General features: G+C 38.0%; 4 protein-coding genes, 1 long non-coding RNA gene, 1 other non-coding gene and 2 pseudogenes across 34 annotated transcripts; 4 read left to right on the top strand and 4 right to left on the bottom strand.

Annotated features, from left to right (window-relative positions):
- The first annotated feature begins 939 nt into the window (after positions 1-939).
- LOC105478002 (uncharacterized) lies at positions 940-108307 on the top strand. Of its 3 annotated transcripts, XR_011625936.1 has the most exons (7): positions 940-1269; positions 4371-4486; positions 7830-7910; positions 88212-88287; positions 99412-99496; positions 104513-104585; positions 106474-108307. It is a non-coding gene; the product is annotated as an uncharacterized lncRNA (long non-coding RNA). The 3 variants fall into 3 exon arrangements; XR_011625937.1 differs by lacking the exon at positions 99412-99496 and having other exon boundaries at positions 106474-108306; XR_011625935.1 differs by lacking the exon at positions 99412-99496 and having other exon boundaries at positions 104510-104585; positions 106474-108306.
- On the bottom strand, positions 52776-54950 carry LOC105478040 (uncharacterized; annotated as a pseudogene).
- On the bottom strand, positions 55829-58776 carry LOC105478003 (NK2 homeobox 8). Its single transcript, XM_011734949.3, has 2 exons — positions 58396-58776; positions 55829-57631 (listed from the first exon to the last, which is right to left on the bottom strand). The coding sequence occupies exons 1-2, from the start codon at positions 58550-58552 to the stop codon at positions 57075-57077; spliced, it is 714 nt and encodes a 237-aa protein (XP_011733251.1). The 5' UTR covers positions 58553-58776; the 3' UTR covers positions 55829-57074.
- A 21193-nt stretch (positions 108308-129500) lies between the features above and the next one.
- On the top strand, positions 129501-148542 carry LOC105478000 (paired box 9). 3 transcript variants are annotated; one of them, XM_071100294.1, is made up of 6 exons: positions 129501-129704; positions 131131-131527; positions 132327-132953; positions 135908-136050; positions 145663-145885; positions 146681-148542. In XM_071100294.1, exons 2-6 carry the CDS (start codon positions 131524-131526, stop codon positions 146833-146835), a joined length of 1152 nt encoding a protein of 383 aa, XP_070956395.1. In that variant the 5' UTR covers positions 129501-129704; positions 131131-131523; the 3' UTR covers positions 146836-148542. The 3 variants fall into 3 exon arrangements, with proteins under 3 accessions (XP_070956395.1, XP_011733244.1, XP_070956396.1); XM_011734942.3 differs by having other exon boundaries at positions 145663-146804; XM_071100295.1 differs by lacking the exon at positions 129501-129704 and having other exon boundaries at positions 130637-131527.
- Positions 148543-149318: 776 nt separating this feature from the next.
- Positions 149319-667534, bottom strand: LOC105477999 (solute carrier family 25 member 21). Of its 2 annotated transcripts, none has more exons than XM_011734941.3 (10): positions 666946-667534; positions 366370-366418; positions 303478-303561; positions 210789-210855; positions 206046-206105; positions 202042-202149; positions 187116-187280; positions 154188-154369; positions 153266-153318; positions 149319-150162 (listed from the first exon to the last, which is right to left on the bottom strand). In XM_011734941.3, exons 1-10 carry the CDS (start codon positions 667013-667015, stop codon positions 150101-150103), a joined length of 900 nt encoding a protein of 299 aa, XP_011733243.1. In that variant the 5' UTR covers positions 667016-667534; the 3' UTR covers positions 149319-150100. The 2 variants fall into 2 exon arrangements, with proteins under 2 accessions (XP_011733243.1, XP_070956397.1); XM_071100296.1 differs by lacking the exon at positions 666946-667534 and adding an exon at positions 504106-504304.
- Positions 667535-681932: 14398 nt separating this feature from the next.
- LOC112425976 (U6 spliceosomal RNA) lies at positions 681933-682033 on the top strand (annotated as a pseudogene).
- A 10676-nt stretch (positions 682034-692709) lies between these two features.
- On the top strand, positions 692710-1095389 carry LOC105478006 (mirror-image polydactyly 1). 24 transcript variants are annotated; one of them, XM_071100283.1, is made up of 14 exons: positions 692714-692900; positions 702901-702963; positions 743948-744085; positions 744675-744753; positions 765633-765864; positions 767386-767521; positions 769159-769264; positions 784748-784877; positions 800565-800598; positions 800858-801028; positions 863551-863658; positions 930882-930976; positions 1007810-1008040; positions 1095160-1095389. In XM_071100283.1, the coding sequence occupies exons 4-14, from the start codon at positions 744735-744737 to the stop codon at positions 1095251-1095253; spliced, it is 1356 nt and encodes a 451-aa protein (XP_070956384.1). In that variant the 5' UTR covers positions 692714-692900; positions 702901-702963; positions 743948-744085; positions 744675-744734; the 3' UTR covers positions 1095254-1095389. The 24 variants fall into 24 exon arrangements, 22 of the variants coding, with proteins under 22 accessions (XP_011733258.2, XP_011733263.2, XP_070956390.1 ...); XR_011625930.1 differs by lacking the exons at positions 702901-702963; positions 1095160-1095389 and adding exons at positions 1025678-1033332; positions 1033444-1034724 and having other exon boundaries at positions 692717-692900; XR_011625931.1 differs by lacking the exon at positions 702901-702963 and adding an exon at positions 1079651-1079764 and having other exon boundaries at positions 692718-692900; positions 1095160-1095212.
- Positions 942434-942538, bottom strand: LOC112425969 (U6 spliceosomal RNA). The gene has a single exon (XR_003017202.1). It is a non-coding gene; the product is annotated as a U6 spliceosomal RNA (small nuclear RNA).
- Positions 1095390-1096320: the final 931 nt, after the last annotated feature.

Genomic DNA, 1096320 nt, shown 5'->3' with positions numbered 1-1096320 from the left:
TCACAACCTGCCCTGTGTACTGGCCTGGTTTGTGCTAGGGATCCAAACAATTCAGGATAAGATCATGTGCCTGAGTTTGTAGATCACAAAAGTCGCTAACAGAAGGAGTTACTCCTTCTGATTCTGTATTTTGGATTTATAGAAACTGAATCTAGGCCTCCCACCTTCGACAAGAAGCACTTGGGCCCCTCAGTTGCTACCACGGGTCTCCCATAGCTAGGCACAGGCTTCTAGGCCGGGCTGAGCTGGGCTCGCGAGTGCCATCGAGGCAACCAGGCGCAGGGAGCGGAAGGCAGGAGTGCAAATGGGCGCTGGGAGTCGCTGCTCCGCAACCCCAAAATCTGAGGAATGCCTCCGGGGGATGATTTCTCTCTGGAGGGGTCTCGCAGGGCCCCCTCTGCGCTGCTTTCTCAGGCACCAGAACCGAAAGCCTCGGGAGGGACCGCTGGAGCCCGGGGCGTGCAGACAGTCGGCTTTCACAGACGCAGTGGAAGGAATGATCCCTCTACTGCTCCCTCTCCCGACTTGACTGTCTAGAGTCTTTGAGGGGACTTTCCTTTTGGGAACGCTTTTCTCAAGTCGTGGCCTGTGGGCAGGCTGGGAGCGGGGCGCCGAGACATCCGAGCGCGGCTTCTGCTTTTCAGTTTCCCTCACAGGCGTGCCCTGCGGAGGGAATGCGAGGCTAGGGCGCGTCTATGCGGGCCAGAGTCAGCTGAAGAGAGTCCGGCCCTTAGGCCTTTGGTGTTGAAGAATCTGCTCCTCTGTCGGGTCAAGCCCCACTAGAAGTTAACACCTGTGGTCTCCAAACTTGCCTATTTTCCTGTCACGTAGTTCAAGCCAAGATTCAACTCGTCTTGAATTTTTGTATTTAGAGCCCCTACCTCCTCCACCGACTCCAGGGGCGCCCTCTGGCGGGAAGAGGCCTGGGGTAGGAGGGAATCTGGGGAGCGGGTTACAAAGCAGAGAGCAGCGGGAGCTCAGCAGCCCCCTTTGAACTGCAATTAAACCAAGACGGAGACGGGAGGTGGGAGCACGGGCCTGAAACGGTCAGGCGACCCTGCGAGGCCCGAGCTGCAGCCCTCCGCGGCAAATCCGCCAGACGCCCCCGTCGGAAGGGGCGGGGACACCTCCGGGGCGCTCTAGGGCTCGTGAGGCTCTAAGGTAAGTTTCGCAGCTGCTCCAGATAATTAAAGGACAGATTCCGGAAGTATCCTGGTGGCGGCGCGGCTGTTTTCGCCCCAGGACCTGTGCAGCCTCATTCAGCTTCAGGTAGTCGAAACCTATAGCTCTTTCTGCCCCCCATTCCCCAACAGATCTCAGTCCCAACAGTGTGAGCCCCTGGGCCTTGGGTGTTCGCGTTTCCCGCGGGCTTGCCAGCAGCGCTGGGGTTCCCTCCTCCGCTCCTTTCCTCCTCTCCAACCTCACACCCCAGCCCGTCTCCCCGACACCCCCAACACTTGTCCCAGACAGTTTCTGGTGGCCGCAGTACCGATCCCAGGCCAGTGGGATGGGGGTGGGGAAAGGGTGGAGGGGGAATCTCCGACGCCCAAGGTTTTCTGGGACTCGACAGAGGCTGGATTCCCCCTCGCTGCCTAGGACTTGTGGGCTGAAGGTTGCAGACCGAGGCGAGCCGCAGCGCCCTCTTCCGGCCGCCGTCTGGAGAACTGCAGCCTTAGAGCGGTCTCAGGGAAGCTTTGCTACTAGGTCCCGGGAAAACTGGTAGTGGTCAGAGACTGGTAGTACATCCTCCACGCATTCGCTCATTCTAACTATCCACCCGACCATATGTCAGGCAGTCTCTTGGTCCACCCAAAGCCAATATAAGTTATGACTGACTCTTTGGATCATCCAGTCTCCTTGCACCTGCTATTTGAAAGGGCCCAGGTGTAGATCAGGGCTTGGAAGCTGCTCTTATGCCTAAAGTCCTCTTTTAATTATGCTTTGCCTTGGAATCTCATTATGAGAATGTCCTATCCATGTCGGAGGGCACTTGGAGGCATATTTGGTGACCAATGGAGTAGCTTGTACTTGCTGCATGTCCTTTCTGGAGGAGCAGTGGCCCTATTAGCTTGACAGCCTGACACAAGGAGTTTCTGCCTTGTGTTGGAGCAGTAGGAGCATAACCCCTAGAAAATATTGGAGTAAGAAAACTTCTGGGACTAGCTACACTCGGTGGGTGCCTTCCAGCTCTCCATTCTATGGCACCAATTGACTCAGGCAGGCTTTCCCCCAAATTATTCCCCCTTCTTTGGACTCTGGTCAAAACCAGATCCTCTCCACCCTCCCAAACCCATCCCAGCCAATATGCTCATGTTACTTTGCTTTTGTTCTTTTACACTTAGCCAGGAAATCATTCTTTCCAGCCCCACAACTAAGTCATACCCTTCTCTTAAAAAACCCAATTGCCTCTTCCGACAACTAAATGTCTGACACATAGTGGGAGCTCAATATATGTGTGCAGAATAAATGGATGAATCTCTATTACAATTTTCTGTTACATTAGTAAGCAATTCATCCCAATTGAATGATTTCCTAATTGCCATGTGTTTGTGTTCTTTTTAGGTAGACCGTAAGCTCCTTATTTTCTGTTTTTTTGTTGTTTTGTTTTTTCCCCCCAAGACAGGGTCTCTCTCTGTTGCCCAGGCCAGAGTATAGTGGTGTAATCATAGCTCACTGCCACCTCAAACTCCTAGGCTCAAGCAATTCTCCCTGCTCGGTCTCCCAAAGTGCTGGGATTACAGGCATGAACCATCGTGCCCGGCCAGCTCCTTGATTTTAAGGGCCATTTCAAAATACTTAGACATGTTCCTAGAAATGTGCCCAGTGCTTTGAGGCGTTTGACAATGTTAATCACCCCTTTCTGAAATTCTCTCATTGGCTGCAGACTCACCGCTCTATCATGGTTCTCTTCCTCCATCTCTGGACATTTCTTCTCAGAGACCAGGGTTGAACTCCCATCCTGCACTGTATACCCATCCCCGTGGCTTCAGCTGCCACCTGTTTTTGATGGCTCCTAAATCCATACCTCTAGCCAACCTCTGTTGCAGAGCTTCCAATCTGTACTTTCAGTTGTTTACCTCCTTATGTGAATTTCTGCCACACTTAACATATCCAAATCTGAACTTACACTGTCCCGATTTGCTTCTTGTCCTATGTTCTTGATCTAGATGAATGGCATGAACATCTCCCAATTCCTGCCACCCCACTCCTTCAGCAAGCTCCTGTGCTAGTCAGTTCTGTCTGCCATAACAAAATACTACAGACTAGGTGGCTTACACAATGAAAACTGGTTTTCTTACAGTTTTGGAGGCTGCAACGTCCAATATCGAAGCCTCGCAGGATTTATTTGCTGGTGAAGGCGCTCTTACTGGCTTGCAGAGACGCCTTCTTGATATGTCTTCGCATAGCAAAGAGAGAGAGATCTTTTTCTATATAAGCCACAGTCCTAACAGATTAGAGCCCCACCCTTATGACTTCTTTTAACCTTAATAACCTTCTGCTAGGGTTTGCATATGTGCCATCCAAAATTCCGGTGTTGCCAATGTGGTAGTATTAAGAGGTGCAGCCTTTAAGATGTGATTAGGTCATAAGGGATCCTCCTTCCTTAATGAGATTAAGGATCTTATAAAAGAGGCTTCATGAAATATTTGGCTAGCTTGCAGTCTTGCTCTTCTCACATGTGAGGACACAGTGTTCCTCCCCACAAGTCCCTCACCAGGTACCAGTGTCTCAACCATGGACTTCCAAGCCTCCGGAACTGTGAGAAATAATTCTGTTGTTTTTAAATTACCCAGTCTCAGGTATTCCATTATATCAGCATAAATGGATTAAGATACCTTCTAAAGATCCTATCCCCAGAGAGAGTAACATTGTGGGAGCTAGGGCTTCAACATCTGAATTTTAAGGGAACACAATTCAATACCTGCTCTGAAGCCAAATACCTCGATATCCTTTTCCTTTCCCTCATCCAACTGGTCATAAAGTCATTTCCATTCCACATCTTAGAAGTTTCCCAAATCCAGCCCCACTTCTTCCTCACCAGTTCTTCTCTCTGTTCGCTGCCTCAACCGAGGCCATCCATCATCTACTACCTAATCGTCTAGCTCTTATTCCTACCCTAGGCTCTCCCAGTCTAGTCCACAATCCTGTCCACAGGACAGAGTCCAACCTATCTCTCCAAACTAATTTCTTCCTGCCTCCCGCCTATCCCCTCACAACCTACTTTTTAACTACTCTAAACTTCTTTTTTTTTTTATTTTGTACAACTTCATTAACATATAACTGAGAGAGAGAGGGGGAGTTGTTGTTTGTTGTTGTTGTTGTTTTGTTTTGTTTTGTTTTTTGAGACACAGTCTTGCTTTGTCACCCAGACTGGAGTACAGTGGCCAGATCATAACTCACTGCAGCCTTGAACTACTGGGCTCCAGAGATCCTCTTTCCCCAGCCTCCTGAATGGCGGAACTACAGGTGCACCCCACCATGCACAGTTAAGTTTAAAATTTTTTTTTTTTTTTTGTAGAGACAGTGTCTCACTTTGTTGTTCAGGCTGGTCTTAAACTTCTAGCCTCAAGCAATCCTCCCACCTCAGCCTCCTAAAGCACTGGGATTACAGGTGTGAATTACTGTGCCCAGCTTGATTTTCTCTATTGTTTTTCTGTTTTTTATTTCAGTGATTTCTGGTCTCATTTCTATTTCTTTTATTCTGCTAACATTGTGTTTAATTAGCTCTTCTTTTTCTAGTTTCTTAACGTATAAGCTGAGGTCACTGATTTGAGGCTACACTAGCTTCTTGTGGCTGTTGTAACACATTACCACAAACTCAGAGGCTTAAAAGATCAGAAATGTATTATCTCACAGTTATGGGAGCTAGAAGTCTGAAATCAAGGTGTCTGCAGGTTGTACTCTCTCCAGAGGCTCTGGGGAGATTCTGTTCCTTGCTTCTTCTAGCTTCTGGAGGCTTTTGGCATTCATTGGCTTGTGACACATTACTCCAATCTGTCTCCATTTCCACATGGCCTTCTTCTTTGTATGTGTTTCTCTTTGTCTGTCTCTTATGAAGATGCTTGTGATGACGTTGAAGGTCCACTCAGATAATCCAGGGTGATCTTATCTCAAGATTTTTAATTATATCTGCAAAGACTCTTTTTCCAAATAAGGTAATATTCAAAGGTTCTAGTGATTAGGATGTGGACTTATCTTTCTGGAAGCCACAAGTCAGTCCACACAGAGACCTTTCTTCTTTTCCAAACAGGCATTTAGTACTCAGAATTTCCCTCCAAGCACTACTTTGGCTGCATCCCATACATTTTTATAGGTTATGTTTTCATTTTCATTTTCAAATCAGTGAAAACATGTTCATATTTCCCTTTAAATGTCTTCTTTGACTCTTGAGTTATAGAGACTTATGTTCTTTAATTTTTAAATGGCAGTTTTCTAGAAATCTTGCTGCTATTGGTTACTAATTTAATTCTGTTATGATCAAGGTACTTGGTATGACAGGAATCCTTTAAAATTTATTGAGGCTTGTTTGATGGCCCAGAAAATGATCTGTCTTGGTGGATGTATATGCACCTTTGAGAAAAATGCTTGCTCTGCTGTTGTTGAGTAGAGTGTGTATAAATGTCAGTTCGGTCAACTTGTTCCATAGTGTTACTCAAGGCTTCCATGCCCTGATTGTTATTTTGTCTACTTATTGAGAGAGATGTGTTGAAATCTTCAACTATAATTGTGGGTTTCACTATTCTCCTTATAGTTCTATCAGCTTTTGCTTCATGTATTTTGAAGCTCTGTTACTAGGTTTATAAACATTTAGGATTGTTATGTCCTCTTGAATTCAATATTTTATCATTATGAAATGATCTTTTTTTAATCTCTGCTAATATTCCATGTTCTGAAGTCTTTTTCTGATTATTTAGACCAGTTTCATTTAATATGGTTATTGATACTGTTGAGTTTAAATATACTATCTTGTTGTTTGTGTTCTATATGAGACTTCAACTATGTATTCCTTTTCCTCTTTTTATGCCTTTTTGGGGGATTGAGCATTTTCTACAATTTCATTAAATCTCCTTTTTGCATATTAACAAAACATTTTCATGTGTTATTTTAGTGGTTGCTTTGAGATTTAATTTAACATCACAGTCTACTTTCAAATTATACTATACCACCTCATGTATAATAGAAGACCCTTACAACTGCACACTTCTATTTTTTTCTCTTCTGGTTTTTGTGCTATTGTCTTATATTTTACTTCTAAATATATGCACAATAAATGTTTATTATTTTTGTTTTACACAGTCAGTAGTCTTTTAAAGAGATGTAAATACTAAAAAAAATTCTTTTATATTTCACATACAGTTACTATTTCTGGTGCTCTTCACTCCTTTGTGTAGGTCCACATTTCCATCTAGTATTGTTTTCTTACAAAGAATTTCTTTTGAACATTTCTTATAGTACCGGTCTGATGGTGATTAATTCTTTCAGCTTTGCGTGTCTTTATTTCATCCTCATTTTCCAAAGATATTTTCATTAGGTATAGAATTATAGGTTCACAATGTTTTTGGGGTTTTTTTCCCCCCAGCACTTTGAAGATGTTGTCCCACTATTTTCTGGCTTACATTGTTTCCAGGGACAGCACAAAAGTGTGGAGCATTGGGAGGGCTTTACCTCTACCTCAACAGTCTTCGCAAACTCCCTCTAGTCTCTGATATGGAAAGTTAATTTGTAGTAGGTTGTATAAGTGAAGTTTTATAGCCCTGCTTCCCTTCCACCCAAATGGCACACAAGATTGTTTTCCATCATTGTATCCTCACTGTATTTGGAAATTGTGGAACTTCCACCAATTGCTTCCAGAGCAGTGGCACATATCAGAGTTAGATATACTATAATCCCAATTTTGAGCCCCTTCGAGGATATAACTGCCATTATTAAATAGTTATTTTTTATTACCTAAGACTTATAAATTATCCATGAAGATGCACTCTTTTAAGGATGTAAGGAGAGAATTACAGCATATGTTTTTAAGAGGTTACCTTGTGCTTAATTAAAGTTATTCATTAAAATCTTACAAACTATATCTTAGGAGAACATAGAATTCCAGACCAATAGTAAGAAATGCATTAGCCTGGGCCTTTTGAGACCAAAGCTTGGGGAACACTCTTAGATAAAGGAATAGTCTCAGCTGGACCCTTCCTTCTGGCAAGATACATTCCAGGCATTTTGGCATTCATATCACAAGAGAGAGGTAATATATTCCCTATTTTTATAGATGAGGAAACCAAAGCCCAGAAAGGTTAGGTAAATTGCTGAAGATTACATGACTAGTAAGTAGTAGAACTAAGTTTTGATTGTCAGCATGTCATATTCCAAACCACAACAGGAGACACTGCCTAAATAATCAGACCTTTAAAGAATTCTCTACCTATCCCCCAATTAACATCTTAGAATTTTATAGTTATTTTGACAGCAAGATAGTTCAATGCCTACTCATCTGCTTGGGGAGTTTCTTTTTATTACTCCCTTGTCTAGCTCCACAGATGTCAAACTTTAATGTGCACAAAAATTACTCTATCAAAGTATAAACTCCATTTTTGTTACCATTTTATGAGTTTTCTAGGGTACTTTTGGTATGATTACATTTTTACCTTAAGAAGTGTCATATTTTAAACCTAACAACTAATTGTTTTAGGACCACACTGTATTTTTCCACTATATTCAATGTTTCTCTAATTTTCAACACATAGTTTCCAGTCCTTTTGGGAAAATGTAGTAATAAGGAAAACACTGTGGGAAAGAGTATATTTACCAAGTTTATATGACTTTACTTTTAGATTTAAGGGAGTGTGATTAATGTACCTGAAGAGTTTAAGTTCTTCTTTGTGGTGAGGAAGATGACTTCTCGAAAGACAAAGGTAAGCATGGAAGTTTAATCTAAGACAGCAGCTCTCAAACTTTGGAGTGCATAAGAATAACCCAAAAAGCTTGTTTTAAGTGTATATTCTTGGACGGGAGTTCTGAGTCCAGTAATAAAAAGTACCTTATCTGACTATGCCTTTTTCAGATAACAATTATAAACTCTGGACAACACACACACACACATCACACACACACACATAAACAAACAATTATTTGAAGGCAGCAGACAGTGGTCAAAAGCAGAAAGAAACTGAAGAAGTTTCTAATCATTAATGTAACTACTCACTGGGTAAAAATTAAGCTTACAAGGATATTCCACTGAGGATAATACTCATACCACACAGCACAGGGCAAATGGAAGGTAAGCAAAAAGGTCTAGTGTTTTTTATTTGAAGTGTCAGAGGATGGAGTTAGGGGCTGAAAGAATATCTGAGAGATTAAGGTAGGGAAATCCTAGAATAGAGGAATCTAGAGACTCTAAAATGTATTATTCACAATGGCAGATTAAAATAAAAAATTACTAGGCATGTGAAGACATAGAAGGTAATTTCCAAAATCTGAAGAGAATGCAATCAATAGAAACAAATCTCTAGGTTTGGAATTAGCAGAAAAGTACATTTAAATAGATGTGTATATATATATTCAAAGACAAATTAAAATATTATGTCAATAACTGAACACATTGGGGAAGTCTATCAGAGAAATGGAAGCTATTTTAAGAATGAATTCCATCCTGGCTAACACGGTGAAACCCCGTCTTTAATAAAAGTACAAAAAATTAGCCAGGCCTGGTGGCGGGCGCCTGTAGTCCCAGCTACACGGGACGCTGAGGCAGGAGAATGGCGTGAACCCGGGAGGCGGAGCTTGCAGTGAGTGGAGATCGCGCCACTGCACTCCAGCCTGGGCGACAGAGCGAGACTCCGTCTCAAAAAAAAAAAAAAAAAAAAAAAGAATTGAAAATTCTCTAACTAAAGAGCTATAACATCTGAAATGGAAAAGAAAAATCTCTGGGATGAGCTGAAAGAAGACTGGCAACAGCAGAAGAAAGAGCCAACTTGAATATAGAATTTATCCAGTCTGAGAAGCAGAAGGAATAAAGAATCAAAAGAAAAACAGCCCCAGTGATCTGAGGGACAATATCAAATGAGTGCAAACATAAAGCAAAGATTTATTTTATGCCCTATTAGATCATTAAACATGCAGATATCGGTCAGGCGCGGTGGTTCACTCCTGTAATCCCAACACTCTGGGAGGCTGAGGCAGGCGGATCACCTGAGGTCAGGCATTCCAGACCAGCCTGGCCAGAAACCCCGGCTACACTAAAAATACAAAAATTAGCCAGGCATGGTGGCACATGCCTGTAATCCCAGCTACTCAGGAGGCTGAGGCAGGAGAATCACTTGAGCCCAGGAGGCAGAGGTGGCAGTGAGCAGACATCATGCCATTGCACTCTAGCCTGAGCAATAAAAGTGAAACTCTGTCTTAAAAAAAGAAAAAAAAATGCAGAGATGAATTTTACATTAATAAATTGTTTGTATCTTTCAGTGAATATTATTATTGTTGTTTGCATGGCCATCAAAATTTTTACCTTTGAATAAAGGTATTTCTTAACACTGGATTGGTTATAGCATGGAAGAGATTCAATCACTCCACCAATGTGGCAAATACCTCACCAGCAAGATCAGTCCTTTCATGTATGGCTGCCTTGATTAAGCTTCAAGAATAAAATTTAACACACTTCTAGACAATATACCTCAAAAGAGATTCTTCTACTTGCTTCACTAGCTAACTAAACAGAAATCATTATTGCTTGGCTTGGCTTGGCTTCTCCTTCCAGCAGAAAATTAACACCTTTGTTAAATAGGCTGTATAGATTTCTCTTTTTTCTGGGGGAGTGGGGAAACTTGTTAAAGTAAGTCATCTCACCTCGTTTTTCGACTTCTTTTAGTTGAATCTCATATTTTTGAAATTCATGAAATGCTTCTTTCATCAGTTGTCTAGATCTACTTTTTGCCTTGAAAGTCTACCTAGGAATTTTGTTTTCAGTATAATGGATATAACCATTAGTAACGCCACAGTGATCTGTCTGTAGCTATATATTAATAGCTAGTTAATATTTCCCAACATATCTTCAACAAGAAAAAAGAAATTTTTAGAGACAGACACTCCTCCAATTATATTCTCTTCATATATGATTGTATCTCACAGGTTGATTGCTATGGTATTTGATTCCTAGTTACCATGATACCATTAAGTGTTTGCTGCAGAAGCTGCCATGCATGGTCACAGAACTCAGTGGAAGTTCTATTAAAAGACTTACCAGTTTGATGCCTGTTCAGTCAATGTCTTCCATTCTGTTGAGGTTGGAGAACTTCCAACAGAAGTTAAGCAAAGTTCAGTAGGTATTGAGCTGGTTCTTGCTTAAACTGGTGGACTTTATCAACCTGATGCATGCAACAGAAAAGAATAACTCTCATACATTTTAAAGCTGAGCTAATGGGTCTTTCCTCATCATCATTAATGTGCCTTTATGTGAAAATTAAAGCCCAAGCGCTGGAAGCACAGTATAGGTTGTACTTTATCTTGATATTTTGGTCAGCATCACATGATTTAATGGGAAAAAGACCTGTGGTTGGACTTTGAAACAGCAGCAATGTTGAGTTGACAGTTATTTCAAAATGATCCAGTTTATTCCACACAATGTTTAATTATCAGATCTTGGAAGATTAATGATTTTAAGAGAGTCATAAGCTAAGATAGACCTTAAGAAATTAGATAAAGAGGATATAACTCCATCAAGTGAGCTGGCAATGCCAAATTAGTGAATCTAATCATAAGCATCACAAGCTAAACTTAATGGTTGGCGTGGACAGTCTCTGTTCCAGAAACCTCCAAGGTCACTTTGGATGTGAATACCACACTCCTACCATTGTACTCAGGTTACTGCTTTGACATTTGATTCTTATTTAAATTTTTCTTTTTTTTTTTTTTAATAGATGGAATCTCACCATGTTGCCCAGGCTGGTCTTGAACTCCTCTTGTTTTTCAACTTCCTTTAGTTGAATCTCATATTTTTGAAATTCATGAAATGAATTTCATGAATTCATTTTTTAATTCATTTCATTCAAGTGATCCTCCTTTCTCAGCTTCCTGAGTAACTGAGACTACAGGCATGTGTCACCATTCCAGGCCACTTGGTTCCTTTTATAGTTTCTATTTCTTCATTTATTACAAGCATATTTTCCTTTATGTCCTTTGAGCATAGTTATAACAGCAGCTTTAAAATTCTTGTCTGCTAAATTTAACATCTGGATCATCTTGGGGTTGGTATTGATTGTGTATGGGTCTCATTTTCCTTTTTCTTCATATTTCTAGTAACATTGGATTGCATCTGGTCCTTGTGAATGATTCATTGTGGAGGCTCTGTGAGTTTGCTACTGTGTGGAATCTCTTCAAGAAAAAGCCATAAAAGAGAGACACTTCTCCAATTCCATTCTCTTTATCTAACCGTTGACTCTCTTATGCTTTTTGTCTGCTTTTAGTTATTCTCTGGGACTTTTAGGTAGTCTTTTTATATTTTGTCTGGAATTTATAGTTATCTGAAAAAGATTTGGTTAAATAGAAGCTACTTTGCCATTATGAGAAACATTTTTTTTTTTTTTTTACTTTTCATCTTTGTTGTTGTTTTAGATGTGATGTCTCACTATGTTGAGCAGGCTGGAATGCAGTGGCTACTCATAGGCATGATCAAAGAGCACTGCAGCCTCCAACTCCTGGCCTCAAGTGATCCTTCTGCCTCAGTTTCCTGAGTAGCTGGGACTACAGGCATGTGCCACTGTGCCTAGCTTTTTTTTTTTTTTTTTTTTTTTTTGAGACAGTTTTGCTCATTGCCCAGCTGGAGTGCAGTGGTGCAATCTTGGCTCACTGCAAGCTCTGCCTCCCAGGTTCAAGCAATTCTCCTGCCTCAGCCTCCCAAGTAGCTGGGATTACAGGCTCCCACCACCACGCTCGGCTAATTTTTTGTATTTTTAGTAGGGACAGGGTTTTGCCATGTTGGGCAGGTTGATCTCGAACTCCTGACCTCAGGTGATCCACCTGCCTCAGCCTCCCAAAGTGCTGGGATTACAGGTGTGAGCCGCCATGCCCAGCTCTGTGCCTAGCTTTACTTTTGATCTATCTGTGTCTTTATTTTTTTCTTGTAGATACTTGAGTCTTGCTTTTTTATCCAGGCTGATAATTCATGCCTTTTAACTGGGGTATTTAGACCACATATAAAGTAGTTTTTAGTACAGTAGTTTTAATTCTGTCATACTTCCATTTGTCTAATATTTGTTCTCTCTGTTGTTTGTTCTTTTTACCCCTTTTTTTCAGCCATCTTTTGTAGTTCAGTATTTCTTTAGTATTCAGTTTTATCTTTGTCATTGGTTAATTGCTCTAACTTTTTAAAAATGATTTCTCTACAGTTTACAATCTACATCTTTAACTTATAGTTTACTTTCAAATAATATTATTGCACTTCACATATCATGTAAACACCTTATAACAGTATAATTCAATATTTCTATTGTCATACATTTTACTTCTATATACATAATAAACAGTCTATTATTTTTAAATAATAAATTTTAAAACCAGGGAAACTATCTTTTATTCCTATTCATATATTTGCCATTTCTAGCACTCTTTATTCGTTTGTGTGGCTTTTATTTTCTCTCAATATGAAGAACTTCCTTTAACATTTTTGTAGTTCAAGTCTGCTGACAACCAAGTTTTTGTTGGTCAAACAATGTTTTCTCCTGCGTTCCATTTTGAAGAATATTTTTGTTTAATATAGAATTCTAGGTTGAAAATTTCTTTTATTTCTGAAACTTAAAGATGTTGTTCTATTTTCTTCTGCCTTTATTATTTTTGATGAGAATTCACCTGTATTCTTTTTGTGAAACAGGGTCTTGCTATGTTTACCAGGCTGGAGTTCATTGGCTATTCACAGGTGCAATCATAGTATACTATAACTTCTAACTCCATTGTTCAAGTGATCCTCTTGCCTCAGCCTTCCAAGTAGTTGGGACTACAAGCATATGCCCCCAGACCTGGCATCTGTCATCCTTATCTTTCGTTTTCTGACTGTTTTTAAATTTTTCTTGTTTTTATTTTCAGCAGTTGCATATTATGTGCCTTCATGGTTCTTTGTGATTATCATGCTTGAACTTTGTTGAATATATTGGATATGTGGGCTTATAGTTTTCAACAAATTTGAAATGTTTTTGGCCATTATTTATTTAAATATTTTTTCTGTCCCTTCTCTTTGTGGGCTTCAATTATAAGGATACTAGACTGCTTGAAATTTTCTTACAGTTCATCAAATATTTGTTCTTTTTTTTCTTCTTTGTGCTTTCGTTTGAATAGTATCGCCATGCATTCAAGTTTATTGATTTTTCCCCCTAATCCGTCTAATCTTGTTTTAAGCTTCCAGTAAATTTGTAATTTCAGATATTTTGTTTTGCCTGTCTGGAAGTTCTATTTGTTGGTTTTCATGTCTTCTATTTCTTCACTCATTATGTTTATGTTTTTCTTTAAATCTTTGAACACTTATGTAATATCTGTTGTGTGTGTGTGTTTTTTGGTTTGATTGTTTTTTGTTTTTGAGATGGAGTCTTACTCTGTTGCCCAGGCTGGAGTGCAGTGGCCCAATCTTGGCTCACCGCAACCTCTGCCTCCCAGGTTCAAGTGATTCTCATACCTCAGTCTCCTGAGTAGCTGGGATTACAGGTGCCTGCCACCATGCCCAGCTAATTTTTGTATTTTTAGTAAAGACAGTGTTTTGCCATGTTGGCCATGGTGGTTTCAAAATCCTGACCTCAGGTGATCTGCCCACCTTGGCCTCCCAAAGTGCCAGGATTATAGGCATGAGCCACTGCACTTGGCCCTGTTTATTTGTTTCTTGAGACAGTCTCAGTGTATCACCTAGGCTGGAGTGCAGTGGTGCAATCACAGCTCACTGTAACCTCAAACTCCTGGGCTTAAGTGGTCCTCTTGCCTCAGTCTCCTGAGTAGCTGGTACTATAGGCATGTGCCACTATGTCCAGCTAATTTTTTGATTTCACTATGTTGCCCAGGCTGGTCTTGAACTCCTGTCCTCAAGCGATTCCTCCACCTTGGCCTCCCAAAGTGCTGAGATTATAGTTGTGAGCCACAGCACCAGGCCCTATAATAGCTATTTTAAAGTCCTATCTACTGATCCTATCATCTCCATTATTTCTGGGTTTCTCTCTATTGTCCAATTTTTTCTTTTGGGTAACATTTTCCTGCTTCTTTACATGCTGTCATTTTAAAATTGGGCTTTAAATATTGTGAATATTACATCATTGAGTGTTAAGATTTTGTTACTTTCCTCAATGAGTGTTGGATTTTGTTTGATCAGACAGACAACTTTCTTGCTGATCAGCTTGGTCATTTGAGGACTTACTTTTAAGCTTTTAGAACAAAGCTAGACTAGCCTTACCCTATATGATTAGCTCAACTCTACTACTAAAGTGTGACATTTCTAGGATCTCTACTGAATGACCAGTGCAAACAAGAGCTCTTCACTCTGTCTTATTAGAACCCAAACACTTCCCAGCCCAGTGTAAGCTATGGGAAATTTTTAATTTACAGTTTCATTCATTGCCTAGCCTTCTGGAATCTCATCCTATTTATGTGCTACTTATATTCAAAGACTCAAGAGGACACTGTGAATATTTCTGGAGCTCTTTTGTTGGCATAGCTCTCTTCTAGTGCTCTGTCTCACACATTCCACCCACCTCACCCTCCTCAAACTCTGATCCCTGTCTTCTCAACTTAGCAAGACTGCCATATACTCTTGGGATTCCTTTCCTGTGTCATTGTCCAGGTTCTTCTTGCAGACAGAAAGCTTGGGTGATTGTAAGGCTCTCGTCATCTGTTTCTCTTTTCTCAGGGACCATAGTCCTGAACTATTTGTGACCTAATGTCTGAAAAGTTGTTTTATATTTTTTATCTAGTTTTCTGCTTGCCTACAGTGGTTGGAGATGTTTGTCACTAGTTAGTCATAGCTGGAAGTGGCACCAGTGACCTAATTATTTTTACCTCCAGCAATTTTCTTCAAACCAAGAGCTAGAGTTAATGGAGTCACATTTGTATGAGCATAGAACAGACAAAATTGGACTTGGGTTGACAATCTTTTTTTCCTAGGAGGCAGCTGGAGAAAATGGTTACATAAGCCCCAGCACCTAAATCTTTTATGGAATGATTGTTATTTCTAATTTACTAAGCAAAGATAATAACATGTGCCAGAAAAGTAAATAAATTTCTGCTAAATAAAGTATATATTCAGTAAGACTGAAAAAAGTCATTGAATGTTGAAGCAAAAGCCCCTTCTGAGAAACAACAAAATTACCAGAGAATTAAATCAAAGAGACTTTGAGAGAAACTAACCAATATTCTCAAACTTTGCAATGAAGTAACAGGAAGCAAAGTGGGTCATGGATCAGATGAGAAGCTTTTTTAGTCAAGATTCAATTAGAGAAGCAGGACTACTAGAAAATATAGATAGAGAGAGATGACTGATTGATTGGTATAAATATAGATAATATTGAGACATATATCCCAGATACATATTTAACACACATACATACATGCACACACACAGAACTTTGTTACAGGGATTTGATCTCAATTGTGAAAACCGGTCAAGAAGTCTTTGTAAAGTGATATTAGAGCTTGAAGTTTCTCAGGACAGGCAGTTAGGAAGGGATGTAAAGTGCAAGAGAGAAAGGACAAGCCAGAACCAACAGGCACATCCTGAAACCTGAAAGGATAAGTTAAAATTTGTGTTAGTTCTTACTGACGCTGATCTTGATGGCATGGATACCCTACAAAAGAAATTGGTGCCTTTAGTCATGGAGCTGAAGACACACCTAGCCTAGGAACTAGAGAAGCTGAAGAATTCATGGGAAGGTGGAGCTTTTACAGACTAATAGGTGAGCCAGAAGTTAAGTGACAATGTGTATGTCACTTTAAAAATTGGCTTTTGCTTCATTTTTGTCCTTTAAATCTCACACAAACATATATCTTGTGAGTTGGGCATGATGGCACATGCCTGTAGTTCCAGCTACTTGGGAGGCTGAGACAGGAGAATCCTTTGAGGCCAGGAGTTAGAGCCTGTAGGGTGTTATGATCATACCTATGAATAGCCACTGCATTTCAGCCTAGGCATTATAATGGGACAAAAGTCTCATCCACTAAGCCAGAGGAAACTGAGCTGCAGGGATGATAATGGTCTTCAGAGATAGAAAGCATGATCACTTAGCAGTGGCAAGGAGTTCAGTCAAGGCCAATGAGAGACTCTAGGTTTGCTATTAGTCCATTCAGCACTAGAAACAAGTCTATGAGTCAATCATCTATGCTCAAGTAAACTGGAATCCTATTAAGAATAGAGGTGACCAAGTTCACTCTTATCTGATTACTCAATCCCTAGGAGCCCCAGTTTCCTTGTGTGTAAAATAATAATATCTTGGTTTGAAAAGCTGTTGAGGTCAGGCACAGAGGCTTACACCTGAAAATGCAGCACTTTGGAAGGCTAAGGCAGGATCTTGACCCCAGGAGTTTGAGACCAGCCTGGGCAACACAGGAGTTTCTATACAATATTTTTTAATTAGCTGGGCATGGTAGTGAGGGCCTGTGGTCCCAGCTGCTCTAGAGGCTGAGATAGAAGGATTGCTTGAGCCCAGAAGGTCAAGGCTGGAGTAAGTAATGATCATGCCACTGCACTCCAGCCTGGGCAACAGAGCAAGTCCCTATTAAAAAAAAAAAAAAAAAAAGCTGTTATGGGGATAAAATGAGATAATATAAATAGAACTTTGTATCCTCTGCTCCTTCTAACACCGTAGGAGGAATTCAGTAAAATGTCAGTTTTCCGTTTCTTCTTTTCCCAGAGGAAAAACTCTGATGCTGTACTAACTAGAGGCCACTGTCTGCAGGAACATAAGAGATCCTTAATAGGAAGGAGACACCCCTGAAATCCAATTCGTGCAGGCACTCAAACCCATTAAAATTGTTATTTTTTAAGGGTCATCCTTGTAGGAACCATGACTCAACAAAATTTCCCCAACCTGTTTGTTGGTGCCTGACATAACTTTAATAAAAGATACTTCCATTTTATGAATAGCAGCAGTAAAGGTAGAGAGATAAAAAGCAATAAATACTCTATACTGGAAACAGTGCCATCCTACTCTAATGGACTTAGGCAAATCACTTAATCTTCTCTTTTTACAGACAGTAAAGTACAGTCTTCATGGTGCACAGTTCTGTTCTGACAAGACATAATCATAAAATCACCACCAGAAACAAGATATGGTACAATTTTGTCATCTCAAAAATTTCTTTGTTCTATCCTTTTGCAGCCAACCTTAGCCTCTGGGAACCATAGATCTGCTTTCTAACACTATAATTTTGCCTTTTCCAAAATGTCATATAAATGGAATCATATAGTACATAGCCTTTTGAGGATGGTTTCATTTACTTGGCATAATGTTTGAGATTCATTAACGTTGTTGCATATTTTAGTAGTTCTTTTTTTATTATTATTATTGAGGGGTATTCCATTGTATGGAGGTACCATACTTTGTTTATTCATTCACCAGTTGAAAAACATTTAGGTTGTTTCCAGTTTTCTTGTGATTAAGATCAAAGTTACTAGAAACATGCTACATATTTTGTGCGAACATGAGTGTTCATTTCTCTTAGGTGAATCTGTAGGCATGGGATTGCATGCTGGGTCATATGATAAGTTCATGTTTAACTGGATAAGAAATTGCCAAGTTGTTTTCCAAAGCAGCTGTACCATCTTGCATTCCCTAGCAGTGTGTGAGTTTCATTTGCTCTGCAGTCTCTCCGGCAACCTTTTCAAGGCTAAATTTTCTGACTCTGCAATGGGAAGAATAAATCAAATAATTCAGTGACAATAAAATTGAAGAGTAGCTGTAAAATGCTTAGAAAACTATAGAGGTACTATACAATGTATATAGATATGCAGTGATATTTTTAAGGTAAACAAAACAGATTTAGGAAACACTTGAATTCAAAGAAAGAATAATTGGGCAAAAAAGTCCTATAATTCAGAGGGGTTTGGTTTCCTGTAATCACAACTGTACATTGATGAATCAACTCCTACATAATTAATTTTTTCTTATTTAAAAAATTACAATTAAAAAAAGTCAAAAGGTGTCAACAGAAGACAAAAATCATCTGTGATATTACCACTCAAATTCAGTTATTGATGGCATTTGGGAATAATTTCTTTTAGTCTTTTATTCTTTCTTTTTTTTTTTTTTGAGACGGAGTCTCGCTCTGTCGCCCAGGCTGGAGTGCGGTGGCACAATCTCGGCTCACTGCAAGCTCCGCCTCCCGGGTTCACGCCATTCTCCTGCCTCAGCCTCCCAAGTAGCTGGGACTACAGGCGCCCGCCACCTCGCCCGGCTAGTTTTTTGTATTTTTTGGTAGAGACGGGGTTTCACCATGTTAGCCAGGATGGTCTCGATCTCCTGACCTCGTGATCCGCCCGTCTCGGCCTCCCAAAGTGCTGGGATTACAGGCTTGAGCCACTGCGCCCGGCCACATGTATTTTTACCTGATAGTAATTATTATTTATATAAAGTTTTATATCTTTATTTTTAAATTTTATATTAAATTCTAAGTATTTCACAATGTTATACCATGATCTTAAAAACAACAATTATATAATATTTTATAAAGTAGATGAACATGCTTATTTAATTGATCCTTTCTGATAGTATTTTACCATTGCCCTCAATTTTACTATTATAAATAATACTGCAATAGACATGTCCATGCATATAGATTTTTTGTTTTATTTTTTGTTTTTATAATTATTTCCTTAGGATAGATTCTTAGAAGTAGGATTACAGTATTTAAAAGATTGGAATATTTTTATGGATCTTAATGTGTATAGATTGCTTTCCAAAACACCATATCAATTTATATTTGCTGTTAACAAAGCATGTTTCATAATACTTTGGCAATTCCTGGACATTATTATTTCCAAAGTCTTTTAATACAAACAATTTAAATGGTACTTTGTTATCTTGTGTTTCTTTGACTGTTAGTGACCCTGAATATTGTGGTAAGAAGCCTGGAAGATGGCCTCTCTGATCCTACTTTCTGAGATTCATTTCCTTGTGCAGTCCCTCCTGAGTGTGGGCTGGACTTACTGTCTTGCCTCTAACAGAGAATATGGCAGATATAATATAATAGATATCAATCTTTAGAAAAGACTCCTTTCATTTTGGGAAAATAAGAATCAGTCCTTTACTTAAAAAAAGTACAAAGTAAGTATCACCAATTTTTCTTAGGTAAAACTGAATTTTTTAAAAGTCTGATTGCAGAAGCTGCTTACCTTTTGTGAATTGTTTCCATGAGAAGTTGGAGCATTATATTTGCTTGTTTTCTAAAAACAACTTAGGAATGGACTGGAATACCCATAATTCAGATTTTGGGAGCCTGGCTTCAGGCACGGAAGCCATGGAAGCCATGGAAGTCTGCATTCAGCAGACCACAAAGTTTGTTTCAGGTTCACAGATGGGCGAGAACAATAACTTAGACTTGGTTCAAGGTTGATTTTACTTTGATTTACTCCTAAAGCAGCCAATAAGCAGGGCAAAGTATATAGACATGATAAAGATGTAGGTAGACAAATATGACTTTCCTTTGCCTCTCTCACATGGCAGGGGGCACACTAGAAATTTAGCCCCTCTTGTTAGCCTGCCCAGAGCAAGATGTTGCACCCAGCTGGAAAAGTGAAGATCTTTACACCCGCAACCACACCAGCACACACTACACTCCTCCACATAGAGTAATAATTCTGCTACATCATTCATGCATAATGTCCGGGTTTTGGAATGTGAAGTTCTTTCAATGACAACACTTAGAAAAATCCCCTTATCAATCCCTCTCCTATTTTCCAAGTCCATTGGGCAAGTCTGGCCCTAGGCTGCCCCATTCATCCTGTCCCACCCAGTCACACTTCCCCAACTGACAGCCAGCATCTTAAGGTGACTAAAATCAAATGTCTTTTTCTGGACTCTCTAGGGACACCTATACCTATGTAATGTATATAAGAGTGCTTTTGAGCTGAAAAATATGTTAAAAACCTGCTAAAACATGCTTTAGTAAGCATGAAGTAGTGGTGCTATACATAGTTATTTTGATTTATCCAGGTTCTGATGCTGATTTGGATAATTCTCTTCTTTGTATCATAGCTTCTTCTGAAGGACTAAGAAAAATTATACTGGATTTTAATAAATATTACATATAATTCTTAAGGGACCTTAAATTATTTTGGAAAATACATTAAAACCAGACTATCAACATTACTTATTTTGAAATGAAAGTTTTGAGTTTCTCATACATGAGGGTTCACTGAGGTTATTTCCTGTATAATACAATCCAATGGCACAAATTCTTTTTTTTTTTTTGAGACAGAGTCTCACTCTGTTGCCCAGACTGGAGTGCAGTGGCAGGATCTTGGCTCACTGCAACCTCTGCCTCCTGGGTTCAAGCAATTCTCCTGCCACAGCCTCTCAAGTAGCTGGGATTACAGGCATGCACCACCATGCCCGGCTATTTTTTTGTGTTTTTAGTAGAGACAGGATTTCAACATGTTGGCCCGGATGATCTTGATCTCCTGACCTCGTGATCTGCCCGCCTCAGCCTCCCAAAGTGCTTAGGTTACAAGTGTGAGCCACCGCACCCGGCCCAATGGCACAGATTCTAATGGCCTCATCACATCCTAGATTCAGCAGAATTGTTACTGGGTTTATTTTTGCAGCCACAAACCCTGCTAGTTCGAGTGAATGACAATCTTTCTTCAAATCATACCCCTAAGTTCAGAAACTCATTTCATTCACTGATCTTCTTGTTTTTTGTAAGAGCATTTAAATTTAACAAATTGCTGCATGTGATTTATTTTGAATTTAATTACAGTGCCAAAATGCCACATATAATTATGGATGTAAGTAAGCATCAATTCTTTGCCCTGATGGCTTGAGAAAGGCTGTAAAGTGTAGCCTAGCCTTTCTACATAATCTCCTGTGAGCCTTTTCTGCCCGCTATTGAATCAGTGCTGACAAATAAAGTATCAGAATAGCAACTAATACGAGGTCACGCCTTTGTGCCAAACCCACTCCTCGCTCCTCATTCATGTTGATGCTAATGTGATGCCATCTAACACAGTTCAGGAAAATTCATAAAATCAGCCTGCTTGGGAAGAACTTTAATCAAAGATGGACAAATCACAACACTCCAGGGGTTGGTTTAAAATAAGTAGTAATATGACATATTTCCCTTTGTTATGAGTTAAAGCTCATTTTTATACTCTGGGAGAAGCAATTCAGCTCTCTAGAACAGCATAAGCAAATATATATATGTAAAAACAACTAGCCCATCCATGATACCACCAGCCTTAGTTCTATAACATTAAAATAGTGGGTTTCAAAATGGAACTTCAGTTCTTACACATTCGCTGGGATTTAGACCACACAGGTAATTTTCTGGGGTTCTTTACTGAATGAGAGGTCTTATATCTTCTTAACATTATATATATCACTATATATATAATTTCTGGGGTTCTTTACTGAATGAGAGGTCTTATATCTTCTTAACATTATATATATCACTATATATATAATATATCACTATATATATCACTATATATTATAAATAGTGATATATATAATAATGTTATATATTATATATAATATATAATGATATATATATCACTATATATATAATGTTACATGACATTAAATAAATATATTTCTTCTTATAACAGTACATAGGGATTATTTTACTAGCTATGAGGCCTCAGGCAGGTTATGTAACTTCTTTGACCCTCAGTTTCTTCATCTGTATTTTAGAGATACAAATACCCCGTATGATTGTTGTGTGGATTACTAGAATGTGTGTATAGCACTTAATACAGTGCCTAGTGCATAGTAATGGCCAATAATAGCACTTGATATTAGTAATTTCTATTTAGCTTTCCCCACTTGCTTTTTCTCATTTCAGTTCCTGCAGCCAAGTAATACATGTTTAGGAACTGCATATGTATTCAAAGGTTTGTTGTTGGCAGCTCCTTCTCCCAGTGGCTGTGAGCACTGGGGAACTCTGGCTCTGCTGGCCTTACAAGCCCTATTTTGGGCCAGCTCCCTTCTCTACTTCTTCCTGGATGTTTTTCCTAAAACAAATGTACTTTAATAAGGGCTTAAGTAAATCTTTCATACATATAGACATATTTAAAGTTTATTAGGCAAGCTTGCCAATGTAAAGGAACTAAGGAAGAGTTCATAAAACAAATCCTAACTTTATACTTTAGTAATTGTTCCCTACTTTCTTAACTTTATATTTTTCTATGTATTCAATACATTTTTAAAAGAAAATTTGGGATGTTCTTGGTTATAGAATGGCCAGATGAGTTCTAGAATGCTACTGTAGGAGGAGTAAAAGTAGACACTGACCAAAAGAAAAAGGAGAGGTGAAGAAGAGGGGGAACTAGATTTAGATATATATGTCCAACAAAAGCTAATGTCCAGTGATTTTATTTTTTAAACCACTTTATTAAGATATAATTTACACACCATAACATTTTCCCACTGTAAATGTGTAATTCCATGGCCCTAGTACATTTAAAGAGTTGGGTAGCCATCACAGCAATCCAATATTAGAACATTTCCCTCCATTCAAAAGGGAGCCTCTTGGACATTAGGAGTCACTCCCCATTTCCCACTCCCTGCCTTAATCAATCATTAATCTACTTTTTGTCTGTATACACTGGCCTATTCTAGACATTTCATATACATGGACTCATAAATAAGTGGTCTTTTGTGTCTGGCTTCTTTCACTTGGCATAATGTCTTTGAAGTTTATCCACATTGGATCATGTGTCAGTTCTTCTTTCCACTGATTTTTTTAAAGAAAATTGTAAAATTTTGTTTTACTTTTCAACTGAAGATGTTCAATATTGTCTCTGCTGAGAAATGTAAGATATGTGATACAGTAATTTGTAAAAGAGTAACAAAATCTACATACACCAGTGCATTTCAGTCAAGTCCTAATGACTTGAATAAAAAGAGGAAATAGTTTCAAACAGATTGTAGGATTAACCACTAAAGGGTAAAAAGGGTTGCCTGATACTGATACTAATCTTCTCAACTAATAGTAGTTGAGAAGAATACCTAGGTAGAGGAATTAATTAGAAAAGGTAGAGGAAAGAGAATCTTTCTATGGGCAATTTGAACAGAGCTTAGGGTGCTAGATTGTGAAATCCAGTTCTGAAAGTTTCCATGGACTCTTGGGAAAGAAACATGATGAATCAATAACTGATATAAGATGTAGTTGCAATGTACCAAAGGAAGAATAATGGGCAAAGTTTGCTGGGGGATGACCCCATCTCCCATTTTTTTTCTTTCTGCACTCTTGTTCTCTGACCTTCTTAATTTGCTCTTCATAGGTCATTTTTGTCCTTTCCTGGGGGAAATAGACCTGACTGGCCAACCACCAGTAAGATATTAATGAATGAGTATTTTTTTTTTTTACTCCACTCACAGATATTTATATTTTTAGCACCTGGGAAAGACTACGTTTAATTCTAAGAAGTAATTGTTAATTTGGGGGTATTAGGCACCATAAAGAACAGTTAAGGGAGATCTTGGATGCAGGAGAGGGTTTCTTTTTCATTCCTTTTATTTGCACATTACTTTTTTTGATACAACTTCAAAATATTTTATTTTAAAACATAAACAGAACCCAGCTGCTAACTTAATTAGTTCCCAAAGCAACCCATGTATTTCTGGGACAAGCTTTGGACTTAATCAGATATTTTAAATGATAAACTATTTAGATAATTGTATATAACATCACTGTTTCACAACTGTAAACTAGAAAGAGAAATAGAAAAATAGCCATTTTTAAAACATGAATGAACTAACCACTCATTTTGACAGAAGTTGCCCGTGCATCCTCAGTGCTCAATCCTGGAATAGTGGCAGTTTACAGGAGGAAAACTCCTTTATGTACGGGGAAGCACAAATTTTATTTTATAGGTACAAAGCCAGAGGAGGTGGCAGTGGTCACCTGTAAAAGAGCCCTGAATGGGTAAGCCAGAGTCCATGGCCTAGCTGAAGTTACACCTGCTACCCTAATTTGAGTGACCAGGTCACCTCAGCTGAAGTTGTATGTCCACACAAGTGTCCTTTGGGGATAAGCAGAGTCACATCTGCCAAATCCGAAGGGTTGGTGATCGATGCTCTCAAACACACTCTATTGCTAAGTCAAGTATCACAAGGGTTTATCACATGGAATCAATCCGTTCATTAGTACAGGAAAAATATATTCAGAAGTTTAGCAAAATATACATGGTAAGTGCCGGTAGTCTATGACAAGTACAATTTGCTTCATTTGCTGACTCATTTGTAGTAGCATTTGCTGCAGCAGCTTCATAAAAATAATTGAGGACCCGGGCATTTCTGAATAAAAACAACCTTGAAGCCAGTGAGTTGGCTTGTACCTTTATGTGTCCTGAAGACAAACTGCAGCTAAAATCCTCAGCTATTCCAGGATTGGTCTGCTGTATTGTAAATCCACTTCCTGTTGAACTTTAATCATTTTTAAAGCCATGTATGAATTGTCCTTGCTCTTAAAAGAGCAAGTAGCAAACAGCAGGGTCAAAGACCAGGCTAAAAACACTTAGAAGTACCTTCCTCTCTCAAGCTGGTGAATAGGATGCAAAGCTGACATATGGAGCAGATTTTGAACCAAGTCACCAAGGTAGGCTTCAAGGGCTTGCCACCAGTGCAGTCCTAAAGGCCGTGGCTCCAAAGGGCCCCGTGCTAGGGATTTCATATTCTGTCTTCATCTTGAAATTCTTAACAATTTTGTTTTTAATTTGTGTTATTTAAGTGAGTTTTGATGGGACAATGGAGCATGCCCCAGAGGCTTGGGACCTCTGCTCACTTGTGATCTCACCTCTCTTCACCTCCCCACCTCCCCCAGGGGTTCTGTGACCTGGCCACATCAGTGTGGTATAGCAGGGAAGGGGGGAATTTTGTCATTACCCGTTGCAGGGAAGGTTGGGGTTGGGCGCTTGCCTCTTGGTGTCTCAGGTGGGGAATGTCAGCAGCTGTCTGCTGGGGCTGGCAACTCTATGACTCGTTCACTGGGTGACTCAGTGAGGTGAGCCTCTCATCCGTGCCCCCTTCAGGTACCCAGTGTGTCCTCAGCATGAAAGCTGCAATCTTTCAGGGATCATCCATTCACCTGGTTTGGGGCTGGGAGCCCATGGGAAGGGGAGATTGGCTTTCCTGCACCCACTCAGAGACCAGCACAGCTGGTAGATGGTCCGCTAATGCTGAGTCGTGGGGTGCCCCTCACCCCAACTCCACATCTGTGGGGATCTGCACTTGCCCGGTGAGTACCCTAAGGCCTAAGGGAGGACATTAAATATCTAATATTTATATCTAATTATCTATATTAGAGTATATCTAATTAATATCTAATTAGCATCTAATTAACATCTATATCTAATTAATATCAAATATCTAATAAAACATCATGAAAAGAGAGACTGAGGAAGAAAGAAAAATATTTTATATTTCAGTAGATTTAATGTCACCTTTTCCCTGCTTTTTGAACAAAATGTCTGGCTTATTTTTGTTTATTTATATATTTTTTGCACTTGGTGGGCTCTGACAAGGGCCCCTTTAAGGGAAGAAGGATCCGGTTGCTAGCAGCCACGACTGGCCTGAGAGAGAACAAAATAACCAGATGAGGGCCAGCTTGATGGTCATGGGTCCCACAAGTGATGGCGTGAAAGGCAGAACTTATGGGAGATAGGCTGATTTGTGGACACCCGCATGGGAAAGTGTGCATACTGCCGGAAAACCCAGCATCTCATGGGTGAGGGGTCCTTTACTTTGAGGGTAAATTTTTTTTTTTTTTTACTTTTTGCAAATGAAAGATAAGGAAAAAAATTTATCAAAGGCCTTTGAAATGTTTTGCAAGAAGTCCAGAATGTGTACATATTCTGCTAACACCACTGACATCTGTCCTACATATATTTGTTCTTTTATTCAGCCAACATCAAGGAATAACAACAGCACAGGAAGCAGACTCTTAACATTATTATTTGGTGATAAAAGCAGCTTACTTTCTTTGTGGTTCAATTAGTAGAATCAAATTGTAAATGTAAGTTTGAAGGATCCTTAATTTAGTACACAAACAACTACAAAAGTGGGAAGTGCTCATATAAGATATAATATGTATTAGGTAATATTTGATAGTTAATGTATTTATTTTCAAAGACACATTAATTCAGAATAAAGCCTTAAAAATTTATCCGAAGTCCAACTTGTTATATTCCAATGTTGAGATTTAGTATTCCCAGGTGCTAGCAAAATTATTTCGCTTTCCCTCCATGGTAGCATACTGTCAAAATTCCAGTTTATCTCAGTAACTTAAGGATGTAGTTCTCCACCTTGAACTCTACATTTTCTTAAGTTTAAGGTGCCTCTCAATGTATTCTTTCCCTGATACAGAGGGATTTATACTTATAACTCTTAGAACATTGTGATGAAAATATCCCTCATTTTGTTGGTCATGAAGAGATCATCCTTTAGTTTGTTCTAAGCATTTGTGTTCCAGTTTTCGTTTTAGTTACCATGGCATAAATAACATGGAAAAAGCCATGTTAGAAAGTGCATTATTTCCTCTCCATTACTGCCACCTTTTTTATTTGTCAGTTAAAATGTGATAAATATATTTATTTAAGGTTACTAAACTTTGGAGAGAGTTAAAAATCTACAGATATCTTGCCACATTTTGATATTTCTAAATATCTAAGATTGTATTGGACCTAAAAGAGAACAATACCCTGCCACTATGATTTTCAACTCCTCCCTGCTCTCTTAGTTTAATAACCTTGGTTAGTGATCTTTACTCCCTTTGAGGTCCAAGTGGCCAACCAACGGGTGTTTAAGTGAGTGATGGGAAACTGGCCCACAGGCCAACCTCTGTTTCTGTAAATAAACTTTTGTTAGGACACAGTTACACCCACTCATCTGTTTGTTGTCCATGTTTGCTGTTGTTATAATAGCAGAGTTGAATAGTAGAGACAGCAACTGTATGTCTTGCAAAATCAAAAATATTTACTATCTGGACCTTTACAGAAAAAATTGTCAACCACTGCTTTGTTGATAATCTACTGCATGCTCTGTCTTACTTATTCCTGTTTAAAAAGAGAGGCAAGATAGTCCAGTTTCAGAAGAAAAATAATGTGAAGTAAGCACCATATGACAGTTTTGTCCATTTACTGTTGACATTCATCCACTAAAATGTGTGTAATCTTCTCATCCTTCCATTCCCAGGCAAGAGGAAAGAATAAAACATTGACGTGATTGTTCAGCTTAATACCATTTTTTAAGCTGAAAGGTCCTCTCCTGGTATAAAGTCATTTTTTACTTTAAACTGTCAAGGCAAATCAGAAAGAAAAATCCTTGTTGTCAATCAGCATTTTCTTAATATTTCTTTAAAATTGTAAACCAAGCGTTTGGGACTTAAAACTTCAGTGTACTCCAAGGAATAATGTCTTGAGTTTCAAAATAATCCCTTGAAGTACACACAGGGATAAATATTTCCATTTTATAGATGAGGAAACTGAAAATAAGAGTTGTTGTGTTTATGGTTTGTTGTTGTTGTTTTTGAGACAGAGTTTTGTTCTTGTCACCCAGGCTGGAGTGCAATGGCATGATCTTGGTTCACTGCAACCTCTGCCTCCTGGGTTCAAGCAATTCTCCCGCCTCAGCCTCCTGAGTAACTGGGATTACAGGCACCCGACACCACGCCCCGCTAATTTTTTTTGGTATTTTTAGTAGAGGCAGCATTTTACCATGTTGGCCAGGCTGGTCTCGTACTGCTGACCTCAGGTGATCCACCTGCCTCGGCCTCCCAAAGTGCTGGGATTATAGGCGTGAGCCACCACGCCTGGCCGTGTATATGTTTTAAGGTTAAGGTTAGTAAGTAATAAGTTTGGTTCTAATCCAAATATTGGTGCCTGATTCAGTGTTATTTCTAACTGCCTTGTAACATCATCCATTTTGTTTTACTGTTAATCATGGCATGTACCATGATTAGTTCCTGAGACTCTCCGAACTGCCTGGTGGCTTATGTGCTGTCTTATGTGATTCTCATATAGTTCTTTGAGGTGACTGCTATTATATACATTTTATAAAGGAAGAGACCACAGTCAGAAAGGCTGAGTAACTTGCCCAAGATCACACAACCAGTAAATCTGGCTGTGACACAGGGTCTCGCTCTGTGGCCCAGGCTGGATTACAGTAGTGTGGTTACTCCTCACAGCAGCCTCAACCTCCTGGGTTTGAGGGATCCTCCCACCTCAGCCTCCTAAGTAGCTGGGGACTACAGGTGTGCACCACTATATCCAACTAATTTTTTTTAAAAAAAGTTTTGTAGAGACAATATCTTACTATGTTGCCCAGGCCGGTCTCAAACTCCTGGCTTCAAGCAATCCTCCCATCTTGGCCGCCCAAAGTGCTGGGATTTATAGGCAAGAGCCACCGTGCCTGGCTGATTACTATATTTTCTTTAAAATTTTATATCTAGCTACTTTTCCAATTTAAGTTATTAATTCCAATCATATTTAACAGAGTCTCACTGATTTTCTAAATGTGTAGTCAAACCATCCACGGGTATTTAGGAAGACATTTGGATCCCTTTAAGGTAGGGGGGAACTTACATAAGCCAGAAATTCAAAAGCCATAAATGATGAACTTGGCTGCATATTTCTAATTCTCATGAATAATAACCAGCATATATTGAGCATTATTTTAAGTAGTTTACATTTAGAAAATGTCTAGAAAATGCTAGCTAAAAAAAATTAGTTCTATTACTTTTGACAATTATTAAAGCCAGCTAGCAATCTCTGTCTTAGGCACTTTTGTAGCTTTCAGTCATGGAAGCAGGACTGAGGCCAAGCAAAGATAAATATGAGAAGAAGTAAGAATTACCAGAGAGGGAAAAAGGAGCCCTCGAATTTCCTGGAGAGTATAACAAGTGATGTGGAAAATAGCAGGATCAGAAAGGAACCCAATACATCGGTGAACTCCATTCTACGGAGAGCTATTTAAGAGGGGTAAAAAGGCCCCAAATCTCTGTTTTTAACCTACCTTAAAAGCAACAGGCTACCTTAGCTTTATGGAGGCAACCGTGTGTGGTTGTGTGTCGGCAAGGAGGTGGAAACAGCACTGGCATTTGTTTTCTAGCAACATGCTCAAACAGCCATTGTCTTGAATTTAGTGCAGACTTCCGCCAAGCTATATCACCTCTTAAATGATACAGCTTGAGACCATCTCCCATCACAAAGAATGCTTCTAGATCTGCCTGGGGACCTGAGACCTTCCGTTTCTTATGCCATAGAACCACAATACAAGTATCCTTCTAGTTAAACTATCCTTCTAGGGTCCTGTTAATAAGCCTAGTAACAGAAACTTGGTATCACCACAGCAAATATTAATCAATATAATAGTTAGTCTCTGCATTCTTTGTGATTCCATCCCTTACTACCTAGAGAATTTGCATGTTACATTAAACAGTGGTGTTGGTATTAAAATATGTGACCAATCCTGAAATTAAAAAAAAAAAAGTTGTGCTCAGCATCTTGCAGGTAACAGTCCCCTCCACCAGAGGTCTCTAGCTCACTGACATTATCTGAATTTATAATAGCTCTTCCACTAGGATATGCTGAATCTGTGCGGTCCAATAGAATAGCCACCAGCCCCATGCATCTATCTAAATGTAAATTAGCTAAGATTAAATAAAATTAAAAATTTAGTTCTTTGGCTGCCCTAGCCACATTTTAAATGCTCAATAGCCACATGTGGCTAGTGGCTCCAGTTTTGGCTAATATGGATATCTAACATTTCTACCACTGCAAACAGTTCAAGTGGATATGTTATACTAAATTCTGTTAACTCACAAATGTAGAAATAGCAGTTCGGGGTCACAGTATGAAAAGGACAAAGAGGCAGTATCTCTCCTGTACTGTAACTGAATCCTCCCTTTATCCAGGTGGCATCCTGGGTGGACGATGACAGTGTTCTTTGTGATTATACTCAGCTTATTCTCCCCCTCACAACCAGCAAGTTGTGTCATTATATTTTAATAATTCATAGATATAATTTCAATTCTTCTCTTATTGAGAAAATCAGGGCTGGCAAATTTTAAGAAAGAGATACGGTTTAAAAAAAAAGCAGAAGGCCTTAATGCCATCCTCAACTCTACGCCTAACAAACTGAGAGCTCTAGAGAATGTTGTTGGACTTCTCTGGGCCTGCATTTGCTCCTGAATATAATGAGTGGGCAATTAGATGTTCTCTAAGACCTCAAACACTTGAACCCATACCCACAGTGCAGCAGGACTGTTGTGGGTACTCCTGGCAAGTAAAACTAATCTCTGACCCATCCAAGAGGTTCCAATATGCTAGACCATGCGGGAGGCTTCTGCCTCATGTCAAGCTGTGCTCTAAAGTCACAGAATTGTGTTGCTTCAAAATGGCAGTGGTCAACAAAATTGGCTGGTGGTTTAGACCATATTAGAAGATAATTGCTATTTTTAGTATAAATATTATTTTCCTTTTTATTTGAGATTTTCATCTTAAGAGATAGTACCAATTCCATTCTTTATTGCTAATAAGTTACCAGTAGTATATCACTGCAGTGAGAATGTTTCAAAATAACACTGTAGCTTTATTCCAAAGACCTCAGTTATGGACTTACTCTAATTTTGTGGTCACTTCAAAAACAAAAACAAAAGCCTCCCTAGGCAGATCCCTCAATTATTCCTCTCTGTAAGACATCATTCCTTGAAATGGACATCATTCTTTTCATAAAAACATGACATGGACTGTATTCTATATTCTATACACTCTCATAGAACAAGTAGGATTTTTAATTATTTTAAAGAAAAAGATGAGCTTATTTTCAGTTTTCAGATTCCAGCTTTTCTCAACCTCTGGATGAAAATATTTTTATACCTGGAGTTTCTCTTGCAGTTAGCACTCATCCTTCTGTAAGTGGGCTAAATCCTTGTTCACCTGCATGTAGTCCATGGCTTAACATGTCTATAATTCACAGAGGGGTGAATATGGGGAAAGTAAATAAAGCTGAGCTTAAGGAGAGAAACACTGTGGGAGGGAGGAAGCGGATGATTAAAATGGAAATGGTGGTCAGGAGCTTGTTATTCTCCCAGGTGCTTTGTTGGCAGAAATAAAAAAAACTTTTCTACCAAACCCCACCTGAATTCTTTCAACTACAATGATGCAAAGAAAATACACGCTAATTATGAGCAGGAACATTATCTATTAATATGTTAATGAAGCAGGTTTGCTAATGGTGAAAGACCTGAATTTTAATAAAATTTTAAGAGCTTCTTGATTACGTGTTTGTTAGTCGATATCATCATTTAAAATTATCTCTAGGTGGCTTTACATGGAATAAAACCTACATTAGAACTGTATTCTAAACAGGCCTTAATGAAGCAGGTGAGGATACCATCTGTGACATGAACACTGTCAGCCAGAAATTCACTTCAAAAGAAATGTAAACTAGTTAGCAGGAAACATGTTATCATATCTGCCAGTATCAGCTTTCAATGGAGGTAATTTATTTATGCATTTACTTGCTAATTTTTTCAAACATATTTGCTTATGAAATAATGTTCGATTGAATTAATGGATACTGCCTTTCAATATTGGAAGTGTTATTTTTCATTAAAACAAAAACAACTCTAGTGTCCTGTTTTGACAACATCCCATACATAGATGAAAACTGTCTTATCCACCCAAACCCCATATTTTTTGAGAAAAAGTCACCAGAAATCCAAAAATCAAACCAGAATGAGTATAGAAACCTCACTGGTGTGTCTCTGTGAATAGTAGAAATTGTGTTATCTTTTCTCCAAGATGACTGTGGCATCAGAGTGAGTGGTAATCCCTATCTGCCTCTCTAGAACTTGGGTGAAGGCAGCTGGCATCCTCTTTCATTTTGCATAGTAGAACCACAAGGCTCTGATTAGCAGCTGGGCCTGGATTGCAACTCAGAGCTCCTGAAGACAGAAAAACACTGAGGAGGCGGCATGAAGACTCGGGTGTAAAACATCAGTGCTATGTGCCCAAAAAGCTTGAGAGATGCTGGGCTGGAGAACCTGTGAAGCATGTGTGCAGTGGGCCTCATCATATCATTGGGAGGATTTGGGGTCTGGATGTGGGTGAGGCCTGTGTTTTCTCCATTATGTATGAGTCAGTGATGAAGGTGTTAGTGAGGGAAAGTGAAAGTTCATTCTAGAAACAAAAGAACATTGGGTAAGAGCCCAGGCTCAAAAGTGCCTTAAGCGCCCTTAACCTAACGGGCCAGGGCCAGGGCCAGGAATGACGGGAAGTGAAGGAGGCAGGTGGGTGGGATGAGGAAGAGCAAGGACCTCTAGCTCTCACCTTGTCACTCTGAGCTCTGAGGAGAGTCGGAAGAGGAGAGGTTATGGCAGGAAATCACTTTCGAAGGAGCAGCTTCATCTGAGAAAACAGCAGGGGCTTCCTCCTGAGTAGAGGTTCTTCCACAAAGGTGACCTCTGGTCACCAGGTTTCTTAATTTCCTGGGCACTTTATTTATTTGATGGTCTCGATAAAACATGCTTCTGAGGGAGTCATTAGAAAGTGCAGGTAACACTCCCTTAAATTCTGGATAGTGTGCCTAATGAGTTTCAAGAGTTATTTTTAAGGTCCATGAGAAATAATTCAATTGAAGGTAATTGGCCATTTAGATGGATTCTAATTGGGCCCTGGGTGAATTTCTTTGAGGGCATGCTGCCCTCTAGGGGTGGAGGCACAGTGCATGGAGGGAATGAAGTGTTTAAAATGGTTCAGTCTTTTGATATAAAGTATCACTATTCTAAAGGCCTTAAAGCAATATCAGATCAATATATTCTTTTTCCCTTTATTTCTTTTGCTTTTCTCTGTTTTAAAGAATTGCTATATGTCATGAAGTGGGGTCAGAATGGAGAGAAAATGTGCAGGCATGTTAAAAACTCTAATCGCCCATTTTCTGATTATTCAGTGCAAGTCTCTTAACCCTTATTGGGTGGCTACTTTGTGTAGGCCCTCCCACATGCATGCCTTTTCAGAGTAAGGCACTTAATTTTTGCCTCAATTTTTACTGAGGCATGTTATAGATCACGAAGCCAGGCAACTGCAGAACCTCTGTTTGAACCCATGTTTTCTTATTCCAGAATCAGTGCACCTTCCATTTTGCCACCAGCAAAACGCAACTGGCTTTCCCTTAGCTTTTCAAACAACTGGTTATTTGACTGTTTTATGCTTCCAGCTTTCTACAATAATCACGAATTGAACTTTTTAATAAAGGAAAGGACTTATAGATAAATATTTGACCACCATACATTTTATCATTTGGCAACACTTTCATTCAAACTTCAATTTTGCTAACACACGTAGAGGGAAAAACAAATGTGAAAATTCATATCGTAGTACAGGCCAAGAGCCAGAGAGAAATGTAAGTTCTAGAGATTCAGGGAGTAGGCAGAAAAACTTATAATACGAACTAAAACTGGAGATACAGGGTAGGCTGCAAGAAAACCAGCATCAAATAGTTAAACAGTAAAATTCTGATCTCCGCGGAATTAATGTGCTTAATACACCGTAGGAGGACAGATCAGAGAATCTTAGACCTTTCCAGGTAGGACCTGTGTTCCATGCCCGGAGGGTGCTCCCAGCTAGAACACTTCTCCTTTCCCCTCCGCCCCACTCCCAGCCCATACTAAACAGCATCAGCAACAAAAATGTCAGGGCAGGCTATAAAACCCTCAACCCTCCTTGCAGCTACAGATGCTGTGTTAGTGGAGAGTTTGTGGTGTGGAAAGCCACAGCACAGAGAAGAGAAGCCATTTTCAGAGTAATAAACAGCTGCAGCTGGCACTTTCCTCACACTGTACCCTGTAAACACACACACACACACACACACAGAGTAATAAATAATAGCGTCACAGCATCTTAGATTTGAAAAGGACTTTACCAACTGGTTTTCTCATCCAACTATCTAAAATGCACAAATCCTTGCCTGACCTTCCCTAGTAACCCTCTAATTTAGCAGCCACCAACCTTTTTGGCACCAGGGACTAGTTTCATGGAAGATAATATTTCCATGGACTTGGGTGGGGGAGGGTAAGTAGTAGTGGTGGTTTCACTATGATTCAAGCACATTACATTTATTGTGCACTTTATTTCTATTATTATTACATTGTAGTATATAATGAAATAATTATACAACTCACCATAATGTAGAACCAGTGGGAGCCCTGAGATTGTTTTCTGCAGCTAGATGATCCCATCTGGGGGTGATGGGAGACAGTGACTGACAGATCATCAGACATTCTATTCTCATAAGGAGCACACAACCTATATCCCTCACATGCACAGTTCACAGTAGGATTCATGCTCCTGTGAGAATCAAATTGCTGCTGCTTATCTGACAGGAGGTGGAGCTCAGGCGGTAATGCCAGTCATGGGGAGCAGCTGTAAATACCAATGAAGCTTCACTTACTCACCTTCCCGCTGCTCACCTCCTGCTGTGCAGCCTGCTTCCTAACAGACCATGGACTGGTTCTGGTCTGGGGTCTGGGGGTTGGGGACCCCTGCCCTAACTTTCAGCAAGTGCTTGCCTAAACTACAGTCACTTAAATCTGCCTTTATCTTGACATCTATTAGTCCTGTCTCTGGCTGGTGCTGGCAGATTTGATATCAAGAATTTATAGTCAAATATATTTCCCAAATTCTGGTTAGTAACACATAATAACAAGGAAGAGGCCTGCCATTCCCAGAGACCACCCCCATACACCACCCAGAGTGCATGCATACCAGCTTGATTGCTTTTTGCTTTTCTGATGAGAGAGCTGATGTTATCAGCGGTGTTCACAATTTCTGAAAACATTTTCTTGAAATGGGCAAGGCAATGCTGACAAGGTTCCAAACAAGGGAAATCTAAAAGTGTAGAGTCCCCTCCTTTTACAAAAGGAACTACTAGAGGAAGAAAAGCACCTGTTACTTGATGTTTAAAGTTGCCTTGGAAATAGTAGCCTGGATATACCCCTGTCTTTTAAACAAACTCAGTATACAACAATCTGCTAATGTGTGTGAAGGGTGTGTGTGTGAGAGTGTGTGTGTGTTTGTGAGAGAGAGAGACAGAGAGCGAGAGAGAGAGTTGGATCTCTTGATCTCTTCCTCTGCTGTCTAACCTAATATGTTCTACTGTAATTTTAGGCTAGTTTCTCTAGTCTAGACCTCCATCAAAATGTACTAAAGCTATTCAGCACCTCCACAGCTTCTTTCCCATCTCTTGTTCCTTTGTAGATGTGTGAGTAACTTCCTTTCCTATATAGAGGTTTCTTTAGCATTTGGAGATTTCTTTCTCAAATATTTTTAAAATTTCATTCTTTCTTTGGAAAAGATGGCTTAAGCTATAGGTTCAGAAAAATGGACATGTAATATTTATCACCTCTGTTCAATGCTGAAATTGAAAATAAATATCACAAAGTTTATAAAGTGTTATTGCACTTTTTTTTTCTTTTCTTTTTGAGATGGAGTCTCGCTCTGTCACCAGGTTGGAGTGCGGTGGCACTATCTCGAGTCACTGCAACATCCGACTCCCTGGTTCAAGAGATTCTCCTGTCTCAGCCTCCTGAGTAGCTGGGATTACAGGCATGTGCCACTACGTCCAGCTAATTTTTGTATTTTTTAGTAGAGATGGGGTTTCACCATGTTGGCCAGGATGGTCTCAATCTCCCGACCTCATGATCTGCCCACCTCAGCCTCCCAAAAGTTCTGGGATTACAGGTATGAGCCACCACACCTGGCCTATTTTTTCTTCATAACATTGCATTTCTTATGACTCATCTTCTTTTGTTATACATAGTCATCCCTGCCCTAATTTTAAACAAATTTAAGATCAGAGCACTCACTGTTACTGATGGGTGTATTAACTTCTTTGGGCATAAAGAACTAAATGACCCAGAGTGAACTTACTGAGGACAAATTTCCCAACAAAATGCTATATCTCCTCTTCTCTCTTCCCTGGAGACTAGTTTAGTTCTAATTCAGTGTCAGTAATGGTTTATGACCTCCCCAACCTAGCCCCAACCGCAGTTATCCCAGCAGAAAGAATTAGAAGCCTGACACACTTCTCAGATCAATGACAACTCAGGCCCCTTCTGGGAACACCTAAATCTCACCCAGGCCTAGTCCTATAGCATTGCTACTTCATTCATTTACATGCATTTTAGATATGTTTCCTGAAAGACTGCCATTGGCCATGCACCGTACTAGGTGCTGCAAATACAGAGGTGAACACAACTTATATGGGCGCTGTCGTCATGGCAAGTGACAGAAGTAAATAGGCAATTATGGAAGTGTGGTTAGAGCCATGATTGGGAAGCAGAGTGCTGTGTGAAGATTGAGTGGGTCCCCTGAGCAAGCCTGGATTGGAGGACAGTCAAGAGAAACCTCTCTGAGGAGGATATGCTTGAGTCAATTTCTGAAGGATTATTCAAAGTTAGAACAAAAGGGGAAAAGTGTGAAGAAAGAAAAAGGAGACTGATGTTTTTAAAGAACTGGGGGAAATTCAGTATAGCTGCTTACATTGTGTGTTTGGTGGGGGACAGGATTTGGTGCATGTAGGGCATGGCGGGGGTGACTTATGGCAAGAAATGAGACTAAGTATTAGCTGAATCCCATGTTAGGAAGTTTCAGCTTGATTCTGTGAATAATGGGGAGCCACTGCAGAGTGTAAGCGGATGAGCAACATGATGAGACATGCATCATAAACATTACCATGACTACACTGTGAAGAGGAAAAGTAAAACCAGCAGCAAGAAGACTATAGAGACCCAGCTGTGAGAAGACAGTGACCCATTCACTACAGCAGCTCTGGGTCCTGGTCTCTGGACTCATGACTGGACCAAGCCCTCCAGGTATCATTTTGTCTCCCATCTCTCATTCCCTGATGAAGACAAGTCTCTGTGAGGTTGGTCAGTTTGTTATAGTTGTGTATTAGTCATGGTTTTTTTTTCCTGCATTTTATGATGCTTTGACAACTTGGGACCTGCCCCTCCCAGGGTTAATTAATTTCTGAGATAGCAAACAACTTGCCTGTGAGCATGCCTTTCGTATGCAAACTCACCAGTCCAGAACTCTTACTTCAAACCATCTCTAGCTGGTTTTTACACTTCAGAAGGCAATATTCCTCTGCTCTAATCACTCCAGGGCCATGCAGTGGACAACTGAGGACCACCCCAATAACCCAGAGCCCATAGAAATTATTCAAACCATCCAATCCTACCCCTGCTTGACTCCTTCCCCTTTCTCTCCCGTCCTTTCCCATGACAACAACAATCAAAGCTTCTACCTGTGCTTTCCCTTTTCTCTTTCCGCCTCCAATCTGATCCACATTTCGAAATCTATGTGTCCCTGTGTGGTACTGCAAGCCTCCTCCTCCTGAGAACTGTGAGAAACAAACTACCTTTTCAGTGGCAACTGTCTCCTCATGTGTTGGCCTCACCATACCTGAATAAAAACAATATTCCAGGCGCATTTCCAAACAAATGCATTTCACCTAGGTTAAGCCCCACACTGTCTATGAAACTTTTAAGAATTCATGACTAATTTTATTTAAAGTGCTAAGCAGTACTCAACGGTCTTGAGGTGTCCAAAATAAAAAATAAAACAAAATAAAAATAAAGTGCGAAATAGGTTTACTCAGTGCTCTTACACGTCATTCTACTTCTGCCATCTGTAGTAGTTTTATGAGTTCTGAAGGAGAGTTAACTGTCTTTTGTGAATCTTAAATACAGGTAATATTAGATTTAGCAATCTGGAGATCATTGTTGGCCTTCATGAAAGAGTTTCAGCAGAATGGTGGGGCAAAATCTAACCGAGGGACTTCTCCTTTGACCAAGGAGAATTAGCAGTAGTAAGAATTGCTCTTCAATTATAAATAACCCTAAAGCTTGATAAAAATAGATAAAATAATGGTTTTCAGACATTGGACAATAGGCAGCATAGAACTGATCACTGAGAGAAGGAAAACAAATGAGATGCACTTTAGGATGTCCTAGCTTACTACTGAGAGCCAGTGTTCAGCTGCAGTGCAGGGAGGGGAACATAAAGAACCTGACATGCCTGCTGAGCTAAAGAGATCAAGATCAGGTCTGAGGATACCAAAATGGCTAGAATTTAGAAGGCAGAGTACCAAAAAAGAGTGTTGCACACAGAAAAAGCTCTGAAGATCTGAAGAGGAGTCCCTTTGGGACTTTGAGTATTAATCTGAACATACATAACAGAAAACACCCCCAGGCTGGGACAAGACTTTCCAGAACAATTCTGAAGAACACACAGAATCAGAAGGCATTCATGTTCCCACTAACCAAAATAAAGAGACTCCATACATTAGTTAGCATCCCTGGAAGGCTCATGCCTAATGATGGAACTCAATTAGTCCCAAAATAAAGGTTTCTCTGGATGCACTCTAAAAGAAAAAAAAAAAAAAAAGCTTAAAATCCAGCCTTAAATGATACCTAAGTACCTTAACTGGATTCCAGGAAAAACAAAAAACAAACAAACAAAACTCTACAATCTTTAAAGGAATACAATAAAGCCAGCAGCAAACAAAGCAAAATTCACAATTCTGTATCCAATTAAAAATTACCAGGCCTTTAAAGATGCAGAAAACTATTACCTATAACCAGAATAAAAAGCAATTAACAGAAACGACCCAGAAAAGACATACATCATGGAATTCATAGACAAGAACCTTAAAACGAGTACCACAAATCTTATAAATATGGTCAATATGTAAAGGGAAACATAAACTTGATGAGGAGAAAACTGGAAAATTTAAAAAGAGCCAAATAAAACTTCTAGAGGTAAAAAATGCCATACCAGGAAAGACAACTGAACTTGAAGACAACGCAATAGAAACTAACCAACATGAAATGCAAAGAGAAAATGATACTGAAAAAAATGGCACAAAATCTCAGTGAGTTGTGGGACTAAACAAAGTGTCTAACATTCATTTAACTGGAGTCCTAGAAGGAGAGAAGACTTGAGGAAGAGAAGTGGACATAAAATGTAATTGAAGAAATAATGGCCTCCCAAATCCAAATTTGTTGAAATTTTAAAAACATATAGATCCAAAAACCCCAAGCGGAATAAATATAAATTAAACCTCTTTAGGTACATCATAATCAAATTGTTGAAATCCATTAATAATGAGAAAACATTTTTAAAGCAGTCAGGGGAAAGAGATACACTACATAAAGAGAAACAAAGATAAAAAATGACAGCTGACTTACCGGAAACCACACAGGTCAGAAGACAACAGAACATCTTTAAAGTGCTGACGGAAAAATAAAAAAAAATAAGCTGTTGGCCCAGAATACTACACCCATGAAAATATCTTTCAAAAATCAAGGTGAAAGAAAACCATTTTAAGACCAACAAGAGGGGAGGAGTTGCTATTCGACAATTATAAAATTTCAGTTCTGTAAGATGATTAAGTTCTATAAATCTATTGTCCAATCTATAGTTAATGACACTGTATCGTACACTTAAAAGTTTGTTAAGAGGGTAGATCTTATGTTAAGTGCTCTTACCACAATTTTTTTAAAAAGAAGAACAATGATAACAAAAGCTTAGAAAGTTCATTGCTAGTAGCCCTGTACGACAAGAAATAAAGGATTCCTGGATCTACACAAAGAAATAAGTGCCAGAAATGGTAAACATGTGAATATATAGAAAAGTTTTTTTCTTATTTAGAAAATTTCTTTAAAAGGTAATTGACTGGCCGGGCGCGGTGGCTCAAGCCTGTAGTCCCAGCACTTTGGGAGGCCGAGACGGGCGGATCACGAGGTCAGGAGATCGAGACTATCCTGGCTAACACGGTGAAACCCCGTCTCTACTAAAAAAATACAAAAAAAAAACTAGCCGGGCGCGGTGGCAGGCGCCTGTAGTCCCAACTGCTCGGGAGGCTGAGGCAGGAGAATGGCGTAAACCCGGGAGGCGGAGCTTGCAGTGAGCTGAGATCCGGCCACTGCACTCCAGCCTGGGCGGTAGAGCGAGACTCCGTCTCAAAAAAAAAAAAAAAAAAAGGTAATTGACTATAAGCAAAACTAACAACTCTGTATTATAAGGTTTACAGCATACATAGAAGCAAAATATCTGAGAACAATAGAACAAAGGAATGAGGGGGAATTTGGAAGGATGCCTTTGTAAGGTTCTTAAACTATACATGAAACGGTATAATATTTTTTGAAAGTAGACTGTGATAAGTTAAAGATGTATACTGTAAACCCTAGAACAGCTATTAATTTTTTGAAAAATAAAACAAGTATAGCTAGTAAACCAAAAGTGCAGATAAAATCATTAGGGAAATGCAAAACAAAATCACAATAAGGGACTAAGCATAGTGGCTCATGCCTATAATCCCAGCACTGTGGGAAGCCAAGGCAGGGGGAATCACCTGAGGCCAGCCAGGAGTTTGAAACTAGCCTGGGTGACACAGTGCCTCGTCTCTACAAAAGATTTTAAAATTAGCCAGGTATTGTGGCATGTACCTGTATTTTAGCTACTCAGGAGACTGAGGTGGGAGGATCACTTGAGCCCAGGAATTTAAGGCTGCATTGAGCTATGATTATGCCACTGCACTCCAGCCTAGATGGCACAGCAAGTCTCTATCTTAAAAAAAATCACATGAGATATTACCTCACACCTGGTAGGATAGCTGTATCAAAAAGATGAAAAATAACAAGAGAAAAAGAGACAAGGCAAAAATTATGAATGTGAGGAATAAAAAGGGGGGGTTCACATGGATCCTAAGATATTTTAAGGATAATAAGGGAATGTTATGAAAAAATGTATGCCAATATAGTCATAACTTAGTTTTAATGAAAAAATTGCTTTAAACACACAAACTACCAGTCTTACTCAAGCAGATATGCATAACCTGAATAGTTCTATATCTATTAAAGAGGTTGAATTCATAGTTTAACACCTTCCCACAAAGAAAATACTGGTCAACAGAACTAAACAGAGAAGAAATGGTACCAACTCTACTAAAACTTTTTGAGAAAGTAGAAGAGGAAGGAAGAATTTCCAAGTCATTTTATGAGGCAAGCATTAATCCCAGTACCAAAACCAGATAAAGATATTTTATTCTATTTTATTTAGTTATTTTTTGAGACATCGTCTCATTCTGTTGCCCAGGCTGGAATACAACAGCGCAATCTCAGCTCACTGCAATTTCTGCCTCCCAGGTTCAAGCGCTTCTCATGTCTCAGCCTCCCCAGCAGCTGGGATTACAGGTGCGCGCCAGCATGCTAAGCTAATTTTTGTATTTTCAGTAGAAACAGGGTTTTTCTCTGTTGCCAGGCTGGTCTCAAACTCCTGGCCACAAGTGATTCGCCTGCCTTGGCCTCCCAAAGTGCTGGAATTACAGGCGTGAGCCACAATGCCTGGCAAAAACCAGATAAAGATATTTAAAAAAATTAAAACGAAAACCCTGCAGACCAGTATCCCTCATGAATATATGCAAAACTCCTTTATAAACCTTTGAGAAAATTGAATCCAGCAACATATATTTTTTTTAAAAAATCACAGTAAAGTTAGGATTTATACCAGGAATGTGAAGTTGGTTTAACATTCAAAAATCAGAAAAAATTTTAAGTTCTTATACCACAATATTTTTATAAAAACAGAAAAAGTCAATGTAATCCATCACGTTAATAGACTAAAATAAGAATTGTATCAGTAGATGCAGAAAAATCATAGAAGAAAACACAACATTTTTTCACAGCAATCTGGGAATACAGGAGAACTTTCTCAACTTTATAAAGGGCATAAAAAAAATCTTGGCCAGGCATGATGGCTCATGCCTGTAATCCCAGCACTTTGGGAGGCCAAGGTGGGAAGATTGTTTGGGTCCAGGAGTTTAAGACCAGCCTGGGCAACATAGTGAGACTCCATCTCTACAAAAAATAAAAATATTAGCCAGGCATGGTGGCATGTGCCTGTGATCCCAGCTACTTGGGAGGCTGAGGTGGGAGGATCACTTGAGCCCAGGAAGTTGAGGCTGCACTCCGCAGTGATTACGCCACTGCACTCCACTTTGAGTGACACAGCAAGACCCTGTCTCAAAAAAATTTAAAAAAATAAATCTTACAGGTAACATCATATTTATTGATGAAAGACTCACTGCATTCCCCCTAAAATCAGAAACAAGGCAAGGATTCCATTTCAGTCCTTTTGCTTAACATTGCAGTAGAGGTTGTAGGCAATGCAATAATGCATAAATAAAAATAAAAGGCATGCAGAAGAAAAGAAGTAAAACTGCCATTATTTGCAGACAACAGAATATCCTAAGGTATGTATATAAAATTAAGAGAAATAATAAGTAAATTCAGCAAGATTGCAATATGCAAAATCAATATACAACACCTAATTGTATTTTATATACCAGTAATGAAAATTAGAAATTAAATTTTTTAACACCATTATAAAAATGCCAAAAACACAAAGTGATGGCCAGGCGCAGTGGCTCACGCCTGTAATCCCAGCACCTTGGGAGGCAAAGGTGGGCGGATCACAAGGTCAAGAGATTGAGACCATCCTGGCCAACATGGTGAAATCTCATCTCTACTAAAAATACCAAAAAAAAAAAAAAAAAAAAGAAAAATTAGCTGGGCATGGTGGCATGCACCTGTAGTCCCAGCTACTCGGGAGGCTGAGGCAGGAGAATCACTCCCGGGAGGCGGAGGTTGTAGTGAGCCAAGATCAAGCCACTGCACTCCAGTCTGGCAACACAGCAAGACTCCGTCAAAAAAAAACAGAGAGAGAGAGAGAGAGAAGATAAAACCATAAAGTGGTGAGGGATACATTTAACAAAGTATGTGCAATACTTGTACAATGAAAACTATAAACATTATTGAGAAAAATACTTAAATAAATGGAAAGGTATATTATATTGATGGATTGGAATACTCAGTGTTATTGAGATCCCAATTCTTCCTAAATTGGTCTATACATTCAAAGTAATCCTAATTAAAATCCTCACCAGCTTGAAAAAAATACAAATTGACAAGCTTATTCTTAAATGTATTTGAAAATGCAAATTACTATTCACAATAGCAAAGACTTGGAACCAACCCAAATATCCATCAATGATAGACTGGATTTAAAAAATGCAGCACAAATACACTATGGAATACTATGCAGCCATAAAAAAGGATGAGTTCATGTCCTTTGTAGGGACATGGATGAAACTGGAAACTATCATTCTGAGCAAACTATCGCAAGGACAGAAAACCAAACACTGCATGTTCTCACTCATAGGTGGGAATTGAACAATGAGAACACTTGGACACAGGGTGGGGAACATCACACACTGGGGCCTGCCATGGGGTGGCAGGAAGGGGAGGGATAGCATTAGGAGATATACCTAATGTAAATGACGAGTTAATGGGTGCAGCACACCAACATGGCACATGTATACATATGTAACAAAGCTACATGTTGTGCACCAGTACCCTAGAACTTAAAGTATAATTAAAAATAGAAAAAAAAATTAAAAAAAGAAAATGCAAATTATTTAGAATAGTCAAAACAATTTTGAGAAAAAAAACACAATGTTTCAGGGTTCACATTACCTGATTGCATGACATACTGTAAAACTACAGTAATCGAAAGAGTGTGGTATTGGTGCAAGTATAGAAATATACATCAATGGAAGAGAATAGAGGGTCCAGTAATAGACCTACCTATATAATCAGCTGATGTTTAACAAAGGTACTGAGATAATTCAAAAGGAAAGGATAATCTTTAATAATGGACTGGGATCGTTCATCTATGGTAACAGTTGGAAATGCAAAATATGAGGAAATTCTTATACTGGTAAGGCAACTAGATATCTAGATTAAAAAAATGAATCCTTATCTCCCAACAAGGTTTAACTTTAAATGGATCATAGACTTAAACATAAGAAGTAAAAGTATAAAGCTTCTAGAAAAAAAATCTTCATGATCTTAGGTTCATAAAGATTTCTCAGAGCATAATAAACTTGAATCAAGAAGAGAAATAATAAATTGAATTTCATCAACATTTTAAAATGCAAGTCACTGACTGAGATAAAAATACTTGCAAAACTCACATCTGATAGAATAGAGAATTTCTATCCAGAATACATAAAGTACTCATAACTCAATAACACAAACAACCTGTTTGTTTTTTTTTAAATGGGCAAAGGATTTGAAGAGGCATTTCACCAAATAACATATATGATGGCAAATAAGCACATGAAAAGATACTTGACATTATTAGTCATTAGATTAATGCAAATTAAAAGCATCATAAGATACTTCTACAACTAACACCACTAAAACTTTAACAGACTGATAATTCCAGTGTTGTTGAAGACATGGAATAACTAGAGCTCTCTAGTTGTAATTGAAATTGCAGAATGAAACAAACAATTTGAAATACAGTTTGGGGGTTTCTTTTACAGTTAAACATATACTTTATTATATGACCTGGCAATTGCATTTGTTAAGTATTTACCTAAGGGAAATGAAGACATATGTACACACAAAGATTTGCTTATGAATGTTCATAGCAGCTTTATTCATGAGAGCCCAAAACTGGTAACAACTCAGATGCTCATCAACTGGTGAATTAATAAACAAATCATGGTACTGGCAATATAGTAAAATGATATTCAGCAATTACAAGGAATAAAGAACCACAAGAATGAATCACAAAGTATTATGCTAAGTGAAAGAAGTCTGACAAAAAGGCTACATACTTTATGATTCCATTTTTATAAAACTATAGAAAGGGCAAAACTATAGTTATGGAAAGTAGATCAGTGGTCATTAGAGCCTGGGGGCTTGGGGAGAAAACTGACTACAAATGGCATGTGGGAAGTTTCCAGGGGTGATGTCAGTGTTTCTATCTTAATTGTTGTGGTTGTTACGTGACTGTTTACATTTGCAAAATGCATCAAACCAGTGAATTTTATTATGTGCAAGCTCTACCTCAATGATGACTATATTTTAAAAATGGAAGGGAGAAATTGAAGACTGAGTATAGACAAAATAATTTAAAGAGTTTTGCTAAGGGGATGATAGTTGGCAGAGGAAGGAGGGTCAAGAGAAAATAGTTTTATTTTTAAGATGGGGGAATGGCAGCATGTTTGTATGCTCATAGGAATGAGGCAGTAGAGGAAAAATGATAATAAAGAAGCAAGAGAGCACCATTGCTAGAGTGATATCCTTGGAGTAGCCAGGAGCAGGGACCACTCATCTATGGTAACAGCTGGGAAGACAGAGTGTAATGGAACACTTGCCATGAAAACAGTAATGTGGTGGGAGAAGCCTTGAGCGTTCTCTCTTCTGGTTGCCTCAGTTTTCACAGTGAGGTAGAAACCTGAATGCAAAGATGGGAGAGGAGGCAGTTGAGAAAAATAAAATCATGTGAAATAGTCAAGAATAATAGTGGGAGAATGAGTGGTCTCAAAACAACTAGCATGATGACCTGCCAACATTAAGGACTCATTTGAAGTTGGTGTTCATAACTTTAACATGAGACCAGTCAATATGGTCATGCGTTTTTCTCCAGCTGCCTGGCTGCAGGTGCAATATGGTACAGCCAATTTGAAAAATAGTTGGGAAGTTTCTTTTACAGCTAGATGTTTACTTATTATACATTTCATTCTGGGACCGAAAGAGAAGGAACAATTCCCCATATAGGACATTTCCGTCTTGTGGCAGAGAGGAAAGAGATCGTGGCAGAACCACAAGATGGCTGTTAAAGCTTCTGAATGCAAAGGGTGTCTCACTTCTCACATTTCATTGGCTAAAGCAAAGCCACATGATCAAGCTTAATAGACATGTTGGAGAGGGACATTGGAGAGTAGCTGAGTGCAGGTACAGAGTAGATGAGAGTTAGATTTAACAAGAGTTAAATTTTGTCACAAGTATAATAAAATGAGGGGGGTTGGGGGTTGAAGGTATGTGCAAGGGAGTAATAATGATTTGTTGTGAAACTTAACTTGGGTAAGGTGGGAAGTGACAGCATCAGAGGATTGGGAGATAGTGAAAGATGGAAGGACCAATGGTTTGGAATCAAAAGCCCTAAAGATATATACACCACTTCAGCCAACAATCCACATTTAGAAATTTATCCTTAAGACATATTGATACAGATGTTCAACACCTATAAGAATGTTCATTTCAGTGTTTTATATAACAATAAAAATTATATAAAATACAATTATATAAATATTCATCAATTGACAATTGGTTAAAAAATAATTGTGGGCCTAAGACTGGACACAGTGCCTTATGCTTGTAATCCCAGCACTTTGAGAGGGCAAGGCGGGCAAATCACGCGGTCAGGAGTTTGAGACCAGCCTGGTCAATATAGTGAAACACTGTCTCTACTAAAAATACAAAAATTAGCTGGGTATGGTGGCATACGCCTGTAGTCTCAGTTACTCGGAAGGCTGGGGCAGGAGAATCGCTTGAACCCGGGAGGCAGAGGTTGTAGTGAACCAAGATGGCGCCACTGCACTCCAGCCTGGGCAGTAGAGTGAGACTCCATCTCAAAAAAAAAAAAAAAAAAAAAAATGTGGGCCTAAATTAAAAACAAGTTTTGTGTGGTTGTGTGTTCATCTCTGTCAGGTAATATACCAGGCTATGCTGTGGATTTATCTGGAAGCTAGACTGACAAATTTATCTGCTGTTATTTTGAATTACTGTTGTTTGTCCTTGCATTGTTCTGATACCCATATCATAAGTCCACTGCCTAGAATGATTAAGTAATAAAATAAATGCGAATGCAATTGTATCCTTGCAGTGGTTTTTATCATCCTACATATGAGTCATGATAGAATAATCTCCACAGGAACAGCCCTCAAATTAAGCAGATAAACACAGTGCCTTTCCTCATTCCTAATGACTGTGTTCTGGAGCCATTCGACCTGCCTGTAAAATTGAGTGATGAACACTCTCCCAAATGTCACCAAGAGCCTGTGGCGTAGGCGTTGCTCAAAGTAGTGGGAAAAGACATAGTTCCTGAATTCTTCTGGAGTCTATAGTGTAAAGTATATCGTGCATATAGTTTATGCTTTATAGTGTGAAATATCACATTGCCATAGTTGTTCTTCTGGAAGTTTAGAAGATAATTAACATTGCAAGCATGCATAATATTTGGTTATAAATTATATATTTAAGAAATATACAAATGTCATACAGTGTATTATTTTCCAAAATCTTATCTGTAATGCCCTTTCCTGTCATGTTAATCTCAAGTTTGATCATGTGGCTTTGCTTTAGCCAATGAAATGTGAGAAGTGATACATGCCCTTTTCAATCAAAAGCTTTAACAGCCATCTCGTGGTTCTGCCATGTTCTCTTTCCTTTCTGCCATAAGACTGAAATGTCCTATATAAATAATTGCTCTTTCTGTTCAGTTCCTAGAATAAAAACGAAATGGAGCAAGGCTGCAGGGACGTGTAACATAAATAAGAAACAAACCTTTGTAGTTAAACCACTGTTGTATTAGGGTTGTATGTTTCTGCTAAACCTAGTCCAGGCTGACTCTGTAATCAAGTAAACAAATTGAATATTATATTGGATATATGTAAAAGACACACATTCTATAGAATGGAATAGGGACTACATTTATTCAGTGTCAAGTATCAGATACTACACATGCATTTAATATGAGTATTAACCATATGTGGTAGATGACATTATCTCTAGATGAAGGTCGAAGACACTGAGACTAAAAGTAATTGCACACAATCAGTGTGACAGCCAACATTAAATTTTTTATTTCAGAATCAAGGCTTCATTAATACCCAAGTCCATGCTCTATCCACTCTATCACACTGCCTTTGGAGTGAAAGAGTTTTGAATTTGGTGCAGCTTTAGACTGGATAGACCTAAAAGAATTCTTTACTTCTCTTTCAATTCGTTAGGGAAAGCTTTATAGACAAAGTAGAAGTTCTGAAATTGAAGCCACTTGAAGAAAAGAGTCTGGTGACTTATAGAGGTGAACATTTTCTAGCAAAATGTATAGTCTAAAAAAAGTTCCAGGGCAAATGTGTGATGACTGGATGATGAAAGCACAGTAGACTTCCCTGAGATGACCTGAAGGTTCCAAAATCATCAGCGTGTAATGAAACGTGGGAATCGAGGAGGTCTTGGTGAGGACCTCCTGGAAACAGGATGAAGGAAAGTCTTAAACAAGAGCCATGAGGTTATGAGAAAGTATGAGCTAGACAGAGCAGCCATAAATAGCTATGTTCATAAGGTTAAGGGTCAGCAGAATGATTAAGAGAGTTCATTTGAATTTTTTTGGTAGACATTTTGGCTTTCTTTTTAATATGAAATGATGAGCTACTTTCTTTCATTTAATTGACAAATATAGATTGTATATATCCAAGGTGTACAATGTGAAGATTTGATATGGGTACACTGTATACAGATTAACACAGTCAAATTAATTTACATACCCATCACCACCCATGCTGTATCTTAGAACTTGTTTATCTTGTAACTGAAAGTTTGTGGCCTTTTACCAACATTTCTCCATAGTCCCCATCTTTGCCCTTCTACTCTGTTTCTATGAGTTTGAGATGCTTTTAGATTCCACATATAAGTGAGGTCATACAGTATTTGTCTTTCTCTGCCTGGAATATTTTACTTAGCATAATGTTATTCAGTTTCATCCATGTTGTCCCACATGGCAGAATTTCCTTCTTTTGTGGTGAAATAATATTCCATTAAAAATATTACATTTCCTTCATCCATTCATAGGTTGTTTTTGCTGCCTCTTAGCTATTATGAATAATGATGCAATGAACATGAAGGTACAGATGTCTTTTCAAGATACTGATTTCATTTCCTTTGGATGTATACCCAGTAATGTGATTGCTGATCATATAGTAGTTCTATTTTTAATTTTTGAGACACCTTCATACTGTTCTTAATGGCCACAGCAATTCACATTCTCACCAAGAGTGCACTAGGATTCCCTTTTCTTTCCATCCTAGCCTACACTTATTGCTTGACTTTTTGCTAACAGCCATCCTAATAGGCATGAGGTGATATCTCATTGTGGTTTTTGTTTGAATTTCTCTGACAATCATTGATATTGAGCACCTTTCCATATATCTTTTGGCCATCTGTATGTCCTTTTTTTGAGAAATATCTATTCAGGTTTTTTGCCCATTTTTAATTTTTTTTAAGCTATTGAGATGTGTAAATTATTTATATATTTGGGATATTAATCCCATATCACATACAGAGTGTGCAAATATTTTCTCCCATCCTGTAGGTTGCCTTGCACTTTGTTGTTTCCTTCCTTTGCTTTGCAAACAATGAGCTATGATCCCATCTTCACAGAAATTGCTTGCTTGCCGTCTATCAAGTCTGAGTAAGTAAGATCAGAAAATTTACTCATCTGCCTGTGGCTTCACAGCATCATTAATTGCTAAGAAGTTAGAGTTATAGGTCCTCCTTTGTAGCTGCAGATCAGTTGACTGAGATATCATATGGTGACAATGGTTGGAGAAAGTTAATACTACACAAACTGCAATGGTGCCTTTTCAGAAGGATTGAAGGCAACTAAACATTCTGAAATCAGTTTAGAATGAATCATTCACATATGTTCTAAGGCTTAATTGGCACAAGCTTTAGGTAGTGGTGCTTTCAGAAGTTCATGATTTACCAGAGTTGGTGAGGTAGAGCTTCCCTGGAAACCTTATAGCCCTGCCCAAACTCACACGTCCTGCCAAGAGAGAAACAAGTAGCCAGTTCCTTCTGTCTATATCCTTATGACCTTCTCCATAGTCTAGCTTTAACCTTGTCAATGGCAGAAATGGTTGTGGTTTCCAGTGCATGATTCTTGGTAGAGGGGAACAATCAGAGGCTGCAGAGACAAGGAAGCAAGAATAAAGGGAGAATTGTTCTTTCCACCAAGTCAATATGGTTTCAGTAATTTGTCTTTGGGGTTATAGTTTACAGTGAGACAAATGAGATTTCCTCTCTTACGTTTTAATAGTTTACCTGGGTCTCCTATTCATTACACTACTATTCTACTAATGAGAGAGTGAATGTCATTATGAAAACAGATAGATTTAAGAGCACAGCTTATTTACACATTTCTGTGCTTTCCATATTATCTTACAAAGAAAATATTCATCCTATATGGGTTTGGTAAGTGGGATTATAAATCAGAGTTTTTCTTTCTTATTAAAAGAACCCAACATTTCCAAAATCTGTTTCATACCAACTTATATGTGTGGTATATTCATGCATAGTATATTTATATAATTAAAAAGCAATTGTGGAATTAGGTCCTCCAGTTGCTGCGCATATCTGTGCTATTTGAGAATATATTCATTTTTCTCTTAATCAGCGACAAGCTCAGTGAGGAGAGGGAGGATTCTTGTAGTGTCTCCTGAACATCAAAATTCTGGGAGATCTATTTTATTTTGTTAGTTCTCTCTGCTCCCATGCAGCACAAACTGGTAAATTGACAGGCCTTATTTAAGATAATTCTCCATCCACAAATGAGAAATAAGAAAATCCTCCCCTTTCCCGACATTTTAACTTGAGTTAAATATGAAACATTCTCTCAGTGAATCAGGAGCACAATTGAACACTTGGTCAGACAGATGACTAAATCTACCAGTGTGATGAGGCAGTAAAAACAGTGCCCCAGAAAAGCAGTTCTTTCTTTACTCACCATACCAGGTTTCTTTGTCTTTTCCTGATGATTTGGGTTTCTTACTCTGCATTTCAATTTTGTTGTAAAAATGCATTCTTGCCATTGTACTGATGCTTATCTGATTGCCACTGACCCTGACATGTTATGATGAATTGGGGTTGGCTCTAGTTGAGAATTTACCTACAAAGGGATCATTTAAACCAAAGCTGATAACTTCTTTAGGGTTGCAGGAATAGCTACTTAATACACAATCCTTTAGCAAAGCCAGAGGAGTAAGATATAACAGGAGGAAGATACCTCAGGTGAGAGATTCAAGAACTCTTTTCATGAATTTTTTTCTGGACACTTTTGTCTCTAATTTGCAAACAGACTCCATTCCCTTCCTAGTGAATTCTGCCAAATAGCCTTTCCAGTCCCTAGGAAAAAAGAGAGAGAGAGAATGCAGTTGATATTGGGAGTAGAGAAAAGGACAGTTCAATTCAGAGCTTTTAGCTAGGGTAAAGCATTTGAAAACCTGTTGACTCATAAAGGACCACCCAGTCGGAATACAGGAGGAAATAAAGCATGACCAAAATCCCCTCAGAGATTTCTTCCATAACACCCTACTCATAGAAACTCTGTGAAACTATTGCAGCTTTTGAAATTACATGACCTCAGTAAAGACCTAGAAATTTTTTATTAGTCCATAGGGCAGGCTATTGAACAGAAATGATGTCTACCTCTAATATGTGATAATGTTACTTTCCTAGATAAATAATAAAACTCTCCATTGGATGTGGTTGGAAAAAATGAGAATCTCTGTGCTTGAGAATTTGAGGGAGATAAGGAAAAAACCTGGGGTTGAAGCAGAACTCAACTGTTTCATAGCCTAAGCAATTCTTCCTGGTTTTTCTCTAAAGTTAAGTCACCACTCTATGGCTCAGCATCAAAGGAATACTGTTCAATTCTTTGTTGAACTTATAGACTGAGTAACATGAGTAGTGGGTAAAAAGAAGAAAGGAAAATACCGTACACCTTTAGTTATGGGGGAAAGGGAGGCGGAGGGAAATAAACAGGTACAGAATTGGAATTCTGAAAGTAATTAAGATGCTATTTAGTAAACCCTCTCCCACAGCATGGCTTGGAAAAATGATGAGTCATGGCTTGGAAAAATGATGAGTGACCCGAAGGGATACAATTTCTCATGCAGATTTTGAATCACAGTCACAGAAATCACCTTGCCCTGGGGTAGGGACAGTACTTTCTCGGCATTCAGAAAACCCTCCTGACTATTGTTCATGTTTACAGATAACCTGCTTAGGCTGGTTAACTGATAACACCCAGCACAGATAAACGTGTTTAACAAAATATTCAGCCATGCTAAGCCCACAACTATTCTGCCTGGGCATTTTATTCATGAGTCAAAAATGTTTTAAAGGTAGTGAAGAGAGAGAGAGAGAGAGAAATTAATGGTGTCAACAAGGCAAGAGAATAATAAACGTCTAAATACCATTGTTAGAAGGGAAAGTATAGGTTAACCTGGGCCCAAATAACTTCCTTCTAACCCATCAGGAGCACATTATTTAAGATACTAAAGTGCTAAATTGGTCAGATAAGAGATGTGCTGAGATGTAAGATCCATTGAACAATGAGGAAAGAAAATTGAAGTGAAAATTGCAATCTCCGCCTGCAAGAAACTTAAGTGAGATGAAGTGAAAATGTTTACAATGGAAGAAGAGAGAGAAAATGTGAAGAGGATGATGTTTAATAATAAAGATAAAACTGGAGACCTGGGGAGGAAAAAGATGACTGGGAAGTGGGTGAGAAAAGCCAAAGCCATCAAGCTCCACAGGGACCTGGGCCTGGGATTGGGGAAGACCTTAGGAGAGCATATCAGAGTCAGCAGCGACTCTACCGAACACTGAATGGACAACTGGTGTCAAGGCAGCAGCAGCAGGTGTTTTTCTGGAAGAAGAATGGTGGAATGATAGTTAAGGAGAATATTGTGAGCTGCAGACAAGAGCTGTGTTTCACTGACAGCTGGACAAGAACGCTCACAAAGACTTAGCAGAACCACAGAAGCTGTGTCCAAAAACTGGAGGTCTGGTAGATAGGGGGAGAGAGAAAGACAGAGAGACATAGAGATGCTAAAGAACATGTCTTTAGAGATGCATCTGTGAGGAAGGTAACCAGAACTGTCAGCTGGGAGAAATAAAACAAAGAAGGGGAAATAATTCCCACCATGTGGCCAAAGGTGTAAGATCTGGAACTAGACTGCTTGGGTTCAGATCCTCTATGTCACTTACCAGCCGTATGACCTTGGACAAGTTTCTTCTAACCTTTTTGGTCTTCAATTTTCCCACTTGTATAGTGGTAGTAGTAGTATCTGGTGGAGTTGTGGAAACTGAATGAGTTAATATGAGGTAAAGGTCTTAGAATATTGCCTGATACACAGAGAACATCAGTACATACTAGCAACTACTGTGATATGTGGCCAGCCTCTGTGAGTGGTCCTGAGCTGTGCAGAGTACTAGTACTTTTAGTACTTTTAAGTGTGTTTTCTCATCCTTTCAGACTATCCATAAGAGAGCTTATAAGGGTTGTGAGAGAGAGAGATATATATGTATGTGTGTGTGTGTGTGTCTCTGTGTGTGTGTGTATGTGTGTGTGTGATTATATATATTATATACATATAATCATTACCTCCAGATTACAGTTGTTCTCAAGGGCAGCTTGTAGGGTGACTAAATATGGGTTAAGCTGAGGACAACGGTAACATTCCTTGAGGTTTATAACTGCTTTGGGCAAGCCACTTAGCTCCACCCATTGAGCCTCATTTTCTTTCTTTCTTTCCTTCTTTTTTTTCCTGCCTCAGTTTTATTTGTACAAATAGCACAGGAGGACCCCAGCCCCATGCAGACGGCAGCCCGGGAGGAGGGGTGTGTCACACCAGTCCTTCTGTCCTCACGTTGGCAGACAGAGATATCTAAAGCCTTTGTAGGGGCCTGGGCACCTTTGGGAGCCTGAGCTGGAACTGAAGCAGGAGCTGCAGCCTGGACCTTGGTTTGATCCTTTGCCTTGGCCTTTGGCTGGCACAGCTTGAGTACCTTGGCAATGCGAGCACGGGCATGCTTCCCAAGCTTGGGGTGGGCAATGTAGGCAAGTCATTCAAGCTTGCGGATGACACCCTTTGGGATCTTGGGGTTAACCTCCTTGGGCTCTATGAGGGCCTTGATAGCCTCGGCACATACACTCACAGCCGTGGCATTGTTGGCCTGCATCTTCTTTAGGCCGTTCTTGTTGCGCTTCTTGGCAAAGCGCATGTTCCTCAGGAACTTAGGGTCCATCCCCTTAAGAGATTTGTATCTTTGTGATCGGAGTTTCTTGATACCATTTCTGTGCCATTTTCAGGACTGGTTGTGTGTGGTGTGGTTCTGGACTTGGCCATGTCTGCACCTTAAGCCGCAGCTCCCCAAGCTGCAGTTTCTTATCTATAAAATGGGGGTATTATGTATACAGTGTAAGGTTTCTGTGAGATCAGCTGTGAAAGTACCTTAAAAAATACCTGCAACACAGCAAGTTTCAATAAAGGTTTGCTGAGTGTGAATCTGCCTTGTGATGTTGGTGGTGGGTGACAGGTTGAAGTACTTTCATCCAGATGGGAGATCATAACTGTTCTCACAGTGGCTGGTAGAGAGGCCTTGGGTTCAGCTTTTGTCAGAAATTGTAAGGATTGATCTTTAGACCACAAAGTGGATTGACATTTATCTTTTCCAGCTTATCTCCTGAACAGAAAAAAAAAAAAAAATCCCCCAAAAATCTGACAGCCTAGGTCTCTGAAATGGATTGCTGGTGATCAGAGTGCTATTTAAACTTTCCCCTAAGGTTTTTTCCTCTTCAAAGGAAGGACCTTATCAGCCTAAAGGAAAAGGAGAGAAAGGAAATGGGCCACAGTTTATACCTTATGGCTGCCAGTGCTTCTGTCACAGGAAACTGCTGTCCTCCTCTTGCCCAGCACGCAAGCTGGCTCCTGGGTGGGCATCTTGCTGGGGCTCTGACCACCCCACTGGCAAGCAGCTGAATGTGGCTTCTTGGTTAGACCTCTGCTGACCATTTAGGACCAGGATGAATTTGACTAAAGCTGTGCTCTCCCAAAGAGCCTCCTGGAAAGAGGCCTTCTCTACAGTCTAAATCCCTTTGTCCTGCGGGCCTCCTATGTAATAGGCCTTCTCTACTGCACACTCCAAGACCTACTTTCTCTGGAACTCTAGGAAAAGTCAAGGAATTGGACAGGTAGTGATTTTTCAGTTTCTCCCTAAGAATATTCTGGTGGTCTTTGTCACCACCAATAGTAGAAAACAAGCTACCAATGTTTACCCCACTTCTTGGAGAAAATAACACTATGCAGGAAGAGCATGGAAGATCCCAGCACCTAGCCAGCTGACCAGAGGCCAGTCCCAACACCAGCCTTCTTCAGAAATCATTACCTCCTTTTCTTTCACATCTGCTGTGCTGGAACTAACTGGGAAGCCCCCTGGCAGGTCCCAATATCTGTCTTACAATGTTCAGGCTCCCTCCCCAACAATCATTTATTAGAAAGGGGTTTTATGATACAAATTTGATAATCTCCCATGCACACTGGCACTGTTCTAATTGAAGTTGTAAGCCCATAAAATTCAAGCCCTTTGTCTTCCTGAAGGCCACAAGGTTTAAAAAGATACTATTGTCCTGGCTAACACCCACTACATTGTCACCAGGGACTGATTAAACAGAGTCCTGAATCCAAACAGTGCGGATTTTGTCTAGGTCCTTTTCAGGCCTGACAATGCCCTTTTCAGTTCCCAAGACAAAAAGAGGTTTAAGGATCGAGATTCTTCTAAGATAACCGCATCCATATGGAAGGCAAGGTGGCCGGCAGCTGAGACCCAAACACCCCACTCCCTTCCCCCTCTCTCCTCCTCTCTTTCTCCACCCCCCAAAATCCCAGGTGATAACACTGCCTCAGCCACCCTTCATCCTCCCCTTCTTCTTCCTTGGACAAGAAAGCTAGAGCCCCTAACAGGCCCATGCCTCCTCCTTACAGACTTCATAAGGGCCCTTGGCTCCCTTCCCCGCACTTGATGCCCCAACTGCTCTCCTCTGGCGCATCTCCCAGCAGTGAGTGCCTGGGAGCGAGGTCGTCGCTTCCGTGAGAAAGTGACTGCTTGCACAGGAGGCCCTAGGGGGGCAGTTACAAACCCACGGGGTGCTAGTGTGCACTGGCGGGGGTAAAGGGGGGTGAAGTGAAGCCGACCAGCGGATCCTGGTCTGCGCCATGAGGAGACAGGAAATCACAGCTACATTAGGCACTTGCAGGCTTAACTAGGGGTTACAAGTTCCCCGGTGCTCTTCAGGTCCCCAGGCACTTTTCAAAGGGTCCTGGAGCACTTGGCCCCTGCACTCTGGAAACAGCTTGCGGCCAGGCCTGGGCTGTTCCGGTGCAGCGCGCCCGGCATCTGGCCTAGCCGGTTCATCTCTGGAGAAACTCCTTTTGCCCTGTCGTGGTCCGCAGGGTTGACTTTTCGGTATTTGAAACACCAGCAGCTCTGGGAGCCCAGCGGAGCCTCGGAGTCACTCTGGGGCCAGAGCCGCCAGAGACGCCTCCCGCTGACAAGAATCCCAAAGTTGCCTCAGCTTCCTCCTCTCCTTTTTCTTCCCGCGCCCAACCCTGACACCACCACCCCTCCATCCCCCAAGTATCTTCCTTAAAGCCGTGTGGGGACTGCAATCCGCGCTTCGATCCAACTGGAGCTGGGCCCCACTTAGCCAGTCAAGGGGCGAGCGAGCGATGCGAACAATGGTCTGGAGGGCACGGCTCCTGCCTACGTTCCCGGCAGGCGCGCAGGGGACCCAACCCTACGCATTTTATTCTCGAACTACGAGGAAAAATACTCTATTTTTTAAAAAATAACTTGCTTCCCATACAAATCGCTATTTAAAATATACAAATAAGGCCCAAGCATAAAATCTAACTCTGGGGCTGGCGGTGGAGGGAAGGTGAGGGAGGGGGCTCTGGCACACGTCCCCCGTGTGTGCTTGCGCGATGGCTGGTGAGGGCGCGCCAGGGGACCCTGGCGCCCAAGGAGATGGGGCTGCCGAGAGGCGGCCGGAGAGAGTTCCAGGTGTTCGGCTCTGGCCCTGCTCCAACCGCAGAGCGCGCTCCAAAGTCCAGGGTAGCCCCAGGTGCCCCCCAGCGGCCTCACCAGTTCCAGGAGACCAGGGCGGGAGGCGCTAAGTGCTGGTAGGCTGGAAAGAGGCCAAGCGCCGAACCGGGACCGAAGGCAGGGTAGCCCGCCAGAGGGCAGGCGGCGGCTGGAGGGGCGCCGCACTTGTCCTGGGCCGCGGCGGTGCCAGCCTCGCCGCCGCCGCCGCACGGCTGCCCGTCGCGAACAAGCACCGGCACCACCACGCGACGCAGCAGGCCTGGCGCAGTGTGCAGCTCGGCGGATGCTGCCAGGTCGGGCGACTCCGCGGCCCCCGGCGCGCGCGCGCGCTTCAGCTTGTAGCGATGGTTCTGGAACCAGATCTTGACCTGCGTGGGCGTGAGGCGCAGCACACTAGCCAGCTGCTCGCGCTCGGGCGCAGACAGGTACCGCTGCTGCCGGAAGCGCCGCTCCAACTCCAGCGTCTGCGTCTTGGAGAATAGCACCCGCCGCTTCTTTCTTTTCTCGGCGTCCGAGCCCGGAGACGCGGGCATAACGGACGGCCGCTGCGACGAGTCTGGCGGGCTGGTCTCCAGGCTGCTCTCGTCCGAGGCTAGGGACGGCAAAGGAGACACAGGTGGGTGAGATGCCGGACCCTCCGAGGGCCTGCTGCCCTTCTGGCGAGAGCGTGGAGGCACCGGCCGGAGGGCACGCCCACTAGCACGAGACTTTCGGGATGAGGCAGTTTCCTGAGTCCACAGCTGGACATCCACCTCTCCGAATGCGGTGACCTCATTCATACCACAGCAGTCATCAGCGGGCCTGAGATCGTGCCCCGAAGAAACCCACCCCGGGGCCCTCTTAACACGTCCGCACCGGTAGTTGCGCTGGCCGACCTGTTTATCACAAGCTGGGTCACCAGCGCGGGCCTCCTCCAGGTCGACTGCACTGCAGTGTGCAGAGGTTTGCGGAGCCCTGAGTGGGAAGGGGGTGGGGGTAAACTCGCCAACACTGGCAATCCCAGACGGAGGCCTGGAGATCGTGGCCGTGTTTTCAGGCATGGGAGCGGGGGCGGGGCGGGGGGCGGCAGGGGGCGGCGTGTTTTAAATATTCAATTATTCCGACCCCTAGAAATCGCCAGACACAGAAACCCCAAGTCTCGGGGCACTAGTGCCAGGCAGGGATCTGCTCTTAGGATGTGCTGACTGGGACGAATGCGTTAGGGGTTCGAGGATAGGGCTTCCGTTTCCAAGTCTGAGGAAATTCAAACCCTGGGCTGGGATTTCGGCTTTCTGGCCCCGCGTGGGCCGGGCCCTTGATTCTGCTGCCCCACGCCTCCTACCTCCCACCCCGCACCGCCGTCCACCACGCACTCACAGGGGTAGTGACCGCGCTCCGAATCCAACCAGGCCGCGCAGGGGTCGGGCTGCGGGGCGCGTGGTTCTGGCTCCCGCCTCGGCAGGTGTTGCGCGTCCTGCTCGGGTAAATCTAGAAGGCTGCGCACGGTGAAGCTCAGGCGTCCAGAGGTGGCCATGGCCGAGGAGGGGAAGGAGGCGGGGGCAGGGCAGGCTGGGAACGGAGGGGCGGCAGGGACGCCGCTCCTACGGATGGGCGTGGGAAGCGCTCGCCATGCGCTGGCAGCGGAATATTAGCGCATTTACAGCGGAATCTCTGTTTATATAAACAGCTCTTCCCACGCGGGCCGCTTTGAAAGCCGAGGTCCGGGTCTCCAGGGTGTTAAGTACCTGAATGAGCACTGGACCAGAGCCGGGGCGAGCCCGGAAGGTGCCACCTCCGCCCCCGTCCCACCCCGCACCCCGCCCCTCGGCGCCCAGTTACCTCCCAGAGGCTGCAGGAAGCAGCCTTCGGCATTAGCGATTCTGTCTGATTAGCCCAAAATGGGAACAGATAATGGGGATTGTTACCAGTGAATAACATCTTGGGTGGCGAGCGGTGGCCACCACCCACCTGACCCAGCCCCGGCTTCCTCCTCCTCCTCCTGGGCTGACTTGAGGCCAGGCCCCGCGGGAGTGCCGGGAAGGGTGGAGGCGACAGGGGTGGGTTTATGAGCACCCAGGAATTTATTCCCTGTTTGCTTTATTCTTTGAGCTTGTTTGCTGGAGTGGTAGTTTCCCGCAATTATCCAGAAAGTGATTTACAAAGCGGCGTTAAACTCTGGCGCGCTGCCTTTCTCTTTTTGGTTGGGCCCCTCTAAGATTCAGGATGACAAGATTCAGGAGGGCGCAGAGATTAGCCTGGTTGGCCCAGGGGTTTTTACGGCCGCTGGGAGCCTCCTATCACCCCATGCATCCCCCCAACAGCCTCAGAGGTGCTGGGGAAGGGCTGGGATAACATTCGGAGCCCCAGCTCCACGTCTCCACAGGCCGGCAAAACAGAGGAGGCATGCAGCCAAGCTACTTAGGTCTACGGTGCCGGTTTCTTTGGCCCAGCTTCGCCCGGCCGCTGCCGATCGCGGAGCTCGGAGGCCGAGCTCCACAAATTTGGGTCCAGGCCCGGTCTAGAGCCCCCGGGCGGGGGTGCTTCTCAGGTCGTCCTATGAGGGCTTTGAGGCCTGCTTGGAGTCGCCAGATGATCTGGCGCCGCCGGTGTGCCTTGGCCCCATAGCCTCAACGTCAGTCTTAGTGCCTGGGTTTTGGGCTTTGGGCTTTGGGCTTTGCCCAGGAGCCTGCCCATGGCCTGCGCTCCGCGCTTGCAGCGTGGCAGACCCTGACGAGACTGCCCGCCCTTGTCCGGGAATGGACCAATAGGGAGAATTAGGACAGGGCCTACCCGTCAGAAAATACCACCGGCCATGGGTTTCTCTGGGATCTTCTAGTTTCCACAGCTCCACCCTAGAAAATGATCAATGTAGGAGGCGCAGGGAACCGGCCAGCGTGGATACATTTTGTTGGCCCATGGCCTATCTCTGACTGCGCTTCAGTCTACAGCTCAGGAACGCCCTCTCAGAGGCCTCCCCTACTGAAGTTAATAGTTTGGATATTTAATTGCTAAATTGTAGCAAGGGCTCTGTACTTGGGTGGCTGCACCAGAAGTCCTGGCTCCTCCCGGGCTGAACTCGAACCTGGCTTGGATACGGCGGCCGCGGCCCTGCCAAGCCCCGCGCACCCTCCCCAGCAGCCTCCCTATCAAGCGTGCCGGAGGTGCCCGGAGCTGCACCGCGCGCTGGGTGGTCGGGCGGAGGCAACCCCAATACAGGCCAACTGCTAGGCCGCAGACAAAGGGGAAATGGAGCTCGACGCCCCAGACCTGTTGGAAGCATTTGTTCCAGTCAAGATTTTGCATTTGTTCAGTCCGGAATAATACGTGATTGACGTCTGCTCACAATACGCTTTAGCGCGCCGGGATAAATCGGAGCTTGTCCGGTGTTGTCATGGTTTTCAATGGGGTTCAATGGGATTGGGAGCACGATCGACTCTGCTGGCCGTCTTTCCGCGGCCCTGGCAATATATTTATTAGTTATATCTTTTTAAATAAGATTAAACTGAAATGACTTGGCTGTCCTCTCTGCAGACGGGGCTGGGGCGGGAGCCTGGAGTGGGCAGGGGGCAGTGTAGTCCGGAAACCCGCTGCGCACCGCTCATCAGCTTCTGAGCCCTCGGCGTCTAGAGAGTGGGCAGGTCGCAGACTGGCTCCAGGCCTCGCGGACTTATCTCTGGCCAGGGCCCGAGGCCTGGCAATCTCTGCCAGCCCACCCCTCTAGTGAGACGCTGAGGCACTGACAAAGACAGTCCTGGGGAAGCAAGCGTTATGACTGATTCCCAAATTCGGTGTTGAACTATGATACTGTGTAAAGTAGAAGGAGCTCTGGCCTGGAAATCGGTTTGCATCCTTGCTCTGCCCCTACCTATCTCTAACCACCTCATTTCTCTAAGCTTCCTTCCTTCCTTTTTTTTTTTTTTTTTTTTTTTAATTCATCTGATGCAGAAGAGAATAGGAGAATATATTTGGTAATTTCTAAGGACCCTACTAGTTTTATGATTCCGTATCTCAGGAATTTTTCTATACATATCTTCATTGTAGCATTTACCAGCCGGACATTTAGACTCCCTCCTCCCTGAGGTTCTTGAATTCTTAGCCCCAGGACTGACTCCTTCTCCAGGATGTTCTAGGAGAGGAGGTGTCATCTTTCCAGTTTCCCAAGGATCCTCCACAGGAGTAGGGTGGGGTAGATAACAATTTAGGGAAAAGGACCAAGTCAGGAGAAGCAAAAGAAGAGTCTTTCCTTGAATGACTGACCTCTCTTAGCCTTTTAATCTATTTAACATCCTAAGCCCACACTGACGTGTAGAAATAAGTAAATGGCTCTCTTCAGCTCTTAAGAGCTCTTCAGCATCAAATATTTGCTTTTACTCTTAGTGTTTGGCTCCCAAAGCAGAGATACATCCCCCTATCTAGCGCTTGTGCTCTGGGGAGGACTTTGCTCTGGGATTCGCTCCAAATGTTACTTCTAGCTTCATGTTCACTGTCTTGGGAAACAGTGTTCCGGGGCCTTGGTCTGCATTTTAGATGTCCCAGGGAAACCCTGTAGCTCCTGGTTCTAGAAAGGGCTGCAGCTTACCTGTTTCATCTTGGATTCCCTCCTCTGCCCTAAGTGCCTCTGCCATAGGCCAACCTTCCTCTCAACTCTGCTCCGCGGATTTAGCCGAATTATCTCTGAGAGCTAGAACCGGGGGAGTCCAAGAAATTGTTCCATATAAACTGTGCCTTCTGAAGAAATGCAGGAAAGCCAGAATTAGAGAAAGGTACTTTCTATATTGCCTTTTCACATCAGATAAATTCACAGACATGGGAGGGGAAAATTACTTCGATACTGGGCCAATAGGAAAAGACAGTCAAGCTAATCTTAAGTTTTTTACACATTGGAGATATATACGAATTGCCTCCAATTCCCAAGAGATTCTTAGAATCACAAGTAAGCATTTAACTGGACATTATTTCCAGATTTTCATATATTTTTGGTATTCTGGACACTTGAACTTAATTGCAACTTAACATAGCATGTGAATATTATTATTTAATTAGATAAGTATTTGTTTTCTTGTAATTGGATATAATATATCTCAATTCCAGTAAGAGTTTTTAATCTTTAGGCAGCTGTAACATATGAGTATATTTAAGCAGTCCACAATTATCATCCTTTCAGAAGTATTGTCCAGAGATGATTATCACTACTGCATGCTTAAGATTTTAAGACTAGAAAATTCTGAAATAAAACTAAAGCATCTTGATTTTGAAAAAATGATTGTGTCTATATCTTGCATTCCGTTTTTAAATCCTTCCATTTTGGTTAAGTGTTTCACAAAATCCTGCAAATCTATACAGTATTGAAGAGAGGCAACACTGCAAATTCCCCTTGATAGATGGAGGGCCCTCAACTGCCAGGACATTTTTCTTTGCCTCATAGCAACTGCTCTCCCCTCTTTATCACTATTCTGGTTAAGATAGCAAAAGGAGAATAAAAATGGGGTTCTGACACTTCCAAGAAGTGGATGATCTTGATTGGTCATAGGATGTAAGGAAAAGGCATCATTTAAAATCAGGTCTCTTTGCCTTTCTTTCTGAAAACTAGTTGCCATGAGCATGTAAACATTCCCTTCTAATGGCTAATAATCAATTGCTTGACAGCAGTCCAGTGTTCAGGCTGGGAATTTAGTCCATTTTTGAAATGGCCTTAGATTTTATTGTTTAATGCCAAATGACAAGATTTGAATGATCCTACCTTCAGTCTCTTAAAATAATGACTTTACATTGACTTTGTTATTGTTCTTGATCTCTAGAGGGAAAGTTTATCTTTCCTAATATGTTTATCTAGTTGTTTAACTATGTACATGAAAAAATATATAGAGGGTAAAATGGTTCAATTAATTGAAAAATAAACTTATTTTATTAAATATCCATACTTTCCATTCACTAAAAAGCCAGCAAATAACTTTTTAATTTTTAGTTTATTAAATACTCTGGTCTTCTTTATGGTTTACAATGGTATAATAAGGATAGCTGTGTTGGCATGATATAGCAGAATAAAAATAGCAACACACCTTGGAGGAGGGGTGTCAGATCTTATTTGTCCGGAGCTGAACCTCTTATTTTTGCCTAAGCTTTTTTTTTTTTAAAGGTACCGTGTTATACTCCTTTGCTCAACTGATATAGATGTTGTTTCTATAACACAGAATTCTTATTGATGTTTATATAATAATAATAATAAAGTTCCAGGCCCTAAGTCACATTTAATGCTACATGCAGACGTTGACAGGGTAGATTGACCCCAGGAACATATTCAGTGATCTCAGTCCCAGTATCTCACATAGGCCTACCCATAGTGTGTGCTTATAACCAACCACCAACACTTCAGTTCAAACCAGTTATTATTTTTTAAATTGCCCAAGCATTATAATGGGGTCTTTAAAAATATACCTTTACTTTGTTGTTAGATCATCTCTGGAATTCTAAAAGGATCCCATTATTAAAGTGAGGTATTATTTCTGCCTTACTTGACAGACATTTAAACAAAACACTAAACCAATCATTCTGGAGAAGTATTTGTTAATATTCCGTGAAGACAGGGATTCCAGTTTTTCAAAGGGCCAAAGCATCAGATGTTCAGTTCTCTTATTGATGTTGAAGATAGTAGTAATAAAAATATCACTTCATATTTACACATTTGAGAATGTTTACAATGTATACTCACACTTACCTCACTCTCAGTCACAAGAGATTATCTGGAAGATGGAAAACTTAAAGAGAGACTTGAAGGCAAGACAGACTGAGATATCCCTAGAATTGAAGAAATCAGTGGGGAGGATGAAGAGGACTAAAGAAGAGCTAGAGAGTCCATTGTAATAGAAGGTATTAGAAAAGAATGATTTAAAAGTGAAAGAGAAAGACAGCATGTGCTAGCTTAGAAGCTACAGGTTCAATTTGATCTCATCAACTCAAAGAGGATAAAGCATGGATGGAAAAGTTCCAGTTGATAGTGGCTTTTACATTCTTTCCCAAAGTCTTTATAGTTCTAAAAATTATGACAGTAGATAGGCATTAGTTTTTAAAAACACTTCAAATTTTTCTAGATCCTATTTAGTTTAGTCTTACATTTTCCTTTGGAAAAATCTTTTCCCCTCTTCCAAGACGTGGCACAAATGCACAACAGGAGCAAGAAATGACTACTTGCAGGAATTTCCCCACAAAAAAGTAAAAGAACTATATATGTTTACTGAAGCCTCTGGAAATCCCTTAACCAGCAAAGGTGGCTGTCTTTGTATTCTTGATTAAATGGGTATTTGCACTGAAGTCACATACCACACAAAGGAAACAAAACAAAATAAAAATGTCCTCCGTGTTCTGTTTTTCAATCATTTGTGTGAAGGAGGTTCCTGGCCTTTATCACTGTCAGTGAAAAGTTCTTCATTGGCAGGAGACATTCCACTCACCCTGCTTCTTGTGCACAGGGAGCTTACCATGGAAACTACTTCTGGAGCCATCAGACAAATATATAAATGACAAAGCTCCACGCTGGGCATTCTAGGTTTAGCGACAGGGTACGAAGAAGGGCGTTTAGAATTTCTTGAGAAATTTACTGTTCTATTTGTCTTAGTCTGAATCTTAAAACCCATAAATTGAACTTGTTTAAGTTAGGAAACAACTAAGAAATGACTTTATCTAAGGAAATTATCTCTGACACAAAAATATATATGCCATGTTTAACACAGCTTTAGTAAAACTATACTTTAGGTAGATTTTTTTAAATGATAGCTTCAGTATCCCCAAGATAAGAAATTCATCCTTAATATATGTTTGTATTTTTTAATCGGGTATGGCCTTTAATTGAGACAAAAAAAAAAGAAAGCCCCATAATTTTTTCTTTGCTGACCACATTTCTTTTGTCAACAAGCTCCATCCTAGAGCTTCCTTGGATTATTCTTAAAATGTAACATTTTGCTTTGTAACACAAACCTGAGGAAACAAGAGAGCACTTCAGAAAACTTACATTGTATTTTTTGGATTCCATGTTTTGTCAAGCTCTCATTTAATTTATAACCAACCCCAGGTTACTGCCCCATGGTTTCCAGCTAGTCTGTTTCCAGCTTTCCTCTGTCCATGGTTCACATGAACTCACCGTGAAGACCATCTGTGCTTGACACATCCACCCATGAGCAGCGTGTTTCCAGTGCTCATTTTCATTAGCAGCTCCTCACGTCAAGTCAGTTTACATAAACTCGACTGATATATTCCTGGATGGCTATGCCATCAGGATGTGCACATTTTTATACATAATGAAAACTGAGGTTTTTTTTTTCTTGGGCACTGGAAGTATGGATATGTTCCATTAGTTTGTAGTATGAGAAAGAAATAGATGGTCACAGATTCTATTGTAGTTGCTTCTTTGGGTTTGGCTACTTTAAAACCAAAACAAAGCCTTCCTTTTTAAAATTTTTCTTACACAAAATGACTGGGCTATAAGGCAAATTTAGTAGGGGAAAATCCAAGGTATAAATATGTACCTAAAGTTAGACATCCTATTTCTTATGTATTGTTAAAATGATTTTATAATGATGAATTTTGTGAAAGCTCAGACGCCAGGATGCAGGGGTTATCCAAGATTATTAGCAGGTCATCCCTGGTGAATTTAGCCTTCCGGTTTTTTTCTGTAATAAAAATAAAATAAAAACTACTCAAGTTCCATGGATTGTTTTAGTCATCTCTTTTATAGGACCATTAGAAAAAGTACATGAATATCTCTTTATATGAATTACAGTGTTTTTCTGTTATTGAAATTTTCTATTATTCAAATCCTAAGGAAGTCAGGGTGAGATCCTGATTCTCCCAGCAGCTGATTGATCACAACAGCATCCCTAGCATGGGGGTGGGGATGAGGGGAGAAACCTGCAAGGGTCTCTAACTGAATCGAGGTAGTTTGCACTGAAAGGAGGTGGGTGGGACTGGGTGAAGGGAAGGAGGAAGGGAGGAGAAAGCGAGAGAGTGAGTGCTTGTCTCAGCTTAGGGATCCCCCATCTCCAGCCAGCCAGGACTTTTACCAGCTTGAGGATGGTAAAGGGAAGGCAAGTGGCAGGGAGTCCGTTTTATCACCTCTGGAGTACCACACCACCCAGTGTAGAGGAGAAAGGGCTTGGTGGTTTGTTCAGATGTCAATTAAGGGACCTGACGGCCTGTACATTTTAAAAGTCCATGTAGGGAACAAAGTCTGATATGTAGGGATCCTGTTGTGATTTGTTTTTTTGTTTGTTTTGTTTTTTGTTTTTCAGCATCTCAGTGACTAGCAGTGTGGCTTCTTCTGGTTTAAGTTGTATTTGTTTCCAAACAGCTTAGTCTGTTACAATGCAAATTGGGCAGCACAGAAACCCTTTGCAAATCGAAGTTTTTTAAAAGTTAACTTACCCCAGCAATGAACACAGATTGAAAATCAGTTAAAAGCCAGTGAGAACAAATGTGTCTTAAATCGAGGATGGAACAAAGGGAAGGTGGGGGCACATCCCTTAATGTCAATAGGCAGAAAGCTGCACGTGCACAATGGGCATGGGAGCGACCACCCAAGGTGATTCTTGTCAGTTCTGGAGACCGACAGAGACCTGGAGCCTGGGGGCCAGGCCAGCCACCCAGAGTTCTGCTCAGAAGACAGCCGAGGTGGTGGGGAATGGTCATATTCTTGTTCCAAGCTATGCTGTATCCACAGTCAATTTTCTTCTTCCAAGTATGACCAAAATGTCAGGAGGTCTGCACTCTGGCCGCTGTGGCCAGCGATCACACTCTTGGTGGATCTGGAAGGCTGTTCATGGGAGTGACTAATCACTAACTAGAGTCATGGAATTACGCAAAATGTACAACCCCCTCCACCCCCCACACAAGACTGCCCACACACCTCGCTTTATTGTCAGTAGCATGCAGGTCTCTCACGGGGCAGAATTTTGAGAAAATTATAACCCACAAATATATGGTAAGTGACTCATGAGCACCAGGCACTAAGCTAGTACTGAGGCTGATCTAGTCAAGTATAGTTCATAGTCCATAACAAGCAACCTGATTTTTCTTTCCAATAAGCACCAGATTTGGGGATCAAATAGACAGAACCAGACCTGGGTTTGTCGTCTGGCTCTCCCAGTAGTACCTAAATGACCTTGATCAAGTTTTGTAATTTCTTCAAACCACAGTTTCCACATGTCTAAATGGAAATAAAAATTCATACAGGGATTGTGAGGATTAATGAGATATTTGTTTTGGGAGCTTGGGATGCTTGCCCACAGTTAGTAGGTACTCATATGTGGCAATTGTTGTAGTAATAATGTGTCTTGGGAGAAGTGAGATGCTTATGGAGCAGCTGAGTTTTACCCCATATAACCAACTTGGAGCTGACCTATAATAACTTTAGGATTATCAGTGACAGAGCTGTAGAGAACTTTATCTGGTTCAACCCCTTCCTTTCACAGAAGAAATGGAGCCACAGAGGGAGGTTGGGTGACTTGCCCAGAATCTCACAGAGCCTGACTTGGAGCCCAGATTTTCCTAATCTAGGGTTCTTTTTGCTTCAGCATACCCTGCACCATGAGTCCCCGAATAACCTTTCTTCTCCTAACAGAGTAAGGGGAAAGGTGCCTATAGAAAAGATGTCTTTAAACTCGGCAGCATTACTCAGACACTCCAGTTTCGGATTTTGGCCTCAGGCCTACTTTGCTCTCCTGGCTCTCAAATCTCTGCTGGCAATGCAAAGGCTCTCATCTCACTTTAATGGAAGAATAGAGGCTCCCAAGCCCTAATGTTTTCATTTCTGGGTGGCTCTGTTGCTGCTTCAGGTTTTTTTCCCCTGGAGTCTCTGTGCTTCAGGATTCATTCTTTCTAACATGTGAGTTCCTGAAGTAGCATTTGAATCCTCTCAATTCAGCCAGAGCATCTTGGAGTAAAAGTTCTCTCTCTTTAGCACATGTGAAACACCACATAAGAACAGAATCAGACGAATTGGAAACAAATGCACTTGCCTGGAAAGGACCAGAAACAGGCAAATGTTGACTGCTTAGAAAAGCAAAGGAAAATGCGTTGAGTTTTTGTTTGTTTGTTTGTTTGTTTGTTTGTTTTAAGGTACAATTCTTCACCTACTGAGGAAAATAGAGAAAAGGGAAAAGAGAATGGCAAGTTAAAGGAAAGCTGTGTCACCTCAGGGCCCTGGATTTACCTGGAAGACGATATGAATGTGGTGGGTGGGGGACAGGCTCCTGCATCCCTCATCTGTGCCAGCCCTACAGTGGCTGGAGAGTCCCCATTCTGCAGGGAGAAGCCAGCTGGCTCCCAGTCTAACCTCAAAATCAAGGTCATATTATTTTGTTTTCCAAGTTCCTTTAGCTCTTATAGTCAAAATCATCTGATTTTCCTCTTAATTGCCTTCTGAGCATTTTGAATGTGTTAATTCCATCTTCCTAATTAGACTGTAAGCCTCTCCAGGATAGGCACTGTGTGCTCTGTATTTCTTCTGTATTCTCGAAAGAAAAACTTGATTTTTGGGGGGTTAGCACAGAATACATTGCAAAATATGTGACAAATGGGCTTTTTGAGTGTAAAAATGCCTCCTTAGAAGGGACATGTTTCTTCTTTGCCGTATTGCAGCTAATCACATAAAGATATGGACCAGGATTAACTTCCCACCCAAGTGGAGTGGTATTAAAGCATTTCCTGCCAGAGGTATTGTGGAGTGCCGTGGGCAAGGGGTGTGTTGAAAGAGTTCACCCTTTATTTGAAAGAAATGGTAGTCCTTCTGGTCTCAGAGCAAGTTAAAAGGGATTTTGCTGTTTATTCTCCAAATTTCTTTTCCCTTGGTCTGTATAAGACACAATAGATGATAACAGCTGATTGAGAATAGTTAGTCTAGTGTATAAATATGTAAACATGGGTAAATATGTATTTAGACAATTTAAAAGTGTGTCTCATTTACCCAATTATAAACAGCTGTCTGAGAGCAATTACGATTTATCATGTAAATGCTTATTTGCATAATTCAAAATATGAATATTATTTGCTTGATAAAGACTGTAAATAAAAGGCAACCCGAACTTTCTCATGCTTAGAGTTTTATGCTAAGTTTTTGCCATACAGAGAAAAAGAGCATTTTGTTGAAAACAGAATTTAATTTTGATAATTCTAGCAGGTCCCAATAATCACTAATTTAATAAGAAAAGGGCAAAACTTTTAAAGGTGGTTGACTGAGAAATAATAAAAGAGGTGATACTACTCTGCTGCTTTTACTCCTGAAAATTTTCTGTGTAAAGCAATTCTGCTGATGAATTGTTTTACAACTGTTTTCACTGAATGCGAGTGTTTAATGAGGAATTCTTTTGCATATTCTATATACTACCATTTGATATACACATAATTCTTCAATAATATATCATTATTTTTTAATTGTATAATTACCAAATGAGTATGCTTCCAAGTGTACTAAGGAACAACTCTCCTTAATATATAGCTATTCTACATTTATGAAAGCAAGTTATAAAATGTGGACATCAAAACTTCCATTCAGGTATTACCTGATATATTAATTTTCCAAGGGCTGTCATAACCAATTACCACAAACTTAGTGACTTAAAGCAACAAAAATGTATTCCCTCACAATTCTGGAGGCTAAAAGTCTGAAATCAAGATGTTGGCAGGGCCCTGTACCCTCCAAGGGCTCTAGAGAAGAATCTTGTCTTGCTGCTTTGTAGTTTCTAGTGGTTGCTGGCAATCCTTGGTATTCTTAGCACGAAGCTGCCTTATTCCAATCTCTGCCTCCATGGTCACATGGCCTTCCTCTGTGTGTGTTCGTGTCTCTCCTTGGATTTAGGGCCCACCCTAATCCAGTATGACATCATCCAAACTAATTACATCTTAAAAGATCCTATTTTCAAATAAGGTCAACATTCACAGGTACTGGAGGTTAGTACTTGAGAGCTTGTTTGGAGGTTCTAGCAGGGGAGTGAAGCTAGTCATATACCCTTGACCGAAGACTGGTCCTCCTCTATTGGGTATTGTCCTCCTCTTCCACCCAGCACACAGCTTCGGGAGGGACACACATGGAGCAGTGAGGGAGGAAAGGGACACCTGCCTAGCCAGCCGGATCAGCCGAATCCACCCTGGCGATCCATGGGGTGACAGATGTCACAACCAGATTGCCTTCACATCCGGTTAGTACTTGAATATATATTTTGGGGGGGACACAGTTCATCCCACTACACCCAGTGAAGACTAATATGCAAAGTACGGTTCCTAACTACTAAAGGATTCTGAAATATTATCTGAATTGCCCTTCCCCCAAAAGTAATATATACCTTTGTAATAAAGGTATATATAATATTATTGTATGGTATATTCAAGAAATATTTACTCAATTTCCATGGTAGGAAAACAATGTGAAGAGGACTCTCTCTTAACCAGACTACCCATTTAACCAGAGAATCTGATTCTTCCATTATTTTTGACAACCAAAATTCATGATCTTTCCTTGATATTAGTGATTTTCTTCAAGGATCTGTTGCTATTTTTGGTATACTAATTGTGGACAAGTCTTCCCAAGTGGATTCAGTCTCTCTCTGCAGCTCTTCCTTGAGGTTAGGGGTCAATTGCTGACTCCTTTATACAATTTTTTTCATGTTTTCAGAAAAGAAACTACTGTATGTTAAAATGGTAAACATTTTATAAAAGGTAGCTCATTCAGACCTCATAACATTGGGAGTTATGTTTTATGATAGTCCCATTTTATGGGTGAAAATACTGATACTCGGAAAGGGTCCAAAATCAGACAGCCATTAAGTGGTAGACACAGGATGTGAATCCACATATGCCTGTTGCTAAAGCCCCTCTCTTTGGAAGAAAGCACAGTGTACCTGGCTGCCTGCTGTTACTTCCTGGGCTCTCATACTCCCCGACCTGTCCAGGAATGTTTTCTGTGCCACTTCAGCTCTGCTGATTTTGCCATGTTTCTACACCTCTACTGAGTGACTTCTGGTTCCCAGGAAGCATTGCCCACATGACTGGGTTAAGGACTTGGAAACTTGCATTGATCAGGAAACAGCAGAATGGATCATCTCTTAAAAGACCCTTATCAATGGGTTCCTTGTGAAAATCAAAGCAGGGTACCACCGTAGTTCAGATGTGAAAAAACAAGCCCTAGAGTCTGAGCACAGGCATAGGAGTTGGTTTTAGAGTTTGGTGAGCAAGATCAGAAATCTGAGTGAGTTAATCAGGATTAAGATGCAGTGGCAGTTTAAGGGCCTATCCCACACCAGGAGGTGCCTGATGATACTGATTAAGCAGGAAAGAAGTACTGAAAATCTCATGCCTAAATTTGCAGCTGTCATTGCCCAAAAGTATTGCATCCTCTCTCTGCTTATTTGGGTAAGGTTTTGCTTCTCTGCCTTTATCATGTGACTTCTCTGCTTCTCACTAGTTTTCTGAAAGCAGTTGAATGGCTGTCTTATGTATGTGTCCTGTCAGCCCAACTAGACACCAAGCTCATTGAGGAGGGTCTTTCTCTTACTATATTTTGTGTTACCAAAGGTGCTCGTGGAGCTCTTCATTCAATCCCTGGTCTTTGACACTCAGGGAGGGCTACATCTGATGAACACAAATGAATGGGAAATTTGTAATTGACAAGCTGGGTGAGTAATTTTTTTCCAAGTTAAAAATTTTGCTTTGCTGTGAAAAGACATGCTTTGTTCACACCCAACATCTTGTTGCTCAATAAAAGATCTCACGGACTTTATAATTTATGTGAGGCTCAAATGCCAGATGACTGGCGCATGGCCAATTCCATCGTTAGGAGATATACGCAAAATTGGTATTTAGTGCTGTTTAGTTGAGATTCCTGCTTCTTTGTCAGGATCTTTTTTTCTTTCTTTTCTCTTTTTTTAGTTCTAGCTATTGACAGTCAAATCTGATGTGGAACTCAGACTTCTGTGACTCCAAAATCCTATATTCTAAAACCCAGGCTGAAAACTTAAACGCACTTCAATGCTTTATTTTCTAAGTGTCCTTTCCTTTTCCAGTCAGAAAAAAAGATGAATTAGCATTTTATGGTGTCTGTTAGTGGGGGACCACTCAGGTCATAAAAGTGCACCAGGCAGAGGAATTTCCACACTGGTATAACAATGAACTTCCTCTGGGTCCTAAACTGTCCCAAGTGAAACGAGAATCAAGAAACCCCCGCTTGAATCACCATCCTGGCTCAACTGTGTCTAAAGGTTATGCCCTTTACCAGAAAACCAGGTAGAGCAGGTCCTGCCCCTCTCTTGTCACCTGTCGATTCTGGGGTTACAGAAAGGGCTAGCTTATAGGGACCTATCTCCTCATGTTACATTTAGCTGAGCTTCAGCTGCATGTACCACTTTCCCTAATGTTTTTCAATTATTTATTTCCTTTCTAGTTCTCATAGCAAGCCTATGGGAGAGGTTTATTTTGCTAGCTCATTTTTAGATAAGTCAAAGCTTTGGTTGCTAAATATGGCATTCCAATTTAAGGAGAATCAGTCATTTACCCACTGAGGGCTGCTAATTTATTATTACTGGCTTATTCACCTATTTGTTGAATCAGCAAGCATTTATGGCATGCTTGCTATGTGACAGTAGCTGTGTTATGAAAAATGACATTTGCTTAATGTTTTGCAGTTTCTAGAACATAAAATACACTATTGTCTTTGTTTCGTTTGCAGTTGTATAAGGTAAGTATGATTATCTCTATTTTACAGATGTAAACACTGAGGTTCAGATCTCAGAGACTTGATGCAGGTAGGATCGTCACTAAAGATCAAGCTAGGATGAGTGCAGCAGATTATCAGACACCTTCTGTTGGCACTGTTCTCAAGACTCAATAATGAAAAATGACCCAGCCCTGGATTTATGGGGCTAAATGTTTAATATGCATGTAATCATAGGGTTTGCCTGTAACTAGTATCCAAACAGGACCCTTTTTGTTGTTGTTGTTGAGACAGAGTCTTGCTCTGTCACCCAGGCTGGAGTGCAATGGTGAGATCTTGGCTCAGTGCAACTTCCACCTCCTAGATTCAAGTGATTCTCCTGTCTTAGCCTCCTGAGTAGCTGTGATGACAGGTGTGCATTACTATGCCTAGCTAATTTTTGTACTTTTTTTTTTTTTTTTTTAGTAGAGACGGAGTTTTGCCATGTTGGCCTGGCTGGTCTCGAACTCCTCGATCCGCCAACCTCAGCCTCCCAGAGTGCTGGGATTACAGGCATGAGTCACTGCGCCCGGCCAGGACACTTTTAAGAAGGAAAGGAAGTGCTATAATTATAACAGGACAACTGGTGCCATCTGGGATGGATGGTTATTCTACTCCCTGCCACTTTCCCTTATCTCTCACCCTGTTTGCTCAGGGAGACAACAATGAATCTTTGGAGACATTTGCCTTTACAAAACTGGGCAGGACCAACTAGTGTGAAGGTGGGGGCACAGACACATTGAGGCAGAGGGGCAGGAATGAGGAAGCATGGAGTAGTATCTGGGCTGACTTATGTACTAACCAGGTTGCCAGAGATGACCCAAATGGAGGGATGGGGGCTGCTATGGAGGTGGGCAGCTGGGCTGTGGCTGTCTCCCTGTTGCTTAGTTGAAGCTGCAAGAGGAAAGAGGGAAAATAAGCAGACTGTCTCTCCTCCGGACAAAATCAGCCCATCTGGTTTCACATTCGCTTCCAGTGAAACCTACCCTGCAGTGCGTGAACATTCCCAAGATATTTTTCAGTTTTTTTTTTTTTTTTTTTTTTTTTTTTGGTGGGGGGACTGGGTTTCTTTTTAATACACTCCCCACCCCCAACCAGGAATTTATTCTCTAGTGAAATAGTTTAATATTATTAAAAGAATGATTCCCATGAGGTGAGTGTAAACCATTAAAAATTCCAGAGGGCAGGGAAGATATCTGTCTTTGGTTACTGACCCAAGGCTGAATGGAAGCAGTTGTGTTATGTAAGACTGTGTGTCAAAGATTGAGACTGAGTTTGTTTGCTGTCAAGTGGGAATTGTGTCTCAGAGCTGGAAGGAATTTGAGGAGATTATTAGTTCAGCCTCCTGCCTCTAGACAGTTAACTCCAAAACTCAAAACATACTTCTAAGGGACTTACAGGTGTGAGGGTAAAGTACATCCTTCTCAGAATGTTGCAGAAAGTCTTCATGAGCTCACCCTGTCTCCCGCCAATCACACATCTCCCATCACTTCATTACTTGAACTCGGTGCTTCAGCTATAATGATGATAATGATGGTATCTAACATCTTTGGAGCTCATAGGATGTACCCCACACTTTTCTAACATTTTACCTGTGTTATCTCAGTTATTCTTTGCAGTCCTATGAAGTAATTCCTGTTAGTAGTATTTTTATGGATGAGGAATCTGAGGTAACAAAGAGGTTAAGTAGCTTTTCTAAAGTCAAATGTCTCCAAGGCTACCCAGGAGAGTATGCAGTTCACTCCAGGATGTTTCCTCTGTGTAGACCATCATCACCTGAGGTCTTCTGTCTGGTGTACTCATCACCTTGGAAGCCAGAGTTTGCGTACTGTGCCTCCTGAAAAGCCGACAGTGCCTCCAGAGACTGAGTCTCATGTGCCCAGTTTGGGTGTTCACAGCGCCCTATGCATCCAGTCAAGGGGGGCATGAGCCACTGTGGTTTTCCTGGCTACCTTGCCCTCTATGCTGAGAACAACTTGAGGCTACAAACTATTTTTTACCTCTTGTTTCTAGCGCATGGCCCACTTAGTAGGACTTCAAAACATTTAACCCAAAAAAGTGTGTGCAGTCAGAAAGCAAATCAATAAAAGCTGCTGACCTACCTTTTCAGTGCTGTGTGTGGGACATGTCTCACCCATAGGGCACACCAGCAAACTAAAGAAATGCAAGACAAAGGGGGCTGTGGGTCTGGTTTGCAATTTTAATTTATAACTGGTGTTTAGCAACAACTATTTTAGACAATAGGTCATTCAAGACTGAATTGATTATAGAAATGAGATACTAGTTGTGGGAAAATACCCTAAAAAGTACTATGACGCTTGCTGATTCGTGTGTCTGTTGACATCAACTTCCAGAAAAACAATTGGCCAAAATGTATCAAGGGCCTTAACAATGTAAATAGCTTTTGACTCTTTTGCTTTTAGGCTTTTTTCCCAAGAGGAAATCAGAAATGTATAGAAATATGTATGCATATGGCCGGGCGCAGTGGCTCAAGCCTGTAATCCCAGCACTTTGGGAGGCCGAGATGGGTGGATCACGAGGTCAGGAGATCGAGACCATCCTGGCTAACACAATGAAACCCCGTCTCCACTAAAAATACAAAAAAATTAGCCGGGCGTGGTGGCGGCGCCTGTAGTCCCAGCTACTCGGGAGGCTGAGGCAGGAGAATGGCGTGAACCCGGGAGGCGGAGCTTGCAGTGAGCCGAGATCGCGCCACTGCACTCCAGCCTGGGCGACAGAGCGAGACTCCGCCTCAAAAAAAAAAAAAAAAAAAAAAAAGAAATATGTATGCATAAATATTGCAGCAGTACTTAAAAGAATGGAAAGTTTGAAGCAATCTAAACACCAGGCTTAGGGTATAGTTAAGATAATTGTGTCATCATGAAATGAGGAACTCTATGTAGCTATTTGCATTATGTGTGTACAAAGCATTTGTAATGACACAATAAAGGCTTCAGATATGGTAAACAAACAAAACCCTAGAATATAAAATTCTATCAACAGCATACTAGGAGGAAAGGCCAAGTGCAATGGCTAATGCCTGCGGCGTGGTGGCTCACACCTGTAATCCCAGCACTTTGAGGCTGAGGTGGGCAGATCACTTGAGCTCAGAGTTGAAGACCAGCCTGAGCAACATGGCAAAACCTTGTCTCTACAAAAAATACAAAAATGAGCTGGGCATGGTGGCACACACCTGTAGTCCCATCTACTCGGGACACTGAGGTGGAAGGATTGCTTGAGCCTGGGAGGTTGAGGCTGTGGCAAGTTGAGATCATATCTCTGCCCTCTAGCTTGGGTGACAGAGCAAGACTCTTTCTTAAAAAAGAAGAAGAAAACTAGGAGGAAATGTACTAAAATGTTAATAGTGATTATCTCTGGTGAAATCAAGTATTTTTTTTTTCTGTACAGGTTCCTTTACTTTCCAGATATGACACATTGAGTGCATATTATTTAAGTACTTGGGAAACAAATTTAGGTTTTTAAAATACTGTATGAGATATAAGATAAGTGAACAAAGCTGAAATATAATGTGTAATTTCTTAATTAAACAAAAATACCATTATCTAAAATTTAAAAATTAATGGAATTAGATGAATATAAAAATAGTTAGAATAAGTAGAAGCTGGATGGTTTCATGGGGAGAAAAGTGCATATTAGACGTCAGAAGATTTAGTTAATAATAGTTATGTTAGTAATTGTATAACCCAGGAGAGTCATGTAACCTCTCTTTGTCTATGTTTCTTCATTTGTAAAAACAAATTGGTTGAATCAGGTGATTCCCAAGTTTCCTCCTGACTCTAAAAAGTCAGGAGGACTTTATCCATTGATGTATCCATTATTTATCTCAGATGCATAAAACCCTAGTTTGTAGATAATCTGGCAGCACTGCACGAGGTGCTGAGTGCGAATTCATGGAAACCGCCACATCAACATCAGCAGAAAGTTAGTGACTAATTCTTGAGCTTAGATTTAGTGCAATTGGGAGTAGAAAGAAGAAATTTTAATAGAGAAAGAATGGTGGGAAAGGCATGGAGGTGCTGGGAGAGGCCATGGGCTGGGGAGGAAGACCCTTGTTTAGACAGAAATCAGCTCTGGCCGCAGGATAGGCAGTCAGGGTCGGAGGTTGATTGATCAGTGGTTGAGAGGCTGCCTGACAACTCACCAAAGGAAGAGCAGAGGCTAGAGGGGGTCTGACCTTTCACCCTCAGGCTCCCAGCACAGACTCCCTGGAGACTCAGTGTCTTATCACCCTGTGGAGTTAGAAGTGAATGACTAAAAACAAAGTTCCACCCAGGACATAGGCAAAGGGTAGGTTTTTGACTTGTGCTTAAAAACAAGTGAAAGAAATGTTTTTAACTAGAAAGCAAGCAAGCAAGCAAGCTTTGGGCCCAGAATATAAAAGGGGCAAAGAGAAAAGAGGAGCACTGTGAAATTCAGGAAGCGCTGTGTCCTAATCCTGGCTTTGCTGTGGTCTTGCTGGGTGGCCAGCAAGCCATTCACCCTTTTGAGCCTCATTTTCCTCTCAGTAAAATGGAGATAGCAATGCCTGTTCCCCACATCGTGGAGGGTGTTAGGAGAACCACAAATGCTGTGAGTGAGTGTACTGTATAAATCCAGTGTCTAAAGGTGTATTCATCTTCCTCCTTGAGCCAGGTGGAACTGGTGGGGGTGCAGTGAAGGGAAAGAGAGATACAGAGACAAAGAAGCAGAGAGAGATCAGTGTCCTCTCTGCTGAGGTACCTGTTCCTCTCATCACACTCCTAGATACAGCAGATGTTATACAACATAAATCCTACAGTCTAAATCGAACTGCAAATTCTCTAAATACTTCTGAGTCAAAGAGCATTGAAATTCTAGGAGGAACATTGGATACTTGGAATATTCACATCCTTTTCTCATGTGACAAATAGGAACGCTATTCATTTCATTCTCAATGTCATTTTAATTTGCAGCTAGCTTTAGTCACCATAGCACTTTATTTTGCCTGTAAAGGCTTCTAGTTTAGTGCTAGAAATGTTTTTGTAGTGCAGTGATGTTTGATTAAAATGTCATCAAGAGCATCTTTGGCTACATCTTTGGCTCACCTTGTATTTTTAAAGGGACAAAACGGAAATTCAAGTTTATGTTTCACTTAAAGCTCAGCTCATGCCCTCCTGTAACAATTATTCTCAGAATTTGCATTTGGCTGTGTCCCTTCAGATGCAGCAGGCCTGTTTGTAAACTCCAGCGTGACACAGGAACATGCTGGGTGGAGGTAGTGGTGTATCCTTTTAGGGACAATAATGGCAGCTCATTTCTATTTATGGATTTAATTGATTCTAATCCAGAAGGTTCTGAAATCATGATTCTGTGCCAAATACCTCCCATGAAGGAGGATGGTGTGAAGACCCCTGTCAATCACCCAGCAGAGGCGATGAGCGCCAGAGTATTTCTGATTTTAAGGAGCCCCTTTAATCCAATCAATTGCAGAGATTCTTACTTCCCCTGAGCCATGCATGCATTAATTCTATAAGAACACCTTTTCCATTAAAGAAACTGATTGCAAACTTCCCTTCTAATTGTGAAAATGCTCACCTGCTCAAAGTAAACAGTTCAGGAAAGATACCTTCATTTTGCTTCAGTTATTTAAGTGAGGAGAGTGGAGTTTCAGCAGAAGTTTAAGAAGTTAAAATTCAGCACCCATTCACAGTCATAAATACAGCAATTCATGCCTGAAGGGAGCATAGAAACTACAAAATAATCTTGTCCCCATCAGCCACTTTTCAGGGACCTCAGTTTTTTTGGTTGGTTACAATTCCTAAGTAAGGGAGTAGTGGGAAGATGAGTGTAAGGAGACATTGAGCTCATTATTAAAAAGGAATGATTATCAAAAACTGGAGACACAATTTGGGAGGCCAAGGCAGGCGGATTGCTTGAGCCCAGGAGTTCAAGAAACATGGCAAAACCACCACTCTATTAAAAAAATACAAAAATTAGCCAGGTGTGGTGGGGCGTGCCTATGGTCCCAGCTACTTGGGAGGCTAAGGTGGGAGGATCACCTGAGCCCAGGGAGATTGAGGCTGCAGTGAGCTGTGATTGCACCACTGCATTCTAACCTGGGTGATAAAGTGAGACCCTGTCTCGAGAAAAAAAAAAAAAAAAAAATTGGAGACAATCGAAAAATGCAGGAGTTGGATAATTAATTAATTAATTATTGATTTTAGTATAATTATATGCTGGAATACTATGTAATCATTAAAAACCATGTTTTACGAAGAACGTATAATGAGTTGGGAAAATGTTCGTGACACAGTATGAAATGAAAAAAGTAGTATGCGAAATTGTGTGTATAATTTTTTAACAATTGGTAGGCCTAGAGAAAAGACTGCTCTGCAGCAGTTCAAAAGAATGAAGTAAATTTAGCTACTCATACGGGCAGATCCCTAAAACCTGACGTTACATCATGAAATCATGTTTCAAAATAATGTACAGCACAATCCTATTTGGGGGGCATGTTGGATGGGGAAGGTTGAAAGGGGCTATAATGTCCTCTATATAATTTGAATATCTGTAATAAGAATATATTTGTATATTATGAAATTTAAGATCACATTTTTAAAATCTGGAGTGGGGGAAGGAAGGGAGAAAAAATACTGGAAATGACTACAGTATTCACATCCCTTCCATTCCATATTGCCTTTCTAGTCACCTGTCCCATGGTGCTATGGGGTCAGTGTACTGCGAGGGAAAAAGGAGGGGAGAGCAGGGGCTGGGAGATGGGGTGGTTGTCTTTATTAAGAAACAGTAAGGCTCCAAGTTCTGCAATGGAAATCAGGCACCAGGCCAGCAAATCAGGTGGTGAGGGAGACAGCACCATCAACTGATCTTAAAAGGTCTGCAGCTTCTTTGCAGCTGTGGTTCATAACACAGTCTATTTAGGAACTAAACGGATGGATTCCAAGGCCTAGCCCCAGAGACTGGGACCTAGGACATCTGGAGTGTGCCCACAAATTCTGCATTTTTACAAGAAAATGTCCCATGTCATTCTTAGACCACTTCTTGAAGCACCTTGCTCTAGAGATGTTATGGAGCCAGAAATCAAAGCGTGAAGTGCCACCCTCTCCCTTTCCAATTTGCCAGACCACCCTCTAAATCCTTTTTTTCTTTCAGAGTTGTTCATTATGCTCATTTAAAGCCAGTTCCACTAGATTAATATGTTTGGTGGGGGTTGGAGGCAGGTAAGGTCATGCAGCGTGACTGGGCTGGGGAGAGTAGAGGAGAGGCAGAGGTGGCCCAGTGAAAAGGAGGGGCAGCCGCCGCAAGAATGTTGTGAAGTTTAAAAATCAATAAAAATGCTCTTCTCTCCACATATGACCCTGCCAAACATATGACATAACTGGAAGACCTGTTAAGTAACAGTCATTGTCACAGGATTATAGTGAAAATAATTATAGCATCTGAGAGTGAGCACCCAGGCCCTGATCATTAGCTTAGCTAAGAGAAAATGCTGTCAGTCGGCCTTGGGTCAAGAAGAACTGCAATAATCAGGTTTCTTCTTGAAGGGTTTTGTCCAGTTTCCCTAGAAAGCAAAACGAAGGTCCTATGTCGCCACCTAGAGTCCAAAGCGTGGAAGTACTGGCTAAGGAAATTCAAATAGATCCGGCTCTTTGGAGAAATGTCTCTGTCCAAGTTTAATGACCGCACCGGCTTCAGGCTTACCAATCCAGTCAGTCGTTTTTCACAGGACAAGAATATGAGTCTGAACTCAAGTCTCCATTATGACCAGATTGTTTTAGGATGAAAAAAACATGAGCATTCTTAAACCTTCACTAAATGGGTAAGAGTTCAAGTGTGTGGGGGATGGGTCGGGGAAGTAGGGTTGGTCTTAACTGCTACTCTAAGTGGATGATCTTAGGAAAATCTTACTTAACCCCTTAGAGACACTTTCTCTGTTATAAAATGAGAGGACTGAACTAACTTGTCAACACTATAAGTCTTCTAAGACCTCAAATGTTGTGATTCTATAGTAAACTAGAGTCTATTTAAACCGAGCCATTAGTCAAAAAAAAAAAAAAAAAAAAAAAAGGCACAGTATGCAAAAACTATTGGTACCCTGCACTTGTGAATGTGACTTTCTCCATCAAGGAACCTATGTCTTTTCTGCCCTCTAGAGCTCTGCCTGAAAACTGCATGGATTTTATATAAAAATCCCCCAAATGAGAGGCTTCCTTGCTTAAGAGTTGGAGGCTGGCAACTCCCTGAAGTCCAAGGCACACTTTTTTTTTCTGCAGCATATTATTCACTCCTTCTATTCTTGCTTCATACACATATTCTGATCCAATTCCGTTCAATTCAACCATTTATTCCAGAGTTCTCTCCCAGCTCTCCCTGTTTATGGCTTTCAGCTGTTTGAAGTAAAATCCACACCATTTATTTGGACAAAGGGGCCAATTCTTCTAAAGGATCTTCTGCTCCATAAATGTTTTTCCTCTGATTAAGTTGTACAGTGGCACTAAGGAGGATTATCTGTTCTAATTTCTGGAGCCAATGCTTACAAAAAGTAATCCCAGCTTCTTTTCTTGTGTCACTTCCAAGAAATGTGTGCACGAAAACCCCTGTTGTATGACAGTATAAGAACTCTGCTACCAGACTGCCAAAGAAACACAGGACTGCTAAGTGTGAGTTCAACAGCCTAGTGAGCAGAGGAGCCACATTGTCAGTCTTTCTTCTGGAGTTAGGTTTTAGTTCTGAATTACCGCAGAACCATAGCCAAGCTGTGATCCATCTGATCTGCTAGTTGGTGGGTTGTACCTAAAGCAAAGTTTGGAGAAAAGTGGCAACAGTGCCTTTTGCCAGTTGCATCTTTCTTAACTCTAGCGAAATCTCCATTTTAGGCAAGAACAGTACTGTTCAGTTAGGGTTTTCCCTGAGTGGGACTCCTGCTGTTGATAAAACAACAGTGTAAAACAGCAGTGATCTGTTTCAAAATTTATACCAGAAATAAAAGTGTGATAGTGACCTATTATAAAGGCAAATACTGAATGAGATCAGTTTGAAGATGCCTAGAATTTACGCAAAGGCCCTTTCAGGATTACTGCTGAAGAGGAGGTCCGAGACTCCTTACCTAATCTATAGCCTCATTCAAAGTCTGATCTGCGTCTGGGCCAGACCCCTGCAGGGTGTGAAGCCAGGCACAGTGGAGACCACACAAAGTTTTTTAGGCACCAGTGCATCAAGGAATGAAGGAAGCATCAGAGAAAATATTTTCAGAGCTGTAAATGTTCTTTACTGTTTCTAGTCCTTAAATGACCTTACCATGGTTAATCTTAAGAGATTATTGGTATTTATTGTAACTGTAAAAGGACTGCCCTTAAATTTGGCTTTTATTACTTACCCAGTAATGCAGCTACTGGATCAGCCTAATCATAGTAGTTTCCATTTTTCAGCCAAGGCGTATTTTTAAATCCTCAGAGAACAGAAACTATCAAGTAACCTCACCTGTTTGCAAGAACCTGCTCTCTGTTGCTGGCCATGTGTTCTGCTTTTATGCCCCAGTCCCACCCCTAATCCCACCAGAGTCCTGACCCATTTTCCCTGGCATGGTCTAGGGGAACATCCTTCATTCTACTCAGCTAGACCATGCTGACTTCAGGAGGACAGACTGGAGGAGCAAGCCATGGACGCAATCTGTCCGTGCAGAAAAGAGTGGAATTAGCACCCTCTGTTGACTGCATCTTTGCATTGGACATTACCTAAAACCTTGTTCCAAGCATCAAGAAATGTAGGTTTGTAGCAGACTTGAAAAAAGAGGCAGAGATAGAGATACCTTATGGCAGACACTACTGCTCCTTGTGATTTTTCCAGGTCTTCTCTTCTTCCAAATGCTTATGACAATTGCTCCTCCTCATTCCCGCCAAGTCAAGTGACCATGTGACTTGCTTTGGCCAATGAAATGTGAGAGGACATGAAGACTATCTCTTCAGTGTGGAAGCATTCATGAGTTGTGTAACATTTTCAGTGCTCTTCATCCCCTGCGTGGGAGATCATGTCAATGCAGCAAGGCTGCAAGATCAAAGTAACCTGGAATATTGAGCCACCATGCAAAGGACAGCTTACTAGAGCATTGATGGGACCCATAAAGGACTTCACATTAGTGAGAAGCAAACCCTTGTTGTTTAAGCCACTGATGTTCTGGCACTGTTTGTTACTGCAGCGTACCTAGGCTCTCTTGATTGGTACATGCCTTCATGCTCCTGTAAAATGAAACTCTTCAGTGTGAACATCATTCTCCTTGACAAGGGAGACAGAAACAATCAGAAGTTCATATTTCTCTCTGATCTTGAGAAACATGACAACAGCCCAACTATTGGGCTTACCCATATCTTGCTCCAAAAATTATGTCCTAGCTCTAAAAATTAAATTCCCTTTTAGCGATCTTCTGTACATTTTTCTACACTTCCCTCACTGGGGATATCAGCTTTTCCAACCCTGTCATTACATGTCCGTGCCACCCTCTTAAGTTTGTACTTAATATTATGTCTCCCCTTGCCGCTACTTTCCATGATTTGTACATGTTTTCAAGTCTAGGCTCACCAGGGTTTCTTTGTGAACTCCTCTTTATTCTGTGTCAGGGTCTGAACAACTGCATTTTTTAGAGTTCTCGACATTCTTAAGAAGCCTTCCTTTTTAGAGATTCATGTGATAGAACAATGCCTTTTTTGCCCTTTTATGCATTAAAATCAGTTTTCCTTAAGAATAGGACATGTTCTTGCTGAGATGCCCTGGACACTACAGCAAAGTCTGGAGAAAAACACAAGGATACCAACATCTATCAGATATGTTAAGAACTACTGGCTCAAGATGGTTTACAATTTCAGCATTAGATCACATTCTATTCCTTTTGTTGGCATCGTATCTTTGGTTGGGTTTTCAGTGATTGCTGTCGTAAAAAGCAAGTGTCATTGAAAATCAATGTAGAGCAGGAAATGAGCATGGTAGTGTCCTATATGAGTCCAGAGTTTGAGAAGTTGTACAGTGCCAAACATGTATACTTAGTAATTGTGGGTTATTTAAAAATGAAATAAGTACATTTTCTTTCAATTAATGTGTAACATTTTTTCCAAAAATGACTAAGTTGTTAGAGCATAAATACTTCTTATGTTGTTTGACCCTAAATATTTATAATACAGGAAACTGAAAAAAAAATCATTGAGACATTGAGGGCATTATGAACTAAGAAAATGCGGTAACCTCTGGTCTAGGGACACATCAAACCATACTCAATCTTGTCCTGTTATGTCCTCAAAAACACACGTTCAGTCGTTTCCAAAATCAGTGCTGGGAGAACTAGATAGCCACATGCAAAATAACAGTGTTGGACCTTTACCCACATGTAGAAATTAACTCAAAGTGGATCAAAGACCCAAATAAAGAGCTAAAACTAGAAAACCCTTAGAAGAAAATAGAAGTAAATCTTCATGACCTTAGATATAAAAATAGTGTATTAGATATGGCACCAGAAGCACAAACAAAGACACATTGCATTTTGTCAAAATTTTGTGCATCAAAGGACACTATCAAGAGAATGAAAAGGCTATTCACAGAATGGAAGAAAATATTTGCAAATCATATTTAGTCATATATCTAATAAGGGTCTAGTATCCAGAATATATAAACATTTCCTACAATTCAACAAAAAGATAAACAACCCAATTTGAAAATGGGCAGAGGACTTTAGATATTTCACCAAAGACATAAAAAAAGCCAACAAGCATATGAAAAGATGCTCAATATGTTAGTCATCAATCAAAACCCAATGTGACACCACCTCATGTCCACAAGTTTGGCTAACACGGTGAAACCCCATCTCTACTAAAAATACAAAAACAAAATTAGCCACGTGTGGTAGAGGGTGCCTCTAGTCCCAGCTACTTGGGAGGCTGCAATGAGAGAATGGCATGAACCTGGGAGGCAGAGCTTGCAGTGAGCCGAAATCGTGCCAGCCTGGGCAACAGAGTGAGACTCCATCTAAAAAAATAAAAAAATTAAAAATAAGAAGTGTTAATTGCTACAAAGAGCATAAAAACACCTAAGAATATAGCTAACAAGGAAAGTGAAGGACCTCTTCAAGGAGAACTAGAAGCCACTGCTCAAGGAAATAAGAGAGAACACAAACAAGTGGAAAAACATTCCATGCTCATGGCTAAGAAGAATTAATATTATGAAAATGGCCATACTGCTCAAAGTAATTTATAATTTCAATGCTATTCCCTTAAAACTACCATTGACATTCTTCACAGAATTAGAAAAAAACTACTTTAAAATTCATACGGAACCAAAAAAGAGCCTATACTATACTACAAGGAGGCATCATGCTACCCGACTTCAAACTATGCTACACGGCTACAGTAACCAAAACAGCATGGTACTGGTACAAAAACAGACACATAGACCAATGGAACAGAATAGAGATTTCAGAAATAAGACCACACACCTACAACCATCTGATCTTTGACAAACCTGACATAAACAAGCAATGGAGAAAGGATTTTCTATTTAATAAACAGTGCTGGGAAAACTAGCTAGCCATATGCAGAAAATTGAAACTCGACCCCTTCCTTACACGTCATACAAAAATTAACTCAAGATGGATTAAAGACTTAAATGTAAAACCCAAAACTATAAAAACCGTAGAAAAAAATCTAGGCAATACCATTCAGGACATAGGCATGGGCAAAGATTTCATGACAAAAACATCAAAAGCAATTGCAACAAAAGGAAAAATTGACAAATGGGCTATAATTAAACTAAAGAGCTTCTGTACAGCAAAAGAAACTATCATCAGAGTGAACAGACAACCTACAGGATGGAGAAAATTTGTGCAATCTATCCATCTGACAAAAGTCCAATATCTAGAACCTACAAGGAACTTAAACAAATTTACAAGAAAAAACCAACCCCATTAAAAAGTGAGCAAAGGACATCAACAGACACTTTTCAAAAGAAGACTTTTATGTGACCAATAAACATGAAAAAAGCTCAACATCACTGATCATTAGAGAAATGCAAATCAAAACTACAATGAGATACCATCTCATGCCAGTCAGAATGGCGATTATTAAAACGTCAAGAAACAACAGATGCTGGTGAGGCTGTGGAGAAATGAAAACACTTTTACACTGTTGGTGGGAATGTAAATTAGTTCAACCATTGTGGAAGACAGTGTGGCAATCCTCAAAGACCTAGACCCAGAAATACCCTTTGACCCAGCAATCCCATTACTGAACATATACTCAAAGGACTGTAAATCATTCTGTTGTAAAGATACATGCACATGTGTGTTCACTGCAGCACTATTCACAATAGCAAAGACATGGAATCAACCCACATGCCCATCCATGATAGACTGGATAAAGAAAATGTGGTGCATATACACCATGGAATACTATGCAGCCATGAAAAGGAATGAGATCGTGTTTTTTGCAGGACCTGGATGGAGCTCGAAGCCATTATCCTCAGCAAACTAACACAGGGACAGAAAACCAAACACTGCATGTTCTCACTTAAAAGTGGGAGCTGAACAATGAGAATACGTGGACACAGGGAGGGAAACAATACACACTGGGGTCTGTCATGGGGGCAGGGGAAGAGAGAGCATCAGGATAATTAGCTAATGCATGAGGAGCTTAATACCTAGGTGATGGGTTGATAGGCACAGCAAACCACCATGGCACACGTTTACCTATGTAACAAACCTGTGCATCCTGCACATGTATCCCAGAACTTTAAAATAAAATTAAATTAAAATGACAAGTGTTGATAAGGATGTGGAGAAATTAGAACCTTTGTTCATTGCTGGTAGGAACGTAAAATGGTGCAGTTGATGTGGAACACAATGTGGTAGTTCCTCAAAAGGCTAAACATGGAATTACCAAATAACTCTGCAATTCCACTTCTCTCTATGTACCCAAAATATCTGAAAACAAGTATTCAAGCAAATATTTGTACAAAATGTTCATAGCAGTACTATTCACAATAACTAAAAGGTGGGAACAACCCAAGTGTTCATCAGCTAATGAATGGATAAACAAAATGTGGTATATCTGTATAATGGAATATTACTCAGCCATAAAAAGGAATGAAGTGCTGATACATGATACAACATGGATAATCTTCGAAAGCATTATAGTAACTGAAAGAAGCCGGATAAAAAGGTTACATATTGTTTAATTCCCTTTATATAAAATATTCAGGACAGGCCTCTGTTCTGAATATTTTATATTCTGTCTCCATGGAGAAAGAAAGCAGATTAATCGTTACTAGGGGCAGGGAAAGAGGGAATAAGTGACTGCCTAACGAACACAGGATTTTCTTTTCTGATGATGAAAATTTCTTAGAACTAGATAGAAGTTGTCTTAGTCTGTTTTGTGTTGCTATAACAGAATACCTGAGACTGGATAATTTATAAAGAAAAGAGGTTAATTTAGCTCAAGGACCTGCAGGCTTGGAAGTTCAAGGATATGGCCCTGGCCTCCCGTAAGTGCTTTTGTCCTGCATTATAGCATGGCAGAGAAGGTCAAAAGGAAAGCAGACACATGCCAAGAGGGACTAGACGAGGAAAATCTTGCTTTTTAACAATTCTTTCTTGAAGGAACTCATCCATTCCTAGAGAATTAATCTAGTCTCATGAGAGCAAGAACTCATTACTGCAAGAAGGATACCAAGCAATTTGTGAAGGATTCACCCCCATGATCCAAACACCTCCCACTAGGCCCCACCTCCCCAAACCACCACACCGGGGATCAAATTTCAAATTTGGTGGGGACAAATACACTATATCCAAAACATACCAGAAGTGATGGTTGCACATTATGAATGTGCTAAATGCCACTGAATTGTACACTTTAAAATGGTTTATGGTTAATTTCATGTTATATAAATTTAACCTCAATTAAATGTACACACACACACACACACACACACAGAGAGAGAGAGAGAGACAGAGGGGCGGGGGAGCATGGTCATCCTCAAGGTTTCTGTAACTTCTACTCTGCCAGTAATTTCCCACTTGCTGGTAGAATTAAAGGTCCATCATATCAGGGACATTAGTTATTTTCCTACCCTGTAAGACAGGGGCTCTTAACCTTTAAGTTCACCTTCAAGGGGTCAAAAGACCCCTTGAAGTTATACGTAAAAATTTAAGTCTATGGGCATTTTTCTGGGATGAGAGACCACACAGTGTTAAAAATGGAAGTTTCAACACCATGACACAGACAACATCTTCCAAAGTAAGGAAGAAGTCTCCCAAAGGAGATGCCCAAAAACTGGTTAAACAACTCTAAATCCTTCAGGCACATACAGAAGGTTGGAGGGTGATGGGTAAGAAAGGTGATTTTTAAGAAAGAATATTTGGAGATGCCTATTTGTGTGCTTTGAGGCACTGTTCCACAAGCAGGAATGGAAATTGCTTCGTCTTTCATTTCAGATTGAGAGGGACTCCTTAAAAGAACACTCACAGAGCTGAACTCCCCAGTCTGAATCCTACCTGTAAGATCTACAAGGTAAGATATGGCCTGGGTACCCTCTTGGGTGACAGCATAAAGGAGAAGGGCCTGGTTTGAATCCCAACACTGCCTGAGTTTGTTAAGAGTAAACTTGTCTGAGTGTTTCCTGTGGCCAGCTGTGGGCCATGCACAGGAGAGACAGCTGGGGCTCAGTCTGGAGAACTTGCTGGAGAATTGTTCAAACTCATCTAGAAGCTCCTGGTATCCTAAAAACCCAGTGCTGAGGAAGGGGTGTTACCAGCCAGTGAAGAAGCACATGCCCTCACCAAGGGAATCCCAGGGAAGAGGTCCCTAACAATTGGGAGGAACCCCCCAAAACCTGCAAAAATACAAGAGGAACCAGGTTTCTCACTGTTGGAGTGGGAGGTTACAGAGAAGCAAGGGGACGAGTCTAGACTGATTTGTGTGGTTATGGGTTAGAGTAGGAAACACTATAAACTATGTTTGGCTAAATACAGATGGTTACTGCTATCATTTGGTTGGTTTGACCCCTCCAAATCTCATGTTGAACATTGGGGCCTGATGGCAGGTGTTTGGGTTATGGGGGCAGGTCCCTTATTAATGGCTTGGTGCTGCCCTGGAAGTAATGAGTGATTTCTCACTCTATTAGCTCCTGTAAGAGCTGGTTGTTAAAAAGAATCTAGCACCTCCTGTCTCCCTCCTTTGCTTCCTCTCTTGCCATGTGATCTCTGCACATGCCAGCTCCCGTTTCCCCTTCCACCATGAGGGGAAGCAGCCTGAGGTCTCACCAAAAGCAAACGCTGGTGCCATGTTTCTTGCATAGCCTGCAGAACTGTGAACCAAATAAACCTCCTTTCTTTATAAATTCCCTGACCTTAGGTATTCTTCTATAGCAAAACAAAAGACTAAGACAGTTACATATAGAATTATTTATAGATATGTATATAAATATGGGTTAGGGAACTAGGTTTGGGATATATGGGAACTCTACTATCTTTGACGTTTCTCATATATGTAAAACTATTCTAAATGAAAAGTTTATTAAAAATCAATTGTAGGACTGGGCATGGTGGCACATGTCTGTGATATCAGCACTTTGGGAGACTGACAGAGGAGAACTGCTTAAGGCCAAGAGTTTCAGACCAGCCTAGAAAACATAGTGAGACCCTATCTCTACAAAAATAAATTAATTGGGCATGGTGCTGCATTCCTGTAGTCCTAGCTACTTGGGAGGCTGAGATGGGATGAGCACTTGAACCCAGGAGTTTGAGGCTACAGTGAGCTATGATTGCACCACTGCACTCCAGCCTGGGTGACAGAGCAAGATGCTGTCTCTGGAAAAAGAAAAAAAAAAAGAAAAGAAAAGCCAGGTGCAGTGGCTCACGCCTGTAATCCCAGCACTTTGGGAGGCTGAGGTGGGTGGATCACAAGGCCAGGAGTTTGAGACCAGCCTGGCAAACATAGTGAAACCCTGTCTCTACTAAAAATACAAAAAGTAGCTGGGTGTGGTGGCGGGCACCTGTAATCCCAGCTACTTGGGAGGGTGAGGCAGGAGAATCATTTGAACCTGGGAGGCAGAGGTTGCAGTGAGCTGAGATCATGCCATTGCATTCCAGCATGGGTGACAAGAGTGAAATTCCATCTCAAAAAAACAAAAACAAAAACAAAAACAAACCAAAGCAATTGTATGGCTTAATATCCAAAATACACAAACAACTTTTACAACTCAATAGCAAAACAAGAACAACAACAATGAATAATCCAATCTTGAATAGACATTTCTCAAAAAGACATACAGATAGCCAACAAGTATATGAAAATATGCTCAACATCACTCATCATCAGGGTAATTCACATCAAAACCATAATGAGATATTGCCTCACACCTGTTATGATGAATATTACCAAAAAAAAAAAACCCCACAAATAACAAATATTGGCAAGAATGTGGAAAAATTGGAACCCTTGTACACTTCGGGTGGGGATATAAAATGGTGCAGCTGCTATGGAAAACAGTATATTTTTTTGAGGTTCCTCAAAAAAATAAAAATCGAACTACATATGATCCAGCAATCCCACTTCTGTGGTATCCAAAATAATTGAAGTTAGGATCTTGCAGAGATATTTGCACTCCCATGTTTACTGTAGAATTATTCACTATAGCCAAGAGGTGAAAACAAAATAAATGTCCTTTGATGGATGAATGGATACAGAAAATCTCACCATTATATACATACAGTGGAATATTGTTCAGCCATAAAAAGATGAAAATCCTGTCATATGCTAGCACGTGTCTGAAACTTGAGTACATTATACTATTTGGTTGGTGCAAAAGTAATTTTTGCTGTCACTTTTGTACCAGCCAAATAAGGGAAATGCACCAGTCACAGAAGAAATAGTGCATGGTTCCATTTACATGAGTTATCTAAAGTAGTCAAACTCATAGAAGCACAGAGCAGAGTGGTGATTATCAGGGGCAGGAAGGAGAAGAAACTGAGGAGTTGCTGCTAATGGGCATACAGTTTCAGTTATGCCAGAAAGAAAATTCTAGAGATCTGCTGTACAACATTTTGTTTATTGTTAATACTGTACTGTTCACTTAAAAAGTTAAGAGGTTAGAACTTATTTTAAGTGTTTTTTACAATTTTTTTTAAAGTTCTTTAAAAAGAGTCTTGCTCTGTTGGCCAGGCTGGAGTGCAGTGGCACAATCTTGGCTTAATGCAACCTCCGTCTTCCGGGTTCAAGCGATTCTCCTGCCTCAGCCTCTTGAGTAGCTGGGACTACAGGCATGTGCCACCATGCCAGGCTAATTTTTGTATTTTTAGTAGAGACAAGGTTTCACCATTTTGGCCAGGTTGGTCTCAAACTCCTGACCTCAAGTGATCCTCCCGCCTTGGCTTCCCAAAGTGCTGGGATTACAGGCTTGAGCCACTGTGCCCAGTCAGGAGATGAAGATTTTAGTTACTGAATTGAGATGGTGCTTTGTGCTTAAACTTATGCCTAGTGGTTCATTATTGGAACGTTAAGCATGTGGGAGTTATTTATATCCTACCACTCAAGGTCATCACTGAGGTCTGATTGCAAAAATTCAAAAAATTGCAACCCCAGGCATAAATGGCTTAAAGTGACTGCATGGCCAGAAAAATCACAAGACCTGCCTGAATTTTCATCTCAGGGCAATGGAAGAAATAGCCTCAGAAGGTGGGCATAAAGGAAGGGAGGGAATACAAAGAAAGTCGCGCTCTGATTACATCCTGTAAGCCATGTTGCTGCATGTATTTTCCTCTGATTCTCTGACTTAAGCAAGGGTTATATACTGCTGCTTCAAGAAATGAAATTGTCATGAGGAAGTCAAAAATATTTTCAGGACCAAAAGACGCTTGGAGCAGATGTCCCTAAAATTAAAACAAAAACAAAAAAACACCCACCACTCATCAGCACTGCTATGCATGCCTCTTGGCCAGTTTTCAGATCTGTGTCAGAAGTACTTCATTTCTTCCCCTGTTTCAAGGACCTGAAGGATTCTCAATATCACAAAGGCTCCTCTCTCCTTCACCCTCACCCCAATGCCTCTGGTGTGTCCCGCTAGCTCATTGAATGCGTTGGACGAGATAGGGTGTAATTGGAAAGCAACTCTTTTTTGCACCCTTGCCTTCTACATAGTGACCTCCTACATAGGCCCACTTCTCTCTGCTCCTGGTTGAAATTCTGAGTAGTTCAATAGTTTTTGCAATCACTTTTAACTATTATAAAGTCTGACTCAATAATCACATAACAACAAAAACTCATCTAATTAAAGTGCCTCTCTTCACCCAACTCAGGACTATCTCAGCCTTGACAGCCTGCAGTGGGGAAGAAAATTATGGTTGATTCTTCATGTCTTCTCATTCTACCTCCTCCTCCACTCAGCAGCCACTGTTTGTTCATGGCTCCACCTGGGCTAGAGCAGAGGGAAAGGAGGGGAGGCAGGGGTCAAGAAAAGTCTTTCTTGCCTGGTGTTGTAGATCCTTGGGAAACAGACTGAGGTTTTGGCACAGTGGAGTTTTGTGAGGCGTGTTCTCAGGAACACACCATAAGGGAGGGAGAGAAGCAGGTCTGGGCAGTAGGAGGTGGTGAACTGTAGTGCAGTTGCCACAGAGGTCGCAGCCACTCCCAGGGGAGCTCTGAAGCTGGAATGGCCTTTCGAGTATGCCGTGGGGACCAGACACTGCTTATAAAGGCAGTTGGGTTCAAGCGGCCTCCAAGGAGAGGACATCACTGTCTGCCAAGAGCAATTCCTGGGGAAGGGCTCAACTGTGAGCTGGCGAATGAGTGCCTTCAGAGAGTCTAGGCAGGGCACAACAGCATTCACTACAACTGGTATAGTTACAATAGGACATCGGTACCCTCTGAGTGTGATAGATTCCAAATGCCAATTCCTTATCTTGCATGGGGTTTATTGATTTTTTAGAGACTTGGGTGATGTCTCCTCTAGTTAAAGCTGTCTGACAGCTTTCCTTTCCAATTCTGCTTCTCTGTTGGGGTCTCCTCACCCCTCCAGGTAGCCCTGTTGGGCTGAGCCTTTCTCAATATGACTGAGTACAGCTCCTTCCAGAGATTTTTCTGGCATTACTAAAGTGGCCTCAACAAAAAAAAAAATTGACCCTGCTATTTAAATGTTGCCAGAAGGAAAGATCAACTACTCTAACCCAAATTCATCATCCTTGGCAGATGTGCTCCGTGTTTCATGTGGCTGATATCCAACAATTCCCTGCCACTGGTCAAATCATTTCACTATCTGAGAATACGATTTGAAACTAATTCATCTGGAAGTGTCTGACCAGAATCTACACTGCTTAAAATTAGAAATGCTATGTGTATTTTATTGAGTTATTTTTTTCAGTGCCTATGGTGGGTGATTGCTAACATCTGCACTGAAAATTTTCCAGGCTAAAATCATGATGGTCTCATGCGATGGCTTAGAACTTTGGTTCTCAATGACGTGTTCCTCAGTGTGTCAGAGGCCCCAGGACTGTTTCTTATCTCTTTCAATCCCACCTATAGTTTGTCCCTCATCCACCTCCCTGCAGCGGCAGAGTTTGCTTAGACTCCTTAACTTTCAGATCTTAAATCTACTCTTAGTCCAGTGATTCTCTCCCCTTAATTACTAATTAAAAATATTCACTGCTCAGATGCTTGCCAGAAATTACCATTTTCAACTTTCTGTTCTTCAGTGCTTATCAAAAGCCAGTTTCAAGACATATTTATAGAGGCTGACTTCAAAGAACAGGCAGATATTCCTTTAGATATTTTTAAATTTTACCTTAGGATTATACCAGATCACATGAGTCTCCAATATTTTGTAGAAGTGTAGATCCGTGCTTTGGCTGACATTGAAGGATTTTATGAGAGACTCGTTGTTGAATTTATGAGGGCTGTGGTTGAGAAACCATCCACTTCTTGACTGTGCTTCCTCTGCATGAGGTCTCTTGGGTGTAGGAAAAGAAGTGCTTCTCCTCATGACCCAATTTGTGGTTGTAGCTAGTGGGGAGTGGGAATCTTGAAGCTCAGTGTAGATTTCTCTTTACTTTGAATTATCAAAAAAAATTTAAAGAAAAATTTGTGACTCACCCCTAGCAACTACCAATATCTTTGGATATGCATTTCTTGTTATGAATTCATTTCTTCCATTTTCTACCCATTTTCTTCTCAAAAGCTCCTTCTATTTATTTTTACCCTTTAATTTGTACATATTTTTGTTAGTTGCTTTAAATCCGTCATAGAACAAGGCTTGGTTATAAATAAAATGAAATAACAATCTCAACTCCAATTTCACCTCTTTCTTGCCTAACCACACATTTCATTTGACTTTTTAGGACATTGTTTATCAAGGCCGATTAAATATTAATAATGATGATGATGATAACGACTATTGGTTGAGGGATTCTATGTGCCATATTATTGATATATATTATCTCATTTAATCTTTACAGCCACCCATCAAGGAAGATACTATTTCCCTATTTTACAGAAAAGGAAACCAATGCTCAGGACCAGAACACTCCAAAACCCTTACTGGTTTCTCTGTGCCCAGCTGCTGATTCTGTGGGGTGGTGCTCTTTTACCCTTCCTCAGAGTCACTGACTTGCGAGTTTGAGCTGATATGACATGTACCCATAAGAATTCAGTGGTTCATTTCTCCAATAGATATAAAGACTTGGAGATGAGTGGGATCCGTTAGCCATTTAGCAGATTATTGTCAGTCTTGCTAAATAAGTGAGCATAGCTCCACCATTATTTGCCTCTCCCTTTTGGAGGTGGGAGGTAGAGCTTAGACAAGAGGTAGAGATGAGGAAGTATGCATCTTCTCTACACACAGCACTTCAGGCCCCTATTCTAGCTGATTCATTTCTTGTTCCCAAGAAGAGGCCACCTTGTTCTTAAAGATCTGGTTGGGGTAGCATAGCTGTATTCATCAAAATTCTTTCAGGAAACAGATGACACACTCAAATTAGGATACTCTGAGGAGAGTTTAGTAGATGCAAGCAGGGTATGTGGATACCATGCAAGGGCTAGTACTAGTGGGGTTTCATTATTGCCCCAAGCCTGAAGGGAAAAAAAGGAGTACATGGCTTATAGAACCTATACGGAGCAATCTATATACAGAGGGTCTCTGTGTATATATTTATTCCCTGGCTCCCATACCACGGAGATCCCACGGTATGGGAGCCAGGGAATAAATACACCTCCCTCTTCTATCTCCTACTGGTGTACCACACTGGCCTAACCCAAAGGGAAATCAGAGGACCATGGAGCCAGTTGATGTGGTCCACATAGGGAGCCCCCTAAGGCCCAGAGCAGGGTGGATGAGAGTGGGAGTGGATCTAGAGGACAAATAAAGGAAGACATCTAGTGAGTAGCCATGAACCTCAGGGCCTTTTCCACACCTCCAGGCCCTCTTCACAAGGACAAATGCATCTCTCCATGCCTATCTTGGCATCTGTTTTCTGGGAGGAAAAGCTCTGAAGTTCTCACCCTCTCTGGAGTGGAGGCAAGGAGCCAATCACTGGGATCTGGCTCTGTCACAGCAGCTGGGCCTCCAGGCGGAGCAGACCAGAAAGAGCTAGAAGCCATGCTCTTTCCCCAAAAGGGAAAAAAAAAACCCAGGTCAATGGAAAAGGCCAGTTGGCAGTGAGCAAAGTTCAACCCTGCTCATTTCTGTCAACATCCTCTGGTAGCCAGGGGCACTGAAAGTAGGCAGGAGTCAGGAAAATTCCAAGAAGCTTTTACTAAAAATAAAGCAAATAGCCATTTCTTACAAGATGGCCAGCCACTAATTAGCTGCAGTACTTTTGTATAAAGAGAGGCTCTTTAGCTACAGAATATGAATTTAAAAGCTAAGCTCCATCCAAAGTGGCAATTAAGGGCTTTGCCCAATCATAATAAACCTTGGTCTTCCTTTCCTAAGCCAGCTCCGCATCTTGTTGCCAGAGCAAACCCATCAGCTCATTCCCAGTTTCCTTCTCCAAACAGAGCAGAGCCCTGACACTCCGCAGAGCAAATGCTGTCTGCACTCTCCAGACTCCCTGGGTCTCCAGAGCGGGGATGTGATGGGTGAGAGAAGCAGCATAGAGTTGGGGCCCGTTATGTAAAAGAAGGGGAAGCGCTGAACTAAGCTCAGTGTGGCCAGTTGTTGCCAGGCAAGGATGTAGGCCCCATGTGGTCAGATCTAACCGGCTTTCAACTCAAGCCCCCAAACTGGTAGTCTATACAAAATTTCTTGATGATCGTGGAAATCAAAGAAAACAATCCACAGGCCGGTTGTGGCCCATGCCTGCCGGTATGTGACTTCTGGGCAAGAGGGTATACATTGGAAGAGGACCCGGAAAAACAGGGAGGGGGCAGAGGGATAAGGAGCTACGTTTAAAAGAACTCCAAACTGGGAGGGAATTAGGAGCAGCGGCCAGTAGTAAAGAGGATTTTGAGAGTGGCTGAAATTGGGAGAGGTTTTTAAGATGTTTTGCAATACATTGAGAATGAATTCTGCATTTGGATATTACCTTGAGAAACTGAATAAAGATTTATATTCTCTCAGTTATTCTTTGGTTGGCAGACTCTGATGCTTGGAGTTGAGCCGGTGTCATACAGAGCCATGTGGCTGCCAGGCCTCTCTGTGGATGCTCACATTCGCAGGATTATGGTCTGTGTCCTCCCATCATACGTGAGGGCAGGGTGAGGGCATGCTTTGCTTCTCACTAGTTGTTGAATGAATGTCTCTGCCTTAGTCCTGCTTCCTTTTTCAAGAGACACAAATTTAGTTTAACTCACTTTCATTTTCCCCTGGGCCAATCGGCATAATTCATCACAATGTAATAGGCAGAGTGAAAGCAAGCTGAGAAACCCAACAATTAGCAAAGATAGGACGGACTTCTCTTGAGGCTTCAACCCGAGCTTGCTCCAGCAATGCTGATATTCTAGTGACAGGAAACAGCCAGAAAACACTTACCCCACTTCTTAAACCAGGGTTCTCAGTCAGCTATCCTAGTGGTTCCTCCTAGAGGGTAGCAGTATCTCTTGTCTTCACACTACAGAAGTGGATTAGTTATCTATGCTATGTAAAATACTACCCTGAATCTTAGTGGTTTCAAAAAAAAAGTTACTATCCTAGGTTTCTGATTATCAGGAGTCCTAGCACAGCTTAACTGGATGCCCCACTTAAGATCTCTCACAAGGCTGCAGTCATCTCAATGCTCAACCTGGGGAAGATCCACTTCCAAACTGGCTTTCCTGTCTGTTGTCAGGCCTCACATCCTCCCTGGCTGTTGACTGGAGACATTGCTTCTTGCCACATGGACCTCTCCAAAGGGCAGCTCACAATATGCGGCTGCCTTCCTTCGGAACAAAGCCATGAGAAAGCGTGTCTTTTTGTAACCCAATCTCTGTAGTGACATCTCACTGATTTTGCCCTATTATATTAATTAGAAGCAAGTCCCTTTGTCCATCCCACATTCAATGGGAAGGGATGCTACAAAGCTTGAATGCCAGGAGGTGAGGACCATTGGCAGTTTTAATCCAGCCTTGCTATTCAGTGCCGACAAGGGGCACAAGCAGCAATGAAATGGTCATCTCACTCTGAACATAACTCTGGCTCATCTCTTTGAAGAAGCTGGGAGTACACATAATTGTCTGATAGCTACCATCTTCCTCCAAAAGTTAAATCCTGATGTACTTGCACACATGTACCATGGACATACACCTTATATACAAATCCTGGGGAAAGTTGAGTCCCATTGTAGCTTATTGAGAAGAGTGAGCCTAGAACACAAACCCAGAATATTTTCTCCATATTGTCCTGGTACCTGTGGGTTTCAATTTTGGTTCTGCCTTTTCCTAGCTATGGGACTTTGGGCAAGAAACTTCCCTAAGTCTCCATTGTCTCATCTGTAAATGAGGGGTAATAATAGAATTCATATCACTGGGTTTGTGGTGGGATTAAATAACAGTGATTACATATACAAAGGCCTAGCAGAGTGCCTGGCACATTCTAGGCACTAAAGAAATCTTGGTGCCTATCATTATCATTATTATTCATTGCTACTCTTTAATCTAATGTATTGCCCTTCAAAACTTCTGCACTTAAAACTTGGTTTGCTTCCTTTTAGGATTGCTAAGAGCTGGTCAATGCTAAAAACTTATGGACAGTTTTTGATGGCACCAATGTATGTAAATTATAATTAGTCTTTGGAGGCCTAATGCTGGTAATTGGCTTCCATCAAAATAAGGCTTCTCAAAATCATTAATAGAACAGGTTATTGAGAAAGTTTGCATGGAACAAAACATTACAGATTGGGAGATGCAAAGTTGATCTTTCACATTTCATTGCTTTAATCATTACACACATTTTGAAGGGATATTCTGTGAATGTGAATAACCAAGGGTTACTTGGGCATATGTAGCAAGTTTGAGGGAATCTGCACAGAGAAGGGGAATATGGTCTCAGATTTTCTTACTGGGGTTGGAGGGTCCAAGTGTTTTAGAGGAAAGATAGCCCACAGACACGTTGCTCCCCAATGTTGTATTGTGGAGTTAAACAGAGTTGAGTGTCTCTTACTACTTGCCTGAGGCAATGTTAGTTGCATTCCAAAAGTTTTGAAATACATGGGCAGATATATGATCTATGGAATAATTGTTGACTTTCCATGTGCTTTGAAAAAGGGCTTAGGAGGGCAAAGCCACTTCTTTTGCTCTCTCCCAACTTTTTTTCCCCTGGGAAGCAACAGGATTTTGACCCACTTCACATCCGCCTCCTGCCTCTGGTTTTGAAATCTGCAGCCTGATGGCTTGTTTGCTTGTTAGCATGAAAGGCCTGCCCTGGGTCTGTGCTTGCTTGTTAGTAAAGAACCAACAAGCATTGCAGTCCAAAGGTAATCACAGAATGAAATCACTTCCAGATGCTAAACCCCACTCCTGATGGTGAAAGCAGACTTTACAACTGCAGTGGACCAGGTATTCAATGGCTCTCACCCAATCCTATTAGGGTTTTGAACATGCACATGTGTTCTCCTCCTCCTTTTTTTCTCTCTCCCTCTTCTTTTTTCTTCCCTCTATTACTCCTTGCTTTCCTCAGCTTGGATCAATTTCAGCTTGAAGGGCAAAATCAAAGCTGGATATAACCCAGGCTCGATTCTCCCATAAGTATCTGAGCTCCTGTTATCTTGGGATCTATTATATGATAGCTCCCTGTTAGAGCTCCAGCCACCAAAGACAGGAGTAACTCTTTCTTCCAGCTCCATCCTCACGGCCTCTCAGAAACCCTTTCCCAGGCCACGTGCAAACATGAAGAGTATTGTTCCTTGGACAGCAGATAAAGTGGCCAGAGGGATCATTCTGCCTGAACTGCTGCAGAGCTGAAAAGGGATCACTGTCCATACTCAAATCAGAATTATCACAGAAATGAGACTAGCTGAACAGAGCTGGAATCCACAGTGGTAGAGTATGTGGGCTCAGCAGTGACATGGGAGACAGTGTTCTCATCCTCCACATGCTGAGCTGTGTCAGAGCTTCTCACAGAGAGTTCAAGAAAAGAAGGAAGGAAAGAAGATAGAAAGGGGGAGAGGGAGAAAGTAAGGCTAAAAGAAGAAAATAAATCAGTACTAAAAGAATATTATTATTGAATCATAGCACTAAAGTCTGAGAAAGAATAGAATCAAGAAGACTTTCAAAAGAGGAATTCATCATAGACATATTGATTTTCTCCTCTCCTAAAGTGAGTACCATGAAATCCAATTTCATGTCCTATCTCAGCCTTACCTGTGAAATAAATTAAGTGGCAGAATCTTTTCCTTCATTCACCAATTAGTCTCCTTCACCAAGCCTCCAATGGTAGATGTGACAATTTGTGAAGACAAGAATCTGTATGACTTGATCGTATGCATGTAGATAAAACACATATAAAACATTTGAATACAGCTAGTAGAAGAGCTTTTTAAAAAATCTCTTTTATTTGGCTTATTGGTAGTTAGTATACTTATTAAATTATTACTTCCCTTGTGGATAATTCACTACATTTTAAATGCTGCACAAATGTATTTCTTCCCTGGCAGAATAGCATGTAGCTTTGCTCACATTCAACCATTTATTCCCAGATGTTTATATCCACAGGGTCCAAGAACTCCATAAAACCCAGGATAATAGCACATTGAAAATATCTGGCCACAACCCATAAAAGCGCGTGCATAATAAAACTGTTCCCACCCGCCAATCCTCCCTTCAGTGCAAGCCTTCCAAATGTTTTAAAGTAATTTTCCAAAGGTGCAATGGGGGTGCATGCCCCAAACCCTATATTCTCACATCACTGAGACCTGAGTTCAAGATCAAATTGAGGAAGTACATATATTCAACCCCTTTAAAAATAATCTTTTAAAACAAATCAAGAAAAAATGTAAGTTTTAAATAGCTAGTGAACAGCTAGTGTTTTCTCCACAAGGAAAAACAGAAGGTCTGTGTGTGTGTGTGTGTGTGTGTGTGTGTGTGTAAATATATGCCCAGAGTGATGAATGTCTTCTCCAAATGGCCAGATTCTCGTCATCCTGTTTACATTTAGGCAATGGCTCCTTCTCCAATCATTCGCTAATGCTGTTTTTTTAATTTAACTTTAGAAATAGAAATTATTTAATGTCTAACTTTCAAACAGCTATTCACTTTTGAAGTATGATAATTTATGCCTGACAAATAGCAAAACTCCCTAGTTCATTCATTTGTAGATTTCTATTAGAAGCAAAGGACATCCAAAATGCTGACCATTTAAATGCCCAGTGAGTCAACAACATCTGCTGGGCCTTGTCTACTTAAGAGGTTAGAATTAGGCATACGAAGGAGAAAACTCTGCTTCTGCCTCAAGGTGGGTAGTGGGCAATGATAGGAAACTGGTTGATGTGATGTAAATGGGAGGAAGATGTAATATATGAACACACCAACACCCACCATGGCTACCCAGAGAGAGATGAATATACTTGGGGAGGTGGGAAAAAGAAAGGACTTGAGCCTGTACAGTGGAATAAGGCAGGGGACAGACAAGGCAGCAGTATAATCAGTTGTATAGTAGAAACCAAACTACATTTGAAGTCAGAAAATCTGGGGTCAACCAGCCATCCCATTACTGGGTATATAGCCAAAGGATTATAAATCATGCTGCTATAAAGACACATGCACACGTATGTTTATTACGGCACTATTCACAATAGCAAAGACTTGGAACCAATCCAAATGCGCATCCATGATAGACTGGATTAAGAAAATGTGGTACATATACACCATGGAATACTATGCAGCCGTAAAAAAGGATGAGTTCATGTCCTTTGTAGGGACATGGATGAAGCTGGAAACCATCATTCTCAGCAAACTATTGCAAGAACAGAAAACCAAACACCGCATGTTCTCACTCATAAGTGGGAATTGAACAATGAGAACACTTGGACACAGGAAGGGGAATATCACACATCGGGGCCTGTTGGGGGGTGGGGGGAGGGGGGAGGAATAGCATTAGGAGATATACCTTATGTAAAGACAAGTTAATGGGTGCAGCACACCAACATGGCACATGTACACATATGTAACAAACATGCACTTTGTGCACATGTGCCCTAGAACTTAAAGTACAATAATAATGAAAAGAGAAAATCTGGGGTCAAGTATAGGCTTTTCATCTTAGTCATTTGACTCAGACTTAGTTTCCTCATCTTCAAAGTTGAGACAGTCACTCCTACCTTGAATGGTTGCTGAAGAGACCAAATGAGCTAAGAGGCTTTCCAAGTTGTGAAGTAACATGCATGTCTGCCTTATCAGAGTAGGTGAAGTTGTGTAGAGAGTTAGACATAGATGGAGCTGGAGGCCATTATCCTTAGCAAACTAACACAGGAACAGAACACCAAATACTGCATGTTCTCACTTATAAGTGGGAGGTAAATGAGGAGAACACATGGACACATGTGGAGGGGAATAACACACACTGGGGTCTTTCAGAGGGTGGAGGGTGGGAGGAGGGAGAGGATCAGGAAAAATAACTAATGGGTACTCAGCTTAATACCTGGATAATGAAATAATCTGTACAACAAACCCCCATGACACAAGTGTACCTATGTAACAAACTGCACTTGTACCCCTGAACTTAAAAAAAAAAAAAAAGTTTTAAAAAAGACAGTTGATGAGATTAAAACATCCTGGAAACTAGACTCACTTTTATCCATGCCTAACACATAACTAAGTAATGATTTTCACCTTGTTTTCTTGTCTGTTAAATGGGAATTACAGTATTTGTCTTATGTGGTTGTTGTATGATCAAGTAAAAGACTATACACAAGAGATCGTAAAGAGTGAGGAGCTCTTCAAACTTAAGGTGTGGTCACACTTTGGTGCAACACAACATGCACTCATTCATTTGTCATTTATTCAATAAACATTTGAGCATTAAGCTATGCCAGACCCTGTGAAGGCCTAGGAATATTATGGTGAATAAGACAGACTTGGCCTTGTCTTCATGGAACTTAGAGTCAAGTCTGTTAACAAAGTATTTACAAAGTGAAATGGGCAAGCCCACTTTTTGAAACCATATATAAGTACAACATTCTACCATACTTACCCTTAACACAAAAAGCAAGAGTCAGGAAAGTTTAAAAATAACGAGATAAACACACTGGGCACAGTAGCTGACACCTGTAATCCCAGCACTTTGGGAGGCCGAGGCAAGTGGATCACTTGGGGTCATGAGTTTGAGACAAGCCTGGTCAACATAGTGAAAACCCATCTCTACTGAAAATACAAAAATTAACCAGGCATGGTGGTGCGCACCTGTGGTCCCAGCTACTCAGGAGGCTGAGGTGGAAGGATCACTTGAGCCCGGGAGGCGGTGGTTGCAGTGAGCCAGATGCAAGACCCGGTCTCAAAGAAAACAAAAACAAAAATAACTAGATAAACAGAGAAGAAGATTCTGTTTCAGAATCTGGGCATGGTGGCATGTGCCTGTAATCCCAGCTACTCGGGAGGCTGAGGCAGGAGAATTGCTAGAACCAGGAGGCGGAGGTTGCAGTTAGCTGAGATTGCACCATTGCACTCCAGCCTGAGTGACAAGAGCTAAACTTCACCTGAAAAAAAAAAAAAAAAAAAAAGATATGTGGGGAGGTGCCCCTATTCTACATCTGGCTGATTAAAAACTACTGCAAGAGGGATTAGTGGATAATTGATCTGATTTTTTTCGACAAGTCAATGGCATAAAGAAGAAAGGGACAGAAAGAAAGAGTATTAGCAGATACTTAAGAGATAAAACCACCAAATAACATTATAACAACCACTTGTAACATATATTTTTAAGATAATCATGGAAATTTAAATATTTTCAGTGTTTTGGATGACACCAAGGAAATACTGATAATTTTGTTTGGTGTTATAACAATATACATTTATATAAAATGTCTTTTTTTTTTTTTTTTTTTTTTTTTTTTTTTTAGCACTTGTAGAATGAAATGACTTAATGTGGCCGGGCAGGTGGCTCACACCTGTAATCCCAGCACTTTGGGAGACCAAGGCAGGTGGATCGCTTGAGCTCAGGAGTTCAAGACCAGTCTGTCAAACATGCTGAAACCCCATCTCTACCGAAAATACAAAAATTAGCTGGGCGTGGTGGCACATGTCTGTGGTCCCAGCTATTTGGGAGGCTGAGGCAGGAGAATCGCTTGAATCCAGGAGGCAGAAGTTGCAGTGAGCTGAGATTGCAGCATTGCATTCCAGCCTTGGTGACAGAGTGAGACTCAAAGAAGGAAGGAAGGAAGGAAGGAAGGAGGGAGGGAGGGAGGGAGGGAGGGAGGGAAGGAAGGAAGGAAGGAAGGAAAGAAGGAAGGGACTTAATATCTGAGATTGCTATAAAATAAAATACTAAATAAAAACGAATAAATTATATATAAAAGGAAAAAATTTGAAGTCAACAAAAGTGTGCACATACAGACATATTTTACAACCATATCTTAAAGCCAGCATTACTCATTTTTTCTCCTTTCCTCTGGTACACAAAATCGATTACATAACTCTTTGAAGGTGAAACATTTCTTGTAATTAAGTTCATTTTGGGGTGAGGAAAGAAAACTGTAAACATAGAACATAGGGAAGGAAGCGTCCACACTTATTTCTCTGTAATAAGATTTCATTAAATTCATAGGTGCTAGCCTTGAACTGAGTGATTGAGGAAGGTTGGGTGCTTCTGGCACTGCATCTGGCTTTTGTATGGTTGCAAGGTTGTGGTGGGGCAAAGGATAAGTGGGTGGAAAGGGGTAAAGGAAGTTAAACTGCTTCACAAATGATTTGATGCCTTCAGACTTTGCAGATCTAAATCAGTACTGAAGGGATGGCCTTCACTGCAGCAAACCAGGTTATCAGATTTCATTTATTCTGCTAAACTCCATTGTGATATTCTTTGTGTAGTGACATTTATTAAATTAGCCACATAGCTACCAGCTCTCTACTCCACTTAAGGCTGCTTGAAGGACTTCTCCAGTCTGTTTCTCTGTATTTTAAAATAGATGAAGCATAACATAAGTAGACTTAATGACAAGAGTTCAAAATTAATGACAACAATGCAAACCTGATCACTTGTGTTATAGGAAAAAGCAAAACCCCTCTTAAAATACCTCAAGTCTTTTGTTTGCTGTGGTCCTGGAAATCTGGAGGTTTGAATGGTGAGTATAATAGGAACATCCCAGGCGCCATAACAGCCCCATAAATATCTCCTCAGCAGAGCCGCGTGTCTCCCCCTGGACTTGAGGAGCTTTCTTTGAAGTCACAGGGCAGAAACTGTGCACGTGGAAGAGGTATGCAACTTATTGTTATCATTATTTACCATTGCTTTAGAAGCTTTTAAGTAATACTAGATTTATCACATTTTTCTTAGCAGCAAATTTTAGTTTCATCCAGTGTTTCTTCTGAAGCCTGAACCAATAAACTGGCTTGTCTTTGTAGTTGATCTGCTACAGTAGTTCCCATATTTTTCTGCCAAGAAGGCCTTTTAGAATCTGATTAAACGGGTAACATGACATTTATAGTTTCAAAGATTAGAACACCTGGAAGGAGGCCCAGAACTTACCCAGTCTCCTGGGAACCTTCTAGTACAAAGCAGACTGGACCTTGTTGGATGGATCTAACTCAGAGCCAGCCTTTTGCTTCCATCTCCTCCTGAGGTCCACCCCCATCTACGGCAGCCCCCTTACGTTGCATTGCCTAGCACTGCACATAGTGAGTGCTCAGTAAAGGTTTCATATTCTTGATTTAATTTGCTGAGGAGCCTAAAGTTAGTGTGCTTTGCATGTGATATAAATGATTTGTACTGGATTGCATGACATAACCATTGCATGGTAAGGGAGGCAGACAGTTACAGAACCAGATGAAAAACTTCCATTCCTGTTTAGGTTTACACCCTTGCTTTCTATCTTCACACAATAAAGTCCATCATTTATTTCTTTAAAACACACACCCACACCTTGTTGTTTTTTATAATTACAAAAGTAAAACATGCACATAGTCAAAAAAATTAGTAAACATAAGTAAGCCTGTGATCATTGGTATTAAGTTTAGCTGCACTATCATCCTATTATTTCTGTATGTGTGTGTCTATCCATACTATCTTGTACTGTTCTGTTAAAAATGTGTCTTGCATATCTGCACACATATGCCCACTGTCTCTAAGGCTCCTTTGAAATGATTTTTAAAAGATTCATTTTTAAATTCAAACCACTATGGCAGTGAAAAATGGGACTGAGAGTGATCAATGAATCAGGAAATTTGAAGGATTATCATCCAAAGAAAAGAAAAGGCATCTGGTAAGTGGAGAAGTTGTGGCAGAAGTGACAGAAGCCCAAACTCTAGAGATAAAGGCTGACCTTTGCAAGCCCCACCCCCGCCGCCCCCAAAACAATCCTAGTTCAGAAATTACAAATTAGCCTGAAATGTTAAAGAACTGTATTTGGGATATATGGGATGGGTGGAGTCTGTCTCTCAATAGATAGAATAACTACTGAGGCAGCTCTTGCCCTCCAAAGGATGTAGGAAATATGTCTAGGAGGGCCACTGATGAGGGAGTTGTGGGTCAAAAAAGGGACTCAAGTTTGAGATAATCTGGACCCCCATAACAACGCAGGAAAAAAGGCAGAGCCACCTAGCATTGATGACCTTCACCCCAGAGATAAGTCTTCCTGACTCTGGCAAATTTTGAGGAACCTCAGCCTGATTACACACTCACCTCAGCATCGTAGAGCTCCAGTAGGCAACAGAGCAGTGTACCCAAAGTTCTGAGGGAAAGCAATTTTGAACTTAGTTTTCTACATTCAGCCAAATTTCAATGAAGTGTGAGGGTAAAAGACAGCACTTGTAGACACATAAGAATTCAGTAAGTTCAGTAACTATACACTCAATAAGAACAAATTACTTGTGAAGTAACACAGCACAATCAAAAAATAAGCCAAGAAAGCAGAAAAAGATGAGATACAAGAAGCTTCAGTTACATAAAATGACCCAGAAAGATTTACAGAGGTAAAAAAGAAATTTACAGGTCATCCCTTAGAGAGGGATACACGTATTATTCTTCTTTGAGTGACAAAATGTTTTAAATTAAGGATTATATTTTCTTCTCTATAGGTTCAATCATATTTATTTCTAGAGAGATTATATTAAGGTAATACTTATTTTAATTCTTTTTTGAGACAGAGTCTCACCTGTCATCCAGGATGGAGTGCAGTGGCATGGTCATGACTCACTGCAGCCTCGACCTTCCAGGCTCAAGTGATCCTCCCACCTCAGCTTCCCGAGTAGCTGGGACTACAGGCACATGCCATCATGCCTGGCTAATGGTAATAATTTTTATAAATGTTTCACGTAGGTTTTTTATTATTATACTCAACCTATAGACAAAGAACAGAATACTAAATTATGATTTTAAAAGCTTGTAATGACTATAAATGCTGATACAATAAAAAGTAGGAGTTCAACAGAAGGAAAGACAAAAAGCCACTTAAGTTCTAAATTCCTCACATTTTGTACCTAGAGACCAAAGGATAATGCCTGAATTTGATAAAAACAAGAAATAGAAGCATAATTATTTTTGAAAATTACAATTAAAACTGTTAGAATCAGACGCAGAAATCATTAGCAGCATAGAGAGGGGGCAGTGGAGATTAGGGAAAGGGAAAACTTAGTTTTCATTTCACATATCCCTCTACAGTGTGATTGTTTTAATCATGTGTAGCATTACCTTCATAGTTACATATCTTGAACCTATTTCCAGGTGTAACCCAAATGTTACCAGCTTGTGGACATAACTGAAGTCACATTTATATTTATGCCCAAATTGTAATGGTGCTAAGTCTTCATTTGCTCATGCAGGAACTTAGCTCCCAGTTAGTGCTTCCCAGTTATTTCTTGGGGCCCCTAAAATAATCACTCTCATATAGGCATATCAATATCTTTCAGCTCCAGCCATTATGGTCCCTTTTGCTATGTTCTTTCTCCTCTGCTTCTTTGCACTTGATGTATTCTTGCACATCATTTTTAATGACAGTCATCATTTCTTATCTTTAAAAGATCTTCAAGTACTTCTTGTCTCCCACTCCAGACTTTCTTTTTTTTTTCCCACTCCACACTTTCAAATTAAAAGTCAAACTTCTAATGTAGAAAATGCATAGGAGGTACAGGAAGAGGCTAAACAATACAATGAGGAAACAACCAAGCACATCCAGAAGGTGTGACAGGCTGCAGGACAACTGGTTTCATCTTTTCAATTAGTCTATGTTGTAGTTGGTGCTAGGTTCAAATTAAGACTTAAGGGAAACAACAAGATGCCACAGGGTTCTGCATTAGATCCTGTAAAGGACATTTTGGGGTCACTGGGAAATTTGATTTTGATCTAGTTGTTGTATGGGATAAAAACTGAAAATATCCCAATGGAAAGGTGGAGATTATTGACTGATACAGTTTGGCTGCGTCCCCACCCAAATCTCATCTTGAATTGTAGCTCCCACAATCCCCACATGTCGTGGGAGGGACTCAGTAGGAGGTAATTGAATCATGAGGGTGGGTTTTTCCCATGCTGTTCTCATTACAGTAAATATGTGTCACAAGATCTGATGGTTTTTAAAGGGCAGTTCCCCTGCACAAGCTCTCTTGCCTGCCACCATATAAGACGCGCCTTTGCCCCTCCTCTGCCTTCTGCCATGATTGTGAGGCCTCCCCAGCCATGTGTAACTGTGAGTCCATTACACCTCTTTTTCTTTATAAATTACCCAGTCTTAGGTATTTCTTCATAGCAGTATGAAAATGGACTAATACAATGACTAAAAAATGCAAGTATAGTGTGAACTCATTTAGCAAACACACACACAGAGGGAAAGATGTGGAATAATATACACTAAAAATTAATGGTAATGGCTCTTGTTGCTTAGAAATATGATATTTTAATTATTAAAATGTTTGTCTTTATTTTCTAATTTGCTACCATATGTACTGCTTTTGTAATAATAAAAGAACTATAAAATTCCCCTGTGAATTTACTTTGTGAACTCTTATCTCTATTGTCTTTGCCTTGATCTTGGATTCCTTCCTCCTCTATCAACATTTAATCCATGAGGAACAGAATGGGTCCTCCCATCAGGCTTCCTTTCTCTCCATCAGTATTTTGTTCTCAGAAATACAGAGGCTGTACAGATAAGTGAGCTGGTTGACTAAAGCCAGTGAGTCACACAGCTGGGAGTCTTCCCAAATTCACCCTGTTTTAGATAGACTCCTACACCACACGCACGTGCACACCTTGTGTTTTTAATTTCTCACATCACCATGGGAGATACATGACTATCTGAGGGTCAAGACATAGCACAGTCATTTTTCAGGCCATAACAATGCACCCAAGTTAAGATGGATATTAACATCTCCTGTGCTCTTGCTGACAAATAGCTGATCAAAACCTTAAGGCTTCCTCTGTCACAAAAAATAACACGAGTTCTGACCGGCATGTGAGACTTAGCAAGAGGCCCCTCTCACCTCACAATGTGAGCTGCACATGTGCACCCACACTTGAGTCTGACCCCTAAGCATTTCCAACACCAGGGATGTTAAAGGTAAGCTTTTTTGAAACAGCTCTTTCCTTTGTGTCTTTGGCTCTTTACTCACAAAAGACACAAAGAACAAGTGTATTTATAACTCTTTGCAACCAATGAGAATTCCACATAGGGCGGGGGAAGATGGGAAAAAGTGATCTGTAACATTTCATGATATCCATGCAAATGTTTGCCCCTCTGGGAATTTGTGTAAGCGAAGTCATGTCAGTGGAAGCAGCAACACATAATGATCCCTGGACCATGTATGTTGGATGGCTGGGAGACCAGAAAGGATAGAGAGGGTAAGAATGAACAAAAAATTTTAAGAAATTTAAGTCCAAGTGAAAATAGGCATTTCAGATGAGAAAGAGTAATAGTAAAAGACAGGTTTTCCAAATCCTCATGTTTACAGAAACTCTTGTACACCATAGCCCTTGTCTGCAATTGTAACATACAGTTCCAAAGAATTAAGAGTTAGGCAAAATAAAGTTAATTTGGATTCTTTTACAGCTTCACCAGTTGTGCCATGATTCAGGTGCATCGTGAGCCAGTCTATTGCAACTAGATCCAGGAAAGTCTTGGTAGAACAGTTCATCCACACAGATTACCACAGATAGCAATCTGATCTCCAGCTCCTCCATCTTTACCTCCATTCTCAACATGAGTAATCAAGTCTAAGGGCTTTACAAAATAAAAATGTCTCTTAGAGAAAAGCTTCATTTTCCCTCATCTTTCTCCCCAAATAATCTCAGGACATAAGAGCTTGAAGGGTCCTTATGAATCATTTGTTATAAGCTTCAAGTCTTACAGATGATCCAGAGAGGGAAAATGGCCTCCCAAAGTAACTAGTGACAAAATCTAGACCTAAATTCAGCTTTCCTAAATCCTAAGTCCAGAATACTTACAATGAGCCGCACACACTAATACTCGCTTATAGATGAAATATCTTACATTGTGCTTAATTTAGCCCTCTTCTGAGTAAAGCAAAGCAAAACAAAACAAAAATGAACAAAATCCCAAGAACATGCACCTTCCACCCCACCTTCATACACAAACCAACCAACCTTTCCCTTAAGGACAACCATAAGGCTCTGCCACAATAATCTGTACCAATAAAACTTAAACATACAAACATCCTTAGAATAAAGTATAGAGGTTTTTGATTTTAGCCTGACAGAATTAATGATATCTTCCTATATTCTCTCACATAAGCACTTAGCATATTAATAGTTTGTATCTTTAATATAATAATTTCATTCTTTATCATCCTAAAGTTTTGCATTCCTCATTGCATTATATGTAATTAGTTTTTGCATGGCTATTCCTTCCCATGTGTTGTAAGCCCTTGGATATTAAATTTATCTCTTTTCCCTTTTACCCCCTCCACAGAAGAGAAAGAACATATGACTTTAGATCAATGAGTAAATTGGCACAGTCACATTTTTTGAATGGCTCTTTCTTCCCTTTCAAGAAGATAATCTATCATGTTCACCAAGGAATAATGTTACTCAGAACTCCAGATTAGAACCTTTCATTTTGCCATGAAATATTCCTAAAATGAATAAGATCTAGCAGATATGTTGCAATTCCTGGCCTAGAACTGCAGTCAGAAGTACCTGGCATAAGGCAAGCACTATATAATTGCTAGCTATTCTTATTATTAACTAGATGTAGGTACTATTTTTAGGATTTGGAAGATAAACTGGAAAGCAGTCTTGTTGTCTTACAGCCTTCCTAACTCTATAATAATGACACAGACAGAATCAGATACAAAATGTGATTAACCTGGATATTATTTGATCATGTTCAATACTTTCTGGACTAAGTATTACAGAATGTTGTTTCTCAAAGCAGCTGGATCACCAAGAAATCTAAGTAATTGAAACCAATTGAAGTAAAAGATGAACTCTCCTAGGCAAAAATACCTTTTCACAATAAATTCTTAAATAAAAGTAGTGCTGGATAAAAAATAAGTTGCACTCCTTTGGTTTCCATCCCTCCATGATGGATCAGATAAGAGAAATAAATCATGTAACTCTACCTGGCTATGAAGATGCTCTGGATTATGAGTCCACCACACAACACTTACGTAACTTCAAGCAAGTTAGTTAACATTCCTACATCAGAGTTTATTCATCAATATAATAAGGATCATAATAGCCTCTTATAGATTATTGTGAAGATGAAATAAGGTAAGAGATGTTCTTAGCACAATGCCTTGCACAGAGGATAGAATAATAATTATTATTACTTATATGCCTTCTCATTGAGATATTTATGTGCAACATTTAAGCAATTGTTCAGATAACTAATTCTATGCATGGAGAGGTATGGAAGGAGAGGACAATAACTTATTTCCTCCTCAGCAAAGTAGCACTAATGATGCCTTTCCTTTCTCTTCCTTGAGTCTGATGTTAATCCACAAGTATTTTGAGATGTTCAGTAAAAAGAGAATGCTATTGCTATAGGCAACAGGCAATGAGGAGACTGATGTGTGGCTTCTTGATTATGGAAAAATTAAGTATTCTAAAGGCCAGAGTTTGGCATCCTTTGGCACCTGAGTGACACTCCTCATCACCTCTCATTTGTCTTCATGAGCTCTAAGAACTAGCAAGCCTCCAATATCTGCTGATCAACATATATAATTTAAGGAAGATGCTACTTGCTAAAACTCTGGATACAGATCAGTAGACAAAAAACAGCAAAGTATAATTGATGACTAAAAACAATTAGGAGTTTGGGGTCTGATAAGAGCTGGAAGTCACTCCACATAAGCTTAATTTTGTACTGCAGTTTGGTCAGGGCATATGGCCATCACATCTGGGGTAAAACAGGCCAGCGCTTCAGGGACTGAGCCCTTCAGAACCCTAGGGCTACTCAGAGGTTCCACGGTTCCACAACTAGGGTTCATTGCTATCTTCTTTATAGAACATGCAGATGGTCCCTTTGAAAAAGTTCAAAACCCACTGAACTAGCAAAGAGCATAGCCAAACCCCAACAACATTTTCCCTAAATGACCTAGGTACTCCGGGGACCACAACTTACCAGATCTAAATTGCAGTTATGATTAAATAAGATCTGATCTAGCCCCTCCTTATGTTCCTCCCATGTTTAAGAACCTATGTATGGTGTGTCCTACAGTTCTCATGGAACTGAAATGCCACACAAGGGCCGTTAAAGCCCATGTACCTCTTTAGTTAGCATCCTTTCTGGAAGAAAAAGTTTAAGGGTAATAAAAGCTTCTTGCTGAACAGGTGAGCAAAGGTTGAAATTAAACATCTAAACAATGTATCATTACTTACACCAATGATCCTAACTAATAGCCAAATTAGTTGGGTTCATTTGTCATCCAACAAATGAACTTTTGCCCTTGAGTCTCAGTTCTCTCCTTTGGAACCACATGGAATAATTTATTGATTCATTCCTACATTAAAATTTCATTGACTTCCACCAGGTGCAGTGGCTCACACCTGTAATCTCAGCGCTCTGGGAGGCTGAGTTGGGCAGATCACCTGAGGTCAGGAGTTTGAAACCAGCCTGGCCAACATGGTGAAACCCTGTCTCTACTAAAAATACTAAAATCAGCCAGGTGTAGTGGCATGCACCTATAATCCCAGCTACTCTGGAGGCTGAGGCAGGAGAATCCCTTGAACCCAGGAGGCGGAGGTTGCAGTGAGCCGAGATCGTGCCACTACACTCCAGCCTGGGTGTCAGAGCGAGACTCTGTCTCAAGAAAAAACAAAAAACAATTCATTGACTTTCATCTGGTACAGTGGCTCATACCTGTAATCCCAGCACTTTGGATGGCTGAGGTAGGAGGATTACTTGAGGCCAAGAGTTTAAGACCAGCCTGGCCAACATGGTGAAACCCCGTCTCTATTAAAAATACAAAAACTAGCTGGGTATGGTGGTGCACACCTGTAATCCCAGCTATTCAGTTGACTGAGGCACGAGAATTGCTTGAACCTGGGAAGCGGAGGTTGCAGTGAGCCGAGATCGTGCCACTATTCTCCAGCCTGGGCAACAGAACTCTGTCTCAAAAAAAAAGAAAAAAAAAAGAAAGAAATTAACTTCTATGTGCAAGACACAGAAGTTTCAAAGTGAATCAGATCTATTGGTCCCTGCATTCATAGAGCTTAGAATCCAGCAGGAAAGGAGGACAGTCAAGCTCATAGAGGATGACTTTGCTCCATCAGGCTCTGTATTATAAACCGAGAAAAGCTTTGCTGAGCTCCTCTGACAGAATAAGTTCAACATATTTTCTACATGATAGCCCTTCAAATATCTGAGGACAGCTATGCCATACTTTGTAAGCCTTCCAGTCTCTGTCAACAATTCTAGTTCCATAAGCCATATAGTATGACTTAGGTTAGAATCCTTTACCATGTGCTGGCTTCCCTTTGCACATACATACCATCAACCATCAATGTTTGGGGAGACCAGAAACAAGCCACGTTCCCACCCTGGTAAAGAAAATAACCTTTATGCTGAATACTCCACTTCTATTTGCACAAACTAAGAACATTAATATTCTAGGCTCATGGTGAGTTTACAATCAACTGTAGGCCCTGAAATTACCTAAACTGCCATCCCTGACAGTATCCTCATACACTGGTTCAATTATTTTGTATCTGAGTGTAGAATTCTACATTTACTCATATATTGATTAGTGTTATTTATAGTCTTTTTTTTTTTTTTTTTTTTTTGAGACAGGGTCTTACTCTTTTGCCCAGGCTGGAGTGCACTGGCACCATCATGACTCACCACAGCCTCGACCTCCTGGGCTCAATCCTCCTACCTCAGCCTTCCAAGTAGCTGGGACCACAAGCACGTACCACCATGCCTGGCTAATTTAAAAAAAAAAATCTGTAGAGAAAGTCTCTCTGCGTTGGCCAGGCTGGTCTCAAACTCCTGGGCTCAAGTGATCCTCCCGCCTTGGCCTCCCCAAGTTCTGAGATTACAGGTGTGAGCCACCATACCCAGCTTTCACATTTCTTAACCTTTCTAATGTCATGTTTTCTACATATGAGAGCATTCCAACAAGCTCTCATCAGCCTAAGACCACTCTTTGGTGCTCTCTTGTATTCCATAGCATTTTGAATCTAATTCCATTACATTATTGCCTTACTGTAATTATATTTTTACATGTCTCTTCTCTCACTTATCTGTGAGCTCATTAAGCACAATAGCTTATCTTTGTATCTCCACTATTAAGCTCAGTTCCTGACACATAGGCTATGCTTAAAAGAAAAGCTGTTTATTTCAAAGAATGAATGAATGAGCCACTCAACCATGATATCATCCAGGCCACATTGGTCCCAAGGTTACCATAAAATACTTTGTCAAATGCCGTATTGAAATACAAGTCTGAAGCTCTCCCAACTCTGCTAACTTCCACTTTAGATAAAAGTCACTTGGCCGGGCGCGGTGGCTCAAGCCTGTAATCCCAGCACTTTGGGAGGCCGAGACGGGCGGATCACGAGTTCAGGAGATCGAGACCATCCTGGCTAACACGGTGAAACCCCGTCTCTACTAAAATACAAAAAAAAAAAAAATTAGCCGGGCGAGGTGGCGGGCGCCTGTACTCCCAGCTACTCGGGAGGCTGAGGCAGGAGAATGGCGTGAACCCGGGAGGCGGGGCTTGCAGTGAGCTGAGATCCGGCCATTGCACTCCAGCCTGGGCAACAGAGCTAGACTCCGTCTCAAAAAAAAAAAAAAAAAAAAGTCACTTTATGTCTCTGTGTCTCCAATTCCACATATGCAGACAGTGAAAGTTTTTCAAGATTAATAAATGAAATAATATATGTAAGCATGCTTTACAAAACTGCAACGTGTGCAAAAGTAAGATATAAGCATCCCCTCATTCTGGCAGCCTTATCAAAAAAGGAAATTATGTTTATTGGCCTTGCAAGAACCGTGGTTTGTGGCTTTCATTTAAGGGCAGGAAGCGAGGCCTCTGAAAAGAGTGACAGGGAAAGGTTAAAGGGATAAAGCCTGGAGCCAAATCCACCACAACCCCCTCCCCAGGCTCTGCCGCACTTCCCACTCCTCTCCTCCAGCCTTCCTCCCCATATGAAAGTTGATGCCTGTTATCCAGGACCTTTCCTTTTGGCTGGCCTTTGGGGTTTTCCAAATTCCGTGTTGAAGGGTCCAGACATGGTCTCCTGCCCATCTTTGTTTGAGTGGGCCTGTTGAACATCTTCAGTAGGACATCAAAGGGTACACAGTGTGAATGGGGAATTGTCTTTAGGAAAGAAGGAAGCAGAGAGATGAACAGACAAGTGGCCCTGCCCTACTGACTGGGTACCAGCACTTGCAGGGTTTGCTGTGTTACAACAGGGTATCATTGTGAAGCACCAGCTGCCTGCCACTATTTATGGACATCTCTTTTTCTGGCTGGGTATTTTTGCCTTTTGATGATATTATTGTCCTCCTGAAGCTATAAGGAAGGAAGGAAGGAAGCTACAGGAAGCAAGGAAGACCATACCACATCAGGTAAATCATCCAAACAAGAGATCGGTCCTCAGCCACCTGGGTTCAGGAATGTGGAAGCTAAGTTTCAGCTTGGCTGGAAAATCCACTTCCCTTGTGGCCTCCTTCTCCTTAACTTCTAAAGAGGATTTGTATTTCAGTGTCCTTAAGCATGGAAAAGAAAATCTGCCTTTGCCAGCAAGCAACAGCCAGCCCTACAGAGAACCTGAGCTAAGAGGAGTATCCTGTCAGCCAGATGTTTCATCTTGTCTGTGAGGCCACGTCTTTCTCTTTTGTCATTGTACCCCAGCACCTCACACAGTGCCTGACACATACCAGGTTCTCAATAAATATGTGTTAAACATATAAGCGTGCTATTCTAGAGTAAGGAAAATCAGTACTTATGGCTCCTTGGGCAAAGTTTTAAAAGGGCCGCTATGCCTCCTCAGGTCAGCATTAAAATGGCTGCATAATTACAGCAAGAACAAACCCAGAGTTGTTCTGCAGAGATAACTGGACAGAAGGATCCATCTCTTGAGTTCCACACTGAGATTCTCCCTTCACAGCCTTAGCTGATCTTAATAAGATGCGCTTACAGCAGCTTACAGCAGTGCAGAGGCGGAAATTACCTAGCACTCTGCTATTTTTCTATTCAGGTGAACAGTGCTCACTGACAGAGAAGCCCAAGTTCTCAAACTGAGTCAAAGATGAAGCCATGGAAAAGAACTCCTGAATGAGGTTCGCAACAGTCTTGATTGTAATTAGCATCAGAAACCTAACTCAGAAAACTGTTCTTTCTATATTTCTGAGAACTTTTGTTCCCTCTGATCTAATTTCTTTTTTAAATGTTACTCTGGGGGGGGAAAAAAAAAAAAAGTCTAACCTCCTTGGCATATACAAGAGGAAAGGGTCTCTCCTTTCCAGTGGTGGTGTAGAGAGCGGCTGGGTTCGTCCCTGAGGCCGGAGTGGAGATGACCACAGCCAGGCAGGCCCTGCTCAGGTTGGGTCAGCAGAGCAAGGTCCCTTCCAGAGGGTTTTCCCCCGGGACAACCTGGAGCCTGCTTTGGGGGAGCCACACACGTCCTCTCCCGCTTCTTGCTGGAGACTTGGGGACGTGAAGTGGGGGGTCTGTGATCCCGGAAAAAAAGTAACTTCCCTTGGTAGGTGATACGAGGCAGTGGCGTCCCGGGGAGTTTCCGCATTTCTGCGCTTCCCCTGGCGGGGGCACAGGGGCCAGGATGCGTGTGTGGGTACGTAGCTCATCCCTGGGAGCTGAGATCCTCTTTCAGCACTTGGGGAAGACTAACGCCGACCACTGGCTCAGTCACTATACTACAGGCATTTCTGGAAGCATTTCGCGGCGTTATTACGGGAAGTCGCGCGGACGGGGGCCTTCGCGCTACAGCCAAGGAGTCTCAGCGCTGGCCAAGCTGGAGCCGCACTTCCGGCGAGGTGTCCTCGGGAGGTGGCGCCACAGCCCATCTCAGTGCCGGCCGCCCGCCTTATCCAGCCCGACTTCAGCCCCGCCAACACCGTCGGGAGCGAGTGGGCCCCGCCCGGCCGCGTCCTGGACCTGGCAGCCGGGCTCCGCGGGCGCTCTGAGCCGTGGCCCGTGGCGCGGGGTGATCCATGTGCCTGGCGCCGACCTCAGAACCCCATTTAAGGCTCTCGGCGCATGCGGAGGGTGCTGGGGACCCCGACACCTGCGCGTCCTCGTCTGGGGCTGGCTCCAGCAGTGAGAACCCAGGCCCTTCCCTGGGCCGTGGCTGCTCTTGGTGCCTCATGGGAGCGCCCGGGGTAGGGACTCGGCTAGTGACCTGTAGAACATGTGGGGCGAGCTGGGAGCCGATTCGTCCACGGCGTCTCCTCCGCCATGGGGATCCCCCTATTCCGCTCCGGGGTGGCGGCCACGCACCATAAGAGGGCCGTCAGGTCTGAACTCTTTAGGGGTGGGAGTAGGCAGTTCGTGAATCCAGGAAGACCTGCGGAGTGTGGACCTATCGCGGGGCCGGCCCGGGCTGGCGAGGACAGGCGGGGACCCGCGGGGATGAGCCGGCTCTCGCGTAGCCTAGTGAGGAACGACGCTTGTGGTCGCGCGCTCTCCGCAGCCAAGTTGCAGGGTCCAGCAGCGGCTCAGGTCCTGTTCCCTCCGCAGATCCCGGGCTCAGTGGTCTCGGCCATAGGGAAGGTGACGCGCAGTGGGCGCAGACGCAGAGTGCTGGGCGCCAAACGTGGGAAGGAGCGGGTTCAGCGCGCTGGTGAGAGTTTCAGGAAATCCGGGAGAGGGCGGTATTTACCAGTCCCTTCCCCGAGAGCAACCAGGCAAATCAGGGAAGGTTAGAGGTGGGGGACCTGCCGGAGCTGGGACCTTCTCACCCTGGAGACCTGCCCGACTCCGGGGCAGGCTCTTGCACTCAAGTCCCGAGATGGGACGGTTTGCCAACTTTCGTCCTGCCTCTCCTTCCGCTCCCGCCGCTCTGCTAGCACTCCTGCATTCTCTCAGGCTCACAGCCCTCGCCTGCGGAATACCTGTCTGAAGGGCGCGTCAGTAGAAGCTTCGTTTCATACAATCTTTCTTACTGTTCTCTTCGTCTAAATTGCAGGACATTATTCTCGGCTTCATTTCCACATAGCATTCGGCAGAGGACAAGGAAGAGCTGTTGTAGGCGGACCCGAACCTGAACCTGACAGCTGATGCCATGAATTGGACGCTTGCAGTTCTTGGTTTGGCTTTAGGGAGCGTTTAGGGAATGTATTAGGCGGCAATCGGGCAAGCAAGAGCTGTAGCCCAACCCTTCCTTCCGTGGGAAAATTCAGGTTAGGACGCAATGCGAGGCCTCTTAAATCGTTAAGATCCTCCGGTCAGTCAGCTCGAAGAGTCTTTAGCAATTCGTTGTTTTGTCTTGAGACCATTATCGGTCCTTAAGCACCTAATTATTTAATGGCAGCCCTCTGGGTATATCGGTTAGACTGATAGGCCTTATCTAGCTTTCAAACACGTGTTTCTGGAGGAAACTCTCATCTCACTTCCCTCTCCCAATGTCATTTATTTTATTAAATGGAATCCATTTAAATCCAAATTAAATTATTTTATTAAAAAGCAATCTTATTACATATTCTTGAAGATTTGGTTGTGTACAGTTATTTAATGATGTAGTTTAATTTCTGTGTCTTTCCCACATTGGCAACCTGATGGAGGAGAGCAGACCCGGGGACTTTTCAACCTCCAATAAAAAAGAAGAGGACTTTATGGCTGGGGTGAAAAAGGGCTGGTGAGCTAAGCCAATGGGGCAGCATAGCTTTACTATGTGCAAAAGCATTCAGACACATGGCGACCCTTTTGCAATAAAACTTTATTGATGATCGTTTGAAAGTTATGGCAACTCCAAGGTTATAAAACTTGTCATAAAATACCAAGCAGTCATTAGTTTACCTGACCTCATTTCAATATAAACTTCCACAAAACATTTTATTTTGTTCCTTCTTATAAGTGGAGAAAAGAAGTTGAGGAGGTTAAACACAGCGGCCCATTTTTGAGAATCTGAAATCTGCAATTTGACACTCTGACCTTCATCCCTGCAAATAAAGCAGTAAAATTTACATTTTATTCTTTAATGCTCCGTTATTGCAGAAAAGATAATAGTGTGTAAGTGTTATTGTAGAAAAGATAATGACAGCTATGTTTTAGTTCCAACTGTCCATTTTTAGCACATAACCTAGGTTTAAATTTGGATGGAGACTTTTTCCTCTTTGGAAGATTTGTAAGATATATTTAACAATTATTAAAGAGTATTTGCTCCCCGAGCTATGCATTAGAAATCTAAGAAGCAAATGGCCACATGTTGTCATGTGACCTGAAGAGTGAGTTGTTCAAAATATTCAATTGGTATTTACAGCTATTAAGAGGTTAGATGACTAATCAATACCTTTCGCCACCCTCAGTCATGAGCTTAAAGAAAGGCAGCTGCCCTGAGATTGGCACGTACAACTATACTATAGAAAATAACCCAAACTGATGTTCCAAGAAAGCTCCAGGAGATAAACTGGAGTTTGTCAAAATCATCATGTCTGGTCCAACTGTATGAATGGACTTAAACCATGGATCAAAGAACAGCCACAGAACTCTGATAACTTTGAGTGGCTTCTTATCGCCCCAAACTCCACTTTGGATTGGTGGAAGCTCGTGTTTCCTTAATGCGGTGTAGCTAAGGTCAGTCTACCTGCTTTTGGGGATTTGTGAGCAAATACAGATGGCAAAGGTTGACTTTGTGTTAGCTGCATGCTAATTTCTCCAAAACATGTAAAAGTCTGGATGTACTTTTTCACGGATTGTTTAAAATATAAGCTCCAAGATAGATCCAGGCATATACGCATTTATGATGGCTTTAGGAATCTGGATGAAGAAAGCTAACTGCTTTATAACCTTGCTGGAACTCTTCTTGGTAATGTTATGCTTAGTTTTCTGGTGTGCCTTCAAATATTTCTTGGAATTTTAACTAGAAAAGAACATTTTCTAAAAACCAAAATCTTATGTAAAATGCTGCTTTCTTCTAGGGAGTTATGGGTGCAGAATGTGTAGAGGAGTGTGAGAGAGAGAAAGAAAAGAAAGAAAGAAAGAAAGAAGAAAGAAAGAAAGAGAAAGAAAGAAAGAAAAAGAGAGAAAGAAAGAATCTCAGAGAAAGGAGTAGGGATGCAGTTAAGGCAAGAGAAAAGTGTAGGATAAAGTACTATAAAAAGCAAACTCTCCTAGTGTCTGTAACTTTCCCTAGTTGGCTGGTACAGGTTGCAGTAATTTTCATTACCATTTCTTAATGCCAGGTTCTTAGACAGAAGTGATAACATGCATCAAAATAAAGATTTTGTGTTTCCGCAAGTCAGTACTGACTTCCAGGAAGGACAGGGAAGAAAAGGCCTATGGACCTACAATGCAGCCCATAGGCTGAACACGTATCTTTAGCAGACTTAAGAAGGAAATAAGGGGTCTAAATTCAGTCCTTTGAACTTGACATGTTTCTGAAAATCTCATACTGTGGGTTATCTTCAGAGATAAGTTGACAAATTGTTCTTATAAATGAGTTGATTAAATGTATTGTGACACACACATATACGCAAACTTGTTGGCACTATTTGTTGTAGCAAAAATAGCAGTGAATTTAATTTACAATGTTTATATCCCTCTGCTATTAATCCCAGCATTCATTTGGGTTTCCCTAGATGCCTGGAGTGGTGGGAGTGGATTAGGGTAAGGGAGAAAAAATGTCTTTTCTTTAATCTATGACAAAAACAATTCCCTCTTCCCTTTTCATCCTCCTTCCTAAAACACTGTTCTTCACCCAAGAACCAGCTTTTCAGACTATCTTGATTTTCACTATTGTCACATTAATATATAATGATCCCCATTCTGCTCTACCTAAGTATTATATTTACCAGAAAGGTGTGGTTATCAAAGAAGCATTCATTTGGATTCACTTTTCTGAACTACTCCTCTTATACTATATTCTGAGGAAGGCATGGAAATGACCTGAGTTGATTTCTAAAGTGTTTTTCATGTCAAAAAATTGTAAGGTACAGCACAACATGCACACACTTCCTTTTCTTATATTCCGTTTCGTTCAAAGACATTAGAAAATGTTCAGGAGACACCATGTCCTCCTTCAAATACTTTCCTGAGTTATCTGGTTAATTGAGGCTTAGCTGTATAATGAGAAGCATGTCTTCAGGAGGGCTTAAAAATATATGTTTGAGATTCTTTTTTTTGGACAGCTGGGTCATAGAGTTGTGAAATCCCAAATGATTCCTTGAGTTCTGGTGACACGTCCAGGCTGCCTAGCTTTGCCTTCATCATTTTTATTGACACAAAAAAAATGTTCCTGTAGAGGAAAAAAGTGCAGCTTTTATGCAGTGATGTCCAAGTGTATGTTATTCATTCCTTTTACAGAACTCAATGTATATTTTACCCTAAGGGTATATATTTCTCCATGAGACTAATTGCTCTAATAGAAATAATGATGTCTCCTATGTGCCTAATACCTTTATCCCCCAAAACCCTCATGTGCCTTAGCAGTTCCATGATGAAACACACAGATCATGTGCATGTTGTGGCCAGAAGCCATGGCTCAACTTACACACAACTCTACCAGGTTAACCCTCTGTTTTCTGCATATATATATGTGTGTGAGAGAGTGTGTGTGTGTGTGTGTGTGTGTATCCCCTCTGATGTAAGAGAAACAGAAAGTCAAATAATTTTGTTTCACAGCTAAAATATTATAGATAAGTCTGTTTCTAAAAGAAAACTCATACTTTTAGCTACTTTAAAATTGAAATAAGAGGTAGGGGAGATGTTTTCTGGAAGTTATAATCCATAAATGAGCTATGTCTGAATTTTCAAAACAGAATTTAAATAACACATCTTTCTACTGACTGTATTTTTTCCTCTTGGGAAAACTGGATGGACGTTTAATTCTAAAATAAAAATTAGGGAAGTGTTGAAGAAAATATACCTATTTGCATCAATTACCATTGAAGAACTTCATTTTCTGTCAGAGTTGGAGAAATGTGTAGCACTGTTCCAGAATGATACAGCTGGATTTAGAGAGTTTTAAGTACCTGGAAAATCTTCGAGGTATGTAAAACATTTGCAGAATGTCTGTTTCTTGTTTTGAATTGCTTTTGGTTACCTATAAGTTAATTTGCTTTATTTAAGTTTTAAATCCATTTGCCAATGCATGCGGTATAGTACTTTAGCAAGAAAGTGCTGAAATCTACTGGCATGAAACATTCAAACTGCAAATGGAAAATCTGCCCAGTCAAGTGGTGCTCCAGTGTTTCCCCTTTAAACACAGCAGCAGCAGTGCCTGGTTGCTGGAATGGCCTTGCTGGGGAGGCTTGTAAATGTACCATGCATTATATAGCCCAGGAAGCAGGGTGATTTGAACAGACTAAAAGAATTTTGACTTTTCTATTTTCTGACTTTCAGGGATTTCATTTTTAGCCTTAAGCTGGCATTATGAAGGTTTTTTACATGGAGTAATGGGATCATTATTTCTTTCCCTAGTGAAAGGCGTGTCTCCAAGAATGGAACCATGTGGTGGGGCAGAACTCAATCCCAAAGGAATTGAATATGAATCACCCAGGCAATAAAAACTGCTGAGGGAATCTGTGTTGTCAGCTCACCAGAACATCAGATTCACACCTCTGGTCCTGCAGGAAGGTGTTATGGGGTTTTTTAAAGGTCCCCTGTGGCCATGACCTTGGCTTTCTATCCTTCTAAGAAGTGGCTCACCGGTCAGCCAATGTATTGGGCTGGCATTTTGATCCTGCAGGAAATAGAACTAGCCTTCTTCTGCAGTCCTCTATATCCACCCTAGAAGTCTGACAAGAATGGTAGCCTCAGTGGTATGGCTGCATCATGCATAGGACGCTGGTCCAGCATTTCTGATGCTAATCTCTGGTTTTCGCAATCCTTCCTCTCACCCTGCAGCCATTAAATTTACAGTCTGAATATCGCATAGAAACAGAACCCAAACTGTAGCACTTTAATGCATAAGAACTACAGTAAACAGAACTGTAGGAATTGAAATAAAACATGAAGGATTAGTATTGTCTAAACACTCTTCTTTATTTTTCTAAATTTTCTACTTAAGAGATTTCTTTGTCCTTTGTGTCTACTATGCCCTTCCTTGCAAAGTAGTCTGATTTTTATTAAATGTCCTGCCAAGAATATGATTTTTAATAAACATACTACCAAAATGGATTATGTGATGACATTATGAACTTAAACATCTTTAAGATTTAAAAATGTGTAGGTAGCTTCACTGCATAAACAACATTTTACAAATTATTTCTTACCTCTGTGCAAAAGACAATGCATCTATTGAATAAAATCAGCAACACTTGCTTGATTCCCCCCACCCCACTAAAAAAAATTGGGCTAATTCATATTACTTTTAAAACATTTTATTGATGAAAAATATGAATCATATGCAAGCAGCATTTTTCCCCCTCTCTCGTTAGAAAAAAACACAACAGTTTGTACCTGCTGGCAAAATTGGTTTACTCTGCAAGGATGGTACTGTGTTTTACCCCTCTTGGCTTATTAAAGAGTTAAACACTTTTGCAATTATATTTATTTCATTTTTACATTTCTCTCCCTTAGCCTCTGTGTGTCCATTGAAAACATTTTTGGGTCCTTTCACAATTTTCCCAGAACTGCCTTCCAATCGTGCCCATGGAGAGGTGGTTATACTCTGTTCTCCCACTGGCTCAGACACGCAGCTTGTCTAGAAAGCCACAGCCGCTGTGGAGGAGGTGCGAGGTCAGCTCTTTTGTTGGTCCTGGTGAGGGCAGAATTTTTACTTAGGCAGGAGGTGCACTGACTGGCAAAGGGAAGAGGAAAGGGTTCGCCCTGGACCCCGCAAATCCGCCTCTTGGAGCGAACAGCCGGCAGGTAGAGGGGCCTATTAGAGACTGCCCAAATCCCGGGAAGGCCAACCCCAGCCAGGAAGAAGACCTGAGGCGTAGGACCCCTGCGCAGGAGGTTGCAGGAATGCCCCGCCCTAGCCCCAAAGTTCCTCCTGGCCCGTAGAGCTTTCATGATCTCCGCCAAAATGCGAACGGTGAGGTCCTGGTATGGATCCAGTTTTTTGTCCGAAACCTGAAAACACTAGCTTGAGATTTCGCAGTTCTGGCCCTCGGGCTCGACTCGGAGGCGCATCCCCAATCCCCACGGAACGAATTCCGCATAGGCCGCAGCTGAAATGCATTTTCCCAAGGCAGTAAAAGTGACCCCTGCCCCTAACAACCTTCCGGGCTTTCTCTTCTGGCTACCACCTCTCCCAGGGTGCGCTGAAATCTCTTTATCATGATCGTTTTTTATAAATGAAATGATTTATTTTTTCGCTCTTTGCAGGGAATGAAAGGAGTTGATCCTGACTCCAAGATGCATTCCAAAGAAAGAAAACGCAACTGTAGCCCGGACTCCGCGGAGGAAGGCCAACTGACTCCACCACGTGCACTTCCGAGCCACTTGGGCCCAGCTCGCTGTGTTAATTATTGGTTCTAATTTTATTGCAACTCGGCACCTCCTGGTTTGTTCCCACTATAGTGGTCTTAAAAAGAAACACACACAGGCATACCCCAGAAAGAATCCCCGAGAAGGCAAAGGTGGATTTTTTCGGTGCTTGAGTTGATGCTCTGAGTGCGCACTGAGAGTTACGGGCATGTCCTGGCCCTCGGGAAACAAATTACAGTCAAGAGCAGGGTATTTCCCGGTACTCTCCATGCACCTCTGTGCGCCGCTCCGCCACGGGGCTCCTGGAACATGTTGTGCACCGCCCCAGTGGCTGCGGACCTCACCTTGACGCCCTGGATGGCCGGGGCCAGGAGGAGACGTGCAGGCAGTCTCCCGCCCTCACCCAGTCATCTGCGACCTCCTCGGCGTGGATTCTTGGCCCGTAGTGAGGAGGACAAGGTTGCAGATCCTCTTTGCTACAGGTTCTGGGTCCGGCCTTGGGCGGCATTCTGTCTTCTAAAGTGTGGAGGTGGGTAGAAGAGTGTCCACTTTCAATGTAGACACCTGCGGTATGGGGGCTTCTTTGGGGGCTCCAGCGTGAGATGCTCCTGCAGATTAGGGGAATGGAGAGAACAACAATGGGGACATGGTGGAATTCAGATTTCCCCCTGTTAATTAACAATATGATTTCGTTTAATCCAAGTGTCTTGTGTGCTCTTATTTAATGTCTTATAAAACGGGAACTAGAATAATACCTCCTTGGTACGGTTGTTGTGTTAGACGTGAGCCCTCAGCAAATTGTAGGATGAACTGGAGAAGAATGGGTCCATCACTCCCCACACCTTTCCCTGCAGAGTTTCTTTGCTGCCCCCAGCTTTCCCGCCCTGGCGCAAGGACAGCTCACTACCAGTGTCCTTGAGTAGCCCCTGGGGGCCGCAAGAGAATCCAGCCCGGTAGGGCATGGAAGGTGGGTTTTCGGTGAATCGTGAAAAGACATGATCGGGTTTCCCTTGGAGCATGGTGGAGAATGGTGGGGAGCTTTGGAGTCAATGGAGAGTTGAGGGTGCAGAGGGATCTGAAAGGGGGTACCAAAAATGTCGGGCTTTGAAGTTCTGTGGATTTCCAAAGGCGGTTCCCAACCTTGTCAAAAACTGCAGTGGGAGCGCGATCTAATCTGGTTCCTATAGGTGGCGCTGTGACAAGATGCGGTGGCCGGGAGAGGCGGCTGGGGTACTAGAAGACTGCGGGAAATTTTCTGTGACTCCGACGCTAACCCTCTGCTCCCAGCCTCCGCTTCCTGTTTTCGAGGGATTAGCTAGGACTATGCAACACCAGTCTCCGCTTTCGGAGTCGGCACGGGGCTGGTGGGTGGCGGGGTGAACTCGGGGAAGGCGACAGGCTGGAAACACAGCGCCTAGACTTTGCAGCGCACCAACCCCCTATCGCCCGGTACGCTGCTCAGGTGCGAAGACTCGCCAGACTGCACAGGACTGGGGGCGACTCGCAAGGGCGTCATGCCACTTAGAGGAAACGCGCAGTGAGTGAGCCCTGGGTCACTGAAAATGGGAGAACTCTCGTGTCCGTCAAGATGACTCCGGCCTGAGGGTTGATTCAGACTCCTCGGAAGCCAGAAGTTAGAGTGGGTTGGTCCCTCCATCAGCAGTTCGGGCCCAGCCGAAGCTTGGGGCCTAGAGGGCAGAGGCCCGGCTCTGATCAGAGAACAGCGGGCTGGGCCTCACAGCCTGCAGGCAACCTGGACCTTGCAATAAAGCTGCATTCAACATAACTCAGACCACAGTGGGAGCCCCTGAAGGGTTTCATGTGAGTCCTGAAACCAGGGTTTAGAGGCTTGGCCTGGTTCTCGTTTATCTTTTCCAGACAGCATTTAGGCCAATAGGGTCTTTGGAAGGAGGCAGCCCCAAAGCCCTCACGCCTGAGGGCAGGGTCTCAAACCAGCAATCTTGCTTTTCCCACACGCAGCTGCACCTCTCCTGAGCGCTGCAGCTCACGGCTGTATAGTGACCATGTACTGCGTCCTCCTCACCAAGCTGCGCAACTTCTGCTAATGCTGCCACCCTGGCAAGACGAAATCCCCCTCCCTCTGGCTAGATCAGCTCAGCCTCCCCTCAGGGACCCTCCCTGCCCCTAGGCCGCTCCCCCCTTCCTCTGTTGGGATCCGATCCTTGTTCGCTCTTGCAATCCCGCAGCCCAGAGTTTTGCCCCCTGCATAAAAATATGTTCTCTTTCATTTGCGGATTTAATAAACAAACGTAATCATATCACATGGAGCTCCACACTGTCCTTCTGAAAGCAATTCCACTGTTGAAAACTGAAAAATGGGTGTAATTTGCGTTCAGAAAGTAATGTTAGGGTCACGGCAATTTCCCGGGCCGTTATTTATTTTTACTTTAAAGTCTTTAGGAAAGATTTGCTTATATGCTCGGAAAACTTCCAAATGCGAGAATACCAGCAATCCCGCTCGCCTTCAACGCGTGGGGTAAGGGGGGTGGGGAACAATTACTGAGTGACGCTAATATGGGGAAACTGAAAAGAAATGTCGATTGTTTTTATTGTAATAGAAGGAGTGAGCAAACAGAAAAACCAACCCCGGGTGATCGGAAACAGGCAGGCGGAGAATTAAAAGCGGATTTCAGACAGCAACAGGCCCCTCCCCTGCCCTCGCAAGGAGAAAGCGGGCGACGAGCTCTCTCAGCCGGTGGGGGCCGATCCCACCGCCCGCAGGGCTCAGGTCCCGTAGCTGTCGGACCCTCAGAACGCCGGGACGCATTTCCGAGCTCGGGCCCGACCCAACCCGCTGCTATTCTAGCTACCTCGTGGAGTCACGGAGAGACTCTTGAACCGTAAGGCTCCTTGATGAGACGGTGGAGAGACCGCGGGGCTATTCTCCAAGCATCTTCCGGTCGCGCTCTGCTCCTCTCGGTGCGCTTGCGGCTTCTCCTTGGGCTGGCGCGTCCACAGTCCCTCCAAGTCCAGGCCGCAGGTCAGTGTGTGGGCGCCTCCTGTCCTCCTCTCCCACTCCGGATCTGCCTGGGGCAGAGGACCCCTGAAGGCTGTCTCCCTCCCCAATCCCCGAGACTGCTCCTTTTAGCGGCCGCCCCCTCCCGCAGCGAAGATCCTGCAGGGCCAGCGGTCCTGGGAGGACCCTCCCTCTCCCCGGGCGCGGGGCGAGCTTCTGGCTGTCACTTGCCGCTGCAGTTTCTGGGAAACTCAGTTGGCCCCTTACCCTGCAAGACGGGGACATAGCAGCGGGCCAGAGTTCTGGAGAAGCTGGGCCTGTTTTTCTCTCTGCACCGCGCGCAATACCCCAAATCATCCTGAAAGGTCTTGCCTTTACTGCGTTTTCTCCCAGACGGCTAGAAGTCAATGCACTGTGAAAATCCCAGTCCCGGACCTCGGACTCTGTCTTGCAATCCCTGAAACTCCTCCGAGTGGACAAGAGGAGGGCACCATCGCCTGGACCTCCCTTGGGGGATCGTGTCCCCAGCAGGGGGCAAGTTGCAGGAATCAGCTCCTTAATATTTTCTGCTAGCTCTGCCTGTCATAACTGCAACTCGGAATAGAACAACCTCTCTCCCGCGCATACGCACCCCCTACTCTCGCCCTGTCCTCCCATCCGCAGTCATCACTGACCTGTAGACCCGCAGGAGCAGGCTTCCTGGAGTCGGTCCAGGTTGGGGATACAGGGAGGAGTCCCCGCGTTCCGCACAACCTGCAGTGCTTGGGTCTGGGTACAGTCTGCCCGGCTAGATTCCTGTTGCTTCTCCGCGTCTCTCTGCCGGCCGCTCTAGTGCCGGGAAGGGGGCGCCGCAGGTGACTGCCCGCGGCACTGGGACGGCTGACAGATTTATGGAGACTTCACAGCATCTGACTGGGGTCCGCGAGGGCAGGGCGGAGTCCGGTCGATCCGGTGGTGCTGGGGTCTAAAGCTTCCCCAGCCACACGCCTGGGCCAAGCTGCACCCAGAGTCCCCGGCCCATGCTCCCCTCGGGCGGGTGTACACTAGGATCCGGCCAGCGCCGAGTGTACTGGTTCCTCCCACCCGGTGCAGCCCCCCTTCTTCACACTCTCGGGCCCGGCTGGCTTCCAGTCTCCCACTGAATAAATATTTACCCAGAGAGCGGGTCGCCCCTCGGAGGAGGCCTCGACGCGACTAGGAAAAGGCTTTTTGGCTTCTCCGCGGCCTGAGCCAGCTGCAGGCCTTACTGGTTGTGTTTTGGTTTTGGTCTTAAATTTCTCCTTTTAGTCGAAATTTTTCCCATCTCTTTGTGATCTTCTGGGTCCAGAGTGAGCAGTAACCAAGGGGCACTGACTCCAGCTGACCCTTGTTCTTTCTCTAAGTCCTGCATCCTTACGTTCATCGGGACTGACCAGACCTTAGAGTTCTCTCTCTTCCTTCTCCCATCCCTCTTTCTCTCCCTCAGATCCGTCGTCTCTGGGTCGGTCTCAGCGGGTCGCTGACTACCTCGCCCCAGCACTCGGCCCGCGCCCCGGGAAGGCTTCAGCCTCACCCTCTTCTGCTGGGATCCCGCTGACACTGTCTGCAGCTTCGGCTTCTTTTGGTCCCAGATAGGGGGCTTCGGCTTGCCGCGGATACTTAGTGGCCCAAAGCACCTAAAATTGACTCTTCCTGCGCTCTTGAGAATGCCAAGACCACCCAGTACCTGCAACCGCCGGCATGAGTGGGGCCTTAGGGGAGCCGCCGGCGCCACGGACAGGCCCTCTGCCCAGTGAGTTGCTACCCCTGGCGCGCCCAGAGGATCCGCAGCAGCTAAGGCCACATGGTCACAGCCAAGTCCAGCAGGTGGAAAGGGAGAGATGGCATTGAACCTCTGTGAGAACTGGGGAGATGTGTGACAGCTGAAGGAGTTGGTAGGAACAAGAGGGAGCTGTATGTTACCTCCATATAACCAGAGCTCTAAACCATGTCAGTTTCTGAACCAGTCTAGGCTGGTGCTGTAGAACTGCTAAAGCTCTCGCAAAGTCTCCAGAACCCCGCGGGACATCAGGTCTTGCCTGTTGGCATGCGAACATCCTTGTACCAGCCTAGCAGCCCTGCAGACTGCAAATTCTCCCTGGGTGCACGGAAGTAGAGCAGATTCCGCGCAGAGGTCGAAACTCACTGCGTGTCTGAGGTGGGAGGAGGATTCCCGCTTGATCAAGTTGCCGGGCAAGTTCAGTCCCTCCCGCAAGCCTAAGGCAAAGTCGTAAGCTCCCCTCCGATGCGGCAAAGTCTCAACTAATTTATCTACCAGCCTTAAGAAGGAGCTGCTGCTTCTAAAATCTTTAGATTTCCGAAGGCTTTCCTTGTGTAAAAATGCCAGGCGGTGCCACATGGTGTCATCCAACAGGTATTGGGGGTCAGACCAGGGTGAAATTGCTATCAAGTCAAACTTCAAGATTTTAAACATTTGAAACCAACCAACAAAAAGGGACAAGTTCAACTATGTCTAGTTGTGGGATTTTTCCCAAGATTCCGATTCTAACGAATGGTGTTTTAGTTCATCTTTATCTTTCACATCCTCCGTTCTGTTAGGTAACTTTGAATTTACAGTGCATCCTAACCATAGAAGTGAGAATCTGGAGATCTGTTCCTTTGCAGAAGCATAGCTGATCATAGTTTTTTCCCGGGTTCTTGTAACTTACTGGCCTGAGATCTGGGACCAGTCAGCTTCCCTGGGTGTAGACCGGAGCCACACACATCCCTAGGGACTGCTGGGGAAGCAGCCTGAATCCTGTGTGCACAAGGAGCCTTCTGGATTGTCAAGTAGCAGTAGCAGAGTTCACGACCCCAAGAAGTACAAACTTCCAAATTCAGGAAAATATTTCTCTTCTTGTTTATTATTTTGATTCACATTCTCCACAACCCTAAATGCAAATATTAATAACTTTGGCTGCAAAAAGGCATACGGTACACTTTAGGTTAGACTTAGAGTGAACAAAAGTGAAAATTCAGAAGTAGGCAGAACTGCAGGGCCTCTGGGAGCTTGACGGAAGACGAGGGAATTACATCCATGTGCAGCGTCGGTGTCCACTGTCTTGGGACTAAGTCTCTTTTACATTTAAACAAAACTCTTTAGAGGGGGCTCACTGGTTTGGAGAACCCACGCAAACGCTGGCACCGAGAGCCAGGGGCCCAGGACAGTGGCTGAATGTGGAGGAGCCTTGGGCTCCATAGTGAGTGCCCCACGCACTGGCAATCGGTCGACTTGGGGCGGTGCGTTCGCGTTAGCCGCCTGTGGTTCAGTTCCCTGCACACGGCGTGGCCCCTGCCTCGAGCCTGTGTGGCTAGTGGTTAGCCGGTCCACCTGTACTGGGGGGCCACCGCAGGAAGTTGGCGGTAGGAGGAACCTCCCTGACCTTAACAGTGGCCCCCACCTGTTGCTTGGGCTCCCCGCAACGTCCTGGTTTCTCTGGCCGGCCTACCTTCTCACACCTGCACTCTCGCCACCTGGCATGGACTGAAGTGAGGTAGAATCGGCAGGTGACACAGATCATCTCCTGACAGTCCCCAGAGGCCCGCATGACAGATTTTGCTAAGACAACTCCCTCACCCCTGTGCACGGTGGCGCCGCCTCCCACCTATAGTCTTAACTTCAATTCTGAGACGTCCATCGTTCCCTAGAGGAGGTCTCCTAGGGCCCCTTCTCCCTTCGAGTCATTCATATTCAGAACAAACGCTTTCATTTGTTTATTCAGCATTTTACCAGCCTGATTTTGCTGTCTTTTTGTGCCTCTTCTGGGAAGATGTCAAACACCCATTTTCATTGTATTTAGTCACCCAGGTGGGGAGCCAGCCTGAAAGAGACAGCGGAAGGAGTTTCCTGGACTGCGCTGTAGCTCACCGACCCGCACCAATCACCACGCAGCTTGCCTTCGGACCCGCCCCTTTTAGGGCGTGTCCCCAGTGAGTGATAGACTGAGCCGCCCGGCCCCGCTCAGCCCAGCCCACGTTGCTGCTTAGATTGAAATGCAGAACTCAAGTCTCTTTCATCGGGGCACAGACTTCCTTTTACTTCTTCCTTTTGCACTCTCGCCTCCTCCTCCTGGGAAGAATCGGAGGCGCCGGCGGTCCGCCCGGGTAGCAACAGGCCGGGCCACTGAGGCGGTGCGGAAAGTTTCTGTCTGGGAGTGCGGAACTGGGGCCGGGTTGGTGTACTGCTCGGAGCAATGGGTGAGTGGCGGCGGGGGACTCTGTCAGAGCCGGGAAGGGAGGGAGGGAGCGAGCGGGCGAGGGAGGGAGGGAGGGAGGGAGTGCGAGGGCGCGCGCCACTAGGCGCTCACATTCTCTATTGACTTTGCTCGTGTTCCTACAAGTTGTAGGAACACGCTAAGGGTCAGCGGCGCACAGCAGTTCAACGTGAACGCTGGCTACTGGGTGGCTGTTGATGCCATTTTCTGATTTTAAGAGAAGGGAGCTGTGGCATCAGCGCCCCGCAGCCCCAGTAGCAAACCAAGTTTTGTTTCACACGCGCGCACACACGCAAACAAAACAGGAAAACAAAACAAAACAAAACAAACAACAACAACAACACACCCTCTAGCTTCCCCTAGACTTTGTTTAACTGCCCGGGTCTCCAGAAGGAAAGCTGGGGATGGGATGGGTGGAGAGAGGGAGCGGCTCAAGGACTTTAGTAAGGAGCAGGCGAGAAGGAGCGCGTTCAGGCGTCAAGACCGATTTCCCCTCCTGCTTCGGGAGACTTTGAACGCTCGGAGAGGCCCTGCGTCTCACCACTTTACTTGATTGTAGGGGCCTCCGGCACGGCAGGAATGAGAGAGGGGGTCCGATTGGACCGTGACCTTTTCGGGCCGTTCGGCTATGTTCCGGGACCGTATGATTTGGGGACAGTCCCAGTCGTTAGTACGGGACGGGCGCGTTCGCCCAGTCCCCGGACGCGCAGGGAGGCCCAGTGGCAGGCGGCTGTCCCAAGCAGCGGGTGCGCGCCCCTGCGCGCTGTGTGTTCGTTTTGCAGAGCCAGCCTTCGGGGAGGTGAACCAGCTGGGAGGAGTGTTCGTGAACGGGAGGCCGCTGCCCAACGCCATCCGGCTTCGCATCGTGGAACTGGCCCAACTGGGCATCCGACCGTGTGACATCAGCCGGCAGCTACGGGTCTCGCACGGCTGTGTCAGCAAGATCCTGGCGCGATACAACGAGACGGGCTCGATCTTGCCTGGAGCCATCGGGGGCAGCAAGCCCCGGGTCACTACCCCCACCGTGGTGAAACACATCCGGACCTACAAGCAGAGGGACCCCGGCATCTTCGCCTGGGAGATCCGGGACCGCCTGCTGGCGGACGGCGTGTGCGACAAGTACAACGTGCCCTCCGTGAGCTCCATCAGCCGTATTCTGCGCAACAAGATCGGCAACTTGGCCCAGCAGGGTCATTACGACTCATACAAGCAGCACCAGCCGACGCCGCAGCCAGCGCTGCCCTACAACCACATCTACTCGTACCCCAGCCCTATCACGGCGGCGGCCGCCAAGGTGCCCACGCCACCCGGGGTGCCTGCCATCCCCGGTTCGGTGGCCATGCCGCGCACCTGGCCCTCCTCGCACTCCGTCACAGACATCCTGGGCATCCGCTCCATCACCGACCAAGGTAGGGGCTCAGAGGCTGGTCATGTGAATGTGCAGCGTCTGCTTCCGCACTCCAGCGGAGGTACCAGTTTCTGCGGCCTCCGGGACCCTGTCTTTCCCACCACCTAAAGCTTTTTCCTTTGGAAAAGTAAGGAGTCTTCCTAGGGGGTGTCCTGATCTCATTAACTTGAAACTCATGCCCCTGGTTTCCTTGCCACACACAGTCTCCTGCCTCAACTCAAACTATCAGACCCATAACATCCCCCCATCCCCAACACATGGTTCGCATTTTCCACCCTCCCCCGCCTCTCGCGCCGAGGCAGCCTCAGCCCGGCTTGCTCACTTGGAGAGCACGGCTGGGGCTGGACTTGGGGCGCAGCCCGGGAGGCCCGAGCCTGCTTGGGGCTGCCGGCTGCAGACGCCGCTGCGGGCAGAGCAGCTTGCTTGGGGATCACTACGGCCGGGAGCAGTCCAGCACGCGGTGGAAATTGAAGTATTCTTCTCCGATTCTGGATTGTGGTAATCAGGCCAAATTTGCTCAGGCAGGAAGTTCAAATGTCACCTAATTGGTTTCGTTCTTATGCTTCACTTCATTTTCCTCGGAAATAGAGGTCCCGAAGTTACTACTAGTAACTTGCATGTAACTCATTCCCAGATGAAGTCATATTCACATTCTCTCTCTCTCTCTCTCTCTCTCTCTCTCTCTCTCTCTCTCTCTCATATCATTCACTTTCTAACTTAACAGACTTCACTGTATATATCTTAGGAAGGGAAGTGGCCTCAGCAACTGCAGTGATGGAGATAAAATGCAGGCAATTCCATGCTGTCCTTTTACGGTTCTTTTCAGTTTTCCCTGAGCCTGCCACTTTCCTTTGGGGTCCCCGGGTCCCCGAGAATGCAAGTGGATATCTATCTAGTTCCTGCATGCTTTCAGCAGTGCCACCCCACTGTTCCTTTCCTTTCTCACCCCTGACCTTGCCTAGTCCTAAGCGTCCTTTCTGCGTTGTCAGAAGGATTCCCCGAGCCCTCCTGCCCAGTCCGGCTTCCGCAGGAGACCTGAGTTTGTTTTCTTTTACTGAGTTTTTTTTTTTTTTTTTTTTAAGGCGTTAACTTTTTTCTTGGTAGGGAGAAAAGAAAGTCTAAATGACCTAGATGCAGAATTTAAATAATGCGTAGATAGTCCACTTTCTTAATTTCTCAGCCTGAAGTTTTAAAAGTGTGGAGGAAAAATTAAATAGGAAAGGGGGAAATAGTTTCTTTAATTACTTCCTGCCTTTCTTGGTTGCCACCACATTGGCACAATTATCTTTTTAAGTAACTAAAGCAGGGCTCTGATTTCTCATCTTCTTGTTTTCTGACTGCAAGTTTACAAGACCCCAGTTTTGTCTTATTTGGAGCTACTTGGAGCCGTAGTTGGAGAGAGTTTGCCCTTGATTTATAGGATAAACTGACCTCACTGACATTTAAAGGAAGCCCCTGTTCATGGGAAAGTGTGAGATCAGCAGAAATGGGGGCTCACAGGGGGATCTCAATTTCTTAAGATAACTTCAGGCTTGTGCCCACCGACTGCCTTTTGTCTGTGAAGGCAAAGACAGACAGGCAGTTCTGGACCAAAACACAGTTTCCTGGTGCAAATGGGACTCAATCTAATTCTTGGGGGTGGTAGAGGAGGAAACATAGTGGAAAAAAAAAAAAAGACTGACAGAGTTGAAAATAAAACTTTTCTTGCCTAGGGATATTACCATCAGAGCAAACGTCAGTTGGGAAAGCATTGGACAATGGAAAGGAGCAACTTTTCCTTTTAGATATTGTTGTGATTTTGGATGCCAGCTTTAAACAACCCAGCTTGTGACAAATTTGTGATTATAAAAATGATCATTTCTGCAAAAATGATCACTCTCTTAAGCACTGTGTTAGATGGACGTGTTTAAAATCAAGTTACAATGGCTTTGCCAAACTTTGCTCCTCCATCCATAGGACCCAAAGACAAACATACATTGTTTGTAGCCTTCACATATCTCTTTGAAACTACACCTGGACACCGAAAAATGCCAATAATTCAATATGCACAACCCTAGGTATTATAGTAATTACTTTACACCATACAATTTTCTTTGCATCTCCACCAAGAACAGAAAGAATAACAGAAAGAAAAAAATAACTTAATTTTACTTTCATTTTCTTAACCTATTTCATTTTCTCTTTCTTGTATATACATATTTGAAACTTTTTTCAGGAAAACCCTGCCACTAACACCCATGGCATGTATAGTGGCAATTGCAAGATTTATTTTTTAAGTCATATGCACATATCACATGTGTAATGTGTAGAGGTAGAGTATCAAGGGGAGCCCTATGCACGCACAAAGCAGAAATCTGTGCACGTATATTTTGCACCGTATCGTGGGAATAATTTAGTTATTTGTTTGCAAAGGACTTTGCAGGTCTTTTTGTTCTCTATTGACATAAGTACCAGATCCCCACAGCGCAGTGAGCACCAGTGCAGGCACCCTTAGGTCAGACGCCCCTCTCTTTCTTTTCAGCCAGCCCCACTCCCAAATCGTTGTCAACCCCCAGTCGGCCTTGGGTTAAGAATGAGGAGGTGGAAAACGGCGCGTGCAGCCTTAAGGGTTCCTTCCCCTATTTAGATTTCTTCCACTCCTTTGCCCTGGGAGAGCGGAGGGGCGGAGGGAAATAAAATACTGGTTGAAAAAGAAAAAAATATTTTCCCTCAGGCGTGGGTCAGATAATTTGGAAAGGCCTACTCTCAGGCAAGTAAAACTTCACCAGGCCTGGGTTGGAAGCACAGGAGGTCGCGGCTGGGCCTAGCGCCCTCGGGAGGCCAAGGGCAGGGGGCCGACCCAAGGTCTTAGCCCTCCAGCTCTCCGTCGCGGGTTTGGGTCCCATCTCAAGAGTGGGGCGCGCGGGCTGGGCCTCCGGCCTGAGCCTCCGGCCTGACACCTTCTCTCCTCTTCAGCAGTGAGCGACAGCTCCCCCTACCACAGCCCCAAGGTGGAGGAGTGGAGCAGCCTGGGCCGCAACAACTTCCCCGCCACCGCCCCGCACGCGGTGAACGGGTTGGAAAAGGGAGTCCTGGAGCAGGAAGCCAAGTACGGTCAGGTGAGGAGGCGAGGGTCAGGTCAGGTGGGTCGCTTGGCGGCAGGGATTTAGGCGATGGAGACTCGGGTTCCTTTCTGAGCTTCCCGCGAGAGAAGCCCAGGCTGGCGCCCCTTTGCTGCTACCAGCCAGATCCTTCGTGGACTGGGTCTAAGCAGAGGCCCGAGCCTTGGAAGGCGGAGCTGGGGCCTCGACCCCTGCCAGGGGTCGGGAGAGCTCGCCAGGGCGCGGGGGGTCTGGGGCGGTGGCTCCCCGGGGCGCGGCTCTGGGAAGCGCCTCCAGGCCTCTCGGCCTCTGGGGGCTTGGAGAGGCGGCTCCCGAAGCCCTTTCAGCGGCTCTCATTGAGGGTAGAGTTAACCAAAGAAGGCGCTTCCGAAGGGCCAGGCGGAGCAGCCCTGGGGCCTCAGACCCGCACCTTCACGCCCGCGAAACGCGCGCACCGGGTCTCGGCCTCGCGGTGCAGCAGCGGCTGCGGGGTCCTCAGGCTGGGACTTTCCCTCCCGTGGCTCTCGGACAAATCCGCTTGGCCAGTCCTGTGAAGAGGGGCACTCAGATAAACGTAACAGAGCTACCATTTTCTCGACTAAAGGTCACATTGTAATCTCCCAAGGAAGTTAGTGAGAAAACCTCAAATTATACGGACTGGCTGCGGACCGTTTAATTTTTCTTTCCCTCTGTCCCTCCCTCATGTCTCCAAAGGAAAATTTAAAACACTCGTGTTTTTTCCCCCCGAGAAAAGCTAAGCAACCACCACAACAAAAGCCCCAGATTTAAGTCTAAATTCATCACCGTCCTGGAGTCAAGAGTTCAAAACTCTCAAAAACCGAACCTTAAGGCAATGTAAGGTTTCCCCAGCAGACCTCAGTAGGTTTGCAAATTTCTTAATCCCAAACTCAATTCCAAAGCCTCAAGCTATTCAGTTTTCGTTTTATTATTTTGAAGACTTAAAATTTTTAATGTTTTCTTATCTGTCAAAATCAGCTTTTAACATTAAGTGGAACTTGTTCCTCTCATTCACTTGGAAAAAAATCCTGGTCATTATTTTCTGTAACAAATCCCATTTCCACTTCCTCTTTCCTCTCTTATTTTGTTGAAATAGAATCAGAATACACATTGGTGGCTCTCCAATAACAAATAACACAGAAAATAGCAGCAAGGAAAGAGAGCCCTTTTCCTTAGTCTGTTTCTACTGTAAAGAATGTCAATGAGAAATGATAAGGAAGTTTGTCATTTTCTTTTGCTAAAGCACCCACCCTTAATTCGTAATTTGCAAAGAAAAGGCAGAATAGTACAATGGTTAGGAGCTCCAATCTCTGGCTGTACGACTCCTTCGGAAAATATTTAATTTTTTAGAGTCTCTATTTCTTCATCTTTAAAACAGGGAAATCATACTCCCAACCCAGAGGTGTTATGAGTATTCAATGAGATAATGCAACCATATGGCACATAGTAAGCATTTATTAAGTATTACCTGTGGTTCTAAGTGGCAGTTAAAGAGAGACGTGTAAAAGCAAGTAATATTTATCAGAGTATACTTTGTTCTGAGAGACCATAGTCAAAACTTCAAGGGATTTTGTTACAAACATAGAAAGAGTGTATACAAGGCACCTACCAGAGAAGCAAGCATTTAATAGGCGCTTAGTGCTTTTTATTAGGTCATCATTTATTGGACTAACGTTGTGAAGTATAGAGTTGAAAAAGTTTCTAATTCCCACATGTCATTGATGAACCCAGTTTATATATCAAGCAGTCATAATCCAAAAAACCTTTATAGTTATTATTTATTTATTTATTTTGAGACGGAGTCTAGCTCTGTCCCCAGGCTGGAGTGCAGTGGCACGATCTCAGTTCACTGCAACCTCTGCCTCCCGGGTTCAAGCGATTCTCCTGCCTCAGCCTCCGGAGTAGGTGGGATTACAGACACGCGCTGCCACACCCACCTAATTTTTGTATTTTTAGTAGAGATGGGGTTTCACCATGTTGGCCTGGCTGGTCTTGATCTCCTGACCTTGTGATCCACCCACTTCGGCCTCCCAAAGTGCTGGGATTATAGGCCTGAGCCACTGCACCGGCCAGTTATTTTTATTTTCACTTCCTTGAATTATAGATCTAGCATTGAAAGTTGTTTAGAAATGCTTAATTTATAATACACTTCAAAACTAAACTGACAAATTATTTAAAATAAAAAATTTGAAGTTTCAAGTAATTGATATTCTGATTAGTAAAAATAGATTATCTTTTATATACTAAATTTTAAACCACTAAATTATCACATTTATAAAATAATATAATTTAAAGAAATAAGTAGCCAAATAAATATTGCTCTAAATACTTAATAAACTATTTTTTCCGGAATAAAAAATATCAAACTTACTTTTGCAAAGTTCTCAATTGCAATATGCTAATCTTCTGCATTGCAATGTATTTAATAGTTAGATAATTCAAATGATGTAAAATTTCAAAACCTGAAAAGTTTTTAAGAATAATATAAATCAGTGGCTACTCTATGATAATTATCAAAATAGTGCTTAATGCTGAAGATGTGCTAAGTAGGCACATAAACTTCAGCCGTCATTTTTTTGAGCAGTTTTGAACTTTAGACATTGATTTCGTGTAAAGTTAAATTACACAGTAATACTTGTTTATAAACATACAAAGGTAAAGTGTTGCCCATATATGTGCATTTCTCTTACCAATGTTCGAAGGGCAGATTTATTTTTAAAAGTTATTTTTCAAAATGGAATCAGCATATTTCAACCAAAATGTAAACTCAGGTAACACATATTTTTCCCTCTGTTTATATTATGGACAAAAACTTGAATGTCTTTGGCCAAAAAAAAATCTTTAAAAATTTTCCAACTTTCAGAGCATTTGTGATTGTTATTAAATAGCGCAATATTATGTGATACTAGTTTAATTTTATTATATAAAGAAGGAAATTGAGAATTCAGAATCATAGTGCTTAAAGCATATTTTTCCTGAGGACACCTGTAGAATTACCAAGGGGCTAAACTACACAACTGAGTATAGATACTATTGATTACCATAACCTAGAGTTTCTATTTTCAGCTTAAACTGTAGAGACAGATGCCCTGATTCCTACTAATTAAAACTGTATGCACACTTCAGCTATGCATATAGATATCTTTTGTCTTTGAAAATTCAGTTTAGAATATTCCAACTGGTCTTACATATTAATATTACATTGTAATTAATATTTTGCAGTGTCATTCAGAAGTCCTTATTGTCTCTGAGGATAGAATATTTATTTTGGCTTTTTTAAACCCACAGTTAGTATGGGGGCTAGAAGTACTTAATCCCATTTGCTTCTGAATGGCAACAATGTTCTCTGGTTCCTTATGGCTGGTTCTTTTCTGTTGAAAGCATAAAACTCCAATAGAATACAATTGGAATGGTCAAAAAACCTCATATAGAGAATCACAGGGGCTGGAATACATTTGTCCTTTTAGGAAGTCTTTAGTGAATTAATGCTTCAATTTTATTCAAGCTATATATAAATAATTGTATAGTTCTTGAAAATTTTTCTACAAATGGGCATACTTGCTCAGGAAAAATACATTGAATATCTGATACTCTTAAGTAATTGGAGACACAGATTTATAAGCTTTGGGTATCTTCATTTTGGGGTTGCAGATGTTAACTTGGTAAGTTTAATATAACACTAGCTACAAACTGGGATGTCAGAAATAGAGAATAGTCTATAAATAATTGAACTTTTTAAAAGTTCAGAATTAAGTTGTGAAAATAGTTGAATTTACAGATATAATCTGAAATTCTTACGAAGCATTTACTTGTACATGCATCTGAAATGAAGATAGTCTTCTAGAATCCTAAATGTGATTTTCTAGTGTATTATTTTAAAAACTGGCTGTTCTAGCGGATGTACTGTTCTCAGAAAGATATAAATGATATTGCACTAAATTTTTCTTCATATTAAAGTTAATTTTTATAAACAATTTATAATTTATAAACAATGAAATCTTAGGCAAATGCCAGCAGAATGTCTTTGAAATTCATAATGTTATCTGTTATGAAAAACATTATTTGACCTGGTTATATTTTAACCAGTAGTATTTCAAAATAAAATTAATGATTATATATCAGTAAAATGTGTTGTATAAAATAGCAGGGAAAGGTAACTGAAAATTGTTCAAGGCTATGTCAATTTTAATAATATTTTGGAAAATTATAAAATTTAGAAAAGCTTTTAAATAGCAGCTTTCCATTTCTTAAAAACATTTAGATCTACAATATGATAAGTAAGCGTAATTAAGATCTTGTTGGATGAATGTTGAAACCATATTTATAACCATCATTTCATTTTGTCAGGTATGTTTTACTAGGTCATTGCATAATGAATTAAAAAGGGAATAATGACAGTCAGAAAAATGAGTTCACCAAAAAAGAGAAAATCTTGTTTATTTTCAGATCCAAAACTTTTTCTTGCTTATGATATTGAGGTTGAAATTCTAGGTGAAGCATATCTCTATTTGTGGCTAACTCTACTTTATTATAAAGCCAAGGTAAATTCATTTTATCATAAGAGGAGGACCGGGTTGAACTGATAAGTGAAAGCAGATTATGGGTAGAGGACCTGGCACTGTTATTTGCATTTATCTTCACGATAAAAAATGTTGAATAGACAATTCCCAGAATTTGAATAATGGTCTATAACCTCTAATTGCCAGACATTTGCCATAGCAGTTTTATGGTGGTCACAAGTGTTTTGATACTAATGTATTTTCATTTTCTTGGAGGAGGGAGGGTAAATGGAATAACCATAAATCAAATAATAATGGCTAGGTTAGAACTTCTGTTTACTTTTTTAAACAGCTTCATTCATTTTGCTTGCTTAAAGTGTAATGCTTGTCCTGTGATAAACGGTGCCTACCTTTTTGCTTTGTTTTTTAAGCAAGACTGTCACATCTTTTGCTTTCCACAAACCTATACTAACTTAAGTGTACATATGGTTGTGGAATGCTTATGATGTATACTACTTTGTGGGGATACAAGATGATTAAGGCAAGTCCCTGTCCTCAAACAGTTTACAATCTAGCCCTCTGTCAATACAGTTCTTCGACATATTCACTAAAGTTTCTTTTAAAAAACTGGTAAATCTGTATTTTGAACATTCAGAACAAATGAAATTAAAACATGTACTTTCATTCTTCTTGTAATAACCTTAACTAGAACTACATTGCATCTTATATATTTTTTTCTAGACTCTTTCCTTTAATGTCAGTGTGATGAAGGTCTTTTCCTAAAAGTATTAAAACAAAGCAAGTAACTTACTTTTTCTAGGGTATGCAATTTAGTCTATTTTGCTTTGTATTAGTAAATCTCCTTCTCAAATTTAGGTAGAAGATAGTTTGCTATAGAGAGCACCCTTGCACAGTTCTTTCAGGGGAAAGAATTCTCATGCCTTTCATGGAAGATCCACATGAGAAAGGAGTTGATGGATTGAAGTCTTATTTATGGAATCTTTAGGTAAAGTCATTTTCAAAAATGAGATTTCCATTACATGCCCATTGCTGGGGTTTCATTTGGAAAATTTGTTTACTCTTCCCTGGGGATTCCATATGTTGGTTGATTTATAAATCATATTTACAATCCAATTAAATAGAGTAATTTAGCATGTTTGCTCCCACTATATTTATAGTGTACATTTGGTAGTCTCTACTCGGCCTAACTAGCTTTTCAGATTAATTACATGCCCTTCACTGAAAACATTAAACAGATTTGGGACGTTTAAGTCATGTACTCTTTTACTGGAAAGAATAAACAAACATCAATGCTACCTGTAGTTGTTTTCCTTTGTGGTGGAAAATTTTACTCTTTCAGTGATTGCTTCATAAATAACAATTACTTGACCCAGTAGAGATTTATATCTTTTACTAATTTTATGTGTCAAAATTAATAGTGAGAAAATTGATGTGTTTATTGAGTCACTAAAATGAATAAATAATGAAGGTGGCAGGAGGCAGATAAAATTTAAAGCACATTTACTTGCTCTTTTTTTTTTTTCTAAATTTACAAATCTGAACTTCGAAAGTAAAAAGTAAAATTAAGACAAAAGTCTCCAGACCCCCAAGCTAGGTCATAATTTAACCTGAGGGAAAACTAAGGGCTATTTTTATACTGTTTAAGTTTAAAGATTTCTATTTTTTTTTAAAGCAAACACTTTAGCCTCTCCTTGCCTTTTTTTTTTTAATTTTTTATTTATTTTTATTCTTTTGGAGATGAAGTCTTGCTCTTTTTGCCCAGGCTGGAGTGCAATGACGCGATCTCGTCTCACTGCAACTTCCGACTCCCAGGTTCAAGCGATTCTCCTGCCTCAGATTCCCAAGTTGCTGGGATTACAGGCACCTGCCACCATGCCCGGCTAATTTTTGTGTTTTTAGTAAAGACGGGGTTTCACTATGTTGGCCAGGCTGGTCTTGAACTCCTGACCTCAGGCAATCCACCCGCCTCAGCCTCCAAAAGTGCTGGGATTACAGGCGTGAGCCACCGTACTGGGCCACCTTTTCCTATGAGATGAAATCAACCCTCTCCGAGCTTCTCTTCCTACCTTGTCTTTCTGCAGTACAAAGGGGATTGCATTACTAAAATGATACTAAATAAATATTGTGGATTTAAGAGAACTTTGAAATATTTAATAATAAGAATAATGACATAAAGCAAGTTTGTGAATTAAGTATGAGAAATTGGACAAATATGGAAAAATTTGCTCATTTTTTAACACTTGATAAATGAATGTAATCATGGAATAAATAAGGCACTAAAAGGTAACACAGGCCTAAATCCAATGTCCTGCCTCCCCCTAAATTCCAGGAGCATTATCTAAGATAAAAGTTCAATGCAGCATGTCTCTGAGGGCCACCTTTCAGGGGGAACATCTCTGGGCAAAAAGAAGTGGGTCCATGTAAGGGAACCACAGACATTGCAACAAAACAACTCAAGAGTCCAAGTAAATGGGGCACGTCAATGAGCAATAATTCCAAGAACAAAGGTGTAAGAAAATGGAAGATGACTAAGCAAGGATCTCAGAGAGAACTGTAATTTTGAATGACAGATAAAATACAAAGAAAAAAGAATAGGTAGGAAAAATTTAGCTGTGATGAAAAATAGAACTCACCAACAGTTATGTTCTGCTAACTAGAGCATTGTTTCTGTCATGTATAATATTAAATTGTTTAACCTTATGTCCCTGTATGATGTTGGCCAAAGATTTTTATTATTTTAGAATTAATTTTTAATGTTAGCATTCTTTTTTCATTATTCTTAGTTCACACTGGCATCAGTAGTATAAAATATTAGTTAATGCTGGAAATGAAAATATTAGTTAACACCACATACAGATGTGAACACCTTTCCATAACTGAATTGGATTTATTTCTTTCCAAACTCATTTATCATAGATTATTGGGACAATTCTAAATAAAAATGATAAAAACTATAATCTCTATGCAAAACTAAATTTTTTTCCCCTGTAATTTGATAGTTCTCTATCTTGATACCCATCTCACAAGAGCCTTAAAGTGTGTCTCCTTTGAGATATAATCAGCAATTCTCAAAAAGTGGAAGAAACTATTTTTTTTTTTTTAGAAGCTAAGAAAGAGGTGAGGAGCTAACAATGAGAATCATGTTCTAGGAGAGAAAAGAATTTGTTACCAGATGTTATCTCAAAAGATGCTCTAGTTTTAAATTAAAGTGCATCTATCTTTTAAGTGTCCAGGAAAAACAGTATGATATGCTACAGAAGACCCTGCATTGGACAGGGGTGATAAATTCTTTTAACACATGGTCACTGACTTGCCAATTGGTTGAGGGTACATGGCTAAACCTCTTAATCTATATCCTTGTATAAAAAGAGGATGATTTCATTTGTATTCAACAGTTATGTGCAGTAGTTTCTTGATTTAAAAAATGCAGCATCATCATTCTCTGGGACGCTTCAAATACACTTTAATTTCAGTTGAACATTGTCTTGTGTTTGTGACATGCTATCTTGTAATTATGATAAACTCAATCATTTGTAATGAACTATATAATTCATTAATCCTCATTATTCAGTAAAATATGTTGGATATTTCTTGGTGCCTGCGACATAGGACAAACTTAAGAAACTTTAGCTTCCTTTCTCATTCCCTATTTTCAAAGAACCAACATCGAAAAACACAACCTGAGGTGTTTGTTCTTACAGAACATAGACACAAGGCTAACCCCTCTAATATTTTTCTTATTTTGTCAGAAATGCATGAGTAATGTTAAGTCATACCCATGTATATATTCTATTCCATGTACATATTCATCTACTCTGCACTGAGAAAACAGTTTCTGAGACCCCACCACTGCATTCTCATAGATGTAGAAGTGAAAACAATAGCCCAAATAAATTAAATTAGAAAGTAATTCATATGTTGCAATTGAACGAGAAGACGTATTTAGCTAACATACACCTGATTAATTTAATTTAAAGGATTAAATCAATTTTCCTAATAAAATTATAGTATTTACATTATATTTTCACTAGGAAATATGTTGAAATGGTAATTCATTCATGTCACTATCAGAACACAGGATCTACTCTTTATTTCTAAATAGTATAAAAATTGAGGGGAAAAAATTAGACTACTTGAAGAAGGATGCCCAGTGTTCATGCCAGAATCAGGATTAAAAATCAGGGTGTTTTTAGTGTTGTTAATAGTAACGATACCAACAATAATTCATTGGCTGCCAAGAGAGCACTGGTTTCCAGGCAGGCTCGCCTGCCAGGAGTGCTGCATTGTGTTTGCAAACAAAGATTTTAACTTCTAAATTCACTTCAAGAGATTTATCCACGCGGCTTTTAAAAACTCACATCACAGGGCCCAAAAACTTTGCAAGCAAAATTTCCAATTTCAAAACCAGGTATATGCAGTTCTTTTATATGAGGAAAGACAGTTTCCTTTCTGATAAAACAGTCCTGGAAAAGGTACCTGCAATATTCATTTAAAATCCTTACAAGACAAAGTGCCTGATTTTTGTATGTCCTTTGTCCAACGGGAATTTTCAATATGATCTCTTAAAATATGGTATATATTTTCTTTAACGAAGGTCGTGTTTGTTGTGAGTTTCTAACATGACGGCCTGCAGTCTGTGCCCTTCTTTACTGAAAATAAAAGCTATACCAACCAGGCCTGTCACAAGTGCCTCAACAAAAGAGCCAAACAAAACCCAAGTCCCAGGAAGGTTGACAAAGGCAATGAGGACAGCCGAACAGATTCTAAGAGTATTTAATCGCCATTGATTCTTTCTTCACCCTGCACCTCCTTCCTCTACTTCCAAATAGCACAAGCAAATACTATGAATTTTCTGGTTGCAGCTTTCTCTAAATGTTTGTGGAAAGAATAATATCTTGCCATTATGTTTGTTTAAGTGGCAAGACTGTGAATGTCTTTAGAATATAATAAAGCTCAATTTTTTTTTTAAACAGTCGGAGAGTGGAGTTAGAGCATTGTTGGCTTACTCAGACTTAAATTCTGCTTCTAAGAACCTGTGAAACGTTCACTCCTATAATGTGATTATTTTTCACTTCTTTTCTACTCTTCTCAGGCACCAAATGGTCTCCCAGCTGTGGGCAGTTTTGTGTCAGCATCCAGCATGGCTCCTTACCCTACCCCGGCCCAAGTGTCGCCTTACATGACCTACAGCGCTGCTCCTTCTGGTTATGTTGCTGGACATGGGTGGCAACATGCTGGCAGCACCCCATTGTCACCCCACAACTGTGACATTCCCGCATCGCTGGCGTTCAAGGGAATGCAGGCAGCCAGAGAAGGTAGTCATTCTGTCACGGCTTCCGCACTCTGATGGGAAATTCCGTCTCCAGCAGCTTCACCCGGGTCTCCCCGTATCAGCACCTCCTCCCCCAATTCGCAGGTCTCACATTCCACCCCTCCTGCCCTCCAACTCTCCTGCCTTGAAAGCTGGCTGTACGGACTCACATCCTTTGTGCTGATGATACTTACATATTTCTTGCCATAACTTTTCTCTTGCAGAAAAACTGACATGACTTTAGGATTTAAAAACAAGAGCAACAATAAGCATTGAATGAGACATTGTGTTGCCCACATACTGTCTTAATATAGCAAAGAAACCTACACCCCTCAAAGGGTTTAAGGAACTTTACAAACTAGTCTTTGGTAAAACCACGTGTGTATATTTATTCTAAATCAACCTAAACTTTTGAAATGTGCAATTGTTGAGATTTTGCAAAATCAATAAAGGAAAGTACTTATAGAAAAAAAATTATGCTACACCCTCTAATCAAATATGGTAACCAAGTAAGCTTTAATTCATCATTAGGAAACAAATCAATAATTGACTTGAGTGATCCTTTGTTTATCTTTAAGACATGACCTATTTTGTTGAAAAATATATGTAGAACCCAAGCAATATCTGAATCTAGCTCTCCCTGGTGTTTTGACTTGGTTCCAAATACAATAATGTTTATATTTTCTATTAGTTTGTAAATATGGACTCTGGATGGTGCATTTGTGTCTTCATTCCATAAGATATTCCCCTCCCCCCAGCCCCACCCCCTTCTCTATTTTTTTCTTTCTTTTTTGCAAAGGTGACTTTCTGGCAACGTCTTTGTCTCTGTTTGGTGGTGGGCTGCTCGGGCTCCTGGACCTGGACTTGCCCCCAGATTTTGTGTATGCAGTGAAGGCTTCAACATCTCATGAAGGACACTTTCTTTCTACAGCAGAGGACACGAAAAACAAATAAACAAGCCAGTCTCTCATTTTGTACCTAATCAAACAACACACACACCAAGCATATAAAGACAAGAGGGTGGAAGATATCTGAACAAGAAGGCTCTAAAGGAAGTCACTTAGAAACTTAAGTTTAATGTGAAATGTTTTGCAAAGATGCTTAAAATGAACTTTGTGTTAAGAAAACCACTGTGAAACTAAATTGTACTGTTATTGTTGGCTTACCTGTGTGTTCAGCAATCTCAGCCCAAAATTATGTTGTAATTTAAAGAAAATGGAAAATTCTGCTCTAATGAATGTAACAATGGCTTGCTGTGAAGTTTACATTGTTGTACAGAAGCATGTATCACATGTAGGTAAACTGGTGGTGGTACTAGAAATACAATGTTATTTAATTTTAACAAATTCCCTTTATTCATTTCTGAAATTACAGAACACAGTTTAACTCATAAACCTTTCTAGACCAATTTATTTTTCACTTTAATGTTAATAACAGCTGTGGAGTATATGTGTGTGTGAGCATGTGAGTAGTATGTGTTGTATTTTAAAACGATTGATTTTCTGGGGCAAAATTCTACAGTTTGTAATCCCTTCTGTTTAGGAAGTTCTTCCTGGTTGGCAAAATAGGCTTAAAAATATGTTTTTAGGACATTGGTACAATTCAACTGTTGGAAAATTAATATATTGAGGGTTTTTTGGTACTAATTCTGTGCAATAACTAAAAGAGCACCTCACTGGATATGGATGTTGAAGATGGATTCCCTAGGTGATTTTAGTTTCTTCCCATCTGTGCTGTGCAGTCTACATGGCAATGCAGTTCCACCACATCAGTTTCATGGCTTCATTTAAAACTCAGATGGCTAGATTAGTTAGGTTTTCAAATCACTAGGATGTAAACAGTAAGCAGATTAACATAACAAGTTATGTTAGAGTGACTGCTTTTTTCAAACAGCAGATATCTTATAGAGAGCTTTGAACTGCATTTATTTCTAAAGCAACCGAAATTCAGTGCTACAAATAGAGGATTATAACTTCAGGAGAAGAAAAAGCAGGAGCAGATGAACTCTCAGGGCCATAGTCTTCCTTTGATCTTGTAAAACTCCCATTGACATCTGGAGTTCCCAGTCTGGTGAGAAAATAGACTATAAACTGAATGGAACAAAGATCCAATCCAATAATTTGGTGGAGACTTTAAAACCATACCATGCAGGGACTTTCCTGTCATCTGAAAAACTGATGTAAGGTACAGAGCTATTCTTTATCAAACGTTTTTAGGTGGCTGTTAGGGGGCTTTAAAAATTATTAATTGCTTGTGTGGAAATGCAAATAATGTTATTTTCTTTATCTAAATTAAGAAATATCTTGTTATTGTGCTATTTATAATTTTTTTCTTGTTCTTGTATTTTAAAAAATCTAATATTAATGGTATCGAAGTTTCCTTTTCTCCCTCTAGGTCTTAACAGTGAATTCACATGGAGTAATTTTTAAAAGACAACAGATACAATTTGCTATTCAAAGAAAATTATGATTTAAAGCCACTTTTTAAAATACAAGAAGAAAAATAGAATGGATTAAAGGGTTAACTTTTAAAGATTATTATTATTGGTTAATGTTGACATATTTCCTCTATCTCATAGATGATAAAAGTGTTGCTTTTAAACTGGCAAATGCACTCTTCAGAAATCCTTTTCTATCTCATCCACATGGAGAGGTTAAAGGTTCAATTTCATGGCCTCTATGCAGGCAGTGCTCTCATAGAATGCAAGAATATTACCTGCAAGGATAGAATGCAGTTGTGCAACAGAGACACACTCTTATTTCTCTTTAACAATTTTGTTTTGTTTTTAATGACCCTTTTATTGACTATTGGACTGAAATATAAATTTTAAAAAACACGTTGGAAAGGATGTACAACAGAAGGCTATGTATGTATATACAGTATGTCAAAAGCCTTTTATTTTTATACTTCAAATGCTCTAAATTAATAAAAAGTAATAATTACCATGTTATCTTTTACTTTTTATTTTCAAAATGCTTTAGTAGTAGAAATAGCCCACGGTAGTAACTTAAGACAGGTGTCATGTGGACTTTCAGGTATTCTTGTTGACTTTACTGAATCAGCATCATTTCTGGATGCAGATATAAAATCAAGTTTGGTTACATCAAGACCAAGAAGATATTTTTGGTGGTACACATTAGTATAGTAATCCTTAGAAATGCTAAGTGTATTTCTCTTCTGGAACATTTCTCCTTCATCATACATATTTTAATACTGCAGACAGCCGACTTCCCATCTGAAGTTGTCGTTTAAAACTAATAACCTGAAAATGCAGTTCTGTTCTATACATTCTTCCTAAAAATGGCGCAGGTAGGCATGTTGAACAAAGGTATTTGGATGTAAATACTGATGGCTGACAAATGGGTCCAAAGGTGCTTCCAATTTGTGATTTAACGTGAAAATATCTCATCAACAAAACTTGTCTTCAAAGAGAACTATGAGAAGCAAAGTAAATTTTATTGCATGTTTCCTACTTGTTAGAAGAGATTTGGGATATCATGATTTAAAAATACATGCTTAAACAACAGTGTTTTAACATTCTGTTCTAAACAATGTTTTAAAATACCTGTTTATTATCTTACAGCAATGTGAGATATAAAGTAGATGTAGGAAAATAGAGCTGATATGTGCATAGATACTACAGAAAACCAACAGATTTACATTTTAACATAGTATTCATAAAATTAAACATTCTAAAAAGGTCATTTTAGTGCACTTTAAAGCATTTTTCTTGTGCTCTTTAAATATTATTTATGGAATAATTTAATTCATTATAAAAACTGTTTAAATTTTGGCTTAACTTTTTTTAACCCAGTCTTTGAATGATTTGAGTTATTTTCAATAGTTTAAGCATTTCTAGACCTCTTAGAAAAAAATACTGATCAATACAATGAATTTTCATTGTGAAGCAGTGAAGAGGAACGTAGGAGACAAAGTTTATATTTCCTTTACAAAATATATGATTTCTATGCTATTTTCCTATATTCACTTTAAATACCTCATTGTTCCATATTATTTTTTCTTCTCACAGTTTTATTTATACAGCCAAAGTATCATCTCAAGTTGTCTATAGATATTTTTAAAGTATTAAAATAGATTTTGTTCTTGAACAGTTTTCTCTTTCATAATTATACACCTGGCTGGTCGATAGTCTCTCTTCTTCATGGTGCTGCATAGCAAATATCCATTATCTCAAGGGGGAAAAACACTTCCTAGGCAATCACCAGTTCTCCTGAAGCCATGAATAGGTGTATTCATAAACCAGCAGCATCACTGCACCACCTAGAAAAGAAAAGAGCTGTTTTTTATTGCAAATCCTCTGGAATAGCACTGGCTTTCCCACTGGGTTTCTGAATCCATGATGTCTCACACAGCCTGTCGGGCAGAGGCTGTTCAGAATCAGCAGTTCTGGAGCTTCAATACAAAGATACAAACTACTGTGGAAAATTCTCAGGATAAAATCAATACCATCTTGAGTCTCCAAATACATTTTTCCCCCATGAGTTTTTGCAACTTTCATCATTTCTCATCAGATTCTTTTTCAGGCACTTTTAATTTTTAAAAGTAAATAAATATAGACATATTTAGTCATGTAAGGGCATGTGGCTTTCCTGCAAACAGAAACCTTCAGATTCTTCATGTGTAGGCTAAGGATTTATCTTTTCCAGTCCATAATTAGCAGTCTTAATTGCATTCAAGAAGGAAATCTCTAAGATGGTGCTTGATGGATGAGTCTAGTTTTCTGTCATAGCTTTCAAACTGCATTGCAATGTGGAAATTAGATTCTGAATATTTAAAAAATCTGTATTGCAAAACCTAACAAAAGCAGGTTGAAAGCTAACCTTCATTCCTTTTATCTGCTTCGGGTGTATATGGATTTGAACTTGAAAATTTGGTAGTAGGGGTTGGATGGCATGAGACCACCATTTGTCTTGGAAGAAAACAGCTACATAACTAGTTGTGAAGAGACATGCTCTGTAGTATGTCAACAGGAATATGATACAGAAAAGCAGTCACTAAGGCTGCTGGATACCTAGCCACTGGGAGAAGAATTCGTACGTGGATCATTTTATGTTCTATTTGATGCAGTAAATAGCATGTGTCCTGTGCCCTTCAGGATAATCTCTTCTTATCCTTTTATGTCTAACTGTGTGAAAAACATTACAAAATCAAAATTTGGACAAATATCATGAACACAACTTACAGAAGACTTGGCTGCATGAATAGAAGATTGACTTCTGATGGAAAGAAATAGAACTTGATTTGGGTCTTAGTTATTTTGAACATACTGCCATACATTTTTTTTTGTTTTTTTAAATCTACAGGCTGCACATGTTTGTGTAACTATATACCAAAGATAATTATCTGCCTGTAATTTTCATTTTTAACCCATGAAGATACTCTATTAGTCCTCTCTCAGCTGCTCTAGACCTCTTGGAACTCTGACAAACAAAAAGAGCTGCGCTACAGAGGGTTATTAATATGTAAGTAATTGCTGCATTTATTCTTATTAACCATTAAGACAAGAATATGCAGAGTTGGGTTAGTTTTTGGCCTAGTAATAGCTGAAGTTTAAATCACAGACTTCAAGATTCTTTCATGGAAGGTATCTGATTGTTAGCCACGCTGAGCTGCTAAGGCTATTAGAAAAATGCTGGATGTTTCTCCAGAACAAACAACAAAAATTCCAGGCTCACATTTCTTTTTCTTTTTTGTTTTCTTTTATTTTTATTATTATTTTTTTATGTCTCTCTCTCATTCTTTAAGAAAAAATTCACCCTTCATTCAAAAGTCTTAATCTTAACTCAGTGGTACCTTTCTTTCTAGGTTTCTTTGGTTTGAAGTCGCTGTGATGCACACATTTGGAATGAAGTGGAGGGCAGGTCTGTGAGTGGTTTCCAGATATTCACAGTTTGGCTTAGCCTGGACAGTCAGTTCAAGAACGCTTTTCTTTGGGTATAACACCACAGCAACTCAGGACCCCTCATGTGAAACATTTAAAAAGCCAACCAAACATTTGCAATCCTGTAACAAAACTTGGGGTCAGATTATTTAAGAGTTTTGGATGAAGGTTCCAGTCAATTACAATTTTAGCTAACCTCTCCCTTGTCACCACCCTTTTTAGGCCCATTCCTTTCTGAGAAAGTTGGTTTAGGGCTGGTGCTGTGATTTCCTCTCATATTAGGTCTACCAGCAGGTTTTTACTCTGTGGTGAAGGAAAAACACCACATACTGGCAGAGATGCACAAAATTCCCCACATTCTATTACTGGGTTAGCTTTTACACACGGGCCAATGACTAACGGAAGGTAGATCTGAATCCCAAATATGAAGCAAAATCCATGTGTAAAGGCCTATAAAGATTGGGATAGATGGGTTGGGAATTGTGGAAGTGTTTCCTAAATATATGAAAGTGTGAGCTGTTCACCGTCTTCAATTTACAGACTGTTGTTCTCTATCTTAGATTAATAGAAATGTTGGTTCATTGGGCTGAGATCTAAAGGTGAATGTGGATGTGTGTTTGTGTAGTAGGGTAGGAGGACAGTAGTATTAAAAGGGAGGAACTGCAAAGGGGAGAGCGGAGGAGTAGGAGAAGGTTCTAGGAAATATTACCAGTATGTATAAATAGGTGAGTATAACCTGATAAAAAAATATGTGTGGTCTAGAGTATACTTTTGTACTTATTCGCAAGGTTGCTTATAATCCAATACTATCTGCCCTGGCAGTTGAGTCTGCAGCAGTTATTTTCTTATCTATGTGCACAGAGGCAGCCGATTCTCCCTGTGGGAATGGCAGCCGGTTTTTTTGTGGGTTGGCGTTCTGAAGTGAGGCCCTGAGCCAGAAGCCTCCAGCGTCATGCTGACAAAGGCCAGCAGAGGTAAGCGGCTAGTTACGGTGTCACCACTCCCCAGAGGTGACTGTGAAGATGAGTGGCTTTTGCTGTTCATGGAGGCAAGCTGTCCTCCTTTTCTCTTTTTGAAATGAAGTTGAGGCAGGAGCAAGAATGAATTAGGAGCACGAGGAAACGTTTAATTGGGCTGGTCCCTCACTCAGTGAAAAGCCTCCCCTTTAGCCAGAAGCCACTGCATACACCTCGGCTCTTACTCAAACTCCTACTGCCTGTGGCTTCTTCCTATTGACTTAAGCTGGGTTTTGGCTTCTGTCAGCCTCCAGCAAGGTCATAAATAGTACTTAATAAACAAAGGTAGAACATTTCTAATGGATGTCTTCGGTATCTCAAACACTCATAGACAACTTTATATTCCAAGGTTTTTGTCTTTTACAAAGTGGTAAACCTTTATTTTGTTGCTGATGGACACAAATAACAAAAAAGGAGACAACAGAACAAGAAAGAAGGAAGGATTAAATAATCAAAATATCATTACCTGGTCCAAGTCTCATAATCTTGGGAAGCAGGCCTTTGTACAAAGCTAAAATCCTGTAATAGGAAGGGAAAGAGAAACATTCTTATTCTGAAAATAAATGGAGTTGTACCTTAGCTTTATTGAGATGGGGGCCCAGCATTTAAAAAAATAAATTATTTGGAATTATATACATCTCAAAGCAGACAGCATCTTAGTATTCTCTGCAGCAAACTGGATGTGGGGAAAGAGTTAATCAATTCTTTATTACCCAACTCTGCTGGTCCTGCCCAATCAGAAACATGACTTTCATCAGCGAGATGCTTTTGCTTTCAAGACAGGTCTTACTTTCAAGACAGCTGTGTATATGGACAGAATGACTTTTGTAATTGAATTTAAAAGACCACAAACTCAGTCTTTACATTAGGAAATATGATGCAGTTTATATCAAAATAATAAAATATTACTTGTTTACTTGAGGAAAAGAGCGGCGACGAAACAGAAAGTAAGATTTTAAAAAATCAGAAAAATGCACATACTTTAAATTTTTAAAATTATCTTGACAGAACTCTATAATTCTCCCAGGAGAATATAATTAGGTGGCATTTTGATGGGATTTAGAGTCAGAAGACAATTATTCTCCTGCGTTTATATTAATAGGACATATAACATACAATACTATATTATGCAAACTGTCAAGTAAAAAGTTCATCTTGGCATTCTATGGCAAACACGCAGCATATTGTCACTTGATGGTGTAAGCACATGTTTACAACATCTTATTATTTTATTGTCTTGGAAAGCTTGTCATACATATTTGCAGAGTTTCTTAGACACAAGCTCCACTTAGGAGGGCTTACTGGTTCTCATCTAAATGGAAGGACAATTCAGTTTTAACAATACGTGAGCCTTATACATTTATTAAAATAAGAATGTGTTATGTTACCCTTCTTCCTGATAGACTGTTGCCATTGTTTTAAAACAGGTTCTGTACTTGATCTCTCCAGGAACTGGTTGAGGCCCTTGAATCCTACTTTTGGCAACATCAAAAGGGATGTTAATGACTGAGGCTATTGTCCCCGAGAGAAGACCAATCCCAAATTTTCTCAAAAACTCCAAGGTTGGATCCTAAAAGAAAAGAAGAATAATATAACAGAAAGGGGAGCGGAAGCCCCTAAGTCGGTTAAACACTATAAAGCAATATGTATTTAAGCAGAGCATTGCACTCCCGGCACCCTCCTGTTATTCCAGCGGAACACATTAGGATTTCCTAGGCTGGAACTTGTTTTCTTGACAATCCCATTGGCTATGTTTTTACACATGGTCTAAATTGCTGAAGTACACATTTCCTCACACAGGATTTATAAACACAGTTCATAAAGAAAGACTGGTATGGCATATGGGGATGATTTGTATAATTGGGCTTCACAATGTACTTAGTATTACTGTATCAAAACAGGAGAAATCCAAGCACACTATTAGCTAATTGGCCAGAATATTTTACAAATGACAGCAACTTCCACCATGAAGCCTACTAAAATGCTCATTTGTGTGTGGACCCCCAAATGTTAAATTAAATCAAGGCTACTCTCGGTCTGCTGCTATTCCCTGCCAGGTTTTTTGCATTTATTTTCACGTGTGGCTGATCCACTGTACTGAGAAGTGCTAGCTTCCTGTTATTAACAAACCAACTTGGGGCAGCTGCAAAACAGCCTGTGATATTCTGTGCATTATAAACAGTAGTAAGTCACTGGACTAATTGACTGAAGAATTTACAATCCATTGTTTCGGAATCTTGTTCTTCCTCACGGCAAAGGAAGAAACTGAGAAAGAGAGAGCAAGAGTGAGTAAAAGAGAAATATTTCTTCTTTCTGTTAGAATTTAGGCCCTTCACGTCAGTCTGATTTGATTTTCCACCCCCGCCCCCCGCACTGCTTTCTGACATCAAAGTACTTAATTAGGTCTTATGTGGGAGTCACTTTCCTTTGGCCTATTTTTGTGCCCTCTGAGCTCACATTATGATTTGCTATAATGAATTTGCTGGGAAGTTCTCATTATGTTGCCAACCTCAGTTCTATGTTTTCAGTCCTCTGTTCTCTGAAGAGAGGTCATATCACATACTATAAGCTGCTGACTCTGACCCCCCACCCTATCTTTTCCCTGCCCTCTTTTTTTGATTGATATTTTAGAGGGATCATCACAGAGGAATAATATAGTGCTGTGCCACAACACTATTTTATCCAGAGGGGAAGCATACCATGCTTAAGTTAAACAAGAAAATTCAGGTCTGAGCATTACATGCTTCCAGCCTCTATGAAAGAAGAAAACTTCTGAGGGCTCTGAAATTTTCAGCTGAACCAAGAGCCAGTTACCATCACAGAAACTCCTATGTGGCTAAATATAAAAAGCAAGGGTTTGGTAATAATTCCTGGATCTGGGCCATACAGGTGCCGGGGAGGTTTAAAGGGATTTGAAAACCAACAGGGTGTTTCAACAGGAAAAACAATGCAGTGATTGCAGTATGAGTGAGGTGTGTTTAAATAATTCCCTCTCCCCCCATTTTTTCTCTTTTACAAGGAGAGAAAAATGCCTTTATGTTACTCCTCTCCATTATGGCACAGAAGCAGAACTGGAGCTCAGGAGGACAGTGAATTCTAGACCAGCTCTGGTTGTCTGACCTCGGATGAGTCACTGAATCACCTAGAGCCCAGTGTATACAAGGGAAGTTTTTAACCCCTACCTTACCTCTAAATTGTATCATTTTTCTGATAAATAAAAACAATAATATAAGTAAAAATGTTATAAGTGTTGCACAAACCTGGCAGAAAATGAATAGTATTTTTATGTAGCCTGTTTTCTAAAGATGCAAAACATTCTGTGAAAAGATGCTTTCTTGAAATCCCCGTGACATTGCAAAGCTCTCTTTCTTTTTCAATTAAGGACAAGAATGGAAACGATGATTTGTATACACATTGTCCTTCTGGGAAGTTTGGGAGACTGGCTGATGTGTTTGCTGAGGACCAAAGTTGGGGATGGAAGGTGAACAGAGAGACTCAGTGATGGTCATTGTGCTTGAGAGATGGCATTGGAAACCAAAAGCTTAGGTCTCCAGGTCATCATATCATAGTGTTCACTAGCAGGAGTAAGTGTCCACCTTTGTATTTATTTATTTATTTAAGATGGAGTCTCACTCTGTTGCCCAGACTGGAGTGCAGTGGCAGGATCTTGGCTCACAGCAACCTCCACCTCCTGGGTTCAGGTGATTTTCCTGCCTCAGCCTCCTGAGTAGCTGGGATTCCAGGTAGGTGCCATCATGCCCAACTAATTTTTTGTATTTTCAGTAGAGATGGGGTTTCACCATGTTGGCCAGGCTGGTCTCGAACTCCTGACCTCAGGTGATCTGCCTGCCTTGGCCTCCCAAAGTGTTGGGATTACAGGTGTGAGCCACCATGTCCGGCCCACCTTTGTTTTTTATACATTTCCCAGTACAACAGTAAGATCCCACAGTGGTTCCCCAATCCAGCTGTGCTTCAGAATCATCTGGCAATTTTACAAAATACAGATGCCTGGGTCCCGCTGCAGACCCATCTCGGGGGTCCCAGATCAGAACCTCATAGGAAGGTGCCTACAAATTGTTTAAAAAGCTCTCCAGGGCTCCTAAGGCTGCCAGATAAGGACCTGAGTCTAAGAATCAGTGATTTTGATGTTCCACACTGGCAAAGCAGATGGTCAGTTGCTACCCCTGTGGGCATTCTAGGGAGGAAAAGAATTTGCTTGGGATGGCCATGAGGCTATCCCTGACCACTGGCTTCTGGGCCCGTAGTCAGTCTCTTCCTTGACCCTGCTTGAATCCAGCATCCCCAGCTGGGCCTGCGTGTGCAAGGACAACCCTCTCAGCTCACCTCTGCTTTCTTTGCCACGTACCACCAGCCATCCTCGAATGAATGCAGCATCTCAGACGCCTCTCCGGTTCATCCTCTCCTGGCCGCTGCCACCTCTCTGGCTTTAGATCAAGTTCCCATTACCTTTACCAAGTCTTGCTTCCTTCCTGCCTTCTAGGATCTATTCTTCACAGTGATATCGGGGTTCTCTTTTTAGAAAAACAGATCTGCTTCTGGTATCTTCCTACTCAAAGACCCTCAATACTTCCTGGATGCGCAGAGAATAAAGACAAACTGGCTCACTTGGCCATTGATTTCTTTCCCCTACCCTCAATATGCTTCCAACTTATGTTTCCAGCTTCCACTTCTACACCCTACCCTGAATCCATACTATGGTCACACTGGTTAATTCATAATTACTCAAACATACCAAGTACTTTCCCAACTCCACGCTTTTCTTCAAATGATTCCTGCAGCCTAGAATGTCTTTCTCCATCATATTCACCTATAGCAATCTCACTGCCCTTTAAGGTCCTGCTTAAATCCCATTCACCCAAGGAAGTTTTACAGATCCCCTGTCAAAATTGATTTATCTTCTCCCCTACTCCCAAGATACTGTCTGAACAACAGTCCTCACCTTTGCTATGGCCCACTTAGTGTTAGGTATATTTTTGCATGTATCTCTCTTCCCTGCAGGGCTGTGAATCTGCATAGCATAGGAGCATGTGTTACTCCTCTTTGTGTCATCTGTTTTGCAGAGTACACAGTAGGTACTAAATAAATGTTTGCTGACTGGTCTATCAATGTTTATACTTATTTATTTTTTGTAGAAACTATGAGAATCAGGCTTAATCCTTAATCATTTTTTTTTCTCAAGACTTAATGTCTTCCAGGCTGGAAGTGAATCCTTATGACAACATTGTATTTCTGTCTTTCTCTCAGAAGGTATTAACATGGGGGCATGACAAGGTATCGGGCATTTGGAAAGTGGAGTATTTCAGAGTGGATAAATTGAGACTTTCAGGTCACAGAGACAGAGCTAACCTGGGGTTGCCCAGTTCTATTGCTCAGCGACTCTCACAGAACAACATGATATGGCAGGCTATGGCCAGATTTTAGGAATACAAACAAACAAACAAAAGCAATTGACAATTGACATAGTACTCTCTGGGCTCTTTGGTCTTAGATTTCCTGACCTTTTCCCTAGTAGAAAGAGGCATCCACTTGCCTCAAAAAGAATGAGGATTCTTGTAGCAGGACCACAAAGAGAGAGAAAAAGGTAATGGTTTAGTGTTTTTACTTTCAAATTAGAATCTTGATCATAAAAATGGAAGCCCTGGAGAAGAGGCATAGTCTTGAAAAAGATTGGGAGCAGGGGACAAAGTATGTGGAGTCCACATGTAGAGAAGGCACCAGGATCCCTACTAGTGGCTGTGGCCAGAGAGCCATCATGCAGGAGCCATCCAACACACTGGACCCTTCCTTGGCATTCTGGTCCGGTGTGGCCAGGGAAAAGCACCTCCCTTGGAAGCTGCCCTCACGGCACCTGGAGGAGAGGGTCTTCATAGCTGCTGCCAAATCAGGTTCAGGAATAATGCAGAGCACTCCCTAGTGCTAATGCTGCTGAGCTCATCCAAACTGCTCTGGTGGACAACCTCCTTGTCAGCAACACAGGGCCCTAATAAGCCTGGGGACAGGACGACGGTGTGGAGGAGAAAGTTCCAACCCTAGTCCTTGGGTGGGGCTGGGTCATTATTTGGTACTTATTTAGAAACTTTCCTTTGAAGCTATCTAAGACATAGACATCTCTGTGAGTTGGTCAATGATTTCACTGTCATTGTGATGGTTAAAACCCCTAGGCAAATTGAATTTGCATAGCATTTTGGAGTTACCTAGCAGGCAAGTTGCGTCATCAGGGAGAAAAACCCTCAGACAATGATTCTTTACTGATTAACCATGAAATAAGGGGTCCTCAACTTGGAACCTGAGTCAGAGGAGAAAACAAGCAATACAGGAACCCATTTCATTGAACATAGTGAGCTTTTGTGGGGAGTAGTGGGATGGGGGAAGTGGAGAGGACGGGTGGCCATGCTGAAACCAAGATGCTCGGAGCTGAAGAAAGCAAGTTGAGTGTGGCTGTCGCCTCTATCCAGACCCCTGTTACCCCTGGGGATGCCTCTGCAACCCCCTGGGTGGTACCCAGGCAGCATCCAGGACAGCTGCCTGCTGCCTTCCGTCCTACCGCCCCACCTCCAGCAGCCCAGGACCCTACATTTCCAGCCTTTCTCTTGGCCTCCTCTCTTCCCACAAGCAACTCACTCCAGGTTAAAACATGTCTTCCCCAGCTCACAGAAGAGGTAACAATTTTAATAAAAATAAACATTGACTGAAGTACATATTTTGTGCCAGATACTGCTAAGTGCAAATGTCTAAGCATTACATCTGTTAATCTTCACAACCTTTGAGTTACGAACTATTATTATTATTCCTATTTTACAAATGAGTTAACTGAAAGGTTAAGTATAAGAAGGGATTTGTTACATCCAAGTGAACCCAAGACTTTGCCTCCAGGCATAGTTTTTCTTCTTATACTCTTAAGAGTTAGTGGGTGGGTTGGTGGGGGAGGAGTCTAAGAACCAAGCAATGCTTCTGTATTAGTCCGTTTTCACGCTCCTGATAAAGACATACCCCAGATTGGGCAATTTACAAAAGAAAGAGGTTTAACTGGACTTACAGTTCCACATGGCTGGGGAGGCCTCACAATCATGGTGGAAGGCAAGGAAGAGCAAGTCACATCTTACGTGGATGGCAGCAAGCAAAAAAAAGAGCTTGTGCAGGGAAACTCCTGTTTTTAAAACCATCAGCCTTCATGAAACCCATTCACTATCATGAGAACAGCATGGGAAAACCCGCCCCCATGATTCAATCATCTCCCACTAGGTCCCTCCCACAACATGTGGGAATTATGGGAACTATAAGATGAGATTTGGGTGGGGACACAAGGCCAAATCATATCAGCTTCTGTGTCTCTGTAGACGAGCTTTTCTGGGGAGTGTGTCTGTTGATTTATTAGGCTTGTAAAAGCTTGAAAACAACTTCATGAGACCATTTTCCCTACCAATATGTTTATGAAGTAAGGAAAGGGCAGTGCAGGGTTGAAAACAAAGAGGCTAAAAACAGGAAGCCCTAATTTTCACAGGGGTTCTCAGGCAATTCACCTAAATAAAATGATTTCCACACACAATCCTGCTCTGGAGTCTAGTTACTCACACCTCAACCATATCCATGAACTCTGTGATTCTCAAAGTGTGTTCCCCACACCACCACCATCAGCACCATGTGGGAACTCATTAGAAATCAAAATTGAGGTTCCACCCCAGACCAGTGAATCTGGAAATGGAACCCAGCTACAGCAATGTATTTGAACAAGTCCTCCAAGTTATTCTGATGGATGGTAAAGTCTGAAAACTTCTGCTTAATTAAGTTGATCATTCACCCTCTTTGGATCCTTGGGCTGGATAACTGATGCTCTAAGATTCATCTTAATCACTGACCCTAAGGGGCTCTGGATGTGTTGGGAAGCATTTTGAAGCTTTCCTTGGTGGAAGCAGGGGTTGTTTCTTCAAGGCTGCACAACTGAAGGCAATGATGTTAAATCTGTTCAACCTCTCCTATCCTTAGCTCAGTCCAAAGCCAGAATGGCTATCAGTGGGGTTGCCTGATCTAAGTGATACCTATCTCATAGTTTGAATGGGTCATTTTGTACTGGCTAGCAGTGAGTACAGCATTTCTTCTGATAACCATAAAAATAAATAACAAGGAAATTAATAGCAAAAGTAAATAGCAACAAAAAATGCTATACATGGTATAATATTTGTATTTTTTCATACTATTATGAGTAATAATGCTATTATTAATAATATTTATTGCCAGGCACAATGTCATATGTGAAAAAGTATATAAAAAATGTATATATGATATAACAAACCCTATGAGTTAGGCATATAACACCATTTTACAGGTAAGGACATGAGACATAAAAAGTTAAGTCAGTTGTCCAAGATCACACTGCCTGTAAAAGGTGGAGCCTGGATTTGAGCCCAGCTCCTTCCGACTCCCAAGTCTATGTTTCTTAACCATTATGTCATATTGCTTCTTGTGACTGATTCATTCATTGTGAATCCAGCCAACAAAGATTTATTGGGTGTCTGTATATGTCCAGTCTTACACTGGGTGCTAGAGTTGGGTATGAAGGTAAATGGTCCAGAGAGGGGACTGGAAGTGGGTGTCTAAGCAACTATCCCAGTTCAGTGTGATTAGTACTGAAGGGGGAATGTGAAAAAAATGGAGGGCAAACATACAGTATGGAGAGGAAATTCCTCCTGGGATTTCACTCTCTGAGTCCTGTAAGATGGTATCTAGCTTCTGCCTCTTAAAGCTTGGCCGGTTGTTGGCTGTTAAGGAAGTCAACAGAAGACATATTATTATGGTGAGTCACCATATTAGCTGTATGGCTAGCTCTCTGAATTGAGAATCACATGACCTGGAGTATCATTTTGCCTTTTTCCATTAATTTATTTTAAAAATTGGAGGAAGAAGATGAGAATAAGACACTCACTATGAGTCAGGTACTGGGTTAAGCCCTTTGTATATTTAAGCCCCACAGAACCCCCGAGCAGATGAGGTACCTGAGCCATACAGAGATTTGCTACCTTACAAAGGGATAGAATCTTGAATTAGTCAAAAGAGAGCTAAAGTCCTATTATTTAGAAGTGAAGAAGCCAAAGTATTGGGGACTCTGAGATTGCCACATGTCAATCAGTTTTAGAGACATGTACACTTGCCTCTCAGGGCTGCACCCTAATTCAACATGCAAGGAGATCACCTCTTAGGCCAAGAGAAGACTTAAGTGACAGAAAATAAAAATCCCAGAATCACAAGACTAGGAGTGAATTCAGAATGCCACCTAGCCTAAGTCAAGTATTTTGAATGGATCACACATAAATTATGTAAATGAATATTAATATTACAAATATATTATGTTATTTAAAATGTCCAACTTAATTCCATAATTAGCTCCAACTGTCACCAATTAGGGAACATTTCTTGTACTTAATTGATGTTCCTCACCAATAAGCCTAAACCATTTTACTCCAACACTTTGCTCAATTGCAAGGGCAAGCAACTGTTAACTACTCTTGATGTAATTCACTGGAATTTAAAAACTGTTATTAACTTTGGGAGGCCAAGGTGGGAGGATAGCTTGAGGCCAGGAGTTTGAGACCAGCCTTGGCAATATAGTGAGACTGTCTTTAGAAAAATTAAAATTAAAAATAAAATCTCTCTGTTACTGCAATAGCATTTTATTTCCAGTACACTTTAAAAAAAATTCCTTTTGAATATTTATTTATAAGTAGTATGTATTATTTCCTCATCTATGGATCTTTTCCTCTAAATATTTTCTGATTTTTCTTATAAATCATGTGATATAACTAAACTGGAGCTGAGTAGTCTGAAATATTAATGAATATTGCATGCATTGACCTTATTCTGTGATAATAATATGGAAAACAATACTTGCAGGTTTTAAAAATGGTTTACTTCCCTTGCAAACATTTTAAGGCTGAAATTAACATTTCCAGTCACAAATTAGAAAACTGAGACAGAGAGAAGGTATAAGTTTGCCAAAGACACATGGCTAACTAGTAAATACCAGAATTGAGAATTGACACCAGGTTTTCTTGCTAGAATTCTCTGGCTATTTCCATTATACTGTGTGATCTTTCTGTGCGTGCACAGCTGACGAGATGTGTTTACCAGCCCCTCTTCAGGGAGATCAATGAGTTTCTCTGACAGAACATATTATTTATAGACTCTTTGTGACTTAACAAGAGACATTAAGAAGTGATCCCAAAACGCTGGCGGCTGTGATGTCCCACAACCTCTAAAAATTCAACATCAGAAACGTGATCATATGACTCAAAACAGTTAACACCCTACATATTTGTAGCTAATTTAACCATATAGTTCAAACTATGCAGCCAAGACCTAAAGACAGCATAAGTAATTTAAGGCAACGGCACTTGAGGGGATAAAATATGTCCACTGAAAGAGGCATATGCCTCCTCTTTTACCTTTCCCGGCATGGGCTCTGACACCTGGCTTCGTTGGCTGGCCAGCTGGCTGCTAGCTTGATAAACAGAAACATCGCCCATCTCAGAGGTCTTTGTGATTAGGGTCTGGGGTCGTTAAGAAGGCGTTTCACCCAGGGATGTGCCAGAAGAAGGAGATTAAGATGAGAAAGCAGGATTTGTCAGCCAGTGAGGAGTGGGGGTGATGAGGGACACAGGGCAGGAAGCCTGCTTCTCTGCAAAAGGCAAGAGTGAGCAGAGGACGGCAATGGGGCTTTTCTTTTAAGGAAACTCAGCATTAAAATGTAATCTTAGAATCTTCCCACCTCATGTCAGCCCAAATTACATTTCCTTTCATCTCTGCAATTAAGTCACCCTTTAATTCCTCCTGGTACTTCACCAAATAGGGTGGTCCCCCGAGGAGTTACATGATTTTGGGGGTATCACTAAAGTATTTCTTTACAGAACTCAATTCTGTGACTCATTCCCATGCCCTCTGTAGCACATCACTATCACAATAGGTGAAGTGGAGGCTGCCACACAGTCCTTCATTTCCTTAAGGTTGCAAGCCAGAGGCGGTACCAACAAGAAGCTTATGATGGATCCCTGCATGAAGGAACTGCAGAAGATTTACTGTAGCAATACATTTTTTAAAAAAATTATACTTCAAGTTCTAGGGTACATGTGCACAACCTACAAGTTTGTTACATATGTATACATGTGCCAAGTTGTATGTGCTGCGTCCATTAACTCGTCATTTACATTAGGTATATCTCCTAATGCTATCCCTCCCTGCTCCCTGCTCCCCACAATAGGCCCCAGTGTGTGATGTTCCCCTTCCTGTGTCCAAGTGATCTCATTGTTCAATTCCCACCTATGAGTGAGAACATGCAGTGTTTGGTTTTCTGTTCTTGTGATACTTTGCTGAGAATGATGGTTTCCAGCTGCATCCATGTCCCTACAAAGGACATGAACTCATCCTTTTTTATGGCTGCATAGTATTCCATGGTGTATATGTGCCACATTTTCTTAATCCAGTCTGTCACTGATGGACATTTGGGTTGATTCCAAGTTTTTGCTATTGTGAATAGTGCTGCAATAAACATACGTGTGCATGTGTCTTTATAGCAGCATGATTTATAATCCTTTGGGTATATACCCAGTAATGGGATGGCTGGGTCAAATGGTATTTCTAGTTCTAGATCGTTGAGGAATCGCCACACTGCTTTCCACAATGGTTGAACTAGTTTACAGTCCCACCAACAGTGTAAAAGTGTTCCTATTTCTCCACATCCTCTCCAGCACCTGTCATTTCCTGACTTTTTAATGATTGCCATTGTACCTGGTGTGAGATGGTATCTCATTGTGGTTTTGATTTGCATTTCTCTGATGGCCAGTGATGATGAGCATTTTTTCATGTATCTGTTGGCTGTATAAATGTCTTCTTTTGAGAAATGTCTGTTCATATCCTTTGCCCACTTTTTGATGGGGTTGTTTGTTTTTTTCTTGTAAATTTGTTTGAGTTCTTTGTAGGTTCTGGAAATTAGCCCTTTGTCAGATGAGTAGATTGCAAAAATTTTCTCCCATTCTGTAGGTTGCCTGTTCACTCTGATGGTAGTTTCTTTTGCTGTGCAGAAGCTCTTTACTTTAATTAGATCCCATTTGTCAATTTTGGCTTTTGTTGCCATTGCTTTTGGTGTTTTAGACATGAAGTCCTTGCCCATGCCTATGTCCTGAATGGTATTACCTAGGTTTTCTTCTAGGGTTTTTATGTTTTAGGTCTAACATTTAAGTCTCTAATCCATCTTGAATTAATTTTCATATAAGGAGTAAGGAAGGGATCGAGTTTCAGCTTTCTACTTATGGCTAGCCAATTTTCCCAGCACCATTTGTTAAATAGGGAATCCTTTCCCCATTTCTTGTTTTTCTCAGGTTTGTCAAAGATCAGATGGCTGTAGATGGGTGGTGTTATTTTTGAGGCCTCTGCTCTGTTCCATTGGTCTATATGTCTGTTTTGGTACCAGTACCAGGCTGTTTTGGTTACTGTAGCCTTGTAGTATAGTTTGAAGTCAGGTAGCATGATGCCTCCGGCTTTGTTCTTTTTGCTTAGGATTGTCTTGGCAATGCGGGTCTTTTTTGGTTACAAATGAACTTTAAAGTAGTTTTTTCCAATTCTGTGAAGAAAGTCATTGGTGGCTTAATGGGGATGGCATTGAATCCGTAAATTACTTTGGGCAGTATGGCCATTTTCACGACATTGATTCTTCCTATCCATGAGCATGGAATATTCTTCCATTTGTTTGTGTCCTCTTTTATTTCGTTGAGCAGTGGTTTGTAGTTCTCCTTGAAGAGGTCCTTCACATCCCTTGCAAGTTGGATTCCTAGGTATTTTATTCTCTTTGCAGCTATTGTGAATGGGAGTTCATTCATGATTTGGCTCTCTGTTTGTCTGTTAATGGTGTATAAGAATGCTTGTGATTTTTGCACATTGATTTTGTATCCTGACACTTTGCTGAAGTTGCTTATCAGCTTAAGGAGATTTTGGGCTGAGACAATGGGGTTTTCTAAATATACAATCATGTCATCTGCAAACAGGGACAATTTGACTTCTTCTTTTCCTAACTGAATACCCTTTGTTTCCTTCTCTTGCCTGATTACCCTAGCCAGAACTTCCCACACTATGTTGAATAGGAGTGGTGAGAGAGGGCATCCCTGTCTTGTGCCAGTTTTCAAAGGGAATGCTTCCAGTTTTTGCCCATTCAGTATGATACTGGCTATGGGTTTATCATAAATAGCTCTTATTATGTTGAGATATGTTCCATCAATACCGAATTTATTGAGAGTTTTTAACATGAAGGGCTGTTGAATTTTGTCAAAGCCCTTTTCTGCATCTATTGAGATAATCATGTGGTTTTTGTCTTTGGTTCTGTTTATATGCTGGATTATGTTTATTGATTTGCATATGTTGAAGCAGCCTTGCATCCCAGGGATGAAGTCCACTTGATCATGGTGGATAAGCTTTTTGATGTGCTGCTGGATTCAGTTTGCCAGTATTTTATTGAGTATTTTTGCATCGATGTTCAACAGGGATATTGGTCTAAAATTATCTTTTTTTGTTATGTCTCCACCAGGCTTTGGTATCAGGATGATGTTGGCCTCCTAAAATGAGTTAGGGAGGATTCCCTCTTTTTCTATTGATTGGAATAGTTTCAGAAGGAATGGTACCAGCTCTTCCTTGTACCTCTGATAGAATTTGGCTGTGAATCCATCTGGTCCTGGACTTTTTTTGGTGGTAGGCTATTAATTATTGCCTCAATTTCAGAACCTGCTATTGGTCTATTCGGGGATTCCGCTTCTTCCTGGTTTAGTCTTGGGAGAGTGTAGTGTCCAGGATTTTACCTGTTTCTTCTACGTTTTCTAGTTTATCTGCATAGAGGTGTTTATAGTATTCTCTGATGGTGGTTTGTATTTCTGTGGGGTTGGTGGTGATATCCCCTTTATCATTTTTTATTGCATCTATTTGATTCTTATCTCTTTTCTTCTTTATTAATCTTGCTAACAGTCTATCAATTTTGTTGATCTTTTCAAAAAACCAGCTCCTGGATTCATTGATTTTTTTGAGGGTTTTTTGTATCTCTATCCCCTTCAGTTCTGCTCTGATCTTAGTTATTTCTTGCCTTCTGCTAGCTTCTGAATGTGTTTGCTCTTGCTTCTCTAGTTCTTTTAATTGTGATGTTAGGGTGTCAATTTCAGATCTTTCCTGCTTTCTCTTGTGGGCATTTCATGCTATAAATTTCCCTCTACACACTGCTTTAAATATGTCCCAGAGATTCTGGTATGTTGTGTCTTTGTTCCCATTGGTTTCAAAGAACATCTTTATTTCTGCCTTCATTTCGTTATGTACTCAGTAGTCATTCAGGAGCAGGTTGTTCAGTTTCCATGTAGTTGAGCGGTTTTGATTGAGTTTCTTAGTCCTGACTTCTAGTTTGATTGCACTGTGGTCTGAGAGACAGTTTGTTATAATTTCTGTTCTTTTACATTTGCTGAGCAGTGCTTTACTTCCAACAATGTGGTCAGTTTTGGAATAAGTGTGATGTGGTGCTGAGAAGAATGTATATTCTGTTGCTTTGGGGTGGAGAGTTCTGTAGATGTTATTAGGTCCGCTTGGTGCAGAGTTGAGTTCAATTCCTGGATATCCTTGTTAACTTTCTGTCTCATTGATCTGTCTAATGTTGACAGTGGGGTGTTATAGTCTCCCATTATTATTGTATGAGAGTCTAAGTCTCTTTGTAACTCTCTAAAGACTTGCTTTATGAGTCTGGGTGCTCCTGTATTGGGTACATATATATTTAGGATAGTTAGCTCTTCCTGATGAATTGATCCCTTTACCATTATATAATGGCCTTCTTTGTCTCTTTTGATCTTTCATGGTTTAAAGTCTGTTTAATCAGAGACTAGGATTACAAACCCTGCTCTTTTTTTGCTTTCCATTTGCTTGGTAGATCTTCCTCCATCCCTTTATTTTGAGTCTATGTGCGTCTTTGTATGTGAGATGGGTCTCCTGAATACAGCACACTGGTGGGTCTTGACTCTATCCAATTTGCCAGTCTGTATCTTTTAATTGGACCATTTAGTCCATTTACATTTAAGGTTAATATTGTTATGTGTGAACTTGATCCTGTCATTATGATATTAGCTGGTTATTGTGCTCGTTAGTTGATACAGTTTCTTCCTAGCATCGATGGTCTTTACATTTTGGCATGTTTTTGCAGTGGCTGGTACCAGTTGTCCCTTTCCATGTTTAGTGCTTCCTTCAGGAGCTCTTGTAGGGCAGGCCTGGTAGTGACAAAATCTCTAAGCATTTGCTTATCTGTAAAGGATTTTATTTCTCCTTCACTTATGAAACTTAGTTTGGCTGGATATGAAATTCTAGGTTGAAAATTCTTTTCTTTAAGAAGTTGAATTTTGGCCCCCAATCTCTTCTGGTTTGTAGAGTTTCTGTCGAGAGCTCTGCTGTTAGTCTGATGGGCTTCCCTTTGTAGGTAACCCGACCTTTCTCTCTGGCTGCCCTTAATATTTTTTCCTTCATTTCAACTTTGGTGAATCTGGTGATTATGTGTCTTGGAGTTGCTCTTCTCGAGGAGTATCTTTGTGGTGTTCTCTGTATTACCTGAATTTGAATGTTGGCCTGCCTTACTAGGTTGGGGAAGTTCTCCTGGATGATATCCTGCAGAGTGTTTTCCTACTTGGTTCTATTTTCCCCATCACTTTCAGGCACACCAATCAGATGCAGATTTGGTCTTTTCACATAATCCCATATTTCTTGGAAGCTTTGTTCATTTCTTTTTACTTTGTTTTCTCTACACTTCTCTTCTCCCTTCATTTCATTCATTTGATCTTCAATCACTGATACTCTTTCTTTCAGTTGATCGAGTTGGTTACTGAAGCTTGTGCATTTGTCACGTAGTTTTTGTGTCATAGTTTACATCTCTATCAGTTCGTTTATGGTCTTCTCTGCATTGATTATTCTAGTTATCCATTCTTCCATTATTTTTTCAAGGTTTTTAGTTTCTTTGCACTGGGTACATAGTTCCTCCTTTAGCTCTGAGAAATTTGATCGACTGAAGCCTTCTCTAAACTTGTCAAAGTAATTCTCCGTCCAGCTTTGTTCCATTGCTGGCGATGAGCTACGTTCCTCAGTTTTTTGCACACCTGAATTTTAGAAAATCACTTAAAAATTTTCCCATTTTATCCTGTGGAACAAGGCACTGAATGGAGGGTGGATGAGATCGTGGTTAGAGGGATTCTCCTCTGGCTAAACAGAATGACTCTGCTGCGAAAGATTTGACCATATGGCAGCCAGAAGAAGGGCTGGATGAACATGGCAGAAAATGCGGAAGACTTGCTCATTGGATGTGCTGATGACATAGGCTGGGAGGGGAAGCTAGGATGACAGATGAGAGACTCAACATTAAAAATTATCATCATGGGCTTTAGCACTAGACTGAACCTATAAGATTAAATTTAAGCATAGTGAATGTAAAATTTTGAATTTAGGCAACTATACAAGTTTAAGATGAGAGAGATGACTTGACTATAGTTCATGTAATCTAGGGATTTTAATTGACCATAAAGATTTATACATATCACATATCTAGTTTTTAATTTTATTTTCATTTATTTTATTTTATTTTATTTTAAGACCGTCTCTTGTTTTGTCGCCCAGCCTGGAGTGTAATGGTGCAATCTTAGCACATTGTAACCACAACCTCCTGGGTTCAAGCGATCCTCCCACTTCAGCTTCCCGAGTAGCTGGACTACAGATGTGAGCCAGCATGTCTGACTAATTTTTTAATTAAAAAAAAAACGTTTTGGAGAGACAGAGTCTCACTATGTTGCCTAGGCTGGTCTTTAAAGAAATAAAAAAACCCCATCAGCCCCACAAAAGTTCCACCAAAGAATTTTTAAATTATTATTATACTTTAAGTTCTAGGGTACACGTGCACAATGTGCAGATTTGATAATAGGTACATATGTGCCATGTTGGTTTGCTGAACACATCAACTCATCATTTACATTAGGCATTTCTCCTAATGCTATCCCTCCCCCAGCCCCCAACTCCCTGACAGGCCTCTGTGTGTGATGTTCCCTGCCCTGTGTCCAAGTGATCTCATTGTTCAATTCTCACCTATGAGTGAGAACATGAGGTGTTTGGTTTTCTGTCTTTGTGATAGTTTGCTGAGAATGATGGTTTCCAGCTTCAGCCATGTCCCTGCAAAGGACATGAACTCATCCATTTTTATGGCTGCATAGTATTCCATGGTGTATATGTGCCATATTTTCTTAATCCAGTCTATCATTGATGGACATTTGGGTTGGTTCCAAGTCCTTGCTATTGTGAATAGTGCTGCAATAAACATACGTGTGCATGTATCTTTAGAGTACCATGATTTATAATCCTTTGGGTATATACCCAGTAATAGGATTGCTGAGTCAAATGGTAATTCTAGTTCTAGATCCTTGAGGAATCGCCACTGTCTTCCACAATCGTTGAACTAATTTACACTCCCATTGACAGTGTAAAAGTGTTCCTGTTTCTCCACATCCTCTCCAGTCTCTGTTGTTTCCTGAATCTTTAATGATTGCCATTCTAACTGGTGTGAGATGGTATCTCATTGTGGTTTTGATTTGCATTTCTCTGATGATCAGTGATGATGAGCATTTTTTCCTGTATCTGTTGGCTGCATAGATGTCTTCTTCTGAGAAGTGTCTGTTCATATCCTTTGCCCACTTTTTGATGGGGATTTTTCTTATAAATTTGTTTGAGTTCTTTGTAGATTCTGGATATTAGCCCTTTGTCAGATGGGTAGATAGCAAAAATTTTCTCCCATTCTGTAGATTGCTTGTTCACTCTGATGGTAGTTTCTTTTGCTGTGCAGAAGCTCTTTACTTTAATTAGATCCCATTTGTCAATTTTGGCTTTTGTTGCCATTGCTTTTGGTGTTTCAGTCATGAAGTCCTTGCCCATGCCTATGTCCTGAATGATATCACCTAGGTTTTCTTCTAGGGTTTTTATGTTTTTAGGTCTAACAGTTAAGTCTTTAATTAATCTTGAATTAATTTTTGTATAAGGTATAAGGAAGGGATCCAGTTTCAGCTTTCTACTTATGGCTAACCAGTTTTCCCAGCACCATTTGTTAAATAGGGAATCCTTTCCCCATTTCTTGTTTTTCTCAGGTTTGTCAAAGATCAGATGGCTGTAGATGGGTGGTGTTATTTTTGAGGCCTCTGCTCTGTTCCATTGGTCTATATGTCTGTTTTGGTACCAGTACCAGGCTGTTTTGGTTACTGTAGCCTTGTAGTATAGTTTGAAGTCAGGTAGCATGATGCCTCCGGCTTTGTTCTTTTTGCTTAGGATTGTCTTGGCAATGCGGGTCTTTTTTGGTTACAAATGAACTTTAAAGTAGTTTTTTCCAATTCTGTGAAGAAAGTCATTGGTGGCTTAATGGGGATGGCATTGAATCCGTAAATTACTTTGGGCAGTATGGCCATTTTCACGACATTGATTCTTCCTATCCATGAGCATGGAATATTCTTCCATTTGTTTGTGTCCTCTTTTATTTCGTTGAGCAGTGGTTTGTAGTTCTCCTTGAAGAGGTCCTTCACATCCCTTGCAAGTTGGATTCCTAGGTATTTTATTCTCTTTGCAGCTATTGTGAATGGGAGTTCATTCATGATTTGGCTCTCTGTTTGTCTGTTAATGGTGTATAAGAATGCTTGTGATTTTTGCACATTGATTTTGTATCCTGACACTTTGCTGAAGTTGCTTATCAGCTTAAGGAGATTTTGGGCTGAGACGATGGGGTTTTCTACATATACAATCATGTCATCTACAAACAGTGACAATTTGACTTCCTTATTCTCTAATCGAATACCCTTTATTTCTTCCTCTTGCCTGATTGCTCCGGCCAGAACTTCCAACACTATGTTAAACAGGAGTGGTGAGAGAGGGCATCCTTGTCTTGTGCCGGTTTCCAAAGGGAATGCTTCCAGTTTTTGCCCAGTCAGTATGATATTGGCTGTGCATTTGTCATCAATAGCTCTTGTTATTTTGAGATACGTTCCATCAATACCTAGTTTATTGAGAGTGTTTATCATGAAGGGCTGCTGAATTTTGTCAAAGGCCTTTTCTGCATCTATTGAGATAATCATGTGGTTTTTGTCATTTGTTCTGTTTGTGTGATGGATTATATTTACAGATGTGCATATGTTGAACAAGGCTTGCATCCCAGGGATGAAGCCAACTTGATCCTGATGGATAAGCTTTTTGATGTGCTGCTGTATTTGGTTTTTCAGTATTTTACTGAGGATTTTTGCATTGATGTTCAACAGGGATATTGGTCTAAAATTCTCTTTTTTTGTGTGTGTGTCTCTGTCAGGCTTTGGTATCAGGATGATGCTGGCCTCATAAAATGAGTGAGAGAGGATTCCCTCTTTTTCTATTGATTGGAATAGTTTCAGAAGGAATGGTACCAGCTCCTCTTTGTACCTCTGGTAGAATTCGTCTGTGAATCTGTCCGGTCCTGGACTTTTTTTTGGTTAGCAGCCTATTAATTATTGCATCAATATCAGAGTCTGTTATTGGTCTATTCAGAGATTCAAATTCTTCCTGGTTTAGTCTCAGGAGGGTGTATGTGTCCAGGAATTTATCCATTTTTTCTATATTTTCTAGATTATTTGCGTAGAGGTGTTTATAGTATTCTCTGATTGCAGTTTGTATTTCTATGGGATCGGTGGCGATATCTCCTTTATCATTTTTTATTGTGTCTATTTGATTCTTCTCTCTTTTCTTCTTTATTAGTCTTGCTAGCGGTCCATCTATTTTGTTGATCTTTTCAAAAAACCAGCTCCTGGATTCATTGGTTTTTCTGAAGGTTTTTTTTTGTGTCTCTATCTCCTTCAGTTCTGTTCCCATCTTAGTTATTTCTTGCCTTTTGCCAGGTTTTGAATGCCATTGCTCTTGATTCTCTAGTTCTTTTCATTGTGATGTTAGGGTGTCGATTTTACATCTTTCCTGCTTTCTCTTGTGGGCATTTCGTGCTATAAATTTCTCTGTACTCACTGCTTTAAATGTGTCCTAGAGATTCTCATATGTTGTGTCTTTGTTATCATTGGTTTCAAAGAACATCTTTATTTCTGCCTTCATTTCATTATTTACCCAGTAGTCATTCAGGAGCAAGTTGTTCAATTTCCATGTAGTTGAGCGGTTTTGAGTGAGTTTCTTAATCCTGAGTTCTAATTTGATTGCACTGTGGTATGAGAGACAGTTTGTTGTGATTTTTGTTCCTTTACATTTGCTGAGGAGTGCTTTACTTCCAATTATGTGGTCAATTTTAGAATAAGTGTGATGTGGTGCTGAGAAGAATGTATATTCTGTTGATTTGGGAAGGAGAGTTCTGTTGATGTCTATTAGGTCTGCTTGTTGCAGAGCTGAGTTCAGGTCCTGCATATACTTGTTAACCTTCTGCCTCATTGATCTGTCTAATATTGACAGTGGAGTTTTAAAGTCTCCTATTATTATTTTGTGGGAGTCTAAGTCTCTTTGTAGGTCTCTAAGAACTTGCTTTATGAATCTGGGTGCTCCTGTATTGGGTGCATATATTTAGGATAAACAGCTCTTCTCATTGAATTGATCCCTTTACCATTATGTAATGGCCTTCTTTGTCTCTTCTCATCTTTGTTGGTTCAAAGTCTATTTTATCAGTCAATAGGATGGCAACCCCTGTTCTTTTTTTGCTTTCCATTTGCTTGGTAGATTTTCCTCCATCCCTTTATTTTGAGTCTATGTGTGTCTTTGCATGTGAGATGGGTCTCCTGAATACAGCACACTGATGGGTCTTGACTCTTTATCCAATTTGCCAGTCTGTGTCTTTTAATTAGGGCATTTAGCCCATTTACATTTACAGTTAATATAGTTATTTATGAATTTGATTCTATCATTATGATGTTAGCTGGCTATTTTGCCCATGAATTGATGTGGTTTCTTCCTAGTATCTATGGTCTTTACAATTTGGCATGTTTTTGCAGTGGCCGGTACCAGTTGTTTCTTTATATGTTTAGTGTTTCCTTCAGGAGCTGTTGTAAAGCAGGCCCGGTGGTGACAAAATCTCTTGGCATTTGCTTGTCTGTAAAGGATTTTATTTCTCCTTCACTTATGAAGCTTAGTTTGGCTGGGTATGAAATTCTGGGTTGAAAATCCTTTTAAGAATGTTGAATATTGGCTCCCACTCTCTTCTGTCTTGTAGGATTTCTGCCAAGAAACATGCTGTTAGTCTGATGAGCTTCCCTTTGTGGGTAACCTGACCTTTCTCTCTGGCTGCCCTTAACACCTTTTTCTTCATTTCAACCTTGGTGAATCTGAGAATTATGTGTCTTGGGGTTGGTCTTCTTGAGGAGTGTCTTTGTGACGTTCTCTGTATTTCGTTAATTTGAATATTGGCCTGCCTTGCTAGGTTGGGGAAGTTCTCCTGGATAATATCCTGAACAGTGTTTTCCAACTTGGTTCCATTCTTCCCATCACTATCAGGTACACTAATCAAATGTAAATTTGGTCTTTTCACATAGTCCCATATTTCTTGGAGGCTTTGCTCATTTCTTTTTACTCTTTTTTCTCTAACCTTGTCTTCTCACTTTATTTCATTAATTTGATCTTCAGTCACTGATACCCTTTCTTCCACATGATTGAATTGTCTATTGAAGCTTGTGCATATGTCATGAAGTTCTCGTGCCATGGTTTTCAGCTTCATCAGGTCATTTAAGGTCTTCTCTACACTGTCTATTGTAGTTAGCCATTTGTTTAATCTTTTTTCAAGGTTTTTAGCTTCTTTGCAATGGGTTCGAACATCCTCCTTTAGCTTGGAGAAGTTTGTTATTACTGACCTTCTGAAGCCTACTTCTCTTCTGTCAACTTGTCCAACTCATTCTCCGTCCAGCTTTGTTCTGTTGCTGGAGAGGAGCTGCAATCCTTAGGAGGAGAAGAGGTACTCTGATTTTTAGAATTTTCAGCTTTCCTGATCTGGTTTCTCCCCATCTTTGTGGTTTTATCCACCTTTGGTCTTTGATGTTGGTGACCTACAGATGGGGTTTTGGTGTAGATGACCTTTTTTTGATTTTGATGCTATTCCTTTCTGTTTGTTAGTTTTCCTTCTAACAGTCAGGTCCCTCAGCTTCAGGTCTATTGGAGTTTTCTGGAGTTCTACTCCAGACCCTGTTTGCCTGGGTATCACCAGCGGACGTTGCAGAACAGCAAATATTGCTGCCTGATCCTTCCTCTGGAAACTTCGTCCTAGAGGGGCAACCACCTAAATGAGGTGTCTGTGTGTCCCTACTGGGAGGTGTCTCCCAGTCAGGCTACACAGAGGTCAGGGACCCACTTGAGGAGGCAGTCTGTCCATTCTCAGAACTCAAATGCCATGCTGGGAGAACCACTGCTCTCTTCAGAGCTGTCAGACAGGGATGTTTAAGTCTGCAGAAGTTGTCTGCTGCATTTTATTCAGGTACATCTTGCCCACAGAGGTGGAGTCTAGAGGCAGTAGGCCTTGTTGAGCTGCAGTAGGCTCTGCCCAGTTTGAGCTTCCTGGCCGCCTTGTTTACCTACTCAAGCCTTAGTGATGGTGGATGCCCATACCCCAACCAGGCTGCCACCTTGCAGATCCATCTCAGAGTGCTGTGCTAGCAGTGAGCAAGGCTCCATGGGTGTGGGACCCACCAAGCCAGGGATGGGGGAGAATCACCTTGTCTGAAGGTTGCTAAGACCTTGGGAAAAGTGCAGTATTTGGGCAGGAGTGCCCCCATTTTTCCAGATAGTTTCTCATGGCTTTCCTTGCCTAGAAAAGGGAAATCCCCCAACCCCTTGTGTTTCCCGGGTGAGGCGATGCCCCGCCCTTCTTTGGCTTGCCCTCTGTGGGCTGCACCCCTTGTCCAACCAGTCCTAATGAGATGAACCAGGCACCTCAGTTGGAAATGCAGAAATCAGCTGTCTTCTGCGTCAATCACGCTGGGAGCTGCAGACCAGAGCTGTTCCTATTCAGCCATCTTGGAATGTCCTCCCCAGGTTCCACCAAAACTTAATACAATACCACCTCAAGCGATCCTCCTGCCATGGCCTCCCAAAGCGCTAGGATTACAGGCATGAGTCACTGTGCCCAGCTCATGCCAACATCTTGATGTAAAAATAAAACACATTTTTCCTCTCTTCCTTTCCATCCCATTCTTCCAACAAATCCCCCACAATCTATTTGTGCACAGTCTTTGGCTGCATTTAAGAAAGGTGTGTGTTCATGTCACAGGAATGGTTGATCCTACTGTACTCTGCATTTGATCAACAAAAAACTGCAATATTCTGTTTAGCTCTGACATTGACATGGACAAATCTGATGCACTATAATAGGAGAGATAGGCTACTCAGAGGACTGGAAGCCATGTCACCAGAAGAGTGAATGGGGAGCTGTGGGTATACTCTGAAGAAAGAAAGACCCATGTGTCCACACATTTGAAGAAGTATGTAGAGTACAATGATTAAGAACATGGGCTCTAGGTTCAGATTGCCTAGGGTCAGGCCTTTGAAAGGAGTTAGTGGAGACAGGCACCAGGCTCTGACATTCTTTGTGAAGACTTGTTCAAAATCTCTAAAGAAAAGGGCTATGCCATGTCACCCTCCTCTTGTGTATTTACCAAGCCTGACACATCATAGATATGTAATAAATGCCTTAGCTTCCTTTATAAAAACATAATAAACAAAGAACCAAGGTTTCAGAAGCAAATTACAAAGGAGGCAGATACACACACTGGTTAAGCACCTGGTAGCAACCGCAAGGCAAATAATAGCAGCTTATCATTGTCTTGCCCACAGCTGGGTATGGTGGTCATGAAAATGATGTGGTGCATTGGAATCATAGTTGCCTCCTGGTAACTGAACAAGGAGGCAGCTTAAGTGAGAATGAACTGCCTTTTTTTTTTTTTTTTTTTTAAGAGGAAATTTGCATGTTAGGTATTGTTAGTTCTAATGGATCCAAGTCAGCTTAGAGTCAGCTCTCACTATACACCTTTCATTCTTTATAATCTTGGCTCTCTTTTGTTGTTTTGTTCATAAACTTTGACAAAAACATTTTCCTCCCGATGTCATGGTATCATGCTTTTTTGTTCCCAGTGAAAATATCTGCTATTGAAGCTTAATTTAAAAATACAGTTGTTTTTACTTAACTGCTATCAGAAGAATCTATTACAGTGTTTGTTTTCTCTTCATGTGAGATAATTTAGGGAAATGCTAGCTCTCCACTCCTCAGAAGGTCACTAACTAAAATGAGATGGTTCAATTGATAAGCATTCTTTAAGGAATGTGGAGTATTCCCAAGATCCTATCCTTGCAGGGCTCTAGGCTTTGGAATGAAGTAAAAGTCTTGTTAAAACCTCTGCATCTAAATGTAGCCATTCAGAAAATAGCCATGAAAATTCCTTTTTTCCCTCTAAGTTGTCTGTTCTTTAAAGTATTGAAAAATGTAGAACAATTTTGAAGGTTTTACCCACTTAGATCAAATTATTTTATGTGTGTATATATATATAAAATGTCAAAATGGATTACGGTTTAAGCATAATACTTATCACTTGATTATATCATCTTTTGTATATATTTCACAGATATAATATGTATTGTATATACCTATATACACACGTGGTTAGACAATACCACCTAGGAATTAATTATGTGTTGAGTATTATACAGAATACAGGAAAGTATTTATATATTTCCTTGGGAACCCAGTAGGATATTTCTGTTTTAGTGTGTTCTTTCTGTTTGACTCTCTCTCCTTGACTCAATAAAGGCACTGACCCCAAGGAAAACTAACAAGCCAGGTTCCCAAAACAAAATTCTAGAGATTGAGAAACTGGAGGGAGGGCACACTGAGATGCTTCAACATGGAGGTAGGGAGATAATCAAGAAGTCTTTGAACCAAGCTAGTTCAATGAGATTATACCTCTGAACTTCCATACATGAAACCCTCTCATGCCCCTTTAGTTCCACTTATGTAATATGTCTGTTCCATATACCCGCCGTTTAAGGGGAGTAAGTTGCCTTTATATTATGTGCCAAAAACATTCTGGTCAAGCTAACCTCTGCAGCCTCCATTTCTCCTTCTCTACTGGTTCTCCATGCACCAGCAACACTCATTCTTAATCTTCTCTGGGGTCCCTGAGTTTCTTTCTGCTTCAGGATAGTCACATTCCTGTTCTTTCTGCCTGGTTCAACCTCTTCAGATTGGCGTGGTTTGTCCTCATTCTTCAGCCCAAGCCTAAACATTGTTTCCAAAAAAGACCTTTCTAGCCAGGCTCGGTGGCTCACCCCTATAATCCCAGCACTTTGGTAGGCTGAGGCAGGAGGATCACCTGAGCCCAGGAGTTGGAGATCAGTCTGTGCAACGCAGGGAAATTCTGTCTCTACAAAAAAAAAAAAAAAAAAAAAAAGAAAGAAAGAAAGAAAAAAAAGAAAATGGACTTCCCTACACCATCTCCCTGCCCCATCATGGGTCTAGATTAGAATCCTTGTTTATAAATTCTCACAGCTTGATAGTTATCTTGCATGGCACTTAACACAATTGGAATGATTCAGTTCCTTGTGCAATGATTTGTTTATTGTCTGTCTCCTCTATTTGACTGTAAATGTTATTAAGGGAGGAGCAGTGCTGATGCTTCCTAAGAGGGTGCCCAACACACAGTAGGTGCACTGTGAATACTTTTGGAATGAATGAATAGAATAGACCCACTGAGAACCTAAAGCTATTTGCACCTCATTTCCATCCACTTGGGGAGTGTCTGACTGGCCTGAAATTTATTTAAGGAAGTATTTGAACCCCTGGCCCTCTGCTCTCTGCCCTCTCCCATACCCCCTCCCCTATACATACCCCCACTAGGGAGTCTGTGCAAACTGCCAATGAAAGATACCCCTTTTTACCACAGAATACTGTCACATATCCTGGAATTTTATAGATAATAGGTACTTGTAGTTTTCCCCCAGTGGTTTCTAGAAAGGAGAGTTGTTCTTAATGAAACTTTAATGTTCCTGCCCTTCCCATTACCGGATGATTGGTAAGACTAATGATGGAGTAAGAGAGAATCAGAAAATTAAATGCTCATAAATTAAATTGTACCATGCTCTAATTCTATTGAGATTCTTCTTTTCAAAATATAAACAGCTCTGTCTAAGTTCTCCCCTTGAACCCAAAGGTGCATTTTTCATTCAGCTCAGTGCACACCTTAGGGAAGGATGTAGCTCTCAATCATGAAACTAACACATTTCCACATTTCTTCTGGTAAACTGAAGTGGGTCTGGCACCACCCTCAGACGTTCTACAGAATTTACCTTGGAAGAAAATAAATATGTTTGACTTAATGCTGTCTGTAGTGAATGACCACAGGGACAGGTCTAAATGGTTTATTAAATAAGAAAGATTGAACATTTGAAAAACTGTTCTCTCTTAAAATATTTCTAACCCACACATGTAATTTATATCATGGCAAAATTCAACACAAAAGGTCTATTGTTTTTGGCAAAATAACTGCAAACATCCTTAATTAGGATGCAAACTGAAAGCACCATTTAATACTGTTGACAGCCATTAGCTTTAGACAGCTGTTTCCACTACTATTTTATTTATGGAAACATATGAAAAGAAGTAAATATGGAACTAGAAGACAAAATTATTCACGACATGCAATATTTAAATCTTATGATTTTTATTTGCATGTCAACATCACAAATAATATGCTCTGAACATCCCCAACTTGGAATGGTAATGAAAAAAACTGTTTTTGCAATGAGAGCTTATTCCCACAGATATTCGAAAAAGATGTCAGCATTTCAGTTAATCAGTATCTGTTTCTAGTGGGCTTTACTTTGAGAAGTGATGGCCTCTTTCTGGGGAGAAAGGGTAATTCTTTATCCTGACACCCCATTCCATTTACTACAAGATGTAAATGAATGCCTCCATTAAGTGAATTCCATGGTCAGTCAATATCCAAAGCAGTCTTTCCTCTATTGTAGTCACTTATTCACCATTCAATAGGAACAGCTAGCTCCTAAAAACAAATCTGAAAGGACATAACATAGGGCATCATTTTCAAACTGGTAATGCACCATTCTTCCAGGGCCGTATCTCATAATTCGGTGTTTCTACGGATTACGGACTGAGGATACGAAAGGGAGGACCAGGTTATGGGTCTGAACATGGCAGAAAGAGAATCCGGTTACATTATCTGGACATTTCAGACACTTCATTTATTTAAATTTTAGTAACCACTTTTAAAGAGATAATTTATGTGTGACAAAATACAAGGTAAGACTGGGCACGGTGGCTAATGCCTGTAATCCCAGCATTTTGGTAGGGTGAGGCAGGCAGGATCACGAGGTCAGGAGCTCGAGACCAGCCTGACCAACACGGTGAAACCCTGTCTCTACTGAAAATACAAAAATTAGCCACGCATGGTGGTGCATGCCTGTAATCCCAGCTACTCAGGAGGCTGAGGCAGGAGAATCACTTGGACCCGGGAGGCAGAGGTTGCAGTGAGCCAAGATAGTGCCACTGCACTCCAGCCTGGGTGACAGAGCAAGACTCCATCTCAAAAAACAAAACAAAACAAAACAAAACAAAACAAAAAACCAAGGTAAAATGTAGAGTGAAAACATTACATGATACGGTCGAAAGAGCTCTGGTCTTTCGTTCTTTCCCCACCCCTGCCATATGGCTTCAGGTGAATTACTTCAGTAACTCATCTCTGGGCCTTGACTTCCTCTTAGGTTTCCTTATCTGAAAATGACAATTATTGTGACAAGGATCAGGCAAAATTATGGAGTCTATAAAAATGATTTTAATAGCATAAAGTGGCACAGAAAGTTGAGATATTTTTCTGTGATAACTTAAAAAATGTATGTACCATAGATCACTAATCTGAAGAGTTAAAAAGTCAAGAACTTCAAGGATGGTAACTGACCTGAGTTACCTGGGCTTACTGTTTTAAGTTCCTATTTTATCTCTGCAAACATAGCCTTAGAATTAAGTAAAATGTGAATATGTAAACTGGGTGATCTATTTTATGAGGTTCTGCTACATTTTTCAGTGATTTACTTCCTATTATAAAGTTAATGCATATAAAATGTAAAAGCTCTCAACAGCTTAGAATGGTATTAATATAAAGAATAAGTACTTCCCTCCACCACTGCTCACTTTCTCCCACTCAATCTCTCTCTGTCTCTGCCTCTGTCTCTGTCTCTCTCTCTCACACACACAATTCCCCATTTCCACTCCCCAGAGAAAAACATTATGAACAGTTTCTTGTAAAACCAAGTACTTTGAAGATGAAAAACACTGTAAGACATTTATAGATTTTTTTTTAAATTAAAGAAAAATCTAGAATTATCCCATGCCAGTCAGAGTTCGTGAAATCTCAGATTTCCTTGGAACAACAGAATGACCAATTGCTGGGTAAGGGAATTGAAACAATAACCCTGTAAACAAACTGTCCAAAGTGAATGGCCAGAGACAGCCTACAGCAAAGATGGAATAAAGTCTTCAAGAAACACCACCTCCTCATCATGGTTTATAACAACTTGATGACGTTCTTCAACATGTTTTAATGATTATCATACCTTCCCCTTCACAAAGGATTGATTTATTATGGTTTAAATTTAAAGAATACTGGTTTCCCAGTTTTGAATCAGGCTTAGATTACAGAACACATAAAATCAATGACTTTGTTCTAGGCCAGGAGAAAAAAAAAAAAGAAACACCAACCAGCGTTCATTTAAGTACACAAGGAATAGTTTGGGGAAAAAATTCCTCCTGTAATTCTGCATACTAACGAGCTCCACTACTCCTTCCCTCACACGTCACTGGGACCATCTCACTTCACTTTTGTGCCACCTTAACATTCACAAATTACTTCACATATTATTTGTTTTAATCTTCAAAACAATCTTGTCAGATAGAAAAACACTGTTTTTCAATTTACAGATTCAAAAAACTGAAGCTCAGAGCAGTGAAGTGATAGACTCAAGGTCATTCCACCAGTAAGGGACAAGACTTCACTTCTCATTGAGGTAGACCGATGACTTCTAAACATCTATCTCCAGCTCAGTTTTTTTCTCACAAGCCACAGGACCCATATCCAACCAATGAACTTAACATCAGCACTTTGCAGTCCCAAATGCAGTTAGACTCAGAGTTTCCAGGCAGAGCCCATCATATTCCTCCATAAGCCCATTCCTCTTTCAGCGGTTTTCTTTCCCAGTGAATGGTGCCACAATTGTTTCAGTTGCTCAAGCCAAAAACCTAGGCATCCTTCTGAACCCCCTACTTTTTCTCAACATGCACTTATGGTCCATCACCACATCCTGCAGATTCTGCCTTCGGAATACTTCTCAAATAGGCCCACTTCTCCGTGTCTCCCCCATAGATGCTATAGTCCAAGACTCCACCACCTTGTATTGCAATCATTTCCATGTATACATTCTGCCTTTTCCCTCCCAACCCCACCCCACTCCTTCTCCACACTGTAGCCAGAGTCATTAGGCTGTTCCTCTGCTTAAAATCATTTGTTGGCTTCCAAATGATGAAGATCTTAGATGAAGATAAGAATCCTTAGTGTGGCCTACAACGGCCAGTATGATCTGATCCCCTTGTGTCTCTATAGCCACGTTCTTGCCTTCACCTTTTTGCTTTCATTGCTTGGGCTATTTTTTCATTTTATCCAAGGTACCCAGCTCTCTCCCTCCTAGAGCCTTTGTGCTGGATGTTCCATGTGTCTGGAATGCTTTTGCCCATTTGCTGTCCCTTGCTAATTTCTAACTCATTCTTCAGCTCACATATCACTTCCTCAGGGAAGCCTTCCCTGACCATCAGGTTTATACTGGGGGAATTGCTCCTTTATTGCTCCTAAATGTGAGCTTGTTTGTTTACTTGTTGTTGTCTGTTACATCCATTGCCTTGTAAGCGCTGGGACAGCTTCTCATTATTGCATCTCCTGGTGGTTGGCACAGGGCTTGGCACATGTTAGATGCTCAATAAATACGGGTTCAATGATGACTGAAAGCCAGGAGTCACACTCAGACCTGCTGACCCCACATTTTACGCACAACATTCCTCTCAGCCCCCAAACTAGCGGGCCCCAGTGCCTAGATCATTAAATCAGAGTACTGATTAATAAATGAATCACTTATTTACTAGTACTATCTAGTATATATTTACTAGTATAATCTGGGGATGGGAAGTGATATCTAATAGAGAATTCATTTGCCAAAGGAATCAGTGCTTTTAACTTGGAAGCTAAAGCTTGGAAATGAAATTCTGATCCACATGGCACATTTTAGCACTGTCAAAGGAAGTTTGTGATTTAAAATTGTTAACAGTCAAATATATAGAAAGCAATGCATTAGCATTCTTCACTGGTGCAACACTACTGTTCAAAGAAGATTACAGTAGAATTTATTCAACTTTCACTTTTTAAAATAATGAAAGCCAGGCATAGTTGGTGATGCCCATAATCCCAGCATTTTGAAAGGCTGAGGTGGGAGGATCACTGAAGCGCAGAAGTTCAAGACTAGCCTGGGCAACAAAGGGAGATCCCAATTTCTACAGAAAAATAAAAAAATTAGCTGAGTGTGGTGGCACATATCTGTAGTCCCAGCTACTCAGGAGGCTAAGGTGGGAGGATCATTTGAGCCCAGGAGGTGGAGGCTGCCCAGAAACACTGTTTCAAAAAACAAACAAACAAACAAACAAACAAAAAAAACTAACTAAATAAATGAAAACAAAATAAATAAAATAATGACAAATCATATCTCAGTAAACTCCCTATTGTAGGATACTCTGGATGGGAGTGAGGAAATGAGGCATTCCAGTTACAGGTTCTCAGCTTGGTAAAACTTATAAAAACATAAAAAATTAATTATAAACCTATGATGAACAAAATGTATCTTTTATTTAAATATTTAGAAGATAGTTTTCAGGGTCCTGATTAATAAATGAATCACTTAAGTGCTATCTAATAGATAATTCATTTGGAAAAGTGCTGGTTGACATTTCACTGAATATCATTAGAAAAAATTGGGTAGACACAGGCTAACATTTTTTTTTTTTTTTTAATAAGATCTTGCCCTGTCACCCAGGCTGGAGTGAAGTGCCATGGTCATGGTTCACTGCAGTCTGGTCCTTCCACGCTCAAGCAATCTTTCCACCTCAGTCTTGCAGGCAGCTGGGACGACAGGCACTTACCACAGCACCTGGCTAATTTTTAAAATTTTGTAGACACAGCTTCTCACTATGTTGCTCAGGCTGGTTTTTTTTTTTTTTTTTTTTTTTTTTGAGACGGAGTCTCGCTCTGTCGCCCAGGCTGGAGTGCAGTGGCGCGATCTCGGCTCACTGCAAGCTCCACCTCCCAGGTTCACGCCATTCTCCTGCCTCAGCCTCCCGAGTAGCTGGGACTACAGGCGCCCACAACCGCGCCCGGCTAATTTTTTTTGTATTTTTTTTAGTAGAGACGGGGTTTCACCGTGGTCTCGATCTCCTGACCTTGTGATCCGCCCGCCTCGGCCTCCCAAAGTGCTGGGATTACAGGCGTGAGCCACCGCGCCCGGCCACTCAGGCTGGTTTTGAACTCTTAGCCTCAAGCAATCCTCTTGTCTCAGTCTGCAGAGTAGTTGGGACTACAGATGTGTGCAATCACACCTGGCTAATGTTTTTTATTTTTTATTTTTTATTTTTTTTTGTAGAGATGATGTCTCACTATGTTCCCTGGGCCTGTCTCAACTCTTGGCCTCAAGCAATCCTCCTGACACAGCCTCCCAAAGTGCTGGGATTACAGGCTTCAGCCACTGTGCCAGTTTAGGTTTTTTTTGTTTTGTTTTGTTTTTTTAACAATTCAGAACATTTAATAACTTAAGTGTATTGATTAATTGTAGAATAAAGTTTGTACTTGTGGATTTTCTTTTTTAGCATATGACCAAACATACATCTGATTAATCTTTTTTTTTTTTAGATGGAGCCTCACTCTGTTGCCCAGAGTGGAGTGCAATGGCACCATCTCAGCTCACTGCAACCTCCACCTCCCAAATTCAAGAAATTATCCTGCCTCAGCCTCCCAAGTAGCTGGGATTACAGGCATGTGCCACGATGCCTGGCTAATTTTTGTAGTTTTGTAGAGTGGTTGTCTTACAGTCTGAAAAATAGAGTTGGTTTCATGGGTGTGTGACTAGTGCTGTCGTGTGGGGCCTGCATTTAGAAGAGATGAGCCCCATGATTGGTATAATGCTCTACTGTCACTGTTTTGAAATTCTTAATAAGTTCTGAACAAAGGGCTCTGCATTTTCATTCTGCTCTGGGCCTTACAAATTATTTAGCAGGTTCCTGCTAAAAAAAATCTCAGTGTTTTGAGAGCTTCTTTGTGTCATCCAGAAACAAAGTGTTTATTGCACTCATATTCTACACCTTGACAAGAGGAGAACTCTGAGGGTCCCTGGAATCAGAATTGTCAGTCACTAGGGGGGGGTCTATATACACTGGCCAATCAGGGATTTCAGACCAAAAAAACATAAGCTTCTACTCAATAAATGAGATTTCCAAATACAGTGAAACCTGGTTAACAACTTTGGTTAGTGAAGTGAAGCAATGCCAACAGACGGTTAATGTGGAACACATGGTGTAGATTCAGCTGTTATTTGAGAAAAGTCCTGGCCTTTACTAGAATACGGGGGATAGCTGGGCAAAGATAGGTACAACTAACTTTACTGAACAGTCTGGTCAGCCATACTAGAAATAGTTTTATGATTTTAAAAAAAGTCCTTCAATACTTTTCTACTAAGAAAAATGAAGAACTGGACCCCTAAGGGAAACTGCCTGCTTGTGAAAAATGTTACTCCAACTGGTGCATCCAGGATTGCAATTTTAATTGCAAGCAAGCAATTTGATGGTAGGGAAAAATTCTGTGATACTATGGCTTAAAAGCACATCCTGTGCTACTTTTATAGTGCAGAATTTGAAAAAGGCTGTTCGTATCTGTAAGTTACCATTTAAAAAGTTATTATTATGATTATTATTATTTAGAAATAGGGTCTTACTTGGCCGGGCGCGGTGGCTCACGCCTGTAATCCTGGCACTTTGGGAGGCCGAGGTGGGTGGGTCGCCTGAGGTCAGGAGTTTGAGACCAGCCTGGGCAACAAGGTGAAACCCCAGCCATACTAAAAATGCAAAAAAAACTAGCTGGGTGTGGTGGCAGGCACCTGTAATCTCAGCTACTCGGGAGGCTGAGGCAGGAGAATCTCTTGAACCCCAGAAGCAGAGGTTGCAGTGAACTGAGATTGCGCCATTGCACTCCAGCCTGGGTGACAAGAGTGAAACTTTGTCTCCAAGAGAAAAATAAAAAAAAGAAAGGAAAAGAAAAAGAAAGAAAGAAATAGGGTCTTACTCTGTCACCAGGCTGGAGTGCAGTGGCGCAACCATAGCTCACTGCAGCCTTGAACTCCTGGGCTCAAGCGCTCCTTCCACCGCAGCCTCCCAAGTAGCTTGACTATAAGTGGACACCACCATGTCTGGTTAATTTTTAAATTTTTTGTAGAGAGGTCCCATTGTGTTGCCCAGGCTGGTTTCAAAACTCCTGGTGTCAAGCAATCCTCCTGCCTTTGCCTCCCAAAGTGCTAGGATTACAGGCATGAACCACTGCACCCAGCCTATAAACTATCATTTCAAAATAATAATATTGAAGATGATAATAATTATCATCATTGTTATTTTGCATCAAAAGCAAATGATTCTAGAAGAATCGATTGATTACCTACCCTAATTAACCTAGATTAAAAATTAATACCCAGGTGAAATTTAAATTTTAGGCCGACAATTTTTCCTTGTGAGTTCAAAACTTATTTAAAATATAAAACTTTCAACTTTCTTGAGAAAGTTATACTCCTGAGACAAAAAGTAAGTAATAATACAGTTTCTAGAAATTCCTATTAGTAATAAAGGGAAAGCACTCAGTTGTAACAATAGCTTCTTCAAGAAGATAAATTTTGGTGTCAGACTTGGGTTCAGTCCTCAACTTTACTGTTTACTATGTGAGCCTGGGCAATTTCCTTGATCTTTCTAAGCCTCCGCTTCTGGATTTGAAATAGGGATAACAGCACTCAATGCAGATGTAAGGATCGAATTAGATAATAGATGTAGGTGTCCAGCACAGTGACCGGGACAGGATAAACATTCTACAAATGGAGCTATCTCACTGATAGGATTTTTCCTCCAGGATTTTAATTTATTAAATAGTTACCTTATTGACAGGAATCATGTTTTTGACATTGTAGTAGAAGCCAAAATAAACCATGTTGAAAACTCCATGTCGTCCCAAAGTTGCAGTTAATCCTTTGTTGAGGCCCTGGAGTCCCCAGCCTTCCTTCTTAATGATTTGTCTTGCATAACCCATAGTGGATGGTTGCTGCAGAAGAGAGAAGCAAAGCCAGAAAGATCATTTTTGGGACTGTGGAATACAGTAAATTACCATATTAACTTCCCTTCAAGCCAGAATTATTAGGGACTTTTTCCCCCCAGCTATGAATAATCATGCCTAGATCTGTGTCTTTTAAAATCAGCAAACCCAAGAAGCAAACAAAATTGCATGCATAAAAACAGGCTTTAAAGAAAAGATTGTTGGCAAAGAACAAACCATTCTGATAGAATTAGTGAAACTGATGTTATAACTATCATCACTTTCAACATGTAAGTAATTATATCCAATTCTGAATTATTCACACTAATGAAGGAGATTAACCATATAGATAATTTGGTAATCCATAACTGCACATTATCCAAAAGGAATTTGTATTTGGCTCCTGAATCCAGTGTATTTACCTTTCTAATTATGTTTTTCTAAAGCTAATGTTACAGTCTTGATTCTATTGCCTCAAAGGTTGAAGCTGGCACTATGTTATAAATTGGCCATAGATAAATAGCTGTTGATTGTACACATCCTCAAGCAGATATGCAATCAGTGTGTGTATCACTGCTGTGATAAATTATACATAAATGGTGTTGAGAGTACTCGGTTACCACCTTGAAATTACTCCTTTCCAGTCCCCTGATTGATTATCCAAGGCTGAAATGTCCTGACTGCTAGAATCCAGTCTGGCTGAAGAGCTCACCGCCGATTACCCTGAGATTTACAATTTGTTACAATACAATTACAATTCACATGGGTTTTAAAAAAATGTATGAGTGATTGTTTCTTTTTTTGAAGGTACTGTACAAAAGATATCTCTCTCATATTTTCATTGAATAATAGGGGAAACTGTTTTTTTTTTCCACCTATGAGGCACACACTGACATGACATTTGTTTGATATTTCACTGAAGCAGGTTGTTAGAGTGGTCGTGGCAGTCTGGCATACTTTCAGACTAAAAGTATTTTCTTATCATGTGCAATTAAGGCTACATCAGCAGAAGAGAATAGAACAAATCCCATCAAGGCTTTTCTTCCAGTCTGCATTTATAATAGCTATGTAATTAATGTGAAACATTTAAATGAGCTTGTTTAGATAGTAAATCCTATAGTTTTGGCTGATAAATGGTTTGAAGACTCTAGCTACACTCAACTTCATCTATTAATTTAAGGGAGCTAATTACAATCAATTACAATAAGCTTAAGAAAACTCTTCTTTGTAATATGAAAAAACCATGTGAGAATACATCTTAAAACAATAAGACATATCATACAGGAAAACCAAAAAATTTTCTGAAGGTTAAAGTTTACTTTCTGTTTGACAACATGAGATTGTTTTGTGTTTCAGCACATTGACTTTCATCCCCAAATCATTATTTTTGGGTTTTCAAAAGAGATAGGACAAGTTGAGCAGAAACTCGTTTTTGTTGTAAAGACCCTGGAAGTGCTGAGTAAACTGCCCAAGTACCGCTGTCTTGCTTCAAGAAAGGCAGTCTAGGGGTGGGGGAAGGAGAGGACAGCTTTCCTGGGGCTGGGAGGAACAGGACAGAGGTGAGGCTGCCTGACCAACACAGGTTCTCCCTGCACCCAGCCTAAACCTTTTCTCCATCCTCACTCCTCTGAGGTCCTGAGGGCATGAGGGAGGAGGAGCTCCGAGGCCATCTAAGTTTTAGAGCAACAGAGAAACCAATGGCGCTAAAATAAAGTGCAAATAACAATGGCTTTCCCTAAAAAAATGGGTGTAAAGATGTTTCTATTGTTTAAAAGTGTTAGTATGCTAAGTCATTAGAATTAGGATGACTAAACTAATTATTAATTTGGATAGCATCTTTCTCATCATCTTGAGAAGATTTCTCCTAGATCTTGGTGAGAGTTGACAAATATTCAAATGGCATTTGCTAATTGTCCATTTCCTGATTTTCACTGACTTGGGTGCTGTGTGTGTTTAAGCAAACATAATGCATGGATTTTTTTTTTTTCTTCTGAGACGGAGTCTCACTCAGTCGCCCAGGCTGGAGTGCAGTGGCGCGATCTCGGCTCACTGCAAGCTCCGTCTCCGGGGTTCACGCCATTCTCCTGCCTCAGCCTCCCAAGTAGCTGGGACTACCGGCGCCCGCCGCCACGCCCGGCTAATTTTTTTGCATTTTTAGTAGAGACGGGGTTTCACCGTGTTAGCCAGGATGGTCTCGATTTCCTGACCTCGTGATCTGCCCGCCTCGGCTTCCCAAAGTGTTGGGATTACAGGCGGGAGCCACGGTGCCCGGCCATAATGCATGGATTTTAAACTCAAGTGCTTTGTTGAGTTTGAACTCTAGTTGTCAGTAATTAATTGAAGAGTAGCATAGTAATTGGAAATAGGAGCTCAGAGCTAGACAGTTCCAAGTTTGAGTCTCAGCAATACCACTTGTACTTTGGCAAGTATTTTATTCTCTCCGATTAATTCTCACTTTATTAATTTGTAAATAAGGATAATGATAGAATCTTCCTGAGGCTGGTGGCTTCTGCAGTGGCTCAAACCTGTAATCTCAGCATTTTGGGAGGCTGAGGCAGGAGGAGTGCTTGAGCCCATGAGTTCAAGACCAGCCTGAGCAACATAGTAAGACCCCAGTCACTACAAAAAATTAAAAAATTAGCCAGGCGCTATGGCAAGCCTGTGATCCCAGTTACTCAGGAGGCTGACTCAGGAGGCTGATGCGGGAGGATCACTTGAGGTCTGGAAGGTGAGGCCGCAGTGAACTGTTTATCCTGTCATTGCATGGTGACAGTCTCCAGCCTGGATGACAGAGTGAAAGTGAGACCCTATCTCAAAAAACAAACAACAACAACAACAAAAAAACTTCCTCACAGGATTTTTGAGATTGTTGAAAGAAGTCAATGAACTTAGTCCATTGTAAGCAACTTAGTCCATTCTAAGCATTCACTATACACTTAGCTGTTAACAATAATGGCAGTTACGCTGACAATCATAAAAATAGTTATAACAATAAAATGACAGGTAATTTCTTTGTTAGTTGAAGGCAGTGGCAACCAAAAGGTGGAGTCTGATTTGAGAGAGAGAAAGCTTCTTTATTTCTTCATTCCTTCTGGCTGTCCTTTCCTTTTCCAAGAGTCCCAGACCTTTGTGATAAAGTCCACCAGAAATGCATGCAGCATGCAAGACAACAGGTCTGCTTCCTCCGAGACTCAACCAAATTCAATGCTTGGGGTAGAGATCTTGTTCCAGGTATAGTGCCTCACCCAGGAGCTTTCCTCTCTGGAGCAGTAGATCCTATAAATTGGCCTCTTCCTTATCCCTCAAAGTGAGTACCCTGGCTAGGATCTCTGCATATGGGAGGAAAGGCTGGCAATGGAAAAGCACATGAATTGGGCTTCCCCCTCTACATGGCTTTCCAGCCTACAGAGCACATTCATATATGTGATCAGGTAGCTGGAACACAGGAAGTGCTCAACACCTTTAGCCATTATCATACATGCTCAGTACTTTATGGTGTCATTTAATCCTCTCAATAAGTGTGTGAGATATGTCTTAGCATGACCCCTATTTGGAAGATAAGGAAATTAAGACTTAGAAGTTAAGTTACTCGCCCAAGATTACAGAGTAAATGGTAACAACAGGTCTCCAACTGAGGTTCCTTGAACTCCAAATCTGTACTTTTACACTCTTGGTGGTTCTGCCATCCTAACATACCTGATTGCTTCTCTCAGCAACCTTGTAAGGTAGGCAGCTGGTATATCTCATTTTTCAGGTGAGGAAATCAAGGATTGTTAAGCAACATGCCTAAGATAAAATGCTGCTGATAAATGGCTTAAGCAGAACTCTGCATCTAATCCAATGTTGTTCTTTACACACTCATTCTTATTATACATAGGTAATAAGAGTTTCAGAGTTTGACAATCCAACTGATCTAAGTAACGATGAATAATAGTACAAATATATTTTTCTGGCAAATGGAGGCTTTGGGATAAATAAAACCAGAACTCAATTGCCTATAAAAATAAGAAGTAATAGTATGATAGTGTGTTTTCTTTCTTCATTCAGGGACATTGTTTCACACACGTAAGCAAATATTTAATTAGAAAGGCAAAACACGACTTCCACTAGGATGCTTAAATAGGAAAATACAGAATAATTTTGACTAGATCTCTGTAAACACATGGAATTTTACTAAACTTATTTGATTATGGGGTTTCCATTTAAAAACAAAATGGTAACTAATTAGCAGCATCAGCCAAATGATTCCAATACTATCTAACCCAGCAGATCACCCACTAGCTCAGTTTCCTTCTAATATTTAGATTCACTCCAACTTTCATATTTAGTTACCAATTGTGGGCCAAATTGCACTCTAACTTTCCTCGTTGTACTTTCATTGACTGCACCCAATCTGAAAAGCATGGAAGAATAAGTGGATTGGGATGAGACTTAAATATTTTTGCTTTAATTTTTACATGAAGAGATAGCCTGATGATTTTTATATTTACCTATGAGAGTATTCTATAATGGTTATGGGAAATGGAATCAAATTTCTGTTTAAAAAGTTGTTAAAAGGTTTAATTAAAAAAGCAGATCCTTGGCTGGGCACAGTGGCTCATGCCTGTAATCCCAGCACTTTGGGAGGCCAAGGAGGGTGGATCACGAGGTCAGAAGTTCAAGACCAGCTGGCTAATATGGTGAAACCCTGTCTCTACTAATAATACAAAAATTAGCCAGTCATGGTGATGCAGGCCTGTAGTCCCAGCTACTTGGGAGGCTGAGGTAGAAGAATCCCTTGAACCCGGGAGGTGGAGGTTGCAGTGAGCAGAGATGGTGCCACTACACTCCAGTCTGGGCGACAGAGCGAGACTCCATCTCAAAAATAACAAATAGATAATTAAATAAATAAGGAGATCCTAAGTGAAATAAGCCAAATACAGAAAGAAAAATATCATATGATCACTTATATATAAAATCCAAAACAAAATAGGTCAAATATGCATGTAGATAGAATAAAACAGTGGTTACCAGGGGTGATGCGAGGAGCAGGGAGAGATGAGGAGATGCAGGTCGAAGTGTGCAAAGCGTCAGCAGGATGAACAAGCCTAGAGATCTAATGTCCAACATGAGGACTAGAGTTAATAAAATCGTATTGTACTGTTTTAGGGAGTTTTGTTAAATAAGCAAATTTTAGCTGCTCTTGCCACACACAAAAATAGTCACTATGTGAGATGATAGATATGTTAATCTGCTTCTCTGTAGTCACCATTTTATTATCTATTTGTATCCCATAACATCATGTTGCCAACATCAAATATATCTAATAAAATATATTTTAAAATACAAAAAAATGTTAAAAAGAGAGAGAGAAGATCCTTGGTATAAATGAAGCTTCCAGGCACCACTCTGGGGCACTGAATCCTTACTCTCTGAGAGCCCAGTACTACCAACAAATCACTGAGATGACCTGTGACAGCCCAAGTTATTTTTTCTGGAGTTCTTCCAACTGACTACTGACCATACCTGGCTCTGATTAGCTCATGAGATCACAGGCAGGATTTTAGGCAGCAGGCATTGTTCCCTGGGTAAATACCACTAGGAGTACGGCCAGTGGGTACAGGCTTGGGTGTGTCAGTGGATTTCCTCCATCTCTAAGGCCAAAGAAGAGTTCTAGGCACAGCATGTCAAAGGAAAGCACGCTCCACATGCATTCCTATGGAAAGGTGAACGGGTTGCATTTGAAAGCCAATGGAATATGGGTGTTGCACCGGATTTCATCACATGGCTGGAAAGCAAACCGGATGAGACTGCACAATGGAGTGAGTGTCCATATCTGGGCCTTCAGAAAAACACTGCTTTGTTTAAAAAAAGGGGACCCAGTTGCTCCACTAAGGTAGGAAAATATACTTGTTCTTCAGGAAATGAAGATCATCCATACTTTTCATTACTCAAATGAGGTCTTGAAGCATTTTCATACATTTGAAAAATTTAAAAATCAGAGAAAAACCTTCCTTTTATTTGAGAACAAAATGTAAGTGAAAGGAGAAGAATCAAGCTGAAGAAGTCCACATTTATAGTTCTCTTAGCTTAGATATTTCACAAATTCATCATTACAGTTTGTTTTAAAAGGGCATGATTATGAACAAAAAAGATACCCAGATATAATTAGAGTCTATCCAGAGTGTATGTTGGATGAACAGGTCTATTTGCAAACAACCGGTGAGTGGAGAAGAATTTGCCATCAACAACCCCTCCCAGACACCGAACCACAAAGCTATGTCAATATCAAATTGCTATTCAATAGCTAGCCCTGGAGGAGCACGGCGCCCTGCAGGTGATGAAACGCTGACGCTGTGCCTTGCCCCTGCACTGATGGCAGAGCTGGGAAGAAAGAAGGTGACAGTGCTGTGGCCACACGGGTTACGACTCAGGAAAGACTGGCAACAAAGAGGAGGCTTTGCTTCTTCATGGTCTCATAAACACTTTTCTTTTGCTTTTCCCTTGAGCTTCTTAATTATCCAGATTTCTTTATCCCAATGAAAACAGTATGGTTGACTAGAAAGAGACATCTACGTTAATGTTCAGTTTCTTAGAGCTAACTTTTTTGGGCTTTATTTTCTCTACCCTATAAAACGTGGATAAAGCCACCAACCTTATAAAGAGAGATTTGAAATATCAACTGAGTGTGAGCATCAGAAAAAATTGAAGGGTTCACAGTGGCGACAACTGGGATAGGGTTAGAGGGAGATGTTGGCAAAAATAAACTAATTTTTCTTTATATAGCTCTGTCTTACTTGATTTGTTAAAAAAGTATTATGTTAATAATTCACAAAATTATATAAATATTTAAAAAAATCAAATAAAAGGAAAAAGTCACATAAGGCAAATTGCAGAGTGTCTGATATATAGTAGATATTCTGTAAATGGTAGCTATTATCATTACTTCAAAGTCTTGATTCTGAAAACAAAAATCTAGGGTTCCTGGCACAGTTGAATGGAAGACACATCTATTTTCTATAAATGATAATAGAGAGACAACTTGGCTGCTGCTTTAGATATTATTGAAAGATAACTATAGGAACGGATTCATATGCATAATTTTCTTTTCTGCCCACAGGAATCATAGACTGGAAAGAAATAATTTCTGTGCTGAATTATTGCCAGGCAGTGTTTTACACAGTAATGCAGGAAAAATTTGAACTTAACCCAATACATCATCATGAATGTTGACATGCCCTTGAAGCTGGCTTCTCCCAATATCTGTAAACAGAGCCACACGCTCACTCTCTGTATAACTCAACTTCTCTCTCTCTCAAAAGAGATGATCACAAAACAAAGCCCTTCAATTTACTTTATCAACATAAAGTTGACTGTATGTAATATAATAAGTTTAAACATTTATTGATTTTCCATGGAGAACATACTTGCTAAACTTTGTTATATCATACATGATCTAATTGGTCGCTATCAGATTATTCAGTTCCCAGGATAAAGTGTGAAGAACTATATTTATTGGTGTTATCCCAAACCAGAACCAAACCCTGAGCTAATTTTTAAAAAAATTCCTGTCTTTAAAGATTTTACCATCAGTTACACATTTGTTATCTGTTCGTTGATCCTTAAAATTATAATCAGAGCAAGACAGAACACTAAGTATTTCTTTCTTGGGCTGAACATCTTTGAAGACTAAATGGAGGTGAAACAGGCTTTTGCAATTTCCTATAGGTTTAGTTTCATATTTGGGGTGAGAATGATTATGTTCATATGTAACACAGATAAAAAATGACAGACTAGAAGGAAAACCTGTGCCCCAGCCACACATCAGAGGCAAATCCTATAGACCTCAAGGGAAGGAAAACATAACCCTTTAGCCAAATAATAACTTTGAAGTAGATTTCAAAGTGGAGAGGAAAACTGGGAAACAATTCACACAAGATTTTGCTTCTGGGGAGAAATTAACATTTTTCCAGGCTAGCAGAGAGCATGCCAGCCAAACACCACTTGGCTTAGCACAACTAATAGGGGACTTCTAGATCTTATAAATATACAGATAAAAACCAATGCAGCCAGTTTGGGGAGGTCCTGTAAGGACAGCAAGCTACAAAGTCACATTGGCAAGACTGGGTGTGCAAACCATCTCCAATAGGGAAATCCTTGGGCAAGCTTAGTCCCAAGCCAAAGAGACAACAGATCAGAACAACTCATTGCCTGGGTTTAGTTTGAAGGATGGGGGGAAATTTGGGTCTATCCCAATTTTATCCACACACGTTTTTACACCCAGTGAACCAAACCAGAGCATGACAAAGCTATGATTACTTTACTCCCCACAGAAGGTCAAGCATATTTAAATTACAGACTGGTTTTCTTTATTCACTGTGAAGTTTAAGCTACTGGCCAAGACTCTGGTATTAGAATTGGAGGAAGTGTGGCAGGGATTATAGTCTTTGACTAATACGGTGGTAATTTAAGAAGTGTAGGCAAGATAAGCACACCTATTAAAATAGTTATACATAAGCTGGAAGTATATGAGGGCAGTATCAGGAACTAAATTCACCACATTTTAAATTCACATTATTTATTTATTTAATTAATTTTTATTTATTTATTTTTTATTATACTTTAAGTTCTAGGGTACATGTGCACAACGTGCAGGTTTGTTACATATGTATACATGTGCCATGTTGGTGTGCTGCACCCATTAATTCATTGTTTACATTAGGTATATCTCCTAATACTATCCCTCCCCCCTCCCCTCACCCCACAACAGGTCCCGGTGTGTGATGTTCCCCTTCCTGTGCCCAAGTGTTCTCATTGCTCAATTCCCACCTATAAGTGAGGACATGCAGTGTTTGTTTTTTTTGTCCTTGCGATAGTTTGATGAGAATGATGGTTTCCAGCTTCATCCATGTCCGTACAAAGGACATGAACTCATCCTTTTTTATGGCTGCATAGTATTCCATGGTGTGTATGTGCCACATTTTCTTAATCCAGTCTATCATTGATGGGCATTTGGGTTGGTTCCAAGTCTTTGCTATTGTAAATTCACATTTTTAAAAAACAGTTTATGGTTAAACTAGGTGAGAGGCATATTTTGTGGGTAACATACTTCTGACTGGGTAGAGGATCAGAAGGGAGAGCCCAGGGCAGCTGGAGCAGGCACAGTACCTGTCGTTCTTGATGGGAACTCCACTTGCAGCTCCAGGACTCCAGTTCCTATCATTTGGCTGCCATGAACCTAACAGAAGGAACTTTTGCTCTATGCCAGTGCTGCACTTGGATCCTGGCTACAGGGCACCATTCTTGCCTTCTGCCAGCCAGGCCAATCCCACATGGCAAAGGGACATCCACCTACAGCCCACACCTTCTTCTAGACCATGCTCTCTGCACCTGGAACTGTAGCAGTTCCTTTGTTCCATCTCTATCTCTCCCCTTACACAGAAGACTTTCAGTATTATATTAAGTATCATATTGGCTGCTGTTGTCCTTGGCTGTCCTCTGCTGTCCTCTGCTGCAGTGCCCCTCTCAGCTGCAGCAACTTCTTGCTAAAAGTTGTTTGGAAATTTCATGTTTAAAAGATCCCACTGACTCACCACCTTAGGCTGTAGAAATAGGAAAATCCAAAATACATTGTGTAGGACACCAGGGTGGTTTATGTCCAAGACATTAGGGCAGACAGGCTGAACAGTAGACACGCTTCCTGAGAAATTCTCCCAATTGGCAGGGCAAGAGCTACCTATCTGCAAAATAAGCATCTGCAGGGTACCTGCTTTGCTTTCCTTAAAGGTGTTGTCAAGCCAGTTGGCCATTCTGCGTGTAGCCCATCCATTTGGTGTTCCACCGCAACTAGTAACTGACTGAAAAGGCTGAAAATGAGCTAAGTTCATAACCTTCCATGTGAAGTGATTAAGAAGGCTTAATTGAGAATTCATGTTAACTTTACACAGCTATTCCAGAGGAAGAAATCTCTTGATTGTGGTAGAATTCTTCCCAAAGTGGCCTCAAATGTTTTTAGTTTCATCTCTAACTTCTGCTGCTAAGTGCTAGTTATTTACAGTAAACAGATATCCAGCTACTGCTATTCATGATAATGGGCTCTTATCTGAGTTTAAAGACCTTATCAACAGGTATTGTAAGCAGGCTGCCAGTCCATATGCCTTCATAAGGAATTCAGGCTGAATGGATGGCCCTGGCATCTGATAATGACCTAAGGCACACTGAGGGAGAAGACCGTTGCTCAGTGAGCTCTGTTGGTGCCCCAAACAGGAGTCAGCTGTGACTGCTCAATATTAATTGGGGCAATAGCTCAAAATAAATCTGTCTCTACTTCAACTTATGGATTTGTAAGATCATCTTGCATCTAACAATAGTTATCATTGGTTGAATGCCTACCATTTTCCAGGCTCTGTGTTAAGGCCTTTGTGTATATTAACACATTAAAATTATCATAACAATCATGTAGTAATAATAATGACTAACATTTACTGAACCATCACTGCATGCCAGGCCATACTGACAGATTTATGTAGTCTCATCTATTTGACTGTTTGACATGGCTATTACTATTATTTTTTTCCTAACAAATGAGGAAACTGGGCTAGGGTCAGGGTAGGAAACGTGAGGCTGTCACATAGTCAATAACTGAGATCTCCCTCCAGGTCTTGTGCTTCCAACCACTACACAAATGGCTTGCTGTAAGGAGGTGGACTGATCACTACCATTTTACCAATGAGGGAACTGCATGTACGCTGTTCAAGGCCACACTATGGGATAATGGTAAAAAGTGTAATGAGAACTTTGTTGTGTCTCTCCCCACAAGATTGTTCTTCCTGTTCTACACAGCTCTGATTGTATATGCTCTTCAGTAATTGGCAAACAAAGTTTAAACTCTGTTAGAAATTACAGAGTAGGAAAAAATATGGGTTCTGCTCCTATAAATGAAATCATGGCACCTGAATTACGCAAGGTTGAGCTCCAAGATAGGCCAGCAAGTCATTCCCACCTGATTAGCTGAGAAGGTCTTCCCTGAAGGCAGGGCTTGATCTTGGCAGAGCCATTAGAAGCATTTCCTTTGGATAACATACTTTTCTTTAAACTGTTCTAAATTTTCTAAATTTTCTACGAAGAGCATGCATATAAATGTTCACAGACAAAACATGAATGCATTCTCATGTTAAAACATTCAACATCACAAAGCCCTTCTCTTAAACTCTCACCTTCTCCTCCTCTATTCCAATCTCCTCTCCAGAGGTATGAATTTTAGTATGAGTTCCTATAGACCTGAACTACTCTATACGAAAGTTACTACCCACAGGTTGGAAGTTACTACCCACATGTGGCCATTGAGCACCTGAAATGTCCTAGTTGAGATGTGCTGTTAGCATAAAATATACACCAGATTTTTAAATTTAGTATAAAGGAAGAATGTAAATATCTCATATAATTTTTATATCAATTACACATTGAAATGAGAAATTATAGACAGTAAAAAGATCAGTGGTTGCCAGGGATTAAGTGGGGTGGGGAGGGATGAATAGGCAGAACACAGGATTTTCAGGGCGGTGAAATTACTCTGTATGATACTATAATGATGAATATATGTCATTACACATTTGTTCAAACTCATAGAGGTACAGCACCAAGAGTGAGCCATAATGTAAACTATGGACTTGGGTGAGAATGACATGTTAATGTAGGTTCATCAATTAAAACAAATGGACTGCTCTGGTGAGAGATGTTGATCATGGGGAAGATGATGCAGGTGTGGGGGCATGGGGTTCATAGGAAGTTTCTACCTCTTGCTCAATTTTGCTGTGCACCTAAAATTGCTCTAAAAATAGTCTTAAGAAAAATGAATATACTGGGTTAAATAAAATACATTATTAAATTAATTTCACCTGTTTCTTTTCATTTTTTAAATGTAGCTGCTAAAAATGTGGCTCACATATTTCTATTAGATAGCACTGCTCTAGAGTCTAGATCATTTTTGGTGTACTTATACATGCATATTTAAGAAACATATATATTTTGGTGCTTTGTAACATAAATATGCATTACTTTTAGGCTTGTATTAATTTTTTTAAGTCAAATTTTTAAAGGCAGTGGACATTACATTAATTCTTTTCTTCTTCATTTCTCTTCCTCCTCTTCTTCCTCTTCCTCCACATCTCCCTTTTATACTTAACAACCCACAAAGCCTTAGAGTGAAGAAAGCAAGAATTATTCCTGGTCATACACATGCCGAGGTGAGCATACCTAATATTTGAGTTAAATCAACACAGGCACAGGTTAACTAAAGGGTATCTATTTCCTTGTTGGATGAAAGAAGGAGCTAGTCAATGAAGAAGGCTTCGGCATTATTGAGTCCTAGCCAAAAGACCTATAAGATACTAGTAAAAATGACTAGCAATTATTTTCTAAATAACTAGATCCAAATGTTCTATTCTTATCATATCATCTCTTTTTCTCAGACATTTTCTACAATAGGCACAATCCCATTACTGTCTATTGAGGAAAAGCACCTATTGCTTCAGTTCGATGAACATTGCCCATAATGTGCCGCATCAGAACACCTTCTCATTTCAGCTACTGAATTCTGCTAGCTGCTGTAAATAAATGCTGATGCATGTTACCTACATAATTACTACTTTGCTAAATTCTAACTAAAGTCACTTTTAAAATATTTTATAATGCATCTAATTGATTTTATTCTAAGTAAATACCCGATAATGTCCAGTTCAGTGGATAATGCAAAAGAAATGACCCCAAACAAGCTCCTGCTATCCCCTGCCCCCTGCTTTAAAAAATGGCTAAACATACGTAATTTACACTGACTGCATTTGTGTAAGTGATGAACTGGTGGCATGTACACATGCAGCACATTCTTTTGTTGGGCAGGAAGGGTGTTTATTGTGTTCTAGCAAGTCATTAGCACATGCAAAACATTAGCAGCTCTTACTTGGCCTCAGTGCAGAGCCTCCTTGAGGGCAATGGAGAGAAAAAGAACATTAGCATGAGTCAAGGTGCCCTGATAACTCATAATTTTCATTCCTGTGAGTGCCCCTTGATGTTCTGTCCCATTTGAGTCCTTTTGGTTACATGCTGCCTAGATAGAGAACTGCAACTCAAATCCTGTTTATTCCTTTGCCTACTCATTGCTGCTTCAAGACAAGATTCCCAAGGGGTAAGATGGAATACCGGACAGGGATCTCTGCAATATTCTTCTAGCTGGTAATTCTCCCAGTCCAACAAACCAAGTTTTCCTTAAGCAGATTCCATGGGAACTGTTTTAAATGCTCCATATAATAAGACATTTAAAAAATGTTTCTTTTCCCCTCCCCCATTCCTTACCATCTTTTTCTTTTATTCAAGAAAGAATAAAGAGAAACAAAAACTAGAATACAGAGATTTTCAACTTTTTATAAGGTGCTGTATATCACTGTATTTAAGACAATCTTTTGAAATGTAAAAAAAATTCCCCCTGAATTAGGATTGACCTCATCTGAGTAGATACCATCTGCTGTAACAGCCCAACCCTGTCCCCTCAGGTCTTGGCAGCTAAAGGTGAGTAGGGCCCCCCTCCTTTCCCATACCCCTGCCTGAGAAACTGCCAGGAAGCTCTCAGGCAGCATCAGCAGCAGGCAGGAAGTGGGGTGGGAGTGAAGGGTCTCCACCCATTAGCAGCTGCTTACGCAGTAGGCAGGGGAACTTTCCTACAGAAAGATCCAGGTCAGCAGATACTCCAAACCAATTTCTACCACATGCTACCCAGTTGTGGAATTAAATTAAAATGTTAAGAAGAAACCTCGGATGCCAATCCCCTTGTTTTCCTCCTACCTTGTGCCTGGCACCCAAAAGAATAAAACAAGAACAGTTGGATTTGGCAGTTGAAAGGGAATTCTTAGGTAACTGGAAGGAAGTGAAGGCAGCACACACCAAGGAACGCTGTCTGCACGAAACGTCATGTACCAATGATGAAAGGTCAAGACCCATCATTGTCCAAGCGCTCATTCAGATTCAACCAAAGGACAAGTTTGACAGATTATCCGAATCTTTCAGGGCGGGTGGTGGGTGTAGTGGGGAAAGGATTGAGGTCATTTTTATAAAAAGACTCGGTTTTTTTTTTTAAAAAAGCAAAATAATGTTATCACCTCAGTGGTTTAGCTATAGTCCATTCTAGAGCAATTGAAAAGAAGTTTTGCCAGCAGCTGGGAGAATATTTCCGAATAAGTCATTTCAGATTACATTAGAGCTCTAAAATAAAAATGAATAAACAAGTGTTTGTCCATTAGATCTCAGTGCATTTTTGTTAACACTTTACTTGCAGGAGATATTTGATGTTTTCTTATGCTATTTCCTTAACAGTGATTTACTATGGCTTTAATAAGTGGATAAAAGTTGGGTCCATTGTTTCACATGCATACTTAAAAATAAGTTTTTATGGCCAGGCGTGGTGGCTCATGCCTATAATCCCAGCACTTTGGAAGGCCAAGGCAGGTGGATCACCTGAAGTCAGGAGTTCAAGACCAGCCTGACCAACATGGAGAAACCCTGTCTCTACAAAAAATATACAAAATTAGCTGGGCATGGTGATGCATGCCTGTAATCCCAGCTACTTGGGAGGCTGAGGCAGGAGAATAGCTTGAACCCTGGAGGTGGAGGTTGCGGTGAGCCGAGATCGTACCATTGCACTCCAGTCTGGGCAACAAGAGCAAAACTCTATCTCAAAATACATAAATAAGTAAATAAGTTTTTACATGCCTTCAACAATAGAAAAACATTAAATGGTTACCTCTGCAAATGTGTTCCGATTTGCTTGCAAGCCAACTTTTACTACCTCAAAAGGGTTAACTACAACGGCTTCTGTTAGTCCAGATCCCAATCCAGCAATGGCGAATGTCTAGAAAAAGTAAATCAATCAATACTTTAAAACAAGTTATCATGTGTATGGGGTTAAACATCCTATTCATTACGCTATGCAGCTGAACATTATAAAGAGAATGGAGAAACCTACATAAATGCACCATATTCCATTACTAAACAGCTTTAGTTCTTGATTAGATGCTGACAATTCATGAAGAAGAAATTACAGAAGCCACAAACCACATCCTAACAATTTCAAAATAAAATGTCAAAGCCCCATCAACAACGACTTTTTCCTTCAACAAAAAGCAAGGTTGCTTTACTGATTTAAAGGTGGATACTAAAACATCTGCACATATAACAATTAAGAAAATTTGAATTGTAAAAGGAGAGCTTCATTTTTAAACATCTACTTAAATTCCTTTATTGGGCATATAAGAAATTCAAGGAGCAGAACCACAAATAAACTGTTTCTAAAAAGCTAAATTTCAGGTAACAACATAGCTGGAAACATTTAACCCTATGTTCATATTTTTAGAGTCACTATTCTGGACTATTAACAAACAAACATTATTTTTTATTCATCTTTTCCCTATTTTAAAAAACACTGGCAATTAACGCAGTCTTCTAAACCTAAAAGCTGAGATCAGAAATGGCTAGATGTGCACCCACAGTCCCAGCTGCTTGGGAGCTGAAGTGGGAGGATCACTTGAGCCTAAGAGTTCAAGGCTGCAGTGAGCTATGATTGAACAACTGTACTCCAACCTGAACGACAGGGTGAGATCCTGTCTCAAAAAAAAAAAAAAAAAAAAGAGAAGAAGAAGAAGAAGAAGAGGAAGAAGAAGAAAAGAAAAGAAAAGAAGGACAAAGACAAAGAAATGACTAGATTATTCTGAAGGGCTCAAATAAAATCTAGAAAACTTATCAAAAGGTGACTGTATGTCAAGTTCTTGTTCGGTATCTGTTAAGAATTTCTGCAATAGGAAAGAACAATTTCCTAGAATTTACCTCTAGGTAGAATACTTATGTGTTTTCCAGAAAATCTGTACCAAAAATAAACACAACAATTAAAACATACACACACAAGACAGAACAAAATGAAACAAAGCCCCAATCTCCAAAACAGATGCTTGAAAAAAAGTAATTATTTAGTGCTGAACCTCCAATTCCAGGACAAGAGGCAGTACTGTAGACAACAAAGAGAAGAATAAAACCATTGAAGAGTAAATAACAGATAACTCTTGGCAATGGGCTCTAATATCTTCTAAAAAGGAGAGGAAGGAGGGAGAAAGGAATATTTTCTAAAAGAGAGGAAGGAGGGAGAAAGGAATGTTGTGTAACCTTAGAAAGGGAGGCACAAAGGCAGGATCCAGAGGCAGGAGGTCTGGGTTTAGGTCCAATTCTAGCACTTATTGGCTGTGTGACTAGAGCTGTAACACACAGTAGCTTGTGCAGAGACAAAGGTGCCCAACCAAGGATGCTTGGAGGCCAGAATCCAGCTTGCCCCTCACTTGCTAAGAGAAGCCCTGGAGAGGCATCCGTTGGGAGAAGGGGCACCTTTTCATTATTCACACAAAGGTGCCATGGGTGCTAGTTGTGGCTCTATTGTATACATCGCTGAATCTCTGATGAGCTACAGTTTTCTCATCTGTAAAATGGAGATAATAATAACTAATTTCCCTGCTTATAAAGTTATTTTAAGGCTCAAAATAATGTGTGAAACCATTTCATAGAGTGTAATGCAAACACCATTGGTCTTGTTGCACATAAAAAAGGAAGAACGGGCTGGGGCAATGGCTCACGCCTGTAATCCCAGCACTTTGGGAGGCCAAGTTGGGTGGATCACCTGAGGTCAGAAGTTCAAGACCAGCCTGGCCAACACAGTGAAACCCCATCTCTACTAAAAATACAAAAATTAACTGGGCTTGGTGGTGTATATCTGTAATCCTAGCTACTAGGGAGGCTGAAGCAGGAGAATCACTGGAACCTGGCAGGCAGAGGTTGCAGTGAGCTATCATGACACTGCACTCTAGCCTGAGTGACAGATTGAGACTCCGTAAAAAAAAAAAAGAAAGAGAGAAAGAAAGAAAGAAGAAAGAAAAAAAGAAAGAAAGAAAGAAAGAAAGAAAGGGAAAGAAAGAAAGAAATCGCATACAGATTCTAGGAGAGAGAGAGACTCATTGATGATGTTTCCATTTTATCTCCCTTCATTACAGTTTTAAGCATATGTGTATAGGGTAACTGATCAAATATTTTATTTATTTATCTCAGACTTCCATCATGGAAGCCAGAAGTGGAAAAAAAATACTAGTCCCAAACTCTTTTGACTGGGAAAGCTAAAATCCAGATGTCCAGGTTTTTATTACTTACTATATGCGATCTTCCAAGTAATTCACTTTTTTGTTCTTCTATAAAATTCAGCTACGTTTGCTGTCAGAACTAGTGTTCAGCAGTCCCTTGTCAAAATAATTGATCAGATATCAGCAGATCATGTTACATAGGTTGTTCCAGAAACCTACATTTACTGTTGGGTTTCCAGCCTCCTAGGCTTTTCATGTGAGAGCACCAGGGGACACTTAACAGCTGTTTAAATGTCTAGCCATATCAAAAAAAATAACTGAAATAAATGAGCTCAAGAAAAGAGAAGAACTGTACACAGTTGGCATGCATTTGTTTATAGTAGCTGCAGTGACCAAACGCTTTTCTGTTTCAATTCTCAAGAGTCCAAAGACCTACAGTCTCTCACATGGTACCAATGTTTGACACAAGAACAGCCAGCTGGCCCTCTGGAGACCATCTTTTATTGTTTCTCACTAGGAAATTTTTAATTCTCTTTTTGCCAAGCTGTTTCCAAATTTAAGAATGATATTAAGAGAAGATGCCAAAGAATTAAAAGGAAAAAATCCTAGCTAGTTTCAAGATTCATGGTATCACTGCTCCCTCCTCTCTAGGAGGCCATGTCTCCCAGCCACCTTGTATAGGCAAGGACTGTACAAGACATTGCTTTGTCATAACAAAAAGTGATGCTATTAGGTTTCCTAACAGGATCTTTCCCAGAAAAGGGGCATGTATGATTTTTTAAAAATAACAGATACTTCTTCTTGGACAGTCTATTTGAGAATTTGAGAATACAAATTCTCAAATATTGTCCATTTTAGTGGGCAAATGAGGGCATTTTCCTAGAGACTGGAGTACACTGCCAATTGGAGGGCCAATGCAGATTTTGTTTTGCTTTTCTTTGTGGACTTGGAAGGAGAAGTTAATGCATTTACTCTCTTGGGGGCTCTTGTTGCACACACATTTGTAGAACCCATTAGGTCAATACAATTAACTCCTGTGAAAAGCAGGAAAGTCACCAAGAAGGAGGGGAATGGCATAGGGAAGTGTTCAAATCACCAAGTGAATTTTGTGTGATACATGAGATATGTCGTTGTACTATCACATTTCTCCTTAGTTGAGTTGTTTACAGTCATTCCTATAAAAGTCCCTTCAGTCTGCATCTGACCACAGAATGATTTCATCCCAAGGGATCTGAAGTCTTACATTTACTACAGCTGGTGCAAAAGCTGGAAAAGTGACCTGGCACTTGGCATGTTGACTTTTGCATAGATATATGCAGTATGTATGTAAACATATGCATGTCTTGGTTTAAAAAGAGTCTTTGATAAATGTACTCTTTATTTCATGTTCTTGACCATATCTCATATGGGGCCTTTCCAGACATATCATTATTATCATAAATTCATCACTGGGAGCTATAAAATAGCCAAATTGTGAGTTATTAGGAAGATGGCTTTCAACAAGTAGCTGAACATTGAATAACTTGAATTCATATTTTAGTAGCTGGGCTTGGGAATCAAAAGAGTTTTTGTTTCTAGATTTTGCTTTATGAAATAACACATACATTTAAGTATAATAAATACTCTCACTTACCAATGCTGGTGACAGTGACACATATCCCAGCAATTTCTTGTACTGCTCAAAGGTGAAAAACTGTGAAACAAAACCAAACTCACAGATTTATAACAATTTTCCTGCAACAAACTCTTTAATTGACTCAAATTTCTTTAGTAAATCATTATGTTAACCAGCATTTCAAAAAATGATAAACTATCTAATACAGTTTTTAATCCTGTCTCGGGTAGTTGCTATTGGAACTTTCTTTAACATTCACAGTTTCAAATGCAGTTATAATAACCTACAGAAGAGCTGATGAAATCCTTTAGAGCAGTAAATGAACCATACAACTTCCATTTACCATGACCATTTTCAGTTTCCCCAGACATCAATAGACTTCTCTCTTATGGCAGTGATTCAACATTATAGGCCTAGAGACCTGACATCTTTGGTCTCCTATGTTTTCTCTATGAACTGCTTTCCCAGTGAAAGCCCAATTTTCTAACACACTTGTAAAAGACATCCACTTTTCAGTGTTAACTTGCATTTCTATTTTGGTATCTCCCCCACTGCTCCATGGAATTGAAAACACTAAATAATTATGAAGATGCCACGATAAACTAGGGAAGAACCCAATGAGGTTATCTAGTCCATCCCCTGCCATAAAGCAAGACTGTCCTCAACCTGAACGAAGAAAGCAAGCTGCTAATTCCTTCCTTCAAAACTGATGGTGATGATGATGGTGAAGGTATTTTTGGTTTCTTCAGTAGATAATGTTTAGTATAATTTTCTCTGCAAACAAATTTCAGTGGAGGCGAATCTAATCAATTGCTTCATATAATACATTTCCCCCCTTTTTTCTTCCTGTATTCTACTTTTTGAGCAACAACTCTGCTTGAACATGTTTTGCTCCTGGGTAGCACGTTCAGGTAGCTGTCAACACCACTGATAAGGCACGTTTTTAGGTCCTGCTCGAGTCTGATTCTCAAGACCCCAAAAATGGTATGGGTATTATATGGTCCCCAATATTTTCTACTCCATTACTTTATAGCCCAGTAAAATGGGGCTAGAAAGCAAAACCAGATTTCAGAGCCAAAAATACTCTGTTGTTAGGAAGAAGTAGCTCCTTATAGATGGCTTCAATGAGTGTTTGGGCAGCCCAAGAATCATTTTACTACCTGATAAATTTTGATTCTTTTCAACACTCAGGAACTACTTTTGTACCATGGTCTTTTAAATGCACTATGAATATAGCGTTTTCTAGAACAGGGATTCATTCATTCACTCATTTAATAATGTTATTAGAGACCTCCTATTCTAGGTACCGGGGATGCAATGGTAAACAAAGAGAAACCTCTGCCTACTTGAGCTAACATTCTAGTGGCTAGTGAAAGCCCTGAAACTACCCTGGTGTTAAAATAGTACTCAACAGTGACCACCTGGGACCACCGCATTTTTGATGAAACCATTAACCACTAGAAACCATTAACCATGGAAGGAAAAGTGTTATAATCTTAGGTTTTAAAAATAATTTATTTTTCTTCATTTTTATGATCATCATCATCATCACTTTGAGAATCACGTTGCTGGCATTTTGAAGTCAGCAGTCCTAGAGCTGAATCCGAGTTATGCTGTTTAGCTGTGAAAGCACAGGAAAGCTGCTTAACCTTTCTAACTCTCAAGACCTCAAAACTTACCTTTTAGATTATCATTAAATAAGATAATTTAAGTAAGATTCCCTGACAGGACTGGTACAAGTGAGACTTTTGAAAAATCTTAGTTTTTATTCCCTGTAACTTTGGTAACCTAGGTTACCAAAGGAATCATAGAGGCCTTAAGTATATGAGCACTCCTCTCAATGCCCTGGGGCTGCTGAAGCTTTCCGGTCTGGCTGGTGGGAGCAGGCACTATTCCCAGCTGCATGTGACTGCTAAGCACTGTTCCCTCGAAGCCTTTTGGGTGATTCCTTCCCAGGCATTGGTAGTTTCCTCCCAGGCATGCACTGGTCAATACTCCGCTGAAAACTTGGAGAGGTCCTTCTACAGATCTCAGTTCTATCTCTGTGCAGCCTGCTCTTCCCTGGTACTCTGTCCTGTGGCCTTTGGTTGCCCTGCTCTCCCCTGGCTTTCAGCTCCTACCCAACCCAGGGAGTCCCCTGGGCTCTGCCTCAGTTTCCCCTCCCTGTCCCAGGGCCTGAAAGTATCCCAAGGCAGTAAGCTGTGGCATCACAGGGCTCACTTCATTTGTTTTCCATTTCTCATGTATTTCGAGCCTTCATCATCTGATGTCCAGTGTCTTGAAAACTGTTATTTCATACTGGTCCCTGTTACTCTGTCTCCACCAGGAGTGGAAGTCTTGGCCCTCCAGATACTCTGAATAGTAGATGTGGGAATTTTCTCTCTATGTATATTTCTTTGTTTCTTTCTTTAAGTTTTCTTTGTTTCTTTTTATACATGTTTCCTTTATTCATCTAATATCAACTGAACATCTACTATGTGTAGATACTGTGATTGGGATAGGTATACCGTAGTGAACAAATTAGCCTTCATAGTTTATAATCCCTTGTGAATTTAGTTAGCATAAGGAAGTCCTTGAGAAAACTGCACATGGGAAAAGTGGTATTTCTGCATGTGTGAAGCTCAAGACTGGACCCTGAAGCCTGAACCACGGTGCCACCCATCTCTGAGGGATCAGCTGGTCTCTCTGAAGTCTTCATTTCCTTTTGCTAACTACAATACTAACTCTGTCTAATTTGTGAAAGGAGAAGTTACACTTATTTAGCATCAGTAAGTCTTATTATTTTAATGATAAAGCTCATTTCAAAGAATAAAGTACATAAAACTTAAGATTGTCTGTTTCTGATTATCGTAATGATTTTAACTAAAGTGTCAGTACCAAAGAACACACACACACACACACACACACACACACACACATACACCCCACAGTCTCTGAATATTTTTTTTCTGAAGTAAACTTTGATGACATACAACGAAGCAGTTTATGATGTATGAAATCGTTACAATCAGGTGATTGCTTTCCTCACAAATCCTATGATAAATATCTATAAAATGAATGTTTTCATAAATTGTGTTGAAAAACTAGTGCTATCCATCTGGCAAAGATACACTTAACTCCAAGTTATACTTAAAAAGCCAACATACTTACCATATGTCTCAATAATTTTAAGGTAAAATCTACTTGAAACAAGATGTCTGGGACACATACACCATATTCATTTGCCCAAAAGTTCATCTGTTAACCATTGTTCTGGCACAGAGCATTGCTTTTGTAAAATAGAAACTAACTCTGTTTTATAAAGCTCAACTTTTTTTTCTGTAAAAGATTGCTCAATGGTGATAAGTCTTAATCTCCTTAAAGTTTAAATTGTCTCCAACACATAATATTACGAAAAAATATTCCAGGAAAAACTCTAATTGTAGTTTACTTTGTTTATACATGTAAATCACTGAACAGATGAATATATTATTCCATGCAGACAAAGCGACTTTCCTTTTGAACAGGAACTCTGCTCTATTTGTTTACTTGGACAATCTTTTATCAAGTAAAGTCATTTCATAATCCAATTCAGCTCTTTTGTGTACTTTGGTGAACTTATTCCAGATTCTCTACTGTGATCCAGATCCTTATAACAAAATTTGTATTGCTATAAGATCACTATAAAATCACAAAACCAATACCAACAAAGAGGGTGAATTTATAGAGAAGGTATGTTCTAAAGCTTTGTTTTCCAAATTCTAGATTTGAATTCAATCCTATTGCCATTTTGACATAATATAAAGGTTAGATGTTCATGTATATATGTGGGTAATTTTATCATAATTTTTAACCCAGTCACCCTCTTGAACTTACTGAGTAAAAGTATATGAACTGTTCCTTCTTGCCTTTCAGGAGTACTGAGAATACAAATCGAGTAATGTATGTGAAAAAAAAAAGCCTTATATTGCTTGGAAAGTCAGTCTTTAAGTTTAGGTTATCATTATTATGGAAGGACAAAGCCTTATTTGGTGATATCAATGGTGCAGGGTGGGGGGTGGGGGGGCGCAATGCCTGCCAGAGTCACTATGATCAAGACTTTTGTCTGAGAGAAGACAGTAGTCAGATTGAGTTCTTTTGCCCCTGGATGTTCTGCCATATCTTCCTGCTCCTCTTCAGATACTGAACTAGCAAGTAGTACATAAATCTCTACAGTTATGTGGTTAAGTAAATGGAAATCAGGGTAGTGGAAGTAATAATTTTTGTAAGAACCAGAATAGCGAATTTTAAAAGAGGAGACTAAGGGGGAAAATGAAGTTGGCATGCAAAATAAATACGTTATATGAGAATCATATATAAAGAAATATGGTATATTTGTTTACTCTGTTCATGAAATGGGAATGATTCAGGGAGAAAGGCTTTTCCTCCTCTCCTCTTTCCTCTTCCCTCTGTCTCTCTTTCTTTAATAATTATTTCTCCAAAGGAAAATTTCTGAGTTGCTTTGAAGAAAGGTCCAAGCTATTTTGTGGTTTGATTACTAGAATTTCATTCACCATGTTGTTTTTTAGAATGGAATGCTTTTACCTGATTAAAAAAATCTACAAATTGATCTACATATTTGAGAGACTGGCCAAGTCTAATTATAATAAAAATTATGCTATAATTTCTGCATTAAAATTTTTAATGCTTTATATATAATTCATTTTAATGTCTTAGGGTTTGTTGTGCTGAAGCTGTTACTGCACCCTACTTTTTCTTGGTGCAAATGCATGCAATGCTTACCTTCACTGCTCTTTTTGGGGTTTCAGCTAAGATAGGTGGCAGAATTCCCTTGTAAAAACCAAACAACCTGTTTGAGAAATAAAAGATTTCCTATGAGTAAAGAAATTAAGAAACCCGTATTTCTGTCTTTGTTTAGATAAAGCAACTAATCCTAAAGTATTCCGGATCATTCAACATATCACACCAATCATGAAGTCTTCCTTTCATTCTAAATAAAGAAATAAATTCTATGTCTCTTAGCATTATGATATTCAGAAGGTGAATACATGATACTGAGATGGGAATCCCTTAGATAAGTTGCTAAGCATGACCATTAGTTGTACCTTAACGATGAAGCTGACTTCCTTACTCTAAGGGCTCTTGAGTTTACTTCTCAGTTGTGTGGCAGGTAGCTTCAAGCTATCTACAGTCCTGCATTTCCTCCCTTGTGGTAACCAAACGAGGTTAGGATTATTCCTGAACCCATTAGACTGTACATTTCTGAGGCTAAGGAGGTGATAAAATTTTCAATTTTAGCTTTACTCATACAAGGGAACTAACAAGCTCTGTGGGTATGGTACTATGACTTCCAGCCCCGTCCTGAATTAGTCATAATTTTTAAGCTTCCTTAATGGAGGTAGAAGAAGGTCACAGAGGGCCGGCTATAGGACTATGTATTGCCAACAGATGAATTGTCAGACTCCCTTGCTGATATGCAAAATCACAGGGCATGAGCCAGTTTTCTTTGCCAATGTTGATGGGCAACATAGTCAGATATTTTTAGAAAAAAAGCAAGAATGAGTGACATATGATTAGATGTACAAGTCACCATTTATTTCTTATTATAGTTTTAGAATTCAAAATTTTAAATTCCTTTGTCTTGGAATCTTCATATATATGCCATATCTTACTTCAAATCTTAAAATATATAAATAGAAGAGAATATTATGCATTATTCTCTGAGTAATCACTTTTCCTGATTAGTCCATAAGTGACTACAGAGAAGGGCAGAGCTCAACATGTCCCTAATTTAGGATATCCAGCTAACAAGGGGCTGCAGCCTCTCTGATTGACCCCCTCAAGCTTCACTCTAACTCCCTTAAACTAGGTCCACTTCTAGCTGTGCTTCTGGGAACAAGAAGTTGAGAATTTATTCAGGTGACCCCATTGTGCCACCCAAACCAACATGGCGAACTCTTGTTCTCCCTCAATTCACTGGCTTATACAGTACCTTTTGGTGAGGGGACTAAAGCACTTGCCTGCTTTACTCAATTCATGGGCTTACACAGAAACTTGAGGGCTGTGCACCTTTGGGGTTCTTATCACAAAACCCCTTTTTTTTTTTTTTTTTGAGACGGAGTCTTGCTCTGTCGCCCAGGCTGGAGTGCAGTGGCTGGATCTCAGCTCACTGCAAGCTCTGCTTCCCGGGTTTTAGGCCATTCTCCTGCCTCAGCCTCCCGAGTAGCCCGCCACCTCGCCCGGCTAGTCTTTTGTATTTTTTAGTGGAAACGGGGTTTCACCATGTTAGCCAGGATGGTCTCGATCTCCTGACCTCGTGATCCGCCCCTCTCGGCCTCCCAAAGTGCTGGGATTACAGGCTTGAGCCACTGCGCCCGGCCACAAAACCCTTTTTTTAATGTAACCAGGACACAAACATTTGTTAAGCTTATGGATGTCATAAAGAGGAATAAAGGGGTCAAATGATTCCCTGATATGGGCTTACTCTGTCCACGATTTTTGACTTAATGGATAGTGCTAGCATTAGGAATAGGAAGTAAATCAGATATGTGATTTGGAGAGCTATGGCAATTCATGAGTTGTCCCCACCCCTTTTCCATTCCAATTTGAACTACTGATGCCTGAAATTCTCACATCAACACAAATTTCTTCTAGCAACTAATAACATTTAAATACTTTTCTCATTTAAATTTCATTATAATCACTATGTAATTTTTGGCATAAAGAGTGACTAAGCATAGGTTGGTTTTCCCAAAACATAAACGTGATTTTCCTGAACAGAAGTTCTATATATATAATGAAAACTGTTATTATTTCTGTTCTTTTTGTTTGATCTTTCCCCATCTGGAAGACTATGCCTGATTATTGTAGGAAAAAAAAAAAAGAGAAACACTCACATAAGTAAAGCTTTTAAAACAGAGTGTCCAGATCAACAGAGGAACTTGAAATCCCACACTACAGAGAACAGTTATAGGAAGAACAGTTGCTTCAACTGGAGAAGAATGATCTTAGGGAGAAATCTGGTGAATGTGATGGATCTTTTGAAAGGTGTGTGTGAAGGAAAGATATTACACTTTTCTCTTTGTTTCCAGGTGGTAGAACTTCCAACAGGTGGAAGCAACAAGAAAAGACACATATTTGGCCCAGGTGGAGCTTAACACAATGAAGTACTTCTAATAGTCAGAACTGTCTAAACATAGAATGGGCTCTCCTGAAAAGTGGTGAGTTCCCCTTTGGTATGTGATCAAGCAGTCTGGATGGCCACTTGTCATGAATACCAGTGACTGGGAGGTACACGGAAAATCCATGCATTTGATGACCCTCAAGTCTGGTCTGTTTCAATCCTCAGATTCTGTTATTCTGAGAAAAAGTACAAGAAGACATGGGCAAGCACTTCTCTGAAGAGAGAGAATCTGCCAAACTTTAGACTTTTGCATCAAATCTTACATGGCTTCTCTGGAAGAGGACTAAAGTCTTATAAGTACACAGAAGGTCCTCATTTTAAAAGTGATGGGGGAAAATATTAAAAAGAGGTGTGATGCAGGAGAGAAGAGGCAGCTGGGAGAAGCATAAGGATTTAATATGAAAAGAGCTGGGAGGTCCAGAGCCCTCTGCTTTGTATTGATGATGCTTCATTGATGTGCCCTCCTTCCCTTCTCTCTGCTCAGCTACTTTCATGTGTGATCGTTCCCCTCCTCCCATACCACCATCCTGAGCTTCCAAACTGAGAATGAGCAATTTTAACAAGAAGTTCTCAAAGACAATAGGCAGCCTTTGTTGGTAAATGGAAGCTAGGACTACCTACCTCCTTGCATTGCTTTTACCTTATATCCATGCAACACAGGACATCTATGGAACAGTCAGGTCAGCACTGCTTCTGCTTAGGACAGCCCCATCAAGTTGTTTTAATCACGTTAGTACAATATGATACTACTTATAGGCAGGGGTTGACTGAGCGCCTCACCCAGATGGGTTCAAATGGCATTCTACTTCTTTGCCTGAGTTAATTTGATCCAAGCTAGACCTAGCCTAGGATTTTGGAAATGGAACAGGATCAGTCTTGCTCTGTTTGGTGAAAACTGTAACATAGAAATCTAGGATTTCAATGGCAGTCATGCTTTCAGTCATTTGGAGAAAGTCAATCTACAGTGATAAAAAAGAAAGAAGCCACCGTTTAGGGAGGCACAGAAGCAAGAAGGAGAAGCTCTGGTTCTGTGAGTGTGGCCCTGCTTCCAGAATTCTTTAAGCCTAATTACATCTTGGCCTTTCTTGAATATTGGTATTTACCTCTGCCTTTGATTCTATGAGATGCTCAGTAACATTTCCAGTAAATTCTTTTTTACCTAAATAAGTTTGAGTTGCATTCATTATTTATAACCCAGAGCCCTTGATCCAGAACGTAAGCATCATAGCCCCTCTAGCCAAAGTGGCTGCTGTAGAACCTCCACGCCGTGTCCAATCATAGGAAGAGCTTCACTCTCAGTTAAAATTGGCCCTTGAGCCGACCAGAAGAGTCATATATAAAATGCGGGTAAGAGCATGTAGCTAAGGGCTCAAGCTGATAGCTATTCTTGACTAGATAATTATTGAAAGTTTTCCCAATGCAAAATATTATATGACATTTCTAAAAACCAAAAAGGAGTTGTGATGTTTTATGAAGCAGATACTTTTTTTTTTCCTGCAAAATAACTGATGTTTATATTCACATGCACTGTCCATTCTGCCTTCATGTGGTTTTGGCTTGCTGTGCAGAGCCTACAACTTACCAGGACCATAATCCAGGAAGTTAAGAGATTGGTGACACCCATTGTTAACATGTGTCATCCCGCTTACGTCACAAGCAGCCAAGAGCTGCTTTCAGTCTACTTGCTGGATGAATGGATTGTGGGATTCTAAACGTTTATGTAGCAGCAAAGGCAGTTCTCTCTGACATGACAACAAAGGCACCACTCTACTCTAAAGTTTTGACTCACATGGAGCCGTTGATACTTCTAAAAGGTGCGAGTTTGATTTTAACTAGCCTATGTAAAAAAGTATTATCTTGTATGTTTATGGATTTTTGTAAATATTATTGTAAGTAAAAATAGACAAATCTGTTGAAAGTTTAGTATGTAATAGCCTTTGTGTTAAGAATAAAAACATGTAGGTATATGTACATATAGTAATCTCAATCAACTTTCACAACAATTCTTTAAAATATTTATAATTATTTTTCTCATTTTGCTGGTGAGGACTACTGTCACGTCAATGCCAAATAAGATACAGCAACATAAATCAAGTTCTTTTATGTCCTTGACCACTAGGCTATACAGTATAGCTTTTTTTTAAAAAAAAAAAAGAAAAAAACAACTATTTTAATAAAAGCTTTTGAAAAATTATTTATGTTGCAACAATACCTTGTCATTTCTTATTTTAGAAGGAAGCAGAAAACGCCATGAAAAACAGGTCTCTGTTCCAATTTCTATTCAATTCTATTTTAAAGTAATATGAAATACTATATAACTGATAGAACTGGTTTAAGATGAATAAGATCATTTTTGTGAAAATTGTTGGTTGTTTTAGGATGAGAAAAAAATGAACCATAGGATAAACTTTTTCCTCCTCAAGCCAGACTTTTGCCCTTAAGAGGCACACCAGGAGGCTGGGCTCAGTAGCTCACATCTGTAATCCCAGCAGCTCAGGAAGCCGAGGTGGGTGGATCACTTGAGGTCAGGAGTTCGAGACCAGCCTGACTAACATGGTGAAACCCCTTCTCTACTAAAAATACAAAAATTAACCAGGTGTGGTAGTGCATGCATATAGTCCCAGCTACTCGGGAGGCTGAGGCAGGAGAATCACTTGAACCCGGGAGGTGGAGGTTACAGTAAGCTGAGATCGTGCCACTGTGCTCCAGCCTGACAACAGAGCAAGACTCTGTCTAAAAAAAAAAAAAGGAGGCACACCAGGATAATTTTGTCAATGTGGGAGAATGTTGGTTACTGACCCAACAGATATATGCCCCTCACTTGCTCCTCAGAGTATAAGTGATCCCCATACTCCATGCTTAAGGAGGAGAGTCCTACTCCAGCCAAGGGGATAAAGCAGAATTGTTCAAGCCCATCATGGTGGGCTCATTCCTTTGCTAGTGAGAGGGTCAGGCATGGGCATATGACTGAAGCCTAGCCCAAGAGACAAGAGGGAATAGTGTGCTGGCAGGCTTGGATTTCCAGTCTAAGGCAAAGAAGCCCATAGGAAGAAAAGTCCTGTCTTCTTTGCTAGGTGTTTCCTAACTGTGTGAGATGCCTGTGGACTGCCGCCGAGTGAGACATCATTGCTCCCAAGCTAAGGTTGGCCAAGGATAAAGATGCAAGGGACCTGGACCTCGATGACATTGTTGGGCTTCTTAAGTAACCATTGCTGGCATTCTACCTCCAGATTTCTGATGATGTAAAATTAAGAATAAACCTTTACTATTTGAGCTGCTTTTAATGATGTCTTCTGTTAACCTGCTGCTAAAAATATGCTGACACAAATTACCTTTAGCACATCCCTTTCTGAACAAAAAGGCTTAAATTGAAATTCTTAAAATCATAACTATATTAAAGATAATTGTTAAATCTTAAGCAATGTGTTTTTAAGGAAGATGTGAGAACTATTCTTAAGAAATGGTTTCAACAAACCCACAGTCAATATCATACTGAATGGGCAAAAACTGGAAACATTCCCTTTGAAAACTGGCACAAGATAGGGATGCCCTCTCTTACCACTCCTATTCAACATAGTGTTGGAAGTTCTGGCTAGGGTAATCAGGCAAGGGAAAGAAACAAAGGGTATTCAGATAGGAAAAGAAGAAGTCAAATTGTCCCTGTTTGCAGATGACATGATTGTATATTTAGAAAACCCCATTGTCTCAGCCCAAAATCTCCTTAAGCTGATAAGCAACTTCAGCAAAGTCTCAGGATACAAAATTAATGTGCAAAAATCACAAGCATTCTTATACGCCAGTAACAGACAAACAGAGAGCCAAATCATGAATGAACTTCCATTCACAATTGCTTCAAAGAGAATGAAATACCTAGGAATCCAACTTACTAGGGATGTAAAGGACCTCTTCAAGGAGAACTACAAACCACTGCTCAGTGAAATAAAAGAGGACACAAACAAATGGAAGAACATAGCATGCTCATGGATAGGAAGAATCAATATCGTGAAAATGGCCATACTGCCCAAGGTAATTTATAGATTCAATGCCATCCCCATCAAGCTACCAATGAGTTTCTTCACAGAATTGGAAAAAACTACTTTAAAGTTCATATGGCACCAAAAAAGAGCCTGCATTGCCAAGACAATCCTAAGTCAAAAGAACAAAGCTGGAGGCATCACGCTATCTGACTTCAAACTATACTACAAGGCTACAGTAACCAAAACAGCATGGTACTGGTACCAAAACAGAGATATAGACCAATGGAACAGAACAGAGGCCTCAGAAATAATACCACACATCTACAGCCATCTGATCTTTGACAAACCTGAGAGAAACAAGAAATGGGGAAAGGATTCCCTATTTAATAAATGGTGCTGGGAAAATTGGCTAGCCATAAGTAGAAAGCTGAAATTGGATCCTTTCCTTACTCCTTATACGAAAATTAATTCAAGATGGATTAGAGACTTAAATGTTAGACCTAATACCATAAAAACCCTAGAAGAAAACCTAGGTAATACCATTCAGGACATAGGCATGGGCAAGGACTTCATATCTAAAACACCAAAAGCAACGGCAACAAAAGCCAAAATTGACAAATGGGATCTAATTAAAGAGCTTCTGCAGAGCAAAAGAAACTACCATCAGAGTGAACAGGCAACCTACAGAATGGGAGAAAATTTTTGCAATCTACTCATCTGACAAAGGGCTAATATCCAGAACCTACAAAGAACTCAATCAAATTTACAAGAAAAAAACAAACAACCCCATCAAAAAGTGGGCAAAGGATATGAACAGACACTTCTCAAAAGAAGACATTCATACAGCCAACAGACACATGAAAAAATGCTCATCATCACTGGCCATCAGAGAAATGCAAATCAAAACCACAATGAGATACCATCTCATACCAGTTAGAAAGGCAATCATTAAAAAGTCAGGAAACAACAGGTGCTGGAGAGGATGTGGAGAAATAGGAACACTTTTACACTGTTGGTGGGATTGTAAACTAGTTCAACCATTGTGGAAAGCAGTGTGGCGATTCCTCAAGGATCTAGAACTAGAAGTACCATATGACCCAGCCATCCCATTACTGGGTATATACCCAAAGGATTATAAATCATGCTGCTATAAAGACACATGCACATGTATGTTTATTGCGGCACTATTCACAATAGCAAAGACTTGGAATCAACCCAAAACAAAACAAAACCCATCAGTGACAGACTGGATTAAGAAAATGTGGCACATATACACCATGGAATACTATGCAGCCATAAAAAAGGATGAGTTTGTGTCCTTTGTAAGGACATGAATGCAGTTGGAAACCATCATTCTCAGCAAACTATCACAAGAACAGAAAACCAAACACCGCGTGTTCTCGCTCATAGGTGGGAACTGAACAATGAGATAACTTGGACTCGGGAAGGGGAACATCACACACCGGAGCCTATCACAGGGAGGGGGGAGGGGGGAGGGATTGCATTGGGAGTTATACCTGATGTAAATGACGAGTTGATAGGTGCTGATGAGTTGATGGGTGCAGCACGCCAACATGGCACAGGTATACATATGTAACAAACCTGCACGTTATCCACATGTACCCTAGAACTTAAAGTATAATAATTAAAAAAAAAAGGAATGGTTTCAGATTGCTTATGTTGGGGAGCCCATCACACATAAAACCCATCCCATTAGTATGATTGTCTGTGAAAGAACGAAATAACCCCTTACCACAGATGGAATACGGAGAAGCTAGCAGACCAAAGTCACACAGCAAATACGAGGAGGGGGTACCAGGATCCAATGCCACTAGATTGTGATGGTTTATAGACTAATGAGAGGTATTGTTCACAAACCTAAGTAGATACACAGTGCTATAATATTGGATCACGTTTGTTTTTAATTGTATTACTTATGTACATCTGTAAAATGAAGATCAAAAACTATATCACACGTGTTCTTCTCAAAGACAGCTTACACATAGCTTATTTGGAATACAGATTTGTGACAAACCCTACAAAATAATTTTATCCCTCATTCAACCCCCCCACATACCCATCTTAAAAGTGTGAAGCTATCTAACATATGGGTGGCTACAAGGTCACAGAGCAACCAATAAAAAGACGCTGATTGTATGGAAGCAAGGAAATGTGAAATTTCCTGTGAGTTCCAGCTTGTGTCCAGTCTCTGTGGTTCATGTGGAGCAAGTCAAACACTCAAAGATGCCTTCTTATTGTCTCTCATTAGTCTCTCATTAAGCCCAGTTTTAGGTTACCTTGTTTTCAAGTCTAAATTTTAGACACCTATAGAGACCAGTCAGTCAGAGCCTTAATTAAACATCATGTACCTCACATCTTTAGTCCGTCTGAATGACTAAAAAAAGTTCCTTGCTTTAAGTTAGCTATGGAAATCTGAAGACTTCGTGGTAAATAGTGGGTAGACGGGGAGGGCTTAACATTCTCAAAATCTGACTCAGGTAAAGAAATTAAAAAGAAGTGGAAAAATCACATGTCTTGTCTGCCCCTCCTTTTTCCCCTCTGAGTCACCCCCATTGTTGCTTTTGCTGGTATTTTTCTAATTTAGTATCTAGAAAATGTTTGTTTGGGAATCATTTGGACCATAGAGTTGAACTGCTCTTTCAAGCCGGCTGGGAAATTTCTTAAGTTACTAGGCTATTAGGTTTTTGGTGTTAGGAGCAACAACATGGAATATTTTCTTCTTTGTAGCTCCCAATGAGAAATAAAAACAGTGTAGCTGCTTCACAACTGACTTTTAGAAAGAGTCAACCCTGTTGTCTATCAGAAAGGTTACCATAAAACTAAACTGATCCATTAAAGAGAAAATGCATATAAAGAAAACTGAGAACAAGACATTTTTCCTTCTAAGGGAAGAAAAGATCAATGTGTAAATCTGCTGCTCATGGAAGCTGGGGCTTTCCCTGGTTGTCAGGGATGAAGTGTTTTGGGATCCAAACTGCTGATATTCATAACCAAAGTCCAGCAAACATCACACTGGGAAAGCCAGGATAGAGATGCACGTTATCTGAGCCTGAAAATGTCAATTACAGAAATGATTTCCAAGTTGAAAAGCCATTTTCCAAGCCACCTGCAACACACACACAGCATGAGAAGGATGCTTTCACCTGGATCCCACTTCTTTGCCAAAAACCTGGCATTCAGTAAGCACCCAGAGTAGCAATAATACTCACCGGTGAAGCATGAAATAGGAGCGACAGGGAAAGTGACACCAGATCCCCAGTTGGGGAAATTGGAAAGCATTAACACGTCTGTATACCTAACAGAGTACAATTACTACATTTTATTTTGTTTCAACAGTCAGAACCCAAATGAACATCACCATTCAGCTCTGTTCTGGGCAATGATCCAAGCTCATCTTTGGTACAGTTGATTTTCAAGCCTTACAGTCAATCATATCTTTACAATTTGTTCTTCTTTTAGGCTTCAGGCATCCTCCTGATTTCCATTTATTGTATGGAAGCCTTGAGTCATCTGTTCTGGCAACATGACCAACCCAAATCAGTCATTTTCTCCAAATTATATTGAAATACAGATCTTGCTAGTTAGTTGTTTTCTTCCTCTTTCTTTCTTTCACATAATTTTTCCTTTAAGGATCTCCTAATACAAAGTTGATTGAAGGCATACAATATCCTCTTTCTTCTTCTGCTGTCAAATCCAAGTTTCTTACCCACATGCTGTGGCTCTGTAATTAAAACAATGAGGTCCACGCTCAACCCTGGGTTATGAGTGCACAGCTTCCATTGCTTGATGGATCGTGTATCCCAGAGCAGAATTCTGGTCCTGACACTACACCTTTAGGGCATTATTCTGACATCGTTTGCACTCCACAAGTGTCAGCAGTTCACAGAATCCAAATGAAAGAGTGGGGGTTTCATGGCTCTGTGATTTGAATTATGTAAAATCTATAATCGCGAGTTCACAAAATTATATGCATCTTGGGGCCATTTTCATTGAAGCAAAAGATGGGGGAAAACCACATATCTTTTAGAAGAGAGGAAAAGCAGTTCAAAAGAGTGAGTGACACAGATTCTTCTTTAAAAAGCAGCAAATAAAGTTCAAGGAAGTGCACATAAGCTTTAGCTAACATTCTAACATAAAACTAACAAAAGTTTTGCTAAACTCATATCAGGTCTTCAGGTACAGGCAATATAGTTTTCATTATTCATTACTGAGAATTAATTCAATTAAGTTTCTGCATATGGTCTTTGGATTGATTTGTTACCCCAAACCATACACTTTCATTATACACCGTATGGAGGAATTATTTCAAGTTTTCCTGAACAAACTTTTCAAATTGAATGTTTAGTATGATTTTACCACAACAATGAAATTTTTTTGGGTGCAACTGAAATAAATGACAACTTTGATTTTCTAACGTACAAAAATTTATTGTAGCTGTCAGTATCATTTAGGAGGTAAGTCCATGGCTCCATTCCCTGGAAAGTTGGCAGGGTGCTCAATGCACTAAACATGTTGCTCATTTCAGCCCAAGAAAGGCATTAGCATGATATGAGAACCAGAACCCTGATGAAAAACACTAAGGAAAGAAAAAGTGAAAAAGATATTTGAGAAGCAACCAAAGAGGTGAATAGTATTGGTAAAATGTGGGTGTTCATTGCCCCATTAACCTATAAGTGAAGAAACTTATTTATAACTGACTATATGGTAAGTGTATTAATTTTCAGTGACAGCAGATCACTTTACTTATAAGGATGAACACATTTCCACTAGGAAATAATAATCAATGAAGGGTGGTTTTTCACTTAGGTGGATGGCTCTTATGAGGAAAAGGACTCCAAGAAAAAAAACAACAAACTATTTCTTGAACTTGGACTGAAAACCAGGAAAGACAACCCAGTTATGGAGTAAAAAAAGTCCTTCACTAGAACATACCTCAAAATAATAAAAGCCATCCATATATGACATGACCACAGCCAAAAGCATACTGGATGGGGAAAAGCTGAAAGCATTTCCCCTAAGAACAAGACAAGGAACAAGACAAAGATGGAACAAGACAAGGATGCCCACTTTCACCAATTGTATTCAACGTAGTACTGGAAGTCCTAGCTAGAGCAATCAGGCAAGAGAAAGAAATAAAAGGGATCAAAATTGGAAAAGGAAGTCAAATCTCTTCCTGATAAGGTGATTTTTATACCTAGAAACCACAAAAGACTTGTAGATTTGATAAATGATTTCAGGAATCAAAATCAACATACCAAAATCAGTAGCATTTCTATATACCAATAATAATCAAGCTGATAACCAAATCAAAACTGAATCTCATTTAAAATAGCTACATAAAATACCTAGGAATATATTTAACCAAGCAGGTGAAAAGTTCTACAAGGAGAATTTGCACTTCAATAAGGAGAATTGTAAAAGATTGAGAAAAGAATCATAGATGACACAAACAAGTGGGAAAAAATCCTATGCTCATCTACTGAAAGAATCAATATTGTTAAAACGACTACACTGCTGAAAGTAATCTACAGATTCAATGCAATTTCTATCAAATTACCAATATCATTCTTCACATAATTAGAAAAACAATCTCCAAATTCATTTGGAACCAAAAAAGAACCTACATAGCCAAAGCAATCCTAAGCAAAAAGAATAAAGCTGGAGGTATCACATCATCTGACTTCAGATTACTAGAAGGCTATAATAACCAAAACAGCATGGCATTAGCACAAAAGCAGACACATAGATCAATGGAACAGAATAGAGAACCTAGAAATAAAGCCACATACCTACAACCAACTGATCTTTGACAAAGTTGACAAATATATATATTGGGGAAAGGTTACTCTATTCAATAAACAGTGCTGGGAAAATTGGAGAGCCATTTGCAGAAGAATGAAACTGGATCCCTATCTCTCACCATATACAAAACTCAACTCAAAACGGATTACAGACTTAAATATAAGACCTGAAACTATAAAAATACTAGAAAAATAAACATAGAAGAAATTCTTCTGAACATTGGCTGAGGCAAAAATTTATGACTAAGTCTTCAAAAGGAAATGCAACAAAACCAAAAATAGACAAAGGGGACTTAATTAAACTAAAACTCTTTTGCACAGCTAAAGAAATAATCACCCAAGTAAACAGACAATCTACAGAATGAGGGAAAATATTTGCAAACAATGCATATGGCAAAGCACTAATATTCAGAATCTATGAGGAGCTCAACAAGAAAAAAACACATAACCTCATTAAAAAGTGGGCAAAATTCATAAACAGGCATTTTTCTTTTTTTATTATACTTTAAGTTCTAGGGTACATGTGCACAATGTGCAGGTTTATTACATAGGTATACATGTGCCATGTTGGTTTGCTGTACCCATCAACTCGTCATTTACATTAGGTATTTCTCCTAACGCTATCCCTCCCCCAGCCCCCCATTCTCCAACAGGCCCCAGTGTATGATGTTCCCCTCCCTGTGCCCATGTGTTCTCATTGTTCAACTACCACTTATGGGCGAGAACATGCGGTGCCTGGTTTTCTGTCCTTGCAATATTTTGCCGAGAATGATAGTTTCCAGCTTCACCCATGTCCCTGCAAAGGACATCAACTCATCCTTTTTTATGGCTGCATAGTATTCCATGGTGTATATGTGCCACATTTTCTTTCTTTTTTTTTTTTTAAATTTATTTATTATTATTATACTTTAAGTTGTAGGGTACATGTGCATAACGTGCAGGTTTGTTACATATGTATACTTGTGCCATGTTGGTGTGCTGCACCCATCAACTCGTCATTTACATCAGGTATAACTCCCAATGCAATCCCTCCCCCCTCCCCCCTCCCCATGATAGGCCCCGGTGTGTGATGTTCCCCTTCCTGAGTCCAAGTGATCTCATTGTTCAGTTCCCACCTATGAGTGAGAACATGCAGTGTTTGGTTTTCTGTTCTTGTGATACTTTGCTGAGAATGATGGTTTCCAGCTGCATCCATGTCCCTACAAAGGACACAAACTCATCCTTTTTAATGGCTGCATAGTATTCCATGGTGTATATGTGCCATATTTTCTTAATCCAGTCTGTCGCTGATGGACATTTGGGTTGATTCCAAGTCTTTGCTATTGTGAATAGTGCTGCAATAAACATACGTGTGCATGTGTCTTTATAGCAGCATAATTTATAATCCTTTGGGTATATACCCAGTAATGGGATGGCTGGGTCATATGGTACATCTAGTTCTAGATCCTTGAGGAATCGCCATACTGTTTTCCATAATGGTTGAACTAGTTTACAATCCCACCAACAGTGTAAAAGCGTTCCTATTTCTCCACATCCTCTCCAGCACCTGTTGTTTCCTGACTTTTTAATGATCGCCATTCTAACTGGTGTGAGATGGTATCTCATTGTGGTTTTGATTTGCATTTCTCTGATGGCCAGTGATGATGAGCATTTTTTCATGTGTCTGTTGGCTGTATGAATGTCTTCTTTTGAGAAATGTCTGTTCATATCCTTTGCCCACTTTTTGATGGGGTTGTTTTTTTCTTGTAAATTTGTTTGAGTTCTTTGTAGGTTCTGGATATTAGCCCTTTGTCAGATGTGTAGATTGCAAAAATTTTCTCCCATTCTGTAGGTTGCCTGTTCACTCTGATGGTAGTTTCTTTTGCTGTGCAGAAGCTCTTTAGTTTAATTAGATCCCATTTGTCAATTTTGGCTTTTGCTGCCGTTGCTTTTGGTGTTTTAGACATGAAGTCTTTGCCCATGCCTATGTCCTGAATGGTACTACCTAGGTTTTCCTCTAGGATTTTTATGGTATTAGGTCTAACATTTAAGTCTCTAATCCATCTTGAATTAATTTTCGTATAAGGAGTAAGGAAAGGATCCAGTTTCAGCTTTCTACTTATGGCTAGCCAATTTTCCCAGCACCATTTATTAAATAGGGAATCCTTTCCCCATTTCTTGTTTCTCTCAGGTTTGTCAAAGATCAGATGGCTGTAGATGTGTGGTATTATTTCTGAGGCCTCTGTTCTGTTCCATTGGTCTATATCTCTGTTTTGGTACCAGTACCATGCTGTTTTGGTTACTGTAGCCTTGTAGTATAGTTTGAAGTCAGGTAGCGTGATGCCTCCAGCTTTGTTCTTTTGACTTAGGATTGTCTTGGAGATGCGGGCTCTTTTTTGGTTCCATATGAACTTTAAAGCAGTTTTTTCCAATTCTGTGAAGAAACTCATTGGTAGCTTGATGGGGATGGCATTGAATCTATAAATTACCTTGGGCAGTATGGCCATTTTCACGATATTGATTCTTCCTATCCATGAGCATGCTATGTTCTTCCATTTGTTTGTGTCCTCTTTTATTTCACTGAGCAGTGGTTTGTAGTTCTCCTTGAAGAGGTCCTTTACATCCCTAGTAAGTTGGATTCCTAGGTATTTCATTCTCTTTGAAGCAATTGTGAATGGAAGTTCATTCATGATTTGGCTCTCTGTTTGTCTGTTACTGGCGTATAAGAATGCTTGTGATTTTTGCACATTAATTTTGTATCCTGAGACTTTGCTGAAGTTGCTTATCAGCTTAAGGAGATTTTGGGCTGAGACAATGGGGTTCTCTAAATATACAATCATGTCATCTGCAAACAGGGACAATTTGACTTCTTCTTTTCCTAACTGAATACCCTTGATTTCTTTCTCTTGCCTCATTGCCCTAGCCAGAACTTCCAACACTATGTTGAATAGGAGTGGTGAGAGAGGGCATCCCTGTCTTGTGCCAGTTTTCAAAGGGAATTTTTCCAGTTTTTGCCCATTCAGTATGATATTGGCTGTGGGTTTGTCATAAATAGCTCTTATTATTTTGAGGTACGTTCCATCAATACCGAATTTATTGAGCGTTTTTAGCATGAAGGGCTGTTGAATTTTGTCAAAAGCCTTTTCTGCATCTATTGAGATAATCATGTGGTTCTTGTCTTTGGTTCTGTTTATATGCTGGATTATGTTTATTGATTTGCGAATGTTGAACCAGCCTTGCATCCCAGGGATGAAGCCCACTTGATCATGGTGGATAAGCTTTTTGATGTGTTGCTGAATCCGGTTTGCCAGTATTTTATTGAGGATTTTTGCATCGATGTTCATCAGGGATATTGGTCTAAAATTCTCTTTTTTTGTTGTGTCTCTGCCAGGCTTTGGTATCAGGATGATGTTGGCCTCATAAAATGAGTTAGGGAGGATTCCCTCTTTTTCTATTGATTGGAATAGTTTCAGAAGGAATGGTACCAACTCCTCCTTGTACCTCTGGTAGAATTCAGCTGTGAATCCATCTGGTCCTGGACTTTTTTTGGTTGGTAGGCTATTAATTATTGCCTCAATTTCAGAGCCTGCTATTGGTCTATTCAGGGATTCAACTTCTTCCTGGTTTAGTCTTGGAAGAGTGTAAGTGTCCAGGAAATTATCCATTTCTTCTAGATTTTCCAGTTTATTTGCGTAGAGGTGTTTATAGTATTCTCTGATGGTAGTTTGTATTTCTGTGGGGTCGGTGGTGATATCCCCTTTATCATTTTTAATTGCGTCGATTTGATTCTTCTCTCTTTTCTTCTTTATTAGTCTTGCTAGTGGTCTGTCAATTTTGTTGATTTTTTCAAAAAACCAACTCCTGGATTCATTGATTTTTTTGGAGGGTTTTTTGTGTCTCTATCTCCTTCAGTTCTGCTCTGATCTTGGTTATTTCTTGCCTTCTGCTAGCTTTTGAATGTGTTTGCTCTTGCTTCTCTAGTTCTTTTAATTGCGATGTTAGAGTGTCAATTTTAGATCTTTCCTGCTTTCTCTTGTGGGCGTTTAGTGCTATAAATTTCCCTCTACACACTGCTTTAAATGTGTCCCAGAGATTCTGGTATGTTGTATCTTTGTTCTCATTGGTTTCAAAGAACATCTTTATTTCTGCCTTCATTTCGTTATGTACCCAGTAGTCATTCAGGAGCAGGTTGTTCAGTTTCCATGTAGTTGAGCGGTTTTGATTGAGTTTCTTAGTCCTGAGTTCTAGTTTGATTGCACTGTGGTCTGAGAGACAGTTTGTTATAATTTCTGTTCTTGTACATTTGCTGAGGATTGCTTTACTTCCAATTACGTGGTCAATTTTGGAGTAAGTACGTTGTGGTGCTGAGAAGAATGTATATTCTGTTGATTTGGGGTGGAGAGTTCTATAGATTCTATTAGGTCTGCTTGCTGCAGAGATGAGTTCAATTCCTGGATATCCTTGTTAACTTTCTGTCTCGTTGATCTGTCTAATGTTGACAGTGGAGTGCTGAAGTCTCCCATTATTATTGTATGGGAGTCTAAGTCTCTTTGTAAGTCTCTAAGGACTTGCTTGATGAATCTGGGTGCTCCTGTATTGGGTGCATATATATTTAGGATAGTTAGCTCTTCCTGTTGAATTGATCCCTTTACCATTATGTAATGGCCTTCTTTGTCTCTTTTGATCTTTGATGGTTTAAAGTCTGTTTTATCAGAGACTAGTATTGCAACCCCCGCTTTTTTTTGTTCTCCATTTGCTTGGTAAATCTTCCTCCATCCCTTTATTTTGAGCCTATGTATGTCTCTGCGTGTGAGATGGGTCTCCTGAATACAGCAGACTGATGGGTCTTGACTCTTTATCCAGTTTGCCAGTCTGTGTCTTTTAATTGGAGCATTTAGTCCATTTACATTTAACGTTAAGATTGTTATGTGTGAACTTGATCCTGCCATTATATTAACTGGTTATTTTGCTCGTTAGTTGATGCAGTTTCTTCCTAGCCTCGATGGTCTTTACATTTTGGCATGTTTTTGCAATGGCTGGTACCAGTTGTTCCTTTCCATGTTTAGTGCTTCCTTCAGGGTCTCTTGTAAGGCAGGCCTAGTGGTGACAAAATCTCTTAGCATTTGCTTATCTGTAAAGGATTGTATTTCTCCTTCACTTATGAAACTTAGTTTGGCTGGATATGAAATTCTGGGTTTAAAATTCTTTTCTTTAAGAATGTTGAATATTGGCCCCCACTCTCTTCTGGCTTGTAGAGTTTCTGCCGAGAGATCTGCTGTTAGTCTGATGGGCTTCCCTTTGTGGGTAACCCGACCTTTCTCTCTGGCTGCCCTTAAGATTTTTTCCTTCATTTCAACTTTGGTGAATCTGGCAATTATGTGTCTTGGAGTTGCTCTTCTCGAGGAGTATCTTTGTGGCGTTCTCTGTATTTCCTGGATTTGAATGTTGGCCTGCCCTACTAGGTTGGGGAAGTTCTCCTGGATGATATCCTGAAGAGTGTTTTCCAACTTGGTTCCATTTTCCCCCTCACTTTCAGGCACCCCAATCAGACGTAGATTTGGTCTTTTTACATAATCCCATACTTCTTGCAGGCTTTGTTCATTTCTTTTTCTTCTTTTTTCTTTTGGTTTCTCTTCTCGCTTCATTTCATTCATTTGATCCTCAATCGCTGATACTCTTTCTTCCAGTTGATTGAGTCAGTTACTGAAGCTTGTGCATTTGTCACGTATTTCTCGTGTCATGGTTTTCATCTCTTTCATTTCGTTTATGACCTTCTCTGCATTAATTACTCTAGCCATCAATTCTTCCACTTTTTTTTCAAGATTTTTAGTTTCTTTACGCTGGGTACGTAATTCCTCCTTTAGCTCTGAGAAATTTGATGGACTGAAGCCTTCTTCTCTCATCTCGTCAAAGTCATTCTCCGTCCAGCTTTGATCCGTTGCTGGCGATGAGCTGCGCTCCTTTGCCGGGGGAGATGCACTCTTATTTTTTGAATTTCCAGCTTTTCTGCCCTGCTTTTTCCCCATCTTTGTGGTTTTATCTGCCTCTGGTCTTTGATGATGGTGATGTACTGATGGGGTTTTGGTATAGGTGTCCTTCCTGTTTGATAGTTTTCCTTCTAACAGTCAGGACCCTCAGCTGTAGGTCTGCTGGAGATTGCTTGAGGTCCACTCCAGACCCTGTTTGCCTGGGTATCAGCAGCAGAGGCTGCAGAAGATAGAATATTTCTGAACAGCGAGTGTACCTGTCTGATTCTTGCTTTGGAAGCTTCCTCTCAGGGGTGTACTCCACCCTGTGAGGTGTGGGGTGTCAGACTGCCCCTAGTGGGGGATGTCTCCCAGTTAGGCTACTCAGGGGTCAGGGACCCACTTGAGCAGGGAGTCTGTCCCTTCTCAGATCTCAACCTCCGTGTTGGGAGATCCACTGCTCTCTTCAAAGCTGTCAGACAGAGTCGTTTGCGTCTGCAGAGGCTTCTGCTGTGTTTGTTATTGTTTACTGTGCCCTGTCCCCAGAGGTGGAGTCTACAGAGACAGGCAGGTTTCCTTGAGCTGCTGTGAGCTCCACCCAGTTGGAGCTTCCCAGCGGCTTTGTTTACCTACTTAAGCCTCAGCAATGGCGGGCGCCCCTCCCCCAGCCTCGCTGCTGCCTTGCGGGTAGATCACAGACTGCTGTGCTAGCAATGAGGGAGGCTCCGTGGGCGTGGGACCCTCCCAGCCAGGTGTGGGATATGATCTCCTGGTGTGCCTGTTTGCTTAAAGCGCTGTATTGGGGTGGGAGTTACCCGCTTTTCCAGGTGTTGTGTGTCTCAGTTCCCCTGGCTAGGAAAAGGGATTCCCTTCCCCCTTGCGCTTCCCAGGTGAGGCGATGCCTCGCCCTGCTTCAGCTTTCGCTGGTCGGGCTGCAGCAGCTGACCAGCACCGATCATCCGGCACTCCCCAGTGAGATGAACCCAGTACCTCAGTTGAAAATGCAGAAATCACCGGTCTTCTGTGTGGCTCGCGCTGGGAGTTGGAGACTGGAGCTGTTCCTATTCGGCCATCTTGCTCCGCCCCACATTTTCTTTATCCAGTCTATTACTGATGGACATTTGGGTTGGTTCCAAGTCTTTGCTATTGTGAATAGTGCCACAATAAACAAACCTCTGCATGTGTCTTTATAGCAGCATGATTTAAAATCCTTTGGGTATATACCCAGTAATGGGATGGCTGGACCAAATGGTATTTCTGGTTCTAGATCCTTGAGGAATGGCCACACTGTCTTCCACAATGGTTGAACTAATTTACAATCCCACCAACAGTGTAAAAGTGTTCCTATTTCTCCACATTTTCTCCAGCATCTGTTGTTTCCTGACTTTTTAATGATCACCATTCTAACTGGCATGAGATGGTATCTCATTGTGGTTTTGATTTGCATTTCTCTGATGTCCAGTGATGATGAGCATTTTTTCATATGTCTGTTGGCTGCATAAATGTCTTCTTTTGAGAAGTGTCTGTTCATATCCTTTGCCTACTCTTTGATTTTTTTTTTTCTTGTAAATTTGTTTGAGTTCTTTGTAGATTCTGGATATTAGCCCTTTGTCAGATGGATAGATTGCAAAATTTTTCTCCCATTCTGTAGGCTACATGAATAGGCATTTTTCAAAAAAAGACATACACATGGCCATCAAACATATGAAAACACGCTCAACATCACTAATCATCAGAAAAATGCAAATTAAAACCATGATGAGATATCATCACCTTACACTAGTCAGAATGGCTATTAAAAGTCAAAAAGCAACAGAGGTTGATGGAGATGCAGAAAAAAGAGAATGCTTTTACACTGCTGGTGGAAATGTAAAATATTACAACCTCTATGAAAAACAGGATGGAGATTTCACAGAACTAAAAATAGAACTATCATTCAATCCTTCAATCCTACTACTGGGTATCTACCCAAAGGAAAAGAAAGCATCATATCAAAAGCATACCTGCACTCATTTGTTTATTGCAACACTATTCCCAATAGCAAAGTCATGGAATCAATCTAAGTGTCCATCAACAGATGACTGGATAAAATAATGTGGTATGTCATGGAATATTACTCAGCTATAACAAAGAATGAAATAATGTCTTTAAAACAACATGGATGGAACTGGATGCCACTATCCTAAGTGGGATTACTCAGAAACAGAAAGTCAAAAACCTTCATGTTCTCCGTTATAAGTGGAAGCTAAACAATGGGTACACATGGACATACAGAGTAGAGTAACAGACTTTGGAGACTCCAAAACTGGGAAGATGGGACAGGGGTGAGGGAAAAAATACCACGTACTGGGTATAATGTACATTTATTTGGGTGATGGGTACTAAAAGCATGGACTTTACCAGTATGCAATATATCCATGTAACCCAGCTGTGCTAGTACCCCTAAATCTATTTTTTATAAAGTCCTTCACCAGACAGCTCATTGATAAATAAGTCCCGCTGAGGAAATTCCTTGCTCCGTTCTGATCACTCTCATCTTCTCACCAGCTCCCCTTTTCTTATCTCCTCTGTTTCTAGTTTCTGTCCCTCCCATTCATAAAGTAACTATCATTCACATTTTAACTCACTCTTTCATTAATATACTTTGTGCCAAGTATTAGGATAAACACCTTTTTCTAGGATCCTATTGTCTAAAATCAACTAAGACCTTAATTTTCTCCAAGGACCTTTCTCTGACATGGTAGACAAAATGTTGATATTGTACCTGCCTGCATTATTTGACCAAGATGTTGCCTTCATATTACCTTATAGGTCTGACACATAGCAACACCCAGATAACATTATATTAAATGCATATATGCACACACACACTCTTACACATATACATCTATATATATGCATCAACATATATATATATAAATTCATATACCCAGACATGACTCAGTATCCATATTAACAGTCTGAATGACTTGTATACTTTTCACTGAATTGAATATGTATTAGTCACACGATTACCATATTTAATCCAGGTTATAAACTGCTTAACGGCCATTCCTGTTTTTAATCACCACTCTCCGGCAGTTAGCATTAATTTGATGTTACTTGTCAGTAAAGGCAATATGAGTGTGGGCTCTGGAGTCACACTCTTTGGCCTTAAATTTTGGCTCAACCACATGTTAGCTGTTTACCCAGCATGGAAAACTCTTGTACAAAAAGTGAGCAAATTAATTCCACTGCGTTACTGGTGGAATAAAGATGGAGTCTATGCCAGTTCTCTGTACTAGTGTTTATGGAAATGAATTAGTGCATTGTTGTAAGTTGCCTGATTTAACAGCTTGACCTAGCTACAAGGCTATACATGATGGCAGCTGGGGCAGAAAGCCTCAGAATTCAGAGATGTCCTCCACAAATGGAACCTTAACTAAGTGTGTGACCCAGTGCCTCAGGAATTCACACCCTGTTGTAGAATTCTGCTGCAACCAATTCATACATGTTTGAAGCCAAAGATGCCGTGCACTCAGTGCACCAAGCAGACTGTTCCCCAAGTATAAGTCACATTTGGAAGTGCATTAACTATGGCCATTGGTTATTACAGTACATTCCAAAATTAATTCCCAGAGGTGCCCCCTGGTGGTATTAGAGTTAAAAACAGCTCATCAATTGTCCCAACCCTGCCAAATATCCAAGCTTTGGGCCCCGGGCATTTTGTAGGTTACAGTTTACAGTCTGATTTAGTGGACTTTCAATTCACTAAGTTAGTCTCCAAAGGAAAAGTGTGGTGACCGTTTGGATTTCTACAGGAATTGAGACTATTGAGGGAGGGATATGTCAGAAACAAAAATAGCAATTGTGCACAATGCTTTACAATTATCCCATTCAATTTTTTACATGACATAGATACTATTCTCTCAGCGAAGTTAGGCAACTTTCCTAGTAGTGAAACAGCTAGTAAGTGATGGAGTTAGGATAAGAACAAAGGTCTATTTGACTCCAAAACCTCAGCTCTTGAACACCGTATGACTTTCACATTCTCAAGGAGTCACAATCAAGTCCACTGGGAAATTTCATTCTACTTCCTGGTTCTAACGCTTCTTCCCTGACTATGCCTCTAATGTTGGTTGAAGGGGCCTCCACCTCGGGCTCTGTTTGGTTTCTGGATGGAGCTAAAACGCTGGCTTTCGAGGAACAGCTGAGCCAAGGTTTGTCGTCTCTTTTGTCATTCAGTCCTCTGCATCAGTTTTTTAAAAAAGTGCCCGAATCCTTATTTAACTAAAACACAAGTTAAATGAACAGAGACTGAGCTTTCTGGATTTATTGAATCAACATCTACATGTACTCTATAGACTTCTGCATATGCACAGTCTTCCACATCATTTTGAAAAATTATTTCCTTCATACCATATTATTATCAATGAATAAATAGGGTTAGCTATTTCCCTACCTAACTCCTTCAGTCAATACCCTATGAGTTGGATAAACTAAGTGGGATTTAAAACACTTGAAAAACAATGCAGAAGCCAACCTTAGGGCTTAGTTTGTGGACCTTGTCTGTTTCCCTGGTGATTTCATTGGGTCCTATGACTTTAGTTATCCACCGTATGCTGATAACTGTCATACATCTCCAGTTCCTCCAGTCACCTACTAACGATCTCCACGTGGAAGTCTAACAGACATCTTGCAATTAGCATGTTCAAAACGAACTTCAGATTCTCCCTCCACAGACTTGCTCCACCCACAATATTCTGCAGATCGGTGTTAAATCAAGTTTAGCCTAAGGCTGCCTTTTTACATATTTAAAGTTTAGCTTAAGGTTTCTCTGTCCATCATGAACTATTACCTAAAGGGAAGTATAAACAGACTGCAGCCTACTCTTGTGCCAATCACCGAATTTTGGCCAATCCAATGTGGCCAATTGTTCAAACTGTGATCAAATAAGGCAAATGCCAAACTATAACCAATCTGGCTGTTTTCTGTACCTCTCTTAGGTTTTCTGTATGTTGCTTTCCTTTTTCTTTCCATAAATCTTCTACTATGTGGCTGCGTTGGAGTCTCTGAGCCTACTCTGGCTCAGGAGGCTGCCTGATTCGCGAATGGTTCTTTGCTCAATTAAGTTCTTCTAAATTTAATTTGGCTAAAGTTTTTTTTTTTTTTTTTTTAATCATCAGTGAATAGCAACTCCATCTTTCCAGTTATTCAGGCCAGAATCTTTGAAATCGTGCTGAGTTCTTTCTCTACTTCATGTCTGTTATCCTGGTGCAAGCCCTGATCATATCTTACTCTAAACATTGCAATAGTCTCCCAACTGGTTTGCCTACAGTCTCTTCTCCAAGCAGTGCCAGAATGGTCCTATTAAAATAAAAAATGGATCGTGTCACTCCTCTGTGCCTAATTTCTCAATGCCTTCCTATCTCCCTCAGAGCAAAACCAAACTCTCCTCAAAGAGCCCAGGCACACTGTTCCCCTCCTACTGCATTTACCTTCCCACTCATCACCTCCTGCTCTGGCCTGGGATCCCTCTCCAACCCCACTGGCCTTCTTCCTGTTCCCTGGCCCAGGCACACCATCACTCCAGCGCCTTTACACATGCTGCACCTTGCCTGGGATCCTCACTCCACAAAGCCCCAGGGCTTACGTTCACTTCCTTCATATCTTTGCATAAATATTAACTTCTCATTACCTCCCCTTTATTCTATTTAATGTTGCAGCACTGCCATCTGAGTCCTAACTATTCCTTCTGCCTGCTTTATTTTTCTTCATAGAATGGATCCCTTGGAACGTGCTTTATCATTTACTTTCTTATTTTATTTTATTTACTCTCTGTTGTTCCCACTAAGATGTCAGCTCCATGAGGGTATGGCAGGGATTTCTGTCTGTTTTATTTACTGATGTCTCCCCAGGACGAAATACAGAACCTGACACATAAGAGGCACTCAGTAAATATTTGTTGACTGGAAGGATAAATGAGTTATATTCCCACTGATGCAGAATGTTGTTGTTGTGAACAGAAAATTGTATCTGGCATTTTGAACTATTCTAAGATCAGTCTCTTTCACATTCCTATCAAATGTCCATTTTTTTTTTCTAGTTTCTTACCAAAATGGCTAATAATGGGCAAAGTTTTGGGCATTTGATCTAGTGAACAAATGTAGACTTCAATAAATGACCACTGAGGAAGCTAAGACTTCATAGGAGTTCTTATCCCTCATCAACTACCAAGCTACGGTAATGAAGGCATTTTTACTCACCCAATCCACGTCATCCCTTCTCTATGCAGGCAGAACCTAATCCTAGTGTTCACACCTTTGAGGCCATGTGCTCAGGAAATCACCAGGCCTGGTATGACTGGTTTAGTCACCTGGTCTTATTCTCCTGGTGGTAATTGTATGAGACATGAGCAGATGACTTAATTTTAGTCTAAGTTGATGGGGCTTTTGAGATGTTTATTTCCCTCCTGAAAACATGAATTCTTGGGCCTTATCTCCAGAGACTCTGATTTGGTAGGTCTGAGGGGAAGTTTGAAAATTTGTATTTTTAACACCACCCCTAACTTCACATTGAAAAATTAAAAATATTTTAAAAAACCCCAAAACTACCTAGATAACTATCTGTTAGGAAGCAGACCAAAGGACTTAGTACCTTTGCCAGGCAGTTCCCCAGGAATTTCATGAGATCATCCCTCACTTTCTAACTGAGGGTCCTCACTGTTTTTGAGCCAAAGACTGCTGACTGTGGAAGTGCTTCATGCCTCTGCTCTGGCCATCTCTGGCCTCTGAGACCAGGGAGCTACAAATATTCCCACTGGCCATCAGCACTGACTACTAGTTCACACCCCCAAAGATGGGCTGGCTAGAGGGGCTTTGTTCCTCTGAGGGCTGTGTCTTGGTTTCCTCTACTGTTTATTTAGGAACGACACTAAGATATGCCAAAACCAGATTATTGTCTTGCCTACATCTTCTCAAAAGGGATTAATATTTCATTCCACCTCTGTCTATCAAGACTAGTAGAAATCTGGGTTGGCATAAAGCATGTTTTCACTGTTTAAACATAGAACAACATTTAAATGAGGATACTTCTCTCTCACTCTGCTAACAGTCATGCACTTTGCAGAACAGGTACAACAGGAAGTAGCCCCTGCTGTAAAGCAAGCAGGACCACACCTACGGCTGTTTGAGCTGAAGAATGTAGGAAAATGCTTTCCTTATGCTTTATGCAATGAACCAACAAAGAAGTCAGGCTTCTCTGTTGTTCTGCAGGTGACTGATTTTTAGAGAAGCAACACTGCGTGGGGAGTCTGGCTCCAGATTTAGCTTCCAAATTGATTACTAACTTGAAGAAATAGGACCTGAGAATTACGTATTGATCTTGGTGTTTACACTTCCCACCAAAGCCACTAACCGTCTGGGGCTCTTTTTCCCCAAGCACTTCCACAACCCTCAGATATAATCTATACTTTTCATTACTGTTTTCAGGACCATTCACTTATTTATCAGCAAGTATTTCATGAGCCTGGTAGTAATTATCAATCGTACTTCTAATTTCGTCATTGAAATAGCAAACATACTTCAATTTTGTCAATTATCAAGTCCAGAAGGTAGTGAGATCCAGCCACAATATTTTATCGATGTGGATAGTTTGTCCATGAGGCAGTAGCATATTTTCCTCTCATTTTTCAAGCAACACTGATTGATGGAAAGGTGATCTTTACTTACTGCCTCAGGCAAATAATTGAGCACCTAAAGATTCTGAGTCTATATTTGGAATGTGAATTTTTCTCTCCAGTAAATTCATTCATGAATTCATCTAACAAATAATTCAGTATCTGATATGTGCCAGGTATGCATCTCTGGGCTAAGGATACAGCAGTGAACAAGTCGGACACACTTCTCATGCCCACAGAGTGTACATCCTGCTGGGGACCAGGTGAAGAACAGGCAGCAAATGCATGAATAAAATAATGCCAGGTCAACATTGCTCATCATGAGGGAAATGCAAGTCAAAACCAAAATGAGATACCATTTGACTACTATTAGGACAGTTATTACAAAACAAAAATAAAGAAATCCTAGACAATAACAAGTGTTGGAAAAGATGTGAAGAAATTGGAACCCTTATGCATTGCTGTTGGGAATGTAAAGTGGTGCAGCCACCATGGAAAACATCTTCAAGAAATTAAACATAGATTTACCATATGATCCAGCAATTCTGCTTCTGGGTATATACCCACAAGAAGTGAAAGCAGAGACTTGAACAAATATTTGTATGCCCATGCTCATAACAGCATTATTCACAAAAGCCAAAAGGTGAAAACAACCCAAATATCCATTGATGTCTGAGTAAAGAAAATGTGGCGTATATATACAATGGGATATTATACAGCCTTAAAAAGAGGTTCTGACACATGGTACGACACGAGGACATTATGCTACATGGAATAAGCCAGACACAAAAAGACAAGTAGTGCATTGACATGGTTTGGCTGTGTCCCCACGCAAATCTCATCTTGAATTGTAGTTCCCATAATCCCCACATGTTGTGGGAGGGACCTGGTGGAAGGTAATTGAATCATGGGAGCAGTTACCCTCATGCTGTTCTTGTGATAGTGAGTTCTCACAAATTCTGATGGTTTTATAAGGGGCTTTCCCTGCCTTTGCTTGCACTTCTTCCTGCCACCATGTGAAGAAGGACGTGTTTGCTTCCCTTTCTACCACGATTGTAAGTTTCCTGAGGCCTCCCCAGACATACTGAACTGTGAGTCAATATATTATCCAGTCTCGGGTATGTCTTTAGCAGTGTGAGAACGAACTAATAAATGTACCATCCCATTTCTATGAAGTACCTAGAATAGTCAAACTCATTGAGACAGAAAGTAGAATGGCGGTTGCCAATGGCCAGAGGAGAGAGGTTTAATGGGTTCAGAGTTTCAGTTTGGGAAAATGAAAAGGTTCTAGAGGTGAATGATGGTGATGGTTGCACAACAGTGTGAATTATTGAATGCCATTGAAGTGCACACTTAAAATATCTAAAATGGCAAATTTTATGTTACGTATATTATAATAAAAAATACCAGAAAGTGAAAAGATAGAAGAAAAATACAACAGGAAGGTAACTGGTTGCTCTCGGAATGGAAGGAAGCTACTAATTCCAATTAGGTTTCCAGGAAAGGACCCACTGAGAAGATACCGGCTGAACTAGGAAGGCTTGTGTTTACAAGAGGTACAATCTATCAAAAGGAGAGAGAAAATTTAAAAAATGGAGAGTTTGGGGAACACATCACTACATCTTAAGAATCCCAGCCACCAGTTTATAAACTTTAGCTTTCCTTTTCATGTAAAGGGCATAGAGAAACCACGATTTAAAAGGCAGTTTCTTGGGATGTTCTAAAAGTTAATTGAAAAAATATTTCATGTTCTCTAGATTCATTCCTCTCCCTAAAGGGAACTTAGTGCATAATAGTTGCATACTGTAAAGACATTGATGATTTAAAACTAAAGCATTTGATAAAATCCACCAGAAGCAAAGCTAATATTAAAATATAGAATTTCAGAACCATAACATTTCTGGACTAGAAAGGCCCCTTCACAGCTCTTTAGTCCTCTCCTCTGAAGCTTGATTTCTCTCTACAATGTATCCACCAAGTTGTTACCTGGCTTCTGATGAGGCACCTCTGGACGGCAGGATCTCAAAACATTCAGGGTTTCTATGCAATCTTGAGATGGCTCTCTCACTGGGGAGGGTAGGGAGGGTGGGGAGGGGGAGAGAAAGAGAGAGAAAGAGAAAGAGGGGGAGAGAGAGAGAAAGAGAGAGAAAAAGAGAGCACAGGCTTTGATCCCAGATCCATTTTTTGGAAACTTTTACCTAATTATATTCACCAGGCTAATTTTATGTATCAACTTGACTAGGCTACAGGGTGCCCAGATATTTGGTCAAATGTTATTCTAAGTGTTTCTGTGAGGATGTTTTTGGGTGAGAGTAACAGTTAAGTCAGGAGATGGAGTAAAGCAGATAGCCCTTCATAATGTGGGTGGGCTTCATCCAATCAGTTGAAGGCCTGAGTAGAACAAAGGGCTGACCATTCCTGGAGAAAGAGAAAATTCTCCAGCCTGAGCTCAGCCTTTAAATTGGGATATCAGCTCTTCCAGTTCTATAGCAGCTTCTAGCCTTCATACTGCAAGCCTACCACTCTTCTACTTCTGTAAGGCTATGTATGATAGAAAAAATAAGGTGAGTGGGTGAGGATAAATATCTTCCAAGTACATTAAAGGGGAAAAGGGAAGAGAAATAAGATTCAATGAGAGTTGCTTAACATACATAATTTGATTTCATCTTTATTTACAGATGTAGAAACAAAGATCCTTGGAACCTAAGTAGCTTATCTATATAGTTAAGAAGTAATTGATATGGGATGGAAGCCCAGACCTCTCTGATCCTGAAGCCTGTGGTCTGTCCCTTGTGCCACATCACACGGCATACACACTGTGGGTTCTTGAAAGAATTTCCAGAATGATATAAGCTGATGGCATGAACATACAAAAGACAGTGCCCAAAAGAGAAAAACAAGAGATAAAGTACAATACAAGGAAAAGTTAAATTTAACAGGAAAGATGTTATTAATTTATCTGCTTGTACTTTGTCTTCCTACAGAATTCAGTAATTTTCATAGTAATGCATTTTTACTGCCAGTAGCAAAATGGGTGGCAAAGGAGGAATAATTACATTATTTTCAGGAGAGCTAAGGGATGAGAAAAATTGAATTTAAAAAACTCAATACACAGTTAATAATCATCTTTAAAGTTCAAATTATGATGAAAACTGTAAATGCTCAGAAAATAGTAGAGGAAAATAAAAATTTAAAATTAAAATCACATAAACCATCTACAATTCTAAAATAAAGAGGAAAAGAAAATGAAACAAAGAATTCCATTTAGTTTGGACCCTTGAAAAACCATGGTCCAAAACCACACCCCCATTTATATTAAATAATAATGAACAAGAACAAATCTGCTATCCAGCAACACTTTAGAAAAGTCTGACTCCAGTTTTTATCCAGCTATAGGGATGAAGGTTCCCTATTCGGTGAAGAAGCAATAGTGTGATATCAGGGAAGAATTCAGTTATCATTCACCATGTAAAACCAACACTGTATTCAGAAAGTGGGCATTTTGCACATATAACATTTTCATGAACCATACATGTATGTACACAAGCACTCGTGTGTGCACACACATATACACACTCACATGCAAGGTGATTTTTTTTTCTTCATCCCTGTCAGTGCCCTGTGGTGGTGGTCATTGATCTCTATGTGACCCAAACTCCCATGGGGCATGGCAATGCATCTGTGCTATGGGACCACCAGCTCCACAGCATGTTCCTGGTGAAGGCCTCAGAGCCCCACCTCTCCCTCTGGAGGCCAACTGGAGTCCATGTAACTGTCCTGGCATCTGTACCAGGATGGCAAATGAGAGGCTGGGACTCAGCACATAAAGTGGATTTTCTGCAAGGCTGAGCCAAGTGCTTCCAACTGTCTAGCCACATGTTTCTCTAAATGGTCCTGGCAGCTATGGCTTAGGATGGAGCCAGAATTTGGCTTGATTTCTACACTGAAAAGCTTGATAGAATGCTGGGGTGGTGCCATCCCATAATAAAAGAGGTGGTGCCTCAGATTGGCATACCATTTTCATTTGCCTTGGGAGTCCCTCCAAAGGGAAAGGGGGCTTGAGTAAAAGTGGATGTGTCCATGTGATCTATGCCAGGGCCTGGGTGGAGAAGGGAAGGGGGTGCGGCTGAGGGAAGGTGGATGAAGAAGAAAAGTTCTGAGTGATTGGAAGCTGGTGCCAGTTGGAGCTGGAAGACGATGTTCGACCGCCTCCTCTGCACATGTGTGGCCACCAGGGGATCGCTTGGCTATGTACGCAGCTTCACATCTGCCAGCTAAATCAAAGATGCATAATTGAAGATGCAAAGCGAGAAGCATGACGTGGTTCACAAGGCTCCCCAGAGGTTTTGGATCTGTAATTCAGTGAAGAGATTTTAGTGAGATTTGAGCCAAGTGTTCTCATCTGTGGGAGAGGGTCTCACTCCAGCTGTGCTCAAGGATATGGAAAACGCTTTTTTGAAATATTCGGGCAGTCTTTCTTGATTGGTCACTGCCTACCCATTTCCCTTGGCACCCTTTGGACTTCCTCCCAAAGAAATGCTTCTTTTTGAAGTTTGGGCAATTTCTGAGCATGAGGAAGGCTCAAGAGATGCTATGATTGAGGTGTTAGGACAAATAAGTCAAATAAAATCATTAACCTGGTACAGTTCCTTAGAACCAAATTTAAACACTTCCAAATGTTTAATCATAAAAACAATACATATTCAAGGTAAATATTCAAACAATACATAAGGATGGAAAGTGAGAAATAAAAGCGTAAATGGGACTTTTTGCTCACATTCTGAGAACACTACTTCCCAGATATTCTCTGCTGTAGAAATAATATTTTCTTGATTCCAATCCTCATAGACCAATACTTTTGTAAAATACATTAAAATTAATTACTGAGTTGAGCATGGTGGCTCATCCCTGTAATCCTGGCACTTTGGGAAGCTGAGGTGGGCAGATCACTTGAGCCCAAGGGTTCGAGACCAGCCTGGGCAATATGGCAAAACCCCGTCTCTACAAAAAAAAAAAAAAAAAAAATTACCCAGGTGTGGTGGCATGTGCCTGTAGTCCCAGTTACTACAGAGGTTGAGGTGGGAGAATTGTTTGAACCTGGGAGGCAGAGATTGCAGTGAGCCAATATTGCACCACTGCTCTCCAGCCTGGGTGACAGAGTGAGATCCTGTCTCAAAAAATATTGATAATAATAATTACTGAAATAATTACAAAAAAGTACCCAAATACATATAAAGTACAAATTCATTAGAAACAATACAAAGTTCAACAGCTCACACATTTGGATGCTATGGTCATGTCAAATTACTTTAACATTTCTAAACACTCAATGTCTGTGCTTATTGTGAACCACACTTTGACCACTCATTTTCTTCTGGAAATTAAAAAAAAAAGTCTCTATATGTCAAATATATGAACACATAGTTTTTGTAAACATAAGAGGAATCATACTAAACAGATTAGTCCATTACTTGCCTTTTGTACTTAATTGGTATCTTTCTTATTGGTCCTTAAAGATCTCATTCCTTTTCATAGTTGTCTTGTATTTCATTGTATGAAGTTACTACAATTTTTTAAAACTAGTCTCAATATTTATGGACATGCAGGTGGTTTCTAGATTTTACTTATATTGAAAATGTAATGGCACAACCTCCAGAAATGGACTGGTGTTCATTCTATTTACCTTTTGATGCCAAAGTCACCACTAGCACTTGCTAGAATTTCTTCCTTGTGAACAAAAGCAAAATGTTTTGTAGCCCAAAGTTTCCTTTCCTTCAAACCAGCTTATTGAGCACTCTGAGTCACACCAGTGCTAAAATGACCAGAACAAACATTTGTCACCATGGATAGCATAAGGCACACCCTCCTCCAGAGGTGAGGGCTGGGTGCCTATGGCAAGAGGATGGAGATTAATTCTTCAAGGGGAGCCTTTGCGTTTTCCTTTAAGTAGCAGAAAAGTGAATATGCAGCAATGAATGCAGACTGGCTCAGGGGCCCCAGAGAGCTGAAAGCACACCGCAGCCACTCAGTCAACGGTGAACTCTTACCCTGGTGGCTCAGACCTCACCAACAGAGCCTGCATGAAGGGAGGTCAGCCTTGGTGACTAACCTCAGCTTAGTGCCCAATTCTTTTTTTCAGTGTTTTCTAGAAGAAGTGAACTGGGGCTCTACATGATCCCCTGCATGAGTTCGTGTTACTGCTAGGGCTTCAAGTGGCTGATTATGGGAGCAGTTAGCTTTGCGTGTGTGAACCACTTCCAGGCAGGCAGGTCTAGTCAAGATGAACCTGAGTGTTTGGCCACAGAAGACTCCCTCTGGGCCCAGGGCATGACCCAGGAGAGGGGCGTAGTGTTTCTTATGTTTATAATTCAGATGTCTCCAACAACGCAGCCAATTAGTCAGGTCTCCAGGCATGTTTGGAGGTATTGGAAAGGATTCTGTGTTGAAGGCAAAACTGCTCAAACAGAAAGATGAGCTTTCTTTTCTATATTGGGTCAGCCAGGTCACGAAAATGAAAACAAAAAACAAAACAAAACAAAAACAAAAAAGAGGAGGTTTTCGGTGTATACCATGAAATTCATCAACTTGGTTTTGGTTAGCCCCGATGAGAGGAAACAGCAATAATTCCCCTTTGCATTTTCAGTTGAGACGAGAAATGATCTTAGATACCCTAAAGGTTGATAAAGACCTGAAAACTCTTGTGTGGGAAATAGATGCATCCTGAGGGAACCAAATTCTTTGGTTCTGCTAAAACTTCAAGCAGAAACTCCTGAAGAGAGCAGCCCAGAGCAGAGGCGACCAGAACAATCAACTGTGAGTTACATCGAGAAAGGATGCATTTCAGCAAGGGATGATTTAGCTTTGCTTCTGGAACGTGCATTATCCATGTCAAAGGAGGCTCCAGAGGGGTTTGAGCAACAACCCAGAGACACGTGAGCATATTCGTTATTTCAGCTCATGTTCATTCTGGGCTCTGAGATGAAACCCTGAGTCCCAGGTATTGCCTACACTGGGAGAGAACTCAGGCTCGGCATTTCATCAGTGACCTGCCAGCCCCTAATGCACAACTCTTGTAGGATTTTTTTTTTTTAAACCTTGCAAAGAGCCCTTTGAGTGCAAACCTGCCCCAGCAGGCCTGCCTTACACATCTCCTTCAGAAATGTTTTCTTTTCCTTCTGAATATGCTCATTTGAGTGGGCACCCTTTCTGCTCTCAGTGTCTTTTGTGTGAAAGTAAGGTTACCATCTAAATCTAGGAAAAACCATCTTGAAATGTGTACCTAGTTTCCTTCTGAAAAAACCAGGAGACCTTTTTTCTATCAATGTCATCTCCATTTTGTAGTTCTTATGAGGGACATTTTGTTGTGCTGATATAGAAATGCTTATTCTTGTCTTCAAATTCCTGATTTTACAAACTATCCACTAGAGAAGCTCTAAATGTTTTGTGTTGTTGAGACAACCCTTGGTTACAAGTGAGCTCTCCTTGGCCGAGATGATCTCATTTACGTCTTACAAAGGAGAAAACCAAGCCCCCAAAAGGGAAAGGCCAGGATCACAGAATAATTGAGTTAATACTGGTAGAAAAAGATCACCTGTTTCCTTCTCACATAGTAAAGCTCTCATCTCCAGTGGATAGTGACTCAAGCAGTTATAGCTCATGCCTGTAATCCCAGCACTTTGGGAGGTCAGGTCAGGAGATCGAGACCATCCTGGCCAACACGGTGAAACCCCATCTCTACTAAAAATACAAAAATTAGCTGGGTGTGGTGGCACGTGCCTGTAATCCCGGCAACTCAGGAGGCTGAGGCAGAAGAATCACTTGAACTTGGGAGGCGAAGATTGCAGTGAGCTGAGATCGTGTCACTGCACTTCAGCCTGGTGACAGAGCAAGACTCCATCGAAAAAAAAAAAAAAAAAAAAAAAGGAAGAAAGAAAGAAAGGGAAAGAAAGAAGTTGCTAAGTCCATCCCTAGGCATATTTTTTCTTATGTCATTTTCATAAATGAATCAGTGTACATCTTTCCCATGCATGCTTTCTCTTAGGTTAAGTGAGGGAAGAATCTGGCTGTTCACTGGCAGTCGCTGAGGACTTCACTCCTGGGATGTGCCGAGACATATGGGACACTACAGTTTCAGAGGCAGCAGGAACTGCCTCCCTTGTGATACAGCCTTCAAGATGCTACTTTGTTCTGCATCATCACAGACCATGGCAAGGCCAACCCAAATTGCATTTCACAAGGTACAACTAAGTAATAACCTGTGACATTATTGCCATGTTGATTTAGGCAGCTAGGCAGAAGGAAGGAAGGAAGGAAGGAAGGAAGGAAGGAAGGAAGGAAGGAAGGAAGGAAGGAAGGAAGGAAGGAAGGAAGGAAGGAAGGAAGGAGGGAGGGAGGGAAGGAAGGAAGGAAGGCAGGAAGGAAGGAAGGCAGGCCTCATGATGAAAATCTCTGGAGAAGAGAGATGGTAAATTTTTATTGCATTGTCTTAGGTAGGCAAGGAGAAGCTTGGTCCCTACCGACCAAGGCCTCTCAAATTGAATGGGAGAGAAAAATTAAACACCAGACTTAGTGCCATTCCCTGCCTGTCATGGGGAAGGTCCTGCCAGCTCCATACTGGCACTCCCTGAGTTTGTCTACACACACAAGATTTTTCTGTTCCGCAGCAAATGGCTTAGTCAGAGATATAGGAGAGCAAAGTGCTCCTGCACACATATTGCAACTTTTGAACATTTTTTTACCTCCTGTCTAACTCCCTCACTCATGTCTGTATTTACTGATGATATGGAATGCCAGCATGCGTGTTTAAGGGGAACGCCCCAGGAGAGGGCTTTAGCTCCCTCCCAAATAACACATCAAGTGTGGAGGGGAAAAGGGAAGGAAAGAGGTAGGGAGAAAAGGTGATTGCAAGGAAAGAGAAAGGGGAAAAAAAGGAGAGAGGAAGAAAGGAAAAAAAAGTGTAAAGTGGTTTTTCCCTCATTATTAATTTTCATTCTTGCCAAAGTTGCTTGGCAGATTCTTAGAGGCTGCAGAGCATTTTCCTTGAAAACCAACTGGATGTCACGACCAGGCTTAAGAGCATCTCTTTAATTACAGCCACAGAGATGTTGCTCTTCCCTTTCATCTTAGGCCTCTAAGGAGCTCAGCTCCTGCCCATTCTCTCATGAAAGGTTATCCATGCCACACCACCATTCAGTCTGTGCATCCAAACAGAAGCTTTGGAGCATTTTCTCCTGGCTTCTGTTGGCACGGCCGGCCTGTGGGGTGTGATTCTACTACTCTCCCTGTCCGCCTTTTGTTCTCCTCTTGAGCACTTATCAGATTAGTGGCCTGCTCTGTGCCAGATGTGTCCTTCATGAGAGCATTCACTTCAGGCCACTTCCTCCAAGGGGCTGCGACTGTGCTCCTCTCTCTCTAAAGATGCGAAACAGGAAAATATTTGCTCCTCTCTCTATATAGAGTTGGCTTATTTTAAAGTTGACTCGATTGAGTTGCAGAGACTGATATAGAGCATTTAAAAATGATTTGCAACAATGACTGAAAGTCAGTTAATCTGCACACATTTCCACAGAGGATTGTAAACTGCATTTTGTTGATTAAGTAACAAGCCAATAATCTTAACTGGAGCCAGCTTAAGAGCTCAGTTTGTGAATTATTACACTGGTCTCCTGACCTTAGGATATATTTGCATATAAGTAATTTAAGAATTAACATGGGATAGATCTGTAATGATACAGAATGATATATAAATAGATGGACTAGTACAGTATTTAGAAAAGTTTAATCAAATTATCAAATCAACTATAAAGATGTGCATATTGATTCACAATAGATTGGCTAACTTTGAGGACCTACTTACCTCTGGATACTAGGACCTAATTATTCATCTTGTATAGATAATATCTGGGTTTAATTTTAGTTTTTATTCCTTTTTCCTTCCTGCTGCCAGATTTCTGCTTATATTATTGCTGAAAAATGGGGATTATACAAAAGAGAAGAAAATGTATAGCTCAAATCTATTCACTTTTTTCTTGTCAAAATCTTTCAAAATGAAGGTAGCCACAAGGGATTATAGGTAGATTTCAATCATATGAGTTATATTTGCACACGTGAGCAGGTACCGTGCAGGGATAAACATAGCGAAGGTAACACCACCGATGCTAGTCAGACCTCTTACAGAAATGAGGTGCTAATATAGAATATATCTGGTATGTATTCAGAAAATCGTATCTCAACAGTAATAATGATGATACCACTAACAATTCATATTGGGTGCTTATTATCAGTCACTGGGTTAGTTGTTTCATATATATTATCTCATTGAATTCTCATGACCACCCCGAGGAAGAGTTTCCTGATTCTATTTTATCGCATGAGGAGACTGGGCTCAGGAACAGTGCCCGGCAGAGGGGAGAGGCAGCTCCAGGTCACAGTGCTGCCTTCCACTGAGATTCCTTTCCTGGCTCAGCCCCCTACAGAAACTGGTTCTGGGAAAGGCAGACATGAGATCTGCCCCAAGTCACACGGAGAGCAAGAATTTGAAACTAAGTGTGTGACAGCACGATCGTGGGGTATTTAAAAGGCTCATACTTCCCTGAATATCACAAATTAATCTGAGTTTGAAAATATAAACTATCATCAATTCTAATATAATGTGGCTATCAAGCATTTAAATCTGGAACTGAATCCTAGTTCAATCCTTAGTTCTGCTACTTAGTAGCTGAGTCACCTTGGGGACATGAATCTCTCTAAGTTTAGCGTCTTTGTCTGTAAAATGGGATGGTATGTTATGCCCATCTCCTTGAGTTGGTATAGGGATTCACCGAGGGAATGTTTGTAAAGAGCTCACACCTGTGCGTGGTGCCAAGCAAGCCCTCAGTAAATGTTAGTATTAGTCTAATGCAAAGCAGAGTTTAAGAAAGCATCATTATCTTGAATTAATCCAACATACTTATTCAGACAATTTAGCAAAAATAAACCTATTACCTAAATTATATAGACCCTGGTAGTTATGTGGATACACCAGCTTTCAACTACTATAAGAAGGTGAACATCATGTCATAATTATCTTCCTCTAGTTTAAAACGCCTGCCTTAAACCACGAAAAGCAAAGAGATTAGGTCTTGGAATTTCAAAAAGTAAGAGTTGTTTTATAAAACAAGCAAAACATGCTAACTAAATTATATTCAATGTAGACTCCCAAACACAAATGAAAAATGAAAACACCGATTCTGAGATAGTATTTAATTATTATCACAGAGGCCCAGATCTGAGTTTTTCTCTGGAAGGACTTAGGACTGTAAGAACATTCATTTGTCTATTTGCTCACTCATTAAATCATTCTCTTTTATTTGTGTAACGAATACTTCCTGAGTGCTGCTAAGTTGGGCTCAGTTAGTGCTGGAGATATCGGGGTGAATCACATAAACTTTTCCCCTGTCCTTGTGGGGTTTCCAGTCCACTGGGAGGGAGAGGATATTACACTATTATAAAGGGGATGATTGCTTTTAAAGAGAACTCTGTGCCTCTTAATCACTCTGCCACTGGTGGGAAGGGAAACAGGAAGAACTTTGAACTGTTTGTGCTGGATAAGAAATGCTTACTGGACCACCTCAGGTATTTGGGTGGTGGTGGTAGGGGGTCTGGAAATAGCTTTTTACTGTTGTAGAGGGGTCCCTGCTGGACTTGATGTAGGTGCTCATGTAGTAATCAGACACGGTGGAGCACACCGGGAAGACTAGAAAAGGCAGCCCATCAAGTCCATTGTTAGAAACGGTTTTGCTTCCCAGGCCAGATGAGGTGGCTCATGCCCGTAATCCCAGCACTTTAGGAGGCCAAAGCAGGTGGATCACGAGGTCAGGAATTCGAGACCAGCTAGGCCAAGATGGTGAAACCCCATCTCTACTAAAAATACAAAAATTAGCCAGGCGCGATGGTGGGTGCCTGTAATCCCAGTTACTTGGGAGGCTGAGGCAGGATAATTGCTTGAACCCGGGAGGCAGAGGTTGCAGTGAGCTGAAATCATGCCACTGCACTCTAGCCTGGGCAACAGAGCAAGACTCTGTCTCTCAAAAACAAACAAACAAACAAAACAAAGAAAAAAACCAAACTGTTTAGTTTCCCAGGACAAAACTCATCTCAAGGGAGGAGCCAGCTAGGAACACTCACTTGGTCCAATAACAACGCCACCTCTCTGAGTCACAGTCTTGCCTTTCATTGAGATGGCTCCCTTGACCCAGTCCCCAATAGAAACTCTCTCCTGGTGAAGGCAGCCATAAATTACAAACAGAAACCATGAAGAGAAAAGCCAGTCCAAGGAGACTAGTTTTCATATATTGGCTCCATGAGACACTGAAGCACAAGCTGCCATGCGTGGAGAACAAGGTAGTAGTAACAGAAGGAATTCCAGATTTATGCATACACACACACACACTCCAAAATAAATCCACGCGTGCACACACACATGCACACACACATACTCCCCCCCCCAAAAAAAACCACGCATGCCTACACACACACACACCCCTTCTCTGGCTCAGGACCCAGCATGCTTTGAAGGGTTTGGAGCTCCAGCAGTTCAGCCAGTGGCCCAATGCCAAGTACTCCATCAGCAGGGGAGGCAGCAACTGAAGCTTTCTTAGTAATGGGAGGCGGTGCCCCTAAACTGTTGTTCTGATGGCAGGTCCCCAGCAGGGTCTGTGAAGAGACACCTCACATGGCTACATGTATTGCAGGAACCCTTCTGCACAGTGGACCTGAACTGGGAGGAAGAACATGGTGGGCCACAAGATTATGGGCCATCTTGCTCTTAAGAACAGATAAGCATTTTGAGCAGACTTCCAAAACTAGTTGAGAGGCCAGGAGGGCCTATGTCTTTAAATCTGGGAGGGCTCTGTGATTTCCTTAACCAATAGAATATGGAAGAAGTGATGCTGGGCCAATTACTTGGCCCAGGCTTTATGCAACTAGAAGCTTCCGGCTCTATATTTTGAAATGCTTGGTCTTAGTGTCCTGAATTGCGAAGAAGCCTGACTAATCTGAGGCTGCCATGCTCTAAGAAGCCCAGGCTGCATGAAGAGGCCCTGGAGGATGAGACTTCGCGTGGAGAGAATGAAATGCCAAGGAGCACTGCAGGACCAGAAATGCAAGTAAAGAGACCGCATTGGAAGTGATCGTCCAGCTCCAGCTGCCTCAGCTGACTCCATGGAGCAGAGGGGAAGCACCCAGCCAAGCCCTTCCCAAATTCCTAACCCTCAAAAGGGTAAAGAAAATAACATGGTTGTTTTAAGCCCCAGTGTTTTGGGGTAGTTTGCCACACAGCAGAGGATGACTGGAAACAGAGGTCGGAAGGAAAAGTGCAAGAACCAATGATTTAGAAGATAGGTGACGGAGAGAGAAGTCAGCGTTGTATATCATGGCTTACTGTTGTACTTCCAGTCTGCTGTGGCCTGGGAAAACTCAGATTATACTAGAAAGGATAAATAGTTAAAAACAGGAAGAAGGTTCCACACTGTACCATTTTGGGTTCCTCTGCCTGTCCTTTTCCTCTGCTACCCTCAACCTGTATATTTCAAAGGATCTTGAAACATCTTGAAACAAAGGATCAAAGCCCTTAGACTTTCCCTTCTCTCACTTGGATATTATTTACTCTGTTCACCTTCTCGCCCCTCCATAGAGATGGCAATACATGCAGGTCTAAGCCTCTAGTTTCAAAGTATATCCTGAGTACAGGTTCCTACCTATCTGGACTGCCCACTGATAACCTCTTGGAACCTGAAACTCAAAGACTCTTCCCACACAGAGCTAATTTTCCCACCCACCTTTCCAACTTCTAGGAATGGTCATCAGCCTTGGAGTCTTTTGAGTTGCCAAGTCATTCCCTTCGGAAATATCTTTTTTTTTTTTTTTTTTTTGAGACGGAGTCTCGCTCTGTCGCCCAGGCTGGAGAGCAGTGGCGCGATCTCGGCTCACTGCAAGCTCCGCCTCCCGGGTTTACTCCATTCTCCTGCCTCAGCCTTCGGAGCAACTGGGACTACAGGCGCCCACCACCTCACCCAGCTAGTTTTTTTGTATTTCTTAGTAGAGACGGGGTTTCACCGTGTTAGCCAGGATGGTCTCGATGTCCCGACCTCGTGATCCTCCCGTCTCGGCCTCCCAAAGTGCTGGGATTACAGGCTTGAGCCACCACGCCTGGCCGGAAATATCATTTTTACACATCCCTCCCATTTCTCTAGTTCTTGCCTAGACTCCTGCCATAGCCTATAGTTGATTTCCCCATCTTGTTCTCTTTCTCCCAACTATGAGCTACACCAGAGTTTTTCTAATTGTGGTTGCAACACATCAGTGGGTTATGAAAGTCAGCTAAAAAATGAAACAAATGCAATAGAATAAAAAAGAATAGAAAGTGTTCACATTTTACATCCAGGGAAGGTATTACTTTATACAATGTCATTTCAATTAAAAATATATTTTTAAATATATTTGTACTAGGTTGCAATGACAAATGTATTTCTTACTGTGGCCTGTGATCACAGAAAGGTGGAAAAACACTAATTGGAAGTGCACATCCCCGTCAGACTGAGGTTCCGACAGTATAATCCTGCTCGGATTTCTCTCCTGCTCAAATGCCTTTGATGGCTGCCCACTGCCAACCAAAGGAAGTGGCCACTCTCATGCTGGGTCCCACAACCTTACTGACTTGATCCTAATCCTTTTTTTCCAATTTATCTCCTTTTCTTCACAAGCTGCAACCCAGAGTGGACTGTTGGCTGTTCTTTGAACATGCCCCATGCTTTCTGGCCTCTGGGTCTTTGTTTAAGCTGTTCCCTTTGCTCCGGTTTCTCCATATATCCACTCCCATTTCAGCACCCAAGAGGCAATGTGGCATGGTGGAAAGGGTTAGGCCTTAGAGTCACTCCAACAGGAAACTGACTCCAGGGTCTGTCACTTACTTTCTGAACAAGTTATATAATCTAAAGCTGAATTTTCTTGTTTCTAAGAGGGGGACGTTAGGATTGGCATGAAGATTACATGAGGTAATGCACATAATGTATTCAGCACAATATGTGGCAGACAGTAGTATCTTATTCAGCCTCTACTGTGGTTAGTGTCTCCAACATGCCTAATATCGTGTGATATAATAACATCTATTTTCGTGGCCATATAGCACCATTATATTGCTATAAGTACAAACAATTATGAAATAATATCAGGCTTGTGGAAAACACTAAAATGTTCTTTTGTGTCTTACTACAAGCTTTCTAATTTTATTCTATTTTATATTCAGTGATTCTTGTGGTTGTTAATCTACTAGCAGACTTAAAACTCCTAGATCAGTGAAATTTTTGAAGCTATCTGGTATCTCTCACAGTACTTAGTAAACTGGTTTTCATATAGGAAGTGCTCAAAAAATTAAATGGAATTGAAAGCAGAAATGCTACCACACTGTATCCTAGCCAGGGAAAACAGTTCTACATCTGTGAGTCCTATATACATCTACGAAAGTGAATCTCGACTCTTTATTCTGATTTTGTTTTGAACTCACAGGATGGCTGCATGTGCACCACGTAAGGTCTCTGCATCCATGAGTATCTCCTCTTAGAGTGGAAAATAAACTCTGGCACTACTATTTGCCTTAGAGAGAAGCTAGGAAGATCAAGTCTATAAATTCAGTGTGGTACTTCGGGAAAGTCAGTGTAAAAGTAGAAAGCAAGAATCTGAAACTAGTTATTTTAGGGAGAAGGGAACCATCAAATCTTGAAAAGTTGGAGTGAGTCAAATACACCAAAGATCAAATGTGTAAATCCCAGGCCTGCACTTACTCACTTCTTGTAGTGAATGCTCTTTTCCTCCCAATCCATTATGCTAATACATATGCCACATTTTATGAGGCCAAGGTGAAAATGAATCAGGCTCTATTGTAACTAAGCCTGTTTAGCTGACACATGACACCCAAATGGATTTCTAGCCCAGCAATTCAGGCCCGCTGGTATCTGCTGGGAGGTGATGAATAATGAGGTAATCACAAAGGATTGTCTCACCAGTGAGGAGGTGGCAAAACAGGCTTTGGATCTGAAGTTTTAACCCTTTTTGACTGGACATCTGGCCCTGCAAATATTGCTGTGATTAGGCTGTTGTAATCCTGGCCCACATCTGGGCCAACTCCCGTGGCACTGTTTCATTGAATTTTGCAGTGTGGAAAAACATGTTGCTGCCTGCAGCTCTGTACTCTAAAAATCTTCAGCATTCCAATTGGCTCTTCACATTTCTGTGGCCCTGGAATCACCCACTGGCAATAGCTTTTGCTTACTGGCTTCAGTACACTTGGGCTTTATATTGTAAATAGCAGAGGAGAGGCCCAGGCAGAAGCCTAACTTGTTGACCAAGAGAGGGTGGAAGAAGGGAGCCAGGTGCAGTTTGAGAACGAGCAAGCTAGAGATACACTTAATATCAGTTTCAGTGTCAAAACGAACAAAGTGAGAAGCAATTAAGCCACTTTCTATTAGCTTTAAAACAATAAAGAGAAAACCAGAATTAGAAAGCTGACAATGACTTCAGTTTGATTACAAATTTTTTTAATTATTAAAATTTTTATTAAAAGAATTTCAATGAAACTTTTTAATAGCACTGCATTTCTCTGTCATTCTCACCCCACCTTCGCCTCTTCTGACATACACAGACTTTCTAATTGTGGCTGCAGCATCCCTACTATGTATGTAATCCCTCAGGCTGGGGCAATAAGCCACAAATTACTTTCAGCTGACTGAAAGTTGCTTTCAGACAGACCTGGATCCAAATCTCTTCAGGTTCTGTGACATTAGGCAGGTTACTTAACTGCACTAAATCTTAGCTTCCATGTCTGCAAAGTAATATGGCAATAGAAGTCATATTATAGGGTTGTTTAGAAGAGAAAATGAGTTAATGCATGGACAAAGCTAGCACAAGACCTGGTTAAGTACCTGATAAAGGATAGCTACTGGCTGGGTGCCATGGCTCAAGCCTGTAATTTCAGCACGTTGGAAAGCTGAGGCAGAAGGATCGCTTGAGGCCAGGAGTTCGAGATCAGCTTGGGCAACAAAGTGAAACCTCAGTCTCTACCAAAAAAAAAAGTATAGCTACTGCAACAATCACTTCAAGGTAATTAAAAACTCATGTGCTAGACTGTCTTTATACTGCCTTCACAAAGCAATGTGACATTTCCCGATGCAATGCCACCTGGTATTGCTGCAGCTGTGGATAAGAGGGACATAGGTGATGTGGCATTACTGAAGTGTCGTTATTTGGCAGTGTGATTGGGGGGCTCCTCTTCAGATAATGCAATTCAAGTTTATTTGTCTTAGTTTTCTATCTTGGTGCTTTTGAACATTTCTATCCTATTTCCAACAATGACAATTTTTTTTTTCTCTCTCTGGGAATTGTCAGGGCAGGCATGTTCTTCCTCTCCCTTCAATCTTCTCACGAATGGAAGAACTTGTTCTTGAAAGAGTTATCAATAGCTCTTCAAGTATTGCTGTTTTAAAAACTCTCAATTTTGAAGGTTGTTCAGAATTTAGAAAATTTTTATGTATCACCATTGGAAAAGGATTTAAATTAAAAATACTAGTGATTACAAAACAAAGCTAAATTCCGAAAAATCCCTAAAAATCCCAAGGAGAATCTACTCTCTACATAGTTTTTTCCATATTCTACAAATGCTTAACAAGGATGGCAATTTATCTTTGCATGGTCTATGTTTACATTTTTCTTCTCCCAAGGGTGTATTAGGATTTTTAACTTTCCTTTTTTGCTTAAAATTCTTTTTAAAATATGTAGACTTATATTTTTCCTACAAAAATAGAATTCATGACAAGAAAACTGAAGATAGCTCTCAGAATATGAAACCTCAAATGTCACTGAAATACTTAAATTGTAATATCATTTCTATGTTTACATTTCTTTAATTAAGATTTCTTACTCTTACACCTCTTTGGGAACTGCCATTATTTTATACCATATTTAGTGTTGCATCCTCACAGGGCCTATCATGGATCCTTGTGTGAAGAAGGCACAATCCACATATCCCATCAAGTTCAGAGACTTTGGTGTCTTTGAAAGCAGAACCACGTATCTTTAGTGAGCCACCTAGAACCCATTCTTCCCTAATCAATGGGCTCTACTCTAGACCAAGCTTGGAACATAAAGAATAGCCCTGCTTGCACTATTCACAATAGGAAAGACGTGGAATCAACCTAAGTGTCCATCAATGGTGGACTGGATAAAGAAAATGTGGTACATATACACCATGGAATACTACACAGCCACAAAAAGAACAAAATCATGTCATTTGCAGCAACACGGATGCAGCTGGAGGTCATCATCCTAAGCAAATTAACACAGGAACAGAAAACCAAATACCACATGTTCTTACTTATAAGTGGGAGCTAAACATTTAGTACTCATGGTCATAAAGATGGCAACAATAGACACTGGGGACTTCTAGAGGTGTGAGGGATGGAGGGAGGCAAAGGCTGAAAAACTGTTGGGTACTATGCTCACTATCTGGGTGACAGGATCATTTGTATCCCAAACCTCAGTATCATGCAATATACACATGTAACAAGCCTGTACATGTACCTCCTGAATCTAAAATAATAAAAGTTGAAATTATAAAAGAAAAAAAAGAATAGTCCTGCTTGGTTTATATCTATTTCAGAAAGCATTACACTATATATACACAGCATTTATTGTTGATTATTTGTGACTTCTGCTGATTTCTATAAAATGTTAGACATCAGGCTCTTGGTGAGGCATATAATCCCCTATTATAACTGTTTCTATGAGGAAATCAGACTTGACTTATGTCTTTCTTACTTAGGTTACCTTTACCGGGAATGTAGGAAGATTTGGAGACTGCCTGGATTTCATTTTGCCATATATAATTATGTTATGTGTATAATCAGTCTTAAAAACTTGTTGGCCATATTCTATTACTCTTGTAGCCTTCTTGACTTTCTGCATATCTGTTTCATTTAGACGTTGTTTAACTTACACTCTGATGTCCACCTTATGCCTCCATGTAATGCTAGTGCACCTCTCCTCCTTATTAAGAAGTGTAAATACAAAGGCCCTTCTTGGGATCAGATCTAAGATGCTGCATTTTGACTCCACAGTACAGTAACTGATATGTCAACCTTCCACTGTGATAAACAAGAGGTGAAGATGTAGGTTTTCAAGAATAATCTCTTGTTAGATCAACTTTTGTTATCTGACAGCCCAACTTTGTTATCTGACAGGTCTTTGGCCTGGCTGAAATATTTAAATCTTTAATATACTTTTAAAGAATTATTGCCTAATATTTCCTTTAATTTGTAAACCTCAGCATTCTTCAAGTACTGCAGGAGTCTTACAAAAATAGAAACACTACAACTGAAAAAAGAGATATAAAATAAATCACTGATTTAATCTTATTTTTGTAATTGTCAGTTTTGGATGAAAGGCAAGAATAGATTTTTTTTTTTGGTGGCACTTGTGAATGCAAAGTACAACTCCTTCCATTGTTATCAGAACAAAGATCACTTACTTTGAATGGCTCAAGATATGTAAACACAGCTGGTTCAATAGCTTGAGTGGCAATGAAATACAGTGCCACAGAAGAGATGGGTGCATGGGTGACGCAAGGACTCAGACGCTCTTTTGCAGAAAGCTCAGAGGCCACAGTTTGTCTACTCCTGACTGTGAGGACAAACTTGAACTCTCCAGAGAAGAGTTTCTCCCTTGCTAAACTATATAGTCTTAGAACTATATATAGTTTATTAGCTTTCCCAGACACGCAAAATTTCAAAACATTTTGAGGACTTGTATAAAGTTGCCAACTTTTAATCTTGCCAAGCAAGAAACATAAAAAAACAAAACTATTACCTCCATCATTTTATTAAAAGGGCATTTTAACACAAAAATATTAATAAGGAATAGGCCTTTAAATTGAATACATCTGAGCTTTACAAAAAAAAAAAAAAAACCCTCCATCTTCTCATTTTGCCCTATACCAAAGAACATTTTGCTACACAGACTCTGGTGTCTGGGCTCATGGGCCTTGTCTGTGTCTGATAAGTGCTAATGACCAACGAGCAGAGGTCTGAGCTCGTGAGCAGCATAAGGTGGGGCACACCATTTTCCTTGGGGCCAAAAAACAGGAAAGTTTGACAAACCCTAAGATTTCACATTCCTAGATTGTGCCACTTCACGGCCACAGCTGGGCCACAGAGCACTGCTTACAGGCCATATGGACTCCGTCAGGAGTCTTGCCCCAAGAGCTTACATAGGAAGTGAAAAGGGAGAGCTCTTATAGTCTGGCACTCAGCAGCCATATTTCAAGTGTAGCAGAAGCAAAACAACGGAAAATTTTAAATTTAAAATATCATTCAGACCTTCCAAAGTACATGTTTGTAAATCCTTGATATTTGCAAGGGCTAAATCCTGAGACATAAAAAGAAAATCTCCAAATCCATGAATATGGAGATATTTGCACAGGCTTCTGGCTTTTTCCAAGAATGATTTCTTTCGAAACATATGCATTTCCAAAGTCTCTCTCTTCCCACACCAAGCCAATGTTTTTGAAAGATTTATTCATGTTTTATCTTTCATAGGATGATTACTTTTCTTTTTCTTAGAAATCAAGTTTTTAATCACCCTAAGAGTTAGTGCTTATGTGAGGAGTAGAGAACAAAAAAAATCTGACTGGAGAGGGATGCTGGGTGGCTGACTAGGCTAACACACTAGCTTCTCAATCACTCCCTAACACTAGCTTCAAAGTACATATGATTCGAATTTGAACCTCAGCAAAACTGCCAATTAACACATCACAAACCTTCATGGTCGATTGCAAATATTCAAAACCTAGAGTGTTAAATCTGTGAATACCAAGGGTCTCCTGCATAGTTCTCTGGCAGTTCAGTGTTACATAATTTGGGGTGAGAAACCCAGGTTGCTGTTGGGAATGGTAACAATCAATAACTACATCTTCCTTTGTTGCAATTCTAAGCACAGTAAAATAAAAGCATGATATATTTTTTAAAATGAACACACCAATTGCCTATACATATTGCCTCATTTTCACTATGAACTGGCATGGTGATAAATGGATATTATGAATTAAGAGATTGGGAGATTGCTGAACACCCTTCAGAAGAAAAAGATGATTAAAGTTCTCTTTTTTGCTGCAGTACTATGCTAAAGAAAAAATATCTCACATTTACCAGCATTCTTGAGGATTTCATGTTCTTTCAAAATAAACTTAAAATACTTCGCTTGGTTGCATGCACGATGACAGATTTTGAGAAGGAAAAAAAATCAGCTACCAGCCACTGGGTGGCTAAACAACAATGTGGAATGTTGTGTCTTCTCAGCTGTCAGTGATGAGTCAGTCCTGTCAGACACTGCTGTGATATGGGCCTGCCATCTAAGGCACCTCACATTACCAAAGCCATATCAATTAACATTCATCTGGGAGGACCCCTAAAGGCATATAATTGATAAGCCACAAATAGAATACGTGATGGAGAAAGACTCTGTGCTTGTCTCATTCTCAGATTTCTTTGGTCTCAGAGAGAATATGTTCAAAAGTTTAAAAAGCTAAAACAACATGTATCTATTAAGTATTAATTTGGAATATAGAACTGTGTTTTGAATAAGTTATAAAAGAAGAAAAAGATCCTTGTCTTAAAAGAGCTAAAAAACTTGTTGTGTTGACAAAAAGCAGTACACTAACAGCAAATATAATAGTAACACTTTCTGAGTTACTATTTACTAACTCACCAGAGATCCACCACGGCAGTTTTGCTTAATCATCATGATAACCCTATGTGGAAAGTTATCATGTTGTCAACAAGATAGAGATGAGAAGACAGAGGCTTAGAGAAGTTTAATAACTTACCCATCCAGGTCTCTATGACTCCAAAGCACATGCTCTTGCCCATTACATCATCCATTATAGATATAGATATCCATTCATAACAGTGGGGAAAATAGAATTGCAACAAGGTGATGGTTCAAAGGTATTCACTGATGCTTTTTGTAATGAATACACATGAGTTATGTTATATGTCCATCTGATGGACATTTGTAGATGTTTTGAGTTAATATGTCTACTTCTGCTGAGCAGATGAGAGGAATTCCCAGATACCAGCTCCAATGCCACACTCCTTCCTCTATGGAGGGAACTTCTAGGAGTGCTTACTTTGTATTCCCCCAATAGCACATTCCCTTTTGCCATTTACCAGCGATTTATGTAGTTGTTATCTTCTCTATTAGACTGCAAGCTCTTGTACAAAAAGGATTTGGTTGCTTTCTTAATATTTAGCAAGCGCTTTATATATAATAGAAACTCGACGTTTGTAAATGCTAGTGGTCTAATCAATTACTCAGCAGGTATGGGGAGTAGTCACCTAACATGTGCTCTTGATTTCTTTGAATATATTGTAAGTTTCTGCAAATTGCTTCAGCTTATGTGTTAGCAGATATACCATGTGACATTGCAGAAACTATTCAAAAAGTTTATTTCTCAGTACTTTTCCTGAGATTACTTCTGGGAAAGCCAGTATGAGGAAAAGAACTGATAGATTGTTAGTTAGATTTTGATAATATATTCTGTACTCTAAATTCTGAGATGAACAGAAGGCTTTATATACATCTTATTAACATCTTATTAACACAGGTTGAGTTTATTTTAGATACTTTTTTTTTGAGACAGGGTCTCATTCTGTTGCCCAGGCTGGAGTGCAGTGGCATGATCAAGGTTCACTGCAGCCTTTACCTGCTGCGCTCAAGGATCCTCCCCCTCAGCCTCCTGAGTAGCTGGGACCACAGGCTTGTGCCACCAGACCCAGCTAATTTGTTATTTTTTGTAGAGAATGAGGTCTTGCTATGTTGCCCAGGCTGTAGAGACTCTTTTTAAATGAAAAACAAAGAGGTAAAATAAGGACTTGGATTTCTTAACTTAGTAATATATATTGTGTTGTGTCAACTCTCTTGTCATTTTATTTACACAAACTGATACGAATTAAAGCAAAAAGCTAATGTTTCTATTTTAGAAATAACGATAATTTAAAATATTTTAATAAAAGTCTAACAACTTTTGAATTAATTCCAATGGTACTTAAGTACAATATAATTTTAATCACTTTTATAGCATAATAAAATTAATAAGTATAACAATAGTAATTACACACTCATTCTTATCATTCATGAGATGGTATTCCCTTCACTCAATAGTTGCACATGGAGAATTCTGTAATTGCTTATTTCCAAAATACTGTTTGAATAGAACTTAGTCCCATAGGACTTATAAAAAGAAGTATGTTTGCTTTACTGAAATGGCGAGTGCTTGCCACTCAGGAAATCAACACAGAAAAGGGAAAGAATAGAAACTCAGTCCTGTGTTTAAGCTTGGGTCCCAGAATATTTAGATAGATTTACTCCTATGAGCTACACATAATAAGAACCATCTAAAGTAACTGGGGAAGTGAATTTGTACAGCCCTCCCAAAAAATCTTTTCCCAGCTAATTTATATAATATTATAAATTGACAAATAGTTATGGGCTTCCCAAATAAAACACAGTCAACTGTGGTTATGGAAAAAAACAAAACAAAACAAAAAAACACTGATTTGAGCATTGGACTGCCTGGAGGAGGGGATCTGCTGAGCATGGGGTCTTTCACTGCTAAAGTCCCTGGCATAGACATCAAGAGCAAGGCTTGGAATAATGTGTGGGTATAAAATCCAATCTCCCATTGAAAGGATAAGAACCTTTTATAGTTCATAACCAAGCAACCAACAAATAACTATACTTGCCTGTCCCCAAATAGAGGGGCACTCACTCTACTTTCTCCTGTTGTTAAAGGCTGTGAGTGACCTTTGTGCCAGTTGCCTACATTTAATGAGGATTTAAGTTCTTCCACTTTGCACCCATCAATGCTAGCCATCCTATATAACAGGTGCACTACCCCCACCCAAATACCCTAGCCTAATACTTTCTTGACCTCTTAATTTCAAAATTCTTTACCACCACCTCATTTTTGCAACCTATTCCCAAGGCCTGGACATTGGATCACCTGGAATTGAGATACCTGGAGACATTAAGGGTCACCACCTCATTTTTCTATCCTTGCCCTACCACTTTCACTGCTTTGGTTCAATAACACCTGCTTTTCAACCTCATTCACACTTTCTCATTTAATCTCTCCCACTAATTCCAGTCTATTGGAACTTCTCTTGGAAGAGGGGAATTCCTCTTTTTGTACTCTTGGTACATTCTGTTTTTTTTCACAACCACACTCAATCCATCAGTTCTTGAAACTTCCCACCAACTGCTTTCTTTGTTCCTATAATCACTGGAGAATATCACATGACCTGAAGATTGGTGCCTCCCCAACTGTAGGGTGCCCTTGTCATCTAGAAACATAGTTACTCTTGACAATCCTGCTATGACTTCCTGGTTCTGTCTCTTCCATTCTTCTAGGTGCTATTTGCAACCTTCATGCCACTTTTCTTAAGTTCTCTCTTTACTCTCAGCAGATAATATTGCCTTCTATTTCTCAGAGTAAATAGTGATTATCTGAAGGATGTCTGTCAACATGCAGCTCCCCACCTTCAAATCTATTTACCTTTACACATCCTGTCTCAGAGAATTAGAGATACCTCCCCTGCTAGAATGTCTTTCTCTACTGACCTTGTTGGCTCATGTTTCCTGAGAGGTCTTGATCTGTCAATTATCCCCTTTCTCACATAAAACCTAGCTTAAGGCTGGGCGCGGTGGCTCACGCCTGTAATCCCAGCACTTTGGGAGGCTAAGGCGGGTGATCATGAGATCAAGACCATCGTGGCCAACATGGTGAAACCCCATCTCTACTAAATATACAAAAATTAGCTGCCGGTGATGGTGCATGCCTGTAGTCCCAGCTGCTCGGGAGGCTGAGGCAGGAGAATTGCTTGAACTTGAGAGGTGGAGGTTGCAATGAGCTGAGATCATGCCAGTGCACTCCAGCCTGGGCAACAGGGTGAGACTCTGTCTCAAAAAACAAAAACAAAAACAAAAAACAAAACAAAACAAACCTAGCTTAAGTCCATCACATCTTACACAAACAAACAAAAACGACAACAAAATGACCTCTGTAATGAGTTGGATAGTGGCCCTAAAAACATACGTCCCAGTCCTAACTCCTGGTATCTGTGAATGTGAGCTTATTTGGAAACAGGGTTTTTGCAGATGTAATTATGTTAAGAATCTCAAAATGAGATCATCCTGGATTAAACTGGGCCCTAAATTTGATGCTGGGTATTCTTATAGAAGACAGAAAATGAGAAGATACTCAAAGAAACACAGAGAAGGCCATGTGAAGATGTAGGCAGAGCTGGAATTATGATGTCATTAGCTAAAGAGTGCCAAGGATTGCCAGAAGTCACCTGAAGCAGGAGGGGGATGGGATGGTTTCTCTTTCAAAAAGTCCAGAAGGAACCAACCCTGAAGACATTTTAGTTTTGGACTCTGGTTCCCGGAACTGTGAAAGAATGAACTTCAGTTGTTTTAAGCCATGTGATTTGTGGTAACCTGTTATAACAGTCCTAGGAAATGAGTACATCCCCCATTCCATAAGCCTCTTTACTTATTAATGATTTTTTTTTCTGTTTAATTCCCTTCCATGAGAAGAATCTATACTCAGTATACTGTCTCCCGTCCTGACTGTAACACTGAAGGTGCCCCTCAAAGTTATTATCTTTCAACTGCCATGTCTAATGAGAACTCCCATTCCTTACTTCCCTGAGCTCTCTGCTGTGTTCCACACTGCTAACTCCTCACAGCTGTCTTCTCCTTTGGTTTCCAGGATATTCCCTCCCCTGGGCTAACACCTACCTCTTTGGTTACTCCTTCAAGATCCTTCAGTGGACTCCCTTCCTTCTTGTCTTAATTGCAGCATACCCAGACTTCTTCCTTGACCCTCTTCTCCAAGGCATTTTGACTTCATCTCCTAAATATATCTCACATCAAATCTTTCCTCCCCACCACTGCAATCATGCAGTCAGAAGGGGATGGTGTGTAGAAAGGCAAATACTTACAAATCTCTCTGAGCTTCAGCTTCCTACTCTATGCTATTAATATAACAAGACCAACAACCTATAGAGTTGCACCAAGAAATGAATGAACTATCACATGAGAAATATGTAGTACAGCAACTACTTAGTGGGTACTCAACATGTATTAGTTCTTCCCACTTTCATCTCCTTAGTTCAAGGGTTCACTCATTCATTCACTCTTCAAATATTGAGCACTACCATGAACAAGCCTGTTCTAGTTACACTAGCACACGGGTAGTTTACATTCCAGGAAGGAAAAAGAAAATAAACACATGAATACTGAAGAACATATCAGGCAGTGATGATTTCTATAAAGGAAACAAAATAGCCTAGTGTATTAGAAAATGATCAGGAAGGATGTGTACCCTAAGGTGACCAGGGAATCTCTTTCTAAAAGGTGACAATCAAGCTGAAAATTGAATGATAAGATGGCAGCCCTGCAGAGAGTTTGGAGAAAGAATGTTCTAGACAGAGGGAACTGCAAGTGCAAAGGAATGAGGTAGAAGTGAGTTTTGTTGAGAACAGAAAGGAGACCAGCACATCTGGACTATAGCAAGCAGGGAAAGGCTGAAATATTTCATGTAGATGCTTGTATTGCTTCTGAAAGGAGCTGCCCTTGCAGGTCTCTTTTCACTTCAAATCCTTACTATTGTTGCCAGAGTGATCACATTGAAAGAATAAGGATAGAAGGCATTTATGGAGCATATAAAATGTACCAGACACCAAGTACCTTGCACATATCAACCAATTTGATCATATCACAGCAAACCCCTGAGGTAGATATTTTTAATCCATTATCTTCATTTAACAGATGAGAAAATGAGACCCAAAGAGATTAAGTAACCTTCATGGGTCCTAAAGACAGTAAGTAATGGAGCTGGGATTTGAACCTAAGAAGCAGGGTTTGAATATAAATCTGAAATGTGTCACTCTCCTGCCTTAAATGCTTAATGGCTCCCCAGGACTTCTGAGATTACAGTGTGAGCTACTTCATCATCTGCTCCTGTCTCCCTTTCTACTCCTGCCCCCCACCCCTGCCATATACCACATCCTCTGAACACATCAGATCACTTGCTGTCCGAGAACATGCCATGTTCTCTCATAAACAATGGCTTTGTGTATGTTGTTCCCACTGCCCAGAACACACTCTTACTCCTCTTCTTGCCTGGCTACTTACATTATTTAGTCAAGCCTCAGCTCCGGTGTCACCTCCTTCTTAACATTTCACCCACCTTTACACCCTGTGGACACATCTATCATAGCACTCATCATCAATTCATCTATCTTCCCCCTGACTGGACTGGGAATGGCTTAAAGGTGAACATTGTTAGATTTACATTTTTATCTGCAATGGATTGAATGTTTGTGTCCCCCTAGAATTCATATGTTGAAATCCTCACCCCCCCGGTAACCGTAGGAGACGGTGGGGCCTTTGGGAGGTAAATAGGTCATGAGAGTGGAACCCTTATGAATGGGATTAGTGCTCCTTTAAAAGGGACCCCAGAGAGCTCCCTTGATTATTCTGTCATATGAAGACACAGCCAGATATTGACAGTTGCAGCCTGGAACCCTTATGAATGGGATTAGTGCTCTTTTAAAAGGGACCCCAGAGAGCTCCTTTCATTCTTCTGTCATATGAAGACACAGCCAGATATTGATAGTTGCAGCCTGGAAGGGGGCCCTCAACAGAACCGGACCAGGCTGGCATCCTGATCTCAAACTTCAGCCTCCAGAACTGTTAGAAAATACATTTCTGTTGCTTAAGCCACCCAGTATGGGGTATTTTGTCATGGCATCTTGAGTAAACTAATGTACATGCACTGTCAATTTGATATTCACACTCATCTGATAAAATAGGTATTCCCATTTTCAGAGGGAGAAATAGAAGCTTAGAGAGAACAATGTGCCTTTTGGTCCTATGCAATAAATAGTATAGCCATGATTTAAACCTGGATTATCTTAACCCATTACCCAGAAACAAGAAAAGTGGAAGTGTCTATCTTCTAAGACCTTAAAAGACTAGTTTTAGGGTAAAGACTAAATCTCCGAAACAAGACTGCATGGTCTATGTCTAAGTCCTTCACTTAACTTCCAGTTCTGTGCTTCTGATGACCTAAGGACCATGTTCACCTTGATTTCCACTTTCCTCCAACTCAATCCAACATCCCCTCTCTTCCAGAAGCTTTCTTCGCTCTCAGAAGCTACCATCTCTTTCTTCATCACCCTGGTATAAGCCTGTGGCACCACATAGCTGATTCATTTGTATCTTCTATCACTTTATCCCTCCTTCCCTGTTACCCCTATCCCTCCCCAATTAGGTCCTTTAATTTCTCCCTTCATGATAGTTCTTCATCAGGCCCCTCATCTATATTCCCCAAGCACCTGCACCCAGCGCAGCCCACATGCCTCACCCTTGGGTTTCTATGAAAGTCTCTAAACCTGTAGCTCTGCATTTAGCTCCATCTAGTCAAGCACTTAATCAAAACTCTGTTCCATTGAGAACAACTCCATTGTCCTACGTGGGGTTAAGTTTAGTTCTCATTAAGACTCCAATAGCACTGAGGGCAAGGACTGTGCCCTAACATTCCTTTCATAACTTCGGACAATGATTCTAACCCTTTCTCCCTCATGCCAAGAACTCTTTTGAGAATCTAATGAAGACTACGGACCCTTCCCAGAAAAACACGTGTACACACAAAAATTGGCTGATAGCTTCCTATCCCCTAGAGGGTCTATGAACTCTAAGTTAAGATCTCTGCTCTCTGAGCACTGATCTGAGGCTGGACTTTCAGTGTATGTGCACCCTACTCCCTACTCTCCAGCCCTAGTGATTGTAACTGAAAAGCTCCTCGGTTTATCAGGGAAAAGAAGGAAAGAAATCACCTGGCAAGATTCAATTAACTTGATCTTGACTTTAAAGAATGGGTAAGATTGCATAGGTAGAGGAGAAATAAGGATTTTAAAGGCAGGAGGAAAAGCGTAAATAAAGGCTCGGTGGTAGAGATGTGGAGGACATCAAGGTGACTCACTTGAGGAGATGTAAGAGCACACTTGAGGGGAGTGAAAAGGACGTAGAAAGGTAGTATCAAGTCTGACTTGGTGCGGAGGACAATGAAGAGCCTGTTCATGTTTCTGAGCAGAGGAAAGACATGATGAAAGTGATATCAGAGAATGGACACAGAACAGAGAAGAAAGAGAGAAACAGAGAAGAAAGAGAGAAACAGAGCAGAAAGGCTGACTCAAGGGCCACCAAGCAGCAGTCAGAATGGAGAGGCAGTGAAGGAACATTTTTTAAAAAGACCAAAATTTTGTGATGGATGAATTAAAGGATCTAAGGTGGAAAAGAGCCTGCAAGATGTGAGGACCAGTGAAGCAGGGGGAAAAACCACTGGTGATATCCTGCTCACCAGGACGGTGTGCTGTGCACCAGTCTAAAACCAAGCACAGTCATCCCTTTTACCTACTTACAGTCTAAACCAGACACCAATGTATATATCCAACATGCTTCCCAGAGAACTTCCAGATCATTTTACCAAATTCTATTAAGTGAAATAAATGCATGAGTAATGTCTCCAGAATGTACATCAAAATGCCCACATTGAAAACATCTCAGAAAATCATCTCAGTTAGCATATGGTGCTCAGTACAGAATCTGTTCTTAATGCAACAGCATCTAATCATTAGTCATGTTTTCATCGTGCTTCCTAAAGCATTTTCATTAATAGCAGCATTAATAATGCCCACCAGCATTTCTATTGGCTTCACATAGCTACATCTCATTTTCTAATGAAGTGCTCAGAGTTTCTGATCTTGGCACCAGTGAAAGGTACACACTTGCATTTAAGGATGCTCTCACAGAAGACAGTCAGGCATCACAAACCTTTGAGTAGGCACAAAAGTATGGTTAAGCAACAGCAGCAGCAGCACTGCCCACCCATGTTCCCCATACACATGAAAAGTGCACTCCAGGGCCATTCTGTGTGCCTCCTAATAGTTGTCACAATAAAATGACTAGGTAACTTTCTTGACTCTGGGATGATGTAAACTATTGCAGTGTCGGAAACATTTCCCATTGTGCTCAATCGTTTTAAGTTAAATGGGGCATAAACTTAAATTCAGGGTAGGGTGGGAGAGGAGATCAACTCACCATCACTTTCTTAGTTAAAATTATCAGTTCTAATTGTTCAGAGGAAAACCAGATTCAATAAAGATACATTCAAACCACAGTGTGGGGGTGAGGAGATGGCCTTATCATTACTCCCAATTTGTTGATTAGAATGGAAGCCCAAGAACACGCAGAACTAGCCCTAGGCTGAAGGAGTCAGTTTAAATTTTTCCCCAGCTTTACTGAAGTATGATTGACAAATAAAAATTGTTCATATTTAAGGTGTACAGTGTGATTATTTGATACAGGTACATATCGTGAAATGATTACCAAAATCAAGTTAATTAACATATTCTTCACCTCACATAGTTACTTTTTGTTGTTATTGTAGTGAGAACACTTAAGATCTAATCTCTTAGCAAATTTCAAGTATGCCATACATTATTTTTTTTTTTTTTTTTTTTTTTGGAGAAAAGAAAACACTTTATTTCTTTTTTTTTTTTTTTAAGGCAATATTTACCAATGTGTGACTTTATTTTTTTATTTTTTTTTTTAATTTTTATTTTTATTTATTTTTATTATTTTTTTTAAATTTATTTATTATTATTATACTTTAAGTTGTAGGATACATGTGCATAACGTGCAGGTTTGTTACATATGTATACTTGTGCCATGTTGGTGTGCTGCACCCATCAACTCATCATTTACATCAGGTATAACTGCCATACATTATTAACTATAGTTTCCATGCTGTACATTAGATCTCCAGAATGTATTCACCTTATAACTGAAAGTTTGTATGCTTTGACCAACATTTATCCTCCCCCAACACTAATCTCTGCTAGTCACTATTCTACTCTGTTTTTATGAATTCAACTTTTTAAGATTCCACATATAAGTGAGATTATGCAGTATTTGTCTTTCTGTGCCTGGCTTATCTCACTTAGCCAAATGTCCTCTAGGTTCATCTATGTTGTTGCAAATGGTAGAATTTCCTTCTTTTCTTTTTTAAAAGGATGGATAATATTCTTTATATATAATATATATAATATTATATATAACATATTCTTATATATAAGATATAGATAATATAATATATAAGAATTCTTGTATATTCTTATATATCATATTATTACATATTACATATTCTTATATATAAAGATTATCCAGCCTTTTTTAAAAAGAAGGAATTGTGTACATATATATATACACACGCACACATATATGTAAGAATAAATATATTCTTATATATATAAAAATATTATCCAGGCTTTAAAAAAAGAAGGAATTACATATATACACACATATATAAGAATAAACATATTCTTATATATATAAAGAATATTATCCAGGCTTTTAAAAGAAAAAAGATATCTGTGTGTATATATATAACATATATATATATACACACACATATATACACACAAACACACAGACATACAAACACACACACATACCACATTTTTTATATCCATTCATCCATCAACAGGCACTTAGGTTGTTATCTTCACTATTGTGAATAATGCTGCAACGAACACGGAAGTACAGATACCTCTTTGAGATACTGAGTTCCTTTCTTTTGATATATACCCAGAAGTGAGATTGCTGGATACTATGGTAGTTCTATTTTGAATATTTTGGGAACATCTATACTATTTTCAGTGATGGTTGTACCAATTTATATTCTACCAACAGTAGCTTTGTTGTGAGTAGTGCTGGCCTTGTAAAATGAGTTTGAAGTTATTTTCTCCTCTTTAATTCAGACTGTTATACTCATTCAATTTCCTTAATTTGATCGTACTTCTTATTGATCTGTTCAGATTTTGTATTTCTTCATATTGCAGTCTTAGTAGACTGAAAATTTTTAGGAATTTATCCAATTTTTCTAGTTTATCAATTTGTTGGCATATAATTGTTTATAGTAGTCTCTTATGATTCTTTGCATCTCTGTGATATCAGTTGTAAAGTCTTCTCTTCAATTTTTGATTTTGAGTCATCTCTTATTTTTCTTAGTCTAACTAATGGCTTCTCAATTTTGTTTATCTTTTCAGAAAACAAACTTTTAGCTTCATTGATCTTTTCTATTGTTTTTCTCATCTCTTGTTCATTTATTTCTGCTTTGATCATTGTTATTTCATAGCTCCTACTACTTTTGCCCTTAGTTTGCTTTTCTTTTTCTAGTTCCATGAGACATGAAGTTAATTTGTTTAATTGAGATACTTCTTTTTTCTTAATTAGGCATTTATTGCTATAAAATTCCCTCTTAGAACTGCTTTTGCTGCATTCCATAAGTTTTGGTGTGATGTGTTTTTATTCTTGTCTCAAGATATTTTTTGATTTCCCTTTTTGATTTATTTCTTGACTCATTGGTTGTTCAGCAGTGTGTTAATTCCCACATTATTTGTGAATTTTCTGGTTTTCCTCCTGTTAATGACATGAAGTTTCATACTGTTGTGGTTGGAAAAGATATGTGGCATGATTTCAATTTCCTTAAATTTGTTAAGACTTGTTTTGTGGCATAATATATAATCTATCTGGAGAATGTTTTGTGTGTGCTTGAGAAGAGTGTGTATTTTGCTGCTGTTGGATATAATGTTCTGTATTTGCCTGTTAGGTCTAATTGGTCTAAAGTATAGCTCAAGTCCAATGTTTCCTTGTTGATTCTTTTTCTGGATGATCTATCCATTGTTGAAAGTGGAGTACTGCCGGGCATGGTGGCTCACGCCTGTAATCCCAGCACTTTGGGAGGCTGAGGCAGGCAGATCACGAGGTCAGAAGACTGAGACCATCCTGGCTAACATGGTGAAACCCCGTCTCTACTAAAAAAAAAAAAATACAAAAAGAATTAGCCAGGCATGGCAGTGGGTGCCTGTAGTCTCAGCTACTCGGGAGGCTGAGGCAGGAGAATGGCATGAACCCAGGAGATGGAGCTTGCAGTGAGCCGAGATTGCACCACTGCACTCCAGCCTGGGCGAAAGAGCAAGACTCCATCGCAAAAAAAAAAAAAAAAAAAAAAAAAAAAAAAAGGAAAAGAAAATGGAGTACTGAAGTCCCCTATGATTATTGTATTGTTGTCTATCTCTGCTTTCATATCTGTCAATATTTACTTTATGTATTTAGGCGCTCTAATGTTGGCTGAGTATATATTTCAAATGTTATAGTCTTTTGAGGAATTGACTTCTTTATTATTATATATAATGACCTTTGTCTCTTGTTATAGATTTTGGCTAACAGTTTATTTTGCCTGTATAAAGGTAGCCACCCCTATTGTGTTTTGGTTTCCATTTGCATGATATAACTTTTCCATCCCTTTACTTTCAGCTTATTGTGTCCTTAAAACTAAAGTGAATTTCTTGTAGGCAGCACATGGTTGGGTCTTGTTTTATAATTTTTTAAATCCATTCAATCACTTTACATTCCTTTATTGGAAAATTTAACCCATTTACATTTAAAGTAATTATTGATAGGAAGAACTTACTGCTATTTTGTTCATTGTTTTCTGATTATACTTCCTTTGTTCCTTTTTATATCTTGTGCTGTCTTCCTTTGTGATTTGATTATTTTCTAGAGTGGTATATGCTGATTCCTTTATCTTTCTCTTTTGTTCTTCTACTGTAGGTTTTTGCTTTGTGGTTACCATTGGGCTTATACAAAAAATCTTATAACTATAACCAGATTAGTCATTTTAAGTTGATAGCAACTTCTATCACATACAAAAACTACACTTTAACTTCTCTACACACACAATTTAAGTTTTTAATATCATAATTTTTTATTGTATATCCATTAACAAATACTTGTAGTTATAGTTACTTTTATCACTTTCATCTTTTAACCATTATACTAGAGTTAAAAGTAAGTTATGCATCACCATTACAGTATTGGAGTATTCTGAATTCGACAATATATTTACCTTTACAAGTGAGTCTTATACTTTCATATGTTTTCATGTTACTAATTAACATCCTTTTATTGAATCTTGAAGAACTCCTTTTAGTTTTTCTAGTAAGACAGATTGGGTGGTGATGAAATCCTTTGGCTTTTGCCTGGGAAAGTATTTCTCCTTCATTTCTAAAGAATAGCTTTGTCAGGTAAGAGTCTTGGTTGGCAGCTTTTTCTTTCAGTATTTTGACTACATCATCCCACTCTCCCCTGACCTGCAAGGTTTCTGTTGAGAAATCTGCTAAAAGTCTAATGAGGGTTCCCTTGTATTTGACAAATCTCTTTACTTTTGTAGTATTCAAAATCCTCTGCTTTTGATTTTTAATAATTTGATTCTAACACGTGCTGGTAAAGTCCTCTTTGGGTTGAAGCTATTTTGGAATTTTTGGGCCTCCTATACCTGGATATCCACATCTCACCCAATATTTGGGAAGTTATTTGTCATTATTTCTTTAAATAAACTTCTACTCCTTTCTCTTTCTCCTCCCCTTTTGAGGCTCTTATCATCTGCATATTATTTCTCTTGATGGTGTCCCATAAATCCTGTAAACTTTCTTTTCTTATTTTCTTTTTTTTGGAGACAGGTCTCACTAGGCTGCCCATGCTGGTCAAACTTCTGGGCTCAAGAGATACTCCTGCCTCAGACTCCCGAAGTGCTGGGATTATAGGCATGAGCCACCATGCCAAGCTAAATCCTGTAAACTTTCTTCAATCCATTTCATTCCTTTTTCTTTCTTCTCCTCCAACTAGATAATTTCAAATGGTCAGTCTTTGAGTTCACAGACTTTTTCTTTTGCTTGATTAAGTCTGCTGTTGAAGATCTCTATTATATTTTTCATTTCATTCAATGTATTCTTCAGCTCCAGAATTTCTGGTCTTTTAAATTTCTCTTTATTGAAATGTTGCTCATGTAATTTTCCTAATTCTGTTGCATTTTATTTTTATTTTGTTTTATAGAGACAGGGTCTCACTCTGTTGCCTAGGCTGGAGTGCAATGACATGATCCTGGTTCATTGCAGTCTCAAACTCCTGGGCTCAAGTACTCCTCTCACCTCAGTCTTCTGAGTAGCTAGTACTACAGGTGTGTACCACCATGTCCAGCTAATTAAAAAAAATTGTTTTTATAGAGACAGGTCTTGCTATGTTGCCAGGCTGGTCTCAAACTCTTGGCATTGCATTGTTTATTTATATTCTCTCATAGCTTGTTTAGCTTCCCTTAAAACAATTACTTTTTAATTCTTTGCCAGGCAATTTGTAAATCTCCATTTCTTTGGGGCCAGTGACTGGAAAATTATTGTGTTCTCTTGGTAGTGTCATATTTCCTTGGATTGTTATGTTTCTTGAAGCCTGGTGTTGCTGTCTTTGCATTTGAAGATGCAGTCACCTCCTCAAGTCTTTAATAACTGAATTTAGGAAAGAGACACCCTCACCAGTCAGCCCAACTAGGGATTCTAAGGCTTTCTCAGACCTTCTCTATGGATGTACCTGTTCCATCTCTCTTGTTACTTCTTGTTAGGGGGAGTTATTAAGATTGCATGCCTTCCCTTGATCCTGCAAAGCTGTGTCAGGTGCTGAGAGTCTTTAATATTTTTTCTCTAGGGTGGCGCCCTGATATGGTCAAGACAATGTGCCTTCTTTCAATCCTGCAGAGTTGAACAAGATGATTGTGTGTGCTTGCAAGTCATCTGCAAATGCTCTTACTACCTTGGGGTGGCGTGGGGTGGGGGGGTGTGGAGGAGGAATTTGTGGGGAGCCAACTACAGGGTTGATGTGGGGAGTGAGGCATGTAGAGCATTAGGGGCACCAGTGGGCCAGTTGTGTGTGGTCCACAGGTGAGGTGTACCAAGTGACTCATCATCAAGCCCCCGATAGAGTCCATGAAGCAGTTAGTAGCATGCATGGACCTTTGTTGAGTTTTGAGCCCTGACTACTGTGAGTTCCCACCTCTCTTACCTGGTCTCAGCCTCTCCCAGACACTCAGTGATGCTGATATCACCTCAGTATTCTGGTGGGGGCAAGAAAGAGATTGGCCTCCTGGGCAGCATCCCACACAGCTAGGAGAGTCAGGCACTCACTCAGTATGCTCTCACTTTCCTCTATGGGAGGATTCATAGACCAACAGGGTCTCTTTTGGCACTGAGTTGTGCCACTTGGGGTAGGGCGACATGGGTGACATGAAACTATTTTTCTTATCCCTCTTCAATGTGTCTATTCTCTAGATAGATTTTTTGCTTTAACAGTGTGCTGAAGCTTCTCTACTGAGAAGACAAGGTATACTTGTCTGTAAGTGGTGTTCAAAATCAGTGCACTATGGGGAGATATGGTAGAAAATTCCTGTCCTGCCATCTTGCTGATGTCAGTCACCTGGAGTCGCTGTGAATTAATGCAAATCAGGAACTACATTCTGTGTTCTGTACCCCACTTCCCACCCCAAGAGCCTTTAGTCAATGAGGCACACTGTCCAAACTTGTATTGCATTTCTGAGATGAATAATTTTTTCAACTAATTAAAATATGACAGAAAGTGTAAGGGCTTGGACATTCTTTTCACATTTTGTGTCAAAAGTCTCTGTACCAACAAAATTATTACCCAATTTGTCAGGTATTTTACTGATGAAAGTTATTAGTTCTAAGCAAAGGAGCACAGGCATCATAGATGACTTCTTAATGGCAGATTTGAGGAATGTTTTGATCAAGCTGTGGCTTGAGGCATTTTCCAGCACATAATTCAATTGACACATTTGATCTCCATTGACTATTAGCACAAGAAATAGTGTTTTAAATCAGGCTTGCTATGCAAGAAGTTCAATAGTTCCTGATAAAAACTTACATATTCATGCAGTCTGGATGATCCATATGCTACCAGAACATTGGCTGTTTTTTTTCTTTATTCTCTAGCTGGAGGTATTTGAGAGTTAGCTCTTCTGTAGCACTGATTCAATTTGGTAGTGGCCTGAGACCTCTTCTAAGCAGCACACAGTCTTTTCTAGAGCTGAACTCACCCGCCCCAGTGAGATTTAAGGCTAACCGTAATTTCTCTCAGGGTTTGAGAGAGCTGGGCTATAAATGATCTCAGTTAAGGGCAGTAACCTTAGGTGTCCCTAGATTAGAGCACATCTCTTCCTTTTAGAAAGAGAGCTCTATGCTAAGACCAACCAGATAACTTCTAGGAGACAAGAGTGGGAGTAGCTTAAGTAAAAGGCCAAACTGGAGTGGTTAGACTTTGTATCTCTCTTCCCTCCACCAAAGAGAAGGAAAGGTAGGAATGGAAACACTGTGTGAGTCTTACCATGTGTCAGACACTTGCTATCTTACTCCATGAGTCAGTTACCAGGATTCCCATTTTACAAATAAGGAGACCACAGGATTGTGTACACTTACCATACTATATATTTGGCAGTTTGTTTTTAAAAATATTTAATGTAGGGAGCAAAGAATTGCAACACTAGAACTGATATCTAGAATAAATTTTTAGATATTCTGTGAATGTCATCTATCCTTATTGTCCTTGATTCCCATATGTAAGGATAGATTAATCAGTTGTTCTACCAGAGGGGTGGTAGCCACGGGAAGAGGGTCCAACATCACGTCATAATGTGTTTCTGTACTCTCATAGTGGACAAAATTGGCTGAAATACAGTCAGTCTTCCTACTGGAGTGGGTCAGGGAAATCCATGTGAGGCCTGACTGTTTCTCTCTGGCATACAGGTGGATGCTTGTGAATGAGGTAAAGTGAACCACATGCTCTTCAACTACTTCATATTTTCCCATAGAATTCTGATTCTATTTGGATCTTGGGTTTGACAACAAAACCACACTAAACCAAACCAACTAGCAAACAAACAAACAGCATGTTTGATGAATTCATTGCCATGCATTTAATAGTCTAACGCATCCCTCTGCCACTCACCATGGGAGTAACCTCACTGTACCTGACTTTCTGCATGTGAATAGTAGAGATGTATATACTTTCTCTCATCTACCCTGGAGGGATGGAGAGAGGATTACTGAGACAATAGCCATAAAGCTATTTGAGCTTCTTACCAGAAGGTGCTACTGAAATACAAATTATTATTAGCATGACCATTGTTATGTGGTTTAAAACTACAATATGAAAAGCAGGTTATATAGATCAGTGTGTCAGCATCCTGCATAACGTAAGTTCAATTTCAGTTGGTTGTCTTTGCATGCTTAGGCACTATATTAAAGCATTCTTTTGATGAAAGCACATTCAGGGGGCCAGATGTAGTCACCTTGCAAGAAGAATAATGACGGTGCAAGAACAGACAGGCACAGGTAACACCTGTGAAAAATTGATGTTTGAGCTCTCATTTCTGTAATGTGTGTTTATATTACTAAGTCCCACTATGGTTAAGTTGGGGGACTCTTACAAGCCAAGTGCTTAATGTACAGATCATGTGACCTGAGACCAGCTGGAAATAGATACTGAAATCTTGCTTTGATAAGTCAAGCACTTTGATAGAAACAAAAAAATATGGTATCACTGAACATTATTTCTTGGGGACAAATGTGATATTCCTAGTCAGACCCTGCCCATGGGTTTGATCCTTGGGAAGCACCCTAGTGTATAAGCAAGAGCATGGGCTCTGGAATCAGAGACGCCTGGATTTATTTATTAGCTGTGGGACCTCGGGCACCTTGGTTTCCACCTATAAAATGGGGACAATAAAACCTACCTCAAAGGTTGTTGCGAAGATCACATAATATAATGTGTGTGAGGGACCCAGCACCAGAGTAGGCACTCGTTAAAGGTTATTCCTGTTCCCTGCTGTTTGGCATGTTTCAAGCCTCTATACTGTTCTTCAAATATAATTGATATGCTGGCATTTTCAAAAACATTTGAATATTTGAATCTAAATGCTGAGCAACTCAGAGGTGACTGTCTATAGAGAGCTTACTAAAAATATATTCTGCAGTATTTCTGCAATTAGGACAGGCCCACTTAGAACAGGCCAATTAGAACAGCTCCATTTGACAACTTGTCAGGACATTTGCTGCTAAATGAATTCCAGAATATTCCTAATTTGTGTCTAAATTCCCAGTGACATGATTTTGTAGGCAGAGCTTAAATTCATAGAGTTTAATCCTCCAAACTCTTTGTAAGGCTCTTCCTTTGAGCCTTGAAATCACTCTATTTTTTTTTTCTCTTGAAGTAAAGAGGTCCTGTGCAATTAACTATTGCCTTTATTTGATTAAACGTCCCTGCATTGTAAAATGTCTTTTAAGGAACATCTAAGAAAGAAGACCAAAAAATATGGCCTGAAAATGGGGGTGGGGTGGGGAAAATCTAAAAGAGTTTGGCGTATGGCACTGCACCCCAGGCCCCAGCCTCTGTAGAGGAAATGTTCCCGGCCCAGCCTTGGGAGAGGCCACAGGCTTTCACAGCAATTGGAGCTGATGGAGGTGAGGCCCCTCACCTCTCTGGCAATTATGAGCCTGTGGTAATAAAATAAACACACACAGCCACTGTCCTCCATATGATTTTTCTTGCTTAAGGGCTGCAGAAGCAACACTGAGGGCCTTGATAATAAAAGTCACAGTGTCAGGCAGGGACGGGGGTGGTGTTCTTTAACATTTTTGCAGTGGCCCTGGGTGAGCTGGATTCACACATAATGCCAGGCACCTGCTCTCAGGTGCTTGAAAGAGTTTTGCATTAGTTGGCAAGAGTAGCGGAGAGGAGGAAAAGAGGGAAGAGGCCATTGAGACAGAGTAGGTAAAATGGCTCTTGAAATATACTCTACTCAGAATATCTTGGGAAGCCATGAAAACTAAGGTGAAGTGGGGAAGCAGGAATTTATACCAAACCAGGCTGTGGGTCCTCATTTATTATATTACCTCAGAACTGTCATCTTTAATTTTCCTTTTCTTTGCCAAAGGGCCAATGTCATTTTTGAAAAGAATTACAAAAGTAACAGAATGAAATGCCAATGGTTTTAAAGCATACTTAGCGTGCTAGCTCTAGAATTTAATTTCTGGGAACTTTTAAAAAGGATAGCCTTGCTTAAAGACTTTCAAAATTAATGTTGAAATTAACATTAATTTAGAAAAGGTGAAAAGAGTGAATATATACAGCCCATTTTATATTAAATACAATTCATTTTATTCCAAAAAACTGTATAAATGTTAATAAAATGGTACAAATGTTGTGTACAAAATAATACTGAGTAAATATTGCTTTCTAGAAAGTTTCTTACTGAAATACAATAAGAAGTCTTTAAAAATTATTACTTCTTCCTGTGATACAGAAACATGTCCAGCCAATATAAATAACTAAGATGGAGAAGTGCTTTGGTCTCATGCTATTTTTAACACCTAAATTCCCCGTTTGGGTTTTTTTTAATGCAAGTACAAATAGTTTCTGTGACTAGTTCTTTGCAAGCATGCTTGTGTTAATCAGAATGCTTGTGCAAAGTACAAACTTAGTTGTATCAAACCAAGGCGAAATACAGTATAGACACTCTGAGAGTAATTTGTTTGATGTGGACGCTAAGCAACTATAACACTAACATAAAGCACATTGCTCTCCGTACTTTTCAAGGAAAAGGCTAGCACTTCAGGAGTACTCTGTTTATTTCTCAAGAAATGGAAGGAATAAAACGGCCACTTTTGTAAGTCTGGACATATTTACAGCATTGCTTTATTTTCTTAAACCATAACAGCATCCATTCATCACTGGAGAGTAACAAAGCAGTAACCTGATAGATGACAAATACTATGAGCTCAATGGCTGATGTCCATTACGGATGGGTCTTGCTCACTCTTTGGAGGAGATTGGCACTGAAGGATTACTGAGCAAACAGAGCACCTGAAAAAACTTGCACTCCACAGTCTGTCATCAGGGCTCTGATCGAAGGCATTACCTGAGAACGGCGGCTCTTATCTGAAGCTGCAAACCGCTGCCACTGCCAACAATTCTCAACAAAGAGTGGCGGTCATGAAAGGCTGAGCCACCGAGGCAGGCGGCTGGGTACGCCATTTCTCCACAGCCCACCCCCTTTTCGGATCACCTGCGCCCAAGCACCACGCCACCCTTTAATTGCGGAAAACCACAGCAACTGAGGACAGGCATCCCCTATCTGCGTATTGAAAACCAAAAAAGCTCCAAATATTATTCTCTTGTTTAGCACTTAAACCGCATCTTTGATTTCACAACCAGCTAAGGCATGTGTCTGTACACATGTTTACAGTTCTGGTGGAAACCTTTGGATTCTGACGATATTGAAAGTCTGTGCTTTGCTGTCATCTATCTGTCTTCTCCTTCCTAAGAGGACCTCATCTTCCAGGGAACTAAACTCGTCTTACTGGTTTGGCCCTCATGAAAAGTAAGTCACCGCTTTCTCTCTAGTTATTTCACTCACCTAGAAAAGATCAGTTTTCCAACCATCAGGGTTTATGGCTTACTGGACTTGTCAAATTTACAAATTCCTGGTGAAAACAGGATTTTTGTAGATTTGGTTTTATTTATTTTTACTGTGTCTGCAACCAAATAAAATATCTGCAGATTTCCCAGAAAAAAACATATTTACTAATGTCTCCTTGTTGTTTTTGTATTTTATTTCAATTATGCATTAACATTTGACTATAACATTGCCCACTTAATTTCATTTATAAGCTGATGGTAAAATACATACAAATATTAACTTGACAACAGAAATAAATAACTTTTTAGGGAGTTGAATTATTTGGAGTTAATACTGACATTGCATTACTATTATAATTTCTCGTAAATAAGTGCAGTGAAATGAACAGGAGGAGTCATTTGACGTTTGAAGTTCTGCTATGGAGGCTCTGGTTTTCCCTAAAATACTTCATAGATTTTTGCGGAGGAGAAAAAAAAAAACCTGGTATCTTCAGGGAAAAAAAGGAAAATGATTAGAATGAAGAAAGAGCATGCCATTTCTTTCTAAGAAAACCATCAGTAGTTTGATATACATATATATTTCAAGTGGTGATTATGCTTTCATTTTGCTATCACCTTTCTCTCCTGAAAATTCAATTCTGTCAATCTTCCTCAAAGAAAACAGGCAGCATTCACTACATCCTATGCCTGTCTTTTAGCACGAACATGTTTGTAGGCAAAGTAGGATAAAAATAAAATGTTTAAGAAAAATATAAAAATCTAAAACATAAGGAGGGAAAAAGCTTTTCATTCTGCCTATATAAAAACTCATCTTCTTACTGTAGTTACATATATATATATAGATATAGATATATTTTCTAGTGTAGAAGAGCACTCCAGCTAAATAGTTGATAAAAAGAGAAAGGTATGCATAAAGTACTGGTTATGAGCTTTCAACTTGAGGTTTTTAGGCTTCATGGGGTAGCATACGATTTCTGTTTACTCCAGCATCTACAAGTGTTCTTGTTAAGGTTAAGTGTCCTTTCTGAAGTGCCGTGGCATCTTAGGATATAAGTATATTTACAGTGATAATTCAAAGGTAATAAGCAGAATAATAATGATTAGCTCAAAGGAAATATCCAAACCAAAATAAATCATCATCAAAGCTTCAGACCTGTGCAAAAATTTCAATTAATTCTAATTCTAATTTTTGAGAGTTGGTACATTATCCCATTTAAATCCATACGTCATCCTTATCTCTCATTCTGCCTTTGAAGTTCTGCCACATCTGCTCTTGCCAGGTAAAATGCTGAATAATGAGGTACTCTGCTTTAGCTCACAGGAAAAATATATGGATTCAGCATTCTGAATTCAAAAAATTATTTTGCACATGAACCTGTATTGGATAAACACTCAAAATGTTCTCTGTTCTCCTCATACTATTTAAACAGTTCTCCCAGTTCATTCAACGATGGATTATTGAGAATTTTTGTTTTCCCCAAAGCCTGCAACACTTTTGAGGACATAAAAATAAGTCCTCTTTTAGGAAAGCCATAAAACAATGAGATTTCGGAAATTCTGCTTAAGATGAAAGGTTAGCTGGCACACACAATTGCACAGTGATGATTGCTCTATGTTTTGAAAAATAAACTATTCAAAGCAGGAATTTGGGAAGGTTGGACTGTTTTAAAACCACATATATCACAGCACTGCTGTACTGGAAACAAGGGGAGTGTGCAGTCAAAATCTCTATTACGTTTTCCAAAGCATTTCAGTAATAAAAGGAACGTGGCATATATCAATTTTAATTTAATAATAGAGTCCAAATTAAATTCAGCACAATATCTTTCTTTTTTATTGTTTCAAAATAAATAGCAAGAAATTTGTGAACATAAGCAATAGCTACAGGCTTTCAAAACTGTTGTTTATACCTATATTAGAAACGGTAATCCAATTGCACTGTGATATATTTCTAGAAGGATCCTTTCAGGATTATTTAAACCTAAAATATTTCAGAGAGAAAATTATGCTGTAAGTTGCTAATTAACTAATACATAAACATCTTTTCAAACCAACATATTCCCACTAGGCAACACATTATAAATGCATATATTACTTTAACTTAAAACCACACCACTAAATCACCTTTCGCAGGAAGCATTCTGCACTTTACAGTAATATTCTTATTCATTACTTATTTATTTCCTCTACCTAAACAAAAATACCCTACCTGCTTTTTAAAGTAAAGAAATTTCTTTTGCAAACCTCAGTGAAAACTTCTAGGTTTTAGTCACTAATGTCCATGCAGAGAAACCTGGCTTAATTATACTTCTTAGCCCCACCAGCAGCCATTTTAAATAGAAAGCTGGTTTAGTTGTGTTGACAATCACATTTTAAACTGATTCTTTCCAGATGAAAAGATACTTTTTCAAACAATGTAATAAAAATGTAAACTCAGCTGTTTCACAGACATAAAAGTGATTTATATCACGTGTACTGTGCTCATGGAGTTTTTCTCCTTATACAATGAAAGTTTTATTTTAAGGAAAAGTTAATAATTAACAGCTAGGAAAATTCCACAATGCAAAGAAGCCAGCTATAGGGGATTAACCACCCCCCTTTGCTCTCCTACAAAAATCAGCCAATAAACCTGGTGAGAAAATGATGTGATATTTGAAAATTTAAGAGTCAACTTTGGGATGATCCTTACCTTTGGTGGGAGTGGGGCACAACAGATTGGAAGGAGGCACCGGAGGCTTCTGAGAGCTGAAAATATTCTATTTCTTGGTCTGAGTGCTGGATACATGGGTTTCTTTTTTTTTTCTAACTTAGGAAAATTCACTGTATACGTATGTATACTTTCCTGTGTTATACTACACTTCAGTAAAGAGTTCTAAAAAGAAATTACAAATTGTCTTTGATAATAGCATGAAAACTTTTTTTTTAGTGTAACTAGATAAATGCTCTCTTTTTTATAAATACTCTGAGGGATAGTTAGACCATCAACTATTTCCCCACAGAACTGTATGATTAGAGGACTTAAAATTATGCCAGTGGCTCATGATGTGTCCCACGCTAGTCCTAAAGAAGGAGAGAATAGGGCAATATTTTACATTTAGGAGACAGAGAGAGAAAAAAAGTGTATCTGAGGTCTGATATCTGAAATCTTTACAAAAACATGATCCTTTTGAAGGGACTTTAACAGAGGCCTGTAAAATTCATGTTTCTAGCAGCATTCTTCAATGGCTGCGAATCTGTATTCTACACATCCAGTTCCCAATTATTCCTGTTAATGGGAGGCAGACCACAGGGGTAATTGAAAACCCACAGTCAAGAGCTGTAACATACCCCTCCCCCATGAAAATGTTGGACCAAGTATTAAATAAATAGAAAAATTGGTTTGTGATAGAGTTGCTAATAAACTGTGAAATGTCCAAAGTGCAGGCAACTTCAGGGCATGCAAAGGACACCATCTAGCTAATGACCCCCTGGAAAATCTCAAACTGCACACACAAAGTGGATACCTTTATGTGACAAGAGCTTAATTTGTACATTTACTGCATGAATTTTGGTATTTAAAACTCTAACATTTAATCCATCAGCTTAAAAACCTTTATTACTTCCATTTCTTCAATATGATATTTCCTCTCTCATTAAAAAAGTTAAGCAATTTATAGAACTAATTTTGGGTATCATGCATTCTGAGAGAGCATTCAGGTGCCCAATGCCACCAAGAGTTCCATCAAGAAAAAATCATTTTACAATGATCACAGATCCTAACACATGTTATACCCCACATCTTAAAAGCAGTCCTTGCCACATATCTCTTCCTCAAACACCCATCTCTGGTTCTTATTTGCTAACCTTTGTCTTCCTCTACTGCCCTTACCCTCTGAAATGGTGTCTTATACTGGCATTACTTTTTTATTATTTTTCCTAATCTGAGTATGACAAAAATATCATCTTTAAGCACATACATATGTACACGTTTAGCACAAACAAAACTAAAAGCTCTGACTACAAACAGGCAAAAACATGGGAAAATATATTATGATCTGATCATCTCTGTATGCCATGTGGGGACTGCAACAAGAAAATTTTCTCATAATCTGAAATCTCCCAATCAGCTATTTATTGAGAGAAAACAGAAATGGCATGTTGGGGGAATGAAGAAATAGATAAACAAATTGTTTTTGTCCATGGAAAATATGGAAACATGAATAATGCAAAAATATGAATTAACGGAATAAATGAAAGAAGCTCCAGTTCATGCCTCTAAGCACTGAGGAAATGTGGGGAGGAAGCTAACATGCTATTCTGTACCTTGCAGTCATATGTAAGTAGAATAAGCCTCTCCCATGAGCCTTCTCCCCTCTGCTCCTCCCAGAAAATACAACCAAAAAAAAAAAAAAAACCAACAACCCAGCCTGAATATCATGATGGTCTCATACATGTCATGTTATTTGCAGTTAGGAGTTAAGGAGGACAAGCATATGATGAACCCAAAGTTAATGAATCAAATGTTTTCAAAGTTGATTGTGTACATCCCCAGGATCAAATTCAGTCCTCAGAAATCCACGTGCAGTTTCCATAGAAATAACTATAAACACCAAGCAGAAGAAAATAGCTGTAGTCAGTCTTTTTCTCTGTATTGACATATGGCCTTTATTCTCCTCTGGCATTTTCTTTTGGATGGCAAGTTTTGGCTTGGTTCTTTTTATACAATGAAACTTTGTCAACTCACACACACCTTCAAGAAACCTAGAGTGAAATGCTCATTTTGCAGATCAGAAAAAAAAAAAAAAAAAAAAAACTTGGCAAGAAGAAGCAAATCAAAGAAGTTCATGAAACATTTATTGGGCTATGAAAAGAAAACAGACTTGGAAAGTGAATATGAAAATATTCATAGGAAAATTCAATGGAAAATATATAGTTAATGGAGATGAAGTTGTCAATCAGCAAGCAATAAGGCACATGCATAAATAAAAGTCTGTGGGCCGGGCGCGGTGGCTCAAGCCTGTAATCCTAGCACTTTGGGAGGCCGAGGCGGGTGGATCACGAAGTCAGGAGATCGAGACCATCCTGGCTAACATGGTGAAACCCCGTCTCTACTAAAAATACAAAAAAAACTAGCCGGGCGTGGTGGCGGGCGCCTGTAGTCCCAGCTACTCGGAGGCTGAGGCGGGAGAATGGCGTGAACCCGGGAGGTAGAGCTTGCAGTGAGCCGAGATCGCGCCACTGCACTCCAGCCTGGGCGACTGAGCGAGACTCCGTCTCAAAAAAAAAAAAAAAAAAAAAAAAAAAAAAAGTCTGTGGCCCAGGCTAGTGTAGGTAAAGTACCATGCAGGCAATGAACACATATGATCAGAGGCAGATGTACAGAGTGCCAACAAGGGAACAGAAATGAGTAAGAAGCTTTCCTAGTTAGTGATGTTCACTTTTTCACTTCTCTCCAGGAGTGTTTTTATTGTCTCAAAAGAAGGGGAAAAATTAACTCTCACTTCCAATAAAGTTTTAATAACATGAATTGCAATGAGTCTTTTAATAGACACACCACCAATATGTAAATGCTGTTTCAGACTGAAACAGGATTAGAAAATATGACTATGTAATGAGTCAAACATTTCATTGTATAGTTGCTTATTGATTATATATATATATATAAAAACATCCCAGGCTGGGAGTGGTGGCTCACGCCTATAAGCCCAGCACGTTGGGAGGCCAAGGTGAGTGGATCACCTGAGGTCAGGAGTTTAAGACCAGCCTGACCAACATGGTCAAACCCTGTCTCTACCGAAAACATGAAAATTAGCCAGGTGTGGGTGGCGCACGCCTGTAGTACCACCTTCTTGGGAGACTGAGGCAAGAGAATCGCTTGAATTCGGGAGGCAGAGGTTGCAGTGAGCTAAGATCACACCACTATACCCCATCCTGGGGGAGAGAGCAAGACACCATCTCAAAGAAAAAAAAAAAAATTCCTAGTAAGAAAGACTCTTCTCCAAGGAATAAAAATTAAAAGGTTGTTTAAATGGCTCAGGGCATATATGAAATTGACTAGTAAGTAAAAATACTAAAATCTCGTAAATTTCAAATAATTCAAATTTTATTTACAAGATTAATTTATGGATTTTACTACATGGATTTTTATCATTTGCTATGCTTTTACAACTTGGGGGCCACTAGACCATGCTAGTAAAAACTTTATTTATTATGACTTTGTCAATTAAGGGGAAATGAGGGAATTCCCAGACCACCCTAATAAGACTATAGACCTCATAATAACCTTAAATATACCACTAAAAAAAGTCCATATAAATTGCTCTTTTTGTTATGGAGGCTTTAGAGAACATTTCTCTTTAAAAATCAAAATTAGAATATGATTTTAAAATGCTACTGAATAGTATACAGCATTAAAAATGATTTTAACTTTGTTATTAAGGTCTTAAGGATCATAAGTAAAGTAGCTCCTTTGGTCAATTTCAAGTTACAAGTAAACCAGTCCATTACGATCATCATGTTGCTCAGGGCAGAGGTTTGTTGTATCACATGATTCTTTAGGCTGACTTCTGAAGTCCAGCTTGTTTGAGATGAGAATATAGCATACCTAGCAGTACCATTCTTCTTGCCTAACAGACACCAACAAAGGTCCATACAGCTTGCAGAAACTGTAAAATAAAATGTTAATCACTTAGACATGTGTTGCTTGACATTTTTGTGTTTAGTTTTAAAGAAAGGATGGATTTATAAGAGGTTGCTCATAACTTCTAGATTTTTAGTCACAGAAGCCCAAGGCTGAGAAATGGCTTATTTCCAATACTGGGGCCACTGTGGATCCATGATGGACAGTGTGGATCTGAGAAGCATCTGTGCAGTATTATTCACATACCTTAAATAAGTCATCCCTCCTTACAATGACAGGTGGGAGCTGACTATTTGTCAGGTTGAGACTCCTGTCACAACCCCTACAAGGAAGCAGGAACCAAACTCATAGTATGAATCGGAGAACCATATCAGTACTCTAAGCTGTGCCTGAAAAGTAATAGGCAGTTCATGCAGACTAGCTTGTGCAGGAGACAAGAGGATTGCAGGTAGAGGAAGTTTAGAGTTCAGATGCAACACAGCATATATGTAACCACCTCAGAACAAGAATAATCTAAATGCCAAGGAGTTGTTTCAGCTCATCAAAGTCATGGGAAATGTGATAAAGGACAACCATGGTGTCTGAGAGATGAGATGTCTTACTTCATTTATTAAGAAAATGAAATGTTGCACAGTGGAAATCAGAAAAAGGGCCCACAAGTCTCTAAGAAGAGCTAACAGGTTGATGTTCTAGGAATAGAATGAAAATGCCATAGATACCATAATTGCCAATTTACTGGCAATCTCTGCATGTCAAAGCATTATAGTGCCTTACAATGCAGGCAATCATCACCACCATGAACACGATGCAGAAAGGAATTAAGAATAAGTTAAATATATTGAGGAATAGATCACATTTTCCACTTCAGTAAATAAAAAAGACAGTATGGTAATCTTTTCTTTCTTTCAAAAGGACCAAATCTATCTTTAAAAAGAATCGAACATTTTAATATAGTTTAGTTCAACAAACATTTGTGGAATTCCATCTAGGACTCAGGCGCTCCATCAGGTCCCAGGGTCACCAAGATGTGTACAATAGGATCCTGACCTTGGAGAACTCACTACTTGCCTTCCAGTAAAGTGTGAATTTTGCACACCTGGTAGAAAATTTCTTGCTAAGACAATCTCTCAGTGGCGGCAAAATTCTGACATTTCCAGACCCTGTTTGGTCTATTCACATGTATGGCACGCAGCACACTGTCACAAAAACCTGCCAAGATCCATGTGGACACTTAGTTCCAGTGATGAAATTGAAAACTGAGCTATTCAAATGTTCACACATCAGCTTTGTCAGAAGATAAACAGACTTTTCAAAGGGAAAGAGCCAATGCACTTTACTTAACTGCCTCAGGGCGCTGGACTCAGCAAGTAAGCCTGGTTTCCATTTCTAGCTCTGCAACCACTCCTTAGTGGCCTCTAACAAGTTGCTTAATTTTTTCCTCCCATCTATTTTACTCAGTGGACATAGGATCAGGAGATGGGTTAAGGTGGAGGAGTATGGGAAAGCGAGAAGTAGCAATAGCTGATCTGAACCTTGCTAAGATGTGTTAGATGAGTATAAAATTCTTCATTCATTGGAGGAAAGATGTTAGGAAAAGAAATATTAGTGGTAATTATAACTAACATCAAATTTCAAAATATTAAAGTCAAGAATTGTTAATCTAACAATAGTCTGATTAGTTATTTTTAATCTCATAGTTGGATTAACTCTTCAAAGAAGTAATTCTCCATTCGTAGAAAGATCAGATTTTTTAAGACCTTTCAAATGTGACATTCAAAATAAAGACATCAATCTAATGCTGCTGATATGTGGCTGAAGGCAAAAGAGAGGAAAAAAGGCTCCTTAAGACTCCTTAAAACCAGTTTCAGAAGAGTTTAAAATAAGTTCTGCTTCTCATCTCTAATAATGAATTTTTAAAAAAGCAACAAAACAAACAAACAAAATTTCAAGGGCTCTTCTTATATGTAAGCTATATGAAACAGCAGAAAAAGACAGTTTATATTATAAACAGTATGGTTTAGATTTTGCTTTGCTGTCATCTAGAAAGTTCATATGGCCCATGTAAATTCTATAGCAATGAATCTCTGAACAGTAGCATCTTCCTTTTCAAGGTTTTACTTACTTTAAAACCCTTGTTGTAAAACCTAATTTGGGGTAGCAGAGTGGAAGGGAGTGAGTAGTGGGACAAATTAAGGGAAGAGCATTAAAGAAATCAACACAAAAAGTTTTTATGTAGTTGATCCCAAACCTTATTTGAAAAGCCTGAATAGGATGAAAAGGTTTTCTCTATTCAGTAGTTTCACTTAATCCTCAGTCCAAACATTTGCCCCAATAAACATTAGATTATTTTTATGTTAGCTATAAAGCTGTCAGTCCTCAATAAACAGATATACTCCTGGTGGTTTTACCTTTGCTGTCAAAGAATTGTCAATATGTATACTGGCTCTTAAATTAAAACAAACACACAGAAAAAGAAATGTAAAATAGAATCACACAGCCGAGTTTAACTGGAGGCTGTTGAAATCCTAAATAAATGATGGTACATATAGTCAATGGTGATTAGAAGTTCAATACAACATGATAGAAAGTAGTCAGTGCGTTGTTAGCACCTTGGCGTCCTCTTAATGGAATGCTGTAACCTCTCCTATTCAGGTAAGCCAGACCCTTACTTTAGTGTCTCTGTTAAATTTTATGTCTGATGTATCCATTTGTCCTAGGAAGAAAAACAAGTTCAATGAAAGGGACACTTTGAAGATTTTATTTCCTATGGGGACAGTTAACTTCTGTCTGGAAAGTCCCTTCATAGTTTTGGTGGGTTTTTTTCCTGTAATTGAGAATGGTTATACAAGAAGTGTGAAGAAACCTGTAGGTATTGAAAATGCAAACGTATTTTCCAACTGGTCAAATGTCTAACATTTTTGCAGTTGCTTTCAGAAGGATTTTTCCACAAAGGCTAATAGAATCATGTGACTGAAACATTCGTTTTTGCTCATACAGTCATTTTATTGCAGAATTAACTGTTTAGAAGGCCAGAGCTGGGTCTTTTTTTATGTACCCAGTATGCTGCCTAACAGAGGACTGTGTACACATGGGCAGTCAGTAAATACCATTTGCTTGCTGGGTCATACGTTTTCTTATAAGGCTGGTAAAGAAAATGACATCAATACAGAAAAGATGCAGATATCTTTTTTTTTTTTTAGCTGCATTAATGTTGTTTGTCTTTCATCTCCTTCTATATCAAAATACTTTGTATACTTCAGGGAACTATGTCTCACACCAGAGAGATTAAGAAATATTTAATAATGAGATTGTCCAGCATTATAAAAGGAGCTGTTCATTTTAATCTTCTGTCTGAAATGAGCAGCTCTTTTTCTTCTAATAGGGAGAGAGAGACAGAGAGAGAAAGAAAAATCGATTAAACAAATGAGATCAAAATAGGATATGAGGGACTTAGAAATGTAACCTGGGTGAATAAAGAGTTTGAGGACAAGAGAGCTAAAGGCAAATGTATTGGGAATCTTCAGGTCTGAATGAATACTCCCTTTGTTCTATACAATAAATGTATGATCTTCCCTGCCAAGGCTGAAAGAAGATGGATTTCCCCAGGAATGCCCCATCACTGGAGAAGAGATGTGCCATCAAAAGCCATCATGCTCTGAGGAGGTGTAGCAAAAAGATCAAACGTTTAAGACAGATGATGGGGTAGAGGAAGGAGTGAAGACAAGAATGTAGAAAGGTAAAGTGCCAGCATTCTGAGAATGAGATCCACAAACATGAAAGAAGGAAATTGAGGGTGTCAAACTTAAACCCATGGTTTGTATCTTGTGGCCCTGAGCAATTTGGAGTTTAAGGAGAAAGTTGGAACATTCTATTCACCATGGTGGTGTTTCTCATATGTCAAACATGCATAACAGAGCCCATGCCAAAATATATCAAGTAGTGCCCTGGCATCCTGAAGAAACATTTGAAAAAAATGTAAAGGTCATATTATAAGAAGAGTTTAGCGCCTTAACTGATGTCACCAACCAATTTGGTTTCTCAGTTTTCCATTTATTTTCTAAAGCTATAAAGTAGCCACTTAGTGAAAAAAGAATAATTTATGTTTTTTTAAGTTTATCTTTTAAAATAGAGGTTAAGATCTGGACCCAGGTTACCTGGGTTAAAATTCCTACAACCTACGGGAAACTGGACAAGTGACACAAACATTTTGACCCTGGCTGACTCATCAATAAAACAGGAAGAATTGTAGTTCTTCCCCTATAGGATTGTTGCGAGGACTAAATGAGTTAGAGCACTTAGCAAAGCACTCAGCACCTGGTAAGTTATTGTTTTAGTTGCTTAAAATAAAATTTTAAAAATGTTATTTCTCTAACCAAAAATACATGTATTATTATTATTCCTCAAATAACTTGATCAACTAAGTACAATATTGAGTACCTACCAGCAAATACTAGAAGGATAAAACATTAAAAGTCTTACTTTTAGTGGCAAAAACTGCTATTACTTTTGCATCAATCTGACATTTTCAGGATTTACATTTGAATTCTTTTTTTTAAAAAAGTTTGTTTTTGCAGATCTCAAGTCTCTGGTGAAATTTTCCATCTTCTACTTTCTTGAGCATAATTCTTATAGCTTTTTAAAAAAGTCATTCTCCATTAAACATAGAATTATCATGTGCTCCAGCAATCTCACTTCTGGGTATATACACCAAAGAACTGAAAGCAGAGACTCCAACAGATATTTGTACACCAGTGTTCATAGCAGCATTACTCCCAATAGCCAAAAGGTGGAGGCAGCCCAAGGGTCCACTGACACCTGGATATGAATGGATAAACAAAATGTGTTGCATACGTACAATGGGATATTATTCAGCCTTAAAAAGGAAGGAAATGATGATGCATGCTATAATACAGATGAACCTTGAAGGCACATTATGTTAAGGGACATAAGCCAGTCAGTCACAAAAGAACAAATATTGTATGATTCCATTTATATGAGATACCTAGAGTAGTCAAACTCGTGGAGACTGAACATAGAATGGAGGTTATCAGGGGCTGTGGAGAGGGAGAAATGGGGAATTATTGTTTAAGGGTATAGATTTTCTGTTTGAGAAGATGAAAAGTTCTGAAGATGCATAGTGTTGATGGTTGCATGACATTGACTTCACTTAGGGCCACTGAACTGTATGCTAAAAAAAATGCTTAAAAAGGTAATTTTATGTTATGTATATTTTACCTAAGTAAAAATAAAAAAAATTTAACGTCTCAGTCTGATAATTCCAAAATTTGAATGACTTATTGTCTCTGCTTCTCTTGGTGTTTAGTTAGTTGGTCTTTTTTATTCGAAGACCCTCTAATTTTTTATTGAGTAGAGGACGTTGTGCATAAACATTGAAAAGCCCCTGGATGATGGTACTTTCCTCCAAAGATGGAATCATTTTTTTCTCAGCAAGCAGACAGATTACAGAAAACCACCTTCATTTTGCTGAGGGTGGGTTTTAGGCTTTGTTAGCGACAACGTATTTATGCTTTGTCCCTATTCCTAAGGCAGAGCTCTTACTCTTGGGAGTGGACATTCTGGGCCTCAACTGAACACCTGGGGTGCTTACAGAGCCCTTCCACCTGGCTGGACTTGAACTCCAACCCTTGCCTCCTCAGCATCAAGGGGCTGTTGAAGTCTCTGCTCATCTCTATAGCTTTCCAACTGCTGGAGTGTTTCCCCCTGGGTTTCTTGGAGTTTCCTCCTGCTCATATGTGGCTCAAGAGATGGCAAATGCCTCAAGGGGAAATTGCATATAGATCTTTGGGCTCTTGTCTTAGCAGTTTCCCTCTTCACCAGGATCTTTACTTCTCAGGTCTCAGACATTTGGCATCCCTGAACACCAACCTACAACCCCCTCCTCAGTCCAGAGGTGGTTTTGACTCCTTCCCCCAACACTTCCCACAAGACTTAGCAAAGCCTTTAGGTAAAAAGCCTGGGTGAAAGTAGAACTTACTTCTCTAGGCTTCCTTCACTCAGGTCTTGTAGCCTCCCATCAGTTCTGCATGCTTCGGTAGCTCTCCAATGCCTTCAAAAGTAGTTTTGTGTATTTTGTCTATTGCTTACTGTTATTTTCAGCAGGAGGGTTCTTCTGATGCAAGCCACTCTGTGCTGTCTGAAACCAAGAGTCTCTATAATATTATCTTTCAAAATCCTAACTCAACCTGCCTCTTATTTCACTTCAAATGTTCTTTTGCTTTTACTTACTTCATTTTTTAATCTACTTGAGTATTTGAGTTTTATGTATACAGTTTTTGTCCCTCTGCTTATTCAACTCTAGACAGGAAGTGCTTTAAGGAGAACAGTAGTGAAGACAGAACACGTTCAAAGAAATGGAAGCAGACAGTTTGCATTTCACTTTGGTCTTCCTCAGCCTTCACAGTTTCCCTAATTAGACTACTCCCAGTGCCGGTCAGCATCATTTGCCAGCGGTGAAGTGCCCAAATCTAAAAACTACATGCCAAAATCTAATGCCTCACCTTCACACACCTGCATGGCCATGAAAATCATTCTACTGTTTTCCTGAGATTGTTATAAAGATGTTACTCTTCTGGGGTTATAGACAAATTATCATGTTTAGAATTTTGGTCTTAATGATACCATGGGTGTCATAAATTTTCTTGCTCTTTGTTTTGATTTGATTATACATTTTTTAATATTAATATGTCCAGAATAGCTAAGCATATGAAACTAGTAATTATTTAATTAAATTCAACAAACACAAATTGGGTGATGATTATATATGATTATATATAAAGAACTATGTGATACACTATAAGAGCCCCAAATATTATTTCATCAGAGTTCTACATATTTACATAACAATGAATAGTTACAAGTAATTGGCTACAATATAAGGTACTAAAAATAAAACTAGCTAACAATCATTATGTGTATATTTATATGCCATATATTAATACTGAGTGCTAGCAACGCAATAAAGTAAGTATGGTTATTGTCTCCATATTACAAATGAAAAAAACTGAAGTACAACGAGGTTAAGTAATTTGTCCAAGGTCCCAAAACTTCTAAGTGGAATTCTAATCCAGGTCTCTTTGATCCCCAAGATAAGTGTTGTTATAGAGGAACAAAGTGCTACAAGAGAACAGAAGGAGGAAATTATTTCCCTTTTGGATGATGAGAGACATCAAAGAGAAAACAGCACATGAGCTGGACGTCTTTGGATGACTGGAATTTCCACAGGTGGAAAGAAGGGAAAGGACATTCTTGGCTAATGAATATGCATGAGAAATATGCATAGAAAAATTGTTTCAGGAGTTATAATTGTTCCAGAAGGGCTGGAACATAAGAGGTATCTAATGATATTGGGTAAAATAAAGCCTGAAAGATTCAAACCAGACGGTAAAATTTTTTCCAACACTTAGTGGTAAAATCTTATCATCATATAATATCTATGGATCAGGAACTTGGGCATTGTTTAGCTAGGTGCCTCTGGAACGCCAAACACTAGAAAGTCATTGAAATTTCTTCTTACTCATCACCCACATCCATTGTCAAATCATTGTAAAGAGTTTAATTATCGGCATTTTTCTCTCTAATGAAATAATATCTTATACTTGTCAGTATCTCAGATTCCGTGGAAAAAGACAGAAGGTCTGTGGTAGGCTCTGGGAGAACAGTATGAACACAAGGTTGTAGACAGAGACAGTTCATGGGGTTAAGGAGTGAACAGGTAGTTAAGAAACATTTTTGAAATGTAACACATATTTTATTTTACACATGAAGCCAGGTCTTTAGTTATCAATATGTCTTATTGCTTAATGAGTTATATCGCAACATTCTTTCAATTTTCGTTCCTTTACAAATAGTGTCAATCTCTGGAAATTTTATTATTTGAATTTCAAAATGTATGTTGACCCGTTCACTGAAAATGTATAATATACGAAATGGTAATTCTCCTTTTGGTTCTTGATTCTTCTAATATAGGAGAGGTTTTATGTAAAAAAATTTAAAAAACTAATTCATCTAACAATAAACTCACAACCTCTCTTTAAGAGTTTCCAAAATGTATCTAACACTTTATCTCATTTTCTGTCATCACTGAGACTGTGACTATGTTAGATTTTTTGGTATCTTGTTTTCCTCTGAGTTCTCTGTGGCCACACAAAGAGAGTGACAAACACTATTTATCAGCAGGACAACCAAGCCATTGTATAACGCTGGCATTTTCTCTAGGATTTGGTGACTATATATTTCAACATATATTGTAATCATGTGATGATTCTTCACTCCCATCTGACAATTCATCTAAGGAACTTTGGTTAAATGCCTTACTTCAATTTTCATGAAGTTTTCCTGGTTATTACCCAATTCATCTTGAGATAGGCCAAGACACCCGCAGGTGAAATAACCGAGTTAAGTTCACTCAGTGAGTCTTAACCTCACACTGTGTCTGGTAACTACCCTTTGGAGATGGTTCTGTCCTAAGGACCACAGGTCCAAACCTCGGTCTCAGAATGATGGTGCCACATGTCAAAAGACATGTGTAATCTAATTCCATTTGCCTAAGACTTTTTTTTAAAAAACAAAACAAAACAAACTAAACCTCTGCATTCTTTGAGTGTTGATATCACGATCAATTTTTCTGGGAATCCCACTAAACCCCTTTCTGCTGAAGTTTTCTTGTACATAGACCAGAAACATTGTCAGCAGTCATACCATCCCTAGATGAAATTCAGCCAACTGAGATGAGATACGTGACAAGGCTTTGAACTCAAAGAAGGAATGGTGTAAACGTGAGGTGCTACTTCTGTGATTGCTAGTACCACTCTTTTGTTATTGACAAAATAGGCAGCATGATAGAGGATGAGGAAGACACTGGATGAATCCCAGCCCCAACAAATACAGCTGTGGAATGCTGGGCAAGTCCCTTAACAACTCTTATTTGTTTCTTGACCAGAAAACTAGAACTGTACTCCTCATCCTCCTGCCTGCTAGGGCTCTTATGAGGACCAAGGAGGTCATATACATGGACACTTCACAAACAATAAAGGACCAAAATGGTAACAGTGGTTTTGAATCTAATGACTATTAAACAATACTATCAGAATCTCCTCCCTTCCTCCAATTCCAAACCACCTGGAAGACTTGCAGGAAAGGCAAAGCTAAAATCATGAAACCAGTCAAAAATGCATTAAGTCATTGACGAAAATAAACTATGAACTCCTTTAACCTTGTCTATGTCAAATCATGCCTAAGTTATTTTCTACAATAAGATAATCAGGCACAGGTAGAAAAGTGCTTTTAGGAAGTTCTCTTTTTCCATCTCATTTGAAAATGTTCGGTTTTAACCACCACTAGAAAAAGGATTTTGGTTTTGGTAAAGCCATACTTTCCCAATAACGTGACTGTACTTCCAGCCCATTAGAAAGCCAGAATAAATTTAAAGTAAGGCCTAAAAATATTTCCAATGGGAAATACCCCATTGGCTATGGAATCCCACCTTTCCCCTCCAGTTTGATTAACACTCCACAAACATGCGGAATGGGAGCTCAGGCTCTGAACTGAAGACACCAACCTTCCTAGAAGAAAACTATTTCCACACAAACAACTGGTCCTCCTTGCCTTCTTGTCAGCACCACACGCTGAGGGAGGCTGTGTTTGGTCTCTTAATCAGGCCTTGCTGACGGGCTGACATCACTGCAAACGTTTTCACTTACTCTTTGGCAACAGTTAAATCCTTGCCAAAGGCCAGTCAGTAAGTCGGAAAGCATTGTGAGAGAGGGGCTGGGGGAGTCGGAGTGTGAGTGTCAGCTAGCAGTCTGTGGTGATGACAGCAGGGAAATCTAGGAGCTGAAACCATTTTAAAGGTCACTCTGTGGCAGAACAAAAGACCTCTGATTTAGAAAAGGAAACAGAACTCTGGGCCATCGAAGCCCTGGGATGCCGCCCTCTGAGCACTCTGCAGATTCATCATTTGCTCCCTGATTGTGAAGACTGGGGAGTAACTGTTACTTTACAACCCAATACAGCTTCCGCCAGCAACTGTGTGGCTTAGCAGTAGTACGGAATAATCTGATAAGATAGAAAAGCCAAATAATGTATCCATGGTCCAACTGCCTGTTGTTTTCAAAAATATTGAAATAAGTCACTGCCTTTTCTTCTTTGGTATTCTTTCTCCTGACCCTTCATCCTTTAATTTTCAACCTTGAATTGCTAAATAATCTCAATGTAAAGTTCTTAGCTACATAACATAACCTTTCTGTAAAAAGATATTACATATACTTGATGACTAAAAATTTATGAATATTCATATGTGGAAGATAGAAAAGTTGATCTCATAGAAGCTGACAGTAGAATAATGGTTACTAGAGACTGGGAAAGGTAGTGAGAAGGGGAGAACAGTTAGAGGTGGGTTAAAGGGCTGCGTGTGGTAGCACACGCCTGTAATCCCAGCACTTTAGGAGGCCAAGGCAGATGGATCATTTGAGGTCAGGAGTTTGAGACCAGCATGGCCAACATAGTGAAATCCTGTCTCTACAAAAGATATAAAAAATTAGCCAGGTGTGGTGGCAGGCACCTGTAGTGCCAGTTACTCAGAAGGCTGAGGCAGGAGTATTGCTTGAAACGGGGTGGGGGTGGGGGCAGAGGTTGCAGTGAGGTGAGATTATGCCACTGCACTCCAGCCTGGGTGACAGAGCTTTTTAAATTTATTTTTATTTTTATTTTATTTCATTTTTTAATAAAGAGGTGGGTTAATGGGCACAAAATTACAGCTAAGTGGGATGAAAAATTCTAGTGTTCCACAGCACTGTAGGATGACTATAGCTAACAATAATATATTACATACTTTCAGATAGCTAGGAGAGATTTTTAATGTTTCTAATACAAGAAATGATAAATGTTTGAAGTGATAGATCTGTTAATTACTTTGATTTCATCACTATACATTGCATGTACTGAAATGTCACTCTATACCCCTTAAATCTGTACAATTATATCAATTTAAAAAATCAATTAAAATGTATGAGTATGATATACCAAAGTTAACAAACCATTTTAAAAGAAACACAGATTATTTAAGAATAATAGTAGTACATCCATGCCTGAATTAAGATAATCTCTTCTCATATTTTCTTTCCGAATCAGGAGAAGACTTGGAAGAAGAAAATGTCTTCAGCCTATGGAAGCCATATTCTAGACCTAGGTCCATCGCTTTTAAGACATGCCAGATAAATTTGCTATAGTTTATTCTCCAAATTCTAACATATTCTATTATTTTTTTCTTGTCCCCCAACCCCCAACCCCTTTTTTTCTAACTAAAGAGGAAATTTGCTGTAGCATCATTTAAAAGCCCAGGCAGGCCATGGCTGAACTCTGGCAGTGTGGGAGCAAGAGCAGCTGGGACTCTCTGCTTTCCTTGTCATCACCACATAAAAACAAGGGAGCACTCGAGGGAGGTCCAATGGGTACCAGGAAGGGCCTCTTTGCTAAAACAAAAAGAAGGGGAGTGAAGGCAGTCAAGGCACCACTCACGGAACTCATCACAGAAGTCACAGTGCACATTTGGTGCCTACCATAAAAGGAACTCACTTGGGCAAACCAGGCTTACAAACTCAATCAACACCCAATAATCGACACAAAATGAATCCGTATGGCAGATTATCTGCTCAGGGGTCTGAGATGTAGACCTCATCTGAGTGAAGACTCAGCCAGCTGTGAACTCCACTGGATCTATAGTCTGATAAAAGCAACCAGTCCCAGGATCAGGAAATAGTGATGCCAGAATCATCCACTGCATTCCAGCTTGGCAATGCTGGGTGGATGAGTTGGTCTCTGTTAGATGGTGCAGGAGAGTTGAGAGGGGAGAGAAAAAGCAGCAGCAACTACTGGACTTCATGAAGTTGGAATTTTGTAAGTTGAAAGTTTAGGAGGAGAATGCTGATTGGTCAAGTAATTAGATTCCCGGCTGTGGGCAGCGTCAGCTCTTCCGTTGCTTTTTCAAACCAATACCCCCGCACCCACACTTCCACATGAGGGTGAGGGACGGTTTCCAGAGACTACTTTACTCAGGGGGGTTTTCTACAGGGACAGGTCTTTCTATTTTCAGACAGCCTATTTTCATGGCTTCAAAACCACCCAGTCATATTAGTTTAGGTAAACCACTTTTTAAAAAGTAGACCTACTAAGACATTGAATTGAGCCAAACACTTTGGAGTGAGTCCACTGATAAAAAGAAAATGTCCAAATCTTACTAAGTTGTAGAGCTGTGGGCATCCCACTTCCTTTGTCTGTGTCACAAGCCACTCATTCCCCTTCTTAATGAAAACAAGAGGGAGTGATTATACCTCCTGGGGCTGTGCCATTTGTGCCGTCTGAAAGGCACTTAAATGAGTGGCACATTATCTCACACATCTGGAGTTTACCAAATTAGCCAATTATGCTTGAGCTCATAAAACGAGGCCTTAAATGTCATTTAACTAGAAAATATTATAATCACCAAGTGGTCTGATTGTAAGATGATACTTGGGGCAGCATCAGTGGTTACAGAAAACAAATCGTGAAACAAAACACAGTTCAAATGCCCCCCAAATGCAACCACATATTTTCTACAGCAATTCTTTCTGAAGAATACCATATTTCTGAAGGCACCAGCAATCAACATGTTTCTCATTTGAAGCTAAGCTTAATCTGACCTAGTTGTTTCCTAGTTATTTGCCTTGAGCAAACCAATGCCCAAGAATTTTTCACATAAGAGAGCTAAGAAACAAACAGGATGAAAATTGACTGACTGAAAACCATGAACTTATCAGAAATACAGAGCTAATTACAAAGGATGGGGCAATGATTAGATTGAGTCTTGAGTTGCCAGAGCTTTGTAGTGCTGCCTCAGAATCATCAAGATTTGCTTGACTTAACATATACTGGTCTCAGAGCTTTCGTACATTACTTAAAGAAGACATAAAGCTGCTTTAAGTCGCTGTGTGATTTGAGGCTAGGAATATCAAAGACTTCAGAATAGCCATTTAAAGATTAGCCATTTACAGCCATTATTTCCATATTGTCTTCTTTCCAGCCAATAAATAACAAAATTTGATTATTTTGAAAGATCAAATACAGTCTAACGGAAAAACCACGGTTATACCTGCGTGGCTTTGGGTAAGTTATTTAACTTCAGTTACCTTATACAAAACATGGGCATGAGGATTCTATGTTGTGTTAATAGTGCTGTGTTGATAAAAATGTATGAAAAAAAAATCCTAGCATAGTTCATGGTACACTGAAGAAAATAAATATTAGTTTTAAGTCTTTCTCTACCTACATTACCAGAGTATCTTGAGTTCTGTTTAACTCCTATTTTTGCCTTATTTCAGGAAGAACAACCATTGAGCACTTTCAGAGGAGGCAGAGTGGGAGTAGAGATGGGAAGACTGTCCTGGGTTTACACTGACATAATGTATAGTCCCCTCACCCACCTGTGAACATTTCAATCACTCTTTTTAAAGGAATGACAAGTACAAAAGAGATAGGCCAACTTTCATAAGATGCTCTGAGGTAAAGGGAAGTGAGGCATGATGCATGGACACATGGCAAATACCATGATACCAGCCACTGTTTGCCAGGTGAGTTTACAAAACCAACCCTATTGGTTTTAAAGGCAGCTAATTAACTAGGCTGTATCTTTATGTCTTCTGGGCTCACTCTACTACAGTAGATGGACCTATTAGTTTATTTCTGTCAAACCAGAGACAGATGAAAAGTTGTGGTGATGATGAAGGTACTCGCAACAGTGATATTTCTTCACTGCCTTCATTTTCTATGAGTTCTCTCTTCTATGTTATAGAAAACAGCCTCTTTTGTGAAAATTAGCTAAGTGTGAGGATTCCCTATAATAGAAATCCTTACCTGGAATTTGGAATGCCTCTCTTTTTAAGCTTTAACCTCACTTCTGTAAAGCTGTGTTAAAAAACCATGTCTTTCATAAGACATGGTTTTTATTAAAAAGTACAATGTATCTATGCTTTTTAAGAAGAAAAAGAATGTTAGAAACAGTAACGGGATTTGGACTCATGTCTGTTGAAAGCAAGTGAATTCTGAGCAGAGAGGTGAGGAATTGCATCTCTAAGAATGGTGGAGAGAACTGTTTCATTTTCTTAACGGGGAAATGGGAGATTTGTGAAGATTTTAAGTGTATTAACAGACTTTAATTAATTAATTAATTTTGAGACGGAGTCTCGCTTTGTTGCCCAGGCTGGAATGCAGTGGTGCGATCTCGGCTCACTGCAAGCTCCACCTCCTGGGTTCACGCCATTCTCCTGCCTCAGCCTCCCCAGTAGCTGGGACTACAGGCGCCCACCACCATGCCCGGCTAATTTTTTTGTATTTTTTTAGGCCGGGCACGGTGCTTACGCCTGTAATCCCAGCATTTTGGGAGGCCGAGGTGGGTGGATCACGAGGTCAGGAGATTGAGACCATCCTGGCTAACACAATGAAACCCCGTCTCCACTAAAAATACAGACTTTAATTTTAAATAAAAGAAAAGGATGAGCTCTCAAAACCTTTAACTTGGAGGAGATAGGAAAAACCAGGAGAGGTGAATTCTCCTAATTATGTCAACAGTCAAAATTGACTAGTGCTATCTTCCCTGCAGGCCACAGGCCAAACTGGCCTCTATGCACCTGAGTAGGAATGACAACATCTTTGAAAACGGAGTAGCTCTCAAAGAAAGTCAAAAGGAACTTCTTTGACTAGGGAAAAAAATTAACACAGTATGTGTTAAAAGGCTTTTGTCTTCTTTTCTTCTCTTTCGTTTCTTTTTTGTTTTGCTTTTTTCTTTCGTTTAACCCAAGGCTATGAAATGCTCTTGCTCTGTGTAAAAATTAACAGGGAGCTTTTTATTTTGTGTTTTTACAATATTTCCATCTCTAAGACTAGAGCTCTCTGGCTTTTGGCTAACAGCATGTCCAGATTTAAAGGCATCACAGGAAGAATGTCAATTTGCTCTAGAAGCAATTATACATACAGGATAGAAAAAGCCCAATTCCACTATGTAAGGACCACACATACTGTATGTTTGTTATATTATTTGATATCAAAGCAGAAGCAGAATCATCAAATTCTTCCCAAAACACACATGAATTGAAGATCTTGGCTAAGGAACTGCCACATCCAATTCAGGAATATCTGTTACAGCTCACAGATCTCAGTAATGCTGACATTACTGTTTTGCAGGAAAGGGATACTTTCATTGGCTACATAATGCACTATGATTTTCTTAACTCTCTTGTCATAATATAAAGGTTTATATTATCAACATAGGGCATTTAGATACCACATCACTAGAGTAATAGCTAGAAGAACTTGTTGACTTTTGTCACTAGGTGACCTCAAAATATTTAATCAAACATCAAGATGATTATCATAACTTCAGAGAGGTTAGTCTATCTTCTATAGACTAAGATAACTCTTCAGTTATCATCTCTGTTTCATTTCGCATCATTATGATGTTGGTGTGACGACTTCCATTCATTTTTAGCATACTTACTGAGTGTCTCTACTCAGTGCCAAACACAAGTGTAAGGAATACAGAGCTAATCGGGACATGACCCTTAGGAAATATATTCTTGGGGTGGGAAAAGGGAGATAGAAAATGAGCTTCATAAACCAGGATGGTGTATGCGATATTTTATATAGCATATGTAAAGAAAAGAGTGGGGAAATAATTCAGCATATGATAGAGAAAAGAGGGTCAGGGAAGGTGAAATGTGAAGTCACTTTTAAATGGAAAGGGATAGTTTCTAGGGGAGGTTTGGGGATTGGGTCCTTCAGGAATAGGGAAGAGCATGGAAAAACCCTGAGAATATGAGAGACCAGAGTGCTGCAAACTGTCTGCTATTCCTAGAGCAGATCTGAGTATGAAGAAGGACCATGCCACGAAAGCTCTGCATACTATGACAAGAAGTTTGAACTTCATACCATGAGGTATATTTTTATATATTTCCCAAATACTCTGAAGATAAAATAATTAAAACAGTATGATGCTGATATAGCTATAGATAGATGAATGAATGAAACAGAATAGGAAATGGAGAATCAAAATGGAAAATTAGAGGGTATATGTGTAGAAGTTTAATATGTGAAAAAGGCAGCATTGGCTGGGTGTGGTGGTTTACACCTGTAATCCTAGCACTTTGGGAGGCCGAGACAGGTGGATCACTTGAAGTCAGGAGTTTGAGATCAGCCTGGCCAACATGGTGAGGCCCTGTCTCTACTAAAAATACAATAATTAGCTGGGCGTGGTGGCGGGCACCTGTAATCCCAGCTACTTGGGAGGCTAACGCAGGAGAATTACTTGAACCCAGGAGGCGGAGGTTGCAGTGAGCCGAGATTGTGTCACTGCGCTGCAGCCTGTGCAATAGAGTGAGAGTTCATCTCAAAAAAAAAAAGAAAAAAAACACCCCAAAAACAAAATAAAACAAAACAAGGCAGCATTTCCAATTAGTGAGTAAAGGATAGATTTTTTTCAGCAGGTGGTGTTTGGACAATTGACTGACCATTTCAAAATGAAATTTAATTTCTGTATACCACACTGCACATTAAAAATTATCAGCTGGATTAAAAATTGTAATGTAAAAAACTACCAGAAGAAAATATTTATAATCTTGGGGCTAGAGAATTTTTTTTAATGCGACATTATTAGACATCAGGATGGAAAAGATAGATAATATAAAATTACAATCTTTAAAAATCACAAACTTCTGAAAGGTATAAGACACTATAGGTAAGACAAATGACAAGTTGGAAAAATTGTTTACAGTCTACATAATAGTCAAATGATTAGTATCTATAATACATAATAAGCACCTACAAATCAATTTTTTTAAAAATCTAATCTAAGAGAAATGGATAAAGGACACAAAATAGGCAATTCGCAAAAGAAATGATGCCTAATGATATGAAAGTATGCTCAATCCCTACAACATTCAAAGGAATGCACTTAGGACAGTTCTATTTTTCATTGGTCAGATGGTAAACGGGAGATACATATCAGTGACAGATATACCAAATAATGATTTATAATGTGTTTGAGAGTGTGTGAAGAAATAAGAAGTTTCAAATCTTAAGGGTATAAAATCAGTACATACTTTTTGGAAGGTAATTTGTCAACATCTCTCATATAAAACATGCATATCATTTGATCCTGCAAGTCCACAGCTAACAATGTACTTTATTGTACTAATATATTAAAACTATAAAAATATGTAAAAGTTATATAAATATATATGTCAATATACCAAAATATACTATATATTAAAATATATAAATAGATACAAATGCACAAAGATAGTATGAAAATATTTATTGCACTATTGTTTATAATAGCAAGAATTTGGAAGAAACCTAAAGGTCTACCATAGAGATTAATAAATTGCAACATATAGATAAAATAAATTACTATGTTGTTAAAGAGAATATACTGGCATGGAAAGATATCCATAATACAAGTTTAACTGAAATAAATGATTAGCAGAATAGTATTTATAGTGTAACCTGGCAAGACAAGTAGTGATCTACAGCAGTTAAGAGCATGGGTTTTAGGGTCAAGCAGACCTAGATTTGATTCCCAGCTCCACTACTCACCAGAAATGTGAAACTTACTAACTTCTCTGAGTCTTCTTTATCTGTCCAGTTGGAATGGAACCCAACAGAACCTACATAATACAGTTGTAAGAAGAATCCCTACTACATAATGAAGCTAAATATATACTAGTTATTATTATTCCTGTTACATATTTGAAAGATTATTTTTTCAGCAATTTTCTTATAAAAACAACTTCCAAAAGCAAATACAATATTCTTTGAAAAATTATACTGGATAGTTTAAAAAATTTTTTTTTATTATACTTCAAATTCTAGCATACATGTGAGGAACGTGCAGGTTTGTAACATAGGTAGACACATGCCATGGTGGTTTACTGCACCCACCAACCAGTCATCTACATTAGGTATTTCTCCTAATGCTATCCCTCCCCTAGTCCCTCACTTCCAATAGACATGTGCACACATATGTTTATTGGATACAGTTTTTAACTGAATCTAACACACTGAAGATAATTTTAGCCTATATAAACAAATATTCTATTTATTTGATCATTTAATAGATCAGATAATTAATTGGATGCATCGATTTTTTTTTTTTTAAGACAGTCTTGCTGTCGCCCAGGCTATAGTGCAGTGGCGCAATCCTAACTCACTGCAACCTGCACCTCTCGGGCTCAAGCAATCCTCCCACCTAAGCCTCCCAAGTAGCTGGAACTACAGGTGTGAGCCACTGCTTCCAGCCTTGATGCATCAATTTTTGATACAGATCTGTTTTATTTGCATATTCATAAACTAGAGTGTGAATGCGGAATGAATTCGGACATTATATTACAGTACCAAAATAAAGAACTATTGAGTTTAGAGAGCCCCAGTTATAGAAACTTTAAACAACCCTAGTGGCATAAATTAAAAATTGTCCTCTAGTCATTAAACTACTTATTAATATCTTTTTGTGGTAGTTTCCATTATATAAACATTCAGTTTTCAATCACGTTATCAGGAAAAACATAACAAAGTAGAAAGTTACCCTTTTAAGTATTTTGCCCCTAGTAAGACTAGGAAAATAAACCATTCAAAATGAGAAAACATGTTAAGTAAAAACATATTAAAATGGCTATATGAAGAATATACATACCCTTCCATTTGGAAAATCATTTGAAAGCTGTCTACCAAGCTTTTGTAACTGTTTGGATCAGTTGCACATCTCTGAATCTGAAACCTAGAAGGAAAATCAAACCAAAAACTCTAAGTTAAAGATTTTGCCAAATGGCTTTTCTCATTTTTTAAAGTCTTAGAAACAGCTTTTCAGATTAATCTAGAACATTCTGCTTTGGTATGGATTTTATTCATTTATTAGCATTACATAATCTTCACCTTATTTTCATAGCCTTTAAAATTACATTTCTCTGTAATTTAATGAAATCTACAGAAAAAATGTATTTTTTTAATTTTTTTTTATTATTATACTTTAAGTTCTAGGGTACATGTGCATAACGTGCAGGTTTGTTACATATATATACTTGTGCCATGTTGGTGTGCTGCATCCATCAACTCGTCAGCACCCATCAACTCATCATTTACATCAGGTATAACTCCCAGTGCAATCCCTCCCCCACCCTCCCAATAATAGGCCCTGGTGTGTGATGTTCCCCCTCCCGAGTCCAAGTGATCACATTGTTCAGTTCCCACCTATGAGTGAGAACATGCAGTGTTTGGTTTTCTGTTCTTGCGATAGTTTGCTGAGAATGATGGTTTCCAGCTGCATCCAATGTCCCTACAAAGGACACAAACTCATCCTTTTTTATGGCTGCATAGTATTCCATGGTGTATATGTGCCACATTTTCTTAATCCAGTCTGTCACTGATGGACATTTGGGTTGATTCCAAGTCTTTGCTATTGTGAATAGTGCCACAATAAACATACGTGTGCATGTGTCTTTATAGCAGCATGATTTATAATCCCTTGGGTATATACCCAGTAATGGGATGGCTGGGTCATATGGTACTTCTAGTTCTAGATCCTTGAGGAATCGCCACACTGCTTTCCACAATGGTTGAACTAGTTTACAGTCCCACCAACAGTGTAAAAGTGTTCCTATTTCTCCACATCCTCTCCAGCACCTGTTGTTTCCTGACTTTTTAATGATTGCCATTCTAACTGGTGTGACATGGTATCTCATTGTGGTTTTGATTTGCATTTCTCTGATGGCCAGTGATGACGAGCATTTTTTCATGTGTCTGTTGGCTGTGTGCATGTCTTCTTTTGAGAAATGTCTGTTCATATCCTTTGCCCACTTTTTGATGGGGTTGTTTGTTTTTTTCTTGTAAATTTGTTTGAGTTCTTTGTAGGTTCTGGATATTAGCCCTTTGTCAGATGAGTAGATTGCAAAAATTTTCTCCCATTCTGTAGGTTGCCTGTTCACTCTGATGGTAGTTTCTTTTGCTGTGCAGAAGCTCTTTGCTTTAATTAGATCCCATTTGTCAATTTTGGCTTTTGTTGCCATTGCTTTTGGTGTTTTAGACATGAAGTCCTTGCCCATGCCTATGTCCTGAATGGTATTACCTAGGTTTTCTTCTAGGGTTTTTATGGTATTAGGTCTAACATTTAAGTCTCTAATCCATCTTGAATTAATTTTCATATAAGGAGTAAGGAAAGGATCCAGTTTCAGCTTTCTACTTATGGCTAGCCAATTTTCCCAGCACCATTTATTAAATAGGGAATCCTTTCCCCATTTCTTGTTTTTCTCAGGTTTGTCAAAGATCAGATGGCTGTAGATGTGTGGCATTATTTCTGAGGACTCTGTTCCATTGGTCTATATCTCTGTTTTGGTACCAGTACTATGCTGTTTTGGTTACTGTAGCCTTGTAGTATAGTTTGAAGTCAGGTAGCGTGATGCCTCCAGCTTTGTTCTTTTGACTTAGGATTGTCTTGGCAATGCAGGGTCTTTTTTGGTTCCATATGAACTTTAAAGCAGTTTTTTCCAATTCTGTGAAGAAAGTCATTGGTAGCTTGATGGGGATGGCATTGAATCTATAAATTACCTTGGGCAGTATGGCCATTTTCAGGATATTGATTCTTCCTATCCATGAGCATGGTATGTTCTTCCATTTGTTTGTGTCCTCTTTTATTTCACTGAGCAGTGGTTTGTAGTTCTCCTTGAAGAGCATTCTTATACACCAGTAACAGACAGAGAGCCAAATCATGAATGAACTTCCATTCACAATTGCTTCAAAGACAATAAAATACCTAGGAATCCAACTTACAAGGGATGTAAAGGAAAAAATGTATTTACATCTATTTGTTAGCCAGGCAGATTTGCCCTGAGGCATTTAAGCCTTTTCCTTTTGTGAAAAGCATACACAAATATTATAGATGTTTTAATGTAGAATTCAGAATTCTGAGTATACATATGAAACAATAGTGCTATTTCCTATCTTAATAAGTGTTCCTTGATGGCAATTTAGCACAAAGGTTAAAAATACAGAGTAGCCTGTCTAATATTCAGAATCTACAAGGAACTAAAACAAATTTACAAGAAAATACCAAACAACCCCATCAAAAAGTAGGCAAAGGATATGAACAGATACTTCTCAAAAGAAGACACTTATGCGGCCAACAAACATATGAAAAAATGCTCATCATCACTAGGCAATAGAGAAATGCAAATCAAAATCACAATGAGATACCATTTCACGCTAGTTAGAATGGCAACTATTAAAAAGTCAGGAAACAACAGATGCTGGTGAGGATGTGGAGAAACAGGAACACTTTTACACTGTTGTGGGAGTGTAAATTAGTTCAACCATTGTGGAGGACAGTGTGGCAATTCCTCAAGGATCTAGAACTAGAAATACCATTTGACCCAGCAATCCCATTACCTGGTATATACCCAAATGATTAAAAATCCTTCTACTATAAAGACACATGCACATGTATGTTTATTGCAGCACTATTTACAATAGCAAAGACTTGGAACCAACCCAAATACCCATCAATGATAGACTGGATAAAGAAAATGTGGCACATATACACCATGGACTACTATGCAGCAACAAAAAAGAGTAAGTTCATGTCCTTTGCAAGGACATGGATGAAGCTGGAAACCATCATTCTCAGCAAACTAACACAGGAACAGAAAACCAAATACAGCATGTTCTCACTCATAAGTGGGAGTTGAACATTGAGAACACATGGACACAGGGAGGAAAACATCACACACTGGGGCCTGTCGGGGGCCGTGGGGCAAGAGGAGGGAGAGCATTAGGACAATACCTAATGAATGTGGGGCTTAAAACCTGTAAGACGGGTTGATAGGTGCGGCAAACCACCATGGTGCACGTATACCTATGCAACAAATCTGCACATTCTGCACAGGTATCCCAGAACTTAATATTAAAAAAAAAAAAATTACAGAGTAGCTAATAGGGCCTAACTTTGATCCTGATTGTAAATTTGGAATTCATTCTGGCAGGCAGGAGTCTGCATTTGAAGCAAGAGTTGGGGTTGTATATTGGGATTGTATTACTCTACAGTTTACTATCACTACTCCATGATGGAACAAGATTGATCATTCTGGGTAGTTCAGGCTACCTGGATCTTCAGAGAAGCATAGTGCCCTGCATATAATTAGAGCTCAATAAACATGTGCCCCATTTTTGAAAGTTAAATTCTTTTTTCTTCTTTTTGCATATGATCATGCATCTCTGAACTCTTAGCCCTCCAAATGTGGAAGTTTCCAGTACAAGGGTTTTATCTTTTTGTTTTGTATTTGCTCTGGAGTTTGTTTCTTAAGAGGTTTATAACAAGTACTCTCATTTCTCCCATACCTGAGTTCTCTATACTTTGGGTTCTTTAGCCTGCCTATTCCTTGTGCTTTACTTTATTGTTCCTGTTGTAAGTTAGGGCTCTTGTTCCTTCTGTGGGAGGGAATTCCCTCCACAATTTTACCTGCTTTTGAAAAAGAACTTTTCAAAAATACTTCTGATGTTATTTAGTTCAAAATGCTTTTCTTAGATTGTTGGCTTGATGATATGAACGCAACGTCTACTTCTAGGAATAATATATTTTATAGTTCTAGGCCTCACAGAATTATGCTGCAAACTGACACATATCAGACAGAAGAATGAATGTACTGCTTTGACTGAAGTAGTTGGGCATATGGCCAGAGTGAGTGTGGTATAATACTGAAAAGCAAAGCAAGGCTGGAATTACATTTGGTTTTGTAAAGTGAAAAGTTGCTACATGTGTTTGTGAAGAAGTACTGAAGAGTACTGTGAAGAAGTTTGTGAACAGTACTGTTCAGAGATGTGGGAGTTCAGTCTTCCAGCAGAATTCTTTGCAATACAAATCTCTAAATGAGTACCTATTGACCAATTGGATGGATTAGAATGGGAGTATGGCAGAGAGAACAATCAGGAAGGAGATACGATAGTCTGGGTGAGAAATAATGGTGCTAGAATAGAAATAAAGGCAACAGGAATATAATGAAAGGGGCAAGCTTGTAGGGTAGCCCTTTTTCTCCATAATTTTTTAAAATGACACATTTAACATATTCTCCTCTTTTTTCTTTTTTTGACAGGGTCTTGCTCTGTACCCAGGGTGGAGTGCAGTGGTGCGATCACAGCTCATTGCATCTTCGAACTCCTAAGCTCAAGCCTAAGGGATCTTCCCACTTCAGCCTCCTGAGCTGGGACTACAGGCATGCACCATCATGACTAGCTAATTTAAAAAAATTTTTTTGTAGAGGTGGCGTCTTCCCTTCTTGCCCAAGCTGGTATGGAACTTCTGGGCTCAAGCAATCCTCCCACCTCGGTCTCCCAAAGTGCTGGGATTGCACGCATGAGCCACTACCCCTAGACAACAAATTACTTTGAAACATACAGAGCAATTTCCAAAGTATGACTTTTGTTCAGTTCAAATAAGAATCTTCATTTCTGTATTTGCATATTTGTAACCTATATTCATTGTTGAGTATAAAATCCTTTCTTACATCTAGTGGGAAAAACCAAGACTCTAACTGTTTTTTTAAAAAATTATTCAAAATAGTTTTATATATTATGAAAGTATTAGATAAGCATAGATGCTTTTCATAATATCTGTAATAAGCTTTAATTAAGTTCATTTATCTCAGTAAATTCCTTTCTAGATGTATTTTCCCAAATTACGAATTATTTTCTTAATGTGTGCCATATGATTTAAGATGCTACAGGTTTTAAAAAACCCAGGGTATTACCTTCAACCTCAAGACGCACAAGAAAGAAATATGAAGAAAAAAGATAACGATATAAGAGGAAATATGCAAAACGTGAAGTAGCATCGGCACCGGGTTGTCCAGGTGTTCACAAGGGGAGCAATTACCGCTCTCTGCAGAGGGTCAGCAAGGGTTTCAGGAAAGAGAAGGATTTGAGCTGACTCCTCATGGGAGTCAGAGAGTAAATCAGGAGGAAGCATTCCAGGTGGGGAGATGACAGGAACAATAGCCAGTAAGGGAAAGCTGTCCTTTCTAACGGGGAAGCGAACACCACAGCCACCAACCCCGCGTTTCCTTCGGGAAAATGTCACAGTACTCTGCTTGCTGCATGCACTTGTTTGCTCAGGGTGCATGGAGACCTGAAGTGGTTTGGTAGAAGGTATATAGGAGCTAAAGTCAAAGCCCAGTATAAAGCACTTGACCTTTTCTGCTGCTCAGGTCAGCACTTCAGCTACCTCAGGATGGCCATTGCACAATTGCACGGCCCTGGTTCCAGATGGGTCTGTGAACAAGTCAGCAGATGGGCCAGGCAAGCATGTCCTATGTCTAGACATTCAACCTTAGCCTTTCCTTCCCTTCTGTGGTTAGAGATCTCAGCTTTGCCTATGATATCTGCATGCCCAGGTAATTCCCAGGTGGGTTTTCTGACAGCTTGTGCAAACGTGAATACAGAGTATGATGATTTCACAAGTCTAGGCACTTCACTCACTAGTTGCAATTTCTTTTTCTCTTTGCAGAACCAAATAGATCATATTTCCTATCTATCATTCATTCAGTTAATAAGAGTTCTTGAACACACTCTTCTATTTGGGGGCTTATAAAGAAATAAGACAAAGCCTGCCTTGTAGAAGCTTTCAGTAAGGTGAAGGAGATGTGCAAACAGATGATCACCATAAACAAAACCTATTGTTTAGAAACAGCGTTTCAGAGTATCAGATGTTTAGAAATAGTGTTTCAGAGCATCAGATGCTAGCACCACTCTTATTGGGGATGATCGGCTATTTATGGGTGGGAAATAGTACTTAGCAGAGACAATGGAAGGGAAAGGGAGAGGGGAAATAAAGAAAGACTACCTTTGGGCTACATATCTGCAATTAAACTTTACCCACAGATTTTTGAACAGGCAACAAGAAAGGGCAGTCCATGAAATCCTTGAGGAGTGCTTCATTTAGGAGCTGACTGTCTGATGAGTGACGCTGAGTTAATTACAACCAGGAGCGGCAACATCAAAATAACATTACAGGAGCACAGTCCATAAACCGTGCTGCATGAGCAATGCAAAAGGATGGGCAGGCATGGTAACTACTAATGCCCCAGTAAAGCCTCCCTTCCATTCTTAGCTATGCTAAAGCAGCGAGAGGCCCCATTACACAGGCTAAGGTAAGAACAGTTGTCTCTTCTACTGTACCTCTCACATACATCATATCTACGCTTTGCAGAGAAAGCACTTGCAGTATTTGGTTGCAGTATTTTGTTCCATTACACATGACTTATTCTGATCACAGAGTTATCAACTCTTCTCAGGAATCTGTTTCAAGTTGATATAATTACAGTGCATTTTGGTCAATCATGTAAAACAGCAATTTCCTTCTTCCTCTGCTCTACATTTCAGCAACTTAAAAGGTTTCTCTCTTGGATTGAAGCTTTACATCAGCATGTTCCAAGCTGCATTTTCTGCTAACAAATTCTCTCTATACTCAGGGAGACAATTTTCCAGTTACGTAATACAAACCCTTGTAAAATTACAAAGGCAAAGCCACACCACTCTTGATTGCATTTAGAAGAAAGGGTTGGACTTCTCCATTGTCCTAATAAAAGCAGCTTAAATACATATGGAATATACATCTGAGTAACTTCTTTTATTAGAATGGAAACTTGCTGCCACACTGACAGAGTGGACAATGATGTAACACTTGGGACATATTTGGTGCCTAACATCCGATCAGAATCACACACAAGAGACAGGAGTGTGGCTCAAACCCTAGGCTACATTGCAAAGGAGCCAGATACCTATCTGTGGCTGTTCTCATAGCCAAAGGACTGCACACACTTAACCAATGGGAGGAAACAGGCCCTGTCATTTACCAGCCACAATACTGAGTGAGTTACTGTGGTAACCACCAGGGTAAGGAAGGGCTTCTCAATGTTCCCAAACAAATGTACGAGCATATTTTTTAAAGACAAAAAATGTTTGCACTAATTGAAGCACTTTTTTCTAAATTAGCTGAGAATCATGACTGCAGCATTTTGCACTGTCTTCATTGTGTGCTCAGTGATATTCTATTTTAAACTAGTCTGTGACTCAGTCTCAGCATAGATATACCACTTCCGCTTGTTTGAGTACTTCTGAAGATATGGCCAAAAGAAAGATATGTTTGTAAGAAATAAAATGGCTTGGCTGCCTTAAAAGTCTCACGCCTGTAATCCCAGCACTCTGGGAGGCTGAGGTGGGCAGGTCATGAGGTCAGGAGATCGAGACTATCCTGGCTAACATGGTGAAACCTTATCTCTACTAAAAAATACAAAAAAAAAAAAAAAAATTAGCTGGGCGTGATGGCGGGTGCCTGTAGTCCCAGCTACATGGGAGGCTGAGGCAGAAGAATGATGTGAAGCCAGGAGGCGGAGCTTGCAGTGAGCCAAGTTCACACCACTGCACTCCAGCCTGGGGGACAGAGCGAGACTCTGACTCAAAAAATAAAAATAAAAATAAATTAAAATAAAATAAAATGGCTTTGCTGCCTTAAAAGTCTCAAGATAAGGTGTTTGAAAATTCTAAAATCTCAAATTTATGCAGTGCCTTTATTTCCAAAGTAATTTTATATCTATCATCTTCTTAATGAATACTGAACGTTCTGGTGAGTGGAGGCTTTAGAAATATATTTGTACACTATACATTATATATGCATATATATGTACATATACTATATATGCATATATACTGTATATATCCATATATAACTTATATATTATACATTTGGTGCAAAAGTCATCGTGGTTTTGGCCATTACTTTCAATGGTGCCTAACACTCAATCTTTTACGGCCAAAACCGCAATGACTTTTGCACCAACCTAATATAACTTATATAGTCCTATCTTTATATGAATATGCAGTAATTGAATTGCAAAGGGTTGGACTGGGGTAGATGATAGGATTTGTCCTGAGGCTACATTTGCATAGCACACACTCTGCTGCTTTTTAGTTAGATCATATGATTATTTCGGGTGCTTTGGGAGAGGGAACTGATGGAGACTGGCAGTGGGAAGCCATTCCAAGCCACCCCTTTGGCACTGCCACCAATCCCTAAGCAAATCAGTGAGATAGGTAAAGAGCATTTCTGGTGTCACCCCTGGATCACTTCTTAGTTCAGTAGCATTCCTGTGCTCTCTTCTGCCTTCTCCCATTCAGCTCTGCTTTTGGAAACACATTCACATCCATCATTCATCCTTATTGTGACTTCTACTTTAATGTGCCATCCGTCAAAATGTGTCCTCTCTTATAGGGATTTCAGCAATCAAAAAGGAGATCAGAAGGTTTGTTTTTGTTTAGGATGAAAATGCAGCGGATCCTTACCACCAAAGCCAGCCTTAAGTGCCACTTTTCCCCCTTCACTGGCAATTTATGCCACAATACACTAGGCTACATAAAAATTCCACTTTTGTGTCAAAGGAGGTGAAGCACTTTGAGGAACCGAGACACAGACTGGGAGCCACTGGTTGCAATTCCAGTGCTGCCACTGACTCACAGTGTAAACTGGTGAGACTTGTAATTTAATCCCTCTGCCTTTTTCCTCAGCAATAAAATGGGACAATTTGATTTGAGGGAGAGCAGCACACAAAATAAAAATAATAAAAATTAATATTTGAGTTTGTTAGCCATAAGGGAGAACAGACCTTGCCTTTTGTATTCTAAAGGCCCCAAATTCCATCCTTTCTAGAGGTGGGAGACTGCTAGGAAAAGTTGTATACTGATGATAAGTGGTGATGAGCCTAATGAAACTCCCTGCAGAGATTTCTGTGAATGTGCCATGAACAAAGATTACTAGTAATTACCTGAATATTACACGTGTTCCTCAATAAACACTTAAGAAGCCCACTAATGAATCAGAGATTAACAGACTAAAGGTTTGCAATTACAGAACACATTAAAAGGATAACTGTAGGAAGATTAAATAAAGATTTTAATTCACTGTAATTAGCCTTTCTTACTGAAATTAGATGTTGCGCCTACAGAGTATGTTTGCTTTCTTATGAGTTGGTTGAGCATAGCCAAAGTCAGACCAAACATGCAAAGACATGTCTGAGGTTTTGAAATTTACGTGTACACACCAACCTCACCAACTCTGGGCAAAGACCCGAGAAAGCACATCTTCAGAAGAATTCCCACCATGTATGTTTGTTTTCCATTTTCTGAAAAATCACCATCCAAGAGGAGAAATAGCATCTTTCCACAGGAGATAAGCACTGGGGCCTGTGCCTTTCTCATCCCTCCAGAAAGAGCACATCAGATGGTGGAAAGATGACACTGCTGGTTTTGAAGATAGTTTTTTTTTTTTTTTTTTTTTTTTTTTTTTTTTTTTTAGCAAGTACTGGGCAGGGATGGGTGGGGGATGGTTTCCTTCTAATATTTCTCTATGTCCATAGCTTTACTCTTCCAAGTTGAAGTATCTTGTAATGTGAATGGTAGTTTTTAAAAAAATTTAGCTGCGGCGATTTTGTTTTCACTTCAGATTAAATATAACAATAATCCACACTGGCTGGGTGTGGTGGCTTGCGCCTGTAATCCCAGCACTTTGGGAGGCCGAGACAGGTGGATTACTTAAAGTCAGGGGTTTGAGACTAGCCTGGCCAACATGGGGAAACTCTCTCTCTACTAAAAATACAAAAATCAGCTGGGCATGGTGGCAGACACCTGTAATTCCAGCTACTCAAGAAGCTGAGGTAGGAGAATCATTTGAACTCAAGACGTGGAGGTTGCAGTGAGCAGAGATCATGCCACTGCACTCCAGCCTGGACAACAGAGCGAGATTCTGTCTCAAAAACAAAACAAAACAAAACACCAAACCAAACCAAAACAAAAATAATAATAATAACTACATAACATTGCCTTAGCACTGACTGAGATCAACAGGGCCTCTAATCATGTTCGAAGGTGTGGTTTATAGTTCCAGACATGAATTTTTGTCTCAGTATTTACTGAGCTCCCCATCTGTACAAGGAACAAGGTTAAGGGTTTGGAGGCCCCAAAGATGAATAACACCCAGGTCCTGCCCTCTAGAATAGAACAAACCAAGGTGGAGGACAGGAGATGTTAGTAATTAACTACACAACAAGGTAGAATATGCATGTTAAATAGAGATTCTAGGAACTTGGTTCACCTGCAATTTAAGCATTGCCTTTGCTTGTTGCTTTCACATTCTAGGCCTGGCATCAATTAACACTCCAGAATAAAGCTAACAGGTCCACCGAGGTCATGGAGTTTGGCTCTATCCAAGTAGTGATCACTGACTGAAGTTCAAAAGCAGTACTCAGACATATTTGGCTGCTTATCAAATTATTCTAAAAATCTAGGGAAAGATAGATACTTTTCCTGATTGTTGCTTAGTCATTTCCGCAAGACACAGAAACCTATACCCGGTTAAAATTAAGATGTTCTTTGCCTGTTTAGAATCTGTATGTCTTTATTAGGTGTAGGTGGGCAGGGGTATGCATTGGCTTAACATTTATATACTGTAAAGGAGACCAATAAATGTCTCTATGTTATTATAAAACAGTTTATAATTTGAAAAAATATGTATCCTGGAGTGCTCAGTCAGCCTAGATAATTACTACAGATAAAGTAACAACATCTTGGCAAGGCCACAAAGGCATAGAAAATCCTCTGTGCTATGTAATTTTGAACATGTTTTTTAACAGAGCCTCAAAAATACTATCTCTCTGAAATATCAGATCAACCCTGATAGCCTGAACATACTTTAAGTAATTTCCTGTGATCCTAGACACATCTAATTGCAGTTCCTTTCACAAGCCAAGGAGATTTAAAGACTGATATTTTGTGACTGTACACTTTACAATTCACAGTCTTACAGTACACTTAAATATCCTATAAATAGTTTGTCATTTTGTCAACCACAGATTTCATTACAATAAACATTTACTTACACATCCTTCATGAGTATGGTGAAATAGATCTAGTTTTGTACATCTTTCACAATTACAAGACATACGGTATTTCTAGTATTTAGAATCTATGAAAATTTGAGATTGCAAAATGAATTGTGATAAGAGAGTTTATTCCACCATCTGGCACAAGTTCTTCTACTTGTTTATATTACTTATGGGATAATAACTAACACACTGACAATATAATTCTAAAATTTATCTTAATGACAATATGCTAGTTAACAAGTCAGAGGCAAATGATCATTAGAGATTACAACCTAAATCTAATAATGTTAAACCACAAGTAATAAAATAGGCTAATTAACATAGCTGTATAATTAAAATGCTCCAAGCATAAACTGGTCTCCATTAAACAAAAGCTTGACTAGCATAACTTTCAATTATTTTGCTTTGTAAAATACATGTCACATCATAAAACTATGCTTAATATCAGATTATCGTGTGACCACTCTTTGAACATACATATGTATGTATGTATACACATATTTAAACTTCATATTTAATGCCAACAAATGACTTCAAATCCACATGCTCTTACTACATTGTCCCACCTGCACTGACCTAGGCTGGCCATTACAGTGGTTAATTACCATGAATCCAACTCATATTTGGGAAATCGGGGAAGGATGAATCAGACTGGAAATAGAACCCATTATCAAGGTAATGAGAACAGAGAGGATCACACCAATCTCAGCAATCAACTATTAAAATTACTATAGTCAAGACAAGTATAGTTTTCCTGCATTTTCCAAGTAATTACAGTTTTAAAAATTTGACCCCCCCAACACAAAAAAGTTACCTGTGCATCTTCTCTCTCCGATCCTCCCAAGCAACCCCCTTGAGTCCACAAGTTTTTCCTGTATTCACCAATAGCATCTACAGCCTAGTGAATAAGCAGCACAAAACACCATCCTTACCTGTTGAACCTTAGCTCATTGTTCAGAATGAGACTGAAGTTCTTGGTTTCTAGCTTCCATAACAGATTTCCAGAACAGGGAATTTGAATGTAGTTAAAATTGCCAGAACCTTCTCACTGGCCCTGGGAACTGAGCCACTCTACAGAAACTATGCACTAGAGAACAGGAGCCAGGGGCCCAGTGAGGGAGTCTGTTGGAGAATATGGAGTCTCTGGAGACTTAATATACTATTCTATTTTATTTTAAGTGATCAAGTGTACCTACTGTATAGTTTATTTAGCACTGATAAGGATGCTTTTCAATAATATCAAAGAAAGAAAGACGAAAAGAATGTGGGTTGCTTGATATTCATAAGCATAATTGCTCATACTAGGAAAAAATTGGGGGAATGGAGATAATAAGCTTGGCTAATAAGGAAGAAAATATGCTTATTCTTATCATAGTGGAGGAAAATTTCAAGGGAGGTTTTTATTTTTACATCAAGATTGATCTCACATGTTACCAAGATTTGGATTGGTTGTTACTAGTTTTCAAATGAGGACACAATTTTCAAAAGCATTTCATGGATGGATTGAACCCCAAACTGACAAACAAATGGTAGTCATACTGCTTACTTTTATATCATTTTCAACGTTGAGAGCATTCTTACATATATAATCTATCCCAGTGTGTCCTCTAGCTTCACAGTTTCCTTATGTTTGTAGGATTAAGATCACTTAGAAAAGAAAAATGCCAGTTTGGAGCTAAAAGGGCACTGGGCTAGAGTAAGCAGTTGTCTGCTTCCAGTGGTACTGTACTAAAAATTTCATCTCTAGTTCAGTGAGTGACCAGTAAAAGTGCTTCTCTGAAGTCAAGCTTTTTCATTAGTAAAAAGAGAATCACTTAAATATCATCCAGCTGACAATGAAGTTTATCTCTGGAATCCAAAAAAAAGCAGCCCTCAATGAACTGTGCCGGGGAGAGCGAGCCAGGCTTCCAAGAAGCTGTGTCCATTTAATTTGATTCCTCACTGCCAGGGGTATAGACTGTGAATGGAGAGAGATCTCCCCTTCGGGGAGAAGAGATGGACATCTTTGTAGGAGGTTTTAGATGCAGGTCTGTTTGGAGAGCAAAAGACATCATGTGATCTCATGTGATCTCTTTTAGCCTTCTCCGCATAACTAACTGCATTGATACATTCTGGACAACAACAACAACAATAAAAGATCTGTCTATATTCATCTATTCCATGGGGCTTGCTTGTTTCCAAGTGTTTAAGTGCATACTGAATGTCTGAGGAATATCATCAAGGCCAGTATAAACTAATAAGCTCTGTAGCTCTCTTTCTCTCTCTTTCATGATCTCTTCCTCTTTCTCTTAACTAAAAGCCTTTAATAATAAACATTCCATTATGTCATGAACTCACACTCAAAAGAGACCCAGTGGAGGAGTGTGGTTTCATCATTATCATCAAATTACATGTTAAAAACAGTCAAAAATCACTTAAAATACTGGCAACAGAAGAGATGCATGAATTAATCCGACCTAGTACCAGGCCCAACTTGTCCACAGAACTTGAACAAGAAAACTATGCTTCACTAATTAACAAATGTTTAATAAAAGACAACTAATATGTTTGGCAGTATTATAGGCAGGTGCTTTGCTGGGTTGCAACAACACTACAAGACAGTCCAAGTCATTTAATTTTGTAAAATGCTGACTTTAGCTAGCAGCTTTTACGCAAATATAACTTTGCATTTTAAAACATAATTACCTTTGGAAAGTAACTCTCTGTTCTACAAATTGAGATCTAGATAATTGGGTGTCATGGGAAACCTAGGTTTACTAAAATATTAAAAATTAAACATAATGTATGCTTTTAAAATGGGACCCAAGTTAGAAATCTACATGAATATCTAAAAATTAAATCTCCTTCTTTAAATTTCTGCTGGGGTGAATTGTCATATCTAATGAAACTCCCCTCGCTCTCATTCAACGAATCCTCCTGAAATTTAAGTGGGCAGATTCAAGTTAAACATTTGGAATTTCAGTCACTCCCAAGTAACACATTATTATTGAGTATAAAAGAGCAAAAAGTGTTCTCAAATAGTGGAATTTACAGATAATTCAAGCCAACAAACATTCATTGAGTGCCTACTCTGTACTGGGCACCTAAGTGTTAAACTCTGCTTTACTAAGACACTAAGTGTTAAACTCTGCTTTACCTACTCTGTACTGGGCACCTAAGTGTTAAACTCTGCTTTACTAAACTTCTCACAGAAGTTTGTATTACAATAAGACAAACACGTAGCATTCAAACATTAATAACAGGCAAGTCTTCCCAGGTTTGTCTTATTCTTGCTTGCCTCCTTGAATAGTATATAAGGAGCCCAATGTAGCATTTTCGGGGTCAGTGGGGACCTCTTGAATGGGAATTACCCTCCTGTTCTGTTATGCAGTGTTTTCCTCTAGCTTGGCAAGGCTTGGGCAGGCGAGTCCCTATGCTAATTGCGTCACATTGCTTTTCTGGTGGTTTTCCCTGTATAGTTTTGTGCTGTTTTCTCTCTTTTTGCTAGGCAGTGAGGTCTCATTTCTTGCACATCAGTGTGTTGGCCTCTAAGCCACTCTCCCTGCTCCAGGCGCCTCCTCCCACTCTTTCTCAGCCACATTCCTCCTATGTGCTTTAATTCACCACTCAAAATCAGCAGTGGACTAAGGACCAGAGAACCCAGCTTGATTATGGCTCTTGGTGAGGGCCTGAGGGGCCACACCATGAGTGAAGTCCAGGAACATTAGTGTCTGGCCTTTGCAACATCAGTGTGGGCTATTCACAGATCTTTTTCTCATGTGTTCTGTTTCTCATTTCCACGTCAGAGAGTTGAGGTTCAAAGATAAGTGGCCTCTGGCTAAGTTTGAACATTCCCTGAGAATAGGCTGTCCTGGGGGGAGGAGGAGTCATACGGCCTCCATTTTCCTGTAGTGTTCTCTCCCATAGGCCCAGGTGGTCACTCTCAGGTACAGCCCCTCTTGCACCATCAATGGCCTGTGGCTATGTGGGCCTGTCCCTTCCGGATCCCTCTGCTCTAAGGGCTTAAGAGTGTCCCGTGGCTCCTGGAAGCCAAACAAGATCTAATCACAACTTTGGATGAGGATGGGGATGAGGACGAGGACGACGACACAAAGCACAGCTGACGCCAGCCTGAATGATTCCCTCTTCCTTTTGTTCCCCTGTTTGTTTTGTGGATTGTGTTTCTGTTTGCTTCTTCAAGTAAAATGCCCTTCTGTGCTTTTTATGTTTGTTTCTCACTTCTGCATTATGGACTATGTGGTATGTGTCTGTTATTTAGATTTTCATAGATGTATGTTTAGTTTGACAATTTGACAAAAGTATGAAAATGTCTGTTGAAAAACCTTTATATTTTCAGAATTCAGCCCGAATCACTGTGGTTTTTCTGCTGGCTGTGGTGGTGCTGCACTGTCCCTTTCGGTGGAAGAAAAGAGAAAGAAAGAAAAAACCACCACAAGTGTTCTGCTCCCTAGTACAAATGCTTTTGGGCCTCCTAAGCCCACTCTTACTCATGTGCATTAGGTCAAATTCTGGCTGAAATCATGGGACAGCTGCAACTTCATGCTTTGAAATCACAAAAAAATCTTGATATACTCTCTAGGGTAGTTGGCAGATCTTTCCTTTTTTGTGTTTTAATTTTCCTTAATATAGACAAATTTTGAAATAAGGCAAGGGAAGAAATGAGTACCTTCAGTGGCGAAATCAGTATATTCCCAACTTTAAATATGTAATGCCAACATAACTTTCTACAATGAAGATTGGTTCAAATAAATATTTGTCAGTGGTATTACTTGTGTCAGGTTAGGTTTCAGTTAACTATTAACAGAGTTAAAAGGCTATGAAAATAACATGGTGTATATAATTTTTGTTAAATTGATAATAAATGTAAAAAAAGCTATGCGGTTTCTGAAGATGTTTTTAAAATTTACCACAGATAAGCAAGTATACAGTTGAAGATACCACACTTTTACACTCTAGTGCAATACAGACAAAACAATTTCGAATCCCAAGTTTAAACTTTCTGGAAAGTTGAAGGCACAAGATGACTTTTTTGTTACATTGTTACATGTAATAGTTACATGACTATTTTGTTACCTCATCCTAAGTGAGTGTGGCTTCATGCCTTCGTCAAGAGATTTGGTGGCTAGGACTGATATGTCTCAAGGTGACTCACATAAAGCGGGAGGTGGTTTATGCCAGAGACCATGTGTGGCAATGTGAGGTCTTCTTCTGGAACTGGGACTGAGGTATGGAAATCCATGAGGAATTATGCAGATGGGATCAACTGTCCACTAAAACCTCCTGCTCCCTTTTTTGTCATATAAAGTTGATTCTAGAAGACATGTACCCAGCTAGATATATCCAGGGATACTCCCAGCTCCCTGTACATCCATGGATAGCTCATGTGACTACCTCCTATCAGTGAAATATAAGCAGAAGTGACATGTACCACTTCCAGACTGAGGCTTTTAAGAAGTGACACTTCTTCATTTTCTTTTTTGTTTCACCTGCACGATACACCTTATGAGACACATGTCACATCAAGACTGTATCACTCACAAGTTGGAAGCAGAGGGTTCCAAAGCACTAGTGGGTACAGAGCCACAGATAGGAAGAGCCTGGATCCCTAAATCACACACTGAGGAAAACCAGCTACCATCCAGGAAAGCCTGTTTTGTACTATTGAAGTGGCTCCACTTCTACGGGTCAAATTGCTGAAACGGGTCAAATTGCTGAAACTTAGGGATTTTTTGTTACTGCACTGGGTGTGCCTTAACTGTTACAAGAATTGGAATTGTACTGTGACTCTGTCTCTCTATGAGTCCTCTTTAAAGATAGTTCCTCCTGGTCCTCATGCTTCCTGCTCCCTCATCACACTGACTTTGATAGACCAGTGCCAAGTCTTGGTGTACTATGATGCAAACCTAGTGCCCACCACCTACTCCCTTCTGTACCACGTGTGCCAAATATCTTTCATCAGCTCTTCCAGATCCACTCTCTACCCCTTTCTTTGTTTTGTTTGTTTGTTTTGTTTTGTTTGTCACTCTGTCCCCCAGGTTGGAATGGGGTAGTGAGATCTCACCTTACTGCAACCTCCACCTCATGGGTTCAAACGATTCTCATGCTTCATCTGCCTGAGTAGCTGGGACTACAGGCGTCCAGCACACCCGGCTAGTTTCTTTAGTTTAGTAGAGATGGGGTTTCACCACGCTGGCCAGGCTGGTCTTGAACTCCTGAGCTCAAGTGATCCACTCACCTCTCCCTCCCAAGGTGCTGGGATTACAGGTGTGAGCCACCACACCTGGTCACTCTCTAACCCTTTCTACTCTGTTCCTTCCCCTGAGAGGTGATTTGAATTGATTGCCTCAAAAGAGTCCTGTGTTATCCTACTTCCAGCTGAATTTGGTTAATGAAGAACCCTGGCAGGTGACAGGAGGCAGGAGAATGGGTTTGGGATATTTATTCATCTGGTTCCTTCCCACAAGGCTTCCTCAGACTTGCTGGCTCTGTCAACAGGAGTTCACTGTTCCTATCAAGGAGACTTCTCAAAGATAAAACGTTTTCATCTTTGAAGTTTTTCATCTTCTCCTTCACACATGCCTTGGAGTGACAGCTCTACCTCCTGGTGCTGGTAGCCCCAGGATCCTGAGTTATTCCTTGTGGTTTTCTTTCACCCTGACCAAACCTTTGCATTTAACTCATGTATAAACCGTCTTCAATTTATCCTACTTTTGGAGTGCCATCTGTTTCTCTCACTGCAAAACCATATCACAGTTACAATTCTCTAGAAGGTTATCCTTGGGTCAGCTGTCTAATGCTGGTCCTTTAACCATGTCCAGGAGATAGAGACATCATGCAAACATGCTACCAAGCCCAACCCCTTTAGCAGAGGCTGAGTGGTGGCGGCTTGCCAAGGAGGGCATTTGCAGACACTTCAAAACAAGTGGTGTACAAATAGTACACCTTCATATTTTCTGGTAAAACTTTCTCTCTTTTCACTCCTCCTCAGCTATATGACTGATGTTGTCTGCTGTTGCATTTTTTTTTTTTTCTGGTGGATTGCTTCACCACTGAGAGAGCTGACGCTTGCTTTCTACACGACTGTGTATTGTGACCAGTGCATATTTCTAGTACAATACCATGCAGAATCCAAGTTATTACATTGAAAAATGAAAATGTTCATAAAAACGGTAAGAGAGAAACCATAGAAATAACCACAGAATCCGATTTTCACCATATTACTTCTTAGGCAGAAAAAAATTCTTTGTACCAAACTAATTCATTAGCTATGCCATAGAGTATTGCATCCAAAGAACTAATCACAATTTTCTCTTTCACATTTTTTGAAGATCGTTCACATTTGTTTTATTGGCATTAGTTCACAGCAAAAGAAGCTACCTAAGCAACCATCTGGATGAGAAATTATTACTCCACACATCCCATCACTGTTATTCAATGTGAAAAGTGCCTCATACACGGAAGTGGGGAGGATTCAGTAAATTGTCTAACCTTAGGTGTAACAAAGATTGTGTGAATATCCAGGGACACAATCCAAACATTTCATTTTAAGGGCTTTTTTTCCTCTAATTATTGTTTCCTACTACACTACTAAGCCTTTGGTGATAACATATGTATCCTTTTCTCTTTTTTCAGGGAAAGGGGTACTAGAAAGCAATCATATTCCTCTGTCTGGAAAAAGACAAAGTGGGAGAAAAGATCTATTTTCACTCTACTTAGTATTAAGTTTAAGTTGCATATTTTATGTAAACTGTCATTAAGTTTGAGTAACAAGGTATTTATTTTTCAATTAATATATTCCTAAAGCCTACTACTGCTGCCCTTCACCACACATAGAAACCAACATCATCCCCTCCTCAATATCCCATATTATCAATTTCATGGCTTGGGATAGAGAAAAGCTTAGATTTACTAGGACTTCATCACGGGATTGAAAGTGGCAGAGGGTTATGTTTTTAAAAGTCACAGGTTGATCAAATGGTTCCAGTTTCCCCTCTCTCTCAGCTCCCCGCCAAACCCAGCATACACACACTTGCATAGCTAAAATCAGGGAAATAAGTGTGCTTAGAAATCAGGCTAAAGCCTGATTTTATTTACCCAGATTTCTAGCAGATCTGTAGACAGCAATTTATATTTGTTTCGTCATGTTTTTCCTAAACAATGACTACATACAAAATATCATTAAAATAGCACTAGAGCTTTGAGTAAAATTCATAAAGATTTAAGACTGCACTGTCCAATATGACAGTCACTAGCCACATGTGGCTATCAAGCAGTTATGTGGCAAGAGCAGCTGAGGAAATGGATTTATTTCATTTTATTTTAAATAATTTATATTTAAATTTAAGAACTAAAGAAGGATAAAGTATTTTTCCACTAAACATAACTTCATTGTTTTGCTAGGACTACATTTTACTTAATCATTGCATCCTGTAAGACATTGTATTGTAGGAAGCAGTACTTTGTGCTTTTAAAAACATGGCTATTAGCAAATGTAAAACTATATGTATGATTCACATTACATTTCTACTGAAAAGCTCTGGTTGAAAAGCTATTTAAGGCTAAAATGCTAGTATTTCTGTATATAGCTGTATCCAGATATACGTAGCATTATCAGGGTATATGGGGAGACTATTCTAGTACTTAGAGTAGGTATAAGAATTAGGGAAGAATCCTGAATTTCCAAATTCAGTTCTCCTCATATAAACTTGGTGACTGACTGTACAGTCCCTCATTACTTCAGTTATTAATATAAGTTTAAAATAAAAAAGGCTCCACAGCAAGATAATTTTATTATGCCAGCTTGGAACTGAAAAGATCAAAATGCTTCCTTTGCTGTTTCTTCAAACATTCTTTTGTAAGATGCATCAAACCTTAGAATGAAGATGTCATGCCTACAAATCTAGCAAACTGTTCTAAGAAATCGAAAAATTGAGTCTACTGAATTAAATTTCAAACCAAATTAGGAACATGGAAAAGACTCTTAAATATACAACATTCTTTTCCTTCAAGCTATTTTAGTCACAGCTGAAAAGATCAGTGTAGTCTGTTCCAAGTATAAAATTTTAGAAAGATCAATACATAGATATGCTCAAGTCATTTCCATGCATGTGTCTTTGTTAGTTTGATAAAAGTGAAATAGAATCTTCCAAACATAAGGGACTGTCAGTATAGTCTTAAAGAAAACCAAATCTTTCAGTGGAAAACAGAAATGGCCGGTTTCTCAGGACAGTACCAGAGAGAAGCTGGAGCTGTTTATGGAAAGAGAGTGACTTGAAAATCACCACCAGAGTATAGTGAAATCAAAAGGTATGGTTTTTTAAATTCCAAATCAACCTAATGATTCTATAAAATAGTATACATATCTTCATTATAATGAGTTATGATTTATAACAATGATATGAGATCTTCCCATATAAATTGTGTGCCTCTTTGTTTTTCCCTAGACAGGACAAGAGACAGAAACTGGAAAGTTTGGGTCATATGGATCATGGCAGCACTGCTATGTCTGGAATTTTCTTATAAATATCCTATTGCTTTGAGGCTCAGGGCATGACTAAAACAGCAGGGACAATCTCATTTGCACTTTTATAGTTGTAGAGGGATTTTCAAGAGTTAAAACAATTTTCCATAATATTCCATATTAACTTAATGAATCTGAAGTGTGGTTATTACACCTTTTCATGCTTTTCTGCAGGCTGATAATTGGGAAGTAACTAGAAAAACAAACAAGATTATAAACAAATGCCAACAGGAAGACATTCTTGGGTACTCAAAAGAATCTACTTTGCAACAAAATTTTATTGCCTGTTTGCAGCTTTATGCCTTTTTAAGATTATTTTTTAAACACTATAAATGACTGTTTCTACCCTTGTGAAAATTATCACTTCAAAGGGACATCTTTTAGCACTCTCTGTAATGACCCAAACAAATCTCAGAAAACAAAGTGGATTCCACCCTTTCTCGTGATTAAGCAATAAAGAATATTGTATCAGAATCTATTTGCACTTCATTAAAATAAATTCTCATTGTTTATCAGCATTTAAATAATTTCATTTTGCTTGAAATTGGAAAAAAAAACCCTGGATTTCATTAAGAGGTAAAACTTCCACAGAAGTTCATTATGGTTAAATTTTCACTCTATCCATAAAGTACATAGCAAGCTATATCAGGCATTAAGGATACCAAAAAGAGGATACACAAGGAAGTTTAAAAATCAGAGGTAATGAGAAGGGAATTCAAAGCAAATACACAGCACTATTAAAATAAATTCTATATATACATACACACAGAGAGAAAATAAATAAACACTTAGAGGACATAGGATATACCAACTGAGTTGACAGACGATAGAATAGATGGGGCTAAATGGAGAAAACTAATCTGAAGCAGTTCCCTTGTGATGCCAGGAAGGGCAGCTTCTGGGGCAGTGAGCAAGGTGCTCCCTGGGTGGAGGGAGAGTTCAACCAGCACAGGAAAGGGCCTTGTTAGAGAGCTTTAAAAGGAGAGATGTGTACCTCAGTCAGGGCTGATAACCTTTTTCTAAGAACTAAACTTGGGATCTTTAAATGCTTAGAAATAATGTTCTAGAAGTTTAGAAAAAATGTACCTGTAGATTCAAACAGAAGTAAGTACCTAAATAACAGGCCAAAATAAGAGTAAATTATCAAATAGTTGACATGTATCTACTTAGGAAAGGGCACTGGCTTCTACTGAACTTGGCTCTGTGAGGAGAAAATTGTGCCAGACCAATTTAATTTCCTCTCCCAGTAGAGGGACAGGTTATGTCAACCAACAGGAAACAATAGTAAAAAAGAATGTTACAATAGGTCAGCCATGAGAAAACCAAAATCTGGAATGCAAATTTGATAAGGGATTTGACAAGGTAAGGATATATGCAGGTACAGCCGTGCTTCTTCTAAAAGTCCAACTTCCCCTATGAAAAATTACTTAAACTTGGGTCAGGTAGATAGCAAAGCAGTAGGCAGACATCTAAGAAATGTGTATGTGCTGGATTAAAATAGAAAATCAGATATATTGCCTAAATTCAGGAGACTCTTGATTTCTTTGAAATATCTAGAAATAAAGAATTCTGTAAATTCTAGTGTACACCTATCCCCTACCTTTGGACCTTTTGGTCATTTGTCTCACAACCATCTTTTAAAACACTATAAGTGAAGGCATGGATTAATTTTGTAATAGTGCAGCAAAGGGAAATAATAGCAACCTAAGAATATAGTAAAAATAAGTCATCATGATGCACTAAATAAAGCACGATTAGCAAGAAGATCACTAATATTCCAAACTGCAACTAGGTAAACTGCAAAGACCTCTTGTATATTGGGGGGAAAAATGACTTTCCATCAGGCAAGGTTTTATTGCTTTTTCACATCTTTTTACCTTTTCTTAGGATTAAGTTCTGGAATATGGTAGAAATAAAAAGGCTTTGGAGTCAGACAGACCTGGGTTCAAATCCTGGCTATGCCACCTACCTACTGCATGAACTTGGGCAGGAAATTTAAGCCTTTCTGTTTCTTTATCTGAAAAAATGATACCTACTTTGCCATTTGCAATGAGGATTAAAAGAGACAATGTGTATAAAATACTTGGTACGTTGATTTCTCAGTAAATACTGGCTCCCTTCCATACCTTTCTCAATCCTGACCTCTCTCCCCTCTTCTCCCTCCCAACTGCCCTTACACTTTGGAAAGAAAGATACAAGAAAAGGCTAAGAATAAAGCTCTGTCTTGTGAAACAGGAAAAGGGACACAGCCTCACTTCCTTTTACTCCTGTTAAAGGTTTTCTGACTCTACAAGGAGCCATTCACACTGGTTTGACATTCTCATTGTGCTTCCCAGTTTTCCATGTCAAATGTCAATGAGATCAACGAAAGGGCCTTTTTGTCAAGTGACATTAAAAAAAAAAAAATCTTTTCCTAGACACATTAGGTAAAGAATAGCACAAACACAAGTATGATCACCAACAAATGGTAACTCTATTAATGCGTAAAAAACAGTCATCCTACCATGTCAGGTTTACAACTGCAAACGTGAACTGGGAAATCAGACTTTCTGTTCTTATAGATTTGTCCAGTTTTCTAAAGTAAACAGAAATCAATTTCCTAGCATGGTCTATAACATCTCGATAACAATTTAGCACCCATGCATAAAGAAAGAGTCAGGGATTATAAAATCACTTAGAATGTATTATTTCTAGACTGAGCAGACATAAGTCTTTGAGGATTAATTTCATGCTGAGGGTTAAATTTCACTTTCACGATAGGCTAACCATTGCCTGAGGCTGCACAGATAATGAACCTGCCAAGGGATTAGCAAGGAAACACTTGTGTTATTATAAAGTGGGTGCACTTCCCTTTCTAACCAAGTTCATCCTACGTGACATTAACAAATTACTCCCTCTCATTGCCCACATTTCAATATAATGTGAGCCAGCAAGTGACCCCAACCAATAGGACATGAGATAAGATCTTCTCAGTGCATGAATGGCTATTAAACTTGTCTGAGAGAGCTGGACCTCCTGCAGGGAAACACAAGGCATTTTATCTCCATAGGGCCCCTGCCTGGGCTGCAGAAACCTTTCATTGGTCATAAAGCCTCTAAATGGCCACAAAGCCAAGAGGTAAGGAAGTCTTAACAGAAACATTTAGCCCACAGAAGAGGCACTCTCCTGAAAACACAAAGGATACAATTCATTTTTTACAAACACACAAGGACCCTAATATCTTCTAAATAAGAACTTAATGACTTAGCATTTGTGAAAATATAACATGTTCAGAGAGATTTCTGATATTTCAGATAAATATATCCTGTCCTCAACAGATTTTTCCGAAAATAATAGGTATGTTCAAGGATGGCAAATCTGCTGGCTTTTTTCCATCTTCCTTCTCAGAGGGCCAGCTTCTCCTACATGACCAAAAGTAGATCCTTTCCTGTGGGGTGGACCCTCTCTCCTGAGTGGCACTCACTATTGTCTGCCTTCAAATATGGCACTTGTCTTATTTTCATTCTTCTTACCTTTGGCTCCCCTCCAGAGTTGGACCAAATATCTTTCACCAGGTGAACAGCCAGCTACTATTGTCAAAATTGAATCTATCTTGGTCTTTCCATTTGGCCATCTCCCTCCTGATTCCACCATACAATGTGTGGGGCAAAGATAATCTAACAGGTATGAAGAATATGTGGCCTGGTTATCTAGGAAGTTATAATTCAGAAGTGTTAAGTATAAATTGGGAGTGCTGTTGAGAAGCTGTCCTGCTATTGAGTGGCCGAACTGCTGCCCAAGTGAGAACAGCTACTTCTGTTGCTTGCTAATAAGCAACAGGTGGAGAAAATGTAGAACAGTCAGGAAATCATTGGCATTTGCTACAACCCAACTTGGTTCAAACCACGAATCTTATAGGAAAGCACAATATAGTTTTCTTATGATATATTAGTGCACTTCTGTTCAAAATACTGTCTTGTGATGAGTAAATAATGCTTTTATAAATTCAAGTTTTTACTTGTCAGCTTGAAGCCTTTAGAATTGAGCCCATGATGTCATTACATTTCAGGTATATTATCAGACTAATAAAGTCTATTGCTCTCTACACAGACGTGTTGATAGCTAACATGGAAGCATTATGTAATGAAGGTGGAGGGATGCGAGTGTTGATCTCTGGGCTCTGCGACCTGGAGGCACTCCATGAGCCCACGGTTGAGAAGGCAGCTTCAGTAGAATGGTGGAGGTGGGCATCAGGGTACCTAGGTGAGAAAATGAGCAGGTGGCAGAGAAAATGGATGTAGGCAGTAAATGCAGCATTCTTCATCAAAAAGTTTGTAGTTAAGAAAAGGGAAGATAGACAACAACAAGATAACAAGGGGGAATTAACAGAAAGTTTTTTCTTTTTGTTTTTGTTCTAAGAGATGCAGGAGATGAACATATTTGTAGTTAGAGGAGAAAATTAGATCAGAGGAAAAACTGAAGGGGAAGAAGAGATAAAGTAAATTATAGAGGAGTAGGATCAGGAGGGACTCATCTTAGAAAAGAGACCAGATACGCCCTCTTTAAAGGCAAGACTAAAGAAAAACAAGAGAAGGAACACAGATTGTAAGCCAGAGTAGAAGAATTTTAGGAAAATAGTGTCATATGTCCCCAGTTTCCTTAGTAGACAAGAAGGCATGCCACCTGCAGAGTGATGGGAAGGTGTGTGGCTGGAGGCTGTGGTGGGAAGGAAACCTAGGGAAGCCACGGTGGGGAGTGTGGTGGGGACTCACCAAGAAATTAATGACAGGTTTCGTCAAGTTGCAAGGAGACTGGAGAACACTGAGCTGGGGCTAAAAGTGGGTGTTCAGACAGAGACCCAAGTGCAGTGAGAAGGGAGTGGAGCACTAGGAGAGGGAGGAGGTGAAGGGCAAGCCTGCTGAGCTGTGCAGAGGAAGTGCGGCACGCACACGAGAGGGGAGCAAGGCAAGACCAAGCAGAGGGGATTCCGAGAAGGGGCTGCATTTAGGGTCGCTTTGCCAGTGCAAAGCACAGAGAGGAAGGCCAGGGGAGGAGCAACGACTGTGAAGACAAAAGGTTAGGTGATGGGTGACACTGGTGATGCTGCCAGGGAACAGGCCCTGGAGTCCTCGAGGGCTGTGGGGCCATGTCCAGTCAGTGATGCAGGCTTAGTGAGCAATGGCTACAGCTGGAGTAAGCAGGGCTGACCTAGCCTTGGATCAGAGAGCTCAAGGCAGCAATGACACCTTGGCTTTGCAGTTCCTTGACTCTCTCAACACCATACTACACCCCTACAACTCACTTGTATAGCTAAAGCTCAGACTACTCACACTGGAAGACTTTCTACTCCCATGATCTCAAACTTTGCCTTGTTGCTGTCTTGCCCCTCTACTTTTACTGGTGAATGCACTCTTCAGTCCTGTGACCCAATGTCCATTACTGTCTCTGCCTCCCAGTCCCGGGGCAGCAGGGCCTGCAGATGGGCTCCACGCTTACATCTGCACCAGGAACCAAGTCATCACCGCAGAGCCCGTGGAAGTGATTACAGCTATAGGTTTGCTGCACCAACCCTGTGGAAGACTGATGTGGGCAAGTGCTTTCATGGTCATTGTCCTTGAATCTTGTACCAGAAACACCCAGGTCAATCATGAAGAGAACTGAATCAGAGTCAGGAGGTGAAACGTAAGGAAATGGGGCTGGCCAGAGGCAGGCATAGTGCACACAGCTGCCAGGGCCTCACTCAGCATTCTCCTTGGTATGAGGATATGGGCTTGCTGATATGGAGCTCAACTAGAGAACAGAGGGGTCACATGTCTGTACAGATTTTCTGCCTTCTTCTGGAGGAGTGAAATAAGTACCCTTTATAAAAGACCTGTAGCAGAGCACGACACCTTCTCAAACACTGGTGCTGGCAGCTGCCTAGTCCTATTGGGGTCTTTGTGAAGCACACTGGGACACACTGCACCTGCTTTTCCTGTGTGTGACCACCTAGCTTCTACTAAGATTGTGTGTTTTTTGCTAAATAAACTGGGACTGCAATATGGACTTACAGAATGTGACTTCATGGTCTGTTCCTGCCAAGCCATAGCCTACTTGAGCTAACATGCCTGGGGTATGCAGAACAGGATGCCAGAAAGATGGCCTGGGCTACAGAAAATCAATGTTAGAGACAGGAAAAAGTGAATTTCGTGGAGACAGGCAGTGGGGGAAATTTTGATTGTTACATTGCTGTGCCTGAAGTCTAGGCTACAGTATCACAGAGCTATTACTTGGTACATTCTCCAATATTTCTGTCCATGGTAATATGAAATGATGCTTCCCTTTACAGTTATTGAGTGGAAAGTCTTAATTATTTCTTAGTAGTCACCAGTAGAAACACACCTTTCTCCCTTACTAAGAATTTTAGTTGGTTAAGTACATGATGCCAGTACATCTACCAGCCTCTTAATGGAAATTTCAAGTTGTTACAAGGTTAGTGTCATTATCTTGTTCAACACCCCACTTAATGTGGAGTGTACATTCCACAACCTGCCAAAAAGCATTTAGCTGAATGAAGTTCTTTAATCTACATAATTACTATCTACTACATTTACTCTATTTTTATTTGATGTTTCTTTTAAAGGAGTCACTGGAAGTTTATCCAAGATCACTTACTTACAATTATTTACCATTTTCCATATGAAGGTTATTAAACTGTAATTAAAGTGCATTTACAGTCAATTATGACAGACTCTCATTCAAGTAATACTGACAAATTATATTAGAAATCCTCATAGGATTAACATACTTAACTCATCTCTGAAACCAAATTTCAGAAGCAAGTAACATTTGTGTTTGTATATTCTAGGGGGGCAATTAAGAAACATTCATTCAATATCTCCTACAAAGTGGGTATTGTTTCTAGTGAACACAGAACTGAGAACATACCAGTTTCATTTAAGTAATGGACTTTATTTTGACTGTTAAATCATCTCAGTAACTGAAATATTGGGCAAAAGGGACTAAACTTTCCGATAGTTCAATTTAGTAAAACGCCACACTATAACATTAATTGACACTCTTTTGCTCTAAAAAATTATTTTGACATATCTGAAACTACTTTCTCAATCTGGCTTTGAATCCAGTCAAATGGAGACAAATACAATTTAGAGAAAAGGTTCCAACACAAAAGGAGATGTGTATCCTGGAGATCAAGGCATATCTGCAGTCGTGTTACTTAATGATGGGGACATGTTCTGAGAAATGCATCAACAGGCAATTTCTTCATTGCACACACATTTTAGAATGTAATTACAAAAACCATGATGGCAGAGCCTACTGCATGTGTACGCTATAGGGAATAGCCTATGGCTCCTAGGCTACAAACCTATTCAGCATGTTACTCTGCTGGATATTGTAGGCAATTGTAACACAATGGTAAGTATTTGTGTATCTAAATATATAAACATGGAAAGAAACAGTAAAAATATAGTATTATAATCTCATGGGACCACCTTTGTATAAGTGGTTGATCTTTGACCAAAACATTGCATGACTGTAGCTCACTTCCGGGAGGTGGTCAAATGTTGGTGAGAAATGGATATAGCAGCTTGAGGGGAAAGAGATGACTCAAGCCCTACATTCTCCCACAGCAGCAGCACACAGGTGGCCTTCCACAGGGAAACCGGGGCTACAGAACTAACTCCCTGAGAACATTCTTTGATAGGCTTCATTATCACATCTCAGAGTAAAACCGAACTATGGTTAAGAATAAAAGCAAGTTTTTTTTTTTTTGAAACAGTATTATTTTTATCAAATAATTATCAAAGGTGTCACTGGGAAAAACCCACATGAGTCAAGCCTTCAGTGTGAGTAGGGGGAAGGGACTTTTCCAGTGGGAAACCAAAAGAAGAGTTTATTTCAACCACAAATACATTTGTCCTTATCTTTTGGAATGAATTGTTTCTGCAGCAAAATAACTGTTACGTTATTCTTAGTCAGAATTATCGTTTATCTACCAAAGGTTTCAGTGTTCTCAACATCACTAAAACAAAAACAAAAACGTTTCCCCAAATGGGTAACCCGAGCAAATTCCTTACTAGTCTCACTAATGAGAGCAGAAGAATCAGTTTGTTTTGGACAGACTTCACTCATATAAACTTTCTTAAAACGCATCATCCTTCAAATGGCTTGATAACATCGATTTCCTTAGACTAGGCTTTGAACAACCAAATGTTGCTATCTAAAAGTTTTCCCGTTTAATATTATAAAATGGAATCATGTAACACACAAGCTTCTTAGTCTTTCTAAATTTCAGTAAGTTGTGACTTCCAAAATTTGTAGATGAATAACTTTTCAATAGCTCTGATATCCAATGAGTCAGAAGGAAGGGAGAAAGAACTAAGAATGCATGGGATATCACGGAAAAGAGTGGCAGCTGTTATATTTGTTTTTCAGTGTTTGAATGCTGGTTCCACCACTTAGCTCTGTAGCCAAGAACAGTGCTTACCCACTCTGAGTCTAAACTGAAGGACAGAATAAAAATATGTAGAACAATATGTTTGTCATAAATCAGGCACTAAATAAATGTTAATTATTTTCCTTTTTGAAATTTTGAGTAAATGAAATTTCCTTTTCTCCTTTTATGACAAATCAACCCAGATAGCCTTGAGTTTCTTGGAGTATAACTGAAGTATCAACATGCCCTTAGTTTGTCGATTAAATGTAGTGTGTAAGGATTTCAAAAACATCAGGTGTCTGTCTCATTAAGACATTATCCTCTTTTTAAAAAAAATCTGAGTATGTTCCACTTGAAAAATACACAGAGCTAAACACAAAAGCATATAATTCAGGTCTCGACACAGTAGAAATAAATCTGGAGCTTCCAATTCTACAAGAATTGCTTACTACTTTTATTATATGTATCTCTTCTATCCGTTCTTTAGAGTTCTTCCTCAAATGTACACAGTCCTCCAGAATTCACAACTCTCACCTTGTGGCCAAGGCTCCACTTACTCTGCCAGGCTAGAAACCTCAGAATCCTCCTATATTTTTCACCCCTTTCTTTTCATTGCTCGGTTATCACCCATTGATCTTCCTTTCAAACATCTTTCATATTTGACATTTCCTCTCCATTTTCACTGATTTTCTAAAACAGGATCTGCATTAATTCACAGCTGTGCTCATTGGTTGACTCCAGCCTCTTGACTTACTCCTGTGTGCTATCAATAGTCTTCCTGGTGTGCCACTTCGGCCTATGCATACTTTGCCCAAGAACATACAGTGGTTCCCTATTGCCTAGTCCATCAAGGCCAAACGTGTGTCGTGGGCTCAATAACCTCCAAAATCTATCCCCATTGCAACTATCATGTTAGCTTTCCTCCAAACCATACTCCCTGGGCAGGCAAGTGAGGCCAAGGCACACACCCACAGACTACCCTACTCATTTCTTCCTCTGTGCTTTATTTGTGCTGTTTCTGCCTCTTGGAAAATTCTTTTTACCAAAACTAAATCTAAATCTTATGCAAATCCAGAAAGCTTACCTGAAGATTTTGGTCCCCTTGCTTCTCTAAGTTCCATCTACATTAGTGCTAAACTCTCTTCCCATCTTTCCACGTGGTTTGCCTCCTTAAATTAACGTAAGCTCGCAGTGGATGAGGCAGTGTGGGAGACGTGTCCTCTTTGTTTATGCATTCCCCCAGTCCAGCATCTGTACGCAATAAACATCTGATTTAATGATAATCTAACAGATGCTAGCATACAGATTCTTAGTTGCTTTCCAATTTTCTTTCTCCTCTTCTGCCTAACCAATTCCCTGATTTTACCTAGGGCAATGATATGCCCCAGGGAAAAATGCCACATTTCTCAACCTTCTTTGTAACTTCTTGAGGTCCTGGCAGAAATAATTAGGTGAGGCTTCCAAGAGATGACTTTAGAGGGGCTGATTCAGCAGAGAGACATGTTCTTTTTGCCCTGCCTGCCTTCCTTGTACTTCCTGCCTGGAAGCTGAATGTGTAGGTGGAGTTCTGGGAGCTGTTTTGCACCATGAAGTGACTTTGCAAAAGAATGGAAGTCACAAAAGCTAGAGAAGCCGTAAGACAGAAGGAGCTTGGGTCTCAGATGATACTATAGAACTAAACTCCTGGTTTATTTGTGAAGGAGGTGAGTTTCCTACTACTTGCAGTTAAACAACAATTTCTAACTTAAAGAAGGAGATTTAAGTGTAAGGTGCCACAAAGAGAGGAGAAAATCACCATCTTTGATATAGGTAGGAAAAAGAGAGAGTAGGGAAAGTATGAAAACTGGGTAGAAAGACATGGTATTTCAAGGGGAACACCCACATGGCGCTCTCATCCTGGTGCCACAGAAGTGGAAACTCAGACTGGGGAGGCAGGAGGATGTGCCTAGGACAGCGGTCCCAAAACTTTTTGGCACCAGAGACTGGTTTCGTGGAAGACAATTTTTCACATGGATGGGGTGGAGGGTGGGAAGGGGCAGGAGGGTTTCAGGATAAAACTGTTCCATCTAAGATCATCAGGCATTAGTTAGATTCTCATAAGGAGCATGCAACCTAGATCCCTCACAAGCACAGTTCACAATAGGGTTCATGCTCTATGAGAATATAATGCCACTGCTGATCTGACAGGAGACAGCTCAGGTGGTAATGCTCATTCACGTGCTGCTTACCTCCTGCTGTACAGCCCAGTTCCTAACAGGCCACAGACCAGTACTGCTCCCTGGCCTGGGGTTTGGGGACCCCTGAGCAAGAGGACAGATGCATGAGAGTCAGTCTTCTCCATCTTGCCAGAGAGGGAAGAAACTGCATTGCCAGAAGATATATTTGGCAATGGGTTGGAGCCTGGCTAATATAATACAGAAATCCTTGGTTAAAAAAGTCCATTGTCAAGCAAGGACATGCATGAGAGCTGACAATTCAAGGGGAGGATCCTAATCAGGTAGGTAGCTAGTCAGTGTATTCACTTCACCTACCTTATTTCTTTGTTGTTATTAAAACAGTCCTACAAGGTAAATATTATAAATCTCATTTATAAAACTCATCTAGAGTCATCAATTTTTAACATTTACCACGCATTTTTTCTCTTCCTCTTTCTCACTCTGTATATGTACCAATACATACAGATATATAACATGAGAATATTTTGCTGAATCAGTTGATACTAAGTTGAAGACATCATGACACCTCATCCTAAATACTTCACCATATATCTCCTAAGAGTAAAGACATTCCCCAACATAAGCAAATGTTGTCATTTCATTCGCGAAATTGATGAAACGCTATCAATTCATTCACGAAATTAGCATTGGTACACAGTAATTTACCTAATATTAAGTACACATCCAAATTTCCCCAATTGTCCCAATAAATGTGCTTTGTAGTTTGTTTTTTGCATCCAGTGCAACATGTTGCATTAAACTGTCATATCTCTCTAGTATCTCTTCCTCTTAGAGAGATCCCCAATCTGTTATCTTTCAAGACATTGACCTGTTTGAAGAATACAGATCAGTTATGTATAAAATCTCCCACATTTGAATTTGACCCCCTAAAATGCTTCCTTACCATTTTGTGTGTTTAAAGATAAAAAATTTTCATAGGTGATGTGTGCACTTTTCAGTGTGTCGCATTAGGAGGCACGAAGCCAGCCTGTCTCAGTTTAGGTGGGCATATATGCAGACTTTAATGCAGACTAAAGTCAGCTGTTTCAAAGGCATCTAATTTATGAGCATGCTAATCCAGCATTAATCAGGTTAGTAACAATTTACTCAGCATTCATTTTCTTGTCACACTGTAAGAACACATCCTACCTAATTTACAGCTCCCCTTCAATTAGAGAAATAAGAGTGAAATTGTCTGACAATTTGCTCCCACTTCTGGTAACATGCTGGCACAGACTCACTGCTGTTCCCTTCCCCTGCCCTTGCTAGAAGCTGGGCACAAGTGAGTACCAGCAATGCTAGCAGCACACGAGGGGAGAACCCAGCAAAAGAGGTCACATAAAACTGGATTACCCAGAGAAGGTGAGGTATGAGGAAAGAAAAAAAGACAAATCTGAAACATGATTCCCTGGGCACTCAATCATTTCCATTTTATTTTACCTAATGAGGCAGGAGTTAAAATGTTGACCTGATCAGACTCAGATGGAAGCCTTAGAGGAGTGGGACCCCCCACTGCCCTCCTGTCCCAACACCCTTTGTTACCTCCAAGTGAGCTGAGACCAGGCTGTGAACCATGTAAATAGAAGGCTTCCAGGTTAATGAAAAGCTTCAGCACCATTCAAAAATCTGGACAGAGGGTCACGCCGGATCCTAATCCAAAGAAACTTCATGCAGCTCAGTAATAAAGTTTAATGAACGCTGGTCATTTTGAATCAGGAGCCTGAGAGACTGGCCAAGGGCTAATAGTTTCCTTACAGAATCTCTCCTTTAGCTGGGACACAGCAAGAACTCTCAAGCTGCATGGGAAGCCAGAGGCGTACATGAAATGTAATATTCCATATGCCAAAATCCAAGGGGAAGTTTTTGAAAAGGGCAGTAAACATTTCTTGCAAACTGATGTTTTTATTAGGTGATGGCATGCTTTGTGCGCATTTCATTAATTATCTGCAAAAGGAACTTTCTTTCAACGCCATGTCAGAGTTGACCTACTACAATCATGTAACATGGTATAAAGCCAGGCTGCAAAGTAGCTTCTCCATTCTTCTGGGGGCATATACATGTAAGGAAGGCTAACAATTTAACTAAAACTCACCCTGGAAAAATTCACCTTTCCTGAAGAATTAAACATGGATTTTTAAACATTAATTTAAAAATATGACTCTTCTAATTGCATAGAATAACAATATAGAAATTGATGGATTTCTGACAAAAAAGTATTTTCAGAGCACGTGAAAAAACTGGATTGAAAGATACAAAGATCAAATGCTATTTACATGCACAATGCACCTTATATCCTTGAGATTCATTGTAAAGTACAGTAGAAGTGATATTCCAGTAACCTCATACACAGACTTAGATGCCATAAGTCAAGTCATACTCTAAAAAGTTCTTACACACAGCAGATGTGTAAAACGTGCCAAGTACTGCATGAGGCACTGGGATTTTCAGGAATGCAAAGAACATTTCCACATTTAAAAAAGTCTTAATTTGAACTGTTTCAAATACCACTTCTGTAGATGAATATGATCCGATCGATGGACAAACTATCATTTTTGTCTCAAATTCTTCTTTCAACAAATAGGACTTGCTATCAGCTTCCATCTATTCTTTTAAAACAATTAGCTGGGATTTTAGACATCCTCTTGACAGGCAAGTCTGGGAATTCAGTGTAAATATGGATTTGAAGATTTATGGGGCGGGATCTTGTGATCACACACCGGCGCTTCTCCAGTTTTCCAGAGATCATAATTCCTGCCTCTGTTTATTATTCAGTTTATGGTTGGAGTGTAACAGATGATTCATTTTTAATGCGATAAATGTTTGGGGGTTTGTTTGAGGGAAATAAAAGTTTATAGTTCAGCACTGGACATGGATAGTAAACCAGAGTGTAAGGCAATATATTTCTAAAACATGGTGATTAGGATATTTATTTGCTCCTTTATACCCAGGGCTCCAGTGAAGAGTGACTGATAGTGTTTACATTTAAATCCCCAAACTACATTACTTCGCCTTGCAACTTAGTGAACTTTCTAGAAGGAAAATTAATTTTCTCAAAAAATTAAAACTGCTACTTTTTAGTTGAGAAAGAATGTTTAATTCCTTATATGAGACAGCCCTTACTAACTCTATACAAAGCATAAGAGAATGAGATATGACCAGAACAACGTATTAATATCCCTGATCCATAAATATCTACAGTCTATGAAAAAAATAAATGCTTAGAAACCCATCATCATCTCCATTATTCAGATTACTTCTATAGCAAACCAGACTTTTTTTTTCAGTTTCATTCTTGTAGCCCAGGCTAGAGTGCAATATCGTGATCTCGGCTCACTGCAACCACTGACTCCCGTGTTTAAGTTATTCTCCTGCCTCAGCCTCCCAAGTAGATGGGATTACAGGTGCCTACCACCAGACCCAGCTAATTTTTGGATTTTTAGTAGAGACAGGGTTTCACTATGTTGGCCAGGCTGGTCTCGAACTCCCGACCTCAGGTGATCCACCTGCCTCAGCCTCCCAAAGTGCTGGAATTACAGGCGTGAGCTACTGTGCCCTGCCACAGCAAACCAGACTTTTAATTTACATATCTGTCCATCCATCCATTCAACAAAAATGTGTTGAATATATAGCAAATGTCAGACACAGGTCTGGTCCTGGTGACACAGGAGCGAACAAGACAGTCTGTGGCCCACTCAGTTTGCATTCCATGGAAGGATATGAACAACAAACCAGCAGGGAAATAATGTACACAGGTCTTAATCTCTTTCCACAATTCCCAAATCCAAACACTCAAAAAACTTCCAAAACTACGATTTTCTCCTAAGTTTGTGGCAGACTCATTTGGTGGCAAAAGCTTACCTGAAAAGAAGCGTGGCCTATTTATAGTCTTTATTCTACTCAATGTGAATGTTTCTACGTCCAGCTGCAGAATTACTGATTATGGGATGCTGCCCCAGATGCTGTTGGGGTCTTTTGTAATATACATGATGAGTGCACCGTATTACTTTTTTAAAATACAAAAGTTCTGAATTCTGAAACATATCTGTCCCCAAGAGTTTTGGTTAAGAAATTTAGGTCTATATACCATAACATCAGGCAGTGAATGAATGCATGGTTGAATGGGTGAGTAAATAGATGTTTAGAATTATCTTTTTTCAGGTGAATCAGATAATTCCATTAAAATATTCAGCCATCTGAGATGTACACATTTTTCAATGTCTACAGCCTAAAACTAGGCTATTTGGTAGTTACTGGCCCTAACAGTCATTGGTTCATTTTTTAGATGCAACTGTCTACTGAGGAGGCTGAAATGAATATGTCATAGTTTCTGCCTTTGCAAGCTACAGTCTAGTAGGGGAAATAGACATGAAAACAGAAGAATGTCACACACTGTGATAATTGCCACAATCACCTCATTCTGCCTGGGAGAGCCGGGCATAGGAGGTGATACCTGAGGAGCGCTGAAAGATGAGGAGGTGTTTGCCAGGCAGAGAAGGTGAGAGAGGACCCTCCGGGAGGTGGATTTCTATGTTCAAAGGCTCCTAGAATTTGAGAAGGGTGTGCCATGTTTGGGGAAAAGGTGAGAAGGTCACCGTGGCCGCAGCAGAGGGTGCATGGGGGTAAACAGCTATGAGGTGGGAAAGACTGGAGTTGTAAGAAGGGCTGCCTGCAGCCTTGCAAAGGAAGTTGGACGTTTGTACAGGATGTTTCTAGGCATGGGAGTAACTGAACACTCAGCCTTTTATTTGTTTCATTGATAATTTCAGGAAAGTAACTCTGGAAGTGGTATGAAGGCTGGGATTGAATATAGACCAACAGCGGAAGGGGGACCCTAAGGAAGAGGTGATACACATTGAACAGAGGCAAGGGCAGTGGGGATGAGAAGGCAGATTTGGGAAAGCCTTAATGGCATGGTGACCAACAGATGTGTGCAGTGAGTGGGAGGGAAGAGTCAGGGTGGAGAGAGCCATGTGGAGAAAAACACCACAAATTGGGATGATCATTAAGCTGCTGCTAAATATTACCCATCAGCCTCTAGATGTTCTCTTTTTAGGTTATCACCCTAACTCAAAAGTCAATGACATTCTGTTTTACACAACTGTGGAACCTATTCATAAGGCACAACAAGATTTTTTTTGAATTTGTACTTAGGAACTTTCAAATGGGACAAGCAAAAGAATTATATGTTATATATATTCTCCATACTGTCAAGGCTCAGATTTGTTTCCAGTGTCATAAATCATCATAATTAACAACCTTTCAACCAAATGGATCCCAAAGCACTTTCCAAATTATGCAGCTTTGGAGGTGAATTGCCTCAGCTGTCCAACAGCTGTCAGCAGCACTCTGCAACAGGGACCGAGCAAGAGGGAGGATGCAGATTCTCCATGGAACTCTTCGCAGCATTTAGGTTTGTGGAATGCAATTCCCCAAAATGGAGTTTGGCCCAGAACAGGGTCTCATCTACTCTCGGTAGAAATGCAGTAAAGCCATTCTTCTCCCTAAATGATCAGCAGATTTCTCTGCCTTATAAAATATATCCACGAACGGAAATTAATACTAGTCTCGTGCCTAGAAAAATCCATTACTTATTTCAAATTACATTTCTTTGGCAATGACTTATTTAATAATTGATAAGGGGATGGTGGTTTCAAGCAGAACCTCATTTCTTGTTCACATATTAAGAGATTAATAAACTGGAATTAAGGCTGTCTGGAATCTCATGCACTAAAATCCACTCTGTTTTGGTCTAAGTTCAGGTTTTTTGAGGAGTTGTTTTTGCAACCTGATAAAATTCTGACTTTCCACCGCTCACCCTATTAGTGCAGGCCCAGATGATTCATGGTAAACTTTCCAGGATATTCTCTTAATTCTGTGTTGTCCAACTAAGGAGTACAGGGGATCTGCGAAGTTGTAAAATCAAGGTGGTAAAGATTCTTGGAGCTTCTAATATATTCAAAAGTTTGAGATAAGTACAAAAATTGATATCTTATGGAGTGTCATTTAACATTAAAACACACTTTAAAAATAAAATGTGGGAGTTTGAGTTTGCTGTGGGCTGCTCGGGGTACATCTCTAGATAGCTCTCCTCTGATTTCTTTCTGCTCCATCTGCCCATCTGTATTTGTTCCTCTTTCGTTTGATATGAAGAGGACTTTGGGGAATGATTTTATGAAACACTTTCATATTGAGTACTTTTATTTCTAAAGCATAGCTTTTTTGGACAGCAGAGAAATTAATTATACATTTGTGAAGTGACACCCTGATTCAACAAATCTGATGTTAAGGAAATAATCGTGATGAAAAGGGCTTATATATTTACGTTTCATAATGAACAAAAACTATCAGTACTAGTCTGAGAAAAATTTGAAACAATCTAACTCCAGTTGACATAAATTATTTTACTGAAACCATCCTTAAGGAAAAGAAAGAATTTAGTTCCTTTCATAGTTCGATTCAATGAAATACAAATTTCTGAATTGCCTATCATACCCAAAACACTCAGGTAATAACTCTTTACCAATACAAGGTGAAATTAGATAAGGAATGCCATTTCTGAAACTTGAAGCTGTGCCAGTATTTGAGATAGTCTATCTAGATCTCTGGTGGCCCTTGAGAATCAGTTACCCAGAGCTCATTTCCTGCTAAAACTCATGCTAGAACTGTAATGAATTCATTAGGATCTCTCATCTTGCTCACTTAAGTTTTCAGAATCTAGAACTTAGACTTTTAAAAATGAATTTCTTACTTACTTAACAGTGAGTTACTTAACATTAACTCACTGTTAATTAATTAATTAATATGCCCATTCAAATCTTTATTGTTCTCCAGCTATGTGTCTTCCTTGGGGATCAAGCGAAGGAGGTACAGCTCCGTCAGTCACAGACTGCCTTGTCATGTGGATACCGGTAAGTGAACAGGTAATTGGCAATACTTTGTGTGTGAAGTGCTGTGATAAGAGAAAATTTAGGGATGGGGGAGCATATAGTAGCATCCCTTCCAGAGGAAGAGATGTACAAAGGGAGACCTGAAGGATGAAGAGTTGGCCATGGGAAGCGGAAAGGAGTGAGGTGGAGCAAACAAGCTTTTCATACATGCTTCCAATCATATCAGTTCATATTTGCAAAGAAGTAATAATTGCAACCAGTAATTGACTCTTTGCCAGAAGTTGCAGGGCACTTTACATATATAATAGTATGTAATAAAACTATTCCATGAGGTAGATATGACTTCCATTTTACAGGTTAGAAAACTGGAGATCAGTCAAGTCACACTGAGTCAGGATTCAAACCCAGGCTCGTTTTGCCCCAAAGCTAAATTTTTTTCATACATTAGCTTGCCAGCTGTAGAAAGCAGGGCAAAAAGGTAAAAGAAAGGTCCCATCCATGGTCTCTTAAGAAAAAGGCTTATGATCCCAGAAAGCTACTTAATCAGACCTCAGATTTGACTGTTTTCTTTCAATCTTTCAAAAATGATGTTCACCAGCATACCTTGTAACCATCCTATAAAAGTGGTTGATAATCCATTACATGTTATAACATATTATTTTCTCCGTATTACATACTCTACCAGCATCTAAGATCTACAGATCTCTTAATCTGTAGCACAGGGCATGAAAGCCTGACTAAAGTCTCCGAATGGATTTTAACACTATCTAGCCAAGAAGAGCAGGGATTCAGCATCTATTTAGGAAGCAATATTTTGGTCTTGATTATGCTCCATCCAACTCCTTCATTCACTACTAGAAATTCAGACTTAATGCATAATACAGGGAGTGCACACAGGGACCACGGCTGGCGACAGAGAGTCCTTTCTTCTACCTATCCTTTTCCTCCACTGCAAATGTTAGTCCTGGAAATGGTCACAAAAGATTATGACATCCTATAGTCCTCTCTAAACAAGAGATACAATTCAAGATTTTAAAGTACACTGTATGCTCCGTGCAGGGAATTGCTTGGTATCTCTATTTAAAGGAAAATATTCTTACTATGAATAGGCTTCAGATGCTGGCATCACTAATAGTTTACTAAACTTGGTATTTTTTATGCCCAAAATAAAGTATGTAAGATAACCTGGGAGCCATATGTGTCACATGATTTGTTAGGGCCCAATCACACCTAATTTCAGTGACTGAAGAAAAAGAGGCAAGCAATTAAGGGAGAGTTTGGTGAGCTCCTGTTCAACCGAAGACGGAAACCTGCACAGCTGGAGACAATTCTGAGAAAATTGATCAGAATTCCTTTACCGTTAAAGAGCCTGGCTAACAAGTTGATACACATGAGTTTCTATAATCAGGCAGCAAGAATTTAAGAACCCAGAAACACAAATCACCTTGGAATATTCAATAGCGCTAACCCTTGTCATTTTAAGGAGCAGGGACACCTGTTAGCTTGGGATAAGGCAGACTATTTTTATGAATAACATAATATGCTTGGAAACAAAATGTTATATCCAGGTGTTGGGAGGATTAATCAATTGAATGTAGCTGCTTATAAAATAAATTGACAATAAGCTACACAAAAAATGGGGATTAGAAAAACTGCAAACTATTATTCTCAATGGCATGTCTGGGTATTCAAAATGTTGGGTCTCCTGGTTTGTTTGTTTGTTTTTTAAAGACTTAGATTTTAATAAGTGTTCTCCAAATAAGTAGTTAAGCATTTTCTGTGAATTCTAATCCCCAGAACCCTATGAAGGGTTGCTTGATACACACTGATGTTTGCTTGCTTGCTCGCTTGACAGTATGATGAACACATTCAACAAAGTCTTTTGCTGGGACAGATCAGCTATTTTAAGGAGGTTTTTCTAATTTCTAAACAATGAACGTGGGACTCTGGAAGGATATCAATAATATTAAACATCTGGAAGAGTTAATGAAAACACCATTACATTATTTTTTAAATAATATAGTTGATCTACATACCTCCATCCCCAACCTTACGATTATTTTTGCAGTTGCAGTCTTTAACTTCAAATCCAAAAAGTACTGGGAACATACTCTTTCTGACTCAAATGAGCATTCTTTGTATCCTTTTCTTTATTGCATGGAGCAGGAAAGACCTAACAAGAAAAAGCATAGCCAAAATGCAAAACCACCTACCTACACAGAGAACAGCAACATAGTCCAATCTGTTTCCACCAGCCAGCAAAAGTGAACCTGGTAAGTTTGCTTTAGCCTCTAAACCTGCTTCCTGGATTCTACATCTTTTCTTAACTACACCATTGCTATTTGCTGGGTGAGGGGGAACAGAACAATTAGACACACCTGGTTAAAGTGTCCTGCGCCCTGTTCACACTTCATGTTGTATCTTAAAGTGACAGCATATTAAAATGTCAATAGAATTCCTGGGCATTGTGTGGCTATCACAGCTGAAAGTATTAATTATAGTTCTTAGCATTATGGAACTGGATTCCACTCATTTCAAGGACCAAAAAATAATAGTGTGAAATATGTAATTTTCACAAAATTATAAAAGGTTAGAAAACTGAAGTGTACCTTCACGTAAACAAGAATTCTTATTGGGGGTGTGTGTGTGTGTGTGTGTGCGTGTGTGTGTGTGTGTTTAGAGCATGGTCATGGTATTCTTTGGAGTCTACCATCACATGTTAGGCACAATACTTAAAATTTTGGTCAAGAAAATTGTTACTCCAATATTTCCAAGACAAACACACAGCTGACCATATTTAGGTTTAAATATATATATTTAAAAGCCATACAGGAAATGCTACTAAAATTTTACACAGAAACTTAATATACTGAATTTGAATATAATAAATATCATAAACATGAAATGGAATCAAATTGCTTCCATGCACCGAAATAGGAACATTTAAAATCTGCCAGAACTTATGTCCCTGGTAATAAGTTGTGACATTCTTATTGTGAAAACCAGGAGTGCTTGCAAAACACTTGTACTATAAGCTTGTCTCAGTAGCCAAAATAAAACAGAATATTACTAAGGATTTTGGCACTAAGACCAAAACAACAATTGTTTAAGGGGGAAATGGGATAATTAAGTTGTTCATGTGAAGACTGTAATGATAAGATATGAATCACATATCCTAGATAAGTGTTTTGGCAGGGTCATGCTTCCATTAACATCTCCCAAGGACAATCCTAAAGTTGCAAAATCAGAGGAGCTGCCACAGTGAACGCTGTACTTAAGTAAAGCATTTTACAGCAGATTGTCTGAACACTTCTCATCATAACACTACACTACTCTAATTTATCAACCTCTTATAAACAAACGCTTAGTCCTCTCTCACGTAGGAGTATGGATGCTAAGACACACTCTGCTTTTTTAATCTGAGCATTTGTTTCTAACTTCTAGAAATCATTTCCTAAGCTGTTAGGCAGACCCAGAACCAGCTTGATTCCCTCACCTCCCAGGATTCCTGCTACCAGCCCAGGTATCAGTTCCCGGTTCCTGTGAGTGGCCTGGCTGCTCTCTCACACCCAAGAGGCCCTCTCCTCAGCCCATTCGAACACGCAAACATGCGCTTACTTTACTAAATAGTTGGTTATACAGAAAAACATGTTTTGACGGCTGCAACTGCTCCAACTTGGCTAGTCTTGGTTCTGCTGGACCAGCGACAAATGCCACAGCTTTTTAATGGTCTGACCCCTGGGACTTTCATCAGCCAACACCCTATTTATTTAGAGGCCTTTGTCCTCTGAGACCCTCCAACAAACACTGCTGCATTATGCATCCAGTGCTTTTGTTCCACTTGGATTGGAGAGCACAGTCCATCTAGTCTCTTATTTTTCCCCCTTTTATACAAAAGTAGGTAGGGTGAAATCTTTTAAACTATAGAAACCAGAAGTATATGTTTAAGTGTTAATTTCAGTTCAGGTTTGACAACTAGTAGATCAATGTGACCTGTGTACATTTAAAGCGATATTTAAAGTTGGGATAGATCATTCCTTCACTCCCTCCCTCACTTATTCATTCAGTTAGCACCTACAGAACATCTATTTGATACCAGGCACAGTGCCAGATACTGGGAGTGCAAATATAAATGCGACATGATCTCACATTTTAACAGAGGGAACCATAAAAACCTAACATTAAAATGTAAAACATGCATATGATATATGAATACATTATAGACACATACACACAGAGTTTTAAACAATGTCAGAGAAAGGAATGGTTGATTCACTCTGAAGATATAGAAGAGGATTCACAGGAATAGTAAGAGTCGAGTTGGGCCTTGAAGGATGAGAGACTTTTCCCCAGACAGGGCTAGGTGAGAGTAATTGTAGCAAACGTAAGTAGTGTAATCAATGTGAACTGCTTGTATTTGAATTCCGGCTCTCTCCTTTCTCATTTCTTGAACTCTTTGAATTTCAGTTTCCTCATCTGTTCAATGGAGATAATACTAGTACTTCCTTCATTGGCTTGTTAGAAAGATTAAAGCAGACAACATGGTAAAGAACAATGCATACACACAGCAAATGCTCGAGAAGGTAGTTGCTAATGATTTTTATTACCATTATCACTATGATGTGTATTTATAAGTTGTGTTTGGGAAATAATAAATGGTAGTCTGGTGTAGATAGAATGAAAGTGCGTTAGACTTAGCAGATATTGTGGATTCTGGAAAAGACTGATTGGGATCATATATGAAAGGTCTTGTATGTCATTCTAAAAAGTCTGGACTTGATATCATCAACAAAAGGAAACCAGGGATGGTCATACAGTTCAGATGACACCCGCTAAGAGACCGACAGTGTACAGAAACCTGCAGTGTAGGAGGGTAATTGGTGTCTTTTGTTCTTTTCTGGGGCATGAGGTTGTGGGGAAGCATTTTGCCATCCTTGGAACTGGAGTGGTGGCAGCAGTTTGCCCAAGGTGGAGGCAGTAAGGGGCTGTTGTAAAAATTTTTTTTAAAATAATAAGCATTGGTTTGCATTATATTATCACCACAATCTGATAATTCTGAACAATGTCAGTAAAATAATGTGCTCTTCCCTGTTGGACAAGCCACCCCTTGGCATGCCATGGCTTGGTAGTTTGCTTTGAGAACTCCAAGGAGGATTAACAAGCACCCAGAAGCTGAGTACCCTGTAAAGACTTCCTGATGCTTAGGCATGGGTTAATTCAGAACTAGGAAATGGGCCTGAGGAGCAAACAGCCAAATATAAAGTTTGAGAGGGACCGAGTAGTGGGAAAATTTAGGGTCCCTCCCAAGGAGGAAAAAATCAAAGTGGGAGGCAGCCTCAGGAGTATCCTGAGAAGAAGAGGCAATGACACTGGATATTGGGTAGTGAATAGGATAAGCACAGATGCAGAAAATTAAGGAGGGGCGGGAAAAGGCTTACAACAATACACCTTCCTCATCTGTGGCTACCTCACCATTGGTGGGGCAAGTACCAATCCAGATAGTTCCAGTCCAGTGGTTTTCAGTACCTCCAGCATCAGCATCATCATATCCCAAATGCAAATCATTGGTCTCCACCCCGGACTGAGCGTATGAGCAACTGTGGGGTGGAGCTCAGCAATCTGGGTTTTAACTAGCTCTCCTCGTTATTCTGATACACGCTAAAGTGATGGGGAGACCTGTGATTCTCAAACTTTAGCGTGTATCAGAATAACCAGGAGGGCTAGTTAAAACCCAGATTGCTGAGCCCATATGACATTGGTCACATATCAATATGTATGCCTCGAATAGTTCCTTCCCTTAACCCAATGGTTCTCAACAGGGGTGAAGGGTAGTTTTGTTTCCCAGGCGGGTATTTGGCAACGTCTGGAGGCATTTTCAGTTGTCACACTGAAAGGAAGGTATTATTGGCATCTAATGAGTAGAGGCCTGAGATCCTGCTAAAACATTCTACAATGCTCCAGACGGGCCCTTGCAACAAAGAATTATCTGGGCCAAAGTGTCAATAGAGTCGAGGCTGAGAAACCCTGGTTAACCTTACCAAGAAAGAGGTCTTGTTTAGGAGGATCTCCATTACACTGGGGGAAGGGAAAAGCAGGGTGGGGAAGTCGGCATCCAATCTGGTGTCTTTGAACACAAATTCTCGCTCCTCAGGCGAGGAATGTTTACTGATTGGTGACTGACTCTGTTTATTGTTGGTCCGTAAAGGAAGTAGGCGCTTTATGACCCCAACCAGGAACTGCCGGCTTTGTTTGCTCTCCCTCTCTTGAGCTTGTCTTTCTGTATATTGTTTCTATCTTGACCTCATTGTTTGATTCCAAAGCGGTCAGGCCAGTCCTGATCTGGATCTCGAGCGTTAAGTCCTGGTAGCTCAGACATGGCTTGTAAGGGAGGAGGAGTAATGGTGATTCTGGAGACTGCTCACTCTGGGAGTGGGGACTGGGGAGGACAACCCTACTTGGGGTTGGCCAAAGCCAAGATCCCAGAGAGTGCTTGATGATCTCCCACTGACTGCTTTCTCCTTAGACAGAGAGAAGCCAGTGGAAAGGGGGCCACTGCCATCACCCTGGAGAGGAGCTAGTTAGGTCTGTGCCAGACACATGTGTGAGTGATGAGTGGAAGTCCCGGGACCCCCACACCCTGGCACGTTGCTGGTACAGCAGAGGCTGGCACATAAGGGCTAGCCATTGAGCAATTCTGCTAGAATCTGAATGAGGCAGGAACTGGGCTTGATTGTGGGGTGGAGGGGCATGAAGGAGACAGATCTATGGAGCCTGGAATCACATCCCACATAGAAAATGTGCAGTCAGACAGAAAGAACGAATGAGAGCTGACAAGAATATCTGGCTTGCTTTCTTTTCATGTAATTTGGGAACACTGTCTGCTGTGTCATCCAAGGAAGCTCACTGATGGTGCAAAAGGACATTTAATTCCTGCAAACAATGCTTGGCATCTTTTACTGCAAAGATTTTTGCAGCCCTCATATTTCCACGGGCCTTTTCACATTTACCACTGTTTGACTCTAGAATACACTCTAGTAGCCAAATGGAATAAAGTCCAGTTTTTATTTTAAAGGAAATTTGTTGTATTTAAAGCCTAAGACATGCTTTATCTTAAACCTGGGGTCTAGTCTGCCTGGGTTTGGGTCTCAAGCGTTTCTTAGCCTCAGCTGCAGTGGAGCTCTGCAATGGGAAGACCCCTCTGGAGGGCAGGCCCGACACTGGAAGCTCACTTCCTAAACACCAAGGGAGCCGGCGAGCAACCCTCCGATGGAAACACCTTTCAGGCAGCACTGCGGGAGTCTCTATTTAAACAGGTGACCTTGCAGAGAGAGGCTCCAGATCCCATTACTGACTGCCCGGCTGAGAGGCAGATTTGTTTTTATGAGCTCTCAAGACACACATTGGGGGCCAGGCATAAATATGGAGAAAACTTGCGGAGACCTTGCCCCCTTTCCACAAAACATAAAGAAAAGAAAATCATGCGGAGGCTTTTGAGAATCATTACCTATCACTAAATGACCAGTGAGCAAAGTGGTCATCATTTCATTCAAGTTTTAAATTTACTTTATCGCTAGTGATGAAAAGGAGTATCAGATATTTCAGCCCTCCTGCGTCCTTCAGGGAATGGTGGAAAGAGGAAAACAGCTGCTTGTATGAAGCAGTTTAAGGGTCAAATATTACTCTGCCCAGAGGTGCTGACATCACTTAACTCTCCCCAGGAGAGGGGCATTGGCGTCATTTGCTGGGCTGAGGCCGCAGGCCTGAAGATGGGCGGGCCGCAGCCCCCATCTTGTTTCTCCTCGAGCACCTATAGGGTCAACAATTGTAAGTGAACATTGCAATTAAGACTCTAAAACTTTGTTTTTATTGGCTTTGAGGGGGAATTTTTTTTTCACGATTAATGAAAACACAATACAGACAGTAAGTTAAAATGTGAATGTGAGTTTCAAACATTGCATAGTCATTAGGCTAATCATTAGTCATTAGTCATTTGTGGTTGACAAGAAGGGTTATAATTTGACACCTGGCAAAAATCAAGTCGATTTCAGAGAACTCAGAGTTGGGAAATGAGATGGAAAAAACACCCTCTTTCCCTAGGAGGTCCCATGAAGTAACGTTTGCAAAACCTCTTTTCTCTCCCCAGAAGTGAATGAACCATGATTCAGGGCTGTGGTGTCTCCATCTCTGCCTGCTGGACCACCCCTACCCCCACCCTCCAGAGCCTTGTAAGCACTGGCCAAACAATTGCCTCAGAAGGTTCTCAGAAGTGAACCTCTGGGAGTTGAGAGAAAGAGATAAATAACTTCTCAACCTGATGTTTAAGCAACAAGAAACCACCAGAAAGTGTCGGCCTCAATTCTGAAAATATTGTTTGAAACATCATAGAGTCATGGGAGAATGACAGAATGACATTAGAATGACACGATTCTTAGTTCCTAACTTTTCTATAAAATTCCAGATTTTCTTCTGTCTACCGTCTATGACCCATTTTCTTTTGTGTGATGAGAGCAAAATATTGAACCCTGAGTTTGTATTTTCTGACCCCTGACCTCTCCCAGGTGTTCTGGCTCATTTCCTGAGAGTTATGTTTGATTTGGGAACGCCTCCCTCTTTTCTCCCATTCCCCTGTTACCGTTTGAAACCTGGAACACCCGCATACAAGACCCTGACTATCTCCCTGTGCTACCCAAAAACACTCTTAAGTGTTCTCTCAGAACTTGGCAAGCATCTATACAGGGACAGTTTTCTCACACTCTGGGAAATCAAAATATAAAACAATAGCTCTTTTCCAATTCTTCAACCTGAAGATAAATTTTAGGGTCATTTCTTTTTCCTTTCTATTTAACATGAGTTTTAGTACTAAGAGGAAATCAAATAAATAATCGACTTCAGTTTTCAATGTAACAAGGAAATAGAAACTCTAATTTGATCCAAAAGTTATTCCAAATTATCTCTTCAGAAGTTGTGGTTAACATTTTCTTAAAAAAAAATCTCCCTTTCCTTTTCTTTTTCAGATTTCAGAAGAAAAGGCTGGAAAATATAACTTTTGAAGTTATGCATTATTTTTGTTTTAAAGTGAAGCTGGAACCCTGCTTGACAACACTACTCTGCTAATCCTGATTGTCTTTTAAAAAGAAAATGCTTAAGATAACTAAAATTCTTGATAAAAAGATTTCTACATCTTTTAATTCAATGAGAGGCCAATCTACTAAGCTAACAAAAAGAACTACATTCAGGAATGCAACAGACTCTGCCTACTCCATTTGGCATGATTCCTTAAAAATAAATAACTACTTCATGAGTTCTGCAAGTAAAAATAAGATATTGTGTGCACTAAAAACATTTCCTCAAGGGGCATCCAGGCTGGGCTCATGAAGCCCACTTGTCACCAGTATCAAGCCACCCATCCAAGCACCGTCCAGGAGGGCGAGTCTTCTCTTCCTAGTCTAGGGTAGGGGGTCATTCATGCACTAGACTGGAGTTAAGAGGCTTGAACCTTAGCTGACAATGAACAGGACTGGGAGAGGCTCAACTATCCTGGGTCCAGATGACAGTTTGTAGGTATCAGAATAAGTACAGGGGCAGCTGGTGCACAGATCCTGGAAAATTCACTGACACACAGTGAATATATAAATATCATGTCTCATTCTCTGTGGTGTAAAACCACACAAATGCAACTTAGGCTTTATAAAATGCCCAGATTACTAAGTAGCCAAATAAATAGAAAAAAAAAAAAAATCTGTGAATTGATCCTGTGTGAAACCTGGCTCATGATAGTAAAAACAGGCTTAGTACGTTTGTGTTTTATTTTTCCAAATACATAATTTGAAAATACACATGCTTTGCCCATTTTAAATGACATTTATTCAATCATTCATTCACCAAGTGTTTATTGAGCACCTACTTTGTGCTCAACACTCTTGTAGACACTGCATATACATATATATATATGAACAAAAGAAAGAAGGCCCCTTGCCTTTAGGAAGCCTACACTCCAATGGAAGTGGGCAAAACAGTTAACGTGTACACAAATAAATAACTTTGATGAGATCAGAAGATTAAAACAAAGCCAAATAAGGTAATGAAAAAAATGAGAGACACACAGGAGGCCACTGGAGATGGAGCAGCCAGAGAAGTTTCTCTGAGGAGATGACAGCTGAGCTGAGGTATGAAGGTCGAGAAGAAGCCAGTCACTCCAGGAAGAAGGGATTCCAAGAACACAGGTCCTGAGACAGGAGAGAGCTCGGGGCATTAAAGGAGAAGAGACACCCCACTGCCAGATACGTACTTGCAATCACTTTATTTTTAAACAATGAAAACACTGCCTTGGAAACAGAATATCAGATTAGAAGAAGCCTCCAAGTCCATGTAGGGAAATGCCCTCAGTTTCCAGGTTGGGGAGTGAAGTCCCAGAGCAGCTCCACTGACTCGCATGGTGGGGCCAACAGCGCTGAACTAGAACGCTGGTCTCCAGTCTTCAGTGCATGTGTCTTCCCACATGATCCATCGCCTTAGAGGATCTGTGTTAATTACACTCCCCCTGGACACTGACAGCCTGTTCTCAAAGGAATCATGTCTGCTTGCCTGACCTTTCTAAATGAAACTGGGTCAGAATTCTAACCAGTTCTCACTTTAGGAGAGCATCTTAGGAAAAAGTCAAACTTTTTTCTAATGTGTACTGTTTACTTTTCAAAATTTAAAAGAACACAAATACAGAGATAAGAAATTCTAAAGTGTATATTTTTCTGAGAGTATTTGGAAGTACTGAGTTGGATCATATAGTGAGAAGTTAATCACAATGTTGTATTATTTCATAAAAAACAGAAATGCATATCCCAGATAGATTTTGATTACCAAAAATGGATGATATCCACAATAATTTTGTGTGGTTTTTGCTATAATAGAGAAGTATGTAACCTATGAAGCTCTCACAAAAGTTTCACTGAAGAAAATATTATTCAATAACCTCCAAATGGGAAAAATTTATCCTGTAAGAACTTGGCCCAGAGTATGCAGACTTGCATCCAGCTCTATTTATCATCTTGCAAACTTCTTCATTATGTCAAAACTAAATCTCAGCTGTGCCCTGACTGCAAGGCAAAAGCATAAGGCTATTTTAGTCACCTCAACAAGAATATTCTGAGAACTAATCGATTTTCCAAGAATGCTAAGCACTTTTTATCAATTTTTGGTCAAGGTTCACAGTTATGATATTACATTATCAGCCTCAAATGTGTTTGTCTAAAGAAACTTATGATTTTACTCTTGATTCACAGAAAGGAAAAACAACCTTCTAGAATATTCATGATAGCCATAGCCTTCTGCTGTGCTAGAATCTCAACAATTTAGATTTCATTCAGCTTGATTCCCATATGCTCAAATCAAAAGCAGCTTTCCCATGGGCCTGGCCTGAGGTTCTAAGGTTCAGCTCACAGTTAGAGTTTTCCCCTCTCCAGCAGCCTCTTTCTCAACACTTTCAGGTCTTCTCACGCTGCAGGGAGAGCCCAAGTAAGAATCCTAAAGTGCACATGGCACATGACTTTTCAGGACTATTTCGGCCCTTTTGAGACAGGTACCTGCGCTTTATGGAGGCAGCTAAGGAGCAAACACGCTGGATAAAGATAATTTTACTTTCACTGATGGCAGATTTCTTAGAGCTTAACTAGAAAATGTTTTTAAAACTGTTACAATAGCAAAATAAACAACAAACATTTTGAACTTTTGCTTTACTTCTTGAATTTTGAGCTAGAGCTAATCTCAGGTAGACCTTGAATAAGCATTGAAAATAGGCATGGTATTAGTTCCAAATTCTCCCTCCAAAAATGTGTCCTTAAAACAGGAGATTATCCATCTGAACAAGGGCTAACACATAGAATCTATGAGGAACTTAAACAAGAAAACAAACAACCCCATCAAAAAGTGTGTGAAGGATATGAACAGAGAGTTCTCAAAAGAAGACATTTATGTGGCCATGAAAAAAAGCTCATCACCACTGGTCATTAGAGAAATGCAAATCAAAACCACAATGAGATACCATCTCACACCAGTTAGAATGGTGATCATTAAAAATTCAGGAAACAACAGATGCCGGAGAGGATGTGGAGAAATAGGAACACTTTTACATTGTTGGTGGGTACAGCTGGTTGACTGTAAACTAGTTCAGCCATTGTGGAAGACGGTGTGGCAACTCCTCAAGGATCTAGAACCAGAAATACCATTTGACCCAGCCATCCCATTACTGGGTATATACCCAAAGGATTAGAAATCATTCTACTACAAAGACACATGTACACATGTGTTTATTGCAGCACTGTTCACAATAGCAAAGACTTGGAACCAACCCAAATGCCCATCAGTGACAGACTGGACTAAGAAAATGTTGCACCTATACATCATGGAATACTATGCAGCCATAAAAAAATAATGAGTTCATGTGCTTTGCAGGGACATGGATGAAGCTGGAAACCATCCTTCTCAGCAAACTAACACAGGAACAGAAAACCAAACACTGCATGTTCTCACTCATATGTGGCAGTTGAATAATGAGAACACATGGACACGGGGAGGGGAACATCACACACTGGGGCCTGTTGGGAGCTGTGGAGCTAGGGGAGGAATAGCATTAGGAGAAATACCTAATGTAGATGATGGGTCGATGGGTGCAGCAAACCACCATGGCATGTGTATACCTATGTAACAAACCTGCACGTTCTGCACTTGTATTCCAGAACTTAAAGTATAATTTTTTAAAAAAGGAGATTATCTGAGAAAAGTTTATGATGGCATAACAAACACTGAAAAATATCCCATTTGTTTTTAATTCAAAATAATCCCATATCAATTTATTTTATTTGCATATTATATAGTCATATTAAATTATAGTAACCCCAAATTGGAATCTAAGCTATAGCTTATGCAAACTATCTCATAGGGAAACTTGTGATAGGCATTGGCTAAATAAGTAGATTAATGAAATTGCTGGAAATTTAAAAGCAGTTGAGGTAAAACCCTGAACGGGGACTGGGGGGACGAACGAAGGAAATAGTCATCATGCTGATGCTCATTTTAGAAATAATTCAGTTTCCCATGACAAAGATAAGAAGGCCATTTAAGAATTATTTACATCTCAGCTTAAAAAAGAGAAAAAAAGATGTCTGGAGAACCCCACTGACAGGCATGAAGAATGCACTGTTGCTCTTCCTTCTCATCCTCAGGCTTTGCAGTTAAGCAGGGAAAAGAAGCAAGAAGTATCCAAACAGAACACACCTTTCCGTATTAGCTAAGGGAGAATCCTCTAAGACCATTTAATTAGTTGAGGAATAATAGCTACTGTACTCTATACAAACACTAAATCTTTATTTTTAAAATTTAGACAAAACACAAATTAAAGAGAGATTACACACTTTACAAAGGTTCTGCAATGTGAGTCATAAAAATAGCTTGTTCCTCTAGGGAGTGATTTTAAAAAGAATTCCATTTACAAAAAAATAAATAAATAAATTTAGAAACAGCCTTTCCAGATTATAAAGTGAGTTACAGTTGATTTAACATAATAGAATTTTGTTATTTTATGTGGGGAGAACTGACTTGATTTTTTTAAAAGAGGATTTTCTCCTTATTAATAAGATTAAAAAATAATTTCAGTCTATGGCAGCAAGATTCTTCTGCACATAATCTTTGGGACCAATTGTTTTCCCCAATGCCTCAGGCAATGAATCCTTCAGCTCCTCCTTTTTACTGGGTCGCTGTAGCAGCAGAAGTGGGCATGCGTGGAGCACTCCCTATGGATAAGGCGGTTATTGCAGCCAACCCGGCCTAGGGCCTGGGTCTGTGTTCAGTGGGAGGACCTCCAACATGTGAGAAAGATGCAGGGGCAAGACTTTCTACTGTGGACTCTTCTGAGCTTTCCACAGTTTGGCTACAACCCTTGCTATTCCAAAGAGAGGCGGAACATTATCAAAGTAAAAATCTCAGAAGTAATATCAATGAAATCTCTTCACAGGGCCATGGTCTATCATTCCCAAACCCTCTGCCTTTCTCCAGAGGGTCCCATACATCTAGAGTGTAGACATGCAGCTTTCTGTAATAGTGCAAAAAATAAGATTATTTTCTCTTCGTTTTAGGGTCATTCCTAGGTTATATTAGTCATTATACAAATGTGAGACCTTTCAAAGTTTGCTATGAACTCATAGGCAATGATGAATTTAATTTGTATTAAAGTACTTAGGTTGGAGCAAGTGGCATTTTAAAGCACATATTAATTCATTTAAAACCACATAATTCACTGCAGCTCTACAATGTGCCAAGCAGAGCCTGGCCAACTGGCACCTCTATTCCTTCCAAATATGTTACCCATCTTGTGCCCTGTTTTTATTTGATTATGTTATTAAACAAAATCTTTACTAATGACTTCAAGGAAAAGAATGACTTAATCAATACAGTGTTGTGGTCCACCCACTATGCAGTACTTTCTTGCTTGGGCTCAGAAATTACAAAAAGACATTTCAGTTAAGTAAAACAAATCCCAGAGAAACCCTATTATGGTCATGCAACTTCAAAAGCAAAGTTGAAGTTGCACTCACAACGTATTTGGGGATCCTGTAACCATTCCACACCATTATATGTTGCCATGGATTGATTTAGCTACATGACAAAATCCCAATAAAAATATAGTTTATAAAACTGTGGTTCTACTCCGTGTTTGTTTCACTTCAGACACATTCTATCCATGGTTAGAAACAAGCCATGACAGTGGTCTAGCCCTGAATTTCTATCCATGGTGAGAAATCAGGCATAACCATGTTCTAACCCTGAATGAGATCTTAATGTTTTATACCACGGGCAAATCATTAACATATGGAAATAACCTTCCCAGCTGCTCTGTTATTTATTTATTTTTGAATCCTATAGGTTCTACTGCCTCTTGTCTATACCCCATCCTAACTTTTCCTTGTATTCTCTCCCCATTTTAAAAAGATTCCTTTCTTTTCCTTCCTTCTTTCTTTCTTTCCCTTCCCCCCTCCTCTCTCTCTCGGATCTATTGGGGAAAAGAGACTTCATTCCGTGTTTCCACCCACTGTTCTGATGGCCCAGCGTCCCCTCTCCAACCTCTAAATTAAGCATTCACTTTAAAGCTCATGACTGTTTCCCCTCCTCCCTGCTAGAGGAGGTAGTGGATGCTTCCCAGACCCTGGCTTCACACTCTCTGCTGGGCTCCCCACAAAGCAGCCTCTCACCATACCCCATCCTCAGGTTTCTCTTTTTAATAAAGTTTGTGGTGGGCTTATGCCTCTAAATCATTTTCACCCATCAGAGCCATTTACCTTCCCTCTGTAACAACCAATATACTCGCTCCTCTCCCATCTCCTGGTGATGATTTCTGCCCCAGTACCCCACTCAGTAGGACAGAATGTGTTGTTTCTGGCTGTGGATAATATATTTCCATATTGCTCTCAAAAACCACGGAACAAGTTCTGCAATGCAACCGTTTTGTCCTTCCACTTCTACTCACGGCGAACAAAGCAGCAGTTTACATAAATAAAACCAATGAGAATCATAGGTTAAGGAACGGTTCAACACTTAAGAAAAAAAAAGGAATTCTTTATGTGACTTTTTGTGAAACTGCCTACAGGGTATTCAGCAGTGGTTCCCAAAGGCTGACCCAGTGACCAGTCTGGGTACGCTGCATAAGAACCACCCAGGAGGTTGTTAAACATAAATATTGGTAGGACCCACCCCTAGAGTTTCTGATTCAGAAGTCTGGGGTTTGGGAGCCACCAATAGAGAATGTAAATCAATCTCCACAGATGGAGTAAAAGCCCCATAAGTGCATATATAACAACACGTGGATGCCAAATTTTCAACCCATGTGAGTCTTCGGACTTCACCTAGTGATTAATATGTTTTGAGAGAAGTATGAAAATATTTCTTAGTGTAAGTTAAGTCCTGATGGGGGGTGAGAAGGATGACAGCCAAAGTATGCACTGGCCTGTCCACTCACCACTAGTCTTTAACTGTATGTCTATAAGCAGATGTGAAAATGCCCCCCCACTCCTCTTTCTCCCATTCCCCAGCACCACCAGAAAACATGTTCTCCAGTTCTTTGAGGTATTTGACGGGGTGCTTTAAAAATGTTTCTTTTCATTTTTAGAGATAGGGTGTTGCGATGTTGCCCTCGGTTGCTCTAGAACTCCTGGCCTCAAGCAATCCTGCCTCAGCCCTCTGACAAGCTGGAACTACAGGCCCACTGCTGTGCCTTTGGGGCACTTTTAAAAAGATCAGTCCTTGTAGGGTTGACAGTTTATGTAGTATGCACCTGATTTATGCTCTGTTCAAAGCTGAAAACAAAAATGATTAAAAAATGATTCAGGGTAAAACAGAAGAAACACCTCAGTAATTCTTTCTTCCTGAAGCACAATGGGCCATTTCCTTTCCTGGGATTAAAAATATGAAAGGGATATAAGCTACAACTCTCTCAGATTGTGACTTCCATAAATCCTTGGGGCTTTCGAATGCTACTTTCTCCACACAGGTACAAACCTTGAAATGCCATGTAGCAAAATTACCCCCACCTAGGACCTTGCTTATTTGCAACTATCAACTCATTCCAAGCAAGAGTATTCTTAGGAAAGAACCACTGGACTCTGTCCTTCTCTGTAAAGACCTTCCTTTTCACATTGCATTCTAGGCTTGTGCTGTCTAACCCAGGGATCTCTAGCCCCATGTGGCTATGGAGCATTTGAAATGTGGCTTATTAGTCAATATTGAGATGTGCTCTACGTGTAAAATAGGCACCAGATTTCAAAGACTTTGTATGAAAAACAAAAGAATGGAAAATATTCATAGTTTTTATGTTGATTAACATGTTGCTATGGTAATATTTTGAATCTATGAGGTTAAATTGGATTTATTATTAGAATTAATTTTACCTATTTCATTTTTACTTCCTTAAATGTGGTCCTTAGAAACCTTAAGATTACATGTGTGTGGTGCATTTTGTTTCAATTAGCCAGCGCTGTTCTAGACAGAGTCTGGGCTTTCACTTCCCATCTCAAAGCTTGTTCCACACGCTCCCTCAGCACCCTCGACCCCTCTCCCCACTTAGTCCACCCACCTCTGCTGCAGGCACAGCTAATGGGAAACTTCTTACATTACCTAGTTATTTCCCAATCCAGTCCTTGAAACTCCACCATAGGCTTGTAATCTTTTGCGCACCATCCTGTCAAGTAATATCTCCCTTTTTATCTTAACAGATTCTAAATTCCACTTTTTCATGAAATCTTCCCTTTTTCAATGAAGATGACACAATGAAGACTACCTATTATGCACTTTATAGACATTTCAGTTTGGCTATAGAACTATTGAGGTTATTATTTTGATTATTACCAAATACTCATTTCTTCAACAGCATTCACTGGGCACCTCCGGAAGGCAAGGCACGGTGCTAGCTCTATAGGATACTGAATAATGTCAGCACACAGCCCCAACATGATGTGTGGCATGAGGCCAGCAGGAACACAGACACTAAACCAAGGCTCTTCTGCCCAGAAGGATGCTCTACTTGCAAACACCTTGCTGAGGAAGGATTTGAATGTAGTGCTTACATAACACAGTCTTGTGGCTTAGAAACTTGAAACTGCTTGACTGCATAGTAAAACACTTCCTCCTCCCACACTTGTATCCTCTCTCAGGTTTCTTCATTACCCTGTAGACTCCATTTGTCTTTGTATTCCCCCCATTTTTGCTAACCCAGGATTAAACATCATGCTTTCGTGTGTGTGTGTGTGTATGCTCATTTGTTTTTCATAATAATGTGGATACCATTATTGTTCCTATTTAAATATGAGGAAACTAAGGCACAGAGGAGTTATGTAACTTGGTCACATAGGTAATGTGGTCACATAGGTAATGAGTGGAGGAGACAGGATTTGAACCTAGGCAGCCTAACTCTAGCGCCAAAACTATTAACCACACACACACAAACCCCAAGGACCATGCAAGCTTGAAGCTGCCAAGGCTATCTAGTGCCAAATGAGAGAAGCTACCCCAAAATGAAGCCTATATAAGAAAAGGATAGCTGGAGAAAAGGAGGGAGAGAGGGAGAAAGAGAGTATATCAGAGAAGTATAATTAAAGATTATTTTATTTGAACCACTAGAAAGTATGAAGCCAGAAACTACCCTTTGGCCTTCCTAGCTATACAAGTGAATGGGGTCTTTTGTCATTTGTAGCCATAGATTCTTAATGAGGGGTCCACTCACAATTGTACACACAGCTCTGTTTGTGTATAAACAGAACTATAAAACAATATATATATATATACATGTCTCTGGGGAGGTTCTCAAAGGAGACCTTGATTCTACATAACTGCCATATGTACAGCTTCTTAGTCAAATATCCTCTGCTAAAATGAGCTGGGGACCCTTAGAACACATCACTTGTCATGCGGCTGGCCTCTGCTAACAGTAGGTCTATCCCTGGTGCCATATTTGCATGGAGCAGAATAAACTTTTTTCCTATATTAAGTGCCACAGTGCCTGGAATCTTGCCATAAAATATGTATCCATGATAATTTCTAACCACCTTTTAAAATACAAAGTGTGTTTGAAGAAAGACTCTTGGCAATTCAATATGCTGAACTGAAAATGCATGTTTCTCTTAGTGCTTTCTCCAAACTCTTCAAAAACAACAGTATGTCAGTCCCCATTCTGCTTATCTTCAAATCAGTTTCTCACTCCTGCCTTGTCCTGCTCTGCTCTGTAAAGTGAAGGGGCTGACCTCTGCAAGGCTGGTTTCCCAGACTTCCCTGGGTTCAGCAAATAGGAGCACTGGTGAGTGGGATTCTGAAGGTAGGGAGAGAAGGGAGAAAGCAGAGGACTTCTCCCATCCCTCTCTACCTCAGGCAGGCAGTGGCTGCGTCCTGAGGCTCCATCTTCCACTAGACAGACCTACCATGATTCTAGCTTCCAGCAGTGTTGCCAGGTCCTGGGCTCTGACAACACCACCTCCTCCTTTGGTCCCTTCAGCCTGGGGTGGTGGTGCTATTGCTAATCTCTAGGTTGCCTCACAGTCCTTTGCTGGCTACTTAGCATTTCTACAATCTGGACAGAATTGGGGCAGGGACACCATTCAACTCAATACAAAGCAGTATAAGTATAATATTTAGAAATATCAAAGTGAATTACACAGAATCAGCTAAAAGTCAAAGGCCTTTACCTCTGGAATTCCTTGCATTGACTTTGCATAGTTTCAAATACTCAGAGTGGGTGTATTCTCCTGGTTGGGCCATGACTAACACAGGCAACAAAATAATAATAATTATAAATAAGTATAAACCCACAGGGACAAAGAGGATGGAGCAGGAAGTAACAGTGAATATGCAATGTCAACTCATTTTTGCAAGATGGAAATGGATGGAGGAACAGTCACTGCCTTAGCAGGGCAGAGAAGGCTGCACCCTACGTACCTAAAGAAGGGATTGCCAGGAAAGACCCTGGGATATCCCTGGAATGCCTCAGGCCTCAGAGGTACCAGATAACTTGAAAAGTGGGCATATGTGACCAGAAGCAAGAGCACTGCTTGAAAGTCCATGTATGCTTTCTCTCCCACCTCATCCTAAAGACTTGAGGCTTACTCTTTGGAGACTGTATAAGAGCAGCTTCAGACTGGAGGGCAGTGGAGGGCAGGAAAGCGACCCCATACCAGAAACAAGAGGATGACAAGAATATTTTCGTCCTTAACAGTGGGACCCTCAAACACACACAATCTTGATTGAAAGATTCTTCATTGGAGAAACAGTATCCCCAGAAAAGACATTTAAATCTTGATATTGGAAGAGAGATGAGAGAGGACCTAACAAAAAAGCCAAGTAATTGCCAAAACCCCACCTTCAACAAGCCCCACTACATTATCTGCTAAGAGTTTGACAATGTGGAAATAGTAGGGAAAAGGAACCTGAAGAAACATTTAGGAAGACATTGCAATTAACAATAGCCTTATAGAGAACTAAATAATGAAAATATGAGGCAATAATTAATTCCAGAAAAATAAATCCTTGAGCACGACTTGGTTCAGCAGTGAAGTAAAAATAATGCAAACAATTGATTATGGATCAATAATGGGACAGATGTAAGAAGGGGAAATGGGGATAGCGTGTAATTCTAGATGTCATATGAAATAACATTTAAAGCTGACAAATTAAGAAAGAGTGGTGTATTAGTTTCCTAGGGCTGCATCACAAATTACCCCAAACCCTGTGGCTTAAAACAACAAAAAATTATTCTTTCACAGTTCATTAGTCCAGAAGTCCAAAATCAAGGTGTCATCAGTGTTGGCTTCTCTTAAAAGCTCTGAAGGAGAATCTGGTCCATACCTCTCTCTCTGAGCTTCTGGGGATTGTGAGCAGTCTTTGGTATTCACAGTCTTGTAGCTGCAGAATTCTAATCTCTGCTATCGAAGAAGATGGCATTTGGCCATCATTACAGCATGTCTTTTTCTGTGAGTCTCTTTCCTTGTTCTTAGAATACCAGTCATAGTGGACTTAGGGCACACTCTATTCCATATGACCACCTCTTAAGTTGAATAATTACATCTGCAAAGACCCTGTTTCCAAATAAAGTCACCTTCTGAGGTTCTGGGAAGCATGCGAATTGGGGCAGGGACACTGTTCAACTTAATACAACCAGTATAAGTATAATATTTAGAAATGTTGAAGTGAATTACAATGGAATCAGCTAAAAGTCAAAGGTCCTTACCTCTGGAATGGGAACTGGTGGGTGGAGAGGGCATAGTAGGGGAACGATGTTCATGCTTACAAGGCTTGGAAAAGACATGCCTATGGCACACTGACACCATGTCCTTTCCTTCAGGCCAGTAGGAGTATCATATTTCTTCTCCTTCTGGTTAAGTGTGGTCAAGTGGCTAGTTCCTAATGATAGGTTGGGTGAAAACGACACATGTGGTCAGAGTTCTAACCACCAGGGTGAAACCGTTCAACTGTATTCTTCCTCCCACAGGGATGGGGAGAGCACGTGTTCAAACAGAGCTTCTTTCAGTCTGAGCAGAGTGTCCCCTGGCTATGGTCTGAATGTTTGTGCCCCCCCCCGCCCCCGCCACAAATCCATATGGTGAAATCCAACCCCCCAAGGTGATGGCATCAGGAGTGGGACCTTTAGGAGGTCATGAGGGTATAGCCCTCAGGAACGGGATTAGTGTCCTTATAAGAGAGACCCTAGAGTGATGCCTTGCTCTTTCACCATGTGAGGACACAGCAAGAAGGCACCCTTTATGAACCAGGAAACAGGCCCTTAACAGACATCAAACCTGCCAGCACCTTGAGCTTAGACGTCTCAGCCTCCAGTACAGTGAGAAATAAATTTCTGTTGTCTATAAGTTACCCAGTTTATGATATTTTGTTAATGCAGCCTGGACAGATGAAGATACCCAGTTGTATCAGACACAAAATCTTTGTTTTTGTAATCTACTGAGATTTAAAGTTTGTTGTTGATATTACAGCCACGTAACCTAGCCTGTCTTAATTGACACAAGGCTTGGAGTATTATTTGAATTTGATACAACATACATGTACTATTTTGATAAATATTAAAATAAATAACATAAATGATAAACTGTAAGAGATAATACATGAAACCACTTAGCATTGGTGATTTTAGCAGATCACTTTTTAAATGACACAGTATTCCGAGAGTACTGTATTCTAAGTTGTGGCAGGCATTGTCAAAGTGGGGCATGGGATACATGAAGCCAAACCTTATGTCACAGTTTTTTTTACTGGATTTTATTAATTAAGGAGAAGTATACTGAATTAATCCAAATATGGAAATGGCTCATTTTCCACAATATCTCACGTGCTGGAGTATGGCAAAATAAATGTATCTACTTCTTGGAGTCAAGGCTTATTTTGGGGTTCTATTTGTACCTAATCTTTTTCTTGCTGAATGAATAACAACAGGTTCTAAAAATTTACTTCCAAACTCCTCTTTCAAGTGGATTTTTTAAACTCTGTAAACGATCAACACTCTTACCTGGGTATGAATTTACTTCTATTTAGAAACACAGTCATCTCCTGTGTAATGTGATGGTGAAGAGGTTCCCACATGTGGTCTGCTTCTGCCCACTTGATGTCACCTCTCTGTTAGTGCCTGGGTGATAAATCCTTCCAATCTTGCATATTCTACTTCTGTTGCAATGTCAGTTGCCCATATTTGTGCCTTTCAGTTTACTCTATGATTGTGAGTCTTTATTCAACATACTTTTCATTATGCAGGTCAAATACCACCCTGTATCCAATTCCCCTCTCCTTCAGAGCACCTGGAAGGACTGTATCTTCCTCCCTGCTGAAGTTAGGCAAAGTCATGTGACTAACTCTAATGAATGAATGCCATTTTAATGAAAATATTTATGTAGCAAAGAAGACATAAAGCCCCAGTAACTTGTTATATCCACTTCAAGAAATTTTCAGTTCAATTCCAGTACAACAAAATGATACAGCTTTTGAAGTTCATTGGGATGAGATCTCAATTAGCTAATCAGACTGTGAGCTCTCTGAGGGCAGAGCTGTCCTGAAACCCACACACACTAGATGCTCAATACACATCTGTTGAGTGGATGAATGAAGCATTGAGTGAATCAGTGACCATATTCTAATATTGTGTCTGGATTAAATCACTCTTATTTCTCCTCTATGTTCATTGGAACAGTTTACTAATTTAGGAAATTACCCTTAAATGAAAAAGATTATTTTCTCAGTGAGATTAGCAACAATAATCTGGCTTCTCAAAGAAGGTTAATACAGAATCTAAGAGGGAAATCCCAGGGAGTTCTGCTTTCTGTTTTGGAATCTTGTAATAAAGATGGCCCAGGGGTGCACATATCTTGCATTTGAATATAATTTGTGGTTTTCTTTTTTTTTTGAGACGGAGTCTTGCTCTGTCACCCAAGATGAAGTGCAGTGGAGCAATCTCGGCTCACTGCAACCTCCACCTCCTGAGTTCAAGTGATTCCTCTGCCTCAGCCTCCCGAGTAGCTGGGATTACAGGGGTGTGCCACCATGCCCGGCTAATTTTTGTATTTTTAGTAGAGACAGGGTTTCACCATGTTGGCCACGCTGGTCTCGAACTCCTGACCTCAGATGATCCACGTGCCTCAGCCTCCCGAAGTGCTGGGATTACAGGCATGAGCCACCATGCAGGGCCCCTTGTTTTCTTCTTTCTCTTTGAGTTTAGTGATTTGAGGCTGTTACAAACTGAATGCTTGTGTCCTTCCAAAATGTGTACATGGAAGCCCTAACCCACAATGCGATGGTATTTGGGGGTGAGGTCTTTGGGGGGTGATTAGGTTTAAATGAGGTCATGAGGATCTTGCCCCCATGATGGGATTAATGGCTTTATAAGAAGAGGAAGTGACACCGGAACTTTCTCTCTCTGCCATGTAAGGATACAGCAAGAAGGAGGCCCTCTACAGTTAGGAAGAGGGCCCTCACCAAGAACTGAATCAACCAAGACCTTAATCTTGGAATTCCTATCCGCCAAAACTGTAAATATGAACGTCTGTTGTTTAAGTCACTCAGTCTATAATATTTTGTTACAGCAGCTCCAGCTAAGACAGAAGCCAAATTCCCATCTTCTCTACCTCTATTAGAATAGTAATACTATTTTTGCATGCCACAGTCACCTTCTCTTGCTTTCAGCAACCAGCCTAAGATTCCACTGCATCTTTAGGTAGAGTAAGTAACATGTCCATCCAGTGACCAGCCTGAATTATCAAATATTTCCTAATTGAGGCAGTAATCGTTTATTTAACCACCATTATTGTATAGCATTGTTGGCTGTTAGGCCCCAACCTAAGCATGGTGCTCTTGGGTTTCATATAGTGCAAATAAATGGAAATTTTCACTAGACTCCAAGAGCTTCCAATTTGAAAAAACAGAAAGTTCAGTAATTCAGTCACAGGTTTAACTTTTTAAAAATGCTCTAGATCATATTATCCCCACAAAGTTTTGTTATTTTTCTTTTTTTCCTTCTTGGTAAATAGATTTAATACATTGCCCTGGCTTGCATTGACCATATTATGCCCTTGCAGTTTCCTGAAAATATGGCATTTTGCATTGGCAAACAGCAATAGGAATAAATTATTTAAGCACTATGTAAAAAACTTACTTGAAATTTTGAAGTCTCATACCAAAATACTGACTATTAAATAGAGATTTGTTATGCAATGCCAAACGAAAATGCGCTGTCATAATCCACTGGATAAAGTTTAGTTTTTACATCATTTTGATAAATTTACCTCAATTACCAGTATAGCTACAAATCATGCCTTACGGTTGTCATGTAAAGGCAGTAAAATATTACATACTTCAGATGACCTTTATCCAGAAATGCTTTTCACTGTTCACATTTTATCTGTCAAATAGTACTTTCTTTAGAAGCAAATATAACTGCCATTATAGAGAGAAGCTACCGACCTGGGACAAGTCCTAGCATTTAGTGCTCTGACAGATCTTAATTTGGATATTAGCCAAAGTCAATAAAACTTGTTCATGCAGAACCTTACCTGGTTTTCACCACATCTAGGGGGTGCATCAGGCAAATTTCTACAAGACCTGAAAGATGATAAAGAAAAGTCCAATAAACACTTATGTAAACGCTGGTTCTTATTTCCTTGATCCGGTCGATTTCTCGAGTATGCGGGTTCAGATAAAGAACTTGGGACTTCGAATATGACAGCTAATAGTAATAGGCTAGTGGCAAAAGACAGAAGCATAATATGATTTTATTTCAGTGGGAATAAGATATGTGAGTGAGTACTTTCTTACAAGTGCTCTGGCAGGGAGGTAGGGCTGGAGGGGAAAGAACATTTAAAAAACAATCAGACGTGCTAATTGCAATCAACTGGGTGGGAGTTATGGCTTCCCATTCCAGCCCAATAATAAGGATATACGGAAGGAAGGGAGGAAAGAAAAGGAGGAAGGAAGAGCAGGGGGCTCTTTGAATCTCTCCCAGCTTTGGTATGTTAGTAAACATAGCAAATCAGAAACCTCAGTTTCAGCATCCATGAAACAAAGATAATGATGCTTCTTCTCTCCCAAGGTAGTTATGAAAATACAACACATACCAATATATTAATAGCTTAACAGAGAGTATTTCTTGCGAGATCATTGTGTGCTAGGCATTGTTCTAAACAGTACTTAGATTACCTCATTTAATCTTCACAACAACTTTATGTGATAGAATGTATTATCCCCATTTTACAAATGAGATCATTGAAGCATACAAGTTAAATAACTTGTCTAAGATGTTACATCTAGGAAGTAGCTTTAATTCCCACAAAGCCCTGATCTTAACCATTGCACAGTGAAAGAACTATAGCTTCTGGCGAATAAATTGTAAAACTCTCTCTCTCCTATTGTCTAACTGAGCAGACTACTCAATTATAATACAAACTACTGGCATGTAACAATAGGAGTAATACAGTAGTGTTAGGTACTAGTAGTTATAAAAATAATTACAGTAGTCATTCTTATGGTATTACAGAGGTAATAACAGTAATAGTTATCTACATATGGATGATCATTTAACATACATGGTCCTGATAGGCACAACGAGTGGACAGGTAAGTATCATTATTATCTTCCTTTTAAGATAAGAAAACTGAGGTTGATAATGTTCAACTGTTTGCCCAAAGGCCACACAACAGTATTTGTGAGTAGTTTCTTATAGGCAGAGCATTTACCTCCATTTATAAACTAACTCAGCTTGAATTTAGCTATGATGTAGTTTATCTTCCCCATCCCATAATTATCCACACAAATGTCTTTTCCTCCCCATACTGACCAGGTCCAGAAAGCTCAAAGGGCCTGAACCTACCTGAAGGCCCCCTTTGCTTCTACAGAAGCTTTAGGAAGTTTTCCCTGCAGATGCGTGCTCTAGGTTGCAAAGTCCTATGTATTGACCAAAACTGTCTTACTTTGGCTACAACTAATAAGATCCAACATGGATGTTTGTGCCAAAGGCTTCCCAAGTCAAGGACCCAATTGGAGTCTCATTGCCTAGAGACAGGAAGAGACAGGCTCAGGTGAGCAGAGGCCACAGGATTGCTGGACACAACAGCAAAGCCTCTAGGTACCGTTTTAGCTTTATTTTTAAGCCCTGTTTCTCAAGGTAGCATGAGTAGAAATCTTCCTTGCCAACTGTAAAGTCTCCACATACTTCTCCTTGCTTGAGAATTCACATTTACCCCCAAAGTAAGAATCAGGTGACCAGAATTTTTGTCCTGGTACCTTCAGGGAATCATCATTTACCCATGATGACATCAGTTCCTTATCTGTAAAGCAAAAGATTAAATGGCCTAGAATAACTTTGAGGTCTAATATTCTATGTTTGTTGCTGTTTTTGAATCTGACTCACATATATCCATATATATATATATATATATATATATATATATATATATATATATGAAATGAGGTCATGAGGGTCTTGCCCCCATGATGGGATTATATATATATACACAAACATAAACATACATATACATATATTATTTATAATTCTAATTTAAGCTTTATTATATTAGTTATGAGATAAAACCCTAATCCTATTTAAAAAGTTTACTCTGGGAACTCAGACTTTAAAAATAGCATCCTTACCACACACTGTAGCAGAAATCCATTAAGTACACTTCTGTGCACCTCATGCACATAAGGAAATAAGATACTCAGAATCAGTTTACCAAAACAAGTATACAAAACTCCTCTCACTGACTTGACATTAGAGTAGAAGCAAAAAACACATACCATATAGCACTAGTTGGTACATTTCTCAAAAAGTTTACCAAAAGAACCCACAATAGCAACAACTTATTAAAGCTTACAGCAAGACTTGGAGAATCAGACCACATTATGTAAATTTATAATATAAATTTATAACATAATTTATATTATATTATAATTATAATATATATAATATATAATATAGTATATATTATAATTACAATTATATAATTATATTATAAATTTATAATATAATATAATTTATAATATAAATTTATTATACAAATCTGTTTATTTGCAAAATTGTTTCAGTTTTCTATGTGCTAATGCACATTTCTGGTAGTAAACAGATAATCGATAAGATGATTATACTTTTGTGATTATTTAAAATTATTTTCAATCCCCTAGTATGCACCAAGACACTCATTTATTCACTTGACGAACTTGCACTGGTTACCCTCTATGTGGCTGGTATTGAGGATACAGTCTAGTGAGGGGAACAAACAGACACATAAGAACAAATAGTAATGCATGGAAGGAGGTGCAATGCTCAGAGTTTATGGAAGCACATCAGAGAGAGGCCCCTGACCTAGCATGGGATGAGGTGAGGGGTGGGAAAGGGATTCAAGGCAAAGAGAGGACAGCATGAGCATGAGGCATAGAGGAAAGATATTGCACACAACAAAGAAGAAAAGAGGCAAGAAGCACTTGAACATTACAGCAGCCTAGGGTTGAAGGCAGGGTATGGCAAGAGATGAGGCTGCAAGTGTGCAGGTGAGGCTCAAGTTCACATTTAGGCACTTCGGCTTTATCCCATACACCACGAGGAGCCCTTGAAGGATTTTCTGTTTTTAATAGCTCTTGGTTGTTTTTTCTTATTACCAGTGTACTCCATGTTTACTGAAGACATTTCGAGGCGTTGTAAGCAGAGGAGTGTTATTGACCTCTGCTAATGTGCTCTCCCAATGATCTACCCATCCCCTCCCTTTAATCCCCTCAGTCCTCCCAATCACAGTATTCACATGCAAGCACAACAGCACTGATGTCCCAGCCCTCTCTCCATTGGTAAACAGTTTACCAGTAAAAGCACTGTCTCTCATCATAGCATAGATGTCTTGGTGTCCCACGTACCTCTAAATCTGAGAGTCAATGGCCATCTACGAAACTACCTGCAAAACTGTGAACTGACCAAAAGGAAAATGGGACCTAAATGGTCAAATATAACATATTTGGTCCAGGATCTCTGTGTGATTATTTATTCACTGTTGTTTTTAATCAAAACAACTAATTTGTAGAATTTAAGTTAGTGATAAAATGCATTACAGGCAGAGAGAACACAAATGTTGGAAATTATATGGAAGTTTTGACTTTCATCAGAGTTCAGAGTTAAATCTGGATTCACTCAGAGTGGGAACGGATGCTTGCTGTCCTCCAAAGACAGCTAAAGACTGTGAGACCCTGATTATTATTTATGAAGATAACCATATAAATAGAATCAGATTAATCATGTTACATAGGCCTAGAAGTGACCTCAAAAAACCGAATGGTACCATGTGTCTATTGACAATTCTATGACCTAGTATGAAGGCACGAACTAAATAATGAGCTAGTGAGCACAAATTTTAATACTTTCTCTATTCTCATAAAATTAAAGTCTAACATAGAAAAGAAGATGACTCTGACATATCAGCTTCCATTTAATAATCCATCCTAATTGCGATTTTAAGACACACTGATCTCAAGACAAATACAACCTAGAAGTGTTGCTTTTACCAACCTGGCATTTATTAAACTCACCAGCCACAGTGGAATTAAATGGTTCAATCTCCCCTACTCATGCATGATATAAAAATTGTATTGCCAACCACCAACCATAGAAATACTTTCTCTGGGGAAAAAAGTTATAACTTCATAGTATTTGAGAAGGAATATGAAAAAAAATACATAAGATCCTAAATATAAATTTAGATCAGTGCTTTTCTTAGACTCTCTAGCTGATTTTAGATTTAAATTTGGTGTTTGATCTTAAAACCAGAAAAAAGTCATTTTAGAGATAAAATGTCTTCAAGTCATGCTTAACTTTAAATGAGCTGGACTATTTGTAACTTCCATTCATTTTGAGAATAAAAAGCAGAATCAAAATGTAACCAAATGACAGTATGAAAATAATTAGAAAAGCATAAAAACGTATATTCTCTCAAATAACACACTACATTTCAGAAAGTTAAAAATGTTCCATATGTTACTTTTATTTCAGGCAACTGCTGATTTATCACAATAACAAGTAAATAAGAATTACTATTAGATTTGTTTAAGCTAGACCAAATACTGATTTTATAAGGCTGAACATTATAAAAATTAGAAAAGTCCCAAAGCAGACTGATACTGTAAATTTAATATATTGTAAATGATTTCATTGTTTCTGCAGATTCATGTCATATTAGTGAGCATGACTATATCTCTAAGATTTGAATGAAACTGGTAATTTGACCCTACCACAGGCACAAAAATCCATGGGTTATCCCCTGAACTTTACCTTGGGATAGCCCCTGAATGCTCTGGCCTTTGAGCTGCCTCAAGTACATGCCTGAGCCTGAGCCAAAATTGAGAAAAGATTAACACCACCCTGTCATAAACCCTTCTCCCAGACTTCATCTTTTCTGAGAAGATCTCCTGCCTGTTCAACTACAAAACTTCACTGATCATTAACACTACCCCCACCTTCCTCTGAAATAACCTGCACTGCACTGTTTTCCAAAAAAAAAGAAAAAGTGCAAACATTGTCACACAATGATTAATCATGATTGGTGAGAGAACAGTTTCTTCTCAGTGTTCAATTCCTAGAACTTTCTCTTTCCTCAGGAATGTTTTTCTTCTATAAGGACACATGTACATATACTTCTGAGAATCCTACTAACCCTCAGATCTCAATTTAAGCAACCATTTTCCCAGAAATCCTGGGGCAAAGATGGTTAATTGTCCTCTTGGTAGGCATCCCCTCTTCTTCCTGGCCACCCAGAATAAATATTGCATTTTCCAGTTTCTTTTGCTGCTCAGCATCACCATGCGACTAAGTTCTGGCCAAAGGGATGTAAGGGAAAGTGGTTTGAGCAACATCTGGGAAGTTTTTTAAAGAGCAGGAGACTGCTCTTCTCTTTCTCCCTTCTTACTGGTGGAATATGGACACAGGCTGCCATGTTAGACAACAAGGTAACTTTGGGCATAGAGGCCACACACAGCACAGCGACAACATAGACATAATGGAGTTCTGGGTTATCTACCTCCAGACACTCATGTTGGAGAAAAATTTCTATTTTCCTTACACTACTGTGATTTGGGTTTTCTACCACATATGCTAATCTAATTCTGATACAGGAGCTCCCTGAACTTGTATCATTGTGTGACACTACCACTGTTTCTTTTCTTATCTAGAAGCTCCATGAAGACAGAAACTCCATCTGCCCTCTCCATGTTTGTATCCCCACCACTTTGCACAATGGCTGGTACTCAGTATGCTCAATAAGCATTTGATGAATAAATAAATTAATGCTGATTAGGGTTTCTGCCGATGCCATTATGTCAGCTAATTCTCAAGACAAATTGAACTGGCAGCTATTTATTCTGGATTTAATTCATTAGTTTGAACCTTATATAAATAAGCAGATAAGGACAGAGAAACATTCATAAAATGACAATAAAGCACAGTAAGTACCTGAATAGAGAAGTATGATATTGTTAATCATATATCCTGCTATGTAAATGTTAGAAAACAACTAATCAATCGGCACCTAATAGATTGACAGATGATTGTTTTGAGAACTGTGTGCATGCAGAGTGACGTGCTAGGTGCTGGAGAACACAGCCTGATGCTGCAACAAGGATGCTGGAAAGGCTGAAGGATTTCAAAGCTCAGCACAGAAGGGACACATTGAGAAAGGCCTCACATGTAAAGGGAAGACATTGAGCAGAAAATAGCAATATGCATAAAAATATGGTTCAGGCCTAGTAATTTAGTGTTGCTGTTGACAGTGTGAAATGTTACTTATGTTCTGCATCAATTCTAGTCTTACATAACTGCTTACCTGTATCCCAAATTGTCTACCTTCTTTGAGGAACTATGTTATAATTCTGATTAAAAACTAATGACAGAAAACACAGACAATCATTTAAAATTTTAAAATTAAAATGTTATATCATCTGTGGCCTACATATTCTTTATATTTGAGATGACTTGCCCTAAGTCACAAGGCTGATTTCTGGCAAGTAAAGACCATTTAAAATGTAAATATGTGTGTGTGTGTGTGTGTATGTGTGTGTGTGTGTACACATGAGGAAGTAGTTCTTAAAATTGTCACCAACTTTGCCTATGACCACTGATAGATATCTCATAACTCAACAATATCCTTTTTCCTATGAGCTAGGAGTAGAAAAACCACATCAAAAGTATAACTTCCCAGAAAACATGAGGTTGTTCTTTTTCATTTCAGAGATTTAAAATGCTTACAACGTAAAGCAGAAGATCTCCACCCCGCCCCTTTTTTCTACCCATTACTTTACAACCTAGGTCACAGAAAAGAGACAATAGTGAGTGTGTAACTACATACATGGACTGATTGACCGTGGAACATACCTCATCCCTGCCAACTCCTAATGGAACCCATAGGTACAGAAATGTAGAATGCTGATGTCATTCCTGTGCTTTCCTTCCCACTCTACCTCAGCCTTTACCCAGGAACAGTGTTGCAATGGGCTTTAGTAACCTTTTCAGCAATAGGAAGAAGGGATGTAGAAGACAAGCTGGGTGACCCAAATTAGTAGCCATAAACAAGGATCAATGTTGAATGATCCTTTAGCACGGTTTATTTTACTATATACAATGTTATTATACACTGTTCTGTTCTGATACATTATTTGAGAACAGAGTATTCTAAATTTACTCTGCTTTATTATTACTAAGTCAATTCACTGCTCCTTTCTCTATAGTTCCATTGCATGCACTAATCGTTTTACAATGTATCACATATATCAAGAATAGCATTTATCTGGCTGGGCATGGTGGCTCACACCTGTAATCCCAGCACTTTGGGAGGCCAAGGTGGGTGGAGCACTTGAGACCAGGACTTTCAGACCAGTTTGGCCAACACGGTGAAACCTCATCTCTACAAAAAATACAAAAATTAGTCAGGTGTGGTGATGTGCATCTGTAGTCCCAGCTACTTGGGAGGTTAAGGTAGGAGAATCACTTGAACCTGGGAGGCAGAGGTTGCAGTTAGTTGAGATCATGTCACTGCACTCTAGCCTGGGTGACAGAGTGAGATCCTATCTCAAAAAAAAAAAAAAAAAAAAAAAAAAAGGAATAACATTTATCATACGATACTCTGTCTCTCCACACTGCTCCCCAATTCCCCAGCCATTGCAGTATTCAACACCAGACACTGTAGTCTATGTGAATGGTATCTCTAGGTTGTGAAAAACCTGTGTAGCCAAAACAAATGATGAAATCTTTGAGAAGAGGGAGCATTTATCTTTATATACCCACTGAATAAATTACAGCAAATACCTGAAACCCACTGAAGAAGTCTCTACCTACACTCACTCTCTTGATGATCTCATCCAAATCCATGGTTTCAATTATGCCAAAAAAAATTCACCAATTTCCATTTCTAGTCCAGACTTCCCTTTCAAAGTCTAGATTTAAATATCCGATTGCCTGTTTGACATCTCTGCTTGGATATCTAGTAGCCTAGATATTCAGTCTAAAACTGGATTCCTGACCCTGCACACCTCTATCCCCTTCGGAAACAACATGCTCAACCTTAGAATCATTCTGGATGCTTCTGTCTCTCTCATAACCCTCTTTAAATCTATCTGGAAATCTCTTTGACTCTACTTCAAAATATATCTAGATTTCTACCATCCCTCACAACCTCTACTTCTCCCGTTCTGGTTCAGGTCATGATTATCATTTATCAGCAGATCAACTGTAGCAGGCCCTTAACACGTATCCTCCATCTACCTTTGATCCCGCCCGTCTGTTCTCACCTCACAGCCTGAGTGATCTTTTTAAATTAGAAGTTATTTCATGTCATTCTTCTGGTCAAAAATCGTTCTCCATTATACTCAGAGGAAAGCTACCTGTAACCCCAGCTTCATTACTCCTCTCACCTGCTGTCTTACTACTCTCCCCTCCAATGGCTCTACTCCAGTCACACTGGTCTCTCTGCTGTTTCCCAATCTTGCCAGGTCTTCAGTAATAGGCCTTTGGTCTAGCTGTTCCCTCTGCCTAGAATGCTCTTCCCCTACATTCCACTTGGTCAACACCCTTCACATGGACCAAGAGTAACCCCAACCACTCTAACACAGACCAGCTCCTCCTTAGCCCAGCACTGATAAATGTCTTCATGCTGCTCTGTTTTTTCATTTCTCTCTAGTGTGTACCAACTTCTAAACTTACTATATCATTTATCTATTAATTGTGTTTATTGTTATCTATATGTCTCTTTTGATAGAAATAAACTTCATGAGAACAGAGACCTTCGTATTATCCATCAATATGCACTAAGTACCCAGAACATGCCTGGCACCTAGCAGTGCTCAATAAATCTTTGTTGAAAAAGAAACTAAATTATATAAAAGAATAAAATTGCTACAATTATGGAATTCCATTTCAGTGGTATGTAGAGGATAAGGTTTTAAAAATTTACTGTACAGACAAGGAACTCTTCCAGTCCAAAGAATCCGTGATGATAATTTTTTAAATTGATCTTATTTATTTTTTAAAAAAATTATTTCAGTTTTAAATGACAAATAATAATTTTATATGTTTATGGGGCACAATGTGATGTTTGATACACGTATACATTGTGGAATGATTGAATCAAGCTAATGAACATATCCATCACTTCATATACTTACGAACCTTTTGTAGTGAGAACATTTAAAATCTAATCTTTATGCAACTTTGAAATATGCAATGCATTATTATTATTATTTATTATTATACTTTAAGTTCTAGGGTACATGTGCATAACGTGCAGGTTTGTTACATATGTATACTTGTGCCATGTTGGTGTGCTGCACCCATCAACTCGTTAGCACCCATCAACTCATCATTTACATCAGGTATAACTCCCAATGCAATCCCTCTCCCCTCCCCACTCCCCATGATAGGCCTCAGTGTATGATGTTCCCCTTCCCAAGTCCAAGTGATCTCATTGTTCAGTTCCCACCTATGAGTGAGAACATGCGGTGTTTGGTTTTCTGTTCTTGTGATAGTTTGCTGAGAATGATGGTTTCCAGCTGCATCCATGTCCCTACAAAGGACACAAACTCATCCTCTTTTATGGCTGCATAGTATTCCATGGTGTATATGTGCCACATTTTCTTAATCCAGTCTGTCACTGATGGACATTTGGGTTGATTCCAAGTCTTTGCTATTGTGAATAGTGCCACAATAAACATACATGTTCGTGTGTCTTTATAGCAGCATGATTTATAATCCTTTGGGTATATACCCAGTAATGGGATGGCTGGGTCATATGGTACTTCTAGTTCTAGATCCTTGAGGAATCACCATACTGTTTTCCATAATGGTTGAACTAGTTTACAATCCCACCAACAGTGTAAAAGTGTTCCTATGTCTCCACATCCTCTCCATCACCTGTTGTTTCCTGACTTTTTAATGATTGCCATTCTAACTGGTGTGACATGGTATCTCATTGTGGTTTTGATTTGCATTTCTCTGATGGCCAGTGATGATGAGCATTTTTTCATGTGTCTGTTGGCTGTATGAATGTCTTCTTTTGAGAAATGTCTGTTCATAACCTTTGCCCACTTTTTGATGGGGTTGTTTTTTTTTTCTGTAAATTTGTTTGAGTTCTTTGTAGGTTCTGGATATTAGCCCTTTGTCAGATGAGTAGATTGCAAAAATTTTCTCCCATTCTGTAGGTTGCCTGTTCACTCTGATGGTAGTTTCTTTTGCTGTGCAGAAGCTCTTTAGTTTAATTAGATCCCATTTGTCAATTTTGGCTTTTGTTGCCATTGCTTTTGGTGTTTTAGACATGAAATCCTTGCCCATGCCTATGTCCTGAATGGTATTACCTAGGTTTTCTTCTAGGGTTTTTATGGTATTAGGTTTAACATTTAATTATCTAATCCATCTTGAATTAATTTTTGTATAAGAAGGAAGGAAAGGATCCAGTTTCAGATTTCTACTTATGGCTAGCCAATTTTCCCAGCACCATTTATTAAATAGGGAATCCTTTCCCCATTTCTTGTTTTTCTCAGGTTTGTCAAAGATCAGATGGCTGTAGATGTGTGGTATTATTTCTGAGGACTCTGTTCTGTTCCATTGGTCTATATCTCTGTTTTGGTATGCTGTTTTGGTTACTGTAGCCTTGTAGTATAGTTTGAAGTCAGGTAGCGTGATGCCTCCAGCTTTGTTCTTTTGACTTAGGATTGTCTTGGCGATGTGGGCTCTTTTTTGGTTCCATATGAACTTTAAAGCAGTTTTTTCCAATTCTGTGAAGAAAGTCATTGGTAGCTTGATGGGGATGGCATTGAATCTATAAATTACCTTGGGCAGTATGGCCATTTTCACGACATTGATTCTTCCTATCCATGAGCATGGAATATTCTTCCATTTGTTTGTGTCCTCTTTTATTTCGTTGAGCAGTGGTTTGTAGTTCTCCTTGAAGAGGTCCTTTACATCCCTTGTAAGTTGGATTCCTAGGTATTTTATTCCCTTTGAAGCAATTGTGAATGGAAGTTCATTCCTGATTTGGCTCTCTGTTTGTCTGTTACTGGTGTATAAGAATGCTTGTGATTTTTGCAAATTAATGTTGTATCCTGAGACTTTGCTGAAGTTGTTTATCAGCTTAAGGAGATTTTGGGCTGAGACAATGGGGTTTTCTAAATATACAATCATGTCACCTGCAAACAGGGACAATTTGACTTCTTCTTTTCCTAACTGAATACCCTTGATTTCTTTCTCTTGCCTGATTGCCCTAGCCAGAACTTCCAACACTATGTTGAATAGGAGTGGTGAGAGAGGGCATCCCTGTCTTGTGCCAATTTTCAAAGGGAATGCTTCCAGTTTTTGCCCATGATATTGGCTGTGGGTTTGTCATAAATAGCTCTTATTATTTTGAGATACATTCCATCAATACCAAATTTATTGAGAGTTTTTAGCATGAAGGGCTGTTGAATTTTGTCAAAGCCCTTTTCTCCATCTATTGAGATAATCAGTGGTTTTTGTCTTTGGTTCTGTTTATATGCTGGATTATGTTTATTGATTTGCATATGTTGAACCAGCCTTGCGTCCCAGGGATGAAGCCCACTTGATCATGGTGGATAAGCTTTTTGATGTGCTGCTGGATCTGGTTTGCCAGTATTTTATTGAGGATTTTTGCATCGATGTTCAACAGGGATATTGGTCTAAAACTATTTTTTTGTTGTGTCTCTGCCAGGCTTTGGTATCAGGATGATGTTGGCCTCATAAAATGAGTTAGGGAGGATTCCCTCTTTTTCTTTTGATTGGAATAGTTTTAGAAGGAATGGTACCAGCTCCTCCTTGTACCTCTGGTAGAATTCAGCTGTGAATCCATCTGGTCCTGGACTTTTTTTGGTTGGTAGGCTATTAATTATTGCCTCAATTTCAGAGCCTGCTATTGGTCTATTCAGGGATTCAGCTTCTTCCTGGTTTAGTCTTGGAAGAGTGTAAGTGTCCAGGAAATTATCCATTTCTTCTAGATTTTCTAGTTTATTTGCGTAGAGGTGTTTATAGTATTCTTTGATGGTAGGTTGTATTTCTGTGGGGTCGGTGGTGATATCCCCTTTATCATTTTTTATTGCATCTATTTGATTCTTCTCTCTTTTCTTCTTCATTAGTCTTGCTAGTGGACTATCAATTTTGTTGATCTTTTCAAAAAACCAACTCCTAGATTCATTGATTTTTGTGTCTCTATCTCCTTCAGTTCTTCTCTGATCTTAGTTATTTCTTGCCTTCCGCTAGCTTTTGAATGTGTTTGCTCTTGCCTCTCTAGTTCTTTTAATTGTGATGTTAGAGTGTCAATTTTAGATCTTTCCAGCTTTCTCTTGTGGGCATTTAGTGCTATAAATTTCCCTCTACACACTGCTTTAAATGTGTCCCAGAGATTCTGGTATGTTGTATCTTTGTTCTCATTGGTTTCAAAGAACATCTTTATTTCTGCCTTCATTTCGTTATGTACCCAGTAGTCATTCAGGAGCAGGTTATTCAGTTTCCATGTAGTTGAGCGGTTTTGATTGAGTTTCTTAGTCCTGAGTTCTAGTTTGATTGCACTGTGGTCTGAGAGACAGTTTGTTATAATTTCTGTTCTTGTACATTTGCTGAGGAGTGCTTTACTTCCAATTATGTGGTCAATTTTGGAATAAGTGTGATGTGGTGCTGAGAAGAATGTATATTCTGTTGATTTGGGGTGGAGAGTTCTGTAGATGTCTATTAGGTCTGCTTGCTGCAGAGATGAGTTCAATTTCTGGATATCTTTGTTAACTTTCTGTCTCCTTGATCTGTCTAATGTTGACAGTGGGGTGTTAAAGTCTCCCATTATTATTGTATGGGAGTCTAAGTCTCTTTGTAAGTCTCTAAGGACTTGCTTTATGAATCTGGGTGCTCCTGTATTAGGTGCATATATATTTAGGATAGTTAGCTCTTCCTGTTGAATTGATCCCTTTACCATTATGTAATGGCCTTCTTTGTCTCTTTTGATGGTTTAAAGTCTGTTTTATCAGAGACTAGTATTGCAACCCCTGCTTTTTTTTGTTCTCCATTTGCTTGGTAGATCTTCCTCCATCCCTTTATTTTGAGCCTATGTATGTCTCTGCATGTGAGATGGGTCTCCTGAATACAGCAGACTGATGGGTCTTGACTCTTTATCCAGTTTGCCAGTCTGTGTCTTTTAATTGGAGCATTTAGTCCATTTACATTTAAGGTTAATATTGTTATGTGTGAACTTGATCCTGCCATTATGATATTAACGGGTTATTTTGCTCGTTAGTTGATGCAGTTTCTTCCTAGCATCGATGGTCTTTACATTTTGGCATATTTTTGCAATGGCTGGTACCGGTTGTTCCTTTCCAGGTTTAGTGCTTCCTTCAGGGTCTCTTGTAAGGCAGGCCTGGTGGTGACAAAATCTCTAAGCATTTGCTTATGTGTAAAGGATTTTATTTCTCCTTCACTTATGAAACTTAGTTTGGCTGGATATGAAATTCTGGGTTGAAAATTCTTTTCTTTAAGAACGTTGAATACTGGCCCCCACTCTCTTCTGGCTTGTAGAGTTTCTGCCGAGAGATCTGCTATTAGTCTGATGGGCTTCCCCTTGTGGGTAACCCGACCTTTCTCTCTGGCTGCCCTTAAGATTTTTTCCTTCATTTCAACTTTGGTGAATCTGGCAATTATGTGTCTTGGAGTTGCTCTTCTCAAGGAATATCTTTGTGGCGTTCTCTGTATTTCCTGAATTTGAATGTTGGCCTGCCCTACTAGGTTGGGGAAGTTCTTCTGGATGATATCCTGAAGAGTGTTTTCCAACTTGGTTCCATTTTCCCTCTCACTTTCAGGCACCCCAATGAGACGTAGATTTGGCCTTTTTACATAATGCCATACTTCTTGCAGGCTTTGTTCTTTTCTTTTTCTTCTTTTTTCTTTAGATTTCTCTTCTCACTTCATTTCATTCATTTGATCCTCAATCGCTGATACTCTTTCTTCCAGTTTATCGAGTCGGTTACTGAAGCTTGTGCATTTGTCACATATTTCTCGTGTCATGGTTTTCATCTCTGTCAGTTCGTTTATGGCCTTCTCTGCATTAATAATTCTAGTTATCAATTCTTTCACTCTTTTTTCAAGATTTTTAGTTTCTTTGCGGTGGGTACGTAATTCCTCCTTTAGCTCTGAGAAGTTTGATGGACTGAAGCCACCTTCTCTCATCTCGTCAAAGTCATTCTCCATCCAGCTTTGATCCGTTGCTGGCGATGAGCTGCGTTCCTTTGCAGGGGGAGATGCGCTCTTATTTTTTGAATTTCCAGCTTTTCTGCCCTGCTTTTTCCCCATCTTTGTGGTTTTATCTGCCTCTGGTCTTTGATGATGGTGACGTACTGACGAGGTTTTGGTGTGGGTATCCTTCGTGTTTGTTAGTTTTCCTTCTAACAGTCAGGACCCTCAGCTGTAAGTCTGTTGGAGATTGCTTGGGGTCCACTCCAGACCCTGTTTGCCTGGGTATCAGCAGCAGAGGCTGCAGAAGATAGAATATTGCTGAACAGCAAGTGTACCTGTCTGATTCTTGCTTTGGAAGCTTCCTCTCAGGGGTGTACTCCACCGTGTGAGGTGTGGGGTGTTGGTCTGCCCCTAGTGGGGGATGTCTCCCAGTTAGGCTACTCAGGGGTCAGGGACCCACTTGAGCAGGCAGTCTGTCCGTTCTCAGATCTCAACCTCCGTGTTGGGAGATCCACTGCTCTCTTCAAACCTGTCAGACAGAGTCGTTTGTGTCTGCAGAGGTTTCTACTGCTTTGTTGTTGTTGTTGTTGTTTAGCTGTGCCCTGTCCCCAGAAGTGGAGTCTACAGAGACAGGCAGGCCTCCTTGAGCTGCTGTGAGCTCCACCCAGTTCGAGCTTCCCAGTGGCTTTGTTTACCTACGTAAGCCTCAGCAATGGCGGTCGCCCCTCCCCCAGCCTCGCTGCTGCCCTGCCGTTAGATCTCAGACTGCTGTGCTAGCAATGAGGGAGGCTCCGTGGGCATGGGACCCTCCCAACCAGGTGTGGGATATAATCTCCTGGTGTGCCCATTTGCTAAGACCCTTGGTAAAACACAGTATTGGGGTGGGAGTATTCCGATTTTCCAGGTGTTGTGTGTCTCAGTTCCCCTGGCTAGGAAAAGGGATTCCCTTCCCCTTTGCGCTTCCCAGTTGAGGCAATGCCTCACCCTGCTTCTGCTCGGGCTGCAGCAGCTGACCAGCACCGATTGTCCGGCACTCCCTAGTGAGATGAACCCAGTAGCTCAGTTGATAATGCAGAAATCACCTGTCTTCTGTGTTGCTCACACTGGGAGCTGGGGACTGGAGCTGTTCCTATTCGGCCATCTTGCTCTGCCCCCCCGCCCCCCTGCAATGCATTATTATTAATTATAGTCACCATTCTGTGCAATAGGTCATGAAAACTTATTTCTACTGCCTTGCTGGAACTTTGTACCCTTTGATCAACATCTCCCCTTTCCTCATTCACTCTTCTCTCCCAGCCTCTGGCAACCACCATTCTAGTCTCTATTCTATGGGTTTGACTTTTTAAGATACCGCATGTAAGTGAGATCAGGTAGTATTTGTCTATTTGTGTCTGGCTTATTTCACTTAGTATGATGTCCTCTGGGTTCATCCATGGTATCACAAATGACAGGATTTCCTTCTTTTGCAGGGCTGAAGAGTATTCCATTGTATACATTTTCTTATCATTCATTCATTGATGGACATTTAGGTTGGTTTCGTATCTTGACTACTGTGAATAATGCTATGATTAACATAGAAGTGCATTTATCTCTTCAATATACTTATTTCATTTCCTTTGGATATACACCCATAAGTGGGATTGCTGGATCATATATGGTAATTTTATTTTTAGTTTTTTGAGGTACCCCATTACTGTGTTCCATAATGGCTATACTAATATGCATTCCCACCTACAGTGTATGAGGGTTCTCTTTTCTCCACAATCTTGCCAACACTTTTTATCTTTCATCTTTTTAATAACAGTGATTCTCACAGGTGTAAGATGATATCTCACTGTGGTTTTGATTTGCATTTCTCTGATGATTACTGATGATGAGCATTTTTCTATGTGTCTGGTGGCTGCCTGTATGTCTTTTTTTTGAGAACTATCTCTTCAAGTCCTTTGCTCATTTTTAATAGGGTATCTGTTTTCTTCCTATTATTTGAGTTCCTTATATATTTTGGATATTAGTACATTGTCAGATGTGGTTTGCAAATGTTTTCTCTGAACCCATGGATTGTCTATTCACTCTCTTAATAATGTCCTTTGCTGTGCAGGAGGAGCCTTTTAGTTTGATGCAATTCCATTCGTCTATTTTTGCTTTTGCTGCCTGAGCTTTTGGGGACATACCCAAGAAATCTCTGCCCAGACAAATGTCATGTCTATGTTTTCTTCTAGTAATTTTACAGTTTCAGGTCTTACGTTTAAATCTTTAATCCACTTTGAGTTGATTTTTGTACAAGATGTGAGATAAGGATCAAATTTTATTGTTCTGTACGTGGATATCCAGTTTTCCCAATACCATTTATTGAAGAGACTGTGCGTTTTCCATTGTATGTTCCTGGCACCTTTGTGGAAAATCAATTGACCATAAATGCATGGGTTTATTTCCAGGTTCTCTATTCTGTTCCATTGATCAATGTGTCTGTTTTTATGCCAATATCATGCTGTTTTGATTACTCTAACTTTGTAATAGATTTGGAAGTCAGGTAATGCGATGCCTTCAGTGTTATGTTTGCTCAAGATTTGCTTTGGATATTCAGGGGCTTCTGTGGTTCCATACAAAGTTTAGAATTGTTTTTTCTATTTCTGTAGAAATTAAACTGGAATTTTGATAGAGAGTGCATTGAATCTGCATATCATTTTGAGTAGTAGGGACATTTTAACAATATTAATTCTTCCAACCTATGAACACAGGATATCTTTCCATTTACTTGTATTGTCTTTATGATACTGTTTAAAAGAGGAAGTAAGTCTATTGATACGTTTTGAGTCTGTATGTATCCTCTAAGTAAAATAGAGGAATTATATGTCCAAAATAATTTTGGTAAGTAGTATTTTATGAAGCACAAAACATCTCAACATCTCAGTAAACTGCAAAGCAGTGCAGACCAACAATTGGAGCATTCAGGATTCTCCGAGATGCCAGTTACAAGTAAAACCTGTTTTCTTTCTATCAGGCCCAAATCTTGCATTGTACTACTGCCACTTCCTTGATACTTTCGAATTAAATCCAAGACCTCTCTTATGTTCTCTGAAGCTCACACTGTTTTAACCATCTACTTAACTGATTTTGTGTAATATGTTTAAGTCTTTAAAATATAAAAGAATACTTTCATATTTTTATATATTTTTATATATTTTATATGAAAGAATATTTTTTATTTTTATATATTTATATATTTTATATAAAAGAATACTTTTATATTTTAAAGAGAACCATAGAGGAATGAATGGTTTCAAACTGTGCAAATTTCAAATGCAAAAACAGAACAACTACAGACAGAACTTATATATTTTCATCTGCTCTACTAGTCAAGCAAATCATTACAACATCCTATTTGATAGCCTGCCCAGAAAATGTGGTAGCCCTACTCAATTATAAGCAATGTGAGACTCATAAAGGGAAATCAAATATATTATGCTCTCCCCTAATAATAGTTAAGGTGCACTACCTTTGTGGCACAGTAAATTAATATTATACCCACTGAATTGGCCAAACAAGCAATGTGATTTCGCAGGTTTGAAAGATGTTGTTAAAAGTTATGTGCTTGAGCAAGCCACAGCCTCTCTTGAAAAACTTAAAGCAAATACTTTCACATAAGTTTACAATGTGCATATATTTTTTAAACATAACTAACACTAAGCAATAGCTGTTAGCATGTGTCTACAGGGAATGCAGTTTTCCTCATTGTATACTCCCTATTCTCATAGAGTTTACTTTTAACTCACTGAAGAATTTAGGGAAATATATTTCAGAGGTATAAACCACATGCACACATTATGGTCTAGAAATCATGGTAAATGGAGCATGTCTAAAGGAGGAAGAAAAGTTGAGGCAGAGTTTTAAAATAAGTTAGTTTTTTTTTAACTCACACTTTGAATGCAAAGGATAGGCTGAAAATTATTAAACTAATGAAAATCTCACTTGTAAACAAAGTTTTTATGTAAGTCAATTTCAGCTCAGTATAGTGTCTTTAAAAATTATTGTTTGGTATCTTACCTCTATAGAAGTTATTCTTTTTTCGTCTTTGTTATTTAACTCTATTTTAGACCCCAAGCAAGCTCCACATACACTTGGGTAAGTGAACCAATTTTCAGACATGTTGGTCTTTTATGGAATCTAACTGCTATATGTGAGTTTTTACCACAATCAGCAATGCAAGGAGAAACACACCAGGGGAAAATAAGGTGTGGATTAGTTGGCAGATGGAAAATTCTTTTGAGCATATAAAATGTCTTTAAAGAGAAGGAAATATGAAGAAAAGAGAGAGAAATAGAGGGCCACTTGTTTTATAGATCTATATATGTTCTATAATGTATATATATTCATATATATGTTACATATAAATATGTATGAATACGTGAGATATGTAATGCATGCACTTGTGTGTCTACATATATATATTTCATTCAGAAATAGTTTGTATTGTATTTTGCTTATCTAAAGTGAAAAAAAGGCCAGGCAAGGTGGTTCACACCTGTAATCCCAGCACTTGGGAGGCCGAGATGGGCAGATCACTTGAGCTCAGGAGTTTGAGACAACCCTGGCCAACAGGGTGAAATCCTGTCGCTGCTAAAAATACAAAACTTAGCTGGGTGTGATGGTGCACATCTGTAATCCCAGCTACTTGAGTGGCTGAAGCAGGAGAATTGCTTGAACCCAGGAGGTGGATGTTGCAGTGAGCAGAGATCATGCCACTGCACTCCAGCCTGGGCAACAAAGCAAGACTTCATCTCAAAAAAATAAAAAGGAAAAAAATTTTTCATGCTGACCAGCATTTCAACATTGGAAGGTCATTAAAATCCAGAAAGGCAGCCGAAGGAGGGGTTTAAGCTGTATGGCTTGGGGAATAGGGCAGTTTATACAGTACCAGGACCTCTATTTCAACTCCACAGAAGACTTGCCCATTTCTGGGGACTCTGCTTGCTTTCCACCTCTCTATCAACCAGAAAGATAAATATATTTTTCTTTTCTCAGGATTTCTTCTTTGTTTCTCACAGCTTCTATAGAATTAGTTTTCCTTTCTTCTTTGATTTAATTGCCTAAAAAGAAGCCCTTGATTTGACACAAGAGTCAGGAACAGATTGTGTTCCACCCTGCCCACCCCTCCAGAGATGTGCTGAAGCTGACTCTCACAGGCCAGGGTGTACGCCACACTCTCTCACTTTGCATTCAGTGGCATCATGTTAGTAGCTCAAAATTGGCTATGGTGGGAGTATTTACTCTAAGGAAGCTGGCAAATGCTACAAATCACAGTTTTTGTTTGTTTTCAAGGGAGGCAACTGTTAAACACCAGCATGCTACTGCCCAAATCTGACCATAAATTCTGTTGTTTAGCCTACTAGGTTCAAATAGCTTTACAATTATAGTATATGGAGGGTCGTTTTTTTAAAATCTCCAGTAGTTCTTTAACTTTGCTAACTGCAAATTTCCAAAGGTGCCATAAAGTTAATCTTTAGCTTATATTCGCTGTTCATCACAATTTAATAATAAAAATTATGATCCTACATCAGAATTTTAAAAAAATTCCTTAGAAAGTGATATTCAAGAAAACCAACTGACCTGCCAACCCACCCACCATGCCTGTGATTTGCCACTCTATTGTGCAGATGTTTCTATTATGTTGACCACATAGAGATTAAGCAATGAGAGTAAACTATACAGATTATAACTATATATGTTCTGTAATGTCTATATATTCATATATATATTATATATAAAAATATGTATGAATATGTGAGATACGTAATGTGTCCACATGTGTGCACAGGAAAATAGCTTCCTCCCTCTGTGCTCTTCCTAGGGCGTATCTTACAAGAAGAAAGAGGAAGTGTTGCTGCAAAGTCTGTTCAACCTTTAGTCATTCATTAGATGTACAGAAACAGGTAGAAGACATCAAGCAAATACACATCATCTTACTAAATCAAGAATTCAGATTTGTAGGTCACAAGTAGCCAGGTCTTTTCTTCCCATTACTCACTGACACCTGTTACCACTAAAGAAAAAGAAAATGAAATTGTAATGCTTTTTCCCCACTCTAACTAGCATTACTTCTTGCAATCATATTCATCTTGATGGAGTAAATGACTTTGACCATTGGCTTTCTTTAATATGTAGCCATGATTGTCTGCATTTAATTAATCACACTGCTACAATACTTGTCTTTAGGTGTCAGCTTTTAATTTTATATTTGCTGATGACTTGGAACCATAGCTACATAAATTCTTTTTGAACTGTTATTCTACACTGGCCTCTTTGCCATGCTGCCATGAATTCCAACTTACTGAGCCAAGTATTCCAGGTAAATTTCATACACACATTCTTTATCATGGTCTGGCTTGTGGGGGAAAAGAGGGAGAAGGTTGATTCCATTTCACAGATTCCTTTTATAGGCAGCCATATAGTTTCATCACACAAGATTTCTACTAGGTGTGGATTAATTAGGCTAATCTTTATTTCCACATGAAAAACTTACCAAAACGAAACTGACTGCACTTCATGTAAAAGAAATGCCAGCTGAAGAACAATATTTGGATAACAAAGTATAAGAAATTACAGAAATACAAAGGCAGATGCATTTCATAACATATATATTTCATTGTAATAACATTAAATACATTAGTACCGATGGGAAACATTATCTTAATTAATTAGTTAATTTGACTGATGTTAGAGACAGGGTCTTATTCTGTTGAGCAGGCTGGGGTGCAGTGGTGCAATCATAGCTCACTGCAGCCTCAAACTCCTGGGCTTAGGCAATCCTCCCACCTCAACCTCCTACATAGCTAGGATTATAGGCATGTACCACCATGCCCAGCAATTTTTTAATTTTATTTTTTTGTAGAGACAGGGTCTCCATATGTTGCCCAGGCTGGTCTCAAACTCCTCCTCAAGCAATCCTTCCACCTCAGCCTCCCAAAGTGCTGGAATTACAGGTGTGAGCCACAACACTCAGCCTTAAATAAAAATTAGTGTTTGATTTCAGTTAATATTCTTAAAATACTAGCTCACTAAACAATATTTGCCTCTATGGCCTTCATCCCAACAAGCACCTTGGGATGCTTCTTTGCAACATTAAATTCTTTTTCAACATTAAATATGCTTTATCTCTGTTTTCTACGTGTTGGACAAGCTCTTGTCCAGGACAGTTTTCTTTCAACACATATTTTTTGAGTGCCTACTATGTACATAGTTCTTCCAGCATAGTTCTGGATGCTAGTTTTCTTCTTGCTTATAATTTCACAGGGCAATAGGAAGCAAGGTTGTCAACCTAGAGTGAGGATAAGGAAGGGGATTTGGGGAGAGCAGGCAGAGGTATTAAATAGTTTTCTGCAGGAGAAAGGAAGGGATTGGCCAGGAAAACATCATAAAATTACTGGGTAGCACTGAGAGTCCATTTGAGGCCAATGGTCATGCATGTAAAGTGTCATTTTTGTCTACCGACATTCAGCTGTGTGGGTTCAGGAAGAGTGACATTTAACCAGGTTGAGCTTTTGCCAAATGAATATGAAGAAATGACAGAGGGCAAAGGAACGAGTGCATGGCAGCGAGTAATTATAATGATTGGCCAAGGAACTTAGGCTCTCAAGGATAGAATTGAGGATATGATGGGGATGAGAACATAGTGTTAAGAGTAGAGGCTTATTGGTCCTGCTGGAATCAGGATACTGGAGGGAGAGAGGCAGAAAGTAAGAGATGAAGTTAACACTAAGATAACTAAGTCCCACTTGTATTCATCTACAATAACTACTAACATTTGGATTTTTTCACTGTATCCTCAATGTCCAGCATAAGGTACACCACAACATCCATGAAGTAAATGAAAATGTCAAATAAATAAAAATTTGAATCTATAATTGAGTAATATTAAGTACATGAAGAGCAAGTACGTGGAGGAGTAACACATTCACCATTCCCTGAACTAGATTCAGATGTTCTCTTCGTTTTGATTGGATCTCCAAGGTTCACTTGAGTTTATGATTTAACAACTATTTAACTAATACCCTATAATGACCACAATATGTACACCTTAAGAAGTCAATATACCTAATAGTCAATGTATGTCATAAAGAAATGCAAAAAATTTGAAACACTGAATAAAACAAGTATACAAATATAGGCTTCCAAAGATGGATTATTTTTCTAAGAACCAAAATAAAACTGCCTTGAAAGACATGTAATCGACAGTATTAAGTTCTTAAAAGTAAATGGATACATTTCATACTCATATTCCAAGACAAGGTTAAATAGCAATTAATGAAAAACCTATTTTAAAGGACTTAATCATCTTTTCTAGGAAAGGCGGCCCTAACTTTCTGTCAATCAATATAAAACGTATCAGCACTAAAAGAATCCCTTGATGGATGAAAATTATAACTCTGACAATCTCCCTAGGAATCCTGTAGGGTGACTACAAAGTCTGAAAACATAGATGAATAAACATAACGTCACCAAGGGCATTGTCAATCCTTAAAAAAGTAAATTAACATTTATCTATTTTCCAGACTTCACAATCTGTTGATGACTTCAGAGGACAGGCATGAATTCTGTATTCACTCAGTGACTAGATTTAGCTACCAGGTAATTTTTGAATAAATAGAGCAAAATGTGAAGAGCAACATTTCTATTATAACTCTGATTTCTTCATGTGCTGCTCTGATGTTACGAGAATCAATTTCTTCATTTATTCTCTTATACACTAAAGTATATATAGGCAACATGCAACACAATGGCAGAAACTAAAAGGAGTATCTATACTCCTGGGAACAATACTGTAGCACCACCAAAATCTATTCCCTCTATTTTCTCATGTTTCATGATGTCACAGCAAGGTGGTGCTTCCCAGCATCTCTTGAGTGTAGCCACGTAACTAACTTTTCACCTATGGATAGGAAAGGCAGAGCGCCTAAGACTATGAATATGTCTCTTCAATACCCAATTTCCCCTTCCCACTAACTGGAACTTCAACGAGGCCGTGATTCAAGTTATACCTTACAAAAGACAAAGAAATAGTCTAGGGGATGGTGGAGCAACTAGTGGCAGGAACCTGTGTCCCATAGTGACCATGAAGAATAGAGATTCTGTGCTGACCTGAAAATTACAATCAGGGCTGCTACATGAAAGAGAAATAAGCTTGTTGTTCCTTAAGCCATTATATTGTTAGGTCTCTGATGTAGTAGTTAAGCTTTACCCTGATAAAATAGTGCCATCATAGAGTTGCTAACCACATTATGTGTCCCAATATAGTTTGTCAGACAAAAGACAACAAGTGTTGGTAAGGATGTGGAGAAAAGGAAACCCTCACACACTCACTGGGAATGTAAATTAGTACAGTCATTATGAAAAATAGTATGGAGGTTCCTCACAAAATCAAATAAAGAACTATCATCTGATTCAGCAATCCTAATACTGAGTACATAGATCCAAAAAACATAAAATCAGTATGTTGAAGAGATATCTGCATTCCAATGTTTATTGCAGTTCATTCTGACAGAGATATATCTAATGCTCCGATAATGCCAAAATGTGCCCATCAGTAGATGAATGGATACAGAAAATGTGATATATATAAATAATGAAATGCTATTAAGCCATAAAAAGAAGGAAATCCTATGATTTGCAACACGGATGGTCCTAGAAGACATAGTTAAATAAGGCCAGGCATAGAAAGATCAACACCACATAATCTCACTTACATGAGAAATCTAAAACAGTTGATCTCATGGAAGTGGAGAGTACAATGGTGGCTACCAGAGCTGCCAGTGGGTGTGGGGTGGTGCGGTGGCCGGGGAGATGTTGGTTAAAGGATACACCATCTCCCCAGCCTGTCCTTGGATAGGATGAATACATTTTGAAAGGTTTGTTGTACAACATGATGACTATAATTAACAAAGTAATGTATTCTTGAAAATGCTAAGAAAGCAGATGTAAAGTGATTTTAACACAAAAATGATAACTATGTGAAGTAATGTATGTGTCAATGGCTTGATTTAGTCAGTCCACAAAGTATCTAATATAAATTAGCACATTTGTACTAATTTACAAAACATCATGTTGTACACAATAAACACAGACAATTTTATCTGTCAATTAAAAAATAAATTTAAGGTTGGGTATGGTGGTTCATGCCTGTAATCCCAGCACTACGGGAGGCCAAGGCAGGAGAATTGCTTCAGACCAGGCACACAAGACCACCCTGGCAAACATAGCAAGACCCTGTCTCTATTTGAAAAAAAAAAAAAAAAAAACTAAAACTGAAATAAAATAAAATTAAAATGAAAAGAAAAAAATGTTTTTAAAGCAGAGTTCAACATCAAAACACAACATTCTGGAAACAGGATCCCAAAGCACATCATAATGTCTAATAAAGGAAGACAAATTATAAATAACCAAATCTGCATACAAAATAGGGTTTCAACCTACTCTTGAATGCAAATTGACAAAGCGGCACTGTCTCTGAACTAAATTCAACTTACACCAAGGAAGAAATGGGATTGGCCCTTCTTGCCTACAGGGAGAAGGGAAGCATCATGAAGTGTGCAGAGACCAGGGCCAGCAGGCTTCACTGGGTTCATTCAAGCTGCATCTGAGGTTTCTCTTGCCTTGCAATGCGTTTGGGAGCATCAGTAACTGAAAACTGAGTCCAAGTATGTGAGATTTAAACTCACTGTGGAAGATACAGTTCAAGTTAGACCATCACACAGTTATTAAAATGAGCAGAATCTAAAATGCCATTGTCTACAAAAACTGAAACAATACTGTTTCTTCCACTGCGGGGTTTAATTTATTCAGCATTTATTTCACACAACTTGAAAGATACTCTTAAAAGGGGATAATTGTGTTTTAAAATGGTGTTTTCTGGGGTGAACACATATTTTATGTTTTCTGTTTTACCTTACTGGTGAAAAGCTGAGGAATTTGTATGAGAGAAACAATGCTTTCTTATTCATCCAGGTAGTCAATTCCAACAAAAATAATTTGTCAGGACTCTTTTGGTTGTTTGAGAGAAAATTCAACACCAACTGGCCTAAACACAAAAGAGGAATTTGTTGGTTCATAAATGAAATGACGGAAATGGCAGGGATGCTTGGCTCCAAGACTCTTTTTCATATGCCCTCATCTGCTTGTCCCTGCTTGCTTTATTCACTCCTGCTTCAGAGAAACACGCTGCCTCTGAAAGCCTCCACCTCCTGTCCTGTCATCTTTATGATGCAAGGGGCAAGCTTGCTCCAGAAGATAAATCCCTACAAGGGCTTCAATTGGCCTCACTTAAGTCACATGTGAATCCCTGGCCAATTGCTGTGGCCAGGAGGATAGGGACATCTGATTGGTAGAGTTTTGGGCACATGTGTACTCCTATATGGAGGACTATTGAGGTCAGAGCTTTAAATCTCTGTGCAACGTCTCTTTCTTTGTAATTTAAAAAATGATAAGACTGGGTTTGGAATATTCAAACGACACGTTTGCTGCTTCCTACCCTATCTAACTTTTAATCTTAATTAACTGACTCCTTTCCACACTACTAATAACCCAATGACAATGGTACTGGGATTAATTAATTGCACTTCATCTCAAAAAACACTTTTCCTATTAGGAATTCTAATTTATAGTTTGGTTATTCTATGTTCCTGTGAGATTAGCAAACTTGGAAAGGAAATGAAATGGTTTGAGTTTTAAATACACATTTAGTTCATAAGATGTTAGGTTAACTTGTGGGTAAGGCCCTGGCTCACCTAAACTTGTCATTTGTAAAGTATTTATCGTGTCAGGAAAGGTGTGCATAAATAGGGAAGACATAATCTCTGCTTGAAAGGTTTACATAATAACTCTGGAAGCCATTGCAATAGGGCATTATGATTATTAAAACTGTGAACTGCTTCCTGGAGGGGCAAATAGAGGTAACTTTGGCTGCATGTCACAATCCACAATTCAATTTGGCATAGCATCTTGCATGAAAGTGTATCCCAAACCACTTTACAGAAGTGAAATTTCCATTCTCAAGCCAATATATGCTATACATTACAGAACAGCTGTGTGCAAACATTGCCTCATGGAAAAAAAAAATCTAAGACATTAGGTCATGAGATGAAAACCCAAAGGAGAACTTAGGAATAAGGACCAGTAGAGCTGGAAGAAGGGAGAAGAGGAGAGACCGATAAGAAAGGAAACACATTAATTTGCAAGATTTAGGAATGGATCTTTGATGAGTTGAAGATATATCAGACACTTTTTCCTTAGAAAATGTTGTGAGACAATCTTTTTATATAATCCAAAGGAGTAGAAGAGGTTAAATAATGAGATAAAGACAGATAAACCTTCCAAATAGTGGCAAAATTAGATGGATTAGTAATCTCATAGTCACATGGAATAAAGGCGGTAATATTCTGTATTTTGAGTTAATCTGAACTGTGGTAAACTATTATCTATAAAGATTAAAGGGTAAGATGTACTCTTAAAGCTAACTTCATAAGCATAAACTCTATACATGAACTGCATTTAAAAATAAATAGAATTTTATAAAATATATTTAATACTAACACAAATCAATTAGAATATACACTTTTAGAATCATGCTTGGTTTCAAGAAACCATAAAAATATTATTTTTTAATTTTGTTTGTAGTTGTAAAAGTACCAGTTAGTGGAAAATTGTACCTAACAAATAACAGAGCATTTGCAGTACTTAAACTGAATTCATAATATAGAATTCTGCTTTAAAACCTAATCAATTTAAGTGAAAATTACTCCTAAGAATATAGAAAGGCAAAATAAAGGCTATTTAGATTTTCTATAGTTTAAATAACAGTAAACTATTTTTTAAAACTTCCTGTTCTTCATTTTGAATGTTCACTTAAAGCTTAAGTTTCTGCATCAAATGTCATCTCCATAGCCAATCAATCTTCTATGCACTGTGTATGACAAACATTCAAGTCCTATGAACTCCAAGGTCATTCATTTAACAAGAGGTTTACATGACTCATTAAAAGTTATGCATTCTTTTAAGGGGATATACTTTTGAGTATTGGAGTTTTCCACATAAAAATATGATTAACTCTGTACCTTGTGTAAGTTACTTATGTTTGGCATCTACCCATTTAAATTTGGCAGATATCTCATTATACATGACACATGTAACACTATGCAGGAAGAATGAAGAGAGTAAATCCATATTGTATTATTTCCCCAAATGTGTGGAAATACTGGATTCCACAGACAACCTTGAGAAGCTTTCCAGAGACTATTCTGATAAGGGTTGTAGCTGTACTGTTTAGGTTGTCCTTGCCGGTCACAGTCTTATCTCAGAGTCCAGCCATCCCAGTGATTATACAGGTAGGGTCAGAGATGACTATTCAGCCTGCGCTAGCTCTATTCTGGTGGCTAGTGTTTCAACTGTGACATTCTCTATAGAGGGAAGCATCGTATAGTAAAACACACACACACACACACACACACACACACGAGCTCTGAAAATCTGGGTTTGAGTTTTGTATCAAGTTTCACAAATCACATATTCCAGGGGTTCTCAACCTGTAGTTGGATTTTGGAAAAAGGAAGGTGTTCATAAACTACTAGAAATTATATGATAAATGTGCTTTTAAGCTTATTTTGGTTTGTGCTAGTGTTAATTTTTACGGCAGAGGAGGCCATGACTTTTGACAATTTCTTCAAAATTTCTATATTCCCAAAATGTTCAAAAATTACTTATTGTGGCAGGGCACAGTGGCTCATGCCTGTAATTCCAGTTTATTTAGCAGCCAAGGTGGGAGAATTACTTGAGGCCAGGAGTTCTAGACCAGCTTGGGCAACAGAGCAAAATCCCATCTCTACAAAAAATTAGAGAAGAAATTAGCTGGGCATAGAGGCTCATGCCTGTAGTCCCAGATACTCAAGAGACTGAGGCAGGAGGATTGCTCGAGGCCAGGTGGTTGAGGTTACAGTGAGCCATGATTGCACCACTGTAGTCCAGCTTGGGGAAAACAAACAAACAAAACCAAAACAACAACAACAACAACAACAAACCTGACTCACTGAGCTTCAGTTTTCTTCTTTGTAAATGGGAATAAAAATAATAGTGGTCCTACTGGCCTCACACAGTTGCCTTGAGAACCAATTTAAACAGAGTGTAGAAGTACACTATAAATCATCACTGTATAAACATTTACTATAACTAGCCTTGCTGCCATTATTTTTTTTATCAGTGTATGTGAACATTTCTGCTTACACAATGTCATGCACAAGGAATTCAAAATCTCTTTCTTTCAAGAGCCATTTCATAGCCTGCCCAAGCATTCAGCAATGAAGACTGAGGCCCTGTATCCAGAATATGGCCCACAGATGTGTTTTGTTCAGTTCACATAGTGTTCTTTTAAAAATAAATTGCTTTGGGAGGCCGAGGTGGGTGGATCACTTGAGGTCAGGAGTTCGAGACCAGCCTGGCCAACATGGTGAAACCCCATCTCTACTAAAAATACAAAAAATTAGCCAGGCCTGGTGGTGTGTGCCTGTAATCCCAGCTACTTGGGAGGCTGAGGCAGGAGAATCGCTTGAACCCAGGAGGTGGAGGTTGCAGTGAGCCAAGATTGTGCCACTACATACACTCCAGTCTGGGTGACAGAGTGAGACTCTGTCTCAGAAAAAAAAAAAAAAAAATTGGTTGTCAAAATTTAAAATCAGGAGTTTTCACATAAAAAAAAAAAATCAGAGTTATAGATTGCTTGATAAACCAAAATAAATATCTGGCTTCCTTGAGTCACCCTCCCACCATTCAACAACCAGCTGGAGCTGAGTTTAGGAACATGTGCTCCTCAGAGTTGAAGCTGACTCCCTTGCTTCCCTCCTCTGACTTTCGGATTAGCCATGTAAGTGTCCAAGCTGAAAGCTGATTCTAAATCTGAGCTGAGCGCAATCACTTTGCTTTGAAAATATATACGAGACAGTGTCACACCTGCCTTTTTTTGTTCTTAGAAAGTTCTTTCAAACTTCAAATACAGAATAGTTAGAATAAACATTCAGGCAATTGAGGACAAACCGTCAATATTTTCCATGAATACTGCTTTTCCTATGACTGAATTCTTGTCCTTTGAAACAGCATTCTCTAACAAGAATAGTGAATGACAAGACCCATGACATAATTATAAGATCCGAGAAAGAGGCAGGTGATGTGATTGAGGGGGAAGCTATAGGCTTAGCCAATGGGAAATTCCCACCCAGATGCAAAAATTGACCATGTGTAAGTCAATAGATATGGAGAAATAAATGGGTTGCTCACTTATCATTTGGGAAAATCTGAAAAAAATCACAACTCAAAGGGCCATCTAGTTTTGTCTTGAGCAAAAATGTCACTTTTAAGGGTAAGAAAATTGTAAAATACAGAATGGTTTTTCCCTTAAATTTCGAAGGTTACAAGAGATTTTTGCAAGCCTAATTTCTCTGGATCTTAACCGGAGAAAGAGCCCCTAGGAAAATTGAAAATGTATGGAAAATATAACTAGGGAAGTTCTTGATTTTTCTCCCTTTTCAATCAAATGTTCTCTCATTGTATTAGTCTGTTCTCACACTTCTGTAAAGATACTACAGGAGACTGGGTAATTTACAAACAAAGGAGGTTTAATTGACTCACAGTTCCACCTGGCTGGGGAGGCCTTAGAAAACTTACAATCATGGCAAAAGGAAAAGCAGGCACCTTCTTCACAACGTGGCAGAAGAGAGTGTGATTGTATGGAGGAGGAACTGTCAAACACTTATAAAACCATCAGATCTCTTGGGAACTCACTCACTATCAGGAGAACAGCATGGGGGAAACCGCTCCCATAATCCAATCACCTCGCACCAGGCCCCTCCCTGGACACATGAAGATTATGGGGATTACAATTCAAGATGAGATTTGGGTGGGGACACAGCCAAATTATATCACTTGTGTTATGAAGGGCCCCCAAATCATGAGGAGGCTGCTGTGGATTACAATGAAGTAGCAAAACTGGCCCAGGTAAACCTATTTAGATGTGATTAGAATGAATCCTACTTCCAAAATAATTGTTAAATTCTAGGCCAAAATTATTTATTCTAAGGTACACTCTATTTTTCTAAAATTGGTGCTACTGGCATTAGAATTTTGATTCCAAAGAAGACTATAACAATTACCTTGACCTATGAAAGATTTCAAGATTTATACAGTCATTACCAAACTAATATTTATGCTGGATCGTGCACTATAGTAAATGCTTCAGCAAAAGCTATGTGGTGTAACAGAGGCCATCCATTTCAGCAGGATAGGCTGTAGGAAGTTTTTCTAAACCTAATTGCAGGGGCCATTTGGGTTAGAGTGAGGTTGCACTGTAAATCTGCCATTCTTAGAGGGCCAACTTTCTCAATGCATATTGAATCAATATTCTTGCTATGAAACTGTGTAAGCTAGATTCTGTGCCACTGTAGTAAAATGCTCCTCAATAAACTTGTTTTCACAAGAAGCTTGCCCACTCATGCGTCCCAAAGCTGTTGTAATCTTCATTGTTGAGGCTGATCTAACAGCAGGAACATTATTCTATTTCTTGACATGTTTAAAGTTCTCTAATGAATAAAGCTAACAGCTTATGGCTGCTTCGACTGTCACTTGATTACCCCGAAGGGATTTTTTTTTTTTTTTGTCTTTAAAATTGGCCTCCTAGTTTGTTTTTAACTACTTTGTGCACAGAGGTCTGAAGGGGAAAGCAGATCAAAGATCAGCTCGCAACATAAAAAGCAGCTGTAGTTAATTAAAGGCAAATGAAGGACATCTGACCAGATTCTTTATGAGCCGCCTTGTCACACATTCAACAGTCTATAATCTCTGTGACCTTGTCCCTTGGTCCTGAACTGTCGCCAAACCTGAGAAATGGATACGGCTCAAGTTATATACAAATGGAAAAAAGGAAGGAATGTTCAGGGTGTGGCTTAAGAAAGAGGAGGTTATGTGGCAGAACACAAGGATGGTGAAGTGACCTGCAATATGCAGAAGTCACTCAGAGTTTCTGTTATAAAGCAGTGAGTCTTTCTCATATTCAAAATAATTTGTCATAAAGAGGTAAATGTAGATAATCAGATCATAAAAGGTAATATTTGGGAGGTGAAACTAATACTTATTCTGCTATGATTTGAAAGAAAATGAATTAAAAATACCTTTACAGTATGCATTATTTGAATTTTTCAAGCATTATAATTGTTCCTATTTTTTAAAAGTGATTCAAATCTAAAGCACTTAAGTAAAACAATGACTTTTTCTAAGTTTAAAAGGAATATATGTTCATTCAAAATAAAAAATTCCGGAAACATGTAAGAAAATAAAATTCCCCCCAAATCAGAGAGAATTCTGTCAAGATTTATATTTATATCAAAAGAAAAATATTTGGGATACAAATGGTAGGGAAAAAAGCAGCAAAGTAGCACAGTGCCTGTGGTTGTAGATGGCCAAGATGACTCTAATGTATGGATGATGAAGCAACAAGTCTAGGTTCTGGGAAGTCGTTTAATTTCCTTCCTTCTTTCCTTCCTTCCTTTCTTCCTTCCTTTTCTTCTTTCTTCTTTTTTTTTCTTTTTTTTTTAGGTGGAGTCTCGCCCTGTCACCAGGCTACAGTGCAGTGTCGTGATATCGGCTTACTGCAACCTCCGACTGCCTGGTTCAAGCTATTCTCCTGCCGCAGCTTCCCGAGTAGCTGGGATTACAGGCATGCGCCACCACACCCAGCTAAATTTTGTATTTTTAGTAGAGACGGGGTTTCACCATGTTGGCCAGGATGGTCTCGATCTCCTGACCTCGTGATCTGTCCCCCTGAGCTCCCAAAGTGCTGGGATTATAGGTGTGAGCCACCATGCCCGGCTGGGAAGTCATTTAATTTCTATCAGCATCAGGAAAATGGCTGTGAGGGTCTGCATTGGCCCTTAAAAATGCATCTCCAGCATAGACAAAAGAAAAGCCATTGCAGTTTGTATGATCTCCAAAGCAACTGGACAGCTCTTGTCTCTGCCTGTTAACTTACTTTCTAGAGGCCCAGAAGTAACACATACCGCGCCCTCCATGGAGACTGGGGATCACTGGAAAAATGCCAGCTTCATTGCATTGTGTAAGAAAATAGGGGGATCATGTCTCTAGGAAGGCTTTGAAAACTGCAAAGTAATACTTATTAGCTATTATTAGCAACACTTGAGATGCTGGGGGGGGACACCAAAATCAATAAGGACCTACCTTTGAGAGTTTTTTATCATGTACTTGGAGGAACAATATATATAAAAATAAAATGTCATTAAAAAATTGAAAGTAAGTCCAACTTTACAGTGCAAGATGTGTGCAAGGTAATCATCAAATTACCTGCAAAAATGTGAGAAGAGACTATGAAATAAAGCATATACATTTTTGGCTTGTTTGTTTTGTTGGTTGGTTGGTTGGTTTTGTTTAATTGACAGATACAATTGTGTGTATTTACCATGTACAACATATTTTTTGAAGTATGTATACATTGTGGATGCTTTTTTTTTTTTTTTTTAACAAACCTATCAGAACTAACCAACACAAACGAGTGCTACCCTTTCAAAGTTGTCACCTTTTAGGCTGTCATCTACAAACATATTACAAATACATTGCCACCATCTAAAACATTTTTGGTGTTTATAAGATTCCCTTGAGTTTGTGGTATGTAATCTTAAATAACCAATAGGCATTTTTGAAGATGGATTAGGTTTTTGGAAAGAACCAAGCATCAGATGGAACTAAGAGTGGTAAATACAGAGGCTTATCAGACTGGATGATACCATCTTAGATGCCAAAAGAGATATGGCCACAGAGTAATGAAACTGATCACTGTGTGTAGGGTAAGTTATTTCTTAAAAATGTTCCAAGGGTGGGTGTCCAAAAATATTTGTATTAGGGCAGCACCTTAGAATAATAAATAAACAGTTCAAGGAATAATATTGAATTGAGTGAATAAGTTCTGATTTCTTCTTTATTTAAAAGGTACTGCTTACTTTATATTCGCACTTTGTAATCGCACAGGACTTCAGAGAAGGGAATTATGGAAAAGCTTTACAATTTAATTCGGATTTGTTATTAAAGGACAGAGAAGATATGGTTGGGAGAACAGACAAAGAGTGAATTTCAGGGAGATGGAAGGATATGTAAAAAATCATGATGGGGCACAGAGGATTTTTAGGCCAGCGAAAACTCTGTATGATACTATAATGATGAATACATGTTATTATACATTTGTCCAAACCCATAGAATATACCACACCAAAAGTGAACCCTAATGTAAACTATGGCCTTTGATAGAATGATGTGTCAACGCAGGTTCATGGTAACAAATGTACTACTCCTGTATGGAATGTAGATAATGGGGGCATCTCTGCATGGGTCTCTGTACTTTCTGCTCAATTTTGCTGTGAAGATAAAACTTCCCTAAAAATTCAAGTCTATTTGAAAAATGATGGTGGGAAAGCATACAGCATTGATGAGGAATGAGATGAAAGAAGAATTAGAAAGCATTCCCAACAAAGAATAAAACACTAAATGAGAGAGATGGCCAAGTCCCAAGAAATGAGAGTATTTTATTATGCACAGCACTATCCAGTAGAAGTTCCTGCCATAATGGAAATCTTTTATGATTTCCATCCTATCCAATATGGTAGCCACTAGCCTCATGTGGCTATTTAGCACATAAAATGTGGCTAGTATGACTGAAGAAATAATATTTTGTTTTTATTGACTTTTAATAAATTTAAATCTAAATAGCCACATGGCTGTGGTTGTGGATACTATATTGGATAGCGCAGGGCAGAGCACAGAGTGATATGGTGGTTGTCATGAGAAATACAGATGGAGGGTTAAGTAGGTGGTAGCCAGATACTGGAAGATCTTCCAGTTATGTTACAAAGCATTAAATTTACCCCTAAGGAAGATGAGAAACTAAAAAAAAAATGAAGAAGGTGAGTAACTAGCATAACTAATTTACTATGCTTTGAGTCTCAGGCTTCAGTGAAAAGAATGGTGTAGGTTTGGGGTGATAGTTTACTTGGAGGCAGAGGTGCCAAGGAAGAGGCTCTTGAATAATCCAGGCAAGAGTGTCCATAACTAGGATAGGAGGTGGCAGGGGAAATAGAGGGACTTGAGGGACATTTTAGAGGTAAAGAGAAGGATGCATTGGAAGAATGAGGGAGGTAGAAGGAATAGATACGTGAGACTTGAGAACAGTAGATGGTGGTGCCATGCACTGAAAAACAGGTTTGAGGTGACAATCATGAAATCAGTAGGGACACTTTGAGTATGAGGGGTCTGGTAGGCAACCAAACGGGATGATACACAGTTGGAAGTTTTGCACACACGATGGCCACTGCAGCCTTGCAAGGGGATGAGACCCTCCAGGATAAGTCTGAAAGTGAGAAGATAAGATGACAAAGGACAAAACCCCAAGGAACACCAATTCCCTGATATGATTTGTTTGCTTGTAAGTCAGTTTCATTTTAAATAAAATCCCCAAACTCACAGTCTCAGAACCTCACAGTTCTTTCTAAATAGGCAAGTCCTTGGGATTCTCTCCTCACCCTCAACCACATTTTTAGGACACATTGACATACAGAAAGTATTATTCCAAATTCATGGGTTTTTCTTCTCATTCAGGACATAACGTCAGATAAAGCAGAATAGACTTGAAGGCAAAAGAGAAACACTTACCGGTAACAGAACCTATATTAACTAAATATGCTTTAAAAGAAATTAATAAGAAAACAGTTGTCAAGAAAAAAATCCACCAATGGTTCTCGCTCCTGTAAATTTTTATCAAACAAATGTCCAGTGCCCCTCCTACATCAGTAAACCACCAACAAGTAATCACAACATGAAACAAGGGAATATGTAGATTTTTTTAAAAGTGGAAGCATAATACAAACTCTCCTACCTAAATACGAACATTGGCGATACCACTCCAAAGAACTGTAGTTTATCAGCGTTTTTACTACACAAATCAAAGCATTAAAGGAGGGTGCCAGTGCTTCTACATGACACTTGTAATCACGAAATGTAAAGGGATATAAGTGCTACTCTCAATTATTCAGGTGTATTAGACTGTCAAATGCTCTTATTTGGGGAAGCAGAACTAATAAATTCACTGAGATGTTACTTGCTATACTTTACATATTTATAAAAACTAGGAGCCTATGCAAATCTAAGTACAGGGATCATCAGGGATCACTCTTATTTCAGGAATTCAACAGACACTTTTCCACAAATAGATTATAACAGATCCTGCATTGGGTCATTCTTTCATTGAATGACCTCTATTACTTAGCATCTATAAAGTATCAAAGCCTAGCGGGTTTTGAGTGTCAAGGTGAGCAGTTTGGACTTAACAAGTATGAAAAAGAAAGGTGTTAAAGCGATGGGAGATGAGATACAGTAGGGTAGCAACAGGACCTCATCATATTTCTAAAGGGAGAACTCTCACAGGAGAATTGGGGTGCAAAAAGTTGTGATTATTTGGGAAGGTTTCGTAAGATTAGCATGGATGAGAAAAAAAAAAATAGTGCCTGGAATTGGAAGTGGTGCTGGGGATGGAGAGAAAGGAATTAATCAGAAATATATTTAGAAGTTGATGTGAAATGGAGAAATAACTTTGAGGTTATTACCTCGGGGAATTTGATAGATGTTTTTGATCATATGAGGTATCTCTAAAGATATTAATCATTTTGTAGCCTCTATTTGCGGTCCTCTCCTAGAAGTATCATGAAAATGCTAAGCATTCACTGGTGGCTTATTTTGGAATTACAGTCATTTCATCACTGAACAGCCCTGTCAAGTAGTCAATGAACTGTAAAATTCTTAACTGAACCAGGAAGAGTTCTTTACATTAATTCTCTAAATCAAAGATCTTTTTATTGTATTCTGTAAATTCTGATTTTCTTATCTAAATGAATTGTTACTTATCCTTCAGTGTGCTTTCTATTCCTGTGTATTGTGATAAAAAAGTTTATTAGGTTTTAATATGATCAAAAGGAAATTAAACCCAGCCTGTTAGTTTTCTCACATGAATCATCATACCACAGATTTCTTAAAGTTCAGCAGTGACCACGAAGCACGGACCTTCTATTCTTATGATGGCATTTCTTGTATCACTCCTACTACTGCTGATACTACTAATTCTATTACTACTACTATAACTACTACTGTCACCACTACAACTGCTGAAACTGGCTTACTTTATTACATGCCTTCATGAACCAGAAACCGTTACCTGTATTTTACATGTATTAATTCATTAACTCACTGCTGGCAACAGTAATCACAAAAGCACTCTGAAGAGAGTACCAATGAGTATCATATTTTATTAGAGCACAAGGAAGAAAAGTAACTGCCTAAGATCACAGAGCCATTAAAGGGGAGTGTTCGGATCCCATCCTGGGGCAGACTGTTATTTTGGAGGTCCGCAGCCAACCAATACCTCCTGCATTCATATTCCTGCCCTGATGGGGTGCCCTCCTGCACTGACTCCAGGCTTGGCCACGTGGCTTGCTATGGACAACAGGACATTAGTGTGTGTTATATAAGCAGACACTTGATAAGCCACTTGCACACTGGTGTTTACTTAGTCCATTTCTTTTAGGGACCCAGGACGAGTCACATGCAGAGGCCTCAGCGGGGAGGACTGAGGCTCTCTAGTCCCAGCCAACAGCTGGCACCAACTGCCAGCTGTGCAAGGGAGACTTGGCCACTGAAACCCCAGCCTCTACCTGATTGTAACTGCATGAAACACCCCGATCAAGACCAGTAGGAAGATAACCCACATGAGCCCAGGCAACCCACAGAATCGTGAGAGATGATAAGCTCCTAGGTTTTGGAATGATTTGTTCATAGCAGTAGAAAACAAAACAAAACCCAATCAGCTTGGCTATAAAGTGCATGCCATTAACCACTTTCTAGCCTAAACTGAAGTTACTTTCCTAATCATCAAAATATACATTATTTTTGAGCATTTACTTGCTGTGTGCTAATTACAACTACTTACTTTTTTAAATCTATATTTATAAAATGTTTTCTCTGTGTAGTATACTATATATACTTATTATTATACATTTCTATCTTAAAACCAAAATGTATTTTGGGGATTAAAAACTAACAGACTGCCTATCCATTGCCAAGAAAAGTAGAAAGGACCTATTTCATTAACTGCTAAGAATTTATGGCAATAATGTTCACTCAGTTATTCAATCAATCAACAAATAGCAGTTATTGCACAAATACTATGTTACAGTAACCATGCTAAGCAGTCTACATACTTTTGTTCCTCACGGCCACCGGATATGAGAATGGGATGTACCAGGAACTGTGCCTGAGGTCATGTGACAGAGCAGATAAGTGGTAGAGCCTGAATCCATGCCCAAGTCAGTCTAACTTCAGGGTCCCTGTCTGCCCCCGCCCCCATTCTGCTACAATTGGTGCTGCTATACAAGCAGCAGGCACTAAACAAATCTGAGTGGATTAAAACAGTTACGGTCTTAGAACCTGACTGAAGGCATTATTGAAGAGCTAGTCTCATTAGAAAGGTATCCAAAAGTGCCTATTCCTAGTTTCAATGTCAACTGATAGAGTCTACAATTTTAGATAAATCTATAAATCAGTTAAGAATTTATACACAAACATAAATTAATGTTCAATGCATAAAGTTCTTTTACATGGGTAAAAGTTTGTCCAAGTGTTAGACTTGCCAAGAATTTAAGCCTCTGCCTGGGTAAGTCTGTCTATAAATTCTTAGCTCAATCCTCTCCTTAGGCAACTGACCTAACCTGGACTAACCCAGTCAAGTTAGGTGTCCATCTTATCTTGCATACAGTGAATCACATTCAATTCTTATTTTCTACCTACCTGTCTACCTTTCCAGGCTCTCCCACCCATTCTGAACTGTGAGTACCTTGAGAATAAGAAATATTTTATCTATGCTGTCATACCATCTTTAGTGAAAAAAAAATGAGTTCCTCCCTCCAACCTTTCTCCTTTTTTTTCCCCCAGCAACCACCCACTAGAGTTGTCCTTTCACCTGCCATTGGCTGAGAGAATTTGTTCTTTTGAAAGACAACAGCAGGCAACTAAGTTTTCGTTATTTTGAAATTACTTTTTTCTTTTTCATTTCAAAAGATGTTTAACTTATACAGTATGGGCTTAAGAATCAGAAAATGATGTAAAAAAAGAAAATTCCTAATACAAAGGCTAAAGTATAAGCCTACATATTACTTAGATAATTAAAATCCAAAATCTATCCAGGGAGGAAAAAAATTCCTTAAAGTAGAGGCAGAAGTAGTCATGTGTGAACTGAGAATTTTTTGTTTGTTTGAGACAGGACTTTGTGTCACCCAGCCTGGAGTGCAGTGGAGTGATCACAGCTCACTGCAACCTCTGCCTCCTGGGCTCAAGTCATCCTCCCGAGTAGTTGGGATCACAGGCTCAGGCCAACACACCCAGTTGATTTTTAACTTTTCTGTAAAGACAGGTTCTCATTATGTTGTCCAGGCTGGCCTTGAATTCCTGAGCTCAAGTGATCTTCCTGCCTTAGCCTCCCAAAATGCTAGGATTACAGGTGTAAGCCACCACACCAGGCATGTCTGGAAGGATAAGAACGAGTTGTTTGAATAGATGTTTACAATCTTTTCCACTGTTAATTGGAGTAAAACAACGGTTAAGTTTGAGTGAAAAGATTTCCAAGCCTATGACAAATGATATGTTATTAAAAGAACCTTTTATAAATCATTTAATTGTCAGAGTAAGTTAATCATATAAAATATTAAGTATGAATTATCTTATCATCAAGTTAAATATTTAAACATGAATGGTAAGCACCACATCAGTATGTCTTTCACATATGTAGAAACTCAGAATAAGTCAGGAAATTGTGAATTATCAAAATAAAGCTTGAGGAATATTCTAGTTAAGTATGAATAGACTAAGAAATACTGGGCTGTTAAAATATGTGATTGATTACATAGCATATTGCTAAGTTGTGTGATCATTAGTTACATAACATTGAACAATTGCAATTATATAAGAATTTCCCTTAGCAAGTAACTTTTCCAACTCAAATCTACCTGACAGCTAAATGCTAAATACATTGAAATCAGCAGAGGCTGAACAAGAACAAATGAATATAAACGTTCTAAAAATCAGAAAGACTTCAAGAAAATCTTCCAGCTTAGAATAAATATGTATTTAATTTGCTTCCAGATTCCCTTCTACCTAACTGGTTTTAATCACCATAATGAAAATTAATAAATGATTTGTCAGTGCTTTAGGAGACAGGGTAGTCTCCATCTGGTATATTTGGAGTTTGTGAAACATTTTCCAGTACTACCCAGTGACAGAAAACATTGGTAAGGTAAACTCTGACAGCTGAAATGCAGCAGTTGATTGCCAATGGAAGCTACAGAAAAGGATGATTAATATAAACAGGCTTTTGCCCCTGCTGTACAGCAACATTACATAAAGCAGTGCTGTTTCAGGAGACTTTTGTATTTTAATTTCCAAGAGTCCACAGGGTAATAAATTTTTTTCCTTCATCTTGTTTGATCTTTGATATTTAAGACCAACTTCTGTGTTTTGTTTATTTTTTCTTTGCATTGGAAAAAGAACATAAAGTGAGTGACAACACATAATCAGGGCTAATTGGTATTTTTCAGAGAAAAAAAGGAAACACCTTTTATGATGAGCCAAGTGCAAACATTTGCAAATAGGGCATCTTGCACCAAAGAGTTATGTCAGTAAAAAAAAGTAGTTATGTTGCAGGCATGGAAGTATTTGTTAGTTTCAGATTTAATCACAGCAAGTGGTTTTAATTTATATTTCCCTAAAATTTGGCTATTACACAAAGCAAGTACTTTAAAGGACTAAATGATTGTCTTTTCCCTGAAGGAAAGAAACTGAAAGTTGATTTCAAACTGCAAGGAATAATAGAGACAAGGCATTTTAAATAAAAATAAATAAAAGAGGTAGGTAAACCATTGGTGGCCAACTTGTTTAATATAAGAAGATTTAGTTTCCTTCAAAAAAAAAACTTAAGTGTTTTTTTTTAAACCTAAAAATGATCAAAACGATGCAAGCTAATTATTCCTCCTTAAAATACTATCAGACATGTAGGGGTCTTCTTATTGCACATTTGGTAAGGTCTGTGTTGTCAAAACAGGTGATGACAGCAGTACTATTTTGTGTTATTTTAGCCATCACTAGCCTTCCTAGTATTTTTCACCACTCCCACTTGCTGGCAGTATATCATGGCACAGTTTCAACAGAATTCTACTATGAGCTGTGAGCTAACTGGGAAATGTCAACATGTAAAGCCATGTCTAGAATTAACCTGTCTTTAACAAGGGCAAACTCCCACACTCTCTCTTCTCTTTAAAAACTTAATTATAGCAGAAGCACAGCAAAAGGGGTGGAGACAGTTGGATGCAGAGATGCTAGAGACAACTCTATCGCCAAAAGACAAGATAATCACGCAAAATCTATCATGAACATTTCGCCATGGAACCAGAAAATAATACTGTCCATCTCGTTAGAGCACAAACTCCTCTAAGTAAGAACCATATGGTCATCTGAGTAAGGCTCTCTATCCCTCCAAAGTGAAAGGATCATGCCCTTTAGCTCGCTGTGATACATGTGCCTTCCCCCGGTGGAACATCTGACTTTAATTGAACAGTTATTGAGGTTCCCGCTGTGACATCCTAGAGGTATCATCACACTTTCAGGCAATAGCTTTGCTGTGATCCACCCCATCTCCCCTTTAGTAATGAGAGGTCAACGTTCTGTCTCAAGCCAAATTACATGCTATACGATGGCTTCTCTTAGCACTGCTCCCTGCCTGGTACCTTGAAAAATGACCAGTAACCATATGACAAATCAGAAAAGGCCCTGAAGGCCATGGCCCTCATGTAACCTAATCAGCATCTCTAAATAAGTTGTCAGAGTCAAAATGACCACAAGTCACACACTGGAAGGACACAGCTGCTGCATAGCTGAAATCTTTCTCAGATCAGAGTGGATCCATAAGGATTTCTGTGGAACAACCATGGAATTACAAAAGAGATGTTCAAAACTTTTGGTAAGATTTGAGAAAACAAAGAAGTAAAATGTGGTTTTCAGATTGAAAATAACAACAGCAACAACTGATTAAAGCATTTCCTAGATTCTCAGCAACTTAAGAAAATTTCATGGAGAAAAGAACAGAGATCTAAAGATTTGGACTGTCGTCAATACAAGTGACCTCTGACAGTGCTAATAGCATCCTGGGGATAATAAAATGACATGGAAAGGAGCTCAGATGTTGTCTCTTGAGGAGGTCACATCTCATTTGGGCTGTTTATCTTTTGTCTTCTCAAAACTAATTTATTTTAGACTTGACTATCAGGGAGAATAAATATATTCTATCTCCTCATTTTTTCTTATGCATATATAGTTCAAAGCAATCCATACTGTTTTAGCACAAAACAAACAAATGCAATGCATTTCCAACATAGTTTTGATTGAGGCTTCATTTAAATCCACTATTTAACAACTGTAGATAATGCAAATATGCCAGTGGAGTCTACTGAAACACATGAAAAGATACTATCTAATTGTGTGTCATAACAGCATAAATTGTTGCTTTTGTTTAAATAACATAAATTTAAAAGTTCAATTGATTTTGAAAGAATGGGTACAGACCCTGACAGAAATATAGCAACCATTAAGGTAATTACTGTATAACTACTGCCTCCACACTGTTGACTTCCAAATCTATATATCTAGGCCTGATCTCTCTAAGCCCTAGACCCAGCATTTACATTTCCCCCTGGACAGCTCCACCTGGACGTTACATGGGCACCTGGATCTCCATCTGACCAGAATAGAGTCTCTCCTCTCTCTTCCTACCCCACCCTAAATCTGCTCCTCTGGGTGCTCGGCCTGTACATTCCATACGCAATCATTCAAATCAGAAACCTGCACTTCACTAGATGTTCTTGCCCTTACATTCAAGCAGTCTGTAGAGCCTAGGATTTCTAACTCTTGGGTTTCTCCCAAACTCTTTCCTTCTCTCCATTTCCACTGTTACTGTCAAATGTTGTGCTTTCATTGTTTCTTGCCTGGATTTTAGCAATATTCTCTACTATGGCTCTTTCTGCTTCCGGTTTCTTTTTATTTTTCATACATACCTGATATTACTGTTCCATTACATATAGTCCTTCAGTGGTTGCCAAGCACTTACCCATAGAAGAAAGAGTTATCAAACCCCATTTTCCTCATCCAGGCCTTCACCTCTACCCTGGCCTCTTTCTCCTAAGTGAGCCTCATGCCTTCCAGTCTAGAAAAGTAACTGTAGGCCCTATCTGACCCCTGGCCCTCTGGACAACAAGGGTTGAAATGCCCATGTTTCTTATCTGCCTCCCGAATTCCATCTGGGTGCTTCCCATCAGAATTAAGCCCCTTCCCCACATCCTTGTTTATATCTTTTTCTTATAATAATTTTGTATATATCTGTGCCCTTTCCCACCAAATTGGGAGCTCCTCAAAAACAGAATACATGTGCTGTTCATATTTTTTTCTTCAGCAACTACCACATGCATGGTGCATAGGAGGCAATTTAATAATGCTGAAAGATAAGTAAACAGAATAACTGAGCCACAAAAGATGCTTCAGTTCTTGGATTCAAAGCTACAACAATAGGACAAAAAATATAAAGTCAATTGCCAGCATCTGTGGTTTGAATAGTTCCTAAACAAACATTAATAAAATATTATTTATAAAACAGAAAATCAAATCATAATGCAAATCATACAAAAAACCAGGAGGCACCTTACATTTACATTTTTTCATCAGTAGAAAAGATTAAAAACATTTACAGAGAAAGCTGAAGATTTGGAAAATGCAGATTTTATTTTCAATCAATTACAACTGAAGGGGATGTTAAATATTCTCATCTGAAAAACTGAAACTGGCATCATAATCCTATTACTTTTGGTCATGTCATGATTATAAGAGTTTTCAGGGTATAGGTATGTGATTTAGCATCACTCTTTGTATATGTATATCTACAGCGTTCAAAGCACTAGGCCTCAGGAAAGAGATGAAGACACTTTATGTGACTGCAATGCAGATGAATGCTCTCTAAAAAGAATATAAAATGGAAAGCTCCTTAAGTTCCTTCCCTCAGGCAGGCTTTCTTATACCATAAGATTTATTGTAGAGATTGAGCTGAAAAAGTTGCAAAAAACCTGAAACATCAGTATAGCAGATGGTAGACATACTTTGCGTTCCAGACGTCCACAAACAGCCCTGCTATAGCGTCAGACTCATGGATCACCCATCCCAGAATCACATGTTCTTACAGTGATCAAGGGCTGGTGTATGGGATGCCATGATTTTCCCTTATAATGCTAAACTTAAAATGATAAGCAAGTATTTCTCAAACATCCCAGTTTCCTAAATAACTTATTGAAAAGCTATCATTCTTAAGTTAATTTAAATCCTTTCTAAAAATCAAAATTTACTATAGACTCCCTACCTGAATCTAGGGAATTGGCTGGACTTGAATCAGAATTGTTTTCAGAATTGCAGGATGAGAAAGCCCAACACAGAGGGATTTAAAGGGATTTCACCAAAGGCAAGGAAATACTATCCACAATAATTGTGTGAATCTAGAGCCACTTTAAGAAATCACCTTCAATTTAATACAAATAAATTTCATACTTTCTCATTGTAAATGATCAGAAACCAACCCAACTATAAAAATAGAAAAAAATGCAGAAGCTATAACTTTGTCACACATCTTTATTACCTTTAAAAATAACTAATGAAAAACATTCACAAAAAAAACCCAAATGGGGAGAAAAAGAGAGAAGCTGTAAAAGGAAAAGCCCAAAAGATCCTTTTAAGTGTAAGACACATAAATTTTTCTTTCTCTCTCTCTTTTTTAACAACCCTCCTCTGTTGAAAAAGGTTTTATGTGATCAGTCAGAACTTCTAGATAGTCGCTAAAACAGAGGGAAGTAGACAGTAAATAGAGATAGAGTCCAGCCACAGAGAACGCAACTGAGATTTCATGCTCTTCCCACTGGTCCTAGGAACATTAATATAAAATAAATGAATGGATGAATGAATGAATGAATGAATGGTGTATTCTTATAACCTCAAATACTACACTCCTCTCTAAATCCTTTGAAACCCAAATTTCTTTACCATATCTACTACAGCATTAGATACTTTATTTTAAATTGCTTTACAATAAAATTTAAACAACTATTTTCACATTAGAAATTATGAAATTGTATATTAGGTTATGTCTTTATTAGATTTCTTTGCCCATATTTGAACATGATTTGTTGATGGAGCCATCTTTTCGGGTAAAAATTCCTGAGCTATCTTTAGGAGCAATGAGTGAATTCTGAGCCATTTTAACTTTTGTGTGAACACCTGCTAAATAAGAAGTATGGCAAACTGACATTTGGATAAAATATTGCTCCAGTGTCAGAATTCCATAATGGCACTTCCTACATTTAAAGCAATTTCTCTATTTCCTGAAATTTTTAATTTTCTTCTTGATATTCTATAGCTACACAAACATAGATATAGACATATATACATCAATCTAAGATTTGAAAAATCCAAGATTGTTTATCTATCTATCTATCTATCTATCTATCTATCTATCTATATCTACCCAAAACCCTAAAATATCCACAGGCTGAAGTTTTGTAATTATTCAAGAGGCTAAAGAACAGACAGTAGGAATTTTGATTGAATCAAAGTTATACACTCACTTGATTTGCAATCAAAATGTTTCCTTACTAAAGACCACAGACCACATTATTATATCACTTACTTAAAGACAAAAAGACAAATAATGGTGATGAATGAAAGTAAAGATCTTGCCAATAAATTTCATTCTCTGTCAGTGAAATTACACTACCATGAAAGCTCTTGTTTTGTATATAGATGTGTCCTGAAGATATTTTGTCAATTCTCCAAACTTTTCTTTTGATTGCTAATTTTAACTCTGGAAATCAGTCAAATAAACACAAACACAAAATGTAGCTGAAGAAGCAAGTTTTGAAGTTTTTCTGTATCAGGGAAGTAGTCCAGTAACATTTCTTCCAGATGCTGTGTTAATTTTAAGATTTTTTTTCTATTTTTTCACTTATGGCAGGACAAAATGTTCTCTTAAACAATCTCTATCCTATTAAAGAGACACATATATGGAAAAACTAAGGATTCAGGTAAAATAATTCTTGGCTTAGTTTATACTTTCTATTACAATTATAGTTTTATTTCCACAGAAAAATTAGAATGCTCAAACAGGCTCCTTTTGAAATTTTATATTCACACATAGGAGACAAGAATGTGGTTATATTTTTAAGCATATAGATTTGAGTCAGTTTAACTATGTTTACTTTTACATCATTTTTAAATCATAGCAAGTTAAATATTCTTAGTAATCAGGAGAGTCACTCTTATAGAACCTCTAAACAAACTCCTGTAAATATTTGAGGGGATTCCACATATTGAGAAGGTGCTGTGTATCTTAAAAATATTGGGCCATTTCTAAGCAGAGACTTCCCACCACATCTCCTTTAAATGTCCCTAGAAGTGTCCCAAGAGAAACAAGACAAAAGTATTTTATATAGTGATGCTACACCGAATGAACATTTTTATTATTTTTACCTCCATTCTTGTAATTTGGGTTTCAAAGATAATGACAGTGGACAAAAGCCACAAGGCTTTTGTACCTTAACTGCCTGCAAAACAAACTAAAAACTCTTTAAAGGAAGACAGTGAAATCCAGACACTCAACAAGTAACATTTACAATGCCCAGAAGAAGAGGAGCACTAGCAATTTCACATACTTTATGGGCGCAGTTATAGCACTAATGCTCTAACTAGTTGTATAAAAAGGCACTAAATCCAAAAGAAATTCTAAAATTAACTACAGTTGATTCACTCATCATTTATTTCTTCAAGAAATATTTTTTATATATTAACCATATGCTAGGAAAACAGATTACACTGATAACTATTGATTCATGATTTACAATCAATCATACGGGAGGGTGGATATCTTTGCTTTTAACCATCCCATAAAACAACTTATGGATTTTTAGACCTGGTTCTTAAAAACTGAATCCTCCTTTAAGGTTGTTTAGTGGTTGCTTCTCCTAATATATAAGGTAGAAATTGTGGTCCAATGAACTTTGCCCTACACTGATAGTGAATTGATCCTGTTTCTATATGAACTTCAGCAAGTCATATTCTGTATAATACTCAAAGGAGATAATATTAGTACCTGTGATTTTACACTGAAGAGTGCCATAGTTCATTTGTTCATACAGAGTGCATATATTGAGCACTTTATATATAAAAGGCACATCCTGGGCCCTGGAGATGCAAAAATAATAGAGTCCTTTTTCCTCAATGAATAAGAACATTCATAACTGTACCATTTGTAATATCCTCAAATGATGCCACTAGAAATGGAATGAATAAATTAATTTACATTGTAATACAGTGAAAATAAACTACATTATATGAAACAAATAGATGAGTCTCATAAATATAATACTGAATTTAAAATGACAGACCCAAAAGAGTCCACACAGTATGATTCCATTTCAATAAAATTCAAAAGAAAGCAAAACTAATCAAGGGTGGCAGCTTTTGGAATAGTGGCTATCCTTGCTGAGGAGAAAGTTATAACTCGAAAGGGACAAGAGCAGGCTTCCAACGTGCTGATTATGTTCTGGGATGTTAGTTTATACAAGTGTGCTCATTTTGTGAAACTTTCTCAGGCTGAACATTTATGACTTGTGTACCACTCTGAATGTGCGCCATACTTTGATCAAAAGTTGCTTTAAAAATTATAGCATAGGCCAGGCATGGTGACTCACACCTGTAAACCCAGCACTTTGGGAGGCCAAGGTGAGTGAATCATCTGAGGTCAGGAGTTCGAGACCAGCCTGGCCAACATGGTGAAACCCCATCTCTACTAAAAATACAAAAATTAGCCAGGCATGATGGCACATGCCTGTAATCTCAGCTACTTGGGAGGCAGAAGAATCACTTGAACTCAGGAAGTAGACGTTGTAGTGAGCCAAGATTGTGTCACTGCACTCCAGCCTGGGCAACAGAGTAAGACTCTGTCTAAAAAAAAAAAAAATTGTAGGATAGAAACTTCCAATTCTGGCCATGATTTGGCATCCCACTATAAACAAACAACTGAACTTGCCCTCCTTCCACCATAAACGACTAGAAAACTGGACAAAATATGGAGCAACTATTTTCAGAAAATGGATAAGCAGCAGTTCAGAGCTGTTTTGCCTAAGTTATCTCTATGATTGCTCCTGCATTTCAATTAGAAATGGAAAGCAATTTCTAAACTGATGAGCAGGAAGGGACAACTCAACCAAAGTACTATGGTGTCACTGAATTGAGACAAAGATTAGAGCTCAGGAAGGCCAAGGCAGCTCTAATCTGCAGGACAGAACAATAGAGAGGAGGAATCAGCTATGCAGAGGAGCTTCAGAAATCCTCATAAAGGCCCTCTTGTTTTTTTTTGTTAAATTGTTGGCTGCACACTTGTATAATAAAATTCTACAAGGTCAGGAAAAGAACTATGAGGGAGTTGGAGCTAAAATATCCTCAGAGCTCACTCAATGCTGGGAGATGTTCATGTGCTGTAAATAGCCAGGGTAGGGAGACCTCATGGAAAACATGGAACATTCAGTACAGACTCCAAAGGGGTCACATTTGTAGCAGGTTCAAACTAATACCAGAATAAGGGCTGCTTCAGACACATCCTTAAAAACTTAAGAACTAGCTTTGAAAGAATCCAAGATGACCCACAAGTACCTTAACTGCCTGCAAAACAAACTAAAAACTCTTTAAAGGAGGACAGTGAAATCCAGACCCTCAACAAGTAAAATTTACAATGCCCAGCATTCAGCTGAAAATTATACAGACACTGGAAAGCACAACACAGACCCAGGAGTAAAATCAATCCCACAAAAACAGACCCAGAAATGACAGAGGTGGGGAAATTAGTAGACAAGGCCTTTAGAGCAGCTATAATAAACACAGTCAAAGATTTAAGGGGAAACTATAAATCATGTATTGAAAAAGCTGAAAAAAAATTCCCAAGAGAATAAAGAAAAAGAAGACCAATACAAGAAAAGTTATACTCAAATTGCTGTAAAGCAATGATAAAGAGAAAATCTTAACGTAGCTATCCACACATTATGCACAGAACAAAGATAAAAGTGACAGCAGAATTCTTATCAGAAATTTTAAGCCAAAAGCAATAGACAAACATGTTTCAAATACTGATAAAAAAAATATGCCAGAGAAAAATATATTTTAAAAACAAGGGTAAAATAAAGACTTTTTCAGACAAAATCTGAGAGCATTCGTTGCCGGTACTTGTACACTATAAGAAATATTAAAAGAAGTCCTACAACCAGAAGAAAAATGATACCAGATAGAAATTTCTACACACGGTAATGAAGAACAATAGAAATGATAAATGTGAGAGTAAATGTAAAATCATTTTTCTTACTTTTAAATTCATTTAAAAAACAATAGACTTTTTAAAGCAAAGATAATAATCACATGTTGTGGGGTTTATAATATATGTAGAAGCAAGATGCTTGACGGCAATAGCACAAAGGATGGGATGTGAAAAACGGAAATACAGTAGGCCTTCCATATTCATGGGTTCCACATCCTCAGATTCAACCAACTGCAGAGCAAAAATATTTTTTAAAAATAGCGATACAACAATAAAAAGATACGAGTTAAAATTAATACAGTATAACTACTTACATAGTATTTACACTATTTTCATAGTATTTACACTATGTATATAGCATTTATACTGTTTTTGATATTATAAGTAATCTAGGGATGGTTTGAAGTATAGCAGAGGGGGTGTATAGGTTACATGCAAATATTATGCTATTTTATATAAGGGACTTGAGCATCTGCAGACTTTAGTATCCATGTGGTGATCCTGGAACTAACTCCCCACAGTTGCTGAGGGACAATTGTATTCTGTGGTGAGATTCTTACATAATATGGAATGTGGTACAATGTTAGCTGAAGGTAGACTCACTTAAGGTTAAAAAAATATATATCGTAAACCCCAAGACAAGTGCTTTAAAAATAAAGCAAGGAAATGGGGTAATAAAAGATGTTAAAATGCAATAGTAAAAAATAATTTAAAAGAATGCAAGGATAGGGGGAAAAGGTAATAAGTAAAGGTGGAAGAACCAGAAAACAACCTACAAAATAGTAATCCTTAACCCAAACATATCAATAATTACATTAAATGTAAAAGGTTTAAAGATTGCAATTACATGGCAGTGGTTGTCCAATTAAATTAAGAAGTAAACCCCAATTATATGCTGTCTAGGAGAACCTCACTTTAAGTATAAAAACACGGATAGGCTAAAAGAACAAAAAAGATATATTGTGTAAACACTAATTATAAAAAACCATAAATGGCCCTGTTAATCACACAATGTCAACTTCAGAATAAAGAACATTATCAGAAATTAAAAGATATTTTATGATAAAAGGGACAATTCATCAAAAAGGTACAAGAACCCTAAATGTGTATTCACCTAATAACAAAGCTTCTGGCCAGCCGTGGTGGCTCACGTCTGTAATTCCAGCAGTTTGGGAGGCTGAGGCAGGTGGATCACTTGAGGCCAGGAGTTCGAGACCAGCCTGGCCAATATGGAGAAACCTCGTCCCTACTAAAAATACAAAAATTAGCCAGGCATGGTGGCACACGTCTAAAATTCCAGCTACTAGGGAGGCTGAGGCAGGAGAATTGCTTGAACCCAGCGGGTGGAGGTTGTGGTGGGCCGAGATCACGCCAATGCATTCCAGTCTGGGTGACAGAGCAAGACTCCGTCTCAAAATAAAACCAAAAACAAAACCAGAGCTTCAAAATATATGAAGCAATAATGAAGAGAACTGAAAGAAGTAGAAATAGACAAACTCACAAATATAGTTGTCAGCTGAAGACAGAAACTCAGTAGGTCTACAGAAGACCTAACCATCATCAACTAACTTGACCATATTGGCATGTATAAAACTTTCCACTCAACAATTACAGAATACACATTCTTTTCAAGTCTGTATATGAAGCATTTACCAACATAGAACATAGGCTGGGTCATAAAATTAATCTTAAAAAAAAATCGATGGCATTTAAATCAGACAGAATATGATTTCTGACCATAACAGAATTAAATTAAAAATCAATAGTAGACAAAAAAGATCTGGAAAATCCCTAATATTTGGAAATCACAGAACACAGTTTAAAATTAATCATGCCCAAATAAGAAATCATAGTGGAAATTAGAAAATATTTTTAGCTGGATGACAATGAAATCACAACATTATCAAAATTTGACCTTGGAGTAGGCAACAATTCTTTAGATAGGACACAAGAAACATTAAGAATAAAAGAAAAAAATGATACATTTAAACAAAGACATTTGAGAGAGAACAGAGGAAGAAGACCTTAGGAAGAAGAAGAAGAAAGATAAATCAGAGACGTGGGTGGGACACTAAAAAGGAACTTCTTAAGATGGAGTGACATTTTAAGATGCCAAATAGCAAAGCCAAGAGTGTAGGTAAAAGAAAGCAGAGACGACAACAATGGTGATGAAACTCACTAAAATTAGTATGTGAAAGAGCGTTTGGATGAGGACACTCAGTACATTTGGAAGAAATTACTTAAAACTCTGAATCCCACAGTAGTTTGGGTATTTAACTATATTGACACTTGCAGATTAAATACAGTGAAACACATTCTTAAACTTCGTATGCTCCCCCTACTCTCGCCACCAAAACAATTCATTGTGAAAGTTATCTGCTGTGTTTCCAACTAAATCTAAAGAGGTCATTTCTGTAGTAATTCTGTATCACTTAAAAGTTATAGTAACCAGGCCAGGTGTTGGTAGCTTATGCCTGGGAGGCATAAGGCACTTTGGGAGGCTGAGACGGGCAGATCACTTGAGGTCAGGAATTTGAGACTAGCCTGGGCAACATGGTGAACCCCAACTCTACTAGAAATGCAAACATCAGCCAGGCGCGGTGGTGTGTGCCTGTAGTCCCAGCTACTCAGGAGGTTGAGACATGAGAGTCGCTCGAACCCGGGAGGCGGAGGTTGCAGTGAGCAGAGATCGTGCCACTGGACTCCAGCCTGGGCAACAGGGCAAGACTTGGTCTTAAAACAAAACAAAAATTATAGTAACCAAGCCCTTGTAAAATATGTCCCATTTGTTCATTTTGGCAAAGGTACAAGAACCCTAAATGTATATTCCCAGGTGGCAATGCTACTGACAATGAAAACCAATTCAAATTACTGGATTCATAAAACCGTATTTTAGACATATGAACAAATCTGAACACTTTCAATGAACCTTTAACTGTTTCAACTGAGCGATAACCTGAATCTATTCTTTATCACTTATTCTCACTTCTAAGAGTCACCTCTAACACTAAGAGTTAGTGCTCTTAAGATTTGAAGGTGAAGGGACAAAATGGTGTCTCTATTATTTTGTTTTCCTCAGAAACACTAAGGCATTTACCATGGGAGTCTGTGGCCATAGGATGCATTTGAAAATGGTGACCGTGCCTTCATTTTATTCAGTATAATGTTATCTCCATCTGGATGATCAGGAAATAGGACACTCTACTAATGTGGAGAGTCAATCCAGTATGTGGTTTCTGTGAAAAAAATTTAATCTTTTAAAGTAGACTCATATCCACAGGGCCCTCACCTAATTCAAGCATGGAAATCGCAACCAGCTGACTTAAATCCAATTTTGCACATGTCCCTAAAAATAAGAATAATGAAATATCTGCTCCGTGGATTCTGGATTCTGAAATAACAACTCCAACAGCTAATAGCCTCAATAACAGAGCATGAGCAACTACTTAGGAGAGGAAAAAACCTCCCTATTCCATTTGCTGTATATCAACTGGCCTTCATTAGGAATTCCTGGTGCCTAGCATACAATTGAGGCAGTGGTAGCTAGGGCCCCCAATGTTATAATGTTAAATATGGCTATAATACTAAATAGAACAAGCAGTGATTTCTTAATGTTACCTTGGAGGCACAGTAGAAGTCATGCTGACTTCCTAAAGCATCTGGCCTTGACCGCGAAGAGGTCCCCCCTCCTTCATATAGTCTGGCTCATTATAACATCGAGCTGATACCATTATCTTTAAAACAACTCAAAATTATTAATTTGTCTTGCAAGAGTCACAGCATAAGAATTTATAATCAGCACACAAGAAAAATAAACAGGTACTCCAAAGCGGACTGATTTACTTAAGGAATAATGCCAGAAGCATTAAACATGATTGTTTTGCTTTTAAATAAAATGTGGTTAATTTGATTACTATTTATTTTGTTTTTTGCCAAATTTCAATCAATTTTTATGGCAGGATTAAGCTTCTAAGTAGAGTGATTTTTTTTGTTTTGTTTTAAATAATGGAAGCACTTTTCTAAACTTTACCACAGCTAACTAATGGGAGGTTAAAGTTGTACGTTATGGATCTACGCTTATCCTCAAATGTATTTATCCACAATGCATGCACATTTAGGTCTGGGTTAGAATGAGTGCATATGTGTATTGTAGACTCTCATTAATTCATAACAGCTTAAATTGTGATTTTTATTTGGCATCCTACTGTGGAACCCAGTAGAGACTGCCGAATTGCTCAGCTAAACGTTTTCAAATCCGTGACCCTCTGTTTGGTTATTCAGTCAGAACAAAATCCCTGCAAAGAAAATCCTCTTCCTAAAATGTACCCCACTTTCCTGGCTAAAAAATCATTCTCAAGAAATGTGAACAGTTTGCCTACTTGTTTAAAGAGTTTATTTGCAAGAAAAACTAACACTATAAGCATCAATAGTACTTAAAGGGAACTGAAGAAAGAATTTCCTCATTCTGCATAATAGCAGGCTTGTTATAAAAAACTACACACAGAAAATAGAACTGTTGTATTTATTATTTTGAAACACTTTTTGAAAATTTCAAGTCACCAGAAAACAGTCTCATATGAATCCATTGTGACACAAGGACTAGCTACATTAATATCATTATGTTTCATAGGAAATTCAAAGAACTAGTAATTTCATAACTAATACCATGTAAGACCTCCATAAAAATAAATTTTAAAAAGTCATCTGCTCTGAACAACAAAGCAGATACTGAGGTCCCTGGAAAAGAGTAAAATTATTCCACTTAGCATGATGCCTAGAACACAGTGGTCTGTAATAAATATTTGTTGAATGAATACGGGAGGGTCCTACTTACAGTCCATGGGACTTCTGTTTCTAACAAAAAGATAGAAAACTTGATTCCCCCCTTAAGTCGTTTTTAACAGAGCCTTTTATAGAGATCCTCTATTAGGTTTAATAATGTTTTTAATGTGTTTTTATTGCTTTAGTTCATTGGCTATCCCTGACTTGGAGAAAAGTGGGAAAAGTAAACATTGCAATTTTTTTTTTTTTTTTTTTTTACTTAAAAGGTAAGTCTGTTTCCAATTAGAGAAAAGAAGATTTTGTGTGTGTAACTATGGAAAAGTGATAAGAATCGCATGGGTTCGAAGTAGCAGGCTTGGCGATAATGTTAAATAGAGTAAGCATCATTGAAATAAATATTCCCAAGAGCTAAAAAACATTCTGTGTTTTAAATAAAAAGTGGTCCTACAATTATTGAGTCACATTGATTTCCTTAAAAAGAACAGTGGCAAAAGGTGGTACTACAGCTCGTTTCCAAGAAGGCTACCATCAATTCTTTCTTTCCCTGGATAAGCAACCATTCCCCCTTCGACAGTCAGTCTATCCTTTCACCCTGATGAATATAGGCTGGGTGGTGACTGTTTTGATGAATAGAATATGACACCATATTACCTCCAATAATGGGTTATAAGAAGCCGTGTAGCTTCCACCTCGTCTCCTGGAACACTCACTTCTGGGGGAAGCCAATCAGCATGTAAGAAGTCCGACTTCTCTAAGAATGCTGACTCCTCTGAGAAACCCAAGATAGTCATGTGAAGAGGCCAAGCCAAGAGAGAGCTGTCCAGCCAGTCACTGCAGCCTGGCACCAGACCTGGGAGTTAGGAAGCCTTCAGATGCTCTAGCCTCAGTTCCATTTAGGTGCACTGGCTGAGGAATTCCAAGTGAGAATTGTCTTGCTGAGCCTATCAACCCCAGAACCAGACATATTAATAAATTGTTGTCTTAAGCCACTAACTTTTGACTAGCTAAAGAATACCACACAAAAATAAACATTAGTCAGGTTTTCAGATTGATGTTTGATATCATTCTATTGCTGAAGCCAGTAAGATGTTAAAACAATGTAAGGCAGGAACCTAATTAATGTTCAGTATTCCACAAGTTGCTAAAATCAGTAACCTGGGAGTCATGGTAAACTCTCCTCTTTCACTCAGTCCCCTCATCCACTCAGTAACCAAGTTCTTCAGAGTCTACCTCCTTAACCTCTCTTAATTCTAGCCATTCCTCTTCATCCACATTGCCATTGCCTTATATCGATTTGTAACTTCTTGTTTTGATTACACTAGTGTTCCTTTCTTTAGATCATCTAACCCTACCCCCAACCCCTGCTGTATCATCTACAACCCAAACTCACATCTATAGTGTACACCACTACCATAATAATCTTTTCACAGCACATTCAAGCTTCTTACCTTTGTACATAAAATCCTTCAATGGCTCTCACTAACTGTAACAATGAAGTTCAAATTCCTCTGTCCGGCACATGAGGGCCTTCACAGTCTGGCATCCACGTACCTCTCAAGTGTCATCCCCTACCTCACTCCTCCCCACATATCCACCTAACCACAGCAACCTTCTTGTAACTGGCTGAGAGAGTTAAGTATTTCCAGTATTTGCTTCCCCAAATGCTCTTTATTTTGTTTACAACACCCATCCCCCTGCTTCTTCACCTATCTAACTCCTATTCATGCTTCAAAATTCAGCTTAGAAATGGCCTCTTCTGAGACACTTCCCTGCACTGGCCCATCTGACCCCTCTCCTCTGGGCTCCCACAGACTCGGGTTCTTTTCCACTTGTGAGTTCAGTGCACTCGAGTTAATTTTCTTCCTCCCCCCTATTTAAAGTAAGGGAGGCTGGGATGCCTGACATTTCTTAGGCCTTCAATAAATATTCCTTAAAGAAATAAATGACTTATTGAAAGCTGTAATATTTGCATTGATGTGATGAAAAATCATAAATATCACTCCCAACAGCGAGTAGGAAATAGTTTCTCTGAGGAAGATCACACAATTCAAGTTAAAATTGAGTGAGAGGCTTCTCAGAGGCACTCACTCTAACCTGAGCCTTGGCAAGGATGCAGATAGCGCGCCAGGTGGTATGAAGGGTTGGAGTGTCCTAGCAGAAGGAGAAGCCTTTGCCAAGGTGTCGAAGTGAGAGAGAAATGGAGAGCATTTGGGAAGCCTGGATAAATGTGGCTATTGCTTTAGAATGTAAAGAGAAGAGCAAAATGTGAGGGTGGTATGGAAGGCAGAAGCCTGAAAAGAGGGCTCTGCATGCTCTCAGAAGGGCATTATACTTTCTTGTGTAGACAACGGGGAGCCATTCAAAGATTTTAGATGGAAGGGGAACATTAGTGAGGTTACATGTTAGAGAACTTAAATGGAGAACTGATGAAAGGAGAGACAGAAAGCAGAGAAGAGCACTCAAGAATCTAATGCAGCAAAGCAGGCAAATTCAAAAGACATGGAGTTAGAATAGATGGGATTTAGTAACTGACAGGATATAAGGGACAGCCAATTAGGAGGCATCTCAGAATTCTGCTCTGAGTACTTATGTGAATGGAGATGGCAAATTAAAATAAAATAAAATTAATTTCCAAGAATTTCTGAGAATTAAATAATGAACTTTGAGCTAGAGACATTTTGCAAATCAAGGGGTATACTGCTTAAAAGAGATGATTACAACATTAGTGTTCATTTGCTATGAAAAAGTCATGAAATATGATCCTTTTGGATTATACTATGGATTCTCTGTGTGATACCAAAGAGTCATTTAATCTTTCTGTGCTTCAGTCTTATAAATTCTTCCATATACATAAGAAAAAAATATATGCTTCTCAGGTAAGTCAATAAAGCAACTCAAAAGTAAATTTGACTATGTGATTATTTCTGTTTCCTAAAGGCAATATGAAATACAATCTCAATTTCCTCCTCTATTAAAAAAGAATTAAAAGGGGAGAAGGCTTAAATAATTTCAAATGGCCCCTTCAGCTCCAAAACTCAATGGTTCCATAAGTCAGAGCACTCAGTTGGAACCCACGTTCTGCTCAGGTCAGTGGTTGATACTCAACAAGAACCAAGGGATTTATGGTGGAGGTAGGTTGTCCTATTTAAACACTTCCTGCTGAGTGAAGTAGTACTTCCTTTTACTTGTCTTAATGGTTTTCTGTTCTTTATCATGTTATCTTTTAATGAGGTATTTTCATTTGTTTAATAAATATTTATTGAGTGCCTACTATGTGCTGGGCACCACATTAGGTGCTGGTGAAACAAAATTAAATGAGACATGCTCCATTTTGTTGCATTTGTTAACTGTAAGCCATATTCAAGCCAAAATACATCATCTCATAAAGTAATATTTATCATATACAAGATCCTGCTCTAGGAACCATGCCAGGCTACCCCATTAAACTTGATGGACCTGAGAATAGTAAAACTATACACTGTATAATGTATTTATAGTATATAGCAAGGCAACAAAGTCCCCTGAGAAGGGAAGGCAGGAAAACTGAAAAATCATCATGTGTGTACTTGGAATTCACAGACCATTGGCAAGCTCCTTGACTATTTTGTGACTCCATTTCTTTATAAAATGGGAATAATAAGGCCTACTTCTGGTATTCCTCATAGGATATTATAAGGATTAAATAAGTAAAAGCACATTAATTACTTTGAGCCTTAAAAAAAGAACTAAATAAATGTTAGGCATTGTTGTTTGGTAGCATTACATAAAATCACATTAAAGTCAAAAGCTTACTGTAGTTATTTTAATGGAAGGTTAAATCCCAAGATGAAAGCAGGGTAAGATGAATAACTAAAATAAGGGCACACCCTTAGTCAGATCTACGTAGCAACTAAAATTAAAACTGGAACTAGTTGCATGACTGACTGACAGTTCCTCACACAGGACAGAACTTACAAGATATACAGTATGTGTCTATAAAGCTGGATTAAGTGCAAAGGGAAGGTGAACATGAGCCTCATCTGAGCTGACCCTTCTTGGATTTTAAAAATGAATCTTCTTTTGATTGCAGTTTTCAGAGGGGAACTCCTATGTGGTGGGGATCATGCATCCCCTGAAGGCTGTGCTACCAGGTCTACAGTACCAGACAAAGACATTTCCACCACCAGGATGTCAGATGCACGCCGGCTTCAACAACAGAGTCATTTGTTAACCTTGAGAGGTCAACTGTGATGAAATTTGTTCATTTGTGATAGTTTGTGATCAAAAGCTTTATTTAGATTGTGTTCAAAATGTTGTTATTTTAAAAGATCCAAAACCTTGAAGAAGATACTTTCTCAAGAAAATTGTTTGGCTAAGTTACTCAAGCTAAAGCAGACACTAACACCAAACAGAGGAACTAAACTAATAAAACCTTCACCAGCTTCCACATCAGAACTCTCTCTAAACTGAGCAACAGGAATAGGAAACTGTCCAGCCCCCTCCTCCAGCCCCAGGATAGAAGCTTCCTGATCAGGGAAATAACCAACTCTCTGCTAGATCACAGTATTTCTTTCTCTTTCTGGTTCTGCTCTATAGATAGCCAGATACAAGAGAGCAGAGTAGAGTTTCCTTTCTCTTTTCACCTCACAACAATTCTTCTTTCAGTTACTATAAGGGAATACACAGTAGAGACAGATGAGAGGATTTTTGACTCCCAAGACTTCAGAACCATAAGGTTCTCTGATGCTAAGCATGGCTGAAAGTTGAGTGCAAATCTCTAGGAATGGTTTTGACTACAGACTAGCTTTCAGTCACAGTGAATAAAAGGAAATTATTAGTTAGAAGAAATATCAAAATTTAAGTAGTTTTTTTTAAGTTCCAAAACAGCATTTTTATAATCTGTATTTGGCTAAGCCCAAATTGTTTTAAAAAGAAGTGTATTTGGGTAACAAGTAGAAATTACACTATTATTAACCTTTTAGGACTTGAGTAAAGAACAGCTGTCTGAATCTCAGGCAAAGTACATGCCTTTTACTGTTAACTATAATCCAGGGGACCTCATAGGCTTTTCTTGAAAGGTGAAAAAATCTTAGAAAGGAGAATCTCTATAATTGAAATGCTGAAGCAAAAGGAAACCCACAGATTCTAGTAACGCAACTTTCCAAGCAACATACTCCAGGGCCTTAAAATTCCTGGAATCAAATTCTTCCTTATACTTAATCTGTGTCTATTTTATCTTGGGAGATTAAAAAAAATAAAAAGAATGCCATCCCTTGGGAATTAACTCTTCATTTATATTAAAGCTATAAATCACCAGCCACCAAGCACTGACTGAAATTAATATCCTAGTTCCTATGCCATTTCCACTTAACTTCCAATTCACCAGTACTTATGGGGTAAAAAGAAAGTGGTAGGACTCTGCTTCTAGTTTATAAAATATAATTGTTAAAATTCTCACTTTTGCTCCTTAAGAGTTATACATACACAGAGAGAAAAGAAGAAGGGCTGAGATTTTTAAAACTTTTTATATGTTGGTGTCTTCTATTCCCAAAACTTTATTCAAGAAACATTAATATTTATTAAGCATTTAGTATGTTTCCCAGGTACTATTTCCATCTTAATTGCCTTGCTTTTTCATTTTCATGAGTTTCATTCCACAAGATACCTCAAACAATCTCCCTAAGTACTACCTTTCCCACAGAAAGAAAAGAAAGAAGAAAAAAATCCAACAGCTAAAACCTGTGGTTCCTTATCATTTTTGTTTTTGTTTTTGCTTTTTTTTTTTTTTTTTTTTTTGAGGGCTGTTACCAGGCAACTGAAACTCCACTCTTTCAAATGGAGAAGATAACTCAAAAGATCCTAGAACTGTTTTTATCCACTCTAAATTTCATATTTTGCCACTGCTACCTCCAAACAGCTATTTAGGACCTAAAACCCTGGCTGGTATAGAGTTTCTAACTGCCCACACAAAATGCAGAATGCTGCTCTGTCTAAACCCCTTAATGTTCCACAGGAATCTCCCAACAGGATAATCTTGAATCATCATTGAATTTTTTCATCACCCATATCTTTCCATCTCAACTTATCCTGGCATGGAACAAGCTGCAACCAGGCATGGGATTGACCCAGAGCTTGACCTGAGAGGTTCCTCTGTCCCTAAGCCCGAGTCTAATATGGCAATTCTTTGAAAGGATTCTCTCCCAAGGACTATGCAAGTTAAGTCTGTGGTTCTCTTTTTAGTTTAGCAATTGGAACTCAATTATTTTTTAGGAGCAAACAGGTTTCTGTGGAAGCCACCTAATGTCTATACCTATCATGACTATTTTTAGTGGAGCAGATCCATATCGTCTCCTGACTGGCACTGTTCAACATCTGACCAGTTCGATATATAGTTTAAGATGTCCTCACTGTCATCTCCTTGAATATATCAGGCTACAGCGTATTTGAAGCAGAATAAAACATTCTTGGAAATCTAGCAAAGGAGCCTAGGGGATAGGATGGGCATCTTTCAAGTACTATCATGACAAATGTTGTTTACATCTAATTCTGAGATTCTGCTCCCAAAAAATGTATATATATGGTCCCACATTCCTTTCAGTCATCCTCTCCATTTTTAATTACAGGTTGTCAATAAAATAACATATTTTTAAAACTTTCCTTTGCATACGTATGGATTCTCTATTAAAGAGGGGAACCTTATGGAGTACTGCAGGTTTAGAGCACAATTCTATGTGGTTTGAATGTCAAGGAAGAAACAAGTTTGTTTCTAAATGATAGAATAGTTACTCCAGGTTAAGTTATTCCACACTTCCTTTTTTTTAAATCTGGGTTTTTATCTATCGGTACTATCAGCTTTGCAAACCTCAGGCCAACAATCACAGAAGTTGAGACAGCCCTGTGAAGGGAAATCAACCTAGTCAAGCTAAAGAAACTCGCATCTGCATTTCTCCCAAGCTGAATCACAAACAGTCCACACCCATCCTGATCCCTCTTCAAATAATTTCTTCATTTACTTGTGTGGCACTTCCTGACAGTAAGGAATGGGCTTGACTGGATGAGCTATTATCTCATTAGGATTTGTGAAGGAACCAAACAGACTGGAATGCTTTCCACCAGCCCCCCTTCCACTGCCCCTCTCCATTTCCCGGCCGGGCCACCGTTTGTACTGTTTGCCTTTTCTCAGTTTCTGTGTTGCCCAAGACAGATAGATAAGCTCCTTAAATGATTACTACCACCATGCATTAGCTTACAAAGCCACTAACAACTTTTCCATGTTTGGTAACTAATGTGTGATAAAAATGTTGACAATGTAAAGCGAGAACTAAACCACAGACCAGAACCTCTCAGAATAAATGGAAATCACCCAAAGGTTCTCTGGGAGCCCCTTCCACAGTTCTGTTCAAAACACGTGTGACTTTTAAGGTAAGATTGAATTTCATTGGGTTTTAATCAGCAGGAACGCCAAGAACAGTAATATAAGTAAATGTACTGGGGTTTTCTGTTTCAATATGATAGTTTTAAAATGAATTTTATTTTTTCCACTTTGTCCTTGTAGATCCAGAAGAAAATCATATAGTCTCTAAATCTGATATCCTAGAAGAACTACAAAATTTGATATTCATTGAGAAACATGGTAAATCCCCACACAGGAGGAGATCAAAGCACAATGCTGTCCCTTCACTTTGCTGCGTGTGTATTCCTGCTGCTGGAGGCTCATTTATAACAGGGTACCTTGAGCCATAAGGTCATGGCCAAGGTCTCTTTCTATGGTACAACAAGGACAGATGGATATTATAATTCAGCTTGAGAGACTAAAAGAGAAAATAAGGCAGATGGCTTGCTAAATATTTGCTTCATTTCAGAGCCATGCTAAGTTTCCTTTGGCTGTTGATTGAAAGCCTGTTACTGAAAAAACCCTGAGGGTGCATTGCAGCAACTGCTGTGTCTAACCAAGCTGGGTGATGCTGAAGGCACATTGCCCCACATTGCTCCACATTGTCTTGGGCTCCTAGAAATAATATAGCCAATGAGGAGCTCTTAGCAGCGTTGCTCTCACTTGGGTTGATAAGGAGTGAACAAGTGCTCCCTAGCCGACCTTTTCCTCCCAAAAGACATCAGACTGAATTAGGAATGCCTTCACAAACAAAGGAAGGAAGAAAATAAAAATGCTTACACTTAACCATATTCAAATGTCAGTGACCGGAACAGCCTTTTTTGAAGCAATGTAGTAGAGAGTGACATTGGTTTCGATAGCGGCCTGTTGGCGATAAATATGTGATGTGTACATTTAAAAGGGTAGCACTCACTTCATCTGACTCTGTTTTCAAAACCTACTGTGTGCTTGGCATTGCTCAAGATGATGGAACTACAGTGGTTGAGAGGTAGGAGACAATGACGTAAACTATGCCAACATAATTTTGGATTGTGAAGGAAACAAACAAAGATCAGACAGAGTTAATAGGGCAGCAAGGAGATGGACAGTCCATGCGGGAATAGAGGAAGAATCAGCCACGCAGGGAGCCAGAGGAGCCATCCCCAAAGAGGACACAGCAAATGCAAAGGTCATGAGGCAAGAAAGAATAGAAAATGCTCAGAAACTCATGGCAGAGAGGAAAGAGGTTTTTTGTTTGTTTGTTTCCATTATTGTTGTTTTGATGATTCAGTCTCTATTGGAAAGCTGAGAAATAAAGGAACAAAAGTATACAATAAACAAGTGTAGGTTAATTAAATGTGTTTGCTTTTTAAATCCATCTATTATTTCAGACATTTTCTGGAGAGAAGAACACCTTTAAAAAAAAATTTTTTTTTTAATGGCAACTCGATATAATGTTTGGCTTGTTTTTTTCTTTTGGGTGCTCAGCCAACTGCTGCAAAAATGGTCTGCATTTTAACTCTTGATTCAGATTGTTTTCTCAAACATACTCCCTAAACACATGCTGTTAAGCTACATATAGAGCCCTAGTGTTGAATCCCTTCTTACTTCACCTTTCTTCGAGAAGCCTTCTCCGGGCAACACCTAGATTTCAATTTAAACAGACTCACATATGGTAAGAAATCAACTCCCCTAGGCACAGAGTGGACTGTGCCGGCCTTTAACTAAGATTCCACAGGGGTCTACTGATCTAGGACTCTAATTAGGTGCAGTTCACTCATTGTAGGATGACACAGCTCGTCATAAGGCAAAGACCACTTTGTGCATTAATTAGGACAAAGTTCTGTTTGAGACTCAGTCTCTGGACAGCCTTAGCAGAGCAGCAGGTTTGGTGTCCTTGTCATCTCTGTGTTACGGCCTTCTAAGTCTGCATCCCACTGAGCCTTAGTCTATGTGCAGAATCAAATACACTTTCTTCTACTTGGTTGATTTTAATATTTCAATACACAATAAATGATTGCCAATCAATCAGTGGATCATTGCACAGACAATCCAATCTGACCATCATGTTCACATCTGGTTATTTCATTCATTTAATGAACAAACAGGACCAACCACAAAGAATTTTGGTTCCTGAACAATCACTTAGACTCATAAACCTCCAAACAGAAACCTGATGAAAATCAATCAATTTAAGACACGTGTATACAAACACGGCATATATGATGAGTAAAACATAAATTTGTAAAAAAGCAAAACAAAAAAACACTTCAGAAATCTGTATTTCTTATTGCATCACTGGAATAAATCAGTCTCTAATATATTCAGATTTAACTCTCTTATGCTCACTCTTGTTCACTACTCTCAGCTTGTGTTTCTGAAAAGTTTTTATGTAAACCAAAGTTCTGTAAACTGAATTGTATTTCAGATACATTAATTTATTGCTGAAATTATAAATCTGTTTGTAATCAATGAAGTCTTCTCAAACATGTCTCTGGTGCAGAGTTGGAATTTCATATAACAGCTTTACTTAAAAGGCAGGTTTTGTTGCAAAACTTTGTGTTCCCAGCTAATTTGTAACAATCGTCAGTAAACCTAAATTTGTGGTCAGACTCATCCATGAAAAACAGAAGAAAGTCTTATTTCTGTATTCTAAAAACGTCAGGTTCGGGGAGCAGTTTGTGTTTCCAAATCATGTAAGTTGGAGCAGGGGATGGGTAGGGATGTAAATATGAATTCTCTATCATGCATATTTTCTTTTGTAAGGGGTTTGACTGCAATACGATTAAATAAAATATACTCACATGCACTGCTTGTTAAGACACCATTTTTTTGTTAAATGGACATGTCAAATAAACATGATTTATGTCCCCTTTTTGTTACCCATAATCTTCTTCTTGTCCATCTAAATCTTTGTGACATACTATCTCCAGGTTACCTGGAGCTTTGTCAAATCTCCCAGAACCCAACTTCTCTCCTTTCTCCCAACTTCATGAAAATCTGTCTCTTGTTGTCCTATGTGAGAGAAACCTCTTTTTTTTCAGTGCTTTTTATATCAGAAAGACCAATGGTTTCTTTGAGGGAAATGTATTTGATATTTACATACATATAAAAATAAATGGCATACAAACCATTCTACTTATGCCTTATTAAGCTCATTAAAAGGGGATAAAATGGATTCAGAAGACACAAGAAGCTTAAAAATCAGCACCATTAGAACCACTTGTGCAAAATGAAAACGGAATGAATGGAAAACACGCACAATTTTAGTCACTGCGAATGTGAACTCACAGAAATGAGAAGATCTGGTTTCTACTTGTTTTACGTATCTGTTTTACATTCAGGGTTCTCCTCCACCTCATATTTGCTAAAGAGATCTTCGTTGTAAACAGCGGTCTGCAGTATACCAGAGCAGAGTTTAAAAATCACCTTAGTTATGTACAAGCCTCCTTTCTCATGTAAGTATTATAGAATGAGAATCTAATAAACAATGTTAGGTGTATACTCTAAACTGCTTATTGCAAAGCTTAATTATTAGAGTTGAACGTAGTCAACTTTAACAACGACTACCAGCAGCCCCTTTCAATTAATCTGTTCAAACATTATTTTTCCATACTAGTTTGGAGTTGAAAGGAAGAAAAATGTGTTTGAAACCACTGATTCTTTTTCATTCATTTTCTTCCAAATTAAAAGAAATGACAACATGTTTATTTCAAGTTTTTAGTAAAATTTTCTCTAAGATTAAAAAAATAAATGTACTAATCTGAATGTAGGTTGGGATTTTTTTTGAACATTGCATTATAAATCAAAACTCCTAAAAATAGGAGTTTATGGTGGAATTGACAGTATTTTAACTTTAAGGGCATGAGTGGTGTCCTTTTACAGAGGCCTAAAACAAACACAGAAAAAAGTGATGTGTTGTCAGGATGTTCAATGCACTCTCCTTTAATTGCCATATACAGTTAATAGCCTGGTAATTTTTTTTAAAATAAAATAAGTCGCAAAGTTGCAAGCAACTCGATTACACAATATCTCACCATGCAACGTATCAAAAACAATGAATTTAATCGTTCTGTGGTCTGGGTTGAATTCAACACTGAAATCTTTTCATTGAACTTCACAGCAACAAAGAATTTCAAACTTACAGATGACCATCTTTGAAGTTGGATAGAACTCTGACCATATTATGATTGTCTGACACTGAAAAAGGACAAAGTACAGAATCCAGTATTCCAACCAAGATTTGGGCTGATCTGAGAAACTAGAGAAAAGTACTGTGAAGAAACTGCAGATATAGAATGACTGGATAGGTCATTTGATCTTGCTTCTGAGACTGAACTTAAAAACCTGTTTCAGATTAAACAGCATTTCATTGCTTTCTTTTTTCTTTTTTTCACACAAAAATACTCCTACAGATTAAAAGAAACCATCAGAATGGAAGTAAAAGAATTATGCAGTATATGTTATATCTATACAGGTCCGGAAAGTTCCTGAAATTTACTCAAGCTTTACTCAAAATATTGACACTATTTAGTATCAAACCAAACTCTGGGATCACACGGAGGGCTTTCCTACAATGCATGTGATCAGGGACAGCAATGATCTTATCCTATAATATATCACAAACAGAGGAAAAAATCGTCTCACATTTTTAGAAATCATGTTATTAGCTCAAATATACAGTTTAGGCAGTCAACATTTTGTGGCTTCCATCATTTTCAAAGATTATGCTGCACAAAACTGTACAGAGAATATTTTGACTTACATATTGACTTTTTAAAATATAGGAGTGATTGTAGCAATAGCATTGATTGTAGCTTTAACTTACATTATCAAGAAAACTACACCAAATAAATTTAAATTATATTTATATAATTTTGATATAAATCTTGAATCAGATAAGGCTCAACATTTAATAAATGTTTTTACCACATTAATTTGCATTTAACAGTATTTTCCACATAGAAAATCTCTGATGCATATTTAATTAAGGCATGGAATGTTTTTATTGTACTTTCTTATGTAGTTTAGAATATATAAAATTAAATATAATTATACTTTTGATCACAGAACAATTTTACATGCTATTCTTCATTAATGGTCAAAGTATTAACTGCTAATTATTGAAAAATTCAAATTTTTATTTCAAGAAATAAATTAAAAATATAGAAACTTAAAAGTGTACAATAAAGTACTTAAATACATAATTTTAGAGGTTGTGTGAAAATAATGTCTTTATTTGAAATGTTCTGAAAAAACATTTTTTCAAATGTTTAAATAATTTTTTTTCAAATAAACTTAGAACATGTAGTCAGATGAAGCAAAATCAATGATACATCAAATTACATACACATCATCAGAGGAGAAATAATTGTGTCAATGTAAAAAACTAACCCTAAAATAACAAAACTGGTAAAATTTTGTTCTTATGACTGGAAATATGCCATCACCACTTTAGATTTATTTTTATTACACATGTGTTTAATTTTCAATTAGTTAGACTATTATTCATTCTCTTACAATTTACACCGAACTTAAGAGTTTGAACTAAAAAAAAAAAAAACGTCTAGCTGTTTCTAATGACTTAAATTCATTATACCTTGAATTCTTTTTGAAACTGAAATTCTTAGCGAATAGAAAGCCAGTGTCATGAGACTGTTTTTGCTTAAATCTAGTCCAAAAATTTCTAAAACAATATAAATAAACAAAAATATGCCATACATACAAGGTACACGTTCTTAAAAGAAGCTGGAAGCTTCGCTGAACTATCTTGGGACAAGAACTAAGCAGGGAGCAGAGCCGTGCTGGCACCTAGTGGCGGACGGCGGTAGGACAAGTGTCTACCTTGGCTCTTAGGCACGCTGGGAGAACACATTTTAATTATTATAATCTATGCTTTCTATCACACATATTTGAAAGAAAGATAAATGAAAAGTATCTGGAGCAATTAATCTTAACTATGCAACCAAATGTTATGATTTTAATTTTATGCAAGGACAGAAAGAAAATTTGGAGGGGTGGAAGTGGTGGAGAGGAACAAGATCAGCTGTGGTGAAAAATATAACATGGTGAAAAGAATTGTGCAATTTTCTTTTCCCTTGATATTTTCTGCCAAACCTGGTCACACTAGTCTGTTCTCCATTGAGCAAAGAATTTTGATGAAATCAAGTGACCAGCTGTTTGTGAAGTTCAGTCTGTATTTGGGACATAAGTAACCAAATACTACTTATACTATTTGTATACTAAATTTGGAGTTTTCAAACTAAAATATTACATGCAGAGGTATAGTTATTTTTCTTTCATGGCACTTTTTAGTAGGAGGGTAAATTTAGATTTGAGTCCCTCCTTCAGTCCACCTCATCTTTTGGGACTGGAGAAGGTATGGTTCCGGTAGAGAGCTGCTTCTGCCTTAGAAGGCAATGAGTTAGAAACGCAATCTGAGCAAAGGCAGAATTACTACTACACGCCAGAGAGAGTCACACATCAGTCAAGTCCACCAAGTGAACTCTATAGTCTTCCCAATTGTGAGACTCTATGATTTGCTGAAGAAAGGATTCTATTACATTTTCCTACATAGGGAGATAGATTTTAGTCACTGTCCCTGTGTTTCTTTAAGACTGAGTCTCACTCTGTCACCCACTGCAGTGGCGCAATCTCAGCTCACTGCAGCCTCTGCCTCCTGGGTTCAAGTGATTCTCCTACCTCAGCCTCCCGAGTAGCTAGAATTATAGGCACACTGCATCACATCTGGCTAATTTTTGTATTTTCAGTAAAGACACCATTTCACCATGTTGGCCAGGCTGATCTTGAGCTCCTGGCCTCATATGATCCACCCCCTTTGGCCTCCTAAAAGTGCTGGGATTACAGGTGTGAGTCACCGTGCCCGGCCCTAGGCTTGTTTTATATCATGTCTCAGACATGTAGGGGTTTATTTCAGAGCACACAAATGAACTATTCTATGTATTCACACTATTAGAGGGCTGCTTCTACCCCTCTGAGTCTCTGCCCTACTGCGATATGTGAGACCAAGATGAACTGCCCCTGGTAAATTGGTCCTCTTGGCAGTTTGGGGAAATGCCAGGTAACCCAGTGAGAGTCCCGCCTGGCTCTTTGTAGCTTACACAGTATCAAACCTGAGAGAGCACTGCAAAGTCAGGTCAGAAAGGTTTCTCAAGGCTTGGAAATAAGAACAGGGCATGAGTCTTGTACCACCTGACTGGGCCTTCCAGTTAGCAAGAAGCCTTTGTTTAAAAAGGCGGCTAAGAAATCTCCTAGTAATATATTTCCCTGTAACAAGTTTGATTAATTAATTGAAAAAATATATAGTAAAAGATGTTTATATTAAATATAAAATTATCACCACTAAGTTTATTAGAGGAGATAAGAGGCAACAGATTGGGCCTAATTCATTCCAAGAAAAGGTTTCCATCAAAGGATACCCAACTCCCTCTGAAATCCCAAATTCATACACATGAATATTCTGCTCTAATCTTTCTCCATTTACATCACAGAGCCATGGTCCTGTGTTGACCTCTGTACTGAAGAGTGACCAGAGGTAAATGTAGGTGCCTCTGGCCAGTTGTCAAGGTCATATCCTGAATCCTGTCCACACCTGTCCACACCCAGCATACTGTGGGGCAAGGGCAAACCCAGAGCCTGCCATTAGTAGGGGAGGAAAGACATGTGGACAAGTAGCAGACAAAAGTGATTGTCCCAGCGGGCTTTGAGAAATTGTTATGGGGGTCCAGAGGAAGAAAACTGCCTTCAGCTTCCGGTAGGAGTTGTCAGGTTGGGGGTGGAGGGCATAGGGTATCAAGGAAGGCTTTCTGAAGGAGGCAGCTGGGCCTTGAGAGATGGCTAACACTTAGCAAACCATGCTGGGGGAGCAAACATTTCAGGTAGTGAGAGGATCTCCTTTCTTCCTCATCCACAGGGACTGTGGAGAGAGACATCTGTTCCACAGTCTTCTCCCTGAAGGGTGGGGCTCCGAGGGCTGGCTCCAACGTAAGCATAAACAAGTGACTACAAACGCCCTATTCAATACACAAGAAAACCCATGAACATTTGTAAAGCATTTCTAAGCCACAGAATTCATATGTGGCCTCCTTAGCAAAGATAAATTTCACGTTTTTCCCTTTCTTGCAGTTTGTCCCATTTTCTCTCATTTTATTGAGTAGAATGAGCCTTAGCTCAGAAGCCAAACACCGACCCAAGATGAGATGCCCTAAAACTAGGCCCACTGCCTGAAGCTGACTCATCCCACCACAGTTTATTTTTGTTGTGTGAATCAATTCTAATTTTCAAACCGAAATATATGATGGTTTATCGTCATTTTGACCTTTTCATACCACCCCTGGTACAGTTGCTGAGAACATGCCAAATCATGTTGATTTCTTCATTTTTCTAGGAGTGTCCATCCTAGTCAGTCTTCTCAGGACAACCAAAAGCCAAAACTGAAACAAAACAAAAACCTCTTTCCCCTAACTCAGATTATTATTATTTTTAGTTCTTCAGGACCACCTGTGAGGATAAGAAGAGGTGGTTGCCCAGTCCCCCGGGAAAATGTCCCCATCATCCTTTAAAAACTACTGAGAAATAAGGTATGTTACCTTCACTTAATGGAGAAACTGAGACATAAAAGTAAAGAATATTGCTACAAACAGAGGCAGAAATACAAGTTGATACCATGTGCTCAAGTGAGACATCTCATTTTTAGCCTGTGTAAAACAAACTTTAACTGTATGATCCAGAAAATCCACTTCTGGGCACATACCCCAAAGAACTGAAAGCAGACACTTGAAGAGATATTTGTACCCCCACGTTGATAGCAGCGCTATTCATGAGAGGCAAGACGTAGAAGCAACCCAAGTGTTCATCGACAGATGAATGGAAAAACAAAATAAAGTATATCCACACAAATGGAATATTATTTAGCCTTAAAAAGGAAGGACATTCTGACACATGCTCCAACATGAATAAATGTTGAGGACCTTATGCTACATGAAACAAGCCAGTCCTAAAAGGACAGATACTGTGCAATTCCACTTATATATGGTATATACCTAAAATAATTAAATTCATAGAAACAGCAAATAGAATGGGGGCATCAGGGGCTGCGGGAGAAGAGAATGGGGAGCTAATGCTTAATGGGTACAGAACTTCAATTTTGCAACAGGAAAAGAGTTCTGGAGATGAATGGTGGAGATGGCTGTGCAATAATGTGAATGTACTTAATGCCACTGAACTATACACTTAAAAATGGTTAAGATGGTAAATTTTATGTTATGTGTATTTTGCCACAATAAAAAACTAGCATTATTTAATGAAGAAAAAGAGTTGAAAAAATTTCACCATTCAAAGTCCAAAATAAGAGTTTGAATATATAAATATAAGCAAGCTAGCAACATAACCTCTAGCCCTATGATGTACCTATTATGTGAATGCTTCTGTTAGCACAAGAAAAAGGGATCAGATAAATTAGTGAATACCTCAAGGATGTAAGTAGAAACATTTTAGATTTATAGCAAGAAGCAAGTAGAATGATGTTATCAACTACTTATAAATATTAAACACATAGGAGACAAGTTTGCAAATGCAAATTTACTTCTTGTCATACTGTACTAGTATAGTATGAATTATATCATTAAAATACAATGTTAAAAGCTTTAATGGGGTTGTTTGTTTTTTTCTTGTAAATTTGTTTGAGTTCTTTGTAGGTTCTGGATATTAGCCCTTTGTCAGATGAGTAGATTGCAAAAATTTTCTCCCATTCTGTAGGTTGCCTGTTCACTCTGATGGTAGTTTCTTTTGCTGTGCAGAAGCTCTTTAGTTTAATTAGATCCCATTTGTCAATTTTGGCTTTTGCTGCCGTTGCTTTTGGTGTTTTAGACATGAAGTCTTTGCCCATGCCTATGTCCTGAATGGTACTACCTAGGTTTTCCTCTAGGATTTTTATGGTATTAGGTCTAACATTTAAGTCTCTAATCCATCTTGAATTAATTTTCGTATAAGGAGTAAGGAAAGGATCCAGTTTCAGCTTTCTACTTATGGCTAGCCAATTTTCCCAGCACCATTTATTAAATAGGGAATCCTTTCCCCATTTCTTGTTTCTCTCAGGTTTGTCAAAGATCAGATGGCTGTAGATGTGTGGTATTATTTCTGAGGACTCTGTTCTGTTCCATTGGTCTATATCTCTGTTTTGGTACCAGTACCATGCTGTTTTGGTTACTGTAGCCTTGTAGTATAGTTTGAAGTCAGGTAGCATGATGCCTCCAGCTTTGTTCTTTTGACTTAGGATTGTCTTGGAGATGCGGGCTCTTTTTTGGTTCCATATGAACTTTAAAGCAGTTTTTTCCAATTCTGTGAAGTGGGCAAAGGATATGAACAGACATTTCTCAAAAGAAGACATTCATACAGCCAACAGACACATGAAAAAATGCTCATCATCACTGGCCATCAGAGAAATGCAAATCAAAACCACAATGAGATACCATCTCACACCAGTTAGAATGGCGATCATTAAAAAGTCAGGAAACAACAGGTGCTGGAGAGGATGTGGAGAAATAGGAACACTTTTACACTGTTGGTGGGATTGTAAACTAGTTCAACCATTATGGAAAACAGTATGGCGATTCCTCAAGGATCTAGAACTAGATGTACCATATGACCCAGCCATCCCATTACTGGGTATATACCCAAAGGATTATAAATTATGCTGCTATAAAGACACATGCACTCGTATGTTTACTGCAGCACTATTCACAATAGCAAAGACTTGGAATCAACCCAAATGTCCATCAGTGACAGATTGGATTAAGAAAATGTGGCACATATACACCATGGAATACTATGCAGCCATCAAAAAGGATGAGTTTGTGTCCTTTGTAGGGACATGGATGCAGCTGGAAACCATCATTCTTAGCAATCTATCACAAGAACAGAAAACCAAACACCGCATGTTCTCACTCATAGGTGGGAACTGAACAATGAGATCACTTGGACTCAGGAAGGGGAACATCACACACAGGGGCCTGTCATGGGGACGGGGGAGGGATTGCATTGGGAGTTATACCTGATGTAAATGACAAGTTGATGGGTGCAGCACACCAACATGGCACAAGTATACATATGTAACAAACCTGCACGTTATGCACATGTACCCTACAACTTAAAGTATAATAATAATAATAAATAAATTTAAAAAAAAAAAAAGCTTTAAAGTGTCAGGGATCTCACTATCCATAGGTATGTTCAAGAATTAAGTCCTCTTGTTTCTAAATAATTTCTGTATTTAGTATCCAGTAGCCATCATTTGTACAGGAGACAGAAAGTGAGGGTAGTTAGTTTAAATGTAATTAATTAAGTTTACCATGAGTAAACTTTTATTTGATCGACTATTAATACCAGTAAATAAATATTTCCATACGTAAATAACAGCAATAGTAATTCCAATGAAAGTTTAGTGTTTATGTCTTTAAATCTTTCAATGGCATTAACATGTGCCCTTAAACTTCTATTTTGCCTGCCTAGTATAAACAAAATTGAGAAAAATATCTTAATATTAAATACCAGGTAAGTGAAACTTTTCTTCCCTAAATAATTTCTTCAGGTGTGTCATCACAATTCTCAGCTGACCAATTAATTAAAATCTAGGTAACAGTTGGTTTTGCTCAACGAATGTCCAGCCTAGCAGTTCAGTGAACGATGGCCACTCCCTAATCTCAATAATTCCTCCAGCATGTCAGCATGTCATGGCCTGACCATGAAACATAACTCAACAGATAATGGAAGTGAGTTACTATTACAAACCAACCTGTGCTCAGACTATGTTTTAATATTTTATATGTGTTTATCTGGCATAATATTATAGTATTTTTTCAGTCTGTCTTGTAGCAGTTCATTCTGGACACTATTTATCTTTAGTAATAATTGTTTTTAATGCCAAGAAATTACTTTATTCTATATCCTCTAACCCTCCTAGGCCCACCTCATGTGCTCAGCAAAAGTTTCTAAAAGTCATCAACTACTTTACTCTTCGGCAGTTTCAACTCTAGCCTTTTGAAACAGCCCATAAGTGATAATGAAATGCATAAAGGAATAAGAAACAGAATCCAATTACATCTACCTGCATAGTTCAGCTGCACACCATGTAACAATAAACAGGCATTCTTAAGTCACAGCATTTCACTGGAAATGGGGCAGAACTTGTGTATTTTAACAACTTTTAACAACAAGTAACCACTACGGCATTTATTTTACTTTCTGAAAGAAAACCAGAGAAGGTTCATAATTTAAACCAAAGAGTCTTTCAGTCTTGAAGACAGAAAGCACTTCTGCTTAGCACCTGAGTAATAATGTGAGATGTGTACAGGTGAATTAAGAAGACTGGGCTCAAAGATAGTTTGTCTTCAGCTGGTCTGAAATGTCTGACTCCTTTCCAGCCCTGGGGTCATTTATTATCCAGCAAAGAAAGGCTGGGTTTTTGCTCCACAAACACAGAGCTGGTCCTCAGTTTAGGATGATTTACCATGTCTGCTCCGAAATGCATGACACACACTGCTTCAGAATGGTTTCTCCCGTATACGGACACACACATCTGATGATATTTTAGGTCTGATTTACTTTTGTGCCATTGAAACCAGAGTGTTCTGGTCACCTGCATACATTTTCTCCCTCTAATGTGATATCCAAAACACATTTTAGGGGGTATTTTATATTAAACCATATGTATCTGAACATATACAGCAAAAGCCTCTCAGGTTTTATTAGGTTAGTAATCCGATATTCATTTTTCCTCTTAGAAGGAACTGTCTTTAAGACCTAGAAGTATTGCACCCAAAACACATTTCAGGCATTACTCGATTCTAAACGATATGTATGTGGAAATAAACAGTGAAAGCTTCTCAAGGAATGTTGAGTTAGTAACCAGATATTTCTTTTTCTTTGAAGAAGGGACCATCATTATTCCAAAGTATGAATATTTTATAACAGCACAGAAAAATATATGGCATTATAAGGGGCTTTAGCCTGATAGAAGTGTGCACACATCAGTTTAGAAACCCTAGTTCTTAAGTATGCAATTCTGACTTCAAATCCACACCATGTACATATTCCTTTACAAATACAACTAGAAGAACTGCCTTATTTATGACATACCTAGGTGTGCAGACTGTATGTATAAAGTCAATGGCTTCAATTTTTTTTATTTGCCACTCTAATTAACTGGGATAATACAAGTCAGAAAACAATAAATTCTTAGTTGGTATATAACCTTGTTTACTTTCCCTAGATATAATGGTAGCATGAGTTCCAATACTAAATTAGCATACAACTGGATTCAGTTATGCTTGTCATTCTCTGCAGGCACAAGTTATAAATCTGTCACAGATAGCTTGGCGTAGCTAACAAGTTTGCACTCAAAGAAAACTGTTCTGTAGTGATAAGCAGACAACACATAAAAATAATAATAAAGAATAATTGAATAAGACCCTGCTTGAAGATAATGAAAATAGACATCTAGTAGAAGAATATCATAAAATGATCAACATTGAAAAGCAGAGTAAAGTTACTCCACAGTATCAAATTGTGATGAAAAGTTTGACTTTCTAATTCTCTATGTCTAAACTTATGCTGCCAAATATGTCAGCCACTAGCCACAAGTGGCAATTGTGTACTTGAAATATGGCTAGGTTGAACTGAAATGTGTTCTAGATATAAAATGCACACCAATTCCAAAGATGCAATACTAAAAACAGAATGTAAAAGACTTCATTAATATTTTTAATTAAATATTATGTTAATATTTTAAATTATGTTAAATAAAATGTATTACTAAAATAAATTCCACCTGTTTCTACTTACAATGTGCCTATTCAAAAGTTTGGATTTGTCATATGTGGTTTGCATTATATCCCTATAAGACAACACTTGGTCTAAAAGATAAAGTCACAGAATGTGAAAACCAGTTGAGAACTTACAAATCATCTTGCCCAACCTGCTGCATTTGACAAACAAGGAAAGTGAGGCTTAGAGAGATCGAGTGATGGGCTCTGGTTAAGCCAAAATTAGAACTGGATTCTCTCAGAGGCCAGTGTCTGAATATCAGTCCAGTTTTATTTGAGGAAGAAAAAGAGAGATAATGACTTGTCTCAGTTACCACAATCAAAAGTACATTCCTTTCAAAACCCTCTTCTCATCCTTGGAAATATAATACATATAAGAAGCTTTAATCTTGACTTATAGTCATCTATGTAATCATCTTCATTCTCCTCTTGACCTTAGTGATGGACACACCCCAAGGCATGCCTTTTATATAATGTGAAAATTGTTTGTATGTATCCCAAGGAAGATTTTTAATTCACATTATAAGGTAAGTTACTTAGAAAGTGAACACATTTGTAAACCAAACCCATTTAAAATAAACTTCAAACTTGTCTTTAAAGCACAATAAAAGTTAAGTCATTTTTCCCATGAGCTCTAGTTTTCTTTCTCAGGAATTCTCCACCTTGTCTCCGGCCTCCTCTACACTTCCTCCCCGCTGCCTGGCCCCATGCCCACACAAAGGGCTTCTCCTTTCTACAGTCAGTTCCCTATTTTTTTTTTTTTTTGCTTCGTAGAACAACTTTTACTTTTTATTTTTATTGTTATTGCCATGATATCAAGTTTAAGTTTATACATTAATGTCCATTTCTAGATTCCTATTTTCTGTAAGTCTAGAGTTGAATTGGGACGGTAAATGGAAAACAGAAGAAACGGGAGATGTCCTTCCCTCAACTCTGAGACTTTTAGCCTTCGGTATGGGTTGAAGCATTTTTCAAAGCAGGCAAATAGACAACAATGGGTTTCTTCAGAAAGGTGGCGGAAGGGACTCTGGACACATTCTACATCCAACATGTACAAGAAAACTCGGTTAAATACAATTAAACAGTTTTCTTTTCCAAAGTACGTATCAGAGACTTTATAATGATAATGTACAGTCCGACTCTCCAAGAAGGGGACACAGTATGCAGAGTTCTCCGAATCTATTTAAACACTGTAAATCATGTTCTCACAGAGCATCTTAGGAGACTAGTATTTCATAGAATGTATTTTGGGAAATCTGGAACCATGTAATTTGTTGCAAGTTACCCCACGTCGCCTTTCACATTTATATTATTGCTGAATAACATCAATGATTTTGTTCATTATTTATCCAATAAACTTTGATTAACTTGTTATGGATTGAACTGTGCCCCTCCCATTCATATGCTAAAGCCCTAATCCTAATATGACTACATTTGGAGATGGGGCTGTTAAGGTGGTAATTAAAATTAAATGGGGTCATAAGAAGGACCTTCATCCAATAGGACTAATATCCTTATAAAAAGAGGAAGAAATACCGAAGATATATTTCTTTCTGAAGGCCATATGAGAACATAGCAAGAAAGCTGCCATCTGCAAGCCAGGAAGAAAAGTCCCACCAGCAACCAAACTGCTGGCACCTTGATCCTGGACTTTTGGCCTCTAGAACTATGAGAAAATACATTTCTGTTATTTAAGCCACCCAGTCTGTGGTATATTCTTATGGCAGCCCTAGCAAATGAATTCACAATACCTATTATGTTTAGGAGATGCAAATGGTGAACAGACACAGCCCCTGGCTACTGGGAATTTGCATTCTAGTTCAAGGGCAGTATGGGAAACACTGAGTAAGTTTCTTGTATCAAGCTAATCCCTACTTGATGTAGAGTCAGCAGCTTGTTGCCCCACAGCCTAACATCCAACTGACATTCTTATTGCAGGGAAATACTCAAATTATTTGTTTTGTAAATTCCTACTTGAAGAAATGAGCCAGTTGGACCTCTTACCTCTCTCTCATTTTCTGGAAAAACCTGGAATTGCAGCAAGGAATGCATATTCTAGGCTCCCCTCTACAACTGCTCTCCAGGAGCTCAAGGCTCCACACCCTCCATTTCCTCAGCTATAGCTGCAGGAACCACACTGTGAGCCCTCTCTGCCCTCTAAATCTCCAGAAGAAAAAGGAAGCAATCTGAAGTCAACCCATCTGTCATACATCCTGGAGGCAGTCTTCTCTATCTGCCTCAGAGACAATGTTTTGGTGACCAAACCACCCACCAAAAACTACTCACTACTTCTTTAAAAGTACCCCAAAATAGCAATAGTTTAACAATAGTTTACCTTCCCTACTGCCATTACAAAGAAAAAAAAAAAGCTATCACCAAATAGCCTATTTTAAAACAATCAATTCTGTTCAGAAAGAGGATTTAAGCAACATAATATCTTAAAATAGAATGAGAATGTTAAAGAAAAACAATAATAAACAGGAAATGTAGGGACTGCTGACTAGTTATATTATTTCCACTATTTTTTCCACATCACTGTCTCTAAATTCTTGAACTCTCTGCATCTCAAAGTCAAACCCCTTACAAACTAATGAACAGAACATGATTGCTCTAGCCATGTTGCTGGAGCAAATAAAAGAAATAGGGCCTCTCTTATCCACAGACCTGTCCATTCAAAAAGCCATATGTCTAAATATTTGTGCAAGGTATGGACTTTTTTTTTTTTTTGCAAATAATTGTTTTGCAAAAGTATCAACAAATAATTTAAAATAATACTACTAAAGCAATTCAATAACTATTAGAAGGATCCAGTCTAGGCCTGGCTGGTGGAAATACAGCACAATTCTATACACAAACAACACAGAATCAATTCAGAGCTTCTAATACAGGCTTCTAGGTTATCCAGAGATCACAACTGCTAAGACCCTGCATTCTGAAAGCCCACAAAATGATTCGCTGGTTACATATACTACAAGTAGAGGACTTCTGAAATGACTTCATTTTTGCCCATGCTTCAGGTAGTCTTGCTTCAGGTACAATGAAAGCAGAGTAAACTTGGGCCAATAAAAGAGAATCGGGCAGGGCACAGTGGCTCATGCCTATAATCCCAGCACTTTGGGAGGCCAAGACAGGAGGATCACTTAGGTCAGAAGTTCAAGACCAGCCTGGCCAACATGGTGAAACCCCGTCCCTACTAAATAAAAAACTAACTGGCCGTGGTGGTGCGTGCCTGTAATCCTGGCTACTCAGAGACTGAGGCAGGAGAATCACTTGAGCCTAGGAGGAGGAGCTTGCAGTGAGCCAAGATTGTGCCACTGCACTCCAGCCTGGGTGATAGAGCAAGACTCCATCTCAAAAAACAAACAAACAAATAAAAAAACAAGAGAGAATCAGAGTAGAATAAATAAATGGTTGTCTTCTTTCCTTTGGTTTTTGGCAATGTAGATATTTAAGCAGGAAATAGAAATAGAAATTTATATGTAAATTCTATTTCCTGCTTAAGTATCTACATTGTCAATTTCAGTTTGTGGGGAGGAAGTCATTTATTATTTCTTGTTCTTAAAGATTCTTATATTTACATGTCTATTGTTCCTGTGGATAAGTTTCTTAAAAGGTAGAATTATTTTCTTAATTTTATTACTATATTATCACATGTAAATGGTCACTAAATGTAGGAGTCTCATCCTGAGCAAGCACAAATGACATCGTATTAGAAACAAACTGCAGACTGAAGTAGTCTAGACTTAAAAAAAAGTACCACCATTTTCCAGATCCTTAGGGTTTAAACTGACAATTCTTGGGAATGTCATGATAAAATAACTAAGGGTAAAAACAAAACAAAACAAAAACCATGATTCATTAGCATTGTGACAATAAATCCCCAGATACAAGGGTCCCATGTTTATCCAGTCAGCAAGGGTGTGGCCTTGGGCAAAAAGACTACACCTTCTGTAGCTTGAGTTTGGTTCCCAAGTTGTCATGTTTCAGGAATGAAGAATGGGATATTCAAGAAGACTTCTCTCAAATGACGGGGTATTTACAGAGCGTTTAGATCTGGTTACTCATCTATCATCAAGCTGTGGCTATCCAGTGTTCTTTGGATCCTTCAGTGGTGTTGTGGAATTTGATTTTTATCATTTTGCTATTCTACTTCTGCCTCTATCTATTTAGTTTTGAGGTATCAATTGCCTGTATTATGGTCCATGTCTAAACACTGCTTTTGGTTATCAAGGGTTGAATATCAGAAAATATTTAGTTAATGATAACAAGATGTACTATAAGCTATTACTAATCAGCAATGTGCTTGAACTTTAAAATGTTTCTTAATCATCAACTTTTGAATTTCATATAAATATAGCAAGATACTTTTGAGCTGCTTTGTGTAAATGGCAGGCTGAGCTAAATAACAAAGATCATATTAATATTTTTCTTGTGTAGCCCAAAAGATTCATATTGTTTATAACATAAAGATGGCATAAACAGATGATATTAATAAAATTGAGTCATACATCTCACTATATAGTCATATAGGTAGCATATATAGTCAGAAATACAAAATGCAATGAAAAAGTCAAAACAGAACAAAACACGATTGTGAAGTTTGTAAGTGGTTAGCTCAAAACTGAAAAAATATGAATCCCTGCATAACGCAGGTTAACATTCAGTAGATGACAAAACAGAGGTAAAAATTCTTAGATAATTTTCTTAATTTCATATTGCAAACAAATGCCTAAAAGTTGGTGTTCTTTACTGGCAGAAACTCATTTTGGCACAAAGTTTTTCAACATAAAAATTTTTTCAGCATAAGACCGTAAATAGTATTTCAAATACTACATTTGCTATTAATTGGAAAGACGGAGTATAAATCTGTCACTTTGGAAATTATCATCACAATAGAAGGAATTTCTTCAAAAATACTTACCAGATATGCATTTTAGACACTCTTGTGGTTAAGAAATAATAAATTTATTAGATATTTAATACATACTTAAGTGTATATTATGTGCCAGACACTCTGAAGGGAAAAAAATTGTCAATTGCTTGGTTTTCCAACTGCCTACTGGACACCTTCACATGGAATAATTAGTTTTTTCAATAACATTCTGACTTTATTTGACATCTACAATATATTAGAAACTGGAGACTCAAAGATAAATAGAATATGATTCTGTAGAACCAGACTATCATACTGATGGCCACAACCAAACCGATCGTCCCATCTCTTCTAAACCTGCTCTCATTTTTATTAATTATCCTAGTCATCCAGCTGAAGCCTGAAAGTCAATCTTGATGCATCATCCTCAATAAAAAATGTCTCTGGTTGTCCTTTGTAACTTCTGCCTCATCATGTTCTTCTCCATGCCCTTTTACAGGAATTCTCTCCCTCTCATCAGGACCTCCCAACTGGCCTCTCCAGCTTTGTTGTCTTTATCCTCCCCCTCATCCTAGAGAAGTCTTCCTTAGCACTATCCTCATCTGCTAAAGACTTTCCATTTCTCCTTACTAACTACAGAAGAAGGCCTGAAATCTCTAGCTTGACCTCCCAAGGTCCTTGCTGATCTGGCCCCACTTAGGTTTCCATTATTTTCTTTATAAAGAAAATACATACATACATATATATAAGAAATAATATATATTTAATTGGAATTATGTTTTAATTGACACATAAAATTTGTATACATGTATCATGTACAATATGATGTTCTGAAATAATCCAGATCCATTGTTCAGCATGGTAACTATAGTAAATAACAATGTATTGTATTTTGAAAATCACTAAGAGAGTAGATTTTAAGTGTTGTCACCACACAAAAAATGATAAATATATGGGCTAATGCAAATGTTAATTAGCTTGATTGAGCCATTCCATTATTTTCTGATTCCTCCACTTGTCCTTTCCTTTCCTTCCTCTACCTTTTTTCATTTTCTTTGTACCTGCAATGGCTTCCCTCTACTTCTACCTATTCATGGGAGGCACAAATTCTTGGCATCCTTTAAGGACCAGCTCAAATATTGCCACTCCTAGGATATTTTGCCAGAGCCATCCAGCTAGAACCAATGATTACTTCTGCATATGTACCTCCCAACCCTATATGTAACTTTCTAAGGACATGAGTCACTTTCTACTTCATATTTGGGGAGTTTTTGCATGTTTTTTCTACACTCTACTTTTGAAGCCATCTGCCTAATGCATCTTTGTACCTTCCTCAAAACCTGGCCGAGTGTAGACATTCAATAAATGCTTGTTAAGTGGGTGAGTAAATGAAACAATGAATGAACAAACAAACTAAAAGTAACTAAGACGGATGTGGTAAAATTCACTTGAATGGTATAATCATCAAGAAAGAAGAATGTACTCCATTGCTCAAGAGGTTATAATAACTAGGTATAATGGCTGACATTATGAAAGAAGTAATTTATGCTAAGTACTTGGAAAATTTTCCCAAAGGATTACTTTTGTACAGTGATAATTTCCCACTTAGTAATGAAGGGAAATTATCACTTGGATTGATACCAAAAGTTTTTCCTATTTTTTGTTGTAACTCTTTTCATTCATACTGGAAAGGACACTTGGGGACAAGTCTATCCTGTCACTTAGATGGCCTGGGTGACTTGTTGGTCTCTTATATTTCTGGATTTTCTGATTCTTTTAGCCATAGGCACTGCCAGTAGCAACTCACCATTAGTTATGAAGATTTTAACTGCAGGCAAATTAGAGAAGACAAACCAAAATTAAAGATACATGATAAATGTGGTAAAAACCCCCTCTCTTGATTTTTCACATCTACACGTCAAGACTTGCATCTCTGGTAAGGAATACATAGGCCTAAGGTTTTCTGGTTTTTTTTTTTTTTTTTTTTTTCGTTGAAGAGACTAATTCATCTTGTGGAATGATATCTGTGAAACAACTTAAGAACTGTTGCCTGTGAGGAGGTGGGACATAGAAAACAGTTTCCACACATACACACACAAAAAGTAGAGACTGTTCAAATTCCAGCTTGGTCCTACCCGTTGGTGCTGGTCAATAAACTTGGTACCAGATATAAACAAAACATTCCATTCAACATTATGTCAACGTTCAACAAGAAGGTCATCCATCACTGTACATTAATGTTCTGAGCACCTGTAAAATCTGATGTGCATTCTTTCAGGCCATTTTTTTCAGCTTTGTGTCTGTCAGAGATACCCCCCACTATATACGTATTATTTATGTTGGGAGTAGCTTTCTAAATGTCACCCAAATGAATTAGCATCACGCTGAGCCTCAGAGTTAAGAGAGTCGCCATGTGCATTTATGTGTTTTCTCTCCCCGAATACTGACACATTTATATCCTTTCTCCGTCTGCTCTGGCTTTGGCAGAGATGCATAGTACACGCAGTTTATTTTACTATGACATGGTGACAAAATAGAACTTTATTTATGTGAAGCTGGTTAAAAATGCCCTGACCAAAAAATATGACACCAGTTAAGGAAATCTAATAAAACCTCTCGTAGAAATGGTGTAAAGTATAGAGTTTTATTTGGAACTTAATGAGGTTAGTAACTCATACTGCACCTTACTGTGTATACCAAACAACATCAGGCCAACGTGGTGGAATGTTTTTTCTAAAAAGCAGCCCAATCTCTGTTAATTTACTCAGCCATTCTTAACTCCCTAGCATTTGCTCATTCATTCATTCGTTTATTTATATATTTTTTTGACAAAGAGAGTATTTGTCACATATCTACTTAAAATAGCTGGAGAGAGATTGGGTTCATTTTTAGATACATGGAACTTCAAACCACTTTTATCAATATTTATCAGTTCCTCCAAGAGTCTCTGCAGAATTAACTCATGAATAATGGGGATATCCATCAAAGCTGAAGGAAAAAAAAACAGAACTGAAATTTGGTTTTATGAAATATTTGTGCTAAATGTTTTATCGTCTAGCAATTATGTTTCAGTATGACAAAAAGAGACACCTTCATTTATACATCATGTCATGTGGATTGGCCATGGTGATAAAAGAAGTACATACAAATAATTCAGACAAGGCCAAAATTCCTAGGCACTTCAAATTCATTTATTTATATGCATATAAATGAATACAACCAGAGCTTTTCGTCCAAATTCATATTGTTTTTCAATGGTGCCACACTGAAAAGATGATTGCAGATTCTAATGATGCTGTTTGTTGCCAGAGTGTATTTGGCTCTTGTCTTTGAAATGACCATCAGAGAAATGTTGTGGGTCACAAAAGAAAGCCTACCTCATTACTTTAGAGACACAGGTTACTCTTCCATGGTCATTTTCCCCCTGCCTTTCTTTCCTCCACTTCCAATTTCTCTTTCATTCCTGGGCCTGGTGCAGCTGCTAGCAAAGATCTAGAGACTCAAGGAAGGGGCACTGCAAACCCAGGAAGACTCTAGGGAGGAAGAGTGGCCTTAATCAGCATTCACTGGGATGCCTGGGGAAAGCGTTCAGAGCTGATGCTAGGGTGACACAGGCTGACTACAGCTGGAACCCTGAGTTCCAGTCCTGGCTTGCCCATTAAAGTGCTGTATGACCTTGGGTAAGGAAATTCACCTCTCTGGGTTTCACTGTCCTCATCTATAACATAAGTGGGTTGGGAGTAGGACAGGGTACCTCAGCTGATCCCTATAGATCCTTTCTGCTTCACAGTTCTATGACCTTACAGTCCTCTCCCCAGAGAAGCACCAAGTTAGAAAGCATCTTTCATCAACTGCAATAAAAATAACATAAAATCCCCACATTTGAGAAATCAATCACATTGCCTAAACAAAATTTGACTGATTAGGGCTTCAAATGCAGCTGCTGATGTAAAGAGTGCATTGAAACAGCAATATTTCTGATGAGAAAAAAGTGGATGCTACATGGTTTCCCTTTCAACATAACTCACTATGTCCACTTAACAATTAGCATTAGAATAGGCTTCTGGCCAGGTCGTGAAAATGGTTTTATTTATACAGAACTTGTTCTTATAATGATATTAATTTATATATGGTTTTGTTTAGTGTCATTGTTCTATATATGTTTCTCTCCTGGGTAACTCTAGGCAAAACCTAGTCTTTCCAATGGAAATGATAAAATATAGCGATTAACTGGAACTTATATAACATAGGACACGGCTGGGTTCATGTTGGCAGAAAATAAAGGAAGAATATTTCAGAAATTACTTTTGAGGCTCATTTTATTTATTTATTTATTTTTGCTCAGCCATTAGGCCTTTATCATACACATGAACAGCTACTAAGGATACTTTAAGCCATTTCTAGGTGTTTGCCTAGACAACCAAACAGCCAACAAGCCTGCCACTGCCTTCATCATCCCATGATACCTAACTGCCTATGTGCCAAAGAGCACAAATAGCTAACCATACTCAACACCCTGGGCCCTCCTAAGACAGACCAGATTCACACAGAAACATCGACAACTACAGCTCCAGCAACATTCAATTCCAAGTTTTGTCCCATGTAATTGGCATTTATTTCACATTATAAAAAGTAAAGTGAGTCTGAACAAGCTGTTTAGCAAACTGTCCTTTTAAGAATCTCAAAGATTAAACTCCTTTGAAGTCATCCTGCAGGTATGTGTTTCATCATGGTTCTTTACATAATGAACACCAAGCACTAGTCAGAGACAAGCTACCCTACATCACGGAGATATTAAAAGTTATTAACTGTTCCTTGTGGTGTTGAGGCCTTGTCCCCAGGTGTTGAGGCCTTACCCTGATATGGGAGACTGGCAATATCCTCCCACACAACACTGGCTCACACACGTGTGTGAACAGTTGTACATATAAGCACACATGCACACACACACACGCACACGCGCAACACAGTCAGAAGGGAGGGGGACACTGAGCAAGAACACTTGGCTGTTAAAAACTTACATGAGGCAGCCAAAAGATGAATCAAAACAGAGTGGACAGAGCCAGACCTGCCTGAAGGGAGCCTCCAGAAACAAGACCATACTCCAAAACTGTATTCTACAACCAGCTTCCTGGAAGAGTAACACATTTCTGCAGGCCTGTTTGTTTAAGCTATCTGGTGAGACTGTGCATACTGATCTCATAAGCTCCTAGCCTTTTAGTTGCCCAGTAAATAAATGGTTCCACCATATTCAAGCATGGAAGGAGGAAAATACTGGTGTGTGCTTCTCGTGTTGCCTTCACTATCAGTTGAAAGTGTCTTATGGGAGAGTACAGAGTATGTGGCATGAATTCAAGGCTCATTTTGCTTTCAGTGGGTGTCGCTGCCATAACGGATTTGTCTCACGCTTCCATGACACACTGACACACTGTTCCCTTCTCTGCCTGCCCACAGCTCTCCTCCCTTCATCCACTCTACTAGGATCCCTATGATGCAGTGAAGCAAAGTGGGGTTGCCTGCTTTGACTGTTGGAGCCCCATCAATTTTTATCTGATCCTACTCACTCAAATCAAGGCAGTCTCCTCTCTACTGTTTCTAAAAACAAACCCCAGGAAAAGTCTTTAAACATTCTAATCTCCAATAATCTCCCACTGACTGCAGGTGGAGGAGGTGCTGCTTCACCTGCTTTTACAACCTGAGAAATAAAATCTGCAAACCTGAGCATGCCCAGTCCTTGCCCACATTTTCCAGGGCCTGAGGGCTCTTAGAGAGGGTAGGCTTTTCACAAAGCCAAAGAAATGGAGAAGAAAGGGCATTGGTCTCACGTCACTAAGGGGTCTGAGACACCAAAAGGAAAAAATGAAAGGAAGAAAAGGCAACCCAGTTTTTTGCTCATTTTATTTTCGTATCTCTGAATTTCCTGAATCCAGATTCCACAATGCAGACCACAATTTCTCTGCCAGTTCCCAGTAAACAGACCAACACACGATGGCTGTTCCTGTGCTTTCTTGTAATAATATTATCAGCAACCAAAAAGTGGCTCAAACATCTATCTTCTCCTGGAATATTAAGAAAAGAGTTAAGACAGAATATTGAAATAAGGATCATTGGACTTGGAGCCAGAAGAAACAAGCTGGAGTCCTCCTTCTGCCACTTGCTGATCATATAATGTCCAGCATATAGTGATCATATAATGTCTGCCTGTTAGATCCCCCATCTGTCCAATTAGGACAAGAATACACTTCCTGCTTCTCTGTAGGACTGTTCCCCATAAAATGAGATGAGGTGGGCTTGAAACCCACAAAAGCCTACAGTGCAAAGGTCCATGGATGTACCTTTTTGTTTTTTAGTTTAGAAGGGAAAACTGGAATCTAATCATTTAGTACAAAACATGATTGTCTATTCATCTATTTTCACTGCCAGTTTATGTTTTTCCTATTTTTAGTCATAGAAATCCTCTTCCTATCCAATTATACTTTTTTTCATTAGCTTGACCTCTAAACCACACTAGACATTTGTTTGTGACTGAGAAAATTATCGGAAGTTCTTAAGATAACCATGGCAAATATCTCCGGACTGAGAAAATTTGCTTTCATAAAACTGAGAACTAGGATTTCTAAATTTGGGGTTAGTGGTGAGGGGTGGCAAGAACTGAGGGAGGTAGGTAGAGATAATACTAGATAGATGCCTATGTTTTTCAAATCATAGTAAGATTTTCAGGTAATAATTCTTTATATTTCTCAAGGATGCCTTTTTCATATAAAATTCCTATCTTATAATACAAATGCTGTGCTAACGCCATTCTCTTGCCATCCCTTTTATTTTGTAATTTATCCTCCTTGCCCCAACCTACCACCTCAGTCCTTTCCTCCCCTCCCTTCTGCCTAAAGGTGGCCTCATTGTTATTCTCTGGCCAGTACCTTTATGGCACATCCCTCTAAAGCAAGAAATGTAAGGCTGTGGCCTGTGGTTCTATGCACAGCCGTGCTCAGCAGCACCAAGCACCGTTATAGCCAAAACAAAACAGAAAGTCCATGGGAACACCGATCTAAACAGCAGTGGTGAGGCCACTCTCCAAGTCACCCAAGGATGGTACCACTTTCATTATATGGAACTCCTGCTTTTTGCCAATAGTCAGAAAAAGGAAACTGCACACAGTATGCACAATGACCTAACTGCTCATATGGAATTCAACAGCAGTCACACTGTCACCACTGTAAAAAATCTAGTTCTCCAACTAATCACAATCTGTTACAGTGAGTGAGGAGGTTTGAGGTACCAAGCATGGTGCCACTCTCATTATATGGAACTCTCGCTTTTCGCCAATAATCAGAAAAAGGAAAGTGCGCAAAGTATGCACAATGACCTAATTGCTCATATGGAACTCAACAGCAGTAATGCTGTCGCCACTGTGAAAGATCTAGTTCTCCAAATAATCACAATCTGTTACGATGAGCGAGGAGGTTTGAGGTGGTGGTTCTCAAACTTTCATCTACAAAATGACGTGAGTGAGCTGGCAAAAACCCACCCCTGGATACCACAATCAATTAAAAAAGCCCACCCCCAGAGCATCTGATTCTGAAAGTGTGGGGTAAATCCTAGGCATCTATAGCTTTAGCAAGCCTTCCGCACGTGTTTTTAATGAAGGACATCCAAGGCCCACGCTTTCAAAAACAGTGCTCTGAGGCTTTGCGAGAAAGTGACCACTATTATACAGGACCTGGAAGATGCTTTAAAAAGTCATGGTCCCAAGAGTGACTTGTCACTTTGGCTCCAGGCCTGGTGCTGGCTCCCTTACTGTCCTTAGCCTCAGTCTTGTCCATTCCTCTTCCCACCACCCATGCTCCATTGCTGGTGAGGGGTAGATGGCAACTGGGCTCCCCAGATGACACCCAAGACTATGGTCTATGTTGGGGAAGAGTAAGGGAAATATAGGTCTCTTTCAGAGTTATGAAACTCCTCAAGTGTCTTGCAAATGCCCTTTGCACATGAAAGTAGAGAGGCATACCCCTCCCTAACCCTGAGGAGGTAAGTATTCTCTGATTCCTAGAATCCTCCAGGAGCTAGAACAGTTGTGACAGCTATCTCCAGGACAGACACGTCCCTCCTGTCTGTATGTCTTAAAACATAATTTCCCATAAAAACAATGATAAAAGAAGAATTAGAGCCTCGCACAGACAATTAGGGGTGCCATTTCCTGGAAGTATTTCAGCTGCATTGCCACAGCCCCAGTCTGAGTTCTGCTCACCTTCTGTCTGGACAACTGCAGCAACTTCCAAGGTGGTTCTTTCCGACCACTCATCCTTTCTCTAGCCTGCTATTAAATTATTTTCCTCACATTTAAATTATTTTCATTAATATCCTTGTTTCTGTCTACTAGGTCCCATGCTATTCCTTAGCATATTATTTTTAAAATCTTTTAAAAATTAGAATATTTGAGGTTTACAACATGATGTTATGGGACACATACTAATGGTGGTAAAATAGTTACTACAGTGAAGCAGATTAACGTATCTATCATCGCACAGTTGCCTTTTGTGTGTGACAAGAGCAGCTACTTCTTTAACAAAAATCTCTGATGCAATATAATTTTATGAACTTTATTCCTCATGCTGTACATTTGATCTCTAGATTTGTTCATCTTACATATCTGCTGTTTTATATACTTTGACCTGCATCTCCCCAGTCTCCTCATTTCCTCTCCCTGCCACCACATAGCCCCACCCCGGTAGCCACTGTTCCATTCTCTATCTCTCTTTTTTATTTTTCCAATATTCCACTTATGCAATACTCTTCTTTCTGTGTCTGGCTTAGTTTGCTTAGCATAATGTCCTATAGATTCATCCATAAAAATTGTTTTTAAAAACACAATCAAACAGCATCAAATTTAAACATGTTTCTAGAGTATCTGGAAAAATAGCCAGAAAGGATAATAGTTTATGTTTTATTCAGAAAGTAATCTAGAAATTATTCCCCAGTTTGATTCAAGATAATAAAATACCAGGTAACCAGTCATTTTTTCTTGCCTTTAAGGATAACAGTCTCTTTTAGGGGTTAGACATACTGAACACAATGAAGTTCACTTTTAATAATTTATAATTTTACTTCTTTCCTTGACTCTAGAATTTGAGGTAGAGATACTAGGTATGTTGTTTTGACTAAGCCAGAAATTTTCTTTTTGGTAGTGGGGTAGAACTCTTTGTATGACGAGCAGTAATTTTAGTTTTTGGCAGAAAAGTTATTGTGAGACCTAAGTTGGCAGCCTTTGAGTTTTTATTTTACTATTCTACATCTTTTTGAGTCATTAAAGAGGTTGAAAGAAAGTCAAAATGTTCCAGAAATATTTTCCACTTTCCTTTGGTTACAAAATAGGATGCCCTTTCCACAAAAGCTTAGTACATATCCCCCCATAATATATTAAAGAGGTTAAAGAAACGATAAGTGAAAAAGCCATTAAGCTTATTCTATTTTTAAAATTTCCCCCTTTTTCCTGCTTTATTCCCCAAAGTCATGCAAAAATGCTGCTTAGATCATGTGAACAGAGAATATAAAATGGCCCTCCCCAGATTATGGTGATTCTGAACAGCATGTTAGCAAAGAAGGTATTTATGGCTGACAGAGTAATGGGAACATTTATATTTTAAAATAATAGATTGTTAATGTAGGGACCATAATAGTGCTATCTGCCATTAGCACAAAGAGAAGCAAGACCATGCATGGGTTTATGATCAAAACAGACAGTTCAACCAACCTACATGGCCACAGAGGTTATTCCACCTGGTATTCTGAACCCTCTTGGTAGGAGGCATGTTTTGATGCTTTGCTAGTGGAATATGGGGCCGCTACAACCTTTAACCCTATCTGCAACATGAGCTGCCAAAGATTCATGCAGAGAAGTGCGTCTATCCTTACTTAGAGCCAGGCCAGGCTTGCTCCGACTTCACAAGCCCGCTCAAGGAGTGCCGGGAACACCCAGTGACCCCTTGTTATCCTACACAACCCAGAGGGATCATGGCTAGAACATCATTGTTTTTGTTTGTGAAGAAAGTTGCTAACTGAAGTGGAAGGATGCTCAAAGTGCTCGGTAAAGAATGGTTCTTCCTGTCTACTAAAATTGTTGCTTTCACAGTTCCACAATATTCTTCTCCATCTCTCCCTTGAAACCTTTTTTTTTTGAAATTGTATGTTTGCTATATTTGCAAAGGCTATCTAGTGCCTTCATTTTCTAAGATTTCTTATGCACATATATAATTTCCTAGTCTGAATCCATGAAAAATCAAAATGGATAAATATATTTTTAAATGAATATAGTTTTATTACTTTCTCATAAATACTAATTATCATGGATTCAAACCAAATACTAATAAAATGTTTCTAAGTATATGCATCCTGATTTATGAATCAATAGCATATTTGTAATAGGCACACTGATTGTAAGCCAACACAGATGAAAAGTTTGGCAAACTTTCTACCCAGAGAGTTAATATTTTTTCTCTATATTTGTGTTATTTCATTTGTTCAGCAAACCCTTTCTGTACAGACTCAACAAACTGGATCCCTCACATATGCTAACAAATTCTTAATTTAATATGGGTCTACATGACCATTCTCTGGGCCACAGCCATTGCAGAATGCCTACTTCAAGTGTTAATCTCCAGGGTGGAACAGTCAAGCTATGGAATAAGGAGAGGCTTTGTAGCAACATTAGAAACTTGGTTTGCAGCCTTTTGAACAAGTTACTTATATCCATGAGAAACAGTTTCCTCGGTTATAAAACAGGAAGAATAATCCTGGGAATAACACACTAATGTGAGTAAAGCTCTTAAAGATCCTCTTGTGAGAGTGCAGTAAAAGGACAAAGTAATGTTACTGGTACCTTGTCAACACTCAAACAATAGGTTTAGGTATTAAGCAGTGACTATAAATATAAGTAGAATCAGGGCCTGCAGTATAATCACATAATCCCAGTCCGTGTACTCACCCAGAACTATAATTTAGTTACACATTCCAAGAAGACAAATGATTCAACATGAACGCATATATTCAACTTTATTATATCAGAATTACAAACTCACTTGTGATGGGGAGGGTAGCAATCTTCCTATATCTGTCTCACCAATTCAGACCTGACTTGTTTTATTAATTTAGTTTTATCCCTCTATGTGGATTTTTATATAAATAGATAATAGACTTTTCTAAGTTAACTGAAGGAATGGTTCTGGTTGGACTCTGACTTTGTCTTTAAATTTTCTACTCCATGTTCAATTTTAAAGGTTTGTGGTTACTTTTAAAGAATCTGGACCCATTGTCTAACTGACATGTTAATTTCATTCTTTTTGTAAATATCTGTTAACTTACCTTCCCTTTTAGAATCCCCAGAATTGATCAAATTGAAGGCAAACTAAAAATGTTCCCTTTTGATCCTAACCTACAGAGTAGACTTATGCTTTAATCAAACAGCATCATATTTCTTATCATAATCACCATGACTTTCATAAACATAATAAATATGCAATTCCACAAGTATGTCAATCTTTCACACTCCACTAAATTTAAAGTCTTGGTTTGTGTTTTTTAATAAATCTATCAATCATATCAGTGAATCTGGGTTATACTTTTTTATAAAATTAAGATTCAGATTTTTATTACTTTAAAGAATTGTCAAAAGAAACTTAAATTTCTTCATGTTTAACAAAATAGATCTCATGAGATTGTGATATTTCCAGACAATGTTATAGTTTCTAACATTCCAGTGCTTGAACAGTCTCATTTTGTTTTTGGCATATAAATACACACAAACCATATAGACATACCTTCCAAATAAGAACCATAGCATTCTTATTAATTCCTATTAGAAATAAAAGTAAAATATTCCAGAGTGAGTTCAGTATTTCTTGGAGAATACTAGGCCAGAAATATTTTCTTTCCAGACTTATTCTCTACTCTCTTATCCTAATAGATTCTCATTAAGTTATGACAAAGAGATTACAAAATAAATCACAGTCTATAAGAGAGCCCTAATCATCTGAAAACAGTTTGTGAATATACTTTGGTTTGAGATAAGAGTTTCATGGTTAATTTTACATTTTAAATACTAAGAGAGTATAATTTGATTGCTCGCAACACAAAGAATAAATGCTTGAGGGGATGACTACCCAATTCTCCATGATGTGATTATTGCATATTACATGCATGTACCAAAATATCTCATGTACCCCATAAATTTATACAACTACTATGTACCTACAAAATTAAAAGTTTTTAAAAATTAAGGAATTAAACTCTTAAACAAAAAAAGCTACATGGAACATAAGAAACACACAGTGGAAATTCACTAGCACTGTCCACCTGAGGTATCCCAGTCACAGCCATGACCAATAGCAAAATTTCCATTTCCAAGGTAGCCTCTCTCTTCCCTCTGCTCTTCTGATACATGTGCTATCCACAAAGAAGTAGTTCAAGAAAGTGTCCCCTAAAAAGGTGTGTTGTGGGGAGTTGCCACCAACATAGTGGTCTGTTACTCCATAGCCATCCCACTAGATGGTCCCCACTAGATGATCCATAGAGAAAGGACCTCCATGCAATGTGAAGGCAAATTAGAGGAAATTATTGAGGTGATCAGTGGAATTGTTTAGAGTCTTTTTTATCTACTCAACTCAGACACTTCCGAGAAGAGCCCTTGTGTGTCCTGCAGTGGACTCAGCACATCCTGATCTAAAGTCCCATTTGATCAGGAAATCAGCCTCATGATCTTATCATTTCCCAAAGACCATCCTTGATATTCTAATAGGAAATGTCACTGCTTCTTTCCCTATCTGCACACTGTACCCACACTTCCCAGGTCACTAAGTCTGCTCCACTGTGACATTCCCATCAAATAACAACTGTTACCTGCCCTGTGCAAGAGTTTCTTGAACTCCACAGTTTAGAGAAAAGTTAGCAAATTGTGGCAGTAGAATTCTTTCTTTTATTGAAATTAAAGCATTCTAAAACAAATGTTTCTACATGGAGCCCTTCTGGCTGGGGAACTTGGGGAACCAGAGCTTTATCCCTTGAGTTCCTTCTTTCTTGACACCTCATTTAGAAGCCCCTGAAGGGATTTACAGGGAATGAAAAACCTCTGAATTAGGCAGCAAAAGGAAACCTCCATGTGAACTTTTATTTCTCTATATAGAAATATAGGTATATTTTATTTCTCTATAAAGAAATATGTGTGTGTGTGTGTATATATATCCCCTTAGCTCCATTTGAATATGACAGTCAACAAAATGTACCTTCCACCACCACCAAATCTTGTATGAGAACTTGATTTTTCCTCCATTTGAATAGTGAATTAATTTTACAACGAAATCACAAGATTTATGGGTAGTAGGTCTACATACATCACTACTAACTGAAAATCAACAGTATTTCTGTCTTTCATGATGCCACAGACCTGATCCTTTAGAAGTGGGGAGAAACAGAATTTCCTCTCCTTCATATCTGTGGTTCTCCCACATTCCCACAAGTGAGTACTTTCTTCTCTGGTCTTTACCTGATATCCCCTACTTATATGATAAGCCTCAGGAGGCCAGGGATCTTGCCTGTGTTAGTCATCTCTACCAAACACCAACAGACTCTACTAACCATACATGAGCACTTAGTAACCAGTGCTTTGTGGGGTCAATAGAGAAGAACTTTATTAGAAGTATGTATAGTCATTTGATCTGAAAATGCTGAGCTTTTGTGCACCTGTTAATTATGAACAACTTTTCCCCACACACAAATTAAGGGCTTGCTAAGCAGATGATGCTTGGTACTAAGCAAGCAACTCAGCCTTGCTCCTTAAAGGTGCCTCACACTATTAGCCTTGTATCTCTATGCCTGTGAAAAGCATATAGTAACAAGCTTCTACTTTCCTAAGGATATACAAATCAAATGTCAACTGAATCCAACAGTAACGAATGTGCACTGGGTTGTGGGTACAGGAGGTACAATGATGAAGATTGACAGCCACTATCCCTGCCTGTGTGGAGACTGCAGCTGAGGCAGGGAGGATGGACATTGCACATGGTGCCACATGCACGTGTGTGTGTGTGTGTGTGTGTGTGTGTGTGTGTGTCTGTGTGCATGCGTGCAGGTGCAATACAATCCTCAATAATGCAGAATGTGAAAAAGACATCCATCAAATGGTCACCCAAACGAGTGCCACAAAGGAAGGACACTGTCCTATAAGCACCTCAACTTAAGAGCTCTAAGCAAGAAGGTTGGGTTACAGGCTGAGACTAGAAAGAGAGCAGCAGTTAAGAAGGCAAAGCAAGCAGGGAAGAGCACGCTTAGTGGAGGGAAAAACACGCACAAAAGTGCTAGTAGAAGAGAGCTTGGCATATACCAGCAGCTGAGAGAGGGCCAGCGAGGAATAGTTTCTTAACGTGAGGTAAAGTGAAAACGTTTCTGAAGGCAAAAAAGATCAAGCAAACTCTAAAGCCACTCCTGTTATTGGTGCACATGCAACCTGATTCTTTTCCCTCACAGCTTCTTCCCCTGGAACGACAGCATAGCTAAGCCCCTCTACTGAGAGTGGGAGGTCCTGCTGATTGACAAGCAGTCACTAGTGAGTCACAGTCAGTCATTCCTGACAAGCCCGGCTTATTATTAAATGTAGTGGAGCAGTGAATTCAATGGTTAGAAACGGAATGGAGAGAGCCTGAGAAAGGCAGTGGGGCAGCCTAGAGGAAAGCCACCTCCATGGAACAGGAAGTCTTTTCTCTTTTCAGAGCATCATCCATCATGCTGGGGAAACGGCAGGAACGTAACCTACTACTTCTTAATAGGCTTCTGCACAGAGAGTGGCTTTGAAGCAGCAGCTGCCCACAGTAAATTTCACTGACCCTTAGAGCCTTTCTCCACGTTTTTCAACTGTTTTGTCTCCTGAGCTGCAGCTCAGCGTTGGGTCCAAGTTACAGCACCTGACTAAACTAAGGGGCCTCCCCGGTATGAGAATAGAAAGCGTTCAGCGATGTTGTCTTTTCTGTGCTACCCCAACAGTGAGACATGATGCCATTCCATCTGGCCATAAAGTGTATTCTTTCCCAGGGAGAAGAGGCTCAGCAAGGGACTTTTATTTTAAGGTCTGGTATTTTACTGTACACATATCAAAGAAAATACTGTGAAATACAGTACAATCCCAAGATAATGCAGCCAAGGGGTGAACTCTTCTCAATAAAGCAGATTTAATAAGTCTAATAAGATCAAAGGCCTTTTGAGTTCATTCAGGCTTTAATTTTTTTAATTATGAAGTTGCACAGATACAAAAATCCAAGGATGATGTCAGAAATAAGCACTTTGGAAATTAAGAAAATATATCTGAAAATTCAGCTTTTTCCTCTTCTGAATAATTTTCATAACAATCTCAATTTGAGGAAATATAATTCTTATGTATAAAACAGACACAAATTAATGAAATAAATAAATATGTCGTCTTTGATGCCCACCAAAGTTGATGTTCCAGACCCCCTATTAATAGAGCTTGTGTGCTGAGCTGCTTTTCCAAGAGCGGGAGCAGATGTGCTTAGCTCTTAGATCCTGTCTTCGAGCCTGGTCCTCCCATGGACTGTGGAAGACCTTCATGAAATGAGGGGCTGTGATTACAGGCCACAGTAAATCTACCTGACACATGAAGGCCTGAAATCACCCTCTGACTTTCGCTGTCGACTCAGCTGAGTATTAGGGCCCAAGGAACTCCTAGAAACTTGCTTTTCAAAAAACAATTTTTTTTTTTTTAGAGACAGGGTCTTACCCTGTGGCCCAGGGTGGAGTGCAATGGCACAATCATAGAGCGCTATAACTTCCAACTTCTAGGCTTAAATGATCCTACCGCCTCGGCCTCCTTGGGAGCTAGGATGACAGTCATGCACCACCACACCTGGCTAATTTTTAAAAAAAATTTTATGGAGATGGGGTCTCGCTATGTTATCTATGCTGGTCCCAAATTCTTGTGCTCAGCTTCCCAAAGTGTTGGGATTAAAGGCGTGAGCCACTGCACCCAGCCAGACACTTACTTTTATACTTCAATTCTTCCAGCCCAAGCAGGGGATTGAGGCAGATGCAAGCAGGAGGGTTCTGGTGGCACAGGTTTTGAGTCCTGCTCCCCCAGGTGAAATGCTTCTCAGGTGCCTTAGAGCCTCAGGACAGGGGAAAACCAGAAAGGGAAGCAAGGTTCCAGATTCCATTGTCTCTGACTATCTTAAACAAAGACCCAAATAAACTCCTATAAAGTTGTTACAGTTGAGCATTTTCTTAATGAAACCATCTCCTTTGGATTATATTCACTTTCCTTAAACATGAAAGTCTCAGAAGAAAAAAACAAACAATGTATCAGTGATTTTTTAATTATGAAGAGAAAATTTAAAAATATAGCTAGCTATCAGTTAGGATTGTGATCACTGCCATAATAGTGATTATCTGTGACCATCAGTTGAACAAAGATCATAGGCTGGGCACTTTTCATCCCTTCTCTCCTTGAGGTCTAGAACCCTGTGGTTGTCTGGGATGATATACTCAGAATAGGTGCTCAAGAAACACTTGCTGATGGAATCATGAATGAATAGATGAGCCTAAGAGCAAAATTCACTAACATACATGAAACTTACTGAGTCAGGGTCATGCCATGCATGTATATACCTTTAGGCCAACTTCAAAGTAAAGGAAATACCCAATTAATTTTATATTTTAATTACTAGTATAATAAACTCAACTAATTATGAACTAATACGAACCAATAACTAGAGGGAATTAAGTCAATAATTACCAGCAACGATGAAAGAATGGCATTACTAATTACCTCTCTATCTTCACGGGCTGGGTCAAAAGTAAAATAACAAGTCAGGTTAGGGTGAAGAAAAATCCAGCTGAACACTGATCCCGAGCACTAGCATTAAGTTCTAAGATTCAAGACTGTTCCCATTCCATGCCTGCATAGCTCGAGCCATGTGAAATTGCTGTTTGTGTTAAAATACTCAAACATCTTCAGTTTTATATGGCTCAATCTAATATTTTCAGGTAGGTGTCCTTCTCCTGAACTACAAGTAAATGTAAGAAATTACTACAGGTTAGGAATATTGCTAATATTTCATTCTTTGAAGAGCTCTTAGAAATTTTGTTGAAATTTCTAGCCTCTTTACATTTATAGAGTCTATATTTATATATTCATTTGTACAAAATATTCACACCTTGAATATACTGAATCAATCCCTGCCCACAGGGACTCAAAGACTTCTTAGCAGAGGAGATAAATAAGCAAATAAAGCTCTTCAAAATGTTTACAGTTCAGGTAAATATGCGAGGTCATTAGGTGAGGCAAACTGAAATGAACTTTCCGAGTTCCTTCAGTATTTGTGATACAGGAGTTAAAACGAAATTATTTAGGCAGATACTGAGTGATAAGGAAGTCCTTGGCAAGGTTTTCTTTTTAATGAAAAGCAGCCCGCACATAATTTTCTTTTCTGACAAAGAGCAGCCTGTAGAATCGAGCTGCAGACATAGACAAACAAGCTAGAAGCTTGCACAGGTGAATGCCAGCAGTTGTGCCAATAGGAAAAAGCTACCTGGAAACAGGCATGTTCAAACTGGCAGCTCCATCTTCTCTTCTCTTTGCCAGCCATGTGTACAGTAAGGAGCAGACAAGATGGCGCTGGCTAAGTAGAAAGCCCATTTGCATACTAAGATAAGGGTGGGGTAACCAGCCTTCCCTGTGTCCTGTGTAAATATCACACCTGGTCAAACCAATCTGTGGGCCCTGCATAAATCAGACACCACCTCCTCAAGCCTCCCTATAAAATCTGCTATGGTCCGCTGCTCCCTTTCGGGCACTTCTCTCTCAAAAAGGAGAGAGAGAGCGAGCTGCTCTCCTCTCTCCTTTCTTCTGCCTATTAAACTTTCCACTCCTTAACCCACCCACATGTGTCCATGTCCTTAATCTTCTTGGCGCCAGACACGAACCCCGGGTATTTACCCCAGACAATGACACCGCTTCATTTGCCCATTAATGTAGAAGCAGTAATAGGCTTCTGAGAGATTATTTCCTACTTTCTTCCTCAAAGTACAAGTACTAGTTGGGAAAGGCAAGTCCTGAGTCTTGAACTATTATAGTAAAAGTAAAGAAATACTGGCTGTAAATATTGTGTTAAGAAGAGGACACAAATAATATTGGAGATTACTTTTTAATTGTGTGTATATAGACACACACATATATATAGTTATGTGCTACATAAGGACGTTTTGGTCAATGGCAGATTATATGTATGATAGTGACCCCATAAGATTATAACATATTTTTATTGTACCTTTTCTAGGTTTAGATATGTTTTGGATACACGCATATGTACCATTGTGTTATAGTTGCCTACAGCATTCAATGCAGTAACATGCTGTACAGGTTCGTAGCCTAGGAGCATTAGGTTATAGCATTATAGTCTAGGTGTGTAGTAAACTATCCCATCTAGGTGTGTGTAAGTACACTCTATGATGTGCGCATAAGGACAAAAGCACCTAACGAAGCACTTCTCAGAATGTATTCCCATCATTAAGTGATGCATGACTATATTTCAATACATGCATATTTACCAAGCATCAAGGATGTATAAATACGCTGGATACTAAGGAAAATATAATAATAATTAAGGCCGTGATCATCACTTCCATAGATCTTAAATTCTAGACACAAAAAGGGAAGTAAATGTAACAAACTTTAGGGAGAGGCAAAGGTTAATAGGCCAGAAAAGAAAATCAAGCACAGTGAACACTGGCCAGCAGGCTTAGGGGGAAAGGCAGCAGAATCAATGATGGCCTTATGGAGAAATGGTATCTGAGCAGGCCATGACCAGTACCCTGGTAGGTAGTAATTGGCAAGGGAGGTTTAGAGATTTCAAAGCAAAGGAACATGAGAAAGTGCAATAGAGACCATAAAGGTAAAGCAAGATCAGAGAAATCCAAAAGCCTGCAGTATATGGGGTATAGAGAGTGGCGTGGAGGGAAGAATAGAAGAATAAATTAGAGCTAGAATGTGGAATTTTTTTGTTTGTTTGGGTTTTTTGTTTGTTTATTTTTCGAGGCAAAGACAAGGTCTCTCTCTGTTACCCAGGTTGGAGTATACTGGCACAATCATGGCTCACTGTAGCCTCAAACTCCTGGGCTCAAGTGATCCTCCCATCTTAGCCTCCCAAGTAGCTGGGACTACAGGAACATACCACTATGCCTGGCTAATTTTTATCTTATTTTATTTTATTTTATTTTATTTTTATTTATTTTATTTTAGTAGAAATAGGGTCTTGCTATGTTTTCCAGGCTTGCAAGATCTTCATCATGAAGGAAAGAGTCAAATTTATTCAGTAGACAGTAGAGAGGCACTAAAGGATTTAGGGCAGAAATAAACAACTGTTAGAGCCACATTTTAGAAAAACCTGGCAGTGTATGTAAGACAGATTGGAATGGCAGGAAGCAGGGAAGCTGGAGGTGGCAACTGTAGTAGGGGGATAGCAATGGTGGGGAGACAAGTGATACAGGAACAGAGGAGGAGAAAAGGGGCAAACAACTGTAGTGACGTGAACACAGAACTGAGCAAAGGCACGTGAGAAACGTAGCGGAGGCTGCCTCTGTGGGGTGTGGTGGCCAGTTACATATGGAGCAAGGAGAAGCCCTAAGGTAAAGAAAACAGAAAAGTTGCAGCTAGGATGACTGGCTGGTTCCATTACCAGAAAGAGAGACGTGATGAATTTATTGCATTAGAGGGACACCGGTGGAAAGGTGTTCAGCAGGGAATGAAGAAGACAGATTTGAGCTCAGGAGAGAGGCTGGGGCCTATTTTGGAGCCAATCTCCTAGAGTTGAAAAGCAAACACCTTACAGATTTAGAAAACATTATATAAGAGAAAACGTTTTTCACTAGGACAATTAAAGTACAACAAATTCTCATATGTGGTTAACTCAATCCAATTAGGTTATAAAATGAGTTTTAAAGATCTAAGGACTAAAAGGGAATGCAGAAATGAACTGAAAGCTCACAGAAAAAGGGGGGAATAAAACAGCAAGATATTCATTTAAAGGATGAAGATTGGGAGCCTAATTGAGACAGAACGAGAAGTAAGTGGGGCAAATTCAATTTTCAAATAAAAAAAATGTGCAAGGACAAAGTCAAATGTGTTGCTATATTAAGAAGGAAGTCAGCTAAGAATGGCTAAGACTCTGTTTAGGACAGCTCTGTTTATTTTAGTGACTAAGGCTACATATTAGAGGGAAAAAAAGAGCAACATTTTAATAAAAGGATTTGACAAACTCCAAAAGAATTGAGTAGAAGTGAAATAAAAGGACACTGGGATGGGCTCACCAGAAATATTTGTTTGAAAGATGGAAGATTTGTTTTTCCAGTGTTACATAAACTAATCACCAGTATTTAAAGTTTACTGACTCTCAGTAATCCCAACTTCTAGAATGACTTAGATGTTAACAGACGTGCTCCAGCATTGTTTCCACACAAAGTCAGTGACTGCCTTTTCTTGTTAGAAATATGACTCACGCTTTCTCTTAAATATCCTCTCTACTCCTTCGTTTCTATTTGCTGATGTAATTCTGAAAGGGTGGTGTGTACAAATACATTCCTTTTGGCAACTCCTCTACATTCAAGAACTTGCCATAAGAAACAGTAGGCACATGTATTATATCTTTTTTTCCTAATCACTTTAGGTAGCTACCAAATATTCTGAAAACTCATATTTTCTGAGGTGCCAAATACTCTGCTATGAAACTTACTTGCCCTAGAAAATTGGGCCATTTGAAACCCAATTTGGCAAGAATATAAACAGACATCAGTAGTTGCATGAAATTCAAATGAAATAGAGATTCTGCACCTTGGGCATCTTTGATAATTACTATATTATGTTAAAGTTACAAGTATGAACCTGGAAATTTTAGAGCCAAAAAGCTATAATATATATATCAAGTAAAACACAAGAAAACAAAAAGTTCAAGAACACTATCTGAGTTTAGTTTTCTAGGAATATAAAAAATTCATGCAACGCTTGAATATATAAAACAAGAAACCAAGTGGTACAATAAAAGGCAATATACTTAGACCTCGGATGACAAAGAAGAGATGGTAACAGTGCCTGACATTTCAGCTAGGAAATGCTCAAGCTGGGTCCTCTGACTCCTTGACCTATGAATGATGTGATGATAATGATGATGGTGATGAACAAGATGATGACGATTGCCATTTTTAAAGTACTCACTAGGCACACATTATCTCATTTAATCCTCACAACAATCACATGAGGAAACTATTATTCTCATTTCACAGATAAAGAATGAAGCTTCCTGGAACTCTTGATTGACAGGATATATAAGACTAAGCAGAAGAAGTAAAGACATATATAAAGAACTTAACTGATGATGTCAAAGAAGAAACACCTACAGAAGGAAGATGCTAGAGGGTGTGGAAGCACAGAGGATGACCAAAGGTTACATATAATGAAACAGTCATTGATGAGCATTTGAGCTGGTTTCACCAGGATCTCACAAATCACCACTAAAGAACTTACTCATGTAACCAAATACCTCCTGTACCCCGATAACTTATGGAAAAATAAAATAATAATTATTAAAACAGTCATTGGAATTCAACATAAACCAAGAAAAAATGTAAGAAAGATTTTTTTTTCTTCCAACAGGCTACCACTTCGTCTAGAAAATAACACTGAAATGGAAATTTCATTTGCATATTTGCACTGTTTGTAAAGATAACCGTTGTTTCAATGAGTACAAATCTTACAGAATACATACATTAAAGTTTTACAAATCCAACTGTTAAAATGTAATTTTAAGATGGTCTTGTTTGGCTGAGGAAACACCTAGAAAAAGGTCGGTGGTTCAGCTATTTCTGAGATAATCTTGTATAGTCCATCACACACACATAGCCAGTGTCTACTTCCTGAGGTGAGGCAGGTTACTGTCTCCTCCTTGGCAACTTTAATGGTGATCCCAACAAGTAACAAATGGGAGAAACCTGAGGACCACAGTTGACATCAGCGAGGTGATGGAGCGACAGTCACAGGAGGAGGAATCAAAGTTTAAGACACCCTGCAGAAGTAGAGTCACAGGAAGAAACAAACTAAAAAATGAGCATTGCAGAGAAAACATCTGTAAGCAGTGCTACTGTTGCGGCAGGCCAACTCTCAGGCAGTCCCTTGCCAGGCAGCGTCAGTGTAAACCAACACCTCAGACATGGGAATTTTTGCTTCAGATCAAAAGGACAGCAGCAATGCCATCTGCTGTTTGCTTGGAAAAATGGTAAGAGCAGATGTTTCCATGTGCTGACCTGCCATCCCTTGACTAAGAGGCCACTTGAAAAATAATCATGAAATCGCACAGGAGAAACATCTGCACAGTGTACAGCAGACCACCAATCATGCAGCATAGGAGAGAAGGAACCTGTAGCCTACCCATGAAATAATGATAGGCAGGTCCCCAACGAGTAGTGGGGGCCCCTCATGTACACATGTTATACGAGAACAAATAAGGCAAGATCAGTACTAGGCAAGGGGCAGTCAGAATGTTGTCTGTGGACCTGAGTAATTTCAGTGGACAAACCCTAACTTCTTTCAAATATCTTCAAAGGCTCAGAGCTTCACATTTACTTCTCAGACTTCTCTCTGTTGTTGCCTATGATATAATTTGATTTTGTTTAGCCTACATTTTAGGCATCACTGAAATTAAATGATTAGCAGTTCCTTAAGAACAAGCCATGGCCTGTAGATGAAAAAACAAAACAAAACGAATGCAAAGTGCCTGTGCAATGTGAGTTCAGGACATGGTGAGAGGATTTGTGTCTCACCTCTCTTACTACCAGGAGCTCCAAGAGCACCTCACCCCCGCAGCAAGGTTGATGCAAGCCAGAGCTCATGGAAACTGCTGAGTCACTTGCCAACCACTGGCTGGGACAGCAGAAGCTTGACCTCAGAAGGAACCAAGTGTCATTTAGGATTTGCACCTCAAGCATGCTCCTCTTGCTTTGTGGCCACACCTGCCACCCTATCCAAGTTTATCTTCTTGCTTTGAGAGCCTTGCTTGAAAAGTGCTAGTCATCTTGTCTTGCCACTTGGCTGGACACAAGTCCTTGGACCCCATTTCCCAGCAGCTAATCATCAGTTCATCCACTCAAGTAATTTTCTCAGCCCAAACACAGGTGCACTCAGGAGCAAATGTTATTGAGGAAGTGCAGAATTTTTCAAAACCGTAAGTTTTCCCTCCGTGGACATGCAGAACAAGACATTCACATGCCCTGTATTTCCTCTTAAACATGTTACATTTTTCTACTGAGGAGTTTGCTTTCAAGGCACTAATTTTTTTCTAACTTGATTCAATTATTTGTTCCATCCTCTTTAATTTATTTTTCTGATCTGGGGATCTATTACCTAATCTAACCTCAATAGTTTTGGTTTTGTAATTATCGGGGGAAGGAGAGAGATTTGACTCATTTTTCTATGAACACTTCCTTCCCCTTCCTGCTGTGAAGGAAGCTTATTGCATTGACCAGAGAGGAGGACTCTGTCTTATATTCTTTGCCTAGCAGACCCGCCTGTACATAGTAAATGCTTGTGTTTGAATAAATTAAAAAGGAATTTCAGGAGAGGTCTGATTGAAAATGTCTGCTATAACATAGAACCACTAGAAATAATACAGAATCTCTCTACAAACGAAACACCAGTGCTGGTGGAGGCCTAGCTCTGGAATCACTGCCATGGCCTCCTACCAAACTCTTGGGGAAGCAGAGTGGTTGGTTATACTTCTCTGTTACAGCAGGACAGCCTCAGGAGGAAGATGTCACCACATCATAATTTTCTACATGTTCTAATGCAAGTGGGGTCTTGTAATAAAGTGTGTTTTCTTTGATCCTAGCAATTATATAACAGTATATGATACTATTATTTATATCACACATTACTGTCAAAAAGTTATAGAAAGAACTAATGCATTACTTAATTTTCAAAGCTGAAAAAGATTTTATATCCTTCAAAGTTGTGTTTTTACTAGGACAAACACATATCATCAGCACTCTCTTTGCAGGTGGAACTTTACGAATTCCTCTTTGGGATATATGCTCAGAGATTTTTCTTTCTCTCTTTTTTTTCACACACTACTCAGTGATTACAAAACTTTTGTTCAAAAAATTAATTCGAACTTTTAAAATACTGAACTGTCATTTGGAGGCAACCACTGACAATAACACGATCAGGCTGGATACCACTTGGATAAAATCAAGATGTGATTATAAAGCGCTATTAATATATAAGTGATTAGTGATTTTCTTCTGTGACTCAAACTGGCTCTAAGGTATAACGATATTCTGAGAAGTGGCAGAACTTCTACAATAATTCTAAGACAGCAATTTTGATGGATAATTCTTATCTATATACAGGCATACTTTGGAGATAGGATGGGTTTGGTTCTAGACTACTACAATAAAGCGATTACTACAATCAGGTGAGTCACATGAATTTGTTGGTTTCCCGGTGCACATAAAAGTTATGTTTACACTATACTATAGTCTATTAAATGTGTGGTAGTATCATGTCTAAAAAATGATATGCATATCTCAATTAAAAATATTTTATTGCTAATAAATGCTAACAAAGTAGGTACATGTTGCTAGGAAAATGGCACTGATAGACATGCTGGACACAGGGCTACCACAAATCTTCAATTTGTTAAAAACTCAGTATCTGCAAAGCATGGCAAAGCAAAGTGCAATAAAACAAGGTATGCCTGTACTTAATTCTATTTTATGATGATACTCCTGCCTCAAAATAGAGTATAAAATCTAATATAATGTAAAACTTTACAATAATTTAATACTCACATAGTTTTAGTATGTTCTAAAATACTACAATGACTTAACTTGGAGGATTTTGTTTTGCATATTGTATACCATTTAGAGTTGGTTACTCTCGAAGTTAATGCCCTTTGAAGAGTCAGATGATCTCAGCACCTAAGCCATTCATTGACTCCAAATCAGGCATATGGCTAGGAGCACTAATATCAAGCCGCTGTTCTAAGTTTTCAAAAAAAGTGTACTGAGCTGGCAACATAGCAAGACCCTGTCTCTATTAAAAATACAAAAATTAGCCAGACATGCTGCCATGTGCCTGCAATCCCAGCTACTCAGGAGGCTGAGGTGGGAGGATCACCTGGGCCTGGAAGGTTGAGGCCGCAGTGAGCCGATATGGCACCACTGCACTCCAGCCTGGAAGACAGAGCGAGACCCTGTCTCAAAAAAAACCAGTTTACTGTAAGACAAAAGTATGCTTTCACAGGTTAGACAGCACGATGCTGTTCCTTGTCAAACCTAAGAATTTTCCTGGTCCTTTGAGGTACCCAAAGTAGAAAATGGGGTCTTTGCCCTGATAGCTTATATTCCTATATTGAAAAACAAGTCAGTCAAAAATCAGTGAAAAAATTAATACAGAAGACTATGAGATAATCAAAATAACCAACTTAGGTAGTAATTTTTTTTTTTTTTTTTTTTTTTTTTTTTTGAGATGAAGTCTCGCTCTGTTGCCCAGGCTGGAGTGCAGTGGTGTGACAGCAGCTCACTGCAGCCTCCGCCTCCTGGGTTCAAGCAACTCTCCTGTGTCAGCCTCCCACGTAACTGAGACTACAGGTGTGCGCTGCCACACCCGGCTAATTTTTGTATTTTTAGTAGAGATGGGGTTTCACCATATTGGCCAGGTTGGTCTCGAACTACGGAACTTCAGTGATCCACATGTCTTGGCCTCTCAAAGCACTGGGATTACAGGTGCAAGCCACCATGCCCTGCCAAAGGTAGTATTTTTTAAACTTTGCTTACATTGTCTAAATATAAACAACTTTTTAATTGCTTACATAAATGGCAGATCATGAAGAAAAACCCAGACCCTGAACACCCAACTTTAAAAAATCTGTGTGTAAATTAAGCATGGTGCTTTCATCTTTGTTTCTGACTTTCTAAAGAAGGAGAAGTACCCTCTGCAGGGCAAAGGATCTGCAGAACTATATAATCCAGCAATTTGTAAGACCACAGAGACTCAAGTTAAATAAAACATATTTCTTAACCCACTGCCCACATAAAATCCTGAAGGGCAGGGACAGTGTATCCTCTGAATATATTTTCAGACCTAGTCCACGGCTTCAATGATAGTAGTAGTCACCTATAGGGAAGACTTAAGGTCACTGACATTTTTTTTTTATGGCTTGTAGGATGAGTGCATCATCGAAGAACAACATTGTTATTTATCCTCTGTTTACTTACTAAAGTACAGGCTTGGTGTACACAATGACAATTTAAAAATTGTTGATGGGCATCTCTTTGTATGTAACCCGACCTTTCTCTCTGGCTGCCCTTAACACTTTTTTCTTCATTTCAACTTTGGTGAATCTGACAATTATGTGTCATGCAGTTGCTCTTCTCGAGGAGTATCTTTGTGGCGTTCTATGTATTTCCTGAATTTGAATGTTGGCCTGCCTTGCTAGGTTGGGGAAGTTCTCCTAGATAATATTTTGAAGAGTGTTTTCCAACTTGGTTCCATTCTCCCCGTCACTTCAGGTACACCAATCAGACATAGATTTGGTCTTTTCACCTAGTCCCATATTTCTTGGAGGCTTTGTTTATTTCTTTTTACTCTTTTTTCTCTAAACTTCTCTTCTTCATTCATTTCATTCATTTGATCTTCAATCACTGATACCCTTTCTTCCACTTGATCAAATTGGCTACTGAAGCTTGTGCATGTGTCACAAATTTCTCATGCCATGGTTTTCAGCTCCATCAGGTCATTTAAGGTCTTCTCTATGCTGTTTATTCTAGTTAGCCATTCGTCTAATCTTTTTTCAAGGTTTTTAGCTTCTTTGCGATGGGTTCAAACATCCTCCTTTAGCTCAGAGAAGTTTGTTATTATCGATCGTCTGAGGCCTTCTTCTCTCAACTCATCAAAGTCATTCTCCGTCCAGCTTTGTTCCATTGCTGGTGAGGAGCTGTGTTCCTTTGGAGGAGAAGTGGAGCTCTGATTTAAGAAAACCTAGGCAATGCCATTCTGGACATAGGCATGTGCAAGGACTTCATGACTAAAACACCAAAAGCAATGACAACAAAAGCCAAAATTGACAAATGGGATCCAATTAAACTAAAGAGCTGCTGCACAGCAAAAGAAACTACCTTCACAGTGAACAGGCAACCTACAGAATGGGAGAAAATTTTTACAATCTACCCATCTGACAAAGGGCTAATATCCAGAATCTACAAAGAACTTAAACAAATTTACAAGAAAAAAATCAAACAACCTCATCAAAAAGTGGGTGAACAGACACTTCTCAAAAGAAGACATTTAGGCAGGCAACAGACACATGAAAAAATGCTCATTATCACTGGCCATCAGAGAAATGCAAATCAAAAACACAATGAGATACCATCTCACACCAGTTAGAATGGTGATCACTAAAAAATCAGGAAACAACAGGTGCTGGAGAGGATGTGGAGAAATAGGAACACTTTTACACTGCTGGTGGGACTGTAAACTAGTTCAACCATTGTGGAAGACAGTGTGATGATTCCTCAAGGATCTAGAACTAGAAATACCATTTGACCCAGCTGTCCCATGACTGAGTATATACCCAAAGGTTTATAAATCATGCTGTTATAAAGACACATGCACACATATGTTTATTGTGGCACTATTCACAATAGCAAAGACGTGGAACCAACCCAAATGTCCGTCAGTGACAGACTGGATTAAGAAAATGTGGCACATATACACCATGGAATACTATGCAGCCATAAAAAAGGATGAGCTCATGTCCTTTATAGGGACGTGGATGAAGCTGGAAACCATCATTCTGAGCAAACTATCGCAAGGACAGAAAACCAAACACCGCATGTTCTTACTCACAGGTGGGAATTGAACAATGAGAACACTTGGACACAGGGTGGGGAACATCACACACCAGGGCCTGTCATGGGGTGGGGGAGGAGGGAGGGATAGCATTAGGAGGTATACCTAATGTAAATGATGAGTTAATGGGTGCAGCAAACCAACACGGCAATGTATATATATGTAACAAACCTGCACATTGTGCACATGTACCCTAGAACTTAAAGTATAATAATTAAAAATAAAATAAAATAAAAAATAAAAATAAATAAATTTTTGTATAGATAAAGATTCTAATAAATAAAGAATTATTTGATCCATTCAATATCTAACAGGCGATTTGATGTATTTACTGATTTTAATACTCACAATTATACTGAAGTGAATGATTGTTTTGGTGTCATGCACACAACACACTTAAGTTTTCTATTAGCAATGCCTATGATTTTGTGTCCTTTAAGGTATGACTATAGTGATCCCATATAGTCAAATATCTGGGAAGTTCTTGCATAACATGGAGAATCTCTATTACTGTCAACATGATGTGATCTCATTATTTACAGGTAAAAGTTCAGCACCAAATTATAGAACAGATTTCAGAATATCATCAAACTATAGAACAGATTTTAAACTCATTTTCAAATAAGTTTTATGCTATGAGGAAGTTATTTCTAAATATTCCATCACAAAAAGTGCGGCTCATTGAGAATCCAAATTATTCATTGTGTATTATGAGTAACACTCTTAATGTGAACATTCCTTAATGAGTAAACCTGCAGTGTACAAAAATAGTAAAATATTATTCACATATCACCACATAGTAATTTCCTTTTCATCCTGTTGGGGCTTGCACACATGGAACAAAGAACAAAATTTTTAAAATAAGCACAGGGTCATCTAAGAAGTAGAATTTTTAACATGAAAGGTTTTGGTATTTATTAAGTGGACTAATTTTTTTTTAATTGGCTGTACTGGGTGCAGTAATCCCACCACTTTGGGAGGCCAAGGCAGATGGATTGCTTTAGCTCAGGAGTTCAAGACCAGCCTGACAAACATGGCGAAACCCTGTCTCTATCAAAAATACAAAAATTAGCTGGGCGTGGTGGCACACTCCTGTAGTCCCAGCTACTCCGGGGGTGAGGTGTGAGGATTGCTTGAGCCTGGGAGCCAGAGATTGCAGTGAGCCAAAATGGCACCAATGCACTCCAGCCTGGGCCATAGAGCGAGACTCCATCTCAACAAAAAACAACAACAACAAAACAAAACAAAACAAAAGACTAATGCAGATATATCTTACTAAATAATATTCCTCTTCAAGTGTGTTTGAAGAGGAACATACTTGTTTGTCCTACTTTACTTTCCTGAGCCTAAATTAAAGATTAAAAATAATTACCTTTGAGTTTTTTCAAAATAAACCAAAGGAATGGCTAATAATCATAAAATATGATTGAATAATGCTACAAAATTAACAGTTGACTTTTCATTTGCTATTAAATATCTCTAGACATTAATCCTATAAAGTTTTTAAAAAGAAAAGTTATTTTTCTCTTCACTTGACATTAAAGAGTCTAGAATACAAAACTCTGAAACATGATATAAAGATGTTCTAGATAGCATACACTTATGAAGTTCACTTTCAATGAGCAGTCCATATTCCTGGGTTCACTCTCATAGCATTGCTTCTTTCTTTCACTTACTTTTATTCTAAAATTAGATATGGGAGGAAGGAACCATAGTCTTGCTGTTATGCTTCTGATTCATTTATTTCACAAATATATTTGGGTAGCTACTATATGCCAGACATTAGTGTAGGTGCTAATACATAGCAGTAAACAAAACAGCCAAAAACTTCCCCTCAGAAGCGTACATTACCTCTACCTTTCTTAGCCCAATATTTACAGTACACTATTATGAAAAAGTAAAGAAAGAAACAAAAAATACGTGCAAAAAAGAGAATGCTTACACAACGCTGGTGAGAATGTAAATTAGTTCAACCCCTGTAGAAAACTGTATGGAGATTTCTCAAAGTACTAAAACAGAACTACCTTTTGATCTAGCAATCCCATGACTTGGTATCTACCCAAAGGAAAAGAAATAATTTCACCAAAAATCACCTGCAGTCGAATGTTTATTGCACCAGTATTCACAACACCAAAGTCATGGAATCAACCTGTGTCCATCAATGGTTAAGTTGATAAAGAAAATGTGTGGTATATATACATAACGGAATACTAGGCAGCCCTAAATAAGAATGGAATCATATCCTTTGCAGCAACACGGATGGAGCTGGAAGCCATTATCCTATGTGAAATAACTCTGAAATGGAAAATCAATTACTACACATTCTCACTTATAAGTGAGAACTAAACAAGTGGTACACATGGATATAAAGACGGAAGTAATAGACATGGGAACTCCAAAAGGGTGCAGGGAATGAGGTTGAAAAATTACCTATTGGGTATAATATTCACTATTTGGGTAATAGGTTCACTAAAAGCCCAAAGCTCACCATTATGCAATATATCCATGTAATAAACCTGCATAAGTATCTCCCTGCATCTAAAGTAAAATAAAATAACAACATAACAGTAACAATGACAACAAAATCCTAGAATAGTGGCAATTGGATTCTGGATTATCTATTACCTCTCCTGTTATTTGCCCCAATAAGGCTATTTATGTGACAATGTTATAAACAAAGAGTTGCAATGACATGGACATTATATGAAGCTGCTCATGATATTGTTTGAAAAACAAAGACTAAGGGGAAGCATGAAATAGTATGCCCCCAAAAGGGGGAAATCATTACATTTCATTTGCTCTTCTGTTTACATTGAGAAGATATAAACTCAATGTTTACATAGTTTTTAACTTCAACTTTTTTATTTTTACAAGATAAATTTATTTTTCAAACCTGTCTACTTTTGAAAGTCTCTTGTTCTTTGTGCCCTTTTAAAATGTCATCATTTGCTTCTTTAAATATTTTATAATACTTTATATTTTTAAATATTATAATTCAAATATCTAAAACTTTTGTAGGTTTAAGCCTTTTGTTTTTTTTTTTTCCTACTGACTCATTTTTTATCTGGCGATTTTTTAAAATTATGTGATGACTTTTTAAAATGTTTTATTTCCAAATAAATCCAAATTTAGAGAAGAACTGAAAGAATACAAAGAATTACATATACCTTTCACCCAGAGACCCCAAGAGTTTCACCAAGTGTCCCAGTTTATAATATACTCTATAGCAAAGAATCCAACCTGAGATCACACAATGCACTTAGTTCTTCTGTCTCTTCAGTCTCCTTTAATCTCAAATAATTCATCAATCCTTTCTTTATCTTATATTTTAAGATTACAGGCAGTGATTTTGCAGAATATATCTCAGTTTGGGTTTCTATAGTCTTTCTTTATGATTAGATTCAGACACTAAAACTACTATGTTATGACCTCAGGGCAACATATCAGGAGGACCATGATGTCAAATGTTTGCATACATTAATGTTTCTTGATTTAATTAATTCCTGCTATAATGGTTGTCATAATTTTCCGATTGTATCACTCTTTCTACATTTAAAAGTCAGCATTCTTATGTAAAAAGATCCTTTTCTTATCTCCACATATTTATTCATTTATTTGTATCAGAGAGAACTCATCAACTCCCATTATATTCAATGTGATATAATTAATATCATTATTTATTTTAATGCTCAAATTGTCCCAGATTTGGTCAGTGAGAGTTCCTTCAAATTATTTTATATCTTTTTCACATGTCTCCACCATTCTTTGACTATGTACTTACTATTTAATATAAGACTCTACAAGTTTGTATTATCTTTGCCCCAACTCTGAAATCATCCATTTCTCCGAGGAGGCCTAGCTCCTTTTAGTGAGAATGGTATTTAGAAATCAAGATCTAGGTATTAGGGAGGCTCTTTACAACTGAAATCTCTCACACACTCTCAATGGACAGAGCAATAAAACATATGCATCATATATACACACATATCTATAGACACATATTTTTACATGTGTAATTATTTCTATAATCTATATATTAAAAACCATAAATTCACAGCAATATTTTCAATTCCAATCCAACACCACATTCTGTCTTCTTCCTTTTCATATTAGTAACCTCCATGTTCCAAAGTGAGAAACTGGATTTCCATTATCCTAAGTCCATTTACTTATTTGCTCAATTCCCCTGTATGTAACCAGAGTCCTGACCCTATTGGACCTCCATTCCACTTGACTGCTTAACTGATCCTTATAAATTCATATTTAATACATTTCCTTCTACCAAGAGCCTAGAACACTTCCAACGTGAGACCATGTTAGCTCCCCCTACAGAGGATCTTAGTTAATCCAGGAGTCTCAGGTTAGCAATCTCCTGTTACAGTAAGCCTTAGTAGAATCTCCTGATCTCATCATTTACTGCTGACTTTTCTGATCTCAGTTCTCTGGGGTTTAGGGGAGGAATTCTTTTTTAAGGTGGGGTGTTTAGGTGTTCTTTGTTTCTTTATTTTTGTTTTTTACCCTTAATGACTTCCCCTGGGTCTTGCAATCCCAAGAATGCTTTGAATATTGGGTTTATGCTTTATCCAAGTTAAGTTGTACTAAGCAGTAGAGTCCTTCAGAGTAGCTAATCAACCATATTTTGTCTTTATGTGTCTATATGCTTATCCGTACTGATTTTTCCCTACATTACAAAACTAGTAACATCCTTGAAACACCATGAGACTCTCTGCTACAGCCTGGTTATTGGTTCAAGGCAGAAAAACAAGTAAGAATAGAGAAATTATTGGGCAGCACTTCTGATTTTGTTCCTATCAGAAGTTAGGAATTATTTATAGCAAGGTTATAATAAGTGTTATTTTAATCTTAAAGATAAAAGGGACATTAACATTCCTTTCATCCAGTTCCTTAATTGACACATGGGAAAAAGGCAGCCCAATCAGAGAGGAAGGTTTTCTACCAAAGTAAATGGCATTTTGGTGGGATTGCTTAGATTTATTTAGAATTCAGTTCCCTGGTCTACGATCCCTAGTTTATTTGTATCCAATCTTCTTTTTCTAACCAAACACTATAATTTTTTTCATAAGTACATTTGAATATGTCTTCTACTTACTAAAATAATACACGATCATTTTAGAAAAAAATTAAATGTACAAAAAGTATAAAGAAAATAAACTTTATAATCCTAATATGTAGAGATAACTACTATTAACATTTTGGTGTCTCTAACGCTTACATGGTTTATTTTCATAGCTGAGATCATACCGTACAGTTCTGTATCTTTTTTTCACATAATATATCGTTACTATTTCCTCACCTCATTAAAAGCTCTTCATAAGCATTATTTTTGATGCTACATAATATTACATCATATGGATGTACTTAAATACCATGAACTCTTCACCTTCATTAAATAGTTAGGTTGTTTCCATTTTTCCTGTTATACATAATATTTGAAAGGATATTTTTGTTCATCAGTTTTAGTCCACACCAATGATTATTTCCTTAGGATTTACTAAGTCAAAGGATCCACTGTCAAACTGCTTTCCAGAAAAAATGGTATCAATTTATGCTACCTGTAGTTGGGTTTCAAAGAGCTCATTTCATCATGTCCTTACCATGGTTCTTTCATATGGGCTTGGCCATTCTCAAGTATTGCTTTTCATTATGTTTCTAAAGTTTGAAGTTAAAGGGCTTTCAAATTATGGAGTGGAGGTTGGGGGTATTATGGACAGCCTTCCAAGTAGATAGACCTGTGTAAAGATGAGCAGAGGAGCACCTGAAAAGCCCTAAGGCCTTTCTTCCCTTCTCTGTGGCAACAAGGCCTTGTGGAGAGCACAGTCTCTGCCATTTGACATACCTGTCCCATTCCCACCTACCCATCACCTATGTAATATCGGGAGAGAGAGGTAAGCCTCACGAGACTTATTTTCCTCACCTGTAAAATGAAATATTAATGCCTATCTTGCTGCAGGGATTAAATGTGAAAGTGCCTGATATTTTTCCTTGCCCCTGGTTAGTCCTTCCTATCAAGCTTAAGGACTATTTCAAGAGCTAGATAAAACAGGGTATTGTGTCTTCAACAGGTCACAGAATATACACTCTCCCATCATTTATCTGACTGGCGAGTTGAGATATTAAATGCTTGCATGGTTGTAATCTTGCAGAGTGAAAGTATGGGGCCTTCAAAAGACCAGCTTTGGGGAGGGAACATCTGCGAATACAGAAGCCAAAATGGGAAATTTTCATAAGATTTATTTCATAATATTTCAACTGATAAGATATGGTTGCTCTCTCTAGGAACATAGAGGTGACTGGCATGGAGTTAACCGTTCATTACAATGGATCTCACCCCCTGTTGTATATCTACTTTAAAGTTTTTTAAAGCTCCACTCAGACCAACTGAGCTGGAATCTCTGTGAGATGGGGCCCAGGTATCTGTAATTTTTAAAACTCCCTAGCTGATTCTGATTCATGGCCACAGTTTACATTTAATGGATAGTGTGGTTCATACGTTCTGAAATGTGAAAGCTGGGGATGGTCATCCAAACCTTTAATTAAACACCCCTGATTTACGGATTAGCAACTCAAGCCTGAAGTCTGTCAGTTAGCTGCCAAACATCACACAGTTTGATAATGATGGGATGAAAACCCAGAATTATAGCACATTGATAGAATACCTTTAAGAGGTATAGTAGCAAAAAGAGAAATCTCATAGAAAGCAAAAATTAATTTTTTGAAAGCAATTACTGCCACTTGGCAAACAGACGTTACTGCTTTCTTTTTAGAATTACCGTATTTCATGTTGCATGCATATGCAGGATGAAAAAAATCAGATCTCAGTTCTCACTTGGATAAAGGGCCAAAAAATACTTGCTTTGCCATTTGCTCTCCCCCAGGAAGTGAGCACCCCTGGCTGCAATGCAGTTTTTGTTTCCTCTCCTACAGTACATTCAGTCCTCTTTTCTGGTTTTCAGAAATACTTGAGTGTGCAATGATCCAGGTGTAGATGATGTGAAAAAGGTCCTCCACTGGCAGCCCCTCTAAAACTCTTTTTAATTTCTAAAGTATAATTCTTATATTGCCATGAACTTTGGGAAGATGCCCGCACTCCCCTTAATACTGTTTCTTCTTTAAATATTGGGAGGGGGGTGGCAGATGTTGAAAATTGCTTAGGTATACAATAGTGGAGGTATAATGATGTCAAAGACCTTGGGTGAAAAAAGGACTTAACTAAATCTTTTTTTTTTTTCTGTTTAATTTTAACTATGGACAGCCTGTTAATGAACTTTTAATCATATTATTTATGAAGTCTTAACTATAACACTGTTTTAAGTTTTAAAGATTTCCAGGAAAAAAAAATGCCTACCCATACAAAAATGCCTGGCTAGTTTTTACTCATTTGGGGCCATGTTGGGAAACACTGAGTCCTAAAATATTGCTTAAAGGCCCTGGGTTCACAGCCGACACGTTCTTAACATTTATGGTGATTCTAGAGACCCTCAGTATCTACTGCTACAGTTCCTTCCCTCAGTATTTTTCTTGGATTGGATTTATGGCCAACTGGTTGTAATTGACTCTCTACTGGGACAAGTTAGGATATGAGCATATGACTTTCCGTTTTAAAAAAAAGAGAGAGAGAAAGAGAGCAAGAGAGAGAGAGACCAAGAAAAAAATCACCATTGATATTTATCTTAAACCTCCTTCATTTCCAGCTTCTCTGGCAGCAAGTCAAGCTGCTGTCATAAAGTAGAATTTAAGTACAAGGGGTTTCTAGAGAAAGGATGCTGTATTGAATGCACAACCACATAAGAAAGAGTAGAATGAAAAAAGACAAGCATTTTCTATTTTATAGGGTACATATGACACCTAAGTCTTGCCACAAAAGTGGAATCTGCCACCCGAGATTCCAGGCTGGAAAGGAAAACTGATCATAAACAGTCTAAGCACAAATGGAGACAGCGGATGTAAAAATCTCTATCTGCAATTCCCACAAGCAAAGCCCTGTCAAGCTATGCAAGCCTTCCCAACCCCAGCAGTCTGTTCCCCAGCTGTCTCCATGCAACTGATCTGTGGATCTTCTTGCAGATATTCATTGATTACACTACTTGCCCAAAGAAAGAAAAACTAATTAAGGTTTTACACACTACATGAGACTCTGAAATTATTTATAGTTTAACCCACCATGACAGCTTTTGAGGAGAGAGAAAAAAGAAATAATTCTGTATGTGGAAATGAAATGCTTATAAATTTATCCCCTAAAAAAATCCTTCACTGCCATGGCTACTTTCCAAAGTACAAAGTGTTAATCTAATTTTAAAAATCTGAAATCAGGCCAGGTGTGGTGGCTCACACCTGTAATCCCAGCATTTTTGGAGGTCAAGGTGGGAGAATAGCTTGAGTCCAGGAGTTAAAGACGAGCCTGGGCAACACAGCGAGACCTTGTGTCTACGAAAAATAAACAAAATTAGCTGGGTGTGGTGGTGGTGTGCACCTGTAGTCACAGCTACAGTCAGAGTCACCTGTAGAGGTGGGAAGATTGCTTGAGCCTGGGAGGTCGAGGTTGTAGTCAGCCATGTTTGCACCACTGCACTCCAGCCTGAACTGCAGCCTGGGCAACAGAGTGAGACCCTGCTTCAAAAAAAAAAAAAAAATTCAGTCATGTCCCCAAGCTCTTTAATTTTATCATCAGTCAACTTGGAGTTCTTACTTTCATATGCTGGAAAACAAATTAATGCAAATCATTCTATTAAACAGCTTATAGTTTTCCCTCCAAATGGACTCATGCAAAAGTTAAATACTTCTGAATCCTGTTTTATGTTAAAGCCCTAATAATGTAAATAGTACAATGGAGCATTTTTAGTCATTAGCACCAAAAGAACATCACACACCTGACTGCTTCACCTGGGTAGGAGCAAAGAGTGCTGGGTTCTGTACAAAGCTGTTGACCACAGTGGATTGCCCATTCCGGTTGCTGAATAACACTCAACAGAATGGGAGGACTGTTAATGGTGACCACCTGATTCAAGGTCTCAGCCTATCTTGGTTTTGATTCCTCAAGCTTCACACTGTCTTTACATTCTGCCACAGTGAAGCAGAGAAGCAGCATCCCTGGCACACAGCATTCAACACTTAGGGACCTGCTGTTGCCTGGAGAAGGGCATATGGATGCAAACCTTGAGTAACATGGACTTCAGAGAGCATTACTGGAGCCCTGTGCTCTATTATAAGAACCACTATCATCTAGTAATAATAGGAGCCAAGAATTTTTGAATGTGTAGTTGTGTTAAGGACTTACAAGCATTCACAAGAACCTGAAAAGGGAGGTAATATTATTATTCCCATTGTATAGATGAAGAAACTGAGGCTTGAAAAGTTAAATAACTTGTCCAAGACCACACAGCAAGTGGCAGAGGCCACATTAAAAACTGGGCCTACCTGTTTCCAAAGTCCATGCTCATAACCAATAGACAATACAGGGAAATTAACAATCTCTTCAACAGTGCCCATCTACTAACCCGGACTGTTCATGCTGCTTCCCCTGCAAGGCAGATAAGCTGAGGTAGAAGGATACCCACTCAGGATAGACAGAAAGAATCAAGTGCTTCTTGGACTGTTTCAGTAAGATCAGTGCCTTGTACTCAGGGTATCTTAAATGGCCCCTCTGTTTGTCTTGACAAGATCCTTATGAGATTGGGTGACATAATCACAATTCCACAGAGGTGTTACAGTAGCTTGGGGTTCTATCAGTGGTTTCTTCATTTCTCATTTAGCACATAATTTCACAGTAACATAAATGATTTATTTAGTGACTATATGTGTAAGACTTTAGGCCGAGCACTTTGCAACTTGCTACAGGCCATTAAATGGCATCAGTAATTAGGTCATCCCTGAGAATCTATCTGTGGGTGGACCCATATACCCTCCAAATGGATAAAACTCCTATGTGGACAGATTGGAGATGTCATACCACTAGACAATCCCCAAGATACTAGGAGTTGCACTGGTAGTGGTATGCGCCTGTGTAGTCTCAGCTACTCCGGAGGCTGAGGTGGGAGGACTGTTTGAGCCCAGGTCACAGCTGCCATGAGCTATGATAGTGCCACTGTACTCCGCCGCCTGGGAGACAGAGTGAGACTCTATCTCTATAAAAAATAAATAATAAAATAAAAAAATTTTTAAAGAATAGCACTGTTTCCTGGACACTAATTCTAAGAAAGGTGCCTTTTTACATCTGGCTCAAGCCCTGAGTCAGCAACTGGAAACATATACTCTAGGTATGCTAAGGAGAAACTATTAACCATGCAAACTAGCCCCAAATGGCTTTTCTGATTATTTGTTAGCATGCAGGTGGCTTGGAGAAGAGGACTGCAATTCTAGAATGTTAGTTTTTGTAGTATGAGAAAATCGTAACTTTTTTTTTTTCCAGGAACTTGTTTTGCCATAGATTTAAGGCAGTAATTTGTTACAGGCAAGACATTTATAGGGGCTGTGTTATCAATGCTAGAATCATCAAGAAATTCTATCAGAAGACACAATGTTTAAGTATAGGTCTAATTACTGCAATCATTTCTTTTTGTTTCCTTTGCCCAGATCCACTTAATCCCATCTCTTAGTGTGGGCACAAGCTGACAGTTGCATGACAAGGAATGTTTCCCTTTGTAAAAAACCCACTTCCTTTCTGTGTAGTTTTAGCCTAATTGAAATGTTTCCTATTAAGCTCAATCAAGGCAGCAATTATCTAATTACTCACTTATGCTTTTCCAGCCAAAAATTTGCCTAAGCTGGTATACTGGAATGAGAGCGAACATATTTATTATTGCTTTTACATTTTTCTGTTTTGGACAATAATCATAAATATTTTACTTCCAGTTCACCAGAATATATCTAATTAATACTGCTATTTTCTATAAAATCATATTACTGCAAGCTACAACCCAATGTCAAGTGTGGCCCTGTCTATGAAATGTGCATTCAGACTTGTGGTTATGCTACATGAATGGTGTCACTGGAGAAGGGTAATAAGGAAAGAGGCTAGTGAAAACAAATCTCAAACAAATATTCAGTCGTTTCAAAGCCACGAGTTTTATGGCTTTAAAAATAAAAAGTGAATTACTTCGATTTAATTGAGAAAATAATTTTTACAGCATCACTTTAAAGAAACATGTATCCTGCATGTCTGGGTTTTCTCTTGATACAAATCCCTTAGGTCTCAAGATGATCACAACCAGTCAACAACACAGGTGGTCCACACTTTTTAGGTATAAATTAGAGACATATATCATTAAAACCAGAATTAATTTTAGAGTTAGTGACCCTGTGAGGTCACTCCTGATTAACTCCATTTTGATTGAGGTTGTACCAAAACACAAGGGACAAATTGAGTATGAGGGATTGATATTTTCATTTCCAGACAATACATCTTATCATCATTTTCATCATAAATGTTAACTAGTGTGGGACTAATACAGCTCTCTGCATAGAAAAAGAACCCCAGAAAATTTGTATACTTCAGAGTAAATTTATAAGGAGGGAAAGGAACACCTCATCAATCCCCTAAATGTGGTCACTTGACAATCCTTCACCTAAGTTTTTCATAAACCCAGAAAATGACTACATTCAATGAGAATTGCAACAACAGCAGCAAAATAAGTCTACAAGGAAAACACTCCACTTACTGGGAAGAGAGGAGAGTTTTTGCATTGTGTTGGTAAAGAGAGGAGCTTTTTTTTTTTCATATACACATAATGACGAATGAGCTATATGCAATATTAGTAACCCTAGAGATTAGTAACCTAGATAATGAGTTATCTATAAAGATGACACTTCACTTTCTAGTAACTGATTTATCTCAAGTATAACTCTGAGTGAAGATTAGTGAATTAAGCCTAACTGGCCACCCATTAGGGATCGGGGAGATGTTGTTCTCCAAACTACTTGTTGCCTGCTTCACAGTTTGGAGAGAAGTCTAGAAAAAGAAAATGCATTTTATCTTGAAGATGGTCCCAAGATTCAGGATTCTCTTCTGTGTGTTTATTCCCTTTGGGAAGGAGGACAGGACAAAAGGTATAGAAAAAGAGAGGAATCGATTTCCTTGTAGGAAGGAAGAGAATAAGGTAATCAGACATTTCCTTTTCACTGGTCCTCAGGAATTTGGAAGTTTTTGTATATGTTCAATAAATGGCTGGAAAATGCATTTTTGTTTCCACATGTTTACTTAAAAGAAGAAAATAACAAGTCTAAACATTCTGTCTGCAGTTGGACCCTTTCCTGCTGTTCTCTCTCAAAGCAGCTTTACACACTCTAAAAAGAGGGACTAACTTCATTTTACCACAGGCAGAGTGGGAACCTGGGGTTATTAAGTGAACCCATCATTGACTAAGAACGAACACAGAGGCCAGTGATATTGCCCATCTGTCTCGATCTGCCCTTAACTGACCCTAAGCAGCACCCAGATCTAGTGACAGGCAGGTACCTTGAACCTAACAACACCTCTTCCATCACAGGTCCACGAACCTCCTGCCTAGCACAGAGCAATAAACAAAGGGAAATGTGGCATTAAACCAACACAGTCCTCATTTCCAACATTATTTAGCTCTTGAAAATTTCAAGTTGAGTTACCATTGCCTTTATTTCCCCTCCTTACCTTGCACTAGTTCTCATATTTCTATCCTTCCTCCACTGCAATAATTCAATAGAACTAATTATGTCTTTAAAAATAGTTAAATAAGCATATGACTGAAGTTCTCTTTCCGTTTTGCCTGATCCTGGGTCAACTGGCTCCTCAAGTTTGTCTGAATTGATCCCGTTTCACGTCTGGCCTGAGTCTTCTTTTGAGATGATTTGTATGATGTCTCATTATACCTCTCAAAGTGTGTTGTTGAAGTGGTGCTGATTTTTCCAATTTAAAGCAACAACTGGCTGGCAAATGTTAGGATCATCGAAATGTAACGCTACAAAAAATAAATATTCCACAATTTCTTAATTACAAATGTGGATTCTACATACATGTTTATCCTAAATTATTCATTTGTGAATCATTTTTCCATTTTGTGCAATTTTAATATCTGGTCTGTTGGTCGTTTTGCTTATAAGACCTATAATGCCAATGCTTTTCTGTTTTTTATAATAGTAAAGGCTTTGGAAGAGAGAATGTGACAAAAAAAAGTTATTTCTTTTATTCTAAAAATGCAAATTATTCTGTGATGCCTTTGAGTCTTTGACTATAGGTCATGTGTTGCTGATGATAAATGAAAATACCTGCTTTTCATCAATCTATTAAGATTTCACAAATAAAAATTATTCAACACAAAGCGCACCTACGATGGAAAAGTCTAATGTTAAAAACTTTCCACTTGTCATTGCCCAAGTTAAAAATATAAGTAACACACTTTAAAGCTTATAAAACTTATAACCCTGGCTACATATTGGAATGACCTGGAAGCTTTCTAAAAACACTGATGGGCCTCAACCCAGAGATTCTGATTTAAATGGTATGTTGATTGCCCAGGTATCAAGACTTACGTTAAAATCAGCTGAGGAGTTTTTAAAAGTCTTGATACCTGGGCAATCCATTCCCTTACTCCTTCGCTCCTACTGAAGAACAGCAACATAATACTGTAGCTAACAATTGGTATCACTTACCTTAGACCAGGCATTCATTTAATCTTCACAATAACTCTATGATGTAAATATTATCACTATACTCATTTTAAGATGAAAATAGGTTCAGAGAAGTAACTTGACCAAAGCCAGCTAAAACTGGCAGAACCTGCTTTCCAACCTGGGTCTCCAAAGTTTGTGACCCTCCTCCTATACTACCTCTCCTACTATCCTGTTTTCACCATGACCACAGCTGGCTCCCACTCTCCCTGCCCTCAGGGTATATCACAACCCTTGTGCCTTCTTTTGGTTAATGCCCTCATTAATAGTAGAAATCATTGTATCTAATATTCAGCTAACTTTCAACTCCTGGTCCAGCAAACCTTCATTATCTTAGTTCTCTGTGCTTCATTTGATCATAGTATCTAAGTCATGTCAGCCAGCCTCAACTAGGTCCTCACCTGGTCGGCATTAGATAAGAATTACTTTCTATTGCATGTGGTAATAGAATAATACAGTGGTTAAAAGAAGGGTCTCTGGAGCCAGACGACCAGGTTCCAAAGCCTAGATTCTCTACTTTCTAGCTTGGGCAAGTTACTTAACCTTTGTGTGCCTCATTTCCTCATTTACAAAATAGGGATAATAATATGTTCTTGTGAGCAGGAAAGTAAGTTGTTGATTAAGCACATTGACTATGCTACATTCTGTTTGTTCTCCTTTATACTGTTTGAATGTTTATTTCCTCTCCTAAAGTTTTCTGTTAGTATGATAAAATGGCCTCGTAGAACACTTAGAAGCAATGAAACTGGAACAATTAGGTGGAGGAATAAATGGATAAAAATAAAGTGGATGGAGGAGAGTGGCCTTAAAAATGAGTCAGCCGAGAAGTCAGCACATTCTCACAGGAGAATTGACTCGGCCACGGCCCTGTCTCCTCAGAGTGCCTTCCAACAGGAATGTGGTGACAAATATGTACAGAGTAAATAAGGAAAAAATGAAGAGGTTCAAAGTGAGGAGCAATCAATTCAAAAGAAAGAAGAAAGAGGGGAGCCTTGGAATTTTACCTACTTCTACTGATTAGTGTTTGACTTCACTAAGGGTAAGACAAGGCTGACAGGGAAGAAATGAGAGGCAAGAGACAGCCCAAATCTTGGTGGGAGAGTCGACTGTGCCCTGAACCACAGGACAATTTGTTCTTAGTACGAGAACCAAAGAAAAGTCAGTCAAGGATTATGATGTGGGAACCCTGATGATAAACACACTCAGGATAAAAGAAAGAGGGATTCCCCCCACCAATATTGTGGGTACAAAAATTGAAAACAGGATGACACAGTTCTTAGAAATGGAACAATTTGAGATTCAGCTCAATATTAATTAAACTCCTGCTATATGCCAGGCACTGATGATACAGTCTATGCCCCCGTGGATCTATACTCTAAAGGAGAGACACTTTCTCAACAGGTGATCAAAAGAGAAGAGAGCAGGTGAGACTGAGGAGATGCTTTATGTTCAGCTGAGGATAACAAGCATAGACCAGGCTGTTGGTGAGGGCAGCTGAATATGGCAATAAAATAACTGTTAGTTAAGAATAAATATTACTTCAGAAATATGCATGAGATGAGAAGGAAATGTTTGACTGAAGAGACATTAAAAGTAATATTTAAAGGTACATTATTTAGGTCGGGCACAGTGGCTCATGCCTATAATCCCAGCACTTTGGGAGGCCGAGGCGGGTAAATCACCTGAGGTCAGGAGTTCGAGACCAGCCTGGTCAACATGGTGAAACCCCCATCTCTACAAAAAATACAAAAATTAGCTGGGCATAGTGGCAGGTGTCTGTAATCCCAAATACTCAGGAGGCTGAAGCAGGAGAATCGCTTGAACCTGGGAGACAGAGGTTGCAGATTGTGCCACTGTACTGTAGCCTCAGTGACAAAGCGAGACTCTGTCTCAAAAAAAAAAAAAAAAAAAAAAAAAAAAAAAAACTATATTATTTAAACTTTTCAGAGAGTGCTTTCATCCATGTTTCATACATTTAGAGATACTGAGTGAAGCCTATAATAACCTTAGGAGAACCTGATATCATCATTTTACAAATGAGACATCTAGGGAACAGACAGGTTAACTTCTTTGCCCAAGGTTACACAAACAAAGCCAGCTTCAATAATAGAATTCATTTGTCTAGATTTCTTGCCAAGATGATGTCGGCCCAACCAACATTTTCCCAAAGTGCAATCCCTGGAACACTAGTTCTGCAGAGTGTTATTATTTTAAGTTTCTATTTTATGGTAAAACAAGTCTTGGACATGCTGGTAAAGAGAGTTAAACAAGTTCCTTACTGTGAGATTTCTCAGAACCTTAAAAATGATCATTTCCAAGTGAGGGATATAGAATGTGGTGTTTCTTACACTTATTTGATCAGAGAACACTTATTTCATGGATTGTCTCTCAAATTTAGAGTAACATAAAATATGCTGGAAAATACTGCACCAATGTGTACTGAGGTTAGCAAGTTTGACAGATTTGGAATATGGACAGAGGTATATAAATGTGATTCTTCTTCTACCTCATGAATCATGAGGAATCATGACAAGATTAATCTGGAATAAATAATCCACTTGGAACAGCTTGCCATTAGTGGCTGGTGCCACTAAACTGAACAAACACACTCCATAAATATCTAGGCAACACTAAGCCTGGATAAGTGTATTTCATTATGGAGAAATCAGATGTAAATAATGTCTACAGATAACTTTTGATGCGAAATGTGTGACAAGGAAGAGCCTATTCACTTCTGATAAAGGACTATTATCCAAAATATACAAAGAACAGTTAAAACTCAACAATAAAAAAAAAAAAAACCCAATTGAAAAACGGGCCAAAGACCTTAACAGATACCTCACCAAAGAAGATATACGGATGGCAAATACGTCTAGGAAAAAATGTCCCACATCATATGTCATTGGGGAAAGGCAAATTAAAACAACAATGAGATAGCACTACACACATATTAGGATGGCCAAAATCCAGAACCCTGACAATGCCAAATGCTGGAGAGGATATAGAGCAACAGGAATTCTCACTCACTCATTCACTGTGTGAATGCAAAATGGTGCAGCCACTTTAGAAGACAGTTTGGTGGTTTCCTACAAAAGTACACATACTCGTACCATAAAATCCAGCAATCTCTCTCCTTGATATTTACCCAAATGAGTTGAAAATACAAAAACCTATAAAAGATGTTTACAGCAGCTTTATTCATAATTGCCAAAACTGGGAAGCAGTAGATGATGGACAAATAAACTGTGGTACATACAGACAATGGAATATTATTCAGTGTAAAAAGAAATGAGCTGTCAAGCCATGAAAAGATATGAAGAACCTTAAGTCCATATTACTCACTGAAGCCAATCTGAAAAGGTTACATAAATACATGATTCTAATTATATAACTTTTTGTAAAAGGCAAAATTATGGGGACAGTAAAAAGATCAGTGGTTGACAGAAACTGGAGGTTAGGGAGGGATGAATTGGCAGAAAACAGTGATTTTAGGGCAGTGAAAATCTCTGTATGTTACTCTAATTATGGATACGTAACATTATACATTTTTCCAGACCCATAGAATGTACAACACCAAGAGTGAATGTTAACTAGGGACTTTAGGTGATAATGATGTGGCAATGTAGGTTCATCAATTGCAACAAATGTACAACTGGGCGGGGGGGATGTTGATACTGGGGAAGGCTATGCATGAGTGGGAGTAGAGGGTATATGAGAAATTTCTGTATCTTCTGCTGAATTTTGCTGTGAACCTAAAACTGCTCTTAAAAAGTCTTTTTTCTTTTTTAAGCCTCATTATTGCCTCAGAGCTGAAGAGAAAGCAAGCAAGTTGTAAAGTAAAAAATACATCAGAGACAACTGAAAAGTTGGGGACCAAATAGAAGCAGATTGCTTAAGGGCTCACAAGGGGAGGGGAGCCATTATTTACAATGCTTATGTATTATTTATTATCCATTGTCTCTCTTCTTACCCTTGAATGAAAACTTGGCAAGGAAAGAGATTTGTGTCATCCCCCACAAACCCTGACTGATCTACTCCAAAAGTCTAGAACAATGCCTGACACACATAGCAGATACATCAATAGTGAATGAATAAATGAATAAAAGAAAACTAACATTAAAATCAGAATATTTGATCTCTCCTACCACCTGTAATAAATTCTCCCCATTTTTTCACCTTTGTCAATGAATACTCCAATTGACTTAGTTTCTTGGGCCAAAAACCTTTCAAATTTACCTCCTCTTTCTCTCATACCCTTATCCAATCAATCAGCAAACCAAATCAAGTCTACCTCTATAGGTATTACAATTCTCATCTCGCGGGCAGATCACGAGGTCAGGAGATTGAGACCTCCCTGGCTAACACCCGTCTCTACTAAAAATACAAAAAATTAGCCGGGCATGGTGGCGGGCATCTGTAGTCCCAGCTACTCGGGAGGCTGACGCAGGAGAATGGCGTGAACCCAGGAGGCAGAGCTTGCAGTGAACTGAGGTCGTGCCACTGCACTCCAGCCTGGGCGACAGAGTGAGACTCTGTCAAAAAAAAAAAAAACTCAGTAATTCTGATTTCTTCCCATCTCCACTGCTACCACCATAGTTCAAGCCACCATCATCTCGTCTGGCCTATTTCAATAGCCTTCTAAATATTCCCCCTGTTTTCTCTCATACTCGGCTACTGTCTCTTTACCAAATACTCGGAATTATCCTTTACAGTTTCCCTCACCCACCATGCTCAATACCCTCCAATGGCTTTCCACCCAAATCTCATATCGAACTGTAATCCCCACATGTCAGGGGAGGGACCTGGTGGGAGGTGATTGGATCATGCGGGTGGGTTTCCCCCTTGCTGCTTCTGTGATAGTGAGTTCTCATGGTTTAAAAGTGTGTGGCACTTCCTCCTTCACTGTCTCACTCTCCCTGCTACCATGTGAAGAAAGTACTTGCTTCCCCTTTGCCCTGAGCCATGATTGTAAGTTTCCTGAGGCCTCCCAGTCATGCTTCCTGTTAAGTCTGTGAAACTGTGAGTAAATTAAACCTCTTTTCTTCATAAATCACCCAGTCTCAGGTACTTCTTTATAGCAGTGTGAAAACGAACTAATACAGCTTCTCTGACCACTGTATTTAGAATAGCAGCCTCACCACCACCATGAATCACTCCATCCTTTTATCGTGCTATATTTTTTCATAGCACTTGCCACTTTGATTTTATATGCCTATTTAATATCTGTCCCTATCCCCTACTAGAATGCAAACTCCATAAAACTAGGGACTTGTTTTACTAAGTAGCTTAACTACTATAGCTTCAGCACACAGAATTGTGTCTGGTACATTATAGCTCTGGATAAGAATAAGCTGAATGAGTGAATTTACTAGCACTTGTCAAGTGCTTATTAAATGCCAGGACCTTTAAATGCATTGTTCCATGGGATCCATAAGAAATAGTATTATCAATTCACTTTATCAGTGAAGAAATTGATGCCCAGAGAAGTTAAATAGTTTGCTCAAGGGCACACACTGAGCAAGTAAAGCAGTCAGAATTTAGATCCAAGCAGGCCAACTCTGGTTCTGAACCACTGTGCTCTTCATTCTGCTGTCACTGCTATGGTGAGCATCTGTCAGTCATTCTAGTCTCTTTATTTTTTATGATAATTCCGAGAAATGTATTTTCTTTCATCATCCTTTCTCTTTTTATTCCTTCTTTCCCTTATTTCATTCTTTCATTTGTTTGTTCATTCCTTCCTTCATGGGCATATTTCCTAAGCACTATTTCTGGCACCGGGGATACAAATTTAAGTAAGACACATAGCCTACTCAAAAGAGCTGGCTTGGTCAGAGGGAAGGTAAACATACAAATAATTTCAAGATATCTATTTGTTTTCTGTTTTAGAAAAATGGAAAATCATTTTACTCGACATCTTTTCTACTTTGCATTAACCTCCAAAAAGTTTTTGTCAATGTTATTGCCTAAAATATTGTAATCTTATCTCAATTGCCCCAAAACAGATAAATACTCTATTTTGCACTTTCTATTTATCTGCAAGTTGTTTCTGGTTATTTGGAAAGAAAATGTGGCATAAATAGTAAGTGACATAAAATATTAAATATTTCATTATTTATTAAGTCAAAACTTATTGATATTCACCATGCTCAAGGCACAGCATGAGGCACTGGGAGGGATTAAAATGAATATGACATGATACCTTCTCCTCAATGAGTTCACAGTTAGGCAGAGGAACACAGAAATCATTATAATGTATGAAACCAAGCAAAAAACACCATAAGAAAAGCACAGGCTGTGACGTGTTTTCTGCAGATAATTCCAGCTGGAGTGGTGGAGATTTAAACACAGAGAGGCCAGCTCCAGGGTCTTTGTTCTTCACCATATATCTGTACTATGCTCACAGAAGTTGGTGTGAATTTAGTACTGGTAAATAATATAAGGTAGAAAGTTTTCATCTCAGCCATTTTAATGTAGACTATCCCAAATGCTTCTGTGGAATTGCTGAGGACTCTATCAACCCTACCAGCTTTCTCTGCAGGTAGGATTTCCAGGATTATATCCTGGTCAGACTTTTAAAGCTCTCATATGACTTATATGTAAAGAAGGAGCACATGTTCTTCCCTCCTTCCTATGTATATAACTTCGAGCCAGTAGGTCAATTGCTCTGTAACTTGTCTGTAAACTGGGGTTAATAGGAGTACCTACAGTATAGTAATAGGTGCTGAAGATAAAAAGACGATTAAAAAACAAGAAGAAAATTGAGAACTGTTTTCAGAAAAGTAAATGCAACGACATTCAGGTAAAATGATTACAAATTGTACAAAACAGTGCTAGTGAATTATCTTCCTGTGATCTACAGCCGTGTGTACTTATTAGCGGGAAGGGCTACTCCATGATATTCTGGTGCTTTCCTTCCAGTAACTCCACAGTTCAGAAATGATGGTGTAGCAACAGCACTTCAGTGATTATTTACATTTGTAAAAGGTAACAGGTATAATTTAAGACTGTCTGGCATTATCTGCTACAGCTGAACATTTCTAAGGTTATCAGTAATTCCTCTCTTTAGGGTATACCCAACAGAAACGGTCATGTGTTCACCAAAAGACATTTCTAAGAATAGAGTAGTCTCCCCTTATCCATTGAGAATATGTTCCAAGACCCCTCAGTGGATGCCTGAAACCACAGAGAATACCAAACCCTATATATACTACGTTTTTTCCTATACATACATAACTATGACAAAGTTTAATTTATAAATTAGGCTCAGTAAGAAATTGAGAACAATAAAATAGAACATGTATAACAATATATTGTAATAAAAGCTATGTGAATCCAATCCCACTCTCAAAGTATCCTTTTGTAATGCACTCAGCCTTCTTCTTGTGACAAAGTGAGATGATAAAATGCCTACATGATGAGATGAAGTGAGGTGAATGCTACAGGCATTGTTATATAGCATTTAAAACTTATGAATTGTTTATTTCTGGAATTTCCCGCTTAATATTTTCAGACCACAGTTGACCACGGAAAACTAAAACTATGGAAAGCAAAACTGCGGATAACTGGGGGGACTACTGTATTCATAACAGCACATTTGTAATAGTTAAAAACTGAAACTACCCAAATGCTCATCAACACAAGTTGTAATATATTCATTCAACACTACACAGAAGTTATAATGAATGATTCACAACTGCATGCAAAAGCATGGATGAATTTCACAGACATAATATTGAGCAAAGCAGCCAGACACAAAACAGTATATACTCAATGATGCATCTAAACAAAGCTAAAAAACAGCAAAACTAATCTCTGATGTTAGAATGGTGGTTTCTTAGGTTTCTTAAATGAAGTTACATGTGGGAGACTCTGGAGTGCCAGTTATGTCTGCTTCTTTCTCTGGGTACTAGTCACATGGGCATGTACAATTGGTAAATATTCATCAGACTGTAAGTTGAAGATAAGTACTTTCTTAATGTATGTTATTCTTCAATAAAGTTCTCCCTTCCAAAATACTGCAGATCCCCTTCACTGCCTAACACCCAAGCCATGGGTTTCTTTGTTTGGTATATCACTCCCACCAAAGCCAATTTGGTGGGAATGAGAACTCACCTGATTTGAACTTTAACAATCTTTCCCCTGCAGGCATCATTCCAGTAGAGAGTACTGCTGCAAACCACTCTTAGAATCAATGTTTTCTTTGACTATGATTAGCTCATTGGTGCCACATGTTCTCTGTGGCATTAAGACAACATTTTAAAAATGGCAAAGTATTAATAATGAAAGAGCCATTTGATGGTAAAAACAAGTAAATAGTTTTTATTTTCCAAAAGCAACCTGCAGCCACCCACCAAATTCTATTTTGAAATGTCATCAGTGCTTGGGGAAAAAAACTATCAGTTGACATCTATTATTTATAAAAGACCCTATGAAGGCTATTAAAGATGTCAAGAATGTTTTATCTACTAACCTAAAACCTGTCTCAGACAGAAATAAAAATGGCTGCAGAGTCAACACATGCATTTCATGTTAATGCTGTATTTGAGGACACCTGGGCCAAGGTTATGTGTTAAGTCAGTGAAAAGATGTAATTCATGGAGTAACTGAAAAATCCACTAGACAGGAAGATAGATGGATTGAACATTTTCTGTGCCACCAAGTGGCTAATGATTAGGTAAACACCTCTGAGCAAAACAAAATCCAGAATTGTTTCAGCAGTTCTCTGACCACCTCCTCCATCAGGTGTGAGCAGCCATCAGCCTGCGGAGGGCTCCTCTGGCACAGGGAGCAGCTGCAGCGTCTCTGGGAGGGCACATCCTCCCTCCCAACCTGTAGAGTCCAGCTTGGTCATAAGCACCTGCTGTCCAGAAACTGGTAGGGGGCAGAGCCGAGACTCAAACCAGGTTTACTGATTCCAAAGCCCAATCTCATATCTATTGCTGCCCCTACAGCTTCCTAATTTTCAACACCTATTTTTGCCCTCTTATCAGAAGGAGGAATAAGAATGGCAGGGAAGGATTTTTTTTTTTTTTTTTTTTTTGAGACGGAGTATCGCTCTGTCACCAGACTGGAGTGCAGTGGCTTTATGATCCGTATCTATCCCTTCAGAGCCCTGCTATGGGTCTCAACTAGCCATCCAATGGGAGGCAGGGCTCCTGGTGATCTGTACTCACCTGGAATCATTAAATCCCCTAAGGACACTGATTTCCAGAAAGTTACCTTCCAAATTATTCCAGTAAGTGGACAGCCAACCTTCACACATCTGTACCACAAGTGCACAAGAGTGCGCGCGCACGCGCGCGCACCCACACACACACACACACACACACACACACACACACACACACCACAATAAAAAGAATGCTGGAGACAACAAAAGTCAGAAACAAGCCCTTAGGATTCCACTGCATTTGGACATGCATCCGCAGGAAGCTCAGGCAGCTCTTCAAGTCTAACCTCCTCCTGTTTTTGGTTCTTGGTTCCCATCTGTAGCCAATGTGCCATCTTGTTCAGTTTCCCTTATTAATTCTCTCAGAGCTATGTCAATATTTCTCCATTATACTTTATTAAATAGCTATAATTGGATAGTACAAAGATACACATTTTTTTCTTTTTTAGAAAAGAAAAAGGGTTTGTTAAGAACTATAAAACCCAACACAGCATCTGTTAAAAATTGAGTTCACTTACATAGTTATCATACTTTATAGTTGTGAAATACTGCACTTATGGATTAGATTTGTTTTATGTATATTTTGCAATTTACATTCCCTTATGAATCAACATATTGTATATCTTTAATGTTTAGATACACACACACGATGTGATTCAAAGTTAAGATTTTTCAAAGCTATACATGCAAAATAAGTACATGAGGAATTACAATGCACCACACACCAAATGGAAAGAACTATAGCATAAAACACAGCATGTACTTGCCTATGAATGTAAAACAAAGTATATAGCCATTGTATCTCTAGAATTTTTTCTTTTCTCTTCATAAAAAATAGAGTCCATTATCCATTTGGGTAAATAACAATACAGTTCTCTAAAAAATAACTTTTTTTGTGTTATCAAACAAACTTTATTGCACATAACCTCCTTTTGGACTTAGGAATCATGCATACTTTCATTTATGCCTAGTAAAGATGGTATAACAAATTTTAAAAGTCAAGGACAAGTTTAGATGTGACAAGGCAAACTAAATTTATACAAGGTATAAAAAATAATTTTCTAAGTAGTGATAAATTTATCACATTCTTGGCTCCAGCCCACCAACAATTCCAAAGATATTTAATAAAAAATAAACATCATTATGTAAAATAAAATGTAACATTTAAACAGACGTATGTCTAAATATGAATACATGGGCTTTCTCCGTTGTTGTCTCATTAATAATAGAGTGGTCATTGGCACCCTTTTCTTAACTTTTTATAATATTTGTAAATGTTCAATAAAAACTAGTTTCAGTATTTTATTTTGAAGTATAATACCTCTATTTTCCTCTCTTTGCCTCAAATATACCCTAATCTTAAAATATTACATATATATATATACATCAACATACATATTGACATATTTATCAAACAACTTGCTAAAAGAAAGCCCCTGTGAAAAGATTTGCCAAAATTGTGCAAAACCAAGATTTGTAAGAAGAGAACCTCTAGTATATCCATTCAATCCTTCGCTCTACTAGCTGGGGGAAAGAAAAGGAGGAGGCCTTAAAAATTTCATACTGCCCGATCTATCAACATTTTTCTGAAATGCTACTCCAGAATCCCAGAACATCTTAATTTCCTTAATTTCTATTTTTCCCAACATTTTAATGTTTCTAAAATTGGGATTATCTTACAAAAATGCATATATTTTATGGTAGTTACCCTTTTTTAAAAAGCTATATTAAATTGATGTCATATCTGATAAGTGATGGAGATTTAGAAGCACAGAAATATATTAAATATAGTATTATTCATCAAGGGAAACTCTAAGTTCTTTTTAATTTGCCATTTCTTCCAGTAATATTTTCTAAGATTCCTACTCAAAGTGGAATCTTTACAATCTCCTAAAACAAACAAACAAAGAAATAAACAAAAAACCAGCATAATCCTGGAACCAATCAATGTTTAACACTTTTTTCTACAATGTCAATTAATGTCAAGACATTTTATCAGTTCACCAATGTGAAGACACCAGAGAGTGATTAAGATATTAGAAGGATAGATGATAGAGACATAGAAAAACTTACTGAAAAGTGATAGTTGCCAAATTGGCAGTACAAATTATCTGTTATAGTGGAACTCTCTGACAATATAACACATTGTTATTCCAAGAATTGGTCTTACATTAGTCGGTCAGACTACCTGCTGTACTTTCAGAAACTAGTCATGCAAAAGCCTTAGGTAAAAATTAGGTCTGATAGCCTGGAACTTATATTGGCATTAAAAATTAAGAACTTTGGCAAGGTAATCCCAGCACTTTGGGAGGCTGAGGAAGGCGGATCACTTAAGTTCAGGAGTTCGAGACCAGCCTGGCCAATATGGTTAAACCCTGTCTCGCTACAAAAATTAGCCGGCCATGGTAGCGATTGCCTGTAATCCTAACAACTCGGGAGGTTCGAACCAGGGAGTTGGAGGTTGCAGTGAGCCGAGATCGCGCCACTGCACTCCAGTCTGACAGACAAGACTCCATCTCAAATAATAATAATAATTAAGAACTTTGAGCCCACTCAGAACATTTAAGCCACTTTCTCAAGAAATCTATTTCTCTTGGTAAGAAAAAAAAAAAGCTGTTCATGGATCTTGATTTTATTGGCACACTTTATGGGAATAAATTATCAATAGTTTATTCATTTTTTCAATGAAATCGTGATAGGCATATTTCAAAATAGACTAAATTCCATTTAAAAACTCTCCCATTTCAAGGATTCTGCATTTACTTCTGCTAATTATAAAAAATTTGTCTATACATTTACCATCCTCAAGTAAACTACCAATCCAAAATGATCGTACAAATTTTGTTTTTGTTTTTGTTTTTTTTCCAGATTCAAGCAATTCTACTGCCTTAGCCTCCCGAGTAGCTGAAATTGCAGGCAACCGCTACTATGGCTGGCTAATTTTTGTATTTTTAGTACAGACAGGGTTTAACCACGTTGGCTAGGCTGGTCTCGAACTCCTGACCTTAAGCGATCCACCTGCCTCAGCCTCCCAAAGTGATGGAATTACAGGCGTGAACCACTGTGCCAGTGCAAAAGGATTGTACAGATTTTCAGATTGCCGAAAACTGATGGTTGAAAGAGACTGTCCAATTAATTTTCCAGGCTTCTTATTATTCCAAATGTCACCACATGTATTCTTTACTCCACAACAAGGGTTCTTTCTGATGAATTACAGAACAAAATGTGGACATTTGCCTCAACTATCTTTATCCAGATTTGTGTGGAAAATGTACTGGTTGAATAAATACAGTCTTGGCATGGCTCTGTCCCTACAGAAAGTGACAAAGGAGGAGTTCCAGCCATCGCAATAGAGGATGTGAAACCCCAAAGCTCACACAGTCCTGCCACAACGGGAACCACATCAATACAAAGGTACCTCCTCTATAATAAATACTTAATTATCAGTATAGGCACCGATTTTTAAACTACCTATTATGAAGAGTCACAACTACTCAATCCGCCTGTTAGAGGAGCACCCCATAATTTTAACCACCTGGTACAATAAAGAGATGACCTTACAAAGAGGTACAGCACTCACTACCAATTAGGAGATAATGTTAGTGAAGAAGGGACAGACGCTTTGATTAAATGCTAATTTTTTGTTCCTTTTTAATAGTTTTTTTCTCTGAAGTTTTATGTCTCAATTATCTTATAGTGAAGTTAAATAAAGGATGATGTACAACAAAAAATAATTTTGTATCAAAAGACTACAAACGTATTTTACTGCTTCCAAACCAACTTCTGTTTTGCATGATCAAATAAATCCCAGCAAACAATAATTTGAAATGGAAAACCAATCTTAGTTCAGAAGAGTAACATGAGTTATAGAAGAAAGTGCATGGAGATAAATTATTTGAGAGGAATCCAGGGTCCCAGGTAAAGACGACAGCACATTAGAGCAAACATAAAGCCCTCTCTTAGTTCTTTTCCCCTATTCCCACCCCTCCATCTCTCTCTTTATTCTTAATCTCACATCATCAGCTGCTAGATTCTATTCATTTATCTTATTAATAGGCTTCATGTTTTTCTTTGAAACTAAGAAATACTAAGAAACAAAGAATTTAGCTTAGGGCTGGGCGCGGTGGCTCACACCTGTAATCCCAGCACTTTGGGAGGCTGAGGCGGGTGGATCACATGAGGTCAGGAGTTTGAGACCAGCCTGGCCAACATGGCGAAACTGTCTCTACTAAAAATACAAAATTAGCTGGGTGTGGTGGTGCATGCCTGTAATCCCAGCTACTAGAGAGGCTGAGGCAGGAGAATCACTTGAACCTGGGAGGCAGAGGTTGCAGTGAGCCAAGATCGTGCCACTGCACTCCAGCCTGGGAAGCAGAGCAAGATTTCATCTCAAGAAAAAAAAAGAACTTAGATAGCTTGGTTTTGTAAGAAAAATCTGAGTTCAGAAAGACGAGGGGAAGAGAAGAAAGAAAAGAAGCTAGTTTCCACATGTCCCTAAATGTTGTCTTATCTCATTGGTGACATTTCTGAAGTAGTGTGTGGTGTTTAAATGAAAAGAAAATCCTCTGACTTATTTGTTGCCCTCCGAGCACATTATTTTTTCCAAATAAAAGCAAAAGACTATCTACAGAATGCTCAGTGGATGCTACAGAAGGAGTAACATCTTGACATCATCTAGTGGTCCAACTAGTTCAGGTGTTAATGTTCACCATACAGGACAGGACAGGCATAATCAACCATAAATTCTCAATATAGAGAGAGGGGAGAGACAGGACTCAGGACACATTGCTTTGCAAGCTTTAAAAATCTTAAGAAATTTTGACGTAAGTGTGAAAAGTGCCTCTAGAGCTCAAATAATTGTCTAGTCTAGGTGGCATATGCAAGTGTGTGAACAGAATGGTGGGAAGAAAGTTTAGAGTCAGAATATCTGCTTCAAATTATACTGTGCTATTTATTACCTGTGATCTTGGACCTACTGCCTCTTTTAGCCTTAATTTCCTTATCTGAAAAGTGGAAAAACACAACTACATATATAATGGGATTGGTTAAGATTTAATAAGATGAAACATGTGTAACCAAATGGCACAGTACAGAACACAGTAGACACTCAATAAACATTCCACACAACCAACTTTCCTACACTAAACTTGTGTGCTTCAGTCCATGACTTAAAATCCTTGCGTGGGTGTGTGAAGAAACTAATATTCTTTCTGAAATGACCACTGCCTGACATCTGCCTTGCTTGAAATATTAGGACTCTCCTACCTCCTATTGCCATAGGTGAAATGATTTGAAGTTCACTCATATATTCATTGAGGAACTACTTTCTTCCTCAAGAGGCTTACAGTCTAACAGTAAGAGAGAAATGCAAACGATTACACTCCTGGGTGTAACTACCACTAAACAGCAGGCTGGTGCTATACTGGCAGCAGGCAGAAGAGGAGGAGGACATGAGCCTGAAGGAGCTCAGGAGGCTTTGGAGAGAAGTGTGACTTGGACTCAGCAGGGGTCAGAGGAGTCTACCAAATATGAGAGTGAGCAAGAGGCCTTCCAGACAGAACCTGAAGAATGACCTCCAAACTTCAAAGTACTTTTAAATGTTTAAATGTATATTTCACATCTTTGAATGCATATAAATCCTAAATTCTTTCTTTCTTTCCTTATTTTTTAGTTTTTAGAGACAGGGTCTTGATCTTTCAACCAGGCTGGAGTGCAGTGGTGTAATCAGAGCTCAGTGCATCCTTGAACTCCTGAGCTGAAGCAATCCTCCTGCCTCAGCCTCCCAAGTAGCTGGGACTAGAGGTATGCACCGCCAAGCCTGGCTGACTTCTTTTCTCTCACTCAGTCTGGAGTGCAGTGGTGCGATCTTGGCTCACTGCAACCTCCGTCTCCCAGGCTCAAGCAATTCTCCTGCCTCAGTCTCCTGAGTAGCTGGAACTAGAGATGCGTACCACCCTGCCCAGTTTTTTGTATTTTTAGTAGAGATGGGGTTTCACCATGTTGGCCAGGCTTGTCTCAAACTCCTGACCTCAAGTGATCTACCCACCTCGGCCTCCCAAACTGTGGGGCTTACAGGTGTGAGCCACCATGCCCAGCCTGATGTTTTAAATTTTTGTAAAGACGAATTCTTGTTACATTGCTGAGGCTGGTCTCAAACTCCTGCCCTCAAGAGATCCTCCAAAAGGGCTGTGATTACAGGCATAAGCCACCATACCTGACCTAAATTCTAAATCCTTATAAGTTATACATCCATATTAAAACACTCATCATTGTATACTTTTTTCATTTTTTTCCAAGGACTCTAATTGAGATAATAAAAGGAATAAAGATTTATGTTTTTTGCAATTCATGAGAAGAACTTCTATAGGAATAAGCATTGATAGGAATAAATTGATAAAACCATATCAAACATTCTACTTTTACATATTTGTTATTAACTGGGAGGCAATACAGTAGCACCTAGAGGTTCATGGTGTTCTCTCAAATAACAATTCCATCCAGAATCACATCATCATCACCATCAATACCACCATCATTCCCTCAGCTAATATGTTTATAGTGTGTATGTGCCAGGCACTGTTGCAAGCATTTGATATATAGGAAACCATTTATTCCCAAAATGATAAATACACTCTCACACCAAAAGTCAATGACCTTTTTTCAATTTTTGCTGAAATTTTCTAACTTGATAAGCAATTTTTACATTGGCTAGAGCATTCTGGGCACAGGTTTACAAATCATTTCTTATTTCTCTGTGGAGACACCCCTTTTTATAGGCTTTTGAATTTTTACTTCATACCATACCCACCATTTAGCCCTTAGCCTTCTTTTCTGCTCTACTTTTCACAGACAAACTAAGTTTTTATTCTTCTCAAGAGTTACAATATATTGACGACCAGACTGCAAAAACCAAGTTACCCTGAAAAGTTCTTATAGGATAGTCAGCTGGGCTATGCTCTGACTATGCCTATCCAGTACAAATAATTCACATCCATGCTTCAGCAAAATGACAAATTAATACCGGTCAGGACTTTGAAACCACATATGAGGAGTGACATCAAAGATAATAAATCCAAAGGCTATTGTATATCATCGCTGAAACTAGAAGGCAGCATGATGTGTAGTCTATATAATAAAAATTGTTCTAAAATTTAGGAATAAAGGTTTAAGACTACTGCTATCAAATTTCCTTTTTGTTTTATCTTGATGCATCAAATGCGTTCTTTTTTATATGTTATTCACATATCTCATCAAACTTGAAATTAACCCACTATAAGAAAAATTAACACTGCAAATTCTGCCTCAAGCTCCCTTAAAATGAATTATAAAATTAGGGCTGGGCACGGTGGCTCATACCTGTAATCCCAGCACTTTGGGAGGCCGAGGCAGATGGATCACGGCGTCAGGAGATGGAGACCATACTGGCTAACACGGTGAAACCTCGTCTCTACTAAAAATACAAAAAATTAGCTGGGCGTTGTGGCGGCGCCTGTAATCCCAGCTACTCGGGAGGCTGAGGCAGGAAAATGGCGTGAACCCGGGAGGCGGAGCCGAGATGGCGCCACTGCGCTCCAGCCTGGGTGGCAGGGTGAGACTCCGTCTCAAAAAAAATAAATAAATAAAAATAAATAAAATAAAATTAGAAGCTGAATTGTATGTCTGAGTAAAAACATGACCATAAATAGTATAACCTGTAAATGCAGAAAGTAGGAAATAAACCTCAATTATCACAGAAAATTTAACCTCAGTTTCAAGGCATCAACAGAAAGTTTAGTATTTTCTGGAGTTTTGATAAATTGTAGGCAAATTCTGACTCATTATTTCCTGATTCCATCATTTAATATACATATTACAATGTTTTGCAAACCATGTCTGAATGTGTGTGGTAAGCCGAATTTCCCCAACTTTAGTAATACCTATTTGACTTAAAGGATTCAATTTTCATATTAGACCAGCCACTTAGGACACTCAGTGTAAAACAACTGCTCTTAAAGTTAGAAGAATCACCACAAAGAATCCACAGCGCTGGGCTGTGTTTAACTTGTCATTCCCACTGTCAGAATGACAAAACTGATTTGATCATAAATAGTCTTCAAAGAAGGCCAGAGTGTTTTGGGGACACACCAGCCCAGTCGAACCACCGTGAACTTAGAATTCTGAGAGCACGGTATCATCAGACTTCTTTGGGGGAGACTGGTGGAATGTGCAGCTCAGAGTCTAGCTAAACAAAACTTCAATTGTTTATTTAAAAATATGTACTCCAAGAACCCTAATAATTGGAGTAGCATTTGAAAATAATAGCTTCAACAAATATAATTTTTAAAGACTTACTGCCATTGAGAAATGCTGTTCTTTGGGTGTGAAATAAAACACCAGGCTTTCTCCCACTGAAATCTGAGAGACACGGAACTTGTTTTAACTATTCGTATGTCTATGTTGGCTTTACAGATAAAGATCAACTCAATGGCATTTTAGAAAATTAGTTGTGTCTAATCCCCAGTGTCCTGGTCGACATTTCCTTTATTAATAGAACAGGATACACATGGCTGTGGGTGACCTCTTACTGGGTTTGCTATGACTATTGTAGCAGCCTGCAAAATACAGCTGCTCTGTGAAGTACACCAGGATGTTCCAAGAGGGAAAATGCTTCATCAGTCTTCTCCTTAGCTTTCTGTATCTCAACCAAAGTTTCTTGAGCATTTGCATGCTTGTTTTCAAATATCTCTTAATATATAAGTAATAAAAACAGACAACAAACCACTGATTTCTAAATTGCCCTCCAAAAACTACATCGAATATTTTGTTAATGCACAACTTTCACACAAAAGTATAACTGGTGATTTTTTGTAAAATATTTACCCCTCACCCCACTCACTACTCTGAAATTGTCGTAAGTCATCCAGTAATAAATAGTGAGTAGGCCGGCATTTATTTCCTTATTCTTTCCTACTGCCTTCCTTCCTTCTTTTCTTTACTTTTTGTTTATTTTCTTTTTCTGAAGTACAGGCAAACCTCAGAGGCATTGCAGGTTAGGTTCCAGATCATTGCAATAAAGCAAGTCACATGAATTTTTTGGTTTCCCAGTACATATAAAAGTTATGTTCACACCATTAAGTCTATTAGTAGTAGGCTATATATTCTAGTAAGTGTGAAATAGCATTATGTCTAAAAATAATGTACAGATCTTAATTTTAAAAATACTGTATTGCAAAAAAAAAAAATGCTAATGATCATCTGAGCCTTCAGCGAATTGTAATCGTTTTGTTGGTGGAGGGTCTTGCCTTCACATTGGTGAAGGCAAGGCCCTGACTGATCAGAGATGACCTTGCTGAAGATTGGGGCAGCTGTGGCAGTTTCTTTAAAATAAGACAATTATATTTGCCTCATCAATGAACTCTTCCTTTCATGAAAGATTTTTCTATAGATTTTTCTATTTTCTAATGCTGTTTGATACCATTTTCCCCAGAGCAGGACTTCCTTCAAAATTAGAGTCAATCCACTTAAACCCTGCAGCTGCTGTGCCAACTAAGTTTATGAAATGTTCTCAATCCTTTGTTGTCATTTCAACAATGTTCACAGTATCTATCCAGGAGCAGATTCCATCTCAAGAAACAATTTTCTTCGCTCATCCATAAAAAGCAACTTACTATCCATTCAGATTTTATCCTGAGATTGAGGCAATTCACCCTCCACTTCTAATTCTCACTCTCTTGATATTTCTACTAAATCTGTTCTTGAACCCCTCAAAGTCTCCCATGAGAATTGGAATTAATTTTTCCCAAACTCCTGTTAATGTTGATATTTTGACCTCCTCCCATGAATCACAAATGCTCTTAATGGCATTCAGAATGATAAATTCTTCATAAGTTTTCAACTTATTTTGCCCAGATCCATCAGAAGAATCACTATCTGTGGGAGGTATAGCCTTACAAAATATAAGTCTTTTATAACAAGACTTGAAAGTTGAAATTACTCCTCAATCCATGGGCCACAGAATGAATGTTGTGTTGGCAGGCATGAAAACAAAATGAATCTCTTTATACATCTCCATTAAGGCTCTTGAGTGACCAGGTGCATTGTCAATGAGCAATAATATTTGGAAAGAAATCTGTTTTTCTTGGCAGTAGATCTTCACTGTGGGCTTAAGATATTCAGTAAACCATGCTGTATACAGACATACTGTCATCCAGGCTTCATTGTTCCATTTATAGGGCACAGCAGATTTGGCATAATTCTTAAAGGCCATAGGATTTTCAAAATAATCAATGAGCATTGGCCTCAACTCACCAATTGTATTAGCTCCTAAAAAGACAGTCTGCTTGTCCTTTAAGCTTTTAAGCCAGGCAATGACTTATCGTCTCTAGCTATGAAAGTCCCAGATGGCATCTTCTTCCAATAAAAGGCTGTTTCATGTACATTGAAAATCTATTGCTTACTGTAACCACCTTCCTCAATGATCTTAGTCAGATCTTGTGGATAACTTGCTGCAGCTTCTACATTAGCACTTACTGTTTCACCCTGCACTTTTCTGAAGACAGATTATTTCCTCAAACCTCATGAACCAATCTCTGCTAGCTTCAAACTTTTCTTCTGCAGCTTCCTCACCTCTCTCAGCCTTCACAGAATTGAAAATAGTTAGGGCCTTGCTCTGGATTAGCTTTTGGCTTCAGGGAAGGTCATGGCTGGTTTGATCTTCTATCCAGACTACTAAAACTTTCTCTGTATCATCAATAAAGTTGTTTCACTTTCTTATCATTTGTGTGGTACTCACTTCAAGAACCTTTCCTTTGCATTGACAGCTTGGCTAACTGTTTAGTGCAAGAGGCCTAGCTTTTGGCATGGCTTCCTCACTAAGCATAATCATTTCTGGTTTTTGATTTAAAGTGACAGACCTCTGACTCTTCCTTTCACTTGAACACTTGGATGTCACTGTAGGATTACTAAATGGCCTAATTTTAATATTGTCTTGTCTCATGGAATAGGGAGGCCCAAGGAGCGGTAGACAGAGAAACAGACAGTCAGCGGAGCAGTCAGAACACACACAACATTTATCAATTAAGTTCACTGTTTTATATGTACATGGTTCACGGTGCTCAAAACCAAATACAATAGTAACATCAAAGATTACTGATCACAGATTATCATAACAGATGTAACAATAATGATGGAAACATTTGAAATAGTGTGAGAATTGCCAAAATGTGACACAGACACCCCAAGTGAGCACATGCTGTTGGGAAAATGGTGCCAATAGACTTGCTGGACACAGGGTTGCCACAATCCTTCATTAGTAAAAAAAATGCAGTTATCTGTGAAGTGCAATAATAAGATGAAGTATGCCTGTATCTGAATGGTTTTTGCTTCTTCATTTCTAAAATTACTTATTATTATTATTATTATTATTATTATTATTTCCACATAATACAAATAAACAAAAAAATCCAGAATGGCCAATGAACAAATGAAAAGATTTTCAACAGCATGCATCAAGGAAAGGGAAGGTAAAATAACACTAAGATAATATTTTACCCTTTCGGATGGGAAAATATAAAATTGAAGGAATCCAGCATTGGGGTAATTGACACTCTAACACATGGTTAATGGTGCAATCCCTTTTATGCACATAAATTTTCATCCAGCAATTCTACTTTCTGGAATCTGTCTTACAGAAATACTTGTAAAACCATGCAATGACATACATAATAATGACATATATGGAAATTCATTAAATTATGGTAGAGCTATATAATCACCCAACTTAAAAATAAAAGTAAATCTATATTACAAATACGAAGGAATCCCCATGGTATTTTTTAATAAAAAAGAACAAATAGTAAAATAATGTTTATAGTATAATCTTTTCTTTACATGTACATATGCATTGTCAAATTAATTTAGCTGCCTACATAAAAATTTCTATTTACAGACAAATGTCTTCAATTTAATACCTCCAAAATTGAACTACTGATCTTTCCCTCAACACTGTTACCTATTTTACAGATTGGCACCTCTCTCCATTCACTAGCTCATTCAATAAACCGTGACGTGAGGTGATGGAACTGTTAATTATCTTGATTATGAGAATCATTTCACAATGGACACATACATCAAAGCACTACATTGTATTCCATAAACATATACAATTTTTATTTGTCAGTTATTCCTCAATAAAGCTAGTGTTGGGGGAAGAAATCAGGAACATCTCCTCTTTCATATTCCCTATCTCCAATCCAATCCTAAACATGTTGCAAATGTGTCTACTCTTCACTATCTCCATTGTCATTACCCTTGTCTAAGTCTCCACCACATTTTACCTATTACAATAATCTCCTATCTGATTTCTTGTCTACTTTGCAAATTTCTCATCTATTTTCACATCTGTATTTAAAACACAATTTGGAGCACATCCCTTCATGCACTCTAAGTGTGCGGCTTCCCTTTGCACTTAGAGAAAATCTACAATTCTTGGCTTACACCATCCGCATAATTTCAACACAAATGACTTCTCTGACTAATGACATTATTTTTATAACAGCAATAATAATATTGCCAAATATTATTATTTTCTTGCTTAGGTTTCAAAAAATGGTTTAAAAGATAGAACTGTTAGAAAATACTCTGAATATAGCTGTGGGTTTATCCCAGGATCTACAGTTTGAAAGTTATGTCTTGCCCCATCCTCTAGAATAGCATCCTTGTGGTTTCCCTGAGATTCTTGCCCCTCCACTCTATTCTCCAGACAGGATCAACAAAGGTCATCCTACATCAGTAATATATTCATGACATTCCTTTGCTTAAGAGTCTTCAATTGTCAATGCCAGCCTGACATAGCCCCTGTCCACCAGCTCTCCAACCTCAACTCATGCCATTGGTTCCTTGATTACTATACAGCCATGTGGCCTCTTCTCAGTTGTTCAGACACACCAAGCTCTTCCTTATCTTGGAGCATGGTATGTGCTTCTCTGCTTAAAATATTTGCCCTCTAGGCTTTATACGGCTTTTTCTTATACTTTTGGTCTCATTTTAAAAGCCACTTTTTCAGAGAGGTCTTCATTGACCAGTTTTTCTCTCTTTGTACCCTACTCATTTCCTTAATATCACTTATCACAAGTGAAATAGTTTACTTGTTTGTCCTCTGTCTTCTCAATATTCTGGAAGTTCTACGCAACACAGCAATAATAAAGGCATTGGTAGTGAGAACGCTGGGGTATGCCTGAGGAGTTAGAAAGACATTTTAGAATATAGCATTAAGTCCTGAATTTAAGGAACTGTGTTAGGAGGGGAAATGAGGAAGGTCATTCCAGGTCAAGGAGACAACTGGTAAAGCTGGGAAAAAAAAAGTGTGTAAGAGGATGTCAAATTCCAGAAAAATGCAAGAGGTATTTGGGGCCTAAGGAGGGAAGTAAGGGCCTACTGAGGCTAGAAAGGGACATTGGGGTTGGAAAGATAGGTAAGACCAGATGGTGAAAGACTAAGGAGGCTTTGATCGTCCTTGAACGCTGGGGAGCCACAGCAAGTTTAAAAAAAAAAAGAGTTAAATTAAAGAAGTATGAGATAGATGGAATAAAAGGAGGAAAGACAGAGATAACATTCTAAAAGACAAATGTGTAGTTCCATCTCTCCTCACTAATAAAATAAATATAGGCAGCCTAAACATGAGAGATAAAATAAGTATTAGTTTTATTTAAAGTTGAATATATAAGAAAATAAGACATGTAAACATTTAGTATAAATTCAAATACATTCTAAAGTTAAACTTTTATAAATAATGCAGTTTTGAGAATGCCAGCTAATTTTCCAAAGAAACCAGTGCCAACACTGTGTTAAATAAAACTCAATGTAGTTAATAAGAGTAAGTGCAGAGCTATTTGCCCTAAATAATTAAAAAAAGTTTGAGGATTATAATCCATATATCACTCTGGTAAACTGTACATAGTAAGGTTGCTGGATTTATAGAAAAACAAACAATAACATTTCAAGATACTAGTACATAAACAAGTCATTAGACTGAGAAACTTAACAACTTGCAAAATACATGAAACTTAGTATTTCCCATTTAGAGATTCACCTAATCATCTCAAAAAAAATCATAGTAAATATGAAAAGGTCACTTTTTTTTTTTTTTTCCAAATCACAGAGTTTAGATGTGACCTGATTTGACCCCAAATTCCACTGGACATTCTGTTACAAAGTAATCAGAAATACACAATGTACTTGTTCAATTTGTTTGTACTATGTAAAATTGATTTTTTTCTTTAATACTAAAATTTGGTCCATCTGTTGGGAAAACAGAAAATGTTCTAAATATATACAAAGACTGGAAGTGCTCCATTCCACTGGCTGTATCCTGTGGTATATGCATTTTCATCAGTATGTTTGTCTTGCAGACAAAATGAATATCAGATGGTGGTTTTGAAAAAGGGCAGACCTAACATGAGGTGATTAGTTTCAAAAACAGATTTTTATTCTTGATAAATTATTACCAAATACAATCATCTGTTGATTGAGGATATAAAACAAATTGGTCATACTACAACCCACAGGTTAAATGAAAAACGGAAATAATAAGTTTATTTAACATGGTCTTGCATTAGGTTCCCAGCAGTGCAAATCTAAGGCAAATAATTAGATTTCCAATTTCAAGGTATACATTTGTTAAGCCAGACGTTTCCTGAGGTCATCTATTTCTCTGTTGGCTAGTTTCACTGCACTGGCAATGTATTTAGGACATTTTCACTTAGAACTCTGTATTCCTACACCTTATGTATTACCCTGTTCAAAGCCAGTGTTATAGTTTGATTCAGGGAAAATACATAGTGGGCAAAGGGCTGATTGTGATGACTCCTGGATGCAGATAGGGTTCCACTACATTGTCATATAGATGTAATGACTAATGACTAATGACTAATGACTTTAAAAAAGAAAATCCTAGGGCCGGCAGGAGTGGGGAGTGGGCAGAACTTACCAAGAGACCACTGCCAAACCAAACAAATGACAACCTTTTACACCAAGTAAACAAGACAACAAATAGCACACTTAACTTCTTAAACATCCACTTTTCTTTTTCTCAGGGCAACCTCTTCATTTTATGATGAAAAATGAAAAGTTAAAGGACAATTGCTTTGATCAATAGTATATTCTATTTTTACGAAACATAGACCCCTACCCTCCTCTTCCCCTCTTCTATTTCTTTAGTAATTTACAACTCTGCTATGTAATGTCTCTCCAGGGAGCAAAGAATCCCATTACAGATGATTCCTCTGTGCAGACTTCAGCTCTGTAAATCAACAGGCTGAGCTCTCTAACAGATTTTAAATTCCTGCTTGAGTTAGGTTGGTTCAACTTGTAAATTGGTCCGAAAGCTGGGGGCAGGGGAGGAAGGAGAGTTTGGTATCAGAATAAGTTTCAGGAAAAGAGTTTATAACACAATTTGTGTTTTTGTTGTCTTCCCCAGTAACTACTGTGCATTGAGGTAGAACAGGGGAATTCTGGAAATAGCAGGGATTGAAAAAAGTATATACAAAGGAGATTCTCCCCATAGGAGAACATTTGCAGATGATTTTAACAAGCCCAAAAAAGTGTATCAGAAACATAAACTGTACTAATGCCTCCTTGGAGATAAGATATTTAAATGGTCTAGAGTATCTTGAAAAAGTAAACTTGTATAACAAAGGAGTGCAGGGGGCATTATTTATAAAATAAGCCTCTGAGAATTAGTTGCCTCATAGGGATTTATTTTCCTATGAGGATTTATATGCCTTTATTACTCAAAAAATGAAAAGTCCTCCAGAAATCCATTGATGACATACATGAAATTTGAGAGACTGCCATTATTTTTTGTATAATACATCTTGTAAAACTAAGATGTAGAGCATGACTAGTTATATAAAAAGTTAATTTGTAATAATAATTTTACACATGTTATACTAACACAGACACATTAGGAAACAGACTTTCATATTTCCATTATTAAAAATCTAACATAGTATGGTTTTCAATGTTTCACAATAAAAAAGAAAACACTATGTTCAAGTTGAGCTGTTACTGAAATAGAACAATAGTGAGAATAGGGACAGAGATAGCAACTCTATATCCCCAACTCAATTGTTTCTGAAAGTCAATTCCATATAAAATCCAGTCACTTGGAGTTAACAAACTACTCTTTTATTGTTATTATCAATGTATGAGATGTCTCTCTCAACAACCTCTTAGCAAAGTTCTTCCCAATCATCATCCTAGTATGAAGTCTCATCAGTTCGATCCTAGATCACCATATTTCATTTTGTCTATGCGTTTTGCTTTGAGTTTTTCCCAGCTCTTCAGCCTGTGTGCAGATTAATCCTCCTAAAATATTACCCTAATCATTAATTAATGAAGTCTGGAATGTAAAATATTTGCATTTACTCCATTCTGTGGTCTCAGGGAACAACCTTTGACTATGCCCAAATTTTCTGAAAACTAATATTGTTGTTGGTAAAGGAGTGAGAGAATGAATGAATTAGGACAAATCATTTCTACCACACAATCTACTCCATGCAAGCACATCGAATTGTGAGACAACATTTCCCTTTTAGTATAAAAACAATAGTGTATAATTATTTAACTGAAGGAGGTTTTAGGAGATAACCTAAGAAAACTCTTGATGCAGACATGACCATCCATTTCAGGTAATTTCCCATGGGGTCCATTGCCTTCTGCAGGCTGTCAACACAACACAATACTCAAATTTTGCCTCTGATCACTGTGATTACCTTACAGGCTGAACACATCTCTAGGACAGTTTGGCTCCTCTGGTCATAAGCTGAGTGACATTCTATAACCATCTTTGCTGTAACTGGTTTTCTGGAAAGGATCTCGCTGTCAATCTTTACGCCAAAAGTGTTCCCAAAGTCAGTCTTTTCCCTAGTATAGATTATTAGGCAGGAACTCCTCTGTGCTGCCAGGAAACTTCAGACTAAACTTTTTAAAATGCAAGAAAAAGCCTTAGGGCACAATTGGGCACCCATTTGCCGCTCTAAGGATAGTGTGTTTGTTTGAAATTGGTGCTCCATTGCTAAAGTTCAAGAGGAACTTAAAAAAAAAAAAATCAGTGTTTGAAAGATCCAATTTCCTTGTACTTTTGGTCAAGAGTTCATAGCTACTTCTGTTAGAAAGAGCATTAACTTTCCTTAGCAAAAGCAAAAAAAGAAAAATTTAAGACCAGAAAAGGAATCCATTTCTCCATCTATTGATTTATCAATAACTTTCTTCTAAAGCCATCTTTGCCTTTGTATCCAAGAGCCTCATTCCCTACTTATTTGGCATTTACAATCTCAAGTGCAAATAATAAATAATGAACTCCAGAACACCCTTCCAAACATTCTTTGCTCCTACTTAGGCTTACTTCAAATAATACTTCCTTGGCTTCTGATTAACAATTCTCTTATGTGTGCTCTCACAGAACACTGTCTCCCCACCACCATCTGCCTCTCCCCTGCACCGAGAATGGAGCACTTACCACTTTCTATTACAGTGGTTGCATGAGTTTGTTTCCAGCTTATCCTCTGAGCTCCCAAGAGACAAAGGATCATGTTTTATTCACCTTTGAATTTCAAACTGCAGCATAGTATTTAACATATACTAGGTGTTCCATAAATTGATTTCCTGAATTGAACTGGACTGACAAATTGCAATTCAGGACATGTCAATTACTGGCTAAGGCCAGGCCTCCACAGAGGACAGCAGTGAAGTGAAGTAATTATCCAGATCACTGAGGGGAAAAAAAATGCTAATTTGGACAAATTGAGTAAGCAAAATTTTGCCTAACTGAACTAACCCATCATTTCATTGCAATGCGTAGCTTTCCTAATGGAAATTTGACCTCTGTAGGGCAGTCCTATTCTCTCCTTGCATTGTGTTATAACTGAGGCACCTGTTTAATACTGATGCTGAACATACCCTACACCTCTTACACACAGGACAAAAATTGCATCCTAATCCTTGTCAACTGTCTAATGGGAGTGTCACTGATTCCAAGTAGGGTCAACAGAGGGCAGTGTGTTGATGGTTCTATGAAACCCCTGATTGGACCCACATTTTAAAGAGCACAGCACACTAATAGGGTGAGTCACTGGAACCTTCTTTATATACCAAAGTCAGCAGGTTGCAAAACTAAATTCAATTTTTAGCACATGGTTTCTCCACATGAAGTCTGCATAGTCCTATACACAAAAAGTAAGGTGGGTCTCTCAATATATTTACCCTTTGGGAAGAAGATAAATCCTTACTGGATTTTAATGATCATTAGAGGAAGAAGATAATATTGCTTTAAAAAAAGAAAAAGCAGATCAACAGCTTTATTATTTATAGTGAACATATTTGTTGGCATCTTTCCTTTTCTGGCTCACTTGTACTTGGTCTAAGTAGGAAAAACAAATTACTCAAACAACAAAGCAACAGATTAGAATTTTAAATAATTGGCTTTTAATCCTTTGTCACGCTGTGATCCCATAATTAATTTCCTTATTTATACATATCTAGCTTCAGAAATGGAGAAAAAAGGTTTCTATTGCTTCATAACAAAGTGCAATATTTAGAAAATACTTTCCATCTGTTAATTTAAATCTTTCAACTTATAAACAACGATTTAGTTGCAAATAACTAAAAACGATACATGTAATATTCAGTATTAACACTGTCTAGAATTTGTTATTCTGTACAGGCTTCAAAGTGGGGGACAAGTATCTTTTTTAAAAAAATAGTGACAGGCAAGCAAAATATTTAATGACAACTTACAATCAGACAGAGTTAGAGCTACACTACTGTAGCCAGAATAAAGAAGTAGGAAAGAATGTGGAAATTAGAGAAATCTAAGTTTGAGTCTGAGTTTCACCAGTTATGAATTTTGTGACATCGAGCAAGTCACTGAAATGTTCTTAATCTTACTTTGCTCATTTCTAAAATAGAAATAATAGCTCCACCCTTATCTAATCCTGGGATTGTTTTGAGAAGAACATGAGATAACATAAATGAAAGAATTCTGGGAACTATACAGTAATACACAATGCAAAGACATTATTGTTATCTTGGCATGCGCCTATCGATGGTAATGACAGAAGCAAGGGTCTGATGTTTGCCATTAGATGTGTCGCTAATGCTCTGCTGTTAATAAATGTAATTATCATAATTACAAATTAATTTGTGTTCAGATTCAGTTACTTGCAAGACTGAAATGTTTGTTTTGACACCAAGTGAACAACTTATACCAATTTAAATAGAAAATATAAACAAACATATATACTACAAAGCTGTGCCACAAAAAGACTTTAGTGCACATTCCTTCAAAGTAAAAGAGTTCTTTTCTCATCTGACTTCCTACTCATTCGTGTAGGACAAACCTGTTATCAAATGTCAATCATATCTTATTAAATTGACTGTGAAAACTGTAAACTTCAGAAATAGATATTTTTCAGCCATGGGATTCCTTGAGTTTCTTGCTGGAGATGCAATTTAGCAATGCCTGTTCAGGAGTTTTTTTTTGTTTTTTTTTTTTTCCTTAAAAGAAAAGATAAAGTGATTAGTGCATAAATTCAAATTGGTATAGATAAAACCAGGTGGTAAATTTCAGAACCTATAGCAAAGGGAATAAGCCCTAGACCAGGCGTGCACTTATTTAAACTTTACGACGGGAGTCAGGAGCTAACCCAGATATAATCCACTATGTTTTATGTAACGGGAAAGCACCCAGAAGATACTAGTCATCTTCCTAAAGACCAGACTTCCTAAATAAGGAAGCAATCTTCAGCTAGCTTTCCCTTTTGTGAACTGCTAACATACAGGATGCAGTTTTAGCTTCAAGCCATAGCTCTTTGTAAAGGTTCTGTCATACCACCAGAAATAATTTTTGTTTTTCTACATATCATTAGTTCTCAATTATTTTTGATAAGACTCTTTTCCCACGGTATTATAAGTTGGCTAGACAAGGTAGAGACATCACCATAGTTCTCTGGGTTTTCTAAAAATGATTATTCTCCAATAAAGGTATTTATGGAGATTCTTGGCCGGGCTGGTAATTTCCCAAATGTCTTTCTTACTGGCAACAAAATCTCCAAATTAGCTTATTATTAAAAAATAGGTGCCAAAAGGAACTCCTTGTCGCCACCAACTGTAAATTCCGCATATTTTTGCATCTAAATAAACAATGAGATTAGATCATCTATGTAGCTTATACCCCAACCCAAACCAGCATCCAAAGTAAAACTATTTTGTGAAATATTGTGGTATTAGGTGAAGGAAAATAAAGTGTACCATACTCAAAAACACTTATGAATTAAACGTGTCTTTTCTGTTGAATTTATCAGAGCTGCAAAATGCTATTATGTATTGTGACTGTCTAAAAAAGTATTTACAAAATTTATTTGACCATGAAACTCTCATTCAGGGGACGCTAAAAACCTGGAAGAGATGCAGTTAAGAAGTGCTGGCCTATGATATGGCAAAAACATGTCAAAGAGATTGTTATTTAAATAATAGTTGTCTTGTGTGTGGCTAATTCCACTTATGCCAATCCATGTGGCCACAGAGAACCTACTGTCTTGCCAGGCTCCATTTATTTAAAGACTACATACAGACTGCTTTGAGAGGAGAAAAAACGGTGCTAACAATTCTAAGAATTTTTTTTTCCCCAAGTAACAGCAATCTTAGGAAATTGTTTAAGCTACCTTCTCCATGAAGTCACAAGGTCCCAATATTGTCTCACCTTATTTTCATTGACAACGTGTTTATGGAATTACAAGATCCAGGTTACAAACAACAAAATATTGGTGCAATCTCATTTCTACTAATTCTGGGGGAACTGGATTCACAATTTAAATGAGAATATACTATAGCATGTCAGAGACTTCTAGGGATAATGAGTTGAGAGCTAATACATCTGTGTTTAGCTACTCCGTAAATCATATTTGAATTCAAATTTCCTATCTGTGTCTCTGATATTCATTTTCCCAGTTTCCAAGATGGTTGAGTGATGATAGAGCTGATGATAACTGTTAGATGACTGTTTCTGCTACTATAGAAACTCAAATCAGGCATTGACCTCAGAAGACTATTCTTATAATCAGAATACTGATGATGAGCTTTGAGGTTTTTGTTTTTGTATTTTTTAAGGGCAGTGGGAAGGACCTAGATTTTATCTCTTTGCGGAAGTTCCTCTTTTCCCTGAGCTGAAGTGGAGGCTCCCACAATACTACAGTAGCTTCGGAGTGTGCTCAGCGGCTGTGGCAGCTCAACCATGCAATTTTATAGCAGGCAGCAAACAAGGCAGAGAATTCAGGGTTAAAAACTCAAGTGAAGTTTTGTCTTCTACGGTAATGAAAGCTGACTAAAAGAGTAAATCAAATGGATCTCCTAACAAAATGAAAACAGCTGTTTGGCCTGGCTTGGTCTCTGATTTAGGTTAAGTAATTATTGCTCTAGTGTGGTTCAAGGTTGTTCTGTATTAGTGAAATAAGATATCACATGAAAATCATCCAACTTTTTAATTTACTGTAGCATCAGAAATTCCACTGTATAAAAACTCCAGAAACGTAATCTTCTAAAAACTTTACCTATAAACCTTTTCAAATACCAATTGATTCAATCTTCCAAGACATAATTACATGATACACAATTACATTATAGTAATAATCTTTAGTATCTAAACTAAGAAAATATTTTAACATTTTAACTTTAAAATGCTAAATTTTTTCAAATTTTACTGAAGTGATATATCTGAATTCTTAAATGATTGTAAATATTTTTTGTAAGGAGACGTGTGTATAAACAGCAAACAATGAAAAGCTACTTTCTGAATCCCCCAAAAAGCCTACATTTATATAATGTAAATCTTTTTTTAAAATTCAGCATTGGTATACCAATAGTCGTTGAGAAGAAAAAAAATTATAATGAAAAAGCACAGCAAAGCAATAGTATTAGGGAAGAGGTTTCTGTATTTAACACTAGTCAGTAAAATTATTCATGTCACTTCAAATTCTACTTCTTATTTGCTTTTCATTCTTCTATCACCATCATTAGTGTCACTTCTCTCTTATTTAAGCACTTTATTTCACTTGAGTTTGCCTATTATAACAAAGGACAAATCAATGGTAGGTTGGTGATAGTATCTTTTTATTGATGTTCCAGTAATTATTTTTAAATAATAAAAATCTAAAAATATTACCTGATGCAAGACACTGAATTCCTGAAGAAAACAAAGACTGAAGGTTTTGGTTGCGTTCTCTGGCTGTTAACCACCATTACATCACTGGATGGATGCTTAAATGTATGAATAAAGAATAACAAAGTATTTTCAAACAACAAATATTTAAATTATAGGATAACGTTTCTTCAACAGTGACATCTTTAGAGGATTTTCATGCACTTGGGCACATTCAGCTCAGTTCCCAACAAAAGAGAGTGACAGAGAGAGAACATTACATCAGAAAATTAATATTTTGAAGAAAATTACTTAAGTGGTTTAAAGCCCAGGGAAAAGTCTCAGATGTTCTTGTTATAGCTATTATTGTTGGACACAAAACACGACATATTTACCTTTCCAGTGGGATATAGTTTTGTAGGTTTCCTAAGTCTAAATAGCATTTCTCACTAGTCCCTGCCAATTATTCTAACTAGTACTTGCCAGCACATCACAATAACAGAAACAACAGAGTTAAATGTTTTATTTCTCCAATGTGTTTCCACATTATGATCTTTCTTTAGGGTCAATGTTCCTTAAATAGGTGGCTATATCATATTTGGAGTTTCTATTCAGATATTGTCTTATGGAACTAGATCAACAATGCACAATTTGCCTAAGGATTAGAGAGGAACTCAATGACAAGCAATATTTAAAAGGAAGGTTTAATTTTTTGCCTTTCAGACAGTTAATGTAAATTCTACTAACTGAGATGTTAAAAAATGATAGGGCACATGAAGCCAGTCTACATTCTTAGCCGTCTGCAATCCGAGGAGGGTTAAAGAGGAATGGTCCTACCCCTTTGCACAGTCCTTTTTTTTTTTTTTTCCAAGAAATACATAGTCTGCTGTTGTTACTGCATAAGTCTTTGTAAATAGGCAAATGTAATTCACTTAATTTTATAAAGAAAGCTGGGCATACTCAGTGCCACTTAAACAGTGCATCTTTAATTTCTGAGTCAAAATATAAGGTCAAACTCTACTCAGTTTTCAGTAGCCATGTTTCCACTAGTAGTGTTAGCACAGTACTTACAGACAAAATCCCTCTGCTGAAAAGAGGGGATCCCTCCCTGGAAGTCACTTGTCTTACTCTGAAATATAGTTGGCCTTTCAGCAAGATGGGGAGTAGGGGCACCAACAGCCCCACACAGATGAAAACTGGCATATAGCTTTTGACTCCCCCAAAACTTAACTACTAATAGCCTACTTTTTTTTTTTTTTTTTTTTTTGAGACAGATCCTCACTCTGTCACCCAGGCTGCAGTGAAATGGCAGGATCTCGGCTCACTGCAACCTCTGCCTTCTAGGTTCCAGTGATTTTCCTGCCTCAGCCTCCCAAGTAGCTGAGATTACAAGTGTGTGCCACCACATTCGCTATTTTTGTTTTTTATTTTTAGTACTGACGAGATTTCACTGTGTTGGCCAGGCTGGTCTCAAACTCCTGACCTCAAGCGATCTGCCTGCCTTGGCTTCCCAAAGTGCTGGGATTACAGGCATGAGCCACTGCACCTGGCCTAATAGCCTACTCTTGACTGGAAGCCTTACCAATAACACGAACAGTTGACTAACATATTTTGTATATGTATTATGTAAAGAAAAGAAAATCTTTTTTAGGAAAATCATGAGAAAGAGAAAATATATTTACTTTTCATTAAGTGGAAGTAGATCATCATAAAGGTTTTTATCTTCGTCATCTTTATGTTGAATAGACTGAGGAGGAAGAGGAAGAGGGGTTGGTCTTGCTGTCTCTGGGGTGGCAGGAGGCAAAAGAAAATCCACACAGAAGTAGACCTGATCAATTGAAACCCGTGTCGTTTGAAGGTTAACTGTACTTCTTTTGAGTCCCTGATCTCTCTTTAGCTCTCAGTTACTCATGATATTCCTCCACCTGGGTTATCACTGCTTGAATAATTTTTTAGTTGCCACACCTTCATGAGTTCCAGCTTGGCAAAAAATGTTTTCTGAATCTACACTGAAAAAGTCTTGTACCATGTACATACTTTCCATTTTTTCTGGATTAGCCTCCTAAGATCTTATATACCTTATTAGTTCCTTCCTTCTGACAGAATTCCCGGGGCAAATCTAGTAGAATCTAAGAAATGAGCATCAGTGATGGATTTTTTGGTTTAAAAGATTATATTTGTGACCTAGTGTTCAGCTTCAGAAAGAACACACTACAAAAACTGAGGGCCTCATATCATCAGTTTGTATTCATTGGAAAGTGTTCCTAAAATCACAGAAACCCCTAGTTGATCAGGTTGAATAGAGGTTACAGTCCTGGATTTTCTGAGTTTAGTCAAGGGTCTCTAAATTGTAGCAGTCAATTGGCACCAGGTGGCCCAAGGAATCAACCCTCCCAAGGATGCTTTTCTACCTCCTTTGTTTCCTTTATCATTTACTTTTACCCTGAGATTGTGCAGGAAACAGGAATTTCCAAAGACTGGCATTTCAAGGGGATATGGAATTTCCAAAGATTGGCAATCTTCAAGCCACTCCTTTGCCTTCTACCCCATTTTCCTCAGAACTCTAAAACAGAGCAATTTCCAACAGCCTACAGCCTTTCAAGGCAGCAAGCCCTTCTGCACATGCTTACTGAAGAATGGCATGAAACGTTGTACAGAGACAAGATGAGATAACAGGCTATCCTGAGGAATATTTGCACTTAAAAGTTGAACAGTGTTCAACAGTGTTCAAACAATCACACAGTTTACACCCTTGCAGTCAACCATTTCAAAGCACATGTTCCATTCATTTCTCCTTTTCCTCTTAAATCCTTTCATGAAAAAAATTTTTTAAAAAGAATATTTGGCTCAAAGCAACGAAGTAAATCTTCAAGTTATTTTCCTAAATACTATTTTCATGTTAGGTTTTTAAAATTTAGAATATAAAATGTAGCTTATCATACAAACATCTACAGTAAAACTTCAGTAGAAGACCTTGCACAGCTCTTTAGGGAACTATTTGTTCCACACTAACTTACAGGTTACTTTATATCACAGGTATTTCTTTACTTGATGTTGGCAGAGATGTGAGACAATTTCTCAGCTTTCACATCCTATGAATACTGGTAACCATATCGAAAGCTAGGGTGTTCACTAGATTAAGTTCAGCCATAAATTTAATCTATCAGAATCTTTTGTAGTAAAATATTCACTCCTACTTTCAAATTATAGGATTCTTGAACTGGAAAGGACCTTAGAAACTATCATTCCACAGTCATCATTTTACATATGAGGCTATTGAGGCCCTAAAAGATGAAAGGACTCACCCAAGGTCACACAACGAGTTGGGAGATGAGCCCAGACTGGCTCTTTCTTCTTCTTTGGGAAGTAATGGTAAAACAACCACATTTTAAAAGAGATTTAATCTCACACTGTACGTAGAAAAGACAAAGATGGGCTCCTTAATTCCCAGTTCCTAAAATTAAACATTTCAGTCCTCTCCTCTTTAGCACTTTTAAGCAATACCAAACTCAGTCACAGTGTTTGCTCATTCCCATTCAAGATTCCTATTTCTTTTATTGTAGGCTTTCCTCATCATTTTTCCCATATAGCTATCTGCATGTTATATTTGAAGAAATTAAAGTACTCCAGAAAATATGACATATAAATCACAAGGATTATTTTTATGTGATAAGATATTTAAACAAAGTTTTCTGAGTTCCTAAAATAAGCGCTTAGGCCATAATTAAAAATTAATCCAGGCTGGGCGCAGTGGCTCACACCTGTAATCCCAGCACTCTGGGAGGCCGAGACAGGTGGATCACGAGATCAGGAGATCAAGACCATCCTGGCTAACACGGTGAAACCCTGTCTCTCCTAAAAAAAAAAAAAAATACAAAAAATTAGCCAGGCATGGTGGTGTGTCCCGGTAGTCCCAGCTACTCAGGAGGCTGAGGCAGGAGAATGGCGTGAACCCGGGAGGTGGAGCTTGCAGTGAGCCGAGATCATGCCACTGCACTCCACCCTGTGCTACAGAGCAAGACGCTGTCTCAAAAAAAAAAAAAAAAAAAAAAAGAATCCACAGGTGGCTGAGGCACAGGAATTGCTTGAACCCAGGAGGCGAAGGGTGCAGTGAGCCAAGATCATGCCACTGCACTCCAGCCTGGGCAACAGAGTAAGACTCTGTCTCAAAAAAAAAAAAAAAGAATCCACTCATTGCTTTAAAATACTTCAGAAAGAAAGAAAAAGAAAAAGATAGGAGAACAGATGAAACAAGATGGGGAAATTTGTAACTGTCATTATAATTTGATTATAATTGCTCTAAAATTATAACTGCCAATGGATATGTGGAGTTTACTATACTATTCAGGAAAATGTAGCATTTTTCCTAATAAAATGTTTTTTAAATTACCAAACTGCATACTGCCCTTTGGGAGAAAAACAGTCCCTAAATTTCAGTGTACACAAGCAGACTGTTACAATGAAGAGTAAACAGGTAAAGGAGATTTCAACTAAAGTTTTCCATCTTTTTTTAAAAAAATTGTTATTAAAAAAGAACACATCACATGAAATTTAGTAACTTAGCCATTTCTAAGTGCACTGCTCAGTAGTGTTAAGTAGATTCACATTGTTGTGCCATGTATCTACAGAACCTTTTCATCTTACAAAACTAACACTCTATACCCATTAAACAACAGCTCTCCATTTCCTACTCCAGCCCCACCAATGGCAACCACCATTCTACTTTCTTTCTATGAATTTTACTACTTTAGATACCTCCTAAAAGTGGAATCACACTGTTTGTCTTTTTGTGACTAGCATATTTCACCTAGCATAATGTCCTCAAGGTTAATCCATGCTGTAGCATGTGACAGGATTTTAATCTTTTTAGAGGCTGAATAACATTCCATCCTATGTATATACTATATTTTTAAAATTTGTTCATTAGTTGATGGACATTTGGGTTTCTTTTACCTGAAAGTCTTCATCATAACATAATATTTTTGGAGGAAACTGAAGTATAAGGTGCTGTAAGAAAAATTCAGCTAAGCAGCAATGATAAAGAATGGATATGCAGTAACTGGAACAAAGCCCATCCATCAGCTGTTATCAGCTTGCTATCCATCACTCCAGGGCCTAGAAGAAACTGAGCACACCTAATGAAAATCAGTCTATGGGTCCATAAGAGACTAAATGTGCTTTTTATCTACTTTTGTTTTCTAATCCTCCTTTATTTTAGTATTCCTTTTTGATGGAGCTATTCAAAGGATATTGATGGATATGAATATATTTTTATTCCCTTAGTCTAGGGATATGGCGGTAAGAGATGTAGCTTGACTGGGAAGAAGGTACATCGATGGTTGAGGATTAGGAAAGTGCCAAATTATTCAGATTTTTAAAATTTTTGATTAATAAAAATAACATTTACATCTCAAATTTGTAAAAGGAACTTGGTGTTACAGGTATTCCATGGTTTATTTTGGTGATGGATTTGATAAACCGTTTGATTTCCAAGAAGGTGAACACTCGTGTTCCATTTAGCAACTTGGAATAAGGTTCCCAAATGGCACTACGATATTCTGGGATTCTGGGGAGATTACTATTTCCCCCCCTCTTTTTTTGTTTTTTGTTTTTTGTTTTTTGGGATGGAGTCTCACTTTGTCATCCAGGCTGGAGTTCAGTGGCACAATCTCGGCCCACTGCGACCTCTGACTCCCGGGTTCAAGCAATTCTCCTGCCTCAGCTTCCTAAGTAGCTGGGACTACACGTGCCTGCCACCACTCCCAGCTAATTTTTTGTATTTTTAGTAGACACAGGGTTTCACCATGTTGGCCAGGCTGGTCTCGAATTCCTGAACTTCAAGTGATCCACTCGCCTCAGCCTCCCAAAGTGCTAGGATTACAGGCATGAGCCACCACGCTCAGCCTATTTTATAATTTATTAGAGAGAATAAACCCACTATAAAGGATGAAGCTCTTTGGATGATCGTTCTCCGTCTGATCCTATGTGAGATAAAGTCCATCCAAGATCACTTGGGCACTGAGAAACCTCTGCCATCTTATCTGGATCCACTTTTGTACTTTGTATTTTGCCTCTAGTTCACTTTCTCAGTTCCCACTCCCTCTCCAAAGGATCACCAATCCCCTGGGCTCATTAAATTTCTGACTTGGATTATGTGGAGTGATTAATGGCAGTGGGCCTGGTACATGTGGAGGTCAGCGTGCCGAGCATCCTGCATGTCAGCGACAAAGACACCCGCTTGCATCCACCAACTCACTTTTCGCCTCCACAGCCATAATTTATTCATCCCAGAGTACACTCAACCATCTGCTATTTATTTTGTTTTCTTTAAGCATTATTTCCTTCGATTTGCTAAGCCAGGGCACAGGTGAAAAGTGGTAAGAAGCAAAGCAGAGCTGTTGTTGATGGACACAGGAGGGGTGAGTTGAGTTCCCCATGAGGAAGAGCATTCAGCTCCACAGAAAGGGCCTAACTGTATTGTTGAATACTTAAATCCCTGCCTAATAGGAGCATTTGGGCCAGGCCCAATCATAACTAGCTAAGGCTAGACTCCTGGGGTGAGGAGTGTAAAGCTGGGGAATTTTAAGCATCCTTAATAGTAGCCCTGTAATAAACTGATGCTCTGAATCTTTGCTAGAGTCTGCACAAGACTGGGCTATAAATTTTACATTTGGCGAAGTGACTCATAAAGAAACACCCACCTGATTTCAGACATGCCTTTTGGCAGTCAGGGCACTTGCTAAATTAGCTATGGTTCTATTTTTAGCAGCTTTCCTTCTCTGCCTAAAATACAATGATTCTATCTGGACAGTACAGTTTTACAACTCCGTCCTCTAGTGCTGCTTAGTAGTCTTTTGGACTGGGAAACACCAGAGTTTGCTTCCTTTTTAAGTGCCCAAAACATTGGAACACACTTGATTATTATCATTTTTAATCTATAAGGTTCTGGCCCTGTGAGGTGTTTTCTTCACGAGAGTAGCTATAATAAATGGATTATCAAAATGCATTTGAGCTAACAATCCCTGTTATTACAGAGTGATAAAAATATAAAACCACTTTTTCATCAGGAAGAGTTGAAGTGTCTCTTGTCTGGGGAGGTCCAGTGTTGATTTGAGGAACTTGGGTCAACCTGGTATTTGACCTTTGGCAGGAGGCTGCCCTGGGTCTTATATTCTCAACAAACTGGGCCCAAGACAATAGCGTGCTTTATAGCCCAGAGCCCGATCACTGTGTTTCTCCAAGGAAGACCTCAAGCTGAAAAGCCAACATGCCTGACAACCACCGTCAAGGTACCAAGGGCATAAGCACTAGACATTGGAAAACAAATGGAAAAGCACACACAGCTACATCTGGAATCCTAATGGGCCGCCAATGGTTCCCAGCTAAAGGAAGAATTACCCATGTTATTTTATCATCCCTTGCGCTAACTTTGCTGTTTATGTACAGCAATAAATGATTTTTTAAAAACATATTTGGGTCATTATGTCATATACCACCAGCAAGTAAGGTTGTTTTATTGTGCTTGGAGTCAAAATACACTGCTATACCCAGATGTACGGGAAGTTTAAAATCTCTTGTCCTTCTGTATTCATTTCTCTTGGACAAATGAGTTAAGTTTTTAAAAGGAAAATTGAGAATTTTTATGGCTTTTACTCCCACCTCGCCAGTAAAATTTGCACCAGTATTTTTCTACCCAGCAAAGGTGCCTGGCCAATGATAACACTAAATACAAATGCAGAAAGCCAAACATCTTCCAACCAACAGGAAATGCCAGAGATTTTTTTTTTGGGGGGGAACACTTTTAGCAAGTTGGATTCTTCTGCCAAGGCTGTGCTGTAATCAAAAAGTAACTGCAGATGAAGAATATGAAGTGAAACCTGGAGGTTCAAGTCAATTCTTCCCATACAATGATAGGTGAATTTCTACCTTTATTTCTGCTTGCTGCAAGCAGTTTTAAATTTCACCTCCTCTATTAAGCCTTTTATCACACACACTAAAACTTAGCACAAAATGTTATATTTTCTGAGTTAAAAAAAAAATTCCTGGCTAAGTGCGGTGTTTACACCTAAAATCCTAGCACTTTGGGAGGCTGAGACAAGGTAGCTTGAGTCAGGGAGTTTGAGACCAGCCTGGGCAACATAGGGAGGACCTGTCTCTATTAAAATTTAAAGATAAATAAATAAAAATTCCAAAATGCCGGACCCTTTATCATAATGTGTCATTTTGCATGTTCTACAATCAATAGATATGGTTTCTTTTTCTACCTATTCCCCACAATTTCCAAAATTTCAAAGTTCAATTCACCCCAATCTGCTAAATCTTCTTCCATTCCATTATGAATAAGGGGAAGTGGTTTCTCAACATGAACAAAGTGAAGGACTACATACATCAGGGGAGAAGAAAGGCTGAGAAAAGCAGATGTTCAGATGTGGATCATGACCAACCCATCAGCTACCCAGAGAATCAGTCCTTGTGTGAGTGTTTAGTTTCTGAAGCGGAGGATGCTGGCTTTCCTGTTTACTTAACTAGCCCTGTCACTGGATTACAGGTGGCCTGGAAAGAAGATTTAGGAAATGTTTTCTCTCTTCATAAATGAACATCAAATTATTTTACAATGTGCCCTGGTACACGCATCATGACAGGTTGGAGGCCAAACACAATCTCAAATAAAGCAGAGGCTGGGGTGGGTATGGGGTGACCCTGCTTGTGAGTCAGGAAGAGGAGCTGTTTCCAAGTTATTGTCAAATTTTCACACAATTTACTAAGAGATGAGTCATTGTACTCATTAACCTGGCACACATTCCACTCCAAATCCCCTTCCTTGGCAGAATTTCTAAAGTTTTGGTTATTCTTGCATTGCAGCTGACTTTCATCTTTTCAGGGGATCCTCTTCAGTATCCACTATTGAGTTTCCTGGAAGCATCACCATGATTCTTACTTTTGTTATTAATGATCAGTCTTTTAAAAAAAAGCATCCTTTCGACTTGATTCTGAGTTTCACCCAAATCCTCTACACAAGAAAAGCCAAACATCACCAGGGTTGATTTCGTATGGAAGAAGCCATTACTTGAAATGTATCAGTTGAGTTTAGAATTCCTCCCTTATTCTCTCTCTCTTTTTCATGCTATTTATAGTCATTGTTTTCTTTTATCTTATTTAAAAAAATTTTTCACCAAATTTCAATGGTGAATTTGGTGATTTCTCCCCTTTTTTCTTGCTTATGTTCTGACCCTGCCCTCCCTGACACATTTCAGCAGTGTCTTATTCTTGACATATTTCACATTTGAGGAGCATTTTAGTCTCTTGCTTGTACCTCTACATTCCCCAGCCCAGAAGTCTTCACAGATCATTGATGTCAAATCATGTCCTTCCTTCTTCAGAATGCTGCCAGGAATCATCTCCCAAACTAAACCCATATGGCTCTACTCAACCAGAATCATTTCAACAATCCTGTTTGCACATTGACGGGAGAAATCGCTTGGGAAAATGGTTCTGTATTCTGCAGATGTTTATATTTTTCTGAAGATTCCTCTGCTTCTGTTCTTTTGTTCTTTCCTTTGCATTTTTCCCTTATTTAAACTTAAAGCTCCCTGTGGGTATGGAATAATTTTATACCCAAATACTTTTTGTGTGTTTCTAAAGTTCTCAGTTCAGCGCTTATTGTGCTACATGGAGAAGGATCAAGAAAAATGACCACCTTACTGAACTGAAGTCTGAAATTGCTTTTCTGGCTGCCATGCCCTTTGATGTAGGGTGGCTAAACATATCTTAAATGACACTCGTTGTCCTTTGTTCTTATCTACGCATACTGGTTACCTCCATAGGGCTCAGAGTTTCTGAGGTGACGTAAAATATACCTACCTTATATTTGTTGGTAGAAAAATGAAGAATAATAGGGTTGGCAAAATTATAACATTTGAAAAATTTGTTTTTCTGCCTCTAGCCTCTCCTTTAGCATTTCTGAGAGTCCTCTCCCCTTTCCCAAACTCAGGTTATTACGTGCCTTCTAAATTTCTAACTCCTCCAAATAAAAACAGCAAAATGTGATACATTATTTCTACTTCAAAATTAATTTTCATGAATACATTCAGTCTTTTAAGAGTTTTCTGTTTTAACTCTTAAATTTCTATTTAAGGAAGAGTAATTTCCTATTAGGAAATAAAAGTTTCCATCTCCTGATAGAAGAATTTGGCTCAAATTCAGAAAGAACATTGTTGGGAGGTAAAGAGGGGGATAGTCTTTTCCTTGGCCCTAAAATCATGCTGCATTTAATTCCAATTTTGCAGAATATAAACTAAATCTGCTTTAGTTGTTTGGGGTGCTTTTCTTAGTAAGGGACCAGCGAGTATCTTCCTTCCCATTTTCCTTGATACCAAGATTCTTGTGCCTAAGATTTGCTGAAGCCAGACATCCTGTGGCCCCAGCCGACCAGGGTCTCCTAGGCTGGGTCTCCTAGCCTCACTGCCATTCATATACCTCCATCATCCCCGACACCACACAGACCACATAGACAAAGGCATGCCCTTCCTCAGCCCCCTCTTTTCTCCTTCTAGAATGTCATGCATAGTCATAGTATCCGAAGTTTTAGTTACTTCCAATACCCCAAACAATTGCATCTGACACCACCTTAGAAGCAGAGAACAGTTGCTAAGCAGCTATCAAGTGAGGAACAAGGATAGTATGGTGAGGGGTGGGTGCCACTGTCAGACAACCCTGTTGTTGGCAGATAGGATCCTGCCTTTTTGCCTAAGTCATTGACAGTTATGTTGCAAAATACTGAGAGGCATTCATTGATGCAGCCTGTCTTATAAGCATTATTTTTAACCGAGGTATAATTGACATGCAACAGACTGCATATATTTGAAATGTACAAATTGAAACATTTTTTGACATTTGTATACACCTGTGAAATCATCATCACAATTCAAGATACTAATAAACATATTCATCACCCCCAAAATGTATTCATTCCCTTTAGTACATCCCACTCCCATTCCTGCTTCTCCCTAGGCAACCACTGATCAGCTTTTTGTCACTATAAATTAATTTTCATTTTTCTAAACTTTACATAAGTGGAATAATACAGTATATACTTTTTTGTCTGACTTCTTTCTCTGAGAATAATTGAGATTCATCTAGGTTGTTGAATGTATCACTATTGCATTTATTACTGAGTAGTCTTTGTTTATCAAGAGGCATTTATTGAGCCTCTTCTAAGTGACAGATACTGTGCTAGACACTGGAATATACAGTCACTAAAGGCTATGTGCCAGCCCTCAAGGATCTTATTTGGTGTTTAACACAGAGACAGATAAGTAACTTGACAATTACAGTAGAGCTTAATCTATGCCATGAGGGAGATAATCACGGAGGTTTGGGAGCCTTATTAAAGACCATGTAAATCAGACCTGAGGCTAAGCTTGAGGCAGGTTTTGGTGGATGAGTTGAAATTAGTTACAGGGGGCTGGGCGCTATGGCTCATACCTGTAATCCCAATACTTTGGGTGGCCGAGGCTGGTGGATCACCTGAGGTCAGGAGTTCATGATCAACCTGGCCAATATGGCGAAACCCCGTCTCTACTAAAAATACAAAAAAAAAAAAACTACTAGTTGGGTGTGGTGGTGGGTGCCTGTAATCCCAGCTACTCAGGAGGCTGGAGCAGGAGAAATGCTGGACCCCAGGAGGTGGAGGTTGCAGTGAACCAAACCAAGACTGTGCCACTGCACTCCAGCCTGGGCAACAGAGTGAGAATCCAAAAAGAAAGACAAAAGAAAAAGAAAGGGAGGAAGGGAGGAAGAGAGGAAGGAAGGAGAGAGAGAAAGAAAGAGAGGAAGGAAAGGAAGAAAGGAAAGGAAAGGAAGAAAGGAAGACGGAAAGGAAAGGGGAAAGGAAAGGGGAAAGAAAGAAAAGGGGAAAGGAAAGGAAAGGAGAAAGGAAAGGGAAAAGGAAAGGAGAGGAGAGGAAAAGAAGGAAAGAAGGAAAGAAGGAAGGAAGGAAGGAGGAAAGAAAGAAAGAAGGAAAGAGGAAGAAAGAAAGAAAGAAAGAAAGAAAGAAAGAAAGAAAGAAAGAAAAGAAAGAAAGAAAGAAAAGAAAAGAAAGAGAAAAAGAAAAGAAAGAGAAAAAGAAAAGAAAAAAGGCAGAAAAGAAGGAAATTAGTTACAGGGAGAGGTCAAAGAGCTACCAGTAGCTCTACATTGACTGGCATGGGTAGAGGGAGCTGATGAAGCTAGTGAGAAGGACCTTTTGTGCTGGGTAAGAAGTGTAAATTATATCTTGAGACTTGTCGAAGGCATCTAACAATAAAAAATGACATAATCAAATTTACTTTTTTCTGTGTAGTGTGAACTAGAAGAATACAAGACCAGAGAGACCAACTAAGAGGCTAGCCCAGATGAGAGGGGATAGAGCCTTAGACTCAGATGGTGGCTGTGGAGACTTGGGGAAGTGGACAGATGCGAAAGAAAGTGACAGAGACAGGAAACAGAAATCTAAAAGTGATTGATAAGTGTGTGGGTGAGAAATAGGAAAAAGTCGCAAAGATTTCCATGTTTGAGGCTTGAGCAACTAGATAAATAGAAAACAGCTTAAGAAGTGAAAGTAGCTTTGAGGAAGATGATAAATTCATTCTAACATTGTGAGTTTGACATTGTATGAGCCATTCAGAGAAAAAAGTCCAGAAGTTAGACGGATGTAACTGTGCAGGAGTTTAGAGATAAAGACATACTTTTCCTCATATTTATAGGCTTGCAGGAGGAAGAAGATAGAGAGTGAAAAAGAACAAAAAGCTTAAAATTCAGTTTTTGGAAATGCTGCCTTTGTGGGGAAAAAGATAGCTCATACATCTTATCATATATTTAATTTTACTCCTTAATTTGTTTGCAAATTCCTGAAGGAAGGCAGTGGAGGGGATGTGCCTTAAACTTTCAGTAACCAAGTGCCTCTAACAGAGAAGGGGCTCAAAACGAATCCATTATTTGCATATTTGAAATTAAAAATATAATCAATCTGGATCTATAATTAGCTGTCTGTTAAAATGACCTACGTGCATTATTAAAATGCTACAAAGCTGGGCACAGTGGTGCATTCCTGTAGTGCCAGCACTCTGGAGACTGAGGAGCGAGGCTCACTTTGAGCCCAAGAGTTCAAGTCCTGTCTGAGCAACATACCAAGGCCCTGTCTCTAAAAAGAAAAAGAAAAAATGTTACAGCAATTGGTTTAGAAGTGCCTGGGCATGACTTAGCAGCAGCACATAGATGTGATCTATTTCTCTTGAGTAAGAGCAACAATTCCTAGTTACAGAATTCTCTAGTATTTAACTAAATATGCTAAAGAGAAGAGTGCTTCTAGTTGCAAATATGGTAATGTGCCTAGAGCAGAATCCATGACAGTCAAGTCCAGTCATGCGCGTAAGTATGTAGCTAAACAGAAATTCAGACAGAACATCTTGCTGTTTCTGAACATGATGTAGAATTTAGCAGATGACAAGGTGAATAACATTTTTGCTTAAATGATTAGGAACTCCAGTTCTCTCAATAGCACTTCCACAAAAACTAGGAAAGCCTTCCTAATCCAAATTAAATCTAAAGATTGTAAATATTATTCCGTCTTTAAACTAGATTAGCTTGAGGTAAATGGGTGTAAGGAGGTCAAGAAAGCGTCAATGAATCAATCCTCATTTTTCTCACCACATCAAGTGGAGAAGCTGTGATTTAAGCAATTTCTGCTAGGAAAAGTGCTTCCCGTGTAAGTTTTTCCTCCATGATCTCTCTCCCATAATACATTACGGGGTAACCTTTACTTGCCATAGAAAAACAGACATGTGAATTTGATACTCTCAGCTTGTTGATATGTTTTTAAAGCTGGCGAGCAAACAGAGTGCAGAATGTGAAATTTTTTGCTTCTGCTGCCACATGGCTAGCTGGAAGCTGAGACCGGGACACAGCAAACTTTCTATTCGGACTTCCAAGAATAGCAAAAATACTAAGTTATGTTGAGGGGGAAAAAATCTTATATTTGATATCATCAGAATTGTTTCCAAAACACCCTCCAATTTCTTCTAAGTGGAGAACCTTGCAAATGAAATAAAAACAATAAACTTAATTTTACCGACTCCAAAAGATGTCTAACAATTTTCAAAGGAATTTCTTAGACTCTTCCATTTTCTTTTTTAAAATAGAAAAGAACAGTGTAGTTTAAGATCCAGGCACATTTCCTGACTCTTTACAAAAATATTGTTTAGATATAACTAGATTTAAGAATTTAATATGTAAAATATGTCTGAAGAAGATAAATTACAAAGGTATTAATTGTATTAGAAAAGCATTCTTGACATTACAAGATTCATCAACATACTAATTTTTTCAATGAACTTCTAAAAATCAATATATTAAAGTTTGGTTCACACAGCCTTTGGGAAAACATATCTATTGTGTAAACCAGGGCATGTGTAAATTTTTAAAATAACAATGGGTCCACGCTAACCAAGCTATCATCCTCTCACCTTTTCCATTACATATTCAATTTTCTCCTAACACACCAGAGCCTGCCAACTCTGTAACACCAGGTTAAATCTTTTTCCTATATGCCTGGCCCATATATTAAACTCTTTATGAGACATCTCCACTTGTTGAGGCCATGGAAATCCAAATTTGATGCATTCAGGACAGACAGCATCACTCCATCTTCTAACCGCTTCCTTTCCAATTCATTATTTCAGGAAACTGCTGAACCAGTCACCAGTGGCCCAAGTCAGGGCCCCACTGGGGTCATTCTGAAATCCTCCCCACCTTTTGCCACAGACACACTGTAAGTTCTGTTGTTTCCACCTTCTTAATGTTGCTTAAATACATCCACATCTCTCCCTCTCCACCTTTCACCTAGTTCAGACAGGCTCCATTCCCTCTATACAAATGTACAGCTAATTATCCAGTTGTACCCTTCTGTAATCCATCCCCCATATCACAGCCAATGATTTAAATGAAAATTGCAATTCTGAGCAAATCATTTCCTCTCCAATTCTTGAAGAACTCCCCAGAATAAGGCCAAACTCATTAGCATGGCCCAAAAGACCATTCAGGATATACACATTTTCACTCCTCCACACACTCCAGTCTGAGCTCCAATCATACAGTCCTACTTGCAGTCCTCTGTGAGCCCTCCTTACTGTCACCTCTGGGTTTTGGCAAGCACCATTTGTTCTGCCTAATATGATTTTGCCACCTTCTTAACCTTTCCCAATTGCCTTTGCTTACTTGCGTTTTATGGCTTTTTTTAGGCTACCATCTTGCAGGAAGCTTGCCCTAGTCTCCCTCCCTTACAGATAGAAGACATTGCCCCTCCCATGTGTTCTGGAAGTTCTCTGTACCTACCAAGACTTCAGCACTCATCACCCTTTCTTTATTCAAATTGCTTGGTCACTTCTCTCATTCTTTTTTTGTTTTGTATTTAAGAGACAGGGTCTTGCACTGTCTCCCAGGCTGGAGTGCAGTGATGATCATGGCTTACTGCATCATTGAATTCCTGGACTCAAGTAATCCTCCTGCCTCAGCGTCCCAAGTAGCTGAAACTACAGTTGTGCACCATCATGCCCGGCTACTGGTTTTGGTTTTTTTTGGTTTGTTTGTTTGTTTTTGTTTTTGTTTTGTAGAGACACAGTCTTTCTATTAATATATTGACCAGGCTGATCTCGAACCCCTAGCCTCAAATGATCCTCCTGCCTCAGCCTCTCAAAGTGCTGGGATTACAGGCTTGAGCCATCACACCCAGCCTTCTCAAGCTTCTTGAGAAAAGGAAGTGTGCCTTGCTTTCCATTACATCCCCAGCACCAAAAACAAAGTCTGGCACATAGTAGACACTCAAGCAGATAAAGGAACAAATAAAAGTATGTAAAGAAACGCAAGCCAAGGAAAAAGACAATTTTCCCCATTTTGTTATTAATAATATTTTTTAATGCTCAATGTGTTTGGATTTCCTTTTTAAATAGCCTTATAATCTTAGGTTACCATTATATATATAAAATGAAAAGAAAAATACAAAATATTTAGCTTACTTGTCTTATTTAAATGCAAACATAATCATGTTTCTTCTCCTGAAAACTAATAGTAGACTATTATTTCAAACTAAAGGTACTCTTTTCTATTCATAGACATTTCAGTGCAAATATACTTTGATATGTAACAAAAAGGAAATCCTGAAAGATTATAGGTAAGCATATTTTAGGAATAATATTAATACTGAATGTACCACAGGAACTTCTGCCCTCCTATAGGAACACTGACTTTGTATAAAGTGATTGATTATTCTTTTTAGTTTTACAAACCTGAATTTTGATGTACATTATTGGGCTTTCTTAAGGTAGATACAGTCATGGAACACTAAAAACTAAGAAAGAGTTCAGGCTTGTGAAGAAAAGAAGGCTAAATTTGGAAGCTACATAACGAAGAATATTCTCCTAACCCTGTCTTGACTTAAATTAAGAAGTGATCTCCAACTTTTTTGGTATTTAAATTTGTGGCAAAATTCCAAAATCTGAAGATCAAGGTATTAAATTGCCATTATTTCCTCCTGGACAAAATTGCTCTAGATCAATGTCTCCCCAACATTATTCCAACTGAAGAAACCTTTTCTCTTTTCAAAATAAATATTTTAGCGATGATCTATATATATGTGTGTGTGTGTGTGTGTGTATATATATGTAAAAACATTTTCTGTTGGAGATGATAAAGGGAGACAGTCTGGTTTCCCACTCTCTTCTTCCCACCCATGCTGCTTCTAAAGTGCCAAGAATTCCACACACCATGACTTTAAAACCACTTGTCGGTGAGATCCACAATGACCCCTTTCAAATCTAAAGTTACATGATTCTAAAATATATCAGCATTTCTGAGTATGCAGTTATCTAGAAAAGCGAGGCTAAACAGTGAACTCTCTATGTTGTAAATTTCTAGAGAATATGAAAAGTTGTGGTATAATACAGTATAGGTATGTTTAAATGACTACAGTTATGGAGAGATTTCTGGACATTTCTGGAATTAGTAGATCCTATAATGTTTCTGTAATGAGTTTTTAAAAATCTGTTACTTTCCATTATTTAAGGGACCCTGTGAGATCACATATAGTTGAATGAAAAGAAACGGCTGGGGAAAAAAAAACTTCACTAATATTTCAAAATTGGAAGTGAAAAGAGTGGGTTTCTTCAAGAACCACAAAGTAATGACAGGAACTCAGTTTCAAGAAAGTCCAAGACATTCAGCGACTCAAAGTAACGAGCTTAATTCTCCAGCGTCTCAAGCAGTTTCCACCCCAGGGTAACAAAAACAAGAACTCATGTTTGTTTGTGTTGCAGTCTCCGTTTGGACCTGGAAGGTCAGGCTCTGAACAGCCAGGCCGTTGTTCAGCATCATTCATCCTGATCGGGGTCTAGCACCTGACAAGGAATTGGAAGCCTGGGTCCTCTATCTGGTTTTGTGATTGACTCACTCCAGGGTTTTGAAGTCACAATTTCTCCACTCTAGAGCATCCATGAAATGATCTTTTCCTTCTGGATGATGGAGCAATTATGGAGATTATGTTGTCTCATAGTACTTGGGAATATGCTAAGGATGGTTGTGCTAATACTCTACTAACAATGTTTTTTTGTTTGTTTGTTTCAATACATAAAAACGACAGTTACCATCTTACTGAGGGATTATTCTGTGCCAGGACCTGTTTTCAGTGTTTTACATAAGTTAACTTGCAGAAACCTCACAACAACCCTATTAGTGAGGAATATGATCATCCTCATTTTGTAAACGAGGCCACAAAATCACAAAGAAGTTCAACAACTTGCCCAAAGTCACAAAGCTGGGCCGGGGAACAGCCAAAACTCCAAGGCAGGCAGTCTGCCTCAAGGCTTCTTGCTCTTCACTATGTTGCAATGCTCCCTCTTTATGGATGCTCTCAAGCTTTCCCAGATCTAGTGCTATGAGGGGAAGGAATGGGAAGGTTAGAGCATATATGATCTCTTAATTGCCTATCTAATCAGATTAACTAGGTCTGCTCTCACACAATCATGAAGTATGACATATATTAGCCTTATATTTCCTCCACCCCCTAAAGAAGCAGGTAGTTGGGCAGGGAAAGGATTAAGTAGCTTCAAAATGGCATTTTTAACTGAATTGGCCTATCTCTCAATATATATGTATTTAGAATAAAAATTGATTTGATTTGAAAATTTCGTTAAATATCACTCCCTACAGTCATGTTGATAATACTGTTAAAGCCTGAACTTTCTGTTACTGATACCTTGCAATTAATATCAAAGTGTCAACAAGATAACAGCTTGAAAAGCGAAACCTGTTGCAGACATTCTCTGATCAAGTTTCCATGAAGCACCTTGGATTGATTTCTGAAATCTTATATACACATTCATGATTGTGCTCTGCCCTTTTTTATTTCCTCCACCAATTAGAAGTTCTATCACCAGATTATGCAGGATAGGAGATTTTTAGGTCCCAGCAGAAACAAGAAAACAATTAAAAGTGTGGTGGGTTGTGGAAGACAGCTGCAAATGTTGAACTGTTTTTGCCTCACATAATACTCCTGGTTCCTATTCCTCAAAGATCCTCTGAGTCTGTCTTAAATACAAGCCAAACAGGACAATGGCATCTGGAACATTTGTCCTTTTCATAGTTTGTTTTAGAATATCACAGTTCCAAAGCCTCTAAGCAACTAGTGAGTGGCACTAATCACAAAGAAATCTCTCACACAGAGAGAACTATGAAACAATTTAACCAGAGTCTTCCTTCTGAGACTTCTATAACTTTTAAAAGTCACAATGAGTCAAAGGGTTTGGAGAGACATGGAGCTAAGGAAACACACATTGGTGGGGTTGTATTGACTCAAAACCAATCTGGACAATTCACATGAAATTTACAAGAGCATACTTCAGGCTGGAGGGAACATGGACTGGGTGTCAAGTCCATATCCTTGGAATATGCAAATAAAACCCTGTCCAGGATGACTAAGACATGTTTTGAAATGTACATTTTGTATACTAACACAAGGATAACAGATATTAATCAACTGCTGTGAAAGCAGACCAAAGTTGGAAGTATGAGAGCAATAAGAAAAACATGACCTAAAGGGGCAATGTAGCAAACAACAGACCATGGTCCATTTCTGGAACTTTGCTAAGAGGCAAAAGCAGGAGGTTCTGCCCCTGCTCACCAAACCCAGATGGTAATGCAAAAGTAATTAAGTAAATGCTGAGTAATTCTTTATCAAACAGCACGATCATTCCAGAAACACAGAAAGTATGTAACATAACAAGAACTATTAAATCAGTCCCAGCAGAGTTTTGAAATGAGTCAGTAAAGAAGTTCACATTGATTAAAAACCAAAATGCAGTCTTGGTGCTTTTGATTTGTTTTGTCCCTGGAAAACAAAAGTGTTTTATCTACACCCATATGTTGTGACAGAAAACAAAACCTTTCTTGAATTTCATGCAAGGTAGATGTGATTTCCAATGCATCACCCACTCCATGCTATCCTCCAAGTTATTTTTAACAGGCTTATCAGGGAAAACAACAAGAACATATTAATAGCACAGAACTGTAGGTGTTGGATTTTATACCACTCATAAAAGGAATCTAGGCATGTAAATGTTTTGATTATGTTTTTAGGAAGAAAAGCAAATTTTAAAATTAATGCAGAACCCATCACAGCTATCCAAAGAATGAAGATTCTTTCACGCTTTAGACAGAAAAATATTGTTCAAAAACTCCTTTCCAGGTCCATTCACGAAGCTCTTCCATTGTTTACAATGTTTGTGTACCTACTTAGGCTCATTTGAAAAATGATCACTATGTCCATTCCTCCCTCAACATACCTGAAAGGAAGCCAAGAAAAACGTTCAGAAAAAAATGCCACCTCCTGAGAATTCAGAAGAACAGTAACACATTTAGATTTTGCAAGATTCAGACCCTACAAATACATATTCCTCCCAGTGGCCATGTCATTTTTCATATGCAAGACCACCACTTTCTAATAACACATAGGTAGGAAATTACTGTCATCATAAACTGGGTTATGTATCTCAATCAACTGTTTCCTAAGGAAAGCTATGGGACTGGTGGAGGGGAAGAGGCAGTATACATCTTCCTGGTTTTGCAGTTAAAAAAAAAATGTACCTCTACACTTTAAGGAGAAAGTGGCACCACCTAAATAGACCTACATTATTCAACAGACTCAAAAATGTAACTTGCCTATAACCATAGAGATGTCACAAGCCTATGACATCTGACAGCTGGGAGGAGCCTATATTATAAATCTTTGCATAAAGGTCCAAAACTTTACTCTGGTGTTAAAGAGAAAGTACATACCTAAACTCTGAGTCCTAGCTTCCCCACCTGTAAAACATGGGTGAGCAAGTCTGTCTGATGGTTCTTGAGAGAATCAAGGGAGCTAATATATAGTGAGCACTCAATCTTTTGCAGACTTGAAACTCAATGGGAGCCTTGGAGTTAGCCACTGAGGCCAATAACTAGAACAGATCCAACTTTTAGTTTTGCCAAAGCAGGCTTAACTTCAAATAATGTGTCATGTTCTAACCTCATAAACTAGTTATACTCAACTCTGACTCACCTGTAGGGGATTTGCTTTTGTTTTTGTTTCTTAATACAATGCTGAACTACTTCTCATGCTCCCACCCAAAACCTTCTGAATCAGAAACTACAGGAGTTAAGGTAATCTTGATTTATTTATTTCTAATCTCCACAGAAGATTATGAGGCAGCCAGAGCTAGGAACTACTCACATAGCCTTGAAATGTTCTTGAAATTCCACATTTCTTGAAATTCCAATATTTCAATACATAGTAAATGAATGAATCAAGTAAGTCTCACCAAAAAATAACATAAAATGAACAAAAAAGACTGAGAGCCATTACAGATCAAGAATGACATACTGACTGGCTCATGCAGCACTTTGGCAGGACAAGGTGTGAGGATGGCTTGAGCCCAGAGGAGTTCAAGACCAGCCTGGGCAACATGGTGAGACCCCATCTCTACAAAAATTAAAAATTAGTTGGTCATGGTGGTATGTGCCTACAGTCCTAGCAACTAGGGAAGCTGAAGTGGGAGGATTACTTGAGCCCAGGAGGTCGAGGCTGCAGTGAGCTCTGATCACACCACTGCACCCCAACCTGGGCAACAGAGTAAGACCCTGTCTCAAAAAGGAAAGGCATAACATATCATAAAATTATGAAAATAATTATTAAAAGGTACATACTTCAGACTGATGTTGTACAATAGATATATAATGAGACCCACATATGTAAGCCCATATTTGTAATTTCAAATTTTCTAGTAGCCACATTAAAAAAAGAAATAGGTGAAATTAATTTTAATAATATATTTTATTTAATGTATCCAAAATATTATCACTTCAACAACTATTAAAATTATTAGTGAGATATTTTACATTCTTATTTTACACAAAGTATTCAAAATCTGGCATGTATTTATACTTAGAGCGCAGCTCAATTTGGACAAGCAACAAGTCCAGTGGTCAATAGCCACATATAGCAAATGGCTACTATATTGGACAGTACAGCTATAGACTGTAATATATACATGTGTACCTGTGAATATAGTGCCTGATATTTTTATAACACCTGAAAAGACTATACTAATATAATTTTTCATACTTCTACAACAGCAACATGGGCTGGCTGTCATATGAAGTAATAAAGGCAATTACTATTTCCAAAAGCTACTACTGGGCAGGATTGTAGTACTTTGCCTTTAGTGTGAAGTGTGTTCAAAATTATTTATGAGTGCAAAAATGTTGTACCTTAAGTGAAGTGTTTCAAAATTAATATCCATATATAAGAACATTATACACACACATATATTTGTGTTGTGTTTGTGTATTCCATACATGTCATTTTCTATCTAATACAGTATGTAATAGTAAAATAAACATTGATTCTCATAGGAAATCAGGTATCTTTCATGTATACTCACATATACAGTAAGTAACTCAACCTGATAAATAACATGTAATTATTTGGGGATGCAGTACACAGAGTTGAGCAGTTTTTCATGCACAAGAGGCTAAGTGGGGACTGAAAGCCAGTTCTCTCTGCTTACCAACTTGGTGGGGTGCCTTGGATTCTTCCAATTTATCAGCCTAGAGGGACACTGTTTTTTCTAATAGAGCGAAACAGTACCACGTATTCTAGTGAATGTCATGAGTCTTGGAAGTGCAAGGAGTTTTATGAGAATACATTCATTTGAGTAAAAGTAGATGACAGATCTACTTTCAGGAGATCTGGCCCATTCTCCACATCTTCCAAGCCAAAGTCATCTCTTCCTTGCTAGCACTCAACCATGCCAGGCTAATTTTTGTAGAGATGGGGTTTCACCATATTGGCCAGGCTGGTCTTGAACTCCTGGCCTCAAGTGATCCACCTGCCTCAGCCTCCAAAAATGTTAAGATTACAGGTATGAGCCTTTGCACCTGGCCAACACAAGCCTAATTTTAAGATTTTTCGTCTTTTATATAGTTTAAGAAGATTTCAATATATGATTTTTGACAGCTTTATTGAAGCATAATCACATAGAATAAACTGCAAGTCAATATATCTATTCTATTTGAGATAGAGAAAAGTCCTTTGAGTGTACAGGCAAAAAGACCAATTGGCTTATAATGAACATAAAATTAAACTGTTGCTAGGTTTTTCAATAGCAATGTTTTATATCCTATGAAAATAGAGTAACATTTAAGATGCTGAAGGAAAAGAGATGAGAACCAAGGATTTTGTATAAAGCCTAACAGACTCAAGTATGAAAGCCACCAATAAGCCATTACTGACATATAGCATTAGGAGATATACCTAATGTAAATGATGAGTTAATGGGTGCAGCACACCAACATGGCACATGTATACATATGTAACAAACCTGCACGTGTGCACATGTACCCTAGAACTTAAAGTATAATTTAAAAAAAAAAAGAAATTATAGGAGAAAAATCTTTGTTACCTTGCCTTTGACAAATATTTCATAGATATGACATAAAAGACACCATTAATTATAAAAATATATAAATTTGACTTCAAAGTTACATGGGTCTACATTTGTTGTCTATCAACTTATCTCAATAAAACTGTTAAAAGTAAATTAGAAAAATAGTGTAAGGTTGCCAACTTTTTTTTTTTTTTTTTTTTTTTTAACTAAAGGCATGAAAATAAAAAAAAAAATTAAAAAAAAGAATTCAGGAACTATTGCTTCCATGAGCTCTGGCAGAGGAATCTATTAGAGAACAAGTTTCATGCAATCAAAATTACTAGAGAGACATCAACTGATGATAAACATTAAATACGAGGCTATTTTTAGAACTAAGACCAAATAAGAGTTAAAAGGGCAGGTTAAAATGAAAGAAAGGTTAAATGCTATATAATGTATATCCTCTGACAATGTAGATACAGTACAACAATTTTTTAATGGAGAAAATGGAGAAAACATGTACAAAAATAATTTTCTTAACTCATCTCATAGTCATTTTGGTGAAAGCATCCAATTTGTGGCCTTAAAATGCTATTTCCCACTAAAAGATACCAGAAACTTCCCTTCTAGCTTCAGGGAGGAAATGTGCAAGATAAAACCTGAAATAGTTTGTCATACTATATAATAAAGAAGCTATTAAATGCTATTAGGTATCTTCCTCTGAATAGATTAGAAAAAAAAAATGCTATTAGGGTCACGTTGGAAGATTCAGAAGTCAACTGAAGAGGCTCACATTAGCCAAAGACAAGACAATTTGAGCATCAATAAAAAATAACAGCTGCAATGGATTAAAGCACATCAATATATTTAAATCCATGAAATGATAATACTTTTTTAAAAACCGGTTACCTTAGAACTATAAACGTGGTAGACTAAAAACGGTCACAAATTCTTTGCTAGTCCTCCCATTGAGAGGTAAAATGTATTTCCCTTCTGCCTGATATGGTCTGGCTTTGGGGACTTGCCTGGGCAATACAATGAAGTGGAAACAACATTCTTCAAAGTAACATCAAAGCCTAGGCTACAATAAGCCTTGCAACTTCCATCTGGTTCTCTTGGGGAATATCCTCTGTGGAAGACCTGAGCTGTCCTTAGAAGATAGTTCTACCTGATAGTCTCAGCTGAGCCTAGCCTCCCAGCCATACTCGCCAAGCCATCATACATGTGAGTAAAGCCAACTGGGATCTTTCAAACCAGCCATCTACAACTGAATATCAAGTGACCATAGTCAATGCCATATGGAGCAAAAGAACCATCCAGCTGAGCCCTGCCCAAACTCCTGACCTATACAATCATGTGACATAAAATACGATTTTGTTGTTGTTGTTGTAAGCCACGAAGTTTGAGAATAAATTATTGTACATCAGTAGAAAGCTAGAACAAATTTTTGTATCTGGAAATAGAGTTCTGCAACAACAGAAACCTAAAACATGTAGCATTAGGTTTGAGACTAGGTAGTGGCAGAGGCTGGAAGAGCCTCAAGGAGAGTGGTAGTGATATATGAAGGGCTCTCAGGAGACTTGGTGAGGAAGTGAAGGAAAGTGAGGAAAATGCTAATAGAGGTTGGAAAAAAGGTGTTGGGAAGTTTGACAAGACTGTGGCCTTCAGTAATTTGGAAAGTAGAACTAAAAAAAGAATTGTTCCATTTTTTAACAGAATTTAGAGAAAATAAAAAGATCTAGAACTTTCTAGGTTTAAATAAAACAGTTTCTGATCCCCAGTCTCTCGCAGCAAAATATTCTCAAAGTTATGAATGGCTTTGGAGCCAAGATCAAATCCAAAACCTGCAAACGTGAAAAGGAAAAGAAAGAATGACATAGAGTGAGAAAAAAGAGCACAGAGGGCAAGGCCAGAGAAACATTTCCAGGGAGAAGGATGAGACCCTAATCAAGAAACTAGTGACTTCTGCCCAGTTGGAATTCAGAATTGCTGTAGACCTTCATGGTTATGCTCCTGTTTCACCCTCTTGTGACTGGAAGTGTCAACTGTGGAAATCTTATCCCCTTGTCACCATTGTATGTTAGATGTATATAGGGGGTGTGAGAAGAAAGGACAGAAAATTCTCTAATTCATAGGCTTTCAGGTTGAAAGAAACTGTTCTGGAGAATGCTACACCTGAGAAATTAAACCCAAGGAATTTCATTTGCATCTATAATTGAATTAAATAATGACTATTAGACTTTGAGCAGATGTCAGGATGAGATGAAACTTTGGAGGACTAGGGAAAGGAAATAACTATATTTTGCACTTGGCAGAAATGTAAATGCTTTGTAGCAGAGGGCAGCCTGAAGTAGATTATATATGGCCAGATATCTTCACTGCTCCACTCATGGAAAGCTGGAATCTCATTTCCTTTCCCTTGAATCTAGGCTGGATTTAGTGACTTGCTTGACCCAAGAAACCAGCAGAAGAGACACCATAGAACTTCTTATGATTTTGGAACCTTACAGCTTCAACCTGGGCCTCTTGAAACATTCTTTCTGGTGGGCCTGAGCTGCCACACATGGGAGTCCACCTACCCCAAGATGTCTATGTTGGACAGGCAAGGTGTAGACTCCCTGGGTGACAGTCTAGTTGAGCCTAGTCTTTCAATCATCCCCACCAAGGCCCCAGACATGTAAGTGACCATCAAGAATTGTAAATTGGAGACAAAGATTCCTATTTCATTCTGTTTTGTAAGAGAGTAGGTGATAGCTCCAGCGAAGACACTATGAAACTTCACAAGTATTATAAATTCTAGAAAGTAACATAGCTAATATGTACATCCATAAAATGATGCTGATATGGTTTGGCTTTCTGTCCTCACGCAAATCTCATGTTGAATTGTGATCCCCAGTGTTGGAGGTGAGGCCTGGTGGGAGGTGACTGGATCATCGGGCTGGTTTTTAAAGGTTTAGCACCATCTAACTAGTGCAGTCTCATCATAGAGTTCTCATGAGATCTGGTTGTTTGAAAGTGTGCAGCACATCCTCCTTCACTCTCTCTTCCTCCTGCCAGCCATGTGAAGATGTGCCTCCTTCCCCTGTGCCTTCTGCCATGATTGTAAGTTTCCTCAGGCCCACCCAGAAACAGAAGTCTATACAGCCTGCAGAACCAGAGCCAATTAAACTTCTTTTCTTTACAAATTACCCAGTCTCAGGTGTATCTTTAGAGCCAGCACGAGAATGGACTAATACAGATGCAGACACACATATCTCCGTATTTTACACATCCTCCAAGTCTGTGAAATGACTCACACCCTTTCCCACCAGATCCACACACAGTGAGCCTGCCACAGTTTTCCTCCTTACATTCTGGCCACCCTGCTGTGCACTGACCTCCAACTACACACAGACTTGGCGTCTGCAGCCAAGTCAGCACTGAAAGATAATTTATTTTTACATACAAGGGGCAAACGTTCATCCATATCCATCACACCTTTCCAAACCATCAGGCTTTTCTTTCTCCCATACAAACTTCCAAAAATCTTTATCTGGACATGGTATTGATTTTAACCCTGGATCCATAAAGAATAGAAACACTTCAAAATCTTCTCATTTTTCTCCCTAGAAGCCTTTAAATAAATCTCTACACACTGAGAATTGGATTTGTTTGGTTTCTTTAAATCTCATCACATGAAAAAGCCAAAGACCACTTTAAATAAGATTTCACAAATGTGTTATTCTTTTTATTTGGGGTTTAATGTGAATTCTCATTTAAATTTTTACCTTTATATCTAAAGGAATGCATTGCCATTTTCTTCCCTTTGGATTTAGAACTTTCAAATATGTTACATGGCTACAATAATCTCTCTTTAGTCACCAGCTCCCTAACTATTTTTAGCTTTTGCAGTCTTGACATTCCTCACCCAGCTCATTTTTTGAAACAATTTTGTTTTGCTTTTATCTATGATACAATGACAGTTGGAATCCTAAAAAGCAATATTCCAGGTGGGTCCTGAGTGCCTTGTCATTTATATAGTATATTTTTCCTCTGGCCAATAAATTTTACGATAAATTTAAATTGGAAAATTTTAGCAAGTTGAGCTACAAAAAGGACAAATTGTTATAACTGGAGGATTTTCACAATTTCTTTTGAGTTTTCTAGCTCCCTTTTCATACCCTCAGCCAAAAAGTGACTGGATCTGAAAATCATGTGAAATTCTCCCAGTTAAATCATTAGACATTCAGCAACAGTAATAAAAAAATAACAACTTTAAAAAAATAAATGGCTTATAGCATTGACTGATTCTACTGAATGTACTGGTGTACAACTGAAAGTACACCAATTTTACTCTCCTTTACTGATGAATTACAATGTTGTCACTTTTTATTTTGCTATGTTAACTTGAATTTTCATACAAGTAAAAGTTTTCCTTTGGTAAAATATTTTATTTCCAGATTTTTAGTTCTATTTTATCAATATGTGCCTCCTTTTGTCATTTTGAGAGCATTTTCCCTTTTAATAACATATGCATATTAAGATCTAGAACACTAACATCTTAAATTAATATCTAGAACACTAATACCGACATGGATCACAGAAATGACCTTCATCCTGTACCTCGCAGTACCCAGGATGGTTTGCATTTTTACATTTGGCATATGAACAGCTTTCTGCCCACACAGCAATAATCATATCCGCGCAATTTTGAATTTGGAATGTGTTCATGAGATCTTATTGCCAGCACTTTCCAGGCTCAAATCACAGTAAAACTACAGTCTATTGATCCAAAAGGCTCAAAATTTTATTAAACAATTTAAAAAATGAACGAAGCATATCAATGGAAAATTGTTTTCTGCACTTATTCATATATTCATACAATTCAATGTAATCTGTTGAAATAAGTTCAGAAAATATTTATTAAATGCCAGGAATTTAGTGATGAAAACACAGTTCATACTACCTACCAAAGCCTTTAGAGTATCTCTTCTACCATTAGGATGATCCTCACCCTTTTGGAAGATTTTAAGTTGGTAAACATACAACTCATTTGACATATCTGTGTTTGCAACTATTAAAACAGGACATCTAGTGGCAATCTTTGTTTTATATCACTTCCAACAATATGAAATAATAAAAGCATCTCAATGTTTCTTTTAAGACCAGATCTGTGAGATATGGAAATTAATTGTTTTATATCAGTTCATTTTCCTCCATGAGTTTTCATGTTCTCAGCTGTAAGATGAAGGGATTGGAAAAGATGATGTCTAAGGCCTCTTCCAATTTTAGGGTACATAGATTCTGTTCTGCCACTGGTGAGAAAGAGCATTATTTAGTCTAAACAGAAGCTTCTCTGACGTATATTGTTATAATATCTGAAATACCAAATGAATCTGGGGACTGTAGGGTTTGAAGGTCATAGCAAGCTCTTTGGAATGGCCTGTAACATTCGTGATCAAGTTCTGCTGAGGCTGATACTTGGTCTAGGAAATCAGTCCTTTTCCACTCAGGAATGTACAAAGTGGCACCCGCGGTTGGTCTGCTACTTAGAACTTTGCTTGGTCTTGCTCTCTTGGATCAGATGAACATGAGTGGCATTGAACTGATGGTCACTCTTTCCCTCTCCCTCAAACTCCTCCCTTAAGAAAGGTTGAGAATCTCCATGAAGACATCCATGTCCTTTCCAGGTAGGAATCCCTTTCTCTGGCTACTATTCTAACTTAAATGCACCTGTTATTACACCGTAATTATTCAAGTATCTTTTCTAATGTTAAACCATGAACATCTTCAGGGCAAGGATCATGTCTCATTTATCTTTGTATCTAACACGAGTGTATTCTACATGAAGAAATTCAAATAACAGTAATAGCCCACATTTACAGAGTGTTTATTAAGTGGCAGCTACTGTATACGTATCAACTTTTATCCCTTATACCCATCCTATGAAGCACTTACTATTATTATCATCACCATTTTACAGATGAAGTAACAATCATAAGGTTAAGTAACCTGTCCAAGGTTACACTCAGCTAGACAGTGGCAGAGCAAGAAAATGAAGCCAAAGAGTCTGGTAACTGAGTCTGTACTATTAACTATTACGTGGTAGTTAATTATTGCATGATACCACCTTTCATTATGTTACTGTCATGTACTGTCACTCAAATCATTCTCCCCTTCCTCTGAGACAAGGAATTTCTTGCTAACCTGGGCCTCCAGATGATGTGTTAAGTTATATAAAGGAGAACTGGGTTTTTTTAAATACAGTGTTAATTCCATTCGGGAAAGGTTAACTGAAACAAACAAACAACAACAAAACCATGAGAAACAGACTTTTGAATGTTTACTTCCAAGAGAAAAATGCCCACAAAGGCACACCTGCAGGCAACTTCTTCTATAATGGAAGTCTTCACAGAGTTGACAAGCATAAACAGGGTCTGGTGTCAAAGTCAGCACCTGAAGTGCCTTAGCTAGTCTGGAATGGCCAGATGAGGGCATGGGTGGAGTCGGTACAGTCCGCACTAGAGGAGTATCAACCAACAGTTCTAGATCCAGACCTGGAAACAACTAACAAGCTCCACTCCAGCAGAGAGCTGAGGAGTGGCACAAACAAAAGTGTGTTTCATTAAGGAGCTAAGGAAGAAAGCTAACAAGAATAAAGGTCTTTTTTATTTTTAAGAAAAATTATAAAGACTGAGATAAGAGACATATTTCATTTCCCCCTTAACTCTGCACTATGGACTAAATGTAACAAATTCATGTTAAAATCCTAGCCCCCTTTAAAAAAAATCCTAGCCCCCAGTGTGACGGCATTAGGAGGTGGGGCCTCGGGCAGATAATTTAGGTTATGTAGGGCCCTGATGAATGGGATTAGTGTCCTCATAAAAGAGAACCCAAAGAAGGCTCTAGACCTCTCTCCAGAGGAGTGCCCACACCAGAATCTGATCATGCTGACACTGTGATCTCAGATTTACAGCCTCCAGAACTATGAGAAATAAATTTCTATTATTTATAAGCTATCCAGTCTATGGTATTTTGTTATAGCAGCCTGAAATAACTAAGGCACTCTAGTCTCTAATAATAATAATAATAATAATAATAATAATAATAATAATAATGTAACTCCAAGAGAAGTAGGGTATGGTGGAAACTGTAGAGAATTAAAAGGAGAAGTTGAAACACTCATCCAGGAATTGGTTGCCAAATGTTTCAATTTTTCATGGGAGGTCAAAAATCCAGATTTTAATGTGAAATATTCCAATTTTTACATTAGTTATTGATTCCATTAAACACCACACACGTACACACACACACACACACACACACACACAAAATGCAAATAAGCCCTAGATGTACCAAACAAAACACAACTGCAAGTCAGATTTGGCCCATTGCCCATCTTTGCAACCTCGGAAGAGAGGCTCCAAGTTCTCCAACACTTAGAAAACAGAAAACAACTACATGGGTAAACATGGTTACTTGTAGTCAGAAATTTTTAAAAAGAGTATTATTTAAAAACTAGACAAGGTGAGGAGAAGCTAAGGGAAAAGCAGGCGAGAGCCCAGAAGCCAGTGGGTTAAGATGATGGTACCGGAAATCCAAACCACAGATGTTCGGATTTGAACATCCAGGGGATGTTCTGCCCAATAGAGCTGCCCTTACTACTTCTTGCTATAAACTGAAGCTGGTAGTGGGTGGCTATCCCAGGAATCACAGTTCTCACAGGAAGTGAATGCAGGTGTTTGGAAGAAAAAGCCCTCTCCCTGCAGGTGTGCTCTGATCCCTGCTGGAGCAGGGACAGTCCAGCTGGGATTCCAGGGAGAGTCTTATGGTAACAGTCCCTGAACTTTCCATTCTAAATAGGAAGAACACCTCAGAGACTAGAAGGTTAAGCCCTCCTATATTTCAGAGCCCCCCTCATCTGCCAGGCCTCCTCAAGTGTTCCACAAATAAAGCACATTTTGCTATGACACCAACGAACAGCAACTGGTCCCAAGCAACAACATTCAGGCTGATTCCTCAAATGTCAGTTTGCACAATCTGCCCTCTTTCTTGTAGACCACCCAGTCTTCTTGTAATGACTCTACATTGTCTCATTTATTTTCTTCATGGCAGCAGAGGCCCCAATTTCCTTAGTTAAATTTCATTTTCTCCCTTATGCAACTGCTGATTTATTTGTAATTCCCTGGCTCTCTATTAGTTAGCCAATATGATTTTTTCCCCTCTCTAGTCAGCTGAGAAACATAATAGAATTGATAAACTCTTACTGTTCTACTCTATTTAGAGAAAAATAAGGCACAAAATAATAGGGAAATAGAAAAAAAAATCAAGTACAAAGAGATTAGAAGGGAAAAGAAACAAAAAAGGCAGATGCCACACACAGGTAGTTCATAGTCCATAGTGTCCTTTTCCCTGAGACAAGAAAACAGTCTTAATGAATTTACCCTATCATTTTGGTGCAGCCCATGTTATTGCATTATTATAATGAAAAACACATCAGAATATGTCTAGACACATGACATACTCCTGGTAGAGAGTTCCCTGCACTTCAAAAAAAATTGTGGTTCAATTTCCTTCTGGGAAACGCTCCAATGGCAACATTTCAGGTTCTTGAAAGGCTCTTCGGAATGACCGCCTAAGGGGAGGCCACCTCCAAAAGTAGACTTAAAGCATCAGGGCACTGTAAGGACTGGCAGAGCTTTCCATGGGAAAATGGTCCAAACAGCATGGCCCCCCTGGAGAAACCCCACATACAATAATCCGCTGATAGGTTCTGCTACGTGCAGACTAGCTGTGACAGTCTAAATAAAACATTGAAAAGAACCTGTAAACAGAAGAGAAGTAATAAAATACTTTGTTTTGGTGATTCTTTCATTTTAATGACATATGGATTAAGCAAATCCAATTGGTGTAACTTTCACCAATGTGTTGATTTAAACCAAATTCTACAGGCATTGGAAGTCAGGAAAGGAAAATGATACCACATCCCCATGGTACTTTATACCTATTATAGGGTAAATGATGCTATGCCTGTGTTCTCACAGAAGAGTTGTGAGAAGAATAAGTCCTAAACTGCAGCCATCATGCTGAGATTGTAACTCTGGTTGTGCCGCTCAGACTCAAATCTCTAAATGCAAACCATGTGACCTCCACTCATATTTGCAAAATAATTAAAAAAAAAAAAAAGAAGTCTCTATTCAATCCAACTCCTAGAAACCTCTGAAATTTTATCACATGAAGAGCAGTATGAGTAGACTTGAGAGGCATGCAGATGCTCGCTGTTTGCACTATAGGTCAACACGTATTTGCAGGTGGCTGTACACTTAAGTGTATAACCAGGACCACAAATAGATCAACAGCTTGTCAGGGTGAACACTAAAGTCAAGGAACCAACCATCAAAATTGGGACAGGGGAGTGACCTTTAGGAAATAAGAAGCATAAGAATCAGTTTAAAATACTGAAGGTTTAGATAAGTTATAGAGGTTTGATAAGTGGGCTGGTGTAATAGAGAGGCTATCTTAGCAGAAGTGGAACATTATTTGGGCCTTGACTCTGGGTACCCTTGAACACAGAGTACCTTGAACCCTGGTGTATTAGTCAGTTCTCACACTGCTGTGAAGAAATACCCAAGACTGGGTAATTTATAAAGGAAAGAGTTTTAATTGACTCACCATTCCACATGGCTGGGAAGGCCTAAGGAAACTTACAATCATGGCAGAAAGTACCTCTTCACAGGGCAGCAGGAGAGAGAATGAGTGCCCAGCAAAGGGGAAACCCCTATAAAACCATCATATCTCATGAGAACTAACTCACTATCAAGAGAACAGGACGGAGATTCCCCGTCCCCCCACCCCCACCATGATTCAATTATCTTCACCGGGTTCCTCCCACAACACATGGGGATTATGGGAACTACAATTCAAGATGAGATTTGGGGCCAGGTGAGGTGGCTCACACCTGTAATCCCAGAACTTTGGGAGGCCGAGATGGGGGGATCACTTGAGGTCAGGAGTTCAAGACCAGCCTGACAAACATGACGAAACCCTGTCTCTACTAAAAATACAAAAATTAGCCGGGCCTGGTGGCTTGAGACTGTAATCCCAGCAACTCGGGAGGCTGAGGCAGGAGAATCACTTGAACCCAGGAGGTGGAGGTTGCAGTGAGCCAGGATTGTGCCACTGCACTCCAGTCTGGGTGACAGAAGGGAGACTACATCTCAAAAAAAAAAAGATGAGATTTGGGTGGGGTCACAGCCAAATCATGTCACCTGGGTATCCTTGAGCACAGAGAAAGGCATACTAGAATGGGAAAACATTACTGCAAAAGCACAATTGAGGTGCATGTTGTGGTGGGAGGGTAAGGAGTAATAGTTACTGTGGATTTATGGGCACTTAGCTTGACTGGCATTTACTGGAAAGCGGAAGTCAGATGAATCAGGTTACAAGAAGCCAAATTCTGAAGTCTGGAAAGCAGGCCTGCTGGAAGAAAAATCTCTCTCCAGAGAATTTGACCCTTGATCCCTTGATGCAACAGCTAACCCAAAAGATGTTGGCCTTACCCTAAGGAGTAGCCCATGTGTTGCTAGACTCAAAACACACAATGATCCCACATAACAATTAGGCAGTAAAACCCAAATGCAAGCCAAACAAGACTTTTCCTGAAACCACCAACCCTTGTGCCATTGACTATCACCATGATGGTTAATTTTAGGTGTAAATTTGACTGGGTTAAGGAATATCTATTAACTGGTAAAGCATTACTTCCAGATGTGTCTGTAAGGATGTTTCCAGGAAAGATTGATGGGTGAGACAGTGAACTGAGTGAGGAAGATTAACCCTCAATGTGGGCAGGTGCCATCTAATTAGCTGGGAGTCCAGATAGAACAAAAAGACAGAGAAGACAAATTATCTCTCCCTCCCTCCTGGAGTTGGGACACCCTTTTTCTCCTCCCTTGGACATCAGAACTCCAGGTTCTCCAGCCTTTTGACTCCAAGACTTATACCAGTGGCCCCTTGGCTTCTCAGGCCTTTGGTCTGGGACTGAGAGTCAGACCATTGGCTTCCCTGAGGCATTCAGACTAGGGCTGAGCCAACTACCCATATCCCAGAGTCTCCAGCTTGCAGCCAGCCTATCGTGGGACTTCTCAGCCTCCATAATTGCATGAGCCAATTGATAAATTATCTTCTCTCTCTCTCTCTCTCTCTCTCTCTCTCTCTCTCTATCTCTATCTTCTGTTGGTCTGTCTCGGGAGAACCCTGACTAATACAGTCACCATCTACCTACTTTAGTTCTGGAGTTGGTTCAACTCTGCATTCTATCTGCATCCTTCTTCCTAGCCTGGATCCCCAAACAATTGTGAATCATGAATTCACAACAGTCCAAATATGCTTCTGTTTGGCTACACAAACCAGATTGTACCCCTTCAGGACTCACAGTTATTCTATCATTTTTGTTACCACCATCACCAACACCCCATTCTATGAATTAACTCACTTGTATCTCCCGATCGGTTTACTGTACTGCTCATTCTGTCCCTTATCCTATTTCACTCCCAGGTTGACAAAAACTCCTGTCCAAAAATAATTATTAGACACCTATGAGACAGACACTGTAGTAAGCATGGGGACATAAAGACAAGGCATACATATTCTCAAAAGAGTATAGAACATCGGGAAGGCAGATCTGCTTTCATCCCTTCCTTTGACACACATCTGTTAAGGACCAGCTATGCTACCAGACCCCCAGGATACAAAAGTAAATAAGACACATTACCTGCTCTTAAGGAATTTATAGCCTATTTGGAAAAGACTGACAGGAAAGCAAAACAAACAAACCATACAATGAAGTGAAATATATAATATATATATGCTGGTACCAACTGGAGTAGGAATAATCTATGGTACTTTGGGGAAGGGATTTGTTCAGAGAAGCCTTTATGGATGAGGTGACACTTGAGATTTGAAAGCTGAGGAGTGTGTGAGGAGTAGAGAAGAACCCTGAATGCAGAGATTATACTGTGACAAAACATGGCAGCCTAGGTTATTCAGATGAGACTTCCCACTGAAAACAACAATATTGGATAAGGTACAAAAGCATCTTCTTAAAATAATAAAAAGCTGACAAGAAAGTATCTTAACCAGGCTAAAATCTAAGTGAAGCAAGCGCTCAGGGAGGTGAACTGAGCTCTGGAGATGATTTTGGTTCAAGACATCTGTCAATTGTAGACCTCTCAGGCTGAGAAGAAACCAACATCAAAGCTCAGTTCATGCAGGTGGGGAAACAAATTGAAGTGCTTCTCTATATTAAACTGTTTCCCCAAAGGGTTACACCCTCAGGGAAAGGGCAAATTAGAAGTCCCACTCCATTCCATTCCATTCCCAACACCAGGGGACTTAAGGAAATTTGTCTATTGCTGAGCAGATTAAGGAGGAATGTCCCTGAGAAGTTGTAAACAAAAGGTGGTCCTTGAGCAAATGTGCAGACTGAATTTACATCACTTAAAGAAGGGTACGTTCAAACACTTCAGATATTGAATCATTAGACATATATGGTAAAAACAATTATGCATACTATATTTAAAGATAGAAATAAAAAAGTGGGATAAAATTTAAGAGGAAAAAAATTAACAAAATGTGCCTTAGCAGATTTGAAAGGAATTGAACACTCTTTTCAATTGAGAAATAAAACTAATTTGAAATGAATGGTTTTTACAACGATTGTAGTAAAGATTAAATTTAAAGAGGCAAGGATCATCAGTGAATGCCAAATCTAAGGGAAAATTTGTATAAGAAGCGGGATATTTGTATAATCTTAAAGTGCTACCCCACAAGTTGCTTATTAATTTCAAGAGAGGAGAGGAAAATAAATTAGATGGTGAAGAAATCAGATAACTTAACCAATTGATCAGAATTAGTATCCACACTTCCAGATATGACACTCGGAGAAAAGTACAGTATCACTAACACTGTCTTCTTGCCAAAAAGTGCATAACTTGAATCTAATCATGAGGCAACATCACACAAACCCCCAATTAGGAATATTCTATTTCTAAAAGGTAAGAGTGGGGATTTTGGTCTTTCAAAAGGTAAATGCCATGAAAGACTAAATAAGGCTAAGAAAATGCTCCAGATTTAAAAATGCTTCAAAGACATGACAACAAAATGCAATACCTGACTCTACACTGCACATGGCACCGGAGAGGAATAAAATGCTATTGAGGACATCACTGAGTCAACTGAAAAAATGGATTATGTGAGCAGATGAAATAAAAAGCATTTTACTAATACTTTTTAAGTGTTAAATTAAAATTTACCATGCAAAAAGTATTTATATTGATACTTGTACTGTAGCTATATGAAAATATCCTTACTCTTCAGAAATAAATACTGAAGTACTCAGGGATTAAGGACCATGATGTATGTAATTTACCAACAAGTGTTTCACAAAAAAATACACATATAAAAACCTATATTTCATTTTAAAAGTATATGTGTGCATATACATGTATATACAAATATGTATATTTACATTTAAAATTATATACCCAGAGAGAGAGAGAGAGAGGGACAGAGAGCAAACAATAAAGATAAAGGAGTAAAATATTGATAATAGATGTATCTGAATAATGAGTTTAGAAGTATTCTTTGTACTGTTTCACTTTTTCAACTTACCTAGAAGTTTTAAATGTTTAAAATTATTTTCAGATAAAAAGAAAACAAAAGACATCAATGAATGGATTCAACAACAATTTAGACATAGATGAGGGAAGATACTAGCACTCTAAAAAATGGGGCAGAAGAAATTATCCAGAATGCAGTACAGTGGGGAAAAAAACATAAATATGAAAGAGAGATTAGGCTTAACAGGCTAAGGAGTAACATATATTTAACTAGAGTTCCAGAAGAAGAGGAGAAAAATAATGGGGAGGAAGACGGGCAAAATTTGAAGAACTGACTAACAATTTTTTAGAACTACTAAAAGGTATCAATCACAAATGTAGGAATCCCGATGAATTTTGAATAGGCAAATAAAATGAAATGAACCTGTAGTAACATCAGAGTAAAACTGCATTACTCCAAAAAATGAAGTAAAAACAGCAAGAGAAGTAAAGGACAGATTATTCCTAAAAAGCATCGGTTTGACAGCTGACTTCACAAAAACAACAGCAAAAGCCAAAAGATAGTGTGAAATTATATACATAGGTATTAAATGTACTGAGAGACAATAACTGCCAGCCTTGAATTCTATACCCAGAAAGTATATCCATATTATAAACATGTTTTCAGGCAAATAAAGAGATGTTTTTTCTACCAGCAGACCCTGACTAAATGGATTCCAAAAGAATATACTACAAGTGGAAGAAAAGTGATCCCAGATGGAAAATCTGAGATGCAAGAAGAAATCACGAGCAAAAACAGCAGTAAATATATGAGAGGATTCCACGAACAAAAGTATGGAGGCAGAAAATAGTCTAGTGTGTTCAGGGAATTGCCAGCAGCTTGGGTGTAGTTGGTGAAGCAGAGAGTTACTCTTTCATCTTTATCAAATACAAATCCTATCAGTAAAAACTAAAATTAAGCATGTGCTCAGAATACATGTAGATTTACTAATTTATGAAACTGTTATGTATATTATAAAATGTACACAAAAAATTTAAAAGGATAGGATTAAGAACAAAATATAAATATAACTTCTGATATCTTCTTCCTATATTCTAAGTGATTCCATTACAAAATTAGGAGTCAGCAAACTATGGCCTGCAGGCCAAATCTAGCCCACTATCTCTTTTGTCCTACAACAACAAAGCTGGATAGTAGTGGCATAGATGTATAGCCCATGAAGTCTAAAATATTTACTATCTGGTTCTTTACAGGAAACGTTTGCCAACCCCTGGACTTGAACATAGGCCGCGACAGCAGAGGCAAGGCTCATAGTCACCACATTGTGGACTTGTCCATCATACCAGGAATTAGGAGCTCTGGAGGATTTTAAGCAGGAGAAAGGTCATTCTGGCAGCTGCGTGGTAAATGGAACAGAAGAAAGATGCCTGATGAAAGGTAAGCCAACTAGGAGATTTTTTGACAGTGATTAAAGTGCTTTTCCTCTCTGAGACCAGGCTCTCTGTCTATAAAATGGGTGTGATGATTCACACAAAGTTTTCTGTGGGTCAAAGGAAAAAATGTGTAATACAGTGTGTCTTAACTGTGAAAGCACTATAACAATTTAAGGTATGATTTCATTTGCAGTAGATTTTCATTGAATGAATGTTTTGGAAAGAGTTATATACGTTTTTTGCTGTAATTTTGGTTGTATTCTTTGACATTAACACATTGTGTATAATTGTATCACATAGCTATACTGAACTCATTTAGTATCAAAATTTAATGCAATTTAATTTCATAAATTGATTTAAATCTATTTTAGTCACTCGTCTGGAAAAACATTGCTAGATGCTAATAATGCAATGTGAATTCTTTGCTTGTTTGCTTACAAAGGGTAGTACTCAATTGAAGAATGTATTTACATGAATTGACTTATTAACACCTGATATGTACATCCCATGTAACAGGCATAAAGAATATCATAAAGAAATAATATGGCAGAAAAAGATCTATAAGCACAATCATATTTTCTTCCAATTCTTGAGACTCCCCAAACATTATAAACTAAATAAAGCAATTTTTCTCTTTAAAAAAACAACTTGGCTGGGTGCAGTGGTTCACGCCTGTAATCCCAGCACTTTTGGAGGCCGAGGCGAGTGGTCAGGAGATCGAGACCACCCTGGCTAACACAGTGAAACCCCGTCTCCACTAAAAACACAAAAAAATTAGCCGGGCATGGTGGCGGGTGCCTGTTGTTTCAGCTACTCTGGAGGCTGAGGCAGGAGAATGGCATTAACCCGGGAGGCGGAGCTTGCAGTGAGCCGAGATCATGCCACTGCACTCCAGCCTGGGAGACAGAGTGAGACTCCATCTCAAAAAAAAATAAAAATAAAAATAAGGTACTTGTCTTATTACTCTATGACACTGAAACGTATGACCATATTAGCTGATCCTTTTTCAGATTCAGGGGTGTGATTTTCAAGAGCACCCATCTGCACCCACCATCTCATAAGATAAATTACTAAGAGTATAACACAATTGTGATATATCATAGAGAGTATGTGTGGCAACAGTAGACTATGCCCTCATAATATTTATGTCTCTAACCTTGATGTGTGTACAAATATGTGTTTAGGAACATATGTGTAGACATCCTTTAAAAATATGCCAGCATATTGTGAAAGAAAAAATATATGATTATCATCAGTGAAGATAGAAGGTGAGAAACAGTACCACATGCATCCTAATAGAACTGCAGGCTGTTTTAATTTAAATCAGTTTCAGCCTTCTTCGTTGAAAACAGAAGTAAATCATGCAAGGAACTAATTCATACTGGGAGAGACAGCAAAGAATGCCAATAAAATTTATTTGTAAAAAAAATTACTACAAAAATATTTCTACCACATTTCCAGTTTTATTTTAAATAAAAGAATAGAGGCCCTTTTCCAGGAACATTTTAAAAGGAAATAGCTTGAAGGAAACTTTTATTTCTGCTTTTTAAACAAATGGCTGGGTCTTATTTATTATGCATTAATTTGCAGACATAACCCTGGTTCTCTGCTCAAGAAAAGACTTGACACAAGCAACATGGTGGTCTATGAAAAAGAAGGCTATATGATCCCTAATTCTGCCTGTGTTCAACACATGCACATTACTGTTCACTCCACTGATAACAAAGATCAGATGCTCCTAGTGTACAAGGTACACTCTTTCACAGAAGCTCTCTACACCAGTGCCCTAGAATTCAAAGGCAGTTATTTCATTCATGTGTCTCCTTTTGGAACCTGGGTAATTTAACGAATCCAGGATCCGGGGTTTTGTTTTGTTCTTTACATTTTGCCAACTGTATTACCATCCTAATTAGACTCTAATATATATCCTACCTATGCCCATTTACCTTCTTTGATGGGCACAGCAAGGGACATATGACAGAGGAAGATGTCTGATTTCCTTCAAGTGCTGTGGACATACTCCAAATTGTCATTATTTCCTCAATCTGTTATCCATGAGCTTATCTAAACTTTTAGTAAATCTATTTATATTTTCAATCTGCATCACATCTTAGGATAATGTGCTCCACAAGTTTCTATTCATTGTAGATTTCTTTTAAACTTCTGCAAATGCCCTAAGTTCTAGTATGCCAGGATTTAGTAAATCAGAAAGCATAGTTTTTATGATATTATAAATTTTACATCCTCTTTCTCAGTCTTCTTCCTTCGTAAAGAGCCCCCCCTTTTGATGCTACACTCAGAAAAAACACATTTAATGACTAATCCTCCAACTTAAGCTAATTAATTATTATTCTTTTGTTCATGTTAGTTAACTTTCTCTGCACCCTCTCACTTTAATCACGTCTTCATTGAGGACTGCTGACCAGAATTGCACACCATGTTCCTGGTGCAGGGCGTAACAAGGTACAAAGAGAGATTGTTTATTCTAAAACAATTTCTAAGCAAGCCTGGAAATGATTAAGATACTTGTGGAATCACCACATACACCGGAATCAAGAAGGGCTTTGGGTGAAATGGTGCTTGTCAGTGAAGATAGGGTGCAGAGGTGAGAAGCGCTCTGCCCCTGTCAGGTTCACCTCCTCTTAATCCTGGGCTGCTTTGCTCACTGGACAAGCTGTCACATCAGTTTCCCCAGGGGAAGGACTCATCACACAAGGTCCTGAAATACCAAGAGTTTCTTTGAAAGCAGAATTTTCAAATAACTTTGCAAGACAAACTAAAGTACAGTACCAAAAGGGAAAGGAGAAAGACACTGGGCTATTTGTCCATTTTTGCTGACATGAAGCCACATTCCAAAATGATTAGCGATTTGTAAAATATCCAATAGATCGTCAAGGGCATTAATCCCCTGGAAAGCTAATTCAGAAGGTTTCTTGGCAAGTGTAGAATCAAAGTAAAGATTTATACATGGTAATGATGAAAATTTTTTTAAATGTTAAATTAATCCCACTGCAGAATATAATACGTCAGTGTTACTGCCAGACAACTTGTGTTCATCAGATATTATTTTTCAGAGACCAAAGCAATACAGGATAAGCAGTTATTAGTTATTAAATTCCAGTTCTCTTTTTTATACAAACTCAATGAAGACAATTCCTTTTCAATGAGTTTATAGAAAAGAAGACAAATGTCTGGCTCACATGCTGCCATTTTTCAATTCCCCTACCCATTAAAACCCCTGTAAACAGAACCATCCCTGAGCTAGAAGGTAGCTTCAGAATATTTCTTAACACTATATTTTTGATAATCATTACAAATCAAATCTAGTTGAAAAATAAGACAAAATCTATTTGCTATATATTCAGTCAGAAAGCAGTTAACTAGATTTCAACTTTCTTCAGTTACAGATCCAGAGATACATTCTGGTTACTCAAGACAGACTAGAAAAACACCTGAATTTTATGTATAAGCATGCTTTCAAGATTCAATTTTTTAAACTACTCTGCATTTTGTCAAATCTAAGATGCATTCATTCCTCAAATGCATCATCATTTGCATGTGCTGCTAAAGAAGAAAAATGCTACTAATTAGTTGGAAGGCCACAGTCAATGTTAAATATACCCTTATTCAGAGATGTTAAAATGTAGGCTGGGCACAGCGGCTCATGTCTGTAATCCCAGCACTTTGGGAGGCTGAGGTGGACGGATTACCTGAGGTCAGGAGTTCAAGATCAGCCTGGCCAACATGGTGAAATCTCATCTCTACTTAAAATACAAAAATTAGCTGGGCATGGTGGCAGGCACCTGTAATCGAGAGGCAGAAGCAGGAGAATCACTTGAACCCAGGAGGCAGACGTTGCAGTGAGCCAAGATTGTGCCACTGCACTCCAGCCTGCATGACAGAGTGAGACTGTCTCAAAAAAAAAAAAAGAAAAGAAAAAAAGTGGAGGAAATACATCTTGAAATCTAAAATAGGATTTCTATTCTCATTACATTCTTCTTCAATCAATCTCAAATTCTACGAGCACTCTGCATCCAGGGACCATACTCTGATTTCCACATAGCCTCAGGCCGTGCCAAAGGCAGCTTCAAATCAGTGAACATTGGGAAACTGTATCACTACCAGGTAGCCTCATACTCAAAAGTAGGGGATGTGCAGGGTCTTATTTGAAGTAAGGCTTCTGGTTGAGCACAAACCAGAGTCTTAAGAGGAATATTTTCAGCTGGGTGCAATGTCTCACACCTGTAATCCCAGTACTTTGGGAGGCCAAGGCAGGCAGACCACTTGAGGTCAGGAGTTCGAGACCAGCCTAGCTAACATGGTGAAACCCTGTCTCTACAAAAAACACAAAACTTAGCTGGGCGTGGTGGTGCACACCTCTAGTCCAGCTACTCGGGAGGCTGAGACAGGAGAATTGCTTAAACCTGGAAGGCAGAGGCTGCAGTGAGCTGAGATGGCGCCACTATACTCCAGCCTGGGTGACAGAGCAAGACTCTGTCTCAAAAATAAAAACAAAAAAGAAAAAAGAAGAAGAATATTTTCTAGAAATATCACTTAAAACAAGGAGTCAGGAAACAATCTAGCAGGCTTAAAAGAACCACTGGTTATGAAGTAGTCCTTTCAGCAACATATACATGTGTAGATAACATAGTCACCATCAGATAGATCATCTTTAAATTCTAAAAATCAACAATAATAAAAGCTATACACATTTATGTGACACATAGGTCCTGGGACAACGTGTCACTCTTTATCTTGGTTTCTAGATTCATCCAGTTGAAAGGGCTAAAATATGCTATTCTGGTATATCGACTAAGTTAAGAACACTTGAAAAAATAGCTGGTGCAGATAGATTACTTTGACCTTCATGCTGTTTCTCAAAAACAGAAGATGAAATTTCCATGTGACAGACACTCCTCCTATCCTAAGAAGGAAAAGCAACAACCTTATCTTCAATGGTGAGTAGTTGAGACCAAGAGAATATTGTACAGACCTCGTTAGAATAACTCTTAGCTTTTAAGCCTTCCTTAGTCACATTTCACAGTTCCCTATTCTTTTTCCAATCCAGTATATAAGTAACTGACTCTAACTGCTTCTTTGGGTCATCATTTCTTTCTCTTTTGTTCATTATATATCTATACATGTAATTTTTTGAAGAAACAGTGTCTTGCCTTATTGCCCAGGCTGCTCCTGAACTCCTGGCTTCAAGCGATCCTTCCACCTCAGCCTCCCAAAGTGCTGGGATCACAGGCACGAGCCACTACAGCTGCCTGGGTCTTCACTACTTTATGAGGACTCCTGTGCCAAGTAAAATTTGTATTATGCTTTTCTGCTATTAGTCTATTTTATGCAATTTAACTCTCAAACCCAACTGGGACCCTAAGAGAATGGAGGTGTTTTTCTGCCTTGACCCCCTCCAGCCTGCCCCTGCTACCCTGGACTTTCTCCTAGCATCATTCCTGAAGCCAACAGGTACTCCTGTCTTGTGTCCAGGTTAAATGCTCTGCCAGGCACTCTGGCATCAATTTAAGATCAAGTGCTGACTTACCTATTTGGGCATAACCCAGGTTAGCCTCCTGTGATCCCATTGCTCCTTGATTGACCAAGGAACTTAACCATTTTCGCATATTTCTGTACTCTTTGAAAACATCTATAGTGTCCAAAATGCTTTCTGCCTTCTAGGTCCAAAAAAAAAAAAAAATCACTTTGTGCATCTGAGATAAAACATCCTTACAAAGCTCTAGAAAGAGGTCCAGAAATTCACCTTGTCAATTATATCTAGAACTAGTCTTCCTACCTCCCAGGAACGATGTTCATCTCTATTCAAATGGGTCAGGTAATATTTTACTTAAGAACAAAAGGAAAGAAGAAAGAGCTGTTATTCCATACATACAACTTAATATAAATGAACAAGTATCTTCAATCCTTTCTTTAGCATTGTCAACAATAAAGCAAATCAACTGTAGTTAAAAAAAAAAAAAAAAAACCTCTGTTTTTCTCCAATAGTTTGCTTCTAATGATGTGGTACTCTTCTAGGGTTGAAACTGGTGTTTTCTATATTTCATAACATAAAACTTATACCACAATTGACTGAAAATGGGGCCACTCTTACTTGATGGAATTAGGAATCATGATCCTCAGTTATGTTAGACATTCTTCATTTGCCCCTCCAAATCCATTCTTTTCTATTCTTTCAACCTGGCTCTGTTCCCAGAAGGCTGAATTCTAAGAACTTTTCAACTGTACTTCATTTTGCCTTCTGGCTTCCTATTGGGTTCAGCCAATGGGAAGCACCTACGAGAATTCAAAAGGCAGCCGGGCATGGTGGCTCACACCTGTAATCCCAGCGCTTTGGGAGGCCGAGGTGGATGGATCACCTGAGGTCAGGAGTTCGCCAGGCATAGTGGTGGGCACCTGTAGTCCCAGCTACTCGAGAGGCTGAGGCAGGAGAATTGCTTGAACCCAAAAGGCAGAGATTGCAGTGAGCCGAGATCGCACCGCTACACTCCAGCCTGGGCAACAGAGTGAGATTCCATCTCAAAAAAATAAAAATAAATATAACCTGTCAATGATTACACTCGTCATTCATTGCCTCATTTGCTGTTTCACTCATTCATTACTCTACCAAATGTGTTTAGGGCCTGGTATTGGAGAGCACTGTGCTAGGTCCTGGAAATACAAAGTTGTAGAAGCCATTGTCCCTACCTGAAAGCATCATTGTTAATTACATGGACCCTGTGAAGTTAATATTTTGACCATAGATGAAGGTTTCCTATGCAAATACTTCTCAAAGGAACTGGCTTCCTTTTGCAACCCAGTAAAAACTGAACTATGAAGACCAGTTTGAAATCACGTGCAATGTTTTACACCAAATAATGTAGCTTTCCACCACCAATACCTCTTGACTTAACGTTTTCCTTCTTCTTTCAACATTTCCCCTTTCTTTCTCTGATTTACACTTTATGAATGGTTCTTGGTGGTATTTTCCCTTGCCCTAGATTTTACTGGAAGCTATTTCAAATGCTTCTTGAAAGAAGCTGAAGCATAAATAATAGAATAAACAGATAGCTTTATTTTTCCCCACTTAAATTTTATCTACCTTTGAAACTTTATATTGATAGACCCAGCCAATTTTTCACTTAAATTAATTTTAAAAGGTCACAATTGTATTGGTACAGTATTAACAATGGAAACTTCCATTTATGATTAAGAAGTCAATGATACACACACCAAACTGTAAACAGTGTGTGTTGAGTGATGGGGGAAGGAGGGACATCCACTGTGGACGCTCACTTTCCATATTACATAATTTTCAAAATTTGCAGCAATTTTACTTATGTAAGCAGAAAAAAAGACACATTTAAAAGAAGTAAAATAAAGAGAAGACATCCTAGTTTATCTTTGTTTTCCCATGTCCCATGGTGGTGGAATTACACATGTGGATTTAAGATATATAGGGTGGTAATTTGATTATTGAGTCATATGTGACCCAGCTGAATGAATGTAATAACAGACAGATGATGGTTTATGTCGTTGATATGAACTGATTTCCCTTGTTTCATATTTTAGCAGCCGGTCATTTCCAGAATTGGCTTACACCCTGAAAACATCCTCCACAGGGATGCAGTTTTGAGCCTGGGACATTCGTTAACAGCTGGAAGACATTTGGTGACTCCAAATGATGAGGGCCAGTGGAAGCTGTGAGGATGGGCACCTGCCCTGGAGCCAAGCCTATGCTTCCCCGAGCTAGCAAACACCTTGCTCTGGCTCTCCCCTAAGCTCTTTTACATATTAAATTTTAGAAGCAACTCTAAAAAATGACAATTCAGTTGAAATAGCCTTCATATGTAGAGGCCACATTGTAAGACTCTCTCTCTCTCTCTCTCTCTCTCTCCCCCCCCCCCCCGCCTTCTTTTTAGACAGAGTACAGCTCTGTTACCCAGGCTGGAGAGCAGTGAAGCAATCTCGGCTCACTGCGACCTCCACCTCCCGCGCTCAAGCGATTCTCCTGCCTCAGTCTCCCGAGTAGCTGGGATTACAGGCCCAGCGAATTTTTGTATTTTTAGTAGAGATGAGGGTTTCGTCGTGTTGCGCAGGCTGGTCTCAAACTCCTGAGCTCAGGTGATCTGCCCAGCTGACCTCCCAAAGTGCTGGTGTTAACAGGCGTGAGCCACTGCACCCAGCCTATAAGACTTTATTTTATTTTTGTTTTTGTTTTTGAGGCAGAGTCTTGCTCTGTCACCCAGGCTGGAGAGAAGTGGAGTGATCTCGGCTCACTGCAACCTCTGCCTCCCAGGTTCAAGCCAGTCTCCTGCCTCAGTCTCCCAAGTAGCCGGGATTACAGGCACCTGCCACCATGCCTGGCTAATTTTATATTTTTAGTAGAGATGGGGTTTTACCATGTTGGCCAGGCTGGCCTGGAACTTCTGACCTCAGGTGATCTACCCACCTCCCAAACTGCTGGGACTACAGACGTGAACCACTGCACCCGACCCCTGTAAGACTTTTTAATGTTTAATATGAGCCTGAGTTAGAGCATGGAACATGGGGAAGGGTACAGCATGGAGAGCATTATTTTCAAATTCCTAGTCCACTCTCGTCAGAACTATTACACAGACTAATAAAGCAAAGTCTCTCTATTGCAGAATAAAATAAAGTCTCCATAAAATATAAAATTAATGTAAAGTATGTGAATAATGAAATATTGGGGTTCCATGTTTACCTTCTGATAGCATAAAAAATTTGAGCTGTTTAACATTGAACGCCAACGACCTAATCAAATAGATATCTAAGTAACTCAGACATTGTAAGTAATTTCAGCACTGTAGCACTGTATTTGCCAGAAGATATAGTCGGTACTTTCAACACTCTGAGATATCATTTAGTCTATAACTTAAACAAGCATTGATAAAGTTTTTTACAAAAGATGCTATCAGCAAAATAAACAGAGGACTTTGTATTACTTCAAAGCTTATTTATAATGTGTTTAGAAAAAATTCAATGGAAAACAGGAAAATAATGTCTTGATTTTCTAAACTTTACAACATCTGCTTTTACTTACTTTTCGACATTATAAAGTTCTCTGGATTTTAAGTGAATTACTTTGCTTTCTCTTTGTCTATCCCTTTACTTGACTACCTTCACACTAGATTATACACCCAGACACAACCTATGACTAGATGAAAACCCCTATGTTATGTATAATAATTGAATTTTAGAACATGTGACATAGAACATGGAAAGACACTTCAAAAGAAAGGCAAGGTATATAAGGAACAGACTCCTCTATAAAAATACTCAAAACACTGTATCATTCTATTTCATACCATCCTACACTGGGTAATTTACATGTCATTCGCAATCTTAGATGGGTAGTTGTAAAAATATTTCCTAAAGAAAAGGACTTTTACATATGTGTGTATACATGAGTATGTTTGTGTGCTTTGTCCGAATTCAAATGAGAATATTAATATAATGGGTCAATAAATCCCTATAATATAATGGTCAGTTTTTCATTAAGGTTGTAACCAAAAACAAAACAAAAGGCACTAAAATCTGCTGGTAACAATATCCTTAATGTTAATACACTCTGTGGGGCTTTTGCTTTCCTTCTTTCTTAACTATATAGAAAGAAGGAATGTCTATAGACTTAAACTATAGACATTTTAAAAATTTTTTTAAATTTTTAAACAAAAGACATTTCTCTATGCTCAGTGAGAATTACATTTCCTAATTTCTTAAAATTTGAGATTTACGTTACTTTTACATAAACTAGAGACAGTGGGTTAAAAAAAAGAAAGATGACATATTGGTCATCATTCAAACACAATTTTATCCAGGACTTTCTTGAAAATCTTGCCGAGATGCTTTAAACATTTGTTGGTGGCTTCTTATGAAGCTGGTTTAAAGTCTGTGGGTTATTTGTGGTTAATATACAAGAGGAAAAAAAGAAAAATATAGAGAAAATGGCCTTTAAGGTACCCATTTCTGAGGTTTCACTGCTGGATTAGCTGACATTCTTTCCTTCACTTCCCTAGTCGAGCTGACCTCAAAGTTCTTGGTGTCCAAGACTTGCAAAAGAATGCAAACCACATTATCTTCCCCAGAAGGGAAAACAGAAACAAACTTGGATGATATATCAGGATAAGGAATAGGTCCACCATGTGTTTAAGAAGGAAGGAGAGTTCCACTGCAATCACACCAAAAATCAAGGTTTTGTGGACATGGATTTGTCCACATAAAAAAGAAGAGTGGTTTTGCCATTCAGTCAAAGGCTCTTAATAAGCAGTTAAAAAAAGAGCAAGTTGGGAGCCATTATTCTTAGTTTCTGCAACACACCTGTGAAATCAAGATGCAAGACAGAATACAAAGATCCCTATCTCTAAAGGATTTGAAAAATGGAAAGATACTGGAAGGCAGTGGTATAAAGAGGGAAAAGAAATAAGGGCCTTGGCCGGGCGCGGTGGCTCAAGCCTGTAATCCCAGCACTTTGGGAGGCCGAGACGGGCGGATCACGAGGTCAGGAGATCGAGACCATCCTGGCTAACACGGTGAAACCCCGTCTCTACTAAAAAATACAAAAAACTAGCCGGGCGAGGTGGCAGCGCCTGTAGTCCCAGCTACTAGGGAGGCTGAGGCAGGAGAATGGCATAACCTGGGAGGCGGAGCTTGCAGTGAGCTGAGATCCGGCCACTGCACTCCAGCCTGGGTGACAGAGCCAGACTCCGTCTCAAAAAAAAAAAAAAAAGAAAAAGAAATAAGGGCCTTCTCTCCATCATCGAATGCTGGCAACACTGCCTTTATGGTTGCTTTGATTATGCGTTATGTTCATAAAGTTTTAGCTAGGGATAATTTGTTGCTTGGCTTTCCTTTATTTTCCTTTTTTTTTCTTTTTCATTGCATGTTTTAAAATGGTTTGCATTCGAGAATCAATTTAACCACAACAGAACAGACTATGATTTGGGATTTGTATGACTTCAACTTGAGGTAAAAGTAAGCTAGAAATCAGTTCTAGGAAAGAAAGGAAAAACCCAGGCTCACAAGCATTTCTCTTTTCCTTAAAAATCTTTTAAAAGATGTTTTCATCTAATAGTTTCTTTAAATCATCACTTCAAAATGTTAATGTTTTAAATGTCAGTGCCCCTCTGAGGGCCCTGTCATAGGCCCTCTGCTGTTTTCATTCTGCATACTTGCAGAACTTTAATTCACATCCATGTACAACTGGTCACCCTCACATTTTTATCGTCAGCCCAGATCTACGGATCTTTGGACCCATTTTACTAACTGCCTAGTGAACAACAGCCTACCTGGTATCCCACACACCCTCCAATGCATCATGTTCAGAACTGAACTCACCTCCTTCTTTCCTACCTCTCACCCCACCCCCAAGGTTTTCCCTAATGCTCCTTGTCTTTGGTGTCACCCATGTAGCTCAAATCACTAATCCAGGGATTTCTTTGACTCCTCTATCTCATTTTATAAATAACTAAGTTCTGCCAATCTGCCTCCTCATAATCACTTTTACCTTTCTCCTATCCAATCCATGTTTCCTCTACATAACCTTTGGAGTTACCGGAGTGATCATCATAAAACACAAATATGATCATGATGCTCTGGGTTAAAACTCTTCAGTAATTTCTCATTATCTTTATAATCCAGTCTAAATACCTTAACATGCCCTAAAAGACTCTTACTATCTAGCCTGTGCCTCCCACTCAGGCCAAAGATTTCGCTTGCTCTTCCAGTCACACTGAGCATCTTTCAGTTCCTGGAACCTGAAAAACATTCCGTTGGAACATGCCATTATCACTGCCTATCCCCAAACCAAATGTCACTTTCTTAGTGCCATGGTCTGAGGGTTTGCGTCCCCACCAAATTCACAGGTCGAAACTTAATCACTAAGGTAATGGTGTTAGGATGCGGGGCTTGTGGTAGGGGATTAGGTCACAAGGGTGGAGCCTCATGAATGGAACGAGTGCCCTCATAGAAGAGGCCCCAGAGAGTTGTTTTCCCCCTTCTACCCTATGAAGACCCAGCTAGAAGCTGCCATCTATTAACCAGAAAGAAGGTCCATACCAGACACCAAAACTGTCAGTGATCTTGGACTTCCCAGCCTACAGAACTGAGAAATACATTTCTGTTGTTTATAAAGTACCCAGTTTACCGTATTTTGTTACAGCAGCCCAAACAGACTAAACTCGAGATATCTTTCTTTACTCTAAGTAAGATCAAGGCCCTGGCAATACTCAAAAAACCCTAACTTCTACTGTAGCATTCATCACATACTGTTGTAATTGTGTTCAGTGTCCCTGAGGGCACAGACTACTTTTGTCTTATTAACTACTCAGGGCCAAGAGTGGTGGCTCACGCCTGTAATCCCAGAATTTTGGGAGGTGGAGGCTGAGGCTGGCAGATCGTTTGACCTCAGGAATTCAAGACCAGCCTGGGCAATATGGTAAGACCCCGTCTCTACAAAAAGTACAAAAAAAAAATTTTTTAGCTGAGCATGGTGGTGTGCACCTGCGTTCCCTGCTACTCAGGAGGCTGAGGTGGGAGGATCACCTGAACCCAGGAGGTCGAGACTGCAATGAGCCATGATCGTGCCACTGCACTTCAGCCTGGGTGGTAGAGCAAGACCCTGCCTCAAAAACAAACAAGATAAAAACTACTACTTAGTACTTGGTAGGTATTTAATGAATACTAATTGAACAAATGAATGTATTTATTTATATATTTCTTCTTTCACTAGCATGATAGAGCACATGATCAGCTGTATACTTACAAGTGACTGGCTCATTCACCACGGAGGCAATATGAGATTCCAGATAGAATTAAGATTCAGCATGCTCCATAAACAAGATATCTCATAGAATTCATGCCATCATTTGCCCTAAATTCTTCTAAGATAACAGGACAGTGGCAGGGTCAACTTCCAAGCCCAAATATACAATCGTCTTCGGCTAATCCAAAAGTTATAGGTAGAATGAATAAATACATTGTTAAATGGTTATCAACTACCTCTATCTATTCTCCTTAATCCTGTCACCTAGTTTGGAGAGAGGTAGGGAGATAGTCAAGATGCTATTAATCTGGAGGAATATTCTACCCATCCCCTGACTCTAATTTTAAGGGTAGTTACTACCAGTGACATTATAAGACCCTGATCATGATGCCTGTAAAGTATTTTTGTGAACTGTTCTCAACTTTATTTGGGAACATGAGAAAAACCGTAGGTTAATACAGGCATTACAATGTTACCTAAGTTAGGACAATTTTTAAATGGCCTATTTAATCATCTCTAACACTTGGATATGTCTCCCCTAATGTTAGATGGAATATTAGATGTAACTTCTTGAGAGAAAGTTGTAATTGAGAAGATGCGTTGTTAGTGACACATCATGGAAAATGACTCAACTGTGGCAAAGGTGAGTCTCAAGACATGATGCAAACAAAAGGCATACCACCTACGGTGGCCTCACCTCATGACCAGCATTCAATACACTTACAGTGATTTGCTTCTTGCTTCTGTCTATCAGAATGTGGCTGTCACCAAACGGTCCCTGTCTCCCAAGACTTATATCAAACAGGAATTTCTGATGTATAATTAAGGCCCACAAACAAAGAGGGAAATACTACATTATTAAGCCAAAAACCATTATTGGCTTAACAGTTTCGTTGCTTTATATTGCTTAAGAGTGATAAAATATAGTAACAATTAGGAATTAAAATATTTGGATATTCTCTTTCATTGCGCACTTCAACTACTGAAGCTTCAAATCCTGGCATAGGAATTATAAAGTAAGATGCTGCAATAAAGACAAAACTATGGAAAGAATTAAATCAACTCTGAATAAACATGAAAAGGCTCAGCAAGGATTGACATATTCAATTACCACACCAGAATCTCTTCAGTACCTAAGTTGTCTTAGTAACAAGCTAGGAAACTATAGCAAATGTAGCAAATCTTCCACATTGATAGAAAAACCATATAATCATATACAACAGTGATCACCTATAGAAGTATCCTTTCCAAAGACAGTGGTAAAAAAAGAAAATGTGGTACATACACACCACGGAATACCATACAGTCATAAAAAAGGAATGAAATCATGTCCTTTGCAGCAACATGGATGGGGTTAGAGGTCATAATCCTAAGCAAATTAACACAGGAACAGAAAACCAAATGCAGTATGTTCTCATTTATAAGTGGGAGCTAAACATTCAGCACACATAGACATAAATATAGGAACAACAGACACTCTGGACTACTGGAGGGTAGGGGGAGTGGGTTTAAGAAAAAAAAACTACCCATAAGGTACTGTGTTCAGTACCTGGGTGACAGGATGACTGGATCCGTACTCTAAACCTCAGTATCATGCAATATTCCCATGTAACAAATCTGCACACATATACTCTGTATCTAAAATCAAAGTTGAAATTTTTTAAAAACCTAAAAAAGAATATTAAGCATTAGGCACTATACAAATCATTTTCAAAAAGACAGAGTGAGCTTTACAGGGACACCACCTATTTCTCCCTTTGTCTTCTTAAAACTTTAGTCCTCAGAAATGAAAGGGGAGTGATAATACCTATCTAACATGAAGGTTATGAAGAATGAATTAATTAGAATATATAAATCTCCTAGCACACAGTGCAGTGCCTAGCCCATAGCAAATACTCAAAAAATGTTAGTTCCTTTCCTTCTTCCTTTTCACCACCCATCCTGAAGTACCTGTTTTCCCATGTGGAAATCAGATGGCCACTGGACAAAAGAGAAATCATTCAGATCTAATACTAGCAGATCCCTTTCTGTGGGCTCCTCTTCACAGTAGTTTGGCCTGCTATTTTTCCTATAGAAATTAGGATTTTTTTTAAAAGTGCTTCTTCAGTAATACTAAAGAAGGATGTTTCGAGCTTTGTGTTCAGCACTGCTATAACTTAGTAAAGCAAACTAAGTAAACCTAATTTTTGCAGTAGATACTTCTACAACTACCACACCTCTATCTGAACATAGCACTAGTATTATTGTCTAAAGTTCATTCCACATTCACACACCAGGAAACTCTCAACTGTAACTGTCTCATCAATTTCAAGTTTAAATCTATCCTAACTGACTTAATAAATCAAATTGTTCACAGCTGAGAGGCAGGATTTTTGTGTGCTCCGGTTTATGCTGAATGTAAGCTCTGAGAATAAAAGAGGTATAACAGGATGAGAATCAATTATTTCTACCCACACAGTTAAGTGAATTCACCAATTGCTTTTTCATTAGGTGAATTCACCAATAGCTTTTTCAGTCAACAAGCATTAAGAGTCTATTATTTTCCAGGTATTGATACACTATTCTAGAGTATGTAGTTGCAGCTATATACTTCTAGGGTTGATTTACAATGCAGTATCTGAAACATGTTCATAGCTTTATCTAATAATTATTACTGACCATGATTCTTCTCTTTAACAACAATAACAATAACACATGTTCAGTGATTACAATAATGCCAAACACAGTGCCAACTGTTTTATCACATTTACTCTTCATAACATTTATATAAGGCAAGGATTATAATCACCATTTTACCAGATGAGGAGAAAAGATGCAGAAAGGATATTTAGCTTTCCCAAGGCCACCCAGTCAGTAACCACGAAAGCTGAAATTTAAATGAAGTCTGTCTAACTCTAGAGTGTTGTCTCTAAACCAGTGCTACTCAAAGTCTGGTCTTCCATAGACTGGAAGCATCAGCAGCACCTGGGAGCTTGCTAGAAATACAGAACCTGCTGAATCATAGTTTTAGGGAGTGGGACCCAGCCATCTATGTTTAACCAAGCCCTCTGTGTGATTCTTACACATGCTAAAGATTGATAAGCACTACTCTAAATCACTACACTATACATACTACTCAGTCTCCCTAATTCATAACTTACTAATGGTGCTAAGTCAGATTATTGCTCTCTTGCATTTAATAAATGCATTTAGACATCATCACAATTGACTTTTTGGTTGAATTCTATGGTTAATTAAAATTCAACTCTGTGCCATATCCTTTAAGCATGGTGACTATTCATCCTAATCTTCCTGGGACAGTCTCATTAAGCCTGCTGTCATGATGTAATTATTACTGGTCTCTTTTACTCTCAGAAGTACCACAGTTTGAACCATTAATCCTGTGGTGGTCCCAGCTCAAAGGCACTACTATAAGGGCAGTCCCTCCCACCTTGTGTCCTACCATGCACCCTCACCTCTATGCTCTAGCTACAATAATGTCCTCCTCTCAGTTCCTTAAAAATCTCAAACTCGCTTGTGATATAAGGTTTTAACATTTCTGTTCCCTCTTCTTAGGAGGTTCTTCCTCTAGATCTCAGATGATACACTCCTCTTTAATGGTACCCGAGGATTAGCTGGTGGTAGGGGCAGTCGACCCTGCTTATAGGCAGTTTTGAGATGTACTGTTGGTAGAGAACTTTAAAACAATAACAAAACCAACTTGAAGTCAGTTCAGTCTACTTTTATTTAGCACTCTGCACCAGCAATTTTAAATGATAGTGATAAAATGTTGTTTCTACCCAAATATGTTGTTTCTACTAAAATATGTTGTTTCTACCAACATATGTTGTTATTTGCCCTTCAATAAACATCATATTCTACATGAAAGCTAATTTAGAGAACTCTAGTTATACAGTCGGCCCCCAACAGACACAGTCATAAATACTTGAATGCATTTCAAGAGTAAGTTCCTAATAGATTCAGAATAGTTATAGGTCACTTTGGGTACAGTTTGTGCCTCCAACTCCTTAGTTGCTATATATTCAATAGACTACAATAAAAATAGATTCAAAATTCCTACACAAACAATAGATTCCAGATTGTGTAGTACTGGCATAGGGACAGTCATATAGGTCAAGATAGAATTGAGAGTCAAGAAACAAACCCCAGTTTGAAAGTGTCAATCTATTCCCTTTTCCTTTATTGTACCGTAATGTTTATTTTATTTTTATCTTTTACATTAGTTTTGTAACTGGCATGATAATACACATGAGATTCAATAAATTCTTTTTTCATTGTCTGCTTTTTTTTAAACTGGGCTTTATTATCATTCTTCTTCTTGCATGATTATTACTAAAAATAATTGTGTCTGAAGCGGAGAGGGGTGTTAACAATTATTTATCCTATGTGTCAAATATACAAGAAATGCCACTGTTGCTCCTTATTATTTAGATTTTTGTTCAAACAGTGGCATCTCAGAGACGCCTTCCCTAACCACTCTATTTAAAACAGACAACACTCCACGTTCGTTGGATGACATCGGTTTCTGCCCCATTCCCCAGCCTTATTTTCTTCAACTCTATGATTATCTGATATTATATTATTTGTTTATTGCTGTCTCCTTACTAGAAGGTTTTCATTGAAGAGTTGTCTGTCTTGCTCACCCTGTATCTTCAATGTATGGTACACACTCTATCAATATTTAGTGAACAAACACTAAAAATTATATATGGTTCCATTTATTCACATAAAAGTTTATATAATTTTATCTTTGTGCATAATTTCTGTTTTTCTCATCAGAGAGATGAAAACATTGATTCTCAATCCTCTCAGTAGAGTATTTCCTGTATGTATTCTGCTAGAAACTTCAAAGATGTCAGAATAATCAAAATCCCTTTGTCTAGGAGTTTGAAATTCAAAAAATTATGTATGACATTTTATACCTTTGCATTATCTTCAATAAGCATTATGAGCTGTAATTCACTCAACTGAAGTTTAGATTATCCCAGAATAAATTATTCCAGTCTAGTGATAAAAACCAGCCTCATTTATTGAACCTAAATATTGCTGGACTTTGTTAAGTAGACTTCAAAACTCTTACTTCTGAAAACTTGACAAATTTTTATAGAACCTACTTTTGGGGGCCTGGATTTTTTTTATTATTGTTGCTTTATCTCCTTTTTAAAATAATAATTGTATTTTTAAAACAAAGTAGAACTCTGTTATAATATGGTTCAATATTACAACTGTTTAGCTAGGCCACAGGTCAAATCCCATTCCCTCCACAGTATGACAATCACACGTGGTATAAACTTGACCATACTGCTAGCCTACAACTCCTTTGTTAGTCATGTGCTAGGATATGAGAGTTGAGATAAAAGGATATTACTGTGGGTATAGATATGTTTATGTGATATTCATTTTAGAAAAGGCTTCTCAACATAATGAAATATTCTTTGGAACGTTGCTCCAAAGGGTCTTCTGAATAGTAAATGCAGTAAATTTAGGTGTTTGTATAAGGATCCTCAACTACTTAACCAAACTAAAGGCTGGATTGTAGAGCCTTGCATGGGCGGGTAGAATGCCCATATTCACATCTCCAATGTACCACTCACTAGCTGCATGACACTGGCCAAGTTACTTATCCTCTCGATACCTCAGCTTTATCGCCTTTACAATGCGGATAATAATAGCACCCACATCAAGAGATGGTGATAATTAAATGAGTTAATCCATGTGGAGTACTGAGAACAGAGCCTGTTACATGGAACACTACCAAAAAGTGCCAGCCATTGTTTTCGAGTTGAAAGGGAAACATTTAAAATCAGTCTTAGTTATCATAACACACCAATTGAAAATAAAAGCATACAATCTCATACATTTTAATATAAAATTAGTAGGAAGACTATTTCAGCTTCAAGCTTTCCATGTATAATTATATTTTATTCCCACAAAGAAATGACTTTGTGAGGGTAAAATTTGTGCAGAAGCCTAATAGATGCAAGATTATTTTCTTATACTGCTGTAACCTAGGGAAAAAAAAAAAGAGTCCATGGCCCTCCTGCTAAGTTTAGACTAGACGCTTTTTGTGAACAGTCACATCTTTCTTCATTAAACTGTTTTTTAATGGCCCTTTTGATGACTGCCAGTTTCCTCCACAATAAAAGACGTTCTGACCTGTGAATTCATTTTTACAATCCAGTAACAATTTTGAATACATTAACTAAGCATCATGGACCAAATAAGGAGCCAATTAGTTGTATTTTCCATCATCTGAATAAAATAAGAATGAATCAGCTTCATCACTAAACTTAAGGTTGTCTTCATTGGCAAAGAAGTCTATTTTGTTCTGCCAACTCAAGTTCCTTTTGGAGAGTAAGGAAAGTTGGGTTATCTGTGACATGAAACCAACTGAGTTTCATTTTCCTTTTCCCTTTGGCAAGGCTAGTCAAGGGAGCTCGTACCATTCTGCAGTAGCGGCTACACACAAGATTACTTTTAAACTTCTTAGAGCGCTAACTAAAAATTATAACCCCGCACAGTATTTATTTTCATAAGTAGATGCTATTTATTTTTCCTTCTTCATTTATTCTTTATTTTCCTTTCTCACTCATCTAGATATTGGGATGATGTGATGTACGCATCTACTCACCAAGCTATCATCTTTGGTAAATAGACCTCACAGATAATCAACTTATCAGCTAGTTACAACAAGCCAGAAAAGAGACAACCATAAGTGAGTCTATAATCTTAGTGTAAACACTCTCCAATCATGTTTGTTTTTGGTGAAAGTGCATCCTTTTCCCTCAAGCATTTAGTTTTTGGTAGAGGTCAGTTTTAAAATATTGCAAGAAACACACACACCAAACACATCACCATTGTGTACCTCTTGAGTTAGTGGGTACATCAAGCCTAACAAGAAATAATGTTCATCCCACGGATGCTTATTGGAAAAGGACATCTCATTTTTGGCATTTTCATGTGCACTTTTGTGGGAGGGTGGTTTCAAGAGAGAAAATGAAATACAACTTTTAACTTGAAATGTGTCACTATAGCTTGGGAGATTTTTATATCCTAAAATTAAAAATAAAATTGGGATGCATTATGTTTTTACAATAAAATGTTTAAACGTATATACAGTATATTTTTCCTCTTAAAATTGTATCTTTAGAGTCAGATGGCCTTTCATTTTCCTAATTATTTGCTTACATTGTTGCTAATATATCATAATGCATACAAGCTCTAAAAATATCCTGAACTGAAAATATTTCTACAGCTGTTGCTTTTATAGGATTCAATTTTAAAGAAAGTAGAGGAACGAGACACCTAATTATACAAAGTAAAGATAAATAAGAAGCAACTTTATGTTTAAAAGCTGCTAATTAACTGGGCAGCAATTAAAGAGACTACAAAAACCTTAGTTTTAATACTCACAAATTTTTATTATGAATATTTGTTCTGGTGCATATTTTTCTGTCAGACTAAGTCTCCAAGTGTGGAATGGGTTCCTGCCAGGTCTCTAAAAATTGATTGTTCAAAAATCTTAATTATAAGAAAGTAAACAAAGAATGGGTTGAAGCAGTGCAGAGTTCTATGAGTTAATGTAACAAAATTCAAGCAAAATCAACTGTCTTTAAAGCCAGCAGGCTCAGCTCTGACAGTCATCCATCAAACTGAAGGTCTCCTTAATAAATGCCAATTACAGGGCATATATGCACAAACGTGGCTAGCATAAGCCATAGGATCATTTCCTTCCGAGAAAATTAGTAACCAAGAAAACACCCAGGCAGTGCAAACGACCAGCCCACCCGACAGTAAGGCTTGTCCCTGATCAGAATACTAACCAGCATTCTTTCTTTCTCACTCTCTCTCTCTCTCTCTTTTCAACTTAGGAAAAGTTCAGAACCACACAGAATTTTGTTTGGGGTTATACAAATTCCTTCACAATTTGTATAGAAGTCTAACATAACTTTTTAAAAGCCATGACATGCCCATAATGTATACAGAGTCTCTGACTTCCGCCCTAAGCGAGGCTTTTTCCTAACTTAATCATACTCAAATTTCACCCCTTTTAAAGATCCTGATTCAAAAATGTTCACTCATTCTCCACAGTCCACAAATTTATACCATCTCTTCCTGTGGTATTTTATGTGCATAAATTAAAAAAGAATGGCCTCCAATGAGGATTAAAAGGTTGAAAAAAATCATAGACTTTCTAAATTTAGGTTCATTCTTCTTATTTTAACTCTCAAAATATGTGTGTTAACAAAACATATATTTTTTTCTACAGTCTTATGAAATAATCCTTTCACATTAACCCTCCTACCTAGGGGAAGTGCTGGAGCAACTCAGATAGGAAGTTACATCCTAAGTTTAAGACCATGTCACCCTGTAACCCAGCAAATGTGAAAAACACATATGGGAGAACCCTTGAGAAATAGCTAAAATACGTTCCACTGGTATATTATTAGCTCTTACTGTATAACTCACACTACTATATGAATCCCAACTTTCGAAACCATTTCTGCTGCCTTTTTTATTATCCACCTGGCCAGGCACGGAGCCCATTCCCAAACAGGTTTCTTAGAGCCATTTGATGACATCAGGGGAGGGGAGGAGACTTTCTTAGAGAGTAAGGCCACGGACCTTTTGTCAGAAGCCAAAGGCTCAAATTTTATACCACAGCACTACTTCTTCAGTGGGAATAGGTGGGTTTTCAAAAAGAAGGGCTGTGTCCTCCTATGATGACGGAGATAACTAATGGAGTAAATGAAAACATTCATGTTTGATATTTGTACGCAAATGGATTAAAATAGTCTGCTTTAGCCTCAAGTTGATGTCTTATCTAATTGCCCTTTAAAGTGACATCTTCCATCGCACATGTGGACCCGTGCTAAATTCATTTATTTCATCTTGCCTGAAATTATGATGAATGGTCTAAGCTCTATTCAATTATTTAAAATGTGCAAAGAAACAGAAACAATGAAACTGGCAAACCCCTCCACATTCTTAGGAACAATTTAGGCTAATTAGCATCAACTTCTCCCCCATTCATCATACCCCTTTAGAAATATAAACAAACTGTCAGCTGTAACCTAACAAACAGATCACTGAGCTACTTAACACAAATTATTCTTACATGAAAAGCTCCTTCTCAGGCAATATTCTCCTTTAGGGCATCTGGGAAGCTGAGCTATTAAAATTGAAGACATATGTTCCAGTCAAACTCAACTCCCGGATTGTAATGATTGCTGTTGTGACAGTTTTCAGTCAGCATACTTGCTGCTGGAAACACAGCGCCAAGCTTGAGCAAAGCAAAAGTAAAATGGAGTGATGCAAGCAGCACCCTGGATGTGGAGGATGCCTCCTCGCACTTCCCATCGCCATGTGTTGGTGGGTCTCAGCGCTGGTGATGTGCTGTTGCAGCTCAAAGCTGTGCTTAGTTTGGCTTGGGGACAATAAAGGAGAGGAAGGTGACAAGACTGTGGATGTCAACATGTTATTTTTCACTACATCCTATGAGGCTAGTGCTAATTAGCTTTCAATATTTCATTGAAGCCGATAAATCTTGGCCTATCATTTCAGAGAAGCTAGAAAAGATACAGTTAGAAGGGTCCCAGTTGAGAAAAACATAGCTTTCCAAAAGATTAGGTATGTGCCCTCAAACTGTACTTAAAAACTGAGTTCTTTCCATTCAACTAAGAGAAATAAAAACAATGTGTTTACCCCTTTACATACTAAACCTCTGTGGGTAAAGCCCTGTCCTCATATTAAACCAAGATAGTGTTTTCTTTATTGTTTAAATATAGTCACATGTACAGTTGATTCTAATTATCTGCACTAGTTATGTCCAATAAAGTTGTGGTGGACACTGCATTAGCCACCACTGAACCCACTGCTCCTAGGGAAAAGAGGAGTTAAGTTCCTATGTGTCTCCGGTCACAACATTTTCATCAATGGATCAATATACAATCTTACTTTATGTGTGTTTCTGTTTAAAGACACCTTACTTAATATATACTTTTGATTTATTAACATAGAACTCACAACCAATGGCACTATAACTCAAGCCTGAACAAAGCTTACCCGACCCACAGATTTTCTCATAAGGCACGTCTTGCCTTTAGAAACAATAGACAACGGGCCAGGCGCGGTGGCTCACACCTGTAATCCCAGCACTTTGGGAGGCCGAGGTGGGCAGATCATGAGGTCAGGAGATTGAGACCAGCCTGGCTAACACGGTGAAACCCTATCTCTACTAAAAATACAAAAAATTAGCTGAATGTAGTAGCACACACCTGTAGCCCCAGCTACTCGGGAGGCTGAGGCAGGAGAATTGTTTGAACCCAGGAGGTGAAGGTTGCAGTGAGCCAAGATGGCACCACTGCACTCCAGCCTGGGTGACAGAATGAGACTCCGTCTTAAAAAAAAAAAAAAAAAAAGCAATAGACAACACTTCTGCACAATGGCTTGGGGGGCATTTTAAATAGTAAAATCATGAACAAAAAAGCCCCAACACATAGCACTAAATAGACTGCAAAAAGGACCTTGTTTACAGTATGACAACTGAAACACGAAGGCAGAGTATCACCTTGTTCAGCTGGGAACATGTGTATTAGATGATGCAAATTTTCTATCACTTTGCACACGTCTGTGAATGACTGAGAAAGAACCATAAGTATTGATTTGGGGGTTACAAACAAATGTTAGCAAGTAGGCAAATTCACAAATATGATATCTGCAAATAATGAGCATCAACTGTGTGTACATTCATACATATTTTCTCCTCTCTGATTTCCCACTGAAAGCCTCTGAGTTATTTCCCTCACTAAGCAAGTGTCAGCCAGGCACAATGGCTCATGCCTGTAATCCTAGCACTTTGGGAGGCCAAGATGGGCAGATCATTTGTGGTCAGGAGTTTGAGATCAGCCTGGGCAACATGGCAAAATCCTATCTCTACAAAAATACAAAAATTAGCCAGGCATGGTGGTGCATGCCTGTAGTCCCAGTTACTTGGGAGGCTGAGATGGGGAGATCATTTGAGCCTGGGATGTGGAGGTTGCAGTGAGCCAAGATCGTGCCATTGTACTCTAGCCTGGGTGGAAGAACAAGACCCTGTCTCTCTTATTTTATTTTTTTAAGTATAGCAAGGGTCATTGTCTGAAAGCCTAGCCAAGTCTTCAGAAGCTAACTGTAAAGTAGATAGCCACAGAATTCCTTGTAACATGGTAAGCCAAAAAGCCTTTCAAATATGTTCCTTTTCTTTAGCATCCTAGAAATATAAACCTTAACGGCACCTATAGCTACTGCAGTAATAGTGTGAATGCACATTACAGCCAACCCTACACGGTACCATGTCTATACCCTATTGAAGCACTTGGATCACTGTTATTTGCTGTAGTGGACAGTGGTTGTTGCTGGCATCCATCTCCTCCCTCCTCCTACCTACCGAGGCCCCTGATTTCCTCCCAGTGTTGTTTAGGTAGGGTTGTTTCTCGAGGTGGATTATTGGCTTTTAAGCCAATTAGTGTATGCCATCCCTAAGCCACAGGGATTTCCTTAGGGATGAGCCCATGACTCTGACTGGGTTAATGACACATAAGGAGATATTTGCTGAGCATTTCTGGAAAGAAAGCGTTCCTCTCTGGGAGAACCATGGTGGAGCCAGCTTCAGGATGGTTCAGGCACTATGGAAAGTGGGGCAAAAAAACTAAAGGAAAATGGGTCCTGGGTGATATTGCTGAGCTGCTGGAAAAAGACTCAAATTTATCCCACCTATTTTTTTTTCATTTTTCAATTACATAGATAATAAATAGTCTTCATCGTTTAAGGCAATGTGGGTGAGGTTCTGTTTTTCTTGTACCCAAGAAAATTCTGATATATTTACATGCTAGTTTAACTGCCTGCTCCATAACATTTACACCCCGCACCACCCACCCCCTCCCCCCCCACACACATATGGGGAGAGAGAGAGAGAATTTCTTGAATTATCTTTTGTCCATCTTTTTTAAATACTCTACTTCCTGCTCTCATGACTCATGTATATATAGCAACTATTGATAAATATATTGAATTCAATTCAAGCGGGAACATCTTCCATGGATGTAAAATAATAAACAGTGTACCACATTAACCAGAGCAAGATTAGCTAAGATGGCTGCTATCATATTGCTGCCCACTGATGAGAACAAAGTTCTCATTGTATTTACCTTAAGTATAAAGTGTTTCAAGGTTAAAATGTTAATATATCCAATCAAGAATGATTTTTTAGTTTATCAAATAAAATTACAAATATAACATGATCTTTCTCCTGCTCACCCCACAATGCAGAACAATTTATGAATACTTTTTCTTTAGTATTCTTAACACCAGTTTCTCTGGATTAGGATAATGAATAGAACTGAATGCTACCCAAGCTTTATTCATAAATATAAAGCAATATGGCAACTTTTTAAAGTTTCTGCCTAGTCTTTTCTTTCTCTACGGGTGGTTTTCACAGCCATGATTATTTGTGGATGCAAAACTGTGTGTATAATAAATTGCAACTGCAATTGACTAACCTCAGAAGACTGACACGTGACTAATTACTCCCACAGGTGGCCAACTGCTTTGGCAATTAGCCCATTGTGGGCAAAATTCATTGCGTGTAAGACTGAGGCTTCCTTTTCAAAATCTCCACACCTACTTTTTGGGGGATGAAGGGAGGGGAGAGAACTAACATGGAAAAAAGTGGGGGGAGGATGAAGCGATAAGGGACAGATGGAAAAATTAATTATTTCTTAACAAACAAACCATTTAATCTGAATTTCTCTCCAACGTGGTGAGATTCTACCCAAACACCCTCCCAGCTCTCAAAAAAACCTACGTAGTAACTTAAAGAGAGATCAGGCCATTTGCTAAACATTTAAAATAACTCTAAGGTCATCTGGCATGATCCCATGTTTTCTCTTTAGCTTATCATATATATTTCAGAAATGTTTGAGTGACACGGTGGCAATTTTGAACTCTATTTTAGCCTATTACTCAGAGCATATAGCAAATAGCATAAATGGGTCATGTCTGAATGTACTTTTTAAAAGTTAATTATCTGTGGTTATGCAATGTCATTAACTTTCTAATAAAATATCCCTAAGCCCTAGATAACACTGCTACATCATAGCAATGTGAACAAATGTGGAGTTTAGACTTTAAAGATTTCCTTCCATGACAGACTTTAATCAGGAATTAGATAATTTTTCTAAAGGTCTTGATAGTCATCCTGTGATCAATCTCTGCTCACCAGAGGCAGGTCTCTTGGAAGATAAGACTAGTAGCATAGCAACAATCAGACACAAAAAGGTGCCTTACACACCAGACTTGAAAATAATTGGACTCTTTATTGTCATCCAGCTAAGATGATGCCTAATAATATGGAAAAAATTAAAACATTTGATAATGCCCAGCTTGATGAGAATGGGGATATAAAAACATGAGAATGGGGATATAAAAGCACTCACATACTCTGTACTGAGAACAAAAATTGGAGGAAAGTTTGGAAGTATCTGTCAAAATGTAAAACCAAACGTGTTTGGCCCATCAATTTCTCCTCTATGGAATTATCCTATCCACATATGTACAGCAAGTTTGTGCACACACACATACATATTTACATTCACATTCACATATATATACACAAATACACATGATCACATGCAAACATGCAGACAAATACAGAGATATACACACATGTGACCCTAGATGAATATTCCACATTATAGGGTGCTCACTGAAGCATGGTTGGTGATAGCCCCCCCCCAAAAAAATTGCAAACAAGTTAAATATCATCAGTAGTGGCTGGCTGAATAAACTATGGTATGTGGTATACAGAATGAAGTCAAATACTGGTACTCATGATACAAAATTTCAGTTGGATAAGAGGAATAAGTTCACAACACCTATTGTACAACATGGTGGCTGTAGTTAATAGCAGTGCATTGTATTTTTGAAAATTGCTAAGAGATTAAATTTTGGGTGTTCTCACCACACACACACACACACACACACAAAGTAAGTATGTGAAGTGATATATATGTTAATTGGCTTAAATTGGCCATTTGACAATGTACACATATTTGAAAACAACATATTGTACATGATAAATCATTTCTATCAATTAAAATAAATATTATTTAAAAAATATATAAACTCTATGAGAGTGGGAATTTTGTCTGTTTTGATCACCGCTATATCACCATGGCTTAGAATGGTGTTTGTCACATATGTACTCAACAAATAGCTGAATTTTAATAACTACACTATTCAGCCGGGTGTGGTGGCACATGCCTGTAATCCTAGCACAGTGGGAGGCCAAAGAGGGTGGATCACTTGAGGTTAGGAGTTGGAGACCAGCCTGGCCAACATGGTGAAACCCTGTCTCTACTAAAAATACAAAAATTAACCAGGAGTGGTGGCGCATCCCTGTAAGCCCAGCTACTTGGGAGGCTGAGGCAGGAGAGTCACTTGAACCTGGGAAGTGGAGGTTGCAATGAGCCCGGATTGTGCCACTGCACTCCAGCATGGGCTACAGAACAAGACTCCATCTCAACAAACAAACAAACAAATAAATAAATACACTATTCAGTAAAAACAAACTGCAGAAAAGGCATGAATTAAAAAATACATAAATGCCTAGTGTGGTGGCTCACACTTATTAATCCCAACACTTTGGGAGGCTGAAGCAGGAGGACTGCTTACTTGAACTCTGGAATTTGAGAAAAGCCTGGGCAACACAGCAAGAACTCATCTCTACTAAAACATAAAAAAGCCAAGTGAGATATCCAGTCTTAAAAAAATATATATGTATATGTATATATATATTTATATATATATTTGTATATATGTTTATATATATGTTTTTATATATATATGTTTATATATATACACACACACAAAACACCTTGACCAGGTGATCAAAATTAGCATCATAAATGAGACATATATAAACATCATGGGCCTCGGGTTGTGGATATTTTAAAAGAACACATCACTTATGTATGTGATATTCCACCAAAGAATGCATTGTCAGTAGCTAACCAGGACGAGACATCGGACAAACCCAAAGTAAGAAATATTCTATTAAATTGTTCAAAAAGGTCAACATTATAAAAAATAACAAAAGGGTGAAGAACAGTTCCAGATTAAGAGGGACTAATTTAAATAGACCAACTAAATGCTATACATGACTATAGACTATATAACAGGTACAGAGAGAAAAAAATACTATAAAGTGCATTATTGGATCAATCTTATAAAAGTATTGCATCAATGACAAATGCATTGCCGTTTTATTGAAGTTGATAACTTAATTGTAGTTACAGTCTTTTAGTATACTGTCTTTGTCCTTGACCTTTGAGATTTTGATTATTATATGCCTTGGGGTAGTCTTATTCGGGTTGAATCTGCTTGGTATTCTTTTACTTTCTTGGACCTGGATATTTATATATTTCTCTAGGTTTGGAAAGTTCTCTGTTATTATTTCTTTGAATAAACTGTCTACCCTGATCTCTTTTTCCTACATCCTCTTTAAGGTCAATAATTCTTAGATTTGTCCTTTTGAAGCTATTTTCCAGATCTTGTAAACAACTTTGTTCCTTTTCACTCTTTTCTTTTTTCTCCTCTGTGTATTTTCAAATAGCCAGTCTTCAAGCTCAGTAATTCTTCTTTTCTGCTTGATCAATTCTGTTTCTGAGACACTCTGATGTATTTCTCAGTTTGTCAACTGAATTTTTTTCAGCTCTAGGATTTCTGTTGATTTTTTTATTATATCAATCTCTGTTAAATTTCTCTGATAGAATTTTGAATTCCTTTTCTGTGTTATCTTGTAGTTGGTTGACTTTCCTCAGAACAGCTATTTTGAATTCTCTGTCTGAGAGGTCTCATATCTCTGTCACCTCAGAATTGGTCAGTGGTAGCTTATTTAGTCTGTCTAGTGAAGTCATATTTTCCTGAATGTTCCTGATGCTTGTGGACATTTGTTGACATCTGGGCATTGAAGAGCTAGGTATTTATTCCAGTCTTTGCAGTCTGCCCTTGTTTGTACCTGTCATTCAGAGGGCTGGTTTTTTTTTGGTTCTTATGAAAGTGCTTTTTTAAATTCTAACATTTGTTTAGTTTTTTGCTTTTATGAAACAAGGTCTCACTCTGTTGCCCAGGCTGGAGTGCAGTGGCACTATCTTGGCTCACTGCAGCCTCCACCTCCTGGGTTCAAGAGATTCTCCTGCCTCAGCCACCTGAGTAGCTGAAATTACAGGTATGCACCACCACGCCCAGCCAATTTTTGTATTTTTAGTAGAGACGGGGTTTCACCATGTTGCCCAAGCTAGTCTTGAACTCCTGAGCTCAAGCGATCTGCTCGCCTTGGCCTCCCAAAGTGCTGGGATTGCAAATGTGAGCCACCACACCTGGCCAAAAGTGTTTTCTTGCATTAAGAGTTGTTCAATTTGACATTCCTGGGGGAGGTAGGCAATTGTTGAAGGGTTCTTTTTGGCCATCTTGTTCTGCCTCAAAAATATCCATATTCTTAGGAAAAACACCCTGAAATAGTTAGGGGTCAAGGGCCACAATGTTTGCAACTTACTCTCAAATAATTCAGACAAAAATAATATCAGGCCGGACATGGTGGTTCACACCTGTAATCCTAGCACTTTGGGAGGCCGAAGAGGGTGGATCACCTGACGTCAGGAGTTCGAGACCAGCCTGGACAACATGGTGAAACCCCCATCTCTACTAAAAATACAAAAAAATTAGCCAGGCATGGTGGCAGACACCTGTAATCCCAGCTACTTGGGAGGCTGAGGCAGGAGAATCACTTGAACCCAGAAGGCGGGGATTGCAATGAGCCAAGATCGCACCATTGCACTTCAGCCTGGGCAACAAGATGAATTTTGAAATTCATCTCAAAAAAAAAAAATCAATCAATAGATGAATGGATATATAGACAGGTAGCCATAGAGAAGAAATGATAAAGTAAATGGGGCCAAATGTCAACAGCAGTGAATCCAAATAAAAAGTTCCTTTACAGTTCTTACAACTTTTTTGTAAGTTTCAATGTTTTTCCAAATAAAAACTTTTTTTTAAGATATATATGCAATTTCAGGAAGTATATACCAAAAACAGTTCACAGTATTTACCTCTAGGGAATGGGGATAGAAAGTTTTTGGCAGGTGGGGATGGAGTAAGATTGTTGAGAGGCAGAGGGACTGAGCTTTCATCTAATGTCTTTCTCTACTGTCACAACTTAGCCTGAGCTAACTTTATAATTAGAGTGCCTAATTAATTTTAAAACAGCAGTGTATTGAGTCCTAAAAAGTGTAGCCTTTGGAGACAGACAGATCTTGGCTGACATCCTGTCAGTTCCCACTTTACTCAAGGTGTGACCTTGACCCAGCGAAGTAATTTCCTTGTGTGTGGAATTCCTTAAAAGATCTGGTTTCTAGTCCCAGCTCTGCCACTAACTCACTGGGAAATGTTAGGCAGGATATTTCACCTCTCTGGGCCTCAAGTCTTTTAAGAGTCTACAAAATGAGAAGTTAACCATGATTTCTTTCCAAGCCAATTTTTGCTATAAAAGAAGTTCGGTTTTCTAGGAGATTATCTGCTTTAACAGGAAGAGATCTTCTGAATTGTATAATTCACATGAAGAAAAGATGATTTGCTATTTCCTGGGCTGATGACTATTACCTAATTGATTCATTGATTCTCCTAATAGGATGATAGATAGATAGATAGATAGATAGATAGATAGATAGATAGATAGATTTTTTTTTTCTTTTTGAGACAAAGTCTCATTCTGTCACTCAGGCTGGAGTGCAATGGCACAATCTCAGCTCACTGCAACCTCCACCTCCTGGGTTCAGGCAATTCTCCTGACTCAGCCTCTTGAGTAGCTGGGATTACAGGCATGCACCAGGGCACCTGGCTAATTTTTGTATTTTTAGTAGAGATAGGGTTTTGCCACATTGACCAGGCTGGTCTCGAACTCCTGACCTCAAGTGATCCGCCCGCCTGGGCCTCCCAAAGTGCTGGGATTATAGGCATGAGCCACCGTGCCCAGCCGAACATAAAAATTTTTTTAACCTCTGGAATTGAGACCACATTGATTTGTAATAATTTGGACTTCCCCAAAGTCAGGAGCCAAGAGCGTATAATATCCTTTCCTTGTACCTTCTCCTGCCTACCTTCCCCAGGGAGAATTTCTCAGCCTTTTCTTTGTGTGTCTACCTAAAATCCTCCTGGGGCGACCATCAGAGAGTTTCTAACCAAGGAGGGCCCTGTTCTCACATCTCTTTCCCCTTAACATTTAAACCCATGCTTTGCTGGAAGGAAATTTAATCCATATGCTTCTTAGTAATTTATACTTAACACATCAAAATATTCCATTATAATAGTAATTTGTTTTCTCAATCATTCTCCTGGGTCTTTTTAAGGGCTTTTGTTCTTAGTAGTCAATTTAGTAGTCAAAAATGGAATTTGAACTCCAGAAGGATAGTTCCTTATCCTCATTATCCCTCACTCATTTTGGTAGACCCTGCCAGCATGATCCCCCCTACTCCCCCTCACCCAGGTAAGAAAGTCTTCATTCTAATACACGTTTACTTTCTTTTATTTATAGAATAAGAATGTTAGTTACTATTTGCTGTGCACCAACAATGGCAGGCTGTGTACTGGGAACTTTATATGTATCTTTGACCTTCGCATTGAGTGAGGTAAGCATAGTATTTTGCTCCTTTTCCAGATTCAGAACCTGGAGCTCTGGGAGAGTAAGTGATTTTCCTAAAATCATATGGGTGGTAAGAACCTAGGTGTTACTAACTCCAAACACTGCACTTACTCTTTATATATTAAATTTATATTTAAAATTTAAATTTATATTTAAAATTAAATTTAAACAAATGGTACTCCAACTTCCACAGCTGGAGGCCTTGCTAGCAGGTCTTCACATCCTCCTCTCCCTGGCAATTTCTGTTCATTCCAGCTCAAATGCCACCACCTCTATGTTTTTTTGTTTGTTTGTTTTCTTTTGTTTTTCTGAGATGGAGTCTCACTCTGTTGCCCAGGCTGGAGTACAGTCGCACAATCTCAGTTCACTGCAACCTTCGCCTCCTGGGTTCAAGAGATTCTCCTGCCTCAGCCTCTCGAGTAGCTAATACTACAGGTACACACCATCACACCCGGCTAATTTTTGTATTTTTAGTAGAGACGGGGTTTCACTATGTTGGCCAGAGTGATCTTGAACTCCTGACCTCAGGTGTTCCCCCACCTCGGCTTCCCAAAGTGCTGGGATTATAGGCATGAGCCACCATGCCTGGCTGCCACCATCTCTATGAAGGCTTCCCTCTTTGCTGTCTTACACATCCTTCTTTGTCTCAACACATTTCAGTATAATCATGTGTTCAGAGTTATGCTTATTTATCTAGATCATCCTAACGCCCAACCCAAAGTAGATGTTTAATTGAGGTATCTCAACTGGAATATTTCGTACTTAAGACTGAGGTAGAAATGTCATTCATTGGGTCATTCAAATTAATTCTAGGCACTAGGAACATGGCAAGTTAAAACCAGCAGATCACTTTTCACACCCAACACCATTCAGGTTTAGAGCCAAGTTCTCCACTCCCTATGGACTACATCTAGACATCCTCTTGGAAGAACAGATCAGTAGAGAACGGCTGTACATGGAGACAGCACAATGCAGTGGGTCAAGTGGGTGATTCTGGAGTCAGTCCACCTGCCTGGGCAATTTACTTAACCTTAGTTTCCACATGAATGGAATTAGGAAAATAATACCTATTATTGGGTGGTTGGGGGGTTGTAGAACACGATTTATATTGCAGACATTACATGTAAACTTCGAATAGTGCCTGAAACTTAGGGTTCAGTAAATATTAGCTATAGCTATTACTATCATTCTCTGTCTCACCCAGCCCATTTGTTTCTCTTTCGCTGACAGACCACTTACCTAGCAATTATAAACCAAGAAATTAAATAAAATAATCTAATATGATGATTTCACACATATACTATCTTTCTAAAAGCCTTTTATTGTGTATTGAAAAATAGTGTATTAATCCAACTTTAAAATGCTTAGGCCATAGAGGTGTAATAATTTTTATACAAAACACAATTATTAGTTGAGCAGATTCTGTAATGTCTCCCAACACAGATACATCTCTTCTTTTTTACCTCTAAAATTTCCACTACAGTCTATATTTTTATTTATATTTTTCTTTTTTCTTCTTCTAAGTCAACTTGTATGACTCTGTGAGCACACAAAAGTTTATGAGGCCAAGGTCATAAACTCAGCCTATTTTGCAATAGTCAGCCTATTCCCTGTTTGATAGCCATGAGATATACCCCGAATCTTGGCCAGTGTTACTAACAAAAACCATTTATGACAAGAAATGCCAGTGGGTGAAGATGCCACCCTATGCTTTAAAAACTCAGATTTTTTTTATAGTATAAAAGCCAGATAAATGAAAAATATTCATGTACGAAGACATTTGTCATAATATTAGTTTAATTGTTAAAAATTTGATAAAACTATATGTTCAGTAATAGAATAATGGCATAACAAACTTTATAATCATGCAATAATTTTAAATGATGGTTTGCTAATATTTTTAAGTGAAATTACAATACAATAACTTTCTTCTTTTAGGCTGGAGTGCAGTGGCCGGATCTCAGCTCACTGCAAGCTCCGCCTCCTGGGTTTACGCCATTCTCCTGCCTCAGCCTCCCGAGTAGAGTAGCTGGGACTACAGGCGCCCGCCACCTCGCCCAGCTAGTTTTTTGTATTTTTTTAGTAGAGATGGAGTTTCACCGTGTTAGCCAGGATGGTCTCGATCTCCTGACCTCGTGATCCGCCCGTCTCGGCAAAGTGCTGGGATTACAGGCTTGAGACACCGTGCCCAGCCTATAACTACTTTTTATAAAGCAGAATACAGAACCATATATATGATATACATTTAACACATTTATACAAAACCCATATATGTATAGAAAATGCAATTGAAAGAAAATGCACTAAAATGTTAACATTTTAGCTGTGGTTATGTCTGTGTAATTAAATGAATTATGGGTGATTTTTATTTTCTTCTTGATAAAGAAGACTGTACCAGTTCTGAGTTTTACTGACTGTGTTAAATGCATTTTGTGAATACCCTTATGTGTCAGTTTCCTCATCTGTAAGATGAAGAAAATGAGAATATATATTTCACAAGTATTATGCTGCATCACATGAGTTAATGAACATAAAAATAATTAACAAATTTTAATGTAATGTTTAAATATTAAATTATTGGAAAACAGCGTAACTTTATTATATGTATAAGTTAACAGCAGTTAGGACTGGAAACTGTGTTTGTTTAAAAGATGTAAAATTGTAATAATGGCCAGGTGCGGTGGTTCACGCCTGTAATCCCAACACTTTGGAAAGCCGAGGTGGGTGGATCACTTGAAGTCAGGAGTTCAAAACCAGCCTGGTCAACATGGTGAAACCCCATCTCTACTAAAAATACAATTAAAAAAAAAAGCCCAGATGCGGTGGCACATGCCTGTAATCCCAGCTACTCAGGAGGCTGAGGCAGGAGAATCGCTTGAACCTTTATTTTCTTCTTTATTAGGGAGGTGGAGGTTTCAGTGAGCTGAGATCATGCCAATGCACTCCAGCCTGGGCAACAGAGAGAGATCTTGTCTCAAAAAAAAAAAAAAAAGAAAAAGAAAAAGAAAAAAAAAAAAGTAACAAGTGCTTATCCCTTTCTTCTGAGACTTTTCCTAGTTCCCTAGTTTCCCTGTTCCTTTACCTCTTCTAGCTGTTGCATTATTACTGGAAAGGCTGGGGAAATGTGCAGAAGGGTGGTAGTTTGTCTACCCAAAACATAGAAAAAGGACCAAATAAAATTTCAGAACTGAATACGCCTATTTTAACCAAATTTGTCAGCTTCCAGAAAAACCAGTGTGCTCTCAGAAAGTAGTTAGTCAAATTTGGCCGGGCACGGTGGCTCATACCTGTAATCGCAGCACTTTGGGAGGCTGACACAGGCAGATCACTTGAGGTCAGGAGTTCAAGACCAGCCTGGCCAACATGGTGAAACCCTGTTTCTACTAAAAATACAAAATTAGCCAGGCATGGTGTCAGGCACTTGGAATCCCAGCTACTTGGGAGGCTGAGGCAGCAGAATTGCTTGAACCTGGGAGGCGGAGGTTGCAGTGACCCAAGATCATGCCACTGCACTCCAGTCTGGGCCACAGAGTGAGACTGTGTCTCAAAAAAAAAAATTAATCAAAGTCAAACCATACTGTTTAATAACAAATATGGTATCAATCACAGCAATACTTATGACTACTGGATAAAGAAAACTGAAAGCGCTTCTAGGTAAAACAGAATATCCCATGAGCTAAGAATGCATGTTTAAGGTGCTATGGGAAATATCATACTGCAAGTAATCAATATTTTATCTCACCTTCACTGACAGTAACAAGAAAAGGAATAGGCAGAGAAGAGATCTGCATATATTTTCCTCTACCAAAGGATTAGAGACTTAGAGGGATTACACTAAATTACACACAGATGAGGTTTCTGATGCCTGGCTTCCAAACTGGGCCTGATCTCTTAACCTACTGAGGAATTCTAAATACCACAGGAGCGTCTATGAGGGGTTTAAGCAATATTCCAAAGCATTGTCTGGTTTTGGTTTCAGAATAAAAATAGTCACCATGGAACAACTACCATGCTTTGAGCTTTGTATAAATGTTACTTCATTTAACTCTTTCAATAAGCAAGTACCATTTTTCTATATTTTGAAAATGAAGAAATTAAGGATCAGAGAAATTAAGCAACTTGCCTAACATTCCAGAGCTCACAGCAGGCTGAGCGGGTATTCAAATTTGTCCAAGATCCATATTCTTTCTACTACATTCTTCTTTCTCTGCCACTTCAAATCTCAAACCTTCTTTCCTTGTTGTCTAGACAACCAACCAGGATCTTCATGCTAATCTGACTACCCAAAAGTCCCAAGCCTCAACTGTGCTTCAGTGATCATGATCATGACACACAACAGACAGACAACATCCACTCACTTCTACCTGCCTCTCAGGATGAGCTTGGTATTGAATCATGTCACTCATTCAGTCATAAAGCACTTTCCAAGCACTTGCTGTTTGCCAGAATTTTCTCAAGATACTTGTTACTCACTCATATCCTTCACAAGGCAAGTCAGAAGTGATCCTAACCCAAATCTGTATAGAGCATATGCAGAGAAGAGGACCATTTCTGTGCTTCCTATGGCTCATGGACCACTCTCACTGCAGTCAGGGTAGGCCATCACATAAGGTAACAGATAAATGCCATATGAGAGAGCATTTCCAGAGGTGCCAATTCAACTTATTTTTCTTGATGTTATTATCATCATATGACACACTTTCCTCCTCTTCAGAAATGGACACCAATGGGAGTTCTGAAATGGTTTAATTCTGCTATCAAATTTACTTTACTAGAAATGGACGTAGAAATAATTAACCTCATAAAAGGTATTAGTGCCCTTATAATGGGGGCTCAAGGGAGCTTGTTTACCCCTTTCATGTGAGCAAGCAGCAAGAAGGTACCATCCATGAGGTGGAGAGCTAGCTCTCATCAGACATAAAATCTGATGGCACCTTGATCTCAGCCTTCTCAGCCTCAGAATTGAGCAAGAAATATTTGTGGTTTATAAATTATCTGGTCTAAGGTATTTTGTTATAGCAGCATGAACCAACTAAGACAGGGAAATAAAACTAAGACAAAGGTTTAGAGTAATGAGTAACTTATTAAAAATATACATTGTTTTTACCAAAGCCATTCCTTTGGCATTATTTTCTAATCAACATAATATGAAAATAGCTATATATTTATATTACTATGGCCCATAGCACAAACTTAACAGCATATACCATGTGCCAGATACTGTAATAAGGCCTTTACATGCAATATATCATTGAATGTACACACAAAACAAATTAGGAAAGTATTTTTGGTCCTCTTTTTACAGATAAGGAAACTAAGGCTTAGAGAAATTAATTATCTTGCTCAAGAACACACAGGTAGGAGGTGGCCCAACCCAAGGTTTATCCTAAGTGAAGCTAACAAGAGCTGTGTTCTTAACCATTAGTTTTCCACTGACTCCTAATGTTCTAGCAAATCCAAGAAGGGAACAGCCCACCCATCTCATTTATTTGTGATCTCTTGCAGAGCCTCTGAAATACAGCAGATCTATATTTGTTCAATGTATATTTATTCTCAATATATATATTCATGGATAACAGTCAGCCTCAGTCAGGTAACTATTATGATCCATAAGCATTTCCAGAGGTGCCAATTCAACTTATTTTTCTTGATGTTATTATCATCATTGGCACACCTACATTTTTAAACATTTGGTCTAGATCATAATATTAGAATTCCAGATAGAAGCCAGAGGTGAAATGAATGAACAGCAGAGGTACAGCTTAGTCCTCAATATAAACAAGTGCTTTTATCTGAGGGTCAAGGCAGGTAAGTAATAATGCCAATGATACTGATGCTGGACAAATAATGAAATGTGAAGTCAAACTCTGAAGCATAAGAAAGTGTTAGATTTGAAATCACTGATACACCAAATAAAACAGATAATGAACAGTGTTCTGGACATCCAGTCAGCAATAACTTCAGTCAGAGGAGTCCTGACTAAGGAGGTGGAGGCCAAAAGGGCTAAGAAAATGTGGTGTCTAATCCTGAATAGAAAACAGAAGCCTAAGGTATCCCAGGAGGATGGGGGTGTGGGCTTTTCCCAGAGCCAAATCACCACAAAGCAAATTGTGGGAGAAATGCCTTTCTACATATTTCCCATCTTAGAATATGCTTTTTAATTTTATTTTTAATTTTAAGAAGAAAAGAGGGTCAGTGTGGGGATAAATCATGGCTATCCATTCCAAAAGGTGAAACCAGATATCCTGAGTTAATAATATTAAAATGAAGAAACCAAGTTATCTCCATTGTAATGGAGATCACTTATCATAAAGAAAGACATAAAGGTCTATTAGCAGAATAGAATAGAATTAGTAGAATTCTAGTAGTAGAACTCAGAAAATGATAGATTAGTTTGGAGTCTGTCATTTCACCATATAGCCAAAATGCTTCCAAGATGAGATGAGCTTACTAATGCCATTTTTTCATGTACTTGCCAATAATGCTATATATTGTTTACTGTTGTGGGAAGTCAAGGACCCCGAACAGAGGAACCGGCTGGAGCTGCAGCAGAGGAAACATGAATTGTGAAGATTTCATGAACATTTATCAGTTTCCAAATAATACTTTTATAATTTCTTATGCCTGTCTTTACTTTAATCTCTTAATCCTGTTATCTTCATAAGCTGAGGATGTACATCACCTCAGGACCATTGTGATAATTGTGTTAACTGTACAAATTGATTATAAAACATGTGCGTTTGAACAATATAAAATCAGTGCACCTTGAAAAAGAACAGAATAACTGCAATTTTTAGGGAACAAGGGAAGACAACCATACGGTCTGACTGCCTGCAGGGTCGGGCAAAAAGAGCCATATTTTTCTTCTTGCAGAGAGCCTATGAATGGACATGCAAGTAGAAGAGATATTGCTAAATTCTTTTCCTAGCAAGGAATATTATTATTCATATCCTGGGAAAGGAATGCATTCCTGGGGGGAAGGTCTATAAACATCTGCTCTGGGAGTATCTGTCTTATATGGTTGAGATAAGGACTGAGATATGCCCTGGTCTCCTGCAGTACCCTCAGGTTTACTAGGATGGGGAAAAACTCCACCCTGGTAAATCTGAGGTCAGACCAGCTCTCTGCTCTCAAACCCTGTTTTCTGTTGTTTAAGATGTTTATCAAGACAATACATGCACTGCTGAACATAGACCCTTATCAGTAGTTCTGCTTTTGCCTTTTGTCCTGTTCCCTCAGAAGCATGCGATCTTTGTTAGACCCTTATTAGTAGTTCTTCTTTTTGCCCTTGGAAGCATGTGATCTTTGTACCTACTCCCTGTTCTTACACCCTCTCCCCTTTCGAAACCCTTAATAAAAACTTGCTGGTCTGAGACTCAGGCAGGCATCACGGTCCTACCAATATGTGATGTCACCCCTGGCGACCCAGCTGTAAAATTCCTCTTTTCGTACTCTTTCTCTTTATTTCTCAGCCTGCTGACGCTTCTGGAAAATAGAACCTACATTGAAATATTGGGGGTGGGTCCCCTCCCATAGTTTACAAACAAATTATTAACTCACTATTGTGACTGTGTCACTCAATAGTATTGGCACAGGCATTAGTAATTTCAGGTATAGATATTCAAAATTCAAAGTACACCAAAACGTAGACAATATTCTAAGAAATTATTCCAAAAAAATGTTCTTGGAATAAAAAGAGAATGTTCTTTTTTTAAAAAATAATTATTACTATTATTACTTTTTTATAGGCAGGATCTCACTCTGTCACCCAAACTAGAATGCAGTGGCATGATCATGGCTCACTGCAGCCTCAACTTCCTGGGCTCAAGCAATCCTCCCACCTCATTCTCCTGAGTAGCTAGGACTACAGGTACGGGGCACTACACCTGACTAATTTTTTTATTTTTATTTTTGGAAATGGGATCTCGATAAGTTGCCCACACTGGTCTCAAACTCCTGGAGTCAAGTGGTCCTCCCTCCCTTCCCTCCCAAAGTGCTGGGATTACAGCTATCATATCTGGCCAAAAAGTATCTTCTTAGCTAAGCAGCTTTTAACATTTCCTATTTTTAAAAAGCATTATCAGGATGAATATTCATATTTTATTTATCAGGTATATATAGTGTCTACTAAGTGTTAGGCACTGTTCCAAGCATTTTACTCATTCAATTCATATAATAGCCCTATAATGTAAATATTGTTATTGTTATCATCCCCATTTCACTGAAAAAGGAACTGAAGCACAGAGGTAAACTGTAAGCCCAAGAGCTCATAGCTAACAAATAAAGGTTCCAAGATTCAAGCGCAGCCATTCCCTCTCCTATACCTATTCCACGTATTTGTATATACTTGGCAAGAGTACAGGGGAAGTCTGAGAAGCACAGAGAAGTGGAAGTATGTGAGAATCAGTTGTGGGTCCTAGTGAAAATGACAATAGGCCTCAGTTTCCTTGAGACAGTTCCAGTTTATGCCTATTGTCCCAGTGGAATTATCAATAGTATCCACTGTCATTCTCCAATAGTGTCCAAGTTTGGACAATACATTGTATGGTCAACCTGCTCAAAGTGCCCTATTCTACTACCATGGGCAAGAGTATATTCATACTCTTAAGCCTTGTTGTCCATAATTCCCCCACCTGTGAAATACAAATGCTAAAGTTTGTTCGCTTTCTGCCTCCCAAGATGATATTATTGTGGCATTATGTAGAAGAATATAAATGTACGGTGCAGTATTTTCAAGTGTTATACATGTCAGATAGTTGTAAAGGGAACTTCTACAACTTCTAAGCTGCCATCATGTGCAGCGCACAAAGGTACCTGCTTTACATTTGCTAATGAATTCATTGCCCGTGAGTATACCATGACTTTTTTATTCTTACAAAAAAAAAAAAAAACATTTATGATAGAAACCTAGGATAGAGTACAAACAAGTCATTAAGTCACTATTAACCATTATTACTGAACCAGAAACTATTACAAGAAACTTGAAAAGGAAGCTTTGCTAATTTCATTATATGACATCCACTTTACGGTTGACTCATTATTTCCACTTAAGCAAAAAAATGAACAGAATGAAAAGAATACACTGTTTTGTTATTTAAAATACAGTTTAAAAGGCTAGTACTGATAAGTAATTCATCAGATAGAAAAGCTATAGATTCACTTTACAAAGGAAAAAGTACATTGAGACCATGCTGCTACAGTAATGAGTTGAAATTCAGGAAAATCACCTACATATTGGGAATTAAAAGATGTGAGTTTTGTTAAGTGTGTGTGTGTGTGTGTGTGTGTGTGTGTGTGTGTGTGTTATGTGCCTCAGTCCCTTTGTGTTTTGGCTTTTCAGTCTAGAAATTCACAAAAACAGGACAAGTCATAACATCTAAAATGGATAAATACATTATATTATTTTTATCTTTTTGTATCTTTCCTCAGTTTTCAATTTTCTGTTCCCCGATTTCCGTTCCACCTACTCCCCACACTCTTAATTTCTAAAATATTGTAATTCCATTACAACCTGTTACTTTCCTATTCCTCTTTAATTTATCCACTCACTAAGTGTACTCATCTCTTTATTAAAAACAAGGCAAGAAAACTAAATATAGTTGTTGTGTTTATTTTTTCTCTAAAATTTTGTCCTACTTTGCAACAGCAGAATTTTGGTTACAATTTTCTTAACTGTAAAGTGAGAAGTTTCAATTAGTTGATCCCTATGAAATGCACAGCTCTGTAGATCATGCAGCAATATATCGTATGAATGGATGAGCTTAATAAACGCTTCAGACTGAAACAAGGATGGAGATTATGATGGTGTGAGTGGTTCTATCTTGCTTTGGAAAGTTGGGTGAAGGGATCATCATAACAACTAACCCTGCTTCATTTAAGTAATGAATCTCTGGCCAAATAAAGAAAAAGAAAGAATCAAGGAAGGAAAGGAAGAAAAGAAAAAAGGAGGGAAGAAAGGAAAGGAAAGGAAAGAAAACCTTTTTGGTATATAGAAACATAAAAATGCCAGATTTGTAGCAGTTACGTAATTTCTTTTTCCAGTGAAATTTGTTTTGTTAGTCATGAGAATCTAAAATACAAAGCCAAGTTATATAAATACAAATTTGGCTTTCTAAAAAATCTTTTTTATCTTTACGTGTCACAGAGAGTGGTTGTGAAAGTATTAATGAATGATGTTGTGCAGTCAGGAGACCTATGTGCTAGCTTTAGATCTACTTCTAATTAACTGCCCATGCGCAATCTAGTCACCTAAATTTTTATAGGCCTGGACTTTGTCATGATTTCTAAGGCATCTCAGAATAAGAAATAATGGAGAGGATTATATCTTTGGTCCTTTGCAACTTTTTTTTACATTGCAAAACTGCCATATATTGACCAATTCTTTTCTATAGATAACCTGAGGTCTTTATAAAGTAAGATTTAAAAAGGGGAAATATTTAATGAGTAACATTTTCCAGTTATGTTTCCCACAAAGATGAGAAAATTATTAACATTGCATGTCAAAACTAAATTGCAGCTTAAATGTATATAATGAATGTAAACTATTATGATATTATTAAAATATTTTATGGTTACTCTTTATAATATCATAGTAGTCCAAGAACCAGAGCTTCTGACTTTAAGTTGACCTGTGCTTTCCATAAAGAACAGTTTCATACTTGTGAAAAAAATGTGTAATTGCTGTAAAACAATAGTTTGTGAACACTACTTCAGACTTTCTAATCATGCTCGAGGGAACACAAGAGCTCATTTCCTCTGAACTTCTACTACTTATGTTTTATGTTAAGAGGTTGCATTGGTTTGCAAAGGCATTAGTTAGCCAGAAAACTAGTCCCTTGAGCACTTGCTTCATTATTAAATGTAAAATAAGCTACTAAATAGCAGGATGAAGGCAACTTGCACATTTACCAAAATTACCTAATAGGCTTATGGAGAACAGGTGAGTATCATTCCATTCTAGAGTACTAAGTACATCCACTTGACATATAGAAAACACAGCCTCTTCGAAGCATGAAGGAATCTTTGTATCCTTTGATTTCTCAGAAGCAAAAATTTAGCAAGTACAGACAAAAGTTATAATAAAGATACAATGAAGGCACTGCCTGCTTGGATTGAAGAGCACAGGAGAGAGAGCAATGAGGTCATTTCTAACTCATTTCTCTCCAGATCACCCAGTCCTTGCAGTAAGCCAGGGTCAACTCCACCTAGACAACCTCCCCAGCACTGTAACTTGGTTACATAAGGGACCACCATATTGTGCTCACCATTTTCAGTTAAATTCATGGCAATGAAACTCTTTCACTCCCAGACAACTGTTTATCAATGACTGATAACATAATATTTACAACAGAGGAATAACCTGTTTGAACCAGCACTTATCTTACCTGTAACTTGGTTTTGAAGAGACTATAAACTATTGGAAGAACTTGTCTGGTTTCCTGTTTTATGCCAAACCTTATTATATCGTTCTAAAAAAAGAGGAGGAAAAGTTCGTTTTTTGAACAGCAACAAAAAAAATCACAGATATCAGAATGCTATTGAGCAAGTTAATGCAAAATACAGTGGAATAATACCTAGTCCAGGAATGAGAAGACATGAATTCTGCTTTTGAAACCTTTGAAAAATGATGCCTTCTCTCAATGCCTCAATGTTTTCTCATAAAGTAAGAGAGGTTTCTAAATTAAAGGTTTGAAGGTTTCTAAACTTTTGTTAGTATGATAATCCTTTTTTTTCAACAAAATTTACTAATGAATCCAACCTGTTAAACTGATAAAATTACACTGCTGTGGATGAAAAGGCAGCAAGAAACCCACACTGTCACCAGCCGCCTTCCTGTCTTCTCCCCTCGCCCCCATCCAGACTGCAAACCACTAAGTTTTGGCATCTCTAAGATCACTTCAGTGATTATGGATGGATGACAAGGAGAATAAATAAATCAGATGTTAGTTTTTAAATACTGATACTGGGCTGTCTGAGGCTCTGGAAAAGAGTTTAAGAGAAAAATAAAGGGGGAAGGAATTGATGGTCCTCTCTCAGTGGTTCTACATTCTGGCTACTGGGGCCTTGTTTTCGAGAACCCCTTTTATTATCATTCACTTCTGGTTTGAAAAGCCAAAGAGTCAAATAACAGAATGAATTAAAAAGAATATGTTTATTGTAATAAATTTCATATTTCTCATCTATACCAGTTCATTCTCCTCTAAGGAGAGCCAAAATATGCTTAAGGTAGTGATTGCTACCATACATTTACTCTTGTTCATCATAATTCTATGTCAAACATCCCTTAGAGAAATAACTAATTATAATCTTAATCAAAGATTGAATCCAACCTAAAACAAAATTAAGTCTGTTATTATGAGGTAGTATAAGACAATACCAAGTTGAATTTATAGATAGCCTACTATTCAGAATTTACGAAAGACTTTTCTAATGGAAAACTAGTATAATCGATGAGCTGAAGTTTAAAACAAACTTGAGGACAAATCGTGAAATGGAAAAATTAACTGTTCATTCAATAAATTGTTTTGCACCAATAATGATTCTGGCAATACTGTAGGTACTGGAGTTATAACTGTGAACAAAACAGACAAATATCCTTGCCTTCATAAAGCTTATATTCTCATTTTATTTTTATTTTATTCCTCCCTCTCTCCTTCCTTCCTTTCTTCTTCCCTTCCTTCATTATTTTCTTTTCTATATTCACCTTATTCTAGAAAGAATTAAAGGTGATACAGCAATACATTCCATAGAATAAAAGATTTAAGCTATAGTTAACAGGCCCCCTCGCCCCCACCACCAGAATACAACAGGCCCCTTTGTAGGACATGGACCACTGGCGAACACTAGCTATTTACATTGAACATTCTCATTGCCAATACTCTAGTGTAAAAGAAGGGAGAAGAGGCAATAAGCACAAAGGAGTAAGAATAGAGAGGGAGAAGGAGAGGGAGAATAGAGAGGGAGAAAGAACAGAAAAATTCAGAAATTTTAAGCAGAGTGCTTTGGCAGAGACCACTAATTGTCCTCCAATATTCATTCTCCCCTCCCTTCCTTGTAATAATAGAATACTTCCCATTACCTCTTACTTTCAGCTGGACACATAATTGCCTACCCCCAAACTATACTTTGCAGAGTGCTTTGCAGCTAGGTGTGACCATATAACTAAGTTCCAGCCAAGGACATATGAAAGAAAGGAAGTGATATAAGCAATTTCAATTCATATCCATATTAAGGAAGTTGTTTTCCCTCCGTTCTTATGACTATCCACCATCAATTGAGGCTAGGACAAGAACAGAGTTGTGGTAATCCACCTTTACTATCAGACGGGAGTCATATTTTAGGGAAAGCAGGGAAAAACAGAAGTAACATGAATTCCTTCACCTTATGGAATGAAAACTCCTCTATGCCCTCTTTCTTTTCTGAGTCACTGTATTTCTGAGTCACTGTATTCTGAGTCAATGTATTTACACTGTAAACACATTACACTGTATTTAGTAATGACTAAAAGATGGAAACAAACAAAAAAATAGGAATAGATGCAAAGAAACAACATTCATTAAGTGCTTCTGCCTCTGTTACAAGAGTTAGAATCTTCAGGGAGTCTTAACTCTAGCTTGCTCAAGTCACACTAAGAGAGCTTCGTAAAATGATTCTGAGAGTTTCTGTGGACACTTCAGGTAGGTCAGATTTCAACAGTCAAAAAAAATTTCAGCAGGATGCTGAAAGCATTCAACACAGTCACATTCTATCTATGGCTGGCTATCTGCTAGCTTCTTATTACACAGAACTTAAAAACACCTTTTTTCCTATCATACGCAGGATGGATTTGGCATGGAGTTGTTTAAATATGAAATATTTCTAGCCTCTTCACTCTTTAATTCCAGTCTTCATGACAATAAAATAAAGAGTGAAAGAATGGATTACTATTTTTGTGTACACAAACTGGGCAAATACAGACCTTGGATACACATCATGTGAGTAGATACTAAACAATTATATTTTATCATTGAGAATGCTTTCTTTCCCCCAGAGTCTTTTCTCTAGTATTTTTAGAAAATACCATATACAACTATTGCAACACATGCTTTGAAATAATAATGTTAGACCAGGAGTGTTGGCTCATGCCGGTAATTCCAGCACTTTGGGAGGCTGAGGCAGGCAGATCACCTGAGGTCAGGAGTTCGAGACCTGCCTGGCCAAGATGGTAAAACCCTGTCTCTACTAAAAACACAAAAATTAGCTGGGTGTGGTGGCATGTGCCTGTAACCCCAGCTACGCAAGAGGCTGAGGCTGGAGAATTACTTGAACCCGGGAGGTGGAGCATGCAGTGAGCTGAGATCACAACACTGCACTCTAGCCTGGGCAACAGAGTGAGACTCTGTCTCAAAAAAAAAAAAAAAAGAAAAGAAAAGAAAAAAGAAATAATAATGTTAAACTTCTCCCTCATTTGCTATAACTTATTCTTCTTGTATATTTGCTACTAAAATATTGAAAGCTATTTTTGAGTCTACCATTAAAAAGTATTTACAAATATTTGAATAATCCGAGTAATTAAGCATTAAAAGTAGTAGAGAAAAATAGGTTAAGGTGATGCAACAAAAATGTATAGCATGTCCTGACATTCCATTTTTCTTCAGATTTTTATTTGTTTGCTTTTCCTCCTACGCACCATAATAAAACAGAGTTACAATCAACGTGTGATGACAAATGGTCTCAGGGTTGAGTTTGCATTCCTCTAAATATATTGGCATTTGTAAGCTGGAAAAGATAGATGTAATCAACCACCCTCAGACAAAAGTAGGATGACTATTTCTGGCAAAATGTTCAAACCACATTAAGCCCTAATTTGAAATGATGTTTGAAAGAAAGCAATGCAACTAGGACCAATTTATTTGTACAGCAACTAAAAACTGAACTCACTAGACATATTTAAGAGATGGAAGCAATTAAATGTGTTTGTTTTCTAAATAGACCAAGTATATTAGAAACTTTGAAGGCAAAAAAATCCCATTTTACTAGACTCGATCATTTGTTGCTGCGCAATAGTTAAATCATTTTCTTTAGTAGTCCTCTGAGGTTGTTCTAATAAAACATGCTATTTTTAAGAAGAAATAAACAATCTGTTTAATTTCACATTATCAATGTGTCATAGAATTTTTTTCTAGTTAGCAGCATGTAGAAGTATGAAATCGCTGTGAGAAAGTGTGGGACAACCTTTTTTTGCTGGTATGTGTGATCCTTACAGAAAACCAATTCCTGTTGTTTACTCATTCAAATGTTTGTCAGACTCTTCTGCAAACTAGTGGTGCAGAGAGTCATTTTTATGGCGGGGCGGGGGGCGGGGATTGGTGGTTTTCATTCTTGTTTTTCAAAAAGATGAATTTCGATGGTTTCTCCTTGTATGTTTCAAGTTTCTATGGTAGTCTGAGAAAATTCAGATAAAATTATGTCATTTGAATCCTCTTACATACATACCTAGACAAAGATTTAGCATTTCAGCTAATGATAACAATTGTTCTGGCTCCAAGGAGACTGAAATAGTGACATTTGTATCCAGAATAATATCCGGCTCCAAATGTGGGATGACCAGACAACAGCATATCATCAACTCTTTGGCTAATATATGTACCATGACCACTCAATCAAAGAGGGTTTCTTTAAGACCAAGTGTCCTAGACGTTCTGGCATCTTTTCCTCAGGGCTATATCCTGACAAGCCTGGCTAAGAAAGGTGGCTCTTTACACACCATAATGAAGCCCAGGTCCAGGAGGGCCGCACTGCCAAGGTCCCACTGAAGTTTGCCAAGAATTGATGCTATGGAGTATTGAAAACAGGACAGGACCCTGTCAGTTCTCCTGCTCCGCATAACTAGTTTGCAGAAGAGTCTGACAAATATCTGAATGAATAAACAACAATAGGAATTTGTTTTCTGTGAGGATCACACATACCAACAAAAATACATGAGGACAGCCCCTGCATGGAAGACACAGGAAAGACCGAGAGGAAAAGGAGAAAACTCTAATTTTTTAATCTCATTCCAGCATAACTCCAAAGAACTCAAGAGCTCTCCTCAGGGTTTATTTACTTCATGCAAAACACTAACAATTCAATATTGCTAACAGTGGTGGTTCCTCCTAGAAATCCATCTAGGGTTAGGAGATATATTTGACTTTGATATGTGCCTATTCAAGCTTCTGAGAAAAGAATTAAAGAAATGCTCCTTAAAGAAAGGAGCAGCCTGAAAGATAGTCACAAGGCTAAAATACTGGTGAGACAACTAAAGCATGACTAAAACATCAACTTCAATGAATTGCTTCACTTCAAACTAGTATAAGATTTCATATATAGCAAGTCTAAAATATTTTAATTGAGCTAAAAACCAATGAACGTTTCAGATCCCATAACTGTAATATTCATCACTTTGGCTAAAGTATTTAAAGATTAAATGTTTCTTCTACTTAAACTACATTAAGAATGAAAATACAAATAATACATGAAATAAAAATACATTTTAAAGAAATTCACATTATAGATTTATCTATGTAAAATTGATCTTGTCCCAGGGAACAATCCTGCTTTAACAGAAAGGATTAAAAAAACTCAAAGAGCTTTGAAGTATTACCTTTAAAACAAAAACAAAAACAAAAACAAAACAAAACAAAAAAACCCTAAAACTTACTAAGCAAGAATAGTCATAAAATTTAAACCACTCAGCAAACACTAAGTGAGTACATGTTATATGTAAGACATTGTAAACTTTAATTTTCATAACACATAGCATATGTACAATACCCTCTCAAGATGAGCTTGGTACCACATGTACAGACCTATGTCCCACTCCGGGTAGATAATCTTTCACTGGCCTATTCTCAGTTGGAATTTACAATTTACTACCTTGCAATGCCTATACATTCACCTTGTGTGCATCTTATAACACTTAAGATACAATGGTACTAAAAGGCATATGTGACTTTCTCTAACTTCAGCATTACATTTTAAGTCCTTGGACATGTTATTGAAAGTCCTTACTAGGCAGAGCTTTCCAAACTAACCAGAACATATCCTTTTAATAAAAAATAATAGCTATGTTCTCATTTTCAAAGTTTGTGATTAAAACCTACAGTGAAAGAATCCAGCTGAGAAGAAATTTCCTCTTGGGTCAAAAAAAAATAATGTCATTAAATGTATCAGAACAATATGAAATGAAGATGTTGCTGTTGGGTCCTTCACTTATAATAGAAACCAAATATGCTTGCTGGCTTAGTTAAATCCACAAATTATTTGTCACATAAGATTTCAACAACAATTTTAAACATATAAAAGTTAAGGTACCAAAGAAAATCCCACTGTCAATGATAATCAAACTACACAACTATACAACTTTTTGCATGTGATTTAATTGCCCAGATTTCAAAGAAAGTCACATAATCTCACGAGTTAAAATATTTCTTTTTCTTATTTTAAGCACGGCAGGACGGCTTTTCAAAACATAACTTGTAGTATTGGGTGCCATTCCAACTACCAATTCAGATCCTTTGACATGGAGGCTCAGTTTGCTAATCTTGGCTTATACTTTTAAAAACAACTTACTACAACTTTACATGGTAGCATTCTGTTTTTCTTATAGTTTATAGCTGAAAAATGCACTCTTTAACTACTCTTGATATTGACAAAGGGCACTGTGACTCATTTTATTTTTCAACATAGAGCTAAAAGGTACATGAATCATCCTTTTGAAATTTGGAATGCAGGCAAAACAGTGGCTGCGAATGGAGTCTAAGTAAATAATTCCTCTCATCATCTAAACTTTTTTTCAGGGCATCAGCACTAGAAAAAGTCATTTTCTTAGCAGTAGCTTATTGCCCTAAAAAAAGAAATGGTGAAAAATTTATTCCCAGAGAACAGTTTATTTACTATAAGATGTGGCTCAGTAAAGTGTTTTGTATGCTGAAAATGTAAAGTTAATTCTTCCTGTCAAAGCCTTAGGAAAACAGGCACATCGTAAACATACTTTTGCATTTTAGAGCTGGCTCTCTTTATTTTAGAAGAGAGTTTTTTCTATACATCCCTTAAGTCGGCATTCTTAGATGTGTAGAAACGAGAATAAGTAATTTAATAGTATCCTGGTATGACAGATCTAATACAACATATACTAGAGTACATTTTTCACTCTCCACATGGGAATACAAAGGGGGAAAGGGGGAAAGTGTAGAAGATAAAATCCCAAGAGATGAAACTAATACTTCTCTATGAAGAACTTTAAGCTCCTTCAAATAGTGGGGTTAAGTCAGTGCCAAGGCTCAATACTGCCCTCTCCTTCCTAAATGCAGAAATACATATACAATTTGAGGATAAAAATACAGGATAACAAAGCAAAAAGTAGTTACTGGATACATAAAATTCACCATAGTTTTTTTTTAATTTTTGTCATTTTTGGTAGGATGTCCAATCACTAAAGGTAGTTTAAAAGCTTTATTAAATTAACAAATATTTTAAAACTACAAAATGATTCTTTTTTGTACAGATTCACCTCCTCCCAAAAAGCTTAATTTATAATTTAAATGATAATAGCCCTTCCCAAAAACTAAACCACCTTTGCAAAACTAATGAAAGACCACCAAGTCAGGAGGATGGTAGGAACCCGAATTATACTAAAGTACAGATGTAATGGATTACCAGCCATTATTCCAGATGTCACAATATTTGCAGTTTCCCCAATTACTCCTGCAGATAACATCACTATTGTTAGAACCTAAGATTGGACTTTTGAGATGTCTTTTCAGGTTTTTGCATTTCTGACCACTGACGGCTCCACCCAGATACACCAACCAGTCCTGTGGCCCCACCAAGAAGTAGACTCAGCAAACAGGAAGACTATTTTCCACAGCTCTGTGATTGTACCTCCAAACAACCAGCAGCACCCATTCCCCAGCCATCCACCTCCTCCCACCTATCTTTGAAAAACTCTAGCCTCCAAATTTTTAGGGAGGCTGATTTGAATAATAATAAAACTCTGCTCTCCTGTTTAACTGGCTCTGAATATGTAAAGCTGTTTCTCTATTGCAGTTCCCCTGTCTTGATAAATTGGCTCTATCTGGGAAGTGGGCAAGAAGAACCCATTGAGTGGTTACACTATTATTGATAATAGTCCAACTTATTTTTCTTATTTTAAAAGATATTTAAAGATTGAGACAACTACTAAGGAAGTAGATAAAACCAACCTTAAATTTAAGCAGAGTACTTCCCTGGACTATCTTTACTTTAGGATTTTTATACGCATTCCCTGATTCCCATGGTTTCCTTACCTAGTAATTGATTCCTGAAAATCCACCATTACAATAATTTTTTTTTTTTAATTAAAGCTTTTGTCAGAGGCGTTTGAACCAGAGTGACTCCATCTTGAACACAGTCTGGGTAAAATAAGTCCGACACCTACTGGGCTGCATTCCCAGGAAGTTAGGCATTCTAAGTCACAGGATGAGATACAAGGTCAGCACAAGATACAAGTCACAAAGATCTTGCTGACAAAACAGCATGCAGTTAAGAAACTGGCCAAATCCCACCAAAACTAAGATGGTGATGGAAGTGACCTCTGGTAATCCTCACTGCTCATTATACACTAATTATAATGCATTGGCATGCTAAAAGACACTATCACTGGTGCCATGACAGTTTACAAATGCCATGACAACATCCAGAAGTTACCCTAGATGGTCTAAAAAGGAGAAGAAGCCTCAGTTCCAGGAATTGCCTGTCCCTTTTCCAGAAAACTCATAAATCCATACCTTGCTTAGCATAGAATCAAGAAATAATTAGGCCAGGCACGGAGGCTCATGCCTGTGATCCCAGCACTTTGGGAGGCTGAGGCAGGTGGATTACCTGAGGTTAGGCATTCAAGACCAGCCTGGCCAACATGGTGAAGCCCCGTCTCTACTAAAAATACAAAAATTAGCCAGGCATGGTGGTGTGGTGGTGTGGGCCTATAATCCCAGCTACTCGGGAGGCTGAGGCAGGAGAATTGCTTGAACCTGGGAGGCAGAGGTTGTAGTAAGCTGGGATAGTGCCACTATACTCCAGACTGGGCAACAGAGGGAGACACCATCTCAAAGAAAGAAAAGAAAAGAAAAGAAAGAAACTATAAGTATAATCAGTTGAACAGCCTGCACCGCTGCTCTGCCTATGGAGTAGCCATTATTTATTCCTTTACTTCCTAAAAAAACTTGCTTTCACTTTATTCTATGGATTCGCCCCAAATTCTTTCTTGTGTGAGGTCCAAGAACCATCTCTTGGGGTCTGGATTGGGACCCCTTTCTGGTAACCATTTCAGCTCTATTAAAATGAAAATAGCTCACAGAGACGTAAATATGTAATACAGCATCAACTACAAAGATCTTACTGTACTTTGTTCTCAGGTAGGGTGGCAGCAAGTTCCTGGACAGTTCCTGGACAAGTTTTTACCCAATAAATTATACCTGTTGTCCCAGAGTAATTATCAAAACTACTCCTTTAATATTGATAAATTTTATGATTATCCTCAACTTAGTTCCTTTCTTCAGAGTAGGATTTAGTGGAAGAGGGGAGACCATTGTGGCAAATAAGGGATCATGACCAACTGAGTAAGAAATAGATTGGGAACACTGAGGGGAAAAGTACTCCTCAGGGAATTATTTAGGTGTTACCTTTATAGGACTTAAAAGACAAAAACCCATATAGTATGAAATGCAACACAATCTTGACAACAGTAAAATGCATATTTAGCATACGTGTGTGTGTGTGTGTTAAAGCACCATTTATCAATACATTTTCTAGCAATTTATACTTTGGCAAAAGACAAAAATGCTAATTTGGAATATCTCTTCTCACAATTAATAACTACTATCATTACTATTACTGTAGTACCACTGTTACTACCATTTCTCAGATCCAAAGCAAAGACTACATATAGATTCAGCCTGAGAGAATCAGAGGCTCAGGAGAGGCACTGTTTGGCTATAAACACTGGCCCTGTTTGGCAAACACCTTTCCTCCCTCTGGAATACTGAAATCTTTCAGGGAATCCTAGAAGGATTCACAAGGGACTCCTTCAACAAGGAAATTGTGAGCTGATGGAGATGTTACTCATTGATCCCTGACTGATACACAAAAAGCCCACATTCTTAAAGGTAGGGTTCAAACTCAAGAAGGACTTTTGACTCAAGGAGATAAAGGTGAAAGGAGCCAACGCTCCAATGAGATGAGTGGTAGAAGGAGACTCAATGCTCAGACTTTAGAAATAGAAAATAAGATGGAAACATTTCTGTGAAGAACATACTTTACATAAATCATAAGAATTATATTAAAATTTCACCACAGAAATAAAATAATCATAATATTTTTATACCTTCTAAATTTAATAATTCAAAGCGTCAAGGCAGTTTTTTCTTTAAGTAAACTATGAAACGAAATCAGGCTCAGAAGTTTTTCCCTTCCTTTAGTAACTGCCAATCTTTATACAAAAGTCACTGGAGCAAATTATCTCCTCACCCACCACCTCCAAGTTTTTAATCAATGTGTGTTTTAAACATTTTGGCTTTAGACCTTTTAATAAAAGGCATATATTTTACATGTATGTAATGTCATTTGACAGAATATGTCTTACAAAGTTACTATTCATGTGTTGCAAAAAGTAAATATGACATGTTTTTAAATGATCAAAGGGGACTTACTTCATGTTCATCAATACCGCCTTCAGTCCTCCAAGAAATCAGCGCTAACTTTAAGTCCTTTCTGCCTTTTATCCAGAGTTAGAAAGAACACCAAACACAGCTGCCAAACTCCACAATGCAGAGGATTGGAGAGACTACCCGTGAAGCATAAGGAGCACCAGATCTGACTGCTTTGCCTTGGCCCCTTGAACCAAAAGACACTGTGCACCACAAGCTGTGGGCCATTCCTAAAGCTTAGTTACTGGGCATGTCAGCTCAACTGTAGGGGAAAAGGTGGTGAAATAAAAACATCCAGAGCTGGGATGTTTTCTCTTGCGCCCTCTTGTTGGTGTTAGTAAGTGGCAGTGTTCCCATTGGAAAGCTGAGCAATTAGAGAAAAGTACCCAGAAGTTTCTCCATATATAAATTAGTAGAAAGACATATTCTCCTCCTTGAAGAGAGAAAATGTTCTAATTGTTATAATTACCAACAGCCACATCCTTTGACTATTTCCTCTTATAAGGGGAAAATTAAGAGAGCTGTCGGGGGTGCTATAAAACTGAGGCCACTTGCTAATTGAGGACAGTCTGAAGCTAATAAATGGGCCGAGTAAACATTTCTTTGCAAAAAGTATTATGACCAAGGTCTTTTAACCTTAAGTGACCTGAAGAAATGTCCCAAAGGGCAAACTGAAAGTGATAATGTGCCCTTTAAAAGTGACTATCAAACTCTTTCAGAACTTGTGCCAGGCAAAAAGCTTAACAATCGCACTTATTCCTAGATACAGCTAATGAAAATTATTTAAAAGATTAGTCCAGAATTTTCATGCTATCTTATTAGAATGGTTACATCCGGTTATTTGGTCCTTTCTTTTCGCCGATTACATGACAGGGCATGATTTTTCCCCTGAGGTAAATTGTGCGAACATGAGTTCAATTAATTTAATATTCCTAATCTCACTGACCTATTGAGTGGAAACAAAATGCTATGTCAGTGCGGATAGAGGAGGGAAATGTAAAGAGTGAGAGAGGTACAAAACAAGTTATCAATATGTGGATAGCAGCATATAATTTGTTTTTGTTTTTGTTTTTGTTTTAAGTGCTGATTCTGGACAGGAATGATGGCTCACAACAGCAGTCCCAACACTTTGGAAGGCTGAGGTGGGCAGATCACTTGAGGCCAAGAGTTTGAAACCAGCCTGGCCAACATGGTGAAACCTCATCTCTACTAAAAATACAAAAATTAGCTGGGTGTGGTGGTGGGTGCCTGTAATCCCAGCTACTTGGGAGGCTGAGGCAGGAAAAATTGCTTTATTCTGGGAGGTGGAGGTTGCAGTGAGCCAAGATCCCACCACTGCACTCCAGCCTGGGCGACAGAACAAGACTCCATCTCAAAAAGAAACAAAAAAACAAAGCAAAAAGTGTTGATTCTATTATATGCCATGAGTGGGGAATTCACCCTGGAGAAACTCATCCCATCTCATCTCAGGCTCCAATCCTTTCTTTCAAGAACCATAACACAAGAGTCCTTCATCAAGTGTCCCTTAATGCCCAGAGACAGAAATAAACCCATCTCCCCTGATGACAGTCTCTTTCTATCCTTTTATCAGTTTTATATAACATTTCTATTTCTTGAGGTACTCAACCACCTTGATTATCTCCAGAACCTTTAATATGCTAACATACATTGCTAATCTTTAACAGAAGGATATAGTGTACCTTTTTTCCCAAACTTATTTAACTAGAAAATTTTTTTCTAAAGTGTACCTTGCAGGATTAATGTCCTACCAAACACACTTTGGAAAATACTGCTTTAGGTTAAGAACAACCCTTTAACATTTTTCAGTACATCTGTTTAATCAGTTATGCATCTATCCCACAGTACTTGTGCAAGTGGATTTTCATATCTAAATTCTTTACTTGGGGAAACCAACTACCCAAACATAGTCTGGAAAACAGAGAGGAATGTGGTTTAACAGCAGCACATTCCTTCCTTTATTCGTTCAAAAGAAAGTAAGGAACACCTACCATGAGTCAGGCTCTATGCTAAGTGCTGGGCATACAAAATGGCCAGGACTCAATTAATTACTTCTGTCAAAGTGCTCACTGTTTTCTGGAGGATGTAGACAGAATCATACACTGTACACACTGCCACAGCTATGACTCAGTATATGGGAGTCATATATGGGAGTGCAGTATACAACCAGAGTAGCTTCATGTGGAAGCTTTGAATGTACACACGTAACGAAACAATATGATATAGTATGATGAGTAACACTACACGAAATTTATACTCCACACAAAAAGAAATGTAACTCCATTTGGATATATCAGGGAATATTCACAAAAGAGGAGCTGTATCCTCCTTCCCTCTTCTGTGATCACTAACAGTGGTCCAAATGTTTTATTGACATTCTTGTCCCTCAATAACTGAGAATTATTTACCAAAATACTGAAAATTAAAAGTATCACTCATCTAAAAATCAACCAAAAATTCCTCTTTTTGCAACACAATTTGTTTGCTTATAAATATAGGTCTATATAGCTGATAACAATTTGCTACTATATCTTGGGTATTTAAAATCCAATATCAAATAGATGCTTGCTTCTCTAAAGTTGAAGTGAAGCATATGCTCTATGAATGCTTAGGACCTGTATTCACAGATAAGCGGAAATTACTTATTAATATTATGAATGAGAAGAATGTTAAAAATGTAAATTGGTTGTTTTCTAAAGCATCTAGCATCTTCAGCATTTGGAAAAAGAAAAGACTTCAAGATTATTGCTTAATGCTATAAGTGATTTCTTGGACTACTTTAACCTACAGGGTTGAGGAGACGGAGGTAGAAAGGAGTGACATTGAAATGGAGTCAGGCTTGGTGAACCTGCTGTGGACTAACTGTTCTTCCAATTCCTCTATTTCAGTCACCAACAACTAAATGAAGACAAGCACCTATAACTGTCAAGAAAAGAACGTTCAGGTCTACCAAAAGAGAAGAATGCAATTTTCCTTCTTAGGAAGCAACTTTTAAAACTAGAAAGCGACAACCAATGTGTCACCTATGCTGTTTGCCCTGCCAGATACTCCCTCTGACTGAACCTTCAAGTTTTCCCATTTAATATAATGATACATTGTTGTAAACAGTGAAAAATAAGAAAGAACAATCATATAGCCAACAACAGGGTTTTAATTAAATAAATTATGGCATACCTTCCTTACAAAACGGTATTTATGCTCAAAATACAAAATGACAGAAATATTATTAGAATATAATATTAAAATATGAAATGTTATAAAATAAATCATGACAATCCTATAAATACAATTTTAAACACAGAAACTAAAGACTACAAGGAGGGGCAGGCATTGTGGCTCACACCTGTATCCCTAGCACTTTGGGAGGCTAAGGTAGGAAGATCACTTGAGCTCCCCAGGAGTCTGAGACCAGCCTGGGTAACATAGTGAGAACCTGTCTCTATAAATAAAAATTAAATAAGTAAATACTATAAGGACATATATCAACATAATCATGATTATCACTGGGGATAGAGTTATTAGTGATTTTAATTTCTTCACTATGCTTTTCTCTATTTTTCAAATTAAGTTGGATTGGTTTCATTTTCTTATCAATATCTTTTTATTTTATTTACTTATTTTTTTTGAGATGGAGTCTCGCTGGGTCACCCAGGCTGGAGTGCAGTGGCGCGATCTCGGCTCACTGAAAACTCTGCCTCCTGGGTTCACGCCAAGACAGGCTCTCCCTGTGTTGCTCAGGGTAGTCTTGAACTCCGTGTTCAATGAGCCTCCTGTCTCCACCTCTCAAAGCGCTGGGATTAGAGGCATGAGCCACATTGATTTTAAAATAAGGAAAAAATAATATCCTCTTTAAGATACTTCCTTTTTATTTTATTTTTCCTTCAGAAGGCACTGTTTTAGGGCCTTGAATAGCAAACAGAATATTCTATTTCATATCATCCTTTCTCGAGAATATTTGTCAGCAGTTCTGTAAACAGAAGATCTAGTTTAAAGACTGCAGACCTGAGATGCATACTTAGGGTTACATCACAGCATATACAGCACCAACTAGAATTTCCCAATATACTATTGTTACCTGTTGTAAAGACATAAATCTATTCCTAAGCATGTGGCTGTGCTATAATGATTCCTCTCTTAAGCTCGATGGTTTGATTGCCAAGGCTGAAAATATCAGTAACCTCTCTTGGTTACAGATGTCACCAAATGCACACATAAACTGTGAATGGGATCTGGTTTGGATCTGTGTCCTCGCCCAGATTTCATGTCAAATTTTAATCCCCAGTGTTGGTGGAGCCCGGTGGGAGGTGATTGGATCTTGAAGGCAGATTTCGTACTTGATACTCCTCTCATGACAGAGTTCTCACAAGATCTGGTTATTTAAAAGGATCTAGAACTAGAAATACCATTTGACCCAGCCATCCCATTACTGGGTATATACCCAAAGGATTATAAATCATGCTGCTATAAAGACACATGCACACGTATGTTTATTGCGGCACTATTCACAATAGCAAAGACTTGGAATCAACCCAAATGTCCATCAGTGACAGACTGGATTAAGAAAACGTGGCACATATACACCATGGAATACTATGCAGCCATAAAAACGAATGAGTTCATGTCCTTTGTAGGGACATGGATGCAGCTGGAAACCATCATTCTCAGCAAACTATCACAAGAACAGAAAACCAAACACCACGTGTTCCCACTCATAGGTGGGAACTGAACAATGAGATCACTTGGACACAGGAAGGGGAACGTCACACACCGGGGCCTATTGTGGGGAAGGGGGAGGGGGGAGGGATAGTATTAGGAGATATACCTAATGTAAATGACGAGTTAATGGGTGCAGCACACCAACATGGCGCCTGTATACATATGTAACAAATCTGCACATGTATCCTAGAACTTAAAGTACAAAAAAAAAAGTGTGTAGCACCCCCTGCCTCCCTCTCTTGCTCCTGCTCCAGCGATGTGAAGATGCCTGCTCCCACTTTGCCCTCTGCCATGAGCCAAAGCTCCCTGAGGCCTCCCCAGAAGCAGATGCTGCCATGCTCCCTGTACAGCCTTTGAAACCTTGAGCCAATTAAACCTCTTTTGTTTAAAAATTACCCAGTCTCAAATATTTCTTCATAGCAATGTGAGGACACACTAATAATACAGGATCTGAATGAATGCCCAACAGAAAGAGCTGTGCACTAAGTAGAAGTCAGGTCACCAAGGCTCTAGTCCTGGTTATGCTACTAAAATAGCTGTGAAACCTCGGTAAATTATAAATCAGAGTGTCAGTTTCCACATGTGTAAAATTAGGGAATTCAAGGATTTACTTGTCTAAGGACTCTTCTGATAAAAGAACAAATGGCATCTGCAAATGCGTAAATATTACAGAGTCACATATAGAATGGAGTGATACTTCGGTTAACGTAAACAACTATGAAAATATTCTCCAAGGGTCCAGAGCCTACAATCCACAAGCAAGCCCCTGGTCTTCCATTAGCTAAATGTATGAGTTTCTGAAAATCATCTCATATCTTTGGACCACTGTAAAACAAGGCAGGTGGAATAGATGATCTCCAAGTCCCTTCTAATGCTAAATTTTATTATTTGGGATTCAAAGAAAAGTCTAGATAGGACAAAGAGAAACCAGGTTTAAAAAATGACTAAAGTAAACATTAAATTCTCTGACTTCCCTTGTTTTTATACGGGATTAGATTTTCATTAATTGTGCTATTTGGTAGAGGATTAAGTGAGAGTAACTACTATATTCTAGTAGATGGTAGGATATCAATTATTTCTTTAAAAAAGCATTATGATTAGGTTAAAATAGGGCAGACTCCAAGTCCATGGACCTATTAAACACCATTATGGATTTATTGTCTAGCACAGTGAGAAGAAGTCAACTGGGATACATAGCATTTCAGTTACTTTTAAGGCTGTCCAAATGCTGTGGCAAGATTTCATTGTACTGAGTAAGTGTCAAAAGGAGTTCAAGGTACGTAGCAATTCAAAAGACACATTCCTTGCTCATATAAATTAGAAACAATTATGCTTTCCACCTATAGTCTGAGTACTGAATGATATAATAATTTTCAAAGACATGGGTAATACATAAGGATGTGGTCCCAAAGTCTTTCATCACATCTCTTTTTATCCTACACACAATTCAGGTTAAAAATACTGCCTACATCTTTATTTTGATCATAACTCAGGACACTGCTGCACTGTGGCCTGGCAATAGCTTTCCCTCCTGCATATGTGCTACGTGTATACCACATTCAGGAGCTGAACAGTTTTGTCATGAACAAGGACTGATTTGAGCATTAGTTGTGCTGACTATCACAGACCTGGCAGTTCACTGAGATTAGATCAACAATACAACAATACAACATTACAAAACCATCATCAAGGCTTGACAATATTGGTGATTTACCAAGGCCACCAAAATGGAATTTGGCCAATATCAATGCCCTCACTATAATATACCTAATTTTTTTTGAGGCGTGAGTCAACATGCCCAGCCAATACACCTAAATTAAGGGCTTTTGTGGAATTTATTTAATTACACATATAATATTTATCCTTTACTTTCTATTTGTGATACTAGATAAATATTGCAACTGTACATTTTACATTACAAGTTTCTGAGTCATTGAAAGACATTTGTAACAAAGAGGAATGTATAGGTACGTAACTATAGAGTTTTGCATAATTATATAATACATGCAATGTACCATAAAAATAGGAGGCTACTGTCACATTGATTTCCACAAGTTACTATGTTCAGTTATAGCAAAAAGTGTACATGAACATGTCAACCTGATTCTGCTTAACAAGCATTTGCAAAGTAGCTGCTAGGTACAGGGCACAGGGAAACATTCAGAGCATTCTTTAATCACTTCCTTGCCCTCAAGAGGCTTACAAGGACATTTTAGCTTCCCTTGCAGGTAAAACCCTTAGGTCAATGGTTCATTTTTTTATAGAGTTCTTAGTAAGAGGTTTTGCTGGAAATTAAGGAAATATATTTTTGCTACCAGCCTGTGTTTGGAAAGAGGACTATAGAACTGATCTTATTTGAAAGAAAATAGCCAGGATCTACTTGAAAATACTGAAATGTATGTTTCTACAACACAAATATTATGTGGATATTGCTTGCCCATTCCCAGCCTGGTTCTGAGAACACTGGGTTCACCGAGGGAAAAGGAAACAGAAGAAAGTGACAGAGATAGAATTTGTTATATGTAAACAGCCCTAGGTTAGACTGAACAACAGTAATAACCAGGCCCCAGGCATGTCACAAACATATCTTATTAACACTTCAAAGAGGGCATTTTTATCCTCATTTAACAATGAGGCTCAAAGGGCTTAGGAAATTTGCCTGAAGTCACACAGCCATGCTGTGGCAGAACCAGGATTCTAATCAAGGGATGTCTCACCACAAATTTCCACTCATCAGCTGCCTCCACGAAAAGATGATGGATACCTATGGAGGTACCTACCATTAGTCAAAACAAATATCTTTGACTTTAACTTTAATGCTGCACAAAGCATTATGAGCACCTTTTCAGTTTTTTTCTTTTTAAACTTCCTCTATAGCTAGATCCTTATCTTTGACTTCTAGTGCTGTTTTTTTTTTTTTTTTTTTTGGCCAATGGTAAAAGCTCAAAAGAGTGTGTAACACTTACTAACTGTTGGCACAGAGTTGAAATAGGCTTCAAATTGTTCTTTCTTACTTGTATAAGCATAAAATCCAATCCCTTCATTGATCAAATACAAAGTCAGGTTTCAAGAGCACAAAGACCAGGTCTCTGACTGACTGCTACATTCAATTGTCTTGTCTCAAATAACATAAACTAACATACGGAAACCTCCAAACTAAAGATCTGGTCAGGAAACCAGAAGCGGACTTCAACGAACATAATTTTTCATTCCAGTTTTAGATGGTGGTGGAATTAGTTGGGTAAGATGGAATATATTGACACTCAGTAGAGGCTATATCAAATTGTCATAAAGAGAAGAGACTATTAGAAATATAAGGACTAGGAGAAGCCAAATATCTTTCTATCAGTCAAGAAGCAATGAGAATGTGATACTAAGATAAGAAACCTAAGAATTCAGCAAGCAAAAACTTATACAAGAAAAGTTATGTTACAATCTGTGTTTAGACAACTGGAAGGTACTTTTTTTGTTTATTGTGTGGCAAATACAACCATCCCTATAGAAACAGAAATGCCTGTTCATCTCCTTACTTTCAAGTCAATAGGCATTTGTCTTTAAGAAATGCCCAAACCAATGGATTAAAAAATATTATGTTGTTTAAGCCAAAGGATGCCTAATATTGCCGGCAACCACCACAAGTTAGGAAAAAGACATAGAACAAATTCTCCCTTAGTGCCTCCAGAAGGAACCAGCCCTGCCAACACATTGATTTTGGACTTCTAGCCTCCAGAGCTGTAAGACAATACATTTCTGTTCTTTTAAGCCAGAAACATATTATGTTATTTGGCAAGAATTTTATTTCTGAGAGTGAAGCATAAGCTACATTGAATTGTGTTGTTATTTCGATGTGTTAATACAAAGAGATTTTTCAACTCTAAAGTAAATACAAGTCACTATGGCCCATTATTCTGCATTTATTTTCTCTCTCTCTCTCTCTCTCTCTCTGTGTGTGTGTGTGTGTGCGTGTGTGTGTGTGTGTGTGTGCGCGCGTGCGTTTTGCCTTGTTTTATTTTGTTTTTGAAACAGAGTCTGACTCTGTTGCCCAGGCTAGAATGTAGTGGTGTGATCATGGCTCACTGCAGCCTTGACCCCCGCTGCCAGGCTCAGGTGATCCTCCCACCTCAGTCTCCAGGTAGCTGGGACTACAAGCACGCACCTTACGCTCATCTAAATTTTTGGTGTTTTCTGTGGAGATGGAGTTTTGCCATGTTGCCCAGACTGGTCTTGAATTCCTGAGCTCAAGCGATCTGCCACCTCAGCCTCCCAAAATGCTGGGATTACATGTGTGAGCCACTGCACCTGGCCCAGCATTATGATTTCTTGGTTAGCACAAACACATAATCTTAATGATGCTGTTCAGTACAGTAAAATCATTAGCCACCTGTGGCTACTTAAATTGAGTAAAACTAAATAAAATTAAAAATTCATTTCCTTAATCTTCCAGCCACATTTCAAGCACTCAACAGTTGCATATGGCTAGTAGCTACTGTATTGAACAGGACTGATCCAAGATGTTTCCATCAATGCAGAAAGGTGTGCTGGAAAGTGCTGGGTTAGAAGGATGAGATATGAAAACTATCACTTCCATTTAAAGAAACTCCTGCCTTCTCATCCAACACTGACTTCATAACACTCATATAATGACAGCTATACTCCACAGTCTCATAAATTTCACTTTCTTTGATTCACAACCTAGAAAAACCAAACAACTGGCACTTTATTATGCACAGTGACAGGTCAGCATCTAGTTTGGAGACACTATTGTCCTTTCTGTTGGCAACTGTTATCTTGTGCAGTTCCATTTGTCTGGCTTAGAACACAGTTGTTGTAAGAAAATGGAAAACATGATGTTCCCCCTTCAGCAATGACCCCGATTTACCCAGTGTTCCTTTTGGGATTGTTCGTATGTGACCATGAAGCGCATTTCATGCCAACCGTAATCCTGCACTTGCAAACAACTAGAGTAACTCAAGATAATAAAAGGATTGATCCTTGATAGAGGAAAGCTGTGAACTGCTGCACGTCCAATATTCTCATTGAAATATATTGTGTTAAAACATTGTGTTAAATAACGATTAACTAACGGTGATTTAAAAAAACAAAAATCCACCCAGGAAGCAGACAATCAATATTCCACTGGGTGCCTACAGCCCTTAAAATAGGTTTAGAGTCTTTTTTAACTATATTATAGGGCTTCAAAGTTCTTACAATTAATTCCTCAATCATATGTATTCTATTTAACTTATATTTATATTTATCCTATTCTCATTATTTCATTCTACCTAATTCTTGCCTGTATTGAAGTCTCCAAATTCATTTGAGAATTATTTGAATAACTTTTCTCAAAACCAATGCCTCTGGCATTATGTTAAAACTTTTAGGCTTAGTGCAGTTGCACACAACTGTAATCTCAGCACTTTGGGAGGTGGAGGTGGGAGAATCGCTTGAGGCCAGGAGTTCAAGACCAGCTGGGCAACATAGTGACAGCCTGTCTATACCAAAAAAAAAAAAAAAAAGTTTAAATTATCCAGGCATGGTGGTGCATGCCTGTAGTCCCAGCTAACTTGAGAGGCTAAGACAGGAGGATTGCTTGAGCCCAGGAGTTAGAGGCTGCAGTGAGCTATGATTGGGCCTCTGTACTCGAGCCTGTGTGACAGAGAAAAACTCTGTTTCTGAAAAGATTAATAAATTTTAAAAAAGATTAACTTTTGAAAGACTTTTGTTTTAAACAAGGACTCAGTGTTCATAGTATAAGAATGACAAAGAATAAAAATAAAGCTAAGTCTTGCTATTAAAGTAGGCTAGATTCCACGACATACATCCTTGAAGATAACTGCGAGATATGCTTGCTCTGTGTTAATATGGAAACTGGATCCATCCTATGATTGTTTTTAACTTCTCTACTTACAATAAGCATATGTAACATGTTATAATGCTTAGAGCATAAATATAAGGAAAAACAATAAAGTACATTACTGTGGCTGCAACTATGACAGGAACTCTGACCTAAGCAAAAATAAATGGAAATTATTTCTTAAATTTGTAGCAGCCTGTGTGCAGTGCATGGCTCTTTGAGACACACAGGCCCTGAGACAGACTTACAGCCAGAGAAGATTTGGTGGTTTCTCATTAGGCCCCTGGCAGTGAGTATTTCAGAAAATTAAGTAGTTTATGGAGCACATACTCTTGAGACATTCCCTTGCTTGATTAGATGAGGCAACAATACAATGTGGATGTGAATTCTAAACAGATGGGGAAAATAACCATAGAAAAGGAACTGCTGGCTTTGGCCAAATTGTAAAAGGGTTCTCCTAATGGGCTAGCAGAATATGCTTCCTGGAGAAAGAAGTTAGAGGGGATCTGGCCACTACAAACAAAAAGCCAAAGTTAAATGCCCCACCACTGGAAAGAAGGGAGACGATAATAATCAGAGAGAAAAACAAGGGGTGTTTCAGAGTTGCTGGCAATCTATTTCTTGACTAGTGATGACTAAACACTTTTACACACTTTTAATAATTCAGAAAACTCTACACTTATAATTTGTGCACCTTTCCATATGTATGTTACACTTAAAGGAAATGAAGTTAAATGCCTGACTCCTTAACTGAGATTCATAGAGACTAACCTCAGAATCTGCGGGTTTCTGTGAAAGAAGTAACAAAAAGGAATTTGTTCAGTGTTAACACTAAGGCATATCACTGAGTGAGACATATGTTGTTGTGGTGACATTTCATCTTATTGGGTCCCTTTGTGAACATTCCGTTGTGGCATTAGTCCAAACTCACTGCTGCATACTAAACAAGATGTTCTCTGTTTGACTGTTTGGTGCTAACCAGTGCTGTTGTCTGTCAGCAGGCAGATATAGAGGACCTCATAGAGACACAGCACTGTCTGCACTGGCCATTGTGGCAATAGAAGTATTCTGCACAGTGAGATTAAAATGACTTGTGGATTTTTTTCACAAGTAAAAAGTATAAAATAATACAATTCATACTAAATTATAAGGGCTAAAGGAAGTGTCATGCACGTCCGTGTGAAGAGATCACCAAACAGGCTTTGTGTGAGCAATAAAGCTTTTTAATCATCTGGGTGCAGGCGGGCTGAGACCGAAAAGAGAGTCAGCAAAGGGAGATAAGGGTGGGGCCGTTTTATAGGATTTGGGTAGGTAAAGGAAAATTACAGTCAAAGGGGGGTTGTTCTCTGGTGGGCAGCAGTGGGAGTCACAAGGTGCTCAGTGGGGGAGCTTTTTGAGTCAGCATGAGCCCAGAAAAGGACTTTTACTAGGTAATGTCATCACTTAAGGCAAGGACAGGTCATTTTCACTTCTTTTCTGGTGGAATGTCATCGGTTAAGGCGGGGTGGGGCATTTTCACTTCTTTTGTGATTCTTCAGTTACTTCAGGCCATCTGGGTGTATATGTGCAAGTCACCGGGGATGCGATGGCTTGGCTTGGGCTCAGAAGCCTGACATTCCTGCCTTCTTATATTAATAAGAAAAATAAAACAAAATAGTGTTGAAGTGTTGGGGTGGTGAAAATTTTGGGGGGATGGTATGGAGAGAGAATGGGCAATGTTTCTCAGGGCTGCTTCAAGCGGGATTAGGGACGGCATGGGAACCTAGAGTGGGACAGATTAAGCTGAAGGGAGATCTTGGGGTAAGAGGCGATATTGTGGGGTTGTTAGGAGCATTTGTCACATAGAATGATCGGTGATGGCCTGGATGCGGTTTTCTGTGTATTGAAAAACTAAACGGAAGATACGAGGTCTGTATAAGAGAAGGAGAAAAAACAGGTATTGAAGGACTAAGAATTGGGAGGACTTAGGACATCTAATTAGAGAGTGCCTAAGGAGGTTCAGCATAGCCTTGCCAGCAAAGATATTTATTTACCTTAAAAGGGAATTTAGAGTGGCGGTTTGGGATAGCACCAGGAGATATCAGCTGTGATGGCTTGGAGAAACAGTGCAAACTGGCAGTGTAAACACGAGCAGGGCATTTATGAGTAGTTGAGAACGGTGAATAAGAGTATGACTAGACAGAAGATAGTAGGGATGACAAGTTTTTTGGGGTGCAGTCCAAGTTGATCTGGTGTCTGGAATGAGACTGGGACCTAATAAAAAGGAGTGTCCACACAGGAGCTCAAAAGGGCTGGAACCTGTAGCATTCCGAGGACAGGTCTGAATTCTGAGAAGGGAAAGTGGTAAAAGTATTGTCTAGTCCTTTTTAAGCTGGTGACTGAGCTTGGTGAGGTGTATTTTTAAAAGACCATTAGTCCGCTCTACCTTTCCTGAAGACTGAGGACGGTAAAGGATATAAAGGTTTCACTGAATACCAACAGCCTGAGAAACTGCTTAGGTGATTTGACTAGTAAAGGCTGGTCCAATATCAGACTATATAGTGGTGGGAAGGCCAAACCAAGGAATTATGTCTAACAGAAGGGAAGAAATGACCACGGTGGCCTTCTCAGAGCCTGTGGGAAAGGTCTCTACCCATCCAGTGAAAGCGTATTTTCCTTGGTCTAAGAACCATTTGCCTTGTGTAGGAAGAGATTGATAGGTGGAAGTTTCAGTGGGGGAGTAGGTGGGAGTGGCCGATGTGAAGGAGGAAACCTGACCTGAGGGATAGAAGTTGGAACGCTAGCTGCTTTTTTAGCTAACTTATCAGCAGAAGCATTGTCCTGAGCGATGGTTGGAGGAAGAAATTGGAAGTTATGAGAACTGTAGAGAGTTGAGCAGAGTTTGTGATTTTTTAGGGCCTCTAACAGTATTAAAGCAGTGGCAGCCACTGCGCGCAGACATGAGGGCTAGGCTAAAACAGTAAGGTCAAGTTGTTTGGACAGAAAGGCTACAGGATGCGGTCCCGGCTCTTGTGTAAGAATTCTGTCCGCACTAACCATGCCTAGGAAGGAAAGGAGTTGTTGTTTTGTAGAAGGGATTGCGGTTTGGGAGATTAGCCGGACACGATCAGCAGGGAGAGTAAGTGTGTATTTATGAGAATTACGCCGAGATAGGTAACAGACGAGGAAGAAATTTGGGCTTGACTGAAGTAATGGGAGCTGTCCGTGAGGCCTTGCAGCAGTACAGCCTAGGTAATTTGCTGAGCCTGATGGGTATCAGGGTCAGTCCAAGTGAAAGCGAAGAGAGGCTGGGATGAAGATTGTAAAGGAATAGTAAAGAAAGTATGTTTGAGATCCAGAACAGAATAATGGGTTGTGGAGGGAGGTATTGAGGATAGGAGAGTATATGGCTTTGGCACCATGGGGTGGATAGGCAAGACAATTTGGTTGATAAGGTGCAGATCTTGAACTAACCTGTAAGCCTTGTCTGGTTTTAGGACAGGTAAAATGGGGGAATTGTAAGGGGAGTTTACAGGCTTTAAAAGGCCATGCTGTAGCAGGTGAGTGATAACAGGCTTTAATCCTTTTAAAGCATGCTTCGGGATGGGATACTGGCATTGAGTGGGATAAGGGTGATTAGGTTTTAATGAGATGGTAAGGGGTGCGTGATCAGTCGCCAAGGAGGGAGTAGAGGTGTCCTATACTTGTGGGTTAAGGTGGGGGGATACGAGGGGAGGATGTGAAGGAGGCTTTGAACTGGTGGAAAAGGCAGCAATGAGGTGTGGCTGTAGCCTAGGAATAGTCAGGGAAGCAGATAATTTAGTTAAAATGTCTTGACCTAATAAAGGAGCTGGGCAGGTGGGAATAACTAAAAAGGAGTGTATAAAAGAATATTGTCCAAATTGGCACCAGAGTTGGGGAGTTTTAAGTTTAGAAGCCTGGCCATCAATACCCACAACAGTTATGGAGGCAAGGGAAACAGGCCCTTGAAAAGAAGGTAATGTGGAGTGGGTAGCCTCCGTATTGATTAAGAAGGGGACGAACTTACCCTCCACTGTAAGAGTTACCCAAAGCATCTGTGATGGTCCAGGAGACTTCCGAGGCGATGGGGCAGCGTCAGTCTTCAACCACTAAGCTGAGAAGGCCTGGGAAGGAGCCAGTCAGAGATCCTTGGGCCAGAGCTCCAGGGGCTCTGGGAGTGGCTGCCAGGCGAGCTGGACAGTCCGATTTCCAGTGGGGTCCCGCACAGATGGCACACGGTTTAGGAGGAATCCTGGGCTGCGGGCATTCCTTGGCCCAGTGGCCAGATTTCTGGCACTTGTGGCAAGCTCCTGGGGAAGGAGGATCTGGAGGAGCCCCTGGCAGCTGCGGTTCAGGGGTTTGGATTTGTGTGTTGGAGATGTGGCTGGGGTTTGTCTCACAGCGGAGGCAAGGAATTGCAACTCAGAAATAAGCTGCTACTTGGCTGCCTCTACTCTATTATTGTACACCTTGAAGGCAAGGTTCATTAAGTCCTGTTGTGGGGTTTGAGGGCCGGAATTTAATTTTTGGAGCTTTATTTAATGTCGGGAGCAGATCAGGTAATAAAATAAAATGCATATTAAGAATAAGACGGCCTTCTGACCTTTCAGGGTCTAGGGCTGTAAAGAGTCTCAGGGTTGCTGCCGAACGAGCCATGAACTGGGCTGGGTTTTTCATATTTGATGAAAAAGAGCCTAAACGCTAACTGATTTGGGAGAGGTTGGATAAAGAAAAAGGAGCATTAACCTTGACTATGCCTTTAGCTCTAGCCACTTTTTTAAGAGGGAATTTCTGGGCAGGTGCGGGAGGGCTAGTTGAGGAAGGAAACTGTAAGCCAGACTGTGTGTGAGGAGGGGAGGTGATAAAAGGATTATAGGGTGGGGGAGCGGAGGCTGAGATAAAATTGGGACCTCACTCGGCCTGGAGAGGAGGGGAGAGGTCAGACGGGTCTGTAGAAAAGGAAGACTGGAAAGACTCAGTGATGCTTGGGGTTGGGACTGAGGGGACAGGCGGGAGGGAAAGAAGGAAGATTTGGGAGAGTTGCATTGGGAACAGAGACTAGGGAGGGACCAACATGTAAAAGAATGCCTGGACGTCAAGCACCTCAGACTATTTGCCCATTTTACGACAAGAATTATTTAGATCTTGTAGGATGGAAAAATCTAAAGTGCCATTTTCTGGCTATTTGGAACTACTGTCGAGTTTGTACTGGGGTCAAGCGGCGTTGTAGAAGAAAATAAGGCATTTAGGTTTTAGGTCAGGTGTGAGTTGAAGAGGTTTTAAGTTCTTGAGAACACAAGCTAAGGGAGAAGAAGGAGGAATGGAGGGTGGAAGGTTGCCCATAGTGAAAGAGGCAAGCCCAGAGAAAAGAAAGAGTAGAGATATGGAGAGAAGGAGTTCGGGGGTTCTTGCCCTCCAGAAAAGCAGGAAAGGGGTCGGGGCATGGAAATAAGGGTTTGGGGTGCAAAAATAAGAGGTTGGGGTGCAAAAATAAGAGGTTGGGGCACAAAAATAAGAGGTCGGGGTTCTTGCCCCTCCCCCAGAAAAGCAGAGAAGGGGTACAAACAGGGAGAGAAGGGGTCAGGGTGCTTGCCCCTCCCCCAGAAAAGCAGAGAAGGGGTAGAGACAGGGAGAGAAGGGGTTGGGGTGCTTGACCCTCCCCCCAAAAAGCGGGACTTGCCGCTAAGGGTGAAGGACCAAGGATGGTGTCCCTGCAGCATGGTCAGACACCTCTGAAACGAGGGTGAGTAATCAGAGAAGCATCCCTGCAATGATTAAATACCAAGGGAAGGCTGCCTTCCCCAGTCCATGACCGGTGTGGAGTTTTGGGTCCACGGATAAAACGTGTCTCCTTTGTCTCTACCAGAAAATGAAAGGAATTGAAATTAAGAGAAGGGAGAGATTGAAGGGTGGCACCAAGATTGAAAGGAGAAAGAGGTCGAGGGATAGTAAGAGAGGTTGGAGAATAGAGTAAAAAGAGGCCACTTACCTGATTTAATATTGGTGAGATGTTCCTTGGGCTGGTTGGTCTGAGGACCAGAAGTCATAGGTGGATCTTTCTCACAGAGCAAAGAGCAGGAGGACAGGGAATTGATCTTCCAAGGGAGGTCCCCTGATTCGAGTCACGGCACCAAAATGTCATGCGCGCCCGTGTGAAGAGACCACCAAACAGGCTTTGTGTGAGCAATAGAGCTTTTTAATTACCTGGGTGCAGGCAGGCTGAGTCCGAAAAGACAGTCAGTGAAGGGAGATAAGGGTGGGGCCGTTTTATAGGATTTGGGTTGGTAAAGGAAAATTACAGTCAAAGGGGGGTTGTTCTCTGGCGGGCAGCAGTGGGAGTCACAAGGTGCTGAGTCGGGGAGCTTTTTGAGTCAGCATGAGCCCAGAAAAGGACTTTCACTAGGTAATGTCATCACTTAAGGCAAGGACTGGTCATTTTCACTTGTTTTATGGTGGAATGTCATCGGTTAAGGTGGGGCAGGGCATTTTCACTTCTTTTGTGATTCTTCAGTTACTTCAGGCCATCTGGGTGTATATGTGCAAGTCACAGGGGATGTGATGGCTTGGCTTGGGCTCAGAGGCCTGACAGGAAGAATGACTAACCACCTATATTATTTTAACTAAAGAGGAACTCCAAGAATTGGCAACAGTCTTTGTTTTTTATTTTGAGACAGGGTCTCTCTCTGTTGCCCAGGCTGGAGTGCAGTGATGCAAACACGGCTTATAGCAGTCTCAATGACTTGGGCTCAAGCAATCCTCCTGCCTCAGACTCCTGAGTAGCTGGGACCACTGGTGCACACCACCACACTCCACTAATTTCTAAAATTTTTGTAGAGATGGGATCTTGCTATGTTGTCCAGGCTGGTCTTAAACTCCTGCACTCGGGTGATCCTGCCACCTCAGCCTCCCAAAGTGCTAGGATTAGTCGTAAGCCACTGCACCCAGCCCACAGGCAGTAATTTATAAAGAAAAGAAATTTATTTCTCATGGTTCTGAAGGCTGGGAAGTCCAATATCAAGATGGCAACATCTGTTGAGGGCCTTCCTGCTGCATCATCCCATGGTGGAAGGCAGAAGGTCAAGAGAGCACACGCATGAGAATGCAAGAGCAAAAGGGGAGCAAACTCATCCTTTCATCAGGAGCCCACTCTCACGCGAACACCATTAATCCATTCATGAGGGCCTTGTCTCTCAAAGGTCCTATCTCCAAACGTTGTTGTATTGGGGATTGTTTCTCACACAGGAACTCTGCGGGGACACATTCAAACCACAGCATAGGGCGAAGGAGAACCTTACAAGCGGAGGAGCTGGAATTCAAAACCCGGCAGCCTGGTTCTGTCTTAACCACTATACTCACAGGAAAGCTGGGAGAGGACAGTAGAGGTTGGAAGTGCAAATTTAAAGGTGGGTCTGAAAAAACAAGTCAAGAATTTCACCTCGCTGATGATAGACGTATATGAGGTAAAATAGAAAGACTTTTCAGGCAACTGTTTCTGGAGGGATTGGAAGAGCTTCTGATGCCACTGAATTCCTTGACATGTTCTGTAACTTTAGCTTCCACGGCATTCTTTTCTTCGATTCTCTCTACCTCTCTGATGATTCATCTTTCGAATTCATGTCTCTTTCTTTTCCCTCTCCATTTTCTCTGGCATTTTTCAGGGTTCTGAATGTGCTCCTTTTCTACCTTTCTGGCTTCTCTCACAGCTATAATTCTTTTTATTTTTTTTTAAGACAGGGTCTCACTCTGTCACCCAGGCTGGAGTGCAGTGGCACAAACACAGCTCACTGCAGCCTCGACTTCCCCAGGCACAGGTGATCCTCCCACCTCAGCCTCCCGATTAACTGGGGCTACAGGCACACACCACCATCAAGCTAATTTTTGTATTTTTTTTAGAGAAGGGGTTTTGCCATGTTTCCCAGGCTGGTCTCAAACTCCTGGGCTCAAGCAATCCTCCTGCATCAGCCTCCCAAAGAGTTGGGTTTACAGGCATGACCCAGAAAGGTATGATACTTAACAGGGCTGTGGATGGGGGGATCTTTAAGTATTGCAGATAAGGATGTTGTTTTAAAATCCCCTCAGGTGATCCTGATACACATACCGCACCCTACTGTGTGCACTTGTGCACACACACACATATACACACATGCAAACACACAACCACGAGAATCACTGGCTGATAAATATGCTGATGACTCTCAAACTTTTTTGGACACCTCATCTATTTCCCAACCACCTACTGAACAATTCCAACCTCAGACACATAAATCATACATAACTATTCCCCAGGCCCTCTGTTGACATTCCCTGTCATGCCGAATGGTATCAGACCTCAGCTCACAGTCTCTGTGAGGCTCTTTCTCCACTGACTTCCCAAATCCAATATACCACCAAATCCATGTGATTCTCCTTCAAATGCAGTCCTCTTTCTCTTTCCCACTGTCACTGCAACAACCTTGAATTCCTGGGTTCAACTGACTTTTCACCCACCCTCCTCTAAATAACTGCAACAACCTTCCAACTAGTCCCCTTATGCTAATCCAGCCTCTGTATCACCAATTTATCTCCCCTAAGTAGAATCTACACATCCCCCTTTGTAAACAAATACCTCATATACCATAAAAAAATAAACCACCAACACCTGCCCTAACCCACCTCTATAACTCCATTACTGTTCCCTGTCTCCTTCCCCTCCTCCAGACCCTACACATCAATCACACTAAACCCGTTGTCCCTCTATGAGTGGACAATAAGCTTTCATGCTTCCATGCTACAAGTGCTACTTCCTCTGCCTAGCATATCCTTGTTCGCTCAGAAAACTCCTACTCACCCTTCAGTACCCAACATAATTATTTCTTCCTCAGTAAAATCATTCCTGGCTCCCTCTTCTAGGTCTCACAGTACTGGGAGGCTCCTGCAGGTGCAGGACCCAACTTATACCATGGTATCCTCTCATGCCCAAGCTCAGTATCTGGCAACTGGAAAAAAACTCAATACAGTCAATGTTTTTGCTCAATGAAGACCTGAGAAACCTGACCCAGGAAGTTAAGTAGCTATTGAGCTCATCTAATCAAAAAGCTGTAAACTACAAAAGTAACGGTGATCAAAATGGAGAGAGGGAGGTGGGCCAGAGAGGTTAGCGACAGTCTTGATGAGGAGTATACAAAACAGAATAAAGATCAGAATAACCAATGTTTTTGTACTTGTGAGATTTGAAGGTTGATGGTTCAGGAATAGTACTAGAGAAATTAGGAACATTTATTCCCTATGATGGGTTCTTTTATATCAAACTTAAATTATGTAGAAAATACATGAAAATTATTTCAAATAACTGTAGAATTAAGAGAGCCTCTAAGTAAAATAATTATCCTTATGTCCTCAATGGCAGAGTTATTACTAGAAATCAAGTGTCCTGACACTCAGTACTTTTTCCACTGTAGTATCCTGACTCTTTAGATTCCAAGTTCTGGACTTGAAAGCTGACTGCTTCAGCAAGGCACAGTGGCTTGTGCCTATAATCCCAGCTACTCCGGAGGCTGACGTGGAGAACAGCTTAAGCCCAGGAGGTCAAGACTGCAGTGAGCCATGCTCACTCCGCTGCACTCTAGCCTGGGTGACACAGTGATATTCCATCTCTTTAAAAAACAAAAACAAAAACAGACAAACAGCAACAACAAAAATCTGACTATTCCAGAAAAAGCGTTGAAATATAGGGAGTTACCAGATTATGAAGTTCCCTTGAAAGGGAGCTTCATAATCAACCTTAATATTGTATGTCTTGGCCAACCAAGCATGGTGGCTCATGCTTGTAATCCCAGCACTTTGAGAAACCCCAGCAAAAGGATCACTTGAGTCCCAGAGTTCAAGACCAACCTGGGCAACATAGCAAAATCTCATCTCTCTCTCCCTCTCTCTCTCTCTCTCTCTCTCTCTCGATATATATATAGATAGATATATCGATATATTTATATTTATATATAAAAAATATATATATATATTTTTTTTGAGACCGAATCTCGCTCCATCACCCAGGCTGGAATGCAGTGGCATGATTTCAGCTTCCTGCAGCCTCCAGAGGTTCAAGCGATTCTCCTGCCTCAACCTCCCAAGTAGTTGAGATTACAGACATGCATGCACCACCATGCCCAGTTAATTTTTGTACTTTTAGTAGAAAAGGGGTTTTACTTTGTTGACCAGGCTGATCTTGAACTCCTGACCCCCAGTGATCTGACTGCCTTGGCCTCCCAAAGTGCTGGGATTACAGGCGTAAGCCACCATGCCTGGGCATCTACAAAATATATTTTAAAATTAGCTGGGAATGGTGGTGTGCACCTGTAGCCCAGCCACTCAGGAGGCTGAGATGGCAGTATCACTTGAGCCCAAGAAGTTTCAGGCTGCAGTGAGCTATGATTATGCCACTGTAATCCAGCCTGGGGAACAGAGGAAGATCCTATCTCTAAAAACACATAATAAAAACCATTTTAATAGTTGCCCAGGCTGGTCTCCAACTCCTAGGCTCAAAAGATCCTCCCACCTCGGCTTCCCAAAGTGCTGAAATTACAGGCACGAGCCACCATGTCCAGCAGAAAAACTAAAAATTCTATGTCTTCTCTACAATTCTTGCCCTTGGCAAATTTACTTGACATCATTTTTACTGGACCACCTCCATTTCATTTCATCCCACGTCTTCCTTGAATCTGAATCCTATGACATCCTCATCATTGATTCAACAAGGACACTACTTTTTCCCTATACATTGTAACAATTTTGTTGAATGGGAAAAATAGTAGAGTACTATGATCTTTCATGAGAGCTCTGAAGCCAAATTACCTCAGTTTGAATCCCAGTGCTGCCACTGACAACATCAGCATGCGTTACTTAACCTCCTCAGTTTCCTAATTTTTTAAATGAAATTGTTGGCAGGTCCCATAAAACCTGGTTCTGCTCTAATCTTAGAACAGTACTTTGCACATAGGAAGTGCTCAGTAAATGGTATGTATTATAATAACTATTATTATCACTTACATAGTGATAGTTCAGTGACTAGTCCATCTTACTATCTGTATTAATGTTTTCTGTCTTAGCTTATAAATTCCTTAGTTGTCTATGGGAATGGAAAGATGGACATCTAATCAAAGGTTTGGAATGATACCTAGCACAGAACTAAACATCACAACTAATTAGAAAATAGACATTCAATAAACTAGGGAGACACTCTGATCTTCTGACTGTACTCTAGTAGTTACCTTAGTATGTGCTAGTTTCCCCTCTGTCTTTAAAATAAACTGTTTTCAACTATTAATTAAAATGGTATTGTCAAATTATGAGTTTATCTCACCTTGAAATCAAATCAAAAAGAACAAACAGTAGAAAAGCATGAGTTTAAATAGCCTTTCATGCCTAAGTATGATTATGCACAGAGAAAGAAACAGAAAATAAATATTTATTTGTCCAGAATTCAGCTGTATGAATCCAGGAAACAATTTTTTTCCTGTTACTATTAATTAAAGATGTGGATATTCCTACATGCCAGAGATATTGTTATAATTAAGTTCTTTTAAAAATGTGTTATTAATATTTCAACAATCTGGAAATCATACTCCTAGGTTTTCACCCAAATGAGTTGGAAACTTATGTCCATGAAAAACCTGCACACAAATGTTAGCTTTATAGCAGCATTATTCATAATTGCCAAAATCTGGAAGCAACCGAGATGTCCTTAAATAGTTGAATGAATATAAAAATTGTGCTATAACTTGTACAATGGAATATTATTCAGCAATTGAAAAAAATGAGCTATTGAGCAACAAAAAGACATGGGAAACCATAAATGTATATTGCTTGGTGAAAGAAACCAGTCTGGAAAGGCTACATATTGTATCATTTCAACTATATGACAATCTGGAAAAGAAAAAAATTGTGCAGAGTAGAAAGATGAGTGATTGTAGGAGATATAGGGCAGGGGAAATGGGGAGAGAAAAATAGGTGGAACACAAGAAATTTTTAGAGCAGTGAAAACTATTCTGTATGTCTGAAATCTGTATGGCACTAACTTTTAAATGCTGGTATTAAATAAATATAAATACTGGTATTATGTTTATGTTTAAATATTATTATTTATGTCAATATAATGTCAATTACATTTCCTTTCAAAATTTAATTTTGCCCAATATGCAAAAACACAATTATAATTTCTTGTTGGAAGCATATATGCCAGCTTAAAAAGAAGCATAGATACCAGCTGATTTTCTTAAAGAATGTTGTCATTGTTTATAAGACATATATGATTATATTAAGATAAAACATAAAGTAAATAAGAAAACCTCCTTTAGTAGCTGTCACATGCATCATTTGTGCCAGCTGCCTGACTTTTATACATTACTACACTGTAGGATCATGAGTAAAGCCAAAAAGAATGTGGATGATGTGGTATATATAAGTCATCAATATATGTAATCAGCCTAATCTACAGAGTGGTAATTATTTCCACTATTCTCAAAAGTAAAAGATAAATCATTAATGGAGCCATAAGGCATCAACTCTTCCTTAAAATGTACAGTCTACTACCATTTAACATGTCTGTATGTCAATGAATTCATTCTACAGGTATTAATTAACAACTGACACTCAATAAAATATGTAGAAAAAATTAAAGTATGCTAAAGGTGAATCATCCATTAAGGACACATTCATCAATGTGAATACAATATTAGTATTCACCTTTACAGTGCCTTTACTTATGTTGCTTACATGCCTAGATTCCTTTTTGCCTTCATTTTGCCCCAAAACTTGTTTCTTAAAATATTTGCTCATATTCCACTTACTTCTCTCCTGAGTGATTATCAATCACTTAGGATGTTAGATGGTGGAAGAGAACCAGATGTAATATCCCACCCCTAAACACTCATTTATTCCCAGGTGACTATTTAAAAAGCAACTCAAGAAATATGATCCCATTTTCAGAAAACTGAGGCAAGGAGAAAGACAATAAAAGAGATACAGAAAAAAACAACAAACAGTAGTTCTAGAAATTTTACCTACCTCAATTAAGGTATATACTTTGGCATGTAAGGGAATCATATTCAAAATTTATAAGATATGGCCTTAATGCCATTTATTTTTATTTAAACTAAATTTCAAAACAAATAATTCTTATTAACTGTTTAAAATTTGAGAGAAGACGTGAAGATTTTCATTGTAGACCATGTTTTCTTAAATTAAAATCTCCATAGCAAAGTGATTTTCAGTATATAGCATTCTTACTGCTGATAGAAATAACAGTCTGTTATTACTTATATAGCTCTGCCTTAAATTCATTTGTTCATATACATTAATTTAATGTCTTTGGACAATATCTCTTATCTTTTATCAATTTCACTCCACTCAATCTATGCATTTCTAATAGCTCCAACTGCTAATTTTCCTTCATTGAAATGTTAAATATTATTTATGAGCTCCTTAAAAATCTATATATACTAACATGTTATAATTACATTGATTTTCATAAAGAAAAATTAGTTCTGAAAAAGAAGAAGCTATTCTAAATGTTTATATTCTATCCTAAAAAAGAGTCTTCAACTGAATTTTTTGTTAAATTATGTTGCAGTATTTTACCAATGTTCTTTGGTTCAGTATAAATGATATGGTAAATTTGCATTCAAATTCATGGAACTTTTGAAATCTGTTTCCCATTTAGCTGGCCAGCCAAAAACAATATTTTCATTTGTAAACAGCTGTTTCATAATCAGCTCTTTTGTACTACGTGGAATTCCATAAAAGACAGAAAATTTTATTTAAAATACAGGAATTGCATTAATCCACTGCAAATCATTGATTAGTTTTCTTATACTACCACACATTTAACTTATAAGGAAAGATTTTAAGGAAAATTTAATCTTGTGTCCAAATATAACATTACTTTAAACATGAGGTCATCTAAACATCTGTCTCCAATATATCACTGGGGATTTAAATCAAAAGTCTGCTAAACATGTACAATCATTTTGAAAATAAATAACAGGACAAATTCTGTCTTGATTATGATTATCATGCATTTTAAAAGGAAACATTTATTCTAATAAGAAAAGTCTGAACTAATTTAAACTTTATTGAGATTAAGTTAAAATAGTTTCATACGAGAGTAAGAGATATATTTCATTTATTTGCTGCATAACAATGCTTATATTTCAACTTTTCAACATTATACTATTAAATTTTTACTCACAAAAAAACTGATACCTTTATCTCTCCATATATTTTCAATAGTAGAACATTCAAGGAAAAATTTCAAGACATAAAATTTTCCACTCAGTAACTGAAAAATGAATAACACAATTTTCTTTCTGAACTTTCCTTCCTTTAGGGCAACACTATGAATCTTCAAGAAGAACTAAAATAGTTCTATCCATTTAACTGACTCCTATGTTATGCTTTAAAATAAAAGAATGTAGCTAATTACGAAAGACAGTGAAGGCAGTACATTCCCTTCAAGACTTTATAATTATCATAAAGTCCGTTTATTTTTTAAATGAGTAATTAAACTCTACACCTGACTTGTGCCTGGTAAGTATGAGTAAATTCAGCAACAGGATATCTTCAGAAACCAGCTAAATACTTGAGATGAATTAGCATTACAAATAAACCAAAATGCTTAATCATTGAAGCAATTTCTGCCAAAACTAAAATGAATATTAGCAGTTGAAGAGCTGGAGGAAATAAAATTAAAGCATCACTGAATAGTATATTCTTAGAAAAATACCATACCTTCCCCTAATGCTGTGGAAATCATCAGAGAACCCAGCTGCAAGGAATATTAATGTCCAGGTTTGTCTCACATCTAGTTGGCTGTTGCAAACTATAACTGTAGGTGGTAGTTATGGTTTTCTAAACCACCTCATTGCATTTCTTCTTTCTGCTTATATCCCAGAGTTGCTAACTTTGGCCATGGCAATTTCAGATCATATATTCTGCCTTGGTAGATACAGGATAAAAACTTTAAAATGTATTCACAGCTCTCTGAGTGTAATTCCTTAAGGGCAAGAACTATGTCTTACTAATTTTGGATATCCATTCCCTAGAACTACATCTGACACATATCTGCAGCTTGATAATGCTTGGAAAATGCATGAATGAGTTGATGAAAGGAACATCTGACTAAAACCAAAAACTTCTGCCTGGCTCTGCTGAACTGCCTACTAATACACTGCTTTAGTTTTCCCACCTATAAAATGAGGCTTATTCTTGCCCCGCACCCTCACTGAGGTATTGGGAGAATTGAACGAGAGCATAAACACAAACATTTATTGTAAAACTAGCAGTAGCAAACTAGTGTAATCATTTTGATCATCGACAATGTATCTAGATTAAACTGTATATGCAGAAAAACAGATACTGAATGTTAGATGAAGTATTTATTTATAAAAACATTCTTTTGAAGAAGCTTAAAATCAAAATAACATGCTTCTAAAATAATGTGATATGTTGAAACATAGAAATAATCTTTTGAAAATACAGTTAAAGGACTGGGGGCTAAGAAATCCCTTTGGAAAAGTTAAGTCTGGTGGGATCATTTTTTTTTTTTTTAACTTTATAAGATCTTAGGGCTGGGCACAGTAAGGCTCATGTCTGTAATCCCAACATTTCGGGAGGATGAGGCGGGTGGATTACTTGAGGTCAGGAGTTCGAGACCAACCTTGCCACATGGTGAAACTCCGTCTCTACAAATAATACAAAAATTAGCCAGGCGTGGTGGCACGGGCCTGTAATCCCAGTTACTTGGGAGGCTGAGTCAGGAGAATCATTTGAACCAGGGAGGAGGAGGTTGCAGTGAGCTGAGATCACGCCACTGCATTCCAGCCTGAGTGACAGAGCAAGAAACTGTCTCAGAAAAGGGAAAAAAAAAAAAAAAAAATCTAAGGAACTTAATAATTAACATCTTTTGTATTACAAGGAAGAAATTCAAGCTTTTTTATATAATTTTTTAAATTATTATTATACTTTAAGTTCTAGGGTACATGTGCATAACGTGCAGGTTTGTTACATATGTATACTTATATAATTAATACAACTTAGCAATTGAGTTTATCTCAGACTTTAGCCTTCCCAGTCCAAAAGCTGAACAACGTAATGACTAGATAAAGATGCTAATTCAGCATTAGCAATGTAAAGCATGTTTTTGTGTGTTGCCAGTGTTTTTCCCAACACATAAAACACACAAAAAAATCTGTGGTTAAACAACCACAGATATGATCTAAGTGGGAAATCTTTGCATTTATACTGGCCTTTGTATTAAAATAGCATAGAATTGTCTATGATTATTTCTTTCAATTAACTGCTTTTTTAAAAAAACTGAAATATAAAAATAATTTTGCTTTAGTGTAGTTTCCATTTGCGTAACTTTATCTCACGCATTCAAATTTGAGTCATCAGTTATTTTATCATTTTCCATCTTTTTCCTAGTAGATTTACTCTACTGTGTAAATGTTAGTAGCAAGTTGCCCCTTTAAAAATCACTTAATTTTGCTTTTCTCTATTCTATTACTCAAAATACCTGAAACAAAATATGTAAGGTACTATATGTCACTTTTTATATTTTTCTAGATTGTGCTGACGTTTTTATTTTTCAAAATAACCACTGTAGTCAGCTATTTCTGCATTTTTGTCTGAATACTTTGATATGATACAGGCTCCATCCTCAAGGATAGTATTTCTCAATCTTGGCTGCACATTGGATTCAGCTAGAGCAATGTAAAAAATGCTGATTCCTGGGTCCAATCCTCAGAGGTTCTGATGTAGTCAGTGTGGGTTGTGACAGTGGCCTCTGTATCTTTTACTGTTACCCGAGTGATTCTAAAGTGTAGTCAATACTTGACTACTAAACTTGACTACACTTTAGAATCACTCGGGTAACAGTAAAAGATACAGAGGCCACTGTCACAACCCACACTGACTACTATTCACAATAGCAAAGACTTGGAATCAACCCAAATGTCCATCAGTGACAGATTGGATTAAGAAAATGTGGCACATATACACCATGGAATACTATGCAGCCATAAAAAAGGATGAGTTTGTGTCCTTTGTAGGGACATGGATGCAGCTGGAAACCATCATTCTTAGCAAACTATCACAAGAACAGAAAACCAAACACCGCATGTTCTCACTCATAGGTGGGAACTGAACAATGAGATCACTTGGACTTGGGAAGGGGAACATCACACACCGGGGCCTATCATGGGGAGGGGGGAGGGGGGAGGGATTGCATTGGGAGTTATACCTGATGTAAATGACGAGTTGATGGGTGCTGACGAGTTGATGGGTGCAGCACACCAACATGGCACAAGTATACATATGTAACAAACCTGCATGTTATGCACATGTACCCTAGAACTTAAAGTATAATAATAATAATAAAAAAAAAAAAAAAAAAGTGTAGTCAAGGCTGAGAACCACTGCTCTGGGAACTCACAGTCTTGTAGGGGAGATTAATAACAACAGTAACAAACCCACTTATGGTGTGCTTAATTGTGCCAAACAGCAGGCTAAGCATTTTACGTGCCTCATCTCATTTAACTTACAACAATCCTATAGAGAAAGATTCTGTTACTATTCCTATTTAAAGACATGAGGATTAGAAAGATTAAGAAACGTGTCCAAGGTCCCACCAGTGATAATTGACTGAGACAGAACTCAAACAGCTCTGTCCAACTCCAGAGTGGTAGCTCTTCATCATAGACTATCATCAAGGTAGAAACCACGCCATAAAAAGATATTATATTCCTTTTTGGAGACAGGGTTTGCTCTGTTGTCCAGGCTGGAGTACAGTGGTGTGGTCACAGCTCACTGCGTCCTCAACTGCCTGGGCTCGAGCAATTCCCCTACCTCAGCCTCTCAAGTAGCTGGGACAACAGACATGTGCCACCATATCTGATTAATTTTTTATTATTATTTGTAGAGACGAGGTCTCACTATGTTACCAGGCTGGTCCTGAACTCCTGGGCTCAAGCAATCCTCCCAAGTAGCTAGGATTAGGGCCATGAATCACCATGATGGGCCTAAAAGATTTTTTTAAAGGGGCAAGTCATAGTGTTCATGAATAGAAGTGACAGGAGAATTACCTCCGAGTTTACACAACCATTGAAATTAGGCAGATATTAGAAATGTCCGTTTTTCTCCTTAGCCTGACTGTCAGAACGAATTGTAAATTTTCTTCAAAATAGTAGTATCTGAGGCAAAGAACACTCAGGCAGTGGCCCAGTCTAGCTGGATACCTCTCAGTTGTCAAGGACACAGGAAGGAACAATGAAATCATTATTTGACTATTATTTTTTTAGTTGCTAGTCAGCATCTAAGTCTGTCTGTAAACTGCATCTCGGCATTCCCTATGGGCAAAGAGAGCTGTCCCTGCTGGTAGTGACAGAATAACCACAAACAAAACAGTCCTCCTCAGGGGAAAGCCATCTTTATCTGTCAGTATTAGTCAGCTGAGAAACAGAGCTGCAGGCAGCTGAAAAAACAGTTTGCCTGTTTTAAGTTTACAGGTGGCCTTATAATGGAAAGTTTTACATACTGAGATTCCTTTTCACGTTAAAAAAGCTTGGACAAAAAGGGACAAAATTTGGCAGGATTTTCATGCAATGCTTCTAACCAGCTTACGAAAGCAAAATATCAAATTTTAGTGAAGCTTGGTGAATTAAGCACCCGCCCGCTGGCAAACAGGCTTAGCTAACTGTTCCCACCCTTTCTGCACTGCACATTCCTCGTGGTTCAAATCAGAATGGCCACAGGTACCCACTGTCACAGGGACTGGCTATACAAAACACTCATGAAATGTTTCCCGAAGGAATTCACAGACATTGGAGAGAACTACCTTTAAAAATACTTTTGAAAAGTAGACTGTAAACAGAGTAACATAATAATAATGTCAGTGTGTAAACAATAGAACAGCTGCTTAAAGCCCAGGTAAAAGGCATTTTAATGTGTCTGTTCATTAGCGAGTGTGTGTGTATTTGTGTCTGTAATTTGTTTAGGAGGAACAAGTATGAAAGGGGAAGAGGGCATTTGACTGATTCCATCATCATTGTCAGCATGGATCAGATATTTGTGGTTCCATGAAACATACCTATTGTGCTTTCCCCAACATTTGGGGCAATGGAGCAGACAGGGCCAGTTTATTTTGTAAATGGTTCAAAGTTTCTTTCTCCTGGTTTTCCTATCATAGCTTATATTTTGTCTGAGGAAAAGGCACAGTTTGGAATCTATCAAAAGCAATTAAATTGTTGGAAACATCTAACATATTACAAAGTGCAATTAATTAAATTTATCAATGTAGTTATTGTTTTCCTAGAATAAAATGGGGGTTTTAGAAAGTCAGATTCAGCAGTTATTAACAAGTGTCGGAAAAGCATGCAGTGCCTTGGAGGGAAGCTCAGGACAGGTCTTGACTGAGAGCCCTGATCCTTGAGGTCGAGGGTTTAGAAAAAAATACAGAAACTAATGAGAAAAAGACAGCCAGCTAATTACAAACTTGAATAATAATGTCACTGTCAAATCTTGGGAAAAGGACTGACAGATTCTATTTAACCTACAAATCAGTAGTTGTCAATTAGGTGGTCTCTTTACCACTGGGGTGAAATATGGAAATGATGTATTTAAATTAAAAACAAGGCCTTTGTATTACTTATCTCGATTAATAATGATTGATAAAATTTGTTCCAAAAGATGTTAAGCAATTTAACACCTCAGAAGTTACTATGAATGATAAAATAGAATACCTACACACATATACATTCTCTTCTTTTTAAAAAAGGTTTACAGGAGGGGAGTGAATCAAATTATTTGATAGAGTGACTACTAGAATATTAGTTAAGAACCACTCCTGTGGATCCACTGTGGAATATTGGAAAGGAAGTCTCCAGAAGCAAAGCAATGACTCCATTTTCGGGGGGGGCAGGGGGGAAGACAACTTCATCAGGTGAAAAAGAAGATCATATTAATGAAATCCAGGTTTGAGCACAAAACAAAATTCTACTGCTCCAAATCAGTAGTTAAGTGAAATAAGATAAAGTTTCTAGAATGTAAACAGAAATACAGTTTATATCACAAATGTAGAAAAGAATTATAGTTAGCGTATATGCATGTATTCATACGATGTGTCACTCATATGTGAATTTTTTTTGGTTTTTGTGTTTTTTGTTTTTTCTTTTTTAGTATTTTTAGTAGAGATGGGATTTCACCATATTGCCCATGTTGGTCTTGAATTCCTGAGCTCAAGCGATCAGCCTGCCTCGGCCTCCCAAAGTGCTGGGATTACATGCCAGGCCTGTTTTTTCGTTTGTTTGTTTGCTTGTTTGTTTAATGTTTGGAAGATTCTTAACTACTCATATGTTTTCCCTCTCCATTAATAATAACTAAAACACAGCATTCAGTAAGTGCTAGTCACAATTCTAAGCACTTTACATGCTTCAACCCATATGATCCTTCTAATAACCTATGAGGTAGGTAGATTGCATCCTATCTCTGTTTTATGGGTGAGGCACAGAGATGTTAAGCTGCCTGCCCAAGGTAACACAGCTAGTAAGTATTAGAGTTGGGATCTGGTATCAGGCATTAAGATATCAGAATCCCCAGAGAATATCACCTTCTTGTCTTACCTCTATTCTCTATTTTTTTAAGAGATGAGGTCTTGCGCTGTTGCACAGGCTGGAGTCAAACTCCTGGGCTCAAGCAATCCTCATGCCTTAGCCTCAGGAGTAGCTGGAACTCCATGCCTGTGTGCCCAGATTTACCTCTATTCTCTTTGTAGGGTGAAATGAACTAAAATACACACACACACACATACACACACACACACACACACATGCAGATGAGCTAAATAACTCTTTGGGATACCACAGCAGAAATTTAATAGAGTAGAACAGAAAATTAAGATTAGGTTGCTATGACCCCACTGAGTAAGTCCCCTATCATATGACTGCCACATGTGTGGGATTGACTCAGACATCCCTGAGGGAATGTGGGGCAACTAGAAACATGGGCTGGAAAAAACTACAACTAACACAATGGCATTTGAGCTTGAGAGAACAAACCTACCTCCAAACCGTAAACAACTCAACAATCAGATACTCTATACGTCTTATAACTATTCCTGGAAAGCCAGGTATTGGGAAAAAACAGGTCTCCATCCACACACAGTCAAAATTCAGGAAGACAAATTTCTAGGTTCGCAGAATCAATGGGACTTGGATTGACTCCTACTTAGAGTAACCAGGGCAGGAAAACTAGGGCCCTTTTTTATTTCCTTTTGCAGCTATTAGGAATAAAATGGAATAGTACATCTTCTACAGCATTTGGTTCCTAAGGTAATGTCTGAATTTGGTGGCAAGCAAGCGGCAATGATTCTCCTCACCACCAATGACACTGGGCATGAAGGAAACGGCACCCACTCCTCCAGATTGTTTAGGAAATATCTCCCTACCATCTTGATGAAAAGTTTAGAAGTTTTAAATTAATTAACATTAAAAATTGATAAACAAAACACTTGATATTTATTGATTCATCTATTCATTCAACAAATGTTTATATGTTTATTGAATACCCGTCCTGTGCCAGGTTCTCTTTTAGGCACTAGGGATACACCCGAGTACCAAACAGACCAAGAGTTTCTTTTTGTTTTTTTTGACAGTGTGTTGCTCTGTCACCTAGGCTGGAGTACAGTAGCACAAACATGGCTCCATGCAGCCTTGATCTCCTGGGCTCAAGCAATCCTCCAACCTCAACCTCCCTAAGTAGCTAAGACTACAGGCACGCGGCACCACCCCCAACTAACTTTTGTATTTTCAGTAGAGACAGATTTTCACCATGTTACCCAGTCTGGTCTCCAACTCCTGACCTCAAGGGATCTGCCTGCCTTGGCCTCCCAAAGTGCTGGGATTACAGGCCTGGGCCACCACACTCAGCCCAGACAAAGAGCTTTACCTTCATGAAGCTAATAGTCTACTGATAAAGATAAGAAGAGCATGTTTTATTATATAATACATGATGTCATTATTTTACATCATTTATTCAACAATGAGTATTATGCATTCATTCTTACATTTAAATAAACATGTCAATGTTACTTACAGATCAACAAAATTTAAAAACTAGGATATCTTCTTTTAATTTAATATGTAGCCATTTTCTCAGCTATGCAATATTAATAAAATATATATGAAAAGTGTGACATGTCTCATGTTTATTCAAATGTAAGAATACACAGATTCATAGAAGCTGCACAAAACATAAAAAATGCAGGCATTTCCCAATCTAGAAATAGTTAATTTGCTAATACCCTGTACATACTAATGATCACTACAGCTCCCATTTTCTCCAACCTTAATGCCTCCTTATTCCCAGCTCTTTGGTTTGCACTTGCCCTTTGGTTCTTCTCTGCTGTCTGACTGTTCACCATCCATCCATTTATTCATTGCACAAATATGTACTAGGAAATACTGGAATGAGACCCTCTAGAACCCATTCACCCTTGTTTCTCAGGACTAGGGCCTCTGTCTCCACATCTGAGTATCTCTATCCCATGCTCCACCAGTTAGAGCTCTTAAAACCTCCAGGGAAGCTAGCATCAGAAGGACAGAGGACCCTATATTTGGGCTTAGGAATCCTAAATGCCCCAGGGCTCAGAGCTGCTATTACTGGTTTACTGGTATTTCACACTTATTTCAGGTTTAAAAGAAAATAGAAAAAAAAAAAAAAAGGAAGAAGATTTTTGTGGCTTGCCCATGAATTGTATAACATTGTTCTAGGGGGAAATGCATTCTGACCTCAAACTCACCTAAAACTACAGATTTTTGAAACATGACATGTTGAGGGCATTACATGAGACCACATTTTTTCTCACACATGGTAACTACATATCCTTTTTTTTTTTTTTTTTTTTTTTCTGAGACAGAGTCTCAACTCTGTAGCCCAGGCTGGAGTGCAGTGGCATGATCTCGGTTCACTGCAACCTCCGCCTCCCGGGTTCAAGCAATTCTCCTGCCTCAGCCTCCTGAGTAGCTGGGATTATAGGCACTCACCACCACACCTGGCTGATTTTTGTATTTTCAGTAGAGACGGGGTTTTTCCATGTTGGTCAGGCTGGTCTCGAACTCCCAACCTCAAGTGATCCGTCTGCCTGGGCCTCCCAAAGTGCTGGGATTACAGGTATGAGCCACTGCCCCCAGCCCTTTTTTTCCCTTATGTATTTTGCTTATATGTTTTTCCTACATATGGTAACTGTGAGTCTTTTTTCATTCAACTTGCCCACAAATGTCATTTTGTATGTATTTCTAACTTATATACATAATGGAAAGTAAAAAATGTCCTTCAGTTTATAGGGTAAAAAATATTTGTGTGTAGCTACACATTGTACATTTTATATTGATTGTATGTCAGATTTCTATTCTAGAAAGCAAATCATACTATTTAGCATAAGATCATCTTCCTTTAGATACACCATAGGTCAAAACACAGATGTTTTGTCTTCATTGTTGCTCTGAGAAACTATGATTCCTACAAGAAACATTCCCTCCACCATCAGTAAAATAAGATGCTATGAAAGAGGTCAAAGTATTTGACATCTAAATCAGAAGGTATTTTCTTGACTTCTGCCATATTTCTATATGGTTACATGGGGATATATAAGCAAAACAGGTCTCAATGAAATTGAATTGCTTTATGGCAAATGTATTGAATAAATATGTATTTATTGAGCAGCTACTATATTCTAAGCACTGTGGTAGGCCTGGAGATACAAAATAAACATGACTTGGTCTCTTCCTTAGAGGGGCTAACTCTTCATAAGACTCAAAACACAAGAAATAGATCCAATGCACTCTTTTAAACTAATCACAAAAAATCAAGGAAAAGTAAAATAGATGCTTGTGAAAAGCCTCTTTGCAGAGTGAAATGGAATACTACATATTATGTAAGCATACCAATGAAAACATTATCAGTATATACAATGCTGGATGATGGCTATTTAAATACCCAAATTGAATGAACAAATGGTGGCTCACTATAGCCTCGACCTCCAGAGCTCAAGCAATTCTCCCCACTTTGGCATCCCTAAGTGCTGGAATTACAGACATGAGCCATCCGTGCCCACCCAGATGATCCATTTTTTGACTATGAAAGATATGAAGCCAACAAGAATCACATAGACATCATTATCACCATTGTTTTTTTATTTTTATTTTTAACTTAGATGCCAGTGTCTCTATTTTTCTCTCTTTTTCTTTCCTTCCTTGTCTCTTTGTTGAACTTCTAATCTCCAGATATGAGCTCAAAATACAAGGTATACACCAATGCAGATGTCCATCAACACATGAAAGAAATAGAAAATCTACTATCACTTTCTTGATGCTTTATGAGGCAAACTCAATGAAACTATATTGCTCTGTAAAACAAAGTTGCTTACTGTTTTCATATCATATTCCTATTTCAACTTTAAAGAATATAAAGTAAATGTTTTCTTAGGGCAACTAAAAACTGTTCCATCTAAAAACTGAAAACTGTATGGCCAGGCATGGTGGCTCACGCCTGTAATCCCAGCACTTTGGGAAGCTGAAACCCCATCTCTACTAAAAATACAAAAATTAGCTGGGCATGGTGGCAGGCGCCTGTAGACCCAGCTACTCAGGAGGCTGAGGCAGGAGAATCACTTAAACCAGGAGGCGGAGACTGCAGTGAGCTGAGACAGCGCCACTGAACTCCAGCCTGGGCAGAGACTCAGACTGACTCACAGACTAAAAAAAAATAAATACATAATAACTAAGTAGTCTTTAATATTTCTTATATTTAGTACATTACCTTCAATATTCATCCTCCTTAGAACTATCCTAAAATTTCTTAGCTGTATACATTTCTCATTAAGAGAGAAAAAATAATTTAATTTAGTGATTATTTAACTAAAAAATGTTTTTAAAGACATGGGAAAGTTATACTGCCATCTTGTGGTAAAAAGTTTGTTTACAGAAGCAAGCAGTCCGGCATTTCCCATTCATAAACCAAGTCCACAATATAGTACGTATTATACTTTAAAAATTTTCCTTGCGAAAGGAGTAGGGTTGAAGGGAAAAAAAATCCTGTTTAGAACTTACATTCACAAAAAATTATTATTCATAGATATACCCAATTTATTATGTTAAAGGCCACTGAATTAAAACAAGAAAAGGTATTTGAGTCTCAGATACATAAATAAAAACTATGCATTTGGCACTATAGTTCTTGCTTAAAAATGTTTATAATTTATTATTACTATAATACATACCCTAGCCCTAAGAACTTTGAAGAACAAAATTATGGAATCTAGGAGTTTCAAGTAATCTCTAAGACCTACAAGTAATTATGACATTTATCCTAAGTTTATCAATGATTTCTATTTTTATCCAGGACTCTAATTCAAATTTTATAGCAAGAACCAGCATAAAGAAAATAAATATTATATAAACAAAAACAGTTTCTTCCATCCCTCTTTCTTACTCATATACATAAACCTATTTTTCCATACACAGGTAAGAATCATAATTAAAAGAAAAATTAATTCCCAAAGTACAAAATTCTGTATTTTTCAAGTGTAGAATTCTCTATCTATGCAAGGCAAAGATGCTTTGCAACAGTGGAATCTAACCAGAAGTTAACACACTTCTAGATCTAACTGTATCTGCAGAAAGCTTTTCCTTTTAAAAAGAAAATAAAAAGCAAATCACCAAAATTATAGGAAGACAGCGCCATCTATAGGTCTACACAAGTACAGAATAGTAATCCTGGATTCAGATATGAATGTCCACTGTGATAAACTAGACAATCAAATGTGCTGCCCTTGGGGGAAGCTCCAAAATAATGCTGCTCATTCTCAGATCTCTGGAGAGGATCTTGCAATTTACCTCAAAGTGCTTTAACCTACCTCTACAATCATTCCCCAAAATGATAGTGATAATAACAGCCATAGAAGCCTCAAGCAATCAGAACAAAAACCAATGTTTTTCACAATTGTATTATTCTGATTTGGGATCCTTGGTGGTCAATAAATATTGGTAACTTTTCAAGAAATATTGGCACATTGGTAAGTTCTCTCTCTCTCTCTCACTCTCTTCCTCTCTCTTTCATTCTGCAAAATTATTTTTGGCCATGATTCTATTTTAGGTGCCATCCAATTCTATTGAATTCTATTGAATTTCATTCTCCTTTCTCCAAAGAGGTTATATGTTCTCCCTACAGTAGTCTATTCTAGTTTTTCAGACATTAAATTACATGCAACTTAAGATTCCCTCCTTTTTCAGACAGGTCCTCCCTGTCCACTCTGGGGTTGCTCTCACTCTACTGAGTCACACTAGTATCTTATTGGTTGTCTATGAATTCAGTTAACAATACATGAAGGTGGAGGCTTGGCCCACTCCCTGTTCAATTGTCTGTAGCATCTGGCAGAAAAAAGATGCCTGCATTAATGCTGACAGAGCCCCTGCTGGTTAATATGGAGAATTTCCTACTTAAGCTATGGCTGGCATTTAAAAATCTGCAAAAACAAGAAATGGACTGTTGTACAAAGGCAGACCCTGTTTGTTCATTAATACTCAACTTTAAGAAAAAGCTGTGGTATTTAACATAACCAGAGAGAAAAAGAAGCCTTATGGGGGCAATACTTGAAGGGGCTGCTTACCTGATTTCTCATTCTGCACACTAAGAGGCAGAGTGGAGTAATGGTGAGAGCTCAAGCTTTGAAAGCAAAAAGCAGAGTTTGAGCCTGTGTCTGTCATCAGCCTTGAGCAAGATATCTAATTTCTCTGAGCTTCACTTTCCTCATCTTCAAGAAATTACAAATTGGCTCATGCCTGGAATCCCAGGACTTTGGGAGGCCAAGGCGGGTGGATCACTTGAGGTCAGGAGTTGAAGACCAGCCTGGCCAACATGGTGAAACCCTGTCTCTACTAAAAATACAAATATTAGCTGGGCATGTGCCTATAATCCCAGCTACTTGGGAGGCTGAGGCAAGAGAAACGCTTGAACCCAGGAGAAGGGGGTTGCAGTGAGCTGAGGTCACTTCACTGCACTCCAGCGTGGGTGAGAGAGAAACTCCATCTCAAAAATAATAATAATAATAATAAAGATTATTTAAGCAAAGTAAGATGCTTTACACATAGTAAGCATTCAGTAAATGTTAGCACTCAAAAGATAAGATTTATCTTACTTTTTAAAATCTTATCATACTTATTGACTATGATAGTTAGGGAGGATCTACCCAACCCCAACAAATATCCCAGGAAGTTCATTTGTGACTATTAAAGATGACAAAAAGAATGAATGAAAAGACTGAACTCAAAATAGAAATGGTACAAATATACAAAGGAGAGAGAAAATGACGTTTGTTTGAAGGTCTGATATTAGTTTCAAAATCTACCTCTGAAACATCTTTGAAAATCATTAGAGTCCATTGACTCTCAATTTCATTTCATTTCAACTTTTTTTTTGACAGTCTCACTCTCTCACCCAGACTGGAGTGCAGTGGCACGATCTCGGCTCACTGCAACTTCCGCTTCCCGGGTTCAAGCAATTCTCCTGCTTCAGCCTCCTGAATAGCTGGGATTACAGGCGCCTGCCACCATGCCCAGTTAATTTCATTTTATTTCTGCTGTATACCTTAAAAATGTGAGCCTGCAGAGCACAGAGAAGTCAGAAATACAGTTCTGGCAGTCACCTGCAAATAGACAACACTGAAACCAAAGAGCGGATGCGTTTGTTTGGGGAGTTAGAATGTGTAAAGCACAAGAAGAAAAAAAAATTGACAAAATGAATCAAAAATAAATTTTAAAAAGAATGTGTAAAGCAAAGAACTTAGAAACACGTAGAATACCGATTTTTGAGGAAAGGGAAAGTGGAGACAATAGAAGACTAATCAAATAGGGGAGAAAGGTTCAAGATGGTTGAGTAGGATTTTCTGGCTCCACTTAGAAGAACTGGAATAGTGTATAGACAGTCACACTTCAAATACATTATCCAAGACGGAATGCTGATGCTCAACACAGAAGACATAGGAAACACCAAAAGTGGGGAAGGAGGAAAAGAGGCAGCATCCCTGGTCAGGACTGGCTAGGAGCTGGGAGTGCTTACCAACATGAGGAAAGGGTGAGTGATAGACTTCCAGCAGCCCACATCCCACTATCAGATCATGCAATCCTAGCCACAGGAGAGCCCCTTGATCATCCCAAGCCCTGAACTAACATAGGAAGTTGATGGGAGACCAAGGGACAGGGCTGCTCCAGGGAGGGAGCTCCCACACCATTTACAAGACCTAAGAAGCTACAGGAAGGTGCCATTTTCAAAGCTAGCCTCTCATAAACTGCACACTGTCCTACAGGCCAGCAGCACCAAGACTGATACAGTACAAAAGCTCAGGCTATCACTGCTGGGATGAGGAGTGAGATGGGAGCATTCCCACAGCCAGGGATAAGAAGCAAGCAAGACATGAGCTGCAGCAGCCAGTGCCAGGAAGCGGGTGTTGTCAGGACAGGGACTGACACGTGAGTGAGCAGAATGAGCTGATGGTGGGAAGTGGTTGTGAGCTGGGTGGGGGTCCTACAGCTAGGGTGGGGGAATAAGCTAAGCATCAGCTACCACTGCCAGGGTGAACCCCCCAGGACTGGGGCTAGAAAGAAACGTGCATTTCCTACCCACTGGCCCAGGCTGTTGCCACAAAGAGAGCCGCACCCTCTCCAGTGGTGGGGCCTCAACGTGGTTGCTACTGTCTCTAACACAAGGCCTACTCTCACCACTGAAGGGCCTGAGCACAAGCCCCCTGAGCCTAGCTTTGCTCCTTCACTTCTCCCACCTTAACAGAGTACATAGCCCAGGGTCTCGACTGCTACCTCCTCAGCTGACTTATCTGCAAGCACCACCTGAAAGACTAGAGACTTTCCCACCCAGCATATCACATCTACTGCCAACATGAACACACACCACTCAGGACCCAGAGTATCATCCCACTACTGCTGCTGCCACTACCCATGCTATACTGCCTGCCATGTGATTGAAAACACACTCTATGACCCAGTCCACTGCTGCCACTATCAGCATCCGAGCAAGCCACATGGAGGCCCAAAAATCAGACCTCTAGTAACCTCAAGTACAGGTGGCAGCATACATCATCCTGGGGCACAAAGATAGGGATACTCAACCCACCACTGTCATCACTGGGGCCTGTAGACTGGCCCACCTGGCATCTTAGTCCCCAGCAGAACATCACCACCAACTCCACTAATAATTGCACCCCAACCCACGCAGATATCACTAATGCTGTTTAAAGCCAAAGAAATCATACAAAGACTACATTACTGCATACACTCAGAATTAAAGCCAAAGTACCCTACCCAACACACACTAAAGCTAGGTCTTCGGGAAGAAGTCCTCTGCCACAAAAGTAAGTTTAAAAATAGGAAGAAGTGACTGTTATGCCAGATGTGCAGATATCAACATAAAGACGCAGGAAACATTAAAAAAAAAATCAATGAAATATGACTCTCCAAAGGAACACAGTAATTCTCCAGTGACAGATCTTAATCAAAAAGACATTTTCAAAATCGCAGCTACAATGCAAAATATTGAAACTCAGTACAAAGCCATCAGAAAAACAATTCAAGATATGAGTGAACATTTTACTAAAAGTTTTTTTTTTTTTTTTTTTTGAGATAGAGTTTCACTCTTGTTGCCCAGGCTGGAGTGCGATGGCGCGATCTCGGCTCACTGTAACCTCTACCTCCCCAGTTCAAGCGATTCTCCTGCCTCAGCCTCCCAAGTAGCTGGGATTACAGGCATGCACCACCACACCCAGCTAATTTTGTATTTTTAGTAGAAACAGGGTTTTTCCATGTTGGTCAGGCTGATCTCAAACTCCCAACCTCAGGTGATCTGCCCGCCTCAGCCTCCCAAAGTGCTGGGATTACAAGTGTGAGGCACCATGCCCGGCCAATATTTTTTAAAAGAACCAAATAGAAATTCTGGACCTGAAGAATTCATTGAACGAAATAAAAAATACATTTGAAAGCTTCGACAACAGAGTAGATTAGGCAGAAAAAAAAATCTCAGAACTAAAAGACAGTTCTTGTTGTTGTTGTTGTTGTTTTAAGATGGAGTTTCACTCTGTTACCCAGACTGAAGTGCACGATCACAGCTCACTGCAACCTCCGCTTCCCAGATTCCAGCAATCCTCCTACCTCAGCCTCCCAAGTAGCTGGACTACAGGTGTGTGCCACCACACCTGGCTAATTTTTGTATTTTTCGAGGGACTGGGTTTTAACAGGTTGGCCGGGCTAGTCTCAAGCTCCTGACCTCAGATCATCTGCCTGCCTTGGCCTCCCAAAGGGCTGGGATTACAGACGTGAGCCACCGTGCCCAGACAAAAGACAGTTCTTTTGAAATAAGCTAGTCAGATAAAGGAAAAGAATAAAAAAGAATAAGCAAAGGCTTCATGACATTTGGGACAACAGACAGTGACTGAATTTATAAATTATCGGTATCCCAGAGGACAAAGAAACAAAGAAAGGTTTAGAAAAGTTATTTAACAAAATAAAATAAGTCTAGCAAGAGATGTAAACATTCAGATACAGGTGGCTCAACAATACCTAGGAAGATACAATGCCAAAAAGTTTTCACAGCACATTATAATTAGACTGTCTAAAGTCAAAGACAAAGAGAAAATTCTAAAAATAACAAGAGAAAATCATCTAGTCATCTATAAAGAAAACTCCATCAAACTAACAGCGAATTTCTTAGCAGAAACCTTACAGGCCAGAAGAGAATGGCATGATATAGTGATAGTGGCAAGAGAAAAACAAAACAAAACCCAAAAAACTTTCACCCTAGAATACTATACTCAGCAAAATTATTCTTCTTAAATGAAGGAGAAATAAAGGCATTCCCAGACAAGCAAATTCTGAAGGAATTTATTACCATTAGACTGGACCTAGAAGAAATGGTCAAGGGAGTCCTAAATCTGGAAGTGAAAAGATTAGATCTACCATCAAAAAAATACACAAAAGTAGGCCGGGCCTGGTGGCTCACACCTATAATCCTAGCACTTTGGGAGGCTGAAATGGGCGGTCCACCTGAGGTCAGGAGTTTGAGACCATCCTGGCCAATATGACAAATCCCTGTCTCTACTAAAAATACAAAAATTAGCTGGGCATGGTGGTGCATGCCTGTAATCCCAGTTTCTTGGGAGACTGTGGCAGAAGAATTGCTTGAACTCAGGAGGCAGAGGTTGCAGTGAGCTGAGATCGCACCATTGCACTCCGGCCTGGGTGACAGAGTGAGGTTCCATCTGAAGAAAAAAAAAAATACACAAAAGTATACAACTCACTAGTTAAGCAATCACACAGAGGAGGAAGAGAAAATAATTAAATGGTATTACTACAGAAATTCACCAAACCGTAATGACAAATAATAAAAGATTCACAGTTTCTAAAGATTGGGAAAATAAAATTAATTAATTAAAATAATAAGAGAAGAAAGGAACAAAGAATAAATATACAAAGCAAACAAAACAATTAATATGACAGGAACAAAGCCTCACATATCAATAATAATCTTGAACATAAACATTAAATAATCCACATAAATGATACAGAATGGCTAAACAGATTTGTTAAAAACTATCTTCCAACTATATACTGTTTACAAGAAACTCAACTTATCAATGAAACACATATAGACTAAAAGTAAAGGAATAGGAAAAGACACTCCACACAAACAGAAACCAAAAGTGAGCAGGAGTAGCTACAATTGTATCAGCTAAAACAGGCTTTAAGTCAAGAAGAGTAGAAGAAAGACAAAGATGGTGATTATGTAATGATAAAGGGATCAATCCAACATGAGGATATAAGAATTCTAAATATATGTGCACTCTATACTGAAGAACCCAGATTCATCAACCAAATAAGACTAGATCTAAAGAGAGAGAGAGACTTCAACACCCCACTTTCATCACTAGACAGATCATCTACACAAAATATCAACAAAGAAACATTGAATTTAAACTGCACATTAGACCAAATGGACCTAACAGATATTTACAAAACATTATATCCAACAAGTGCTGAATATACATTCTTTTCAGCCACACATGGCACATTCTCCAGGACAGACCATATGTTATGCCACAAAACAAGTCACAACAAATTTTTAAAAATAAAATCGTATCAGGCCTGGCGTGGTAGCTCATGCCTGTAATCCCATCGCTATGGGAGGCCAAGGTGGGTGGATTGCTTGGGGCCAGGAGTTTGAGACCAGCCTGGCCACCACGGGGAAACCCTAACTCTACTAAAAACACACAAAAAAATTAACTGGGCCTGGTGGTGCATGCCTGTAATCCCAGCTTTTTGGGAGGCTGAGGCACAAGAATTGCTTGAACCCACGAAAACAGAGGTTGCAGTCAGCTGAGATAGTGCCACTGCACTCCAGCCTGGGTGACAGAGCAAGTCTCTGACTCAAAAAAGAAAAAAAAAATCATATCAAGGATCTTCTCAGACCACAATGGAATAAAATTAGAAATCAATAGTAAGAGGAACTTTTGAAACTATTAAAATAATAGAAGCTGAACTACATGTTCCTGAATGATCACTTGGGTCAATGAATAATTAAGATGGAAATGGAAGAATTCCTTCAAGCAAATGAAAATGGAAACACAACATACCAAAACCCATGGGATACAGCAAAAGCAATGCTAAGAGGGAAGCTTATAGCACTGAATAACTACAGCAAAAAAGCAGAAAGACGACCAGTTAACAATTTAACAGTGTACCTCAAAGAACTAGAGAAGCAAGAATAAACTAAACCCAAAATTGGCAGAAGAAAAGAAATAATAAAAAACAGAGCAGAACTAAATGAAATAGAGACTAAGAAAACAATATAAAGGATATACAAAACAAAAAGTTGGTTATTCAAAAGGATAAACAAAATTGATAAACCACTAGCTGGAATAACCAGGAAGAAAGAAGATCCAAATATACAAAACAAAAAATAAAAAATGAAACATTACAACTGATACAACAGAAATACCAAAGATCACCAGAGACTATAAATAACTAAAAGGTGACAAACTGGAAAACTAGAGGAAATGGATAAATTCCTGTAAACATACAACATACAAAGATTCAATCAAGAAAAGATAGAAAATATGAACAGAACAATAACAAGTAGCAAGATTGAATCAGTAATAAAAATTCTTCCAACAACAACAACAAAAAGGACCTGCTGAATTCACAGTCATATTCTACCAAACATACAAACAAAAACTAATACGAATTCTCCTGAAATTATTCCAAAAAACTGAAGAGGAGGCAATTATCCCTATCATTCTATGAGGCCAGTATCACCCTGATACCAAAACCAAAAAAGAACAGAACAAAAAGAGAAAACTACAAGCCAATGTCCCTAATGAACATAGATATAAAAATTCTCAGCAAAATACAAGCAAACTGAAACCAACAGCACATCAAAAAGATAATACACCATTATCAAATAGGATTTATTCCAGGGATGCAAGAATAGTTCAACATATACAAATCAATGAACGAGATATATCACATCAACAGAATGAAGGACAAAAAACATATGATCATCTCAATAGACACAGGAAGAGCATTTTATAAAATTCACCACACTTTCTTGATAAAAATTCTTAATAACTAGGCATAGAAGGAACATACCTCAAAATAATAAAGGTCATGTGTGACAAACTTATAGCTAATATCATACTGAATGGCAGAAAGTTAAAAGCCTTTCCTCTAAGAACCAGAACACTGGTTCTGGGTGTCCACTTTTATAGCTCCTTTCCAACATAGTATTGGAAGTCCTCGCCAAAGCAATCAGCCAAGAAAAAGAAATAAAAGGCATTCAGATTGGAAAAGAGGAAGTCACAGTATCCCTATTTTCTGATGATATAATCTTGTATCTAGAAAAAAACTTAAAGATTCCACCAAAAAAGTGTTAGAGTTGATAAAAGAATGTAATAAACTTTCAGGATACAAAGCCAACATACAAAAATCAGTAGCATTTCTAAACACTAATAGTTATCTAGCCAAGAAAGAAATCAAGAAGGCAATCCCATTTACAATAGCTGTAAAAAATATAAAATACCTAGAAGTAAATACAATTAAAGAGGTAAAAGATCTATATAAGGAAAACTACAAAGCACTGTAAAAGAAATTAAAGATAACACAAACAAATGGAAAAAAAAATCCCATGCTCATGGGTGAGAAGAATTAATATCAATAAAATGACAACATTGCCCAAAGCAATCTACAAATTCAATGCAATCCCTATCAAAAATTTGGCTTCACAGAATAGAAAAAAAAATCTTATAATCCATAGCAAATCAAAAAAGAGGCAAATTAGCCAAAGTAATCCTAAGCAAAAAGAACAAAGCAGAGGCATCACATTACCTGATTTCAAAATACAAATACAAGGCTATAGTAACAAAAACAGTACAGTATTGGTATAAAAAGAGACATACAGACAAATGGAACAGAACAGAGAAACTAGGAATAAATCCACATATTTATAGCCAACTGATCTTTGACAAAGCAGACAAGAGGCTCTGAGTGGTGAAAGAACACCCTCCTCAGAAAATGGCACTAGGAAAACTGGATAACCACATGCGAAGAATGAAACGAACCCTTTTCTCTCACAATATACAAAAATCAACTCAAAATGGATTAAACACTTAAATATAAGACCCCAAACCATAAAAATACTAGAAGAAAACCTAGGGAAAACTTTCCTGGACATTGGTTTCAGCAAGGAATTTATGACTAATACCTCAAAAGCACAGGCAACAAAAACAAAAATAGACAAAAAGGACTTAAACTAAAAAGCTTCCACATAGCAAAAGAAATAATCAACAGTGAAGATATAACATGTTGAATGAGAGAAAATATTTGCAAACCATTCATCCAACAGGGCACTAATATCCAGAATAGGTAAGAAACTCAAACAACTCAAAAGGACAAAGATAAATGATGCCATTAAAAAGTAGGCAAAGCACACGAATAGACATTTCTCAAAAGAAGACACACAAATACATATATGAAAAAATGGTCAGCATCACTAATCATCAGAGAAATGCAAATCAAAACCACAATGAGCTATCATCCCACCCCAATCAGAATGGCTATTAATAAAACAACTAAATTAACAGATGTTGTTGAGGGTGCAGAGCAAAAAGAACTCATGCTCTGTTGATGAGAATGTAAACTAGTATAGCCACTATTGAAAACACACAGAGATTTCACAAAAAATGAAAAATAGAATTACCACTCGACCCAGCAATTCCACTACTGGGTATCTACCCAAAGGAAATGAAATCCACATATCAAAGTGATATCTGCACTTGCATGTTTATTGCAGCACTAGTCACTATAGCAAACACATGGAATCAACCAAAGTGCCCATGAAAAGATGACTGGATAAAGAAAATGTGGTATTCATAGACAATGAAATACTCTTCGGCCATTAAAAAAAATACTAAAATCATGTCATTTGCAGCAACATGGATGAAACTGGAGGTCATTATCTTAAGAGAAATAAGCCAGGCACAAAAAGACAAATATTGCATGTTCTCACTTAAAATTTGAACGCATGGAAGTAGAGTAGAAAAATATATAACAGAGGCTAGGAAGGGTGAGCGAGGCAGGACCGCAAGGATAAAGAGAAGCAGGTTAAAGAGTACAAACATACAGTAAGACAGTAGAAATAAATTCAGGCCGGGCACAGTGGCTCACACCTGTAACCCCAGCACTTTGGGAGGCTGAGATGGGCAGATCACTTGAGGTCAGGAGTTCGAGACCAGCCTGGCCAACATGGTGAAACCCTGTCTCTACTAAAAATACAAAAATTAGCTGGGCCTGGTAGCATGTGCCTGCAATCCCAGCTACTCAGGAGGCTGAGGCAGGAGAATCACTTGAACCCAGGAGGCAGAGGTTGCAGTGAGCAGAGATCATGCCACTGCACTCCAGCCTGGGCAACGGAGTGAGATGTCGTTTCAAAGAAAGAAAGCAGGAGGAGGAGGGAGCGGGTGGGGAGGAGTGGGGAGGTGGAGGTGGGTAGAGGGAGGAGGAGAAGAAATAAATTTAATGTCTCATAGCAGAGTAAGATGACTATACTTAAAATGTATTCTATTTGAGTAATAGACACCCTAAATATCCTAAGTTGATCACTATTCATTATATACATGTAAAAAATTTCTCATATATTCCATAAATTTGCACAAATGAAAAAAGAGTGACCAGATAAAAAGAAGAGGGTAAAAATAAATCACAGAGACAACTTTAAAGGGAAAAACTGATCAGTGACGTGAAATTCCACAAAGATTAGATAAAATTAGGAATGAAAAATGGCAGTTATAACAGTTTCAGCATAAAGGTAAACATGGATATGCCAATTATAGCAGGTTGAAGACTGAGTGAGGAACTTTTCAGAAAGATTGACCAGGAAAGGAGGAACACAGGACTATCGCTTGAGATATGGGCTGTAAATCTGACAAACACAATATGAGAAAAATACAATAGAATATCTGTTGTGGGTTGGTCCCAGAAAAAGATATGTTGAAGTTTTAACTCCCGGTACCTGTGAATGTGACTTTATTTGGAAATAGGATCTTTAAGGATGTAATCAAGTTAAAATGTGGTCATACTGGATTACAGTGAACCCTAATCCAACAACTGGTGTCCTTATAAGAAGAGGGACACAAAGATAGAGACAGGGAGAGAACGGACAGGCGCGGTGGCTCACGCCTGTAATCCCAGCGCTTTGGGAGGCTGAGGGGGGCGAATCACGAGGTCAGGAGACTGAGACTATTCTGGCTAACAGGGTGAAACCCCGTCTCTACTAAAAAAATTACAAAAAATTAGCCGGGCGTGGTGGTGCACCTGTAGTCCCAGCTACTTGCGAGACTGAGGCAGGAGAATGGTGTGAACCCGGGAGGCAGAGCTTGCAGTGAGCCGAGATCACCCCAATGCACTCCAGCCTGGGCGACAGAGTGAGACTCCGTCTCAAAAAAAAAAAAGAAAAAAAAAAGGGAGAGAACACCAAGTAACAAGGGAGGCAGAGATTGGAGTAATGTGTCCACAAGCCAAGGAATACCAAGCATTGCTGGCAACTGCCAGAAGCTAGGAGAGACGCATGGGTCAGATTCTCCCTCACTGCCTCCAGAAGGAGTCAACCCTGCTGATGAAAGAAGAAATTTCTGTCGCTTAAGCTGCCCAGCTTGTGGCGCATTTTTCTGGCAACTCCAGCAAATTTATACAAGGCCTACAGATAATAATGAAAAAATACAGATCTGATAGAATATTTACAACGTGTATAAACCATGATAACATCAAAGTGTCAAAATAATTGACACAAACATAATAAAGAGATTAATCACTTGGAAAATAACTATCTTCTAATTTAGATACAATAACAATATGAGAATGAAAGCAAAAAAAAAGGAAATTGGTAAGAAAAATCAATCAAAATGTAGTACAACTGTAAAAATCCTGCACCTTAAACCTGGTTCCTTTCATTCATTGCCATTTTAAAGGTACCACCAGGGAAAGGTGAGTTGGGAGGAGTGGGGAAGATGAAGAAAAGTGGGTTAAAGTGTATAAACATACAGGAAGAGAGAAGGAATAAATTCAATGTTTGATAGCAGAGTAGAATGATAATACTTTAAAATGTATAAATCATTTTATGCAGTATTGTTGCAAGTATTATCTAATGACTAGAATCCCTGAATATTTCTCTCTCTTCACAGTAGGAGCCTAAGAATATTCTATGGCTTGGACTTTTCATGTTTATTTGTTAATATGATCAACAAACATTTCTGAGCCCCTACTTGCTATACTCTGAAACACCTGGTTCTCAATACCCTAAGATGTTGTAGTCAAGGCTGGCGGCACAGGGGAGGTAAGGAAGGGCTGGTTTAACCACATGTTTTTAAAACATTGTGTAAAAGTTGTTTTAAGTTTTATGTCAGTTGAATCACATAGCCACATATTAAGGGTAGTTATACTTTTAAAACATCTTTCAGGAAGGTAGAGTAAAGTAAGAAATCCTTTAAAATGTGGTTATGCAACTCATATTTTATTTGTTCTTAAATTCTGATTTTTGAGAACTAGATTTTCTTAAAGAGAGACAAGACTACATTTTACTTAAAATACATCCTTTAAAAGTATTTTATAATTAATTTGAGCAATAGGGTTGCTTCCTCCTATGTGCTTGAAATAAGGGTTATTTTTTTCTCCCTAATTACCCAGATAATGGGTTCCAGCCACCCTTTGATGTGTCATAAAGGCTCACCTGTTTCAGTACAACCTGCTACTTATTATCAAACAATTACAGTTTCCCAAATCCTGAATTTCCAAAGGTGCCATTTATCCAAATCACATGTGCATCCCCTTTGCACCATTTTGAAAAAGACTTTTCCTTGATCAAAATTTTTTACCCCCTGGTGTATCAGCCCTTTTATTATGTAGTTCAAATTAAAATCCAAAGGTCTTCTAGTATACATACCATTAAGGCATTTATTTTAACTGTATTTTAACTATGATATTAGAGTAAGAAAAGGGAGTAATCTTGTGAAAATGAAGATACCTAAGAAATTTGAAAACATCTTGTATCTTTTTATTAGCCTTTTTAGGTTAAAAGCCTTGGACTCTCTCCCTATTAAAATATTGCAGCATTTGCATATACTCTCAGATAATTAATCTCCCAAAAGCCTATTCATTAATCCCAGTTTTCCCTCCCTCAAAAAAGTCTTTCATTTCACTCTTATTTGACTCTTTGAAGGTGATTAATGAGATAACACTACACAAAGTACTTGAACTGTGTTTAGTGCAAGATTGGAAGACTTGTTCCCAGAACACTTTGAACTAAAACAATTAATTTAAATGAAAGCAATGAACTGCAGGGAGATACACAAAGTAAAAACAGAGTAATTGATGGAGACATGCTTATAAGATGCCAGGGACTGGCTGGGTGCAGTGGCTCATGCCTGTAATCCCAGCACTTTGGGAGGTTGAGGCGGGCTGATCACTTGAGGCCAGGAGTTTGAGACCAACCTGACCAACATGGTGAAACCTCATCTCTACTAAAAATACAAAAATTAGCCAGGCATGGTGGCGGGCGCCTATAATCCCAGCTACTCGGAAGGCTGAGGCAAAAGAATCACTTGAACCTAGAAGGCTGAGGTTGCAGTGAGCCAAGATGGCGCCACTGCACTCCAGCCTGTGCGAAAAGTGAGACTCCGACTGAAAAAAAAAAAAAAAGAAAGATGCCAAGGACTAAGGTAAGACTGGAAAGGATGAAAGAGCAACCTGGAAATTTTGGAAAATAAATCAGTCTTGCTAGCATGGTGATCTCACATACACAACACATAGAAGGTGATAATGCTGTAGAAGGCATTCAGAGTGGGACCGGAAGACTTTGAGGAATATGAGTAAAAGATTCTGGGAGGCAGGAGGAGGGTAGTAGAGTTGCCACTGTGGAAGGAAATATAGTGTGGACAAGGCCTAGGAGTGACCTCAGGAGGAAGCCTGACAGGTCCTAGTAAGAGCAGGACCACTCAGGGGGCTAAGAGGACATTGTCACAGACCCTGGGAGGTTCTGAGGTTGGGTACAAAATCACTGTGAGAGTTTGGGGAGAATGATCATCTGAGTGGGCCTGATCCTATGTGACATGGGAAATAAGAACCACCCCGTGGTCTTTGGGAACACATGGAAGGGTCCAAACTGATCATTAGGCAGAATGGGAAGGTCTGAGACGGACCCATGCTTCTAGCTCCAAGTTAGAGCTGATCAAGTGCATGACAGGATAGCCTCCTAGACCCCTGCTGATGTGTAGACAGAGTAATGATGTCATATGCAGGGGCTGCTGAGGCCAGAGATCTTGAGAGCCCCAACATGTTTAGGGGAATTCTGTCAGACCTTATGTCAATCCATTTGGTGTCTTTGTGAGAAACAGAAAAAGGTGTCCCTTCCCCCAGGTGAACACACGTCTGTTCTAGGATGCACAAATCATGGAGCACAGCATGTGCTAGATTTCAACTCCTACTTGCTCTCATGTCCAGAGCTCTTTTTCAGCCCACAATGTGTCCAACTGCACGTAGAGGCCCTGAATGGATGGAGAAGTAAAATAACTAAATTTTCTCTTGGCTAAAGGATAATGTTTGCCTAGATAGATGAAATGATTTGGAGTGAGCAAGATACTACTTAGTGGAAAGTCTGTACAGATTGTATTTGTAGGTAAAACAGTTATTTTAAGGAATATAAACTAATTACAGCTACAGAGATTATAAGGACTTGACTTTGTCTTTCCAACTCCTATAGAAATTGTTGCATGTATGTGCAACCATGGCACCTTCATTATTCCCCTGTGCATCAGTTTCTGTAAGTGGGGGTTATAATAGTGCTTGCCTTGTGGAGTTGTGGTAAGGACTAAAAATGTTAACACATATAAAGCTTAGAACTGGATCTGGCATTTAGTATTTACTCAATAAATATTAGCTTGTTTTATTATTTGCATCATTCATATGTTAATGAGAATATTAAAGCTGGATTGACTATAGAGTCCACCTGGGAAACATTTATGCAGAAAATCATTTTCAATCTGGGCCTTGGAAAATGGATGGAATTTCAATAGGTAGAAATATATCTTCTTGATGAAGCTAGGAAAGTTCTTTTTAGGTGTTTTGAAGCCATTAGGCAAACAATTAGTGAGAGGAAATATTTGCATTTTATTTGGCACAATATCTCACCAGTTACCTCTAATCCTGCTATATATTCTAACGGGGATCGAAAGCCTCTAGCCTTTCAGTTAAGAAAACCTAATGAACCAGGTTGTTCCCTTATCTCCATACAAATAAAAATATTAGCTTCAAAAAAAAGTAAGAGGTAAGATATTCTAGGGGATCAGGAATAAAGGTGTAAAGTACAGATAACAGTCAAGAATGGTCAGCAGACCTGTTCAGCAGAGACTGAATAAAATGTGTAGGAGAGGGATGAAAAATAAGACTGAAAGCTAAATTGAGGGAATATAATAGGGAGTATGAAATTCATTCTTCTGTCCGGTCAGAAGTGAAAACCAAGAAAGATTTCACTTGCAGTTCTTTGCAATTTGGCTTTGACCTTCTCCCTCTATAGAGTCTTTTTTTCTCAAAGGTCTTCTAAACTTAAACTTCTAAACAGTGCTTCTAAATTTTAAAGTACAAATCAATGGCTTGAGGCCCTCCCATATGGTAGTGAAACATTGCAAAATTGTAACTGAGACAGCGAAATAAATCTGACCTAACCAACTCCATCTTGCTTCTAATCTCCAAGCTGTCCTTGTTCATTCCTGGGTAAAGGCCAACCTAACTTTGGCAGGAACTTCTTTTATAGTTTACAGTTTAAAACAAAGATGGTAACAGCCCTTTCCCAAGACAGAACCCCTTCTTGTCTGGAGACTAGATTGCCTTTGTGGGACTAACAAATTAGCCAAAAGATTAGAAATTATGGTTTAGGAGTCATGCAGTTGGAGGTTACAAGATTCTGACCCTTCCCAAGTCACTCCTGGGGATAACATCACTATTGTAAAGCCTAAGATCAGTGCTTGAGATATTTTGCAGACCCTGCACTTGATGGATCAGCTGGCATCACCTAGATCTAACTGGCTCATCTGATCTTGTAGCCCCCACCCAGGAAATGACTCAGCATAAGACAGCTTTGACTCCCTGTGATTTCATCTCTAACCTGACCAATCAGCACTCCTGACTCTCTGGCTGCACTCCCCCACCCTCAATGCCTGGGGAGACTGATTTGAGTAATAATAAAACTCCAGTCTCCCACACAGCTGGCTCTGAGTGAATTACTCTTTATTGCAATTCTCCTGTCTTGATAAATCAGCTCTGTCTAGGCAGCAGGCAAGGTGAACCTGATGGGGTAGTTACAGTAGGTGAGGCCTAGGATTCTACATTTTCAACAAACTCCCAGATGCTACCATACTCCTTCCTGCAGCTCATCCATGGACCACATTTTGAGTACCAAGGGTCTGATCCAGTAACCTCTTCTCATTCTCATCTTGCTCAACAATGCTAGTCCTTGTTGATCTTCCTGAAGCTCTCATCATTGGTTTCTGACTCATTATTGGCTTCTGTGATTCTCTCACCTGAATCTTTAAATTTACATTTAAAGACCAATCTTTAGATGTATGCATCAGTTTCCTCTGACGTGTAATGTATTGTCCAGGCAACTGTCTGTGCATCAATCTCTTTAGTCTTTTAAATGAAAATATTGCAAATCATCTTCTTATAAAAGACAGATCTATATCGTTATAGAAAATACCTATTGCCCATTTCATGATGTATCTGGTTTATCTGGAAAATAATCTCCCCTGAGGTTCCCTACCTCACCTGTCCCACCAATCTGCATAGGGATTAGCTACAGTTGATTGGTACATAGGTGGGCCCCTACTAATGCTGTGTTATTGTTAGTCTTTCCCCAGGATTTTGGACTAGAACCAAAAACAAAAGCAAGTTAGTCTCTCACTCTCTCCAGGAAAAAGAAGTCAAGAGCATATATACATGGAAGCTTTTGAGGATCACATTCTGATACACAGACTAAAGAACAACAACAACAAAAAAAAAAACAGCAGTCAACTGTGAGAAAGAGGACTGAGGAGGACACCAGGGGAGCACAGGGAAATAGCTTCAAAATGTGGCACCCTGACAACCTCTTATATCTCCACATGGACCAGGCAGGCAAGGTTAGACAACAGACTGGACTGAGCCTTGGCAGAATGTCCTGTGATTTCTCCAAGTGAAAGGGTAGATAAGCAGCCTGGGGAGGAGCTGCTGTCCTGTGGAAGACTGCCACAAGGCTGCTTCTCTTCCCTCTCCCTAGTTTCAGTTGAATGCAAGACTTTCCACCTTACCCCCACGTAGGTTACAGCTGCAGACCTCAACATAAGTCTATAAAACTGTGTGGCTGTGGTTTAGAGGTAGATCCTTAACAGCAGAGTGACCCACTCGTCCCACCTATCCTCTGGTCTCTTCTGTTCAGTGCTGACTGTGGTGCTATGGGCACAGAGAGCTGGCACCATGATGTCTTGCTTTTGCTGTCTGTATAACTAATAAACTATCTGACTGCATTTGGGCATGCTTACTCCTTACCAGGTAAGTGTCAGGATGTGCAAGCCATCCTGACAGGTGTAGTAGTAATACTTGTGGCCCTATATATTACCTGCCTCCCTGCGGCCTTAGGAACATTTGACGACTTAAAGAGAAGAGAAGGAGACACTTCACTTCCTGAGTTATCCTCAGCACTCCAGCCCCTTATTCCAGTTTGCTCCAAGAATGCATCCCAGACCTTGAATTCCACCAGATACCCTGGTATCTCTCTAATAAACCTCCCAGTTTCTTTTCTTTTTCCCCTAAGAAAGCCAGCCTGTATCTTTGGCCTTTACAAACAAAAGGTCATCACACACATACACACACACACACACACACACACACACACACACACAAGTGTTGTATTCAAGGACAATATCAGTGATTAGAACTACAGTGCCAGAGATTCTAATGCATTTTCTGTTTTTACTAAAATTCTTCCTCTCTTGTGTATTGATTTCTATCTGGCCCTTGACCAAGTATATATAATACAATTAGCCCACATGTATCAATAAAGTTTTATGAAAATGTTTTTGGCCAAGTAAAAGAAAATATAATTCTTTTTTACTATTATGAAAGTATAAATTACTCTAATCATGTATTAATAACTCCATAGTATTAACTATGTAAATCAACTTTGCTGCTATTTTTAATTTATCTTATAAATATCCTAACTTGCATTTGTATTAGTTACATTTATAAGAATATATGACGGAATCACACATATTTATGCCAAGTACTTATCACTCAGAACAGCGCAAGTAAGATTAGAGTTTGATCTACTTTTTTTTTTTTTTTTTTTTTTTTTTTGAGACGGAGTCTCGCTCTGTCGCCCGGGATGGAGTGCAGTGGCCGGATCTCAGCTCACTGCAAGCTCCGCCTCCCGGGTTTACGCCATTCTCCTGCCTCAGCCTCCGGAGTAGCTGGGACTACAGGCGTGCACCACCACGCCCACCTGATTTTTGTATTTTTAGTAGAAACGAGGTTTCACCATGTTGGGGAGGTTGGTCTCGATTTCTTGACCTCGTGATCCGCCTGCCTCGGCCTCCTAAAGTGCTGGGATTACAGGCGTGAGGCACCATGCCTGGCCGAGTTTGATCTACTTTTAACATTCTTTGAGTTTAGGTGTGCCTAATACCTAGTATGATCATATAAATTAGCATACAGGTGCTTATGAGTCATTAGTCTTAGCTTAGGATGTTAATCAATTGGCCTCATTTTCTCTTTGGACGAGCTGAGTTTTCTTTGATCAGGGTCACAGACTACAAGCCAACGAGTCAGGTTCAGAAGACAGAACCTTAGGCATTGTGGAATTTTACCAAAAACGGTAAATAAATTGGTGCAAATTCATCATCACAATTGGAAAACTGAAAGAGCAAGCAGTGGGGCCACTGCTATTAAAATAATGGGTGGTGGCTCACGCCTGTAGTCCCATCACTTTGGGAGGTCAAGGGGGTCAGATTGCTTGAACCCAGGCGTTGGAGACCAGCCTGGGCAACATGGTGAAACCCTGTCTCCACCAAAAAAAATATATACCCTTCCCCTACCTCCCCCCAAAAATTAGACGGGCATGGTGGTGGGTTCCTGTAGTCCCAGCTACTCGGGAGGCTGCAGTGGGAGGATCACTTGAGCCCGGGAGGTTGAGACCAGTCTGGGCAACATGGCGAAAGACCATCTCTACAAAAAAAGATTTTAAAAAATAGCCGGCGTGGTGACGCGCATCGGTAATTCCAGCTACTCAGGTGGACCCGGGAGGCAGAGGGTGCAGCGAGTTGAGATCGCGCCACTGCACTCCAGCTCCGGTGCCTTCCAGTCTGGGCAACAGAGCGAGACTCCATCTCAAAGAAAGGAAGGGGAAGGGGAAGGGGGATTGATTTTACAATTTTCTGTAAGAAATGAATGGTTCTAATGTGATATTGATGAAATATCATCTTTAAGAAAGTGTACAGATTGTGAGTGACACACGTGGCTGCTTATGGTACTCCTGAGATGCAAGTAGGTGATGACATAATGATAACCAGTCATAATTTGCAGTAGTCCCTTACAAAAAGTCCAAATTTGTTTGAAAATACAGTAACTTTTACTAGTCGAAGTTAAACATTAAACATCTTCTAGTCATTGCTTTAACATGATTTATTAGAGTTACCATAATATAATTTATTGAAAGAAGGGCTAGATTTATAAAATGTTTTCTGGTGATGAGCCAATTATGGCAATTATTTTAATTATATATTTATAATAAAAATGCATGACTGTAAGATTAAATTTTAAACCAAAGCATAATTTATATTTTAAAATAGCTTTAAAATACTTGCACATAACACATCTCGTGGTTAGTAACTTTCTCCAGCTACATTTAAAAGTATTTCCGAAATTACAACATTTTTTCCTAAAGGTTTACTTTTTCCCCACAGCATAACTCTGTAAATTAACGTGAGCCCATTATATCAAAGGTGTTTATGTGTGTCACATACGCATTTAATTTAAATATCTTTATTTAAGGCACGAATATCCCCAAGCAAGCACAGTATGCAATAAGAAGTCCTGTGGAGTCCTGTAAGTACTTTGATGAGGAAGGCAGGATTTATATAAGATTCGCGAGCTTGAAGAAAGACTCTACAATTGATAAAACTAAGTCAGACCGAACTGGTTCATTTTCAAGTAAAATAGCTTGCAAGACAAAAAGACCGCCTCAAAGTAGCTGCCCTTGGGACTCTCCCACTTGCTTTACACGCTAGGAACGGAGAATGCCGGGAACCCGAGAGCGGCCGGCGCGGACGCCGAGGCAACACTACTTGGGGCACCCGGTACTCGCCGTTAGCTCCCGGCCTCCTTTGCTCTCGCGCCTCCAGGGGCTCAGGCACTGCTCTGGGAGCGCGGAATGTTGAGGAAGACGGCGGAACTTCAGTAGGGAGACCTATCTGGGAAACGTTTTCAGGACACGCGGTGGGGAAAGCAACTAGCCTCCGGCGGGGCAGGGCGGGGTAGCCTTACCTGCAGAACCACCGGCCACGATCTGCCGAGAAGCCTCGCGCACTAAGCCGACTTCAGGCTTGGCGGACATCTTCGCCGGGAGGAGGACGAGGGAGTGGGCTGAGATGTGTGGGCGAGCTCGCCGCCTGCACAGCCTACGAATCCAGAGAGCCCCTGCTGGGCTGGTCCTCGGGCGGGTTGGCTCCCTGTGGGGCAGCAATCCGGCGACTGCTGGAAAGCGAGGGTTCGAGGCGCAGATTCGTCGCGCGATCTCCCGCGAGTCGGAACCTGTCAGCAGTGCTCTTGCAGAGGCGCCCTCGGCTCCGAAAATGTCCCTGGAAATAAGACTCGGGGATGGGGTTGGGTTGGCTCTTCGCAACGAGTCAGGCTTTGTCTCCTAGATTGGCGCCCACGCCCTTCTCTATCAGGAGCCTCCGGCAGAGTTTGTCAAACTGGACGCGCTGCCTCTGATAACTCAAGTGAAATGACCCAGGCCTGGAGCGCCAAGTGCAAAGCTGGGACGACCGTTGCACCTCCTGGCATGCCAGAGCACAGTGAGGTTCAAAAGAAGGGACAAGTGAATAAATTCCTCAGTTAGTTATCCTGTAATTGTGGTCTGTAGCAGCTAAGTCAAAGCAAATCTAATTTACACTTACCTTACAATAGAGCTAAGGTAGTACTTTACCAAAAATGGTTTTGATTTAAGGTAAAAATCATACCTCATCAACTTGAATTTTATTTACCTAAGGACCAAAAGAAGAAAAAGCCTGCTTATAAATAGTTTCTTCTATACCCAGATCAGTGGTTCTTAAAAGTGGTTTTAGTACCCACAGCAGTAGCATAATTTGTGAATTTGTTAGGAAGTCAAATTGGTGGGCCCCACCCCGACCTAAACTGAATCAGAATGTCTGGGGATAGGGCCCAGAAACAAGTTCTCTGTTGGTTGTCATGAACGTTAAAGGTTGTGAACCACTGACCTAAACAATTGAGGAACATTAAGGAACTTACAGTGTATTCTCTCTATAAAAGGTTTGGTTATTGGTACTAGCACCTTAGAATAGTTACCAAAACAAAACTACTAATTTATACTCTTTTTAAACTACAAGTTGCCTATTTTATGTAGGAGAGATATAAGATTGTGAAATTCTCCAAAAATACCTGCCACACCCCTAACAGACAGGAGATGATAAGAGTAAAACAGAGAACTGGGAGGCTTTAGAAGCCCTATTGTAATATTTCTTAAAACACATTATTTAATGCTAAACATATTTAGTGTGAGCCATATAAAAATTGCCATTTTTGGAGGTCAAAAACCGTTGAATATCAGCAATTAGTATAGTTCAATTTATGTGATTTCTAATGTACCAAGTGCAATAATTTGGTCTCATACTTGATTTTTTATTTCTTAGGCTGAGTCATTAAAAGTTGATCAGTGATATCTGGCAAAATTATTTAAAGTGCTTGAGGAATTGGGGAGACTTGCTGCTTATGTGATCAGATACACAAAAATGAAGTTTTTCATTTCATTAAATATTTGATTAAAACTGCTAAGTTTGAAAATGTTTACCAAGAAATAGTTTGCAGAAATTTTGCTAACTTGATAGAATAAAGGCTTTTGAGCAATATCTTTCAGACTTTTACTAATTAAATATGGAATCTTGAGTGCAATATAGAATCACTTATTCAACAAATACTGAGAACCTGTTATATATTAGGCATAGAAACAATTTCAGAGCTCATAGAAAATGTTTTCCTCATTTTTCAAAGCAGAAATTTAGTTTTCCAAGATCCCTCTGGAGTAATAGTATAGCTGGGATTCCATCGCAGGATTCCTTCTTTTGATAGCAGTAGATTGTGGATTTAAATATTAACCAAAGGCTAAACAAACTACAGTCTGTCACACAAATAGCCCCACAAATTAATTCCATTTTTTTTAAGTTTTTAAAAATTTGGTCACAACTATTAAACCTCAATGCACACACTGAACCAAATTCTACACTGAGAGCTCACTAAGTGTTAGCACTTGCCTAGATACTGACAATATCACTACAAATCCCTCCCCCATGGCACTTACAGTCTAATGGAGGAGATCCACCTTGTAAGTAAATTTTTGCCTTCCCTACATTATCCAGGAAATGCAATAATACTTTCAGGTCAAGATTTAAAGACAACCTTTTGACATAATTATTTCCATGAGTGTCTTCCCCTCTGAAGATCTTATCCAGGGTAGGTGGGAGCAAGCTTGTATCTCACTAAAACCCAACCTCTAAAAAGCCCTATGGATTCAGTTAGAGAACTCCCAGTTATCCTTGTTAAAAAGTTACTTCCTCTTTTTAACCTCTCTGGACTAGAAGAAATATCTTTGAGTGAAAAAAGCAAGACTTGATATCACATATAATCCAGTCCTATACCTCTAGAATACTAGAGGATATGGGGCCTAGGCATGAGAACATTCTAGAGGTTGGGAGTCAACAAGAGTGAAGACAGAGCCAACGAGTACTCACTGTGCTAAACACTCTGCTAAACGCTCTGATAATAGAATGTAAATCTCATCTGCAGCTAAATTTGCTCATGGCCAATATTGGAATGCTGGAAGATTTAGTGCTGAGAAAAAATGGTAATATTTACTTGACCTATTTCAGATTCCCTAGCCTCTATCACATTGTTCTATTATTATTTTGAATAATGATGTGATATCCTAATGGGGCAAAACTGCTAAAGTATGAAGATTATATTTTTTAAATTATTGATTTATTTAGCTGATCTTGGTTGATAATTACATGATTAAATTATTGACTTCCCTATCATTTGTCAAGTGGCTAAAAAAACCGTTCAGGAACATTACTGGGAATCTAGGAGTTAATAAAACCTCTAAGCCGTCAACATGCAGAAATCCATTTAAAACTAATGTTAGAACCAATTTTTTAAACGGTGGATATCTGATTTCTTGTTTCATATCAGATTAGAAAGAACATATTAAAAGATAATTGGGTTGTTTGGGGAGAATAGGGGAGGTTCTAGAAAAGTAAAGAGCAATCTGCTACCTTCAGGCCATATTCAGCCTATCTAGTCAATTGTAATCACAACGTTCATTGACTATACCTTCTCCCAGGCACTGGGCTAATAAGCATTTTGTAATCCATTGTCTCATTCCTGTTTTACAAAGGAGGAAACTGGCACTGAGATTAAGTAACTTCCCCAAAATAACACAGTATTTGGCTGAGGTATTAATTTGAACCTAAGTATAATTTAGGAGCCCTCTATTTGGTATGCTATGGGTTTTTTTTGTTTTGTTTTAATTTTTAAAATAATCTTTTGTAGAGACAAGTTCTTTCTGTGTTGCCCAGGCTGATCTGGAACTGCTGGGCTGAAGCAATTTTCCCATATATGCCTCCCAAGGTGCTGGGATTACAGGTGTGAGTCACACCAGGACCAGCCACGCTATGTTTATTATTAGACATATGACATTAGGCTATATTTATTATGTTTATGATTAGGCTATATTATTAAGCTACTATTTTGGGGAGTTTGTTGTTGTTGCTGTTATTGTTGTTTTGTGAGATGGAGTCTCATCCTGTTGCCCAGGCTGGAGTTCTATGGCGCTATCTCAGTTCACTTTAACCTCTGCCTCCCGGGTTCAAGCGATTCTCCTCAGGCCCCTGAGTACATGGGATTACAGGTGCACACCACGACGCCTGGCTAATTTTTGTGTTTTTAGTACAGAAGGAGTTTCACCATGTTGGTCAAGCTGGTTTCAAACTCCTGGCCTCAAGTTATCCACCAGTCTCAGCCTCCCAAAATTCTGGGATTGCAGGCATGAGACACCAGGCCCGGGCTCGGCTTGTTGTTATTTTAAAACAACAACAACAAAACAACAACAACAACAAAAAAATCTAATAGTGATGGCATCTCACCAAGTTGCCTAGGCTAATCATGAACTCCTGAACTCAAGCCATCCTCCCAAATTGACCTTCCAAATGTTGGGTCTGAGCCCTGGCCAGCATGAATTTTCTAAGTCAGACCAAAGAACTGTTGACAGATAACTTTTTGTTGAGGGAGGCTGTTCTGTGCATTGTTGGATATTTAGCAGCATCCCTGACCTCAATCCAATAGATGCCAGTAGCAACTCGCTCCTGATTATGATAACCAAAAATGTCTCCAAACATTGCCAAGTGTTCCAAAGGTCACTTCTCTGGTATCATTTAACTTTCCAGCAACATTTAAAAAGAAAAGAAAAGAAAAGAAAAAAACCTGACCACCCTTTGTTTAAAAACTTTCTTTTCTGATTGTGTCAAAATCAAAGGGCTGGGCACGGTGGCTCACATCTGTAATCCTAGCACTTTGGGAGGCCGAGACGACGGGTGGATCACCTGAGGTCTGGAGTTCCAGACCAGCCTGACCAACATGGACAAACCCCGTCCCTACTAAAAATACAAAATTAGCCAGGTGTGATGGCGCATGCCTGTAATCCCAGCTACTCGGGAGGCTGAGGCAGGAGAATTGCTCGAACCTGGGAGGCAGAGGTTGTGGTGAGCCGAGATCGTGCCATTGCACTCCAGCCTGGAAAACAAGAGCAAACCTCTTGTCTCAAAACAACAACAACAACAACTTCCTTCTCTTGGCTTCTATGATACCTCACTTTCCTGGATTTCTTACTCCTGTGTGGTCTGATCTTGTTTTTTTCTGTTTTCCTCCTCCTATACCTAATCTCTATTGGAGTGCTCCAGAGGTTGGGTATGTACTCTCTTCTTTTGTTTATCCAGATTCTCTTCTCAGGGAATCTCATCCAGGGCCTTAGTTAAAAGTAATTTTTATACGCTGATGACTCCGCCATTCTTATTTCCAGCCATGGAAATAACCAACATCCCTGAATCTCCAGAATTATATATACAATTATTTATGTTACATCTTTACTTGGGTATCAAAAAAAAAAAGATAGTTTGCCCCAGCGCAATGGCTTCCCACCCCATGCAGCAGAAGGATCCCTTGAGGAAAAGAGTTCAAGGCTGCAGAGAACTATGACTATTATAGCGCCACTGCACTCTAGCCTGGGCAACAGAGAGACCCTGTCTCTAAAAAAAAAGAAAAGAGGCCGGGCGCTGTGGCTCACGCCTGTAATCCCAGCATTTTGGGAGGCCGTAGGCGGGCAGATCACGAGGTCAGGAGATCAAGACACGGTATAAACCCCGTCTCTACTAAAAATACAAAAAATTAGTCGGGGGTGGTGGTGGGTGCCCATAGTCCCAGTACTTGGGGCTGAGGCAGGAGAATGACATGAACCTGGGAGGCAAAGCTTGCAGTGAGAGCCACTACACTCTAGCCTGGGCAACAGAGCTAGACTCTTTCTCAAAAAATAAAAAGGAAAAGAAAAAGAGATAGCTTAAGTTTAACAGAACTTTTGATGCTGAACCCCAAATCCTTTTTTCCCCATATATTTCCTATTTCTGAAAATGGCATCACTATCCATCAAATAGTTCTAGCCAAAAACCTAGTACTCATGCCTGATTTTCTTCTCTCCACATCTAGCCCAACAGTATACCCTGTAAACTTTACCTTCAAATATATCTTGATTTTGTTCACTTCTATCTCCATTGCAACCACCTTTGTTCCAGCCATAATATTTTTCACCTGGACTACTGGAATTGTTTCCTAATTATTCTCCTGGCCCTTATTGTCCCCACTCAGTATTCAGCGTTTTGTTTTTTTTTCTTTTTTGAGACGGAGTCTCACTCTGTCCCCCAGGCTGGAGTGCAGTGGTGCAAACTTGGCTCACTGCAACTTCCGCCTCAGGTTCAAGCGATTCTCCCCAGTAGCTGGGATTATAGGCACCCACTACCACACCCAGCTAATTTTTGTATTTTTAGTAGAGATGGGGTTTCACCAAGTTGGCCAGGCTGGTCTTGTACTCCTGACTTCAAGTGATCCACCCGTCTCAGCCTCCTGAAGTGCTGGGATTACAGGCATAAGCCATCATGCCCAGCCAATAATCAGCATATTTTTTAACATGTAGTAGATTATGACAGTACCTTGTTTAAAAATCCTCCAAAGGGCATAGTAGCTCATCCAGCACTTTGGGAGGCCAAGTGGGGGCAGATCATTTGAGACCAGAAGTTCAACACTAGCCTGGGCAACATTGTGAAACCCTGTCTTTACAAACAAACAACAACAACAAAAATTCTCCAAAGGCCTTCAGTTGCCCTAAATACCAAATCAAACTTATAACCGTCCTTTCAGGGCTCTGTATGAACGGCTCATTTCTATGTCTTTATCTCATACTATTTTGCCTCTGATCCAAACACAATGGTTTTCTTTCTGAATTTGAATATTTCAACCTCGTTCTGCCTCATGGATTTTGCATTTGATGTTTATTTGCCAGGAATATTCTTCTCTTGGCCCTTCCCATGACTAATTTCTTCTTTTTTGTTGTTTTTGTTTGTTTTTTGAGATGGAGTCTCACTCTGTCCCGCAGGCTGGAGTGCAATGGCATGATCTCGCTCACTGCAACCTCTGCCTCCCGGGCTCAAGCAATTCTGCCTCAACCTCCCAAGTAGCTAGGATTACAGGCATATGCCATGATGCCCGGCTAATTTTTGTATTTTTACTAGAGACGGGGTTTCACCATGTTGGCCAGGCTGGTCTCGAACTCCTGACCTCAGGTGATCCACCAGCCTTGGCCTCCCAAAGTGCTAGGATTACAGGCATGAGTCACCATGACCAGCTGATTTCTTCTTATCAGAAAGGTCTCAATGTCATTATAGTGGATGATGTTGGTGCTCCATCCAGATCCCTTTACCAAGCTGGCCTGCCCATACCAGCTGCTGTGAGTATTAATGGCTATGGACTCATAGTTAATTTATTTTCTAGAGAAATGTCCTCTATTAGTCTGTTTTCACACCACTGATAAAGGCATACCCAAGACTGGATAATTTATAAAGAAAAAGAGGTTTAATGGACTCACAGTTCCACATGGCTGGGGAGGGCTCATAATCATCTCAGAAAGTGAAAGGCATGTTTCACGTGGAGGCAGACAAGAGAAGAACATGACAGCAAAGCGAAAGGGGTTTCCCCTTATAAAACCATCAGATCTCATGAGACTTATTCACTACCATGAGAATGGCATGGAGTGGGGGAACTGCCCCCATGATTCAGTTATCTGCCAGCAGTGGGTCCCTCCCACAACATGAGGGAATTATGGAGCTAGAATTCAAGATGAGATTTGGGTGGGGACACAGCCAAACCATATCATGCCCTCAGCAAAAGAGAAGCTTGGGAAGTCACACACATCACTACCTTACCTGGGAGGTTACATATGTCATCATTTCCCACTTCACCATGCTGGAGGCAACCCCATAGCCAATGACTGACTGAAATAAAAAGGGGAACAAAATGCTGACCTCCTTGCCTTAAGATCGGACCAATACAGTAGCCCCCCCGCCCCCACCAACCTTACCTGCTGGGAGGAATACATTTCAAGACCACCAGTAGATGCCTGAAACAGCTAATAGTACTTTTTTCCTATACATATATATCTATGATAAAGTGTAATTTTTAAATTGGGTAAAGTAAGGCTGGGCGCGGTGGCTCAAGCTTGTAATCTAAGCACTTTGGGAGGCCGAGGCAGGTGGACCACCTGAGGTCAGGAATTCGAGACCAGCCTGGCCAACATGGTAAAACCCCATCTCTACTGAAAATACAAAATTAGCTGGGCATGGTGGCACATGCCTGTAATCCCAGCTACTTGGGAGGCTGAGACAGGAGAATTGCTTGAACCTGGGAGGCGGAGGTTGCAGTGAGCTGGGATCGCACCATTGCACTCCAGCCTAGGCAACAAGAGTGAAACTCCATCTCAAAAAAAAAAAAAAAAAAAAAAAATTGCGCACAGGAGCACAGTAAGAGATTAACAAAAATAATAAAAATAAAGCAGTTACAACCGTATACTGTAATAAAACTTATGTGAATGTGGCCTCTTTCTCTCTCAAAATATCTTACTGTACTGTACTCAACCTTCTTCTTGTGACGATGTGAAATGATAAAATGCCTACATGATAAGATGAAGGTGAATGACATAGCCATTGTGACATAGCATTAGGCTAATACTGACCTTCTGACCATGCATAAGAAGGAGGATCATCTGCTTTTTGGTGATTCTGGGTCATCGAGCAGTGATGATGTGCATGGATGTCAGAAGCAATGACTGACAGGTTGGGTAGTATATACATCATGGATAATGCTGGATAAAGGCATGATTCGTATCTGAGGCAGGACAGAATGGGATGGCCCAATATTTTATCATGCACTCAAACAACACAATTTAATACTCATGAATTGTTTATTTCTGGGATTTTCCGTTTAATATTTTTGGACCACGGTTGACTGCAGGCAGCTGAAATTGTGTACAGCAAAACTGCAAATAATGGAAGACCACTGTACTGTGTTGCAACTCATGCTCCAAAGCTGCCTTTGGACCTGGCTAAGGTTAAACTATAGCTGAGATGGTATCTTTGCTTACCTTTGCAAGAAATTTGTCCATTTCATGTAAGTTATCCAGTTTATTGGCATACAATTTTAATAATATTCCTCTTTTAATATCTGTAGAATTTGTAGTGATGTCACTTCTTTAATTTCTGATATTGGTAGACTTCTTTCTTTTTTTCTTTTTCTTTTTTAAAATTAACCTTCATTTATTTGGGTACGTCTGCTTTATTTCTTGATCACTTAATTTTATTGGTATTATCAGAGAACCAGGTTTTAATTTCATTCATTTTTCTGTATTGCTTTTCTGTTTTCTGTTATATTGATTTCTATTCTTATAATTATTATTTTCATTCCCTCATTTACTTTATTTTATTTTGTTCTTTATTAGTTTCTTGAGGTGGAAGCTAAGGTTATTGAGGCTGTTCCTTTCTAATATTGGTGTTTAGTACTATAAATTTATTCTAAGTACTGCTTTATAGGCATCCCACAAATTTTGATTTTTTTTCATTAATCTAAATTATAGGACTTTCCTTTTTTTTTTTTTTTTTTTTTGAGGCAGAGTGTCCCTCTCATCCAGGCTGGAGTGCAATGTCGCAACCTTGGCTCACTGCAACCTCTGCCTCCTGGGCTCAAGCAGTTCTCCCGCCTCAGCCTCTGGAGTAGCTGGTACTATAGGCCTGTGCCACCAGGCCAGGCTAATTTTATTTATTTACTTATTTATTTATTTATTTACTTACTTATTTTTGTTTTAGAGTCTTGTTCTATCCCCCAGGCTGGAATACAGTGGTGCTATCTGGGCTTACTGCAACCTCCGCCTCCTGGTTCAAGCGATTCTCATGTCTCAGCCTCTGAGTAGCTGGGATTACAGGCACCTGCCACCACTCCCAGCTAATTTTTGTATTTTTAGTAGAGATGGGGCTTTGCCATGTTGACCAGGCTGGTCTCGATCTCCTGACCTCAGGCAATCCAACCGTCTCTGCCTACCAAAGTGCTGGGATTACAGGAATGAGTCACCGTGCCCAGCGGACCTTATCTTTTAGAGAAGTTTTAGGTTTCCAGAAAAATTGAGCAGAAAGCTGGGCGTGATGGCTCAGCATGTAATTCTAGCACTTTGGGAAGCCGAGGTGGACAGATCGCTTGAGCCCAGGAGTTTAAGACCAGCCTGGGCAACATGGCGAAATCCCATTTCTACTAAAACTACAAAAAACAGCCGGGCATGGTGGCTCAGGCCTGTAGTCCTAGCTTCTTGGCAGGCTGAGGTGGGAGGATTTCTTGAGCCCAGGAGGTCGAGGCTACAGTGAGCCAAGATTGCATCACTGCATTCCAGCCTGGGCAACAGAAGGAGAACGTGTCTCAAAAACAAAAACAAAACAAAACAAAACAAAATTGAGCAGAAAGTAGAGTTCTTATATACATTTCCCCCTGCACCCCATAGGGTTTTCTCTTATTGTTAACATCTTGCATGAGTGTAGTGCATTTTGTACATTAATGAATCAATATTGATACATTATTATTAAAGTTCATAGTTTACATTAGGGTTCACTTTTTGTGTTGCGCAGTTCCTTAGGTTTTGACAAATGATGTTTTCACTTTTTATCACTTTAAAATGCTTAGAAATTTCCCTTTTGATTTATTCTTTGTCCCATGGGTGATCTAGAAGCATGTTAATTAGTTTCCAAAAACTTGGAGATTTTCCAAACAGCATTCTCCTATGAATACCTAGTTTACTCTGGTCAAAGAACACAGTCTATATGATTGGAATCTTTTAAAATGTATTTGTGTTTGTTTTATGGCCTTGATTATGGTCTGTCTTTGCAATTATTCCATGTGAATCTGAAAATAATGTGTATTTTGCTGTTGATAGGTGGTCTGTTCTATAAATGTCAATTAGACAAGTTGATTGATACTGTTGTTCAAGTCTTCTGTATCCTTACTGATTTTCTGTCTGCATGTTCTATCAATTGTTGAGAGATAAGTGCTGAAATCATTAATTGTGGATTTATTCCCGTAGTTCTAAAACACTTGGAATCATGTATTTTGAAGCTCTGTTCTTAGATATTTAAGAAAGGGAATAGTGGAGGGCAGAGAATCTGATGATGAGATCAGGAAGGAGAATGAGTTAGTTTTTTTTTTTTTTTTAATTACATATGTGATAACTGAAAATGAATCATGAAAGGATACCAATTGGGAAGGATCAAATAAACTGTTCACGGATGACATGATTATCTATGTAGAAAATTCCAAGAAGCCAATTTTTTAAACTCTCCTGAAACTAATAAGTTATCATAGCAAGGTTGCTTGATACAGCTTAGTATTTTGGAAACCAATTGTTTTCCTACACTCTAGCAATAAACCACTGGAATTTGAAATTAAAAATGCAGTGCTATGTACATTAGCACCAAAAAATTGAAGTACTTAGGAATAAATCTAACAAAATACGGTCAAGACCTAACAAAACTCTGATGAAAGAAAGAAAAGAAAATGTAAATAAATAGATATTCTATGTTCATGAATAGGAAGGCTCATTATGATTAAGATGTCAGTTCTTACCGATTGGATTTATAGATTCAATGCAATTCAACCAAAATCTCAGTAAGTTATTTTGTGGAAATCAACAAACTGATTCTAAATTTTATATGGAAAGGCAAAAGACCCAAAATAAAACAATACTGAAGCTAGAGAATAAAGTAAGAGGACTGATCTACTGACTTCAAATTCAAGACTTACTGTAAAGCTACAATAATCAAGAACAAACAGGTCAGTGGAATGGAATAGAAAGTCCAGAAATAGGCTGGAGATGGTGGCTAACACCTACAATCCCAGCATTTTGAGAGGCCAAGGTAGGCGGATCACTTGAGGTCAGAAGTTCGAGACTAGCCTCTCTACCAAACCCCCTTTCTACCAAAAATACAAAAGTTAGCCAGGCGTGGTGGCATGCACCTGTAATCCCAGCTACTCAGGAGGCTGAGGCACAAGTATCGCTTGAACCCGGGAGGTGGAGGTTGTAGTGAACCAAGACCACACCACTGCACTCCAAACTGGGTGACAGAGTGAGATTCTGTCTCAAAAAAAAAAAAAAAAAAAAAAAAAAGAAAGTTAGTTCAGAAATAGACCCCACCAATACAGTCAATTGATCTTTGACAAAGAAAAAAAAGCAATTCAATGGAGAAAGGTTAGTCTTTTCAATAAATGGCGCTGGAACAATTGGACATCAACATGCAAAAAAATGGATCTAGACAATGGCCTTATTCCTTCATAAAAAATAATTAAAAACAACTCACAAACCTAAATATGAGACACTCAATGACAAAACTTTTATAACATTTGAGAACATCTAGGTGATCTTCACTTAGCAATGAGTTTTTAGATTCAATACCAAAAACATGATTCATGAACGAAGAAATTCGTAAGTTGGACTGTTCATTAAAATAAAAAATTTCTGCTCTGTGAAAGACACTATTAAAAGAATGAAAAAACAAGCCACAGAACGGGAGACAATATTTACAAAATACATACTTGATGAAGGATATGTATCTCAAGTATACAGAGTCTTAAAACTCAGTATTAAAAAACAAGCAACCAATTATACAACATGGTGACTACAGTTAATGACAATATATTGTATTTTTGAAAAATACTTAGAGTAGATTTGTTTGTTTGTTTGTATGTTTGTTTGTTTTTTGAGATGAAGTCTCACTCTGCACCCAGGTTGGAGTGCAGTGGCGCAATTTCAGCTCACTACGACCTCTGCTTCCCAGGTTCAAGCGATTCTCCTGCCTCAGCCTCCCAGGTAGCTGGGATTACAGGCATGCACCACCACACCCAGCTAATTTTTGTATTTTTAGTAGAGATGGAGTTTTGCCATGTTGGCCAGGCTGGTCTTGAACTCCTGACCTCAAGTGATGTACCCCCCTCAGCCTCCTGAAGTGCTGAGATTACAGGTTTGAGCCACCATGCCCGGCCTTAGAGAGTAGATTTTAAGTATTTATTTAAAAATAAATAAATAAATAAATAAATATGAGGCAATACATGTGTTAATTAGTTAGATATAACCATTTCAAAATATATTTTATTTTATTTATTTTTGAGACAGAGTCTCACTGTGTCGCCCAGGCTAGAGTGCAGTGGCACAATTTGGGCTCACTGCAACCTCTGCCTCTTGGGTTCAGCAATTCTCCTGCCTCAGCTGCCCAAGTTGCTGGGATACAGGTGCCTGCCACCATGCCTGGCTAATTTTTGTAGTTTTTGTAGAGATGAGGTTTTGCCATGATGGGCAGGCTGGTCTTGAACTCCTGACCTCAAGTGATCTGCCCGTCTTGGCCTCTCAAAGTGCTGGGATTACAGGTATGAGCCAGCGTGCTTGGCCTTAGAGAGTAGATTTTAAGTATTCTCACCAAAAAGGAGATAACTTTGTGAGGTAATGCATGTGTTAATTAGCTAATTTTAGCCATTTCACAAGGCATATATATTTTAAAACATCATATTTTACATGAGAAGCATGTAAATTTTTGTTTGTTTGTTTCATTTTGTTTTGTTTTTTTGAGACAGAGTCTTGCTCTGTCACCCAGGCTTGAGTGCAGTGGTGCAACCTCGGCTCACTGCAACCTCTGCCTCCCTGGTTCAAGCAATTCTCCTGCCTCAGACTCCTGAGTAGCTGGGATTACAGGCGTGTGCCACCAGTTCTGGCTAATTTTTGTATTTTTAGTAGAGACAGGGTTTCACCATGTTGGTCAGGCTGGTCTCGAACTCCCGACCTCATCATCTGCCTTCCTTGGCCTCCCAAAGTGCTGGGATTACAGGTGTGAGCCACCGTGCCCGGCTGAGAAGTATGTAAAATTTTATCTGCCAATTTTAAAACTGCAAAATCATTTTCTAGTAAGGTTGAGCCAAGTTATATGTCTAACAGCAGTATTTGAGAGTATCCATCTAATCTTAACTTTGTTGCAGTGAATAATTTTAAAAAAACAGAATGTGATATAAATGTATGTATGTAACATATAATTGTAAGCCAATTTGGATAACAAAAAAGAAAAGAAAAGAAAAAAAAAAACATAGAAAGGGGCTAGGGCTAGGGTTTTCACTGCTAGAAAAAAACCAGCAATCCAATTATGGCCTAAATAACAAAAAACAGGCAAAACGATGTGAATTGACACCTCATCAAAGAAGATAATACAGAAGGCAAACAAGCATATGAAAAGGTACTGAACACTACACAGTATTCCACTAGGGAATTGCAAATTATAACAACAATAAAATACTGTTATACATCTATGAGAATGCATAAAACCCAAACCACTGACAACAAATGCTGGTGAGGATGTGGAGAAACAAGAACTCTCATTCATTGCTGGTGGGAATGCAAAATACTGCCTCCACTCTGGAAGACAGTATGGCAGTTTCTTACAAAACCAAACATGCTATTAACATATAATCCAGCAATTGCACTCCTTGGTATTTACCCAAATGAGTTGAAAACTTATGTTTACACAAATATAAAACATATATTTACATACACACAAAATATATAGATATCTATAGCAGCTTTACTCATAATTGCCAAAACTTAGAAGCAACCAAGAAATCTTTCAATAGGTGAATGGAAGCCAGGCGCAGTGGCTCTTATCTGTAATCTCAACACTTTGGGAGGGTGAAGGGGGTGAATCACTTGAGCTCAGGAGTTCAAGACCAGCCTGGGCAACATGGCAAAACCGTATCTCTACAAAAAATACAAAAATTTAGCCTGGCGTGGTGGCATACACCTGTAGTCTCGACTACTCAGGGGTGCTGAAACAGGAGAGTTGCTTGAGTCCAGGAGGTCAAGGCTGCAGTGAGCCAAGATTGTGCCACTGCACTCCAGCCTAGATGACAGAGTGAGACCCTGTCTTAAAAAAAAAAAGAAAAAAAAAAAAAAGAAAAACAAACCAAAAAAAAAAAAAACAGAGGAAAAGAAAAGAAAAAAAAGGTAAATGGATAAACAAATACTATTCAGCCATAAAAAGATAGGAGCTGCTGGGAGCAGTGGAATCCCAGCACTTTGGGAGACTAAGAGCATTGCTTGAGCCCATGAGTTTAAGAGCAGCCTGGGCAATATAGTGAGACCCTGTCTCTAGCAAAAATAAAGTAAAATATAATAAACAAACAAATAAATAAACATGAACTATCAAGTCTTGAGAAGATATAGAGGAAACCTAAATACATATTGCTTAGTAAAAAAAGTCCATCTAAGAAGGCTATATGTTGTATGATACCAACTATGTGACATTCAGGAAAAGGCAAAAACTATACAGACAGTAAAAGAAAAAAAAAAAAAAGAGTGGCTGCCAGAGAGTGTGGGAGTGGCAGAGATGAATAGATGAACACAGGGGATTTTTAGGACAGTGAAACTATTCTGTATGATATTGTAATAGTAAATACATGACACAGTGCTGTTGGCAAACTCTATAAAACTGTGTGACACCAAGAATAAGCCACAATGTAAACTACAGAGTTTAGTTAATAATGTATCCATATTGGTTTATCAATTGTAACAAATACTAATGCAAGGGACTAAAGCACATAAAATTGGAACAATACAGAGAATATTAGGCCCCTGCACAAGGATAACACACAAATTTGTGAAGTGTTCCATATTAAAAAAATAAATTTAAAAATAAAACAAAAAATAATAAGAGAAACTCTGGGGGTGACATGGTATAAGATAACTTCTGTACTATCTGATCACTTTTCTTTCTTTTTCTTTAGAAACAGGGTCTCATTCTGTTGCCCAGGCTAGAGCACAGTGCTGTGACCATAGCTCACTGCAACCTCGAACTCCCGGGCTAGTAGTGATCCTCCCCTTCTGGCTCCCAAGTAGCTGGGACTACAGACATGAGCCACCATGCCTGGCTATTTTTTGTTTTATTATTTCTTGTAGAGACATGGTCTCACTATGTTGTCCACACTGGTCTCCAATTCCTGGGTTCAAGTGATCCTCCTACCTTGGCCTTCCAAAATGCTGGGATTACATGTGTGAGCCAGTATGCCCAGGCTCACTTTTCATTAAAGCGAAAACTGCTTTTTTAAAAAAAAAAAAAAAAAAAAAAAAAAAAAGACTATTGGAGTCGCTTCCAAGATGGCCAAATAGGAACAGCTCTGGTGTACAGGTCCAAGTGAGATTGATGCAGAAGATAGGGGATTTCTGCATTTCCGCCTGAGGTACCTGGTTCATCTCATTGGGACTGGTTGGACAGTGGGTGCATCACACAGAGGGTGAACCAAAGCAGGGTGGGGCATTGCCTTACCCTGGAAGTGCAAGGGGTTGGGGGATTTCCCTTTCCTACCCAAGGGAAGCTGTGAGTGACCATACCTGGAGGAATGGTACACTTCTTCCCAAATACTGTGCTTTTCCCATGGTCTTCGCAACTGGCAGACCAGGAGAGTCCCTCCCATGCCTTGCTCAGTGGGTCCTACATCCATGGAGCCTTGCTTGGTGCTAGCGCAGCAGTCTGAGATTCACCTGGGATGCTGAAGCTTGGCGGGTGTAGGGACGTCCACCAGTGCTGAGGCTTGAGTAAGCAGTTCTATGCTCACACTGTAAGCAAAGCGGCAGGGAAGCTCGAACTTGGCAGAGCCCACTGCAGTTCAGCTAGACCTACTGCCTCTCTAGATTCCACCTCTAAGGGCAGGGCATATCTGGACAAAAGGCAGCAGAGAGCTTCTGCAGACTTAAACGTCCCTGCCTGACAGCTTTGAAGACAGCAGTGGTTCTCCCAGCATGGCATTTGAGCTCCAATAATGGACAGACTGCCTCCTCAAGTGGGTCCCTGACCCACATGTAGCCTGACTGGGAGACACTTCCCAGTAGGGGCCGACAGACACCTCATACAGATGGGTGCCCCTCTGGGATGAAGCTTCCAGAGGAAGGATCAGGCAGCAATATTTGCTGTTCTGCAGTCTCTGCTGGTGATACCCAGGCAAACAGGGTCTGGAGTGGACCTCTAGCAAACTCGAACAGACCTGCAGCTGAGGGGCCTGTCTGTTTCTGTTACTAACAAACAGAAAAGAATAGCATCAACATCAACAAAAAGGACATCCACACCAAAACCCCATCTGTAGGTCACCAACATCAAAGACCTAAGGTAGATAAAACCCCAAAGATGGGGAGAAACCAGAGCAGAAAGGCTGAAAATTCCCAAAACCAGAACACCTCTTCTCCTCCAAAGGATCACAACTCCTCGCCAGTAAGGGAACAAAACTGGATGGAGAATGAGTCTGATGAGTTGATACAAGTAGGCTTCAGAAGGTCAGTAATAACAAACTTCCCCGAGCTAAAGGAGCATGTTCTAACCCAGCGGAAGGATGCTAAAAACCTTGAAAAAAGGTTAGATGAATGATTAACTAGAATAATCAGTGTAGAGAAGAGCTTAAATGTCCTGATGCAGCTGAAAACCACAGTATGAGAACTTCATGAAGCATACACAAGCTTCAATAGCCGATTCGATCAAGCAGAAGAAAAGATATCAGTGACTGAAGATCAAACGAATGAAATAAAGTGAGAGGAGAAGTTTAGAGAAAAAAGAGTGAAAAGAAATGAACAAAACCTCCAAGAAATATGGGACTATGTGAAAAGACCAAATCTACGTTTGATTGGTGTAACTGAAAGTGGCAAGGAGAATGGAACCAAGTTAGAAAACACTCTTCAGGATATTATCCAGGAGAACTTCCCCAGCCTAGCAAGGCAGGCCAATATTCAAATTCAGGAAATACAGAGAATGCCACAAAGATACTCCTCAAGAAGAGCAACCCAATCCCAAGATACATAATTTTCAGATTCACCAAGGTTGAAATGAAGGAAAAAAAGTTAAGGGCAGCCAGAGAGAAAGGTCGGGTTACCCACAAAGGGAAGCCCATTGGACTAACAACAGATCTCTCGGCAGAAACCCTACAAGCCAGAAGAGAGGGGGACCAATATTCAACATTCTTAAAGAAAAGAATTTTCAACCTAGAATTTCATATCCAGACAAACTAAGCTTCATAAGTGAAGAAGAAAAAAATCCTTTACAGACAAGTAAATGCTGAGAGATTTTGTCACCACCAGGGCTGCCTTACAAGAGCTCCTGAAGGAAGCACTAAACATGGAAAGGAACAACCAGTACCAGCCACTGCAAAAACATGCCAAACTGTAAAGACCATCGATGCTGTGAAGAAACTGCATCAATTAATGGGCGAAGTAATCAGCTAAAATCATAATGACAGGATCAAATTCACACATGAGAATATTAACCTTAAATATAAATGGGTTAAATACCCATTTATATTTAAATACCCATTAAAAGACACAGACTGACAAATTGGTTAAAGAGTCAAGACCCATTGGTGTGCTGTATTTAGGAGACCCATCTCATGTGCAAAGACACATATAGGCTCAAAATAAAGGGATGGAGGAAGATCTACCAAGCAAAGGGAAAGAAAGAAAAAAAACAGAAAAAACAAAAGCGGGGATTACAGTCCTGGTCTATGATTAAACAGACTTTAAACCAAAAAAGATCAAATGGGACAAGGCCATTACATAATGGTAAAGGGATCAATTCAACAACAAGAGCTAACTATCCTAAATATATATACACCCAAAACAGGAGCACCCAAATTCATAAAGCAAGTTCTCAGAGACCTAAAAAGAGACTTAGACTCCCACACAGTAATAATGGGAGACTTTAACAACCCACTGTCAATATTAGACAGATCAACGAGAGAAAATTAACAAGGATATCCAGGACTTGAACTCAGCTCTGGGCCAAGCAGACCTAATAGACATCTACAGAACTCTCCACCCGAAATCCACAGAATATACATTCTTCTCAGCACCACATCACTCTTATTCTAAAATTGACAACATAATTGGAAGTAAAACACTCATCAGCAAATGTAAAGGAACAGAAATCACAACAAACTGTCTCTCAGACCACAGCGCAATCAATCAAATTAGAACCCAGGATTAAGAAACTCACTCAAAACCACACAACTACATGGAAACTGAACAACCTGCTCCTGAATGACTACTGGGTAAGTAACAAAATAAAGGCAGAAATGAAGATGTTCTTTGAAGCCAATGAGAACAAAGACACAACGTACCAGAATCTCTGGGACACATTTAAAGCAGTGTGTAGAGGGAAATTTATAGCACTAAATGCCCACAAGAAAGCAGGAAAGATCTAAAATTTACACCTTGACATCACAATTAAAAGAACTAGAGAAGCAAGAGCAAACACATTCAAAAGCTAGCAGAAGGCAAGAAATAACTAAGATCAGAGCAGAACTGAGGGAGATAGAGACACCCACAAAAAACACCCTTCAAAAAATCGATGAATCCAAGAGCTGGTTTTTTGAAAAGATCAACAAAATCGATGGACCAACAGCAAGACTAATAAAGAAGAAAAGAGAGAAGAATCAAATAGGTGCAATAAAAAATCATAAAGGTGATGTCAGCACCGATTCCACAGAAATACAAACTGCCATCAGAAAATACTATAAACACCTCTATACAAATAAACTAGAAAATCTAGAAGAATTGGATAAATTCCTGGACACATACACCCTCCCAAGACTAAACCAGGAAGAAGTTGAATCTCTGAACAGACCAATAACAAGTACTGATATTAAGGCAATAATTAACAGCCTACCAACCAAGAAAAGTCCAAGATCAGATGGAATCACAGCTGAATTCTACCAGAGGTACAAAGAGGAGCTGGTACCGTTCCTTCTGAAACTATTCCGATCAATAGAAAAAGGGAGAATCCTCCCTAACTCATTTTATGAGGCCAGCATCATCCTGATACCAAAGCCTGGCAGAGACACAACCAAAAAAGAGAATTGTAGGCCCATATCCACAATGAACATCTATGTAAAAATCCTCAATAAAATACTGGTAAACTGAATCCAGCAGCACAACAAAAAGCTTATCCACCATGATCAAGTCAGCTTCATCCCTGGGATGGAAGGCTGGTTCAACATATGCAAATCAATAAACATAATCCATCACATACACAGAACCTATGACAAAAAGCACATGATTATCTCAACAGATGCAGAAAAGGCCTTCAACAAAATTCAACAGCCCTTCATGCTAAAAACTCTCAGTAAGCTAGTTATTGATGGAACCTATTTCAAAATAATAAGAGTTATTTATGACAAACCCACAGCCAATATTATACTGAATGGGTGAAAACTGGAAGCATTCCCTTTGAAAACTGGCATAAGACAGGGATGCCCTCTCACACCACTCCTATTATGTTGGAACTTCTGGCCAGGGCAATCAGGCAAGAGAAAGAAAGGGTATTGAATTAGGAAAAGAGGAAGTCAAATGGTCTCTCTTTGCAGATGACATGATTGTATATTTAGAAAACCCCATCATCTCAGCCCAAAATCTCCTTAAGCTGATAAGCAACTTCAGCAAAGTCTTGGGATACAAAATCAATGTGCAAAAATCACAAACATTCTTACACACCAAGAACAGACAAACACAGAGCCAAATCATGAGTGAACGCCCATTCACAATTACTACAAAGAGAATAAAATATCTAGGAATCCAACTTACAATGGATGTGAAGGGCCCCTGCAAGGAGAATTACAAACCACTGGTCAACGAAATAAAAGAGGACACAAACAAATGGAACAACATTCCATGCTCATGTATAGGAAGAATCAGTATTGTGAAAATGGCCATACTGCCCAAGGTAGTTGATAGATTCAATGCTATCTTCATCAAGCGACCACTGACTTTCTTTACAGAATTGGAAAAATCTACTTTAAAGTTTAAAGTTTTACAGTATTGGAAAAATCTACTTTAAAGTTTTAACCACAAAGGAGTCCGCATAGCCAATACAATCCTAAGCAAAAAGAACAAAGCTGGAGGCATCACGCTACCTGACTTCAAACTACACTACAAGGCTACCATAATGAAAATGGCATGGTACTGGTACCAAAACAGAGAGATAGACCAATGAAACAGAACAGAGGCCTCAGAAATAACACCACACATCTACAGCCATCTGATCTTTGACAAACCTGACAAAAACAAGCAATGAGAAAAGGATTCCCTATTTAATAAATGGTGCTGGGAAAATTGGCTAGCCATATGTAGAATGCTGAAACTGGATCCCTTCCTTACACCTTATACAAAAATTAACTGAAGATGGATTAAAGACTTAAATATAAGACCTAAAAGCATAAAAACGCTAGAAGAAAACCTAGGCAATACCATTCAGGACATAGGCATAGGCAAAGACTTCATGACTAAAACACCAAAAGCAATGGCAGCGAAAGCCAAAATAGACACATAGGATCTAATTAAACTAAACAGCTTCTGCACAGCAAAAGACACTATCATCAGAGCAAACAGGCAACCTAGAGATTGGGAAAAATTTTTTTCAATCTATCCATCTGACAAAGGGCTAATATCCAGACTCTACAAAGAACTTAAACACATTTACAAGAAAAAAACTAACAACCCCATCAAAAAGTTGGCAAAGGATATGAACAGACACTTCTCAAAAGAAATGTACGCAGCCAAACACTTGTGAAAAAACGCTCATCATCACTGGTCATCAGAGAAATGCAATTCAAAACCACAATGAGATACCATCTCACACCAGTTAGAATGGTGATCATTAAAGAGTCAGAAAACAACAGATGCTGGAGAGGATATGGAGAAATAGGAATGCTTTTACACTGTTGGTGGGAGTGTAAATTAGTTCAACCATTGTGGAAGACAGTGTGGCAATTCCTCAAGGACCTAGAACTAGAAATATCATTTGACCCAGCAATCCTATTACTGGGTATATACCCAAAGGATTATAAATCATGCTACTATAAAGACACATACACACGTATGTTTATTGCAGTACTATTCACAGTAGCAAAGATTTGGAACCAACCCAAATGTCCATCTATGATAGGCTGGATTAAGAAACTGACACATATACACCATGGAATACTATGCAGCCATAAAAAAGGATGAGTTCACGTCCTGTGTATGGACATGGATGAAGCTGGAAACCATCATTCTCAGCAAAATATCACAAGGACAGAAAACCAAACACCACATGTTCTCACTCATAAGTGGGAGTTGAACAACGAGCATACATGGACACAGGGAGGGGAACATCACACACCCGGGTCTGTTGGGTGATGTGGGTGCTGGGGGAGGGATAGCATTAGGAGAAATACCTAATGTAAATGACGAGTTGATGGGTGCAGCAAACCAACATGGCACATGTATACCTATGTAACAAATCTGCACGTTGTGCATATGTACCCTAGAACATAAAGTATATTTTAAAAACCTATTAAAAAATGAATCATGATCCTTTAGACAGGTAGCTAAAGGATCCTTATATCCTTTAAAAGGATTACTATAGTCAAGCCAAGTGCCATGGGACTGACTTGAAAATTTTAAAAATAGCCTTAACCATCATATCTATGTTCATTAATCTCATGTCTAGCCCAGTCTAGAACACTTCCTTACATGTGACTGCTGGAAAGCTACTCTAAGATGCTTCCCTAGCAATTCAAACTCATTCTATCAAAAACTGAACTTACTTATTCACCAATTTCTTTAATATAATCAATGCTTTCCTCTTTCTCAACTAGTTATTTACTAGATTTGCAAGCTATTTCCTACTTCTTCAAGCCACCCTTTTCCATCTATCCTCATACATTTTATTTATTTATTTATTTATTTATTTTTTAAGACAGGGTCTAACTGTCGCCAAGACTAGAGTGCAGTGGTGCAAACTCGGCTCACTGCAACCTCCACCTCCCGGTTCAAGTGATTCTCGTGCCTCAGCTTCCTCAGTAGCTGAGATTACAGACATGTGCCACCATGCCTGGCTAATTTTTGTATTCTTAGTAGAGCCAGGGGTTCCCACCATGTTAAATAGGGGGGTCTCGAACTCCTGGCCTCAAGTGATCCACCCGCCTCAGCCTCCCAAAGTGCTGGGGTTACAGGTGTGAGCCACAGAACCCAGCCTTTTTATCATTTTTCAATTAGATTAACTAGTCTTCCAAATTTGAGAATTTTGATTCTGAAATATATTTCCACATTTATAAATGAAAGTGTAAATCTAATCTCATCACTCCTGTTTAACTTTCAATATTCATTGACTATAGAATCAAGTCCAAGGTACTTAATTGAGAGATCATTTATATTGCCTGGCATGGTGACTCATGCATGTAATCCCAGCACTTTGGGAGGCCAAAGTGGGAGGACTGCTTGAGACTAGGACTTTGATACCAGCCCAGGCAACATAGTGAGTCCCCAACTCAATTTTTAAAAAAGACCTTTCATAATCTCTCCAACTTCATTTCCCACCACTTTCCATGTTAAATTTTATACTGTGATACTAAATTGCTTATAGCTCCTTACAGTATCTCACCCCCGTATTGATTCCTTTATAAGGAATTCTGTTTTCTCTGCACCTCCACCCTCACCTGTTTACCTTGCTAAGTCTTATTCATACTACAGGAGGCATTTTCTCCTTCAGATTTTCCTGACTCTGTCTTCCTCATCCCCTAAACTCCCCTATCCCAAAGCCATTTCTCAGTTTACACAGTGTGATGGTTAATTTTGTTAACTTGGCTGGGCCATGGTGCACAGATATTTGGTGAAACATTATCCTGGATGCTTCCGTGAAGGTGCTTTTTTGATGAGATTACCATTTAAATCACCAGACTTTGAATAAAACAGATTATACTCCATAATGTGTATCCAACTACAATTCTTTTCTGAGGCTTACCCGCCTCTTCCCTCAGATTTTGGACTCACTAAAAGTTCACAATTGCATGAGCTATTTCTTTACAATAAATCACTGTCCCTCTCTCTATGTAGTCTCTATGTGTACACACATATCCTTTTGGTTCTGTTTCTCTGGAGAACCCTGATTAATACATATGGTATTCTCAGCTACTTGTGTGCCTAATTGTTATTCATTATTTTATTTACAGAACTGATCAGTGTGTGACATATTGCGGGAGCCTGATATTTATAGACTTGATAATATTAATAATAGGACATTCTTTTCTTCCCTGTAACAAAAGAGTGATTCATTTTCTTCTTCTCATCTTCAACCATATTTCTGCAAAAGCCCAGCTTATATGAGAGATGAGGACATAGATAATATCTTTGATAATCATTTTGAGAAGAGAAAAAAAGCTATAATTTATCTCTTTCACTTCTCATAGACAGGCAACTGTTAGAATGATAGAAAATGAAGAAATGGGTATGTTGGTTATGGTGGTGGTGGAGGGGAGTAGGGGAAAACTTACCTGTTGTGGTATGAAACGTTTAGGGAAAGAGCATTAATGAGTTACTTCTGATACATTTGGAAAAATAATAAGGAGAATTAGTCCTAAAGTTTGAACTCACTGCATAAAACAGAGAGAGGAGAGGGGGAGAGAGAGAGAGAGAGAGAGAGAGAGAGAGAGAATCAGCTTACTAAAAGGAAAGAAAATATGAGGTTTCTCTTTATTCTGGAGACGGTTAGCACCCAGATAACAGGCTTTAAAAAAAGGAGGAAATGAACTTTACTCAATGAAAAATATTATAATTTTCTCTAAATTTATTCTACTAATTCATCACATGGTTTGAATGTTCTCATCGTGGTAGTCACTATTCTGCTTTATTTCTTATTTCCTAGCTAGGAAAATCAACTTTTTCCTTTGTTTTGCACATAATTTGATTTGGCCTTAAGCCTTTGCACAAGCTATATACTTCCCGATTGGAGTATTTACTCTGATAAACTGTACAATCTTTGCTTTTGTTTCATAGATTTTTATGGTACTTTATGTTCATAAATACGATTCAAATCCTGACTGAAGCAAAAAAAAAAGAAAAAAAAAAAAAAACACACTTCAAAGCTGAACCGGTAACAAACTTCTTGAGCGCACTGTCTGCTCATTACAGCATACATAACCAAAATTTTGTGAATATTATAACCTCTGTTGTTCCAAGTTAATTTACATTCAAGTTTTCCATTTTGTTTGTTAGTTTTCACAGCGTCATGCTCTGTCCCCCAGGCTGAAGTGCAGTGACGCCAGCCATCGTAGCTTATTGCAGTCTCCACCTCTGGGGCTCAAGCGATCCTCTCACCTCAGCCTCCCCAGTAGCTAGGACTACGGGTATGCACCATCATGCCCAGCTAATTTTTTTGATTTTTAGTAAAGTCAAGGTCTCGCTATGTTGTCAAGGCTGGTCTCGAACTCCTGGGCTCAAGCGATCCTACTGCCTCAGCCTTCCAAAGTGATGGGACTACAGGCGTAAGCCACCGAGCCCAGCCATTTTAGTTTTTTAAACTCTATTTTGTACATTTACTAAAGGATAAGTTCCTTTCATTAACTTAAACCACCAATTTAGGAACCCATCAGCACCTCATATTATGCCTATTCTCTGGGGTGTATTAAAAATATTATTGCTCATTACTCAGCACCCAGAAGAGTACTTGGCACATAGCATGTGGTCACTAAGTATTTGGCCTCTGAAGGAATCATGAGCAACAGGAGTTAAAGTGACATTTATAAAAGCAATTCTGAACTATGGAACAAAAAACCCAAATTTAAATTACTAGTAGTTAATTATACCATTCTTAGTTCACGGAGGTAGGCGAATTGAAAACTTTGGAAGTTTTTAAATTCTGTAAGGTTTAACATTTATTCTTAGAGGATTCACATATCGTACATAAGAATCCAGATCTCATTCCAGCACGTCAGTCAAAAAAAAAAAAAAAAAAAAGTCACCAGCTCCAAGGTTTTAGTGTGAAACGTTCTTTGGCCAGAATCTAGACAGTACTTTTGTTCACTCAACCGGAGCCCGATCTGGTGCCATTTTCACTCGACCGTCGCTTCCAAACACGCCCCTCCCACCTCTCATCCCAAACCACACACAAAGAAGGAAACCACAATTTCGCCACGTCCTGGGAAAACTCCACGAGGCCAAGTGTGAGGCCACAAGACGCCGTTTTTAGTTCCGCGTTTTCCCTCTTGTAATCCTATTAGGTTTTGTCCAGACAACGTTTTGCTCTTTCAGAAGAGAAAGAGCGTTTTGCGCTCGTCGTCTTGGATTCAACAACCATAAGCGGCCCGTTAGGGCAGCCACCGCAGCGGATTAAGTTCGACTGCTTTCTCTCCAAACTCCTCCCGAGCCTTCTCTTCAAGCTCTCCTTTGCGCCTGGAGGCCCCGCCTCGCGGCCCGGCAGCGCGGCACGCGCATGCCCGGTGAGCGCCGCCTGCGCCTTCCCCTGAGGCGCGCAGCCGCCCCGTAGGCCCTAGCGCGCCGCCAGCGGCTGGCTCCCTCCGTCCCTCCCGCGCCGTGCCCCGCCCCTCTCCTCCTCCCGGTCGTTTGTCCGTGAGTCTGGAACCGGGAGGTTTAGAGCCAGTGGCGATTGGCTGACGCGGTGGCTGCGCACTGGGCCTGAGAAACTCTGGTCGGGCGCGCGGTGTCGACTCCCCGGGCTATGCTAGGCGCATCTCAGGTAAACGGTAGGGCAGGAAGGTTTGGGCGACGGAGAATGATAGTGGTGGGCACAGATCAGCCCTGGAGTTTTCGGCCGCAGACTTTTCCTTGGAGAAGGAGAAGGGGCCGCGCGGAGTCTGTACTTAGTGAATGCTGACCTCGCGTGGCCGAGAGTGACGGGGTTCCCTCGAAGGTCAGTGTCGTGGGGTCCTCAGGTGGCAGACAACTCTTTCTGGGTATGATTTTGGTATTGTCTCCAGTTTCCTAATACTGGACCTGAGCAGCTGAGCATTTATTCAAGGGTGCATTTTTTTTGTTTTTGTTTTTGTTTTCCCCTTAAGTCGCGGTTAGTCAGAAGGTTCCAGTCCTTGCTCAACCTCTGATCGACTCTGTGTCCTTGAGAGAGTCACTTACTCGTTTTATATTTCAGTTCTGACACGTGGAAGTGTGGGCGAAGAATGAGGGGCTTCTTTAAGCGCGCTGAACCATGCAGTAAAAAGATACTGTTGGAATTTTTTTTTTTTTTTTTGGTTCACTATGTCCCTGGGCCCAGTGCAACGTTTGGGAAGCATTTTAAACTCGATGGATGGAGGGAACAAGACAGCCGCATTATTAGACAAGGATAGTAGAAAGGAACAACTTTGCACAAGCACACGCGTTTGGAAAAGCTCTTTTGAGCATTTTATGCAGGTTAAATCACAATGGTAGTAGAGAGAAATAAGTCAAAACAAAGGGCCAAACAAAACTACATTTCAAGGAGGTGTTTTTTTGTTCCTAGGTAACTTGAATATACTATCACAAGTTATTGGCGTTTCAAAGTTTTTCCTTGTGATCTGGCATGGAGTTAATCTAAAATGACAATTACATAATCATTCCATGCAATCGTACTCCAATAAAATTAATTAAAACAAAGTTGACTTTTTAATGTAAGAAATAGGAATCAAGACATGTCATTGATGGGAAGTATGATGGCAGTCAGCAAAATGAATGGGATATGTATACAATTTTCCTTCAAAGGCAGAGAGTTTAAAGAAATATTTTTATTGCGTTAATATTTAAAGTATGAAGACCTATAGAAAAGTGTATGAATCATAAGTGTACAGCTCAGTGAATTTTCACAAGGTGTACATACCTATGTATCCAGTATCTAGATCAGGAGAGAGTATTAATGTATCCCAGAAGCCCCACTTCATAGTTCCAAAGGTAATCATTATCTGGACATCTAACATTATATTTCACCCATTATTTACTTTATATAAATGGAGTAATATGGTATTTAGTCCTTAGTGTCCGATTTTTGCTCAATATTTTATTTGTGAGATTTATTCAAGTTATGTAGCAGTTCGTTATTCTCATGCTGTATGTATAGTGTTTCTAGTTTTTGGCTATTACCAATCTGCTATAAAGATTTTTAGAAATATTTTGATGAAATGATGTTTACTTTTTTTTTCTTTTTTTTCTTCTTTTTTTTGAGATGGAGTCTCGCTCCACCACCCAGGCTGGAGTGCAGTGGTGCAATCTCGGCTTACTGCAACCCCCACCTCCCGGGTTCAAGCAATTCTCCTGTCTCAACCTCCCGAGTAGCTGGGACTACAGGTGCCTGCCACCATACCCGGCTAAGTTTTGTATTTTTAGTAAAGATGGGGTTTCACCTTTTTGGTCAGGCTGGTCTCAAACTCCTAACCTCAGGTGATCCACCTGCCTTAGCCTCCCAGAGTGCTGGGATTACAGGTGTGAGCCACTGCGCCTGGCCATGTATACATTTTTACTGCGTATATGCCTACTAGTAAAATTACTGTGTTACAGGATATGCAGATGTGTGCTTGTGGTATACACTACTGAAAAGTTTTTCATATTGTATTGATTTACACTTTAGTGGCAGCTTGAGAATTCTGGTTCCTCCAAATGCTTGCAACATTTCACATTGTCTTTTTAATTTTAGCCATTCTAGTAGGAATATAGTGAAATAACATTGGGATTTTCCCATAATTTCCCTAATGACTGATGGTATTGAGCACATATTCATGTGTTTACTGGCATTTGGATATCCTCTATTTCTGTAAGGGACCAGACAAAAAGTGTAGGCAGCCCTCGCTTTGTAGAGTTTCAGTTAACCAAGTAATGTGTGAAGCTCGGACTACCTGTATTTTAGGTTGTACAGGCTGTACAGTCTCTGTTACACATTCTTTTCTGTTTTTTTCCTCTTTTCTTTGTTCCCAACCATTTAAAAATGTAAAAACCATTCTTAGCTCATGGGTTATACAAAAACAGTTGTTAAAAGATAACTTTAGGCATATTAAAATTTTAGGGTTTGTATGAGCATTCAGCAATTTCATAAATTGGGTATCACCAGACCACAAGTCGTTCAAGACTCCACCAAGAGGGTGTGAAGGGAAAACTTTTATAAGGTGTTTATGGAAATAGACAAAGAAAATATTTGATTGGTTACAGTGGAATGTCTCTAGTTAGAAGTTGGTTGGTGGTTTCTGATTGATTAAACTCAAGTTTAGTTTTACTGTTTACATTGAGTTGGGTTTTGGTTTATTTACATAGGAACCCAAAGTGCTGGAACTGTCTCAACCTAATGGTTTCCCAATTAGTTTTTTTTTTTTTTTTTAACACAGTCCACTGGCTGGATTTGGGTTGTGGGCCATAGTGTACTAACCCCTGCTCTATTGAAAAATGTTTGTTCAATCTTTTGCCAATTGGTTGGATGTGAAATCAGTAACTGAGATGGGCTACATTAGAGAAATATATATCCATAATACTATGTCTGTCTGTCTGTCTATCTATCTATCTATCTATCTATCCATAATACTATGTCTGTCTGTCTGTCTATCTATCTATCTATCTATCTATCTATCTATCTATCTATCTATCTATGTATCTATGTGTGTGTATGTATATATATATTTTTGAGATAGGGTGTACCTCTGTCACCCAGGCTGGAGTGCAGTGGGGCGATCTTGGTTTACTGCAGCCTCTGCCTCCTGGGCTGAAGTGATCCTCTTACCTCAGCTTCCCAAGTAGTTAGGATTACAGGCACACACCACCATGCCTGGGCTAACGTTTGTATTTTTTTGTGGAGATGGAGTTTTGCCACGTTGCCCAGGCTGGTCTTAAACTCCTGAGATCAAGTGATCCTACTTCCTTGGCCTCCCTAAATGCTGGGATTACAGGCACGAGCCACCGCACCTGGCCAGTATTGTTAAGCAGCATGAGTTATAGTGTTTTGGTGTTGAATTTCAGATCTCTAAATATACTTTATTTGGTTTACCAGTTTTACCTTGAGACTAATTAGAGGCCAATTTGATTCTTGTCTGAATTGTTTTTACTTCTCCCACTTTCTACTCACCCTGTAAATCTGAAGAACAAAAGAGAGGTAAGAAGTGAGAAAAGAAAGGAGAGACAATCTTTCTTTGATACTATTTAAAAGGCTAGGAAAGAAAAGTATGAATGTCTAGACAGTTCTGGGTATTTTGAGTAAAAAATATAAAAAAATACATTGTTTCACATGTTCGTGTGAAGAGATCACCAAACCGGCTTTGTGTGAGCAACATGGCTGTTTGTATCACCTGGGTGCAGGCGGACTGAGTCTGAAAAAGGAGTCAGCAGAGGGTGGTGGATTGTCATTAGTTCTTACAGGTTTTGGGATAGGTGGTAGAGGTAGGAGCAACGTTTTGCAGGCAGAGGGAGGATATCACAAAGTACATTCTCAAGGGTGGAGAGAATTACAAAGAACCTTCTTAAGGGTGGGGGAGATTACAAAGTACATTGATCAGTTAGGGTGGGGCACAAACAAATTACAATGGTGGAATGTCATCAATTAAGGCTATTTTCACTTCTTTTGTGGATCTTCAGTTGCTTTAGGCCATCTGGTCACAAGGGATATGATAGCTTAGCTTGGGCTCAGAGGCCTGACATATATAATATACTTATTGTAATATTTTGAAGTGCATATTGTCCTTTGAGCTATTCCATCCTGGGATGGCTTTTTAAAACATTTTTATCTAGTGATTGAGTATACTCATGATATAGGAAGTAATAGCCATTGACTTGGGCCATGAAGCTCAACTGTGACATCTCTTCCCAGGATCCATCCTGGGAAGTTGTTTCTTCCTTAAATGTCCCTTTGGACTGCCCAGTTCATCTTCTTTTACTCTTGGCCCCCTGTCTTTTACTCAGTATTGCCCAAAATTTTACTTTAATGCCCTTCAGCCCACCATCCATGTTAACATTTTTAGCTAACACTTTCTCGGTTTTTGTTGTTGTTCTTGTTGTTGCTTTTAGAAACAGGATCTTGCTGTCACTCAGGTTGGAGTACAGTGGTGCAATCATAGCTCACTGTAACCTTGCCCTGGGTTCAAGCTGTCTTCCCCACTGCAACCTCCCAAGTAGATAGGACTATAGGTGCTCAACATCACACCTATTTTATTTTTTGTTTTTGTTGAAACAGAGTCTAGCTTTGTTGCCCAGGCTAGTATCCAACCCCTGGCCTCAGGTCCTCCTGCCTTGACCTCCCAAAGTGCCAGGATTACAGGCGTTAGCCACGGCACCAGCGCCTTTTTTGTTTTTAAGTAATTTATAGAAGTGAATTTAGTGCACATTTAAACATATATGCTAATACTAATGAAGGGTGTGAGGGTAATTTCATCAGTGTGATCCTTTCTTTGATATGTATAATTGGTTTTTTCCAGTCTTACTTGATTGTTATGCAGATGGATTTAAGATGGGCCTCACCTTCCACTATCAATTCATTGCAGTTAAGTAAGCTTTTCTTATATAGAAATTCTGGATCCAGTACATACTGCATTTCATTACACACACATGTGCACACACACACAATGACTAATGTAAATACCTTCCTGCTTTATAAGTCCCACACAAAGCAATTGTATTCATATGCAGTGTTTTTCATGGCACTCCTTGAATCAACTTGGAGTCACTGCAAATTATTATGGGTAATAAAGGGCATGTGCCAGTGGAAGGGATTCTCAGACAAGGGAGTCCCCTCCCTCCATGGCTTCAGACTTCATAAGGGAGCAAATAGGGAATTAATGTGGCACAAATATTTAATTTGTACCATCAACCTTAGGTGATGCTTTCATGTTAATAAGGATGTATTTGTGGGTTGAATTGTAGTCACTAGCTTCCAACAGTACCTTCTCCTCTGGACATTGCCTGCACTACATTGCCATTGTTGACTTCTGGAACAATTTTCCAGAATTTCATTGCTAACACACCTTGCCTTTTCTGGTTGCAGTTTTTAGATACTTTATTTAGGTTACATTTAATCTTGTTTACCCTGTTTAGGGTGACTGTGTGTTCAAGGTGAATGTATTTGTCTATTGCTTATTTGTTGCTTTTATAATTTATTTCCAGCAAATCTTATTACTAGTATGTCCAGCTACCTGGGACTGGGGATGGGCAGATGACTCACTTTCACTGGCAACTTCACATACCATCTAGAGATGGCTTAGGGTTGATGAGAGAAAAAGAGATAATGTACAAGATGAATCAATTGTAGCTGTTTTTGTTAGCATTGTATTATTATTCTCTCTATTGAATTTATTAGATTTTGAGACTATCATAAAGAGAAGATAGAACTGTTTTAGAGCATTAATTACAAAAAAGTTTACTATAGTGGAAAGAGCACAGGACATAAGAGCAAAATAAGTGTGGCTTACTACCTGTTTGTGTTAACTTTTCCTGTGACTCAACTTTCTTCTGTGAAATGAGGCATTTTGATGAAGTATTTCTAATCTCTGGTAATCTTTTTCAAAAGACACAGAGTTGGGAATGCCAAGAGACCATAGGGGTCATTTAGGCTACCTTCTCAGTTTAGTCACATAGTTACTAGAACCTATTTTTTTCTGATTTTTATTACAGTTGCTTTTTCCATTATACTACCTGTGATAGGGAGCCTTCTAAAGTGACCTTGGTGTTCACTCTTATGTAGTTCCTTCCTCTTGAGGGTGAACTAGACCTAGAGGCTCACTTCTACTAGAATATGGCAAAAATGGTGTGATGTCACTTATCAGATTAGATTACAAAATTTATGACTTCCCCTTTTTGCTGGCACTCTGTTGCTCACTCACCTTGAGGAAGTCAGCTGTCATGTGAGCTGACCTGTGAAAAGGCCCACCTGTCAAGGAACTGAAGGGGACCTCCAGCCAGTAAGGAACTGAGTTTCTCAGTCTAAAAACCCTCAGGCATTTATTTAATTATTTGAGATGGAGTCTCACTCTGTTGCTCAGGCTGGAAAGCAGTGGTGTGATCTTGGCTCACTGCAACCTCCGCCCCCAGGTTCAAGCAATTCTCCTGCCTCAACCTCCTGAGTAGCTGGGACTACAGGCTCGTGCCACCACGCCCAGCTAATTTTTTATATTTTTAGTAGTGATGGGGTTTCACCACGTTAGGCAGGATGGTCTTGATCTCCTGACCTCATGGTCCACCCACCTTGGCCTCTCAAAGTGCTTGGATTACAGATGTCAGCCACTGTGCCCGGCCCCCTCAGGGATATTAATCCTGCCAGCAACCACCGAGAGAGTTTAGAAGCAGATCCTCTCCTTGTTGAACGTTGAGATGACTGTACCCCTGGCTGACACTTTGATTCCAGCCTTGTGAGAGACCCTGGGCTGGAGGACTTAGCTTAGCAACACTCAATTTCTGATTTTTAGCAACTGTGAGATTACAAATGTGTATTGTTTTAAGCTCTTGAATTTGGGTTTAATGTGTTAGGTAGTGATATGGTTTGGCTGTGTCCCCATGCAAATCTCATCTTGAATTGTAGCACCCATAATTCCCTCATGTTGTGGGAGGGGTCCAGTGGGAGATAAGTGAATCACAGGGGTGGTTTCTCTTATACTGTTCTAATGGTAGTAAGTCTACAAGGTGTGATGGTTTTATAAGGGGAAACTCCTTTTGCTTGGCTTTCATTCTCTTTTGCTGCCACCATGTGAGACGTGCCGTTCACCTTTCACGATGATTATGAGGCCTCCCAAGCCACGTGGAACTGTGAATGCATTAAACCTCTTTCTTTTGTAAATTGCCCAGTCTCAAGTATGTGTTTATTAGCAGTGTGAAAACGGACTGACACAGTAAACAGACTAACACAGTAAATGGACTAATACAGTAGAGTGGGGTGCTGCTGAAAAGATACCCGAAAATGTGGAAGTGACTTTGAAACTGGGTAACAAGCAGAGGCTGGAATAGTTGGGAGGGCTCAGAAGAAGACAGGAAAATGTGGGAAAGTTTGGAACTTCCTGGAGGCTTATTGAATGGCTTTGCCCAAAATGCTGATAGTGATATAGACAATAATGTCCAGGCTGAGGTGGTCTCAGATAGAAATGAGGAACTTGTTGAGAACTGTAGCAAAAGCAAAGAGACTGGTGGCATTTTGCTCCTGCCCCAGAGATTTGTAGAACTTTGAACTTGAGAGAGATGATTTGGGATATCTGATGGAAGAATTTTTTTTTTTTTTTTTGAGATAGAGTTTTGCTCTTACTGTCCCTGTTGGGGTGCAGTGACACAACCTCCGCCTCTGGATTCAAGTGATTCTCCTGCCTTGGCCTCCTGAGTAGCTGGGATTACAGGCACGCACCACCACGCCCAGCTAATTTTTTGTATTTTTAGTAGAGACGGGGTTTCATCATGTTGGCCAGGCTGGTCTCGAACTCCTGACCTCAGGTGATCCACCTGCCTCGGCCTCCCAAAGTGCAGGGATTACAGGCATAAGCCACCACACCCAGCCAGTGGAAGAAATTTTTAAGCAACAAAGCTTTCAAGAGGTGACATGGCTGCTCTTAAACACATTCAGTTTTTTATTTTTATATTTTTTATTATACTTTAAGTTCTAGGGTACATGTGCACAAAGTGCAGGTTTGATACATAGGTGTACATGTGCCATGTTGGTTTGCTGCATCCATCAACTCATCATTTACATTAGGTATTTCTCCTAATGCTATCCCTCCCTCAGCTCCCCACCCCCCAACAGGCCCTGGTGTGTGATGTTCCCTGCCCTGTGTCCAAGTGATCTCATTGTTCAATTCCCACCTATGAGTGAGAACTTGCGGTGTTTGGATTTTGTCCTTGTAATAGTTTGCTGAGAATGATGGTTTCCAGCTTCATCCCATGTCCTTGCAAAGGACATGAACTCACCCTTTTTTTATGGCTGCATAGTATTCCATGGTGTAAATGTGCCACATTTTCTTAATCCAGTCTATCATTGATGGACATTTGGGTTGGTTCCAAGTCTTTGCTATTGTGAATAGTGCCATAATAAACATACATGTGCCTGAAGCACATTCAGTTTTATAAGGGAAGCAGAGCATTAAAGTTGAGAAAATTTGCAGCTTGACCTTGCAATTGAAAAGAAAAACCCATTTACTGAGGAGAAATTCAAGCCAGCTACAGAAATTAGCCTAAGTAATAAGGAGCCAAGTGTTCATCCCCAAGAGAATGGGGAAAGTGTCCCCAGGGTATGTTAGAGGTCTTCACAGCAGCCCCTCCCATCATAGGCCCAGAGGCCTAGGAGGAAAAAATGGTTTCATGGACCAAGCCCAGGGTCCCCATGCTATGTGCAGCCTAGGGACTTGGTATCCTGTGTCCCAGACACTCCAACCTTGGCTGAAAGGGGCCAATGTAGAGCTCAGGCTATGGCTTCAGAGTGCACAGGCCCCAAACCTTGGAAACTTCCATGTGATGTTGAGCTTGTGAGTGCACCGAAGTCAAGAATTGGGGTTTGGGAATCTTCGCCTAGATTTCAGAGGATGTTTGGAAACCCCTGGATGTCCAGGCAGAAGTTTGCTGCAGGGATGGGGCCTTCATGGAGAACTTCTGGTAGGGCAGTGCATAAGGGAAATGTGGGATTGGATCCCCCACACAAAGTCCCTACTGGGGCACTGCCGAGTGGAGCTGTGAGAAGAGGACCACCATCCTCCAGACCCCAGAATGGTAGATCCACTGACAGCTTGCAGTGTGTGCCTGGAAAAGCCTCAGCCACTCAACACTGACACATGAAAGCAGCTGGGGAGGGAGGCTGTACCCTGCTAAGCCACAGGGGCAGAGCTGCCCAAGATTTGGGAACCCACCTCTTGCATCAGTGTGACCTGGATGTGAGACATGGAGTCAAAGGAGATAATTTTGGAGCTTTAAGATTTGACTGCCCTGCTGGAGTTTGGAGTTGCATGGGGCCTATAGCCCCTTCATTTTGGCCAGTTTCTCCCATTTGGAATGGCTGTGTTTACCCAATGCCTGTACCCCCATTGTATCTAGGAACTAACTTGCTTTTGATTTTGCAGGCTCATAGGTGGAAGAGACTTGCCTTGTCTTGGATAAGACTTAGGGCTGTGGACTTTTGAGTTAATGCTGAAATGAATTAAGACTTTGGGGGATTGTTGGGAAGGCATGCTTGGTTTTGAAATGTTAGGACATGAGATTTGGAAGGAACCAGGGGCGGAATGATATGGTTTGGCTGTGTTCCCACTCAAATCTCATCTTGAATTGTAGCTCCCATAATTCCCTCATGTTGTGGAAGGGACCCAGTGGGAGATGGTTGAATCATGGGGCAGTTTCCCCCATACTGTTCTCCTGGTAGTGAATAAGTCCAGGTGAGTTCTGATGGTTTTATATATATATATATATATATATTTTTTTTTTTTTTTTTTTTTTTTTTTTTGAGACGGAGTCTCGCTCTGCCACCCAGGCTGAAGTACAGTGGCCGGCTCTCAGCTCACTGCAAGCTCTGCCTCCTGGGTTTACGCCATTCTCCTGCCTCAGCCTCCCGAGTAGCTGGAACTACAGGTGCCCGCCACCTCACCTGGCTAGTTTTTTGTATTTTTTAGTAGAGACGGGGTTTCACCGTGTTAGCCAGGATGGTCTCGATCTCCTGACCTTGTGATCCGCCCGTCTCGGCCTCCCAAGGTGCTGGGATTACAGGCTTGAGCCACCGCGCCCGGCTCTGATGGTTTTATAAGGGGAAACCCCTTTCACTTGGCTTTCATTCTCTCCTGCCACAGCCATGTGAAATATGCCTTTTACCTTCCATGATGATTGTGAGGCCTCTCAATCCACGTGGAACTGTGAGTCTGTTAAACCTCCTTCTTTTGTAAATTGCCTAATCTCAGTTATATTTTTATCAGCAGCATGAAAACAGACTAATATAGGTAGCAATAGACAACTACACTACTCATTAATGCCAGAAAAACTTTAATCTGTTTTTATCAGTTTAAACTTATTTGAGGACATGATATTATTATTTTTTGAGATGGAGTCTCTCTCTCTTGCTCAGGCTGGAGTGCAGTGGCACGATCTTGGCTTACTGCAAGCCTCCCAGGTTCATGTGATTCTCATGCTTCAGCCTCCCGAGTAGCTGGGATTACAGGCACGTGCCATCATGCCCGTATAATTTTTGTATTTTTAGTAGAGATGGGGTTTTGCCACATTGGCCAGGCTGGTCTTGAACTCCTGACCTCAGATGGTTTTCCCACCTCAGCCTCCCAAAGTGCTGGGATTACAGGTGTGAGCCACCATGCCAGGCTGAGGGCATGCTATTTTTTATATCTTGAAAAACCAAATATTAACAGTTTTAATTATAAATCCCATACTTGTTTTTAGTTATAATTTAATTGCTAGGTGTTTGTTTTATTTCTAAGCTGGCAATGTAAATAAATTATTACTTTGAAGGGTTGATTTGGTGTTTTTTTTATAGTAGATGACCAATAAGACGTATTTACCCTAGATCTGCTTTAGGCTGTTGGCATAAGCATCTCTGACTCAGATATTGGCTGCATTGAAAGCATTTTTAATTTAGATTTTATACTGTTTTGGATGCGTATAGTCAGGTAATCTATTCTTGTTATGAATGTGCAGTTCCGTGTTAGGATGGTTTGATTATGTATAAATATTACTTGGAGAATGACTTTTAATATGCATGGTTTTATAAGTTTTGGAAGCTGCTTGAGTACAAGAAGAATCGTATTACTGGAATCCTTAATGCTGTATATTATTTTATTGTCTATTAAAGCATACCAATTTCCTATCATCATAGTTTTGAGGATTTTACTGCTGAGTAACAAGTTTCGAAAAGCAGAAAATATAAATAAATGAAAATATAAATAAATAATATAGAGAAATTAACTTTTAGAAAACATAGATCAATTAATGTAGATAGTATAGATCAATTAACTTTTAGAGAACATAGCAGCAAGTAATACATGAAAAGTACATAAAACATACATGGACAGTTTAGTGAATGAATAAAAAGTGAACACCCATGTAGCCACCATCAAAATATTTAGATGTTTTAATTTTTTGAGACGGGGTCTCACCATGTTGCCCAGGCTACAGTGCAGTGGCACAATCTCGGCTTACTGCAACCTCTGCCCCCTGGGTTCAAGTGATTCTCCTGCCTCAGCCTCCTGCGTAGCTGGGATTACAGGTGCATTCCACCATGCCCAGCTAATTTTTGTATTAGTAGAGATGGGGATTCACCATGGTGGCAGGCTGGTCTCAAACTCCTGTTGTCAAGTGATCTGCCTGCCTCAGCCTCCCAAAGTGGTGGGATCACAGGCCTGAGCCACTGCACCCAGCCTTGTCACTGTACTTCTGACATTATCATTATGCAAAATCTTGGTACAGTGATCAAAACCAGAACACTAATATTGTGGTTTCACTGGGTAATTCATTAAATATTGCATAAATTTGAATAAGTTGAATAAAATTACAAAATATAATTTAATTAATACTATTCATTAGACTGTAAACTTTATTGACATGTCACTAGATTTTCTATTAATGTTCTTTTCCTATTCTAGGAACAAATCCAGAGCTGATGTTATATTTAGTTGTCATGTTTCCAGTGTCTTTTCCTATTTGTGACTTCTTTCTATTTTGATATAGCTATGTCAGCTCTCTTTTGATTAATCTGTGCATAGATCTGGATTTTTAAAAATCCAGTGGGACATCTCTGTCTTCCAGTTGGAGCATTTAGCATTTGGGTCATTTCATCCCTTTATATTTTTTATTATTGCCTTTTTTCTTAACCTTTTGTTATTTTAGACATTATATAATATAAGACTGGGCATGGTGGCTCACCCCTGTAATCCCAGCACTTTGGTAGGCTGAGGCAGGCGGATCACCTGAGGTCAGGAGTTTGAGACCAGCCTGGCCAACATATGCGAAACCCCATCTCTACTAAAAAATACAAAAATTACGTGGGCATGGTAGCACTTGCCTGTAATCCCAGCTACTCAGTAGACTGCAGCAGGAGAATCGCTTGAACCCTGGAGGCAAAGGTTGCAGTGAGCCAAGATCATGTCACTACACTCCATCCTGGGTGACAGAGCAAGACTCCATCTCAAAAAAAAAAAAAAAGAAAATAAATTAGATAATGTATACACATGGTTTTGGTTTTTGGCTTATTTGAGACAGAGTTTCACTCTGTTGCCCAGGCTGGAGTACAGTGGTGCAAACATAGCTCACTGCAGCCTTGACCTCCTGGGCTCAAGCAATCCTCCCACCTCAGCCTCCCAAGTAGCTGGGACTACAAGTGTGCCACCACACCTAATTTTTAATTTTTTTTTTTTTGGTAGACATGAGGTTCCCCTATGCCCAGACTAGTCTTGAACTCTGTTCCTTAAGCGATCCTCCCACCTTGGTCTCTCAAAGTACTGATTACAGGTGTGAGTCACTGCACCCTGCCAAATTAATGTGCTCTATTATTTTGTAGCTTCCCTCTTTAATAATATCTTGTACATGTGTATGTTTTTGAAAAACGCTCAAACTGTGTTTCCCTCTTCTCTCACACCACACTAATCAACATGGAAGACTTCTGTGACAAAATGTCAGGGAGTTTTTCCCCACCAAAAAGCAGTGGACACCAACTGGATATCCCCCAATTCAATTCTGACACTATGTACTTGGAGATAGTGTCAGAACCCACAGGTTGGGTGCCCACTCCCCAAGACTGCCCCATCCCCCCGCCCTTTTTTAATGGCTCATCCCTTTTGACACCAGTCACAAGTTAGAGTTCCCATTACCTTCTCTTTAGTTTTGAGTAAATTGCTGGAGCGGCTCACAGAACTCAGGGAAAGTCATTAAGTGGTTGATTTATAAGGGATGTTTAACCGCCCATTGGGTGCTTCCTGCTCACTGCACAGTCAAAACCAATTCACTGAGACTGTGCTGTTGCAGTCGAGAGGTTTATCAATACAGAACTAGCCAAGTGGATGGACTGGCGGGATTACTCCAATCAGTCTCCTCGAAGACTTGAAGATTAGGTGGGCAGGGGGCTAGAGAATGAGTTTTGCTGACATGTGATGCAATCATAGGCATATGGAGAGTGTGTGCACTGAGTTGGCCTCTCTGTGGGGGCCACAGGACTGGTTGAGGCATCTAAAGGAACAATAGGGAAAGTCACAAACCTTGTGACCTCTGGCCACATGACTCCTGACAGCAAGGGATTATAGAAAGGGAAGCGAGAGGACAATGTCTGGTTATCATTTAACTACAGCTACATTGTAGCAGAATTTAGGTATCTCCCATAATCCTAATTTTGTGGCCTTTCATTATTTTTACAAAGGTGGTGTTTGTACCTGAACAAGTAGGGTTTCATTTTAGGCAGGTACTATTATCATCCCTACTTCAAAATTAAACTATAAACTAAATTTCTCCCATGATTAGCTTGACCTACACCCAAGAAAGGTGAGTACAGCCAGCCTGAGAAGCTAGAAGCAAGATGGAGTCAGCCATGCTTGATTTCCTTCACTGTCATAATCTTTGCAAAGGCAGTTTCAGATGTTATAAAGGATAAAGATGAAAACAAGCATAGGAGATGAGGAGGCAGAGCAAGGTGATGGAATAGAAAGCTCCACTGCCCACCCCTCCACCACCTAAACAAGGACACCAAGTTAACTATCTGCACAGAAAAAAAACACCTTCATGAGAGCCAAAAATCAAGTGAGCACACATAGTACCTGGTTTTAACTTCATATTGCTGAAAGAGGTACTGAAGAGATGGAAAAAAACAATCCTAAGTCACTGCGACTATTTCCCCACTCCCAGCAGGGGTGGCATAGTGCAGAGAGTTTCTCTGGGAACTGGGGGAGACAAAACACAATTGTGAAACATTGAACCCAGTACTGTCCTGTTAGGGCAGAAAGGAAAAGCAGACCAAACTCAGCTGATGCCCGCCCATGAAGGGAACATTTACACCAGCCCCAGCCAGAGGGGAATTGCTGATCCCAGTGGTCCAAACTTGAGTGCCTTCGAACCTTGCCACTGAAGTCTGCAGCACTCTGTGTCTCCATATAAACTTGAAAGGTAGTGTAGGCCATAAGGACTGCAACTCTTAGGAGAGTTCTAGTGCTAAACTAGGCCCAGAGACAGTGGACTGTGGTTGGGGGGCATGTGACATACTGAGACACCAGCTGGGGCAACCAGTGGAGTGCTGATATCACCCCTCACCTAACCCCAGGCTGCGTAGCTCTCAGTTCCAAAAGAGACCCTTTCCTTCTGCTTGAGGAGAGGGCGAGTGGGGAGGACTTTATCTTGCATCTAGGATATCAGCTCAGCCACAGCAGGATAGGGCACCAGTCAGAGTTGTGAGCCCCACTCCATGTCCTAGCTCCCAGATGACATTTCTAAACACCCCCTGGGCCAGAAGGGAACTCACTGCCTTGAAGGAAAGGACCCAGTTCTTGCAGCATTCATCACTTGTTAACTGAAGAGCCCTTGGGCCCTGCATAATCAGCAGTGATACCCAGGTACTACATCAAGGGCATTGGGTGAGCCTCTGAGATTTGCTGGCTTTAGGTAAAACTCAGCACATTACCAGCTGTGGTGACTATGAAGCAAAACTCTTTCTGTCTGAGAAAAGTAGTTGGAAAAGTAAAGAGGATGGACTTGTTTTGTACCTTAGATACCAGCATTGCCACAGGTGGGTGGAACACTAAGTGGGCTCTTGGGGTCCCTGATTCCAGAACTTGACTCTTGGATGACATTTCTGGACCTGCTCTGGGCCAGAGGGGAGTCCACTTCCCTTAAGGGTGAGTCACAACCCAGGAAGCACTCATGACAGGCTGACATAAGAGACCTCGGGCTGTAAGGGAAGACTGATGGTAGTCTGGTGGTAATCCTCATGGCCCAGGGTGACAGTGGCTACGGGGTAAGGCACCTCTGCCTTTGGAAAGGGGAGGGAAGGACTGAGTCTTGTGCTTTGAGTTCCAGCTCACCCAGAGTACAATAGAACACCTGGTAGACTTCCAGTGTTTTTGACTCCACTTCCTGACTCTTTTATGGCACTTCGGGGCTCACCTGGAGCCTGGGGGACCTCACCACCCTGAAGGGAAGGACATAGGCCTGGCTTGCTTTGCCTCCTGCTGACTGTAGAGTCCAAGGGTCTTGAGCGAACATTGGCTGTAGCCAGGGAGTTACTATGGCAGGCCTTGGGCGAGATCCAATGCTGTGCTGGCTTCAGGTCAGACCCTGCAGTCATAGTGGTGGTGGCCACAGGGATATTTATGTCACTTTATCCCCAGATTTATGTGACATAGAACAGAGAGAGATTCTGTGTGTTTGGGAGAAAGTAAGGGAAGAGAACAAGAATCTCTGCCTGGAACAAGAATCTCTGCCTGGTATTTCAGAGAATTCTTCCATATCTTGTCCAAGATTATCAAGATTGTACCTATGTGAGTCTGCAAGAACCACAGCATTACTGGGCTTGGGGTTCCCTCTAAAGCAGATATAGCTTAGGTCACACCTAAGTCCTTTCAAATATCTGGAAAGCCTTCCCAAGAAGGACAGCTACGATAAACCCAGACAGTGAAGACTACAATAAATACCTAACACTTCAGTGCCCAGATACCAAAGAAAATATACATTTACACTGTTCAGGAAGACATGATCTCACTAAATGAACTAAATAAGGAAGCAGGGACCAATCTTGGAGAAACAGATATCTGAGACCTTTCAGACAGAGAATTCAAAATAGCTGTGTTGAGACCACTCAAAGAAATTCAAGATAATACAGAGAAGGAATTTGAATTCTATCAGATACATTTAACGAAGATATGGAAATAATTAAGGAGAGTCAAGCAGAAATTCTAGAGCTGAAAATGCAATTGACATACTGAAGAATACATCCAAGTCCTTTAATAGCAGAAATTGTCAAGTAGAAGAAAGTTAGTGATCTTGAAGATAAGATATTTGAAAATACACAGTCAGAGAAGACAAAAGAAAAAAGAATAAAAAACAATGAAGCATGCCTACAGGATCCAGAAAATAGCCTCAAAGGGCAAATCTAAGAGGTATTGGCCTTAAAGAGGAAGTGGAGAAAGAGATAGGGGCAGAAAGTTTATTCAAAGGGATAATAATGGAGAAATTCCCAAACTTAAAGAGAGATATCAATATTTAAGTACAAGAAGGTTATAGAACACCAAGCAGATTTAACCCAAAGAAGACTATCTCAAGGCATTTGGTAATCAAACTCCCAAAGGTCAGTGATAAAGAATGGATCCTAGGCCGGGCGCGGTGGCTCAAGCCTGTAATCCCAGCACTTTGGGAGGCCAAGACGGGCGGATCACGAGGTCAGGAGATCGAGACCATGCTGGTTAACACGGTGAAACCCCGTCTCTACTAAAAAATACAAAAAATTAGCCGGGTGAGGTGGCGGGCGCCTGTAGTCCCAGCTACTTGGGAGGCTGAGGCAGGAGAATGGCGTGAACCTGGGAGGCGGAGCTTGCAGTGAGCTGAGATCCGGCCACTGCACTCCAGCCTGGGTGACAGCGTGAGACTCCGTCTCAAAAAAAAAAAAAAAAAAAAAAAAAAAGAATGGATCCTAAAAGTAGCAAGAGAATAGAAATAACATACAATGGTGCTTCAGTGTGACTGGCAGCAGACTTCAGTGGAAACCTTACAGGTCAGGAGATAGTGTCATGACATATTTAAAGTGCTGGAGGGCAAAAAGACCTTCTACCCTGGGATAGTATATCTGACAAAAATATCCTTCAAATATGAAAGAAAAATAAAGGCTTTCCCAGACAAACAAAAACGGAGGCATTTTATTAATGCCAGATCTATTCTACTAGAAGTGCTAAAGGGAGTACTTTAATTAGAATGAAAAGGATATTAATGAGTAATAAATAATTGCCTGAAGGTACAAAACTCACTTGTAATAGTACACAGGAAACCACAGAATACTATGGCACGGTAACTGTGGTGTGTGAACTACTCTCATTCTCGGTAGAAAGAATAAATGATAAAGCAATAAAAAGTAACTTCAACAACTTTTCAAGACATAGTACAATAAGATGTAAATAGAAACAACAAAAAGCTAAAAATCAGGTAGATGAAGTTAAGGCAGAGTTTTTATTAGTTTTCTTTTTGCTTATTAATGAGAATAGTGTTAAGTTGTTTTCAGATTAAAATAACGGGTTGTAAGATAGTATTTGCAAGCCTCTTTGGGGGCGGCAAACTACCCAGGTGCTAAGGCAAGAGACCGAGGGCACGAACTGTTCCAGTATAATAAAGAAAATATATAAAAATAAGAATAGTTATACTAGATATAGATCATAGATATGATTATATATGAATATCATTAATCATTAGTTTGTAGCAATTACTCTTTATTCTAATATTATTATAATCCTTGCTTTTCAATTATAACCTAGGAAAAGCCAGGCCATACAGAGACAAGACCTGAGGGGACATGGTGAGAAGTGACCAGAAGACAAGAGTGTGAGCCCTCTGTCACGCCTGGACAGGGCCACTAGAGGGCTCCTTGGTCTAGTGGTAATGCTAGCTCTGGGAAGATGCCCCCATATACAGAGATAAGAGCTGAGGGGACATGGTGAGAAGTGACCAGAAGACGAGTGCGAGCCCTCTGTCACGCCCAGGCAGGGCCACTAGAGGGCTCCTTGGTCTAGCGGTAATGCTAGCGTCTGGGAAGACACCCCGTTGCCAAGCTGACCATGGTCTAGCGGTAGCATCAGTGCCAAGGAAAAACACCTGCTACTTAGCAGACTGGGAAAGGGAGTCTCCCTTTTCCCGGGGGAGTTTAGAGAAGACTCTACTCCACCACCTCTTGTGGTGGCCCACTGATGTCAGGCCCACTCACAGTTATCTGGAGGCCTAACCATCTCCCGGTGATGCTGTGCTTCAGTGGTCATACTCCTGGTCTGCTTTCATGTTCCATCCCATACATCTGGCTTTACCTTCTAGATAGCAGTAGCAAAATCAGTGAAAGTACTAAAAGTCTCTGATATGCAGAAATAATGGCATAAGCTGTCTTCTCTCTCTCTCTGTCTCTCTCTCTCCGCCTCTGCTGCCAAACAGGAAAGGGCCCCCTGTCCAGTGGACACGTGACCCACATGACTTTACCTATCATTGGAGATGGCTCACACTCCTTACCCTGCCCCCTTGTCTTGTATCCAATAAATAACAGTGCAGCCTGGCATTTGGGGCCACTACTGGTCTCCATCTTGGTGGTAGTGGTCCCCCAGGCCCAGCTGTCTTTTCTTTTATCTCTTTGTCTTGTGTCTTTTTTCCTACGATCTCTTGTCTCCGCACACGGGGAGAAAAACGCACCGACCCTGTGGGACTGGTTCCTACACCTCATGGTAACTTCAAACCAAAAAACGTAAAATGGATACACAAAAAAATAAAAAACAAGAAACTAAATCACATCACCAGAGAAAATCACCTTCACTAGAGGAAGACGGAATGGAAATAAAGAAGGGAGAGAATATCATAAAACAACCAGAGAACAAATAAGAAAATAGGTGGAGTAAGTTTTTACTCATCAATAACAATGTTGAATGTAAATGAACTAAATTGTCCAGTCAAAAGACGTAGTGTGGTTGAATTGATGAAAAAACAAGACCTGTTAATCTGTTTCCTACAGGAAACACACTTCACCTGTAAAGACACAGAGACAGAAAATAAAGGGATGGGCTGGGTGTGGTGGCTCACGCCTGTAATCCAAGCACGTTGGGAGGCTGAGGCAGGCGGATCTCCTGAGGTCAGGAGTTCGAGACCAGCCTGGCCAATGTGGCGAAACCCTGTCTCTACTAAAAATACAAAAATTAGCCAGGTGTGGTGGTGGGCACCTGTAATCCCAGCTACCCAGGAGGCTGAGGCAGAAGAATCACTTGAACCTGTGAGGCGGAGGTTTCAGTAAGCCAAGATCATGCCATTGCACTCCAGCCTGGGTGATAGAGCAAACCTCCATCTCAAAAAAAAAAAAAAAAAAAAAAAAAAAGAAAAGAAAGGGATGGAAAGAGCGGAAAGAGCTATTCTATGCCAACAGAAACCAGAAAAGTGCTAGTTATGCCAGGCAAAATAGATTTCAAGACAAAAACTATGAAAAGAGACAAAGAATGTCACTATTTAATGAAAAAGGGGTCAATTCAGCAAGAGGATATGACAATTTAAAATATATATGCACCCAACACTGGAGCACTCAGATATATACAACAAATATTAGAGGTAAAGAGAGAGATAGGCTGCAATACAGTAATAGCTGGAGACTTCAACATCCCACTTTCAGTATTGAACATATTTTCCAGACAGAAAATCAACAAGGAAATATCAAACTACGTTTGCATTATAGACCAAATTGACCTAATAGATGTTACAGAACATTTCAGTGAAGAGCTACAGAATACACATTCTTTTCCTCAGCACATGCATCATTTTCATGGATAGACCATATGTTAGTTCACAAAACAAGTCGTCAGACATTCAGAAAAATTGAAATAATATTAAGCATCCTTTCTGACTACAATGGAATAAAACTAGACATTAATAAGATGAATTTTGGAAACTGTACAAATACTTGGAAATTAAACAATATACTCCTGAATGACCAGGGGGTCAATGAAGAAATTAAGAAAGAAACTGAAAAATTTCTTGAAACAAATGATAATGGAAACACAGCATCAAAACCTATGGGATACGGCAAAAGCAGTACTAAGAGGGAATTTTATAACTATAGGTGCCTACATTAAAAAAGGGGAAATACTTCAAATGAACAGTCTAGCAATGCTTTTAAAGAATTATCAAAGCAAGAGCAAACCAAATCCAACATTACTAAAGGACAAGAATAAAGGTCTGAACAGAAATAAATGAAATTTTAATAAAAATACAAACGATCAATAAAACAAAATATGGGTTTTTGAAACGTTAAACAAAATTGACAAACCTTTAGTCAGACTGAGAAAAAAGAGAGGATCCAAATCAGAAATGAAAATGAGACATTACAACTGATACTGCAGAAATTCTAAGGATAATTAGTGGCTACTATGAGCAACTATATACCAATAAATTGGAAAATCCAAGAGAAATGGGCAAATTCTGAGATAGTACAACCTACAATGTTCGATTCAGGAAGAAATTCAAAACCTGAACAGACTAGTAATAAGTAACGAGATTGAAGCCATAATAAAAAGTCTCCCAGTGATGAAAAGCCCAAGACCTCGTGGCTTTACTGCTGAATTCTAACAAACATTTGAAGATAAACTTAATACCAATCCCACTCAAATTATTCTGAAAAATAGAGGAGGAGGGAATATTCCAAACTCGTTCTCTGAGGTCATTATTACCCTGATACCAAAACCAGACAAAGACACATCAAAAAAAGAAAACCAATCTCTCTGATGAAGGTTAATACACACATTCTCAACAAAATACTAAAACCTAATTCAGCAATCCATTTGAAAGATCATTCCTTATGATCAAGTGAGATTTTCCCTGGGATACGATGATGGCTCAACATATGCAAATCAATCAATGTGTACATCATATGAGCAGAATGAAGGATTAAAAACCATACGATCATTTCAATTGATGCTGAAAATATTTGATAAAATTCAACATCCCTTCTTGGTAAAAACCCTCAAAAAGCTGGATATAGAAGGAACATACCTCAACATAATAAAAGCCAGATATGACTGACCCACAGTTAGTGTCATACTGAATAAGGAAAAACTGAAATTCTTTCTCCTAAAATCTGGAACATGACAAGGATGCTCACTTTAACCACTGTTATTCAACATAGTACTGTAAGTCCTAGTTAGAGGCCTTCCTTCTTTTTTAAAATATTCTCTTAGTACTGTGGATTTACTTTTAAGCATTGATCTAACTACATCTAACATTTTAAAAAATTATCTAGTTCAAAATGTTGTGTTTCCATTTTTATCTTGTTCAGAAGTTTCCCTTTTAGCTTCCTTTTTAGAAAAATGGGTTATTTGGGATTGTTTAAGGATTTTTCAGATTATCTTTCTGTTATTGATTTCTAGTTTATTTCTTGTCTATTTTTAGTTATCATGGTAAGATAACATGATTTTCATGATTTCATCTTTTTTCAATTATTATTATTTTTTTTGAGACAAAGTCTCACTCTGTTGTTCAGGCTGGAGTGCGGTGGCACAATCTCAGCTCACTTCAGCCTGCACTTCCCAGATTCAAGCAATTCTCATGTCTCAGCCTCCCAAGTAGCTGGGATTACAAGCATGCACTAAAATGCCCGGCACATTTTTGTATTTTTTTTTAGTAGAGATGAAGTTTCACCATGTTGGCCAGGCTGATCTGGAACTCCTGACCTCAAGTGATCTTCCTGTCTCGGCCTCCCAAAGTGCTGGGATCACAGATGTGAGCCACTGTGCCTGGCCAATTTTATCTAAGTGTATTGAGGTCTGTTTGATGGACCAGAATAGGGTCTATTTTGGTAAATGCATCATGTGCACTTGAAAATATTGTGTATTCTGCCATTGTTGGGTGGGGTTTTTAAATAAATGTTAAGTCAAATGGATTGATTTTTAAGAAAAACAGAGGCTGGGTGTGATGGATCACACCCAGAATCCCAGCACTTTGGAGAGGCCGAGGTAGGCAGAACACTTGAGCCCAGGAATTCAAGACCAGCATGGGCAACATGGTGAGACTCCATCTCTACAAAAAAATAGAAAAATTAGCCTAGTGTGGTGGTCCCAGCTACTCAGGAGGCTGAGGTGGGAGTATTACTTGAGCCCAGGAATTTGAGGCTGCAGTGAGCTGTAATTGCGCCACTACATTCCAGCCTAGGCAACAGAGTGAGACCCTATTTCAAAAAAAAAAAGAAAAAAAAGAAAACCAGAGCTGGGTAGTATTAATAGTTAAGGCGGTAAAAGCAGATATTATTTAGGAACTAATGCAGTAGGGGAAAAGAGACCTCAATATAGAAGTGGGTTCAGTTCCCATGAGCATAGGCAAATGGGACTTTATAGCTAAGGAGCAGGGAGGGGATCAGTGGATGGAAAATTACTAACGGGAATCATCAGGGTTAGAGAAGATTGTGGTTAAACCAACTTGACAAGATTCTTTCTGAAGTCAGGCCATGGTGATCAAAGATGGAGGATTTTCAATAAACTGACTTAGCAGAATTCTTGCTAAAATTGGATGGTGCAGAGACAGACACAGAAACCCAAAAGGTTGAGGGCTAGTATAGTAGATGGTTCAAAGGAGCCTCATTAAAGTTTGGTCAAGGCAAGATCCTTTTTATTTGTTTTTTATTTTTTTGAGACAGGATTTTGCTCTGTCACACAGGCTAGAGTACAGTATAGTGGTGTGATCACAGTTCACTGCAGCCTCAACCTGGGATCAAGTGATCCTCCCACCTCAGCCTACGGAGTAGCTGGGACCACAGGCGTGTGCCACCATGCCTGCCTAAAATTTTTTAAAATGTTTTGTAGGGACGAGGTCTTACTGTATTGCCCAGACTGGTCTTGAACTCCTGGGCTCAAGCAATCCCCCTGCCTTGGCCTCCCAAAATGATGGAATTACAGGTGTGAATCACTGAGCCTGACTAAGGCAAGGGTCTCTGTGACTGAGATATTAAGTCTTCTGTATCCCTACTGATTTTCTGAGCACGTATTCTCGTGATGACTGAGAGAGGTGTGATGAAGTTTCCAACTATAATTATGGGTTTGTCTTTCTCTTTTCACCAGTTTTTACCTCAGGTACTTTGATGCTGTTTTGTTAAACGCTTACATATTTAGGATTGCTTATGTTTAGTTAGTAAGTTGAAACTTTTATTGTACTTATATAGTTTGAGTAATATCTTTGTTTTATATTGTCTGATATGAATATAGCCACTCCTGCTTTCTTTTGATTAGTATTTGCATGTTTTTTTCATTGTGCTCTATTATCCTAAATAATACATAGTTAGGAAAGGGTAGTTTGTGGAATGTTTTTACTTTGTGTGCCTTTTGTTATTTTAAATAACATTTTGATTTTAGAATATATCGTTTTATTAAATGTGACCTAAGATCCTTTTATTTTAAGGTGTGAGGATGTAAGTATTCATCACATAATTAGAAAAAAATTTGTATTATTACATTACATTCTTGGAAGGAATCTGAAAGGTAATTTCCTGTGGATTTTTTTTTGCATTTGAATGCTGAAATGCTGTTTTGCATGGTCTCAACCATATACCTATAACCTAAAAAACATTTAAACATTGAAATTCCTTCTTAATGAATTATTTTTTGAAGTATGACAGACTTCTTCTTTAAGCAGCATGTCTTGAAACTAATTAGTACTTTAATACTTTTATTATCTTTTAAGTTTAATGTAAATCAAAGCCACTTCCTTAATTTATGTCAAACAGCTTATTGCCAGCATGGGAGCTGCAGATACTGTGTGTTATAGCTTATGATATCCCAAAGTAGAACATTTTATTCAGTGGCATGAGCTGGCACAGTGGGCTAGATTATTCTAATTCATTTGGGTAAGTGAACTGAAGCTTAGAAAGTTTATGTACAAAAATGCACTGTCAGAATTTCTTTTTGATTCTTTACAGGTAAGAAACTGGTTTTAGGATTTCAGCATCTTAATTTCTATTGTCTTTATGTCATGCAGGTAATTAATTTTAATCTTATTTTAAATTAAAATCTACCTACATGTCTCTATTTGTTTATTTACTTATTAATAGAGAGTCTCCCTTTGTCCCCCAGGCTGGAGTGCAGTGGCGTGATCATAGCTTACTGCAGCCTCGAACTCCTTTTTTGAAGCAATCCTCCCACCTCAGCCTCCTCAATAGCTAGGAATACAGGTGTGCACCACCATGCCAAGCTAATTGTTTTAAAAAAGCTTTTCATAGAGATGCGGTCTTGCTGTGTTGCCTAAGTTGTACCAACACATATTTAGATGCCTATGCTTTGTTTGTTAATTTTTTTTTTTTTTTTTAGAATTAAAATCTCATTTGAAAATATTTTGTCTCATGATTACTCACAGGTTGGTTTGGAAGCTCATGATCTACATGTAAATGTACCTGCCTTAGTTTGTCTTGTGTTGCTATAAGAGAATGTCACAGATTGGGTGACTGATCATGAACAGAAACTTATTTGACTTACGGTTCTGGAGACTGGAAAGTCCAAGAGCATAGTGCTGGCATCTGGCAAGGGCCTTTGTGCTTGTCATCTCATGACAACAGGTGGAAAGATGAGAGCAAGAGCAGGCCCATTGAACAAAACTACTCTCGTGATAACGTTGTTACTCCATTCATGAGGGTGGAACCCTCATGACCTAATCACCTCTTCACAGTCCTGCCTGTTAATACTGTCACGTGGTATATTAGTCTGTTCTCACATTGCTATAAAGAACTACCTGAGACTGTATAATTTATGAAGAAAAGAGGTTTAATTGACTCACAGTTCCAAAGGCTGTACAGGAAGCATGGCTGGGGAGGCTTCAGGAAACCTACAATCATGGTAGAAGGTGAAGGGGAAGCAGGCACATCTTCACATTGTGGAGCAAGAGAGAGAGAGCGAGCAAAGGGTGAAGTACTGTACACTTTAAAACAACCAGATCTCATGAGAACTCACTCTCATGAGAACAGCAAATGGGAAGTCTGCCTCCATGATCTAATTACCTTCCACAAGGACCCTCCTCCAACAGTGAGGATTACAATTTCACGTAAGATTTGGGTGGTGATACAGAGCCAAACCGTATCACATGGCAGTTAAATTTGAATATGAGTTTTGAAGTGGACATTCAAACCACAGCATATTACCCCTCATTCCACAAAACTCATGTTCTTCTCACAAACAGCAGCCCCAAAAGTTGTTCCAGCATAAACTCAAAAGTCCAAAACTCCAGAGTCTTATTGAAATCAAATATAAAAATAAATAAATAAATAAATAAATAAATAGACAAATCAGATACAGTTGAAACTCAAGGCGCTATCATCCCAAGGCGGATTGCTCTCCCACTGTGAGTCTGTAAAATTAATAAGTTATATGCTTTTTAAATACAAGTGGCAAAGGCATAGGAGAGACATTACTGTTACAAAACAGAGAAATAGATAAGAAGAAAGGGATAACTGGTCCCAATTAAGTCCAAAACCTGACAGCAAAAACAACATTACTTTTTTTTTTTTTTTTGAGACAGAATCTCGCTCTGTCTTGCAGGTGGCTGGATTGCAGTGGCACAATCACAGCTCACTGCAGCCTTGAACTCTTGGGCTCAAGTGAGCCTCCCATCTCAGCCTCCTGAGTAGCTGGGACTACAGGCATGCACCAACATGCCTGGCTTTTTTTTTTTTTTTTTTTTTTAAACTTATTATAGAGATGAGGTTGCTCTCTATGTTGCCCAGACTGGTTAAAAGTAACCATGTAGCTCTTTCAGTATTTTGCTTAGACATTTCTTCTGCCAGATATCTTAGTTCATTGAGCTTAAATTCTGCCTTCCATAAAGCCTTTTGGGCAAGGACCTAATTAAACAAAGTTCTTTGCAACTTTATAGCAAGGAATGCCTTTACTCCAGTTTCCAATGCCTGTTCTTCATTTCTATCTGAGACCTCATCAGAATAGCCTTTACTGTCCATATTTCTACCAAGATTCTAATCGTCATCTCTTAAGTTATTGGTAAGAAGTTTCAGACTTGGCCTACAGCTCATCTTCTGAGCCCTTAACAGAATTGCCCTAAGCTCTCCATTTATGTCAATCTAAGCTTTTTCTAGCCTGTTCCTCCAAATTTTTCCAGCCTCTACCCATTACCTCGTTCCAAAACTATGTTCGGATATTCAGATATTTGTTATAGCTACAGTCCTGCTCCTTGGTACTGTGCTACTATAACAAATACCACAGGCTGGGTAATTTATGAAGAGAGGGTCTTCATCCATGGTGGAAGGTAGAAGGTGGAAAGGCAAGCAAGGTGAAAGTGAGACCGAGAGGGCCATACTTACTTTTTTTCCCTTTGAGACAGAGTCTCACTCTGTTGCCCAGGCTGGAGTGCAGTGGTGTGATCTCAGCTTACTGCAACCTCCGCCTCCCGGGTTAAAGCTTTTCTCCTGTCTCAGCCTCCCAAGTAGCTGGGATTACAAGCCTGCACCACCACACCTGGCTGGTTTTTCTATTTTTTGTAGACTCGGGGTTTTACCATGTTGGCCGGGCTGGTCTTGAACTCCTGACCTCCAGAGATCCGCCCACCTTGGCTTCCCAAAGTGCTGAGATTACAGGCATGAGCCACTGTGAGTGGCCTGGTGTTTACTTAGTTTTGTGGTAGATATTAATATTTAATATTTAAAAATATAATATTTTGTTTATGGGTTTGGGTCTACTATCCTGGTTGCTCTATGTAGACATATGAGGAGTTTCAAAAACTATGCTGCCTCTACCACTATCTTTTTCAGGATCCTCCTGTTTTTTTTTTTTTTTTTTGAGACAGAGTGTCGCTCTTGTTGCCATATTGGAGTGCAATGGCACGATCTCAGCTCACTGCAACCTCTGTCTCCCGGGTTCAAGCAACTCTCTTGCCTCAGCCTGCCAAGTAGCTGGGATTACAGGCATGTACCACCATGCCCAGCTAATTTTTTGTATTTTTAGTAGAGATGGGGTTTCACCATGGCCAGGCTGGTCTTGAACTCCTGACCTCAGGCGATCTGCCCACCTCAGCCCCCCAGAGTGCTGGGATTACAGGCGTGAGCCGCCATGCCTGGCCCCTCCTGGGTGTTTTTTACAAAGTTAAATTTATTGAATTTAAAGGGCTGTGTTCTTTGAAATTATGTCCTGCTACAATATTCTTTAATTTAGGAGAGGCTGGTTATTACAGATGGTGACTGTTCCTTCCTTTTAAAGTCCTTCCTTTATGAAATAAAAACCTGGCAACAGTTTTATTTTGGAGATTTTACTAGGTTGTGAAATCTAGCATTTTGATGACCATTTATCTCAATTCCCTAAAGCAGGAAAAATAAGTGATTTCTCAAAGGTTACAGAGTTAATAAATGGCAGCACCTGTATCTAAATATGTATTTTATGATTCCACATGAATCATCTTTGAACTGGTTATAGGAAGTGACTGAGTGAGAGAGAACTCTGTTTAGAAAATGTTTTACCAGGCGGGTGTGGTGGCTCATGCCTGTAATCCCGGCACTTTGCGAGGCTGAGGTGGGAGGATTGCTTGAACCCGGGAGTTTGAGACCCACCTGGGCAACATAGTGAGACCCTGTCTTTACCAAAATTTTAAAAAGTAGCTGGGTGTATTAGTCCACATTCATGCTGCTGATAAAGACATACCCAAGACCAGGCAATTTACAAAAGCAAAAGGTTTAGTGAACTCACAGTTCCATTAGGATGGCGAGGCCTCACAATCATGGTAGAAGGTGAAAGGCACATGGCAGCAGACAAGGGAAGACAGTGAGAACCGAGCGAAAGGGGTTTCCCCTTATAGAACCATCAGATCTTGTGAGACTTATTCACTACAACTAGAACAGTATGGGGAAAACCAGCCCCATGATTCAGTTATCTCCCACTGAGTCCCTCCTACAACATGAGGTAATTATGTGAGCTTTAATCCAAGATGACGTTTGGGTGGGGACACATCCAAACCATATCGTTCCAGCCCTGGCCCCTCCCAAATCTCATGTTCTCACATTTCAAAACCAATCATGCCCTCTCAGTAGTCCCCAAAGTCTTAACTCATTTCATCATTAACCTAAATGTCTACAGTCCAAAGCCTCAACTGTTACAAGGAAAATTCGTTCTGCCTATGATCCTGTAAAATTGAAAGCAAATTAGTTATTTTCTAGATGCAATGGGGTATAGGCATTGGGTAAATACAGCTGTTCCAAATGGGAGAAATTGGCCAAAACAAAGGAGCTACAGGCCCCATGCAAGCCCAAAATCCAGTGGGGCAGTCAAATATTAAGGGTCCAAAATGATGTCCTTTGACTCCATGTCTCACATCCAGGTCACGCTGATGCTAGAGGTGGGTTCCCATGGTCTTGGGCAGCTCTGCCCTTGTGTCCTTGCAGAGTACAGCCTCCCTCCCAGCTGCTTTCACAGGCTGGCATTGAGTGTCTGCAACTTTTCCAGGCACATGGTGCAAGCTGTCAGTACTTCTACCATTCTGGGGTCTAGAAGATGGTGGCCTTTTCTCATAGCTCCACAAGGCAGTGCCCCAGTAGGGACTTTGTGTGGGGGCTCTGACCCCACATTTCCCATCTGCACTGCCCTAGTAGATGTTCTTCATGAGGGCCCCCACCCTGCAGCAAACTTCTGCCTGGACATGCAGGCATTTCCGTACATCCTCTGAAATCTAGGCAGAGGTTCCCAAACCCCAATTCTTTATTTCTATTCACTTTCAGGCTCAACATTATGTGGAAGCTGCCAAGGCTTGAGGCTTGCACCCTCTGAAGCCATGGCCCGAGCTCTATGTTGGCCCTTTTCAGCCATGGCTGGACCAACTGGGACACAGGGTACCAAGTCCCTAGGCTGCACACAGCATGGGGACCCTGGGGCTGACCCACGTTTTCCTCATAGGCCTCCAGGTCTGCAATGGGAGCAGCTGCTGTGAAGACCTCTGGAGACATTTTCCCCTTTGTCTTGGGGATTAATATTTGGCTCCTCATTAGTTATGCAAATTTATGCAGCCGGCTTGAATTACTCCTCAGAAAATGGGATTTTCTTTTCTATCGTGTGGTCAGGCAGCAACTTTTCTGAACTTTTATGCTCTGCTTCCCTTATAAAACTGAATGCCTTTAACGGCACCCAAGTCACCTTTTGAATGCTTTGCTGCTTAAAAATTTCTTCTGCCAGATACCCTAAATCATCTCTCTCAAGTTCAAAGTTCCACAAATCTCTAGGGAGGGGCAAAATGCCTCCAGCCTCTTGCTAAAACATAACAAGAGTCACCTTTACTCCAGTTCCCAACAAGTCTCTCATTTCCATCTGAGCCCACCTAAGCCTGGACTTTATTGTCCGTATTGCTATCAGCATTTTGGGCAAAGCCATTCAACAAGTCTCTAGGAAGCTCTAAACTTTCCCACATTTTCCTGTCTTCTGACCCCTGCAAACTGTTCCAACCCCTGACTGTTACCCAGTTCCAAAGTTGATTCCACATTTTTGGGTATCCACAGCAGCACCCCACTTCTGCTGGTAGTAATTTGCTGTATTAGTCTGCTTTCATGCTACTGATAAAGACACACCCAAGACTGGGCAATTTACAAAAGAAAGAGGTTTAATGGACTCACAGTTCCATGTGGTGGACTCACAGTTCTACGTGGATGGAGAGACCACACAATCATGGTGGAAGATGAAAGGCACGTCTCACAAGGCAGCAGACAAGTGAAGGCAGTGAGAGCCAAGCAATAGGGGTTCCCCCTTATAGAACCATCAGATCTCATGAGACTTACTCACTACCATGAGAACAGTATGGGGGAAACCACCCCCATTGATTCATTTATCTCCCACTGGGTCCCTCCCACATGAGGGAATTATGGGAGCTACAATTCAAGATGACATTTGGGTGGGGACACAGCGAAACCGTATCACTAGGTGTGGTGGTGCGTGCATGCCTGTAGTCCCCGTAACTCAGGAGACTGAGATGGGAGGATTGCTTGAGCCTGGGAGTTCAAGACTGCAGTGAGTCGTGGTTGCACTACTGCACACCAGCCTGGGCAGTGGAGTGAGATCCTATTTCCAAAAAAAAAAAAAAAAAAAAAAAGGAAAGTCTTTTACCTTTCAGCTAACATGCTGGCTTAGGACTCCTTTCTGGGTAGTGTGAGAAATACTCCTTGGGAGATTGGAGATAAGATTTTTGGCAGCTTCCTGATTATTGAGAATTCAGTGTCCAGTTAATTCTTGACTGTGATGCCTCCTTTTTTGAGTTTGTTCTGTAAGAAGCTGAAAATGTCTCTGAATATATGAGGTGCTGTGAGAGCTAGGGAACTCATAAGGCATATGTATTAGTTTCCTACTGCTGCTGTAACAGCTGTAAAAAATCATCACTAATTGGGTGGCTTAAAACAACACAAATTTATTATCTTATGATTCTGGAGGTCAGTAATGTGAAATAATCTTCATTGGGCTAAAATGAAAATGGCAGTAGGGCTGGGGATTTTTAGCATGTCTTAGGGAGAATCTGTTTCTTGCCTTTTCCTGCTTCTTAGAGACTGCTTGCTGTTCAAATGAAATTGTGCATTTCCCCAAAGAGGTGATCAATTAACACTGTATAGTCTATTCATGTATTCAATACTTCAAATTTTTTTTAGTGTAGTTAATTATTTAACCTATACAGAGTCATTGTATACTATCTCTCCTCATATCTGGGGTTTGGAAATGGTGGTGCAGCTGAACAGAGACACATCCAAGGTCTAAAACATGAAGTGTGATGTGTGTGTGTGTGTGTGTGTATGTATGTATGTGGGTGTGTATTTTCAGAAGTGGAAGTGGGGTGAGCTGGAGGTTATTGAGTCTCAAGCACCACAGAATCACTGTTGACATTTGTTGTTATTGCAACAAGGAACTCCTTTAGTCAGCATTGAGGGAAGTGGGCCGGCAATCTCTTTAAGTTGTGTACCAGGATAGGAGAGACTATCTTGCACTTATAACACCCAAATAATGGCTTAATACAACACAAGTTTTTCACTCATACAGAGTTTGGCTTAGAGATTAAAGCTCCTTCTATCCTGTGATGGCACCATCACAAGGTTCTCAAGGTTGTTGTGGGAGAGGGCTAAAGGAGCTCACAGAATGCCTTTAGTGGTAAGTCCTGAAATTGGCTTGTATCACGTCTGCCCACACTACTTTGGCTACAATTCAAGCGACCAAAATATAAATAAGGCTAGGAAATATGATTTTCCTGCACATTTAATAGGAACTTGTATGGTTATAATCCAAATAGGATGGGGATTTGGAAAGGGATAGAGTAGAAGAGGAAATGATGGTTAGATCCCATCTCTTTTCATTACTCCAGCAAGATTTTTACCCTGCCTTGACAGTACCATTTGGCACTTGCTGCTTGGGCTGTTGCTGTGGATTTCTGTATTGGTGGGACAGACGATTGACCTAAGGCAACATCTGGAACTTAAGAAACATATACATTACACATTTTTCTCTCACCTATTCTTTCAGCATCACCAGTGTCTGCCTTTCACCTGAGGTGGCTCCCAACCCTATTTCAAGACAGTTGACACACAGATTTCTTGAAGTTTCTGGTTGATTCCTCAGGTCAATGACTTTTTTTTTTTTTTTTAAAGTAGTTCTAGGTGGATTTTGGGGAAGAGAACTAGCAACCTTTTGCAGTTCAGTGTCTTAAGGGGAACTGGACGCCTTCGTGACTGCTGATTAAAACATTTTTAGGACAAAAACTCCAACCTTACCTTACCTAAAAACCGTTTAGTTTCTTGTCCCCATAAATAGAACAAACAGTTCATTGCTAGGGTCTTGGTATGATGGTAATGACATGATGGCACCATGACCCAGAGAATAGCAGAAAACTTTGTATTGGATTACCTATGAAATGTAGTTCTTGCTTTAGGAAGCAAATTGTCTTTCTTTCAACCACTGATATTATCTTTATCCTCTCTCTTCAGGTCTAGTTAAAGGTCTGAAACAATAATTAAAAAATCAACTTATCAAAAATACTTTGCTTCACATTTTTTGTGTGTAATTAGTTTTGCAAGGCACCCAAAAGAAGAAATACTGGAAACAATTTGTGGCCTGGCACAGTGGCTCATGCCTGTAATCCCAGCACTTCGGGAGGCCAAGGCAGGAGAATTGATTGAGGCCAGGAGTTTGAGACCAGCCTTGTCTTGTCAGCATAGTGAGACCCTGTCTGTAAATAAATGAATAAATTTGATTTGGTAAAATAAGTATCCTGACCAATAAAGAAAAGTTAACAGATTGAAAATGGTAAAGTTTCCAAAGTAAGTCAACAATTTCATCAAACATCTTTACAGTGTATAGCTTATTTAAACATATATACTTTTCTAGGTATTGTGCAAAACAGGCACTAGAGAGATGAATGAGTGCATTGTTAAATTTATAAATATTATTAAAAGATTAATTTGTGTGTGTATGTGTTTGAGAAGGATCTCACTCTGTTGGCCAGGCTAGACTGCAGTGGTGTGATCTGAGCTCACTGTAACCTCCTCCCTGGCTCAAGTGATCTCTTACTTCAGCCCCCAGGTAGCTGGGAATACAGGCGTGTGCCACCACACCCAGCTAGTATTTTTTGTAGAGACAAGGTTTTGCCATATTGCTTATGCTGGTCTCAAACTCCTGGATTCAAGTTATCTATCTGCCTTCGGCCTCCTAGAGTGCTGGGATTACAGGTGTGAGCCACTGCACCCAAGCCCATTATTCATTCTTGCCACAAAGATTAACCATAAAACAAAACAAAACAAAAACAAAAAAGCCCATTGGCTATATGAATTAACATTACAGAGTAGCAGACCAATTAACATTATTAAATTAAGTCAACAACATGAAGAGATATACACTTAAATTCCATATTGAGTTTATGCAGCGATGTAGAAATAAAACTATTAGGAGGAATAATCTGTTACTGTCACTACTGATTATATACCTCTTTATGCTAGTGATTGATTTTAGGGGCTTTTATTGAATTAAATTTACATACTTTATATCATGATTCAAAAATAGGGTTTGACTCAAAGTTTAGTTACATTAAGGATTAAAATATTTTTACATTAAAAATATATATGTTACAAAAAGACTGCATGGTCTCATTTATATGTAGAACCTAAAAAAGTTGAATTTAGAAATAGAGAGGAAGATGATGATTATCAGGGGCTAAAGATTGGGGATGGGAGTGATTGGGGAGATGTTGATCAAAGGAGACAGAATTTCAGTTTGACAGGAGGAATAAGTTCAAGAGAGCTATTGTAAAACATGGTGACTACAGTTAATAACAATGTATTATATTCTTGAAAATTGCTAAGAGAGTAGATTTTGTGTTTTCACCACAAAAAAGACATGTGAGATAATGCATATGTTAATTAGCTCAATGTAGCCATTCCACAATGTATATTTCAAAACAACATGTTGTGCATAAATATGTACAATTTTGACTTGTCAATTAAAATACATAAATATGCATTTAAAAATAGTTATTAAGAGGTGAATTTTGATAATCTTAAATCTACTCTAACAGTACTAATAATTTTCACCAAATTTTTAAGAAATACAAAAATGTTTTACCATGTTATTTATTAATAGGAAAAGGTCAACAAAGTGTTGAGAAACCCTGCTGCTGCTTTTGTGTATGTCTCTAGCTGTTTGTTATTGTGACCAGTAGAACTTTGAAGAGAGTTTTACAGTGGTGCTTGCAGGGTATTGCTCCATATCTCTATCTGGTGGAGTAACTTTGTATATTTTATCATCTTCCTTAAAGGGACAGCATGAATACTAAGCTTTTCCGTGGAGAAATGAGCTGCCACTTTTCTTTTTCCTATGGGAAAATTTTAGAAGATGTTGAAGAAATCCCAAGTGTTCATAAATATTACTTATCAAACGAATAATTTTGGTCAGAATCTTCATTAGGAAAAATGTGGGTAATTATATGTTATAGATGAAAAGCTGGGTTTCCTAAAAGTTTTGTTAGGTTTACTGCAAAATTAATAAAAAGGACTGACACATAAGCTTTGCAAAGTGAGTCTATTTCTCCAGTAGATGGCGCTGGATACTAATGATATTGTGCTACTGCATGGCAAACAAGGGAATGCAGCTGATGAGATAATAATATTAAACTTAAGTAAACCAATATATAATACAGTTCAATACTCTTCCTATTCATTATGTAACTAGAGGCAAAATATAATTTTATTCCATATATCTCTATCTATCTATCTGTCTATATGTTATTTTCCTGTTATGTGTGGAGAATGTATACAGTTGATTGGTGGAGATGGTGAGTTTTTATTGGTCTGTCCTTATACTTTCAGTCAGTACTCTAATGACCAAGAAAATGTAAAAGATTTTATTATTATTATTACTATTATTGAGACAGGGTCTCGCTCTCACACAGGCTGGAGTGCAGTGGTGTGGTCATAACCCACTGCAGCCTCAAACTCCTGGGCTCAAGCGATCCTCCCACCTTAGCCTCTGGAGTTATTAGGACTACAGGCACTCACCACCATGCCCAGCTAATGTTTTTATTTTTCGTGGATATGGGTTCTCCCTGAGTTTCCCAGGCTGGTCTCAAACTCCTGGCCTCAAGCAAGACTCCTGCTTTGGCCTCTCAGAGTGCTGGGATTACAGGCATGAGCCACCGTGCCCAGCTAATATTTTCAATATACAGTTGAAATTATTATAAATGGCTTCCACTCAATGATTTGCCAAAATAATGGAAGTTCTCCATTCCCACTGGTATTAACATACTGACTGATTTCTATAGTGTGCTTGATACTAAGGCTAGTAGATGAGTGTCTTGTAGATACTTCTGCTTTTGCCAGTTGATCTCTATACTTAAAAAGTAGTGTCAGGTGTGTTTGTTCTCAAACCTGTTTATACTAATTGTATCTGTGATCATAATTATGTAATTTAATATATTAAAATAAGCTAATGGAAACTCATTATAAAAAGCATTCTCTCTATTAAAAATAAGATGAATGTTTTGGAACAATCAGTAAAGGTTAATCACTAAAAAAATTGCTATCAAAGAGGTGTGGATGAGAAAACTGAATAAAAGCCCTAGAGACCGGGAGCAGCAGCTCACACCTGTTATCCTAGCACTTCAGGAGGCTGAGGTGGGAGCCTCATTTGAGGCCAGGAGTTAAAGAACAGCCTGGGCAACATAGGGAGATTGTATCTCTACAAAAAATTTTACAAAAGTAGCCAGATATGGTGATATGTGCCTGTAGTCTTAGCTACTCAGGAGGCTGAGGTGGGAGGATCACTTGAGCCCAGGAATTTGAGGCTGCAGTGAGCTATGACCACACCACTGCACTCCAGCCTGGGTGACAGAGCCAAACACTGTCTCTAAAAAATATTAAATTAAAAATAAAAAATATTTTATTATTGTTTGGCATATAAATCATACTTGACTTCTACAGTTTACCTAATATATACTGTTTTATAGTACACAATGATATAAATATACACTGTGAATACAAGTAATACTTAGAAAATAAAAGTTAAAAGAAGTTACTAATTAAAGAATTATCACTCAGCTAATACATTTCATATATCAGGGTTTATAAGGAGTTTTGGTTAAGGTCTAGATCAACTTAACTCTTTTCTTCACAGTCTACTCTCTGTCCCTTATTAGTATCTTGTTACACATGTTCAGTCATCTTTTTATAATTTGTCTCACATTTTTTTCCCCAATATTTTATATAAAAGGAGAAACATACTAGTATTCCTGTGATCACCAGGACTTGAGCCATCCAATGGGAAAATGGAAATTGCAACTATATCTCTTCACAAGTCTTCTAATGTCCTCTTACCATTCTAACTATTCTTTTTCCTATTCTGTCAACACATACTTGTACCTTTTAATATCCTCTTACCATTTTGACTATTATTTTTTCTTCTCTTTCAGCAATACTTGTACCTTTTTATAGTATTGATGGAGGCATTTACTTGCATGTATCATCTTTCTAAGACCAAATTCACTTTTTTTCTCAATTTTTCACACGTATCATGTCAGTTGGGGCCTTTAAATCAGCCTGCCAACATATTTTCTAATTCTGGAGATCAAGCAAATTTGATTTTCATTTACTTCTTTTAATGAACCTGCAATCCCATTGCTATATCACACTGCCAAGGCAGAAAGATTAAAATCTGGCCAGTCTAAAATTGCCAGATTCTACAGTGTTTAAATTATTCAGTAGTCCTTCCTAAGTGATTATGTAAGTCTTCTCCATTGTAGCTGAGGTGTATACCGTTTCATCAGCTTAGTGAGGCATCCACTCCATGCATGTATAGCTTCATCTTTCTAAATTGATGCCAGTCTTGACCAGTCTTCTGGAAGACAGCACCCTCTAGTGTCACTATTTGGGGTAACACATGTATTTCATCATGAAATGCCACTCAACACCATTTGGGCTTGATTCAGTAATTCAATACTCCCTAAAATTTCCAGTCATTCTTTGATTGCTGGGGCCAGTGTTAATACAGCCACTACAAATGTTAACATCAGGTACTTGTGGCCTGAGTGCAATTTAAATATAAATTGGTCCCAAGAAGTAGTCAGTTGGCTGTATTTAACTTCCATATTTTTTCAAAAAGCTTTTAACTTTTTCAAAAAGTTTATATGTGGGGGCTTCAAAAAGTTTTTGGAAAAATGGAATTAAAAGATAAAAAATATAAACTTTATTTCTCAACATAAGTGTCATCAAGTTCAGGACACTTTTGTTGATGATAATACCAGCCATTTAGTCCATCCCTAAAGAACTGAGGGTCCTAGGAATTTAACCATGTCAGTGCAGTCATTTTTACATCATTAGCTGATAAAAAATGAATGCCTTTTACATATTTTTTAAGATTAGGAAACAAAAAGAAGTCAGAAGGAGCCAAATCAGGACTATAAGGTGAATGCTTTATGATTTCCCATCAGAACTCTTGCAAAATTGCCCTTATTTGATGAGAGGAATGAGCAGGAACATTGCTGTTGGGAAGGAGGCCTCTCTGGTGAAGCTTTCCTAGGCATTTTTCTGCTAACGCTTTTGTTGACTTTCTCAAAACACTTTCATAATAAGCAGATGTTGTCATCCTTTGGCCTTCTAGAAAGTCAATCAAAATGCCTCAAACATCTTAAAAAACTGTTGCCATGGCCTTTGCTCTTGACCAGTCCACTTTTGCTTTGACTGGACCACTTTTACTTTTTGGTGGCCATTGCTTTGGTTGGACTTGGTCTTCAGGATCATACTGCTGTAAAACCATGTTTATCTCTGTTACAGTCTTCAAAGAAATGCTTCAGGATCTTGATCCTACTTTTAAAAAATTTCCATTGAAAGCTCTGCTGTTGTCTGCAGCTGATCTGGGTGCAATGGTTTTGGCACCCATCGAGTAGAAAGTTTGCTCAACTTTATTCTTCAATCAGAATCATGTAAGCCTATTCAATTGAGACGTCTGTGATGTTAGTTATTGTTTCTGCTGTTAATCATTGGTCCTGTTCAGTTAGGGCATGGACATGATAAATTTTTTTTTCTTGAAAATAGAGGAAAACAATCTGCTGCTGTGGGCTTCGTCTTCAACATTGTCCGGTCCCTTCTTTTTTTCTTTTCTTTTTTTTTTTTCAGGTGAGATCTTGCCGTGTTGCCCAGGCTGGCCTCGAACTCCTAGGCTCAAGTGATCCACCTCGGCCTCCCAACGTGCTGGTATTACAGGCATGAACCACCATGCTTGGCCTTAATTTTTAATTTTTAAATTTTTTGTAGAGACGAGGTCTGGCTGTGTTACCCAGGCAGGTCTTGAACTCCTGGCCTCAAGTAATTCTCCTGACTCAGCCTCCCAGAGTGCTGGTATTACAGGCATGAGGCACCACACCTAGCCCCCAACCTTTAATTTAATTATTGACTGTTGCTTTTGTTAAAGTATTAGCATAACCTAGAATATAGTACGCTTCCATTCTAGCTACTACTCATTTATTCGTCCCTGCAGTACTGATAGAGGTCTACTGTGGTCCCCTTAGCTGAATTCTTTTTTTAAAATTTTTATTTATTTATTTTTTGAGACATAGTCTCGCTCTGTCACCCAGGCTGGAGTGCAGTGGCGCGATCTTGGCTCACTGCAAACTATGCCTCCCAGGTTCACGCCATTCTGCTGCCTCAGCCTCCCGAGTAGCTGGGACAACAGGTGCCCCCCACCACGCCTGGCTAATTTTTTTTTTTTTTTGTATTTTTAGTAGAGATGGAGTTTCACCGTGTTAGCCAGGATGGTCTCGATCTCCTGACCTTGTGATCTGCCTGCCTCGGCCTCCCAAAGTGCTGGGATTACAGGCGTGAGCCACCGTGCCCAGCCAGCTGAATTCTTAAAGCGTATGTTCCCAAACTTTTTTTCATGATGCCCTTAGTGTCTTAATATTTTTATGCTACTTCTGAGCTATTGTTTTCTCTTGTTCCAAACTGATTTTTGCATGCTACTTGCTTTTTATCCCAGTAACTGTTGTAAACCCAGATTTGTAAAGATAGGAATTCATTGAATAGAATGTAGTGAGATCTAATGATCCAACAGTGAACCTTCTTGAACTAGTAGTTCACATAATGTTCAACAGATGTCATTGCTTCTCTTGAAAATTTAAAATATTTAATCCCTTTGTGTTTGCTGCAGTGTTAGGGAATACCTTGACACACAGGTCAGGAACCATAGGTTTGAGGCCATCTTCAAGGAATTACTGTTGACTTTGTATGAGTGTGTGGTATAGTTAGACTCTAATTGTAATAATAATAGTCCTCTGTTACTGGACTATTTATTAATCACAGATAGCATTTTTTCTTGTTTGTGTGTATGTGTATCATAAAACTACATAACATAAATTTTACCACTTTAAGTGAATAGTTGAGTGGCATTAAGTACATTCACAATGTTGTACAAACATTACTGTTAGCAACTTCCAGAACTTTTCATCATCCCAAGCAGAAACACTGTACCCATTAAGCAGTATCTCCATATTCCCCCTCCCCTGGCTCCTGATAACCTCTATTCTGCTTTTTTTTTTTTTTGAGGTGGAGTCTCGCTCTGTCATCCAGGCTGGAGTACAGTGGCTGGATCTCAGCTCACTGCAAGCTCCAAATGTCTTATGACAAAGACATTTGCCATAATATTATTTTAATTGTTAAAAATTTGATAAAACTACATGTTCAGTAATAGAATAATGGCATAACAAACTTTATAGTCATGCAATAATTTTAAATGATGGTTTGCTAATATTTTTAAGTGAAATTACAATACAATAACTTTTGTTTTTTTTTTTTGCGATGGAGTCTCGCTCTGTTGCCCAGGCTGGAGTGCAGTGGCCAGATCTCAGCTCACTGCAAGCTCCGCCTCCCGGGTTCACGCCATTCTCCTGCCTCAGCCTCCCGAGTAGCTGGGACTACAGGCGCCCGCCACCTCGCCCAGCTAGTTTTTTGTATTTTTTAGTAGAGACGGGGCTTCACCGTGTTAGCCAGGATGGTCTCGATCTCCTGACCTCGTGATCCGCCCGTCTCAGCCTCCCAAAGTGCTGGGATTACAGGCTTGAGCCACTGTGCCCGGCCTCTACTTTCTATCTCTATCAATCTGCCTATTCTAGGGACCTCATATAAGTGGAATCATAAAGTATTTGTCCTTTTGTATCATTTTACATTCCTACCAGCAATGCACAGGGGTTCCAATTTCTCCATGACCTTACCAATGCTTGGTATTTTCAATTTGTGTGTGTGTGTGTGTGTGAGATGAAGTCTTGCTTTGTCACCCAGGCTAGCGTGCAGTGGCGCGATGTCGCTCACTGCACCCTCCGCCTCCCAGGTTCAAATGATTTTCCTGTCTCAGCCTCCTGAGTAGCTGGGATTACATGCGCATGCCACCACTCCTGGCTAATTTTTGTATTTTAGTAGAGACGGGGTTTCACCGTGTTGCTTAGGTTCGTCTCGAATTCCTGAGCTCAGGCAATCCGCCCACCTCAGCCTCCCAAACTGTTAGGATTACAGGCGTGAGCCACCGCGCCTGGCCTCAATTTTTTGATAATAATCATCTTGCTGGGTATGAGTCATAACTCATTGTGGTTTTGACATAGATTTCCCTAATAGCGCATGATGTTGAGCATCTTTTCATGTGTGTATTAGCCATTTGTGTGTCTTCCTTGGAGAAACGTCTAATCAAGGCCCCCCCCCCCGCCACTTTTTTTTGCCTGTTGAAGGCTATAGTAGTGTGTTTCTTTTGAGGCTTTTCTAAATTATTATTATTATTATTTTTGAGACCCCTGTCACCCAGGTTGGAGTGTATTGGTGCAGTCTTGGCTCACTGCAGCCTCTGTCTCCTGGGTTCAAGTGATTCTCCTCCCTCAGCTTCCTGAGTAGCTGGGACTACAGGCATGCCCCACCACGCTTGGCTAATTTTTTGTATTTTTAGTAGAGACGGGGTTTCACTATGTTGGCCAGGCTGGTCTTGAACTTCTGACCTCAGGTGATCCATCTGCCTTGGCCTCCCAAAGTGCTCGGATCACAGAGTGAGCTACCACACCTGGCCTCCAAATTATTTGCGCCACTGTTCCTTGTTATGTGTGATCATTGACAGCTGTTCCTTTAGCTTATGTTCAGCTGGTGTTTTTATAGAGTTTTCCTGGAATGCCAGGGCCTCTTTCAGTCTTTGCAAATTGCTTATGTGCTGGGACACTCCTTTACCCCTTAGATTTAATCTGATCCAGGGGATCAGCCTGAGGTGAAAGTTTAAGATCTCAGGTCTTTTCTGGGCATGCCTCTTGCCTGGGCATGTGTTGGCTTTCTAGATTCCCCAGTATACTTGGCTGCTTGTCATGTGGTCATGTGTTAATTTCCCAGAAAGTCTTGCTCCAGCTTCTCTTTCAAGTCATAGATGGTCTGTCATATGTTTCCCCCAGTCATTTCTTGGCCTGGGTCTCTGTGGACCTGTTGTCACTTTGCAGCCTGTACAAGCAGTACCTGCCACTTTTCTTACCTGAGTTCTGAGCTAGAAGAAACAGAGGAGTGCCTTGTGTCAGTCCTTCAGCCTCTCCTAGACAGGTCTGCACAGACATGCACAACAATTTGTCTGTCAGGTCTTCTCTGCTCCCTCTAGTTAAAGGGTGGAACTGCTTCAAGTATAGGACTCCCACTGCAGCGGGTGGGGGATGGGGGAAGAGCAAGTGAATAAAGCCATATAATACTGTGCTACCATTTTGAAGATGTCTTTTTCTTGATTTGGCATTTTTTTGGTTGCTGTAAACCTTTGTTTTCTATAGCTCCAGCAAAGTTGGTTCAGACAGTTTCTGCTTTGGTTTTTTAAAAAATTCTCTCTGGGATAACAAGAGCATACATTTTTCTAGTCTACTATTTTACTAACATCTCTGCACTTTGACTTTGTTTTAAAAAGTTTTATTGTTGTTTGTGGAGGCCGGGTCTTGTGTTGCTCAGGCTGGTCTTGAACTTCTGGCCTTAAGTGATCGTGCCACCTTGAAGTTTTGATCTTAAGTAGTTAACTTTTGCACCCAACTTGGTGGGTGGTTTGTGTCTGGTTAAGACACTGTGCAGGTGCTCAGAGATATGTGATTGCTATTTAAGGAAGGAGAGAATCTGTGTGGTTGAACTCTAACCCTTGAGCCAGTTTGGTCTCTATTCTTGTGGACTGCTTGGTTAAGTCCTACTCACTGCCTGTTATGGTTTGTTTTGGTATGTGAACATTTCGCTTTCTTCCTTTTGAGCTTGCTTTTGTCTTTGAAATTTTGAAATTTTTTTCTTCTCTTAGAGACAGAGTCTCAGTCTGTCACCCAGGCTGGAGTACAATAGCGCGATCATAGCTCGTTGTAACCTTGAACTCTTGGACTCAAGTGATCCTCCTTCCTTGGTCTCCTAAGCAGCTGAGACTTACAGGCAAACACTATCTTCTCCCTTCTGTGAAATAATTATTCAGTGAATTCTGCAAGAAAGTAAATGCTGTATGTTCTCTTTTATTTTGCAATATATGTTTTAACTGTTTGTTATAAACGATTGCAAACATACACAAAAGTAGAGAAACAGAATCACAAATGCCTATGTATGTATTACCCAGGTTTGAAAATTATCCTTCATGATTTGTGTTTGTTAATCTTGTTTCATATATATCCCATATTCTACCTGTCCTGTGAATCCTGCTGTTTTTCCCCCATCTCCCATTCTCACCCCAGGATAATACTTATTAGTGATACAAACTTCCCTCAGGAGGCATATAATGTTTGTCTTTTTGTAATAGTTTTAATACTTGTGACAGGATAAATATTCAGTTTTGGTTTCCCTTTATTTTATTTGAATTTAAGAAAAGATTTTTCTTAAAGAATTAATAATATAAAATGCCAGGTTACTCATACAGCCGTTTTGCAAGTAGTAATCATGATCATGTTATATAAATCACCGCATCATAGAAATGAAACCTTCTTGAAAGAAGTGCTATTCTGGGCTGCGTGCAGTGGCTCACACCTGTAATCCCAACACTTTGGGAGGCAGAGACTGGTGATCGCTTGAGCCTAGGAGTTCAAGACCAGTCTGGGCAACACGACGAAACCCCACCTCTACCAAAAAAAAAAAAAAAAAAAAAAATAGATGGGTGTGGTGACTTGTACCAGTGGTCCAGCTACTCGGGAGGCCAAGGCAGGAGGATTGCTTGAGTGTGGGAGCTGGAGGTTGCAGTGAGCCAAGATCACATCACTGCTCTGCAGCCTGGGCAACAGAATGAGACCCAGTCTCAAAAAAAAAAGTAATATTCATATTTTTTTAAAATGAAAAATGAAAAGTCATCTGTGTCTTTTGGAAAGTCTTTTAAAAGTAGCATACATTGCTTAATTTTTTTTTTTTTTTTGAGACAGAGTCTGGCTCTGTCGCCCAGGCTGGAGTGCAGTGGCGCTCAGCTCACTGCAAACTTCGCCTCCTGGGTTCACGCCGTTCTCCTGCCTCATGAGCAGCTGGGACTACAGGCACCCACCACCACGCCCAGCTAATTTTTTATATTTTTAGTAGAGACGGGGTTTCACCTTGTTAGCCAGGATGGTCTCGATCTCCTGACCTCATGATCTGCCCGCCTCAGCCTCCCAAAGTGCTGGGATTACAGGCATGAGCCACCACGCCTGGCCTGCTTAATTTACTTAATACTTGGACAGAAACACTCTGCAACTGTATTAGTATTAATTTTATCGCTAATATTTTTAGCTTAGTTGGTTTGTCATTTTGAGATAGCTTTTTAAAAATGTATGTTTGGAAACAAATTTGTAGTTGAACATGTATTTCTGGATCCTAAGAAATTATAATGTGGTTAAAAAAAAGAGTATAACACTTACATATAATTTATAGCTGAAATTATAATTTGAAATTGCAGGAAGAATAAAACTAATTGTTTCTTCAAGGAAATTTGTATATATAGTTCAGCTTCTTGTGTTTTTTCTGTTCACAATGCATTTTTATCGCATGTTATGGAACATCTGTTTTGGTATCATATTCTTACTACTTGCTTTTCATTAATGAAAACATTTATTAAGAATTACTCAAGAAATTAAATGAGCTTTTGTAGTTTCTTAGAAAAATGAATGGAGGAGGCTGTGACATACTTGGTAATGAACAAGAAATTGGAACTATAAGTCTAATTTATTTTACTATCTTTAAAATCTTCACTTCTAGTAATTGTGTTCTATAACCTGTAAGCTGACTTTAATATTAAAATTTTAAAAAATGAAGTACGTAGGTTGCATGTAGCACTGTTCTTTGGGATTGATTAGCTACAATAATTTTAGCAAATTATGTAGATAAAATATTGTGTTTTTTGGTGTTTCTTTGAGACATGTCTTACTCTGTCACCCAGGCTGGAGTATAGTATGCAATTATGGCTCAATTATAAAATTGTCATTACATGTTTAAAACTCAAAGTATAACTTGTTAGTAGAATATATTTATTCTTCTGTATATGCCTCTGTTTGTTAAGGTCTTCTTTGTCAGTATTTATTGTAAAACTACAGAAGATATGGAAAATCACTAAATGGCTTTTGTTCAATTTGAGAAAAATCTGTTAGTAAGCATTATAATATATTATGAATTAAAGACCTAAATGATTATTTTTACTTTATTTTTGAAAGACATTTTCTGATAGCTATTCTTTTGTTTGATTTCAAGTGGCTGCTTATAACAGTTGTCATTATAGATCAGTTTAGCTTGCTCTAATATGTTTTCACCTTTGATTTGCCAGGAACTTCAGTTGGCTGTATGGAAATGTAAACCTTTGTATGAAGGAGTATATCATTGCGTCAGAACTTGGCACCCACAAGGATCTTAAGCAAACAGGCTATTTGTTCCCTGGAGAAACTATTCTATAATCTGACTTTGTTTTTATATTCTGTTCTGTGCTAGATTAAGTGATTTAGTTTAGTTTTGCTTAGGGCAAAACGTTTCAGGATATTTTAGAAAATCCTGGTATGTGATTACCCTCTGAAAATAATATTAGTTTTAAAATTTTGCTTTTTATCAGTAGGCTTTGCAGTGCCATATTCATTCTCAAAGTGTCATTTGCAGCTGGCACTAAAGACTACTGCTGTATTCAAAATAGTATATTGTCTTATCCTCCAAATTTTGAAAATGTGGAAGCCATATATTTGAAGCACTAAGTATTAATTTCCTCTTAATTTGATGTCCTTTTATGGTTAGTTTTTAGAGAAACTACCAGTAGGTGACACACACACATACACACATGCACAGGTTTATTATAAGGAATTGACTTATGTGATTGTGGAGGCTAACAAGTCCCAAGATCTGCAGTCGGAAAGCTGGTGACCCTGGAGACCCAGCAGCGCAATTCCAGTGCCCGTTTGAAGGCCTGAGGTCTAGGAGAGCTGATGGTATATTTCCAGTTTAATGACTAGCCAGGTTGAGCCCCCAAAGAGTGAATATTTCATAGTCTGAAGGCAGGAAAGGACTGGTGTCCCAGCTGAAGGCAGTAAGGCAAGAGGAGATCCCTCTTGCTTTCTAGAGGTCAGCCTTTTTGTTCTATTCAGGACCTTGATTGATTAAATGGTCCACCTACATTAGAGAGGGCAGTCCACTTTACCCAGTACACTGATTCAGATGTTAATCGCATCCAGAAACAACCTCACAGACACACCTAGAATAATGCTTATAAATATCTGGCCAGCCCACGGCCTAGTCAGGTTGACACATAAAATTAGGCTAGGTTCAGTGCCTCATGACTGTAATCCCAGCACTTTGGGAGGCCGAGGTGGGAGGATCTCTTGAGTCCAGAAGTTTGAGACCAGCCTGGGCAAGATAATGAGAACTCGTCTCTATTATGGGTGCGGGGGGATAGTGAGGGGGTGGGATGGGGAGGCAGGCGGAAACCATTACATTGACCTTCAATGATGGGATGTAATGAGTCTTTTTTGATGGTAACTTTTTGACTACTAAAGCATAAACAAAGGGGAACTGTCTGTGATAGACATAAAATGTAATAATATAAAGCAATTTATTTTCATTATAAATTTTTTAAACTTTAGACTCCTGAATTTAGATGCCTGAATTCTGAGACAATTGTAAATAGTCCCTAATTGAACTAAGAAATGTGGTTTTTAGAAATATTTGTTTAGTTCTCAGAAACTCTTTCTTACATTTTGAATTTCTCTATTTCAAGAAATTCTTGCCATATGTATTAGTTTATTTTGAACTTTTTAGTCCAGTTAATCCAAGCAAACACGGCAGCAAGCAAGCAGTCAATCAATCATAACAAAGTATAATTATAAAAGATGAATTAGGCAATAATAGTTTTTTCAAAGTTTCAAGGGTGTCATGAAGATCACTTTCTTTCTATTCATTTTGGGCCTCTCAGTGGTAATGTAATGTCCTTCAAGGTTTCCTATTAAATTCCATATTAATTATAAATATTTAATTATTAAATTAGAAGTAATACATGCACCCAATTTAAAAATCAAATTATACATATAAATATAAAATGAAATATAAATGTTTCTTTCCCTAATTTTCTCTATCTCCCCACCCCAACTCGTAGGCCCTTTCTTCAGACTTACCACTGGTAATAGTTTCTTATGTATACTTCTGTAAAAAAATAATGTGCCTATTCAAGCATGTATATATATGTGAGTTTAATTTTTCTGTTTTTAATTTATCCATACTTGGTGCCTGTATTGTTTGACCAAAGATATATTTGTATAGGAAATCTATTTGTCTTATTCACCATTTTATATCTAACTCCTATAATAATGTCTGGCTCATAGTATACACATAGTATATATAGATCTCTTGCATTTGTGGTATAAACCATATAGGTTTTCCATATGGTTGAGTCACATTTTATTTATACCAATTTTCTATTGATGGACATTTATGTTAGTTCTAGTTTCCTGCTAGTCATGTCCCTCCACCTGTCCATCCACCTGTGTGTTCATCAAATATTTACTGAGTCCATATTTTATGCCAAAGACTCTTCTAAGGATGCAGAGATGGAGGAGAAAATCAAGGGCCCTGTTTCCATGTAAGTTGCTGAGATATATCAAAAAACAATGAAATAAAATCTAAACAAATCAGTTTCATGAAGGCAGTAGTGCAGGTAATGTGATGAGAAAAGCGTTTCTACTTTAGATGGGATGGCCAGGCAAAACCTTTGTAAGAGATGACTTTTGAGCAAGGCCTGCATAATGAGAAAAATGGCTTAGAGATCTAGAAGAGAGAATTCTAGGCATAGAGTATAATAGCAAGATAAAAGCTCTGAGGTAAGAATAAGCTTGGTGTGTTCGAAGAACAGAAAGAAGACCAGCATGACTGGAGCATGAGTATTTGTTCTTATGAATAAAAACTGCTTCAATGAATATCTTTGTACATAAAAATATATCTTACATATTTTTGTAAATTTTTTTTTTTTTTTTTTTTTTTTTTTTTGAGACGGAGTCTCACGCTGTTGCCCAGGCTGGAGTGCAGTGGCGCGATCTCGGCTCACTGCAAGCTCCGCCTCCCGGGTTCCCGCCATTCTCCTGCCTCAGCCTCCTGAGTAGCTGGGACTACAGGCGCCCACCACCGCGCCCGGCTAATTTTTTTTTTTTTGTATTTTTAGTAGAGACGGGGTTTCACTGTGGTCTCGATCTCCTGACCTTGTGATCCGCCCGCCTCGGCCTCCCAAAGTGCTGGGATTACAGGCTTGAGCCACCGCGCCCGGCCTGTAAATATTTTTAGTAATGGAACTGTGGGGTCAAATAATTTAAATATATGCCTTTTAAATTTGTAGAGCTGTGGTACAGGGCCACTATTATCCCTTACCTTTTCTTCCTGAACCTCTTCTTGCTTTTCATAGCTCTGAGGAACTTGAGTTGTCTGGAGCTTCGTAAGGAGTAGGCACACTGGGTGAAAGAGATTCTTTTAGGGAGAGAATGTGTCAGGGGCTATAAATGTTTGAGTCTTTTGTATAATAAGATGAAAATCCAATAGTAGGACATGTGCTTATATTGTGTTGTGTGATAAAATATTTGGCTCTCTGAAATAGCATGCTTTCTTTTTTATGAAACTGTTTTAATGCAGAAATTATCAGCATTTCTCAAGCTAGAAAATACAAAATTCAGAGTTTTTCTGAAATTACTGTTGGATAAAATGAAGTATTGTAAATGATCTCTAGTTTGATACTTGGATTCAATTTACACAAATTTGTGATTAAGCTAAGAAAATATGAAAAATGTGGCATAAACCAAAGTCAGCTGAAAACATTTGGTAAAGTGTGGCTTTTGTGGAGGAAGGTAGGAAGAGCATCTCCTATTTAAAATGTTTTTAAAAATCCTGGATACTGTTACATTGGGGAATGAAATCCCATTTTTAAATGCTTCTCTGTCAAAAAGGCATTATTTAATTTTAAAGGGTAAATGTCAGAATTACTTACAATTTTTTAGGCAGATTAGAAATTTCAGACTGGTCAAAGAACAAATTTTGTTTCATGAAGTGTTTTAATGCTGAGTAAATAGGAGAGTCAAGTCACATTTGAGAGCGTAGGGATGTTTGTTTAAATTTTTTCAACCTACTTTTTTTGATGAGTGCATGTAGGAAACTTTATCAGATATATTGAGATTCCTATGTACCTAGAGAGAGAGAGGGTATGCAGTTTGCTTAATTATTATTTATTTTTATTTTCTTCTTTATAATAAGACTCACTTCCTTTTTTTTTTTTTTTTTGTAAGACAGGGTCTCGCCAGGCTGGAGTGCAGTGGTACAACTTTGGCTCACTTTAGTCTCCATCTCCCGGGTTCAAGCAATTCTCCTGCCTCAGCCTCCCGAGTAGCTGGGACTAGAGGCACACACCGCCAAGCCGGGCTCATTTTTTTTTTTGTAGAGATGGGGTTTCACCGTGTTGGCCAGGATGGTCTTGATCTCCTGACCTAATGATCTGTCCGCCTTGGCCTCCCAAAGTGCTGGGACTACAGGCATGAGCCACCACGCCCGGCCATTTCCTTTTTTATATACTGAAAATTTTTCAGAATTAAAAATAACTTGGAGGAATGAGGCTAGGAATTTATTATGGAGAATATTTTAATTTAACAGCTGCTCATATATCTTCTGTTGGTTATAGTAGAGTTTGTTTTTTTTTTTTAAATAGGTAATTTTTTCCATCCAACTTATAAACAAACTTTAGCTGGAAATTGATTTTACGTTGCCTCTTGAACTTGGTGTAGATTAGTAATAACGTAATTTTTATGTTCTGTCTGTAAAGTAGTAAGTTAGCATTTGGATTAAGAAACCCAATTTATCTGATTGTCTACTGTAAAATCATCCCACTAGTTTTAATGTGAATATATAATTTTTGACCGAAGACAAATTCTTGATATCAAATCTTTAAGGTAAGGACAGAAAATAGTATTTTATTAGTCTTAATCCTTTGTCCTAAAAAAGATAGAAGTATAAATATGTTGCATGTTTACAGAAATCTTCTCCTATTATATGTAGATATGTTTTAATTGTTTGAATCATTAAAACATCTAATTTTTGCTGAATATGCAAATATGTCACTAAATCTGTTTTTTAAGATTTTTCCAGTTTAATGTCTGAATCCAAATTCATAAAGAGTTGGAAAAATGAGATGTCTGAGCTATAGGATTCACAGGGATTTCATATGAAGCCTATTTAATCAGGATAACACTGTTATTAATATTCATAATGTCAGCTGGAACACAAATGACAGACTATGAGGCCTAAAAATTTTACTTGGTGAATTTATTAAAAGTAGCTTAAAAAATTAATGGAATTTAAGTAAAGTTGGTGAGTATGAAAATCTTGTGTTAGCAGAAAAAAAAATCTCTATTAGAACTTTCCTTTAAGACCATTTTGCATTGATGTCTTTTGACAGATTTCATTGGTACTTAAAGAAGAAAGATGCATGAATGGTCATTTAAGAGGATTTAAACACATTGGCACATTAATTTTTACATGAATAATAAGTACTTTCCAAAAGCAATTAACTTACAGTGTACAAGATATGAATTGAAAAATAAGACTGTGACATCAAGGGCAAAGCAAATGTGCTGTACATTTTAAACTTAGTGACAGGACTTTTTAATATTTTGATTTTTTTATTTTTATAGTTTGTGCTGGTTATGACTTAGAATGTGGTTATTTTAATGCACTTAAAAGCAAATTTAAAGGACATTAATTTATTGGTCTCTCTGTCTCCAAAAATATTGGTGTAGTGTTAAGCATTATCTTCTGCCAAGGACCATTTGTATTTTTTGAAAAAGTAAATATTTATTGTGTTAATTGCAATATTTTGTCAGAGAACATGTGCAAATTACAGAAAGGCAATGGGATGATACTGTTTGGGTTTAAGGCTACTAATACATATTTTTTACACAGGCTTATTGGTTATAACATAACTTAAGAGTATAATAAATAAGCTTCTGAAAGTTTAGTCTGAAAAGTTATGGACCACTTGAGTAGTTAGTATGTAAATACATTTGTCTTGAATTTTAGCCTAAGAAGGTAAAATATTGGGGATGACCTAAAATAGAATGCGTTTTTGTGTAGTACTTGGTACTCTTTACATTTTGAAATATGCCTATAATGAGAGTTATAAGAGTACTCAGGTTTTTGTTTTGATTATTGAAGTTTATTAAAAAATTAGTTTTAGATCATTATGTAAAGTCACAACAGTATTGAATATTTTGTTTTACATTTTCCATGCATGTTTTACTACATATAAAAGCATAGTTTAGTTATTATCCATAACAGTCAAGTTACACTTTGCCATTGAGAGAACAGAGGTGTTGACTGGCAGTCTCGTTGGGTACTAGAAGTTTCACTTGCAGTCTGTCATAAGCATTATTTGATTTCATTAAAAGTGTAGAAATTGCCTATATAAAATAGATGTAGTTTGGGACTCAGAACTTTATTGGACGAGTCATTAATTATCTCAGTGTCCATAAATTATCATAATATAGGTATTAATTTAGATTTTTGTTGTAAGTCATGGAATCAAATTGATATATTGGTTATTTTGTCTAGAGGCTTTCTAAAAGTTGGGTTTTGTGGAATTTTTTTGTTTGACTCTGAGTTATTCCTTTAAATGCCCAGGAGAGGGCAGCATTTTACTACATCAGGCTTATAAAAGAATTTGCCCTGCTTAGACTGTCAATGTTTCTTGTAATTACTCCCAGTATATTTGTTGCTTGCTTATGAATTAACTTGCATTTATGGAACTAAATCATTCCAATCATTTAATTACACCTGAGGAGCTGAACTATAATTGCTTGCTTCCAACTAGGATCTGATATGGCTTGAGCAGTATTAATTTGGTGTTTACTTTTCTGAGTGCTAAAAGCATTAAAATGATTGTGCAATGGGATTACATTTTACTAATTGCTGGCATTCATTAGCTGGGTAAATGATGAGGAAGAGTGACTGTATATTGCAGAGGGATAAAATTATGGTTTTAAATAGTATATTACTAAGCACATTAAGGCCTGTAAGACATGTTTTAAAATACTCCAGAGGTTATTAAAGACTGTATTTTCTACATGTCTTGGTATATGAATCTCTTATTAAAATACTGCAATTATTATTAACCTTTTTGGGCAATATGTAGGGAAATGGCTTCATTGACTGGAACATATTTCTTTGATATTAATAACTTCCTATATTTTCAGCTAATCCAAAAGTAAATGAGAAACTTAGAAAAAGATTGCCAACTCCAAATCAACATATTTAGAGAAAATTGGAAAAGGAGAAGCTTACTACAGCTTTATTTGAGGACTTTTTAAAGAACGCAGGGTTCTATCTGTGAGGTAAATCTAATTTTATTCTCCTTAAAAGCATAAAAAAAACACTCGCATAGTGTTTTATCATGTTTACTACGAAAACAAATAAGAGAGAGGAGTATCGGTAATTCCACAAGTTAGTGATGGTCTTTATGTTTTTTAAAATTAGAGTAGTATTCTTAAATTTCTTTTATAAGTAAAATTTATAAAAGTAATCTATATGAATATATACACAGTAAATTGAAATCAGTAAATTTGAAATGTTTGGTATAAAATTTATGGCAAATAAAGTAAAAATGTATTTTTCTTAAATGCTTAAAATTATAGTTGGAGAATATTTCAGTTAAATAAATTAAATGGTTCTCTACCCAAATCAGCATGAATGTCTAAAAAGCTTAACCTGAACTGTATATACTAAAATATATGTGTGAAGAAAAGAACCTTTTTCTGAGAAAAAGATTTAATTTCGCCTGTTGAAATTCTCAGTTAATTGTCCCATTATAAATGTTTTAGAAAACCATTTATCCTGTAAATTCTCTGTTAAACAAAGGTAAGGTTTAGGTGTGTTCTGATATATTGTTTTCAGTTTATTTATCTAGAGTTGACTTTATTTTAGCTGCAAATCTTGGAGCAAAAACCAGAGACATTGCCAGAGCAAACAAGAATAGAAATATAAATGGAGAACTGGTCAAAAGGTAAGGACTTTTAAGGTATTAATACCAAACCCCAGGTGTTATGCTAGTTCAAGGCACTGAGTGAAGTGTGTTTGTTCTAACCAATATATTAGACAGAGGTAGACAAGCGCGCACACACACACACAGACACACAACATGCACACAGAGACCCAGGGATTATGAAAGAGATAGAAAGAAAGACACACAGAGAAAAGAGACATACACACAGAGAGAAAGGGACACACACATGCACACAGAGAAGGAGACACAGAAAAGACATTGAGAGAGGGAGAAAAAAAAGACACACCGGGAAAGAGAAACATGCTTACATACAAAGAGGCAGAGGAGACTGAATGACTGTGACAGAGATGGACGGAGCCACATTCCGAGAAAGAAACACACAGAGAAGGAGATCCTCAGAGAAAGAGACACAGGAAGGAAGATACTTGAAGAGGGAAACACATAGAGGCACAGACACACACCTGGAGGTGCACAGAAAGAGAAGCATACACAGAGACTCAGAGAAAGAGAAATACCACAGTAAGAGAGACTTGGTGGGAAAGAGACAGATGTATAGTGAGGGAGAGAGAAAAAAAAGAGACACACTGAGAGTGATAGAGACACAGGCATGAGGACGGATACAGAGAAAGAGCCGTACATACAGACAAGGGACATATATAGTGAAAGAGACAAGATATGTCTCTTTCAGACATATAGTGAAAAAGACAAGATACATATATACATCTTCTCACAAAGAGAGAGAGAAATGCCAGAATGAAAAAGAAAAATCTACCAGAGAAAGAGACACACGTAAAGTAAGGAGAGAGACTAGAGAGAATGAGGGACAGACATGTATATATGCAGACAGAGTAGAAAGACATAGATCAGAAGACACATACACTGAAAAATAGACTAAGACACATATATGAGACAGAGAAGAAGATACTCACAGGTATGCACATGTGGAGGAACACAGCCTGAGAGGCAGAGAACAGTCAGAGACAGATACAATTTGAAAGACAGTCTGAAGACAGAGACAGACTGAGAGATGGCCTGAAAAACGGAATGAAGGAAGGAAGGATGGATGGATGGATGGATGGATGGATGGATGGATAGGTGGATGGGTAGATAGATGGATGGACAGACAGACAGATAAGAGTAGCACACATAAAGGAAGGGGCGAGAGATATTTAAGATCTATTACGGTAAAATGTTGAAAATTTGGAATCCTTGGGAAATGATTCTTTCTGAATGTGATATTACATATATTTGAAAACTTAAACCTTTATGTACATCTTTTAAAATTTCCTCTTATATTATAATTTTAAAAATAGGATTCTTATTAAAACACTGTATGCATCTCTTCCTTTTTTGGTTCCCCTTCCCCCAACAGGGCTCCTGTTCAGCATAGTCCAGCCACATTTTTATCCTTTTTTGAAGGTTAAAGTCCATTTTTGAGGACCATTCTATAATCATTGTACTGAATAAGTTAGCAATTATGTATTCTTTTGAGGGATAGAAAGATCCGAGTGCCTTTTTCTGATTTCTGCATTTTGTTTTTGATATTTATACTGTTACAAATTTTCCTGCTGTTTGTACCCACCATTAGTAATTTCCCTTTTTATTTGTCACACTAGGCTGCTTATTATGAGTTTAGAATCCAGACAGCTGATTTAATTCTATGTAAAACAATAATATATAATATCTGGGTAAGATAGTTAAAGGTTTTTTCTGCAAAGTTAATAGTGCATGTACTATGTGACACTTAATTTTGGTGTGCTCTTTATATTCAAATTGTGGATAAGAATGTATTGGTATGAAGTTAGGAGCTAATTTGTTATAGCTATGTTTATTCATTTATTTGAGTAACTAAGTAGATACTCTTAACAGCTCAAAAGCATTTTACTCAATTTATGTAAAAAGAAAAAAGAAGGAAATAATGATGCATTTGTTGTGTTTCTGATTCACACATCGTATTGCTGTAAGAGTCATGTTCAAATTAGAGACCAAACAATCTTTAAGGAATGAAAGGAGTTATTTTTAATATATCTAAAGAGAGAGAGACTGTAGAGGGAGTACTGCTGATAAATGTCCAATAATCAGGAAGGATGTCAAGGAAGGAGCTGATGAAGCTCTGGGATACTTACGAAAAGGAAAGTTTTATGGTTGAAGATACAGATGCATAGACAGTTTACAGTAGGCACAGACTACAGCAGACATGACTGATACAGCATTAAGAAAATCTACATTTTTACAGGCATCTTTTTGACATTGGAAAGAGGAATAAGACATTCCCATTTATAAGGATCTGTTACTAAACATTATTAGGAAAAAGGTCACATGCGGTGGCTTATGCCTGTATTCCCAGCACTTTGGGAGGCCAAGGCATGTGGGTCACTTGAAATCAGGAGTTCGAAACCAGCCTGATCAACATGGCGAAATCCTGTCTCTACTAAAAATACAAAATTTAGCTGGGTGTGGTGGCGCGCACCTGTAATCCCAGCTACTCGGGAGTCTGAGGCAGGAGAATCACTTGAACTCCAGTGGCAGAGGTTGAAGTGAGCAGAGATCATGCCATCACACTCCAGCCTGGGCAACAGAGGGAGACTCTGTCTCAATAAATAAATAAATAATATTAGGAAATAAAATTAAACATAAATATTTTAACTTTTGAGTCTTGTGATAACAGATGTTTAAACAGTAAAATCTCACATCGTCATCTCCCTGATGGCAGGGTTCATGGGATTTATCTTAAATCACAGATTGCTTCAAAGCTCTATCTTACATAAATGTTCCTAGTCAGTTCCTTTGAATAGTTATTTTATTTAGCATAATTTTACTAATTAAAAAAAATTGAGTTAATTAAAACTTGTATTACACAGATATGGCTTTATTTCATCTTACAAATTTCATTATAAAGAGCGTTGAAGTGGCCATTCTTTTCCTAGCTTTACTGTAGAAACACTTCTGAAATATTTTAAGTCAAAGAGCTGATAAGATTGATAATGTAACATATATAACCGTTTATGTTTTTCTTTGTTTTTGTCATTGTAGACATTTTGGAAAATGGAAAGCTGAGGTTGGTAGGTGGGCTGGGTGATGATATCTACAAAATAAACCTAAGTTCTTTTTTTTTTTTTTTTTTTTTTAAAACAGTCTCACTCTGTCATCCTTGCTGGAATGCAGTGGTATGATCATGGCCCACTGTAACCTTGAATTCCTGGGCTCAAGCAGTCCTCCTTCCTCAGCCTTCTGAGTAGCTTGGACTATAGGCATGAGTCACTGCACCTGGCTAATTTTTTTTTAAATGGTTTGTAGAGGTAGGGAGTCTCACTATGTTGTCCAGGCTGGTCCCAAACTCCTAGCCTCAAGCAATTCTCCTGCCTCAGACTCCCAGAGCACTGGGATGACAGGCAAAAACAACTGTATCTAGCCCCCACGTTTCTTTTAAGTAGTTGAAAAAACAGTCCTGAATGAATGTAGTTTGTAAGTTGACAAAAACAATGTGTGTGTGAATAAACATATATTCCCAGCAAAAAATGTGTTACCATCTTCAGGCCTTTTAAGGGGTAAGTGATGTTTTGCCTTTTTGTGAAAACTTCTATTTAAGGGTTCTCTTTTGAAAAAAAAAAAGAAAAAATGAAATGTCATAATCAAAGGAGTTTATACCCTCTGAAATAATGAGTTGTTGTTATATTATTGGTTGTTTAGCCCTGTTTTGTATTTACTTATATACATAACTGTAAGAAAAAAGACATAGGGATTATAAATCTCATATGAATAATTATTTGGAATACTGTTATAAATTCCTGATCATTTCTTAAATGAATGTTGGGATTTTTATTAGCAGATACATGGTCTAGTTATTTTATAGCATACAGCAATTCTTTGCAAACAGTTTACATATTATTTACAGGTAAATATGTCTGCCCTAAGTATACATACTTGCAATTATGTAGGTAAAAATGAGGTCTGGATACCAGTTAAATTTAGAAAATTGTGAAACTTATTTAAATTTAGAACCTTTAGGGGTCAGTGTTCCCTAAGAAAGGTTACAAAAGGTTACTGTGCCTACCAAAATTAAATATTAAATCTGCTATATTTTAAATATATATATGTATATTTTACCAATTTAAGGTAAGAAATGATGAGAATTATACCTTGAAGAAGCTTTTGACCAAAATCTTTCAATTTAATGGCTTTGTTCAATATTGTTTTTAGGATTATTATTTGTGGGGATCATCATATGTAATATATGTTTTACACACAAAGTAGTTATTTTTACTTATGTATTATCTAAATTTAGATCTAGATTACGTATTTTAATTAATCTTTAAGCTTAAAAAATGATCATGATTCTAAGTCAGGAATCATTGTGCTTATTTGAAATAAGGTGAAAAAACACTTCTAGAACTGCTGTGTAAATAGAATTCTTACATTTTTAAGTTTATTGGATGCTAATAAATATTTAAAATTTTTTTATCTTACTGAATTTAAGTTAAAAAAGTTGTCATCTTTATTTTAGAATTGAACTAGCAAGTATCATTTGTATCCATGATTCTTACAGTTTTTCTATAAAGCACAGTAACACAAATTTTTTTTAAATAAATGAAACTTAACGAAAGGTAACTTGCAAGTGGTTAGTTTCTTGTTTAGTCAGAATAATGTTTATTTGTCCTTGGCGTTTTGAACCTGTGTGCCATCGTCAACCTCTTGTATTATTGATTCATTTATCTTTCTGTCTGTTCACAAAGTACATGTTCTTTTTTACCTTTTATCCATCTGCAATTCTGTAATTGAATTATAACTAAAACTACTGCATGATTTGCAAACAAATTTTAAGTGTAGACACTGAAGAACCACTGTAGGAAAACATCATTGATGCTTTTAAATGTTGTTGATCATTATGACTAAAATATGATTGTAGAATCTCATATCACTTTCATAAACTATTTTATGTTTAAGGCAGAGAAGAAGGAAATGACAAATTGCTTAAACTGGACATTCATTGCTACCAGCAAGATAAGCTGGTAAAAAAAAAAGCTATTTCCTAGACATTATGATTATATACTCCTTGAAATTAAAGGTTTTGAAAATGTCTAGATCACTAATCATTCTGTATTCAATTACAGGAATTAAATTTTATTAATAATTGGCTTTCTAGTAAGTAATGGTATATTTTTCATGAAGAAGACATGTAATTAGTGGTTTTAGCTTATTGCCTATATTTTAAAGCAGAAAGAAGATTGTGTTGGAAAACCAATACATTTAATAATGTCGGTAAAATGTTATGGTGGAAAGAACACAGATTTGGAGCTAAACATAAGTTTCAATTTTTACATCTTTCACTTAACTACCTACTTGGATTTGGGTATAAGTTTCATAAATCTTTGTAAGCTTGAGTTTTCTTTTATACGAAATAGAGAGATAATCTATTTAGGACCATTGCGAAGATTAGGAATGTTACATGTAAAGTCCCTACTACAATGCCTGAAGCAGGAAATGAATTTATTTAATCTGTATTTCACTTACCAGAGCAATTATTTCCACCAATGTGATGGTGGTAGGTTACAGATGGTAAATAAAAATAAAAATAAAAGGTGGTTGACAAATTTAGAGGACTTTTAAGTAAACCGTGGTGATTGTCTTTCTTATTCCTTCTAGCTATGGAAGGTACATTCTACTGAGTTTCGAGAGTATTAAGAATCCTTAATAACAGTATTTGAAATGATTGTTATAGTATTATAAAGAATCTGTTTTCTTCTAATACAATGTTCAGAATATCATTGGAACTTTAATTTTTCAAAATGGTATGCTTATAGTTAGTATATTTGATATACTATAATATATAATTAATAATATTCATTTAGAATAAAATCTATTTTTGTCTGTATTGAAATTCCAGTTGCAATAAAAATCTCCAGATTAGTGGCATCACAGAGTATTTTCATGTGCCTTTTCCTTTTGGCAAGTGTGGATTTAAGGTTGCATTTTAAAAATTTTACATGTGCCATTGGGGGTTAAAAGAAGAGCATGTCTGAGGTCTGATTAAATTTACTACTTATCTCCATAGGACCTAGCTTAATAGAGTGCTAGTAGCTTCTCACACATGACCATCTAGAATATTTGAGAGAGTGGTTTTAGGAATACTGGCAGCTGGCCAGCAAGGATTGATTCATTTCCTGAGGAGATGCTGAGGCTACTCTTAGAAGAATGATTGAAGTTATAGTCTTTTATTTTAAAAAATTTCCTTTAATATAAATAAATTTATTAAATACAATTCTGGAATTTTTAATTTTTTAAGCTTGATATGAATGATTCTGTTAATACTCTTGGACTGAGTAGAAAAATGGAATGAAAAAACAAAAAATGTTTACAAGGGCAACTTAGTTTTCTAACTGGCTATGACATTTGTTGTGAACCCTTTTAAGATTCATGATTTCTAATATGAATACTTCATGTTGGCGAGTTTATGCCACAAATTATTTTTTAAATTATATTTTGGCAGTTTAAAAAATAGACTTCATCTTTCAGAATAGTTTTAGATTTACAGTAAAATTGAGTTGAAAGTACAGGGTGTTCTCATACATCCCCTACCCCCACAAACATCCAACCTCCCTCTCTGCCAATTCTCTACCACAGTTGTACATTTGTTACAACCAGTGAGCTAATCAATAAATTCTTAATAGGGGAAAAGTTTGTGAGCTAAAAGGATTTCTTCTTTTTCTTTCTTTCTTTTTCTTTCTGTTTTTACTAAATTTATAATGTTTTAAATCAGTTCACACTGTACTCTTCATGCGCAATTCTTACATCTTTGGTTCCTCCATTTTATAGAAATGATCGTTTCTAGGAAGAATGAGCATGAAAAGTGGCAAATTTCCCTTTTAGTAGGACCTTTTCTCCCACGTTTCTATTCTGTTGGTGTGATCCTCTTTGTAGAACTTGTGACTCTATTTCTTTGGGTTAAGGAAATACAAACTCTACTTTTAATATGCAGATTCTTTTACATTTATTTGTGGTCATGAAAACAACATTTTTTTTCTTTGAAATAGAAAACAATGACTTGATTTTGTCAAAAGATTTTTGCTTTGTTTTAAATTCTCCATCCTTAAGATTCTGAACAAATCTTTGCTAAAAATCCTAATTTATTTCTGGTTATGGCCTTTCATGCCAGAACACCTCTTATAACACATATTTACAGCATACACCTTAATATAATGTTCCTGAATCTTTAATTTTCTACACATGAGAATTTCAGCTTGTCATATTTCAGATGACTGTGTGGCCTCTGTAGTACGATTAATATAAAGATCTGAGTGTGCATTGGCATTTTGTTGATTTAGGAGAACTGGATCAATATACATTGGTATGTAGACTGAATTGAAGGCCCTTTAGAGAGTTGTTCCAGGTTGGCGGTAGGGTAGGACTGATGTGACTTCCTGGACTTAAAGGTATTTTAAATACATTTTTAAAAAGTTTCTTAAGTGATAAAATTATATATTTTAGTGTACATTTACTTACTACTTTTTGGTTGTAAATACATTTGTAGTAGTAGAATAAAAATCTTTTGGAGGAGTTCACCAAATACTCCAACTTTTAGTGTTTTGGTTTTATTTGAATCAAAACAACCTGTCATGTAGGACGTTATTATCTTTTTGGGAGAATTTCAGGTACAGTTTTTCTTTGTGTTCTGCTTATTTCAGGGAATATGAAAAAGCAAACTTAGAGCAAGTCAGGCTTCAAAATTTTGAAATTAAGTAGATTATAGTGTAAATGATTGAATTAAAAATATTCTTATCTGTAGCTTTTGGATGAAATAGATAATACTTTGCCATATGGTAAAATTGTTTTTGAAAAGATGCAAACTAAAAAGTAATTATGTAAAAAAATTGTGTTTGAACTTCTGTGTTTATTTTTTGACAGATTCTAGTTTTTACATACAACCATTTAGTATTATAATATTAGGATGCTGATGTGTGAACAGTACAAACTGATGGATTTGTATTGATAAAATTATACTCGTGTAGAAACAATGTTTTTGCTACTCAGTATTTTTAAAATTAACAATTAAATGCTCCTTTTAAATACAGTTTTGCTGTCTGTACCAAGATAATTTGATACACTAAAATTAATACAGTTAACAAACACTGTTCATTGATTTGAACAGTTTTAATATAGAAATATAATCACATTCAAGCACAAGATACCATTATTTCTTTCTTTATTTAATGTTCTCTCCACTCCAGAAAATTCCAGATTTTCAGATTAGTATTAATCCCTAGCAGATTAGGGTAGGTATGGTTCATTTAGCATTAGTTTCCTTGAACCAACAACAAGTTTTGGAAGAAAGAAATATGATAAGGGAAGACAGAACAAATATTTAGTCCTTAAGGTTTCAGGCCTGTGTCCAAACGCTAAGATTGGTAATATGGAGTGTGGATATTCTGTGTCCTTTCCATTAATTATTATAAAAGTGGAAAGAAGTTATAATTTGAAGGAATTTCTATTGTAAGTAGATCAGATTATTTTTAAATGTTTATCAAAAAACCAAATGTTACAAAATTTGGAGTCACTGAAGCTGTTTTACTCAATTGTTTTTAAGAGTTTAAAGTTAAAAAAAAGTAATGATTACAGTTCAGCAAACCTGTTTCCTTTTGGAAAACTTCATTCTTATATTTTATAATCAACCAGTATAGAGTTAAAGATTAGGACAAGGCTGCACTAGTCCAGGTAAGAAGAAGAATGACAGAAAATTTTTTTCATTAAAAAAGCTGTCTTTGATCTCTTGAGAATGCAGTAGAAACTAGCATCAGAGACTTCCTCTGCATTTTTAATAGGACTTTTGCTTTCCATGATGTTCTATATTGGCCCTTTATTATCTCTTTAAAAAAAGTCTCTGCCCTTCCCCCAAGTCATTTGAAACGAACACATTACCAAAAAACAAATTTACTTTTCTGAGGCTTAATTTTTTTGTTTCAAGTACTTAATGCTTTTTTGAAAAGTTTAAAATGCTAACTCTAACAAGGGGCTGATTATGCTGTAGTGTAACTAACAAGGCACTAGTTTAGCAGTTACAGTTGATTAATGAAATAGCAGTCTTACCTTTTCCTTTTATGATTTTCTTTTTGTTTTTTGGGTTTTTTGGTTTTGTTTTGTGTGTGTGTGTGTGTTTTTGAGAAACAAGTGGGGAATTTGAATAAAATATATCATTTGCATAGAAAGTTATGTAATGATGCCATATAGAGTATAATGATTTCCTAAAACCTTGTATTTAAAGTAACCTGAATTACAATGAGAGATAAACAGAATATTTACCCATCCCTTATGAGCTGCTGCTGATATGTAAATTTATTCTTCTACTTTGCACAAATATACTTTTGAGCTACTGCTTAAACACTTTGAGGTCCTTAGTCAAACAGTTTTAATGATGCCTCCAATATTATGAAAGTGTGACATTTGATGAATGTCTCATATAGTTTTGATATCTGGGCACATGTCAACAAAAAAAAAATTGAGCATTGGTTTGTCATGCAACACCTAGATAATTTATAATTTTACTGTTTATATCCATCTTGACATTTTTTATCTGCCAAAGGCAGGTTTCATTTGGAATCTTAATCTGAGATTTATTTGGTGGATCTGGAAATCATAGCTAGGGTTCCCACAGGAAATGGTCCATCTACCAACAGATTAAATGGCAGTCCTGCAGTTGTTAGGGGAGCTCTGCATTTAACACACATGCATACTCATTCAGTCAGCGCTGTGGAGAAAAATTAAAGTAGTAACCCAGGTTTAGGAACAATGTAGCTAAAAAGTCCCATATTTGCTGAATGACAAAGGGTTATATAGCAGCATTTCATTTTATTATTCGTGCTTGAATTTCTTGTTTGCTTTGTTGAGTCTGCTGACGAATACTAATAAATGCCTGCAACAATCCAGACGAGAGATGCCTGGCAACAAAGCTATGCGGTGGACCTCCCTGATCTTCTCCAGTTCACAACCTGACCTTTTGAAAAATTGGCTGGGCTAAGCTGCAGAATTTGGGTGTAATGGTTATTGTTAACTCCAGCTTTAGGATTTATTAATTTGTGTGATCAAGACTTACCTATACTTCAAAGTTTCAAAAGACCAAACACAATCATCCATCCATTAGAACTAACACTGTGTTTCACTGATTCCCGCTTAGTATCTGACTGGTGATTCTTCTATTTTGTTTTCCAAATCTAAATATATTCTTAAACAAAATGAGTGGCACATATAAAGAAAGTTTGTTTTTTCCTCTTTATGTTTATTATTGGAAAATTTATCTTTTATAAATTATTTATGAAATTGTTGAATTCACAATTGGTATATCTTCATTCTTAACAAACAAAAAATACATAATTATTAAACCTATTTTATTGCAGTTGTAGAAATTTAAGACTTTCCCAGTTCACTCATGTTTTTAATTAACTTATACACATTATTCTAATAATAAGAAAATTTGAGAAAGGCTGAAAAGGTTACACATATATTACAAATAGCCAAATAGCTCATATCACTGGGGAAAAACAACAACAAAAAGAGTTATGTTAGTTAATCGAATTTTAGGATAGTTTTCACAATCATTTCAGCCTAAATAATATTTGCAGTGTTTTTAATATTTGTAATAGAAGTTGTACAAACCCTTAATTTATGTGATTTATAAGTTATATAGCCTAAGCTGTAGGATATTACACTATTATATTGTCCTCATTGCCTTCATATGGTGAAGGATGTTGAAATTTAAAAGCTTAAACATATGATAGAATTTCACAAAATATTTATGTGCTTTAAAGAGTTCATACATAGAAATTGGAACTTTTCCTCGATAGAATGAATATTGATTCATTCATGACCATTTCAGACTTGGTGAAACAAACAAAAACTTAAAAAAAATTGATGTAGTATCACAGCTTTAAATAGCTGTTTTATCTGAAAAAAAAAAAAAGAATAAAATTGTAGTAAAAGAATTTTCATGAATAGCCAATAGATAGTTTGAAACATGGTACGTCAAGTCATTGAATTGTTGTATCTAAGGTAAAATAATCTCACCACTTCTTTTTGGGATGTGTGTTTATCTAAATATAACCATGTGTAGTAGTATAAAGAATACAGTTTATTTTGTTTGTCCAACTCTAATGTCCAAATGAATGAGTTATGTGATATTGACAGATTTAGTGATTTTCTGGTTTTTCAACCTTAGTAAAAGCTTATTTCAGTATCTTATAGCTACACATAGCCTTCACCATTCAATATGTTTTTGACTTCTCCTCAGTATGTATACAGTATACCTTATTAAGAATTACATATGCACTGAGGACAGTGGCTCACACCTATAATCCCAGCACTTTGGGAGGCTGAGATCACTTGAGCCCAGGAGTTCGAGACCAGCCTGGGCAGCATAGGGAGACCTTGTCTCTACAAATAATAAAAACAAATTAGCCAGGTGTGGTGGCACGTGCCTGTGATCTTAGCTACTCTGGAGGCTGAGGCTAGAGGATCGCTTGAGCCTGGGAGGTTGAGGCTGTAGTGAGCCATGATGGTGCCACCTCACTCTAGTCTGGGTGACAGAGTGAGACCTTGTCTTGAAAAAAGTAAAATAAAAAATTACTGTCTGTGCTTTCCAATATGGTAGCTATGGGCACCATGTGGCTATTGAGCACTTAAAATCTGGCTAGTCCAAACTGAGATTTGATGTAATTATAGTACAAAAAAGAACATAAAATTTCTCAAAGCAATTTTTAAATATTACATGTTGAAATGGTCATATTTGAGAAATATAATATTACTTGTTATTGTTTGATACGCTTATTAGAAAATTAAAAATTGTATAAGCAATTTGAACAATATATCTTTTGGATAGTGCTGATCTATATGATTGAACATATCACTGGGACTACCCACATTCTGCCACCAACCTTTTCTTTACTTGTTTGCAAGAGTTATTCATATCATCTGCCTCCCTCGTTCTTTGTCATTTCCCCTGAGAGCAGATAGAGTTTTTAATTTACCTTTACATCTTACACAGCACCTGGCACTGTGTTGGTTCTTAATAAGTGTTGAATAAAGTGCTCATTTTCAATGCTTATTTGCTCTCCATATATTCTTTAGCTGATTTTCTAATTCAGTATTTCTGGCCAGATGCATTAGCTCACACCTGTAAACCCAGCACTTTGGGAGGCTGAGGTGGGAGGATTGCTTGAGCTCAGGAGTTGGAGACCAGTCTGGGCAACATAGTGAGATCTCATCTCAAAAAAAAAAAAAAAAGGAAACCTAATTTAGTATCTCCTTTCATTGATTCATTTCATTTCATCGAATGAAAGCCCTAATATATTCACTGTTTTGTTCCAGTATGTTTTAGGAAGATGAGTATATTAGGGAGCTTACAGTCTAGAAAGGGAGACACACATAGATGAGAAGGCCGTGAACTGTAGAAACTACATCTGTGTAACTATTCTTCTATAATGTGGTTGGACATAGTTGCTAATGTAATGTGGTTGAACACATTATAGAAGAATAATTACATAGTTGTGGTTGGTAATTAACTTGGTGATGATACTGAAAAACAGATGAAAGAAAGATTCTCTTATAATTTCATTTATGCTGTGTGTAGAAACAATCTAAAAGTATGTTGGCAAGTTTGTTTAAAGCACAGATAGAGGGTATTAATTATGCAGACCAATGAAAGTAAAATTATGGCTTTATTTTATGACTGTTGAAGCCAAAATACAAATTTAAAGAGCCCTGAGAGAGCTGGTATACGGTATTCATGTAAAAAGTTTCCATTTTTTAAGCTAAGTTACCTAGTTTCCTGTGACTCCAAAATTAGATTCTCAGGAAGATAGGAGCCTGTGATCTACCAGCTGTGATCCTGATTGTAATTAATATCACATGCCAATATAATGAATGATCAAATTATGTTATAGAAGTATGTCATTTAAATTTCTTGTTTTCCTGCCATGGGGTTGAATTTGCTGTTAATTTTCTTTCTTTGACAGTGAATTTTCTCTCAGAATCTTTCCTGAATGTCAAGATTTCTAAATTTCAAAGTTGTTACTACTTCTGTAATGTATTAGTTTTATAATCTGATACAAACTTTATTAAACCATTATGTATTAATCACAAGTTTTAACCATCTTAAGTATTTTCTCTTTGTGTTTATGTTTGTCATTGAATTAGGTGGCGTTCTATTTATTTTTCATTTCCATGTCTTCTGATATTTTAAAAGAATTATATACAGTTGTTTACAGGATAACATTATTTGGGCCCAAAGAAAAGAGAAAAAGTAAAAAGAGAAAGTATTAGATATGTTAGTATTTCTGAGAGATTTTTTCCCCATTGTTGCTAACATTTCCTGAAAGAAAAAGTAAATGTTTAGATAACAACTTGGTTGATTAGGTCAGCTGTACTGATTTTAGCTGTGCAACTATATGCTGACTATTGATCAGCAAATAAATTTGTTCAGGAAATTGAGAAAATTTAAAATGTGAAAACTAGCATAATAACTAGGAAAATAGATACCTTTCTTGCTTTTCTTAATATTTGAGAGAAATTAAAGACATAAATTTGAATTGTAAGTTTGAATATTGTCCCAAGATGGTGATGTTATCTCACGGAAAGGTAGGAGAAATCAAAATAGAGAAAGTAGCTTTTAGCAAAGCAGATTCTAAAGATAATAGTCACTAATATTTATTGTATGTTTTATGCCAACACTTTTCTAAAAGATTTATGTAACTTAGTTTAATTCTCTTAACATTTTTTTGAGGTAGATGCTATCATTTGTACTCTTTACTGCTAGGGAAATTGATGAAAGGTTAAATATTTTGCTAAAGGCTGTACAGCTATATTATGGAGCCAGAATTCAAACCTTGTAGTCGTCTTCAGAATCCTGTGGTTCTGCTTGGAAGGTCTAAGCGTATCAGTGGTGTAGTGATTAGACCAGTTGGATGGTCTAAACTTTTATCTTGTACACACATATTAGGCAAATCTACTGTAATGTGACAGAGGTTTCTGATAATGTTATGTATGGGGAAAAACACATATAATATGCATCTGTGTTGCCTAGATGTTGTGGGGGAGCACATATAATATGCATCTGTGTGGAAAGCTAACCCTCTATTCCACAGAAAAGGGAAACATAGTTGGAAATATTTAGTAATGGAAATAAATATTATTTGTACACACTGAGAGAAAGAGAGTATATACTATGTTTAAATTACTTAAGGAATTGGTAGAAGTCATTGGGAGCAATCACTAGTCGACATTGTTCTGATTATTTAAAAACTAATGTTCATTAAAAAAAAAGTTTTTACTCATTGTAAAAAGACATCTTTTTTTGTTATTGTTTGTTTGTTTTTGTTTTTGTTTTATTTTGTTTTGAGATGGAGTCTTGCTCTGTTGCCCAGGCTGGAGTCAAGTGGCGTGATCTCCCCTCACTGCAAGCTCCGCCCCCCGGGTTCATGCCATTCTCCTGCCTCATGTAGAACTACTATAGAAATTCCATCATCACATCAAATTTGCAGTCTAATAGCAAAAGAAAGTCTTCATATTTTGATGTTTTTATATAATATGGCGATGGACCATATAGGAAGGAAAGAAGCGTTAATCATGAGATTTGGTTCCTTTTATATTTATAAAATCAGATGCTAAGGTATAACCTTCTTTTCTCACCCCCCAAAAGACAGAATTTACAGAAGTGGTGAAGTTGTGTTATCAAGTATCAGAGAACACATTAACAAATTGCCTTTACTATGTTCATTTTAGATATAAATGCACTAAGTAGCATCTTCATCTTAAGAGGCAGGCGATCCATTTATTTGAATGTATTTGCCCCTAATACTTCTATCCACTCTTCCTCTTTCCTGTCCCTGAGCTCTCAGGTAGCTGGGATGTTGCTATTCTGAGTAACCCCAGTAGGAACCCTAGAGACAATTCTAGCTCAACCACTCTGAAGAAACAGCTCTGTAAACAGTATTGACCCCCCAGGGGACCATCAAATCCGTTTACACAGATACCAGTTGTCACAAACTATTTACAAAGCCAGGCAGAACAGAATTTCCCAGCCTCTAAGAATCCCTATTTGATTCTAGCTACTGCCTTACTTCTGTATAGTGGTCATTAAATAATAGTTATTTTTGGCAATGAGTCATGATTTACTGGGTAGCATCAATCTGAGTATAGTGTATGTTAAAAAATGTATAATTGTCTGAAGAATTGAACTCAAAGGGAATCTTAAAGCTTTCCTTCCTAGAATAGGCAATGATGTTGTAATACTGTTAATTTTCCAGACTAAGGAATTGAGGGTTTAACAACAGCATTAGCATTGTGACAGTTAACAATACTGACACCTCCAGGAGCAAGCAATAATTCATTAGATCATGAAAATGGTTCATTGGAAACAGCATGAAAGTCACTAGAGAGATACAGGGTCTTCAAAGCATATAATGCAGCTGGTCTCTGCAGATGTATTAAGTACTAAGATTTTATGCCTAAATGAATAAACTGTCTCTTGCAATAGCAGTAGGTGGCATTTTAGGGTAATACCTAGTAGTAATCCATAATGTCGTTTTCAATTGATAGCAGGATAAGTTTATGTGGTAGTGATAGTATCATACAGTAAATGCAAAAGTTGGGAATTATATTTGGTTTGAAGTGGTCGAATTCTTATGTCTAAATAAAAGAATGTGCCCACAGAAAAGCAAATGAAGAGATTGATAGTAATCATAAATTTTTCCATGTTAACTCTGAGAAAGTCAGACTTCATAACTTTTGAATAATGAAGAAGAGATTGACAGTTTATTCTTTAAGTCCATATAGATAAATGAAGTTGAATAGTATTAATTCGGTTAGTCATAATGTTAGAACAGTCAACGATGACATTAATTAAACACTAAACTGGATTACTAAAGAGAGTTTCCGTTTCAAACCACATGAAAGAGATAGAGGAATCAACAGGACGGTTTTAGGTTTAAGTTTTCATCTGCCTAAAGATAAGAGTTTGAATCGAAAGTGAATATCTTTCTGTTTAACATTTATCTTATCTTTTAAATTGACTAATATGCAAAACAGACCAATAGCTTCACTTTATGACATTTTACTGGCTTGTGTTTATATTTCTGTATGCAGTTCTTTTTCAAGTGATGGGGCAATACAAATAAGCTCAGCTAAAGCTCTTAGTAGCTTCATCTCATTATTGCTTCATAAAGATCCTTCAGAGATGGAGAGTTTAGGGAAAATAACTGAACTTAGAGTTACTAACTGCTTTCATCTTCTCTTGGTTGGAAAAGGTACTAATTCAGAAATAAATTTGGGCTCTGAATAAGGTAAAGAAAATTAGGCAAAATGCAAGATGATAGAGCAGTATCTTAACATTTGTCTTGAAAAGTCAAAGTGCATCATGCCTGTTACTTACTCACTAATGTTTCAGAAAAAAAAAAAATTGTAAGGTCAGGCATGGGGGCTTATGCCTATAATCCCAATACTTTGGGAGGCAGAGGCAGGAGGATTGCTTGAGCCCAGGAGTTTGAGACCAGCCTGGGCAACATGGCAAGACCCCATCTCTGAAAAAAAAAAAATTAGTGAGGCATGACAACACAGCACACAGCTGTAGTCTCAACTATTTGCGGGGCTGAGTTGGGAAAACTGCTTAAGTCCGGGAGGTCAAGGCTGCAGCGAGCCATGATTGTGCTACTGCACTCCAACGTGGGTGACGGAGCAAGATCCTCTCAAAAAAAAATTGTATCTGTGTAGATACATATAGAAAGAATGGTTAATAAAGCAAGCATGATAAAATGTTAATATTTGGGGAGTCTAGGTAAAGGGCATACAGTAATTCTTTGTTTTGCAACTTTTTTATGAGACAAATTATTTCAAAATAAAACAGTAAAAATGAAGGATTATCTAATGTCAGTTTTTGTCAGTTTTCTCATTTAGCTTGCTTCTGTAGTCATTGAAATCTTTGACATTTGGCTCTCATTTCTTCTCTCCATTTTCTGCCATTTTTCTGGATGACTTCAGTGCCTTCAAAGGTGGTACTTTCAGCACACTGACTTCTTGATTTTCCCCACTCCAAGTATGTTCACTTTTAATTTATTTCATCAACTCATTTCCAGATGAGCCATACCCTGGACTTTGTCCTTAATACTGATTTTAGAAATTTTCTTCCTGACTATAACATCTTGTCATTTCAATACAAGAAGTGTCTCTTGGTTTTTCCTAAATTTATTTATTCTCCTCTATATTCCTATTCCTATTCTCTTATTTTTATAGTCTATTAACTTTTTATTTCATCTAACTCTGCCTATTCTTTGGCAGTTTGCTACTTCGCATATCCCTACTTGACCTTTTTTGGAGCAAATGCCTTTGTGAAGTCTTCCTAGAGTCTTCCAGGTGAGCATTAGTATGTCTAGCATATTGTATGTATTTGGCCTCCATAGCCCAAGCATAATCCTTACTATACTGTATTCAGATCATTAGATGAGTTTGCTATCCTCACTGTACTAGAGAGTCTTTGAGTGGAGTGTTTGTTTCTTATTCATCTTTGTTTTCCCAGTACCTACCACAAGGCATATCACACTGTAAGTTTTAAATGAACGATCAGTAAATTAATGAATAAATAAATTAGAGTAGTCAACCTTTTTATACAAATATTTGAATACTAATATAGTGTAATGCAGGATGACAGACAGGAGAGCATTGAGAGCCTTCAGAGGATTTAACGTTGATTTCCTGGAATCATACTTGCCAAAATAGTTGGTCAAAAAAACAAGACAAGCAGGAAAATTTTTATAAATCAGCCATGTATATTCTAAAGTAAAATTAAATTCTCAGATTGGGAATCTGAGGTGGAAGGATTGCTTAAACCCAAGAGTTTGAGGCCAGCCTACACAACATTGCAAGATCCTGACTTAAAAAAATTTTTTTGAAATAAATTTTCAGTAGAAGAGTATGGATAGTCTGATTTGCAGAGCAGGCTCCAAATTTCTGATGAGACTTTTGAATTAGAAATCTAAAAGCTTTTACTACTGAACAAAATGAGAAATATCCAGAAATAGAACCAAGTCACACAGTATGGGTCCTTTAAAAATTTTTAACATTTAAAATTAAATTTTAGAATGAAAGTCTAGAGTGTGTCAGAAATCAATGGATTTATTGTAAGAAAACTTCAAGGGGTTATAATTACTAAGATCCAGGAGGGATCAACAAAGAGCCCTCTTATTGGGAAGCTCTTATTGGGAAGTTTCCACATCTGCTCTAAGTTTGAAGAAGATAATGTGGTCACAAGTTAAATAGTGGTGATTTATCAAGAGTTCAGGGGATCACAAAATTTGACATTAGGTTAAAACCGAAGAAAGAGAACTATAAAACTAGTAAACAAATAGCAAATTTAAATAGCAGGGATAAGGTCAACTAAACACCAGGAGGTAAGGAATAAAAAACTGAAAGGAAAAATAGACTGAATTAGACCTCGAAATATGGTGGTTAAAACTTGGGACAAGGCTGGGCGCGGTGGCTCATGCCTGTCATCCCAGCACTTTGGGAGGCCGAGGCGGGCGGTTCATGAGGTCAGGAGGTCATGACTAGCATTGCCAACATGGTGAAACCCCGTCTCTACTAAAAATACAAAAATTAGCTGGACGTGGTGGCACGCATCTGTAATCCCAGCTACTTGGGAGGCTGAGGCAGGAGAATTGCTTGAACCCGGGAGACGGAGGTTTCCGTGAGCTGAGATCGCGCCACTGCACTCCAGCCTGAGTGATAGAGCAAGACTCTGTCTCAAAGAAAAAAACAAAAACAAAACAACTTGGGACCAGTTGTAGATAATGGTAAATTTGGTCTTGAACAGGCCAAAAAGAGTTGGGACTTAAGAGTCTGAAGCAGTTGTGGGGCTGTCATGGGGACCTGGGGGCTTTTATAGTTGGCAGTGGTCCATGGACCATCCTTTTTCCTTTTGAAGAAACATGGCACTTCATAAACTGAAGAAGAATGTGGGGCTTAAGAGTTTTTTAAAAATATGTCCCTAGGGGCAATTTTTGTTATTTTGATAAAGCTTTCAGTAACTATTTCTGATTGTTTTTCATTTGAGCTACTTACAATGTTATGTTAGTGTAAGAAAGCATGGTCTGTTAATAATATAGAGGCTTTCCTTAGTGCCCATTTATAAATTTTCTTATTCAGATTTTGAGAGTTTCATTATATTAATGCCGGCCTATTACAGAAAAGTAGCATGGTGACCATCTAATGCAAACCAAGTAAGAATTTTGAAATGTCAAGAATGAACAAGTAATCTTCAGATGTATCTGTTCCTAAAACTGTCTAATTTAATTTAAAACAATATAATGTTGAAATTTCACAGCTGTCTTACGGTGTGTAATTATGATAGCACATTCTCTCTTCTAATTCATTTCTTCAGAGTGATATGAGAGTAATTTACCAAAAACAAATGATACTGATCTAGTTTCCAGCTACCAGTAAGAATAATGTCCAAGATCTGGAGTTCATCACTGGCTATACCTAATTTCAACATATATACAAGCTAATGATTTTCTCTTAAAAAATGAATATTTTCATGAGAGGTATTTTATTTATAAGCACCCCCCTTTTTTTGAAAAAAATCAAAAACAACTCAGCCTGAGCAAAATAGCAAGACCCCATCTTTACAAAACATAAAAATTAGCCAGGCATGGTGGCACGCTCCTCTAATTCCAGCCATTCAGAAGACCAAGGCAAGAGGATTGCTTGAGCTCAGGAGGTTGAGGCTACCGTGAGCCATGATTGCACCACCACACTCTAGCCTGGGCAAAAGAGAAAGACCCCGTCTAAAAAAAAAAAGTAAGATAAAATAAAACGACTCTTTTCTGCCTCCAATGATTTTAAGTTTAAAGAAGGCACTGCCAAAAATCAGGTGAGATTAACCTGCCTTTTAAAGTTCAAGAAATATTTCTGCTCCAAATAATAAAATACTAGTTGCAATCAGTATTGGTGCCTGTTGAGCTGATTTACTAGTGAACGAGTTTGCTTTGTGTATGTATTTGTGTGTCATTTTCTCCCCAAAACTTTAATGTGTCATTAAATACACACTGTCCCTTTGAAATAGCCATTATGTACTAGCTGTAGCGTAAGATAATTTTTGTGAGATAGGCGTTGCAAAGTATCTTTTCTAATGTATAATACATATAGGGTAAGATGGAGGTTAGAAATAATTCTCCTTGTATTGTGTCCCTTTTAATATGATGATGATTACAAAAATAATAGTTAACATTTATTGATGTGTCAGACACTAGGCCAAGTATTTTGCATGCATTAATTTAGTCCTCAACAGTAATATTATATACCCATTTTACAAAAAAGAAACTGAGGCAGGATGGGTTGAGCCCAAAGCGATGCACTTGGCAAAGCTGGAATTCTAACCCAGGCAGTCTAATACCAGAGTTCCACATACATTATCACTTCACTATAATCATTAACTTATTGTATACTATTTTCAGAAATCTAGAAAAATTAATCTAGAAAATAATACCTTCAAATCAGTGGTTCTCAGCCTTGAGCATATGCTGGAATCATTTGAGGATCTTCAGAAATATAGACTAAATCTTACAGAGATTTTTGAAGCTCTGAGGATTTAAAAAAATCTCCTTAGGTTATTCCAACATGCAGCCAAATTTTAAACCACTATCCTAAATATCTATTAACTGTGGAAATGGAAGTCTTGATGACAAAAACCACACTGTCCATGCTTATCTGATTACAGTATGATTAAGACTAGAAACTATCTGTTTAAAACTATAAGAGTGTTTCCAAAAATATTTATTTGATTGAATGATTTAATTTGTAGTTATGGTGTTTAATATATCATGTGTTACTTTTTTGTTTAAATACAGACATAACCCACAGTTATCTTGAGCAAGAAACTACAGGGATAAATAAAAGTACACAGCCAGATGAACAACAGACTCTGAATTCTGAAAAAAGTATGCATCGAAAATCCCCTGAATTAGTTAATGAAATATCATATGAGAACACAGAATGGCCAGGGCAGAGATCAAGGAATTTGCAGATCATCAGTTCTCATCCAGATGATCAGTCTGTTTACTCCACTACTGAAAATTACAAGTAAGTGCTCATAGCCTTAGATTTAGAAAGTGGTAATTGGGGCCAGGTGTGGTGGCTCATGCCTGTAATTCCAGCACTTTGGGAGGACGAGGCAGGCAGATCACTTGAGTTCAGGAGTTTGAGACCAGCCTGGCCAACATGGTGAAACCCTGTCTCTACTGAAAATACAAAAGTCAGCCAGGCGTGGTGGCACATGCCTGTAATCCCAGCTACTCAGGAGGCTGAGTCATGAGAATCGCTTGAACCTGGTAGGCGGAGGTTGCAGTGAGCCGAGATTGTGCCACTGCACTCCAGCCTGGGCGACAGAGTGAGACTGTCTCAAGAAAAAGAAAAAAAAAAAAAAAAAAGGAGAAAGAGAAAGTTGGAATTGGAAGAACTTTTTCTTCCTTCCTCCCTTCTTCCCTTTCTTCCTCTTTCCTTCTTCCTTTTTGGTGTTGGCTAATTTAAAAACTTATTAAAACTTGGCGAATCTATCAGGGTTTTCTACTGTTTCCATGATGTGGGTATAATATGTCTAGTTAACTAAGTGAAAAAGCACAAAGTGCATCTGAAGAAAGGCAGTGAGGTTTAATTCCATTTTGTTCAATATTATTTTCTGTGACCTTTCTTTATGTATTTGGAAATAACTGTTAAATTGATATACATGAGATATCATTCACGAAAGTAAAAAAGCTGGCAGCTCCAGGACAAGGTAAGCCCAAACATGCATTTTGGTTTGGGTTAGCACTATTTTTCATTTAAATGAATTTGAATGCTTTTAAAAGGGCCTTGTGCTCTATCATTTGCCTTCCTTATTATTTTACGTTCTCAACTTTTACCCATTCACCTTGCCTACCTAGCTCATGAAAGGATTTGAATTTGTGATACCTGATACTTTTACTCATGAGATTAAGGAACTTTGATAATTAGTCATGTGCTAGAAAAATATTATTAGATTTAAAAAGAAGTTTCAATGACTAATATATTTTCAGTCTAGACAAAATAATATTTTACAGCATACTATTTTTAACAGAGTTTTGCATAGGAACTTTTATTTCTACTTACTTTCAAATTATTCAGTAGATATGTTAATAGATAGTAAGATATAATTAAATAGATGTATTGATAGTTCCCATCCCTTTTTCAGATTCTTACTAAGGTGTAGGTTGGAGTACATACTGGGGAGTAGAAGCACAGAATGAAGTAGGGATAAACATTTTATAACCACATGGGTAAAGTAAATAGTAGAGATTGGGCTAAAGTCAGATTATGAGATATCTAGTATAATTACAACAGGAGACATATATGGTAAATAGAGCTGCACTGACTGTCCCAGACCTCACTAAATTTGTTCTTAGTGACTCTAAGATTTACCTATGCTTACAAATTTAATATAAGGCCTTCAAAAAGCAGCCCATCTCTTTTTCTTTCCCTTCCTTTATACTGTTTACTTACAAGTTGATACTGTTCTCAAGTAGCATATAAAATGTCAAAAAATTAGTTTATCTTACTCTGAAATATTAATCAGTTTCTTTATTACAGCATTATGGAACATAGGCACAATGATATGCATTATGAATGTATGACTCCTTGTCAAGTTACTTCAGACTCAGATAAAGAGAAGACAATAGCATTTCTTCTAAAAGAATTGGATCTTCTCAGAACAAGCAATAAAAAGGTATAATATGGAAAGTCTGATAATTGCATAGTATGGTTTTAGCTGTTGATCTTCTAAATTTCCTTTGTTGCCCATCATAATTCAGTTTTATTTTGTACTTTAATCATTTAACAGTAGCTTTATGTTTTTGCCATACCTTGCCATCAGGGTATGGTTGAGTTAAAGGGTTGACAATGAAAACATTTTTTTGGTTTCCTACCTTGCTGGTCCGCATTAGCACTTCCTTTTTCATAAGCCCCTGGTTCCTTGTATAGGTATCTTTAAAAAAAAAAAAAAAAAGATTCATTCAAATTTTAGTAAAACTCTACTTCAGCATTATAGAGAATGAGAGATAGAATGTACTGGTTTCATGTTACTATCTTAATTTTGTTTCTTTATTAGTATCCATTCCCCATATTTGACCTCAGTAATATATGTAATTAAACATTTCAGTAACAAGACTTGGCCATATTGTCATTTACCTTGTGTTAATCTTATACTGCTGCATTTTGTCCAGTCCAATTTGTCACGTTATGTTTTATCTTCTGACTCTTATTCTAGTTATAGTCATGTGATCATTAAATAATTTTACTAAATAATGTACATTTTCTGTGTCTTCTTCTTTTTTTTTAACCTCTACATACTTCTCTGATTTTAATATTCTAGTTGTGTGACCTAATCAAACTGAAGCACGACGTCAGGAATGTTGATCATGTTTGAAGGAAAACAGCTAAAATGACAAAAACCTAGGGAGGAATTAAAAAAACATTTGGAGGGATTCTGTATGAGACATTTTCTGTACTTTCATTTAGCAGTTATTTATTAAATGCCAATTATGAGTCAGGTGTCAGTGCCAATTTAAATGGAATATGATGGGGTAGTATTCTCAAAGGGACATTTGTATCAGATATTAAGATTATTGTCTTAATTTTGTTTCAAAATATTGGACTTACTAAGAGAAACTGTAAAGCAGTGCTATCTATTATTTTATTAGGCAAATCCCCTCCAAATATTTTGCATTAAGAAAAAAGGATGGATAAAACAGCTTTTGCAGTAGTTGTTTTTATTATTATTTCTTTTGAGATGGAGTTTCACTCTTGTTGCCCAGGCTGGAGTGCAATGGCGCGATCTCGGCCAACTGCAACTTCCGCCTCCTGGGTTCAAGTGATTCTCCTACCTCAGCCTCCCGAATAGCTGGGATTACAGGTGCCTGCCATCACACCCAGCTAATTTTTTGTATTTTTAGTAGAGATGGGGTTTCATCATGTTGGCTAGGCTGGTCTCAAACTCCTGACCTCAGGTGATCCGCCCATCTCGGCCTCCCAAAGTGCTGGGATTATAGGCGTGAGCCACCGCACCCTACCTGCAGTAGTTATTTTTAAGAATAGTGTTGGTCTTCTGAATTTCATTTGCCTATTCATGCACCTGTACACATAAATTAAGTGTATATTGGGATGTTTTCATAATTTCTATATAATTACAGGTAATTATTACTTTATAAATAGCTTAAATTTTTAATTTTTTTTCTGAAGTTATATATCTAGGCAGTTAAATATTATATAAGAATTAAGAAAAAAACCAAAAACTTTGAAATTAATTATATTTTTGCAAGACCTTTGTCAGATAAAAATCCATGATTTTTTTTTAATGTGCTTTAGCTTCAACAGAAATTGGCTGAAGAAGATAAAGAACAGAGAAAACTAAAGTTTAAGCTGGAACTCCAAGAGAAAGAAACAGAAGCTAAAATTGCTGAAAACACAGCAGGTATAGTAGAGGAATATTAACATATGGCCTGAAGAATCACACACAAGGTTATTATATGATGTGTCTTGGTGAATACTAGCATACTGGCTTATTTGCCAAAGGAGGGAAGCTCTTTCCTTTTTTTTTTTTTTTTTTGGCTGCTTAGAAAATAGGTGGCTTTAACATCCTGGTACTGGTATTAGTGAGAGCTTTACCTGTATTCATACTGATTTGGGCATTAAATGCATTGTTAACACCATGTCAATCCAATCACAAAAAGGTTGTTTGTTTTGTTGGAAGGGGCTGAACAAACAAGGGGAAATAATGATTACCAGTGCCTCTACCTTTCAACCAGCAGTTCAAATACCACTTATTGTTTTAGCTCGTTGAGAGGAAATACTTCTCCTTTGTATGAAGATAGTCACATATTCATTGCCAATGGAAACCTACATTTGATTAAAAAATCTGTTTTGTGCAATTAATAAGTTTTCATCTGATGATGTAGATGCTAATAGAGATAATATTTTGCCTGAGATTAAAGTGAAAGGTTGCCAAACTTTCAGATTATAAATGATTATCTTAAATATGTTCTGGAGTCTATCTTTACTCACAGGTCTTTGCAAGGAGAAATTTTTTAATGTGTTTTTGATATGTTATAGATACAATGAAATGATTCTCAATGGTCTGTGATCTCCATCTGTGTATGCCACTGTGAATGTCTCTCTCACATTGTTTTAGTATGTTAAGGAAAGAGAAATTTCATAGAGTGATAGACATTAGCATTCAGAGCCATTTTAGACATCACTGATTTTAACATTTTTATATCATTTGGAATGCTTTTAAGAAACAATTGAATTTTGTGATTAGTGTGAGGTTATCATCATGCTTTGCAAGTCACTTTAATGGGATTACATATGTGAAAGAATTATTTTAAGTCAGAGATTTGATTAACTAGTAGAGCTTGTCTTTAAAATATTACTGTGGAAAATAGAACTGAACATTGCTATGAAAATATATCAAAGATGACCATAAATAAATACACCAGCTGAATACTAGATGGTTGCTTTTCTGTTAGTGTTAAACTACCATAACGTTTTTATTTTTGTGTGTGGGAAAATATGAGAGCAACATATTTTGAGGAAAATTAATAGTTTGTTAAAAATAAGTATTTCAAATATAAATTTAGAACAACTTGGCAATTTCTTAGCTTTTTATAATCAAATATATAAATATACTAATTGTTAGGATACTATTACAAGAAATTTGTTTTGGATACTATTAGAAGATTTTTGTTTTAAGGCATTTGCATAATGTTAACTTTGCATATGTCTTACAGAAATAATTTAATAAGATTTGGGTTTTCATAACCTCTTGAAAATCATGAATTAATGTGTCTGCCTAGCCCTAGCCCATTTATTTCTTGGAAGGGAAACCTAATTAAGCAATAATATTTACTACTTAATTTTTTTATAATGTAGCCAAGCAGATACTTCAAATATTTATTTATTGGTATTTAAGGGTTCCCATTTGAACAGTTTGAATCATGCATTCATAAAATGGAAATAATTTGATTACTTTGTTATTCTTATAATTATATTTCTCATTAATAACAAAATATTATATTAATAAATGTCAATTATTTAAAAGATGTTTAATAAAATGTTTATAGCATTCTAAATTGATGAAAATAACAGTGTTATTTAGTTTCTCTGGAACAAAACAATCTAACTAAGAGAGATATGTCCAACCATTTGCTTATAAAAATGACACAAAATGAAAATTCCCCAAAGTTTTTTTAAGGTATAAATTTTCAAAGTGTATCTTTCCTCTTTAATATTTTACTTCTATCTCATTTTAAGAAGAGACTTAAAGTATTTTGCCTATAACATTAGAAAGAATTATTATTACTATGTCAAAATAAAAATATGAATTGCTGAAGAAATTCATTGGTTTAAAACAACAGAAAATTTGGTAACTGACCCTTTGGTGGACTTTTGAACCTTTTCATATTTTCCCATTTTATGTATGATCTTAAATAAGCTTGTCTTAAATAAACTTATTTTCTATCTGATGAATAGGAGGTACAGTCAAAAAGCAAAACAGAACAACAAAAACTACCTTGTTAGTATCTTAATAGAAAAAAGAGCAGTATAGGACTATGATTATATCTAATGAATTCTTTATTTCTTGTAATGTGAAAGAACAAATAATCCACATATGCATGGATGTTTGTTTCTATGAGCTCATTTTTATATTTGAAATAAAATGTGTATTTGGCAAAATATAAGCACGCACACATACATAAGTATTATAATATACTTAAGCAGAATATATATGTTTAAGAAGATCAAACCATTTCACAATAAAAGAAATACTTATAAGAACATCTGAACTAAACATTGGAAACAGCAAATAGGAGACAATCTGTCTATAGATTTTAAAAATAAAATGTTAACTAAAATATGAGGTACCCTAAGGAAATAGTAGGTATTTTCTTAGAGTATGTAAAATACAGAGATTTATATATAAAGATATTCATATAATATTAGTTGCTATAGCAAGAGAATTAAAAACAGTCTAACCATAAGGGAATTATTAAATAAGTTATGATACATTTATAATTTGAGACATTTTGTAATAATTAAGAATATTTGAGGATATGAGAAAAACATCGTAACTATTAAGTGAAAGAAATAGGGGAAAAACTATAATATAATGTAAAAATAACAATATATATACATGTATGTTATATAAAATAAGAGGCAACTGTTGGTGGTCTTTAAGTGAAACTATTAATTTTTCAGTGAACAGTTTCTGCCTTTTTCAGATTTTCTATAATGAGCATAGATTTAGTGTTAAAAAAATTATTTTCAAAAGATGTGATTTTTTTAAGAAATTACTTGCACTCTAATCTTAAAATTTGAGACATAAAGACCATATGGTTTTATGATGGCTGTGATCCAGTTTTGCCATTTTTTTACCCATGCCATTTTTTTAGTCTTTCAGCTTTTCCTTGTATTTATTTTTATATCTTTATGTTTATTATGTATCATATATACATTAGTCTATCTTGTCTTCCAAGGTGATTGTATAATTTATAAGACTCTGGTACAGTCAAGACCACGTAAAACAAAAGATGTCCAGTTCTCAGTAGGCAGTTTGGAGCAATTGGGAAGACCAAAATCCTTAGAGTCACATTGATCCAGGTTCAAATTACAGCTTGGACACTTGATATTGATTCTCTACCGTTGGGCATGTTATTTAACCTCCTTTAATCTTCTCCCGTGTAAAACGTGAATATTAACCAATTTACCAGATGATTTTAAGGATTAGTGTTAATATATCAAAGAACATGATATATAACTAGTACTCAGTAAGTTGTGGCTCAAATTAATATTATTTTGTTGCTTTACGTTTATGAAATTCTTAAATCTTTGATGTCATTATTGCCAGAAGTTGTGAAAAGACATTTTATTCTGTTTGGCTTTTAAGTAAAAATTAATGGGCTACTGTTAATAGATTTTGAAAGGCACTAAACTGAAAAATGGACAAACAGAAGAAGAAACAAAGTATTTGATTATTAATAAAACTGCAGTTGAGATACAGATATTTAATATCACTAATACATTTTACTCAAATGTGAATTCAAAATAAAAGAAATGGGATGCAAAAGATTTGAGCTTTTATGCAATGTGTACCTATGATGAACTTTTATGTAGACCATTACTTAGCTTCAAGTCTTTTTCCTTTGTTTCCCCATTGGTTTTTTCATAACACAAATCTGTTATTCTAATGTGATTTTATGAGAGTTTGAAACTCAGCTGTGTTCCCTATCATGTTAAAATCTCTGATGGTTGACTCCCTTACCTTTCTTTTCCTTTCTCACTTCACCATCATTATTGTCATTGTCACCATCATTGATACTGTTTATTAAGAACTTAAATGTTTCACAGGAACTATGCTTACTTCTTTACAAATCAGACAAATATTTATTACAGACTCATTATGTTCTAGGCACTGTGTTAGACACTGAATATAGATCAGCATATAAGACAGATTTGGGATCTCAGACATTTTTTTTTTTGTGCCTGTTATTACTTCTCTGAAATCATAATACACCATACATGTTGTAAGTAGTGGTTAAATGCGCAGACTTTGAATTCAGACCTTTGTTCTAATCTTTTTGCCACTTATCATGTGTAATGACAGCCTCACTAAGCATTAGTTAAAATCTACTATAGGTTGTTGTGATGCTTAAGTGAGATAATGTTTATGAAGTGCTTAACCCATAGAAGGCACTCGATAATAATTATGATGATAAGATGATGATGATGTAACCATCTTGTTTTCTCAAGACTTCTTCATCTAATAGAGGACATACTCAAAGTGTTCCTAAATGTGTGATTATGTAAATAACTATCCCATACTTATCTATATAATTAGTATGGGATAGTAATTTATATATGGTTTTGTTTCATAAGGAATTGATTTTTATTTCTTTTGTTAAAATAGTTTACAAAGAATTTTTATTAACAATTTAATTTGATCCCCAGTTTTGAGTTTTCCTTGATTTTTAGAATTAACCCTATTTCAAAAGTGTTGAAATATTTTTTAAAATCTAAAATCTCTAAAAAAAAAAGTTAGAATGTATAATAAGTAGGTCTTATTTAGTCTTAGGAAAAGCTGAAATGACCATCTCACTCCCTATGTGTTAATTATTTACTTCATTGTAGCTGTTTAAAACTTTTTACTGAGTTTTAGCTCATTAAATTATACATGTGGGTAATATTATTTGAAAATTGTATGAATGACCTTCAAATGCTAGGGGATGTTTTAGAGAGGCAGAGAAGAAACATTGCATTTTTGTTCTTTAGGTATGTATCTCTTCTCACCTAAAAAAAGTCATTAAAACACAAGCATTTAAAAATTGGTTTTAGTTCAATTGAATTTAACAATGAGATATAGTATGCTATGGCCTGATTTGCATCCATTAATTTACTCTTATGTCAGTGATGATGTGTTTTTATGCGTCTTAAAAATAGCTTGTTCAATTAAACCTTTCATTTTTCCCAAACAGTCCCAGTGGGCATTATCTAGTGTTTTTTGTCTCTTTAATTTTTGTTATTCTATTATATTCTATTCTATTGCTTTTATAGCATGCAGATGATGCTTGAATTTTACATAAAAGTATTTTTTTAAATAGTGTTTTATATGTTATTTTGTGATATTTAAAATATTTATATTTCTTTAAAAGCCTTATTTTTCTATTTCTTAAAAGCTCACTTTAGAGCCTCTGCTTTATATGTTAGTTATTTTTCTTTCTTGCATGTCATCCATTAAAGATTAGCTGTGGAAGGTTGGAGCATGGAGAGATTATGAATGACAGAACAACTCCTGTAGAATAATAATCAGTTTTTGGTATTTAATGCTGTTTGACTTTTGCAGACACATTTCTTATTAACCTTTGGTACAAAGAGAAATCCAGGTTCCTGATATCTCATGGAGAAGATGAATTTGAGATCCTCTTCCAATTAAACTGAAATAAAGCCAATATTAGGTTTTAGCCAAAAGAACTCCTTAGTTCCTAAGTCTTGTGTTTTTAAGTCTCTATCTATCTATCTATCTATCTATCTATCTATCTATCTATCTATCTATCTATCTATCTTCTAATCTGTCTTTCTGCATTTTAACCTGTAATTCAATGGTTACATAATTTGCTTAACTTACTTGTACTGATGATGCAAGCATTTGATTTTTCTCTTTAAACATAGATTTCTTTCTATGCATGCAAATTTAGACTGATACTTTGTAAATTAAAAAAATATATTGTCAATATATTTTTATTATAGAGAATGTTTATTTTCTTTTGGTAGGGAGAAGAGGAGTTTAATTGATATACTTTAATAGCAAGTATATCAAGATACCCTAGTGGATTAAAATGGGAGAAAAAATTATATTATAGAAAATGTTTACATTATTCTCTTGTGAAAAGATTATCTGTTACTATGTATCATATCTCAGATGATGTTGACCATCTAAGAGGAAGAAGAGTTAATTTTCTTTACCAGAATAGAAAATGGCATAATTTTTATCTTTAAGAAATAATACACATTGGAATCTAATTTTTCTGTGTATATAATGGGCATCAATAAAATGTGATAGCTTTTAACCTAATACTTCAATGCCTTAATAGTATTAAATTATAATGCTGCCTTAAATTTATATCTATATTTATTTTTTTAATTTGAAAAGAAAAGGGATTTCAAGGATATGACCACTAATTTCAGATAAGAACATGAAGGCCCATCTCTGTGAAACACAGCAGGTAGAAATATTGATAGACTATTGAATATATTACTATCTTTGGCTACAGAATTCTATGGATATGAATCAGAATGAATTCTGACGAGTGCCAGGTCAAATAATACTTGAGGAAAGAATATAACCAATTTTGTATCCTTGCTTCCTAGAAAAGTTTGTTTTTTTCTGGAAAAACAATAAAATTGCAGTAGACGGAGGATCCATTATATGTAAGAATAGCCAACAGCTGGAAATATTTTATTGGGTTTAACATACAGTGGACTTTAGCATAATGTCAAGCATTTGAAAATATATGTAATTAAGGTATTTACAACATAAAAATAACAAAAATAAAACTTTTCAGAAAGTTATCTAAAGACTCTTTCACATGTCTAATGATTCTAAAGAGGAAATGAGATTAGAAAATATTTAGATAGCACTTATATTTCAAATAATTTTCATGTTGGTATCTATTAAAATTTAATGCTGATAGTCTGTTTAGTAAATACACAAAAAATTTTAAAGTTATATTTCAAAAGGCATATAATTATCAATACTGATATTAATGCTTCAGGGATAAATTTTTCTCTTTCACATTGGAAAAGGTAGCTCCAACATCACATATATTAAATCTTTGAATGTAAGCATAGAACATATTTTCAGAAAAGTTTTTTATAAAGTCTTTGAGTTTTCTATAGTAAATACATGTGTATAGTAATCGAGGGTTTTTAAAAAAATGCTTTTGATTCATTGTCTTGCTACTGAAACGTACTATTTTGCATAATTTTCAAATTAATCTTGAACAGTTTCTGTACTGACACTGAGTGTATAAATTTACAGCAACTTTACAGAGGAAAGTTTGAAGTATATATTAAGAGTTTTAAAAGCTGACTTTTAATCTAGTCATCATACTTCTAGTAATTTTCTTAATTAGGTATGTATATACATAAAGATGTGTATACAAAGATATTCATTACAGTGTTGTTTATATAGCCAATAGTTGGAAACTTCCATAATCTCATATTAGGAGCATCTTAGTTGAATCATATATAGCATGTCCAAATGATAAAATTTCATGTGCTATTTTATGTTTTTGAAGAGTACTGAAGAATGTAGAAACATATGCTGCTTATTTTAATTACAGGGTTACAAGGCTATACTAAATATTTTTCTCCTTTAAATTTTTATGAGTTTGTACTACTTTTTAATCAGAAAAAGTTATTTACAAAGTAATTGTATAAAATGTTGCAAAGTCCAGTTTTAAAAAACAAATAGTCCCATCTATGAAAGAAGTTCTGGAGTAATCAGTTGAATTCAGCATTGTTATGCCAAAAACAGAAACATTGAACTAATTTGAGTAGGTTTTGGTTAATTTTCTACTGGTGTGGGTCATCTACCATCTAGTTTAAAATTTCCAATAACCAGTTTATGCAAAGAAGGAAAAATTACAATTATTAAGGAAATTAAAATATATAGTGTTTGTAGTTCTAGAATATATATTTGGTGGTTTTATAAATGCCAATTGTTCTCAGATTTGCAAGAAATCAATGTGACATCATTATAATTCTTCTCCAGATGGTTATTGCTCAGGTAAAACTGTAATGGTAGATATTCATAGAATCTGAGATTCTTTATATGTAGTAAAGTCTGATCTTTTACAAAATTATTGTCTATATTGCTTAGAATTTTCCAGCATGAATTATTATCCAGTTATTATTTGATATGTTTAAAATCCTAATGATTTATTTTTCCTTCTTTTTAATTTAGCCTTTTATGTTTACGTAACTACCATAGGATGTTAACAGATGGATTTTTTTTCCTGCAAAATGTCTGTCCTCCAAATTATGTTATTTAGAGAATCATGAGCCAATGTTTAAACTAGAATGTTATCCAAGGTACTGTCTCACTCTTACTGTATTTTAAAAGTAGTTTGAAAAGTGTGGAATATGGATTTGTCAATAGACTTGGGTCTACTAAGAAAATATGTACTCTGCCTTGACTCAATAAACTCATACTTAGTATGGTTCAGCTTCTTCATATTTACTCTTGCCCATATTAGAAAACAATTAGCTTACTAAACAAATTTGAGTATTTGGTTGAGGGGGGTACGGGTGATCCTCTCTGAATCTTTCTCATTTGACTAAGAATTATAGGATATTTGATAACCGTGTTTAAAAATGGAGATATCCAAATATTATTGTAAACACCCAATGATTTGTTTTACCTACACTATAAGTATTTTACTTGGTTGGCTTACATAGTAGCTAATAATATTTGTTAATGTAATTTAACTGCTGTGAACCTTTACTGAACAAATATTGAAATTTATTCAAGTCAAAGAAAGAGAATCTCTAATGACTTTTGTTAAAGCTTCTATTTAATAGTTAAGGAGAAAAGTTTGTATGACATATGAGATGCAATTAACAGTAGATTTTACATTTAATAAAAAGAAAGAAGCATGCGTATTTGCTTTATTCATTCCATCATAATTTGCATTAGAGCTGTGGGTGTTTAATGAGCAAATTCCAACTAAAATGCTATATTGATTTTCTAGTGAACTTTGTAATAGTCATCCACCTTGGAAAAGCTCAGTGTTTACAATTAAGTTTTCTTTACTAAAAATGTTTGAGAGTTGCATATTGATCCTTCGAAAGTACTGAATTCCAGAATCAGGATTTTTTATAAGCAACAAATTTCACATCTAACCTAATAGATGTTAAAAATTGTCATTCAGTTATACCTTAATTTTGGTTTTGAGGGTTTTTTGTTTTATTTTTAATTGACAAATAATAACTGTATATATTATTCCCTTAATTGATGTATGATTTGCAGATTTATGAAGTGCAATGTGATGTTTCAGTACATGTACATACATTGTGAAATGATCAAATCAGTCTGATTAACATATTTACCACCTCAAATACTTACTGTTTCTTGGTGATGAGGACATTTAAAATCCATTATTTTAGCTTTTTGAAATATACATTACTATTCATTATCAGTCACCTTGATGTGTAATAGATCACCAGAACCTATTCCTCCTGTCAAACTGAAAATTTTATTTTTTGACCAAGATCTCTCCTTTCCTCCTCCACCCTCACCCCCAGCCTCTGGTAGCTATTGTTCTACTCTCTACTTATGTGTGTCCCACATTTTTAGATTCCACATATGTGAAATCATGAGGTATTTGTCTCTCTGTGCTTGGCTTATTTCACCTAGCATAATGTCCTCTAGGTCTACTCATGTTGTTGCAAATGACAGAATATCCCTTCTTTTTTTCAGCTTTTCCAGCTGAGAAACCTAAATCCTACCCTTTAAAGGCTGTATTGTATTCCATTGTACCACATTAAAAAAATTCATTTATCCATTGTTTGGCATATCTGTTGTTTCCATATCTTGGCTATTGTGAGTAATGCTGCAATGAACATGGGAGTGTAGGCATCTCTTTAATGTACTTCTTTCAACTCCTTTGGATACATACCTGGAAGTGACACTGCTGGATCACATGGTAATCTATTTTTAGTTTTTTGTGGAACCTCATACCGTTTTCCAAAATGGCTGTACTAATTTACAATACCACCAACATTGTGTAATGGTTTGCTTTTCTCCACATCCACACCAACACTTGTTATCTTTCATGTTTTTGATAATAGCCAATCTAACAGGGGTGAGGTGATAGCTCATTGTGATTTTAGTTTGTCTTTCTCTTGTGATTAGAGATGTGCAGCTTTCTTTATATAACTGTTAGCCATTTGTCTTTTTTTGAGAAATATTTGTTAGGTTCTTTGCCCATTTTTATTTATTTTATTTTATTTAGTTTTCAGACTGAGCCTCACTCTGTCGCCCAGGCTGGAGTGCAGTGGCACGATGTTGGCTCACTGCAACCTCCAACTCCCGGGTTCAAACAATTCTTGTGCCTCAGCCTCCCGAATAACTGGGATTACAGGCTCATGCCACCAGGCCTGGCTAATTTTTGTATTTTTAGTAGAGACAGGGTTCCACCATGTTGGTCATGCTAATTGTTCTTGAGTAGTTCGAGTTCCATGTATATTTTTGGTATTATTCTTTTAATTAATGTGTCATTTGCAGATATTTTCTCTTACACTGTAGGTTGTCTCTTACTGTTGTTTCCTTAACTGTGCAGAAGCTTTTTAGTTTGATGCAATCCTATTAGTCTGTTTTTACTTTCATAGCATGTGCCTTTGGGGTCATATTCAGGAAGTCTCTGTCTAAACCAATGTCATGGAACTTTCCCCGTGTTTTCTTCTAGTAGTTTTACAGTTTCAGGTTTTATGTTTTAGTCTTCAGTGCATTTTAAACTGGTTCTTGAATAAGGGATGAGATGATGCTTATTTTTATTCTGCATGCAGATATCTAATTTTCCCAGCACCATTTATTGAAGAGATTGTACTTTCTCCATTGTGTGTTCTTGGTACCTTTGTTGAAAATCAGTTGACCATAATTGTGTGGGTTTATTTCTGGATGCTCTATCCTGTTCCATTGGTCAGTGTGTCTGTTTTTATGACAATACCATGCTGGTTTTTTTTTTTTTTTTTTTTTGAGACAAAGTCTTGCTCCGTCGTCCAGGCTGGAGTACAGTGGCGTGATCTCAGCTCACTGCATCCTCCATCTCCCAGGTTCAAGTGCTTCTCCTGCCTCGGCCTCCTGAGTAGCTGGATTACTGGAATGCACCACTTACGCCCAGCAAATTTTTGTATTTTTGGTAGATATGCGGTTTCACCATGTTGACCAGGCTGGTCTCGAACTCTTGACCTCAGGTGATCCATCAGCCTCGGCCTCCCAAAGTGCTGGGATTACAGGCGTGAGCTACTACACTCAGCCACCATGCTGTTTTGATTACTCTGGCTTTGTGATATATTTTAAATGGTAGTTACTTAAAATTGCTTTGACTGTTTGGGGTCTTTTGTGATTCCATATGAATTTTAGGATTGTTTTTTCTATTTCTATTTCTATTTCTGTGAAGAATTACAGTAGAATTTTGATAGGGATTGCATTGAATCTTTAGAGTAATGCCTTAATTTTGAAAAACATTCTTATCATTTATAAATTCTATAACTAGATTTTATGTGTTTGTGCATGTGTGTTTTCTGGCATTTAAAATTTTAACCTTAGAATACTTAAATGGCAACATCCTTTAAATGCACATATACATCTTTGGATTTGAAGTAGCATTAAAAAAAAAATGTTTTCTCTTGATCACACAGGACCAAAGAAGCCCTCTGTATATAATACTTACTTTTAAGCATAGAGATGTTTAGACTTATTACTAAAGCACCTGATATGCTAGTCTTACCTCTTTCATCAGGTACTATTTCATGTAAAGTGGTATATAACTTGCATTACAAGTAACTGTATAAAGATCTGGCCACAGTTTATAGAAATGAAAGGAAACCTATTGGCATTTAAAGTTTAGTAATTAGTATTTTAACATTTTGATATCTCAGAATATTTCAGGGTAGCATGTTGATCTATGCTTACATCACTATTTGCCATCATTTTGTCCCTTCTGTCTGGCCTACAAATTAGAAGTATTTTATTAGACTGATGTGCTGCCTGCTGCACTAAGGAGGCAACTTAGAAGTATATGATAATGTTAAACTTAAAAAATCTTAGAATACCATATTTTTGTTTGTTTGATTTTTGAGACCCTGTCTTGCTCTGTCTTCCAGGCTAGAGTGTAGTGGCACAATCTTGGCTTACTGCAACCTCCTGCTCCTAGGTTCAAGCAGTTCTCCTGCCGTAGCCTCCCAAGTAGGTGGGACTACAGGCGTGAGCTACCATGCCTGGCTAAGTTTTGTATTTTTAGTAGAGATGGGTTTTCATCATGTTGGTTAGGCTGGTCCTAAACTCCTGACCTCAGGGGATCCACCTGCCTTGATCTTCCAAAGTGCTGGGATTACAGATGTGAGCCACTGCAATATTTTTGATAAACTATTATTAATATAAATATGGTATGCAGCATACAATATAGAATGGATTCAGAATAATTTTTCTTTCAGTCCCTTACATAATTTTTGCCTGCCAATGAAAAAGGCTAAAAATTGAGGAATTTTGACTTAGATTTTTAATATGTGAGTAGTACAAATTAATCAAAACCACATTATTAATATGTCTAGGAATTAAGTCACATTGTGACTGTGGTTTGAGTATTTACTGTAGTGGTAGAATGGAACTAACATTTGTTGATGATCCACTTTATTTTATTTATTTGGCCAAGAGCTTTCATATATTTTCTAATTGAATTTTTCATAACATCATGAATAGTGGTATTTTACCCATTTTATATACCTGAACTTCAACTAAAATAATGTAAGAAATTAACAAAAACAAGGTTGCTAACCCTTAATACCTTAGATCACAATTAAAACTCATATTCTTCCATACACCATGCTATTAACCATACTATGCAAGATACACCATGTTGGTTTCTCCAAGCTGTTATTACTGCCCTTACTGGTAGGATATTCTGTAGCATTAGAAGGGAAAAATAAAATTCATTTTTGTGTACTACAGTTGATAGAAGTTGCTGTCGAAACAGCATGAGGCGCCAGGCGTGGTGGCTCACACCTGTAATCCTAGCACTTTGGGAGGCCAAGGCAGGTGGATCACCTGAGGTCAGGAGTTCGGGACCAGCTTGGCCAACATGGCAAAACCCCATCTCTACTAAAAATACAAAAAATTAGCTGGGTATAGTGGTGGGCGCCTGTGATCCCAGCTACTCAGGAGGCTGAGGCAAGAGAATTGCTTGAACCCGGGAGGCGGAGGTTGCAATGAGCTGAGATTTCACTATTGCACTCCAACCTGGGCAACAGAATGAGACTCTCAAAACAAACAAACAACAACAACAACAAAAAACCAGCATGGGGAATTGATACAGTAGTCCCATCTTATCTGTGGTTCCTTTTTCCACGGTTTCAGTTATTCAAAGTCTGAAAATATTGTGAAACATTTCAGAAATAAACAGTTCATAAGTTTTAAATTACATATTGTTTTGAGTAGTGTAATGAAATTTTATGCCATCTTGCCCAGGGTGTGAACTGACTGGCTAGTTAGATCCATGCTGAATACTCTACCACCACTTTTCCACTACTTACAATTTAAGAAATACAATAATAACTTTTTTTTTTTTGAGACAGGGTCTTACTCTGTCATCCATGCTGAGTGCAGTGGCACAATTACAGCTTACTGCAGCCTGTACCTCCTAGGCTCCAGCTGGGTTTCACCAAGTTGGCCAGGCTGGTTTCAAATTTCTGGGCTTAAGTGATTCTCCCACCTCGGCCTACCAAATTTTTATTTTTTTGTAGAGACAAGGTCTCACTATGTTGGCCAGGCTGGTCTCGAACTCCTGGGCTCAAGTGATTCTCCCGCCTTGACCTGCCAAAATGCTGGGATTATAGGTGTGAGCTACCATGCTGGGCCTAATAACTATCTTGATTAACTGTATATTAATCTGTAACAATCCTTGGGCAGGGATCCAATGCTTTACAAACTAAAAGAGAATTTCAAAATATTTCTGAAGTTTATTTTGTAGTTCGACAGTATAAATAAAATTTGGTTCAGCAATTCAGGTATTTGAGGCCCTCTTTGTCTAATGTTGCAGTAATATTATTATTTTTTTTTTGAGATGGAGTTTTGCTCTCATTGCCCAGGCTGTAGTGCGATGGTGTGATCTCGGCTCACTGCAACCTCCACCTCCCGGGTTCAAGCAATTCTCCTGCCTCAGCCACCTGTGTAGCTAGGATTGCAGGCATGTGCCACCACGCCCGGTTAATTTTGTATTTTTAGCAGAGGCGGGGGTTTCACCATGTTGGCCAGGCTGGTCTTGAACTCCCGACCTCATGTGATTCGCCCACCTTGGCCTCCCCAAGTGCTGGGATTACAGGCGTGAGCCACCGTGCTGGCCCACATTGCAGTAATGTTTTAAAAAATTATGTAAGATTTCAAACATACAAACAATAAAATTATGCTTAAGAAATGATAATTTCAGATAACATTAAAGCTCCTGATACAGTGCTGCAAAAATCTAGATGATGCCATTTGTATTAAAATCTATATCAACAGTGTCCCCTGCTCTGTGCAGATGTGCACTACTATAACAGCACAGCATTGTCCTATTTTATTCTTCCCTTACCCATTTTCTTTCCTCCCCTTCCACCTTCCCACTGAGATAATTACTATTTTGAATTTTGTGTTTACCCTTTTCATGATCATTGTATTATTATTTATTTATTTGATACTGAGTCTCACACTGTCACCCAGGCTGGAGTGCAGTGGCGCAATCTCGGCTCATTGCAACCTCCGCCTCCTGGGTTCACGCCATTCTCCTGCCACAGCCTCCCGAGTAGCTGGGACTACAGGCGCCTACCACCATGCCTGTCTAATTTTTTGTATTTTTAGTAGAGACGGGGTTTCACCATGTTAGCCAGGATGGTCTTGGTCTCCTGACCTGGTAATCTGCCCGCCTAGGCCTCCCAAAGTGTTGGGATTACAGGCGTGAGCCACCGTGCCTGCCCTGCTCATTGTATTATTTTTACTAACTGCGTCTATTCATAAGTAGTGGGTAGAGTTGTTTTACTTTGAAACTTGCTATTTTTGCCAGCATTTTGTTTTTGAGATTTGTCCATTTGTCCATAGTGAAGTCATTTTAAATGCTGGGTAGTATTCCATTCTGAATGTAATTTATTTATTCCTGTTAATGTTGATGGACATTTGGGTTATGCCTAACCTTTTGCTGTTATAAGCAATGCTGCAGTAAGTATTTTTGTACATGTTTACATTTACATATGTGCATGAATTTCTCTAGGCTACATATCAAAGAGGGGATTTGCGAGGCTAGGCCTATCTTCAACTTCAATAAACATTGCCAAATTGCTCTTCAGATGGTTGTAGAAATGTATCTGCCTATCTGCAATATGTATGAGAGTTTTCTTTATTTCACAGGCTTACAACATTTGCTATTATTAGACCTTTAAATTTTTGCTCTTTTTAGGGGTATGAAGTGGTATCCCAGTTTTGCAGTACCTATTACTAAAAATACTATTTTCTGAATTGATTAATTGATATTAATTCAGTTTAATGAGTAGTCCTTACAATAATAATTACTTATGGCTTTTATTTTTGCTAAAGGTATACATTTCTCCTTTATTTTCTATGATTGATTGTGTGCTTTATATATTTTGGTAGCTCTGGTTGAAGAAGTGTATTTTGCACAGAAGGAACGTGATAAAGCTGTTATGTCTAGACTGCAATTAGCCATTGAGGAGAGAGATGAAGCAATTGCACGAGCGAAGCATATGGAAATGTCTCTAAACATGTATGTACACTTTTAAAACTCTGTATGATATTAGGAGCACTTATAAAAGGTATGCTTTAGGTGGTAGTTACGTATTCAAAAATGTGACTCATTCTTAATGTGTTACCCTAGGAAATTGCATGTCTCCAGTCTTTTTCTTTCTTTCTTTTTTTCTTTTTTTTTTGAGATGGAGTCTTGCCCTGTTGCCCAGGCTAGAGTGCAGTGGCGCAATCTCAGCTCACTGCAGCCTCCGCCTCCCGGGTTCAAGCGATTCTCCTGCCTCAGCCTCCCGAGTAGCTGGGACCACAGGCACCTGCCACCATGCCTGGCTAATTTTTTTACTTTTAGTAGAGATGGGGTTTCACCATGTTAGCCAGGGTGGTCTCAGACTCCTGATCTTGTGATCCGCCCACCTTGGCCTCCCTAAGTGCTGGGATTACAGGCGTGAGCCACCGTGCCCGACCTCTCCAGTCTTTTTCTAAAACCTTAGGCATGCTAGTTTGCCTGTCAGGAATAGCAGTCAATTTAAAAAAAGAGAGAAAGAATTGCACATCACTCTCAATACAATTACTTTCTTTATTTCTTCATAGTTTTGTTGTTCCTTCATATGTGACTCCTCTTTTTATTATCTCCTCTTCTCCTTATTATCACTTTTAAAATTTATTTGAGCCATCTAAGTCTTTCACTGCTCTCTGCTTAATATCCCTGTTCCTGTTCTTTACTATTTTTTACTTGCAGTTTTTTTTAGCTTTGGTTTTTAAACTTGAGTGATACTTGAATAGGGTGGAGCCTAAGAATCTACATTTTTTAAAGCAACCCAGGTGATTCTGATAGATAAATGATGGACTACACTTAGAGAAACAATGCCCTAGAAATATGTACTTTTCAAATTCTAATGTACAATCTAATCACTTGGGTGATCTTGTCAGAATGCAGATTCTGGTTCATTAGGCCTGGGTTGGGACCAGAGATTCTGTCCTTATAACAAGCTCCCAGATGTTACACATGATGGTAGTCTAAGGAATATGCTTTAGTGGAAAGGCCCTAGAACATCTAGAAATATGTTACCTGTACAGATAGATAGAATCCAGTAATCTAATATTTAGTGATCAATCAGCATACTTATGGCATGTTTACTTTGTCCCGTGTTGTAGTAGACTCTTGGAGGAACGGAGTAAAGTGCTAATTAAAACATGGTTCACTGGGGAGACAAAAAGCCACAAATAATTAATAATATGTGTTCAACTTGTGATTAGGTAATATTTGTTTTTTGTTTAGATTAATGATTTCATTTTTTTGAAGATTGATAGGCTCATTGTAGACCATTAAACTTGTTGGAAAAAAAAAAAACAAATAAAGGAACAAAAACATTCACCTAAATTCCACAATGCCTATTCCAAAATAACCATCTTTATCCATAGGGAAACATTATTTCAAACATTTTCTCTTATATACTTAAATATCATTACCTAGAAGGATAGATGGCTTGGGGTTGATTGGAGGTAGCTATAGATTTAATTCGATAAAAATCAATTCATTCTCTACATGTTGTTGTATTTGAGAAGCAGTGTAATGTAGAGACTAAGAGCACAGATTCTGAACCCAATCTATCTTTGAATATTGGTTCTGCTGCTTCCTTGCTGTATAGCGATGGACAAATTACCCAAAGTCTATAAGGCTCAGTTTTTTGGTCTACAAAATGTATATAATAGTGCAGGTTATGAGGACTTATACAGGTTGTCATAAGGACTAAATTACTTGTTGACTATATATGTATATATGTAAAATATTTGATATATATAATTAAAAAATATATATGTATGTATGGGTTGGTTGTTTGTTTAGAGACAGAGTCTTGCTACATCACACAGGCTGGAGTGCAGTGGTGTAATCAGAGCTCATTGCAGACTTGAAGTGGACTTAAGTGATCCTCCTACCTCAGCCTCCCAAGGAGCTATGACTACAGGGACTTCAGGCACATGCCACCATGCTTGGCTAATTTGTAAAGTTTTTTGTAGAGGTGGGGTCACACTGTGTGGCCCAGGCTGTTTTCAAACTCTGGGCCTCAAGCGATCCTCTCACCTTGGCCTTCCAAAGCCCTGAGATTACAGGCATGAGCCATTGCACCTAGCCAAATCACTGAATATTGAAAAGTACGTGGCTCATAGTGGGTGCTATGTAAGTGTTAACTTGAATTTAAGAGTAATAGTCAATTGAAGTGAAATTGAAGAAAATTTTGAACTTCATGCAATATTTTCTCTCAACAAACTATATTTATTTTCTAAACACTCTTCTAATAACAAATGAGACTGAAAAAAAGATGTTGGAGTCATCAAATTTTTTTCTTTTATTTAATATATATTTATTTTTAAAAATTGAATAGAGCCGTGGTTTCGCCATGTTGCCCAGGCTGGTCTCGAACTCCTGGACTCAAGCAATCTGCCTGCCTCAGTTTCTACAAAAAAAAAATTATTTAAAAAATTTAGCTTGACATGGTGATAAATGCCTGTAGTCCCAGCTACTTTATAGGCTGAGGTGGGAGGATCGTTGAGCCCCAGAGATGGAGGTTGCAGTGAACCTATGCACTCCAACCTGGGTGACAGAGCAAGATCTTGTCTCAAGAAAAAAAAAAAAAAGATAAATACATAGCTCAGAGGGTGGCAAGTAGGACATGATTGCAGTCTCATTTTCATTCTTTCTGGGCCTGATAATTAAAAGGGCTTGCATTCCTCAGATAAAAGTTCTTTTCTCATATGAAAGAAAGAAAGAAGCACTTTAAAACTCCACTTTTTTCATTAAGAATTTCACATTAAAAAATCTGTAAAAGTTGTATTCATTTCTATAGCCATGTTAGTTTTTATAGCCAAAGTGTGCCCTGTTGTTTAATCTTAACTTTAAAAGGATTGAATAATCATTGCTGGAAGTTTTATCATAGATAGCATTTTTATCCCTGAGTTTTTTATTGTGAGGAATCACTGGGTGCGTCAGTGGAAACAAAAACACAAACTCAACGTGCTTTTTTCTTTTCTCTTATTCAACACAACAGTCAACACAGAAGCCTTTTTTGACCAAATGTGTAGTTATTTTCCCCACACACCAAGTAAGTAATCAGTTCTGCAGTAGACACCAGCTGGGTGTCCTCCAATTAAATTCTGACACTATCCACCTGGAGAAAGCATCAGATCCCATAGGTTGAGGGCTCAGTCCCACAAGACTGGCCCTGCTTCAGACAAAAATCGTTAAGTCCAGGCCTCTGAAACTTCTGACTGACCAGCTTCAAGTGAGGGTTCATACAGTTCCCTCTTTGGGTTCGATTAATTTGTTAGAGCAGCTCACAGAACTCAAGGAAAACTTACATTTATTATAAAGGATATGACAAAGGATACAGATGAAGAGATGCATAGGTCAAGGTATGGGGGAAGAGGTGCAGAGCTTCCATGCCCTCCTTGGGTACACCACCCTCCAGGAACCTCCACATGTTCAGCTATTAGGATGCTCTAGGAATCCTGTCCATCTGGGTCTTTTATGGAGACTTCATTACGTAGGCATGATTGATTAAACCACTGGCCATTGGTGATCAACTTAACTGCCAGGCCCCTCTGCAGAGGTTGGGGGTTGAAGCTCAGAGTCACAACCTTTTAATCATACAGCCTTCCTCATGACCAGCCTCCATCCAGAAGGTATCTAAGGGCTGCCAGCTATCAGTTAATCATTAGCATACAAAAAGACATCACTTTGGAGATTGCCTGTAGGTGAGGAAAGGAGTGGGGGAGTGGAATGATGACCAAATATTTATTTCACAATATCACAGCAGGTGAATGAATTTCACTTTCAAAGTAAGAGCTCATAAATACCTTATTCTCTGATTTAACATGCTTCAGATTGGTTGTGTGTTATCCTTGTATTCAAGTTTTTTTATGAATATAATTCTTGAGTCAAGTATCCTTTTATTCTAAACATTGTAAAAATGTTACTCTCTTGTCTTCTGTTATTGTTTGCCTGAAAAGAAGTCTTGAGATCAATCAGATTCCCGATCCCTTTGTGTGTGTGGGTTTTGTTTGTTTGTTGTTTGTTTTTTGAGACAGAGTCTTGCTCTGTCACCCAAGCTGGAGAGCAGTGATGTGATCTCAGCTCACCACAACCTCCGCCTCTGGGATCCAAACTATTTTCCCACCTCAGCCTCCCAAGCAACAGGGACTACAGGTGAGTGCCACCACACCTGGCTAATTTCTGTATTTTTAGTGGAGATGGGATTTCACCATGTTGGCCAGGCTGGTCTGGAACTCCTGACTTCAAATGATCCACCCACCTCAGCCTCCCAAAGTGCTGGGATTACAGGCATGAGCCACCATGCCTGGCTGTGTGTGTGTGTGTGTGTGTGTGTGTGTGTGTCTGCCTTTTTTTTTGTCAGATACCTGAAGGATTCATCCTTTATTCTTAAAGTAGGGCTGAATCAGGGCAATTGTGTTCATCATTCTTTAATAAGGTTTTGGGGACCACAGCATGCTTTTCAAAGGATTATTTGATTCTTCCTTTATTTCATGGAAATTTTACCTTTTTAAAAAAATTTAACTTTTATTTTAAGTTCAGGGGTGTATTTGCAGGTTTACTATATAAGTAAACTTGGGTTTTGGGGTTGTTTTGTACAGATTATTTCATCACCCCAGTATTAAGCCTAGTATCCATTAGTTTTTTTTCCTGATCCTCTACTTCCTCCCATCCTCCATGCTCCAATAGGCCCCAGGTCTGTTGTTCCACTCTATGTGTCCGTGTGTTCTCATAATTTAGCTCCCACTTATAAGTGATAACATGTGGTATTTGGTTTTCTGTTCTGGCATTAGTTTGCTAAGGATAATGGCCTCCAGCTCTGTCCATGTTCCTGTGAAGGACATGATCTTGTGCTTTTTTATGGTTCCGTGCTATTATTTCGTGGAAATTTTACTTTCTAAATAAGTTTTTTTGTAGAGATAGGGTCCTGCTATGTTGCCCTGGCTGGTCTCAAACTCCTGGCTTCAAGCAGTCCTCCCTCCTTGGCCTCCCAAGGTGATGGGATTATAGCTGTGAGCCATCACAACTGGCTCATGAGAATTTTAGGTCTACAAAGGTTTTGGATTTTAGGTTTTCTACTTTAGAGACTCCAGATACACTTATACGGGACATTTTTGTCCTTATATGTTATCTATTCAATAATGATTAATATTTTAATCTGCTTTTGCATTCACTGTGATGATTACAAATCTTTCCTTTATGTTGGTAATCCCAATTGTCATTGTTCCTTTCCATGGTCTTTCTAATTAATGTATGTAATTTTTATTTATTTGTTTATTTTTGATTCTCAATTTATTTCCTTAAGTTTTATATTTCTCTTTTCACTTTATTGTTTTAGCCCCTTCTCTTTTATTGAAACGATTTTCTTTTCTTTTTCTTTATAAAATGCCAACCATGGGTAGGAAAATTTTCTTCTTTCCCTTGTGTCTTATTTCATTCATGCTGCCGCAAAAATAGAATACCTGAGACTAGGTAATTTATAATGAACAGAAATTTATTGGCTCACAGTTCTGGAGGCTTGAAATTCAAGATCAAGGTGCTGGCAACTTTCAAGGGCCTTTTTGCCGAGTCATCACATGGTGGAAAGCAGAAGGGCAAAAACAGGCAAAAGGGAGCTAAACTTGCCCTTCTATAATGACATTAATTCATCCCATAAGAGAGGAGCCTAGTGGCCTAATCACCTCTCAGAGGTCTTACTTCTTAATACTGTTACCATGGCATTTATTTATTTATTTATAGACAGAGTCTCGCTCTGTCTCCCAGGCTAGAGTGCAGTGGCGCTATCTTGGCTCCCTGCAAGCTCCGCCTCTCAGCTCCCTGCAAGCTCTGCCTCCCGGGTTCATGCCATTCTCCTGCCTCAACCTCCCAAGTAGCTGGGACTATAAGCGCCTACCACCACGCCCAGCTAATTTTTTGTATTTTTAGTAGAGACGGGGTTTCCTTGTGTTAGCCAGAATGGTCTCTATATCTGGATCTCGTGATCCGCCCGCCTCAGCCTCCCAAAGTGCTGGGATTACAGGCGTGAGCCACCGCGCCCGGCTGACAATTAAATTTTAACGTGAGTTTTGGAGAGGACAAACATTCAAATCATAGCACCTTGGTTTATGTTTTCTCATTTTATTACAAACTAATTTCTTTTGCATGTTTTGTGTTGTATTCGTGGTGTATTCACAGTTGCCATATCATTTCTTTGCATCTTGCTCATATTTGAAATAGGCAATTTTGTTAAAAACTTTTAGCAGAACATAATGGTACAAGTGAATTTTCCTTAATAAACTTTTTTTTTTTTTTTTTTTTTTTTTTTTGAGAAGGAGTCTCACGCCTCGCTTTCGTCGCCCAGGCTGGAGTGCAGTGGCATGATCTTGACTGACTGCAACCTCCACCTCCCGGGTTCAAGCTATTATTCTCCTGCCTCAGTCTCCTGAGTTGCTGGGATTATAGGCACCTGCCACCCCCCCGGCTAATTTTTGTACTTTTAGTAGAGACAGGTTTTGCCATGTTGACCAGGCTGGTCTCGAACTCCTGACCTCAGGTGATCTGCCCGCCTCGGCCTCCCAAAGTGCTGGCATTACAGGTGTTAGCCACCATGCTCAGCCTCCTAAACATTTTATTTTTAGGCCTGTTTGCCTTCTTTGAGCTGCCATTTCTTGGCAAGGCATTGCTTTTGCTACCTTTCTATATAACCCTAGGGCAATGGGATGGGAATGGAGTTTGGTAAGACCTTTCTGGGACTGTATGCTCCTTTTGTGGGAGGTTCTGTCCTCTGCTTATGGGATTTTGTTTGGTGCCGTACATTAAGGGTTCATGCTATCTGGTCTCTCTATATGTATCCTAATTTCATGGGGATATTGCTTTTGGGCTTTTATTTGTTTCACTATTGTAGTAAAACATGGCCAGCCTTGATTCTTGCTTCCTCTATATAGATTCTTAGGTAATACAGGCTTTTCTTCATGAAAAATTTTTGTTAGTTTTCTCTGGGCTGTCTACTCAACTCATTCTCAGATTATTTCTAAGCTGTGTGGTATCAGTGAAAATTTCTGTTTTGTTAGCTCACTGTCTTCCCAACACCTGTTTCATAGGTAATCTAGCCAAAATAATCATCTCTGCACCCTGCACTCCCTCCCTATTTAAAAAAATTACTACATGACAGCCTACTTTCTTTACCATTTGGTTAATTTGCATATTCTATTCATGTAGGTATATGATGGGATAAGTAGACTTGGGTGTTCAGATTTCACTGTGCCATCTTTACTTGGAATTCCAAGTTTTTAAAGATTTTTTAAAAATTGTAGAGTAGTTTTAGATATCTAGAACAGTTGTGAAGATCATACAGATAGTTGCGGCATAATCCTCACCCACTTTCTCTTATTGTTAACATCTTACATTACCATGGTACTTTTGTCACAGGGGAGAATTCAGTATTGTTACATAACTATTAACTGAACTCTATACTTCTTTTAGATTTCACTATTTTTTCTAAAATATCCTTTTTATGCTCTAGGATCCTAACCAGGATTGGATTTAGTTTGTATATGTCCCTAGCCCGTCCTGGGCTGTGACATTTTTCTCTAACTTTTCTTGTGTTTTAAGACCTTGATAGTTTTGAGGCATATTGATCAAGGTATTTTACACAGAATGTCTCAATTTGGGTTTTTCTCATGGTTATGTTGGGGTTATGAGTTTTTAGGATGAAGACTACAGAAGTGAGTGCCATTTTCTTCATATCATTTCAAGGCTATATTCTACTGATTGGATTTACTACCAGTAATATTAACCTTGATGGCCAAGGTATGGTTTGCTAAGTTTCTCCACTGTAAAGTTACTTACCTCCATTCCTTTGTTCATACTCTACTCTTTGGAAGCACATCACTAAGTACAGTCCATCCTAAAGAATGAAGATGAGAGGTTGTTGAGCTCTACCTCGTGCAGGGGAGAATATTTACATAAATTATATGTAACACTTTAATACAGGAGATTTGTCTCTTTTCCCATTTATTTATTTATTCAGCCATTTGTGTCAGTATGGATTCATAGGTGTTCATTTAATACTTTGGATTGTAATCTAATACTATGTTATATATGTTGTTGCTTGAAATGTTCTACCTTTGTGGATTGGAAGCTCTTTCGGGTTAGCTCCTATATTTCTTTGACGTGTCCCCATTCCTTTCTGTCATTTATTTGTTTTTGTTTTGAGACAGGGTCTTGCTTTGTTGTCCAGGCTGGAGTGCAGTGGCATGATTACAGCTCACTGCAGCCTTGACCTCTTGGGCTCAAGCAATCCTCCCACCTCAGCCTCCCCAGTAACTGGGACTGCAGGCGCTCACTTGGCTAATGCCTGGCTAATTTTTAGAAATTATTTTAGAAACAGAGTCTCACTGTATTGCCTAGGCTAGTCTCAAGATCCTGGGCTCAAATGATACTCTGCCTCAGCCTTCCAAAGTTCTGGAATTACAGGCAAGAGCCACTACATCTGGTCTCTTCTGATTTTTGAACATTTTCTTTTTGGCATGACAGAAAGCTCCAGGGTCACCTTATGTAAGGATGTATAGAGCTGTGCCCCTCCAGTAGATTCAGTCATTCCTCCAAGGAACTCTAGATCCTTTTATTAGAAAATAGTATTAGAAACCAAGATCTGGGTGTGAGGTGTGCCCTTTGTTGTGGGAGTATGACTGCTTCTAGACCATTTCTGCAGACAGAGTAGGATACACACACACACACACACACATGTGTATATATACACTAACTGATGTATACACACACATATCTCTTATTTATACACCTATCCATTTGTATCTATATCAAGCTGAACATAAGTTCACACTGATGTTCTTAATTCTAATCCATTACCATACTGTTTATTATAGCCTTCCCCTTTTGTTCATCTGTAAATTACTCTACCCAGTGGTGACAAAACTGGCCCCCACTAACCACCATCTATTTACTTATTTGTTGAAACCCAGTATACATTATAACTCTTTCTGAGTCATTAACATATAACTCCATGAGAATTAACTTTAGCAATGAGAATGTACTATGTATACTTCTTTTAGTGTTTAGTTTTATAGTTTCAAGACACCATTTTCCAAAATTACTTAAATTGGCTCCTTCCTCCGCCCCACCTCTTTAAGTGAGTTTAGGCCATTTTTTAAAAATATAATTAGAGTTATTTATCGTAGTCTGCATTCTATCCTAGTGTCCTTTGATCTCCTAGTTGGTTTCTTTGTATGCATACATTAAGGTTCACTATGTGCTGTAAATATCCGTGGGTTTTGACAAATGTGTAGTGTCATGTATCCAAATTAGTTCTGCCACTTTAAAATCCCCACTGCTGCTTCTACTCAAATCTTCCTTCCTTCCCAACTCTGTGGCAACTACTGACCTGCTTTCTTCCCCTGACAGTCTTTCCTTTTTTAGAATGTCATGTTAATGGAATCATACAATATGTAGACTTTTCAAACTGGCTTCTTTCATTTAGCAAAATGCATTCATGTTAATGCATTAATTTATATTATGTTCTTTTTTTCTTGTTGAATAGTATTCCATCGTATGGAAGTATCACAGTTTTTGATTCCTTCCTTTGTATAAAGGATATCTTGGTTACTTCTATTTTTGGTGATTTTGAGTAAAGTTGCTCTAAGTATTCATATACAGGTTTTTGTCTGGACATACATTTTCAAATCAGTTGAGTAAACCCAGTAGCAATACTGCTGAATCATAAGTTAAATCCATGTTAATTTTACGGGAAACTGCCAAATTCTTTTCCAGAGTGGCTATACTAGCAACGAATCAGAGTTCCTGTTGCTGTATATCCTTCCAAGCATTTGAAACTGTTGTTTTTGTTTTGTTTTGTTTCTTATTTTGGATGTTAGCCATTCTAACAGGTGTGTAGTAGTATCTTAGTATTTTTATTTGCATTTCCCTGATGACAGATGATATTGAGCATCTTTTTAAATGTTTATTTTCCATCTGCATATCTTCTTTGGTAAAGTGTTCAGGTATTTGGATAGTTTTTCAAATTGGATTTTTTTTTCTTATTATTTAAAATAGTTGTTTATATTCTGGATATAAGTCCTTTATCAGATATGTGGCTTGCAAATATTTTCTTCTAGTCAATGTCTTGTTTTTCTGAGTCTCTTAGTGTGTTTGGCAGAACACAAGTTTTAAATTTTGGTAACACTTAAATTTTGATAACAATTTTTTTTTCTTTTGCTTATGGACATTCTTATATTCTACCACCATTTGTTGAAAAGTCTGTCATTTCTACATTAAATTTCCTTTGCATCTCTGTCAAAAATAAGTTGACTCTTTATCTGTGGGTTAATTTCTGAATTTACTGTTCTGGTTCATTAACCTATATGTTGATCCCTTTGTCAATATCACATAATCTTGATAGTGAGTCTTGAAATTAGGTGGAGTCTTTCAACTTTGCTCTTTTATTATAAAATTGTTTTGGCTATTCTAGACACCCTTTTAACAAAATTTCAGTAGTATAGTCATTAAAACTTTAGAACTCTTCTTTGGAGATTTGCAGGTACTATAATGTTCATTTTATCACGCACCAAACAGTGGTATGCTATATTTACATGCAATTTATGTTAATAAATTTCATTATATAAATCAATCACTGATTTCATTCATGAGATTTGCTTCTAAAAAGATTTTTATGCTTTTCAAAAATCAAATTGACCTCCAAAAGACAACAAATCAGTTTTTCATAAAATGTCACAACTCTTTGGAAATAGGTATATTCATGTTTTATAGATGAAAAGCTTACAGGGCTAGACTACTTGGCCAAAGACTCTCAGTCAGTCAATTACATATTGTCAGAATGTCTACCTCAGATTTACACAGGCAACTCAAACTTAGCATATCCAAAATGAAACTTATTCATTCATTCTTAAAACCTGATCCTCCTCCTTAATCCCTTATCCTGATCAGTGTTACAACCATCTTCCTACATATCCAAGCCAAAGCTTCTTCCTCAGAACTGCTATTAAACTGATCTCTTATTTGGTTTATTCTGTCTCTTTAACTAAAATATTTAAATTGAGCCTATCATTCTTTCCTATTTTTTACCCTTCATTGCATATGTACTTTAATTTATACATACATTTGTTACAGTTTTTATTAAAGTATATTGAAATTAGTGTTCCTTGAGACAGAATCTTTTTCATTTTGTCTTTTAGATCATTAGTATTAAGGGAAGAATGGGAATGGGAGAAAAGGAATGCATTCAATTTCAGCCTTTTCTTTTAATTAATTAATTCATTCAGTAACTATTGACTGTACTGTGTCAGGTACAGTGCTAGTTGCTGGAGACACAGCATTATGGTCAAATTGACTTAAGTAAGTAAGTAATCATATAAATACTTAAAACAATTAATTAACAGTTAATTTGAAGAAATTTTTGGTTCCTAGAAATAGCTTATAAGAGGGACTCCTTCTGTATCAGAGTCTAGGAGTTCAGGTAGGGAGAAGAGTCAGGGAAGGCCACACATACCAAGCAAGAAAAGCAACAGCAACAAAGAATATTATGTCAGCATAGTATCAGATGGTTTGGTGAGGTTCTTTTCTCTTCTGCTGAATCTATAGGTTCTGAACCGTCAAGAGTGTGTTTTAGACTACATCTTGATAACGGGACCAATACATAACTGGTTTTGCTTGACTGAAAGGTATATGTGGGGGCATCTAGTGTATGATAAAATTATATAAATTGTTCACATCTTTTTAAAAAAAAATTCCTAATTTCTTGCTTCCTATAATCTTCAGATTCTTTGTTGTCTTTTTTCTCTCATGTGCTTTGCTACTTCTGATCTACGTTGTATCTCTGTTACAGTGTCTGCTTTGTCTTATTCTGCCTTTCTCTGCTTTTCTTTACCCCTTGGATCATTAATGTTTTTTCTGTTTCTTTTTTGGCTTTTATCGAAAACTAGGGAAAAAAATAAAAAAGAATTCAAGTTAAAATTACCTAAATATACATACTCTTATACATGTTTGCATTTGTATACTTCAGCTTTTCAGATCATGATACCTTTTTTTTCAGTCTCTTTGCTATTGTTGGTACTTTTTAAACATGTTAAGTGTGGTGGTGTGTAGAAAATGAGAGAGAATAAAAGCAAACAAATCAGAGTTTTCTGATTAGAATAAAAGCAAACAAATTATAATTTTCAGAAAAATTTGAAATTTATTTATCATTTGAGGTCAATGTTTGGCATCTTAGAGTTGAACAAGGTGAATGACTATAGTTTCAGAAAAGAAAAAGGTGATATTGACTGATTTAGGGATAAATCAAGAAATGCGACATTTCACGCATGGATCTTTTCACTTAGAGTGCAAGGATGTCAGTCAGAATTTGCATGATATAGGAAATCAATTGAAACTTGAGCCCATAGACATTTACTTCAGCAAAATTCTTACTAATTATCATGACTGTGTCAAGTTAGACTGTTGCAGGCATAATTTAAAGTTTACAAAAGGTTGAAATTCTTTTGTCTAATTGTAAACCTCATATTAATGAGATATAATTTATAGTTCACCAGATATATTTCATATAACACCAACTATTATTTTAAGTCTTTATTTAAATCAGTAGAGTGTTACGTGTTGTACATACCACTAGTAAACCTTAGTACCTTCCCCAAAGTCTTTTTAAACAGAAAATTAAAGCCATGTATAGCTGCTTCAAATCACCTCTTTTCTGAAAAGACAAGTTGTCTAAGTTTTGTGTTGTTTCAAGTGACACAGTATGAGATATACTTATTGTAGACCTGATTTTCATTTTCTGAAAATTATTTTTGTTGATTCTTAATCTTTAGATATTGAATGATCTAGCTTAGAAAATTATGTCAAATATTTTAAATTGGCACTTACAGTGCATTAACATCAAAGATCTAGTCTCATTTTCCAACACTCTATATCAAGGATTTGCAAAGTAAGAACTTATGTTGAAATTCGGCCTGCCACCTGTTTTGTAAATAAAGTTTTATTGGGATACAACTATACTTGATCACTTATTGTGTATGGCTGCTTTTGTACTACAGAGGCAGAATTTCGTAGCTATGATAGAGAGCGTATGGTAAAGCCTAAAATAATTACTATTTGGCCATTTGCAGAAAAACTTGGCTGATCTCTACTCTATATAATCTAGTTGAGACTAAATTATGACATAATCTTCTTTGATAAATCTGTGATATCTGTGATATTTCCTGAAACTTTTAAAGAAATACAAGTAGAGAAATACAAGTATTGACTTTTTCTCTTTCCAGACTCATGTTTGTGTTGAAAGTTACTTGTATCTATGCAAATTTTCAAATCTCGAAGTAATAATTTTTTCATTTTGACTAAAGTTATATTTTTCTTTTGTTGGCCATTTATCACTATACTTACATCAATTATAAAGAATAATAACAAAGCAAGATTGAGATCCAAATGTTAAATGACTCACTTAGCTCACTTACGTCCTGTGTGTCAGACCTAGTACAGTAGCCTTACCAAAAACATAATTTGAATTTATTTATCAGCAAAATGACAAGTCGGTATATATTGTGTGCTTTTAGCAGCAATCACACAAATTATTTAAAGTCTAAATACTAAATTCATGTGCCAGGAATCTGGAATAGCCCTTGATAAGAACTTTTGATTCTGATTAAAAAAAAATATTTAAATTAGTAGGGAATTTTAATATTAGACTAAATACAATGATCTTAAACCTTTCTTATTGAAAGCTGTTAGTTTAAAACATTTGAACTCTTCATCTTCCTCTCCTTAAAGTAATGCTTTACTTTGCAATGCCTGAAGACAACTTATAAATATTACATAGAACTTCCATACACTTTTTGTGTGTGTGTGTTGATTATTTGGAATATACAGACTAGGTAACTTACTGTTATTTCCTTCCTGGTCATATAAAATTCTTTGAAACTAAAAATAGAGATTTATAAACTTGGTAACTAAATGTCTTTTGTTATTGCAAAGGTTCCAGAGGAATCTACCAGTCTCAATGTTTAATTGTTATGTATCTGTTCACATTTTAAATTATCAAGTTTAACAAGGTAATTGTGAAGTTTGTAAGCATTTTAATTGGATTTTATTGGGTAGCTGTCATAATTAGATGTTACTTTGATTTTACCTAAAAAGAATGACAATAAAAGATAATATTAGATAAATATTTCTCACCACATATAACTTCCTTAAAAATCGTATTTAGCCAACCAATTACTGCTGGTTAAATGCCACTCATTTTTTTCAAATATTTTCACTATGATAATAAATAAATGTAAGAATTTTATTATCTTATAATTTTCTGTTAGGTTTTTCAATTGAGATGAAAAGAAGTTTCACAATTTATCTTCACAATTCTTACAGAACAAACTTTTGTTAGGCAGCATCATTGAAAATTGTTCATTTATTTTGAACAAAAAAAGATAAAAGATGAAAGTAGTTGCCCTTCTTGAAATGCAAACCTAAGTGGACGTTAGTAGTTTCAGATACATTGAATTATATATAACTTAAAATTACTATACATTCCTGTTAACTTATACTATTTAAGTATGTCTAGAAATAGCTCTTTAATATTTGTGTATATATATTTTTTTGTTAAAATACTAAGTTCTAAAAGTACTACTTTTCCATGAGTGTAGCAATTTTATCCAGTTGTGAAGTTTGGAACCATTTTGTGGTATATTTATTAAGTGTCTTCTATTATCTTTGGCTAGTATCCTCTTTTATGGTAAATGTTAAATCATAGGAACACAGAAACAGAGGAAAACTTGAGAAAACAGAAACTTGGATATCTAAACTTTTAAATGTAATTTTAAAATAATTGAGATCCTTTCTAGAATCTATACCTTTTCACTAATGCATATTACAAATGTACTTTTAATTTACGTACTTGGAATGGTTGTCTAAATTATATTATAGACATTTTCTATGTAATTTAAAACTGCTTTCTTTACCTTTACTGCATTTCTTCAATTTCTCAACATCAATAAACATTTCAGTAGCGACTATGACTCCTAAAAGACAAAATGCATTTCTGAGGGGAGCCCATTTGTATTTTTTGTCTTTATGTTGAATAGTTCTACATACATTATGAAGAAGAAAATAACATTAGTCATCTAAAAACTTGGTACAATTTTGGTCAGCCTTCCTATACGTTTGTTTTATAATAACAACTAAGTAACAGCAAGAGGTTTTTACTTCAAATTTAGTGTAATTATTTGTTATTGCTTTTGAGGGAACATAGTTAAACTTTGTAATAAAAATACTTGCCTTGTTTTACTTATGATGGTGTCCAAAAAAAGAGAGGAAATACAGTTTCTGATAAAAATGGAAAGTCCAGGAATAAATATAATGATGAGAATGAGTGCTTTTATCACTGGGGAACTTTCTTCATCTAAGCACATATGAACAATTGATCCTTGTAGTCATATATAGCAGTAAACATTAATAACTTAACAGTCTGAAGTCAGTGCAGAAGATATGGAGCATTATTGAAAGATGGAGTCAAGCAGGTGGCACTTTAATATGTTCAGTGTCATGGTTGACTCTAAAGACTAGTCGAATGAAATTACTTGAGGTTCTAAAGATTTAAAAAGCGAACTCATTTTGCTGCACTAAGGAAATGCTACTGATCAGGCTTTCTGTGTCCCTTTTTTCTAGGCTAGAAAATATTAACCCTGAAGAAAATGACATGGTAAGCCATTCTCTGAGGAGATTTCTTGATGTCAGTCTTATATCTTAGAGGCTTAAGTTCAATTGAGTGGGTTTCAAGAACTAAGATGTGGGAAAAAGAAGAATTGACACACTAATAATGTACATCTTTGCTGCAATATGAAAATTCAATAACTTCACTCAGTCAATTTACAATTCACATGTGCCTATTAATTAAAACCCTATATTAAATAAAATATATTAAAACTTCATGTCTGACTAACATATAATGGTGTTGGTAGACATTACAGGAATTACTGAACAGAATAAACAATGCAGACACAAGGATAGCTATTCAGAAGAATGGAGCTATAATTGTGGATAGAATCTACAAGACCAAGGAATGTAAAATGAGAATAACTGCAGAAGAAATGAGTGCACTAATAGAAGAACGGGATGCTGCCTTGTCTAAGGTAACTCTGCATGTATCTGTAAAAGCATATACTTACCATTTTCATCTCTCTTTTTTTAGCCATTAAAAAATGACTGTGGCCCAGATATTCTTAATTCACATTAGTTTTTAGCACATAATTAATACCATAATGACTAGCTATATTAAAATAATTATGTATTTTATTTTACTACTGTTCAAAATATGAGACCTCATTTTAAATAAAATTTAATGCAGTCTCATTTCTTAATAAAATTAAACTTGCTTTATAACAGGTTAACTTGTTATAGAAATTTAGTTATATTTTTTCAATTAATCACTTTTATATGGGACTTCTTACTTAAGTTACAGTTTTCTGAAGACTATGTCTGTATTACTGTTTTATTCCCAATGCCTAATTCAGTACCTTTTAGTAAATCTTGATTAATGGATCAAAATTATTCATGTATTTTTTTCTGAATGCTACTTACACTTTCCTGCTTTACCTGAAACCTGATTACCTCCCTCAGGCCACTGCTTCCAATGCAGTCCTTTCAACTAGTGACTGTGCTCTCTCTCATACCAGTTATACCACTGGACTTGGAGGCTTGTTTTTCGTTATTGTATTTATTTATTTATTTATTTATTTATTTATTTATTTGTGTGTGTGTGTGTGTGTGTGTGTGTGTGTGTGTGTGTGTGTGTGTAGATTTGGTATCACCTTGTTTCCCAGGCTGCTCTTGAACTCCTGGCCTCAAGTGATCCTCCTGCCTCGACCTCCCAAAGTATTGGGATTACAGGCATGAGCCACCACACCTGGCCTTGTTAGTGTTTTCAGATCTATGCCTTTTTCACTCCCTAAACACCTCCAGCTTTGAAACTCATGCATCAGACTCTAGCACCCAGTATACACTATTGTTGTAGTCATGTACGCACTTCTATATCACTTCCCTTGTTTTGTTAAGATTTTTGGGTCTACTCCAATGTCTCTTTCTTCAGCCTACTCCTGTCATAATTCTTGGTGATGTAAATTCCTATGTAGTTAATCCTTTCAAAAATTGCAGCCTCTTATTTCCTAAATTTCTCTACTTTAGTCATTGTGTGCTGCGCACTATATCTGCTATCTACTCTGTGGTCATACTCTGTTCCTGGTCATTCTGAGTGTCAATGTCAAGCTTCCCACTTTCTGCTCTCTTTCTAGCTCACTCATGCTAGAGCTCTGATTCCAGCTTTTTTTTTTTTTTTTTTTTTTTAGACAGAGTCTCGCTCTGTCACCTAGGCGGGTTGCAGTGGTGTCATCCTGGCTCACTGCAGTCTCTGCCTCCCAGGTTCAAGTGCTTCTCCTGTCTCAGCCTCCTGAGCAGCTGGGACTACAGGTGTGCGCCATGACGCCCAGCTAATTTTTTTGTATTTCGTGTAGAGACAGGGTTTTGCCATGCTGGCCAGCTGGTCTTGAACTGCTGACCTCAAGTGATCCGCCCACCTCGGCCTCCGAAAATGCTGGGATTACAGATGTGAGCCACTGTGCCTGGCCTCAACTTACTTCTATCAATCTTACTAACTCTTTTCTATCCCTCAAACCCCTTATGTCCTTACTCCCCCACCCCAACACACACACACATCTAGCCAACTTGCATATAACGTAACCTCATTTCTCTTGGCCCTCTTCGTTTGTCCTACTCACCCAGCAAAATCAAAACCTAGTTAAATGAATCTTTCTATCTGTTTTGTATCTTCACAGCTTTATAAGGCAGGAGAAAAATCACACAGATTTACTGACTGCACTTACCTTAAATCCATGACCAACTATTAATATATTCAGTTAGGTTCTTAGTGTTGCCTGGCAACTTCTTGCTTTTTGCTTGTCTATTCACTCTTCCCTCTAGAGGACTCTTTTATTTCTTCTTTCTCCTTAGTTATCTAACCTCTCCTCCCAGTTAAAAAGATAACTTCTGTATGCCCACAGCCATTTCATCTACCAGTCTGCCTGCATTTGCACCCATGTGCTCTGCCTTTTCTACCTTACTTTTTTCTAACTACATGCTTCTATTTAAAGACAATCTCTCTGTTTCCGTACTAGTTCACATCTTTTCTGGCCTTCACAAGGTGATCGCTTAACCACTTTTTCCTTTTCTCTCCTACTTCGTAAAATGTTTCATATTAGTTCATTTCCATTGCTATCCAAAATGCCTTACCATCTCCCATGGAGGCTGAGTGGAAGTTTTGGTAAGTCTTGGCCTAGTTGTGGTTCACCCCTCTATTTTGGATGAGGCCTCCCAAACTGAGAGCTGAGTATTTACAAGGGCCTGACTGCTGGATGATCCTGTATTCGAGTGTGTGTTTGTTTCCTCAGCACTGGTAGACTGTGGAAAACTCTACTATTTTTTCAGAGGTTTGGGGGCTTAGCTTTTTAACTTAAAGACCTGTAGAAGTTTGGAATTTGGCAAATGATTTGGTTCAGAAACAAGTCTCAAATCTCCATTTTGTCACCTCAGCTCTGAATAGCTGTCAAAAGCTTAGGTGGTTTCTCTGTCTTCCAGCAGGAGTTCTTTGCCTAGTTAAAGCCTGATTTCTTAGTGTTTTCCCAATACCTAGAATATGACACTTTCAGGGGGAAAAAATAACTGCATATCCTCCAATGATTCCTCTCCAGTTAATTCCTCTTTAGAATCTTAGACACTCAAGCCATTATTGCAGCAACAGCCCTCTGATACCTTTAGGCAGATGATTTTTGTATTAAATCTGGCTTTTCTTGTTCTTGAATGAAGCATTGGTTCACCACAAATGATTCCATGCTGTCTAGACATGGAAGTAAGTTAACTAAAAATAAGCACATAGAGCATAATTAAATTCACTGCCACTCATTCCCTCTTCCTATCTTTTCTCCCTCCACTGACTTTCATGGTATAAAAGGATAAATAAATAAGAAGTTAACATCTGGTAATATTTGCTGACAAGTTGTTATGTATAAATACCACTGCACTATATTTATGGTTATATTTTATGAGAAAGGAGTTGTTTAGTTATTTTGACTTGCTTATTTGCAAGCCTTATGGCTCAATAAATACTCATTTTAATTTTTATGTTACAGTCATTATATACTTACACTTTTGAATTATTGTCTTATATTTCTGAATGGAAACTTTTCTTAACTTTGATTTTTTAAAAATAAACTTGTTGGAATAGTTTTAGATTACAGAAAAGTTTCAAAAATAGTACAATATAGACAGCTCCCATATATTATCCAGTTTTGGTTTTCCCTAATTTTGTTATCTTAAATCATTGTGATGTGTTCGTGAAAGTTAGGAAACCAACATTGGTACATTAGTATCAATTCAACTCTAGATGTTATTCAGAATTCACCAGTTTTCATTAGTGTCCTTCTTATGTTTCATAATTCAATCCAGGGTAGCATATTGCATTTAATTGTCACGTTCTTCCAGTCTCCTCTGGTTGGTGACAGCCTATTCATCTTTCCTTGTATTTTTTTCCTCCATAACCTCAATAATTTTGAAGAGTACCTCTCACATATTTTAGAGAATATCTCTGAATTTAGGTTTGTTTTTCTTATGATTAAAGTGAAATTTTGAGTTTTGGGAAGGAATACCACAGGGATTTTGCCTTAATTTAATTTAATTAAATTAATTTTTTACTTACTTTGAGAATGGATTCTCACTCTGTCATCAAGGCTGGAGTGCAGTGGCACCATCTTGGCTTACTGCAACCTCTGCCTCCTGAGTTCAAGCGATTTTCTTGCCTCAGCCTCACAAGTAGCTGGTATTACAAGTAGGCGCCACCACACCTGGCTAATTTTTTGTACTTTTTTAGTAGAGACAGGGTTTCATCATGTTGGCCAAGGTGGTCTAGAACTCCTGACCTCAAATGATACACCCACCTCAGCCTCCCAAAGTGCTGGGATTACAGTTGTGAGCCACCGTGCCCAGCCTTAATTTTAAAGCTATTATTTAGCATCAGACATTTTCTAATTATGTCTTCTGTATAGTGCTAGGAAAACTTTAGTCGCATTCCATATAGATATTAAAAATTTCTGATTCAGTGATAAGTTGTTGACTTTGATATACTTGATATCTTACTTTATTTTTCAAATCAAGTCAAAATCATTTATTTACTTTAACTGGCCTAGTTAAAAATGTTACCTTTTTCAGATAAATTGTTATACTCTTATTTATCCCAAATTGTTTTTTCATTTCTCTTCTATCTCAAACTGAGAGCCAAAAGCCTTAAAGTCTTTCATAGCATTAATTTAAAAATTATAATTAGCAATTGTTTGATCAAGGAATTATATTACCAACCAGTCCTCTATTCTTTCTTTATCATTTTTTTGGCCAGTTCACACTTCCCTATTTTATTCAAATTGTAGAAATATCTGGAATCAGAAGATAAAGCTGTAAAATTCCGTTTCTTCACTATTCTTTTCCGGGATCTTTCAGATTATTATTCTATCCAAACAAAAAATTTAGAATTTTAATTGCAAAGATTTTTATAGAATTACAGAATTTTAAATTTCATAGGACCTTAGGAGTCATCTAGTTAAATTGTTCACTAAATTAAGGATCTGATCTGTCACTAATTTTTAATTTAGTCAAATATCCATCTTCTGTTAATATCTAGCCATTGATGTTAGGATTGGTCTCAAAACATTTGATCATATTATTTGCATCAAATATATTCAAATATTTATCAGTAATGTCTTAAGTCATGAGGGCGAGGCCTAGAAGCACAATTGGACCCAGGTCACACATCAGTAAGCAACAGAAAATTATTGAACTAGCCAGGATTGGTGATTTATTAGCTTTGAGGGCTGACTTTATTGGGAGATACAGTAATTAAAGTAATTATTCCTAGATATTCTGGCAAAATTAGGCTAGCTCTAGGGTATGTTTTCCTTATAAGGGTATACATAAATGGGCAAGGCCTGGCACCTGGAGGCTTTGGGTCTTATTGGTATTTGTAGTTAGTAAGATAATATTGTAGAGCTCTTCATTGATTGGACCCTTGCCGGTACCTAAGTGAGGGGCCCAACCCCTGGGACCTGAATAAGTCAGGTATGAGAATGGGGGTAACTATATGGACTTTATGGACTTTAACCAAGTGGACCACTCAAAACAGAAGGCAAAAGTCTTGTCATAGAGACTTAGAGTACAGCAGGGATAAAGGAAGAAAGTGGTAAATTCTATATGAACGTACATGTTTGGAATCTATTATAGGACTAATGGAAAACATGCTATGACTCTTGGATGAATTTCATTGGCATTGACTGATGAGAATGGAGCTTTGATTATATTGCCAGGCTTGATTATAATTAGTTCAGAAACTATAAGAAAAGGTGCATACATGCTAAAAACTTTTAGGAGCAAAGCACAGCAAGGCAAAGCAGAAACTAGCACTGTTTCTGCTTTTCAGGTTAAACATCTTTGTATCCTTCAACCTTTCCTTGGGTTTCCTTCTACTTTTGTGTCTTCTAGATGTTAGTTTTTTCTTGCCTGTCTGTCAAGGCCAAATCAGTGATCATACATTTCTGTTTTCTGGACACCATACGGAGAATCTGCACTCATCACTATTTTCTAGAAATGAGTCATTCCATATATCTAAACTTATTATTAATTTCTATACTCTTATTTCCTGTTTTTATTGTTTAAAATATTTCTAAGATATTTATATTGCTCCTTTAGATGAAATATAATGAGCACACCTTTTGTGATAATTTAGTGCCTCTTTTTTTTTTTATTAACAAATATTGTAATGAAAAGTACAGATCCAGAGATCCTTCATGTTCAACATTGATAGAAAACCCATGGAAGAATCAAGGGGTAATTAAAGAAATTCGGCTAAACATTTCACTGTTCAGATTCCTTTGCCAATATAGGCTACAAACCTATACCAAGCACCAAGCTGAAGGAGTAAACTAAGTAAGAAGAAGACATGAAGAAGAAGACATGAATCCAATCTAGTGATGCAATGAAGAAAATTCTAGGAAACTGCTGAAGAATGCATGGAAAGTACATTAGTCTATTCTTCTTGACTCTTTCTGCCTTTAAGCCTGTTTTTCCCTCTTACTAGAACATACTTCCTCTCTACTTGTTGCTCACTTGTCTGCATTATACTTCAAAGACATTTTAAATATCATCTCTTCTGTAAAGATCACTCGCATGAATCAATATTGATAGCTATGTCATTTGTGCCCATATTTTACCTTGTATCGTGTTACAGGCCTTATCACACTGTATTACAGTTAATTGATTTTATGCCTGGCTTTCCTACTAACATGCACTTGCATGAAGATAGAAACTGTTTATTTATTTGTGTCAATTACAGTCCCTTGGATGTGAAGTTACTTACTATGTTTGTGGAATTATTGAACTTAGCTATTTTAGATATTTCAAGATACATGAAACTAAAAGAATTTAGTGAAATATTATTCATTCATTCACATTTTATTGAGTACCTGTTATGTGCTGTGTGTTGGGAACTCAGCAATAATCCAGATATAAAATGTTCCTACTCTTATGGAACTTACATTTTCATATGCAGATGTAGATAGTGAACAAACAAATAAAGTCCTTTCAGTGGTGTGATGAAAATAGGTAAATGTATAGTGACGGCAGCTGCGGGTGGGATTGTCACTTTAAATAGGGTGATCAAGGCAGGCCTAGTTTTCAAGATGAATTGTTGCTCTAAGACTTGAAGACTTGAGGAAGAGAAGTATCCAGCTGTGCAGAGAGCTATGGAAAGAGCATTCCACCAGAAAAGAAGAGATCAACAGTACCCTGAGAGAGTGAACAAACTTAGGTGTTTAAGGAATCAATGCAAATATGCCAAGCTTCCATTTGATTGAGGTACAGTGAGCAAGGAAGATAGTTACAAGTGATAAGGCAGAAGACATAGGCAGCAGACAAGTCCATATGGTCTTCAGATAATGGTCAGAAGCAGATATTGCATCTAAATGCAGAAGGGACTGAAAGACAAAAGCTGTTGAAATAGTCTAAGCAAAAGATGAAACTGATGGTGGTTCAGAGGAACAAGTGTCAATCAAGAAAGTGGACAGATTTGGGAAATATTTTAAAAGTACAATAAGTAGGCCTCGAAGACAAATTGGATTTGGACATAAAGGAGCAAAAAGAATTAAGGCTGACTTCTGTATTTGGACTTGAACACTGTGTTGGCTCCATCTGTTGTGATGGGGAAGTTTCTTTGGGGTGAGATCAACATATTTTAAGACATATTACAGCATATTACATTCTCTTTTGGATATGGTATATTTGAAATTATTCTTAAAAATTCATGGAGAATTTTGAGCAGTTACTTGGTTATTGAAGCCATTGGGATATGGATAAGTAAAACTGTGGGACTAGATTAAGTTCGGGAAAGCTCACCAAAGAGAAGAGGGGCCAAGACCAAGTTGTGTGGTATGTCAACATTTAGCAGTTGGGCAAAAGAGGAGGAGCCAGGAGAGGAGATTGGAAAAGAATGTTGAATGAGGTGGACGGACACTGAAATGAGTGTGGTGTCAGGGAAGGCAAGAGGGGAAATTGTTTCTATTTATTTATTATTATTTTTTTTTTGAGACTGAATCTTGCTCTGTTGCCCAAGCTAGCATGCAGTGGCGCAATATGAACTCACTGCAACCTCCACCTCCTGGGTTCAAGCAATTCTCTTGTCTCAGCCTCTCGAGTAGCTGGGATTACAGGCGTGCACCACCATGCCTGGCTAATTATTTTTTTGTACTTTTAGTAGAGACGAGGTCTCACCATGTTGGCCAGGCTAGTCTTGAACTCCTGACCTCAGGTGATCCACCTGCCTTGGCCTCCCAAACTGCTGGGATTACAGGCGTGAGCCACCGTGCCCAGCCAGAAATTGTTTCTAAAAGATGAGCATAGTCAGTTCCCTTGAATGGTGTGGGTTCAAGCAAAATGAAGATAGATTTGATCACATGGATGATGTTGAGGGCTTTGACAGGAGTTCTGTCCAGAACAGAGGCCACCTTGGAGTGTTTGAGGGGAGAATGCAAATAGAGGAAATGCAGACAGTGAATACAACTTTTTTCCCCCCTCTTGTAATGTAGATGGAAAAATTGGCATTAGATGGAGAGAGGGCTTATGATATCTTGGGAGGTTTTTTTTTTTTTTTTCCCTTTCTTTTTTTAATGAGATACTCTAGCACATGTGGTTGTTGTAGTGATAAAAATGAACCAAGAAAAAAGTGATGTTTTCAGGGATAAAAAACATAATTGCAGCCTGTGCAATTATTAACAGGGTGGATGACCTGAGTTCAGGAGTTTGAGGCCAGCCTGGCCAACATGGTGAAACCTTGTCTCTACTGAAAAATACAAAAATTAGCTGGGCGTGGTGGCAGGCGCCTGTATCCTAGCTACTTGGGAGGCTGAGGCAGGAGAATCGCTTGAACCCGGGTGGTGGAGGTTGCAGTGAGCCGAGATTGTGCCATTGCACTCCAGCCTGGGAGACAGTAAGACTCCATCTCAAAAAATAAATAAATAAAAATAAATAAATAAATATATAAATAAAAAGAACCAAGTCCTGGAGTAAATGAGTAAATTGATAGGAAATAGGTTCTAGAACATAAGTGTAAGAATTGGCTTTTGTTAGGAACAGGGAAACTACTTTCATTCTAACAGATGTATGCAAAGAGCTTGGATAGATACAGATGCTGGCAAGTTGATAAATTTAGTAAAGGAAAGTTGGGGGTGCAGTGTCCCTCTCTATTAAAATGTTAGATTAATTTAGATTTTCAGTGGATTAGTGGATGGTGCTGAAGATTTATAATGTAGAGACAGTTTGGAGTCGTTGTCATTGTTTGTATGTAAATGAACATAACTAGAGAAATATAAGATTGCCAGGCAGAGCTGAATACACATTTAAGAATTAGGGTAGTTAAATTTTTAAAAGCGTGTCAGGGAAGTTGTGTGATTTCTTTTAGCATCTTGAGTGTGGTGTAAGTAGTGTGGTGTAGTAGATATTTGATTTTAACTAAGATTGAGATTTTAATGGGTGAGGGACCAGAGTTATTACAGCAATGAACCCCAGACTCTCCCTCACCATGGACTCTCCCTTATGTAAAGAGGAAGAGGAGTGATGAGGCACGTAGAAAGAAACTGAGGAGAGTGTGGTATCACAGAAGGCAAGGTCCCGGATAGTAAAAAACTGGTAAATCCATGTGTTGGAATTCTTGGTTTGTCAAGTAATTGTGCTATAGTGATTTGCAGTCAAGAGAAAAAGGCACTAGAAATAAAGATTTTGAATGTATTTCAATTATTAGGGTTAGTGATTCCAGATATTTTTCTGTGTAATTTTTATATGGATGTATAGGAAAAAACCCTAAATGATACATACTTTATCACACAGTCCGTAAACCAGATTCAGAAGTGGTTAAAGATAAGAAGCATATCTAAGGAAAAGTATGAATAATTTAAAACTTGCAAAGAATTTCCTCCTTATTGTAACAAGTATAGAAATTAAGGTCTGAGAAGATAGTATAATGACACATATTTCAAGATTCAGAAATGGGTGCTAGAACTTTCCTGGCCTGGTTATGAATTTCTCACTTGGCATCTGCATGACCAGCAGTCACTGTGATAAAGCCGATTGAGATTGGGGAGTGCAGCATAAGCTAACAAACCCACTTGATAAGGATACCTAGAATCCTGGCCAATGATGTAACCTTCAAGGTTATCTTTTCACTTTAGCAGAGGAAATAATCAAATATCCTAGTGTCTTAATCTCTCCTTTTTTAGTGTTGCCTTCACTTTGTGCTTCTTATAATTAGCATAGTGTTTAGCATATAATAGATACAAAATAATAAATTTAAAATATTAGAAATTTGACAAAAAGATTATACTCAAAAGGAAAATAAAGCATAACATGTAGAATTTCATTTTTCAGGAAAAGTAGGAAACATATTTGGTATTCTTAATTATAGTGACTGTAAGATTTTCATTAATTTTTTCCCTTGTCAGTTTGTTAATTTGCTTTCCTGTCTATCATACAATTATTTGCTTATGCATGTTTTTCAGTCAATCTTGCTAAAATATATTGTTGATGGTTCATCTATTGTAATTACTTTTTTCTTATTGTGAAATTTTTACAACTTTTTGAAAGTATATGTAACTTTGGAAAGCACAGATAAGCAAAAAGAAGGAAAAAATTGCCCCCAGACTCACTTCCTAGAAAGTTATATGTAGATTGTCTTTTTTCAATGCATATTATATTGTATATACTACTTTGTAGCCTGATTTTTCACATTAATTTGACATTTTGTTAGATATTCTCATAATTTTACTTCAATTTATTTATTTATTTATTTAAGACAGAGTCTCACTCTGTTACCCAAGCTGGAATACAGTGGTGTGATCATGGCTCTGGTTCAGCTCACTGCAGCCTTGACGTCCCAGGCTCAGGTGATCCTCTAACCTCAGCCTCTAAGGAGCTGGGGCAACATGCACACACTACGATGCCAGACTAATTTTTTTTTTTTTGTATTTTTTGTAGAAATGGGGTTTCACCATGTTGCCCAGACTGGTCTTGAGCTCCTGGGCTCAAGCGATCTACCTGCTTCTGCCTTCCAAAGTGCTGAGATTACAGGCATGAGTCACTGCACCCGGCCTCATGCTTTGATAATGTGGACGTGTTAAGATTTGTTTAACTCACCTGCCATTGAGAGTTTTGAGAATGGTAACATTTTTGTAACTAAATTTTTATGTACATCCATGTTTTTTTCCTCAAGGAAAATTCCTAGGAATGAAAAAGATGGACCAAAGAATATAAACGTTTAAAAATAAACGTATTTCTGAATAGCCTTCTTAGAAAAGTTATACCTAGAAATGTTATTTGAAATTTCATTTGGGGACTTTAGGCGGGTAAAATGCTAAGAAATGTAGACTTAATTTTCTAGGCAATGTGAAACTTGCAGTTTTTGAGTTTTCTTATAATGCAGAAAGTGCACTCCTGAGGAGGATTTCTGGGCAAGACTTTATCAAGTGCCTTGATATAAATATAAGTCTGAGGAGACCAATGATAATGGGAACCTATTATAATTGAGGCAAGAGATGAAGAGGTTCTAAACAAGAAAAATAAGGAGAGGAATAGATATGAAAGCTATGGAAGCTTGTATTTTTGTAAATTAAGGTATAACTTGAAGTGAAGTAATCTCAAGTGAAGGATTTGATGAATTTTTATATATGTGTGTTCCCTTGTAAGCAGCATCCAGATCAAGGTATGGAACACTGCTAGTACTCCAGGAGGCTCTTTCCTGTCTCTTCCCAGTCAGAATTTCTCACCAAAGATAATCACTCCTCTTACTTCTGTCTCCATGGGTCATTTTGCATGTTTTACAACGTCATATAAAAGGAATCATATGTTATATACTCCTTGTGTCTAATTTCTGTCACCCAATGTTATGACTGTATGTTGATCTGTATTGTTAATAATTATTAATAATGTGTCTTTTTCATTGTGGTGTGATGTTCCATTGTGTGAATATGCCATGATTTATTTGCATATTAAACAGATGACAGAAATTTAGATTGTTTTCATTTTTAACTTTTTATGAATGAAGTATTACAGAGATTCTTGAACATATCTTTTGATGGACCTAAAAGTTTATTTCTTTTGATACATGTACAGGCACATACAAAAGAAAAGAATAGTGGAGTCATAGGTTTAGCTTTCTTAGGTAATGCCAAATGTTTTTCCAAAGTTGTGCCAGTTTACAGCAGCAATGTAAGTGAGTTGCTCCAGTTGTGAGAGTTAATACTTGGTATTATTACTCATTTTAATGTCAGTCATTCTGATGGTGTATAGTCATATTTCATTGTGGATTTATTTTGTATTTTGTGTTTCCCTAATGACTAATGATGTTAGTAGCTTTTTATATGTTTTTTGGCCATTTTGATATCTTCTTTTGTGAAATGTCTCTTCAGGGCTATTGTCCATTATTAAATTTCGTTGTTTTTCTTATTAATTTATGTAATTTATATATATTTGTACAGGCTGTGGCTTGCATTTTTATTCTCTTAATGCTGTCTTTTGATGGAAAAAATTCTTAATTTTAATTAAGTCTAATTTATCATTTTTTTCTCCTATGGTTAATGCATTTTGTGTCCTGTTTCAGAAACCCTTGCCATTCCCATTTGAACATGTTCTACTGTGCTTTCTTCTAGAAGCTTGATTATCTTAGCTTTCACATTTAGGTCTTGATCAGTTTCAAAATACTTTTTAAATTGTCAAAGTCGGTTATTTTCTTCATATAGATGTCTAGTCGACTTGTCTCAGCATTGTGCAACTAATGAGTTGTGTCTCCCCATCCTCCCAGCAATGAATTGCAGTAGAGCTTGTGTAATAACTTAGGTTATTGTGTGGATCTGTTTCTGGACTCTGTTCTATTCCATTGTTGTAGGTTTTTATCCCTGCAATAATGATCCAGGATCTTAATTTCTGTAGCATTGTAGTAAGTCTTAATTTGTGGTAGTGTAAGGATCCAACTGTCAATGTTCTTCAGTATTTCTGTAGCTTTTCTCAGTTCTTCATTCAGCTTGTTGTTCTTCAAGCTGGTAGTATTTAGTGGGGATTGCATGGCCTCTGAAGAATAGTTAAAGCAAGACTGGCATCTTAGCAATATTGAGTGTTCCAAATGGTTGATCTTTTCATGAAAATGATTACTTTTTTCTTTATATACGGCTTCGCATTCCATAAATTTTTGATATGCCATTTCTCGTTATATGTGTCTAATTATTATATATGTTGAAATATTTTTTAGTTTCTACTTTTGTTTTCTTCTTTGACCCATGAATTACTTAAAAATATGTTGCTTAATATTAAAACATTAGGAAATTCTGAGGCTATCTTTCTGTCACTGAGCTGGAATTTAATTCTCTGGTGGTGAGAAAATATAAGCTATACTATTTCAATCCTTAGAAATTTGTTGATACTTGCCCTGTGACCCCAAATAGGTTCTGTTTCTTAGGCAATTCATGAAGTTTGTATATTCTGTAGTTATTGAGTGTAGTATTGTTTCCATATGTTATTTAGACCAAATAGGTTAATCATGTTGTCCAGTTGTTGTGCATAGATTTATTGTGCATCTGTTATGTTGGTTATCAAGAGAGGTGTTTAAAGTATTCAGTGATTACGATTAATTTTTCTCCTTTTAATTCTGTCAATTTTCATTTTATTTATTTTGAAGCCATTTTATTGTGTACTAAGGTCTTTACGATTACTCTATCTTCCTATCGAATAGACTGTTTTATCATTATGAAATGCCCACTTTCATTTCTGATAATACTTTTTGCCTTAACATCTACTTATATATCTGAATGTTATATCCTTTTCCATCCTTTACTTTCAACCTTGACCCTAACATCGTATTATGAAAAATTTTAAACATATGGTAAATTTGTATGAATTTTACAATGGACGTTTGTATACATACCACCTGAAATCTATTACTATATTTTGCTAAACTTGATTTATCACATTATCTAGGTATTTACTTAGGCATCCGATGCATTCATGTAAATGCAGGCAACAATACATTGGCTTCTATATTCTTCAGCATAGTATATCATTAGGTGGAATTCTGTATTTTTGTGGTTATTTTGTTTTTATTTAAAAGTTATACACATTGAAATATAGAAAACTAAGTGCGCATTCTCTATGTCTGACAAGTGCATACAACTATATAGTCATCACCACAGTCAAGATACAGAACATTACTACAGTATTAACCTAGAAAGTTTCCTCATGCCCTATCCAACCAATTCATGTTCCCACCTCTCAACAGCAATCACTGATCTGATATTTTTATATGACTCCTTAGTTTTATCTTTTTGAAAAAGTCATATTCGACATCACAGTCTATCTAAGATGACCACATTTATTTGTTTTATTCTGTTCTTATATAGATAAGAAATGTATCTTTTTTTAAAACTTGTACTTTGCTTAGGAGGATTGATTTTTTTAAAAATATTTTCATTGTGTGAAGTAGACCTAGATTTTCTTTTTTTAAAAATATTTACTCATTTATTCATTTATTTTTGGAGAACTTGCAAACTTTTAACTATCATTTACTATAACAACTGAACTATAGGGAAAATGAAATAGGTCATTTTGTAAAAATACATTTAATTACCAAGAATTTAGTATGGGGAATTAATTGCAGACAACTTAGCTATAAAATTGACTCAAATTAGTATTTTTCCACATGCCTCTTATCAACCTCTTTTTTTTCATGTGGTGACTAAATGCTGCATTTTATTGATTAAGAGATTTTGAACATGACAATTCATTCATTCGATTGCACTTCTCTTTTGTTTTATTTATTTTATTTTTATTATACTTTAAGTTCTGGGATACATGTGCAGAACCTGCAGGTTTGTTACATAGGTATACATGTGCCATGGTGGTTTGTTGCACCCATCAGCCTATCATCTACATTAGGTATTTCTCCTAATGCTATCCCTCCCCTTGCCCCCAACGTCCCCCCAACACACACAGGCCCCAGTATATGATGTTCCCCTCCCTGTGTTCATGTGTTCTCATTGTTCAACTCTCACTTATGAGTGAGAACATGTAGTGTTTGGTTTTCTGTTCCTGTGGTAGTTTGCTAAGGATGATGGTTTTCAGCTCCATCCATGTCCCTGCAAAGGACATGAACACATCCCTTTTTCATGGCTGCATAGTATTCCATGGTGTATATGTGGCACATTTTCTTTATCCAGTCTAACATTGATGGGTATTTGGGTTGGTTCCAAGTCTTTGCTATTGTAAACAGTGCTGCAATAAACATATGTGTACATGTGTCTTTATAGTAGAATGATTTATAATCCTTTGGGTATATATCCAGTAATGGGATGGCTGGGTCAAATGGTATTTCTTGTTCTAGATCCTTGAGGAATTGCCACACAGTCTTCCACAATGGTTGAACTAATTTACACTCCCACCAACAGTGTAAAAGTGTTTTATTTCTCCACATCCTCTCCAGCATCTGTTGGTTTATGACTTAATGATTGCCATTCTAACTGGAATGAGGTGGTATCTGACTGTGGTTTTGATTTGCATTTCTCTAATGACCAGTGATAATGAGCTTTTTTTCATATGTTTCTTGGCTGCATAAATGTCTTCTTTTGAAAAGTGTCTGTTCATATCTTTTGCCCACTTTTTGATGGGTTTGTTTTTTCTTGTAAATGTGTTTAAGTTCCTTGTAGATTCTGAATATTAGACCTTTGTCAGATGGATAGATTGCAAGAATTTTCTCCCATTCTGTAGGTTGCCTATTCATTGTGATCATAGTTTCTTTTGCTGTGCAGAAGCTCTTTAGTTTAATTAGATGCCATTTCTCAATTTTGGCTCTTGTTGCCATTGCTTTTGGTATTTTAGTCATGAAGTCTTTGCCCATGCCTATGTCCTGAATGGTATTGCCTAGGTTTTCTTCTTGAATTTTTATGATTTTAGGTCTTATATTTAAATCTTTAATCCATCTTGAGTTAATTTTTGTATAAGGTGTAAGGAAGGGATCCAGTTTCAGTTTTCTGCATGTGGCTAGCCAGTTTCCCCAACACTGTTTAATAAATAGGGAATCCTTTCCCCATTTCTTGTTTTTGTCAGGTTTGTCAAAGATCAGATGGTTGTAGATGTGTGGTGTTATTTCTGAGGCCTGTGTTCTGTTCCATTTTTTTATGTATCTGTTTTGGTACCAGTACCATGCTGTTTTGGTTCTGTAGCCTTGTAGTATAGTTTGAAGTCAGGTAGCGTGATGCCTCCAGCTTTGTTCTCTTTGCTTAGGATTGTCTTGGCTATACGGGCTCTTTTTTGGTTCCATATAAAATTTAAAGTAGTTAAGTGTATTAGAGATTTTTATGAGTCCTTTCGTTATTTTTGTTTTAACAATCATTGAAAATTCAGAGTTTTTCACTGTTAATGTTAACTTTTTATTTTCTCACAATTTTGATTTAAGATAAAATTTACATGTACAAATGAAATACATAAATATTAAACTGGCAATTTGATGAGTTTTGACAAATTTATACACGCATATAACCACATCCTTATAAAGGTATACACATTTCCATAGCCATAGAAAGTTCCCTCATTTATATTTCTTCTCTATCAATCATTTCTGCCCCACCCAAACAACTTTACTGTTTTTTTTTTTAATTACAGATTTGTTTTGCTTCTTCTAGAATTCTATGTAACTGGTATTATATAATATCAGCAAGGTATTTGTGATATTTTCCAATCAGTAATTTTGTTCTTTTTATTGATAAGCAATACTTCATTGTTTAATATTACATTTGTTGTTCATTCTCCTGTTGGTGGACATTTGGATTTGTCCAGTTTTTATCTATTATGATTAAGACTGCCACAAGAATTCTTGTATAGGTCTTTTTGTGGACATACATTTTTATTTTCTTGGTTAAACACCTAAGAGTGGAATTGCTGCATTATAAGATAGGGATGTATTTATTTTTAAAATAAATCAGCACACTTTATTTGGAAGTGACTATTATTTTACATTCTCAGCAGCAATTTACTGAAGTTCTGGTTGCTCTACATACTAATTAACACTTGTTATTGTCAGTGTCTTAAATTGTAGATATTTTAGTAGGCATATATTGGTATATCATTGTGATTTTAATTTGCACCTCCCAGTGACTAATGCTGTTGTGAACTTTTTCAGATACTTATTGGCCATTCATGTATTTTCTTTATTGAAACATCTGTTCATGTCTTTTGCTCATTTTTATTTTGGGTCATTTGACTTTTTATTATTGATTTGTGTTTCTGGGTGTGGTTCTGATTGATTCTGGATGAAGTCTGTTGTCAGATACATGTGTTAAAATATTTTCTCCCAGTTTTTGCTTGCTTATTTATTTTGTTAATACCATATTTTGATGGGAGGAAGTTTTAAATTTTGATGACATCTAATTTACCAATATTTTAATTGTCTTGTTTAAGGAATCTTTCCTCATTTCAAGATTGCAAAGATGACAGCTTGTTTTCCTCTACAGGCTTTAATGTTTTAGTTTTCACTTTTAGTCTGTGATTTATTTTGAGTTAATTATTATGTATGGTAAGATAAAGATTGAAGTTCATTTTTTTAAACAGGTGAATATCCAGTTGTTTCAGCATTATTTATTGAGAGATGATTTTCCCCCATTAAGTGGCTTTCATGCCATTGAAAAAAATTAATTGACCATATAAGTGTATGTCTGTTTATGGATGTACTATTCTTTTCTAATGATCTATTTGTCTATCTTTATGCTAATGTCACACTGCATTAATTACTGTAAATTTCTAAGACAACCGTTGAAAGTCCTCCAACTTGTTCTTTTGTAAGGTTTTTTTGGTTATTCTAGGTTCTTTGCATTTTCCTGTAATCATAAGAGTCAGATTTTTAATTTCTACAAAACACTTGATAGAGTTATGATTTTCATTGTATTGAGTCTATAGATTATTGGAACAGAGGGAGACTGACATCTTAATAATTTTTAGTTTTTCAATACATGGTATATATCTCCATTTATTTCACTTATCACACTCTGCTTCAAATTAATAATGCACTACATGGTTTAAATTGTAATAATTTTTAAACAGCAAAATTCCATTTGCCCTCGTCTTCTTAATATGTTGACATATATTTTGTATTCATTTTATTTCAAATAAAAAAAATCCTTCAAAGAAATTATGAGAAGCAAAAATATACTCTTTTATCTACACATTTATTTTAAATTAACTTTCTTTCTTTATGTAGGAATTTCAATTTTGTTTTTTCTTAACTTAAATAACTATCTTTTAGCATTTTCTTTTCTTTCCTTCTTCCTCCCTCCCTTTCTCAGTCCTTTTCTTTCTTTCGTTCCTTGCTTTTTTCCTTTATCTCCTCCTCTACCTCTTCTTCCCTTTTTCTTCTTCTTCCTTCTCCTTTTCGCCTTCTTATTCTTTCTGCTTTTTCTAATACTGTATATATCTGCTGTTGTTGAATTCAGTTCTCATTTATATGAATGTCTTCATTTTACTCTCATTTTTAAAGGATATTTTCACTAGATATGAATAGATACATGACATGAATATAAGGAATGCCCTAGGGGATCTTCTGTATTCAACATATATTCCTCCTTACCCCTTTTGGATAGTGGCAACCCAGTTTCCTCTTGGTAGTGAGGATCTGTGATCCCAGCCAGTACAGCAGCCTCCCTCCTCACCTGTTGATTCAAAGGCATGAGGAATTCCAGGTGGTAATTTCAACTTCCAGACAAGTGGTATCCATGTTATGTCCTCCTGCAAAAGCTTTTCCCCATTTGGAACTAAGATGCTTGAATTAACAGCATCTTAATTTGCAGAGATAGGAAGCAAATATTTTGCTAGTGGATCACTAGGGGTAAAAGTGAATGGAGTCATTCCTGTTTTTATCCCTTAATTATTGAACCCATGAATCCTGGCTATGGGTAAAAAAGCATTGTATAATAGACTCTGATACAGAGTACATATGTTATTTTAGAGAAATTTACCCAGCCCCACAAGGGACTGCCACCTAGCTGGCACTGTAACCAAGTCTCCAAAAGACCATTTTGCCATTCTGTCAAGCTAGCTGCTTCAGGATGATTAGGGACATGGTAAGACTAATGAATTCCTTGAGCACAGGCTCACTGCTTATCTGTGCTTCACTGTGAAGTGAGTTCTTGAATCAGAAGCAATACTCTGTGGGATGCCATGGCGGTAGATGAAGGCATTCTGTAAGTTCACAGTTTTTTTTTTTTTTTTTTTTTTTTTTGCAGAAGCATTATGTGTAGGGAAGGCAGATCTATATCCAGAGGAAGTGTCTATTCCAATAAGAAGACAGCACAATCCTTTCTGTAATGGAAATGGTCCAGTGTAATCACCCTGCCATTATTCCCCTTGTAGATTGCCCAGGGAATGGTGCCATTTTGGGAGCTCAGTGCTGGTCTCTAGTGGCAGCAGTGGCTATAGCCAGGTCAACATTGGTGAGTGGAAATCCATGTTGCCGAGCCTCTGCAGAACTTCCATGCCTGCCATCATATTTACTGTGTTCATGAGCTCATTGAGGAGTGATAGGAATGTCTGGGGAAATAGGCGGACTGATATCCACAAAATGGATCATCCTGTCAACCTGATTATTATTAAAGCCCTCATCTGCTATGGTCACCCTTTGGTGAGCACTCACGTGAAACACAAATACTCAGTGTTCACATGTGAATGCTTTATCTTGAAATGTAAATTATCTTTAAGATAATCTTGGTAATTGATATAAAGGACCAATTCTAAGGAAGAGCAGAAAATGAAAACTGTGAGTGTAGCTAGAGACAATTCTTGATTTGGAAAAGATTTAGAGGAGGCAGAGAGAAATGAACTCAGACAAGATTAATAACAAATATATAGCTGTATTTAGAAGTGAAGAGAGATGAAGTCAGAGAAGTTTATACTTAATCCCTTATTTCTTATTTGATATACTTTATTTGTTGAGCCTAGGAGATAGAAGGTTGGATTTAGGGTCTTGAGGTCAGTAAAACTGTGCAGTGTGTGGAAGAAATCCAGGTAAGAAAATGAAATGGATCAGCATGCAGTATCCCACATGAGGCTGGAAATAATAAAATTCAAAGTCTTTTTTTTTTTTTTTTTTTTTTTGGAGACAGGTTCTTGCTCTGTTGCCCAGGCTTGAGTGCAGTGGCACAATCGTGGCCCACTGCAGCCTCAACCTCTTCAACCTCCTGGGCTCAAGGGATCCTCTTTCCTCAGCTTCCCAAGTAGCTGGGACTATAGGTGCATGCCACCACACCCGGCTACTTTTAAAATTTTTTGTAGAGACAGAGTCTCCTTATGTTGCCCAAGCTGGTCTTGAACTGGGCTTAAGTGACCCTCCCACCTTAGCCTTCGAAAGTGCCAGGATTACAGGTGTGAGCCATCGTGCCTGGCTAATTCAAGCAGTCTTTAGCTGATGGTGAAAGTGGAGAAAATATATATTTGTTTTCTATTATAATGGATTTATCCTGGGTTGAAGTTGACAAGGTTTCTAGTGTAAGGAATTTGAAGGTGCTTGGGACAGTGTTACTGAAATAGTGAACCAGATGGTCTAGCATAGACAAAAAATAATCCTTTTTAAAAGAAACTATTATTTTGCTCTTCTTAGAGTATTTTTAATAAGAAGGCAGAAGAATAGAAGGTTGTTATCTAAGAACAAGAATTTTGAATTAAGGAGTGAAGAGACCTAAGAGCAACATACAGTACTGGTTGTGAACATTGTTTGAAGGTAAATTTCATTAGAAAAAAAAAAAAAAGAGGGTTAAATGTGAGTTTAGAGTGTTGTTTGGGTGACCATTGTTTTTGTCTTCAATTTTTGCAGAAATTTTTTTTTTTTTTTTTTTTTTGAGGCAGAGTTTCGCTCTTGTTGCCCAGGCTGTAGTGCAATGATGCAATCTCTGCTCCCTGCAACCTCCACTCCCCAGGCTCAATCAGTTCTCCTGCCCATCCCCCCAAGTAGCTGAGATTACAGGTGCCCACCACCATGCCCAGCTATTTTTTTGTACTTTTAGTAGAGACGGGGTTTCACCATGTTGGTCAGACTGGTCTCGAACTCCTGACCTTGGGCAATCCATCTGCCTCAGCCTCTCAAAGTACTGGGATTACAGGCATGAGCCACCACACCTGGCCCAGAAAATTTTCCATTAAAATATGGGAAAGTAACCTTGGTGGTAAGTAGTTCACAGTGTCACAGATGAGAAACTAGTCATTTAAATCCAAATCAGTGCTTCTCAAACTAGCTGTGGTGAAGGACCATTTTTTTAAAGTTTTTTTCAAAGCTTTTTAAAAGTTTTATTATATGTTACTACCTTTGTAAATATGATTAAAATGAATTGTAAAAAGTGAAATTTTAAAAATATGCAAAATTCAAACATAATAGTTTTTAAACTATTGGCTTTAACAGCCATAAAATTTCTTTGTCAGATTACCATAAAATGTTTAATAGCTGACTTTGAATTCTAGTACTAGCTTCATGTCAGTAACAGACAGTTTTGGAGTAGTACTTGTCCCTGGATCACACTTTGAGGAGTACTGCTCTAAATGAGATAGCAGAAACTTCAAAAATGAAAGCGATATGTAACGAAGTGTTCTTAGACTGGAAATAGCAGTTGGAAAGTAGGAAAATCCAAGTCCTTTTTTCCTGCATCTGAAGCAACAGTATGTGAGAGAAGGAGCATGCTCAGTTACAGAGGGTTCAGAGAGAAGCGTTACTGGAAGTGGGGCAGTTTTGTATTGAGCTGAGGAAATAAACGGATTAGGCTTAAGAATATATAGAATGATCTTGGCAATGAAAAACTACTTCCAAACACCAGAGATGACGAAAGTACAAAGAGGGCAGGCAGGTGAGGGAAAGAGCTAAGTCATAGGAAAATTAGGAAATTTATAGTTTTAAAATACTAGTTGACTTTAGGGAGCTGAATGATAGACTGTTTTCACTAAGATTGCTCTTAAGTTAATCACTGCTCAATAGTTTGAATGATGTTCCTGGCCTTACATATACACATCCATAAAACAACTTTAAGAACTTTAAAAAAAAATGCAGGTAAATGATTGACTTCATTAAAAACTAGAAAGTGTCCTGAGAACTGTCTAAGGTCTTTAAAGCTTTTGCTACAGTAGTTGGTTAATCAGTACACAAATATTTACTTGCCTCCTGTAGAGAACACTAGTTATCATACTTACATGTTCAGAAATAATTTGAGTTTGAAGTCTCAATGAGAATGACTTTTTATATAATATTCAACTTGTTGATACTTTGATTTGTCATATGAACTTTTAGTTTTAGTCATGTTGTAATCTTAGAAGTTAGAGTTGCTTCTGTTAGGATTTAACAATGTTTGGGCAGCAGACATTATACAAGAAAATTAAGAATGAGCACTTAAATAATTGACAGCTCTGTTGAGATTACAACATTTATAATGGCAAATAAAGTTTGCAAACTAAGAGGAAGCACCTGTGATTCCACGAATATGACTGAAAAAGAGCTTAATAAACTACTAAACTGTGGCTATCATCCAGTAAACGCTAATGCTCTTTCCTGAACTCTGATTTGTGTTTTAAAATAGTGTAAGAAACATCTCTGTCCTTTTATGCAATAACTGCCAACTTAACATTTAGGTTATACTGTTGTTTGTTTATGGATTTTGAGAAGATCCATTGAAGTTTACTTAAGAACCAACTCATTACAATGGTATTATTTACTGAATTTTGTTTTCCTGGTCATTAGCTAACTATAGAGTTCAGCATTACAAGGTTATAACTATACAAAAAGGATCAAAATACCACATCCTAGTAGTTGTATTAGCCAGAGAAGTAAAGTCATCATCTTAGAAATAAATGCTTTTGCAGCACTGAAGAGATTATAAAAAACGAATAAGCCAAATCAGACCTTTTATGTGGTAATTTTATAATTATCTTTATTTTAATCATTTTAGTAATAAAATATTGTTCTACATTTTAATTACATTCTGATTATTCACATTAAACTATAGAAATGCAATACTTTTCTGGTATAATTCTTATCAAAACAGAAAATTCAGAACGGTTCTTGAATTTTTACATTTATTATTGAATTTGAAGAGGAAGTGTTGTTAGTGAATTTTAAGTTTTAATTCACCTACTATAATTGTAATCTCAAATCCATTTAGTCTGCAAAGAGGTTTTAGGTAAATATTGCAAACACCTGGAAGGTAGGAAAATACCAACATAGTGTTCTTAAATTTTATACAAACATAATTCTAATTTAACTGTAATGTATTAAATATAGTTATGATTCCATATAATTAACAGTCCTCAATATAATTAACGGTTCATACATTAAATGTGAGATATAATATCCTTTATGTTTGTATTACCATTTCCTCTTGTTAAACTCTATGACTATCCCAGCAGACTGAGATCTTGAGAAACTGTGGGTGATAAAAAGGCTGTTCTCAGAATATCAGATACTTCTAAAATTAAGGGACTATGTAACTTTTGTTTTTGTGTCCTCTTAATTTTTTTTTTTTTTTTGCAACCTGTTTAGATTACTTCCTCAGACTTATCATTCTACCCTTTCCTTCTTTTACCACTAGAATACACAGAGTACACAGCCAGAAAATTAGGATGCCAGGAGGAGAGATCAGAGAGGGATGGGTTAAACAGACAAGTGATAAATTAGTTTTTGTGACTTTTGTATTCAGGAGGGTATTTGTTGTATTTAAAGGGCTAAAATGGAGCAGACATCTGGGATATATTGAATATTTATCTTTTTTAGTTCCTTATGTGAAAAATGAGTGGGCTGTGAATGTGTGGATTTATTTCTGGGTTTTCAGTTTTGTTCCATTAGTCTATGTGTCTGGTTTTGTTTTGGTTTTTAGTCTATCCTGTGGTCCCATATTTATCTGTTTTTATGCCAGTTACCATGCTGTTTTGATTACTGTAGCTTTGTAACATAATTTGAAGTTAGGTCATATAATTCCTGAAGCTTTATTCCTTTTTTTTCTTGGAATCTTGTGACTCCATATCAATTTTAGGTTTATTTTTTATGTTTATGTGAAGAATGTCATTGGTGTTTTGATAGAGATTGAATCTGTAGCTTGCTTTGAGTAGTATGGATATTTTAACAATATTGATTCATTCAATCTATGAACATGGAATCTTTCCAGTCTGTGTGTGTGTGTGTGTGTGTGTGTGTGTGTGTGTGTCCTCTTCAGTTTCTTTCATCAGTGTTTTATAGCGTTCATTGTAGAGACTTTTTACTTCTTTGGTTAAGTTTATTGCTAGGTATTTTATTTTATTTTTCACTATTGTAAATGGGATTACATTCTTGTTTTTTTTTTTTTTTTTTTTTTTTTTTTTTTTCAGGTTGTTCATTGTTGGCCTATAGAAATACTACTAATTGTTTATGTTGATTTTATATTCTATAACTTTACTGAATTCATTTATCAGTTCTAATAGTTTTTTTGTGTAGTCTTTAGGTTTTCCTAAATGTAAGATCATGTCATCTGCAAAATAGGATAATTTCAATTCTTTCTTTCCAGTTCAAATGCGTTTTATATCTTTTTCTTGTCCAATTGCTTTGTCTAGGACTTTCAATAATTTGTTGAATAAAAGTGGTGAAAGTGAGTGTCCTTGTCTTGTTCCCTATCTTATAGAAAACACTTTCAGGCTGGGCCCGGTGGCTTACGCCTGTAATCCCAGCACTTTGGGAGGCCAAGGCAGGTGGATCACGAGGTCAGGAGTGCAAGACCAGCCTGGCCAGGATGGGGAAACCCTGTCTCTACTAAAAATACCAAAATTAGCCAGGCATGGTGGCAGGTGCCTGTAATCCCAGCTACTTGGGAGGCTGAGGCAGGAGAATTGCTTGAACCTGGGAGGCAGAGATTGCAGTGAGCCAAGTTCATGCCACTGCACCCCAGCCTGGGTAACAGAGCACGACTCCTCTCAAAAAAAAAAAAAAAAAAAAAAAAAAGGCACTTTCAGTTTTTTCCTATTCTATATGATTCTAGCTGTAGGTTTGTCATTTATGGCCTTTGTCATGTTGAGATATGTTCCTTTCATACCCAGTTTGTTGATAGTTTTTATCATGAAGGGATGTTGAATTTTATCAAATGCTTTTTTTGAAATCTATTGGAATGATTATATCGTTTTTGTTCTTCACTCTGTTGATGCAGTGTATCATGTTTGCTGATTTGCATATGTGGAACCATCCTTGCATCCCTGAGATTAATCTCACTTGATCATGTTGAATCAAACTGCATATAACTTTTGATTCCCCAAAACCTTACTAATAGCCTATGGTTAACTGGAAGTCTTACCTTTAACAACACACAGTTGACTAACACATCTTTTGTATGTTACGTGTATTATATACTGTATTCTTAAAGCAAGCTAGAGAAAAGAAAATGTTATGAAGAAAATTGTAAGGAAGAGAAAATACATTTACAATATTGAACTATATTTATCAGTGCCATAAATTTACATCATCTGTTTATAGGATGAATTGTCCAAAATGGCAGGCAACCACAATTTTAGTTGTCAATCTATGGTACATATCAGGCAATTCAACTTTTTTTTGGTAATGTCATGACTTTTCTCTGCTTCTCTGGAGTACTTCCAGCATCACTAGTGGCACTTTGTGTGGTCCCATGGTGTTACTGAAGAGTTACAGTATTGCAGTGGATGAAAAATATGTGAGAACTGCAAGAGATCATTTTGCTATGATACACAATTTACTGGAGACATGAACTGCTGTTGTGGAGATGAGTAACGTCCCATGGTGTTTTAAGGAGATACTTGCAGTAAGTTAGCTCACTGCAATAGTAATAGCAGACAGTTATGAAATTATTATAGTAGTATAGTATTGCTAGAGATAATTTTATGCAGCTATGATTTAATACTATTAGATCAGTGCAAAAGTAGTTGTGGTTTTTGGCATTAATAAATCTTTACCTTTGTTTACATTCTCTTGATGGCAAATGGTTCCATGTATAATCTGTGTTTGTGTGTGTATATTTTGATAAATTTTAACTTTTTCCAATGAATTTGTATACATTTAATGGTAGTCAGTTATATTAATAAAATACTACTATGCACATTTTAATGCATTCATGGTATACCTAACTTTTTATTAACTTTTCTGATATTTTTACCTTACACAGTTCATCTTTGAGTTTTTACAAATTGTCACAACCTTTCTGATATACCTACTGAAAAAAATCTGTGTATAATTCGGCCTACACAGTTCAAATTTGTGTTGTTCAAGGACCAACTATACTCCAGTTAAAGACAGATACTGTGACATATTAAAGGTAGTGAAAAGTCAGGAGTCAATTATATATACTGTCTGTAAGAAACATACCTGAGACAAGACACAAATAAGTTGAAAGTAAAATGTGGAAATATATAATATGTGAGCTATAAACATAAGAAAGGTGCTATGGCTATATTAATATCAGACGAAGTAGACTTAAAGGCAAAGAGTATTACCAGAGATAAAGAGGGACGTATCACCAGAAATACATAGGAATCCTAACTGAATATACAAATAATAGCAGATCATCAAAGTACAAGAAGCAAAAACTGAGAGAACTAAGGGAAGAAGTACACTATTTAGCAATCATAATTGGAGGTATCACTGCTGTTCTTTGTGTAATTGACAGACAATTTGAACAAAATTCATTACCGTTATAGAAGGCTTGACTTTGCAATTACCTGTTGACAACTATAGAAATACATTCTTCTCAGGTTCACATGGAACAATCAAAAAGATAAGACTATACGCTGGACTTTAAAATAGTTCACAATACATTTGAAGATAGAATTTATAGGCATATATGTTCTGTCTACAAGGGAACTGAATGAGAAATTAACTAGAAAAGATATTTAGAACAGGAAATTAAGCAGCACCTTTTAAATAATTAAAGTATCAATGTAAAGTAGAAAGAAAAATTTAGAAAAAAAGATAACAACTGAATGATATACACAGCTTCATGCTAATGCATTTAGTAACCCAGATGAAATGGACAAATTTATTGTAAATAAATACACTAAAACTATTTAGATTTTCCGTTTCTTGTGCAAGTTTTGATAAATTGAATTTTCAAAGAATTTATTCATCTAGGTTAAGATACATTTGAAATAGAAATATTGACAATTCAATATTTTTAATGTTATGGAAATGTGAGACCTCGACTGTTCAGACAATCTTAAAAAAGAGTGAAATTGGAAGACTTACGTTACCTGATTTTAAGACCCGAAAACTACAAGGGACAGTCAAGAGTGTAGCTTATCCATACACAAATCAATGGAACTGTATCAACAGTAGAAATAGATTCATTCATATATAATTACTTAATTGTTTTTTACATTTTTAACAGCTTTATTGAGATTCATATACCATTCATACCCTTAAAGTATACAATATAATGCTTTTTGGTATATTTAAAGTTGTGTAGTCACTACTACAATTTTAGGACATTTTAATCAACCCCAAAAGAACCCCTGTGCCTGTTAGTAGACACTCTCTGTTTATTTCCCCCAAATGTATTCCCGCCAGCCCTAAGCAACCAATACTCTATCTGTCTATATAGTTGTCTATTCTGGATTTTACATAAATGTATTCATAGAGTATGTGGTCTTTTGTGACAGGCTTTTTTCATTTTATATAATTTTTTTCAACATTTATCCAACTGGTAGTATGTATTAGTACTTTTATTGCAAAATTGATCATTTTTAAATTGTCAAATAATTGTATGGATATGCCATATTTTGTTTATTCATTTATCAGCTGATGGACATTTGAGTTGTTTCCACTTTGTGACTATTTGGCTGCTATGAACATTAATGTATAGGTTTTTGTGGGAGCATGTTTTTCATTTCTCTTGAGTATATACTTTGAAGTGGAATTGCTAGATCATGTAGTAACTCTAACATTTTGATGAACTACCAAACTGTTTTCCTAAGTACCTTTACCGTTTTACATTTCCACCAACAATTTATGAGGGGTCCAATTTATCTACATTCTTGCTAACACCTGTTACTATCATTCTTTTTATTATAACCATCCCAGTGGATGTGAGGTGGTATCTTGTGGTTTTTAGTTTTTTGTCTTTTTAAAAATTGTGGTAAATATACATAACATAAAATTTACTGTATTCACTATTTTACCTATACAGTTCAGTAGTGTTCATATCACCATCCATCCATCTCCAGAACTGTTTCATATTGCAAGACTTAAATTCTGTACCCATTAAACAATAGCTCCTCATTCTACTCTCCCCCTAGCCCCTGACAACCACCATTTCACTTTCTTTGTCTATGAAGTTGAGTATTCTAGGTACTTCATGTAAGTGGAATCATACAGTGTTTGCCCTTTTGTGACTGGTTTATTTCACGTAGCACAATGTCCTCAATGTTGATTTATGTTGTAGTGTGTATCAGAATTTCCTTCCTTTTTTAGGCTGAGTAATATTCTGTTATTTGTATATACCACATTTTGTTTGTCAATTCATCTGCTGCTGGCAATTTGGGTTGCTTCTAATGTTGGCCATTGTGAATAATGCTGCAATTTATTTATCTTCATTGGAGAAATATCTTCTATTCAAGTTTTTTGCCCATTTTTAAGCTGGGTTTGTTATTGTTGAGTTCTTTGTATATTCTGGATATAAACTCCTTATTTGACATATGATTTAGAAATATTTTCTCCCATTCCATGGATTGTCTTCTCACTGTCTTGGTTGTGTCCTTTTGTGCACAAGTTTTTAATTTTGATATAGTTCAATTTTATCTTTAGCTGCTTGCGCTTTTAGTATCATATTCAAGAAATGATTGACAAATCCAATGTCATGAAATTTTTTCCCCATATTTTTTTCTAAGAGTTTCAGAGTTATTAGCGCTTATGTTTAGGTCTTTGATCCATTTTGAGCTAATATTTGTATATGGTATAAGGTAAGAGTCCAAAATCTTTTTTTTTTTTTTTTTTTTTTTTTTTTTTTTTTTTTTTTTTTTTTTGCGTGTGGATATTCAGTTGTCTCTGAACTATTTGTTAAAAAGACAATCCTTTCCTCATTAAGTGGTTTTGGTACCTTTATCAAAAATCACTTGACTATATATGCAAAGGTTTACTTCTAGACCCCACTATTCTGTTTTATTGGTCTACATGTCTGTCTTTATGCCAATACCACAGTGTTTTAATTACTGTAGCTTTGTAATGTTGAAATTCGGAAGTGTGAAACTTTCATGTTATCATTCTCTTTTATTATTATATAATGTCCTTCTTTGTCTCCTAATTTGCTTGTCCAGCTATGTCTAGCCTACTCATAAGCCCAACAAAGGCATTCTTTGTTTCTGTTATAGGGTTTTCGATCTTTGGAATTTCTTTTTCGTTCTTTCTTAGAATTCCCATCTCCCTGATTATATTGTCCATCTGTTTTCCCTGATGTCTACTTTATCTATTAGAACCCTTAGCATATTAATCACAGTCGTTTTAAATTTCTGATCTGATAATTCCAGTATCTCTGCCATTTCTGAGTCTGGCTCTGATACTTGCTCTGTCTCTTCAATTGTGTTTTTTGTTTTTTGCCTTTTCATATGCCTTGTAATTTTATCTTTTTAAAAAATTGTTTATTTTTTTATTTTAAGACAGAGTCTCACTCTGTTGCCCAGGCTAGAGTTCAGTGGTATGATCTCAGCTCACTGCAATGTCCACTTCCCAGATTCAATCGATTCTCCTGCCTCAGCCTCCCGAGTATCTGGGACTACAGCACGCACCACCACACCCAGAAAATTTTTTGTATTTTTAGTAGAGATGGGGTTTCACCATTGTTGGCCAGGCTGGTCTTGAACTCTTACCTCAAATTATCTGCCTGCTTCTGCCTCTAATTTTATCTTAACAGCGAGACATGATGTACTGGTTAAAAAGAGTACTAATGGGTCTTTTTTCCCCCTTGGTTGTAGTATCACTTGGTTGCTATGGCTTCTTAAATGGTTTCTAGAATTCCCACAAAATGTTGTTCCATATTTTGTTGTTAATTTGTGTTCCTATTGGGGATCGAGGGCTTGGAGCTTCTTTGTCCGCTATCTTACTGATATCACTCTCCTCACTGTGATCGTGATGTGCATTTCCCTAATGGCTAATGAAGTTGAATACCTTTTCCTTTGCTTATTGTTCATTTGTAAATATACATACATGTACATACTGTTTTTTTTTTTTTTTTGAGACAGAGTCTTGCAATGTCACCAGGGCTGGTGTGCAGTGATGCAATCTCGGCTCACTGCAACCTCTGCCTCCCAGGTTCTAGTGGTTCTCCTGCCTCAGCCTCCCGAGTTGATAGGATTACAGGTGCCCGCCACAATGCCTGGCTAATTTTTTGTATTTTTAGTAGAGATGGGGTTTCATTATGTTGGCCAGGCTGTTCTCGAATTCCTGACTTTGTGATCTGCCTGCCTCAACCTCCCAAAGTGCTGGGTTTACAGGCGTGAGCCACTGCACCCGGCCTTGTGTGTGTTCTTTAGAGAAATGTCTGTTGTGATTCTTTGCTCATTTTAAAATTGTGTTATTTTTCTTTTGCTTATTGAGTTGTAAGAGTTCTTTTTATATTCTAGATACAATTTGTTTTAATCAGATATATTATTTGCAAAATTTTCTCCCATTCTGTAATTTATCTTTTCACTTTCTTAGTGGTATCATATGCAACACAGAAGTTTTTTATTTTGATAAAATCCAATTTATTTTTTCCTTGGTCACTCAAAGGATAAGAAGGCTTTGTCTAACTCATGGTCACTAAGATTTACTCCTGTTTTTTCCTAATATTTTTATAGTTTATCCTTTACATTTAGTTGTATGACCTACTTTAAGTTCATTTGTTGTATGGTTTACAAAAGGAATTCAATTTCAGTCTTTTGCATGTGACAGTGGCTTAATTTTTTTTTTTTTTTTTTTTTTTTTGAGACAGAATCTCACACTGTCTTCCAGGCTAGAATGCAGTAGTGTGATCTCGGCTCACTGCAACCTCTGCCTCCCAGTTTCAAGTGATTCTTCTGCTTCAGCCTCCTGAATATCTGGGACTATAGGTGTGCGCCACCATGCCCAGCTAATTTTTGTGTTTGTAGTTGAGACAGGGTTTTGCCATGTTGCCCAGGCTGGTCTAGAAGTCCTGGCCTCAAGTGATTTGCCTGCCTCAGCCTCCAAAAGTTCTGGGATTACAGATGTGAGCCACCACACCCGGCCATTTTTATCAAGGTACCAAATCAGCCTACTTGAAAAAGAAAAGTATTTTCAGCAGCAGTGCTGGAATAGCTGGGTATCAGAAAAGAGTCTTGACCCTTCCCTCACACCATACTAAAAAATGAGTCAAGGTGGCTTATAGACCTCAACAAGACAGCTAAAACTGTAAAGCTGTCAAAGAAACCATAGGAAAATGCCTTTTTTGCCTTGAGGTAGGCAGGAATTGAAAGAAAAGACACAAGTAGCTGTAACTATAAAGACAATATTGATAAATTTAACTTAAACAAGATTAAAAGTGAAAGCTCATCAAAAGCCAACCTTAAGAAAATAAATTGGCAAGCTATAACCTGGGAGAAAATATTTGTAATTCATGTATAAAACAGTGGACTTGTATTAAATGCATATTTCATCATGTATAAATTGATAATAAAAAGATACACCACCAAAGAAAATGAGCAAAAGACTGGAACAGAACTTCAAAATCATCCAGTGACAACCTGAAAAGATTCATTATCATTTGTGATCAGGGAGACATAAATTTAAATATGCTACTACATCACATGTACTATGGTGTCTGAAATTAAAAAGACAGACAACAGCAAACATTGGTAAGGATATGGAGCAACTGAAACTCCTCCATTGCTAATGGGAGTGTGAAATAGTACAACCAGGTTTGAAAACTGCTTTGTACTTTCTTAGGCAGTTGAACATATGTCTATTCTATGACTTAGCAATTCCATTTCTAGGTCTTTACCTTGGAAAAATGAAAATAAGAATATGCTGTAAGACATTTAAAGGAATGTTTATAGGAGCTGATTTATAATATTCAACTATTGAAAGTGATTTGAAAGTCATTTCATCAAAAGGCAAATGTATATACAAATTGTGGGATATGCATACAATGGAATACTATTTAGCATGAAAAGCATGAACTGCTCTCACACACTCTCACACACAAACATAGATGAATCTTTAATACATATGTTGAATTAAAGTCAGACAAAGGATTACAGAATTAAAAGTTTCATTGTTTTTTATAAACTTCAAGAAGAGATGAAATAACCCATGCTATTACAAATCAGAATAGTAGCAGCCTGTGGGGATTGGTGCAGATTGGCTTAAGAGGGAGTACCAAGATATTTTCTGGTAGAAGTAGTCTACATCTTAATTAGGATGGTAGTAATCGAGATTTATAAATTTGTCAAAAACCAATCAATTCTGTACTTAAAATGTGTGCATTGTACTGTATGTAATTTTAACTAAAATAAAATCCCTATAAAATAATAATTTGGCTTATAAGGTACGGTTAAAATTTCAGAAGTTCCCTGTTTAATACTTTTTTTTTTTTCTTTACTCCTGCATCTTCTTTCCTCTGGTTTTTGTGCTTACTTTTTCCTATGCAGAATCTTGGCGTCTTACTACTTTGTCTTTCCTTATTTTGGCCTCCCTTGCTTTACTCTATTGCTGCTGTGATATAGTTGGTCCTGACCCTGGGTTAATGTGTGTGTTTTTGTCTTTGTTTCAAAAAAAAAGCTTAAATAGCAAAAATAAAAATTTTAAGACTACAGAAAGCTTGTAGAAAGAAGATATAAAGAAAGAAAAGATTCTTGTACATTTGTACAATGTGTTTATGTTTTAAGCTGCTTACTACAATAGTCAAAAAGTTAAAACAAATTAAAAGTTTATGATGTAAAAAAGTTACAGTAAGCCGGGCACGGAGGCTCACACCTGTAATCCTAGTACTTTGGGAGGCCAAGGCGGGGTGATCCCTTGCATCCAGGAGTTCAAGACCAGCCTGGGCAATATAGTGAGATGCCTTCTCTACAAAAAAATACAGAAATTAGTTGGATGTGGTGGTGCATGCCTGTAGTTCCAGCTCCTGCCTCTGGAGGCTGAGGTGGGAGGACTGCTTGAGCCAGAGAGATTGAGGCTGCAGTGAGCTATAATCATGCCACTACACTCAGCCTTGGTAAAAGAGACCCTGTCTCAAAAAAAAAAAAAAAAAAAAGAAAAAAGAAAAAGAAAAAAAAGTTACAGTAAACTAAGATTTTTTATTGAAGCAGAAAGTATTTTTTATAAATGTAGTGTAGCCTAAGTGTACAATGTTTATAAAATCTATAGTAGTGTACCAAAATGTCCTAGGCCTTCACATTCACTCACTCACTCACCCAAAGTAACTTCCAGTGCTATAAGCTCCATTCATGATAAGTGTCTTGTACAGCTATACCATTTCTAATCTGTTAATACCATATTTTCACTGTACCTTTTCTATGTTTAGATATACAAATACTTATCATCGTGTTACACTTGCCTATAGTATTCAGTACACTAACATGCTGTACAGGTAACTATACCGTATAGCCTAGGTGTGCAGTAGGCTATACCATCTGGGTTTGTGTAAGTACATGTCTTGTTTGCACATCAACAAAACAGCCTAATTATGCATATCTCAGAATGTATCTCCATTGTTAAGCAATGTATTCCTGTATCGTATTAACCAAAGTGTGACACAGACACACCCAGTGAGCACATGCTATTGGAAAAATGGCACTGATGGATTTGCTTGACATGGGGTTGCCACAAACCTTCAATATGTAAAAAACATAATATCTGTAAAATGTAATAAAGTGAAGTGTAATAAAGTGAAGCTATAGTATGCCTATAGCTATTTTTTTGTTTTATATTTCTAAAAAGAGCATTCTGATTTTAGCAAGTATGCTAGCCTTAGAATGTGAAATTAAAAGGTGAGAAATATTTGCGTAGACTGTTTTCATTAATTTACCATAGACATTGTTAGGAATGAAGGAACTGAGTTAAAAGGTAATAATTCTATATATCAGCTAGTTCCTTTCTGATCTTTGTTAAGTATTTCCTTGTATCAGATCTAAGTATTACTTAAAAATTATCTGTATCTCTATTTGTTCAAAGTTCTAATGTTATTTTTAAAATTTTTTTATCAGTTTAGATGAGGTCTCACCGTGTTGCCCAAGCTGGTTTTGGGTACCTGGCCTCACGCGATCCTCCTGCCTCAACCTCCCAAAATGCTGGGACTATAGGCATGAGCCAACACATCTAGCCCAAAGTTCTAATTTTAAAATATCATTAACTTTTTCTGTAGTTCTAGCTGTTTCAGTTCCTTTTGCTATTGTAAATGTATGTGTACAGTAAAAATTTGTTGACAACTGATTTATACTGCTTGAATTTGAATCCTGCTTATTAGCTGCTTGACTTTAGAAAAGTTATTTATTATTCTTCGCTTCTGACTTTTTTCTCTTCAAAATGGTATAATAATACCTAACTCATAAGGCTCACATCAAGATTAAATAATTTAATACATATAAAATACTTGGAACAGGACCTGGCGCACACTTATTTCTCACCAAGAGTTGATTGACTATCATAATTAATGTGCATGTTGGCTGGGCGGAGTGGCTCATGCCTGTAATCCCAGCACTTTGGGAGGCCAAGGCAGATGGATCATCTGAGGTCAGAAGTTAAAGACCAGCCCAGTCGGGCGCGGTGGCTCAAGTCTGTAATCCCAGCACTTTGGGAGGCCGAGATGGGCGGATCACAAGGTCAGGAGATCGAGACCATCCTGGCTAACATGGTGAAACCCCGTCTCTACTAAAAATACAAAAAACTAGCCGGGCGAGGTGGCGGGCGCCTGTAGTCCCAGCTACTCGGGAGGCTGAGGCAGGAGAATGGCGTAAACCCGGGAAGCAGAGCTTGCAGTGAGCTGAGATCCAGCCACTGCACTCCAGCCTGGGCGACAGAGCAAGACTCCGTCTCAAGAAAAAAAAAAAAAAAAAAAAAAAGACCAGCCTGGGCAACATGGTGAAACCCTGTCTCTACTACAAATACGAAATTAGCTGGGCATGGTGGTATGTGTCCCCCAGCTAGTTGGGAGGCTGAGGCAGGAGAATTGCTTGAGCCTGGGAGAGAGGTGGAGGTTTCAGTGAGCCAAGATTGCGACATTGCATTCCAGCCTGGGTGACAGAGCAAGACTCTGCCTCAAAATAAATAAATAAATAAATAAATAAATAAATAAATAAATAAAGCATGTTAAGAATTATTCTGAAATATATGCAAATCACAATTTTTTTTTTTTTTTAGAATCTCACCCTGTCACCTGGGCTGGAGTGCAGTGGTGCGATCTCTCGGCTCACTGCAACCTCCGCCTCCTGGGTTCAAGAGATTCTCCTGCCTCAGCCTCTCGAGTAGCTGGGATTACAGGCATGCACCACCACGCCTGCCTAATTTTTGTATTTTTAGTAGAGACAGGGTTTCACCAGGTTGGTCCAGCTGGCCTCGAATTCCTGACCTCGTGATCCACCCACCTCCAAAGTGCAGGGATTATAGGCGTGAACCACCACGTCTGGCCGCAAATCACAATTTTTTAAATGAATAACTTTTTATGAGTACAGCTAACATAATAATCTTAGTGTTATAAAGAATGATATTTTAATAGCATGGATTACTAAATAGCTGTATACATCTTGTATCTTCTTTAATAATTTTAAGTTCACTCATTTTTCTTTGTAACTTAAAATGTTCCTTCAAATTAATCTTTTATGGATAATTTAATAGTTTAAAATATGAATATAAATTACTATATTTGTTATTAAATCTCTATTTTAATATAGTATTTTAGGGATGTTTATATGTAGTTAAAATATATATTTATATATATGTATAAATATGTAGAAACATGTCGTTGCATGGCATATATTGCCTGGTGGGTGCTGATACATTGCCTAATGAATGCTCAATAATAATTTATTGAATAATTTAGTTATGTTATATATAATGTATAAATATACACACATACATATCAGCTGTAGTGTTATGTGGTTTCAGAGATTCATCCACTTAATTTTTGGTATTTGTAAACCTCTTACTCTTATATAAGTATTCATGTAAATTAAATTGTTGATATTTTGCCAGAGTTTGAAGAAACAAGTTACCTTTTCAAGTTAAAAAAAACTCTTTATTCCAAGTTATTGTAATGTGGAAAAAGCATTGTAATTATTATTTTTACATCTAAAATGGAGTGATTTTAAAAAATTCTTCTAAATGAAAAGGAATAAAAACTTCTATAGTCCTAAATACTTTCAAACATCTGCAGTTCAATGTACATCATTCACATAGACACCAAAGTTTTGTTTCTGTTTTGACTGGAAAAGTCTAATATTATTTTTGTCTGCAAAGGAAAGAGTTGTATCACATCCAAATGGGAAGATGTTTGATTATAATATAATCAAGATGATTTGTGACTCAAAGCAGATTGTGGAAAACCAACAGCTATTAAAAACTTAGACAATGTTATGGAACTTTTTTGTTAGGAACTTAAGGCATGTTTATCTTTCAGAAAGTAAAGAACATAGAACAGAATCATTAGGATTTATTTTCTGCATGATATAATTCTTCAGAATTCACAATGATCAATAAAAGGAAATTGCAGATCATATAGTAAATACTGGCTACATTTATTTTCTAAAAATTTGTCATGGATTTTATTAGTTCACTTGCATTGTAGAATTAGTTTTTGTTTGTTTTCAGTGACAAATTTCTTCTTAACAGTGAGTTCAAGAGAGCTGGTATCATGAATCCTTATGGTATTTTCAGCCTGCTACAATTTTCCATCTTTTTAAAATATGTGTCCCCCATTCATTTACTCCTATTATTTTGAAGGAAATCCCAGATATAATATTCTTTTCATCTATAACTTTTATAGTGTATCTCAGAAATATATAGACTCTTGTTTAAAACATAACTACAGTATCATCACACCAAAAGGAGTAACAATAAATCTATAATATTGTGAAGCATCCAGTTTTAATTTTCAAATTCCAGTACCTCATAATTTCACGTTTGTTTTGAGTATATAAATAAGAATCACACATTGCAAATGAACAAATTGACTCTTAACCATCTTTTAATTTATAGATTCCCCTTCATCTTTTTTATTCCCCTGGAATTTATTTTTAAAATAAATTTAAAATAAAATAAAGTCAGTTTTCTTGTAGAGTTTTCCAGTTTTTTCATTACATCTCTATAGTATCATTTAATATGTTCCTTTGTTTTCTTTTTTTCCATATATGTACTTTTTTTTCCCAAGTATTCAAATATGGATACTTGACCTAGAGACTTAATGAGATTTAGATTTGTTTTTATTAGCAAAACTATTTTATAGGTGGTTTTGTGTTCTTTCATCTGGAAGCACATGTCACGTTGTGCTTCTTTCTATGTTGTTAGCAAATCTCAATGCCTAGATCTGTTACTATACTAATAATTTCAAAATTGTGATGTTCTAAAGATAACATTCCTATTATCTTTATTAGTTAGAATATTTCTCTAAAGAGAGCTATCTTCTTATCTATTGTTTGATTATCCAGTGGTAAAATTTATATAATAAAGAGTGGGCCAGACACGTTGGCTCACACCTGTAATCCCAGCACTTAGGGAGGCCCAAGCAGGAAGACTGCTTGGGGCCAGTAGTTTGAGACCAGCTGGGGCAACATTACAAGTCCTCATCTCAACAAAGTTTTTAAAAATAGCTGGGCATGGCGGTGTGCTCCTGTGGTCCTAACTATTCCAGAGGCTGAAACAAGAGGATTTCTTGAGCCCAGGAGTTCAAGGCTGCAGTAAGCTATGACTCCAGCCTGGGTGATAGAAGGAGACTTTATCCAAAAAAAAAAAATAGTGGACAATACTTAAATACTTGTTTATCAATATCCTCCAACATTAACAATTTGTTTTTTAGTTTTTTATTTTCTTTTTTTGAGACAGGGTCTTGCTTTGTCATCAAGGCTGGAGTACAGTCATACAGACTGGAGTGTAGCTCACTGCAGCCTTGACTTCCTGGATGCAAGCAATACTTCCACCTCAGCCTTCTGAGTAGTTGGGCCTACAGTTGCACACCACAATGCCTGGCTAATATTTTTTCAGTTTTTGTAGAGACAAAGTCTCCCTACATTGACCAGGCTGGTCTTGACTCCTGGCCTCGAGTGATCTTCCTGCCTTTGCCTCCCAAAGTTCTGGGATTACAAGCAAGAACCATTGTGCATGGCCAAGTTTTTAAAATTTTTAAATTGTCATTATACACAATAATTTTATTCAGTGCACTTCAGTTATTATCAGTTATTGATACTGAAATTATATTTTCTTTAGATAACAGGGAACTTTTTCAAGTTGGCCTCTGAGTTTTTTCTGAGTCTCCTTAATAATTTATTGGTATCTGCTATGACTGAATGTTCCTGGATCATTCTGCACATTTCTTGTTCCAGAACTGGAATCAACCAAACATCCATGGAGTTCTTTATTTTCAGTAGGAGGTGATACTTGGAGCCCATATTCCAGGTGCTAGGGGTCCTCACTGCTACTGAGTTTCCTGTTGTTTTTAGTCTGTTTCAGTGGGCAGAACTAGGAAGTACACACACATAAACACTCGTATTTTTTAAAAATAAAACTTATGTGTGTTCATACTGATACTTCAAATTGTGAACTAGAGAATGTTTACTTATCTTATGTGTGTATCTTTTGTCTCTTATGGTGAGAATCTTAGTTCTTCAGAATACTATGATATATACAGTTGACATTTACTTGAAATACATTACTTGATTTAGGGACACATATCTTCTCTAGCACTTGTCCTGTGTCTTTGTATTTGTCAAAGTAGGGGGGATCATTAAAATACCTGAATGTGGATGGGCACAATGGCTCACGCCTGTAATCCCAGCACTTTGGGATGCCGAGGCAGACAGATCAGTTGAGGTCAGAAGTTCAAGACCAGCCTGACCAACATAGTGAAACCCCATCTCTGCAAAAATACAAAAATTAGCCAGGTGTGGTGGCGCAAACCTGTAATCCCAGCTGAGGCAGGAGAATTGCTTGAACCCAGGAGGCAAAGGTTACAGGGAGCCGAGATCATGCCAGTGCAGTACAGCCTGGGTGACACAGTGAGACTCCATCTCAAAAAAATAAAAAAATACCTGAAGATATGGCCCTTTCAGATACTTGCCACTTTGGGCATTCCCTGGACCTTACCTTCTGTTCCTTTTATACTGGTAGCCATGGAAACAACCCAAATATGCAAATATGGATAAATGCCTTCAGTGTAAAATAGCTTTATTATTTTTATATTATGCTTATCTCTTTATTTATAATACTTCATGTAAAAATTGGCCTGAAAGTCCCCCCGCCAACACAAACATACACACACAGCCTTTCCAGAAAAGTTGAAGAGAAAGACCATGAGGATTAAAAAATTGAGAGGAAACCTGAAGAGCTACAGACATACTGGGTAAATAGTGATATAAGACCAGATATTGATCCCAAGGGCTAGGAACTTTGATTTTTATTACCATTAGAAGGTGATGATATGGCCATGCGAGGTGAGAACTGAGTGGAGAACCTTGAACAGCCAGACTGTAGAAAGAATGCCTCTTCAGTGAAAGGAACTCTAGAAAAAAATAGACAACTTACTGGTTCAGAGAGGTGATAATGAAGCTTGTCTCTGGCCAAGACATAGCAAAGGGGGAAAAATTATCCTGAGAAATTAAAGGGCCACACCTGCTTCATATGGGAATATAGTCAACACGTTACATAACTGTCGTGGTGAGAAACCACAAAGTCATTAAGATGTAAATCTGACCTAGATTAATAAAACTTTAGGTCATCCAGCAGAAACATACAAAACCAATCTGGCAATTCATCTACACGCACAAGTTAATACCAAAAAAGGAATGTCTGCTAAAGATGGGAAAAGTGAAAATGTTTATGCCACATAAAAAATACAACATGAAAAATAATTAAAAGGATTATGCTACCAAAAAATTGAGATAACAGGAAAATGTGAAAGCATATAAAATATATACATGTAAACAGAGAAACCATTGAATAGACATATACAAAAGGATCACTGTGAAAGAAAGATAGAATTGAAAAGCACGCAACTAGAAAAATGAAAGCTATAGTCACTGAAAAAAAATAAGTGAATAAATGAAGAATAGATACAGCTGAAGATAGAATCAAGAATCTTGAATCACTAATGATAGATGCTCAGAATTCACACATAGAGATTGAAAGTAGATTAAAAGTGATTAAATTAAAAATGAGTTGTAGATCTAATATGGCCAATATGAGTTTCAGAATGGGAGCACGATAATATTCCAAGAGATGATAGCTGTGGATTTTCCATCTTTAACAAGCACAGAGTATGAAGAAGTTAAAAGTAAGTCCACTCCTAGAGATATTGTCGTAGAACTGTAGAACATCAAAATTAAACTAGAGAAGACGTTAAAGCAACAATTGAGAAAAAACATAGCAACCTACAAAGGAATTACTATGAAATTCATAGTGACTTTATGTTAACAACAATCAATGCCAGACTAAAATGGGATAAATCTTCAAAGTGCCAAAGAAGTAACATTTATCATAGTAGTTCTATCCAGTAAACTGTGTGAGAACAAAAGAATCACATTTTCAAAGACTGGATGTCTCAGTAAAAGAACTTTTTTTTTCTTTGTTAATAAAACTTTTATTTTGGATTCATGGGGTACATGTGCAGGTTTGTTACATGGGTATACTGCGTGATACTGAGGTTTGGGGTACAATTGATCCCATCACCCAGGTAGGGAGCCCAGTACCCAACAGGTAGTTTTATACCCCATTCCCCCTTCTGTCTCTTCCCTCTCTGGTAGTCCCTAGTGTCTGTTATTCCCATCTTTACGTCCATGCTTACCCAATGTTTAGCCCCCACTGATAAGTGAGAACATGTGGTATTTTGTTTTCTATTTCTGCATTAATTTGCATAGGATAATAGCCAACAGCTGCATACATGTTGCTGTAAAGGACATGATTTCCTCTAAAAGAACTTTAAAAACTGTACCTCTGAAAAAAAAGCATTCAACCCGGAAGGAAAACTAGATGATTTGATAAAGGATGTCTACTGATTCTTCTAGAAATAGATTATAGACATGGCCCCAGCGAATAAAATGATGTGATGATCAATTAGGACTCATCAGAGTAATCAAATGATTGTTATACATTAGAAAATTGAGATAATTCACTGTATTAATGCAACACATTTGGTAAAAGCATGCAATAAAATTAAACACACTAGTATTAATATTACAGAAGGGGAGTGGGACAGGTCAGCAAACTAGGAATAAAAAATAATGTCCCTGATGTGATCAGAATACCAAGCAAAATGCCTCTTAATGGTTATATATTAGAAGCATTTGTTTTAAGGTCAGAAACCAGAGAAGGATGACTACCACTAAAAGGAAAATTTTCTTAGTACCTCCACTTCTACCTTCCTAGTCTGAGCCACCTCATCTGTCTCCTGGACTAACTACTCAACCTCCAGACCAGACTTCTTTCTTGCATCTTCCTTTTCCTTCCCCTCCCCCTCCCTTACCCTCCCCACTCCCGGCACTTTTTTGTTTTTGTTTTTGTTTTTGGAGACAGAGACTCTCTCTGTCACCCAGGCTGGAGAGCAGTGGCGCAATCTCAAGCCCACTGCAGCCTCTGCCTCCTGTGTTCAAGGGATTCTCCTGCTTTAGCCTCCTACAGGCAGTGCCACCATGCCCAGCTAATTTTTTTTTTTTTTTTGAGATGGAGTTTTGCTCTGTTGCCTAGGCTGGACTGTGATGGCAGGATCTCAGCTCACTGCAACCTCCACCTCCCAGGTTCAAGCGATTCTCCTGCCTCAGCCTCCCAAGTGGCTGGGACTACAGGTGCCTGCCACCATGCCTGGCTAATTTCTGTATTTTTAGTAGTGACGGGTTTTGCCATGTTGGCCGGGCTGGTCTTGTAATCTTGACCTCAGGTGATCTGCCCACCTCGGCCTCCCAAAGTGCTGGAGTTACAGGTGTGAGCCACCGTGCCTGGTCACTGTCTATTCTTAACAGCAGGCAATGTGAATGTACAGTAATGTCAAACAAATTATGTGGCTTCTGTACTCAAAACCCTTTAGAAACTTTCCATCTCACTCAAAGTAAAAGCAGTAGTCTTTACAAGAATCTCAAGGCTCTACTGACCTCATCTCCTACTCTTCTCCCCCTTGCTTACTTCATTCATTCCTACTACAGGATTCTCTTTGCCATTACTCAAATATACCAAATAAGTTTCCCCCTTGGGGCCTTTGCACTTATTGTTCCTTCTGCTTCAACCACTCCTTCCAAAGATATGCAAGATTTAGTGCTATTTCTTCTTAGACTCCGTAATCAAATATCTTCTCAATTATGTCTTTTCTACTTGAAATTGCAAAGTATTTCTTTACTCTGTTGGCACTCTGTATGCCTTTAACCTGTTTTTCTTCAACATTTTTCACCTTTATCATTCTATATATTTCATTTACTTATTTCATTTGTTTTCTCTTTTCCCCAACTAGAATGTGAACTCCACGAGAGTGCATTTTTCCCTAGCTTGTTAGATGCTGTATCTCCAACCATATACAACTGCCTGGAACAGAGTCATTGCTTAATTTTGGTTGAAAAAAATGCACTTCAGAATAGGCATTCCTTGGGGGAGAAAAGAATGGTGATATTTAAGCATGGATAAATTAGTTATATAGTTCTAATATTTTGATTTTTTAAAATCTGAATTATGAAAGATTAATTTACATTTGGTAAACATTGGTGATAGCAGTTTGTGTTATTTCCTGTCTCTTTCTGTATTCTTTTTCTTCTTTTCAGAAACAAGGTCTCACTCTGTCGACCAGGCTGGAATGCCATGGCAAGACCATAACTCATTGTAGCCTTAAATTCCTGGACTCAAGTAATCTCCCACTTCAGCCTCCCTAATGGCTGTGGGACTACAGGTGAAAGACTCCATGCCTGACAAATTTTTTAATTTTTATTTTTGTGGAGATGTGGTGTGTTGGTATGTTCCCCGGCTGGTCTTGAACTCCTGGCCTCAAGTGGTTCTCCTGCCTCAAACCCCAAAGTGCTGGGGTTACAGGCATGCGCCACTGTGCCCAGCCCATTCTGCTTTTTCTTTTCTTTTTCTTTCTTTCCTGTTTTTTTGTTTGTTTGTTTTTTGTTTTTTGTTTTACTTTATATATTTAACAATTTTTTTTAATTTTTAATTTTTGTGGGTACATGGTAGGTGTATATATTTATAAGGTACACGAAATGTTTTGATACAGGGATGCAATAATCTTGGGGTATCCATCCCCTCAAGTATTTATCTATTGTGTTACAAACAATACAATTATATTCTTTTAGTTATTTTTAAATGTACACTTATCATTGATTATAGTTACCCTATTTTACTGACAAATATTAGGTCTTACTCATTCTTCCTAACTCTTTTTTTTGTACCTATTAACCATCCCCACTTCCCTCCAGCCCTCACCTACCGTTTCCAGCTTCTGGTAGCCATCCTTCTAACCCCTGTGTCCATGAGTTCAATTGTTTTGATTTTCAGATCCCACAAATAAGTGAGAACATGCAACGATCTCTTTCTGTGCTGGGATTGTTTCACTTACCCTAATGATCTACAGTTCCATCCATGTTATTGCAAATGACAAGATCTCATTTTTTTTTTGTGATTGAATAATACTCCACTGTATATACATGTGCCGTATTTTCTTTATCCAGTCATCTGTTGATGAACACTTAGGGTGCTTCCAAATATTGGCTGTTGTGAACAGTGCTGCAACAAACATGGGGATGCAGATATCTCTTCAATATACCGATTTCCTTTCTTTGGGGTATATACCCAGTAGTGGGATTCCTGGATCATAAGCTCTGTTTTTAGTTTTCTGAGGAACCTCCAAAATTTCCTCCATAGTGGTTATACTAACTTACATTCTCACCAACAGATGGGCAATTTGCAAGTATTTTCTCCCATACTATGAGTTGTCTCTTCACTTTGTTGATTGTTTCCTATGCTGTGCAGAAGATTTTTAACTTGATGTGATCCCATTTGTCCGTTTTTGCTTTGGATGCCTGTACTTGCGGGATGTTGCTCAAGAAATGTTCACCCTTTTCACCCTTTTTCCACATGCTCACCAGCATTTGTTGTTATCTGTCTTTTAGGTAAAAGCCATTTTAACTGGAGTGAGATGATAATCGAATTGTAGTTTTGATTTATATTTCTCTGCTGATCAGTGATATTGAACACCTTTTCATATGCCTGTTTGCCATTTGTATGTCATTTTTTGAGAAATGTCTGTTCAATTCTTTTGCCTTTTTTTAAAAAATTGGATTATTAGATTTTTTCCTGTAGAGTTGTTTGAGCTCCTTATATATCCTGGTTATTAATTCCTTGTCAGATGGATAATTTGCAAATATTTTCTCCCATTCTGTGGGTTGTTTCTTCTCTTTATTGATTGTTTCCTTTGCGGTACAGAAGATTTTTAACTTGAAGTGATCCCATTTGTCCATTTTTGCTTTGGTTGCCTGTGCTTGTGGGGTATTGCTCAAGAATTTTGTTTTTGTTTTTGTTATTTTTAAATTATACTTTAAGTTCTAGGGTACATGTGCAAAACGTGCAGGTTTGTTACATATGTATGCATGGGCCATGATGGTTTACTGCACCCATCAGCTCGTCATTTACATTAGGTATTTCTCCTAATGCTATCCCTCCCCCAGCCCCCTTGCCCCTGACAGGCCCCAGTGTGTGATGTTCCCCACCCTACGTCCATGTCTTCTCATTTTTCAGTTTCCACCTATGAGTGAGAACATGCGGTGTTTGGTTTCCTGTCCTTGCGATAGTTTGCTGAGAATGATAGTTTCCAGCTTCATCCATGTCCCTACAAAGGACATGAACTCATCCTTTTTTATGGCTGCATAGTATTCCATTGTAGGTATATGCCACATTTTCTTAATCCAGTCTATCATTGACGGACATTTGGGTTAGTTCCAATCTTTGTTATTGTGAATAGTGCTGCAGTAAACATACCTGTGCATGTGTCTTTATAGCAGCATGATTTATAATCTTTCGGGTATATACCCAGTAATGGGATCGCTGGGTCAAATGTTATTTCTAGTTCTACATCGTTGAGGAATTGCCACACTGTCTTCCATAATGGTTGAACTTAATTTACTCTCCCACCAACAAGTGTAAAAATGTTCCTATTTCTCCACATCCTCTCCAGCATCTGTTGTTTCCTGACTTTTTAATAATCACCATTCTAACTGGCATGAGATGGTATCTCATTGTGGTTTTGATTTGCATTTCTCTGATGACCAGTGATGAAGAGCATTTTTACATGTGTCTGTTGCCTGCATAAATGTCTGCTTTTGAGAAATGTCTGTTCATATCTTTCAGATCCTTTGCCCACTTGTTGATGGGGTTATTTGTTTTTTTCTTGTAAATCTTGTTAAAGTTCTTTGTAGATTCTGGATGTCAGCCCTTTGTTAGATGGGTAGATTACAAAACTTTTCTCCCATCCTGTAGGTTGCCTGTTCTCTCTGATGGTAGTTTCTTTTGCTGTACAGAAGCTTTTTAGTTTAATCAGATCCCATTTGTCAATTTTGGCTTTTGTTGCCATAGCTTTTGATGTTTTCGTCATGAAGTCCTTGCCCATGCCTGTGTCTGGAATGGTATTTCCTAGGTTTTCTTCCAGGGTTTTTATGGTTTCAGATCTAACATTTAAGTCTTTAATCCATCTTGAATTAATTTTTTTTTTTAAGTTTAAAATATTTTATTGTATATCAACATGTTTTAAACATTGTACTATAATCATTTCAGTATACCTTTAAATATTTTATTAAGACAAATTTCACTTTCCACAGTCATGTAGTGATGGGCTATATTTAATTTGTTTTATTTTTTATTTTTATTTTTTTAAATTTATTTATTATTATTATACTTTAAGTTGTAGGGTACATGTGCATAACTTGCAGATTTGTTACATATGTATACTTGTGCCATGTTGGTGTGCTGCACCCATCAACTCGTCATTTACATCAGGTATAACTCCCAATGCAATCCCTCCCCCCTCCCCCCTCCCCATGATAGGCCCCTGTGTGTGATGTTCCCCTTCCTGAGTCCAAGTGATCTCATTGTTCAGTTCCCACCTATGAGTGAGAACATGCGGTGTTTGGTTTTCTGTTCTTGTGATAGTTTGCTAAGAATGATGGTTTCCAGCTGCATCCATGTCCCTACAAAGGACACAAACTCATCCTTTTTGATGGCTGCATAGTATTCCATGGTGTATATGTGCCACATTTTCTTAATCCAATCTGTCACTGATGGACATTTGGGTTGATTCCAAGTCTTTGCTATTGTGAATAGTGCTGCAATAAACATACGTGTGCATGTGTCTTTATAGCAGCATAATTTATAATCCTTTGGGTATATACCCAGTAATGGGATGGCTGGGTCATATGGTACATCTAGTTCTAGATCCTTGAGGAATCGCCATACTGTTTTCCATAATGGTTGAACTAGTTTACAATCCCACCAACAGTGTAAAAGCGTTCCTATTCCTCCACATCCTCTCCAGCACCTGTTGTTTCCTGACTTTTTAATGATCGCCATTCTAACTGGTGTGAGATGGTATCTCATTGTGGTTTTGATTTGCATTTCTCTGATGGCCAGTGATGATGAGCATTTTTTCATGTGTCTGTTGGCTGTATGAATGTCTTCTTTTGAGAAATGTCTGTTCATATCCTTTGCCCACTTTTTGATGGGGTTGTTTGTTTTTTTCTTGTAAATTTGTTTGAGTTCTTTGTAGGTTCTGGATATTAGCCCTTTGTCAGATGAGTAGATTGCAAAAATTTTCTCCCATTCTGTAGGTTGCCTGTTCACTCTGATGGTAGTTTGTTTTGCTGTGCAGAAGTTCTTTAGTTTAATGAGATCCCATTTGTCAATTTTGGCTTTTGCTGCCGTTGCTTTTGGTGTTTTAGACATGAAGTCCTTGCCCATGCCTATGTCCTGAATGGTACTACCTAGGTTTTCCTCTAGGATTTTTATGGTATTAGGTCTAACATTTAAGTCTCTAATCCATCTTGAATTAATTTTCGTATAAGGAGTAAGGAAAGGATCCAGTTTCAGCTTTCTACTTATGGCTAGCCAATTTTCCCAGCACCATTTATTAAATAGGGAATCCTTCCCTCATTTCTTGTTTCTCTCAGGTTTGTCAAAGATCAGATGGCTGTAGATGTGTGGTATTATTTCTGAGGACTCCGTTCTGTTCCATTGGTCTATATCTCTGTTTTGGTACCAGTACCATGCTGTTTTGGTTACTGTAGCCTTGTAGTATAGTTTGAAGTCAGGTAGCGTGATGCCTCCAGCTTTGTTCTTTTGACTTAGGATTGTCTTGGAGATGCAGGCTCTTTTTTGGTTCCATATGAACTTTAAAGCAGTTTTTTCCAATTCTGTGAAGAAACTCCTTGGTAGCTTGATGGGGATGGCATTGAATCTATAAATAACCTTGGGCAGTATGGCCATTTTCACGATATTGATTCTTCCTATCCATGAGCATGGTATGTTCTTCCATTTGTTTGTGTCCTCTTTGATTTCACTGAGCAGTGGTTTGTAGTTCTCCTTGAAGAGGTCCTTTACATCCCTTGTAAGTTGGATTCCTAGGTATTTTATTCTCTTTGAAGCAATTGTGAATGGAAGTTCATTCCGGATTTGGCTCTCTGTTTGTCTGTTACTGATGTATAAGAATGCTTGTGATTTTTGCACATTAATTTTTTATCCTGAGACTTTGCTAAAGTTGCTTATCAGCTTAAGGAGATTTTGGGCTGAGACAATGGGGTTTTCTAAATATACAATCATGTCATCTGCAAACAGGGACAATTTGACTTCTTCTTTTCATAAGTGAATACCCTTGATTTCTTTCTCTTGCCTAATTGCCCTAGCCAGAACTTCCAGCACTATGTTGAATAGGAGTGGTGAGAGAGGGCATCCCTGTCTTGTGCCAGTTTTCAAAGGGAATGTTTCCAGTTTTTGCCCATTCAGTATGATATTGGCTCTGGGTTTGTCATAAATAGCTCTTATTATTTTGAGGTACGTTCCATCAATACCGAATTTATTGAGCGTTTTTAGCATGAAGGGCTGTTGAATTTTGTCAAAAGCCTTTTCTGCATCTATTGAGATAATCATGTGGTTCTTGTCTTTGGTTCTGTTTATATGCTGGATTATGTTTATTGATTTGCGAATGTTGAACCAGCCTTGCATCCCAGGGATGAAGCCCACTTGATCATGGTGGATAAGCTTTTTGATGTGTTGCTGAATCCGGTTTGCCAGTATTTTATTGAGGATTTTTGCATCGATGTTCATCAGGGATATTGGTTTAAATTCTCTTTTTTTGTTGTGTCTCTGCCAGGCTTTGGTATCAGGATGATGTTGGCCTCATAAAATGAGTTAGGGAGGATTCCCTCTTTTTCTATTGATTGGAATAGTTTCAGAAGGAATGGTACCAACTCCTCCTTGTACCTCTGGTAGAATTCAGCTGTGAATCCATCTGGTCCTGGACTTTTTTTGGTTGGTAGGCTATTAATTATTGCCTCAATTTCAGAGCCTACTATTGGTCTATTCAGGGATTCAACTTCTTCCTGGTTTAGTCTTGGAAGAGTGTAAGTGTCCAGGAAATTATCCATTTCTTCTAGATTTTCCAGTTTATTTGCGTAGAGGTGTTTATAGTGTTCTCTGATGGTAGTTTGTATTTCTGTGGGGTCGGTGGTGATATCCCCTTTATCATTTTTAATTGCGTAGATTTGATTCTTCTCTCTTTTCTTCTTTATTAGTCTTGCTAGTGGTCTGTCAATTTTGTTGAACTTTTCAAAAAATCAACTCCTGGATTCATTGATTTTTTGGAGAGTTTTTTGTGTCTCTATCTCCTTCAGTTCTGCTCTGATCTTAGTTATTTCTTGCCTTCTGCTAGCTTTCGAATGTGTTTGCTCTTGCTTCTCTAGTTCTTTTAATTGCGATGTTAGAGTGTCAATTTTAGATCTTTCCTGCTTTCTCTTATGGGCATTTAGTGCTATAAATTTCCCTCTACACACTGCTTTAAATGTGTCCCAGAGATTCTGGTATGTTGTATCTTTGTTCTCATTGGTTTCAAAAAACATCTTTATTTCTGCCTTCATTTCATTATGTACCCAGTAGTCATTCAGGAGCAGGTTGTTCAGTTTCCATGTAGTTGAGCGGTTTTGATTGAGTTTCTTAGTCCTGAGTTCTAATTTGATTGCACTGTGGTCTGAGAGACAGTTTGTTATAATTTCTGTTCTTGTACATTTGCTGAGGAGTGCTTTACTTCCAATTACGTGGTCGATTTTGGAGTAAGTACGATGTGGTGCTGAGAAGAATGTATATTCTGTTGATTTGGGGTGGAGAGTTCTATAGATGTCTATTAGGTCTGCTTGCTGCAGAGATGAGTTCAATTCCTGGATATCCTTGTTAACTTTCTGTCTCGTTGATCTGTCTAATGTTGACAGTGGAGTGTTGAAGTCTCCCATTATTATTGTATGGGAGTCTAAGTCTCTTTGTAAGTCTCTAAGGACTTGCTTGATGAATCTGGGTGCTCCTGTATTGGGTGCATATATATTTAGGATAGTTAGCTCTTCCTGTTGAATTGATCCCTTTACCATTATGTAATACCCTTCTTTGTCTCTTTTGATCTTTGATGGTTTAATGTCTGTTTTATCAGAGACTAGTATTGCAACCCCCGCTTTTTTTTGTTCTCCATTTGCTTGGTAAATCTTCCTCCATCCCTTTATTTTGAGCCTATGTATGTCTCTGCGTGTGAGATGGGTCTCCTGAATACAGCAAACTGATGGGTCTTGACTCTTTATCCAGTTTGCCAGTCTGTGTCTTTTAATTGGAGCATTTAGTCCATTTACATTTAAGGTTAAGATTGTTATGTGTGAACTTGATCCTGCCATTATGATATTAACTGGTTATTTTGCTCTTTAGTTGATGCAGTTTCTTCCTAGCCTCGATGGTCTTTACATTTTGGCATGTTTTTGCAATGGCTGGTACCGGTTGTTCCTTTCCATGTTTAGTGCTTCCTTCAGGGTCTCTTGTAAGGCAGGCCTAGTGGTGACAAAATCTCTAAGCATTTGCTTATCTGTAAAGGATTTTATTTCTCCTTGACTTATGAAACTTAGTTTGGCTGGATATGAAATTCTGGGTTTAAAATTCTTTTCTTTAAGAATGTTGAATATTGGCCCCCATTCTGTTCTGGCTTGTAGAGTTTCTGCCGAGAGATCTGCTGTTAGTCTGATGGGCTTCCCTTTGTGGGTAACCCGACCTTTCTCTCTGGCTGCCCTTAAGATTTTTTCCTTCATTTCAACTTTGGTGAATCTGGCAATTATGTGTCTTGGAGTTGCTCTTCTCAAGGAGTATCTTTGTGGCGTTCTCTGTATTTCCTGGATTTGAATGTTGGCCTGCCCTACTAGGTTGGGGAAGTTCTCCTGGATGATATCCTGAAGAGTGTTTTCCAACTTCGTTCCATTTTCCCCTTCACTTTCAGGCACCCCAATCAGACGTAGATTTGGTCTTTTTACATAATCCCATACTTCTTGCAGGCTTTGTTCATTTCTTTTTCTTCTTTTTTCTTTTGGTTTCTCTTCTCGCTTCATTTCATTCATTTGATCCTCAATCGCAGATACTCTTTCTTCCAGTTGATCGAGTCAGTTACTGAAGCTTGTGCATTTGTCACGTATTTCTCGTGTCATGGTTTTCATCTCTTTCATTTCGTTTATGACCTTCTCTGCATTAATTACTCTAGCCATCAATTCTTCCACTTTTTTTTCAAGATTTTTAGTTTCTTTGCGCTGGGTACGTAATTCCTCCTTTAGCTCTGAGAAATTTGATGGACTGAAGCCTTCTTCTCTCATCTCGTCAAAGTCATTCTCTGTCCAGCTTTGATCCGTTGCTGGCGATGAGCTGCGCTCCTTTGCCGGGGGAGATGCGCTCTTATTTTTTGAATTTCCAGCTTTTCTGCCCTGCTTTTTCCCCATCTTTGTGGTTTTATCTGCCTCTAGTCTTGATGATGGTGATGTACTGATGGGGTTTTGGTGTAGGTGTCCTTCCTGTTTGATAGTTTTCCTTCTAACAGTCAGGACCCTCAGCTGTAGGTCTGTTGGAGTTTGCTTGAGGTCCACTCCAGACCCTGTCTGCCTGGGTATCAGCAGCAGAGGCTGCAGAAGATAGAATATTTCTGAACAGCGAGTGTACCTGTCTGATTCTTGCTTTGGAAGCTTCCTCTCAGGGGTGTACTCCACCCTGTGAGGTGTGGGGTGTTAGACTGCCCCTAGTGGGGGATGTCTCCCAGTTAGGCTACTCAGGGGTCAGGGACCCACTTGAGCAGGGAGTCTGTCCCTTCTCAGATCTCAACCTCCATGTTGGGAGATCCACTGCTCTCTTCAAAGCTGTCAAACAGAGTCCTTTGCGTCTGCAGAGGTTTCGGCTGTGTTTGTTATTGCCCTGTCCCCAGAGGTGGAGTCTACAGAGACAGGCAGGTTTCCTTGAGCTGCTGTGAGCTCCACCCAGTTCGAGCTTCCCAGCGGCTTTGTTTACCTACTTAAGCCTCAGCAATGGCGGGCGCCCCTCCCCCAGCCTGGCTGCTGCCTTGCCGGTAGATCACAGACTGCTGTGCTAGCAATGAGGGAGGCTCCGTGGGTGTGGGACCCTCCCGGCCAGGTGTGGGATATGATCTCCTGGTGTGCCTGTTTGCTTAAAGTGCAGTATTGGGGTGGGAGTTACCCGATTTTCCAGGTGTTGTGTGTCTCAGTTCCCCTGGCTAGGAAAAGGGATTCCCTTCCCCCTTGCACTTCCCAGGTGAGGCAATGCCTCGCCCTGCTTCAGCTCTCGCTGGTCGGGCTGCAGCAGCTGACCAGCACCGATCGTCCGGCACTCCCCAGTGAGATGAACCCAGTACCTCAGTTGAAAATGCAGAAATCACCGGTCTTGTGTGTCGTTCGCGTTGGGAGTTGGAGACTGGAGCTGTTCCTATTCGGCCATCTTGCTCCGCCCCCCCTTCGAATTAATTTTTTTATAAGGTTTAAGGAAGGGATCCAGTTTTAGCTTTCTACATATGGCTAGCCAGTTTTCCCAGCACCATTTATTAAATAGGGAATCCTTTCCTCATTTCCTGTTTTTGTCAGGTTTGTCAAAGATCAGATGGTTGTAGATGTGTGGTGTTATTTCTGAGGCCTCTGTTCTGTTCCATTAGTCTATATCTCTGTTTTGGTATCAGTACCATGCTGTTTTGGTTACTGTAGCCTTATAGTATAGTACGAAGTCAGGTAGTGCGAAGTCAGGTAGCTTGATGCCTCCAGCTTTGTTCTTTTTGCTTAGGATTGTCTTGGCAATGCAGGCTCTTTTTAGCTTCCATATGAACTTTAAAGTAGTTTTTTTTTTCCAGTTCTTTGAAGAAAGTCAGTAGCTTGATGGGGATAGCATTGAATCTATAAATTACCTAGGGCAATATGGCCATTTTCATGATATTGATTATTTCTGTCCATGAGCATGGAATGTTTTTCCATTTGTTTGTGTCCTCTTTTTATTTTGTTGAGCAGTGGTTTGTAGTTCTTCTTGAAGAGGTCCTTTACATCCCTTGAAAGTTGGATTCCTAGGTATTTTATTCTCTTTGTAGCAATTGTGAATGGGAGTTCACTCATGATTTGGCTGTTTGTCTGTACTTGGTGTGTAGGAATGCTTGTGATTTTTGCACACTGATTTTGTATCCTGAGACTGCTGAATTTGCTTATCAGCTTAACGAGGTTTTGGGCTGAAATGATGGGGTTTTCTAAATATACAATCATGTCATCTGCAAACAGGGACAATTTGACTTCCTCTTTTCCTAATTGAATACCTTTTATTTCTTTCTCTTGCCTGATTGCCCTGGCCAGAACTTCCAACACTATGCTAAATAAGAGTGGTGAGAGAGGGCATCCTTGTCGTGTGCCAATTTTCAAAGGGGATGCTTCCAGTTTTTTCCCATTCAGTATGATATTGGCTGTGGGTTTATCATAAATAGCTCTTACTATTTTGAGATACGTTCCATCAGTATCTAGTTTATTGAGAGTTTTTAGCATGAAGCGCTGTTGAATTTTGTCAAAGGCTTTTTCTGCATCTGAGATAATCATGTGGTTTTTGTCATGGGTCCTGTTTATGTTTATGTGATGGATTATGTTTATTGATGTGGGTATGTTGAACCAGCCTTGCATCCCAGGGATGAAGCCACATTGATCGTGGTGGATAAGCTTCTTGATGTTCTGCTGGATTCTCTTTGCCAGTAGTTTACTGAGGATTTTCACATCAATGTTCATCAGGAATATTGGCCTAAAATTCTCTTTTTTTGTTATGTCTCTGCCAGGCTTTGGTATCAGGATGATGCTGACCTCATACAATAAGTTAGGGAGGATTCCCTCTTTTTCTATTGACTGGAATAGTTTTAGAAGGAATGGTACCAGCTCCTCTTTTTACTTCTGGTAGAATTAGGATTTGAATCCATCTGGTCCTGGACTTTTTTGGTTGGTAGGCTATTAATTATTGCCTCAATTTCAGAGCCTGTTATTGGTCTATTCAGAGATTCAAGTTCTTCCTGGCTTAGTCTTGGGAGGGTGTATGTGTCCCGGAATTTCTCCATTTCTTCTAGATTTTCTAGTTTATTTGCCTAGAGGTGTTTATAGTATTCTCTGATGGTAGTTTGTATTTCTGTGGGATCGGTGGTGATATCCCGTTTATCATTTTTTATTGAGTGTATTTGATTCTTTTTTTTTTTTTTGAGACTGAGTCTTGCTCTGTTGCCCAGGCTGGAGTGCAGTGGCGCCATCTCGGCTCACTGCAATCTCCACCTTCCAGCTTCAAGAGATTCTCCTGCCTCAGCCTCCTGAGTAGCTGGGATTACAGGCACGTGCTACCATGCCCAGCTAATTTTTTTGTATTTTTGGTAGAGACGGGGTTTCACCATGTTGGTCAGTCTGGTCTCGAACTCCTGATCTGCCTGCCTCAGCCTCCCAAAGTGCTGGAATTACAGTCATGAGCCACCGTGCCTGGCCACATCTATTTGAGTCTTCTCTCTTTTCTTCTTTGTTAGTCTGGCTGGCAGTCTTTCAATTTTGTTGATCTTTTAAAAAACCCAGCTCCTGGATTCACTGATTTTTTTTTTGAATGGTTTTTTGTGTCCCTATCTCTTTCAGTTCTGCTCTGATCTTAGTTATTTCTTGCCTTCTGCTAGCTTTTGTATTTATTTGCTCTTGCTTCTCTAGTTCTTTTAATTGTGATAGTAGGATGTCAATTTTAGATCTTTCTTGCTTTCTCTTGTGGGCATTTAGTGCTATAAATTTCCCTCTACACTCTGCTTTAAATGTGTCCCAGAGATTCTGTTATGTTGTATATTTGTTCTCATTGGTTTCAAAGAACATCTTTATTTCTGCCTTCATTTCGTTATGTACCCAGTAGTCATTCAGGAGCAGGTTGTTCAGCTTTTATGTAGTTGTGCAGTTTTGAGTGAGTTTCTTAATCCTGAGTTCTAATTTGATTGCACTGTGGTCTGAGAGACAGTTTGTTGTGATTTCTGTTATTTTACATTTGCTGAGGAGTGCTTTACTTCGAATTATGTGGTCAGTTGTAGAATAAATGTGATGTGGTGCTGAGAAGAATGTATATTCTGATGATTTGGGGTGAGAGTTCTGTAGATATCTATTAGGTCCGCTTGATGCAGAGCTGAATTCAAGTCCTGGATATCCTTGTTAACCTTCTGTCTCGTTGATCTGTCTAATGTTGACAATGGGGTGTTAAGGTCTGCCATTACTATTGTGTGGGAGTCTAAGTTTCTTTGTAGGTCTCTAAGGACTTTTTTTATGAATCTGGGTGTTCCTGTTTGGGTGCATATATATTTAGGATAGTTAGGTGTCCTTGTTGAATTGATCCCTTTATAATTATGTAATGGCCTTTTTAGTCTCTCTTTTTTCTTTTCCTTTCTGTTTGTTTGTTTGTTTGTTTTTGCTCTTGCCCAGTCTGGAATGCAATGGTGTGATTTTGGCTCAATGCAAACTCCACCTTCCCCAGGTTCTTGCCATTCTCCTGCTTCACCCTCCCAAGTAGCTGGGACCACAGGCGCCTGCCACCACACCTGGCTACTTTTTTGTATTTTTAGTAGAGACTGGGTTATACCATATTAGCCAGGATGGTCTCGATCTCCTGACCTCATGATCCATCCGCCTTGGCCTTTCAAAGTGCTCTTTTCTTTTGATCTTTGTTGCTTTAAAGGCTGTTTTATCAGAGACTAGGATTGCAATGCCTGCTTTTTTTGGCTTTCCATTTGCTTGGTAGATCTTCCTCCATCCCTTTACTTTGAGCTATGTGTGTCTCTGCACATGCTATGGGTCTTCTAAACACAACACACTCTTGGGTCTTGACTCTTTAACCAATTTGTCAGTCTATGTCTTTTAATTGGGGCATTTAACCCATTTATATTTAAGGTTAATATTCTCATGTGTGAATTTGATCCTGTCATTATGATGTTAGCTGGTTACTTCGCCCATTAATTGATGCAGTTTCTTCACAGCATTGATGGTCTTTACAGTTTGGCATGTTTTTGCAGTGGCTGGTACTGGTTGTTCCTTTCCATGTTTAGTGCTTCCTTTAGGAGCTCTTGTAAGGCAGGCCTGGTGGTGACAAAATCTCTCAGCATTTGCTTGTCTGTAAAGGATTTTATTTCTCCTTCACTTATGAAGCTTAATTTGTCTGGATATGAAATTCTGGGTTGAAAATTCTTTTCTTTAAGAGTGTTGAATATTGGTCCCTACTCTCTTCCGGCTTGTAGGGTTTCTGCCAAGAGATGCACTGTTAGTCCGATGGGCTTCCCTTTGTGGGTAACCCGACTTTTCTCTCTGGCTGCCCTTAACATTTTTTCCTTCATTTCAACCTTGGTGAATCTGAGAATTTTGTGTCTTGGGGTTGCTCTTCTCAAGGAGTATCTTTGTGGCATTCTCTGTATTTCCTGAATTTGAACGTTGGCCTGCCTTGCTAGGCTGGGTAAGTTCTCCTGGATAATATCCTGAAGAGTGTTTTCCAGCTTGATTCCATTCTCCCCATCACTTTCAGTTACACCAATCAAATGTAGATTTGATCTTTTCACATAGTCCCATATTTCTTGGAGGCTTTGTTCATTTCTTTTTACACTTTTTTCCCTAAACTTCTCCTCTCACTTTATTTCATTAATTTGATCTTCTATCACTGATAATCCTTTCTTCCACCTGATTGAGTTGGCTATTGATGCTTGTGCATGTGTCACGACATTCTCGTGCCATGGTTTTCAGCTCCATCAGGTCATTAAAGGTCTTCTCTATACTGTTTATTCTAGTTAGTCATTTCTCTAACCGTTTTTCAAGGTTTTTAGCTTCCTTGCCATGGGTTAGAACATGCTCCTTTAGCTTGGAGAAGTTTGTTACTACCGACCTTCTGAAGCCTACTTCTGTCAAATTGTCAAAGTCATTCTCCATCCAGCTTTGTTCTGTTGCTGGCGAAGAGCTGCGATCCTTTGGAGGAGAAGAGGCACTCTGGTTTTTATAATTTTCAGCTTTTCTCCTCTGGTTTCTTCCCATCTTTATGGTTTTATCTACCTTTGGTCTTTGATGTTCTTGACCTACAGTTGGGGTTTTGGTGTGGATGTCCTTTTTGTTGATGTTGATGCTATTCCTTTCTGTTTGTTAGTTTTTCTTCTACCAGTCAGGTCCTCAGCTGCAGGTCTGTTGGAGTTTGCTGGAGGTCCACTCCAGACCCTATGTGCCTGCATATCACCAGCAGAGGCTACAGAACAGAAATATCGCAGAACAGCAGATATTGCTGCCTGATCCTTTTTCTGGAAGCTTTGTCCCAGAGGGCATCCGCCTGTATGAGGTGTCTGTCAGCCTCATTGGGAGGTATCTTCCAGTTAGGCTACATGGGTGTCAGGGACCTACTTGAGGAGGCTGTCTGTCCGTTCTCAGAGCTCAAACGTCATGCTGCAAGAACCACTGCTCTCTTCAGAGCTGTCAGACAGGGATGTTTAAGTCTGCAGAAGTTGTCTGCTGCCTTTTTTTCAGCTATGCCCTACCTACAGAGGTGGAGTCTATAGAGGCAGTAGGCCTTCCCGAGCTGCAGGGGCCTCCACACAGTTCAAGCTTCTTGGCTGCTTTGTTTGCCTACTTAAGCCTCAGCAATGGCAGATGCCCCTCCCCTAGCCAGGCTGCAGCCTCACAGGTTGATCTCAGACTGCTGTGCTAGCAGTGAGCAAGGCTCTGTGGGCGTGGGACCTGCCGAGCCAGGCATAGGAGAAAATCTCCTGTTCTGCTGGTTGCTGAGACCATGGGAAAAGTACAGTATTTTGGCGGGAATGTACCATTTTTCCAGGTACAATCTGTTACCCCTTCCCTTGGCTAAGAAAGGGAAATCCCCCAACCCCTTGCACTTCCCAGGTGAGGTGACGCCCTGCCCTGCTTCAGCTCAACCACTGTGGGCTGCACCCACTGTGCAACCAGTGCCAATGAGAGGAACTAGGTACTTCAGCTGGAGATACAGAAATCACCCATCTTCTGTGTGGATCACACTTGGATATGCAGACTGGAGCTGTTCCTCTTCGACTATCTTGGAATGGAAACCAATAAAGTTTTGCTTAGACCAGTGTCCTGGAGATTTTCCCTTATATTTTCTGTAGTAGTTTCATAATCTGAGGTCTTAGATTTAAGTCTTTCATCCATTTTGATTTGATTTTTTGTATATGGCAAGGGTTAGTGGTCTAGTTATTCTTCTGCATATGGAAATCCAGTTTTCCCAGCACCATTTAATGAAGAGACTGTCTTTTCCCCAGTGTATGTTCTTGGCACTTTTGTTAAAAATTAGTTCACTGCAGATGTGTGGATTTGTTTCTGGGTTTTCTATTCTGTTCCATTGGTCTATGTGTTTTTATGTCCAAACCGTGCTGTTTTGTTTACTCTTGCTCTGTAGTATAATTTAAAGTGAGGTAAAGTGATTCCTCCAGTTTTGTTCTTTTGTTTAGGGTAACTTTGGGTCTTCTGCATCTCTTCTGGTTCCATATAAATTTTGGGATTTTTTTTCTATGTCTGTGAAGAATGTAGTTGGTATTTTGATAGAGATTGCCTTGAATCTGTATATTGCTTTGGGTAGTACCTACGTTTTTACAATGTTGACTCTTCCAATCCATGAACATGGACTGTCTTTTCATTTTTTGGTTTTCTCTTTAATTTCTTTCATCAGTGTTTCATAGTTTTCGTTATAGAGATCTTGCATTTCTTTGGTTAAATTAATCTCTTTGTATTTAATTTTATCTAAAACTGTGATAAATGGGAGTGTTTTCTAAAATTTCTTTTTCAGATTTTTCACGGTTGTCATATAGAAATGCTACTTATTTTTGTATGTTGATTTTGTATCCTGCAACCTTACTGAATTTGTTTATCAATTCTAATAATTTTTTTGTTTGTATGTGGAATCTTTAGGTTTTTCCAAATATATGATCATATCATTTGCAAACAAGGATAATTTGACTTCTTCCATTCCAGTTTGGATGCCCTTTATTTCTTTCTCTTGTCAGATTGCTCTGGCTAGGACTTACAGTACTATATTGAATAACAGTGGTGAAAGTGGGCATCCTTGTTGTTTTCCAGATCTTAGAGGAAAGGCTTTCAGTTTTTCCCCATTCAGTATGATGCTTGTTGTGGGTCTGTCGTATGTGATTTTTATTATGTTGATGTACGTTCTTTCTGTACCCAATTTTTTGAGTGTTTTTATCATGCAGGGATGTTAAATTTCATCAGATGCATTTTCAGCATCAATTAAAATGATCATGTGGTTTTTGTCCTTCACTCTGTTGACGTGATGTATCACATTGATTGATTTGCATATGTTGAATCATCCTTGCATCCCAGGGATAAATCCCTCTTAGTCATGATGCATGATCTTTTTAATGTATTATTGAACTCATTTGCTAGTGTTTTGTTGAGGATTTTTGCATCAATATGCATCAGAGATATTGGCCTATAGTTTTCTTTTTTTGATGTGTCTTTGTCTGGTTTCGGTATTATGATAATACTGGCCTTGTAGAATGTGTTTGGAAGTCTTCCCTCTTCTTCTGTTTTTCAGAAGAGTTTGAGTAGGACCGGTATTTGTTCTTCTTTAAATATTTATTAGAATTCAGCAGTGAAGCAATCAAGTCCAAGGCTTTTCTTTACTGAGATCCTTTTTATTATGGCTTCGATCTCATTACTTGCTATTGGTCTGTTCAGGTTTTGGATTTCTTCCTGGCTCAATCTTAGTAGGTTGTTTGTGTCTAGAAATGTGTTCATTTCTTCTAGATTCTTCAATTTATTGACATATAGTTGCTCATAGTAGGCACTAATAATCCTTTGAATTTCTGTCATATTGATTTTAGTATCTCTTTTCATCTTTGAAGTTTACTTATTTGAATTTTCTCTCCTTTTTCTTAGTCTGGCTTTTGTTACATGGATCTCTTGTATTTTTTTTCATTTCAGATTTATTCATTTTTACTCTGAACTTTATTGTTCCTTCTACTAATTTTGGGTTTAGTTTGCTCTTTCTTTTCTAGTTCTTTAAGATGCATTGTTAAGATTGTTTGTTTGAGGTTTTTCTTCTTTTATGCTGTAGGCACTTATCTCTGTAAACTTCCCTCTTAGTACTACTTTTGCTGTATCCTGTAGTGATGTTTTGTTTCCATTATCATTTGTTTCAAGAAGTTTTTCCATTTTCTTCCTAATTTCTTCATTGACCTACTGGTCATTCAGGAGCATATTGTTTAATTTTGATGTGTTTGTGTAGTTTCCAGAATTCCTCCTGTTATTAATTTCTAGTTTTCTTCTGTTGTGGTTAGAGAAGATGTTTGATATTCTTTCTTTTTTTTTTTTTTAAAGACTTGTTTTGTGACCTAACATATGATCTACCCATGAGAATGATCCATGTGCTGAGGAAAAGAATGTGTATTGTGCAGCCTTTGGACGAGATGTTCTGTAAATATCTAGTAGATCCATTTGGTCTGTAGTTCAGATCCAGTCTGAAGTTCCTTTGTTGATTTTCTTTATGGAAAATATGTTCATCCCTGAAAATGAGATGTCGATATCTCCAGCTATTGTTGTATTGGAGCCTATATCTCTCTTTAGCTCTAATAATACTTGCTTTATATATATATGGGTGCTCCAGTGTTGAGTGCATATATATTTAAAATTGCTATATCCTCTTGCTGAATTGACCACTTTATCATTATATAATGATCTTCTTTGTCTCTCCTTAGAGTTTTTGTCTTGAAATTTGTTTTGTCTGATATAAGTATAGCTACTCCTGCCCTTTCTGTATCATTTAAATGACAAATTTAACAATTAAAAATATAAACATTGAAGAATTAATTTGGTGAGAATATCAATAAAATTTGAGATGTGATTAAATGATAGGATCTTTATCTGCTTTATAACTATTTTATGAAATTATAAAGTGACAGTAATTAATATAGTGTGCCACTTCCTAATGAATAAACTGTTCAATCCCGTTGCATCAAAATAAATTTCAAAATTACAGAGTTTAATAAAAGTAAAAAGAAACAAACCACTAGAAATTATATATAAATATGCGATTGTGGGGAATATGTTAGACTTTTCAAGGATAATGTCAAATGAAGAAATAATATAGGATTACGTAAATTTAAATAAACATTTAATGTAGTTAAATATGCTACAAATATTTATTTTACAAGAACGTTTAGCATTTATTTCTTGAGCATGAATGAGTGAATTTTTTATGTTTCTACCATGTAGTTTGGAAAAATCCCTATTCCTGGGTGATTTCTAATTTATTTGGAATGAAAAGAATAGGTGTCACACAACTCTTGACCATGCTTCCTCATTTTCTTCAGATACACTTCTTAAGTTTCTACTTTCATTTATTTTCTCCTGTATTCTTCTTCTTTCTCCAGTGTCAGCTTACAAAAATCACATGCCCAAAACAAGCCCAACTCAGATGTCAGCAGCTCCATGAAACATTCTTTCTCCCATAGCCAAAATAATCTGCTCCACCTTTGAATCCTAATAGATCACTTAGTTATTACATTTTAATACTTAATAATTTTATATTAAATTTAGTTGAAAATGTAAAGGATAATTTAGTAGAGTGTATCTCTACTTTATCGTCACAGTTAGTGCTATGCCATATTCGTTTTCTTGGGCCATAATTTGTGTCCTCAGTAACACACACTGTGATTTGATTGCATTCTGACCAAATATTTTTTTACTGGCTATAAAAGATACACAGTTTAATATGTAGATCATGTGTCTCCTGAAAATAAATGCCACATAATATGTGTCACAGAATTTTCATGTAAATTTTTTAAAATGTGATAGGTGAATTAAGTTGTCATACAGCTCATGATGGAATAGACATGGCAATGTAAAAAAATCTGCACTCAGTCAGTATTTTATCATATTTGGAGAATTTAGTTTCAACAAAACTATCTGCTAAATTAAATTAATGTTGATTAGGAATGCCTTGATATTATGGTTATTTTATTTATTTTTAAGAGTGTTTTGATTTTATAATTGTATTATTTATGCATGAAGTGTGTATACTCAATTTTACATTTGTACACAGACATCATTCGGCAATCTAAGTCAGTATCAGGAGTCTGGTAAGACTTTTTCTTCCAAAACATTTTGTATATTACTCAAAGTTGTGAAATATTGATACATACTGACTAATATTATTTGGATCAGAGGCAGAAGAAACCAGAGGAGTAGGAAATGTCATTTTGGATGATAGCTGCATTGTGATTGTAACATAATAAGTAATGATTTTTTATTCATCCATTATGACAACTATCCATTTGTCAAATAATCTAGAAAGAACTTTTTCCTGATCTTAAATCAGTATGTGTCCTTATTAGTTGTTTTGTAAGTATTCTAATTTTAAAATAGATAAATTAAGGAATGGTTTTTAACTTTTTCCTCAATGATGGGTTTAGTACTTTATTTGTTTAATCCCCCATGTATCTTCCTATTGTCCTGATTTACAGCACACCATTTTATAGCCTGTGTAATTATTATGTGAAGTGTTTTACATATTTATATTGAAATCTTATATTGAAATGGCAAGATATTTCAAAAATTTTTTGAACACAGATGCTTCTATTGGCTCATTGAAACTTTTACTTATTTTTTTTACTTATATTCTCTTATATTCTTTACTTGTATTCCAAATAGGTGAAAGTGATCATTTCACATACCTGTTACCACTTTTACTTATAAGTAAAATTTGATCAAAATGGGAGAAATTAAAAACACTTAATTCTTTATCTGTTTCCAAGTCTTGGCACTCTGGCTATTGCTTTTTTCCCTATAAAATTGTTTCCTTAGATATTTTTAAAAACTGGAAATATTTCTGAATGTACACCTTATAATTTTTATTTTAAAGTATTGATAAAATGTGATCATACAATATCATATTGTAGTTTATTTAGAATCCAATATGATTTTTAGAAGCACACTTTTATTCAACCAATAGATGGATAATCAGAACCATTTGCTCAAAGAATAATTTTAAATATGGTTCGACCTTAATTTTATAAAAGTGTTTTTGTGATTTATATAACATTCAGATTAATAAAGTAACTGAAAATTGTAATTGAATTTTTAGAATACTATAAGCAATGTTTTTATTTATTGTACTTACCATTACTTTTACTTACCATTCTTGTTGCCAAAAAAAAAAAAAAACCACCTTGTATTTTAGAGAATACAGTGATATTATTTACATTAATTCATGTGGCTTGGTGAAAAAAATGCTATAACTCCTTTACTTAATGGGATTCTTCCCCTGTGGCAGTGCAAACGGCTAGAGCAGGAGCTTCATCATCTGAAAGAGCAGAACCAGACTTCAGCAAACAACGTGAGACATCTGACTGCTGAAAACAATCAAGAACGTGCTCTGAAGGTAAATCTCCGTTCCTTCTTGCAGGCAAATTAAGGTTGTAAGCCCTTGGTGCCAGCTTTCTGTGCTGCATATATCAGTTGTGTACATTGCAGCAGAAGTGAGCTGTGGTGTTTGCCAACAACCCCTTCTTTAAACACAGATACAGCACCCTTCTGTTAGGGTATATTTTATTTCATGTATGTGTATGTGAAAACAACACATTTTCTGAATTTCGAGTGATGGTATATTAATAACTTTTAGTACATGTTTATTCTGTTTCTTTTTTATATCATTACCTTTTGCAGTTAATAAAAAGTGACCACATTAAAAGAAAAAAATTAAATTATGGGCCTTTGCTTTGCATCAATATTTATTGTAATAATTTTTAAAAGGACTTTTGTAATATTAGTCACCCACAGAACTGACAGTCCTTGAAGAATATGTGAATGTGTTTGGGAAATGAAGAGGTACTTAGAATGTTACAGTAAAAGAGAAAGAAAGATGTTAAATAATAAATTCAACTAGAACTTTCAACAAGTGAAATACACGTTTCATAACAAAAAGTTCTGTCCCATTGTAATATAGATCAAGTAATTATGAAAAAGGACATGGTTTTAATTCTCCTAATTATATTTTTTTCTTAAAGTGCTTGTGACTTTTCATTTTACTTTTTGTCTTTTGCCCAGTTCTCAGTATAGTGCCTGTACACAGTAGTTGTCTCTACCCTCAAGGTGCTTGCATTCTCATGCTAACCTGCTAAGGTTTAAAAAAAGAAATCCATGAGAAACAGAAAAGATTCATCATTGTTTTTATTGTATAATAAGAAAAGATTTGCTACCAAGAAGGTTATATTCTACTTCGCTGTCTTAATTTTTTTTTTTTTTTTTTTTTTTTGCTGCATATTACAGAGCAATATCATGGCATTAGCTGTATAACTCACTAAGCTGGAATCATGTACCAAAATTGAGGAAAATTGTGACATTTTAATGTAGAAAATATTTTTAATCTGTCTAAGAAGTATAAGATTTGGTAGAAGTCAGATTTTTCCACAAAATGTATTTAACTTCATTTTGATATTTTTAGTGGTAGGCTTATAATATCTTTGTTATTATTGTTTAATGCACTTTCTGCTTTAGATAGATGAAAATGATAAGTGAGAAAGGAACAAATTATAGATTGCTGTGATTATTTCTAATTACCCCCAAGGAATTTACTATTTTATGAAAAGTAGTAATAATTTTTAAAATGTATACTTGCAAAATAGAAAACATTATTTGAAAAGCAGCTTCCATAATGTATGCTAATTTGTCAGTGTTAATTTGTCAGTGTTAGGGGACAGATTTAATGGGCTTAATATGATATGGCAGTCTCCATTTAAAACAGTGCCTAAAATAAAAATTCTAGTTTGTTAAGTATATGTTAATTTCATGGTCTTTATTCTGGCACTTCTGGTTGTGTGTTTCTGTTGAATTTAGTGAAATGATAGCTGCTATTTATGGAGAGAGATAAGGAAATAGATGGAATAATTTTTTTTTTTGAGACAGAGTGTCACTCCATTGCCCAGGCTCGAGTGCAGTGGTGTGATCTTGGCTCACTACAAACTCTGCCTCCTGGGTTCAAGCGTTTCTCCTGCTTCAGCCTCCTGTGTAGCTGGGACTACAGGTGCCCACCACCACGCCTGGCTAATTTTTGTGTTTTTAGTAAAGTCGGGGTTTCACCATGTTGGCCAGGCTGGAAATAGATAAGTTCAAAACAAACATTAAACCCCCATAAGATAGAAATTTCTGCTAACTGTAGACTACTATCTAATTTAAAACAATATAGCTATATTTTCACTCCTGACAAATATACTATATTAAAATCTTTTCTAGTTGCTCATCTTTTTTTGCAAAAGTCTCAAATTTTTCTGTTGTCTTTTAATCCTTCGTAACATTCATTAAGTAAGCTAGCTTAAATTCTTGGTAAAGATGAAAGGAAGAATTAATTTTTTAAAACTTACCAACTCAATCTTTATTAAGCATCTGTGTTCATTTAAGCTTGTTTTAAAATGGTCTGTCTTGCATAACACTGACAAATTTTTTATTAATTTTATGCCATATTTCCTCATGAGAAACTCTAAATTTTTTCTGAAAATTAGGTCAATTATAAAACATTTGCTTTATTCTGAATCATTTTTTAAAAATTACTCTTACCTTCCAGGAAGTTTTTGTTTTTTATTTGATGCATTAATTATAGCGCTATGTACCTTTAAGTTGTCATATGAGTTAATGAATAATAAGTTTACTACCAAGCTATCTGGTGAGTGAACAGTTTGCCTCCTTTCTGAGCAATATGTTTATCTTTTACAACTTATTTATAAGTATCATTTTTCGGTTAACTGATTTAATATTTAATTAGTATCTAGTAAGTGTCAGAAACAACCTTTAAAAACGATTCACTGTCTCTAAAGCTTTCAGTCTGCCAATAATATTTTTAGTATTATAAATAGTACTGTTATGAATATCACTATTAAATGTCAACTTGAGTAGGGTAAAAACTGAAAAATTCATGCTTTATTTTATTGAATTACACGGAAATTCCTAAAGGTAACGATTCTAGAGATATATTTGGGGGAAAACAATCACAATTAGTAGTCATAGATTACATAGAATTTTCCAAAATAGTTATAGCAAAATCAGTTATCATGCAAGGAAATACTTTTTAATAATCTAGTGTCATTTTAATAATAATGTCTGTTTATTCTAATAACCAGAGATTTTTTTCTAAATTACTTTTTATGATAGAGACTAAGATAAGATTTTTACTGATCATTTATAAGCATTCTTTTTAATGTAGGATGCAGTTATGCTAGATAATTTTGCAGGCCGGGTGTGGTGGTTCACACCTGTAATCCCAGCACTTAGGGAGGCTGAGACGGGTGGATCACTTGGGGTCAAGAGTTCGACATCAGCCTGGCCAACATAATGAAAACCCGTCTCTACTAAAAAATACTAAAATGAGCAAGGCGTGGTGGTGGATGCCTGTAATCCTAGCTACTCAGAAGGTTGAGGCAGGAGAATTGCTTCAGCCCAGGAGGCAGAGGTTGCAGTGAGCAGAGATTGTGCCACTGCATTCCAGCCTGGGCAACAGAGTGAGACTCCATCTCAAAAAAAAAAAGAAAAAGAAAAAGAAAAAAAAATTGCAAGGCATAGCACTGTTTCTCCTACTTTTATATTTTCTATTTTCCCTAATAACAAGTAAAACACAGTGGTATCTATAGGATAAGAGACTGAATTATATTGATACTAGTATATATTCTGAAAGTTACTTTTTTAAAAAACAGCTTATTTTCTTGTTTAAAGTAAATTTTATCTACTTAAGAAATTGGTTTCTGGAAGAACATGTTTTTGAACACGTGATTTTGTTTGTTTCTTCATTCTGAAACAGAGTCTCACTCTGATGCCCTGGCAGGAGTGCAGTGGCTCGATCTCAGTTCACTGCAACTTCTGCCTCCCAGGTTCAAGTGATTCTCTGGCCTCAGCCTCCCAAGTAGCTGGGATTACAGGCATGCACCACCACGCTCACTAATTTTTGTATTTTTAGTAGAGATAGGGTTTTACCACAATGCCCACCCTGGTCTCGAACTCCTGGCCTCAAGTGATCCGCCTGCCTTGGCCTCCCAAAGTGCTGGGATTACAGGCATGAGTCACCAAGCCCAGCCTTGAACATGTAATGTTTTTAAAATAAATTTGCATTAGATATAAATATGTAGACATCAAACTTAATAAGGAAATTCATATATATTGCCTTTCTATCCTTTCTTCTTTTTTTTTTTTTTTTTTCGTTATACTTTAAGTTCTGGGGTACGTGTGCAGAACATGCAGGTTTGTTACATAGGTATACACATGCCATGGTGGCTTGCTGCACCCATCAACCCATCATCTACATTAGGTATTTCTCCTAATGATATCCGTCCCTTAGCCCCCCACTGCCAGACAGGTCCCACTGTGTGATGTTCCCCTCCCTGTGTCCATGTATTCTCATTGTTCAACTCTCACTTATGAGTGAGAACATGCAGTGTTCGATTTTCTGTTCCTGTGTTCGTTTGCTGAGAATGATGATTTCCAGCTTCATCCATGTCCCTGCAAAGGACATAAACTCATCCTTTTTGATGGCTGCATAGCATTCCATAGTGTATATGTGCCACATTTTCGTTACCCAGTCTATCATTGATGGGTATTTGGGTTGGTTCCAAGTCTGCTATTGTGAACAGTTCTGTAATAAACGTAAGTGTGCATGTGTCTTTATAGTAGAATGATTTATAATTCTTTAGGTGTATACCCCGTAATGGAATTGCTGGGCCAAATGATATTTGTAGTTCTAGATCCTTGAGGAATTACCACACTGTCTTCCACAATAATTGAACTAATTTACACTCCCACCAGCAGTGTAAAAGTGTTCCTATTTCTATGCATCCTCTCCAGCATCTGTTGTTCCCTGATTTTTTAATGATCACCATTGTAACTGGCATGAGATGGTATCTCATTGTGGTTTTGATTTGCATTTCTCTAATGACCAGTGATGATGAGCTTTTCTTCATATTTTTGTTGGCTGCATAAATGTCTTCTTTTGAGAATTGTCTGTTCATATCCTTTGTCCACTTTTTGATGGGGTTGTTTGGTTTTTTTGGGGGTAAATTTGTTTAAGTTATTTGTAGGTTCTGGATATTAGCCCTTTGTCAGATAGGTAGATTGCAAAAATTTTCTCCCATTCTGTAGGTTGCCTGTTCACTCTGATGGTAGTTTCTTTTGCCATGCAGAAGCTCTTTAGTTTAACTAGATCCCATTTGTCTATTTTGACTTTTGTTGCCATTGCTTTTGATGTTTTAGTCATGAAGTCTTTGCCCATGCCTGTGTCCTGAATGGTATTGCTTAGGTTTTCTTCTAGGGTTTTTATGGTGTTAGGTCTTATGTTTAAGTCTTAAACTGTCTTGAGTTAATTTTTGTGTAAGGTGTAAGGAAGGGGTCCAATTTCAGTTTTCTGCATATGGCTAGCCAGTTTTTCCAACACCATTTATTAAATAGGGAATCCTTTACCGATTGCTTGTTTTTGTCAGGTTTGTCAAAGATCAGATGTTTGTAGATGTGTGGTGTTATTTCTGAGGCCTCTGTTCTGTTTCATTGGTCTATATATCTGTTTTGCTACCAGTACCATGCTGTTTGGTTATTGTAGCCTTGTGTAGTTTGAAGTCAGTTAGTGTGATGCATCCAGCTTTGTTCTTTTTGCTTAGGATTGTCTTGGCTGTGTGGACTCCTTTTTGGTTCCATGTGGAATTTAAAGTAGTTTTTTCTAATTCTGTGAAGAAAGTTCGTGTTAGCTTGATGGTGATAACATTGAATCTATGAATTACTTTGGGCAGTATGGCCATTTTCATAATATTGATTCTTCTATCCATGAGCATGGAATGTTTTTCCATTTATTTGTGTCCTCTGTTATTTCCTTGAGCAGTGGTTTGTAGCTCTCCTTGAAGAGGTCCTTCACATCCTTGTAAGTTGTATTCCTAGATATTTTATTCTTTTTGTAGCAGTTGTGAATAGGAGTTAATTCATAATTTGTCTCTCTGTCTATCCTTTTTAAGAATTATTTTCATTATTATTATAATTTTTTTTTAGGTTAGCATCTCACTCTGTCACCTAGGCTGGAGTGCAATGGCACAATTACAGCTCACTATAGCCTCAACCACCTTGGCTTAAGTGATTCCTCCACCTCAGCCTCCCACATAGCTGGAATCGTGGCATGTGCCACCATGTCCAGCTGATTTTTTTATTATCTGTGGAGACGAAGTCTCAAACTCCTGGGCTCAAGTGATCATTCCACCTTGACCTCCCACAGTGTGGGGATTATAGACATGAGCCGCCATGCCCAGCCTCCTTTTTAATTTATTAATTTACCTTCCTACTCACACATTTCCTTCCTATAATTGGAACTGTCCAATGTAATTCCATTGAAAGTGAATCTTCCTTAGATTATAAAAGAGCTCTGATTGCTGATAAAACTTTGGTATTTATTATTTATTATCTTTACATCCCAATCAACCTAAGAAGAATAACTCATTTTAATCTTGTTGGGTCCTACCCTCTTGACATACTGGTTTTCTTTCCTCTCTTCCTGTTCTTCTCTTCTCTTCTCTTCTCTTCTCTTCTCTTCTCTTCTCTTCTCTTCTCTTCTCTTCTCCTCTTCTCTTTCTTTTCTTTCTTTCTTTCATTCTCACCATGTTACCCAGGCTGATCTCAAACTCCTGGGCTCAAGCAATCCTCCTGCCTCAGCTTCCCAAGTAGGCAGTTACAGGCAGTTACTCCTGTGACTGGCTTTCTGTAGTTTACTGTCACTGTATCCCCATTTTTTTCCCTCTTTGTTTGCTCTTTCTTACTTAGTCTTAATTGTTGGTGCTTATTTTTCTATTTCTAAAGAATAAATGTTTTCTGGGTTAGTTGTTTCCTCATTCTTATTTTTTAAAATAAACTTTGCTTTTTAGAGTAGTTTTAGATTCACATCAAAATTGCAAAACACAGAGTTTCCATATACTCACTGGTCCCACAGACATACAACCTCTCCCACTATCAACATCCTGCACCAGAGTGGTATATTTGTTATAGTCATTGAACCTACATTGACACATCATCATAACCAAAAGTTCATAGTTTACATTAGAATTCACTTGGTGTTGAACATTGAGTGGTTATTGATAAATGTATAATGTTGTGTAGTCATTATAGTATCATGCAGGACAGTTTCACTGCCCAGAATATCCTCTGTGGTCTGCTTGTTCATCCCTCCTGACCAGCTTTTTGCTGTTTCCATAGTTTTGCTTTTTCCAGAATGTCATATAGTTGGAATTATAGAATATGTAGCCTTTTCATATTGGCTTCTATAACTTAGTAATATGCATTTAAAATTCATAGATATCTTTTGATGGCTTTACAACTTTTTTTTTTAAGTACTTAAAATATAGGCCTTTTTTTTTCTCTTGCTCAAAAAACAAATCAGGATATAGTTGCTTAATGTTCTGTCAGTGGCTCATGGGCTAAGAGGTTTGTTGGTGCTAAACTCTTAGCACCAGCTAAATCACATTTAATTGTGTGGATATACCACAGTTTATTTAGTCAGTCATCTACTGAAAGGCATCTTTGTTGCTTCCAAGTTTTGACATTTATGAATAAAGTTTCTATAAACACCCATGTGCATTTTGTTTGTATGGACCCAGGTGTTTTCAACTCATTTGAGTATGTACTAAGGAGTACAATTTCTGGATCATATGTAAAAATATATTTAGTTTTATAAGAAGCTGCCAATTTTCTTCCAAGGTAGCTGTACCATTTTGCTTTTCCACCAGCAATGAATGAGAACTTCTGTTGCTCCATATTCTCACCAGCAGTTGGTGTTTCTTTTTTGTAGTCTTCTCAATTTCATCTTTCCCTATGGCATCACCTATCATTTTTGTCCTAATGATCCTATGTCTGCTCTTCCACTTGAATATCTTAATGTCTGCTTAACCACAGCAAGTTTGAATCCAAACGCCTAATTTGACTCTGTAAGCCTTCTCCCCGGGAGGAAATCAAGACCTGAGTCAAACACTATTGATTGTATAACTCAACATTTATTTCCAGTCATACTCTCCTTTGCATGACTCTGTTGTAGACACTGGAGAAGTTAAATACTTTCTCAGCTTTTCTTTTTACCAGTGAGACATAAAAATGAATCTACAGTAGTAGGGGAGGAGGAAAGAGGGATATCTTTGTAAAAGTTTTTGTTTTCCTTAGATAAGGGCAGATGAAGTAAACATCACTCCTTCCTCCCTTCTTATTACGTGCTGTCTGAAATTGCAGCAGTCATTTTATAGTCATGAGACAAAGACCAAGGGTAGCTGGCTATAACACCATTGAACCTCTTAGCCAATGAGCCACTGAAAGAACATTAAGCAACTATATCATCAGCAACTTTTGGGGGGGCAAGATAAAATAGCCCTATATTTTAAATCATTCTTTATGGTTTTCTATTATTTACTGCCAAATTGGTCTATTAACATCTATCAATTAATGGTACTACCATCCTTCTAGGCATGTAGGCTAAGACAGTTGACATAATCTTCATATCCTTTCAAGCTTTCCCCCACCACAAAGCAATTCCGTGTTCAGTCTTGACAGGAATGTGGTGGTTCTTTCGTATTTTTATGCCCTTTTTTTTTTTCTTTAAGCGACAGGCTCTTTCATTTTGCCCAGGCTGGAGTGCAGTGGTATAATCAAAGCTCACTATAACCTCCAATTCCTGGGCACAAGTGATCATTCTGCCTCAGTCTCCTTAGTAGCTATGACTACAGGTACATGCCACCACACCCCACTCATTTCTAAATTTCTTGTAGAGACAAGAGTCTTGCTATGATGCCAGGCTGGTCTCAAACTCCTGGCCTCAAGCCAGGCCTCCTAACTGGGCCTCGCAAAGTGTTGGGATTGCAGGCCTGAGCCACTGTGCCCAGACTTCTCTGCCATTTTTATTGTCTATCCTATGTTAAATTCATGTTCTAGATGATCGTACTACCCTCCTAACTAATTATTTCATCCTCAGTTTCTCACATCTTAAGCAGTTGTCATGCTGCCATCAGCTATCATTCTAAAACATAGGTGACACTTTTCTACTCAAAAACCTTTGCTAATTCTTGCATTTTCTGCAATGTAAGAAGATATAGATATCTTGAGTGACCCTCCTGATAAAAATAATGAAAAAGGACAGTGATTATTTATTTATTTATTTATTTATTTATTTATTTATTCATATTTTTTTGAGACAGCGTTTCACTCTTATTGTCCAGGCTGGGGTGCAATGGCACGATCTTGGCTCACCGCTACTTCTGCCTCCCAGGTTCAAGCGGTTCTCCTGCTTCAGCCTCCTGAGTAGCTGGGATTACAGGCATGCGCCAACACACCCGACTAATTTTGTATTTTTAGTAGAGATGGGGTTTCTCCATGTTGGTCAGGCTGGTCTCGAGCTCCTGACCTCAGGTGATCCGCCTGCCTTGGCCTCCCAAAGTGTTGGGATTACAGGCGTGAGCCACTGCACCTGGCCCAATAATTTATATTTTAAGAGTATTTTAAAAATATACTCTTGAGAAAGCAATAAAATAAGGAATCTCCAAAGGCCTCAAACAAAGCAGAAATGAAACACACACACACACACACACACACACACACACGGGAAATAAGTAATTGCCTGAAGCTGTCTTTCACTCTGAATAAATTTGTCAAATCTTGGTAAATTTGATCTTCTGTATTAGTGGCTGCAAGGGCAAGATAGATAGGAGTTAGAGCTAAGAGCGCATTTATGCCAGTGAGTGTTATAATGAGACATCCTCTTCTGAAACTAGTATTCTTGATGGTCACACCATTAGTGTTTACGTGAACAAGAGGCAAGCCCTTCATACAAATAAGATAGCAAGGGAACTTGACTTTCTTGACTGTGAAGGGGGAAAAATCTCTGAGAATTTATTATCCACAGCCAGCTTTTGGGCAAATTTAGAACCACATAGGTAGCCTGAATTTTTGCTGCATGTGTGGTTCTAAAAGCTGAGGACTTAATTTAAATGGTCCTGCCCTGAAGGTGCCCACAGACAACAGACCAAAGGAAACTGTCTTCACATTAAGCATCTAATAATTCCTATATATAAGTTTCAAAGACCCTGAGCTCACAGAAAACGAAATCAGAAAATGCATAAGAGAAAAAGGCACTTGTAATGAAAGTCAGCAAAAACATATAGCAACAAAATCATATAGTTCAACAAATAGTTCCGATATTTTAATGTCTCCATCACAATATGATATAAGCATGTTTATTATCTTTTAGGAAAAAAGAGAGACTTAAAAAGAAGAGCAAGTAAACTGAATAAAAATGACTTAAAATCCACTCAGTCATGTTTAGTCAAATCTAACTCAATCACTAGATTGAACGTATAGAAATGTAAAGTAAAATAACCAAAACTAAACATATAGCAAATAGATTGAACAGCAGATTACAAACAGTTTAGGAAAATATTAGTAAACTGAAAGATCAGAAGCAAGTATGAAAATGGAAGCCAGAGAGACAAATACATGAAAGTTATAAAAGAGATGTTAAAAGACACAAAAAACAGAGGAAAAGAGCTAAAATAAATCTATTCAGAATTTCAGAGAAGATGGCAAAGGGAATGAGGAAAAGGCAAGATACAAAGAAATTATGACTAACATTTTTAAGAATTATCAAATGACAAACACCTCAGATCTAGGAATTCCAAATGAATTCTCATTATAATAAAGGAGAAAAAAAAACCCACTGGAGAACATAGGAATTAAAGAAAAGCTCTTAAAAACAACCTATTAGAAACACGTTTATAAAAGATAGCAGACTCACTGAGTTCTCCATGGCAATAATGGAGTAGTACTTTGAATACAGTGAGAACAAGAAGAATAATGCATTAGATATTACACAGAGAGAGTAATTCTCAAGAACAAGAATGAAATAACAGTTCTATAAATAAAAAGCTTCGGTTGCATTCTGTTGCCTGTGGAATGAAAATTCAAGCTTCCTCTAAGTATGGAATTTAGGACTCCATACTGTAGTTTTACCCTGCTTTTCTTTTTCTTTTTCTTCTTGAACTACTTCTCTCTCTTTTATAAACCCCAGATATTTCCCACTACTTAGAGTTTCCTAAATGTTCTTTAATTTCTTCTGGTGTTTGCTTTTGTTTTGACTTTACTTTTTTCTGTCTTGATTATTAGTTAATTATTTAAATGTCATTTTCCATAAATCAGAAACTTCTTGGATATGAGGAATCATAACTTTTATGATGCTAGTCCCTTGGAATTTAGCACATTGTTTATATCATATTATACAACCAGTTTTTTAAATAAAAAATCTATTTTAATATATCCTAGTTGAAGTCAAGATATTTATTATCCACAGTGTTCAAGACATGGATAACATGGAATTATTCTGCTATAATATTGTCTTAATAATCACTAACTGTGCCCAACTAAAACTCTATAGAAGGATTTCTATTTTGTGCTAACATTTCTTAGTTTATAAACTGGACAGTACCATTACAGGAATTCTGGTTTTTACTATTGGCTTAAAAATATTGATAAAAGAGCTTCTGTTTGTTCATTTTGTCCTTTGCTGTTTGTAGTATACTGCAAGATAAGCTCTTTTAAGAGACTAAGTAAATAGCAAGCACCATTTATTGTACGTAATAGTAAGTAATAATACAATTGTTAAGAGGAAATCATTTGTTGAGGCTGGGCACGGTGGCTCACGCCTGTAATACCAGCACTTTGGGAGGCTGGGGCGGGTAGATCACCTGAGGTCAGGAGTTCGAGACCAGCCTGGCCAACATGGCGAAACCCTGTCTCTACTAAAAAGCTCAAAAATTACCCGGGTGTGGCGGCACACGCCTGTAGTCCCAGCTACTCAGGAGGATGAGGCAGGAGAATTGCTTGAACCCAGGAGGTGGAGCCTGCAGTGAGCCAAGATCACACCACTGCACTACAGCCTGGAGAGCAGAGTGAGACTGTCTCAAAAAAAAAAAAAAAAAAAAAAAGAAGATGAAATCATATATTGAGATGAGTTGTTAGCCTTTTTCTTATAGCAGCCACGTTAATGTACTATCTTTGATATGCCCAGATGGATACCTTCTATTGACAGTGGAGTATGGTTGTGAGTTTTTTATTTCCTTTTTTTTTTTGAGACAGAGTCTGTCTCTGTTGCCCAGGCTGGAGTGCAGTGGTGTGATCTTGGCTCACTGCAACCTCTGCCTCCCAGGTTCAAGTGATTCTGTGCCTCAGCCTCCCGAATAGCTGGGATTATAGGTGCCCGCCACCACGACTGGCTAATTTTTGTATTTTAGTAGAGACAGGGTTTCACCATGTTGGCCAGGCTGGTCTTGAACTCTCGACCTCGTGATACACCCACCTCGGCCTCCCAAAGTGCTGGGATTACAGACATGAGCTATCGTACCCGGCTGATTGTGGGTTATTTTTTATAAGATAATTCTAGTAATAGGTTTTAATTTAAAAATCCTGAATTTACCATTTACTAGCTATGCAGCATTGGGAAATTCAGAAATTCCATGAATATTGGCTCCTGCATTTTTACGATAATAAAAGCAGGGAGATAGTGTTACAGCTAATAAAATATATGTGTAATCTATTATAAAATATGACGTATTATGCCAATGTTACATTTGGTGTAGGTATCAAAGACCTGTGTTCTTGTCTTTGTTCTGCTATGACCAAACTGTATGATGTTTGTCAAAGTATTTTTATCTTCAAAATGAGGAGGTTGAATAACATTTTGTCATTTAAATTACAAAATAATGTGATTTTATGAATTTGTAGTGTGGTATCATTGTTTTACTTATTTATTCAACAATATATATTTGTGAGTTGGTCTGAATTCAGGCCTATATACATTCTTAATTAAGAGAAGAGCAGTCATTTTCAAGCTAGTATGGTAATAGGTAGAATGACCATATAGTTTATCATTAAGACATTTTTGAGAGCAAAAAGTGTATGATTAATATTTACACCAAGACAACAGGGTTATGGCCACAAAGGGATCCTTATGATGATGGAAGAGTTCCGTATCTTGATTGTGGTGATGGTTATGTCAATTTACGTGTGATAAAATTGCATAAAACCACACACACACACACACACACATACACAAGTGCATGTAAGACTGGTGAAGTCTGAATAAGCTCGGTGGACTCTGTCACAGTGCCAGATTAAGATACTGTACTGTGGTATTTAGATATTATATTGTGATGGTATAAGATGTTAAACCATTGGGAGACATCAGGTAAAGGTACCTGTGATCTTCGTGGACATTTGAACTTCCTGTGAATTTATAATGATTTCAAAATACAAACTTACTTTTAAAATGTGAGTTACGTAGTCCAACCTATACTCAAGGGGAATGGATTACATAAGGACATGAATTCCAGGAGGCAAGGATCATTTGAGGCATGCTAGAGGCTGCCTATCACAACTTGGGTGTATATAAACATCATAAACTTAATATACCAGAAAGCAAATTCCTGGTCTTACCCACCCCAAAACTTGGTCATTTTGCAGACTCTATCTGAACAGAACATTCTTTTAACCTAGCAGTGGCTTAGGCCAAAATCCCAAGAGTTAGCCTTGACTCCTGTCTTTCTGCTGTGTTCCACATTGTCTCTGTAAACAAATTCTCTTGGCTCTACTTTTAGTACATATCAAGAATTTAGCCACTTATTACCTTTTCCATTGCTACTTCTATCTTTCAAGCCCCTGTCATCTCTTGCCCGAATTATTGCGAAAGTCCCCTAATGGTCTCCATTTCTTTCCTTGTCCTTCTCTATTCTCAGCACAGCCTCCAAAATGATCCTATTAAAATGTAAATTAGATTACCTTACTATTCTGCTAAGAACCTTCCTATGGCCTGCCATTTCACTCGAGGATAAACCTACATGATCTCTTGATCTGACAGTCCCCTTATATCATACTTCATTGTAGGTGCACTACTCTTACTCTTTCTCAAACACACCAGGCATGCTTTTATCTTTGGACTTTGTACTGCCTGTTCCTACTTCCAAGGAAGACATTTCCCACAAATGTTCACACAGCTCACTTTCTTATCTTATTCAAGTCTATTCAAATGCCACCTGCCTAGTAAGGGCTCCCTGACCAACCTGTTCTATGTCTCAACCCATACCCCAGCAGCATTTTCTTTGTCTCCTTCCTTGCTTTTACTCTAAAGTACTTGACATCATCTTACAAAGTAAGATGATAATTTGTATGATAAAATATATATTTTTTAATTTATTATACTTTTGTGTCTAGTTTCCTGATAGGAATTAATGCTCTATTAGGTTAGGGATTTTTGTTTACTTTGTACACTTCTGTATCTACCGATGACATTTAAAATCATTGATAGTCAGTAAGTTAAAGATACTGACCAATCTCAACAGATGCCAGCTGTTAATAATTTGAATGGCCGTACCCATACATACCACCTGAAAACTAGCCCTGGCTGAATTTCCTACAAAAGTGCCTGGCACAGGGTATCCATTAAATAAATAAATATCTGTTGAGTGAATTAATACCACACATGTGGTTTAATGTCCTACTTTACCTGCTTAACACTTCTTAAGCATTCTCCAGTAGACTTAATTTTTTTTTTTTTGAGACAGAGTTTGCTTTTGTTGCCCAGGCTGGAGTGCAGTGGCACGATCTCGGCTCATTGCAACCTCCGCCTCCTGGGTTCAAGCGATTCTCCTGCCTCAGCCTCCCGAGTACCTAGGATTACAGATGCCTACTACCATGCCCAACTCATTTTTTTGTATTTTTAATAGAGATGGGGTTTTACCATGTTGGCCAGGCTGGTCTCAAACTCCTGACCTTATGTGATCCACCCGCCTCAGCCTCCCAAAGTGCTGGGATTACAGGTGTGAGCCACCGCACCTGACTGACTTAAGTGTTCTTATAAATATTCTCTTAAAATACTACATAATTTGCATTGCACAAATGCATCATAATTTTAACTTTCTTTAAACTTGATTATTTAGCTTGCTTGCAGTTTTGCACCACTATGAATACTTCTGTGAAAAATATTTTGTATTTAAATATCTAACCATATTTAGCAAACAAAAAATGTTTTTCAAATTTTGGTTTTTAATAAAGCAATTTTTTTTTGAGACAGAGTCTTGCTCTATTGCCCTGGTTGAAGTGCAGTGGTGTGATCTTGGCTCACTGCAACCTCTGCCTCCTGGGTTCAAGCGATTCTCCTGCTTCAACCTCCCGAGTAGCTGGGATTACAGGCACCTGCCACCAAGCCTGGCTGATTTTTGTATTTTTAGTAGAGACAGGTTTCACTGTGTTGGCCAGAGTGGTCTCAAATTCTTGACCTCAAGTGATCCACCTGCCTCGGCCTCCTCAAGTGTTGGGATTACAGACATGAGTCATCACACCTGGCCAATAAAGCACATATTTTAAAAAGCCAAATGATTCTCTAAGGTTGTAATAAAAAATGGCGGTTTGCTTCCTTATCTACCATTCCTTATTTCTACTTCACAGAAAAAAATCACTTTCAACTTATTTAACTCTTCTATGTCTACATTTATATGTCTAAATAAAAAGCTCATTTCTTGATGTGTAATTTTTAGTTATTATTAATTGACTTCCTATTATGAAGATTTAGCTTTCTCACCTTTTTGTTCGATGTTTAGTATTTACATTATTATTGGTAAATATTCACAGATGACCATATAGTATTCAGACATCTCAGCAAGAATTCTATTTTCTATCATGAACCAGTTAATATAAAAACACATAAATATAAAACTAAAGCAAAAATGTAAGGAGGCTGGGCACAGTGGCTTACACCTGTAATCTGAGCACTTTGGGAGGCTGTGGGTGGATGACTTGAGGACAGGAGTTCAAGACCAGCCTGGCCAACATGGCAAAACCCCATCGCTACTAAAAATACAAAAATTAGCCGGACATGGTGACGTGTGCCTGTAATTCCAGCTACTAGGGAGGCTGAGGCAGGAGGATTGCTTGAACCTGGAAGACAGAGGTTGCAGCAACATGGAGCCACTGTACTCCAGCCTGGGAGACAGAGCGAGACCCTGTCTCAAAAAAAAAAAAAAAGAAAAAAGAAAAAAAGAAAAAAAGTAAGGAAGGAAATGTTACATACTCTAATGATATATATGTATGTATACACTTTTTACTCTATTTAATATTTTAAAAACTAATTCTAGTTGTGACCCTCTAACCATGTTTGGAGTCAGTTCTCCCGCGGGTTTTTTTGTGTGTGTTTCTATATGTCTTGTAGAGTCACTAACAGCCTTTGTTCCAAATTATGTTTTAAAGAATGTTTGCTTAGTGAATTCCTTGGAAGATAGAGCTAGCATCTACTTTTAAATGAGATGTTTACTGTCTAACGTGATAAAAATGTCTTCCTCTGAGGCAAAGTTTGGGCAGCTTTGCTTGTAGCATATTTTAAAAGATTTGGGTTCATTACCCTTGGAGTTCTTCAGAGGTGATGTAAACCCACTATGTTTGCAGTATCTCCTTGAGCCCCTCCTCACTGCCCCCATGGGACTTGGGGAGCAAAGGGAACCCATGCAAGCATAAAGTTTATGCTGGTTCCTGTGCCTGAGTTAAGTCTTTTGTCCTTACCTAGGATTCTTGTATCTTTTGCCAACATGCATGAAACTGTGGCAGGCTTTTTTTTTTTTTTTTTTTTTTTTTTTTTTTTTTTGGTTTACAAGTAGGGTAAAAAATCTCAGACCCTTGACAGTGCTTGAAAGAACAGATTTCCTTTTTTTCTCTAAATAGTTTGTCTTTTTCACGATTATTGTCTAGATTTTTAGTTTGTTTGTATATTCTATATCTATTACTAATACATACATATACTCTCTATTAGGCATATACATTTCCTGTTAATACATTCAAGTACATTAGGTAACCTAAAATTATTACATTTTTCTTTTATAGAATCTGGACCAATTTCTCTGTAGGACTGCAACACATTACTGGTCGTGGAACCTACCTTCATTTTGTGGGTTCCTTTAGTTTCTTCTCTATTGAATCCCCTGTTTTCTGGATTCAGTTTTTCTCCTTCTTAATTTACTCTTTCCTTTTGATGGAGCACATTCTCTAATAATTTCCTGAGAAAGGATGCATGAGGGATGAATTTTTTAAGAGTGTGCATTATTTCCTCAAGATAGATTATCCAAGAGCAGAGTAATTGAATAGCAGTATGACTATTTGAATTCAGATTCCTGGACTCAGTTCCAGTATTACTGATGCAGAATGTTTGACAAAAGTAGCTGAAATCTTAAACTCTGACTTTACTATTTTTAAACTTCTTAAAATTAAAATTATCTTTAAAAATTTACAAGTTTATTAAAATCATAATGAGATATCATGTCATACCAATAGAATGGCTAAAATGAAAAAATACTGATATACTAAATGTTGGCAGGATGTGGAGAAATTGAATCTTTCATACATTGCTGTTAGGAGTGTAAAATGGTACAGCTACTTTGGAACACTGTCAGTTTATTATAAAGTTAAATTTATACTTACCATATAACCCAGCTGTTGCACTCCTGGATCTTTATCTCAGAAAAATAAAAATTTAACACAAATCATGTACATAAATGATCATAGCAGCTTTATTCATAATTGTCCCAAACTAGAAAGAAGCCAAATTTAGTAGGTCAATGGATAAATGTCCACACAATAGAATATTACTCAACAATAAAAGGAAACAACCTATTGATACACCCATGACTCAGATGGGTTTCAAGGGCATGATGCAGAAGCCATTCTCAAAGCGTTAAAATTATATGATTCCATTTTTATATAAGTCCCAAAGTGACAAAATTATAGTGATAGAGAACAAATCAGTGGTTGCTTAGGAGTTAGGTTTGGGAGTAGGCTATGACTATTGAAAGGTAACACGGGGGAATTTCTTTATAGTGAACCGTTCTGTATTCCCCTTATGGTGATATTAAAATGTCACAGACTTATATGCCGAGGAGGAGGGAAGGAGGGAAGGAGGGAAGGGAGGGAGGGAGGGAAGGAAAGAATGTAAGAAGGAAGGGATGAAAGAAAAGAGAGAGGGAGGGACAGAAGGAAAGGAAGAAGGGAGAGGGAGGGAGAAAGATAAGGAAGAACGGAGAGAGGGGAAAAGGGTGCATATAAAAATGGGTGAAATCCAAATACGTTCTATATCTTTTGAGTTAAATAGCATTGTACCAATGTCAGTTTTCTGGTTTGGGCAATGTACTATGGTACATATACAATAAGATATCATTGTGAGAAGTTGGATTATCATTGGGAGAAGGATAAGATATTATCTTTGGGAAAAGAAAGCTGCACTGGAGTTCTCTGTACAGTTTTTGCAAGTTCTGGTGGGCCTTGAATTATTTTGAAATAAGTTATTTTAAAGTTATACATATCCATTGTGGCCAGTGAGAAAAGTGCTGAGATATATAACAAAACCTAATGATGTTCCCCTTTGCCCTCTCAGTGTTCCTAGACCTGCCTAATTAACCTTGATTAGGAATTACAATCATGGATATATCTGCCTTTTACCTAAGTTTAGTGTAATGAATTCAATATTGTACCAATTAGTTTGACATTTATCATGGGATTTTTTGTTTATTTTCAAAATTTAAAATTTCACCTTGATAGGTCCAGTATATGGGTCGTCTCTGAGTCCGGTTTTGTGATTTGTCTTTTGACATTTTGTTTTGTTTTGTGTTTGCTTTTTGTGTGTCTCATAATTTTTCATTGAATGCTGGATATTATGAATAGAACAGTGCTTCTCCTATCAGGTCAGTAGTGTCAGCATTGAGTTGATCTACTCTAGAGTTGAAATAGATTTGGGTTTTGTTGTTGCTGTGCTTACTGTCAGCATATTATAGGTTTCAAATGGCTCTAGTTGTAGGAGGCTGTTGCCGTATGTTTAGAATGGAAGCCCAGATGCTAGATTTTTCTCAGTGTTCATGCCTCATTATTGCTTTTCAATTATCTCAATATGCTTGCATCTCAAAGGTGTCTCATGCTACACTCTTGCCCTTCTCCCAGCAGTAGAATACTATTTTATAGACTGGAGTTGGGGTCTGGGAGTTCTCAGCTCCAATTTTAGTCCTGTGTAGACTTTGGGTTGGGACTTTTCTTAGAATTTCTTTCCAGTCAGCCCAGCTGACTTAGATCTGTGGCAGGTATTGTACAGGAGAGACTTTTCCTTCTCAGTTATAGAAGCTATCTAACGGTATGTTGTAGAATCCTGGGCCCAAGTCTATTGTTCCCTGCCACTCACTCAAGGATAGAGGGATTTTTTTTCTTTTGTCCTCCCCAAAGCACTGGGTTTTTCCTATATCCTAAGGGTTTTGCTGCCCCTCTTTCATATGGCTTTTGCTCTATTCATAGAAGGGTCTGGGTAAGGGGTGAGGAGATTTTTCCCCTTTCCAGCACAGCAGCCATTTTCCTCCCCTACACCCTCTGTACATCTTGCATCTCCAGGAAGCTATCTCTGGACACCTAACCTGCCCTTGATATTTCTCATGAGCACCCAGTGGAGATCTGTGTAAAAGATCCTATGAGTGAGTGCATACTTCCTTTTTGTCAGGTGTTCCCAAGAGTTCTAGGTAGGTGGTGGTTGGCCCCTCATCCTTCCATGCTCTGACCAAGGTAAGCTGGTTCATTCATTTCATTTCTCCTTGGAGGCTTGCTTCTCCTTGAAATTCAGACTGCTTCTTTGCCTTGTGAGTTTGGCTCTCTAATGGGCTCATGAAAGGTTACATTGTACTTTATTCAGCTTTTGTTAAAGTGGCCCTTATGAGATAGTACAATTCTATTTTATAGGTGAAGAAACTGAAAAACAACAGTTAATAACTTGACTAATGTTATGGTTAGTAATAATTTGTGAATTTCAGATCTGAATCCAGGCAGTTTGGCTCAAAGGTCACATTCTTAAACATAAGTGAAATTGACCTACAGTTTTGTTTTTATTTTTATTTTTTGAACTACGTCAGGCATTTATTGTATTAATATATAAATATGTATGTTAATATATGACACCCCCCCAAAAACAAATCCCATATACATTAGCTGTCATTTCCCATTTCCTCCAGCATTCCTTCTCCAGCCTCAAGCAACCACTTCTCTGCTTTCTATCTCTATAGATTTGCCTATTCTGGAAAATATTAAATATGCCTTTCTATCTCGATAGATTTGCCTCTTCTGGCAAATCATACAAAATGTGGCCCTTTGTAACTGGCTTCTTTCACTTAGCATTGTTTTTAAAGTTCATCCATACTGTAGCATGTATCAGTACCTCATATCTTTTTATTGATACATAGTATTCATCATGCAGATACACCATGTTTTGTTTATCAGATCATAAGTGGATGGACATTTAGTTTGTTTCTGGTTTGGGGCTATTATGAATAATGCTGTTATGATCATTCATGTGTAATTTTTGTTTGGACATGTTTCCATTTCTCTTGGTATATACCTAGGAGTGGAATTGGTAGATCATATAGTAACTCTATGTTTAGCATCTTGAGGAACTGTCAAATTATTTTCCTAGGTGGCTGCACCATTTTACATGCTATGCAATAATATATGACATTTCCAAATTTTCCACATTCTGATCAATACTACCTAGTTTTTTATTGAAGCCATTCTAAAGTGGGTGTGAGGTGGTATCTCCTTGTAGCCTTGATTTCCATTTTTCTAATGACTAGTAAATAAAGAGATCTTTTCATATGCTGGCTGACTATTTTTACATCTTCTTTAGAAATATGCCTGTTCTGATACTTTGCCCATTTTTGAATTGGGTTACTTGTCTTTTCTTTGTTGGATTATAAGATTTATATATTCTAGATATAAGTTCCTTGCCAGATATATGATTTGTAAATAATTTTCCCATTATATGGGTTTTTTTTCACATTTTTGATGGTATACTTTAAAACACAAAAGTTTTAAATTTTTATTAAGTCCAGCTTATCTGTTTTTTAGTTGTTGCTTGGGATTTTGGTTTCGACCTAAGAAAGCTTTGCCTAACTGAAGGACCCAAAAATCTGCAGTTATGTTTTTCCTCCTAGGAGTTTTATAGTTTCAGCTTTAACATTTAGATTTCTGAACAATTTTCAGTTACTTTTGTATGTTGTGTGATGAGGTAGGGATCCAAATTTATTCTTTTGCATATGAGTAGCCTGTTGTCTCGAGACCATTTGTTGAAAGTACTATTTTTATCCCCGTTAAATTGTCTTGTCACCCCTCTCAAAACCATAAATATGAGGTTGAGTTCTGGACTCTCGATTCTGTTCCACTTATCTGTATGTCTGTCCTTATGCTATTACCATAATATCTTGATTACTGTAGCTTTGTAGTAGGCATTACATCAAGACCTGTGAGTCGTGCAAGTTTGTTCTTTTTCAAGATTGCTTTGGCTATATCAGTTTTTATATTAGGATTACTAGCTTAATGAATGATATAAATTTCTACCTTTCACTGTGGTCTTGTTTAAATTGCATTAGAATGATCTTGGCTTAAGTAGTAAATAGGATACGTTTTTTAAGTCATATAGTCTTAATGCCTTTTTATACAGTGAATTTTAAATTACTTTTTCAGTTGTTTCAATATATACATCTAGTTTTCTCCTTCTTAAGTCAACTTTAGTGGCTTGTATATTTTGCTACGAAAATACCTTCTTTCCTTTGACTACCAGATTTGGTACCACAGAAATGTAAATAATTCTGTTATTTTATAATCTGTTTTAGTTTGCTATATTACTATCTCATCTTTATTATAGCAACTTATTTTTCGTTTTCCTTAGTGCATAAATGATTGTACATTGGGAAATACAATATCAGGAAATAGTTTGAAAAGGAAGAGAATGATATCAGATCTTGTACAGGTTGGACTGATACCATGGAAATGTATGGGAATATTCAGAGGTCAGATTTAGAAGAAGAAGAGAAATAAAAAGAAGAAACAATAGTGAATTCCAACATTTAAGTGGTACACAAAAATAAGTGGTTCATGAAGGAGACTAAAAAGTAGTAGAAAGATAGGAGGATAACCAACAGACTGTGTTATCACACAATTCAGAATAGAATAAAATTTCATGGAGTGGTTCAGTGTCAAATGCTGCAAAGAAAAAATATAAAGTGTCCATTTGATGTGGCATATTAAGGCAGTGGTAGCTTTGTCATTGCAATTTCTGTTCATTAGTGGTAGTGGAAGCCTTGACTCTTGTAAATGGAAAGTTTAAAAGTAGAAAAATGTAAATTATTTTTTGAGGTGCTCAGTTATTAAGTAAAAGTGGGAAGATTAGTGTATAATGTGTATGTAATGCTGAGGAAGATTTATTTTAAAGAATGAAGAGTGTAACAAATCTTTTTTATTGTTTACTCAAATTCATTTACCCATCCCTCAACCATTCTCTTTCAATAAGAAATCTGTTGCATGGCCATGTAACCCAAAGCCAGCTAATGACCTTGAGCTGTATGGCTTGTTTTGAAAAGATTGTAAGTCAGATTACTCCTTCAGTAATTTGGAATTGAAATACTGAAAGGGAAGGGAGCTAGTCAGTTTTGAATGCTAAACCAAATGATCATGAAGTAGGCCTGGGTCCATGTAGACAGCTATAGACTATGGGCAATCTGAACTTATGAAGCAGCCAGTTGGAAAAGAGGAGAGAAAGGAGTCAGTATATAAAGAAAACACCAATTTTTGAACAAGGGAGATGGGGAGAAATTCTGCCTTGGTTTCTAACAGCGTTCTGTTCCCTTGCCAGCCTTTGTTTTCTACGTAATAATTTTTTTCTCAAGAGAATGTCTTTCTTTACAAGCAAGACTCTCAGCTAAACCAGGTTTACAGTCTTTGCATACCAAATGTGGAATTGCTCTAACAGCATTCATTATGTGCTGTCTAAAATGAACAACTACAGTGAAAGGTGGTTCCATGGATTATAGCACCAGGTATAGTCAAATCATTATAGCCTATGCAGGTTCATGAGGTCCATCAAGACACAATAAAAACTGATGAGATGCAGATGAAACAACTGTGAACTATTACCTCTGCCATGAAAGGAATACTGAATTACTGTGAGAAATTTCTGTGGAGATTATTTATGACAAATGTAAATGTAACACTTATGATACTTGCATATAATTGCTTCTAACTGGTTACTAATGATGTTTTCCTAATTGTGAGTTTCATAGTCAGTGTTGTTTTAGGAATTTGATACTTTATGTTGATAAGTAATGATGGAAATATAAAATTACATTACAAGCTTCCCTACAGGAACCATTTTATACATTTTGTAATATGCCACCAACTTTAAAAAATGAATACTTGAATGAAGCCATAAATTTTTAGTAAGAGACTGAATTTTAGGCCCAACAGGCAGACATATCAGTATGTTAACTGACTTTGGATAGATCCTGGAATGCTTTTCCAACCTTTGTGTCACTTGGTCTTTGTACCTGGCATTTTCTCTAATGGAAACGCTCTATATTGTCTATTCCCTTACTTTGTTCAGCTAATACCTACTTATCCTTTTTTCAGTTTGGCCACAGTACTTCTGGGAGAGGAATTTGGGTGGTAGAATGAAATTGTTTTAATAAGAAAATGTTCACCGACCTGGAAAAAAATCGAATATGTAAGACTCTCGGTGTTGCCAGGCCTTCCTCCTAGGCCTTTGCTATCTCTGCCCACATCAATAGTAGGTACCTTCATTACTAGCTTCCTCCTTACCTTCTACTCTCATTGGTGGTGGTGGAAGCCATGACTCTTGTAAATGTAAAGTTTAAAAGTAGAAAAATGTAAATTATTTTCTGAGGCGCTCATTATCTTCTCCTTTCTTTTTCTAACCTATTGACTTTTGGTATTACAATGGCCAAGAGGGTGTAGAAGAGCAGGTGTCTGTGATATATTTTTGGGAACAATGTCCTGGGCAGAGGTCAGGTTAGGTAATGAATATAGGTTAATGGTTCTTTACAAAGGCATGTATTTGAATAATCAAAAAATGTTTCGAAAATAATAAAATCTGGCCCAACCCAAAGTCTACTGAATTGGATTTTTTTTTTTTTTTTTTCAAGACAGGGTCTCCTTCTGTCACCCAGGCTGGAGTGCAGTGGTGCAGTTGTAGCTCACTGCAGCCCCCGTCTTCCAGGCTCAATGGATCCTCCCTCCTCAGCCTCCTAAGTAGCTGACACTACAAGCACACACTTCTATGCCCTGCTAATTTTTTTTTTTTCTTCCATTTTTAGTAGAGATGAGATCGCACTATTTTGCCCAGCCTGGTCTGGAACTCCTGAGCTTAAGCTGTCTTCTCAGCTCAGCCTCCCAAGGTGCTGGGATTATAGATATGAGCCACTGCGCCTGACCTGAATTAGAATATCTTACTCTGAATTTGAAAACTTGCCTAGTGTAGACTCTGTGTTTGGAAGGTAAAGCAAGGACAAAATAGTTTCTCAAACTTCTTTTAGGCCTGTGAATTTTTTGTTCTTAAGTTGATACCAATTGTGCTTTAAAATTTTAGTTTTGTTTGATTTTCCAGTTGATTTCTATATTAGGATGGTGTCAGTATTTTGGTAGTATTATCAGTTTTATGTCTTTTTAGTGCTTTCTTGGTATTTTAGGGGGAAGAATTGGTTGAGGCTACATGGTGAATGCTGGTCAAATGAAATTTGACATTCTTTGATTTTTAACTATTTCCAGTAATTGAATTCTATGTAAAGCTGTGCCCTAAAGTGATTTGGAATAAGTGATGTATTAAATTCTTTGATGAATTGCAGTATAGTAATACTGTGAAAAGTACAGCATAAAGTCCAGATTGGTTGCTTGAAATACTATGAAATTTGATTAGTTAGATGTTAAAAATTAAGCATTCTTTCTAAACTAAAAATACGTTTTTAATAAATAAACTTACTATTGTCAAATGGAATTAATTTACTTTACTAAGTAAGTATTTCTGCTTTGAAATATGATATGGAAAGTAGTTGAGACCTTCATTAGAGATTACATAAAATTCTCAGTAAAAGTAGTTGCAGTTACCAATGTAGTTTTCGTACTAAGCTAATTTTTATTCTAATATTTTTGACGTGAGTGTTGATATTCAGACATACAGTTTTTAACAGTTCATCTAAAGAACTTTAGCATATATATTTCTTTTTTAAAAAATAACATTCACAGACTGACACAGATATGTCCTCTACAACAAAATGACTTTATTGTGTTGTTCAGTGTTGGTTAGTTTTTCTGTTATGTTGATGCATTAAAACAGATATTAAATTTTATCATTAATTCAGTGCCTGGTCTCTCATCAAATCCCCTTAATTACAAATTGACTCCAAGGATTAGACAGCATGGATTTTAATTTTAACTGAAACAAAAAAAGGCGTCTTGGAAAATCACTCTTGCCTACTGACTCATAGATACATTTTATAGATCTTATAATTTATTACTTAGCATTTAAAATTCGATACAAAAAGCATTATTTCCAACATTTTTATTCTTTTGTATTTATATTAATTTTTTTAAAGAATATATTTCACAGTCTTGAAAAAAATTTTGTGTATTTTCAGATGAATGTCAACCTCTGGGAGTTTTGATAACTTACAGCCTTTTCTTTAGAAAATGTTAGCTTTGAATCATGTACAACCATAATTGTATCTGAATGGCATTTATAGTATCTTTTATTTGTATGTTCTTAATGATTTCACAAAATCATGCAACATAGTTTTATAAATTCCATGCAAGTGTTTTCAGTATAATCCGGTATCTTGTTTCAGGTATTGTTTGTGATTTATGACTATTTAATCTTCACTTTCTTTTGATACTTGCTATTTGAGGTTTAAGTCCAGAGTCATTTTTGTGTATTTTATTCTCAACTTATATCAGAGTTTTTGTCCTTCTTTCTTAAAAGTGACAATTTTTTATATTGAATTTTATTACATAAATTATTCATTTTAAATACTAGAAAGACTATTATTTTTACTAGAAAAGGAGGATAGTGAAATTAAGTCATGATCACAGCCATCAAAAAAGTACATTTGTTCGTTGTATTTTTGCTCCATTATATGATGGTCAGGTTTTAAGTCTGAGGTGCCTCTTTTAAAAATTTACTTACTGTAATAATTGCTGGAATCTTACTTGTGTTAGTCATTTACTGGCTTTTATCCAGATCTACAAGTTTTCAGATAAGTACTTTACTTTTAGAAAGACCAAGAAAGAATTACCAACAAACTTGAGTATTCTAAGATATATTAATATCATTTGTTTTTAATAAATTTTGCTGTGTTAATTACCTTCACCTTTTGAGAGGTTATAAAATGTAAGTAGGAACCTTTTTCTAATTAAGTAAATGTTGTATATCTTACATTTTTGTGAATTTGATTTTTAAATGACATTCCTTTACTGGCTTTTGTTGCTGTTGCTGTTAAACTGGATTTTTATATGCTGAAAAATATTTAAAGTACAAATGAACTCAGTTCATCATGGCAGAGGAAGAAATTCATTGCCTAGAAACAGATTGTTTATGTACTATTAGATGGTAACATAAATCAACAAAAGAAAGGAAGTTAACTTCTAATACTGACACACTACCCTTTCCTTGCTCTTTTGTGCCCATAGATATCATGCGTATGTTATAATACCACAGTACAGTGAACTCTGTCAAACTTAATTCTAAATGTCTTTACTTCGTTGGTTTGTCACAACATTATTATTTTGTCTCAATACTATATAATGTCATTCACATTTGAGATGAAACAATGCATGGATAGATCTGAACAAGATGGCAAAAGTTTACTTTTATTTATTGTCGATTGCTTCTATTTAGCCAAATATTGTATAGCTCTGATATTAGTTCTTCACAATTTTAAAAAGGTAATAGAAAATGATAAAATACCTGAGGAAATTTTGGGAAAAATATAGCTACTGATATAAAATTGTCATTCAGTTTTATTTTCATTCCTATTCATTAATTTTATTTTATTATTTAAAAAGGCAGATATCTCTTTATTAAAAACTACTAGTTTTTTATTGAAAATAGTCAAATCTACAAACAAGTGTGATTTCAGAGCACAGTTCTTACATGGATTGCACAAAGGAATTATTTGTGAAATTCTGAGGGTAGGACTAAACCTCTCAAAATAACCTCCAAGATTAATTTGGGAACTGGTTGATAATTACTTGGCCATTCCCTTTACAGTACCTGTTTCTTGATGTGTATGGTAAAATATAAAGAATTAATTTTTCTTTAGTTCTTGTATTTACTAGTTAGGTAGTAGCTTATCAATTTCTAATGAATTTTATCCCTGTTTTTTAAAGGGCAATTTTATACAATTATAAGTAATAGATTGATATTTCAGTGTTTGAAAATTGATGCCATTTATGAGTTGGTTCCAAAAACCTGAGTTCCATGTTTTGTAACAGTTTGGGAATTATTTTACTTTCCGTTTTCTATTTTTCTCTGTAAATGATTTCTACTCCTATTTAGGTACCTATTAGCATACAGTTTTCTAAAAGAGATTACATATTTCAGTTAAAGCTCTGCATTTTTCTGAGTTGTACGTTAAACCTTACAAGAAAAAATCAGATATTTTCTGTAAAAACTATACAATAGAAGAAACAATCTAAATATGGTCAAACAAAAGATTTTGCTTTAAGAAACTAAAGAAACTGCTATAAAATATGGTGGAAGAGAGAGGGCAGGTAAGTTTGGGGTGGTGGAAATTTTTAAAGAAATTCCACTTTTTATCTTATGCAATTAATATTTAATTGGCTACATTTAAAAGTAGTGAAAAAGTGATCTATTTGCTAGAGATTTACAGAACAACACTTTAAGCTCTTACTTATTCTGAGGTGTTGAAAGGTGAAACATTTGACATTTTCTTTTCGGGTATTGCTTTAAAAAACGGAGGGCGGGAAAGAGGCGTTGCCACATCAGAGTTAAGGGTGTTTGTGGTTGTCCGTGACAGCAGCTCTAGTTTTAAAACACCTGTGTTTACTTTCCAGCTTTTCAGAATCTGCCTGAAAGTGGCCTAAGAATGGCACAGGCCTTCAGGATGGCTGGTTTCTTTATAGTACAGAAAAAGAACTAAACTTGACACTGTTGTTTTCTGTTGCAAGCATTTGGTTCTTTTCTTTTATTTTATACATTTTATCACTATACGTTCTTATATATGTCTGTAAGATAATGCATGATTTATATAATCTATACATTATACTATAACATAACCATTTTTTTAAAAAAAGATTTCTTCTCAGCCTTTTGTTCACTGACTAGAAAAAGCTGATGAAAAACTGCTTTTTACTGTGCAAATGTTTTTTTCTTTCTTAACTGAAAGAAGTTTGTGAAAAATAAAAATTGATATACCATTTTAGAGAGAAACAAAAGAAAATTGCATTAACCAAAGTGGCCTAACATATAGCTTTGTTAATTTTTTATCTTTTAGTAGACATTTCTCAAGTCTTCTTTTTATATCTTTTGCTTTATAGGAGTGGTTTTTAGAAATATTTTTATAAACCTACAAAGTAATTTTCCCTTTAGGTTTATTTATGTCTTATTTAGTGGTTTGGAAATAGGTTGAGTTTCAGCCTACCTGTCATCTCTTAGCTGGTCATTGTTTCCAATTTATAGACGTGTGCTTTTTAAATAATTATATGGTACATTTTTTATTATTTTATGACATTCATATGACACTGAAATAGTATATAAACTTTATTCTCAATTTAAGATGCTCCTAGCTATGATATTTTAGTTTAATAAAATTGAGGTTATTTATTTGTTTCAGTATTTATTTTCAAACCTCTTTAATTCTTTAGTACAGTAGACATAGCCAGATGTCATATATTCTGTGATGCATTCCTTCTACATGCAAATTCTTGATTACAGTAGCAGACATTTCCGTGAGATTACAGTTTATGTCAAGCCTGGTTGATGTATAAAAGGAATAATTCTGTCTTTTGACAATAAATTGATCTTATTTCTCCATGTAACTGGATTTTTAAACACTTTTTTTTGTAGTTCAAACCCTTTTGAGAAGCCAATGCAAATATTGAGTCTTCTCCCTAAAAAAATACAAATTTACAGAAATTTGCATATAGCTTCAAGGAGTTTTTGTCCTTCCCGAGCTCACTGATGAGCTCTAGGTTAAGGACCTGTATTCTAGGTCTTATTTTATTTGGATAATTGTTAATTGTTCAGAGAGTTGCTTAGACAGTTAATATAGTAGATCACAGAGAAATCGCTGAGTCAAATACAGAATTAAGTGCTTAGTTAATATGTCACCATGTTAGGTGTTAAAAGGCATAAAGCAATAATTGACCTTACTAGCTTTAAATGTAAATAGTATTTTAACAATATAGTTCTTACTCCATAATGGCTATACATATATCTGTGTTATAATCCCAGCTTTTCAGTGGATTTGAAATACAAATTATAGTTATCTCATTTTTCCCAACAGAGCCAATTGATAATATGCCTATTATCTATTATACCTATTATCTGAAAATAAATTCAACAAGTATCATTGCATAAAAGCTGTAAAAATAATATTCAATAATATTCCATTCAAAAACCATAAGTTCGGTGTTGACATCCAATTAGGTGAAGAATGATCAGCTGCAGACAGTACCTTAAAGGAATTATAAATGACAATGTATATTACCTAGAAGATAATGAAACCATAAGAAAAATAACTAAAAGCTGAATTTTTAAAATATGAAAGTATTTAGGAAACATTTTTTAATATAAGGAAAGTCGTAAATTTATTTTAAATGGAATAAATTACATAAAAATAACTAGAATATATTAATAAGGATTTATAATATTTCTTTATTGTATATACTTTAACATGGATCAGAAGAAATGTTTTGATCAGATTAAACCACTACTAAGAAAAATAATTTTATTTCAAGTGTTCCATTTTCATTCTTTTCTGTGACTAGGAAGGAAGTAAAGGGGAGGAAGGATTCTCTGAGGGCTATTAGGACCTTTGTTTCCAGAACCTCAAATTGTTGAACTTAAATCATGAAACCTGATACAGTATTTCCATTGAGTGTATCAGTTTTGTCCTGGTGACAATTCCCATTTGGTAGTGCTGTATACCTGTGACCTAACTTTCAGCCTAATTTATGTATATTCACTTTATTGTATTATATGAAATTTAAGATTCTCTAACAAAAATGTGATATATGTATCTGTCTCAATGACATTTTTAACTTCCCTATTTATAAGACCATAGTTTTCTCTGTGGCAGGTTTTTTCAATCTGGAAACTATCAGTCTTGTTTTTCGAATGTATTTATTATAAAGTATTGGGTGTTTTACAATCATGCTTCTCTAAAACTAATATTTTCCTATGCAATTCTAAAGAGGAAATGAGAAAACCTCTAAGATCCAAAAGACATATTAAAATAAATAAATAAAGGAAACTTGAGGTAGAAATTAAGATAATTGAACCAAGAGAAGGGAAAGCCAAAGATGTAACTCAAAACTGTGCAAATGTTTGATAATGCTACTTGGAAAATTATATATTATTTCTTGTCCAGAAAAAAATGTTAATAAGTGATTAGGAAAAACATTATGTAATAATTCCTAAACAATATAAGAGCTTAAGAAACGTCGTCAGTCTCATCTTAGAAAGGATGAAAAAAACTTGAGGTAATCAGCATTGTTGGAGAATTGTGGGGTTTCAACAATTATTTGTTTAAAAGAAAACTGAGACTTTAAGCACCTGTAAGCCTTTTTGTTTCAACTGTTATTGACTATCTTTCAAAAATGCATTAATACATTTGCTTGCCATGGTAAATTTTGTAAATTGAATGTATTTGTATTGGATAGTATTTGCTTGTTTCAAGGGTAGAAAACCACACCCCAAACTGCTTAAGCGTAAGTGAAACTTATTGTTCACATAGTTGAAAAGACCAAGGACAGGGCTAACTTCCAGAGATTATTTTTATTTTTATTTTTTTACTTTTTTCAATTAATTTTATTGACAGTATATTTCATCCATTTAAGGTGTACAGTCAATGCATTTTGACATATGTGCCCGCTGTAATGAAGATACAGAGCATTTCTATCATCCCACCAAAAGTTTTTTTGGGCTGCCTTCCAGCCTCTATCCCCAGCCCAGCCAACCACTCATCAGCTTTTTGGTCACAATAAATTCACTTGCATTTTCTAGAATGCTGTACAAGTAGAGTCATATAATACCTACTCTTTTGTGTCTGGCTTCTTTCAACGTGATGATTTTGAGATTCATCCATGTCATGTGTAATAGTAGCTCATTTCTCTTTTAACTTAAGCAAATTCTTGCATAGGACCCCAAAACTTTTGTTCTGTATCTGGGTTTTGTTTGCCCTGTTCTATGTATTGGCTTAACATTCATGAGGTAGAAGCTTCTGCCTTCTCAACTTCCCAGTTGAAGGCTAGAAGGAAAAAAAAAGTTGTTTATCAAAAATAAAAACAGAAATTCTAGAATTGGATCTTTTAAACTTGGATTACTGCTAGAGGTCATGTGCTTACTCATTTATCTCTAAAATGATTACTGTGACCAAGGGAGTGAAATATACTGTTTGCCTTAGGACAATCTAGGTCTGCCCCTGAGGATATGTTATGAATAAGGGAAGGATGGTATTCTAAAATAAATTTGAAATATTTTCCTACCAGAAACACTAAAAGAGAATGAAGGGTGGTAAAAACAAAAACAGATTTTTACTGTAATAATATGTCTTCTTTATAAGACTAAAAAATGTATGCTGGCATGTAGTAAAACAGAGTTCATTTCTATTTCTTATCTTTTCAACTCTTGAAGGAAGAAAGATAATCCCAGAGTTAACGTGTATGTGTAGATAATATTTATATATGTACATGAATATTGCATCTAATCACATGATTGATATAGAGTAGATCTCTTGTTTTCCAGCTGGATTTCCTGACATCCTGGTAATCTGAGACTTTCTTTACTGTTTTTTTGTGTCAATTTTTGTATTATACATTTATTGTTCTGTCTTCTGAGCCTTGATTTTGGATTCTTCAGAATCTTTTATTCATTGGAGTAATAAGACTAGAGAGAATAAAACAGTTGAAGTGAAGAACCTGAAAGGAGAGATTATTTTTGCAGCCACTTTTATCTCGTAGGCATGTGTTGATTATCTGCAGGCAGAAATCTAAAAATTCTAGCTTTATACTCATGGAGAGCCATTGTCAGGTATTAAAAAAAAAAAAAAGATTTTTGGTTGATATTGAGGGGAGGGAGCATTAAGCACACATCCAGTAGTGCCTTCTGGATATCTGTGACTGCACAGGTTTGGAGATTAAAAACAAACAAAAAGTCTGAAAAGCAGGATGGACTTTGCAGCTGTTTCATAAGAACTAGAGGTTGGGCATGGTGGCTGACACCTGTAATCCCAATACTTTGGGACGCCAAGGTGGGTGGATCACCTGAGGTCACTTTGGAACCAGCTGGCCAGCAGGATGAAACCTGTCTCCACTACAAAAAAAAAAAAAAAAATATATATATATATATATATATATATATGTGTGTGTGTGTGTGTGTGTATATGTGTGTGTGTGTGTATATATATACACACACATATATACGGACTATACATATATATGTGTGTGTATATATATAGAGAGTCAGTATATATATTTTGTGTATATATATACAAAAAATTAGCCAGGCATAGTGGTGGGCATCTGTAATCCCAGCTACTCTGGAGGCTGAAGCAGGAGAATCGCTTGAACCCAGGAGGTGGAGGTTGCAGTGAGCGAAGTTTGCACCATTGCACTCCAGCCTGGACAACAAGAGCAAAACTCCATCTCAAGAGAAAAAAACAAAAACCAAAAAAAAACCAACTAGAGGCTAATTGACCCCCATACTCTACAGTACTTAATTACAATGATCAGCCCCACTTTATCTACCTGGCAGAGATGAAGGTTAAACCTCAAGACTAAATCATATCTAGAATGTCACTTATATATTATATACAATGGAAGGCATTCCATTGAAAATTTCTAGATACACAAGAAGATAAGTCCACAGGCTCAAAACAAAGAGAAATACACATTATATAAACTGACTTAAAGTTGATCCAAATATTGGCATTAGATGACAGGGACTTTACAATAGCTATGATGAAAATATTCAAAAAAGTAGGAGAAATCAGAGACAAAATTGATGAAAATATTAAGCATTCCATTATAAAATTGTAATCTCTATAAAACAATCAAATGGAAATCAAATAGAAATTCTAATAGTAATGAACACAATATCCGAAATTAGATGGGCTTAGCAGAAAACAGGATTAGTAAACTAGATAACAAATCAACAGTAAATTTTTAAATTATAGCAAAGATAAAAAGGAGTTAGGGGAGAGGAGATGTAGCTGAAGAGACAGTGAAACTCAAAACAGTACAATGTAGGTATAATTGGAGTCTCTGAAGGAGCTGAGAAAGACACCGTGACAAGCAGGAGTTGACAAGATAGTAGCCAAGATTTCTCCAAAAACTGTTGGAAATTTCAAACCACAAATTCTTGAAGATCTGAGTACACCAAGTAGGATAAATAAAAGAAAATGACACATGGACACAACATAATTAAAGTAATAAACTCAGAGATAAGGAGAAAAATTTTAAAGGCAGACTGAGGGAAAAAAATGTTCAAAGAACAGCATTACTGACTTCTGAATTCTCAATATAAATAACAGAAGCCAAAAGAGATTAGAATAACGTTGTTAAAGCTCCAAAAAAAAAAAAAAAAGAAAGAAAGGAAGAAAAAAAGCCAGTGTAAAATTCCATACCTAGTTTAAATATCTTTCAAAGCAGAATGTGACATAGTGACATGTAAACATAGTTCAGACAAACCCCAAGAGAATTAGTCACATGCAGATGGGAATTGAAAGACATAGTAAAGGGAGTTCTTAAGTCAAGTGGAAAATGATACCAAACACAAACAAAGAAATGCAAGAACAAATTCAGAGCAGCCAGAAGGATAAATGTGTTTGGAAATATTAAAATATTGACCTAATGAAGCCAAATCTTTTTTTTTTTTTTTTTTTTTTTTTTTTTTTTTTTTTTTTTTTTTTGAGATGGAGTCTCGCTCTGTTGCCGTGCTGGAGTGCAGCGGCATGATCTCAGTTCACTGCAACCTCCACCTTCCAGGTTCAAGCCATTCTCCTGCCTCAGCCTCCCAAGTAGCTGAGACTACAGGCGCATGCCACCATGCCCAGCTAATTTTTGTATTTTTAGTAGAAACGGGGTTTCAGCATGTTGACCAGGCAGATCTCTATCTCTCGACCTTGTGATTCGTCCGCCTCGGCCTCCCAAAGTGCTGGGATTACAGGCATGAGCCACTATACCCAGCCGCTTATTCAAAATTAATAATAATGTCTTGTGCCATTTCAAATCCATGTATAAATTAAAGTCCATGAGAAAAATAACCCTTAAGCCTAGAACTGGGTAATGGACTCAAAATGTTCTAAGGTTATAGCATTACTGGAGAAGTTATATGTTTATATTAGACTGTTATAAGGCAGGAAAACAAGTTAGAATCTCTAAGATAACCATGAAAAGGATAAGAATTTGAATTTAGGAACTAATGAAGGGGTAAAGTGATATAATAGGATATACTTAAATAGTCCAAGCTAAATATTAAAATAATAAATATAATCCTGAAAAAAAGAGTGATTTGTTAAACCAAGTGGACTAAATGTTCCAGTTACTCCAATTTTTTTTTTTTCCTTTCAGAATTGTTTTCAGCCTGTCTATATCTACAGAGAAAATCCAATTGGGCTTTTGATAGGAGAAATGACATCTTTACCATTGAGTTTTCTGATCAAGGAACAGTTATGTGTCTCCAGTTATTTAGGTCTTCTTTGATTTATTTAATAAGCATTCTGTAGCTTTGAACATATGGATTTTGCACATTTGTTGCATTTATACCTAAGTATTTAATATTTAGCACTATTACAATGGTATTAATATTATTTTAACATTTTGCTTTCCACTCTTACATTAATAATATCCTACAGCTTTGTTGGACTCACTTATTAGTTTTACAGTTGTTTTTTAAAGATGCCTTGGGATTTTCAATGTAATTATGTCATCTACAAATAGAGACATTTGTATTTCTTTCCATTATGTATACCTTTTATTTCCTTTTCCTTCCTTATTGCATTGGCTGTAAGTTATTTAGCTATATTAAATAATAGTAATGAGAACAGACACCATTGCCTTGTTCTGTATCTTGAGGAAAAGTATTCGGTATTTTACCTTACGTATGTTGTTAGCTGTGGTTTTTTGTAAATATCCTTTATCACTGTGAGAAAGTTTTAGGCACTGACTAGTTTGCTAAAAGTTTTTATTGTGAATAGATGTTGAACTCTGTAGAAGGATTTTTCAGCATCAGTTGGGCATAAAAGTAATTTGAACTTATGAAATAAAAAATAGATATCAATAAGTTATAGTTTATTAAAGAAATTAAAGTCTTGTGCAATTTGGCTACTTGTAGTGGTTAGAGTTGTGTCCCCCAAAAATATATGTTCAAATCCTAATCCCTGTACCTCTGAAGTGACTTTGTTTGGAAATAGGATCTTTGTAAATGTAACTGAGTTAAAATAAGGTTATACTGGATTAGGGTACCACCTAATCCAATGACTGGGGTACTTTTCAGAGGAAAATTTGGACACAGATACAAAAGACATAGGAAAAAAAGCCATGTAATGAGGCAGAGATTAATGTGTCCACAAGCCAAGAAATGTGAAAGATTAATGGTAACTACCAGAACCCAGGAGAGAGGCAGAGAAGATTCCCTCTCAGACCTTCCATAAGAAAGCAACTGTGCTGACACCTTGATTTTGAACTTCTGGCCTCCAGAAATGTGAGAGTATTTCTGTGGGTTTTAAGCCACCCAATTTGTGGTTCTTTGTTTCAGTAGCCCTAGGAAACTAATACACTGCCCTTTCTGGTAACATATTTTTGAGTTATAAAACATTCTTATTTTCCAAAAAAATAAGCGTGTGTGTGTGTGTGTTTGTGTGGTTTTGTTTTGTTGCAACATACATATAACATCAAACTTGGGTAGTTCATTCTTCTTTTTCTAGGTTCCTTGTAGTGTTTTTTAGTGATCATCAAGCAGGTTTAAAGAAAAGCATATGAATTACTTACCTTTATTGTGTTTCTAAATTAAAGAGGACATTTTTTGTCCTATCCTTTGAAAATATGATTTTATGGCAGGCCAACTTTTTATTTATTTACTTATTTATTTATTTAAATTTTTCCATAGGTTATTGAGATACAAGTGGTATTTGGTTACATGAGTAAGTTCTTTAGTGGTGATTTGTGAAATTTCGGTGCACCCATCACCCGAGCAATATACACTGCACCCTGTTTGTAGTCTTTTACCACTCGCCCCCTTCCACCTCTCCCTGCAAGTCCCAAAGTCCTTTGTATCATTCTTATTATGCGTTTATGTCCTCATAGCTTAGCTTCCACTTATCAGTGAGAACATATGATGATGTTTGGTTTTCCATTCCTGAGTTACTTCACTTAGAATAATAGTCTCCAATCTCATCCAGGTTGCGGCAAATGCCGTCAATTCATTCCTTTTTATGGCTGAGTGGTATTCCATCATATTTTTATAACTGTGTTCTATCATGCATATATACATATATCTACACAGTTTCTTTATCTGCTCATTGATTAATGGGCATTTGAGTTAGTTCCATCATTTTGCAAAAATCGAATTCACAAAATTTAAGATTTTGTGTATTGTACTGCTATAAACATGCGTATACAAGTAAATTTTTCATATGATTTCTTTTTCTCTGCGTAGATACCCAGTAGTGGGAATGCTGGATTAATTGGGAACTCTACTTTTAGTTCTTTAAGGAGTTTTCACAGTGTTTTCCATAATGGCTGTACTAGTTTACATTCCTACCAGCAGTGTAGAAGTGTTCCCTGATCACTGCATCCATGCCATCATCTTTTGATTTTTGGATTACGGCTATTCTTGCAGTAGTCAGGTGGTATCGCATTGTGGTTTTGATTTTCATTTCCTTGATCATTAGTTCTGTTGAGCATTTTTTTCATGTTTGTTGGCCATTTGTATATCTTCTTTTGAGAATTGTCTATTCATGTCCTTAACCCACTTTTTGATGGGATTTTTTTTTTTTTTCTTACTGATTTGTTTGAGCTCATTGTAGATTCTGGATATTAGTCCTTTCTAAGATGTATAGATTGTGAAGATTTTCTCTCTCTCTGTGGGTTATCTGTTTACTCTACTGACTGTTCCTTTTGCCATGCAAAGCCTCTTTAATTTAATTATGTCCTGACTGTTTATTTTTGTTTTTATTGCATTTGCTTTTGGGTTCTTGGTGATGAAATCCTTGCCTCAGCCAGTGTCTTTAAGGGTTTTTCTAAACTTATCTTCCAGAATTTTTATAATTGCAGGTCTTGAATTTAAATCCTTAATCCATATGTAGTTGATTTTTGTATAAGGTGAGAGATGAGAATCCAGTTTCATTCACCTACATGTGCCTAGCCAATGATCCCAGCATCATTTGTTGAAAAGGGTGTCCTTTCCTCACTTTATTTTTGTTTGCTTTGTTGAAGATCAGTTGGCTATATTTGGGTTTATTTCTGGGTTCTCTATTCTGTTCCATTGGTCTATGTGCCTGTTTTTATACTAGTACCTTGCTATTTTGGTGACTATAGCCTTATGGTATAGTTTGAAATCAGTTAATGCAATGCTTCCAGATTCATTCTTTTTGCTTAGTCTTGCTTTGGCTATGCGTGCTCTTTTTTGGTTCCATGTGAATTTTAGAATTACTTTTTCTAATTCTGTGAAGAATGATGATAGTATTTTGATAGGGATTGCATTGAATTTGTAGATTGCTTTTGGCAGTATGGTCATTTTCAACAATATTGATTCTACCCATCCATGAGTATGGGATATGTTTTCATTTGTTTGTGTCATCTATGATTTCTTTCAGCAGTGTTTTCTCGTTTTCCTTGTACAGGTCTTTCACCTCCTTGGTTAGGTATATTCCTAAATATTTTATTTATTTATTTATTTTTGCAGCTATTGTAAAAGGGGTTGAGTTCTTGATTTGATTCTCTGCGTGGTCACTGTTGGTTTATAGAAGAGCTACTAATTTGTGTACATTAATCTTGTGTCCAGAAACTTTGCTGAATTATTTTATCAATTCTAGGAGCTTTCTGGAGGAGCCTTTAGAGTTTTCAAGGTAAACGATCATATTGTCAGCAAACAGTGACAGTTTGACTTCCTCTTTACAGATTTGTATGCCCTTAATTTCTTTCTCTTGTCTGATTGCTCTGGCTAGGACTTCCAGTACTATGTTGAAGAAGACTGGTGAGAATGGGCATCCTTGTCTTTTTCCAGTTCTCAGAGGGAATGCTTTCAACTTTTCCCCATTCAGGATTATGCTGGCTATGGGTTTGTCATAGATGGCTTTGATTAAATAGAGGTATGTTCCTTGTATGCCAGTTTTACTGACAGTTTTAATCATAAAGGGATGCTGGATTTTGTTGAATGCTTTTTGTGCATCTGTTGAGATGATCATGTGATTTTTGTTTTTAATTCTGTTTATGTGGTGTATCACATTTATTGACTTGCACATGTTAAACCATCCCTGCATCCCTGGTATGAAACCCACTTGATCATGGTGGATTATCTTTTTGATATGTTGTTGGATTCGGTTAGCTAGTATTTTGTTAAGGATTTTAGCATCTATGTTCATCAGGGATATTGGTCTGTAGTTTTCTTTTTTGGTTATGTTCTTTCCTGGTTTTGGTATTACGGTGATGCTGCCTTCACAGAATGAATTAGGGAGGGCTCCCTCTTTCCCTCTTTCTCTGTCTTGTGGAATAGTGTCAAAAAGATTGGTACCAATTCTTTGAATGTCTGGTAGAATTCTGCTGTGAATTCGTCTGGTCCTGGACTTTTTATTTTTGGCAATTTTAAAATTACCATTTCAAACTCACTTGTTATTAGTCTGTTCAGGGTATCTAGGTCTTCCTGATTTTAGGAGGGTTGTATGTTTCAAGGAATTTATCCATCTCTTCTAGGTTTTCTAGTTTATGTGCATAAATGTGTTCATAGTAGCCTTGAATGATCTTTTGTCTTTCAGTGGTGTCAGTTGTAATATCTCCTGTTTCATTTCTTAATGAGGTTATTCGGATTTTCTCTCTTCTTGTCTTGGTTAATCTTGCTAATTGTCTATCAATTTTTTTTAACTTTTCAAAGAACCAGCTTTTTGTTTCACTTATCCTTCGTATTTTTTTGTTTTGTTTTGTTTCAATTTCATTTAGTTCTGCTCTGATCTTGGTTATTTCCTTTCTTCTGCTGGGTTTGGGTTTGGTTTGTTCTTGTTTCTCTAGTTCCTTGAGGTATGACCTTAGAATGTCAGTTTGTGCTCTTTCAGTGTTTTTATGTAGGCATTTAGGGCTATGAACTTTTCTCTTAGCACCACCTTTGCTGTATCCCAGAGGTTTTGATAGGTTGTGTCATTATTTTCATCCAATTCAAGGAATCTTTTAGTTTTTATCTTTATTTCGTTTTTGACTCAATGCTCATTCAGGAGCAGGTTATTTAATTTCCATGTATTTGCATGGGTTTTTTGTTTGTTTTTTTCTGAGATGGAGTCTCACTCTGTCGCCCAGGCTGGAGTGCGGTGGCACGATCTCTGCTCACTGCACCCTCCACCTCCTGGATTCAAGCAATTCTCCCGCCTCAGCCTCCCAAGTAGCTGGGATTTCAGATGCATGCTACCACGCCCAACTAATTTTTGTATTTTTGGTAGACAGGGGTTTCGTCGTGTTGGCCAGGTTGGTCTCGAATTGGCTGGTCTTGAACTACTGACCTTGTGATCCACCTGCCTCAGCCTCCCAAAGTGCTGGGATTACAGGCGTGAGCCACTGCACATGGCCTATTTGCATGATTTTAAGGGTTCCTTTTGGAGTTGATTTCCAGTTTTATTCCACTGTGGTCTGAGAGAGGGCTTGATATAATTTCAATTTTCTTGTTGAGGCTCATTTTATGGCCTATCATATGATCTATCTTGGAGAAAGTTCCATTTACTGTTGAATAGAATATGTATTCTGTGGTTGTTGGATGAAATGTTCTGTATATATCTGTTAAGTGCATTTGTTCCAAGATATGTTTTAATTCCGTTATTTCTTTGTTGACATTCTGTATTGATGACCTGTCTAGTGCTGTCAGTTGAGTATTGAAGTCCCCCATTATTATTGTCTTGCTGTCCATTTCATTTGTTAGGTCTGTTAGTAATTGTTTTATAATGTTGGGATCTCCAGTGTTAGGTGCATATATGTTTAGGATTGTGATATTTTCATGTTGGACAAAGCCTTTTACCATTATATAATGTCCCTCTTTGTCGTTTAACTGTTGTGTCTTTAAAGTTTGTTTTGTCTGATATAAGAATAGCTACCCCTGCTCACTTTTGGTGTTCATTTGCATGAAATGCCTTTTTCCACCCCTTTAAGTTTATGTGAGTCTTATGTGTTAGATGAGTCTCCTGAAGGCAGCAGATGGTTGGTGAGTTCTTATTCATTCTGTGGTTCTGTATCTTTTAAGTGGAGCATTTAGGCCATTTATATTCAGTGTTAGTATTGAGATGTGAGGTACTATTGCATTCATCATGCTATTTGTTGCCTGGGTACCTTGGTTTTTTTGTTTTTTGTTTTTGCTTTTGCTTTTTAATGAGGTTCTGTTTTGATGTGTTTCCAGGATTTGTTTCAAGATTTAGTGCTCCTTTCAGCAGTTCTTGTAGTGGTGACTTGGTAGTGGCGAATTCTCTGAGCGTTTGTTTATCTGAAAAGGACTGTATATTTCCTTCATATATGATGTAGCTTCGCTGGATACAAAATTCTTGGCTGATAATTGTTTTGTTTGAGGAGGCTTAAGATAGGGTCCCAATCCCTTCTAGCTTGTAGGGTTTCAGCTGGGAAATCTGCTGTTAATCTGATAGGCTTTTTTTTTTTTTATAGGTTACCTGGTCCTTTGTCTCATAGCTCTTAAGATTCTTTTTTTCATGTTAACTTTAGATAACCTGATGACAATGTGCCTAGGCGATGATCTTTCTGTGATGAATTTCCCAGGTGTTCCTTGTGCTTCTTGTATTTATTTGGATGTCTAGGTCTCTAGCAGGGCTGGGGAAGTTTTCCTCGATCATTCCCCCAAATATGTTTTCCAAACTTTTAGATTTCTCTTCTTTTTCAGGCACACTAGTTATTCTTAGGTTTGGTGTTTAACATAATCCCAGCCTTCTTGGAGGCTTTGTTCATATTTTCTTATTCTTTTTTTCTTAGTCTTTATTGGATTGGGTTAATTCAAAGACCTTGTCTTCAACCTCGAATTTCTTTCTTCTACTTGTTCAATTCTGTTGCCGAGACTTTCCAGAGCAGTTTGCATTTCTATAATTGTGTCCATTGTTTCCTGAAGTTTTGATTGTTTTTTTCTTTATGCTGTCTATTTCCTTGAATATTTCTCCCTTCACTTCCTGTATTGTGTTCTGGATTTCCTTTCATTGGGTTTCACCTTTCTCTGGTGCCTCCCTGATTAGCTTAATAACTAACCTCCTAAATTCTTTTTCAGGTAAATCAGGGATTTCTTCTTGGTTTAGATCCATTGCTGGTGAGTTAGTATGATTTTTGGGGGGTGGGGGGGGCTGTTAAAGAGCCTTATTTTGTCATATTACCAGAGTAGGTTTTCTGGTTCCTTCTCATTTGGGTAAGCTCTGTCAGAGGGAACGTCTATGGCTGAAGGCTGTTGTTCAGATTCTTTTATCCCACGGGGTGTTCCTTTGATATAGTACTGTCCCCCTTTTCCTATGGATGTGGCTTCCTGTGAGCCAAGCTGTAGTGATTGTTATCTCTTTACTGGGTCTTGCCACCCAGCGAGTCTACCCAGCTCTGGGCTGGTACTGGGGGTTGTGTGCACAGAGTCCTGTGATGTGAACTGTCTATAGGTCTCTCACCGTGGATACCAGCACCTGTTCCAGTGGAGGGGGTTGGGGGTAGGGGTAAAATGGACTCCATGAAGGTTCTTAGCTTTGGTGGTTTAATGTTCTGTTTTTGTGCTAGTTGGCCTCCTGCCAGGAGGTGGCACTTTCCAGAAAGCATCAGCTGCGGTAATATGTAGAGGAACCAGCAGTGGTCAGAGCCCTAAAGTTCCCAAGAGTATATGTATGCCCTTTGTCTCCAACTACCAGGGTGGATAGGGAAGCACCATCAGGTGGGGACAGGGCTAGGTATGTCTGAGCTCAGACTCTCCTTGGGTGGGGGATCAGGGTGAGGTTCCCTGGTCAATGGAGTTGTGTAGGTAGGAGCATTATGGCTGCCTCTGCTGAGTCATGCAGGTTGTCAGGAAAGTGGGGAAAGCCAAAAGCAACAGGCCTTACCCAGCTCCCATGCAATCTAAAGGGCTGGTCTCACTCCCACTGTGGCCCCTCTAACAACCCTAAGTCTGTTTCCAGGCAGTGGGTGAGCTGGGCTTAAGAACTTACCCCAGGCTACCTGCCTCTGAGCTGCTAAAGAGAAGAGCTTGGTTCTTCCCCTACCTGTGGAGTCTGCACGTTGGATTCATGCCCTCCTGTGAGTTCTGGCCAGGAGACTTCTTGCCCCATTTAAATTGATACAAAGTTCAGCTGGAGATTTCCTTCTCCCTGTGGTGTTTTCCCCTGTGCCTCTGGCTGCCCTCTCATTGGATTCCTGTGGTGCCAGGCAGGAATGGCTTCCTTGGGGACCCAGCAAGCTCCCAGGGTCCTTCTGCTGCTTCCTCTACCCCTGTATTTTGTTCAGCTCTCAAAATTGACTCAGCTCCAAGTAAGGTGGGAAACTTCTCCCACAAACTAGACCTTCAGTTTCCCCAGTGGGGCGGTCACGGTGGTGGTGGTCACGAGAGGATTATCTCCTTTTCCACTTCCGCAGGTGGGGCACTCACAGTATTTGAGGTGTCTCCCGAGTCCTGCAGGAGCACTCCACTTCCTTCAGAGGGTCTGTTGGTCCTCTTAGGATTCCTGGTTTGTTCTTGCAGTTGTTCTGGAGCTAAAATTCATGATGTGAGCCTCCACATACTGCTCTGTCCATCCGAGTAGGAGCTGCAATGTAGTCCTGCCTCCCATCTGCTATGATGATCTGTCCTCTCAGGCCAACCTTTTCGTATCTTCTCTGGCCATCAACAATGATAGCCACTGTAGACACATGTCTAAGGAGACCACCTCAATTTCTATAGAATAAAGAAAAATCATTAAGCAGTTTTGCATATTTTGGGAAAGTGAAAAGTGATCAAAAGCTTATAATATGAAAACCACAATATCACAGGTAAGCAAATCACACCCCTTCTAGCAGTGCTATGTACAAGGTATGCAGGACATTGAACTGATAAAATCTTTTCATTTTTCTTTGATAAGAAGTTTATAGACTAAATGGAAACTCCCAAAATTTACCTATGTGTTATGTACCCCAGAAAAGGCAGATAAATGAGGAAAGTCTAGTTTTTATTTGGACAATATATCAATAGTCTTTTTTATGATTTCTTTGGTTTTATTTAAACCATGGAAATCAAGATGATGATGTGAAACTTCATTTTTGAAATAAGAGTACCTAATAAGTAGCGGAACATTCGTTTTCATATTTTGACACATCACTTGATATACTATAGAAAGCATTATTGCTATTAAGTGCTGACAGAATCAGCTCTATACTGTAAGAGGCCAATGCATCTCTTATGAAAATTTTCGTTTTTGTTTGTCCATAAGACAATTTAGTTGCAACCTCTGAATGAATATGTGTATTAATAACTTCACTCAGTTTCATAGACCCGTCATGGAAACCATACAATAATGTGTGTTTCATGTGACTCAAGGTAACACAGCAGCTGCTAGTATTGGTGCCATTTTGGGAGGAAAAATAAAACAAACCTCTGAATGATTAAAAATACTTGCCCTATGAGATTCCATCTTCATATGTGCTTTCACATCTTCTCCAATATGTCGAATCCCAGATTCTTTTCTGTACAGTGTACAGTATATTCTGTTTTTGTTGTTTATCTCCCTAAGCCAGTGATGCATTCTTCCATATAGTCTTCATTTTTTATGATATCTGAGTCACGGTGGCATTGGAGTTGTCGTCATTCTCATTTTCATTATCTGAGCTCTTAGAAAGGATATTGATAATATTCACAGTGTTAAAAATTAAACTAGCACTCTTTTGATACAAAGCACAATAGTTAATCCACAGAGAAAGTCAAAGATGGGTTGTTAACTTTCATATTTACCATGCACTTAAGTTGTACACTTAAGTCACATCACTAGGAGTGATGCAACAATGGATGATCCATTATTGTCAGTCATAAATTATGCTTGCTCACATTAATGGTCAGGAAAAACAGCAACTACAGAAAGCAGATAATCTATGCCATGTCCATTAGACACTAACACCAGTGTTGTTTTTAGCTCTATTTTTTTGTACCACCACATGGATTTGTACATTTCCCCCAAACGTGGTCACCTATTGCCAAAGACTGGGACTTTTTAAGTTTCCCAGAATGATTGATCACCCACTGGAAAACTCTAATATTGTACAGTGTGCTCTTGAAAGTGAAGCAAAGATTATTCTTGGTGAAGGAGGAATTGGACAAGCCCTGAAGATTTTTGCCTGGAGGAGTGGTACTATGTATGACTTGATAATATGAGAGTCAGAGGACAGTAATCTCACGTTTTAGTGGCATTAATTAGGGCAGGTATAAGAAGATAGGAAAGACTGACTTGGAGGCTATTAAAGTATTTCATGAATGAAGTAAAGAAGATTGCAGGGCTGGGGGGCCTTAAATAACAGCAATAGTAAGAGATAGGAAAGAATGTGAGGCATTTTGAAATAAGTAGCAGAACTTATTGACTCGCTCACTGGATATGGGAAATGAAGGAGATGTTTTAAGATAACTTCAAGTTTTTAAGACTGACTAATTAGAGAAATAATGTGACTGACAAAGACAGTGAAATTGAGTTTATTTGATTTTTCTAAACAAGTAAGTTTAGAAAATGCCTTACTTAAAGCATAAGTAAGACATATGGTTGGTGTTTGAATATACTGGGACTGAAGCTTGTTGATAAGGATAGTACAAAGCCTAGTTGTCCACTCTGTGGGACCAATATAAATTCCCTATGGAGTCAATGTTATCCAAAAGGGGGACTATTTTCCACTTGTATGGAAGCAAAATAAATACAACTTTTAAACGTTTGAATGAATAATAGAGAAGAAGCAATGGAATGAAGGTTATTTTTACTCCAACTACCTAACTCCAGGTTTTCTTAGATCTTGGAAAGAAACTACCCCTTGTCCTGTTAATGGTTGTGCCCTACAGAAACTTGCCAATCTACCTAATGAGGAAACTGCTTACTACTCACTTGTTTGCATCACTACTATTCTAAATATGCCAGTTTTGAAATGTGCTCAAGGAATCCATACCGTTTGGTATGAATAGCCTTTGAGAGACCATATGCAATTCAGGGAATTTGGTTGGTCCATGAAGAAAGACCACGTGTACCACATAGTTGGCTCCCTTGAGTCTTTTTTATTTAAAGAAGAAGAAAATGTTAAAAAAAAAAAACAAAAATAAGACTTCTTATAGAGAACCAAAGATATTTTGAAGGAGTGATAAAAAAAGACCATTGTTTAAAAAATATAATAGGTGATTTTAATATCAATGATCAGGGACAAAAATATAAATAATGATTTGGAACAGCAAAGGGAGAAACACTAAGAAAAAACACAAAGAAATGGAGTGAAATGATCAGAAGCAAAACATAATTTATGGAAAATGGAGTAAGTGCAGGAGCAAGAGAAGTAAATGTCAGAGAAACCACATTCAAAGAAATAATAAAAGAAAACTCAGTTGAGCTGAAGGAAAACTTGAGTTATCAAAATGAAAGTCCATAACAATGTCTGAGTAGAATAAATAAATTACATCTTTGCTCATGTAAATTTATATACATATGCTAAATATATAGACATGTCTGGGCAAAATATCTGTACACTAATGGTGAAGAGAAAACGTTATACCTTTATAACATTTGTTATAAAATTGTATAGAGCTGATTATTTACAAAAGAAAGAGCATCACAGCAGCATAGAATTCCTGACTTGCAGTATTGGAAAACAAGACAGAGCAACTATGTTTATCAATCTTAGAGGAAAAGATTGCAATTTGAGGATACTATATCTAGCCAAAATATCATTTATAGAGGAGGGCAAAACAAAGACTTTATGTTCATAGTCATAGGACTATGAATATACCCCTTTTTTTCTTCCTGTAGGAATTACTTGAAGAAGTATTATAGCTAAAGGAAAATTAAAACAGATATCCAAAGAGGATAAAACATTGTATAAGAATCAGTGAAAGGTAGTCTATCTTAAAATTTATAGATAATTTTAAAGCAGTGATAACTTTAATTGTGATGTGTGTTAAGGAAGGGTCCTCAAAATACGTTACATAAAATAAGAAAAATAAAAAGTATGGCATGGAACTAGTTTTAAATTACTCCAAATGCACTATAGGAGTAGGAGTTATGGATAGAGGAGGTTTAAACATCTTATTTTTGCTTTAAATTTTTTCCTTTGTTGACTGGGCATATCACTTATGAGATGGTGCAAAACTGAAATTAATGTCTTGAATATGACATTCAGTAAAGCAAAGATGATTATTTCAGTTAAGAGAAAGAATTTTCTTATTCATAGGGATATGCATGCTGGGTAAAGCTAAATTAATATCTTTCTGTGATATGATTATATATCACATGATTTATTAAAATGTACTTTCTGAACAATTATTAAAGACATCTTCCTGATTTTAAGGTATGCATTTATATTTATTATTGAAAACATTTAATGAAAGCTTACATACTACCATCCGAAACTACAGAAAGAAAAAGGGAAAAATTTGCCACCTTTTGGGGAGATAAACATACCCCAAAATGCATATAAAATTAGATCAGTACTATAATAGATACATGCAGAAGCTAAAGTGAAATAGGAAGAAGATGTGAAAGACTTAACTGTGAGGATATTTAGGAGTCTGCCAATGAGCAAGATAGGAAAGGCGTACCGAACAGTGGGCACCTGTGTTATGGATGAGAAAATGCAGGTGTTTATCCCAGGTAATTAGGCCGTCCAGTGAAATTCTTTTTTTTTTTTTTTTTTTTTTTTTTTTTTTTTTTTTTTTTTTTGAGACTGAGTCTGGCTCTGTCGCCCAGGCTGGAGTGCAGTGGCCGGATCTCAGCTCACTGCAAGCTCCGCCTCCCGGGTTTACGCCATTCTCCTGCCTCAGCCTCCGGAGTAGCTGGGACCACAGGCGCCCGCCACCTCGTCCGGCTAGTTTTTTGTATTTTTTTTTTTAGTAGAGACGGGGTTTCACCGTGTTAGCCAGGATGGTCTCGATCTCCTGACCTTGTGATCCGCCCGTCTCAGCCTCCCAAAGTGCTGGGATTACAGGCTTGAGCCACCGCGCCCAGCTCGTCCAGTGAAATTCTTAAATTGAAATGCATTGAAATTGGTGTGAAAATGAGATATCTTAGGTGCAGCCTGTTGAAAGCAGTTCTGAATGCTTGAGTCTTGTTCCAGTGTTTTTAAATTCTAGATGAATTGTGGCCTAAGTATTTTTAAATTTCAAAAAGGCAGCATTTAGAAGAATTGTGTGTAGTAATCAGATGTTCATTATATATTGCCATTAATTTTTTCCAAAGGAAGGAAGATATACATATCGTGGCTTATTTTTAAACAGCAATGAGCTTAGGAACTGTGACCGTGAAACAGGTTTCACTTCTCCCTTCCCTGTTTAGGTCACCTAGGATCTAATGAGGAGACGGCAGGCCTCTTGCTTCAGTAGTAGCCATGGCTGCTCTGCCTGGTTATTTAAGAGGGGTAGAATTGTTAGGCAGTAGCCACAACCTGTTCCTTTCCACAGAGGAGAGAGAAGCACGATTAGCTGTTACATTGCTTGTGTACTTTTCCAATATTCCTGCCTAGTGGGAAGGGAAAGGAGGGCTACCCAATATCAGGGTGGAAGATATTTACTGTCACTGCTACCATGCTGAAAAGTTAGTTCTTTTCTTAAAATTGAAAAACCACAGAATAATTATATGGCCTAACAGAGATTTTCAAACATAAATGCTAATGTGTTGTTACTCTGTTTACACATTTTATTAGCTTCTATATATCAGGGGATTCCCTGTAAATTCCAGAATCTTAAATATTACAAATTCTCATGGGAGGTTGGTTTTATAGAGATGGATAATTTTTTTGGTTTTGGTAATGTGCTTATCTCTCTTGTTTTGTAATTATATAAATGTTGAAATTTCTACTTTAGGACCCATAATTACATAGAATGTGATAAGACAGGTTTCTAGCTTTTTTTTTTTTTTTTCCCCAAATAGAGATGGAGTCTCACTGTCTTTCAGAGTCTGTTTTTGAACTCCTGGCTGCAAGCAATCCTCTCACCTTGGCCTCCTAAAGTGCTGGGAGTACAGGCATGAGCCACTGTGCCTGGCCTCTAGCTAATATTTTTTATATCAGACACCCAAAATACTTCAGTGGCAACCTACGTAATATTACTTTAGAAAGTTTGGTTCTGTTCATTGTTTTTTATTACAGCCTTTCTTGGTGAAATGATTTATTTACATGTTATTTAAAGTTTCTGTCCCCGTTAATTGTCGTGATGTCTAACTGAGGTGTTAAAAACTGATAAGCAGTAGGCTTTTCTATTTAATGCTGGAAGAACAAGCTGCTTGTGATGACCCAACAGGGACATGAGGAAGGTTTGTGAAAGGGGTGCATTCATCCAGCTCTAATCCTTGTTTTCAGAAAGGCAGTGTCTTTGAGTGTTCTCTAATTAGTGAATAGATATGGTTGTAAATTCTTGTAGACACCTCTTTTGTAGGACAGAGATGGTTTGCCTGGCTTGTCTAAATCTTTGTTTTACATTTCTTGTAAGTAAAAATGTAAGATGAATATTTAAAATAGGAAACATAAAAGTAATTTTAAAACATGTAATTAATGGTACTTTATCAATGTGGTCCAACATAGCATTTCTTTTTTAACATCCTTATAATTAGAAACTTGAATATTGTATTTCAGAAAACGGTGTCTACAAAATAAAATGTTTTTATTTTTTGTTTGCTTGCTTATTTTGCTGATTTCTTTGTATACATGAAATGTTTACTGCAATGAAATAAATTCTTTTTGGGTTTGGTAAAATTGCTTCTACCAGTCACCTAGGAAATATAAGCTAGGGAACAAGTCACTGATATTTAGTCATACCAAGAGGAAATATATTGCTTCAGTGAACTGAATATAAAACATGATCATTGAAAACACCTGGAAATCAGAAAGAACTGATTTTAGTTATGCTTCTCTTTTTCAAAGAACTTAAGTGCTTAGCTATTATTGTTAGTGCTGGAGAAGTAAGTTGGCAGTGACATTTGAAATATGATAAATAAAAGCCTGCAGAATGTCTGCTTCTACTTGTAGCACTTGTCTGATTCCTTCTCCAGAAATTGCATAATGGAAACTGCCATAGAGTTAATGCCACTCTAATGTATCACCGTTACTTGTTTTAATAAATGCATTCTCTATTGCTTTGTAATGATAAAGGTATAGTTACTGAAACTGTCAAAGTTATAGAAAGAGAAGAATAGGAGCTTTTTGTCTTTATCACCTGTATTAATAACTGGAGATAATTACTGCAGAGCAGCTGGCTGTTGGTTTTAGGGAGCATCAATTGTTCTTCTTACCCAGCTGTTGACTAATAAGGATAGTCAACACATCTGTTTCAACAGCTGGTAATTAACAAAAGCCTAATTGCTGAAACTCTTTTAACATCCAATCTGTGAAAAAGAAGGGATGTAGAAGAATATTATTTACTTTGTGCTTTGCACTTTCTGAAACCAGTTTCTCTTTTTTCTCTCTCCTCACTTTTTTTTTTTTTCTTACTTTGAACACCACTGCCTTTGTATGAAGCATTGAATGGCAGGAGAACACAATATGGTAATCCAGAGCTTAACTTTTTCAGATCTTTGTTGGTGTTTCTTATTGCAACATTTCTTTGCTAACTTGCAAGATAAAATGGATCAAAAGCATTTTGAGTAGTTCCATACAACAGTTAAAATCCGCAGCAGTGTGCCCTAGGCTGTGCTGCTGTTGTCTGAAGCATCCAAAAGGAAACAGGGGATTCTTTTTTCTTACGCTTTTCACATGCTTAGATACTACTCCCAAATAATTTCCACATTCATATACAGAATTTTTGTTTAAATTACTGCATATGTGATTAACGTAAATGAAGTCATCTTTAGCAAGGCCTCTTCCTGTGGTTAAAAACTATTTTAATTGTCATCTCTTAAAAACTTAAGTTTACTCATTTTAATGCCTATATGTCAACTTAAAGTATTTAAGAAAACTTTTAGCGTATTTGTGAAATCTTGCTGGGTTTATTTTACATTAAAATGTGATTTGGTCTTTTTAAAAAGTTTCTTTTAAATTAGATAACTTCGATAATTTCTTGTTGATTTTTATAATAAATGAATAAGATATTTGCCGGCTTGGACATGGACACCTGAATAAAACTGTTTCACAAATGAGAGATTTATAAATTAGTATTTCTTTTATTTATATACTTTTAGTACTTTAATCGTGAACTGTTTCAGTAAAAAAAAAATCTTTCATATAGCCTTGATTATAAATCTTTATGTGTTTCTGCAGTTATAATTGTTTGCTAGATATGAATTAATGTGTACATGCCAAAAAATTTGCTAATTTTTCTCCAATTTAAAAAGTTTCCTTGTAAAACAAAATTGATGAAAATGTTTTCTTTAAAAGTTTTTTTTTCAGTTTTCATGGCTGTTTTTTCAATAGTCATTTTCATATTCTTTTACACTTTTTTTATAGCCTATGCGCTTAAAAAACTTTTTGATGAATGAAAAATGTATTTGTATTAATTAAAGATAATATAATCATACTGATTTTCCTTTTAATACTTTCATAAAATTTTAGAATAATCTTATGGTTAATTTGCTAGACAATTATTCTGGTGCTTATTTGACTATCCGACAAGTCCTTAGCTAAAATGATAGACAAGTTCACTTGATTAAACCTGCTTCACTAACTTTTCATTTGGCAATATTTCTATGCAGGCAGTTCTTTAATTGATGTTGAAATGGTACAGAAGAAATTCTACCCAAGTGCTTGTCGTGGACTGAATTGCAGATTGCATAATTTCAAAATTTTTTGCTGGCAAGACAAGTTTGGTTCAGCATGTGTTCAGGTGATGAAGTGTACTATAGATGTAGTGAAAAAACATACACGATCCTGAACAAATAAACAAAATACTGCTTGCTAAAATTCTAACTAAATAAAAGGGCACTGGCATGTAGAGAAATGTTTACGACTCAAGTATAAAGGCGGGAAATATTGTCATTTTGAGAAATGTTTGCTTCTTGAGTTTAAATAAGAATTTAATTTTCTCTGTGTGCTCATGTTCTTAGGTAGTACCAGAGAGCTTAGTGAAAGGAGTGTATCATGCCATGAAAAAGGAGAGTGGACTTTTTTGAGGAACCCACATTCCATCTGATGTTTTCAGTGTTTTCTTGTGCATAATTTGTTTTTATTTCCTGAAATAAAAACAAATTAATAAAAACAAATTATGCACATTCCTGAGAAAAATAAAAACAAACTAATAAAAACAAATTATGCACATTCCTGAGAAAATGACCTGAAGAACTGTTGGTTTGGTAGATGAAAATTCAGTAATTTAACAGATATTTTCTGAAGACCATTAAATGCTATGTGATTAGTCTCTGTTCTAGACATTAAAAGTGGTAAATCTCATTAAAGGATGAAGAGACTACTAGTGAAACCAGTGAAATAGTCAGTGGTTTTTACATCTCAGTAAGAGTGGCTTTCAGAGGTGGAGTCAAGAAGTCTCAGTATTTAAGTATATAAGTAAAGTAATGGACATCTAACTAGCAACAGATTTAAGATTTTAGTATCTTTTGAGCTAGGGTTCATTCAACTTAAAAGTTACAAAGAAAAGATAAAGTCTCCACAGTCTAAATTAATGCACTAAGAAATCGTTCAAGACAAATATTTTAAATTGTAAAAGGCTTAAGTAAATTATAACAGACACTAAAAATAAAAATACAGAGTTGTAAAATAAATGACAGGAAATGGACAAGAGCTAAAAATTGGAGTAAACAGTGTTACCTCTGGAGTTAATCGCAGTAGTATATAGTAGCACATTTGAGATTGGAGAAGTTGGGAGAGTAGTTAATGCATAGATAGAGTCACTAGTAATCCAAAGTCTAATTCTGATTCTGCCACTAACCTTTCTATATAACCTTAAACACTGAGTGTTTAAATAGATCATTTCCTAGTGAATGGTTTTCCTACACCACGGATTTGTTTCCCTAAAGGATACACATTGTTAAAGGCAGTTGGGAGGAATATTTCAATTTCTATTTTTGAACATCTTATCAATTATATAATTAGTTATATATACCTTTTAAAGAGTGACACTATGGTAACCTGTAACTATATATATGTAAGTTAGAATATGTGGCAGTTATTGGATATCAGAGACTTATAACACACACCACTCAATTGAACCACATCAGCTGCTTTAGTGATTAAACTGCTTTAAATAGTTCTTATTTAAATAATTCTTACATAGTGTTTAATGTAGTGAGAGACCAGTGAGAGAACAGTGAGAGACCACTGTTTAGACAGGAAGGATATTGTCACACAGGTAATACCAAGCTTAAAAATGATAATATTGGAAATTTACCTTGTACTATTCTTAATCATTTAATCAAAATTCTTATCTAACCAATCTTTATATCTCCCAGTACACACTTTATTTTTTCTTTTCTTTCTTCTTCTTCTTATTTTTTTTTGGAGACAAGGTGTCACTCTGTCACTCAGGCTGTGTGTAATCATGGCTCACTGCAACCTAGAACTCCTGGACTCAAGCAGTCCTCCTGCCTCAGGCTCCCGTGGAACTGAAACTACAGGTGTGCACCACCACGCCTGGCTAATTTTTGATTTTTTTTTTTTTTTTTTGTGGAGACAGGCCCTCACTGTGTTGCCCAGTCTGATCTAAAACTTCTGGCCTCAAATGGTCCTCCTGCCTTGGCCTCCCAAAGTGTTGGGAATACTGGCGTGAGCCACCACACTCAACTCTCCCAGTATTTCTAAAAAAAAATGTTAAGAGAAAATATTATTATTAGAGTGATTATATCCAAAATTTTATTTTACTTTTCATATATTGTGATTTTAGACTAGAAGACACCACATTAAATACTTGAAAATGTCAATCTGAAACTTTTTTTGTTGTGTGCTTTTTTTAAAAAAACAAGGTTAGGTGCAGTGGCTCACAACTTAGTCTCAGTACTTTGAGAGGTCAAGGCAGGCAGATCACTTGAGCCCAGTAGTTCGAGACCAGCCTGGCCAATGCAGTGAAACCCCATCTCAACAAAAATTACAAAAATTAATTGGGTGTGGTGGCACGCACCTATAGTCCCAGCTACCCAGGAGGCTGAGGTTGCAGGATCGTTGAGCCCCAGTGGTCGAGGCTGCAGTGAGTTGAGATCGCACCACTACGCTGCAGCCTGGGTGTCAGAGGGAGACCCTGTCTCAAAAGAAAAGAAAAAACAAGTCAGGAAAATTATTTAAATAAATAAATAAACCAAGCTAAGATACTGCAGTGACCGTCTTGCTGCTAAACTGCGAGGTCCTAGATGAAACCGTTTCATCCATGCCAGCATTGCTGGTTTCACAAAAAGCATATGAAACGTCTAAAGATTTTACTTCACCAAAAACCGGGAGTTGAACCAGAGGCAACCCCCTTCCCCATGATAAGCACACAGAAGGGCCACAGCAGCCCTAAGAAAACACATCTAGAGGAATAGTTTGTATCATCATTTTGGTCCCAATCCTTGGTCAGCAGCAAGGCTAGGGATCTGAAACAGAAACTCCTGCATTAATTCAGGCCTCTTGAACTTTAGGAATTGTCTCCCTTGGCTCCCTCATGAAACAGATGCAAGTACTCCTTGAAAGAAGGCATCCCCAGTTTAGTCCAGCAGTATTCCCAAGATTATTATCAGGAAAATTTGATTTCAAAATTAAAGATCAATCAAGCACATCAGGAAGGAAACCATCATGAATGACAGCAGATACAACACAACAAAAACAAACAAATAATAAAATCATCTAAAGAATATAAGTAGCTATGTATGAAATGTTTAAATGATATTTAAATAAATACAGTATGAACCACAGCCCTGAGTAATCCACAGGTGCTTTTTAGGAAACACTAGGCAAATCTGGAGAAAAAAAGTTGCAAGTTCTTACAAAAAAAGACAAAAAAATTATTTAGAAATAAAACACTCTGCAAGACATTGACCATCAGGTTACACACAGCGAAAAAAATAATTCGTGGCTGGGCGCAGTGGCTCACACCTGTAATCCCAGCACTTTGGGAGGCTGAGGCCGGTGAATCACAAGCTCAAGAGATCAAGACTATCCTGGCCAACATGGTGAAACCCCGTCTCTACTAAAAATACAAAAGTTAGCTGGGTGTGGTGGCACACGCCTGTAGTCCCAGCTACTTGGGAGGCTGATGCAGGAGAATGTTTGGACCCAGGAGTCAGAGGTTGCAGTGAGCCGAGATCGCGTTACCGCACTCCAGCCTGGTGACAGAGCGAGACTCTGTTTCAAAATAATAATAATAATTCATGCATTAGAAGACATATAAGTTGGAATATATCTAAAAAATTACCCATAATTCAACACAGATGGATGAATCAAATATTAGGAGATTTACAGTAAGATGGTTCAACAAGCATTTAATTGGACTCCGAAAAGGAGAGAATACAGGCCATCCAGGAAAAGCATCATTAGAACTGAAAATGACTGAGATTTTTCTAAAACTGATGGAAGATACCTATCCACAGCAAGATAAGAAATCTAAACCCAATCACACCATAATCAAATTGAGGAATGCTAACATGAAATAATTCTAAACATCTAGCATTCTAACATAAAATTATAAAAGTAGCCAGCCAAAGGAAAAATACAGATTCCTTTCAAATGAGCAACAATTAGACTTGAACATGACCTCTCCATAGAACAGTGGAAGTCAGGAGACATTAGAATAATGCTTTAAATGTACTAAAAGAAAATAACTGCCTGTTTAAAATTATATACCAGCGTGAATATCCCTCAAGAATGAATATGAAATAAAGACATTTTCAGACAACTAAAAACTGAATTTTTACAATTTCAGAATTGTAGTAAAGAAACTTTCAGGAGCTGTTGTTTAGACACAGGTACATGGTTCTATAAGGAACCTCCCAACCAGGAAGGAATCGGAACACAGAAGAAAAGTGACTGATAGAAGTGAATATTAGTTCAACAAAATAATAATATTTTGGGGGGGTTAAAACTATGTAAAAAGAATTAAAATACATTTATAAAATAGCAAATAAATTAGGAGGCAAGTAAATAGAGTTAAAGGATTTTAAGTTCCTCTTATTGTCCAAGAGTATTAATATTAAATTTTCTATGAGCCAAGCTACATCTTGTAATTTCTGAGATAACCATTAAAAGAATAGAAAATGAAAGTATGGCATTCAGAAGTAAATAGGGAGAAATGGGATGATAATAAATGAATCAATTCAAAAGTTAGCATAAAAAGGTTTTATTTTAAAAATATAACATAGAACTAGTGAGGAAAGTAGAAAGCATATAAGAAGATGACAGATTTAAAGCCAAATTTATTGGAAATTTCTTTAAATGTCAAAGCACCAAATGTTCCACTTAAAAACAAAGATTGTTTAACTGGAGAAAATATGCTGTTTACAAGAGTCACATGTAAACCTAGGCATATAAAATAGATTGAAATTTAAAAAATATAAAAACATATCAGAAAAACACTGTTCAAAAGAATGCTGTTATAGCTATATTAACATCAAATGCAATTTGAAGCTATGAGGTCTTAACATTTTGTTTATTTTGCATTATATTTAATAGCTGAAGTCGTGTCTCCCTGATCCTGTTGCAATGCAATGATACTACACAACACATGATTTCTCTCATATAACCACTGTGAATTTCTTTTTTCCTCGTTCTACCATTATTTACTCTAAAGAACCTGTTCTAGAACAGCGTGTATTTTAGATATTTTCTTTCATGTAGAAACATGTTCATTCTAGACAGGCCAAGCGTATTGAAAATGTGCTCAGTTTTTCCATTTCTCATGTTTTCAGGTATCTGACAACTAACCAAAAGCTTGTAAAGATCACCAGAGATTCTGGGCTCTATGTAAACCTGTGGCCACTCTAGTTTTCTGTGGTTGGTAAACTATGGCCTCTAGACCAGCTGCCTGTTTTTGTAAATAAAATTTTATTGGAACACAGCCACATCTGTTCATTTACATACTGTCTATGGCTACTTTCTTGTTACAATAGCAGTTGATTCCTTGTCCCAGAGACTGTGTGGCCCACAAGCCTAAAATATTTATTTTATCATCCTTAATAACTCCTAGTCTAGACTACCACATGGCTTGAACTTATAGTTTAAGCTAAGTCCTTTCTCACCTTATTCGCCGGTCACTTAGTACAGTGCTGTTCCTTACAGACATCAGTTACTTCATAATAATATCACATCAAAGGTTCAATTGTGCCTCTTATATAGCTTACATATTCACTTTGATATGGCTATATGAGATAATAAGTTACCTCTTTTTATCATTACATAATAATCCTGTGAGATGGATATTATCACTTTCATGCTACCAATGAGAAAATTTAGGTTCAGAAGCCTTAACTTGTTCAGTCCTCAAGCTGATTGCTGGTAGCCTAACCCAAGCTTGCTTAACTCCAGAGACCTTGCTCTTAACCACCTCATGGTATTACCTACTATCATCTCACATGAATGTGGAAGCTCTTTGGAAATGTGAAATACTAATCTGTTTTAATTGTGGCATCATAATATGTAATACTATACTTCAACAATATCTACCAAGTATCTGGTATGTGCTGAGCACGGCATTCATGTTTTGGGACTACTATGTAGTCCCTACCTTGATATGTATGTATGTAAATAACTGTGATGTAAGATAGGTTGAGATAGCTGTCATAAAAAAAAAAAGGCTTTAAAAATCACTAAGGCAAAAACAACCCAAAGGTTTATCACTGGAATGGAATAGATAAATAAATAGTGGTATATTTATGCTCATTATATACTGTACAGCAGTTATAATTGTATACAATAAGGAACAAGAAACAATGTGGATGAATCTCACCAGATTAATGTTGAGCACAAAAAAGAAACAGAAAAGAATATATATTATATTATTCTATTGATATAAAGTTCAATAACAGGCACTACTGATCTATGATAGTAGAAGTCAAGATGATGGTTACCTTTAGGGAAGGTGAAGATTAGGTAGAGGCATGAGGATGTTTGAGGGTGATGGAAATAATTGTATTTGTTTGTATAGTTTTCTTGTTAAACAGATGTGTTCACTTTATGAAAATTCATTGAGCCCTGAACTTTTCTTTTTGTATATTATACTTCAATAAAACATTCATGTAAAACAAAATAAAATTTAAAAAATATTACTAAGGATTTTGCAGGTGAAAAAGTTTCTGGAGTGGGGAAGATAATCAAGAAAGGACTTTATGTAAGAAGTAATAATTAAAATGGGCCTTGAAGGATTGATGTAGATTTGATAGCATGGCATAGATTTGGTGTTCTAGATGGAGGGAATATTACAATTAGGCAGAATTTATGGCAGATCCTTGGCTAAAGTGAATGTGAAGGAATAAAAGAGAGTTCAATGCCACATTGTGGAAGGCCTTAAATGCCAGCATGAATGGTTTATGCTAATTTAAATATTATCAAATATTTAATACACATCTTTATTTGTACCATGTATAAAAGCATGCATATGTGTATAGTTCCAACTCTCAAGGAGCTCATAGTTTAAAAAGGAATATAAGTATTAATGTATTTTAATAGTATTAATCATTTAAATATAAATATTAATATAAATATTGAAACAAATAGCAATAGCAAAAAAAGAACTCCATAAAGAAAATGAGAAGATATGCCTAAAGTTGTCTCAAGTTTTCCAGCTTCTAGAAGCTATCCATGTTCCTTGGCTTGTGGGCCCCTTTCATCTTCAAGGTCAGCAATGGCCAGTTTAATCTTTCCTACACTGCTATCTCTCTGGTTCTTATTCTTTGCCTCCCTCTTCCACTTAAAAGGATACTTGTGACTACGTTGGGCTTACCCAGATAATCCAGGATAGTCTTCATCTCAAGGTCACCTGATTAGCAACTTTAATTCCACCTGTAACCTTAATTCTCCTCTTTTCATATAACCTAACATATTCACAGGTTCTGGGGAATAGGATGTGGCCTCTTTGGGAGACATTCTGCCTATTATGCCCCAAATAAGAACTCCTCCCAGATTACATGTGGGCATGAGACCACAGGTAGGATCAAGTAACAACATCTGGTTGGAGTGAGGGATTGGGAAACAAGGCATTTCCTAAAACACCTTAGTTTAAAAGGCTTTTTTACTAGGCTGTTTTATCCCATAAACATAGTGCCTCAAGGCTATGGGCTTTCAAAGGCCTGCAACAATGCGGGGGAGTCAAATGTAAGTTAAAAACTAACCAAACCCAGTATTTCTGCAACAAAATGTAAATATTTACAATTAGTGAGATAAAGGAAGACCATAAATAGCTTTACATCAGTTTACCTAGGTTTAACATGAATTGATTTCAGTGCCAAAAATTTTTTTAAAGTTCTTTTTTGTTTTCAGAAATGTTGGGGTTTTTGTATTGTGAATAAAGGATTATTAACCTATAATTTTAATGACTTTATTAAAAATCAAATCTGACATAATCTTTAATAATACCCATAATACACATGAAAAGACAAGTTGACTTCTCCCAATTTAGTGAATGACATATTTTCATAATAGGCCATCCATGATCAGTAGTCCAAACGTTTCCTAAAAGCATGGAACTAATTTATACACCCACCCAAAATGTGAGAGATTTCTAGTAATTTCACATTGTAGCCAGTATATCCTACTATTGTTAGTCATTGTAATTTTACCTCTTCAATTGTGGATGAAGTGACAGCATATTGGGATTTAAATCTTATGTCCCGGAAAACTAGTGATGTTGAGCATGTGTATCATGTTTGTCAGCCATGTAGATGTCTTCCCTTGTGAAATATCTCTTCATGTCTTTTCTTTCATTACTTCGAATATTCCATCTTACTGCCCCTGGCCTCCATGGTTTCTTATAAGAAATTCACTGTTAATCTTATGGAGAATCCCTTTTAAATAATGAATCATTTATCTTTCACTGCTTCAAGGTTTCTTCTTTGTTTTTGCTGATATAGAAGCACAATTACATGTTTATGCCTCTATATCTTAGTATTTAGTGTTTTGAAAAAGCCAAAGTGATACAATACTTTGGAGGGTATAAATTTAGGCAGACACCAAATCCAAGTAAACAGGCAGAGGTCTGGATTCAAGATTAAGCCAAGTACTAGGAAACAAGCACAGAATGGAACTCAGGCTAGTTGACTAAGAATAGTGTCTTAAAAATGCACTTGCAAAACAGGCAGAAGAACCTTGCTGAATCATTGCTAGATCCAGTAGAGATTTTTTTTCCTCTACCTTACCTGCATGTGTGTAAATGGATAAATGCTTGGAAGCTTGTGCCACCCCTGCCCCCAAAATAGAATAGGCTTCTTTGGGAGTTAGTTATTGCAGTAGAGAGAAATCCTCATCATCATTATTCCTTAAAAATAGATTATATACTATTACTAATATTTCTGAGAATGGTAATACTACTTTTTTGCCAGGTGTCTGTAAAGTTGAGGGAAACACCACAGATGACCTTTTGTCATTAAATGGACTAACATCCAAAAACTATATATGTGCCTCCAAGAAAGGCTTGGATGGCATCTTAAACTGTGTGAGTTATGTTTAAAAAAGTAATTCTTATACCAATTTATTTAAATCAAATTAGGTAATATAATTCATTGATAAAAATTAGCACAGATTTTTTTTAAAGCACCAAATTTTGCCTAGTATTTATAACATAGCAGTTAAAAGGAGAAACTTGGGCCATAATTCCTGAGTTCAAACCCTTGTTCCACCATTGATTAACTGGCTGACAAGTAAGTGATGTAACATTTTCCTCATCTTTATAATAGAATAGTAATAGTAGCTACTATACAACATCTTGTGAGAAATGATATATGAATATAGAATGCACTTAGAATAGTGTCTGGCATGTCTTCCTATTTTGCTGTGTCTATGTATAACTGTATATTGTTAGGACTTGAAAGAAGACCAGAATTTGCCCCCTCATTAACAGACAATCTGCGTAGTTAATAATCTCTCTCTTATTTTCCTCTCTTCTGAAATGGTAGAAATAGCATTTATTCATTCAATGAAAGTATTCAAGCTCCTACTATCTCAAATTAGATAATATAGTACAAGTCTTATACATCACACATCACTATACATATTTAAAGTATTATAAATTCTGGTATTGGTGTTCATGATAAAGAGAATCCAACCTAAACTATACTTAATAAAAAATATCCATTAAAATCAAGTCTTTAAAATGTATTCTGTTTTCACAAGTGATCACTGAAATCCTATGACACATAGTAAAAGGGGATTCTTGAGGAATACAACATTTTGTATACAGTCATGCGTTACTTACAGTGGGGATCCACTGTATGTATCCTTAGGTGATTTCATATACTAACCTAGGTAGTATAGCCTACTACAAACCTAGGTAGTATAGCCTACCTAGGTTATGTGGTGTAGCCTATTGCTCCTGGGCTACAAACCTGTACAACATATTCAGCTGTGCCACAACAGCAAGTATTTATGTATCTAAACATATCTATACATAGAAAAAGTACAGTAAAAATATAGTGTTATATTTTTATGGAACTCTAGTCATATATGTGGTCCGTTGTTGACCAAAGCGTTATTATTCTGTATGTGACTGTACTAATTTTGTTGGGAAGGAAAATTACATGATCTGTGACAAAGAACAAGAAAACTCTCCTACTTACCTTGGTCAACAAAGACTTTCTGGTGAAGATAGAATCATGAGGAAGACTGTAAACAGCAAGACCTCTCAGGGACTTGGACATCTTTCATTATGTGTAAAGGTTTTCATGGTACCAGCCAGATCTACACTAGATTTTATTTTCTTTACTTGTTTTGCAGCACGTCTCCTGCTTCTTCATCTGCTGAGTGATCCAGCTAGTTCACTTATTAAAGCATTTACTATGTCCCAGGCACTGTTGTGTTTTACAGATTTTAACTTAGTTCTTCCTAACATCAGCCCTCTAAGATATAAAGTGCAGTTACTCCACTTTGTAGGTGAGGAAATTGAGGCATATGAAGATTTGCTAACTTGCCAAGATAGGACAGTTTGTAAGTGGTGAAGCCAGGATGTGACCCCAGCCTTTCTGGTTCCATAGACTATGCTATTAATCACCATGGCTGCCCTGTCTTTCTGGCATATGTCTCTCTCCCCTGCCTTTCTCTCCTCCATGGCTTCTGCTCACTGCCCATGAATCAGTTTCTGCCTGTGAATGTTCTGAGTTCTGCTTCCACCACAAACTCTTCTTCTCTCTCTCATCATGTCAGACTATCTCATATATCACTTGACAGTGTATATATGACTACTTTTGACTGAGGAACCTCATTATCTCTGGTCTGATAAACAGAGAGACATGACATCAGGACAAGATAGAACAACCTCTAAGGAATCAGCTGTAGGGAACAATACACTATGGTAATACACAATGGTAAGCAATCCAAGCCTTCCTGTGAAGTGGAGGTTTAATTGAAACCTGGTCATTTTTATCCTTGTGAAAACAGCTTTTAACTTTTTGGGTATCCTTACACAAGTTATTTAGTTATGTTTCTTTTCTACTAGATTCTTAACCTTCTTCTGAGGTTAAAAATTAAAATCCTGGTAGGTCTGTAGTCATGTTCTTTGAACAATCGTCTAACTTGATGTATTGTTTGAAGATATACCATTATATATTTTATGGATGTGTTTAATAGTGCTGGCTCAATCATATATATTTATGGTTACTCTGGAAATAACTCTATTAAAATAACTAACACACATATTAAATTATACGATATTGAAATGTGGTCTTGTATGGTAAAATAAGCAACGTTTTCTGAATACTTGTTAGTTCCAACTTCCTTTCTAACCAGCTATGAAACCTTGCACAATTTCCAAATGTTTCCCTGAACATGTTGTATTAGCAACAATTTCCTCCTCTATAAAACTAAGGTTCTGTATTACCTCTGAGATCCTTTCCAAGTCTAAAATTATTTGCTTCTGTGATTTAATTTGTACTGTATGCTTCTTTATTTAGCAGATATCACACATAACATCAAATGTCTCTGTTCTAAGATAAAAACCAATTTCTATTCATGGTCTTGAAGTTACCAAAATAAGGCTTAACTGTATCAGACTATAACTATTAAAAACACATTTAAACCAAACATAACAAGATCTCAAGGAGAGATAAAAGTGGTTTATCCACAATAGTGGTTAAGAATAGTGCTTAGTGATGTGAACAGTGGAGTCTTTTCTTTGTCATTCTGAGTTACTAAATTAAACTCTAATGAAACAGTGTAGTTCATTTCTGATACAGTGCCAGTACAAATGGCTGTCCTATTTAGATGGCATTAGTCAAGACTGATATCAAGATAGGTAACTATAAGACTAGCTTAACATTACTTAACCAACCCATTTTTCAGTCACGGAAGATATAAAATACACTGTGATTATTCTGTGGACTTTCATTATTGTCATTAACTCTGTTATCAAATCATCGTTTGATTCCATTGTGACACCTGGAATTAAGTAATTTATATATAATGTGTACAGTGGTGTAAAAAGAAAATATGTATTTTGGAACAAACAGGTCTGAATTTCTTTTTGAGTTCACTAGCTCTGTTATAATTAGAAATTACTTAAGCTTTATAAACCTATGTTTTATATCTTGCAAAATAGGGATAATAGGAACTACCTCATAGGTTGGTTATGAGAATAGACTATAGTAATGTATTTTAAACACTTGAAAGAATGCCTAACTCATAGTAGGTGGTCAAAAAGTGGCATTGATTTGTAGTTAAGCATGGATGCTTTAAAGTGATATCATTATAGACAGAAAGTTTGGGAGTTTTTTAATAAAGTATATGTTTATTTATAGATAACTTTATACATCTATATGTAGATATATAGATGTATAAAGTGTAAATACACACTTACCACAGGACTCAGCAATTTCACTCTTAGGTATTTACCCAAGAGAAACAAAGTTATATTTCCACGGAAATGACCTATATATAGATATTTACAGCAGCTTTATTAGTAATTGCCAAAGAACTAGAAATCAGCCAAATGTCTAACAGGTAAGTGGATATACAGTTTGTGAGACATTCATACAATTGAATACTACTCAGTGATATAAAAGAATAAACTACCAATACATGAAATAATGTGGATGAATCTCAAAAAATTATGTTTAGGTAAAAGAAGCTAGACTCAAAAGACTGCATACTGTATGATTCCATTTATATGACTTTCCTAAAAAGGAAAAACTATAGGGACAAAAATCACATCACTGATTGCCAGAGGCTGGGTGTGAAAAGAAGGCATTGACTCCAGTGTTGCACAAGGACCATTTGGGGGTAACAAGAATATTCTGTGTCAAGCCTGGATAACTTTGTCAAAATTTACAGAACTATGTAGTGAAAATGGGTAAATCTTTACCTTGTACAAATTATGACTCAATAAGTCTGATATTGAAAAGTCCATGTGTGTACTTACTTGCATATATGTTTACTTTGATAAAATTTTACTTAAAATATGACTGTAAGAAGAAAAAGTGTTATACTTGTGTAAAATGTTTATACTATAGTAAAAGTATAAACTATTCTTGTAAATAATGAACCCAAATTCATAAAAGTGTTTTTCTTTGGAGCTAGGAAGGAAGAAAGGGATGTGACTGATGAGTGTGATACGTGGAATGGGGTAGGGATTTTTTTTTTCTTTTTTAGAAACAGGGTCTCACTTTGTTGACCAGGCTGGAGTGCAGTGGTGCGATCCTAGCTCACTGAAGCCTTGAATTCCTGGTCTCAAGCAATCCTCCTGCCTCAGCCTTCTGAGTAGCTGGGACTATAGGTGCATGCCACCACACCCAGCTAATTTTTAAACTTTTTGTAGAGACGATGTCTTGCTATGTTGCCCAGGCTGGTCTCAACCTCCTGGGCTGAAGTAATCCTCCCACCTTAGCTTCCCAAAGCACTGGGAAATGAGACATGAGCTACCATATAGGCATAAGCCACTGTACCTGGCTGAATTTTTTTTTTTTTTTGTGAAGCAAAATAGCAATTTTTGAAAAAAAAAATTAAAGCAAGGTGTGTATAACAGTGTGTATAAAGCGCTGTCAATTTTGTAAATAGGGATAATTTATTTGCAAGTGTCTATATATGCTTATATATGTACAAACTATCTCTGAAAGAAGGTACAACAGACAGATAACTAGTAATCTCAGGAGAAGGGATTTGTAGTACTGAGGGTAGGAGGTGGGAGATTTACTTTATATTGTATATTCGCTTACACTGAGTTTTGTTAGTTTTTGTTTAATGCATGCATTTATTTTTGCAAGTATACACATAAATGAATACATGCAGTTTTTATAAAAGTAATTGTCAGAAATATGGGAATAGGATGCCAGAAAGAAAGACAGGAAAAATATCTTGTTTGTTATTTCCTTGATATTTTTGATATGACATTTATTTTTGACCTATAGTATGATAGGATTATATGATATAAATATCAATCTAGGAAATACTATAGAAGTAAATAGCACATTTAAATTGGTTGAATATTTCAACAGTGCATGCAACAGATACCCAACTCAAACTAGCCTAAGTCACCCTCCAACTTACCCCCCGACAAAGGATTTTATCTATCCTGGAAGTCCAGGAAGCAGATCTGGATCTGTTTTCTGGCATACGTGAATCCAAGAGTAGAAATGATATCGTCAGGACTCGATTTTCTTCTGGGGCTAGTGGGATGCAGTACTTCAATTAGACAACCTGGATCTTATACCTGAGGTGATGGGGGATGAAATTCACTCTAGCCACAGAGACTGAACAAGATCACTGTAGCATAGGGTAAAGTATTTCCCAAAAAAGAAATGCTGCCAGATAAGCATATATGTGATAAAGTAAGGATATTGTAAAGCCAGAAAGTTTATAGTAGCTTTGAACATAATCACTAGGGCCTAGGAAGAAAATTAGATGCTGGGAATTAAGAAATTGAGTGAACTGTTATAAAACAACACCAAGTCTTCATAGTCAACTAAATGTGGGAGGAGAAAGTGAAATTTTCAATAATACCTTAAGCATGGGAATTTAAACTTATCACAGTCCCATTTTCATTATGAAAAATTCTAGGCCGGGCGCGGTGGCTCAAGCCTGTAATCCCAGCACTTTGGGAGGCCGAAACGGGTGGATCACGAGGTCAGGAGATCAAGACCATCCTGGCTAACACGGTGAAACCGTGAAACCCCGTCTCTACTAAAAAATACAAAAAACTAGCCGGGCGAGGTGGCGGGCGCCTGTAGTCCCAGCTACTCGGGAGGCTGAGGCAGGAGAACGGCGTGAACCCGGGAGGCGGAGCTTGCAGTGAGCTGAGATCGGCCACTGCACTCCAGCCTGGGCCACAGAGCGAGACTCCGTCTCAAAAAAAAAAAAAAAAAAGACAAAAAAAGAAAAAGAAAAATTCTAGGCAAAAACTACATTTTAGTGTTTTCCTACAATAATTTTTGTTTTGTTGGTTGGTTTTGGTTTTGGTTTCTGTGCACAGGTACCAAGTAAAAGACTTCAAAACAATCATTTTATTTCAGCATTTGTATATATGTAGCACTGGCACATATTTATTTAGTAAAATCTATATTACCTGTTCAGTATTTGATATTCCTTAAATGCACGTTTGAAGTCTGAAGTTTTTAAAGTTGAATGTGATATGTGTGATTCTTTTTGACCTGCCATTAGTCACAGTGGGTATCTGTGTCTTCCAAGTTACCATTTTAATCACATTTTATGGTATACTGAAAATTGGAAAAGCTTTCATTCTTTGACATTAAGAATCAGCCATCTATTTTTACTTTAGATGCTTTTCCCTAATTTTTTAGAATGTTTTATCTCTAATTATGGACTATGGCATGTTAAAGCAAGCTTTCAAACATCTTAAATTTAGCTATAAGGTAACACTTGGATAGAATTTACCAGTTCAGAGAACAAATTAATCTTAATGCTAAAACTTATATGCAAAGGTCCGAACTGCTGCATGTTTTTAAAATTATCTATTATTAAAATAGAAAAGTGGCACTCTGTAAAGTTCACTTTTATTATGTTGATTAATTTTCCTATAATCAGGATTTTACAATTTTTCATATGACTTCTTACACAATAAAACAATTCCAGTGAAATTATGTGAATTCAGCAAAATTCTGAACCTGTGGCTCCAAACTTCTATTACTTTTTAATTGTTGGTGGTTTTCCTACTTTGTGAGGTTTGTGACAACAATTTGCTCTGCGTTACCTTTCAAACACCACTTAAAGCAAAGTGAAAGATAACCATTTTATGAAAATTTAACTTTGAATAAACAATACTAAAATCTGACTTACCAGTGCCAGATTTTCAGTTATGTTGAAAACTGTTTTTGGTGTTGTTTGAAATCCAATGGGAATGATGGTGGGAGCGTGGCAAATTCTTTTTAAATTACTATGTTGAACCTCATTGAAAAAAACTGATTACCTGTTCTTTAAAACTGAAATATTATAGCAGGATGGAACAATAATTCTCCTTTAATAAAGTATCACTAGCATTTAGGGTTGCTGCCATTCTCCCCTTTCAGAATTTGTTTTTTTCCCACAGAGAAGGAATTGAAAAGGTTAAGTCATAACTGTAAGAATCAGTTTGTAGCCTGCTGTATTTTTTTCACATTCAGTATGAAAGATGGCTTGACAACATATTTAGAATTTTCTGAGTTTTACTGTTAATAAAGTTAAAAGAAAATCTAGTATGATCAGGCAGTGGAGCCACATTAAATTTGTATGTGAAACACACATTGTACTTATCTCTACTGTAGATATTGCTCTGAAACCCATGTTCCACTTTCTGAATTCTCTGTATAAAGTTAAACATTGCAGAAGGGCATATATCTGATGATACAGATAAATAAGGTTGAAGTTTAGTAATGAGCAAGGTTGCTAAATTTAATATGTTCAAGTTTTTAGTATTTGTATTATTAATGCCTTTAGACTATTTTCTGGTAACTTATGAGACTCTACTGAAAACATTCATAGGTTTGGTTTTTTTTAACTGTCAGTAATTTAAGACTACTGTTCTTACTGTAGTACTCTATTTTATCACACTAAAATGAATACTGAATTTCTTAAAATATTAATTGCTTGCAGGCAAAGTTGTTATCTATGCAACAAGCCAGAGAAACTGCAGTTCAACAGTACAAAAAACTGGAAGAGGAAATCCAGACCCTTCGAGTTTACTACAGGTAAAATTCTTTTCAGCCTGGGGTTAAGTAAATATTGTTAGTTTGGGAAATGTTTCTACCTGATTTTACAATAGTGAATAAGGAAATACCTCAATGAAATTAAATATTATGCACTTAAAGCATTTTTATAACTAAAAAAAGATTCAGGCTTACAATATTTCTTATTCTACCTCTTCTCTTTCCTATATTTGGTCAAGTTTAAATTTCTACTCTCGTCATAACTATGAAATTTACATAATCCATTACCATGTGTCTAAATGAAGCCTGGATAGCTGTTGAGCTATTTGTCCATCTAAATGCCACCTCTAAAACAATTGTAAATGTAAAATATACATATATTTATATTTATATGTATAAATGTAATATATATTTAAATATATATTTTTTAAAAAGCACATGCATAGTAATAATCTTTCATGTATTTTAATATGACAGAGTTATTAATTTATGTTACAGGAGTATTCACAACTACTCCTGTAACATTAATAAGGTAGGTATTTTTTAATGAAAATGAATAGAAATGTCAGAATGTATCTCTTATAGTAATGGTAAACTTTTGTTTCAGGTTTGTATGTGAGAAACAGAGAAAAGATTGTGTATTGGGTTATGTGTAAAACATATATTCTTACAGTGGATCATGGTAGAAAACATTGAAAAAACACACCAATGTACAATGCTATGTATATTCTTTCATTACTAAGTTTAAAAAAATCCTCAAGTCTGAAATGTAGAAATTCACTAAGGGGGCTGTTAAATTTTTGAAAGATTTTTGTTTTAATTTGGACCTTTTCTGAGAATAAAGTTAAAATGCATAAAATACAATTAAATCAAAATGTTTAATTGAAATACAGTTAAGAAAATATTGTGTCATGATATATCATGATATACATGCATCATTATTAATGGATAAAATAACTAGATCTAGCAGTAAGTCCATTAACAACTTTAATTTCAAGCCAGTGATGACTGTAAGTGGTATTTTTGGATAACTGCAAATGCTGAAATGTGACATGAAAATACCAGTGATTTCTATGGGTGCAAACTCTCAAGAACCACTGATAGTACTACTGCAATTTCTTGCTCATGTTCATAATTGTAGGAAATACTGTAGTTCCATGAGAGTTGGTGAAAATAAAGGTGTAATTCTTTCCCATCCCCAGGTTAAGCCCTCCTGCTTTGGAGCAATGTTAGTAACATCTGTAGTAGTTGGCTATTGTTATGAGTTGAATTATGCCCCCCAAAAGGGTTATGCTGATGTCCTAACCCCTGCTATCTCAGAATGTGATTTTATTTTGAAATAGGGTTTGTACAGAGGTAATCAAGTTAAAATAAAGTCAGTAGGGTGGGCTGTAGTCCACTACTACTGGTGTCCCTATAAAAAGGGGAAATTTTGGACACAGAGACAGACATGCACAGAGGGAAGACAATCTGAAGACACATGGGGAGAAGACTGCCATGTATCTACAAGCCAGGCAATTGCTGGCAAACACCAATTGCTGGCAAACACCAAACACTAGAAGAGGCAAGGAAGGACTCTCCTTTACAGTTGTCAGAAAGAACATAGCCCAGCTGACACCTGATTCCAGACTTCTGTAGTTTCCAGAACTATGTGACATTAAATATCTGTTGTTTTAACAGTACCACCCAGTTTGTGGTACTTTGTTATGGCTGTCCTTGGAAACGAATGCAGTTATCAAACATCAAGTATGTTTGGTTGGTCACTGACTGTTGGGAATCATTTGCTTTTGCAATTAGAATTAGTATCTATAAGTGGGCATACAGGTAAGCAAAACCCTGATGATGAATGAATACGTACTACCAACCTACTTTATTTTGGACTATAAAATGAATATTACACTCTTTCGCCTGTCTTTTACCCAATGACTCTCAACTGTAGCTGCTATTAGAATAATCTGATGGTCTCTAAAAATTCTGACGCTTAGCCCACTGCATGCTGATTACATCAGTGTCTTTTTAAAGCTCTCTAGAAAATTCCCGTGTGCAGCCAAGTTTGAGAGCTGATGTTCTACATGCATATTTCAGTTAGCTCCATTAAATTAAGGTCTCTTATTGGTAAAGTAATAAAGAGGCAGATATTAAACCAGTTATTAACACATGAATACCATATGATTTGTGCCCTGACCATGGACATTGCAATGTGGTAAGTAGTAGATTCACCCTATTGATGGAGAGGATTTTTATGGAACATTCTCCAGTAGCATTTATGGGACAGGACAGTGGGTGCTCTGTTGATGAAGTGACAGTGTCAGAGAATTCCGAGAGGTATATGATAATGTTGCATGAACTGACATTACTTCCTAACAAGCAAACCTTGATGCCAGTTCCTGAAGCTCCTTCTCTGCCAAATTGTGAAAGATGATTGAATCATTTTTGAAAGTCATAAGGCTAAAATTCTTGTTTTTCAAATACTCTTTAAAATCTACATGAGTCTAGTAGGATTATATGATCTCTTCTAAATAGAGGTTGGTAATTATTGGTTCAAAGATATGCTTCACAACTACTTTTCTCACTGCTACTTAAAAAATATTTCTGGTGATGTAATAAAGCCACTGGGATTTGCAATTAGACAGCCATGCCATGTGTGGTCGTGTATAAATGAACCTCACCAAACTCCTTTCCTTTCTTTAAAATGAGAGTAATAGTACCTACTTATAGGGTTGTTTTAAGTGTGTTCAGCTCTGAGCACAATGTTTGGTTTATTGTTATTGATCAACCAGTGTTAAGATATATTTCTTTTTAAAACAAAAGATCAGTGAGGTAGGAGTAGAACCAAAAAATATATCACTGAAACTAGAGAAGATTTCCCAAAGGAAAAAAGAGTCAAATGTTACTAAGTGGTTAACTCTGATAAGGACCAAAGGTATCCTTTACATTGGAAATTCAGTGGCCATTAGTGACTTCCACAGAGTAGTTTAGTCAATAGAGTATTATATATAGACATCAGTTTTCTGTGAATTGAAGAGTAATTAGGAGGTAAAGAAGCATAGCAATTTGGACAATAGAGCAGTCCTTGAAGAAACTTGAGTAAGAAAGGTGGTTGTGATAATTGAGAAGAGAGGAAACGTAGGTTAAGGATTTTTGTTTTTGAAAAATAGCAAATACTTGAGTATATTTATGGCTAATTTGAAGAAGCCAAAAGAAAGAATTCTTATAGAGCAGGATTCCAGAGGAAGTAGGAAGAGTTGGAATTTAGAATATCTGCAGAAAAGTTCACCTTGAAAAAGAAGCTGGCCAAATTGTGATCAGAGACAGGAGTAAAGGAGTTAAGAATAGCTGTATTACTAAATTTGAGGCCACAATTAGTATTAGCCACCCCCCCCCCCACCTCCTGCATAAAGTAGGCGTCAGTGTTGGCTTCTGAACATGAGAGGTTGGGCAGATCACCTGAGGTCAGGAATTCGAGACCACCCTGGCCAACATGGCGAAACCCTGTCTCTACTAAAAATACAAAAAATTATCCAGGCGTAGGGGCGGATGCCTGTAATCCCAGCTACTCAGGAGGCTGAGGTAGGAGAATCGCTTGAACCTGGGAGGTGGAGGTTGCAGTGAGTCAAGATTGCACCATTGCACTCCAGCCTGGGCAACAAGAGTGAAACTCTGTCTCAAAATACACACACACACACACACACACACACACACACACACACACAAATATATATATATATATAATTCAAGAGCTGAAGAGACAGGAGGTTGAAATCAGAAAGCGGAATGTTACTATTTAAGTGAAATGCTTAAATGAAGTGAAGCACTCAGTTCTGAGCATGATGCAAAAACAGATAAATCCTACCTATTGAATGAAGAGTGGCATATCACTAGATATATCATAAGAGACCTGCACAATGTGTGATGCATGGAAGAATGTTTGGTATCCACTCAAAAATGTAAGGGAAGTTGCATCTTCCAGGGAGATTCCATGTTTCCCCTAAAACAAAAAGATACAGAGAACTTTCCTGCTTCGCTGATGGGAATGTAAATTGATGCAGTCACTGTAGCAGACAATTTAGTGGTTCCTCAAAGGTCAAACATAGAATTACCATATGATCTAGCAAGCCCACTCCTAGGTATATACTCAAAAGAATTGAAAGTAAGGACAAGCAGTTACTGTACACCAGTGTTTATGAAAGCATTGTTCATATTAACCAAAAGGTAGAAACCACCCAAGTGTCCCTTGGGTGCAGATGAATAAACAAAATGTGGTATATACAGAGAATGGAATATTATCCAACTATTCATTATTCAAAAACAAATGAAATTCTGATACATGCTGCAACATGGACAAACCTAAAGACATTATGCTAAGTGAAATAAATCAGATAAGAAAGACGAAGATTGTATGATTCCACTTATATGAGGTACTTAAAATAGGCAAATTCACAGAGACAGAAAATAAAATAGAGGTTACCCAGAGTTGAAGAAAGGGAATAGGGAGTTATAAGGGTGGGGAATTATATGATGTACACAGAGTGGGATGATGAAAAGTTGTGGAAATGAATAATGGTGATAATTGTACAATATTGTCAGTGTACTTACTGCCAGTAAGTTGTACAGATAAAATGGTTAAAATAGTAAATTTTATGTTGTCATATTACTACACATTTTTTAAAGGTACAGAGCACACTCTGTGAGGATATACAGAAATTTATTTTAAATGGGATCAGTAAAAGATTCCTGTGATGTACAACTCTAGGAAGGGGGAGGAAATTACCAAAAAACCAAGCTTAAGTTTCCTGCAAGCTGAAAGTCTATTTTAATTTGATTTAAATTAAAGTAAACTGTATTTCTTCCACACCTAGTAAATGATGCTTACTTATCTGTATGTCAAACACAACTAATTCATAGAGATATTAGGTTTCTCTACTAATTTTCTTATGTTATAGAAGAAATGAAAAGGTTCCTTTTTATGTGAAGGAACCTAAAACTAACTCCGTAATTTTCAGATAGATTAAATAGATAGATAGAACTCATAGATAACGGATTATGTGTGGCAAGCAATACTTTCAACTATCCAAATCAGTTTACATTTACATATACATTTATACATGTATGCTGTCAGAGAAAGTTATTTACCAATATTTAAGAAAAAATAAGGGTAGGAAAATATAGGATTAGAACAGGTAGCTAGAGCCAGGAGTGAGTCAGAATACAGCCGGCATGTATACTGTGAAGCAGCAAAAGAGAAAGCTTCAACTCTGACTCTCAACTCTCCAACAGCCAAAACAATGGAGGACGTATGATCAGCTCTTCGTTTTAGGGGCAGATTAAAATATGATGATGGCTTTCCTTCTACCTTTCCTTTGATTTTACTAATTAGTGGCTGGACATGGTGGCTCACGCCTGTAATCCCAGCACTTTGGGAGGATGGCGGATCGCTTGAGTCCAGGAGTTCAAAACCAGCCTGGGCAACATGACCAAACCCTGTCTCTACAAAAAATACAAAAATTAGCAAGGCATGACATGTTCCTGTAATCCCAGCTACTCGGGAGGCTGAGGTGGGAGGATCACTGAGGTGGGAGGATCACTTGATCACAAGAGGCAGAGGTTGCCGTGGGTGGAGATCACACCAGTGTACTCCAGTCTGGGAAACAGAGTGAGACTCTGTCTCCCTAGTTTTTTTCTTCTTTACTAATTAGTGATACTGGCGTTTTTTTTTTTTCCTTCTCTGAGTTTGGTGTAAGAGCTACTGCTGGTAAAAACATTCCATTCCCTTGTATGGAAATAAGGAAAATGGAAATATGGAAATACAGGTTTATGAGTTTCTTTATTCTGTTTGTTTCCTTTGAGTTTTAGAATATTTTGAGTGCTAAGAAAATGAAGCCTTGGCCTTTTGTTTCTTTCAGCAGTTAGGAGGAGTGGCCAGTGAGATGGGAGGGTAGAGATAATAAACTTACCACTGTAGCTGATAGCTCTTTTGCATTAAAACAGAAAAGATAGCAGGAGAGGAATAACAATATCAAGATTTAAAATAAATTCCATATATTATAAAAGTGCTATTATTAAATATTAGTACCTCCTGATTGCTATAGCAAATGCTAAATTCATTTGCAACACCTTCGTTAATCAAATCTAGACAGTTCCATCAAGAAAGAATCTTAAACTTTTAGGGATTAGATTTGTATTTAGTAATGATTTTTTTCCTGTTGTTATAAACCTGTAGTGCTGCATTCCTACGTTCAGGAGACATAATAATAACAAATTCTTTTCTAATTGAGGGAATGCCTGTTTCAATGTTTGCTGATTTTATGGTGCTTCCTTATATTTCCTTTCACTTAAAGAAAGTGTAAATTAAAGTGTTTAGACAAGAATTAGACCTTGTTGTTTGGTGGCAGTAGTATAGGATTTATTATACATATTATAATTAACAACAGTCAGTGTGCTTTACATTTTTGTTATATTTTGTGTGATTCCATGTGTGAATTTGTAATGCCATTCAGAATATGGTAAATTTGACATTTTAGAACATAAATGTTGAAGAGAATGCTTCACTTTTTAAGGTAGTTTGTTTCCTATGATTGAACTAGTATTTTTTGACAATAATTATATGAAATACTTATGTGTTTAACATAGTGAAAAGTGGGATAAACATGAACCCTACTTACTGGGTTTGTAATATACATTTAAAAGTCATAGAAACCATAAAGATAGAGGCCAGATGAAATATACTCAAAAAGAAAGTAAAATTCTTTATTTTTTTCTGTACTACTTTAGTAAATTTTATTCAGTATGGGTCCTGTTCTCTTTATATACTTTTTTTGGTCTGTGTATATACTATCCTTAACAATCAGAAATACTGCTGATTGTCACTAGAATCCGTGAGGTTTTTTATTTTTTTTATGGTAGTGATAGTTTTTTACTGAACCATATGCTTTCTTGGTTGGAACTACGAGTTGGTAAGAAAAGTCACTGGTGATTATAGCATGCAAACTATAGCCATGAAGCTAAAAATACATGAAGTATTTTTCTCAATGCAAATCCCTCATCAAGAGTGGGGTTGAACACTTGATCCTGACCTCATTAGTTGTATATTCTAATCAATTGGCCTACCCAGTGACATAAAATTTTTGTCACACCTTTGTTTTCTCTAATAATTAACTATTTATGGAGCTACATTATGGTACCATACTGCAACAGCTGTGATTAAAAAGAACACAAGAAGACTTGAATTACACTTCCATCTTTGGCATTAATCAGATTTTTTTTTTTTTTTTTGATTACTGTAGACAAGTTTCAACTTTGCTAGATTTCAGTTTCTTTAATTTTGATGTGAGAAGCTTTTTCTACTTCTCACATTTTATGAAATTTGTTACCCCTTTATATGAAGTAGATTAAATTTTTATTTAGTAACATTTAGAGTCAAACAGTCTTTTTATGCCATTAAGTTATATCTATTTTTCAGGGCCTTTAAATTTAAAAATTTACAGCTGGCTTCACTATTCAAGTCACTATGTATATATTTATTGGTGACTCTGGAATGTAAAACAAATATAAAATTAAAACAGTTTAAAAAAAAAACTTAAAGTATACATTTTCTACATGTCCAGTGATTTGTACTGTATTTATTAAGCATTCGTCTCTTCTTCCTCTCAACTTACAGAATATGGCATTTCCTAAGTGACTTAACTTCTGAATGTCGGTTGCCTCACCTGTAAACATCAATAATATCTGACCTGCTTAATATGAAAACCAGTGAGATGATATATCTGAATGTTTTTGAAAACTGTAAAGCACTGTGCCAAGGAAATATATTACTAAGTGTAATTTATAAAATCACTTACAAATTTTTGCTGTCTTGAGATATAAGACAATTAAATTAGTAAAGAGGTTATTGCTACTGAAGTAAATTTAAATCTTCTGTAACTTTGTATCCAGAAGGACGTTTTTTGGCATTATCAGTTTTCATGATTTTCTGCGCCTTATTCAACACAGTAAGTTATAAGAATAAAACTAAATTTCAACATGTATAGCTCTCAACTGCTAGTTGTTATTCTACAAAGTGACTCAACCTCCTTTTAAGAGCATTTAGCAAAATATTTTGTCACTCAATGGTTGTGCCTAGCAAAGGACCCAGAGTTTGTATTAGAATGGGCTTGCTAATTATAAGTCCTGGAATTTGATGTTTCTAAACATTATTTCTATTAGCTTGAGAAAAATATAATTTTATATTTTGTTACATTTTAAAAGTGCAGTGTTTCCCTTGGTCTTGGCACTCAGAATCACTATTATTATAGGTCCACAGGTGGCAGTTGCCTCCTACATAGGTAATCTTTGATTCATCGCTTTCTTAAATTTAATTTCTAACCAACTTTTGCTAGATTTTTCCTTGCAATCATTGTCACTTTTGCCTTTTCCTACTTAGACTACACCTGAATAATTTCATGACCAAGCTTTTTTTGCTACTTTGTTTACTTGTCTTCTCCATCCTTACTTCTCTTAAGATTCCTGAAACTTTATTTTCACCCTCTCATTCAGTCATCAATAGTATTTAACAATACCACATTACATATATAATAAAATCCAAACTCTTTAATGTAATATTCATGAACTTCCTCGATATTGCTGCCATCTCTGTTTTGTTTTGTTTTGTTTTGTTTTGTTTTTGAGACAATCTCTCTCTGTTGCCCAGGCTGGAATGCAGTGGCGTGATCTCGGTTCACTGCAACCTCTGCCTCCCAGGTTCACGCCATTCACCTGCCTCAACCTCCCAAGTAGCTGGGACTACAGGCGCCCGCCACCATGCCTGGCTAATTTTTTTTTTTTTTTGTATTTTAGTAGAAACGGGGTTTCACCGTGTTAGCCAGGATGGTCTCGATCTCCTGACCTCGTGGTCTGCCCACCTCGGCCTCCCAAAGTGCTGGGATACAGGCGTGAGCCACTGCACCTGGCCCTGTTTCTAATTTAATATTTCACCAATCATCTTTTTGCTTCCCAGTTTCATTCATATTTGTGTCACTGGCATATTGCTTCACACATAGTAAGTGCTCAACAAGTATTTGTTACACTGAATTGACTATTATGTGCACTTCCAAAATAGATTGTTCAATATTTCATGGACACACCCAACAATTTCCCATTTCAGTGCTTTCTCATATGTCATCTTTTCCTCCTGGACTACTCCATCTCTGCCTATCCCATTTTTATTGAGGCTTCGCATCATAATTTAAATAACAGCTATTCTATTAATCCTTTTCTAATCTTGTCCTTTAGAAGTGATCTCAATATGTAAAATTCCTATCATAGTTATTCACAGTGGCTCTCTAGCAATACATACCTCATGCTTTCTTGTCCAATAGTTCTATGAATGTGTGTCTTAATTCCCCTACTAGTGCTTCTGTTCTTCATGTATAGCAAGACTTCAGTAAATATATATCAACAAATGAATAAACAATCAAATTTAACACGAGATTGAAAGTTTCTTCAGATGTAAAGTGTCTCCTGCACAGTTTTTTTTGTGTGCAATGCATATAAGAAGTCATTGATAAATGTGTGAATGAATGAATGATTTGAGATGACATGAACCTAGTCTAGCATGTAGGTTAGTTATTTACACGGATGTGGGTCAAAATGGGGTCTCCATATAATAAAGCAAATATATCACCTACCAAAAAAAAATTCTTTTTTTTAGACGTACAGTGCTCATATTTGAAAACTATCATTGGAAACATTTGTTTGGATTTTACCTTTCTTAAAATTTAGAATTAAAAAAAACTTAGGAAAAATATCATTATCCAGTGTTCATTGCAGCATTATTCTTAGAATGAAAAAATAAATTAAAATATTTTCCGTGGATGCTTTGTTTGTTCTGCATATCATTGGAAAAAATATATTAAATTCATTGCCAAGATGAGATCTAGGAGATCTGGCAATGTGGGACCCTTAGGATTATAGTATGACATGTTTATTATTCAGGGTCTTCAGAGAAAGAGAATCAATAGACTGTACATAAATAGGGCAAAAGATTTGTTTTAAGAAGTTGGCTCAAACAATTGTGGGGCCTGGCAAGTCTGAAAAATCTCAGGGCAAGCCATCAGGCTGCAAAACCAGTGAAGGGTTGATGTACTTTTTAAAATTTGTTATTTTTGAGTCAGGGTCTCGCTCTGTTTCCTAGGCTGGAGTGCAGTGGCGCAATCATAGCTCACTGCAGCCTCAAACTCCCATGTTCAAGTGATCCTCCTGCCTCAGCCTCCCGAGTAGCTAGGACTACAGGCACTTGCCACCATGCCTAGTTTTTTTTTTTTTTTTTTTTTTAATTATACTTTAAGTTCTGGGATACATGTGCAGAACATGCAAGTTTGTTACACAGGTGTACATATGCCATGGTGGTTTGCTGCACCCATCAACCCATTGTCTACATTAGGTATTTCTCCTAATGCTATTCCTCCCCTTGCCCCCCAGCCTCCAACAGGCCCCGGTGTGTGATGGTCCCCTCACTGTGTCCATGTGTTCTCACTGTTCAACTTCCACTTATGAGTGAGAACATGTGGTGTTTGGTTTTCTATTCCGGTGTTAGTTTGCTGAGAATGATGGTTTCTAGCTTCATCCATGTCCCTGCAAAGGGCATGAACTCATTCTTTTTTGTTTGTTTTTTTGAGATCAAGTCTCGATCTGTTGTCCAGGCTGGAGTGCAGGTTCAAGTGATTCTCCTGCCTCAGCCTCCTGAGTAGCTGAGATTACAGGTGCCCGCTACCATGCCTGGGTAATTTTTGTATTTTTAGTAGAAACAGGGTTTCGCCATGTTGGCCAGGCTGGTCTCAAACTCCTTATCTCACGTGATCACCCGCCTCGGCCTCCCAAAGTGCTGGGATTACAGGCGTGAGCCACCGCACCCGACCCTGAACTCAGTCTTCTTTATGGCTGCATTGTATTCCATGGTGTATATGTGCTACATTTTCTTTATCCAGTCTATTATTGATGGGCATTTGGGTTCGTTCCAAGTCTTTGCTATTGTGACTAGTGCCACAATAAACATATGTGTGCATATGTCTTTATAGTAGCATGATTTATAATCCTTTGGGTACATACCCAGTAATGGGATCGCTGGGCCAAATGGTATTTCTGGTTCTAGATCCTAGAGGAATCACCACACTGTTTTCCAAAATGGTTGAACTAATTTACACTCCCACCAACAGTGTAAAAGCGTTCCTATTTCTCCACATCCTCTCCAGCATCTGTTGTTTCCTGTCTTTTTAATGATCGCCATTCTAACTGGTGTGAGATGGTATCTGACTGTGGGATTTGCATTTCTCTAATGACCAATGATGATGAACTTCTTTTAATATATTTGTTGGCCACATAAGTGTCTTCTTTTGAGAAGTGTCTGTTCATATCCTTTGCCCATTTTTTGATGAGGTTTTTTTTTCTTGTAAATTTGTTTAAGTTCCTTGTCGGTTCTGGATATTAGCCCTTTGTTAGATGGATAGATTGCAAAAGTTTTCTCCCAAAAATATGGAATGCTTCACGAACTTGCCTGTCATCCTTACACAGGGGCCATGCTAGTCTTCTCTGTATGGTTCTAATTTTAGTATATGTGCCAGAGGTGAGCACTAATTAAAAAAAAAAAAAATAGAGACAAGGTCTCACTATGTTGCCCAGGCTAATCTTGAACTCCTGAGATCAAGCAGTCCTCTCACCTCAACTTCCCAGTGTTGAGATTACAGGTGTGAGTCACTGCACTTAGCAGATGTTGTGGCCTTGAGTCTCAAGATGCAGAATTTCTTCCTCCTTAGGGGACCTCAGTCTTCCACTGATAGGATAAGGTCTACTCATAATTATAGAGGCAGTCTATTGTACTCAAAGTCTACTAATTAAACATGTTAATCACAGCAAAACAAAAACAAAACCAAAAAAACCACAAAATCCCTTCACAGCAGCATCTAGATTGCTGTTTGACCAAATATCTCATTACCATAGCCTAGCCAAGTTGACACATGAAATTAACCATCACTCATGCATTTCAAAAATTGACTAGGGGTAAGTAAAAATTACCCTCTCTAAAAGAGGCATGCACTTGCCATTTCACCACTTTCTATTCCACCTACTTTGTGAATTTAAAGTCATCTTCCTCGACCTTGTACGTATTTAATTTTATGACCCCAAATGTGTGTTGTGATATTACTTATAAAATGGATGTTTGTACACATATACATATACTGTAGCCCCTGGCTACCTCTCTAACCTTATTTCTTAACATGTTTCTACTCTTGGTTCACTCTAGCCACACAAGGTCCCTTAATAACTCAAATATTCTAGGTGTGCTCCCATCCCAGCGCCCTGCCATGTGTTTTCTCTGCCTGGAGTGTTCTACCCCCAGAATGTCACATGAGTCTGTTCCTTTACTTTGTTCAACTTTCTGCTTCAATATCACAACATCACACTATCTAAAATAGCGTACCTTGTTACTACATCACTCTATTTGTTACCCTCCTTTATTATTATTTTTTTCATAATAGACAAGCTTACACGACACTGTACTGTGTTTATGGATTGTCCTTTAGGATTTTGTTTTTTTCTTCCTACTGAATCTTATACCTGAATCACTGCTTCGCACGTCTTTGATGCTCAATAAGTGTTTTGAATGAGTGAGTATGTATTAATATATATATGTGCTTAACCATTGTGATACATTAGAAACTTAACAGCAGGTTGCCTGGGAAGTGAGACTGAGTCTAACAGTCAGATTTCTTACATTCATGGTAAGTGAGAGAAGACTTTAACTTTCCTTTCATACCCTAATAAAGTGTTTGAATTTTAAAATTTTTTATGTACATGTATTACTTTTGTATATTATATCAATGAGTTTGTAAGTTTTGAAAAGACTCATGCGTGGTAACCTGCACAAATTAAGCTTAGTGCTTAGAATTGATAATGAAAAACTGATCCATGTTTTGGTATATCTATTTATGACAATGTGATTAATTTTTTAAATAGATTTTATTAGTGTTGTGCTTTACAAAAGGCAGGATTTATAAGGGAATTAAATTCCAGAGTAGACTTTATTCACCTGTGTTATGTAAAATATACATGTAAATGATAACTTCACTTACATTTTATGTTTGCCAAATATTTTTAACTGTTTTTGAAGGTATTTTACATGGCAGTATTTCAAGCACTTTTTAAAAGTAAAATAAGATGTTAAAAAAATACTACCAACTTTAAAAGAACTATTAACGTAACATTCTTCTTCAACTTGATGTAGAAACAGGGTTCTGTGACTGGTTAGAGATGAAGAGGGTGCCTTTTTAAAATAATTCAATACTGTGAACATTAGCTGTAGTCAGAAATGATAATGAGAGGAGAGAATTCCTTCGTATTTCAATAAATTTCACTCAGTTTAATTAGGTTTATTTAGTATATTTTAATTATAGATGTTTTCTTTTTCTTTACATGACACATATGCATTAATAAATGAATTAAAGTTTTTTACTGAATCTAAACTAGTTAAAAATTTTGGCAAATGAAAATAATAGCTAATAATTGAAGACCTTTGTTCAGGACATTCTGATTCATTAATTGCAAAAACAATAAATGTTAAACATACAGTACAAGATCTAATAAACTGAGATCTTTAAGCTAGTTTTGATTTCTATAAACTTTCTAATGCCACTGCTGTCATAAAAAGCTTAGTAAATATTGACTAAGGATGATGATGACGATCCAGCAGTATTTTTAAGACTGGGTGGCACTGGCAGTACAGTCAGATATCCGGGACTTAACGTTGTTATTTTGCCATGAGGCCCTTTCACCTGGCCCTCTCCCAAAAGGATAAATGTTTACCTATAGTTAGGCATTTAAATGTGTAAATATTCCAGATTCAATTATATGTGAGGTAGCTAGAGTTTTCATTCTTTAAATCATGAACTAGTTCTCTAAAGTTTAAATGATTTACAAGTTTGCAAGGGTCAAAATAGACTTGACTGAATGTTTTCCCCATAATTCCAAAAATATTATTTTATAAGCCAGTTCAGTATAAAAATATTGTGCCCCACTGACTATTCCAAACCTAAAATATTTGTGAAACTTATGAATTTATTAAGGTTTAATTTACTATTCTGTTTAGCTGTTAAGCTTTAAATGTTGTTGTATAGTATGTCTTGTTCTCTTCAGGCTTAAAAGTGTTTTATGACAATCAGTATTCTATTAATGTAGTTCCAGTTATTCCCCAAATATCTTCTAAAACTTCCTGGTTCTAATTGAATCACAACTAAACAATATTCAGTTACTATGTAAAACAATCAGGAAGTTCAAAAGCCTAGAGATAGGGACTGGTTTTTTAGTTTAGTTTTATTCAATGTTAATCTGATCAAGATTTTCATTTATTTTAACCCATGGAAAGTTTAGTTGTCCTGTCAAGCTTGGTTAGCTGTTCTAAACTATAAAAAAATAAAAATTTTTGAAAAAATGATATGAAAAAAGGTGAGAATTGAGATTTTGTCCTAGAAAGTTGGACACACTGTTGACTTAAATTATAATTAATAATGAAGAAAACATATATTTCTAAATCCACTTTCATTAGGTCTTCGTTCACCTTTTCACTTGTAAAACTTTTGTTTTCCATTCATTCTTATGTATGATACAGTGTTTTAATTGAGAGCTAACACCACAGTAAGACAGATGGTGCAGGTTGTGACTTTCTAGCTGAGTGACCATCTACAGGTAATTAACCTCTCAAAGCCTCAATTTCCTGACCTGCAAAATAAGAATTGTAATTATACCTGCCTCATATCATTGTTTTAGAATAACCAAATCAAATAATGCATGTACAATGCTTTATACAGTACTTGGGTACACTTAGGTGTACCCAAGGTAACCCATTATTATAATCCCTATGTTGAGTTTTTATTGTTATCATTAGCTCTTTTTTGAGAATCTGTCAATACATTTATAACTTTTTTCAGCATTTTAGACTTTAAATACAATATTTTGTGAACACAATATGCAATCATTTGATTTTTCTTTAGGAACAAGTTTTTATTGTAGTTAAGATGGTTGATTTTTTTCTTGTGAGGCATTTAAAAAATATGTTGTCAAAATGGCATGCTTGAACCTGGATTTGGCCCTTTTTGATTAACAGTTTGTTTTCAGGAGTTGTTTATTCACACAGCAACATTTTAATGTTCAAAATATATTGAGAAATAGAAATCTAATAATTTCATCACTTTTCCCCAACCTATGAAAAACATGTTTTCCAAAGAGTACAAATTCAAAATAATAACATTTTCTTCAATGTTTTGTGTTAAAATTTTTACCCCAGAAAATACAGATATAATTTTTAAAGCTATGTTTGTAATTCTTTCTATCTTGTATCTTGGAGTTTGATACATATGTTATTTAATCCCTTCAACATCCTTGTAAGGCATCATCCCTTTTTGGAGAGAAGAAAACTGAAACAGAGAGAAAACTAACATCCCCTAGGTTACATTAAGGCCATTGACAGAGGCATAAATATTACCTAATCCTCCTGATAGCTGGGCCTTTTACTTTACTACTGGACCCCTTCCTCTACCCTTGCCTCCCTCAGAAATACTGCTGAAGCAAAGCTGGTACTTCAGCATTATTTCCCTGATTTGGATATGCCTGACATGTTTATTGCACATCACTGAGACCATGTTAAAAGCTGGTTAACGCGGTAAAAGAATCTGACCTGCTTTGGAGTTTAACAGTCTTTGTCTATGTTCAACCAAACTGTACAAATACAACCACAGTTGATGTCTGGATTTATAGACTACCACTGATTTTTTTTTGAACCTTTAAGCTCTAGCATTATATCATATGTTAAACTACAAAAACTAAATACTGTGCCTAACAGCAATTTTATCCATATAATCATAATAGTTTATGTTTATTAGTATGTTGTAGTGTTAATATTATTGTTTTATCTATGCTGTAGCACAATCACTAACCTAACAACAATCATATTTAGTAGTAACCATTAACCAAATAGCTATTTTCAGTTGTATATGAATTTGTTAAGAGCCTGCTGTGTACTAAAGACTGTGCAGACTTTTGTGAAACATAGAGTTAACAGAGGATAAGATGCAATTGCTACCTTAAAATAGATTATAATCAACTGGAGAAAAAAATATATACTAAAAATGAACATACATTACTATGTGCTGTTAAATGAAATACTTGGACACTTCCATAGCAAGTCACAGAAGGGAGAGATTCTTCTAGGCTTGAATAAATTTCACAAGATTTTATGGAATACTTGAGAATTGAAGTATATGAACCAATAAGGCTCTGATAGAGAGGAGAAGGAAGAGGGCATTCTAGCCTGGAAGAACAGAATAAGGAAAAGTAGAGGTTTAATGAACATACTGTGTTATATTATGGAATTAAGAGAAAATTGCAGGAATTTTATTGTTAACATGCATTTAGTTTTTATTCTGTTTCCTGGAGAGCCTTGGGAATATAGAGCTTATTCTTTGAAGCATTAAAAATTAAACTTATACTCAGGCCGGGCGCGGTGGCTCAAGCCTGTAATCCCAGCACTTTGGGAGGCCGAGGCGGGTGGATCACGAGGTCAGGAGATCGAGACTATCCTGGCTAACATGGTGAAACCCCGTCTCTACTAAAAATACAAAAAAAAACTAGCCGGGCGTGGTGGCGGGCGCCTGTAGTCTCAGCTACTTGGGAGGCTGAGGCGGGAGAATGGCGTGAACCCGGGAGGCGGAGCTTGCAGTGAGCCGAGATCACGCCACTGCACTCCAGCCTGGGAGACACAGCGAGACTCCGTCTCAAAAAAAAAAAAAAAAAAAAAAAATTAAACTTATACTCAAAAGAAATGCTTCAATACTTTATATAGAATTTAAAGCATCTTAAAAGCCTAAATACATTTTTGAAAAGCTTATTATGGAGAATTTGGGACATATACAAAAGCCTACAGAATGAACTCTGCATGTACGCATCACTTGCCCCTGAAAACATCAACCCCTAGTCAATCAGATTTCATCCACACTCGCATGCATATACCCCCACTCTCTGGTATTATTTTAAGGTAAATCACATATATAATGTTACTTTACTTACAAATATTTCAGTATGTATCATCTAAAAGATAAGGACTCTTATTTTAGCATAATCACAATACCATTAACATACTTAAAAACAATTTAACAATAATATATTTTATTTAATAAATTTATTTTTTTGAGACAGGGTCTTGCTCTGTTGCTCAGGCTGGAGTTCTGTGGTGCAGTCACAGCTCACTGTAGCCTCCCCCTCCAAGGCTCAGTCTCCTGAATAGCTAGGACTGCAAGCTCACGCCACCATGCCTGGCTAATTTGTTGGGGTTTTTTGTGTGTGAAGACAAGGTCTCACTATGTTATCCTTCTGGTCTTGAACTCCTGGGCTCAAGTGCTTCTTCCAGCTCAGCCTCCCAAAGTGTTAGGATTACAGGCATGAGCCACTACACCTGGGCTAACAATAATTTCTTAATATCATCAAATACCCACTCAGTGCTAAAACTTCCAATTGTTTCATGTCATAATGTCTTACTAATTTGTGTTAATCAAGATTTAAATAAAATCCACATTGCAATTGACATATATACATTTTTATTATATAAATTTATGTGGCACAAGTACAGTTTCATTACATGCACAAATTAAGTGAGGGTCAGATCAAGGCTTTTAGGGTATCCATCACCTGAATAATGTACATTGTAGCCATTAAGTAATTTATCATTATCTACCCCCATTGCACCCCCTCACCTTTCTGAGTCTCTATTGTCTATCATTCCACTCTCTATGTCCATGGGTATACATTTTTTAGCACCCAGTTATGAATGAGAACATGCAATATTTGTCTTTCTGTGTCTGGCTTCTTTCACTGAAGATAATGACCTCCAATTCCATTCATTTTGCCCCCAAAAAACATGATTTCATTCTTTTTTATAGCTGTGTAGTATTCCATTGTGTATATAAACACCATATTTTCTTTACCCAGTTATCTGTGATGGACACATAGGTTGATTCCATATCTTTGCCATTGTGGATTATGCTATGATAAACATACGAGTGCAATGTAATGATTTCTTTTCCTTTGGGTAGGTACCAAGTAGTAGGACTGCTGGATCAAATAGTAGTTCTGTCTTAAGTTCTTTGAGAAATCTCCATACTGTTTTCCACAGAGATTGTCCTAATTTACATTCCCACCAATAGTGTATGAGTTCACTTATGTCTGCCAACACACCAGCATGTTATTTTCTGACTTTCTAATAATGGCCATTCTGAGTGGTGTCAATAAGAATGTCTCATTGAGATTTTAATTTGCATTTCTCTGATGAGTGGTGATGAGCATTTATTCATACACCTATTGGCTATTTGTATGTCTTCTTTTGAAAAAAATGTCTATTCTTATCAACTGCCACTTTTTAATGGGATTATTTAGTTTTGCTGTTGTTATGTGAGTTTCTTGCCCTTGCCAGATGCATATTTTTCAGATATTTTCTCCCATTCTTCAGGTTGTCTGTTCACTTTGTTGATTATTTCTTATGTTGTGCAGAAGCTTTTTAATTCAATCAAGTCCCATTTGTCTATGCTGTTGTTGTTGTTGTTGTTTGTGCTTTTGAGATCTTAGTCATGAATTATTTGCCTAGGCCAGTGAACAGAAGAGTTTTCCCTAGAATTTCTTCCAGGATTTTTATAGTTTTAGGCCTCACATTTAAGTATTTAATCCATCTTGAGTTGTGTTTTCTATATGGTGAGAGATAAGGGTCCAGTTTCTTCTGCATATGGCAATCCAGTTTTCCCAGCACCATTTATTAAAAAGGGCATCTCTTCTCCAGTGTACATTAGTGTCAATTTTGTCAAAGATCAGTTGGCTGTAAATATGTGGCTTTATTTCTGAGTTTTCTATTCTGTTCCATTGATCTGTGTGTCTATTTCTGATATAGCCTTGTAGTATAATTTGAAGTCAAGTAACATAATATACTGTAGAAAAGCCTCTAGTTTTGTTTTGTTTTTTGTTTTTTTGGGGTTTTTTGCTTAGGATTACTTTAGTTATTCAGACTCTCTTTTGGTTTCATAAGAATTTTAGGATTGTTTTTCCCAATTCTATGAAAAATGATGTTGGTATTTTGATAGGGCCTGCGTTGAATCTGCAGATTTCTTTGGGTAGCATGGTCATTTTAATAATATTAATTCTTCTGACCAATGAGCATGGGATGTTCTTCCATTTGTTTGTGTCAGCTACAATATCTTTCTTCTGCGTTTTGTAGTTCCCCTTGTAGAGATCTAGGCCACCTAATATGCTGGGATTGCAGGTGTAAGCCACCATGCCCCACCCCTGTGGATTTTTCATAGATGCCCTTTTATAGGTTGAAAAAATTTCCTTCTAATTCTACTTTAGGGTGTGTGTGTGTGTGTGTGTGTGTGTGTGTATGTGTGGCTATTGTAAATGGAATTGCATTCTGGATTTGGCTGTCAGCTGGATGTTATTGGTGTACAGAAATGCTACCAATTGTTGTACATTGATTTTGTATCCTGAAACTTTAGCGAAGTTGTTGATTACTTCCAGGAGCCTTTTCAAAGAGTCTTTAGGGTTTTCTAGGTATATAATCATATTATCAACAAAGAGAGATGGTTTGACTTCTTCTTTTCCTATTAAAATGTCTTTTATTTCTTTCTCTTACCTGATTGCTCTGACTAGGACTTCCAGGACAATGTTGAATAAGAATGATGAGAGTGGACATCCTTGTCTTGTTCCAGTTTTCAAGGGGAATGATTCCAATTTTTGCCCATTCAGTATGATGTTGGCTGTGGGTTTGTCATAGATGGTTCTTATTATCTTGAGTTATGTTCCTTTGATGCCTAGTTTGTTGAAGATTTTTTATCCTGAAGGGATGTTGAATTTTATCAAAAGCTCATTAAACCTGCACATGTACCCCCAAATCTAAAATAGAAGCTGAAATTATAAAAATAAATAAATAAAAATTTTAAAAAATTGTTACTGAAGGTACCATTAAAAAAGAAGAAAATAACCTTTGCAATAGCATCAAAAAGAATAAAATACTTTGGAATAAATGTAAGAAAATTATCGCAAAAACTTATGCTTTGAAAATGACAAATACATGGTTAAAGAAATTAAAGAAGATCTAAATAAGTGGAAAAACATCTGTGTTCATGGATCAGAAGACTTTATACTGTTAAGATGATAAGAATCTACAAATTCAATAAAATTTCTCAGAATGCTAGCTAACTTCTTTGTAGAAATTGAATTCTAATTCTAAAGTTCGTATGGAAATGAAAGAAATCCGGAATAGCCAAATTGATCTTGAAAAAAAGAGCAAAGGAGGCAGAATCACACCTCTTGATTTCACAGCTTACTGCAAAGCTACACTAATCAAAACAATGTGGTATTAGCATAAGAATAGACATTTTGTAATTGAATAGAATTGGGAGTCTAGAAATAAATCCTTAGTGTACATGAAAAGAAATAGAAACTCTGAACAGTTCAATATCCATTGAAGAAATTGAAGTCCAAAGCAGGAGGAGCTTTAGGCCAGGAGTTTGAGACCAGTCTGGGAAACACAGTGAGATCCTATCTCTACTAAAAATTTAAAAAATTAGCTAGGCATGGTGGTGTGTACCTATAGTTCCAGCTACTGGGGAGGCTGAAGTGGGAGGATTGCTTGAGCCCAAGAGGTCGAGACTGCAGTGAGTTACGATTACATCACTGCACTGCAGCCTGGGTGACAGAGAGACTGTCTCAAAAAAAAAAAAAAAAAAAAAAAAAAAAGGAAAAAAAATGAGAGAAGAAGAAGGAGGAGGGAGAGAAGGAGGAATTGAATTCATAATTTAAAACATTTTGCAGAGAAACTTCAGGCCCAAGTGTCTTCATGGTGAGTTTTGTCAACCATCTAAGGAAGACATAATAACAGTCTTAATACAAACATTTTCAGAACATAAAAGAGGATGGAACACTTCCCAACTCAGTCAATAACATCTGTTTTACATTAGTATGAAAACCAGATGAGGGCATTACAAGAAATGAAAACTGAGGCCAAAGTCCTTCATGATGATGGGCTCAAAAAAAAAAAAAAAAAAAAAAACCCTCTACAAAAACTAGCAAACCAAATCCAACAGCATATATAAAGGGTACTGCAATGCTAAAGGTGGCAATGCAAGGTTGGTTTAACATCTGAAAATCAATGTAATTTACCATGTTAACAGAATAAGGGAGAGAAAATAATCATTTCAGAGGATGCAGAAAAAGCATGTGATGAAATTGAAAACCCATTCAGTTGTTCAGTCTGACTGATAAAGAACATTAGGAGAAAATTTACAGCTATGATATTTAATGACAAAGGCTCAATGATTTCTATGTAAGATCAAGAACAAAGCAAGGATGATCTTCTCACTTCAACTTTCTGTAGGAACCGATAATTATTAAAAATTGGAAAAATAAAGCTGCTTTTATTTGCAGATGATATGTTGTACACATCCTAAGGATTCCTGTGGATTCTTTAAAAGAAACTGAACTTTTAAATTTCCTTTTCTAATTGTTCATTGCTAATATATGGAAATACAGTTGATTTTTACATATTGATCTGAATTAACTTATTCTAGTAACATTTTAAAGGTTGCATACAAAATTATGAGAAATTTAAGGATGAATTTAACACTGTAGTCTGAAAACTACAGATTGCTGAAAACAATTATGGAAGACCCATGTAAGGAGAATTACGTAGTGTTCATAAATGGGAACACTCAATATTGCTGTGGTATCAGTTCTCTCCAAATTGATCTGTAGGCTATATATTATCCTAATAAAAATTACATTTGTGTTTACTGTAGATATTGACAAGCTAATTCTAAAATTTATATAAAAATGCAAATGATTAGAATTGCCAAAGCAATTTTATAAAAGACACAGTTGGAGGAATACCTGATTTCAAGATACATTCTGTAAAGTCACAGATATCAAGACATTGATATTAGTGAAAACGTAAATGTACATATAGATCCGGAGGATAAAAGAATCCTACACATATATGGTCAGTTTATCTTCAACAATGAAGACACGGCAATTCATAGGGAAAAGGCCACCATTCAAGAAGTAGTGATAAAACAAGTGGATATGTAAACAATTATATGCAAAAAATTAACATTAACCCTAACCTCACATCCTTCACAAATATTACCATGACAGTTGCTTTTTCTTATTTTACTTTTTATTCCTACACCTAATATACTATCTGGCTGATAGTAGGTGCAAAGTAACGGTTTGTATAATAATAAACAACTACACTCTAGTTCTCCTAGTTTCTGAATCTAATTTCAGTGAAAGATGCCCATCACACTTTTAGGAGGCGAACTTTTATGTTTTATCTTCAAAAAGATATAACCAAATTAGACTGGTTCTAGTTCCCTCATTTTACTGTGTCAATCTGGGTAGCTTTCCAATCATAGCTCCCTGAGGCACTCACCAGGCACTGAAATGCTTTATAGCTTCACAGATATTTCTTTGTGTCATTGCGTTTGTATGTATTAGAAACTGTAAGAATAAGAACATGTTAAATTTAAATAGAGGAACAAGAGGCAGAACAATGATATGTGACTGTAGATAATTCAATGCTATTTGTTGATAGTGCTCATTTGAATTTTACTCCCACTGGCAGCTAGAGTCAACATGACTTATACATTTATCTTAAATACTTTAATTCCAGTCAGCTGTTTTTTTTTTTTTTTAATAATATAGATGTAATGTGACTTTTATTTTGCTCAAAGAACTTAGAAAATATTGGTACCTATCTTTTTAATGTATGGGTAGGTAGGCAGTTATGAATGTTGGTAGGTGAACTAAAGAGATCAGATGACTTGGCCATTGACACAGAAGAGCAAGATTGAAGCCAAAGTTCAGGACTCTTGACTAATTTTATAAAACAAGCAGAAAGACTGCATACTTTTGAGTACCTCTCATTACAGGGCTGCAAACTGGATATGCTCTTAAAGACAGAAATAAATAGTCTGACCAACCAAAACAAAAATATTTCTCTCCAAAACTGTGTTTCATAATTGTTACTTCAGTCACTGCACTAGTGAGAAAACCCCAGTTAGGTGCTAATAGTCCTTTATAACCCTTCAATACCTGCCAATCTTCCTTTAAAGGGGAGTCTCTGCACTATAGCACTAGCAGCCATAGCCAGTGTGGGCTAATGCAGGAGTGTAGAGATCATTGCAGAAGGCAGCACAGAATCTGAAGTAGGAAATGTGAATCAATATATCCTGTACATGCTACTTAGTTTGAAACTGGTATTTGTAGTAGTTTATTTGTAAAGTGCCCACAGTATCACTAGCAAGAAATCCTGTTTGTTTTCATTGATGTTATTTTAAATAGGTTCTAATACGTAGCAAAATTCTTTTTACTTGCCAAACTATATTTATTTATTGACTTTTTTTCTTCTTGAAGGATTGTTTTATTTGCCAATAAATAATTACAGCTAGCAAAAAAATGAAACTAGCAGTTTTCAAAGTCTTTTTTTTTTTTTTTTTTTTTTTTTTTTTTTTGAGATGGAGTCTTGCTCTGTCGCCCAGGCTGGAGTGCAGTGGCTGGATCTCGGCTCACTGCAAGCTCCGCCTCCCGGGTTCACGCCATTCTCCTGCCTCAGCCTCCCGAGTAGCTGGGACTACAGGCGCCCGCCACCTCGCCCGGCTAGCTTTTTGTACTTTTTAGTAGAGACGGGGTTTCACCGTGTTAGCCAGGATGGTCTCGATCTCCTGACCTCGTGATCCGCCCGTCTCGGCCTCCCAAAGTGCTGGGATTACAGGCTTGAGCCACCGCGCCCGGCCCAGTTTTCAAAGTCTTAACAGTTCACTTTATTCCATAGCATAAAGTCTGAAAAATCTTTACAAAGAAGCTAATGTCGTCGTTTGCTGTGCTGTTGTCTTTTAAAATCAATGAGGTGGGGTTAAGCAAGAGAGTGCAAGGGTAGAGAAACTTTTAAAGATCTTAGAGAACTAAAAGTCTTACTTTATACTGTTAATTATACTAAAAAACCAAACAATCTCAAATTTCAAAATCAGCACTCTGCTGACTCTTTCATATGTATAGAGGTCACTCATAGTTTTCGCATTAATTAATATTTTCTGGTGAACATATAATGTGTTCAAATTCCATGACAGACAGTTTCTTTTATGTCTTCAAGTTTGAGTTTTTCAGGTATTTATTTGTACATAACTCTTCAAACATTTCTAACTCATTTTTGACTCTTTGTATCTTCTCAAGAACTACCTTAAAATAATTTCTGGTTTATGCCAACAAAGAAGTGAATGGCAGCAAGATCACATTCTTCCTTCTGTCACTTGAGAAGTGTTTTTTACATTCCATACATCAGTACTTGATCAGACAGGTTACTAAAATTTTTGCCATGTCAAAGGCATTTCTAAGAATCAATAGCTTTTTCCATTTTCTTTTAACCTCCCTGTTAAGTTCTGCAGTTGATATTACCAGTAAAAAAAAAAAAAAAAAAAAAAAGGAAGAAATCTTTGGCAGAGACAGTCCACAAAATAATTTCAAAAAAGTACTTAAATAAAACCTACATACACTCAGACTATAAGTAATTATGAGTATAAACATTGACATAATGTAGACTTGTAGAAAACATATAAGTCTGTAAAGAATTTATATTGTCGCAAATAGTTCTGAAAAGTATTTAGCAAACTGAATGGAGATGAAGAATTTGATTTTTATCATTCACCTGTCCTTCAGTGGAATTAATGAAATTATTCATTGCTTTAATACAAGTTGATGTTAAGTTTTGAAAAGTAAGAAGCAATATTGCTGACCATGCTAGCCATGTGGTATTCTAAAATTACAGCTCCTTTCCTTTCCTTTGGATTGTATTTGTCAACCCTGTGCCAAATAGAATGTTCTTTGGATCAAGACAAAAGGATTTTTAAAATACTTAACCAAGTACTTAAAATTGGACCATATTTGGGGTTTTTTTTCTTACTTGAGCCATGACTTTCTTGTACCGATTTTTTTTTATCCTGCCTGAAATTTCTGATTACTTTTTTTTTTTTTTTTTTGAGACAGTGTCACTCTGTTGCCCAGGCTGGAGTGCAGTGGTGCGATCTCAGCTCACTGCAACCTTTGCCTCCTGGGTTTAAGTGATTCTCCTACCTCAGCCTTCCGAGTACCTGGGACTACAGGCATGCGCCACCATGCCTGGCTAATTTTTGTATTTTTAGTAGAGACAGGGTTTCACCATACTGGCCAGGCTCGTCTCGAACTCCTGACCTCAACTGATTTGCCATCCTTGGTCTCCCAGAGTGCTGGGATTACAGGCCTGAGCCACCTTGCCCGGCCACCTTTCTTTTTCTTGGATCTTGTGCATCATTATTTCAGCTCTTCCCATCCTGTCACTCTTAATTTCTGTTTTATGAGGTCTCCCTTTACATCAGGGCAGTCCATCTCCCTATTGCAATCTAGACCTGTGTGTGGCTCTCCAGTCTGCTGCACAGTTGTCATCCTAGGATTTGTCTTCTCTTCTGCATTGGTTTTGCTGTGTCTCGGATTCTGTATCTTCTTTCTTGCTTTATTTCCCCTTCAAGAAATTTCCAAACAGAGAAGTTTTCTGAATATAGAATTCATATTTTAACATTACATCCTTTCAAAACTTTTAAGATGTTATTCTTTCTCTTTTCTTGCTTCTAGTAACTGATTTCAGAATGAATCAATCTTCTTTGTTGACTTTTTCTCATGGAAGGTAATTTTTTTAATCTCAGTGTTTTTTTCAGTTTGGTATTCTCAAATCTGATAAGGAGGTATCTGAGAATGGATCTTCCTTCATTTACTGTGATCTCCACTTATAGATGCTTGCAACTTGAAGATCTTTGGCTTTCATCTCTGAGAAATTTTCCTTAATATTATTTGATAGTTTTCTCTTTCGTTTTTCCCCTTGGTGTATCTCTTTCTGGTATCCTAATAGCCAGATGTTATACTTTCTGGACAGATTCTTTCATCCTTAAATTTCTGATACATGGACTTAGAAATTTCTTCAACTTGATTTCAAGTCTTTTTTATGAATGTTTTTGAAATATTGTATAAATATAAAGTCATATCTATTTTTTATGGAGGAAATAAAGTATTTCCTCATTGTTTTTAAGTAGCATTTCATTTCCTAGCATAGAATAAGTTGTCTATGGATTAAAAAAATTTTTAAGAAGTCTTGTACCCTGATAATGTAAAATATTCTGTATTCACTTAAAAATTTAATAAAGTGGTATTACAATTGTATTTATAAAGTTAATGCAGTCTTAATATTATAGTTTTAAAATAGGAATATTATTTGTTTCCTCTACTCAAATTATTCTAAACATTTATTTTTAAGATCTACATCACATTTATTCATCAAGATTGGTATTTTCTATGGAGTTCTTGACACCTCTTCCCCAGGGCAATATTAGCTACTTTGTGCAAGTTAAGCTTCTTCCTTGTTCACCTTTGTATCACCCCCTACTTCATCTCTGTACCTTATCTCCACTGTCTTGCACATCGATGTAGGTGCTCAACTAACATTTGTGGAAGAGAAAGAAGGCAGGTATTGAGATGGCCTTATTAAGTGTCAGAAGCCAGTGTTTCTTCTACTTGTGTTTTTTTGAGAATTTTAAAAAATAACTTTTTATTTATAAATGAAAGATAGTCTCAAATATGATGAGGCTTTTTTGGTTTAGAAAAGATTGTACATCAAAAGGTTTGCATATTCTTATCATGGACAACACATTCACATGCCATTTCGGGTGGGTCTGTTATTCTTAAACAATGAGCTTTTCTTTATAACTGTGATTCTTATACATGGAAATGGAGCTGATTCTCTCTCATAATCATAGGATTGTTTAATGAAGAAATACATTTATGATAGAGAAAGAATTGACATCCAATTGATTTTTAAAATCAAAGTATGACTTAAAGGATTATTTTTAAGGGGGAACCTGTAGAAAGTAAATATTCTGCTAAATTGTATTTGCCAAAATATATCAAAGAAATCATTATGAGCCTTAAGGTTCTTTTGTTTATTCTCTTTGCCTAGCACTTGACCATTAAGGATTTGAGATGAAGAGAAAGAGATATGGCTACTAAAAAGTCTCTCTTTTCAATGCAGTTCTAATAACAAAGTGTGAAATCTGGGACTCAGCCAAGTGTTACTTATTAATATCTTAAAGTGATTTTTAAGTGTTGCATTTTTAAAAATTTAATATAGTAGAAAAGCATCAATTATAGAAATAGTTTTATGGGTATGAACAACAAATGAAAACTTGATTAAAGGTGGCCATATCAAGCATTCTTCACTTGAAGTATCTTGCCAGCTTCTGAGTAATGCTTTGATTTGGTTTGAACCTTTTGTATGCAACAATTTTTAATGCAAGTTACTACAGTTCTTTCTGAATAATATAGGTCATGAGAAGTTCATTTGTAGGTGGGGCAGCTGTACTACTTTGGGGGACTGTCTTAATAGATCCATTTCATTAATTGTCATGAATTTTTTATTAACAAAACCAGTACATCAGGTTTAGCCAGCTAAAAACTGTTCTCATAGTTGTTATCTTTATTGTCAGAAAGAATATTGTGAAAATAAGGAATTACTGCACATGCTTTAACTCTTAAACAGAAGAACGGCACTATCCATGAAAAATAACTTAGGGGCATATTATCAAGTTGACATACAGTGTTTTCAGTTTTGCAACTCCCATTAACTTTAAAACCTTGTGCTTTAACTTCAGTGTCTTCCAGTTAGGAATAATGCCAGAGCCGTCTGTTAGGTACTCAGAGTTAATGGGATTAATGTCAAGTAGCAGGATGTTCATTCTCTCTTCCTTAAGCTTTATTCCTTAGGTATTTTTAGATAAATGTCCTTCTAAGGAATTTCTTTTAGAAACCAGGCAATGGTATTAAGAAGCAGCAGTAATGGACTGGAAAATGAATGATATTAGGATGTGCATTTTATTTACCAATGAAAGAAATTTACTTCAATCCCCATCTGATAATCTTTATTATTAAGTCATACATAGAGCTTTAAAAGTATGATTTTTTTTTAACTTCAAGAAGTCTCAAGAGATTTCTTAGACATATGATAGGTCATTATATTGTTAGCCATATTCTTTGTGTCTTCAAGGCCATAATCACTTTTTACTTCCTACATCTTGTGAGATAATTAGTAGCATGAATTATCTTTATTTAAATGGTTTTACAAGTGAAACAGGGAGGTGCTTAGTGGTTGTTTCAGGATCTCATAACTAATCTTTGATACAGTACTTAATAGAACCTGGAATTTATATTTATACTCATTGTATTTGATTAAACATTTGTCTTATAAAATTTTAAGGTTGAAAAAGTCTTGAGAAAATCATGTTTTGAAAAACAAAAATCATGTAGTCTTTGGAAGAAGGCATGTTATGGCTGGAATCCTGGCTTCACCCTTTACCTGCTTGACTCTGAGTAATTATTTGACCTCTTTAGCTCCATTTTCTCATTTTAAATGGAATGGTAACTACCTTTCAAAATTATTGTACACATTGAATACAATGTTTATAAGTGCCCAAAAAAGATACTCATTAAAATAATTAGTGTCATTTTAATATAATCTACACATTTGGAATTAGACCTTAAAAAATAAGTTAAACAGAATTAGCCAAAGTAACATGATTTGTTAGTGACAAGCTTGCAATTAGAACCAAAGCATCCTAACCAAAACCAATATTCTTTGCAGATGTATTCTTTTATTTATTGAAATTATCTAGGCTATTTAGTCAGTTACTCATTAGTGAAAAACACACCGTTCAGTATCATCACTTTTCTTTTTTCATACCCCAAATTCATTCATTATTTGAATGATTGTCATTTAGGCCAGAATTCCAGAAGTTTTTCTATGTGTGTGATTTAAATAATCTGGTCATTTTTAGAGGGATACTATCAAGCTCTTTTATAATCAGAAGTTTTTCAGCAGCTGTTTATGAGACTCTGCAAAGTGGATCTAGTTAGCCTTGACCTGGAATAAATAAGGCATTGACACACTATGTCATACATTTGCCCCAGTGTCAATATCTGCTGATTCATGGAGTCATGTTCTATGTACTGGCTCTGCTCATGACCTGTGTGCCCTCTGACTAGAACTGTGCTCATGGCTCCAGATTCGTTACTCCAGCTGGATTACAGGCCTCAGGGTACTCCTGGAGTTTGGCCTTCTCTGAGGCCAATCTTCATTGGCAGTCTTGATGTGGATCTTCTAACCCTCAATTTCCCATACCGTCTAGGCAGTTTACCACAGAAGGTGTAGTGATAGTGTTAGCTAACACTTACATAGACCTTTAATTTTGTCAGTTCTTTTATATTTATAATTTGAGCTGATGCTCATAACAGCTGTGTGAAATAAGCAGTATTATCTGTCTTACAATTGAGAAACCTAAAATTCAGTTAAGTAATTTCCCCAAAGTCATACTGATATTGAATGAAACAGCTCAGGTTTTTACAAATCCCATATTGCTTTCACCTTTCAATCATGGTTCATGATCCTGCTGCTGACAGTTGATAACAAAAGTATCCTATTATAAAAACACAATGAAAATATATAAAGTGACTGTTGTGATATGAGAGGTTTCATCATATGAAGCATAAAGAAGCATGTATGTATAAATCCATGTGGGAAATAAAGTATTGTCAAAGTGTTAATTAGGGAATAAATTTTACTTCTCTCTTTTTTCTCTCAGTACTGAGCACATGGGAGGCAGCCGATGATTGTTTCTGATTATTTCATTTAGAATACCAGAAAAAGGACAATGTCGATTATAAAAAATTCTTACTCTGATATATTGTGACCATCTTATAGGAATTTTTTTCACTGTTTGTGATAATAATTATCATATGTCTTTTCCTTGAACTGCCTCCATATACTCCTCTGGATTTTTTAACCCCAGCCTATATGCTGATGACTCCCAAATGCAGAAGCCACATCTCTCTCTCTTTAATTTCAGTTTGTATATCAAAACTATCTGCTGGACATTTTCAGTTGATATTTCATGGTAAACCTAATTCAAAATGTCTAAAATAGAAGGCAGCAATGTCCTTTTTAAAACTGCTCTTTCTTCTGAATTACTATGAGTCAATAAATTGCATCAATTTTACTTCTTAAATATTTCTTGAATCTGTTTTCTCTTTTTATTGTTAATACTAATATCCTATTCAGATCTTTATTATATATTACTTGAAACTACAGAAATAGCTCCCTAAATAATTTCTCTACACCTGATTTGTTCTCTTCAAATTCATTACTCACTCTTTCTTGACTGCCATTTACCTTAAAACCATTCAATAATAGTCTTCCATTTCCACAAGATAATATTATAGTTTTAAAGCCTTCTCATTATCTAACTCATGACTGCCTCTTTGTCTTCATCTTTTACTCTTTCCTTGTCGTGTACTTGAGGCCAAACTGCTTTAGTTATCTGTATACTGTTATTTTTCTCACCAACATACTTTTGCTCATGCTGCCTCATGCTTTTTTTCAGGAATTGTTCTCTTGTAAATAACCTACTGCCTCTCTCCCCTCTCATTCACCAGTCAAATTAGGTGTGCATCTTCTCTGCTCCCAAAATCTATTATTATCTGCCTTCTCAACTTGCACTTTGAGTTTCTTAAGGCAAGGATGCTCTTATTCAGTTTATAATTCTAGGGCAACTAATGTGTTTATATTATAGGTATAAATTTTTTTCATTCATGCACTTTTAGAAATTTGGTGGTGTTCTGTGAAAATTACATGATTTTAATTTTTAAAGTGTATTTCATTGTGATGTCAATAATCTCCTTAATAGCTCAGATTTAGTAAGTCTATGTTTACCAAATTGGATTTATTATATTTGTATGTTATTTTCCCATTAAATAAATTATTTGTTACATTCTGTTATTCAATATGTTTCAATAGATTGCATAAATATAGGATTGCTGACAGCATTATTGTAGAATCCTTGGTCTTATCAATATCATGTAGAAGAAAATATAGGTTTCTTCTACATGACGTTAATGTTGGTAACTTTTTTGTGAACTCATCATACTCGTTGCAGGAATAAAATAAATAAGATGTAGGTCAGTTTTCAGTCCTTTGCCCATCCAAATTAGTCCTCTTTCCTATTTTCACTAATTGAATATATCTTTTAAATAATGTATATTTCCTTGAATGGTTAACAAGATCAGATAGATATTCCTCAACCTAAATAAATGTTGCTAAATTATACCTGTCCATAGTATATTCCTCAGATAAAGAACAAATTATAGCCTGGGACCCTGTTCATACTTATATTATGGGTAAGTTCTATACAAAACCATAATAGGCACGTATTAAATGAAAAACAAGCTTATTGTACCTATGAATTTTTCAGATAAAGGAAATACAATTTTTATTAGTGAAAAGATCCTAACATTCTTTGTAAGGTCAGCATCATTGCCATCTTGCCCTAATCCACTATTTCAATCCCAAGCCAGGTAAATATGGAATTATAAGGGCAATAAATATTACCCTGTTAAATTAAAATTTAATTTAATTTAAATTTGCTTGTTAGATTGACTTATGTGTTTTTGTTATTGACTTGTTTCAATGAGATCTCATAGTTGTATTTGTCACTTCCAAAAGTAAATTTCATAAAGGCAGTGATTACCAGAAGGTAGACAGAGATATTGAAGTGCTACAAAATCTAATGTTTATATTTCAGACCTTTTCTTAATATGAAAGAAGCTCATTCTACTGTTATTTTCTCATAAAAATATAGAATCTTTTGGAATAAAGTATGAACATATGAAAACACACTCTACAGACAACCTTTAAGGAATTGTTTTTACAGTTGACTAGTTCTTGATAATTGTAACTAATATCCTTTTTAATATTTGCATAATAATTGGATATATCTTTACTATTGAAAAGGACATATTGCAGCAATATATACTTTGTTGATAGAAAATTTATTTTAGAGCTATACATGATGTAAAAAGACCCATCGTGAAAAGATAAAATTTGAAATAAAGCATTTGTTATAAAGAATTGGCATCTGGGGGCTTTGGTGTAGAGTACAGAGTAGAAAATTCATGAGAGATGAGAGCCTCTTAGACCAGGGTAGTAGATGAGCTCTCCAGAAAGGGACTTTACCTGCACGTGGGTGTTTCCTAAATCTGGATAAAATCTTCATTCTGAAAGTACCACAAAAGTAGCATTCTTGATCTTTCTCATTCATTGGTCTTTCCTTAATGCCTAGAACAGTGTCTGGCACAAAGTAGGTGCTCTGAATAAATGAGAATGGACATGCCTTCAACCAGACTCAAGAGTTTCCACATACTGGGTTTCCAGCAATCAGAAAATGGGTTATTCTTTTCCTGGTTGCACAAAATACATAGCAATAGTGAGATGAGCACACTATCCTTTCCTCAAGATAATATTCTCTCCCTCACTCACCTTACTCTACATGTTGGTACTTGTGCTCTACTCTGCACATTTCTATTTAGGACTAGCCATATTTGCAATCCCATAATGAACTAAATATTTTCAGCAAAGATTTTCTCATACCACCATGCTGATATACATGACCTTTTCTACCTGAAACGCCCTTTATTTTTCCTTGTTTGATTAACTCTTACTCCTTTTTCAAGACTTAATCTGGATTAGGTGCTCCTTGTATGTATTCCTATATGTTCTTGTTCTTGTCTTTTGTAATTACCCAAATCAGACAATTTCTGAGGAAACATATAACTAAATCACCTATAGTATCACACCACAAATTATTTGGGTTCACAAGTTACCTAGCTGAAGCATTTGCTGCCTACAAGAAACCCACCTCATGGGTAGACACTCATATACTCACACATGGGTAGACACTCATACACTCAGACATGGGTTGAAAAAGATATACCATACAGATGGAAAACAAAAATGAGCAAGAGCAGCTATACTTATATCAGATAAAACAGACATTAAATCAAAAACAGTAAAAAAAAAAAAAAAGATTAAGTCATTATATAATAATAAAGGTTTCAATTCAACGAAGAGATATAACTATCCTAAATGTTTGTGCACCCAGATTCATTAAACAAATACTCCTAGACCTACAGAAAGAGATAAACAGCAATAGAATAATAGTGGAAGACTTCAACACCTCAATGACAGCACTAGATAGATCATTGAGGCAGAAAGTCAACAAAGAAATTCTGGGCTTAAGCTGAGCTCTAGACCAAATGAACCTAATAGACATTCTCAGAACATTATACCCAACAATGACAGAATACACATTTTTCTCATTTGTACATGGATCATTTTCCAAAATAGATAATATATTTGGCCACAAAGCAAGTCTTAATAAAGTCAACAGAATGGACATCATACCGGTATTTTCTTCTTGGACCACAGTGGAATAAAACTAGAAATCAATACCAAGAGGAACTATCAAAACTATGTAAATACACTGAAGCCAGTCACAGTGGCTCATGCCTGTAATGCCAGCACTTTGGGAGGCTAAAGTGAGAGGATCACTTGAAGTCAGGAGTTTGAGACCAGCCTGGCTAACATGGCGAAATGCTGTCTCTACTAAAAAAAAGAAAATACACACACACACACACACATACACATACACACAGACACACACACACACTTAGCTGGGCCTGATGGCACATGCCTCTAGTCCCAGCTACTTAGGACGCTGAGGCAGGAGAATCACTTGAACCCAGGAGACAGAGGTTGCAGTGAGCCAAGATTGTGCCCCTACACTCCAGCCTGGGCGACAGAGCAAGACTCTGTCAATAAATAAATAAATTGAAAATAAACAGCTCGTTCCTGAATGGTCCTTGGATAAATGGTGGAATTCAGACAGAAATTTAAAAGTTATTGAAACAAATGAAAATAGAGACACAACGTACCAAATCCTCTGGGATACAGCAAAAGCAGCACTAAGAGGAAAGTTTATAGCGTTAAATCTCTACATCAAAAAGATAAAAAGGTCTTGAATTAACAACCTAATGCCACACCTCACCCCTAGGAACTAGAAAAACAAGAACAAACTAAATCCAAAGCTACCAGAAGAAAAGAAATAACAAAGCTCAAAGCAGAACTAAATAACAGTGAGATGAAAAAAATGAACCAAAGAATCAACAAAATGAAGAGTTGGTTATTTGAAAAGAAAAACAAAATTAATAAATGACTAGCTAGAATAACCAATAACAAAAGAGAGAAGATTCAAATAAGTACAATCAGAAATGATAATGGTGACAATACAACTGATACCACAAAAGTACAAAAGATCATCAGAGATACTATGAATACCTCTATACACACAAACTAGAAAACCTATAGGAAATGGATATATTCCTAGAAACTTACAGCCTCCCCAGATTGAACCAGGAAGAAATAGAAACCCTGATCAGACCTGTAATGAGTAATAAAATTGAAACAGTAATGACAATGTTTCCAACAACAACAAAAAGCCTAGTACCAGAAGGATTCACAGACAAATTTTAGTACATGTACAAAGAAGAGCTGGTAGCAATCTTCTTGAAACTATTCTAAAAAGTTGAAGAGGAGGGATTTCTCCCTAACCCATTCTGCGAAACCATCATCACCCTAATACCAAAGCCAGGGAAGGACACATATGCACAAAGAAAACTACAGGCCAACATCCCTAAAAAGCATAGATATATTAAAAAAGCATAGATACAAAATTTTAGCAAACAGGCTGGGCAGGCACAGTGGCTCATGCCTGTAATCCCAGCACTTTGGGAGGCTGGGGTGGGCAGATAAGTTGAGGTCAGGAGTTTGAGACCAGCCTGACAGACATGGTGAAAACCTCGTCTCTACTGAAAATACAAAAATTACCCGGGCATGGTGGCTGTCTGGTGCCTGTAACGCCAGCTACTCAGGAGGCTGAGGCAAGAGAATTGCTTGAACTTGGGAGGCGGAGGTTGCAGTGAGCTGAGATTGTGCCACTGCACTCCAACCTGGACAACAGCAAGACTCCCATCTCAAAATAATAATAATAATAAAATAATAACAATAATAATAATAAAATTCTAGCAAAGCAAATCCAATAGCACATCAAGAAGTTAGTACACCACGGTCAAATGGGTTTCATTCCAGGGAGGCAAAGATGGTTCAACATATGCAAATCAACAAATGTAATTCACCACATAAACAGAATTAAAGACAAAAACCATATGATCATCTCAATAGATGCAGAAAAAGTATCTGATGAAATCCAACATCTCTTCATGATAAAAACCTTCAACAAACTAGGCCTTGGAGGAGCATACCTCAAAATAATAAGAGCCATATACAACAGACCCACAGCCAACATCTTACTGAATGGGAAAAAGTTGAAAGCATTTCCCCTAAGAACCAGAACAAGACACCCACTTTCACCACTCCCATTAACATAATACTGGAATTTCTAGCCAAAGCAATCAGGCAAGAGAAAGAAATAGAAGGCATTCAAATTGGAAAAGAGGAAATTAAATTATCTCTGTTCACTGATGACATGATCTTATACCTAGAAAACCCTGATGATGCCTCCCAAAGACCCCTAGATTTGATAAATGACTTCAGTATAGTTCCGGGATACAAAGTCAATGTATAAAGTCAGTAGCATTTCTATATGCTAATAACATTCAAGCTGAGAACCAAATCAAGAACTCAATCCCATTTACAATAGCCACACAAGAAATAAAATCCTAGGAATATGCTTAACCAAGAAGGTGAAAGACCTCTTCAAGGAGAACTACAAAACACTGATGAAAGAAATTCTAGGTGATGCAAATGGAAAAACATGCCATGTTCATGGATCAAAGGAATCAATATCATTAAAATGATCATATTCCCCAGAGGAATATATAGATTCAACATAATTCCTATCAAATTACCAGCATCATATTTCACAGAATTAGAAAAAAATACTGCTAAAATTCACTTGGAACCAAAAAAGAGCCTGAATAACCAAAGCAGTTTTAAGCAAAAAGGACAAAGCTGGTGGAGGCATCACATTACCTGACTTCAAATTATACTACAAGGCCATAGTAAAGAAAAACAGTATGGTACTTGTATTTGTCTGTTTTCATACTGCTGATAAAGACACACCTGAGACTGGGCAATTTACAAAAGTAAGAGGTGTTTGGACTTACAGTTCCACATGGCTGGGGAGGCTTCACAATCATGGCAGAAGGCAAGGAGGAGCAAGTCACATCTTATGTGGATGTCAGTGGGCAAAGAGAGAGCTTGTGCAAGGGAACTCTCGTTTTTAAAACCATCAGATCACATGAGACCTATTCACTACCACGACAACAGCACGGGAAAGAGCCTCCCCTATATTCAGTCATCTCCCACCAGGTCCCTCCCACAACACATGGGAATTATGTGAGGTACAGGATGAGATTTGGGTGGGGACATAGAACCAAACTGTATCATGCTGCCTCTGGCCCCTCCCAAATCTCATATCTTCACATTTCAAAACCAATCATGCCTTCAGAACAGTCCCCCAAACAGCCTGCTTATGAGCTGGTAAAATCAAAAGCAAGTTAGTTATTTCCTAGATACAATGGGGGTTCAGGCATTGGGTAAATAAAGCCATTTCAAGTGGGAGAAATTGGCCAAAACAAAGGGGCTACAGGACCCATGCAAGTCCAAATCCAGCAGGGCAGTCAAATCCTAAAAGTTCCAAAATTATCTCCTTTGGCTCCATGTTTCACGTCCAGGTCATGCTGATGCAAGAGGTAGGTTCCCAGAGTTTCAGGCAGTTCTACCCTGTGACTTTGCAGGGTACAGCTTCCCTCCCGACTGCCTTCACGGGCTGGTGTTCAGTGTCTGCAGCTTTGCCAGGCACACGGTGCAAGTTGTCAATAGATCTACCATTCTGGGGTCTGGAAGACAGTGGCCCTTTTCTCACAGATCCACTAGGTGGTGCCCTAGTAGGGACTCTGTGTAGGGGCTCCCACCCCACATTTCCCTTCTGCACTGCCCTAGCAGAGGTTCTCCATGAGGACCTAACCCCTACAGCAAACTTCTGCCTGGGCATCCATGCATTTCCATACATCTTCTGAAATCTAGGCAGAGGTTCCCAAACCTCAATTCTTGACTTCTGTCCACTCACAGGCTTAACACCACGTGGAAGCTGCCGAGGCTTGAGGCTTGCACCCTCTGAAGCCATAGCCTGAGCTCTACATTGGCCCCTTTCAGCCACAACTAGAGTGCCTGGGATGCAGGGCGCAAAGTCCCTAGGCTGTACACAGCGTGGGGACCCTGGGGTTGGCCCACAAAACCACTTTTTCCTCCTAGACCTGTGGGCCTGTGATGGGAGGGGCTGCTGTGAAGACCTCTGACATGTCCTGGAGACATTTTTCCCATTGTCTTGGTGATTAACATTTGGTTCCAAGCTACTTAAGCAAATTTCTGCAACAGGCTTCAATTTCTTCTCAGAAAATGGGTTTTCTTTTCTATTGCATTGTCAGGCTGCAAATTTTCTAAACTTTTATGCTCTGTTTCCCTTGTGGAACTGAGTGCCTTTAACAGCACCCAAGTCACCTCTTAAATGCTTTACTGCTTAGAAATTTCTTCCACCAGATACCCTAAATCAGGTCTCTCAAGGTCAAAGTTCTGTAAATCTCCAGGGCAGGAACAAAATGCTGCCAGTCTCTTTGCTAAAACATAACAGGAGTGACCTTTACTCCAGTTCCCAACAGGTTTCTTTTCTCCATTTGAGACCACCTCAGCCTCGACCTTATTGTTCATATCACTATCAACATTTTTGTCAAAACCATTTAACAAGTCTCTAGGAAGTTCCAAACTTTCCCATATTTTCCTGTCTTCTTCTGAGCCCTCCAAACTGTTCCAACCCCTGCCTGTTACCTAATTCCAAAGTCACTTCCACATTTGGGGGTATCTTTTCAGCAACACCCCACTCTACTGGTACCAAATTACTGTATTAGTCTGTTTTCATGCTGCTGATAAAGACATACCTGAGACTGGGCAATTTACAAAAGAAATAGGTTTATTGCACTTACAGTTCTACATGTCTGGGGAAGCCTCACAATCATGGCAGAAGGCAAGGAGGAGCAAGTCACATCTTATGTGGATGTCAGCAGGCAAAGAGAGAGCTTGTGTAAGCAAACTCCCATTTTTAAAACCATCAGATCTTGTGAGACCCACTCACTATCAGAAGAAAAGCACAGGAAATACCCACCCCCATAATTTAATCATGTCCAAACGGGTCCCTCCCACAACACATGGGAATTACGTGAGCTACAAGATGAGATTTGGATCGGGACACAGAGCCAAATTTTATCAGTACAGATAGAAAAATGGACACATAGATCAATGGAACAGAACAGAGAACCCAAAAATAAAGCTGCATACATACAACCAACTGATCTCTGACAGAGTTGATAAAGATATACAGTGGAGAAAGGACACACTATTCAATAAACGGTGTTGGAAAAATTGAATAACCATATGCAAAATAGTTAAATTGGACCCCTGTCTCTCACTGTATACAGGAGTTAACTCAAGATGGATTAAAGATTTAAACATAAGATCTGAAGCTATGAAAATCCTAGAATAAAACCCAGGAAAAATTCTGGACATCAGCCTAAGCAAAGATTTTATAACTAAGACCTCAAAAGCAAATGCAACAAAAACAAAAATAGACAAATGGGACTCAATTTAACTAAAAAGCTTCCAGACAGCAAAAGGAATAATCAACATATTAAACTGACAACCTGTAGAAGAGAGGAGATATTTGCTGTAAACTATGCATTGAACAAAGGACTAACACCTGGAATCTACAAGGAACTCAAATAACTCAATAAGAAAAAAACAACCCCATTAAAAATTGGGAAAAGGACATAAACAGGTATTTCCCAAAGGATGACATACAAGTGGCCAGCAAACGTACGAAAAAAATACTCAAATCACTAAACAGAAGAAGAATGCAAATTAAAACCACTATAAGATACCATCTCACACCAGTCAGAATTCCTATTATAAAACTTCAGAAAACAAGGTAGCAAAGATGTGCAGGAAAGGAACCACTATACGCTGTTCGTGGGAATGTAAATTAATATAACCTCTGTGGAAAACAGTATGGAGATTTCTCAAAGAAATAAAAATAGAACTACCATTCAGCACAGCATTCCCACTACTGGATATCTACCCAAAGAAAAAGATACCTGCACTTGTGCATTTATCTCAACACTATTCACAATAACAGAGCTGTGGACTGAACCTAAGTGCTCATCCAGTGGATGACTGGATAAAGAAAATGTGGTGTATATATATATATACTGTGGAATACTACACAGCCAAGAAAAAGAATGAAAATATGTCATTTGTAGCAATATAGATGGATCTTGAGGTCATTATTCTAAGAGAAATAACTCAGAAACACAAAATCAGTTACTCTTTGTTCTCACTTATAAGTGGGAGCTAAGCAATGGATACACGTGGAAATACAGAGGAGAATAATAGACACTGGGGATTCCAAACTGGGGTAGGAAGAAGGAGGTGAGAGTTGAAAAATTGCCTGTTGGGTACAGTGTTCACTATTTGGGTGGTGGGTGTACTAAAAGCCCAGACTTCACCACTGCAATGTATCCATGTAACAGAACTACACATGTACCCCCTGAATCCATAAAAATAAAAATAAATTTTTAAAAAGCTGGCTAGTAAAGGTTAGTTAATGCAGCTTATCTTTTCACATATATGCAATTGTGTTTTCAGTGCCAGAAAAAGAATTTTAATTTCCTATTGAAGTGCCTGTTTTAGCATCAGTATACCAAATTTATATTTTTTGATTTCCATGAGTAATTGGTTACCTGTGCAGCCTGAGTTAACTAGTATCATATTTTCAACTTATTTCAGTGAAGTTTTGTTATCATTTTAGATTGAGGCTCCAGACATGTACCTGCTGGCCTCTCCCTTGTTCTGATCTGACATTGGTCTCTGGCCAAAATTTGAGAAGTAGGAAAATACCTTTACAATAAACATTTCAGAGATCAAAATCAAAATAGACATGTCTTCAGGAGGCACAAACCGGAAATACCAATTTAAAAACATGAATATTCTTTCCAAACTCTTGATATACTGTGGTCAGCAATATACAAAATGCAACTCCTTGAAGTTGGAACATGGTGGAATATGGTGCCTTACTCTTCCAAAGTGATACAATATTGAAATAATCTTTAGACAGGATTTTAGGAACAATTACATTACACTTAGACCATCAATAACATCTTAAAATCTAACTTAATATGTCACTAATAGTAGGAAACTAATAGTAGGAAACTTCCATACACCAGCTATGCAGGCAAAAACATATATAAATATTCCTTTCAGACCACCACAAGGTAAAATAAGCAGGTCTTCCTAGTGTTGAGAAATGCATCATTACCACCTCAAATCTGGCAAATTTGTAATATTTGTTCATTCTAAAAACTGAACTTTAATGATTTTACTCTAATATTTTTTCTTTATTTTTTCATTTTTAACCCTTTTGATATTGGATGTATCTTGCAGAGTCATTAATTCAATGTAGGACTTTCAGTCACCAGAACTTATTTCCTACTTAGGAGTGTAATTTGTGACTTTCTACAATTAGGCTATTAAAATTCCCACCTCATAAGTCAGTCAGTCTTTAGTAAGTGTCTTAAATTTTAGACTGAATAATAATAAATAAATTAAAAAAAAATTTTAGACTGAAATACATTTAAACTATTTCTCCTGCCAGAATTTAAAAAAAGTACTACTAACTTCCTTCCCAATCTGTAAGCATTAAATAAGTGTAAATTTAAAGAAATCAGACTCATTTCTAGACAGGACCTAAGCAATTATCAAGTATTCTAATAAAACTTAAATCTTAGGATATTTGTTTATTTATTTCAAGAATAAAACTGCTAGTTTTTCTGCTTAGCTAGGACTTAAATTAGATAAAACAAGGGGGCTCAACAGATAATTTAAAAAGTAAATAGGTAAAGCCCAACCTGTACTATGTTGAATAAAAAGCAAAAATCCAAATGTCTTCTAATTTTTCCAGAGTGTGTTGCAAGAGAAATTTTATAACATTTCCTTATGACAGCAGCTGTACAACAGGTTTTGAACCAGTCTAGTGTAGTGTTTAGTAAAGTGAAAGGGGTTGGGTTGTTTTATGCTTTTTAAGTTGGCATTTTACCAAGAGAGAAGTTTGGTGGTTGTTATTTTTCCCTCTTCTGTTTAAGTGACAAAGTACTTGATTAAAGTGAACATGATTTTATATTAATTCTAATTTGTTCTTTTTCTGAGGAAGATAATAAAATGAAATAATCCAAATGCTTTTACACCTACACAGTATATTGCTGAGCAAATTATTTAGGGAATGGAAGAAAAGATAAAGTTGCTTTTAAGAGTCCTTTAACATATCAGTTTGATAACTAGCAAAACACCTTTACAGCCATTAAATATTTACCAAGACTTGGCTTTGGACAGGGGGGCAGTTTAGTGCACCAAATTTCACTCTATGCAATGCCATTGATTAGCTATCAGAAGGACATAGTTAATAAGTAACTTCAGGTATTACATGTAGAGCACTCTACATTCTTGTCAAATCTTTTCTCTGAAGATGACCTAAAAAAAAGTCAGTTACAACCAGCATTCACCCCACCAATGATTGCACAAGCACAACTTTGAAAGAAAGAAAGAAAGGCCGGCAAATCAGTTGAGCAGTACTTAGGCAATCTTTCCTAGTGACTGTTGTCATTGCTACTGGACTTTAGAACTGAACATGTTTACATTTAATTAGAAAGGACACACAGTTTACAGCACAGTAGCTATCAATATCGGATCAGAATTGATTTCCGCTTTCTCCCCAGTGATTGCTTCCTTCAAGCTAATTAAAAAAGGCATATAATCAAATGGCTCACATAAATTTTAAAGTAAAGTAAACAATATTTCCTGGCGATCAAAACAAAAGTAAATGACATTCATCCTTATCATTAGCTACATTTTTTGAAATAATTCTGTTGCTTATAAATGTGATATAAGCCATGTTTAACATTATCAGACTACAAAGAAGAAACCTCAATGAATGTTTTACTAAGTACTTTAGCTCTCAAAGAAGCAATAACCTTAATTTTATATTTATAACCCTAAAACCTGTAGATAAAGCAATCTGATGGAACCTTGAGTTGACTTTGTTCAACTTTTCAATTTTCACATATTGTACAGAAAAACTGCTGAAAAATATAATGAAATAAATGACAAATTGATTTTCTTTTAAATAAGGTGCATACAGCACATGCATAATATGCTTAAATTAGGGATCATCTTGGTGTAAGTGATTAACAGTTCTCTATAATTACTGTAGGCAAAATCATCAACAAAATTATGATAAAAGATCATTTTTTTGTAACTGCCTGTCTATTCTCTATAAAGAGACCTGCTTCAAATTTCATAAGCTAACATTTTGGTAATTATAATAAATTATGGTGAAGTGATTTTAAAATAAGAAATATAAAGGGAAGTAGAAGTTACGTTCAGGATAATCACAGCCTTTCTTCCTTATCTATGGGATCTGCTATGCAATAGCACATCTAGAATGGAAGACCATCAAGACTTAAGGAAATACAGATTGTGAGCAGGTCTTAAGAAACATTAATTAACTAATTCACAAATATTTATTAAGCATTCTTGAGGTGCTAAAGATAAAAAGGTGAGTAAAACCTCTATAAGATTAGAGATTTTTGGCCAGGCACAGTGGCTCACGCCTGTAATCCCAGCACTTTGGGAGGCCGAGGCGGCAGATCACCTGAGGTCAGGAGTTCAAGACCAGCTTGGCCAACATGGTGAAAAGCTGTCCCTACTAAAAATACAAAAATTAACCAGGCGTGGTGGCAGGTGCCTGTAATCCCAGCTACTCAGGAGGCTGAGGCAGGAGACTCACTTGAACCCGGGAGGTGGAGGTTGTAGTGAGCCGAGATCACGCCACTGCACTCCAGCCTGGGTGACAGAGTGAGACTCCATCTCAAAAAAAAAAAAAAGAGAGAGAAAGATTAAAGATTTTGATCTGCTTTGTTTACTGCTGTATCCCCAAGCATTTACTATGTGACAATATAGTATATAAACATGTATTTACATATATGTGTGTGTGTGTACATTTGTGTGTGTGTGGTTGCTCAATAAATGTTTATTGAATGAATGTCCCTTTCAGGAATTATTTCACCACAAGCAAATGTTTGCTCAACTGCCAGGGGGGCTTCCAGTTGCACTTCTTTTCAGTATTCCAGGAAAACCACTGAAATCCACAATGATATTATAGTAATGAGAGTCAATGTAACATCCCCTTCAAGGATACATTAATTTCATGAAGTTAGTTTTGCTTGCTTTTCTTTCTTTTGTTTCCTTTTGAAATCTTGGGGTATTTTGAAATTACTCTTAGGGTCCACAAAGTAATTAGTCTGTAATGCACATTGATTAACTGTAGACTAGTCCTAAATATCCATACCTTATCTTCTGCAGGGCATATGCAAATTACAGATTCTTGTCATCCACTAAAACATAAAAAATTAAGAACCACATGAAACAGGCTTGAGCAACAAGTTATTTTATCCATTTCACAAATATTTATTAAACTGTTTTCTAGGTAGTAGATAGAAATTAAATGGTGAAAAGACAGTTTCCCCTGGGGTTTACTCTTTATCCAGTTGAAAGGTCTGAGTACTATGGGAGAACATGAGGAGATGACCTAAGCTGGACACTAGGTCAGATTTGTTGGAGACTCTCCTATCCAAGCTGAGATCCAAAGGATATGTAGGAGCTAGTTAAGTAAAGGGAGATAGTGTCAGTGTTCTAGGGGACTTGAAGGTTATTCATCCTGACTGGAGAATAGAGGTAAATAGGTGAATGATGAGAAATGATCTATAAAGAGAGGCATGAAAAGCTTTGTAAATGAGGTTTAAGAAATTTGGACTTAATCCTAGGAAAAGTGAGGAGCCATTAAAGTGTTTTAATCCAGGGAGTGATACATTCATATTTGTGCTTTAGAAAACTCACTCAAGGCAAAGAACAACTGAAAAGACTATTGTAGTATATTAGTCCATTCTTGGATTGCTATAAAGAGATACCTGAGGCTTGGTAATTTATAAAGAAAGGAGGTTTAATTGGCTCACAGTTCTGCAGGCTGTGTAGGAAGCATAGTGGCATCTGCTTCTGGGGAGGCCACTGGAAGCTTCCAGTCATGGCGAAGGCAAAGGGGGAGCAGACATGTCACATGGCCAGAGCAGGAGGAAAAGAGAGAGAGCAGGGGGGTGCTACATATGGTACTAAACCATTTATGAGAAACCACCCCCATGTTCTAATCACCTTCCACCAGACCCCACTTGCAATACTGGGGATTACAATTTGACATGAGATTTGGGCAGGAACACAGATGCAAACCATATCATGTGGTAATTCACTTGAAAGAATAATAGCAGTCACTCTAAATTAAGATAGTGATAATGGGGCTTGCTATGGTTTGAATGTGTCCCCCAAAAGTTTATGGATTGGGAATTATTGCGACTATAACAATATTAAGAGGTGGGCCTTTAATAGGTGATCCAGCCATGAGGGCTCTGCCCTCATGAATGGATTAATGCCATTATCATAGGAGAGGGTTAATTGTCTTAGGAATGCACTCCTAATAAAAGGATACGGTCAGCCCCCCATTTTCTCTCTTTTGTGTGTCCTTCCACCTTCCACCTTCCACCTTCCACCATGGGATGACCCTCACCGGATGCCAGTGCCATGCTCTTGGACTTTACAGCTTCCAGAGCCAAATAAACTTCTATTATTTGTAAACTACCCAGTCTGCGGTTTTCTGTTATAGCAACAGAAAATGAACTAAGATGGGGATGGAAAGAAATTGAAAGATGCAAAGGAGATTTATGTATAAAATAGCATAGACTGTGAGGTGAGATATAAATATTAAGGATGATGTGTAGGTTTCATGCATGAACAACTGAATAGATGGTGATGCCTAAGGAAAGGAGGAGGAAGAGAAAGAGTCAATTTGCAGAGGGGTACAAAATGAGATCATGAGTTCAATTTTAGACATTGAGTTATAGATATTTGAAGAAGGGTCACATGGAGATGTTTATGAGGTGGTTATAAGGATCTGTTGCTTAGGATAGAAATCTGAGCTGGAGAGAAATACTTCAGAGTTAAAGGTCATTAGTTATATCGATGATCAAGTGAAGCCACCTGATATGGTTTGGATTTGTGTCCCCGCCCAAATCTCATGTTGAATCGTGATCCCCAATGTTACAGGAGAGGCCTGGTGGGAGGTGATTGGACTATGGGGATGGATTTCCCCCTTGCTGTTCTCGTGACAGTGAGTTCTCATGACACCTGATTGTTTAAAAGTGTGTATCACCTCCCCTTGCTCTCTCTCTCCTGCTCTGCCATGTGAAGATGTGCCTGCTTCCTCTTCACTTTTCGCCATGCTTGTAAGTTTTCTGAGGCCTCCCTAGCCATGCTTCCTGCACAGCCTGCAGAACTATGAGCCAATTAAACCCCTTTCCTTACAAATTACCCAGTGTCAGGTAGTTCTTTATAGTAATGTAATAACAGACTAATACACTATCAGTGTGGGTTGCAATCAGGAGAGACTAGGTAGCATGAGAAGACAGCAGTTAAAGGTTGAGTAGAAGACAAGAACCCTTCAAAGAAGATTGAAAAGCATCAAGGAAAGTAAACAGAAACCAGAAGTGTATTGTCATGGAAAGCAGGGAAAAAAGGCATTTCTAGAAAGAATTCGTCTCAGGTCAAATAAGAAGCTTGAAAAGTGTCTTTTAATGCAAAGAAGAGTAATAGATGCTGGGAACTCCAAAACGAGGGATATTGGGAGGTGGGTGAGGGTTGAAAATTTACCTATTGGTTACAGTGTTCACTGTTTCGGTAATGGGTACACTAAAAGCCCAGACTTCACCACTACACAATATATCCATGTAGCAAAACTGCACATGTATTCACTGAATCTATACAAATAAATTTTTAAGTATCTTTTGTATTTGGTAACATCATTGGAACACTTGGAGACAGAGAAGATTATAGACCCTTGAATTGACGTTGAGAAGATAAAGACAGCAAACATAGACCATTTGATTCTAAATGAGATGATCCCAAACCAGGTCCAAGAGAAATTTTAGAACAAACAGGAATATTTTCATAATTTAGTGAGTCAAAATCTGTGATAGAAAACAACAACAAAATCTTCTAAGGAGTATGTCTGGTCCAATTAACTAAAAAAATAAGTTCCTGAACTTTGTTATATTTCCTGGATTTGAGCTTCAGTATATCTCCATGTTCTCTTACAATTCCAAAGCTATCCTGCTCAGAGAAGGGCGAGGTGAGGCTTAGCAATTAGAGATCTGGTGTCTTATTAGAGAGTGGGAATACTTGTAGCTATACAAACTACTCCCTAGCTAGAGCAATTTTTTTGAAAGGCAAATATTCTTATGCTTTCTTTAAAATCCTTTAGTAGTTTCTCATTTTCCCTTTGATAAAGACCAAAATATTCTATATTTCAGGAAGATTCTATGTGCTCTGATCCCAACTACTTTTTTTAATGCTCTCTGAACACTGCCTAACTGGGATTCATTTAGCTCTTCAGCCATCCTTTCTCTTACCATCGGCCTTTGTACATGTTCTCCCCTGTGCCTGAAAAATTTTTGTCCACCCTCCTTCAAATTAATGCCTACTTTTATCTTTAAATCTCAACTCAAAAGTCACCTCCTTTGCTTTATAGCATTTATAATAATTTGAAACATGTGTTTAGTCAGTACTCATCCCTAGCCCTAGCAAAGCACCCAGCACATAGTAATCACTCATTTATAGGAGGAAGAGAAGCAGGGCCTGAGGTATCTCAATGCAGTGACCCAATTCTGAGTAAAACAAAGCATATGCTTACAATAGGCATGTACCAGCTGAACCCTATATTCAGCAATTCAATTAATCAAGTAGTTCTTTAGAAGCAGCTATGTAGCAAGCACTGTGCATTTGTAATATTCTCATAAATTGTGTTTATTTAGACCTCATATCTGAAATCAGCATCAGTGCTTGTCCAACAACTAAACTGTATATAATGTAAAATAAAACTATATATTTAAAAAGGCTTAATTTACTTTTCCTAAGGGAGTTGGGATCATTAATAAAATTAAAAAATATTGGGCCTATGTAAGAACAGTTGATTGTTTGCTATTATTAGGCTGGTGCAAAAGTAATTTTGCACCAGGCTATACATTTTTGCACCAGCCTATACATTTTTAGTATAAAAATGTATTCATGTTGATGTTATAGGGCATAATTTCCAATTATGGAGAAACTAGATAGTGAGAGTGTGCTGAGCGCCTCAAAAATTCTTTTGGCTAGAACTGATCCTTATGCAGATGGCACTATTCTCTTGTGACGGAGTACCCCCATCTAAGTAGAATTAGGATGAAAAATGATATGATAGCTTATTTTTAACTAAGTGTCTTCACTGAAAAATCATGTAAAGATAATTTTGTCTAGCCTTCAATACTAAGCAGGAATACATCAACATAGAGCATCTTATTTTTTTGTAAGGCATCAACATCCTATTGTACAATTCTAATAAGTCCCATTCTGAGCTGGATTATGTTACCCTCTGAAGCAACACAGAATTCTGTAAACTGCCTCTTCAAATACTTGAAGAGACTTATCATAGACCTTTAATTTATTCTCACTTCCTGCCCAGTATGTTTTCTCAGCAGTTTTCCATAAAACCTAATAAGTTTTACAGACCACTCACTACCTGGTAAGCCCTCCTATGGAGGTGCTTCAAAGTATCCCTATTATAAATTGTAACAGGCATAACTGAATTCAGGTCTGATTAGGTCCAATTTGGACACTGCTGTAGCTTGGATGTTTGGCCCCTACAAACCTCATGTTGAAATTTAATCCCCAGTGTGGTGGTGCTGGGAGGTGGAGCCTAGTGGGAGGTGTTGGGGTTACGGGGGCAGATCCTCCATGATCTACTTGAGGCCTTTCTCATGGTAATGAGAGAGTTCTCACTCTTAGTTACCACTCTATTAGGTCTTTCTCGACTAAAGATGGTTGTTAAAAGCATCCCACACCTCCCCGCTCTTTCTCCTGCTTCCTTTCTTACCATGTGATCTTTGTACAAGCCAGCTCTGCCATGGGTGGAGGCAGCCTGAGGCCCTCACCAGATGCCCAATTTCGAACTTGTCCAGACATCAGAACTGTGAGCCAAATAAACCTTTTTTTCTTTAAAACTACCCTGCCTCAGGTATTATTTTATAGCAACGCAAAGCAAATGAACACAGACACTATACTATTGCGGGCCATGTTTGACTGTTCCTTTGTATCTTGTCAAGTTTCATTCCTGCTGAATTTGGTTAGCCAGTTTTCACTCCTACTCTGTGTGTGTGGATGGGAATAGTGGTGGAGCAGGGATTCAATTAATAGACTTTCTTTATTAGAACAGTTTAGACTCATGGCACAATTAAGGAAGTAGCACAGAATTCCCACATAACCTCCCCAACACACAGTTTACCCTTTTATTAATGTCTTGTATTGATGTGGCACATTTGTTAAAACTAATGAAAACATACTGATGTATTATCATTAGCTAAAGTCCATAGTTTACATTAAGGTTCACTCATTATATTGTACAGTTCTATGGCTTTGAAAAATGCATGTCATATATTCATTATTACAATGTCATAGAGAGTTTTACCATACTAAAATACCCATGTGCTTTTTATGCATGCCCATACTTTTTATTCCTCTCCCTTCCTCTGAATCCCTAGCAACTACTGATCTTTTTAATGTCTCTGCAGTTTTGTTTATTCCACAATGTCATATTGTTGGAATCACACAGTATATAGCCTTTTGAGACTGGCTTCTTTCACTAAGCAATATGCGTTTAAAGTTCTTCCATGTATGTTCATGGCTTGATAGTTCTTTTTTATCATTAAAAAATATTCCATTGTATAGACACATTATAGTTTGTTTATATATTCACCTATTGAAAGACATCTTGGTTGTTTCCAGTCTGGGGAAATTATGAATAAAACTAGTATAAACATTCTTGTGCAGGTCTTTGTATGGACATAGGTTTTTATTGGGTAAAAACCTTGGAGCATGATTGCTAGATCATATGGTGACATTCTTGGGCTGAGTCCCCACCCAAATCTCATCCAGAATTGTAGCTCCCATAATCCCCATGTGTCGTGGGAGGGGAGGGACCCAGTGGGAGGTAATTGAATCATGGGGGTGGATTTTTACCATGGTGTTTTCATAATAGTGAATAAGTCTCACGTTTTATAAAGGGCAGTTCCCCTATATACAGTCTCTTGTCTGCCACCATGTAAGACAGCCTTTGCTCCTCATTCACCTTCAGCCATGATTATGACCCTAGCCATGTGCAACTGTGAGTCTATTAAACCTCTTTTTCTTTATAAATTACCCATTCTCAGGTATATCTTTATTAGCACTGCAAGAACAGACTATTAAATATGGTGAGGCTATATTTAGCTTTGAAAGAATCTGCCAAACTATCTTTCAAAGTGGTTGTACTATTTTGCATTCCCACCAGCAACGGATGAGATGAATGAGGATGTTGTACAACAATTGGTATTTTTAGGTTTTTGGATTCTTGCCATTCTAATAAGTAGTGTAGTAGTATATCATTGTTATTTTAATTTACAATTCTCTGATGACATATTATGTTGAGCCTCTTATATGCTTACTTAACCATCTATATATTTTCTTTGCTTAAGTGTCTGTTGAGATCCTTTACTTTTTTTTTTTTTTTTTTTTGAGACAGAGTCACTCTTGTTATCCAGGCTGGAGTGCAATGGCATGATCTCAGTTCACTGCAACCTCTGCCTCCCAGGTTCAAGCGATACTCCTGCCTTAGCCTCCTGAGTAGCTGGGACTACAGGCATGCACCACCATGCCTGGCTAATTTTTGTATTTTTAGTAGAGACAGGGTTTCACCATGTGGGCCAGGCTAGTCTTGAACTCCTGACCTCAAGTGGTCCACCTGCTTCTGCCTCCCAAAGTGCTGGGATCACAGGCTTACTCATTTTTAAAATTAAGTTATTTATTTTCTTATTGTTGATTTTAAAGAGCTCTTTGTGTATTTTGAATACCAGTCCTTCATTAGTATGTGTTTTGCAAGGATGTTCTCCTATTTTGTGAATTGTCTTTTCATTCTCTTAACAGTGCCTTTTGTAGCACAGAAGTTTTTACTTTTAATGAGGTCCAACTTACCTGTTTTTTTCTTTCATAGATCATGTTTTTGGTGATACATCTAACGACTGATCAGCAAGCCCGAGGTCACCTAGATTTTCTCTTGTTTTCTTTAAGAAGTTGTATAATTTTGTGTTTTGCTGTTATAGTCCTATGGTCCATCTTGAGTTACATTTTGTGAAAAGTCTAGTCTTTGTCTAGGTTCATTTTTTCATATAGATATCCAATTGTTCCAGCACTATTTGTTGAAGAAGAAGAAACTATTCTTTGTCCATTTGGTTGCTTATGCTACTTTGTCAAAGATCAGTTGACAGTATTTGTGTGTATCTGTTTCTGGGCTCTCTTCTCTTCCATTGATCGATTTTTCTATTCTTTTGCAACACAATGCTGTCTTGATTACCATAGCCTTACAGTAAGGCTTGAAGTTAGGTGGTGTCAGTCCTCCAATATTGTTCTCCTTATATACTGAGTTGACTATTTGGGGTCTTTTGCCTCCCCACATAAGCTTTAAAAATCAATTTGTCAATACAAAATAATTTGCTGGAATTTTTATTGGGATTGTGTTGCATGTGCAGATCCAGTTGGTAAGAACTGGCATCTTAACAATACTGAGTTGCCTTATCCAAGACTCAGTTTATTTACGTCTTTGATTTTTTTCATCGGAGTTGTATCGGTTTCCTCATATAGATCTGGTACATATTTTGCGGGATGTATACCTAAGTATTTCTCTTTTCGGTACTAATGCAATCTCAAATTAAAATTGTTCATTGTTGCTACATAGGAAAGCAATTGACCTTAAAATAATCTTATGTCGTACAATCTTACTATAATCACTAATCATTACTAGTTCCAGGAGTTGTTTTATTTGTTTGTTTGGTTGGTTGGTTGGTTGGATGGTCTGGAATGTTTTTTTCAATTTCATGGGATTTTCTACATAGCCAATCATGTCATCTGCAGAAAAAAAGATAGTTTTATTTTTCCTTCCCAATCTTTATACTTTTCACTTTCTTTTCTTGTCTTACTGCATTAGCTAGCACTTCCAGTACCATGTTGAATAGAAGTAGTGAGAGGGCACTTCTTACCTTTTTCTTGATCATAGGGGTAAAGCACCTAATGTCCTACCATTAAATATGATAACTGTATGGTTTTTATAGATGTTCTATATAAAGTTGAGATAGCTCCTCCCTATTTCTAGGTTACTGAGAGGTTTTTATCATGAATGGGCATTTAATTTTGTCAGATGCTTCTAATACATTAAGTCTCACTTGGTCATAGTAATTCCTTATATATTGTGTTGGATTTAATTTGGTAATATTTTGTTTAGGGTTTTTGCATCTTTGTTTACTGGTTTTCAAGTTTTACTTTCTTGTAATGTCTCTCTCTCTCTCTCTCTCTTTTTTTTTTTTTTTTTTTTTTTTTTTTTTTTTTTTTTTTTTTGAGACAGAGTCTTTCTCTGTTGCCCACCCTGGAGTGCAGTGGTGCAATCTCAGCTCACTGCAGCCTCCCCCTCCCAGGTTCCAGTGATTCTCCTGCCTCAGCCTCCTGGGTAACTGAGATTACAGGCATGCACCACACACCCGGGTAATTTTTGTATTTTTAATAGAGACAGGGTTTCACCATGTGGGCCAGGCTGGTCTCGAACTTTTGATCTCAGGTTATCGACCCACCTTGGCCTCCCAAAGTGCTAGGATTATAGGTGTGAGCCACGGCGCCTGGCCTCTTAACTTGGTTTTGGTATTAGGGTCATGCTAGCCTCATTAATTGAATTAGATGGTGTTTCCTCTGCTTGTATTTTTTGGATGAGATCATAGAGAATTGATATTATTTCCTTCTTAAATATTGAGTAGAATTCACCAGTGTGCCTGGTGCTTTCATTTTTGGAATGTTATCAATTATTTTATTGAATTTGTTTAATAAATAAATGTTTATTCCAAATATTTATTTCTCCTTGTATGAGTTTTGGTAGTTTGTGTCTTTCACAGAATTGATCTCTTTCATGTAAGTTATTAAACTTACAGGCATGGAGTTGTTCATAGCATTTTTCTATTATGCTTTTAATGTCCCTGAGATCAGTACAGATTGTGCATCCCTAATCTGAAAATCCAAAATGCTCAAAGTGTACAACTTTTTGAGTGCTGACATGACATCACAAGTATAAAATTCCACACCTGACCTCATGTGACAAGTCACATTCAAAATGCAGGGACACAACACACAGTTTATTCAGCATCCTCAAGAGAAAAAAAAGACCCTCCCAGCCCATTCAGCTGCAATATATCTTTTCTGAGCATACCCAGATTTCCCTACACAAGCACACCTACAAAGCATAATAAAATAGCATGTGTGCAGGCTGGCTGCATGAACAGCAGGTCACTATAATGCCCCACATGGGGCCAGGATTTACATATGTTGCTCACTGTGTGTTTTTGTTTTCTATTGCTTTGCTTATTCTCTGCTCTGTGGTATAAAGATATTGTTGAAAAAGGCTAAAAGGTCTGCAGATGCCCCATTGGGAACAATGATAAGAAAAAGAAGAATCATTTATGTTTATCCATAGCTCAGAAAGTCATGCTATTGGAGAAACTGGACAGCAGTGTAAGTGTGAAATGTCTTACAAAAGAGTATAGTGCTAGAATGACTACCATATATTACCTGTGTCACAGAAGGATAAGCCATTGAAGTTCTGTGCTTAAAGTGATGAAAAATAGAATACTACATAAAGCTAAAAGTGAAGACCTCAGTCATGTGCTGAAAGAGTAGATCCATCAGTGTTGAAGTGAATATATGACACGTAATAGTGTATTGGTCATGAAACAAGCAGAGATCTAGCACAATGAACTGAAAATTGAAAAACTGTGAATATTCAACAGGCTGGTTGCAGAAACTGAGAAAAAGAATGATATTAAATTTTTAAAGATTTGTGGTAATAAAACTTTTGATCACAAAACAGCAGAGAAATTCATTGACAAATTTGCCAAGGACATTACTGATGAAAATCTGATGCCATCAAACCAAAAAGGAAGATAGCAAGAGATGCCACAAAGTATCAACAAAACCACCAGAAAACAATTAGCAAAATGGCAGTAGTCTTTACTATCAATAATTACCATGAATTTAAATGGATTAAATTATCTTAAAAAAGGACATACTGTGGCTCAATGAAAAAAAACCAAGACCCAACTATATGCTATCTACAAGAGACTAACTTTACTTTTAAGGACACATAGACTGAAAGTGAAAGGATAGAAAAAGATATTCCACATAAATGCATACCAAAAGATAGCAGGGGTAGCTGAATATTCTTGGACAATTTAGACTTTAATTCAAAAGCTGTAAAAAATAGGACATTATAATAATGATAGAGGAGTTTATCAAGAGAATATAACAGTCATAAATATTGTTTTAGACAATATAGACTTTAAGTCAAAAACTATAAAAAAGAGACAAAGAGGACATTATATAATGGTAAAGAGATCCATTTATCAAGAGGATATAACAATTACAAATATATATGCATGCAACATCAGAATACCTAAATATCTAAAACAGATATTAAAGGATCAGTGGAGAGATAAATTGCAACAAATTAATAGCAGGGGACTTCAATATACCACTTTATTTATTTTTTGTTTGTTTCCAGTGGGGTTGGAGAATACCCCACTTTAAGCAATGGACAGATTATACAGACAGAAAATTAATAATAAAAGATTAGACATGAACAACACTTTAGCCCAAATGGAACTGACAGAAATATACAGAACATTCAGTCCAACAGGAACAGAATACACATTCTTCTCAAGCACACATGGAACATTCTCCAGGATAGATCACCTGTTGGAGTACAAAACAAGCCTTAGCAAATTGAAGAATATTGAAATCATATCAAGTATTTTTTTGACCACATTAGTTTGAATCCTAGAAATCAAGAACAAGAGGAATTTTAGGTAATTCACAGATACATGGCAATTAACATGCTCCTGAACAACCAATGCATAATGAAGAAATTAAAAGAAAAATTTTTAAATATCTTGAGACAAATGAAAATTGAAACACAACATACCAAAGCTTATGGTATAGAGGAAAAGCACTTCTAAGGAAATTTTACAACAATAAATGCCCATATCAAAAAACAAGACATATTTCTAATAAGTAACTTAAGATTTCTCCTCAAGGAACTAGGAAAAGAATAACAAACTAAGCCCAGCCCAAAGTTAGCAGAAGGAAGGAAATAATAAAGCTCAGAGCAGGAAAAAAATGAAGTAGAGACTAGAAAAACGGTACAAAAGATCAATGAAAGTAAGACTTGGTTTTTTAAAAAGATAAACAAAATCTACAAACCCTTAGCTAGACTAAGAAAAAGAGAGGGAAGATTCAAGTAAATAAAAATCAGAAATGAAAGAGGAGACTGTACAACTGCTAACACAAAAATACAAAGTAACAGACTATTATGAATAAATATATGCCAATAAATTGGATAACCTGGAAGAAATGGATAAATTCTTAGACAATGGAACCTACCAACACTGAATCATGAAAAAGCAGAAAATCTGAACAGACCAGTAATGACTATAAGGAGGTTAAATCAGTAATAAAAAAAAATCTTTCATAAAAAGTTGCCCAGGACCTGACAGCTTCACTGCTGAATTCTACCAAACATTTAGTGAAGAACTAATACTAATCCTTCTCTAACTCTTCCCAAAAATTAAAGAGGAGAGAATACTTCCAAACTCTTTTTGCAAGGCCACCATTACCTTGATCCCAGAGTCAGACCAGGACATTACAAGAAAAGGAAATTACAGGCCAATATTCTTGATAACATAGATGTAAAAATTCTCAACAAAATGCTGCCAAACCAAATGCAACAACACATTATAAATCTACCATTATCAAGTGGGATTTATTATTGGGATGCATGGATGGTGAAACGTATGCAAATCAATACATTTGATACATCACATTAACAGAACGAAAAACAAAAGCCATGTAATTATCTCATTAGATGCAGAAAAAGCATTTGACAAAATTCAACATACTTTCATGATAAAAAACAAACAAACAAACAAAAACAACTGTCACAACTGGGTGTAGAAAGGATGTACCTCAATAAAAGAAAGGCCATATGAGAAGCCCACAGCTAACATTACACTCAGCAGTAAAACATTAAAAGCCTCTCCTTTAAAATCTGGGATCAGACAAGGATGCCAGCTCTCACCATTTCTATTCCACATAGTGGAAATTCTTGCCAGAGCAGTTAGGCAAGAGAAAGAAATAAAAGTCATTCAAATAGGAAAGAAAGAAGTGAAATTGTCATTGTTTGCTGACAACAGGATCACAAACCCTGAAGACTCCACACACACACACACACACAAAAAAAATCCTCTTAGAACTAATAAAACAGGTTGGGTGCAGTGGTTCATGTCTGTAATACAAGCACTTTGGGAGGCCAAAGCAGGAGGATCACATGAAGCCAAGAGTTCAAGACCAGCCTGGGCAAAATAGTGAGACCTCATCTCTATTTAAAAAGTTTAAAAAATAGGCATGTTGGCACATGTCTGTAGTCCTAGCTGTTTGGAAGGCTGACACAGGAGGATTGCTTGAGCCCAGGAGTACAAGGTTACAGTGAACTATGATTGCACCACTGGACTCCAGCCTGGGTGGCAGAGAAAGATCCTCTAAAAGAATAAAAACACAAAAAACAGATACGGTAAAATTGTAGGATACGAAATCAACACCCCCAAATCCATAACACTTCTATGCACTAACAACAAACTATCCGAACAAGAAATCAAGAGAACAATCCCATTTGCAATAGCTACCCCCTAAAAAAAAATAAACCTTAGGAATAAATTTACCAAAAGGAGATGTAAGACCTGCACAATGAAAACTCTAAAATGTCAACGAAAGATATTGAAGAGGACACAAATAAGTGGAAGGTTATCTCATGTTCATGAATTAAAAGAGTTAATACTGTTAAAATGTCACACCAAGTGATCTACCCAAAATCATATACAGATTCAGTGCAATAATTATCAGAATTCTAATGTCATTGTTAATAGAAATAGAAAAAAAACTATCATGAAACTCATATGGACGCCCCCAACACACACAGACACACACACACACACACACACACAGCAAAACCACATAGCCAGGGGAATCATAAGCAAAAAGAACAAAGCTCGAGGCATCATAATAGCCGATTTCAAATAATACAACAGAGCTGTAGCAATTAAAACGGCATGATACTGCCAAAAAATAGACCTACTGACCAATGAAACAGAATAGAGAGCCCGGAAATGATTTTTGCCAAGGTGCCAAGAATACACAATGGGAAAAGGATAGTCTTTTCAGTAAATAGTGCCTAGAAAACTTGATATTTACATGCAGAAAAATGCAGTTGGACCTTTATCTCTCACCACACACAAAAGTCAACTCAAAATGGATTAAGGACTTAAATGAAAGGCCAGAAACTATAAAACTATTAGAAGAAAACATAGGAGGGAATCTATATAATGTTGCTTTATTGGATTTGACCCCAAAAAGCATAGCCAACAAAAGAAAAAAATAGACAGATGAGATTACATGAAACTAAAAAGCTTCTGTACATCAAAGAAAACAATTAGCAGTATGATGAGACAGCCTAGGGATTGGGAGAAAATACTTGCAAACCATACATCTGATAAAGGGTTAATATCCAAAATATGTAAGGGACTCAACTCAATAGCAAGAAAACAAAACACCCAATTTAAAAATGGGCAAGGGATTTGAATAGACACTTCTCAAAAGAAGGTATACAGATAGCCAGTAGATATATGAAAAAAATGCTTAACATTGCTAATTGTAGGGAAATGCAAATTAAAACCACAATAAGATATCTTACACCAATCAGAATGGCTGTTGTATTAGTCCATTTTCACACTGCTGTCAAGAACTGCCCAAGACTCGGTATTTTATAAAGAAAAGAGGTTTAGGCCGGGCGCGGTGGCTCAAGCCTGTAATCCCAGCACTTTGGGAGGCCGAGGCGGGCGGATCACGAGGTCAGGAGATCGAGACCATCCTGGCTAACACGGTGAAACCCCGTCTCTACTAAAAATACAAAAAGAAATTAGCCGGGCGTGGTGGCGGGCGCCTGTAGTCCCAGCTACTCCGGAGGCTGAGGCAGGAGAATGGCGTGAACCCGGGAGGCGGAGCTTGCAGTGAGCCGAGATCGCGCCACTGCACTCCAGTCTGGGCGACAGAGCGAGACTCCGTCTCAAAAAAAAAAAAAAAAAAAAAAAAAAAGAAAAGAGGTTTAATTGACTCACAGTCCCACACAGCTGAGGGGGCCTCAGGAAATTTGCAATCATGGCAGAAGGTGAAGGGGAAGTAAGGATCTTCTTCACATGGTGGCAGGAGAGAGAAATGCAAGCAGGGGAAATTCCAGACACAAAACCGTCAGATCTCCTGAGAACTCACTCACTGTCATGAGAACAGCATTGGGGAAACCACCCCCATGAACCAATTACCTCTCACCAGGTTCCTCCCTCAGCACCTAGGGAATTGCAATTCAAGATGAGATTTGGGTTCTAACCATATCAGCTGTTACCAAAAAGACAAAAGTTAACAAGTGTTAGTGAGGATATGGAGAAAAGGGAACCCTTGTATACTCTCGGTGGGAACATAAATTAATTCAGCTGTCCCTCAGTATCTGTTAGGGGATTGGTATCAGCACCCCAAGTGGATAGCAAAATCCATGGATAGTCAAATCCCTTTCATAAAATGGTATAGTGTTTGCATATAACCTATGCACATCCTCCTATATACCTTAAATCATTTCTAGCCTATACCTAACACAATGTAAATGCTATGTAAATAGTTGTTACACTATATGTTTAGGGAATAATCACTAAAAAAAAAAATCTGCACATGTTCAGTACAGACACAACCATGGTTTTTTTTTTTTTTTTTTTTTTTTTTTTTTAGACCAAGTATCACTCTGTCACCCATGCTTCAGTGCAGTGGCATGATCCTGACTCACTCCATCCTCCGCCTTCTGGGTTCAAGTGATTCTCCTGCCTCAGCCTCCCGAGTAGCTGGGATTATGGGCTTATGCCACAATGTCTGGCTAATTTTTTGTATTTTTTACTAGAGATGAGGTCTTGCCACATTGACCAAACTGGTCCCAAACTCCTGGGCTCAAGCGATCCAACTGCCCCAGCCTCCCAAAGTGCTGGGATTACAAGTGTGAGCCACCAAGCACAGCCAACAACAATCTTTCTTTCCTTAAAAAAAAAAAAATATATATATATATATATATATATATATGTGTGTGTGTGTGTGTGTGTGTGTGCATGTGTGTATTTTTCATCCATGGTTGGTTGAATCCACAATTGCAGAATCCATGTATTCTAGGGCCAACTGAGTGTCCATATATTGAGGGCCAACTGTATAACCATTATGGATAACTGAAAAGCAGGTTCCTCCAAAAACTAAAAATAGAATTATATGATCCAGCAATCTCACTTCTGGATATTTACCCAAAAGATTTGAAATCTTTTTTTTTAAGGGCAGAGTTTTGCTCTGTGACCCAAGCTGGAGTGCAGTGGCATGATTGCAGCTCACTGAAGCCTCAAACTCAGGGGCTCAAGCAATCCTCCTGCCTCAGCCTCCCGAGTAGCTGGACTACGAGTGTATGCCTCCACACCTGATTGATTTTTTAAAAATTTTGTAGAGACAGGGTCTCACTATGTAGAGCAAGCTGGTCTTGATCTCCTGGCCTCAAGCAGTCCTCCCACCTCAGTTTTCCAAAGTGCTGACTTCACAGGTGTAAGCCACCACAACTGTCCTGAAATTATTTTTTCAAAGAAATGTCTGCATTTCCATGTTCATTGCAACATTATTCACAATAGCCAAGTTATGGAATCAACCTAAGTATCAGTACCATCAACAGATGAACGGATAAAGAAAATGTAGTGTATATATCCAATACAATACTAGTCAACCTTGGAAAAGAAGCTATGAGTTCTGTCATTTGTCTTTGGCTTTAGTTTTTTGAAGTTTAATTGTGATGTGTCTTTGCATTCATTTATGTGAGTTTTCCCATTTGGAGTTTTCTCAACTTCTTGTAGGTTTCTGTGTCTTGCCACATTTGAAAGTTTTCAGCCATTATTTCTTTAACTACTTGTTTTTCAGCTCTGTCCTCTTCCATTTCTCCTTCCATGACTCTGATGACCCAAATGTTAGATTTTTTTTTTCTTTTTTTTGAGACGGAGTCTCACTCTGTCACCAGGCTGGAGTGCAGTGGTGTGATCTCAGCTCACTGCAACCTCCGCCTCCCGGGTTCAAGTGATTCTCCTGCCTCAGTCTCCTGAGTAGCTGGGACTACAGGAGTGCGCCACCACACCCAGCAAATTTTTGTATTTTTTAGTAGAGATGAGGTTTCACCATGTTGGCCAGGATGGTCTCAATCTCTTGACCTCGTGATCCGCCCCCCTCAGCCTCCCAAAGTGCTGGGATTAGAGGCGTGGGCCACCTCACGTACCCGTTAGATCTTTTATTATCGTCCACAGGTCCCTGAAGCTATGATAGTTTTTTTCAGTCTATGTCTCAGTTTTTCATATTGAATCGTTTTTATTGTTCTATCTTCCAGTTCTCTTATTCTTTCTCTGTCCCTTCAATTCTGCTATTAAGCCTATCCTCTGGGCTTTTCATTTCAGTTATTTTATTTTCAGTTCTAAAATTTCCATTTGTTTCTTTTTTACTATTGTTATACTTTAAGTTCTGGGGTACATGTGAAGAACATGCACTTTTGTTACATAGGTATACATGTGCCATGGTGGTTTGCTGCACCCATTAACCCATCACCTACATTCAGTATTTCTCCTAATACTATCCTCCCCTTGACCCCCACCCACCGACAAGCCCCAGTGTGTGATGTTCCCCTCCCTGTGTCCATGTGTTCTCATTGTTCAACTCTCATTTATGGGTGAGAACATGAGGTGTTTGGTTTTCTGTTCTTGTGTTAGTTGGCTGAGAATGATGGTTTCCTCCACTTCCCTGCAAAGGACATGAACTCATCCTTTTTTATACTGCATTGTATTCCACGTTGTATATGTGCCACATTTTCTTTATCCAGTCTATCACTGATGGGCATTTGGGTTGATTCCAAGTCTTTGCTGTTGTGAACAGTGCCACAGTAAACATACGTGTGCATGTGTCTTTATACTAGAATGATTTATAATCCTTTGGATATATACCCAGTAATGGGATTGCTGGGTCAAATGGTATTTCTTGTTCTAGATCCTTGAGGAAATGCTACACTGTCTTCCACAATGGCTGAACTAATTTACACTCCCACCAACAGTGTAAAAGCATTCCTATTTCTCCACATCCTCTCCAGCATCTGTTATTTCCTGACTTTTTAATCATCGCCATTCTAACTGGCGTGAGATGGTATTTCATTGTGTTTTCATTTGCATTTATCTAATGACCAGTGATGATGAGAATTTTTTCATATGTTTGTTGGCTGCATTAATGTCTTCTTTTGAGAAGTTTCTGTTCATATCCTTTGCCCACTTTTTGATGGGGTTGTTTTGTTCTTGTAAATTTGTCTAAGTTCTTTGTAGGTTCTGAAGTCAGGTAGTGTGATGTCTCCAGCTTTGTTCTTTTTGCTTAGGATTGTCTTGGTAATGCAGGTCTTTTTTTGGTTCCATATGAAATTTAAAGTAGGTTTTTCTAATTTTTTGAAGAAAGTCAATGGTAGCTTGATAGGAGCATTGAATCTATGAATTACTTTAGGCAGTATGGTCATTTTCAAGACATTGATTCTTCCTATCCATGAGCATGGAATGTTTTTCCATTTATTTGTGTCCTCTCTTATTTCCTTGAGCAATGGTTTGTAGTTTTTCTTGAAGAGATCCTTCATATCCCTTGTAAGATGTATTGCTAGGTATTTTATTCTCTTTGTAGCATTTGTGAATGGGAGTTCACTCATGATTTGGCTGTCTGTTTGTCTATTATTGGTGTATAGGAATGCTTGTGATTTTTGCATATTGATTTTGTATCCTGAGACTTTGCTGAAGTTGCTTATCAGCTTAAGGAGGTTTTGGGCTGAGATAATGGGGTTTTCTAAATATACAATCATGTCATCTGCGAACAGACAATTTGACTTCCTCTCTTCCTATTTGAATACCTATCAATGCTTTCTCTTGCCTGATTGTCCTAGCCAGAACTTCCAATAATATGTTGAATGGGAGTGGGTAAGAAAGGGCATCCTTGTCTTGTGCCAGTTTTCAAAGGGAATGCTTCCAGTTTTTGCCCATTCAGTATGATATTGGCTGTGGGTTTGTCATAAATAGCTCTTATTATTTTGAGATATGTTCCATCAATACCTAGTTTATTGAGAGTTTTTAGCATGGAGGGCTGTTGAATTTTGTCAAAGGCCTTTTCTGCATCTGATGAGATCATCATGTGGTTTTTGTCATTGGTTCTGTTTGTGTGATGGATTATGTTTATTGATTTGCGTATGTTGAACCAGCTTTGCATCCCAGGGATGAAGCTGACTTGATCGTGGTGGATGAGCTTTTTGATGTGCTGCTGGATTCGGTTTGCAAGTATTTTATTGAGGATTTTTGCATCAATGTTTATCAAGGATATCTGCCTGAAATTTTCTTTTTTTGTTTTGTTTGTCTCTGCCAGGTTTTGGTATCAGGATGATGCTGGCCTCATAAAATGAGTTAGGGAGGATTACTTCTTTTTCTGTTCTTTGCAATAGTTTCAGAAGGAATGGTACCAGCTCTTCTTTGTACCTCTGGGAGAATTTGACTGTGAGTCCATCTGGTCCTGGACTTTTTTTGGTTGATAGGCTATTAATTACTGACTCCATTTCAGAACTTTTTATTGGTCTATTCAGGGATTCTACTTCTTCCTTGTTTAGACTTGGAAAGGTGTATGTGTGCAGAAATTTATCAATTTCTTCTAGAGTTTCTAGTTTATCTGTGTAGAGGTGTTTATAGTATTCTCTGATGGTAGTTTATATTCTATGGGATCAGTGGTGATATCCCCTTTATCACTTTTTATTGCATCTATTCGATTCTTCTCTCTTTTCTTCTTTATTAGTCTGGCTAGCAGTGAATCTATTTTGTTCATCTTTTCACAAAACCAGCTCCTGGATTCATTGATTTTTTTGAAGGGCTTTTTGTGTCTCTATCTCCTTCAGTTCTGCTCTGATCTTAGTTATTTATTACCTTGTGCTAGCTTTTGAATGTGTTTGCTCTTGCTTCTCTAGTTCTTTTAATTGTGATATTAGGGTGTCAATTTTAGATCTTTCCTGCTTTGTCTTGTGGGCATTTAGTGCTATAAATTTCCATCTGCACACTGCTTTAAATGTGTCCCAGAGATTCTGGTACGTTGTGTCTTTGTTCTCATTGGTTTCAAAGAACATCTTTATTTCTGCCTTAATTTCATTATTTACCCAGTACTCATTCAGGAACAGGTTGTTCAGATTCCATGTAGTTGTGCAGTTTCCTTATCCTGAATTCTAATTTGATTTCACTGTGGTCTGAGAGACTGTTTGTTGTGATTTCCGTTCTTTTGCATTTCCTGAGGAGTGTTTCACTTCCAATTATGTGGTCAAATTTTGAATAAGCGCAATGAGGTGCTGAGAGGAATGTATATTCTGTTGATTTAGGGTGGAGAGTTCTGTAGATGTCTGTTGGGTCCACTTGGCGCACAGCTGAATTCAATTCCTGAATGTCCTTGTTAATTTTCTGTCTCGTTGATCTGTCTAATATTGACAATGGGATGTTAAAGTCTCCCACTATTATTGTGTGGGAGTCTAAGTCTCTTCATAGGTCTCTAAGAACTTGCTTTATGAATCTGGGTGCTCCTGTATTTAGTGCATATATATTTAGGACAGCCCTTCTTGTTGCATTGACAGCCCTTCTTGTTGCATTGATCACTTTACCATTTTATCATACCCTTCTTTGTCTCTTTTGATCTTTGTTGGTTTAAAGTCTGTATTATCAGAGACTAAGATTGCAACTCCTGCTTTTTGTTTGTTTGTTTGCTTTTTGTTTTTTCGCTTTCCATTTGCTTGGTAAATATTCTTCCATCCCTTTATTTTGAGCCTTTGTGCATCTTTGCACGTGAGATGGGTCTCCTGAATACAGCACACTGATGGGTCTTGACTCTTTATCCAGTTTGCCAGTCTGTGTCTTAATTGGGGCATTTAGCACATTTATATTTAAGGATAATATTGTTATGTTTGAATTTGATCCTGTCATTATGATGCTAGCTGGTTATTTTGCCCATTAGTTGATGCAGTTTCTTCATAGTGTTGATGGTCTTTACAATTTGGTATGTTTTTGCAGTGGCTGGTACCAGTTTTTCCTTTCCATGTTTAGTGCTTCCTACAGGAGCTCTTGTAAGGCAGGCCTGGTGATGACAAAAATCTCTCAGCATTTGCTTCTTTGTAAAGGATTTTATTTCTCCTTTGCTTATGAAACTTAGTTTGGCTGGATATGAAATTTTGGGTTGAAAATTCTTTTCTTTAGGAATGTTGAATATTGGCCCCCACTCTCTTCTGGCTTGTAGTTGTTTCTGCCAAGAGATCCGCTGTTAGTCTGATGGTCTTCCCTTTATGGGTAACCTGACCTTTCTCTCTGGCTGCCCTTAACATTTTTTCCTTCATTTCAACCCTGGTGAATCTGATGATTATCTGTCTTGGAGTTGCTCTTCTCAAGGAGTATCTTTGTGGTGTTCTCTGTATTTTTTGAATTTGAATGTTGGACTGTCTTGCTAGGTTGGGGAATTTCTCCTTGATAATATCCTGAAGAGTGTTTTCCAACTTGGTTCCATTCTCCCCATCACTTTCAGGTACACCAATCAAAAGTAGATTTGGTCTTTTCACATAGTCCCATATATCTTGGAGGCTTTGTTTGTTCCTTTTCATTCTTTTTCTCTAATCTTATCTTCACACTTTATTTCATTAAGGTGATCTTCAATCTCTCATATTCTTTCTTCTGCTTGATCAGTTTGGCTATTGATATTTGTGTATGCTTCACAAAGTTCTCGTGCTGTGTTTTTCAGCTTTATCAGGTCATTTATGTTCTTCTGTAAACTGGTTATTCTAGTTAGCAATTCCTCTAACCTTTTTTCAAGGTTCTTAGCTTCCTTGCGTTGGGTTAGAACATGCTCCTTTAGCTCAGAGGAGTCTGTTATTACCCACCTTCTACAGCCTACTTCTGTCAGTTCATCAAACTCATTCTCCATCCAGTTTTGTTCCCTTGCTGGCAAGGAGTTGTGATCCTTTGGAGAAGAGACATTCTGGATTTTGGAATTATTAGCCTTTTGTGCTGGTTTCTCCCCATCTTCATGGATTTATCTATCTTTGGTTTTTGCTGTTGGTGACCTTTGGATTGGGTCTCTGACTGGACGTCCTTTTTGTTAATGTTGATGCTATCGCTTTCTGTTTGTTAGTTTTCCTGTTAACAGTCAGGCCCCTCTGCTGCAGGTGTGCTGGATTTTGCTGGATTTCCACTCCAGACCCTGTTTGCCTGGGTATCACCAGCAGAAGTTGCAGAATAGCCATAATTGCTGCCTGTTCCCTCCTCTGGAAGCTTCGTCCTAGCGGGGCACCCCCCCAGATGCCAGCCAGAGCTCTTCTGTATGAGGTGTCTGTTGGCCCCTACTTGGAGGTGTCTCCAAGTCAGGATACATAGGGGTCAGGGACCCACTTGAGGAGGCAGTCTGACCCTTAGCAGAGTTTAAATGCTGTGCTGCAAGATCTGCTGGTCTCTTCACAGCCATCAGGCCGGGACATTTAACTCTGCCGTAGCTGCGCCCACAGCCGCCCCTTCCTCAGGTGGTCTGTCCCACCCAGGGAGATGGAGGTTTTATCTATAAGCTCCTGACTGGTGCTGCTGCCTTTTTTTTTTTTTTTTTTTTTAGAGATGCCCTGCCCAGAGAGGAGGAATCTAGAGAGGCAGTCTGGCCACAGTGGCCTTGCTGAGCTGCAGTGGGCTCCACCAAGTTCGAACTTCCCTGCAGCTTTGTTTACACTGTGAGGGTAAAACCGCCTACTCAAGCCTCAGCAGTGGTGGATGCCCCTCCTGACACCAAGCTGGTACATCTGAGGTCGACCTCATACTGCTGTACTGGCAGTGAGAATTTCAAGCCAGTGGATCTTAACTTGCTGGGCTCTGTGGGGGTGCGACCTGCCATGCCAGACCACTTGGCTCCCTGGCTTCAGCCCCCTTTCCAGGGGAGTAAACAGTCTGTCTCACTAGCATTCCAGGTGCCACTGGGGTATGGAAAAAAACTCCTGCAGCTAGCTCGGTGTCTGCCCAAACGGCTGCCCAGTTTTGTGCTTGAAACCCAGGACCCTGGTGGCGTAGGCACCAGAGGGAATCTCCTGGTCTGCAGGTAGCGAAGACCGTGGGAAAACCGCAGTATCTGGGCCAGAATGCACAGTTATTCAGCCTCAGTCCCTCACAGCTTCCCTTGGGTAGGGAAGAAAATTTCCAAACCCCTTACACTTCCCAGGTGAGGCAATGCCCCACCCTGCTTTGGCTCACCCTCCATGGGCTGCACCCACTGTCCAATCAGTCCCAATGAGATGAACCAGGTACCTCAGTAGGAAATGCAGAAATCACCTGCCTTCTGTGTTGATCTCCCTGGGAGCTGCAGCCCACAGCTGTTCCTATTCAGCCATCTTGCCAGCAAATCCTCCATTTGTTTCTTAATTGCATCTTCTATTTCTTCCATCTCCTCAAAAGCAGAAGTCTACCTTCTATTAAGTTTGACAGTATAATTTTTTCATTTTAGTGATGCCCATTATGTATTATATGATAAAATTCAAGATAAATTTTGTTGCCTGTGAGCTATACAGTGGTATATAAACATAAGTGGCTTTGTGAGTATAATCTCCTACCACTCTGCTTCCCACATCACCAAATTTATGAAGCACACAATATACTCTTAGATAATCAGGAGCTGGCCCTACATCAATTCCAGGTGCTGTAGTATATTTAATAATTAGATATTTTTGGCTAGGCGCAATGGCTCAGGCCCGTAATCCCAGCACTTTGAGAGGCCAAGGTAAGTGGATCACTTGAGATTAGGAGTTCAAGACCAGCCTGTGCAACATAGCGAAACTCTGCCTTTACCAAAAATACAAAAATTAGCTGGGTGTAGTGGCGTGTGCCTGTAGTCCCAGCTACTCAGGAGGCTGAGGTAGTAGAATCGCTTGAACCCTGGAGGTGAAGGTTGCAGTGAGCTGAGATCATGCTGCTGCACTCCAGCCTAGGTGAAAGAGCAAGACTGTCTCAAAAAAACCTCCAAAGACTTCGATATTTTTTAATGCTTCCTTGGAATTATTTGTATAGGTTGTTACATTTCTAAGCATGAATTCAACAGATATTTAGTGACACCCAATTTGTATTGTGAAATGTAGCATCCAGAAAGCTTTTAATAAATATTAATAAATATATTGACAAGTTATCCAGTTTAAGATTCTTGAAATTTTAAGTGCAGTATTAATTGGCTTGCTTTATAATAAAGAAATTATTTTTTCTCTGAAAGTACTTTAGCAAGTTATTTTATTAAAATAAATCAACTGCAGTAACAGTGGAAGCAAATCATTGAAGTTACTAGACTGTTTGATTTGCAGATTAAGCTTCCACATCCACACTTTTATCCATTCTGAATATTTCCCTCTATCTGTATGTCATTAAAAATTAAAGCCTATTATACTGTAGCATATGCTGATTTCCTTAAAAATAAGTGAGGAAGTCAATGATTTTCTTTTTTCAATTAAAAATAATGTTTAAGACGGGGTCTTGCTATGTTGCTCAGTCTGGTCTAGAACTACTTGTCTCAAGCAATTCTCCTGCCTTTGCCTCCCAAAGTGCTGATATTAAAGCATGAACCACCATGCTCAGCTTCAACTATCTTCTTGAAAGGGTCTTAGCAAATTAATTGATGTAGTAAACCAGGAAATAAAAGTAGACATTATCCTTTCAGAAATGTATTCTTAGGAAAAAGCAGCACATACTTCTACATTTCATATTTGCTTAGGTTTTATTTTAATTCAGTAAAACAAGCCAAACCTGCCCATTTTTTAGACAAGAATGATTTAAGAATGTTATCAGTAAGCGAACAAAGGTTAAGAAAACTAGTTTCCTTCTCCCAATTCATGAAAAACCTGTAGGGACAGGCAGTTGTTTTTCTCAGTAAAATGTTTATAAAATACTTGAGTATTGTGTAACATTTTGTACAAAGTTAATTAGATATAAGTAATTCCTTTTAACAATTATACAGATATGAATGCCTATTCTCTGGCAGATATTGTGCCAGTTATTTTGACACATGTAGATCACCTCATTTCGTTCTCATATGATTTCCATGATATTTTTCTCATGATTTTGGAGTTGAGGAAATTAATATTCAGTAGGTAACTTTTTTCCCCAGTGTTACTCAGAGTGAATGACAAGACTGAAATTGTTGACATAGTGGTCTGGATAATTCTCTGTTGTAGGAATCTATCCTCTGTTTACCAGCATCTCTAGCTTCTATTTACTAAATGCTAGTACCATCTCACCCTCCCCACTACCCCCACCAGTTGTGACAAAAATGTCTTCAGATGTTGCAGAATGTCCTCTGAGGAACAAAATTACTCCTGGTTAAGACCTACTGATCTATATTGTTGTACCTCATCTCTAAATTTTAATCCAAAAATATATATCCAATTAAAATAAATAGCATATATACAACACACTAATGATTGAGCAATTACTGTAAAATAAATGAAGCATAAACAGAATAATAAGTGCATATTCTACGATGATGAGTAAAATGATCTCCTGTAAGGACTTGGCCAATACCTGATCATGGAGACAAGAGAGGAAGTCAGGAAAAGTAGCATCAAACTTAGTATAAATGGAAAAGTACTAATTGCAAAAAAAGGCTGAATCCATGTGTAACATTACAATTAAGAGAGAGTTCAATGAGCAGGTAGGCAGACAAGTTGAAGAGAATATAAATATCTGTAAGCAAAACATATAAGTGGCTCATAAACCTGATAATTCCAAGTTATATTTAGCTGGGGTGGCATAGAGAGTCAGGGACCAGGAAAATAGTCAGGGCCATAGACAAAGTAATAGACCAGGGAACATCGAAACCAAGACAGAAACCACTTCAGAAGGGAAATCTATTACATGGTACTCACTGGAGTAATACACATTAAGAACATTTTCTACCTTGGCCTGCCATTGGACTTAATGTGGTGAGCAACATAGGAGACAATGTGCAGGCTTATTTGATGTGAATTAGAAATATGATCATATCAAATATTAGTGAGTAAAAATATTTTTAAAGTTTTACCTTCTACACTAAATTATAAAAGTTAAATTTATAAAGAATTATATAATTTTAAAACTGGAAGAGTGATTTTAAACTTTGCTTATCTTATTGTTGCTTTTGGTGTTTTAGACATGAAGTCCTTGCCAAGGCCTATGTCCTGAATAGTATTACCTAGGTTTTCTTCTAGGGTTTTTATGGTATTAGGTCTAACATTTAAGTCTCTAATCCATCTTGAATTAATTTTCATATAAGGAGTAAGGAAAGGATCCAGTTTCAGCTTTCTACTTATGGCTAGCCAATTTTCCCAGCACCATTTATTTCATAGGGAAACCTTTTCCCCATTTCTTGTTTTTCTCAGGTTTGTCAAAGATCAGATGGCTGTAGATGTGTGGTATTATTTATGAGAGCTCTGTTCTCTTCCATTGGTCCATATCTCTGTTTTGCTACCACTACCATGCTGTTTTGGTTACTGTAGCCTTGTAGTACATTTTGAAGTCAGATAGCGTGATGCCTCCAGCTTTGTTCTTTTTGTTTAGGATTGTCTTGGCAATGCGGGGTCTTTTATGGTTCCATATGAACTTTAAAGCAGTTTTTTCCAATTCTGTGAAGAAAGTCATTGGTAGCTTAATGGGGATGGCATTGAATCTATAGATTACCTTGGGCAGTATGGCCATTTTCACAATATTGATTCTTCCTATCCATGAGCATGGTATGTTCTTCCATTTGTTTGTGTCCTCTTTGATTTCACTGAGCAGTGGTTTGTAGTTCTCCTTGAAGAGGTCCTTTACGTCCCTTGTAAATTGGATTCCTAGGTATTTTATTCTCTTTGAAGCAATTGTGAATGGAAGTTCATTCATGATTTGGCTCTCTATTTGTCTGTTACTGGTGTATAAGAATGCTTGTGATTTTTGCACATTGATTTTGTATACTGAGACTTTGCTGAAGTTGCTTATCAGCTTAAGGAGGTTTTGGGCTGAGATGATGGAGTTTTCTAACTATACAATCATGTCATCTGCAAACAGGGACATTTTGACTTCTTCTTTTCCTAAGTGAATACCCTTTATTTCTTTCTCTTGCCTGATTGCCCTAGCCAAAACTTCCAACACTATGTTGAACAGGAGTGGTGAGAGAGGGCATCCCTGTCTTGTGCCAGTTTTCAAAGGGAATGTTTCCAGTTTTTGCCCATTCAGTATGGTATCGGCTGTGGGTTTGTCATAAATAGCTCTTACTATTTTGAGATACGTTCCATCAATACCGAATTTATTGAGAGTTTTTAGCATGAAGGGCTGTTGAATTTTGTCAAAGGCCTTTTCTCCATCTATTGAGATAATCATGTGGTTTTTGTCTTTGGTTCTGTTTATATGCTGGATTACGTTTATTGATTTGCGTATGTTGAACCAGCCTTGCATCCCAGGGATGAAGCCAACTTGATCATGGTGGATAGGCTTTTTGATGTGCTGCTGGATTCAGTTTGCCAGTATTTTACTGAGGATTTTTGCATCAATGTTCATCAGGGATATTGGTCTAAAATTCTCTTTTTTTGTTGTATCTCTGCCAGGCTTTCGTATCAGGATGATGTTGGCCTCATAAAATGAGTTAGGGAGGATTCTTTCTTTTTCTATTGATTGGAATCGTTTCAGAAGGAATGGTACCACTCCTTCTTGTACCTCCGGTAGAATTCGGCTGTGAATCCATCTGGTCCTGGGCTTTTTTGGTTGGTAGGCTATTAATTATTGCCTCAATTTCAGAGTCTGCTATTGGTCTATTCAGGGATTCAGCTTCTTCCTGGTTTAGTCTTGGGAGAGTGTAAGTGTCCAGGAAATTATCCATTTCTTCTAAGTTTTCTAGTTTATTTGCATAGAGGTGTTCATAGTATTCTCTGATGGTAGTTTGTATTTCTGTGGGGTCAGTGGTGATATCCCCTTTATCATTTTTTATTGAGTCTATTTGATTCTTCTCTCTTTTCTTCTTTGTTAGTCTTGCTAGCGGTCTATCTATTTTGTTGATCTTTTCAAAAAACCAGCTCCTGAATTCATTGATTTTTTTGGAGGGTTTTTTGTGTCTCTATCTCCTTCAGTTCTGCTCTGATCTTAGTTATTTCTTGCCTTCTGCTAGCTTTTAAATGTGTTTGCTCTTGCTTCTCTAGTTCTTTTAATTGTGATGTTAAGGTGTCAATTTTAGATCTTTCCTGCTTTCTCTTGTGGGCATTTAGTGCTATAAATTTCCATCTGCACACTGCTTTAAATGTGTCCCAGAGATTCTGGTATGTTGTATCTTTGTTCTCTTTGGTTTCAAAGAACATCTTTATTTCTGCCTTCATTTTGTTATGTACCCAGTAGTCATTCAGGAGCAGGTTGTTCAGTTTCCATGTAGTTGAGTGGTTTTGATTGATTTTCTTAGTCCTGAGTTCTAGTTTGATTGCACTGTGGTCTGAGAGATAGTTTGTTATAATTTCTATTCTTTTCCATTTGCTGAGGAGTGCTTTACTTCCAGCTATGTGGTCAATTTTCGAATAAGTGTGATGTGGTGCTGAGAAGAATGTATATTCTGATGATTTGGAGTGGAGAGTTCTGTAGATGTCTATTAGGTCCGCTTGGTGCAGAGTTGAGTTCAATTCCTGGATATCCTTTTTAACTTTCTGTCTCGTTGATCTGTCTAATGTTGACAGTGGGGTGTTGAAGTCTCCCATTATTAATGTATGAGAGTCTAAGTCTCTTTGTAAGTCTCTAAGGACTTGCTTTATTAATGTGGGTGCTCCTGTATTGGGTGCATATATATTTAGGCTAGTTAGCTCTTCCTGTTGAATTGATCCCTTTACCATTATGTAATGGCCTTCTTTGTCTCTTTTGATCTGTGATGGTTTAGAGTCTGTTTTATCAGATACTAGGATTGCAACCCCTGCTTTTTTTTGTTCTCCATTTGCTTGGTAGATCTTCCTCCATCCCTTTATTTTGAGCCTATGTGTGTCTCTGCATGTGAGATGGGTCTCCTGAATACAGCAACCTGATGGGTCTTGACTCTTTATGCAATTTGCCAGTCTGTGTCTTTTAGTTGGACCATTTAGTCCATTTACATTTAAGGTTAATATTGTTATGTGTGAACTTGATCCTGTCATTGTGATATTAGCTGGTTATTTTGCTCATTAGTTGATGTAGTTTCTTGCTAGCATCAATGGTCTTTACATTTTGGCATGTTTTTGCAATGGCTGGTACCGGTTGTTCCTTTCCATGTTAATGCTTCCTTCAGGGTCTCTTGTAGGGCAGGCCTGGTGTTGACAAAATCTCTAAGCATTTGCTTGTCTATAAAGGATTTTATTTCTCCTTCACTTATGAAACTCAGTTTGGCTGGATATAATTCTGGGTTGAAAATTCTTTTCTTTAAGAATGTTGAATATTGGCCCCCACTCTCTTCTGGCTTGGAGAGTTTCTGCTGAGAGATCTGCTGTCAGTCTGATGGGCTTCCCTTTGTGGGTAACCTGACCTTTCTCTCTGGCTGCCCTTAACATTTTTTCCTTCATTTCAACTTTGGTGAATCTGATAATTATGTGTCTTGGAGTTGCTTTTCTCGAGGAGTATTTTTGCAGCATTCTCTGTATTTCCTGAATTTGAATGTTGGCCTGCCTTACTAGGTTGGGGAAGTTCTCCTGGATGATATCCTGAAGAGTGTTTTCCGACTTGGTTCCATTTTCCCCCTCACTTTCAGGCACACCAATCAGACGTAGATTTGGTCTTTTCACATAATCCTATATTTCTTGGAGGCTTTGTTCATTTCTTTTTCCTTTTTTTCCTCTAGACTTCTCTTCTTGCTTCATTTCATTCATTTGATCTTCAATCATTGATACTCTTTCTTTCAGTTGATCGATTCGTTTACTGAAGCTTGTGTATTTGTCACGTACTTCTCGTGTCATAGTTTTTATCTCTGTCAGTTCGTTTGTGGCCTTCTCTGCATTGATTATTCTAGTTATCCATTCTTCTATTCTTTTTTCAAGATTTTTAGTTTCTTTGCGCCGGGTACGTAGTTCCTCCTTTAGCTCTGAGAAGTTTGATCAACTGAAGCCTTCTTCTCTCAACTCGTCAGAGTCATTCTCCGTCCAGCTTTGATCCATTGCTGGCGATGAGCTGTGTTCCTTTGGAGGGGGAGATGTGCTCTGATTTTTTGAATATTTTGAATTTCCAGCTTTTCTGCCCTGCTTTTTCCCCATCTTTGTGGTTTTATCTGCCTTTTGTCTTTGATACTGGTGATGAACTGATGGGGTTTTGGTGTGGGTGTCCTTTCTGTTTGTTGGTTTTCCTTCTAACAGTTAGGACCCTCAGCTGTAGGTCTGTTGGAGATTGCTTGAGGTCCACTCCAGACCCTGTTTGCCTGCGTATCAGCAGCGGAGGCTGCAGAAGATAGAATATTGCTGAACAGCGAGTTCTGCTGTCTGATTCTTGCTCTGGAAGCTTCGTCTCAGGGGTGTACCTGGCCGTGTGAGGTGTGAGTTGTCGGTCTGCACCTAGTGGGGGGATGTCTCCCAATTAGGCTACTCAGGGGTCAGGGACCCACTTGAGCAGGCAGACTGTCCATTCTCAGATCTCAGCCTCTGGGCTGGGAGATCCACTGCTCTCTTCAAAGCTGTCAGACAGGGTCATGGACATCTGCAGATGTTTCTGCTGCTTCTTTTTTTTTTTCTTTGCTATGCCCTGTCCCCAGAGGTGGAGTCTAAAGAGACAGGCAGGCCTCCTTGAGCTGCGGTGGACTCCACCCAGTTCGAGCTTCCCGGAGGCTTTGTTTATCTACTTAAGTCTCAGCAATGGCGGGCGCCCCTCCCCCAGCTTCGCTGCTGCCTTGCAGTTAGATCTCAGACTGCTGTGCTAGCAATGAGGGAGGCTCCTTGGGTGTGGGATCCTCCTGGCCAGGTGTGGAATATAATCTGGTGTGCCGTTTGCTGAGACCCTTGGTAAAGCGCAGTATTAGGGTGGGAGTTACCCGATTTTCCAGGTGTTGTGTGTCTCAGTTTCCAAAGGGATTCCGTTCCCCCTTGCACTTCCCAAGTGAAGCCATGCCTCGCCCTGCTTCAGCTCTGGCTGGTCAGGCTGCACTATCTGACCGGCACTGATTGTCCGGCCCTCCCCAGTGAGATGAACCCAGTACCTCAGTTGAAAATGCAGAAATCACCCATCTCATGTGTCACTCGCACTGGGAGCTGGAGGCTGGAGCTGTTCCTATTTGGCCATCTTGCTCGCACCTCCCAAAAAAGGAATATTAATAGGACTTCTCATGCAAGTTGTGACATTTAGTGAGTTAACATATAGCATTTATTTTTAGATACTGTTTTCTCTTAAAATGCAAGAAAATGCTATTGCAGGATTTTAAGTGACATTATCTACTTCCATCTTTTTAAAAAGATCATGTCCCTTGTTTGGGAAAGTCTTGGTGGTAATTAACAGGTTTCCAAGACATTTTGAATGCTAAGAAGCTTTTGAACTTGCGGGTACAATCCAAACATGTCCATCTGAGAGAAAAATCAAAATCAGGTATAAATTTGCCCCCTAAAAATTAAATGATAAAAGACTAGGAAGTGAGGAGTGATTAGGAAATTAAATCAGGATGCTCATAATTTTAATAATAGTGAGATTTTTAAAACTTAATCATTGATTCTAATTGGTTACAGTATACTGGTTACTGCTTTAGGCATGATAGACAAATGCAGAATTCCCAAACTAAGCTGTCTCACTGAGTTTTAAATTAGGCCATATATGTAAAGTTAAAATATAAGGGAATGGAGTAGGCTAAGATTTTTTAAACAGTTTACAAAAAGCATTGCCATTAAAGAAACAATGATAAATTGAACTTTATTTAAATTGAGAACTTACCTTCATCAAAAGACAGCATTAAGAGTCAGGCATTGTGGCATATGCCCATAGTCCAAGCTACTCAAGAGGCTGAGGCAGGAGGATTGTTTGAGCCCAGGAGTTCAAGGTCAGCCTGGGAAACAGTGAGACCTTGTCTCAATCAATCAATCAACATACACGTACATAAGTATATGAATAGAATGAAACATCACTGCATCCATATTAAAATAACTAAAGTTAAAAGCACTTGCCAATGTCATTCTGAGGGAGGATATAAAGCAATTGAAACTCTCATATTTTGCTGATGGGAGTATAAATTGGTACAAGTAATTTAGAAGACTATTAGCAGCATCTAAATCTAAATCAGCATCTATTATCAATGTACTAAATCTGAAAATAATGCATACCCTTGGAGAAATTCTACTTTAGACATGAATACCTAGGTCCATCAAAAGACATGTACAAGAATATTCATAGCAACAACAGTGGAATAGTTAAATAAGTTATGGCATATGTATATAACAGAATATTTTATAGCAATAAAAAGCAATGAATGATATGCAACAGCAAGGTGAACTTCACATACCAATTGTTGAGGAAAATAAGCCAGACAAAAAGTTTAAAAATAGGCAATTTACATTTTGATAAAGGTTGGATTAGTACTTACCTTTTGGGGAGGGGAAAAATGGGAGGGAACACTAGGGGTCTTCTAGATTTCTGCGTTTGTTCTGTATTTTGTTCTTCACATTTTTTCAAGCTGAATACTTTGTATATATGCACCTTGTGTAATTTAAAATGTAGTTAACAAATCAAAATATAACTAATAATGTTTTAAGCATAAAGAACATAAGAAAGTACCTTTGTTAAGGTTTAGCTTTTAGTTTGTTTCTTTTAAATTTCTTTCTTTCTTGCGTCTTTCAAGGAGATAAAGAGAGTGAGCTAAAGAAAATTGGAACTTGGAACAGACGAGATGCAGAAAGTGAGAGGACACAGAAAAAATAGGAAAACGGGCAAGAGACAGTCCTTAGGCACATAGGTCAGTAGAAAAAACTGAGAAGAAATGAAGTAGGGTTAGTTAGATTAATAACAATGTGAAAACCATGAAAAAAGATATTTTTTGCACTCCACAAATGTGGCACTACATGCCATTCTAATTTTCTAGGTAGTAGCCAATTGACCAGGGCTTAGTAACAGTCTGTATTCTCAGGAAGGAATTTGAATCCTGAAATGATTTCATCTGGTATGCTGACTGTCCTTGTTTCATGTCCATCCTAGTTCTATGGGACGCCTTCTCCAAAATAAGCATACTGTAAAGGCTTATAGGTAACTTAAACTAAAAAAGGAAATGTATAATTAGTTTGAACAGTTTTAAAGAAAGTATCACACGAGGTATTAGGACAATGCCAAAGTTCACTGCCTAGCTTTTTGCAGGTTTAATAATGATATTGCTTTCCTTCACATTATCAATCTATATTATATAGTTAAGTTGTTTTACTTCAAATGTCTCCAATCGACATTTCCTTTGTATGCATATACTGAAATGATATTTAATAAAAAAGAACATCTCCTGTGTGGATTTTAAATTTCTCTTATTAAATATTTATATTTTCAAAATGTCTTTATTTAATTGAGTGAGGTGCTTGGTGCCATTTCAGAATAACCTCAGGTGGTAGGTGGTAATGACATATCAAAGATTTGACCTTTAGCATTTTAGGATTCTATTTGTCTGCATTTTCTTCTGCATTCATTTGGTCTTAATTTATATGCTATTTCTCTGTATGACTTAATGAGTAGATGTATTTGTTATAAGATTCATTAGCCAAATATATATATATATACACACATATATATGAATACATATTATTTCTGTGCAATCTGACCAGTGATTTTAAATTCATTTATATCTCAACTGTGACAAGTAGAAAATGCTGTGTAGAAGGCTGGTCAGTATTTGCATAAACCTCATCCATTCTCATTAAGTGCTTGGAAGAATAGACCCTCAGCCTCCTAAACCAATGCCCATTCTCTTTTCACTTCTTTCAGCTTATTACATTCTTATATTTGCCTAGAGATACTTTATTTTCCAGTTCTGTATTCCTTTTAAAGAAAATTGAATGTAATATTTACATTGATTTAATTAAATTAACATCTTGCAGCATCTTTTTGTATGCTTTGGTAGCATAGTCATTTGTCTCGGTTTTCAGCCTAGAAGCAGAAAAATTATCAATTTTATATGTTGTGACATAAAAATTATTTTCATTTGCTCATTTAAGTATTCATTGATTTTTAGAATTAGAGATTCTAAATGGAGGTTTTTGTTAAATAGATCATAGATCACTCAGTCTACATTACTTATCTTTAAATTATTTTTTAATATTTTCTCAGTTTACACAAATCTTTATCTCAAGAAGAAAATCTGAAGGATCAGTTTAACTATGCCCTGAGTACATATGAAGAAGCTTTAAAAAACAGAGAGAACATTGTTTCCATCACTCAACAACAAAATGAGGAACTGGCTACTCAACTGCAACAAGCTCTGACAGAGCGAGCAAATATGGAATTACAACTTCAACATGCCATAGAGGCCTCCCAAGTAACCAATGAAAAAGTTCAAAAGTAAGTTAAATGATCTTTTAATACTTCAAACACATGAAACAAAACAAAACACTTTCTTTTGGGAACTAAACAATACGTATTTATTGATCATATTAATAGTTTAAGACAAAAGTAGAATTAACCCAGTAAACTTTTTTAGATTGGATACCAGATGCCATATTTGGGGTCAAAAAAGTCATTTTCTTGGGAACTAATGTTACCATGTAGGGCAGACCATTTTTATTTAATAACTGATCATCAGTTCATGGAGGCCATACTATTTAAATCATTTCACAGTCCCAAGTTAATAGGCAAAGTTATTAGCAAGGGGAAGAGGCAGTCAAGTTACCACCTCAACTCATTCAGCTTTTGAATAATCCTGCTTGAGTTGAGATCATCTGTGACATTGCAGTCTGAGACTTGTAGGTGCATAAAAACCAGTAGGGTGAAATTAATTTTCTTGTGTTGCTGTTCTGAAGTATTCAATACTGCTTTTCACAGTGCATAATTATATGTGTTTATTTTGAATGATCTTTGCATTTTTATTAAAATTTAAATTAAGCTGCATAATCTGTCAGTCCTTTTGACAGCTAGCAAAATGTTAACAAATAGCTTATCAGGCAAAGAAGTCACTTGTTAATTTATTGGACTTGAACATTGTAGCAGAATTTTCTGAGACACCTTTAATGTAATAGAACCACTGTAATAGAATACATAGAATACATGTAATAGAATATATTTTAACCTTCTTTATGTATTGTTAACAGCATTACAGCATTCACATAGCTAGTCACCTTCAATTTCAAAGATATACCTTTTTACTTAACAATTATTTTGTCAGTTTTACACTATGAAGCAGTGCTCACATCAAGGTTTCTTACTTCCCACTACTTCTTATTTGAAAATGTCATCTCGACCATTTCCTCAATATCCCCAAAGTTATATTTTGATTAATAGCCAAAGTTATGTAAGTCAGTAGTTTTAAAATAGACCATTTTAAAACAGTTTAGAATTTGTGCGTTTTAATCTTTACTACCAGTGTACCTTGAAACTTTTGATTTGTGTAGGTATTATATATATTTGTAAGTTTGAAGATTGGGTTTGTATTCAGTCATAAACTATATCTAGTTATTCACAATGTACATTATATTCTAAGAACACGATGATGTATAGGTAGATCTCATTTCATTGTAAATCACAATCAGTAACTTTTGACAGGATCTGATTTGGCTCTGTTTGCTTAAAGTCTACAAATAAATACAAATTTCAAAGGTTTCTTTATATGTAATCCTTCAATTTCTATACATGACCAAAATTCCCTAAAACAGTCATTCCCACAGACCAATTTGATTTTCAAAAAATCTTTGGATGTGTTATTAACCTTTTATTTTTTAGATCTTATCAACTATCATCATCATTTCATTAAAAAAAATTTGTTTATACACCCAAAAGTAGAAATAGCATTGTCTCAGATAATGTTTTAAATTAAATAACTTTACTGAATGGCCAAGATGACTGAATAGGAACAGCTCTAGTCTGCTGCTCCCAGCATGATCGACACAGAAGATCGGTGATTTCTGTATTTCCAACTGAGGTACCCGGTTCATCTCATTGGGACTGGTTAGACAGTGCGTGCAGCCCACGGAGGGTGAGCCAAAGCAGGGCAGGGCATCACCTCACCCAGGAAGCACAAGGGATCGGGGATTTCTTTTTCCTAGCCACGGGAAGCTATGACAGACTGTACCTGGAAAATCGGTACAGTCCCACCCAAATACTGTGCTTTTCCCACAGTCTTACCAACCAGCAGACCAGGAGATTCTCTCCTGTGCCTGCCTTGCTGGGTCCCACACCCATGAAGCATGACTCACTGCGAGCGTGGCAATCTGAGATCCACCTGTGAGGCTGCAGCCTAGTGGGGGGAGGGGCATCTGGCATCTGCCATTGCTGAGGCTTCAAGGTAAACAAAGTGGCCAGGAAGCTTGAACTGGGTAGAGCCCACCGCAGCTCAGCAAGGCTTACTGCCTCTATAGACTCCATCTCTGAGGGCAGGGCATAGCTGAACAAAAGGCAGTGGACAACTTCTCCAGACTTAAATGTCCCTGTCTGACAGCTCTGAAGAGAGAAGTGGTTCTCCCAGCATGGCATTTGAGCTCTGAGAATGGACAGACTGCCTCCTCAAGTGGGTCCCTGACACCCCTGTAGTCTAACTGGGAGACACGTCCCAGTAGGGGCCAGCAGACACCTCATGCAGAAGCTTCCAGAGGAAGGATCAGGCAGCAATATTTGCTGTTCAGCAGCTTCTGCTGGTGATGCCCAGGCAAACAGGCTCTGGAGTGGACCTCCAGCAAACTCCAACAGACCTGCAGCTGAGGGACCTGAATGTTAGAAGAAAAACTAACAAACAGAAAGGAATAGCATCAACATCAACAAAAAGGACATCCACACCAAAACCTCACCTTAGGTCATGAAAATCACAGACCAAAGGTAGATAAAACCACAAAGATGAGAAGAAAACAGAGCAGAAAAGCTGAAAATTCTAAAAACCAGAGCGCCTGTCCTCCACCAAAGGATCACAGCTGCTCGCCAGAAAGGGAACAAAGCTGGATGGAGAATGAATTTGACGAGCTGACAGAAGGCGGCTTCAGAAGGTTGGTAATAACAAAATTCTCTGAGCTAAAGGAGCATGTTCAAACCCATCACAAGGAAGCTAAAAGCCTTGAAAAAAAGTTAGAAGAATGGCTAACTAGAATAAACAGTGTAGAGAAGACCTTAAAGGACCTGATGAAACTGAAAACCATGGCACGAGAACTTCATGACACACACACTAGCTTTAGTAGGCGATTCGATCAAGAGCAAGGAAGGATATCAGTGATTGAAGATCAAATTAATTAAATAAAGTGAGATGACAAGATTAGAGAAAAGTAAAAAGAAACAAAAAAAGCCTCCAAGAAATATGGGACTATGTGAAAAGACCAAATCTACGTTTGATTGGTGTACCTGAAAGTGACAGGGAGAATAAAACTGAGTTGGAGAATACTCTTCAGGATATTATCCAGGAGAACTTCCCCAACCTAGCAAGGCATGCCAACATTCAAATTCAGGAAATATAAAGAACACCACAAAGATACTCCTTGAGAAGAACAAACCCAAGAAACATAATTGTCAAATTCACCAAGGTTGAAATGAAGGAATAAATGTTAAGGGCAGCCATGAAGGTCGGGTTACACGCAAAGGGAAGCCGACTTTCAGCTCATCTCTCAGAGGAAACCCTACAAGCCAGAAGAGAGTGGGGGCCAATATTCAACATTCTTAAGGAAAAGAATTTTCAACCCAGAATTTCATATCCAGACAAACTAAGCTTCATAAGTGAAGGAGAAATAAAATCCATTACATACAAGGAAATGCTGTGAGATTTTGTCACCACCAGGCATGCCTTACAAGAGCTCCTGAAGGAAGCACTAAACATGGAAAGCAACAATTGGTACAAGCCACTGTAAAAACATGCCACGTTGTAAAGACCACCGATGCTATGAAGAAACTGTATCAATTAATAGGCAAATTAACCAGCTAACATCATAATGACAGGATCAAATTCACATATAACAATATTAAATGTATATAGGCTAAATGACCCAATTAAAAGACCCAGACTGGCAAATTGGATAGTCAAGACCCATCAGTGTGCTGTATTCAGGAGACCCATCTCACATGCGGAGACACAAATAGGCTCAAAATAAAGGAATGGAGGAAGATCTACCAAGCAAATGGAAAATAAAAAAAAAACAGAGTTTGCAATCCTTGTCTCTGATAAAACAGACTTTAAACCAACAAAGATCAAAAGAGACAAAGAGGGCCATTATGTAGTGGTAAAGGGATCACTTCAACAAGAAGAGCTAACTGTCCTAAATATATATGCACCCAATACAGGAGCACCCAGATTCGTTACAGGAGCACCCAGCTTCATAAAGCAAGTCGTTAGAGACCTACAAAGAGACTTAGACTCCCACACAATGATAATGGGAGACTTTAACACCCCACTGTCAATATTAGACAGATCAATGAGAGAGGAGGTTAACAAGGATATCTAGGACTTGAACTCAGCTCAGCACCAAGCAGACCTAGTAGACATCTACAGAACTCCCCCCCCACAAAAAAATCAACAGAATATACATTTTCCTCAGCACCACATTGCACCTATTCTAAAATTGACCACATAATTGGAAGTAAAGCACTCCTCAGCAAATGTCAAAGAACAGAAATCACAACAAACTATCTCTCAGACCACAGTGCAATCAAATTAGAACTCAGGATTAAGAAACTCACTCAAACTGCACAACTACATGGAAACCGAACAACCTGCTTCTGAATGACTACTAGGTAAATAGCGAACTGAAGGCAGAAATAAAGATGTTCTTTGAAAACAATGAGAACAAAGACACAATGTACCAGAATCTCTGGGACACATGTAAAGCAGTGTGTAGAGGGAAATTTATAGCACTAACTGTCCACAAGACAAAGCAAGAAAGATCTAAAAGTGACACCCTAACATCACAATTAAAAGAACTAGAGAAGCAAAAGCAAACAAATTCAAAAGTTAGCACAAGGTAAGAAATAACTAAGATCAGAGTAGAACTGAAGAAGATAGAGACACAAAAAACACTCCAAAAAATAAATGAATCCAGGAAGTAGTGTTTTGAAACGATCAACAAAATTGATAGAACACTAGCCAGACTAATAAAGAAGAAGAGAGGGAAGAATCAAATAGCTGCAATTAAAAATGATAAAGGGGATATCACCACTGATCCCACAAAAATACAAACTACCATCAGAGAATACTATAAACACCTCTATGCAAATAAACTAGAAAATCTAGAAAAAATGGATAAATTCCTGGACACATACACCCTCCCTAGACTAACCCAGGAGGAAGTTGATTCTCTAGATAGATCAATAACAGGCTCTGAAATTGAGGCAATAATTAATAGCCGACCACCAAAAAGAGTCCAGAACCAGACAGATTCACAGCCGAATTCTACCAGAGGTACAAAGAGGAGCTGGTACCATTCCTTCTGAAACTATTCCAGTCAATAGAAAAAGAGGGAATCCTCCCGAACTCATTTTATGAGGCCACCATCATCGTTATACGAAAGCCAGGCAGAGACACAACAGAAAGAAAAAGAGAATTTCAGACCAATATCCCTGGTGAACATCGCTGTGAAAATCCTCAATAAAATACTGGCAAACTGAATCCAGCAGCACGTCAAAAAGGTTATCTACCACGATCAAGTCAGCTTCATCCCTGGGACACAAGGCTGGTTCAACTTATGCACATCAATAAATATAATCCATCACATAAACAGAACTAATGACAGAAACCACATGATTATCTCATTAAATGCAGAAAAGGCCTTTGGCAAAATTCAGCAGCCTTTATGCTAAAACTTCTCAATAAACTCGGTATTGATGGAACGTATCTCAAAATAATAAGAGCTATTTATGACAAACCCACAGCCAATATCATACTGAATGGGCAAAAACTGGAAGCATTCCCTTTGAAACTGGCACAAGACAAGGATGTTCTCTCTCACCACTCCTATTCAACATAGTGTTGGAAGTTCTGGCTAGGGCAATCAGGCAAGAGAAAGAAATAAATTATATTCGATTAAGAAAAGAGGAAGTCAAATTGTCCCTGTTTGCAGATGACATGATTGTGTATTTAGAAAACCCCATTATCTCAGCCCAAAACCTCCTTAAGCTGATAAGCAACTTCAGCAAAGTCTCAGGATACAAAATCAATGTGCAAAAATCACAAGCATTCCTATGCACTAATAACAGACAGAGAGCCAAATCATGAGGGAATTCTCATTCACAATTGCTTCAAAGAGAATAAAATACCTAGGAATCCAACTGACAAGGGATGTGAAAGACCCCTTCAAAGAGAGCTACAAACCACTGCTCAATGAAATAAAAGAGGACACAGACAAATGGAAGAACATTCCATGCTCATGGATAGGAATAATCAATATCGTGAAAATGGCCATGCTGCCCAAGGTAATTTATAGATTCAATGCCAACCTATCAAGCTACTAATGACTTTCTTCACAGAATTGGAAAAAACTAATGTTCATATGGAACCAAAAAAGAGCACACATAGCCAAGACAATCCTAAGCAAAAAGAGCAAAGCTGGAGACATCACACTACCTGACTTCAAACTATACTACAAGGCTACTGTAACCAAAAGAGCATGGTACTGGTACCAAAACATATATAGAGACCAATGGAACAGAGCAGAGGCCTCAGAAATAACACCACACATCTACAACCATCTGATCTTTGACAAACCTGACAAAAATAAGCCATGGGGAAAGGATTCCCTATTTAATAAATGGTGCTGAGAAAACTGGCTAGCCATATATAGAAAGCTGAAACTGGATCCCTTCCTTACACCTTATACAAAAATTAATTCAAGATGAATTAAAGACTTAAATATAAGACCTAAAACCATAAAAATCCTAGGAGAAAACCTAGGCAATACTATTCAGGACACAGGTATGGGCAAAGACTTCATGACTAAAACACCAAAAGCAATGGCAACAAAAGCCAAAATTGACAAATGGGATCTAATTAAACTAAGGAGCTTCTGCACAGCAAAAGAAACTATCATCAGAGTGAACAAGCGACCTACAGAATGGGAGAAAATTTTTGCAATCTACCCATCTGACAATGGGCTAATATCCAGAATCTACGTGATTTGTTTGCACTTAAACAAATTTACAAGAAAAAAACAAACATCCATATCAAAAAGTGGGCAAAGCATATGAACAGACACTTCTCAAAAGAAGACATTTATGCAGCCAACAGACATATCAAAAAATGCTCATCATCACTGGTCATCAGAGAAATGCAAATCAAAACCACAATGAGATACCATCTCATGCCAGTTAGAATGGTAATCATTAAAAAGTCAGGAAATAACAGATGCTGAGAGGATATGGAGAAATAGAAATGCTTTTACACTGTTGGTGGGAGTGTAAATTAGTTAACCATGATGGGAGACAGTGTGATGATTCCTCAACGATCTAGAACTAGAAATACCATTTGACCCAGCCATCCCATTACTGGGTATATACCCAAAGGATTATAAATCATTTTACGATAAAGACATATGCACACGTATGTTTATTGCAGAACTGTTCACAATAGGAAACACTTGGAACCAACCCAAATGTCCATCGATGACAGACTGGATTAAGAAAATGTGGCACATATACACCATGGAATACTGTGCAGCCATAAAAAAGGTTGAGTTCATGTCCTTTGCAGGGACATGAATGAAGCTGGAAACCATGATTCTCAGCAAACTATCACAAGGACGGAAAACCAAACACCATATGCTCTCACTCGTAGGAGTGAATCGAACCATGAAAACACTTGGACACAGGGTGGGGAGCATCACACACCGGGGCCTGTCAGGGACTGGGGGACTGGGCTTAATGCTCTTATCTCTTAAGATAGCATTAAGAGAAATACCTTAGTTTAATGAGATCCCATTTGTCAATTTTGGCTTTTGCTGCCGTTGCTTTTGGTGTTTTAGACATGAAGTCTTTGCCCATGCCTATGTCCTGAATGGTACTACCTAGGTTTTCCTCTAGGATTTTTACTTTTACACTGTTGGTGGGATTGTAAACTAGTTCAACCATTATGGAAAACAGTATGGCGATTCCTCAAGGATCTAGAACTAGATGTACCATATGACCCAGCCATCCCATTACTGGGTATATACCCAAAGGATTATAAATTATGCTGCTATAAAGACACATGCACACGTATGTTTATTGCGGCACTATTCACAATAGCAAAGACTTGGAATCAACCCAAATGTCCATCAGTGACAGATTGGATTAAGAAAATGTGGCACATATACACCATGGAATACTATGCAGCCATCAAAAAGGATGAGTTTGTGTCCTTTGTAGGGACATGGATGCAGCTGGAAACCATCATTCTTAGCAAACTATCACAAGAACAGAAAACCAAACACCGCATGTTCTCACTCATAGGTGGGAACTGAACAATGAGATCACTCGGACTCAGGAAGGGGAACATCACACACCGGGGCCTATCATGGGGAGGGGGTAGGGGGGAGGGGGGAGGGGGGAGGGATTCCATTGGGAGTTATACCTGATGTAAATGACGAGTTGATGGGTGCAGCACACCAACAAGGCACAAGTATACGTATGTAACAAACCTGCACGTTATGCACATGTACCCTACAACTTAAAGTATAATAATAATAATTAAAAAAAAAAAAAAAAAAAAAGACACTTCAGAGAAAAAAAAAAAAAAAAAAAAGAGAAATACCTAACGTAAATGATGAGTTGATGGGTGCAGCAAACCAACATGGTACATGTATACCTATGTAACAAACCTGCATGTTGTGTATATGTACCCTAGAACCTAAAGTATAATAAAAAATAATTAATAATTAAAATAACTTTAATTCTGAAAAATTCACTCTCTCTTCCTTATTGTTTGCAATTAACCATAGACAGATCAAAACTTTTTTATGGAATGGCACTAATCCATGGATCAGAGTTTAAGCACAACTGTGTCATTTATGAGAATTAAATGTTAAAACTCTTATTCTTCTGATTTCCAACAGTAAGCACTAGATGAAGTATTATCGGATTTTCCTTTTCATATTTGATCCACTGTATTTCATATTTAATTGGGCAGAGTATATCTTCATGAGGATATTAGCCTATTTTATTGAGTTTAAGAGAAATGTTATCCTCTTAAAGGAAACCAACTTATAAGACTTTGCAAGATGGTATTCGTAGTCTCCTTAAAAATCTGAAATCAATATTATTAGCAAATAATTTTAGAAAGTTCTTTGAAAATATGTCAGTATTCCAGGGAATTTAAAATTTGAACTAAAGGAATTTCTTCACAATCAAATTTTTCTTCACAATCAAATTTCTTAAATAACTTTCCTCTTTTCCCTTCACAATCAAATTTCTTGAATAACTGATCTGTATTCACCATCTCTAATTTTTCAATTCCCATTTACTCCTCTGCTACTCAGTACAGTATAGCTAGTTTGTATACTGAAATTGTTCTTCTTAAGATCAGCACTAATTTTCTAACTACTAAATTCAATGGCTTATTTTAAACTGTATTTTTATTATACAATGAATATATGTTTATGGTGAAAATAAATAAAGACCTTCATATCTTCAGCAATATAGCATAGTGGTTTAAAAGCTCAAGCTTTGAATTCAGAATGTATAGGTATGTGAACCTGGATATAAAACACTATGCTAATGTGGACAATAATGCTTCTATCTCCTAACATTGCCATGATAATTCGGTGAGCTAATATATATAATACTTTTAGAACAATATGTGTTACATAATTCCTCCTTCTCTTGGCATTTCACTCTACACTGTACTATCTCATTCCTCAGAAGGGTTCTACCTTTTCAGGACTAAATGCCTTTGTGTATATTGGTTCCTCTGCTCATACAATGTTATTTTAGGATTTTTTTTTAAGGTTAGCAAGCATCCTTGGCCGGGCGCGGTGGCTCAAGCCTGTAATCCCAGCACTTTGGGAGGCCGAGGCGGGCGGATCACAAGGTCAGGAGATCGAGACCACAGTGAAACCCCGTCTCTACTAAAAATACAAAAAATTAGCCGGGCGCGGTGGCGGGCGCCTGTAGTCCCAGCTACTCAGGAGGCTGAGGCAGGAGAATGGCGGGAACCCGGGAGGCGGAGCTTGCAGTGAGCCGAGATCGCGCCACTGCACTCCAGCCTGGGCAACAGCGTGAGACTCCGTCTCAAAAAAAAAAAAAAAAAAAAAAAAAAAAAAAAAAGGTTAGCAAGCATCCGATCACAAATGCAGTTAACTTTTACAATATTTATCCTACTTGAACTCTCATCGTTTAGTACTGTTCATCATTCCTTCCTGAAGCCTTTTCTTTTCTTAGATTCTGTAGCACCATTTTTTTCTACCTTTATTACTTCTCTGACTGTTCCTACTCCATTTCTTTGAGGGATTACATCTCCCAGCTATCCGAAAATAATGGTTTCTTAAAAGATTTTATTTTTCTTCTACTTCTACACAATTCCCGGTAATGCCATCTATTTCCTTAAGCTTCAACTACTACTTATTCGCCAAATAACTTCCAAATACTTATCTTAGTACTCACCTGTCCCCTGAGATCCAGTCTCATGTTTCCAAAACTCTTTACTCTTCACTTCCCTGAAAGTAAAGTCCTGTCCATTCTCCTGTATTTCCTGCCTCAATTAATGCACTTCAGCAACTTCCATGCTGTCCTTGTTTCCTCACTCTTTTTTTTTTTTTGCCTTTCACATTCACTTTGTCATGAATCTTTGTTTTGCCTGCTGCCTAAATATCTCCTGATTCCCTCTACCTCATCCTCTCTTGGTAATTGCATTCATTGAGACCCTCATCATCACTCATCTAGACTTGCAATAATCATAAAACTAGTTGACCTGCATTGGGTCTTTCAAATTTATCCTCCTCACTGCCACCAATTAATATTTTTAAAATGTAATTTGTATCATATTATTTCCCTGTTTAAAATTTTTCAGGGTCTGTTCATTCCGTACAAGTTAAATGATTTAACATGACATATGAGGCCTATCACTTGCCTTCTCCCATTGTTCTAGTATCATTTTCTCCCACAACACATACCACAACATCTTTGCATGTGCTATTTTTTCTTCTCAGAATATATTTCTCCCTTATTGTTGCCTGGCCAAATTTTTGTTACTTCCTAAAGTCCAGTCCAAATGTCACGTCTACAATAAAGACTTTACTGGCTTCTTCCAGTTAATTATTTCTTTATTTTCTGTTTCTTTAATGTTTTCATAGTATTTAATCCATACCTTTACTAATCATCTAAGATCGAGGATGTGTGTGTGTGTGTGTATGTGTGTGTGTGTTTGTGTATAGTGACCTCCCTGACAATTCTGAGGGTTTTTTATATATATGTGTATATATACATCTATGTGTATATATACATACACACACTCAAAGAGTGATATATGCATATATATGCATATATCACTCTTTGAAGTGTCAGGGGAGTCACCGTAGTGTCACACAGGGTTCTTAGCATAGAACAAACATACTTCCCACAAACTCAGCTGCTTAATCTGTTTGCAGGATGAATTACAGAACAGGATAGATGACTCTGGGTGCTGGGAAGAGGAACAGAGTACATTTCTACAGTTTCTCAATTTTAAAAAAGCCTACATATATGTACATATATAGTACAGGTATATATATACATACACATATATCATTTATATATGAATATACACATATATTGTTTATATATGTGCATGTACATATGTTTATATACTTATATGTGATATATAGGTATCATATGTTTGTATATGTTTATACATATATGTGTCACATACACGTGATACACATACAGATGTATGTGTGTATATACATATATGTATATCTATATACTTATGTAAAAACTATATGTGTATGTGTATAGACACATGTAAGCTATGTATATGTACATATATGTAGGCATTTTTTAAATTAAGAAACTGTAGAAATGCACTGTTCCTCTTCCCAGCACCCACAGTCATTGATCATATTTTATATTCAACCTGAAAACTATATATATGTATATGCATACATACTTAGTTTATACACACACATATATAGTTTATATGTGTATATATATACATGTAGTCTATGTAGTCTATTCATCTTTGTATGGTCTATATACATATAGACTATATATACTTACATATATAAACTATATATGTGTCTATATATAAAGCTTATATATACACACATATATATAAACTACATGTATATAGACATAGATATAGACTCTGTGTATATATATGGTTTATATATATACACATACATGTACGTGTTTGTGTATATATATAGTTTTGTTTTGGTTTTGGGGGTTTTTATGAGACAGGGTCTTGCTCTGTTACCCAGACTGGAGTACTGTGGCGCAATCATGGCTCACTGCAGCCTCAGCCTCCCCAGGAGCTGGATCTACAGGCATGCGTCACCACACCTGGCCAATATTTTAGGTGGGTTTTTTTGTTTGTTTTGTGTTTTGTGTTTTTTTTTTTTGGTCGAGCTGAGGTTTCATCATGTTGCCAAGGCTTATCTCAAACTCCTGGGCTGAAGCAATCTGCCCGCCTCAGCCTCCCAAAGTGCTGGCATTACAGGTGTGAGACACTGCACCAGGCATAGGTGGTATATTTTTTACATCTATTTCTACCTAGTGCACTCTCTCCCAGATTTCCTAAGACATTGACTGTGTTCTATTCATCTTTGTTTCTCCATCTCTTCTAAAATCTCATGCAGATACCTGCTGTAAAGTAAGTACTCTGTAAATGCTATGCACAAATCAACCATAACTGTTTAATAGTTTGAGAGAATAACAGAATAAAGTTAAAGCAGGTCAAGTTAGAGATACACAGGAAAATTTCAGATATACTCCCCTCTACTTTAGGCCCATAACAAATACTTTTGTTCCCAACCCAGAGTCCAGAGTTTACTAGTTTCATAGAAAAGCATGACTTCTATGGCTGGTCCTTCCCTCCCTCCCCTCACTGCCACCACCATACCTTTCACTCTCCGAGGAGCTGGCAGTGCTTACTTCCTGTTGATCAGATTTTAACCACGCACTTCCATCAAATATAATTACATTTAGAAGACCTGAAATCTTTGGTAATAATACAGACTATCTACTGTTGCTATTTATTCATAGAATTTTACATTTATTTTCTTTCAGAATCATAAAAAAATTTAATATTTTATGAAATATTTTAGCCTATAGGAGTATTCCTAGAAAGACAAGTTGTACAGGATTACCATCCATAAGCAGCCAGTATAGGCAGATCATCACTTACAGGGGAAAAGTCTGTGCATGCCATACCTCATCACCAAAAACTGTCTTCTTGGCCCACCTGTCATAAAGCCTGATCTTTTATCAGTGGAAATTCATTCTCTTTTATTTATGTACTTTTATTGAAAAATGTGTGTGTTTGTGGATGAATAGCATATTGTGATTTAGCTTTTAGATTGCTCTTTTCCTGGTACTGAATGTTTGTACTTGGTTTTGGACAGAGGGGTTATGTCGAAGTAAAGAGAATTAAAGAGCAGCTAAGAACCCGGGAACTTTGTAGGAAAAACTTCTCTTAATAGTTTTGTCAAAGACTATCCCTAATCCCCATTTATTAAAGAGAAAACTGACATATCAATCCTTTAAAAGATGTTTTTATTCATCATGAGAGATTTAAAACTTTGTAATTCTTTATGCTATAGTTTCTTTTCCATCTACAAGTATGCTTGCTTCTTGTGGCCTGGAACAAGTGCCAAAGGACTTTTAAAAATACATTTTGCTATACTTAGCATGCCTAAGCTCCACATAGTTACTTAAAGTAAAAGTAATTACAACCAGGCTTATAAGGTTAGAACTCTCAAAGATCTGGATTTTACACGGAAATAACTTTTGTCATATGTCATTTTTACTGTGGTCCAGATTTACAGTGCTATGATTCAAATTCCCTCATAAACTATATAAAATCATATACTGTAACTATATAATGAATAGATGAGACAAAGAGATATGGAAAAAATTGTAAACTTTTAAATGGATTTGTAAGAAAAGATGTATCAACTCAAGAACTTTCATCCTTCCCATACTTTTCTAAAAAGAAAAAATCCATTATTTAAAATTTACAAGAGTTCTGCTCATCTTAAATTTTTATAACATAATTAAAACATCAAAGATCAGGTTAAAACATTTCAATTTGTAGGTTTTCTTAAGTTGTAGATTGTCTTTTGAAATATAGGGCACCCTATATCTTTTGATCAGTATTGACCAAACACACACACACACACACACACACACACACACACACACACACACAGCTGTTTAAAGTCTTTTCTGCTATTTGACCAAATACTGATTTCTGTGAAGAATTTGGTGTCACAAAGAAATTGTGAATTCTCAGCCTGGTTTTCCTGCTGACAAGTAAGAACCGTCTGTAGTTCTCTTCGAAGTGTCAGGGGAGTCACCATAGTGTCACACAAGGGTTCTTAGCATAGAGCAAACATACTTTCCACAAACTCAGCTGCTTAATCTGTTTGCAGGTTGAATTATAAAACAGGATAGATGACTGTGGGTGCTGGGAAGAGGGACGGAGCATTTCTAAAGTTTCTCAGTTGAAAAAAAAAAGCCTACTATTTTCATCAATAGATTTTACTAGATTTTTTACTTTTGTTGCTGGCTCTAGAATCTGATTTTAACTATTTTAACCATATGAAAAATAATTATGCTTAGCATAATGAAATGCCTCAGTGAATTTTTTAAAATAATTTCATTGTCTTTTCATTAAAATTATTCTGGTTCTTGTCAACTTTACCTGTGATATTTTTTCTATAAATTTTTTGTTGGACTGTAAGTGTCAAGGCAAAATTAGACATATCTGAACAATGTAAGTACTTGTTGATTGAATCAAAGAATAAGTTTCATAATTCCTCAACTCAGCAGAAGGTATAAATCAATATTTTATATAATGTTGAAAGTTAGCTTTGATTTATTAGTACTATTAATAAGTGGGAGGAGACCTAAAACTTTTCTAGAAATTGCTGTTTAAAATATATTCTTGTGTTTAAAATTTGAAAGCTGTGAAATATATGTACTTCAGCAAGTAATAAGTCGAATGTTTATTTGTGATAGTTTATCAACAAATGCCCTCCCTAATTAGCTTTGGAAGGCACCTTCTAAATCTAATTAGAGATAGTTTTATTATCATCTATATATGGAAGATGGACTCAGATGGCTCCTAAACAGTCATCATAAGATGTACAACATCTAAACATGCTTAATTTTTATTCTTTGATGTGCAATATGCTTTTAAAGAATTTAATATTCTGAATTTGTGAATCATAAAAGTTAAATTGTATTTGACTTGTGAAATGTGTCATCTCATACTCTGTTAAACAAACATTTCATTAAAATTATCACTAATTCCATTATATGCTTACAGAGTGGATCACCTTTCCCATCCATCTATATATAAAGTAGGTTTCTTTAGAGCTGATTTTATTATACACATAGATATACCTACAATGTTTAACAAATACATAATTATATTCATTTATTTATAAAAACTAAAGAATTTGGGCTTATATCTTAACTATTGGGGAATGTCTCATGTTGATATGAAGAAGAAACATAGTTTTAATTATCTGAGTTACTCCTTTGTGCCAGGGAAGGATTAATGTGGGATTATTAGGATTGGTGCCTAACCCAGAATATAAGAATTCCAATGGAGTGCAAAGTGAAGGATCCAGGCTAAAGAAGAAAAAGGGCTCTTTAAACCTAGCCTCTGTATTTTCCCCGATAAGGTAGATCCCTTTTGTAACTAACCTTATGGAATGAATGAAAATGAGCATAAAAGTAGGAACCAAAATTTTAAATTACAACATGGCTTTTTGTATTTAATGTACTTCTTCATTTCAGAAACTGTCTTCCAGTGATTAGAACTAGAGTTGAGCTACTATATGTTTCTGCGTACTCAGATAGATAAAACATGTTTCAGATGAACGCAATAGGAATTGAAGAAAAAGAACAAACGACTAAATATGAGATATCCATACTGTTTCAGTTCAAATAAAATACAAAAGTTTTGGGTTTTGGTTTTTATAAATGCCAGTACTACAGTGATTTTAAAAGTCAAAGACCGGAATTTTTATTATTTTAGGGAAATGATAGAATCCACTTATGATGATCATATACATTTTAACTAAAATTTGATAGGGAAAAATACCACATTTTTTATACCTTAGAGACACATACATGTGATTTTCACATAACTATTTTATATGAAATATAAGCTCCTTAGAGGCATATATGATCTAACAAGTATCCTTTTCTTTGTTTCTATTCTTAGCTGCAGTCAATAGCTTTCTAATTTTTTATCACTTGACAGGCTACATAGCTCCTGGATACTTCTGTGAAGTTAGGAGTACTCAACTACCTTACCTGAGATTCGTTGAAGAATTGATAAAAATAAGATGTATAAAGTGATTTGAATTCCCTAGGAAAAGATTACTAAATGACACTAATTGTTAGTGTACTTTAAAATATTTTTATAATAAAGGGGAAAAGGAAGGTATTGTAGAAGTTAGATTTTTAGAAGTTTTAGTCATTCCTGTGAAAACATTGCTCAGTCTCATTAGATTTGATGTAACATATTGTTTAACTTGATACTTTACATAATTCACTCAAAACTTTCCCCTTTGTTGTCTCTGTTATTAAACACAAAGGTTAGATATAATGTATTTGCTGGTTAATATAGAAAAAATACACTTTTTGTTTTGTTTTGTTTTTTGAGATGGAGTTTCGCTCTTGTTGCCCAGGCTGGAGTGCAATGGCGCGATCTTGGCTCATGGCAACCTCCACCTCCCAGGTTTAAGCCATTGTCCTGCCTCAACCTCTCGAGCAGCTGGGATTACAGGCATGTGCTACCATGCCCAGCTAATTTTGTATTTTTACTAGAGACGGGGTTTCTCCACATTGGTCAGGTATACTCATCTAAAATCTGATTTCACAGTTGTGCAACTATCCTAAATAGACAAATAGGTTAATAGGTATAGATTTTATTCCCAAAATATAATTGGGAGAAACTCAATTGAACCCAAGAGCACATAGAAATACAAATTTCACTTGGATTCTAAGATTCCATAATTGGTTATTTATCCCTACTGGGTCAGGGATTTGCCCATGTCCATATTTGCCCCTTGGTAAATTTACAGAATGAAGAATCCTTTGCTTGTTTCATTGTAACTTTGATGGTGAAATCATAAACATTGTCCATAGATTAACTTTATTCTTGATCATCTACATTTAAGGAGAAAAAAGTTTGTATAACAATATTGAATATAGTTATAGCTGATGCATATCTTCTTTCTTCCTTCAGTGTTACACATTCTTGAACAACTCAGCAGAGGCACTTGTCACTTCTTAACCTAAATATAATGAAAAAAATAAGTTATACTACTGTAGAATACTTTAGCAGGTCTTTCTATAGGAAGACTGACCAAAAGTGAAAAAAAAAAAAGATTCTACAAATTCCATGTAAATGATATTTTGGAACCTACTAAACTAATTTTAATTTTTTAAGTTGCTTTGGCGTTTATACAATACAAACTAATAGTTCTTAGAACATCATCATCTTTTTAGTTTTTCCTTTGCCTCAAACAACACTATCCTGTGTATATGTATAAGCATATATTGTATCTCTTTCTGTTACTGTGTGCCATATAACAAGCTATATAATGGTAAAAATAACATAAAAAATTTTTAGTGTCTTGAAAGATCTTTCTTAAGTTAAACTAATCTGCCTTTTTAGCTAAGTTATGTGTATTTCACATAACTTCCAAGAAGTTCTCTAGTACTGACTCTCAGAGGGCCTAAATCTTTCCCAGAATGATGGGAGTAGCACAGTTCAAGAACAAGAATGAATCTCTGTATAATCACACCACAATGTAAGGTGACCCTAGGACAGAGAACTGACCAGATACACATATGGGTTTTAGGAAGACTTTCTGATGCTCTTTTTTAACACAGCTGTGAGAAGAATGTGTTTAAGACCCAGTAGTCATTCTTGAGAAGAGCTGGCAAAGGAAACCATGAGGAGAAGAGAATTTAACACATGGGTGTAAGAGAGTCCGGCTTCATTGATGCGATCTGAGGGGAATTCCTAATGACTGGAAGAATCAAACTTGGCAATGAAAACACAAAGCTCTTTTCATCAATTCAAATGCAGACTCTAAAGCTGCAGATGGTCACCTCCAGCCTTGTCTATTCAGTGTGGGGTTTTATAAAATGGCACTTTGGTGAATACTAATAGATCAAAACAAAGATTTAATAACGTAAAGATGTGGTGTTCATTTTTAAATGAGTATACAGGTCAGTGTCTCAGAAAAGGATAAAAAGAGTACCTTTTATATGTGGGTCTAAAGTCTTTTTGTTATTTTTCAACCTGAAAAATAAATGGCATCTTTAACATACAGATTGTGTTTTATGGAGTCCAGTTTACATTATGAAAAAGAGGCCAAAATTGGAGTTTATATTTATGCTCAATGATTTCATTTCTTCTGATTTGAGGACTCTCAGTTTATATTTGTTAATGTCATTCTTTAATATTTTCTTGAAGTACACTTGATAGGATAAATATATGTTGCCTTTCTCAAGGACGAATCAATCTAATTAAAATATAGTTCAAACATTTTATTCTCAGAACAGAACTTTTTCTCTCACCTTTTCACAGAATGCAATGAGACATTGTTTAGAACAAAGGAAGACTTTGAACTTTAATTCAGTCCTGAAATTACATTTTGGCTACTTTTTACTTTATTTGCTATGACTTTAGAAATGTACAGCAATTGCTTATGTATTAAAATATAATTCATTGTGTTTAAGCTGTTACTTATTTTACATTACTAAGTCTTTCTTTAAATTGAAATATGCTGTATTTTTTTAGAATAAACTATATTGTACTTGGTTAGCACTTGTAGTTTATAAAATATTTAAGCTAAACCAAACAAATGAAGCTTTATTCTCCAAAATAAAATACAAGCTCAATAACTCAATAATAGCTTTCTTGTTTCTGCCATTTATGAGGTAAATATAATGATTAGGTCTGCATTCCTAATACTTGTATCTAGCAAGTTACACTAACATATAGAAAATTAAGACACTAAAATTGAAAGTTAAAGGGGAGGCAACTTAGTATCTAGTAAAAATAATTAGTGAACTAACAGGACCCTCAACTGTCATTAACTAGGTATGTACAAATCATTAAATTTGCTCTCAATGTTCTCATCTGGAAGACATACTTGCTCTAATCTACTTCAAAACATGGCTATAAGGATCAAATGAAATGCATGTGCATAAAAGTGCTTTGAAAAGTATAATGTGCTCTGCAAACATCAGCTGTTTAATATCTTCAACTTATATATTTTTAATTAAAACATTATGATCACTTGTTTGGAAACAAAAAGGGAAAAAAATTATATTGTAGCCTCAGAAACGATACAAGAACCATGTAACTTTTGAAAGGGATTCTTTACATAGATCTTGAAACTGGAAGTAAAGAGGGTTCTGTGCATTCTCATACATTACTGGTGAGAACGTGAAATGGTAAAACCCCTGTGGAGGAGAATTTGGCAATATCTAACAATAGCACATATGCATTTGCCCTTTGACTAAGGAAGAATCACTTTTAGGACTCTATCCTGAATATAAACCTCCATGCATATGAAGCAACATAAGAATTACAGTATTGTTTTTAATAGCAAATAAAAATAACCCAAATAGGAGAGAAGTTAAATAAATGATGGTACATGCACATAGTGTAATACAATGCAACTGTAAAAAAGAATAAGAACAATACCTATAAACTGATATTGAGTGATTTCCAGGACAGATTGCTAACTGAAAAAAAATCAAGTGCTTCTCATTTACTGCCTTTTGTGTGAGAAATAAGAATAAAAGGAACAGGAAAGATCAGCCAGAAACTAAAATGATTACCTTTGGAGGTATAAGGGAAAGAGATACAGGCACAGATGGGAGTGCAACTTTTCTGAGTATGCCCTTTTGTACAGTTTTGACTTTTGAGTCATGTAAATCTTTTACATATTTAGAAATTGAAATCAAATTAAAAAGATAAAAAGAAAGCCCTAAAAGTGACTATAAATAGGAATAAATATACCTAAGTGTATAGAGAATTGATAAAATACAGAAAAGTATCTTTTGATCATCATACTCTGACTATACATCCTTAGTGGCATATAGTCTAAGAATAGAAATACATGCAAAGAAATTTTAAAGTTTACTCACTATGTTAACAGTTATTAGTCCTACTGGTATTAACATTTTGAAATGATTTTATGTATATTGTTGAACTGAGCAAATAAATAAATAAATGTTATTAGGAACCAAGATTTCCACCATAAAATAAATGGAATTAGGAAATAGAAACTGAAATATTACATTTGAATTAGAAATATCAAAATGAATCTCATGATTTGATTTTCCTTATTTATTTTTTGAGACAGAGTCTCACTTTGGAGTGCAGTGGCAGGGTCTCGGCTCACCGCAACTTCCGCCTCCCGGGTTCAAGCGGTTCTTCTGCCTCAGCCTTCTGAGTAGCTGGTATAACAGGCACATACCAACATACCCAGTTCATTTTTGTATTTTTAGTAGAGATGGGTTTTTGCCATGTTCTCCAGGCTGGTCTTGAACTCCTGGCTTCAAGTGTTCCATTTACCTTGGCCTCCGAAAATGCTGGAATTACAGGCATGAGCCACCGCGCCTGCATGATTTTAAATATATACATATTTTTCTTAGCTGTGTCAACTGAAAAGGGCTTAAAAGCAGTAGACATATCTAGCATCCAGATTTTAGTTTCTAAGTACCATTTCCCATTAAAAAGTACCAAGCTTCTAGGTCAGGTAAAATGCAGAGTAGTCTGGGATGTCTTTTTGTGCCAAGAAACAAGCAAATGCTCAAAGATTAACGGGGTTGTATAGAAAGGACACATAAGCCAGCGTGAAAAGGTTTCCACTGACCAAATTTGGGATGATTTGTGAGTCGAAAAAAAAAACTCTATTTGATTACAAAATATTGAACTTTTACATCTTAGAGTCTACAAACATATTCAAAAACAAGAGATGAAGGATAAAGAGGAAAAAGCCTTTTGTACAGAATAATGTCAGTTAATAAATATAGAGAGAGTGATACAATTAGAAAATCAGTACCTTGTAACTTCCAGCATAATTAATTCAAGCAAAGACCATTAATCAGCTATAAAATTAGTTAAAAGAAGCAACCTTGGTACAAGAATCAGTCAGTCTAAATAGTTTCAGAGAGCTTACTTAGTATAACTAAGGAGTTTAGAGCTTAGAAATCAGGGTGGGTTTAGACATAGGGGTTTAGGATATCAACTGCCTTAGAACAATATTTAGGGATTTATTATTAAAATTTACTTTGGGTATTTTTCTCACTCATGTATTCTGTGCTTATGTAAATGATAGCAGATAGACCTAAACCACTCAACCCTTTATCAGAAGTCATCTTTTAAAGAAACTATGAGGTAAAGAAGTTTTGCTTTAGAGACTTTGTCAGTATTAGACTAGGTATTGATCCTTTCCTTATTTAAAATTTTGATATTTTTCTCATGAAGTTTTTGTGTTGTGATTTTCAAAACTATTTTTATTAACATATTCCTCATCTTGATTACTTTCTTTTACATCCTTTTAAATTTCAACCTGAGATGAGTGCCTCATTCACCTCACTCTAGTTCTAGCCTTGAATACCCAATAAAAGATGAAAAAGACACTATTACAGGGGGGAAAAATACTGTTACAGGGGAATAAAAGACACTCCTAGTTTATTCTCTTTAAAAATAAGAATAATAATGATAACTTGCTAAGTTATCCTAACTTGTATGATTTCTATTGAATGGTATTTTATGTTTAGAAATGATAGTAATATCGTAAACTTGAACTATCGTGGTTCTTTCCACCTTACAGAATTTGGCCAGGTTTTTAATTATATGGTGTCCGTAAACCTTACCACTGTCTAAATTTCTGTATCTCAATTCATGTTTGGAACCTGCATCACTTTTATCAACTGTTACTTTATCTTTATTTCAATCATCTTTTATACTCTATGTATATCAATCATCGTATCTATCAATAGGGCCCGATTGCTTTCGAGACCTTAAATGTTGACCTAAAGATGAGAATGTATGGTTTTTATGAATCATAGTTAAAACAGGTAGGGAAAATGACTGTGATGATGCCAGCTTAATAAGTTGAATATTACTTTTACTTTGTAGGCCCATGGCTTAGTCTAAAATTTGAAGTTGCATTGATATATTATCTCTACTAGTCTCCCAAAGGATGTTGCCTGTCTTTTGAATTAAACTTGAGTTAGGTTGATTTGTATTCCCTGTTAATCAAAATTTGAAATGTTGACATTAGAAAATTTCATTCAGTGCTAATTATATATGACTTTTATGAAAGTTAGGAAGGAACGAATCCTACATTTTAAAGTTTAGTATCTGCCTAAAGCCCTATGAAAACAATAGTGAGTAGCTTAATAAGCCATCTTAATAAGATACCTTAATAAAACTAACCAGTTATTCTAGCTTGCTGCATTTCATTGGCAGTATAAAAATCAGTGACTCACCTCCTCCATCATTAATTGAAACTTTTCTGGGTTTAAAATGATCAAAACCTTTAGCAATGTGAAAGCAACATTTCCCAATCTTTCTTGCCTCTTGAATCTCTCCAGTATATATTCTCTATGTAGTGTTTTAAACATCCTTTTTTGCATTGGTATAAGATAAAGAAGTTAACTTGCATTGATTGTTTTATAAATTTTATTTACCACAATCTTTAATACTTATGTAACATCACATGGTGTTTGACTTCAGCTATATAAGAAAAATCATAATTTGTTAAATTTTATAATGTAATATTAAGTTGAGTTTAGGGTCTGAATATAAATAAGAAAGTAGATTAAAATTTGATAACATATTATGACATTAAATAACTGCTTGTGAGGTGATATTTGGAATTCTTAACATTTTACTTTTTTTTTTTTTTTTTTGAGATGGAGTCTCGCTCTGTTGTCCAGTGGCGAGATCTCGGCTTACTGCAACCTCCGCCTCCCAGGTTCAAGTGATTCTCCTGCCTCAGCCTCCAGAGTAGCTGGGATTACAGGCACCCACCACCATGCCCAGCTAATTTTTGTATTTTTAGTAGAGATGGGCTTTCACTATGTTGGCCAGGCTGGTCTTGAACTCCTGACCTCAGATGATCCACCCGCCTCGGTCTCCCAAAGTGCTGGGATTATAGGCATGAGCCACTGTGCCCAGCCACATTTTACTTTTAAAATAAAACAATAGAGCCTCTATTTTCTAGAATATTTTCACAAATAGCACATTGTGGGTGTTTTGGCCTTTACGCCAGTATATGAAAAACTAAATTGAATATTATTGTTCTAATATGTTCTCTCTTTAACTTCTTTTTTTAAGAGGCAGCTACATAATGGGTAATGTGAGTAGTGGGATCAAATGAACACAATTTATAGATCTCGTGAAGAGAATCCTGAGGTGAATTTACAGATTTATTTTTATGCTCCTCATTAATTTGTATTTCAACATCCATATACTTTCTGCTTGCTTTACTTCTTCAATGGCCTATTAGGGATGGAAATTAAACAAGTTACAACTAAGAAAGAAAAAAATTATTATCTAAAACAACATGTTGGCCAGTTCTGTTCAGCTGAATGACAAACAACTCAGTCAGCTGATTGAGTCATGAATTGCTCTGCAGATCTCTTCCAGTACTCCACTTTGCTCATTTGTAGGCTCTTAGAAGTCCTCAAACTATTCCATTTTAAAAAGCAAAAAAAACTTTAATAAAAATTTTATTCTTTGTTGCTTGAACCCAGAAGGTGGAGGTTGCAGTGAGCCAAGATAATGCCACTGCAATCCAGCCTGGGCAACAGACTAAGACTTTATCTAAAGAAAAAGTAAATAAATAAATAAATATATATATATATATATTCTTTGGCTTCAATAATAGAACAGAGAACATTACCACCTTTGCCTACATGATCTTTACATTTTTAAATTACAAAATTTTTACATGATGCTTTAGAGAATTTTATTGTGTAGTTTTTGCTCAACCCTTTTACTCTCTTACCAATTTAACACATTTTATTGTTTAAAAGTATTTATTTTAAAATACTAAAAAAAATTTTAATATTTTTATTATTTATTAACAAATACATTGCAAAAGTCAAGTTATCTGAGCTAGTTAAATTCAGATACATTATTGAAAGAAAGGACTTGTTTGCTAGCAAAAGTATTTGTTACATCATATTAATGTTAAATGTTACTTTACATGTCTTCAAATAAGAAAACATTTTCCCAAAAAAGAAATTTAATAGTTTGATATAGAATAGTTGACCATATAACATAAAATACTAAGTAAACATTTTTCCCATCATGGACAAAGTGTACAACTTAAAAACCTAATTTGTTTGTGTTAGCGGACTTACTAAATATTAGTCTTTGCTAGTCTAGTTTACACCATATATCTTTTCCTTATGCCAACCTTCTGATTTGCTCTGAAGTTTTCTGCAACTTACTATTGTATGATACTAGCCTCAGAGCTAGCTTTTCCAGTTTACTGAGAATGCTTATTATACTGTGTAACTGATAAATCAATAAAACCTCATTGTAATGTGTAAACTGCCATCTCTATGAAGCAGTTAAAAGCAAACTGTGAGTGAACACGTGAGTCCAAAAAAAGTATGTTGTGATTATATTGACTCTGAAAATATTTGACTTTCATAGAATACATAATTTATTGTGTAGTGTAAATTGGTTGTATTATTGCTCATAATTTTTTGAATAATGAATCCAGTGAATAGTAAAATAATAAAAATGTTTGTGTCCTAGGAATACATAGTTATTCTGGAGAGCTACATGTTAGTGACAAATTAATAGATATGAATCCTATTTTCTTACTTAGGGAGTGAAACTGGGACCCATTAATACAATTTTTATCCTTAGTAATTGAATTTTATATTGGTTTCATACATTTTCTATATCATATGAAAACAAAAATAAAGAACTTTAAAATAGCATTTAAGTAACAATTTAAACACAATAAACTCTACCCTAAGTAAATGTCTTTAGAAAGGAATCAGATCAGTGCATCAAAGATTTATGTTAGCAGTCATGTCACCTTGCTTTTTTTTTTTTTAATTCCTGCTTAATGAACAAGTTTCATTACTCATTAGAATTTGGGTCAAGTTCTAAGTATGATAGCTAGCCTATCTGTCTGCCTAATTATTTAATGAGTCCATACTTTTATGATAAAACTTAGCTTTGATACTGTTTTGTGATAGATTTTGTCCCTTTAGAAATACCCCTTTTGACTACTGGAAGTGGTTGTTTGTATTTTTAAATGGTGATCTAAGTATCCTAATTAGTTATTGTAAAGTGAAAATTTAAACACAAATCATTACAGATATCTCAGGAAGTAAATAGGTGAGTTATAATAGCTAAGCCAAATATAAATATTAGACTTTTTTTTTCCAGATCTCAAATACAAATCTATTTCATTCCAAATAAAAAAGATGAAAGAGAAAAATTCCTAATGGATAAAAGCAGAAAGATTGTTGCACATTCAAAACAGGTCATGATTTAAATATTTTTCTATTTAGTAATTTTAATAGTTAGATGTTGATCAATTGTATTCATGTCCTAATTCAACAGATTTTTTTAAAACATATTCTGTGTGTTCCAGGCACTGTGTTAGGCACTGATGAACAAACTCAAACTGTATCTTGACCTCACTGTACCTTTACCTCATAAAGTAAATCTTTCAGGAGAGACATATTAAAATATTCATACACGTAAGTATATAATTATAAATTCATTTAATATGATGAGGAAAAATTCCTAGGAACGCTAGGAAAGTATAACAGGTAGATTTAGATTTGTGGTAAGGGAAGAGGTGTTTATCTAAGCTAAGACCAGAAGTATAAATAGGAATTAGCCTGGAGAAATAGCCTTCTGTATGGAAGCCGAAGCAAATAACTTGGCTTGTTGGAGAAACTGAAGGAAGATTTTTGCAGCAAAATAATGGCTGCTTGGAGCAAAAAAGAGGATGGAGTAGTATGCAGAGTCAGATCTTATAGAACCATTTAACTCCCGTTGTGGTTTTTGTCTGTTATTTCCCATTTTTTGACTTTATCTTACAACAGTGGAAGTTGTTGATGGATTTCAATCTGGGATATATTCTGATTTGCATTTTTAAAAGACTAACACTGACTACTATGTGGAAGATAATTGGAATGAGACAAGAGTAGAAATAGAGAGACTCACTAGGAAGAAATAGAACTGATGAGAAATTGTGATAACTTGGATGTTGGTGGGGGGAGATTGAGAGAAATAGTGAGATGAGATAAATTTGGACAGTAGACTTTCTGGAAAGATACAGGGTGTCGAGGAGAGCTCCCAGATAATTGTCTTGAACAGTCTGATAGATGGGAATACCATTTACTGAGATTTGGAAGACTGGAGGAAGAACAGAGTGAAATGGAATGACATCTTTAGCAGGTTGAATTTCAGTAGTATGTAAATTTCAGTAGTATGTAAAACATCCAGGTGGATGTTCGTCTTGACATCTTAGTTTTTCTTTTTCTTTTTCTTTTTTTTTTTTTTTTGAGATGGAGTCTCGCTGTGTCACCCAGGGTGGAGTGCCGTGGCGCGATCTCAGCTCACTGCAACCTCTGGCTCCCAGGTTCAAGCAATTTTCTGCCTCAGTCTCCCGAGTAGCTGGAATTACAGGCACCCACCACCATACCTGGCTAATTTTTTTTTTATTTTTAGTAGAAACAGGGTTTCACCATCTTGGTCAGCCTGGTCTTGAACTCCTGACCTCGTGATCCACCTGCCTTGGCCTCCCAAAGTGCTGGGATTACAAGTGTGAGCCACCGCACCCGGCCTGAAGCTTACTTTAAAAGGACAAGGGATGTATAATCATTAACATGAAAGACTACCAAAAAAAAAAAAAAAAAACAAACTGGAAATAAAATGAGCATGAATGGACAGCTGCTAAAATATTTTGGTGAAATAAGAATAAAAGGGGTCCTTAAATAATGAAAGGATGGAAGTTGAATGAGAGTAGTTCCTGTCCTACCTTGAGTTATTTGAAGGTACTTAAAGAATTCTTTGAAACTTACTTCTTCTGCCCTCCAATTCAATTATTATTTTAATCAAGCATGTGCTATGCACCAAGCAGTGAGGCAAGCACTGAGAATTACTGGTAAAATATAATTCAAGGCAGCAGCATCTGACATCACTGAGCATACAGTCTAGCAAGGGACACTGACTAGTAAACAGCAATCATAATAGGGGAAGTGTATAGTATGTGGGAACACTTAGAAAGGACGTCTGTCTCCAACTTGGGTGAATCAAGGAAGGTGTTATCATTGTGAAAACCATATATTCCATTAACTCTTTGGGCTATGTTGCTGTAAGTCTTTATTACTTTTTAGAGTGTACCATAGAGTGTAATATCTTCAATTTTAGAACCTCCAAAAATATGATTTTAAAATACTGAATTTGCTACGGCACATGAACAATATTGTTCACCTACTAAAGGAATAACATAGAATCTAATCGAATCGATATCCCTCACTTAAAACCCTTGGGTTTATATGTGTTTCATAATTCAGAATTTTCCAAATCTTATAAAGGGATGTTGTTCCAGAAAGCACCCTATAATCAAACACATGAATATTTTTGCAATGAGATATATGTGAATTGTCACCTTAAATCAAGTCAGGTTTTGCTGCAACAGGAGTGCAGCAAACTTATCAAAGTACCTTTTGTTTTTCAGAGCTTTCTGAACTTTGAAATTGTACATTAAAGGATTATGCATATAGCCTACTTGTCCATAAAAAAGTTGGACCTGATGAATTAACAATAAAGATACCCAGTGAAAATTTTATATTGTTTTGTGCCCATAGTAATTGTTGAAATTAAGGAGAACTCATTCAGTTAAATTTGTTCCTCTATGATGTGTATTGAATATTCCTCAATGAGGGAGAGAATAAATGGGAAAAAGTAGAGGATACGCTTAATGGCTTCTTTATCATAGTATTTCTAAGAGACTATGACATATCAAATGTTGTTAAAGTTATAGAGAAAGAAGAATCACCAAAAATGTGATAACTTAAAATATGATTTCTTAACAATTTGACTAAATATTAGTGTCTCATAATCAAGCCTCTCTAGTCAATGTAGTTGTATATTTGTTTTTTTTTTTTTTCTAAGAAATGCTACACACAGCAAAACCTATCAACTAAATGCATTTTACACAGAATGACTATTATTCCTGATAAGGAATTTGTTATGCTATGTTTAGAATTATTGCTATACTACAGTGAGAAGGCACTTGGAAAGGCAAAGTGGACTTGTACTTCTTTTCTTTTCTTTTCTTTTCTTTTTTTTTTTTTTGAGACAGAGTCTGGTTCTGTAGTCCAGGCTGGAGTGCAGTGGCACAATCTCAGCTCACTGCAAGCTCTGCTTCTCGGATTCACGCCATTCTCCTGCCTCAGCCTCCCAAGTAGCTGGGACTACAGGCACCTGCCACCATGCCTGGCTAATTTTTTGTTTGTTTTTGTTTTTGTTTTTAGTAGAGACGGGGTTTCACCATGTTAGCCAGGATGGTCTTGGTCTCCTGACCTTGTGATCTGCCCACCTGGGACTCCCAAAGTGCTGGGATTACAGGCGTGAGCCACCACGCCCAGCCATGTATATGCTATTTTATAATACCAGTTGATATAGTAACAACAGACAAGGCTGAATTTGTTATTAAAAATTTGTCCCAACTGGGAACTTTTTATATTTCAACATTTCTCCAAAACTTTATCTCTTTGTTATTAAAGTTTTTTTTCTAGAATCTGACAAACTAGTTAAGTTTTATTTTTAATGAGATGCAAAACTACATATTAGTTGGGTTAAGTAAAAAGAAAATGTCAAATGCCACACATGAAAGGTTTTTTTGAAGGAGAGATTTGTAATTTTTTTTTTTCTGGAGAAGATGTCCTTTTGCATCAGGCTCCAGCTAGATTTTGCTTTTTGTTTTTTGCTTTGTTTTGTTTTGTTGTTTTTGAGACAGAGTTTCGCTCTTGTTGCCCAGGCTGGCGTGCAATGGCGCTATCTCGGTTCACCGCAACCTCCCCCTCCCGGGTTCAAGCAATTCTCCTGCCTCAGCTTCCCGAGTAGCTGGGATTATAGGCATGTGCCACCACGGCTAATTTTGTATTTTTAGTAGAGACGGAGTTTCTCCATGTTGGTCAGGCTGGTGACGAACTCCCGACCTCAGGTGATCTGCCCGCCTCAGCCTCCCAAAGTGCTGGGATTACAGGCGTGACCCACTGTGCCCGGCCTCCAGCTAGATTTTGAAGGATGGGCCACTAATGGAGAAAACAAAATAGATACACAATTAAAATTGTTTTAAAGCCTCAAGTTTTCATTGAAACCAGATGAAAGCTGTTTTTACTCCTCCCCATAGCGTCTTTCTTTACAATTTGGTGAATGTAATCACTATTTTAAGGGAAGTATTTAGCCTATTTGTGAATAAAAATTTTTACTGACATGCCCAAGAAAGATAAAAACAAATGTGTGTATATTCATAGTGCTAAACTTAACTTTGAAATGTTAGTGTCTTCAACACTGTCAACTTCTTTATAGACTTTAAAAACTATAAATACTGATTAGTAATTTCCAGACAATACACAATTTTATAAAAGTATAATTTGAATCTCAAAAATGTATCCTATACGTTTTTTTGTTTGTTTGTTTGTTTTTTTGTAGACCAGAGTGCAAGTTCTGTGACAAAAGCAGGTAATTTGGTTTTATTTATTTATTTTTGAGATGGAGTCTCGCTCCGTCGCCCAGGCTGGAGTGCAGTGGCGTGATATCGGGTCACTGTAAGCTCCGCCTCCCGGGTTCACGCCATTCTCCTGCCTCAGCCTCGGGAGTAGCTGGGACTACCGGCGCCGGCCACCACGCCCAGCTAATTTTTTGTATTTTTAGGAGAGACGGGGTTTCACCGTGTTAGCCAGGATGGTCTCCATCTCCTGACCTCGTCATCTGCCCACCTCGGCCTCCCAAAGTGCTGAGATTACAGGCGTGAGCCACCGCGCCCAGCTGCGATTATTACAGAGGAAACAAATTCCTGGAAGTGGAATTCTTGAGTTAAAGAATATTTAGAACTGTTAGAAGAAGTTTCTGGATCAATTAGAAAAACAATTAGGCTATTTTTAGAGATATCCTTGAGGAACTGTGTATTTTTAACTCTCTTCAAGTACATGGAAAAGAGAGAAATATAGTTCTGTTTTTTAATAGCAGGAAGGTAGCATTTCATCTTGCCCTCTAATTATAAAATATATTATAATATTCTCTGAGTGATCTAAGTTGCAAAATTTGTAAAGATATATAGTAATAGCTAGAATTTAATTTGGGTTTAGCCTATTTGTCAATAAAAATTTTTACTGATGTGCCCAAGAAAGATAAAAACAAATGTGTGTATATTCATAGTGCTAAAATTAACTTTGAAATGTTAGTGTCTTCAACACTGTCAACTTCTTTATAGACTTTTAAAACTATAAACACTGATTAGTAATTTCCAGACAATACACAATGGTACAAATACTGAGAAAGTCTGTATTCAAAATTTCTATACTTTTTAAACATGCTTTTTTAATAACTTTCAAAGACACTGGTATCCTAATAGAAAAGAATGATGTGAAGCTGAAAAAGGCAGTGTGTGTCCCATCAAAGAGCTTCACTGCTATGGTTTGCACAGACTGAGAGAGAAGGTTTGGACAGAAGTTAATAACTTCCTTGAGAATAGTCAGTCATCCTCTGTTCTCAGTAAGCATGTCAAAATAGTGGACCAGAGTCTTTGATCGATTAATGTGAGTGATTTAAATCTTCAGGTATATGAACATAGCATTCGAAGTACTATACCTATGGGAAGTTTTTGGCAAAAAGGTGACAAGTATGAATAACTCTTTCAACTTGTTTTTTACAGTTGGCAACACCTCTTCTGGCCATTTCATTGTAAGCATTAATACAAAAAATTTCTTGTTAGTCTGACTACTTGATGGAATTTAAAACATTTTATCACTTTTTGGAAAGATGTAGGATTTTAGTGGAAAATGTAGACTAGTGTAAGAAAAAAGCAACAAAATTGATTTTATTTTCATCTCTGTTACTGTTATTACAAGATATAGAGAAAGACAGCTAATCGAAAAAATTGTGTCATGTATTTAGCACTACTGGTTGGATATATTAAAAGCATTTCATACCTCCTTTGCCTGTGATAGGTTTATACCACTGGTTTTGAGTTGTTTCCTAATACTGCTACAGTAAACATACTTGTACCTAAATATTTGGAGAGGGTTCAAGTGCCTGCAAATATAATTAAGTTAAAAAGTATCTGGCATGTTGTAATTTGTGTATATGTATGTGTATATATAATGCTAGTAATATATTAACATAATTTTCTTTGTTCATTTATTATTTCATAGAGTAGGATGGCACTAAGTAACCTCTTAGTTGTTCAGTACAGGGTAATACAGAGAGAAGGAAGGCTTCAAGGAAATTGAACATGGCCCTGTAGAATGGGTGGGATATGAATTAGCACAGGGGAAAGAAGAGAGGGTAATACAGAGGAGAGAAGTAGCAGAGATGAAGCACAGGTACAAGAGTAAATATAATCTATGAAAGGAGCTGCAGAGAGGTCACCCTGGCAGGAGCAGAGGCTCCTGGAGCATGAGATCAGATAAGCAAGACTAGTCTGAATTACTCAGAGCCTTCAAAAGTATGCAAAGACATTTAGATTTCATGTGATAGGAAATAAGAAGCCAGTGTAGAGTTTTTAAAGCAGCGATGACTACTTGATGAAAATAGCATTTTAGGAACATCGATCTCTCACTTAGCATTGGAAGATTAATTAAATCAGGTTGGTGTTACAGGTAAGAGTACCAGCTAAGAAGCAGTCATGATAGTATAGTATTTTAAGATAGACAAATGATGGGCTGATGTAGGTTGGTAGCAGTGAGAATGGGAGGAAGAAATTCGTATCAGAAACACTATTGGCAAAATGTGATTTAATGACCAACTAGATGTGAAGGGTAAAGAATTCAGCATTTTAAGGTTCTCTGCATAAGAGATAGGAAAAACACAGTGCCATTAATAGAACGTCTTCATTTCAATACTAAGAACTAATTTCATTTTCTTTTTGTGTAACCCTAACTTATAAACTTATGAGAAAAAATATTAAGTTGAGTTTGAAAAAAGTACGGCCAGATGGCAGATATAAAACTCATCAAAATTGGCTTCTAGAAACTGACAAGGAAAAGAAAGGAAGGGCTTGTAAGGATTCTTCTCTGGGAATAATAGAAATACCCATGAGAATTTCTTTGGAATGACAGCAGTTTAGATTGTATAACCCCATTTCCCAAATAATTAAACTCTTTCCATGGAGTTTAGTGCTAAAAGTCAGAATGTCCAAAGTTATTCTGAATGATAAAGATTATTCATAAGAGCTGTATCTCAAGCCGTTCAAAGATAGGCCAGATGTCAAGGCTGCAGTTTGAGGTATCATCCTTCAAAAGGCAATAATATGTAACTCCTCTACTGGGCAAACAGCAGATCACTTTCTGAAGTGATGTCATTCAGACTGAGAATTATCAGAAGTAGCCTGATGTGTGAATATTTTAAAGTCCAGATATAAGCAGCTGGAGACTGCATGTAGAAAGGATTTTTTTTTTTTTTTTTTAAGATGGAGTTTCACTCTGTCACCCAGGCTAGAGTGCAGTGGCATGATCCCGGCTCACTGCAACCTCCGCCTCCCAGGTTCAAGTGATTCTCCTGCCTCAGCCCCCCGAGTAGCTGAGATTACAGGTGCCCGCCACCGCGCCCGGCTAATTTTTCTATTTTTAGTAGAGACGGGGTTTCACCATGTTGGCCAGGCTGGCCTCAAACTCCTGACCTTGTGATCCACCCGCCTTGGCCCCACAAAGTGCTGGGATTACAGGCATGAGCCACCGTGCCCAACCAGAAAGAATTTTACTAATTATTTTGTTTAAGAAGGCACATGATGAAGATGGACAATGAATAGTTATTGTAAATCTTTGCTTATTTGCCTCTCTTTGTTCCTGCCAGACTGACCTCTATTCAGTTCCTCTCATAGATTATATTCATCCTTGTACCTGTGCTTCACCTATGCTGCTTTTTTTCTATACCTTACCCCCTTTTCTTTCCTCTTTGCTTTTTCATATCCCACCCATTCTACAGGACCAAGTTCAATTCCCTTGAAGCCTTCCTTCTCTCTGTATTACCTGTACTGTACAACTAAGAGGTTACTTAGTACAATCCTACTCTATGAAATAATAAATGAACAAGAAAAAAAAGTAATTTATTACTAGCATGATATGTATATATATATAAGCTAATAAGCAAATATTTACAGCAACTATTCATTCATATTATCTAAGTGATTTACTCAAACAGGTATTTCTACCAAAGTTAGGTAACAAAACACATACCAGAAGAGGCAGATAACTGCATATCACCCAAACCTAAACTAATCTAAGGAAAAATAACAAATTACAATTTTTACATGTCATGTTTTGTAGAGTTTCTGAAAATCCTTGAGGATTTTATCAGGAGACAGGTTTGTGACTATTTTCTTAGCACACAGATGAGAATTGTTCTGCTAATTAAGATGAAACAATAATTTTCATTTGGCCTTACAGAGCTGGCGCTTTAGGTGACCATATGGTACCTTGAGAGGAGGGAAGGGGACCTATTTGCCTCCTCTGCTCTATAAGCTGTCATCTTGGGGGACAGAGAAGGTGGTGGGCCAGTCCTTGTGTCCTTTCCACCTCCCATGCCCATACATTACCCATCTGTTCAAAAGGAGAGGAAGAGGCATTAAGGGATGGAGGGTGACTATGTATTACTTACCCATTTTTGAGTAAATGTTTGTTATTCCAAAAAAAATTGACAAAGTATCTTCCATAACTCTCTAAATCATAATCATTATAAATATATGAGACCTTAATTATTTGCTGCCAATTTCCGGATATTTTCTAGAATACATAGATCTATATATATTGTTAACAGTACAAATACTGTAAGTCTAAAGGAAATCACATGAAAAGTCTATCTCTGTGATCACTCACAGTAAATAAATTTGAACATAAGTGTAATTCACACTTAAGATCATTGTAACTCAGTCCCTGATATAGTTTACTAGTGTCCTGTCAGTTCAAAAGAGTTAATTTGTTCCTATGTTACTAACTTACTACCAAAGAATAATCTAGGTACTGAGAATAAAGCCCATTAATCCTTACTACTAACACTTTAACGCATAAAAGAAAGATGTATGTGATTTAATTTCAAGTCATCTATGGTGCTTGAAAAGTATTAACTGTGAAGTGAATGGATATTAAAGAATGAAAATTACATTTACAAGTGGCATATGAAAATCAGGAATCAGGAAAAAAAAATGAAAGTCAGTCTTACAGTCTTACTAAGAGAATAGTCTCAAACCTGTCTCCTGGTAAAATCCTCAAGGATTTTCAGAAACTCTACGAAACACGACATGTGAAAATTGTAATTTGTTATTTTTCCTTAGATTAGTTTAGGTTTGGGCAATATGCAGTATCTACCTCTTTTGGTATGTGTTTTGTTACCTAACTTTGGTAGAAATACCTATTTTGAGTAAATCATCTAGTTAATATTAATGAATAGTTGCTGTAAATCTTTGCTTATTAGCTTATGTATATATATCATGCTAGTAACATATTATGTTTTTTCTTGTTCATTTATTATTTCATAGAGTAAGATGGTTCTGAGTAACCTCTTAATTCTTCAGTCTTTCTCTGCATTAAGAATTCCTTGTCTATAAAATACAAAAGAAGTATATATGTTTCTACACTATTTTGTGATAAATGAAAATATAAACATATGTGGTATGGGCTTTATAACATTTTCTATTTTCTATGTTGTGATGTTATACTAATTAAATAAAGTATAGTCTATGATGAGTATGCATCATAACAATTTCAGAGCAATCTGCCTATTCGTGGTTATATAGCAACTAAATTTGATGTTTTAGAAAAGTAAATCACTCTTATTTATGTAAAAAGATTAGGACTCTGTAAAATATCTAAGCCCAATAAAATGCAATTTTAGACTGCCAGAAAGAAGCAGTGGCTACCTGAAAGTCCAATAATACCATGAATGAAATTATACTTCAGATTTCTATTCATTTTATCCTTATCTTGAAACCAAGGATTGATTCCCCATAAGAAAAAGACTGTGAGGACAGTATAATTGGGCAGTTTTCAAAACAATATTTAAGAAGGAAACAACTTATCACTCAATTTTTAACAAAAGACACTCTAAAAATAGTGAAACTGTGATGTTTTAAATAAGACAATGATGTAACCAACAAACTCCATTTCCAGCTGAAAGAAATCAGGATACATCAAGATACTCTATGAGCCTTCAGTTGTAACTTAAGCATATGCTCACATGGGGAGTAGGAGAGTAAAACACAAACACAAGAATAAGGCAAAAAGAGAGACTTTCTCACTCATCTACATCCTTTTTTAAAAATACCACTGATGTACCCCATTACAATTCTTAGAAATCAATTAATTTTAAATGGGATCATTGAAATGGTTGACACTGAATTTGTTTTTTCCTACTTTCTGTCACATGCCTGCTTATTTTTGACTCCGATGCTTCTTCCATAGAAGATGCATAAGCAGTCCACATTCAAGGCAACTTCATTCATTTGTAAGCTTCTTCTTTTTTCTTCTGACAAATTATGAAATCAAAAGAAGAGCTGAAACCAGCCTGACCAACATGGTGAAACTCCATCTCTACTAAAAGTACAAAAAATTAGCTGGGTATGATGGCACATCCCTGTAATCTCAGCTACTTGGGAGGCTGAGGCAGGAGAAGCCCTTGAACCCAGGAGTTGGAGGTTGCAGTGAGCTGAGATAATGCCACTGCACTCCATCCTGGCAAGACTCCTTCTAAAAAAAAAAAAAAAAAAAAAAAAAAAAAAGGGAAGAGAAAGAAGGTGAAGAAGAAAAGAAGAAGATGAAAAAGAAGAAAAGAAGACGACGAAGAAGAAGACAAAGGAAGAAAAAGAAGACGAAGAACAAGAGGAACTGAAATACCTTTACTTAGTTATTACTTAGGGTGAAATTTTATCTAACATATTTCTCACCAAACCAAGTGAGAGAAATCTGTTCTTTTTAGATAACTGCTCTATCATTCAATGTTATTCTGCAAAGATTATTGACAAACTATATACTATAAATCTTCACATCAATTAATTGACTTTCTTTTATTCTTGAAACCTACCTTTAGGAGGTCAGCATCAAAATTTCAGCCCGTTACTTTAAAATAAGAAATGTAAATGTACTCCTTATTCCCAACATATGTGTGCTATATTTATTCATAAACAATATTCTATTGATTTTTGAGAGCCTGTTGGGCTGGTTACCAAATATACAGGGGTAAATACATTGTCCCTACCCTTATGGAGCCTCATGGGCTTGTTATGGGAATTGAGTTTTCTTGGGGATGTTACATATGATTTAAATATCCCCTGATAGACAAAGTGAAAGAGCCCAATAAAATTGTAACTTAATCTTAATTTATTCTATTATCTCAGTCACTTTCTAATGTTTTTAGGGAATTAAGCAAAATAACTCCATTATCTTCTGTTACGTACTTTCCTGATAGTATCATCCAATACACTTAGTGCTGCCATGGGCCAACTGGAATCCAGGGAACAATCTAGACATCTAACTTACAAAACCTTAATTAAGCCTTGAGTAAAATTATACCAAAGGTAGTATTTTAAAATCCAAAAGTTGAAATAAAATTATTTTAGTGATACTATAAAGAAGGAAATATTGCTTTATTTTCTGTGTTCTCATTTTTAAAGGAGGTGAAACAAAAGTAAACAAAGTTTCACATATTTTAATTTTCATATCTAACTTTTATGTTTATTATTCACCTAAGTAGATATTAACTGATGATATGATTGATTGGCGAGCTTCATTTTTCAAGGTTACCTAAAAGATAGTAGTCAATGTTTAAAATATAGGTAATATTTTGGTACCTTGTCTACTTTTAATATTAATGACATTGAAAAGGGAATGTCATATATCTAATCTAAGCACAGTTGAATATACACATACCAAGTTTTTTCTGTGTTCTATTTAATCTCAACAGTAAATCCAAGTTTCTTGCTGAATATCAAGGCATGAAGTAACTTCTTAATGTTAATGTAAATCTAAAAGTCAAACTTAATGCAGCATGGTAAATAAAATGACCCAGGAATTGTGAGATCTGAGTACAGCTTATTCTCACTTTATCACTGTTTTCCTATCTAACACACTCTCTCGTTCACAGTATTTAAAACCTTTTAGCCACTTGAAAAAGGTATTATAACTTGCTATGGATGAAAACTCCTTTTATAATCTATCCTTACAGAGAATTTTGTAAAAAGACTTCATATGATATATATCTACAGTAGAAACACCTAAAAGGCTGTATAGAACAAGTGTTTAGAAGGTGCTATTCACAAAATAATTACCTAACAAATATGCATAAATGAGTGAACGACAGTACTTTGTGTAATTATGTATCTTAGGAGCTAAATTATCTACATTATTTCTTTGTTTCCTTTATTCCAGTAATTCTTTATCTTTTTTCAGTTTCTTTTTCCTTTGCTTTATTTTCCCTTTCTTTTCTTTTGGAGACAGGGTCTTGCTCTATTACCCAGTCTGGAGTGCAGTGGCACAGTCTTAGCTTACTCTAACCTCAGTCTCCTGGGCTCAAGCGATCCTCCAACGTCAGCCTTCCTAGAATTGGGGACCACAGGCATGCACCACAATACCTGGCTGATAACTTTTTACATAGCAAAATGGTTTGGGGAGAAGGGCTGAATTAGATTTGATTAATTTTGAAGTTATAGTAGAAATCGACAAATTAATTCATACCTGATTAGTAATGAGACTTTAAAGGTAAATATTGTTGGCTGTATCTCCAAAATTTTTCTTGCTTTTCTCCCTTTTTTAAAATGCATGTATATCCAGCCAATGATACCAGTTGACAATAAGAGGGACATGTAAGGGACAATCTTATATACAGACAGAGATGATAGTCACATCCCAGGAGTCATTTAAGAGAAAAATGTGAATACCAAAATACATCTATTTTGATATCTATCAATTGATACCTGAAATTTCTCCATCAGATATTTCCATGTTTGAGTTAAAGCTTTGTACTGTAATAAATTGTAGATATGCCTTTTTGTGAATCACATAACATCATCATAAAGTTCAGGACAAGTGCTAAGCATCTTTAGGGGGAGAATATGAGGATACTTAGATTCTTGATAGGAAATGAGTGAAGTATCATTGGGGTAAATTTCTGCTAAGCATTAAGTTTTTGTTTTGAGTTTTTTCTCTCTCTCTCTCTAGAATTCTCTATTAGTATCAGAATTCCATTTTAATTATTACTACCAAATTATTTTAGACTTTGCTCTTTGAGAAATAAAGACAAACTTTCCACTTTCACAGTTCTGTCCCAGGACTAGCCCAAATGATTGTTACTTTGACTATTTGATATCAGGTGTAAAAAAGAAAAAAAATGCGGCCCAAAATCATTTTAAGAAACATAAGAATTTTCTAAGCTTTGACTTTTTTAGGGGATGGGTGCCAAAGATGGCCAAATAGGAACAGCTCCAGCCTCCAACTCCCAGCATGAGTGACACAGAAGACAGGTGATTTCTGCATTTTCAACTGAGGTACCAGGTTCATCTCACTGGGGCGTGTCAGACAGTCGATGCTGGTCCATGGGTGCAGCCCAAACAGCAAGAGCTGAAGCAGAGCAAGCCATCGCCTCACCTGGGAAGTGCAAGGGGGAAGGGAATTCCTTTTCCTAGCCAAGGGAAATTGAGACACACAACACCTGGAAAATCAGGTAACTCCCACCCTAATACTGCACTTTATCAAGGGTCTTAGCAAACGGTACACCAGGAGATTATATCCCACACCTGACCCAGAGGGTCCCACGCCAACAGAGCCTCCCTCATTGCTAGCACAGCAGTCTGAGATCTCACTGCAAGGCGACAGTGAGGCTGGGGGAGGGGCGCCCACCATTGCTGAGGCTTAAGTAGGTAAACAAAGCCCCCAGGAAGCTCAAATTGGGTGGAACCCACCACAACTCAAGGATGCCTGCCGGCCTCTGTAGGCTCCACCCCTGGGGACAGGGCATAGCTAAACAAAAACAACAGAAACCTCTGCAGGGGTAAAAGTCCCTGTCTGACAACTTTGAAGAGAGCAGTGGTTCTCGCAGCACGGAGGTTGAGATCTGAGAATGGACAGTCTGCCTGCTCAAGTGGGTCCCTGACCCCTGAGTAGCCTAACTGGGAGACATCCCCCATTAGGTGCAGACCAACACCTCACACCTCACATGGCTGGGTACACTCCTGAGACGAAGATTCCAGAGCAAGAATCAGACAGCAACACTTGCTGTTCAGCAATATTCTATCTTCTGCAGCCTCTACTGCTGATACCCAGGCAAACAGGGTCTGGAGTGGACCTCAAGCAAACTCCAACACACCTGCAGCTGAGGCTCCTGACTGTTAGAAGGAAAACTAACAAACAGAAAGGACACCCACACCAAAACCCCATCAGTACGTCACCATCATCAAAGACCAAAGGCAGAGAAAACCACAAAGATGGGGAAAAAGCAGTGCAGAAAAGCTGGACATTCAAAAAATCAGAGTGCATCTCCCCCTCCAAAGGAACACAGCTCATCAACAGCAACGGATCAAAGCTGGACGGAGAATGATTTTGACAAGTTGAGAGAAAAAGGCTTCAGTCAATCAAACGTCTCAGAGCTAAAGGAGGAACAACGTACCAAGCGCAAAGAAACTAAAAACGTTGAAAAAAGAATGGATGAATGGATAACTAGAATAATCAATGCAGAGAAGACCTTAAAAGAACTGATAGAGATGAAAACCATGACACAAGAACTACGTGACAAATGCACAAGCTTCAGTAACCGACTCGATAAACTGGAGGAAAGAGTATCAATGATTGAAGATCAAATGAATGAAATGAAGCGAGAAGAAAAGTCTAGAGGAAAAAAAGGAAAAAGAAATGAACAAAGCTTCCAAGAAATATGGGATTATGTGAAAAGACCAAATCTACGTCTGATTGGTGTGCCTGAAAGTGAGGGGGAAAATGGAACCAAGTCGGAAAACACTTTTCAGGATATCATCCAGGAGAACTTCCCCAACCTAGTAAGACAGGCCAACATTCAAATTCAGGAAATACAGAGAATGCCACAAAGATACTCCTCGAGAAGAGCAACTCCAAGACACATAATTATCAGATTCACCAAAGTTGAAATGAAGGAAAAAATGTTAAGGGCAGCCAGAGAGAAAGGTCGGGTTACCCACAAAGGGAAGCCCATCAGACTGACAGCAGATCTCTCAGCAGAATCTCTCCAAGCCAGAAGAGAGTGGGGGCCAATATTCAACATTCTTAAAGAAAAGAATTTTCAACCTAGAATTTCATATCCAGCCAAACTGAGTTTCATAAGTGAAGGAGAAATAAAATCCTTTATAGACAAGCAAATGCTTAGAGATTTTGCCAACACCAGGCCTGCCCTACAAGAGATCCTGAAGGAAGCACTAAATGTGGAAATGAACAACTGGTACCAGCCATTGGAAAAACATGCCAAAATGTAAAGACCATCAATGCTAGGAAGAAACTGCATCAACTAATGAGCAAAATAACCAGCTAATATCGTAATGACAGGATCAAGTTCACACATAACAATATTAACCTTAAATGTAAATGGACTAAATGGTCCAACTAAAAGACACAGACTGGCAAATTGCATAGTCAAGACCCATCAGGTTGCTGTATTCAGGAGACCCATCTCACATGCAGAGACACACATAGGCTCAAAATAAAGGGATGGAGGAAGATCTACCAAGCAAATGGAGAACAAAAAAAGGAAAGGGTTGCAATCCTAGTCTCTGATAAAACAGACTTTAAACCATCACAGATCAAAAGAGACAAAGAAGGCCATTACATAATGATAAAGGGATCAATTCATCAGGAAGAGCTAACTATCCTAAATATATATGCACCCAATACAGGAGCACCCACATTCATAAAGCAAGTCCTTAGAGACTTACAAAGAGACTTAGACTCCCATACAATAATCATGGGAGACTTTAACACCCCACTGTCAACATTAGACAGATCAATGAGACAGAAAGTTAAAAAGGATATCCAGGAATTGAACTCAACTCTGCACCAAGCGGACCTAATAGACATCTACAGAACTCTGCACCCCAAAGCAACAGAATATACATTCTTCTCAGCACCACATCACACTTATTCCAAAATTGACCACATAGTTGGTCAAAGCACTTATCAGCAAATGTAAAAGAATAGAAATTATAACAAACTATCTCTCAGACCACAGTGCAATCAAACTAAAACTCAGGACTAAGAAACTCAATCAAAACCTCTGAACTACATGGAAACTGAACAACCTGCTCCTGAATGACTACTGGGTACATAACGAAATGAAGGCAGAAATAAAGATGTTCTTTGAAACCAATGAGAACAAAGATACAACATACCAGAATCTCTGGGACACATTTAAAGCAGTGTGTAGAGGGAAATTTATAGCACTAAATGCCCACAAGAGAAAGCAGGAAAGATCTAAAATTGACACCTTAACATCACAATTAAAAGAACTAGAGAAGCAAGAGCAAACACATTCAAAAGCTAGCAGAAGGCAAGAAATAACTAAGATCAGAGTAGAACTGAAGGAGATAGAGACACAAAAAACCCTCCAAAAAGTCAGTGAATCCAGGAGCTGGTTTTTTGAGAAGAACAACAAAATAGATAGCCCACTAGCAAGACTAACAAAGAAGAAAAGAGAGAAGAATCAAATAGACTCAATAAAAAATGATAAAGGGGATATCACCACTGACCCCACAGAAATAGAAACTACCATCAGAGAATACTATAAACACCTCTATGCAAATAAACTAGAAAACCTAGAAGAAATGGATAATTTCCTGGACACTTACACTCTCCCAAGACTAAACCTGGAAGAAATTGAATCCCTGAATAGACCAATAGCAGGCTTTGAAATTGAGGCAATAATTAATAGCCTACCAACCAGAAAAAGTCCAGGAACCAGATGGATTCACAGCTGAATTATACCAGAGATACAAGGAGGAGCTGGTACCATTCCTTCTGAATCTATTCCAATCAATAGAAAAAGAAGGAATCCTCCCTAACTCATTTTATGAGGCCAACATCATCCTGATATGAAAGCCTGGCAGAGATACAACAAAAAAGAGAATTTTAGACCAATATCCCTGATGAACATCAATGCAAAAATCCTCAATAAAATACTGGCAAACCGAATCCAACAGCACATCAAAAAGCTTATCCACCATGATCAAGTGGGCTTCATCCCTGGGATGCAAGGCTGGTTCAACATACGCAAATCAATAAACGTAATCCAGCATATAAACAGAACCAAAGACAAAAACCACATGATTATCTCAATAGATGGAGAAAAGGCCTTCGACAAAATTCAACAGCCATTCATGCTAAAAACTCTCAATAAATTCGGTATTGATGGAACGTATCTCAAAATATTAAGAGCTATTTATGACAAATCCATAACCAATATCATACTGAATAGACAAAAACTGGAAGCATTCCCTTTGAAAACTGGCACAAGACAGGGATGCGCTCTCTCACCACTCCTGTTCAACATAGTGTTGGAAGTTCTGGCTAGGGCAATCAGGCAAGAGAAAGAAATAAAGGGTATTCACTTAGGAAAAGAAGAAGTCAAATTGTCCCTGTTTGCAGATGACATGATTGTATATTTAGAAAACCCCATCATCTCAGCCTAAAACCTCCTTAAGCTGATAAGCAACTTCAGCAAAGTCTCAGTATACAAAATCAATGTGCAAAAATCACAAGCATTCTTATACACCAGTAACAGACAAACAGAGAGCCAAATCATGAATGAACTCCCATTCACAATTGCTTCAAAGAGAATAAAATACCTAGGAATCCAACTTACAAGGGATGTAAAGGACCTCTTCAAGGAGAACTACAAACCACTGCTCAGTGAAATCAAAGAGGACACAAACAAATGGAAGAACATACCATGCTCATGGATAGGAAGAATCAATATTGTGAAAATGGCCATACTGACCAAGGTAATTTATAGATTCAATGCCATCCCCATCAAGCTACCAATGAGTTTCTTCACAGAATTGGAAAAAACTGCTTTAAAGTTCATAGGGAACCAAAAAAGACCCCCTCCGCATTGCCAAGACAATCCTAAGCCAAAAGAACAAAATTGGAGGCATCATGCTATCTGACTTCAAACTATACTACAAGGCTACAGTAACCAAAACAGTATGGTACTGGTACCAAAACAGAGATATAGACCAATGGAACAGAACAGAGTCCTCAGAAATAATACCACACATCTACAGCCATCTGATCTTTGACAAACCTGAGAAAAACAAGAAATGGGGACAGGATCCCCTATTTAATAAATGGTGCTGGGAAAATTGGCTAGCCATAAGTAGAAAGCTGAAACTGGATCCTTTCCTTACTCCTTATATGAAAATTAATTCAAGATGGATTAGAGACTGAAATGTTAGACCTAATACCATAAAAACCCTAGAAGAAAACCTAGGTAATACCATTCAGGATATAGGCATGGGCAAGGACTTCATGTCCAAAACACCAAAAGCAACAGCAACAAAAGCCAAAATTGACAAATGGGATCTAATTAAACTAAAGAGCTTCTGCACAGCAAAAGAAACTACCATCAGAGGGAACAGGCAACCAACAGAATGGGGGAAAATTTTTGCAATCTACTCATCTGACAAAGCGCTAATATCCAGAACCTACAAAGAACTCAAACAAATTTACAAGAAAAAAACAAACAACCCCATCAAAATGTGGGCAAAGGATATGAACAGACACTTCTCAAAAGAAGACATTCATACAGCCAACAGACACATGAAAAAATGCTCATCATCACTGGCCATCAGAGAAATGCAAATCAAAACCACAATGAGATACCATGTCACACCAGTTAGAATGGCAATCATTAAAAAGTCAGGAAACAACAGGTGCTGGAGAGGATGTGGAGAAATAGGAACACTTTTACACTGTTGGTGGGACTGTAAACTAGTTCAACCATTGTGGAAAAGTGTGGCTATTCCTCAAGGATCTAGAACTAGAAATACCATTCGACGCAGCCATCTCATTACTGGGTATATACCCAAAGGATTATAAGTCATGCTACTATAAAGATACATGCACACGTATGTTTATTGCGGCACTATTCACAATAGCAAAGACTTGGAGTCAACCCAAATGTCCATCAGTGACAGACTGGATTAAGAAAATGTGGCACATATACACCATGGAATACTATGCAGCCATCAAAAATGATGAGTTTGTGTCCTTTGTAGGGACATGGATGCAGCTGGAAACCATCATTCTCAGCACGCTGTCGCAAGAACAGAAAACCAAATACTGCATGTTCTCACTCATAGATAGGAATTGAACAACGAGATTACTTGGACACAGGAAGGGGAGCATCACACACTAGGTCCTATTGTGGGGAGGGGGTATGGGGAGGGATAGCATTAGGAGATACACCTAATGTAAATGACAAGTTAATGGGTGCAGCACACCAACATGGCACATGTATACATATGTAACAAACCTGCACGTTGTGCACATGTACCCTAGAACTTAAAGTATAATCATAATAAAAAATAAAAAAAGAATTTTCTAAGCTTCATTTCCTGAGTATCCCCTGTGTTTGGGATAGTGAGGGTTGGTAGTGGAAACAATGTGTACATAAGTATTGAATTGGGAGTCATCATTTTTAGGTCAAAAACTAGACTGATAATACAATCAATGCTTTTGCCGAAAGTTGGCTTTTTTTACTGAAATGTGTTTAAACAAAACCTAGGTGTCTACTCTGCTTAAACTTACATAAAGCTCTAAATTTAGCAACATTTTAGTACTGATGAAAATTCTCAAATCTCATGACTATCACAAGATATTGGAGATACCTGAACACATTGGATCAAGTAGGTAGTAAGAGGGCCTTTTAAAATGCATTCTTTGGTTTCTACTTAATCTCAAAGATCTTGATATGAAGATTAACAGAGAGAAGAATGCTTGATTCTAATTATTATATCCATGTAAACTTTCAATGACACCTTAGCTAGGCTAAGATTTTTAACACTATCCTTTGTCACGGAAAACACTTATATGTATGATATAAGTCATAGTTGATAGTTACTTTGGCTTTCTACTTCCCCGCTGGTGTCAATTTTTTTTTTGCATTTTCTCTACCATAATTACAGCTGAAATCTCACTTTATTATTGTTGTAGTGTCCAATTCTAGGTAAATAAATTATGCCCACAGCCAAATCAATCACAACCCATTATTACATTTGAGTTTTCTATTAATAAGATTACAAACAAGTGTTTTAGTCTCAAAATTGTGTAAAACAAGATCAATTTGTAATTTCCTATCCATTTAATAGTGAACCTGTTCAATAAAAAAAGATATTTTTTAATAAGGCAAAATGCATGATACCAAACACAGCATTGTTAGGTTGGTAGTATTTTGGAATTCACGGTTTGGGTTTGATAAAAGTGACTCATGAACTCTTCAGTAAAGCTTTCCAGTGACTATATATTGAATGTTGAAAGATCACTCATTAAAATTAAATTTAAAAATAAAGTAAATGCTCTATGCTGTGAGCCATACAAGGCATAGTATCAACTTCAACAAGAAATGGTCTGCAAACACACCATATTTGCCAAGTATCATCACAGTCTAGAAACTTCTGCTTCCATGTCACAGATCAAGAAATTAGGTATTAGGCTTTTATGGATATCTGTAAAAGCCCTAATTAAGCCCTTTAACACTCTAATTGAAATAGGTATAAATGCTTCTGGATGATACACTATAGCTGGTCCAGATTCTTTAGTTGCAGACTGACCTAATAACTCAGTGATCTACTCACTAAGGACTTAGTATGCTCTGACAGTGAAAACAGTCCTAGTTGCCATATAATGAGCCTTGCAGGTCTAGCTATATTTCAGGAATTAACCTCTATAGCTAGTAGGTAAGGAGGAATAATGAACTTTAATATGTCTTGATTTCAGAAGTCATTTCACAAACTGTCTCAAAATAACTTTCTGGAAAAGATCAAGAAATGATTGCACAGTTCTGAGAATTTATAGCTAATTGAAAAAGAATACATATTATAATCTGTAAAATTGCCTCTAAGAGCTTTTCTCTGTACTTTATCTTTGGTTCTTTCCTAGTCAACATTTTTCTGAAGACGTAAGTTAAAAACATAAAGAGTAGACTTCTCAAAAGAACAAAAAAAAAAAGTGATAGCAAATTCAGGATGCCAAAAGATATGAATTGCTGGGGAAAATGAGCTATATTTACTAAGATGAAATCTGACAGGGATAAATGTAAAAATCTTAAATTTAGGATCAATACTGTAGTGGAATGAGAAATGGCCACAAATTTTTTTCAGCTGCTCCTGCTCCATCCACCCTTTGAATCTGGGCTGGCTGCGATTCACTTTAACCAACAAAAGAAACCAAGGGATGCTGTACAACTTCTGAACAAGGTCTCAGGAGGCCTCACTGATTCTGGCATTGCCCTCTTGCTGACTTGTGCTCACCATGTAAATAAATCCCAGCCAGCTTACTTGAGAGTGAGATCGCACATAAAGTGGGAGTCCTAGCCAGAAGGCAGGACCAACTGTTAGCACGTGCCACGCAGCCCCAGTGAACTATAGCTGCTTGAGTGATTCCAGGCAAAGCTTATAGCTGAGCCAAGCCCAAATTGATATGATTAAATAAAATAGAGTTGTTTTAAGCTACTGACTTTTGGGTGATTTATTCTGAAATGGAAATATTAATTGTAAATGTCAAAAAAGAAAGTTTGCCTTGGTTTTGCTGGCAAAGCAGGCCCAGGTATTAGTGTGTGAGCCTTTTGCCCCAACGCTAAGTCTAAGCCCATAGTGAAACATGGCAGCATTAAGATAGAAGTAAATTCCCAGATTCAGAGAGATATAAGTTCCATTTCCCTTTGTAATGACCATACTGGATTGTTCTGTAGGACTCTATGTTTTTAAAGACACTGGACAGCAGAGAGAGTAACCAATAACGGTGAGCAATTTATTAACCTATACAAAGCCCTTCGAGGACTGGAAGTGTTAGACTCAAAAAAAAAAAGTAAAACACAGTAAAGATATAACAATTCTCTTAACATTTTGACAACACCTCATAAAGGAAATCAAGTAGGGTAATAATTTAAAGGGTAGGTGTAGGCAGACAGGTAGAAGAGCCCAGGAGGCTAACTCTCTATAAAAATAAGGAATAATTATCTGACTATATAGTTATTATTCACTTCCCCGTTTGATGTGATTTGACTGTGTCCCCACCCAAATCTCATCTTGAATTGTAGTTCCCATAATCCCCACATCTCATGGGAGGGACCAAGTGGAGATAATTGAATCATGGGAGTAGTTTCCCCCTTCCTGTTCTCATGATAGTGACTTAGTTCTCAGGAGATCAGGTGGTTTTAGAGAGGGCTTTTACCCCTTTTGCTTTACACTTCTCCTTGCTGTTGCCATGTGAAGAAGGACATGTTTGCTTCCCCTTCCCCCATGATTGTAAGTTTCCTGAGGCCTCCCCAGCCAGGCTGAACTGTGAGTCATTTAATCCTTCTTCCTTTATAAATTACCCAGTCTTGGGCAGCCCTTTATAGCAGCGTGAGAACAGACTAATACACTATTCTTATCACTTTCTAACAATTCTTGTTTTCACTTTCTGTATGACTTTTCAACCCATTTTCCCATCTACTTCTACCTTCACCTTTTCACTTATGAATTCTTTCTTCAGTCTTTTTCAGATATACTTTTATCAATTTCATTTTTTTATATTCCCTGATTTCTTATATGTACTTTTGTGAGCATATTTGTGTGTGTTCATATTTATATGGTAGTATCTGTATTTATTCACAAATATGTCTGCATATGTTCATTTTTATATGTATCTGTGTGCATTATAGTCTCTATATGTATCTTTCGGTTGTGGCTAAAACTGAGCAAGAAGTTTATTTCATTAGTTACAGTTTCTGCATGGTGGAATGGGTAAGCCCGATTAATTGCCTGTCCTCTTCCATATATTTCTGTGCTTCCTCCCCTCCCCATCTTTCCCTCCTTCTCCTTTTGTCCTTACACCTCAGCTCCTTTTAATCTGTCTTCACGAACCTTCTTTCCTTTGTTTCTACTTGTGTCTATCCACAACTTCTGCACTGAATGTGTCACCCTCACATTTTACCCGAAACTTGAATTTACCAAGGACACTATTTTCCCAGTAGCCCACTGAACACTAGCATTTCTCCTTTACCCCATATAATAGGAAGGAAAGCTCTGGTTCCCTTTTAGTACTTTCATACCTTCTGCATCCATGTAAAACCCCTTCTTTGAGGTTTACATCATCCATCTCTATCATTCTCTATCCCTCTTGTTCAGTAATTGCTTCTGATCTCCTGATCAATGCCATTTATTTAACGTGAGTTTCAAGCATCTCATTCAGTGTCTTCCTCTCTACTCCAGCTTCTGCATTCATGCTAACAAACTTCAATATCTGTGTCAATAACCTGCATTATTCATTTGCCTCCTGAATGTTAATGACCTTTATCTTTTCACTTCAGCTACTCACTCTGGATCTTGTTGTCACTCAGAACTTTTCTACATCTGAAATCCTAAGGTCAAAGTTGCCTCTCTGACAGGAATCACAGTCTTATTCCAACTTTTCTTGCTTTTTAGCCTCAACACAAATCAAGATATCCAGTCCCTTGCTCTCTCCATTCTCCCCGTAGAGTAACAGCCCTTTGTTGACTTGCTTTCTTCTCTCCTCAGTCTGGAGTCTAGATTTAATCACTTTCTCCCTAAGACACTCAGTTTCCTTATGTCCTGGTCTTTTTCATGCTCCTGTCCTGTAAGTCATAAACTCTGAGTTACTTCTATAACTTGCTTTCCCCAAAGGTACCCCCAAAGTATAGAGTTGATGAGGGGGAAAGTATACCACTATGATGGTTTATGTCTTCTACAAAGCTGTTGTGTCTAGCTTTAGCTAGATGAATACCACTTAAAAATCCTTTTTCATATCCCTGGTCACCTCCCTTTCTTGTCCTATTAAACCCTCACTATTGTCTTTCAGCCTTTTTCTTCACTCTGTGCTTTCAGCAGAAATCTTACCTTTCTATTCCATGAGGAAAATTGAATCTAGCAGGCATGAGTTCTGTCATTTCCTTCCTCTACACCTACAGGATTATCCACAGATATATTCTTTCCACCTCTTTTCTTTTAGTCTTCAAGGAAAAGTTAACCAGTCATAGTTTCAAGGATAATCCTACAAGTTATGCTTATGATCCATTCCTCAGAGGCCCATTTTAAAAAAGCATGACCTTCCTCCCTTATATCTTAGCATGTTTCTGTATTCTCCTTTTCCATAGTCTATCAACACATTCACATGTTTTCCATTTCTTACAAGACTCCTTCAGCCAAACATCCCCTTGTAACTACAATTCTCTTTTCTTTACATTCTAACAAAGATCTTGTAAAGCAGCCTATACTTAGTTTTCACTTTTTCACGTTCCATTCATGCTTTATCTCACTTTTATCATACCATTACAATTGCACTCAAAAAAGGTTATCACTTCCTGGCAAATCAAATGGACACTTCACTTTGATCTTGCTTAAGCACCTACTTAACTCTGATGATCACTCCCTTCTTGGAGTTCTCTTCTCTGGATTCTGTGACTGTCATATTCTTGGTCCATCTTTTACTTCTTTGACCATTCTTGCTCAAATTATTTTTAAAATTTATTTTCTTTATATATTTTTTGTCATTTTGGTTCTATCCTCTTCCTCCCTTTCTTCTTTTTTATTTCTTCTCTCTCCAAACATTTCCATCCACTCCGCTGGCTTCAGTTGCAACTGAAAGTAAAATGTAGTATGTATGGCATGCCTGTCTAGCCCCATTTCCTGCTATCTTTCACCTCTTATTTTGTTGTTCTGAGAAACCGTACTACTGGCAGTACTTGAAATGCATCAAGCTTTTTATACCTGTGTGTTATTTCCTCTGCCTGGAATGCACATCCATGCCCTGTCTCCATTCTTACCTTTCTTGAGGTAACTCTCATCCTTCAACACTTAGGCATCATCAGGAAGCCTTTATAGACTTTTCCTCTCCTTCCATACCCAAGGTAGGTTCTGTTAATACCTGTGTTTATATTATAACATTTACTAATAACTTACTGGAGTTATCCATATAAAGATCTAGTTTCCCACCTTACTGCTTCTTATGAGTAAGAAGCAGTTCTTTAAATAATCAAAGCCCAGCACAATGCCTGGCATATAGGAATTACCCAACAAATACTTGTTGATTGAACTGAAATAGACCTAATATTCTCTCTTTAACACAGACTCTTATATCCAAGTGCCTGCTTAAGATCCCCACTTTTATGTCCTACTGACACCACAAACGTGTAAGACTTAACTTACACACATATTCCCCACACACACATACCCACACACATACTCCCCAGCAAAAATCTACTGTTCTTCCTCTCCATTATCTTGATTAGGGCATCACTATCTATCTAGTCACCAAAACCAGAATCCTAGGAGTCAGCCAATCTTGCCCAACCCACCTCAGCTCATTCTATCCTCAGAGGTCATGAAGTCCTTTGGATCCCATATCCTAAATATCCTTCAAATGCATCTCCTTCTTTCCATCTGCATTGCTACAGCTCTAATTCAGGCCTTTATTTTTATATATTATTTTTTTTAGACAGAGTCTTGCCCTGTTGCCTAGGCAGGAGAGCAATGGTGCGATCTCAGTTCACTGAAACCTCTGCCTCCCAGGTTCAAGCAATTCTTGTGCCTCAGCCTCCCGAGTAGCTGGGATTACAAGCATGTGCCACCACACCTGGCTAATTTTTAAATTTTTGGTAGAGACGGGGTCTCACCATGTTGGCTAGGCTGGTCTCGAACTCCTGACCTCAAGTGATCCACCCACCTCGGCCTCCCAAAGTGATGGGATTACAGGTGTGAGCCACCTTGCCTGGCCTGACATATTTTTAAATTGTGGTAAAATGTCATAGCATAAATTTATCAACTTAACCACTTTTAAGTGTATAGTTTAATGGCAGTAAGTACATTCATACCATTATGCTCACTAAGGTATTTTTTAAATAAAAGGCTATGTGGTCTTCTGACTTACAGGTCAACCCGCCTTCATCCCATCTCTGCAGTATTGGCAATATGAACTTTCTAAAATGCAAATTATGTTACTAGATGAGTTAAAACCCTTTCATTGTGTTCCACCGTCTACATCAGCAGTTTCATCACAAAGTTTTCACAGGTTCAAATTGAAGTAAAGAATAAAATAAATAACATAGCAAGTTTTTCTTAAATATTTTAGCTGAAAGATCGAGTGAGTGAATGGATGGCAACATTAATCAAGACAAGAAATACTGAAACATGCATAAGAAGTAAAATACTTTTGTTTTAAATATACTGAGTATCATATGCCGACAGTATAAGCAAGAGGAGATACCTTGAAGGCAGTTGGATAAGTGAGTCTAAAATGCAGAAGAGAATTTTGAGAAACGGGTCTAAATTTGGAAGTCATGAGCATTTAAGTGTCATCAAGGGAGCAAAATGTAAAGAAAAGATGATAAAATACATCAACATTAAAAATACCAACAAAACAACAACCATAGTGATAAAAGAAACAAAAATCATATTTAAAGTCTTCTCATCCTTCTGATTGAAAGGGGGCAAGATCTTGAATACTAATGGCAAACCCTAGGTGCAGCATTTTTAGTGACTTTGTCTCCTCTGCTGGAAGGATAATTGTTATTTGCCTCTCTTGGATTTCCCTGGTTTTTTCCTCTTGGAAAGGAAAAATAAACAAAAAGCCAACTTCATTGCCTAAGTAATAGGAATGCTTTTTTCTGGAAAGAAAGTAACCAATAAGAATTTTCCTATTCTCACATTGACAAATACAAAAATTATTTTCAAAAAGGGAATCTACAGTGAGATATTTACTTTGGTACAATTCAATTAATGATGAGGAATTTGTTCTGCTTTTACTCCTTCCTGTCCCTTTGCAATAAATTACCTAGTCAATAAGAGTAATTCAAGCCACAAAAATTCAGGAATAAGCCTTAAAAGTCTCTATACTTTTGGAAGCATTGTGGCAAATTGGATCAATCAGGAACACGGTAGTTAGACCTAGCATCATGTCTCAGTTTCAAAACCCATTAGCTATATGGCTCTTATCAAATTACCCCCCTATATACTTTGGTTTTGTAATCTGATGGTAATTCCTATAGGTTGGTGCAAAAGTCATTGTGGCTTGTTTATGTGGCAAGTCACATTTATTGATTTGCATATGTTGAACCAGCCTTGCATCCCAGAACAAAGCTTACTTGGTCATGGTGTATTGACTTTTTAATGTGCTACTGGATTCAGATTGTTAATAGTTTGTAGAGGATTTTTTATGTCTTAGTTCATCAGGGATATTGGCCTGCAGTTTTCTTTTTTCATGTGTCTCTACCAAATTTTCATATCAGGCTATTGCTGGCTTCATAGAATAAGTTAAGGAAGAGCTCCTCTTCCTCAATTGTTTGGAATAGTTTCCAGTAGGACTGGTACCCGTTCTTCTGTGTATGTCTCGTAGAATTCAGCTATGCGTCCATCCAGTCCAGTGCTTTTGTTGTTGTTGTTGTTATTGTTAGTAGATCTTTTATTACTGATTCATCTGATTTGTCTATTCCTATAGATTTTCTAATTTGTGTGCATAGAGTTGTTCATAGTATTCTTTGATGATTTTTTATATTTCTGTGGGATTAGTTGTAATGTCATCTTCGTCATTTCTGAGTGTACTTATTTCAATCATCTCTCTTTTTTTCTTTTATTAATCTAGCTAGCAGTCTATCAGTCTTCTTTATTTTTCTGAAAAATTGGTTTCATTGATCTTTTGTATGGGTTTTTGCATCTCAACTTCATTTAGTTCTTATCTAATTTTAGTTATTTATTTTCTTCTACTAACTTTGGGATTGATTTATTCTTTTCTTTCTAGTTCCTTTAGATGCAGTTAGATTGTTAATTTGAGATTTTCACAACTACTTGATGAAGACATTTAGCACTATAAACTTTCCTCTCAACACTGCTTTAGCTGCATCCCAGAGACTTTAGTAATTTGTATACCTGTTTTTATTCATTTCAAAGAATGTTCTGATTCTGCCTCAATTTTGATATTCACCCAGGAGTTATTCAGGAGGAAACTGTTTAATTTCCATGTATTTGTGTAGTTTTGAGTGATCTTCTTGTTACTGATTTATATTTTTAATGCACTATAGTCTGAGAGTGTGCTTGGTATGATTTTATTTTTTTAATTTATGAGGACTTGTTTTATGACCAAGTGTGTGGTTGATCTTAGAATATGTTTTTTGTATAGATGAGAAGAATGTATGTTCTGTGGTTGTAATTTAATTTCTTATAACATGTTACTAGAATACCAGATGAAATACACCAGCAAATATGTCCTCAGATAAACTGAATAACTTGAGGAAAATTTTTTAACGATGCTACTAAGACAAATAGTTCATTAACCTGTAATGTGAAATCTGTAGGTCTATAGTAACTCAAACCCTAATGGAAATAGCTCTGAACTAAAAACAAGGAAACCAGGCCCAGGTTTATCACTGTTTTACCTCACAATCTTGTATAAGGGTTTACTTGTCTGTTCTTCAGTTTCTTCATATTTAAAATGGAGAAATCCTAATCCTAGCTCTAGCCCTTTTCGTGTTTCATGAAGCTGTTGGGAAGATATCATAGAGTAATATTTAAAGCATCTGGAGCCTATTTTAGTGAGCTACATAATTTTTTAAGGACATTATTGATTTGGATAGTAAGAATAGCCTGCAGGCAAATCCTGCAAGGTGCTTCAACAGACACACACATCTACCTTCCTGTTGGCACAGCCCATGTTTGGCAGGTGTATTCCATTCCTTACAGGAAGGAATAGGTGCTTCATTGTGTTACAGAAGTCAGTAAGCTTTCACAAAACTAAGTAAGTGACATTTTTCTCATTTCTGAGAGCAGATTTTCATAAATCATTCGACCTGGATAAATTGAGAATGTAGTTGATCTGGTAATTGTTGAAATATAATGAAGACATTGCAAAACATGATATTTAAGTATTTCCTCCTAATCTCTTACCTTAACAAGATATAAGAGTTCTAAATGGAAAGATGTCCTAATGTAGAAAAAGGAAACAAAAGTAAGATGAGCCTGTCTGTAAAGGAGAAGCCAGAAGAAGCACAACACAGATTCATCTCAATAATTTGGGATTCCACTGATTCTGAATTTATAGTAACAGTAATAATAACTAGACAAAATAGAGCTTTTATATTGTGAAGAAGGTTTTTTCACTAGTTAGTAGTATAAGTTATATTATGGAGAAGGGATACATTCAGCCAGTTTGCAAGTAATATTTTCTGGCTTTTAACAATATATGCAAAGAAATGCTACTAATGTCTTATAATGATTTCTGCTGGGAGCTGTTTAATGGTTATTTCAAGTTACTATCAGATTTTAACAATAAACTTAAAATTTCATAGTGTAATTCTGTAATTCATACATTTTTCTTTCCCCTCATCCACAACTCAAGTTAATTAAATATTGCCTTAAAGGATTCATGTAGTCCTATGAGTCATAATATTCAGAGTGTATAAGTTAGCACTAGTTTTTAACCACTAGGGAAGGTTCAAGTATTGCAGACTAATCTGAGAATACAGTGAATTTTCTAATGACTCTTCTAGTTCGGGTATTTGTACCACTAGACTGTTTTAGTGGATATACAACGTTTATGTATAGTTTGCATTTTAGAAAAGTTTGTAGTAATGAACTTAGACAAGATTTGCCTTTTTACTCTAAGACCATTACTGTGTTTCTTAGAGCAAAGTTTTTTGATGTACTGAATGATTTTGTTTTATTTTCCTGTTTTTTGTTAACAGAATTCTTGATAGATACAAAATCATCCAATAAACTTCAGCTAGTTTTCAGCATTATATGCAGTTGATTTGTCCATTCCTTACTGAAACTTCCAAATCTTCTAACCCAGCGTATATGACACTAAGAATACCCTCATTCCTTTCGTGTCTAGCTCTGTGCTGTGTTTATTTGCAGAGGACCCTCATGCATGGATCCATATAAATGAGGCAAACTGTGAAGCAGACTAGACTGTGCCGTTTACCAGTCTTTGAGAGAGAAAGATTGTGTATATGAAAACTGCTAGGCATGATATTTACTTATAAGGAAGATTTCTGTGTGTATAACATCAAGCAAGATTTTTGGTTGAGGTTTTATGCTTTCAGTAAAGAAAATAAAAGAAGAAAACCAATTAATGGTCTGATTCTATCATCTTTTGTCAAGCAAAACTCTCACTGATCCACATGAATGTGACCTCCCGCTCATAGAGTAGTCTAAGAACACTGCAGAATGGACTTCTGAACTTTCGACTCTCTTTTCGATTTAATTGACTAGTTTTTAATCAACCAAAAAAAATCATTTTCTTTGATGAAAAAGTCTATGTAGGTAATTTCCAGTGTATTTATGCTACTCAGAAATAGAAACTTGTTTTTTTTTTTAATTAATTTATTATTATTATACTTTAAGTTGTAGGGTACATGTGCATAACGTGCAGGTTTGTTACATATGTATACTTGTGCCATGTTGGTGTGCTGCACCCATCAACTCGTCATTTACATCAGGTATAACTCCCAATGCAATCCCTCTCTCCTCCCCCCTCCCCATGATAGGCCCCTGTGTGTGATGTTCCCCTTCCTGAGTCCAAGTGATCTCATTGTTCAGTTCCCACCTATGAGTGAGAACATGCGGTGTTTGGTTTTCTGTTCTTGTGATAGTTTGCTAAGAATGATGGTTTCCAGCTGCATCCATGTCCCTACAAAGGACACAAACTCATCCTTTTTGATGGCTGCATAGTATTCCATGGTGTATATGTGCCACATTTTCTTAATCCAATCTGTCACTGATGGACATTTGGGTTGATTCCAAGTCTTTGCTATTGTGAATAGTGCTGCAATAAACATACGTGTGCATGTGTCTTTATAGCAGCATAATTTATAATCCTTTGGGTATATACCCAGTAATGGGATGGCTGGGTCATATGGTACATCTAGTTCTAGATCCTTGTTTTTTAATTAGAACAAAAAGTCTGGTTTTCTTAGTATCAAATCATTATGTATATTTAAATTATTTCCATTCTACTGTAACTTGAAATTTTTTCCACCTAGCCACATAATTTCTGGCTTTATTTTTATCAGCTGATTCTATGAAAAGATGGGAATTTAGTACCTCATAGAAGTTACACAGTATACCAACCAGTGAATCACTTATCTAGCTAAGTGACAAGTGAAACATTGCTGGTATTTCTGTTTTGAAATATGTGCTTTTCTTAGGTAAAAATCAGTTTATTCTACATTTAATATGTGATCCTGTCATTGCATAGTAAATGATTCATTCACAACCTTAATACAAGTAGGTAAATGCATTAAATGCATTGAAGTAAGTATCTTATTAGATGCCACTTTGTGTGGCATCTAATGCTGACATAATTCAAGGATCTGGGTTAAAGTTTGTGTCATTGCTGGTTTTTGAAACCTCAGATACTTGGCACTCTGTAGCAGTGTCTTTCACAGTAATGCTTTGTTTCTTAACATGACTGTGAGGACTGCTTGGTCACAGGCAAATACTGTCCTTTATCAGCCAGGACATTCTTAACAATAATTGCCCTTTTTTTTCCCCTTCTCACCCCCATCCCAACCCCAACTTAGTTTGGAAAGGCTGGTGGATGTACTGAGAAAGAAGGTTGGAACCGGGACCATGAGGACAGTGATCTGATTGAAAAAAAACGACAGTCTGGGGAAGCGATCACATCTGGTGACCAGGCTGCTTCATTCAACACTGTGTAAACACTAAAGCCTTAACTTAGCAAACAGTTGTTAGAAGTGGGACACTCCAACCACATTCCAAGCTGAGATAAAATCAAATCACAAATGTTTAACCACTTTGCTGCTGACTTGAGTTATTTATCCAAATATATTAACTACAGACTTTTACCAATGGGTAGCTATAAGGTTACAGCTTATTTTGTAACTATTTTATATCTCAATATCTTTAATATAAATCTTTTTACTGAGAGATCATTATAGAAACATGTTAAAGTTGGTTAGTATCATATCTTCACATGTGGCCCTTTCTGAATCAAAGTGCAGCAAAGTAAATATTGTCTAAGCTTTAATCCACTGTGTTAGGTCAAAACTTCAAATACATGCATTTTTCAATATTTCTTAACTGATGAGAGAGGCCTAAACATGAGTGTGTAGTCTTCCTTCAATGCATGTATGTAATCTTTGTTAGTATTAAAAGATATTAAATATAGATGCCATGAATTAAATGTATAATTTGTTTAAAAAGAGATGGATATATTAAAATTACATTCATCAAGGCATGATTTTTGTTTCACTGTAAATAATGCAAACTGTTTCAATAAAAAGAGCAGACTGTTAATGTGTACTTATAAATTCACATTGTCAGTATTTTTTAATGTTGGGTCTGAATAATTATCTAAATTCTACTTAAGCTATAAATCTCTGTCATTTTTGCTTGAAAATTAGCATGCCTCTGTCTTAAAAGAACAGAGACCATCAAACCTGTTAAGTATTCTTATTGTTTATCTTTTTTTAATTGCCATTTGATTTTTGTTGTGGAGGAGGGGGATCTAATACATAATATACAATAAAATTATAATGTAGAAATATAAGAATTCAGAAAAAAGTAAACTTGCCATTTGGTTGAGGTTACCTGCTTTTTATTTTATTTCAGAAATAAGATCATTACAGCATAGCAGTCATATGAAGTTATGAATAGAACTGAGATTTTTATGTAATTAGCTATAGAGAAAATACTTTCATATTTTTAGATGAGACAGATAAAAGACCAAGAGGAAATGACTGTGCCTGGAACAGAATGAAATAGACAAGTCGCGATTTAATTAGTGAAAATTTTGTAGGCAAGTAAAATTTTTTTCTAAGTCTATATATTCTTAATTCATCTTTAAGATTGGGCTAAATTATCTACCATTGCCTATTTACAGGATAAGTACATTCAGGACAATTTATTGCACCATTCTTTCATATACTATAGTAGATTATCCATTTGAATTTTGTTTTACTCCACAGGAAAATGTAAGCTACTTTGTCATAGGTGACAAAAGAATCATAGTACTAACAAACTCTATTTCTTCCTTATTAAATCTGTATCCATTGAAGTACCTTTTTTAACTATGAGAATTAGAAAATAAGGGACAACAGAGGTTAAAACAAACTAATTTAATTTGCTCTATAGTCCTAAAGATAATTATATCCTCTCATAGACCAATGACTCTATAATAGAGAAATATGTAATGATTTAGTCATGCATGCAGTTTTTGTCTCTGGGCTCTATTTGAAACGTGTAACAGCTCCCTATGTGAAGAAAGAGCATCTTTAAAGTCATCTGGGAGGTGCAGGTAAGTAATGAGAAAGTTTTTGTCACAAAATAGTCCATTCCTGATCTCACTTAAAATAAGTCACAAGTAAACTTGAATTTTCAGTTTAATCCTGAAAACAGATGAACTTTTCTTGAGTTATTTTGTCTGAGTTTTTAGAAGACACAAAATATAGTATAAAGACATTTCACGATTTCCAAACAAATGTTTCTACACTTAAATGATCAAATTAGAATAACCAATTCCTATAATTAAGATGTGGAACTTTTATAGAATATGATATTATAAAGTTAAATTTGCAAAATAATTGTAACATCCACTGTTGTTCAGTATAGGTAATCTCCCAAAAATATCACATCCTCTTGAAAATGAGTTGTCTACAAAATTTCAAGTTCAAAGTATTACAGCCAAATATTATCTTAATTTCTTACACTTAAAAGTGTCCATCAACAGTGTGTCAGATGGTCTTTATATATTTTTTCTGTATGAATGAATAGCCTTGCCTACTGAAGATAGGTTCTCTATATATTCAACAATAATGCAACTTTAGAAGTATTCCACACTGCTGAGAAATGTTGCTTTGAGTTTGTTTTATACATCATCTACTAAATCCTATAGTAACATGAGAATTTACTTCTTCTTGTAAAAATAAGTAACTTAGAGGAAAGGCAGAAATGCTAATACTAACATTTGTAGCACTTGATTTACAAAGTCGTTTTACATCTGTTTTTCTTTTCATTTGATCCTATCAACAATCATAATAATAATAAATTATATATAACCCATATAATAATGATGGTGATGATAATTTTAGTATTACTGTCATTATAATTATTATTATATTCATTCTACAGATGAGGAAACAGACTCAGTAAGTCTTGAAATTTGCCAAGGACTGGCTGGGACCTGGAACTAAGATCTTATAACCACATTCCATGTAACTATGAGTCTGTAAATCTCTCTGTAAGAAAAAAATTTCAAAGTAAAGATTTTAACTCTTGCAATTTATGTTGTTATAGTACCATTTCTTTCACATACTACATACGAATTCCTTAGTAATCAAAAGATTGTACACATTTCTTTCAATGAAGTACAATAATGTGAATTGCATGTGTAAACAGCATCACATTATTACCACCTCTCTGTGGTATTATAGTGGCAGTATGCTTTGCCTCAGCCTTCACTAATTAGGAATATTGTGACAATTCATTCCTAATAAAACATATCATGAGTCTCTTTGTACTATTTTTAATTTGGCCTGATGCTAAAACCTGTCAGCTTAGTTTTATAACATGGTAGTCTAAACTTCAAGCCTTGCTGTATCTCCTAGAACAATTTAGAGCTAAAACCAGTTATAAGCAAAGTTATTGGTTATAAGCAAGGTATAAGCAGTTAAAGCAAAGTTATTAATTATTAATATATGAGAATTTAAAATTTTATAAATAAGTTAGAAATTATTAATGTATTTTAAATACTTTATGGAATAAAATATTTTGCTTATATTTTCAATGATAAAGTTGATCCTTTGTATATTTCCTTATTCAAATAAACTCAGTCCTATCATCTTATCAGGTCACTTATTTATATAATTAGTTTGTTTTATTAAAAAGCTAGAAAATTAAAGTGTATACTTTTAATATTGAATATAGTTTCATAGAAAAACATTTTATATGTACTATTCTTAAAGATCACAATTATTTTTAAAGTTTCTATTTTCAAATAGTTGTGATTAATAAGGCATTGTATGATGAAATAGCCATGGCTCATACATTTTTGTCTTTTCACATATGATGTGTTTGGAACCCACATTTTTTACTGATTTTATTGTGTTGTTGGTAACTAGTATTTACAGCTAACCTATCTATTCATATTTTACATATTTATGCATGCACACACACTGATACATTTACCTTTTTAAAAAATCATTTATAAATGAACTGTTAGGCTCCAGTGATTTCAGTATTTTGTTCATGTTTTATTGGAAATGCACGTGGTTTCTTAGGCTTTTAAACAAATACATGGAATGATTGAGAGATTTATTTTGCTCGTGCTTAGCTAAATATGTCATCTCTAGAAAAGATGTGGTTTGTTTTGGCACTGTTTTAAAAACTCAAATATTTTAAGCATTTGTTAAGTTGGAGCTTGCACATTTAAACTAGCAGCATACGTTCCAGAAGAGCATCTCAAGTTACCAAATTTTTTGTAATCCTTTTACTAGAATAATCTTTTTTGAAAAGGTTTTCTTGTGCTAGCTTCGGCAGCATATATACTGAAATTAGAAAAAAAAACCTTTTTTATTACATGTTTTAGTGTATGTTAAGTTGAACTTCTAAAAGTTGAATTATTTAATGTAGGACTTCATAAATAGAATTTGACAATGATAAATGTGTATTTTTGAGAATCATTAAAATATTGTATATAATGATATTCCTTTGCAGAAGTCTTTATATGCTTAATTTTTAATCTAATTGTCTTCTAAATATAGTTTTGGTGTATGCTAGTATTTTAGAAGCCACCAATTTCTGGACTATCTGATTATTAACAAAGATGTATTTTAATGCACAAGCCCAAATGTCTAAAATATATATTTACTTTGTATTCAAATAAAATCCCCTATTGCAAATCCTATACATAGTTCAATGCAATTCTTATACATCGATCTTAATCAAATGTATAAATGTACAATCCTGAAGACAGTGCACTAGATATGCAGTATAAAATATATTGCAGTAAGGAAACAGATTAAGTTCACTGTCAAACTGTCTGACTTCCTTAACAAATTTAATAAAGAGAAATGTCAATATGAACAAATTTGTTAGGCACCTTAGGAATCTTTCAAAACTATTTAGATATAAAATAAAATTATAGCAATAAAATATTGAAGAGAAATATCATTTTTAGTGAATATGGTTAGAAAGAACCTAAGGGGGGAGATAAATTATTTTAATTAAAAAATAATAGACTGACTCAAATCTACCATAAAGCACCTCTACTCACTTTGGAATATGTACGTGGAATTTTGCTGTCAATAGCTGAAATCTAAAAACACTGTTTCTGTTGCATTTGATTATTCAATCATGATAAGGTAAATGTAAACAGACTATGTAGCACTGTTATCACCTGGAGTGAACTTAGAATTTAGTATGTGAGTACAAGAGGAATGCAGTGGAAGTGGGCAGTAGGTGTCTTTGGGGCAAAAATTCTATAAACTGGTAATATCTAAACTATCACATTACTTGCTAAATTATTGTTTCATGATGTATGACCTTTGTGATTTGTCACACATTTTACTTCTACATATGCACATAATTGTAACTTTTTTAACTTTAAAAAGTAATTATATTTAAGAAAATTTTTAAAATAAGAATGAACGTATGTGATATTTACTCACATATTTACCATTTCTAGCGCCCTTATTTTCTTTGCATACATCCATGTTATCCACCTGTTACCGTTTTCCTTCTGCCCAAAGTATTTATCATCTATACTAGTGAAGAACTGTTGGTTCAACTTTTGTATGTCTGAAAATGTGACTCTTTTTCTGCCTTCATTCTGTGAAAAAAATGCTGCATATAGAATTTGAGGTTTACAGGGTTTTGTGGATTTTTTTCAGTATTTTAAAGACGTTGCTCTAATATTTCTGGTTTGCTTTGTTCCTGCTGTCATTCTTATTTTTATTTTCTGTACATTATGTGTCCTCTAGCTGCTTTAAAGATTTTCCCTTTGTCACTTGTTTTAATCAATTTGATTATGATGTGCAGTGTCGATTTCTGCATGTTTTTGTGCCTGTGGTTTGCTGAACTTCTTGGATCCATGTTTGCAGTCTTTATCAGAAAATTTCAGCCATTATTTTTTCCAATATATTTCCCTATCACTTTTTCTTCTTTCTCTGGAACTACTATTCTCTGGATATTAAGCTACTTAAAGTTATCCTACAACTTGTTCATGCTTCATTCTTTTTTTTTAATTTTTAATTTTTGTGTGTACCTAGTAGGTATATATATTTATGGGGCACATGCGATATTTTTATATAGGCATCCAGTGCATAATAATCACATCAGAGTAAATGGGATATCCATCACCTCAAGCATTTACTTTTTTGTTACAATTAATTATACCCTTTCAGTTATTTTAAAATGTACAATAAATTATTGACTGTAGTCACCTTGTTGTGCTATCAAATATTAGATCTTATTCGTTCTAACTATATTTTTATTATATTTCTTTTCAATTTTTTTCTGTTTCATTTTGGATAGTTCTATTACTTTGTCTTCAAGTTTGCTAATCTTTTCTTTTGCAGTGTCTAATGTGTTGTTAATCCATCCAGGGCCTCTTTCTTCACGGACATTGTATTTTTCATCTCTATAAGTTAGAATTGAGTTTTTTAAATTTTGTATGGCTCTCCCTAACTTGTTCATGCTTTGCATTATCTTCAGGAACATAAAACATATACAGTGGTTTCACTTCCTTGGTTTTAGTTACCCACAACTAACCACAGTCCAAAAATAGGTAAGTATGGTACCATAAGATATTTTGAGAGACAGAAACCACATTCACATGCCTTTTATCACAGCATATTGTTATAATTATTCTATTTTATTATTAGTTATTGTTTATCTCTTACTATGCTCCATTTAGAAATTAAACATTATCATAGAAATGTACATATAGGAAAAAATTTATATAGGGTTCGGTACTATCCTTGGTTTCAGACATCTACTGAGGGTCTTGGAATGTGTCCCCCACAGATAAAAAGGGATTGCTGTAATAACTGTTTTAATGTTCATGTTTGTTAATTGTGTTATCTGTGCCATTTCCAGGCCTGTTTCTATTGACTGATTTTTTTTTCTTACTATAGGTTATATTTTTCTGCTTTACATGCTGGTAACTTTTTACTGAATGCCAGTTATTGAAAATTTTATCAGGTTGGGTGCTGAATATTTTTGTATTTTTTTAAATGTTTTGAGTTTTGTTCAGGAATGCAGTTACATTACTTAGAAACAGTATAATACTTTTAAAGCTGTTTTATGCTTTGATGGGGCAAGACCAGAGCAGCTATTCTAGAGCAGAGTTTTCCTCACAACCAAGGCAATCCCCTTCTGAATATATTACCTTATATTCTTTATAGTATATGATGACCATATGTAAGTTTAGGTCATTGCTCTGCCTTTTCTTTCCTGGTGATTTTTACCCTGGCCTTGCTAATTTGCTCACATATGTGTGTTGATCAATACTCAGAGAAAGACTCAAGGAATGGTCTACAGCTCTTCAGAGCCAAACTCGCTCTCTGGTATATTCTCGCTCTCTCTCTCTCTCTTTTTCTCTGTGCAGCCTCTCCCAGCCCTCTCTGCATATAATTTCTTCTCTCCAGTACTCTGAGCTGTAAATTCTGTCTGCTCTGGTGTCCCCAGATTCTCAACTCTGTGTCCTCAACTCAGGGAGACTTCCAAGCTCTGTTTTGGTTGCCCCACTCTACACTCTGTAAATTCTCCAGACTATAAGCGGAGGCAATCATAGGGCTCACTTCATTTGTTTGATTCACTGTCCTGGACTGCCTATTGTCCAAAGTCCAAAAACATTGTTTCATGTATTTTCACTATTGCTTTTTATTTGGTTGGTGGTGTTGGTTTTGGTTTTGTTGTTGTTGTTTTTCAGTTTTTTGAGGACAGTGGCAGGATAAATCTGGTCCCTGTTATTCCATTGTAGCCAGAAGTGTAGGCCCTCCTGTAGATCTTTTAAAATGTCATCCTGTTAATGTCTAGCTTCTCTCTTACCTGTTTAGAAATCAGCCGTCAGTCTTATTGTCTCCTTGAAGTAAACTTTTTTGTTTCTCTGATTGCTTTTTACATTTTTTTCTTTTACTTTGTTTTTTGGCAGTTTTATTTTATGCCTTGATGTGGTCTTCTTTTTATATTTCTTGCTTGAATTCAGAGACCTTGTTAAAGCTCTGTCTTCATCTTTTCTCAATTTTAGGACATCTTTAGTCAATATCTCTTTCTCCTCCTGAGACTTCAATTACATATATGTTAACCTTTTCACTGTGTTCCTATATTTTCCGTTCTTTTTTTCTAGCTATATGTGTAACAGTTTTGATTTTTGTTTTTGTTTTTGTGTTTTTAAGATACGGGGTGTTGCTAGGTTTCCCAAGCTGGTCTCTATCTCCTGGCCTCTAGCATTCCTCCCATCGTAGCCTCCAAAAGTGCTGGGATTACAGCCATGAGCCACTACACCTGGACAATTTTGAATTTTTTTGATTACCTGTCTTTTATTTCAGTAAGCCTGTGTTCTGCTTTGAAGGCCATCTATTGAATTCTTAACTTTAGGTTTTGAATTTTTAAATTCTACAATTTCTTTTTTTCTTTTTTGTACATTCGGATTCTCCAGTGAAATACTCATCTTTCTAAATCTATTTTCTTCCCCCTTTGCCTCTGTTTTCCTGAACATACTGGTCATTATTACTTTAAAGTCCATGCTTATTAACTCCAATATCTGAATTACCTCTGGGTCTTTCTCTATCATCTATCTTGTCTCTTGGCATGCCTATTAATTCTTGATTGAATGTAACATAACCTGAACCTCCAGATGATTTTGTCTGCCTCCCAAGAGGGTTTATCCTTTGTTCTCCTGCGATGACTGAATGAAACCCAGTCACCTTTATCTAGTAAAGTACTGTGTTGGCTTGAATCTGGGTTCCAGTTTGAATAAGGATCAGTTGTTTCTGGTTTGCCTCCTTTCTTGTTGCATAATTCACTAGGGCCTTCAGTGGTGAAAGTGATATCTTCACTGAGCTTTTTTAGAAATTCTCATTTTAGCTTTTTTAATCTTTCACTTAGGATATCTCAGAATTTGCCAACTAGATATATGTGTCAGGCCCTTTAGGTCTCCAATTTTGTCACTCCAGCCCTGCAAAATTGCCCAAAGCTCTGCTAGTTTCCCTATTCCTAGAAGCAATCTTCTGCTAGGACAGAGCCCACATTATCAATTCCCTCATCTTCACCCAGAACCAGCAAATGCCTCCAAAGGAAAAGTGGCTGCAGATCATCAGTTTACCTCTCTGTTGTTCTCCTTTCTGGAATCTTAGTCTCTCTATTTGCCTTTATTTTACATCCTCTTCAACACTTCTAAACAAATACTGTTTTTTATACTTTATTCAGCTTTTCTGGTTGTTGTTGGCAGGAGGACTGGTCTATCACAAACTATTCTGTTTTGTCTCGAAGCAGAAATTCAATGAATTTTAAATTTCCTTTATTATAATTTTCATTTCTAGAGGTTATATTTTGCCTGTCTCCAAGTGTGTTTGATCATTTTTAGAGTTCCTGTATTTTTAATTTTTTTTATTTTCTTACATGTTTTAAACATGTATTTCATACTTAATTTCTGATAATTTTGACATGTCAAGTATTTGCTGCTCTGATTTTGTTGTCTATTATTTCTGCTAGCTATCTTTATTTAAATGTTTGGTGATTCATTAATGTGAACTTATATCTTCTTAGAACTATTCTCTATGGAGTTTTTCAAAGCCTGGGTTAAAGGTGGGTTCCTCCACAGAGTTTTGCATTTGCTTCTGCCAGTCATTTGGAAGCATGTTGGATCACTTTAAAATCTTAATTTGACTTTTATTAGGCCACTTAGGTAATGTTAATTTGGGTTGAAAATCCACAGAAGAGCTAGCTTATGGTTATAAACTTCATATGGGAAATTTTTTTTTTATCCTTCATTCATAGCCTGAGTTCAAGATTTCTCTCCCCAGATGGGTTCTGGCTTTGTACTTTGTCCCCTGCTACATTACAAGGCCATGAAAACCCAAGCTCAACTTTACCCCTGTCATAAGACAAATGCTTTTGAGATGAAAACTGCCTTTTGTGCTTTACTTACCACTCAGGGTTGCATTTTACTTAGGTTTGGGCCTCAGAGTATTCCTTATCGACTGCCAACATATTGATGAATTTGAAAAGATGTTTTTCATATTCTATCCAACATTTTTAGTTGCTTACTGCAGGAGGTACCAGGTCCATCATAGCAGGAAACAGTAGTCAAGGTGGAATGTTATTAAACCTATACACACACACACACACACACACACACACAGAGAGAGAGAGAGAATTGCACTGCTAATAAAATGTTCTGCATTTAGTATCACTTGTATACATGATTAAAATGAGCGGATAATAAATTTACCTTCCAAGATCCATAATTGCAGCTCTTTTTCCCCACCAGTAACTACAAGCAGTTTTTCATTAAAGAAAAGAAAATGATTGAATAATCCAAATTAGCCTGGGCAAGAAAATTAACAGCTGCCTAAAATGAAATGTTTGAGTTATGAGCCATGTACCACTTTGGTTTATCTGCAGCCAAAAGGTTCAGAATCCTTATTCAATTAACCATGTTGCTTGGGAGGGCATGGTTGCCCTGAATAAGAGCTGCCTGGTGATGAGTAAGAGGTATCCGTGACACACAAGTTCAGACCTTGCAACTCTGTTTTTGTTGTTTGAACTTTCTTCTCCGTTGTAGCTAGGGATCCGGCGTGGAATTTAAACACTTGTGTGGTAACTCCATTCCTTCAAGCCATTGTGTTGTTAAGCTCTAGCTAACGAACTTTTCACACTGGCTCCATGTAAAGCAAGACTTAGAAAACAGCAGTGATCAACATTTTTGGTTTTATAATAAGATTATATAATTTATATGTCTTCATGCAACTAAGATGCTCTTGCCTTCCTAGACCAACTGCTCCTAAAAGGTAGCCTTTAAAATATATATATGAAAAGTAAAGAAATAAGCCAAAGTGCACTAGCAAAAATTAAGAAGTAACTTTCATTTCAAAAATCATACCCACTGTGGCAGAAACTTCAAAAAGTATACCTGTTTTAAAACTTAGGAACTTTGCCTAAAATAGAGGAACTATAACTGTATAATATTTTTATAAGGTGAGAACTGCCAAATGCACCAGTCATGTATACTTTATCTCATGTGGCCCTTCTTCCATGCCAAATGTTTTTTGTTGCTTAGGGAGATCTTCCTGATAATGTCACAAAGAATGTCTCTCAGACCCATATAGATTAGGTACACATTGGCTAAGAACAAGTTTTTCTTTAAAATACCTAAGCTTCATGTTGCTTCTAACTATACTATCTTGAGTCTAAAAGCCAAGTGACTGAAAGACAAGAGGCTGAATTTCTCCTCTAACTCATAAACCAGTTCTGAAGATACTTCTGTGGGAGAAAATTCAAATATATTTTGAACAATAGTATAATAATTTGACATAAAATATCTCAGTGTTATTTCTTTGAAGAATTACACTTCATTTAAATGTGTACACGGATTACTAATGTCTCAGTATGATATAGTCTTAGCACTTTGCAAAATTGGATTTGCTTTTTGCATCTTAAACTGTGATCATATCATAAAGAGTAGTTATATAATTTTATTTAGGTGACATAGAGGAATGTAGGAATGTGAATATGTAATTGTTGTCAAAAAAAAGTGAGGAAAAGTTTTTGAAATCAGAAGTTTCCTTTCAGTTAAAGCTTCAGTTATATCACAGCAATAATTTGTTTCTGCTTTTATAAATAAAAAACTTTTATAAATTGCAACAACTTTTCAAGGAATATAGTTAGTTATTTATTGCAGATATTATTTTCTTTACATTTTAGGAAAGTTGCCTGGGCCCATGTTGCATTTTTTAAAGAACCAGTTTCCCAAACTATACATAGAAGTTCTATGCTACATTTTGTTTTCTTATGAATGGCAAGAAAATTAATAAAAGTGACTTTTATTCATAACGTACTAATACCTGAGACCATGTACTCCAGGCATACTCTCCATTTCAGTTCCTACCCCATATTTTCACTGTTTGATTCATTCGCCATTTTCAACCCTATACTCAATCAAATCCACCTTCACTTTTTAAATCCAGTTCATCCATCAAGCTCACTTATGTACCACCCCCTACATGAAGCTTTCCCTAATTCCCCACCCCCACCCCCCCACAAAGTTGTAGTTAATCTCCCTTCTATTTGCCATCTAGCTCTTTCTTCATCTCTCTATTAGGGCAGTTAATAACTTTTCTCTTGGTTTCAGTATTCCTTTACTATTTCCCATTAGAATGCAAGCTCCTGAAGATGAGAGATTCAGTTTTGTTCATATTTCTTTGCACAGGTAAATACTTGATGAATAATCATCCTTGTTTAATGAGAAACCTAAATTTTCAAACTATTTTAACTTTCTAAACATCTGTGTGATATGCCTTTCTAAAAATATGACATTAAAATATTAAAATTTAAATATTTTTCCTATATCAGTGATGTTAAAATATACAATTATGTCAAATTATCTAGCACCTGGCACATTACCAGCTAAAACATTGTACTTACCTGAATACTGTAGCTTTTTAACTATAATTAATTTATCAATTTAAAGTGAAGGGTTGCTATGGGGTTTTTTTGACGTTGTTGTTTAATTTTTGTTGTTGTTTGGTTTGGGGAGGGGGTGTGTGTGTGTGGTGTCTGTTGTGGTTTGTTTTTTGTTTTGGGTGTTTTGTTTTGTTTTGTTTTGTTGAGACAGGGTCTCACTCTGTCACCCAAGCTAGAGTACAGTGGTGTGATCATAGCTCACTGCAACCCTAAATTCCTGGGCTCAAGTGTTTCTCCCACCTCCGCCTCCCAAGTAGCTGGGACTGCAGGCACATGTCACCAGCCTGAATCACTTCTTTTTTAAATTTTTTGTAGAGACAGGGTCTTCTGAAATTTCCTAGGCTGGTCTCAAAGTCCTGGACTCAAGCAATCCTCCTGCTTTGGCCTCCCAAAGTGCTGGGATTACAGTCATGAACCACCACACCCAGCCTTGGTTTGTTGTTTTAATCCAAACTTCTTGTGTAGCTGTTAAATGTTGGTACTGTGCAGTCCAAAGTTTGAAATTTCACTCCATGATGAACTGAAGACTGGTTTTATTTTGTTGACTACAAAGTTTATACAAAATTTCCAGGTAAGAAAATAGGTCATTTAAATCCTTATTGAGCAATAATGATAACTACATTGCTTGTCCAAATTCAGGCAAGGAGAAGGAGAATGCAAACAATGTATAAACCAGTGTAAATTGTTTGGATATCCTCTTATGTTGCTGCATGTACTTTAAATCATGATTTCAAATTCAGTGGTCCCTCATTTTCTAAAAACAACCAAAGTTATATGAGCTCTTATTACTTTGATATACTTTCTTGAGATTTTACTCTCTGGTTATATTATTCTTTCAATACCCAAGTCATATTTTAAGATATTTGGGAGCAAAAATAAATTGTGCATGAATGTTACCTACCAAACTACAGCTTCAAAAATTGATATTTGGTTACTAATATTATTTTGTCTCTGATTCAGTATCCACCAGTTTTCATCATGTAACTTGTTGAATGATGATTCTAAAGCTTCAAAAAATGCCTGCCATTCTTCAACAAATAGGTCAGTTGTATCAAAGCCTTTCTGAAATACTCAAGCAAAGAATATTTACTGCATTTTACTTGTATGACCATGACATTAACATACTTTAAGTTCCTTAAAGAAGATTTTCTTCTCATAAATCTGTTTTGGCTGTGGCTAATCAAATCATATTTTTCAATATAGTATGTCCTTCTCCAATATTGTTTCTAGTATGTACTTCATACACAAAGTTAACTATGTTGATTACAATTGACTGCTGGCAGAGTGATTCAGTTTTGATAAGAGTAACTGTATTTTGCTTGTAATTTTCTAGGAAATTAGCTTTTTTACCATGAAGGAACAGGAAACCAAAACTTTCAGCATTGTTTTCCATGTTGAAAAATTAAAATTACATAGATGAATATTGCTCAAATGCTAGCATGTGGCCAAATGAATCATATTTGCCTTAAAGTAGCAAAAAGGTTAAGATACTACCTGCGTTCATACTTAATTTTTCTTGAGATTAATCACAGAAGAAATGAAAATGCTATTGATTCCTAACTCTTGTCTTGAACATCTGAAGTTCTCTTAGCTAATAACTTTTTATTTAGAATTGTATCTTTAATTCTAGGATCTCTAATCACTTTGAAACCACTTAATTAAAACATTGTCCTTTTATATAAAACCTTCACATTTGTGAAAAATGAGAACAAAGGAATTGAAAAACATTTATAATGTGACATAAGCAGGCATTTTCACAGCTAGAATTGTGAATGTGCATCCATCCCTAAGCTGTTCAGGTTGTCAGCCATACTGCTTCCCTATCTGCTGCTGTTTAGAGCTGAAACTTGTGCCATCATGGTTAATGTTTTGACAGATTTTATCATAAACCTTGATGCTGTAAATTTGCCTTGAGCCAAAATTTAACATGTTTTAAGTTCAGAAACAGTTTTTACTGTTGGTGATCCAGAAAGGGAAATAAATCAATTATGCTCTTTTGAATGATAGGAGTATAGAGTTTAACTCCCTAAAAGTTACACATTGCTTGAAATGTGGGACAAATTCTCATTCTCTATTTTCAGGACCTCTCAGTTGTCAATAAAACCATACATTAACACTTTTGTGACTTTTGTAAAGGAGAATCTACCAAAGGAAATATTATGTAGCTTATATATGCTTACTAAATTTTGTAACCAAAATATTATCCGTAATTTTTTTTAATGAAAAAGTCCTTTGCCTTAGTATATGGAAACAAAAATGCAAAACTCTTGGAATAGCCACTTTCTTTCCAGATAATTTATTCAGAATTCTCTTTAGTGAGCCCCTATTTTACAGTGCCTGTCATCTACTCTTTTATACCTACTTATTTTATTAAACATGCTCCCAATCATTGCTATTTCTAACAGCCTGTAGATCTAGATTTTTTTTCTCTCTAAAACATCGTCATTGACCATGACCATTAATATTTACTCATAAATGGATTTGTACACAGGCTTAACCATAGCACATCAGTGAAGACAAAAAGAGTTGTTACTCAGTTCTTTACCCTAGAATAAATCAAATCAACAAATATTTATTGAATGTCTACTATGTGCAAATAGCCCTGGACTGGTCAGCTTTTAAAAGTCATCCAACTTTTCACATTAACAAATCAAAGCATTATTATTTCAAGCATTGCTGAAGCTGCTTCCATGTCCTTAAGGTGACAAAGCGTGTGAGGACTTTGCAAGTACTTGGAGTAAAGGAAGAAGAGAGAATTCACAGAGTGAAAAGAGGAGAAAGAGTGCTCTAAAATATCACCAATGGACTGCAACATGTATGTATGTATGTGTGAGTTTATGTGTATGCGTCTATATTATGTATGTGTTTATATCTGCATATACATACAATGAGAAGAATGAGTGATTTTGGATAGAAATAACCTTCATTAAAGTACTATAGGAATAGGCATTCACATTTTAGTCCAGAGTTTTGTGTTAAAAATAGGCTTACTAGTTTAACTAGTGTCAAGTCCTGTGATAACAAAAAACCAAAATATATCATGGTACAACAGAAAGTTTGATCAATTTGGAATCCCACATTCTAAAACCTGCTTGCCCTAAAGTGTATTATGAGATAACCTCATCAATCAATAGAATTATAACAAAAGAAATGACTTCTACATTATCATTATAAAAAATTATTGTATAGGCCTTAAAAAGAAGTTAATTTTATCATAAATGAAAGAAGCTACTTAAGAGCTCATTTTAAAGATTCTAATTGCTATTGGAAATGAAATAGAAACTACCAGTAACAGCCAAAACTTGTGTACTTCATTAACCTACACTATTCTGTGTGCTTAATTTTGTTAATCTATAAAAGATAATATACTATCTATTCACATCAAATAATTAAATGTATTTTCTTAGTGAGGTATAAAAGAGAAACTGGTGATAATTTCCAGCTTTGCCAAACAGAATTCATCCTGGCCGTTTTGCATAGAAGGTATGCGTGTATGTTGGCCATAGAAGATACTGTCATTGACATTCTCACGGGCGATATCTGGTAGCAACTTAAAAATATTTGTTTGGGAGAACTAATTTTTAAATATCAATTTTTGCCTCCTATTCATAGGCTAGTTTAATTCCTAATGAAAATCAAAACGGACTCTTTAATCTTTTTAAACAGCAGATTTTCTCTTTCCTAAAGTGCCTCAGATAATTTCTTAATTTTTGTTTTCAGAAAAAAAAAATGGCATAGCTCTATTGAAACTTTATGTTTCTGTTACAAAATTGTTCATTATTAGGATCACCTTGAAGCAAAGATATCTTCTCATGTCGTCTTTTAATTATTTGCTACTTTGCCTATCTGGTTGTAATTTATCTTCAAACCATACCCCAATTGCTCTGCAGTAAATTTTTGATTTCTTCTCACATACAGTCTTTTTTTTCTCAGCAAAATTACCCCGTTGACCTTCTTAAACACAGTAAGCACTTTCAACATGGGACTATTTACACTGGTTTGATATATTTCATTTATTTCCTTGCTGTATTGTAATTAATGTCTTAGAGATGTTCTAAATAAAATTGCACTTGGGTGATCCAGATCCAATGCTTGTGTTCATGAAGAAATACTATCTTTAGAGTTGTTTCTAATTCTCACCTAACCTTTCCCTATCTTTTGACCAGGATTCCCAATACTGAGACCCTCTTACCTAGGACCTAGCCTGGATTCACCTGCCCCCTTGTGGTGTTCCTCTCTGAGAAGTTAATTTCTGAAATTTGGGAAAGATAATTAATTTCTGATATTTGGATTTGGCATTACATAGCCTGAGAAGAGAAACCTCATTACCCTTGGCTAGTAGTCTAGAGTCGGAAAAGTTATCTTCTTTTAGCCACTGGCTAACATAAAAAGATGAAAGGTATTTTTTCTTATTCAGAGCACAAGAAGGAACTTGAGCACTATAAAGAAATGAGAAGTATAAAATAAGTGACAATGCCTAATTTTGTCTAGAATCAATATTAGTGACCTACAGATTGATAAACTAAAGAAGTGTTTAAAAAGTTCTCATATAGCAACTACATAAAATTTATTCCATGTCAGTGTCTCCATTTTTAGTGAGTGGAGAAGGAAGGGAGACTGGTATTCTATTTTATTTAAATTTTATATAGATTGCCTAAGCCTTTCATCAAAGATGAATATATAAATATAAAAAATAAATTGAATCTTGTATAATGTATAGTCAAGTGTGTTTGATATGACTGACGCAAATAGATTGTTTCCTTTTCTCAAAAAGAATTCATTCCTCACATGCCACAGCACTAACTTTTACTCTTCAATTGAAGTCAATAGAATTTGCCATGGAAAGGGGATATATATATTCAATGAGTGACTTTACCTAACCACAAATTCAGTGACATTTTGCAAGAATAAGGACTTCACAATTAGGCCTCTAGTTAATAACAACATAAAAATAAAAGCAAGGGAAAGGGAAAGTACTCTTTTCACAAATAAACCATTTATCTTTCTTAGGAAGAAGAGATAGATTAATAAATTATTATTGTTAGCAAGATCCCAAGTAAAATTTTAAAGATCTCCATTTCTGTCTGTTAACTGTAAAATATTTTTAAAAGAAAGCAGTTGTCTCTTTACATGGTGTACTACCTCCCACCCTACCTGCACCCAAGCCTGTTTGGATTGAGAAATAGTGATACTCTGTGGCATTTTAAATATCATGTCACCTGACCTGAGATCTAGAAGAAGAAACAGTATGCAAGCTTTAATAAAGCTATTTGCAGGCCAACTCCCAAATTTCTAGTATTTACCGCTCCTTTGCAGTTCCTCTTACATTTGTAACAGTTGACCTACTAACAGGTTCCCAGAAACACAGATTCAAATTTTGGCAGGCTTACCTCACCTCTTTGTCCTTCCAAAGTACATAAATGCTAAACTGGGTTCACAGTGAGAATGAGAGTCATTCCAACAAAACTTTTAAAACCAAGACCCTTTCTGCTCCCTACCAAGTTACTGCCATCTTCTCCGAAGAAATAAAGTTTTGTCAGTGTGCCCTTGGCATAATTTCTTCAGCCTGGATTAAACACAGGTGACTGAGAGTCCGCCTTATCTCCACAGGGCATTAGTCACTCTATAAAAGTTAAATTTATTATGAAATGCTTTGTTTGTGTTAACATATATCTTCTCTGGGAAGTTGGAAACAAAGGCATGTCCTTTAAGACTCCATATGGGGAAAACACATCCTCCTTTGGAATTTAACCTTAATTTGAACCAAGATCTGTGAAAGAAAAGTACTTTAGTGTATTGTTCCCTTGCTCCACCCTTCTATCCCCTTATCTAAATGGAGTTACTGTTGCTTCGTGTTTTTTTAACTCTTCCAATTCCAGTCCTTGCTTTCCTGAGTTTAAAATTTATCCTGGGAAAGAAATATATTAAAATAATTGTGGCAAACAATTATGCTTTGCTTTTAAGAATGAATTTTTTTTGTAGTATATTAATTCTGACATCCTTAAAGTTAGGTAAATGCACAGCCAGTTTATACATCTTCGTTTTTCATTTTGTTGTTTTAAGGTACATTGTAAAGAATATTTTATTTCCTAAAAATTTTATTTCCTGCATATCGTCTCTAAGATTCTCTTGCTAGCAAACATTGTTATATGTGCATAGTTTACACCTTATTAGAAGTAAAAAAGAATTAGAAGTAAGAAAAGTTTCCATTGGGAACGATGATGAGGTGCTATTTGAAAGACCAGTTTTCGATCTCTGTTTTCCGTCAGTCTGTTTGCAAAGTCTTTGTGAGGGTTTCCTATGTATCTAAAATCCAGAGATGCTCCAATGCTTCTTTTCAAAAGCAAAAGCAGAACCTCCATTACTGCTGCCTCAGCATAACAGCCTGGTTGTTTAATAAGCATCAAAGAAAGCATTTCAAAAAGAAAATACTTTTATTTGACATTTTAAAAATGTTGCTTATATAAATGCTTAATATGTTTTAATAGTGTCTACCAACAAACATGTAATCATCCAAATGATTTTCCTTTCTTGACTTTTCTTACATTAAAGAAAAATCAGAAACTAAATTCAAATATGTTTAGATATTAATTTATTCTTAAAAACTGAACATAATTTTAAAATATACTTGTATGCAACCCCTCCCAAAATAACTATCCTCAGCATTATTAAATTGAAAATTTCGTAGCAAAAACAAAAATAATAATAATTTTAGAACAAAGCATTTACAGATTCCTTTGCTCACATACTTCATTATCTCATCATATATTTTATTTAAATGATAATATTGAAATTAGTTTGATAACCGTATTCTTAAAATATGGAATATATATAAATAATGCATTTAAGGGACTGGGACATTTATCACAAGTAATATCAAATCAAGATATCATTGTTTTCCCACCTCAGTTCCATCTATTTATGTTAGTTCCACCCCAAGCAACCCTCATATAATGATCATTGAAGCTTAGTCTCTACTACTTGTTAGCATATGATTATATACTATCATTGTTATTTAAGTTCATAATATATATCAAGTTTCTTCATGGAAATTATAAACTCACATGGGGTAATAATGAACTGACAGCTTGAATACTTTACCTCTTAGACTCTAAGTTTTTAGTCCTCTTGGACTTTGTGCTGCATTAGATACTAATTTGACTTTAAAAAAAAAACTTTCTTAAAAGATGACAACCCTATTCCTCTTGATGCCTTACTAAATGCTGTCCCCAATTTTTTCCAAAGATGATCTGGATGATTATCTTCATGGCATCTGTAGATACCTGTATAGTTATTCATAGATAGTTCTACCATATGATAGGAAGGTTATAGGAAGACATTTCACAGGTGTAAAATGGTCAAATAATAGATGAACAAGATGATGGGAGAAGTGAAGATAGGTAAGAATAAGGCTGAATAGGCAAATGTTAACCAGAATTAAAGAAAATAATAAAAAGTGTGAGCTTTATAGGTGAGGAGAAGAAACAATATAGCAATAAAGGAGCAAAAGGAAGAGAAAGAACCAAAGATAACTCTAAACTGTCATATGTATCCAGGTTGTTAAATTCCAAAATATTTGCAAAATTTGATTAAAAAGATTAATAGTGTGTGTGTGTATAAAAATATAGACAAGAATGGTCTTCACATGTTAAATTCAAAGATGCAAATATTTGACAAAACAATTAGAATAATAAAACACTGAATTTCTTTATTGATCATGAGGAATATTACTTAACCATGAGCTGTATTACTAGACAAAACCATGTTAGATAAAATAAGAAATAATGTTTGTTCATGAGAGTTGTTTATTTTTATCAATTTCTATTTATGTTTGAATCTTATAAGAGACACTTTAAAATGTTTAGCTAAATCAAAATAGTCCTTACCCAATGAAATCACAACATGATAGAGTCATGAGAAGTATGGGTAATAAACTGTGGCAATGGGTGAGGGGTAGGGAGATAAGATTGTAAAACATGTAAGTTTTATCAATATATATTAATCATATAATGATTTACAAATAATGTACAGTACAAGGAAAGGTAAAAGTAGTGTTCTCAGAGGAAATGTTTCCATTCTTGTTCTATTTGGAAGTCCTTGGGACAATTTGTGTTCTGATTATATTTAGAAATCTTTAGTATTTTGTCTTGGCCAGGTGTACTTGCTCAGGTTTGTAATCGCAGCACTTTGGGAGGCTAAGGTGAGTGGATTACCTGAGGTCAGGAGTTTGAATCACCCTGGTCAAAATGGTGAAACCCTGTCTCGACTAAAAATACAAAAATTAGCTGGATCTGGTGGCGGATGCCTGTAGTCCAAGCTACTTAGGAGGCTGAAGCAGGAGAATCACTTGAACCTACGAGGCAAAGGTTGCGGTGAGTCTTGATCACGCCACTGCACTCCAGCCTGGTGACACAGAGAAACTGCGTCTCAAAAAAAAAAAAAAGAGTCTTCAGTATTTTGTCTAAAAGTATATCCTGCAGAGAGGATTGAATGAGATCATAGAGTGGGGTTTATTGTTTTTATTTCTTAATTATTTAGGCAATACCATACCTGGTGCTGGGGATACAAAGTTGAATAAGACGTAGTCTCTGACCTCATGGAAATCGCAGTTGAAAGGGAATTCACATAGCTTTAAATAATTGTAATACATCATGTTAGGGGCCATGACAGACATAGGCTCAGAACAGGTAAAAGGGCATCTTGCTCTTTCTGTGACATTAAGGAAGGTTTCCCAAAGGAGATGATGTTTGAACTAAGTGCCATTGGGATTGGCAGTTAAGAAGTTCTTGGTGACTTTAATGAGAGTGATTTCTACTGAAATGAGAGGCAAAATCCAGATTGCAGTGAGCTGAGAGGTGAATGAAAAATGTAGAAATGGAGACAGTAAATATAGACCACTTTTCCCAGGAAATTGCCTTCTACCTGTTCTTACTTACTGCCTCTGAAAAGATATAATAAGGAATTTCATATTACATAGCACAATTAAGTGCTAATTATAGCAATGGATTATTTTCTGGGTGTTAGTGAAATAAGAGCATTCTGCTTGTACAAGCTCAATAACATGAATCCTTCCATCAAGAGCCTCAGTACTTGAAGGAGGGTCATAGCTACACCTTTGTATTATGAACAGCTTTGATTACCAATTCTATTTCTTTTCTCTACTGTGGAACTTCACAGTCTTAATTGCCAAATACACCCAGATGAAATTTTCTCTTTTCTTCCTCTCTTCTATCTTTCTTATAAATTCTCTTTACACCTCTAACCATATCTCTTCGAGGGATTCAAATATTTTATTATCCATACATTATCTTTCTAATGTTAAATATTATTAACTGAATAAACACCAAACGTCTTAGAGCATTTAAGGCCCTACAGACTTTTGTTCCAGCCTACTTTCTCAGCTTTATCTTTCTGTGACCTCCCCTTTCATGCTGCAATGTCACCTTGGGCTGTATGTGCCCTGAACTTTCTGGCTTCCAATTTCTTACACTTAACTCTACCTGGAATTGTCCCTCACTGCAATCTCATATCTAAATCCTAAATCCTATCTGACATTTATGGTTTTACTCAGTTGTCATATTCCCTATAAAAGCTTTTTTTTTTTTTTTTTGAGACAGTGTCTTGCTCTGTCTCCCAGGCTGGAGTGCAGTGGCATGATCATAGCTCACTACAGCCTCGACCTTCTGAGCTCAAGTGATCATCCTACCTCTGGCTCCTGAGTAGCCAGGACTACAGATGTGCACCAACTTCCTGGCTAATGGTTTTGTTTATTTGTTTGTTTATTTGTTTTCTCCACAGAGATGAGGTCTCTTCCTGTTGCCCAGGCTGGTCCCGAACTCCTGAGCTCAAACAATCCTCCCACTTCAGCCTCCCAAAGTGCTGGGATTACAGGCATAAGCCACCGCACCCAGACATTTTTTATCTTTCTGCATATAAATAACTTTTCTTCCCAACTCTTACTATTTTATATGTGCTTCCTATGTCTTTGATTCATTCATTCACTTATTCATTCATTCCACAAACCTGTGTTGGACACCTACTATGTGTCAGAAACTAAATTGGCCATTTTCTCTCTTTCTTCTAATTATTCGTGTGTTATCACTTCTATCACATTATAAATTCCTCAAGATCAAGGATCATCTAATATAACTCTATAAATAGCTAACACATGCTTTACCCATGTTTTCAACAAATGTGCTGAATGTGTTAATGAATAAATTAATCTCAAATGGAGATTCATCCCTGAAATTTGAGAAGGCAAAGATAGCACCCAAATCATTTATCCTCCCTGCTGTGGATTTCCCTCCTGCCATTATCTGCAAGAATACTGTTTGACAACTTCTCAGCTTAAATGTCTTTATATGGCATTTTTTAAAATGGCATTTATCTTCCTTGTATTTATTCTCTTAACCTCTTCCCTGCCCTCAGCTCCACCATTCCACTGAAAGATTCTGCAAGTTATAGTATTAATCAAATTCTTCCACTTTATGTCCATTACTACCTCACCTAGCTGGTGACCATGCTACAATTTCTTTCTAAAAAGATTCACTCAGCCCCAGTGACTTCCTTCTTTCAATTGACATTACATGTGTTGTCTTTGAACATGGACTCAGATTATATGGCTTTCCAAATTTCTTCTCTTCAACAGACATTTTTAAACTGTGTAATACGGCTGGCCACAGTGACTCACGCCTGTAATCCCAGCACTTTGGGAGGCCGAGGCAGGCAGATCACTTGCGGTCAGGAGTCCAAGACCACCCTGGCCAACATGGCGAAACCACGTCTCTACTAAAACTACAAAAATTAGCTAGTCATGGGGGTGCACACCTGTAATGCCAGGTACTCGGGAGGCTGAGGCACAAGAACTGTTTGAACCTGAGAGGTGGAGGTTGCAGTGAGCAGCGTTCGCACCACTGCACTCCAACCGGGGCCAACGGAGTGAGACTCTGTCTCAAAAAAAAAAAAACAAAAAACAAACAAACAAATATACTATATAATACCAACACTAACACACTTTCATTTCTTTCCTAATCCCTTATGTTCTATTTGTCAACAATCTTTAGCTTAAAATGTTAGTCACCTCTGGAACGTTCTATGTGTTCATTTCCACCAGCATAGTTTACTATCAGTTCAGCTTTCTAGAACCCAGTTTGTAATCCATTTCCAGGAGGGTTTTTTGATTAACCTAGATTTGTGTATCACTACCCTTAATTGTTCAATTACTATATGTTGTTTACTATAATAATTTGAACTAAATTTGTATTCAACTTGCTCTCTGTAAAAGTACTCCATTATGGGCATTATCTAATCCAAACTGGACAAACTCCAATAGGAATCCTGTACACTGATCTGTATTCTAAGTGTGAAGATTTGCTCTTCATGATGATGTTAATCTGTGTTTCCTAGTCTTGAGAAATGGATTTAAGCTGGGTTCTAGAGAGCTAAAGTGATAGTAAACTTGCTGGTGGAAGTGAAGATGTAGAATGTTCTAGAGGTGACTAACATTTTAAACTAAAGATTGTTGGCAAATAGAAGATGAAAGAGTAGGAAATAATTCCAAGATCTTCAACTATTCTAGCATTACAGTATGTACCCAAATTATCTTAATTGTCTAGTCAACCAAAGTTTACAAAAAATAAATTCTGCCATAACTATGACTCAAATATATGCTAACTCATAAAATATAGGTAAGAAAGTGAATTTGAGGCTTGAACACAGGTAATTAAGAGGATCTTATAAGAATTGCCAAGACTTGATGGCTAAGGACTCAGGTTTAGACTATAATAAGGAAAGGTCTTCTGCTTCTGGCTATGACAGAGTTGCTAGAATCAGATGAATTCATACACTGAGAATAACTATAAAACTTGGACAAAATACAAAGCAAAACAAAACAAAATCTGAAAGCTCTGGAGAACAACCAGTGCAGCCAGGACCTCAGGGACCAAGATCCTGGAGAGAAGGAAAACATATTGAAGTGAGTACTGCTCTGAGAATAGCGATTTCGCCTTGGAATGTTTGCTGATTCAAGGCTTGGGGCATAGAGGCATAACAAATGGAGCATTCTTGAGCCTGTGGCAGTTGTACTGGGCTGAGGAAACAGAAAAAGTGGAGTTCAGAGTTAAATTAAGCAGTTATTACATGAGGGGCCAAGATCTAGAGAAAAGTGCTATGGACAGTTAAGACCAACATTCTATGTGCATTTTTCCTTCAAGGCATTTTCTGATATCCAACAGGCTAAACTCAAGACGAGACACAGAAAAAGCAAGTAAAAAAATACATATTAGGAAGATTAAATCTAGGGAGAGAATCTGTCAGTTCCATGATTCTGAGGAGACAAAAGTTGGAGTGCAGGTCTCACCAAAGAGGAGAAACTCAGCTTTTGATTCACACCTTGGAAAATCTACATCATAAGAGTAAGGACACATTTATAGCTAGATTACCCTCAACTATACCAAGGTGATATTCTCAAACTCTTAAAAAAATCTCTGTAGAAAGCAACAATATCAGCTAGAACCCCCACTGTTTTCATACACAATATTTATCATTCAACTGAAAGTTATCCAGCATGGCAGACAATAAAACTAAATGACCAAAAACCAACACAAACAGAAAATAGAAACAAATCCACATGTGATTCAGATATTGCAGTTATCAGACACAGACTTTAAAATCATTATAATCATTATAATCAAATTTGCTCAAAAGTGGATTTTAAATGGAAATTTTTAAAAAAATAAATGGAAATCTTAGAACTGAAAAATATAAGAACTAAGTTAATAATTCAATAGATGGTTTTAGTGGATTAGACCTAGGAGAACAGTGAATTCAGGAACTGAAAAGGAAATTCAGAAACTGAATTTCCTGAAAAGGAAATTTTCCAGAAAAGGAATTTAGGAACTGAAAGAGAGGCCAATGGAAAATGTCCAAATTGAAGAAGAGAAAGAAAAAAAAGAAAAATCTATAAAACATTGTAAAAGATATATGGAACATAGTAAAAGACTTAGTGTGTGTAATTGGGGTTCTAGGACAGAAGGAAAATGGGATAGAATCAGTATTTGAAGAGATATTGACCAAGAATCTTCTAAAACTGATGAACAGTATGCTATTGAAACATGAGATTCTAAAAACTTAAACACACACACACGCATGCACACACACACACACACACCCCCCTAGGCACATCATAAACAGCTCAAAAAAATACAAATAGACAAATCTTCAAAACAACAAGAGAGACAGCTCTACTTCCACTTAGGATGTAGAAAACCATAAGAAAGTGTCACACCTGCCTAAGAATGAAAAAAATAAATTATTATGTATAAAATCATAACTTTTTAGCCTATCAGAGAGTTGAGATTACAAAGCAACTAGATGAATTAAATTCCAAAGAAGAACGAGTCCCTCTGAGGAGAAATGAAACACACGAATTGTCTCATTTTTTGGCAGAGCATGGGAGAAAGAGGTGGTAGTCATAAAGTGGGTAAGCGGGAAAGAAAATGTTAACAAAGCCTTAAACGTACCCATGGACTAGCATGACAGTTCAGAATCCCTGGGAATCCCAGAGCACAGAGGACATTTGCCCACACTCACCAACACTTTTTCATGGACCTCCACTGGGCGCTTATGAGAAAGACTGAGAGTAGAGCGGGGACCTGAGAGAGTCTTCTTTTCTATGGAAGATTTCTGCAGGGCCTGCCAAGGTTTGAGGCTACAGCAGGAGTACCTGGAGAAGCACACCCAAGGTCCAGGCCCCTTTTGAATACAGGTTGATGAATGGCCACAGCTATGAGCAGGTATGTATCTAGGAACAGGTATAAAACCCACCTACACTCTGGGTCCTCCACTGATTCCAGGCAAAGGGCATCTACCAAGTGGAGAGAGGTAAGAAATCTGCCCATACATTGTATCCAACCCTGCTTTAACATGAGGCAAAAGCTGTCTTCATGGGAAGAAGGGCAAGAACCATCCTATGCCTTAGGCCTAGGTAAAGATTGGTGATATTTAGAAAGGTTCAAGAAACTCATACACACTGAAGACACTCCAATACAAGGTAGAATTTGTAGGAAGGGGCAAGGAACCTGCCTGTGTGTTTTTAGGTTTTTAGAATCTCATGTTTGTTGTGGCATATTGTTCATCAGTTTTAGAAAGCCTGCACTGAGTAGGAAGCAGAGATCATCTGCTGCTGGAGGATGCTCAGATGTACAGGGCTTGCCTAAAATCAAGAAGAGAGCAGGAGAACTGAGAAACTCCTCCCCTTCCCCCGCCAGAAGCCTTGTGTCTGGTAACAGGTAACAATAGCCATCTACTGTTGGAGAAAGAAGAAAAGCATGGAAAAGATGGAGCAGGGAAAGAGGAAAAAAGCAACAATCACTCTCCAGAATTGCAGATCTTACATTAAGCACAAAATAGGAGCAGCCCAGCCCACCACCAGAGGGATTTCAAGTCTGTTGTACACTGAAAATAACCATAGCTACAACAAAACCCAATTTACCGCAAATGCTGACTAAATCAACTAATAGCTCCACATTAATAGCTTGATGGAAGGATAGATATTCCCACTTTGAACATTTGCTTCAGTCTCTACTCTTCTTCTATAAAACATACCTGGCATTTAATTAAAAAAAAAAAAAACACACATTTAAAAAGTTTAAAATACCTATGTGAAAAGATAAAATAGTCAGCAGAACCAGACCCAGAGGTGACTCAGAAGTTGAAACGACTAGAGACTACTAGAGACTCAAGAAAGAAACAACAAAAAGAATAAAACGACATATGGCTTTCAAAAGAGTAGGAGTAATTCTGTCTTCTCAGAGAAACAGAAGCCAGAAAAAATGAAATAGCATCTTTAAAGGGCTGAAAGTAAAACAACAGCAACAACCTGGAATTAAATTCCCAGCAAAAAGTGAGAGAGTATCACAAGCAGAACTCCACTAAAAGAAATCCTAAAGGAAGTCAAGTAGGCAAAAGGAAGGTGGTCACAGATGGATCATACTGACAGAGGAATGAATGAATATAGCAGGAAGGATAAATATGTGGGATAAAGCAAATGAACATTGACTGCGTTTTAAAAATAGAATACATGAAACAAAAAGTTTATTTTATTCAAAACAAATATATCTATTGTAATTGAAAGTTGAATGACTAGAGCTAAGTAAATAAAGCATAAGTTTGAGGAAAATGTATATCCAAGTGGTCATCTGATGTACACTTGAAGCTTCAATGTTGAGAAGCTCAGTATTTCCTGAGGTGACCTACTCAATCTAAAATCATGTTATGGATGTCTTCATATAAGCTGTAATCTGTAAGTCTCTAATTTCTACCCTTTGGCCCTAATTCTGCCCTCTATACTCACATACAATAAATGGTTCTAGTCTCCCTCACATATGCTTGAAATAACTGTAATATCCTTCAACTGTAACATAAATATTTTATTCTGTGGCAAAACATCCCCATTCTAAACCATCCTTCACAAGGCCTGATTTAGTTCTCATCTATATTTACAATCTCCTAAAGGTCTTGCTTTTTCTTTTTTTTAATTTTAATTTTAATTTTTTTTTAATTTTTTTTTTTTTTTGAGACAGAGTCTCTCTTGTCACTGAGGCTGAAATGCAGTGGCATGACCATAGCTTACTGCAGCCTCCAACTCCTGGCTCAAGTGACCCTCCTGCCTCAACCTCTGAGTAGCTGGGACTAGGCACATGCCACCATGCCCAGCTAGTTGTATAAAAAATTGTATAGAGACAGGGTCTCACTTTGTTTTCCAGGCTGGTCTTGAACTCTTGGCCTCCAGCAATCCTTCCACTTCAGCCTTCCAAAGTGCTGGGATTAAGGGTGTGAGCAACCATGTCTGACCTATAGTTCTCAGAGAATAAATCCTAACATAGGAAACATGACCCTGTGTTGACCAGTGCGTTCTTGCCTTCCCCATTTCATGTATGCAGCCTAAGATGACATTATCTTTTCTAAGGGAGGAAAAGCATGCTAGTTATCCCTATATAATTTCTAATTTTACTCTGTGAAAACTCTGGCCTCAAGAGGTTAGAACTTAACTGCACTCACTGGAAGCTTGTTGCAGGAACATTAGGCTAGAAATGATGTACAGACAAGAATTGGCCAAAGAGCATCTGGAGGCTATTTTAATGGATAATGGACAGTATTATAGACTAAAATTGTGACCTCTGTAATGTCCAGAAAATAGATATTGGGAACAGGAATTATTGACAGGGCATATTAATCAATTAGAGATATATGGGCAAGAAGAGAGACAAGTCAATGATGACTATGACTTTTCGAGCCTGAGTGACTAAGAGTTTGAGAAAAATGTAAAAGTCAGGAGGGATGCCCTGTTACTGAAAGAAATGTGTTGTTTTAATTTAAATATATTAAATAATCATGGAAATGCCTTGTAGACCAGTATAGAAATAAGAAGGAAGTTTTGTTCAAAGGGTAGCGGTTAACTTTTAGTTTGCTGCGTGATAATTCAAGCCATGAAACAAAGGAACGAAAGGCCTGTCAATATTCTCACACCAGATCATTAGAGGCATATCTATAGTTGAATAAGTTGGGTTTGTAGCTTGTTGCAAATAAGGAGACTATGCATCATGGGGAATTGTGTGGCATTTCAGTAAGAGGGTGTTAGAAAGGACATTATATGATTGGGGCTTGTGTTAGGTTATTCAGGGGAGAGTTCAAGATAGTGGGACTTTGGCTACAGCTGTAATTTGTAAATAAGCAACAGTTACTCTTATTAGCTGGGATGAAGGGATGCTTGCTATAATTGTAGTTTACATAGGGATCTTGTTTTCATCTGTGCTTAGACAAAATTACAAAGTGGTCTTGGTTTTGCCTCACTTCACTCTGGTTATAGAGTGGCCTTGACTAATGTTAGTGTTCAGTAAAATCGTTTGGTGGGCATGTTTATTTCAGAGAGGAGGCAGGACTCCTTCTCATCCATGACCTCATGGAGGATGCACTGGTATAGAAGTAGAAATGTTCAGTTGGGATAAGGGTAGATGAAGAAATGGATGACAGGTAAAATCTTCTGTCTCTTTACTTTTCTTTTTTTTTTTTTTTCTTTTTCAGTGAAGTTAGAAATAAGGCCATCAATCAAGATTGGGGAGAAAGGGAGATGAAAAAGCCTAGAGAAAGTTTAACTCATCTAAGAGGTTATTCAGTGAATCAACAAAAGATGCCATTTTCTATTAAATCATCTATTTTATTAAAGAGATAAATGCAGCTGTTGCTGTATATCATGAATTTATGAAAGATTTAGGAGTGGGAGTTCTTTTTTTCCAAAAAAACAAATGAGACAGGTTACTATCTTTTTATATGGGAGTGGTACAAACCTTTTATTTGAAATACCCATGCTAGGGTAAATATTCACTGATACAAATAATTTGTAACCTTTATTTTGGCTTTTGGACTGTGTCTCTCAAAGGAAAAAAAAAAATCTTGCTATTTTCAAAAGTTAAATAGAACATCAACCAGGGACCATGGCCATCCAGAAGACTGAGTTCCATAAAAATGGACTCCCCACTCCTACTTGAATCCTCTGTTTTTGTGTATCTAAATAAATAGACGCCTTGCTCATTTCTGGTATTAGGTGTGATTGAGAGATATAACTCACTTAGCAGCAGCAGCAGCAGTTTCTGTGCATGCTATAGCCCATGCTCTTGTGAGCATCAAAAGGAGATGAAGCCTGATTAACCATTTTGAAATCTATCGGATGAGAAGTCCTTACAAAACAACTTTTATACGCTTTAATTAAAAACGTGTTCCGGCAGCTCAGAGATGAATGGGCTTCAGGGGGAGCAGGGCTGAGCCCGTTGCTATGACGACACCAAATCTTTTCACGCCTGGCCCTTCCTCAGCACACTCTGTCTAGCTCTCTCCAGCTATTAATTTGCCTCTGTCCCAGCTCTCACTCCCTCAGTCCCCTGGACTGTGAGTCTATACATGACCTAATACCTTTTGCTGCTTCTCCTATGGTACTTCTGTTTCTATCATCTTTTCATCACTTATATTTCCTTGGGAATCTCTGCTTTCTGTTCCTCTTGAAAACAAGTTACTCGCCTGAGTTAAAAACACTTAAAAATGTTATTTCAAAGCATGGTAATCATTGTTTATTACCCCAATGATAAATTTAATTGTAAGGGTCTTGTATATAGTTGAGAAGAATCTTACTATGTTCTACATTTTTTTGTATTTCAGGTTGAACACTGGCTACTACACTACTCTTTCTGTTGCTGAGGGTAAGATGAAAATAGGACTCTGTTATACTCTGGGAAAGTTAATTTGTGCTTAGTGTTAAAATCTCAGGTTATTCCACAAACAACATCACCTGGTAACAACTGTAAGTGAACATAAGACTTTAAAATATGTGTTTACTACAAATCCTGGAGAAAAAAATAGCAGATCTTACTTTATTTAAGAAGGCTCTTTGGATATTTTAAGGTAGTAGTCATTGTACAGGGAATTAAATAAAACGCAACACTGTCACTTGCTATATCATATGAATCATCAAGAATTGGATAGAATTTTCCCCTCTCAAGACCCAGTAGCAAATTGGGAGGAAGCTGATATCTGTGCAATCTTGTATTCAATGGGAGTATATAAATTATAGTATTATTACACAACTTCTCAATGTCACTCTTTGACTCATCAGAGACCTTACAATCTTTCATTTTGCTTACAATTCCCATTCTCCCTTTTCACCTATTCTATTTTGTAAGATGAGATAGGTGAATGGAATGCAGTGGAGATCATTTCTCAATATTTCTCATTTCTCTCTCTGCTTACCTCACAATCTGTTCTTGCTATGGTTATACTTCTAAAGTGAATTATCTGTCAGACTAAAGGAGCATTTCCTTCCTAATTGCCTGACTCAGTAGAAATGCTGAAGTGTAAAAGACAGGTGCAGACTCAAGGGTTAAGCCTGGGCATGGCATTTCACTGTCCAGAGGGCGGGCTACTACTTTGGCACATTGGAAGCCCAGAGTCTGGATTTGAGTCTGGGAGGCCAAATCATTATGCAGTGCTCCAGCTCCAGCTTTTGAATCTCTGCAATTGAAATATAAAGGTTTTACTTCTCTTTGGAAGTTTTATAATGAACTGCCTTGACCTATTTGCTATTGAAAACTCTGATAAAATATATTCCTGATAGGACACATGTAAATCTCTGGGTCACAAGGAACAAACACTCTGAAAATTCTCCAGTAAGAGGAACAGTATTCTCAATGAACCAACTCCCAATTGGTTTCTAGTTTTTCTTTCTTTTAATTTAAGAATTTAGCATATTTTAAGAAGTTGAGGTCCTGTGATGTATTATCATAAATTATACTTAAAAGGCAAAGAGACTTCATGACTTAGCAT

This window comes from Macaca nemestrina, chromosome 7, assembly GCF_043159975.1.
Source record: "Macaca nemestrina isolate mMacNem1 chromosome 7, mMacNem.hap1, whole genome shotgun sequence".
Taxonomy (NCBI): Eukaryota; Metazoa; Chordata; class Mammalia; order Primates; family Cercopithecidae; genus Macaca; species Macaca nemestrina.
This window is presented reverse-complemented; position numbering and strand designations above follow the sequence as displayed.

Bases quoted from the DNA above. Each gene is read 5' to 3' on its own strand.
- LOC105478003 (XM_011734949.3), bottom strand. From the start codon at position 58,552: ATGGCCACCTCTGGACGCCTGAGCTTCACCGTGCGCAGCCTTCTAGAT. The intron at 57,632-58,395 runs GTGAGTGCGTGG...TGCCGTCCCTAG, and splicing joins GGAGCGCGGTCACTACCCCT to CCTCGGACGAGAGCAGCCTG.
- LOC105478000 (XM_071100294.1), top strand. The intron at 132,954-135,907 runs GTAGGGGCTCAG...TCTCCTCTTCAG, and splicing joins CCGCTCCATCACCGACCAAG to CAGTGAGCGACAGCTCCCCC. The intron at 145,886-146,680 runs GTAGTCATTCTG...TTTTTTGCAAAG, and splicing joins AATGCAGGCAGCCAGAGAAG to GTGACTTTCTGGCAACGTCT.
- LOC105477999 (XM_011734941.3), bottom strand. From the start codon at position 667,015: ATGTCCGCCAAGCCTGAAGTCGGCTTAGTGCGCGAGGCTTCTCGGCAG. The intron at 303,562-366,369 runs GTAAGGTTCTGC...TTTTCCTTCTAG, and splicing joins CTAGATGTGGTGAAAACCAG to GTTTCAGATTCAGAGATGTG. The intron at 153,319-154,187 runs GTAACATAACAC...TTCCTATTACAG, and splicing joins ACAGTCTATCAGGAAGAAGG to GATTTTAGCTTTGTACAAAG.
- LOC105478006 (XM_071100293.1), top strand. The intron at 784,878-800,564 runs GTATGTACACTT...CCTTTTTTCTAG, and splicing joins ATGGAAATGTCTCTAAACAT to GCTAGAAAATATTAACCCTG. The intron at 1,008,041-1,033,235 runs GTAAGTTAAATG...TTTTTTTTCCAG, and splicing joins ACCAATGAAAAAGTTCAAAA to ATCTCAAATACAAATCTATT.